Raw genomic sequence first — 1,062,231 nt, 5'->3', positions numbered from 1 at the left:
GGTTCTTGACATTCCGACCATCACCATGGCCTCCTCCAGCCTGGCGCCGGAGATCTCCAGTCTCGTTCCTCTGATCAAGACGCTGACCAACCAGCATCTCAGAGACTTGTGCCGGAGTGAGGGCCTAGCAGTGTCGGGGGTGAAGGCTACATTACAGCTGCGTCTCATTGACTGTTTGTCCAACCCCCCCTTGACCCCATCCCCCGACTACGGATCCTAACAGCCCGCACACCCTAGTTCTCGAACGGTGCTACAATGAAGACGGTTTCTCGGTCCGTCTCGATGCCTTGCGAAGACGCATTCACACTATCGTCAGGCCCTCTGCAAGCTACTACCAGTACCACCCTCCCCCAACACCTCAACCGACGTCGGCGCAGTCCCAAATGAGCATTCCCATGCAACCCCAGCCCTACAACCCGGGTCGCTTGCTCTTCAAGGAAAGCCCCTTCTACACAATCCTAGAACCACTCACACAGGTGGTAGAATGCAAAATTCGCGAACAGACGCGGGACAGCGCCGAGCTCAAAGTGACCCTGTCTCAAGGCACCGCGTCCAGGCTGCAGATGGATCCCAATCTTCGGGTCATGGTGTTCTGTGCGGCGGACTCAGGCCTCAAAACGTACACCAAGTCCGAAATTGCATTCCCGCATCAGGTTGAGCTCAAAGCAAACCTCGATGAAGTCAAAGCCAACCTCCGGGGGCTGAAGAACAAGCCCGGGACCACTCAGCCAGCTGATGTCACCAATTACATTCGCAAGAAGCCTGCTTACCCGAATAACATCGTTATGACTTATGCGTTGACACAAAAGGTAGGCAAGAGAGGGATTCATGGTCGCGTACACGGTAGCTAATCAATGGTTTCGCAGAAATTTTTCGTTCTCGCAAATTTGGTAAAACAACATCCCGTTGAAGACCTAGTGGCCCAATTGAAGTCACGGAAGATCATCTCAAAGGAACAGGTCATTCGTGAAAGTAAGTACTGTCCGTCTCCTGTGAGATTGAATGGGATTCTCAACAAGAATTCAGTGAAAAACCGCGCCGAGGACGCTGATATTGTCACAACATCAACCGTCATGTCCCTGAAATGCCCACTGTCGACTCTTCGAATTCAAGTCCCCTGCCGTTCCGTTGTTTGCACACATAATCAATGCTTCGATGCAACATCGTTTCTGGAACTACAGAAACAGGCACCGACCTGGACCTGCCCAGTCTGTTCCAAGTCAACCAGTTTTGAGTCTTTACAGATGGATCAGTGGGTCTGATCCCAAACTCCTTTGAAGCACTGAACTAACTTCTGTAGGTACGTGGATGACATTCTGCGATCGACCTCGACAGATACGGAACAAGTGGTCGTAGAGCCAGACGGCGTTTGGTCTGCTCCTGACGACACCGGCCCGATCCAGCTAGGCGACGGAACTTTGGCATCCGATGACGACGACCTCATTGAGGTCACCGAACCGGGCATACCTGTGAAAAAGGAGCCTTCGATGGGGCCCAACATCTCGCTGGAGTGGACTCCCGCCCAGTCGCGCGAGGCATCGACTCCGTCCTCCGCCGCACGCATGTCCATGTCGAATAAGAAACGTCCCGCGGCGGCGGTCATTGACCTCACGGGTAGTGACGACGATGATGAGTCTCCTGTACCACCACCTAAGCGAACCATGATGAATGTCCCGGTTCGAGCTTTGCCCCAGCCGTCTCTGCCGCTCCCGACGAGCAGTCCGCTGAATGGAAGGCCTTATCCACCAACGTATCCACCGTCGGTTTGATCTGTTTACTTCTTACTTATTTCCCTAGATGATGCATATTTACACGGTGTTTGGGAGTGAGCGGATATCTTCTATTCATTAGGTCGCTGGGCTCCTCATTATTCTCGGCGCAGGTAGCTTGCAGTCTTAATGGCCATGAAATGATTCATTTAACTTAGCCAAATTAAAACGATATCCTATGTAGTAGACCAAAGCGTTCCGTTATACCTATCATTGTAGTTGTAACTAGTCGTTGTAACTGTACCCGCCACTAACTAGTGGCTGACGGACTGACTGTTTCTCCCCAGACACTCTCACCACTCACTGCTTCCCTCGCCCAACACTATCCACACAACACCAACACAACAACAACAATCACAACCCCTTCCTCTATCCCTCCTCCTAATAACTCCACCCGCTCACGCATAACATGTCCCTCGACTCCGCATCACCGCTAGTCTCTGACCCGCAAGCCCGCGTCTTGAGCTCATCGTGCTTCGACTTCCTGCTCATCGAGCTGGTGCCGATGGCCGAGCGTATAGCCAAGAAGCTCGTGGCCGAAGAAAAAGATGCGGATGATGAAGAGGTTCGCGAAACGACCTTCTTCCGCCTGGAATCATTAGGCTATCGCGTTGGACAGGGTCTGGCGGAAAGGTGAGCCCGACATCCCCCGTCCCCTGGATGCCCCCAAAGAGACGTGAATCGCACATCCTTTCATCATCCTATATCGCAAGCCATCCCTAACAGTAGCGCTCGCGCAGGTTTTCCCGGGACCGTCCCCGCTTCACCGATAATTTGGATGTCATCAAGTTCCTCTGCAAGGACCTCTGGACAGTCTTGTTCCGAAAACAAGTGGACAATTTGAAAACAAACCATCGGGTACGAATGATCAGAGTGGGTGCGTGTTCTGCAGATGGCTGCTAATATGCAATGCGCGGAATAGGGGGTTTACGTCCTGACGGACAGCGCGTTTCGACCGTTCGCTCGCATGAGCATGGCAGTGCGAGGCGATGCGATTTCCATGGCGCAAGCGGTAAGACACCTACGCCAGAGAATCCAAAGACCGAGGCTTACGGATGAGATCTAGTACTTGTGGTTTCCCTGTGGGATTATCCGAGGCGCGCTGGCCAATTTAGGCATCAACACCACCGTGCAGGCGGAGACATCAGACCTGCCAGGCGCGACGTTTCAGATCAAAACCGTCCAGTCCCGACCATGATCGCTGGACTGCGGACCATACTCGGGCGGGCCCGGGCGCATTGGCCATACTCTTCCTAGTACACGCCTCTCGTCGAGAAGAGGTATCTACAGCCGCAGGAAGCGGAGAGAGGCTCTCTACACAGGCCCGGATTATGCCAACGACCAAAAACCGATTGGCCAGAGATCAGTAAGGAAATCTGAATTTCTGCGCTGTATGCATACTATCCGGCCACTGTCTCCCCTAGGCGGAACATCACCAGTCACTGTCATTTTTCCGTTCGTCGTTCATAATCTCATGGTCTTCACACTTAAAGCCTATCTTTCCGGGATAACCATGATTAGCGAGGCTCTGCCAGGGGGCCCGTCCAGCGAATCAAAGGTTATGTCGACACACAGGAAGGAGCCCAGCTTTGGATAACGGGGGGAAAGCGTTTACTTTGGTGGGGGGTTCTTGATGAACTCGATGCCTTTCTCAATGTTGCCCTTCAGGCCCTTGATGCACGCATCCAGGAGTGTCTTCTCCTTGTCGGTCACACCGTCCAGGATGTTGATGGCCTTCTCGGCGCCGTTGGGCTGTCGGTCATGTCAGTTAGCCGTCTTCCAAATATAAGGTCCAATAAAGAAACATACGCCCAGTTCCACGGGGGTAGAGAAGAACTCCACACCGGTCGCCTTGGCGATCTCGTCGCCACCGGCCACGCCGGGCAGGTAGACGAAAGTCGGTTCGACGATACCCTTCTCGCCCCGGGTGGCCTTGATCACGGCCTCGGCGAAGCTGTTTGAGATGGTCAGTGGCTGGTGACAGCCGCGAGGAGATCAAGAAACAAACCGGAAACCAGCCAGGGCCATGGAGAGGGTAGCGGAGCCGGCGCCATCCTTAGCCTTGACAACCTCATCACCACCGAACTGGACACCTGCAAGCGGTCAGTCACTGGAACGATTTGAAATCTTGATCGGTACATACGGTTGACCAGAGCATCGTAACGGTCAGCAGGGATCTGGAAAGCGGGGGAGACTTTGCTGAACAGCGGGACAATCGTCTCGCCGGAGTGGCCGCCGATGACCGGCACGGTGGCCTTGGAGGGGTCCTTCTGGCCAGAGAACTCTTGGGTGAAGGTCTCGGCACGGACGACGTCCAGGGTGGTCACACCGAACAAGCGCTTGGGGTCGAAGACCCCAGCGGCCTTGAGCACCTCGGCGGCAATGGGGACGGTGGAGTTAACCGGGTTGGAAATGACCAGGGTGAAGGCCTTGGGGCAGAACTCGGCGATACCCGTGACCAGGTCGCGGACAATGGAGGCGTTGACCTTGAACAGGTCATCACGGGTCATACCGGGCTTGCCTGCACGTAACAACATGTGTGGTTAGCCGAGAGGGGCGGGCACAGAGGGGCGGGCACAGAGGGGCGGCATGACACCGGGCGCGGGGCAAATTGGGCGAGACTGACGAGGAATGCCGGCCGGGATGACAACGACATCAGCCCCGGTCAGGGCGTGCTTCAGACCATCATCCTTGGGCAGGTAGCCAGTGATTTTCTGTGTTTTTGGTGAGCGCCGATTCCCGGTGAAGCGTGGGGGGTAGGACGTACGGCCACGGAGGAGATGTGGGAGAGATCGGCGGCGACACCGGGGGTGTTGACCACATCGTACAGAGCGAGCTCATCGATGAGCGGGCACGTCTTCAGCAGCAGCGAGAGAGGCTGTGGAAGCTTATGTTAGTGGATGAGTTGTGAGGCAGTTTGAGGGGGGGTGCTTACCTGGCCAATGCCACCCGAGGCACCAAGAACGACTGTCAACACAGAGGGTCAGCGGTCAATTGACATTATCAAAAATAGAAAAGCAGGGTGACGTACCAGCCTTGACCATTTTGAATGATTAAGATAGAAGAAAGAGAGGGAGAGTGAGAGTGGATGAAAGAGTTGTTGTTGGGAAAGAGGGGATTATGAGTGATCGAGGGGCAGTACTAGGTCACCTGGTGTCCCCCGGATTCTTCTCGTGCTACTGTTGATTCCGTCGGGAAAAGGCGGAGTGCGTCCACATCATGGGTCGGTACATGTGCTCCTATGTATCAACTACTGCTGTCGGCTTTTGTCTACGGTGGATCATGGCTCTTGTGCGCCCCTCCGGGCATAGGCTTGCATTTTTGTTTTGGTGTATAGTGAGGTAGAACCCCCCACCTCCCGGAAGCAGCATCGCTAGAACTACAGCGGACAACTTTGCGCCCTGGTCCCAACGTGTTGTGCATTTTCACATGAGCCCAATCACGTCCCTCGCTCGTCCACTCGTCAACAACACATTTACTCCTTGTTCTCCGCCGCGGCCCGGGCCTTGGCACCACGGACCTTAGGCGCGGGAGTATCCTTCTTGGGCTTCTGCGAGCGACGGACGGCGCTCACACGGGCAACGGCCTCCTCGCGGAGGTCAGCACGGTAGCCGTTCTTAGCGGTCTTGCTGGCAACACCCTTGTAGATCCTGCGGACGGAGAAAAGCCGGGTCAGTATGGGTCTTTAGACAGATCCTTTTCGTGGGCAACGTACTTGCGGGTGGAGGTGTTAGGACCGTAGGTCACGGAGACCTCGTTCTTGCCGGGCTGCTGGGGGTTGCCGGGCTTCTTGGAGATGACGGTGACACCACCGTTCTCAGCGGGCTGGACACCGAGGGCCTGGGGGGTTGCACGTTAGGACTCGAACACGAAAGCGCGCAGATCGTAGAGCTAACGGCTCAAAGAGAGAAATACCTTGTTGTTAGTGTAGCCAGCATACTAGATAACACGGAAGTCAGCCATCAGCTCATTGCATGCCCTAAGGTTCCACCGGATATCTGCTGCATACCTTGAACGAGTGCTTGTTCAGCAGGTTGAGGGGGTCGCGCGAGAGCTGCGAACCACCGCAGGTGTTGCGCCGAACCAGATAAGCATTCTGGTTGCCTGGATGCGAAAAAAAGCGTTAACCAGGTTTGAGTTCCAGATCAACGTCCTTTCCAAAATCGCCCACGGATAAAATTGGCAGAGACGGGGGAAAACATACGGGTGACCTGCCAGATCAGGTCGTTGGAGACGTTTGCTCTTTCGGTGGCCATGATTGTGTAGTTGAGGAGTATGATCGAGGGATTGAATCGAGTCGTTCTTGTAGCAAAGATGGACTTGAATTGTGTTCTCGCTAAGCAGGCTCAATCGGGAATAGCGGTTTCTGCCTCAGGTGTTATTCATGCCTGTCGCCCAAGGTGTCCAAAGCAGGTGACTGGGGCCGCGCAATGCGACGCTGACGCTCCGTCTTGTCTTGTCTTTCATCCATGCCTGCCGGAATCGGGAGAGGCAGCTTGCTTCCTGCCCTGACTTATAACTCTAGTGTATCTCTCCTTCGTCAAAGAATGATCCCGTCGCAATAACCCTCCTCTCGTTCGTTCAACCAAATTCCTTCCCTTCCGTCCCTGGCTATCCGAGCCCTCCGTCCATCACCATGTCCTACCATATCTTCTTCTTCCTTCTCTTTTCCGTCATTATCTGTGGCACAGGTCAGTTGAGCCTTGGACCCTCTAAGAGTTTTGCTAATGCACATCTAGCCCTCTATGTTACTCGAGCACGATGGGTCCCTCTGCTGCCTGTTCCCGACTACATCTATCACCGCCTTCCCTCGAGCTTCACGGCAGATCTGGAAGCCGGCCTGAGCTCCTCGCAGTTTGATATTGGCGCCAACGTGACCGGTGGGGACTCACGAGCGGGCTTGGATGCGCGAGGAAAGCGTGAAGTCCAGAGGATCATGAAGAATCGCAAGGTCGACTTTGATGAAGCCCGCCGCATCTATACCGAGCAGCGCTTTGCAAAGAACAATATCGGACCTGATGGCCGGCCCCGGGACCCGAAGTTTGTGTCTTTCTCGTGATTGCTTTATTTTTCTATCCACTCATTCAGCGATTTCTCTTATTGTCTAGCTCTAGAAGCCTGTTCCATTTTTATTCTTCTTGCGTCATACAAAGCTATGGGCTTCTGTCTTTTCCCTTTTCAGCTTTGCATATCCGTCTACAACACGATTCCCTCTGGCATTTGTCTCATCCCATCTTTCTTTCATAGGAATTGGAATTAATTTGTCACCGAGCTTCGATTGTGGTATCGACGGCCAGTGTCAGAAAAAAAGTACGGCTGGTCGTGTATGTAGAACCAGCGCAGGAAATTTCTAGTAATACAGGACCACAGGCTGCCAGCAGTCATCCGGCCTGCCCTTGGACACCTCTGACTCTCTCCTACTTTGCTCCCAAGCCATAAGAATAATGCGGCCCAAACGGTGAAACGCGACTCCAACCCTTGAATCGTCAAATCGTATCAGAGAATCATGTCCCTCGGCACGAGGGTTTATTTTGCCACGATTACCGTCCCCGTCCATATCCCGGTTGCTGAAACCCGGGAGGCAATGCGGGAGGAGCACCGGGGGCACCAACAGGGGGGCCGAAGCCGGGAGGAGGCGCAAACCCAGGAGGCGGGGCCTGCGGTGGGAAAGGTGCTTGTTGCCCAGCACTGTTGTTAAATCCTTGCGGAACAAAGGTCTGCGGGCCACCATAGCCAGCCTGCGATGGCGGAGGCCGGGCTGGAAGACCCGGAGGCGGAGTGGCCAGTGATGGGCCCGGTGGAGGTGCAGGGCGATTGGACTGGGGAGGCGGGACGTTCTGATAGCCCGCGCCGGGAGGCATTCCTCTGCCCATGCTGAGATCAGATGTTTGGGGTGGCCCAGAACCGAGTGGGTGGGCGCTGTCTCCGTTCGCCATCATCGGTGCCGGAGGAGCCCCGAACTGGGGCGGCGGCACCTGCTGAGTGGGAGGGCGGACATTATGTTTGCGAGCCTGCGTCGCCAGCATGCGCTCGGCCTCATCACCGTGCCTCTCGCCCTTGCCATCCTTCTTGTATGCGTATTGAACCGAGCACTGCTTGTTCATCAGGTACTGGCCATTCATATTGGCAATGGCCATGTCGGAGGATTCGAAGTCGGCGAAGGATACAAAACCATAGCCCTTGGACAGGCTGTTGTCGTCGCGCGCAATCTTAGGGGGATTGAGCAGATTGCCAAAGCGGCTGAAGGTGTCATAAAGCACCTGCTCCGAGACCATGGGGTCGAGGTTGCCCACGAAGAGCTCTGCGCCAATCTCCACGGACTTCTGCTTGTCGGCCGAGGCCTTGTTCACACGGATGGGTTTGCCGTAGAGCCGGATGCCGTTCATGATGCGCGAGGCGTACTCAGCATCCTCCTCGCTGATGAATTCCACGAAGCCATAGCCTTGGTGTAACTGTGTGACGCGATCTTTGGGCAGATGGACGTTAACGATGCGCCCGGCCTGTAGCATCAGCTCCCATACCAGGCTGTCTGATACCCGCTCGTCGAGGTTTCCTATGTACACCGTGGCCTCCTTGTCTTGCTCCCTGTGGTCCGGTCAGCTTGTAGTCCCAGTAAGCTAGCTGCAGAGGAAAGGGCATACCAATGCCTTGCGCCCGACATGGCGCCGAGTCAATGATGGAAAAAACCGATCCAGAGGAGAGGGCACCGTAGAGAAGGAAATAAGAATGTGCGATGCGGCAAGCCGGGGTGGTGGTTGGGCCTTAGTGGTAGCTAACTAGTTTAAGTCGTGGTGACTGACTGAGCAGAGACTCAGGTTTTCCGCAAAACTTTTGGACTGACCGCCATCGTCCGTCCTGCAACTTCCAACTTCGCCCGACTAGTTCATTAACTACTTAACATCCCTCCCACACACCCTCGCTCTACCAGCCCCCCTTTTCTATCTCACCGCAAATATGGTCCAGTTCTCTGAGGAAACCAAGGTTGGCCGCCCTCTTCAACTCCCCAAGGTTCGACCTGACTAGCACGGCTTACACTCTTTCCTTCTTCTAGGAGCGCGTCTCCAAGATCATCGATGTCTCCCGGGTCGCCATTCACTAGTGAGCCTCGCACACCAACTTTCCAATCTGAAGCGGCCTCTTAACTGACGGGTCGTGACTTGACAGCGGTTACTTGCCTCTGATCGTCTATCTGGGTATGGACAGGGAGAAATTGCTACATCGGGGCCTCTTGCTGACGGACGACAACAGGTTACACGTACAGCGAGCCCAAGCCATCTCTGTTCAAGTATGATCGGTCCTTCCTAGATCCAGCGCGGTTACTGACCCGGTGCTCAGGTTGTTCTCGCCCCTCGCCTAAATCTTCATACCGAAAGGACAGCCAGGTCGATGAGTTGAGGATCCAGGACCTCGAGTCACCATCGGCAATGTTGGCTGCTTCATCTTGTGTATTTTTATTTGTCTTCAGAAACTGTTATAGATCTATGAACTTTCCTTCCCATGTGTCGGACTGACACTACCTTTCCAACCTGCGCGCAACCACCACCGGGAAGTCAAGACCAGTAGATCGAATGTCCAGTAGACAATCAACTGTAGCTATGTCTTGTAATTTAAGATCAATGGCAGTCAGCCGCATGGCATCCTTTCGTGTCTGGTCCTTCGTCGCATCCGATCTTCTCCGCCAACCGCCGACCGCATTTCCACCTCTTTCACTTTTCTTCCTTCCACACCTCTCCCCCCACTCTCTTCCCAGTCCCCGACCAACAGAGCAGTTCATGCCTAGCCAGGATGGCCTGTCGCCATCCTTTGTGGAGACCGTAGCGGGGTTCACGGCGGGAATCGTCTCGACTCTCTGCTTGCATCCGCTCGACCTGCTCAAGACCAGACTCCAGGGTAAGTGACCTCGCATCCTCCTGTCTCAGCACTGGACCTGACACCTTCGCCACTCAAATATAGTCGATCGCACAACCTCCTCCTCTCGGCTCGGCAGCTCGTTTCGTATCATTCGCGAGATCTCCCGCCATGAGGGTGGTCTCACTGCGTTCTATCGCGGCCTAGCCCCGAACATCATTGGCAACTCCACGAGTTGGGGCCTGTACTTCCTGTGTTACAGCAGCTTGAAAGACGCACTTCGAACCTGTCGTGGCCAGAGAGAACAGACGCTGACATCGTCTGACTATTTTCTTGCATCGGGAACTGCAGGTATGTATGGCTCCCGCGATCTGACACCAACCAGCTAACGAATGACCCGTGCAACACAGGCGTCTTCACTGCGGTCCTCACAAACCCCATATGGGTGATCAAGACCCGCATGCTATCGACTGGCTCACAGGTGCCCGGTGCCTATTCCTCATTCTCGTCGGGAGCCAAGCAAATCTATCAGACGGAGGGTGTGTCGGGTTTCTACCGGGGTCTTCTACCAGCTCTCTTCGGTGTCAGCCATGGTGCTCTCCAGTTCATGGCATACGAGCAACTCAAGGTCCATCGGGCTGGGTTAGCGGACCCTCATAGCCCCGTGAAAGACGGCAAGACTGGCCCAGCCCGGGAACTGGGGAATGTCGATTTCTTCGTCATTTCCAGTTTGTCCAAGGTGTTTGCCGGCTGTGTGACATACCCGTACCAGGTCATACGGTCGCGGTTACAGACCTATGATGCCCACCTGATTTACCGGGGCGCGATCGATGCCATCGCGCAGATCTGGGCCCGGGAAGGTATCGCGGGTTTCTACAAGGGTCTTGGTCCCAACCTAGTCCGGGTGTTGCCCAGCACATGGGTTACGTTCTTGGTGTACGAGAACACCAAGGTCTACTTGCCCCGGCTCGTGGCGAAAGTCTAGCGCGTACCCCTCTGAACCCTTTCCCGAGAATCAATGTCGCATTCCATTATCCGTTACAATCTTGGCGCAGGGCTCACGCCAGCTAGAATACAGTAATCTTACCCTCATCGACTCATACAACTTGGATACTTTCCGCCACATTGGCCGACAGACACAGACCCCATGGAAATCTTTCATGCACCTGGTCGATCCATAAAGTAGGGCGTAGCATCATCACCATCGCTACTAGACCCCGCGGTGTACATGGACAACTGGTCCTCGTAACTGCCTCGGCGGCTCTTGGCACCCTCGTCCGACTCGAGGGACGACATTCGATCCCTCGATTCGGAAGACTGGTTGGATCTCTTGGTGGTCGAGATCCTTCGGTCCTTGCCCCGACCCTTGATGCCCTTGTTGCTGTTCTTGTACAGCCTGTTGAAATATTCCCACATCTTTTGCTCTTCAGGGCTCGTAGGTCCGCTGTCTCCCATTTGGGAGAATCGCATGGTCCAATTTCGGAGGGTGGTAGCATGGAATTTGTTTTGATGGGACTAGAAACAAAATCGAAAGACAGAGTCAGCAACCACCCTCGCCCGGTCTTTCAGAAGAAACTGACCTTCAGGTTGCCTAGTTGAGTGAATTGCTTGCCGCAGTCATCCAAGACGCAGGTGAACGGTTTGGCGTGCTCGTGAGTCACCTTGTGGGCTCGGACATTGCCTCGTTGGGCAAATCTCTTGTGACAGATTTCACAGAAGTAGGGTTTCTCGCCCGTATGCCGCCGTTGATGCGTCTACAATGGCGGTACATGTCAGCCTTGCTTCTCCCCAATCCCCGAACGAGGCTCACCTTGAGGTTGCCGAGTTGCGAGAAGCGCTGCCCGCACGAGGGCTCCTTGCAGATCTGTCCCTCTGTCAGTCCGCCGATCCACGTTGTGCTCTCCAGAAAACTCACAAATGGCTTGTCGCCTGTGTGAGCCCGCGTGTGGATCTCCAGATGAGTCTTCTGCGCAAAACTCTTCCCGCAGTTGGGGAGAGTGCAGGTATACTTGCGCTTCTTGCTTCCTGACCCTTCATAAGGCAAATAGCGTGGTGGTACCGTGGAGGGCACTGGATACACGGCCGCATATCCCTGCATGACCGGTGGGGGCAGGTTCTGAAGAGAAGGAAGCGATTGTTGTGACGGTGCTGGTGGCCCTTGGCACTGGATGGTCTTCATCAGGATGTCAATCCCGGTCGAGAACCCGGATTGGGAGGCAGGCCGTCCATCTTCATGTGCTGCTGCCCCTTCAGCAGATGTATCTTTGCCATGGGGGCCAGGGCTGGACAGACCGGGGGCCTGTGGTCCAGGGAGGGACTCCGTGCTGGTCTTCGCGACGTGGTTGATGGCATTCTTTGCCGGCCGAATCTCTGGCAGAGATGGCAACGCCTGCGACTCCGATGACAGACGCAACGGCTGGGGGATTATCGGCTGCTGCCCCGGGACGAAAAACGTGTGGTACGGGTCAGAATGCTGATGATGGCCGAGGGAATGGCTGAAGCTGTAGGCGGCATGGCTCGGCGCCTGGTATGGCAACGAGTAGGGCGCCGTAGTCTGGTGCGAATAGAAGGGGAAGCTGTGGCCCATTGTCGAGTCCATGGGACGCCGGTGGGCAAAGGCGCCCACGACATGGCCCGGAAACTCGAAAGACACGGGCTCGGAGGGCTCCATCGTCTTGACAAGAACAGCCCTGCGGAACTCTCCACTGGCTGAGACACACCTGGCACCACGCTCACGCCTCGTCGTGCACGCAGTACCAATGGATACCCGATGGGGTGGGTGGACTTTTTTCTCCTGTACGGCGTTGCTCTTGATGTCTTCGGGATTGGGATTCTGGCTGGTGTGAAGAATCACTTGCTTTTCCGGGTTTAACAGGAGGAAGAAGCAAGAATATAGAAGAAATAGACAACCTGGCCGGCCGGAGCACAATCGGTCCACCTCGAGGTCTCCGAACCGGAGGGATCTATATAAATATACGATGACGGGACCACAATCCACCAAAAAGAAAAACCAAACAGGAGTATGCAGGCAAGAACAAATATGAGGCGCCAAAGAAGGATGATTGACGGCTAATGGTGATCATCCGCAGTGCATCTTGAATTCGAGATATATGATTATTTGCTTCAGTGCCAGATGCCGTGGAAGCAGCGGGGCCAGCAGGGATGCAGCCTTTTTGGCGCAGCTGAGTCGAAGCAGAAAAAAGGAAAAAGAAAGCACGCCTGCGTCCCCTGGCCGAGGCGATTCGAGGCCTGGGGGAGGGGGGTGGGTTGGTGAATAATCGGGCGCCTGGCCGGGACCCCAGAGCCATCACAGTGGATCAGGGATCATGGGAGTGACGAGCTCCACCACAGGATTTCCCACGAACTGGGGTTCCTCCCAAGACTAGGGAACATACAGATCGCCCGCAGCCGTCTCAGATCGTGGCTGGCTGCCCCGTGGAGCAGCGAGACCGACTCATCGCGAGATCTTGGTCCTGTGCAACATTTCTCCGTTGCACGAGAGGCGTGCAATCGTGTTCTGCTGCCAGGGAAACTATTCCTGTTCGGTTTCGAGAAGGGGGGCGAGCGCAGTTGTACCAAACAATAATAAATCCTGACAGCCGCGACTGGCGACAGCTGAACCCGCTCTGATGTTTCAGTGCCAGCCCTAAGCCAGAAATGTAGTAGTTAGTCGGTCTGCCTCAGCACGCAACACAAGAATAATAATACATATTTACCATCACAGGAGACTGATCCTGCCGGACTGACATCTGTCATGCCCGACCACAAACCCCCAAAAAAGTAAAAGCAGACGGGCCGGGCCTTTGGGCTTCTGTGATCAGTCCAGTCCAGTCCAGTCCAGGGGCCATGATTGCCAAGTGGACCGAGTGGAGGGATCGACCTGCAGGCGATCTATCCATTCAATAATTAATTCGTTAGCCGCTGTACTCGCCCTAGTGAAGTAAGTAAGCCCTAATTCATCAGGGGTCAATCAATCTACGGGGGGAGAGCGGGAAAGGCTAGGTATGGACATCAATCAACATTGGTCAAGGTCAAAGAACAACAACAGCAGCAGTAGAACAAATTTGAAACCCCAAGCCAAACCAAAACCGGCTGCGACACACGAAAAACAGAAAAGAAACACACACATGCGCCGAGGCATCCCAGTATCAACCCGTTTACCGTCCAGTGTACGAAGAATATCTGGTGGAGAATCATGTCAGCCACTGCGTCAGGAATGTGGTCGATGGCAACAGAGGAAACAAAAGGGAAACTTACCTCCAGATCCGGGCGCGCATGTCGCCACTGCCAGTTGCGAACAGGTTGTTCGTGGGGCTGGGCGCAACCGAAATAACTGTCAAGATTAGCACCATTTCGGGTCGGGGTGGCTGCGGAAGACTCACCGGAGTTCTTGTGGCCCTGCAGCATCATCTGGGCGTTCCCGGTCATCGGATCCCAGAACTGGACCCCCCGGTCCTTTGAGCCACTCATGACCCACTGGCCGTCCGGCGTCAGACACACACTGAGCACAAAGTCCTATTCGGTATCGTCAGCGCGAGTAGAGAAATAAAGAGGGAGCAGGCAGGAAAGGAAACAAACCTTGTGGCCCTCGAAGGTCCGCAAACACTTGCCGCCCTTGGAGCCGCCGTGATGGACGTTGCGCGGGACATTGAGCTCCCAGAGCTTGATTGTCTTGTCCAGACTGCCACTGACCAGGTCGCGGCCATTGGGGGCGAACGCGACCGAGTACACGCTGTCCTTGTGGCCATCCGGGTTCTCCAGACGCTCCACCAAGTAGCCAGTCGTGGTGTCCCACACGCGCACGCTCTTGTCCAACGAACCGGCCGCCACGTAGTGACCGTCGGGAGACATCGCCACCGTGGTGACGCCATCCTCAATGCTAAGGGTGTAGACGAGCTTGCCGTCGAGAATGTCCCACAGGCGCACCGTCTTGTCCCCACTACCAGAGGCGATGTAGCGGCCGTTGCCGGCGAAGTCAAGGGAGTAGATATCTTGCTCGTGGCCAGTGAAGATGTGCTTGATGGTGCGCGCAGCGATATCCCAAACCTAGATTTGTAGACGTCATTAGCAATCTGTATACAACTTGGTTTCTTGCCTCGAGGGTGCCTTACCCGGATCTGCTTGTCCTCGGCGCCGGTCGCGAGGTACTTCCCGTCCGGACTGAAGCACACACTGCGAATGTAAAGGTCGCCATCCTTGTCGACGTTCTCATCCTGGAGCGTGGCCACATTCTGGCCAGTGCTCACGTCGAAGATCTGCGCCGAGCGATTGCAGCCCGTCGCCAGATACTTGCCATCGCGACTGAAGCGAACGCAGCACACGACACTGTCGTGGACCAGGTGATGCACCAATTCCACATCGAGCACGCGCGGCACTTCGGGGTTGAACACGGCAAACCAATCGGCACCCTCACGCTTCTGAGTCGGGGGCAAATCATCGAGGTTCCAGTTCGCCAGCATGTTACCGGGCCGCTCGCGCACTAGAGATTGGCCTGGAGGCGTCGGGCGGGCAATCTGCGGCGAGGCACGGGGGTCGGGATAAGCGAGTTGGTGCGTCTGCTGGGGGGTTGCCGGTCCCGGGGGTGCGCGACCGCGACCCTTACCCGGGCCGGGAGATGCAGTGGGCGGGGGCGGAGGTCCATAGCCTACAGAAAGTTCACACACATGTTAGCAACTCGAAGATGATCCCAAAAACACCACAACATACCATTCACAGCAGGGCCAGGTTGATATCCCCCAAAAGAGCTCTGCGAATGCTGCGGCGCACCGGGCTGGGCAGCTGGAGCAGGCTGTTGAAGGGTATGCTGGGGAGGCCGCTGCTGATCCTGGGAATTGGGAGGGGCAAGACCGGGACCACTACCTCCTTGGTTGGCCATGATGCCACCAAACAAGTTGCTGGGACCATGGCCCAGAGCAGGCGGGGGAGCCTGAGCAGGACCCGTGTGCTGCGCGGAAGCGCCCATGTGCGAAGGGATGGGTTGGACACCGCGCGACTCGAGTTCATGTCGCAACAGTCGGATTTCGCTCTCGTAGCTAGTGGCAGGAGGGTGACCCGTTAGTGATGAAAATAGGGAAGGAAAAGGGACCCTCACTCCTGTTTCATCTTGATCTGCGCCTGCTCCAACTGGTAGACCTTCTGACGGATCATCTCCATTTCCTGGAGCTGTCCAGTCACTGCGTGATCTGTCAGTTAGATAAACAATTCAGCGAAGGTCGTGACCCGTGAGCAGTAGCCATCAACAGATAGACTGGTGCTCGATTTCAAAATGGTATGGAAGTTCCACAAAGCGACTGCGCAAGGTGGAAGAGAGCGGGTATGAATGAAAGAAGGATACTCACACTGATGCTCAAACTCACCAGTGTTCCGGGACTGGCTCTCAAACTCCTGGCGCAGTTGGTCCAGCAACTCCGTCAGGCGGGAGTTGGGGGCGGGCACCATCCCGCGATGAGTGTTGTACATGGTGCAATGGAGGGGCGATGGTCGCCTGTTAGTAGAGAAGGGAGTGAAAGGACGATCTGAAGTGTAGTCGAGATCAGCGACGGCTCACCACCGACGTGGGTCGCGAAGAAAAGGGCTGAGGGACAAAGGAGGAAGACCCGCGATCACTCAGACGCCAATGTTGCCTGATGGATTGCACCATGCAACTAGCGACAGCGACAATAGGAAGAGATGGAGCGCGATGGGAGAGGATGGAGATGTGGATGGGTGGGTGGGAGGGAAGAGGAGGGGGGAAGAGGCTGGAAGTGACAGTGCCAAAGTAGTCTGGGAAGTTTGGATCGTTGGGGGCAGAATTGGCGGCTGAGTTGGCGCGACTAGCGAGCCTAGGCGAGCCGGCGCATGGGGGGGGATCCTTAACTTACCGAACCAGAGTGGACACTGATAAAGGGGGGGCGAAGTGACGAGCCGGGGAGCGAGATGGGGGCCTGTATCACCGTTTGCAGCGGAGACTAGAGACCCCAATGGATAAAGGCAGAGGAGTGTGTGGAGAGAGAGAGAAGAAGAGAAAGCAAGGATGGGAGGATCTGGTCGTATACGGTATGTAGTAGTTAGAAGAGAGAGAGAAAAAGAGCAGAGAAATTCGATCAGCGTCTGGTATTACGTATCCGGCGGCTGAAGGATACCCGGTCGGTACTTGTGGCTGCACGCAGAATGGGCGGGCAGGAAGGTACCACGCAAGTCTCGAACCATCATTCATTAACTCTTGCCGGCCCATACCGTGCGGACAGACCAGCCACAATTGGTGCCTGGGGAAGGAGGCATTCAGGCAACAAGGCAGCACAGGCAAATTCAAAAACGTCGAAACCAACAAACAGAGATGGGGATAGGCCATTACTACTGCATCGTCCATTTATGCTCCATAATCAGAATCTATTATTATTCCACCCCTGGCCAGACTTCATTCCGGAGGATCCATCGGATAGCCCATGGCTGCTTACCTCATCCCCCCGGCATGGCTCGTTCCGCGCTGGTGTGACCGCGGGAACAATTTATTATTCGCCGCCTGTCTCCTTTCTTCTCCCTCCCACCTACAATTTCTTCTTCCACCCTCCCCCCGTCCAGCCAACATGGATATTGTCCTTGAACTCTGGGACACCTTCATTGGTGATCGTCTCTATTCAACTCTGGTGCCGACCTCGCTCTCCTCGTCCATCTCGCTTCCTGCTTTTGCCAATGCCGCCAACAGCTCGCTCGCCCTGTTTGGCGCCTCCGAGCCCTTTGTCTATGAGCCGGCCACACAACTCCTCCACCTCGAGCCGTCGAAATATGCCTATCTCAGCGCATGGCCGCGGAATAATGCCTACCGCCAGTTCACCAGTTTCTTTCTAATCACCTGGTATGTAGTGGCGCGCATCTCTTCAACTGTTTTGTGTCTTGGGTACTGACCGGTTTGTAACACTAGGATATTCGGGTTGGTGGTATACTTCGTGGTTGCGACGCTCTCGTACCTCTTCGTGTGGGACAAGGAGACTCCCAAGCACCCCAAGTTCCTCAGGAACCAGATTTCCATGGAGATCAAGCAGGCCATGTCGGCCATGCCGCCGATGGCGCTGCTGACCGCGCCCTTCTTTCTCTTGGAAGTCCGCGGGTACGCCAAGCTCTATGACACCGTCGCAGACGAGCCGTTCCCCTTCTACAGCATCCTGCAATTTCCATTCTTCATCTGCTTCACCGATTTCTTCATCTACTGGATCCACCGGGGTCTGCACCACCCACGCGTCTACAAGACCCTGCACAAGCCTCACCACAAGTGGATCATGCCCAGCCCATTTGCGTCTCATGCCTTCCACCCCTTGGACGGTTGGTCCCAGAGCATCCCCTACCACGTGTTCCCGTTTCTCTTCCCGCTGCAGAAGCTGGCCTACGTCTTCCTGTTCGCCTTTATCAATCTTTGGACCGTCTTCATTCATGACGGGGAGTATGTGTCCAACAGCCCGGTTGTGAACGGCGCCGCCTGCCACACGATGCATCACTTGTACTTCAACTACAACTATGGCCAATTCACCACGCTCTGGGATCGCATGGGTGGCAGCTACCGCAAGCCCAATGAAGAGCTCTTCCGACGCGAGACCAAGATGGGCCAGCAGGAATGGCAACGGCAGGCCAAGGAGATGGAAACCATCCTCAAGGACGTGGAGGGCGATGATGACCGCAGTTACATGACTTCGGCCGAGGCGAAGAAAAAGCTGTGATGTCCTCTAGCTCTTGGGGAAGAACGTTCACGATACACTCATTCGCCTTTCCTGGACAGGGTGTATGTACACCCGGAGTGAGTGCTTTATGAGTTTTATGTTGCCACTCCCTTGTCTTCCCTTTTTTTTTGGCCTCCCTGGCCCCGGACATTTCGTCCCGATTCGAGTACATTAATTCGCCCTGTGCACATATTATATTGTAATATTCCCCCAAAAATGACACTGAGCACGATGTGGCCCGCCGGCGGTCTACCTGTCTTTGTACATAACGTTGGTGTTGGACCAGAATGAAGTGGAATTGATCTACATCTATTCGTGTACTGACCCGCAATCTCCCTGGCCGCGAGCTTTTCACAGCTTCTCATCGGTCTTCCGGCCCTGTTGCGGCAGAAACCAGTCCATGTACTTGCGCCGTATCCCAGGTGTGACGCCGGTGACTGGATGTGCCGGTTCTTTGCCTCCCTGGAGGAACTGTGCTACTGCGTCCTTTGCATGCCCTTCGGCGTCGTACCCATAGACGTCCAGCACCGAGTGGGGATCTCCATAGAGGTTACTGCTGCGTACGAAGTATTTTCCTTCTATTTCCGGCTCCATCGCCTTATCGCGCGCCTCTTGCAGCGGTCCGTCTGGCAACATCCAGATAGCTCCATTGAGGAAAGACAGCTGCTGTTTGGCATATGCTTTGGGCATGCGCTCCGTTTCATAGATGTGGATGGCCTCGCGCAGGCTGAGCTTTCCCTGAACTACTCCCTCGACGCACTTGGCCAAGAACGCCCCGTCCTCCATCGAGGTGGCTGCTCCCTGCGCCATATGGTTGACCATGGAATGTGCCGCGTCGCCCATCAGCACCACGTTCTTCTGGGGCGAGGACCACGAGTCCAACGGCCCGGTGACCATCAACGGCCAGCGTCCCTAATCCAGCTCCATCAGCGAGTGCTCCATTCTGAAAGAAGGGCGCTTACCGTCTCGGGGATCATATCGACGATACGCTTGATTCGCGGATCATAATCCGCATACGCTGCTCGCATTTCCTCAAGGGGCACATCTAGTTGTGTCGTGCGCAATTTCTCAGGGCGATGATGAGAAAGCACCAGGTTGAACCCGTTGCCCGCAGAGATCGGATAGGTGATGATATATGAGTTTTCTGCCATCCAGACCTCCATGGTCAGCTTCTGGATGAGCTCGCTGGCAACGGGATCCTGGCGAATGCGCTCATATGGGACCACTGCGCGGTAGGCACAGTTGGTCGTTGGTGGCTCTGGGCTCACATTGGGGAAGAGAACTTTGCGCACGATGCTGTTGATGCCGTCGGCGCCGATACAGAGGTCGACCGTGTACTTGGTGCCCTGGTGCGTCGTTACCACCACTTGATTCGCTTGATGGTCAATCTGCTCGACGCGCGAGTTGATTTGAATAACAGCACCCAGCTGCTGGGCCACCTTCGCCAGGCCCTCATGGAGATGTGCACGATGGACCAGCCACCACGGTCGTCCCAAGTCCCTCTCCACCGCGGAGATCTTGGTGTATCCGACAGGGGTACCGTTTTTGCGTCGCATGTTCAGCTCCTCGAATTGCACGAGGTTCTCCCCGATCACCTTGTCGACACCCCATCGTTGCAGCAGCACCGAGGCATTGGGTGTCATCTGGATCCCGGCGCCAATCTAGGTATCGGAGTCAGCAAACAGTGTATTTCGAAGGGCAGGCCATACATGCCTCGCCTAGTTCTTCGGCTGCCTCCAATACCGTTACGTCGGCCCCGGCGCGACGCATGGCAATGGCCGCTGCCAGGCCCCCAATACCAGCACCCACGATACAAACATGCACTCGGCGGGAAGACTATAAACCAATGGTCAGTACCGGCATGCGCTCGGCCGGTGGTACTTACCATGACTCGTCAGTCCAACTCGATCGTATTATTTTGCAGACGACAAGTGTGCATGGCAGGTTGTTTATAGAATTGCCACACGTACTCATGTCTTGTGTTCGAGGGGATTATCGGGGACTTCGGGAACTGCCACACCACTCTGACCGGGGAAATCGGGCCACAGGGGAATGAATTGTGGGGAGGAAAAAGCTTAACCACACCACTCTGGGGTTGACAAAGTATGGATCTGGGACTTGAAGAGGATGATCGTTACTACGGGGAGTGGGGTGTCTTCTTCTCTGTGGATTTACGCGAATGGCTTGCTCTGGGGTCGAGAAACCAAGTAAACACGAGTCTACAGATGCCATTGCAAATATGTACAGTAGTGCAATAGGACTTGGGGGGGCATGGATCGTAAGACGAACCCTAATTGACTACCCCATCTCCCTCCGCCTTCCATGATATTGCTGTCCGATCCAATTGCGCTCCTGAATCGATTAGAATAGCACCCTGCAAGCAATCTCCACCGCCTGACGGCAGGCTCGCTTGTCTCATAGGGCGCCCGAAGGACTAGCGGGGGAATCGACGATCTCCACAAAATCGAAAGCCCAAACCTCCGACTTCCCCGGGTCTGCGCAGCTCCTGTATCTCCCCGTCACCCTGTTCGCCATGACTGGGTCTTCTGAACCACCGCAAAAGCGCCGGCGCTCACCGTTAGCCTGTAATTCGTGCCGCCATCGGAAATCTCGAGTGCGTATCCTCGAATCCCGGCAGGAGACAGGGCTCGGGCTGACCGCGTGCAGTGTAACGGAGGCCGCCCCTGTGCCCAGTGCAAGGAGCTGGGCTGCGAGTGCAAATATCAAGATGTGGGAGTCTCGTCTAATCTGACTGTTGAGAAAAGGTATCTCTCTCCTGTCCCATGTATCTGGATCCGGTGTCGGTGATTCTTATTCGGGGCTATAGCTACTTTGCTCGCTTGGAGAATCGCCTTCAGGAAATCGAATCCTCTATTCGAAGGCTGGAGAAGAACCAAACCTCTGGCAATCAAAATGGATCGGAAATCCCCACCGAATCGGTGCGGTCCGGAACCATCACTCTTGATCAGGATATAGAGCCGCCTGCGGTCAAGCCTAATTTTCCTTCCAACCCCCAAGATCGAACCGAGTTTGGTGAGGTCGACATGTCGGAGAACGCTATTGATGGAATGGGTGCTATGAACTTCACTGACGAGGAGGATTGCGGGTTCTTTGGTATCTCTCGTTAAGCAGATATGCAAAGTCACCGCCACTGACTGGTTATTCCTAGGCCCATCGTCAAACATTGCCTTCATGCGTCATATCTCTCGTGCTATTGCCCGAGTCAATGTACACAGCTCACATGTGTTGTCCAAATCGCCCCTCATTCAGACCGGGGGAGGAATGCTCAACATCTCATGGTCTCGGCCCGACAACGACGGCAAAGGTCAAATGCAGACGCCGAAGAACGAAGTCAACATTTTTGCGTTGCCATCAGAGGAGCGCACGTGGAGCTTAATCCAAAAGTATTTCGAGAAGACGGGCCAGCTACTCCCGTTCATTCACGAAGCGTCGTTTTGCGAGACCTACTTCCAGATGAGACAGGATAATTTCAAGAGAGTCCGCCGGACATGGCTGGGCCTTCTAAATATTGTCCTGGCGATCGCAACGAGTCTTTACACTGAGGGGGATATGCCCACCGAAAAACGTATCCAGGAATCTGACATTTATTTCCAAAGAGCCAACGGTCTATGTGACCGCGACTCTAAACGGAATGCAAGTCTGGAGATGGGTAAGAAACGTTCAAGACTGCATACCGCGCAGCTGACTCGGTTCTAGTTCAATATCTGTTGATCCTCGGGCAATATCTTCAAGGAACTCAGAAGTCAGTCCAGGCATGGACAACTCATGGACTTGCTATCTCGGCTGCTTTTCAGCTTGGTCTACACTCCCCAGAAGCCAACCGGCGCTTCTCGCCGCTGGAAAGTGAAATCCGCAAGCGGACTTGGTATGGGTGTATTCTTCTGGACAGGTGAGAAGTTCAATGCTCACTAGCCGACCACCTTCTAACTCTCCTAGAACCCTGAGCATGACGTTTGGCCGGCCTTGCACGATCCCCGAGACCTATGTGAAGCTTGATATGCCTTTGAAAGACATGCAGGTGCTCAGCCCTACCCTCAAGTCCGACTCGTACCAGCAGCTTGATGGCTGGTTCTTTACGGCAGCGATGTGAGCCACAAAGATCCGCTCATACTCACTCCCCTGAGAGGCTGACTCAACCATAGTAAGCTATATGTAGTCATGTTCAACGTCCTCGACACATGTTACTGCCAAAACCTCGGATTCGAGCATCCCCTCACGACGGCAGATGCCATACCCCAGATCCTAGAAGGCGAGAGGCAGCTAGAAGAATGGCGATTCCAAACCGTGCCTGCCCTCGGCATTCGAGTATGGCACCAACCCATTTTAGCGGATGACCTAGCACAGATGGATCTAGAGTCGACCATCCGACATCGATTCGGCATCGTGCTTTCAGTGCGCTACCATAACCTGCGCATTCTCCTATACCGCAAGTTCCTAGAGGGGCTCCTAGACGCGTACAGCGTAAACGAGCCTCTTGCTCCAGAGAATAAGCTCGTTCAGCAGATGAGTCTTACTGGCGTGCAGAACTGTATTGAATCCGCGACGTCCATCATCCAAACCGTACATACAATCACGACGTCGAAAGGCTGGCGCCGTGGACTCCTCGGTGCTTGGAACTTTTCTCTCTACTACAGTAGGAAATTATAACAGACTTAATCCAAGGGCTTACTGACCAAGGCTTAGCGTTCAACGCCGGTCTTACCATCTTCGGTGCCCTGCTCGTCTCATCTAAGGAGAGCCGTCATGATCCCTCGCAGTGGTGTGCGGTCGAGCAGTCTCGCCCGTATCTCGACATGGCTGCGGAAGCGCTCCGGCGTTTGGACTCGGGGAATCGAGTCATCGAGCGCTGTGTTGAGTATCTGGCCCAACTATCAATGATCCTCAACGCCACTAGTAAGTGTCTCTCCCAGAATACAAAAATCTGGCTCTTTCTTCCTGTTCTATCTATTAATATCTTCAGATGGCACTGGTACCGGCGCTGGGACAGGCATCAGCGAGTCTAGCATTCACAACACTGGCGTGCCGCCGCAGGCGCCAATGTATGCCCCGGATCTGGTCTTGCAGCAGCATGGCACAGGGCACCAGCCCACGATGTGGTCGAACAATATGGATTTGGGTGAGTTTATGATGGATAATGATTTGGATTTTTTGGGCCGGTTGTTTAATTTCAATCAGGAGGGAGCGGGAATATGAGATGGGGTTGTTTTGTTTTGGTTTGGTGTGCTAGTGGGGAATATATATCTCAGGTTCCTGTAGGGAGACCCAAGGTACTCTTAGTCTACTGCATATATTGTGTAATTTGCAATTAGGTTGCCAGTTTCAGTGAGATTTTTTTTGTCTCAAGTACGTTGTTTTCTTGCCCGACGCGCATATATTCGGGACCTACATAGTATACAAGGCCGAGGGTTAGGATCAAAAGCAAACAAAAGTCTACCCCCTCTCCATCCACAACATGAATTCTTTGAAATGACAAGATACAGAAGCCAAGAAGGGGGTGATTCAACGGTAAAACGAAGCAGACGATTGGTCACATCTCCCGCCTGCGAAACAAGACTTAAGCATCAGCAACGTCGAGATCGCCATCGGCACCTGCATCAGCCGGGGCATCCGGCATGTCAGACTCCGCAGAAGGCGGGGCGACAGTACCAACGGGGGTAGCGTTAGCCAGGGCATCGGTAATGAACGAATCCTCGACAGCAGCTTTGCGGCGGAAGACACGGAGCCAGCGGCGGCCCCATTGGCGAATTATGGCGTCCTCAGGCAGATCGCCGCTGCCGTCGCCGCGCTCCATTTGCTTGTCGTTACTGCCGGCCGCAACAGAGACAATGGAGTCCTCAATGAATTTGAAGAGAGCCTGCATGTCGGAACGCTCGCGGGAGAGGGTCTCATCCAGAACACTGAGCTGGGGCTCGTACAGGTTAGGCTGGGTGCGAGCAGCTACAATCTGGCGCATGCGATTGGTGACCTTTCCGACAGTGGCGGTAATTATTTCAAAGACGTGGGTCTTTGCGAGGATAGTGCCGGCTTCCATGGACTCCGAGAGAGCCCATTCCAAGACAGAAAGAGGGCTGAGGATGGTGTAGTTGAGCAACTTGTCGATGATATTGATGGCAATGCCAGGCTGGTCTGTCCAGTACTCCATGACAGAGGCAATGATCTGGCAGCGTGCACGCGGCGACTCCTGGCCGATGGCTAAGAGGCGTTCCTTGTTTCGTTCAATGCACGACAGGACGTGCGACAGCGACTTGGATCCGACGAAGCAGATCGATGTCACCAAAGCATCTGTTGAAGGAACTTTGGGGTCTTCCACCCCCAAATCCTTGGCCTGCTCTTCGATGGATGCAATGACAGGCTGGATTTCCTCATCACTGGCTTTCTTGCGGATGAGCTGCATGATATCTTGCCCCTCCTTCGAATAGGGCGTCACTGCCATTCAAGTTAGCAGTCGTCAACCATTTTAGTAAGAACCTTGTTACTTACTCTCAGCCAGATACTTGAATTCAGGAGTATCTTTCTCCTTGCCCTCTGAAATCAAGGGCTGATACGCCTCCGGCAGAGTACCCTTGATTCGTTGCGCGAAGCTAAGACGAATTTCTTTGTCCAGAGCACCGTGGATAAAAGCCATCTTCGGGTGAATAATTGGCAGATCAAGATCGTCGACCCTGTGAGAAAAAGTCAGTGCCTCGCAATTTTTTTTTTAAAACAAAAACCACAAAAATTACTTACCACTCGCTCCATTTCCACGTGAAGCCGAAGTTGCTGAGATGATGGGCGAACCAATCCAAGAAACGATAGGTGAGGTCCAAGTCCATCGTCTCCACGTTGTTATACAGAAATCGGATTGCACGACCCAAGCTGGGCGCAATTGCCGCCGGAGCAATTTTGCAGCATTCGGTGAGCAAGGAGTGATAGTAGACGAGCTTGTGCTCCGGAGTAGGCAGCTGGAACAATTGAGAGAAGACTGCATCCACAGCCACGTCCTCGGGTTTCCATGCCCGGTCTTCCGGCGCCAGTTCACGCATCCGATCGAAAGGCGTCGCACGCTTCACAAAGATATGGGGCGGAAAGTAGCAATCCACATCGATAAGGAACTTAGCCGTAGCAACCCGATTGAAGTTGAGCAGATTGATGGTATCGACCAGCGCATCTCTCAAGAGTGACGAAGCGATGTCCGAGGAAGAAGGGACAGTATCCACATCTTGGTCCGCGTAGACGGAGAGATAGACCTCCGGGAAAAGGGTCCGTGTGCCGTTCTTCACCGGGTTAGGAATCGTAATCTGGGGGAAGGCAATCTTTGACACTTTCTCAAGCAGCCTGGGTTCACCAGTCTCATCATCACGCAGATGCCTCCAGGGCCGGGGAAGACAGGTGAGCTCCCAATCCCGACTGGCCTCACCTTGAAGCTGAGTCTGGAGCAAACTGATGACACTTTGACCAGCGGCTGGCTTGTCCTCATCCGGGCTGAAGGTATTCACTAGGTCCACGAGGGGGTGAGGAGTGGAAGCAATGATATCCGTCTTCTCCAGAAGCGCAGAAGCCTGGGAGTCAAAGCCCGTAGCGGGAGACAACATCACAAAAGGGATCGTGAAGAGGATGACCTTCACAAGCTCCAACCCAAGAAGCTGTATCCGTTTGAGTCAGATTGTTGCAAGCAGCTAAACATAAGACAGAGACACTTACATCTTCCGAAGACGCCGTCTGGAGATCCACCGCACGAGAGAACAGCTCCTCTAGCAGCGGGAAGATACCCTCTCCTTCAAACGCAGGCTGCAAGACACCCAGGAAACGAAGGAGAAGCTTGACCTCACGCCACGCTCCTAAACCAACGTACTTCTGCAGGACATCACCAGCCTTGTTGATCACCTCCGTTCCAAGCTCAGGTTTCAGGTCATGTGCACACAAGACCGTCGTGGCGACGAAAGGAATCTTCATCGGTTGCTCAAGGACACTGTCACAATGTCAGTAGATTTCCAACCCAGACATTTCAAAGCAGGACATACAGGTCAATGGAGATGTTGATGAAGGTTTCGCGCAGCTCCTCGTCGTCATAGTTGTCCGCCACCGTCTTCGCGATCCCCTGTACATCGTCCTCCACTCGTCGCGCAGCCTAAACGCAAGATCCAATGTCAGTAGTTGAAAGATAAAAAACATCAAAGCAACATTGCGCGCGGACAGAAAAGTGATCATACCGATTCAGCAAGGGTGAGTAGCTGTCGCCGGACCTGAACCACGAGCGGCTCCTCATATCTGCGTCGCTGAGGACGGTGATCGTCGTCATCGTCATCTGTCGAGCAGTTGAATTGTCAGCACAGGACGCATTCTCCATCCAGGTCGCGCAATTCCCTCCGACGTCAGCCCAACACGCACCTCTGTAGCGCCTTTTGCGGCCACCACCTCTTGGGCGGTCATAGGGTCGACGGTCGTAGTCAGCCATTGTGTGGGACAAATTGAAGGGAGATCCAGATGTTCCCAAGGCAGAGTGTCCCACGCGGAGGAAGCAGTCAGGAATGCGAAAGACAAGCCTGGGAGCTTCGGGGTTTGGGAAACTCAATGGGCGCTCGGAGGCTGGGTTTTTCCGGTCCGACCAGTTGCACACCATGTACTGCATTACCGATAACTACACTACTGGGAATGAGAGCGAACTGAGAGAACCGTCTGCTTGCGATGGAACAAGGACACATAGCTCATCGGGAATCGACCAGAGTGGTCCTGGCCGCCGTGAAAGGGCGCTGGACAAATGATATCGGGGAAATAAGATAAGGGAAAAAAAAAGGAACAAAAAAAAGATAGCAAGGACGCGAATCAAAAGGGAAGAACAAACGGGATTTCTAGCGCTGCAAGTTGAGGGAATTCAACACCTATACTCCACGGGCCAGGCGCCGCCGTGCAATCCGTGTATCCCAAAAGAGATCCTCAAGATCTCTGATGCAGTCGGTGATGAAGACCATCCTTGCCGCACCCAGGTTTCTTTCCCCATGACTGAGAGAGATGAAGCTATGCAGTCTTGCAATCCCCCGCAGACAGACTCGCACAGATAAGGGTATCACTTTTTCCTCCCAAAGAGCTGTCTCGGACACCTCCAGAACTCCAGGCCATGACCTCCCACCATTGCGTGAAATTCGTCATAAACCTTGCAATGAAAGGCTGAAAGGTTTCACTCGCTTCGCTCATACTCCGCCTCCTTCCGTGTCAACTCCTCCCCATGCTGCTGGATCAGGGTATGAAAGTTCAGCAAAATTCGTGTTTCACCGACCCAGAGCAGTCGGTCCCCTGTCACATCAGACAGAAAATCAACAGATAGACATTTCACTCGGGGTACGCATGTCAACTTCAATCGAGGCGTGCCATCATCTCCTCCTTTGTCAGAGGCTTGAAGTTGTCGATATCGAGCCCTTGGGCCTCGAGAGCCGGCCGTACGTGAGCGGGAACCAGTTGGTGGTTCAGCGAGGGCGCGATCGACAGTTCTGCAATAGCAGTGTTAGCAGATATGCAAATACCAAGGAAAAGAGAATGGAGTGGCGTACCATGTCGCGAGAAATCGAAGAGAGTGGGCATCTCCTTGGGTGGGTTGTTGTGGTGACGTGAATCCGGTAGCCGAGTGCTGGGGTCCCGAAGCTCATCGAAGAAGGGGTGGCACATGGCTTCAATGGCCGATAGGCGTTGCGTGGGCGTATATTCCAGGAGGGCGGAGATGAGATCGATGGCCTCTGGGGGGGCCTTGCGGAACACCTTGTTGAAGGGATGCGGCTTGATCTGCGGGAACTTGTGCTCCATGTAGTTGGGGTTCATGGTCCGGATTTGCTCGCGCGTCGGGGTTCCGAGAACCTTGATGATTTCCACCAGCTGGTCAATGCCCGATTCACCAGGGAAGAGGGGTTGTCCGAGCATCAGCTCGGCCATCACACAACCGGTCGACCAGACATCTAGTAATTGGTTAGCATGCGACCGACTCAAAAGGCAGACTGTCGTACCGATCTTGGTTGTGTAGTTGGTCGCACCAAAGATCAACTCGGGCGCGCGGTAGTAGCGGGAACAGATGTAGGAGACGTTGGGCTCATTTTCGATCAGGATCTTGGCAGACCCGAAGTCGCAGAGTTTCAGGACACCCGTGTTGGGGTCCAGGAGCAGATTCTGCGGCTTGATGTCCCGATGGCATATCCCTTGCGAGTGAATGTACGCCAGCGACCGGAACAACTGGTAGATGTACAGCTTGACCTCCAGCATCGGCATTGTTGTCTTGAGCTTGTTGAAGTACCGCGATGCGCGATACACCGTTTCCGGGACGTACTCCAGGACGAGGTTCAGGTACACTTCATCTTTCTGTGAGGGGGTTGTCAGTCAGTTCAGAAGGGGCCTGGTCAGGCGGCGGGGATCATACCCTGTCACCGTTGGAGTAGTAAAAGGCCTTGAGCTCGACGATGTTGGGGTGGCGCACGATCCGCATAATCTGTAGCTCACGATTCTATCACGGCGAGTCAGTGACAACCCCGGCTGAGTCCGTGCGTGTGTCGGATGCCTACCTTGAACCGCTTATCCTGCAGGACCCGTTTGATGGCTGCGTCCTCCCCGCTGGGGGACATCTTCGTTTGGAACACCACTCCAAACGAACCATTGCCCACAATCTTGCATTGTGTGTACGAGATTTCCTTGGACTCCCCCGTCAGTCCATCTTGGACTTTCTCACGGATGACCTCTGTGCGACAGGGAAGCATGTTAGTGAGGGTCCACAGGCGAAGGGAATCAATTGGATTGTGATCTTACCACCCATGCGCAAACTCGGAAACAACCCAGGCCGACTCTGTGACATCACGGAGGTTGGTCGAGATGACGGCAAGGCGGCGAGGGAGGGAGGGGGGCAGTATCGAGAGGATAAGTACTATCGGGAAGAAGGAGGACTACACTTCAAGAGTGGATGGCGGCAAAGGAAAAGGAAAGACGTTGGGGCGTCCGTTTTGGGCAGAGTGACGGTGGAGTAGCAGATAGAGCAGAGAAGTGGAGGGGGGAAGAGTGGGAGGTGTGGAAGGAGGGGGGGGGGGTGTTAAGGTCGGGTCAGGAAGGGTAAGGGAAGGAAAATAACACCAGTAGGTGCAAGTGCCAAGAAGGGTTAGAGGGAAACCGGGTGGAAGACAGAGGAGACAGAGAGAGAGAGAGAGGGAGGGAGGGAAAAGAAAGGGACGAAGTGGGAAGGGAAAGAGAGAGAGAGAGGAAGAGGGAGGCAGGAAACAGACGGGGCAAAATCACGAGGTTCGGCCAATGAGTGCCAGTTAAGTGGGTTTGGCGTGGGTATTTTGGGGCAGGCCAGCGGGGGGTGGGTTAATGAGGATCAGGTCACTCACGACTCACTCTCCTGTAGGGACAAAACCCAAATCCCAAACGAATAGAAGAACGCGACCGAGGGGAATTGTGCTAGTAAATGATCGCTGAGGGAGTATAGGCCCGAGTGGACCTCGAGTGTACCGTACCGTATCACCGGTGCCTTTGCGATGATATCATCGGCGGTAATTAATACACGAGTTACTGAACTGACTGCATTCCAGCGCGCACTGCACGGCGCTGCAGCTGCCGTTGACCGCTGGACTCAACAGTTCTGGTACTGACTGGCCACTCCTACACGGCTCCCTCGACGACCTCCGATTCCCATACTAACTGTCACGCCCGAGAATAACATCATACGGTCCGCTGTCTGGTGACCCGCGTGATTTTCACAGGAACACTCGCCATTGGCTCCTGTCGGTCGGTCACCTGGTGTGTCACGAGACAGACAGCACCTGACTCGTTGGTGGCAAAGCCACTTCCGGAGGAGCTTGGACCACTATGTTCCTGATTCTGTCCTGCGATGTATGGATTGGGGATGCACCTGGCTCGAATCGTCCACCGTTGAGTAATTATTCTCGGGTTGCTCGGCCCACGGCTGCTCCACGCTGGACTCCGACGTCCTGGACTCGGGGTTTCTCATGCTGCTGTGAACTATACTTGATACGAATCCCTTTTGACCACGACTAACTAATTGCGACCACCACCCCCCCAGGGCTGGGGGTGGTGGTCGTGGTGTTGCCTGCTTGTCTTGGCAGCTCCCAGCCTCAGCCGATCGCTGTCAGTGTCCCGACTCGCCCTGATTGGAGCAGCCCTGGCCCCGCGAAGGATACGGTTCCCAGGGTCAGCGTGATTTCAAGGGCAAGAATCGACGGCCCTTTCCGTCGTGCACATGGCCCACGCCATCTTCTTCACCGGACATCGGGTGTGACATCCGCCCGGGCATGTCATTGCAGGTCCCGGATGCTACTACCGCGTGTAGATAACCCAAAGGATTGACTATTCACGGCATTGTATGTAATCAGAATCCCTCTTGCCAGACCTGGGCATGTCCTTTTAAGCTCGAGCCCTGTTTCATTCAGGATTATTTCTCCCGCACGGCCCAATTGTCCAATTGGATGGGATCTACCTCGTTCGCGACGATCCAAATCTAGGCGCGACGGATCTGCCTCGGGGCATGTCGAAGGAATTCCAGCCGCGCGGGATGATTTGCCTGTAGCTCATGATACGTGATGGCGGCCGAAAAATCCTTTACGATCCTTTCTTTTGTCCCTTGCTTGGGACCGATGTATGGCGCGGGATCTCACCGTTCTCGAAAAAAAGAAAGATTGTCCGAAACAAGGGCCGTGTTCCGTGAATCCCTCGGGGCATCGGATTTGCCAGGAAAGAATAATGTGGGCACCCCAATAAATACATCCGACGAGAATAATAATAATTAACTAGTTAATCACTCGTCTTGGAGTAGTAATCACTAAGCCAGATTATTCGAGGTGGGAGCTCGGACCCCTTTCTCAAGCAGCCAGTCCCGAGGTCAGCAATCAAAAAACCCGGGATCTAATTTTTTTCGCTCGTTTCATGGGCCCCGGAAATAGAGAGTTAATCACGGGGACAGAGGAAGCGAGTCGGCAATGATGTCAGGGTGGATGCCACCACATACTACATAATCCGCCGATTATCTCACGATCCAGGACCTGGGTCAGTAGTTTTTGCCGACAGACTTTGACCATTGATTAAGTGGGGAGGGGGGTGAACGGTTTGCCCCAGCGCTGGGATGTGCATAACTCAGGTGCCGGAAGTGGATGGAGCTGGGACTTTTGGTGGGCCTCGCATTGGTTGCTGCGAATGGGCCAAGCGGATCCGCTCTGACTGGACTACCCCGATCACCGCTTTGATAATACGACGGGCATTATTATCCGGCGGTACATCAGGTGACTGACTGGACGCCCAGTTCTTGAGGCATGCATGGCATAACTAGTGATACTCATGGTTCAAACCTGTTTTACATTGACCCGTCTATAATGTGACAACAAACCATACCCAGCACTCTCCATAGTCCCCATCCATGCATCTCATCTCATCCCTCACAATCCCACGGCAGAAACACGAAATGGGTAACAAGAAGACACCGGACCAAAAGATGGGGGGAACAAAAGACAAACGTAGATTCTATACAGGACAAAAAGGTGTGAATCTCCATGGCGCCAAACAGTTGCCGCCTGGAACCGGGTTTCCGAGCGGGATATACCGAGGGAAGAGAGACATCGGACAGCGAAGAGAACTACTAAAACAGGGGAAGTGAAGAGGTGATTAGGATCGGGAGAGTGATGGGAGGAAAGAGAACAGCTCGGTCCGGAACCGGAATGGCTTAGAACGGCGGCGGCTGGATGTTAGCAGCATCGGCCTTCTCCTGTTGCTCCATCAACTCCTCGCCAGCGATCTCGAGCGAGACCGCGAGGCCGACCTTGGCGGTTTGCTAAGAAAAATCATCAGTGTCTGCTTCAAGTTCATGGAAACAATGTGCTTACCTTGGCCTGGTCAATCTCACCAGCAAAGGTAAGAGAGATGGGCATGGCGATCCGCTTCTCCAGGAGACAGCTAACCTTGCCGGCACTATCGACCTGAGCGCGGAATGAGGAGGCCCGGAAGTCATACTTGGCACCAATGGCGGTGGTCCCGTCACGGCTGGGACCGCCCATCATGAGGGCAGCCGCATTGGGAGCGAACTGGAGGTTCATATCGACACCAGCCTCGACCCGCTCAGAGAGCTTGCGCCAGTACGTGGCGGCGAAGGTGCCCTGGGCCTGCAGTTGGGCGGTAGCAATCCAATCCTCACCCTTGTACTTGCCGCAGTAGGAAAGAGCAGTCTCTGGACGAGCGTTGAGACCCTGGCGCTGCCAGATTGCCTCGAAACCAAGAGCCAGGCTGGGGGTGACGGACTGCAGGTAGCTGCCCACGAAGATGCCGGTCAGACCACCTTCCAGGAAGGACGGGTTGAATGCCTTGAGAGATGCGGAGAAATCGGAACCGGTATAGTCGTTGTCAATCTGGAGCAGGCCTTGAGCGCCACCCTGCATGATCTGAGCGTTGGTCTTGGTGACCAACGACTGGTTCCAGCGCCAGTTGTAGACCGCAGCGAGAGAGCCGTCACTGCCGAAGTTGCCTTGCATGAAAACCTATTGCAGCAATATCCAGTTAGACCAGAAAATTCAATCAAATGAGAGAGTAAGATGGTTTACCTTGGGGCTGCCGTACATGGCGGAGAAAGCGTACGGTGGCAGATTTCCCGACGAGCCCATGGAGAAGGCGTGCGAGACGCGGAACAGGGGAGACATGCCGAACACCTTGGTCAGATCTGCTCGGAGACCCGAGAACATGAAGTTGGACAGCATGACCTCCTTCTGGACCTCCCGCGCGATGTTGTCCACGGTTCCGGGATTGGGCAGGTTGAGCAGCGCCCTTCGCTCGGCGAACGAGGTGTATGCATCCTTGATGGCCGCGGCGGCGGGGTTGTCGGTGACAAAGGAGAGAGATGATAGATCGGCCATTTTGATCGGAGGTGCTGATCGTCAATAATTGCTTGTTGTGTCGTCACGCGATGCCGGGGCACAGAGTCTGTCGAGACCTGCGGAGGAGAAGGGCTGCCAAAAAAAAAAGAGAAAAAGACAAGATTTGAGACCAGCCCGGACAGAGAGAGGAGCCTGGGACGAACGAACGTCTCAGATGAGCGGTAGAGATGTTGCGGAAAGAAGTATTCTGGGGGTAGGACACTTCAGGAGGGAACAAGGACTGTCGAGAAAAATCCCCGTCACCTGTTGTTTGGCGTCTTTGGCCGCTGCCGTCCGCCGGGTTTAGGTAAGCCAGCCGGGCGATCACGGGGCGACAGAGACGAATGAGCTGGAAGTAGATACACTAACGTCAACGCCTGCGCCCAGAAAGATTTTTTTTTTCTGGAGAGCCTGTTCATCCTGGCATCTATCACCTTGGGGATTCCACCTGTGCAGACAAAAGCCGAAGTCGGGCGGCGTAGTCCACCTCATACCGCCCCAACGCTCGTGCCTTGCTCTGCTTGCGACACCGAAACATCTCCCCGTCTGGATATCTGCCTCTTTGGCTGTGTTTTTTCTAACCATCTGAGCCGCTTTGCAGTCGTCACTGCGATCACTTGGTATTGCTAGCGATCCCTTCTTTTCCACACTTGGTGGGATCTACATCCAAGCATGGATACTCTTCTGTAAGTTGCTTCCTTCTCCCCCCAATGGACACGATATTCCGTTGCGTGCCACCCCCCCATGTGGTACAGAAAGACTAGACTATAACCTACCGATGGTCGACGTTACCCACTGGCAGACTATTTTCTTGGGAGATGCCAGTTGCTATTGCTATTCATGTGCCTTCGAGCTGACGTCAGGTAGCACGGCCGAGATTGTGGCCAACTCTCCTCAATTTCGGCGCAAGTCCTCCACCTTTGTCGATGCAATCCATGACTTGCCGGAGAAGGCCGAACTGGCACCAGCCCAGCTGTACAGCACAGAATCCGGCCGACTCTTCCATTCCGGACGCATTGTGATCATCACTGTCGGTTTGCCCGCGCGCGGGAAAACGTACGTCCATTCCCGCAACTATGAACATCGTCCAAGACGACTGATCCAGGACATTTTCGATAGACATATTTCCGTAGCTCTAGCCCGGTACCTTCGATGGTAAGTATATTGTGATTAATTATATTGCGGTCAGTGTGGCAGACACTATACTAACGGCCACGCTAGGCTTGGGGTCAAAACCAGAATCTTCCACCTGGGTGACTACCGTCGTGCCACAATCCCCTTTGGCGAGGATATGCCTGATGACTACTTTTTCGTCAACGGTAAGTGCTGCTTTGGTCCCTGCGGCTGGGTCATGGGATGGGTTACTGAGGCGGTTGCTAACAATATGCAGCGACTGCATCATCCGTTCTTCTGCGCCAGAAGATTGTGAGAAAATGTCGAGAAGACATCTATCACTTTTTGAATAATGAAAAGGGGCAAATTGCCATTTATGATGCCGTGAATCCGTTGGCCTCCGGGCGGCGCTCACTAGCGAAGGAATTTGCAAAGCATGACATCGAGGTAGACAGAAGCATTTACCTTTGTCTGCCTTTGTCTGGAACTAAACTGACACTTCATGGCAGACATTATTCATCGAGTCTTGGTGCGACGATGAACGCATTATCGAGGAAAACGTTCGCAGGGTGAAGATATCTTCTCCTGACGTGGGTACCGGCCTCAATATTGCTGAGAGCACGAACTGACTGTTTTAGTATGTTGGATGGAACTCTGAGGATGCTATCAAGCACTATCTGGCACGCATCTCCTCTCGAATCCCCCAGTTTCAGACCATGGAAGAAAAGGATTTGAATTACATCAAGGTATGCAAACCTAGTTGATTCTATCGATTGGCATACTCATTCGGCATAGATGATGAACGCAGGCGAGCGATTGATCGTGAACAACTGCAGCTTTGGGTATTTGTCCAACCGCATCGTGTTCTATCTTTTGAACCTCCACATCAAGTCACGACGGACTTACTTTGCGCGGGTAGGTGATTTTCCATGCATGGCTGGACACTTAAACTGACCTACATCCAGGCTGGTGTGTCAGTAGAGGCAGACTCTTATAAGGCAGATGTTTCTTTGTCCGAACAGGGAGAAGACTACGCCAAGAAAATGACCGAATGCCTACTCGCTCACAGAGAATTGGAGAAGCAGGCACTGCTCGATCGAGGCGAACCAGAGCCTGAGTTGAGACCATTGAAGGTCTGGACATCTACAAGACGCAGAACGGTCGAGACAGCACAGTACCTCTATGAGAATGGCTACAAAGTCCAGCAAAGGTCTCAGATGAGTCAACTAAAACCGGGAGTCTGCGAGAAAATGTCCGAGAAGCGGATCCGACAGGAATACCCGGATGAGGTTGCCAAACATGAACTGGACCCTTACCACCACCGGTATCCTCGTGCAGAAGTACGTAATTCTTAACCCATATATACTTTGTGCGATGTCTGACCGTCAATGTGTGCTAGTCATATCATGATCTCGCCGTTCGTCTGGAGCCCATCATCCTGGAGCTGGAGAGGGAGCAGAATGACTTACTTATCATTGCACACGAAAGCGTACTGAGAGTTTTGTACGGCTACTTGATGGCCTGCAACGCGGCAGACATTCCATTCTTAGAATTCCCCCGGGACGAGATCATTGAGGTAAATCGCATTTGAAAGTATGGTGAAGTCGTGGCTAACTCTGAGTTCCAGATCATTCCGGAAAGCTATCAGAACGAGGCGCAGAGGATCCACATTCCCGATCTGCCTGAAAGTATAGTGCCAGACTCCCCCGAGGACTTGAAGATTCCGGTACCCCCAAGCGGAATGATATCGCCTATTCAAGGACTGGGCAGCCCGCCGTCCGGCCTTGCAACTCCGGCGAGTGGACTCCGAACCCCCAGTGGACTTCGCACACCTCGTGAGCTCACACAGCAGCACGTCGAAGATGTCGTCTAGGTGGCTGTCTCCTAAGTTGTGTTGTGTCTAGTATCCCCGTCGCTTCGTTTCTTTTTCATCATATCATGTCCATGCCAGTATAATAATTTAGCCTCCATGTAGTGTCGAGACAAAAACAATATTATCTCCTTGCTGCAGCTCATACTTCTCCTCGCCTTCCAATTCCCAATCGGCGTCGTTGATAAGCACCAGAATGCCCGGCCGACTGTAGACGAAATTAGCTCTTTGAGTTATCCATGGATTCCCAATCCACATACACATTGTCCTCCATGATAAACATCTCTTTCCGCTGATCTTGCATGACATTATCGACCAAGTAACGAAGCAGATAGGCGATGTTTGGCCGGGTGCCGTCGTCTAAGCTAGCTGGTAGGGTGACGTTGTGCTTGCGCTCGTTGGAGAAAAGGAGCTCCAGTCCGCCACTGTACGTGAGTTAGAAAGTGTCTCTCATGAATCCACGGGGGGTTAGCCATACGTAAACTCAACGGCAATGGAGATACCCCCGTCTCCTGGTGCAGATTGAGCCATGGCGTAGAATAACTGGGATTATGTGCAGAGTTGAAGGAAAGTCGAGGGAAGACGAGGAGGGACTGGCGGGACAGCGAATTCTTATCGATAAGCCAGTTCTTTCATCCGCAAAAAAAGCGTCGGCTCTGTCTCTCTCCACAGCCCATTGCAACAACACAAACAAAATCCTGGCGGATCCGGGCCTGCGCAAGCCGTCATGGCATCTGTTGCGACCGAATACATCAGCGTTGGTGGCAATCGCCACCCTGCCGCCGCCGATTGGGATGTTGAGTCGGGTGTGCTCGCCTTCGGTGCCGACAACAACGTTGCTTTGTGGAACCCTCTAGTAAGTACACGGCGAGCTCATCATCGCCTGGGGATGCAGGTTCAGGGGCTGACATGTATTATTTTAGGAGCCTTCCCAGCGCGGGGTCTATTCCCTGCTTGTCGGTCATACCGACAAGGTCAGCGTGGTTAGATTTTACACATGCCCCTCCTCGGGCGCCAAACTTCTTCTAACCGGCTCTGTCGACCATACAATCCGGATATGGCGGTTGGACGGCCCCGGATCGCACAACTACATCTATGCACATACCCTCAGTGGACACACGGGATCCGTGAATGCGATTGGGGTGGCCGACGGTACGGACGTGATCGCGTCTGGAGCGGCCGATGGGACTGTTCGGCTCTGGCGAGTTAATGCGCAGGGAGAGGTAAATGGGGATCTGCTCGATACGATTATGATGAAGCCTCGGTTCTTCCCTCTGTCTCTCTCGCTGCGCGTACTCGAAAAGGACCAGGGCCGGCCCTTGGTTTTGGCAGTTGCGGGCACCACGACCACAGTGCAGATTTATGTTGCGGAATCATCTGTTGAAACACCCAGTTTCCAGCGGCGCGCTGTGCTTGCAGGTCACGAGGGCTGGATTAGATCTTTGTCGTTTACACGCGACTCGGGAAGCACTACCGGGGATCTCTTGCTCGCCTCTGCCAGCCAGGACAAGTATATCCGGCTTTGGCGCTTGCAACGGGGTGAAGCGTCTTTCTCTTCTATCATTGATGAAGCCGACCCTTTGCTAGGCGGCATGGAGCCCACCCTCTCCAACAAGGCTCATGAGTTTGAAGCTGCTGGGTCGAAATACTCTATCACATTCGAGGCTCTTCTTTTCGGGAACGAGGACTGGATTTACACAACTGCCTGGAACCCCGATCCAACGCGGTCACAGCTTCTTTCGGCTTCCGCTGATAACACCATAACCATCTGGGAACAGGATTCGGTTTCGGGTGTTTGGATGTCTCTTGAGAGAATGGGCGAGATCAGTGTGCAAAAGGGGTCAACTACGGCCACTGGTAGTGCTGGTGGATTCTGGATTGGGCTCTGGTCTCCGGATGGCAAGGAGGTAGTGAGTCTTGGCCGAACAGGAAGCTGGAGAGCCTGGAGATATGATGCCGATGCAGACATCTGGGTGCAGAAGTTTGGCATTTCAGGCCATATACGTTCAGCCAACGGTGTTCAATGGGAGCCTACCGGTGGCTATCTTCTGTCAACCAGTGCGGACCAAACCACTCGTCTCCATGCGCAATGGATTCGTGAGAACCAGTCGTCGTGGCATGAGTTCTCTCGCCCGCAGATTCATGGGTACGATCTGAACTGCGTCGACACGTTAGGGCCTGCACAATTTGTTTCGGGCGCCGACGAAAAACTGCTTCGCGTGTTCAACGAGCCGAAACAGATTGCTCAATTGCTCGAGACCCTCACCGGATTCCGGCAATCCATTGAAGCTGACATGCCGGACACAGCCGAGATTCCGGTCTTGGGTCTCTCCAACAAGGCTCTTGGAGACGAGGCTCCAGTCCAAGAAGAGGAAACTGGTGACCAAGCAACTAAAACGGCCCCGTCCACAGCACCATTGATCATGGACTACCCTCCACTGGAAGATCAATTGGCTCGGTACACATTGTGGCCAGAACACGAGAAGCTTTATGGCCACGGCTATGAAATTTCCGCGGTGGCTGTCAGTCATGACCGAACTCTTATTGCTACCGCTTGCAAGGCGAGCTCAGTCGACCACGCCGTGATTCGTCTGTACGATACGTCGGACTGGCACGAGATCAAACCTTCACTGGCTGCTCACGCATTGACTATTACGGACCTCGCATTCTCCCGGGATGACCGCTACCTTCTCAGTGTTGGGCGAGATCGACAGTGGGCTGTATTCCAACGGAGTGAACAGGAACCGAACACTTTCACTGTCTGCACTTCGAACCCGAAAGGTCACTCTCGAATGATCCTGGGAGCAGCCTGGGCACCGTATGCGAAGACTCCGGTCTTCGCTACTGCTGGGCGAGACAAATCAGTCAAGATCTGGGAGAGAACCGATGATACGTTCAGTTGCAAGTCGACTGTGGCTGTGACGTCCGCAGTCAGTGCAATTTCTTTCTTGCCCGTTATCTACAAGGACACATTCGTGTTCGCAGTGGGCGAAGATAATGGAACGATATCCATCCACTGCGTTGCGAGCGACAGTCTGGAATGTCGACACATCGTAACTGTTGCTCAGAATCTATCGCCTTCGAAGACAATCACCTCATTATCATGGCGGCCAGTGCCTGTGGAGGGAGTTGACGGTAGGAGTACGTTTGAGCTTGCAGTGGCAAGTGAAGATACCTCTGCCAGGATATATAGTATCTCGAACATGTTGTCATGAGATATCGATATATACAAAAACGAATGATGATGGTTGAAAAGGCAAACCAACTCCTGCAAATGTTGAATCGACCCACCCGAGAGGTCTAGATGCCCATCCCTGACCATAAAACAGAACCCGCCATATGCCATGTGGTTGAACCCAGTAATTGTTGAAACGGCATAACGTGTTAAAGACTCCTCGCTCAGCAAACAAAAGACAAAAAGAAAATGATACTTTCTCTTAATCGTGCTTCTCTAAGCCGTAACCACCAACCCCCTCGAGGGATTGATAGGTCTTTGCCTCATTACCGCGGCCATTCCGGGGTCCTCTCGTTTGGAGATCCTCCTTGAGCCACTTGAGTACCAGCTCACCCAGCCGGCTGTTCTCTGATGTCCACTGCGGCACCTGATCATGGAACTGCTCCACGGGACCACACGCCTTAACCTTACCCAGGTGCATGTGCACTAGATGCGTAGGCCATTGGGCGAGATTGTCCAGGATATGCGTAGCATAAACAATAGTACAAGGACGAGACGCGGTCTCGCGCTTCAAAAAAGGCGAGGAAGTTGCTTCGAGACAGCAAGTCTAGGTCGACGGTGATCTCGTCAAGAAGGAGAACCCGCCAGGGCCGCAGCAATCCCATTGCCAGCTGGACACGGCGCCGTTCGCCGTCGGAGACGGCATGCATGCGCCAGCGGAGGTCAATGTCGAGGATTTCGACCAGTTCATCCCGTCGCTCCGGGTAGGCGTTGCCACCGACCGATGCTAGAAGCGTCGGCACGTCAATGTCCGTGCGGACGATACTGTTGAGCACCCACTCCACACCCAGGTAGGTGACGCCCTCAAGACCGTGCGTGAAGGGGTCGTTACCGCCCACGGAGACTGTGTTGGAGGGCGCGAGACGCTTTCCCGACACCAGGCGGAGGAGCGTGGTCTTGCCAGCGCCATTTGCTGTGCGAATAGGTTAGCTCTTTGCCAATGTTATCGAACGATGTGGCGATTACCGCCAATGAGCAAAGTCCGGCTCCCAGCGGGCAGATCCAGAGTTACGTTTTCCAGACCATCCGAGCCATCCTGGAATTTGTAGGAGAGGTCTTTGACCTCAATTGAGGGTTTGTTCTCGGTTTCGGCCATTGTTGAGGGTGGATGAAGGAAAGTGAGTCAGAGAAAAGGGACGGGGAGGCAGATGAGATAAAGCCGATAGGGAGCTGCGATAACCGATAATAACCAACCCTCGTTTTCTCTCTTTTCTTCCCCTTCGCTACACAGGGACAAGATGCGCAAGTCATCCCTATGCTCTCGGCCCTGCGATTATTTACCAGACAGCGCGCAATGGATCCGCTCATAGCTGTGGTCGGGGCAACGGGCACGGGCAAGTCCAAGGTAAAACGGGACCATTTTTTCCCACATAACCAAGCGATTGATTCCTGACGGATACAGGCAGCTCGCCGTGGACTTGGCCTCTCGATTCAACGGTGAAATCATCAATGGAGACGCGATGCAGATGTACCGCGGCTTGCCCATCATCACCAACCAGATCCCTACCGAGGAGCGAAATGGCATTCCACACCACCTGATTAGCTGTGTCGACCTGGATACCGAGGCGTGGCGGATTGGGACATTCAAAAAGGAGGCACTCCGATTAATTCAGGACATTCGTTTGCGCGGCAAACTTCCCATCCTCGTCGGCGGCACCCACTATTATACTCAGGCGGTGTTGTTCAAGGAGCAGCTGGTGGACAGGGAGAAGACGGAGGAAGGAGAAGAAGAGGAAGAGAAAGCAGAGGAGCCATCAACTACAGACCTGTCATCCACTTCCGCAAAATGGCCCATCCTCGACGCGTCCCCGGAAATTCAACTACAGAAACTCCGGGAGGTCGATCCTGTCATGGCTGGGCGATGGCATCCGAAGGATACGCGCAAGATCCGGCGGTCATTGGAGATTTATTTTCAGACGGGACGACCGGCTTCTGAGATTTATGCGGAGCAGAAACTCATGAAGAAGCAAGCAGTCATGAAAGATGAAGGACTATTACGGTTCGAGAACACTCTCATTTTCTGGGTTCATGCGGAGAAGGAAGTCCTCAATGCGCGCCTGGATGCGCGCGTCGATGATATGGTCAAGCAGGGCTTGATGTCCGAGGCCCAAAAAATGTCTGATTATCTCCAGGATAAAGAATCACAAGGCATCACGATCGACCAGACACGGGGAGTCTGGGTATCGATCGGATTTAAGGAACTGGCACCTTACTTCGCGGCTCTCCGCCAACCAGATGCAAGCGAAAAGGACCTGGAACACACAAAACAGTCCTGTATCGAATTCATCCGAATTGCCACTCGCCAGTACGGTGTATCACAAATCAAATGGATCCGAAACAAGCTCTGGCGCGCGCTCTCTGAAGCCGGCGTGATGCATCGTCTCTACATTCTGGATAGCAGCGATGTCAGCGAGTGGGAGAAATGCGTTGCCCAACCATCGGAGAACATTGTCCAATCAATGCTCGACAACCAGCCTACCCCGGATCCCAAATCACTGTCAGAGCTAGCGAGCACTGTGCTCGGAGCTAGGGAGGAACAGATGCGAGCAAAAGATACTGATGAACCTATAAAGTGCTTCACCTGTGATGTGTGTCGCAAGACTATGACTGGAGAAGAGCAGTGGCAGATTCACTTGCGCGGTCATGGACATAAGAGGGCTCTTAAGGCTGCGGCAAAAAGAGCTGAACGGGATGCGTATTTGCGGCGACGCGAAGAAGAGGAGCAGGCCCAAAGTGGGGATCCTGATGTAAAAGAAAATGTTCATTGAATATGATATTCCCCTTCCAGGACATCTCTACTGTCTGATAAGGCTGTTCCATAATTCCACAAGAATAGAACCCTTCCGCTAGATTGACAGAGAGGAGCGTATATCTACATGTAGATAGACAAATGGGAAATCAGATATTATGGCTGTCAAGTCATGAGTGCAAATCAAATGACAAGCGAAAGAAACACAGGAAAAGGAAAGAGTGATACACTGACAAGAAGAAGTCCAGCAAGAGATAGGGACAGAGATTGAAATAGAACTCAGATCAACAGACATAAAAGGAAGTAGATGCCCGAGATTTCCAGAATGTCCATAAGACAAGTGGAGTGAGTCAATTCCAACCAGCCTCACCCCAGGTCCGGGATCTATAGATTTCCTGCGCCCGGACAAAATCATGTCGACTATTCTTAGGGTGATTGATCACTCCTTGTATGTTCTTGTTGTGATCAGTGATCGTGCGGGTAAATTCAGGCGAGACAATGGCCATTGTTCTGGGGTCTCTAGCCGTGCCCCTGGTGTTCTGTGTTTGGTATGGGTATTGCATGGTGGGAAACTCGACATATCTTCCATATGGTAGAATTCCTTCTCTGTTTTGGAAGTGTTTCGGTCGCCTGTTATTCCTGCTGGCCCAGGTCCGGCCGGTTATATCAGCACCAGGCTGGTGAAGAAGGCGTTCAACACTGGGTCGCGTGCGAATGTGATGGGGACCCTGTACAGAGCCCGCTTGGAAAGTACCTTTGCCCGGCCGAGCGACATTATAGCCCTGAATATGTATGAGTATTTGAGTTATATCTTTATAGAATCGATACTGACCATCACTGTTCGTGGATCCATGGGTCGTGCGACTGAAGCTGGCTCTGTCTGTGTCCGATCTGTGGTTGGCCACTGCGCATTGACTTGCTTGAAACGTGGGTCGTTAATAACATTATATGATGCTGCTTGACGAGGGTGGCTCGGCCGTGGGGGTTCTGGCTCGCGATGCCGATGAGAAAAGGAAAAGAATCCCATAATGATGAACCCGGAGATTTTGTAAATCAAGCAGACAATAAAAATGGATATAGACGATACAATAGCCAACTTTTATAGCCTTTTTCTACTTTACATACTAAAAACAGCTGTTATGGTGGGCGAACCCAGAATAAACATGGAAATTAAGATGCGGAATAACCGCGCAGTTTCCATTGAGAATTGGCTACTCCTATCCTATTATCTCGAGGATTGCCATGGTATCTTGAAACAAAGGCGACCGGGCTCTGTTTCAAATATTAGACGCTTGACGATAGCGGTTAATGACTGCATATTGTAGGTCCCATAACCAAAAACTAGGGGTGAATATCGCCGATCTTGTGTGGGTTGCCGCCGCCATGACTGGGCCGGCGCTTAAACTAATGATAGTCGATTGATTCGATCTTATTTTATCGTTGCTCTCCGCCCTCCGCAACCTTGAACCTCCAACTTTCTTAACCCTGACCTCGATACCTTCCACTTCCTAGATTCATCATGTCCGCCCTCAAACTCAAACTCGAGCCCGATGCTTTTGGAAGGCCTACCGATCAGCCTAGTGAAACCAAAGAGGCTGGCTTCGTACAAACCTACAACGTTTTCCAAATCTTCAACGAGTACCTCCAACCGGACACAAAAACATCTCATGATTCAGCAGTTAAGTCACTCCTCGCTCTTGTACCCAAAGTCGACAACGAGCAAGAGGTTATCACGATCATCAACGTCGTTCTGGAACTTGCAGAGCAGATACCATATTATCATCCATCACATATCAAGCTGGCTCGCATTATGGAGCAGTTTACTAGCCACACTAGGTTCACCTGGATGCTACCTGACGATGTCTGTTTTCAACTACTTCTGGGTTCTTTAACGAAGCTGACAGGGCAATCACAGGAGTTTACAATCGTCGAGTATTACATATTGGAAGTTGGGGACTTTTACAATCTTGGTTTGTCGATTCATAACCATTTCAATAAGACGAACGTATCTGAACAGCCAGTAAACAGGTCCATCCGAAGAAGATCCTCAAACCTGGCCGAACTTCAATGCCTTCCTTGCTCATGCACAATCAAGACGTGTTGGGGCCAACGAGCCATATTATGCCGATGAGACTTTGCGTAGCACATTTGAAAGAGGCTGTGATACCGTGAATTTCAAGGGCATCTCCACATTCGAGGGTGAGCGAGATCAGCAGATCATTGCTGCAGCCCAGTACATTCTCTGGGATGGACAAAACCTGTTCAAGCGGTGTCTCTGCCCGGACCTCGCAGAAATGGGAGACCGCCGGATAAGGGACTCAGGAGGCAGTCGGTTGGTGTTTGGATTGGGAAGGTGGCGGGGGTGGAAGAACGGATTCAAGAAGAACGCAGAGGAAGAAAACGGGATGGGCGAAGAATGTCGGAAGGTGTGTGCAAAGACAGCGGCTCTGATGGAGACAATTGAGGCGAGCATGAGGTTTTAGTTTATTTCTGTTGTTATATCATTTGGATCTTGAGGGATAGTTTAATAACAATGAGAAGAGATCAAAGTGGGAGTCCTTTTGAGGAAATTCGAGCGTTATTATCAGCCACAATGCAGAGGATATTGTTAGGTTGAAAAGTGCAATATAAGAACGAAGTAAGACCGAAGGCACTAGGTGGATAAGGCATCGACACATGAGGATACAGTGCATGCCCTGATTAGGCAACTGTCTCACAGTATACCCGAGGGGAAGAAACGAAAGATGGACTCTGCCGAGATGGACGAGATGCCCGACCAAGCCACCATGATGAACTTTGCTCTGCCGAAGGTCAATCACCAAGGCGTGCGCCCCCACGACGACGACATCGACATGTGGTACTCGTCATTCACCAATGATTCGTGTGCCTGGGACGACTTGGCTGTGGCGGAGACGCAGAAATTAGGGCTCTTCGGATTCGCGAGGCCGTCGACTGAGACTGTCGCCGATTGGGACGGCGCCTGCTCCTGCGTCGGGAGCGTGACTTGTGCACTCAGAAACGGAACTCTGTTCGGAGCTCTGTTTGGGAGGGCGATGATGAAGATCTGCACAAGAAGATTCGGGGAATGATCAGATCGACTAGGCTCGTTGCTTTTGTGGTTCTCCTTGCGGTGGATTATGATGCCATGTTCTGGCGCGTGGTTGTTACATCCTCATGAGACTGAGGGAAGAGAATGAAGGGAATGAGATCAAATTTCACAATCATTGCCAGTATTATTAGCCCAAGGACGTATTGTACGAGGTAATTTAGCCATCATTAATCTCTAATACTCTGGAATCATAAACCACCCAGTAAACAGGACCGCTATGGAGAGGTCTTAAACTTGACGTCCAGTTGGACCCCATCACAACCATCGGGAAGACCACCGCCAACACTCTTATCGACATAGTGAAGACCCGGAAGACTGCCAATGCTCCGATCCTCGCAGACTTAAATTACCCAGTTAGTACCTCCCTCATAGTTATACAAAATAAACACCCAGACATACCTAGCCATCCACCGAACTCATTGTTCGTTGTAGTCAGAGCACTCCCATTGGCCAACCCAAACCCGGAGCTCCCAGACGATTGCGCCACGCTCACCACAACACTACCACTGGCATTGCTCCCCGAGACCAAGGCCAAGTTCCAAGGAGCCTCATCCTGGGCCTCAAAGCGCACAGTATCGTTATCCAGATAAAAAGTACCCGCGTTTGCTGGATCCCGAAAAACGGCGTTGCTGTTCAACGGACCGCTCGACTGCGTGGACAGGTAGAGGCCGTTGTGACTGTCGTTCGAGGCCGTAACCAGATTGAAGAGCATCTGGTCCGGAACCGCGGTGACGGTTGTGACGAGGAGGGCAAAGCTGGGGAGAAGCTTCATTGTAGAGGAAGGAGAAGAGAGTTGGACAAAAATTCCAGGACTAGGGGAATGGCGGTTGTATTCCAAATGCCAGTGGGTTAAAGAGTGACGCCGTCGATTGAACAGCTGGCCAGGCAGACCATGGAAACACTCGCAGCTTACCGATATAGATGTTGATCTAGATCCACCGTAGTTGATTGGCTCCGGCTAACGAGTGGAGGCTAGCTCGACAGCCGTCGACAGCCATCGACAGCCATTTGCGATTCTTCCTTCTCGTTCCCCAAAGTACCGCTGGAGAGTTGCATTCTAGACCGTTAAGATGACCAACGAGCCTCTCTGGAAGAGAATTATTGCCCAAAAACGCCGGATCAGAAACCAGTTGCTCGCGCCGTACCTGGTGGACGATGTGGATAGCCGATTGCCCCGCGCTGACCGGGTGGACGAGCGAAGTCGGCTCGACCAGGAACCGAAAATCCAGACAATCACGGACATCGACAACATTGCAGTGCTGCTGGACCGCCTGAGAAAGAGTGAATTCACGGCCGAGGCAGTCGCCCAGGCCTATATCAAGCGGTAGGGAACTGTGTTACCCAATCATTAAACAAGACTGACAATGTGTACAGCGCAGTGGTGGTTCATCAACTCGTGAGTACTTGAATACTGAAATATTTAAGCCAGCTAACGTATAATATCAGACCAATTGCCTCACGGAAGTGATGTTTGAAGACGCACTAGAACAAGCTAGACAACTCGACGCAGAATTCCAAGCAACCGGCAAGCTGAAAGGTCCTCTGCATGGAATACCCGTCACGGTTAAAGACCAGTTCAACGTGAAAGGCGTGGACACGACGCTCGGATATGTCGGCAGATCATTTGATCCTGCGAATGAAGATGCCGTCCTCGTTCAACTGCTCAAAAATATGGGCGCTGTCATCATAGCCAAGTCGAACCTGCCGCAGAGTATCATGGTGCGTGGGGAACCCCAACCAAAGGATACTAGCACTGACTCATATGCAGTGGGCTGAAACAGAGAATCCTCTCTGGGGCCTTACGACGAATCCCCGGAATCCGGAATTCACACCTGGCGGCTCGACCGGCGGCGAGAGCGCATTGCTCGCGTTGCATGGCTCACTGGTTGGCTTCGGTACTGATATTGGAGGAAGTACTCGCATCCCACAAGCTACGGTTGGATTATACGGCTTCAAGCCGAGTGTGAGTCTCATTGTTAAATCACAAAATGCACATCCTGACGAAGCCCACAGAGTGGCAGACTCCCCCTATTACGGAGTACCCGTGTCGACTGAAGGCCAGGAACACGTTCCATCCTCCGTTGGATCACAGGCCCGAGACCTCTCGTCTATCTGCTACATCAGCCGTCTGCTAGCAGATGCCCGGCCCTGGGACCTGGATCCGCGATGTGTGCCATTGCCATGGAACGAACATGAATTCCGGGAGATACAATCACGGCCACTAGTCATCGGGCTCATCCTCGATGACGGCGTTGTCAGAGTCCATCCCCCCATAGCGAGGGCACTGGACGAACTATCCACGGCACTGAGGAACTACGGCTTTGAACTCGTGACATGGGATACATCAGACCACCACGAATACATTGAGCTGATGGATTTGTATTATACCGTGGACGGGGCCGAGGATATCCGGCACGATATTAGCCAGGCATCCGAGCCCATGATCCCTCACGTCCAGCAACTGGTGAATCGCGGCAAGGCCGTTTCGGTGTGGGAGTATTGGCAGTTGAACAAGCGCAAGGTCAAGTTGCAGAAGCAATACCTTGATAAATGGAACAGCGTCCGGTCTCCCTCGGGCCAGAAAGTTGATGTCCTTCTCAGTCCGGCTTTGCCGCACACGAGTGTTCCGCATCGCAAGATTCGGTGGGTGGGATATACCAAGATTTGGAATCTGCTGGATTACTCTGCTATCACGTTCCCCGTGGATTTTGTGAGAGCTGAGCAGGACTGCCTGCCTTCCGACTCCGTGCCTTATAAACCAAGGAACGCACTGGATGAGTGGAATTGGGGTCTTTATGATGTAGAGCAGGTGGATGGGTATCCCGTGAATTTGCAGGTTATCGGCAAGAAGCTCGAGGAGGAGAAGGTGCTGGGGGCTACTACTATCATTGAAAAGATCTGGAAGGACCATGTTGCGAAGAGCGGTAGATAGCTTTTGATATTGTTAAGACGTAACTTCATTCACATACACCAATGAACGCCAGGGGAATACATATGCAACGAGAATAGCAATAAATCAAGCCTTCGGAGGTTCAAAGAGCTCGGGCTTCATGTTGATCTTGCAGAGTTTGGCTACACAGCCGCTCAGCTGGAGCAGCGACTGCACACCATCTAGGATGCGCATGTGGGTGAAGCCAATCTCGCGGATGAACTCTAGCTTGGAGTGCTCTGAGAGGGTGGGAATGGTCTTGGTGACGCGGAACATGGTGCTAATGATGTCGTGGGAGGAATACCCCAGGTTCCTGTGAAGGTGTCAAAAAATATCCACAAACAGCGGAGAGATGCGCGTCCACTTACCACAGCTCATTCAATGTCTCCAGCGCCACATCGACTTTGCCCTCCCAGCAGGCCTTGAGCATAGCCTGCACCTTGACCGGGTGCGGGCTGTCGACCACGCGAAACACATTGTCTCCACTGACGAACCCAAAGCCAGACCAGGTACTCTGCAGGTTATTGATGGCCTGGCGCATATCACCCTCCGCGCTGAAGACCAGGGCCGCAATTCCGTCCTCAGAGTGCTCGATCTTCTCCGCTTCGCAGATTTGCATGAGACGCTTGACGACTTGTGCGTCCGTCAGTCGCGCATACCGGAGGATAGCACAGCGCGACTGAATAGGCTCGATGATCTTGTTGGACTGGTTGCAGGCAAAAGCGAATCGGGTAGTCGACGAGTAGATTTCCATTGTACGGCGCAGAGCCTGCTGCGCACCGGGCGTCATACTTTACGATCCATTATTAGCGAACATGAGATCAGATCTTGCTGAACGACCCTTACCTATCAGCCTCATCCAGGATGACCACCTTATGCTTCCCCGGCGGAAGCGTCACTTTCTTCTGTGCGAAGCCCTTGATCCGATTGCGGACCACATCAATACCTCTCTCGTCACTGGCATTCAACTCCAGAACTGCCTCCTTGTACGCATCGCCTAGCAATTGTCTCGCCAGACACAGGACCGAGGTGGTCTTTCCAATACCAGGCATGCCGGAGATAATAACGTGCGGCATATTGCCATCTTTGGCGATGATTTTGAGGCGCTCGACGGTCTCGGTGTTGCCAACAATGTCGTCGAGGAAGATAGGACGGTACTTTTCCACCCTGTGGAGGAAGTTAGAACTGGCCAACCCCCAAAAAGAGACGAGAATACTGACCAGGGGAGTTCGTAGTCTGGCGGAGCTCCTGCTGTTGAAGCCTTGACGCCATTGCGGGCGGCACTGGATGAGGACTCAGCTTGCACCATGGTTGTTTGTGGGAGGGCAAGACGATCAAGTGGAACGCGAAAGGAAAGAACAGGAAACGCGTCGTCGATAAGCCGCTTATCACCCAACTTCCACGCTACACCTACACACCGTCACCTCCTGTTATTCCTATTCTTAACTCCCTTTCCACACTCTTTACTCCTGACTTAGCGATGGCACCCTCCTCTGTTCGCCGCAACATCTTCCAACACAACCTCAGCCGCCGTCCAGCCTCTGCTGGTCCACCCAATGGCGCACTGACCGCGGCCAGCACCAGCAGCGGTCTCGCAAACCGCCCCTCGCACCGACTCAAGCCCACGACGTCGGACTCGGGGTCCTCGACGCGCAGTGTGAAGAGCACCGAAAACAAGGAGATTGTGGTCCGCGACAAGAACGGTGGCTACAAGCTTGATACCCCCGCGTTGCCGCAGCCGTTGGTTGGGGAGGATGGCGAGGAACTGGGGGACCTGGACGCCGATGGAGATGGAGCAGCGGGGTTTGATTCGTCAGAGCTGTCCGGAAGAGACAAAGAGAGTGTGTTTCTTTCTGGTGTTTTGTTCGGGAGAGACATTCGACTAATACAGACAAGAGTTCGAGGCCGCGCTGGTGGAAATGATGATTCGCCATCGCAATAGACAGTCTAGCGATGAACCGGACGGTGAGTAATACGCCCCTTGGTTGATTGGAATGGATGGGTTTCTAACTGAGTTGGAACCAGAGATTTTGAATATTGTCCATCACAGCCTGCGCAAGAAAGTGGCGTCCATCGACGAGGACAATTGGATGTTCGAGCCCGAAAATGACGTCCGTCTATGATATTGTCTCTTGCATGGATTTCATTTCATTACAACTATGGACGGGAATCGGTGCATTTCGCTAATCAAGCTCCATGTTGGACGGCGGAGCCTCGACCTTCTTCGCTGGGCTCCGGGCCTGCGGCGCCCTTCGCCCGCCGGCGTTGTCCTGGCCACCACCGAAGAACATGTTGCCCATCATATCCAATAGCGGGTTACCCTGTCTGGGGATCTTGATGGCAAAGTACTGCTCGCCCATCTGTGCCAGGGCATCATCCCAGATCCCAATCTCCCGAATCTGCGCAGCATAGTGCGCGGTGAGCTGCCGGAACAGATCCCCGCTGCCGCGTTGAATGGCCAACAGCAACAGGGCGATGAAGTTCAGCAACGGAAGCGCGGGGTATACACGAATGTCAGAGCTGGCGCTACTGACTTCTTGCACACCCAACGAGGGATTCGAGGTGGATAGCCGCGAGGTGAAGATGAGGAGCGCCTTGTTCGCGCTGCGGAGGTTGCCGGTCAGGAGGTAGGGGAATACGGCGCGCGAGGCATAGAGAGCTGCCGTATGCGGGTCGTCGCTGGTGTACCACTCGTATTCGAGTTTCGCCAGGGTTTCTGCGGACTCCGACGTTCCTAGAATCAGGTGTTTCTCTGCGTCGTATGGGTCGTTATCTGGGCCCGCCATGTCAGCAATGCCATCAGGATCAGACACCAGGACAAACCCACCTTCGGCGTAGACAGAGCCAGCGGCGTGATGCAAGTCCGGATCTCCTCGCTCCAAGGGACCAAACTTCCCGCTCCATCCAATGATTTCCTGTATATACCGTTTCCGCGTAGGCTCCTCGGAGGGGAATTCTCGTAGCAGTTCGATGAGACGCTCTAGATCGCATACATAGTTAGCACACCATGAAATGAGCGTGGCGGCATATGATAGACTCACTCTTTCGAGCCCGGGTTTGCGCATCGTCCGCCGCACTGGAGATCTCCCACTCTGCCTTGTTGTACACCTCCAGGACCAGCATAATCGCCAGGTCTCCACCACTGGCCGAGGCGCCCTGTTGGGCACCGGCCCTCAGCAGCTCCGTCGCACCGCCAGCCAGGAGATCTGCCGCTGCATCGTAGTTAGCGGCCTTGATGTACCGAGCCGCAATGACGCGCAGCTGTTGGTGGGCTTCGTAGTAGGCACCGGAGGCGATTCTAACAGAAGGGCGGTCAGTCAAGATGCAGATCAAGAGATGCAGTATATATATAGACATACTTTTCTCGCTGGCGAGCGATTGTCTTGTCGATGCGGGAGGTCATGTTGGTTGGGGTGGTGGTGAAAACAGGAAGAAGGAGAGTTAAGTTCTGCCACTTTTGGTGGGGACGAACTTGCCTCTTGCACTACTTTGGAGACTACCCAACCATTGTTCCAGATACTTAGATGTACCATTTTCGACCATGCCGACATGAGATAAATATCTCTTCGTCAGCATGAACCGGGCGACTTTTGACATCCAGCCCCTGCACCGCTTCGGCGGTTCCAATACGACCATCCGACGACCCAAAGTAAGAACCATTCGCTCACTCCCTTGGGCTTGTCAGGAGATCCGAGTAACATATTCGAACAGGAAATCGCCTGCTTTTCGTATGATGATCAGCGCCGCTTTTCGCTGGGAGATGCATCCCTGTCTTACTACTATCCACCGCGTCTGCCGGCGGATCTGAATGTTGGCTTTGACACCTTCCAGAAGCTCAACGATGTCGCGGATGAGCATCTGGACGCGCTGTTGGATACGATCATTGCCTATGAGAAAGAGACCAAGAAGAAATGCGAAACCGATATCGTGACTTGGCGAGGGATGATGACCAAAGTGAGTGTATCCAGACCAACAAGGAGCGATCAAATGTTGATCGGAATTTGCAGATTCTGGCTGCTCCATATGATATGATGAATGGGTATGTAGAGTCTAGTTCCGAGACTTTGCGAGACTGATGATTTCCCTCAGCTTTGAAATGAATGCGACATGCTTCCAGGTAGGGCAACCCGGGCTGCCATTGAAGTCCCTTGACTAACTTTCCCACAGGGCACCATGTGCGTATCAATTCATCATTGAAGATAGCATGGCTTGTTGACACATCCCAGATTTATTGAAGAAAACAACGCCTACAAAAACCAACAGAAGGAAATCCAGCGCAATCAACGGATGCCGCCAGGGATGGCGTCCCAGGAACTGATGATGTACTGGGGTATGCTATTATTTTTCTTCCAGAGTGGCTATGACTGACTCGCGCAGGCTACAAATTCGAAGCAATATCTGTGCTTCGACAACCGTGGGATCCGTCCTCCCGCGAGGAGATTGAAGGGCGCGAGGAAGCAGTCGTCAACAACAGCGCGCAGTATTGTTCTGTGGCCCGCACCGGAATGGGTAACGTGCGCATGATTCTCGGCGGGGAGGTGGATGCTGGTACGTTTTCGAGGTCTTCATATATTGGGTGCATCTAACCAGAGCAGTATGGGATTGCAAACCGGATCGAAAAGAAGATCCCGTCCACTGGGTTGAGCTCAAGACGTCCGCAGAGATCCGAAATGACCGCGACATGGTCAAGTATGAGCGCAAACTACTCAAATTCTGGGCGCAATCGTTTCTCCTAGGGGTGCCCAAGATCATCGTAGGGTTCCGCGACCAAAATGGGATTGTCCGCAGCCTGGAGGAGCTCGAGACGGCGAGTATTCCCGGCAAAGTGAAAAAGGTGGGCAGAGGGACCTGGGATGGGAATATTTGTATCAACTTTGCGGCGGCATTCCTTGAATGTCAGTATTGATCTGTATTTTTTGGGTCTAATCGAACTAACTTCGATCCAGGGCTCAAACAGACCATCCAGGAGGATGGGTCATGGAGAATCCGCAAGCAAGAGAAGTCGCCGGTGATTGAAGTGTTCAAGTTGGAGGAGCAGGGCCATGGAGGGATTCTGTCCCCGGCGTTTACCAGCTGGCGATCCGCAAGTACTATGTAATAATTCTTCATCTCGTTCATCGGTCGTAGTTGGGCGGGGCTCTTAACGTGGGTCGAGCTCCATGAATCATCAATCCCAAACTCCACCTCTTTCACTTCACCCCGGCATGGATTCCAGCTCCAGTACGGGTTCGCCTGGCACGGCCCCGGGGGCGATCCGGTCGCGTAAAACGACCAGTATCGCCAAGCGCGCATGCGATCAGTGCAAGTTCCGCAAGATCAAGGTAAATCCCTCCGGCCCCCTTTGTCGGCGCATCGGAGGCTGAATTCCCGACCAATTAGTGTAGCTTGTCGCAGCCCTGCAAGGCCTGCGAGACCATGGGCTTTGAATGTACCTTTTTCCAGCCCCAGAAGAAGCGCGGTCCAACTGGACAGTAAGTGCGAAAAATGCCGGAACAAGTATGCGGCTCACGGTTCTCCAGTCGCGTGTCGCAAATTCGCCAGCAGCAAACCCTGGGGAGTAGTCCTCAAGAATCCCTCAAGGATGCCTTTCAGTACCAGGCATCGCCGTCGATCGACCAGGCACAGCCGGCGCCCATGTCGGGTGCATCTTGGACGCCACCGCCTGGTGGAGTGTCCATGTCCATATCTGGATCAGGCGGGATGCCGCCCGCAGCAGCTCCAACCTCTGTCGCAGGGCCCTGGACGGCCGAAACGACGCCCTTAGATTCTCACAGCAGTAGTGCAATGGGCTGGAAGGAGCCCACCGATGTGGAGTACTGGCTGCCAGATAACCTGGATGCCGAAGTGCCCATATTCGGGTTCCAGGGAAGCAATATTTACCTCAAACCATCTCTTCCTTCCATCGTGCAGCCCGTGTCCGATGCATCTACCATAGGCATGACTCCGCAGGATCCTCAAAGCATGCCCTTTTCCCCGACTGTGGGCTCTCTGACATCAGACAGCCAAGAGCCAGATACATGGCCGTCTTCAATCATCGAAGCCAACATGATCCCATGGATTGATGTCTACTTCGACCGACTGCACCCGACCCTGCCGGTACTAAGCCGGTCTTCGCTTTTCACACGGATGCTGTCGCAAGAGCATCGGAAGAACCCCCAGTTTGGAGCAATGCTTTTGTCTCTCTGCGCTTTCTCTCTAACTCAACCAATCGAAATTAATGAACGACCCACGACTTCATCCCGCGCTTCTCAGGCACGATCTATGATGGACGCAGCCACGAAAATGCGGAGCTGCTCCGATTTCGGGGAACATCCCACGATCGAAGCGGTCTTGACGAGTTTCTTTCTTTTTGGTTGTCTCTTTGGCAGTAATCAACATAATGCGGCGTGGCTGCGACTCCGAGAAGCCCTGGATCTTGCGGCTACGATGGGGCTGAATGATCCAGATTCATATCGCGAGCTCTCCGGAGAAGAAAAGGGTCAGCGCTTACGGACATATCTTGTGCTATCGATCACAGAAAGGTGGGGTACAGCCCTGCCCACTTTATGAAGTACTGGCTAACATGCTATTGTAGAGCATACGCTCTTCAACGGCGACATCCCATCACATTTTGGGGAAAGCCCGGATTCAGCATGCGCTCAGTACACGACTTCATCCACGATGCCACGAACAGCCTGGTCTCTGGAATCATTGTGCACAACGAAAAAGACGCCGAGGGAATGATGGGTCTGGCACGATTGATGGAATTATTCGACGCCATCGACGAAGATGTCATCGACTGCTGGAACCGACGATGCGATATCAACAACGGCTTTTGCCACAAGCTCACCGCGGCCAAGGCACTGTCGATCCATCAGAATCTCGACCGTATTAATCAGGGTGAACGGTATAAAGGATATGACTGGTTTGAGCGAGCCAAGGCCGGCCGTAGCTCGGAGACGAATCACGCTTTCATGGCCATGGGCCTGCGCGAAACACAAGCAGCGGATGTTTTTATCACGCAAAAATGGCTTCAGAACCGGGTTTGGCTGCTGTGCTCGACTCATGGTCTTTTGGGTGGTCATTCCGAGCGGCCTGAGTTGAGTTTTCATTATCCAGTCTCCGTTGCAGAGTCGACTCTCCAGCTTTGCGTGTCGTTACGACTTGGTTCGATGGAGGCCCACGGGATTGGATTGGTATGTTCTCATATGGCCACTATGTTTCGAGGGAGTGAACTGACATACATCCTAGGCGGAGAAATTGTTCGATATTGCCACTGGTGCAATTGATGTCTTTTGCAACATGAACACGGCTTCCGGAATGGCGTCGATATCCAACGCCACAACGCTACAGGGTCTTACAGAGGACTTTCTGCTGCTATTGACAACTTTTCGTGGAGGAAGCCATCCATATCTGGAGAAATTTAAAGCTCGCCTGCGGTCATTACGAATTCTGGGAGACAAGATCCTAGATTGGGCCCAGCAATGAAATCTTTTTACGTATAATAAATAATGTGTCTCCATGGGCACTTTTAATGTATCGAGCTGTTGTATATACGAAATCACAAACCACCTGCACTGCTGCAATGACAGGGATTTATGTACAGGGGAGAGAGTCTAGAATTTCTCTGACTCGTCCGAAATAGCCTCTCCAGTCCTCGCCTCCACCGATGTCTTATAGTTCCGCCATTTCCACATGGGTATCTTCGCAGCGTACATCTCATCAATCTCGGCAAAAGTCCGGCCGCGAGTTTCAGGCATGAAGAAAAATACAAAGACAATAATAGCAGCCATGCAGCCCGCAAAGACAAGATAAGTCTTTGCACCGAGGTTCGCCGCGTCGGCGGAGGTGAGCTGCGGAACCGCGAGTGTGGTGATCACGGCAGTAGTCTGCGCACAGGCGATGGTATAGGACATGGTATGGTGGCGGAGCTTTGGGGTGGCCATCTCCGAGGGCATCAGATTGGATAGGGAGAAGAAAGACGAGGCCCAGAAGAAATTGAAGATGAATGACAACGCGGCGATGCCCAAGGTGGAGTGCGGGTCGTTTGTGTTAAAGGCGAGACCACCCGCCAATGCATCGATGACGAACAAAACACTCATTCCAGCGAAGGCCGTCGGTCTGCGGCCGGCGCGGTCGATCACGAATGGCGCGGCGATGGTGCCAGCCAGAGTACAGCAGGATGCAATGATAGTCAGCGAAAAAGCATCACCAATTCCCAACTCCGTGAGGAAGACGGTCGTGTAGGTAGTTGAGAGGATGATGCCGGAGATCTGATTCAGAGAATAAAACGAGCCCGCCGTGAGGGTCCTTTTGAGATGTTCTCTGCGGAAGATGTGCCAGAACTTGACGTCGGTCTGCAGCTCGCGTTCGCTCTCTTCGCACAGCGCGATGAGACGTATCTCGGCTTCGACCTGGCCGTCGCTGAACCCGCGTAGTCGGCGGAGATTGTGTCGTGCGCGCTTCATGTTCCCCTTTGACATGAGCCATTGCGGACTCTCGGGGAGAGGAATGGTGAGTACGAAGAGGATGACGGGGATGACGCATTGGATGGCAAGTGGAATCTGGTAGGAAAGGTGGTTATCGAGCTTCTCGGTGCCGAAGACGATTACCGTTCCCACAACCCCGGCGGTTAAGTTGAGAATATTGATTGAGCTGACGCTGCGGCCTCGCACAGAAGCGGGCACGACCTGTTATTTTGAGTTAGAAATGACGGCATATGTTTTGAGAACGAGTGCAGGCATGCCTCTGACAGATACAAGGGCGCCGTAGCATTTGCAATTCCCATGGCCAACCCGCTAATCGAGCGTCCTCCTACAAAGGCGCCTAGATTAGGGGCAAGGACTTGGAGCAAGGCACCGCCCACGGAGATGATGTAGGCAGCGACCAATGGCCATTTCCGGCCAAAGTGAAAGTTCAACGGCGAAGCGACCACGGCGCCGATGATGGAGCCGACCAGAGGCACAGAGAATATCAGGTTCTGATTGCGCGCTGTGAGCACATACTTCCCGGTGGCTGGATTGAGACCTTGGAACTTGGCGACCTAAGTATAGACAGTCAGTACTTGCGTTGAAGAAGAGACGGTAATATGCTCACAAAGGGCGTCAACGCCGCAACGGGCGAGATCAACTTATCATCATATCCGAACAGGAACGACGCTGCCCCAAAGACAGCGCATGCAAAGACCAAGAGCGCGTTAATCGCGCCGCCTTGCGATCTCAGCGGTTCTGATGAAGAAGAAAGGCCAAGGTGCTGGATCTCGAGGTCCTGTTTCTCGCGAGACATGATTGACCAAAGCGAACGCGCAAAGCCTGAACGCCCCCAGCGGCCACTGGCATGGGGGTTGTTCATGGTTTATATGGCGAGGACATCGAGTCGAGGAGATCTGATCGCATGTCGTGAAGTTTGATTCCCCAGATCCGCTCATCCCCGGGTTTATTATTAATGGAGTTTCTCCGAACCCCAGGCGTCATCGACTCAGCGGTCGATGATCTGTACGGTTACCAGAGTCTGCAAAGCTGCGGTGCATATCTCCACGTTTCAAAAATCGCCGTTGATCCTGTCGCTGCCGGGGGTTTCGCCGACGATCCTCCGTGCATGCCGACGGCGCCTCCGACCAAGTTCCGGTGAGACGACGTCGAAGTGATATCCCCTGTTTTCAAACAAGAATGGGATCACCGCAGTTCGGCGTTGCGAGATTAGTTTCGCCGAGGAATCTGCATGCCAGCAGAGCCATGTGAGAGCAGATAGATGTTCTCAATGTTGCCATCCAGCTCTTAATTTGTTTTGCTGAGAACACATGCCAAGCCTAAAATGTCTGTTCTCACAAGCGCACCGGATCGAGACCTACATGTCCTTGAAGAGAAGCAGTCGCATTCTACGAGCAAGCCACACGAGGCCCATACAGAAACAACTTCTCGACGCCGGCCCTCGTTCCACTTAACCGCGCCCCATGGATGGCTTAATGATCCTTGTGGCCTTGGATACGATCCTGCAACGGGAGTATATCATCTCTCCTTCCAATGGAATCCATACGGCAACGACTGGGGCAACATGTCCTGGGGCCATGCTACCTCTTCGGACCTTGTTTTGTGGAAGATATTGCCGCACCCGATCCTGACGCCCTCTGCTGAATATGACCATTGTGGCGTCTTCACGGGATGTCTACGAGCAACTGATATCTACGGTCAGCCGGGGGCTCTCACAATGGTTTACACCTCTGTGGGGCATCTCCCCATCCATTATACATTACCGTACGTCCCTGGTTGCGAGTCTCTCAGTTTAGCAGTCTCGCATGATAATGGGAAGACGTGGCTGCGTCAGGATTGTAATCCTATCTTGAAAGGTCCGCCTGAAAATATTCAAGTGACGGGGTGGAGGGATCCTTGTCTTACGGCTTGGAGTGGAAGCCAACAGCAGCAGAGCGATTCACCAAGTCTCTACGGATTTATCTCTGGTGGGATTAGCGGAAAGACTCCCACTATCTTCGTCTACGCCGTCCAGCCCACAGACCTGCGTAAATGGAAATACCTCGGTCCTTTGATTGACGTCGGATTGAATTTCAGTCCATCACGTTGGTCGGGCGATTTCGGCGTGAATTGGGAGGTTGGCAACCTCATGACCCTGGCAGATAGTGCCGGCACGTCTCGAGATTTTGTCATCATGGGAACTGAAGGATGTCTATCTTCCAGTCTTCACAATGATCCCAATTCAGCTTGGTACCGGCGTGTTGCGCGCGCGCAACTTTGGATGTCCGTCAAACCCAAAGAATGCGGCAACATCACCGATGATACATTGACAACATATGCGTTTTCTGGAATCTTCGATCACGGCTGCTACTACGCCGCGAATTCTTTTTGGGATGCTCAGACTTCGCAGCAGATTGTGTTTGGATGGATTACGGAGGAAGATCTTCCTGATACCCTCCGCCATCGGCAAGGATGGAGCGGCCTGATTACACTTCCCCGGGTGGTCGAGTTGAGGACGATACGTCATGTTATTAAAGCGCGCAGCTCTAAGCTGGACTCCATCACCTCGGTTGAAGCAGTGCCTAGTTCGTCCAGGTCTGACACAGTCATAATTCGTACTCTCGGAATACGTCCTGACCCACGACTGAGGCGCCTTCGAGAGGATGCACGGAAGAGCCAATTGAGAGGCATATCCTTGCCTGTTCCCAGCGACGGTATTTCTACCAATATGCCGTTGACAACATCTCGATGGGAACTAGACGCCGAATTCTCTGTTAATCAAACGTGTGGGCGTGTTGGCATCGAGATTGCGCATAGCCCCGGTAAGATCTTCGCCCAGTCGTGTTTTTTTTTGCGTTATTGACACACCATCTGCCACTCAGACTTCAAGCACTGCACCACACTCTCTTGGAATCCTCAGGATGAAACATTCACAATCCACCGTCCCCAGCCTACTAGCGACAATATCAACCAGGGATTCGAGTCCGCACCACACACGCTTTTTACCTACTTTAACGAACAGGGAGAGGAGGAAGAAGAGTCTTTGCGTGTACATGCCTTCTTCGACATGAGCGTGTTGGAGGTCTTCATCAATAGTCGGACAGCCATCTCAACTCGGATCTATCATCCAGCGGACCGGTGTTTCGGGCTCCGATTCTTTGCGAACTCGATACATGATGACCGGCAACCCGCAGCGGTTCTTGTTCGTGGTGAGTCGTGGGACGGGCTTGGTGTATAATCCATACAAAAGCATAGAGAGGCTTTCACAGAGATGCAAAGTAGTTAAGATTGCATGGCATCCGCACGGGGATGAATGCAAGAAGAATGATATATTAAAACAGAGCTCGAGAAAGGACCTAAATAAGCAAGATGCACCCGTCTTGAGTCAAGTCACCATCATCACATCGTACACCGTTCACAGGCTCCATTGCATGATCGCAAAACAGAAATAAAAACAAAGCCAGATCAGTTTCTGCTTCTTGCCGTAGTACACCCGGGTTATATGCATGGGTATCAATTCATAAGGATCAAAAACGATCAAAGCATGAAGGAAAAGGAAGGAAGAGATGCTACATAGAGCGCCATTTCAGAACCTCCAACTTGGAAGCGCATCCTTGCCGTCTCGTTGATAGATGCGCCAGAAGTATACCGGGATACCGGTGATAATAAAGACGACCACGATGAGGGCCTGCAATGGCTCGGCGATGACGGCGCGACTCAAGAGAAACAAACTGACGCAGCAGAAGATGATCGGGGTGGAGATCCACGTGCGATATGGGCGTTCCAGGTAGGGTTCACGGATGCGTAGGACAATCAAGCCCAGCACGGTCAGGAAATAGAAGGTGTAGCCTGCCACACCATAGAATGTTACCAATGTCTTAAATTCGCCCATGACGACATAGATGGTTGTCAAGGCTGCATTGAAGGCCATGGCGTTGATTGGGGTGAATCCAAGACGGGACTCGTCCCCAAACAGTTTCGAGATGGACTTGCGAGCCCAGGAGCGCCGCTGGAGTCGGCCACCGCCTGGGGGACCTGAGGAGGGAGTCTCGTTACGCAGACCGAGGCGCCCGAATAGTGACGGTAGGTAGCCTTCTTTACCGGCTGCGTAGACCAGTCGGCCGCTGGTGAAGGTGGTCGCGTTTAGGGAGCCGAAACAACTGCCTGACACAACCAGTGCGAGAATGAGGGCGCCAACGCGACCGAATACTTTCCCACCGAACTGGACGGCAACAGTGTTGCTGGTCTGAAGAGTATCGTGATCCAGGACCAGAAAGTACGCGACATTGGCGAGCAGATAGCAGATGATGACCAGCGGCATTGCCGTGTGGATCACTCGCGGCAGGTCGCGCTTTGCGTTTTTGAACTCACCCGTCACGTAATTCGTCTGGTCATCCTGTCAGTGCCGACCATAACCGAAATTTGTTCAACTCACATTATCCCAGCCGTCGAATGCCCAGAGTCCTGCGTACAGGGCCACTGCAAAATCGGAGATTTCTGTGCTTGTTCCTTCAAACCAGCCGCTCGTCTTCCAGTCCTTACTTGCGCTGCCTTGAGAAGAGAGCCCCGTCACAGCCACCACAATGCCCGTCACAGTGACACCAATCAGGGCAACAAATTTGAAGAACATGAGCAGGTCTCCCAGGCGAGTTGCAGCCTTGGTAGAAATGCAGTTGAATAAAGTCACCGCAAGGAGGCCGCCAAATGCGACGCCCTTGTTGATCCACGGGCTGACATTTTCCACGTCGGCACCGATAAACGCACGCACGACGTACTCGCCGAAAATAATGGAGATGATTGCGGCAGACCCAGGCTTCAGGACCAACACCGCGCACCATGTGAAGAGGAAGCCCATCAATTCTCCAAAGATCTTAGACAAGTAAATCTGCGCGCCGCCGTTGAGCGGGATCGCACCTCCCAGTTCTGCGTAGCTGGCCGCGCCCGTCCAGGCCAAAACCCCGGCCACTGTCCAAACAATGAGCGATGCGCCCGGTGATCCAGCGTGCGCATTCACTGCACTTGGAGACGAGAAGATCCCCGATCCAATAATGAGCCCCACGATCAGCGACAGACCATTCAGGTATGTCAAGGTCTTATTTCTCTCCAACGAGCCATCCACCTGCTGATCCAGCGCCGTCGGCGACCCCAGAGGAGCATATCCAGCCTGTGTTTGCGAGAGTGGGAAGAGATTTCGTCCAAAATCAAAGGCTGAAGAGACCGAATAAGATCGCATGGGCCGCTGACGGCCCGAATCTAGCCCGGCATCGAGGTGAGATTCGGCGAGCGGGTCTTCGTCTTCGAGCGAGAGCTTGCGCGAGGACGAGATGCCATCTGGTGACGAGGAGCGCGAGGTCCCGTCTACTGAGGCGGGCGAGGAAGAGGCGAGCGAGGCGAGTTCGAGGGAGTCTCTCGGGGCGGCGAGATTGCCATTCTGAGTGGTTTGTGAGAATGCGATATGCGACATTCTCTCTCTGTCTCTCTCTCTGGATTGGAATTTATAAATCGAGTCAGGAGAGACAGGCAGGAGACTCCATTGCCGGGAGTGTGTATCTGTTAACGCAGTAGAAGAGGAAAAAGAAGAACAAGGGGGTTGATTGTCGATCCCCCGTGACGTGACTAAGTCAGTCGGGTCTCGATCTCTTTCTTCCTTTCTTTGTCTCGGTCTGACCACGACGACTCGGACATGAACCTCCTGGCGCCATGCCGTAGCTGCAGGCATGGTTTATTCACCCGGCCACAAAGAGCAATCTCGACTTCTGCGCCTTCACAGCAATCCCCCCCGAAACGTCGCCGCTGGCTAGGCGTTCTTGCTGTCGGGACCGCAGCAGCCGGCGCAGGCGCCTATTACCGCTCGGAAAGTTCGAATTCTTCAGCGACCTTGAACCCAGATACATTCACCAAGTACTGTCTCGTATCGCGCGAACCGGTCTCCGCGACCAGCAGCATATTCACGCTCCGCCCTCGGACACCCAGCGTCGCCAACTATGATATCTACGAGAAAGCATGGCGCGCCGGGATCTGGAGCGTGATGTTCAAGCAGCCGCAGCTGCAAATTGGGCGAGATTACACTCCTCTACCGACGACTGCAGCAACAACGCTAAGTGTGGATGAGGAGAACGAGGGCTATCTGCAGTTCTTCATCCGGAAAGATCCGTTTGGCGAGGTTTCGAGGTACCTGCATAACCTCAATATCGGGGCCGAAGTTGAGATTCGAGGACCGCAGATAGAGTGTGCTATTCCGGAGGATACAAGGGATATATTATTTATTGCCGGCGGGACGGGCATTGCACCCGCTTTGCAGGCGGGTCATTCGTTGCTCAACCGGCGCGGCGAGGCCCGGCCTAGGATTCATATTCTGTGGGCGAATCGCCGAAGCGAGGATTGTCTTGGTGGGCAAAGCGATACCTTGAAGAAGCCCTCAGCATCTCGGTCCTGGTTTAGTGGATGGTTTGGAGCATCTGAGAGCAGCAGCAGTGGCACCACTCCCCCAGCCATTCCCGAGCAAGAGAAACCGACTTCACAGATTGTGCGCGAGTTGGAAGCCCTGAAATCTCAATATCCGGGCCAAGTGACCGTGGACTACTATTTAGACGAGCAAAACACATTCATTGGGACCAAGGATATCCTAAGCTTCACCGAATCCACCCGCCCGACAGACAGCTCTCGCCGGAGCAAACTGATCTTGGTCTCGGGTCCCGACGGCTTCATCAGCTATATGGCCGGCCCCAAGCTTTGGGCCCAGGGCAAGGAGCTCCAGGGACCTCTCCAGGGGATCATCAAAGAGCTCGATCTGAAGGAATGGGCCGTGTGGAAGCTTTAATGTCATTATGTTGTATCACCACCAGATGCCTGTAGCATATTTGCATATACTGGGGGAGTTATGTTGAATAAAACAGTAGCCACTGTTCTGTCTCGTGTCATCACATCACCTTTTCTCTCCAATGAACCGGGTTGAAGGTCACATCCATCCCACAGCCTCATCTACTGGCCCGTCGCAAAGTCCTCGAGGTACTTGACCAGCTTCTGCGCGTTCTCCAGTGGCACAGCGTTGTAGTTGCTAGCGCGCATACCACCAACACTGCGGTGACCCTTGAGACCCTGGAGCAATCGCTTCTCCGCGCCCGCGAGGAACTCCTTCTCCTTGACCTCGTCACCGCCGTGGACCCGGAAGCAAACGTTCATGCGGCTGCGAACGCTCTTGTCTGGCACCACTTGGTACACCTGCGGATACTTATCCATGACATCGTAGATGAGCTTTGCCTTGTGGTCGGCGATCGCCTCCTGGCCGCTGACTCTTTGGGTCCCGAATGCAGTCACGAGATTGGCCATGACCTGGCCGGCAATCCAGAGGTTGAAGATGGGCAGGGTGTTGTAGAGCGAATTGTTCTTGGCGATTGTGGCATAGTCGAGCACAATTGGGCCCGGAAGACCGCCGATGTTCAGCCGCTGCAGGAGCGCAGCTGGAGGCGTTGCGGTTTGAGGCGGGAGTAGATCCTTGCGGACAATCGCGATGGTGATACCTGTCACTCCGATGTTCTTCTGTGCGCCACCCTGTATAGAGCGTTAATAAGATGCAGCCCTAGAGAAATGAAACAAACCACGTACAAAGATAACCGCGTACTTGCGGACATCGACTTTCCGGCTGAGGAAGTTGGAGCTCATGTCTGCCACCACCAGCCGCTCATCCTCAGCATCCTGGCCCAGCGCCTCCAGAGACTTGGGGAAACTCTGGAACTCCACGCCATCCACCGTCTCATTATCGCAGAAGTAGACAAATGCCGAACCCTTGCCGCCCTCCTTCTTGGTCGGAGTCAACGACCAGGTCTCCTCGGCGGGGATGGTGCCGAATTTCCCACCATTGGCCTTCTTCGCGTCCAGCGCAACATTCACATATTTCGCGCCGACCAGTCTGGCTGCTTCCTGCGAAGCCTTGAGCGACCACGAACCCGTCACTAGATAATCCAGCTTCAACTCCTCCTCGACCTCCTTTTGCAGACGCTGGAAAATCAATTCATCGATCTGCGCCTTGTCAGCGCTGGCGTTGGTTTTGGAGATGTCCGCCTCGGCGCGACGACGTCGGCGCTCGACCCAGACTGCAACCAGATTGTGTACGACGGCGCTGAACTCTCCGCTGCCGCCGGCTTGCATGAAGAGGATTTCATAGTTGTCCGGGATATCGAGAAGGGTGGTCAGGTTCGCCTTGGCTTCGTCGAGGATCTTGTTGGCGGCGGGGGAGCGGTGCGAGATCTCGCCGAGTCCGAGACCCGAGTCGTTGTAGTTGACAAAGGCCTTGGCGCCAGCTTCGACGACGGGGGTTGGGAGAGGCGCTGGGCCAGCTCCAAAGTAGGAGACTTCTTGCCGGGTCGGCATGATCGCGGTGGCTTCGGTGGTGGTGGTGGGGTATGGGAAAGAAGAAGAACAGAAAGCGGGAGAGGAAAAAATAGTAGAAGGTAAAGTCGACCCGCAACCTGCTGGATCACAACGTTACATATGTACCAGAGCACAAGAATATGTACGGACTATAAGCTTGTCCTTATAGATTCACCGGGTGAAACTGTACTTCGTTATAGCCGAGAACCCTGGCGGCTATGGCGGGGTATGAGTCAGATGCTATTGAAGCCAATTGATGGCACCCATTGTTGCTCTCTGGTCGAACAATGGATCTGCTTGATCCGAACAGCAGCAGTGCAGAGTACAGTTGTGGGTGGTGGTGCTCGGCCTGCTTGATGTTGAGCCGGGTCTATAGTTACTTCCCAAGTTTCTTCAGGACGAGTCCATACTAGATCAAGAGTACTGGGTCATGATTGGTTTTTACAATATAGAAAACAATACCTATCAGATCAATTCCTTTTTTGTTTGGTTTTTGGTTTTTTACGTTAGAGTCAAGTTAATATGGTAACTCAACATTCGGCTCGGCTCTGCTCGCCATGACTCTATACATGAATTCTCTCCGACATCGGCAGATCCATAATCACGTGATCGTGATTTCACCGACGCCGGTCCGCTGAGTCATCTCCTCTACTAATCGGGGCGTCCTCATTTGCCCGTGATTTTTCCCTTGGTGACTCGGAAGGACTGCTTGACTGTAATTGCTCGGAGAGTTGGACGGTGCGCAACATGACTGTGAGTGTCTCATGGCCCAACTGGTTTCCAGCCCAATTGACTGACCTTCCTCGGCCCATGCAGTCCCGATTGATGCCATCCGCCAGCGCTGGCCGGCGTTGGGTCTTGCTGCGCGGTTCTGTCGCCAGCTCTGTCGCTAGAACGCAACAGCGCCGGAACTTCGCCTCCACTGGCGTCTTCTTCTCGCAAGCCTTTCACTCCCAGCTAGAAGACCCCGACACAGCCGCGGTTTTCTCCTCCATGCAGGCCTCCAAGGCCGTGCCGCAGACCCTTACCGAAAAGATTGTCCAGCAGTACTCCGTCGGGCTCGCCAAGGACAAGTTCGTCAGGTCGGGCGACTATGTGACCATCTCACCTCACCGGTGCATGACGCACGATAACTCGTGGCCGGTGGCCCTGAAGTTCATGTCTATCGGTGCCTCCAAACTTCACAACCCGGACCAGATTGTCATGACCCTCGATCACGACGTGCAGAACAAGTCCGAGAAGAACCTACAGAAATACCAGCAGATCGAAGACTTTGCCAAACTACATGGCGTCGAATTCTACCCGGCCGGACGCGGAATCGGACATCAAATTATGGTAGAAGAGGGTTTCGCTTGGTAACGTTGCATTCTTCCTGCAATTCACATTCTTTACTAACGAGAGGAAGGCCCGGGACCATGGTAGTGGCCTCGGACAGTCATTCGAACATGTATGGCGGACTAGGTTGTGTTGGAACTGCTGTCGTACGGACAGATGCTGCGAGTATATGTTAGAACCCTTCCTGATTCTCTTGCATGACCCTGGATCTGATATGAGACATAGGGGCGACGGGGACCAGTTGGTGGCAAATTCCACCAACTACCAAGGTCACCTTGACCGGAATCATGCCTCCCGGCGTGACGGGCAAAGATGTGATTGTAGCCCTCTGTGGACTGTTCGATAAAGATGATGTCCTGAATCACGCTATCGAGTTCACTGGCTCTGAAGAGACCATGAGAAGTCTGCCCGTCGATGATCGGTTGACGATTGCAAATATGACTACCGAATGGGGTGCGCTGACCGGTCTATTCCCTATCGACGACGTGTTGAAGGGCTGGCTGAGGGCTAAAGCGACGACTGCCGCCATGGGTCTAGCCGACGGCCCTTTCAAGACCTTGGCCCCGCAGCAGTTCACCCATCAGCGCTTGGAGCAGTTATTTGCAAATCCCTTGACTGCCGATAAGGGAGCCAAGTACGCCAAGGAGCTCTATTTGAATTTGTCTTCGCTGTCCCCGTACGTGTCGGGCCCTAACTCCGTGAAGGTGGCTACTCCTCTTAATGAATTGGAGGCCGCCGATATCAAGGTGGACAAGGCCTACCTGGTCTCTTGTACGAACTCACGCGCTTCTGATATCGCCGCCGCTGCCCGCGTGTTCAAGGAGGCCGCTGAAAAGAATGGCGGTCAAACCCCTAAGATCGCGGATGGCGTCAAGTTCTACATTGCCGCCGCTTCTATCCCTGAGCAGATTGCTGCGGAGGAGGCAGGTGACTGGCAGACTTTGCTTGATGCCGGTGCCACGGCTCTGCCCGCCGGGTGCGGACCTTGCATTGGCCTAGGTACTGGTCTTCTTGAGCCCGGCGAGGTTGGCATCAGCGCCTCTAACCGCAACTTTAAGGGCCGGATGGGCTCGACGGATGCTAAGGCGTACCTATCTAGCCCTGAGATTGTGGCGGCGAGCGCCCTAAACGGTAAACTCTGTGGACCTGGCTGGTATCAGACACCCGAAGGCTGGGATGGTGTTATTCGGGGCGAGGGTGAGAGTCCGGACCGCATGATCACGGCGGAGGAGGCTCTCGAGAAGGTGATCGGCCAGATCGATGAGCTTGTGGCCGACGGCGAGAAGAAATTTGCTCCTGAGCCGACCCAGGCCGAGGCCGAAGCTTCTTCGACAGACGATGCCTTGGTTGAAGTGTACCCTGGATTCCCTGAGCGGGTCTCCGGTGAGATCGTCTTCTGTGACGCCGACAATATTAACACCGATGGGATCTATCCGGGAAAATACACCTACCAGGACGATGTGTCCGTTGAGACCATGGCTGAGGTGTGCATGTCTAACTATGACGCCGCGTTCTCTTCAATTGCTAAGCAGGGCGATATCCTGGTGTCCGGCTTCAACTTTGGCTGTGGCAGTTCGCGCGAGCAAGCTGCCACTGCCATTCTGGCCAAGCAAATCCCTCTCGTGGTGTCCGGCAGCTTCGGCAACATCTTCTCGCGGAATAGCATTAACAACGCTCTAATGGGGCTTGAGGTTCCACGCCTAATTAGCCGTCTACGTGAGGCTTTTGAATCCGACGACAAGGCTCTAACGCGTCGCACGGGCTGGACGTTGACCTGGGATGTGCGCCGCAGCCAGATCGAGGTACAGGAGGGCCCGAACGGACCTAAGTGGACGCACAAAGTCGGTGAGCTGCCACCGAACGTGCAGGAGATCATCGCCAAGGGCGGCCTGGAGAAGTGGGTTAAGAACGCTATCGGAGCTTGATCTTGAGCGGATTGATGGTGGAATCTGGCGTTAGACGTGATACCCGAGCTCTTTTGTGCTATATACAGCGCTTCTGTTGTAGAATGTGTCGGTGTTGCGACCAAAATGTACAAAAAGCAGTTTTTATTAAAAAAGCGCATCATTGAATCTTTGGCTTGTTTTGTACTTAGTCTGATCCTCTCTTACGCTCGGAGATCGACCCATGCTAAGCCCCGCGTTGATCAGCTCAGCTGCTCAGCCTCGCCCTGTTCGAGCAGCAACAATTCCCCTCTGCAACATCTATGGCTATTAACATGTTCATATAGACTCAACATGGACCCTGTCACTGTCTTCGGCATCATATCAGGAGGCGTCCAGGTCGCTGGGGCTATCCTCTCCACAGTCGACGGGCTAAACAAGCTACTCGGTAAATTCAACGATGCCGATCTGACCATTGGATCCTTGATCCGCGAGCTAAAATGCATCCGAACCGCCTTGACGAGCTTGCGCGAATGGGCTGAGACCAATGCGCGTGGCCCGACGCCGGAGGAATATCTCGAAGGCTTGACGGTTGCAATGGACGGGTGTCAGACCGTCATGGAGGTGCTTGAAGAGGACGTGTCGACTTTGGTGCGAGGTACACATTATGATGGCGCGATGAGGTTCAGAACTCGTGTCAAGGTGATGTGGAATGAAGAAGCTATGCAAGCGCATCAAGGGCGGCTACATGCCCAGGTACTTGCGCTACAGCTATTGCTTCAAGTCTGTCAATGGTGAGAGTCAATTATGTTTGTCTAGTTGAACATGAACCAGCTAACGACTGACAGCCATTCATCTACCGAGCAGGTGAAACTGCTTAGAAGAGCAACTAATCGTCAGATCATTCGCAAGATCCACGATGACACCGTCACGCTTCGGTCGAGTCGCGCTAGCCAGATATCACGGACATCGAGTACTGTTCCCAGTAGCAGACTATCAATGCATGACCAAACATTTGATTTTGACCCGACCTTAGCAGCGTCAATGGTCTATCGCCGGCCTACACAGCAGCCTCAGCATGTTCGGGCCATCTCAACACCAGAGAGCCACTCGACTACGGGCGGCCATAGTCCATTTACTGATCAGAGTTACAATAGCAGTCGAACAGGGACACTTGAAATGAATTCACCAACAGCTTCTCGGGAAAAGGTCTCTGCGCAACAACAGGGTTATGCCACCTTGCCGAGTAGTCCGTCCGGGCTGGTGTATCCATGGCAACAAACCAGGAGTGTATCGTTTAATCAAGTATCTCGACCTACCCTGAATTCAATGAGACGATCAGAGTCGGACTCTACAGCCTCTCGAGGAACCATGAGATCCTTGGGATCGCGAAACAACGGAAGGTTATCGTCTTTGCTTGAGCGTGTGAATCCGCGCAAACGTCAGAATTCCTTCGCTCTGTCAACAAGAAGCTCAGCAAATCTTTCTATGAGTCCAACTTTGAGCCGACGAAGGCGTTCCCGAGAACCGAACTTCAATACCAGCATCGACCTCGCCGCGGCGGATAGCGCGTCTATACCGCCGATTATCAGAGCCGCTCAAACTGGTTCGCGTGAAGAAGTGGAACGACTAATCGACCGCGGCTGTGACATTGAGGCTCGTCACTGGCAGTCCAGACGTAATGCTCTGTTAGTCGCTTCGCACTGTGGGAAAGAAGAGGTAGTTGATATACTGGTCCAGCACAACGCTCGACTCGACGAGGTGGTGCAGATTCTGCTTGAGCATGGAGCGGACATTGAAGCCATGGACGGCTCAATGATGACGGCACTGCATTATACATGCCAGGGCGGGCACCTGGAAGCAATGGAGATTCTCTTACATCACCGAGCCAACATTGAGGCAGTAGGTCGAAATCGCAAGACCCCTCTGATATGCGCGTCCGAGGCTGGTCAACTTAGGGCTGTCGAACGTCTTCTCCAAAGAAAGGCTTCCCTCTGCAGCACCGATGATACTGGCATGACAGCTCTCCACTGGGCTGCGTACAATGGGCACGAGGAAATTATCAGGCTTCTGAGTGAGAGAAGAAAGGCCTTGGGAACAGTGAATAGTATGGGACGAACAGCTCTACATTTGGCAGTCATGCAGTCTCAATTCGCGGCAGTAGAGCTACTACTACGCATGGGTGTTAGCCCCGGCCAATCATGTAGGGCAGGTCTCACGGCCCTGCATTATGCTTGTCTTGCAGATAATCCTGAGATCGCGAATCTGCTGCTTGTGACGGGTTCCAACATTGAGGCCGAGGATCAGCTCCAGCAAAGACCGATACATCTCGCCGCTGCGCGAGGATCAGTGCGTCTTCTCGATCTCCTATGTGACAAGGGCGCATCACTTGATGCCCGGGACGGCATCGGAGACCGACCCCTTGGTGTTGCATGTCGGTACGGACAAGTCGCTGCTGTACGGAGCCTGCTCGATCGAAAATCTCCGTTGTGCGTCAAGGTTGGAGCCAATTTCCGAGAAGACTCGCCGCTTTGTCTGGCTGCTATGGGTGGCCACTTGCAAGTAGTGTCGCTGCTGATTGACCGGGGAGCATCGACTACCCGGAAAGACAAGGATGGACGGCAACCATTTCGATATGCAGCGTACCACGGCCACCCAGAAGTTCTGCAGCTGCTTCTTTCATGCAGTCACATTCCCGATCTTGATATTCCTGACCTCCTTCTCATGCCAGAGGCAATCGGGTTCTCTGCGCAGTCTGAGATCTCCGACGAGAAAAAGCGGCAAGTTGACGAGTTACTTAAACAGGCCTTGGAAAACCCCGACTCTTTTAGAAATGCTGTTCCCAGCTTCCTCCGTGGCGGGGACCAACGGGAGTCTTACGAGAGAAAATTCCGTCCTCCAGCTCAGATGTCTCGTGATATCCCTCGTTCTGGAGATCCTCAGGAACTTCCCGGCAATTTGGAACAGGGGCTACCGAGTAGTCGGTCCACGACACCAGAAGGTATGCGTCGGAATGCTCAAATAGCCACCATGCCCCCGGGCACTGGTGTTCGTGATCTGAGGCAGCCGGATCAGCCAGATCTGCCTCCCCATCTAGTGGCACTGCTGCGAGAAGCGAAAGACAGATCATCCTTGCCACAACTTGAACAACAATCAGCAGAAGAAACTAGGCAGTATGAACACGTGCCTTATAATATTCCAGGGACATCAGCAACATTTATTCCTCGGCCTATACCTGTTCGATGGCCATCTCCACCCATCCAGGCTCCTTCTTCTGATGGGTTTAGGGCCGGGCCTTCTATTCCTATTGTTCCTTCCCCCGTCTCAGTGTTGGAGCAACAGGATGATGCGGCATACATTCCCCGAACGATGCTATCCACCCAGGAGTTAATTCTGCCCAGGTTTCAGTATGGGTCAATGCCTTCTCTTCAAAAGGCCAGCCATAACAAAGACCCTGGTTCTGGATCTGACTCGGAGTCTATTTCTTCAGTCTACACTGCATCCGAGGGAAAAGCCGAGCCAGACACAGATGTGAAGGTGAGTACGGGTATTCATGAAGTTCGCGAAGGTGTCCACGAACTAGCTATCCGCACTTTGTGAATATTGTGTTGCGGATGTCCTATAGTTTCTCTCTTGATAGGTTATAAATAGTCTCTATCTACATAAGCCGTCTAGTCCTTCACTTCTATTCGCAATTTGTAGATACTCCATTGTGGGTGAAGGGAGCTATGCTTTATTTCTTTACGATGGGACGAAGCTATGACTGACAACTGATACGAAGGGCACGAGATAGGGCTTGCAAACTGTTAGGTATATACAGATTGAGATCCAAGATGGTGAAATTGTAGCCTCATTTACAAAAAGATTTCTGATCAAGTTAGGGCACATTAAATTCCTCCACATGTCCGCGTTTCCTTCCCCACACCTTCATTCCCTCCATGAGGCCATTGGCAAAGTCCGCATTGAACTTAGCTCCGGACTCAGGCCATGCAACTCGTCCGTATCTCCACATTGCCCAAGTCTCTGCCATAGTCCCCTCTCGGGCTCGTAAAATACCCATGGCTATATCAACCACCGGCGGCCGCTGCCGCTCGTCGCAGGAAAAGAAAACAGTAGCACCACAAGTACCGCAAAATGTGCGAAGCACACCCTCGCTCGACTGATAGCTCTTGGATGAACCAATCAACATGTCTGAAGCTGGAGTGGGGGATATATGATCGAGAGGGACAAACAACCACCCGATCACACTGGTGCCATTGACTAATCGGCAGTCATCACAAAGATCAAGGCATGCTAGCCATTTCGTCTTGTCTGTCGGATATAAATAGTCCTTACCTGCAGGACTGTCGACAAACTCCTGTCGCGGGCGTGAGATGTTGAAGGACACACCGCCGCAGTGACATTGGGCTAGCAGAGTATCGTCCAGGGACTGTGAGCCTGCATTTGACAGAGTTGGAGTCTGGGACACGACTGATTTGTGTATCTCCATTTGACGCCCGCCTACAGAAGGGACCAACTCTGCGAGCCCTCCATCAGGCGAGTCACTAAAGCAATGTTGAGTGTACGTCCACACAGTCGGGTCATTGCTAAAGTCGAAGATTGCGCTGGCAATGTACCAGTTTTTATCGTCATGCCCCCGGTCCCCGATCTGACAGCCGCAGGTGGTGCAGAAGTACCGGGTAGACTGTGACTGGGCATGCGCATACGGTGTGAGTTTGTCAAGTCCTGACGGCGCGATAAACTGTGGCTCAACGCCATTAGGCAGCCTGGAATGGAATGAACAAAGCGTGCCGTGGGTGTAGCGGCAGACGCTACAGTGGCAGAGATAAGCCTGGAGGGGCAGATCTGGCGCCGCGACGGTGATGGTGAATTGGACGCTGCGGCAAAGGCAACGTGCAGTCAAAGTCTTGCTTGCAGTACTGGTCATGGTGATTCTATCAATACTTGAATGTGTTGTTCAAAGTCCACTAGGATCGAGGATCCTTGGTGAGATGAGTCCAGAGAGTGGGGTACAAAGAGCTCGTATTCGGCAAGATGGTTGATCCAGGCCTACCTATCGCGTTCATAACTAGAAAGACAGAAATTACCCAGATTCGATACCAATGGCCCTATGACAACTGGATGTACAAAAGGAAGAGTTTTTGTTTTAAGCTCCCCCAGGTCGTATAACCTCTGGCTGGGATCGTTGGTTAGGGTTAGATCTCATGCTCACCACGGCTGGACACCATTCACGTTGATGGCTTTCCCCTCGTCAGCATCACGCTTTCCTTGTACGACATCTTTTACAAAATTCCCCCCAACTGAGGGCTCGAGAGCGCCGATCTAGATGTTCATCAGTCAGCCTTGGCGCTTTACAATTGCGCTTGATGCTCACCTTCTTCAGAGTTTCTGGGCCAATACCGGCCAAACCAGTCGCGAGGAAGCCGGGTGAAACAGCAAAGACTTTGACTCCGTCCTTTTTGAGGATACGATACCACTGTCGCATCATCATATTGAGGCCCGTCTTGGAGCTGCGATACGCCTCTGTTGGATTCAGTGTGCTGGGTTTGGGCCATCCAGCATCCGGCAAAGCGTTGAGTAAAGCATACTGTGCATCCATCCGTTCTGTGTCGACAAGGGGAGATGTGCCGCTCGTGATGAACAGCAGCCGCGGCTGGGCTGATTTGAGCAACAGCGGGACAAAGAGCGAGGTCGTAACCTGGGCGCCGGTGACGTTGGTATCCCACGTTTTGTTCCAGCCTTCCCTGAGACTGAGATCGCCGGCTTGCATTGCACGGTCAAAATTGGCGCCCGCGTTGTTGATGAGAACATCAAGCTTGCCGTATGTCATTGTCACATAATCAACGGCACCTTCAATTGAGGCATCGCTCAGAACATCAATTTGGACTACGCGGAGAGTGCTGCAAGTCTGGGGAATCTCTTTTAGGAGCTGGGCGCTGGCTTCTTCGCCCTTCGCACGATCGCGACTGCCAATGATAATGTTGTAGGGGATCGACTCCTTGCAGAGTGCTCTGACAATCTCCAGGCCGAGTCCAGCGTTGCCGCCAGTGATGAGGATTGTTTCTGCGGTCGCCATTGTGAGGATTGTGGTTGCTCAGAATTGTGAAAAAGATAAGAAATTCGCGTGGTATCTAGTGTTGGATACAGACGGGTTGAGCCTGCTTTATATGTCTCGAGCCCGGAGATAATTCTAACAAACGACGGACATAGTTGGGTACGGATTTGCATCGAAATGCATACCGGAAAGGGTTTAGCGTTCCCGCCATATACGCATTGCAGAGTCAAAATCTAGACGTACAAGGGTCCCACATGGAAGTGCAAATCACGAAGCAATCAAATCTCTGATTCTGAGAAATCTGGGAATGCCCAACAATTTAGGACGGCGAAATAACTAATACATGACTTATACACAATGGGAAATATCAATGAGGGGTAGAATCCCTGTATGTGACCTGTAGGAATTCCAGTTCTATCTTTATAAATAAATTTACTTGTGGAAGGAGTAACGAAAATAAATGAGCTGTTACAGAGAGAAGGCAAGCAGGATAGGGGAACAGGAGATAACACAGATCGAGCTGAATAGACAACGTGTCACAGAAGAGATGCATGAGTATCAGACTTAATTAGTTTGATAGATGGTCAGATCGATCGCCTTATCAGGAACGCTCATTAGTTCTAGCATTCCCAAACGTGCGCTTGCATTTCAATGTCCAGTATAATTCCTGATAAAACATGGATAGATGAGCAAATATTTTACTTTGAAGAGAGAGAGGTCTATAAACAATGGGGGAGCACATACTGCCACGAACCATTCATAATTTGGTGAATTGACAATGGTCAGGTATTTCATACCGCCGCCCTCATTGCGTAGATTTACCACATCTTTAGGTCCGCTATAAGGTTCTCCAGAGTGAGGCATTGGGACATCAGAAATGTGCCAATTCCGACCTAGATGAGGTATTTCGATATCCTTGCTGATTTCTTGGGCGTGACTAAATATTAGATAATGTTAATCCTAGGTCATGTATTATGCAGCGTGATATTCCTCAAAGTGGAGATAGACGAGATAGAAAAAAAAACTCACAGCAGTTCATGAAGAACTAATGTTCCCCTTGACATCATTTTGTATGAAACATAATCATGCAAGACATGAGGTGCAGCAGAATTGGGGCACTTATAATAAGATAAGGAATGATAACTGTCCAGACCTCTCTGGCAAAAATGGATCTCAGAGTATGACCTGACCCATGTCTTAGTTTCTGTATCATAGCCAGCATAACAGTACCCGAAGAGATCGTCTTCGACGCATCCATTTTGGAAGTCAACTGCATTGATGACTATGCGACGCAGTCTATCGGCACCGGTAGAGGGATCAATGGTACTCGGTGAGATAAGTCGACGGAGAACCTTCATCACCTTATCCCAACCTTCACTTGGGAAATATTTAGAAATGATTCTGTAGAAATCATCAACTTCGTCGCAATCTTCTTCAAGATCATAAACACGAAAGATAGCGTGTAGCATCGTTGTCATATCCTCGAATCCTCGTATAATATCTGCCTTGTCACGGCTCTGAGCAGGGAAGTTGATGAATTGGCCAAGTGCCCGACTCTCGATCCTGTTGAGGCTATCTGAAGTGGGCCTATAAGGTAGGAGCGGCAGATGAGTGATATGTCTCAATTGATAATCTAACGCATAGAGCTACATGGTTATGAGCACATACCTCGACTGCCCGGGAATTGCAGTCCCCCAAACAATGCAAATCAAGAATGTGGCAACGATATAGTATTGCCTGAGAAGCATTTTCATGGCGATGAAGATCAGAGTCAAGAAGGGAGCGGGAAATGTCGCAGTAAAAGGAACATCATATGATTAGAAAGATTTCAAATTATAAGAGAAAAACCGACACTTATATTGGAATCATACCGGGACAAGTACTTGAACAAAGGTCCTCCCAAATCGTATGGAGGGCTTGGTTGGCTGCTATTCTTCCTCTATTGCCCTGCCCCCCACACGAAGCCGGGGGGCCAAAAATCCTGAATCTGATTCTACTAGTCGGGGGGGGGTGGGGGGGGGGGGGAGCCTGCTTCAATGTGCTACATCTAGGAGGGTCTGATAATAACAAATTTGTTGGTCTTGAAAGGGGACCATTATGTACTCGTGAAATCTAAGATAGGATAATTATAGTATTGGCAAAGACCCCAGCGAGGTACTTGAGTCTTGGTTACTATCTTTAGTACCCGTCATTCGTGGCCCTCTACGGGATCCAGGTGTAAGTCACGAATGACGGGTGCCATGAGATGTTTATTATTATTGTCTTTCGCCCCGCCTTGATCCTTCGCTAACTGATCAGCATTATTAGTGAAATAGGCCCATCCTTCGTCTGAGTGGAAGCAGAGTTTAACACTGCAGAAGAAGAGAAGTTTTGCGTCCGGCCCTGAAGACCCACCGACGCCCCATGCGCCTTGCTTGGGTAAATGAAATCATCCATCCATCCATCCAGCCAGTGCGGACCATCTGCACAAGAACACTGGCAAACACGTAGGTCGCAAATTAAGCAAATTAAGCCATAGGAACAATGGTTCAAAGCCTTGCTAGCAGCTACGAGGCGCTCCATTTCCTTTTCGTGGCCGTTGGGGCAGAAATAGGCACCCTTCACAGTCTCCATTCCAGGCCCAGAGTCTTGATGCACTCAAGTATCTGAACCTTGGAACTGTGCAGCTTCTGCATCTGGAGATCCGAGATTCAGATCCAGTTCTACTTAGTCAATCAAATACATCCTAGAGGCACGTATCAACGAAGATATTTATGTTCATGCCATTTACGGTCAAAGAAGCCCCGGACCGCTTCGTTCACTCCCCAATCAATCTTTGTCTTGGACAGAAAAATACCATCAGCCTAGTGTGCTGTCTTTTTTCCTATCCAACACAGACCAGCATCATCCCAGTCCTCACTACCGACACCTCTGCGCGAGATGAACAAGCCAGCTGGGTCCCACTTCTGCTTCAGACTGTACAGACGGGGATAATGGCTACCCCAGAACGAAACCTGAAACCCCGGTTCGTAGGCGTTCGCCTCATTCACATAGGCACCCATATGGTCCGCACCCTCCACAGACCGCAAGATCGGGATTTCTACGTCGGTCATGTTCTTGATGATTGCTGTTTGCTGCGCTAATGTGGCATTGACCGACCAACTCCGCGAGAAGAGCATGTGGGCGATCGTCTTTCTCCAGGCGGGATTGAGAGCGCTATCGATCTTGTCCCCATTCGACGCGACAGCGCCACCTGCCACCACGTGGCCGATGATCTGATCGTAAGGTCCCGTTCTAATGCTGCGCCATGCATTAGTGAGTCGATCGGGTCCATCTGCCGACTTAAGAAGATCTCTTGAGTACAGTCGCGAAGCAAGCACGGATATCGAGCCTGTGCTGTCTGAGTTCGAACCACCTAAAAGTAGGGTCTCAATGCTCGAATAGATGCTCGGAAGGACCGTAGACTCATACTGCATGATAACCCCGGGAAGTTCTCGCAGTTTTGAGCGCAGCGGAGCATAGAGCTGGTCGATCTGACTTACGTTACTATGCGCTGGGAACATCAAGAGAACCATCATAGCGGATAGGCTCGTGTTTGCATCAACGGGGTAATTCGGCAAGGTGAAGTAGTACCCAGACGCGCCGGCATCGTTCAGGGCTGGGAGCGCGGCATGGAACTCCCTGAAGCCGTCCCAGAAATGGGGATTGCCGAGCGTAGTTGAGACATTGAGGTAGGTGGCCACCACGGGCACCTCAGGGAATGTGCGGACGGTGACGCTAGTCACTACGCCGAACGTTCCGCCGCCTCCACCGCGCAGTGCCCAGAACAGATCTTGATTCTGGTAGTCGTTGGCAGTAACGATGGAGCCCTATTGGTGTGAATTCTATTAGCCGCGTCCTTGTTCGAATTAGGAAGTCACTCACGTTAGCCGTCACTACCTCGAACTCAAGCGCATTGTCCGAGGCCATGCCCTTCCACGTCCCAAAGGGCGAATGTCCTCCACCTTGGATATATCCTCCCGCCGCGCCGACAGTGTGCGAGGATCCTCCGATCACACTCCGGTTGTGCTGCGCTACGGCGGCATAAAGTTCGGGAAGGTTCACGCCGGCAGCCATCGTAACAGCCGGACCTTCGCCTTTATTTTTCGCACCTTTGGGTATAAAGTTGTTGACTAGCTGGATATCTTTCATATTAAAGGTCAAGATCTGTAATGACTCCGGAGCGGTCGAGCGGCCTAGGAAGTCATGACCAGAGTTCTTGATGGCCAGCCGGAGATTATGTCGGCTGGCGAATTGGACTGCCTGTACGATTTGATGGGCAGTCTGGACCTTCGCAGAGTATAGCGAGATCCGACCCTGGCCGCATTCTGTGTCCCGCGGTGTCGTTTCATAGCAGCTCTGGTGGCGCTCCGGCCAGGCCTCCCAATTCTCCCATTGCACGGCACCAGGCTCGCTCGCCCGCCAGGTGGAATTGGCCCATTCCTTCTGGACAATGCTACAGGCCTTCGCATCGAAGTCGCCCTTGTGGCAAACTGCGGCTACGGGTCGCACGGCAACCAGGTTACCCTGGATGGTGTCATTCAACGCTGCCCATTCATTGTCCGAGGGCCAACAGCTCTGGTATGAGAGACATCGACAGTGGGGCGTCGACGAAACTGCAAGAATCAATAGGGGTAAGAGAAGAAGGTAAAGAAGTATGGACATAGTTAATATGTTTTCCGGTGACTGAACCCACGCAATTGAGGCAGGATCTCTACGGATTTATATATTTCACTCATCCCTGAGGTGGACACTGCAGATACGAGACTTTCCGGATCGGGATGGATAATATGCGTATTGGGGAACACAAAACCGCGATAAAGTTTACGAGCGAGGCTCAGCAGGGCAAATCTTGGGTCCTCGTAATTTGACAACCTATCGGGACATCATGGGTCGCGCATTACATACTTCCTACTACTCAGCCCATGCAGTATTGTCTGAAGTCACACCGATGCCTCCAATAGGATGTAGTCTTTGCACACCATTAACATGGCAGTGGATTAGGTACCGCCACACTCCATCGTAGTTAGAAACAGAACGGATCAGGGGAGATGTAAACTGTTTACTATCGTATTCAAATCTCAAGCGGGTTGAACCAAACTCTATTGATTGCCTCGATATCTTCGCCATTATTAGGCAGCATTACAAGTGCAGACGAGAATTCTCCCTTCCAACAGAAGTCCACTCGTTCACGGGTTAGGAGGCTTAGCAAGATCGCCTGATTGGTCCCGTGTCGCGATCACGTGAAGTCGTCCCATGCAGCGACACCAACTTACTTCCCAACTGCCGCAATTAAAGGCAAAGGAGATTCACATCCCCAAGACTTACCGAGGATCTCTTATTTGAGGCGAAAAGCCAACCCGCGGAGAGTCTTCTTTCAGGACAGATGCCTTCCGATTCTGAAGGAGGATTCACCCGTGATCAACATCTCCAGACTGTGTTCCGGGTATCCGTACCGAAGAAAAAGCAGCCATCTGTGTATCATCGGCGAAGAACACATCAGAAATCTCGAACAGGCTGCCTAGTCTGTAAAAAGAGGAGAATCAAGGTATGGGCCAAGCAAAGTCCATATTTCGACCAGAGTAACTGAAGTCCTGGACAGTGCGATGAACAAAAGCCATATTGTCAGAGATGTCAGACCCGGGGTATTCCATGCTGCTACTCCTCGGAATTAGTTCTGGACGGAATGTCGACCTCTAGTAAACCGACTACCACCCTATTCAGTCTGTCCCTTGAGAATCTCATGGACAAGATCGAGGGGACTCTGAGCCTCGAATCGGCGTGGAAACCCTACGCTCTAAAGGACCAAGGTTCCGTTCATCCGATCAGCACAGTGGCATTCCAGCATTTTGTAAATTGTTCAACTAAGACAATTGCCCACCCTGCCATTCGGGATATAATGAAGACGGACGTGATACGCGTCTCATTCGCCGTGAGTCCTTCTTTCCCGAGTATATCTTCTTCTGTACCGTTTCTTAATGGCGCGATGCGCGATTCCAGAGTACTCACTTAATGTACACGGTCCTCGCAGTCGGTATGCTCCATCTCAATCGACTTTCGCCCAACAAAGAACGATCCTTTGCAGAGTCGTATTTCTGGCAACGGGCTATTCAACTATACCAAGCGGCATTATCGTTAAGGATCCGCAGCGACAGTGTCGATTCCATTCTGTCTACTTGCATGTTGATGGGTGCCATGACGATTTGCCCAGAGCATTTCAAACCCACTGATTCTTGGGTTCTCACAAACAGACCAGAGGCCATGAATTGGCTCTGCCTTCAAAGTGGGATTCGATGCATATTATCTCTCGCCGCCCCATATTTATCCGGCAGCATCTGGGCTGCTACATTCAAAGACATTGACAACGAAGAGAGTCAAATCTTCGACCAAGGAGTTCAAAATGGACGAGAAGGTCTCAATTCAGATTTGGCAGATCTCTGTCAGATTGATGATTTCACTACGGAGAGCACCAACCTTTATTATGGTCCTCTTCGTTTCCTTTCCACGCTCCTGGGACTGGAGAAATCCAGCCACAACTCCACCCATTGTGCTTCATTTATTGGCCGATTAGACTGCGATTTCCTTAATCTTCTGAGGAAGAGGGACCCCCCTGCTCTTATCATCCTGGCACATTGGATGGGACTCATGTGCTTGTTATCACAATGGCAGCCGTGGGTGGAGGGGAGGATCAGGGCGGAGTGCGTTGCAATTTGCATGTTTTTGGAAGATAGTTCCGACCCCAGGATAATGCGGCTGCTGCGCTTTCCAGCGGATTCGTGTGGATATGAACTCAATCTGTCCTAACTGGGTCAAAAAAAAGAGAATAAATCTGCAACCAGGAGCTTTCGTAGATCCATCTCGTTTCTTTACCTTTTAGATTGTTTTCAAGGAAATTCGTGCAAGCGATAGAGTGTGCTCAGTTTGATCCAGAAGAACAAGCAACTCTCTCGGATATGTTACATGAATACAGTACAATATTGACCACAGCCTGCGACATTGCCACAATCGGTAGGGCGAAGACGTTTCAAGATAACAACGCCAATCACAGATCCACGATATGCCCATGAAAGTAATTACCAGCCACCAGCTCCTTGACGGCAGCGATATTCCGAAATTCCGCGAGTGGTACTTCTATTTCTTGTAGCAAGATCTACTACAAGGGCACAACGTGGGATTCTTATTTTTATTTTTAGCAAGCGTTCGTTGTTGGTTGGTGGCCTGTGTCATTTCCGCCTGTCTGTGTGACAAGACTCCAATTTGGAAGGTGACTTGGATTTCTAATCTAATCGCGGAGTTCGTGGATGACCAGCTCTACGGCGGCGATCATCAGGTCTAAGAATAGAATCTGACACGCTGAAAAAAATACACTCTGTCCTTCCTTCCTGAGAAACCAAAAAGGGACCAGCACGAAACAATAATAGAACACTGTGTCCGAATAGAAATTCAAGACCGATCGGGCCAATGACATGGTGTCTCAATCTCGAACAAAACAGGGCATAGGAAAGTTCCTAACTATGGAAACACACACCACCTGCCCTGACTCAGACCTGACACGGTCTGTGCAGGAACAAAGGTCGCTTCCATTACATTCCAGGCGACGGCGACGTTTCTAGAAGAGACATGGAAGCTGGACACTGTCGGGAAGAAGGGTGAATGACCCTGGGTGAATGGGCGCCTGGGGATGATTCATCAGCGACACCGAACAGAGTGCCCAGGTGCAAGGCAGACATTACAAATATGATCTGGGAGCTTCCTTTTTTCATGATTTATAAAATAATATCACATCGCAGTTACAAATACAAGCTCTCGAGAGTTGTCAACCTCTATCGTACAATACACTACACACTTCAACTCTCTTTCGTCATAATGGGCAGAGGAGGATATAACACACCATCCAACTCGGCAGCGCATGCGCTGCAACTATTCGCCAGTGGCAATTAGCCACCTAGGCAGGACCGTTATGCGCGGGAGAATCGACAACCGGGCATCAGCCCGCAGAACCAAAATCGTGCCAATGGCAACAAATCAGTCCTTGGCGACAAGCCATGCGAAATCCCGTTCAGTCATTGCAGTCGCAAGAGACTACTCTCCAGGGCCAAACCTCGCTCATTTGCCAACACAGAATCTGCAATCCAGCGAGTCAGTCCACAATCTCAGGTCCCCGAATGACTATCAGAAACTTACTTCTCAAAGACAACACCCAGCACATCCTCAACATCACCGCTCTCGCCCTTGCCAGTGATTTTCGCCAGCATATCTGCCGCGAAGCGCAGATGTTCCGCCGCGGTCACGATATCTACCTCGAGCTCAAGGGTGTTGACGCCAGAGTTCTCGCGCGGAGGATGAGCAGGAGAAGCTTGAGACAGGAAATCATCGAGATGGTCGAGGCATCTTTGTAGATTAGAGCTTTGGCGATGTGTCACGCCGAGTGAATCTTGCCAATAAGATGTGTCATATTGACCGCTTTCGTCGCCTTCGGGTGAAGCAATCTGTTCAAAGGTCGAGATCAGGCCGCGGAGGAATCCTTGTAGATTTCCCGGGTCCAATTCTGTTAAAGATGATGCACCACGCTGTGCTTCTTCACATGAGATGGCGAAGATCCGGTCCAGCGGGACTGCTGGGAAGACTTCGTGGATCCTGTTGGCTATTGCCTCTGGGAGAACGCCGGTTCGCCGGGCAGCAGGGAGTCTGTCGCATTTGTTGACGGCCACAACAAGACACTTCCCAGCGTCCAGACAGTCATTCACTGCGTCAAGCACCTCCGGTTCGATAAGAACACTGGCACCATTTGAATCCTTTTCCACAGAGACCACCACCACGACAACGTCCGACTCCAAAGCTCTCGCCCTCGCCCTGCGAATACCTTCTTTCTCCACGGCCCCAATCACAACACCCTCTCCAAGCCCAGGAGTATCAGCCCGAATACCAGCCATATCCCCAAGCTTACAAAACCACCCGCCCAGGTCAACACCCACATCCACAATATCCCTCGTAGTCCCCTCCTCTGTCGAAACAATCGCAGCTTCCTTCCCCACAACCTGATTCAGCAACGAACTCTTCCCCGCATTGGGCGCACCCAACAGTGCAACTTTGATCCCATTGCGCAGCAACTCCCCCTTCGAGGCATTGCGTATATGGAACGCAATCTGCGTCTGCAACGTGCGCACCTGTCCTGCAACCGATCCAACCAGTTCCTCAGTCGACTCGTCAAAGTGCTGGTCCTCACTGAAATCAATTAAGGCTTCCAGCTCTCCCCTCGCATACAACAGCTGCTGGCGCCAGGACTCGTATCGATTCAGCAATGCGTCGCTCGACCCCCGCACGGCCAGTCGGCGTTGCTGCTCCGTCTCGGCGGATAGTGTATCCCCCAATGCTTCGATCTGGGGTAGACCGAGTCGGTCGTTCATAAATGCGCGGCGGGTGAACTCGCCTGGTTCTGCATACCGAACAACGGTATCAGGGTTGTTTGTTCGCGCGATGGCTCCCAGTACCGCTTTGGCGATGGCCGGGCCGCCATGGATGTGGAACTCGAGTACATCTTCGCCAGTCACGGTCTTTGGCGCGGAGAAGTAGAGAACTAGCGCGCCGGCATCGAGGACGCTGTTCGCAGATGGCATCTGGTGTGGATCGTAGAGGGTGCGGAGGGCTGCGAGGCGCGGTTTCGGGAGCGGTGCTTGGGGACAGAGCGCATTATATATCTGTTTTTATTTAGTGTGATCATGACTAAAATACATTTGAAGCTTGACTTCAACAGATTCTCATACCGATACACAGGAAGGTCCGGAGACGCGCACGACTGCAATGGCTGCTCTGCCGGGAGCAGTGGATAGAGCGTAGATTGTAGAGTCTCCATCTAGTATGAAGCGAGCAGGTCTATTCGAAGAGAAGCTTCGCCAGTGCCCTTTCGTCGGCGGAAATGGGTGGGCGGGAATCGCGACATCGTGTCGGACGTGGCGGAGGCTGTTATGTTGTAGGGATCGGTTCCATGATGGGCGGAAGGGAGCTGCCCAACGCGCGGCTCGAGGACAGGATGCTCGCATGCGCAGAACTAGGCGACAGAGAGGAGAAGGCAACAGTGCAAGTTGGAGGTTGTCGCTGCCTGTCGATAAGGTGAGACGTCACGTGATAGTATATCAGCCTCTACAGAACAAAAGGTGTATGTGAGTGGAAGTGTATGTACACTGTCGAAGTATCTCCAAGAAGATACAGCAATCCAATAGAAACAGCAGGGGGGTCTCTATCATACCCGCTCTAAAACAAAAACCAGCTTCAACAATACATTCAGTTCATGCAATTCAATGGCGCCCATCCGATCATGGCGACATGCTCATGCCCGATAACACGTGAAAGTGCAGCAAAAGTCCGGTAGAAAATTATGTACAAGGAGAGAGAGGGGTAGCAGTGGGAGAGAGAAATGACAGGACCGCAAGAACAAATGACCATAGTGGGTATGCAAAGGGATGCCCCCGACAGACAAGAATTGCACAGAAGAAAGGAACGAAAAGGTATGTAGATTGTATCATGACAGACACGCCATGCTTGCCAAGGCTCATAAATGTTTCAAGGAGGGAGAAAGGTAGAGGGTGATTCGGGGGATGGGGAAGATGAAAAGGGTATTATACAATCAAGGGCAGAAGAAAAGAAAAACAAAGATTCAGAGACGACATGAGAATCTATCAAACATTAAATTAGAAAGGATGATGAGCGAACGACGTCTCGTCACAATCAATCCGACAATTCAATCGGCTGGGTCGCAGTGGAACCTTCAGTTTTATCATGCTGCTCGGACACGACGATCGAGGGCGGCTGTTGTGATGCTGACTCGTCCTCATGCGGTGGAGAAGGTAGCGGCTGGTCGTCCGCACTGGGAGACTCGGGCTCTGGCACAGACGGGAGCCCCAAGCCATCGGCACTATCTTTGCTCCCGCTTGTTGCGCCATTGCGTCTTCTCGCGCGGCGATTTCGGCGCTCCTCATCGGCACTTTCTCTGCGTCTTCTCTGGCGCTCGCCGCTCGTATCGGAGTTGCTTCTCAACCCCATGAGCATACTGGCAGCACGGTCAGCAACGTCCTCGCCCTCGGAGACTTCCTTGCTGCCGTCGTCACCCTCTTCGAGGATCGGGGGACTCAGAAGACCATTCTCGGCAAGGCTGGTCTCGCCGTTGGCATCCTCCCCCTCGTTGCCCTCTCCCTCATTACCATTGGGAGCCTGCTGGCCAGAGGCAACGCGGACCTGGTGCCGCTCCTTCAGTCGAGCACGACGACGACGATCTCGCTGGTCCTTGGCCTGAGGAGCCGCAGCACGCAACTTCTCCAAGAGGGAGTCCATGGCACCACTGGAGGCAGCGGAGGTGGGCGATTCCGAGGGAGTGGTAACGCTGTTCGCGAGGGTAACGTTGACCCGCTTGCGCGCCAGAGACGCTTCGGTGCGCTTCCTGGATTCCTCCAGAGCAGTATTCTTCTCTCGTGATTTCTAAGAAATATTGTGAGCAGAGTCAATAGCACGAGTAGTGGTAAAAACTAACCTTCCACTCCATGAGGAACGAAGCCAGCTTCGCAAAGAAGTCGCGGCGAGAGTTCTCGTCCGTGTTATCTTCGCCATAGAAGACCATGATATCGTCATACGACTTGATCATCTCATCCAGGTACAGCTGTAATTGCTCGGCCTTGCGTCGAGCGTCCTTCATGGATCGCTGAACCACATTGCTGACTCGGTCCTGGGGATGGAACTTCTTGGGGTCACTCAAGTTGCCCGCATCCAAGCTAGACTGCACGTTCTTGATGTTGTTGATATACTTGGTAGCGTCCTGGCGCAGCAGATCGACGCTGACCTTTTGCAGGCTAACCACACCGGCGATCTCATCGACGAACCCTTCCCATTCGGGGTACTGGTTGCGAACGATCCGTTCGACGAGATCGGCGAAGGTCGTTTCATTCTTGTCATCCTTGACCATACCAAGACGAGCGAGCGAGCTCAACTTGAAGCCCTGGGCCTGTTTGTTTGCGTCGTTCATGAAGTTTCCAATATCCAAAATCAGGCCAAGAACGTTCATCAATGAAACTGAATCCCGCAGCGACTCGCTGACCTTCACGATATACTGCAACTTCTCAGAGAGGTGCTCGTACTCGGGTTCGAAGGAGCGAGTCAATGCCAAAGCCCTCATTCTGGCCTTCCAGTAATGATTCAACTCGTAGGCAGTGTAGAGGTAGATTTGATCCTCGCGAGTCAATTCGGCGGGATCTTGTTCGCGCTCGGAACTAGCCGCACCAGGACCGGTCCAGTCCATACTATATGCCGCCATCAACTTAACCACATTCTCGGGGATCGTGCAAAGCTCGTCTCTCTGCAAGAAATCCATGACAACCATGTTATCCAGAATCTCACGGTCACAGTGAATAATCATCCGCACCACATCTTCCGCAGGATATTGAGAGAACTTGGCCAGGGCGATCTGGAAATTCTTCGAGAGGTCGTTGGAGATGATTTGCTTCTTGTCCTTGCGCTGCTTCGCCGCTGCACTATTCCCGAAGATCTTGGTTTCCTTCGCCATGAACAGACGCTCAACCTCGTCCAAGACGCCCTTCTTGGCCAGGTCGGTATATTTCTCTTCCTTCTCCTCCTGTGTCGGTGCATGCGTCGCCCAGACCGTCACCTGAGGAGTATCGACCTTGTCCCAATGCAAAGCCTTGAGTTTCTTCTTAGGACGAATAGAGGGCATAGCGGTCGTTGATGGTGCAATAGAGTTGCCATCCAAATAGGCTGGTCTCCAGCCCGCTCCCAAAGGAGCGCTTGGGGGAGGCGGAGGCGGCGGAACCATGCCAGTTGCTGAAGATGGGGGCGGAGGAGGCGGAGGGGGAGCGAGTCCCTTTGCAGCTCCAGGAGGTGGGGCTAGTCCCTTCGCTGCTCCAGGAGGAGGAGGTGGCGGTGGTGGTGCAGATACACCCTTCGCTGCTCCGGGAGGCGGAGGAGGTGGTGGTGGCATAGCGGGCATTCCCTTGGCCGCACCTGGGGGAGGGGGCGGTGGCGGCGGAGGGGGCATGGCGGCCCGGGCGGCCTTCTCCTTCTCTGGGGATGAAATCGGTTCGTCTGCAGCAAGAGCGGCCTCTTCTGCCGAAAGGGTAGAAGGAGGTTCAGCCATAAAGGTATCGCCTTCGGCATCATCGGCGGCATATTTAGGCAACTTGGAAGCAAGCTCGCCCAGCAGACCAGTCGCCTGGGCAGTGTTCATGCGCTGCGGGCGTGACAGCTCCACCACGCGAGGTTTTTCGTACACAACCTCGTCACTCTCATCCACGGGTGTCATCGAGTTGCCGCTCTCAGGCGTGTGAGCCATCTCCGGCACATGGCTTCTCTTCCGATAAACAGAACCAAAAGCGCCGGGATCCAACCTGCGACGGGTCTGCTCCTCGAAGTCCTCGCTGGAATCGTCGTCTCCGTCCATCTTCTCACGCAGCTCGCGCAACCGATCAGATGGTCCATGCTGGCCCCAGACTTTGCCCTCAAGTTTGAATTGAGTCTTGGTTCGTTCAAGCTGCCGCTCCAGACGTTCCATAAGCCGCTCTCGGTCCATGACGCCAGGCATCTTGGATGGATCCTCTTCTGCGAGTTTGTCCGCGGTGCCGCTGGCAGCCTTCTTGGCATTAGACGCAGCGATATCCTGGGCGTCGCGCAGCATGAGATACAACTCTCGGGTCTCCAGTTCGTTGCGCTGCAGCTCCTGGGCACGCAGCCTTTGCACCTCCGCGACCTCGGCTTTGAGCGACTCGTTCTGTCGCCCTTGGAGCTCAATGATGCCAGCCTGTTCGTCGATCTGTTTCTGAAGCTTCTTGACCAGACCATCGGCACCAAGCTCTACCTGTGCTTTCATTTCATCACGCTCAGCAAGAGCAGCCTCGGCAATCTGACGGGCCTCGAGAGACTCATCGTACACTTGTCTAGCCTCTGCGTCGGTGTGAAGCCGGTCCAAGAGGCTTTGAACCGTAAAATTTAAGCCTTGCCGAAGGTCCATATCGGGAAGCCGTCTGTCCATAGCAACGTAGCTCAGCATGGCGTCCACTAGCTGGAACATGCGAAGACCTTCCTCGCCTGCATTCTCGCGGATGAGAAGCATGTGCTGCATGGAAGACAGGAAGTAGTCATGTGCACGACTACCTTGAATCTTGGTGGCAATAGCGTCGGTGATTTGGAGCGGATCGCTCATATCCTTCACCTCGCCTTCGACACTGTCCTTCGCGCTGCTGCCCTCCCGCTGGAGAAGGTCTTCGTAGTCGATCGCCTCATTCTCCCGAAACCGTTCGATCTGCTTGTCAATGACCTCGTACTGGAACCCCTCCATCTTCGTCAAGAGACGCTTGACGCCACACGAGATGAACTGGGCGCGAATGTGGCACCGTAATTGCAGGTCGGTCTCCGCACCATCAACTAGCATGTTGATGAGGATCATAGTCGAGACCGCGTACTCCATCAGCAGATTCTCCATGCCAATACCTCCGCTGCGGTACTCTTCACTGGCGCCAACAAGGCTCCCCATCTTGCCGCGGCCATCGATTGTCACCTCGACAATGCGCATCCATGCGTCGAAACGGCCAGTTTCGTTGTGGTCGTGCTTGACCTTGTCCATGGCCTGAAGGACTTTCAGGTGTCCTTGTCCCTCGCCCCAGTGACAGAGGAAGGTCAACACTTCGCTGACCATTTTCCTGGTATTCAAACGAGGCGATCCCAGCGAGGTAACGAGAGCCACGAGAACACCTTGGTGCTCCAGAGCATCATCCGCGCCATACTTGTTGTTCATCAGGCCTTTCAAACATTTCGCAATATCATACTCTCGGTCCAGATCTCGATCACCAGTCGGGGCAGCAGGAACGGGGCCGGAAGCTTTTCTTCGGTTGATTTTCTGAAGAACATTTGTCAAAGCAATCTGCCCCTGCGCTTCCACAAAAGCTTTCACCCAGCTAAAGATTTGACTTCTTAGCATGCACAACAGGAGAATTTAAAAGCAGTCCTTACCTAATCGGCTGTGTCCGTAAGCTGACACTCAAACTGGCGAGCTGCTTCGATGTAATGGTATCGTCCATGACCTTCTTGACATACCACTCAGGGCTGCCTTCTTCGTCGGCACGTTCCAACAACCCGGACATCCCTTCCTGGTACTGAGTCTGCCGCGCAGTCTGACGTCTCTTCTGCTCTCCTTGCAGCTCCGTCAACCGGTCCTGGTGGACCAGAGTCCATTTCTTGGAGGCCGGGTAGGCCAGCATCTGTCTCTTGGCTTGTTCGGGAAGATTCTGCCAGCCTCGTTTCTGCATCAAGTCCAAAAACAGTTGATCAACCACGCGGTCATCTCTCGGTCGAGTTAGGAAATGGTCTGGCGGGGGCGGATAATTCGACGGGGCCGGCGCATTGGACAAGCGGCCGGCGCTTCCACTCTGGAAGATAGTGTTGCGATCCCCCGAATGCGAAGTCGTGATAGTGCGAGCAGAGCCGTCAGAAGACCAATAATTCGAGCCCCGCGTGTTAGATGAATGGGAAGAGTAGACGCTGGCCTGGTCGAGAGACGTGCGAGAATTCGAGGAAGAGTCAATTGAACCGGCATTCGCTGCTGAACTCCCCGGTCTTCCCCACTGTTGATATCGCGCCCCGCGGTCACCCGATGTGCTGCTGCTCATGGTCATGTTGGAAGAGTGTGGGGGCGGACGCGGGCCAGAGGGGGGGGAGCTGTACCCATTTGGCGCGGACGAAGCGGCCCACGTCTGGTATTGATGGTTGCCAGCATGGTTCGATGCTGGATCATGGCGCGACGATGAATCTGGACGGGACATGCTGTCGATGGCTATCGGGGTCTTGGTATCGGAGGGAAGGCTTTCAAAGGGGATGGAGGTAATGACACCCGGCGTCGGCGCAAAGCTGCCGGTGTCCATATCATGGTTCAGGTCGACAGACTGAATCGACGATCGTTTGGAGTAGCGAGATGAGCGAGAGCCCGCCGCATTACTGGCCGCGGGCGGCGCCAGGCTGTCGTGTGATCCGGCGTATCCATCGTAGCGGTCGTCACCCGGCCGCTCTTTGTACAGTTTCCTCCCGAAAAACGACTTTCCGGCTGATGTTTGCCTTGATTTATCGGAGCCAGGTGTACTGGCTGGCATTTTGACGGGCGTCACTGGGCAGAGGCAGGGCGCAACATGAGCGTTGGGCCTAGCACTCCGAGAGTGGCGTTAAAACAAAATCGGATCGCAAGTCTTTGGAAATGAGAACATTCAAAAGAAGGTCGCTTTGGTTGGTCCCTTTTGTGTGAGTGGTTAGTTAGAACTATCCCCGGTAGAGTAGAGCGGGAGGCCGTGCTGATAGGGAGGGGACAATAACAAGGCCCGGTGCACCGCACTCACCAGACAAAGACAAGGATATCCAAAGGAGAAGAGCAAGGGAAGGCAAGTTCCTGCAAGAACGCCGTGGCGGCGAGTGGCCAAGATGGACAGATGGACGGATAGTCAGGACAAATCCCCGAGGTCGACTATTCACAACATTATGCTTGCTTAGGGGGGTTTCTTGTCTCTCGGGCCGGAGAAACTATCAGGCACGTGATCTATCACATTCCAATCACGTGACTACTTCTTCCCATCCATCTTATCGGCGCCAGTTAACTCTGGGCAGGAGGATTCCCCTGACCCAAGTAATAGTGGGCTGGCTCATCCCGCACCATGGGATCCTCAGTGAGCTTCGCAAAGGTACCAACTCCCCATTACACTTCCACTAGCAGTACGTACTCAGGAAGAAGAACCACTGACACCACCGCCACGCAGACAATCCTCATCCCCGCCGTAATCGCCCTAACAGTGTACCTCCTCTTCTCCTTCGTGATCATCCCTTACTTCTGGCGCTACCACCAACGCTACTCACAATACCTCCCCCTCCACTCCATCTCCGCGCACACGCTCTCCCTCCGCGACCGCATCGCCGACGGCGTGATGCGCTTCTTCTTGCCGGCCTCGTGGCGGGCCCGCGTAGCTGACGACCACGAGAATATCAGCATCGACGACGAGGAAGGGGAGATTATGGTCGGGATGAATATGAATTCAGCACGGAGGGAGGCCCTCGAGCGGAGGCGCAGTACGGCGGCCGAGGCGGAGGGGCGGCTGAGTCGCGATCTGGAGGAGGGCTTTATGGATGATAGTGATGACGAGGTGGATTCGCGGTCAAATGGGCGGCGGTGATGATTGCGCTTCTGTCAGTCAGTGTCTACAACTCATAGGTCGGCGTTTTTTCTTATTCCTTATTCATAGCAATGCGTTGCATCTTTCTTACAACTCTACTATCCAAAATGGTCGGGATCGACACTATTCTACTGAGAACACCCGATCAGAACAAGATATCATGGCATTGGTATCGTTAATGATGCTACAATTTTCCCAGTATATAACCCTGCTGCGGAAGTCGATCCGAAATTGAATATTAACATCCATCATCGAAACTCAGAAACAAATATTTGCAGCATGCACCGGAGGAAGTTGGTTTACTTGCGCTGGCCGTACGCCTTGGTGACATAGTCACCCTTGTGGACGATCAGGTCCTCCGGGCGGTAGTCCTCACGACCGGAGAAGTAGCTGTCGAGGATGGCCTTGGTGCCGTTGGCGTAGCGCACCTGGGCGTCGAGCGAGGTGCCGGACATGTGCGGCACCATGGCGTTGCCGCCGCCCCACGGGTGCTGGGCGTAGCGGAGCGGGTGGTCCTTGGGCGCGGGCTGGGGGAACCAGACATCACCGCCGTAACCGCGGAGGTGGCCGGACTTCACGGCCTCGGCGACGTCCTCCTTGACGACGATGGCGCCGCGGGCGGTGTTGACGAGCCAGGAGCCTGGGCATGTTAGTACGGGCTTTGTTTGTCTGGAAGATCATGGGACTCAAGGACTCACCAGGCTTCATCTTGGAAATCAGGTCCTTGTTGAACAGACCGCGGGTCTTCTCGTGCAGAGGGCAGTTGATGGTGACGACATCACACTGCGCGAGCATCTCCTCGAGGTTCTCAACGCGACGGCAGCCAATCTCCTTCTCTGCCTCAGGTGAGAGAGGCTGGTAGTCGTAGTAGAGCAGCTCCTTGCAGTCGAAGGGCTTCAGACGGCGGAGCACACGCTCACCGATACGGCCGACGGCAACAGTGCCGACGACTTTGCCCTCGAGGTCGAACTCGTTCTTGGCCGCAGCCGCGACGTCCCAGTCACCACGGCGGATCTGCTCGTGCGCGGGCACAAAGTTGCGCACCAGGACGAGGATGGTCATGACGACGTGCTCGGCGACGGACACGACGTTGGAGCCCGTGACCTCGGCGACGGTGATGCCGCCGTTGGTCTTGTTGGCGGCATTCAGATCGACGTGGTCCGAGCCAATACCGGCCGTGATTGCCAGCTTCAGCTTCTTGGCCTTGGCCAGACGCTCGGCAGTCAGGTAGCCGGGGTGGAAGCTGGGAGATGGTCAGCGAAGTCTCGTTGGGGATTGAGGGTGGTTGACGAACGGAGTCGTGATGATCACCTCGGCATCGACCAGCTCCTTGTCGAAAGTCGAGTTCTCGCCTTCCTTGTCGGAGGTGGTGACCAAGGTGTGGCCGGCATCCTCGAGCCACTTGCGGATTCCGAGCTCATTCTCGGTGGTGCCCAGCAGCATGGGCTGATCCTTGGCGTGCACGCCACCCTATAGACCATTAGCATTGATTGACAAATCCTTCACCAGGGCAGTACTTACATCGTAGAGAACCAGAAGAACTTTACCCTGAAGGTTGGCAGACGCGGTTAGCGTACGAGCATTGGCAAAAGCGCCGGCCAAAGGTGAGGCCCGCACCCAAGGGGTGCGGGCAGCAGGCTTCGACAGGCCATAAACAAATTGGGAAGCAGGCCGTCGCAGAGGACGGGACAGGGAGCGGAGAAATACCATTTTGAAGAAAGTGAGAAGTGAAGTTGTGGGTAGTAAAACTGGAGCGACGGGACGGTTAGTTATATGAAGTCATGAGTCTGCGGGGAAAGCTGGGAGGTATGCACCTTGTAGGTCGGTCGGTGTTACTTGTCAACCACTCAACTGGGGGAAGGACTCGACCATTATATAGCCCCCTCTCGTGCGACATCCGCCGTCTCCCCTCAAGATCCCACAAATGTGCTTGGGCCCCGGTCACATCGGGCATCCACTCGGGCCCGTCTCCGCATGAGGGGATGCGTGAGTTGGCGCGGCAGAGCGGACGGGTATTGGTGGGTTGCAGCGAAACCCTGTCACTTGCAGAATTCTAGAGGGTCTAGTCTGAGTGTGTTGATCTCCCTGTCTAGTCAAAGGTTCGTCTTATTGATCTCCATGATCACTGACCCCTTTGCTGACAGGCGCATATACATATGACCATCCCGATACTATTTCAGTCGAACCCTATATTATTTCAGTCTAGCGGATCTCCCTCGCACTGGATATCCACAGCACCCAATACTCCCGGTAATCAGAATCACACCCGCTCCCATTCTTCTCAACTGGCCCGATCGAAAAAGAAGACGCAACTAACTAAACTAACTAACTAAAAAGGTCTCCGCACGAGGGGATGCTGACATAATGAGGGGAACCTTTCGGTCCGTCTGGATGATGGCGGCAACAAACAATGGACCGACCGATCCAGCTCTTCATTCATAATCATGGACTTCTTGTCTCAGAAATAAGCACCATGAAACATTATTAACATCCATCGCCGAGTCATCCCCGTTCTTGGCCCGACTTTCCTCCATCTCCTCGGGCCATTATCCATACTCCCCCCTCAGACCCGCTGGCGTGAGGAGAGCGCGGGTCCGACTAAGCGTCAATAATTCTGTGCGCCGTTCGCTCCCACAGGGGACCCGTTGTCCCGATCGAGGAAAGCTGGGAACTTTCTGCCGAGTCCGGTGTGAGAAACCCGCCTGTCGGGCGACGCTGCATCTCCTCGGCGGGACCACCATGTTTGGTTTCTTCCCTGCACTCGATTTATTTATTAATGCCAGACACGAACTACCATTCTGCTGGAACATGTTGTCTCTGTCGCATCGGGAATGCAATTGTGAGCTCTGACCTAATTCATTACTATCCAGCGGAAAGAATTTCTAGCTCGATCTGCTCACTTCGCACTCCCCCCTCCCGCTACCCCTCTGAACGTGTTCAATCTCCATAGTTAGCGGCCGATCTGTCGAAACCAATTACGCATAGGTCGATCAATGGGGTGGTTTCACATGAGCTTCGATGTAAATTGCTGCGAGCGACCGGAATGGACGGTGATGACTGGCCAGCAGACATTTGGGTGAAGGGTCGTGGATGTATATGTTGAGTTCTGCCCCGATATATATTTCGCTGTACTCCTGGCAGAGACGAGCACTCCGGAATTCTATTTGCGGGAAACACCGCGCAACAGGTATTCTAGCCAATACCCGTCTATTTGGTGAACATGGCCTCTTTATTGCCATTATACGCTCTCTTTTTCGATTCGGTTGTTCTCTGCTCAGTTGTTTCCCTGAATCCATGTGGCTCAGCGGTTATCTCCGCTCCGAGTTGACTCGGCCTCGGACACAGTGACAGCGGACAATTTCCTCCGTCTTTCCATCCCTTCAGTCGTTCATTCTCTGTACATTTTATTCCTAGACATTCTCTTTTATCGCCATCTATTCTCTTTTCCTTCCGAATTCCTCAATGAGACTCCGCCCAACCCCCTCGCACGATCCACGCGCGCCTGGAACAGCGCGCCTGACATCCTCCCCCGGCACCGCTTCCTCTCCACTACGCCATGCCACTCCAGCCGTCCGCGCGCGCGACTAGACATCCCTCCACCCTTTCCCGTGACCAAGGCCTGTCCCGAATCCACCTGCGACTGTCCCGCCACACCGTCCATGCCCGAGGGGCTCCCGATCGACCATGACCACCCTTTGAACGGCACGATGGTTGCCTATGCGCAGCAGCTGTTGGTGTGTACAGGACAGCGAGATTGGAAGAGTCGCATTGAGAATGACGGTCATAATACGAGCTGGGGCGGCCTGGTGCGCGGATTGAAGCAACTGCTCGGTCGGCGGGGTCCGTATCTCGACGTAGGTTTCCTTCCTGACATGTCCACGCAGAGCCATTGCTGATTCTTCGGATCGATAGCCCTTCAATAATGTCCTAGTTTCTAATTCCTGTATCGCGCCCGCTGATGCGGCTTCTACTTCTACGGCATCTGCATTCCTCTTCCCCGCGTTCAAATACATCCCCTCGATCCCCGTGAATATCGCACCCGATCACTCTCCAGACCTGACGACCTTTGTGCGCGCATTCCTTCTACCCTCACACCTCCACGACATGCACTCTTCCCTCTCCTCGAGCAAGCGCGCCGAAATGACCCGCTCTCCCGAGTTGGCCTCCCAGTTCCCAGGCATCGTGGACATCGATTACTCGCCCACCATCCTCATCTGCGGCCACGGAGGCCGCGACATGCGCTGCGGCATGATGGCGCCTGTTTTAGAAACGGAGTTCCAGCGCGTGCTGCAAGCGCGAGGGTTTACATCGGCTGATAATACTGGGACGATTGTGGACGATCCGCGCCACGCGCATCTGGGACTGATTAGCCATGTTGGCGGGCACAAGTATGCGGGCAATGTCATTCTGTATATTCCGCCCAAGATGAGGATGGGCGAGGAAGTGCACCCGCTGGCCGGGAAGGGGATCTGGTATGGCCGGGTTGAGCCTAAGCATGTGCAGGGCGTGGTGGATGAGACTCTGCTCGGGGGGTAGGGTGGTCGCGGACCATTTCCGGGGTGGGATTGACAGGAATGGGGATATTCTACGGTTATAAATGGGTAATAGGTAGGTAGAGGATAGAATAGTAGAGCAAGATAGTTAACTATCTTGAGTGTATAGTTAGTTTGATCCAACCGCGCTAGTCCAATCGGAGCCTCTGAGACTCCCCGGAATTTTTGTTTGCAACTTCGACAAAACACCACCAGTTACCACCACCACACTCATGTCTCGCTGACACAATGACCGAGCAGCGACCATGCTGACCCTTTCACGTATCCGACTGCCCTCCCTGGCCCCCAGCCGGCGGTGTGCGACACGCCCGGTGTCCCTCCGGCGGACCTCCTCTAACCTCCCTCATACCGCGATCCGCCTCGCGACGACCTACCCAAAACTCGACTTGCCGGCGCTGGATAAGAAATGGCAAACCAGATGGGAAGAGGAGCGGCGGCAGAACTGGGCAGCGCAGGGAAACAACCCACCCTCTGCCAAACCGCAATCCTACATCCTCTCCATGTTCCCTTATCCCTCCGGCACGCTGCACATGGGCCACCTCCGCGTTTACACCATCTCGGATGTCATATCTCGGTTCTACAGGATGCGCGGACACGAGGTCCTCCATCCCATGGGCTGGGATGCGTTTGGTCTGCCAGCAGAAAACGCGGCCATCGAGCGAGGCGTTGATCCGGCGGAGTGGACGGAGCAGAATATTGCGAAGATGAAGGCGCAATTGCGGAGTATTTCCGCTTCCTTTGATTGGGACCGGGTATGTTGATGTCAATCAATTCGGATTGTGCTGGCTGATATTTATTTTTATTGGATGTTTAGGAATTGGCAACCTGCGCACCGGAATTCTATGAGCACACGCAACGGATCTTCCTCATGCTGTACGAACAGGGACTGGCGTACCAGGCGGAGGCATTAGTCAACTATGATCCTGTGGACAAGACGGTGTTGGCGAATGAGCAGGTGGATGCGAATGGGTTCTCATGGCGGTCTGGTGCGAAGGTCGAGAAGTTGAATTTGAAGCAGTGGTTCTTTCGCATTACCGACTTTAAGGAGATGCTCCTGAGGGATCTTGATTCGTTGACTGGTGGATGGCCAGAACATGTGTTGTCGATGCAGCGGAATTGGCTGGGCAAGTCGGCTGGTGCCCAAGTTCGGTTTCCTGTTCTTGCTGGGGAGGAGGAAGTCGATGTGGACGTGTTCACCACGCGGCCGGACACCTTGCATGGAGTTGAATATCTGGCTCTGTCGTTGACTCATCCCCTTGTCTTGAAGGCTGCCGAGAAGGATGGTGAGCTGCGCAAGTTTCTGGAGGAGGCGTCATCGTTTCCTCCGGACTCGAAGGCTGGCTACCGCTTGATCGATATCGAGGCCTCGCATCCGTTGCAAAAGATCGACCCCGACAGCCCTCATTTGGCGCGCCGGCTTTCCGTCTTCGTGGCACCCTACGTTCTCGGCGACTACGGTGGAGGCGCTGTGATGGGTGTCCCGGGTCACGACACGCGAGACATGATGTTCTTCAAGGAGAATGTGAACCCAGAGTCGATCACTGTTGTCATCGAGCCGGAGCCATCAGAAGCGAAAGACACGACTGTGCCCGCTCGAGACGCGAAAGCTTTTACTCATAAGGGGTTCCTCACGTCTCGTTGTGGGAAATATCAAGGCATGCGCTCGAAAGAAGCCGCGGACCAGATCGTCACCGATCTCAAGCAAGTCGGACAGGCTGATTTCGTTGAGAGTTGGCGGTTACGGGACTGGTTGATCAGTCGTCAGCGCTACTGGGGTGCCCCGATCCCCATAATTCACTGTGGTGATTGTGGTGCCGTGCCGGTGCCAGCGGAAGACCTTCCAGTGAAGCTCCCGAAAATTCAAGGAGATTGGCTAAAGGGCAAGAAAGGCAACCCGCTCGAGTCATCCGAAGAGTGGCTTCATACCAACTGTCCAAGCTGCGGAGGGCCCGCGCGGCGTGATACAGATACCATGGACACCTTTGTGGACTCATCTTGGTATTACCTGCGCTTCTTGGATGCGGCGAACAAGGAAGCCCCCTTCTCACCCTCTGTGGCGTGCCCGGTAGATATCTATATTGGAGGCGTCGAACATGCCATCCTGCATCTGCTCTACGCCCGATTCATTTACAAGTTCCTTGCTCAGTCTGAACTTTTCCCGGCATCCAGCGAAACCCCGGCAGAGCCATTCAAGATGCTGCTCTCTCAGGGAATGGTCCACGGCAAAACTTTCTCAGAGCCCTCGACCGGCCGGTTCCTGCTTCCGTCTGAAGTGGACCTTACCAACCCGGACAAGCCTTTGATCAGCGGCACTAAGGTGGCGCCCAACATCTCATTTGAGAAGATGTCAAAGAGCAAACACAACGGGGTGGATCCCACAGTGTGTGCGTTGAAGTACGGCGCCGATGCAACTCGCGCGCAGATCCTGTTTTCGGCTCCGGTCAGTGAAGTCCTCGAGTGGGATGAAGCGAAGATTGTTGGTGTCGAGCGCTGGTTCGGTCGACTTTCGAAACTTGTCTACGATGCGGGTGATGTGGTGAAGGAATCGGGATTATCTCTAAAAAAAGGGTCTACTGCGCATGCAGCTTTTCTCCCATCGTCCCTACAGGATCTGAGCGACGCAGACGCCGATGCCATCTTGGCCACCCACAACACAATCTCATCCGTGACAGCCTGTATCGAAAAGAATCCCTACGGGCTCAACACGGTCATTTCGGACTTGACCAAGCTAACCAACACTCTCATATCCTCGCCCCCTTCTTCCCCCGCTATCTTCTACCTATCCGTCTCATCCCTCCTACGCCTCTTAGCCCCAATCGCACCCGCTCTCTCCTCCGAATGCTGGGAAGTCCTGAACCTGAAGGAATCTGAGACGAACCCAGTGCCATCAATCCACTCATCCACCTGGCCCACTCCGCTCCTCACCTCTGAACAAGTGGATATTCTGTCCTCTCGCGGCGGCCAGACCGTCGCCGTCCAGATAAACGGCAAGCTGCGCTGCGCGGTGACCATTCCACGAATGCAATCGCCAACACCTTCTCCCAAGTCAAAGGGCAAAAACGCCCCGCCCTCGCAGGAGGAACAGGACTGGATTGTGAAACAGGTCCTCGAAACCGAGGACGGACAGTTATGGCTTCGCGAGAAGAATGATTGGGAGAAGCGCCGACGGGTGATTGTTGTCCAGGGGGGCAATTTGGTTAACGTGGTGTTCTAACAAGAAACTCCTCTCATGTATGAAACTTTTCCGTTTGTTTACTAGCGATATAGAGACGTGTATATTAGGATTGGAATATCTTCCCTAAAATATCTCTTTTCTTTCCCCGTGGGACGGACAGACTGTAGCCCCCGGTGGGACAGAGGGCCGAAAGACGTGGTTAATTAAGCCTTGCTCAGATTCTATCTCGGCGAGGGAGGTCACGGATATGTATACCCGACAACAGGGTTATCTGGGTGGTTAGATTTCATCTCCTAGATATAGAACCGAGGATGCATGATGCAATCTATGTCCGATATGATAATGTACAACAATGCCAAGCAGATGGACAATCAAGACCTGGCACATGCCAAAGAGATATGTAAGGACCATCAGATCATGACGACGAGGTTGTTGCGCTCGTCGAAAAAGAAGTCAAAGCATGATACGACTCCGTCAGCGGCCACAGAGTGAGCCCGAAGGCCACAGCCCCCGTAACCAGGAAGATGTAGTACGCAACAGTCCAACCAATGCCCAGGGTGCCGTCCGCCACGTACACCGAACTGGAGGCATTACCATCAGCATCCTCCTTGGACTTTGCCAAAGGCGGACCAAGCGGCTCACCGGCCTCCACCCGTCCCCAAAACCGAGGCAGGCCGCACCAGTTGCAGAAGCTGTGGACGAGAATCACCGCCGGCAGAGATCCCGTTCGGAGATACAGGAACGTGGCATACCAGCCAAAAATAGTCGTGTAACCAAACTGGAACAGCGACCGCAGCACCGCGGCCAGCACTGCGGTGTCCGGATGCGTCAGCCAGAACTCGTAGAAGTGGTGCACATGTGCGATGCCAAAGTACAGCGGTGCCACGAAGACAATCCGGCTGGGAGACACCTCCGCCAGCATATGCAGCGGAATGATGGCAGAGCGGAACATGATTTCCTCCGTCACAGGGCCCTGATTGACAAATGATCAGTATCAAATTAGTCACAAAGAAAAGGGGCATTTGATTTGGGTACTTACGGCCACATAATTGCGCCACCCAATCCAGCCGCCCAGACTCTCAGAGAACTTGGCTCTGCGAAACCAACTCCGCCATTCGCCCTCGACCACGCCCCTCTCGAACAGGGGCCCCAGGAAGAGGATGGCAGTTAGCAAGACACAGCGGATGATGTCACCCAGATCGATGGGCCACCAGCCAAGGGCGCTGAGCGCGGCGCCGAACGAGGAATTGCCTTCTTCGACAATGATCCACAGCACGACGACAGAGCTAACGAAGCAAGACGCCGTGACGGCGCGAATGCGCGCGCGGATCACAGAAGGCGCGTCTCTGCTCAGGCTGGGAGATGGTCGCGTGGCTGGGGAGAGATAGAAAGGGGCCACATAGACGCATGTGAGGAGGATCTTTTTTTAGAGTTAAATAGTCAATATTGACTGCGTCCCGAAAGAAGTGATGTATGTGGACATACCGAGACCAGCACCACGGAGTGCACTGACAACGCGGGTTCATCTGCGACTTTGCGTTAGTCTGACCTGTCTGTCTGTCTGCCTTTCTGCCTGGCCTAGGTCTGCTACGCGTGTTGGGACATGGACATACCCATCTTCCCCGAGTACATGCCCCGGAGTCTTGCCAGGATGGAGACTGGCGCCATGGTGGTCAGGACTGGGGTGAGGTGAGGTTTTATGCTGGTTCGAATGTGTTGGAGACGGCCGGGTGGCTTTGTGGCGGGTGACCGCCAGTGACAGTACGGTATTGTGGCTACAGTGTAGGGAGTGGTAATATTGGTAATACCCTGTCACATTGACTTTCTTATTGTTTCTTTTAATTAACTATTGTCCTCGCAAGTACATGATCATGTCGTAGTCTCTAGTCTACAGGGAGTGTCCCAAAATAGCTGCCACCAAGTTCTTCCGAACTGATGGACCCAGCTCGCGTGGATCCCCTGCGGTCCGATGTGAGCCATCGTCTGCCGGTCATCCCTTGCGAAACCCCCAGCAAGCAGGGACCGTGGCCGAATTCTCCGACCTCATGAGCAATAGCGTGGCAATCACTGCAATAGAGGGCTGGGAAGGACATCAATACGGGCGCTTATCACCATCATTCGCTAACTCATCCCGGCGGATCAGGAACAACTCAGTCGGGTGGGGCTGACAGGACAGGCACAGGGACCAGGATATGGACATGCGAAGACAATAATCATGTCTCTCGGAGTATAGGAGGAGTATAGCGTGGGTGACAGGTCTCTGGACCACCTAGTCTATAGCTTCAAGACCTAATTCCAATCCAACCCCGACTCATCACTTCATCGCGGTGCAGCCAGATCGGCACCCTCTCAGCCTGGCCGAGTCAACGGGCTGCATACCCCTGCGCCCCCCGACTCGATGTGATAGGCGCTGGAGGGCTGACGCTCACCGCCGCTGGGCAACAAAATTCCCGGCCCCCCCTTGGTTCGGCGCTCCCTCTTGTCTCATGTTGTGCTTCCCAGTTGTTCGTTCTTTTTCTTCCAGTCCTTCGTTACGCTCTTTAATGTCTGAAACGATCTTTTAATTCTTTTTTTATTATTACCTTTAATGAGTCCCCGACCTTCGTGACTGACTATAGACCCTCATTTCAACTATCGATATCCGATCTACTCGCCCAGCCACGGAGCATTCCTTACATCGTTCCGATCTAGGAAAAGATAAATATTATTCTTTCGTCATTCGTGATTCTGCATTCTTGATTGATTGCCCCACGATTCTTTGGCGCCTTCTTTTATTAGACGCGCTTGTCCCTCGTTCCGCCGTTTTTTCTCGAACATGCAATAATATTCCCTCGACAACATGCGTTCAAGAGCCAAATCATCCTCTCCGCCTCGACAGCGGAGGGCTTTGCAAGAGCGAACGTCCGCGCATACGAATGAAAGATCGCCCACGCGGTCATTGCGGATGGTTTGTGAGAAGGAGGATGCTGATGTGGATGTGTATACGGCCACACCCTTCCCAACCAAACCGGAGCAGATTTTCCTGCCTGCCCCTGGCAAAGGACAGCGGGAATACCTTCCAGATACACGGTTTATGCCGGGGCCTTCGACAGCTACTTGGTCTACAACTTCCACCAGTTATGGTGCTCGGAGCAGTATGCTGGAGCATTCCACCAGCGAGACTTGGGATGTCTCGTCGACTGTTGATACCGGAGACATGTGGGAAGACGATCCAAATCTCACATCCAGCAAAACCTCTTTACCGGAGGCGTCATCGTTCAAAGCCGTCCATAGTCTGACGGAGGAGGACTCCGGCTCTGAATATTCAGATGACGAGATGATCGTCTTGCCCACAGCTACGCCAACAATCAAACCAGTACTCTCAGAACCTCCAACATCACCTCCATCACCAGGAGAACGGGAGCAAACTACCATTGGCAGCTCCAGTCCCAACGTCATGCCCATTGGGGTTCCATCAAGCCCTAACTTCATGACTCTCAACAACTCAAGCGCCAATTTTTCCTCCCGAGGCAGATCCTACTCGTTCTCGGATCCACGGGCAAACTCGCTTTCTTCATATAACTCACACGGGACGGTTGTGAGACACCCCGGTGCAGCCCCATGGATCTATACGCCCTCGTCGGAGCAAGTGAGTTCGGGCTCGCAGTCTTTCCGGTCAACTCCACCCTACCAGTCCGTCACATCCTTCCGCTCCTGGTCTAGACGTCCTTCTGGCAGTGGTGGTAGCCGGTCACGCTCCGGAACCTCATCCTCGCGCAGTCTTCGCTCGGTAGCCGATCTCGCTGCGGCAATAGAAAGCGGCATCCAAATCCAATATCCCCGGATTCGTGCTGCATCATCCAGTTCCCGGGCAGAAACATCCGTTTCCACAGATCACCACCGGGAGTTTACACCTGGCCGAGACTTCACTCCCGGTCCAGCCTCTGGCCGTTGGAACCCTCATCTGTCCCGAGTATCTTCTGTTTTCTCCGCAGAGGAAATCATGGCCCAAACCCCACCGCCGGAAGGACCTTCAGATAACACAGATGAACCCGCTGTACCAGCAGCTGCATTGGTAAAAACAAATACCAGATCCACCGTGTGGCTTGTTCGGAACTCCCAAGAAGACCAGCGCGAGGACAGCCTGACAAACCTACCCACTCGCCCTAGCATGCCCACGAGTCTCTCCTCCGGCTCAAAGAGAAGCGACAGCTCCCGCAGCCTCAAGCGTTCCGGGACAGCCACCAACACAATCATGCACATCCTGCCTGCCTGGGCGAAGATCTACTACCGCGCCGACGCAATGGGCCTCAATTCCGCTCTAAACATGTCCATGTGGGACCTCAGCCGACCAGGTTCCCGGCCCGGGACAGGCAACTCCAGTATCTTCGGTATGATGCCCTCCCCACTCAACCTTTCTCGCCCCCGGTCTCCGGAAAGACCGCGTTCCCCCGAACGCGCCCGGATTTTCCAACGGCGCGTGGACAGCGATCCCCGCGACCCTCGCTCCCACTGGGTTCCCGGTCCGGATCCACAGGATATCGAGATCGTAGGCACGCCGCGCAACCGCCTGCGCCACAGCTGGTCTCCGCACCTGTATCAGGACAGACGTCTGATTCAGTATTCCGTCAGTGGATGGAAGGCCCCGTCAATAGACACAACCACAGAGCCGACGTGGAGCCGGCGCAATGTTCAAGTATACGCCTTCTTAGTCGGATTTATCTTCCCGTTCTCCTGGATCATCGCGAGTTTCCTCCCACTGCCTAGACAGCCAAAATTGCCAGGCGAGAAGGGTGATCCAGATACAGACGTTGAGTCTGCGCTTGAGACGCAGTTGATGAGTCTGCATCAGCGGCGGTATGAGAATGCGCGCTGGTGGAGGAATCTTAATCGGTGGATGGTGTCGCTGGGTGTGGTGATTTTCGTCGTTATTGTGAGTTACCTTTTTCTTTCAACTGAAACAAGGATTGGATTTCTAACAGACTCTGTTTAGATCGCGCTCGCTATTATCGGTACTACCAACGGCTTTTGATGTCTCGCCTTCCGTCCAAAAACTGCTCTTTACTTTCATGACTTGATTTCCTTCGATTGCATTTCTTCTTACGACGGCATGGAGTCTCCGATCCGACTCCTCGCCGACTATTTACATTACGCCAACTGTGCATTTTCTTTACTGTTTCAGCACGCACATCCTTCTCCATCCACCCTACGTCGTTTCTTATATTTCCTTCGATTCCCCTTCCCCGAACACTTCAACGGGCATGCTTCATTTATCTTCGCTTCACTGAACATCTTCCACACGACTGCACGAAAGCAACAACGACTGTATGCATATATAATTATCCCGCTTTTAAATTTTCGTTACGTCTGGCCCCATCTCCCTGCCTTTTTGGTGATGATGGTGATGTTGGCTTTTACTTATGGTTATACGATATGACCCCTGTAATGGATATGTCTGGCCTGATTGCACCTGACTTGACTCAACTCGTTTTTCTGCTTGTCATGTTTTGACATACATTTCTCTTGTTTCTTCTTCCTCTTCATCATGTACTTAATGTGACACTATCTATCCGCAGCCGATTTCATTTTCTTCTAGACTCATCGTGCTTCTTGACCGGAGTTGTTGTTTACGAGAACTATTATATAGTACGGAGAAAGTGACCAACAATAGGTCTATCACTCTTAATAATATGGGGTTCACAATCATTGCCTCGGATTAAGATGCTACACACACCAACCAGGGCATCACAGTGTACTCCCAACACAATCAAAAATTACAGAAAGGGGTGAAGAGAGCCCATCTGTATATGTACATACATATTTCCCGCCGGCTCTCTATAGCTCCACCCCTTGCATACACCTCATCGTCCACCAACTGCTCCAGGGATTTCATACGTTCGGTTCTCTCATGGTCGCTGACACTGATTGGTCCATCGATTCTGGACTGGTCGTGCGGCCGTCCATTCGTCGAAATTATACAATGGAGGGTTGAGAATTCCACGGCGCCAATACAGGGTCTTAAGCCCCCTTGAAGAGCTTCCTTTCCCGGCCACAGTTCCCCACTAAAGCTTCCGCCCAATCTTCTGCTCCACAGCAATCTTCAACTCCTCACCGGAAGGCATCGTAACCGCACTCCCGCGTCTGCGGCGGGACTCAATCTCCGCCTTGACCTCCTGCACGGCCTCATCGAAGTCTCGCTCCGGATCATAAGGCAGGCCTAATGTCGGCGCGCGTACAGTCTCCTGGCTGACGGTGCGCATGATATGGGGCCGGTTGCGACGTTTCAGGATAGAAATCAAGTAGCCCTTTGCTGGGGAGAGGAAGAACGCGAGGGACACGATGTTGCCGATGATCCCGTAGAAATAGACGCGGCGCCAGACGGCGATGGATTGACTGAAGCCCAAAAAGATAAAGGGAAGTACTGCGAATGATAGAGTTAGTTGCGTCGCGGCCCAGCTGAGAATGTCGTAGTAGCGCTTGTAGGGCGTGGATTTTGTGCCGTCTGGTGTGAGGAAGAAGGGGCGGATGTAGCGGCGGAAGTCTTAAGTGTTTCCATTAGCTTGTGTTGCAGAGAATGAAGGTATGAAAGGACTTACTCTTTGCAACAGTCTGAATGAACGAGCCCAAAACAAAGGTTAGGTAGTAGCCCGGGGAAAAACCGTGCCACAGCGCACTGGTCGCGAAAGTGGCCAAGCTGGCCCGGAAGCCAGGCTTCTTGCCTTTCGGAGTGACCCGCAGATAAATGTAGTTGCGCAGCCAGTGGTTGGTATTCTTGTTCCAACTGCCCAGATACGCGTACGAGTTCTGGGCCGTCTCGAGGCTCCAGGGATCGATGTTCTCCAGGCGATTCCAAAACACCTTACCAGTCTTCTGGTCGAAGCCGTTATATCCCATGCCAGAAAGGATACAGGCGCCCTCTGTCAAAGACCAGACGCCGTAATACTTCAGGCGAGTGGTGAATGCAAGCATGTACACGATCCACACACGACGCGCGAAGGTATACGCCATGAACTCGTCCGAGAGCACAAACTCCTTGGTGTAGTAGGAGCCCAGCTGCAAGAATAAGAAGATCCAGCCCAGTCCAGTGGCCGCCTTCTTTGCGGCGGGCGTTCCACTGCGGGGAATCTTGCGCTTCTTCCGCGTTGGAGGCACTTTGGATGGGTCCGTGCCGGGGGGAATGTCGAAGAGCGTGGTGTCGATCCAGCGGCGGTAGTCATTATATTCAAACGCTGGACCGGCAAAAAGCGCCGGGAAGAAGAGCACATAGCCCATGTAGTCGAAGATACCCGGAAACTTGGCGATAGCGGAGTACTTCTGCGGGTCGGACAGCTGGTCCTGAGGCAGACGGCCGTCATGGATGTTCCAGCAGAAGGCCGACAGCTTCATGACAAGCACCATCTGTGCACCGGTAATATCAATTACTTGCGGATCGTCGAGGATTTGGCGGTGAATATGGCTAATCGACATGTGGCCCATCAAGAACAGGAACCCGATCCATGGCATGAGCGACCCGTCTACATAGTAAGCGATGGCGTATGTGCCTGCTGCGCTGTACAGAAGAGTGCGTAGGCCATCCCACAGGTCAAATAGACCAACGAGGTAGAAGAGCGACACGCCGGTAACGAAGGCATTTTTCTTCCACGGCTGGCCGTCGGGAATGCGTTTAAGAAGGCCGGCTAGCGGGTAGGATAGGAGGAACGAGGTGATGAGCTTCACTAGAGGAATAGTCAGAATGCTGGAGCTGTTCAGTGCAGGAAACCGAACATACACTCATCGGTGGATGCGCCAGTGAGCCGAGCCGGGTAGTCGAATACTATGCGGGGGGAGTCAGTTGGAGCTCAGTCGAAGGGGTGCAGAAAGACGAACGGGCGTTAATGTAGGGCAGCATGGTTAGAATGCTGTCAACCCAGAGGGCAGGCAGTCAGTTGTTAGAGCATTCGACAGACAGATGATAGAGGGCGAGAAAACAAGGAAAGAGAGAAAAAGAAGCAGGAGGAATGGAGAACGATGTCATGTGTTTCTCCCGCCCCGGTGATCTGCACTCGAGACTCCCCTTCGTCACATCAACTGCGCAACAATACAACAAACACTCCTTTACCACTTCTCCTCCATTTTATACTCCCTCCATCTCGCCTGTCTGGTGGCGCGCTCTCGCCCATCATGGACGTCGTCGCAGCTGTGTCCGGCTACATCTCCAAGATGGTGACGGCGGGCGAGTCGGCTACGGGGTCTTCGTCCACCAAGATGAAGATCCTGCTTCTCGATAGTGAGACAGTGGGAGATGCGCTCTGCTCGTGACCTTCCGGCAATGATAGCTAACATTTTCCGGCCCAGGTCCCCATTGTCTCGACCGCCATCACCCAGTCGGCGCTCCTCAATCACGAAGTGTACCTCATTGACCGCCTCGACAACTCCGCGCGCGAGAAGATGCGACACCTGCGATGCCTGTGTTTCGTGCGCCCATCCCCGACTTCCATCCAGCTGCTGATCGACGAGCTCCGAGAACCCAAATACGGCGAGTACTATATTTATCTGAGCAACATCATCCGCAAATCATCCCTGGAACGACTCGCTGAGGCCGACAGCCATGAGGTGGTGCACCTCGTCCAGGAACAATACGCCGACTTCATTGTCGTCAACTCGGACCTGTGTGCCTTAAATATGGGCTTTCCGCTACAGCGACTATGGAGCCATTCGCCAGACTTGTGGAACTCGGATGCACTCCAGCGGGCCACCGAGGGGACGCTGGCCATGCTGCTCTCCCTAAAGAAGAACCCATTGATTCGCTATGAGAAGAATAGTCTGCTGGCCCGTAAACTGGCGACGGAAGTTCGATACCACTTGACACAGGAGGAGCAGCTGTTTAATTTCCGGCGCACCGATACGCCTCCCATCTTGCTCGTTCTGGACCGACGCGATGACCCGATTACCCCGTTGCTCACCCAGTGGACATATCAAGCGATGGTTCACGAGATGCTCGGCATCCACAACGGGCGGGTAGACCTGCATGATGTACCCGAGATTCGGCCAGAGCTCCAAGAGATTGTGCTCGCGCAGGACCAAGACCCGTTCTTCAAGAAGAATATGTACCAGAACTTTGGTGACCTCGGCCAGAACATCAAGGAATATGTGGAGCAGTACCAGACTAAAACGCAGAGCACCATGAACATTGAGTCTATTACTGACATGAAGCGCTTTGTGGAGGATTATCCCGAGTTCCGCAAGCTCTCGGGCAACGTGAGCAAGCATGTTACCCTTGTGGGCGAGCTCAGTCGACGAGTTGGCGAAGAAAATCTCCTCGACGTCAGCGAGCTAGAGCAGAGTCTGGCGTGCAATGAGAACCACTCCAACGATCTCAAGGTATGCTGATATATGGCCAAACCATCCAGGCTTGACTGACCTTCTCTCCAGTCACTGCAGCGGATCATCCAATTGCCCAACGTACCGGCCGAGAATAAGCTGCGCTTAGTGGCTTTGTATGCCCTTCGCTACGAGAAACAGCAGAACAACTCTGTGTTAGCTCTCCTGGATTTGCTGGTTACCGCTGGCGGTGTCCCCTCCAGCCGCGTGAACATTATCTCGAAGCTGCTCGCGTATCACCACTCTCTGCAGGCCCCACCGGTTGCAGGCGGATTCTCTGATCTGTTCGAATCGACCTCGTTCTTCTCTGGGGCGAGAGACCGCTTCAAAGGATTGAAAGGTGTTGAGAACGTCTACACTCAGCACTCCCCGCGGCTCGAGGTCACCCTTCAGAACCTGATCAAGGGTCGCCTGAAGGAACTGCAGTACCCCTTCTTAGAGGGTAGCGGACACACGCGGGACAAACCGCAGGACATCATCATCTTTATGGTCGGCGGCGTTACATATGAAGAGGCCAAGATGGTAGCGCAGGTCAACGCCAGTTCCCCGGGTGTCCGCGTTGTGTTGGGAGGCACCTCCATCCACAACAGCACGACCTTCCTGGAAGAAGTTGGCGATGCCGTCGGTAGTTGGCCGGAGTCTGAGCCTACGACAGCCGCCGGACGGCTGCGACGGGAGGTTGGGCGGTAATTGATTGATTTGATGGAGTTGGTGGGGGGCTTGCATAGTGAATAGTTAGTTAGCTGGTGTAACTATATCCTGGGTAAATTCAAGGTTTGTCTTTCTGGTGTTGTGGTTCCTATAGTTAAGTAGATCACCATTGGCCCAAGGCATTCCGCCCAATGCGGAGAAGAATCTCACCTTCGGACATACCTTCTCTTCACTTCACCTCTCATCCTCCGCCGTAATGGACCAGAATTCGCCCCCCAAACAGGGGGCCTCTTCCCCGATAGCAGCGCGCGAGCCGCGACTGCATCTACCCTCGACCACCGACCCTCCGGGCCCTCAGAATCCACCCAAACCCCTCGTATGGCTGGTGTGTTCTTGCTTGCTCCCACCCTACACTCCTCGCCTCGAACCCTCAATTCAATGACAAATCTAACATCCGAATGACTTCTGCCAGATCTTCGGAGCAACAGGCCACATGGGCCGCTCACTTGTCAAAACCGCGCTATCGCACAACGACCTCGTCGCCGCCGTCGGCCGTACCTACGAGAACAGTCCTGAATGCATGAAGGAGCTAGAAAACGAGCACGTTAACTGCATGGGCCTTCTGTGCGACGTTCGCGCGAGAGACACTGTCCAGCGCGTCATCGAGCAGACAATCGCGCGGTTCGGGCGCATCGACGTGATAGCCAATTGCTCCGGGTACGGCGTGATCGGCGCATGCGAGGACCAGGACGAGTTCGATATCCGGAACCAGTTCGAGACAAATTTCATGGGTACCCTGAACATGATCCAATTGTCACTCCCACATTTCAGGGAACGCCGCGCGGGCCGGTACCTCGTTTTCAGCTCGACGAGCGGCGCACTGGGCGTTCCGGGCTTGGGACCCTATTGCGCGAGCAAGTATGCGGTGGAGGGACTCATGGAGTCCATGCTCTACGAAGTCGACAGCTTTAATATCAAGGGCACGCTCGTCGAGCCGGGACATATGCGGCGCGACGATATTGCCGATTTGGTCTCGCCGTCTGCCATGGCGGCGAATCCCTCCGAACACAATCTCTCCTCGCCTTTACCGTTATACGGCCATTTCCTGGTCAAGCCGCCCAGCGAGCCGTACAACACGCCTACATCGCCCGCTGCGCACGCGCGGCGCATGCTCATGTGGCTAGGCGATAAGCAACCTGCTAGCGCGGTCAAGGCTGCGCACCTGGTCTGGCAGCTGGGTCATTGCTCGTACCCGCCTCTGCGGCTGATTCTGGGGACTTATGCTGTGGAGAGTATAAGGGACCGTCTGAAGTGTATCATTGAGGAGATTGAGGACTGGAAGCATCTTAGCTTTCCTTTGGGGGAGACGCAGCCTGCTATTGGTGCTCGTGAGCAGTCGGCGAATTTGGGGGAAGGGAATGATGGTTGAGAGTACTCCAATGGGGACTGGATGATCTACTTCTTCCCCTGAAGTTCATGAATTTCATCTACGAACCCGTCTGACCAAGCGGCATACCCAACCCAGCCCAGACTATAGGACGCCATCTTCGTTCCCCCTCTGGAAGTCATAATTGCACTTTGCAGACAGACCTGCAGCAGTGATGCAGCGGATCCCAAATTCTGCGATGACATCGCAGTCCAACATGCCCAAAGCCATGGCTACGCGGCTAACAGCCGTAAATGACCAATCTTCTCGCTGTTCGAGAAACAGATTGGATGACAGGCAGATTGGTGAGCCTAGATATCTACGGAGACAGGCACGGGACAATGGAATTCCCTCTTCATGTTGTGAAATAGAATTTTGAATTGATTCAAGTACTATATTGATCTGCCCAACACACTTGATAACCTCGTTTTAAGGTCCCTCTCGACAAATCAACAGATGCAATATACAAGAATAACATAGGGATATAGCCTTTTCAGCGCGTAGGCGGCATTGTTGTACAATCCCAACACTAATGAAGAAAAGAACCAAGAGGCACACACCATGCAAGGAAACCTACAAGGTAAGAGAATCATGAGATCAGACAGATGCCCTCGCAGACATGAAGGATGATGAGGTATGAGATAAACACAGATATGGGAATAAGGGATATATGCTATGAACAGGGATGCGGTATAAAAAGTTAGTCCCAAGCATGAATCACGCACGCCTCCTTCGCATGCCAGATCCGTCTGCGCCGGACAACGTCCGCGCCGAATGTATCCTTGATACCACCGCCGTCATAATGGTGATAATCTGCGTGATCCTTGTCTTTCCCGTTCTGCTCATCCGCCGAGCGAAGGAGACGGGCCTCTTCAACGCTGGCGCCGAATTCGTACTCCCCCGCGACTGAGCACTGTCAATCCCACGGTGGCTGTGGTAGACTCGCCGCTTTGCACAACAGGTAGAGACTGCTGCAGCATACCCGTCCAGACGAGACGACGGGTGAGGTCTAGGGCGACGTTGTTGGGTTGGTGGCGGAGGCTGGGCTGGAGGCGAAGAAGTGGGTGGATGGGGCGAGACGAGCGGTTGCGGACCGTGACGCTCAGGGTCAGCAGGTCGTCTGTCTTCGCGCGGAAGCGGGAGCGGCCGGTCTGCGTGATCGAGGTGTCGGAGTCAGATGCAGTAATAGAAAAAGTAAGTTCCACGTCCTCGAGGCGCATAGCTTCGACCATGCGAGGATTCAATCGGATGTTGCGTAGATCGATGGTGCCTTCGCGGCCGGTAGCGGGCTCCTTCCAGCCACCGACGAGACGCTTGAGGAGTTCTTCACGGAACCAGAATGCCTCCCGGGAGGCGGCCTCGGCCTCGAAGGAGAGCTTGTTAGCGCTGACCACGAACTGTCGACGTGTGCCGGTGTTGACAACGGGGATAGCAGCGTGCGGGTTGTCCAAGTAAATGCGAGGCAGGACGAGGACGAAGCGATACACTTGACCTGGCTGGAAATCTGCGTAGACAGATTGCTGGCCGTCGGAGTCCTTCATGGAGGATATCACAACCGAAGGATCGAGGAACGACTGCTCGCTGACTCGCAACCAGACGGACAGGGGGTTGGGCCAGGCGTTCCGAAGATCGAGGAGTACAACGCAATGATCTGGTCCGTAGGGCCCGTTACCGAGGCGCGAAAGCACTTTCGAGAATGGGTCATCATCGACGGCAGCGATTGTCTTGGATGATGGGGAGGCGGGCCCAGACTCGGGGTTGGAATGAAGACGGTTTCGCCAAGCGAAATCACCGCTGAAGGGCAGGATGTCGCAGCGTGCTACTTCCACACTCGCATTCACGGTCACAGTTAGTGGAACGAATAGCTGCCGCGTGTAAAACACATCTGGAGTGTTGCCCTCCCCTGCGCCAACGCAGGAATAGTCGATCTGAACAGTCGTGTCTTGCAGGCCCGGTTTCCCAAGGACATCAACCGTAAAGGTGGCTCGTTGGCCTGGAGGAATGGAGTGGTCGTCGGACGATGAACCCTCACGGCGCCACTGCAGGGCTGGCCTGGTTGCCAGCTTCAACTCTAGCTCGTATATCTCTACCGGCAACAGATCTTTGTTGGTGAGAGCGGACTGCAGCTGTCGTGTGGTAGAATCTTGGAAGGTAAACACGATGAAGTCAAGAGGGCAGGATGATGTATTTTGCAAAGTGATGGTGAAGGACCTGACCTCTCCTTCCAGAACCATCATCGCCGATTGCGATAGCGACAATGACTCAATCACAAGCGACGGCTGCTTGCCAATCACCTTGACCTGGCAGGTTGTCGCTTCGGGACCCTTCTTGGTAGATACCTTGCCGTCCTTTGATGTCGTCGAACTCCACGAGAGAGGGCGCTCGGTCAATGGTTTTTTCGATTCCAGGCCGATGCGTTTAAATTTGACCTCAGGCTCGGGCTTCCAAATGGTCTTGAAGATGGGAAATTTTCTGGCCCGGCAGTGCCGTACCTTCACAGTGCATCCTGTGATGTTGAGGTCACCCTTCTCGTGCGCGATACCAAGGACAGTGATCTCTTGCAGAGAAAGAGGAGGAAGAATGATATGTTCGGCCACAGCATCAAACGACACACCCTCACTCTCAAGACGCATATGCTCGATCTCAACCTCAAATTCGTAGGGGTTCTGAAGAGTCACTCGGAATGATGCATGTTCACCCGCCACAGCAAGCATCTCGATCGCTTTGCTGCTGGGCTTCACAAACGGGTTGTATAAAAATGGGTCTTTCTTGATCTTTTCGGAGTCCGTCGTGACCGCATCCAATTGTGTCCTGGACCGCCTGACTGGCCGCCTGTTATCCGAAAGAGCCAATAATTGGACATCGCGAACAAGGAAATCATCCCAGTATTCAGCCACCACGTCGGAGGCACCAAGCCTGCTCGCAGCCGCAACCGTGCGCTTGATGTTGTTTGAAAGACGAATTTGGTCGTCGACCGGTAGATAAGGCGGTGCTTGATAAGATTCACCAAGCATAAGTTGGCCTCGAACCGTTTGAAGGAGCTCGACAGTGAAACGAAGAACACCATTGAAGTCAGGAAGCGCTTCACAACAGTTGATGCACGCTTTGAGCACATCGATCTTCAAGTTCAGATCGCCATATCGATCCAACACGACATGCCGAAATGATCGTTCAGCAATTGCATCAATCGAGTCGTATTCCGGACAACCAGATGATCCGTCGGTGTTGAAGGATTGACTCTCTCTTTTTTCCACTCGTAAAACGCCGAGGGTTGAACTCCGTATATCTCGCCTACCGAGGCAAGGAGAAGGCGCACGCTTGCCTCCATGTTTCCGGGCCCGACATCCAGAGCATTGACATCGAATGCGGTATCGCTCAGAGACGCTAACCCAGCAGCAGGATGAATGCCCGCCTCTGCAGCTCCAATTTTCCTTGCCTGAACAAGACTTGGTACCATCAGCGAGAGAAGTTCGCGCAAGACGAAAGCTTTTTTCCTTGGCAGACCAAGAGTATTCAAAACGGAGGCGACTCCGACTATGATAGGGACGGCATCAGTCGCAGGTAGGTCCGAGCTAGGAGAGAGCGGCAGAGCTCGGAACAGGAAATTGGCAATCTCAGATTTTCGAGGCACAGCCGTCCCGCGAGGAAGTTCTGGCTGATGTAGCGGCGTCAGAAGATCGTTCATCACAATATGCTTCAAGGCATTGTCGTCAAGAATCCCATCACGAATGCGGCACGCCACCAATAGCCTTGCTAAGCGGATGACTGTCTCGGAGAACACGAGTTGGGGGAGAGGCTCCTCTGTAATATTGGCAGCACGGTTGTAAAGATTCAAGATGGTGTTTGTGAGGTCTGGGAGCAGGTTGGCCAGATTTTGAAGAGACACGGCACGGTTACCAGCCCCCGGCGGTGGAATAGAATCTCGATGCGATTTGGAAGTTTTCTCGGCCGTTGGATAGAGGATAGATGGAATCTGAATTCGGTCAGTAAGTTGTTATGTCGTCATGAAGCCAAAACAATGTACCTGAAAGTCCATCCCGGCCCAACCGAACATCAACAAGGTAAGAAGAATCGTCTCGAGAGCTTTGCCATGCCACACATAATCGCTGCTAGCCCTAGCGTTGTTTGCCGCTTCAACCAGCTCCTTGAGGGCATCTGGCCACCTTCCTGCCAGCAGGAAAAGAGACCCAACGACAACACCGGCACGGCCCTTGATACGGTTCTTGGTTCTGTCAGTTGCACTTACGCCGCTGACCGACATGCGGTCCCGGCTGTGCTCCTTAGGCGAATGCACAGATGGAGTTCTGCTGAGAGAATTCGTACGACTAGAGAGATTAATGGATCGATGGATTTCGTCAAAAGTTATGGGCGTTTCATGATCACTCGGGACCGGAGAACTGGCATTCGAACTCAATGGAGTCTCGGGTGCAGCACTAGGATCGGTAGGCATTTGCGCAGGTGAGGTCATCCGATGAAGCAGCCGATCCACTGCTCGCGGCCGTTGTTCTGGATTCCTGTGTGGACCCCAGGAAGAAGATTTGGGAGACTCAATGGATGGGATGGTTTGGATCGTCTTCGCAAATTCATCCAGCTCAGAGAGCAAGACTGAGGTGATATCACAAAGCACCGTCTTAATCGTGGTGGCTTTGGATGCCTGTGGTCGCGGGACCCAGAGGACATTATCCGGGCCGTTTGTGAGTTTTTCTACGCCTTCATGATCGAACACCAGCAGTTGATGGACCAACGCGCGCGGATTCCTCTCCTTGACGACCTCTAGCGCTTCCAGCAATGAATCCAGGCCGTCGGGTGTCGGGTGCTTGTCTTTGTCTTCGCCAGTCGACCTTGAAGCGAGCTCGGTTCCATCCGCTATTGTGATAATCACCAATGGTTCTCGAAAAAGTTCAAACGGGAATAGCTCAAGGTGCGAAGTCGGAGGAACCGAGTACGAAAGGTCGTATAGGATCAGCCCGGTAGGGAACGCGAGCGGCGAGAACATGTCTGAACAAGGAAGTTGTTAGCACCAGATATATCTTGCGACTGCGATTGTTGCGTACTTCGATTTGGCCGTGCATCCGGGCTAATGTCCCCTAATCGGACCACATTTTCGGCCTGGAGCCTGGCGGCGAAGCTCAGGAATCGCGAGCGCTTGATTCTCCCTATCGGAAGGAGGAGTGCCCTGAGGCGTACCGGCGCAACCGGAGACAGGGGGTCAACACCCATCTTGTCGAGTACACGAGATCGGACCGGCGATTGGCGCGATGCTCAAGCCCGCACCCACAAGAAGTCGGCAAGCTTGCAGGCGTCATACGTCGAGGGAAGACGGCATAGAAGACAATTGCAGCAGGCAGCAAACCGCACCAAGAGACCGTGAGGCAGAAGCACACATGCACTTCGATCCTCCTGAGTTGGAGATGGAAACAAATACCTTACATAAGCGCATCGTTAATCCCAGGCGGGGAGCTGTCACGGGACCCTCTGACATAAGCGGCGATAAGAGATAGCTAAGGCCATCTCCAGGTCCGCCATCGTTTACTTCTTCTTCCTCAGTCAGTCAGTCATTCATTTGTTCATCGATCCTTTTGTTATCTCAGCCGGCCTGGTTTGGACAGCATTTTTAGATTCCTCTCTCTGCCGTCTGTTACGCGACATAGACCATCGAGATCTACATCCATGCGCTGGTTCCAACAATAGATGACTGGGCTGGTGGCAGACAACATGGCGATGAATGTGGACTTTAACGCGCTTAAGGCGCGGACGATGGGCTCGGGCGCTGATGAGGAAGCGGTGACGGTCGATACAAGAGGTCTCATCTCCAAGGTCCTGGCTCGCTATTCAGGGAAATGGTAAGCTGAACACATGCGAGCGATTAGAAGAACGATGCTAACTACCACGGACAGGACCGTTCTGCGCGAGATGATCCAGAATGCCGCCGATGCCAACGCCACCAAGGTGACGATCAAGTTCGAGACCCTCCCATCTACCACGGTGCCTTCGCCCTCGTCAACCGACCCGACGGCCCTCGTTAAGCACACAATAGCCAACCACACCCTCCGTCGCCTTTTAGTATCCAACAATGGTCTTCCATTCAGTGAAAAGGACTGGGCAAGATTGAAGCGCATCGCAGACGGAAATCCCGATGAGACCAAGATCGGGGCGTTCGGCGTTGGATTTTATAGTGTCTTTGATGACTGTGAAGAGCCATTTGTATCATCTGGAAACCAGGCCATGGCCTTCTACTGGAAGGGAAATGCGCTCTTTACCCGTCGGTTGGACTTGGGCGAGGCTACTAGCCAGGATACCACCTTTGTCTTGGATTATCGCAACGATTCATCTCCCGTCCCATCATTGATGCAGCTGTGCCAATTCTTGTCGAGCAGTCTTACCTTTGTCAGTCTTCAAGAGATTGAGCTGTGGCTCGATGATTGGAACCTGTTGCGATTATCGAAAAAGACGGCACCCAGCGTCAATGTCGCCATTCCCAGAGATATCGAAACGAAGACCGCTGAAGGCATGATGAAGATTGCTGGAGTCACCCGTGAGATTGCGCAAGTTGATGCTTCCTGGATGCGAATTGTTGAGTGGAACCCCCATGCGAGTGTGTTCCGACTTGAGAACATCCGCGACACGACAAACTCTCTGCGTAGCTTTTTCTCGAAATTCACGAATCAGGGTGGATTAGAGAAACCATCACTGGCCGAGAAACCAGAACGACAGGAGGACACGGGAAATATGACCTCGATGATGACGGCGTCGGTATTTCTGCATATCAATACTGCCTCCATTCAACCCTCCATCAGCAGTTCGCTGAGCAAGGAGCTGGAAAGAGCCACGCGCAAGCCCCCACCGAAGAGAGCAACCATTGCTATCTTGACTCCTTCTTATGATGCCAACCTCGCAACGGATGCGTTATCGTCCCAGTCCGAGATCCTCAGCTCGATCCTACCTTCAAAGGCCGGAAGGGTCTTTATTGGCTTTCCCACTCAACAGACCACCGGACTGAATGCTCATGTCTCCGCACCCTCCGTTATCCCAACCGTCGAGCGAGAGAGTATCGACCTCAACACACGATATATCAGCAAGTGGAACCTGGAAATGCTGCGTGCAGTGGGTATCACCTGCCGCATTGCTTGGTCGGCAGAAATGGCCACGATCAAGTCCAAGCTGTCTTCGAAGTCAAAAATCCGGAAGGACGATATTGTTGATGTACTTCCCGAGGCGATCCATACTGCCAATCAGTTCGCATTCCGTGAATCTACCCCATCATCTACACTGGGACAGACAATCGAGGATGCATTCTGGATGTGCAACAAAAACGCATCCATCGAGGTTCTCTCCACATGCGGTGTGATTCCCAGCCATCAGACACGACTAGCGCCCAAAGATCTCAGCTTCATGGACTCCATTCCAGCTTTGCCAGATGAGTTTGTGCTCAAGGCGAAAGATTTTGTGAAGCGACTGACAGACTTTGGATTGGTCACGGAAATAACGGTCTCTGATATCAAACGTGAGCTCGAGTCTAGTACTCTTCGTTCAAATCAGGTTGTTGAATTCCTGTCGTGGCTGGGCCGTAAGACTATTACCGGACAACTTGATGGGATGTCTGTCCAGAGTCTTTTACGTGTTGCGGTAGCGAACGAGGAAGACAAAGACGGCCACCCTACAAGACTGGTGATATTCGCAGACATCACCAGCTTTTGAACCCACAGCGCATTCCGGCAGACTTACCTATACCTTCAAGCGTTGTACCTTTCCATTTTGCAAAGTCGATTAGCAAACAAGAGCTCGAGGCACTTGGTTGGACCGAACTCCAAATTGTTCCTTGGCTTCGCTGGCTGATCAACAATGCTGGAAACCGCAGCATCCTTCCAGCTGATCAAGATATCACTCAAACGGCATCTTTTGCTGGACAAGTTTTGCCCGTGTTGTCACGGCAGTGGGACCACCTGAGCCAGTCTTCGAAGCAGACAGTTGTCAATACACTGCAAGAGACCGTTATACCGACTAAGTTGGGAATGAAGCAGCCGCAGCAGACATACTTTGCTTCTGTGCGCCTTTTCGACGATCTGCCTGTCGTGCATGGTCTGAATAGTGTCAAGGAGAAGTTCTTGTTAGCCCTTGGAGTTCGCAAAACCGTAGAACTGGGCGTGATCTTTGATCGCCTCATCAACACGCCCACTTCTAACGATGCGAAGGGACCACCATCACGGAAATGGAACCACGTTGATCTCATACGATACCTCACCTCAGTCAGCGACGACATTCCTGCCAATGATATTCACCGACTGAAGAATACAAGTATTTGCACCGCCGAAAACCAAGATATCCGATACAAAATCTGCGAGCTCTATGAGCCGAAAGACTCTCTTCGGAGCCTCGGGCTGCCTGTGATTGACTGGCCAGGTATCTACACAAGTGGCAGCAAAGAAGGCCAATTTCTGAAGATGATGGGGCTGAAGAGCTATCCGCCAGGCTCTGAACTCGTACGTCTCATGACAACAGATCATGCCGAGAAGGACGGTCGTCATGGCAAAGCCCTGTCATACTTCATCAACGAGTATTACACGAACGGCTATGCTTCATTTGATGCCAGTGCAGTCACCATCCCTTTTCTACCTATTGAGGGGAAGCAGAACCTCAGCATTCCACGAAAATGCTTCACGGACGAAGGTGCTGCGTTATTTGGTTTTGATATCCTCCGGAAACACCTGCACCCACACGCCTCCAAACTGGGCGTCAAAGCCCATCCCCCCATGGCGGACTGTCTCCACGTGCTCATCCGCCATCCTCCCACCACCCAAAAAGATGCCCGGGTGATGTTCAAATACCTAGCGAGCAGGGCTACAGATCTCAGTTCCGCTGATACGGAGCGCGTCAGCAATGCAGCGATTATCCCAATACCCACAAATCAACGGTCAGAGAAAGGTTCTCGGACTCGCCTTGTGACTCCAAGACTCTGTTATCTTGGAGATGGAGAGGACTACAAAGGCATCTTTGACTTTGTGGACTTTGGTCAAGAAGCCAACCTTTTCCTGATGGCCGTCGGCTCGAAACAGGAACCTACCAAGACCGAGATTGCAAGGATGCTGGTGAAAGAACCAGCTCGCATCTCCGCCGCGTTCCAGAGTTCAGAGAAGTATCTCATGCTTTTAAGGACACTCGCAGAGCATATGTCGGTTCTCAAGAAGGACAGGGAGTTGTTCAGCGAGATGAAGAGAGCGGCCTTCCTTATGGCTAGCCGAGATATTCCATCTCAAAAGCTTGGTGGCAAGGAAAAGTCGGCCGATCCGGAGCTTTTGGAAGACGATCTGGATATCAGGGAATGGAATTTGACTGCCGCCAAGGACATTGTCGTGGTGGATGACTTCCAAAGCTTCAACCTCTTCAAAGAGCATATCCTCGCTGCGCCACAGGAGGAAACCTTGGAAAACTTCTATACTGCTCTTGGAGCTGTTCCGCTAAGCAGTCTTGTGGAAGAACAGGCCCGCTTCGGTGGCGTGGCCACTGACCAGACCCAAGGAGTCAAACTAAAGAAGGTGATCCTTGAACGCACACGGCTCTTCCTGCATGACCAGCCCTCGGATGCAATCAACACCAGGGCTCGGTCTTTGGAGGATTGGTTCAGCGTGCAGGTGGTGAATTCGATCACCTTGACGCGTTCTCTTAAGGGTCGACGAGTGTCTCACACCCAAAAACGAAACGCCATTGTCGCCCGACTGTCCACGAATATGGGTCTGTGCATCTGTCCCGGTAAACTTGACCTGTATGAGATCAGCCAGTCGCTCGTCCATTTGCTTTTGAGGCGCCCAAAGCTCCACTCAACTCTAACTTTGGAAATGCTCCTGAAGACGGATCTTCTGGAATTGCGAGCTCGTGGTTACAATGTGGAACGCATTCTCAGGCAAAAGGCCCATGAAGCGCGGATCGCTGAGGATAAGCGACAGAAACAGCTGGAAGAGGAGCGGCGTGTTATCCAGGAGAAGGAGGCCGCCTGGGAAGCAGCTCGTGCTCAGCGTACCGAAGCCGACCAGCCCGAGGAGCAGAGACAAAATTCGATGCCGGGATTATTTCCCGAATCACCTAGCAACAACAAGATTGCCCCGGTTGAGGCGCATGCGGTGCCGCCGGCCCCCATTCCAGATCGACCTAGCGGCAGCTTGTTTGCCAATCTCACGAAGCGGTTTGGTTTGGACAGATCCAGTTCCGAACAGTCGCGCTCGCTGCTCCCTGAAACCTCTACGCCTCCACCGCCACCGCCATACTCGACGACCGACCCACAGAATCCCCAGGGCACGCGCCCGGAACAGCCCGCGAATGTCAGTTCTCCCCATCAACTTCATAATCAGCTGCTGTCAGCTGTCCAGGCCTGCCGGCCTCACGGTTCGTCCGACGTTTTCTCCCGACCGGAAACCAACCAAATCACCGAAAGCAAGTCGTACTGTGACGAGCGACCGAGCCACGACCTGGAGTTCGTCGCCACCCTCCCGAGCGGCGTGAACGTGCTGTTCGTGAAAACCGTCCCCGAGCGATCTGCTTTCCTCGCTCAACACCGCGCGGGCATCAACATGTTCGCATCGGTGGTTCTCGACTGCGCGTCTATCTTCTCGATGCGCGCCGACACCCTGAGCATCTTCTATGATCCCGGTGGCAAGACCATCGCATTCAACCGGGCGGGCAGTGTGTTTTGCAACTACTTCTACTTCCAACAGTTACATGAGCAAGCCCTGCTCCAGAGCCCGAACCCAAACCGCACTGACGCCATCGTGTACTGGTGGGTGATTCTGTGTCATGAGCTGGCGCACAATCTAGTCGAGGATCACAGCTCGGCGCACAGCTACTACACCGAGGGCTTTGTGGCCCAGTATTTCCCCAAGGTGGCGGTCAAGCTGGCTGCGCTGCAGACTTCGCCATCTTCGTTGCTATAGATACCCATCTTTTCTTGTGTTGTAGATAGTGGAGTGTTAGACAATAATATTGGTATTCAATGTCGCCACTTTGTTCCGCCGGTACCCGCTTTTTTCCTGCCGCATCGAACAACCTTAATTTTTTTGATTCTCGAGTTACCCGTCTTTTTCCTTCACTTACCCGCGCCACAATGAGTGACTGCAACATTTCCCTCCTTTACACACCGTAGAGGCCTGTATCGTGGTTTTACCTGACATCGCCACTCATTCATCGACCGATGGGAGATCGATGAGAGTCGGGAGTTTTTGAATCTCATCCGATCACCATGGCCCCATTACTGGGCAATTGGGATGCCTCCGACTCAGGGCCATCATCCACAGGCCCAGTCACGGGGACCCCATCACCCAAGAGCATCCTCTATGTCGATGCCTACGATTCATTTTCCTACAATGTCGTCGCCATGCTCGAGGAGACGCTGGGCGTGCGAGTCGCGGTAATGACGATCGACTCTGCCTGGCCCGATAACAGCATTGACGAGTTTCTGCGCCACTACGAGGCAGTCGTGCTAGGCCCTGGTCCTGGCGATCCGAATTTCCCGAAAGATGTCGGGGTCATGAGAGATATTTGGGATCTTCATGATGCCAATTTACTGCCTGTTTTGGGTATTTGTCTGGGATTTCAGAGTCTGTGCCTGAATCACGGTGTGCCAATTCAGAGACTTCCTTATCCGCTTCATGGCCAGGTGCGCCGTATTACGACTACGCGGAGCGATATCTTTGAAGATCTGCCAGATGCGGAGGTGACACTTTACCACTCTTTATACGCAAATGTGGATGCATCTTGTCCGAAAGATCTAGAGTTCCTTGCTTGGTTGTCCCTAGAAGAAGACCAGAAAGGATGCCGACCGAAGTCTCAGATCCCAATGGCAGTTCGCCACCGCCAGAAGCCGTTCTGGGGAGTCCAGTTTCATCCCGAATCATGCAAGTCCGAAAAAGATGCTTGCAGGAACTTGCTTCGCAATTGGTGGAAGATGTGTCTTGGGTTCAACAAGTTGGTTGGACGCGGGGGTTTGGCAGCCTCCCTGAAGCAATTCTTGGCCCTCATGCCGAGACGGCTGCGTTCCCGAATGCTGCTTATGAGATGCTGAAATTAAGTGCGTCGAGTTCGGCCACTTCTGCTTTTCGGGCCTTTGCAAAGGGCGATCTGACAGCTGAGGCGATAAGCGAGGCGCTCAATCAGCTTGGCTCGCCGACTGTCGTGTTTCAGTCCAATGGACAACATACCATCGTTTCGGTGCCCAGTCCTGGTTCCTGGCGGCTTGAGTACCGTGTTGAATCGCAGGATTTAATACTGGATCAGATGAACAAAGAATCAGTGATTGAAAAGTCCCTGTCCGTATCTCAGCTATGGGATGCTTTTCGGTACCTGATGGAAATGAAGAAGGTCAACTCCGGTCACTCCCAGATTCCCTTTTGGGGTGGCTTCCTAGGTTACTTTTCCTATGAGCTGGCTCTTGCTTGTCTTCCTCATCCCAAAGATTCAACACACTCCTCCACAACGTACAATCATGCATATAACACAAATGGCTCCGTTCAAGATCCACCGGATGTCAGTTTACTATGGTGTGAACGAAGCGTTGTTATCGACAATAGCTCGGGTACTGTTGTTGTACAGTCCACTTGTGAATTGGATCATTCACCTGGCGCCTGGGTCGATGAGACATCGCGTTTACTGCAGGCCCATTCTTCCGGGAGTGAAGATACCACGGAGTTTTTAGATTCGATCCTACGCGAGGGTGTGATCACATTCCCCGATGAAGAGCGGTATAAGAGCCAAATTGAAGCATGCAAGGCGGAACTGGAGGCTGGGGAGTCCTACGAGCTATGCCTGAGTTGTGAGACAACCGTCTCATTACCATCTGCAGCAACAGAGACAGACCGAGCGGTTTTCCCATGGGAGCTATACAAGCGCCTCAAGAGCTACAATCCAGCTGCATTCAGCGCGTTCGCGCGATTGGGCGACGTCAAGATCGTCAGCAGCAGCCCAGAATGCTTCATCAACTGGGATCGCTCATCCACTCTCGAAATGAAGCCCATGAAAGGCACAGTGCGCAAGTCGCCTGGGATGACCATGGAGAAAGCCCGCGGAATCTTGGGCTCCACCAAAGAGATGGCCGAAAACCTGATGATTGCTGACCTGATCCGGCACGATCTGTACGGCATCTGCGGCTCTGGCGGTGTGCATGTCGAGAAGTTGCTTGAGGTCGAGGATCACGGCCGCGTTTTCCAGATGATCACCCATGTAAAAGGCGAGATTCGGCCCGATCGTCTCGGCTGCGCCGTCCGGCATATGCCTCAGTTGAAAACTTCGAACATGGCAGTTCATGGCCTCACGGCTCTGCAGGGGTGTTTGCCTCCAGGCTCGATGACCGGCGCGCCCAAGGAACGATCATGTATGCATCTCCGGCAGATTGAAGCTCGGAAGCGCGGGATATACTCTGGCGTCATGGGTTTTCTGGATCTCGGTGGCGGGGGAAGCTTCTCCGTTATGATCCGTACAGCTTTTGCGTGTTTTGATGATCGCGATGATCGACCGCAAACCTGGCGAATTGGTGCTGGCGGCGCTATCACGACGCTGAGCACCGCGGAGGGCGAATGGGATGAGATGTTGACTAAGTTGCGGACGGTCTGCACGGTTTTTGTCCCCACTGTGAGCACGTAGACCACCGCACAGGGCTCTTCAACACTATTCTCGATTGATTCAACAATTAGCGAGGGCGTTAGGCATACAATTGAATGTTTCCATAGACAAATGTACAAATTCTTGACTGCTGACTCAACTGGTCGCCGCCCCCACGGGCCGGGCGCTGATATGACAACATCGCTTCCGTCACTTAGTTTCCTTGGCCAAGTGCATCCTCAACGCTCACTTACTGCCTACCGCGCCAATGTTCAAGAATCTCAAGGGAAAGCATAAACAAGCCAAAGCCTCCACCCCGGAGAGCGACAAGGGCCAAGACATAACCTCCGTCTTGGACCGGTCGCAGCGTGCCGAGCTGACCTTGTTGGTGGCTGAGTCCATGGAGTCGATGCGGACTCAAATCCATGAGGTTTTTGAGGCGCCTGAGAAGACGTCTCCGAAGACTTCTCCCACTCGCTCTACTGCGGAGAATTCCCCTACAGAAAACGAAAAGCAAGAAGATACGCCACAGAATAGTGACACGCCTTCAAGTGAAAATGGCAGCTCGCAGCCTAGACAATCAAGGCAATCGGCCCAAAGAGCAGCCCAGCTAGCTGCATGGAAGCGTCGAACTAAAGAAAGGGCGCTCTCTCATTTCGATGACTGGCGTGATGCCGTCTTGCTGCGAATTGGCGAAGCCGTCAATAAGGGTGATGACAGCGAGGAGAAGCAACAAGCGCAGAAAAAAGCCAACGAAAAGGCTCAAACGGTGGAACTCCCCCTGGAAGAGGATCCGACCAGAATGGAAAAATTGCATGAAGTCTACCATCCCGTGGAGACGCCGTTGACCAAGCTTCCCAAGGCGACAAGGCTACTTATTCTCCACTCTCTGCTCCTTTTGCTGCTTAGTTTGGAGCACTATAATGCCCATTCGCGCATTCTTATGCTGCATGCTGCATCCAGCTTGGACATTGACATTAATATCCTCAATGAGGATGAAGTCAAAGTGGCTCGCGGGTTACTCGATACGGCTCTAGCACTATCATCGAATCCTGAAGCGCAGCAGCAGCAGGTCAAGAAAAGCGATGGCACCCGGAAATGGAAGGTCGGCATTGCATCCGTGGCCGGTGCTGCTTTGATCGGTGTCACTGGCGGACTCGCCGCCCCCTTAGTGGCTGCGGGCATTGGAACCATCATGGGCGGACTGGGTCTCGGTGCAACTGCTGCAGCTGGTCTTCTGGGAACGCTGGCTAGCAGTGGTGTTGTGGTTGGTGGGTTGTTCGGAGCCTACGGTGGACGGATGACGGGACGAATGATGGACAAGTACGCCCGCGAGGTCGATGACTTTGCCTTCATTCCCATCCGTGGTCCGCGAAGACGCAGCAACGAAAAGGAAAGCGAAGAAGCTCGGCAAGATCATCGGCTGCGAGTTACCATTGGCGTCACTGGGTGGGTGAGGGAGGAGTCGAACTTTGTGGTTCCGTGGCAGGTTGTGGGCGCCGATTCTGAAGTGTTTGGTCTCCGCTGGGAAATGGAGCCTTTGATGAAGCTCGGAAATGCAATCCGCACCCTTGTCACAAGCGCGGCATGGTCAGTGGCAGGTCGTGAAGTCCTGGCTCACACCATTTTTGCCGGTATCATGTCTGCCGTGATGCTGCCGCTTGGTCTGCTGAAGGTTGCCGGTGTCGTTGATAATCCGTTCAGCGTAGCCAAGGCCCGGGCAGACAAAGCAGGCGAGGTGCTTGCTGATGCACTGATCGATAAAGTCCAGGGAGAACGACCTGTCACTCTGATCGGGTACTCGTTAGGGTCTCGCTTGATTTTCTCTTGCCTTCAGAGTCTGGAGAGGAGAGGCGCTTACGGACTGGTCGAGTCAGCCATCTTTATGGGATCACCCACGCCTTCAGATGCCGACCACTGGCTCCGAATGCGCAGCGTGGTGAGTGGGCGTCTCATCAACGTGTTCTCTCAGAATGATTCTGTTCTCGCCTTTCTCTACCGGACCAGCAGCCTCCAGCTTGGTGTCGCGGGACTTCAAAAAGTTGAAGGCGTGCCGGGAGTGGAGAATATCGACATGAGCGAGTCTATCAGTGGTCATCTCCGGTATGAATACCTGCTGGGCAGAATCCTGACGACGATCGGACTGCAGGACATTGACGCTCGAGAAATGGAACAAGAGGAAGCTGCCCTTGCGGAGGAGGATCGTCGTGAAGAAGAGGAACGCCTGCGCAATGAGAAAAAGGCCGGAGTGAAAGATCGAGAGTCGTCTGCTGCAAAAGAAACCGTGAACAGCGAGGAAGGTGTTAGTGGCGAAGATACACGGCTGCAAAAACAGGTCGAGACGCAGACCCAGGAGAACATGAATCAGCACCGGATTCATCGGTTGGATCTGGACGAAGATGGCAAAGACGATGACTATTCCAAACCATTAGTCGAAGATCCCTCTAAACACTCTGCCCTGTGAGCATTGACTATCTGTGATTAGCTCAATATATATATACACGTCAATAATATAGATTTCATTATGACATCCATCCGGGAACATCTGAACCCAGCGGCTTAGGCATTATATCCCAACCGGGCATTGCTCCCTCTACACACGCAGCAGGTTTCAAAGCCGTAATCTCGCCAAAGGCAGAGGGTCTTGACTCCAGGTACTCGGCCAGATCATCGTCGCTAAACGATATATCGTCACATTGAAACCCCGAGTTACCCGGATACTGACCCAGCGAGCGAAGATACTTTATAATCCCAGCCAAGGAGACCTCAACCTTCCACGCAGACCCGGCGACTGTCCGATGATACAACGCCGCCATGATCCCCGACGCCAGGCAAAAGCCCGCCGCGTGATCCAGAGCTTGACACGGCAAAGCCCGCGCTGCCTCGCCAGCTCCAAAGTGCTCTGCCTCAGACACATTCATGCCCGAGCATGTCTGAACCAGAGAATCAAAGCCCCGATTCTGGCTCCAAGGCCCATTACTTCCGTATGCACTTAGCTCTGCGTAAATGATGCGCGGGTTCACACTTGCCAGATCAGAAGGAGCTAGCCCCTTGGCTGTCAGACTGCCTGGTCGGTAACTCTGAAGGAAAACATCTGCGTCGCGCACAAGGTCCAGTAGTTTGGCTTTTCCAGCGGTGGAATTCAGGTCAAGCTGGATAGTGCGCTTGCCGCGACTAAGATCGCGGTCTAGTGGGGGTAAATCTGGCATTCCCGGTCCGGTCACCCACAGCACGTCTGCACCGTGCGATGCCAGCGCCCGTCCGGCAACAGGGCCTGCAATCACCCGACTGAGATCTAGGACTCGGACTCCGCGTAGACATCGGTCATTACTTGGTTTCAGCCAGGGAGATAGGCCCTTCGGACCGTCGGAGGCTAGTCTGCGGATCTGAATGGGCAAGTCGGGGATAGCGGATGTTTGCGGATGAGCATCCCATTGTTCATAAGAGCGGAGTGCCGTAATGACTCCGCCAGACTGAAATGCCGCCGTTTCAACTTCAACAGCAGAACGACTCAGCAATGCCTCGGCTACCTGGGCGCGCGATGCATTGCCCGGTAACCGCAGTATATCTAGTGCAGCTTGTCGGTGGTGCGCCCAGTTATCGTGAATACGCACGTAGCCATCACGCGTGGCGTGTAACCCGCCGATTGGACCCCATGGATCTGGTGGCGGGTGACCGTCGATGCGATAGAGGCGCTCAGACTTGAATTCGGCGCATGCGTGGCGAAGCGCTACTTGCACGCGAGGTAAAGATGGCTTGCCGTTGCGGGTTGCATGAAATAGCGATGCCGCGAGCGCGGAAAGAGCTATTGTGCTTTGTGCTAGATGCCCGACTTTGAATGATGACGGAAGTCCTGGGTCTGAGTTGGTGTCCGGCAGCTGGAGGGATTGCAGTGCTTGGTGGGGCAGGTCGAGGTGATCCCAGAGATGGGATATTGTGTCCAGTACGGTGAAGTTTGTTCGGTCTGTCATTTTATTATATTGGATGAAGTCGAGAGTGTTTGTATTCAGGCGAAGTACCTCGGCAAGGGACAAGCGGGATAAATGGATCCGTTGAACTGACCCAAAGGGGTTTAGCTTGTCAAAAATGGCATCACTATAGGAAGAAGTACATATACTCTCTCCAAAGCAAAGTCTCTACATGAATTGAGTAGTACTGATTATTCTTCAGGCTCCTCATCCCAAGATTCAACACCAGCTGGAATCTCCATGACCGCCTCTTTACACCAAATATGCACAGCTTTTGACATCATCTGCTGCGTCAAGCCCTCCAAACAGCCACCTTTCACGCCCAGAGCATCCTCTCCATGAGCGCGATGTATCAATCTCGACCCACAGGATGTACAGAACAAACACTCTAGTTGCCTATTATTCAGAGTTCTGCGAGTAAAGATACCAATGCGGGAGGTGCCATCTGCATTGGTCACTGGCAGCTCAAACCAGGGAAAAACAGTCGTTATGCCGCAGAAAGACGAGGATTGATGGCGGCATTCCGTGCAATGGCAGACAAAGATCTTAGTTGGTTCTGGGAGAGGTGTAGTGAATCGAATAGCACCACATTGGCATCGGCCTTCCATGATGATTGTTCTAATTTCGGAGGAGTTGAAAAGCAAAGAAGTGATTCTGAGCAGAGTATCAAGATTGGAAAGTGTATGCTCTGCGTAGAAGGGGGTGGATTGAGGTCAGCTCGCGATTATTTTGCAGCTTTGTGTAAGGGAAGCTCGTTAATCTCGCTGCTAGGACTACCCCGCTTCCAAGTTGAACTTCGCCCATGGTAGGGATAGCGTGATTTGACATAGAGCTTGGGCATGGATCTCTATCTCAGGAGGATTTTGAATATGAAATGTCAGTATGTAATGTGGATTTAACCCATTGCCCGAACATTTTTCGGATATTGTTATTTACATCCGCAGGGCGCCCAAGTCAACTGTTCATCTACCAGTGAGAGCAGAAGAATTTACTACGAATCTAAGCCATGAGGGCAAAATGCTTCTCGACCAACCGTGCTGTTAACTTGTGTGATTGCGTGTCATCTTATCGTACAATGCAAACTGCTTGTGTTTTAATCTCCTCGTTTGTAGCATGTTGCTGGCAAACTCGAAAATCCCCATCATACCCACTAGCCCAATCCCGACCAATGGTGCCAGAATTGAGAATACCGTAAACCCATAAGACGCATTTTGAAAAGATAGGTTTTGGCCTAAGCGAGTGGTAGCAAGCCCAACTTGCATGGCGGTCAACACTAGTGCAACGTAAATGGTTGCCGCTGAGAGGGTAGTGAGGTGGTCACGGACCAGCTCGCCGTATGTTTGATAAGTGAATTGATACCCCTTTAGTATGCTGCCATATCGAATGGAATATATTTGATTTAGTCGCGACAGCCTCAGCTCACCGAATAAATAGCGATGGTTGATGTTTTTGGGATTGGTAGCCCCCTTTTTCAACAACTGCTGGACCAGTTGGACCCATTTCTCCCAGGTCAGGTCACGGGGAATTAAATGATAGTTGTGGGCGATGGCAAAGTCGCTTTCAAATTGGATCAAAGCGATGTAGGAAGCGAGAAAGCCCAGGGCGCATTTATATAGATGTTCCCTTGTCTGTCGGTTCGGGCCTTGCGCGCCTTGGTCTTGTTCCACACAACTTGATCCTTCGCAGACGAGATGCTCCGCCCAAAGTTGACCATCGAGAAGATATCGAGGAAGTGGCTTCAGGTGGAGGCGCCGCGTGGGTTCCCACACCAGGTGCATGTCCATTCTTTCGTCTGCAGCAATCTCGCGGGATGCGACGACATGGTAATTCAGGGGCCGAGGAGGCATTGGTTGTCCAGCCAGCCATAGATACCGATCAATCTTGTTCAGCTTGTCCACGCGGAGATCCTTTTGGAGGAAGCTGTGCATGTCTTCCGAAGGGCAAATCAGGGTTTGCTCCACCGTGCGAGTCGAGGCAGGCAGGAGAGCCGCCGTGGGGTCGAGCGCATGGCTAGGGTTGAAGGGATCGTCGCTGAACGGCAGTCCATACGACATCGAGTTTAAAATAGGCACAGATCAGAGAATCTTTGCAAATACACAGGGAGTTCCAGGACGTGTCAAACGCAGTTGGAGCTTTGTGGTGTCCGGGCGCTTAAGCGGGGATTCTCAGCCTCCGAACATCCGAACACTGGATACCATCCGTTTTATTCTTTTCCCACTGCGATCTGTCATTAGTTAAAATGGTAGTTTCTCCTTATAATCTCACCCATAGAGCTAGCGAATACAAGACTTCACTGGTTGGAACGTGTCTTATTTAGTAACCTTGATGCCCTCCTCTTTAGAAGATGATGTTATTAGCTTGCTACGTCGAACTTGGCATGGACCCTTGTATTTTGCCTATATGAAAATATTTTCTATTTTCTTCAGTTGGCCAAATCTACATCAAAGTGGAAGACGCAGCCAGTCATCCAGCGGATCAAACCCTGGGATTGGAAATGGGAAGTCTTCGTCAGCCGCAGGCAGCGCGTACATATAATCACCCACAGCTGCGTCTCTTAACCTGCCTTTTTCTGCTTCACGCTCTCGTGAGACATTTGTCAAATGCTGAGCAGTTGCAAGAGCCTCTCTGGTCAAATGTGTATCGAAAGTATGTGCAACCAACCGAAGGAGGTCCATGGCCTCTGGAAGAAGAGAGAGGATCGGAAGAGAATCAAACCATAGACAGACACAGATGGTTTGAAAGGGCACACTTACCAAATTCCACCACGGCTGTTGTAGAGTGGTCAACTCGTGAATTTTCTCAAAGGCATTTTGAATGATAGTCACAATGGCAGATGAGCTAGACTTGTTGATAGCGCGAGTGACGCAAAGCATCCGTCGCAAAAGGCAGAGGCATATGTCAGCTCTGAAAACTGCTAGGAGTGCTGGTTCTTCCTCAATGGCAATAGAATTACCCAGATAGCATTCGATTTCTCCCTTGGGAATCAGGTTTCGAAGGTCTTCAAAACCACTTTGCAGTGAAAGAGCTAGACCGACAAATTTGTCTCCAGAGGCCCCGGGGTCGCGAGAAGGCAAGCGACAAGTCACTGATTGCAGTTTCACTGGTGTGAGGCCATATTCTGTCGATAATATGTAGTTCAATGACCATATAATCCAGAAGTAACGCCGCCGCGTTTCAGCCTCCTCTCGAGTAACTTCCAACTGATCCGACGCGGTGGTCATGGACCTGGATGTCAGATCTCTGTGTAAACTGAGCGTCTCGGCAACATGCATGGCAGTTTGACTAGCCAGACAGGCAATATATGGTCGGGTCGTCAGTCTCATATATATAGTACGGAGTATCCAGCCAGCCAAAAGCTCCATGCTCAAACGAATAACCGGCTCTGCATGTGCCATATCTAGTATAGACAAGCACTGGCCAACAAGCTCTGATTCGAGCGGGTGTGATGGTGTCGAGAAAAACGACCCCAATGCGGCCACTCCACAGATAACCGCTTCAAGGCCAGGTTCGTTTTGCATGGATGTCCACTTGGACTGAACTTGTTCGAAATAGGCTTCCTGCTGTAAAAAAGAAAATGTTGGGTGCACTGCGCTGAAAAAGACGGTGGACAGAGTGTAACACTCTTCTTCGGAGAGTAAAGAGGTTATTTTGGAATGAAATCTGTTCCGACATTCTGCACGGAGCCCAAGATTCCATCCGTACGAATGTAATCGAGGGGGAGTTGGATCGTTCAATTCATGGCCCAAAATACGCGGCAAAGCGACAGCGCTGTGACTACTGATGACGCGAGACCGTTGACTTCGAATTACAACTTTGGACCATGAGTCGCTTTCATCGTGTTCCCCGAATTGACGAGAATTGAGTTCTCCTGTAGACGGTCCCATGGAGTCCCCAAAGTCAACACCTTGCTTCGTTGGTCGATCGCATTGAGCTGGCGAAAATTCACCAGAGGAATCTTTCGATACTGTTGAATCGGTGTCGTACTCGCAGCGGTAGCCATGGCCTGCGCAGGATGAGCAAGGCATACGACCGTCACATTTTCGCTTCCGTCGGCGGCACTCTCCACAAGCCCGTATGGAGCGGACTCGAAGATAAGTGTTATTATCTTGGTCTTCGGGCCGAGGATGTGCCTTGCGCTTGGGCATATCAGTTTCTGTTGCAGTCCGTGCTTCCTCGAATACTGGCAGAGAAGGCAGAGAAAGTCAAGATTGAAGTCAATTCTAGGTTTCAGCGAGCTGGGTTGGCTGCTTAATAATTAATCGTATCGATTTTGGGTTGATCGGTATAGTTTTACTGGCTTTTAATCCATCCCCCTCAAGCTTGCACTTGCAATCATCAATAATGCACCGCAAACATGCACGATAATAACCTCAATAATTGAGAACTTTTTCTAGCAACTCCAAGAACATGGACAGTAGACAAGCTCAGTCGGACAGCCTCGGTTAAGAGAAAGATAGTTCCCGCGGAGGATCTGTGCACTCATTCAGCAGTAGGTACACAGGATAATGTCTGCCACCTTGTGACTTGCTCTATCCGCTGTGGTGCTCACCCCTCGCTCCCTGGCTGGAACTGAACACGACTGTCAGCAGCCTGACCTGCTCACTCTGATCATGACATAATCACACTGAGCATCACCTGACCCTACCTGAGCGTGATGCTGAGCGGCTTGAGTAATCCCACCCAATAAAATGCACCCCGCTAGCTCATCTATGGGCAACCCTTTCCCCTTTAAATCTTATACTCTAGTGTGCAAACTAAATGGTTCGGCACTTCAAGTCAAAATCGTAGAATAATTATCAATACATACTGAATATCTAAATAGCCAAAAAAAAAACAGCACAATCTATGCAGTCACGAGCAGGCCACGAGCCTTTGCCTGTTCATAATGTTTATCATCCGCATCCGCAAATTGCAGATTTGTGAATCTTACCTACCCTACCATATCCGCAAATTGCGGAGCGGATAACACGATGTCCGCAGCTCTTGCGGATGATGCCGCAGCCTATAGATATATGACACATCCTCACTAAGAAGCAGCCAAAGCCCGTAGATCTAGGCGTCAAGGAGGGTGGGGAGGTATTCTCTCCGTGGAGGGCTACAATACCCTTATATAGTCCCGAAAAATCTAAGAGACTAAGAAATAAAGGCGGAAGTGGGCGCGAAATGCTAAACAGAAGCGGGATGAGATCAGCCGCTAGGTCGAAATCGGGGATTGGGAGATTGGAGAGGAACAGTTAGAGATGACGGTGAGCTATTTATTATATCATAGATAGAGAAGGGAGAGCGCTCTGAATAGCCCTTAATTCAACCTGGGCGTTTCAAAATACTTATTTATATAGGGTGGACCGTGGACCCACAATCACGCACGCCCGAGAAGACTCACAAAACTGATTCTTAACAGAACCAAGATGGGACCACGACACGGTGGGTATATATGTCCCCAATAAGTACTAGATTTCCTCTGCCAGTTTGGGGCTTGCCTATCTGGGCGGCCGCCTCTTCAATAAGAGCCGCTCAGGCTCCGGCTCACTGAGTAGATGCCAGCACTTTGAGTAGCCTAGTGGTAGGATAGAGAGCCAATTAAGTGTAACTCGAAAATAACAGAAGTCTATGATATACCATGTGAATTAGAAGAGACCCAGTGACAGTGTGATTAGAGAGTTTACGTCGACTTCGCTAATTTTTTAATTTTCTCTTGTACAAATTGCTTTTCAAGTACGCAAATTCAATCAGTACATTGCAATGCATATAAATGCGAATTAATTGCCTAAGGAGTTGAGTTCCCGTGAGAATTCAGGAATGAGCATTGGAAGCAAGGAGCAAAATGGGGGATGACCGTTCTAGAATCATGCCTTATCCGTCAGGCGAAACTTCCCGGGAAAAGCCGTAACTTACCTTTTTTGAGCTCCATTTTCGTGAGAATAACTGGTGCGGGTAATGCGGGTAACGCGGACAAGATGTATCTATATATCGATCATTTATTTTGGTCGAGGCTTGTAGGATCTGAATCCACATTGTGATCTCGACATGGCTGAAAAGACACCAGGTATCACAAAGACAGAGGATGAGGCTCTAAATCCTCAGCCCAATGTCTCAACACCAGCCACTCAGGCTACTACAGATTGTTACTTTTACGATAAATTGCTCATTTTCCCTCCACTAAGCGATGCGAAGAAATTTGAGCCCTGGAAAAAGTATCTTTTCACTGGTATAATTTCTTTGGCTGCTGTCGCTGCGCCACTTCAGAGCACAATGTTGATGCGTATGTCTTTCTTGATCCGTCCCATTTCATTTTCTCAATTCCGGCATCGAAAATCAACGCGAACTTAACTAACAGAATGAATTCCACGTAGCCGCGTTACCGGAAATTGCGACATATTTTCACATCTCAAAGTCGCTCGCCAACCTTTCAATCGCCTTTTACGTACTGGCCATGGGTATTATCCCTATCTGGTGGTCGGTGATATCGGAGCTATATGGGCGGCGTCCGGTCTACCTTATATCATTTGCTATCTTCCTGGTTTGGAATTCCATCTCTGCAGTAAGCACCTCAATTGATATGCTTATTGTCATGCGCGCTTTGTCAGGGGGAGCATCGGCCTCTGTCCAGGCAGTTGGAGCAGGAACTGTGGCAGATCTATGGGAAGTTGAGCGACGTGGCCAAGCAATGGCTTACTTCTTCCTGGGTCCCATGGTTGGGCCGCTCGTTTCTCCTATCCTTGGGGGAATACTTACTGAGCGGCTTGGCTGGCGGAGTACCCAGTGGGCCACAGTCGTCTATGGGGGCATCGTGTGGCTCTTAATCGTTTTTTGCCTGCCAGAGACCTCTACTAAAAGGCCTGGCGCAAAGGGTCTTGATTCAACTACGGCCCCAGAAAATGCGAAAGGGGGACCATCTTTGATCCTACGTCGGATTAGCCGGATATTTCTCGAGCCTTTCAAAATTATCGCTTATCTTCGGTTTCCCCCCGTCTTGATTACGGTATACTACGCCAGCAGCACTTTTGCTTGCTATTACGCGATCACCATTTCCCTTCAGACACTCTTTTCTGCACCTCCATATTCTTTTTCACCGATAATTCTTGGCCTCACCTACATCCCTTGTGCCCTCGGCTCTATTATCGCGTCCCTGTTGGGAGGCCGCTGGACAGACTACATTATGCGACGACAGGCAAAATCAGCAGGTAGATTTGATGCTTCGGGCCAACTTCAATTTTTACCTGGGGACCGTCTTGGAGAGAATGCTTGGTGTGCATCCACCATTTATCCTGCGGCCTGTCTATGGTTTGGCTGGACCATTGATAAGCATGTTTTCTGGTTTTGCCCAGTAAGTAACCCTACTATCATTTTTGCTTTAGCAGCATGGTCTGATCATCACCAAAATGATAGTGCCTTGCGACATTTTTCATAGGCCTCGGGACCAGCTTGGTCTTTAGCATGACTTCCACCATGCTGACTGAGTTGTTGCCTGGAAGAACAAGTACTGGAGTGGCCTTGAACAATATTCTGCGAAACTCACTAGCTTGTGTTGCTGTGGTGGTAATGCAGCCCTTAATTGATGCTATTGGACCTGGGTGGATATTCACTGGACTGGCAGTTATCACCTGGGCAAGTATCGTCATCCTATGGTTATTCAAAAAGAATGCCGTTAAATGGGCAGCGGAAATGGAAAGCAGGTTATTAGAGAGATAGGTTGTGCGTATTGTTGTTAAGCTAGGCTTCATAAAGGAATAAAATGCATGCATAGCGTGTTTCGTCCTCGATACTTCAATTTAAACTCATATTCAAGACAGGGCTCGAGGAGAAAATCAGAGAGTGATGCGTGGGAATCTGTTTTCGAATATGGCAGTGCTCATCTTGCAAACTCCGCCAATATCAACACGATACATACTGGCTATACAGAACTTTAGCTCTGGACCAGCTCTAGATCGAGTAAAAAAATGGCCTGTCCCGCATCCGTAGTGAGATGTGGGCAGAAGATTAAGGTATGTTGTCGGCCAGGACAAGCAGGAAACTTACCAGTAATAAGTCCACGCCTCCTGCAATCTGCACCTCCCACCGCGGCAAAGCCCCCGATAGAGTATGATAATTCATCATCTTCCCGCGCCGAATCCCGATGATGGTCTGATCTCCCATCATCACCGTCGTCACCGCGTTGCTGAGCTGTAGTACCTCTAGCTCCTCTTGCTCATTTACTGACGTTTCCGAGTACCGTCTCGCCGGCGGGAACGCAAAGGAGGAAGGTAGCGCTGGCTCCCGTGGCGGCTCCACTGCGTCTAGTAAGTCTTGTAGGGAATGGCTCGTGCAGTGCCGTATGGAGTCGTAAGATGGTGGCAACGTGCCAGCGGTACAATCATCATTCAAGTATAGTAAGACGTTGTCGTCCATAGTCAGGTCCCTCGTGTTGCTATTGTTACTGCTTGCGAAGTAATCGCTAGTGTGATCGGTGATCACGGCGCTATACGGCGGTGGAGATCGCTCCTGTGGCGGATCGTCGCGGCTTGCCCTCTGGCTTGCTACGGAGCACCGACTGGCTTGGAATTGCGCGTGCTGCTGGAGCCGCTGCTGATGGCTCTCATCTAGTTGACTCGCGGCTAGTAGTGCGTTTTTCACTCGCATCAGTATCTTCATCTCAATCGCACAGCCCATGTTTGCGCTCAGAAGCTCGTCCCCACCGCCTCCAGCCTGCATAACCCTCCAGATCCGCTGCCGCCACTGTCGCCGTAGCTCCAGAAGTGGCCGTCCTGACGCGTCTCGGATTTCTCGGTGTTGCGACTTGCGCCAGAACTTGCTGGAGACGGTAAACAGTAGGGACTGCCGCTGTCGCGAGTGTAGAGACTTGTGACACCGCAGCTGGTGTACTAAGAAATCCGGCCCAAATAGCGTGTTCTTCCGAGTGATAATAAGTGTGGTTGCTGTGTCGGTCAACAGATCCGGCATCGAGGCGAGGAGGTGGGTGGGCTGCAGCGCGATCGGATGATCCGGGGGCTGGAGTGTCGCTGACAATCGCGACATGGTTTTGGCGGGCTTGGATCGAGGAAGTAATCGGGAGTAAGAGGACGAGAGATAACTATGTAAGACTATCTACAGGAGGAGGAGGGGCTCGGAGGAGTAGATCCAAGGAGTCATTACTGAAAGGAAAGCCAAAGAGGCAAAAAAGCGAGAATGAGGCTGTGCTTTTCGAAATTCAGGTTATTCAGTCCTGTCGTATGATTCATCACGGCCATGCTTAACGTATCGGTAAACGCGAAAGCCGCACGTAAGCGAGCGCCGCATCCCAAAACACCATAGTAAATGCATTTTATTTTTTACAACTTGATAATTCAACAACGACTGAGTAGTTTTATTTGATTAGTAGTATGATATTATTTAATTGTATAACTAATAGTATACGCTAGCTTAAATTGAGATACAATAATTATTTAACTACGTCCCAAAAGAATACGCTGCGACCGAGTGCTAGATATATTAAATTAAACCCTTAAGTCTCGAAATTTCTTAAAACCCTCATGAATAGGTTAGTCATGCACTAAATAGTATTAGAATACAATTTCATCGTATACTATGCCATTATTGTTGAGATATGAAATCGTAAAATATCGCGTTTATTATGGTGTTTTGGGGCGCGGCACTCGCTTACGTGCGGCGATCGTCTACCGATCGGGCGGTTGTTTGTCGATGACGCCGCGGTTCCGCTGTTCTCGATTCTTGCTGATCGAGGCCTCGGTTGATCTTTTAGGTGTCCATATTTCAGCTAAACACGCAACTTTTCATGGGAGCATTTATTCAAGACAACTCAAGTTCGCTTGTGATAAGTTAAATATATTTTTGTCTTCAAAATTCGGAAATTTACAAATACACTGCGATGAAAAGCAGGAAAGAAGGAACCGAGAGCCTCATAGCTCTATGCCAGCGAACGGAATGGTGAAAAATGGTCTGTGAGGGATGATGTACTTCTCTATCTCAAGGCCATGGATCTAATTACAGTTTGCTAGAGACGAAGTAGGGAATGTTCTTTGCCTCATAGAGATCCTTGTGCTCGGATTTGATGATATCCGCACCCTAAAATACGGGTTAGTCTTCTCGTGAAAACCAACAAGGTTCATTACTCACCTTCTCGCCAATCATGTAGACTGAGTTCTGAATACGGCAGTCGGGAATCACAGGGATAACGGAAGCATCCGCAATCCTGAGGTTGCGCACTCCATGTACTCGAAGCTTCGAGTCAACGACGCCTTGGTGGATGCTCTTAGAGAGTCGTGCTGTGCCGCAGGGGTCTGTGAATTACATTAGTGCTGTCGCAAATATTGGTAAGAGACGATCTTACGGAATCCAGTCTGGCTTCGATCCAGAACAGCCTTGTTCATCTCATCATCAGAATGGAGAGGCATCTTCCAGGGGTACTCCCGGACGACGATGTCTTTGAACCCAGCACCGCTGGTTAAAACATCATATGTCCAGCGCACACCCTCACGCATTGCCAGGATGTCCAAGTCATTGGCAAAGAAGTTGAGGTTGATGTTGGGCTGAACCAGGGCGTTTGAGCTGTTCAGGGTAACCTCACCCTCGGACAGCGGCCGGAGCAGATCGACAATGACGGTCATATAGCTTCCTTGCTCGGGAACCGGGAAGTGCCACTGGAAAGCGGTGCTAAACAAGCCGACGAAGTCAAGCTCAAAGTGAGGCTGGCCCGCGGGTCCAAAGGGATCCAGTCCACCATTCGCAGCCTTCGCCTCGCGATAGGCGGGATACTTCTCCAGTCGTTCATCAATGCGGGGGAACCCTACAAGTTCCAAAAATCCGGAGCTTGCAGGGCCCGTCTTGTCACGCTGATATGTAGCCAATGCCTTGTCATTAAGAGGACCAGAGCGGAGGATGTGATCATCCAGGCCATAACCATCTTTGAGCTGAAGCACGAAAGGCACAATTGGATGGTCCAGGAGGTGCTGGCCAACATGAGGAGAGTCGACAACCGGGTTGATTCCATGCTTAGCTAGCTCTGCGGCCGGGCCGATACCGCTCAGCATGAGAAGCTTGGGTGTCTCAAATACACCTTGAGACAAAATCACTTCGCGGCTAGCATAAACACTGATCTCGGTGTTGGAAGCTCCGCTGATCACAGTGACGCCGGAACAGATGCGTGTTGCCGGATCGATGATCAAGTGCTTCGACTGAACCCCATAGAGGATTGTCACGTTCGGCTTGTTCTTCAAGTACAGGAAGCTACCCTGGCGCACGCCTCGGTGGATGGTGTCGACACAGTGGGTAAGGCCTTTCATTTCACCAGAAAAGATGTCCTCTGTCAGAGGCTGGCCCTTAGAGACCCATGCTTCGGTAAGCGCATCACGGAACGGTTGCATTTCCGGCACCAAATCGGCATGGGAGATCTGCACAGGACCTCCGGTCCCAATCTTGCTCAGTTCGGCCGGATATAACTTCTCATCGTCATGGTACGTGGCGCACTTGCGCAGATATTCCACACAGCTATCCCAGGTCCAGTCTCGGCCTCCAAAGTCCTCCCAGTCGTCAAAGGTAGGCTTCGAGCCCGGGATCCAAGTGAAGTAATTGGCACACGTACTTCCACCAAGGGCCTTTCCGCGGGTGTTGGGTTTTTCAATGCGCTCGTAGTCATCGCGCTTGATCATAGTCGTCTTGTATGCCCAGTCATACTTGCTTCCACGAAGGGTAAATGCCTTTGACGGCGTGGTAATTTGTTCGATTTGGTCTGGGTTCGGGATACCAGCTTCAACAATCAGAATACGAACATCGGGATTTTCAGCAAGGCGACCAGCAACGGCATTGCCAGCCGTGCCACCACCAACGACAATAAAGTCGTACTCAGCGCCGTTGGAAACGGTTGCCATGGTTTGAGCTTTGTATGTTGCAAGAAAGCCGTTGAAAAATGATGGTTTTCCAATGTCTAGTAGAAATTGACGAGGTAAAAGCTTCGCTTTTATACCATTATGTGTTCAATTCTTGCCGAATTCCGATCAATGAAATGGCGAGGTCATACCATTGTATTGGTAGTACTACTCAATACGGTTAGTTAATAAATTCGTGGAAGGCGGATCTGCAACCGTCGTTGTCACTGAGATAGGCTCCATATGGGACAGTTGTAGCGGGAATTATTGACCCCTCATGAGGGGAAAAGGATCTCCGCACGAATATGTAAGCTATACTATTGAATCACGGTCACAGTCGCTTCAAGGTGCGCAGTGCGGATGTGATGCCGAGCCCGGCAAAGACTCGGTGATGACTCGGCACAAACGGCACATACGGTACGAAAGTCTCGGCCCGTAAAGGCTGAATTTAAGGTTTCGTCCAATCACGTTGTATCTCCATTTCTATACGCCCTTAGCGTCCAATTTGGATCTGTCGTCACCTAACACTCCTTACATAAGAGCATACTGGAGTTCCATTCGACAGCATTTCAGGATTTCAACATAGGATAGTGGATGCGCGAGGCATTAAGGGGATCTTTTGTCCTGTTTCTTCCTACCCCTCACGAAACCCATACCAGGTTTATTTCGGATACCAATCCAAGTGTTTGTCATCGAAACTGTCTTTATAATATAGACTTGGTATATAAATTAATAAAGACGAAGCCAACCCCCTAGGAATAGAGCATCCACTCATTCGTAGTTGGCACGTCCGAAGAAGAATTCGCCATGCCGAGCCCTGCCTTTACGTTGGCAGAAGGTACGATACTTGAATTCTCAACATAATGCCTCCCGCTAACATCCTGCAAGGACAGCCAGTTGCAAACCCATCCGTCAGTACCACGTTGCCTACCTTTGGCAGCGGAGGCATCACTACCTTGGGTGACACTCTCCTGATTGAGACGCTTTCGCACTTCAATCGTGAACGTATTCCTGAAAGGTCAGAAGTCATTCCATTCGCATTATGAAAGTAGAGCTAACACTGGGTAGAGTTGTGCATGCCAAAGCTGCAGGTGCTTGGGGCGAGTTCGAGGTCACCAATGATATATCTTCCCTCACATCGGCCAAGTTCCTCAATGGCGTGGGCAAGAAAACTCCCATCCTTTTCCGTCTTAGCACCACTGGCGGTGAAAAGGGCAGCGCAGATACCGTTCGGGACGTGCGAGGCTTCTCTGTCAAGTTCTTCACGGAGGAGGGCAACCACGACATTGTAGGGAACCACATTGTAAGTCTTTATTCCTTGGTCTCTTACACCTCTGGTTCTGATATATCCTAAGCCGGTGTTCTTCGTGCGCGATCCGATTAGGTTTCCATCCCTGAATAGAAGCCATAAAAGGCATCCTGCCACTAACCGACCAGATTGGACCATGGTGAGTGCTATTTCATGTCTCTACTTGCCGGTGATCTAATCCCCTTCAGTTCTGGGACTTCCACGTCAATCAACCGGAGAGTGTTCACGCTTTGATGCACCTGTTTGGCTCTCGCGGTATCCCCGATTCGATCCGTCGAGTGACAGGGTTTGGCGTCCATACCTTCAAGATGGTGGCAGCTGATGGCAGGTTCCGCTACTGCAAATTTCACTTCCGACCGACCCAAAGCATCACCCATCTCTCTGGACAAGACGCCACTCGCATGGCTGGGGCAAATGCCGACTTTCACACCCAGGACCTGTGGGATGCCATCTCTCGTGGACAGTTTCCGGCCTGGAAACTTTACTTGCAGGTGATGGAGCCCGAGCAGGCTGAGACCTACGGCCGCGCTCTTTTTGATATCACCAAAGTCTGGCCCCACAAGGACTTCCCGTTGCTTGAAGTTGGACAAATGACTCTAAACAAGAATGTATGACTGGGCTTTACGAGAAACAAGGAGCATAGCTGATAAGAAATCTAGCCGGACAATTATTTTGCGGAGATCGAACAAGCTGCATTCTCGCCTTCCAACATGGTCCCTGGTATCGCGATGACACCTGATCCTAGTAAGTATATCCTGAAATTGCTCTGGTATTTGACAGGATACTGAATACCCCTGGCTATATAGTGTTGCAGGCGCGCATGTTTGCCTACCCTGACGCTCAACGATACCGCTTGGGGGTGAACTACACACAGCTCCCTCCAAACCGTGCAATTTGCCCTGTTTACGCACCCTTTGAGCGCGATGGTATGGCGACCGTGACCCGGAACTATGGAGGTGACCCGAACTATGTGCGCAGTACGTTGAGCCCAGGCGTACCCAGCCAGGTGGTTTCCAATGTGCGACACACCGAGCGCATCGAACAGAACGCCACCCTGGGCCAGAATGAGATTTTGGTTGATGATGAGGATTACATTCAGCCACGCGAGCTGTGGAACAGGGTCTTTGATGAGACCGAGAAAAGGCAGTGGGTGGCGAATGTGTCGGAGACCTTGGAGGACGTGCCTGCTCAGCTGAAGGAAGCTGTCATGTCGATGTTCAGCCAGATCGACCCTCGTATTGGCCAATTGATAGGGGTTAAGACTAAGAGCAGCTCGCGCCTCTGAGGGCTTAGATGTGTAATTTTTATGTGCGGTCACGAATTGGGAGAATTTACTGCGTCTTATATTGGATCTTGACTTGTTGAATAAAAATTCTCACTATAAGCGCATCGCGCACCGGAATAACTACTAGTATTTGGAAGAGCCTGGCAGAAGTGCGCGAGAGAGAGATGATACCATAAAAATCACCGTTAAGAGCTGAAATAGAGCTTTTGGCACCTTTTGGCCTTGCGGTATATTTCGCAAACATTTTTGGTGGTCGAGAAACGAAAAAGGCAACCGATAAGAGGGAGAATAAGGCGACGAATAAGAGCCAGGCTGGGCGGGAGATCTGGCAGCCTGGTCGCAGCGTAACCTTGCAGGCCTTCGATTGTAAACCCTTTCGCCTCTCTCACTCCCGGCTGTCAAGATGAAAAGGGTGCTTTGCACTTTTACTATTCGCTGTGTATGGAGAAGGCGGGTACGGAGATCAGGTATTTATTCCACGTCATTTTATGCTTCGAAGGCGAATCTCGAACGTGTCTGGATTAGACGAAGCCCAACTCGTATCCGCCCGGTGTCTCTGCCGGCGCGACTGATACGATGCAACCTCGCTTGAGGCTGACGCCTCGCCGTGCGCTCTAAAATCTTACCGCAGAGACGGGACGCCGTACTCGTCTTACCCGCCTGCTTATCTCAACTCGGCACGGGTTCACACGAGAGTCACTGTCATGGCCATGCCTATGCCGATGCGCCTGGCCCGACACCCTTGTCGCACCCTGCAGGACTGCAGGAGAACCAAAGCACCAAAAGAGGGTCAGATCTCCCAATCAGACTGATCGGCAGGCCATTGTGGCGTCCAGATCTTAGTCGGACCGCTAGCACATATAAGAAACATCGGCGCCGTTCCACCACAAGAGCCAAGCATGTCTTGTCTGCTCTTGTGTGCTCGCTATGGCCTCGCACATCCCGGGGTGTCGCATGAGATCGGCGTGCAACGCCTGCCACTTCGCCAAGCTGCGCTGCTCAGGTGGCTCGCCATGTGCCAACTGCCAGATCTCCAGCCAGCCGTGCGCCTATAGCCTGTCCAATCGCCTGGGGCGGCCCAAGGGCGTCAAAAACAAGCGATCGACTGGCGACTCTGCGCGCGCGACATCCACCCGGTCGAACCTGCAGGAGACGAACCTCAAGCGGCCGCCGATGAACGGTCACGATGTTTCCACGACGGCCAGCACGGAGCCGGAGGGGATGGCCGATCTCGATCGTCTGGTCCACGCGAATTATCCCATGTTGCCGGACGAGCTTGACCTATTCACAGTATAAACCCCGACATGCTCCCCTGCCTGATGGTTCGATTGCGTCTGGACTAACATGACGCATATATCTGTTAGGCCTTTGCAGCCTATCCTGGTGATCTCCCGCTGCCGCCGCACAAGTCGGCAAGTGGATATGTGACGCCGTCCAACAGCATCCACGGCGACGCCACCTCGCTCGAAGTCTCCCACCGGTGCATCTGCGCTCAGCAACACGCCGACCTGCTCTCTCATCTTCGCGCAATGCGCCAGCAGCCGGCCCCAACCTCCGTGGACGCCCTGCTGGCAGCGGGTCAGCGCACCTTAGCTACATGGAAGCACTTCAGCCAATGTCTCGCGTGTAGCAGACCCGTCAACGAAGAGACCATGCTCCTCTCGGCAATCAGCATGCGCAGCATGCTGCGCCTGCTACAGACCTTCTCCTCATGTGTCGCGACCGAACACCCGGCGCCTACCAGCATGCTGTCCCCGTCCTTAGAGGATGCCGACGGCCCGCTGAGTATGACCATCGGCGGATACCAAATCGAAGGGGACGAGCGACACATGGTCGGGAACATGTTGGCGCTGCACACGCTAAACCGCATCGAGTTTGCCGTCTCATGTCTCACGGAGCGCGTCGCTAGCTGCACGCGGCCGGGCACGTCGTCAGGTGAGAGGATGCCTGCGAAGTGGATGGCGCCCGACGATAGTGAGTTGGAGAGCGACCTACAGCCGGTGCAGGTGATCCTGCAAGGAATGGAGGCGACGATCGGGAAGCTCAGCCAGGCTCTGCAGTGGAAACATCGCGTCGCGACGATGAAGATGTACGGAGGAATGGGATAGTAATGATAGAACAGAAACAATAGTCTATTTGATACATCGCTAATTAGAGATAGAAACAGATTCCCACGTTGCTTACGCTTACAATATCAGATCATTCTAATTCACATAGCTCGTAAAACCCCAATTGTCTATCCTGACTAAACCCCCCTCGCCTCCATCCTGGCCCGCAGAGTCCGATAGAAGGTGCCGACGTGCTCGGGCGCCAGCAGCGTGTAATGATGCCCCGGCACCTCGTGGAACTGCACGTCGTGGACAAAGTGCGTCCAAAGCGACAGCTTCTGCTGCAGCCAGTCCGTCTTGGTGCGCGCCACCGCCTCAATCGGCTGCCCATAGAGCACTTCCAACGCCGGCACGCGGCCCTGCGGCTCGTAGTCGCGCGCGATAACGTGTGAGTTTAGCGCCAGGCTAGTCCATGTCGCCAGCCGGCTCTTGTCTAGGCCGAACTCCTCCAAGCGGTGCTCCGAGGCCGATGCTAGGAGCAGATCCACCAGCTGGCCCTTGTCGATGTCGTCTTCTAGCCCCCCTCCAACAGTCCGTAACTGGGCGACCACGGTGGCCTCGGCCTCAGCGCTGGGCAGCAGGTCGAAAAAGCGCGCCAGCGTCAGCAGCACGTCCGCCCAGCCGCCGTGGCGCATGCGCTCCTTGATATGTGGCGGCTGGTCGAACACCGCCAGGAAGGGTGTCGCGAACCCGTCCTGCTGCAGCTGCTTGGCGATCTCAAATGCCACCGTGCCGCCGTACGAGTAGCCGGCGATGGCGTACGGCCCGACGGGCTGCACGCGCTGGATAGCCGCGCGATAGGCGTCTACCATCTCACCCACGCTACTGAAGAACGGCTCCCCGTCGAACCCGCGCGCGCGCAGCGCATACACGGGTCGGTCCGTGAACCGGTTGGCCAGGTGCAAGAAGACCAACACCTCGCCTACGCCCGGGTGGACCAGCCACAGGGGGGTTTTGTCGCCCCCGGTGCGGAGCGTGACCACCGGGTCGTAGGGCTTGCTAGAACTGCCCGTGGCGGTCGGGTCTAGAGCCGCAGCGAGACCTTCAATTGTCGGGTGGCCGATGATGGTCGTGACGGGGATGCGGTCCGGCAGGTCTGGCTCGTTCTGCAGCAGCCACTTAATCTGGAAGATCTCCAGCGATGAGCAGCCCAGATCGAACAGGTTGGTATGGACGCCCAGCTCCGCCCGTGACGCCACGAACACCTCGGCGAATACACGCTGCACTGCCGCCTCAGCGGGCGTGGTGGGCTGCAGCAGCGGGCCGCTGGTGCCCTGCCCCAGGTACTCCTCGTCCTGCTGGATGCTGGCGTCGTACATGCCGGCTTCGAACGCCTTCTTGATCTTGGCGCGCGAGAGCTTACCCAAGGCGGATTTGGGCAGGAACGCCCGGTCCAGCGGGATAATACGATGTGGCCGCGCCATGCAGTGGTTCATGACGACCGTACGAATTGCATTGCGCGTGCTAACACGCGCAGAGACGTCGTCCACGGCGTAGGTGGGCAGATACACCACGCAGAGTGTTTCGGACGCTGCGCCCGGCACCCGGTAGGGGAAGATGGCTGTGTATGACATTGCCACACCGGGGATGCGCGCGTCCTCGATGGCGCCCTCGATCTCGTGCGGGTAATACTTGAGGCCGTTGATATTGATGGACTCCTTGCCGCGGCCGACCAGATGCAGCTGCTGGCTCTCGTCCAGGAAGGCCAAGTCGCCCGTAACAAACCAGCCATCGGACGTGAAGGCCTCCTGCGTCGCGGCCGCATTGTTGAAGTACTCCTTGAATACGTTAGAGCCGCGCACCTCGAGATGACCGATCTCGTTGCTGGCACAGAGCCGGGACTCAGTGTCGCGCACCCGCATCTCCATGCCCGGGATGCAGTGGCCTAGCGACGTGAACTCCCGACCATGCGCGAGGTCACCTGCGGGGCAGTTGTTGTTGTAGATACTACCGGCACAGGTCTCGGTCATGCCGAACCCAGGCCGGATGAAGTCGCAGGAGGCCCCCAACGGCTGGAGAAGCTTGGTCAGGGCGGCACATAGCGCCGTCGAGTTGGCTTCTCCGCCGGAAATCAGGCAGTGCAGGGAGGAGATATCTGGAAGCCGCCGGCCGGAATCGTCCTCGTCGACCGATTGATGTGGCAGGATGTTCTCGAGAGTTTTCTTCACGGTTGCGAGGAAGAAGTTGGGCGCGAATGTGTATCCCACTGCGTGGCGCTCGATGAGTCGCAAGAATGCGAGTGGGTTGGCCAGGAGGTCGCCGGCGTGGACGTGCACTTGGTCAGCGCCCTGGGTCATCGCATGCAGGTGGATCTCCGTGAGGTTGGCGACGTGGTCCATGCCGATCCAGTTCAAAAACGTCTCGTCGCGATGCGTGCCATGGTACGCGGCCTTGCTCGCGACGGCATGCAAGATCTGGCCGTGGCGCAGCGCAACGGCCTTGGCGTTCCCGGTGCTCCCAGATGTGAGCATCAGGGCAGCCAGGTCCTTGGGTGACTGCGTATACCCGTTGTTCGAGATGTACTCGGCCCGAAGTGGAGCCTGGTGGGCCGTCAGATCTTCGACGGTGTGGATGACGAGGCCGGGCAGGTCGAGGAACTCAGACACCAGATGCTCCCTGGTCAACACGACGGGACTCTGTAGGACATCCTGCAGATGTAGCAGGTGCTTGCGCCGCTGGTCGAGGTTGTTGGTGAACGGCGTTGAGATGGCAGGCACTTGGCCGGCAGCCAGCACCGCCCACAGCCAGCGGACGTTGTCTTCATGGTTGTCCAGGTGGATGAGAACGATGGTCTCCGGCGTCAGGCCGGGGATGGTCTTGACCGAGTTCCCCAGGACAATTGCGTCGCCTAGGAGGTCGGGATACGTGATTCTGATGGGCTCGCCTTCCGTCTGCCCCGGCGGGTAGATGGAGAGGCCCTTCTCGGGGGCCGAACGAGCAGCCCTAGTCAGGGCTTCGAGCAGGTTTTTTGGCACAGGAGCCATCATGGAGATGTGAATACTCAGTTGATGGACAAAAAACACTTAACCAAGCGTATTAAACATCCTCACAATGTCGGTTGAGGTCTTATTCATGATAGTTATCGATGGGATCCTGTTCGCCCAGCTTATAAGGTTCCCACGTTGTGCCCGTGTTTGCACGCCATCTGGCATCGCGATGTCTGACAACAGAGACTGCCGATGATAATCGGCGCTACAGTCATGAGGCCATGGCTCTGCAAGTGGAATCTCGCCGACCTCGAATGGGGGCATTCTCTGGCAGTGGATCCGCAGAATGGGCCGATAAGCCTCCTGGTAAATAACGCTTTGTAGTGCTTACTAGAGGATGCTGAGACATGCCCGGCTAGCTAAGGCAACGACTTATCGTGTTCGTCGGAATGGCACCATCTGTTAGAGGACGAAATGGGACTAAGTTGTCCCTCTGATGCAGGCCCGTTTCCTGATGGCCTGGATCAGTGCAGCCTTCTCTGGCCCGTATTCCGTCTGCAATCAACGGAATTGCCGCCACAGGCCGTATGGGAGGTCGCGTTGGCGTTGGAGAATGTCGTCTACAATCTAGAACGGCGTTGCTCAGGCGTATGTGTCCCTGGCTGAATCCTACGGCGACATCCCCGTCTCATTCGGTCTATAACTGCGTCACCCGTTTATTCCTGCTTCAGGGTCCGATTTCTCTCTTCCCGTCCTGCGAGCAGACACAATACAATGTCGCATTCTATGGCCAAACTACCTGAGTCGGCCGAGGCTGAAAGCGCGTATGAAGTGGTATGCTTTCCCGTTGATCCCACCTGGCTAATCGCTCGCTCATCTTGTCCAGTCATGGGAAGGCTGCGATGATGCCAGCAATCCGCGCAACTGGAGCACCGCGAAGAAATGGCGCAACGTGCTCCTGATCAGCGTGCAGGCCACGCTCTCGCCCATGGCCTCCGTCATGCTGGCTGTGACCAGTATCGCTATCTCACGCGAATTCCATCTGACGGGCCCGTACACCCCCAGTCTGCCCACCGCGCTGTTTGTCCTGGGCTTCGGGCTAGGCCCGCTGTTTCTGGCACCCCTGTCCGAGCTGTACGGCCGGCGCATTATCTACCTCGCCTGCTTTGTCGCCTTTACGATATGCAACATCCTCTGCGCGGTGGCGCCCAACATGGCTGCTCTGGCCATCTTTCGCCTGGCCTGTGGCATGGCAGGATCGGCGGGCCCCAGCATCGGCGGCGGCACCATTCGGGACATGTTCACGCCGGAGACCCGTGGTCGCGCTCAGTCGGTATACAGCTTTGGCCCGACGGGCGGGTCGGCTCTTGGGGGAATCATTGGCGGGTTCATCCTGGCGGGCACCGGCAACTGGCGGTGGGTGGCGTGGGTGATGGCCATGGCGTCCGGCATCACCTGCATTGTATCGGTCTTCTGCCTCCACGAGACATTCCCGCCCTATCTGTTGCGCAAGAAGGCAGCCCAGCTCCGGGCCTCGACGGGCAATGACGCCTACCGCAGCTCACTCGACAGTCCGCTTGGCCATCGACAGCTGCTGGCACGCACCCTGACGCGAGCAGCCCACATGCTCGTCACCGCGCCTGCGTGCACCGCCATGAGCCTCTATATGGCATTGTATGTCGTCCCTCTCGCGGGCCGAGGCGTATCCTGTTATCGTGCCACTTACTTACCCGAATCCAGAATCTACGGAATTTTGTACCTCCATATGGTCACCCTCCCGCTGCTGTACTCGTCTGAGCCCGCATACGGCCTGCCCTCCTACCGCTGGCCTGCCGCCCTGACGGGGTTGTCGTATCTGGGCGTGGGCGTCGGTTCGTTCGCCGGGGTCCTCGTCTGCGCTCTGGCGCTGAACCGCACCTACGTGATGATGAAGGCGCGCGAGGCCCGGAAGGGCCGACCAACCGCCAACACGGGTCCTGAGTATCGCATGCCGCTGATGCAGGTGGGCGCCTGCATTGTGCCGCTGGGCTTGTTTATCTTCGCCTTCACCGCGCGGGTCGACGTGCACTGGATCGTGCCGCTGGTCGGGGCCACCGTCTTCTCGTCCGGCATGCTGATCACGTACATCTGCGTGACGACATACCTGGTCGACTCCTTCGACCAGTACGCGGCCAGCGCGCTGGCCGGGATGACTCTCACCCGCAGCGTCCTGGGCTGTGTGTTCAGCCTGATTGGCTTTCGCCTGTACGAGTCGTTGGGCTACGAGTGGGGCACGCTGATACTGGCCTTGCTCTGCGTCTTGATGATGCCGCTGCCGACCATCTTCTATTTTCTCGGCCCGCGGTTTCGCGGCCTGGGTGGATATGGGCTAGACCGGGAATCGGTGTGACTGTGTTTTTGTATGTAGACCGTGATAAATTGTGACTATTTTTAGCATAGATCAATCCATATGACTGCAGATTATAGAAGAGTAAAGGTAAACCGATGAGGCTACCGAGCCCAAGCGATAGGCCAGAGAGAGAGCGAGAGAGAGAGAGCTGAGCCTGACGAAGGCTAAAGCTAGCAATCCACCCGAGATGAAACCTCCTGCACCCACCCCTGTCAGTGGACACGAGCCGATGGCTTGGCAGGGACGAAATCCCTGCTTATCAGACGCACTGTCAGAAGTCCCCGAAAATGCTCCGGATCGCCGCAGACATCTTTGTGTTGGAAATGAGGAGGTTCGGATTATAGGTGCATGGTAGAGTTTGAGGCATCGCGTAAGCGAGGGTAAGGGTCTAGCCCTGGTCTGAGTAGCTTCATCACGACTTCGACGTTAGAGGGCCGAATAGTCACTCAATTCTCAGAGCTCAATGCTAGGTAGTTATAAATAGTCGCGACGGTGCAATTCACACGTCAAGCCTATTAGGGTAATTAGAAGTACTGGCCTGATACGAACCAAACCATTCTCCCAACCACAGACAGCTCAATGGCGTCGCAAGGACAGAGACTGTCTCCCCTGAGACTGAAGCAGACTCTGCCGTTGGTAAGTTACCTCCACCTGGACCGAAGCGCTCTTGGGCCCTAATGAACGGCAGAACGACGCAGTCGCTCGCTCGGTGGACCAAGGTCGCGACGCTATCCAGCGTGCGCTGCAGACTACCATCCCGTCAACACGGATGTCCACGCCGCCGCATCCCGGGCTCCTGGTCATTGTCGGACCCTGCAGCGTGCACGATCCAACTGCAGCACTGGAATATGCCCGCCGACTTGCGGCCGCGGCGGAAAGGTATCGCGGAGAGCTGCTGATCGCGATGCGGGTCTACATCGAGAAGCCCCGGACGACCGTCGGGTGGAAGGGTCTGGTCCACGATCCGGACCTGGCGCAGGGGGCAGCGTCCGACTTAAACCGGGGCCTGTTTGCCTCGCGTCAGATCATGCTGCGGGTGGCCGAGCTGGGCCTGCCGGTTGTCACGGAGGTTCTGAGCCCCCTCGTGCTGCCGTTCGTCCAGGACGTGCTGGCCTGCGGCGTCATCGGCGCCCGAACCACGGAGAGCCAGCCGCACCGCGAGCTGGTCAGCGATATGCCCATGCCGATGGGATTGAAGAACGGCACAGACGGCGGGCTGGGAGTGGCCCTGGATGCCATGAAAGCCGCCGCGCAGCCCCATACCCTAGTCTCTGTGGACGACGAGGGTTACCTCGTTGATCATTTCAGCGCCGGCAACCCCGACACGTTCATGGTCCTGCGCGGCGGCAAGAGCGGGCCCAACTTCAGCCCGGAGCACATTCTCCAGGCAGAGGCTGCCATGGTCCAGGCGGGCCAGCCCGTCCGCCTCGTCGTGGACTGCAGCCACGGCAACTCGATGAAGGACTATCGCAAGCAGCCCCTGGTAGCGGCCAGTGTTGCCCAGCAGGTCGCTGCGGGAGCTCCCATCGCGGGCGTGATGCTCGAAAGTAACATCAATGCTGGTAATTGCCGCCGCCCTCTTGTCGTACTTCACTCTTACTAACCCATGATCAACAGGCCGACAGGATATCCCCGCCGATGGACTCGCCGGTCTTCAGTACGGCGTCAGCGTCACGGATGGCTGCATCGGCTGGAAGGAGACCGAACTTGTTCTGGAAGAGCTGGCTACTGCCGTGCGCGTGCGGCAGGCTGTGGCGCCCAAGCCGGTGGCCCTGCGCAGCCGGCGTCGATCATCCGTGCAGCAGTCCATGGAGAAGCTGCGGCCCAATATTTCCATCCTGGAGTTCTCGGGATGAGGAGAGAGCGGAATGATGATCAGATGATGAGATGATTGCAAAGAGATTTCTGTGCTCGTTGCATGCGTTACCAGACTGTAATATGATTTACTATTCGATAGACTACATACACTTTTTCCACTATTTGTGAATTTGTTCTCGCTATTCCTTTTATATAGAGGTTACCCTTTGCTAGGATCTTCTCAGAAGAAATGGGTTCAAGTCTGATGCCGCTTGTCTCATCGACTGGAAGCAAATATCTCCAGCTAAGTTATACCTAATACCTTCAAACGTTAAGACGATTTCTCAAGGTGTTACCATATTTTAGGAATCTGCCAGAAGATGTAAGACCAATTAAAGTCTGAAATAAATTGAATATTGACAAAATCGCCGTCTATCACAGGGCCACCAACTATACACTCCGGTGGTTACGAAAACTCCTAGGAAAAAAATGCCCAACGGCTATACCCCCGAGTCAATCTCCGGCACCAAGTCCACCCCCTTGTAATCGGCCCAGTCGCGGCAGGTCTGGTAGACGCCGTGGGGGATCTCCATCTCTCGGATCTTTTCCGGATGTTCCTAGTCATGATCAGCACTGGGATGGATCGATTTGGGTGATTAGAAGAGAATAAACACCAACCAGGATATTAACATAGAGCCCCGCGCTGACGTGCCACGCCAGATGGCAATGCAATGGCCACACTCCCGGGTTGTCCGTGACAAAATCCATCACCATGTAGCCGGGTCCCTTGACGGGGTCGCCCGGCTGCAGGATAAAAGTATCCCGCCGCATCGGGTTCTTCAGATTGGCGATGCCGTTCCACTCGCCCACGCCCTCGGCCACGATCCAGAAGTTGTGCCCGTGCAGGTGCATCGGATGCTGGCTGCGGTTCGTGAAGCTGTAGTTATACAGAATGATCCGCACAGAGCTGTTGCTGCCGAAGTTGTACACTAGCCAGTCGGGGTCGGGGTACGAGGTGTTGCCCGCCTTGGCGAGGAGAAGGACGGGGTGTCTGTCCCCCGTCAGCATGTAACATGTTATGCAAGGCAGGCTGACTTACTCGTAATTCGCGCGGAAGGTCTCGTTGTTGACGTACCATAGGAGGTTCCCGGTCTCGTTCGCCTGGAACCGGATGTCCAATTGTTGCGTCACGGCCGGTGTGGCCGGCGGGTCCATGGGATATACCGGAGTCGTCAAATTAAGCGGGACCTGTCCATCTCAAGTGAGTATATGTGGGCAGTTGAAAGAGCTGGATGAGACTCACATCACCACAGTGCGAGTCATCGTAGGGCGCTGCGGTTGTGTTGGGCAGCTGGGTCACGTCCGCATCCTCATAATAGATAGCCGCTTTTGCATGGCCCTGGTAGCTGACGGCGCAGAGGGCACTAACATCGGAGCGCATCCACACGGCGTCCGTCGCCTGGCCCGTGGCGTGGACGAGCACGTCGGCGCGTTGCCCGATGCCGATGCTCAAGACGTCCGTCTCGTACGGCTCAATCGGCACGAAGTCATTGGCGATCACCGTTAGGCGCATGCCGTCGATGCGAAACCGCTGGAATCCCTGGCTGCTGACGTTCATGATCCGCAGGCGGTATGTCTTGCCCTTGGTGAAGCGGAACTTGGAATACGTCGCATTAGGCGAGCAGGTGAGGTGGTTCGCGGTGATGTTGGGATTGTTGCAGTCGTACGGCATCCGGCCGTTGATCAGGTTGTTGTCCGAGTAGGCTTGCGTCGTCGGCGCCGGCAGGCCCACCACGCTCTCCACTACCTCGAGGTAGTTGGCATGATACCAGTCAGACTAGATCAGTCAGTATCAGTTCATGTTTCTCGACTGTCAACCGGCGTACCAGCAAGACCGGGCCCAGGTCCACGTCGTAAGGCACATGTTGCGGGCTAAGCGCCAGTTAGACAGACTGAACAGCCAGAAGGGCGTAATGAGGGCCCCATCCAACTCACCCGTACAAAATGAGTGCGCCGAAGATGCCCGCCGAGTACTGAGCCCCGTAATGCGCGTGCCAGAACGTAGAGCCATACGCATCCGCTCGGAATTTGTAGGTGAACGACGAACCGGGAGCGATCGGACACTGCACGGTGGAGGGAACCCCGTCCATCCACTGTGTGTCAATCATGCGGAGCCCATGCCAGTGGATGGTGGTCCCCTCCGCGGGATCGACGATGCGGTTATCGACGGTAACTTCGATAGTATCCCCCCAGTTGGCCTCAATTGTCGGGCCCGGGAACTGTCCGTTAACCAGCAGCACCGGCCGATCTACGCCGTCCGGCGCAATCGTGGCCCGTGCAACCGAGAAGTGATACCGCCGGACCACCCCAGTGTAGGGGATCTCGTTCGGGTTGACATCCTGTGCCGGCTGGTTGTTCCAGGGATTGGGTGCAGTGGACCCCTGTGACGGGGGCAGGTTAGGCACGTCGCCATTCACGCATGCACCATCTCACCGGGGGGAGGAAGAGAGAGAGCCAGCTTACTGGATGGTCGAGGTACAGGGGCAGCGCAGGAGCAGCCAGCGTGCCCAGGCTGGACAAATGCCCGGCCACATGGGTGACCAGGACTGCAGCTGCAGCGATCTGTCGGAGAATTGGCATCTTTCCACGTGCGGATCAGCTCGATGTCTCGGTCCCTGGCCATCTTGGCTTCCCCCTTCCGGTATATATATATCGATTCGATGGGGATAAGATGCCCTGAGCTGTTATGGTTTCGCCTCGTGTTGCCATTCTCCTTCCAGCAGTGAGGCTGACATTGGAGCTGTAAGCTATACTGTTCCGCTCACCCCTGTTTCAACGCATCTAGATCTCCTCGGTTCCGTGGTGACCAGGGTCTGCGTCGGGCTGCCGTGTTAGCGCTTACCCGAACCCACTGCCAGGCACAAACAAAGAACCCAGCTTCGACCCGACATCTCGGGGATATCTTGGTCTGAGTCAACCCAAAAATGCGCCGGTGAGATTTGAGTGGGATCCCAGGCGTCGCCGAAGCCCGCGACTTACCAGGCCTTGGCGGAGTCTTTTCATTTATCCGGTGCCATCTTGTCTCTCGTCTCTTTTGGTGTTCGGACATCTGCTCAGCTTCCACTCTTTGCTCTTGTTCAGTCGGCTGCCGCTGTTTAGTCCTCTGCCTCGTATTACTCCAAGTCTTCTCACTGCCACGATGACCTCGGCCAGTCTCTCCCGCTGCTGCACCCTCGGCTCCCTGCACGACGGGGAGGCCACCGGCGAGATTAAGGACATTGGCGACAGTACGTGCTCGCTCTATGAGGCCTTAAAGCGTTGCCCGCTGACCACGCACAGTCTCGACCTACTTCGCCTACCCGGCCGATAAGTCCACGGAGAATGCCATCCTCATTCTCTCAGATGTCATCGGCCACCGCTTCATCAATGCGCAGCTGCTGGCGGATCAGTTCGCGGCCGCCGGCTACTTCGTCGTGATGCCGGACCTTTTCACAGGCGACACAGTGCCCCTGAACCGGCCCGAGGGCTTCAACATCATGGACTGGGTGAAGAACCACCTGCCCGCGCAGACGGAGCCCATTATCGACGCTGTCTTGAAGGAGATGCGCGAGAACCTGGGCTGCAAGTACATCGGCGGCATCGGCTACTGCTTCGGCGGCAAGTACGTCTGCCGGTACCTGAAGCCGGGCAAGTTGGATGCCGCCTTCACGGCCCATCCCACCATGCTGGAGGCCGACGAGCTGCGTGGCGTGGAAGGTCCACTCAGCATCGCGGCTGCAGGTACGTCACTTGCGAACTCTTTTCCCCGAACTGTTATATAGAATGGAGATTGACACGCCAGGCTAGTCCGTGACTTTGTTTTCACTACGGCCAAGCGCCACGAGTGCGAAAAGATCCTAGACACGCTGGAGATCCCCTACCAGATCAACATGTTCTCCGACGTCGAACACGGCTTCGCGGTGCGGTGCGATCTGTCCAAGCCCCGGCAGAAATACGCCAAGGAGCAGGCCTTCACGCAGGCCGTGGCCTGGTTCGATGAATACGTCAAGAAGCATTAAGCGAGACCGCATTGTGTGCCACGTTGATAGGCGTGGTGTTATAGATCAAAATGGAATCCTTCGTCGACCCAAATAAATATTAGTAAACTAATTCCTATGTAGTCGTGCTCACATAATGGTCTGTTTCAGCGTGACACTGGCTCAACTCAGAATGCCTACTTAGTACCCACGTAGGACCTGTGGACAGCAAGATGACCGGAGAAATCACGAATTACCACATCCCGGACACCGGGACGCCTTTCAAACGCGCACGGCGGATAAGAGGTCGTCTCAGGCCAGGGAACTCCAAAGCCTGGAGGGGTATAAATAGGAGCATCGAGCCCTCGGGTTGCGCCCCCTTGTCCGTCCTCCTATTAGCCTTGCCCGCGCTCGGTCTCTCAACATGAAAACTGCCTGGCAGCGCCTTATCCGCTTTGAGGCCACCGACGGCCGCCTCTTGTATGGCGAGCCCATCCTTCCCCATCCCAACTTTGATCTGGGAGAGACAGTGGAAGAGACGAGACTGCAGGCGCAAGTGATCGTGGGCGACGATCTCTACGACACTACCGGGGCCACTCGAGTGACCGACGAGGTGGTGACGGTGAAGGAGCTCCTGGGGCCCTTGACTGCAAGGAATGTCCCCATCGTGAGATGCATTGGACTGAACTACTTGACACACAGTGAGAGCGATAATCTGCGTCCCACTAATACTCAGAGTATTGTTCAAGATGCTGATGGCTGCAATTCATCCAGTCAACGAGACCGGCCAGAGCTCGCCCCCGTATCCGACCATGTTCATCAAACCGTCCCATGCGGTCCACGACCACGGTCGGAATGTGGTCATCCCCAAGATTGCGCAAGACGAACAAACCGACTACGAAGGAGAGCTGGTGCGAGTCCCCGAGCGATGTATTGGAGAAACCACTGACTGACTCGGTCCCGGACGCAGTGCGTCGTCCTCGGTAAGGACGCCAAAGACGTCGCGGAGGAGGACGCCCTCGAGTACGTGGCCGGCTACACGGTTGGGAACGATATCTCCGCGAGGAAGCTACAGCTACACGCCCACCTGGCTGGCCCTAAGCCCCAAGCCTGTTTTTCCAAAGGATTCGACACGTTCGCGCCGCTTGGCCCGGCCCTGGTGGGATCAAGCGTTATTCCCGATCCGTCCACGTTGGTATTGCAGACGCGGATTGATGGCGACCTGCGCCAGGAGGGCAGTCTGGATGATCTAGCCTTTACGATCCCGTATTTGATCCACTATTTGTCGTCGGGGACGACGCTGGAGAAAGGCAGTGTGATCATGACCGGGACACCTGGAGGTGAGTTGCTCTTCGGATGGTAGAAAACGGCCGATTCTGACAAAACAGGCGTGGGATGGCACCTCACCCCTCGGAGGGCTTTGATGCCCGGGACGAGAATGGAGGTTTATGTGTCAAGCATTGGGACGTTGAGAAATGGTATTGAACACGCCGCATAGAGTGGAAAGTCTACATACCCGTAGCTTTCTTCCATGGGGTTAGCCAGCTCGGGGATATCCTAGATTCACAATTAAGTTCATCAATCCTATAGACTTTCCATCTGGTGTATCGCTGCGAAATGGTTGGATAAATCCTGAGCGACTAAATAACATTGAGAACACCTGCTCGTATCGGTCTGGTGGCTGACCAAAGTAATCCCCCGGCTGCAAGGCTGTGGTTGATCCCAGGAATCCTCCGTGAAAAAAGAAAAGAAAAAGTCGCCGACATTAGCCGATTTCTAGCCAGCCGACAGGCAGGGGTGGGGAGGGCCACGGCGGAAACCTGGAAAATGCAAGCGAAACTCACGACGCCCTACTCTAGGTTCTGTATTCATATTCCATAGGGTTATGAGCCCCCAGTATGGAGTATGTATACGGGCTGTCCTGCCGCTCTCTCTCATATGCTGATCCCCTCGTATACGGCCATATTCCAAAATGCAGAGAAACGAGGCCATCGCGGACGTCCGCATGGGCGAGAAAGCCCTAGCCGTGCAGGAGACTCATGGCTCTGACGAATCCAGCACTCTAGTGGATCAATCGGCTGAGAGGAAACTGCTGTGGAAGATTGATCTTCTCATCCTCCCGATCCTATTCGTGTTCTATATGTTATCGTACCTGGACCGGATCAACATTGGCAATGCTCAAATCTCGGGGATGAACGAAGAGCTCCATCTGGACGTGGGAAACCGACTCAACGTCGCCATATTCGTGAGTACTCAATGGCTGCAAAGTTGAGAAGTAAAGTCAGGCAGTTGACTGAGAGTCGTAGCTGTTCTACGTACTATACATCCCCTTGGAGATACCGAGCAACATCTGGTTGAAGCATGCCCGGCCCTCCTTATATCTACCAGCATTGATGTTCTGTTGGGGTATGTACTCGGCAAAGAAAATAATGGATGCCCGGTGTCAGACTTTTAACAAGTGAATTAGGAGTCATCACGATGTGCACCGGTTTTGTTCACTCGTACCAAGCTCTGTATGCGCTCCGTGTCTTGCTGGGTCTGTTCGAGGCCGGCCTCGTCCCAGGTGTGGTCTATGTGACCTCCATGTATTACCGGCGGTTTGAATACCAGAAGCGACTGAGTCTGATGTTTGTAGCCACCTCGGTGGGGGGCGCCTTCGGTGGAGTAGGTGCATCCAAAACCTGTTCCTAGAATCGAAAACTGACGCAGGACGGGGTCAGCTGCTGGCCTACGCTATTGCTAATCTCAGTGGACAGCGTGGGTTCCTGGGATGGAGATGGTATGGGTCCTTCAATAGCCATCCTTCCCACAGTGAACCGCTAACTCCGACAGGATCTTCATTATCGAGGGCGCTGTGACGGCCTTTATTGCCCTTCTGGCTCCTTTGATCGTGGTGGACTGGCCGGACCAATGCCGCTTCTTCACTCCGGCCGAGAGAGAGCTCATCCGGTTGAGATTGGTCGATGACGGGATGGAGTTTCGCATGGACACCCTCAACCGCGACTCCGTACGCCGTATTCTGCTGGATTGGAAGATCTATCTGGGGTGCGTGCGAGAGTTGAATGATGTTCACCTTCCATGGCTAACTCTTTCCCAGATCTCTGACTTACATGGGCCTGACTACCAGCGGGCTGGCCATGTCCTTCTTCCTCCCCACCATCCTGAAGGAGTATGGATGGGAGTCCACCGAGGCACAGGTGCACACGATCCCCGTGTATGCCTTCACGCTCGGCCTGACCCTGGTCATGTCTTGGGCCTCGGATCGCCTGCAACATCGTTACGGATTCCTGATCTTCTGCTGTCTCATGGCCAGCATTGGCTACGGAATGCTCTTGAACATGGAACATCTTTCCCGCAATGCTCGGTATGCCGCCTGCTTCCTGATTGCAGGAGGGGGTATCTGCTCAGGTCCCATCGCCATCGGATTCCTCTCCAATAATCTGGCCGGCCACTGGAAACGTGCGGTAGGATCAGCCATGCAGGTCAGCTTCGCGGGCTTTGCCGGCATCATCGGATCGGTCATGTTCTTGGAACAGGAGGCCCCTTTCTACCGCACAGGCCTGCGAACGGGACTGGGTATGGCGTGGCTGTCGGGCGCGGCGGCCACCCTTATAGCCGTTATCGTCTGGAGGGAAAATCGGAAGCGGGACCGAGGCGAGCGAGACGAGAGGTTAGGATGGCCGGAGGAAGTGGTGAACAACTTGGGAGACGACCATCCCCATTTCCGATTCACTCTATAAGGGAGGTTTAAGACAGGAAGATGAGGGGGTTGCATGAGTCGATCTTGCAAAGGACAGCCAGTGTTGAATATAAGTAACCTTTTTCCAGATTTGAATGATCTGTTCCCAAGTATCCAGTCAGGGACAGCGTCATCTCCTATAACAGAGGGTTGTCTTTGCCCTGTTGTCCCTGCTGTCCCGGAGCTTGAAGTCCAGAAACCAAAAGTCACTCAGAAATCACATGTCACTCAGTGTATAAAGATTTTTTTAAATGCTACCCGTGTCAACAGTATTCACGAGCTGCTTTGTATCCTGGAGCAGCAACACTCGCTCACCTGCCCTTCGTAGTCGCTGTCTGCTCCTTTCAACCCCAGCGGTTCCGCAGCTCCGACTTCGACAGAAAATTTATAGCTTTTTCTGATGAAGTATCTGATCGAGTCAGCGAAATGGACATGAGAGGACGCCTCAAAAATGGTAAGTAGATCATAGATGTGCCTTCAAACTTTGCGAGACCTCCGGAAAACCCTTACCACGTTTCCGAATGTTTCTGTAGCGGCATTATGATGGGCTAGGCCTTGTTTGGATTTACTTATGATGACCTACATGCGATAGCTTTTAGCAATGTACGTCTTAAGTTGACACTGTTTACAACTGATGATTTAATTTAATATAGAGCAACTCGGCAATAAGCCCTATAGAGAGGGTACGATCACAGATTTGCGTGTGCCAGTGGCTCATTTGCGTGATCTTGCTTGATCATATCGCTCAGCTTGTAAGCCATAGCCCCAATAGTAGCAGTGGGATGTCCACTTATTTGCTCTGGGAAGACACTAGCATCCATAATTCGAAGCCCCTTGATACCATGTACGCGGCAATCCAAGTCCACCACGCTGTTACTGGGCGCGGTCCCCATACGTGCCGAGCCAACCGGGTGATAGAGAGTAAAAGCCTTCTCCTTCATGAAACGAATAAGATCTTCGTCTGAGATTTCGTCGACGTTGCTGCTTGAGTATGGCCACCAATAAGAAGAGACATCGTCATTAGCTGGGACGACCTCAAGGAACCGTTGAAAAGCTGGGCTGCGGATGATTTTCAGACAGACTCGTAAGCCCACCAAGAGCACATTTTGATCATTGTTGCCCTCGTCAGAAAGATATCGTGGGTCGATGATTGCTAGAAACATTATATAAGTTGCTCTTCTCTTCAAGAAAAATGCGAAACGGAGCAGGAAAGAAAAAAGAACACTACTCACCTGCGTCAAAAGCGTCCCTGCCACGCAGCGTAATTGTACCACTACTCAGCGGACGAAGACTGATTGGGACAATACTGAAGACGTTACTGCCATCGATTGGGCGTTCTTCGCCGTGATGAATGAACGCTAATGGTGCTCCAATGATCTCCAAGTCTGGTCCAACCCCACCAGAGGTGTTATCATTTAGAACATTGCGTAAGGACCCGGCGAACTTCTTGTCGGTTGATCGGATAAACGCAGCGGCCTCGCCGACATTACTGGTGAGCGGCCCGCTTCCAAAGAGCAGCCACTGGAAAAGAGCAGGCAGGGCCTTGATATCGCTTGCAAGATAGTCGAGCGTTTTTCCTGCCTTCGCCTTGCAGATCACCGGCGTGGTGCAGAGGTGATCTTTCAAGTTGTGGCCTACCGCGACATTATCTACGAGGACGGGGATCCCATGTCGATTGAGCTCGTCGGCCGGTCCGATTCCGCTTAGCATTAATATCTGAGGAGTATTGACCGCTCCACCAGAGAGAATGACCTCTTTTCGGGCATGGACTTCAAAACGTTCCCCGCCCCGTTTGGTTTGAAATTCGACGCCAATAGCTCGAGGAGTCTGCGTGGATAAACGGTCAAACAGCACCCGCGTGACATGGGCATGGCAGGCAACGTAGAGATTCGGCCGTTGCATTACACTTGGTGGCAGAAACGCCGTAGCCAACGAAGAACGCTGACCCTTCGAATCGATGAATGTTTGAAACCGAGTAACACCAAGCGGGCTATCTGGACAGTTAATATCGGACTGAGGAGGAATTCCTATCTCTTGACAAGCAGGCAGAAATCCTTCGTCAATTATCTCGGATAGCCATGAGTAACCCGTATGCCACTCTCCCGAGGATCCACGGTGTTGAGCGTCAATGGCAGGACGATCGGGGTTGGGAGTAAACTTCTCCATGCATCGTAAGTATGGGGAGAGGCCATCATAGTCCCATCGTTTGCACCCATGCACAGTTGCCCACTCGTCGAAGTCGGACCTGGAGCAATGGTGATACATCATGGCGTTAAGAGAAGTACAGCCTCCAATTATACGCCCTCGGGGCCAATACAGCGTCCGCGAAGCGAGCCCGGGTTGCTCAACAGTAAAGTAATCCCAGTCATGCTCGGTATGGAAGAGCTTCGAAAACATAACTGGCACCTTGGATTCTAGTACTTTAGTGTTGTCTCCGCCTGCCTCGAGCAAAAGCACGGATACGGTTTTGTCTTCGGAAAGCTTGCTGGCAAGGACACAGCCCGCGGCGCCGGCGCCCACGATCACTTAGACGTAAGTCAGATAGGCCGCTTAAAATAAAAACAGGTGTTCTGAACTGCCAAAGACATACCATAGTCATAGCCAGAGAGGGCGCGTTGGGCACTAGAGAAGGTCGCTGGCGCGCCCGCTCGAAGTTGCGGGGTCGCATAATGAAGTGGGTTATGCAATGGGTTTCTATTTCGTCGAGCCATCATGGAGGACGGTAAACCGATGGATAATTAGTGATGTTTCCCCTTTTCTTTTTCTACTTATACCATGCCTGCCTTGACCAGCAGCCTTGCCAGTCCTCCGCCCCGTACCCCGCCCCAGTTTCTCCGCAATTCACATTCACAGGATTTCTCTCCAGTAAGTGGACCGAGGCTTTCAGTACCCTTGCCTACTCGCACTCTATTCGACGAGGTTTGGGATAAAACGTATGTTATCCATTCAAGTTACCCGTCGTCATACGGTGGCTGTGAAAGCTAACCTCGACGGTCCCAACTTGGACACAGTATCTTGGGGCAGTTAATCGACATTTAAGAAGCTAGCAACCCGGTGCCAGATAACTATTAGCATATATAACTCTTTTTTAAACTCTATCTTATGTTATCTGACTCTGGAAAGCCCTCCGATAATGAAACTCAGCATGTTGAGTATCCTATGGATGAAGCCCAAAAGCACACATCCCGTCTTCCCAGTATGTCAACTTTCTTGACAATAAATACGTCCAGTCTGCACAGTGTCCCTAGCTTTTATTATGCAACCCATGATATCTTATTGGCGTTGATGGATTGGGTTCAGAAGGATACTGCACCAAGAAAGGCGGTTGTCACGACCCGAAAGAACGACACAGCTCAGGACGTGGTGTATCGTCAACGGCCGCTGTGCGGCTGCGCGACTATCCAAAGAAGGTTGTGTACAATGACAGAGGGGATTCGAATGAAGCACAAACTAGAAATGTCAGGTCTGGTATTAAATCAATAAGTTGCTAGGCAAAAATAATCCTGGTTCATCATTGGCGGCGGTCTGAGGGCAGTGAGGAAAGTCTAAGTCGCTTTGTGATTATGACGTTATCAATTCGAAATAAGTTAGTCTTCTTCATGTTGCCCTGCGCTTAGGCCCTCGGGCACCGTAGCTTTGGATCCTTGTCGTTCAGAGCAAGGCAGGTCCAAGGTAGTATGAGGTCATTTGGGGTCGGTACATAGGCGCTAGAGACACCTGGAAAGGGGCCGACTGTGCCTCGATCTTCGAAAATTTCATCGCAATCACGTTCTCGTGATATTTGGCCTTTCCCTAACAATCATGTATATTTTCACAGAATGCTAGTGCTGGGTGAATGGCCGCGCCCTATAGGAGCTTTCAATGGTGTTAATAGTGTCAGTCCATTCAATTGGAAATCAGCGGCCGGAGACAATCCATCATACCCAAAGGCGAGTCGCCCGGTTGACTGGGATAGTGTTTTCGGCTCTAGAGGAAGTTTGAGCGGCCTAGATGCGACTATCTGATCGTATACTCCTGGGCAAGCCGAACAGTTGGGCTTGGGGGCGGGATGGAACATTCCAATCTCGTGTGAACTGGTAGAGGCCCCAGAGGGTATCCCACTTCAGAATCAGACGGAGCACTTTTCAAAGGTAATCCAGGGCCTGGAGGATCCAATCTGTTCTGGGGAAGATGGAATTGCAGCAATGAAGGTGTGTATGGCTGTTGCTCAAGCCTTGCATCGGAATGATGGGATGCCTATTACTATCCAGCAGGCCCTGGAGACATCCTAAAGTAAACTAACTACAACCCGGAGACCTCTCTAGCCCAGATTAATGGCCATCTCACCGCTAACCCATGCTACCACTGCGAGCGTAGTAAGGGGCCTTTCCCAACTGCTTGACTCTGCCTACGGACTCTGGGATGCTTGAATGCGCTGCCTGCCACTGGCGTGGCCAGGGTGCCCGCTGCAGCTTCTCCCTGTTGATCAGAGAATAGCTTGAGACCCTCGCATTATTAGATCCGAGCGGACAAGTGCCCAGCGTGAGCTCTCCCTTATTCGTGTCACCGAGCGACAGCTACGGGCTAGCTGACAATTTTGAAATGAAGAGATTGAATTTGTCCTATGAGCCAGATGAGAACGAACGCATAAGCTAGAGACCATAAGATCCAGGAATACTAGTATCATTATTTCCCTGTGCAAGACCTAGAATAGGTTTACTTGGAAAGTATAACTACTTTTTCAATCTTTTATAACGGCAAAGAACCTAAAACTGAATTCTTTCAAAATAGCTAAGTAAATATGTGCAAAAGAAAATCGACGCTCAACTCCTAATCAAACATATCTAATATAAACAAAATAGATGCATATAGTAGCACAAAATCTGGACATAGGCATGTTCAGAGTAATATCATGAGTTAATGTTGTTTGCGCAGGAGAAGCTGTTGCTAGATGCGTCATCGTGGATTGCTTTGCCGGAGACATAGAGACCCAGACCGCACTGTAGTAATTGTATCAGCAATCGTTATCTAGAGATTGGTTTTTGAAAGGAACTTACCATAGTAGCACCAATGCAGACGATGGTCATATTGAGGATGGTGAGGCAAATCTTCCGGGGAGAGGAGAACCACCGACCCCAGTTGATGTGCAGCCAATAAACGCCACCAAGACCGTCTAAAACATTCATTAGTTCGATTCTCAGAAATCATAAAGAGTGTTGCAAACTTACAGCTAAACCAACTCGCGAAGAGAGAGCTCTGTAAAATAGAAGGCATCGGTCAGCTAAAGTTTCTTGAGTAAACTCGGCTAGGAAAACTCACAATCAGACTGAGGAGATCGCTGAAGACAGGAATGGCATCGGCAATGATCCAGGCGATAACCCAGCAGGTCACACCGATAGCAATCCAAGAGCCAATAGCAACGAAATCACGCTTGTGCATGCGGTCAGTGCCACGGAAGATCCGGACATAGATGTACTTGAGACCAATGTGGCCGTTGACAACACCAGCTCCAACAATCTGCACCATATTAGTTGCTTTGATCATGTAAAAGGCAGATTACATCACATACCGTGGGAATGGCAATTCCATAGGCCACCTTGGCGAGGACTGGACCAGCAGATCCCAAAGCAGGAGATTGCACAGCCTGACCAGCATAGTAGTAAATCACCACAGCGGCAACTGTATAGAACACAATTTCAAAGATCTGCAACATTGCCAGAGCCTTAGGGAAGTCTCTCGGTTCCCTCATTTCCGCCAGAAGACCGAAGAAGGCCACATGGGCGCAGTACGCAAAGACAATATTGGTAACGGCACTGAAAGCCTTGAACAGACTGGTGTCGATAGTGGCTTGAAGAGTCGTGTATCCGTGATCCTGGACACCGACGCCAATCATGGTAATAATGACGGCAGTCAAAATACTGACGAATGCTAGAAAAGGGCAATCAGCAAATGATTCAAGGAATTTTTGAACCGTTGACAACGTACATGTACAAGAGATGTAGGTCATGTTCTTCATAGTCCGAGGGAGAGAGCAGGCCAGACAGATGACAAATCCAACCGTGGTAAAGACCATCGTGCAGGTGCCATGCTCGGTGATAGTGTTCATCATGACACTAAAGGTGAGAATGTGGCTTCCCATGATGAAAATCGAGAACAAAATCTGGCCGAAACCGAAGAGCTCGCGTCCAAAGGTACCCATCAGAATTTCACCAGCATCTGCCAGGTTCTGAATGTGAGGATAAGCTTGATGAAACTGGCCGATAACGTAGCCGGTATACGTGGCAAGGATTCCCAGCCCAATAATGAGAATAATAGCGCTAAAGAATATCAGTTTACAGGTACCTCCGGGATGCCTGTGGCGACGAAACTCACGGGACGAGACCCAACTCCGCCAGAGTGGCGGGCAACGACAAGACTCCCAGCGACACAGATTCAGCAATCATGACTAAATTGGTCAGTTACACCAACATTCACTGATAAGTTAATTTTGACATACACATTCCAGTTTGCCTAGAAGGGAACTGTCAGCTTTCTGCACACGACGAAGGCAAATTCTGGAAACATACCACCACTCCATAGTCTTGTACTTGACCTCTGCATTCTCTTCATTGCCGAATGCATCAACATATTGAGGATTGAAGTCCTGCTTCTCCTCAAGAGACTTCTCCTTGTACTCGGAACTGGAGTCGACCGGATCGGCCTGCGGAGTAACTCCCTCAAGGATCATTTTGAATGGAATGCTGGTTTAGAAGACGATGGGTGACAAGTCCGGGGGAGCAGGAAGAAGGAAAGAGAAGAGAGGAAGGGAAGGCAAAGGCAATTGTATGTGTGAAGAAAATTCCAATGTGGAGCTCAACGCCGCATTACTCAACCGAGACATCCCCCGCGACCGGTGCTCTTTTGGGGAAGGCTTGGGGAAAATTCTGGGGCCCGGAACTTCTGGAAGCCCCCGGGTGGTTGGCTTATCAGTGGCAAGTAAATTTCTATTGCATATTTCTATTATGGAGTCCGAAACATGGTGCATGGTTTTCGTCGCGATATACAGAACCAAAGTGCAAGATCTGCAAAATTAGGGTGTGCCTCGGTCCACTCCGGACGCCATAGTGGGCCATTCCCTGCGCTAGCTCCACTCTATTTGGCCATTCGCCAATCATAGACTCGGCTCTTAGCTAACAGAAATCCCGATTTTCGTGGCAGTCCGACGTTAGCCGGTTCGATTGGTGCCGAGAGCGCTCAACATCTCTCTAATCTCGGACGCCAAGTGGAAAGCCCCGTTATTTGTGTGCTAAATTATCACCGTTGAGGTGTTTCGACTCGAAAATGAGTATACAGGGCTGAGTGCATTCGGCGAGGGACAGCCCGTGAGAGCAAGGCGGGTGGCGCATTCAAACTCCTGAGCCCTGGAATCAAACCCACGGAAAACTTCGGCGTGAGATTATGTAAAACTCCCGGGGTCGCCACCAATGCGAAAATTTTAGTCAAGGTTCAGAGGAGTGTCCACTGGATATGCGGCATCGTGCCTGGCATGATCATAGTCCCCGGATGTCAGGCACCACAGGGTCTGCACGATATGATGTGTGGCCCCAGGAGATCGTCTATGAAGTCATCCAGTATTCCTTAAAATTACTCCGCTTATTATTTACGTTTTCCATATGAAACCTATGAATCGGACTTTTGTTATTTCTCTCGCTGAACAGAACTGCCAATTATAAAGAAAATCTTCGTGTTCAAAACAATCGAATATGTGTCTACAGCAACGCTGAGCGGAGCAGCACCTCCATCTCCCGGAGGGATTCGGGTTTTGATGTGACACTCGACATCAAATAAAGGACATTTCCCAATACCCGGGAGTGAACGTTGAACTGGTCGCCTCCGGTGGCGAGTTTCTGCTGGAGGCCCTTGGAAGCGGTGGAAGTGTATCCTATATCGTTATCATTAGCAATTGTAGTTGATTAGATCCCAACATGGAAGGAAAACGGACCACCGCCATGCACATCACGAAGTGCGATTACAAGAACAGTTCCAAGAGCGAACACGCTCTCTACTGTCTCCGCACAAGAAAGATCCTTGAGTAAACCCTGGGACCAAACGCTCCACACATTTGGAACCGCACCAGTCTCTGGTGGATGTACTTGAGCGCTCCAATCGGCTCGGTATCCATCCCAAGAGCCATCGGTATCCAGCTGGGCCATGGCCCGCAGAGAGTCGACGGCAACAGTACAGCCGACAGCGTGCGCAGTGTAGCTGTGGCCGTGAAGAAGGGCATCGCTCTTCTCCGGACTGGAGAACGCTTCAAAAATTTCCTGGCTAGCGACTGTTGTGCAGAGCGGGATCAGCCCTCCCGTGAGGAGCTTGGCGTTCACTGCTACGTCAGCGTGCACTCCCAGGAAAGACGCAGACGACCGGCGACCGAGGCGATACAGGCCAGTGAAGACCTCGTCGAAAATGACGGGGAGACCGGACCAAGACGGAGACTGTTTGGGGGAGACGCTCTTAGATGTGAAGAGCTCAGGATTGTCGCGGACAACATCTGTTAGACATCGCTGGAACAAAGGATCGCTATTGAAGTTATTGGTCAGTATCCGTGTGGAAAGTAGAGTTGTCCAAATCCAGCGCATACCAGAAAAGCATTCCACCTGCCCCTAAAATAACAGGCTCAAGTATCAAAGCACCGAACTTCATTCCTTGACGCTTGACCAGATCCAGGATGGTAGAATGGATATATTCTCGATAGCGTCGTCCAGAGTCAGAGTTGACACGCTGGTCCAGATCGAAGACCGCACCCAGAGAATCAAACTCGACATCTGAGCCAAGTTCTTTTTGGAGGCTAGTTGGAACCTCAACCTTCCATTTACCCTGAACCATTTTCACCAGGGGAAAGTCAAACCAGTGGCCCCGGCCGCGGTACCACTCGACTTTCTGGTTGTATGTCGACGGCTCCGAGCAATCCATCACACCAATGGTATCGCCATGATAACTGCCCTTGAGGCCCAAAATACTGATTTTCTCTTGAGTGGCATCCCAGCCATAGCGCTCACACGCCGCGCGCAGACCCATCTTGATGGCGACCTCCATTCCGGTGCTTCCGTTGTCCGTGTAGAAGACCTTGGTGAACCGAGGGTTGCCAATTGTCTTCAGCAGGTTATCCGCGAGTGAGAGGGCGGGCTCATGCACAGCCCCTGCAAACATGACATGTCCGTATCGTCCGGCTGCGTATGCCGCGGACAAAGACAACTCGGGATTACCGTGTCCTAGACCTTGGGTCCACCACGACGCTGACCCATCAAATGTCGGTCGCAGCTCACTCTCGCTTGTTATGGTGCGGTCTGAGCGAAACGTCTGGAAGTAATCATCGTGTGCAGAATCAATGACGGTAATATCCTTGGCGGCCATGCCCTGATGTTGAGTGAAAGGGTACCAAATTAGATCCCGGGCTCGATCAGCCATCTCCTCAAGACGTTGGACACGGTCGGTGTTTCTCCTAGACATATCTTCGAGCAGTCGTAGAATATCCGACTCTTGTGAGACTCGCTGATAGTAAGTTGCCATGGCCTCTTCATCTTTCTTTTGTAAGTCGACATCCTGGGGGAAAGGTCGGGCGGGAGGTGCAGGCAAAGGAACCAGCGGAATGCTTTTACTGTTGAAAAAATCGCGAAGGTACTCGTGATTCTTATAGTAGTCATCGCGGAATAATAGGACCGATTGGACGTCATAGCCACGGAGTAGAAGAGACTCGTAGGCGGAGATAGAACAGGAGATGCCGCCTAAGCGTGCATCGGCAACGAGGACAATTGGCAGCCTGAGAGGTCGATACAAGTCGGCTTGCGAGTTGCCATTGGGACCGGGGGAATGCACTCCACCAGCCGTTTCGACCAAAGCAAAGTCGACATCCGACTGAGCCCAGCCTGCCAGGGTCTTGTGAACAGACGCGAGCAACTCGTCGTCTCGTGGGATCTGAAAAGCAAAATCAGATTGTTTTCACATAGATACTCCCGCAATGACTCACGCTCTTTTGTCGCGCCGCAATGTGTGGGCTGACGGGCTCGTCGAATTGGTACAGACACTTGGTCAGAGTCCCAGCTCCAAAGCGCTTCAGGTGCCTGCAATCGGTGTTAGCGACCAGTTTATGTCTGCATTGTTCGTGACCTACTGATCATCCGCGTCATCCAATGGCCCTGTGGACACCGGCTTCAGGAACGCGGCCTGTTGTTTTTGGCGCTGAACAGCATTGCACAACACGGTGGAAACAATCGTCTTGCCCACGTCAGTGTTGGCGCCATAGACTTGATGGGCGCGCAAGGACCGCCAGAGTGCTGCGCCGACTGGTGCCATGATGTTCTCTCGGGTGTTGTTGGCGTTGAGTGCTGCAGACCGGTACTCCGGACTCCGCGACCGCTTTGGGTTTACCGACGGGGAACTTTGATCGGCGTCAACGAATCACCTTGTTTTCGCGACTCCACAACCCTCGACTTTCACCGAGGTTGAGGAAGGAATCGTTGAGTGCCCCAACGACAGGGTGCGTCAGAGCTCGCCCGGCAAAGATCTGAATTTGCACTTGTTTGATTAATGGTGATCGACTAACTATTCTGCGGATCGTGTCGACCTTGATTGAAATTAAAGTGTGGAAGGATCGCCGGATCCAGGCACAAAACCCCCCCCAAAAAGATCACAATCGTCAGTCAAGCAACGCTGGCGCAATGGATCCTCGATCATCTGCGAACCGCAGAACATCGCTAGTGGACACCTTGACGGGTGCGCTGGCAAGACGCGAAGCCAAGTCTGCCCGTCGCAGGCTCACCGTGCTCCCCCAATCAGCCGCTGATTTCTCCTCTAACGACTTTCTCTCCCTTTCAACATCAACGGCATATCGTGAGCGCTTTCTGTCTCACTTAAACAACACTCCGTCATCGTTTCCTTTCGCTAGCGGAGGCTCTCGATTATTAGACGGCAACTCAGCTTATGCGGAGGAGCTCGAGAAATTCGTGGCCGCATTCCACCAAGCTCCAACTGCGCTATTGTTCAATTCCGGCTATGACGCCAATGTTGGTGTGCTCTCCTGCATTCCACAGCCTGGTGACTTGATTTTGTACGATGAGCTCATCCACGCCAGCGCTCACGAAGGCATGCGACTGTCACGGGCGGGAAGTCGAATGCCATTCGCACACAGTTCGCCAACCAGCCTGAGAAATGCTCTTCAATCCCAGATCATGGCAGACCAGCGGATCCGCGATGGTACTCGCAACGTCTTCATCGTCATTGAATCCATCTACAGTATGGATGGGGATGTAGCTCCGATCAAGGAGTTCATCAGCGCAGTCGATGAGCTTTTGCCCAACGAAAATGGATATTTCATTGTCGACGAAGCACATGCGACCGGTGTCTTTGGCCCACGCGGCGCGGGTGTCGTACAAGATCTCGGTGTCCAGGATCGCATGTTCATCCGACTACACACGTTTGGCAAAGCTCTTGCAAGCCATGGAGGTATGATTTTCGCTCGCTTGGTTTCGATCCACGACATCTCTAACTATCTCCTTGCAGCCATGGTTCTCTGTGGACCGGAAACCAGAGATTATCTGGTCAACTACGCTCGAAGCCTGATATACACCACCGCTTTGGGATTTCCTTTTCTGGCATCCATCCGAGCCGCTTATGAGCTTCTGTCCGAAGGCGAAACTAGCCGGGTAGGTTTGCCGCTTGCTTTCACGGAATCTCAATGATACCTCATTGACTGGCAACTGACATGGTCCAGCTACAATCCCGTCTTCGAGATCTAATTCATCACCTTCATCAACGTTTGAACGACCTACACACTGGAAAATCTATCTTCTTTGAGGTTGATCATTTCCCAACGTCTCCCATATTCTCTCTTCGAACGTCGGCACCGCGAGAATTAGCGGGCTTCTGTCAAGAGAGGGGCTTTATTGTCCGCGCGATAATGCCGCCTACAATACCCGTGGGAAAAGAACGGGTTCGAGTCTGTTTGCATTCTGGAAACACTAAAGAGCAGGTCGATGGTTTGGTGCAAACAATTCAGTCATGGTTGGACCGGAGCTTTGCAGAAATGAAAGCTAAACTATGAAATCCTGCTGGAATAACAATTGCCGCATCCAAAATGCTAGTCTTGTACACAGGAGTGATATTCTAGAGTGGATGGTTGGCATATTGTAATTTCTAATGCCTGAGGCAACCAGGCAGGTAACGCTCGGCATCTCGTATTATTAGCCCCACCTCCTGAGTTGGCTACTCTCACAGGTCTTGACGTTCTCTCGACACGACCAAGTCTTTCCTGAGTGAATATGAACTTTCTTGGTCTCCCCAGAGAAGTACTTTTTACGATCGCGGAAGAATTAGAAGAGAGAGAAATTCTACAACTCGTATGCACGAACCAGTATCTACATGGTCTGCTTCTTTCGGAAATCCTCTACAAACGAAACGTTAAATCCAGCGCATCGGCGCTATTATGGTGCGCAGAAAAAGGCATAGAGTCAACTGCTCGGCAACTACTATCATTGAACGCGAATACCAACGTTCGAAACAGCTTTTATTCGCAGACACCATTAATTCTCGCCGTTCGAAACCGCCATCACGCCATAGTTGAGCTACTCCTGGAGTATAAAGCCGACGTGAATTTATCTGAAACGTCCAACGCTACTGCCTTGCATTCTGCGGCAGAGAATGGTGATGAAAAGATGGTGCATATCCTGCTCCGGCATGGGGCAGATATTAACTCGACAAATCACTTCGCTCAGACACCTCTTTGTCTGGCCGCATATGAAGGCCACTGTGAAATAATCAACATTCTTCTTGATCATGGTGCGATTATGGGGTTTCCCAACCTTGACAAGGACCACTTGGCCTATGAATACTGGTTTTCCCCACTTCATGCCGCAGTTGAGGAATTTGAGGAAGGCGATAAAAGCACGGCTGCGCTGGAGCTACTTATAAGCCGTGGTGCTGATGTGAATATGTTAGATGGAAGCGGAGAAACTGCGTTACATTGGGCTGCATCATTCGGTGCTAATTCTATGATTCAGGCTCTCCTTGAGCACGGTGCCGATGTAAACCGTCCAAATCTCGACGGACATACGGCATTGCATATCGCAGCAGAGCATACAGAACGAGTAGATACGATCCAAATTCTTCTCGATCGAGGGGCTGACTGGAGATTCACAACCACAATTGGCTTTACCCCTCTCCAGGTTGCTAAGGAGTTTGGCCACGTGGCTAACGTGAGGTTACTTGAGCAACACATTGCTTCCGTTGATTCTCTCTCGGCAGAAGAATCGGACATGATCAATGTATTATGTTATCCTTAATTCCGGAGTTTGGTCGCGTGACCTCTTTGTGCTCTTGTTAAACAGGGAGCTCTTTGCACAACCTACTCTTTCTCCCTCGGGACATAAAGATTCCTCAAATTCTGATACATTTTCCTTGCTAGAACTATAATCTGGGTGTGCTAGGGGCATTTACCCTGCATCCAAGCTCTTCACTTCCCTAACTCTAAAGGAAAGTCAACTAGAGCAAGAACTATGTATGTACATCTTTCTTCAATTGGAGAAAGGAGACAAAAGGGACCGTCTAAACGAACTAGCCGGCTGGTTATTCGCACTACATTGGAAATTATGTACATTACTACTAGTTATTTTGTTTTCCATATGTTATTCTGATCTGCGAGTAACCATTGCTCCTCAATGCAATTGTTGTCTTCCTAGTTCGTTCCCAACTAAACACATGAGGCTGTAATCGTAGCCCTCGCTAACCGACGCATCCCCAATCTCCAGCTTATTAATGGAGGGAGGAATAAGAGGATGAGAATAGAAGCAGGATATTTGTTTTGATAGTTAGTATGCTCGCCAGGCTTGGTATAATTTTTACCAAAATGACAGGTCTTCGCATTTTGGTAAAACAGAAAGGCCCGGTTAGTATAGTGGCACGTGTCACAATGTACATGGAGCGTATAGAGATCTCCAAAACAACACCGGCAACTCCGACGGCATAACCCGCCCTTCGTGGTTCCTCTTCGCTTGCACATTTAGTCTCCATTTTCACTCAGCTCAATTAGATTACCAAGCTGCTATTAAAATTTGTGGGCCTTACAGATGCTAAGAATCGGGGTTTCCGCTATAGTTACGTGTTACAATCTTAGATCCCACATGGTCAATTGTTACGCGACTCGCCAATCAACAGAAATGAGATCAGGAAGCTCGACATGTACGGTAACTACGTAATATAACGTAATTGTCGGCAAATGTTAATGTGGAGTCCGTCCTTGTCACGCTTGGTACGGCAAGATCGAAAACCCATGTGGGATGGAATGCGGCCTAATCTGGAAGTGTGGCTTGTCAACTAGACCGATCTCAGATTAAATATAGTCGATCCTCTCCACATACGCGATCTACTATTTGTATTACAGGCTATAGCTTCCTATGTCCCGAGAACCTATGGGTCTCTCCAGGGGCTGATAAATCGGTACATATTAAGCCCGCAGGCGCGTATAAAGGGTCTGCAGTTCCCGCCAGGGTAAAGAGCGGATCATTCTCTCTTTTTGCCCTACCAATTCCATCCTAAACCACCACCATGAAGTTTGCTGCTGCCATCCTTCCACTCATTACTGTGGCCTCTGCCGCGTCGTGCATTCATGGCACCTCGCTCATGCCTCGCGCGCCCGATGGCACTGTCGAGGTCAATGATTTCAACTACACCAATACCGGTGGCCCTCTGAACTGGTATGGCCTGGACAAGGAGAACAGTGCTTGTGCCAAGGGTTCCCGCCAGTCGCCCATCGACATTGTCACCGAGTCCTCCGGCTACGTCAAGTCTGGTTCTGTGAAGTTTAGCGTTCCCAACGCGGACAATGTCAAGTTCGAAAATCTGGGCTCCGGCCTCGAGCTTGTCTTGACCAATGGCACCCTGATCACTCCGCAAGACTCTTACAAGCTGGCCCAATTCCACTTCCACACCCCCTAGCGAGCACAGAGTGAATGAGGAATACTTCCCGATGGAGGTTCACTTTGTGTTCGAGAACACGGCCGGCGATGTTGCCGTTGTTGGCTTCTTCTTCCAGCTCTCTCAGTTCGGCTACTCGTTCCCTCTGTTCGACTCTGTTTTCGCTCACATCGATGATATTGCCGCCCCTGGTACCTACACCCGCACCGACAAGCTGAACTTCGCTGGTCTGATCGACCACTTCGACAACCACGGTGTCTACTACTACTCTGGCTCCCTCACCACTCCTCCTTGCACTGAGGGTGTTGCCTGGTACATCTCCACTGAGCCGCTTCCTCTCAACGTGCAGAGCTACAACGCTGTCAAGAAGGTGCTCAAGTTCAACGCTCGCTATACTCAGAACGCCCTTGGCCAGTCTAACCTGCTCGAGGTTGCTGCTCACTCTCTGAACAACTAAATACTGTTCTAAGAATCGATGTACAGTACGATGTGGTCTTTCAAGGCTTCTTCTATGTACTAGACAAGTATCTGGTTGTCTATCTTTCTTTCTCAACTGCATATATTTCCCGATAGAAATTAATATACATAAATGGATCCGATGAACGGGTCGAAATACACAGCAATTTTTCAGGCCCTGAAGCCTTTGCCTTGCGTAATACGACTCGGGAATTACGACGCGAGCAGAAAATCGTGCAGCGATCCACCCGTACGGCGTAATATTGTAGGGTAACAATGCAGCGATTTACTTGTCTTCGTTCGGGCTGAAGTGGAGCCAAATGCCAGTGGGACTCGGAAGGAGACAAGAGCTACAAAGCACCACTCTAGTACACTAGTGCAAGATCCGCTCGAGCCGAGATCACGATCTGTAATGGAAAAAAAAAATTCAGACCCGGTCCTTGAGGGTATTTTCTCTGCCATTCAACATGCAGTGATGGTAGATTGCCGAATCCGATCAGTCTGTGGGGAATTCCAGGCCTAAAGCTGTGGTTTAACTGATCCAGCACATCTATTTCAAGGCCCCTGAATTGCTCTTAACTTATAAATCCGTGAACCCTTCCCCATACACGGATGACAAATTCCAACCTAGCAAGTCCAAGAGAAAAATACGATACATACGACGGCTTTGTTGCCCGCCCACAGCGGAGCGGCTTGGCACGATGGCTTTGTTGTGATAAGCCGATTTGGTCCCGGCAGTGGAACCACGGGGGTCTGAGCCTTTGTCTATGGTTCATCTCCTGGAAGGATCGATCGGACCCGTTCACTCTTGTCCGACTAATGCCGTCCCTTGGCGGTAATTTTGGAATCTTAGCTCGCTTTTTCAGCTACACAATGTTGTTCTATTTTTCCGAGTCTCCAGTCTGTGTATGTCGATCAATTCAGGAGAGGCTCAGGGGATGCCGGAAGTATCTCCTGCGAACACAAGACCATCGTCTATTTCGACAATGCAAGCGGGCGTAGTGTGAAAGATAAACATAGTCTATAAATGAAGCCAGAATAAAAGACTTTGCAAAGTCCGTGATTGAATTTCTTATCCTCACGGTTGACATGAAAATATATATTTCTCTACTTTCATTGAGTACAACCCATATCGGCCAGATGGAGCTTAATTAATATTCAAAACATACACATTCTAGCCAGACTGATGAAGCGCAACAGGAACCTATATCCAGCGGTTGCAATAAGGTGTAAACCGAGGGACGATGATTTCATCAAGTTCCCCGAGGTAGTTCACCGCCAAGACGCGATCGCGCGTATCCCTTGCATCTTTGCGCAAACCTTTCTGCGACCTCACTACCGCGCTATGTCGTCGGGGATCGACTGCCAGTCATTAGAGTCAAGCCCACGCTTTCTTCTCCGCCAGCCGCGCGCGCTACAATGGTTCGAGAACGGCCGATTAATGAAGCGCCAGGAGGGCGAACGGCAAGCTGGTGTGTATCCATCTTCGGTCGCATCGCGACGCAAAAGGCTAAGCTTCCACAGGCCGATTTGAGCTGTTCCTCGATCTGCTCTATGTTGCGATCGTCTCTAGTTTTGCCGACACCCTCTCTGAGGATATTACTGGCGCCCAGCTCGTCAAGTACATCCTCATTCTCGCGCCGTCGTGGCATGTGTGGGGCGATTTGCGCGAATTGATGAACTCATTCTATCGGGATGACGTTTTAGAGCGTATACTCATCTTGTGGATCATGGCTACGCTGGTTGTGTACGGCAACAACGCGCCGCTAGTGGATGAGGATATTGGCGCAATGCGCTCGACTGTCGGGGCATACATGGCTGCCCGCCTAAGCTGCACTCTTGCCCATCTATATTACAGCTTTGGAGACTTCCGCCACCGACGCCAGCAGCGCCTCTGGGTTAGCCTCTCAACAGTCTGTCTCTGTGTTTACATCCCGTTATATTTTGAGTCTGTCTCAATTCGCGGGAAAATTGCCGCAGCCGCAGTAGCTGTTTCACTCGAGGAACTCGCCTGGGCCTTCGCCTACTCCCCTGCAGCAAAAAAGATGCTCCGTGTTAAATACTCTACTGCAGTCGACATACCTCACGAAGTCGATCGATTCGCCGCCTTTTACATCATCGTACTTGGCGAATTCCTTTACTTGATCATTGTTGGATCACCCGCTGCTGTTGGGTTAAACACTGGCCTTATCCATTCCATCTGGACTCTGATCATTGCGTTCTGTTTGAACTGGCTCTATCTTCATGCTGATTGCTCCACGGATGGCGTACACCCTCTACGGCATTCTGTATATACAGCCATTCCTTGGGCTTTGTTTCATCTACCTCTGGTTGCCTGTCTGTTAGCAGGTGGTCATGTTGCTGCTGCTACTGCTACCAGTGAAAAATTTGAAGACCCTGAACGGTGGCTTCTCTGCGGAGGATTGGGGGCTGGCATGCTCTTTCTGTACATCCTAGCCCTGCTACATGGTGCTAACGAGCAATGTGGAGATTTGATTCTAAACAAGGTAAGCCATCCACGCTACTATTTTATGGGAAAATCCCCTAATGTATCGTCAACCATCCAGCAATTTCGGCTCATCTTTCGGCCCATTACGGGCATTATCATAATTCTTCTGCCACTGGCACATCACCTCGATGCCACCGAGGTTCTCTCCATTGTTATGGCTTTTTTTGTGATCTGCGTCATCTGGGAGACGGTAACCTCTCTCAAAAGGGGTGCTTGCTTCTGGGAAAAATGGGAAGATACAGAATACCCGGAACGAGTGAAAAGTGTAGAGCGTGAGGCACAGCTTGAGCCACAGCTTGAGCCACAGCGTGAGGGGGATTCCTTGGCTGCTTGATCTATGTGTTTGGACAGTTCTATGATTTTTATTCAATACATGCAGGCTTAAAAGATCCAGGCTGTGCATCCATTTCAGGGAAATAATTGGAAACACCTATGAGAACTATTTCACAGATGACATTGGCCAACACGACATAACATACACATCTGGGTCCTTCCAGCAGACTCGATTTGATAACTGGCAGATGATACTGATGATAATATATGCAACGACGAGTTTATGACACTAAATAACACGGAGAACGCATCTGTTCAAATCTATTCCGTTTCAGATCTCTCGCTCTCTCTCTCTCTCTCTCTCACACACACACAGTCACCTAAACCATCGATTTCTCAGCCTTCACATCATCAGTTGCCTGAGTCTCAGATCGGCTCATAGTGGTATATCGACTGAAATCCTGGAGACCACGGCTCTCACCAGTACCATGCGCTCCTTCGCCTTTCTTCGCCTTGCTCTCTTGGCGACGGAACCAAATCCGCTTGCACCACTTCCAACTCTCAACGCCCAGGAAAAACAGAAAAGTTTCCACGAAAACGATGCCCCATTCCCATGAGATCCCAGTGTGTTTGAACACATCTCTGTTAAGCACAGGGATATACAGAATGGGAAATGCAAGTACGAATCCTGACATGATGCCCCAGAAAAGAAAGCGGTTCCTCCAAACGTCATGCATCCACTGCGTGAAATACTTCTTCGAGTCGGGCTGCATCTGGAAGAAGCTTCGGCGGAGATTCATCATCTCCCATGCGAGGAATAGTGCGAACCAAGTCATGCAGGTGAATGTCGTTGCACGCGCGCGAAAAACGGTGTCACACTGGAAGTCGTTGAAGATGTCTTCATAATTGGAGTTGCAGCCCTGCGCTAAATTTCCGTCGCCCCATCCATAGAGGACAAGTGAGAAGGCACTTAGACAGAGAGCTGCCATCCACACGCCGTATACCAATGTGTCGATGATTACTTCCCAGGTGAATATTCCTTGTTTCTGCAGACTAGTCAGTACAATTGCCAAAGAAGAAGAGACGACAATGAAACCTACACTTTGTGGTGGTCTGTCCATGACTTCCGGCGCTGCTTCTTCCATGCCAAGCCCCATGTCGGGTAGTCCTGAGGTGACCATGATGATCCAGATAATTTCCACTGGAGCAATGGGAAACACAGATTGGTTGCTCTCGTCCTTAAACGCGAGCCCAACAAGCAAAATCAACCCCAAGGCCACGTTTTCTGCCAGAAGATGCAGGACGAATTTCTGAATATTGTCAAAGATTCGGCGGCCCTCAGATATACCCTGTATCATACTGGCAAAGTTGTCATCTGTAAGCACCAATTCCGAAGCATCCTTGGCCACATCCGACCCATTTTCACCCATTGCAATACCGACATCAGCTCTCTTGAGCGACGGCGAGTCGTTCACACCATCGCCGGTCATAGCCACATATTTACCCCGACGATGCAAGGCTTCGATCATTCGAACCTTGGTGTTTGGTGCGCAGCGAGCAATCACCAACGGCAAGGTTGGCAGACGGTCAATCTCGTCTTCAGTCAGCTTGTCGAACTCGCCAGCCGTCATCACCATCGCGTCAGAAACGTCTTTGGCGAGCATCTCCATGTTTGAAGGGATGATTCCGACCTGCGCGGCAATTGCCCGTGCTGTGCCTGGGTGGTCCCCCGTCACCATGTGCACCGAGATGCCGGCCTTATAGCATTGGGCAATTGCCCCCGCGGTTTCGGGTCGAGGAGGATCATAGAGGCCGATCAGTCCGTAGAAGACGAGGTCTTTCTCGACCTCTTCTCTTGGAAGTGGATCCTGCCCTTTTTTGCTCTCAGGGCTGGGATTGTGCTCTCGACCCGCTAACGCAAGAACTCGAAGCCCTTCCCTGGCAAGCGCTTCCATATTTTCAAGAATTATTTCTCTGGTTTCATCGCTCAAAGGAACCGGGGCAGCACCCGCTTCCCATGTGATGGTCGAGCACGCATCGAGAACTCGTTCCACAGCACCCTTCGTGAAGATCATATCGGATCCTTCTTCGTCGTTGGAAAAGATGACAGACATCTTCTTCACACTGGAATCAAAAGGATACTCGGCCTTTTGCTTCCAGATGGGATTGTCGCCTTGAGTCCAACCACCAAGTCCCCAGTTGAAGCGATGCGCGAATACTTGGATCGCAATATCCGTGGGCTCGCCCCGAGCGTGCCATTGGTCGTCGGAAGATTTGTGAAGATGAGCAAGATTTGCCATCGCAGCAACGTTGAGAAACGACTTGAGAGCCTCATTGTCTTTTAATAATTCCTCTGGCTGCGCAATGTTGGCCTTAGACTCGGGAGCAAGCTGGGTCGGCATCTCTGCAATCAAACTCATTTCGCCTTCCTCCGGACTGAGCGGATTGTTAGACGATCCAACGGAATAAGTCCCCTCAGAGGGAAGCCATGCTCGCTTGGCAACCATTCGCCCTTGAGTCAGAGTTCCAGTCTTGTCAGAGCAGATATTCGTGACTGCACCGAGAGCCTCGAGTGAATCCAGCTTACGCACAATAACGTGCTTCTTCACCATCTGCCTAGTTCCTGCCGCCATGGTGATCGTCAAGACAACCACCAAACAAGCGGGAATCATAGCCAGACCCGTGGCAACGGCATAAATAATAACCTCTCGGTCACTCCGCCAATCATTAGCGGCTTCGACAATAACCGCAAAGATCACCGCAATTCCAAAAAGTAGAAGCGCCAGCTTCGATAACTTGCGTTGCAAAGGCGTGCCGACATTGATGCCCAGGAACCGCCCAATGGCATCGGTGGTAGTCAGGGTCCATGCCTGGATGTACCAACGCTTTTTAGTTTCGCCCTGAGCATCACGCTTAACTGGCCGGCGCTTGGAATTACCTCCGCGCAAAGCCGCAGCTATGGCGCCGATTTCCGTCATCATTCCGGTGCCTACCACCACACCGCGACTGCGCCCGCGAGTAACAGTTGATGAACTGTATGCGATGTTGAGTCTGTCGCCGGGGCCGGTGTCCGAGTCGAATTGGGTGTCGGCATCTTTCTGGACGGGCAGGGATTCGCCTGTTAGGAGTGCTTCGTCGGTTTCGAAATTAAATGCTTCCACCAGTCTGAGATCAGCCGGCACAGTATCTCCCACTTTCAGCTCGACCATATCGCCAGGAACAATCTCGGTGGCTGGGACAGTGGACGTTTTACCGTCGCGGGATACCACACCTGTTGGGGAACTGAGAGATCGTAGCGAGCCCATGGTTTTCTCTGCTGCGAGGTCTTGGTAGACTCCAACGACGACATTCAGAGCAATCACTGCCGCAATGAATCCGCCCTCAATCCAGCTCTGGATACCGAAGGAGACGGCCATCGCGATAATCAGAACCTAGTGAGAACAAAGTTAGTAGAGGATTCTTGCCTGTGAATTTGTTATGTACTTACTAGCATCATTGCATTGGCAATCTGTCGAATGAAAATTTTGGCAAACGAGACCCCTTCGTCTCCCTCTAGCATGTTTTCGCCATATTGAGTGAGGCGTTGTTTAGCCTCGGCGGACGTGAGGCCATCCTCGCAGTTTGTACCCAACTGATTGAGAACATCATGGAAGGTGAGAGTATGGGCTGGCTGAGAGAGATTGATTGTGTTGTTCGAATCCTGTGAGCTAGCCGCTTGAGCTTGCTCCTTTGACATTGCAAATGAGAGTGTCTATTCGAAAGTTTGTGTACTGCTATGGAGCGTCTTAGGATGGTCCCATGTAAAATGTATCCTCAAAAGAGTGTGTCCACAAAAGTTTTTTCTGTGATTTAGTACATCTGGATTCCTTTTCCCTTTACTTCCCTATGCCACCTGAAGAATAACCCAGGATATAAATACCTCCGAGAATACCCCCCGAAGGCAAAAATCGCCTTGGTGCAACAGGATTCAGCCTTGGCACCTAGAATGGCCGAGATATTCCAGAATCTCGACCCCAGTCCCAAGAGTCGTCCTCCAATCGTAACGTAAAACGAACTACAAATGGTGGTTGATGACGTACACGATAGTTCTCGGCGGTGTTCTCGGCCGGACCAAAGAGTGGAGTGGCGGAACCGCCAAGCCCTCATCGCGGAGGCTCTTGGCGGGGAACAAGTACATTCCAGCGGAGACCAAATCCTTTCCGCTGTTTCTCCTTCGCTGTTTTCCGCTGGCCCACTCTTCCTCTCGTGGAGTGGTCTTGGCACGTGGTATCTTACCCAGGGAATGAGTCTGGTCTATTCAGATCTGCGGGGCTGACTGCCCTTGGTTGTTTCTCTTCCCCATTTCACTAATCTCAGGTGGCGAAAGTGGCGGACTTGGAGAGAAACACTGGTCCTTCTTGCGGGGGCTAACTCCAAGCAGTACTGGCTGCGTGGTTGCCTTCGATAGCATAATATGTTAAAGGGAGTGCTGCCAGGTAGTTCAGTCAACAAACAACTCGGGGAATAGATAGCGATTTTGATTACTTTTATCTTCTCCCATTTGCTCACCAGATAACCAATGATTCGCTGCAGCGATGTTTTCTTGCTTGACAGTTTACACAAGCTTTTCGAAAAGACATACTTCTATGTTCAGGGAGGATCTAAACCAGTACCGTGCAAAGGAAAAGGGCATACGGAAAGCAGGAAACTTAATGAGCATGCCCGAAACTTAGAACAACTGCTGAAGAGATATAGCTTATGGAGCCAAAAGCTTAGCCCTTTTTATTACTTTCTCTCTTGTATATAGCGACACATTTTAATCCCTTCGTTTCCTCGACTCTAATCCTCATTCTCGTGCTCCTCGGGGCATCACCTGCTATTCCTTGTGGTTTGCCCTTCCCCCCACCCCTGACACGGCAGATGGCCTGTGTGACTACAGGAACTGCCGGGAGTGCCATTTAGACTAGACCACAATTGCTAGATCCGCGCAATGAAATGCTCATTTCGCATAGTCACGGGGATCTTGCGGGGAGATTGTCAGCATATCAATGTTCCCCGCAATTAGAGGGGAAGACCGGATAAATTGCCGAACATATCCCACCTTTCCTTACATCTCCAGAAAACGAATGACTATCTCATTCAATTCCAATTAGTCGCTCTTGAAATTGAACATGATCATATTTGACACTTAATCCACAAGTTTATTGCGATTAAATCCTTGCCAATATGGTTTTGAAATTATCTTTCGCCTGCTGGGACTATGATCGCATGAAGGCAATAGAAGATGGCCGGGTTCGCGCCGATGGGATCGAAATTCAGTTCCTAAACCTTCGTGTGGAGGAAACGTGAGCATTTCCTTTGCACACTGGCGATACATACGTCCTCTAACCCCAATAGATTTTTCCGACAATTGCGCTTTAAGGAGTTCGATATATCCGAACTGTCTCTTTCATCTTACATGTTGACGCTCAATCAACCAAATCCGCCTTTCATCGCCCTCCCGGTTTTTCCTTCTCGCTTTTTTCGGCATCAATCGATGTATATCAACACCAAGGCCGGTATCTCTAAGCCTGAGGATTTGGCCGGGAAAAAGGTTGGAATACCCGAGTACCAAAGTATGCACCTACAAAGATGCTGTATATGGAGTGATAGTGAAACTAATACAGCAATACAATAGTGACGGCCGCGGTGTGGCAACGGGGAATTCTCGAGGATGAATATGGCGTCAGTCCAAGCCAGGTTCAATTCTACGTGGGTGCAATCGAGAAAGTGGCAAGCGACGTGCAAAGGATCAGCAAAGTTCCGCATTCCCTACCGGAGGGCGTGACAGTGACTGCCATCCAAAAGGGCCAAAATCTCTCTGACATGCTTGCCAACGGTGAAATCGACGCTATCTTCAGTGCTAGCCAGCCTTCATCCCTGGAAACATCCCAGGATGTCGCCCGTCTGTTTCCCAGTTTCAAAGAAGTGGAAGCCGAATACTACGAGAAGACCAAGATCTTTCCCATCATGCACGTTATCGCCCTTAAGCGAGATCTTTATGAGGCACACCCATGGATTGCAAAAAGTTTGACCAAGGCATTCGCGCAAAGTCTCGATATCGCCTATGAAGCCCTGGAGGAGCGCTCGGCACTCCGATATATACTTCCCTGGCTCGAGGATCATGCCATTGAGACCAAGAAGCTAATGGGCGGGAACCCCCGATGGTGGCAGGATGGTTTCGCAGAGAATAAGCATGTTATCTCCAAGTTTTTAGATTATCACTACAGACAGGGATTGTCCCAGAGACTGTTTCAGGCGGAGGAGATCTTTGCCCCGAATACTCTGGAATCGTTTGTGATGTAACCTGGGCCCTTTTAAAAAGGGTTTCCTCAAGGTCCGCACGAGAGGAATACCATAATTGACGGCGACTGAATAAAATATAAACAAAACAAATATCAATCAACAGCATAATCGATCGCCCGAAGACCACCGGTCCGCGCGATGCCAAGAAGAAGTATGAATTCAACACTAACTCCCATCAAAACCAACCGCCGGCCCCCCTCTCTTTTCGTGGCCCGCTACTGATCTTGCAACAGAGATGCCAGAGAGAGGCTTGGAGGCGGCCGGGGCGGCGCTCCTTGCTAAATGTCTAAGAAGTTGGCATCTCTTTTTTTTCTCTCGAGTTGGTCGGCAGCTGTTTCAGTTTTGTGGGGGCAGGAATATCTAAACATGGTTATAATTATGGTGATGACACTGCCTATTGGGTATGTTGCTTTGGTTCCTATGGTCAGTCCAAATAGATGTTCTATGTTGAGATGTGTGTTTGCTTTTTGAATAAGCAATGAATGAATCAAAAAACGAGGTATTGCTATTATGCAGGGCTTCCTTCGGCGGATGCAAAATAAATCCCGATATACAACGAGATTGAGTGAGACGATGAGATCATTTTTGAAAGCGGTTTGGCCCCCATGCATCCCTAGTCGGAGGCTTGCAGGGATGCTGTCGCACGAATAGGAGAACCCATGCGAAGGTAACAGCAACCGAATTATCCGCAGAACACGAAGGGCTTGGTCAGCCATTGAGTAAATAAACAGGGGTTCAATCCTGAGGCCCACACTTGATCTCTTACGGAGTACTCTGCACTGTACCATTCAGGTCGACATCGAAGAACACCACTTAGCTGTGCGGGGTTTCTTACATTTAGAATAACTCATTGGTTCCATGTATTCACTAATAACCCTCTCTTACGAACTACTAGGTTACTTCTTCCAGGAAATCGGACCCACCTCTGGGAGGATTGTATTGCTTTTTGGGGGCTAGTTAGGCGTGGCTGGACAGGGCTTCCAGCCATGCGTAAGCCACTTACTCGCGAGAATCTGGAAGGCTAGAGCAAGCACAATTTCAGATAAATCGGCCTTTCCTCCTTCCCAACCTAATTGACTTGTCCTCATCCATTATTCCCCGATGGTCCGCCTGGTTCAGTTGCTCGGGTTGGCAGCAGCGGCTGCTGCGAGTCTGTCGCAGCTCGAGACCAATGGTCGTTCTGCATGGGGCACACTGCCATCGCCCACTCTCCCCAAGTTCCTTTTGGATGGTGTATGTATGACTCTCAATATAACAGATGGCCGCTAAGACGCCCATAGCCTATGGAAAATGGCGTCCCATGGGGACACGCGAATCCGGCTGGAGACGCACCTAATACCGGAGTGACACGCCATTACGATTTCACCATCACACGGGCCTTCAAGTCGCCCGATGGCTACAACAAGAGCGTCATTCTGATTAATGATCAGTTTCCAGGTCCAATGATTGAGGCGAATTGGGGAGATATGATCCAGGTTACGGTGACTAACGAAATTGACAGTGATGAGGAGGGCGTCACTCTGCACTGGCACGGTATTTTGCAGAAGAAGACCCCTTGGTATGATGGTGTTCCCGGCGTCTCCCAATGCCCAATTGCTCCCCGCGGGGGCAAATTCACGTATACATTCCAGGCAGATCAGTTCGGCACTGGGTGGTATCATTCCCACTACAGCGCACAGTATGATGACGGTCTATACGGCCCAATGGTTATTTACGGTCCTGTCCAGGATGAGGTGTCTTACGACTATGATCTGGGGCCAGTCATGATCTCCGATTACTTCCATATCAGCTACTACAAAGTGCTGGAATTGTCCTTCTCGAAGCCGCCAGTGGGGGTAGCGGTCGACAATAATTTAATCAACGGCAAAGGCGTTTGTGACTGCAGTAACATCAATGCTGATGTGAATAATGAGCAGGCCAGCTGTCAAGCCGGGGCCGGACGGGCCAAGTTCCAATTTCATTCTGGAAAGAATCATCGGCTGCGCCTTATCAATTCCGGATCTCTTGCCAATCAGAAATTCAGCATCGACAATCACGAGCTTTTGGTGGTCGCGAATGACTATGTTCCCGTCCAGCCGTACAAAACCAACGTGGTTACCTTGGGTGCTGGCCAGCGAACGGATGTCATCGTCCACGCTACTGGCTCACCCGCCGACGCAGTCTGGATGCGATCTGAATTTGACATGGTATGCCTGGTAGCCAATGCTACCGTGCCGAATGCGCTTGCAGCGATCTACTATGAAAATGCCGATACTTCCGTCGATCCCACTACGGAGGGGACAGAATGGGAGAGCAACAACTGTCGCAACGATCCGCTCAACCAGACAGTGCCATACTACCCACTACAACCTCCTTCTCAGCCCGACACCACCCAAACGGTCACCATCAGCGTCGGATTGAACGACACAGGGTTCGCGGTGATGTTCATGGACGGCTCATCCTTCCGGGCCGACTACAACGATCCCATTCTTCTCGACGCCAAGGAAGGAAACTTCACCTTCCCTGCAGAACGAAACGTCTACAACTTCGGCTCAAACTCCAGCGTGCGTCTGATCTTCAATAACACCTACGCAACCGTTCACCCTATGCATCTCCATGGCCACAATTTCTGGGTCCTGGCTGAGGGCTTAGGTACCTGGGATGGCAAGATCACGAACCCCGAGAATCCGCTCCGTCGCGACACGTATAATCTGCAACCGGGCTCGACGACGTTGCCCTCCTATTTGGTACTGGAGTGGAGGCAGGATAATCCGGGTATCTGGCCTTTGCATTGTCACATGTCTATTCACTCGAGCGCGGGGATGTTCATGCTGGTGATGGTAAGTAGTAACTATGTCCTCGGAATTATGTTCCGGTACTAATGATGTGTCTCTTATTCTAGGAGCAACCGAACTCCATAGAGAGGGATATGCAGATTCCCATGGTTATGGCGCAAACGTGTCGTGATTGGGACCGTTTCAGTAATAATGATTTTGTGGATCAGATCGATTCGGGTGTATAGACTTGAGGGTGCGAGATGTTTGGACGGATTCGCAGGACTACCTCCAGTTAACGAGACTGTGGATATTATATTGATTGTTAATCAACTAGTCTTGCGCTTTCATCTTCTCCAAAAGAAGCCCCAGCTACCTGTCAAACTTATCACCCAGTTACCCACAACAAGTCAAGACCTCGCAAGAAGTGCCACACTTCACTTGACAGGGTTGCAAACAAGCAACCTTATGCTCAACCCCCGTCGCCACTGCAGCGGTAGTTGTCTGCCCTAATTCTGGTTGTACAGTAGCCGAATGGATCCCATAGCTATGAAAGCAGTCGCTCATGGTCTTCGCGATATCCACAAAGTCTGAAATCGTCTTATCTGACATCGAGACATGCACAGATGCCAATGCCTTCTCTTGGTTCAGTCGCCAAACATGTAATTCGTGAACTGATATAATGCCAGGAATCGTTTCAAGGTCATGTTTGACGTCGTCGAGGTTTATTCCACTTGGGACGCTTTCCAGCAAGATCTTGCCTGATTTTTTTACTAGATGGGTATTCGGTTAGAGTAGGACTGTAGACGAAGGAACAAGAGACAAACCTAATGGGAGCGACGTTGCGAGGATGACAATGGCGATGGTCATGCTAACTGCAGGGTCCGCGTAGTAGCGGTGAGGATATTTTGTGAGCCATATAATTAGTGCTGAGATTATGACAGCAACATTGTTGGCGGCATCGCCAAGAACGTGAATCAGAACACCTAGCATGCCGAGATCGTATCCCTTTTTGGATGGTTGGATATTGTTGTGTCGGTGGTTTGTGTGCAAAGAAATAAGCTATGTCTAAGTTTTAGCATAGTCCCATTGATATTAAGGGGATATTCTCACTTCTGTTGTCTCACTATCCGAGTTACCAATAGGCCCGCCAACTCCGGGACCTTCTGCTTTGGCATGATCGTGGTCTGCAAGTCCGATGGCGTATTAGTGAAGAACATAGGTGAAAAACAAAGCGTGGCTACAAACCATGAAGAAATGAGGCACTTATAATATTGAGAGTAAGTCCAACGCAGCCAACGATGAGAACAAGCTTTGGCTGCTTAACGACTACTATTGTGTCAGCAAGATAAAAGCAAGCATTTTAGGCACTACTCACTTTGCAAGGATATGAACCGTTCTAAGGATTGCAAAAAGATACTCACACCCAGCGCAAGAAGCAAAACGCCGTTGAAAAATGCACCGAGGAGCCGAGATCGTTGCCAGCCGAAGGATAAGTCTGATGGCGAGTCTTTTTTCGCAGATATCTGCCTTCCGTTAGGACGAACTCATAGTGGGGAGGGAAGCTAGTTGCTAACCTTGACGGAGGCGAAGGCCACCATGAATCCAACTAGATCATTCAACTAGGAATAGTTAATAAAACAAATTGAAGATGGTGAGGCAATAGCAGCCTTTCTCACATAGTGAAATGCATCCGCAACGAGGGCAAGAGATCTCGTGTAGAATCCAACAGAAATCTCCGCGATGAAGAAACACAGGGAAATGCATATAACGAGCTGGAGCCGCTGTGCCTGGCTGAGGTGTAGGTGTAAGGCCATACTAGAGTGGAAGTTGACGATATTCGCAGAGATCCTAGGGATCAAGAAATCGAGAGTTGCATAGAGAGGAGTGAAAAGTAGAAGGAAGAGCACGGTAGGAGGTCGCTTAGGCTGCACCTTTCAGCTCGTCACATTTAAGGTTTCGGTCCTCGGGCGCCAAAGGTGGCGTGGACGAAATCCAGCGTTTTGTTGCACTATAATTGGTAGAAATGGATATCCCTTACCTACCGCAACTCGAATGAATATTAAGCCTACTACTGTCTATCAATTCTTATGCGTTGCAAAAAGAGCTTGAGTGAAGGCCTTGACCTATTCTTTCCGTCCCGGGGGTCTCTTTTAAGACACCCACACCATTTCCCAATGAACTGTTCATCTACAATCCAGGATCAATAGACGAGACCACTTCTGTGCAGACAGGGACGGTTGTCTTTAGACGCCGGTCGACGCAGCACATTCCCATCGTCCATTTCCCTTAGTTTCTATCCGCACATCCATGGCCACTCTCTTAAACGAGCTGTGATCTGAGTCCGTCTCATCTGCATTCAAAACATATCACAAACAAAGTGCGTCACGGAGAACCAATGCCTTTGATAGCACCGTTTCCACTGTCGAGTTTCCCGCAAAGGACGAAAGCTACTTGTGCAGACTTTGCGCACCCAATCCGCAAGTTCAGCGCCCTGGCAGGCCTCTTCTCCCATTCCTCTTCGCGGAAGTGGTGCTGTCGAGTAATATCTAATGGAAGTGAGATTACCTTGATCGAATTTCCCTCTTGACATTAAGTTGAGAAATCCAATCCTACCGGGGTAGTTGGAAAGGTTGTGCTGGACTGAGGGTCGGTGAGCACATATATAATCGCGGCTGCCTCGGGATCCGCAAATAGGTTGAACTCGGCAAACGGGTTAGCATTGATTACTACATCGATAGCACCGCCCATAATGACGACCTTTTCACTCGCGAAAATATAACGGGGTCGGTAATTGCAGCCTTCGCGATGTTACTATGAGGTCCAATAGCGATAACAGTAACAGTTTGTGATTCGTGAGATTGAAGCACTGCAGAATTTCCTGGTGCGGCGGATGTGGTAGCATCGTGAAGGGCAGAGCTGCTTTTTAGCCTTATCCATACATAAAACTGAGGATACATATAATAAAAGAGCCAGCAGTAAGTCAAATAACCTTACGTCGTGCAGTGGGGCTTGACCATAGCTCTGTGTGTTCTCGTTGGGCAGTCTGCTTCGTCAAGAAAACAGTGTACGGCTCAAGTCGCATTGAATTTGTTTCACGCCCGATGAAACCGGGCATTCATCCTGATCGATCGGTGTAGATTATTTATTTTTGTGCATTATAGAATAATTTATTTTTACAACCATTGGTGTAAAAGAACACGGGGAAAAAAAAGAAAAGGACCGAGCGTGATTTGAACACGCGACCTTCGGATGTTTGCGCAAATCCTCTCCTCTCAGAGAAGGAACTGCAATCCACCGTTCTACCCCTAAACTACCGGTCCAATCTTGTGGTTGAGGGACATTAATACAGAGTTAATAGTATCGAAAATTTATAGTTAGTGCAATAGGGTGCACATATAACAACAACCACCTTCAACCCAGTTTTATGCGGTAACATTAACAATTCTTCCTATATGCTTAGTTTACCACATAAAGGTGTAAATTTAGGTTATAGAATGCCAACTTAATACGACCCGAGCTACACAGGGGAAAGTGTATTATAGTCTACGTCAGTAAAGGTTTGTACGGAATGGGTGTGTTCCCAGTCAGTAACACTAGTAACTTAAAGTGAGTCGTCAACGAGGACATTGCCTGCGCATAGTTCGTCGCAGCCGCCTTTTTTAACCAAGTGAGAGCCTAGTAGAGATGAGATAAGGATGTTATAGTGCAGAGTCTAATAACCATTCAATGTGCTCAAAATATGAATACACAATCCACCCATCATGTTCATGCTCAGCAAGGAATGCAAGTTCAGCGATTTCCTCAAAACCAAAACCAGTGCAATGCAATGAGGAACAAATAAAAAAAAAAGAAAAAGAAAATCGGACATGAATCATCACATCATCACACTATTTATTTCCCCTCTCCTCTTTTTGCAAGCCACATCAAACACCGTTCGGCTCATCATCATCGGACTTATAGTTTGCATCATCGCTCTCCCAGCCATCGGCCTCGAGAGACCGGCCACGGATACCGAAGCTCATGATGAAACCGATGAACGAGACAGCTCCGAATACGCCAAAGGCTAGGGCTTCACCCTTGGGTTGAATTTTAGATGTGAGGGAGAACAAGCCGCCTGACAAAAATGGGCCAACGGTGCGGCCTGCAGCGGAAAGGGTCTGCGCGAGACCGTTCAACGCGCCTAGGACGGCATGGTTGGGTGCTGAGTTTGTGACCTGCATTCCGCAAATTAGTACTCCATAGCGTGATTAGATGGACGTAAAAAGACAAGAACTCACCAGTAGCAGTGCACTAGTCAGACCGCCCACCGAGGCAACGGTTTTAACCAGTAGCACGGAACATAGCTCGATGGCCATGAGAGCAGACTTGCCCGTTAACTTCTTGGTCTCTGCGCTTTTATACCCGACAAAGGGCATGAGAAGGAACGAGATCACAAAGCCGAAAAGACCAGCACGATAAGACCACCGGTTGCCCATCTTGTCGCGCAGGCGGTTAAAAATACAGATTTGGAAGATGATTGTCACCGCGCCGGCGAAGCCTTGTGACAGGCCGATCTCGGAGGGGGTGAGGGCTCTCCCAACAGGGGGTCTCGCTTGTGCGAAGATCGGGAACAAGGAGTTGAACGAGACGTTGCAGAGGGCGAAGATCAGATAGGTCAAAAGCAGGAGGATGGTGTCTCGGTTGTAGATCTCGTCCCAGGTGAGCTCCTCGGCGGGGTGGTCTTCTTCATCATCTACCTCCGAGGCGGAGTCAAGGTCACTGTCATGGTCATCGGCTTCAACTGCGCCATCACGGCCTCCTGGTGGACAGGAGGCCTGCTGCGAAACCCGCAAGTAGGTGGGATGGCGAGCGAAGCCGGTGAATTGCCACAGCCAGGAGAATAGACTGCGAACCTTTTTTCCAATTTTCGGGAGACTGTCGTCTGCATCTTCGAGGCTCTCTTCCAAGAACAGGGATGTCAACACAAAGTCGACCAGGAGGATCGCAGCAGACATAAGATTCGGCGCAAGGTACGGATAGGTGCTTTTCGCGCCGGTGAACGGGTTGCGTTCGAAAACCAACAGTCCTCCAAGAAGAGGTCCCGATATGCCGCCAATCCCATAGAGCACGGGGAGATATGTGAAAGCCTGGGACTGGTTGCTTCGGTCTGTGATCTCGCCCAAGCAAGTCGACACCAAACCCTGATTACCATTGACCGCACCCATTAAGGCTTGCACAGCAATTGCCTGACCAAGCGTCTTGCAGAATCCGAACGCAACGAAGCACAGCGCCGTCAAAAGCGTTCCCAGCAGAATAACGGGTTTCCTCCCCACGCGGTCCGACAACCAGCCCCAGAAGTAATTGGTGCCAAACTGCGCCAACGCAAAAGCCGATGCAATCGTGCCAACGTAGACTCCCACATTGCGGGACTCGACCTCGGGAAACTGTGACGCCATGTCCGGGAGGTAGGGACTGATCGAATTCAAGGCTGTCTGCTCCGCCAAGGCGATCATAGCCAGTACCGCCATTTGTTTCTTAGGGAGGGGGACTGAGCGCCGGCCTGGTCGACACTGCTGCCATTGTGATCGTGTGACCCCCCGCAGAGGACTCAGACCGGCCTGAACTCGGTCTTCCGGGATGCTTGGGTGGCGGCGTGCCAAATGTTTGGTAGTGCTGCGTAGAGGAGCGGCGAGGGAGCGAGGTGCGCTCCGACGGGGGCATCGTCGCGGCTGGTGTTGTTGCTCTTGCGATTCGAATGTCAACCAATACGCTTGCAGGAGGGTGGGATTGAGGCGCGCAATCAGCCGGCGCCGGGGCTGTACTGAGGCCGTTGGTGGAATAACCAGAAACAAATGGGATCTGGCAGAATAACAGGAGACCGTGGCTGTTAAACACAATGCTGAGGGCGGAAGTAGGCAGACTAAGCAAGCAGGGAACTGGTCTCCAATAATAATATGATGTAAGCGATTTGGAGATGCTGAGTCATTTATTGGGCCAGACGAGACGACGGATGCATTGTTGACTGGATGTGTAAGGACTTCACGCAGAGAATGAGGAAATTCTCCGTCTAGCACACCAAGTGGCCGAGCAGTAACTCAGTCAATTATCTTCCTTGGTCTAGTGGTCATGATTTCCGCTTGTCATTAATACCGATAAGCGCGGGAGACCGGGGTTCGATTCCCCGAGGGAGAGTCTTTTTTTGCTATAGATATTAGTTTTTGCTCAACTGAGGAAGGAGTGTCAGTAACTCCAGATACTGACAATGGAATATGATTAATTAACAATTTACTTGAATTGCTGGAAGTATATACTGGTGTAGTAAAAGCAAAGGGTCAAGATGAATCAATCTCTTGGATCACTTCATCAGCAGATCGACTGCCCAGGGCACACTCAGCCCTCGAAGATCCCCGTAATGCTGTCCAACGCCCAAAAACACAATGGGAATGCCCGTCGCGTGCACCATACTCACCAGCGTGCCCACCATGTCCCCAACGGTGTCACATTTACTGATAATAAACCCGTCTAAATTGCGGCCAGTGCCAAATGCCGCATTGAAGTTACGCGCCTGCATGACGCTGTCGGTGCCGACCAGGGCCTCGCCAACCATGAAGATCTTATCCGGATTGGCGAACTTGGCAAACTTCTCCAGCGACGACATGAGTCGCTGGTCGTTGTGGCGGCGGCCAGCCGTGTCGATCAGGACGACGTCGAACTTTTGGGCAGCGGCGTATTCCACGGCGTCCTTGGCCACATTGGCGGCATCCTTCCCGTAGCCCTTCTCGTACAGCTCGACATGGCCAGCGGTCTCGCGCTCGCTGAGCTCTTTCAGGTTCCGGGCATGTACACGGAGCTGCTCCACCGCACCGGATCGGAAAGTATCGCAGGCGGCAATGAGCACCCGGTAGTTGTTCTGGAGTAGGAAGAAGCAGATCTTGCTTAGGTTGGTGGACTTGCCAACACCATTGACCCCGACAATCGACATCACGTAGGGCCGAGGCGCACGCTCCTTGGTGGTTGGGGCCGTCACGGCATTGATCTCGCGCAGCAGATCAAGTGAAGAGGTTGGCGTCAGAATCTTCCGCAAGGATGCCTCCATCGCTTCGTGTAGAGCAGCATCCACACTCTGAAAGTTGCCGGTTTTCTTTCCCACCAGCTCACGTTCAACACCTGCGCACAGACGGACGGCAGCCTCGCGGGCGACATTTTTCTTCAGCAGATGATCCTCCATCGCTTTCAACGGCTTGTCAAGATCGGCCGCGGTCAAAACTTTTCCACCCACAATGTTCCGGAAGAAACCGCCCATGGCCTTGAACCCGGAGCCAACGACTCCGGTCGATGCGCCGGTCTTGGTCTTACCGGCATCGGCTTGGTCCAGAATAGAATGGACTTCGTCGCCCAAGTCCTTCAGAACGAATTGGCCCTTCCCAGTTCGGCGGCCCCAATCATCTTGAGAGACCGCCTCCACAGATGGCGCAGCAGTCCCCAGATCATCTGCGGGAGCAGAGTAATCCAAAATTTCGCCATCATCCTCATCGGCAAATCCATCAGCATCCCAGCGGCGCATCTTCTTTTTGGTTGCCGGTGCCGGTTTGCGATTCCGGGAATGCTCGTCTCCAGAAGACGTAGCACTGGTATTGGCGGCTTTCCGCGCACGGCGGGAAACGCGGCCGCCGGGGCCAGCCTTTGCGGTGAGAATATGGCTGGCGGGAGTTGAAGATCTAGAAATATCCGGAGTTGCCGGTGGCGTACCCTCATCGGAGGTTGCCCCAGCCAGCGCAGCATGATGCTGCGCTTTGGTACTGTCAGCTTTGTCGTGCATCGCAAACTCAAGCATTCCTCCATACCTTTCATGAGGCCAGGGACCGGTGGCGGCGGCGGGCCACCATTGTCTGACGAGACAAGCGGGTCCTTCTTCTCCGTGCTCTCAGCGACTAGGGTCTCGGCGACTGCTCCAGTATTGTCCTCCAGCTCGCGCACCTGCTGCTCGAAGTAAGGATCGAACCGATAAACGGTGATGCGCGCCCGGGTGGCCTTCAGCTGGTCCTTGTAGAGGTCGATGAAAATCGTCGAGATATTTTCCAGCAGCTTATCGATCCAGCCGAGGTGAAGCAGTGATTGGTAGACAGCCTAATGCGAACACAGTGAGCTCATCTGCGTGACTCCGGTGGCATGCGACAAGACCAGACATACCACGAAGATCAGGTTGAACTCCTTGACTCTCTTCCATTTCAGGGTGTACTTCTCCTTCTTGAACACTGGCGACACACCGGGGGCTGTCGTCGCAGCTTGGGGCACCACCTTTTCCTCGATAAAGACGTCGTTGATCAAGCTGTTGATGACATGCGCCCCCACCGGTGCGTAGGACTTGGACCATAGCACCACACCGGAGGTGGTTAGAATCTCGAAAGCTTCCAGCATCGTCAGAAATTGTGTGGTATTGGCAAGAGGGAAACACTGGAGCGGAAGGCCTAGAGGGAGGGAGAAGGAAGTCGGTCGTAATAGTTAGCGGTGGCGGAGGTGACGGGCAAAAAAGCGAAGTTCGGGAGCTGAGCGGATCTCTAGCCACGTATAAACACTTACTTCCCTCCTTCCTCTCCCGCTTCCCTTTCAACCACGCTACAACTCATATACCACTTTCCTCCTGATCATTTTCACTCCCTCTCCTCGGTCTGGTGCATCATGTATCGGGGCTCCTTTGCTCCCCCGCCCGCGCACTCGCCGCCCCTGCACCACCCTGTCCCGCAACATGTCTCGACCGTGCCTATGATGCGCTCGCCGCCGCCCCCAGCTCCCCAGCAGCCTCCAAGTGCTGGCTATGGAGGCAATCCTTATCAACCATCGCCAGGACAAGGTGGCAGTGGTACATATGGGCCCGGGCTAGGCGGGATCATCAACGACCCGACAGCTCAAATGGGATTCCAAGTTGGCAAGAGCGCCATGATGGCGGGACAGGAGTACATGGAGCAAAACGTATGAACATCTCCTAATTCATTGCTCCCATTTCTAACTGGCAGAAACAGTTGAATCGCTACGTTTCGATCCCCGCCCTTAAACACTACTTCAACGTCTCCAACTCCTATGTCCTCAACAAATTGGCCCTCGTCCTCTTCCCCTGGCGACACAAGCCCTGGTCCCGCCAGCAAGCCCGCCTGAACAGCAGTGCTGGCAGTCCCAACGGCCAGATCGCCCAGCAACAGTATTCGTCTATGTTCCTACCCCCACGAGATGATCTCAACTCGCCCGACATGTACATCCCCGTCATGGCGTTAGTGACCTACATCCTGTTGTCAGTGTTGCTCGCCGGATTCAGAGGCAATTTCCACCCCGAATTATTGGGCTCGATCACCACCACGGCCATCGCAGTGATCATCTTCGAGATCTTGTGCCTGAAGCTGGCCACGTACATCCTCAGCATCAACCAGGACTCGCAGCTGCTGGATCTGGTGGCCTACTCGGGATACAAGTTCGTTGGCATCATCGCCACTCTCGTTGCCTCGGAGATCTTAACGCCGGGGCAGGGAACCGGTGGTTGGGTTGGCTGGACGGTCTTTGCGTACACGTTTCTCGCAAATGCGTTCTTCCTAGTAAGTCACATGCACCATCTTGATCATCTCTGCACTCATGCTGATATCAAAAAAGCTCCGGTCGTTGAAATATGTCTTGCTTCCCGACTCGACCGACGCCACGATGCGGACAGGCTCGATGCACACCGTGGCTCGCTCCCAGCGCAACCGACGCACTCAGTTTTTGTTCATCTACGCGTATGTCATCCAGTTCATCTTCATGTGGGTTCTCAGCCGCGAGGGCCCGTCGGCTCTGGTTTCGGCGGCGGCCAGCAGCGCGGGTTCGTCATAGCAGAAGATTCACGTCATTGGGCGCATGGCGGATAGTTATAGACGGGGCTGGGGGAAGGCGCTGCAACATGTATGGATAGCATCAGGCACAAACAAGCTCATCAGTATACTGGCCCAACCTTCAGGGTAACGATAATAGCACGATTTTTCAACTGCCACTAAGTTCATTCTTCTACCGGTACAAGCTACATAGGCTACTCGGTCTACTGTAGAGAAAAATCCATCTTCAAGATCAACATATGTATTTTATTTTATATGCTTGTCGGGCTGACGGGAAAACTGCGTCCTATCGAAGGTTAGAAACAGAGCACAACCAACGAAATGCAAAGCACGATGCCATGAAGAAGTCCTCAGAGATCTTGGTGATAAAGGTAATATCATTGCCAGAAGCATCAATTACTATCTAGGCGTGATAAGGTTATAATCATCGGACGGGGGTTGGCAGTGCTAGAAGCAAAAAACACGCACGTACCGGTTAGTGAAAGATGGAAGTCGAGGTCTCGGATCATGTCTAAAAGTCTTTATCCAGTCAGTATGGCTATCCAACCAGATGAAATGAGAACACCGTGGCAGAAGAACAAGAGTATCAGAAAGTGAAGAAATTAATATCATCCGACAGCGCTGTATCGAAAACTCAGGCGTGAGCTTCACAGACGCCGGGTCAATCGCAAATTACAACATCATGTAAAGAATAGGAGATAGGGTGGAGGATGCGGGAATGGCTTACCATCAGCTGTGTCCTCGATCGAGCAGGAGAGTGAGTTCCTTGTGAGGTAAAAGAATAACAGAGATGGGAAGACCACGGGAAGAAAAAAAGCGCGAAGAAAAGCATCCGCCCGGCTCGGAACAAAGGATCCTCCGTGCTGACATAATACCAGCCCTAACCACTGCCAGTGGCCCGCTAAGCGAGTGCTTGTGTGGCACCCGAAATTCTTCGTGACTCTCACTCTTTCACGACAATCCTTTCCGACATCCCACCACCACCAAACCCGTTGTCGACCGTGAGTTCTGAATAACTCCCATTTCATATCCACGCGCTGAATTATTGGTTGCCTTCTAGAATTTCGCCATGGCCGATATCGATGTCAAAATCGCCGAGTGGAAGCAGGTCGAGGTCGGCCGTCTGGTGCTGATCCGCCGCGGCCCCTTCGCCGGCAAGCTCGCTGCCATCGTCGAGATCGTGGACCACCGCCGTGTACGTGAAACATTCAGTCGGGAGGTCGGGAAGGCATTTTGAACACTTTGCGACCGACCGACCGACGATTTTCGGGGATGATGGAATCATATATTGACAACGATCACAGGTCCTGGTCGACGGCCCCTCTGGCGAGGAGAAGAAGATCGTGCCCCGTCACGTTCTCCCTCTTGCCCACGCCACCCTCACCCCCTTCACCATCCCCCAACTGCCCCGTGCTGCCGGTACCGGCCCCGTCAAGAAGCTGTGGGCGAAGAACGAGATCGACAACAAGTGGGCCAAGAGCAGCTTTGCCCAGAAGACCGACCGTGCCGACCGACGGAAGAACCTGACTGACTTTGAGCGCTTCAAGGTCCTGCGTCTGCGCAAGCAGGTACGTTGTCACCGCCAGTGGAACCATTCATGATGCACGGATTGAATGGTTTCTTGACTCCGTCCATTCAATTCAATCTTACTGACCACTGTTAGGCCCGCTACGAGGTGCAGAAGTCCTACGCCAAGGTCCGCGCTGCTGCGGCCAAGTCATAGATGATTACCATGAGGCGTCGGTGCAAGAGGAAGTGAGGGAGGGGAGGTGTCCTGGGACGGGGTTTCCATAGCTGGTCTTCCCCAGCCAAATTGCTGTATGCATTATCCGCAGCCAAAATGATCCAAAATCCTTGATATCCCGGCAGGGGTTGTGTCATGCACTGTTCCAATCTCTCCAGCCATCTTCGTAAAGCGAGTAAATGGAGGTTTTCGTAAATCATCCCAAGTAATTCACTAGATGTGATTGTCGGTCTCTATTTTATTTTTATTTTTTATTATATTCTAAACGAGCGAGTGTATAGTCCAGTATACTCCGAGTGCCACCGACTGCACTGTGGGATCCGGGGGGGCTCGCTAACGATTTTCGGCGGAAGGAGTTGCGCACAGCTCAGCGACCTTCAACTTCTCGACTGACAAAATCCCCCCGCATCCACCACAGCTTGATCTCTGCGTTCCAGGTGCGTTGGCCCGTTTCCTCTGGTCGTGTGTTCGTTCTGTACACCTCGATTTCTCTGGTTTTTGCCCCCGGTCTTGTGCGATTCGTGGTGGCTGAGAGAGAGAAACCTCGGACATCATCCCACACTACACATCAACCCGCCCACCCGATCGATTCATTCCTCCTCCAACAAACCAACCACTCCGAAAACAGAACTAATTGCTCGTTATCTTCTGCTAGGCTCGCCCAATCCACAAAAATGGCTGACCCCCGCGTTGAAGAGCTTCCCGATGACGAGGTCCCCCGGACCGGCGTCGAGGACGCTGGCAGCTCCTCCGAGTCCGAGGCTGGCGACGAGCCCACCATCCCCGGCGGCGCTGCTGTCACCATCCACTCGCGCAACGAGAAGAAGGCCCGCAAGGCCATTGGCAAGCTGGGCCTGAAGCACGTCCCCGGCATCACCCGTGTCACTCTCCGCCGTCCCAAGAACGTATGTGCTTGTCAAACCGAACCCAATCGCTGCTGTTTCAATGAATGTTGGCTGGCAGCGGACGGATGTGTGGAAGGATTGCTGTATGACAGGGCAGACGCTGATTCATTCTACTGGTTTTAGATCCTCTTCGTCATCAACAACCCCGATGTCTACCGCTCGCCCTCCAGCAACACCTGGATGTATGTTTCTCTTTGCTCCGCAGATAACTCTTTTCCTAACCATTCGGCAGCATCTTCGGTGAGGCCAAGATCGAGGACCTGAACGCTCAGGCCCAGGCCTCCGCCGCTCAGCAGCTGGCTGCCGCCGAGGCCGCCGGTGGTGACCACGCTGGTCACGACCACGAGCACGCTGAGGGCAAGGGCAAGGAGCCCATTCTTGGTGAGGCCAAGAAGGAGGAAGAGGAGGAGGATGATGGCGAGGAGGCTGACGAGAGCGGCCTCGAGGCCAAGGACATTGAGCTGGTCATGGCGCAGGCGAACGTGACCCGCAAGAAGGCCGTTAAGGCGCTGCGGGAGAACGACAATGATATTGTGAACTCAATCATGGCGCTCAGCATATGAGGATAATCATGTGTGAGCGGCATGGGTGTTGCGATGGATAGTTGTTTCCAGGGCCTGCCCATAGTGTACACAATCACTTAGCCTTAGCTCCAAAAATCCCGTTACAATTAAGCGCTCAGTGTAATTTGCCTTTAATCTAGTCTTCCTTGATTCTAGTTATCGTTTGTCGTCTATCCTATCGCCCTCTCTCCGTAGTGTTCCCGTGATCCCACGTGACCACCAAACCTTTCCGAGTTGACCCTAAACCTGCCATTCCTGCATTCGACCACCCCCTCTCCTCTCACCCACCCCCATTATCATCCCACTCGTCACAATGGCAGCTGTACGTCTTCCTCGCACTCTCCGCCACCTCGTCCATCCCGGTATTACCGATTGAGCCACCCCCGCTAACCCCTTTAACCCGTCAACAGCGCAGCGCCGCTCTCAAGATCGATTGGGCCAAGGTGTCGACCTCGCTCGGCCTCCGCGGCCAGACCGCCACATCGTTGCAGGCGTTCAAGAAGCGCAACGACGATGCCCGCCGCAAGGTGCAGGTGCTGTCCGAGCAGCCGCAGACTGTCGACTTCGCGCACTACCGCAGTGTGCTCAAGAACCAGGCCGTCATCGACGAGATCGAGAACCACTTCAAGAACTTCAAGCCCGCCACCTACGATGTTGCCCGCCAGCTGAAGGCTATCGATGCCTTTGAGGCCCAGGCTGTGCAGAACGCTGAGCAGACTAAGGGCAAGGTCGAGGCCGAGCTGCAGAACCTCCAGAAGACGCTGGAGAATATTGAGACGGCTCGTCCGTTTGAGGATCTCACTGTGGTATGTTTTGGCTGTAGCAATGGCATGATTCGGATTGTGTGCTGACCCAGTTGTTTAGGACGAGGTCGCTTCCGCCCAGCCCGAGATCGACGAGAAGACCGCTTCGCTCGTCTCCAAGGGCAAGTGGATGCCCCCGGGTTACAAGGTATTTTCTTTCCATTTTCTCACAAACTTTTCAATGGATTACAATTGCTAATACGACTCTCTCGGTAGGAGCGCTTCGGCGATCTGTCCGCCGTCTAATCGCGGTCTCCTTCGTGCCCGGTTTTTCCTCGTCTTATCTCCCACCGGTGTCGTCACACCACTCTGTAAGGAAAGGAAATGGTCATTCCGCCGGCGTGTGGTTAGATTATCTCCCGCCGAGGATGTGTTGGAGCGGTCGGGATATGTATAGAAAGTACAATCAGATCTGCATTTTCCTTTGTCTAGACTGTGTTTTCTTCCTTGTCGTAGCTCTGAAGTATGGTGCAGATCCTGAAACCGCTTATTTATTCGTAAGAGACCTATAGAGAGTGGTTGGAGTTGATAGAGGGTTTGTTGGGAATGTACTTGGCTCAGATATATATCTCATATCCCCAGGTTAAACACACTGTATATACATCCGGCAAAAAATGACAGGTTGATTCTGGCGTTCAAAGTACGGTTAATCGAAGAGCATTTTTATCATTGGGTCCCTTTTGTTTGAACAGATATCAACTATACACTTCTTATATCGTATGTTTACTCTGCTACACATAACCACCCAGTACCTTATTAACCACCACTACCACCTCTACCACCAAGAACCAATAATAAATCCCAATAGCACTGACAGCAATGCACATCCATTCCTAGTCCAGCAGTCGATCATGCACATATCTACACCATTCGTGGATCGAGATGCGCCCGCCAATACCCCTACGCCATTTCTCGATTTATCCACTCTCGGGCCCCTCCGCCCTCCTCTCGTCGCGATCGATGGCTTTCGAGCTCTCCACTATCGTCTCGCCTCGAGCCGTGTACGAACCAAACTCGAACACGAAAAGTCAACCCGATATGTCCACCCCTCAGTTCTCCCTCTGTGGCCGCGAGTCGTACTAGGAGCGTTTGCTGCCGGTTTGTTTATGTTGACTACTCCGCTCAACCATACCATACCACCACCATCTGCAGAACACCACAAACTACCTCCTCCACCTCCGTTGCACCTGCAAATGGGCCAATCGGACACAAAACTCACCACCACCAACCCGCCCAGCTTCTCCCGCCTCGAGTCCCTCCCCGTGGAAATCCTGCAGTTGATCTTCCTACACAGCCTAGAACTCAACCTTCCCCGCGCATCGCCGTCCCTCAGCCGCGCGCTCTCAAGCAACCTCCTCTACACATGGCTCATCCGACTAGCCTTTAGCAGCGCCAACCCGGGCTCGGCGGTGGGATTCTTCACCCCGGAATTTCTGCCCTACCCGCTCGATTTCTGGGGCCTGGCGTGGGAGCAGCGCCGGGAGCTGCAGACTGGTCTGCTGGCTTGTCGATGGTGCACGCTGTCTTTTATTCGGAAGTGTCAACGGGACTACGTGGCTCATGTTATCCAGCAGAAATGCACGGATCTGGTTTTCCATCCGGATGACCGGGCCCTGCTCTCGAACTTGGACTCGCATTTCACAGACCTGACCGAGGCTGATCATGCAACTGGCGGCGGTCGACGCGGCAAAGGGGACCTGATCATCCCGGCACACCTGGGCTCGAATGAGAATGCCACCAACACTACTTCGTCATCTCGCAACGCAGACCGCAAACTCGCAATCTGGTTCCACTTCGGCGCCGTGCAAATCCGCAAACCCCACGAAGTATACTACGAAACCGACCTCTTTCGCCTCCCCTGCTCCTTCGTAATCGGCCCAGGCCGAATCCCCGATAAACTGCTCCGCGCGCCGTGGTCAGAGCCCCAGTTCGAGTTCCTGCAGCTCCTCTCGACGGACTTCTACCTGGACGAAGACCAGGTAGACGCGGAGCGCTCCGCGGATATCACGCACTGGCTCATCCGCAAGCGACAGATTGAGCCCTTTCGGCGGCTGCTGAGTATGTCGTTCCGGTCGGCGAATTGTCGCGTTCCGGCGCGGTGGCCGTTGAGCGAGGAGCTTTGTGCGCTTGTCAAGCGTTGTAGCACTGGCGCTGGGGATCCGTTTGCGCTGGCTATTCTGGATGAGCGGTGGGATGATATTCCCGTGGAGGCGAGGCACGATTTGCTTCGGTTCGCTGAGGTAGAGGCGAGTTGATTTGGGGAAGTGGATGAGTATAAGTAAGGGATTTTTGCGGGTTGCGATTGTTTATATCGCACTGTACCTTGCATGATTGTACACTGCTTCAAGCTCTACTTCTGTATATAGTTGCCTAGCGTATGATATAATTCTTCAGAAGAAATTAAAAACTGATATGAATTGTTGCTCCGCTGATCCGCGTCAGGACGGGTATGTAGTATGTAGTTGTAGGTATTGTGTCCATCACCGGCAAAGCAAACCAAATAACAAGAAGAGTACCCCAGCTTATCCCATCTATCCGTTCCATAAATCATAACTCGTAGCCAAGAATCACCTGGCTATCTCCCGCAGCGCATTATACCGCTGACCTAGTCCCCCCCCTCCTACGCCGTCCACAGGATCCGCATGTCAGGCAGGAGATGATGGCATCTATAACGGTGACGACGCCACTGACGATAGCGTGCAGGACGGAGCCGATGGCGTTGACGATGCCCATGAGGCAGGAGCCGATGGCGTGGAAGACGCTTGTGATCTGGAGAGAGAGAGATGTTAGTAACTGATCGATCGAGAGAAAGGTTCCGGGATAAGGTAGATAGGGATGATATGACGTACACACGAGACGACTGCACCCATTTTGAATGTTTCTGGGTTTGTATGAGAGGTTGGTTTGGTTTAAGGCTTCGGTTTAGAAGAAAGGCTTGAGCCAGAACTGGATGATGCGGTTGTGTGGGTTGATGTATCACTGAAGGGACGCATGTTGGAAGAAAAAGAGAAGCAAGACAGAGCAAACAGGTTCTTCTTAAATGGGAGACAGATAGAGAAAGGTCCACTCGGGCAAACAGGGTCCTGCAGCGAGTGGGTGTAGGTGGTACGTAACAAGCCTGGAAGTTGTTGTCTCGAAAAGGTGATGATGGACAAACAAGCCACAAGCAAGTAATTTGCCACAGGAATTTGGTAGGGCTGGAATTGACGTAGATTTGAAATAATAATAGTTCCTGCGAGGTACAAGGATGAGAGGGGGAGAGAGAGTGGACAAGGAGTGCTTCTGCAATCAGGCTTTTGTACATTCCGTCATCTCGGGTTACGCTTTCCTTGATTTTGCACGGGAACGCCGTTCACCAAGCCACTGATCTGCGCCGTTACGATTTGGATACTGCCTCTGAGACATGATCTACCTTTCTAGACCTTTGTAGTATTTTCCGATTGCCATTATTGACGCTCTACAGTATGTTCTTGTACCTTCAACCCCACAAAGTGGTGACGTCATTTGATATTCATAAAAATCACCTGACTAGTCTCGTTGCGGCCGGAATTCCGCCAATCAGCTTGCATGTCGTCGCGGAATATTGTTGTCTGTATATAATGCTCGACCGGCTTGAGCGAGGAATGTATTTCGGCATGGTGGAACTCATGAGGACTGCTTTTGAGGACGGTGCATTATCCGCAAACAATCTAGGTGAGGAGGTGGAAGGGGCTTGAGATGTGTTTAAAGAATGGCCGCAGTCAACCAGCCCATTCATTGCTGAGACAGTGAAATGGCGACTACGAGGTATTTTTCGCAGGTGGCAGAGCATTCTTATACCCTAGGATTTTGTCCGGTGATTTTACATTAACCACGTTGTAGATTGCATTCGTATTGGAGAGGAGAACACGCCATAAGAGCACTAAGAACACATCTGCAATTAAGACACAAAAGAAGAGGGCATAGACCAACCAGCAACACCAATAACAACACGCAAAAGAAGGTAAAGTGTCATCATTAGTCCGATCGCACCCTGCTAGGGCGCATGAAACAGTCAAACCAGAGGAGCGCGTCTGATAACGAGTGAACAAGCCGCCAGGCGGTCGAATCACGGGACGGAGCCAGGAATGTAAGTCACATTTTCGAGAGGTGGCAGATTTCATATCTCCAGGGATGGATGGTAATCCAACTAAAAAAGGCGGCGGACATCTAAATATGCTCGATGACCTGAGCATTCATCGCACGCTGGAATCCATCATCTTGCTGCTCCTGGCCGTACCTGCTCGGACCCTCACCCGCATTGTCCGCGGCGGCCAACTGCGCCGACACGTTGCCATTCACTCCTGGTAAAAAGATCACTTTGCTAGCCGACGACTTGGCCATTGATTGCATTGCTTCCAGGTATCGAATCTGCATGGCCGGAGCAGAAGAGAGGATATCGGCAGCCTGAAAACGGGTTAGTAACGTGTTATGCAGAGGATTGGTAGGAGCCATAGTACCTGACGCATCAGTTTGGCTGACTCGACTTCGGCGCGAGCAGCGATGACCTTGCTCTCACCGATCCGCTTAGCCTGCGCAGCCATGGAGAGCGAATCTTGCAGGTCATCGCTAAAGATGATGTCTTTGATGAGCATGGATTCGACCTGGACACCCCAGCCGGCGGCAACCTCCTCGATGATCTCCGATGTCGACTGCGCAATCTCCTCCCGGCGCTCGATTACATCCTGTAGGACGCGGGCTCCAATTACATGGCGCAGCGTGGTCTGGGTGCGTTCGACGAGCGCCTGTCGCACGTCCGCAATGCCGAAGGCGGCTATGTGGGGGGAGACGACTCCGTAGTAGATAACCGAGGTGAGATGAAGGGTGACATTATCCTTGGTCATACAGACCTGACGAGGCACTTCGACTATCTGAATTTTGACGTCCACCGTCCTCAGGTGCTCGCTGAGTGGGTTTACTTTGACCAGGCCAGGATCTACGGACCGTTCAAAGCTGCGCTTTCAAGTCAGCAATACTCTCCAATGATGTAGTCGGGGGATAGGTGTCGCGAACCGTCCGAACTTCGAGACCAGGCCGACCTGGCCCTGGTTGACCGGCTTGAATGGGTTGGGGCAGCAGATGCAGCATGGAAAGGCTCCACAGAAACCGATACATTGTCCCAAGCTGTGAACTAAATAGAAGTTTCGAACAGTTAGAATTGATCTGAGCGATGACGGCAAGACGTGTAGAAGTTGAAAACATCGCACTTACTGTACGATGAATACCATCCATGCGCATCTGGGTTTTCGCCATCATGTTTGATCGTTTGAGCATATTTCGGCTGCAGGTCATCTAGACGCGCGGGCTGCACATTGACAAGCCGTCGCTCATGGGGATGAGCATCTCGTTCATGAACCGGTGCCTTGCCATGGCCAGTTGCATCGTTAATAGACATGTTGTAGGAAGCGCCGTGGTAGGTCTTATGTCATAGTTATAGGCCGATTATTCGATAGGAAGTAATATTTGCTCGGACAATAGTAACGGTGGAAGTTTTCTTTTCCTTTTTCAGTTAGAAAAACTCTTAGGCGAAAGCCAACTGGAGTTACTTCAGGTGACGATCGGGAATCGTTGTTTCTAAAGGAAAGACGTCTGGCTACTTAAACAGTCAGCAAGGGAGGTCCAGAGCTACGAGGCCGCTTTCATCTCGTCCATGGGCCGGATTACGTATTGCGTATGGACGTTGCGTGTGACATTCAGACAAGTCCGGTAGCCAATTAAATTTCAAAGTGAGGAGATCCTCAGTTTTTAATTGGACAGTATCTAAACCTTCTACACATCCTTTGCTCGTTCTCGCATAATGGTGAGTTTTGAACCCATGTACAATCTTCACCGATTTAACCCTATAGTTTGAGGTCTTGTCTTTTCTGTATTCATCACGTGGTTAAGGAAATAGAATCCATAACCAGGGAGCCAAACTCTTTTTCCGTACTGCAACTTTGATCAGCGAGAAATGAATTCTATCAGGGTTCGCGATGTCTTGTAGTGGAGCTGATTGTTCGAACTGGATGTGAGCCATGTCGCTATGCTCTCGAACTTCAAGAATCACGAAACAACGAAAAAATCCAAATAAGGCCTGTACCTCATTATCTAGATTTGCCATGAGCTTTTTGAAATTCATTATATCTCTCAACAGAGAAGCTGTCGTGGTGTGTTTTTTGGTTGTTGCGTATGGTGCATGTTTTGTCAGGCGTCAGATTCGTCTTTTCCACTTCCGTAACATTACAACGTCGCCTCGTCATATTTCGAGATAGTTTTGCTCTGCCCCTCCTCATACGTGGTGCAGTCTTCAGGTTCAATATTTGTCTGCTGGTGGAGCAGGCTCCTTTCTGGACTGGCGGTCTTCCTATCCAAGTCCTCATTGGCATCGTTGTCCACGTTACTCCCGCTTGGGACAGGAGCATAAGGGTGCGAAATGCTCTCGCGACGGGGATGTTCTCTGCCTGTTTGAATGGGGCCGTTGTCGGTCACTTGATGAGCCTTGGCGAGAGCAAAATCACCAGAATCAAAGTACGTCCGTTCCTTCCCCTTGTCAGCTGGAAAGCCGCACTAAGTGATATCAAAAGTACCTTGAAATGGTGGCCAAGCAAATATCCGAGCGGAGGCTTTTCGTATGTGCTGAAATCACGTCTCTCACTTTCAGAGAGTGGCTGAACGAAATACTGTCAGCATTCTGCTTGAGACGAGATGTAAGCAAGTTTTACTTCCGAGCGTGGTGTCTTGCGTCTTGATTCCATTCGAGAGGGTATCTCGTGCACGTATGAAGGTCATATCCAAGCATGCGATAAGAAACTGCGTCTAAGCAAGAGAACATATATTCGCCACCATTTATCTATATCAATGACGCCGTAGCTTATTGTATCTTTTGGGAGCACGAGCACTAGTCCGTATTGGGCCACAGTATCCTAGGGTCGGTCGTGCTTAATAGGGGAGCACCCGAACTTCTGGTAAAGATAAGGCTCTCTCGGATCCGAATAGAATTGCAATGGAATATATCCCGCAATAGCCGTTGGTTATTCTTGCTAAACCCAATGCGTCCCGCCTCTCCTGTCTCCCTTGCAATGAAGTTTGTAACCAGTTACTCCATTTCGTTCGAGGGTGATTTGGAAGGTGGCTTTTGCTTTTAGTGAAATCTTGAGGTCCTATCATCTTGAAGACGTCCCATGAATTCAGATCTTACACCTAGCGAAAGATTTATATGAAGATTAGTCGAACAAGTTGTCCCACTAACAGAGTACTCAGATAATTAAGAAATTTCATCTATTATATGCATTCTTATTCTTTCCGACTTCGCAAACCAAGTATTGTACGTATTTTTGACAAGCCAGTTTTCTGAGATTTTCGTACTGGGTGTCTGTCCACGGCCCTCGAAAAATCATCGAGGGGCAGGGAACTGTAGCCGGTGTTGTGGTTAGTTGCAGGCTCCCTCAACGATATGTAACTATCTCTGGCCCTCACGCCGCCGAGAGTATCAACATGAGGCCTTGGATTGGTTCTCATCTGGCCGTCGTACGGTGATAGCACAGTTGAACTGATAGACATTGTTCTATCCAGATAGGGAGCGCCCGAGTGTGTTGCGGCCCCCTCTGTCGACACAATCTCATTCAAGAAGGATGGAAAAATCGATGCAGAGAGAAGATCAAGCATTTCCTGTTCGATCGCATCAAGTATTGCGGGAGCCGGAGGTTTCTCCAAATCGTGATACGCTAGCAAGCCATGTCTTTGGTTGCTTCCCAAGTTAATTTCTCGTGGCGATCCCGCGAGGAGATAGGTTGATAGTAGCTGCTGCCAAAGCTCAAGCAATACTCGTGATTTGCGGCGGGCAGGAGATATGTGAGTTCCCACAACTACCGAGCTAAGTTCATAGATGTCCTTATATCGCCTGCCCTCCAGTATGAACTCGAGGATTTCAAGACAGTGTGCTTGAGACATAAAGGCTGTGAAGGACTCGAGAGTATAAGGATAGGGAGCCTCATTCTTCAACACCTCATCAAGTGAGGGCTGTTGATCCCTTAAGGTTGAGTTGCGCGCAACGCCAAAGGTCATGTTATGAGTAACACCAACATATGGCTGATTGACGGAGGACGTGTCCATCTTGCGCAGGTCCCGCTATCTCAGTGTGTGTCTCATGACAACGGCTTTGAAACAACTGAATGGTGACAATGTTCCGGAGGCGAAAATGAGATGAATGCTATTATGTGAATATTCAAATTCAGATCAACCGATTTTCTTCGAGGCGTATTCTTCCGATTACAAAGAGCATCCCACTCGAGCACAAAACATCACAGTAGACCGGCCTAGGTCCTTCTTGACCCTAATATTGATTGATCAACGTGGCGTGAGGCAAACGTTCTCGATCGACACTGACATATTATCCTGTACTCTCAAATTTCTCAACCATGGCTGAAATTCCGAACCCCATGGTCCCTATCTTATCGACATATCACGTGTCCGTGTCTGAACCCGATACGTGCAGAATATAGTTGTGGCAAGAGTGATAGTCCTAGTCGCAACGAATCACGACGCCTGCTTCTAACAGTGGAGATCCTTGCCGATCTATTCTGGACATCATGTTAGATATACTGCCGCGCGAGATTCTGATGATGATTGCAGAATGGGTACGTACATGGTCCTGTATCTGATCGAGATCCTAGTTGCCGCCTGCCATGTTCACGCGCTCAGCCAACTGTTGCTGAGGCTGTTTGCGGTGCTGGTGCCTCAAACGTGCCGCCCGTGACGTTCCGCGCTGCGAGTGAGTGGTCGGTGAATGTCGGACGACCTCGAATTTCCTGCCCCACCATGGGCACAGGTAGGCCTCGCTCGTCATGGAACCGCAAGAACCGCGGTTCTGCCCGCACTGCAGAAGTGGGGTTATAATGTTTCTATACCGGAACCGCGGATATGCGGTTCGATCCGGAGGATCTACAAACGATTACAAAACATGGAACATCTCATGACCTGCATATTTTGTACAAATGCGGACTAGGGTTTTAAAGTATTTTTCTTACAGATTTATCAAAATAGCAGATGAATGCTTAGATGGGAGGAAGATTTTGAAAAGATGAGAAATCAAAAAGACTTGGCTTTCATACACACACACAGTCAGTATGTCTTTCTCCCTATATGTGACTATTATCAGGCAGGAGGATCTCATCCTCCTTCATCTAATTTAATTAGAGGCCCTTTGGCCATCTGTAGTAGCTTTCGAACCGTACTCTCTTTCTAAGCGCACGTTCACTGACCGGTTGGACAGTTTGAGAGTGGCTGGAAAAGGTAAACATCCTCGCTATTGCTAATCGAATCAAACCCATCCTCTGCTTTCTGGGAATCATTCTCTTCTCTTGCTGCTTGCGTCTCCTGGGTAGTGAGATCCTCATCTATTAGTGACAGTTGTTTAGAATGCATATCAAACATTGTTATGCACATAAACAACATAAGATCCTTGATCGCTTTAGCTTTTAGCGAGCCGGTGGTAGTGACAGATACCATGAGCAGAGTAATGTCCAGTGCCTAGCCACCATCTACAGTCGGTCAGTCTTAACACAGAAAGGCGGATAGAAACTCATACGGATTGGGAGGCGCGCAGGCTATCCGGATTTAGTGCACAAATACCAGCTGGAGCTTCTCCGTAACGGCGAGAGCTCTGCCGTGAGGAAGATACTGTAGTATGCACATCGGCTAAACCGGACGACGAGTCTAGTCAGCTCGACATGTAAATGCAAGTAGCGTCGCTGTAACACCCCCTTAGACCAGCAGAAGGCTCTAAGCGCAAGTGCTCTCTCTCTTTAATTCACCTTGAACGGCAAGCTCTACTTCTTCTGGCCCAACTCGCGCGCACGATTGATGACATTTTCAATGCCATCAAGACCCATCTTCAAGGCATCCATCTTGGGACCATAGCTTAGGCGCACGAAGTGGTGGCACGGGCTGTCGAAGAGATCGCGACGCTTAGCGGGATTCAGGTCAAAGAAGATACCTGGAACGACGATGACATTCTCGGCCAGGAGGGCACTGAAGAAGTTCAGGCCGTCGGAAATGTTGGCCTCGGCCGGCAGTGGCGGATCGAGTGAGCTCAGGTCAAGCCAGATGTAGAAAGTTGCCTGCGGGATGTCCTGGACGCGGAAGCCGATGTCATACAGCCGCTTCAGAACGTAGTCGCGCTTCTCCCGGAAGTGCACCTGCAGTGCCTTCATTTCGGTGCGCACCCGCGACGGCTCTAGCATCGGAATCGCTGCCTCTTGGAAAGGCACGTTGGCGCCACCATCCAGGTAGGAGCCGGCTGAGCCTAGCGCCTTGATAAATTCTTTGGGGCCCACTACCCAGGCAATTCGCCAGCCTGGCAGGCGGAAACGCTTCGTGAGACCATCAACTAACAACACATCTAGATTCCTAGGTCAGTGGATAGGTCATGAGCCACACGTCAAGCAAAACGAACCGTCCTGGTTGACATCGATGACATTCATAGCGCCACTGACTGTGGCACCGTCACAGTCGGTCGTATAGTTGTAGCCACCGTAGAACTCGTCTAAGATGAGGGTCACGCGACCGCGACAGATGTCCTGGATCTCTGCCAGCTGATTATGCTCCACGACGTGGCCTGTCGGATTACGAGGGTTCGATGTCAGCAGCACCTGGGTACCACGCGCAATTTCCTCTGCAATCTTGTTCGGGTGGATCTGGTAGTGGTCTTCTAGGGATAGCGGCATCGGGATGGGGGTAATCTATGCCGGGGAGCATCGTCAGCACACGCATAGAATTCTAGTACTCCGCACGCACGTTCTTGAAAAGTGTCAACATCTCCGAGTACGCCGAGTAATCGGGGATAGGGAACGACAGGTACGAGTTGGCTAAGATGGCGGCAATCCGGATCAACCCTGCTCGCCCTCCAGGCACAATGCACACATTCTCCCAGGTATACTGGCTCTCTTTCCCTTGACGATAGTGCTCATTGTACAGGCGTGCAACGGCCGCGCGCAACGGCTTGATCCCAGTGGTCGGACCGTATTCCCGGCCAGCGAGGGAGACGGGGATCGTTGTCGGGCGGGGGAAGCTGCCCTCGATCTCGTCGTCGACTTCGGGGGCACCCTGGCCTAGGTTGGCCCAGGCGGAGGGATCCTCCGCGAAGCCATGCTCGGTGGCACGTTCTGTGCACCAGACGACACCGGTAGAAGCACGGGAGGCGTCGAGAGCCGCATGGGGATAGTGGCCCTCGTGGGCGGTTCGGAACTGGCGATGAGTCTCGGACCGTTGCTCTGGAAGACCGGGACCGTCAGTCTGAATGCTCCCAAGTCCCAAGCGACCACTACGCACCGTTGTCGGAGAGGCCCTCGCTGGCCGGCATGCCACGAGTAGGGGGGCGCAGGATGCTCACACGGCGGCCCGAGAACGACATTCTTAGCCAAGTCGCTTCGATGAGTGGCTGGTTTGTTGCAGGCCTCAATTCAGTATCGAATCCACGTGAGAATGAATGGCCTGAATGAATCCTAGCCTGGCCAGCGCAAAGGCAGCTCGGGAAGGAGATTAAAAGGGAGGATTGGTTCTCGCTTCGAATCAATGGCGAGCGAATCAATAAAAAATGCCACCGAGTAGGCTGTTGAACTGGAGCTGCTTGATGCCATCTGTCGAGCGTGACGACGTTTTGAGGGACAGATACTATTCATCATGACATCAACACTGGATGCCCCGTAGGTCAGCTTTCTTCCACCGGGCTTTCCGTCCACCTCATCCAACATTTGACAGAATCCGAGTTCGGAGCTCCCAGCCGTCAGGAAGAGTCACGACGCACGTGCGTACCGCGAATTTTGATAGTCCAAAAGCCCAAGGAAGGACCACAGACTGCTGAAGAAGTACATAGAAGGCGACGTTTACTTTGCATCATGGCAATTGAGAGGAAATCTGAGCCCTCCAATTGCTGTGTTCTCTTCCTCTAGCGGGTGTGTCGAGGTGTTGGGAAAATGGAGGAGGAAGCAAGTAAAGTCAAGACATGAGGGTCATCACAAACAAACGGCACGGTGGGGCCGAATGCCCCTTTGGGTATGGACCGAAGAGGATGACGGAGAAGGGCGTCGGCGATCGATCACGTGATTATAAAGTACTATTCATCAAGAAATTTCCGATGTCAAGGGACCTACCGAGCATGGTGACAACCCTGTTGCAGCGATGGTGAGGCAGATGCTGAAGGACGCGGACTCGGCAGAGAGGGGACCTGCTCCTCCAAGGCCACGCTCTGCGCAGGCCAAGTCCTTCAAGGTACCGCCGGCACCCGCGAACACCTTTCGCAGGCCAGCACGTCCATCGAAACGTGTCCATGGTACATTGAGCCAGGGGGACCGGCCAGCAAAGTCACGGAGGACTCGCAGTCCGTCGCATCGTGGCCATGACCAGCAGCCGCCGCGCCAGCATCGCCTCTCGCTGCTGGAAACGCTGCCGGTGGAGATCCTCGAGCAGATCTTCCTGCACTCGCGGAACATGAATTTCCCGCGCGCATCGCCCGCTCTGGCCGCTGCCGTCTCCAGTGAACGCATCTACCGGGTCTTGATCCTGCTCGCCTTCTGGGATGATGATATCCAGGGTGTCGAGCCCAGTCCCACCCCGGCCATTGCTCGCCTTTTCGCGCCGTTGGAATACACCCCTCTGCGCAGCAATGAACGCGCTCAGCTACAGGATGCGGTTTTTCGGTGTGCATGGTGCACCCTCGACCGCGTCCACGCACAGCTATCGACCCTGATGGCCTTGACCGTCCACCGCCACTGGTTCGGCGACGGCATCGTCATGGAGCCAGACGAGAAAGATGATTTGCACAGACTTCTCGCTCGAGAATACGATGGCCACCGTGGCTTTTCTGGTTCCAGAAGGTCCGGACGTAGAACGACACTGAGTATCGTATCCTTGCTCGCTGTCACAATCCCATTCTCTAACCCAGCGAGGTTCACCACCGTGAGTCTGTTCAAGCTCCCAAGCCATCTCATCCAGGGCCGCCGTCGTGGCGGATTCTCAGAGGAGAATACGAACTTCCTCGAGATGTTGCGCATAACATCTGGAATTTACAGTATCCCGTATTATCAAGGTGGCCATCACACCCCCGTGGTGCCAGAGTTCAACCGCGCAGCCTTGCACCACGGAGTCCAAATCGCCATACGCCAGCGAAACATCAACGCCGTGACCTGTCTGCTCAAGATCGATGAATTCGCAAACCGCTTCTCCACGAAGGGCAGGGAACTCTACCTCATCCCCCCGGACCACTTCCGCGTCGCCGTGCGAATCAGTCGTCAGAATCTCGATCCAACTCTTTTCCAGACTCTCTTCCGCGCAAGCGCCGAGTCTATCCCAGCGGACGACGAGGAGATTACGCAATGGCTCGTTGAAATCATCGAGCGCGGCACAGACGAGGCGCGGGCGTTTGCCCACTGGTTCTTCGATTTCATGCTCTCTTTCCCGACCCATTTGAAAAATGCGCAGCAGCAGCTGGGGCAGCAGCCACACGATTCACAGCTGTTCTATTTCGGGGAGCTGAATTGTGGAACTCAGATGGGGGCGAGGTATTTGGTGGAGGTTTTCCAGCCGTACGCTGGTCCAGGGGAAAAGATGCGCAATTGGATGCGGGAGACGTTTTTTGAGCCTGTGACCAAAGGCTATGGAAGGGTGATGGAGTGCTGAGTACATGAATGTGTGTGTTCGCCCAGACATTGACCTGGTTTGGCGGGCATTGGAGCGTTGCTGGATAGATTCCAGTCCATGTCATATGTTTTTCTCAACCCTAAAATACAAGATATTGATAATACATCACCTTACATATTCCTCAACAGCCGAATAATCCCAGCCACACGCCCACCCAGCGTCAACTGATACCCCGTCTCGACAACACCCTTACACAACTCCCAGGCAGACGTACCATCCGTTGCACCGGCGACACCCTCCCGTTTCTGGATAGGATAGTCCACTCTGGGCGGGATAGCAGTGCCTACCAGCCGGGGGAACCTATCTTGGCAGACAGCCTTGAGATTGCACATCCCACGCAGGCCCTCATCGCCCGCAAACCGTCCATACCCGGATCCGCGCACACCGCCGAACGGCAGCTGGACAGCGTAGTAGCTGCCAAAGTCGTTGACGGCGACCATTCCCGCGCTGATTCCAGAGACGCAGGCTTGCACGTCGCGGCGGTTGTGGCCGAAGACGCTGGCGCCGAGGGCGTACGGCGTGAAGTTTGCGATGAAGATCGCGTCGGAAACGGACTCGGCGCGCATAAGGAGAAAGACGGGTGCGAAGAGTTCGGTTTGCGCGATCCGCATTTCTGCCGTCACGTCTACCAACAGCGTTGGGGTGAAGTAGTGGCCGTGGGTGTGCTGCGGGTGGCTGTACCGCTTGCCACCGGCGAGTAGGCGGGCGCCTTGTTCGACGGCTTCGGCGATGAGGGCTTCTAGTTTGTCGAAGGATGCGGGGGAGATCATAGCGCCCATGTCGGGGGTTGTGGCCGTGTCGAGGAGGATCGAGCCGAGACGGAGGGCTTGGATGCGGGAAGCGACGAGCTCGATGAGACGGTCGTATACACCTGGGAGAGCAATGACACGCTCTACACCGATACAGTTCTGCCCGGCAGACTGGAACACGCCGCGCATGAGCACTGAGGAAATCGAAGCCAGATTCCGAACCGTCACCGCATCGTCCAGGATGACAGCCGGGTCCTTGCCACCCAGCTCGACCACCACGGGAGTAAGCGACTTAGCGGCGGACGCGCAGACCTTGTGCGCGATAGGGCGCGACCCGATGAAGGTCAAATGGGCAATATCCGGGTGCGAAGTCATGGCATCGGCAACAGCAGGAAGAGTAACGACCGTCTGCACCAGATCCCGAGAATGGCCACAGCTCGCGAGCGCGCCGCGCACAATATCCAAGAAGAAAGCTGAGCACCACGCCGTCTGCTCAGAGGGCTTGACTACAACCGCATTGCCCGCGAAAAGTCCACTGATCACAGGCCCAATGAAGTTGTGGAAGGGATAGTTCCAAGACACACACGCGCCCACCACGCCCAGCGGTTCGTAGGTAACCATGTTTTTCTTGTACATCATGAGGAGATTGGTCGGGCGGCGTTCGGGCATCAGCGCCTTCTCGCCGTGGTCGATGGTCCACTTCAGTTTTTCGGCCGTCACGAGAATCTCGCCGAACGAGGCGTCCACTTTGGTTTTGCCCGAGTCGAGGCAGCACGCGGTGACGATATCATCCTGGTGATCGAGGACGTACTTCAACAATGTACGCAGCACCTTTCGTCGTTCTGCGAAGCTAGTCGCTGCCCATTCGACCTGTGCCGTTTTCGCCGCTCGCACAGCTTCATTGACATCCTCCACAGTTGCAGGCTTGATTCCGTTGCCCAGAACACGTCCGTCCGCGGGGCAGTAACTCATGATGAGACTATCATTCCATTTCTGCATTGATAGCACAAAGTGATTAGATTAAACCTTTTCCCACATATATGACCAAGAACTCACCCCGCGAACCTGATCCTCCAACACCCGCTTCTCCTGCCCCTGAGCATCCTCCCATTGTCTGCCAGGCGTGTCCTTCCGCACCTCAGCCGGCAAAGGAACATTAAAGGAGACCGCTGCTTCTCGCCGACCTAGGATATAGAGGTACCCCACGTACACGGCGACGAGGGAGACCAACGCGACTCCGAAGCACTGAGCGTGCTCTGCGGAGAGCGACGACGCGTGGGTCTCGGCGAGAGACCGCAGGCAGGTCGGGAGGTGGGAGAGGAGACAGGCCATCCTGAGAGAAAGGGGTGTCAATGTGCAATTGAGCCCCTCGGGGATGTGGGAGTGGTGGGTTGGAGGGATGTGAAGATGGTGGTGGTCGCGGTCTTTTTTCTCCGATAGATGGTGGTGCGATAAGGGGCACACGGCACTCGACAATTCAGATCTATGCAATTAATGGAGCCCATTCAACAGAAACGAAATAGTCATTTGAGGCAATACAAAATAAAGAATTATCTCAAGCCAGTCATCTGGATACGCTAATAATAAAACGATACAGGGTATATATACTCAACATATAGAACTAGAGCCACCATCTCGCCCAGAGCATCAGCAGTGATAGAACACACTCTCAACAGCAGATCACTCAGTCAATACATCGCTCAGCTCACTCACTTCACTCTCCTCGTCATCCAGCTCGATATCTTCATCAGACACCTCCTCATCTTTCATCTTCCCCTTGCCTCCCTTTTTCCGAACAGCCTTCACCGGAACAGGACCCTTCCGCTTTCCAGTCCTCGTTACAAGATGATCAATAACACACCCGTCTTCCCAACCCACACTCGACTGCCCCGTAGCAGCACGGCACCGGGGACAGGACTTGCCATGCTGAATAAAGAGCTTATGAAGCGGGTATTTCAAATGATCGGGAATGCACACTTCCAGATGACTGAACGCCGTGACCTCGTTGACGGGACCTGAAGGCGGCAACCAGCCCAGCCACTTGCAGATGCGGAAGATGTGCGTGTCAACGGCGAAGCAGGGGCGCTGGAGACAGAACAGAATTACGCATGCTGCTGTCTTGGGCCCGATGCCCGGATACTTGACGAGTTCCAGCATGGCTTCGTCCGAGGAGAAGTTGTGCAGGTGGTTCAGCGAGAGGATGTTCTGGTCGGCGCAAGCGATTTCGTATTCCTTGTCCTTCTCCACCTTGGCAGGCTGCATCTTTGTTGAAGCAGCTGCTCCATTGTTATTGTCCACAAATCCCTTCTCCAGCAGCTGATCGCGCCGCTCTTGGTTCTCCTTGTGGACTAGATCCAGAATCGCTTTGAGGTTCTTGCTCTTGACATCCGCCAGCCCGCCGCTCTTGATCGCTTCGAAGACATCTTTGACGGTTGCCTGTCGCACAGCATCCCAGTTCACACTGCCCTTCCCGATGCCTTCAGACAGAATCCCGAATCGCTGCACTAGGCCGTTGAATGCCCTGGCGGAGTTGGCGCCCGTGGTGGCGCCGCTGAGAAGAGTTCGGATGAGTGCATCTAGGACAGAGGGGACCTCGCCGCAGCCGGTGACGGTCAAGGATGGTTCGGGGATGGTTTTTGGTGCGGTGGCGTCTCCATGGATGCTGGACAGGAGTCGATGGACTTCTTCGCACTCCTCGGCTGTGGGATGAGTCCAGTCTGGAAATGGGGTTCTGCCGGGTGTTAGGCCATAAGGACCTCTTTTGGCTTTCTGCTTGGTCTTGGCCTTGGTGCCTGGCTCTGTTTTGAGCACGGTATGTGTGGCTTTGTTGTCTGTTTGCTGAAGCTCTGGAGCTAGCTCGTCAGAGTCCTCATCCACCTTGATTGCCTGATTTTCTTTATTGGATTCTTTAATAGAATCAGGAATACCAGCATCGACAGACAAAGGAAGTGTCGCTGGGCCCAGGTTGTGTGGAAGTTCATCAGTATTGGTAGGCGTCAGAGCAGGTTTCTTTTGCTTCGTGGAGGCAGATGTTTTGCCAGTTGGTCGCTTGGAGCCTGCAGAAGGCGCTGGCGTGGAGGAACTCTTCTGTCTTTTACTTTGATTCTGGAAGGTAACTCGCTTGGGAGCAGGTCTTTTGGAACCGGCAGCCTTTGTTGCAATGGGCTTTTTGGTGCTGGTCGAGTTGGATATGGCCTCGGATGCCTGCGGTGCAGGGCCATCTTTTCCGTTGAGCGCCGCCGCCGGTGCAGCACCTTTGGCAGCAGAACGGGTAATGCGAGTAGCCATTCTCATCCAATGTTCAGACAAGATAGAATTCACATGGACTTTCTGTCATGAGGATCCCTGTGATGGCTTGAATAATCGGGACTTTTCAGTGTGTGCGACGAGAGAAGAGCTGATGCACAAGAGTGGTAATTGGCAAGGCCAGACATCCGTCACTGCTCCTTGAGATGAATGCGAGCAATACGATGGATTGATGATATGGGTGCCTGGCAGCAGGTGATGAGGATGGAAGACGGGATTCTACTGGCCGAACCAAGATCTAATGAGAGGCATCACGTGAGACAACTTCGTCTTCATCGATTTATTCACATTTCAAGACTCGGGGGGATTTATTTCAGAGAGACGAGACGTAGATCATCCACCAGAGAAAAGAAACCCCCCTTCTAGATACATACAGATATCTACAGACAAACACAACGCCTAGACTCCAGATGCAGAAAAAGGACCCGACAAGATATCATCATCGTCTTCATCATTATTATGGATGATCAGCAATGTTGTGAATGCTGATATCCATGCGGTCAGCGATCTTGGGGTCCTCCTCGGTGCCAATGGTATCGTTGGAGCCATTCGACACGGTGGATCCCATCATTGAGGCCGGCACGATCTTGCCATTGGTATCCATAGCGACTCCATTCGCAGCGATCTCAAAGTCAGTCGTGCTTGCGAAGCCATGGGCCACAGCATCCTTGGCTTTGTCGAGAGCCTTGATTTTGCGGCCCTCGCCACGGAGGGCTTCCAGGTGCTCAAAGTAGCCGTCCCGCACGGGGGTCACGTAGCTGCCGCAGAAGACACCGACCTCGAAGTTCACGGGTTCTTGCAGGCCGTTCTCGCGCGTGATCTCGGCACAGGCATCCTTGAGGTCTTCTAGGGTTTGGAAGATGACGCTGTCGGCACCGATATGTGAGGCAATGGTATCCGCAGTCCGGTTGTGGGCGACCAGCTCTTGGGGCGACGCCAGGTCGATGCCGTAGATGTGGGCGTGGGTGATTTCCGGCGCACAGCTTGCAAAATACACCTTCTTTGCACCGGCTTCCCGGGCCATGCTGACGATTTCCCGACTGGTGGTACCGCGCACGATACTGTCATCCACCAGCAGCACGTTACGGTCTTTGAACTCGGCTTTCATGGCGTTCAGCTTGCGGCGGACGCCCTTTTGCCGAGTCTTCTGTTCAGGCATGATGAAGGTTCGGAAGACATAGCGGTTCTTGACAAATGCGTGGCAGTATGGCTTGTCCAGGTACTGCGCCACATTGGTCGCGGATGTGGTGGAGGTTTCAGGGATGGGGATCACGACGTCGATATCCTTGACGACCTCGGGGCCCAGAACATCCAAAATGCGCGCTCCTAAGCGGTCGCCCATGCGCTGCCGGGTGCGGTACACGCTGATACCGTCCATGACCGAGTCTGGGCGGGCGAAGTAGACGTATTCGAAAATATCGGGGGCATAGTCCTTCTTGGGGGCAACCTGCTGGAAGACAGGCTGGCCACCCTTCTCGATGATGACTGCCTCTCCAGGCTGGATGTCGCGGTGGTTGCCGAAGCCCAGCTGGTCCAGAGCGACGGATTCGGAGGCCATCATGTAGTCCATACCGGGGCCATCCAGGGACTGACGGGAGCCCAAGACCAATGGCCGAATGCCGTACGAGTCACGGAAGCCAAGAACACCAAAGCCTGGAGCCGTTATTAGTTAAAAGCGTGCGACAGAGTTGGAGCAACATACCGGCCAGCATGGCAGTGCAAGCCCAGCCACCTTCGCAACGTGTGTACATGCGGCTAAGACTGGCGAAGAGGTCTTCCTTGTTGACCCGGGCCTTCTTGGTCTCGCTCAGCTCATCCGCGAAGATGTTCAGCATCAACTCGCTGTCGCTGTCGGTGTTGATGTGACGGTGTGCCTCAAGGTCGAGGTATTTCTTCAACTCGGGGGCATTGATCAGATTGCCGTTGTGGGCAAAGCAGATGCCGTACGGGCTGTTCACGTAAAACGGCTGCGCTTCAGCATTGGCACTGCTGCCGGCGGTCGGGTATCGCAGGTGTGCGATACCCATCGAGCCGGGCAGATTGGCCACCTTGGCACCATCCTGGAAGACCTTGGCAGCCATGCCGTTGGCCTTGAGCTGGTAGATGCGACCCCCAGAGGCACAGGTTGCGATTCCGGCGGCATCCTGACCACGGTCTGTAACATGACATAGATATACATCAGCAATTGTCTTCCAAACACCTTCAGATCATTGTGACTTACGCTGGAGGAGGTAGAGTGCCTCGTGGAGATCGATGGCGGCGGCCGACGAGGGGTTCGCCTGGATCAGAGCAATGATGCCACACATCCTGACTCGGGGGAGGGTTCCTGTCACGATCGAGGTGGTCAGCACCAGAATTGCCAATAAGCTTGTGTGTCATTGTGGAAGTGCAAGTCATCGATCAGATCGGGTGTTCTCCGCAAAAATGCTTAGGAAGTCTAACATCTATAAAAAAAACCGAAATTCATCATAGAGGGGGATGGTGGGGTGGTGTTGATGAAGACAGGCAATACTCACCAAGAACCAGAGGATAGTTAAAGTGCAGATCAAGGACAGGCGGGCAGTCACCAGGCAGTCCCAAGAGACCCAGGAGCAAGAAGAGGAAGAGGAGGGCCCATCGTAGTGAATTTGTTCCACCTTTTTGGCTCAGCAGGCAAATTTTTCGGTCCGGTGCCGGGGCTGACTCAGCCGGGTCACGTGGGGATGGCTGAAGTATAACCGACTGAATAAGGGAGGAAAGCACAACACACAACACAACAACTTCTAACATCATACAATTCTTCACGATGGTTCAACAGAAGAGGATGGTTAACATCATGGTGTCTCCAGGCACATCATATGTGCACTACTGGATGTGGGCAATTTTCTATGCCAACCGCGCTTTGTTGCTTGTGAGAGCGAGGAGACTTGAAAGAAAGAATGAATGAAGCAGGCAGATTTGAGGAGGGTTGCTCCAGCAGTAACATCATCTGATCTCTTCTTCTATTCTGAATTTTGTAACCATCCTTTTTCAAGAACCATCTCATTGCTATCACTTACCTCCGTCTCATCCATGAATTGGGTACAATCTGAAAGATCTCATCAAGGACGCAGGTACATTGCCAAGCCCAAACCATCTTCTCCTTGGCCTCAGGATTGTGCCAGGCAGGAGGGCATGTCTTATCGGCACCTTTGTCCTTCAACTGACGCGCCATCGCATCAGACATCTCGAGACATGGAGACAGACCCATCAGTGACTATGAGCATCTTTATTGATACTGGAAACTGCTGGACTCAGAGCCAACCTGTAGCAATTGGTAATCCTCATCTCCCTGACACTGACCCTCCTTCTCTAACGATGAACACTTTGCAGCCGAACATGTCTCAACCGAGCAGACCAATTCTCGGGACTCCATCGAAATCATCGATCTTACTTTAGAAGACGAAGTTGAGATTGCCCTGCCTGACAAGCTCACTCGCGAATGTCGCATCGGTGGTTTTAATCTCGCCGACTTCCTGACAGATGACCAGTACATCCAATACTTGGAGCAGCTGAAACAGTTGGAACAGCAGCCAAAGGAAATCTCCGAGGTTGTGGTTGACTACGTGGTCTACAAACCGGGGGTCTCAGTGCTACTGCAGGATGATTCTTTTCTGCGCATTGAGAAGGTGCTGCAGAAGGGCGAGGAAGTGATCTTTCATGGGCGCTATCTTCTTGCGAACACTGACCCTCGCGTCAAGAACCATATCGAACATGGCATCCCGAAGAAATACTACGAGCTTGTCTGGATTGCTCACGAGAATGAGCTCATGCCTCTGAAACAGGTCAAAAGGATTTGCAATATTCGTTTTACGAACCTCCGCACCACCATCAATCATACCGATTTGATCTGCCGCCTAAAGCTCACCTTCATGCCCAAGAATGTCGCTTGCACTACGAAGGACGAGTATGCCATCGAGTACCTCCGCTATGAGGAGGCAGATGAAGGCTGCCGGATGAGTTCGGCTGATCTGCGAACTCAATGGCGTGGTCATACAGTATCATTCGGCGAAGCCGAGGTATCGCCTTCTCTCTCAGCGCCGACCGACCTAGACAATTCCACAAATTCCGTCGTTGACCTCACCGACGAGGCAACCCGCACATATACTTTCGGTGACGCTTTCTGCGGTGCTGGTGGTCTGTCATGTGGAGCTCGAGAAGCAGGTCTGAGGATCCGATGGGCGTTCGATCTGAGTACACACGCCATTACTACGTACGGGCGGAACTTTCCCGACGTCTTGCTGGAGAATGCATCGATCTATGACTTTTTAACCAACGATGATGCGTTTCTCAGAGTCGATGTCCTTCATTGCTCTCCGCCCTGCCAGCCATTCTCACCTGCACACACCATCAATTGCGATCGTGACGACGCCAACTCCGCGTGCGTGTTCTCTTGCGACAACCTGCTTCGAGCGAAACCGCGAGTTGTAACCATTGAAGAGACCCACGGTTTAGCAGAGAGACATAAGCTCGTGTTCGGAAGAGTCATTCTCGACCTTGTGGAGAATGGATATTCAGTGCGTTGGGCAATTCTGGATTGTCTGAACTATGGAGTTCCGCAGTCACGCAAGCGACTATGCATCATCGCCGCTGGGTAAGATAAAACAATTCAACTTCTGTCCTTTCACCACTAATACAGCCCGTTTCATAGACCCGGCGAAGCTCTCCCACCACTCCCTCCTCCGACACATGGAGATAGAGAAGATCTTCAGCCGTTTGCCTCAATCTACTCCGCCATCCACAACATCCCCGACGATGCAGGTGACCATGACATCCCTGCAGCTCTTGAGCGCTACCGACTGCTAGGATATCGCGATCCTTACGACGAACATGGCCCAGCAAGAACCATCACCTGCGGCGGAGGCGAATTCAACTACCACCCAACCGGGAAGAGAGTCTTTACGACCCGGGAGTTTGCGTGCCTACAAACTTTTCCACTGGAATTCCAGTTCTCGGAGCGAGAATCGCGCAAGCAGATTGGCAATGCTGTGCCGCCCCGATTCGCGGCTGCGATTTACAAGCAGATCTACAATTCGCTGAGGGAGACGGACCGCAGGGAGTCTTTGGGCGATACAAAGTCTCTTGGAGAGGCTTTGAGTTGGGTGCCTACATGAGTGGTTTTTAAAATTGGTTCTTTGATTCTTAGATTACAATGCAGTTAATCTGAGAAGGACGGGTGCCTTCTGAAAGCTGAACAATTTTACCCCACCCAGGATTTGAGCTGCAGATTCGAGATGGATGATCTTCGTCTGGTTGATAGCGACATGAATGTTGAATATATCTTGAATCATATCCCACAAAGTTGGATAGCACCTTACATGGTGAGATAGCTCTACCCCGACGCACCAGACGTACAGGTTACCCCCAGATCCGAGGGTGTATTCGCACACTGAACCTCCCCCGCTCCTGACGGTGACTTCACCGTATAATCGGTGACAGTAACGCCGCAAGTCCCGTCAGCGCCACAGTCCAGATTGCCAGTGACAGGGTCGTAGCTGGTACTGGTCGTTCCACTGAACGCATTGAAAACTATATCCGTCAAGTCCGCGTCTCCGGGATATTCTTCGCAATAGCTTTCATCTTCACCATAGCAGCTCTGTATCTGGATCGCATAGTCACAATTCTCGACTGTGATATCCGTCCATGTCACGTTCGTCACTGTCGATGTGCCATGGCTTCCGCCCGAGGGATAGGTTTTGATGCCTGCTGCTTTGGTGGAGTTTATCATCGTCGCACCGGAGACGTATACGTTCTTGACGGTGTCATCTGAGCTCTTGCCTAGTGATCCAACGGAGAGGCCGTGCGATCCGGTACAGGTGATCTCGGTCACGGTGACTCCGTCTGCACCGGGTTTGAACGCCACGCAGTCGTCGTCATTGGTCACTTTGATATTGCTAAGTGTGACTGAAGTGCTGTCGCCGATGTCGAATCCATCGGTGTTCTTGGGTGGATTATCGCTGTTGGAGGTGGCGTCCAGCTCCAGATCTGAGAAGACTACATTCGTAGAGCCGCCTTTAAGAGAATTGAAAACATTCGGCGGGTTCTTCTGTCGGAAACCTGATACTTGGATGTTAGATCCGCCTGTGATGTACAGCAATGTCGGGCGCTGGTAGCTGCTATCTTCCGCGAAGAGATCGTAGCTAGCGCGAAGCGTCAGAATTTGATTACGAAAACACACGATACGAAGAAGGAAAAAGGAGATACATACGCATCCTGTCCATTCCCATCAATAACCCCATCCCCCGTCACAGAGCGAATCTTAATCCCATCAATATCCTCAACATTCATCATGGCCGTCCGCCCTCCCCAGTAACTCGTCGATGAACTGAATTTGAGTAGTCCCTCGACCTGAAAGTCACACCCGCTGCATCCAGAGAAATCGAGTACGCTGTTCAGATAATATGTACTACCGGACGGTATAACAATCGTACCGCCATCGCCGCAGGATTGAATTGCAGATGTGATGGCAGGGACGTCGTCGGTGGATTCGGACCCGCCTGCCGTTGGGGTGCAGGTTGATGAACGGGCGTGGAGGGTACGTGATGGGTTTGGGTGCGCTAGTGTAAGGGTGAAGATTGTGAGAACTATGAGGGTTTTTAGGTTGGAAGTTATCATGATGTTAAGAAACGTTATTGTGGTATTATGGTTTAGGGAATTTCCTCTCATAGACAAGTTTGTACGACCATGACTTTATATACACCTCGAATTGGGAGAAATCGTAGGAGTACCAGCCTGGTAATCAATACTAAATCAAGCACGGAGAAGTGGGTTGAACATATGAAACCGTACATGGGATACTAGCTTCGTGATTCGAGGAATATCTTGATCGGTGATCGCCTTGTCCTTGTCGATCAGCTTGGCGTATGTATTGCTACTCGGGAATTTCGCGAGAACAGGGAGAGGTACGCTCTTTCTGATTTATGGAAAGAGAGTGCATATTACATATTTGCTTTCTGGTTGCAGGACGCATTTGTTGCATATCCCGGACATCCTTGAAAAATGACGTCCCGGCGGGGGTCCGTACTCCCGTAAGCCCTGTATGCAGCAGAGGCTTCGGGACTTAACATGCATGAGTTGTTTCATATGGAAATATATTGTCCCGATTTGCGGAGTGTGGAGGAACTGGGGCACTGATGCAGCAGACGTGGCTTTATAACTCCGACATGAAGAATCTGATGCAGGAATAAACCTGGCAACTCGGTGGTCTCGCCGTGTAGGTTTGGGGTGCCACCTGATTCAATCAACTATTTAAATTCATCGATACTGCATGAAGGCTCATTCTAGTAGCGTTAAACTCAACAATAATCGACCGACGGCATCTTTGGAAGCTTCATACTGCTCTCCACGATGCAGCTGTATACACTTATCACAACTCTCGCCCTCTGTGGCGCTGTCACCGCCGCCCCGGCAAGTCTCCATCGCCGCACTGGCAGAACAAGTGCACCCTCAGGATGTCTCACTGTCGGATCTGGGGGAACGTACTCAACTATCGGGGATGCATTGGACGCACTGGGCTCGTCTTCTGATGCAGCCTGCGTCTATATTGCCAGTGGCACCTATGAAGAACAGCTTACCATTGACTATAACGGAAACCTAACCTTGTACGGTGAGACAACTGACACGGGGACCTATAAAGACAATACGGTGACTATCACGCATACTATCTCCTCCGAAGAAGCAGGGTCACTGGACTTGAGTTCCACTGTCAATGTGGTTGCTGCCAATTTCAAGATGTATAATATCAACGTGGTAAATGGATACGGCGAGGGAGCACAGGCTGTCGCGTGGGTTTATTTGCCCTATGTTATATCTACTACAGCTGACATCCTGTGTGATAGTCTCACTAGCAACGCTGACCGGCTTGGATTCTACGGTTGTCAATTCTCCGGATACCAGGATACACTGTATGCCAAGGCAGGAACACAGTATTATTCAAATTGCTTGGTTGAAGGTAATTTTTCCCACCTTTTCACTTTGCCTCCTCTTCTAGCATATAGCACTTGCTCACTTCCTTATCCTCTCCAGGGGCCGTGGACTACATATTCGGTGATGCCTCCGCCTGGTTCGGCGAATGTGACATAGTCTCCAACGGTGCTGGCGCAATAACTGCCAACTCACGAGAGACAACCAGTGACACTGCATGGTATTGTATTGACAGCAGCACTGTCAACGCCGCTTCAGGCACCAGCCTCGAGGGCGAGGTCTATCTTGGAAGGCCCTGGAGAGTGCTTGCTCGTGTGATCTATCAGAACTCGGAACTTGGGAGCTTGATAAATGCTAAAGGGTGGACCACAATGGCTGAGGGGGCGACGCCGCTGTTTTATGAGTACAATAACAGTGGTGACGGTTCGGATACATCTGGAAGGGAGTATGAGACTTCCATATCGGCGGCTGTAACAAAGACCACGGTTCTTGGGAGTGATTGGGGAGATTGGACTGATCGAACTTATTGATGTTACGCCTGGGAGAGAACGGGTTTCTGGATATAGCGTAGTACCATTCCAATTCTTCACTTCACATGCGATAGTTAAACCTTTAAATCCGGTAGGAGGGCCATCAGGTATCAGTTGCCAAGGTATGGATGAACACATCTTTGCTGCCGGCATTACTGTGAATGAAGTATTGAATTACTTGTTCTTCTTCTGTTTACATGTCTCAAAAATTGTACATGGTTCGGTACGGAAAGCGTTTGGGCTAGACTGGTCGCTGTCAATGTATGGAGGGCAGATCTATTGAATGGATTTGACAAAAACGATGTCCTAGCTCCAAGGGTACCAAATGCCTGGTGAGATTTTTGATAAAATAAAAACAGCATCAGATCTTCGGGTTTCCTCGTTGTGTCCGTTTTCTCTCTTTCTGGATTTTCTTTTTCAGACATAAGAAGTGTCCACCCAGTCGGCGTAATCACTCCCCAAGATAGTGCTGATAGAAATTGCCGATGACAACTTGGTCGAAAAACTGGCACGAGTACCACTTGCTCCGGCACCGGTATTATCATATTCCTGGAATGTCACATCTTCCGTGTTAGGCTCGCTGGTGCTCCACTCGGACCAGCCGGCTGGGTTAATGATATCGGATAGCGATGTCCCCTGGAAACAGACAGTGGCATATTCAGACCATGGCCGGCCGAGATAGACGGTCTCAGCATTGACGGTAAAACCGGAGGCAGCGGCTACTGTGGACTCGTCGATGACATAGTAGCTCACATCCGAAGAGCTCGAGCGGCCGTTAGCAGTGATGCAACCGCCACCAGCGCTGACGCCGATATCGCTCTTGGTGACCCATATCCTAGCGTGTTGTCCAAAGATAAAATCAACGGCACCTTGGATGTAGCAATAGCCGTAGACCTGCTTGCCGGTCTCGGCCAGAAGGGTATCCTGGTAGCCGTAGAGGCCGACACCATAGTAGCCCTGCTGGGTGTTATACGCAGAAAGGGCAATTGCCTGGCTCCCTTCGCCGTAGGTATTCTTGATGTTGATGTTGTATACTGCTACGTTTGGAGATAAATTGATGAGGGCGGCGGTCTCCTCATCATTGGCAGCACCGCTGGCCAGGCTAGAGTCCCACTCTAAATTCACCACATTGTCGGCATAGGTTGCAGTATTAGTTGTATATCCGTAAATAGTGAGCTTCCCAGACAAAACCGGAATAGTGACCTGCTCGGTATAGGTACCACTATAGATGAAAATACTATGAGCCGAAGTCGACGAAGTCGAAATCGAGCTCACTGCTGCTTGGATCTGGCCCTCCAGTCAGCTCAAATCTCTAACTGAATTTGGAAGATACCACTCACAGTAGAATAATTGCACCCCGAGGAACACACTGTAATACTTCCACTTGGTGGTGAGGTGCGGCTAGTGGCAAGGGCGCCACTAATAGTGCACAAGAAGACTGGAAAGAACCGCATGGTGCTTGATGACCGCAGTTATTTGCGTACTCTGCCGTTTGTATGTTGTGAGAAGTTGATTTTTCTTCGTTCTCGTTTACACCGTCAACCTGACCATTCTCAACGAAAACATGAGGTAAAGGCCGTATTTAAGATCCGATGTTGAAGGGGCTCTGAAGGAGAGCGATAATATGCAATTGGTGGAAATAGTATCAAACATTGTCGCTTCTTCAAGGCGGTACGAACAATTACATTTGGAAGGCAAATTATTTGTAGTTTCGTCATGAGAATGGGTGTATTCAGCAACCGAACCTTGAGTGATCAAGCAACTCAAGCCGATACAATCCCAAATAACAACCTACCCCTCTCTCAGCATGTCAAATGAGGATATAATTACCGACATATTAGCACTTGTATGATAAGGAGAAATGCGAAGATGTGACGTCGTCATGTGTGTGGCTTGAAAAGCTGCGATTCCGTCTGATTTCTGAGGGTGTAGAGGATGCCTCGCATTAATAAAAGACTGGTGGTAAAAAGAAACACCGGGGTTAGGCCACAAAGATTCAGGAAGCGACGATCGGACATTCTTGAAACAAAACGCGGGACGTCTAACAATTGGACGGGATATCTTAATAGGCTAACCGCTACCCCAGTTTGTCTGGGGTAGAGTGGCACAAGTAGTTTCGTTAGCTCCGGCGGGGAAATTCTTCCCATTGGCGGCTTTGTACATAAGCTATGCTGCAGAACCATCCTCCCAGCTTAAATTGTTTAGAGATACTTTATTCAGGCACGGCATTATTTAGTACCGATTAATTTCTGTCAGAAAAGGTTGTGAAAACTTCATTTATTGGAGGATAAACGAGGAACTCCTGTGCGGAAATACCGGAAGCACTTTTCCTTGCCTGAGAGACAACCATCTAGCCCTGCCTCCTCTATATAGGGCGGCCTGCTCCTACTTATCAGCAGAAAAAAAGCAATTACCTAAAAATATTAACAAGGAAGCTCATACATCTCGAGTCGCAATGCCCAAGCTCATCAGTGCCTTAGTGTTTACTGCCCTGGCAGCGTGCGCGCTGGCTTCACCAATTGCCGAGCCCGCTGTCACGGAGGCTCCGAATGCAAATCTAGCAAAAAGAGCTACGAGTTGCACGTTCTCGGGATCTAATGGGGCCTCTTCTGCGAGTGCTAGTCAGAAGTCATGCTCTACAATTGTCCTGTCAAGTATCGCTGTGCCCTCCGGTGTAACTCTTGATCTCAGTGATCTGGAAGACGATACCACGGTAAGGCCAAGCAAATATGCGCTACTCACTTCACTATAGTTTTCCTTATTTTCGTTTTCCGTCTTTGCCGATTTGGCTTTGTTTTTTTGACTGTGCTAAGTAAACATCCATAGGTCATTTTCGAGGGCGAGACTACTTGGGGTTATGAGGAATGGGATGGACCTCTGCTTCAAATATCGGGTAATAAAATTACCATCGAAGGTGCTAGCGGTGCTTACCTGAACCCTGATGGATCGCGTTGGTGGGATGGCGAGGGTGGCAACGGTGGAAAGACGAAGCCTAAGTTCTTCTATGCCCATGATTTGACATCGTCAACCATCACGAACCTTTACATTGAGAACACACCAGTCCAGGCTGTGAGTATTGACAATGCCAATGGCTTGACTATCACGGATATGACAATCAACAATGAAGCTGGCGATACTGCAGGGGGTGCCAATACCGACGGATTTGATATTGGCGACAGCACTAACGTCGTGATTACGGGTGCCAATGTGTATAACCAGGACGACTGCGTTGCAGTTAACTCGGGAACGGTATGTCATCAAAAAAGATCAACTATAATTAAAGTGCTTACACTTCCGCTAGGACATCACATTCGAGAATGGAGTTTGCAGTGGAGGTCATGGGTTGTCCATTGGAAGCGTTGGAGGAAGAAGCGATAATACCGTAAGCACGGTAACCTTCAAAAATTCAGAAGTCAAAAGCTCTGTCAATGGTAAGGAAGCACGCGAGTTATGCCCTCTGAACGTTTCTGAGCTAACAAAATACAAATCGCAGGTATCCGCATTAAAGCTACGGAGGGAGACACTGGAGAGATCACCGGCGTGACCTACAGCGAAATCACGTTGAGTTCTATCTCCGGGTAAGCCCAAAAGTGATATGCACTTTAGCACTATGGGTATTAACAGCATTCCAGTTACGGTATTCTCATTGAGCAAAACTATGATGGTGGCGATCTCAAGGGAAGTCCGACAAGCGGCATTCCTATCACAGATTTGACTCTCGATAATGTCTCTGGCAGCGATGGAGTTGATTCGAGTGCTTACAATATCGTCATTGTCTGTGGCAGTGGTGCCTGCTCTGATTGGACTTGGACTGACGTTACTGTTACTGGAGGTAAAACATACAGCAGCTGTGAGAACGTTCCTTCGGGCATCAGCTGCTAGTGAGCGCCGTGGGGGTTCAATCCAGGTTGTGGTCTGTAAATACTGACCAATTGATTTTACTCAATATGAATATTTCTAGCTGTCAAACAAGCACCCGCAGATGCAGGGCGCGTAGAACAGGAGCTTTTCTGACGTATTCCCCACCCGCCACTTATTTGTTTTCTTTCTCTAGATCTGCAGCCCACAAGGCCGCTCCAACGGTATTTGTGAATGAAAAAAATATAGAGGCAAATGGGACCATCTCAAGCGCAAATGCTGCAATGCCTAGTCTGGGAGTTTGTTAATATCATGTACTAACCTTAGAGTAACGAGAATCAAAAAGATATAACTTACCCTGTGTATGCACCTCGGTTTTTTGTAACCCATTCATCCCGCTTGGTAGAGTCCCATCCTTTTAGCTGGAAGTAGCGCGCATGTAGACCCGGACCAACCCTCTTACCCTGCACACCTACGTATAGAACCGTTCCGACAACAGGGATGAGGTTCAAGGGCAAGTAGATCAATGATCGCAGAAGCGCCTCTGGCCTCATACGAGCGAGGGGTCGAGTCAGAGTCTTTCCTAACCTTGCCACAGCGGCCCTCCCTCCCGATGGAGATTTTATTTGTCGTCCTTGTGCGACAAGAGACTCCTGGTCGCGAGCTATGAGGGTGCCATCAAAAGTATCAAGGAGAGCATCCCCAACTAGGAAAGAGCGCGAAAGGAGGTTCGTGATGGTGGAACTTTCGGTCAAAACGAGCAAGCCTGCAGAGATAGCGGCCAATGGGCCACTGGTAAAGGCCATGATGGCCAATTGAGGCACATAGGTGAAGAAGAACATAAATGTCGTGACGCCCATCCCTAGACTGATAGTCCGCCCAGCACGGGAGATAAAAGGGTCCCATAGATCTTTATGGGTTGCAAAATAGATTATACCCTAATCGTTTTATTCAATTCAGGTTCCAACTTGCGATAGACTGACTTCATAGTAAAGGGGGCTTGCTTACCTTGAACGGATAAAGGTACGCGCCGGACTTGACAACATCTTGAGAGGCTGCCTTGACGTCCTTGGCCTCAGTGATGACTGCTTCTTTAACTCTGTCGGACATAGCGAAGTCAACGTTTTGTGCCTTCAAGATGGGAAATGGTGTTGAAACAGGGTGAACGAGGGGATTCGAGGAAGTCCCACCTCAGGGAAATAATGACGTCATCAACCATCAAACTACCACTCATGCGACTTCATTGTTTTCATACCAGTCAACCCTTTTGAACCGTTGGAGTACAGTCAAAATACCGCTATTATCGTATAAGCTTTTATAGTAAATGGACAAGAAAAACATAGCCCAAATTGTAGCGCCTTATGAGCGAGATGAATATACGCTGTACGAGCAGTCATTCTTGGTACATGGCAGACCACTCTCTTTCCCAATCAGCAGAAGATAGGACCCTATACAAATATATAGTTCAAATCCGGGAGATTCGCCAGATCGAATCACTTCCGCTCGGTCGGTTTGCGCAAACTTTGCTAACGGTCACGGGATCACAGGCAGGACTGTCAACCACGAAAATCTACAGGGATTTAAGACAGCTTCTTACCATATTTAAAGTCCTCTATTATAACTGAGTTTTACGTGGCTATCATCTGCCTGGCACGTCGCGAAACGAAGTTTTGACTGGATGTTTAACCTCCTGGGAAAATATTATCTGAGAGGTTTGGCGTCTTTGGAGACTCATATCAGGCATCACATCCGAGTTTGAACTAAGAGCAAAGGAGATTCGTGCAAACGAATATAACAAGAAAACATTGACTGTGGCTCAAACTTAAACAAGACACCCATAATTCGTCTCAAGTCATCCATGAGAGAGGCTGTTGACGGGATTGAGCTTGTTATGGCAAAATATACCAATTCTTACGTTAATCTGGGTATTTTCGAATGGTAAAAGGAGCTCTTTGCTGATAATGCTCGTGCTGTTGGCCCCCGATTGCCTTGAAACTCACATTTTCTCGGGTATTCTCGGGCGTAGAATAGGGATGTCGTGAATGAACCAGAGTAGCTGGAATTAATGCGATCGCGTCATACCTGGAATAGGTAATTAATTAGTGACAAACTGGTGCTTGTTAGCGGCTAGGTCGGTAATACTAGAAATTGGGACGAATGTAGCGAGCAACCTTTTGATCAAGATGAGTTTCTCGTATAATGAATAAGCTCTGTGGGACCCCTCCACTTGTCAACAACTCTCGGGTGGATCTGCAATGGTGCGATTTTCACGCTGATGGCATCATTCATCGCCTAGTGCTTCAGACCAATTAACCTCAATCGTTGCCGCCCGTAGATAATATTATATGGGCTAGACCCACGGAAACCACGCAGCGGAGTCTCCCGCTTTAACGTTAAAGAAAAGCGGCAGCCAATCCCCATACCTCGCTTGCAGCAGTTTGTGTACAGAATAGTGTGTAGCTTTCCCCACACCACATGTTGGCTGAAACTGTCCACAGTATGTGGCGCACGGAAGAAGTGTTCAATCGCTGTCCTGCCTATTCCTGCCTATTTTAAATCGTTGTGTCTGCGGCTCACAGTCAATGTTCTGGGACACTTTGACATGGCATCTTTTTGGTTTCCGATCACGCAAGACGCCACCAAAATCTAAGTTCGTACTTACCGAGATTGATCTTTCAATGTAGGAATCGCGCTATATATTTTCTCTTCTTCCCTTCCCTATTCTGGATTCCGCACCTACAGCCTCCTTCGATTCCTACGTTCGCTGTGCGCTGCCCGTTCGTCCAGCGCGCCAGGAAACACGGGAGAGAAAATGTCTACTAAAATTGGGCATACCCTAGCCAAGGGCCTTGGGATTCAGCTGGCTCCCTATGAAGATGCTGCCAATGACCCAGTCACACGCGGAGAGTCGGCATTCTCTGTTGGCACCATGGACACATCCCCATACCAGGAGCTGGAGCCCTCCAGCGGCGAGTGGATCCGCGAACACACTCCATCATTATCTGATGTCGGCTTGTATTTCTACAATCTATTCCCCTTTACGCGCTGGATTGGTCACTACAACACCCAATGGCTGATTGGAGACTTGATTGCTGGTAAGTTTTGGCGCATGGTTATCAAATAATTCGCTGATGAGATTGTAGGCATAACCGTGGGAGGTGTGGTCATCCCGCAGGGCATGTCTTATGCTAAGCTCGCGAATCTGCCCGTGGAATTTGGTCTATATACCTCCTTCATGGGGGTTCTCATCTACTGGTTTTTTGCTACATCCAAGGATATCACTATCGGTGTAAGTGCTGAAGATGAAAAAGGACGAAAGTCTAAGAAGTTGTTACTGACTCAGATTACATGTAGCCCGTCGCAGTAATGTCAACGTTAACCGGAGAAATTATTACGAATGTTCAAAATCAGATCCCGGATGCTTCGCCTATCATAATCGCTCAGGCCCTCGCGATAATCAGCGGCGGTATTGTCTGCTTTCTGGGGCTAGCTCGGCTCGGAATCCTCGTCGACTTCATTCCACTGCCAGCCATTTCGTCTTTCATGACAGGATCGGCACTAAATATCGGCGCGGGACAGGTAGCAAACTTGTTAGGAGAAACTGCCAAGTTCAACACGCACGGTTCGACCTACATGATTATCATCGATAGCCTTCGTTATCTTCCCACTGCACAAGTGGATGCCGCTATGGGTCTGACAGCTTTAGCCATGCTATATGGAATCCGGTCAGCCTGCAATTACGGAGCGCGAAAAAACCCGCATCGTGCCAAGCTCTTCTTCTTTCTCTCGACGCTCCGCGTCGTCTTCGTGATTCTGTTTTACACCATGATCAGCGCGGCAGTGAACTTGCATCGGAAAGACAACCCAGCATTCTCGGTTCTCGGCACCGTTCCCCGGGGATTCCAAGATGCTGGTGTTCCTCAAATGGACCCTAAGATCATCCGCGCTTTCGTGTCTCAACTACCGGCTGCGGTAATTGTTCTTCTTATAGAACATATTTCCATTTCTAAGTCATTTGGAAGGGTCAATAATTATACTATCAACCCTTCGCAGGAGCTAGTCGGCATTGGGGTGACAAATCTGCTCGGTCCCTTCCTTGGTGCCTACCCTGCAACCGGATCCTTCTCCCGCACCGCCATCAAGTCTAAGGCTGGTGTCCGCACGCCTTTGGCTGGAGTTATCACGGCAATTGTTGTGCTATTAGCCATCTACGCGCTCCCGCCTTTATTCTTCTATATCCCACAAGCATCTCTCTCAGGGGTCATCATTCATGCTGTCGGTGACCTGATTACGCCGCCGAACACGGTATATCAGTTTTGGAGGGTTTCTCCGATTGACTGCATCATCTTCTGGATTGGTGTGCTTGTCACGACTTTCACCACCATTGAAATTGGCATCTATTGCACAATCTGCGTTTCGCTGGCAGTTTTCCTTTTCCGGACAGCTCGGGCTAACGGGCAATTCCTAGGCCGAGTATCAATCCACTCGGTTGTTGGAGACCACCTGATAAACAGCGATGAGAAATCTGCGGGCTTGCAAACCCCTCCATCTCCACCGGACGAGAATGACTACCAGCGATCTATCTTCCTCCCCATGAATCACGTCGATGGCTCCAATCCGGAGGTCGAGGTGAAGCAACCCTTCCCAGGCGTGTTCATCTATCGATTCACAGAGGGATTCAACTACCCTAACACCAATCACTACACTGATTCCTTGGTGCAAACCATTTTCCAGACTACGAGACGGACAAACCAGCAGGCCTATCTCCGACCGGGTGACCGACCGTGGAACGACGTAGATCCTGGGATCGGCAAGAATGGGGTTGGCCGTGACGTCCACCTACCACTTTTACAAGCCGTTATACTGGACTTTTCGTCTGTGAATAATGTGGATATCACATCGGTCCAGAATTTGATAGACGTTCGCAACCAATTGGACCGCTGGGCATCACCACGGACAGTGCAATGGCACTTTGCGCATATCAACAACAGGTGGACAAAGAGAGCTCTCGCTGCAGCTGGATTTGGATATCCGAGCCCGACATCAACTGATGGCTTCCATCGTTGGAAGCCTATCTTCAGTGTGGCTGAGATTGAGGGCGATTCATCGGCTGCTGCGCATGCTGAAATTTCCACCAACCAGCGCCAATCCAAGGTTTCAGACCTGGAAGCCAACACGAAGACCGTAGTGTCCGCTAGCGGAGTGGAGGAGTGGTCTGATGGAAGTGGTAATGGTCAAGAGAAGAAGTTGGCAGACGACATCAGCGTCAGCAAGGTCAGGAACCGCAAAGCTGCCGTTATTCAGGGCATGAATCGTCCCTTCTTCCACATCGATCTGACCAGCGCCCTTCAAAGCGCGGTGGCCAATATTCCTGAGGAGACCTTATCCAAGGAATGATTTAATGTTTGTATAATGTGGTTGTATCGGCTGTGGTTCTCGTTTGCTTAAGTGTCAAGAAGACTTGATATATTCCCAATCCGAAGTGATCTAATCGATTACTATTAATTTTAAAATTGAAAACACACTTCATGACAAAAATTGTATAAGTTGTTAGCATTTGACCGCCAGGATACGTTTCGATGTGGTCCATCGCACCTTCGTACGTGAATTTCCAATCAGCCCCAGGCGTATTTATATATTTTCGAGGTATTGTACTATCAAGGTCCAAGGTGGAAGGTTCAAGGTCTTGAACAAGTCCGGGTCCCGCATCACTCTTCGAAATGGCCAGCAACATGATGCGCTACGGCGGCTTCATCGCCTTCAAATGCGCCGCACACAGGACATGACGCGATTGCCGTTGTTGTCTGGAGAATGCCCGTTGTGTCCATCATCTCATCATCTCTCTCATTCAAACTCTGTCGCGTTTGTGTCTTTTGGCCCCGCTTATTTCCCTTAGGAGGTCGTATATACATGTCTAGGCCAAGGGGTTCCGATGAAGGCTCTTCAGGGCCGTCCAGGCGCATATCCTGCGCAGCGAAACGATTGCGTCTTCCACTCGGATCGCCTCCCTCTGTTCTTAGTTGTATGCCCCCTTCCCTTACGTCGGCTTCCTCTTGCATCGAGTCGGTTAGCTCGTCACCGCTCCGTAGACTCTGTACCCTTCCGACGCGCCCGTCAGCGAGGCGCACTTTGACGCCCCGCGGATGGTCCCCGCGCGTGAGTACTTCACCCACTGTCCCTGATACCGTGTGCCCGGTTGGCTGGTCGACCTTGAGGATAATGTTGACAGGTGTCCCGGGGTTGATGGATTTTGAGGGAGGCACGCGCGGGTGAGAGGGGCGCGACCGGCCAGGCCCGCCATATCGTTTTTGGCGATTCATTCTTGTAGTCGGATCTGGGATGGTATGGGCGGCGCGTAGTGATTCGTTGATGGGACGCGGATTATGTTACGTGATCGCATTATTGTCGCCTGGAGAATCAGGTGACACAGTCTTTTCTTTATCACGAACGGAAAGAGCTAGCCACGGGGCGCCAGACATTTATCCTGTGTATATGCATGGACTACATGGTTCAACTAACGAGGGATTCTTGAGAAGATTTCCAAAATAGGACTAGAGCATGTCAAATAAGGGCGTGGAAAACAACGCGTGGGTAAGCAAGTTATCCTCGACATGGACGCACCGTCGTGGCCTGAACAACCTCCTCCATCTAAATCAAAATGACCGTCGACAGCCTTCATTTTCGTATTGCAACCCCAGACGATGCGGGGCAAGTTCAGCAACTTGTGCAATCGGCATTTCGCGCCGAAGACAGCAGACAAGAGTGGACTGCGCATGAGGAACTCAACTCGCGCTTTTCCATTGAACTCAAAGAGATCCTGGCCATAATCACCAACCCAGATTCCGCGTTTCTGATGGCCACCGACAACAATGCCACCTTTGTGGCCACCATCGGGGTTTCTAAGAAGGCTGCTGATCGCGGTCGCTTGTTTATGCTCGCAGTAGATCAGAAAGCCCAGCGCGGTGGTGTTGGACGCCAGGTACTTGCTTACGCTGAGGACTACTGTCAAAGGACTTGGGGCGTCACGAACCTCGGGTTGAACGCTCTTTCGACGCGCCAGAACCTGATTTTGTGGTACATACGCCGCGGCTACCGCAAGACTGGCGAAGAAACACCATTCCCTCGTGAGCACTTCAAAGATCTGGTGTTGCCGGATGACATGTGTTTTGTGGAGCTGGAGAAAAACTTAGGCGCAGTGCCTGTTGTGGAAGGACCTGCATGAAATCGGTGATAATGTTGTCCTGGCACACCAAGCCAATGGGAGTGAGACGGAAAACCTCGGCAAGAACAAGAAGAAGAGCACAACAACGCAACCAATATGGTGTTCTGACGGAAGATTTTTCATCTCACTGAAGCCAGGAGGTTGGGTTGCAATAGCTACGCTACCATACCTATATTGAGGCGCTACGATGTCAGGAAATGCGGCAGGTATTGGGGGTCGTGTTTACAGAGCTTTCTCTGAGGTTGATGGCCAAGTGCATTGTTCACGTCTTTGGGCACTAGTTTTTCTCTCAGGGTTTCTATTTTGCTCTTTATGAACAGTCGGAAGACGTCTTTCTGCAGATTCACATTGGTGAGACCTCAATAGGGCTCGTTAAATGTGTAGTAAGTTACTTGTAATTGATGTTCTGGCCAATTCACCCCCGTACGGCGAATTTCAGCCCAAAGTGGCTCCCAGATGAATATCGAATGTATGCGATGCGTTCAATTTCGTTATATTGTCCCAAATATCTCAAATCATCAACTCGATCTATTAACCATGCCATGGTTAAAACGAAGTAGGTGCGGTCGGATAATTCACTCGCTAGATAATTTGCCTTTCGCTGCAACCCCTATCTAACGACAACGTGCAGTGTACCTTGATCGCTACTGCACGCTCCATTTCAGGCACAACTCTTGCATGATGTCAAGGCTGGCATATTCCCCGAGACAAAGTGGATCCGCGGGAAGTTAAGCCACACTGAAGATAGCACATTTGTTCTCGCAAATTCTTCTCTGCCTGAGTTAGAAAGCGGATGTCTCCACTTCTCCAAGACAACTGCTGCTGATCGTTACTCGTATCTCCTATGAATTGATTTGTCCGAAACGACCCAGTCTCAGGGGTCGGCGCCCGATTCATCTTCTCAAGCCGTGTGTACCATTATTATTCTGCGCCCGATCCATCGTGTGTGGACTACACACGGCATAGTCCGCACAAAACAGACCGAATACGATTGCGATCATCTTACAATCCTGGTCCTCCAGATAAGTGTGGCGAAATCCCGGCCTGCAGAAGGTCGATCACTCCATCCCAGGCGCTAGCATTGGTGGAGACAAAACCGTGCCTTTCCCGATTAGGAGAGTGTCGTCCCTGGTTGAGATCATACATGGAGACCTAGGCAACAAGACATTGGCCACGGGTCCAGCTGGTCTCGTTCTATTGCTAAGTTTGGCCTTCGGGATGGAGCATTCCGCCTCGGAGGACGGAGGACGGAGGCGTGTCTCTGATGAGTGGCTAAGCTTAGCCACACGAGTGATATAATTTTTCTAGGCTCCATCGATGTCATTGGTACCTGATTCGATCGATGTTGATCGGCTCGAGAAGAATACATACCTGGACGGACTGTCCCGACAACGCAGCAAGGTATAAATCGCGTCTCCCGCCTGCTCAGATCTTTCTTTATCACGAATCAATAATAGACACATTCTTTCTTGTTGACAACTACCACTCTCTACATTTCATATTTCATTCAAGATGATGTTTTCCGCACTCTTTTCCATCATCCCTCTGGTCGCCGCTCTGCCGGCATCCCACCACTCGTCCAAGAGCTCCAATGGTGCCTTCGGTGTCATCGCGGCCCATTCCGGCTCTCCCATTCACCTTGAGCCTCTGACTGCGTCCGGCTCTAACTTCTGGCTGGGTGGCAAGTCTGCTACTTACTGTCCCTCGGAGGTCGTCCCCAACTGCCCCAATAGCACCGAGACCGTGATCTACGGCGAGCACTACTTGGTATGTATCCTCCATCCCACGATCATAGTCCAGAAATGACTAACACCTCAATCAGGATGTCGAGGTCCCTGGTGGACAGGCTATCTATGTTGACCCCCGTGGAGCTCTGCGTTTCACCCAGGCACACTCGGCCTACGAGCCTACTGGCTCCTCTCAGGGCCCCTTCGTGTACACCCCTCCCAGCAGCCCTAGCAGCTCCTTCGGTTACTGGTCCTATACCGGCTGGGGTGCCTCCGGCTTCATGGCCTGCCCTGTTCCGGCTAAGAACGCGACTGCTGCTCCGTTCCGTAGCCGTGCCGCCACCGCCGCTACCAAGTATCAGGTGTTCGCCGCGCTGCGCAATGCTACTGTTCCCACTGGCAATGTTAACGACTGCCTTGGCTTCGATGCCCTTGCTGTCCCAGCCAACTCCACCAAGGGTATGGCTTGGCAGTACGTCTAAATTGGATACGATTGAGACTTCATCGACTTCCGCATGAGATTGGAAAATAAGTCCCGATGCTTTTTTGTTATAGTCAATTGCAGGTGCGCAATTAGGTGGCTACTTGGAAAGACGGGCAAAAATAATGTATATTTATATCAAGTTTGCATCATGTGAGGTTACCATGATTTGATCATAACCACTGTCTGTCCTTAACAATATATATCCGCATTGTGGTGAATCCTCATTGTTCATTGACCCAAAAAGTACTTTCCAGTCTAAATCTGGACACTCATCTGCACTGGCTCTTGATATGTATAAAGGGTGATTCTCACCCGGTTTCTCGTCTTGTCTATTGCGCACTCACCAATACTTATTTGTACAGGCTAGCTATATTTCACATATCATTATAGTTAACTCCGAAACTGATACATACGACCACAGGGTGTGGAGAACAGGGCTTCCCGTCCGCTCAGCCGTACTTAAGCCACACGCCGGTCAGTTAGTAGTTGGGTGGGTGACCACCAGCGAATCCTGACTGTTGTATGTTTTTTTTTTTTGCCAATTGGCTTCCTAGCCGGCCACCAGCATCTACCAGATACAGTTCCTAGTATAACGAGCATCCCTGTTTGTACCACATAGTCGGACATCCCTTTCCAGCTTACTTGTCGACGATCTACACTAAGCAATGGGGGTTTCCCTTCACCGTAGGTATTGGAAAAAGATGGGCATGGAAGGAGACTGCTCGTTCTCCTTTACAAGATGAGATGAAATGTCAGCGTGAAGATGCAGAGAACTGGAACCAAGTTCAAAACCTCTTCGATTCGGTCGACCATGTGGTGAAAGGGATAGCTGGACCAGTCAATTGACGATTGAGATGCATGATGAGCTTTAGACGGGCCAGGGTTTGCCTGCATTGCCCGAACTGATGATTCTCCTCTCAGATAGACCCGGAATTATCTCTACTCAATCCAATGGCAGGAACTATCAAAGTGTGTGAACTTTTATATCAAGCACAGTAATAAGAAAAAAAGACAATTTGAAAGTATTCAATGCAGATTCAATGACTGTTGTACAACAATGCAAGCGCATAAACATAAAACAAAGGGAGGGATAGATCACGTCATGTCTTCTTCACCGGAAACAAGCAAGAGCGTAAGGAAAGGAAAGAAGGAAAAAGGGGTATTCATGATCATCAAGCTCGCCATGTCCAACGAGATCCCTCCTGCTCACAGCTTCGCAGCGGTACCAGCCGACGAGATCTCGTTGTACAACAAACTAGTCAAGAAATCCGCATAATCCTCACCCGTAACCTGACCGGCAAAATATTTCGCCGCAGTCTGATACTTATTCCCCTTCGGACCCTTCGACGCCAACGAATCAGCCTGCTCCTGCAGCAGACGCAGAGCGTAGGCCTTATCGACGCGCTTGCCTTCAGAAGTGGTCACGTTGTGGCGGGTCCACTGCCACAACTGCGAGCGGGATACTTCGGCAGTGGCGGCATCCTCCATGAGGAAGTTGATAGGCACGCAGCCAACCCCGCGCAGCCAGCCTTCCATGTAAGACAGGCCGATATTAAGGTTCTTGCGGATGCCGTCTTCGGTGATCTTGCCGGGGACGTTGGTATTTAGCAGGTCGTTAGCGGTGATGTTGACGACGTCTTCGCGGCGCTTGAATAGCTGGTTCGGCGTCGGCATGTGCTTGTTGAAGATCTCTGACGCGATTGCCGCCAGAGCCGGGTGCGCAACCCATGTGCCGTCATGTCCGGCGCGCACTTCCCGCAGCTTGTCGGCGCGCACGCTCTCCATGGCCTTGTCGTTCGCCGCGGGGTCGTTCTTCACGGGGATCTGGGCAGCCATGCCGCCCATTGCATGCACGCCGCGACGGTGGCAGGTTTTGATCAGCAGCTTGACGTACGCGTCCATGAAGGGGACAGTCATGGTCACGTCTGAGCGGTCGGGGAGGACAAAGTTCGGGTGGTTGCGGAACTTCTTGATGAAGGAGAAGATGTAGTCCCAACGGCCGCAGTTCAAACCCGAGGAGTGGTCGCGCAGCTCGTAGATGATCTCGTCCATTTCAAAGGCGGCGGTGATGGTTTCGATCAGCACCGTGCCGCGGATCGTACCGCGGGGAATCCTGATGTAGTCCTGGGAGAGGTTGAAGACGTCGTTCCACAGCCGGGCCTCCAGGTGGGATTCCATCTTGGGCAGGTAGAAGTATGGTCCGTGGCCGCGGGACACGAGCTCCTTTGCGTTGTGGAAGAAGTACAACCCGAAATCGAATAGGCCGCCGGAGATAGGCTCGCCGTCGACGGTGAAGTGCTTCTCGTCCAGGTGCCAGCCGCGGGCGCGGGCAATCAGTGTGGGAAGAGTGCGGTCGGTGCGCAGCTTATACTCCTTGCCGCCTTGCTTGAAGTCGACCTGGCGACGGATGGCGTCATACAGGTTAACCTGGCCGTTGATCATGTTGTCCCAGGTGGGAGCAGAAGAGTCTTCAAAGTCGGCCATGTAGGTCCAAACATCGGAGTTGAGGGCGTTGACGACCATCTTGCGGTCGGTCGGGCCGGTGATTTCCACGCGGCGGTCGACCAGGCCCGGCGCGGGGGGCGCGCCCTTCCAGGCATCGTTCTCGCGGATGTGCTTGGTCTCCGGTAGGAAGTCGGGCAGGTGACCGTTGTCGATGGCGGCCTGGCGGTCGACGCGGCGCTGGAGCAGGGCCTTGCGGGTGGGATTAAAGGTACGGTGCAGGATGGCCAGGAAGGCGCAAGCGTCCTTGGTCAGGATCTTGCGGGCGTCATTGGGGATGGCGCCGAGGATGGCGACATCCTTGAGGTGGGACTCGATTTGGGCCATTTTGGGAGAAGTGAGATGGGAGAGATAGGCGTAATGAGGAGCAGAAAGTGATGATTCAATCAACTATATACTCCGTACCCCCCACCGTTCCGGCTGTCCGACCTGCGGAGATGGAATACGTCAGAAGCAGAAACAACCGCGGCTACTCGCTCACCCGCCGACCCGATAGCTACCCAGCCAATGGCCAGCTCGGCCAGGGCTGACCGCCTAACCTGACCACCAGCCCTCTACAGTTCTCCGCGGGAAACTCCCCCTCCCTCTCGGCCGATGTTGACCTCTCTGCCCGGCTCCCGATCGGGATGCGCCGCAGCCCGAGTCCTCTCGGCCTGGTGAATGTGCGGTTTTCTGTCAGGGCCGACCGTGGGGTTTTATAGAATGGTCATTATGAAAAGGGGGGCCGGTGGGATGAGATCAACGATGCAGGGTGAGGTATGGCTGGCCATGGTTCTCGTGGGCTCCTAACTCTCCCGTGAGCGAGTCAAACCTAAGCCGCGGTTGATGCTATGGCCTCAGGCTGACTCCCCTGTCCGACTTGTTCCGGGAGGTGATGAGACACACTACATGTGATGCACATGTGATTACTCAAATCAAGAAATTGCCACTATTTACACTACATGGTATCATCTCATATCCTGTTAAACCGTCTCGATATAACGCCGCAGCTCCCTGCGAGGCTGTCAGTATATGTAATCCCAACAATGTAAATGGGATGGATCAACAAACCAGTCCGTCACGGCTTCCTCCCACAGCCGCACCTCGTGCTCCCGGGTCCCTCCAAAATGGTCGACAAAGGCATCTCCAAACACCTCCCGCGCGACGCTGTCCGGCCGCATGAATGTGGCCGTGGCCTCTTTCAACGACTTGGCCAGACGCACGCCCGTGTCGCTGGCTCCGCCCATTTCCTCGCCCTTGGACAGCGGGGGCACAGGGATGTCGAGCTTCTTCTCGACTCCGCGCCACCCCAGCGCCAGAATGGCCGCCAGGACGAAGTGAGGGTTGGTGTCGGCGCCGGGCGTGCGCACCTCGAACCGGGTGGCCTTGGGGCTGGCGGTGGGCGGCGTGATTAGCCGAATAGATGCCGCGCGGTGCTCCAGTCCCCATGAGACCGTGACGGGGGCCCAGAAGTTCTCGACCAGCCGTTTGTAGGAGTTGACCGTCGGCGCCAGGAGCGGCATGATGTCCGGTAACCCGTCCAGCAGCCCCGCCAGAAAGTGCCGTCCCAGGTCGGAGAGATGCGCGACATCGGGATAAGGCGGGGACGGGTCCGGGGAATCGCGCAGGAAGGCATTCGAGCCGTCTGCGTTCACGAGCGAGATGTGCATGTGCCCGCTATTCCCGGGGAGCCCTTGACGCGGCTTGGCCATGAAACACGGCGTGATACCATGCTTGATGCCGAAGGCCTTGACGACGTATCTGAAAACGAGTCAGCTGGGAAACACGACCCAGTCCCAAAAGACCATACTTGAACAGCCCGGCCTTATCGGCCATCTCCTTCACCTCTCCGAATTGTAATGCCTGCATACCCGACCACCGATTAGCCCATGCTCGCCCAGCCCACTGCAGTTTTCAACTCACGGCCTCGAACACGCCCGGCCCACTCTCCGTATGCCACCCTTCAAGATCGCAGCGGAACTGTTCGCACGCATCAAAGATGCCATAGAAGTAATCCTGGTTGTGAATGGGTCGCGTGAGCGAGTATCCAAACATTCCCTCCGTCAGTGCAGGCAGCGCATTCGCAGGGTTCGTCTGCAGAAAACTGGCCGTCGCGGACGCAGCGCGTTCCGGCGTGGAATAGTCGCCCGGCGCGCGGAACTGGTAGAATTCATACTCGGCTGGGAAAGGTCAACACGAGAGCTTGTGGATGCCATTGGACTACCCACCTCCAGCCATGGCCCGATATCCCCCCGCCTCCACCTTCGCCGCCGTGCTCTTCATCAACCCCCGTGGACACGCACAGACCGGTTCGCGCGTGTCGGGGTCCAAGAAACTAACCAGGAAGAACGGCACGTTGTCCTCCCAGGGAATGCGGCGGAAACTGCTGAGATCCGGCACGGCGACCAGGTCGCGGTATCCGTTCTCCTTGTTGCTGATGGCTAGCTCGCGGTAGTAGGTGGCATCGTGCTGGTCCCAGCCGAAAATCACGGAGCAGAAGCCGAAGCCCTCGGTCACGATGGAGAGGAACTTCTCCTTGCGCATGAGTTTCCCGCGCAGGATGCCGTCCACGTCGACGCCAGCTACCTTGACTTTGCGGTCGTTCTGGAGGATGTGAGCGACATTGGAGGCGGTGACCTCGGGGTCTGTTGAAGACGACATGGTCAGGAACAGCTGAAGTGCTCGGTGCTAAGTGGGGGTGAGCAGTCAGTCCGCGTGGGTGCTCTGGGATATCAGATGCTGGCTTACCGGGTTCGAAACGGATAACCCAGCTGGACACAGTCTTGCTTATCACTTATCAGCCAGCTCCAACCGAGGGTCTGCCGTCTCACGATGCCACTGGAGAGAGATAACAGTCCGTGATATCATGTGCCCATGCCCGACACCCCTCGCGCATTACGTAAAGCCCCCCCACGTGCCCCGCGGTATGTAGGGGAAGCTGTGGTCTGCAACTCACAGACTTCCACCTGTACACTGACGAACTGGTGAGTACTTAAGGGCACTCAACAATGGATCCACGGTTAATCGAATTCTCCAGTTCAACACTATGTCCGCCACCGCTTCCCCAGGTCGTCTCCAAGGCAAGAATGCCATCGTCACCGGTGCTGGAGGGTATGAATCAATGCCTAGCTATCACCTTCCATGCATTCTAACACCACCTCTCACAGCGGCATCGGCCTCGAAACAAGCATCCTCTTTGCCCGCGAAGGCGCCAACGTGCTCATGGCCGACATCTCCCCTCCAGCACTCGAGAAAGCGGTCGCGAAGGTGAAAGAGCTCGTCCCAGGCGCGGGCCGCATCGAGTCGACCAAGTGCGACGTGTCCAAGGAATCCGACGTGCAGGCTATGGTCGAGTCGCAGGATAGCTGGGGCGGCACAGACGTGATCTTCAACAACGCGGGGATCATGCATGCCGACGATGCCGATGCCGTGGATACCCCCGAGAAGATCTGGGATCTGACGCATAACATCAACGTCAAGGGCGTGTGGTTTGGCTGCAAGCATGCTGTGCAGAGTCTGCGTCGGCATAAGAAGGCGCGAGGGAGCATTATCAATACGGCGAGTGTCGTTGCCCTGGTGGGCAGTGCGACGCCCCAGTTGGCATATACGGCTAGTAAGGGCGCCGTGCTGGCTATGACGAGGGAATTAGCGATTGTGCATGCGCGCGAGGGATTCAGGTTCAATGCGCTGTGCCCTGCTCCGCTCAAGTATGTCTTTGTTTTGCAATTGTTTGAATGAGAGGAACTCTTCTGACCCATGTGTGTGTCCGCAGCACCCCCTCCTGCAGGACTGGCTCGGCGATGACCAGCCCAAGCGCCTCCGGCGCGAAGTGCACTTCCCGACCGGTCGATTCGGCGAGGCCATTGAGCAGGCGCACGCCGTTGTGTTTTTGGCCAGCGACGAGAGCAGCTTTGTCAATGGGACGGACTTTGTCGTGGATGGTGGGATGACCAAGGTGAGTTTCGGGGATTCTGAGATTGTGAGATTGATGTCTAACTCCTATTGTAGGCGTATGTGACTCCGGAGGGTCCCGCTGCTCCTGCGCCGCAGAATCTGGGCCGTTAAACTAGGTGTTGTGCGGCTAGGACTTTTTCCACCATACCGATCTGTAGATGCAGTGTGGCATGATCTCGTCTTTACACGCAGTAAGGATAATCTCGGGAGTTTATCCCAAGACAACTTCTAATTTTTTAACAAAAAGCGTTGGATTGTAACAGAGTATTGGAATACAATAGATGTCCTGATTATTAAAACAACCCTGTGCAGATATGAAATATGTCAACGAATTCGCTCCCCCCGATACAACCTCCCATCGTAAAGCCCGGTGAGCACGCGGCCATAGTTATAGTTAATTATAACCATTGAAACCTGATTAAATCAATCAATCCAGGAATCATCAATAACCCACGCATAGAATAACCGTCGACCCACGGTCCCGTCCCACCAGCTCACGTCATGGAAGTTCAGCACGGCAATTTCCCCGCCTCCATCCCGCATTCCGGCCCCGAACACACTAATCCATCCCTTTAAACCGAGGATGGCCGCTCACTGCGCCACCTTTCTCACCACTAACTGACCCCTTCCTTCTTCCCTTCTCAACCTACCTCCACTCATCCATCACAGTCGACTGTCTTGAATGCAATTATCCCATGACTTGATCTATCCAACATGTCCCATCTCACCTTCCCCGGCGCAAATAAATCACCCTCATTCCGGCCAGCCCCGAGCAGCGGGCCCGCCTTTAAACCCCGGACTGGCGGTGCGCGGCGGTGGTACGTTAGCCCCCTAGCCCCGATTCATCGGTCGCACCCCATATTCTCATGCCCTGAATCCAATTCAGTTCTCTCTTGATATGTCTGTATGTGGTCGCGTGCTCAACTAACAACTACTTCGTGTGTTTGTTTAGGTATATCCCATTAATCGCTACAATTGGACTGGGTATGTTTCTCTCCCTCCCCTCCCTCGCCGCCTCCCCGGGTTAGCTATATTTATTATAACCAACAATATACTAACCAATGGATTACTGTGACAGGCTTCGTCGCATACGATTACTACCTCACCGCGGTATCCCGCCGAGAACAGCAACTCCGCGAAGAAGAGATACGGTGGGCGCGGAATCAGCAGCTCATGGATGCGTATGGGGATAAGGAGTCGCTGCGCGATGTGCAGCAGGCGCTGGATGCTTATGAGGTGCGGTGATGTGGTGTGGATGTGGGGGTTACGCCCGGATGGATATTTTGATGGACTGATGAGTAGATGATCCCTGGACGCTGGTAGTCTTGGGGATTGAGGTATTCATTGTGGCGCTGGCGTTGATTCTGCTCGATGGGCGTCTTCGAGTGGATTGCATTGCTATTTATTAGCAGCATTCATTGGATGGAGTTTTATTTGTGATATCACAACCAGACAGTGTTCTACAGCAGTTCTTTTTCTCTTTCACATATTATGGATTTCAATGGGGAATAGGAGAACAGAGACATACATATCCTCTACATATTGGCTATATTTAGACTGGCTCATTTTGAGAAGATATATATATGCATAAGTATCAACCCGATCACTCCCACGAATCATGCCTCCACCCTCCATCAACCCTCATAAAAACTACTAACAGGCCACCCATTAAAAACACTATAATCCGCCGGTGGCGACGACCCATGAAGCGTCTGATAGTGCACACGATCCCCACAATCCACAGCCGTGCTACTAACGTTGCTACACTGCCTGCGCAGCATATGCGCAATCTGCTCTCCGGCACTAAGCTCCTCAAAGGACGTACCATGCAAGAACCCAAAATACGGCGCGGAAGTAGCCTCGCCAACGAACCAGAGTCTATCCACGGTTGTATTGTGTTTGTCTGCTAGTATTCAAAAAAACTTACGGCCGCCGCGACACCAGCCATTCCACCTCCCCTACCGAGGTCTTAGTCCATGTTCAGCAATTCTAAAGATTTTGGCTGAGATCTTGGTAGCATGCTCACAGGATCGCGACCGTCGTCTTGGTGCAGGCTGCAGTGTCATCGCGCGAGTTGGGAATGGAGGTCGACACGCATGGGAGAGCCAGTGCATCCGCCAATATCCATGTCTTGGATGAATAAACCATGATATTAGGAATGACCAAGTTGGACAGTCCACGCGGTGGACACTCTCCCCTTCTCTTTCCCCCTCTTATAGCCCCCGTCGCACGACCGTCCACCGTCAATTCGCCAAGGTTATCACCCGATCCACACCATCAATAACACAATTAGAGTAGAGCAGCTTATCAACACCAACGCACTTTTTACGCAATGCGGCAGGTACATGCGCCCCAGATGAAATGGGGAAGCCAAGCCGAGGATGATCCCAGGCACGGGCGATTGAGTGAGCTTGCGGGTCAGATACTGGCTGTTCCTGCATCGTTATTGGGCGACAGGATCGGAGCTTCGGGGGCAAAAACCAAGCCTTGCTGTGTGTCATGGATTTCTTCCCCGCATCATCGCCAGTCCGGATGTGCCGACAGGGGTTGGTAGTATGGTTATTAGAGACGGTGTTTCTTTTTTTCGCGTGTTTTTGTTTTCGATTTCCGATCGTTGCAACTCATAGTTAGGGCACCACATCATGAAGGACATCAGCCAAGATGACGACGCCCAATTGGCCGCTATGGGCCATCGCCCGGAGCTAAAGCGGCGTTTCTCGACTTGGTACGATTGGCCCGTTATCAATTACGCACGCCTATAGACTTACTCGGGATGCAGGTCGATGCTGGGGTTGGCGTTTGCCGTGCTGAATGTCCGTGCCAATCCCTTATTCTTATCATTCACAACACTGATTATGGATCTAGTCGTGGACGGCGCTGTCGGCAAGTTTGTCTATCAGTTTGGACTCCGGGGGCAGTACCAGCGTGGTGTGGGGTGAGTGGATAGGCATTGCGTGACATTATGGATATACAATAATTGACCACCGGTCCAGGTCTGATTACGGCGGGATTCTGTAATCTCTGCATTGCGGCTTCGTTGGCCGAGTTTCTTTCTGCGTATCCGACGTGGGTGATACTCCTGTCTTGTTCTTTGGGAATCGTGGACTTGGACTAAATGGCAGATGCAGTGCGGGTGGACAGTATCACTGGGTTGCAGGTGAGTGCTTTGAGACTGGTCTGTCATGCTCTTGCTAACCGAATTTTTACATAGTCAGTATGTTCATCCTCTCGACTCGAAGTACACAGATCCTAACGGAACAGTCTCGTGGCCAAAATGGGTGCCCATTCTCTCATGGATCACGGGCTGGATCAACGTGGCGGGCTGGGTAGATACACCATGGTTCCTTCTTTGGCCAAGACAAAATTGACTGGTTGGCAGGTCGCCCTCGTGGCTACCAACTCGCTGCTTTCAAGCCAGCTCATCGTGGGATGTATTTCTTTGATGCACCAGGTATACACGGTCACCTCCCTTTTTTGTAAGGGTCAATACTAACCATTCAACAGGACTATGTAGCAAAGCGATGGCATCAGTTCCTCATTTATATCGGATTAACAGTAGGCGCTTTTGTCATCAACGCCTTCGGAAATGCGGTCCTTCCACTCTTATATCGCGGTGCCTGTATGTTAATATCCTTGGTGCTTGGCACCCTTACTGATTCTTCTAGTTGCATGGTCAATTGGCGGGTTTGCGATTGTCTCTATCACGATCCTTGCTTGTGCTTCCCCTGATTTCAATTCAGCATAGTAAGTCTTGCAGTCTGGAATGCTATATGCAGATGCTAACTAATTTCTCGCCAGTTTTGTGTTCTGCGATTTTGTTAATAAAACTGGCTGTAAGTTTATTTCCCATCCATCCTTTCTGAAAATACATCCTAATTAAATTTAGGGCCGGATGGCGTTGCGTGGCTACTCGGAGTATGTCACCTTGATACCTCAACAACTCAAAACAACTAACATCAGAACCAGCTGCTCCAAGGAGGTCTCGGAGTGACTGCATTCGTAAGAACTCACCCACCCACCCATCGAACTACAGAACTAATCCTCTCAGGATGCCGTCGCGCACATGATCGAAGAAGTCCCCAATGCTGCAACCGAAGGACCCAAGATTATGGTCGCCTGTGTGGCTATCGGTACTTTTACCGGCTCAATCTTTTTGATTTGCTTGCTGTTCGTAGCAGGACCCATGAATCAAGTCACGACTTCAGCAGCGGGGCCGATTTTGCAGATTCTCTACGATGCAACCCGGAATCGCGCGGGTGCGATCTGTCTCTTGGTGTACGTCGCTGTAACCTTTAGGGTGGAGAGTAGTTGACTAAACACTGTCTGGATAGGCTTCCTCTCGTCTGCATGATCTATGCTATTCTCAGCGTCATGACCACTAGCAGTCGAATGATTTTTGCATTTGCACGGTGAGTTTCGTCTGCCATTAAGCAACCAATTCTTCCTCTAACAAATACAGTGACGGTGGTCTTCCCGCATCCCGATTCTTTGCCACTGTCCACCCAACACTGAAGTTGCCGCTGAATGCACTAATGCTGAGCGTCGTTGTGGTCATCTGTTTCGGCTGCATCTTTATGGGTTCCTCAAGGTAAGTTGCTGCAATGCATTCTACCCAATCCAAAACATGTATGCCTTGACGCTGACCAGACAGCGCCTTCAACGCCATCATCTCCGCGTCCGTCGTTGCGCTCGACCTCTCCTACGGAATACCTATCGCAATTAACTGTCTGCAGGGCCGCAAAGCCCTTCCGCCGGGGAAGTGGAAGCTTCCCAATGCAGTTGGATGGGTGGTTGACATTGTAAGCTTTATACGTTAAAGATATTCATAATGTCTGAGTTAGCTGGATTTTTACTAATAACTGGACTGCTGATTAGGTTGCCTTGTCGTATATCTCCCTGACGACCGTGTTGTTTGTCTTCCCTCCTGATCGTAAACTTACGGGGAGTAATATGAGTATGAGGTACCCATCTTGTCGTGTTAATGATAATACTGACATCCATTGAAGATTACTGTATTGCTGCGTTCGCTGTCATCATTATGATCTCCGTGTTCCAGTGGGTTGTGGACGGACGAAAGAATTTCACGGGACCTCGTGTTGATTTGGCTATTGAAGGACTGGATACCCTGCCCGCCGAGTCGAAGGTTGGACATACGGCCGGGACCGAAACGGACGAGAAGTAAGAAGTAAGAGACGGGGCGTGGTATAGCCAGCCTTGCCAGGGAAAGGTGGCGCCAGCGCTTGATCCAAAATGTGGATTATTTGTGTATACCAATTTAGTATATTATCTTTTAGAGATAGAAACCTAGTGATCAACGAGCCTCTTATAATCAGAAAATCCCCGGAACAAATCTCTTCGTCTTACGATGCCACTCTTCCCATTCCTTCCCAAACTGCCCCCTCAACATGTCCTCCTCATCCTTCACCCTCGCAGCACAAATCGCAATATTCAACACCAACGCACCCACAATAACGGAAACACCCCACCCATCCAACCTCGCCAGGACCTCCTCGCTCACCCAACAAGCCGGTGTCGCATCCCACCTCAGAAACAATCCCTCACAACCAGCCGTAAGCAACGCCAGCCCCACGTAGCTGGGATGCTGAATCCAGCGATAAATCCCATCCGTAATGAGGTGATCCGGCGCAGTGAGGTGGAAGGTAAATGACCGGCCTAGGCCACTATAGGCCGCGAGACGTATGTATCCGCCGACGAAGATGGCGGCCAGCGAGGACGCGGTCGTCGCGTTCCAGGTGAAGAGGGCGACGTTGATGGTTGGGTATCCTGGACAGAGCTGGGGAATGTGGGCTGGCGCGTATGAGGGGAGGATTGTGAGGAGCGCGTGATATATGAATCCCACGATCACGAGGCGCATTAATGGAGTGATAACCGTTACTATTAGGCTGACGCGGTCGGTGTTGTGGCGATTTTGGGCTGGATTTGGGGGTGTCAAGCATTTGATCGTTATGTAGCCTGCTGCAAGCATTGCTGCGGCGAGTATTGCTGCTGCGAGTTGTGTCATAATTATCTCTGGTCTTTGGATGGGATTGAGGTTGCGATCTTGAGAAATGAGGAGGTTGAGGTGGTGTCCATTCTTTTTTTATCGCCGCCCACCTTCTGGTGGGGGCCGCGGGAGATGCCGAGGTAGAAATCCAGTTCACTAGTTGACTGGAATGGAACCATTCACTTGTCCAAATTTCTAGCCTGGCAAATATTGCTTCTATCGTTCGGAGAGAGAGTTGGGAGGTGGTCCAAATGAATATGGAAATAGAAAAAGACACCCTTCCTTCATCATTGAGCGGGCAAGTGAATTAGTCACATAATATCGATCTTACTGTTATTATGGACAGAGTTTCGCGCGGATATCTGCCATTTGTGTCATTTCATCCTGGCTTTTAGTTCACTCTTTGCTCTCTAGCTCTAAAAGTATATGCAGTTATCACGTGCTGACCCGCAAGCTTTTGTGGCGCAACTTCTCCCACCCAACCTACACCTAACCACTTGATTTCCACCTAACGACCTGTGGCAACAATGGAGTACGAAAAACACTTCATTCCTCTGGAATCCGATCCTAAAATATTCACCAGTTTGATGCACAATCTTGGCGTTACTAAGTCGTTCAAATTTATTGATATTTGGTCCCTCGAAACAGAGCAATTGGACAACATTCGTTTGGAAATCCAGAGTCCTATCGAAGCTTTGGTCCTCATTCTGCCTGACTGTCCTGCGTACGCAGAGCAGAGCATCGGAAATAGCGTTTACGAAGGAGATATTCTCTGGCTGAAACAAACTATAAACAACGCCTGCGGCCTGTATGCCATATTGCATTGTGTTTGCAACATTTTAGGCAATAGGAAGATCGGTAGGATATTCTACTTCAGTTCTATATAATACAAACTGAAATGAGTAGAGCCAGACTCATTCATTGACGGTTTTATGAAGGAAACACCAGGCGACCGTGCCCAGTACCTGCATAATTCACCAGAACTGGATACACTCTATCGCAAAGCCGCATTGTTTGGCACTTCAGAGCCTCCTGCTGCCGAGAGTGAAGTTGACCATCACTATATATGCCTGGTGCGGCATTCAGGTTGTCTCTACGAGTTAGATGGAGACAGAACGGGGCCAATATACAGAGGTAACCTGGAAGATGACGAAGATACCTTGTCAGAAAAGGGCTGCGATATCCTTAAAATGTATATGAACAGTTGTCCTGGGGGATGCTTCAGTCTGCTTGCACTGATAAACTCTTCCTAGCGCAACATTGGGAAACGAAACTCATGCATGACTTTTGACGATTGGGCCACTGGCTAACCATATTTCGGATATTTACAAGTAATTAAAGGGGCCGAATCTGTTATGAGACCATCATTTCCGACCACAACCACTAAAAACGAAGCTCACACGCCTATAATAAGCTGTTGTTTTGCAATTGTTTAGTAATGAACGGATAGCGGAAAAAGCACCTTCCGGAGTCCACTCCTTAGTGCATCTGATGTTCAAATCAATTTCCAACTTGAGAGAGACTAAAGATGGGCGCGGATGCTCCAACTTCCGCGCGTCGTTTGTTCCTTGGTTGGATATTTCCGCCTCATTCTCTGTCAATCTGCTGGGGATTTCCTTTAGAGAGATGATAGATGTAAAAAGCAAACAATTGATTCCCTAAAATAATCTACTTCTCCAACTCACCCACGAAAACGAATGCTGCAATGGCCTCCGCTTCCATGCCACCTGCAGCCCAGCCAAATGGCGCCATCGCCAGCCTGGACACCCTCGACCATGACATTCTGATAGCGGCGCAGCAGAAATACCAGACTGAGAGAGAGAAGCGTTATCGTCCTGAAGGTGCCGCGCAGTACATCGATCTGAGCAGCGTTGCAGGAGGGCCGGCCTATCCCGCCGAGGAGACAAATGTCCACCACAATCCCCTTCTCCATCAGGAACACCACCGGGTTCTCATTGTTGGCGCCGGCTTTGGAGGCTTGTTGCATGCAGTGCGCCTTCTCCAGACTGGCTTCTGCTCTACGAAAGAAATCACGATGATAGACCAGGCTGGCGGTTTCGGGGGCACTTGGTATTGGAACCAGTACCCGGGATTGCATTGTGATACCGAAAGCTATATCTACATGCCGCTGCTGGAAGAAACGGGACACATACCGACGAAGAAGTATGTGCCTGGGATGGAATTGAGGGCCCATGCAGAGCGCATTGCTAGCGAGTGGGGGCTGACTTCTCGGGCTATTTTCAATACCACGGTGAATGAGATGAGCTGGGATGACGGAAGTAAGCATTGGATGGTCTCAGTGGCTCCCATCGCGGCAGCTCAGAAGCCAGTCACATTGCGCTCAGATTTCGTAATCCATGCCATGGGCCTTTTCAACGATCCTAAGATACCCAAGCTGCCTGGATTTGAGAGCTATGGCGGTCACATTTTCCACACCTCTCGCTGGGACTATGAATACACTGGAGGAACTCAGGAGAACCCCATAATGGACCGATTGTACGACAAGAGAGTTGGAATCGTCGGAACGGGTGCAACTGCAATCCAGGTTATCCCGCATGTTGCTCAATGGGCAAATGAGCTGTTCGTCTTCCAGCGAACGCCGTCATCTGTGGATCATCGCGACAATAAACCGACTGATCCAGCTTGGTGGGCTGAGAATACCCAGAGGCATGGTCCAGGATGGCAGAAGAAACGTATGGAGAATTTCAACGCATTCGTGAGCAACGCTTCTCCCCTCCCGGAAACAAACCTGGTGAACGACGAATGGACATCCTTCCCGTCGTTCAGTGTCTTGATCGGCGGTCCGTCCGGTCTACAACCAGACTACCTGGAACAAATGCAGCGCGTGGACTTTATTCGCCAAGAATACATTCGCAAGCGTGTCGACGATACAATCACCGACAAAGCCGCAGCAGATCTCCTGAAGCCGTGGTACGCGGGTTGGTGCAAGCGACCCTGTTTCAGTGAGAACTTTCTTGAGACATTCAACCGACCCAACGTCACACTGGTTGACACCCTGGGCCGTGGTATTGAGGGGATGACACCCAATGGAGTCCTTGTCGGTGGCAAAGAGATCAAACTTGATGCCATGATCTTCAGCACGGGCTATAACCTCGGCAACGGCACAGAGAAAGGCACCATGAAGGTCACCGGCCGGGGCGGCAAGACCCTGCAACATAAATGGGCATCCAGACCTGCTACCTTGCACGGAGTGATCACGCACGACTTCCCCAATTTGTTCCTTTCAGGTCCCTACCAGGCTGGCGCTTCCCCGAATCATATTTATGTCCTTGATCAACTGGCAAGCCATGTTGCCTACATAATATCGCAGTCAGCGGCCAGATTGAACGCCCGTGATGCCAAGTTCACAGTCGAACCGAGCTTGGAGGCCGAGGAGGGTTGGTCCATGCAGATTCTCATGAATGCACGTGCCCTCGCCGGTGTCGCGAATTGTACGCCGAGTTACTATAACCGGGAGGGACACAAGCTGGAGGACCATGAGAAGATGGTGGCTGCGAGATTCGCTGTCTGGGGAGAAGGCGTAGGGAGTTATGCGAAGAGGATTGAGGACTGGCGCAGCAGTGGGAAGCTTGAGGGGTTGGTGTTTAATGGTGATAAGACTGCATGAGGATAGGTCATCTTTTGGATTGAGGGCTAGTATTCTCTTTCGGTTCTACCCACCACAATTGTTACATTTGTGGACGGTTGGCAAAGGGAGGATTTCTCGGATTTTGGAATAGATTTGCTTCTGAAGATGAATCTGAACAGGCCAGGTATCGACTGCGGCTTGGTATTTTCTTTTCACATCTTTATCTCTAGAGTCACACATCGAGAGAAGACTGCTAGCAACTGCTATTAAGATCACGCTTGAATAATACTCCGGAATGCAAGTCAATGTGGAGATCTCCGCTGTATTTCCACGTGGCCTTCCATATCGGGATCTTGCGCCGTGATGGAAAAAACTCGACCGTACTCAAACCCGTTAGCTACCCTTCTTGGCTCTACCCTCAAACTTTAAGACAGGTCTTGGCCATTGGTAAACAAGGGTCCACCTACTAACTCACAGGCATCCAGGTTTATGAAAACATAGATTTTTTGGCTCGACGGAGACTTTGGACAAGCCTAGGAACTGGATTTCATCTAGCAAAACCAATATACCTCCCGGATGTGCTATTAGTTCCTTCACCATGCGCACAGAAAAATAATTTTCTCGAATTAAGCTTTAGTAGGGACTCCACTAACTAGGTGATTTTTTCGAAGTGAGACAAAATTTCTAATGTGGCACTGGCAATTCCGGGTCGGCTTAATAGTCTGTGTGCTCCAAGCCTCCGGAGATGAAATGACGGCAAGAATGGCTTGCCGCAGACCACGGGAACTAGACGAGACGCCAAAAGTGGATGTGTCAGGTGAAAGTTGTATGGTCCCATTTCACGGCATACCGTATATCCGGTATGAACCCACGGCTCGCCCGGTACGTTCTCTGTCCGGCGAATGCCGAGAACGTAGGTCTAGATATTCCCCGGGGGGAAATATCCCCGGCCGACCATCAATTGAGTTTGAATTTCCCCCAAAAGTTCAGGGCGGCCGCGGCCTGGTGCCATATTGAATTTTTTTTGTGGGACCCCACAATAATGTAAAAATATGGGTTGATTTTGCACGGGGTATCCGACTAGATGGTTTCGCGGGCCGATTGATTGGACGGCCCAGAATCATCCCCCAGAAAAGTGGCCGCGTAATTCTGGTCGGTTGCACCGTTCTTTCGTCTGGATGTCTTGGACAAGTCCGAGCGCACGTCAAGTCAAGCCGAGCGTGGCGATATTCTACATGACAGATTTACTTCGGGTAGACGGGAACTGTCTCAGGTACCTCGGGATGTTTTCTTTCGGTCAGCCGAGCACCTCACGCGAGGAGGCTGAGCCGGGGGAGTAAGCCGGGTTTTGTCAGCTTCCTCGACTGGTGTTCCCGTCTGAATTTCCAGACGCTAAGAAAAGTAAAAACTAAACCAAGAACCATGGAAAGCCCTCCTCGTGGTGGCCAATCACGACGCTGCCCGAATCCGGAGCCGAATTTTGTGGAGTTCAACCCGAGCATTTGGTTGGCTGGCAGGTCTAGACTCTCTCTCTCCTCCCTCTTTCTCTCTTTGTGGTTGAGGCATGGCTTTCCCCGGACACCCTACTTTGTGCAGAAGATTCTTGCGCGTCAACGCGCATCGAGAAGGGAGTTGGATCTGGGTGAGGATACATGTATGTACTACGTGAAGCGGAATGACCGCGTTGTCCAAATGATTTACTTCGGCCGGGTACCTATATAGCCGACTACCCCGTGTTTGTAGTTAGACCAACCCGTCCGTTCATGTTTCTGCTTTGCAATCGGTTCCTGTGGGGTGCTTGACCCCATGACAGTCGTACCTGCCTAAGTGGGCGAGGGCCCAGCTGGTATAAAAGTGTGCGCTGGTTCCCTTTGTCTGTCTTCTTCTTCTCTCTTTTCCCTTCACCCCATCCTCCACTTTCTCACTTCTCTTCACACGCCCACTCCCCGCTTTCCATCTTTGCTCATCCTTGCTCGTTCTCTCCATCTACCTGATACACTTTTCTATTCGTTCATCATGGCCGGTGGTGCTGTCATCATGGCCGGCGGCAACACTTCACGTGTGGAGGCGCCAGTCACCTTCAAGGCGTACCTCATGTGTGCCTTTGCGGCCTTCGGTGGTATCTTCTTCGGATACGACTCTGGCTACATCAACGGTGTCACCTCAATGAATTACTTCATTAAAACTTTCCAGCACCTGGTAGGCACAGCCCTTTCACTCAACACCCTTGTCCATCGATCTAACCCTGATCTGTAGGACCCCAACGTCGTCAAGGGCAGTGCCTTTGTTATTTCGGCGTCGCACAAGTCCCTGATTGTCTCCATCCTGTCTGCTGGAACTTTCTTCGGTGCTCTGATCGCTGGTGACCTGGCTGACTGGTTCGGTCGCCGCACTACCATCATCGCTGGCTGCATTATTTTCACCATCGGTGTTATCCTTCAGACTGCCTCCAGCAGTCTGGGTCTTCTGGTTGCTGGTCGCCTGATTGCTGGTTTCGGTATGGGCTTTGTCTCTGCCATCATCATCCTGTATATGTCTGAGATTGCACCCCGCAAGGTTCGTGGTGCCTTGGTGTCTGGTTACCAGTTTTGTGTCACCATCGGTTTGATGCTGGCGTCCTGCGTCGACTATGGCACTCAGAATTACAACACCTCGGCCTCGTACCGTATCCCCATTGCCCTGCAGATGCTTTGGGCCCTGATCCTGGGTGTTGGTCTGCTCTTCCTGCCCGAGTCACCTCGTTACTTCATCCGCAAGGGTGACAAGGTCAAGGCTCGTACCGTCCTCGCCCGAATCCGCGGCCAGCCCGAGGACTCGCACTTTGTCGACGATGAGCTCACCGAGATTGAAGCCAACCACCTGTATGAGCTTCAGGTAATCCCCGAGAGTGGTTACTTCGCAAGCTGGCTCAACTGCTTCCGTGGCAACATCTTCCACCCCAACAGCAACATTCGTCGCACCATCTTGGGCACCTCGCTCCAGATGATGCAGCAGTAAGTCCTTTTGCCTCTTCCCACTCTTCCAATCTCCCCTTACTGATCAATGAACAGATGGACCGGTGTCAACTTCATCTTCTATTTCGGAACTAGCTTCTTCACTACACTTTTCCAGAAGGAACAAGGTGCCGTCACCAACCCGTTCTTGCTGAGCATGATCACCACCATCGTCAATGTCCTTTCCACCCCCTTCTCCTTCTACGCAATCGAGAAGATCGGTCGTCGTCCTCTGCTGCTGTGGGGTGCTCTGGGCATGGTCATCTGCCAGTTCATCGTCGCCATCATTGGTGTGACTGACGGTAACAACCCCCATGCTCTTTCGGCCATGGTTGCATTCATCTGCATCTACATCTTCTTCTTTGCCAGCACTTGGGGCCCCGGTGCCTGGGTTGTCATCGGCGAGATCTATCCTCTGCCCATTCGCTCCCGTGGTGTTGCCCTTTCCACCGCGTCCAACTGGTTGTGGAACTGCGTAAGTACGATCTGAAATGTCGTGAGGCCCTCGCCGCTAACAATGACAATAGATCATCGCTGTCATTACACCTTACATGGTCGACGCCGACAAGGGCAACCTTGGTTCCAAGGTCTTCTTCATCTGGGGTTCGCTTTGCGCTTGCGCCTTTGTTTACACCTATTTCCTCATCCCTGAGACCAAGGGCCTGACCCTCGAACAAGTTGACAAAATGATGGAGGAGACTACTCCGCGCACCTCCGCCAAGTGGACTCCCCACTCCACCTTTGCCGCTGAGATGGGTCTGGAAGAGAAGAGCAAGGGTGGTGAAGACGTTCCTCAGGTCACCCAGCAGGAGGTTTAGCCATGTGCTGTACTCTTTGATCGGTTCGCTTTGTTCTTGACTATGATAATCTGTTATTTCCTCTTATGCGCCATGATGTAAGCCAGTTACGATGTTTAACAGTCATACCACTCATGTGTTGCCATGCGTTGATGTGATTTCATGTTTACCATGACGATGCTGATGAGGCGTTTTGTGTATCCAAGTCTATTGAATGACAATAGGTTATTTCCACTTCTTGTTTTGGTAGACCATGTAACCATTGTAACTTGCCCTCCGACATATACAGGAGATCACTGAGGTGACATGGAATGAAAAACGCCAAGAAAGAGACAGGCATTAGACTCTAGTATGAGTGTTTTGAGACATGAAACTCCAAGACTATAATAATATCTCGGAAGTAAACAGAATATTAAGCCTTTATTACAGCAAAATTAATATGTAACAAATGAAGAAAATTAGTGGAGGAAGAGAAGCAAGAAAGTAACACTCAAGACCCAGATGCTGGGCGAGACGGATCTCGACCCATCATTGGAAGTGATAACGACAGGTCCAGTCCCAGTGACCACGGCCTCAGTAGGTGTACCTGTACAAGTCGTTGCGGTGGTCAACGAGGGAGTCCTGGTGGTCATTCTGAGTGTCGTGGATGTTGTGCAAGGGCTGGTCGAAGAGGGTGATGTCTCAGGTACAGTCACTGTCTCCGAAGCCCAGGGGGTGGTAGTGCAGGAAGTGACCGTAGTCGTGACAGGGAGCAAGCTCACTGTCGTCGTAGAGAGCAAAGTGATTGTAGAGAAAGATACCACAGGTACAGTGACTGTCTTGGAAGACCAGGTGATGGTAGTGCAGGGAATGTCAGTGGGTGGCGGAGGAGGGGCAGTAATCGTGGCAGTGGGAGGGCCCGTGGACTCATTAGTTTGGCTCGAGCATGTGCTGGTCGGGACAATGTCGATGATGGCTGGATTGCTCGGGACGTAGGGGGCACAGATGCCGGCAAAATACGACAGTCCAGACTGGATCTCCTCCTGAGAGCTGCCCCAGGCCGTGATGCAGGACTTGACCTTCTCCGTGAACGCGGAAGACGGGCAAAAGCATCCAGAATCGCTGTTCGAGTCACACTTGGGCACGGTGAGCCACGTGTTTATGCACTTTGGAACCACATCAGGGCAGGAAGATGGTGTTGCCGATGGTGTTGCCACGGGAATAAGCGTCACGGGGATAGTGCGTGTTATTGTGGTTGTCTGGGGCCCAGGCGTTGTGAGAGTAACAGGGCACACGGTGGTTGACAAACTATACGTCGAGGTGAGTGTGACCGTAGAGTGAGGAGGACATTCGGTAACAGCAGGCGGACATTTTGTGACAGTGACCTCCTCAGTGGTCCACACTGTGGAAGTAGTCAGGACTGGGGTCTCAATTGAAGTAAACGTGTGGACCTCCACTACAGTGGTCCACGCTGTGGAAGTGGTCGGGACTAGGACTAGGGTCTCAGTGGAAGTAGACGTCTGGACGTCCACTTCAGTGGTCGTACAAGTCTTGGTGTGGCCTGGAGTAGAAGTTGGAGGAGTCGGGGGCGGCTTCGGTCCAGTGGAGCAGTCGAAGTGGATGCGATGAATGTCCATATCACATTCGCCAAATTTGCTCTCTTCGGGGAGTCTGAATTCAACCGATGTCGCGCCACCACACTGATCGTTGTGAATATCGAGGCCCTCGGGAGTACTAGTAGCAACCTGATGACAGGCTGAGCCATCAGCCAGGGTGTATGTAATGAGGACATCGGTAGCTCGGGAAGTTGCGAGGTGGAAATCGCTGACGGAGAATGGCGCGATGTCGGAGTCCACCCTCAATGTCCAGTTATCCTCTCGGGATAGCTTTCCCCCAATACAATTGCCCTTTAAAATGTTAAAATCAACAGCTTGGAACAACTGAGATGGACTTACATTTCCAGCAGCCTGGCAGTGGCTCTTAGGCGAGAAGCCAACAAAGTTGAAGCCCTCAGGGCTCCAGTTATCGCCGTTAGCGAGGTCAGACCAGTCAAAGCCAGCTTTCTGGTCCTCCAAGCAGTAGTTGTCGGTGTTTTCAGGAACGGAATAGCACTGATCAGTGCCCCACCACTAGACATCTTCAATTAATTTCACTAGAAGTACAGGCATATACAGAATAGTACTTACAAGACCAGATGGATGAGCGAGCGTAGCAGCGCTAAAGAGCGAAAGGAGGCTGATTACCTTCATTTTTTGATTTGGAAACGATTTGTGAATTTGGAGTCAGAAATTGCGAGTATAAATGAGAGAAAACAATTAATCGTTCCCCAATGGAATAAGTGTCGGTTCGGAAATGGCGAGATGTTGTCGACTGAATTTACGATGAAAATTACTTCCCGCTGCGGATATCATGGCTTTTATGCTTCGGCAATAACAACATCAACTGTGAACTATCAACAATCCATATGAATGAATGGCCGTAACATGGGTTGGTACTGGTAACGAGGAATGAAGTACTGGAAATGCGCCACACCCCGAGGAGGAACATAGTAGAATGTGCCACTCACAAGACTAACTGGAGCCTTACGGACACGGAAATTGCACAGGCAAGACTGAGTGAGATGTGGGAGCAAACAATCTGTAATAAAATTCGTCTCGAAAATAGCGTCACCATCTCAGACCTTCCCTTTATAATTTGTTTCTCAGTCCGTAAGGCCACACAAGATGCATCAATTGAGTGTCTACTCGGGGTACACTTGGCTATTCGTAGTATATCACGTGTCCCACATTGCCCATTGTACCTTCCTCCTATCTCCGAGAATCGGGCTAGATGTCTAGCATCCCTACCCCTACATTCTAACTATCAAACAAATCCCTTGATTGTTCCCCACCCCTTCCCTAAAAAACAAGTTTTAGACGAACACGAAGATGCAGACCACTTTAGCCTCGAAATTTTGAGCCTACATTTTACATACTCTTGCTCTGATCTCCGATTTTATCGTGGATCTGACTACCAAAATCGCCTTCTTCGAGCCTTTCGATTTCAAGACTGCCACAAAATCTACTATGCAGGCTTGGGTGCGAGAACTTGACTTCGCGGCAAACAACGAAGCAATCTAACAGTTGGTCGCTCGAAAGCTATTAAATTAAGTATGCGAGCATTCAATGTACTGAAAGCAATTTTTCGACGTACTGCAAGTAGACAAGTAGACGCGCTCCCGATCGATGTGAGGCTTATGATGTAGTCAATAGTGGTTAGTGGACTCTATAACCAAATTTGAAACAGGTTTATTTTCGCATCGCAGTCTTTTTTACCGGGTCTTCTTCTCATCATTCCTAAAGAAAGAAAGGGGGTTTCCCCATAAGGACAATAAAACGTTGCCTTTGACATTCTTTAAAAGTCTAGAAACTTACACCAATTTTAAATCTCAGATTCCGGGCTTCGAACTAGCTCTCATTCTCGCTCTCGGCCCGCTCTACCCTAAGTACTATGAACTGTTGTTCGTGGCGTTGCTAGCTATGTTTCTTCGCGACCTAACCCTTCCGCTAGCTTTGTCTAGATCTAGAAACATTGACACCTACCACAAGGATTTGGTCTAAGAATATGCTCCTAATGACTGCGAAAGAGCCCAAACTCCGGAAAATAAAGGTAATGTATTCGGTAAGCGAGTGGCCCATGCAAGCGAGTGGCCCAACCCAAAACATCATAGTAAATGGGATATTTTACAGCTTTATATCTCAACAACAATAGCTTAATATAAGTTTTAATGAACTCCTGGTAATAATTAGGGTATATCTAGCACATTTATACAAGTTTAAGAAAATTTTGAGAAATTTTGAGATCTCATGATTGAGATATATATATTCAGTACGCAGTCACAGTGTATTTTTTTATAATGTAGTTAAACAATTATTTAACATCAACTCAAGTCTCTCTATACTATTTGTTACGTCTATAAATGATATGATACGAACAATAAAGAAAATTATGCTGTGGTTGTTGAAATATCGAGGTATAAAAGTCTTGCATTTATGATGTTTTTTGGGTTGGGCCACCCGCTTCCCGAATACGTTACGGGAGTCGAGTCATTACGTTAATACAACATAGACAGAATGCTTAGTAGATTCCCCCCACCTAGAGGGCATAGTCTGGGTGCTCACTAATTATTCAGAGGGGATTATCGATCTGTCACGTACTGTCTCTGAGAGAGCTCACAGAGCCTGGGCCTAGACTGGAATTTACTGAGAGAGTCTGATTCTGAGCGTTGTCATTAAAGCGGCTCCTAAAATAGGAAAGGCCCGCCCAGCAAAGGAAATCTCTATGTAGAGGCGATTACATAGGTAGAAATACTTGCATAGTGTATATGATTTCACCAGGGAATGAGATAATGAACGAATGTTTATACTTTTTAATTTCCCCCTTTTTAGCCAAACAAAGCTGTCTGAACTAGCTCTCGATGTGAAAGTATGCCACCACGGAGCAAAATACCCAAATAGATTCGTTGACTGAAGCTCGAATAAACCTGCATGCATAAATTGTTGAATTGTCACGATCAGGGGTCCTGTATTACCGGACACACTGCAATAAACTCATTTGGTACACCCTCTCCCAGCGATCAAAATCCGGTGGTCGCTTAAAATTCCCCCAGCGGAACCTTAGAGCACAAATACTACAAATATCGCTGGAAAAGGTATCACCAAGGGTTACAGTCAGACGTGAAATAGCCAATGCCTGTCGGCATCTAGATACACAGCCCCTACATATTTGTAATCCACTATTCATTACTCGTAGTTAGACTCCAAGTCCAGTTACTCGAGCCAAATTTAGAGGTCGCGTGAGCGTTTCCTCTGCCTGAGGCATTTGTCCGCTAATATCTTGAGCTGCGGGCACCGTCCGCCCTCCAAAAAAAAGGGGTTCGGAATGTATGTTGCCGACTCCTCTGTAGGCGAGTCTTAACTTTCATGGTACGGGTACGATTGCAGGATTTCAGATACGCAAAGAGTCCGAGGCATCACTCTGAAGACCCGGGATTCAAGGATCCTGGAAAGGGTTCCTTTTCTGGTCGAGATGTTCTATTGGGCTCTAAGTTATCCTTACTTTCCCCTCACCAAAGCCACTGCTGAGTGGTTGGCGCCGGCTCAGTTCGAATTTTGTGCAAGTCGCTCGAGATCACGGCAGCAGCATTGTCGAGTTCGAACAGCAATTGGCCTTCCGTTTTTTCTTTCCCATCCGCGAATCTGATTTCCGGCGATTCTTCATGAATAACCATGGAAGCAATTCATTGACGAAGCTAAGAAAGGGAAGCTATGGATAGCCGCGTCGGATGAAACCATGAGATTGGGGGACAGATCGCCTACGATGAATAGTCTCGGGCTCACCGACGCTATGGTCGTCCTGGCGCACAATGTATGAACGGGCTGCTCAGTTCAGGGCAGCAGTGCATATACTGGCTTACCAGCTGCCATGCTGGAGAGAGATATCCAGGAGTAGGTTGCAGATTTCTTGCACAGACCTATCCTGCTCTCCAATAAGTTCATCAGCTTATTCACAGCAGGTAATAGAGGCGATTCAGAATACATATTTTTGTTTCATCCTTTTCATTATATCTTTGTAAGCCTTCGTCTTGGTATCCATCTTGGTCTCTTTATTGGGTCATGATCCAGAGAACTCTATCATAATACAACTATTATACAATGACTGTATTTCTGTTGCAGAGAGCTGATCGTTGCCCAATTGGCGCTAGCTCATCGGAAGATAATCATCTCTTGCATGTATATCGCCATTCGAAGACCTTTAACCGGCGCCCTAAACTTGAACGTGCTTCTTCACTAACCTGCTGATAAGTCTAGAGTCTAAATGACGAATTTCTGCAGGGCTATTTGACCTCTGCTAGCAGCGAATCGGACAACTGAAAAGGGCGCCAGTGGCTGACTTAGCGCCTGATTGACGAATATGGGGGTCGGAACTCGTCAGCGCCATCAAAATTGTACCACGCAGTCCAACTGCATGGCTTGAATATGGAGAAATTACTTGGGAGGCAACAAAACCATGCAGACTTGCTTTGTGAAAGGTAGAGTATCCCGATGGGACCTGACTAGCTACGGAACGCCACCTAAATCTGACAAAACCCCTCTCTGTCACGCGCTACCAGGAATTTTTCTCTCGTGCTTGCGAATTGACAGGGGAAGTATGATATCGCATCGTTTCAAAGAGCTGCTCTACGGCTACAACTTTCTATCTGGCGACTTCCTCCAACGTACTCTTCTTTGTCAGCGAAGGGTCTTTGGGCCGATTCAACTGAACACCAAGAGTGCTTTCGGTCTATCGTATGGCTTTTTAAGGATATCTTAAATCGGTGGATACTGGCCGATCAATGAACAATTGGCCATATTAAAATCGCGAATCTGGGGCTAGGCCCAAGTCTTCATCAACTAATTCTCTGCATAAACAACGCTAGCGCATTGCGCGATCTCGCTTCATGGCATTTTCCATCTCGGTCTCCGACGGCGTCAAGTATTGTCTGTTCTGACGTGACTTTTCTGTCATGAAGAACGTATGGCATTGCAGTGTCGATATTGAGGTTGCATTGACACTCATTCGCAAGAAGATGGGCTGGTGAGGAATGAGCCCACTCGGGTCTTCAGTATCTGTCATTGTCTCAATATACCAGCTGAGGTCACTCTATAAATTCTGCCAACCTTTCCCGTCGCTGTATTTTACTCTATAGCATCAAAAAAGGTCTGCCTTTGCCTTCTTCTAATCTCAAGCTTTATACTTCAGTCACAGGCTTTGTTCGAAGCATCTGAACTTAACTTTCATCATGAAGGTCTCTACTGCAATTCTCAGCAACACGCTTCTAGCCACTGCTGCTTTTGCTGCACCTCTTACTGCTCAACGTCAAGCCCGCAATGAGGCCCGCCGTCTTGCTCACGTGGAGGCTAGCTCAAATGAGCGCCATAGCAACCCTCCCTTCAAGCCGGATTCCCATGAGATCATCCACCTCAACGAGACCACGCATGTGGAATACAGTTCCAACTGGGCTGGAGCCGTTCTTATTGGTTCTGGCTATACTACAGTCACGGGCCAGTTTACCGTCCCCACTCCTAAGGTCCCCAGTGGCAGCAGCAGCAGCGGAACATACTCTGCCTCTGCTTGGGTCGGTATCGATGGAGATACCTGGAGCGATGCAATTCTTCAGACGGGCGTCGACTTCACCATTGCAGATGGCAAGGTGAGCTACGATGCCTGGTACGAGTGGTACCCTGACTATGCCTACGACTTTAGTGGCATCTCCATCTCCGCAGGAGATGTTATCAAGGTGACTGTCACCGCTAGCTCTACATCATCCGGCACCGCCACTATCGAGAATGTCACCAAGGGCAAGACAGTGTCTCATACCTTCACCTCAAGCAGCGTCGAGGGTGATCTGGGGGAGGTGAATGCTGAGTGGATCGTCGAGGACTTCGAGTCGGGCGATTCCCTCGTCAACTTTGCCAACTTTGGCAACGTCATCTTTACTGATGCCCAGGCCACTGATAACGGGGCTATTGTTGGTCCCTCCGGTGCCACTCTGATAGATATTAAACAGAACAACAAAGTTCTCACCTCCGTCTCTACCACCTCTAACAGTGTCACGGTTAGCTATGTCTAAGCGATGGACTATAAAGGGTGATTCCATTCGTCACGATGGCCGAAGAGAATTTGAAGACTTTCGAAATGGCGAGAAAGCAAGGTGGGATAACGAAAGATTGAAACGTGGGGATCATGGAATGGGCATGCATCGAACTGATGTGTTCCTGTTATGTATGTTTGAAGAGACCGTATTGGCTTTTTTCCGTTTCTATGCTGTCTCTGATTCTCGTGCTGGGACATGGTCGCATAAATTTTCCGGTCACACCATATTGGCAAGTGCTGATTTACTGTTGATCGGACTCCGGTACTGCCAAGGATGTCCTGAAAATGTCACCCATTTTCTCTATTTTCCTAAAATTTTACTGTTCCTGTTTACTCCTCGGCAACTCCGTATAGAGAATGGAATATGAGTGGACCCGGCCCTAACCACATAAACTAAATACTAGTTGTAGTTGTAGCAGTATCTTGGCTCGAGCCGACCGGTTAGCTCACTTTAAATGACCACTGATCTATTTAGAGAGTCCGAGGTTCAAATCTAGTCAGAGAGCAACAATTTTTGGGAGTAGTAGGAAGTCTGCTCCTGCCAGTGCTCCCCTTCCACTACTAAACTAGGATGTATCGTCGACGGAACCGTGCCTGAGCTACCGCCGGGGATGGAAAAGATATCACCCGTTAGGTCGACCGACATCGGGTCTGGCGTCGTCTGGGTTTTGGACGTCACTCTCGGTTCAGCTCCAATATTCTCATTTACAACCTCATTGCTGTTCTGCGCATTCAGCGGTGGAGCGTATGTGCAACGATGACCGCGGTTCCTGCATAGCTCACAGTTTCGGTGCCCGTTGCACTTAACCTTCGCAGAGCGGCACGCCTCACATGCAGTCATAGGACGACGTTTCAACGGTTTCGTGTTTCGAAGCTTGTGACTTGGGCGACTGCCAGTTCACCACCCGAGTGCCAGGAATCTGTTTTCTTCGGGAAGGGGGCAGAATAGCAGGGGACTCTGACGGCAACATTGGGGAGCGAGCAGACCGGCAACTGGCCAGAGTGGTCAACATGAGTATAGGGGTGTTCACGATAATCGGTCTCAACGATATTATCGCACGATAATTATCGTTACAGATTTCAGTTAACGTTAGACGATAAGATAATGCGATAATTATCGTCAGACCGTCAGACTAGCCTATTTGAGCTTAGCATAGTCACCTGACTAGTCAGGAATCAGTTATTCCACTAACTAATAGTAATAACTACAATATGCCATGAATACAATCGTCCCCTAAAGTCGGACCCCCAAGGCTGCGCGGTTGTGGGTCCTCCCCAGTCTAATGAAATTTCAGTCTAATAATACCCCGCAGTCCGAGAGCCGCGCCGAGTCCCGGTGCGAGAACCTAAATCCGCGAACGCCCATACAAATATTCCGCGACAACCTAAAATAACAAGTTGTTGTCAAATTAAAGGATATGACGAACCGACAGGAAGATGATATATATAAACCCCGGGGAAACACATTGATATATCTCGATGAGGAAGAATTCTCGACATCCTTCTACTCAGTTTTCCGAGAATACCTATTGTTGACATAAATTTGCAAAATGGGGTTCCTATTTCTGATTACCTGGCTGATATCTCTGTATTTGTCAAGGGCGATGGGCCATGAGATAGAAATCAATGCCCCAGCACGTCTGCCTGTCAGAGCTTCTAAGCCCGTGGAGCATGCATTTGCGTCGTTCTCATTTCCGATTCACTTCTTCGCGGATTATGCTGGTAAAGAAAATAAAGCCAATCCCGAATATACATGCTGCTTATACTTGAAAAATAGGCAACAAAAGTCAACCCAATCAGTTTTCACAGGACATTATCAAGCTTCTGCACCAGAAGACCGGAGAGTGGCCGTATATCAGAGTAGGAGGGACTTCTGCGTGAGAACAATGGTACCGAAAAAGCGAAAAAGCGGTCACTGACATTATTTAGCGATCGCACCGTGTATAATGCTTCCCAAACTCAAGCTATAATCCTTTCATCTGTTTCAGATAATGGCATTCCTCTTGAAGTTACGGTAGGCCCTGTGTTATTTGAAGGCTTTGAGAATTTCTATGAAACGCCTTGGACTTTTCAAGTCAACCTTGCAAACAACAAAAGTGGTGCTTTAGAAAATGCCGTTGCGGAGGCAGAGGTGGCTCTAAGTCACATAAAAGGCAACCTAGTTGCTTTTGAGATCGGCAACGAGCCCGACCTCTACGCGGGAGCCGTAAGGCCGTTGAATTACACGGTCGCGGACTATGTTGAAGAGTGGAATCATTTTGCTGATGCTATCTCTGAAAAAGTGTTGCGTGGAAACTCGTACGGTCTGGACTCTGAGAAGCTATTCCAGGCTCTGACTTTCGTTTCTACAATGAACAATTTCACAACGTAAGTTTCCAACCAGGGAAACACGAAAGAAGATACATCCTGAACTGACTCGATATCAGATACAATGCCTTTAAAGATGGAATTGACTCGCATGGGCATGTCAAGACTGTTTCATTGCATCAGTTCGTTCTTCCTTCGCAAATGTTATAATGAAGGTTTCCTAACCCAAACTCAGGTACGCTGTGGGCAACCAGCCGTGGGTTAGACTCCAAGGTGAAAACAGAGGCATCATTCGACTAGTCAAATTTCTAATTTAGCTCAGGCTCATTCATGAATCATACGGCAATCGTTGCAAACTTGAGCCAATATATCGAGGACATGAATATTATTCGAGCCAACAATCCATCAATTCAATTTCTCCTCGGTGAGACTAATAGCGACTACGTCAACTTGGGCATGAGTCAAGACGAGGGAGTTTTTGGAAGTTCCCTATGGCTTGTGGATTTCCTGCTCTATGGGATGAGCCTGGTATGCCCACTATCACCTAGCATTTCATACTATCTGACACTGGTTTGAAGAACATTACACGCTTCAATATTATTCAAGGAACTACATTCGGGTATACCGCTTGGGTTCCCATTGAATTCAATAGACAGTCCCCTCAAGTGAGGCCTCCACTTTACGGTCAATTGCTCGCTGCCGATGTGATTGGCAAACATCCGAAGGTCCAAGTCAAATCACTGGATTTAGGTCGGTGGGACTTGTCCGCCTATGCGATTTATGAAGGAGATATCTTATCCAAATACGTTGTCGTCAACTTGGATGAGTGGAATTCCACAACGCCATACCCCCGACCTGTGCAAAACATTGCCCTTTCCTTGTCACGGGATGTGAAGAGGGCTGAGGTCAAACGGCTTACTGGACCAGGGGCAGAAGCGGTGACCTCCATCTCCTTGGGTGGCCTCAGTTGGAACTATACCGACGGCAGACTTGGAGAATTTGGCCAGCCCCAAGTCCAGATTTTTCATGAACATGATGGGAATGTGAAGTTCTCCTTGCAGTCAACGGAAGCAGCCATTATTGAGCTTCACAGGGCTTGAGTGATGAGCTACCTGGGCCGAAGAGGCTTACTCATATACGTTTCTTGACAAGCCAATGCGAACGATGTTCAATTGAGAAACACATTCGCCATCATTTATTGCTGCAGTAACTTGTAAAACGTCGATGGAAGACGATTAAATATATCAATGAAGTATGTTATCATTTTTTAGATCTACCCCAATGGTGAACTGTAATCAAGTATACCTTGCTCGGTCCTCGAATGATTTTCGGCAAGGGTTTATCCGATACAGGATTATGGTGTTCAGAAAGAGCTTTCTCTGACACTCCAAACATGCTGGCGGTTTCATATACTATTACAGAAACTGCGAGTAGAGACAAAAAAAGAAGCCTTCAAGAACTAAGAAAGAGGATGATCAAAGGAATGAGAACTAGATTGTGCAAAAGCATTAACTAGCAACAGTAACAGGGAAAAAACAGAACAAGACAGGGTGTAGGTAAAAGAGAGGCTTCTTCATCATCCGTGGATGATACAGTGGGCATTTGGATTGAAGGCAGCAACTTCCGAAATTCCTATTCAATGCAATTAGGTAACTTAAAACAGATAAAAACGGATATTGAGTACTGACAATTTCCTGCTGAGACATCAAACGGATATGGTTTTAACAAGAATCAGGATACCATGGATTATCTGCTTTGCAGTAATCTGAAAACGTCTTCACATTGGCGCCATTCGCGAGGTAGCAGTAATCCTCGGCTGCCCCATAGCAACGGCACATACTTGAGCCATTACCAACTTCTGCGCAGATCTCGGCAGTTTTCGAATAGTCGCCGGCTTTGGTTCCCTGGGGATTCTTGCACCGGAAGGCAGGGTCACTGCAGGCAGAGACAGCCGCAGTAAAGATAATCAAAGTAGATAGAAGCTTCATGGCTGAGATAAAGAAGTTGATAGCTAGTTGCCTTAGAAGGAAAAGTTATGATTTTAGTCTGCTGCGTAGCCTGTGTTGGACTTTGTAGGTTAGGTCATAGGACAGCTAGTCGACTTTATAACTTATTTCTTCCGATAAAAAGGGAAATACAGTAGTCACTTGCTAAGCATGGGCAGGCGCCAGAGTAAGGCAGAGTACTACAGAGTGCTCGCCGGGGCTCATAAACTCAAAAGGAGTAGTTAACACAGGTGGGGACTAGCTGCTCTCAGAAGGGTGTGAGCCTTAAGGCACAAGGCGGCCTGGATTGCCATGTTTGACTCACATACAGTTTACGCCGCGCGCCTTACAGGGTGGAAATGGATTTAAGCCTAATTCTCTTCATAGCGCGTAAACACCGTCAATCTGCTCTTTCAAAGCACACGGAGCGACCACCATTTTGATTAATAGCTAGGTAGCAATCCGAGCCGGTTACGCTTCTGAAGGCTCCTTTGAGTAGCAAGCCATTTAATAGTTAACAGGCCTTACAATGGATCCCATAGACCCTTACGAATTACACTGTGAAACTTTTAGATTGAAAACACTGCTAAATTTATTTTAATCGCAGGTTCTTAGGCCATACTCTAAGCTAAATGAGGAATGCTACGGAAAATATGTTCTGGGCATCGGCGTTGGGAAGATTATTGAAAGATCCTCAATTCCACCTTCAGAAAACTCAAACAGAAAACATAAACCGGGTCTCTAGATCGCCTCATGGAGAGGACAACAAGTCTGGCCTTTTGCCTCATGAGTCTATCCCGTGATGTGAAGTCACCCGACACTGGGAATCATATTGATTGCAGGGTCCTTCTGATTCCGGCGCGGTGGGGCGGGCCGTCACTGTTCACTTGGCTGCATGCGGGGGCGGATGTACCCGCACCATCGCCTACTCCACAATCCACGGGCCGTACACGAGCCCATCTGAAACATGTGGGCAGCTCTATCCGAGGACACAAAGACAGGGTAACATCAGCGATATTACCTGAAATCAGGATATTCGTTTTTAGAGTTTGAAAAATGAAGCAGGGTGGCAGCTTCACTGGACAACCTTGGATCCCTTCCCTGAACAGGGCAAACGTAAAAGTGCAGAGCAGGCACTTTCAACCGGTCACCAGTATGTATACCTGATCATGAACGAGACTCTACCAGAGCTAATCCATAAACCAGAAGTAGAAAGAATGGCTTCAAAAGGAGTGACGATTGACAGACACCAGCTTGTCTCCGTGGACCCTGCGAATGTGTTCCCTCATATTGTCACGTCTGTTAAACCACTTCTCACAACCATCAGCTGAACAGTAGTGGATGACCTTGCAGATATGTGCCACTTTCAAGTGCCGCAATAAATCGCTCTCTCGTCCAAAGGTACCAGCATATTTGCATCCCTCCCATCTACACCGAAGTTCTGCCCGATTTCTTCCGAGGCTAATGTTAAAGATTTAGTCACAACGAATACTTGAGATATCGGAAAGAGAGACTATTGCTCACCTATTTGTACAGCCTTCAAGATGGAAAGACCTCTTCCGAGACCCCACATTGCTAGAGCCGGAATTTCCTGCAGAGCATGCCGCTGTAGAATCGGAGTTGCTCTCTCTGTGGACCTGGTGGTTGATTGTCTGTCCCAACTCGCCGCAGACAATATAATCATCGGCCATTAAGCTAGAGCCAATGTCGTCAACATATTCTGTACCCAAAAGGTTATGAAAAAATGGGAATTGAAGGTCTTCCGTTGTTTGGAACGGCCATGGATTATCAAAACCAAACCCAGTGCCTATGTTGTTAGGAATGAGAGGCGTGGTGGAGGAGACATTTTCTGGTATATCACTCAAAAACCATTGAGAGACGTCTATTGCTGACGAAGGTCCCAGAGGAAAGCTAAATTCTGGTAGGTTAGGAGACACGGACTGAGGAGTGTATTGACTAGCCTCCAACTTAGTTGGACGGCAAGCAGACATGCTGCCATAAGATAGCTTGGTTAAGATAATAAGTTAAGGAGGCTTCAGGGAAGCTGAGGCATTAGCGTAAATGCATCACTTCAGCCTATTTAAACAGAATCTGTTCTTAAGGAAATATTGTGACAAGTATCGAATTATCCTCCACAATCCTACAGAGAGTCGTGCTCAAATTACGCCACTGACTAGGGAACTAACAATGCGATCCATGGCTATAGATCGGACAGCAGCCGTCCACTAGTGGCACAGTACATTGACGTAACATTACCACTATAGGACGAACTCATTATTTGAAAACTGTAAGAATATCCTTGAAGATTCCCTGGTTGATATTGGACTACCCTTTGTCGTTGGAGAGATCCCTGGATGTTCTCTCCACATGCTTAAATATCCCCTGAGATCAAATATGACATTTAACTTCCTCTCAAAAAACTAAATAATCAGTAAAAGGAGCAAACCCTGGCCGTATATCATTAACACCATCAAGCACAAAATTGGAGGGACTGCTTCTGAACCATGAAGTCGAGCGATAAGGACAAGACGAAGTCGGCCGCACCAAGAAAGTGTCGCAAGTAATGAGCTTCCTATCAGTAGATACTTTCTCTTCAGCGGTTCTCTTAAGCCTTGCTTTTGCGCCTTGCGCCGTGCGCCTGTTTCCGTTTGCGTTACAACTTACATAGAACGATGTTGAAACGCCACCCACGTATTACAACCTATATCATTACTACTTTGTAATTTTCCAGATCCCGTTTCCCTCCTCACCTAGCAAAGAATAGACTCTTTCCTTCGCTGTCAGGCGCATTTGGGCCGCGCCTGGTAGTTATATGGTCATGAACCAGTTCTCTGTAACCTTTCCTGTGGGAATACGAAGGGAAATAAGCATTCTGGGCCGAAGTCCTAGCCCTTTCTTTCTGAAAGTACCTTTGCTAGGGCGAAGATTGACCTGCCTCTCAGCGAGATCTGAACTATAAAGGCAGGCAGGCAAGCAGGCTTCCGTTTGCTTCAACTCAAGAAAGTTTCTTCATTAATTGAAAGCTTACGAAACCTCCATTTTAGGTGATCTTCTGAAAGGGGAGAATAATATGTCTGGATACGTTGAAGGTGAGAAGGTTACTATACTTGCAACACGTTCTTGATACTCATACTCGTGGATTCTTAGGCGCCGTTGTTAAAATCAACCAACCAGCAGCTGGCATTTATTATGCCACGCAGATATCTGATGCAGAAGCTGCTGCAACTTCTCTCAAAGCTGCATCGCCACAGCCTGAAGCTCGTATCAACTTCGGGCCAGTCAGCTTTTATGGGGTTCTTACAGTGAGGATTCAATATCTCTTTCTACTCTGCAATGTCCGGTCGCTCACACCAGGCTATTGAATAGGTCGCTGGGTACGTTGATACTAGCACGTACGAAGCCTCAGCTACAGTATCTGTACTTGGAATCAGCCTAGGCACTCTGACCGGAAGCCTGAAAACCGGAATATCTGTTCAGGTCAACCTAATTGCTGTCAAGGGTGAAATACGGTTTTACTTGAAGAATTCCAATGAATTATGGGTAAATTTCGATCTCAGCGTTATTTTCGACGGAAGTTATAACGATGATGTTAAAATAATCACTCTTTAATTGTGGCATTGGTTTGAAACGGAATGAAAAAAGGTTTGCTCCGCGTTTCGTCTGATTTCGAAATGGGCCTCAGTGTAGGTTTTTCTCCTTACTTTATTAGGTTTTCCCTATACTATGATGCAAATGCAGAGGCCCATACAGTATTATCGCCACTTGCTGTTACTATATTCTGAAGTCAGTTGTATTTAAGTTTAATAAATCAAGTAAATCTCAACACCAGAGTATCTTATCTTTAATCTGTACACTGATATTGACAGATCATCATCATTCGTCACAGTTCCGGCTGATATGCAAAGTCATAGTAAAATAAACAAGAAACCAGTCTCCGCTCTAGTTATAATACATTCCTAGCCAGGGCCTTCAAATCCACACTGTATAGTCAGAATGTTTGGTAGTCAATGAAACCAGGCATCACTTGTCCCATGTTTTGCATTTTTGCCTCGTAATAAAAACCGTGAGTTGTTTATAGATGGAGATAGTCTCTCCTACTAGACAGATATCTGGTACGTACGACATGTATTAAAACTACTAAGAACGGATATTTTAAAACGAACGGGCTTGTCTTCACCAGAAATAGTCCTCCGATTATTACTTCTTAGAGAAAGCTTCAAGATTTTTGGTAAATGCAACTAGACTTTGTAATGTCATCGACTCTACAGAGTTTCCGCCTTGCGCCTCGTCAAAACAACTCAAGAGCTCCTAAATAACGTGGAGCCAAAGAACAAAGCGTCATAAGAGGATTTTTTTGAGCCTCTATCAACCAGGGACCAAATTATGATCCGACACTCACCGTTTCATATTCAATTGGAACACGTAAAACGCGCCTAATGACGCGCACGGTCTGGAATGGAATAAAGTTCATGAGACAGGACAAGGCGCAAAAGTGCGATCGCCACAGTGCGTGAGGGCCATGCTTTAAACCAGTTAGTGCGAATTTTTCAGGAGTTTTCAACAGCATGGTGTTATCAATGTCTGTTAACCAAGGCGCGGTAGTACTTTCTTCAATCTCCTCTGAGTGTGTTATTTCTGAGCCTTGTGCCGCAAGCATATATGGCCACTTAGGGAAGTTCTCTAGCACCACATCAGTCTAACATTGTATGTACCGTTTCAGCTAGAACTATTGAACATTGTTTTTGCAAGAATCTAGTCACGGTTGTCTTTTTCGAAAAATGCCTATGTCAACCGTAATCTACGGTATTCTTCTTCCTTCTCTTGGTTTCGCAAGGATGGCTGCACATGCTGATCTAGGATGCCGAGGTCAGTAGAATGGCAATTCGGTCCTTCAATACTAACAGTCTACCTAGATGTTTCTGCAGAAGTTTTAATGCAACTGATCCTATTCTCGGAATACTGTGCTGCGGCTACTTGTGCAGGAAACTTCAACTCCAAAGGGACAAGGGTTGTGTGCGATCCAGGTGTATGCCCGACTCTGGAGCAGACGGAGACAATCATAATCACTGGATTCAAGGAGTATGAGAAGCTGTGGGACAGGCATGGAGTTGAAGGCTAATGTTATATAGACTTAATCCGGGTGACACTACTGGCTTCCTAGCCCTTGATACGACTAATAAACTGATCGTTCTGTCATTCCGGGGTACCCGAACGCTAGAAAACATCATCACGGATTCTGAATATCAGCAGGTACCTATCTATGAAATTTGTCCAGATTGCCAAGTTCATCGTGGTTTCTATTATGCCTGGATAAACTTCTCACAATTCATAATGCCATATATCGACCGTATCGCTACGGAACATCCAGACTATAACATCATCTTCACTGGTCACAGTCTTGGAGGTGCCCTTGCCACATTTGGGGCAGTACTTGAGGGAAGCACCAACAGACCCATTGGTCTGGTAAGTGTCACAGTGAAATCAACATCTGAAAATCTATCCAGACAAAGTGCTGATGAGAGATTAGTATACTTTTGGATGTCCTCAACTAGGGAATTATAGTTTTTCTGAATTTGTCGGCCGCCAAACTTCAGACACCGGATACAGAGTGACTCATACGGATGATCCGGTGCCCAGAATCCTATCTACGACTGCTAAGGTCAACAAGACTTGGCAGTATAGTACAACATCCCCAGAATACTGGATTACCTCACCAAATGGCGCACCAGTCACGATCAGTGATATCCTGGTGATTGCGGGCATTGATAACAAACGTGGAAACCTTGGCCAAACCGCGTTTGATCTTGCAGCTCATAATTGGTACATTGGCAACATGAGTGGGTGTTCAATGAAGTAAATTTCGGCCACAGGGATCCGGTTTACAAAATAGTGCTATTTCAACCATTATACATCTGACTATTATGTACCTTGAGTTGAAAGTATCAAAGATAACAGAAGTTTAGTCAAATGTTCTGATTATTATGTGCTTTAAATAGCTTTCAAGCCTATTTCTTGACATTAGCACTGTAATTAGTATCTAGCTCTTTCATAGTCAAGAGAATGGCTTTCGGGGAATAATTAGTATGATATATACATCTTCGCCCACAGAATTTGGTTTAAGCTCTTTTTAGCAAGATTAGTTTATCATCCGGTCTGACAATCAGCATTGCGCTACCGCTGAGGATTCCTCGAAGATACTACCATGACCTTGTACACTCAGGTTTTGCTCTGGAGGACAGGTTAACACAGTTTTTATTACAATTATTTGTTTCAATAGCAGTAACAAAGTACTCTTCCGTTTGTTATACAAAAACTCATACAAAAGCATTGCTCGGTGTAACGGGCAAGGACCCGATGCAGAGCGCGACCTGTTCCAATTCACCACCGGATGTTTCAACATAGCAGCCGCTGTGTGATAGCCACATGTAGGACCCAGGGTTGGGGACTGGACTGCATAGGGCGATACTGGCCTGTGCTGGCCTGTGCTGGCCGCAGTTAGCCGGTGCCTGGGTGCATCGGCGATACGCAACACGATTCGTGCCTGAGGCCAATTACCAGTTGTATCTGAATGCTCATGCATGCGAAGCTCGACATAGAACTACACGGTGGTACGGAAATATATCCGTTCCTTGGGTAGTGTCCTTTGTGGCATTATAGATCAAGGGTTAAAAAGCCGATTGGGACGGGCCCTAGACCCACTTTTACCCTCTATAGTTAAGACCAAAATGAGGGTCCTGTCCTAATCACCCTCAAGGGGTCGAATGCCCCGCATCGGTCTCTAACCTGCGAAACCAAACAAGAAAACCTTTCGCTTGGTCAACGAGTGTTCGCATAGCAGGTGCCGACTTTGAGCGGTTGTGGATAACTGAAGCTTTTCTCTAGAGACAGTAGGTCAGTAATGCCCGAGTTAGGAGAGGGAGCGGGTGATGCCGAAACAGACCTCTCTGACTCATTCCCCATTGTTTGTGTGCAAGACATATAATCTAGCACCTCGTTCTAAGCAGTGGCCAGAAGATTACGCAAACATCGCTTCATCAAAGCAAGTTACTTTCGGCAAACAAAGAAACCCGTGCAGAAGGCGTGGACAATAATTTCGCGTTCATTCATCTGTTCGATCAAGAGTGGCAAACCCACCCACAATGTACCTTGGACCTCGGCTAGCCAAGTTAAACGAAGTTCCTGCCATCGAGGAGATTATTCGCCAAGCTTACTCCCCTTATATCGAACGTATAGGGCGACCTCCAGGGCCGATGTTGGAGGACTATAATGCATTGGTCAAGGAAAATCGGGTTTCAGTTATCGAGCAAGGCAGAGTTATACAAGCAATCCTTGTGCTCATTCCAGAAAAGAGCTCGTTGTTATTGGACAACGTAGCTGTCTCTCCATCCGCGCAAGGATTGGGATTAGGCCGAAGGATGATAAAATATGCTGAGAAGATTGCTTTGGAAGTGGGATACCCATCTATTAGGCTGTACACAAATGAGGCCATGGCGGAAAATATTCGATATTACAGTCGCCTTGGATATGTGGAAACACACCGAGTTGAGGAAAAGGGACTTAAGAGAGTGTACATGTCCAAAACCTTGACTTGAAATATCCTTTTTAGTCTATTCTAGAATGATCTTTACAGCAGTTAGCTACTTCGTGTGCCTGTCGATTCCTTCCCCAACTCGATTTAACCACTCACTGAACCAACAATATTTCCATTATCTTCGTCAAATATATTAAACGCACCGGAATAAAATAATCCCTCGCTAGCGGGCACACAAGGAGCAAGATAGTCTGCCTTGACAACCGAATGATTCGCTGGGTAGAACTCGAAAACAACAATATCCCCAACGTTTGCTGTGATATTATGCGGTACATATCGGTGAGGCGCCGTCTTGGGACCGACTTTAATAGTGTGCGTAGCGATGGCTGTTGTAGAACTGGCGCTGAACGTGGAAATAGTCTTCTTTTTTTCTTCTGTCGCAGATGTCGTTTTGTTTCTGCCAAGGCAACAACGGCGACTAACAACAAACGGAAGAGGTGCACCAGCAGCATACCGACCCGGAAATTGATTCAGAGTGAACCAGCGCAAGAGACAGAGAGGTAATTCGAAGTAAGAATTCTACAAATGGAAAAAGAGGGAATGGGTTGGATAGAATTCGAAAGTAAAACCTTTGTGGAAGTCGAACAAAGGAAAGAGTTACGCCGGAGTTGATGTCCGTAGACTTTGGCCGACCATGCATGCTATCACGTCATAAATTCATTACATACAACAATCAATAAATGCGATAATACCATCGCTATCCCAGAGAAGTGTGCAGAGAAAAAGAAGAAGTACGTAGAGTGGAGTGTTGCACTGCCTTGCTGCCTGAGGTATCAGTTCTCGGCATCCTTTGTTGCCTTTCTTTTTGCTAAATATTTTATTGGTCGTCCCTTCTCGTCCATACATACATTTATTCTATTTCCCGGTCACTCTGAGCAGTTTATAACCTCCGCAACCGCGGTCAAGAGTCCGCTCACATGGTTACTGGGTCAGATCTGGACGGACCGTGATACGGTCCGTCTTCACGGTCCGCCTCGATGATCTGCCGTGACCGGTCTATTATACTTGCCTATCCCAGTGTGGAAAGCCTACAGGATCAAGATTAGTCTTGAGGATTTCTCGTAAGATTTTCCCGAAGGCGATAAAGACTCCTCTACCTCTTCCTTGCATGTCCGGCCACGGGCCGCGAAAGCGGGTCGATGTACTCAAGACTACGAAGCAAAATACTACTTATAATGCCTTTCCCCTTATGATCTTGTTTAATCCACAGTCTTCAATTATCGGGACGAAATGGACAAGAACAAGCAAATTGTCATCGTTGGTGCTGGGGCCTTTGGCCTTTCCACGGCACTGAAGCTAGCTCAAGAGGGCTATCGCTCAGTGACTGTCCTGGACCGAGCCATGCCGCCTGTGCCAGACGGATCCAGTGTCGACATTTCCCGCATTATTCGTTTTGACTATGGAGATGTGACATACGCTCATATCGCAAAAGAGGCATACGACCTGTGGAAAGACTCCCCAGATTACAAGGACGCATTCCATTCTGCGCCCTGCGTGTGGATTTCTCACGAGGCGACTCCAGATCAAGTGATCCAACCTCGGGCTGCAGAATATAGTCTCAAAACAAAGCAAGTCCTGACCAACATGGGCCAGGAGTGGCATGCTCTGAGAAGCGGGGCGGAGGCCAGGAAAGCATTCCCTACGTTGACGGGCAATATGGATGCCCCTGGTTGGGACGGTTTTTACAACACCGCGGCTGGTTGGGCGGACGCAGGAGCCGCGGTGGCACAGCTTGCAGCCCGATGTATCTCAGCTGGAGTTTCAATCATTGCGGGTCCGAATGGCCAAGTTTCTAAATTCGAGGAACGAGAAGATGGAACAATCAGAGCCGTCCGAACTGTCAATGGAAACAAGATTGACGCGGACTTGTTTATTGTTGCCGCCGGTGCTTGGTGTGCCAGTCTTATTCCCGCCTGGAATTCAATGTTGGCCGCTGGACAGATTGTGGGATACTTGCGCCTGACACCAAGTGAAGTCGCCAAACTGAAAGATCTCCCTATCTACTTCAATTTCTCCACTGGCTTTTTCTGTTTCCCTGCCCATGAGGCTTCGGGATATCTAAAAGTTGCGTGCCATGGCTACGGTTATACTTCGTCGGAGACAGGTGTATCTGCACCACCTATCATGGCCGTCTCGTCGCGAGCCAATTTCATCCCTGCCGATGGCGTGCGCCGACTTCTTGCCGGTTTGAAAGATATTCTGCCCGAACTTGTTACTCGAGGATTTGAGCGAGTGGGACTGTGCTGGTACAACGACACCCCGACCGGAGATTTCATCATGGACTATCATCCTCAGCACAAAAATATGTTCATTTGTACTGGCGGCAGCGGACAGTAAGTGAAATTAAGACTGGAGTATTCAAGTCCTATGAAGCGATATGGCTAACCTCGATTTTAACAACAGCGGATTCAAATTCTTGCCTGTCATTGGAAAATACGCTGTCGGATGCCTTGAACGAACGCTGCCCACCGATCTTATAGAGAAATGGAAATTCCCTACACAGTTCCGCAATGAATTCCAGGAAAATATATTCACGGGAGACGGAAGTCGTGGAGGTCCGGCAAGAAGAGAGATGACAAACCATGAACGCAACTCGTACAGCTCCGCTGCAAGAGCAACTGTGGCAAGGCAGAGCAAGATCTAAAGATGAAACCATGAATACAATAATGAATCCATGTTTGAAACTCCGATGGCCTTCAGCCCACTGACTGATGTTCACAAACTAATCTACGAACATTTCAACTTCATAAGCTCTCTGCTAAATAACCATCCAAGAGCATCCAATCAGGAATGCCAGGTATCCCCTCTCCAAGATTATCACAGCCATTTCTACCAGCAAACGGCCAACCTCGCATGGGGTATTCGCTTTCACATTCTGGAATTTGCGCGAGGAGCTGTTTTGCACTGGGAGAAAGAACAACGGAGCCCTGGTCTATCCCCTGGACGTCTGATATAGGTAGTTGGTCCACAGGATGTGAGTCACTTAACCCGATATCCTGGTCTAACGAAGGACTTAAAGCCTGGTTTTCCATATCAACAGGATCAGAAAACGAACTGAGATCAAGAATCTCCCACAGCAGCGCTTCGTCCTCGTCAGACATTCGTGGTATATTCAATGTAGTGGGCATGCTGGGATGAGCCCCGGAATATCGGTCCTGATTATAATAAAGAGAGCCATAATTCCGGTGCCGCGCAGCTATTTCGTTCACACGACCAACCTAGATGAGAAATATCAGTAACTATATCTCCTGTCACGCTGGTCAACTCACCAAGAACTTCGTGCTTCCCCAATGTGTGGACAGACGAGTCATGAAATCAACCAACACTCGAAACTCGTCGTTTACCACCAGAGCAACTTGTGCCTTTTTGTTGACTGTGTGCTCTAGCTGGATCGTGGCTGCTATGGCTGCAAGATACCCAAGAAATGGGTCATAGACTTGGAAATCAACCTCGGACATTTCCTTGGCCAGTCGCGCAATCCATCGAGAATGAAGGAGGGAACTTTCGTACGATTTTTGCAAAAACGTTGCAGAGAGATTTCCTTTCATATTGCGAAGTTTTGCCATCGTGAAAAATGGATGATGCAGAATGCACTGAATTGAATGCAGGAGAAATTGGCAGCTTAACCACGTGGAAAGATAGGCGCGAGACTGGGGATCTTGGAGAGCACGTCGTTTAAAGTCCACATTTATATAGCGATACTTGTCTGGAAAATGTGTCTCAAAATCTAGCCATTCTGACTCTAGGACTCCGAGTGTTGATCCAGTTTGCCAGGGGGGCAATGAGTCTTCCCTGAATGGTTCGAAAACATACTCTGTAGCTTTGCCCCATAAAGAGTGCAGTCTGATGAGGCATGTCAGGATGCCCTGATCCGCGTTCTCTCCCATCATTCTTGGGCTAAGTCGCAATCTTTCGCTTGTTGGTGACCCTTGTCTCTGATCTGGCTCTTCTGTATCTTTCGCCGGAAGCTGGAGAGTGAAGTGTTTGTCTGCAAGACATGTAGAATAATTCCTTGAGGCATTGTAACTGCGATCCAGCATGAAGAATGCCCAAGTTATGCGTCTTGTTTCTTCTACCTCGGAGTGCTTCAGGGTCAATGCGTGCTGCTCCCTGTTCAGGCCAGCAGACTGGATTGTTCGAATACCAAGAGCGACAGAAGCATATGCCCGTTGGGCTCGACCATCAGCAAAGTCAACCTGAGCTAATAGGAAGGTTCCCTGTAGAAAAGAAAGCCCCATTTTGGAATCTCTGTATTGCTTTGACAGGACATCCCATGCCTTTCCAGTACAGTACTTCGTGACTGACCTGTTGTTTATAACATCCGAGCGATGTGTGAGACGCGACGTAAGGGCTACCAGTGGAAATGCAATTTCCGGAGGTAGCGAGCCTGCATTCGCGAGTAGCCAACTCTTGGAGAAGACACAGTATGGTTGATCATGGAAGTATCCAAGGTATGTCTCTACTTCTGATTTCAAGAAGTCCTCGGAGAGCAACGGCCTTGTTAAAAATGTATCAGCTTCTCGTCAGACGTAAATTTGGATTGGGAAACACTCACCAAGGCCAACTGCTTTTGCCTGAACATGGAGAACCGAGTATTGGTCCATAATTAGTGGGAGGTGCAGTAGGAAAAATGGAGTTATTATGCCTTGGTAACAGATGTGATGACTGTGAAATCTGCGCTGGGCCTCCAATGAATGGCGTAGCTCTCGACAAGTTTTGTCTAAAATGAGCGAGTTGTATAGTTAATACCAGTCTTGTTGCAAATGCGGAAACAAATAAACAATAGGATGAAACATACTGCAGGACATGGGTCAAGTTGTCTAATTGTTTTTCAATGCGCTGAAATGCCTGTGATCCTTGTATATTTGTCTGGTGTGTCTAGCAAGTGATTATCAGTTCCTCGAACAGATATGGGGGTTGGTTGATGGAGGTTGATATAACGCCTACCGCTTGCGATTCAATTGGAAATTGTTCGTGACCACCGCTTGAGGGGGGCTTGGTGTGCCTAGCCCTGTCTGATGTTGGCTGCGAACCATATGTACATCGCTGGCCTAATCTCTCACACAATGTGCATGTGGGCTTTTCTCCAGGACAACGTGCCTTCTTTCGACTATAACATACCAGTCAGGGTTACTGCTAAGCTTTTGACAGTAGAGGCAGCCTGGCAAAGCATGCCAGAAAATGCATCATCTTCACATAATTGAGAAGAGAACGTACCGACATGGACCACACGCTTGGCGAGTTCGTTTAAGAGAGACTTTGTGTATTGTGTAATTGTCATTCAAGGCACTCATTTCGGCCGATGATAGAAAGTGGTTTTCCTTCAGCCAACACACATATGGATTTGCTATCGAAAACGCAATTTTAATTCCGATGGAAAGTGGCACCGGCCGATTTTCGCTTGCCTCTGGTTGGTGGAGACAAGCCAACCGCCCATGGAGGGGTACGGAGCGGATCAATGAAATACCGTAGCATGTTCACGATCTATGCAAGTGTTTAATCAATTATATGTGTTAAAGACTCTGTTGCACAGAAGGTAAGGCATTTAGTTTGTTTTAGGTCGATATGAAATATTGTTCTTGAGCACAATAAGCGGTATAGGTGGACACTGCTCCAAGAGGCTTCAACGCGACGAAGAATATAATCGACAGGGAAAGCATCTACTAGTCTACAGGTTGTCAAGCATCTTGCACCCAATAGGTGCTAGGCTCTATGCGTTGCATTAGGTTTAATAGACGGAATGTGCATGATCGGTTTTATGCATGGGCATTTGCCTCAGTGCGCAAGACATATGCACAGGGCTACAAGGTATGGACCGAACGGAGCAAGGAAAATATTTTTCTTCGTTTAAATATGGCCAGCGACCACATAGGAACGTGATTCCTATTCGAGGTATACCTTCCATTGACGTGGCTGTCTCCTTGTGACTTGCCGCCACCGAAATTCCTTCGCCCTTCCGGCGATCGGTGCCTGCTCCGAGGTCTAGAATCCCGGGAACCATTTTCAAGCTCCGTCTTACTCGGGATCACCCCAGCATGCCTGTCTCACATATCGGTATAGAAACCTAATATCTTTCATTGAATTTTTATGTGCCGATCGATATGAGCATGCGCAATGTTAGCCTAGGTACCAAAAATATAGATTGGAAAAATCCTCCCGTTGTTGGCCACGACCCTCCGATCTTGGACGATCCATCGGCTAGCAAGGAAATGCAGACATTGAACCGGATTTCGTATACCAGTGGCAATTATGGAACGAGATCTTTTCGTATTGAGATCCATGAATACATGTTCACACAAAGGAGATCCGTGGAGCCGATAAGAAACCGCTCATGTGATCGGTTTCAAAGCGGAGCTTATGACATCTCACTGTGGGGCGTTACCCCCGAGTAACGTCAGATGACATGAGTCCTTGTCGAGCTGATTACTCCCTCTTGTCCAGTATTCTTGACAGGATCGTTTTGAACTAGATTTCACCAAATAATATGGGAATAGCACAAGAAAATATGGTGCAGCCTGAAGCCTACTACATCCCCAAAGGCGAATTCGTTCCAAACAACCCGCTTCCTGCTCTCGTGTACCGCAATGTACTTCATCGACCTGTGACCGGAGAATCAGCTCAAGCTCTCTGCGAGGGAAATCACTGGGAAAAGCGGGTAAGTTAGGATAGTTAGGATAGGTTCGGTCCAATACCTCCTCGTTCTCCCTACACGAATACATACATCTTGGACATTTATCAAATCCTTTTCTTCGTTACTCACCGCGCTCTGTAGGGTGAATGGGGAGCTATCTGGGAAGCACATTTCCATCCCAACAGCCATGAATGCTACGGTGACCCAAAAAGTCCAATAGATGATGAAAATGCCCGGAGTTACTGACACCAGCTTTAGCCATTTTACAAGGTAGCTCGAGGTTAGTCTTAGGTCGTGAACGTCATAAAACCTCTACAGGAGGTGTTGAGATAGATGTCACTGTTGGCGATGTTGTGGTCGTTCCTGCAGGTGTGTCTCATCGATCAATTACTGCGCGGGACGACTATCGCTACATTGGAGTGTATCCAGAAGTATATCATCCTCCAAGCTAACTATAAATTCTGCTAACCCAGCGGGAATTAACAGCAATGCCCCAAATGGCGTAACGACTTTTGCAAAGGCAAGGAAGATATGAAGGCATTGGAGGATGAGATAAGGGCAGTTGTAATGCCGGAATATGACCCCGTGTATGGGAAAGATGGTCCCTTGGTGACGCTTTGGAGAGAGGTGACAAGAGAGAATAAATTGTGAATATTGCGATACAATTCTTTTGAAAACGTATCTGCCTTTCATCACATTCCTCACATTTTCTTCCATGTGAATTTGTAGAACTTTTTAAACACAGTATTTGGGGGTGAGGCTCATGCCGAGATGAAATTGTTGGATTGAGAGTTCGAGATTGATCATATTACATGAATGATGATTCTTCTGGCGGAAGCAAGATAGGTACTGTATAGAATAATGTAAAACAAGGATATCTTGGACGAAGGATATAACATGAAGCTAATTGAAACAAGGTCGTGATGCTGATCCAAAACTCGAAAAGCTTTCCATTCCTTGATTTGCCTCAGGGGGCACATCTAGAGGGAAATGTAGAACTGATTGGGTTAATTGCACCGAACCTTATTGTGATCAGCAAACATCATTGGGTTTGACCTAGTGGGGCAATCAGGACGTAAGACGGTAGCAACACCGATCAAAACCGGGTGGCGTTCATTTGTCGGCGCCTGAACACCGTATACCGGAGCCTTCATCCCTGTAGAAAACGACCATGGATATGTTTGTGTCTATTCTTGCAACTAACGCCGCTATCATATTCCGGTCCTGTGATCGGTATAGACCTGATATGGAGTATTCTCACGGCAACGCCAGTACCAGCTCTTATCGAGGTCAAAGGTGTTCTTTGTATCTTACTGCTATATAAACGGCACATCCTTATCACAACATGAATGCCTGAATTCAATATTCAAAAACAATTCTAATACCAAGCACTCCCATCTCTCTCCACATACACCTGTCTTCCTTGTCGTGATGGTTCCATCAATCTTGAAAAGCTACTTGGGCCTTGAGAGCAGTCCAGCACCTGTACCCACCAAGGATGCCAATACGCCCGTGAGAGCTTTGCCATCCTCTTGGTACAGATCTGAAGAGATTTACGAGCTTGAGAGACGGGCTATCTTCTCCAGAAAATGGATGCTTACTACCCACAAATTGCGACTTCCCAACACCGGAGATTGGCTCCGCTATGATGTGGCTGGATACCCTTTCATTCTTGTCCGCGACCGTGAAGGAAACATCAACGGATTTCACAATGTCTGCAGACACCGTGCGTTTCCAGTGGTGACCGAGGAAGGAGGTACATCCAGGATCTTCTCTTGCAAATACCACGGCTGGTCCTACGGACTCAACGGTAAGCTGGCCAAAGCGCCTGGCTACCAAGAGCTAGAGGGTTTCGACAAGAGCAAGAATGGACTGCTGCCTGTTCATGTTCATATTGATTGCAATGGATTTATTTGGGTCAATTTGGATGGAGGAGAAGAGCCTGAGATCTCTTGGAAAGACGACTTCAAGGGCATTGACCTTCAGCCCCGATTCCAGGACTTCAACTTCGATGACTACAAATTTGACCACACGTGGGAGATGAGTGGGGAGTACAACTGGAAGATTCTTGCCGATAACTACAATGAATGTTACCACTGCGCGACGACACATCCCGATATCTCTGCTGTCGCAGATCTCAGCTCTTACGCTGTTGATACCAAGGATGGCAGTATTATTCATTTTGCGAACGCACGATCAGACCAGATAAGGACTGCAAGCACCTATTACTTTCCTAATGCCTCAATGACGGTGACGTAAGTGTTCCTTTCCATTGTGCCTAACTTCCAGAGCCTCGCTGACTTATTTAGATCAAACTTCTTTTTCATGCAGAGATGGGCGCCTACTTCTCAAAACCAGTGTGCGATGAAATACGAAGTATACCGACATAAGAACGCAAGCGATGATGACTTCGAATTAATTAGTGGGATGTATAAGCGAATCATGTCGGAAGACAAAGAGCTCTGTATTGCAACGCAGAAGAACTTGAACATTGGTGTTTTTGTTAACGGCGAATTACATCCCAGGCTGGAGAAAGGTCCACTTTACTTCCAGAAGACTGTCCGTGAGCTTTTGCAAGAGCACTACAAGAGAGAAGAGGAAGCGCAACAGCAGATCTGGCCAGCTCAACAAACCCTGCCGAGGGAGGCCTCGACTAGCCAGAACGATATGGATTTCTATACAGACTTGACCACTAAAGGCCAGGGCGCTGACAGCTGTGCCACTGTAGCTCGTCAGTCAGACGGCTGCTGTGGAGGCATGGCTTGTGGAGCCAGCGGCGCAGCCCTTGTTCAGTGATTTCAGTTGTCCAACTCGGTAATGATATCAAGACTGCAATGACATTTTTATTTTAATCTTTCATAATGATTAGAGTCCAAGATTTGCTGGGCGATATAGCAAATAGTTATTTTCCGCTTTTTGTGGCACAAGAACTGAACAAAGCCTATTTTCTGAAACACGGAATCCCTCCTACAAGCACCTGGCTCCTGATTAAATCGCTTTATGACCTTTGAAAGAATAGGATTTTACCCTATGTTGACAGATTGATGAGACTGATATCTCATCCGAGATTCTATAGGGATTTGGGGAATCCACCGACCGAAGTACCCGTCTGTATATGCAGCAACCCACGCATGACATGTTCGAAGTCAAATACGAACCAAATGCCGTTGAGGCGATAGTTAGCATCAGCCGATTAGAATATTATATATTAGACATCTGGTGGGCAGGACAAAAAATTCTAAGTCACGCATTGAACCATCCCCACATGGAATTTTTAACCTCTTTAAGTGAAAGTTGAAGTTTGCTCCACCAAGGCGACATCGTTCCACACTTGAACCATCAGCACGGACCGTGGCAACGGACCGCCTGATAGACTAAAATCAAGAGATTAGTAACGTGTTCTTTGTTGTTTTGGCCCGGCGAGGGTCGACCTGGGCCACCAGACCCTGCTCGGTCGCTAAACTAGTCTTTTTGGATCCAGACTTGGATTGGGGCGATTGCTGCCTTTCCCCCGCCCCTCCTCCCTCATGTCACCATCGTCACCATAATTAATTAATGAACACCCTCCCTGGTGGAGTGACAAGCTTTCAGTCGTGCCTTGTTTTCGTTCACACTACATGCTTGGGCCATAATCATTATGGCCTCTCTTGACTATGATTTACTGAAAGTCCAAGTGCCTCTGAGGTGATTGCAACCGCTGGCAAATCCACTTAGTCGGCCGATTCCGTCAACAGGCACAACACATCTGGTGGGAATTTCACTCGGCTTCCTCTACACGAACTGTTGAGAAAATCGTATCATGCCGCGAGAAAGTAGCCGTGGTAGACTTCGCTCTCATGAGGCTTGTCTTAACTGCCGGTTAGTTAGCCTTCTTCCTCCCTTGTTTCAGTGGTGCTAATCTACTATTATCTAGGCGAAAGAAAACTCGTTGTCCCGCAGAAAAACCGGCATGTTCAAGTTGTGTACGCCTCAATCAACCTTGCTATTATACGTCTACCGTCAGAGCAGGGCGGGGTGGCCAATCTGTATACTTCACACCACATATCTGTCCTTGCTATCTGAGTATTGACATCTTTGACAGGAAGATAGACTTGCATCCTTGGAAGAGAAAGTAAACGCCATTCTCAATGGTTCAAGGTACTTATTATTCCACCACATCGATTCTTGGAGGTTCAACTGACAGGTCGTTAGGTCAAACCGTGGTGAACATGCACACGAGGATGTCTCGGAATCTTCATACTCGGCAAATACTCACCCCTCCTGTAGTGATCCCGGTTACACCCTTAATGACATGCTCTCTCTCGGATTCGGTCTCGATAGTTCAAATCAACAGCCACCCCATACGTCTATTAGCAGAGGATTGGATCTCTACTTTGAATATTGCCACAGACAGCCCATTTGGTGCTTTGACCGTGAGGATGTTGAAGACACGAGTTATCTTCCTGAGGAGCTTGCTTGTAGTATTTTGGCTCTCACTTCGCGCTTCTCGCGAGATCGTGACCGATTACAACACTACGGTGATAGTGCAAGAAGTCTGATCATGCTTCGTGTTGCAAATGGGACAGTGGAACTTGGAACGATTGAGAGCCTGTGTCTTCTCTCCTACTCTTCATTTGTTGGTAGGTACAGTGTTATTGATGTGTGAAACCCTATCGAATATTGACACCTATATAGACGGTAACATGCAGCTGGGTCGATTTTACCTTGGTCTTTCATTTCAGCTCTGTCGGTCCGCTATGCTTGATTTTGAATCAGCTTATACAGCCGAAGATCCCATGACAGAGCGGAAGAGAAGACTATTCTGGAGCCTTCAATCACTAGAGCAAACATACGGTCAGCAAAATGGATTTCTCAGTGTCCCCACCGATATTCTGCGCCCAGTTTATGTTTCAACATGCAGTGATGGGCTGCTTAAGGAACCGGGCTCAAAGCATCCGCCCTTTCCCAACGATGAAATTGGGTGTTCAACATCAAGCGACATCGGAATCTGGAATCTGGCAGCTCACATCAACTGGGTTTGGAGTCGGGTACGAGCATATATTGCCGACTGTGCTCAGAATCGACTCAAGGAACCTTGGCGACACGATTCTATGTACTCCATGGTACTGTCTGACTTGACAGAAATTGAGAATAAGCTTTCGCTATGTCATCGATACGAGTCTGTCAAATTTTATGAGCGCGAAACAAACGAACTTGAAATTATGAGGGATTACTGGTCCCCTTGGCTGAAGCTACAGTTTACCTACCATTCGATCCTCACTGTATTGAACCACCCCTTTCTTTACATCGTCGCGTCGCAGCATAACCCCAATCTCGCCATCCCCAATGCGTTTTGGAGACGATCTTCGGAACAGGTACTGTTACATGCTACCTGGATTGTTCGAATGATCGATATGGTTTCAGACAAAAATTTCCGACTGATTGACCCTTTCTTTGGACATGCTGCCGCAATTGCAGCGACAGTGCATTTGTACTATTGTTGTGCTGCGGATCCAAGATTGAAACATAAATCAAAAGCGGACTTTACCAAATGTCGCAGATTTTTGAAAAGCTTTGTGTCTTTTTCTCCTGCATGTGCAGGCTTGGTATGTTTTTACATCACTTAACATACAACAGATGTGAGCTGACCAGATAAGGACCGTTCCCTCGACAAAATGACACGCATCGCCTCTGGCTCTGACAACCTTGAATTTGACTGGGCGCCTGGCAAAATACATCTGAGTATACCTTTGATGTGGGATGTACTTGAAGTCAATCCTGCCCCGGACCCTCAAGAAATGTCCACTAGCGGTCTACTACATCCTTCCCTGGCACCGACAGCATCTCGAGTGGACTTAGAGGAGAGCTCCAGTTCTACACTTGAAATAATTGTTGCAATGTCACCAGAAGTGACAGTCAACACTGCTGATGGCGGCCAGGCCGTGCATATACCACCACGCATGCCCAAAGTGTCTTCCACCCCTGTTTCCCCAAGTACTATGGGGCTTCGAGATGTTTTGGTTGCACCTGCCGACAGCCTGATGTCGAATACCCCTTGGTTATGGACCGATCCTACTCAGTTTGATGACCTTGAGAGCCTGGAATACCAAGACTCGGAGTCTACTGTTCCAAACCTTGAAGGATTTTCCACATGGTGGGACTATGGGAATCTCTAATTAGTACGGTTAATTACAAATCGTTTTTCTTTTGGATCTTGGACGGTAATCCCCACTTAACGATGTTATTTGGCTGAGAGTCTTTGTGCATGCCTTGAAAGATATATCAAATACATTCTCCTTAGATCGTTTGAATACATTTTTCCAGAAAGGCTGCAACTCGTCTCACATCAGCCAATTCGGCGACTACTCCAACATATCCATCAGGCCGAATGACTGCCACAGCTCCTTTCTCCGGTTTCACGCCATAGGTTCCGTATACATCGTCCATCTCGTAACCGCTGTAAAAGGACATTTCAGAGCGCAACTTCAGCTCGGATGGAAGGTCGTTCCACATGAATTCTTTTGGCAAACGCGGGTGAATGGCTACCTGTTCAACTAATGATTGCGGAAAGCGACCGATTAGCTGTGACAGCTGTGTCAATGTCTGTGCAGAGACACCCTGCGGGTCGAGCAGGTCTGAAGATGTGAGGCAAAGAATGCGGAAACGGCCGGTGGAAGGAAAGTCTGGACTGGATTAGCTTTGCATTAGCAAGATAACCATTTTTATAACTCACCATCCTGAAGATCGCGTCGGTAGCCGTCCGCATGTCGAATGAGGCGTACGTTGAGCAGTCTCCGTCCTGGTCGCAGAACACCAGACAGATAATCAGTGCCATGGATCGGATTGTTATCCTCATTCAGCGTGCGATTCACTGTCGTATTTTCCGGGTACTCAATACCGCAGCCGCTGGTAAACCCGTTGCCTCTACTGAATACCTTGAGAAATTCTTCATGCGTTAGGCCACCAGCACCGTCTTCGGAGGCACCAATTTTGCCCGAGAACATGGATGAAAATGCACGGTCAAACTCAATCAGCTCTTGAGCTATGGTGTGCCTTTCAGTGTGATATGTGTCAAGAATGTCGTCGGGTTGAGCTTCACTATGCGGTGTTAGACCATTGATGGAATAGATCAGTTTCCAAGCCAGATTGTATGAATCCATCATAGAAACGTTCATCCCTTGACCTGCCTAGATCACAGTTAGTGACCACCAGGGCCAGTTGACAGGACTCTTAATTTACTTTGGGACTATGGGTATGGCAAGCTGTGGCGAGGACTTTGTCAGTATGCAATTGTCCGAATTGAGCTCACAATGGGTAACATACCGTCACCAGCAATGAAAACTCGGTTAATCTCAGCCGAATCCTTCACTGAGAACTTATTCGTTACTCGTTGGCCAATCTGATAAGCTGCCCACCAATCTACCGCTCCATCATTCTTGGGGCGGATGTAGTATGGCTTGAATGCAGCGGCAGCATTTTCAAAGATGGTCTTCTCAGTGACTTGGCCACGACGAGCCCTTGCATCCGACACAGACGCCGCCCCCGTACCATTAATTGGCTGTAAGTCACTGTCTGGCTTGACATCTCCTGGAACTTGCACGTAAAGCCGCGTGAGATAGTCCCCGGTAGCTATACGTTCACGAGGGATGATCATCACAGAGCCGGATGGTGAGTGAATGGCGCATCGGCGACGGATATCGGGAAAGTCTGTGTCAACAACCAAGTCGACGACACCCCAAATATGGTCACTCGACTCGCCCTCTAGCTTCAGCCCCATACATCGACGAACAACTGAATGGGCACCATCGGCACCAACCAAATACTTCGTGCGCACGGTACGCTTTTGACCATTTGTTTCGATTTCAGCAACCACTGGGAATTCGGCGTCACCTGTCTCATCAATCTTGACATCAAGGAGCTTCGTATTCCGCTGAACACCGCGTTTTGAGTAGCGCAAAAGATCTGTTTCCAGAATTCGCTCGATTCGACCTTGGTGGATGGTGACTTCATGTGGGTAGCGGGCCGGAACAGCAACGTCAGGCACAATTGAAGTGCGTTCGATAATCTTGTCCTTGTTGTCGGAAGGGTTCCAAAATGCGACCTGTATGAAAACTCAGCGGTTAATACTGGGCGAATATCCGAAACTCAGAATTCAAGGCAGAACAGTACCTGCCACATTTGACAGCCTTCGCAGAGAATCTCATCTGCTAGACCCAAAGACTTCAGTGTCTCCAGGGTGCGAGGCTGTAGACCATCGGCCTGGCCCGATTTCAGTGTCGTCGGCTTCGCGTCGACGCATAACAACGCTTCGTCATCCAGGCCATATCGTGACAAAAGAAGCTCGAGCATCAGACCAGCCGGACCAGCACCTGCAATTACAACCTCGAATTTGTCTTCATTGCCCGCGGCAATTTTTGGCGTCAGACGCGGTAGTGGGGGCGCGAACGAGGGAGTACGCGCAGCTCCCGGGACGCAGCCGAGTACTCGGTGAACACGGGCATGGCTGAGGGTACACAGGCGACCAAATAGAGTATATCTCGAAAGAGCTATCTGGGGTCAGCCGTTGTAGTAGCGGTGTCTCTTTAGGCAGGGTGCGCATGAATTCCGGCGTAAATAGGTCCGAATGGGCCGGAGTGGGGCTGCGGATTGGTGAGATTTGGGTAATCAACAGTCATGCAATTTTTACACGAGAACCAACATGACAAAATCATTGATCAGCTTCGAGTTTATAACTATTACATAGAACACTTACTACAAACTCCGAGACAACCACCCTCATTGCTGCGAGCAGATTTCCGAGCGCGGGGGTTCGCGGCTCTAGTTAACATTACACTTTCTCCCGAGCCTCCCCACTGGATAGATATACATTACCTATGCTAACTTAATTAGGACATGCCAGTTTGTTATCTAACCTGAAAGAAAACTGCCGATAGTTTCTCCACTCTTGTGTGCATGTATATAGACCAAACTCATTTAATAATTGTCCAGTTGGTGGATAGTGAAGCTAGCACATGGTAGAAAGTCTGTATAGTACACGTTTGCACAACTACTAACCTTCGGTAGCCCAGTTAGGCATCTGCAATTCTACCAATGGCTAAAACCCAAGCGATTACTCACTGAGGCCTATAATCCACCACTTGCTTCTGAACACGAGATACGTCAAAGCTGCCAACCTTTCAGCACCCAGCCAGCGACAAGAGAGAGATACCAATTAAGGATAAACGCTTAGCCCCGATCTTCTTTGCCTTGTCTTGAATAGGCTAAATCGACATAGTGGACCGTTCTGCCCCTACACTACTGCGTCAGAAAGATCCGTAGTGCCAAGTTGTGGCGGGCCTGCTCCCCCTAGTGTATTTATTTGCAGGGGTTTTTCCGGACCCATTCACCCCTCATACTTCTAGTTCCGCGATTACCTGGGATCTTTCCGTTGTCCCGGAAGCATCAACCGATATCCGGGAGGCACTATGTATTGGAGGGCATTCTGTATTAGAGGGGTATTTTCAACTCATGAGGGAGTTAAGACGTATTCATACTGGGGAAGGCAGGGTGAAACATTCCTCGTTGGTTCAACGATCGTGTATGTGGATTAACACCCCCAAGCTTTACGAAACAAGAGAGATTGGCAAATTTAGTTCAAGCATACTTAATGGAAGCGAAGGGACGCACGACATTCCTATTTAAATAGTAATATCTGACCCATGCCCCTCACTAACTCTTCGAAACTCTAGAAGATTTTGTTTGCTTCAACTCATATCTTGACTTAAAAAAGAAAATGAGCCCAGTCGTTACAAAACGCACTTCTCGCACCTTTAGTGGCAACCCCACGCCGGTCGCTGAGCAGGCAGACGATCTCGATGATAGGTGGATCGTGAAGGAGCGATCAATCGACGAAAGTCGCCCACTTAGGGTGGTTATCATCGGTGCGGGTGTCTCGGGAATCATGGCGTGTGTTCGCTTTGTGCAGAGAATTCCTAATCTGGAACTGTGCATTTACGACAAGAATGCGGATGTTGGAGGCACTTGGTTTGAGAATCGCTATCCAGGCTGCGCTTGTGGTATGATTTATTTCCCGCATGGTTCTTGTTTTGAAGCGCTCTGAAACTATACAGATATCCCGGCCCATACTTACCAGGCGACCTTTGAACCAAACAAAGAATGGTCACAATTTTACGCGAGCGCTCCCGAAATCCACAGATACTGGAAACGCGTTGCCTCTAAGTATGGGTGCATGAAATATATGAAGCTTAAGCAGAGGGTGTCTGAGGCAATCTGGGATGACGACCAGTCCAAGTGGTGCTTGAAGGTGAGCGTCACCTCCCAACCAAAATGCACTTGTTTGCTAACAGGCGGTAGATTCAAGATGCAGATAGTGGAACTATCTATTCGGACAAATGCGACCTTTTAATTCAGGCAACCGGGGCACTGAACGATTGGAAGTGGCCGAAGATCCCCGGTCTTCATGACTTCAAGGGGAAGCTCATGCACAGTGCCACGTGGGACGAAAGCTACGATTACAAGGCACGTTTAGTCAATGATTTAAGCACACGCAACGCAAATTGACGATTTAAATAGAGCCAGCGCGTTGCTGTTATCGGTAACGGGTCGAGTGGAATTCAGATCGTGCCTGCATTGTTACCCGATGTGACGCACATCGACCATTACGTTCGCAGCCGGACATGGATTGCGCCATCCTTTGCACGGGACCAAATCGATCGGCGTGGCAAGAAATTAGATAATAGTGAGGGTTCGCCAATAATTTACATGGATATTCAAAACTGATTTTGATAGTTTCGTTTACTCCCGAGGAGCTCGAGAGTTTTAAGAAGGACCACCAGGTGTACCAGAAGTTCCGTAAAGGCACGTTATTTTCTTTCTATTGATATGCAGTATACCTGACAATATGCAGAGGTCGAGTTACAACTACAGTCGATCCACGGAGCCACCTTGACAGGCTCTGAAATGCAGATCCATGGGCAACAGCATTTCGCCGAGAATATGAAGGCACGCTTGGCCAACAAGCCAGAGCTCTTTGACGAGCTTCTCCCTTCCTTCCCACCTGCTTGTCGGCGCCTGACCCCCGGACCAGGGTATCTGGAGGCATTGACTGATCCCAAGGTGGATATGATCAAATCAGAGATCGTCAAGGTTGACGAGACGGGTATCGTCACTGCTGACGGACAACACCGACCCGTTGATATGCTCGTCTGCGCCACTGGCTTTGACACATCATCTACGCCTCGCTTCCCTATCATCGGGTCTAAAGGAGTGTCACTGTCGGAGAAGTGGAAAGACACCCCGGAGAATTACTTGTCTGTGACAACAGACGGGTTCCCCAATTTCTTCATCTGCCTTGGACCTAACTCCGGTCTGGGCGAAGGCAACCTCCTCCTTCTCATTGAGAAGACAATAGACTACTTTACTGAATGCATACAAAAAATGCAGCGCGACAACATCCGCTCGATGACCGTGCGCCGTGACGCTGTTAGGCGGTTCACCAAGTATTGTGACCAGTACTTCTCCCTCACGGTGTTCAGTAGCAAGTGCCGCAGCTGGTACAAAGGCGGCACCGAGGAGGGACGAGTCGTTGCACTTTGGCCAGGTTCCTCGTTGCATGCTATGAAGGCATTTGCCAATCCGAGGTGGGAAGACTTTGAGTACGAGTATCTCGACGACAACCCTACTGGCTGGCTGGGCGACGGGTGGACGGAGAACGAGAAATACAACCGCATCAACGTGGACTACTTGGATGACGACCAGATCGACTTTCCTCAGCCGGCATCGGAATTTACAATCTCTGTCTAGGATGATAAATTCAATCTTTTTCTGTAGTAAAATTGGTGATATCATCGATTCGGATTACGCTACCGTACCGTATCACAATACTCGTTTGGTGGCGTAGGTCGCCAAACTGTGAAATACGCATACCCAGCACCTTTCCCCTCTGCCCCCGGCCTTCTTCGGCTTCTTCACTTATCGCTTCCCCGGATCGCATGTTCCCCAAATGGATGCGCCCGAACATGAAGCCCGCCGAGAAGCACTTTCGCTGTACTGTTTGCCAACGAGCATTCACGCGCATTGATCATCTCAAACGACACCATCTGCGCCGTCAGTACCCCCAGCCTTGTTCTCCTGGTCGCAGCTAACCCCGGTCCAGACTCGGGCCAGAAGCCCTACTCGTGTGTCTTCTGCAATGAAGCCTTTGCGCGCTGGTAGGTAGTCCGGTAGCCTGGACTGTCCTGGTTTCTAAATTCTTTGCTTATAGCGATAATCTCCGCGACCACTACACCGATTGCGTCAAGCGCGGAGATCGGAAGATTCCCGAAACTGGCCAAAGGGGTCGACGGCGTCATGCGTGTCAATCGGTGAGCTTATCTCACGCACAAGACCCAAAATAAAATACTAACCCTCTGTCTTCGCTAAAGTGTATGTCTATGAAACTCCGTTGCGACGGCCAGAGCCCCTGCGGATCGTGTCAAAAGAGAAACCTCGAGTGCAACAATGAGCAACCGGAACCGTCGAAACAGCCAGAGCTGGACTATAGTATGGAACTGGTTATGATTCTGGCCTAGGTGGATACCATACTGACCTCCATATAGGCGAACCCTCTGTGAAATCCGAGGTGCCCGGACAGCCATCAGACCGTGGATCAATTAAGTTCCTACTCAATGCCGGCTACAACAGTTTCACCGAAGGCTTTCGACTTCCCCCTCGGAGTGACCGGCCACGGGGTGCATTATTCGACAGCAACCAAAATGAGTTAGAGGAGAGTGAGAACAGCATGTTCCCGTATAACATGGAGAGTGGCCAAACGAACTATACCCCAGCTATGCTGGATTCCGATCCTACGGCACTTCAGTTCTACCAGGATACATTTCTGGACTTTTTCAATGGGCCTTTCGGAGATGCTCATAAAATACAAGGGGATCCGTATTCCGGAGTGGCCTACCAGGCTATCGGACCACCGGGACAAGATCCCAGCCTGGCACTATCCGGAGAAAATGCGATGTTCGAGCCGGAACGACCCTTTTCAGCGGCGCTTATCCAGTCCATACTGGCACGAGCATGGACACTCCCGCTGGATGCCAAAGCCCAAGAAGAAATTTCCACAAGCCTCAACTTCTTACTCACCACTGCTCGCATTCGGAAGTTCGTGGCCCTGTATTTTAAATACTGGCATCCGAGTTGCAAGATGATACACCGTCCATCATTTGACCCGGAGACAGCCACCCTGCCACTGCTGGCTTCGGTCGTTTTTATGGGAGCCATGTATGCGACCGACCAGGGAGAGGCCTATGTTGCCAAAAGGGTGCTCGACTTTGCAGAACTCTTTATTTTCTCCTGTGATGTTTATTCTGCAGAAAACGACATTGTAAACGTTTTCTCTGGGAACAGATGTTTTGAAAATGAGTCGAACGACTGGGTCAAGTTCCAGAATTTCCAAGCTGGATTCCTTATTACCATAGTCCAGTACTGGGCGGGCAGTAAGGTTTCCCGGAGTCGTGCGATGGAGAATCGGTTCAGTGAAGTTGTTAAGGTGTGTACCTTGCGATCTCTGAATGTATTGTCAATTAACACATTTGGTGACAGGTTACTCGGCGTCTACGGCTTTTAAAGTGTCGCCATACTCCCCGTGATCGAGTCTTGGAAAGCTTGTGGATCCAGACAGAGTGCCGTATTCGGTATGTATAGTTAGCAAAAATGGAGGCAGCTCAAGCTAACCGCCTCCAGCTGTGTCAATATTGTGATTTCACTGGATTGCGCCTTCTTCTTCTACCAGAATCATCCTTGTCGCTTTACTCATACGGAGATGGAATGCGACCTACCATGTTACGACTCGCTGTTTCGGTCTGATCATCCATTTAGAGAGCCTAACTTCCGATATACACGCGACCTTACAATTTCCGAGGCCTTTCAAAACTTGTTTGAAGAGGAGCCCGGACGTGACTCTCCACCACATTCACCTGGAATCAACCGGATGGACCTCACTGTGCTGGACATGTGGTCCTTGATTCACAGTATGTGCTTTCAAACCAAACTTAGGTCCATAGCCACTGACCATCAGTATAGTTCTATACGCATTCATCAACACCCACATGACCTTGTTAGGGCCGCGCATCCGTCACCGCAAACCCGAACAAAATGGAAACTATGCAGCCTCAGGCACAAATCCAATCAACTCCATGCCAGACGACTCGGTCCTTAAAGCCATTCGGACAGCATTATCCCAGTGGCATAATAACTGGGAGGCATTACGCAGCAAACTCTCAGGTGAGGAATGGGCTTCAATGGGGTTCTATAAGAATGGATATAATTTCTGGCTTGTTTCGCAGCTGCTGATGACCAAGAAAGATGCGGTTGATGTGGTCATGAACATGGAGGTCAACTGTGAAGATAAACTACAGAAGTTGAAGGTGCTATTGCGCGATGAGAAGGAGTAGAAAGGCTCATTGTTCTACCATGAAGGGAATGCTCGTGTCAAGATATATACCGGCGTTGGATATGTATTTGTGGGAGGCTGGCTTGATTTGGTGTTGATCTTTTACAGTTTATATCCCTGGGTGGACTCTGGTTATCTGGCTATTTATATTACTCGCACATAGATGAACATATCACACTTCCAGGTGCGGCAGTGTACTCAACGCTCACCAGCTCTTGACACACGACCAGACCTCGGACCGAGTAGTCGTCATACTCTAGACAGTGCCTAGGTCTAGTATCCCTATGCATATCCTAAGTTCCAAAACGTCTCAATATTCTTACCCGTATCCTCATCTACATACGGTGGAGGATCCGCGAAAGTGACATGTTCACCATGCAACTCCGCAACTTTGCCGGTCAAAGAGGGGTTTGCTATGAACCGAGCCACAGCCTTCTGCGCAGTCGACATTGGCGTGAGAACCATGGACTTGAACAGCTCTGCACTAGGTGCAATATTCGTTTCTATTTGGACGTCAGCTGGGTAATCTCCACGATCCAGGGTTCTCTTCACGTACCGATAACAGCAGGTGCTAATGCATTAATCCGGATCTGCTCGTTTTCCAACGACCGAGCCAGGGACCGTACGAGTCCTATGACCGCGTGCTTGGAGGCGGCGTACATTGGTGCAATCGCAAAGGGATATAGACCCGCATTAGAGGCGGTGCAAACAATAAGCCCCTTAGAATTGCCCTCCGACGCGATGTTTTTAGAAATATAGTGAATGCCGAGTTGAACGGCTACCCCATATCAATGTTAGATGGTCAGTGTTGTGCCAAATGCGATACACTCACAGTAAATAAGTCCTACTAGGTTAACATTCAATGTCGCTAGATTTGGCTTGACGAGACCTTTTCCTGCATCATCAAAGGTTCTTGATGGCAACAGACTGCCCTTCTCCGTTATTCCGGCATTCGCAAAGACGATGTCGATCCGGCCTTGTTGAGCATGTATCTTCTCGAATGTGGCGGCTTGGCTCTCCCAAGAAGAAACATCGCATTCCTCAAATGTAATACTAGCGGCTGGGAATTTCATACGCAGGTCTTTCAGCGTCTGGGCGCCTGTCGTTGGATTGTTGTCGAGAATTGTAATGTGCGTGTTGGGTTCTGCAATGAGGTGTCGGGTGATGCCCAGCCCAATGCCAGATGCTCCGCCTAGATGTGGGTTAATTTTGAATACTATCTGAAAGTAATAGCCAGCTATTCAATTCTTACCAGTGACTATAATACATCTGGCAGGCGCCATGCTGTTATCTTGAAGTGGTGATGGACCTAGACAAAAGTTTGGTCCGAGGAAGTTTCTTTCTGTTTCATGGAAATAAATTGTCCTAGTACGCGCCAAAAACCGTATATCTCGTATTTGTAAATCCGGTATGTGTGAACTCTCTCCACCTCATTTGCTTCCCCGCATTGTTGTTTCGTGGAGCAGGGGGATTTCCGGTTTCTGCGGAGTAATGGATCCATGGATGCCAATACCATGCTAACCCATGCACACTTCCACTACCTGACTTTTACTCGCAGGTAACACCGTGAGAGCTGAAAGCTCATTACAGCTTGGCCTTCTTATTATTCTAATTTAAATTTCACACTGTCTCGGCCGGGTCTTATCGGCATAATTTACTCAACGACGACGCCTTCTACTCTCCACCCCCCGCATGATCAAGCCGATGTACGGAATTAGCGAGGATTATCCTTGTCTCAAGAGCTTCGAGGCGGAAATAAGACCCTTGTGTGACTTCATCAGATGGCATGGCTCGGCTTTCGTCTCCAATCTACTTGCCGAGGCACGCCACCTGATCTTCAGCGAATGCCTGAAAGTGTCCAGGATGCTCGGCCTGGTTGCTCCCCGTGTAGCCTGTTACCGGAGTCACAGTAATAATAATAATAATCGCAATATTTTAAGCATTTCCCCTCTTGTCCCTTTGTTATGCGATATCGGCATGAATCGAGTGCATGTATCCTTCATAGCAATAAACCCCCACAGGAGTCATACTTAGTACAGTAGTATACCACCACAACAAGCCCTTACCCTAAGAGGAACTGATAGACCTACCCCATATTCTGTTAACGAATCCCAACCACCAGATAATTGTCCAAGCGTACAGCAACGGAGCTTAACAAAGGAGACCGCCTTGACCGTGCTTTAAAGACGTCGGGAGCCCTCAATTCTGCAAACCCTCTCCCACTATTCCTTTTCTTCGGAGTGTTACTGCCAGATTTTGTCCTTCTGGCAACACCTAGCCAGACTATGCGCAAGACTTAGAATGCGACCACTAGTTTTTCTCGATCTCTTCCTCTAGTTTGAACATCCTTCTCTCAACTGAGTGAATATCACCATCGAAATGCCACTTGGAATCCTAGACGATACCAAGGTGGAGCACGTTCCAGGCACAGCCCCGTTAAACCATCTTCAAGACACCAACACCTATTCAGGAATTGACCCTAGTCTCCTCAAACATGACCCAACTGGAAATTTTGTACTTGTTCCCCAGCCATCCGACTCGCCAAATGATCCATATAATTGGCCGCGACGAAAGAAGGAGTTGTTTACCGTAACCTTTGGTTGGGGATGCGGATGTGTTGGAGGTAAGATGTATTTCTATGCACATTATTCCAAGAATCTAAAACTGGGCGACTCTTGCTAGCTGTCGGTCCGCTGCTCGGAGGAGCTTTTGTGCCACTAGCCAAAGAATTCGATGTGTCACTAAGCACATTCGTCTCCGGGGTTCAAGGGGGAACAATTGCCGCGATCGCTGTTGGCAGTCTGATATTCAACTCGCTAGCTGTGAAATATGGCAAACGTCCCATCTACTTGTCCACCACGGTGGGGCTCATGGTTTCGTGTTTCTGGGCAGCAGCAGCAAAAAGTTTCCCGTCTCTTGTTGCGGCAAGGGTGCTTTGTGGCTTGTGCATGGCACCATTCGAAGCGTTGATACCGGCTTCGATTGCAGACATATGGTGGGTATAGTGAATATCCCTTCTTCTATAGCTGACATGTCGTCTAGGTTTGTTCATGAAAGAGGATTTCGCACAGCGGTGTTTAACTTGGGTGTCTTGGGAGGGATCAATCTTGCAGTTCCAATTGGTGAGTCGGGAAAATCACAATTAGGAGGGACACTGACCCTTATTCATTAATAGCTGCGGCAATCATTCAATATGGATCGTATCATATTGCAATGTACGCGATGGGTGGTGCATTTGCGCTGGCACTAATCATGATTTTCTTCTGGATGCCTGAGTCGGCTTATGCTCGGGAGGCATTGAACATCGATACAGGTAACGAGAAGGTTGGTAGATATCGCAAACGATCTGGTATACTTCAACTGATAATAACTAGGTTGTTGTGGAAGGCGGAGCAAAATTGCGACAACTCGATCACCCACAACCTACTGGAGAACAACCTAATTCATGGACCAAGGAGCTGCTTCCGTATAGTGGCTATATCAACCCAGTCTCGTTTTGGAATACTCTTCTTCGGCCATTCTATCTACTTGCCTCGCCCAATGTTCTCTGGGCAGTTTTACTCTTTACAACCTGTATCTCATGGCTGGTGGGAATCTCTCTCACGCTATCTCAGATTTTCTCTGCGCCGCCCTACAATTTCTCTGTGGGAGCTGTCGGAGCGACGAACCTCTCGTCCTTCGTAGCGTCTGTCCTTGGCACGGTGATTGCAGGCCCTCTAATTGACGGAATGGTAAAACAAATGTCCAAAATGAACGGTGGCATATTTGGTATGGCATTCATCTCTTAATCCGAAAACCTCCATTCCTCATAACCTATCTTCACAGAACCTGAATTCCGCCTCCCCATTATGATCACCTACCTCCTCTTCACAGCAACTGGTTTCTTTGCATGGGGGCAGTCAGCTTACGAACAGGAGCCGTGGCCAATCCCAGTGATAGTCTGTCTGGGGTTGATCAATTTTGGTGTTCAGCTGGGAACCACCGGCGTCGTCACGTACATCGTGGACTGTCATCGCGAGAAAGCAGGCGAGGCCTTTGCGACGATGAATTTTATCAAGAATCTTTTCGCGTTTGGGTTATCGTTTTATATCAACGACTGGATTGCGAATCAGGGTATTCGAGATTGTTTCTTTACTATCGGAGGTATTACGATGGGCGTTACTTTTCTGACGATTCCTATGTGAGTTTCCCCGACCCCAGCAATAGAACTAGAAGACTAATTGGCTCTTTTTATTATTCAGGTATATCTTTGGCAAACGAGCCCGAAGCTGGGTTCAGCGACACGGAATTGCGGATCGACTGTAGATCATGGAGGGCGGTATACTTATAACAAATATGATATAGGAGATAAAGAATACTTAGCAAGGAAAATTCATGTTTTCAATTATTGATAATAACATAGAGAACACATGCATTCTGGCATTATGGACCAATACTTAGAAGTCATCCTCCTCTGACTGGCCTTTCGTACCCGCGCTGCTTCTTCAGCTCGTAGCCACACAGTTAACCTCTAGCAGACTATCATCAACCTAATTGTTTCATAACAGTGTCAGCTCTCAATCCTCTTTCTTGTCCGGGTGCCAACTTACATTTGTACAGACGAACTCATCGGTCCCAATTGGACTAGTGACATGAATATCGCTGGCGTAAATATCCGAGCACACCTGGAGACAATTAGAATACCACCATCACTTCTATATAAAAAGGCTATCACTCACATCAGGGCTCGAGCAGACAATCGTTCCAACATCTGGGTTATTTGCGCCAGACGTCACCCCCTTGAAGTTGGTGAAGTGGACATCGGAGATGGTGAGGTTGCTCTGTATTTGAGGAATCAAATTAGCTGACTGATAATGGTACAGCCGTATAAACATACCGGGTACTCATTGCACAGAGTCATATTACTTTGTCCATAGCACTGAGTCACTTCGATAGCCCAGTCAACGTTCTCGATGGTCATCGTGTCGTAGGTGATATTCTGCACGCTTCCCAAACCGCCGCCGCCCTGGAGGTCTGCAGACATTTCAGAAGGTAGACCAGGCCATACTTTGATACGTGCGCCGTCCTGAGTGTTGAGTTAGGGGTTTATCCGCTCGGAAAATATGGATAGCACCTACCGACGCGTTGAACATGGACACGTTGTATACAAGTACATTCTGTACTATGTCAATCTCGCCCTTGTATTGGCCTAGTGAACCAACGGAGATGCCGTGGGAGCCATTGCAGTGGAGATTTTGGACCAGGATTTCGGTGGTATTGGGCTTGAAAGAGACACAATCTGTCCCAGTATAAGCAACCGGGCAATATGAAGATAATATCGACTACTTACCGTCACCGTTGTTGATGATAGAGTCCTGAATGACAACATTGGTCGAGCGATATATATCCCTATATAATATATCAGTATCTACTCCAGAATCCCAATGTCGTACTCACCATCCATCAGTATTCTTAGCTTCATTTTTACTCGTGCTATAGCCACCAATATCGATGCCCTGAAACAAGACGTCCGACGAATTGGCCACAAAGTGATACCACTGCGGCGAGTACCGGAGCTTGAGCGGGCCAATGGTACCGCCGTGCAATCCAATAACACCGACGAGAATCGGGCGCAGGATCAGATCATTCTCAGCGTAGAGATCATACCATACCTGGCCGTTGCCATTCAGCTCACCGTCGCCGTAGATATTGACGTCTTCGCCTCCCAAATTGAAGAATGTCGTGGCATTCTGGTAGGTGTGTTTGAAGGAGTGTGCTTGCCAGTAGTCTGTGTTGTTGGTGAACGTGACCGTACCCAGGATTTCTTTCGAAATAGGTCAGCAAGATCGTTAATTGTTTCTTCTTAAGCACATACCCAGATCTACATGCTTCAGAAACGTCATGTCGAGAGCTGTGCCAATGGTATACTCTTTATCGGCATCGAAAACGACTTTTCCGCCATTATTACAATCCTTCAATGCAGACAGGATATTTTCAGCATCGTCGCGCCCGTCACCGTGGCAGGGTACATGGCAAGTCCTCGTTCTGGGATGGCTGGGAGGCAGAGGCCGGAAGGGATGATGTGGCTTGCATGCATCGGTTCGCGAGTGAGGATCAACTCGCGACTTGGGTTCAGGCCGAGAGTGTGGATTCGAGTGAGGACTACCCTCCACAGCAAGAGCAAGCCCCAGAGCAAGGACCGCAGCCTGCGCAACTGTATTGGCGAATTTCATGGTGGCTGATGACAATAGTCAGGAGTTACTTTTTTGGATCTGTATGTCTGCACACTGCCCAAACACCACAAAACGACCTGGCGGGCCTATATATAGTTAGCTGCAATTAAGCATCGTCGCATTGTTTATGGCGCGCTAGATTGCAGCGCACGCTCTTCATTCGGTGGGGTAAATCGCTTCCCCTCCACATTAATCCGGGGAAAGCGTGCCGGCGGAACAACTGTTGAGGAGGCCGAGGAATAACGTGGGGTTGGGATCGTTTTGCGCGTGTTGAAGACGGCGTGCAGAGGAGTGGGCGCGCCATGGCGTGTCCGATAGGAGGAATATTTGGTTGGCAAAGCCCCCGATTGGGAGGAAAAATCCGGGTAAACGCCTTGGGTCAATTCACCAGCTAGCTAGGAGTGGGAGACGACTGTGAGTCTACTGTTGCAAGTAAATTATTGGTGTTTGCTGCTCCGTTCTTTGAATCTAGTACATAGGTCACTTGGGAATGCTTGATATGTACAGCGGGTGTCCATAGAACGAAAAGACTGACGTCGACAACAAAAAGAACTAGCTCGAATCGCAGCCCTTTTTTTACATTCACCGCACAACTCAAAGCTTCTATCTATAGATACCAAAGTCTCAGCATTCATTGCCTCTTCCACCTGTAGTCAAGCTGTCGCCCCGTTTATGACTTCTTCACAGCAGCCTCCGCCTTCTCAACAACCTCCTTAGTCGAAGCCTCGGCTTCGTGCGCGATCTCCTTGATAGCAGCGGCATCAGAGCCTTTCTGGCTACGCTCCCACGCATAAATACGGCCCACTTGCACGACACCCACGCATCCGAGGAAGAAGTTGACAGCGGCCAGCCTACAGCGATGTTTGGTCAGCATTGGGCAGCAACAGTACCACAGGGGAAGAACGCACAGGACGTTACGGGGCTTGATAATAAGGCACCATCTGGTCCAGATGGCCCCCGTGGCCATGAGAGCGGCGTTCTGGGTCAGGGAGAGCTTCTCGGGGGGACGGCTGAAGTCGGAGATACCGGCGATGACCAGCGCCCACTGTAGAGAGCAATGCATCAGCAATGGCCTTTTTCCAAGCACTTTGAACACATGGCATAGCAGTCCGGATATATATCTGGGGAATATCGCGCGGAACAGGGAGTGGATCGGGAATAAAATCAATTCGAGTCGAGTCGAGTCATACCTTCATAACAGGGGCCCTATCCAGATAGCATTTCCATTAGTATGAAGATCTATCACCACGGTCTAGAAAAAGCGTACCAGAAATGCACCGTCTTCACACCCACAGGGCTATTCCAGAGACGCTGGAAAGTGCTCTGCTGCTCTGCCGCAGCGTCGGAGCTCTGGAAGCGGAAGCCCGTGCCGCCCGGCCGGCGGAATGGCCCGGAGGCATTGCGAAAGGTAAAGCGAGCGTTGTTGAGGAAGCGGAATCCCACACGAGACGACATGGTGACGGTATAAGGGGGATGTGGTGCGACCGCAGCGCTGGCGTTGGAGTTTGGGGAGAAAGGAAGAGGTGAGTCGGCGATATCGGGTTGGTTACTAAGTCGGTCAAGGGAGTTTTCCGTCGGATAAGGAGAGACTGCCACACCACGGACACAACTAGAATTCAGAATAAATAGAGACGAGGATATGTAAAGTAGTTCTACTCTCCTTCAGACACTTCTCACTTGCTTGACTTCCTCACCTGCGATCGAGGCATTTGCCCTGCTGACATAACCACCCCCTAATCGGGCCTAGCGCACTCTCCCGACTTCCTCTCTCCCGGGCCAACATCTCGTTCGACAGCCACATCCACCCTCATTGCCCGCCATGTCCGGCAAGTACGTCTTTACCAAGGGCCTGAAGGAGCTCCGGTTCCTCTTCTGCCACACCTCCGAGCAGAGCGCACCCACACGGTGAGTCTAGGGTACTGTGAACACAGTCGGCAATCCACTAACGTGTCTGTTCAATGGCTCCAGGACCTTCCTCAACCGCGCTTATCCCACCATGAAGAAGCACAACCCGCACACTCCCATTATGATGCGTGAGGCGATGGATACTGAGCCGCGGGTTTTCGCGCGATACGGTATGGATAAGGACCCATTGAAGACGGACTGTCAGAACCGATTGAAGAAAGAATACGGGCTAACAATGGATGAATATGCAGAGTTCGGAAAGGAGAAGCAGGAGGCATTGTCGGGTAAGTTTGAATCGAATCAATTGGACAACTTGATTGCTAACTTCCTGTCTACCAGGCTTGTCGGAGCAGCAGATCGAAGAACGGATCACGAATCTGGTGAAAGCGTCCTCATAATCCTAGGATGTTCTGTCCTACACCCAATTCACGAGCCCGGTGCCATACCTACCCTACACATCTCCATCTGTACCTATAGATGAAATCAAACTTGATTTTTATACACACGCCTTATCCATCCCATTTCTGGCACCTATCTATCTCACGACAAACCTATCAACATCCCTACGTTTCTCAGTCACAAAGAACTGTCTGCACCATTAGCACCCCCCACCACCCCAAAGCGAAATTGCGCCCAACTCATACTGCCCTCCGGCAACGTCCAAAGCCTCTCCCCCAGATCTATTCCCGCAGCACCAGCCCCAACATGAATAGGAAGGAGATGCTCGAAGGACGGATGTGCCTGTCTCGCATCCGGACGCTTCAGCAACGCCGCCATAGCCTTCTCTCTTTCCGCGGGGGACGTAGTGACGGCTTCCTTGAGCGCGTCGTCAAAACTGACCGCGTACGGCAGCGGGCGCGGGTCGCCGAATGTAAACCGCATATCGCGCAGATTGTGCACTGCCATCCCCGACACGATGATTACGATGTTTTCTTCGCGGAGGTGGCTAATTGCTTGGCCGAGGCGGTAGTGCTGGATTGGGTCTTCGGTGTCGAACAGGGAGACTTGGACGATTGGGACGGCGAGGGGGTTGGAGTCCGGTTCAAATGCTGCAGCCATAATCAGCGTCCGCCGATAGCATGCAAACTACTGCTGGGGAGCAAGGTAAGACATACCACACTTAAAACTAGCCCACACACCATGATCAAGACCCCTCTTTACCCCCTCCGCCTTAATGCCCGCCTGTGTCAACGAATCCAGCACCTTCTGCGACACTTCTTTGCTACCGACATTGGGGTATGTCTCTTTATAGTAGTGGTCGGGGAAGCCATAGAAGCTAAATTTGAGAGATAGGTCAGCCTCCAACTCAACTCTTCTTTCAAAAAGAAAAAAAAAAAAAACACTCACTCATAGATCAGATCCGTCATCTCGGCCGTATTCACATGGATCGTATCCCTTCCGCCCTGCCAATGCGCCGAGAAAACCACCACGGCGCGCGGTTTGACCTTGTGTGTGATTTCGCGGCCGATTTCGGCGAGTTTGAGGTAGGCCGGGTGTTCGGTATCGTACATGATGTTTGGCTGATATGGTTAGGATGGTAAATTCAGATTTAGGACGGGATAGGATATGTAGTAGGGATTGGAAGTGTTTGGAGGCAATGAGTAAAGGGTTCACTCACCCCGCCATGACTGAGGAAGTAAACCGGCGTCTTATTCTTATTCATCTTGGAGCTTGAACTCTCGCCTTGCTGGGGATATGCTGGGGCTTCTGATGTGCTAGCTGCTGTTGCTGCTGTAGTGGCTATTGTTGCTGCTGCTGTCCCCGTGGACGCAAATGCAAACGTAGAACCAGATCGAGAAAAAACGCCTCCTACCGACCTCGCAATGAACGAGGAAGGTCCAAAAAGTGATCGAAAGCCGAACAGATTGTCGGAGTCACCGTAGAACAAGGCGATGAGTAGAGCGAGGATCGCAGCGAGAATAGCTAGCAGAGCTAGTCTCCCGGTCTTAGAGTTTGTGCGTGTGCGTGTGGGTGGTAAAGAATTATGGTTGTCGCGATGTTGTTGGTGGCTCGCTTCCGAAGACATATATCACAGGAGCAAGTCCACGAGCTGGGTGAGCTGGTATATGTATGGTTCAATGCCAGGCGAGACAAGCTGAGAATGACGTGCACCTTATTTCAACCGATTGATTTATCAGAAACTCGTCAGCGAGAAAAAGCAACGAGAAAATAAATGCCTGGCTGACAATTCCAATTCCAAGTCCTTAATGCCGAGTCGGAAGCGCTGGAAGGTACAAGCCGATGGTTCTTCCCGAGAGGGCCGGATATGTCAGCGCGGAATGGGGCCGCTTTATACTTGGTTAACGACCCAGTCAACTCTACAATATGTACACAAAAAGAGGGGCAAATAATGCCTAAATTTAGTCGAAATTGTAAAGGAACGAAAAGAGAAGTAATGAAGTGAGTGAGAAACAGCAGTCTATTTATTGTAACGTATTGTATGCAATGCAGCCAAGCCAGCTGTGTACAGTAGCAGCCTCCCGGGTATTCGCCTCGATTCGCCTCGCCTCGTTCATTGATCTCCTAGGACCAAGTCCACATCATGCATGCCATGACCCATTGACAAAATGACAAAGAAAAAAAAAAGAATAAGCACATGTTCCAGTCCATTCACTCCAAACCAACCATCACGGATCCGAGCGAAACATTACAGTAGAGTATGTAGACAACCAACACTGTCTGTCTCGTTGCTTTGTCCGGGATAGGGGATAGATAGATCATACAAAACAACCAACAGCCAAGGAACCAAGGAACCAACCAACCAAGCCAACCCTCCAGCGCCGGTGGTTATTATGAAACAAAAAGGAAAAAGAAAAAGAGAGAATCAAGAAGGGTACATGCATGCAACTGGAAGCAGCAACGGAGACAAAAAGGTCATGCCAAAAATTACATCAGGACACAATCGCCATCACTCTGCTTATTGACAGCCGAGCGCGAGAGCCGAGTTTTTTGCATCCGGCCGCCCCGCTTGAGGTCTTCGAGGCGTTCGCGGGCTTTGGGGAATCCTTGCGCTGAACACGAGCCACAAGATTAGCATCTGGACAGCATATTATAGGTGTGATAATGTAAGGCAAGACTCACCTGCGGCACGCCAGTACCACCTCTTCGCATCATCCAGATTAGCCTGGACGCCGATGCCCACTTCGGAGAAATAACCCATGGCATACTCCGCCTTCGCCAAGCCCGCCGTGGCAGCTTTGCGCGCCCAGAGATACGCCTCTGTGTCATTCTGCTGCAGAATCCCCTCAGAACCAGTTAGATACCATCCACTCAGCGCGAGTTCGCTCTGGTGTTCCCCCTGGGCTGCGGCACGGGTATACCAGATGATACTCATGCGATTATCGACGGGGCAGTTCATCAGTCCGTACTCGTACGCGGTGCCCAGACGGAACTGCGAGAACTTGTACCCCAGTTCGGCGGCTTGGTGGAACAGCTGACTGGCGTACTCTTCGTCGCGGATGACGATGTCGTTGCTGCCGGCGCTTTGGTACATGAGGGCCAGTTCGTGCAGCGCGTGGGGGTTTTCGGGGTCTGCGCGCTCGGCGGCGCGTTTCAGCCACGAGATTCCTTCGCGGGGACTGCGCGCTTGCCCCAGTAGGCCCTTCAGGTGGATCATCCCCATCTTGTACATGGCGGGCGTGTCGCCCAGTGTGGCGGCGCGCTTGTACCACTGCACGGCCTTGAAAGGATCGCGTTTTGTTCCGCCGCCTTCCTCAGCTCCAATCTCACAACAGACCGCGACACGATAGGCAGATTGCGCGTGGCCTGCTTTGGCAGCAGATTGGTACAGCTGGAACGCTTCTTTCGGGTCTGCCTCGAGACCCAACAGGCCTTCACCGTAGCAATCCGCAAGATAGAACTGTGCGTCGGAGTATCCACCCGAGGCGAGTTTCTTGACGATCTTGTGAGCATCCAGAATGTACTTCTCCTTGGCCCTGGCTTTCATTTTGGGGTCCAGTCGGCTGTTGTCATCAACAAGGACAGTGGCCGCCTCCACAAGCTTCTTGGCTAGGAGAAGCTGTGTCTTGAGATCAGATGGGTTTCCTCTCGCTTGCTGCTGTAACCGCTGCAGCTCGTCGTGGGTAACAGGTACATGCGCTGCGGGCGCTCCCTCTGGAGTCACGGGCTGTGGTGCAGCGGGGGCAGGAGTGGAAGGATTGGTGTATTGCCGCACAGGTGCTGGTTTTTGGTCCAGGCCGGGTCTGAATGGTGTTGGATGCGACGGCAAGGCATCTGGGTTCTGCGGCTCCGGCATCGCGGCCGGGTCATTGTACCCTGGTTGGTTTGTTCGAAGTGGGGGAGGGCCATTGGAATATCCACCAGGAGACTGATATCCCACATTTTCCTGTTGGGAAGGAACGGGTGGAGCATCACCGGGGATATCGAATTGAAACCCGGCATTTTCGAACTGATTCGGGGGATCATTTTGGCGGAGGTTGGGCTGCGACTTGGAACGCGGAGGCTGAGACGCAGAATTCGGATCGTAGGCGGAATACTGACCCCCCGAGGCGGAGGCCGGGATCTGTGCCTTGCTCCTGGGTGCCTCCAGTCCCATCTCATCAATCGCACCAATCTGCTGTCCTTCCGGGATGGCGTCAAAATTAGGCATGTCCGATTCTTCGCCTGGTGTCCCTCCTTCAAAGTAGGACTCTAAGAACTCCTTGGGTGCATAGGACACTCGGTGGGCGGGATCAGGCGGAGGTGCCATCAAGCCCATATCCATTCGTCCCGGTCGTGAACCACTAGCTGTGCTCGGTCGTGGCGGCGGGACCTCGCCCATGGGGCTTGATGGGTAATCGGGTTCCATGTAGCTCGCCTGGCCAGGGTACATGCCCCCCGGGCCCATCGGCGGTCCTCGAGTCGGCATTGTTGCGCTTCGGCCTGGCGGAGGCATCGCATTCGGGTCTGTAAAGGATCGTTCAGGTCCTGGTCTGCCTGACCGTCCGGGAGGTCCGTAAGGAGGGCCACGGCTGGAACTCGGCGGCGGCCCGCGCGGAGGGGGCGCCCTCATATCTGGTCGTCTCGAGCCGGGAGGTGGCCGACCCGGGGTTCCTCTGCCGTTGATATCCATCTGCGCCATGCCTTTCTCCAGCGAAGGGCCACGGGGCGGTAGACCGTGTCGATCTTTTGGGTTCGGAGGGAAGGACGGGAAAGGGTTGTCGAAGTTCTCGCCTGGCGGAGGACGCGATCCCGCTAGGTCTGTTAGTGACGTCCCATCATAAGGTTCTGAGTCTGGGTCACTTACGCGGCGCTCTCGAGCGTTTCTGTGCTGGCGGCCTATCCCCGGGATAGCCACGAGGCGGTGGGCGGCCATATCCTGGAGCTGGGGCGCCTGGCGGCGGCGGTCCATATCCCCCACGCGTCGACCGCGGCTGAGACTGCGGGCTGGAGGTGGCCGACTGATAATTGTATGACCCGTCATCATAGCCCGCATCGCCATATCCATAGTCCTGGCCGCCGTAGCCACCGTTTCCGTAATAAGGATCTTGTCCGTAGCCGGCAGGGTCGGCAGCCTGGCCTCCATACTGCCTCGTCGGCGGCGGCCGCGCCGCACGTTGCTGATATGCCATGGCACCCACAGAGGGAGCAGCGGAGAGTCTTGCCGAAGCGGTTCAACGGATTAAGCTGGCCGTCCTCGCTATGATGGCGGTATGCAGGGAGGGGGTGTCCAGTCACTGAACGAATGAGTTAGTTAGTCCCAGATAACTAGTTCAGGTTCAACCCCGCCCACAGCAGCAGCCAGGCGATGGTCGCACTGAGGCCTGGTCATGCCACCCGTGAGCCTGGTGCGGGAAGCTTCGTGGTCACGCCGCGACCGGGGGGGAAGGGACCAGGTCAGGAGGAGCAGGCGCAAGGGCCAATGCCGTGCCGCGGAAGGGAAAACGGAAGAACAAGACAAGAGCAGAACGTACCCCCTCGCGACAGAGCGAGCACTCAGTAATTGCTAAATACAATGTTGAAGTGAAAGTGGGAGAAAGTGGAAGTAAGTAGTTGGGCAGAATACAGTAATGATCACTAGAAGACGGGCGGTCGGGTCATGGATTCCAGGGATTTATGGTCGTGACCCACTGCAATCACCCACGCCGGACCAGAAAAGTTCCAGACCGCGGTTGGTGCGGTGGGTGAACCGGAGAAGGACTCCTTGACTCTTCTAGTTGTCCCTTCTAGTCTGCTAGATCAGGTTTGCCGGCAGTTCCCATCACAAGGCTCGCGGCTCTTGTCGGTACCTGACGATCAGGGGGTGAAGCGATTGCTTCGACAATATATTCAGTTGGAAGTCGCTCAACAAGAAATGAATAAAATGTAGCTAGGGAATGTTACTGAGTGATCAACTCAGAGTCCTAGAGCCAAATGTCCCTGTCTCCCTGTCCAGTGTGTTGCCCTCACCCACGGGCGAACCGTTGGAAATGAAGAGGGATCGAAGAAGCAAGTCTCCGGCTGATCCCGCTGACTAACTTGTCCACGCCCAAGACAATGTCCCCTGATTTGACTTCTCACCAAGTGTACCTGAACTCAATAACGAAAAGAAAAGAGAAGGTCAAAGATGCCCTGACGTTGGTGTATACTTCTGTCCAGAGAACAAGGTGAGACAGCATTACCCAAACCAGTAAGGCCAACTGCGCCACATCAGACACAGCCACACCTGCGCCACCCAATCATCTCCAATCATCTCTCTCGCTCTCTGCTGCACTTGCACCTCCTCGTCATAACCTATTCTATCCCTCCATCCCTGGCCAGACACCACCCACCATGTCCCGCGCAGGCATCTGGCTCAAAATCCTCGGCGCGTACGTCCCCTCCCACATCCATTACTCATCAGTCAGTGCTAACACAGACCCATCCATCAGCGGCATCGTCGTCTCCGTCGGCGGCCCTCTCTTCGTACAATCCATCCGCCCCACAGACGAAGAACTAGTTAAGCGATACAATCCAGACCTTCAAAAGCGCAGCGCCGAGCAAGGGGAGCAGCGCGCGCAGGAGTTCGATGACTATGTGAATAAGCTGAAGGAGTGGTCAAAGTCGGATAAATCCAGTGCGTCCTTCCACTCCATTGTTGTCAGCAAGCAATGATTTCGGGAAGTCTGGGGCTGGGCTAATTGATTGCAGTTTGGTACGCAGCGCAACAAGAGCAGGAGTCCAAACAGGCGACGATGGATGCGCAGCGCGCTAAGGAAAGTGCGGATGCGAGAATACAGCGGGAAGAGATGCGGAAGGAGTTGCTAGGCAAGAAATAGGGTGGGATGCTGTGTTTCCATGATTGGCATGATGTGTACGATATGTGTGAGTCTCCTGATATCTGTTCTGGAATTGTCGGATGATCTGCTATGATCACCCATAGTATGGACCGTGTATATTCAATATTATGATCCGTTTCACCACATGCATACCATGATGGCTTTGAATTCTTCATGCAGGAACCAAGGCCCTGCATGCATATAAATTTTGAAGGAGGCAATGAAGTTAGGTTGGATGCTGACTGATAGGACCAGGCATCAATGCAATGGAATCGCCAACAAAAACACGAGATGCCAAGGGAATAAGAATTATGATTATGATGATGATCATCATAATAAGCAGTTGCCATTGCCTCCTAGTTCTAGCCCTCCGATCCTACAGCTACAGTACATGTACTCAGTATGTAGTGCTGGCGATCGGCATCTGAAGACACTCGGAAAGAGTAAGCGCCGGGGCAAGTTGCCTGTCCCGGCTCTATGAATAGTAGCCGTTTCTCACGAATTGAGTGCATAGGCAGCCACATGCTATTCTACAATAATTACCGCTTTTAGAAAATCTTCTGGCAGTGGCAATATTGCCATCACTCCTTATTCACCCGCCCTTCATAGTTGAAACGGCTAGACCCAAACTTCCGATTGAGACAACGCCTCTCACGTGACTCCCTAGCAACTTGTCAGCTTCATTCCAGAACACTGTCTCTCTTCTTTCTTTCTTCCCTTCCCTCCCCTTCATCTCCATCTGCTCCTCCCCCCCACTTCCCAATCCCCGAGTCCGTGACTCTTGACGCTTATCCTACCAACACTGCCGGTCGGCTTTCTGCGCCCCAACCAACAACCACTCTCGTGCAACCCCCGTCGGGCAACCCAACCTCACGCCCAGCCACTCACCACAACCTCACTCCACGCCTCCTCCTCCCAACCCTCCCGTCATCACCATGTCTTCCTCCGAGCCGCCCTATGACCCTTATATCCCCTCCGGCTCAAACGGAGCCGCGGGCGCCACCTCCACCAACCAGCAAAATGGCAACCAGCGAACGGCCGCATTGCAAGCAGTAAGTGATCATGCCAGTCAACACGCCACGCACACCCCATCTTCTGACTCTTTTTCCTTTTACTAGCAAATCGACGACACCGTCGGCGTGATGCGCGAGAACATCAACAAGGTCTCGCAGCGTGGCGAGCGCCTCGACTCTCTGCAGGACAAGACCGACAACCTGGCCGTCTCGGCCCAGGGGTTCCGTCGGGGCGCGAATCGCGTGCGCAAGCAGATGTGGTGGAAAGATATGAAGATGCGCGTATGCCTGTTTGCCTGCGTGATTATTCTGATTGTCGTGATTGTCGTTGGAGGTAAGCAATGCGAGAAATTCCCTCATATGAGCCATTTATACTAACTCTCGACCAGCCGTCTTTGGCAGCCGCCACCATTAGGATTAGGCTACGCATGCAATGCAACTTCTTTCGTTTGGGACATGGGATACGCACGTACTTGACTTGGGATTTTTCGCCAGGGTTATTTTCTTACTGTTTATGACGATCAGGGGAAGAACGCCCGCTGTATTTTCTTTCGCCGCTAATACCTCCCTTCTGTTGTTTTGGTCTGGGCGTGGTTGTGATGACCCGATTTTCTTGACTCGCCGACGATCCGGATTGTCCGTATGTAGACAATCCGGGTCCATGTCAAGAATGTAAATGATACTCCTCTGATGCCGTGTTTGAGTACTTTTAAGGTTTTTGATTATCTGTCTAGCTGCAATGAACGTTCCAGCGTTAGGATCGCTTCATGATTCATGGCGTGATCCGGCTCTGGCTGTGTCGTCTTGGCAAACCAATCCCCACGTACTACTACGTACCTTCATAGCATAGTAGAAATTGATCGTATTCGGCCAGCGACCGCGCCAGAGTGGAGGAAGTGGATAGACACCCACGAGTCAGACGAGCGCGATGGATCAGATAAACTGCCCAAGTGTCTCCGAGCATCGGGGTCAGAGTGGGCTAGGAGGGTCTCGCTTGGGTTCCCGAATGTCCAGCGCGAATAGGGCAGCGGCTGCAAAATCCACAGTCGACCGGCCATCATTCGTATAAATAAGTCCTCATAGTTTGCTCAGCAATATATAGACCGTGTGACTGTCCCCCAAACTCACGATTACTCTGTACCCGGACGAGGTTCACCGCCTCCCGAACCAGCCGTTATCACTCCGACGGCCGGCCGATAATCGAAAATCTCTTGGGTGACTAACCTTTTCGCTCCCCCCAACTACTTGTTCCTTTCCACCCAACACAACAACAATAATAAATCCCTCAGCTCTCCCCTTGTCCTTTTCAGCTGCCGCATGCAGGCTGGTGCCACCATGCTCTCCCTTCGCACCGCCGTGCGGAGAGCTTCCTCCAAGCCCCTCCGATCGCTCTCCGCACCGCACACCGTCCGTTCGCCCGCTCGCCATGCGCGGAAGACCACCACCGCTGTCTCTCCTCAGCAGCGCCGGGGCTACTCGCGTGCCACCGACCCTCACCTCACCTCCACCCGCAGCACTGTCGTCCAGCTGCTCAGCAACATCGGCTCCAAGCGTGAGGTCCAGCAGTACCTGTCCCACTTCACCTCCGTCTCCTCCCAGCAATTCGCCGTGATCAAGGTCGGCGGTGCCATTATTACCGAGCACCTCGAGACTCTGTCGTCTGCTCTGGCTTTCCTCAACCATGTTGGCCTCTACCCCATCGTCGTGCACGGTGCCGGGCCCCAGCTGAACCGCATGCTAGAGGCTGCGGGCGTGGAGCCCCAATTCGAGGATGGGATCCGGGTCACTGATGGTAAGACATTGGCGCTGGCGCGGAAGCTGTTTCTCGAAGAGAATATGAAGCTCGTGGAGGAGTTGGAGCGGATGGGCGTGCGTGCTCGTCCCATCACTGCGGGCGTTTTCTCTGCCGATTACCTCGACAAGCCCAAGTACAATCTGGTCGGTAAGATCAATGGGGTTGATAAGACTCCCATTGAATCTGCTATTGCCGCGGGTTGCTTGCCTATTCTCACTTCCATGGCGGAGACCCCTGATGGCCAGGTGCTCAATGTCAATGCGGACGTGGCTGCCGGTGAGCTCGCTCGCTCTCTGCAGCCGCTGAAGATTGTGTACCTGGCCGAGAAGGGCGGTCTGTTCAACGGTGATACCGGTGAGAAGATCTCTGCCATCAATCTCGACGAGGAGTACGACCACCTCATGAGCCAGTGGTGGGTGCGTCACGGCACTCGCTTGAAGATCAAGGAGATGCAGGACCTGCTGGCCGACCTGCCTCGCTCATCCAGCGTTGCCATCATCCACCCTGCCGACCTTCAGAAGGAACTGTTCACCGACTCTGGTGCTGGCACTCTGATTCGTCGGGGTAACAAGATTCAGGTCAAGAGTTCGCTCTCCGACTTTGAGGACCTGCAAACCCTGAAGGATGTACTGGTTCGTGACCGCGAGGGTCTGGATGCCCGCGCCGTGGTTGACCGCTACGTTGATGGTCTGCAGCAGCACGAGTTCAAGATCTACTCCGATGAGCCGATGGAAGCTCTTGCCGTTGTACTTCCCCCGCAGCAGGGTGCCTTGATGGCCCATCTGGCGACCTTCGCTATCACCAAGTCCGGCTGGCTGACAAACGTGGCCGACAATGTCTTCGCCAGTATCAAGAAGGACTTCCCCAAGTTGGCGTGGACCGTCAAGGAGGACGACGAGAACCTGACCTGGTTCTTTGACAAGGCCGACGGCAGTCTCAGCCGTGACGGCGAGGTTCTGTTCTGGTATGGCGTCGAAAGCGGCGAGGAGGTCAAGCAGCTTGTCCAGGAATTCAACAAGCATGGCCGCCAGATGTTTGGAGATATCAACCTCGAGTCGCGCCTCCACCGCGCGGCCCAGGCTGCTCTAAACAATGTCTCGACGGGTTTTGGCGCCAGCGGTGCCTCGGCTGAGCAGAGACGCGCCTTCTCCACGACTAGCAATGCTCTCCGGGCTACTCGCTCGAAGCGTCCTGCCGTTGCTGTGAATGCTCGCCGCACCTATGCCACCACCAACCCCAACCCCCCTCTGGGCGAGAAGAACGCGTCGAACACTCAGCCCGCCAAGGTTGCTCTGATCGGTGCCCGCGGCTACACCGGGCAGGCCCTGATCAACCTGCTCAACGCACACCCCAACATGGACCTGCGCCATGTGTCATCTCGCGAGCTGGCCGGTAAGAAGCTCCAGGGCTATGACAAGCGGGAGATTATCTATGAGAACCTGAGCCCGGACGATGTCCGCAAGATGTCCGCCAACGGCGACATCGACTGCTGGGTGATGGCCCTGCCGAACGGCATCTGCAAGCCCTTCGTCGACGCCGTCAACCAGGGCGCCGAGAAAGGCAACGTGATCGTCGACCTCAGCGCAGACTATCGTTTCGACCCGAACTGGACCTACGGTCTCCCGGAGCTGGTCAGCCGCTCCGACATCGCCAAGGCTACCCGCATCGCCAACCCGGGCTGCTATGCCACCGCCGCTCAGCTGGGCATCGCGCCTCTCGTCCCGTACCTCGCAGGCCAGCCAACCACCTTCGGTGTCTCCGGCTACTCGGGCGCCGGCACGAAGCCTAGCCCAAAGAACGACGTCAACAACCTCACCAACAACCTAATTCCCTACAGCCTGACGGACCACATCCACGAGCGGGAAATCAGCGCTCAGCTCGGTACCAGCATTGCCTTTATCCCACACGTCGCCGTCTGGTTCCAGGGTATCCACGTATGTTTCTTCTCTTCTCACTACCCTCACTCTCAACTCCAGACCCCAATCAAGCTGACTCTTTTTCGTTTCGTCTAGCACACAATCAGCATCCCCCTCAAGGAAGAAATGACCTCCCGCGACATCCGCAACCTGTACCAAGACCGCTACGCCGGCGAGAAGCTTGTCAAGATCGTCGGCGAGGCACCCCTGGTTAAGAACATCGCTGGTCGTCACGGTGTCGAGATCGGTGGTTTTGCTGTGCACTCGAGCGGCAAGCGTGTTGTCGTTTGCGCTACTATTGACAATTTGTTGAAGGGTGCTGCGACTCAGTGTCTGCGTGAGTTTACCCGTCCATCTTTTCTTCTCTTCTTCTTTTCTATGAGAAAGAGAAAGAGAGTGTTTATACTGACGATTCTTCAATGTAGAAAACATGAACCTCGCCCTTGGATACTCGGAGTACGAGGGCATTCCTCTAGAATAAGAACTGACAAGGAAAGAGAAAGAGTAAAAATAGAATAGTGCTCGCATGTCCCGTCTGTCTGTCTGTCATACCCCCCTTCGCGTGCATTGCAATGCATCCTACCAGGTCGCCATGGGATCGGGGTCTGTCGGGGTCTGTCGTTGTCGTGGTTGTTGATTGGCAGTTGGTGAAAGAGGAAGATGTTTTCGTTATTGTTGATGTCCATGTTCGTGTATTTTGAATTGTCATTTTGGTCCGATGTTGTTCGTTGGTGCCTGGTTCTTTTTTTCGTTTTGTTTCTATTTTTGCTTAGATTCGTCTCTCGGTGGGGTTTGAGGGCCGAGGTGTCTGTTGAAAAAGCAGCTTTTTGGATTTCTCAAGTGGTTTTCGGTTCCTTGATCGGGGTGGATGAGGTCATATAAATATCAATAAATACATATATCTCAATTTTTTATTTCTACCCTTCTGGATTTGGAGATTTAGATACCTGATGGAAGGTGATATGTAGTGAAGTTTGACAAGCTGAGATATACTATATTCTTTTTTCGAGCTGCATCTCAACTAACTTCTTCATCCCATTGCCCCTTGGAGATGTGAATGAGTAGCTGGACCTGCTGTAGCTGAGCCAACTTGATACATTCTCGAAACGTTCCTACCAGTCAAATCCCAAGGAGCATGGTCGCCAGTCTGATACACAGCATGTCCTGATTCTTCAAGAGCCATGGCCAATCCAATCCATCCAGAATTATTTGGCCCGGAGAGATGACCAGACTGCCCAAGGCTGTAGTGTGTGTATGTTAGGTAGGGATCTGTGTATCTGCAGAGGTTGTGTGTGTTCGTAGATCGAGAAAGACTTTCAAGCTTGCTTCTACTGCCTTCCTTCCTCATTCTCTCTCTTCTTCTTCCCGACCCAATCTGTCACTCACTTTCTGCCACCACCTTTCTATTTCCAATTACGCAAATTACACGGGCACTCGAGCCATCCTTATCCTTCCAGCCTTAATTTACTTTCCCGTACTCGTCACCACGGCCATACTCTCGCGTCTCCTTCAACCAAGCCTTCTCTCTTCCATGGACTTCCTCATCCCCGAGACCCAAGATAGCAGACGATACTAAACCTACTTCAGGGCAGGTCCTTGAGATTGAAACGCGTGGGAGACGTCTCGTCTCAGATACACGGCCATCTTTGTTCTGAAGGACGGGCTGCGGGCTGCAGGCTCTATCTGAGCATTGCAGCCACGATGTTCTACAGTCACGAAAGTAAGTATGCCTTGTAGTTCCCACGTGGAAATTAGAACTGGCGTATACCATGTCATACTGACAGTCCGAGTACAGTCCTCACCTCGCCTGAGCATGGCGTTGCGACCATTTGGCAAGTACCCGAGTCTCTCAGTCCACATCGACCGTATTCCCGCGAGAAGCTGACCATGCCTTGCAAACACAGGCTCGTGGCAACCCTCGGCTCCAGGTCGATCACCCGACGAGTGAACCGAAAGGCGATCCTCGACGTCAACGTTCCCCAGGCATGCAGAGTCATTATCAACCCCGAGGCGCCGATGGCGTTGCGCCTTCAAGGAAGTCTGCTGTGTGTCATCCATGTCGAGAGACCAAGCTGTTTTTGCGCGCTGACAAGCTGTTTGTTAGGTACGGTGTCTCAAGAGTCTACAATCAGCAATGCGGGTTTACCTTGCTCGAGGTGCAGGGGATGCATGATCGGATGGAGTCGTTGGTCCGGTCGATTCCCGGTAGCGGACTGGATCCTAGTGCTGGCAAGGCTAAGTGAGTGTAGTGTGTTTCTGTACTGGATAGTTAATCTACTAATCTCTGGTGTCAGACCAGGCCAGCTTATCGTTCCACATGACCCAGCTTTCCTACCCGAGACGGGCCTTCCGGGTCTGGACATTGACTTCTCAGTGTTTGACAAGATGGTGGAGGAGAGCTTCAGCCAGAAGTCTACTGGTTGGTTGTCGAAGTCACCCATGGCCAGCCAGATGCTCTCCTCTGAGACCGAGAGCATCCAGATTGAACTTGCGTCGGACGATGTCCTAAGAGATATTGGTATGATGAGCGTCCAGAGCGATATTAACAGTCCCATTCAAAAGCGAAGTGTAGGCGGCAAAATGCATGGTTCTCACGTAGGAGACGAGGAACAAGGAATCCTCCTTCAGCCCGACTTTGAGTTCGACGAGGATGGGAATATCGTGGAGCTTAGCCCGTCGCGACTGTCACCGCGGAGGAGCAGGTCTATCTTTGAACTGGAGGAAAATGTCCGTACAGAAGCAGGGCATGAGGATGGGCACAAGCTCCAGGTATGTTCCACATCCGAGGGAAAGTGCTTGTACTCACATCGTTGCAGTCTGAGAACAAAATTGAGGGAATTGAAAAAGAGGCTGATTGGATGGAGCTCGACAATCAGAACCCCATTGAAAACAACGGACAACTTGAAGCCCAAGAGACACGAGCCCGACAGGCTCGACGGGAAACCAAACATATCGCTGCTGACAACAACACAACCATCCGCAACGCCGATCTGGCGCGGTGGAACGAGCAATATGGTTTCAATATGGCCCGGGCATGGAAGCAGAAGCAGCTCAACAAGATCCCAACGCTGGCCAAGAAAAACGCCGCGTTCTGGGTGTTCGGCAAGGGCATCGGGTCGGTTGGGGTGGGATTGGGCGTGAGCCATGAATCCCACCCGCTGAAGTGTTACTCGGGCGATGAGCTGTACGACATCGTGTGTGTGGCCTTCCGACAGAACGGAAGGAAGCGCGCCCATAGCCCTGACGGAGACGAGTTGGGGTCGATGCCTCGTCGAATGTGTGTCCACGATGATAGCCGCCCTGACACAGAGCAGTCGATGCGGGATGTGGAAACGGGACGCCAGGGACCGGGGAGCCTCGATGACGACCACTCCTCACAGATGCCATGGAACATCACAGCTTCAGTGCAGAGTTCCCAACGCGGTCGAGGACTGGGTAGCGAGCTGTCCTCGCGAGGATATGGCGAAAGTCGAACATCACGACCTCGGAGTCGTCTCATGAGTGCAAGCCCACTCGCCGGACGGAGCTATCTCGATGGACGCGAACTCCTGAGCAACCTTTCGCCCCCGGGCTATGAAGTAGATGACCTAGATATCACGCAGTATCTCGAAAGCGAACTTGCAGCCGACCGTGAGAGTCTCAGTATGATCTCAGCCCGGCATCAGTCCGAGGTTCTGCGCGTCCAATCCACTCTCGACCGGGAGAGTCTAAACTTCCTCGATTTCATCAAGAGCAAAGTGGAATCCCAAGTCGGACCGAATTGGAGAGGCAGTGGTGAAAAGCCTAGCCAGATCGCATTCTCGACCATCCTGCCTCCGGTGAAGACCTCGCGCGCCGTGGCCACGCAGGGATTGATGAACGCGCTCACGCTCGCCACGAAGGGCGCTCTGGCTCTCTCCCAAGATCCCTACGATGATGAGAGTAGCGCCAGTATCGGGACGCGCTACCGGTATGGTGAGATTTATCTGCGGCTGGCCGGTTTCCGAGTGGAGGCGTGGTGTTATACGGGGTGGCGAGACGGTTAGGTGCAGACGGATGGGTGTCAGTGAGCTATTATTTATCGGCACTTTCTCAGCGTAGTGAGCATTTTCGCAGGAGTGTCGGTATTCGGATCTTTTTCTTCTTCTCTTCTCTCGCGGTATGCAATTGCATTGTCAATGGAGAGGCGTTGCGAGAATGGCCGTTTTTACGGGTTGTGGTTTTTTTCGCGTTTGATGGCTGGGATTGTACCTCGGGGTGGTATTATTTTTCAAGTTCACCAAGGAGAGGATGGAAAGGACCTGTATTTGCGCAAGCCATGATTATTCTTAATTTTTTCCCCATGGAGGATGATGTTCTCAGTATTGTTTACTATTTTTATAGTTCGCCGTTACTGTTCTCAATCTTACCAGGAACGTGTACGGATGAGAAGAAACAGTATCGCGTACCCAGTACGGTATGCCGAATGACCCCAAACAGTATCAGGGTAATGGTAATTGTATATACTCACCAGCAAACCATGCGATCTCGATGCGATAGTATCAATGCTCGACTGCTCGATTGGTGCCAAATGCGCTTTGGCGACTGGGTCGAGGCAGCCTTGTCCGTCCGTCTCCCGTCACGGTCAGGGATGGCACCAGGCCCGAAGTATTCCCTCGGATGAGAAGACTAACTGCCAAAATTAAGGGACATCATCGTTCATCCAAGTCCGCTCCGACACGCGAGTCGGTCCTTTGAGCCGTCCGTTGTTGCAGCCCGGTCTTGCAGCCTGCGCGCCCGCTGCTGTCTCTATTGGCCGCCAAGGGTTCGCCGGGCGGTTCATGTTGGGGGCCTGAGAGCTGGGGTGAGAAGGGAGGACAGCAACAACCATAGGGTGTTGGGAAGGAAAACCAGTAATCGACGAAGAGGAAAATGGAAACCACAAAAAGAGAAAGAGACAAGAGAATAATAATATACTCGACTATGTACGATGGACTGGTTATTGTATCGTGATGGTGTATGTACCATGCTCAAACTTACGCGTGACCTGTACTGAGCAGACCGCCGCGTATTCTCGTCTTGGTCTTTCCATTTCTTTCCTCTCTTCCCTTCCTTCCCCCTCCGCTTCTTCCGTCCCTGACAACTTTTTTCTCCCTCCCTCCCCCAGTCAAACCCCGGCCATCGCGCTGTCGCCATCGTGAATCCCCGGGACCTCCATCTGTCTCTCGAGCCCTCTCTTCCGGTCGCCACTATGGGTCGTACCGTCGACCAGGAGGTGCACGCCGCGTTTGTCGAGTTCCGCGCCAAGGAAGATGATAAGGTGCGTGACTGCGTATTTCGTAATATTTCAGCCCACTATTATGCTGCTCAACCAAACCCAAACACACCATCGTCACTGACATACCGTATGTAGTGTCTCTCCGTCCAGTGTATCTACTGCCAGCAGATCCGCGCAAAGAACACCTCGCGACAGAAGCAGCACCTCCTCGAATGCCCCGGCCTTCGAGGCCACCCCAACGCGCCCCAGCCATCTCAGCCCGCGCAGTCCGCTCCGAACGGCATCGGCCCTGCCAATGGATACCCAGGCACGCCGAGCGGTCCAACGGCCACGCCAGGTGCTGGTCCTCCCGGTCCTGGTCCGATCCCAACGCCCAATGGACCCATGATGGCCAACGGGGTGAACCCGCACGCGACCCCGATGCAGACCCCGCTGCAGAGCATGCAGAATCGCCCCCCAATGCAGACTCCCGGCCCGCCGCCGGGACCCCCGGGGTCCGCGCCGTCTTCTGCGCAGCCGTCGCGTCCGACACCCAAGCCCAAGCCGAAGACCTCGACCTCGAGCTTGCCTGCGCCGCCGCTGGACGACGTGCACGCGGCTTTTGTCGAGTTCCGCGCCAAGGAAGAAGACAAGGTACGGCTTTCGCGAAACCCCTTCGCGACATAAATAAACCCATCTAACCGCTTCGCCAGTGTCTGTCCGTGCAATGCATCTACTGTCAGCAGGTCCGCGCCAAGAACACCAGCCGCCAGCGTCAGCACTTGCTGGAATGCCCCACCTATCTTAGTGTGATGAAGGACTCGATCCCGGCCAACAATCTGCTTCATACGTTCCCGGAAGGCGATGTCGCGCGATCACTGCAGATTCCGGCGCCATCGCTGGAGCTGGACTTCCGCATGAGCATCAAGTTGAACCCCAAGGTTACGGTCGGTCAGAGCATCTGGGGTCATCGGGATTGGGTTTCGTTTGTGGGTGGACAGTGGGCTGGCCGGTGGGGCAAGGGAATCGTTCTGGTAAGTCTTTCGTCGCCTTCGTCATATCAGATTCTGACTCCCCGTATAGCCCGGTGGCCAGGATACTCAGGTCGTGACGAAAGACGCGACTACCAACCTTCGCGCAAGCTACATGCTTCAGACCGCAGATGAGCCGCCTGCGTTCATCATCGTGCGGACAGAAGGCTGGCTGACCGGCGCCAAGGATGTTTTGGAGAAGGTCAACGACCCTGGGATGGCGGATGGTGTCAATCCTAGCACCTACAAATACCGCATCAACCTGTCAATGGAGACTGGTGACGAGCGATACACATTCCTAAACACCTTGATGTGGATAGGCAGCGGCTGCCGCCGAGGCCAGGAACGTAAGTTTGCCCTGTGTCTTTGATTATCAGTTATAATTCTGACATGTGGCAGTCATCTTCGATTCGTTCCGAGTCAACTAAGTTCCTCCAACCAACCAAATTTGTCCGTTCTTAAGCGAGTTTCGTACCCATGGTTTCAGTTTCTTTTTGTTTTGATGGGGAAAACGGTGTTTTCTTTGCAACTCCAGTAGTCGATACGCGGGCGCAGCCTTATCTTATGACGACCTACCACCTCCTTCTTTCAGTTTTGTTCCGCGGTATCTTCGGGATGGGGGTCTAGGTTTAGGGAATTGTCAACTATCTTTGACGGATAGCAGGTTTTTTTTATTTTTTTATTTTCGTATGGACGAAAGTGGGAAAATCGGGATTCGGATCGGATTTCTTTCAGCTGTAACTCTCTTCATGTCGGCTTTGATCTTTATTCTCGATGGATGGATAAGGTGGGATGGGTGTAGGTGGTTATCTATTATTCGCTTGTTTCTCTGGTTTCCTTTCTGTCTGCTTGTCTCAAATTGACCTCCTAGCGGAGATATATTTGCTGGTTCTATTGGCCATTGGACGCTTAGTGAGATATTGCTGCTGTATGGGTGAAGTATACCGTCTATATCTCTGCTTGCAAGAACGAAGTTGCCGACATGTTAATGTACAATCCCTACCCAGGGAGTCTTTCTTTATATTATCGCCCTGGCAGTAACGACTCCATAGTTAATATAACACAGTTACATATAACATTACACTAGGAATAGAAAGGATGTAAGTAAAGCTTTCTCGACGTAATGCACTATTTCGGATATTTTCTATACTATATCTATACAAGTTACCCTCTGGGTTATATATAACAGGCCGACATGGCCATATTTGTTTCCCTCGGAACATGATAATTTCACAATCATAAAAGTCACATCGCAACACAATATCTTACCCCCAAGGCAATGTGAACAGGATGTATAAGTTTCATTACCTCACCTCGGTAACAGTCAAGATAATGATATTTGACCATTTGCTAATTACATCAGAACACGCTTTTTCATATTCCCCAGAGATCCTGCTTCTGCCTTTCGCTGTGGCCCTGGAGATAATTCATGAGCGTACATGGGCGAATCTGTTTTCTACTTTCATTATAATAAAGGGCAGAAACAGTGATCATTCAAAGGGTATCGGAAGCCAAAAAAGGTCGCGAAAGCTCCTCTTGCTCGTACTTGTATGCATTCTACCAGGTCACTGGGAAAACTCTATCTCTCCTCTAGAGCCAACTAATTCGATTTCTCGCTTAAAAAGCGAGCATGCCAATAGCTGCGGCACCGACATAAGCTAATGTACCAGCGACAATTGGGGTCGCCGCACTGCCGGCACCGGTAGATGTCGAGATCGAGCTTGTATTATTAGAACCCGTAGGGGAACTTCTTGCGGAGCTTGTGGTCATCGTTGTGGTAGGGCTCGCGGTGATCGTAGATGCGTGTGCCGAGTGGTTAGAGCCCTTAATCTTAAACAGCGGGGACTGATTGAAAATAGAAGCATCGTCGATAGAGCCAATCTTGATGTAATACTTGTCGCTGGTCGGAAGACTGCTGCTAACATTCCACCTGTATTTGCCCGCACCGCTTTGAGTATTGGCTATGGAGACGGCTTAGTTGTGGATACAATAGTAAAAATGATCCAAAACTACTTACGGCTAATAACTTCCACGTATCCTGCGGCATAGTTGCTCTCGCTGTTTTGTAGCAAAATATTGATGGAGCCTAAGTAGTTTTCCGTTGATTTTTCCCACTCGATGGTATACACGCTGCCGGCCTGAATGGTTTCTCCCTTGGTCGGCTTGCTGATCAGATCAAAATTGGGGTTAAGGGAAAGGGCTGTGCCAAATATCCCGAAAAGGGCGGTAGCGTAGTAATCAAACCGCATGTTGAACAGTATGCTTTGTATATTGGCGGTGTAGAGGCTTCAAAGTGTACCAAAGATGTTTCGATTGTTGCTAGATAATAGAACTTAGGAGGGCAGTCGTCGGTATTTAGAACACCTTGAAAAGTCTCTCCAAAATGGAAGTTGGGGCCTGGATATGATGTCAACCCGCAGCGGGAAAGATACGGCTCAACCCTTTCGCCCTCTTTTGAAGAAAAACAGCCCCCGGGGATCAGGGGCCGCTGCATGTACGTTGGTTGTTTAGTGGGGCTATTTTGGAGGAGGACCTGTCGAAAGCCTTCCTATAGGGCATAAATCGGCTCTACTGCATTAGGTCCCGAGTATTACGGCCCCCCAAAATATAGGGCCACATGTATTACAGCCCGATCTAATATGCCTATCCCTCCAGAGTATGCAAACCCCTCCTGCTGAAGCTGAATTATTATGAATGTGACGGGCTAGCTACCGCAGTGATAGAGGCTGCTTGATTTCCAAAGACAGGGGTCGTAGGATGGGTCAGAAGACTTGGTGAAAAGGACAAAGGAAAGGAGAATCCTCTTCAATCAACGGAATTCGACCAAAGCTGAGCCCAGCACAAAAAAAAGGCCACCATCTTTGACGGCTCATCAATCCACGCAATCCACTTTCTAAGCTTAGACCCAATCGACTTCTCATAATGGCTACCGGCACGGCGGCGGCATTTATTCAATTGAGGACGGTCTTCCTTAACAAGGTGGTAACGCTATAGAGAATGATCCTAAAATTGGTGTGTTCACCAATTTCAACACGGGCTTTGTGGCCGTAGGCTTGCTCTATGGCGACACCGCCTCCGAGCGACCTTCGGCCTTCGAGGCGTTCCATAACCTCAAAAGCTTGGTGACAACAGTTCCCCCTTCCACAAATGGCACTTTCTTATCACTGGCCCAAGCCGTGGGCCATAAACAGGAGTCCAAGAAGTGAGTGCAGCGGACACAAAAACGAGGCTCAGGTAATCACCAACACACGCAATAGGCGGGCCATTTGCACGATGACTACTAAGGTGTCGCAGGAGCTCTACGAAGATGTCTACAAGTCCTGGACCGGGGTCTGCAAGAGCCTTCCGACCGACTGCGCTGTGAATTATACAATCCAGCCGATGGGCAAGGCTGGTGTGCAGGCAAGAAAAGATCGTGGAGAGAGTATCATGGGACACGAGAGCATTCCGCAGTGCTGTAAGTGCATCTTGCGTTCCTCATCACAATGACACCCATCATATGAGACCTTCTAGCTGTTTCAATTTAACATTTCATCATTCACCACGGGAGTGATGGCTGCTGATCAGTTTTAAATCAACAATCATTGTCGCGGGCCTCTCTACTCCTTGACGTGGAGTCCCTGCGTTCCGGAGAGACTCCATTTCTAGCACCCGTATAGAATAGCGGGGGTGGGACCTATCGCATAGCAAATTGGCCATTTGAGGTTCCGGTATATCGTGAGAGCGATTCTTTGACCGGGGGTCCAGACTGGGGTATGGCTGAGGGGGAAGGGTTTCGGGGAGAACAGAGCGGAAGCTATGTTCCTTTTTTTCTTTTCTCTTCATGCTTGAGAATCGACTGACAGGTCTAAATACTCTATATCCCCAATATCTAGCCAGACACACGCTCGTTTTGATACCATGGCCAAGTGCTTCTCATGATATTTGGCCAGCCCCGTACCCGCTTATCGCTGCTGTCTCTCTTCGTCATGCCTTAATTGGCAACACCCCCGGCATTGCAGCCTTTCGTAACATAGACAATCAAGCGTCGCGTGACAAGATTTAGGTCAAGTGGCTGTTCGTTCCGTCTCGGCTATACTTCGGCTCATACTTGCATCGATGCCAAGCCATTGTAATAATGGGTCAACGCTAGTGGAGTATAAACGCGGAATATCGGCCCGTAAGCCGCCTGGACTTTGCGTTCTTATTGAATATCGAACATATAAACTCAGGACAGATCTCTTGAGTCTCACAGTTTTCAACCATTTGCCAAGTACCATACATTGAGTGACAAACCTGAACTATGGAGTCATCGCCTTATCAAGCTTTTATTTGGGAGCAGGTCAAGCCTGGAAGGTGGGAACGGGATATTGATGAAATCGAACAATCTTATACCACGTTGGCAAGGAGGTTCCAAGGAACTGGCAGGACCTTTTTTGCTATGACAGCCCACGTCTCTTTTTCTGTTAAGAAAACTCAATCTTCAATCGAAAATCTTGAGCTGCATGTTACGAATGCATTGCAGAAAGCATGGCTGCGACTTCGATACGACCACCCTACCATTGCATCATGGGTCGAGTACAATCGCGAGGGAAAGAGATGTAAGAAGGTCTATGAGATGTTTGCCGACCCAGGGAATGTTCTTGCCTCTGCCTGGCTGAAAGAAACTTTCCAAATCGTTTCCACCAGCCAATCATGCCAGGAATGGTGCAATTCAGATCCGCCTGTGCCTAAGCTACCGACTTTGTTTCTCATAAAACAAAATGCTACTTCATCAGCCAACATCACATTCTCTGCTGATATTGTTCTCCGATCACACCATGATATCATCGATGGAATTGGGTCGCTTCATTTGCTTAACAACTTGTTCAAATTTGCAGGTATTGCTTTTGATGACGCAACCGCCTTCCATATACCCGCCTTTGGCGATGAGTGGATAAATCTCAGTCCCCCGTTTCGAGTAGCAGCTTCCCTGCCAGCTAGCCTGACGTCGGAACAAGAAGCGCGATTGAAACAGATCTTGGAGAAAAATGCCTCTCTTCGTCAAGGCATTCAAATTGCGACAATACCTGTTCAATCCGAGCAACTAGTTCCTGGGCGCCACCAGCGAGTCTCGTTAACTCTGGATTCTCAGCAGACTCAAAGACTGCTCATCGCTTGCAGGAGCATTGGCGCTAGTGTGACGCATGTATATCATGCTGCAATTGCGCTAGTTCTTCGCGACGTCCAAGAAAGATATGCTGAGGAGCGCATGGTTCGATATATCAGCTACTGTTTGATCAATGAGCGCCTACAATGCAAAGCACCATACGACACGTCACAACATGCGGTCTCTGTATATCACTCTGGTTCTGGTCCGAGTCTTGCCATCGATTTGACAGTCCCCGCCGCTGCTGCCGTGAGGAGTCAAGCAGTAGATGACACAGCTTCCGAATTTGCCCGGGTGGTTGAGATAGTCAAAGAATATTATCTGGGAATACGGAATGACCCAGAACATGTCGCTTTCATCCCGTCATACTTGAAGCATTCAACTCCACCTTATCCCGACAGCCCAGGTGTTCCACCAATTCCTTCCCCGAACCAGGCACCCTCCGTCTCAATTTCTAGCATGGGAGTGATTGATAACATTATATCCCCGACCCATGGCCTGTTTGAGCTGGATGAGCCTTGGGTTACGGGAGAGGAGCTTGGGACAGGCTTGGGCCTTTTTCTCGGTACCTTCCGTGGACAGATGTGCTTAAGTGCCGCATATAATGATGCGTGGCACAGTGAAACAGAGGTCATGGACTTTCTGAGAAAGTGCAATGGCCTTGTATTCGAAGCTCTTGGGGTGTAGCAGCAGACATGAGATTAAGAATACGGAGCGAAGGAAGACTATTCGCACACAACCTCCAACAGAATTGTAAAGTGATTGGCACGGGCTGCTCCAGATTCAGCTACGACAATCCCAGTGGAGCGGCGGTCTGGTTTCAAAGAATGTTTGAGATGCACAGTTCGAAGACTACTCATGGGAATGGATTTAATGGTAGTTTTGAGATTGTCGCGACACAGGAGTCTCACTGGGAATCAGTGTGTAATCTGCGTGCAACTCATCCAATACGAATGTTCTCGTAAGCGTTTCTTCTGTTAGCTCATTTGTAGGCATACTGTCTGGTATGATATGTCTGGTGTTGGAGTGATTTGGCCAAGCGGGGTATAGTCTACTAAAAGCCTAGCTTCGTTTCTTACAAGGCATCCGAACATGACTACAGATGAAACGAACTATGTTAAATCTAGTAGGATGATGAATTTTAAAAAAAGAACTTGGTATTTTGTACTCTCTATCGGCAGGCTCAAATTGGATCATGTCCATCAATTCAATCATACACAACTCCGTAATTTAAAACCCTGCAAATAGAACAACAAATCAGCATGCTGTATACTGAATTACCCCCGGAGGAAACTTACCTTTCTCTGTATTTCCCTCCCCCATACTCTTACTGCTACTGCTCCCACTTTGGATTGCACCAAGAATCCCATCAATATACGGCGCACCACTCCACTTCTGGTGCGTGAGGACATCAACGCCGAGCTCCTTTTCGCGCGCCTGGATCAGACGCACGTAGGCGAGCATGCCCTCGTCTTTAAATGCGCGCGAGAGTTCCGTGGTGATGGTTGCGTTACTGTGTAGACCCGCTAGGGAAATCAATTGCAGGACGAAGCTGTAGCTATCAGTTAGTAACCGAGGGTTGTGATTCGGTAGGTAGGTATGTGTGCCCTTTGGGAGACACTTACCCATGCTTCGCCAGGTCCCAGATAAAGGACTTCAGTGATGCCTCGTCGAATCCTTGGCCCATCCAGTTGAATGACGGGCTGAGGTTGTAGACTAGCTTCTTGCCCGGGTACGAGGCGCGCACCTCGTCGGCGAGGGTCCCGGCTTTGGCGACATCGGGGTCGCCGGTTTCCACCCATAATAGGTCTGCGTAGGGCGCAAACTCCTTGGCGCGCTTTGTGGCGGCGGGGAAGCCGGCGCGGTAGTGGTAGAATCCCTCACGAGTGCGGGGGCTGTCGCAGGACCAAATCACGGGAGTTTTGGTGTAATCACTTGCTAGGGAGCGGCGGCGGGAGAAGGATAGATCGGGGTTCTTCTGCACCTGTGCCTTGTAGGCCTCCCGCGAGGACTGAGAGGCACCTTCAGCTTCAAGGTGGGCGTCGACAGCTAGACACTGTTAGGAAAGGCCTGGAAGAAAGAGATAAAATACATACCCTCGTCAAAAGTAACCAGCTTGTGTCTCTTCACCCAGTCAAGCTCAAATGCATCAATTTCATTCGGAGAAGCGCCTTCCCGCTCCATCGCCTGCAGCGTCTCGGCCAGAGGCTCCACCTCCTCGGTCACACCGAGGATGAACTCATGGTCGCGCACGTCAATCGCGCTGCTGATCAGCCTCCCGCTCTCAGAGTCTGTGCGGGCAATCACCAGCGTTTCGCAACCCATCATATCCCACTGGAACCGCGCAGCCACCAGCCGGTTGATATGCTCGCCCATCGGGACGAGTACCTTACCAGCAAGATGTCCACACTTCTTCCCGCCATGCAATTGATCCTCGAAATGCACCGCCGCGGCACCGTTCTCTGCGAACAGCTTGGCGAGTTTGAGGACTGCGGATAAGCCTCCATGCCTGTTCCCAAAACAATTAATCTCCGCGCGCTTGCTCCTCGGGGAGGACATACCCGGTATCACCATCTGCGATAATCGGCCGCATGTAATCCACATAATCCGTAGACTGGCGCTGCTCGGCAGTCAATTTTCGGCGGGCATCCCACTGTTTCCGATCGTGCATCTGCTGCGCCTTGAACAGGCGCTGCACCTGGTTCGGGACTGTGTTGTAAGGGTAGTCACCGAAATCGGCTGACACTTCGTTGGTGGTTGTCAAGAGCGAGGAACAGGCCCAACCAGAAATATACAGGACTTCCTGGTTCGCAGCCTGTTGCGTCATCTGTACGGGATCAATGGCGCCCACTTTATTGGCATATGGTAAGTACCTAGGCGAATTATGGACCGCACTAGATGAACATACTGGTATGCACAGGCTGGCCGGCCGCAGCACGCTCATTGAGCAGATTGAACAGCTTCCGCGCCATCAGCGAGCTCGGGTAGGTCTGCTGCAGCGAGCCACGCTTGCTCACGACGTCCGCGGCCGAGTATGGTCGCTTGATGCCCTCGTACCGCGGAGTTTGCCACCATGTCTGGACATCGCGCACCTGCTGCTCATACAGCGCGTCCTCGGCGGCACCGGCTTTCTGCTGCGTCGAGAGCAGCTGGTAGGCGTCTGAGGGGGAGGGCGGTGGACACGGGCGGTTGGACGGGGGAAGACATCCGAGGATAGCCGCATGTGAAGGGGCGCGATACTGCGAGAGTGGTGAGGAGAGGGCGTCGAGGGAGGCGACGGGGGATGGAGCGAAGCATTGTGTTCACTCCGGAGAACTAGAGAATGTGTGTGAAACAGAAAGGGAGAAAGGGAAGGAGAGAGAAAGGAAGAAGGCGAAGTGGTTTTTGTCCTCGGCCCGCGCTGGGGTTCCCCGCGACTAGGAGAATGCGCCGAAAATCGCTGGATGAGTAACAGACAGTGGATGGGTGCACCATTACTGCTAGGAAAATATCTGGGCATCCGAATCGGCCATCTACAATTTCATCATCCTTTATCGATCGCATGTTATTAGATTGTTTTTACTGCATAGGGAAGCAAGCTCTGAAGGGTCTGAGGATCGAAGCCACTATCCATGGATGATGGGTGGTGGAGACGAGGGAAGAAGAAACTGCTATAATTAATACTGGGCTACCAGTGGTGGAAGGGCCATTCCTATACTTCGGCCTTGTCTTCTTTGAGGAAGGCAAACAAATGGTCCAGTGCTGACCCTGGCCGTTCTAGACTCTGCACCCATGCAGAATGCGGAGAGGGGATCCACCGCCGATACGAACGGGGCGGATATCGGGTCATGACCAAGTTATAGAATCTAGATGTGGCAAACACCAAACACTGGAGGATACATAATTATGTCAGACTTGGTCGAGCTCCCCACCGGCACCAAGCGAGGGATCAGTAACCAAGTAATCGATCAAGAACCAAATATCTGCCACCCCTAGGCCCGATCATAATAGCGTTCACTCCCCTCACCCTAGCCCCCGCAGGGCTTATCTCGTCTCGCCCACGACGGGAATGTGTGGCATCGTCATTCGCCCACCTTATCTTTTCCCTTCTTTGTCTTCTTCTTTCTTCCCTTCCCCTTCCCACCATCATTTTCCTTCCTGCCTCCGGGCTTTCTGAATGGGCTCGATCCTCTTGGTATGGACTACATCAAAATCCCGTCGCCGTCCACCATCCTAGACTCGCCCAAGACGCTGTCGGCCTCTGTCCGAAAACCGGTGTCTCGCTCTACGGTCGCCCCCGCCACGATCCAGCGGCCCAAGCAAACCAAGAGCCGGAATGGCTGTAGCACCTGCAAGGCAAAGCGACTGAAGTGCGACGAGTCCAAGCCGTCCTGTCAACAGTGCGAGCGACGCAAAGTGCCCTGCGGTGGCTATAAGAAGGACTTCAAATGGAGGCCCTTCGAGGAGACCAACTTGGCCCCTGTGTCGGCCAAGTCCAAAAAGGGTAAGTCATGGTGATCCCATGACCCCTCCGGATTAGTTTGTCTGACCTTCCACAACAGCATCGGCTCCCTTGACCGCTGCGTCCACCACCACGGCTCCCTCGGTGCTGACCAAGTCGGCGCCATCTCTTAAGAAAAATATCCCGACGCCTCCTACCCCGGACCAGTCGGCGTCGCCGGTTCGTGCTCACGCTAATATATGGAATGCTTCACCCCCGGAATCGCCCCTGCAGAATTCCCCAATCAGTATCAAGAGCTTTCTCTCCACGGAGAGCAACTCTCTGGATGAGTTTCCTGATAACTCGTCGTCAACAAGAGCAGGCGTGGTTCCAAATGTGACCCTGCCTGCCGAGTCTCACCCGGCCAACTTTCTTTCCTTTCTTGAGCCCTTTCACCAGTCGCTGTCGGGGTATGGTGCCTTGGGCCAGGTGCCTTTTGGGCCAACCGAATTTCCTGATGAGCTTCCAGACCTCACCTTCTCTGAGCTATTGGAAGATGAAAATGAGGACATCGAGGATATTATCCGGCAGTCGGACCCCGATGTCGGCCCATGGAACTTTTCTCTTTCTGAGCAGGGAACCCTGCCGTTTGATCTGCTCGGTATTCCTACCGGGCCGTCCCTGTCCCCAAGCAGTCAGGAGATGATGATTCTCCGCTATGACAAGCTTACCTGCGGTATCCTTTCTGTCAAAGATGGGATCACGGAGAACCCATGGCGCACGTTGGTCTGGCCTCTTGCCAAAGATACCCCAGCCCTGTATCATGCCATCTTCGCCCTCACTGCCTTTCACTCCTCCAAGGAAAACCCGTCCCTTCGAGTCCAAGGTGTGGCACACATGCGGCAGAGCATCACCAGTCTGATGCAGCAGATCCAAGATATGCGAGCGGATGCTGCTCTAGCTACTAGCCTGGCACTAGCATTTGCAGATACGTGGGATCAACACACCCGCACCTGCATCCAGCATCTGCGCGGCGCGAAGGCGCTGGTCTCCCGGGTGCTGAACGAAGGGCTACGGAGCAATGCGCGTGGCGACGAGCTGGACCGAGTTCGTTTCCTGTACAATACGTGGTCATACATGGATGTAATTGCACGACTGACTTCCATGGATGACTGCGGGACTCCGGATTTCGATCTCTCCATCTTCCACCTTCCCAGCGACGCCGTGCACGAGATTGACCCGTTAATGGGCTGCGCTGCAACGCTGTACCCGCTGATGAGCCGCGTCGCAGAGCTCATTCAGCGCGTGCGCAAGAGTTCATCCAACACCGTTTCTCTCGTTGCGCAGGCAATGGAACTTAAATCTCTCCTCGAGCAGTGGGAGCCCCCTCGCTGGTTTGAACCACCCGAGGACCCCACTTCCGAGGTCCAGCACAGTGTCCAGCTGGCGCATGCCTACCGCTGGGCGACCTTGCTGTATCTGCACCAGGCAGTACCCGAGATGCCATCGGAGCCCACGGATGAACTGGCCAAACGTGTGCTGATCTTGCTGGCCACAGTCCCATATACCTCGCGCACAACCATCATCCAAATGTTCCCTCTTCTTGCCGCCGGCAGTGAAGTGGACATGGAAGATGATCGCAACTGGGTGCTGGACCGATGGACGACAATCCAGTCCCGACTCATGCTCGGTGGCGTGGATCGATGCCTGGAAGTTTTGCAAGAAGTCTGGAAGCGACGTGATGCCACCAAGGCCGAAAAGCATCAGCAGCAGCAGCAGCAGCAGCAAAATGCGGGCAAAGATAACCGGGCTGGTTCCTTCTCAAACGCCGATAGGAACCATGGCAAAGAAGCTTCGCGGGGCTTTGATAATGGGCCCCGTCGATTCGGCGGCTTATACAATAACCCGACTACTCCTCGAAAGAGACCCGTTGAGGCGAGGTTCTTGACCCCGTCAGCCAGGGCGGAGACATCTCGTCGAGGTACGGCGATTGCGCCATTGGTGAACATCGAGTTCGAGCGAACGGTTCGAGGGAGATTGCATTGGGTTAATATTATGGCAGAGTGGGGCTGGGAGGGTAAGGCGTCTGTCTCTTCTTTGGTAGTAAGACCCAACTAACTTTGCAAAATAGTATTCGTCGGCTAGCGCAGCCTTCTGATTATCCGTTACGGCTTCCCTGAAGCAGTTTGGAGCATCGACGGGACTTTTATGTTCTGGCGCTCTCTACTAATATTTACGATTTACGACAGCTTGAGTTCATCCGTCTTTCTTGATCATTTCTTCCTTTCGCGTTGTTTATGTTTATGTTCATGTTCATGTGTTCTTGTTTTTACCACCGCTCTCCCTTTTCTTCCCCAAGTCCATTCTTCAGCCTCCATTTTGTTTTTGTTTCAAATGGTGTGTTGGCGTCTGTGTAATTTCAACAGACCCCGCCAGCCAGCAAGGCGTTTCGAGACTTCATTCTTGATTTCTTGATTTCTTGATGATGACTATCTTTCCCTTGTCATCTTTCTCCTCCTCCGGGCTATCACCTGGAGGGCGGACCCTGTTATTCTCTTTTTCTCTTCCTTTATCTGACTGTGACCATTTTTGACATTGCAAGAACTGTGTATGATGTAGGTACTAATGTCTCCCAGCGTTCCACTGATCTCACTGATCTTGTGCCTTGATCCTTTACCAAACATTTCGCCAATTACCTTACCAATTTTCTATTACCAAAGCGATCGCCAATGCCAGAGCCATCCCAATACAATCAATAATGACACACGCATGCCCAATGCCCCAAGCCCGGAGCCCGCTGCACCCGTATATACAGGTCCAGTTCCGACCGAGCCGCTGAGCAACACAGCCCAAAACCGCTTCAACCCACGAGAATAACCTACTCTGCCTGACTCAAGGAATTGAAATTGCTCATTCCTTCACAACCGACATCCCTGGGCCCGTGTACACGACGACTCCCATCCAACCATTCCTTAGTCCCGATCGACTAGGTACAACTACCTGCTCCCACGTGGTCCTGTCAACACTCGAGATCTATATCTGCCGTCAGCGATCAATCCCGAAGCGAGCAGTAAATGCCGTCTTGTCTCGGCACTCATCCAGCTGTGGGATACATTGAGGATAGTACCCCTTCTAGCTCTCTAGACTAATATTTAGTGTAGTTGCTCTCGCCGTGCGTGCCGTATTGAATGTGTCTATTCAATTCATCGACCTGGATGGGGCATGTTCGACCACTGGTTGTTTGGAGCATGGCATTTAGGCTATAGACGTGCTCCATCGATTTACGTGCCATCGAACCAGTTTCAAGTGGAATACCCATTTAAAGGTAGGGGCCGCGATCCTTTAACACTGCTGCCATGCCATTCCATGGCGATCGGTAATTGATAAACTTCTCGGGTCAATGCCACTATACATCAATTTGAAGCGGTGCGCGCGGCGAAGGGCGGGTAGACGAAATAATGGTCTACGAAACTGAACCAGTGCGGTATTTAGATATTCGAATAGTCCACATAGAAGAAACTCTTATGTACTTCTAGCTTGTACTTGGACATGTTTGTTTGACATGGTTGGCCCTGCATGGTCGCCTGAGGTGTAACCGCCTCGCTTACCTTTGTTTACGGGCTTTAGAAGAATTGGAAGAGCTTAGAAGGCGCCAGATTGCAATGGCGGGACTCTTGCTCTTTCATTCGATTCGATCCTACAGTCCCTTTTATACTCTCTTCCATTCATTCCCTGCTCACACCATACTCTCCTTCAAACTCTCAACGCCGCATCGATCAGGCACATTGCTCAGTAAATTTGCCGCACCCAATGTAAAAGCATAAACATCCATCGCAAATATAGATCATATCATGGCTTATAACCCTTTGCAATGCTAGTCATAACGCTCCGACTGGTCTCAAACTTCATCCAATTAACAGGATTCTCCATCTCGTCTGGGAGCTGGGCCATCAGGCTGGCAAACTCCGGTTTGAGACCTACCACCCCAGTCTCGCGAGCATAGTCGTGCCAATGCGCCATGAGTTCCTCCAACTTGTCAGTTCGCTCTTCCTTCAAATCGTGCACCTCACCGGGATCCTCAACCACATTGTAGAGCTGCCACTCTTCTGGTCCAAATGGCCTGTTAACAAAATTGAGCTTCCACGCGCCTTTCCGCAATGCTGCCTGTCCGAACAGCTCCCATCCCGCCACATAGTCCTCTGGGTGGGGTGTTGGGGTTTTCTTTGTGAGGAATGGTACCCAGCTCGTGCCCATTATTTTTTCAATCCTCCTTCCTCCAAACATATCAATGGGCTTTGCAATCCCTGCCTGCTCTAGCATGGTTGGCATGACATCCATGACTGTGCAAAAGTCGTGGCAGATGGGCTGCCAATAGCTCATGTCCATGGATGGCTTCAAAATGAATGGCACGCGGATACCTCCTTCTGTGCTGAATTTCTTGTATAGCCTGCTGGGCGCAGTTGCCGCTTGAGCCCAACGACCACCATACCAAGCAAAACTGTCCTTGTTGCCGATATTATCCAGGGCATTGTTGTAATATCGCTCAATATAGTCCAGCACCTTTGGACCCATTAGCGGATGTGCCTCATAGCTGTATCCTTCCGCGCCGTTGTCGGACAAGAAGATGATCTCCGTGTTCTCATACAAATCATTTTCATGTAGATAAACGATTACACGGCCAATGTTCTCATCCATACAATCCACCATTCCCGCATACGCCTCCATCGCACGCGCGGACTTGCTTCGTTGTTCGGGTGTCATCTCTTCCCATTCTGGTACCTCAGGTGCCTGTACTGGGTGTGGGTTCACTCCCTCGGGAACTAGCCCAAGACGTTGCAATGCGGCAATACGACGCAGTCTGAGTGCGTCTGGACCATCATCATACATGCCGCGATACTTCTCGATGTTTTTCTGTGGAGCTTGCAATGGCCAATGTGGAGCAGAGAAGGGTAGGAAAGCAAAGAATGGTCGGTCTCGTGGCCGCTCATCAATGTAGCGTAATAGCTCGGTCGTATAGTAGTTGCTTGAGTAGAAGTCCGCCGGAAGTGTATTGTTGTTGACATATTGGCCGTCCTTCATGTGAACAGCGCTCACATTCACCTCCGCAAAACGACACAATGAATCACCAGTCTGGATTTCCGGCTCCCACGCGTAGTGGTTTGCCGCTGGAGGCAACAGTGCAAAACTGCGGTCAAACCCTCGATTGGCTGGCGAATGCTCGGGTTTGAGTCCAAGGTGCCACTTGCCCGCCATTATGCTATGATAGCCACCATCGGCGCGCAAGACTTCTGGCAAGGTAGCCACGTGCTCGTTTAGATAGCCCTCATGACCAGGTTTACCTTGGTGAATAGGACTGTCCATCAAAAACTCGGCCATTTGGCCTAGGCCCGTCAAATGATGATCAGTGCCGGTAAGGAGCATGGCGCGTGTGGGCGAACAGGCGGCGGCCGAATGAAAATCTGTAAACCGAGTGCCCGCGGCCGCGAGACTGTCGATGTGCGGCGTCTGGATTTCAGATCCATAGCAGCTGACATCAGAAAATCCGAGGTCGTCTGCGACAATGATTAAGTAGTTCGGCTTGGAAGGAGGTTTGAAAGAACCCATATCGGTTTTGGGTGACGCAGCCCGGCTTGGTGTTTGAGACTGTCGGATGAACGAAGCACTTTTAAGTCATGATAGCTATTATCAGACACTGATCAGATCGATTCCAGTGCTTCGCCATAGGTTGATCCTTGGTGGTGGGTGGGGCTTTTTAGCGACACTCGCGTTCAACGGGCCGCGGATCGATAGTTTCTGCATCGGCTTGATATCGGCGTTGGATTCCGAAGGGAATGCGCATCGGTACTCTTAATCTGCACATATTTAATGTTCTTCGGGACTAGGATTCCTTGAACTTCTTATCAATAGTTAAGGAAGTTGTACCAATGTTCGATATGGAAGGGCCTGATATGCCAATCACCCAACTTAGTTCGCCAAATATACGCCAGCACTAATGCAATGAAACTCCCCGCGTTTTGCTAATTCATCAATATCAAAACTGGATTTGTTTTTCTTTGTTTTAACTGTCAATCTCTTTTCATCGCCTCGACCATAGTATCTAACAATCAGAATGCTTTGCAACAAAACACTCACTAAAAGAGCAATCCATCCAACTATGCTGGCTTGCTCAATTCGGCGCCACTTTCTCGTAATAGTACTTTTCGGCTGCTTTCATGATAGCCTTAACCTCCGAGGCGGGGATTTTCTCCTGGCGGTCAAATGAATATAGACCATTTACCTCCTGCTCAACATCGCAGCTGTTCATAGATTAGCTTCAATCCGACAACGTCATGCACATTCTGAGGGGTGCACATATAAATGAAAAGAAGCAACTTACAGTTGCGTGTACACCAAACCGCATGAGTGTCCACCTTCGACGACTGCCATGACCAATTTTCTGAAACGTTCCAAGAGGTCCTTTGAGTCACTCGCAGTAGTGTATCCCCAATCCCTCTCACCAACGACGGTATCTTTGGCAGGAGCGATGTTGACACCACCAAACTCTGTGCAAATAACTGGTGCTCCTTGTTGATGCTTTGCGCCTGGATCCAAAATCGTCTTGCCTGAAAGGATAGGGTTGGTAAACATATCGTGGCCCGCCTTCTTCCCAAGAATCCCGCCCTCCATTTTTGAGCATGAAACAGACAATTCTGGGGAATCCGCGTAGTCGTGATATGTCGTCAAATCTGTCTGGACATGCTCCCAGCCGCAATTGTCATTAATAGGCCGAGTTGGGTCAAGAGTCCTATGCCGTCAAAGTTGGTAAGTAATTCAATGTAAACTTTTGGGTACAAGATACTGACTTGGTGAGGAAGTATACAGAGCGCATGTGATTGCGTTGCTCGATATTGTCACGTAGCGAAGTGTATCCCCAGCTCTCATTACCCGGTGTCCAGGTTACTATGCATGGGTGATTGATATCTCGCTTAACAGCCTCGGTCCACTCGGAGTTGAAACGATCGACATATGTCTCGTCAAACTCATAGGCGTTGGCAATCTCGCCCCAGACTAGGAACCCTAGTCGATCAGCCCAATAGAGGAAAAGAGGATCTTCAATCTTTTGGTGCTTGCGGCACCCGTTGAAGCCCATCCTCATCGTCATCTCGATGTCGGCTTTTAAGGCATCCGGAGACGGGGGAGTGAGGCCCGTATCGGGCCAATAACCCTGATCCAACACGAGCGCTTGCCAAAGCGGTTTTCCGTTCAGTCTGAAAGTGCCGTCACCATTCTGCCAATTGATATTGCGCATGCCGGTGGTGGTGTGCACTTCATCGACTAGAGCTCCAGCGCCATCGTATAAGCGCAGAATCAGGTCGTACAAGATAGGATGATCAGGATGCCAGAGCGCGACGTCATTGAGCCAGCAGCCGTCGGCAGTATATGGGGCTCGGTTCCGTAAATCGGAAGAATTTGGAACCCTCATTCCCACGTCCATACTGACAAGCTGCTTGCTTTCTGGCAGGTGCTTGACAGTTGTCGACACAAAGGTACCTCCTAAGCTTGACTCGATCTCAACGGAGCACTTGGTACCAGGCTTTCGGCCTGAGACTGCAACCAGGGCATGTAATTCACCCTTATCAATGTCATCTGAGCGCAGAACTGTCCCCTCGCTACTGCCACCGAGTCGCAGTGCAGAGACGCTCTCTAACCAGACAGATAGCCAGATCCCACTGGTGGGGGCATAGAAGATGTCCTCAGAAACCGGCTTCCAGTATTGCTTTCCGCGCAGCTGGGTGAGGTCATGTGGTGAATCTCTCACACGAACCGTCAGGCGGGCAGGGGTCTCAGTACTATTGGATTTCAGAGCATCTGTGAGGTCTAGATCAAAAGGCACATGGCCGCCACGGTGCCCACCAACAAGTTGGCCGTCCAGCCAAACAAAGCACTCATAATCGACAGCGCCAAATCGAACTAGCAGACGGTTACCCTTGCGGATTTCATCGGGTGTGCGAATGTCAGTGATGATACGCTCGTACCATATCACCTCGTGGGCTTCATGCAGACCGATACCTGAAGCCGGGGCTTGAAATGCAAAGGGAACCTTAATGGTGCGTTTCTGACTGGATACTTCATTCGCACAGATCCCAGTTTCCTGCCATTTCTGCGACACGCCGGAGTCTTTGTCGTCGAAGACAAACTTCCAGGGCCCGTCAAGGGACTTCCAGTTCAAAGAGGGGCGTTGGAAGTCAGGGCGAGGGTAGGTAGGAGAGGAACTCATTGTTGTTTAAGGGTTCGATGTCAATTGTGATCAAGAAGGAACAAAACGTCTGGATTGTGTCTTTAAATCATTCAGACGTTTGATAATTTATCTTGACTAGCTATTCAACCTTTGTCGGCTTTTGAAAATAATGTGGAGTGATGTCGGAACCCGCTCGGCGAATGACCCGATGTCGCGTCGTTCTGAAAGTGGATGGTTTAAGGACGCTGACTAGTCAAAAAAGAGCAAAAGCTCGGCGAATTATTCACTGTCGGGAATCGCTACGCTATTCTTTTCCCCCACCCGGTACGGTGGGGCACTGCATTAGATACACGCAGGGTGGATGCGCCGAGAGACATTTTTGCCAATTGTAGGCAAAGACTTATTTAAGTAGATCCGTGGAAAGAGCTTGTGCTTGATTTGGGCATCCTACAATCATGGCTTCTTCTGCTCGGAACATCTTGCTCGTCATCGCCGACGATCTCGGCAAGAATCTCAACATCTACGGACAAGAAAACTGCCCCGACACGCCCAACCTCGACCGCCTCGCATCACAGGGAAGTGTCTTTGACTATGCGTTTGCAAGCACGGCATCGTGTTCCGGCAGCCGCTCAACCATATATACGGGACTGCACACCCACGAGAACGGGCAGTACGGGCTGCAGTTAGGCTACAAGCTACTGCATTACTTCTCTACGTTCCCGCACATTGAATCGCATCCTTCCTTGTTTAATGCACTGGGATATTTGACAGGCATTGTGGGAAAAGTGCATGTCGGACCTGACGATGTCTATCCCTTTACAGTCCGGGACGAGAGCAGCACTCGCGATATTGCCTGGTTACGAGACCATGCAAATTCATTTGTAACCCGCGCCAAAGATGAGAAAAAACCTTTCTTCTTGACAGTTGCATTTTCGGATCCTCACCGTGATATGACTCGCGGCGGATTCGCCAACGATACCACATATCCTGAAGTCATCGAGAAGAAATACGACCGAGCTACAATCAATGTGCCGGAGTTTCTGACGGATGTACCCGAGGTTCGTCAGGAGCTTGCTGAGTACTATCAGTCAATCCATCGAATGGATCAAGGCATCGGCATGTTTCTCGACATGCTTGAGCAACAGGGTGTAGCAGATGATACCCTGGTTGTCTTTCTCAGCGACAATGGACCTCCCTTCATCAATTCGAAAGCCACCCTCTACGACTCCGGTGTGCGTCTTCCTATGGTGATTCGCTGCCCAGGCAAGAAAACCGGAACGCGCAACCAAAACCTCATTTCGTATTTGGATTTGCTCCCCACATTCCTGGACTGGGCTGGGCACAGCGAGAAGAACAAGCCAGATGCAAGTTCTCGGCGAGGAAGGTCTTTTTTGTCTATCCTCGATAGCGAGAAAATTGAGGCGGGCTGGGATTTGGTTTTCGGATCCCACACATTCCACGAGACTGTTTCCTACTATCCTACTCGATTCTTGCGTACGCGTCGTTACAAATACCACCGCAATATTGCATGGAAGCTTGACTTTCCATTCGCGGGTGATCTGTATGGTGCGCTTTCATGGGAAGGAATCCGCAACATGCCGCCGCCTGTTAAGATTGGTGAGCGTCTGCTGCGGGACTATATTCAGCGGCCGCCAGAGCAGTTGTTCGATTTAAAAAACGATCCGCAGGAGGTGGACAATCTGGCCGAAATGCCAGAGCACGCAGAAACATTGAAAGAAATGCGCAGTATTCTTGAGCAGTGGCAACGCGATACGGACGATGCATGGTTGCTCCGTGATGGGCAATCGGTACGTGTACTGTATAATCATCTCGACTCCGGGCTTATTCTTCCTGATCGGTTTGATTTTGATGTTGACAGACCCGGGAACAAGTAAAATATATTGGAATCTTAGTTGATCACATGCTCAGACGGAAAAATGTCCAGTTAGAGTAGGTATATAACTTTTCAAAACTGTAGACCACATAATGGCGCCATTTCAACTGATGATGACTCTATCAGAACCAGGAGATTTGTTCTATATAAATCATTCGAAAGCCATCCCGGTAAACCCCGTCCAGCGCGAATCCATAGTGTTTCGTCTCCCAGCCCCAGATACCAAAGAAAGCCAATCCTCATCCATATCTCGCGATCCATGCAAAAAAGGGGTATTTTCATAGAGTGGCAAGTTGACGTCTGGTGAAATTGTCGTACCCATGTTGTAGACCTTTTCAGGGACATGTTTCTCCATTATTCCCAGCCTCGTGAGACGGAAATTAGCCAGCGGATGCAGCAAGTAATCTGCAGAAACCTGAGGGAAAGAAAGTGGCAGATTTGTGCCAGTGCCGTTTGATTCATGAACTCCTGCAGAGTCGGTAGGCACTACACCTCCCGCACGAGCGTCCAGTGTGCGCACCATTTCAATTGTGGCATCCAATGTCCTTGTTATACTTGGGTGCAGGCTTCGCAGCTGTTGAAGATACTTGATATCGACGGAGATGAGTTCATTTATTCTGTGTGATTGGATGTTCCGTTCTTCTGCGGTCATGAAATGGCACAAGTAGTATAACTTCCCTCGAACTGCTGTATAGGCACTGATGCTTGTCTCTGGCTCAGCGAGGCTGTCCCAAGAATGATCAAGAGCCATCTTAAAGATGTCGCTGAGTCGACACGCGTGATTGTACCAGCGTAGCCGGCCCGAGCCCAAAAAATCCAGTGGTGCTGTGTTCATGCCGTGAAAAGATCTAGGCGGCATTTGCAAATCTGGGACCAGGCACCGGTAGAGATCGCAGCAGCATTGATGATAAAGGATGTGAAGTGCAAACAGTGCTGCTAGCATTCCCTGGCCTCGACGAACATACAGGACCTCCGAACTAAGACGCAAGTCTGTCGGAAGAGACGCTGCCCAGGTGTCGAGATCCGCAGCTAGTTTATTGAACTCGCTTGTTGGGTCACTGGGATGCTCTTCCTGGTGAGTACGCTTCAGATAGCGGAGCGTACGATCACGGCAGATGGCCAGTTGCACATATAATGCGCGATGACCTTGCTGAGTGCTATTGTCCGTAGCAGATGCTGACATTAGCATGCCCGGGGGAGCAAGAAATCCGGCCGAGTTAGCAGTGCGATAAAAAAAGCTTTCCTCATGAGCCGGGAGCTGAATACGGACATCCTCCTCGCGAAGCAATTTCAGCTGCTCAACGCCGCACGCAGTTGAGATATCAATGCAGTAGCAAGCCCACATGAGACGACGCCGTGTTTCTTTGTCCGTTGTGCTGAGGGCGCTAGTCTCGCAACTGAAATCCAAATCATATTCGACATTCAGCTGCAGTGCTTGGCAAAATCTACAGGCTAGACTCGACAACAAAAAACAGAGACCCATCTCTTCCGTCCGGGCACTGTGTTCATGAAGTAGAACAATAGCCATCAATGACTGGATCTCGATCCTGCCAATATGGGAGAAAACGATCTGCAATGCTGTGCGTGCCCATCCTGTACCGATGTCTCGTAGAGCAGTATGCTCCTTAGTCTTTGTTGCGAGTGCGCAAATTGCAAGGAGTAAAGGATCTGGGCTCGAGCTGTGGACAATTGCATCAAGACGCTGCATGAACGAAGGCTCATGGATAAACCCGAAGCTTCTCAAGGGAGCAATGTCACGGAAGAAAGTACCGACCAAGACGCGAACCAAGCGCATGTCCTTGAGAGAGGTCGCGGCATTGTCGGGGCGGGGAGGACTGCCGGTGATTCCACCACGGGAGACCAGTTCAGGAGCTAATTCGGAACCTAATGAAGAGGCTGGCTCACTCGCGATCGTCGTGGAGATAGAATTTCTTTGTCGTGTACTTTCGCTCTCCTGGTTAATTCTATCTCCTTGGACTCCGTCTTGCGTATTTATCGCATCCTCTCCCTCCCAGTCACCTTTGTCCTGTCCGGCCCCAAAGATTACTACCATGCTCTGTGACCTTTTGCCAGGGCGGTCATATGTACACTCTCGCCCTACTTTTATGCATCTCGCACAGGAAGGCCTTCCACCGCTACATTTCTGTCTCCGTAAACGGCAGAAGCGACAGCTAGACCCTGTACGGATCCGATGCAGCCCGGCTTGATTGAGATCATGCCGGCGGTCTGCAGTCATAGACAAGGCCACGCGGGTCTCTTGGGGCAAGCTCTCGTTTCCCGAACGCACACATTCGAGGTTCAATCGTGCACAGCGTCCACAGCTGTCACTCGAACCGAGTTGTAGATCACAGCGTACTTTGCGCGCACGACATGTCATACAACCTGTCTTAGAACGTCTCTTGGCTGACCTAGGGGCATTATTGTCCGGGGTCTTGCTGGCATTGGCTAGTCTCTCCATGCTGGACATGTATGCTCGGAAAATGATGAAGTGGATAGTGAAACGGCGTGTAAGTTGCTGTGCACTTTGTAGTAATGGGCTCTTTAGCGATTGCCGTGGCGCTAGGATGTCGCTTGTCGGCATATTTATCGGGATTCAATTCGATTGGATGCAGTCCAATACGATCCACACCTAATATGAAGGGCCCCGCTGTACCCCCGTGGAGAAGTTCGCCATCTAACTACTCATTATTGGCGTTTTATTCTAAGAGAATGCGCATGCGCACTCATGGTCAATGCCTCCAAATTGATCACTGACATCTATGCCGCTCTGGAATATGGAATTTCTTACGAAAGTCATTTATCGCTATTTCAGAACATGCGATATATCAAAAAGCTTGAAAGAGCCCTAAATGGGATCGGCCACCTTGGTATCCTCTACAGTCTCATTCTCATGTATAACCTTTCCTCCCTCCATAATTTCTTGTTCTCCGGCAACAACATGATCAATGCTCCCAAAGACTGTATCCATATGCTCCAAACTGATGCCCTTGGTTTCGGCAATAAACAAGTAGCAAAAGGCAGCCATTATGAGATTGCACCCCATGAAGAAATAGAATGTGTAAAAGCCAGCGGCGGCTAGGAATGACGGGTAGGCCTGTCCGAGGACGATGTTTGCTCTGTGAGGATTGCATTAGAATACGAATTTCTTTGCCACTGGCTCTGTAAAGTGCTTACACTTGCTGAGATTGTGAAGAGATGGCCACAGCATTGGCACGCACAACGACTGGCCAGATCTCGCTGGTCCAGATCCACAGCCCAGCACCCCAGCCTGGTCCATAAAAGGCATAGTAGCAGATTTCAAGGATTGTAAAGCCGATCCCAGTACCAAGAGAGTGTTTTCTATCTGGAGTTGCTGTTTGTGTCGTCACGGTGGCAATGGTAAAAGTGACACCGGCCATACCCAGAGCCGTGATGATAAACATAGGTCGCCGACCAATCTTGTCAATGAAGAAGAACGCAATGAAGGGACACATGGTGATGCATATGGCGACGACTGCTTTCACCAAAATGACAGTTTTGGGGTTTGGGAACACCTGCTCAGTGATGATACCCGAGTACTGAGATAAAGCACCGATACCGCTGAACTGCTGGCCGATGTTCATGATAATGGCCAGAATCAACCGTTTCCGGTAGGACTTGTTGACGATGAGCTGCTTGTAGCTGCCCTTGGTTTTTTCCTGTTCGTACAGAACAGCAGCCCTGATCTCGTTCAATTCATCCTCAACCTCCTCCTCCAAGCGTACACGGCGAAGTGCCTCGCGGGCTTGCTCGATTCTGCCATTTTGAACACACCATCGAGGAGTCTCTGGGCAGAATGGTAGCGCTAACAACAAAACCATGGGCGCAAAGAGCTGAAAGATAATTACAGTACGGAACTGCCAGATGCCCAGGTGTGGAGAATACACGCAGCCAAGAGCAATGTAAGTCGCAATCTTGTTCCCGATTCCGTAGAAGATCTGCCATATACTCATGAGTCTACCCCGAGTCCTCGAGTAAACCAGTTCTTCGATGTAGATCGTTCCGACAGGCATTGCAAGCCCTTGTCCAGCACCAGCGATAGCTCTTCCGCCAATGAAGGCGGCGATATTGGGAGCGAACGTCATGACAAATGTGGCGACGACAACAAGCGCAGAACCAGCACCAAGAGCCCATTTGCGGCCCAATCTATCGGCAATGATTGGGCTTATAAAGAAACCAAAGACGATCGCACACACGCTATAGGCGGTATTGATGGCGCCGACAAGATTTGGATTCGGGTTGTTGAAGTATTCGACCCAAGTGGGAAGCACTTGGATGGACGAGAAGACGGTGCCATCATATCCAAATTCAACCATGCAACAGCTAGCTACCATTGCCACTAGGTAGTTCTGGACAATGTGCTTTTGCACCATGTTGGTGGGTGAGCGAGCCCCGTGTCGGACGCTGATTTTTCAAAAATCTGAAATATTTGAGGTTCAATACCCAACAAAAAGGGAGTCCTAAAATAAATATATATTGTGGTCGACATCGTACTTCAAAGCAGACCGGGGTAGTTTAGTCTCGACGGGGTGCTCGAGCTCTGTGGGACGGAGAATTGTATCTCTCGCTGCACCGGCCTGTCGGGGCCTACCGAAGCGACATCCGTGCTAAAGAAATCGTTGGCGGGGGGGCCGAAAGAGAGCTATGGATGAGCTTTGGTCTGGTTGCAGTATTTTATTGGCCGGTCCCTGGCCGGTCCCGCAAATCGTAACTGACTCCATGCGGGGAACTTCGTTTACCGGGCAGGTAAATGCCATGTTTTAGACCGGCTTTGTTCCATTCCGACTAAGTGAGGAGTGGACAGGCGAGACAGCAATATGTGGTAGTTGATAATTGAATCATAAAAATAAAATCTTGGACAAAACCCATTCAACCTGACAATGTTGTTTTCATTTCTTTCTTCTCCGTAACTAAAGCCAGCGGCAAATTAAGTATTTCAATTGTATGCTCCTCGAATATTTGTCTCCTCAACTCTGATTGAGAACCAGTGGTTCAGTTCGACACATTCACCCTCGACCTGGATGAAGCTTAAGTATTCCCGAAACATACAGTCAAAGTCATCTCACCGATCACAACGGGGCTTACTATGCCGAAATCCTCCGCGCTTGGATTCGCATGCCAAAATAAAACGTGGCCATGCATGTCATCACATGAAAGCACATTTCACTCCACAGAAGTTGCCCTAGTCGCTTGGGTCACATTGCACAAAAACAGCTTGGCCTTCTCGAATCCCATGAAAGAGCAACCTTCATTTTCAAGGTGGCTAAATAAAGCAAACAGGTTCATAAACTCAGTCCGGCAATGTTGATTCGGGCATCGATAAAGCTTCTCCTGGCGCTTTTTGACTTGTGCATTTGTAATAATTCCATGTATGTCACGCTGATGTATAAGAGTGCGAAGAGTGGTGCTATTGACATCGGGGCTACCGAAGCAAAAGCCCAGCTCCAGATGGTATATCAAAGCACTCGCCTTTGCATAAATGCATTCGCAAAAGGGGCATGTTAGGTCCTGTGCAGAACCAATGCCTTCTGCGGATCTAGTGACGTCTACATCAATGGCTGCGTTGCCCCGAGGGGGGGACTGGGTGAGGTGTTTTGTCTTGAAGAGATGCCCTATTGTCTGTATCAAGAGTGTTGATATGTTCTTGATCATCCTGATATTCGGAGCGCAGGCTGGGAAATGGCCCATGAGATACTTTTTCCTGCTCCTCGTCGGTTCTTTTATCAGTTCCAGCATGGACTTTGGTATGTGCCTCGGCCTTGCTCTGGCAAACCCGGTTCCCCCGAATGCCCGACGCGTGATTCTGCTGGGGAGTGTGTCAGGATATCATAGAATTAGCAGAAACAATGGGAAACCAACCGTCTGGTCCTTCTGCGCCCAGTGGCCAGAAGTCTTCATGTGGATTGTCGCAGAATCTTCAGAGTAGAAGGCACGGTCGCACGTCTCGCACTGGAATCTTGGGGCCCAGTGGTCCGCGACAGTCATGTGTTGAACTTTTGCCTCTTGGGATCCAGAATATTCGCCACACATCTCACATTTGAATTCAGGACAATGCCAGTGTTCAAGTGCGTGCATGTGCTCGTTGGCAAGTCGCTCAGATCCGAACTTCTTATTGCACGTCTCGCATCCGTATTTCAGAGTCCAATGGTCCTTGGCGTCCATGTGATTTTCCACTGAGACCTGAGAGAAGAAAGACCGGGAACACATCTGACATTTGAATTTAGGAGCCCAGTGCCCGAGTGTATCCATATGGTGGCTGGCGGCTTCCTGAGATGCGAACCGTGTATCGCATCTCTCGCACTTCGTTTGCAAATGCCAGTGGTTTAGGGCATCCATGTGCTGCAGTACTGCCTCCGGTGAGCCGAAGGGTCGATGGCATGTGAAGCATGAAAAGGTTATGTTGCTCATCTTCTCATCTTTCAAGGGCAAAGATGAAAGATCCGACTAGTTGCAGGAAAGCGCAGAGCTGTCGGTACTCAAGGGAATTTGCGTGGTGGATAATGAGGAAGAAAGAAGGTGTAGATCAACCCCCAAGCTGATGAAGAAGAAGATGCTTGCTGCGAGAGAAGCTCATGGAACGAGTGTGGGGATTTTATGGAAGGAGATCGATAAAGCGGACGACAAAGGCCCGCGGGAGGAAGGGAGACAGAGGAGAGAAAAGAAAGAGAGAGGAGAGATTAAGCGAGCAAGTATTAAGAGAGGAAGTAACAAACTGATATACAAATAACCTCCTTCTGCTCATTCCGTCCGCTTTCAATACTGTTGCTTGTGAATCGAGTCAGTCAGGATGTCGTTCAGGCAAAACAAACAGCAATACAAAGTCGATTGATAATAGACTCGAAGGCAGCCAGTCTACATCCAGAATTCACAAAACAGGGTATCTTAATTATTGTAGAAACTGATTCACGATACATATTTAGAAGCTACTCCTGCCGATGCGGTAGTAAACCTCGATGCTTGTCGCTATGTCGAATAACCGGGGAACTTTCAGCACCCAGGTCCTGTTGATCTTCACTTGGTGGAAGATAAGTGGGTAGTCTCGGAGACCTAATTGAGCGCAGGCTTGGTAGCCTCCGTCGCTGTTTGAACATGCAGTTCAATAGTTTTAAGTGTTAATTGCAGGCCAGGCAGTTATCAATTGCAACCTTGGAACTTTCTTGCGCACAGACGAAAGCTTGGATGCAAGGCTGATTGCTTAGTGCCAGATGTAAATAAATTAGCGAGAGCCAGTCCAAATGACCTTGTACACCGTGTCGTCCCGACTCTGTAGGTATTTCATTAGCCAGTAATCATCTCAAAAAATATAGATACCCGTCCGTATGGACAGATGTGGGTTCCCCACGGGTCGGCCTTGGGGAGACCTATGGTTATCCATTTTGAAACAACGGGTCTTGGGTTCTGCCAGGATTTTCTGCACTTGCAAAAATGTCATGACAGCAAAATTTCTTATATATGTTTTCTTTTTCTGAACGCAATGCTTTGTTGCTAGCGCTCACAAGAAATTTTCTAGAATTATTTGCTGAATTGTCTACCTGTCATTTGTAAATGTCGGCGGGATAGACTAACCGGTTCTGGCAAAAAGATCCTCCTAAGCATTCGGGTCCGGTACACTTCTACGCATTTCAATCCTGAGAAATACGGCATTTCAAACCATTTCCGCGGTCTTTCTTGCATCATATCTCAGATGATGATATGTTGCAGAAGCTCGGATCGGGCACAGTGCTACCTCCAAGATTAAACCTCTCCACTGCACAGTGGACGACAACCGTCATTTATAGATCTTCATCCCAAGCTTCAACCTTCCCCTCACCCCTCATGATGCTCGCTTTTCTCTTTCGACATGAATGTCAGACCCCGCTTATTTCCTGCTGGCCTGCCTAGTTGGGAGATCGGATCCGACTAGGTGTTTCGGCGAGGATATCATTGCCCTCCAGTGACCTCAGAACCAAGGCATTGAGAGAATCCCCTCCTCTGGGGACATTGTTGGGTGATTATGGTCTGGCACTTATAAGGGCGAGCTGCCCAAGTGTTTCTTCACGTTCGACCAACTAAATATACTATACCGCACACAATACATTATGCCCACCCCATTCACCTATCACGCCAAAGCGCAGTCCACCTTCAAGCCGCCTCTCATTGCTAACGAGAATGCGTATCTGGGCGATGTCTTCTCAAGGTATCGCCGATAGTCATTTCGTACATTCTTTACTAACACACCCTATGTAGTGACAAGAACAATGCCGACAAACCCATCTCCTGCGGCTTCTATCGTCTAGAAAAAGGCACTCCGCTCATCTACGAGTATCACTACGACGAGATGAAGATCATCGTCGAAGGCCAATTCGAGATCTCGGATGAGACCGGCCAAACAGTCACGGCCGGGCCCGGGGATGTGTTCTATTTCCCCAAGGGATCCAAGATTACTTTTACGACGGAAGACTATGGGCTGGCGTTCTACGTGAGTTTCCTTGACTTTTCTGCTATATGTCGCTCTGACGTGATCCGCACATGCAGACCGGACAGCGCGCCGAGGGCCAGGCGTGATAATGGAGTGTTCCCATGGATCTGGGTGGGCCAGGCCCGATGGGGCTGTTTGCTTACAGTGGAGCTGACCTGGATGAGCTCTGGCGATGAGACCCATACTGTGTGTTTATCCTATAGAGTTTGGAATATACTACAATTGGATGTGTATACTTGTTTGAAGCAATTGAAGCAAGCTTTATCGTGGCCTGTCACGACAAGAATAGTCCGCCTGCCACGCCAATGAGGGCGAATATTCCAAATTCCTTGTTGTCTGATCACTTGTGGGGCACTAATAATACTCAGCTCCGATCGATAGCGCCACTCTAGACGTTGGGAGAAGGAGGTTTTGCACAGCCCGTATGACGTGGGAGCGAGTTGCCAGGGCAACTGCCAGGCACGCAGGAGATCCCGCGGTGGAGGGCGAGCGATCAGATCGGTGGGGAGGAACAGCTGGAGCCGATCGCAAGTCAGCTCTAGAATCATAATAAATAATAAGCGAGGGTACTCTTGAGACAAAGATTCCTCGGTATCCTTGTCGCGGCTCTGTTTAGTCTGTCTGCACGAAGGCAGTTAGTGTGATCCAAGGGGTCGGTGCCTCGTCCCTCCTTCATCCCTCTCTCTGTTTTTCCTTCCCTCTTCCTCCCACCCACCCTTCTGTCGTCTGCCGTCGTCCACCATGGCCATCGACATCGCGAAAGACCCAGCTGAGCGCCCCAGCTTGCGCCTGCCTAACCCTCCTCCGCTGCTTCACACTCGCTCAGGCAACGAGTCCTTCGACCGCCCCTCCACCCCCGCTGATAATGGCTTCACCAGCCCACCACAAACACCCCAGGGCAGCCCAAGCAAGAGTCGCATGCCGCCAGGCGCACTAAACCTGCCGAATGTCTTCGAGAAGGCCATGAAACTGACCCCTACCTCGCCCTCCAAATCCACCCATAACCACTATAACCACCCCATGTTTACACCCGGCAGCAAGAGCAGCCTCGAAGACTTCAACGAGAGTGTCATCCACCAACCTGCCAGTCCCACGCGCCGCGCAAACAAAGAGAATACGCCTCCAAATCTGATGCGCACACCCAAGGACTTGGGCGTCAACCCCACCGCCGCGGCCATCTCGCGCCACGAGCCATATCAATCGCGCGACACGGACACTTCGTCCCGGCGTCAGCAAGTCCAAATGCGCGGGCTGACTCCGGAGGAACTGGAGAAGCTGAACCAGCCCCGCGTCAAGCGACTGGTCAATGTGACTCAACTCTGTACGTGTTAAAATTGTCCTGTGGTTATCACTACTAATACTTGGACAGACTTCCTCGACCATTACTTTGACCTGCTCAGCTACGTTCACAACCGCCAAACCCGTCACACCCAGTTCAAGAACGCCTACCCCGACCCGCCTACGACTCCGGCTGAGGAGTATGAGCCTGCTCTGCTGAAATATCTCGGTCGCGAACGAGCGCATCTCCGCAAGCGTCGCACACGTCTGCGCCAGCATGATTTTCAGATCTTGACCCAGGTCGGCCAGGGGGGTTATGGGCAGGTGTATCTTGCTCAGAAGAAGGACACCCGGGAAGTGTGCGCGTTGAAGGTGATGAGCAAGAAACTGCTGTTTAAGCTGGACGAAATCCGTCACATTCTGACCGAACGCGATATTTTGACTGCTGCCAAGAGCGAATGGCTCGTCAAGCTTCTGTATGCCTTCCAGGATGATGATCAAATCTATCTGGCCATGGAATATGTGCCTGGTGGTGACTTCCGCACCCTCCTGAACAACACCGGCGTTCTCCACAATCGACACGCGCGATTCTACATTGCCGAGATGTTCAGCTGCATTGATGCCCTTCACGTCCTGGGATACATTCACCGAGACCTCAAGCCCGAGAATTTCTTGATTGACTCAACCGGCCACGTCAAGTTGACCGACTTTGGCTTGGCCGCGGGGATGCTGAACCCGAGAAAGATCGAGTCTATGCGGGTCAAGCTGGAAGAGGTGGGTAACACTCCAGTTCCATTCGGGCAGCCGATGGAGCAGCGCACGATGGCAGAGAGACGACAGGGCTACCGGACCCTGCGTGAGCGCGAAGTCAACTATGCCAAATCGATTGTCGGCTCTCCAGACTACATGGCCCCCGAAGTGCTCAAGGGCGAGGAGTACGATTTCACGGTTGATTACTGGAGCTTGGGTTGCATGCTATTCGAGGCCCTGGCAGGCTACCCACCCTTCGCAGGTGCGACGGTGGATGAGACGTGGCAGAATCTGAAGCGTTGGCAAAAGGTGCTTCGCAAGCCCGTGTATGAAGACCCGAACTACTTCCTGTCGCGTCGAACTTGGGACCTCATCACCAAACTGGTTGCGGCGAAGGAGCAGCGGTTCAAGAACATCCAGGAGATTCATACGCATGACTATTTCAGCGAGGTCGATTTCTCGCATCTGCGGGAGCAGAAGGCCCCCTTCGTCCCGGACCTGGACTCGGAGACTGATGCCGGCTACTTTGATGATTTCAGCAACGAGTCCGATATGGCCAAGTACAAGGAGGTGCACGATAAGCAGCGCGCGCTGGAGGAGATGGCAGACCGCGGCGACAAGATGGGCAAGAGCTTGTTTGTTGGATTTACCTTCCGGTATGTTTCTTTTCTTTGGTTATTCTGCTCGCTCTTTTCACTGACTGAGTCTCCTATGTAGTCACCGCAAACCCGCCGTGGATAGCACGGGCCGCAACTCGCCCCGCAAACCCATTGCGACGGATGGCACATTCGGCACAATGTTTTAACTGACAGACTTTATGTTTCGCTGAAGCCCGCTTTGACTTTGACTACTCCGAGCTGGATCTTGGGTTGGGTTGCTGGGCATGTTTCAGTATGAGTTTAATGTTGCTTTTTTCCTGTTTCGTGAGATTCCTTTTTATGGTGCGGTTTACTTTTGATGGCAGGAGTTTCAATTCAATTCAAGGCTGTATGATACACACATAGACTAAGGCAGTTCTGCCATCCGCCTACATGGTTGTTCTAGTAATTGACCACAGGGGCGGAGAGGGAAGAGCAAAAAAGATGTCAACCATGCCCTCGCCCTCAGTTCTCGGGAAGCTGGCGCACCATCTTCAGGATCTCCGACTCGCCATCTCCAATAACGGCTCTGCCATTCACCCAGTCGACAGTCTAAAAGAAAAACACATTAGCACCCATATCCGTATAACCATCAAATCCTCAACCAAAAGCAACCCCACGAAAGAGAGGAAAAGAAAAAACTCACGACAGGCCTAACAAAGCTTCCCCCATCCTCCTTAAACTTCTTAATCGCATCCTCCGCATCCTTCGCTCCCTTCACAAGCTCGGAAACGCCATAAGTGGCCTTACCGCCCTGCGGTCCCGTCCCGCTAACAGGCGAAATATAATCCAGGATATTGCGCAGCTGATCCGTCGTCGGGGGGTTGGTGGTGACCTCCAGCTCGAACTCGCCGCGCTGCTGCTTCGCATGCGAGGAGTAGTCGCTTGCTTGGTCTTCCGTTGCTGTTTCGGAGGCGTTGGTCGAGGCTTGTTTTAGAATGTTCAAGGCCCGAGTGCTGGAGGCGACGGACGGGGAGTGGAAGAGGGTTATTGGGTCAAGGGTCTTGCTCTGGGGTTGGTGGTGGTTGGGTTAGCTGTTGGTTGTGGTGGATGGGATGGGAAAGTAGAAGATGGAGAGTTGATATACTTACGAAGCGGAACATTTTGAGTGATGTTCTTCTGGTATGTTGGAATGGGAGAAAGTGAAGAAGTTGAGCTGTGCGAGGAACAGAAGTTCCTTGACTCAGGAACGGAATGATGTCATGTCCGGGTTTCGGCGGTTGTTCTGAAAGTCATGTGATGGACTATGCAAAATGGGATGTGCATTTCTATTGTTGGCGTTTATTTAGTTATCGAGCCAAATTTCATGAATCTGTCAATTATTCTTTGCTGCCTGTCTAGGGATATATTGAGGAAGGCATAAACGCCCAGCTCCTATTCCTCTTGCTCTTCATCTCCCTCTCCCTCTGCCTCGCCATCATCCCACCGATGCCCTATCCATCGCATAGATATTCAGTAAATCCTCTGTCGCAGCCTGATGGCTTTTTCAAACATCCAATCTAAACACCCTAAGCCTTAACTCTATTAAACCGCACCGCCTCCAGCTTTTCCTGATCCAGATCAGCCCGTTTCTGCGCCATTGCTGCGGCAGCTTCTTCACTTCCCCGGTCCCGCGCTGGTACCGCACGACATAGAGGTATGCACGCTTTATCCACTTGGTAAAAAACATCCTTACGTCTTCACTAAGTGACCCCCTGAGGGTCTATCCTGGAATAGAAATTAAGAATTAAAACCAGATACAGTGTTCTTTGTATCAAAGGGCTGGACAGAATCGACCCTGAAAGTGAACAATCAACGTGAAGGGAATTGATTCAGGAGACGGCCGTCCGTCATTGGCCAATTTTGGCCGAGGAATAGCTTTCTGTCTTGTCTCTGGGCCACCAGCAAATCGCCGGAAGGACTTGCCCGAACGGGCTTAACCCACTTGGAGGATGTGACTACAAACATATATTTCGGAACATCCAGGACTGAGAAAAGGGAATATTGTAATTCTTTGGAGACAGCCGTGCAAATGTCCCTGTTCGTTGATATCGTCGCCCCCAACGGGCGCAGCTATAAGCAACCCACTGGCCTGTTCATCAACAACGAATTTGTGTCTGCGACGGGAGGGGAGACTATCACTTCATTGGACCCCGCGTCTGTCATAATCCAACTCAATTGCGACGAATCTCGCTGATGATTTATTATTTGATAGAACCGACAAGCCAATTGCGACCGTGCATGCTGCCAGTTCCGAAGATGTCGACCGCGCCGTGAAGGCTGCCAAAGCTGCTCTGGTGCATTCGTCATGGAAACTGCTGCCCGCCACGGAGCGAGGCCAACTCATGATGCGATTGGCCGATCTCATGGAGGAAAACCGAGAACTCTTTGCTACTATTGACGCATGGGACAATGGTATGTCTTGTGTCGAAGAGATATTCTCGCCACACAATTAACGTTCATCAGGAAAGCCCTACCATGTTGCCCTTGAGGAAGACCTTACGGAAGCAATCACTACAATCCGTTACTATAGCGGCTGGGCCGACAAGACCTTTGGCCAGACTATCAACACCACCCCTCGAAAGTTTGCTTACACCATTCGCCAGCCTATTGGCGTTGTGGCCCAGATCATCCCTTGGAATTATCCTCTTTCGATGGCCACTTGGAAGCTCGGCCCTGCGCTTGCTTGCGGCAACACCGTTGTCTTGAAGCCCGCAGAGCAGACCCCTCTGAGTGCTCTCATTCTTGCCCAGCTGATCAAAGAAGCTGGATTCCCACCCGGTGTTGTCAATATCGTCAATGGATATGGACGAGAGGCTGGCGCAGCACTAGCGTCGCATCCGCTAGTCGACAAGGTTGCGTTTACCGGTTCAACGGCCACAGCCAGGGTAATTATGAAGACAGCCGCTCAATCGCTCAAAAACATAACTCTTGAGACCGGTGGTAAATCCCCACTTCTGGTTTTCCCAGACGCAGACATGGAGCAAGCCGTGAAATGGTCGCACTTTGGTATCATGTCCAACAAAGGCGAGATCTGCACTGCTACCTCTAGGATCTTTGTTCACCGAGATATCCTCGACGACTTCACTGCCGGCTTCAAGAAGGCAGTCGAGAGTGTTAAGATCGGCGACCAGTGGGATGAATCTGTCTTTCAAGGTCCGCAGGTCACACGAGCTCAATACGATCGCATCCTCTCTTACTTCGAGATCGCCAAGAGTGAAGGAGCCACAATCCTCACGGGGGAGCTCCATACAAGCCTACTGAAGCGAAAAACCAACACGGATATTTCATCCAGCCTACTGTGATCATCAATGCAACAGACTCGATGCGCATTGTCCAGGAGGAAGTTTTCGGTCCGGTAGTCGTACTTTCCCCATTTGACAGCGAGGAAGAAGCTATTCGCCGCGCCAATGACACTACCTACGGCCTCGGTGCAGCAGTTTTCACTCGTGACCTTGAGCGTGCGCACCGCGTGGCTGCAGAAATCGAGTCCGGTATGGTGTGGGTTAACAGCAGCCAAGACTGCGATCCTCGCATTCCTTTTGGTGGCGTGAAACAGAGTGGTATTGGGCGCGAGCTGGGAGAAGCTGGTCTTGAGGCTTACAGCCAGGTCAAGGCTGTCCATATTAACATGGGTACTAAACTTTAGGTTTTCTATAACAAGCACCAGTGTGCATTATGATATAGAATATATATTGATGTACATATACAATTGTTTTGAAATAGATTTTACCTCATTCTGGGTTGAAAATACATTAGGCGACGAGCTGAAGGGGGCTAAGGGAAGTACAAACTGCTTTCCAATGTTGTTGGAGCCTTACGCGAGTCAAGTAATATTACTACAGGGAAGAATAACATCTACGTAATTGTGAGTGATTAAAGGATACTGAATCTTGATATAAAAAGTCTGCAGGCTATCTTGTGAGCCAGACTTGACGTTTCGACCTTCGAATATCTAGCCAAAGTCCTGCACCTGTCCCACGACTCATGCTACTTATGAGTTGGAATTGTCAGCACAAGTCCAGGGCCTGGAGCCGCCTTGTTTTTGAAGGGAGTGAATGATGTTAACAACCGACCCATATGTGCCAGCGATAGTTATGAAGGTCCCAACCGCAATTATGAAACCGCTCCAAAAGGCAAGGGCAATCCACCTCCAGTTTCTCTTTTCGGTATGAATATCACCCCAGTTGTCGTAGAACCACATACAGCCAGCAGCTTGGTAGGCTAAAACTGCCCCCAATAATGCGCCGATGAGTGAAACGAGGCTATTGAAAACTGGAATGCCACTTGCAATAACGTATGCAATAATGGTGCACCCAAATGTGCAGCCAATCCATGTACTCCAGTGGACGAATGTGTTCGTCGTCAAATGTGGCGACCCTCGAAGGATACGGACAAAAAGGTATTTGCTTGGTAGCTGGTGTTTAAAAGGTTTTATGAGCGTCGAACAGGCGAGGCAACGGGGTTTTCTTGGAACGACCATTGTTTGGAGTATAGACTTACATGAAGCATGATAGTTGTTGACGCAATCAGGCCAGGCAAAGCAATACCATAGGAGACATTCTTGATCAAGGGACCAGCAGATCCTAGAGCAGGTGAAGCTACCATGGTCCCGCAGTAGTAGTAAACTGTGGCACCCACGGTAACATACAAAACGGTCGAACCTAACTGACTGTAACAGACAGCACGACTAAAGTATCGAAGGTCTCGCATTTCAGCGGCAATAGAGAAGTATGCTGGTGTGGCGGAGCAAGCAAAAATTAGAGTAGACACAGCGGAAACGCCATCTGCAAACGACGGGTTTTGAACGAGTTTAAAATCCGTGGTCCAGCCCTGTGGTGCAGAGCTCGGTCCACCTTGTATAGCAACCGCAATAGTTACGGTAAGAACTAGGAAGACACATATATTAGAATTAAAGGGTAATGTGGAGAGAGAAAAAGGGCTGAATTGTCGAGGAATAGGGGATGAGTACAGACCAGCTGTGACGACACAGGCCAAACCAACCCACGCTATCCAACTGATTCGACTCAGAGTTTGTATGCTAGCAAATAGAAACCCAATTGTAGCAGCAACAACAACAAAAGCAGCAGTACAGGTGCCGTGGCTCGAGACAGCATTCAGGCTGATCGATATACCTAAGATACCGGACCCGGCAACGAAGATCCAATCTTTCGTACGTTAGTATCCGTCATACTTTGAAAGTATATCAGTCAGTCATTCACTTACAAAGGCTGAATGCGAGTCCAAATATTTCCCGCCCGACTTTGCCAAACATCAACCCCCCTGCATCATTCATGCCATATACTTCGCGATGATTCAGCTTGAAGACACCAACCATGTGGCTAGTCCATGTTGCGATTCCTGCCACGATGCACAGTAAGATAATCCCTGGCAGCAATCCGAGCACATCAAAGGTTGCCGGGATAGAGAGAACACCCAGACCAATCTGGGTCTTCAGCATCAAAGCAACTGTTCCCCACCATCCAACCTAGATGCCCTTGAGTTTCCTGGTCTTCAGAGATTACAATCATTTCAAAACACTTACACTGCGATAGTTAGGGCCATCTTTGTTGACCTCGCCGAACACATCGTCATAAGTAACTCCGTCGATTTTTCCGGTCTGATATTCCCCATCCTGGAAAGGTATATCTGTCGTGTCCTCCGAATTCACAACGGGGACGGGGCTCTCGTTGTCTTTTGCAGCCATGATGTTAAAAGCTTGGATCTTAAAAACGGTAAGTCTAAGACGTTGGAATGGATTTGGGGTTCTTTTATCTAGGGTCCCTCTATACGCGCGACACTTTTTTTCTATTTGCAAGACATTCTGTGTACCGCACTACACATAGTAAACTACATAGTGGGATATGTCACTCCCATCTCCGAGAATGGTAGTAAATAGCCCGCATTCCTCGCTTCATTCCAACTATCAAAACAAACCCCTTGATTATTCCCCTCTGCCCCACTAGATAAGCTGAATGTTGACATTGATATGAAGCGTATTTTGGGATAAATTTTGTTCTAGACTTTATCCACTCCTACCATCAACTCTACCCCTGATTCTATTACGGATCGTACGAGTACGACGGCCAGCCTAGGCATGCGTGCGTTTTGAGCACATTCAAATCCGCACATCACTTACCGATAAGATATTACAATTACCGCGGCGAAAACGACCTGGTTCACGAGATGCACAAGTTCTTTGCAGTCAATGGAATCGCTTCTAGTTCCTCGCCACCAAAAAAATATGATTACAGCTTATATTTCTATCTTAATAAATGACATAGTTATCCCCGCTTAAGGAAGCTTAGATATCTAAATAGTATCCCGAGTCTTTCTCCCTATAATAAGAGATCAATGAGATTGCTGAAATATTCTCTCTTTTCCCCCTGTAGGTATAAAGCGATGCATTCAAGCCTACTGTTGAAGTATTGGATCTGGACCCTCCACCTTTTGAGATAGACGAGTGATTATTGTTGATTCCAATCAAGAGTGTGATCAGACAACTCATATACAGAAAGAATATCGGGTGCCTCGTTAGCCAAGCATCGGGCAGATAAAACGAAACAGAAACTCCGAAGCTATGCTCGGAGAAGTATATTATAGTATTCTACAATCCGGTATGATCAAGAAAATTTAACTTAAGAAGGTACAGCCAAGAAGGTTAGCCGCCCCCTTGGTTCAACGGTATGATCTATTGTGGTATGAATCGTTTGTTCTGCTGCAGCTTCCGGTAACGCTCTCGAGCTCTGCTGTTGGAACCGGAATAGATGCAGGAAGCTCACGCATAATGTCAGGAGAATCAGAGCTCTTGATCGCTACCAAAGCCTGCATTCTCTTTCTCCGCTCCCACAGGGCCCAGATGAGGAACACGATCGCCAGGAGACCAAGAGGAACGCCGACGCCAGCCCCAATTGCTACATCGTTGTTCGAGTCGCATGTATTGCTGTTGGGATTGAGCACTGTTGCGCTCGAATTCGCGGCGTGGTTTGTTGGTTCCGTTTGGTTTTGCGTTTCAATCGTGATATGGGCTGCATCGGAGGTGGCATTCGACAATTTCGACTTTTTGACCAAGTCGGACAGGGCGGCCACACCGGGGACGATTTTTGCGTTGCTCACTTTGAAGGGTGTTGCGGGATCGCCAGTTATGCTGTTGCTGCAGGTTGCGACGTTGTCATCGGCGACAACAGAGTTGCAGCAGTAGTATGAATCCGAGCCCGTACTGTTCAAGAGTACTAGTGATGTTCCACCGGCAGGTCCATAGGCCACTATAGATAATGAGTTAGTGTGTATAAATTACCCAAAAACAGTTTGGCGAGGACTCACTTCCGCAATACTGAGGACACTTGTCGGATTGCCATGTCGAGTCGCTGCAGCTCCCGCGCGAAAGGCCGAATGGTTGTTCGATAGCTAGACACAGTCCATTCGACAGGCAGATGGCGTCTGGGCCGCAACAGGCACTCGCCGTTCCATCCCCAAGACAAGGAATATCCCCGTCAGCTGGTGTACCGTTCGGATAATAACACTGCGTTGCCCCTGTGATCACGGCCAGGGCATAGAAAAGAATGACTTTGAGCACCAGGCCCTCCTGAAAAGAAAGTACTGCCATTGTTATGGCGGGGAAGAGGCCATCGATACTCCCCAAAACAGATGGAGGGATGTGCTTTTGGAAGGCAATTCACCTGAGGGGGAGGCTGGAAGACATAAGAACAGATCCTGCGGGCGGGGGGGCCATGATATCTAAAGAGAGAAGGCTCGCTCCACCGCGTGTTATAGCGGCCTTCAGCCTCGCCCGGCATAGCGTCAGTTGGCGCGGAGACCATGAATTCATGTACTCCTCGTTGTCGTCATTAGTATTGAATAGGATATCTACTGTGTGTGAATAATGTACCATGTAACTACTGGGCAGAACAGTTGTGTTTGGGTTGAGTTTGCACCACGTACTCAGAGTTCCATTGCGAAATACGGGGCATTTTCGTGTTAGTCTGTTACCCACAACCACTTCTCCACCGATCATAATTGGTGCAACGACCCTTATAGATCGGCAGGAGAAATAGAACTTTTAGCGATTTCTTATCCAGGGTGTAAACTGGTGATAATAATGCGGCTAAGTGACCCCTTCCGCATCCGCTGCAAGTCATGAAGTAAAGATCACCATGTCTCGGGAAAACGTTCATTAACCATTGGCCCGCTCGTTTTCAGCAGGGGCCATCCATACAGAGGGAGGGGGCTAATGCTAAATTAAGGGCGTAGGGGTTACTTAGGTATTGTAACTAGTCTTGCTGAAGGGTTTTAGCGATGATTATGTCGCCCTCACGATTAATGCTTTTGGTATCGCGAGTCCAGGGGCCCGTTCGGAGCGACCCAGGACCGGATGCGGGCGCGGTTCTGTAGTTTAGCCCCCAAATAAGGATCAACGCTCGATACAGTAATAGTATCGGGCATGGGGTGTAACACGGCCCCGGGCTAGAAGACGCGGTCTTAGCGTGTTCGACTAGGCTTCGATCCTACTTCACTGAGGGTGGGCCCTGATATTCCGTACCACCCAGACGGATCGTCAGGTCCAGCGTTCGGAGTCCTCGGTGCTTGGGCTATCGCGCGTTTTAACCAGTAAGGGTCGGTTTCCAGATGCGTAGCCAAGGCGAAGGCTGACGCTGTATATACAGAGTGATGAAAGCACCTGGGACAGATGCGATGTCGCAATGGATGGAAGAGAGCAGGAGAAAAAGTCAAGACCAGGCTTTCTGTTTGGGAGAAGGACTGTTTCCTTTATCCCCTTTTCTCAAGACCATTTTGTGCATTCAATGAAAGAAAAGAAAGCAGTCTTGCGATTCTGCTAAGGTCTGATCTGACGACAAAGAATCTAGGGTTTGCAGTGGTCGTGTTGACATCTCCACGTGATTTGGATACTGTTAAGGTGTCAAGGCATTACTATCAGGCATTAAATATCACGTGATATTGAAGATCATGTGACCCAACAGGATTCGCAATGGCGGCCTTTAGCAGGATGAAGTATACTTCGATCCGCTGTTATTTGGTATGGAAGAGTTCCATATATATATTATATGAGACTTTGCTAGGTGTTTGATGTCTCAATTACGTGGTTTCCAAGCGTGATGACTACTCCGAGTCCCCCTCCAGAGAACACTGCGACGCTAGCTGCAGTTGTAGCTAAAAAATTAAAAATAGGGGCGTTAAATTGAGCAAAATAACAATACATCAGTACGACTAAAGGTGTCTCGCAATAGGTGATCTGGTCGATGGCATTGAAGCTGAGTCTGAAAAGCGTATGTAGTAGTTAGGGTTTTAGCCGAGAGCGCCTCTCAACACCCACAATCAACGCAGTCTCACCACTCCAGCGACTTTCCAGTCAATCGGAATGACCACAATAGATGATAGTCATAGTTCAATATAGTACATACCAAAATCGCAGACCGTAGTCTAAGATTAGTAGTAACCCTTCCGGCCGCCCACACTTAGCGAAGCCCGGCGAACAAACTCCCCACACAAAACTCTCCGCCTGGACGAAGCGCATCATCACTTCAACTTCCCTCATCCAACCACCCACTTCCACCCTCTCACCACCCATCTACCCGTTTCTCTCCAGTCGGTATGTTCTTTCCCTACGTTTGAATCATTCGCCACACATTCTCGCACCGATTTGTCCCTGTTCCGCACAAGCTCCAAATGCGTCCCTCGGCTAACTCTCACCATCGCGGTACAGGCGACACGACACCCCTCCAATCGTCACCATGGATCAGGCAAAGTTGGCTAGAATGCAGGCTAGCGTGCGGATTGGTATGTTCTAGCTCTTTTTCTCCGTCTGCGTCGTTCTGGGCGTCCTGTTGGGGATTCGTGATTGAGGCTCGAAGCTGGTCATGTTCGGTCGACTTCACTGGATCTGCAGGCTTGTCTCTTGATCGTTCCGCCTGTCACCAACTCTTTGCTATCGTTGATTTTGAAACCTCTACTGACTCACTCGCTTTTAAATAGGGTATGTATAATCTGTCTTTGTTGAACCCGTCACTTCCATACCCGACCTCCGGTTACCCGTCCTTCGAGAGAGATTCCCTACCGATTCCGGCATTGCGACCGGCCATTGGAGGTTATCCGTGTGAGATCCAATAATCCAGACTCTTCGATCGGACTATTGCACCACCTTTTTGGACATGCCCTTCCACTCCGATGTCGCCGCCCGCCGTGAAGGAAAAAATATATCGACTAACACTCTTCCCACAGAGGCAAGGGCACTCCCCGCCGCAAGGTCAAGAAGGTCCACAAGACCGCCGGCGCCGACGACAAGAAGCTGCAGACGACCCTGAAGAAGATGAACGTGCAGCCCATCCAGGCCATCGAGGAGGTCAACATGTTCAAGGAGGACGGCAACGTCATCCACTTCGCCGCTCCCAAGGGTGAGTCTTGACTCTTTCCCCACCATCCCAGCCCATATCTAACAATGTGTTACAAAATCTTAGTCCACGCCTCTGTCCCCTCCAACACCTTCGCCCTCTACGGCAACGGCGAGGAGAAGGAGCTCACCGAGCTCGTCCCCGGCATCCTGAACCAGCTCGGCCCCGACAGCCTGGCCTCGCTCCGCAAGCTGGCCGAGAGCTACCAGAACATGCAGAAGGCGCAGGGCGGTGACAAGAAGGATGATGAGGACGAGGATGATATCCCCGATCTGGTTGAGGGCGAGAACTTCGAGAGCAAGGTCGAATAAACGTTCTAACTAGGACTTAACTTAACTACAAAAATTGTCTGGAAATAACGGTGGTTCTACACGCTCAATGAAATGTATCATTTCCGCTTTCAATGTTCGGTTGTTGCTTGCAGGCGCGTAGATGAGCAGATCTTGATTTAGGCTACAGAAGAAGGTAATTCGGACGGCGTCAGATGTCCAGTCAGGACTTTGTTCGTCGGGTCTACCTACTACGTAAGATGACATCGACTATCGTACACGCAACGGATTGTCTGCCCAATTGATCCAACTCCATGCTCAATGGGGGAATACCATAAAAACGATCAGATCTGGGTGGCGGGATAGGGCACAAGGTCAAGACAACGAGTCAAGAGTACAAGTTGTCACGAGAGCGGCCCTCGGGTGGGATTAATGTGATCTCAAGAAAGCCTCTTAAAGGCCTGAGCGGCAGCACTTCATGACTCCTCCTTCAGCCCACAGATATCAGAGCCCAGGATCTTGTCCACCATGTACCAGAAACGCCAGTACGCATTAGACTTGTCGTAATCAAAGGTGCCGTCTTCGCGAAGTTGCGGCCCGTCACCCACAATATCACCGGTGAACCAGCTCAGGATGGGAATCGATCGAAGAACACGCTCGGTGAGTGTTGGCTGGGGTGGGAGAGCTTCAGTCAAGGGGCGGAGCTTCGTGCGACGGACGGTAGGAATGTGTGTCATGAAATCTGACTCTGGTTTCGGCTCCGTGGCGACATGGCGTTGCTGGACTGAGGACGAGATCTGGATGCCAGTCGATGCTCCTGTCACCGTTGCCGTCCCAGACGTCGCAGTTGTCGTGCTCGAGGTCAGGGATTGTTCCTCGTCCCCCTCTGTAAAATCTGCAACGCTTGACAGATTATTCATTGCGAAGGACCGCGGCAGGGTTGACCGATCCTGGTCCTTGCTCGAGAGGAAAGCAGTAGAGTGCGTCGTCGTCAATGTCCGCGGCGCTCTGGTTCGGAGGTTGCTGTTCGTCGAAGAGCCGGCAGGGATTGCAGCATCGTCAGCTGGGCCGTGGCCATGATACAGTTCACAGAAAACAAGGTATCCATCGATCTCCTGTGGCGAGTAGAAGCAGGCGCGGTCCGCGGCAGAGGTCGAATCGAACGTCACTTTGATCCAGTGATACCCGCCATCGTAGCGCTTGGATTTGCGGTTTGCATCGGCCGACAGATTGGCGCGGATCACCACGTCGCCTCCGCTCAAGAGTTGGGTGTAGTGGCTGGCCGAATTGGGGTCACTGCGCGGGTAGTCCTCGCAAATCAGGCCCTGCGAGATGCGCTCGTATTTATCAATCACCTTCCACTCGGAATCTTTGGCCTTGTATCCGTAGAGGAAGCACTCCGTCGCGACTTTTTCGGTTTGTTTCCGGGGGTTGTCGAGGCTGGACGACGAGGTTGACTTGGGCAGGCCCTGTGTCTTCTCCTCCTCTTGTTGCACTGCGAATAAACGACCGAACTCGGCGACGTTGGCATTTTCTCGCTTTGCAGGTGTTCCGGTTCTTGTCCTTGAACGGGCATGGTCATATCGCGCATTTCTTCTCTTGCCGAAAGGTCCTGTCTCTTCTGGCGGCCTCCGGGGATTGCGAGATTCACTGTGGGGGTGTCAGCACGATGTACCGAGAAACTATCAGACTGTCTGAAACTCACTCTTTGTAGACATAACCCCAGGGCAAGAGGTTGCCCTTCTCGTCTCGCGCGCGCTCCTCTGGTGGCACGGAGTGGTATTCCATGGCGACGCAGGGACGCCGCGGGAGGGCTGAAATATACAGAGGCGATTTGGAGAAGCCCAAAAACAGCTCCAAGATGAAAGAGTCCAAGTGCGATAGATTATCGCGGAAATGGCACGTCGTCTCGAGCGGTAAGAGTTGGGACTTGGGAAAGGGAAACGCCAAAAGTTTTGGGCGCCGTAAACATTGGTAGTGATCACGTGATCGACCCATGTATAAGAACAGGAGCAGATCGAAGCAATGCACAATCGGTGGAAAATTAATTAATCCTTTCAATAATCTACACAATTTATCCGTGATCTCAGGCATCGCCGGCGTTATACCAGGTCCAATCGGCACGAAGGATCATAAGGTCTCGGATTCGGGCTTGCCAAGAAGTCGAAACAATATTGAGACTAGGATAAAGTATGACACTGTGCATCGAACAGAGCAGACGAAAGTAGAAAAGAGACATTTTATCATGTGAAAAGTGCGAGATTTTCGATGGTCATTTTAATAGCGCAAAAGATGGAACGCATCGGAGCTGTTCAATCTCATGGTTCGTTTGTTTCCTTTCGAGCTCTATACACTGTTGAATTGCACTCGTTGCATTCTATGAGCCCGTGTCTCACAGCCATAAATTCTAACTATATTGATTCACATTCCTCAATATCGCGACAATCTCGGTTCAATTCGATGGGCTGGCAGCATTTGAAGACTTCGCAGACGCTGGCGACTCACTAGACTGCAGTTCCATCTCAGATTCCGTAGTGCAATGCCGAAGCTTGGTCGGGTTGCAGACATAAAAGCCAATCATGAGAAAGAGCATCAACTGACTGTCAAACACGTAGAGAGGCCACTCATGGGTGAGAAGATAGCGGTGCTGCGATATTGACTGCATAACGTACTCAACAACTCGGTAGATGTTACGCACAAGCACGGCCGTGGACGTTCCATATAGCATGTTGAGATCCGACTTCCAGGAGCTTTGAATGTATATCCGAGTATCCTTAACGTAAACGTTCATTCTTCTGTGAAAAATAATGCAGCAGACGATGAAGAGTAGGAAAAGCAGAATCTGCAGAACCAGGCCGACGATGATAATATAATCGGCAATTTGAACGATAGTCGTGTTATCACTACCCAGTAGGCCAGCAGCATTGCCTTGGATCATGAAACAGGTGAAGTCTCCACCAACGAAGATCTTGGTGGCCCATCGCATGGGAACTGGTGAGAGATTTTCCCCATGAATTGCCCTGACGATCCGAGAATAAACCATATAAAGCGTTGCCGCAAATCCAAGGGGAGGGATGACCAGAAAAATGCTCTGGAAAAGGTATAATATCAAGCTGCCGGTGTTCGGGGTAGCCGCAGCCCGAGTAGCATATCCGATTACCTCGCCTAAAAGAAGAACGAAGAGAATGAAAAGTGTCAGCGATTTCATCCGGATAATCAATAACTGCATATAAGCTCTAGGACGAAGGCTCACATAATCCTCCAAGTATGAGTGGGATTGTAAAAATTGCTCTGGTCTTATATAGCCTCCAGCTGTGGACCGCGGTTGCAATTGCAAAAAGCGCACAAAATATGACGGAAAGGGGAAAATTGGGGACATATTCCCAAAGATATACGCCTTCGTAAGTTTGGATGGCTGGCATGTTTAGGCTGAAATGGGATATGAGGTAGATGAGCAAATACAAATAGGAAAAATTGGCAATGAAGCACGAGGAAGGAGATACGCACGGTATTTATATATTATGCTCGGTGGCCCCCGGGACCTCGTAGGCTGAACTATATCGGCACCATGGCAAGAGAGCCAGTCACCTTACTCTACTATAGTTTGCCTTGCACTGCCTTCGTAATGTGGAATATTCATCATCTAAAGCGTCAAGAAAGACGACTCATTTATCTCACAATATCATCCAAGCTGACTTTTGGACTTTTACGTACTCCATAGGAAAATCCAGCGCTTGAGATACGCGTGTTAGCTAATAAAGACGCCCCACCTTAATGGTTAATAGTGACTTTCTACTGCTTGGCATGTCCGATAGTTACAGTTCTCCCTCTTGCAGTGCCTAATTTTGGAAACACGGCCGTATTATGTAATACGCGTATTCGGCCACAGCCTCAACGTCCAACGAAACAACTGGCAAAAGGCTTCCTTGTGTCATCATAGTTCCTGTGTGTGTGTTCTGCAAATTAATTTGGTTTGGGCACGGAAATGCTGCGTCGCAGACACAAGAAATCAAGAGGCGGTTGCCTTTCATGGTGAGTTCAACAGCACGCTCCCTATGGACTTTTGTCCACTCATCCACGTCTAATTGCTGGCTATCGTAGTAAAGAACGCCATGTCAAGGTATTTTTCAGCTGCCCCAGATGTTTCCTATCGATTATTTCTCGATAGAGAATCCCTGTCCACTTGGCTTACTCGACAAAAGTGCGACGAAGGTCGACCAGTCTGTCTTTTATGTACCATTTCCCATCGTGACTGCAGGTATGCAGCACCATGTCCGCCCAGAAGCCGAACACCATCTGACCCCACCACCATTTCATCACATTCTTCCCTCAACCCTCAAATTCATGATCAGTCTCAAAATTCAAGTCACAACCAATCGGACGATTCTTGGCAAAAGAAGGGCAGAGGCTCAACTATCACAACTCCTCCGCCTACTAGCCACTTCCTCCGCTCCCGTCCAAATGTAAACCCACCTCAGCATCCGCACACAGATATCCAAGACCGACAGGACCAACCGGGCCTCCTGGGGGGTGCGTATGCTGATCTGAACATCAATCATATGGAACTGATTATTCACTTAATGTTGGACAATGACGTATTCTGCCTCGGTCTCGCTGAGATCGACTTTCATCACCATACTGCCACCTCCCTCCTGCTCAAAAAAGGCCTGGAATATCCATACCTTCTCCATGAAATGCTCGCCTTTTCCTCCCTCCACCTAGCCTCTATGCGTCCTGCAAAATCGATTTCTTACCAGCAACAAGCTATGGCACTACAAACCCGTGCCGTCTCCCTCTTCAACTCATATTGGACGGAAATTGATGAGACAAACTGTGTCGGTATTCTTTTGTTCTCCTCCGTCCTTGGCCACCATCTTCTCGCCGACACGATTGCAAATCAAGATATAGGTGCCCTAGACTGCTTTATGGCAAAGTATCTGCATTGTGTTGAGATACACCGAGGTATTCACACCCTCGCTATGTCTGCTTGGCCACAGTTGATGAAATCGGAGCTTGAGCCTATCCTTTCAGCAAGCTCGCGCTTCACATCGCGTTCACCGAGAGGAAGTGACTGCGAGGACATTTCTGGTTTGATTTCCGATTCTCAGGGACTGGGAGACGAAGACAAGGAAGCCTGTCAGCTTGTCATTCGAAATCTGCAAATTGGCTTTGACGCTGTATCGACTGAATTAGGGCAGGGATACCGGCACTACATGATCTACACGTGGTTGATGCTAGCACCATCAAGGTTCATCAGCTTGTTGTCTGCCAAAAAACCGGAAGCACTGATCTTGTTGGCGTTCTATGCTGCTCTGCTGCACCATGGCAGACAGCTGTGGCAAGTTAAAAACGCGGGGATATTCATCTTTCGCATGATCAACGAGTACCTCGACCCGATGTGGCATCATTGGCTTCAATATCCTCGGCGAATCATGTCGCAGGATCTTCATTAGAGCTATGTACGCTCGTCTGCCGGACCCTCAATCAAGTAAGGGACTGTCTGTCTTTTTGTTTTCCTTTTTTGTTTGAAAAGCAGCACAATTCAGATTTCATGCTTGAAACAAGTTAAATGTACAGTGCTCTAGAGTGCTTGCATTGTATATATACATATATAAATCTAATTCGTTTAATCATGGTGCAAGAACGTAATATTTCCAGCCTCTCCATCCAGATCACACACCTCACCAAAATCCCCAACTTCCTCTTTTCGCTGGTGCACATAATCCACAAATTCCTCCAGTGGACATGACTCACCGGGGCCTGATCTGCAAGACGGCAGCGGGACAATTCGATCATTGATATTGACTCGGACATAAGCTTTGGCATCAGTTGATGAACAACTCAATCGCTCGAACGTGATTCGCGCGCCCATAGGCATGACCAACGAGGTCCGCCAAGTACGATCGCGGACAATATGCGTCGTGGGAAGATGAGGTTCGCCATCAAAAGTACCCAACGCCGTGAGCAAGCGAGCAATATCACCGCTGTGCGCACTGAATATACAGTGAGTTCTATGGTTCCGTCTCTAGGTTAGAGGTTCTCACTTACAAACTCAAAAATAGAGTGCCAACTTCAGGCCCGTCACCAAGTAATTCTGTCGTGGCATCCAGCCAGAGCGATCCCATCGCTCTGGCGTACGAATTACCGGGCCCAGCTCGATAAAACTGGCGCAGGTCGCGGGCGTATTCATAACTATCCCAATCTTGTTCCGTAAACACGTCGCACCACGGGCTTGAGCCTCGCACCATAGTCTCGGAACCACACATTTCTTGCATAGCAAACACCTCGTAGTTCGTCAAAACACCGAGACCGGAATTTCCTTCGCCGATCAATCGATTGGCGATTTTCCGGATATAGACACTTTGGAATCTCGCGAGCATGTTTGCTCCATGGTCGTGTCGAGCCTTGTCCTCAAGATACTTGTGGCATGTTTTGCTCGGAGTAAGGGTGTCCCCCCTGCGTTCGAAAGTCTCGGGAATTATCTGTAATTCAGCTTTTCCGGAACTCTCCCAATCCGGTCCAAATAATCCCGAAGCGAAATATCGGGCTGTATCGATCACGCGCTGTGAGCCACTTGCCCACACTCGAGTGGGTTTTCTCGATATAAGGTGTCCGTATCGAGAGCGATACTGAGCACCTGAAGAGACCGCTTCCAAAGTACCTGGGTGCGGGCCGGTGTGGGTTAATTGGCCAAAATCTCGTGATGGGTCATTGGTGAAATAGGTCCAGTTGTTCATAAATGCAAGCGAGCCATTGAGAGGATGACCGGTGTTTTTCACCCGTTCCAAGAACTCGAGATGGCCTTCCAGGTGATGGCGTTAGATCAGACCCGCATTCATGGCAATTATTGAGAAAGTGTTTGACATACCAGTTCCAGCAGACTTTTTTGGGTATCTCTCTGCATGGCGTGACATCTACGTGCTGGTCAGCGAATTTTTCGATCTAAGAGAATAAATCCATGAGACAAGCATACCAGGTGGACCTGATCCACATAGCATCCTTGTGGAGGTGCAATGCTCCATGCCTCCGTGTTTTGGCCCGCCTTATGAATCCCATGGAGGAGATTCCACCCCTTCCCTGAGGCTCTGACTGGGCTCTCTGACGAACTGAATGGTGATGTGTACACCCATGTATTCCAGTTGGCAGCATGTTCCAAAATCAATTTGTAAGTTTCAGATAAGGGGGCGATTGACACCGTCACCGAAATCGCGGGCAAGGACGCGCGATTGTAAAACACGATTGCGAATAATATCGTAAGAAAAGGAAATGCAATCTTCAGCCAGGGCCGACCGAAAGGCACAGATGATGGCTGCATGGTTCAATCAGGCCCTTGAGATGTGCCTTGTGGCATCGAGTTGATAGGAGAAAATGAATATGATGGAGAGGGGAAAAAGACGCCGAGGGGGAATTGGAAGAGAGGGAGAATGTTCTCCACATCCTCTATCGGAGTTAGATAAAGTCTGTCACTCACTAACTTTTAAACCGGTGGTAAAGTGCTTGGCATCCAATTTTGCCCCCTTTGTGCTTTGTATTACTCGCCTCCAAGTTGAAACCTAATAGCTGCGCAGCTATTGGGGTCCGACTTGGTGGCGGGTATACCCAATTTGGCTAGCTACGTAATAAGTAAACATCATTGATAGGCTGCTGGTTGAAAGTTATAGTGGAGAGGCTTGCATATCGGCCCCCTTTCTTCGCTTTCGCTTTGGCCCTCTTATTATGTATGCGACTAGTAGTCTAATTATATATGATCGTTTACGTCTTTCTATTGGCTCTTTGCTTTGCCGATTGGCCTACTGAATATCCCCGTCTGATGCTTCGCCTACACTTTATGTTGGTGTCAGGACGCGCCAACGGCTGTTGGCTATGTATGTAATGATAATTGTGAAGGATTCTGGGTGAAATGCATAATCTTTTGATGTTTCTTTCCCTTACAAAACAAGCGAATTGGTGGCAAATTTAAACCTAACCACCGTTGTCAAAAGTTGACACTACCTCATCTGACCACGACAGCAACAATAAGATAGGAAAAGAAAAGATCAAGAAAATATCAAATGCCCAGGGTCTCATCTAACAGGGGATGACCTGCTACCAAGGGTAAGCAGCACGGCTCTAAACCCAACAGGAAATATATGTAAGCCAATTGTCGCTCTGCTACTCGCGGGTGATCAATAGCAATAATACGCATCACTCGGCGTTCGTATGTTCGGCCACCCGAATTTGCCGTCTATTTGTTTTTAATATCCATGACATGGACTTCCTTATCTTCCCCGCACTCACCATAGTCGACGCAATTAAATCAGGTTTAATCCCCGTTTGAACTGACCTTAACCACGATACTTGAACTGTGGAGAACAGATCAAAATAGTTATCATGGTCAAGGCACCACCTATTATTGACTTTGGGGGTATAGTTTCACTACCGCTTTTCGAGCGCGACTAACATCTATACAGCCTTTTACTCTTCTGACTCGATCGGGAAAAATGTCTTAGTTCAGCAAATTCGCGAAGCGTGCCAGCGCCATGGTTTCTTCCAGATAATCAATCACAGGGTGCCATCAGATCTACAGGAATCAATTCTACAGCAGTCGCGAGACCTATTCAGTCTACCGCTCGACATCAAAGAAAAATATAGCAAGGGTGAGTCTGCTTTTCACTCGTACATCACGGTGGAATAAACTAAATTAAAATTTTACCACCAGACCTCGGCACAGATAATCGAGGGTATGAACGACTCCGCGCCCAAAGGTTCGAGAAACGAGGGCAAGGCGATCTGAAGGAAGGGTTCTATTTTGGAAAAGATTTACCGACAGACCATCCTTCTGTAGTTGCTGGGAAATTCTCTCAAGGTTCTAACAAATATCCTTCCGAGATCCAGGACCATGGCTTGTTCAAAGCGACAATCGACACCTATCATGCCACCTTAACCAGCCTATCGGAGGACATATTGAAAGTTTTGGCACTAACACTAAACCTCGAGCCGAACTGGTTCAAAGAATTCGCTGAAGAGCCGGTGGCAATATTGCGATTGCTACACTATCCACCCCAAAAGCTCGATGCTCCTGCTTTAGAACGAGGTATTATGCCTATCCATCATTTAAAAATTAGAACATGTGCTGATAACGCTGGTTACCAGGAATTGGCGCCCACACTGACTTTGGCGCTATTACTATCCTCCTTCAAGATGACAAGGGAGGTCTTCAGGTTTGGGACCGGGAATCCTCTCAATGGGCCGATGTCAATCCTATTAAAGGGGCACTAGTGGTTAATCTGGGCAACATGATGATGCGCTGGACCAGTGACCGCTATTTGTCGAACTTGCATCGTGTGATTAACAAAAGTGGCGAAGAACGGTACAGTGTGCCGTTTTTCTTTTCGGGGAATCCGGACTTTGTGGTCAAATGTATTCCTAGTTGTGCAGATGGACCACAGGACACCAAGTATCCACCGATTACGGTGGAGGAATGGATGACTGCACGTTATGCTGATACATATGGGGGGACAGAGAAAAGGATGGGAGATTTGTTCAGTGAGGTCGAGAATGCAAATAATTGAGATGCAGAGAACTAGCCTATTCTTACATTGTTCTCATCCTCCCCACTCGTCTCCGTCACTGATCAAACCTCAATGACCGCTTCAGCGGAGAGTGACTACAGTTTAGTTTTATTTCTTAATTCTCTTGCATGCCTGTCTTCCAGAAGACGTTTTAGTGCTCCGCTTTTCGGAAGCATATTTTACCCTTCTGAGCAGAGAATGCTTACTTATTGCTGATAGAACGACGAGTAACGGTCACTTAAGTTCTTTATGTCACAGCTATGAAGACCAACTAAAGATTACGCTAACACGTAATATCACTCAGTATGTTCTTGTATATGCGATTCAAAAATGATACTGCGAGACAGAGTTCGTTTGAAACACCCTGCTAACTGTTGTCGGTCTTGACATTACGTCCGTCTATCCCATAGCCTGGTATGCTGTACTTCTACCCTCATCCTGCATAAGATGCATCTAGTGCCCCACCCCTGCCACCCCAATGTTAGATGATATAGGTTGCATGGTCACATTCTCTAACAATCTACCATGCGAGCATCCTATATATCCATTATCACGCCACTTAAAAAGCCTAGGCGCTCTTGATAACCTCGGCCTCCCGAGCCGTCGCGATAATCGCCGGCGGCTTGGGGATATTCTGGAAGAAGATATAACGCTTGATAAACCAAGGAAGCCACACGGTCAATTCGTGGCGGATGAAGTCCTTTGTTGGGACAGAGAAGACCTCTATGAGAGACATTAATAAAAAGCGATATAGGTTCAGGGGAGCGTCACTTACGATCCAACTCCTCCAGGGTGAGCTGCTTGGTTTCTCTGACAAAGCAGAAAATCATAAACCAAGCGATGAGGTTGAGTCCAGCGTAGAAGCCGACTGTGACTAGGGGTTAGCGAATTTGTGAGCGGGTAATCCAGTAGCGTCCACTTACAAGCACCTGTTGGTGTCATGACGGACTGCATTCGCGGGAATGTCAAGCTAAGGATACCGGCTACATTGAGCTTGTTAGACCATATCGGGGAATACTAAGCTTGGGTTCTCACCAAAAGTGTTATTGATGCAAACCGCCCAAGCCATTCCTTGCTCACGCTGAATGGTGGGGAACACCTCGGCAGAGTATTGGAAGGCAACTGGTCCTTCACCCAGAGAATAGCAGATAGTAAACAGATAGACAAAACTGGTTAAAGAAAGTATATCAGTCATATGTCAGTTGCAAACATCTTTCACGCACGTACAAGACAACTGGTCCGATCTGTGACGATACGCTACCGTAATCTTTCAGAAGAGAGAGACCACCGGCAAGCAGGAAGAGACACATCAGAGGGAAGGTCTTCATAGGAGAAATTTATCAGTGACGTCTCTTTCACAAAACTTGCAGATGACTCACAATCAAAGTCAGGGTTCTTCGGCCCTTAGTGTCGATTATAAACAAAGTAGGGATCGTGAATACGACTTGAACAGCACCGTAGCCAAGAGATGCATATAAGGCCTGGGTGTCTGAGTACCCGACATTCGTGAAGATACTTGAGCTGTAGAAAGAGATAACTACAAGGCGTCAGGGATAGTCACTGACAGGGAAGAGGAAACTTACTGTTGATACCGCACATTTGCTGGGCAAGCATGACAGTCGAGGCACCGTAGTTCGCGCGCCTGATCCTGGGCACGCGGAAGCAGTCCCACATACGGGAGAAATAGCCCGCACCATTAGCCAGCTGAAGTTCCTCTTCGTAGATAATGCACGAATAATAGAAGTCTCTTGCGGCAATGATGGGATGAGCTCGCAAGCGCAACATCGATTTGAAGCCTTGAGCATGTTTGTTGTGTTTCATGAGCCAGCGGGGGGACTCAGGGCAGAACCAGATACCGCACATGAGGATGAAGGATGGAATGAATGCTGAGCCGAATTGAAGGCGCCAAGCGATGCGGCCAACGTCTTTGACGATGATGTTGGCCGCGAAGCCCAGGAAGATACCTGCGCGGCAATTAGCAATGTCTTGGGAACAATGGTGCGGGATAGTTACCGGCCACAACCCAAAGTTGCCAGAACATGACTAGGGCACCTCGGATTCGAGCTGGAGCCATCTCAGATGAGTAGATGGGCACTGTAGCGTTCTTTGCACCAATACCAATACCCATAACAAAACGCGCAGCAAACAATTGTTGCCATGACTGCGCGAAACCGGAACCGATCGGGGTGGCAGTAAGACAGCAAGCAGTGAGGAAAATCTCGCCTCTTCTGCCTAAGTAGTGATTAAGGGGATCGACGATAAAAGCACCACTAAATAAACAGTCAATCACTCCGGCATGAAAAGCGAAGGAATTGGCGCTGCTCATATACTCACATTAGACCGGCGGTCAAGAAAATAATGGCATTGACCACCCCCACGATCCATTCGTCTTTCCCCTTGCCGTCGATGTGGAATTCCTTCGGGAAGGACAAGTTTGCTCCGTTGGCCCCAGTCTGATCCCATCCTTGTGTGGCGGCTCCAACGGCACACAGAGCGATCGAGTACCACAGCATTTTAGGGCCGTGCCATTTATGGTCCCTCTCGTACGCAAGGGCGGCGAGCTCATCTTCATCAAGCTCGGAAATACTGCCGAATAGCTCAGGTTCGCGTGCAACCAGAGCGCCCCGAGCAAAAAGATCAGCGTGCTCTTGCATGCCTTTCGCTGAGGCGAAGGCTCGAGCATCCGCGATGGTTTGCTCCCTGGAGCAACGCTGTAGGAGTAAAGACGGTCAGAACAAATGCACGACACGACCATCGGAGAGTGGCAGAGAAAGCCTGTAGATTGGGATGTTTACCTGCAGAGGATTCTCAACGAGGTTGAGAGCGGTGGACTGGCGTCGCTGGGTAGCCTCAACTAGCTCCACCGTCGCAGCCTGAGTCGCGTCCTGAGTCGCGTCCTCATTGTGAGAAATAACTTCCGGGGATTCTTTTTCGGACATCGTGATTAACAGCCCTGGTAGCTTAGGAAATATCAGAGGTTTTGGAGTTTTGGATAACTAATGTTGATCCACGATCGACCAAGTTTCCTGAAGAGTTCCCCGTGGGGGGGAAACACTGGATACTCCGCCGGATATATACCGACGTCGATGCGCCCCGTGGGGTCCAAAAGTGTAAAAGGAAGGCCAAACAGAGAGCGATCTTAGCTGTATTGAGAAGTTAGTGGCTTGGTGGCTTTTCGAAGGACGGCATAGACCCGGCCTGTAAGCACTAGTTATGACCCTTGGAAGGGACCATAGCACAGCGGGTAGGGTTCCGAACGCCCGAAGTTTGTGCAGTGCTCTAGGGTCCACTCTGTGGTAGTCTAAGCAGATAAAGCGAGAATAAAGTATTTTTCACCAAGACTATTCCGGGGAAAAGAATGTTCTCCACGGCACTGTGGCTTTAACAATCCTGCATGATTTATACAGCTAAAACCCCTCAGAATACTAAACCGGGCATGATACCAATAATGTGGTTGTGTGGTGGTGCATCTTGGTGTATTATTCGGTCCTGGTGGTCCTACTAGAGGCGCTCAAAGCGTATGCAGGAGAAGGAAGGATTGCTTCTACGAGCATTATTAATCTGAGGCTTGCCCCGGTGCCCTGCTCGAGGGCTTTCTGCTGGCCCCTTTCGATCCTGCGACAAATCTGGCTGTTCATTTGTGATATTTGGGACTGCCTGGTGGTTAACTAGTGGGGGAGACTGACTCACGCGAGTCCAGGCTGAGACTAAACGACGTAGCGCGTGACGGCGGGGCTGGCTAACTAGGCTAAACACGGTTAGCTATTTGCTGATGGCGCCAGCCCTGCTTGGCGGGGCACATTAGAGTCCAATCCGGGGCTTTTTGTGCCCCCAGAGTTTTGGCTTGGCCACACTTTTAAGTGGGTGAAACGAAAAGCTGGCCCCCACTGTACGCTTGGCTTCATCCGAATTTGGTGCGTTATTTTCCAACCCTGCGTTTACTTGTTACAGTATCTCTCCATACACATGATGATCGTCGGGTGGCCTAATCTGAGATGCAAGGAGGATATAAGCTCATCGAAGTTCTGCGATCGATCGCACAGACAGACAGTTAGCTGAATAATTATATATAATTCCACTCAATCTCCAGCGGATTTTAGAGCAATAGAAAGAACCGCTGATCAGCTTATGACTAGCCGTAAATTTCATGATCACTTTCCTAATCGGTACACAATTGAACCAAATATTTTCTATCAATATCAGGAAGGGGCCTTAGAGCTCCTTTTCAGCAGGTGAAATGGTCTGGCTTGGCCCCAAAGCAGACCCAGATTTATATCTCCCGCACATTTCCAGGGCCTGTCCTATGCTAGACGTTGTGCGACACTATGCTTCAAGAAGCCAGCAAGTCCTTACAAGTTCTTATGCGTCTGCATATCGAGCTGGACTGGACAGAATCCTCTTGTAAATGTCAGAGTGAAAATATTTATGTTGGCAGTGGCGAGATCTTCCCGGCCAAATAGGCATGGGTCGCGCCCAATCTCACTTCGAGCAGGGTCAGTGCCTTTCTCACTTATCCTCCACGAGGTTGCCACACAGGGAATCTGATTCGAACGAGGTCTCGCACTATCATCATACAAAATAGCTCCGTAACGTCTGAACAATTCTGTCGGCAAATAAAGCCATTCGAGGAAGTTGATGGCGAAGGAACACAGTAGCATTCCTTCGCCATCCTTGGGATCTAAGCGAGATGTCAATTCCTATGCGTGGAAATGATATACTCGCCCCCAGGGGCGTTAAATCCCTTCATTTTGGATCACAGTATTAACATCGATTCTCTTTTATCTTCCCATACTCATCGGTCTGCAAGAACGTCACAGCTAGCCAGAATAATTGATACAATAGACAGTGCGAGGAGCTATAGTGATGGAACTTAGAGTATTCTTGTGCCTTCTAGAACCCAATCCCGGTGGGGCAGCAGGAGCACTAGCCGGGCAACCGGCGCAACGGTTGTGTGATCCGGCCTGGGGGCGAGTATCTTGTTTCAAAAATAATCATGCTGTTCCAACAAACAATCATTGAAAAATGAATTCGATAAATAATACTCCCCACAGCTGGGTTTCTACACACCTAATGAGATGAAGTAGACGCGTTGTCTGTCTGTACACCCATGATGTGCTTTGGCTTTGCGTTCAGATCTTTGGCGTGGCCGAGTATTTTTTGCAGCCAGGTACTTTCTCAAACCGGCGGACATTATCACTCCATCAAAGCACCATTGCCAGAATCGTTTAAAAGGTCAAGACCAGAGGCTAACGTGACCGCAATCACATCGTTAGGATACACTATGTTAGGCGAGCGATTCGAGTTTCCTGGTGGATTGGTCTTTCCGGCGGATCTAGAGCAGGAGCTCTTTGCGAGGAAATGGGCTTTGGTGGCAAAAACGTTGGTTTTAACTACATGGCTAACACCAGAAAAATGCAAATTCTATTATGGGTTTAAAATACTTGGATAATAACGCCTGAGCCGCACAGTCTATCGACGCCGTTAAATAATATCAGGTCACTCGCTTTCTGGAAATACCAAACTTGGAAAATCACCAAGTCCTAACATATTGAAGTCATCAAACCAACTGAGAAGTGATGCGTACGCCACGTTATTTTCCCATATCTGTTGCTGAGAGGTGTCGGTCGTCGCGCTAATCTTGACAGTAGAGGTGATGGCTCCGGCAGGCAGTGCCGGCAAATCCACAGTCCTTCGACTCGATTGGCCAGATCTGTCTTGCACATCAAAATTCCGATACTGGCTGCTTTCCATGGGGGCTTCCTGGTAATGATCTCTCCGAGTTAGATCACTATGAGCAGCGCCGCTTTTATTAGAGTCCAGAAGACTTCTGTTCACGTTGTAAGTGCTGTAAGATCCAGAGCTGCGGTTACTGGTAAGATGGTCTGACTCCTCCATGCATGTTTGCCATTCCTCGTAACCAGATCCGTCGGCATTTGATGAGACAGCGACGGGTGTCGACTGCCATTTGCTTTTGATAGTTGTCATTATAACTCGAAGATTCTGGATTAGTCTGAGACCTTGCTTTGCGTTGCGGGCTCCAGAAGCCAAAAATTCCATAGATCGGATAATCACAGAGATGGCGGAATGGTAGCAAGGATGGCTATCGACGATCTCATTGATGATAATGATGATAGCAGCGGATATACAATTATTGAAATCCGTGTAGGAGTAGCAGGCAAGTCGGTGGCTTTCTGCAAGATACCGTATACAGTCGACCATTCGATATGCTGCGCTGACGCATGCTCGGGACAAGGACTCATCTGCGGGAGAGGAGACCTGCAGCAACGGTTGGGAAGCGGCAGCCCGTACTCCATAGAGGTGCATTTGTATGAGTCTTAATAAGGATGGGCGGCCCATGAAAATAAAAATTTGGTGATAGGACATATGTAAATGAACGGCGCCACGGAAAATCTTGGTTCCGGGATCAAGATTACTGGGCTGTAGTTGTGTTGGGAGATCTGCCATCCAACATAGTAAATCTCTGTTCAGACCAGCGATGGTAGATTCAGCAGCGCTATCTGCCAAACAAACCGACTTTTCGCGTCTTTAGATTAAAACATGAATTAGTTTTGTACTGCAATAATCAAGCAGAAGATATTTGAATACTTTACGGCACGGTTGAAGAGAGACATGAGGCGAATGCTAGCTTGGAGATTTCCGAGATTGTTGTTGCCTCCAAGTAAGTCGAGCGCTTCGCATATATCTGGGAACGGTGTATCGATATCTTCTTCCTTTATTGTTTCTGGTCGGTCCAAGATGATAGAAAGCCGTCTAGGAAATGTCAATATACACACACAGTGGCGGTAAAATGTAAAGCTACCTACCGTTCACTGACGTAAAGCGACCACCAAAGTCGGTTGCGAACTTCAATATCAATAGGATCCAAATCGCCGCCGGATGTCTTTCGGTGTAGCCCAGACGCAATGGCCATTTTCATCGCCATTCCATGGTACACGTACGACAGGTCCGTCGAGTTGGAAGGAAGAAGAAACAATGCCGTAAGGAAGCACACCTGGATTCCCTCCAGCGTGCATTGTGTGATTATATCGGGCAGAAGAAACTTGGCCTTCAAATAGAAGACCATTCCAGGTCCCTGTTTATGCACCGATGTCGGTGGAGTTGTTTGCCGCATATTTGAAGTCTGAAGATGTGCGAATTGGCTGCCCATTGCGAATACCATCAAGGCCAATGCGATCAGACTAGGGTCGGATTCGGAATCTGCGTGTAACCCATCAAGGTATAACCGGTTCAGCCGCTCCTGGAATTGGACTCGGTTCATGAAGTAATAATTCGCTTCTGAATGGCGGAAGAAACATGCAACGAGAAACTCGGCTACATTCGCTGATGGAAATCCTTCCAATGCTTTCTTGACCAAGGTGAGATCCGCGATATTCTCGTGGTCCTACGTACCACCGTTAGAATTGGCGAACCCAGACTAGGGATCCAGTGCGACTCACTGCCGGTTCATCGTCTTCAATTCCGACTCGAGAGTGCACCACAACTGTATCCTGGATCCTGGATAAGAACTTTGTATTTGAAACTTCTCCTTCGTAATCTGTGGTGAGAGTATTAGTGAACCTGCATGTATAGTGACTGCTAATGAAACCCACGGGTCTGATAGGAGCTTCGCACCACCAAGTGAGCAGCCTCATTTGACTGGGCAGACTTTGGTGAGCCAGACGAGTGAAACGTTTCATCTGCCGGCATGAATAGATTTGCATCCCGCGTATAATCGGCATGCACATTCTCATCGTTGGGCCTGTAGAGGTACAGTATATCTATTAGTATGGGGATCCGACAGACGAGTCCTCAAGATGTAGTACTATCTACTGACATTGAAGGCCCAGTGCTATAGGTTCGCTCAAAGAAGACTGGCTCATCAGCAGACGTGCACTCGACTCCTGCTTTCAAGCATCGTAGGCAGGTAGCCGCTCGGCTCTGGGCCGGAATGCATCGGCTTTTGCGGTTTCGACATCTCCAGCACCTGTAACAATGAATTCGGTCATACGCCTGCTTCAAGATAAGATGTAAGAAATAACTGGATGATTGCCTACGCTCGTGCAGCGCGCTTGCGATTCGAGTCCGCGACCCTGGGTCTTACTCGAGCAATTATTTGCCGCCGACCAATATCCATGCCTCGCGTGACTGAGAAAGAAAACAACAACAATCACTGAATGGGTTGAAGGCACGAATGCATTTCGTGTCAAGGTGTCGGCAAATTGCCGATGCCGGGTAGTCGGGACTTTCTTATCTTATTGGGGACGAATTGGTTCAATTGCGGAGAGAAGCGGGGGACCACGCAGCTTGGATCGCTTCGATTGGCGAATTTGTACAATTGGGGAGATAAGCGATCCGAGAACTGCGCCAGGATTTTAGCTAGTGTACCGTTCGCTCCTCATCCGGCCGTCTCCCTGCTGTTACTTAGCCCCAGAAATTCAGCCATATGTAATATCGTGACCACTTAGATCGTCAGATATTGAGAGTCCTGCCTCCAGAGCTGAATTCCCAGCAAGGTTACCGGTTCAACGATCACATTACTTATCATGGCTGACGCTGAGTAAAGCTTGGCTCACTCGAATTCGAAATTGGAGGACTGCTTAGTCATGGCCAGCAAGTGGCACCACTGATGGCTGCTGTACACCAGAGCAGTTTGTACGGGTGAAAAGCAGGCAGTTAGGGTTATTCACGATACGACATCGTCTAAAACTCCAATATCGCATATCGTATCGTCTAACTAGAATCTCGACGATAATTATCGTTAGACGATCTTACTCCTTGAAATCCGAACTGCAAGATCTGGCGTCAAATAATGCTGAAAATGGCGTCGCTGATCCCTGAGCTTCGTGCCATGGCCTGTGCAGGAACTCGTTCTGCAAAGCCCGGTTCCCATCATGGTAAACACGGGCGTAGCTGAGCGTCATCAAGTTATTCTGCTACTTTGGGGACTATTCTTTGTAGTATCTAACAAACATGGAAGTTTAAAAACAGGAATAATTTGCAGACTGAAAAGAAACTAAATTTGTGTTGAATAAAAGACACATTGACAGCAATGAACATTAACCAAGTAACAACTTATTCTCTTCTCATACTTCAGTATATGACCAAAAAGGCGTTGAGAATATCAAGACACACTATCGAAATTGCCTTTGGCTGGCCTGAAAACAAGCGGTCGTTGTTCTGTTATTCCTTTAGGAGGTAGAGCTGTTGGGAGCTCTTTCGTGTTTGAGGGATCAATGAATGGCGATGGCGATGTGCTTGAGCGGCTCTTCTTCGCGCGCGGAGGAGCTTCTCTTGTAGGTGTTGATTTTGGCGAAGACGAGGAAGACGACCTAATTATAGATTGATCTTTGGCCCACTTCTGCCAGCGATTCCGTGCTCTGGAGAAACCAGCAGCTGGCGGCGTAAGACATTTGTGAAGATTTCCTCGGTCATCATAAGGCTGGCTTTTGGCAAACTTCTCCCATGCTTTCATGCTGGCTTTCAGTGTAGGCTCATCCACCCGGAGCCATTCCCTGTGGGTGATACCACAACTGTCGCAGGGCTTTTCAAGTCGATTCTTTTCTTGTCCATATTCAGCATGAATAATTTGCTCAAACCGATGTACATGGGGGATAAAGATGCTGGATATTTCCCTGAACCCAGGATAACACCTCTCATGATATCCGAAGCGGCGGCTGCGGTCTGTAGTATATCCTACTTTGATTCGGTCTTGCGCAATAGGATGTGAGAGAGCATAGAGCCATCCAGGTTTCTGGTCCAGTGTCCCTAATTTCTCGTTGAGCCTCAGGGCAACGATTCGGTTCACATCTTCAGGGCTCAGTCGGTCCTTTGAGAGGGTGGAGTTATGTGTTGGCGACAAACTACCTTGAGAAACTTCATACTCCATGTCATGAGCGTCCTTGTCTCCAGCCACCCTGTCTCGAGCCTCTTCGTCTTGAGCCTTCCCGTCTGGAGCGAGATACCTGTTCATGTCGTTCAGAAATCTTTGCGGGTCCCCCAAGTCCTCTATCCATTGATCCTGAGCTCTGGTCTCATATATGACCTTGGCATGCTTCTGCTTGCAGAGACAGAGTGTCCCGATTTTGTAGAGATCTTTCGTGACAGTCCCACTCAAAGAATGAGTATCATTTTTCAAGGCATCATAGATGTCCTGAAGACGAGCTTTGACTATCTCAATCTCGTGTGATGCAATGCCTTGATCGCAGTCGTCAGAGACACCCTTTTTCACTGCGTAAACGACGCAATCGAAGCCATTGTCACCACCGTACACTCGCTCAATCAAAGAGAATAAGTCGCAGATCTGGTTTTTAGGAGGCATCACTAATGGGCAAGAGACTTCAATAAATGAAAAAGCCTAGAGAGCTGAGGTATAGTCTTATTTAAGTCACCCAAAAGACAGGGATTATCAGGGGCACAATTGAGCCCAAGCCAAGTGAGCAATTTCATAAACGATAAAGTGGACTAGAAATAGGCTGTCCTGTCCCTTTCAGGTTTAAAGGCTGGAAGTTCTGTACTTTCCAAGCGGCTTGGACAAACTGATCGAGCAGGGGCTTTGCGTTAGTCTAATGCAGAAGCAGGGATCCATGGCAGCTTGGGTCGAGGGTGGCATAGGCAAGTTTCAGCTTTTGGGGCCGAGCTGAGATATTGTGTATAGATAAGGAGAGTGGAAGCCACGTGCTGTTGAGAGGCTTTGCCAGGGTGAGATGCATTTGAAAAATGCAGCAAGTGTGCTATGCTGATCGCAGACAAAATGCCACTCCAAATAATTATGAACAATTAGATTGACATTCAATTCCAGTTCAACGCGTACAATATCTCGATGCTGATCTTCCAGGCTAGTGCGGCAAGTGGGCTAAAAATCCCGGGTTCGTAGACATCCTAGCGCAGCACCAAGGCCCCTGGCAACATAGATGCAAGTCTCAGGGGTACGTACCATTCCCAGCCCCAAGAGAGGGGAACCATGACCACGTTGATCAGACCGCGAATTGCTTTTGTCGGAAAGACAGATCCCATGGGTAAAGATGATTGAGCTATGGATAGTCGGAATGAAAGAATTTGGTATTCACCAGTATCTGTTGGGCAAGACTTACCTCAATTTAAGGGCATAAGAGGTCTGAGTTGCAATCTATCTAACTACCCCTATTTTGTAGTACGGGAAACCTGATTGTTAAATTCTCCCTACACTTTGACGGTATGCAGTCAGTTCTAGAATCATTAAGAAATAGTGGTATTTGGCAAAGCGACAAGCGTTGCTGCCCATCAAAACATTGGCCAAAACTACCATTCCCATAGTTCTTGATGTCGACCTCTTGCTAAATTTTTTAGGGAATAGCGCTTATGCGCCTAGACACCAATTCTCCTAGCCCCGTACACTGACTTCCTCTTTGCATTCCACAGGCGATGCCGCCTTATCCGATGCTCAGGTCGTTTCTGGCTAGTCGCTGCCGGCCCAAAAGGAAGGCCTCCCCGAGGAAGTACACAACCTGCTTTAAGATCAATTTGAGTGTCTCTGGTCCATCGTCCACTGAAGTGAACCAGACTGGCTAATATTGGAAAGTAAATGGGGAAATTTGTCCCCATTGGAAAGTAGAAAATTATATCCTTTCAAGGCACTTTGAATAATATAATATAGGGAGAATCTGTCACTCCTATTCAGCAAAGACGTAAAAGAATATTCCAAGGGTGAGGCTGAGGTTACGTGCACAGGCATTCCGCCGTTTCAATAGTACCGAACGTTGTGAAAAAGCTGTACGTCCAACTCCCTGTCCCCCCCTATCTCGTTATTCAACGTCCGGCGTGTGGATTGGGCCACACTACAGTATTACTTCCGGCGGCAAGGTCGGGGCCAGCGCTAAACCCGCTGTGAGAAAAGGGTGGCGGTGGCCCGAATGCGTTAGGTAAATAAACTATTTTACTAATTAGTATTAGGCCACTAACTTAACTTATAGAGATTTCTACTATCATGAGGGGGTTCTTGAACCCTGCAAAATCTCTGGGCCTCATACAGGGGAGAATATCTCAAATATTTAAGAGATGGTTTCTGAATTATGTGTCTTTTGGAGTAGAACCAGAATTCTTTATGTCAAAATCTGGGCGTACGACAGTCCCACATGGACGTGTAATTAACGAAGAAATAAATCTCTGATTCCGATAAATCTGGGAATGCCCGACAATTTAGAGGGCTCACTAACTAGTAAATGACTAATACATAATAGGAAATATTGGTGAGGGGTAAAATCCCTGTATGTGATCTGTAGGAATTCCAATTCTTGACACTTTACAACAAATTCACTTCTATAGATGTGATAGCTATATTCGCTGTCTAGCTCATATCCTACACTTGATTGTTAAATATATTCTACGATCATTGAAATCCGGTACTATTTTAGAACCTAATGCGATCTATGATAATCTACGATCATCATTAAGCTCTCTATCGATCTCATCTCAATTAGCATTTTGTAAACTCCAGATTTTTGCTATTTAGATTTCTCGTAGTCCTCAACGAAGGCAAGAGTAGAATTTGATCTATGATACAGTGAAGCTTGATAAGTGCGATGATATCGTCGAGACTGACTATCATGAACACCTCTACAGGCAGTGAGAGCCAGTTCGGCAGCGAATGTCTCAGCCCCCCCCCCAAAAAATAACAAAACAAAACAATATCCTGAGAAATAGCAACTCGTATCTAATAACCATAGCTTGGACTTACATCGGATGGTGACCACATATCTCCTGATACACTGCAACTACCACCAATGCTGTCCTGAACCTTTTGAGAGACAAATTGTGTGAACTTCCCCGTGTGTCCATCAGGCGATGTATAAACATAGTTCGCGCATGAACAAGGGTCATCAGCATGATAGTACCCCCCGACGCCCTCGCTATTATTGATATCACTCATCACTTGATCAACGCCAGGGATGTAAACCAAGTCCTGAACAACGCAGACAGGTACACCATAAAGACCAGGCTGATTGATAGCCACATTGCTGAACGTACTTTTCGCGGCTGAGATCCCCCCGGTGGCTAAGGTGTCGGTGAAGTTTTGGTCCAGGAATGTGAAGTTGAACCCATGCGTCTCTTGACCCCAGATTGCGGACGACATGATGTCCCATCCAGTGATGTTTGTGCCATTATAGCTTAGTGGTGTCATCCACGACTCTGACGCCGAACCCTCACTGCTGGGTCGGGTGAAGACAGACATGCCGGGCTCCCCATCTGGGCCGAACGTGATGTCACACGCAGCATAATATTTCCAACTGGGGTCATTGGTCCAGTGATCTTCGCAAATCGTCTGGTTGAAGCCCCATGTCTTATTATTATACGGAGTATCATCGCCATATGGTATGAACAAAATATAGGCGTCGTTGTCCTCAAGAGCTTTGGTGATGAACTCGGCGATCATTAGTTCCTGATACCAATTGGTGACACTCGCCCCGAAGCCGTCATCGTTGAAGGCCTGTACAACATCCGAGCTAACCCAAGAGCCGCCTGCGAGAATTTTGCTGATGCCATTTTGGCCCATTTCGTTGGTTTTAAGCAGAACGTCCAAGCCGGTCATCATTTGGCTGAGCTGGTTTGCGGCGCCGACTTGCCAGCCCGAGCTCTGATCAAACTCCGTATCCGTATCTGAGGGGTTTTCCAGCTCGCTGGCTACATTGCCGGTAAGCCCAAACGCATTTGATCCCACGATAGTTCCCGCGACGAGGAAACCCAACCACTCCGCTTCTGGTCCAAGGATTGTTTGGAAAGCAACAACAGCAGCGATGAGGAGCCCGATAACAGAGGAAACAACGCTCATGATCTTGTTCCAGGTCTCTGTTGCTGCAGGCTGCCAGAAGTCTTTGGTGATTGCGGTAATCTCATCGCCTATAGTATCCTTAACATTGGACACTGCCAGATATAATTCGTGGACAAAACTGACGAACTGGACGACGGCAGTAGTCATAATAACTCCTCTGACTTCGTCGTATCCAGCGTTGGTACTGCACTCTGCCTGTATAGGTGGTTCGCATTCGAAAGTACCGGTTATGTCGCATTTTTTGCCGTTCGCGTCCATTGTAGGTTCAAAGTCCGCCTGAGCCTGGTTCACCAAGGTTTGAAAGTTGTTGATATCATTTTTGGCTAAGTACGACTTGACAAACGCGTCCACTTGATAGGCTTCCCATTGCTGAGGGTCAGGATTGAATTTCGTGTTGGTGCAGTTCATTGCAATCGGTAAACCGCATGGCGGTACGCCCACGACGTCTAGAGGGTACGCCTTGTTACCGCCAATTTTTTGACCAGCTGTATCAGCAAGAAGCAGACCCGAAATCATCAGTGAGGGTTGCATGTCGGCCGTGACGTTCATATACCAACTGCCATCCGATCGCTGGATCATCTTCCCACTGTAATCCTGGTTACCGGTAATGCCTGTACATGCACTGCCCTGGCATTGGGCTTTCATGTCGGTTAACTTAGCACTGTCTCCAGTAGAGATGTTCCAAATGGAACCTTCTGTGCCCCAGCCAGTACCTCCGGTCACGATATTGATCCATCCTGTAGGGACAGCCATTTTTGTTTTGTACTCGTAGTTGTCCGATTTGCAGATACTTGGCGGAGCTCCCACCGTGAACTGGGTAGCCAAGCCATAGGTCGGTGTAGCACTTGAGGTTGGGGTAGGAGTAGCTGTAGACAGGAATGAGGACAGTGTTAGTTCCATGGACGGTGTATTGTTTGTTGAGGTCTACCTTTGATTGGTCTTGAGACAGTGTCCTTCTTTTGGTGATGGGGGACAGCGTTTGCTGTAATGACTGCTCTTGGGTCAGAATTTTGTTGGTTTTTGACTGGATGAGAAGTTAAGGTGTACGAACTGTGAATGGCCAGGCCAAGCCAAAAGAGACGGCGCATCTTGTATGAAAGGAGGCAGATTACGGAGAAGAATCGAGAATAACTCGTGTATTTGTGTTGTAACAAGATATAGAACCAACGCATCAGCGCAAGGAAATTCTGCTCTTTATATACACATTGTATACACAGCACAGACTCAGCCTTGCAAGCATGCTAACAGCTGACCGGGCGCAAGATATGCACGAAGGCTAGTAGCGAAATTGGTCAATTTCGCTACGGAGCCTATTGAAATCGTCTCTACGGAGTACTAGTCGACTTAGTCTAGGCGAAGTATGTCCGTATAGAGCCAAGGTTGATTTGTGCCCTGCTGCTGCCCCCAACCATATGTAGGTTCCTAGCCAATAGTAAGCCTTCTTAGAATTAGTCTAAGTTTAGATCCAGGGACGCTGTAAACTAACTCCGCACTCCGTGAAAAGTACAAAGCTGAAGAATCTGTCGACAGGGATTATAAAAGTTATATGATCTAAATAACCTGAATCATCTACTAGGTATAACTATCTAGCACTGGTTCCCATTATTAAAAATCCATTTTGTATTTCAACTGGTGTGATTTCCTCTATAGAAAGATGCACGGAAGTTGATAGCCAAATTGACCGGTTTCGCTATGGAGCCTCTGAGACCATTATCCCCATGTGGGCCCCAATCCTTGTGGGGTCTACACCAACAGCCTGATGAAGTTTCTCGTCCCTATGGAGCCTCTGAAACCATTATCCCCATGGGGGCCCCAATCCTGTGGGGTCTACACCAACAGCCTGATGGAAGTTGCTCGTCTCTATGGAGCCTCTGAAACCAATATCTCCATGGGGGCCCCAATCCTTGTGGGGTCTACACCATCAGCCTGATGAAAGTTGCTCGTCTCTACGGAGAACTACTGTAGCAGATTTGATCTAGGCGAAGTATGTCCGTATAGAGCCAAGGTTGGTTGGCGCTCTGCCGCTGCCTTCAAACATATGTGGGTTCCTATCCAACATTAGGTCTTCTCGGATTTGGTCCGGATCTGGATCCGGGGCTGTTGTGAGCTTCAAGAAGTGGGCTGGTTCACTATCTAAACTATTCCCATCGGAATGATTTTCTCATCCCCCACTTCTATAGCATTTTTGCCACCCACCACAGTGCCTAGAAATCCTGGCAAAACCTAAAATCGCATCTGGGACGCCTTAGAATCCTTCTCTGATTGTGGCAAGTCAAAAATTGCGGCCTTCGCGCAGGAATTTCGGGGTTCCTACCAGCAGCTTCTCGGACGCGTTCATAGTCGCAAATCTTACTCCAATGCCCTAACAACTGCCTAGATAAACCCTATGAGCACGTATTAGTTGACTAGTTAGCTAGATAGGCCAACTCAGTAATGGCATGCTCCGCTAACCCCGGAGGAAATTGAGGTCTACGCAAATAATATATCGCACGATGGTTCAGATCGACGCGTCAGCAAAACCTGAGCCTACAACAGTACAGCAATATTCGACATCAGATTGCCCCATATTCTTTGAGTAATTGTTTTCTAAACTCCGACTTGAAACAACCTAGTCTATATATGAGTTAGTACTATAGCCTCGCTGACAAAATAAAGCTTATATTTTACTGTGTATACGACTGATAGGACCTATTGTGAAGGATGAATCCTACAGGGCGCACACAGGACTTTTACATCGAAATATTATTGTGTAGTAGTCTATTATTAGTTAGTGGCGATAAATTGTTGGGCATCCCCAGATCGATTTTAATCAGAGATTTATTCCTTCGTGATTTGTACTTCCACGGTGGATCCACGTATATCTAGAATCTGACAAGTAATAGTAAGGACAAAGGGAGCAGTTTAGGGAAGAGAATTTTAGTTACTCCATGGGGGAGGAACATGGTGACTAGGAAACAATTCAGGAACATAGAAATCGGAGGGATTAGGCGGCAGATCAAGGATTTTGGCCCCCAGAGTTGGGATGAAGAATTCAAGGACTAACCCCCGTGGGGTAAGACTTTGGGTTGCAGTTGTTTCAGATTTGGGGCCGGCTGATTTAATGATGACACAAAGTGTCACGGTAGATAGCCAGACACGGATGGGTCTTAAGACTTCCCCTTCATTCATTCATTATCATTAATTGATAACTAATATTACGGCGTGTTCGCGTGCTGCAGCTCTAGTAGCATAAAAGACATCCACCTGTCAGTCTCCATTCGTAAATGCAGAAGAATTTTAGCTCACCAAAGATTCGATTCGCATTAGAACCCAGACCTAGCAATAGGCAAGGAATGGTACTTCTGAGCCATTATCCTCGGCTACTCTTCTCTCTTGGACAAACAACTACATTTCTTCTGCCTATCTCCTTCCTCGTTCCCTGACAGTCGGACTCCCAGCTGCTGGAGCTTGCAACACAAACCCAATATGCCTCCAGCCATCTTGCGAAGCAGCCCAGAGCTCAAGATAGTTCTGGAAAATGGGACTACCTACATGAGCGGCGAGACAATCTGTGGTCATGTGCTCCGAAAGTCCCCCTCTGTGGACCCGGATACCTCTATTTTCGTTCGTCTCCACGGGCGGACCGAGGTGAAAATCTCTAGTGGGGGCATGACACAACAAATGATTCGCAGTTGTTTCAACTTCTTCGATGGCTCTAGCGAAGCCCTTCAGATACATCAGGGCCCTATCCACATCCCGCCCAATAGTTCCGAGTACGGGAGATGGCCGTTTGCCATTATACTCCCTAAACACCCTAACCTAGCGTCTTTGAAAAGGAATAACGAAGATGAAAAGAGTTTTTTACCTCTTAGTGACGTCTCATCGCAAGGACTGCCTCCGACCTTTTGGGTGAAGGACCGGAAAGGTGGTCGACATACCGAAGGATTTGTGGAGTATTACCTAGAAGCGACGATGTGTTGCAGCAGCAAGCAAAAGGATCCGTTTGGCAAGAAAAAGCATAAAGAATTCCAGGCTATTCAACCACTCTATGTGCAATCGAACTCGTCGCCAATTCCTAACGCCCTGAACACCAAGCATCGTTCTGAGTTTAGGCTAGACTTTAGACCTTCTATCGGCCAAACAATGAAGAAGATGCTTGGTTCATCCCAAAGTCCAGGCTATTCGTTCTCTCTCAAGTGGGACTTTGCCACTGACCTACAGATCGGAAGCCCCACTACTATTCCTTTGCGGTTGCAAGCAAACACAATTTGGAAGGATACAAGTGAAGTCCGACAAACAATGCCGCCAACGATTCTAGTCAAGCAGTTCACTCTGGCCCTGATATCGACAGTGCACTGCAATTGCAAGCAGTTAAAGTTTCATCCTGACGGAATACGGGCAAACTCCTCGCTCATCTTAGCGGAATATACTTGGTCTAAAGCCAATGGAACACCGCCGAAGGCTCAATCGCATGCACCTCCGGGCGCAGATATGCTCATTGTACCTCAGAATAGTACATCTGTTATCGACCTAGGTAGTGCTCTAGGGATACGGACACCCACGAGCTCTAGAGGGGCGGAGATATACCCGACATTCACGACATACAATATTAAGAATGAACATCATATTGAGTGGGAGCTGACACTCACAGCTGCCGGAGAAGTTGCTAAGTGTGGAGGATATCAACCAGTTACTGTGATAGGGCCAAGCTCCAACTTGTGAGGACATTATGCACCTAGGGGCATATAGCCGGGTTTCATGCCTGAGGCACGATAGCACTGGGCATATCATCTATCAACTAAAATGCCGGTAATATAGCCAGCATTTTTCTATATTGTCATGATTGGCTCTGACATAGTTATTGCTGTTCTTTTTCGCATCGTCGCTGCCCGGCCTTAGGTTGTGTTCAGCCTTCTCTCGTGCTGTGGCCTAGCTTGTTTATTCCACTAATAGATATTATACAATATCGTCCTTGAGATTGGCAAGCTGCCAGATTCTGACAAATGCTGGTCGTCTTATCTGCGAACCCATTATTGCCGCGCCATGAGGGCAGCCTAACATCAAAAACGGCAACTAGGCCACGACAGGCCTCACCAGGCAAGGCTCAAAGTGCACCACTCAGAAAGTTTGAAGGTTTGGAGCAATCACCGTTGAACACAAAAGCATGTGTTTACACTGTAGCTGTAGCCTGGATATCACTTCGGCAGTTGAGACTCGGCATTGAGGTACTGTACTATATTATTACCAGGTTTATTTTTGGCGTAATCGTATCTGACCTAGCGCGTTTTGACACAGGGTTCCCGACATATTGGAAGCCAATTTTGAACCTGAGTGTATCTTAGCGTATTTATCTCTGTAGGTTCACCGGAGTACTATTTAGTGCCTTATCTCCTAGTACAGGATTAGGGGGCCTCAAGCCGCCCAAACGATGGTTGGACGCCTATTTGTACCCTTAGGCTGCACAATTTAGGATCAAAGAATTCTGGTGCCTCGTCTTACTGGTCGCTATATAAACCCTTCTTATCTCTACAAACAACCGGCATGGGCATTGGTATCAGCACTTTTCACCAGTCGCAATCTATATATGTCAACAAAATACCACAATGTTACCAACTAAGCATTCGATGCGTCCTATCTCAAATTCTGACCTGCCCACACTCGCAGACTTCCTCCACACCTCAAAACTAGCTCTGACCGTGAACCGCCTTATATTTAAGTATTGGCCGAACAATGCCACCCAGCTACAGCTCTACACTGAAGCCGTCGAATCCGGGTTTTCCGATCCGTCAATGGAATGCTTGAAAGTGGTTGACGATGAAACGGGAGATATCGTCGGCTACCTTGCCCTCTCTCGGAAACAGGGGGGAAAAGAAGAAGAAAAGCCAGCTGTCTCAGAAGGAGATCCAGAGCCAAGCGTACCAGACGGACTCAATCCACATGTTTTCAAGGCGGTCATGAATGCAGTGTCAGGAATCACTAAGCAGTTTGAGGGGGTCGACCGTTTCGGTAATGCGTATTGTCCCGGAAAATGAGCTATGCTAACTTCTAGTAGAGGTGACATACATCTGTGTCAAACCTAGGAGTCGCAGACATGGGATTGGATCGGAGTTGGTTAGAAAGTGTTTTGATAGGGCGAAAGCTGAGAACCTACCGCTTGTCGTCTGTGCGGAGCCAGAGGCACACCCTTTTTTCAAGGCGGTTGGATTCGAAGATACAAAGCATGCCGATATAGATCTCAGCCAGTGGGCACCGCCATATAGCGGCTTCGGGACGTTCAGACTGACAAGCATGATCTGGTCGCCCTGAAAACCAAGTTGCAAGCAGACGTAAATTTATTGCAATCACAGAAGCTCAAATACACTGATCTGGGACACGGGCATCATTTGTTGTACATGTTACGTTGTATTTTTCTCATAGTGGAATAGAACCCCGACTATAGCTGGAGATGACTCACTTGACCAGCATTAAATCCACGATCAGCAAACCGACTTCACCACAACCAATGAGCGCTTAGTGTAGCGCAAAATTCTTCCTCGAAGCTTGGAAGAGTCAACTTTGTAATACAGTCCAATCATCCCTTGGATCTGCCTCTTCCCTCAATTTTCATTCCGGGCGAATGACCTGAGTTCACCGGTATCCATTCAACCCTTCGCCATGGGCCAAATCGACACCTCTCAGAATAATGCAATCGCCGAAAGCGCTCAGATCCAAGAGAAACCAACCAATGCTGAGATAAATGCGACAATCCCTCTTTCAGATATAGAAGATGGAAAAGCCAACCCTCCCCAGCACGAAGCGCCTGAAATTGTCACCTTCAAAAACAACGACCCCGACAACCCACTGAACTGGCCCAGAGCCAGAAAATGGTCCATTACCATTGTGGTCTCCCTCTCTGTGTTTCTCATGCCGTTTTCGTCGGCCATTGTCGCCCCCGAACTAAACACGATCAGAAAAGAGCTTGACATGAAAAGCTCTCTCGAGTCGGTGTTAGTGCTTTCAACTTTCGTATTAACTTACTGTCTCGGCCCTCTTCTTCTCGGTCCATTGAGCGAACTCTTTGGGAGAGTCGCTGTTTTGCATTCTGGTAATACCTTCTATCTCATCTTTAACCTTGTGTGTGGATTCGCCCGTAATAAAGGCGAGCTGCTTGCTTTTCGACTCTTGAGTGGGTTTGGCGGAGCTGCTGGGCTAGTAGTGAGTTCGATCTATCCTACACCCCTTGGCCTCGCGGACCTGACCTGATCTTTCGGGGGCAGGTCGGTGCAGGTATTATCAGCGACTGCTTCGCAAAAGAAGAACGCGGGTGGGTGATTGCAATCTACAACATCGGACCTCTCGTCGGACCCTCCCTCGGCGCTGTGATCGGAGGCTTCATCACCGAATACACAACCTGGCGCTGGGCCTTCTGGGCAACCTCGATATTCAACGGGGCATTGGTGATACTGGGTTTAATCGTCATGAAAGAAACATACCCGCCAGTAATTCTAGCTCGTCGGAAGAAGAACATGGCCACGACGACAGGCAAGACAACATTGACAACGCCATACGAATCTCCCGATAAAACCCTCAGCCAGCTCTATCGCACTTCTCTCCTCCGCCCACTCCAACTCCTGAGAATGCAGCCCATCGTCCAGATCCTGGCCCTCTTCTACGCCTACCTGTACGGGCTAATGTACCTAGTGCTCTCGACGTTCGCCACGCTATGGGAAGACAGATACCACGAAGCCGTCGGCACCGGAAGTCTCAACTATTTCGCGCTGGGATGTGGATACCTCGTCGGGTCACAGATTTGCGGCTTCTTCGCGGACCCCATTTACAAGGCGTTGCAAACGAAGAATGACGGGGTGGGCAAGCCCGAGTTCCGCGTCGTGCTGATGTTCCCCGCTTCGGTCTGCGTGCCCGTCGGATTGCTCTGGTATGGATGGGGCGCGCAAGCCGTCACGCATTGGATCGTGCCCGATCTGGGCATTGCGCTCTTTGCTGCCGGCGCGATGATTTCCTTTCAGTGCACCACGGCCTATCTATACGAGGCCTTTACGTTGTACGCGGCAAGTGCGACTGGTGCGGTGTATATACTGCGCGCTTTGACTGGTTTTGGGTTTCCCCTGTTCGGGCCAAGGATGTATGACGCCCTTCAGTATGGATGGGGCGATACGGTGCTGGCGCTGGTGGGGGTGGTGATGGGACTGCCGGCGCCGATGATTCTCTGGTATTATGGTGAATGGCTGCGAGCTCGTAGTAGCTATGCGACTGGGTGAAATACGACCGAAAGGTCTGGAAAATGAAACAATCGACACATCCATACATAGAACATCAAGTTCCGAGGCACAAGTGCGACTCCACTTGTGGGTCTTACACAATATCCGGGGAGCCGATGATTGCCCAGCCTCTTTTCTATTCTTTCCTTTCTTTGTTTCTTTCTTTCTTACTTTCACATAGCCCTTGTTAAAAAGAAACAGAATGTCAGACAACTACGGGAGCTATCAGACAGAAATCTATGGCAAAGGTGCGCTGATGGGCCTCCTGCCCAATGTGACCACCGACCCCCGCCTACTGGAGGAACAAGCACGGAAGTCGCTGGGCGTGCGATCATTCAACTATGTCTCCGGGGGCGCAGGCGAAAAAGCCACGATGGATAGTAACCGGCTAGCATTCCGGCAGTGGAAACTGTGAGTTGCGCACTGCACACTAACTATGACATTTGCACTGGTCTGACTCTGGCTTCTAGCATTCCCAAGATGATGCGAAAGGTCAGTGCACAAGAACAGAACTGCGATGATGCACTATAGCTGATAGTCCCACCAGATGGAAAACCAGGATGTGTCAATTGAGCTGTTCGGCCAGAAATACGATAACCCACTCATCATGGCACCGGTCGGCGTCCAGAGCCTCTTCCACGAAGACAAGGAGACCGGTCTTGCCGAGGCATGCGCCGAAGTCGGCGTGCCGTATACCCTGAGCACAGCGAGCACCAGCTCGATTGAAGACGTCGCGTCCGCCAGCGGCGACGGCAAAAGATGGTACCAGCTATACTGGCCACAGGACAATGCGATTACGGCGTCGCTGCTAAAGCGCGCCAAGGAGAACGGCTACTCGGTCCTGGTGGTTACGCTGGATACATGGTCGCTGGCATGGCGTCCCGCGGATCTGGATAATGCGTATATTCCATTCATCAAGGGCGTGGGGAACCAAGTCGGATTCAGCGATCCGGTCTTCCGCGCGAAATTTGAAAAGGAGTCCGGCACGACGGTTGAGGATGATATCGTGGGTGCGTCGCGGGCGTGGCTGGCGGATGTGTTCTCGGGTCGGGCCCACACTTGGGAGGACCTCGCCTTTTTGCGCGAGCAGTGGGATGGCCCAATTGTGCTGAAGGGGATCCAGCATGTGGATGATGCGAAAAAGGCTCTGGAGTGCGGTTGTGATGGCATTGTGGTGTCAAATCATGGAGGTATCCACATCCCTCATCTACCATACAAGCGGACGATCCACTAACTGAGCCTAGGCCGCCAGGTGGACGGAGCTATTGGCTCGCTGGAAGCGTTGCCCGAAATTGTTGACGCGGTCGGCGATAAGATGACCGTGTTATTCGACTCGGGCATTCGCACTGGTGTGGATATCATCAAGGCCTTGTGTCTGGGGGCCCAGGCAGTGCTGGTCGCCCGGCCGGTCATCTACGGGCTGAGCATTGATGGCAGGAACGGTGCGAAGCAGGTGTTGAAGGGCCTGCTTGCGGATCTGTGGCAGAGCATGAGTCTGTCGGGGATCCAGAATGTTGCTGAATGCGACCGGAGCAAGATTCGCAAGGTGATGTATGGGGGCGACGTGAAGGCGATGATGTGATGGGTTGTATTCTGCTATTAGCCATCCTATATCGTCCTCGTACTCCTATACGACCCATGCCGACCACCATCATCCTCCTACTGGTGCCTAAAATATTCATCTTCATCCTCCGATACAATCACATGTGAAGACGATAAGCCGTGTAGTGTCATTATTATTGGCGGGTAGGTACCGATCGTCGATCAGGAACTTGACTGACTGACGCCACTCGACCTTATTAGCATCGTTGGCTGCTATGGTTGTTGTTTTCTATCTCAACACCTATGGATCACCATGTTGCTCAAAGACCCCAACCCTGATGAGGGCGACAGCGCCAGCCATGTGCCCGCAACATCCGGCGCCACGTTGCTGCCACGCCCTGTAGCCTCGCTCATCTCGCTGCTGACGCAATCGACATCGCTCTCGCTGCGCCTAGGGACATTTGTCGGTGGTTTCGCGTTAGACAGCGCGCGCACGACCACGCTGACAGGCCTGGAGTTGAGCCGAGCGGTCATCGAGAACATCCTGACTAGGGCTGGGCGTGACGTAGCCGCGCGCTGCGGCGATGAGCATGGCCGCGCCGAGGCGGAATCGCTTCTGGAACGTAGTGTAAGTGTCGTTTTGATTTTGGTTGGCACTTCGTCACATTGCGCTCGCTGCTAACGATTACATACAAAGCTGGCGACACTCCACGCGACCGTTACCTCGGCATCGTTCTTCGCCGCGGCGACCTTCCACTTCTCGTCGACCACATTGTCTTCCGTCGTCAATTTCTCACAGGCGTTGCTGTCGACTCTCGACGCCATTCTCGGGTCCACAGAGTCGTCCAGGGCTATCGCAGCCATTATCACGGTCATCCGGCGCGAGTTTAGGTCCGTCGAATCCGGCGTCAGTGCTGAGAAGATTGGGGTGAGTGATCTCTTGATCGGCACCATTGGTTTTGCACTCTTGCAGCGCTGGGGCAAGAAGAATACAGAGCGATATCTCCACGAGAATGGCGGAGATGAGATCATTTGGGATGTCGTCATTCTGGACAACGGCGCACGAGCCGATGTCGTGGGGACACACCAGGTGCAGCTCGGAGAGACGAGGGAGGACGAATTGCCTCCGGAGCCCTCCAGCGCCGCTTCATTCGTTATGCCAGGGAAAGGCGATGGGGGCTTTGATGCCGTGCACCGTCGGGCCAGTATGGCAGAGAGTATTGGCGGGTCGCGTCTATCATTCCCCTTGGACGGCCAACAGCCAGCATCGGATGAGGACATCCGCGCATACGTGATGAGCCAGCTTCCTGCTGGATGCCATGCCTCTGTGCGGTCCGAAGCGCTGACTGCGCGAACTATCACTGTGGATATTTTCGACGACGACATGGCGGAGATCGCCGCGCCGCCTGGGACCACCATGATCGAGGAGAGGTTCCATCATGATAATGGGTATGCCAACACCAATACACCGGAGTACCAGCGGCTTCCGAAACACACAATGGTCTTCCGGACGGCATTTAATCGATCCCAAAGTACGGAGCTACACCCATACGATGCCTACCCACCCGAGTCTGAGCCTGGTCCGCAAACACTTCCCCCGGGAAACCAGCGCACAATGACACAGCCTCATCTTGCGGTATCAAACGGAACACCACATGGGATGCGCAACCAAGTTTCCCCCGAAGCAGCACCAATGAATGCCAAATCTGCCAGGAGCTCATTCACCAAATTCGCACAAAGGGTCAAACCAGCAGAGAAGAACGAGGTTCCCAAACGGCCGCCACCATTGAAAAAACCGCCCAAAGCCTCCGAATCCTCTCGGGCCACCAGCTCCCGCCAAACTGCGCGGCCTGTCAAGGGCGCCGGCGCGGTGAAAGAAGCCACTGCACGCGAGCAGGGCGCCAGACCCGACCCTCGTCGACCATCTACACCAGCGCCCAATCGAGGTATCCCCAGGTCACCGCTGCCTCATCCCTCTCCGAGGCAGTCTCAGTCTCCACAACAGACCAAACACGCTCCGTCACGAGATGCGCATCACCGCGGTAATATCAGACCCAATTACTACGCTATGCGGGAGCGAAGCCAAGAGTCGCTGGTCACTCAGACAGACACGTACTCACGCCGGACGACAGATCGACGTCCCGGCTCGCCTGCCACGACCCGAAAGCACGTTCGCAGCAGCAGCTCCATGTCCGTGACGCGGTCTGAGGCAGACACCACCGTCTCCCCGACAGACTATCGACCCAGCTCATCGGCGCTGCACCACAGATCGCACTCCTACACGCCTAGCATGTACTCCCTAGCAACGGCTGGATCCGAAACATCGCTGGTACTTGCACATCGGCCGCGCAAGAGCGCCTACGAGGATATGGAGACCATCCACGCACTCCATCGCGACGGCTATGTGCCCGGCATTTTTCCTGAACGGCATTTTGTGCAGAATATCCGCCGTTTCTGTCGCTTTTCGTCGGCTTCATATGGGTCGAATGCATTGAAGGTTATGGGTGTCCCGAAGGGCAGCACTAAGAGCCTACCACCTCCCCCACCTGGACCTTCATCATCCGAGCCATCAGATACCCACGAGCACAGCGCTTTCTCAGATCATGCCGGCCTCCCCCCATCGACAATCCTGCTATCATCCTTCGTCGATCCCGCTGGCGGCTCCAACGCAGCCGGCGAAACAGAAACAGGCTTCCCACTCGTCCACTACCTCTGCATAGACCACGACTCAAAAGCCGTGGTGCTAACGCTGCGCGGCACATGGGGGTTCGAGGACATCCTCACAGACATGACATGCGACTACGACGAGCTAGACTGGCAAGGCAAGACCTGGAAAGTGCACAAGGGCATGCACGCCTCCGCGCGCCGACTGCTTGACGGCGGCGGTGCGCGCGTTATGATCACCCTCCGTGCCGCGCTCGAGGAGTTTCCGACCTACGGCGTCGTGCTATGCGGGCACTCACTCGGCGGCGGTGTTGCTGCGCTCCTGGCTACCATGATCTCCAAGCCTAGCACCGCTATTGGCGGGACGTCGTTCGTCACGGCTTCGTACGAAGCTGCGCGCGGACCGCCGCTCTTAGCACCCGACGACTCTCCCACCTCGTCGTCGAATGCGAACGCCCCAGCCTGCTCCCTCCCCCCAACCGCCCAATCCACGTCTACGCCTACGGCCCACCAGCCGTGATGTCCCCTTTCCTCCGCCTCGCAACACGCGGCTTAATAACAACAGTGGTAAACGGCGCCGACGCCGTCCCCAGTCTCTCTCTAGGAATCGTGCACGACATGCACAGCGCGGCAATGGCCTTCAAAAGCGACAACGCGTCCGGCGCACGCACGCACGTGAGCCAACGGCTGCGCGAAAGTCTGCGCCAAAGCATCGTCCACAAATTCTACGTCAACCAGCCGCCGCTAGTTGTTAATGCCGGCGACGGGGTTGGCGAGGATGCGTGGGCGTGGAAGACGCTGCGGTTACTGCGTGACCAGATGTCTGCGCCGAAACTCGTTCCCCCCGGGGAGGTCTTTGTTGTGCAGACCATGCGTGTTCTTCAGCGAGATGCTTTCGTGGCGAACTCCTCCTCTTCGGAGATCGGGGTATCCGATGCGTATCCGCGTCTGGGGCGCCCGGCGACGAGGGTGCAGTTACGGTTTGTCCGCGATGTCGAGGCTTGGTTTGGTGAGTTACGCTTTGCGGCGGGGATGCTGAGTGACCATAACCCGGCGAGGTATGAGACTAGTCTGGCGGCGGTGTCGAGGGGGGTCATTGATGAGTGATGTCAGTCAGGCTTTGGGGGAAATTTCTCAATAGAGAATGGACTTCTCTATTTGCTTTTGGTATGGATATAAGGCGTACTACGGGGATACAATGCAGGCAAAGAACACAGAGGGTTGGTTGGGCAAGATATATATATTTCCGGATTTCATGTTAGATATTCACTTAATTCACCGCTACACTAGTTACGAACGAGACACGCAAGCTACAGACGATAGAATATGAACGAATGGAACGAATGATAGAGTAAATATTTCATTGATTTATAGTTATAGTTATAGGTCATGGGTGATTCATGTAAATGGTATGGTATGGCACAGTAGGAAGTCTTCCGTCCCATCATCCATCTCTATCCAAACAAAACAAAACCGACACCGGATCCAGGGTATCATATCACACAACCAAGACAAAAACGCCGTCCGTCCATCCAGACAGACAGATACACAGTACACATCAAAATCAATCAAACAACAAGAGTCTGCGCCACAGAAGCAGCAACCGAAACAGGTCTCCCAGAATGGCACCCGCGCTCATGACGCTTCATATTAGAGCGGACACTGAACGACTTCCCGCATCCTGCATGCGTGCACTGGAAGGGCTTCTCGCCGGTGTGCGAGTGGGAGTGGATGCGCAGCGAGGAAGGGCGCGAGAATGCCTTGTGGCATGTGCGGCAGATGTAGCGGTCGTGGGTCTGTTGGTAGGGCGCGCTGCTGGAGGGGGGAAGTAGTGGTGGTGTTGCCAGGCTGGTGTGCCGGGGGAGATGATGGTAGTGGTAGCAGATGAGTTGGAGGATGGGGGCGGTTGAGAAAGAGGCATTGCCATTGACATTTGCCTTGACATTGCCGGCGCCGGGCCAGTGGTGACGACGGGCTGGAAGGTTGCTGTTGCCGGGGGACGCGGGTAATACATTCCCGCGCCTTGGGGCGGGCCATCAACGGGCGACGTATACGACGAGACACTGGGTGCAGGCGAGGCATATGCACCCGCAGCAGTGGCGGCGTGGTGCGTCGACGAGGCCTGGCTGGAGATAGAGGAGCGCTCTGAGGGGGGTTGGCGGTGCTGCGAGTCCTGCTTCATGTTCAGGGCTGGATCGCCAGGCGAGTGGCTGTGGCTCCTGGTGCCGGAGCCAGGCCGCATTGGCGGCGTTGGGGGCAGGCAGACGTCATAGGACTGCGAGCGGCCGAGACGGGCTGCTTGAGTTGGGGGGCTGAGGCGTTGACGCTCTGGATGGGAGTTAGAATGTGGATTGGATTAGGGCTTTTTGGTTTGGGGGAGTACGAACTGGCAGCGTGCTGGCCATCTGCGTTCTCGAGCAGAGTCGAGATGGACGGGAGAGAGCACTTGGGTTGTTGCTGCTGTTGCTCGTCGACAGGCGGAGACATTGGGGGCTGTTGAGGGGGCGACCGCTTCTGTGCGGTGGTAGTGGGAGGAAAGTAGCTCCCCGTTGGAGTGTAGGACGAGGCAGGTGTGTAGGCCGGTGTGACCAGAGCCGCCGGGTTCGGGGCCGAGAGTAGGTTTGCAAGATCCATTATCGTGATAAGGATGGTATTGCTGGGTTGGGGGACAAGAGAGGCAAAAATCGAGAGATGAGACGGAAAAACGGGCGAGACACGAGGTTTATACTACTTGGGTACTAAGGACTATGGGGGGCCGGCGATCGATATGTGTGTGGGTGGGTGGGTGCCACCTTCCGGGGAGAATAATAGAATATTAATGGGCTGGATGATCGCCAGAGCCGAGGATTGCGGGCGATGCCGACTGTAATTACGCCGTACACGGTATGAGACAGTCCGTTCGAAAGCTTAAAATGAAATGATGTCGGAGATTAAGCCGGTGGATCGCTGCCCACGCGAGGTTGGCTTAGTGCAGATCGGTGGGAAGACATGGTAAAGGAGAGACAGGGAAACAAAGTGGGTAGGGGGCCTATGGGCATCGAATAGTGACCTGGGACCAAAGGGGAACCCAAAATTATTAAAACACGAAACAGGAAGGTCAATCATCGCGCTAACCATAAATGGCAGCATGTCCGCCTGGGGGGCGGATGACGGGGTGGCGGAACAGGGCGAGACCACGTTGGGCGATCCATGGATGGGTTCGCTTAGGAGGCACAAATAAAGTATGGGTGCGTGTGCAGGTGTGCCTAGGTAGGGGGAGGCGGTTTTGTAGTAGAGCAGAGAATATGGCAGGGGAGAGATGGTACGCCGAGAGGAGCAGTACCTAGTGGGGAGTCGTCCGAGGATGAATATCTCGCCTATTCAAGAAGGTCCCTTAACTATTCAAGAAGGTCGCGATGCTCCGATCGTAGATCAGACCCTGCTCCTGAAGATCTCCCCTTCAGGCTGAAATCACGGATCCGCCGATCATTCGCAACCGTTGGCACTTGTCTCGATTGATCCTCCGGCTCCGTGCACCAACTTTACATAAGAAACAGACTGCCGGGTCTGGCTCTGGCTCGTACTGGCTCGGCTAATGACCGCGGGACCACGATCTACCTCATGGACCACCGGTTTGAGCGTTCCAGAACGCGCCGATCGGGGTCAGGTCATCCGGGATGCCGTCATTGGTGAACGTACTTGTCAATGTGTAACCCGGCAAATATGTTTCCCGCCCTCCCTGGCTGGAGGATCCGCACTAAGTTCAATTTCGGCCAATGGTCCGCCGTCCCACCAACCCCCGGGCTCGGGTTCGCGTGGCTGTCCTGTCTGCCACGCGAGGTGTCGTTTTTCACCCCCTATTTTACGGTTTTCTTTTTTTGGTTTTGTATCACATGTGGATCATCCCTTGCGTCACAGGTTGACGAACACATGGCACTTGCATATTAATAGACGTCCTTCAAAATCTCTCTCTACCAACACACCGTTATTCCCACGATATAGATAGATCACATCCCCCACGCCCTCCCCTCGTGCAACGCCTCTCGATTTTATCGGCGACTAGACAAGACATAAATCCTTCTGTCCGGTTGGAGGCGTCAGGGGATGCACCGCACTTGGCCATAGCTCCCATGATCGGCCGCTACGCTAAGCGACGACCGTTTTGGCAGTTGCCCCGATGCCGTTCTCCGTGGTGCCTCAGGCAAACGACTGACATCTCAGCCCCATCCCGACCCAACCCAGCCCAGCCTCGTTCTAGACTTCTGATTATATTATGTTGGTCATCTTTGGCTTATTGATTTTTTTCTACAATATGGCGTGCCATCAGCGAAGGTTTCAATGTAACACATCGTCATTTCATCCCCTAAAACCTAAGTTAAATAAATGGGGATCTAACTCAAACCCTCTCTTCTCTGAGCAGTACAGTCTACCCATCCCATGCCGGAGGCAAACCCAATACCAAAACAAGGCAGCTCCGATCCTAGCAGATCTAGGATTCTCGCGTCCAGCGTGCCGGGAACCACCAACAAGTGGGGCGGTTGGCCGCCGTCCTCGGTAGAGTCCGATGGCCTTAACTCCGCGCAGAGAGGGCATGGTGAAACACGACCTGTTCGTCAGTCAACACTCCTGACTCGAGGCCAGTCGATCAGGCGCCGGGATGCAACCGAACGCGCCTTGCCAGCCTGGGTATAAACCCCGTGTAATGATCGGCCTGGTGCGTATGGCGATTGGTCTATCTGCGCGGGCGTCTGCGGAGGGCGTTGGCGCCTTACCGCGTTAGGGAGGTACTTGGGATTTTGGCTTCGAGGCTTTATGGCTTTGGCGAAGAGGCTGTTTCAGTGTCTATTATTTGGGCAGGGTCCTGCCTTTTTCGTCTGGACAGGACAAAGTTTCGATATAGTTACAGAGTAGGCCGTAGACTCGTCTCGACGCCTCGCTCTTGAAGAACTTCTAAAGCAGCCACCGGACTTCTTCTCCGACTTAGACTTTTTTTGGCCTTTTTCATTTTGGCTTTGCTGTGTTTGTTGTGTTTATAGAGCAGAGCAAATCCCGAAAGGCAAAACAGATGGGTATGGTATCCCGGTCACCCCCAAGTCCAAATGTGACCAGGATCGCAGCGCATGCGTTTCAGGCCTCGTTTTTTATTTGTTTTTCCCTGCGTGCATCCGTAGTCACAACACACATCTATAGCCGCCCACTACGTACGACTATTGCCCCAATTGGTCAAGGCCCCATGTTCCTCCTAGGCGTCCAGTCATCTTGGCGCGGCGTATCGTGCTTCGTATCGTGGCTGCGGACCCTCCCAGGATAATGGCCTGCAGGCATCGTGCATGGTGCATTGCAGTAGGAGGATGTATGATGGTGGTGGAGGGGGCCGGGAGAGGAGGATCTGATCCTGGGCAATTGATGTACAGTACATACAGTTTGGCCATGCCCACTTGCCGAAGCGAAGGGGGATGGGATGGAGGGATATGCGGTTTTGGACTGCAGACGCAAACCCATCAGATGGATCACGTAGATCGCTTCGACGATCTTCTCCAGGCGCAGCAGGTAGCAGAGGCACGGTGCTGTTGATAGATGGATGCGCTGGGCAATACGTTATGTCCCCGGACAGTAGTAAGAACGTGATCATCATTGATGTCCATGTTCCTGTTTTCTGTTCCGGAAGCCAACTATTACTCCTGTCCCTGGCAATAGTATCGGACGTGGCACCCTTTAGTGGACACTAATGGCAGATCCTTGAAGATCCGAATGAACATCACTCACATCACGGGGCAAGGTTAGGTTTGCGTGCGGCAATGGTTTTTTTTTCTTTTTCAGCGGACATTAACGAGAGTCTGTATACTACTCCTAGAGCAGCAGCCATCCAGCCTCCATGGCCCTGCGCTGGGGTTGCATCCATCCGTCACTAATAATATTCTAGCGTGGCTGCGGCCCTGCCTCCTCCAGTACAGCACACAGATCAGGTCAGGCTGACTGTGCCAGCGAACAACATAACAAGGTTGTCACCTGGTCGTCCAGATCTGAATATGTGCATGTATGGACCATACATACCATTCGAGGCCCCGAGATCGAGCGAAGCGACGCGCCGTGCGACGCTGAGATCGGAACAGGACACAAAGTAGCTGCTGTGCCACATAGTTACACCACGATGATGAGGTGCTTAAGACTTCGCTTGTGTCACTCACTAGCACTAGTCGTACGGTAGTCGGCCCCATCAGACACGAACCAGCCGTTAGATACAAAAATATGTACAGTATGACTAGAACGAGGGTCTGTGCTGATTGAATACTGCTGGGGGTTGGGGGAGGAGGGCACAAAGCACAAATCCACACCGTCGGAGCCCCTATCCCTGTAAGGTAGAGCTCTAGAGGCTCCCGCACCGCATTGGATGCACATCACCGGACCGCTCATGCTCATTTGTTTTGAATTGAAACTTTTCGCGCCGTGGTCGTCACTCCTTAACTCCGCCCGCTTATGCCAGCAAGGAAGGCCCCCCGTTCCTTAACTCCCCGGGTTGGGTGATCTGCACCGCTTAGGCGCGGAGTCAGCGGAGTCAATCAATCAATTTCGGACCCCCACACCCGCTGGGGACTAGGACTCCAAAGGATGAAAGGAACAGGGGCCAGCGAGAGTTAATTCGGCGTCAATCAGGGAATAATACAGCGCTCGCTGGAGTAGGCAGGGCAGAACGAGGTAGGGCAGGGGTATAGCAGAATTGAGCCAGCCATGATCACCGGTCCGCGCGTCCGTCCACAGCGGCATAGGGCCTGGGTTCACCCCCGGTGGCCGGGATCGAGGCAATCTTCCCAGCCACTACCACTGGTTCAACGTTCTTGCTTTCTTGCTTATGCTCATGCGTCATATTCGTGAGGGCGAATGTCGCAAGAAGGGGAGGAGAAGAGGGGGCGGTGAATTAATTCAGCGTAAGACGGAGCATCGTTGCTGCGAAGTAGACTTTGAGCTACGTACATCCTACACCCACTGTACATCCATAGGATGCATCCACATCAAATCCACATCAACCCCGGCCAGGCCAAAGTGTAACAGTATCCTCCGCCAAACATGCGGCCGTGCCATGGCGTTGTTGCCACTGCCTTTCCCTTTGCCATGGCGTTCGGTTCGCTCAGCTGAATGGCGGGCAGGGACATGATGATGCGCAGCTGGAATCGTAGAATATCAGTCCAATCAGTCGCCCAGCTCGGCACCCCCAACGCCGAAGAGCGATGAGGCGCAGTGTCGATCAGCCAGGGAAGGGGCAGGACAGCGCATCCATTTACTCGAGTGCATCAGGGTTCTGCAAATGCATAGTAACAATCATAAGACTGTGTCCGGTACTGCTACGGAGTATACGGTAATCGTCCACAATGCCAGTAGTTGCTGCCTTCGGCGATACTTCAACTTGCCGAGCCCAACGAATAGAGTTGTCATTAGCGAGCCTCTCTATAATTGGCTCAGCAAAACTTCCGATGTGTGATCTGCGGCGGAAACGCCCGGCCCTGCGATCTGCGTGCCAGCCACAGCCCAATCGCACGAGGATCTGCCCCCTATTTCGTCGTCTCGTCCGATCCGAGCAGGGATGTGCATCCTTCGATCACAGCGAACTTTCTAGTCGGCAGACTTCAGCAAGGGAGTGCCCCAGGCCCCCTGTCCCCTCCAGCACATGGAGTTGACTGCTCTTTTCCATCTTTACCTTTGGTCCGGCGATAATGCGGTCTGGTCACACACTTCTCTCCATATGTAAGAAAGATCTGCTCCCGACTTAGCTTACGACGGCCGTGCGTCTGACCAGGTGGGCAGAGAGAGGGCCGTGGGGGCGCAGAATAATACCCCGTCGGGCAGGAGACAAGTATGCGGCTCAGTAGTAGAGAGTAAGTGTCGCTGAGCAGTACGAGTAGAATCGTAAACATTTCCAATTATCCTCCTAGGAATCATATTAAACAAGAATAAAAAGGAAATTCTATTCAGGCATAGACATCCACTCGGCTACTGCTGGCGATGGCCTGGCCGGTGCCGGTGCTTTGTCCGCTCTTCTCCCTAATCGCCTTCATATTCCGGATCGCCAGCTTGAAGTCGAGCTGGGCGTAGTCCGTCGGCATGTGCTCACCACTGTAGATGCAAAGCACCCTCATGCCGGGCTTGTAGGCCAGTCCAGTAAGTAATTTCGGTGTGATGAGGAAGTACTGGCCCCCTCCGCTGCCATCCTCGGACTCGGAGTCGCAGGCGATATCGACCAAGCGACCATGTACCATACGCTCATTCCGTGGGTCCATTCCTTGGTTGATCTCATCGACAACGCGGAACGGTGATGCGGAAAGTGACTGCAACGCCATGAGATAGAAGATCGTACTCACGGCTCGCTCACCACCGGACTGCCGGTGGGAGTTTAGGAGCGAGAGGTTCTCTTGGTTGCGGAACTTGACATGGATTTGAATTGACCACTGGTCAAAATCGTGGCCTCCGGGCTCGCCATTCGGACCGGGCTCTGCTTGTACCTTGTCCAAACTGACCTGGCCGGCACATCCAATGCGCGCGAAGGAATCCGCGAACGCATCGCTGATCTTTTGGATAAGCGCATCCAGTCTGGGCTCCCAGTTGCGTCGAATCTCGGCGATGGCAGTGTCGATTTCAGACAATTTGGTCTGGAATTGGCTGAGCTTGTCGTGCAATTTCGCGATCTGCTTTTCACGCTCCTCGAATTCCCGGATCGTGTTGCTGTCTCCTCCATGGGTGAGTTCGAGGCGCGCCTTTTCAGAATCGATATCTGCGTTGAGCCGGTTCAAGTCGTGATCGCCAAGGCTGGCGAGCACAGCCTCTGCGTCAGGTTGTTCTCCGGCGGTGCGATAGACAGCCTTCGCCTTTTTATGGAGCTCTCGTCTCCTTACAGCCATGTCGTTGACCTCGTTAATTATGTTCCTCAATTGAGCTTTCTTTTCTCCAAGAATCGCAGTACTATCACTCTGGCGTTGTCGCAGGGTCGCAATATCAGACGTCGCTTCGATATGCAGGATCTCAATTTTGATGAGTTCCTCATGGGCTTCTTGAAGTTCTTGAACGGTATCCTGTTTGCAAGTCAGAGAAAGATCTCAATAGCCTCATATTCAGTATACCTACCGCATATTCGAGAGTTGCCTCGGCTTTCTCGATAGAGATCTCATCTTGTCGGTTGCGAATGTTGAGCACTCTTTGCCGAACTTCTTGGAAGAGTTCCTGCAGACCGTTCAATTTGGTCTCCTGTTGATCTAGAAGCTGTTAGAAAAACAAGCAAGTCAGCAGGGCTATGTCAGGACATACTGATCTTCTCAGGGATAGCTCGATGCTGTGTATGTGCCGTCTGCTTCTCAGCCTTCTCGGCTTCAATCTCTTCCTGTTAATTAATGGTTAGTGATGTGCTCAATTTCAAGGCCAAGGTCGCGCGCGCATACCTTCTCTCGCTCGTTCTGTTCGTAGCTGGCCTTGACCTCCGCCAAAACCGCTCTCTCGCGTTCCAGTGTAGCTTTGGCTTCCTGTAGTTCGCTATTCCACATACTGATATTCTGCTGGTGCCCGCGTCGGACTGAGTCATCGACAGGCTGCGAAGTCCAAGCTTGCGCAGGTTTGATTTGACGAACACGAGTCGATGTTGCGTCCGGACCATACTCCCGTCGTCGAGTGATTTGATAGCTGCGCCTCCCAGCTACCCAAGAACTGAGGCTTCCCTTCTCCAATCGGGCAAATTCCTCGTCCGAGATGTCCCGGAGAGATATGGGGGTCTGGTGCATTCGATTTTCACTGCAGAACAGAGCCAAAACAGGCTCGGGGCCGCTGAGGTAGTCTTTGGCCCACCCATCAAAACCGAGTTGATGCAGTTCATCGTCTGAGAACGGAGATTGGAATGAAGACAATTCTATCGAGCAGGTTTTGATACTGAAGTCATGGAGTCCCAAGTCTCTGGTCAGTGCTTGCTGCAGAGTGCGGAAATCCTGACGGCACTGCACTGTGAAAACTGTGAAATCGGCCCGTTGAAACAAAGATTCCATTGCATCGGCGTATTTGGGATCTTTGACAGAGCAAGTAACAAGTGGCGGGCCAAAGACCTCTTTTTCGAACTTGTCTTGGTTTCTGAGGATCCACTGATAAGCTTTGTGGGAGTCGGATGAGAGTTTCTCGAGCTTTGCTTCCTGTCGTCCTGAAACAGAATTCAAATTGTCCAGTTGTCGCTGAGCATCCCGAATGTTCCCTTCAAGTCCCGATATCTTTTCCATGATAGGGGCTCGTTTGTCCTTGATTTCCCGAGCCCGTGTTTCGAGATCTCGGCCCTGGAGTCGTTTTTCCTTCTGTGACCATTGTCAGAGTATTGTTATACCTTTACACACAGGGCACAACTTACCAGCTTCTCGTTGTAGTAATCCACATCAAACTCCACAGCTTCTTCTTCCAGCTGACGTCGCAATTTATTGATGGTCTGCTGCGTAGTGGTCGCTTCAGCTTTGTGCTTTTGGCTGCTTTTCCTTTCGGCCTCAATCTGTCCGTTCAGGTCCTTGATAGAGTCCCGAAGTTCATCGATTTTGTCTGAGCCAGCCTTGGCAGCCCGAGAAAGACTTGAAACAGTCTCCCGTTGGTGTTTCTTGACTTCGCCCAGCTGTTCAGAATAGGTCTCCTTTGCCGTGATGGCCCTCATGGCAGGCTCAAGCTCTCTGTTAAGTTGGTCGTACTCCGCTGAGAGCTCTTCTTTTCTTGCTGTCACTTCCGCTTGAGCTTTGTGATGATCCTTATACACCAGGACCGGACGCAAGAATTCGAGGATCTCGATCTTCCTCTGGATTTCCGTTCGCTGGCGCATTCTCTCGACGTCTGCTCGCTGCATCTCCTGTCGGTTCTCGAGGTTTGTCAACACATCCTTATCGGCTCGATGGTCCATGTCGAGACGTTTCTGCTCGACTCTCAATTTCTTCAAGGCATCGTGCCACTGGATCATCTCCGGGCCCGCCGCAGCTCTCTGCGTAGAATGCAGAAGCTCGACCGGCGTGAGAGCAGCAAACTCGGCGACTTTGTCTTGTGGGAGAAACTGGCACAGGTTGTCGACCTGGATGGAGAATTTTTGCGCAACCTTCAGCACGTCTGCTTTAGAGACCGGCCGCTTATTTATTGTAAACGTGCTTTTGTTGCCATCGCGCTTGATGTTTCGGGTGATCACAACGTTCTGGCGAAATAGCGGCGGTCCTGCTAGTTCGATTTCGATGGTTGCTTCTCGGCAACCATGTTTGACAAATTCCCCCGTTTCTTTGGCTCGTCCCAGATGCTAAAAGAGTGTGAGTGAGTGGCAGAGTTGAGATTCAAGTGTCACATACCGTCGGGCCCCATCCGAGACCTAAACAGATCGCACAAACAAGTGTACTTTTACCCGTTCCATTCGGTCCGATAACCATGTTCAATTTCGGTCCAGGAAAGAATTCCGCCGAGGTGTACGTGACGAAGTCGGTCACCTTGATCCGCACGATCGCGCCGGGCTTGTAGCCGCCTGGACCAAGCACATTTTGAGTACTCGGTGGTTGCGAGAGCCGTAAATCAGGGGCCTGTTGGGTATCTGTATCGTCATCCGCTTCGTCTGCGGAGCTCGAGTCATCGTCGTGGGTGGTGGAGTCAAGGCGAGGGCGTTTGGTGCTGGAGGTTTGGGAGGGGTCTGAAGACGTGGATGAGTCGCTCTCCTCATCGTCTTCATCCCGTCGGCGGCGGTGAGGAACTATGCTGGCCGATGACATCGTGGCTGGTGCCCTCGCGCAGGCCCAGGACGCTGATCATGGGCTGGCAGGGTGGTTACTTGGAGTGTTGGTGTTGGTGACCAAGATAATTCGAAGGACGCGAAAGAACGCGACGCGGGGCCACGGTAAAGGAAGGCGGTGAGAGCTGGTTTCTTAGTGCCTATCGCTAGCAGAGCACCTTCGGAGAACCACGATTCGCTCAATACAATGCCCTCGCCTCAAAATGTTCGCAAGCTGGTGCTGACGGCGGCCGTTACCTCTATTACCATCGCAGGTTCTCTGTATGGGGCAAGTGTAAAGACAGATCAAGAGGTGTCCGAGGTACGATCACTTCCTCCATGGGCCAGCTATCTGTGTCCACCATGACAGCCTAATGTCGACGTCTATGCTGATGAATTCTGCTCTACAGGCCAAACGGAAACGCCAGGAAGCCACATTCGACGAGCAGATGGCAGCTCTGCAAAACATGCGGTCCAATCTCACAGCCCGGAAAGGAATGATGGAGACACAGATACGAGACTTGGATGCGAGGATGCAGGAGAAGCAACAAAAAGGAATTGGTGGCGAGAACAAAAACAGGCCACACGAGGGCCGATGAGATCAGTCGGAGGTGGTACAAGCACGAATTCTACTCGATTTATGATCCGACAAGGACACTACGGTCCCGCTGGTCCACTGTTGTGCGCTCGCCGCTGTCAGAGCTCGCACAGCACACCAGACGAGAAGCGTTTAAACATTCAAGAAAACTGGATCGCCTTTTGCCCGCTCACGGTATATTGCGTCCGCAGCTGGAGCTATCATCCACGTGCCTGCCCTGCTCCGAAGCATCCGGGTACTTCGCTTTACGGTGGTGGGAATGACTGACTACAACCCCTACAATATCACGCCAAATGAGACTTCAGGGCGACGTAAATAATTCTTCAAATCTGTGCATCACAAGATCACTTGTATGCTTTTGATTTTATCCTCCCACCAAATCGCAAATATGTATCCGTGGATATATATATATTTATGTATATACTGCCGTTATATCATATAACGTCTTCACAAAGTACCAAAAATGCAAGAAACGTGGCAAGACCGCTTATGCTCAGGCGTCAAGGTTGAGATTCTCCAAAAGCGTGTCCAACTTGCCCATCAAAATCTCGTAGTTCATCGCATCTTCATCAAATTCGTCCTCAACGAGTGCACCATCCAAGGTCCGGATCTCTGGAACATGGACGTGTTGTTTTTGAGAGGTTGTCTCTGTCGCAACGGCCGCATCTGTCTTCTTGGACACATCGAGAGACTCAACTCCACCGGTGATCTTCTCCATATCCTGTGCGTCTGCGACATTCTCCGGGACCGCTCCGTCCTCCATCATCTCTTCAATGCCTGCATCATCAAAGCGCAGTCTGAAGCGTTCATTGAGATAAAAGCGGATATCATCCAGTAACTCAATCGAGTCTGTTTCTTGTCGCGCTTGAATCCGAGACGCGGATTCCTGTATCAAGTCTGCAAACTCGGGCGAGTCGATGTGCGCTTCCAATCGATAGGCCAGGTACCGAGCGCCAAATTCCTCCAGTCGCTGGACCCGCGTCAGCCAGGCAGCCCGGATGATCGAATATATATCAATCTCATCATCTTCCTTTCCACGGGTCCTCGCTGCGTTGACTTGTGACATGCCGCCGCTTCCCAGAGTGCTGATGACCACGGCGGCCTTTGCTTTCAGTTTCTCGATGAACAGCATATCAGCCGCGAACAATACTTCCACTGCAACATCCAAGGGGAAGTCGGCCTTTTCGGTATACAGGAAGGTCAGGATGATTTCTAAAACTTCGGGCGAACAATCGACATCAATGATGTTCAGATGGTCCTTCATATGGGCCTCCCGGAATGAAGATGAGAACATGACTTGGAAGAACTCGGATCGAAGTAGCATGGCACGGTGGCAAGGAAACAAAGTTGAAGTCCCTACCTCGGCTGCTCTGGAACCGGGTGTGAAGGATGCAGGGCCGATGGGAAGTGAGCCAGGCTGCATGACCGTTGCGTCGTTTGGATCATCCTCCGTCTCATCTGGTAATTCATCGGCGCGAAGGAGAACATCTGCGAAGATCGCATTGTTCCGATCCCATTTCACCTCATTTGCCTTCGAGGTCTCCACAACCACTCTGTTTCCAAGGACATTCTCCCGGAACCACTCTTCCAGTTGGTCTCGTCCCTTGGCAAGCTCCGTAGTCCTCCGTTGTCTCGCCAGTCTGCGATCTCCGCTATCGAGGATACTGTCCACGAGACTACGGATCTCCAGATACTTGGCTATCTTGTCGACGCCAGCAAAAACCTCCGTTTCGGTATATCCGGTTCCGGGCCCACTTCTCAATTCCCGAGGGGGATCTCCAAAGTACAGGTATTTCATCGCGGCGCCAAATGCTTCTGGCGGGATGCTGGCCGGGAGCTTCCATGTCGCTGTCGCAGGCGCACCTGCTAATTTGCCGCGGAAGTATGGGGAGCGTGCTGCGAGAACGAACTTGTGTAAGTAAAGAGATTCGTCACCGGCCGTGACGACGATGTCAGCCGTCACAGGAGATTCCCGCGTAAGCAGAGACGTTATATGGGCAGCCAGCGGTTGCAGCGGATCTGTGGATTTGGAATAGTCATATGCGAGAAGCAGATTTCGTATCCGGTCGTTGAGGGCGTTATATAAACATCTGGCAGGAAAATAAGACAGTTAGTAGGAGGCACGGTTTGGAGTGAAAAGACATACCGTTCACCTTGAAACGTATCTCGCTCGCATAATGAGCCGGACTCGAGCAGTAGTTGCGCCACTTCATAGTGCCCGCACAAACTAGCCTGTTGACCGCCACGTTAATTGCAACGTTATTTTCGTCCTAACGCATTCCACTGACCAGAATCAACGGTGTATAGTCGTATGGATCCCGGGCGTTGACATTGACCCCCTCGGTGATCTTCTCCTGGCAGACTTTCAGATCGCCCTTCCGGCAAGCACTGCAGAGTTCACGAAAAGGCTCACTGAGGTCCAGTGGGTTATCATCCTTGATCGTCCCCTCTTTAATCAACTTCTTTTCATTGTGTAAGCTGAGTTCCAGCTGGTCCTTGCGCAGAACACTCCGCTCGGCCATGGTGAGGATGTGGATGTATGGGTCTGAAGAACGATAACTAACGGATTACAGAGCAATGCGGGACGAGCGGCCTTATCGATAAGACATCACGTGCTAGAGAAGCAAGGGTGGCGACCATTACTGCGTGGGATGTACAAGGGAAATGATGGATACGATCTGAGTATAGGAGAGATGAAGGTAGGAAAAAGCATCAATGACTACTACTGACGGAGAGGAAAATCCAGAGCGATCCCCAGTGTACATCGTCTACTGCCATTGTGTTGGAGGCGACCGCCTTCCCGGGCCGGGCAAGCGCCATACCTGTTGGTTGCTCAGCAACGGCACGGGTGCCATAAACATTCAACGCCAGAGAACGAGCTCCAACCATACCACAAACCACCTTCTTCTCTTCTCAATTCACTTCTCTACTAACCTCCACAGGGCCTTTGGACCACACCACCTCGTCCATGCCATAACTGCCCTCATCTCTCTTCCCTTCCGTCCTCTTTACACGTCTGTTGACAGCAATCTACAGCCACCATGGCGATTGCTTTGGCTGAAGCGGACAAGTATGACATCTTGGAGAAGATTGGTACGTCTCAATGGTTTTGAGTGGTGGTTTCAAACACTAACTCCCCTCTAGGATGTGGCTCCTTCGGCATCATTCGCAAAGTCAAGCGGAAATCCGATGGATTCGTATGTACTCGCCGACAATGGTGACAATATGTTCAATCATCTAACTCGATGCCTAGATATTATGCCGCAAGGAGATCAACTACATCAAAATGTCCCAGAAGGAACGGGAACAGCTCACGGCCGAGTTCAACATCCTGAGCTCCCTTCGACACCCCAACATCGTCGCATACTACCACCGGGAACACCTCAAGGCCAGTCAGGATCTGTACCTGTACATGGAATACTGTGGTGGGGGAGACCTGGGAATGGTTATCAAGAACCTGAAGAAGACAAACAAGTACGCCGAGGAGGAATTCGTCTGGCGTATTCTCTCCCAGCTCGTCACGGCCCTGTTCCGGTGCCACTATGGTGCCGACCCGGCCGATGTGGGATCAAACATCCTTGGGCCCGCCTCCAAGCCTGCTGGACTCAAGGGCAAGCAGGGCCAGGTGACGATCCTGCACCGCGACCTCAAGCCCGAGAATATCTTCCTGGGCAGCGATAGCACGGTCAAGCTGGGCGACTTTGGGCTGTCTAAACAGATGCAATCACACGACTTCGCGTCAACGTACGTGGGCACGCCATTCTACATGTCGCCGGAGATCTGTGCCGCCGAGAAATACACCCTACGTTCTGACATTTGGGCGGTCGGTTGTATCATGTATGAGCTGTGCCAGAAGGAGCCGCCATTCAATGCCCGGACACACATCCAACTCGTCCAAAAGATCCGCGACGGGAAATTTGATCCCCTTCCTGAAATCTACTCGCCGGAGCTCAAGAACGTTATAGGAAGCTGTCTGCGGGTTAACCCAGACCATCGTCCTGACACTGCTGCTCTGATCAATCTCCCCATAATCCGTCTAATGCGCAAAGAGAAAGAGGTGGTTGATCTTGGAAAGACCCTACGCAAGCGCGAGGAAGTGGCTGTCCAGAAAGTCCGGGAGATGGAACAAAACCTCGCCAAAATGGAGAAGGAGAAGCAGCAGCTCAAGGCCGACATCGAGAACACTGTCCGCCGAGAATGGGAGGTCAAGGCCCGGCTGGAGATCGACCGGCAAGTACAGGACGAACTGGACCGACTCCGAAAGAAGTTTGAGTCTGAGGTTCAAGAGCGAGTCGCAATTGAGGTAGAGAAACACAAGAGCAACGGCAATGCCCCTCCCCCTGTACGAGACGATAGCTTCCGCACGAGCAGACAAGGCTGGCGATCATCTCGAAGCAGTGGTCAAGGCTCCCGGTCCTCTAGCAGCATGACCGAAGAGTCGGATGCCCCGTCGAGCATCGACCTCAGCCAGGTCTCCCTCGAGTCGCCCACTTCACAGACCAGGAAACCCCCAAAGCGGGAGGCACGCACACCATTCTGCCGGTCGAAGACGGTGGTCGAGTCACCGATGGATGTCCAGATGGGCGAGCCCTCTCCCATCTCCATCGCTTCGCTTTCCCTATCACCGCGTCGCACCTCTGCTGCCGGAGGCGGCCGCAACATCTTCGCCGAGGGCGAGCAAAAGAAAGCCAAATGGGAGCCCACACTGGCGTATTCCGACGACGAAGATGACACACCCGATCTACCCTCGCCCACACGGCCCAAGGTGAAGCCTGACCCCTTCAAAGCGCCTCCACGCCCCCTCCTGCGCCAAAACACCGCGACCTTCATGCAGAAACTGAGCACCCAGCCACCTCTCTTCCCATCGAACGGCTCTCGTCTTCCTCAAGTGTCGCCTTCCGGCCCCGCTCCCCCTTCGCAGCCGGAATCCCGAAACGCCGCGAGCGAGAGCAGGGGCAGGTCGCCTCATCGGCGCCTCTCCAAGATCCCATCCTCTTCCAACCTGGCTGCCGACGCCGGATCTGGGTCTCCCACTCGCAGGAGCGCCTCGAAGCCTTCTTCCAAGACAGCAACCGGCGGAGGTGAGGAGATGTTCAAGGCTGTCATGCAGCGGAACATGGGGGGTCGCACTCTCGTGGAACTCGCACAGGCACGAGCCGGGGGTCGTCCAGTGGATGATTTCAAGCGCTGTGCCAGCGACTCTAAAGCTACTGGCTCCTGCTCGAGTTTGAAATCATTAGACCGTGAACCACCTGCTGTCTGGGATCCCGAGCGCGACGAGATGCCCAGCCCCTTCCTGGCTCGCGGGAAGAAGGTCATTCGCAATCTGCGGTGATTTGATTGCTTCCATTTCCCCGCCTCTCTCTCTCTCTCTCTCTCTCTCTTTTGCGTCTTATGATTTTGGTCTCTAATTTTTAATCTTGGTCTCACCCCGGAGTTGATCTCGGTGTCTCGGTGCTAATCCTCCGTCTTTCCTCATCTTCGGTTCTTGCGCATACCTCTTTCCCCATCCTCGTCTTCCATGTTTCACGGTCTCAATTGGAATTCCCCTGGGCTCTTACTTTGCCTTCCTTGTTTGTTGCCCTTCTGGGTGGATACCTTTGCCGCCAGCAAGGAGCACGGAGTTCATCATTATTTTCGCGCTGGTTACAATCTTTGCATTCCCCCACCCTCTCAGCCACTACTCGACCTCTTCAATTGTGTTTTCCTCTGTGAGCCCCCGTGGATATTCAGCTGTACATGTTGTCGCTGTTATTGCATCAGGTCTGATATGCCGGTGATCACTCACCCTTCCAAGAGAGCAGGCAGGCAAGGCACAGATAGATATTGGTGTCTTGGGTGCATTTGGCCGCTGTATCTCTGTCCTTCGTTTGATGGCCCTTTTCTCGGCTTTGATTATCTTTTTCCGTCTAGCTCATTTGGTGTTTGCGGTTGAGCGGTATGGCGTTTTGGAGTCGTCGTCATCGTTGTTGTTGGTGTACATATCAGAATTTCATGGAACTCTTCAGTGTCCAGTTGAGTCTCTTCTATCGTACGGTAGGCAGTATGGGGTACGTGTACGGGTAAGAAAGACTTGACTTTCTAGTCAAGATGATCGATCTTTCTCTCATTCATTTGCCCGCACATCAAGTGAGTGAGTAACCAATATAAATACCATATAATACAAGTCCATTCCCCTCCAGGTCAAGCATCCTCATCCTCCACCTCTTCAATCTGCACCGTCTTCAACTCCCGATTAAACCGCCTCTCCTCCTCCTCCATCCGTCTCTGCTCCTCATCACTGATGATCTCCGCGGGCTGCTGTTGTTGTACTTGCCCTTGTTGACTCGTACCAGGCTGTCCAGGTCCAGCTGTATACCCCGCCATCTCCAATTTATCCATCTCCTCCGGCTCAAGCAGCTTCCCCGTTCCCCGGACCGAATCCTGCTTCCGCCGCACAGCCGCCGGCACGAACCTGTTGGTCGCTTCCTGTCGCAAATCACGGATCTCGGGCTTCGCCTCGTAGACGGTCTTGTGTTCCACAGCTGTTGGGCGTGATGGTAGGGGGTGTGGTCCGTGGCGATTGGCCTCGGTATCTGCACCTGCATCTGCACCTGTTCCTCTTCCTTGCCGGTAGCTGCGCGGAATAGGTGGCGGCGTATCTCGAGGCATGGGGATTCGCCGCACGTCCTCGTCCGTCTCACTGCTTTCCGACTCGGGCTGGAACCGTCCCGTCTCTGAGCCTCGCCGCCGCTTGCCCAGAACTGCCCCATCCCCGCCTCGCCCATAACCATCCTGGTTATGGTGGTGATGCTGAGCAAACTTCGGCGCCTTCTCTCCCAGCGCCTCGCGTGCTTTAAGAACAGCCCGGAGATCGCGCTCTAGCGCCTCAAGGACCTCCTTGTCGCGCGGGCGCAGTTGCTGCCCATTCTCCTCGGCAGATTTGAGATCGTTGATCTGCCGCTGGATGCGGTCTGGGTTGCGGCGCGCAAGCTTCTCGTTCCGTCGGGCTTGTGCTTCGGCTTTGCCTTTCTTGAGGCTTTTTTGTTTCTCCTGCTTGCGCTGCGCTGCGGCGGGGTTGAGCGCGCGGTCTTTGTCTTTGGCCATTCTGGTGGATGTGTGCGGTTGATGTGGAGATTGATTGGGATTATTCGGTCGGGCTTGTTACGGGTAGGATTGGCGCAGATGACTGGCTGGACGGATGTGGTTTTTTTGGGGGAGGGTCGGTGATTGATCGTGGTCTTTTTCGTTGGTCGAGAAAGGCCGGCGGGAATGAGGTCAGATGGATGGTGCTGCCGCTCTAGCTGCAGGTCACACTAGGCGGGCGGAGGGAGGGCTCGGGCGCGTATTCGTCGGTCGAGGGCTGCAAGTCGGCGTTCCTTCAGCCTCACGGGTTAGGCAGGAGAGAGGGGCATCAGTGAGTTCCAAGTGGGTGGCGCCGAAAGAATGAGGGAAGAAGCTAAGGCGGAGAGCGGGAGGGCATTCCATGGTTCTGGCAACAGACTAAGTAGGGCTGAGCACATCGTAGGGACTATAGGACGATCGGGAGTGGGAGGATATCGGGCGTGATGCTTCACTGACGAGCTTAGCGTTCCCTCGGACGACAAGATATATCCTGACCGGAATATCGCACAGACTAGACCACCCGTCATCCAAGTCCCCGGACAAACACCGCGGGTCTCACAGGTGTTGCTTGTTTCTCCCCTCTCGGTGTCCGAGGTATCCCAGCGCGGTGTGCACTGTCCTTCTTCACACTGCCTGTCACTGGAATCTCCGACGAGCCGCCGCCGCATCTCACCTTCTCCTCTTCTTCTTCTCTTCCTTTCCTTCTCTCTTTCTCACACCCCTTCTTTCCTCCCCCCACCAGCTACAGCCACACCCTCCCTTCCTCCTTCCTGACTTATTCCACCATGACCTGCGGTCCGTTCGGCCTCCCATCCAGTTTGATCGGCGCTTCGTAGACTGTCGCGGTCGGAGCATGTCTCTGCCGGGACCAAATGTCCGTCTCAGCCTCGATCCCCGACACATCGCTTGGCCTCACCTCCTCCGAGATCCAGATCCTTCGCCAGCAGCAGCAGATCGCCCTCCAGGGCCATGCCAGCAATGGGATCTCCAGGGGCCGAGGTACCGGGAGAACCAGCAACTCCAGCTCGCGGGCTACCAGCGCCGCCAGCAGCCAGGGCCGGCTGCTCCTGGATCCCATGAGTCTTCGCGCGCTGTCGCACCAGTTGGATGGCTTGCAAGCGCAGATCCGTGGCCGTATCGAATATGTATGTTGCGTGAGATCTTGCGTCAGCGCACCCATTTAACCTTCATACAGCTCGAGGACCAAATGCAGCTCTCCATCCAGAACACCTACGACCGCGCGGGAAATGTCATCCGCAATGCTGACGCCGAGATCGCTCGCACCCGCTCCATCCTCGCCTCGATCGATGAATTGGATAACGAGCTGGCGAAGATCTCCCACATTCGCGACATCGTTAAGGGCTTCCGCGGCCGCATCGAGAGCCTGGATCATCGCCTCGACCACACCTCGCGTCGCCGACATTAACGTTACCCTTCATCCTAATCGTCCTCGAAATACCTACTCGACCTCTCAACCTCCCTCCTCCTGCTCTCTCTCGCATCCTCCCTCGCTGGCTACGGGATAGTCATGCTTAATCCGAACAAGAAACCCGCAAAATCTATATATACCCATATCGTCCTCGCGGACAGTAACCGAGATTTTATTTTCTGCGTATTCGCGCAATGGAAAAGAGTGGAACATGTATGTGCCTCGCGGCATCTGTACTCAAGTGCGGCCTTTTCCGGTTGATGGGCGCTGGAGTTCTCCATGGACATTCGTTTTGCTATCTGCAAATATCTTTTTTTCGTTGGGCCCGGATGAGATATCACAGCGTTTAAACATGATTCTCTTGCTGTGTTGTTTTCTGGTTTCTGCAAATTCCGATTCCCCTCTCTGCGTGACCATTCTCTTCCTCTTCGTGTACATTGATTGAACCAGGCTGTGTGGTTGGCCTTGCGCGGTGTGACTTGCCCACGGCGGGTGTGCTGATCACAGCCCTTCCGGTCTTATATTTCCACACCGTAATTTGGAAGAGTACTTGACTCGTCTAAAACTTTCTCGGCTTGGGACTTTTGTCTGTATTTTCCGATTCGTAGACAGCCTAGATCTGACAGCCCGAGATGCACGGGGGAGGCATGGCTGAGGCCATCATGGCCGCATCACTGCGCATACGTAGCCCAGGCAAAGGATACCCAGGTCTCACTTAATAAGTTTCAGGTCCGGCTGATTGGTTTGTCGACTTCAACTGGTGGCATCGCTTCCTTCCGCCGCTCAATCAGCTTCTTGGCTCGCTTGTCGGTCTGAGGAAACCGTTTCTCAGTCTTGCAGACCAGACACCGCACAACCAGTACATCCGCCCAGGGCTTCTTGCCGCCTCGGCTGGCATTTTGCACTTCACGCGAGCAGTTTAACCCGGGAACCAGAAGCGTATCGCAGCGCTTGCAGAATGACCGCTTCACTTCGATGGGGAGTCGAGTTTGCGTTTTCAAGGACACCCCGCGCATCTGGGAGAGATATACCCTCGACAGATTGGTCATCGGCTGACTGTCGCGCGGTGCAGGCGTCGAGTCGGTGTCTTCTACACCGCGGGTGCCTGCATCTTGTGAGGCAGAGGCTTGGAAATGGGCCGCGGCCTGCTGCAGATATGCCAGGCGGGCCTTGATGTGGCTGTTGACATTTTTGGGCTCTTTCTTGCCTTTGGCCATTGGAGTGTGCTGGGCATGCAACAATAATAACGAAGAATAATGTGTCGGTCGGCGCTAACCGAAAACGGTGCGGCTGAGTGTGACTAATCGTATCACATGACCGGCGCCGCCCATCTCTTCATCCCTCGCCGCCTGCCCCAACCTGCCATCTCTCCCTCTTCTCTTGTCCCTCTCCATCTCCCTTGATTCCCCGCCAACCCACAGGGAGCGCTTTCTTTCTCTCCCAATTCCTCCCGCTCGCCAATTTTAGCCCCCCTCACTCAGATCTTCCAAGACGCGCCACCCGCACGACCTTACCCAGACTCCCACCATTGTCAGCAACCATGTCGCACGAAGAGGACCTCATTGACTACTCCGACGAGGAGCTTCAGACCACTGATGCTGCCGCGACCACCGCCGCCCCCGATGCCGCCAATGGCGAAGGTGCCAAGACGGGCGATCTGACCGTCACCGGTGGCCGCCCCGACAAGAAGGGCAGCTATGTCGGCATTCACTCGACCGGTTTCCGTGATTTCCTGCTCAAGGGCGAACTCCTGCGCGCCATCACCGACTGCGGCTTCGAACATCCATCGGAGGGTTAGTTTAACTCATTTCTCCCACAAGCGTTCCTCCACATTCTCCAACGTTCGTCCGTCCGTCCGTCCGTCCATCTTCATGGGAACTATTCTGGTCGGTATTGGCAGTTTTGCCCATGCTCGAGATAAAAAAAAAAATCTGCAGACGGCATGGGGTTGATCGTTTGTGCGACTGTCACTATCCCATTCCCCTGTTGCGGCGCACTTCATGGCAGATTGCCTTCCTCGAGTGGAAGTGTCTTGGTGGAAAGACCGTCCGATCTCGTGTGGTCTGAACAGTGTCGTTTCAAAACACAAGACGTCTCTCATGTCGTCTGCAGAAAAAACTTTGACCATGTTAATGGCCCCGGTTTGACAATTTCGTGGTGGACGATTGTGCATCTCCGATATCGATTGAGTGGTAACCGGAAGGAAAAATGGACGGACACGACGACACGAATTGTTTTTTGCCTTCTTCATCTGTGGTCTCGAATACAGTCTAACATCCACTCCGCCTCCCAACAGTCCAGCAAGTCTGCATTCCCACTGCGATCCTGAATGTCGACGTTCTGTGCCAGGCCAAGTCCGGTCTCGGTAAGACCGCGGTCTTCGTCCTGACCACCCTTCACCAGCTGGAGCCCGTCCCCGGCGAGTGCTCGATTCTCGTCATGTGCCACACCCGTGAGCTGGCCTACCAGATCAAGAACGAGTATGCCCGCTTCAGCAAGTACCTACCTGACGTCAAGACTGCTGTCTTCTATGGTGGTACTCCGATCCAGAACGATGTCCAGACTCTGTCCAGCAAGGAGACCTATCCCAACATTGTCGTCGCCACTCCCGGCCGTCTGAATGCCTTGGTCCGTGATAAGAAGCTATCGCTGCGCAATGTCAAGGCTTTCGTTCTCGACGAGTGTGACAAGATGCTGGATCAGATTGGTGAGTATTCACTCTTATTGAGACGAGGCTATTTCTAACCCGTGTAGACATGCGCCGCGACGTGCAGGAGATCTTCCGTGCCACCCCCGCCGACAAGCAGGTTATGATGTTCAGCGCTACTCTGTCCCAGGAGATCCGTCCCATCTGCAAGAAGTTCATGCGGAACCCGCTCGAGGTTTACGTTGACGATGACACCAAGCTCACCCTGCACGGTTTGCAGCAGTACTACATCAAGCTCTCCGAGGCCGAGAAGAACCGCAAGCTCAACGAGCTGCTGGACAACCTGGAGTTCAACCAGGTGATCATCTTCGTCAAGAGCACTCTCCGTGCTAACGAGCTGGACAAGCTGCTGCGCGAGTGCAACTTCCCCAGTATCGCGGTGCACTCCGGTGTCAGCCAGGAGGAGCGGTAGGTTTTGCTTTCGTCACATTTAGGATCAATGCTGACTGTCTTCAGTATTAAACGCTACAAGGAGTTCAAGGAGTTCAACAAGCGTATCTGCGTTGCCACCGACGTGTTCGGCCGTGGTATCGATATCGAGCGGATCAACCTGGCCATTAACTACGACCTCCCCGCAGATGCCGACTCCTACCTTCACCGCGTCGGTCGTGCAGGCCGTTTCGGTACCAAGGGTCTTTCCATCTCCTTCGTCAGCAGCGAGGATGACGAGAAGGTTCTCAAGGACATTGAGAAGCGCTTCGAAGTCGCCCTTCCGTATGTCCTTCCTCTATTTCCCCCAAGATCTGCATCAATCACTAACCACTGTGCACAGTGAATACCCCGAGGGCGGCGTTGACTCCACCACCTACATGGCATAAGCATAGACACGACCTCTCCACCCAAACAAGGGGATGAGCCCTGTTTCTCTTGTTCTTTTCTTTTTCTGTTTCATTGTTTACGACAAGTTTTCTTTTTGGCGTGATGGCTCGGCTGTGCTTTGCTTTTCAGAACAGGATTTCATTCCATGATGGTGGCGGGCCTTGATGAAATGCGAGGTAAATGGAATGGAGTGCGAATGGAATCCAGAATGTTTTTTTGCAAGAGATTGAAGATGGTATTTAAGGGCTTATCCTGTTCACACAAAACTGGTTTTGATATCAATTTACATATTCTTGCAGCCCTGAGGCTTCGCCTGGTAATTTATGTCAATTAGTCAAATGTCGTAATTATGCCTCGTCTTGATCAGAGTCTTGTGCCAGCCGCGAATAGCAATTGCCGGGAATCGGAAATGCTATTCCTACTATCTGAACAATTTCTCGAAGGACTAGTCGATGGCATTCTCAAGGTATCGCACATGTTGATGTCAAGCCTGCCAATAGTGCTCGTTGGCTGCGCTCTCTGTTTCATCTTCCTTCCTCTTCGGCCTGTTTCCGTCTTGCTCTGTCTTGATTGCTTTCACAGTTGATTATCCACAATTTTGGGTTGCAATATAAAACAGATGCAGATAGATTCATTTCTGCTTGAGAAAAGAGGACGTTTGTCTACATAACCAATCACGCTATGAATCAGTCCTCGGCTACCACATTTTTCCGAGGAAGGCTCTTAAGTGCTTACAATGTTCTTGTATATTTTGTGCTCCGTCGAAAGTTGTCTTCTTCAGTTGCTTTTTGACGGTTCTCAATGCCGTCTCCGCCTTCGTCTTTAGCTCACCGATTTAAGTACCAGTTGCCTTCTTCTGAATCCATATAGTTCCCAATAACAAAATGCATTTGTGCTGAGATGGCCGAAAACAGCCTCCCCGGCGTAGTTCGGCCTGTCCAGAAGGCCATGGACGAAGATACGAGAGGGCTGAAAACCCCATATGCACTGTATTCTTGTGAAGTAGTGCAAAACCAAGTCTCCCTACAAAGTAAAATAGGTTTCCAGACTCATCTCCCGCCCCAGGACCCGCAGTAATGTTGGGGAGGTATACAGGAAGCATATACGATATAACAGAAGCATGCACCCAATCTTTCAGGCAGCTCGGGCACCCGCGATCAACAGGGAAGCGAAGATCGTATTATCTCATTAAATATTGCTATGCCGATTAACTTATGCAGGGAATAGCACCCTTTTCTCTATGATTTGTATCCTCCCCTCCTCGTCAGAGTGGTGGAGTGTATAGTTCAACCATTTCTGTATCTTGCCCTCCTCATCCATAACTGGCGACACACTGAAATCACATGTGCGATACTGGGCCGGTGGAATATACCCCGGTTTGGCCAGCAGATCATATACTTGAGAAAATTGTCCTGGTAGGTTGTCGGGGTTCTCCTCTAGTGCAATGAGAACGGCCACGATATGAGCGGCCGGAGTGCACACGACCAGTCCTTGTGCCGGGGGAGCCTCCCCCATGTACCGTACTGCCTGGCGGCGTAGCTCGGGGAAGGGACATTTGAGCCCTGTGATGAAAGGTGGGAGGAATACGCCCATCTCAAACATAAAGGGCGGTTGTTTCCCTTCCGAGCTGCGTGTCCATGCGACCGCGATGGGGGCCAAGTTAATGATCTGGGCGAATTTAGACTCATAGACGTCATATACAGCTTGGTCATAATTCAGCACGGCTTCTGCTTCGATGAAGACACTCGTATATGTCATTAGAAGAAGCGCGGTTGCACCGTCGATGTTCGAGCCACGCATAGACTCCAAGTACGTAAAGAGGCGATACCAGTGAGCGAGTCGGGTTTTCAAGCCTTGTTGTCTGGCCACCAGCTCTGATACCTCGTGGGGCTGATCATCTGCTGTTCGGCGTAGATAAGCCTTGGAGTCAATGTTGAGAGCCTTCAGTTCGGCTAAAATGCCCACACAGAACGTTCCTCGCCTCTTGGATCAATGTGAATCGCTCGTCTATAACGGCCACATGAAGATCCCAGTTTGCTTCTGATGATCCATTGGCGATGAAGATCCATATTCCCAAACGGCGGAAGATGGGTTCGAGGGTGGTGATGGTCGAAGTTGCTGTTGACGTAGCACTAACCATCAGTTGCGCATCCTGTTTGTACAGAATCTGAGCAGCTTTGCTATTCCCCTGTAAGATCTCGATCGCAGTGAAGAGAATGCAGCTGATCAAGGACACCATCAGTTCCGCCGTGCCCTGTTTAATACGTTGCTGTAGGACAGCCAGCGAGCGCGAGTACCAGACTAGCGCTTCGCGATGGTGCTGATGTCGCACCGCAGCTGGATCGTTCATAAGCAGCCAGGGCGATGTCTCGTGAATGGGAGGTCGTTCATAGAGCGCGCTGAGCGAGATAATCGCATCCCAAATAACTGGCTCTACCCGGCAGATTTGGAGGACCGAACCTGTCCAGAAGGCCTGGTCCAGAATTCCTGAAAGTGATGAGCCAGCTTGGTAAAAATAGTATTCAAATGCACGACGCTCTCGCGAGCCCTGATATGAAAATTGCATGGTGTCCAGTTGGGACCGCCCAATAGTCTTTGAGGGAGACCCCGTGCTATAACCGCACCGCCGTCCTGTACTGGTACATCTCAGGCAGTGCGGTTTCACCTCATCACACTTGATACGACGAATTCTGCGAATCGAATGTCAAATACAGCGACTGATCGAGTTCCTGGAGGCCAACTGACTTGCATGTGTCGCACCCGGTCTTGGACTTGGTGCCTCCGAGGCGAGCAGGGCGCTTGGCGGACAGGCTTATAGCCAAAAGCCGGAGTAGACGGTTACAGTTTCTTTCGACATGTCCAGTATAGGGAGCGTCAGTAGGCGGTCGGAGAGGCAAACCCAGGTTTGGAATAGTGAGACACTAAACCTAGAGTGGAGGCGCTAGTCTTAAGTGGGAAGCATGAGTTAACTCAACGGCAGTTTTCGAAATAGAGCTGTACTACATCTAGCGCAGATAAGATAATTTTGAGGAGGAAGCATTGGTACCATAACCGTATCTGGGATAGCGAATCCGGCCTGGCGGGCACAAACGCTGAAAGTATTAGACATTAATTCGCTTATTCTAATCGACGAAAACTAGCGGCTCTATCCAGTTTCTGGTATAAGCCGAGTGTAGCAAAAGGAAAGTATTAGCTATATGGTAGAGAGGCTCGGAAGACTTTCATATCTCTTCAATTGTGATACTGGTTTCCAATATACTACTAGGTACTCTTAAAGTGCTCCACAAACTGACTCCATATGTTATATTCAGACAATCTCACTGCCGAAAACATATATCCCTGCATTAATTACACCTATCATCCCATCTGAAAACTACAGTTCAGCACACCTCCCTGAACCGGGACCTAGCGATAGTAGCCAACTCCCATGGATATCGAAAGAGCTTTTGATAATAGTCCCCTCTCGCCTCAACCCCAAAAAAAGGAATTGCAAGACTCCTCCTTGATAAGAAGACTAATATCTGTTTGTTCAATTGCTCGGAGCAAGATAGATCGGATCGGGAATCAGCTGTTACCGTACTAGAGTAGCTCGGATTAAAGTTATCTCAAGCTAAGTAGCACGGAGGACTAGCTACAGCAGCTACTTAGCAACTCAATCAAGCCCCGAAACCTCGGCTGTTAGGTTGAACATGTGGTCTGCATAAAAGCCGGTGTGGCATACATTATACGTACAGTGCAATGAAGATGGAGAAAGGATGGGCGTGCCGAGCATACGCAGAATAAAATCAACGACAATCAGCCTGTTAGAGGTATCTCTTTGCGCTGGGATTGGATGGATGATCCCGCGTATTTAGATACAGAGTTGTAAGCGAGGCAGTGTATAGGTTAGTAGCTGGTCCAGATTATAGTTCTTCCCCTGAAGTAGAAACGTTAACTAGTGCGGCCGTTGGGCATTTATGCCTTGATTTTTTAATTTTTACATCTTGAGCAACCGAGCTCCAGCGCATTTAATTACGACCGACCGTACCGTATTTGGAGCTGCAGCTGCAGGCAGTGACAGCTGTTAAGGAAAACAAGGCCTCGCAGCACCAAAAACAGGGCAGGGGAAATTGCGATAGGTGATAGACGGAGGAATTGGTGTGGAAAAGGAGGCGAATTTGGCGATCATCGGCGATGGGCAGGCATGATGAACGCATGCCCTTTTAAGGTTCGGGCTGGGTTGCGTAGCTTATAGCTTAGGTGTGTGAACCCTGGTACTTAGGCTCCGCTCAGAAGACGGAGCTCAGGAACACACGTGCAGAGTCTGGATGGGTCAGGAACGTGATGCTTGAGTTCCGAGTTATGACGTTGTTATGTCCGTGGAATAGTAATGACGGTTGTGGAAAGAAAGGAATATTATTCGTTGTGGCGACTCTGGCTAGCGCATCTCGAAAACAGGGCAGCGAACAGCCACTAGTGAGTCCACTGTCTTGCTTTAGCGTCCGTGTGTTGGGGGCTCGGCTGGCTTTGTCTCAGTTGACGCACTGTACACAACACAGCACATTATTATTGAAGTACCCTAACGAAAGGAACAAAAGTCCGGAGCTTGCCGTGCAAAATTAACCAAATCCACAGCTGAGTCTGACTGTATCCTGCCCTTTTTTTTTCCTTACCCCCTTTCTATCTACCTGAAGCACACGTGACATCCCCTTCCCCTTCCCCTTCAAGGCCTCAGATTTAATATCCTGTCCGGTGTCTCGGATGCGAGTTCTCGAGCCAGCCAGCCAGTCCTTGATCAATTTACCACCAGGAAAATCATTACAAGGTGTGGCTGTTGTTTTGGTGTGGCAAGACACAGCTGTGGCTCTCGGTGATCGACAAGTAGCAGACAAAAATAAAACATAGTATCCGCCGCCCACGGGTCTTGACATTCTTCGCGTTGTCTGCTTCCGGGCTTCCCGCAAACGTGGTGTCCGCCACTGCGCGGCATGTTTTGTGTTGTCTATTTCCGGCTATGCGGGAGTATACATCGCTGGGTATTTGTGTACATACACACCGTATACCATACCCACTGGGACTGACCATTCCCGCTCAGGAAATAAACGGGCGGCCGGATGTGTTTCACCGTTGAATAATAATATTGGCGATGGAACCCGGCTGGTCCATCCCATCCCCGCCGAGGCTAAACGAGAGGTTGTGTTGTTCGGTCAGCACAGAGAGAGGGGCTCAAATATGCGAAGAAATAATGGTCTAGGCTTTCTGTCAGTTATGTATTATGCAGCTCAGGTTTAGCGAGCCCACCACAGTACACATCCTCCCGGGTTAGGGTACAGGAATGGTCTGATCGATCCGGCTGCGATCGGTCCGTCTGCGAGCAGACATTGGTTTTCCCCCCGGCACGGGGGTGTGTCGATCCCCTGCTGGCATGCCGGAGCCCTCTGCCACCACCCCCTGCTACGGTATTTGCACGGTCGATCATAGACATCCCTTGAAAGGAGCAGGCAGAACCCCTCCCATTTACTATTGCTGGTGCTGTATATGGGTTATTTTTTTTCCCTCTTCGATGGTCATGTGGTGTCGAGACGAGTGGAAAGTGAGCACTCCGATTCAATACCAGGCCACAAGCCTCAATACGCGGAGTGTCACCGAATATCACCCGTCGAGTACCGTCGTCGTACAGGCGTGAATTGTCGTTGCACATGTCTAGTAGACCAGTTGACCAGACACAATAGCAGAGACGATACACAGGAGGCGGAGGGAGAAGTCAATTCACCGCCCACTCGAAGTATACCTGCAACCAACACGTAGTGGGCGACAACGCGTGTATGTATAGCACTTGTAGATCGGCCGTTGCTGTTGGGCCCGGGTGGGTGGAGCGAGCAAAGTCAATGATCCACTCGAAAAATTGATTGATCCGCTAATTATAGTCCGACAGGGACAGCCCATCGTGACCATCGTGTAGATATTTTACGGCGTAGAATAGGATATACGAGTTCATCGACGAACCATCAACATCTGGGTATTGGATGTATAATAGGAGTACATATGGTCGAATAGTCCCAACCGAGTACCATACGTACCGCGTTGCGTGGAAGGCCACGACGCGGAGCGATAACCAACTAGCGCACCTTCATCGCCGCATCCAGCACCGGCCGGCCTCAGCAACTTCTTATCGCCTCCGTTTCCGGATCAGGCGGGGGATCCACGACCGTTGAACAATCCATTCATTCTTCTCTTCGGTCGCGCTCAGGCTTTTTGACCCAAACCAGAACAGAGGAAAAAAAAAGAGAAGCAGGGACAGACAGAAACTCAGCCCCCCCCCCCCCCCCCCAGTCACTCACTAACTTTCCGATCCCGTCCATCCATCCATCCTTCCTTCCTCAACTCTTCGACTTACTCAACTCACCTACTCTCATCCACCTTATCGCTTTCCACTCTCTCCCTTGTCATCTCCCCTTCTTCACTCTTCTCCCTCCTTCCCGCCACCTCCTGTCCTTCTCCCCCCACCACCAACCACACTCCTACCTTCCCTCCTATCATCCACTCTGGATTGCTTGTGGTCTTCTCTGTTCTAGGCGGCGTCAATCGCGCCTTTGGACCTCTCGACGCTTGCTATTCTCCCACCCTCCCAAGTCACCATGGCTCCTCCTCCGCGCCTGCGCATCCTGTCCGGTGAGTTCCTGGCTGCTGCACCGATGCTTCAGAGGTCCTCAACTAATCTGATTCTGCCCAGTCGGCGGTAATGCGATCTCGGCCTTCTTGTCATGGCGACTTCAGGCAACAACCTCCTGCGACGTCACCCTCGTGTGGAAATCCGGGTTCGAAGCAGTCTCCCAATACGGCGTCTCGTTCAAGTATGTTTCTTCGTGTCAGTCTCAGCTGGACAGGAGTGTTCCTAACGTCGTGGGCAGATCGAAAGCATTCGGCAACGAGCGGTTCAAGCCCCGTCATGGTACGATGAACTCCATCCCGGAATCACCGATCGTGTAAACTGACAAGAATTCGTTTCTAGTTGTTCGCACCCCTGAAGAAGCCGCCTCCCGTGAAAACGCCTTCGACTATGTCATCCTTTGTGTGAAGGCTCTCCCTGATGTCTACGACCTTGCCTCCATCATCGAATCCGTTGTTACTCCTCAGCACACATGTATCCTCATCAACACCACCAATACCCTCGGCATCGAAGCTCATCTGGAACAACGATATCCCACCAATGTCGTTCTTTCTCTGGTTTCGCAGGTAGAAATCTCTCAGACCGGACCCAGCGACTTTGAACACCTGAATTCTAGCGAGATTCACGTGGGCGCTACCAACAAGCAGTCTGCGATCCCGACCTCGATCCAGAACGACATGGCTGCTGCATTGGCCATGACTCTGAATTCGGGCCAGGTCGATTGCAAGGTGTCAGATAATATTCGGCAGGAACAGTTTGAACGGATGATTGGGTAAGTCCTCGTTTTACCCTCCCGGGAGTTCTGTCATGCCAGTGCTAATGATCTTGCCGCAGTCCGATCGCGTTCCATCCAGCCAGCGTGCTTTTCGAAACCTCCAACCCTAACCAACTCCTTGAAAAGGCCGGAGTCCGTCAATTGGTGACGGGCGTCATTGACGAGCTCCTGGAACTTGCCAAAGTAACAGGATGCTCTTTCCCGAACGATTTCCAACAGAAGACGATCGAGAAGATGACCGCGTCAGATGCGCCCAGCATGATGTACCAGGACTTCCAGGCCCGCCGGCCAATGGAAATCGAGACGTTCCTGGGCTCTCCGATCAAATTGGCGACCAATTCCAACGTCCGAGTTCCTCGCATTGAAACATTATACGCGATGCTCCACCATGCGAATACCGTGAACCAAACCAAGCCTCGACACGGCGATTCACCACCAGCATCGGTCATGGGCCAGCCACCTCCCCGAATGTCTTCCGCTCCTCCACCCCAGAGACCCCCTATGAACGGTGCCGCCATGCGTGGGAGCCGAACCAGCTCGAGTATGGGAATCCCACAGGTGCGACGAGGGCCGCCCTCGGGTGCGATGCCACGGCCCCCTTATGCCGGTCGAGGCCCTCCGCGTGACCCATCTCTAGAAGGTCTAGAGGAATTCAGCCATCTGGTGGTGTACGATGACGCCGATGGAGCAAATGGTAGCAACGGATTCCCCACCAGTGGGCCTGGGTCTTCAGTGGCGGACTTGGCAATGCGGGAGCGCGAGCTAGCCCTTCGCCAGCGAGAGTTGCAGCTTCGGGAGCAGGAGATGGGCATGCGACGGGGTCCTGGACCTGGACCTGGACGCCGTGGACCACCTCCTAGGCCAGCCCCATTCGAGGAAGAGGGCGAGGACTACTTTGACCCGATGGACAACATGGTCCCCCACATGGACCCCGACAGCGTTGATATGATGAGCATCACCTCGCGTCGAGCGAGAAAGGCCCCCAGCGCCAGCCAAATCCGCAACAACCCCGAAATGTCTGGACCCACTGGTGGCGGCGGCAGCCGCCCACCTTCTTCAGCTTTCGGTCGATACTTTGGCCGGAAACGTGCCAGCGATCGGGTTATGCAAGAAATCCCTGGTCTTCACGATTCTCTTATGGACAACCCCATGATGAGCTACTCATCCAATCGATACGGGGCCGTTGACCGCAATCAGATGCAGGCCGACTCGCGAGCGAATTCTCTCACTGCCAGCCGCATGGGCGATTTTCCACCACACTCTTACCCTCAGAGCCGACGTAACAGCCAATCCCCCGCAACGCCGTATGGACCAGGAGGCCCCCGAATGGGTCGTCCAATGACGGCTCATGATCCGCAGAACCTGGGCCTTCCCAACGGGCCTCCTCATAATGGCCAGCCATCACCGCCGGGTCAGATGCGCACACCGGCTCCTCGATACCCTCCCGGGCATGGCAATGCGATGATGCCACAGCAAGTTGAACAACACTATGGGGTGAGCCACCCGTATCCCGCCAAGGGTCCTCCCCCCAAAAACAAGAGTCTGACTGGAAGTGCGAGCGCCAGCGCGGAGAGTGGTGACAGCGGGGCTAGTGCGAATCTTGATTCCGGAGCATCAGCTCACAGCAGCCAGGCCAGCTTGGGCGTCCAGCCGGCCATTCCGGCAGCTGCTCGTTAAACGATCTCTCTTGTTTTTACGGCGAAAAAACGACGACGACACACTCGTTTCCGATATTGCGCCATTACATCGTTGCATGACATTCTACGGAGATCTTGTCCTCGCAGACAAGATACCCAGTCAAATACTCTGTTGATCGCTTCTTTACATATACATGAGGGACATAGGGGTTCATCGCTTATTTCTTTCAGTGCTTGTTCCGGAGTGATTGGGGTGCGGGCGTGTGTTTGATTTTCCCCCTCTGCCCTCGATACTCATTCTCGTTCTGCGGCATTATGGATTTTTAATGAGGCCACCATGCGAGCCTAGACTGGGACGTCTTCCCCATTTTTTCTTTTTTTTTTTGGTCGGCATGTCGATATAGTGCCCCTCGGCGCTTCCTCTCCTGTTTTTCCCGCTCTCTCTCTGCATAACTGTACACTACCAACCCTCATCGGCGCATTCGTTGTTGTTTTTTGACTCTCTTACCATCTGGGCTCGTATACGTTACACCGCGATTCCGTCCTTTGTGTTATCATCATCTCTCTGTGCTTTCAGACGGAGCATCTCGTTCCTCTTTTTCTTTGTCTTCTTGCTTGCTGTTCTCATCTGGCTGGCTCGCTGGCTACCAACGGCTTCGTTTTGTGTGTGGAACTGGCGCATAACCAAAAGAGCGGGCGCGGTCGTTCCATTTATTCGGTTTGAGTTGTTGATCTGAGTTTCTGGCGAGGTTTGCGCTTTTTCTTTTCATTATGTCAACGTCACCTGGGAATTAATGACGGGCGCAATGTTGTGTGTGTCTTGTGTTGTGTCCCTGCCATATGTCGCACTGCTGTGCCTCATCAAAACTGTCAATGCTGTCTGCGAAGAATGCACGAATCGATAGACCTTTCCTGACTTATCATGAAGTATCAAGTATCAAGTTCCTTTTGTACTGGCGTCGATCCAGAGAATCAGCCACGTGATCGCGTCCCCATCAACAAAGTCCCGCGTCTAGTGATTTGTTCCTGTCAACAAACACCCCCAGCAAAAAGGATCGAATTCCCTCCTCCCCAAACTTCCCCAGACAAAAAAACCAGCAAAAACAACCCATACCACCAAAAATGCCACCGCTCAACACCCAACACCAACATCGCCGCCACGAATCCCAATCCTCCAACTACCTCCGCGCCTCCATCCTCCCACACTCCACCAACTCCGGCACATTCAGCGGAGGAATAAGCAATCATTCCGTGGGACCATCCACATACACAGCACCTGGAGGAGGCATGAGCACAATGTCCCCCGCCAAAACCCGTCAATACGCACATCTCCACTCGCAACTCGCACAACTAAACGCCAACCTCGCAGACACGGAGAACTTGCTGCGCATGACGGCCGTGCAAGCGGGCGATATGCGATTTTTGGGCGGGTATGTCGGGGCCCTGTTTATGGGTTCTGCGAAGGTGCTTGGTGAAGAGGGGGTTAGGGGAAATGCGGATCTGAAGAGAGAGGAAGGTGCAAAGAGTCCGAATGAGGGGGTTGGGGCTGGGGTTGTTAAGAAAGAGGTGTTGAGTGATGAGGATTGATTCAGTTTTGGAGGACATCCATTGCAGATAGAGTGGTCGGTGTGTTCTCTCTTTGATTGTTTGATTTGTGCTAATATCTGGACCAGAATCATGAGATATCCTTCCCTCCATCGATATGCACCGACAACCAACCCGTGCAACGCAACTACTCAACCACAAACCCACCCCCAAGAATGATCGCCGGCTCATCAATATTATGGTGCTCATAGCTAGTTACCACGGTCCGAATCGTCAGCCATGTTCATCCATAAGTCTTTTTGAAACGCGCCAAGATCCTCCTCACTCACCTCAGTGTGCCAACCCCACCCGCCTCCAGAATCAACGACGTATCTGTCAACGGCTTGCCTGTCCAGCGCATCGCGAACGCGCGCAGAATATGTCCGTGCGCAACGACTAGCACATCTCCCTTCGTGCCATCCGGGTGCTCGAAGCAGGGCCGGTGGTATTTTTCCTTGATTTCGGAGATGAGAACGTCGAGGCGGTTTTTTACGTCTTCGGGGGATCTAGCGGAGAATTGAGAATTAGTTACTGTCACTGCCACTGCCAATTGCATTGCGGCATAGCATTGCAGACGGCAAAATGAACTGGAATAAACATACTCCCCACCAGGACACCCATCCCTCCAAATATCCCAAGCCCCCAGCCCCTTCTGCTTGCGATCCTCCCGGATCTGCGCGCTAGTCAACCCCTCATACTCGCCATAATCCCACTCACGAATCGTCTCCGTAATCTGCACACGCGCCTCAGTGCGGATAGGCTCGTCGTTCTCGGACTTCCGCGTCTCGGTCCAGGGGAGTCGCTCTTTGCAGCCTATTTCGAGGAGTTCGAGGGTTCGTTGGGCGCGGGTGCGGGGGGAGACGTAGCTAGATCGGATCAATTTGTGTCAGATAAACAGGCATGACAGACAAGAATCGCTTAAAATTAAAAGCTGGGAGGGAGAGAAGGGGAAAATACACATGGGCGAGCTTCTTAGGCACGATAAGTCGGTCATCGCCTACCAATGCCTTGCCCGTTGCTTTGATCCGCTTCTCACCGTTTGCTGTTAGCGGGAGATCGGTGGATCCGGTGTGTCGTCCGTTGAGAGACCATTCGGTCTCGCCGTGGCGAATGATGAAGCAGCGGGGGGCCATAGAGGTTGGCTTTGGAGCACTAGGGGTCTAAAAGACGGAGGAGGGACGGAACGAAAAGAGGAAGAGGATGTGGGTTGTTCTTTTCTTTGCTGACCTGGGCGGAGTGGAGTGGGATAGCCGGGTTGCGTCATGGTCATGGTTGAGATAAGACCTGGTCAGTGCTTATCGCCAAGTATAGCTACGCTGTGTTTAGGTACTTGGTCAATCAATGTTAAGGAGTGCCCGAGGGAATGTCTTTGTGGTTTTTCGCTTTTGAATATGAAATAATTGACTATACAGGATCTATCTCTGTAAACCGTTGTCACTCACCCACTTGGATGTTTCCTCCTCCAACCCCTGATCATGACTTCCTTAGAGCGCAAACAGCTCTACAGACCGGAAACGCTCCAAACGCTTCAATTTGCCCCTCAAAGCTTAGTCGAGTTCTCACTATTAGGCGTAAAAGCCGACCCCTCGAATTGCCTAACCCCATCCGCAGCATCCAACCACCCAACCCGGTCCTTAATATACTGCTCAACCCTGGGCCTCAACTTGGTCTCATGCAAACTGAAATCGTCCACTGTCCCAATCCTCAGGATACTATGTCCCGGATACTTCTCACCCACACGATACATAAGCGTTCCGCATGTTGAACAGAAATAATTCGTCATTGCCTTGCCGGACGCTATGGTCTTCGACTGACTAAATGTCTTGAGGGTCTCTCGGCCACGCAGGTGGTGGAGATGGGTGTCTGCCACGATTAAATTGGAGGCGAACATTGAGGCTGTTATCTTGCGGCAGTCTGTGCAGTGGCAAATGAATGTGTCGACTAGGCCTGGGGCTTGTGTTGGCTGGGGTTGGGGATGACGTTAGTCTATTAGCTGTCTAGGTGAGACTGTAACTATGTCTGAGGCACTTACAAATGCTAATTGAACTGCTCCACAGTAGCACGTAGCTGTTGCTTGGTCTCCCTTGGACCACCCATCGTCGGCGCCGCCGGATAGAGGTATGTATGGTTTGGATTTATCAGCTGCAGCAGCCATAGTTTGTGCTTTCTCGAGTTTTCGGACGATAGGAGCTTTCAAGTATGGTTGAAACACAGGAGTGTTATAATTTTCTTTTCAATGACTGAAAGCAAGATAATTATGCCAAAGAGCAAGTCTCGGGAAAGAAAAGGACGACAAAACTGAGTGAGTCAGCTTGGCTTTTAAACTCCTCACTCTCCGCTCCATACCAGATCTACCTCGGCTGATATGGTTGATGATCCGGGCTAATTTTGGACCGACTTATGCTTGCTTCAATTTGCCCTTTGAGTGTTCAAAGTAATATTTCTGTGAAATGTTTGAGCTCTTAAATTTGATCCTTGACCGCTCAAAATACAGTAAATCTATAGTTATAACCAGCGCCCCCCTACTTTGTCAGTAGCTTCCACTCTTTCTGTTATCCTGAATCAAACACCCCACCAGAGTAGCGATCTACGCCTGCCTAACCGATATAGAAGGCTGTCCTCAACGGCGATATGTCGCAATTGGAGAGGCTTTTGCGAGGGCATCCTTGAGCGTGATTACCATTACCCACTAACCCCGATGGGCTAAAACCACGTCCATATTCCTGGTGGCTTCGACTCACTGTAACCTCTCAAGAGATGGTTTATCTTTGATTTGAATGTTACGCGGCCGCTTAGCAAGAAACACCTTTTGCTACTTCCTCATCGGTGTACCCTGCATGTAAACAAGATGGCAAATTGGGGGGTAAATGACCTAATTTTTCAAACTGATTGTCTTCCATGCTGATTAGTGAAGTTTATTCGTTCCTCGGGACCAAGGGAGGGAAAACGTAAAGGAATGCGCTGCTTCTTATACTTGGAGCGGTAAACCGGAACAAAGCATAACTAGTTAGTCGATCAGACTGACTAATAGGTCTGGAGTTACTGCTAGTAGATGACTCGAAGGTGTAATAAGTGCACTTGGTATACGTCTCGATTCCCGCCAAGTCCCAGGTGGCACAATCTGCGACACTTGACTGATTCTTAACATAGCCACCACATCACATAGCCACCGATATTTCGATTGCCCCTGTTCAGATCCATGATTCTGGAATAGACTAAGCCGTCTGATGCATCTTGATTGCCTGGGAAGTTTGGTCTATACTATACCATGTTCACCAATAATAATGTGGGACCTATCTTTCGAAGGCATAATTCCATAGAAATCTCAAATAGTTACCACAATGCGTCATTAAAGTGGGGATAAGCACCTTCTTTCCAACATATCTTCGTTGGGGGCGCATCTCTTTCGAAATATCTCCTATGCTAATCCGACAACCTACTCGAAGTGTATATACATAATCCATCGCCCATGATGAACTCCTCAGGGTCCCCTCAGCACACTCGCAAAACCGTCATCAACAACGTTCGCCTGTTTAACGGCAGTAAGCTGACAAATCCCCGCACTGTAATTATTGAGGCTGGTATTATTGGCAGCAACCCAGACCAAGCAGACGAGATTGTTGATGGTCAAGGCGGCGTGCTCATTCCTGGCTTCATTGACGCACACGTACATCTTCACCATGACGGCCACTTTCGAGAACTTGCTAAATATGGAGTCACAACCGCTCTTGATATGGCAACCTGGCCTGCGAACAAAATGAATGGATTTCGAGACAAACCCGGGTTGCCCGATATCAGAAGTGCCGGCATTCCTGCTACAACAGCTGGCAGCATTCATAGTCACATGCTACCATTGCCGGATGAAGCTATGATTTCTGGTCCACAGTTTGCAGAAAGCTTTGTTGAGAACAGGATCAAAGAAGGATCCGACTATATCAAGCTCATCTCGGACGTGCCGGGCCCAAACCAGGAAACCCTTAATGCATTGGCCCTGGCTGCACATAAAAGGCAGAAGATGGTCGTGGCGCACGCTTCGGGGTTTGTCCCTTTCCAAATGGCGCTAGAAGCCAAGGTTGACATCGTCACACATGCCCCGCGGGATAAGCCCGTCGACGCTGCGATGGTGGACAGAATGACGGCAAATAAAGTTGTCTCCGTGCCTACTTTAGTTATGATGAAAGAAGTGTCCAAGCCGCCTCCCTTGAGTGCCGTGTTTCCTCTGTTACTCAAGCCCTCTTTGTTTATGGCCATATTAAGAGCCAAGAAGAGTGGTGAAGGCGAGCAGCGGTACGAGAACGCAAAGGAGTCTGTGACAAAAATGTATCGTGATGGTGTGCCCATTTTGGCAGGTACAGATTGTCACGATGAGCCTAACTCTTTCTTTGATGTTAAACATGGCGACTCTCTGCATCGTGAGCTCCAGCTCCTTGTGGAAGCGGGACTTACAACTGTCGATGCATTACGCGCGGCAACCAGTCTACCAGCGGAACACTTTGGGCTTCACGATCGAGGCATCATTGAATTGGGGAAGCGGGCAGATCTAGTACTTCTCCGAGAAGATCCAATACAAGATATACGCGCAACGCGCAGTATCGAGCGCGTTTGGTGTCGTGGGATCGAGTTTACGGCCTGAGATGAGGTGACTTGGCAGTTTAAATAAGAGTGGGAAGCAGTCTAAGAATAGTGAGCTGGGGCCGAATGCTCGCGGCCACCTCCAGCAATGACACAATCAGAATCTGGGATATTGCAACGGGTGTCCTACTAGTGTCAAGGGTTAAGGGAGAAATGACTGGTCTGACGTCCTCTTAAGACGCTTCAAGATCGACTACTGATTTCTCGTCCCTTTGTGTTCAACGCTGGTTTAGCAATGATGCTTTGCAGCCATCTAGAATAAATGCGAGGATTTCCGTAGTGGGTGATCAGTGGTAACACTTGAAGAAAAAGACGCTTTGTGGTTGCCCCCTGAGTACCGGCCTATACGTTCCACGGTTCAAGACAACACTCTTGATCTTGTACATGCATCGGGGCGCATTTCTTGAGGCATTTGGTTGCGACCCTATTTGAGGGTCTCGTGAGTCCTGGAATCACCCAGGCCTTAAGCCAGAAAAAAGTAATACTTGATATTGCCGACAATATGGCAATAGCCAGAATAAAGGCATGGTCAAGTAAAGAGAATTCTATGTCAGCCCAAGGTTTCGTAATATTCCCACATGGTCTGATTGGATTCTGGCTGCACGTTCCGTTGCCGTAATTCACCAAAAAGAAATCCTCCACTTTCCCCTTCCCGGTAAGAAATGCGTGACGCTGTTCGGTAGTACATTGACCCAAATTAAGTGTATAGCAAACGGCAGGCGGAATGCTTGGTGAGACATTGCGGATTCCACGAGTAGAATTTGGACCCGTCGTAGTGTAGATAACGGATTCTGGGGATTGGAAAGACGTGGTCTGAACAGACCCCGTCGTAATATCCAGTCCTTCGTTTGCGCGGTTGAATAATTCATATGCGATTTCGGGCTGATTAGCCGCAACCCCGTGTGCTGCATCAAGCACCCGTATGAAAGAGAGGTTTCCATGCTGACGGACATGTGCAGTAAGTGGAGAGCCATCCTTCATCATGGTCTGATATCCTGCACTTTGAAAGGCCCTTTGGTATTGATGTTCGATACTGACAGAGACAGCTTCTCCTCCAAGCCCTTTTACTCTCGTTGAGCCATTGTCAGTCACGTCATCTTCTGGTCAAAGACACCTTCTGCGGGCTCTATGATATATGGACTTACAATTGCACGCAAAGTCTCTGTCGCCGTATACCATGGCTACCTTGACGCCAGAGTCGAGGAGCTCGGCAAGAGCTTCCATGCTGCCTCCTTTGGCATTATCGCCAGTACGGGCAAAAGCATGGGTGACTGCATCTGCGTTGATGGAGTAATTCACTGGTGAACCCAGAGCCTGCTGTACCCATGCCTGGCGACTGTATCCCAGATTGGTTGAAATCAAAGGATCAGTGAGTATTTCCGATGGATACGCTATATCAAAAATATTCCTGCCACTCTTGCTGATGATCCCTGCAACACGCTTACCGCAGTAATGGTTGGCGTCCCGACAGACCCTATTTGTGACCGGGTCATGACCAAAGTCTGGCCGTTGAATAGTCTGTCGACATTTCTGCAACTTCGCAAGACAACCCTGCGGACCATCAAGGCTTTGGATAGCCGTGTTATAGGCGCTTCGGTTGATAAGCTTGATATCGTATGTGTTCCAAAAGGCCATTTCAGGATAAAAGGGTAGCTGGACCGCAATGTCAATACATGTATTTGTTAGACCTAACGTATCTATATGAATAGATCTGCGATTGAAAGCTAGCGTCTCTGGCTGATTATTCTGTTCAAGTGTGTACCTGGCCAGGGCAGGGCCATAGTGTCCACCGTACGAGGACGTCCAAATGTTGAGCTATAGAACCTTAATGATTGAAAGCGTGTGGAGAGTATTGACAGGAACTACCTTCTCAATTTCCGAGGAGGCATACTCCGGGAAGTCTGTTAGCCAAATCTGGAGAAACTCCCACAGCAGGCGAGTGACGCTTTCGGTCGAGTTGATCGCATTATCGATATCATTGGATCCCGCTCCCACGGTACCAAAAGACACGCCGGGGATTTGGTCTGACGAAGAAAATTTATGTGTATCGAAGATTATCCGCGGCTCCTGGAGGCTGAACGTTGCATTTCGAGGTATATCATAGCTAAACCCTAGTTTGAGTGCTCCGATCAGCTGCCAATACAAATATTCGTATAGGGAGATGACAAAGATATTCACCCGCATTGCCCGGCTGGTCGACATAAAGCATATTCGATCTGCCATTCCATGACCAGGGGTTAAGTCTCGTACTTGCACTATCGGCATCAACTTTACAGGGGCCGTGTTCTCGAAAGACCGCTCTAGCTTGTACATGTCAGGACTAAGCTGCAAAGTTTGCACATCACAAAACCCACTACTTGCAGCGCCAGGACCACCGTTCACTACGCACAGTTAGTATGTAAAGTGGTTTCTGGGTCAGTCTTATGAGAAGCCTACGGTAGACGGTGAGAGGATCAATCGTGGCATTGGTTCGACTTTCAAAAAACCAGAAAAAGATGTTCTGTTCCAGTGGCTGTGAAATGCCGTATTTGGAAAGAAACATCGGAGGGAGATGCACATAGCCTGCATAGCTACGTGTGCCTTCGGTGGTCTCGCAAAAAGACACGAGTTTATAGTCAATCCAAACTCCTTTCTGGGTCTGCGATTGAACCCTGGTGGTATTGGTCGGTCTATCCAAATACCAATCAGCTTAGTAGTCAAGTTGATACTCGCCTCAGGGTCTTACATACCGAGGAGGGGATTGTGCCCCCACCAAGCTGAGCAGGCAGATAAGGACTATCAGCTGCTCGAACACAGAACAAGACATAATTCAGACAGAACTGTCTTACGCAGCTGGCCGGAAGGTCAGTCGGAGGCGCTGGGTAGAGTCACAGGATATTTTGAGGTTGCCGATCCCCGGAAAGCAAATAATGAGATAAAAGACTTGCCAGCGGATCATCGTTTGTCTCGGGCTATTCCAAACCACTTGGTGCAACCGACTCAACTGATTCCTTCATTTGCCAAATTTGGGTAAATTGACGATCAAAAACGGCTTGGTCACGCCAGCAACGCGGCAAGCCTGATTGGACCGATCCGGACGGGAGAGCCCGAAAGATAGGGTGATCGCCCCGGGGGTCGTGTAACCGAGCCTAGCGTCGCTATTGTCAAATATACCGAGACGCAGTGAAATACCAGGAATTACCAGTACTGGACATGCATAAGATGTATGAGAATAGATTTGGGTGACGATGTTCGACATTGAAAGCACGGTGTTCGAGAGAGGGGCAATCTGGGCGCTCCTTTGTTCTCCAGCTTAGTTCAACTATTTTTCTGGTCCGATCTGTCATAACAGCATCACAATGTTTTCCTCTCTGCGAGGCTATTCAAAGTTGTCTTCTCAACGGGAGCCTGATGAGGCTCTCTCTGAAGAGCAGAGCGAGGCATATGATGGCTCCCAGGGGAGAAAAGCATTTAGGAAACACTCTAAAGCCGTTTTGATGAGCGGCTGGATTTGTTCAGCCGTGCTGATGGTTCTACTCTGCCTTCAGTTTTGGAGGTCTCATGAACTGTCCGACTTGAAGTGTCTCCAGAGGACTTCGGCATATTGTACTGCACCACTGAGACTTCCCAATAGACTTTGCGGTTACTGATACTTTGTAACAGCGCCTATTCTGAACGATATTCCTACCACCTTGACAGAAATCAGAATGAATGGAACGTTCACTTTTCCATCCATCTATCGAGGAGAGCCTAGTCCGGAGATTGACGCTGCATGGGACAGAGTCAGCATGCGTAAGGTTCTCTTTCAATATTTAGACGGTCTCAAGTGATCTTGCTGATAAATTGCGCCAATTCTCTAGTAAGACCACTTGATATTCACTTGACAGACGCAGAATTTCTCAAGATCGGCCGCAGCGTGGAGACCGCTGCACGAAATGCCCCAGAGAACGGAGGAGGTTTCTTTTTGCAACCGGAATTTTCACATCAACTACACTGTGTAGTATGTGCACTTCAGTCGTTGGCAATGGCTCATATGTATGCTCTTGCTAATAAAATGTAGAACCTTCTTCGCAAAGTCTCGCACTTCAAATTCGGCTACTACAAACCACGCGACCCTGACTTCACAGACAACGTCGAACTTTTCAAGACACATATTGGTCAGACAATCACTCCTCTCCTTTCTCATTCTATCATATCGTGTACTTATTTGATCTTGCTAGACCACTGCACGGAAATGCTTCGCCAATTTATCATGTGTCATGCCGACGTTGGCATTGTCACGGCACATTGGATTGATCAACGTCGCGCAGCGTGGCCGGATTTCAACACCAATAAAGTGTGCAGAGACTTTGATGCCATTTTGGAGTGGGCTCAGGATCATCAATTGCCACCAGGGACCCCTCTGCGACCTTCCAAACCCCTTGGTGCTTCCGCGCTTCCTGCGCCGCCATAGTTCTATAGAGTACTGCTTGGAATCATAACTTAATTACTATCTTTCTAAACCCATTGAAATAAGTTTTCAGTATTCAGCGTAACATAAGAGCCCCTACTGAATCCTAGGTTATAAAGTCTGTAGTATTTGAACGGCATATCCAACACTACCACCGCCTACCATTGATCTTAACGGAAGCATATCTGCAAGGTAGCAAGACATTAACACTGCGCTTAGTTCCCCAAAATAAAAACCCAGACTTCTAACTTTAGTCCATAAAAGCGATTCACCCATACATCTGAATCAAACATGATCGGCCGTCGTCCCGTCATGTGTATTTCCCTCCGCTGCGCCTTGTGCTCCGGGAACCACACCATCCGGATCCATGACCCAAAGAGGTCGGTCAAGGAACTTGAGCTTTGGAGTGATATCATTTTGCTTTCTCCATTCCATAAGCCTCTCCCAGTTTTGGCAAGTGTGAAGTGATTTCCAAGCGGACTTGGGTGCAGAATAGCCCTTGATCCAGTTATAGGTTAACACGGAGGTGTCTCCATGGCATTGGATCGTCTGACGTAGGACTTCAAAGCAGTGTCCTATGTAAAGGTTGCAAGTTAACGAGCAGAACTGAAGATATAACCGACAAGGATCGAAATAAAATCCAAAGGGGAAAACTCACTCATATGCCACATAATTGCGTCGTCTGACTTGTTACCAAAGAATTGCTTGTCCCGATAATGCTCAAAGTTAAACCAGGCACCTCTCCGCATAATATCAACACAATGCAGCTGATGGGTAACCTCTAAAATACCGACAAACCGCCCCTGTGTGTCGTTGGGTATGCGCACACCTGTCTCGGGATGTCCATTGAGGGCTTGGAACATGTCTGGGTCAATAGGGAAGGATCGGCCGTCTGGTTGCAAATCAATTAGCTGGTGTATTAATATTTGGTTGGCATGGTGGTCTTCTCACTGTTGATGAGCTCTTCCCATGCTTGATCTGTCTCGTCACTCGGGGGACCAGACCACGGAGTGGCTTCCCGGTCCGGATCTGTGAAACGATGAAGTGAATGCTCAACTACATCCAACGCCGGGGCTGTATGAGCAAATAGCATTAGTGATCTGTACGTTTATGGACCACAAGGCAATGTTCAGCAACACCAGTATATGCTAGACTCACATGGGGCAATAATTTGGGGTTGCATCCATTTCGCGACAGTATCAGTTACTCGTGGGAGCTTGATGATCAAGTATGCCATTCCTGAAATGTTCGCAATGAAAAGGATTATGTTGAGCCACAGAATAACTCGGTGGCTATTTGGGACACATTTCAACTTTCCTAATGGCATTGCACGACGTCGCGGTGGGTGGTCTGCCAGCTCGGTCTCCAGCAGATGGTCCTGTTCGCTGTCATTGCAGCTAGACCTGTCAGTGTCGTGATTAGGGTTGGAGTATTTCTCGTTCAACATCTCCATTTTGCAGTGATGGTTTGGAATAGGAGAATGAAGTTCAGCACAACAGGCACTTGACCCAAATCCCTAGATCTAAACTATTACGTACTTTGATCATTCCTTCTATCAGACTCTTATGTTTAGGCCCAACAGTTTCTCATTCTCAATTGGCGGCATGTATGAAGCCCGTGTTTCCTGCACGAGAAAGCAATACTCCACAAAACAAGGTAATTTATCGGTGTAATACAATCATACCGTCAATTTCGAATGTCGCTAAGTAGGCCTTGCATGAAGAGAAAATAAGCACTATGCCAAACCTACATACCTAGATGCATTGCCAATGTCACCCTATTATCCTCCAATCATCGCTCATATGGCTTAAGCTTTGCGGGGAAGCGTGGCCTGAGCGCCATGCCCCGACGTGTCGTCACGCTTGCCAACCTTATTTATAGTTATCGCTTAAATAAGAATCGTGTATCTTCTAAGTACTTGAATTTAGTTGTATTGAATCCCAATTGATACTATTATCGATCATATTTCCAATATGACCTTTTAAGTTTCAAGGGACAAAATGACAAAAAACAACCCCCGCCCCATCTCATCACGTCGTCGTGTATCATTGATTCCTCACAACCAACCCCGCTCCTCGCCCCAACTACACCAAAGCCCTTGGTGTGTAATCAATCTCCATCCTCCCTTGAGAACTCGGCTTTCTTGTCGCGCCTCAATCATCGTAGCCGTAGCTTGCCCAAATGGCTGCCGTCGACGTAAACTCGCCGCCATCGATGAGTTCGGTAGAGTCGTCACGTTTCTTCTTGTCGTCGTAACCGTAGCTAGCCCAGATGCTGGCCGACGAAGTGAATTCACCACCATCGATTATCTCAGTAGTGTCTTTGATGGGGGCGGCTTGCACGCTGACAAGGAGCCAGGTGAACAGAGTAGCAATTTTCGAAATCTTCATTGCGGCGAGCAAGATGCACAAGAGAAATATCCCGAAGTCAGAACACGTAGTAACTTAATGATATGGGGGCCGGGTCGTGCTGTCTGAGAAAGCGTGTAGCCAGATGTCAAAAAGGCCGGTGTTTAACAGCAGACTCAGTCCACGTACTTAAATATTATCTCGTCATCTCAGAGATCACAACATGCTCCAAAAAACACTGTAAAGAGTATATTTGTAATATGCACTGTCACCCCTAACGCATGGAAAGAAGGAACCGTAATGCATGTTTTACCTGTATGTACCTAGTATCTGGCTTCTTTGCCCTTTACGTCTTAGAGGAGAAAGACCTTATCTTCGGATACTGGACCATCCAGTCTGTATGGTTGGAAATAGAATCCTCCTATCCATATCTATGGCTGAACTGTTAAACATGGTCACGCTGAATGAGACCTCGTGCTAGTCTTCTCTACATGCACAGCCAACTGCCTGATTCGTTTATCACTACTCCCATGACCTGCTATCTCTCTGGATTTTCCCTGTTTCCCCTCTCGCTTCTGCCAGGATTCTTAGAACAACGCTTGTAAAAATGGGCGTCTTACATGCCTAAGCGAGGCTTGTTCTCAAAGATATAGGGTCTAGATATAGTGTTTTAATAAATGGACCTACTAACTACCATTCTCGCATGGGTCTGATCCCGGTAATTGCGTAGTATGTCCCCGATCGACTGAGAAAATGCCTCAACAGGTAAAGCAAATATGTAATACCCTGAGGTCAAGAAGAGGAAAAATAAATAAATCTCTTTCTTTTGGAGGATCTCAAAGATCCAAATTTAAGCGAGGCTTGGCATCTCCGGTGTCTCTGGTATAACCGATCTGTCGTTTACCATTGCCGAAACACAGTAATACGAGGGTTGCTGGGAGTCTTCCTGTCTTGCTGTTGTCCATTCTTGCGATGGTCTTGCTCTGTCTGGTAAATCATAGGCGCTCGAGGCCTTTCAAAGTCTCTCGCGCAAATCTCCTTTCTCATGTTGCTTAGTGGCAAAAAGAGTCTTTCCTGAGCTTTCTCGTCCCTTGTTCATCTGGTGTACCATTATAGTATTGCTCACAAGGACATGCAAAAGAGACGGCGCTCAGGCTCTAACTCAACTTTTTGATGCAGTATGCCTTCCCCGTTAGAGGACGCAATGGATGTACCTCTTCTTTCCGACACCCTGGAAGCCCCAAAGGAGGGAGACGAAGAGGAGTGGACTGCTAGCTATCCTACTAGTCCCCGGACACAAAGGACCAAAAGATTATTGCTCTTTCTGTTATTCTTCCTGGTGCTGTTGGCCAACAATGCTTTTTGGCTCTGGAAAGGAAGATGGAAGACCCTACAATGCGAAAAGGACTTGACACAGTCCTGTAGGTTGCCGAAAAGAACGTTTTAACACTATATTACTTCTGACTAGTATGGGACAGATCCTCCAGTGCGGTTCATCGACAATCCGTTCTACCAGTTGACAGAATACAGTGCTGAAGATGAGGGTAAAGCACACGCAGACCAGCTGTGGAAGGACCTTTTCCCCTGTTCGTTACCCGCAGTCTCTTCTTTACTCTCTCATGTAACATCTACATAAGTTAACAATGATTGTTCTACAGTGGGAAATGGCGTTCTGTCTTTGGAAACTGACGAAGCACATTCTCATGGGCTGGCGGAGACGGCACCAGATCCCATTCGACCTGGTAACGGAGTATACATAATGAGCGGATACCATAGCCTACACTGTCTGGTGAGTCTGAGTCTTTGAAGTGGATTTACATACTTGTCAAAACGGCCATCTGATATGGATCTTCTTCAAGACCGTCCTCCGCGGCGCTCTATTTCATTTCCATCTTGGTGAAAATCAAACGGCACCGTGGAATCACTTGGTTCATTGTCTCGATCAAATGCGTCAAACGATGCAATGTAACATCGACACAACTTTACTAGCTGCTAAGGACCCTGATCACTTTATCGATGGACAATCGCATCGGTGCAAAGATTTCATGGCGTTGAGGGAATGGATGACCGACCACGCAGGGTAGAGGACGTTCGTATGAATATAGGGTGTGGCTGTGGATATAAACTTTTATATCAACACCCCCAAATAGCGCACCAGTTTGAAGTCTTCTTATACACAATCATTTAACACCTAAGGCAAATTCACCTTGCCTGTGCTCACAGCTTTATCCCATAGCTACCTTCCATGAATTGAGTTGCTTCTTTTGCCACGACATCAAATTATCCCAATTGACACATTGTTTGGTTATACCCCAGCCCAACGGGTTTCCCCATCTATCTGCAACTTCTGATTGCGGTGTTCCAGGTGGACCCTGGGGCTCGATTTCCAATACGCCGCCGCACATAATGCTTGAACGCAAGTATTCAACGCAATGTTCAACATGATAAGCAGCGTTTTCATCATCATCCATCGTTGCTTGCGTGATATTATGAACACTGTTGTAGTATCCAATTCGTACGATATTCTAGTAGTGGTAGTTTTATAGGGATCAGCATTACCGGCCATGGCAAACTTGACAGCATAGAGGATTTCGTACAAGGCAATGAAGTTGATGCAAGTTGCTGATATGATAGAACTGCTGATTTTGAAAAGCCACTGAGGAATTTCCAAAGGGGTTGGCAAAACCCCGTCCAAGATCGTGTTGCTGCTCATTGTTCGCAATCCATACGCTTTCAGATCCTTAGAAACCGGCAAAGGTGAGTGTTAGCATATTATCGGTCTGTCCAGAGCTAAAGAAAATATACCCTTGACTAGGTATGCCCAATTTTGATTAGTAAAATGAGACCAGCCCACGTAGCGCTCATCCGGTCGCATGACGGTTGGAATTCGCGGCGAAAACACATTGCGTGGAATTGGCGATAGATCTGAGAGGTGGGACCTAGTTGAACATCGACCAAAATCTATAGCGAAATGGCTGATCAATCCTCCTGCGAACCCTGCGAGAAAGATAAACAGGTAGATGAGTGTTCTCTTCGTGCTTGATTGCATTCGAGCACGGTCGTGGGACTTGGTCACGACTGGAAGTCCTTCGCTCTCCTCCTCATCACTTCGAATAGGACGATAAGCTTCGGAGTTTTCTCTTTTGGTCAACCAGGAGAAGGATTGCATGATGTCTTTCTGCTCTTGTTCTGGCGTGATCGCAATTGGTTTCGACGGGAAGATGGGTGGCAGGATGTCCTCGCGGGCCTCGAGGGGTTCTCCGATCGAAATTCTGATCAAGCAATTTAGGATCCCTAAGACCACTTCCATCGACTCTAGCCTTGTCTTCCCCTCCCATGGAACAAGATACAGGCTTCGGTCTTGCGCCTTTGATACCTGTATACCTCTTTACATCTATACGACCATACGTGTTGATACTATACGGCATTGTAATGACAGGTTATCGGTAAAGTTACTGTGCAAGATATGGGTGCAGGACCCCCGCATCTTCCAGGCTAAGGACAGATTAGCTCTGCTAAGCTCTAATAGGCCTTTCTGCAATGGAACGTTGACATCCCGAGCTCTGTATCCACAACTTTGCAGATACGGAGTGATAGTCTTCGTAGCGAAGCGAGGCCTATGCCGTTCAAACAATCCGGCTAGATACATGTCTATCCCGCGATGAAAATGACTGCAGATGGACAAGCAAAACCCTGTATCACCCAAGTAAATTCCCAAAGGCCAACACGGCCTCAAAAAAGGGAAGGATTATCTCGTGGGCCGAGGTTTTGCTCGTCTCCAGGGTTTGCTTTGTATGCCCGATTCAGGTTCTTGTACCAAAACGCTCCAAGTTTCTTGCCTCTCTGAAAGCCCTGTGCACTACCAGGTGCTTGCTGAATATTCAATATGGCTGGTAAAGGCCCATATGACATTGAAAGCTCCATCAATGACGCAGACGAGTCTGAAAATGGTCATCTCTTGTTCCCCGAGACCCCCAAAAGAGCCGCAAGAATCAAGAACTGGTTATGGCATAGCATCCTCGCATTGATCGCACTGGGCTGGCTGATTCCTCTCTTTCGAACTCCCATGGAGGTCAGGATATGTGACACGCTTGGTCAAACGCCTCTGCCACCAGAAGTCTTTCAACGTGTCCAAAAGACATTTTTCCCGGATGAGCGGTATGTAGGTCCCTCCAACGAGACACACCATCACTGGGATCATCTGGTTGCCGGCCACGATGCACTATACGTGCCAGATGCCGAGGAATATGGGCTGCCGAAAGGGATTCACCCCCCGTTCGATCATCCGGGCAAGGTCAATGGGGGGCCACCGCAGTTCTACGTGGTTTCCCTGTTCCATCAGTTGCACTGCTTGGTGAGTGATTGTATAAGCTTCTAAATTCGCAATATTCTCCCTCGCTAAGACTGAGCCCACGTCTCAGAACATCGTGCGCTTTCATTATCACCAGGTGAAGACCGGCTCCCCTCCTCTTGGAGATTATAGCGAAGAGGCCTGGGATGTTCATATGGATCACTGTTTCGAGTACCTCCGACAGGCGATCTCCTGTGGCTCTGCATTTGCTATTGAAGGCTCTTCGCCCCTCGAAGATCCGAGTAAAAACGGCCATCTGGCCTCCACTGTGACAGGGTGGGGAGTAGAGCATGAATGCATTAACTTTGAAGCTCTGCGGGCCTTTCAGATCAACCAGGAAAGGGCCTATAACGCTACCTGGCAAAATTCGATATAACAGTCGTGAGGGGGTAACAGGGACAAATTCAACCCGGGCGAGCTTATCTCTTTGTTTCATTCGTAAAAGGTGGCGCTAGAACGCACCCCGCAACAGTAGACAAACCCCTCCCATCTCTTAAGAAACCACAGATTCACTTATCTTCCGCCCACGCAACACAGCACAATGACCCGTCCAACCCACCGCGCCTACCACTCAATTGCCACCCCACGGCTGCTCATTCGTAGTGCCGTCCCATCGGATGCCCAAGCAATCGCCTCTCTCCGCGGCGATCCAAAAAACAACCCCTACACGCCTGTCGAGCCCAACCTATCAGCCGCGGTCTTCGAGGACAGAATCCGCACCTGGACGGCCAGTGCCCAGGAAGGCAAAAATGCCTTCATGGTGATTATACTTCTAGATAATCCGACCTCATCTGATGGTGCTGGGAATTTGATCGGGTTCGGGGGCTTTAACTGTTTCGAAGCCGAGAGTGATTCTCCTACTGCGCAAGTCGTTGCAGACACAGGAGTGATGATTGATCATGAATATTGGGGGACGGGGTATGCGCGGGAGGCGGTCTGCGCGACGGTGGAGTATGGATTATATACGCTTGGATGTGGGCAGATCACGATGGACACGAGCGTGGATAATGAGCCGTGGCGAGGGTTGATGCGGTCGATTGGGCTAGGGCCGGTGGAACGGCTGCGAGAGGTTGGTGGAGAAGCAAATCCGCAGCAGGAGTGGGTGTATCGGTTCGGGAGATCTGAGTGGGAGAAAGCAAGGCAGCAAATGATGGCTGGTGGGAAGTGGATGTTGGACAAGACTCTATAGATACAGAAATTGAATGAGTGAGCAAGCACAAGGATACATCCACAGGTACGGCAGTGAAAAGGGGTAAAACGGCCATATATGGTATAATTCATGGCTTTCCTGGCATGAAACCTATACATAAGCAAAAACAAAGGGCCAACGGTAGAACTGTTCTGGCGTTCGCCGAGCGATTCTTCGCTGGGTTGAAGAAACTGTCAACAAAATATACGGCTAGTCTAAAATTGCCAAAGGCTCTTTTTGGTTCTATACAGTAACTTCTCACCGGATATAAAATATTAGATAATATTACATTTTCGAGAGAAATAACTCATCTCGAACAAAGTGCTGCGGCTCCCCGCTTCGTGTCTTCTGCAATATCGCCGACTTGGATTACGATGCCCATGCCAGACCCCAGGTGCCATATAACGTGGCAATGGAGGAGCCATAGCCCGTCATTTGCCAAAGGGAAGCGAAGCACGACATGACCATTGCGCGGAACGTAAACAGTGTCTTTCCGAAGAGGGTTGAAAGTATTTATCGAACCAGGTGGCGGAGCTGTTGCCGGATCAAAAGGATTATATGTTCCAGGGTAGCCCGGCTCAGATTGCTTTGTTGACATGACATAAAATTCATAACCGTGCTGGTGCAGGTACGCGGCCTAGTTAGATGCAAGTGTTTTTGAAAGTGTGCTTAGAGAGCCACAGGTATTTTATGAGAGTGAACTCACAAGGTGGAAAGCGTGTCCTTTGTCGTCGATATTATTTAGCACGAGCTCCATCCACCTCCCCTCTCCGGACTCGTGATACCATGGAACGTTTAGCGACCACATTCGGCTGGGCTGATTTATTACACGTTCCCATTGGCCTCGATCCAGGGCAAGAAGTGGCCGGGCTTTCGGGTCGGCGACTCTCCAGGTGGTGTGATTCACGGAACCTATCGGTCTTAGGCCCGTGTCTGACCGAATTGACATCTTCGTATACAAAACGGAGGTCTCAACAGGTTCCTTCACAATGTCTATGACCGGACTGCCTGATACTTCTGCCAAGTTGAAATAGGCAGCCGGCTCATGGCCGTCGTCTCTGTGATCGTCTTTCCTGACATCCTCACCACTGTCACCACTCCACACCACAGGGAAAACTTGTCTTCGTGTAAGAGCGAAGTTTGTTAATTTGAAGTTCCTGGTTTTGCGTTGAGTCAATATGCTTTTCGCCATCTGATCACATACTACAACTGCAACGTATGAACTTACTCTAGGTCCAGAGCAATTGTCAGCTTCGATCCTACTTCATATCCTTGTTTCATGTCAGAATTGCTTGCTCCGGGTACTGCTACTGAGCTTGGTAATTCTGTAGGTGCGTGTTCAACGAGGACGTCTATCCGTTCTCCAGGATATAGCAAACCAATCGAAGTCGCGCTAGGGGTATTTGGTGCGACTGGGTTTCCACCGTCAACAGCAATGACTGTCATACGCGCCTGTGAAAGTGAAATTGAGAAGCCAGCCGAAGCTCTAAATATATAAGTTAGTTAGGCCAAGCATGTCGGTGAGACACAGCACAAGACTAAGCAATCACAGTGCCGGGGACCAAACGGACAACTAACCCAGTGTTGATAACTCTTAGTTTAATCCGACTACTCTCCGTAAAGGATACCACTGGTTTCGCAACTGGACTGCAATCCAGTGGCCGCCCCCTGAGAGCCATCGAGCAGTTGAAGTAGCCTTTCCCATTGATGAGAAGAGAATCAGGTGCAGGCTATGGACGACATTAGCATGTCGAAGCATGATGAAAGGTTACCCATGGCCTTTTGTACCTCATAGCCAAAGTGGTTTGGATCCTGAAACCAATCAAAAACGGCATTTGCCGGCCGGTGATACCAGTCACCGACAAGGAGGAGGTATTCCGGTTGTTGCTTGTAGACTGAGATGTCTGACACCAGACTGGCATTATTGGCTGGCTGATGGACCACGAGCCCACCAAACAACCCATCGGCCCGCTGTAAACCGGAATGGGCATGATACCTTTGCGTGTATTAGTTGCTAACTGTCTAATGTTGAGGGGACATGGGCCGGGAAAGAGAAAACTAGATACCAGAATGTGCCGAATTGCATGTCATCGATGCGAAATCGATATGTGTAACTCTCGGATGAGCCAATTGCACACTGACTCAATCCGACAACCCCGTCCATCTCGTTGGCCCCTTTACATGGCCATGACATTACCCAGTTAGCTTTGCTGGGAATCATGATCCAATAGAGGCAGCCCACCGGGGTACCGGCTTACCCTTCATAGACAAACCATGCCAATGGATAGAAATCCCTTCTTCCTCGGAATTTTGAACAGAATTGTAGACGTCGATGACGAGTTCATCACCTGACCGCGCCTCAATTGTAGGACCCGGAAATTGTCCTGGCGTGCTAGTAAGCGATATGATGTCGGTAGAACAATGGCATGGAACGAAGCGGATGAAAAGAGAAAGAGGTTGGACGGATAAAAATTCCATGTTGAACTATACTGTGTTGCGACACCTCACCATTGATTAGATACACCGGTCTCATAACCCCGTCCGGAGCTCGCTGGTCCATCGTGACATTCCATGTCATGCCAATGGTGATGGGATCACGAAATATGTGTCGTTCCGGGTGAAGTACGTATAAATCATTCAGATCATTCTCCACACCAGGAGTTGTTGAATGCGACGTGTTTTGGTCGCCTGTATGAATGATGTTCATACGACCGGAGGAGTCAAGCAAAGAATCAAATTCTGGCGACACGCTCCCGACAGCAGCAGCAGAGGCATAATAACCAGAGGCATAATGACTGTAATAAACGTAGAAGCTTGAGGTAGTAAGAAGTAGCACGGCGCAGCTTGCAAGGAAAAACAGTCGCCTGGGCTGGCAACGTCTATCCAGCATCGTCGTCAGTTTCAACATTGTCATAAGCAACCTCACCTATTATTCCTCCCCGCGTGGCCGGTCTCGGAGAGAGCCGACTTCCGAGTACTTAGAGTTTAAAGTCTCGACACACGGTAGGAAAAATTATTGGGCCAGCTCCAGACTAAATAATATGATTAGGCGAAGGATAGCCCCGAGATACTACTGTAGTAGTTGCAGAGGAGCTAGTGGTGGTTAGCTGGCTCTGTCGGCGAATTTGCTGAAGCCCATGTGGTCAAATGACTGGTATCGCGGCTGCGGCCCTAAAGACCCGTTCTCCACTAGGGTTGTCGGATTAATTAATATGAGCAGATAGCCATTACTAGCGACCACCCGCAGACATCAGAATGACTATTGTACAAGATTTATAAACACTTATTTAGTTCGTTGGAAAACTTCGATGAAGGCATTCAACTTGAAAAAAAAAATAAAAAAGGCTAGTAATTAATTGAATGCACGTAATGGAGGGAATTAGTAGAGCTGGTGACGATATTGTTGGTTTACAAATTTGTCGATGCCGATTGCCGGTACGATATGAAAACATAATGCCGATTTCGTCAAAAGCTCTAGGAATAAGATGTTAAGATGGTAAAATTTGTTAATCAACGGGCGGGTTCTCCCGGAGCAACTCCGGGCCCATGGCTGAGAAGATATTGCGACTAGTCGAACTCACTTAAGGAAAGATTGTCGGTGGACCTCCTGCAAGACATGCGTCCAATATCCTGGGCTAGTTTCTAGCAAATCAAGTTACCACATGGCACCCGTGCCCTGGATCTCGGGTAAGGATTACAGGCCGCGGTGCTGTGTATATCAAGACTAGCAGCAGCCCTTCTACCGTTTGCCCCAATTGACAACAAGATTCAGGACAGCCTAAAAGAGCTTGAAAGATGCGTGTCAACCACTACTATGGAGTAGCTGTGGCTGCTGCCACCGCAGTGTCGGCCGCGTCGCTCAAAGATGTCAAGCACGTCGTCCTTTTCATGCAAGAAAACAGAGCATTTGACCATGTGAGCACCTGTTTTGCTTATCTCACCCACAAATGTTTTGTTAATGCAAACACCTCTACATTTAGTACTATGGGACGATGGCTGGTGTCCGCGGTTTTGCTGACCCCAATGTGCCGGTAGACTCAGCGGGCCTCTCTACTTTTCAACAGTAAGTATACTCTGACAGAATACGTACTATGGAACAGCTAATGTTGTCATTCTTATCAGGGCCATCAACCCACCCCAGAACGGGAGCCAATGGCTGAGTCCCTATTATATTAACTACCTTGGGGGAGAATATATCAACGCGACCCAGTGCATGGGTGCTGGTGGCAATGACTGGATTTCCATGCATGCGGCTTACGCCGATGGCAGTTACAACAACTGGACAACTGCTGATACCGGCTTCAGCATGGCTTACTTTACCCGCAAGGAAATACCCACCCATTTTGATATCGTTGAGGGTTTCACCGTGCTGGACATGAATCACCAGAGTATCCTGGGACCGACTGATCCAAACCGTTGTATCTGGTTGAGCGCGTCGGTCAACGTACCTGGATCACCGTCGAATCCCCATGGCGACGGCGGTGCAATGCTAGACAACACTGCCTCACCGGGTAAGTCTGCCCTCTGGAGATGGGGAAGGGAAATCATCAAACGCTGGCGACTAATCTCAGTGAATAGGATGTGATATTGAAACACCGATAAAGGCCAACTGCTTTCCCTTCACCTGGAAAACGTTTCCAGAGTATCTCCAAGAGGCTGGAGTATCGTGGCAGGTGTACCAAGACCTCGACAACTTCGAGGATAACCCACTTGCGTACTTTGCTCAGTATCAGAATGCGCCCAACGGATCCGCCCTAAGGGAAAAGGGTAACTCGTATCTCGGCTTGGAAGCTTTCTACGAGGCAGCTGGCAATGGCACCCTACCGCAAGTCAGCTGGATTATTGGAGCACAGGAGTTATCTGAGCACCCGCCCAATAGGCCTGCGGATGGTGCATGGCTCCAACAAAAGGTTGTGGAGGCCGTGGTCAACAGCCCTAAATACGAAGAGACCGCTCTGATTATCAGCTACGATGGTAAGGCCATCGCACTCTCTACGTAGCCAGGTCACAGACTTTAGTCTACCTAGATAACTAGATCGCACAGGTACTGATGTCCTTATAGAGCAGGGAGGCTGGTACGACCATGTGCCACCCATCGTTGCCCCTGAGGGAACTCCAGGTGAATGGCTGCAAGATCCGTACCAAGAATTTGGTTACGTACCCCTTGGCCCAGGTATGTAAAACCCATGCTGTTCAGCATTAGTTTGCTCGTGCAAACCAGCTGGCTGATGACGGTTTAGGTCCCCGTGTTCCACGGTATATCATCTCGCCGTACACCCGGGGCGGCAATGTATTCACCGAAACCTCCGATCACAACTCCGACATTCTATTCGTGGAGCAATGGGCCGCCGCGCAAGGTTATAAGGGCGTCTACAGCAAGGAGATGACCCAGTGGCGTCGCGACCACATGTCCAACTTGGTGAACGCCTTCGACTTTGACAACGTAAGAACAATGACTTCCTATGATCTCTGTCTCACTGAGCAACTAGGCAATTATTAGGCGATTATTGTCGTCGTGGATACTAAGCACATATGCTAATGAATTAATAGCCCGACTACTCCAAACCCTACATTACCCCAGCCGAACATCCCCCAACTGAGCCGAATAACCCAAGTGACTACACCGGTGAGATAGCACTACTCGGCTCACTTACCGGACCTTGGGCTCAGCCTGCTATGTGTTTGTCTGAATACTCTGATCCTCAAGCGCCTGTCCCATGGGGCCCAGAAAATTCACACCAGGACCTCAGCCTCCTTGTCGAGGAGGGCTTTAAGCAAGTCCGTGGTCAGCTATCTGAAGGCCGCTTCTTGGTCTTCGAATCGCTCAAACTAGCCCTGACAAACGTCGACGGCAAGTTTGTTGGTGTGTCACCTGCAACTGCCGCACATGAAAACATTCGCCAGCGTTGGATTTTGCACTCCGTCAACGACCCTCTGTCCATGGATACCTTCTACATCCAGTCTGCACTAGACATGACCTATATCACCAGCTTGGGTTCTCTCACTTCTGACATGAAGGATGCACAGGCATACACAATTTCCTATACGCCAAACGGGGCCACCTACAGCCTGAGCCGTAGCGAGACGGGCAAGAGCGAGAAGGGCAAGAGCTTCCTCAGTTTCGGACACGGTCATGGTTTGTCCATCGCCTGGGAGGGTGCTGAAGCTGGGAAGTTCAAGATATTCAGTGTTTCTTATCACTAGTGGCAACGTTGGAGACAGTGTTCTGAGTGAATATACTCGCTCGGCAAGTAACATGAATATAAACTGCTGTATGGCTGCTACCAGGTTACCGAATAGAACATTTGGTCTGTCTGCCTGGTTTACCTTGACTCTGGACCTGAGTCAAACGCTGAGTAGGAGTCCACAGGAGTTTAATAATTCCAGATGCTATTGTGGGGGCTCCCAGGGGCGTGATACTCGATTCTAAGAATGGTCTGCTCCATCATGGAAACAGATGCAATTACAGGGACGTTCATGCCGTGCCGAAATGTGCCTCACTCAAACTAGTATAATATATTCCCCTTATTAACGAGCTGCTAATTGTGTCTAATTGGTAAGTAAAGGTACTTGCTAACTTTGTAACTTATTGCAGCTGCAGACATAATCACCGTAGCTCTGTGCACGAGTGATCTGCTTCCTTTAATGTTGACAATATTGAGTTGGTCTAACCGGCCCCTTTCATAAATTACAATTTATTACGGGCCCTCGCATTTATGAAAGGGGCCGGTTACACAATTGAGCCCATTTTATCCTTGGTCCTTTCCGTACGGTGCATGAGTAGCTATTTCTCCCAGTACATAAGGCGTCTTTGGAATTGCGCAGTCAATAAGCTCTGCCAATTACGCCTATTTATTTATTTTTTGGCGCAGCGAGAAATCAACCAGCTCATATCCCCGGATTCGAAGGGGGCCCGGGTACTCTTCGAACCCGGGGAAGCATGAATTCCTCAATTCTCGGCCGGCTGCCCTCAGAAATGATCGATAGCATCATAGGCCGAGTTGAAGGCCGCAATAATCTCAAATCACTCCGCCTGACATGCCGGGCTCTTAATAGCTTTGCAACCCGGTGGCTTTTCAGAGATATCTATATCTCTGTCTGCAGTCTCAGAGCATCTGAGCGATTCCATAAACTTATCAAGAAGTATAGCCATCTGGTGCGCGAGCTGGACGTCGATGGGATATATGGCCCGCGGTCTGATTGCTTATGCCCATTTGAGGTCACTCCATTCCTTGAAAGAATGCCTTTCCTGCAGGAAATTCGCATATGTGGACCCTATATCTCATGGTTTCATGACGAGATCCCGTCCGATGGATTTCTTGAATTGCTCCGGCGGGCAGGTATCCAGACATCTCCTCAAGTTCGTGTCTTACAGAACCTCCGTTGCTGTAAGCTCCCTACGCGCTATTTAGAATCTTGTGTGGCTTGGTAATAATAAGGGTGCGGCGGAAGTAAACATGGATCTCTGGATGGAAACCGACGAAGACTGGTTCTTAGAGGACTTTGGCGTCGTCTTCATAATCCAGTCGCTATAGGAACTTGATCTCAACGGCTTAACACTTGCCTCCAAAGATCCGGAGGTCCCCCCAGGCTTTGAAGGACAAACTGATTTGAAGACGTTGTGTGTCAAAGATTCTTACATTGATATCGGGGCCTTGCATATCATGCTCTCGTTCCCTCGAGCATTGACTTGTCTTCGGCTCGAAAATCGCCCTCCCCATGCAGAGGACCGACCTGACGGGTGGGGTGGCACGAGGAGAATCGGACCCCTGCAGATCTACATCAGGCAATTGCAAAACAACGTCTGTCACTGGAGCTATTGCAGATCCAGGGTTGGCTGCCGGCCTGTTCAACAAGCATCGACTTCAATCTATCCCAGTTTTCCCAATTCTGGGAGTATGATGATTGCTATGAAGACTCGTCTGGCAAGTTCACGCGAGGCGGAATAGATTCATCAGTGTCCCTATAGCGCAGATAAATGGGAGTTATGGAGTCAAATTGGTGCACCGATACGAAGAGTAAATTTCAACAAGGGGAATTTCCACGTAATGACGTCCCCGCAAGCATTTTCCTCTACACCATCCTAATAAGGAACTCGACGTTCCTTACGATAGGTGCGCCTTCACTTCACCCAGTCTGAGATTGGACCCTTCGAGTTGCTGATTGACGAGCCCAAGCCTCGTTGGTACCGATGGGAAACAAGAAGCGAATGCAACAGTGAAGGCCTCCTAACCTTCCCTGGACTAGTATTAGGAACCTCGCTGTGGGGAAAAGCTTGTTAGGCCCTCAATTCCAGCGGCACCAGCAAGAGAGAAGGTACTTGGACCCGAGCAACCCGACACGCTGACCAGTGTCACTAACCTTGGCAATGTGCTCTCCAGCCAAGGGAATATGAAGAGGCAGAAGCGATGCATCGACGGGCGTTGGAAACACAAGAGAAGCTGCTTGGACGCGAGCATCCTAACACGCTCACTAGTGTTAGCAACCTTGGTTTGGTTCTTGAGAGTCAAGGGAAATATAAAGAGGCGGAAGCGATGCATCAACGAGCACTGGAACCATGAGAGAAGGCGCTTAGACGCTAATATTCCCAACTAGCTACTATTCTCGATATCCTCTAGACTTCCTGAATCAACAAGGGAAACGCGAAGAGACTTCATAATCCTAGACCTGTATCTATAGCATTTCGTGCAAAGGCAATATACGTGGAGATATAATATCTATACTTGGCAATTTTTCCTATAGCACTGTAGACCCTTATAGTTTAATATAGTTCCGAAGCACGTCTTATAGATTTATGTTTCCTTCAAGTAGGCCATCTCTTACTTGCGGATAGTAGTAGTTTTCATACATCGAGTTATATAATCGTCCCCTTCCTATGCATTCGCCTTATCAGTACTTCGGTTTTATGTATCTTCCTTCTAGTAAGAGTTCTACCAAAAATAGTATATTCTTGGATAATATAATTATAATGACATAAAAAATTAATATAGGGAACTAGGTCGGCACAATAATGCAACATTGTCTTCCATATCCCCATCTCAAATGTTTTTGTGGATGATCTTGGCGTCATAGTAGTAAAAAGCGGACCTTATAGCTGTGCGTGTCGTCCTGTAATCCGCCACTCTAACACCTTGTAATCTTTGTTTGAAACAGCTATCGAATACGGAATCGAAGAATCATCGTTTCTGCTACTTTCAGGCTGTATACACGATGTGGACTGGGAGTGGCGGTGCTCGAACCCTGCAGGTACCTAGTGGGCGTTTTATCACATAGGGCCTTTCATGTCACCGCTCTCGAGCCTGCATTAGGGCGTGGTTGGAATTCAACCACTAATCTGCAACTCGACTCAGTTAGGCGTAATGCCCCTCTCTCAGGGTTCCGCGTTATCTCTTTGTCTCAAATTCCATATCGCCATTATCCAGGATGTCCCCGAAGTTTCCCACTCTCTTGACAACCCGATGGTCTGCTTCTGACCCATCGCTCCAGTATCCAGTCTACAACCCCGCAACCGGTGACATCATCACCACCGTTCAAGCCGGCAACGAGGCCAGTGCCTACGGAGCAGTGCAAGCTGCACAAGCTGCCTTTGAAAATGACTGGCGCTGGCGCAGCCCTATGGAGCGCAGTGCGCTGCTCTTCGCATGTGCCGACGCTCTGAGCTCTCACAAGGAGGAACTTGCCGAGATTCTGTGCCTGGAGAACGGCAAGCCCTACGTCGACGCGCTCCAATTCGACGTGAATTTCCTTATCGGGGTCTTTAAATACTTCGCCAGTCTGGTCGACAAACTGCCCGGCGAGCACTATGATCAAGGACCCACTTGCTCGTCCGTATACTACGAGCCGTTCGGCGTTTGTGCAGGCATCGTTCCCTTCAACTGGCCGCCGATACACACGGGCGGAAAAACAGCGCCAGCCCTGGCTGCTGGGAATACCCTTGTCTTAAAGCCCGCAGAGCAGGCACCTCTGACATTGATACGTATTGTGGATATCATCTCCAAGGTCCTGCCCAAAGATGTTGTGCAGGTCGTGCCGGGTCTGGGCACTACCGTGCCTCAAGCCCTTATCAACCATCCTCTTGTCAAGATGGTCTCCTTTACAGGGAGTTCGCCTGCGGGTGCCAAGGTGGCAGAGGCAGCAGGCAGGAGCATTAAGCCCGTAGTGCTTGAGCTCGGAGGTAAGAACGCCTTCGTTGTCTTTGACGATGTGGATCTCGACAAAGTCGTGCCCTCGGCGCTCGAAGGTGCATTCTTCAACAAAGGAGAAGCATGCACGGCTTCCTCACGATTTCTTGTTCAGCGCAAAGTCTACGATGAGTTTTGCTCGCGACTTGCTGCCGCAGTGAGGAAAGTGAAGTGTGGCAATGGCATGGATCCCTCAACGCACGTCGGGCCGGTGGTTTCCAGGGCGCAGAAAGAACGTGTCGAAGGATACATTAAACTTGCTCAAGACAACTCACAAGTCTGCATTGCTGCTCAGTCAGAGCTTCCAGCCGATCCCAACTGCAAGAATGGATACTTTGTACCCCCGACGCTAATCACAAATGTCCCCCGAGGTCACATTCTGGCCAAGGATGAGATCTTCGGACCGGTGGCGACTGTGACGCCATTTGATACGGAAGAAGAGGCAGTGTCTATCGTCAACGAGTCGGAATATGGATTGACATGCGCTATCTTCAGTAAAGACCACGAGACATGTCTTCGGGTCTCCCGAAAAGTGGATGTTGGTATGGTTTTTATCAACAACTACTATAGAAACGTGTTGGGACAACCCTTTGGAGGAACTAAAAACACAGGCTTCGGTCGAGAACACTGCATCGAGACGCTGAGATCGTGGGCGCAGCCGAAGGTCGTCAAGCAGCCTTCGGGACTGGGTCCTCTGCCTAGCTGGAGGGCACTCAAGGATGTCTTCTAGATGAGGTAGAACATAAGAATTTAAATATGCTTCATGCGGCCATGAGGAGAGAAAATTCATTAAAGTAGACCGTGGATTATCAAGGGAGAAAAAGCAGAAAGGAGAGAGAGTATACTTGGGAATCATGTGACACACAATGATTCCCGCCCGCGTACCAGAAACAATTCGAACAGAACCGACCAAGGAAGCTATTGTGATGAGAAAACCATATTTCCGGTCGGGTGCACTGCTCTCTCAGAAAATCAACAGTTGCACCCTGCTCCTTTCATTTGGGACAGCTCAAGTCAACAAAATTTCCTGACAATCCACGCCTTGGCCAGTGAGCGGACGAACCAACATGACAAAGCCGAAGGCCGTACGAGATGCCGACAAGCTGTCAGGAAAGCCACTCACAGAAACAATCGAGCCTTCTTCGTCGGTTCTGGATATAGACAGTGAGAATTGGCTCACCTCGAGAGATCTCCGGGAGGATGGATTACCCTTCACGCCAGAGAGGGTGCGTCAAATGTCAATCTATCTCATCGCCAACCCAAACATGAACTCTTCCTTTCTGTTTCGGGCAGATATCCTCTTTGATAGCCAAGGGCTGCTCCAAACACCACAGCAGAAAGAACAAGCACTCACATTTTCAGGATGCAATACCGAATCAACGGAACAAGAAGAGATCGTGCCTGTGCCGGCAGTCAAGATCGGGGGGTTTCGTTTGACGAGGAGTGTCATACGAAAACTCATCCCCCGCAAACCCGACATTGACCGACCATTGGAGCAAACTTGCCACTTCTACGAATCAGCAACCTCTTCTGTGGACCCTTCCGATGAGAACTCACAGCGCAAACGCTTCCTTGTCATGTACCTCCCCCATATTACATCCGAGGAGGACATACCTTTCTATCACCCAAAGCTCCGAGCTGTTGCCTTTCTATATGACTTTCAGTCCGACCTCAATAGTGGCCCAGGAACGGGAACAATGTCTGTTCATTTCTTGCCATTCAGCGACGACATACCAATCCGCTTGGAACGTACATTACACATGCTACTCAGTACGAATATCCGCCTCGCGAAACATGCTGGGTCTGCCGCGGCCGTTGATGGAAGCAACTATAATCCGATTAGGGACAATATCATTCCGCGACATATCGTCCAGAACACATACTCACGTCTGAAAACCATGTACGCGTCGGACTTGTGTGCGCGCTGGGTCGAGCGCACAGAACCAAGCAAGCATGTCTTCGAGGACCTGCTTATCACGTCTTTTCTTATCGAACTTTGGAGGAGCATGTATGGCGTTGCTCCTACAATGGAAAGAGACCAGACCCATAACAATTCTTCTTCTTTTCCCGGATTCGTGGACGTGGCCTGCGGCAACGGTGTGCTTGTGTACGTGCTGCTTATGGAGGGATATACGGGCAGGGGATTTGATGCCCGTCGTCGGAAGTCTTGGAAGATCTTTCCGGACCGGGTGCAGGAGCGATTGAAGGAGGCGATCTATATCCCCAAGCCGTTTTTAGATGCAGTAGCCGATCAAGACGTCGGCGCGACGATCCACAGCGGAGATTTCGCCAAAGACACCTTTATTATCTCCAACCATGCCGACGAACTCACCGTATGGACTCCACTTCTGGCTGCCTACGCCTGTCCTGAATCACCACTACCATTTCTGTCTATTCCGTGCTGCTCGCACGCGCTATCTGGGGCCAGGTTTCGCTACCCTCCACCGCAAGGAAGGAAACCGAAGACTTCAGAGAAAAAGAAAGAGGGTACACTTCCGGGGGAAGGCGATACGGCGGAAGAGTATGTCGAGCAGAATCCACAACCTTCCTCTGGAGATCTGAAGGCGCTTCGAGCTGCCAAGGAAGAAGAACAAACTGATCTTGCAATGCTCAGTTCTCAGTACCACTCGCTTACTGCAAAAACCATGCGCGTGGCTCAGGAGATTGGGTACGAAGTTGAAAAGACCATGCTGCGTATCCCCAGCACAAGGAATATGGGTGTGATTGGGGGGCGACAGCGGGTTACGAAGGAGTGGAGTAATAAGTCGACTGGGAAGTCTTCAAAAACGGCTGCGGCCAGCAACCACGATGAAGAGACAGTCTTACAGAAGATTAAGGAGGTTGTTGAGCGGGAATGCGCTAAGGACAGTGGTATCGATGCCGCGGCTCGAATCTGGGTTGAACGAGCCAAGGGTCTGCATAAGGGACAAGGAAAGGGGAACCAACCGCATTATTGAAAAAAACCCCCCTATTCGCATCCGGCCGACATTATTGTGGTGGGCCACCGTGTTGGGTTAATTCGGCTCGATTTTCGGGGAATTTGCGAGTCAAATCGGATAAAGCGGAGGGGATCGACAACCTGTGAATACCCGACATTCCTCCGCGTCGATAAACAACATTCAAGGCCCGGCAAAATGGCGTCGTGTACCCCGCTTCGTCCCCACGGGGGGTTATAAAGTGACACGAAGCACCTCAATTCCTGTTTAATCGACCGAGTACAATTGGGTTTGTTCCTGACAATGCGGACTTCATCACTGCTCGCGGCCGGGGCTATCCTCGGTCTCGCAAGTGCCCTCGACAATGGACTGGCGCTTGCGCCGCAGATGGGCTGGGTAAGTTATTTGTTGACAAACAGGCCTAATTAAGAGCTTGGACTAATGCCTCCTAGAACACATGGAACTCCTTCGCCTGCAGCATGAACGAGACCGTCATCCTTGAAGCAGCTGAACGCATCGTCTCGCTCGGCTTCAAGGATCTAGGCTACGAATACGTCGTACTAGATGACTGCTGGTCTGCAGGCCGCAACGCAACGGGATACCTTGTGCCCGATCCACAGAAATTCCCAAATGGTATCGCCGATGTCGCGGATAAGATTCACGCCATGGGCCTTAAAATCGGCATCTACTCCAGCGCGGGAACTATGACCTGCGCGCGCTACTCAGGATCGCTGGGATATGAGGAGAAAGATGCTGCGGTGTGGGCGAGCTGGGGGGTATGTCGATTTCACTCACTCTCTTCTTCTTGGGCCTTTCTAATGCATGATGCTGTGGCAGGTTGATTACCTCAAATATGACAACTGCTACAACGAAGGGGAGGAGGGAACACCCAAACTCTCCTTTGACCGCTACAATGTCATGGGCAAGGCACTCAATGCCACTGGCAGACCTATTCTCTACTCGATGTGCAACTGGGGCGTCGACGGGCCGTGGAACTTTGCTACCACGATCGCCAATTCGTGGCGCACGAGCGGCGACCTGATCAACGTCTGGGACCGCGCGGATGTCAATTGTCCTTGCTCCGAGCTTGATGGCATCGACTGCAAGTTGCCTGGGTATCACTGTTCGGTTATGAATGTGCTCAACAAGGCTGTTTATTACCCATCCAAGGCGTACTCCGGCGCATGGAATGATCTCGACATGCTCGGTAGGCATTGGCTCCACTGGGTTTAAACTCGTCCACAATAAATCAGAATTAGCTAACTAATGTATGAATGATAGAGGTCGGAAACGGCGGTCTAACCGACGACGAAGCAATCTCCCACTTCAGTCTATGGGCAGCGCTGAAATCTCCTCTGCTCATGACAAACGTCATGAGTAAGATCGACTCCGCCACGCTCTCGATCCTACAGAACACGGCCGTGCTCGCCGTCTCACAGGATCCAGAGGCATCGAGCGCTGTTCGGATCTGGCGGTACTACGTTAACGGCGGTGAGATCCAGATGTACAGCGGTCCGCTGAGCGGCGGTGATCAGGTGGTTGTCCTGCTGAACAGCAGTCCCACGCCGCGAGACATGAACGCTACGCTCACGGATATCTTCTGGGATGATGGGGCTGAGGGCACGGCGAGCCAGGTGCAGAGTGCGTGGGATGTGTATGATCTGTGGGCTGGACGGATGAGTAACGGCACCGCGGAGGGGATTATTCGGGGTGGAAGTAATGCGTCGAGGCCTATTGATATGGCCAAGCTTGGGGGTGCGAAGAAGGTTTACTCGCAGGTGCCGTTGCCGGCGACCAAGGCGTTGATGGGGGAGAAGGTTGGAACAGTGAAGGCCGGGGGCACGGTGAAGGCTCATGTGCAACCGCATGGCGTGGCCATGTTGCGGTTGAGGGAAGTGAAAACAAACGATGAGCTGTGATGAAGTCTAGTTGGCAACGCTGTGTATATCAACATGACAATCGGACTATGAAGAGAGTAGTGAAGAAAGAGTCGTTTAGTAGTATACATGATAATCCCGGGAGTAAAGGGGAGAGATGCTGTGCTGCGAAACTGTATAGAAACCTTCTCCAACACCGTTTCTATATCCGTTGGAGACCCAAAATTGAACGCCACGCAAAATCTAAAGGTATAGTAGGGGAATGTGGGAGTAAATATCATTGAAGGAGACAGCGCATCTGCCCTTCACTCTCTTTCCATCATGAGGCCACTCCTCCCTCCACCGCAGATGCAGGCCCTGGGCTAGGATCCGCATGTCGCTCGCGACCACCGTCGTCCGTTTTCTTGCGAGATGATCTGCCCTCAGAATGGTCCTGGTCCTGAGTGCCTAGGCCCTGCGTCTTCGCTGCAGCGGCAGCCGCCGTAGCTGCGGCTGTTGCCGAAGCTCTCCGCGAGGCAGCCATGGCCGCAGCATTCTCCCTCAGGCGCCTCATGCGCTCTGAGCGTCCTTCGCCCGGAAGACCGCCCCAAACCGGCTCGACCGAGTCAGCACGCCAGTTTGTGCGGCTGAGGGGAGTCAATGAGGCTCCCCCCGAACCGGACTCCCCCCACATTCGCACACGCTGGAGCTTGCGCAGTTTCGCCAGTCCGTAAACGCATACGATGGCGGTGAGGGCGAAGCAGGCGACAGAGACACCGCCGAAGCCGATGTCGGACTCTTCGATGAAGTTCTTCAGATTCATGCCATAAAGGGCTGAGAATAAAGTTCCGGTAGCGAGTCCCAGAGTCCCAATGCTGAATTTGAGGTCAAGCAGCATTAGGGAGTTGCGGTTGGCGTCGAGAATTGCCTTCACACTGTGGCAATTATTAGAATTTGCCCGGTCTGATGGCATGAATTGACTTACACTTCTTCCGTGTTGCGGATACCCGTCACCAGGTTGCCGCCAGACTGGACGATTTCATCGCACACCTTGTGATACGATTCCAACAGCATCTCGACTTCCTGATGATCGTCCTCATTTCGTTCTTTCCCGTGTGCGCGTTCGCTCAGGTACATCGATGCCAGATCGTCATCCGCCTCGAGCAGGTCATCAATGGCGTCCCGAACAAGCCTCGCTTTCTGTTCGAACGTGCCCAGTTTCTTAGAGTAGATTAACAGTTGCCGCAGCTTGTCGCGGTCAATGTCCTCTTCCAGAGCTCGAAGGACACGCACGACAGGCTCTCTCACGCCATTGAATTCCTCCTCTAAACCGCTGGTGACACTGACCAAAACTGCTTCCAGTGCACGGAGCTCGTACGGCAGAGCTGCACCGGGCTGTGCGCCTTGGGGTTGTTTCTGGCGTAGTTTTCCTTCCAAGTCGTAGATGAACAGGGACTGCATATAAGAGTCTGTTGAGCCGTAGGCGTCGAAAACGAGGACCCGGTCCGCCTTGATCAATACCCGGAGATGTAGAAGGTTGATAAGGATAGCACTTGGTCGGACCAGGATATGTGGCAGAGTCGACGAGTCGATTTTGCGGAGATCGCGGGGAAGGAGGCCGTACTGGTCAAGAAGATTTCGTTAGCATCTAGTCTCTAAACGACGACCGTCCAAGACTAACTTTGGCAATTAGTTCCAACTTCCGAAACTCTCCATTGATGAGCGTCACGTTCCCATTGATATCAAACTCCGTGCATCGAATCCGCATCTCATTCGAAGCCTTCGCCGCGAGAGTGCGGCCGACATTGAACATCCCATCCGTTCCATCCTCGAGAAATGGCGCTCCTGGACTGCGACTGTTCTTGTGCTCAGCAGTCTTACCTCGCCTGAGGTCCCACAGTCTTCGCAGTAGGGGCCGGGTCTTGGTGGATGCGTGTCGGGGGAGCAGAGATTGGCCCGGCGCGCGCAACGGCAATGTACCGGCAGGAATAGGTCGCCAGCCTGGTAGATTCAATGAATTCAACGAAGAGTAACTTTGCGAAGCGGAGAGACCTGCCCAGCTAGAGGATTTCCGAGATGACCACGCCGAAGGCACTGGATCACCGCGAAGCCGCGACTTCGCAGGACGGGCGCATGTTGACGAGGCCGAGAAACCAGACTGCGATCGGAGGAACCGCAGAAGGGACGCGGAAGGCACCGATGGTCTCGGCGAAGACAGCATGGCTGTCTCTAGGATTGAGGCGGACCGCAGATATGATCTGGCGAACCAAACAAGCGATGATGGATCTCAGTCGCCGCTGAGCGCTTTTTCTGCCGGAGGATTGTTGATCCGGGTCAACAACTCTATAGATACAAAAGGACATTTTATCGTTACTATTCTGAACTGGATTTACTACTGTTGAAGGATACAAAAAGAAAAGTCCAGCCAACATCTACCATTGGAAACTATATACGGAAAACGATCCGACGCCCCCTTTCGTCTCCGAACTTTTGGGCAAAACGCTGGATCACGAAGCACCGCCTGCACAACAAGACAATAGGTATCTTGAACATGATTCTCGCACAGCTTTACCAATCATCATCGTCGTCCTTCTCATCATCTATAACAAGCAGTCAGCAACTTGATCATAAAGCAAAGCGCAAAAGAAAACACATACCACTTCCGCTAACCCTCTGCTTCCTCTGCTTCAGTGCATCCTGCAGCGCACCAGCCAGGCCACCTTGTGGACCGCTTGGAGTGCTGGAAGCTGCAGCAGATGACTCCGCAGCACCTCCCGGCACCATAGCAGCACTTCGGTCTTTCTTCTCAGAGGCTTTGACCTTGCGCAATCCACCACCGCCTGAGCCTCCAGATGCTCTGATAGAGGCCAGCAGATCGTCCCGTCCACCACTAGCTTTAGGTAAAGGCGGAGCTGCTCCACCAGCCGGGGGTGGTGGCGGAGGAGCACCACTTGCACCAGGCGGTGGAGGAGGTGGAGGCACAGCCCCAGCGCCTGGCGCGGGAGGGGGAGGGGGAGGCGGTGCTGCAGGCCCGCTGCGTCCAGGAGGCGGCGGCGGAGGAGGAATAGCAGCGCCCCCTTGGGGTGGCGGTGGAGGAGGGCCGCCCGTGGAAGCTGTAGGCGCTGGAGGTGGTGGCGGTGGAGGTGAGACAGGTCCTCTGGGTGGAGGGGGTGGTGCTGCAGGAGGAGCAGCGGCTGGCGCAGATGGAGCAGGTGCTGCCGGGAAGGCGGGCGGAGGAGGGACAGGTCGCGCAGCCGGTGCTTGGTGCGGCGGAGGTGGTAGAGGCGGCGAAGCAGGGCCTCGAGCAGGTGGAGGGGGCGGAGGTCCAGATGGAGTGCCTGTGGGAACCTTGGGCGGCAATTGGGGTGGGTGTGATGCCGGAGCCGGAGCTGGAGCTCGCGGTGGTGGAGGGGGGGACCCGGAGGAGCTGGGCTGCGGCTGGGCGGCGCCGGTGGTGCTGAAACCTTACGATCGCCCGAGAAAGGAGGTGGAACTCCGAATCGGGGTGCACTATCATCCGCAGGAGTCTTCGGCGGCCGTGGTGGCGGTGGAGGTCCATTGGCTCCTGAATTGGCTCGCAGACGTTTTGGAAGCGCGGGGCCCGGAGCTTCAACAAATTTGCCAGCATCTGCAAAAGGAGGAGGTGCGTTAAATCTGCGAACTGGGGGGGATGGTTCCCGAGGAGGTGGAGGCGGGGAGGCCGGCTCCTCTGGCGCCTCAGGACGGGCTTTCCGTGATGGAGGTGGCGGTGGAGGGCCACGCCCCCTTGAAGCGCTGGCTCCTGTGGGTTGAGGACTGATGGCATTTGTTTTGGGAGCAGCCGGGGGAGGCGGTGGTGGTGCCCTGCCAGTGGCAGATGGTTCGGCCGCTGCACTCTGCTTCTGATCGATCCATGCTTTGATAAAGTCTGAATTATCCGCAATTTGGTCTTCTGTGATCCCCATCTGCTTGAGTTCCCCTAGTAGTCCAGCCCACTCGGGATCGCTCGTGTCAAACGGCAGGTCACCCTTGGCTGCTGGGGTGGCCGCTGGGATGGCCGCAGGGGCAGTCGGGGGCAGGGCTGGTGGCGGCGGAGCGACTTGTATTGACGGCGCTGGCGCTGCTGGCGCTGGGGGTGCGGCGCTTGCATTCGAGTGTCCGCGATGCAGCAAGCTGCCGAACAGGGATCGGCTAGCTTTCCCATTGGTAACAGGTGCCGGACCCTGCCCTCGAGAGGAGGCAAACGGGGTGTGTTTGGTTTCTTTGCTCGCTTTATCCTCGCGGTCATGCACCTTCTTGATGAAGGTCTTGGCCTCCTTCTCGTCGGCAAAAGACAGGCCAGCGGGGCATTGTTCGAGTTCGAACGTGTGAAAGAATGTACGGTCTTGGTTGTAAGAGAAGTTATCAAAGATCTCCTGGTCCCAGATCACTCCCCTTGCGGCAGGCTACATCAAGATCATCAATCATGTCAGCAGGCCCGGCGCTTATCTCTCGACAGGCAGAAGAGGCCACTTACCGAGATATCGACCACCTTCAGCCAAAATGTCCGTCCTACGAGATCATTGCAGAGTACCGCCGCCCCTTGGATTCCGGTGTATGTCCATCGCTGGTTATCCGGGTAGGCGACATAGAGTCGCGCGACAGCCACAGCGAGGATCTTATTGGCTGGTTTGGGGACATTCCGCTTGACGGTTTCCTTGTCAGCTTCGGTGAGGATGGAGGGCATGGCGAATCAACACAAGTACCAGGCGTAGAGGAAAGAACCAGTGGAAATGAGGGTCTAGAGGGTGTTAGGTTGATAGAGAGCGCATTGCCGACGGGCGGCAGTGCTCGGACGAAGGTTGGGGAACGCCCTTAGCACACCGGCTGACAGGAAAGCGGCAGTCCGGGTATCGTCCCCGACGGTGAGAGGAGCTTTGTGTGGGGGGGGGGAAAACGTGGCGGGAGAGTGAAAGGTGGCGGGTGAAGAGAGGAATTGGATTGCCTTGCGGAGATGATGAACTGGCCTGGGGCAGAGCGGTGGGGGATGCGGTACGAGACAGTGACTTTGGCGTGGTGTGGGAACTCTATGGGGCACGTGGTACATTAAATGTACCATGCAAGGATCGGTCTAAAACATAAGACAGAATACTTCGTCAGCTTCTCATGAATATATAGTGATAGATATTAGGCATCCTGTGTCGTCAAAATTTTATCTATCATTCTGCCTGGAATGTTGACCACGGAACAGCTGCTGTTTCTGCCGACGTCATCCCGTCCACAATCTATAAGCAACATTTCCGTTCAAATCTCATTCTTGGAATCATCCAGCACATCGGACTTAAATGACCTCCTCACTTTAGACTTGCATACTTCTCACTTCTTGGAATGGCCTTGACCGTGCAAGGGCGAGATGTGAAAGACGAGCATGGGTAGAGGCGTTTATAATGACATTCTTTGCAATAATATCTGTAGGAAAAACTAAATTCTAGGTGTCTCCTGGTTATTCGGATGCATTCCGAGATTTGAAGTGGTCTGGTGAAGTGCTCATGGAGAATACCAATGATCTAACACCCCCTCACTCGGGACGGTTCCGGGGGAGGATATTGGCCCACTGCGTCTCTGCAATAGGACAATATTCCAACACTTCGCCCGGTTCGGAATTGTCCCGGACAACATTATAACTCTAAGTGGGATGTGCCACCAACTCTCCTCCACATCCCAGCATGCTAGCCAGTCTTTCATCGATTCTGGCATTTCTACGACTTCTATACGACTATATACGTGACGCATTCACAACGATGAGCGAATACGCTTTCGACTGGTTGAAAGCCAAAGCAATTGGATGGACTCATGTACCACCAATTAACAAAATTGACACTCATCATCATTATGTGCCTGACTTTTACAGCAAGGGTGCGTATCTTGCCTCTCCTATTCCAGTCTGTATACTAAATCCAGGTCAGCCGTTGAAGTTGCAGGCGGTATTTACTCTCCCTTTATCATTGAATCTACCGTCAACTCACGGATTCAGGTGACCCTAGCGGATGGCCGACTCCTCATTGGAGCTCCACTGGCTCCAAACTGCTCATGAAGCGTCTTGGAGTTCAAACGGCCATTCTCTCCACCACAGCCCCGGGGGCGTGTATTCTCAACGGACAGGCTTCTTTCGACCTTGCTCGAAAACTAAACGAATATGCTGCGGATCTCCGGGACAAAGATCCTCAATCGTTTGGGTTCCTCGCGTCTCTTCCCAGTCTCCTGGACACTGACGCAGCGCTCGCTGAAATAGCATACGCCCTGGATGTGCTTCACGCCGACGGAGTGACTCTATTCACGCGTTATGGCGAGGACAATACCTATCTAGGTCATTCTTCTGTCGAGCCCATCTGGGCCGAGCTCAATCGTCGCAAATGCGTGGTGTTTGTTCATCCCACACATCCCATCGATACCAATCCAGTCAACTCGAAGTTACCCCAGCCTGCAATTGATTATCCGCATGAGACGACTCGCACGGCCATGGACATGATTCTCATGGGGACGCGGCGCAAGTATCCAGACTGCAAGGTGATTTTGTCTCATGCGGGCGGCGCTTTGCCGTATCTGATCAGCCGGGTTGCAACGCCCATGCGCACAGCGCCAGACTTTGCTGCTTCTCATCGGATGGGCACGACGCATGCTCAAGTGATGGAAGACTTTCGCAGCTTCTATTATGATCTGGCACTCTCGTCTGCTCCTCAGGTCATGGATCTGGTATTGAAGATGATCCCACATGATCATATCCTATTTGGTGTAAGCTGTCACCCTCACAATAATGGTTGAATCCTGATTTGAGAACAGAGCGACTTCCCGTATGCACCAATTACTGCCTATCCAGCGTTCCTGGAAGATTTGGAGAACTATGAAATGAGTCCAAAGTTGCGAGACATGGTCAATTTTGAGAACGCTCGAAAGTTGATTCCCAGGCTAGCTGCACGGTCTCATATTTAGTATTAATTATTTATTTGATCTATAAAATGTGATCTCTACTCTTCTCTTCTCTTTTTATACTTCTCTATTGCATCATAGACCATCACGTGACCACGCGCCTTCTTTCCTCGCGAGCAACTCCTCGCCTTTCTCTAACGCGTCAACCAGGGCTCCTCATGCCACCCGAACGCAGCAATGTGCCGGTGAAGCTGTCACTGCCCCTGGTAAGTCCTCTTAGACTCACAACTGCTGGCGCTGACAGTGGGCCAGCAATATCAGCAGGACATCTTCACCGAACTACGCCAGGAGGATGAGCTTGTCGTGCTCGCCCGCGGCCTGGGGCTTCTGCACCTGATCACTAACCTGCTTCATTTTTATGATGCGGTTGGTAACAACCTGGTCCTGGTGGTGGGTGCAGATGATCGGGAGAATGAATGGATCGGAGAGGGTATGTCTGTGGAAACACCCACATTGGGACATCGGAACGGACGCTGATGTGGAGTAAAGCTCTGGCGGAACATTATGCTACCAGCAAAGCTCCCCTTGCTAGGGGACTGAAGGTCATCAATACGGAGAAAGCTACGGTGCCGATGCGGTGGGTATTTGAGATGGATTGATTTGCAATTGCGCTGATAAGTGCCCAGTGAACGGATCTATGCCCAAGGCGGTATTCTGAGTGTGACATCCAGAATATTGGTGGTTGACCTGCTATCAAGTATGTGAAAGATCATAATCCTATAAATTCTGGCTAACACGTCTTCTAGAACTCCTGGATCCTGAGAAGGTGACAGGAATGGTCGTACTGCACGCCGATAAGTAAGATCAATACAGATTACGAATGTGATATGACCTAATTCTATGCTAGGGTGGTGGCAACCTCGCTTGAGGCGTTCATCATTCGGATCTACCGTCAAACGAACAAGCGTGGCTTTTTCAAGGCCTTCTCAGACTCCCCTGAACCGTTCACCACTGGGTTCGCTCCGCTGGCCAATATGTTGCGCAATCTGTTCTTGCAAAAGGCGTCATTATGGCCCCGGTTCCATGTCGCAGTGGCCGAATCCCTAGAAGGACATCGCAAGGCAGAAGTGATCGAGTTGGAGGTCCCGATGAGCGACAAAATGAGAGAAATACAGAATGCCGTCCTTGAATGCGTCGAAATTAGCATCAGCGAACTGCGAAAGTCCAACACGGGTCTGGACATGGAAGAATGGACACTGGACAGTGCCTTGCACAGGAACTTTGACGTTTCCATTCGACGCCAACTGGACCCGATCTGGCATCGGGTGAGTTTCAGAACTAGGCAAATTGTTAGCGACCTGGGTGATCTTCGGGCAATTCTTCAGTACGTGTAGGCAGTGCCATTTGGTATCATTTTTCTAACAATATAATAGTGCTCTACTTACATATGACGCGGTGTCTTTTGTGAAATACCTTGATACCATTGTGGCTGCCCACTCTCCACCCACTGGTTCCAACAAGCACAACTACTCGCCCTGGCTCTTCCTTGATGCCGCGCATGTGCTTTTCCAGACAGCCAAGTCTCGAGTTTATCAAGGAAAAATTGGCAATGACCTTGCTCGCCCTTCATCACTTATCACTTTCTCCTCTGAATTGGATCCCGTGCTTGAGGAGCTGCCCAAATGGAATGTTCTAGCGGAAGTTTTGGGAGAGATTGAGCATGATGTTTATCTTCATCCGACAAATCTGGACGAGTCGAATGGTACAATACTCATTATGTGCAATGACCAACGCACTGGGCGCCAACTTCGAGAGTACATTAGTATTATGCATGCGCGGCTTTCCCATGGATGGAAAACCAAAGAAGACGATGATTTGATTGATGACAACCCCTCTGCAGAAGTGCTCATGCGGCGACGCCTACGAGACTATCTCAATTGGAAAAGGTCGCTTTCAAACGTCAACAGAAACCTGTCGGCCACGAGCGAGGATGGAAAAAGTCAGGAATCATCGACACCCCAGCAGCAACAAGGAAGGCCGCCTCCAAATAAACGCCGCCGAGTTCGTGGCGGGGGAGGAGTCTCCTCTTCTGCTGGACGCGTGCCGAATGCCAGTGTTCAGACCGAGGTTGAGCAACCAGCGCAGGTCGCTAATCTACTCGAGGAACTTCAACCGACCGAAGTGGAGGAGATGCAGAAAGAAGAAGTGGTTCTTGATGAGCTCCAGGGTATGGACGACTTCTACGAATTGTACGATATGAATGATCTGGTCATGATTCACCCGTATGACGGCGACATGGACGAGCATATCCTCGAGGAAGTCCGGCCGCGATACATCATCATGTACGAGCCCGACCCAGCATTCATCCGGCGGGTGGAGGTCTACCGCAGCTCTCATCTGGGCCGAAATGTGAAGGTATATTTCATGTATTATGGTGGCTCGGTAGAGGAACAACGGTACCTGAGCGCCGTGCGGCGGGAGAAAGACGCTTTTACGAAATTGATCAAGGAAAAAGGCGTAAGTTCTCTCTTTCAGCCTTGGAATGCATTTACTGACCATATCGCCAGAATATGGCTGTTACCCTGACGCACGACAAGAGCGCCGAAGATCCACAGGAACAGTTTCTTCGAACAGTCAACACCCGTATTGCCGGAGGAGGGCGACTCGCCGCGACAGCGTCTCCTCCTCGGGTCGTAGTAGATGTGCGAGAGTTTCGAAGCGCTCTCCCGTCCTTATTGCACGGAAACAACATGATTGTGATTCCTTGCCAGCTAACGGTTGGCGATTACATTCTCACGCCAGACATCTGCGTGGAGCGCAAATCGATCCGTGACCTGATCACCTCACTGCGCAACGGCCGTCTCTACAACCAAGCCGAGACAATGCTCCAGCACTACAAGAACCCGCTACTTCTCATCGAGTTCGACCAGAACAAGTCGTTCACATTCGACGCCTTTGCGTCCATCTCAGCCGGCACAAATTTCATGACCGACTACGGCTTTTCCTCAACGGGTGCAGCAACCTCCTCCGCCAGCAGTAGTTCGTTGGCCAACCCCTCGAACCCGAAATCCGCGCAGCATCTGCTCGTGCTCCTTACGCTCGCGTTTCCACGACTGAAAATCATCTGGTCGTCTTCACCCTACCAGACCGCCGAGATCTTTGCCGAGCTCAAAAAAAACGCCCCGGAACCAGACCCACTGCGCGCAGTGCAGATTGGTCTTGACATGGACCTATCTGCCTCCTCTGGAGATAATATGATGGCCGTCGCCGGGATCGAGCATCGCACCTTCAACCTCCTCCCGCAGGACATGCTGCGTGCCGTGCCGGGGGTGACGCCGCAATCCCTTGAGCGCCTGATACTGGAGACAGAGAACATCAGTGATATTGCGAATATGGACGTCGACCAGCTCGATCCATTGGTTGGGAAGGAAGCCGCGCGCAAGATGGTGGGCTTCTTTCGGAAGAGCGTGTTTGACGGATAGTTAAGTGGAGAATTATGGAAAGAACCTGTCACACAGAGCCACGCCCATCGGAATAGATGGAGGTTTTTTTTATTATTTATATATACTACGTCGTATACCACGTAGTCCTTGTACATACTTGCACTCTTCTTGGCACAATCGTGAAACAATGTCGATCCGCCGGATTGACAATAATAGCAGCGCCCCGTCAACGCCGAGCCCCAGCACGCAAGGAGGGTCCATTCGGGTCCCCCCCTGAAGGTGGAGAAGATCGAACATTCGTTAACTAACAACCGAAAAATGGCTTCTTAACGATCGACCGACTTTCCCTCAGCCATGTATCTCCCGGTGTTGTTGGCGGTCGCGTTGGCTGTGCCCCGTGTTGTTTTCGCGGAGGATGAGCCCTGCGCCCGCGTCACCAGCCTGGTGGAGGATGCCAACCAGAGCAAAAGTGCGTTCTATTTTGGATTCATTCGAGGGAATACGTTACTGACGATGATTCACAGGCTCGGTCCGCGTGCCGCTTGACCTGGCGCACGAGTGTCTGCTCTCGATGCCCTTCGACTCCGGTCGAGCTGTCACATTCTTGAACCAGCTGCGCAAGACGCTGGAGTTTCAGTCGACTATTGATATTCTCAAGAGTATGTCAGCTCATGCTCTAATTAAACTAGAGCTAACGTGTCTGCAAGATCCCCCATCCGGGTATATGATGCCTCCAACCGATCTGCTGGGAGGTGTTGATACGATCTTGAATAAAGCCCGGAGTAAGGCCTATTCCAGCCAGTTTGAAATGGATTTGGACTTGTCTCTCCTCATTCAGTCGGCGTATGATGGCCACTTGACCCTCGAGCTGTGCTCGCAGACAGTCTTTCACTATCAGATTGATCTGCCTCTAGTGTCGGTATCAACTGATGGGCTGGTACTGCCGCAGGTGTACACGTTGGGTAGGGTTCCGGCCTGGAAACTGCTTGAGCATGAATATTAACGAGTATAGATGATTCGAAGCTCCAGCAGGCTGGCTCAACGGCTGTTTCGGCGCTTGCGTCTATCAATGATACAGATGTGGCTCAGTATCTCGAATCTTATGCCTTGAGCCAGAGTCTCCAAGACCGAGATGCGCAGTGGGTTTCATCTACATCTCTCCACAGCTTTTTCTAATCGTATTAGGTACAACCGAGTATTTCCGGCATTGGCCCGAAGCGTCACCAACACGCCCGTCACGCCGAACGGGATTTGGTCTTCCACTGACGCCTGGACCGACGAGGCACACCTGTCTCTCAAGTTCGCTAATGGCAGCGTAAAAATCATCGAGCGGACCGCCGTCCCAGCCGAACGGTTCTTCTCGTACCAAAATGGCACAGAACTATTCAACATCTACTGCCTACCGCAGGGCAGCTCATCTTCCTCCCTGAGCGCAACAGCCGCAGACGCCGAACAAGCATCTGACATCCCGGGCCTCCCCAATACAACCTGGACAACCGGCGGCGGTTCCGTATCCGGATACTTCTCCAACGCGCCCGACCTCCAAGACACGGGAATTATCTTTCTCCCCACCTTCGCCTCGAACCCACATGACGTCGCCGGCGTAGTCACGACCTTCCTGCAGAATGCCACCGCAGCAGGCAAGAAGAAGATCCTCATCGACGTCACCGCCAATCCAGGCGGCTACATGACCATCGGAATTGACCTATTTCGCATCTTCTTCCCAGGCGCTTTTCCGTACACCGCGACGCGGTTCCGTGCCCACGAAGCGGCCAAGTACCTCACTATGGCCTACTCGCGCTCCAACACTACGGACTCGAGCAACATCTTCGCGTACAAGCAGATGGTCACGCCAGATCAGAAAAATGGGTTCGGCGAGTGGGAAGATCTGTACGGTCCGCATGAGATACTGGGTACCGCCTCGTCGAGTCTGCTGGCGAACTTCAATTTCACTACCACCTCCACGAAATCATTCCCCATCAATGGCTACGGGCAAGTTCCGTTGAATCCCAGCCAGTCCCCGTTCTCAGCGGAGGATATTGCCATCGTACATCCATCTATCTCCTTCAACAGACGATATAATTACTAACAAATGACAAACAGATCACAGACGGTGACTGCGTCTCAACATGCGCCTTCTTTGTCAAACTAATGAAACGCGTCGGTGTACGCACCGTCGTCTTCGGCGGCCGCCCCAAGAAGGCACCCATGCAAGGTGTCGGCGGCGTGAAGGGCGGCCAGTCGCTACAGATCGGCTATATCAACGGATACATCCAGCAAGCGGAGCAACTAATCGCCCAGTCATCGAACAGCTCGTCACCGCTCCTCACGCCCGACCAGTGGCGCGCCTTTAACGCGTCCAGGCCGAGCCTGACGCCGTCGCTTGCTTGGGGTGGGAGTGTGAACCTAAGGAATGAGTATGATCCCGACGACAGTCAGACGCCGTTGCAGTTTGTTTATGAGGCGGCGGAGTGTCGGCTTTTTTACACAGTGGAGAATTATCTAGGCGTGGAGAGTATCTGGGCGGCGGCGGCGAGGGCGATGTTTGGAGATGGGGGGTGTGTGCCGGGGTCGACGGGAGGGAAGGGGAGTTTGGATACCTCTTGAGGCAGGGCTACTGTGCTGGTGTTTATTGTTATTGCATGTTAGACAGAGAAGAAGGGCATGTAGACTGGGCTGGGCACATTGCATCAAATTGGACTAAGAAGACTACGGCTTACAACAAACACATCATCATAAGATCAACTTTTGAATTCTCGTAACCCTTTCTTCATAACTCTATTCAAAAGGAACGTTTTCGAAACGAAGGCAAAGCACGACGAGCCACGGGCATGCAATGCAATGCAAATAGACAAGCACGCAATTTCATCATGCGCGTTGCAGCCATATCCTCTGTAACATGAGAATCCGGAAGGAAGAGACTGATAACATCAATGCAATCCCCGGGGTTCTCGGTCGATTTGTGCTGCTTCATACCCTGGGAAATTGGCGGAGTTTCGCAACCCTCTCCTCCGGAGAACAGCGTCGCGGCCCGAACAGTAGATTGCCATTCAACTGTGTATAGCATGTCGAACCACGGTGCGCGGCCAGCTGGAGGAGGGAAGGTGGCGAAACAGGGAGAGAGTGCAGGAAAGCCTTCCTGCACTCTTGCAGGGCAGAGAGCACGAGCTGAAATAGGGGGTCGAGCTTAGAGCTCATCGACATCAATGTCCTTCTCATCCTCGCTCTCGCGATCCTCGTCGAACTCGACGTTATCCTCGAAGCCCTCGTGGCCATAGGTATCTGTCTCATTGATCTTGGCGCTCTCGGGCAACTCGCCGTAGGCCTTGAGGGAGCGGGCCTCGTCGGCGGTGTACTTCATGATCACGTCGCCCTTTTCGTCTTGGTAGTCGCGCAGCGAGAGCAGGATGATGTCGCCCTGGTTGATCCAGACCTTCTTGCGCATCTTGCCGCGGATATGGGCCAGACGCTTCTCGCCGTCAAAGCAGAGAGCCTCGAGGCGGCCGTTGCCGAGCATCTTCACGACTTGTGCGTACTCTTGGCCTTCTTCTTTGAAGACCAGCTCGCGCTTCTCGTTGTCGTTTTCGTTCTTTCCACGACGACGGTTTTTACCGCCCTATTGGAGAGGAGTTAGTCTTTGCTTTACTTTGGGGAGGGTTGTCGAGTGTGGGTTTCGACAGTGATGGTGGTTGTGGTGGCGGGGTTGTTGGTCGTGCACATTTCACATTTCCAACAAAGAGGGGCAGCAGCAGAGTTCTCATTCTTACCTTTCCCTTGTTCTTGGGCATAGCGGTGGGAGGGACCTGAGAAGAGGACTTGTCTCGAAGGTCAGTTCGTAGATCAACGAAGATATACGAAGGAAATAAAGATGGTCCCGGACCGGTGTGAGTGAAGTGGAGGAGGGTAGGAGAGGGGAGTCCGTCAGTGCCTTTGTGTCTGTTCAAATCTCTGTGCTGACCTAATCTTTGTGGCGGTGGCTGCCTCAGGAACCATCTTCACCGCTTGAATTCGTATCGTGCTCAGGTCCGACACAGGATTGTTATTATTGTTATTGTCAGTGCTTAAACCCTCAGCATGCCACCCTAGCCACTCCTGCGAACACTCTTACAGCCAATCTCCCTCCCTTCCCTCCTCGCAATGAAGCTGAACTCCAAGACCCTGGTGATGCGGTACAATGCGCAGCACGTAATCCCCGCCATTGCAAAGCGCTACCTCTCCTCTCCCTTCCATCCGATCCGGCCCAAGATCGCGCACATGTACGCCCACCGGGACCGGAACACGTTATGGTGGCAGGTGTCCATAGTACAGCTTCTGGAGTACAAGGGGGTGGTGCGCTCGTGGAGCCGCCGGCGAGCTCGCACTGCGTTCCGGAACGCACTGAGGAAGCAGGGGTTTGATCCGGACGGCAAGCGGACGGCGGAGGGTCTGCTTCGTTATGAGCAGGACCTGACGGGCTCGCTTGATATCCACCCTCGTCCGCAGAGCGTCTTGAGTAGCTTTGAGGATGTTCAGCGAGATGCCGATTCTCTTCTCGAGAGGATCTTGAGGCAGTGGGCGAGTGGCACGAAAAGCGCAAGTGGCAGGCATGCGAGTGTCTCTTCATCTTCAGACAATCCATGACCCGAGGGTTGTCCTGACTTGTACCATATGACGATGGGATAGATACTGGGGGTGCATTAGCATGGCGTTGGACTCGGCTGTACATTACTACAATCTCACGTGAATTAATTTAACAGAAGCAACATCGAATCCATTAATCAGTCCATAAGCACAGAATACGTATAATTATCCCCTTGGAATATCTGTGGTAAGTACATATAGAACAAAGGACTTAAGCTCCCGCGCCTCGAACCCGACCAACTGCCGATCTGGCGGAAGCAAACACCTTCCCACTTTCGCTCTCCCTCTCACCTCCCCCAACACCAATCCACACTATCCAACATCCGCCATAATGTTGGTCTCGTTGACCGTCGGCAAGGTAGACGCCGGCGTCGCCGTGCTCTTGACTCAGGATAATCGCCTTGTAAGTCGCTGCCCCTGGTGATTGATGGTGCCTGTCTGCCAGGCACTTCACTGCGATCATCGCCAGGAACACGCTTAACACTCAGACAGATTGAATTCCCCTCCGTCCTCCTCCCCAACAACATCGCCTCCGGCAGCATCGTCGACATCACCGTCGCGCGCAACCACGCCGCCGAAACAGCCAGCGCATCGGCCTTCCAGTCCCTCCAGAAGCGAATCCTGAACACATACGGCGTCAACCCCCCTTCGCCGCCCGTGCTCCGCCTCCGCAACGCCACGCAGACCTCGCTCGTCCTCGAATGGGACCCGATCGACCTGGCCACCGCGTCCGTCAAGTCGCTCTCCCTCTACCGCAATGGCTCCAAGGCTGGCTCCATCCCCCGCCCGCTCGAGACGCGCAGTACCAAAATCAGCGGCCTGGCCATTCACACCGAGTACACGTTCCGTCTCGTTCTGCGCACCACCGCTGGCACATACCAGTCAGAGAAGCTGACCTGTCGCACACACAAGATGACCGACTTATCAGGCATCACCGTGACACCCGGAGTCATCGATCCGCAGCGGAAGGAGGCTCTGGCCGCGGCACTGGACCGGATTGGTGGCAAGATGATTGATTCCGTCCGCATCGACACCACACACTTCGTCTGCACGGAGGGACGGGGCCCGCTGTGGGAGAAGGCCGTGGAGATGAACATCCCCGTCGTGGTGCCTGAGTGGGTAGACCGTTGCGAAACGGAGGGGACCATCGCCGGGGTCCGAGGGTATTATCTCGATGCAGACCCGAAGGCGCGCCAGTTGGGCCCGATTCACGGCTCCTCGCACCAGCGCACCACGTCGACTCTGTCGACATCCACCGTCGCCAACCAGGGCCGCCCCAGCACGCAGCCTCAGCAGAGCACCGAGCAGGTCCAGACCATAAACGAGCCTCCTCTGACGCCCTTCCCTGGTGGGGAGCCGAGCGAGCGACCACATGCACAGACGCATGAGGTCAGTTCGGAGGACGAGGAAGACGACCTACCCCCTCCGCCGCCACCACCAAAGGATGAGGAGGAGGAAACGCCCACAGAAGAACATGCCCATCAGAACGGCGTGACACGACCCGAGACATCACCAGATGAGAACGGACACGAGAGCGGTATCGAGAACGACGATTCAATCACCCTGCCACAGAACATGCCCGCGGAAGAAGAAGAGCCCGTGCCGACGACGAGTAACGGCAGCAGCGTCAAGAACAAGGGCAAAGAGGGCGAGGGCGACTTCAATGAAGTCCCGCTCTAGGAAATCGCCTGTCTTCACTCTCTTGTCTTTCTCCTTGCATTCATGCGCGTTTGCCCACTTTGGCGTCTGTCCACGACTTTAATTTATATCCCGTTCCTGCTTTGCGTTACGTTTGTCTATGAGAACGTATGGATTGGATTGTTCTGTCCTCTGCTGTGTTGTGTTCTTAACGTTGTATTGTACAGTACGTAGAGAGTGTTCTTTAGGTAGGTAGCTTTATTGTTCTTCTTCCTAATGCACCCTTGGACTCATTATTAACTAATATACAAAATATTATAAACGGCTGTAAGTATAACCGACCTCCATTGCGAGCTACCTCCCCAATAAGACGATTGTAGGCGGACATAATATCATTAGGAGATACAGATATGCCTAGGACTCCGCCAAACTTAAGGCGTTGCCTCCCTCGAGCATTGAGTTGTCGATACTCGGCCCCAGTATAATGCGTCTGTGGAGCAAAATGACCTATCCTCTCCCAAATCAAGCTTCTGCCAAAAGTATCTCTGCTACTGCTCGTGTCCTCCATGAGTGGTCGCGTAAGTTCTTGTATACACCACTGGTCGGAAGCTGTTTGAATATTAGCCAAATGTCGGCATACAACGCATTGCTCGAAGTAATGTCGATTTTATTGCCCAAGATCTTTTGGAAGGAAAATGCAACCGCGGATCTATCAGAAAGCTGGTGTCAAAGATAAGCGCAATGGAACTTGGAAAATATTTTGAGCGTGAGCCTTTCTCGTCTAACTTGTCTATTATTCCGCCCACATTTATTCAACTCTGATTATCACTAGACTCCGACTCCACGTGGACAAGTAAACAAGCTTTGTATCCTTGCGTGTGCGCAACGTTCTCATTTCGATATGCCGAGAGTTATCTCCTGACTAGAGGGGTACGTAGACTGGTTGATGGAAAAATCATGCGTTCAATAAAAAATCCTCCAATCAACGGGCTGTGGCGGTCACTTTCCCCAGACAACCTCCACAGAAACGAAATTACGGGGATGGTGTCATAGTAGAAAATAGGCGGGGGAATTGTGCCTATATGGGAATTTTTATCATTGACGGGAAATTTAGTTTCCTCAAAGATGCATATTGAGTCCGGGTTGCTTATTATACTAGACCTCTCCACAGAGCTAGGAAAAAGTACTTAAAAGGACGCGTCGCTTACGATTCTTGCAAAATTCTTCACGAGCAAGTTCGTACAGTACCACAACCGATTTCCACCATCATGGTCGGCTACGTTCCTCTTGTGCTCTCTAGCTGCATTGCTGGATCTCTCGCCTCGCAACTTGTTCCTGGCAAGCCGGCTGGTTCAGATGTGAAGACTAGTACAAGCTCTGCTGCCAGACCATGTGTCTGCACAGAATATAGTCAGATCTCTGCGGCTGTTGCAAACTGTATCGATATTGTATTGTCTAATGTCGCTGCCCCCAACGGGTCTTCCATCGATTTGTCTAGCCTCAAGAAGGGAGCCACCGTAACTTTCGATGGTCTGACTACATTTGGATGGGTCAACTCGTCGAGCTTCAACCCTATTACAATTGGCGGAGAGAGCATCACAATAACCGCCAACAAGGGTGCTGTGATCGATGGTAACGGCCAGGCCTACTGGGATGGTCAGGGCTCCAACGGAGGATTGCCCAAGCCAGATCACTTCATTGTTGTCAACAAAGTCACCGGCAACTCAGTCATCGAGAAGTTATACATCCAGAACTGGCCAGTTCATCTATTCGATATCACAGATACTGAAAATGTGATCTTCCAGGATTTGATCCTGAACAATGCGGCGGGTGATGCGCCGAACAGTCGCAGCGATGGCCTACCGGCTGCACACAACAGCGACGGCTTCGATGTCAGCTCTTCCTATAATATTACTATCCGTCGCAACTTCGTCCACAACCAGGATGACTGTGTTGCCATAACTAGCGGAAACAACATGACGGTATCGAATATGCAGTGTTTTGGATCGCATGGCTTGTCCATCGGCTCGATCGGAGGAAAGTCTAACAACAATGTGACCAATATCCACGTAAGTTGACCTTCTGAATTATCTCTGTTGTGTAGATGGGATAAGATCATGCTAACGGATGCTCAACAGTTCACTGATTCAGTCCTCATGAATACCCAAGCTGGTCCTCGTATCAAAACCAACTACGACACCACCGGTTTCATCTCCAACATCACATATACCAACATTGTCCTCCAGAATATCACCCAGTACGGTATCGATATCCAGCAGGATTACCTCAATGGCGGACCCACTGGCATTCCTAGTAATGGTGTTATCGTCGAGAACATCCTGATGAAAAACATAAAAGGATACGTGGCTTCGGACGCTCAGCCCTACTACATCCTGTGCGGTGATGGTTCCTGCTCGAATATCGTGTTCGAGGATGTCAAGGTCACGGGTGGTCTCGCCAGCAGTTGCAATTACAACGTGGCTGGATGCAATTCATCATAGATATGGGGAGACAGTGTGTATCCTAGCGGATTATCGATGGACAATATTGTACATACATATATTATGCCTTTGCTTAAGGCAGCAATGCTTCTTTGAATATAATAAATTTAGATTCCCTCCCCTTACATAAAACACGGCACGGACGATCTCTTCCAACACACCATTCCATTCATCCTCACTCTGCACCTCTGCCCGAGGCTTACAAGCAAGTAATGAGAAAAACGAAGACAATAAAAACGTTTTTCCAATCAAGCTTTCTTCTTAAGCACGCCCCAAATCCTAGGCAAGTAACTATACGGATCATCGTCCACCTCAATGTCACCAGGATTCTCCCACTCTCCAGCTGCAAGGATATCCGCCTTGATATCCCGATTCATCCGACACCCGACGAATGCGCTCCAAGCAGGATTTAAACAAGCTATTCTCATATTAGCTCCTCCATACAGCTTCCAAAGCAACACCCTTGATGTGATAACCAATACATACCTTGCGCCATAGCCGTAACACTATCCTTATTCCTCTCATGCTCCCAAAATATAAAACTGCCCCCCGGCTTTAACAACTTCCACACGGCTCTCATCACACTCTTCACATCCCCCACCGAACACATTACCTGAATACTCAGCACAGTATCCATACTCCCCTCTGTAATCCCCTCCCTTAGCAAAATGTCGCTTTCTTCAACACCACACGTTAGAAACTTATACTTATCCTGGAGATCAAGTTTCTTGAGCTTTGCGGCAATTGCGTCTCCATAGTGGGGGTTAGGGTCAACGGCGTATATGGTGTCTACGAGAGATGGAACGTAGCGCTGGATTTGGTTGCCTGGTCCGGGGCCGAGTTCGAGTATTTTGCCTTGAGCGGAGCGGAGAAGGAAGGGGATACAGGTGGTGTTTTCATAGGCGATGAAACCGCCGGCTGTGCACGAGAGTTAGTATGTGGGGGTTTAAGTTGAGGACAGGGAATTTACAGGTTATGATGAACAGTTTTGCAACAGCGGCGTCTCGAATTCGTCGGGGATGTGTAAGTGCAGTGAGACCGTCTTTGCGAAGGGCTTCTTTCAAAGCGTCGTAATGCACTATTTTGAGAATTGGTATGTTGATACAGGTGAGGATAAGGAGGGAAAATTACGTTGGACGGATAACCAGATGAGCTGAATTGGTCTGATGATGCCACTAAGGCGGCCTTTACTAGCCATGGTGCTTGATATAACAAAACTTGTAAGCATATAGATGATAAATATAGTGAGGTGGTAGTGGTATGCGTACTCAAGTAATGCAAGCGAGGATTTGTGTAAGAAAGTAAAATGTGAGTAGGATTATAGCATGCCAGGTTAGTAGCGCAATTTATAAGAAAGAAGTGGGGAGGGGAATGGGGATCATCTCTCAGGTGCACTCCGATCTCTCACTCAATATGTCTTATATGCGGGCCACTAACCTAATCGGTAAGCGAGCGCCGCGCCGCGCCGCGCCCAACCAACTACTAATATTTTAAACCGATTTATTAGACCATCAACGCCACTAATTTCAAATCCTCCCTATGAGACCTACTAGAACAATGAGTTCCTTTGTGCCCAACTCGAGTATAGTCGCTGCATCGCAGGGGAGCGCGGATACCCACAGCTTGGAAATTGTCGTTCCTTCGTAAGAAGGCTACGGACGACCAAGCATGAGCGTATTCAGGATATGATCATTAGCAGGAAATTATATTACGTCACAGATAACAGAGACCGCCGGTTGTAGCAAGCCTCCCATCCCGAGGACTTCCTCTCAATACATAGTTGTCGAGCACTGTCTAAGTGCTGAAACGACTGAGATGTGCCAACAACCTTTTCATGTCGACTAGAGACCGTTTCGATACGATTCTGACCAAAGTATGCAGAAATATCTTCTATAGCATCAAATTGTGCGCACTTACCAACGTACCAAAGTCTGTTCTCTGCAAGAGTGATCTGAAGGTCGTCACCGGGTTATCTACATTAATCAGTGGATTTGCCTCGCCTACGTAAAAGTTTTATTTATTGTTGGAATGTGCTCGTGTACCTGGCCTGGTTTTCGAGTTTAACTCACCTTAGCTGTTTACAGGATGGATCGAAATCAGTTTCACCGTTTTACTCTCATAGAATCTTTCTCTAACTCACCCTGTTCCGAAGCACACTAATCCATTTCCGACTTAGCTTGGTTTCAAATACTGAATCTTATTGAAAGATAGAATCACGTGGCTCCAAGTTTGAGAAATTACTGGTAACAATCTTGCGAAGAATACTAGCATGTCGCAGACCCTTAGCTCGCTTATGGATGACTTTCCTTCTATCTGTCGTCAACCTTTTAACAGCATGTCTATTGAGGGGCAAGCCAAATTTCTTCCAATTAGCGCGCACTAATTCCATTTATAATGAGAAAGATTATTTTGAAGTTAACATATAAAGCAGAAATTGCTAAGATTACTTGTGATACGCAAGAATCTAGCTCATCTAGGAATTGATATTCAGATCTTCCGTTTCCCATTTCAGCAAGGTTTCAACGCTCGCCAACGTATGAGGATGGTTAGGCCCTATAATTTGCGTCTGTTTGGCTAAGCAAGCTTGTAATAAATGGAGAGCATGACCTTTCTGACCTGAGGATTTCTGGGCGAGAGCGAGACTTGCCATACTCTGTAGCGTATCAGGATGGTCCACACCAAGCGTCATTTTGCGGAACTTCATCAACTGCACTAAGAGATTCTCCGCCTCCCTCCAGCGGCCCTGGCTCATATACGTCGATGCCAGACTGGCCATGCTTGTTAGTGTGTCAGGATGATCCTGCCCAAGCCTTGTCCTGCGAGTTTCCATAACTTGCATTTTAAGCTTCTCGGCCTCCTCCAACCTGTCCTGATTCATGTACGTTGACGCCAGGTTTGCCATGGTCGATAGTGTGTCAGGATGATTTTCGCCAAGCTTCGTCTTGTAAGTCTCGATCAGTTGTATGTTGAGCTTCTCAGCCTCCCCCCACCGGCCCTGATTCCCATATGTCGACGCCATATTGGCCGTGGTCGATAATGTGTCAGGATGGTCCTCGCCAAGCTTCGTTTTGAGAGTCGTCATCACCTGCACAAGGAGCTTCTCAGCCTCTCCCCACCGGCCCTGCTTTGTATACGTCGCCGCCAGGTTAGCCATGCTCACCAGCATAGATGGATGATCCTGGCCAAGCTTTGTGTTACGAGCCTTGATCACCTGTAAAAGGAGCTTCTCGGCCTCCGCCCAACGGCCCTGGTTTAAAAACGTCAAGGCTAGGTTCCCCATGCTGGCTAGCGTGGAGGGATGATCCTCGCCAAGGCTTGTCATGCTGGTCTTCATCACTTTCAGAAAGAGCTCCTCGGCCTCCGCCCACCGGCCCTGATTGAGATATGTCGATGCGAGGTTGGCTATACTCGACAATGTGTCAATGTGGTTCTCACCCAGTTTCGCACTGCTCAATTGAACTACCTGTACAAAGAGCCTCTCCGCCTTCTGCCACCGACCCTGGTTCAAGTATGTCAACGCCAGGCTGGACATGCTTGTTAGTGTAGAGGGATGATCCTCGCCAAGTTTCTTCTTACTACTCTCCATCACCTGCAAAAAGAGCCTTCTTGCCTTATCCCACTGGCCTTCAGCTCGGTACGCTCTTGCCAATATCACTGTGCTTGCAATTGCTTCTTCACTCTCGGCACCCAGCAATTTGACTCTCTGCTCCATCGACTTTGATGCCATTTCCCGTACATTTGCGATAGTACCGCTTTCCAACCCATACCATACACCTCTGTAAAGCAACGTGGCCCATATTCGCAAACTTTCAGGTGAATTTGGTTGTTGCGATAGTGCAGATTTGACATGGGAAAACAGCGACCTACACCTCTCCCAGTTTTCGTATTCACCAGTGGGAAATGCCTCGTGTAAGGTGCTGATAAACTTTTCCTTCCAATGGTCTATCTGTCCACGACAGTTTAACCACGCGCGCGTAGCCAGTTGCACTAGCCGATGCATTGTGAAGATTGTGCTGTTCTCACTGACAGATATAAGTGAATAATCTGTGAGAGTTACAACGTCATCATCAAATCCAAGGCCTAAATCAGAGTCGGATATTTCTCCGTCGCTGTAGTCATTTAAAAGGTTTGAAGTTGATAGGTAGTTGACTTTGACTTCGGAATCATTTCGGATAAGGTTCTCTGGTATTCCTTGCCGATCAAAGAAGCTCATAAGAGAAAGTAACTCCGCTGCAGAAGGCTTTGTTTGGCGTATATGATCAAAAGATATCTGCCACGTCACTAAAATTGAATTTTTTGCTTCCCAGTCCCGATTGTGGGGGCTTGCCTCCCTTTGCAGAAGCTTAATTGCTGTGTTGTCACTTCCCTGAAACTTCTCTAGATACTGTGATACTGATGAACGAGGCCCTAGCTTCTGAATATAGCTACCGGCCTGTACAATCGCTAGCGGCATAAACTCTAATACGCTCACCAATTTTCGACACTTTGAGCTTTCACTAGGTTGTCTAAGCGTTCTTTGGAGAAGCTCTAGCGCCTCTGGCTCCTCCATAGGTTGCACCTCAATAAGGTCCTTGGCGTAGACTATTCCTAACGCAACCTCTTTAGACCGGCTCGTGATGATAGTAGATCCATGTCGGCATATAGGAATATATTCCAATAATGGTTTAGTCGAGGCGTTAGTCAGGTCTTCGGTCGTCCTCGATAATGAACAAAGGAGCTTGTCGTCATCGACATTGTCAAGGATACAAACCCATTTCCCTCTCTTTTCATCCCGGAGCCAGTTTTCGACCAGTTTGAATATGTTTTCGTTGGGATCTTGACGACGTGGGATTTTAACGTGGTCTGCGATTTCCCGGAAGCTTTGCTCAAACCGGGCTTCGCTACTCGCATGGACCCAAAAAACCCATGTTGCTGGAGATTCAGATCGGACTTTATAGGAGTGTTCGATGGCAAGTTGCGACTTCCTTCGAGTTGTGAGCAGTCAACTATGCAAGAGCCGCATTATACTTACCCAACACCGCCGAGGCCAACAAGCGCTATCCTCGACCCCGGGACCGAGTTTTTCTCATTGATCTGATCAAGCAGTGTGCCACGACTGACAAAGTCTGGATCGCGCGAGAATGGGACAGTTGATAAAGGGCTAGGAGGGGTTTCCGGTCGCTCTGAGGTGGGAAGTGGTGGTTAGTCCGACGATCCTGACCTTGTTCAGTTCAGCTCCTGATTCCTGATTTACCCGGAGGCAGATGGAACTCTGCCGTGAATGTGCCATAGTTGATCCCCACCTGGGCTCCATAGTTGATACCAGAGTGACTTGTCGATGCCATGATCGTATAAACGTACCTGTTTGCAGTTCATCACTATCCCTTGTCTTTCTCTCAGCTGAAAGAGAGGCACGTCATCAGGTGACTCGGCTCCGCGGCGCTAAGACACGAAATCAGAGTAGCAGGCCACCAACATCGAGCAATGAGTTGGTCCTGTGTGGGGTAGGATTAGCACTTTCACAGGAACTGGATCGACCCGAGCCAGAACAGCACGCCATAATCAGCCAGGTCCCGCGGGGTGAAAAGCAGTCATCGTGCTCGTCTAACGGATTAATCATCAGCAAGATCACCACCAGTCTGTTCAGCAGATGCTAGTTCTCTATCAGAAAGCCAAGCCTGTTACAAGAAGCAAAGAAGCAATACTCGCTAGTACTGTCTCTATACAACGTTGATCTCACTTACGAAGTCTTACCCTTACATTAACTTACTAACTGATTTACCTGCAGAGCAAGTAGCTCAAGCCGAACAGACTCGCTATGATATGATTTCTATACATTCTATCATCAATGTCGTAAATAAGTGACATGCTAGTTCCCGAGACGCAGAAATCCAATCTTGCAAACCTAAACAAAACGGGGAGAACGAGTGGGAGTAAGATAAGAGTGTGCAACCCGAACTGAAACGCAAACCGCCGCTTATAACAGGCATATCTGTATCAATCAATCAGTTCACGTTGCGGACGACGTAATCGATAGCCTGTGCGACGTAGGTGACGTTCTTCTTGCTCACTAAATTGCTTTGGATTAGTATTTGAATCTAGTATCAAGTCAAGGTGGGATAGGATAGGAAGTGTGCTCCTTACAGCCGCTAATAGATGCCCGCCCCGATTTAAGCAGGTAGATATGGTACTGATCCTTGAGAGCATAGACCTGCTTCAGGGTCAGACCGGTGTAGGAGAACATGCCATTCTGGACATCATATATATTAGCAAAACGCTCTCTGAAAAATTGAAAGAAAGACAAACTCACCTGCTGAACAATATGCTCCCACGTCCCCGGCGTCTGCAGCCTCACAAGCTCAGCATATAGCGCCTGACGCATCGACCGGATACGCGAGCTCATAATCTCCAAATCAGCATGCCACTCCCTCACCAGCGCCTCATCCCCGAGCACCTTCTTCACAATCGCCGTGCCAGCACGCGGACCCATGCTGAACTCGCCGCGGATCAAATGGCACAGATTATTAACAACCACATCGCGCAGACTTCTCGATGCCCGATTGGTAACGTAGTGGAACGCGCCAACGCGGTCGCCATACAATCCAAAGTTCTTAGAGAAGCTCTGTGCCACACACATCTCCATATCCGGCTTCGCAGTAAAGAAATACCTCACCGCCCAAGCATCTTCTTCCACAGAGCCGGAAGCAAAACCCTGGTATGCGGAGTCGAAGAAAGGGAAGAGTTTCTTGCGCTCGCAGAGATCGGCGATTGCAATCCACTGCTCCTTGCTCGGATCCAGACCGGTGGGATTATGCGCGCACGCATGAAGGAGCACCACGTCGCCTTCCTCGGCGTCGTTCTCTAGGGTGCTCATCATGCCGTCGAAATCGAATGCCCGCGTCGCCGCGTGGTAGTACGGGTACGTCTTGCGCGGAATCCCAGCCAGCTCCCAGATTGTCATGTGGTTCGCCCACGAGGGATTTGAGAGCCACACCGTGCGCGGTCTCATGTGGTGGGCCAGAAACAACGCGCCGAGGTGGTTTGCGCCGGTCCCGGCCACCGTCTGGACAGTTGCAATGCGCGCTTTCGCCTCTTCTTCACTGGGCTTGCCCTCAAATCCAAACATCAGATCCCGCGCCAAGGGCAGGAACGGTGCATCGCCTTCGATAGCGGTGTACTCGTGCCGGAAGGCGTCAGAAGCCGCCTCGAGCTCCTTCTCGGCCTTTTGCACCACGGGGAGGGGCCATGGCTTGCCGTCGTCGGTGCGGTAGACGCCCACGCCCAAGCTGACTTTCTGAGGGTGTGTGTCGATGCTGAAGGCGTGGTTCAGGGCGAAGATCTCGTCCGGTGGCACGGGGGCCACGTTCAGGCGGGATGTTACTTTCGCCATGGTGATGGTCATATAATTTCGTGGTTGTGTCTGGATGGCTTAGATTTGGAGGTGACGTTGGAAGTGTTGCAGTTCTGTAGTTTACCTCAATTGCAATGTAATCGTGAAGAAGCTGTCAAATAACGAAATGCTGGTCGGATCAAAAAACTGGCGCTGAGTCAACCAATCGCTCCCTTTTTTTTTTCCCGGACCGCGGGAACAGCCGCTTAGCCACGGGTGGTTCCATACTGCCGTCAACAAGAATGAGGTAATGTATTGTTTCTTGCTTTTGGCTGTGATAGGGAGGGGATGGGCCGTCGATAGCCTGGGCGAGATAACTGAGTGAGCGAAGAAGAACGGACGCGGTTGGATTAGGTTGGGTGTCACGGATCAGCGAGGACGTCATTTGGCGCTGGCTAAGGGTTGCTATAGGCTGGTCTGGGGTACACAGTAGCTACTGTTATTCTCACAGAACCTAATAAAAGGGAAGGATAACGATGTATTGACTGTGGTGGGTTGAAATAACTCAGTGCTGGCGAAGTATACAGGACAGTCATGTTTGAGGTATACTGAACAGAATATATATTTCCACCGTAGTAGATATAGTTCTAGCCCTAGTGTAACTCAATATCGCTTGCCCCTCATCGTCTCACCTTGAATCTACAACCATCACGATGAGCACGACCCCAACCCCAGCAGGCGACAAAGCCTTGCACAATTTCCGCATCCCGGAAATCCACCAACCCCTACACAACAGCATTCCGCCTTCGCTACTCCCCCGCTTCGACCCGATCTACGTCCAATACTACAACGCCTTCAACGCCGGACGACTACACACCCACGAAGTGCCCATCGAAGAGTACCGCCACAACCCGGGCAAGTACGCCATCAGTTACGGCCGAGCCCCCGGCCCACGCATCTTCCGCATCACAGAGCAGAAATGTCCTGTCACCGGGGGCGGGGAGATCACGATCCGCATCTTTGAGCCTGCGCCTAAGCCAGACCAGAAGAAAAGAGCGGCCTATGTTAATTTCCATGGCGGTGGATGGGTGTTTGGTGGCCTTGCCTTTGATCACGACTTCTGTAAACGGCTCGTCAACCGTCTGGATGGCGATCTCGTCGCCTTTGATGTGGATTACCGGCTCGCCCCCGAGCACCGGTATCCCACTGCCATAGACGATTGCTGGGCGGCATTCAATTGGGTAATCAAGTAACCCCCAATAATCCCATTACTGCGCTGATTCTGGGTTCAACAGATCCGCAACGAGAAGGCAGCCGAGCTGAACCTTGACCGCGATCGCTTCGCCGTCGGCGGCGTCTCAGCCGGAGGCCATCTCTCCGCCGTCATCAGCCATCTCTGCCGCGATGCGCACATCCCGCTGCGACTGCAAATCCTGACGGTCCCCGTGTGCGACCTGCACAGCGTGTTCACCCCGAACGGCGACTTCGACCGTGCTAACTGCCCCTACGAGTCCTACCGCGAGATGGAGTTTGCGCCTGCCCTTCCCGCAGCGCGCATGGCGTACTTCCATCGCCATTTCCTGGGCGAGACTCGTCCGGCAGCCTCGGACGAGGTGAGTACCCTTCAATGTACATCTGTAGCATGGACAATGCTGACTGTGAGTAGGATTGGAAGATTTCACCCATGCGCGCGACCAACATGGCTAATCTGGCTCCGGCCCTGGTGCACACGGCCGAACTGGATCCCCTGCGCGACGAGGGCGAGGCGTACGCACGCAAGCTGGAGGAGGCAGGCAATCGCGTGGAGTTGATTCGGGTGCCGGGAGTGCCGCACACATTCCCGATCCTGGACGGGATTCTCAAGGGCGGCAGACGGTACAATGCGACGGTGGTGGAAGTGCTGCAACGAGAACTACAGGGAGAGTAAACATTTAGCCATGACCGTACAGATACCATATTACAGACCACTTGCTCACCGGAACCCCCTGTATTAATGTAATCCACCAACCGGGAACTTTCGGCATCCACAACCGAGTCCGTGTCGGGCGCATTTTTGTCCCTTGGTGTCTTTTTGCTCTAATTTTCATTCCCAGCGAGAGCCATTGACTCGAACCGATACCATGAACGCCTCCGTCTCGCGTGCCGCGGTGCGCTCGCTCGCACATGCTCGGCCCCTGTGTGCGCGTGCGCCGGCCTGGACTTCCCGACTGCACAGCAATAGCCGACTACTACCACAGTCGAGCTTCCCCCGCCTGCAGTCTGTCTCTTCTGTCAACTCCGCGAGAGCTTTTGGCACAACCGTTAGAATGGTAGGTCATGATCCATTTCGGGTGAAGGGGTGATACTGATGGTCTAGTCTTCCGCCCGGATTGAGAGCGATGCCTTTGGTGAGATCCAGGTGTGTATTTCCCTCGCAAATGATGTCAGTCAGGCAGGGCTTTGGGGTTGACCATTCATTCTCTAGGTCCCTGGGGACAAGTACTGGGGTGCTCAGACCCAGCGGTAAGACGAGACACACCCTCCCACCGGAATACACGATTGATGGAGATCCCTCAACAGCTCCCTGGGCAATTTCGACATCAACCAGCCCCAGGACCGCATGCCCGCCCCCGTGGTCAAGGCCTTTGGCATCTTAAAGGGTGCGGCAGCCACCGTCAACATGAAATATGGCCTGGACCCCAAGATCGGCAAGGCCATCCAGCAGGCCGCGGCCGAGGTGGCCGACGGCAAGCTGCTCGACCACTTCCCGCTGGTCGTCTGGCAGACCGGCTCAGGCACGCAGTCCAACATGAACTCCAACGAGGTCATCTCGAACCGCGCGATTGAGATCCTGGGCGGCACGATGGGCTCCAAGAAGCCCGTCCACCCTAACGACCATGTCAACATGTCGGCCTCGTCCAACGACTCCTTCCCGACCGTCATGCACATTGCTGCCGTGCTCGAGCTGGAGAACACTCTGCTGCCCTCGCTCAAGAACCTCCGCAACGCCCTCCAGGCCAAAGTCGACGCCTTCGAGCACATCATCAAAATCGGCCGCACCCACCTCCAGGACGCCACGCCGCTCACCCTCGGCCAGGAGTTCTCCGGCTACGTCGCCCAGCTCGACCGCAACATCGAGCGCGTCCAGTCCTCCCTGCCTCACCTGCGCCAGCTGGCCCAGGGCGGCACGGCCGTCGGCACGGGACTGAACACCTTCAAGGGATTCGACGAAGCCGTCGCGGCCGAGATCAGCAAGATGACCGGCACGGAGTTCAAGACCGCGCCGAACAAGTTCGAGGTGCTGGCCGCGCACGACTCCGTTGTGGAAGCCTCGGGTTCGCTCAACACCCTTGCCTGCTCGCTGTTCAAGATCGCACAGGACGTGCGCTACCTCGGCTCCGGGCCGCGCTGCGGTCTCGGCGAGCTGAATCTGCCCGAGAACGAGCCCGGCTCGTCGATCATGCCTGGCAAGGTTAACCCCACCCAGTGCGAGGCCCTGACCATGGTCTGCGCCCAGGTTATGGGTAACCACGTCGCTGCGACTGTCGGTGGCATGAACGGCCAGTTCGAGCTGAACGTCTTCAAGCCAGTCATGATTCGCAACCTGCTGCACAGCGTGCGCATCCTGTCGGATGGCATGGATAGCTTCCGGGTGCATTTGGTGGATGGTCTGGAGGCGAACGAGCCGCGCATTAACGCGCTCCTTCATGAGAGGTAGATATCCCTCTCCTCAACACCCCCCTTTGTATTGCTATTGTAGCATTGCTAACTTGGATTCTATCAGTTTGATGCTGGTAACCTGCCTGAACCCGGTGATCGGCTACGACATGGCCTCGAAGGTGGCTAAGAACGCTCACAAGAAGGGTCTGACGCTGAAGCAGAGCGCGATGGAGCTCAAGGCCCTCAGCGAGGAGGACTTTGACAAGCACGTCCGCCCCGAGCTGATGCTTGCTCCTAAGGAGATGAAATAGGTGTATTGCATCGCCAACTATGTGATAGATAGATAACCCGTTGGGTTTGTACAATTGTAGCATTCTTTTTGGTCAGATATGACACTCGCCGGATCGGAGTTATAAATAGCATCTTCAGATCTTCGGCATGAATAGACTAAATGTACAGTATGTAGGGGAAAAAAAAAAAAAAAAAAAAAAAACAACGACAACAAATCAACCCTGACCACACATTCCATTCCCAATGATCCAATTCATGGTTCAGTGTGGGCACGTATTAATAGCACTGCCCCTGGGCGTGTCTCACCTTCGAAGCGGCGAACCGGTGTTGATCCTTAGCTCCTCCGCTTTTTTTTCTTGCTTCATTCCACATCCTTCTCTCTTCCTCCTTGTTACTTTCTTGTCTCTTGTCCGCATCATCCTCCGCTCTCTATCTACTAAACCTCCCCAGAACCAACTTGGCGCACTCGCTTCGACTACTCGACTCTTCTCTCAATCTACTCGAAACACAAACACACCCCTCCATCACCACCACCAAACCATCCATCCCCTGAGCAGTCGGACTCATTACCACTTCCACCACCACAACCACCTCACAAAAAATGACCGCCCAACCCCTCACACCACCCACCCTCCAAGCAAGCACCACCAAAACCCCCATGTCCTCAACAATCACCCCAGTCAGCACCTCGTTCTCCCCCCAGACAACATCGACGGACCACTCTTCCCCTCCAACCTGATCAGCCCCGAAATAATCGCCATCCTCCCAACAGACTACACAATCCGCCCGCTTCGCCGTTCAGACTACCACAGGGGCTACCTGGACGTGCTCCGTGTCCTGACAACCGTCGGCGACATCAGCGCCGAGCAGTGGGACGCGCGGTTCGACTGGATCCGCTCCCGCAATGACGAGTATTACCTGCTTGTTGTGTGTGATGGCGATGATCGGGTCGTGGGTACGGGGAGTTTGATTGTCGAGCGCAAGTTTATTCATGAGCTCGGTCTTGTGGGGCATATTGAGGATATTGCTGTTGAGAAGGGACAGCAGGGGAAGAAGTTGGGATTGAGGATTATTCAGGCGTTGGATTATGTTGCTGCGAAGGTTGGTTGTTATAAGGTGTGTCCATCCTTTTTTTTTCGTTTCGTTTCGTTATCTCTGTGAGTGATGGGTAACTGACTGGTTCTTGCAGAGTATCCTTGACTGCTCTGAGGTCAACGAGGGCTTCTACGTCAAGTGCGGCTTCAAGCGCGCCGGCCTGGAAATGGCTCATTACTACTGAGACTTGTTCTTTTTTTTACTTTGGGGCATGGCGTTTGGGGGATCGGATCGGATGGGATGATCTGCTGCACAGGATGGATAGAATGTGCTGTTTTCCATGCCGGTGTGGTCCGTCATATAGTTGGGATTGTAATGAGAACCGCACCCGCGGTGCTGTACCTTGCGAGGCTGGAGAAAATCCTTGGCCTTGTTGTTTCTATAGAGGAGGGGTATGCAATATAGGCAAGAATTGAGCTTGTATGCTGGGCATTCATCCTGTAAATATGGTCATCTTCTCCGATCCTGGTTTTATTGCTCTAGTATTCAAGTCGGCTAGGATGGTAATCCCTACGAGTATAGATGTCGCAATGATACCGTATGGTTATTCACCTTGAATGATAAAAGGTCTGGTAGACAAAGGAGCAATCAAGCCTACATGTCGAGGTGCCCGTCTATCCATTGGAAGAAAGGAGTTGAAATCATTTTGATAATCCATTGTTCCCATTTTGCTGCATTGCACAAAGATAATTCAGAAACAAGGTAGTAAGAGTGTCGAGTCAAGTCGAGACCGGCACTGGCGAAAGACAGCACCGTCCCACCAGGCCACAAGTTTCCTTTCCATCATAGAACACATCCCATCCCGAAGAATCCACCACCAAAAACACCAGCTTAGCGGCTCTTGGCGGCAACCTTGGGAGCAGAGCCCTTAGCACCCTGCTTGCTCTGGATGCGCTGGGCACCGCCCTTAGTAGCGTTCTTGGCCTTCTCGGCCTTCTTGCGGCTCTCGGACGCGGCCTTCTTCTCCTTGGCGTCCTTGATGGCTTGCTTGCGGGCGGCCTCGCGGGCCTCGGGGCGCTGGTTGCGGCGCTCCTTGATCACGTCGAGAGAGGCGCCAACGACGGCACGCTGGTGCTTCACCACACGGCGGGTGCGCTTCTTGGCAACTTCCTGTATGGCACGAATTCCCGGTCAGCGTTGATCATTTTTGGGGGTTGTGTGTTGTATTCTTTTCGATCATCCTCATTCATGACTTCATCCGCAAGTCGTCATATTGTCCCACCACACATGACAAAAAAATGAAATTGATCGATTCAAGGGAGAGAGGGGATGGCTGACCTCAGAGATACCCTTGCGGTGCTGGCGACGGAACAGAACAGTCCAAGCTATCCGGCGAGGGTTCTTGCGCTGGAGGAAGAGCGACTCGGACTTTCCATTCTGGAAGCGGAAGATCTTGCTGTCACCGCGGATGAACAGCTTACCCTGTAGTAATAAAAAAAGTCCTGTTAGCATCGAGATTTGGCTTCTGAGTTGTCTGTGTGTGATCGCTGCATAATTCATCCATTCATTCATCCTGCCGACCGGGCTGGGTGAATGGTGGACGGCGAATTCGGGGATTGGATTGGTGGCACAGTCTCTCAGCGGGAAAAAACGCACCTTGCCGGGGTAGATCTTCTGGCCGCTGAAGGAGTCGTCGTAGGTACGCATCTTGACGGGTGGGCGTTGATGCGCAAGACGGTGGGTTGGCGGTTCAAGTGTTGTTGGGAGATCGAAATGCGCGGGATTGCGGGTGTGACTCGCTGCTGACTGATTGTGGACGCTCGCTAAGCGGAGCACGTGATGTGGATTGCCCTTGCCGTTTTGGGTTGTATACTACGTAGACTAGACATCTCCAACAAAACGTTAGCTATTTGATTAGCGATCGTGCATTACTCATTTATTTAGTCGCCGCTACTTAGTATATTTTGTGGTAAACTCATCAAGTATCTGGTATCATTCTGTTCTTTCTCATCGAGTCACTTTACTGGTTCAATCCTGACGACTGCCATTGCAGCAACTGCATCTCCCCCATTTTAGGAACCTTGGAAACAACAACATTGTTCTATGCACGTGTAATTCATAACGGATAAAACGAGAGAGTCCGACAACGCCCTGCCTCAATCGTATCAAAGACACTCGGGATGCCAGCAAACAAGCTTCATGGTCACATCACAATTTCACTTCAGGTCATGGCATGCGTCCGGGTCCACTCCTTGGCCGTCTGGATCGCCGCCGGCTCATCGTCCTTCCACCGCTGCGCGACATCGTTGGCGAGCGGGTCGTCCGGGTTGGGGGCTCCGAGCAGTGCCTGAATGGACAGCAGAATCGTCCGGATCTGGAGAGCGGGGGACCAGTTGTCTAACGCCGAGTGTTATTATAATGGTGCCTTGAGAGGGGAAAAGGAACTTCTCACTTTTCAGCACATCCAGACAGATCCGTCCCAGACGGTCGATGTTCGGGTGGTAGATCTTGGTCAGGAAGCGGATCTTGGGGGAGTCATCGGATAGTCATCGGGCAGGAAGAGTTCGAGCCGGAAGATGCCACCTGATGGGAGTTGGTTAGCGATTGTCGACACCGATCGAATAGTCGAGCAGACATACCCTCGTATGGAGATTGGGCAGGGCCATGGATCGAGACGTCAAAGTATCGGAGGTTATCTTCATGAGGCACTGCATTGATACCAGGGACACTATCCCAGGCAATCAGCATGTGGTGATCGTCAAAAAGTAGACAGACACTCACGGCTCCGCCATCAGGCGCTCTGTCTCCTTGATGATCCGCTTGGGCAAGGCCATGGCGAATCTGATCACCTCTGGTGTAGATCGACGGGTAGTATTGTCTGCTCGCCCGAGGATACGACAAGACAAGATTGCCTGCAGTCAAAAGACCGAATGGGAGAGGGAAAGAACGAAGGACGCGACACGATCAACACTCCAGAAGCACGATAAGAGCGTCAAGTCACGGCGGAGGGGCGCTGCGTAGTGGGTGTCTGCCGGGTCCCGTAGTAAACTTGAGCCACACCAACACCAGCCACCACGCGGGAATCATCAGCCACAGCGCGCCGCCTCCGCGTTACTACGTTATCGCAGCTCTCTGGCGTGGTCAGTTTGGGATTGACATCCAGCAAAATGGGCCCCCCCGGTTCGGTCTAGTCCTCGACAGCAGAACAAAGACGCCAGCATGTCGAGCTCCATGGAGCCACGTCCTCTGGCGTCGGCCTTTGAGAGCCCGACCTTCGAGGAGGACAGCTCCTTTCATGTGGAGCAGCCCGTTGGGTCCATGTCCATCTCACCATGCGGCCGAGATGTGGTGCTGGCTTCCAAGGAGGGCCTTCATGTCATTGACCTGGACTCGCCATACTCGCCGCCGCGCTACCTGCCTCATCATACCCCGTGGGAAGTGGCCGATGTCCAGTGGTCACCGTTCGCCTCGCGCGACTACTGGGTAGTCAGCACGTCCAACCAGAAGGCTTTAGTCTGGAACTTGGCCATGAAGACCTGGCAGAACTCAATCGAGCATGTGCTCCATGCGCACTCCCGAGCCATCACCGACATCAATTTCTCCGCGTTTCACCCGGACATCCTCGCGACGTGTGCGGTCGACAGCTTCATTCACTGCTGGGACCTGCGCACTCCGTCGCGACCAGCGATTTCATTTTCGGATTGGTTCACCGGCGCGACGCAGGTCAAATGGAACCGACAAGACCCTCATGTCATTGCCAGCTCCCACGACCGGTTTCTTCGCATTTGGGATGATCGCATGGGTGCATATCCGATATGGTCCATCGAAGCGCACAGCACCAAGATCTATGGCGTGGATTGGAATCGTGTCCGACGGGGCGCGATAGTGACCTGCTCCCTGGACAAAACCGTCAAGTTCTGGGACTATACCTCCGAACGAGAAACACCCGAAAAGCTCATTCGAACCCCGTTTCCAGTATGGCGAGCCAGGAATACTCCCTTTGGATGGGGCGTGCTGGCGATGCCGCAACGGGGCAACAATGACCTTCATCTGTACAGTCGACGAGCTGGCGAGGGTACCAACCCAGACGATGACCTGCCTCTGGTGCATAGCTTCCCCGGGCACAAGGGCCAAGTGAAGGAATTCCTGTGGAGACCCCGCGGAGGTGTGGCAGACGGAATTGACCATCGAGAATTTCAGCTCGTGACCTGGGGAGCTGACCGAGAGCTTCGACTGCACCACGTGGACCCAGATATACTGCAACGCGTTGGCTACGAGAAGGGTAAATCCTTTATATCTACACGAAACGTGACCCGCTTAGGCGCGGTATACCGAAGTTTCCGTGATGTGAACTCAGACCTGGACATTGAAGACCTCGAATCGGCCTCATCCATCGCTCCGCACGCCTCAAATTCGCACCATGGAGGCGTTGGAACCGGGATGAATGCGATATCCGTCCCCTTCTCGCGCGGTTGGACACGTGGAGGTCATGTCGACAACAGAGTCGGCATGCAGCCACGCTCGAACCTGAGGGCCGACACCAACCCGATTGCCTGGATGCGAGGTGTGAAGATATCAGGTTGGGATATTGAGACACTGGGTGACGAAATCAGCCATGTCGGCGAAAAATTCACCAAGGTGGTTTTTGATTCGGTCGATGTACGCCAACGAAAGACCACTATATCCCTGAATGGACCCTGGGGCGCCGAGGGCGCTTCCCTCTTCCTCAAAGTGGATATCAAATTCCCTGTCAGCTACCCCAAGAGCGCCACGCCGACTTTCAACATCCAGAAAACCGCAGCGGTGACTGATGAACTAGCCGGAAAACTTTCCGCAGAGTTGCGAACCATTGCTGAAACCTACATGTCTCGTATGCGGGGATGCCTCGAAGGTGCAGTTCGCTACCTTTTGGGTGAAAGCAGCCTTGAAGAAAGTATCGCGTGGATTCTTGGCGAGACTGGGGAGAATGTCAAGTCTCTAATGAACGGCGAATTGGAAGGCGAATCCAGTGACGAGGACGAAGTGGGCATGACACAGAGCCAGGAGCTGGGTATGAGTACTGAACTACTGCGGCCAGTCAATGCGAACGTCATGGTGCCGGTAGCCAAGGCGTGCGGTGCGCTGTGGGCGAACGACGGTCGCCTCGTCTGCTTTTTCCCACCCAAGAAAGACAAATCAATGGCCATGTTTGAGAACCTGGGATTCAAAGAGATGACCCGCCTGTCTAGAACAGGCAAGGTCTTTGAAGGCTTTGGTCGCCTCCAAACAGCCTCCCTGGCCCACGCGGATCCATTACCATTGCCAGCACGGACGATGATGGCGCCTCTGATTATTCCGACGAGTCAGAGTCAGAGAGCTCCAGTTCTTCGGGATCATCTGGTGACATTATTTCTGGGCTGCAGACCCGGTTTCCCGCACCGCAAACCTGGCGTAGCGCTGGCAGTTTGGGTATACATCGCCCGCGGTCTACAGATAATTCTCAACGATCAACAGGAGGCGCTGGGACCGTTAAGTCGGCCGAAGCGCCCAAGAACGTCGTCTCCATTCATGACTTGAGCGATGTGTTACCTGTGAAGCGGGAGCTGGCAAGCAAATACCGCATCACTGGCAAAGGAACTGATGTCTGTGCCCACAACGCCGCCGTCGCTCTGGACAGTGGTTCCTACGAGCTGGCCCAAATCTGGGGGCTCATCAAGCTCATATTACATGTGCGAAAGAACCCCGGCACACCCGGCACACCCTTGGAATCAGGGCTGGGAGTGCGGCGTATGCTGCAGCAGAGGAAAGACGAGCTTGCTTCAGGCCTTTACAAAGGCATCGCTAATAGCGTGATCCGATGGGGGGATCATCCGCTCGGTAGCCATTGGCTAGTGCCCGCTCTGTTCGAGCATTTTGAGCGCATCGGTGATGTCCAAATGCTAGCCATGCTCTCATGTGTGCTTCTCGAGGCCAACCCAGAGAGCAGAGCGATAGATGAACCGGATAAATCCCCATTGAGGCGCTCGAGACAACATTCTACTTTCTCCCTTCAGTTTTCGTCTAATGGGTCTACTGCGCAAAACAAGTCACTGGCCCCTACACCGTCGTCATCAGTGACCAGAGATACCTATACCCCAGTACGATCGTCAAGCGAGACGTGGCAGATTGACGGGACACCTCCATCATATTCGACGGGTACTACACCTCCATCCGGTTCTCGCCCACGAGGCATTATCGACCGGAAGTCACAGAGCCACAACGTTTCCATCGCTGCATCGCCGGACCAGCAATTCCAGTCGCGCGGCGGATTTGGATCTGTGTTGGCGTCATCACTCTCCCGGTCATTCACTTTTGGACCGTCGTCAGCATCGCCTCCGGTAGCCAACAAGAAGAAACCCAGTCCGGGAGAGAGCCCAGGCGCTGCCGCGGGTCAAGGGGTAGGGTCCACCACCAACAGACCAGCGATTTCCAGCTATCTAACCAATTCCACTACTATCACCTCACAGACCTACTCCGACACCGAGAGCGAAAGACCCTCTCAACCGACCAAACCATCTGGGAGATTCAAAGTCACCTTCAAAAACCAAAACGCCTTCAATGGGGACAGCGCACCCGCATCGGACTCCCTTCTTGACCGTAACAAAGAGTGGCTGTATCGATCGTACCGGGCCGCGTATGCGGACCTGCTATCAATTTGGGACCTGCCCGTCCAGGCAAGTGAAGTCCTCAAGATCGGTACGGTAGCTGAACACGAGGACGACTTGCACGCGAGCTCGTACTGGAACCGTCACGGCTCGGCCGTTACTGCGATATGGAAGGACATGTCAGACCTGCAGGGTCTGGACTTCCAGCGCCACTGCATGAGCTGTGGCCATGCTCTACAGCTATCCATCTTCACCCCGCCAAGCGAGAAGACCGACTCAACCCGCTCTAGTCATCAACCAGTCACTTCGCCATCGTCTCCGATATGTCGGAACTGCAAGCCACGACAACCACTTCCAACCAGACTTCCCTGCGTTATCTGCGCCGAAGTAGTGAACGGCATGCTGGTCCCCTGTCTCAATTGCGGCCATGTAAGCTGTTTCGAGTGTCATCGACAATGGTTCCTCGCACCGGGCGATCGATTCGGCAGTTCCTTCGAGCAAATAGATTCCACCAAGACCCTACCCAGCTGTCCCACAGGGTGTGGCTGTATCTGCTCCGAGCATGTAACCACCGACGTTCCCATGCCAACACGGAGAGAGCCTGATGTTGTTGCACCCGCGAATCCCAAGCAGGAACCTCCCTCCTCATCTACTACTCGTCGCGACGAACAACCCGATAAACGCTACAACCGCCGCAGATCCGAGCCCGCACCCGTCGATGGAGGTCCGGTGCAGCTATCTAAACTCGGGGCAGGACCCTTGGAAGATGACCTCGATCTGTGGCAGGAGGCGTCCCCCTTTGCGTCGCTGGCTCGGGGACTGGGCGGTGGTCTGAGTCGCGGATTGCGCACAACTGATGAACGACGGAAGTCGAAATCTGGATCTCCCGTTGCGGCTTCGAGGCGTACGTAATATGGATACATGAAGTTGGTTGGTTGTGCTTGGTTTTGATTTTGAGAGGGTTCGTGCGTGTTTCGAGATGTTCTTTTTTTTCATTTTCAGCGAGATACCACTTTCTTCGTTGCTGTATAACAACGCATCCCATCATGGATTACTGGGTCTGTCAGCAGACGATTAAATTAAAGATAAATCATCCACCAAAGCACTCGCCACGTAGTTGTTCGCGCCGATCCCGGTGATGCTTATTGTTGCGCACTGACAGCAACAGGGCTGCGTGCAACCAATCAGAACCATCGCTAACAAGTATAACACAAAATCACATAACTAGTACATTTTCTATCGAGGCTCCACCATTATCAGCAGAAGCAAGCAAGCAATCCGGGCTGGATCTAGTATCTATCGCAGCACAGCCCGGAGACAGAAGAGGAGAGTAAAATAAAAGCGCCTGGCCGATAGACCCACGTCCATCAATAAATGCACAAACCGACGCAATTGTCCTACAGGTGCTTGTAGACATTCTCCGCGCTCGAGACCTCGAGGACATTCTTCGACTTCTCCTTGGCGGCGTAGGTGACCTTGCCGTGGTCGATGATCATGGCGTAGCGGTAGGTACGACCCTCCTCGTCGGCCCAGCCGATGCTCTTGGAGAACTTGGCGTTCGGGTCGGAGAGGAACAGCTAGAGGATCGTCAGTACCAACGTGGATTGAAAGGGGCGGGAGAAAAACGTACAATGTCATCACCGGTAACCTTGTTCGCCTTGCCCCAGGCGCTCATCACGTAGGCATCATTGTAGGCCAGCACGGCGACCACGTCGACACCCTTGGCGCGCAGCTCGGGCAGTTTCTCGATGTACTCGGGGACATGGTTGGCAGAGCAGACAGGGGTGAAGGCGCCTAGACACAGAACATTAGTCCTTAAGTGGTGGCGATAACAACACGAGCCACAAAAAAAAGGGCTTACCAGGCAGGGCGAAGACGATGACCTTCTTGTCAGCCCACTCCTTGGAGGCGTGGTAGTTAATCGGGATACCGCAGGAGGTGATCTCGCCGGACTCCTCGGACCAGGGAATGTACCTGATGAAGGCCGTTAGTCAGAGAGGGGCACGACGGAATGAGAGTAAATATTACGCACGAGAAGACAACGTCCTCGGGGAAGCTGTCGCCGACTTGGGGACCCTTAGCCATGGTGGATGAGTTGTTCGGTTGTTGAATTGAGGGATTGGAAGGGTGTGTTATGTGGGAAGTGTGTGCCGCTTATGTGTGGTGAAGAAAAAGATAAGAGTGGCGGTTAATAGGGCCGATGACGGAACGTGAGGTGATCCGAAGCCCAGAGATACCGAACCCGACTCGCCCGATTAGCAAAAAAGACCGCCCGAGACCCTCCATGCTTAACTAAACACGAGCTGACTCACTCCCGTTGGCGACCAACGAAACAAGTTTCCAGGGGTTTGTTACTAATAATTGGCGGTGGCCATTTTCCGTATTCGCCCACATGGCGCGGGAAAACGTGGCTCTCGTTCTTATAAGCTTTACAAATACCCGACGTACCATGATATGGCCCTGAATGTACTACAAATTAAGGTTCTGGCTGGTCGTCTAAGGGTCTGGTGGCTGTCCTCGACCGGCTCAATAACTTCGGGAGATAAAAGTCCCCTGGGTCGTCAACCGTGGGATCGAAGAGATGATCGCCGACTCCCTAGGAAGTTATTGGTATGTCTTCTAGTGTGGATCCGAATGCTGCGATGAGCATCGCCTTCAATCATGGTACAATACCATGCGATTGTGGCGATTGTGGGTCCTTGATGCCTTTAATGAAGAAGTACCAGTCGAAAAGTCATCGTGGTGTATATCCCTTTGCTGTGAAACAATGATGCTATTCTAAAGGCCACTAGGTAATAACCGCTCTTAGATAACAATTTCGACTTTTTCCTCCGCCAGAATTGCTCGTCTATAAGGCAAGATGGCATAGGCAAGGTTTTATTTCCACAAAAATAGGTGGAATTCCTGACGTAGTGCCGCCTACTATGCGTTCACGCAAAGATTTTCAATAGTGCCAGTTGAAGGATTCTGTGCCTGCTCGCAGGTCAAACCTGAGCAACAACCGCTGGTGTTCCCTTCACATGATTGACCGCCTATGGATAGAGAAATCTGCGTTAGACATCTCAGGATCCAATCTCAGCAAGGATGTACACATACTAGCAATGCAGCGGGCATGAAGGTCGTTAATGTCTCCTGCGTAGGTCAGGGCGGCCATGGCACCGAGCAAGATAACACTGAAAACCTTCATGTTGGATGTACGGTGTAAAGTATGAGAGACAGGAGGGGAAGTAGATAAGAGATTGATCGGGATCCTCCTGGGACGGAAGTGGCTTGATTTATATATCTGCTTGATCTGGCCCCGGAATCCTTTCTTCGCCCCAACTCAGCCCGACGATCCATGCAAAGTGAAGCCCATATGATTGGCACCTACATGAATTATGACGTTGTAGCTATTAGTTGGCTCTACAGGATCCTGGGCGGCGAACAGCAAATGATCACTGTAGACCCCCCAAGGATCCCCGCCCGAGATCGAGGGTATAAACTTGAATCGGATGGCCTAGCGACAAAGGGTATCTGTTCTAACGACACCGATAATGACGAGATATTCAATTATTGTTCATTGCAGCTGTCATATTGTTTGCGGTGCTGCGCGGGCTTCAGATCAGCTAGATACAGGCGGCACGTCCTTCCATAGAGAATCACAATTCCGCCTCATGTACCACATTCAGGGCTGTAATGTTTGATACCTATGATTTCTTATCTTTGCCTGCCAGCCACAATATTCTTTGGCGTGAAATTCTTGTTGTGAAATGCAAGGAGCCGCTCCGCTCGAACGCCCGAGTGACCGATATCATCGGCCAAGGGATGAGTACTCCGGTGGGTCCAGGCAAAGGGCGCTTGCTATTTTCATAGGAGAGCGGCCCCCTCGAATTCCATATGACATTAATAGTTCTTCCTTAGCGGCCTTCTGGACATACCCGCACCCTCCTTTCGCTGTACTTCCGCCTCTTCTTCGCCGCCGGTCGCGTGTCCACACTCCCCATCCCAGAAGGCGTGCACCAAATGCTACGTTTCGGCCACTGTTCGCACGCACTCGTCTTTCCGCGATCGCGCATCCCAGAATTAGTGGAACTACACCGAACAAATTATATTGGATACGTGGATGTCATCACGGAAGAGTTTGCCAACGCCAACGGGGAGACTCGGTAGGCGGTTACTCCGACTATTATGCAGCATGCTGGGCGGAGAAGCTCAAAAATGGCCAGCACAGACTCGGATGTTCTGCTGAGGCATAAGAGCAACGCTGAAATGTCGGAGGTGGAGAGATTTGTGGAATTTTGGGTTTGAGATGAATGACGTGAATGCATTGCGTGCTGAGCATGATGCTGTTACATAGTATGAGTCTGGTTGCCTCTATATAGATATGTATAATGTAGAAAGTAATTTTTTAATGTCTATTTCGACTTTTGACTTTGCAGAGAATAATGCGGGCGACCGACTTTAACACCCCTCACCCCCCTCATCCGCCGGAACCCTACCCGAGCCACGGTTGGAGACACTACACTGCAGTCCTTGAACTACTTCTCTTGAATCCCCCTCGATGACCGAACATCATAAAAATGACTGAACCGGAGAAAACAACTCTCTGTATCCTAGGCTGCGGTAGGGCACTGCCCTCTCTCCATGTTTCCCTCATACTGATTAACTTCAGGGAACCTGGGCACCGCCATCCTCAAAAGCCTGCTCATTCCGCCACCCAACCGAATGAATGAGATCCCATACAACCATGTTATTGCCTGCGTCCGCAGTGAGCCCTCAGAGATAAGACTGCGAACGAGTTTCGCTTCGGATCTATCCACCCTGTCCATTTCCCGTGGGAACACCCTTGAAGCTGTGCAAGCCTCCAGCGCAGTCATCCTCGGGGTCGACCCTGCCGATATCGAAACAGTACTGACACAGCCTGGATTTCGTGAGGCACTATCTGACAAGCTCCTTATCAGTATCGCAGCAGGCTGGACGCGCCAGCAGATAGAGGAGAAATTGTATGGCAGTGCCACTACTCTGGAGAATAGCCACAATCGCGCCTGGGTCGTGCGCACATTGCCCAACATCGCTGCACAAGTCTCACAATCGCTCACGGCGATTGAGATATCTGACCCTGCTGTCCCAGACGCATACATACAGGCTACGACGGCGATCTTCGAGCGTGTGGGCAAGCCGATCCATGTGCCTCCGCGCTTGATCAATGCGATTACTGCGGTGGGAGGGTCCACGCCTGCATTCTTTGCTATTATCTGCGATGCCATGATCGACGCCGCGGTGGCGGTGGGTATGCCTCGAGATATGGCGCACACGACGATTGCACAGGCGATGCAGGGCACAGCGACCATGCTCCAGGAAGGAATGCATCCCGGCGTGCTCAGAGACCAAGGCACATCCCCGGAGGGATGCACGATTGGTGGTCTGATGGTTATGGAAGAGGCGGGCGTGCGCGGACATGTTGGACGCGCACTTCGAGAAGCGGTCACGCTGGCCCGCCTGATGGAGACGACGGAGCATGTCAATGATACCAGACATTAGGTAGATTATAATCTATATGTGGGGTACTTTCCCCCTCATCTGCATAAGGGATTTGTCGCTTCTGTTGCTTTCCAATGCCTAGGCTGATTGTAAATTCGTTAGAGTGCAGATGAAATGCAAATATATATAACTGGTGTATAGAAATCGACGCACGAATAATTATATACCCAGGCAGAGGAAAAGCAGCGTGTATATACATACCTGTCAAATGCTTTCCCGTGGATACCAAAGTACAGCAGTAATGCCTTTGCTCAACGAAGACAGCTCTCACCAACGCCGTGGCTCCCAATCCAAGTGAAATTTGCTGAGCCTCTGGCAACTTTCCATACAATTGCCTACCTGAAGCCCTATTTTTTGAGCTATCAGTTGTATAGAATGACCGGTCGTAAGACGATCTCCGGAATTAGCGTTAGTTAATCAACGTACGCAGATTTCCTGCGACCACTGCCCTCTACAAAGATGGATTTCCCTACGTAACTTGCGTCATTCTACCGTGGAACGCTACCGTTGCACGCCACATCCGGTTAGCTGTCGATCTGCCGCGCTGATCCGAACTCACGAATTCAACACTTACAACCATCGACAATGGCCGACCTGAAACCCCCCTTCACCGCGGAAACCGCACAGAAGAAAGTGAAGATGGCTCAGGACATGTGGAACACGCAGTAAGTTTGATATCCATGTGGTTTAAAAAAAGACCGGTCTCATGTACTCCATCCCTTGCATTCCTCGAGCCCCGGGGCGAGTTCTTTCATTTGCCATCGCCGATCTGACATGCGTAATTAAAGGGACCCGCCACGAGTATCTCAGGGCTACACTCCGACCTGCATCTGGCGGAACCGTACCTCGTTCTTGTCCGGCACCGAGGCCATCATTGCTTTCCTCACAGCCAAGTGGAAGCGCGAGCGTAACTACCGTCTGCGCAAGGAGCTCTTTGCCTTCAGCGACGATCGCATCGCCGTGCAATTCTGGTACGAGTACCAGGATGCCGAGGATGGGATGAAGTGGAAGCGATGCTACGGACTGGAGGACTGGACCTTTGACCGCGCCACGGGCAAGATGCGCAAGCGCATGATGAGTGGCAATGATTTGGTGCTTGGACCGGATGGCAATGGCGAGGGCCGCTGGTTTGTGGATGGCGTCGACGTGAACACGGTCGCGATTGGCGAGGAGCATTGGTGATAATCTCGAAACTGCGTCCTGCACGTCACTCTTTCTATTTCGGTCCGATGAGGACTTCAGGGTGTGGAATGTCTTGAGCTATGAGCCCCTGTCGGAGAGGCCTATTTGGTTTTTTTTTGTTTTTTTTTTTTTGGGATAACCACCATCTCCCCCCCCTGCGCTCGTGGAATGTCCACACACGACAGATTGCCTGCCTCGATAATCACTAAGCTCATTGTGAATTCTGCTTTGGAGGAGAAAATTGGTGCGGGAAAAGACGGATCTATACTGGTCGGTTCGAATAGCTTCACCAATTGGGAGTGAGTAATTACGCAGTACATCAAAACACAAATCTAAGAAAGAAATGCAAATGTGATCTGAGTGTGTACATCGGGTGGTGCATTCCATGGGTGCCCGGGCAGAGCAGGAATCCCATCATTCCTGGCACTGTTGTGCTGCAGCATACCTCCCACACTACACCCACACTCTCTCACCCATCCCAACTTGCTCCATCTCGACGTTCCCATCGCACCTGCTCGACTAAACCCGACAACCTCGCCGTCGACGGAGCTTCTCCTTGGCCGTTCTCGTTCTTTGCTCGCCTTTCTTTTCCGCCCAAAGATGTTACGTTAACCAGTCTTGTGTCCTTCATTACCATCCCAAAGTCTGCTCGAGTCGATCCTTACCATCCTTTCGTTTAACACACTCCCAGCGGGTGTCAGTTTCTTCCTTCCCTCTCTCTTAATTTTGAGTAAGTATGATCCCATACCATGAAGAAACTCTTCCAAGTCTCAAAGCTAATGGACTAGATTTCCACGAAAAACAACAACCCCAATGTCCTCGTGAACACACGCCCTTACTTAATTTCGTGACGCTCACCTGGGAATGAACCAGATAATGCTGGACGTGAATGATCCCCACCGGAGGCGTCAACCCTTAACAGATGCTTCAAGCCGAATCAACCACCCCAAGTCCCCCAAGGCCACTGATACGCCAACTTCGCGGCTGGAAGATACCGAAATGAAGACTGCAGACAGAATGTCGGCGCTCATGAGTCCCACTCCCAGGGACAACAAAGAGAATCAGCGTCTGTCCGTGGCTACGGACTCTCACCATGATTCTGCTCGAAACTCGGTCATGTCGGCTGCGTCTATTCTTTCCAACAAGGGCAAGAGGAAGACCCACGTCGGCCCATGGCAGCTGGGACGAACCCTGGGAAAAGGAGCTACCGGCCGCGTGAGACTCGCCAAGCATGCTGTTACTGGCAACACGGCTGCTATAAAGATCGTGTCCAAGAAGTCGGCCGCCATGGTGCAGAGCGAGAGTATTGCCGCCATGGACCGCAATGTTGGTCACTATCCAAGTGGAGGGAATGCTCGGCAGATGCCTTGTGGTATCGAGCGTGAGGTGGTGATTATGAAATTGATTGAGCATCCCAATGTCATCAGTCTTTATGATGTGTGGGAGAACCGTGGTGAACTGTACGTGGCCAGACCTGATGCCCAACTTGTCATGAACTAATTTATAACAGGTACCTTGTTCTGGAATACGTCGAAGGAGGCGAGCTTTTTGATTATGTCTCCAACAACGGACCGCTACCAGAGGAGGAAGCAGTGCGTCTGTTTCGTCAGATTATTGCGGGACTAGGGTATTGTCATCGATTCAACATCTGCCATCGGGATCTCAAGCCTGAGAACATTCTTCTGGACGCACACCACAATGTCAAGCTCGCTGATTTTGGCATGGCTGCCCTGCAACCTGCCGGCCACTGGCTAAACACTTCTTGTGGAAGCCCGCACTACGCCGCTCCGGAGATTATCTACGGCCGAAAGTACCGTGGAGACAGGGCAGATATGTGGAGCTGCGGAATCATTCTATATGCTCTGTTGACTGGATACCTGCCCTTCGATGGCGGTGACCTTGCCAATACGCTGCGTCTGGTTAAGAAGGGCGACTACATCATTCCGTCAGAGCTGAGTGATGAGGCGGCCGATCTCATTCAGCGCATCTTGCAAAAGAGACCCGAGGACCGTATCAGCATGCAGAATATTTGGATGCATCCATTACTGACCAAGTATGAGAAACTGCACAATGCAATGGCCGACCACTTCATTGGTCCCCCACCTCCTTTGTCCGTTAAGGATTGTGGAGCGCCAGTGACTAGCCGACAAGATATTGATATTGATATTCTGCGAAATCTCCAGACATTGTGGCACGACGTCAAAGCCGAAGCATTGATGGACAGGCTGATGTGTACTGAGTGAGTTTATACTAATCAGACATTAAGAGCGATGCTAATTTTGTTTCTAGACCAACCCACGAGAGATTGTTTTACAATGCTCTGGTCAAGTTCCGGGACGAGCAGCTCGAGAATTATCAGGGCCAGCCACTCGAGTACTCCGCTAGTGACTACCACCACATCTCTCGCCCTGGAGGACGAGTGCGAAGGGGCCGGAGCCAGAACAAGCGGCGTTACCAATTTGCGGCTATCAAGGATCTTCCTCGTCACCTCAGCTCTGCCCAGGATCCCATGTCTTCGGGAACTGTCGAGAGCTACGACCCCTACCGATCGCCCAAGAATCGGATGTCTGCTGAAGCGCAGTACGCAGAGATTACTATCTACCGAGGTCCTGATGTTCCTATCCCCGACAAGGGCGAGGGATCGCCAGTGGTCAAGCCACCCCCCGTTATCACGGAAGAAGTTGAGAAGGAGGAAGAAGAAGAAGATGATGAAGCCGATGACCCAACAGGCTCACCATTCACAGTTCTTCAAAAACGGAAGCACAAGCCATGCTCCATGAAGTCGTTCCAGTCTTCCAAGGTCCCGCACTCCAGCTCTCGGGCTGCAGTCATGGCTCCTCGTTCCACCAGCTACCGGCGCAATGTTTCCTTTCGCCATGCTCGCAACAAATCGCAAGGCTCAACCAAGCCGAAGAGACGAAAGACCACTCCACATAACAACCAGACTGACCTGAAGCGTTCACCGAGCACGAGTAGCCTCCAGATGATGGCTGATGGCATTGAAGTTCCCGACATGCCCAGCAGCCCACCGCTCCCTGCTCAGCCCACCGTGGTCCGAGGTGCAGATGTCCGGGTTAAGAGTAAGTGCCGAGTTGGAAAAGTTCGAGATTCAGACATTACGTGGAAAGAAGAGGCCCGCAAGGTTTCGCATGAACTAAGCCAGATCTGCGAGGAGGCATTCAATGGCAGTTCCATTACGACCATGCGCACTGCCAGTACAGGTACGGGCTACGAGACTCCAGCAACTCCCATATCGATCACCAGTCCAGAGGAACGTACTTCTTCAACAGTCAAGGCACCGTCCGAGAAGAAATCCTCTGACAACCCGACACCCACACTCAAAGACGCTCCACGATCCTACAGCATCAAAGAGCTGGTTGAGACTCGCCGCAAGTTGGTTGAACACAGCAAGGGTCGAAAGGATAATATCCCCCAATTACTGTCAGGCGTGATCGGCCACCTTGATCGATTGATTGAAACAGGTGAAGAGGGAGAGTCCCCAGAGAAATCCGCAGAAATTGAGGTCGTCACTGCCCTTCCAGATAGATGTGATGGAGCCTCACATGACACTCTGCCGGTTATCAATGAGGAGTTTGCCAGCCCTGTTCGTGGAGGCAATGACTACAGCCCGAAACCTCAACAGAAGCCGCGGACATCTGCGCCGGGCCCTCGGCCCAGCGATCCCAAAGCAACCATTCGAATGGTGCCTCACAGCTCCGTGAAGTCACTCGACGAAGTCAAGCCATTGAAGATCCGCAAGAAGCACTCCGCCCAGCACCTACCTCCGGATGTCCAACATATTCTCAACAACAACAACTCCTCGGAACCCACCCGGCTACTCTCAACTGGATCTCGACACGCCCGCCACCCTTGCGGCCTGGATCCAATTGAAGAGACCCCGGTATCCCCCAAACGAACAGACAGCCGTTCAGAGGGCAAGAAGTGGACATGGTTCAAGCACCGTTCACAGACGGCCGACACGGCACCTGTACCGCCGCCTAAGGACAGTCAGCCCATCATCCCCAGCAACGGCACCGTCGTGATTCATCCACCCCAAGATCTTACCCCTCCCACTCATGATGAGCCCGAGGGCGAAAGAGAAAGAGTGGGAACCCGCAAATCATCCATGGAGCGATTCGGAGGCGTTCTACGCAAAACATTTATGGGCAAGAAGTCGAGTAAGAGTACTCAAGCAGCAGCTGCTGGTAAGTCAACCCCTAGACTAGTCCTTGATCAACCATATCTGACCCATCTTCATAGAGAAAGAGAAGGATTACAACAGGGACAGCCGTAACTTATCCATGCTTTGCAAAGGCATCACCGACCCAGACAGTTCGTTCGAAGGCCACGATCCTCAAAGTCCACCACTTCAGCACACCAAACGCCGCTCCGTCGCAAACCAGAATTGGTTCGCCCGTGTGTTCCAGATCAAGCCCGCTACCCGGGTCATTGCCCTGAACACCTCCAAGATCAAAGGCCGCAAAGAACTGTACAAGCTGCTCCGCGATTGGATTGAGTACGGTATGGAGGATGTGTGGATGGATAAGACCAACAGCGTTGTCCATGGCCGAGTCGGCGAGGTTAACTGTGAGCACACCCTCCCAGCCAATGTTTTGTTTCATGCTAACGTGTGGATAGTCCTCCGTCTTCGCGAAGTCGAGTTCACCGCCGAGTTCTACACTGTCCTCGAGCACGGCCGTCAGGCGAATCTGAGTCTCGTGCGCTTCAAACAGGTGCGCGGCGCTGCCTCGTCTTTCCAAAAGGTTGTAGATACAGTGCACATGATGCTTCGCCACCGCGGTATGATTGTTGAGGATCCAGTGCGCGCGAGGAAGATGTCGCGTGTCCTTGATACGGTGCCCAACCATTCTTGATCTTTATTCCTTTCAACCTTCACCCGCTTTTGCTTCCCATTCCATCCTGCGCATCATTCGACATTCACCACATCGCATCGCATGAACCAACTTCTGTCTCTCGCTTATCCCTTACTCTCACCCTCACCATCAACTAAAGTAGCATTGCTGCGTTCCAGCCCTGCCCTGCCTTGCCTTTCCTGCAAAATCAGCAAAAAATTGCCTTTATCTCTGCCATCGCATTTTGTCTGCGTCCCATTCCGCAATCCCCCACACTCGTTTATCTGGCCTCCAGTCTTCCAAACTACTAAACATCTATGTTGATATTTCCTTCGTCTTGCCCCCCGGTCTTTGATTTGATGAGCTCCCCGATGTTGGACCACCTCAGAGAAAGCTTCTTGAGAGCATGTCTGGCTAATTATTGTCGTGTGATGTTGGTATTTGAGATGCTGCTGGTGTTTGTATTGCGGTTTGCGTTTGAGCAATCCCAACACATCTCCATTTACCTCTTTCTTGTCTGTTTCCCCTTTCCTATGTCATTCTTCACCATCGATCCCATTTTCCTTCCCCATCCCAATAACACCATATCATTTCATATCTCCTATGTTTTCCTTCCTCTTTCCTTTCTTTTCCTTTTTTCTTCACTCACTTTTCTCAACCTCCCACATCGTGTCGGATCGAATGAGATCAGAGCGAGTCCAGACAGGCATAATGCTTAATCTCCTGTGCGCGAACACGTTTAGCTAGACTCGCATGTCATGTACGTTAGATTAGTCTTGAGATGAAGGTGGAGATGGAAATCCAGTTGCAATTTAGTAGTTTTGTCATTCGTTTTTCTATTGTGCAGCATAACTATCATCGATAGAATACTTGTGTGAGTAGCTTGGACTTGGGACTAGAGCTTGTCTTTGTTCGTAGCAAGCGGAATAGGTAGGGCTTGCCACGTGGTAGTGGGTTCGTTCATCTGCATCATCTATCTATCTAGCAATAAGATATAATCTTACTCTGTAAGAACCAGCGTAGAGAGAGAAGAGACACACCTGGTACAGAGAGAATACAAAAATTCGAGACAAACAATCCCTCCCAGAGGGTAGGTAGTCAAAACAGACCCATTGAGCGTAGATTAGAGACTACCAATCAAGAGACAAGATGAGACTAACTTCCGCTAGATGGACGACGACCCACTGTCTAATGCGAGAGACACAAGGCTCTGTTCCACTTTTCTGCCCCATAGATGGGTGAATCTTATACATGCGGTTAGTACTAACTACACAGAATAGGACTAGCATCGCAAAGCATGCTACTTGGATAAACCTCTCGGTTCGACTATTCGTCTCTTCATTTACACGGTCAGAATATGAGCGAAAGAGGAAAAGGATAATGAGTAGTGAGGAAGAGTCACAGTAGTGTAATGGTAATGGGTTAAGCAGGTGGCCCTGAGTTGTGTAGTATAGTAGTAGTAGTGTTGTGTTCAGAATGACGCACTCTCGTCAATCAAAAAGAAGTGAAAGTGAAGTTACAAACATTATAAAAAAAGCAGTAGAAAGATAAAAACAACCCAAAAAAAAGTGATCAGACAGCCTCCCGGATATAAGCAGACAAATGGAAAATGAAACAACGATAAAGCACACAGCCGACCCGGTCTTTTCGCGCGAGGCTACAACATAGCAGTAGAAAAGAAAAACAAAAAACCTATCCAAACCAGAAAGAAATATAGAGACAAGAGAGAGCCGAAACGGACTGACAAAACGTTCAGAAAAGGGAAACCCAGAACCGGAACGCAGCGCAGAAATGAAACTGAGACAAAAACAGATGGCCCCCCACCAGAAAAATGGAAAAAGTGCTGAGGATGTGGTGATGATATGGTGCCGCCGCCGGGGAAGGAAATATATGATGTAACGGTGCCTTGAGAAAGAGAGAGAGAAGGGAAGAGAGCAAAGGAAAAAAATAAAGGAAATATGGGTATGGTTTGGGTTAACTGATGCCACCACCCACTGGAGCTTTTGGTCAATGGAGAATGCTCAAGTTGCAAGCAAGCAGACCTCCAACGACACACACTCCAGTGGTTACTCGGAGAAAAGAAAATTCGTATGCCGAAAACCAGGCCCTGGAAGCTAGCTCTGGCCATGTCGGATTCAAGGTCGTTCGGCTGCTCGTAATGCTCATGGGTCCGCGTTTCGTAGCCTCGTATTCAGATCAAACCGCGCCGTAATGTTGTCATGTGCCGTTCCGTTCAACTCGTCTTTTCATATCGTCGCGTCCACCTGCGGGCTGACTTCTCGTGTGTTCGTCATATGCTTTCCACTTCGCATCCAACCGTGTGACCCGCACACGTTCGGTTTCTTGAAAATAATATTTCCCCTCCCCCCTTCCTCGCCCCTCGCACATCGACTACTGATTCAGCCCGCGGCGATTCAAGGCATTCAGCATGTCGCTGTCTGTGCTGGAGCGGCCGTGCGAATCGCCCGGATTGAGCATGTCGCGCACATTCAGCCCCCCGCGCGCTGCGCCGCTGGGCGTCGAGCTCGGGGGTGGGGTGACTCCTCCCTGAGGAGGCTGCATCGGCGGATACGGGGAGTTGGGGGATGCAGAGTGACGACCGTCGTAGTAAGCGGATTGCGGCGAGGTGCGTCGATCATGCGGTGGGGGGTAATAGGGAGATGGGGCGGTGTGCGTCTGATATCCTGGGGTGGAGCCGGCAGGCGTGACGGGAGCGAGATTGGTCGGGTCCGGGTACTCGTAGCCTGAGCCCGAGCCTCGGCGGCCTCCAGGGTGTCTCTGCGCGGAGAATCAGCAAAGGGGTCCAAAGAAAAGACCTGAGCGCGGGGGGAGGAGAGAGTTGTTGCCTTACCGGATCCGGTGGCATGGACGACGCAAGGGGCGGAGGGGCACCACCGTCCATGGACGGTCGACCGTACGGGGGTTGGTACATCCCTTGAGGTGGCGGAAGGGTCGTCTCCGGGCTTGCTTGGGGCTGTTGCTGGGGCGGCAGTGGCTGGCCATGGGCACCGTAGAGGGTCACCCCGGGGCGGGGGGCACCCTGATTGCGCAGATGAGGATAGGCCGCGTGAGCCGGGACGAATGCTTGCGCCTGTGAGGAGACGGGGGTGAACATGCACTCCTGGTTGAAGCGAATGCAGTTGCTGCAGCGTCCATCCTGCGAGGTTTCGAATCCGGAGCAGCGAATCTAGGAATACGTCTTAGCGTCTGCGCGCGCGCAAAGTTCCCGGGGGGGGGGGGGGGGGGGCAGTGGTCAAGGCGCATCAAAACACATACCTTCCGCCTGCGACAGTATCGACACGCGATCGCCGTTCGCTGCCGGGGCGCAGCAGCTTGGTAAACAACCTGGGGAGGAGGTTGGCCATAGACCTCGGGACGGTAGGCACCTGGCGGCGGAGGCAGGCGGTAGGGATCCTGGCCTTGGTGCGGGTGGATGGCAGCCATGTTGGCGGGTGGCGGGGGATATTGCGACGGCGGCGGATAAGCGTAAGCGCGATCGTCTGGCGGTTGAGGATAAGAAGATGGAGGGTACTGGGGAGGAGGCATGTCAGTCCGCCAGAACCGCACATGAGGGAGTAGAAAGACTCACCGGATACTGCGGAGGGTGATCGTCCGGCTGGCCGTGCTGCCACTGCTGGGGTGGATACGGTCCCTGTCGATTAGGGTCGTAGTCGGGGGGATGACTGGACATTTGTAGGTGTCGAGTCAAGAGAGAGAGAGAGAAGAGGGGGGCGGGAGAGGGGGAGGAGGAAGGGGAGAGAAGAAGAAGAAGGAAGGTGTCAAGGATGTTGTTGTTAAACAGGGATATGTGACGTGAGACGAAAGGGGAAGAAAATCAGATCGATAGTTAGTTTCGCTGTCGGGTCACGGCAGGGGAGTCGGGACAATGAGAGGAATGGCCAATCGAGAAGAGAAGAAAAGAAAAAGGAAAAAGAAAGAAAAGAGCCTCGGCGATTATGACGTGAGCGCAGCAGGCCGGATTAGGCGAGGCAAGACGGTATCGATAAGATGGAAAAAAGAGGATGGATGGAATTTTCTGATTGGGGGGCGTCAGCTGAACCGGGAGGAGGTATACAGCCCGCATATACCCTCCCCGTCCGCTGCGTCTTGTGATGCGATCCTCTCCGTCTCTCGCAATACTACGACGGGCCTCCAATCCTCCCGCCTCCGCTGTCCCTCCCTCCCCGTCCAATATTGGATGGACTTCGTCCTGGCCGGGCGGACACTGGGTAGGACTGTGTAGCGGTGAGTGGCGATCAGACTTCAGCTGACGAGTGGAGCCCTTTTCAGCTGTGTGGAGGCCCCTAAGTTCCCAGTGCTACAGCCCCGGGAATGGGACGCCCCAGGGTAACCTGCATTAGTGCCGCTGACAGGGGGGAACACCATTCATCCTGTACATACAATTCCAGTATACGGCGTACGTGCCACGGGCCGCTCCGGGCTTCCCGCCGATCTCCTGCATGTACACTTTGGGTATTGGGTAGTACTGTTCTTCGAGTCACCCGTCATCCTCTTGAGCGATCCTCCTCGACGATGGACTACACCGTCCACGACTAGACCTGCCACGTTCCCGGTCGGGCCCGCCGCCGTCCGGCCGTCCGCGTCTTTCCGCCCGCACCACGACTTTCAGTCCCAAGCAAACATTCCACGCCGGACTCCACCCGACCCAGCGCTGTTAGCCACTCGATCCGAAGGACTGAGCGTCCTGGCCCCCTCCCATTAACCCAGCTCGGCCCAACGCAGCAGCCCGACCGATGGACGTGTCTGATTGGTCCGTCTCACCCCTCCTACCCACACGGGAAGCGCGTCTATCACCACCGGGATGGAGCCCAATGACTGCACTAATAGGCGCAGCCCGCATGCGATGTTGGTCACGGGAACAGGGAACACCAAGTGTCGGTGTGCTTGCTCGTGTGATGTGTGCTTACAGAGAGCTGTTGCGCGGGGATTGGTGGTCTCAACCGTGGGAGTGTCTCAAGTGACACAGCCCTTCAGTCAGTGGATGGCGTGGGAGAATGCATTATGTCTGGTCGGTCGCCAACTCTAATAATAAGGACATGGCATATGCTTCAACGGCTGCATGGCATCCCCGGCCCAAAGGATCGCGGGTATCAGTATAAGTAGGGCCTGGAACGGGTTTAGGCCCGGGTGATGAGATCATGACCTTGCGCAGTGCCAGGCAGTGAAGACAAGAGAATTAATGGTCATATGGATTCGCACAGGACTCGGCGGTTGCTTGCATGGTAGATGACATGCACGCCAGGGCTCTTTAACCTCCGGCAGCCTAACCCGATACACTAACTCGAATGCTGTCAGAAATCTAAATCCCGACGCAACTAACACTAACCCCATTCTCCGCTCTAGCAATCACTAGTGAGTCCATCCACTCCAGATACTATACGACAATCTAATTCCAGCTGTCCACGACCTGGTATGTACAGTGCACATACTACCGAAGCCCCATGATTTCCTCCACCCCAACCCCAGCAGAAAACAAAGAGTCCGAGTCATAGACTCTCGCTCTCTCCAACCATCCCGCCCAGCAAACCCATGTAAAACATGAATCCACAATAAACCACGCAAACAACGGGCCGGAGCGCCACACCAATGCACGAGCGGATCGGGCCACTAATGCCCGACGAGGAAGGTCCTCAAATCCTTTCATCCGTCCGGACTATTTAAACACAAAGTGGGGATGAACCAGACATTGTCACTGCCAGAAGTTTGGTTGTGCTGGGGCGGGCTTGCCCGACCACGGGCCGGGAACGGCGCGACGCGTCCAATGTCCCAGGTGGCGAAGGTGGATGGATGGGTACACGGTATCCGTGGATTGGGTTATTGGGATTTACTTCGGGGAGCGTGGGTGGGTGGGTGTGTTTGTGTCTTGCAGATGCAGGCGGGTAAGGGAAAGGGAAAATAAGACGAGTGTTGGCCAAAAGGTAAATCGCTAGACTAGGCAGATTTTTTGGCTTTCGCTATGTGATTGGCGCTGTTGCACGGGACAGCATGAGACCAAGGCAGCCTCTTGCTGCTAGCGGGGGTGGAATGTGCAGACAGCGAGACACTACTCGCATTTTAGTACATATTACTCCTGTAGACAGCAGGACATAGTAAGTGCCAAGTTGTGGATGCCATTCGGTTGCGTGTGTGTACTCCGTACAATCAATCAATATCAAACAATTCAGTAAATCCCCTGAGTTTCGTTTCTTTCATCAATGGTCCGGCCGGACCACGCTGTTGAGATAGGTCACCTGTTGACAAGCGGTCAGCGAGACAGAAAAAAATATGTGACGGCTGCGTAGGCAGTCAGCCACGCTGATTCGGCGGCGGGGATCAAAGGGACGCGGTGGCTAGCTCAGAAGGGAAACGGGCTAAAGCGAGAGGGGGCAAAAATCGGCGGCAGCTTGTAGCAGCCTAAGCCTTAGACAGTGGTAGTAGAACAATACGTACCCAGGGCTCCATGATGCCCACCAGATCCGCGATGCGCTCCTGTGCATCATCCGCGCTCGTCAGCACTGCATCCGTGACGGGCCGGCCGAGCGTGAAGCTGCGAAGTCGGAGTAATTGGATGTTCTTGTTGTCGGCCTCGTAACCCTTAAAAGGACAGACACAAAAAGATTAGCCAATCATAATAATCGTCAGAAAATCAGCTGAAGGAAGACCTTGGCTCCGGATTGAACCATGGAACCAAAATAGCCGGCGTCAGCGATAGAGCAAAAAATTATTATTGTAGGTGCCCGACACGCCAGCCTGACCCAGCGCCAGGGAACACTGGTCTTGTGCTAGACCCCGAACACGGGGTCTGCCGCACCCGTGCGTCGTGTCGTGTCTCTCTTGCCACTCGGGGCTCTGTTCTGGGTCGACCACGAGCTCCATCGGGTAAGATGTATTTCCATGACACTCATGTGAAGAGACAGCCCAGAACTCTATCAATCCGGTCGCATGATGGTCATGACTGCCGAGATGCGCCTGCCCAGCCCGCGAAGTCCCGGAGGGTATGGTCGGCGGCACCAGCACCAGACGGCGCCGAGTCCATCAAATGAACGCAGCCAGTGCAAGAAGAGGGGGGGAAGATAACAGAAAGAAACAGACAGATAATGGAATTCCATACCTTTGGCTTGGTTTTGAGCGCAGAATCCCTGTTATGATATGCAAAGGCCTTCACGACCGCGTCGTCATCATCCGCGACCCCGTTGAGAAACTCGCGGCGCATCCCCGGCGCCCGGAGCAATTCTTTCCAACGATCTGCGTTCTCGTCGATATCCTCGCGCAGCGCTGCCAGCGAGTCTGCCTCCGGGTGCCAGAGGCCGCCGCCTGTTCAGACGATGGTCAGCCGCGATGCAATGCTCATATACCAGACAGAAAGGGGGCGAGGGCATGCAGATGAAGAAGCCCAATATGTTTTGGGCCATCCTGTCTAGTTCTTGCGGCATCAAGGGCTAGGTAGGGTTAAGGATCACCTACCGACAAAGCATGACCCGGGCTGGAAATGGACATAGTACGCAGCATAAGGACCCTTCTTGCCCGTCCGAGACCTGCTCTATATATAAGGGGCTGCTGTTGGGTTGGTTCAAAGGGATACTCACCAGGCAGCGGAAAAATGAATCTATTCGTTCGTCAGCCCTGGCATATGCGACACTAACGGCTCATCACAGTAACACAAGCATGCATCTGGGGGTGATCACAGGCAAGGCAGGGTTGATTGGTTGGGATACAGCACTGCACATACCTTGTACGGAAGAGGGTTCTTACTGAATCGAATATCTCTGTATATGCGGAAGACCTGGATGCAAGCGATATTAATGTTGTGTTATGTTGGGCTTGATAATAAGCAAATCATACCAAGTCCTTGACAGGCAGTTCGGGGATCGTAGCATCCTTCTCGCTGATCTTCGGGGTCAGGGACTCGACGAACGTCTCCCAATCCTTTTTTGCTGCGCGGAAATCCGCGTCATGCGCTACACGATCGATCGTCAGCTGTGTTGTTGATCTGCAGGTGAATGAATGCCTGTCACTAACCTTTTAGCCATGGCCGCTCGTTGTTCGCCGCCAGGTCGAGCAGGAACAACCGCGTGTTGGGATGCAGGGTCTCGTCGCGATATGGCACGCCCCCGGCGTCTCGCGCCTTGGGTTTCGCGATGAAGACCTCCTTGCCCGGGCCCAGCCCCGTGGTGACGCCTTCGCGCCACAGCTCTTTACCCTTTAAGGCATCACGGTCGTGGTCATCCTTCTTATTCTTCGAGCGGGGCGTCTTCTTGGACTCGTTCTCCTTCTCGCTGTCACTGACCTCCGGCTCCAGCTCTGGTTCAGGGTCGGATTCCTCCTGGTCGTCTAGAGGCTCCTCCTCATACACCGACCCTTCCGACTCTTCTTCGCCTTCCGACTCGTCAGAACTGTCCCCCTCGAAGTACTTGCTCTTCCGGGCCGTGGATTTCACGTGCGTGCCGCCTGCCAGGTCGGCGTCGGACTTGGCTCGCTTGACTGTGTGCGACGCGGACAACCTGGCAGAAGCGCGCCGTTTAGACGCCGCAGGCGCTACTGGCCGCGACTGTACGGGCGGAGACGACCGACGAGGCATTGTCACTGGGGCTATGTTTTATATCGGGCAGTATTTTGGCTGGCCGCCTTGTTTATGTATTGGCCAGTAGAAAAAAAGGAATTTCGCAAATGTGTTGTTGTTCACCGCAATAATATCCTAGTTATTCGCCTAGTAGTCGCACTGCTGTAGCGATGACCCTGGTCCCTAGAATCCGACGCGATCAGAAAATAAATCAAAAAACAGATAAGCTCCGACACGAAGGGGCCAGCTAGCATACCTTATAAACCGGATTCTTCGTATGTAATCAGTAGTGCGACCCGCACCGAACTTCTTTTTTCCGGACATCAACGCCAACGTCAAGTCATGTACATGTACATGTATGTGATTTGATTTTGTTTCTGGTTATCTCTAGAAATCACTCAATCACTCAAGCCACTTCTGAAAAGATAGAATGGAGAGAGAAAGAGCACAGATCCCACCTGCCTTCCAGGCCCGCAAGACCAAAATCCTATCCGAGCTCTCCCTTCCAGACACGGAATACACGGATCTCTCGCCCAAGGGCTCCGTGGACGAGGGCATCAAAGATTTGATCCACGATATCAATGCACTACCAGGTCTGGTGACGACGAGCAGTTGTGCCGGGCGCATCAGCGTGTTTCTGGAAGGGCGCAAAAAGCAGCAGCAGCCTCAGCCTCAAACGCTGCAGCCGCAGGAGGACGAAAGCCAGAGACAGTTCACACCCTCCGGGGGTAAAGGCGCTGGGCGATGGTTGTATGTTTCGCATGATCCACTAGTCCAACCCGAAGGTCAAGGGCAAGATCAATCATTGCCATTGCATGCACTGTTCGGGATGCGGCCGGGGAATGGAAAGCCGCCGTTGAGGAAATCGGATCAAGCGCTGCGCTTGGTGCGGTTTTCTTTTGAACCATTGGTATGTCTTGTCTTGCGCCTTATCCATTATTATTCAAAAGATGGATGGAAAACTCACATCCCATCCAGATCCTCCACATCATGACAGCGACGCTCTCCCACGCACAACCCGTCCTGTCCGCAGCAACGAGCTCCGGGTTCCGCGAAAGCGGCCTGCAAAGCCTGCGCTGTCTCGAAGGCGACGAAGGACCTAGTCCAGTCGTCGGTGTGCGCTCGGCTGGTCTGTCACTGGAATCTGTAATTGGGTATTGTGATGATGATAACGACAACGACAACGACAACGATGAGCATGAGCATGAGCCCATCGTGCGCAGCCTCGTCTCGGAGGAATATCTCGCTATGCTGGTTGCCATGTCTAATGAGCGATTTGGGGTCAATTCCGAGCGGAGAGAGGTTTCGGAGTGGTTTGATATCCGCGTTTTCCGGGGGGGGATGCGAATAGGGGGAAGAAGGTGGCGCAATGGGAGGATCCTGATGTGAGGAAGGAAAGGAAGAGGGCGGAGGGGTTGGCAAGAAAGAGATTGCTGGAGGAGCAGAAGCAGAAGAAGGCTGCTGGGATGCGGACGGAGGACGAGTCTTTAGATGATGTAGCGGGTTTGGAGGGTGAATATAATCATACTTAATGTCTATCCGTGTAGAAGCTGGAGGTTCCCCAGATCTAGACATCTACGAAGCTGTACGTGCAGAAAAACATTGTTAGACGTCGATTGATAGATCTACTTCATCCTCTGTTATCCCCAGCAGCCGCTTGGGTGCTCCATGCAAGTTAGTTCCACGTTCAACCAGTCTCTCCTCGACGCCGTGGTGTCAGCATCAAAGTCAGTCAGGGATTCACAGTACAGGTCAGCAAAGTGCTCCCTGCAGCCAAGCCAGGGAACTGACAGGGGTGACAAGTATCTCAAGATGATAGAAACAAAAAGTGAATTAGGGAGAAATTTGTGTAAATACGAAATTTCGAACCAATTTGGGTGTGGGAAATGCGCAATCCATACTCGAGAATCGTTGTCGCTCGTCGTTCCTTCGTTGCTCGTCATTCGCTCATCGCTCATCGATCATCATTCATCACTCGTCGATCTCGTCGTGCTTTGGTAAAACAATACTGTCAGCCATCACCACTTCCCGGAGGAACTTCCCGAAGACGGGTAACGGTGGTGCATGCTCTGGCCGACCTGGCCGATCTGGCCGCTTGACTGGTGTGCGTAAGTAGGAGACGAAATGGAACCGCGCGAGCGGTGCATACCAAATGGGTCGGGAGGGGGATTAAGGCTTTGACAAACGTACGGCGACGCCTGGCTAGTCTGAGGGCCAGGCACATTAGGCACATAAAGGTTGTCAGTAGAACTGCTCGTAACGGAAGTGGGAACCGGAGGGAACATCCACACATGGCCGATTCCACCCTGCGAGTTGTTATTTCCCTGGACGTTATTGTGGAGGCCAGAGCTGAAACCAGATGAGCCGCGGCCAGACGAATCCTGAGAGATGCTGTACAGGGTAGCAGAGACCGAGGTCGGGTCAGAAGAAGTACGGGTGCTGGTAGGCTGAACGAGGGGGAGAGAGACACCGCCGCTACCACAAACAGTCTTTTGGCTGTCAACCGACTTGACCGGGGAGGTTGTCGACTTGGGAGCGGTACCAATCGAAGAGGAGACGGCGGTCAGATTACCGCTCAGGTAGAGATAGCCGGTGACAACCATCTCGCGCATGACACGGCGCTCGTAGGCAATGGCGTCGATGAACCTCTTCTCCTTTGCAACAACTTCATGCCACTGGAACCAGACTTTGCCATAGATCTTCATGAGGTGCGGGTTGTGGTGGCGCTGCTCAAGGCCATGCGTGTTGGTGACCGGAACTCGGCCGTTAGCCATCAGGTTGGCGTAGTACTAGTGTAAAGAGTCAGCTTGATCTTCGGAAAGGAACTAGGGAAAGCATACCGTGAGGGTAGGCATGTTGCCATTCGGCAACAAAATCAGTGAGTCAAAGGGGAAGTAAACCGAGTACTCCCAGTTCATGTTTGCCACAATGTCGCGGCACTTGCCGAAGATACCAAGACTGTACTTCATGCGAGGATTGAAGACGGGACAGCTGAGACCTGCCAGGACAAGTTCACGGACCAAGCGGTCATCAAGTCCGACCGTTTTCTCCTTCTCCATGCGCTGAACCAAAGCGAGAATCATCGAGCGCAGGGTGTCGTACAGCTTCTGGCGGGCGTGGACGGTGTACATGTTGGTCGCGTGCCACGGGAACTACAAAATTTAGCGGGAAGCAAGATTAACAAGAAAAACCAGACATGCCTTCCACAGGGTGCTGATAATAGACTCGTAAGTGCGCTGGGGCACCTTGGAGGCAAACGAGCTCTGGATGTAAGGATTAGACTGTGCAGACAACATAAAGAAAAAAAGACGTACACGTTGAGGCGCCTCAGCATGGCGGAGCACACAGAACATCTCCTCGTCGGTGAAAAAACCCTGGAATCCAGTCGACCACCAGTCCTTATTTTCCTGCAGGACTGGCTGTCCGTCCACCCACTTCATGCACTTGGCACGGGGAAACAGAGCCTTGAGGAGTTCATCCTGGCTGCTCATGGCGACCTCGACGTGACGATTGCCCATGCGGGGAGAGCGGCCCATCTCATGGACGCGATTGATACGAGTCACAGTCTCATTGGCGGCAGCAACATTGTCAAACTCGACGAAACAGTCCATGGTCTTACCCGTGGAACGCTCCATGATGATATGCACCGAGCATCCCTTCTGGACGCTGATGACTCGAGCCGAGCGACCGACAAACTGCAGGACTTCCTGACGGGTGACGGTGTAAGGAATCTAGAGGGCTATTAGCATACTTATCAGAGATGGAAAGATCTCGGAGAGTTTACGTTGGTGATGATGATGACTCCCCAGCGATGGGGGCCAAAGAGGTGAGCGTTGCTTCCAATAGGCATATTTTCAGCGTGGACGACCTCGTCGAGAGATAGGTCAGCAAAACAGGCCATGGCAAGATTCTTATCTGAAAGTCGGATATCCGAGAGACTGGCAAGTTGTAGTTTCTCGAGAGTTTTCTCAGTCAAACGAAAGTCTTCTTCCACAGCAACTCTGGCAGCCTCACTTGCAGCAGTGCCTTCAGTAGATGAGGATGAGGAAGAGTAGAAGGTAGGAATATGAGGAACAGGAGAGTGGACTGCTGTGACAGGCTGCTCCTCGTCTTCGAAAAAGATGGGAGGGTAGCTTGCCAAGGCAGGTTGATAAGTTGGAAGAGGATAAGAGAAAGAACGGAGGTGAGTATCTTCCATCTTGCCTGGTCAGTGTTGATATCCGATTTAGGAAGGGGGCAGAATGGGCGGTAGAGGAGGCGGTAGGGGATGATTGAGCAAAGAAAGAAGGCAGGCAGAGAGAGAGAGAGAGAGAGAGAGAGGAGAGAGGGAGAGGGAGTGTGTGTTTGTGTGTGTGTGGGAGAGAGAGAGAGAAGAAAGGAAATGGGAAATGGAGAGAAGCAAACAATAGAACATTGGAAGTGAATGACATGCACAGGAAGTGCAGGCAACACACAGCTCACCCCTAGTCAGTGGATTGCTAACAATACGAGGGGAAATGGTTCACACGTTTCTCTGTTTGATTGCGCTATACAAGAGAGAATGTATTCATTCGAAGACCAGCAACGAGTACACAATTAATCAAACTGACCGGATGTTAGTAAGAGGCTAGTATCGTGGTAAACACAAACACTCACCGGAGTCAAGAAGGATTCAGCAACAAAGCGAGCCCGAGCATTCAACTGCAATAGATGATTAGTTCGACGAACGGGACTCAGGTTCAAGGGAGGTTACGAACAAACAGCTTCAGTTCCGACACCTCCTTGTCCACATCCTCCATGAACTGGAATCGGTGGTTAGCATCCACATCTATCCAACAGGTGAAAGCATGCTTACCTGGATAACAAAGTCCACCAACTTGTGCTTGAGCAGCATCTCTGTGTGGGTGTTGGTGATCAAAAAGGAGATGTCATAGCCCTATCTCGAGTCAATGGGGTGATGTCCTCTCCAAAGCTATCCAACCACATACCTTGACGGGCTTTCGACGCAGAATAAAGAATGACTCGGCGCGTTGGGTGAGGAAACGGTCGAACTTGTGTACCAGGATCTGCTCGATCTCATCCGCTGTGGAATCAAGGTTAGTCGGGATGCCTCAGATCATTGCGGGATGACACATACCCTGCTTGATGCTGATGCTGATTCGCACACTATTGACCGATGGTTCAATTAAACTGAAAGGTGTTGTCTTGTCAGCGTGTCTTCTTGTGTCATCGCCAGATTGTTTGGTCATACACTTTCTCATTTTCGTTCCTGGAGATGTGTAAAGGGTTGAGAATGAGCTCCGGAGAGCTTGCAGCTTCAACTTCCGGCACATTGTCTATAACCCGGTCAGCCAGACTTGTCCGTGGGATACTATGTCCACTAACTCACGTCGTTCAGATGTCTGGGACGCGAAGTTGGAGATGGCAAGGGCGGCGGTAAGGGACGCGCGGACGCATTGAAGATAGGGGCGCAGTGATTGAGACTGGAGGGTATCAGCAAGATTCACAGGCTGGACATGCGGCCAGACCTACCATTGTGCAGACACAGCGATCAACCAGGCAGGCGTGGTAGTGTCGAGGGGGAGGAGGTGATGTTCCGCGGGGCGGTGACGAAGTTTGGTGTGTTTGCACTGCCCCACGTAACATCCACTCAGCAGCTGTTTACTCTTCTCTTCCCTTCACCATCCTTATTCTTATCCCAATCATGGCTGCGATACCAAGTAGGTGCTCGATAATGTCTCTACTGATGCTCTAATTGACACCTTCCCAGTCATCGTCAAGCACGCGGGCAAGCGCCACGAGGTCGAGCTCGATCCCACCTCCAACGGCGAAACCTTGAAATACCAGCTGTTCTCCCTGACCGGCGTCGAGCCCGACCGCCAGAAAGTACTGGTCAAAGGCGGCCAGCTCAAAGATGACACCCCCTGTCCTCCCTCAACGCCAAGCCCGGCCAGACGTTCATGATGATGGGCACGCCCTCCGGTGGCGCGGGGTCTGTCGAACTGGGGAAACCAAGGGAGGCCGTCCGGTTCTTGGAAGATATGACGGAGGCAGAGATGGCTAAGCAGGAAGGTGCCACACCGGCCGGTTTGCAGAACCTGGGGAATACCTGCTACCTCAACTCCACCCTGCAGACCCTACGCAGTGTCCCCGAACTTCAGCAGGAGCTTCTCAAATACCAGTCAAGCTCTCAGCCCAGTCAGGCAGGGCTCTCCGACCTCAGCAGTTTTGGTCTGAGTGGATTGAGCAGCTCGAATGACCTGGCAGCCTCCCTGCGGGACCTGTTCAAGCAGATGTCGGAAACGCAGGAGGGCATTCCGCCACTGATGTTCCTCAATGCGCTACGTACGGTTTTCCCGCAATTCGCCCAGCGGGATCGCAATGGTCATGGATATGCCCAGCAGGACGCCGAAGAGGCGTGGTCGCAGATCGTTAATCAGCTGCGCACCAAATTGACCATCAGCGACGGCGAGGGGGAGTCCGCACGGAAGACTTCGTTTATTGACAAATATCTCGCGGGCCGGTTTGACTCCTCCACTGAGTGTGACGAGGCGTCCGGCGAGGAACCGAGCAAGACCTCGGATGTCTTCTACAAGCTTGATTGCCACATTGGCAAAGAGACCAACCATCTCCAGGATGGCATTATGGCCGGCCTGGAAGAACAGATTGAGAAACAGTCGCCTTCCCTGGGGCGCAATGCGGTTTACACGAAGCGCTCTCGCATCTCCCGGCTGCCCAAGTACCTGACCGTGCATTTTGTCCGATTCTTCTGGAAGCGCGAGACCCAAAAGAAAGCCAAGATCATGCGCAAAGTGACCTTCCCGCACGAGTTGGATATCGTCGAGTTCTGTACCGAGGAGCTCCGGAAACAGCTCGTTCCCATCCGCGACAAGGTGCGTGAGATCCGCAAGGACGAGGTGGACGTGGAGCGTTCTCGCAAGCGGCAAAAGCTGGCGCAGCAGCAGGAAGAAACCCAGAAAAGGAACGAGGCCGAGTCCGGCGGCAGCATGGAGAAGGAGCAGGAGCCGATGCAGAAGAAGAAAGCCTCCGAGGAAACCAAAGCCAAGGCCGGCGACAAAGACGGTGACACCGCCATGGCAGAGAGCTACAAAACCGACGCAGAATATGAGACCGAGAAGATCGAGGCGATCCGTATTGCTAAGAAGGAGTTGTACGACCTCCTCGAGCAGCAGGGTAGCGCGGATGGCACCAACCAGTCCGGTCTATATGAGCTCCGCGGCGTGATCACCCACCAGGGCGCCAGTGCCGACAGCGGCCACTACACTGCATACGTGAAGCAGAGCCGACCGTCGGCCGATGCGCAGACGGGCAGCAAGCGCCGCGAGGAAGGGGAGGAGAAGTGGTGGTGGTTCAACGATGATAAGGTGACGGAGGTTGAGGCTGAGAAGATCGAGACTCTGGCCGGCGGTGGTGAGTTATTTTTTTGCCCTTTTGCTAAGTATCTTGCTGACAATATTGCTTCCAGGCGAGTCCCACTCCGCGCTAATCTTGCTGTATCGTGCCATTGAGCTGCCCACGGTGGAATAGCCCTGGCCACAGATATGTAGATGATAGACACGATGTGCACGAGATGGCAATGTTGATGCGATGGTACCATGGAATATAGATGATTGGACGTTATCATCCATGAATTCATGAACAACTTCCGTAATACACTTACTTCTAGTTCTCTTTAAGACTTTTCTTTCTTCTCATTAACACATAGTATAAGATGACTAAGGTCACGTGTCTCCATCCTCGGCCCAGCTAAGCTCCTGCTCTCTCAGACCGGAAATATACCTCTGGCAGTGTGATCACCATGCTCCAACCTCGCCCATTCTTCCACTCCTCTCTACGCACTCTCACTATCCTCCCACCTGTCCGCCGACAACGCCTCCTTCGCCACATCAGTACCACCACCGCACAACCCCACCCCCAACCCTCCACCGCATCGCGGTGGACCCGCCGCCTGCTCTATGCCGGGCTATTTGGCAGCCTAGGCGTGTACGCGGGGACGCGCCTGACGGGCGATGGGTGGCTGCCCCTGACTCCGGGATCTGTCGCCGACCAGCAGGAGCTGCAGCGCCTGCAGGAAATGTTCGACGTCGGCATTCCCATTGTCCAGGAGCTTCGAAGGGACCCGGATTATGTTGAGACGCATGCCTACATGAACTATGACGATGAGACTCGGCCACATCGGCTGACATCGGGTCCAATGGCTGGAAGTCGGGGTTTGGGGATACAGGTGAGCATGAGCGCTTCTTGAAGACATTCCTCTTCTCGTTGGTGGTGGTGGGGACCTGGGACATCATTGCGTATTGTCTTTGGCGACCAGCTATGATCATTGGCTACTTCGCCAATGCAATGCGCGTGCGATCCACCGCCGAGCCCCCTCCATCCACCAATTCCAGGATTAAATCCATAGTTACTGACCAGATTTGACCATAATAGAAAATCTTCTGGAACGACAAGACCAAAAACCTCATCAGCGTGATCTACCTCGGTTGCGGGATAGAAGGCTGGCCACGAGTCATCCACGGTGGCGCGCTGGGCACCGTGATCGATGAGGGTCTAGGGCGTGCGGCCATCCGCCATTTCCCGGCGCGGACGGGCGTCACGGCCAACCTCGACATCCACTACCGGGCGCCTGTCTTCTCGGGGAACTTCTATACCTTGCACAGCAGGGTCGACCCGACCAGAAGCACGGACCGCAAGGCGTTTGCCACCTGTGAGGTGCGCGATCTAGGTGGGAGGGTGTGTGTTGAGGCGAGTGGGATCTTTGTTGTGCCGAAGCGGTTGCAGTTGGAGCGGATTGGCGAGGAGTATTGACTCGGTAGACGCCACGGTCTATGCGTAGGTCGCTACCTCAGAATGCCAGAAGTATAAACCGAGCTGCCCCAATTTGTATCATAATACCCGAAGATAAGGATCGTTCCACTAAGCTGCTGCGGTTACAGTTTCGGGCCTTCCTCATCCGGGTTTCTTCCCCGTCTCACTTGGTTCCCCGCATTCTGGCCCCCCAGACTGTCCCCCCGGATTGTCCGATCCTTACCCGTTTGGTCCTGCAGCCTCGGTGTTTTCGAGGTTTTGAACTCGCCCCCCCGGCTAAGCTTAGCAGTCTAGCCGTGTCTCATCTCATTATTCGCCCCTCCAGCCAACCCCCCTATCCGTGCAGATGGACCCGTCACGATTGACAGGGTCCACTGATGACCACTGCTCGGCTCGCCTATTGTTTCTTTCTCCCCGCGGGAAGACAGATATATATCTCCGAGCCTGCTTCCCTATCTCCTTCATGCTGGTGGTCTGCCTTTCAGACATTTCTTTGCGTGCTAAATATTCCCCTGTGTGGAACTACTCCCCCGGCGCTGCGTCGCCAACCCCCACCTACCATGACGGCTTCTATCGATGATATCGACCGCCGGTCGCAGGTCGACGAGAAGGCTACCATGCAGCCCCATGAGGCGAGCAGCGACTTCGAGCCGCAACATAGTCACCAGGAGGCTGCGGAGGAGCTGCACCTGCACGAGTCGGAGCGGGATATTCCAGTACGCTACACCGACCACAGGCTTCGGTCGCACAGCAAGCAAGCAATGTGTCTAACAGCAGATAATAGATGACCTTTCGTCGTTTCATGGGCTTCACGGCCATGGCGTTCCTTTGGACGGGTAGTCAGATCCCCGTGTATCTCTTTGGTATCTCCACCACGAAACCCCTTTTCTGGTCGGGAGGAATGGCAGTCTAACATCGGGCGCAGGTGGTATTCCGCCGTATATCTATGGATCCATTGGAGGCTCAGACCGTTGGATCTGGTTTGTACGTACATTCCAATTCGTGTGGCGGACGAGAGCTAACCTGTTCGAAACATAGGTCCTCGCAAACCTGCTCAGTCTGGCTGGCGTCTGTCCCTTCGTCGGATCGCTTTCTGACCTGATCGGCCGTCGCTACGTCGCTATCATCGGCGCCACGCTCATCGTCGTGGGAATGATCGTCTGCAGCACCGCGAACACGATGAACATCTTCATCGGTGAGTCTACCTCCACGTACCCCGCTACACAACTTTCTGACCGGTATAAATAGCCGGCATGGCCATTGCAGGCGCCGGCGCCGGCGTCAACGAACTAACCGCGCTGGCCGCAACGTCGGAAATGGCACCGACCCGCAAGCGTGGTGTCTACGTCGCCGTGTTGATCTTCACCATCGTCCCCTTCTGCCCGTCGGTGCTGTGGGCCCAGCTCATCGCGTACCATAGCAGCTGGCGCTATGTCGGTGCGTTCTGTGGTGCCTGGGCCGCTTTCGGTCTGCTGATCACTATCATCTTCTACTTCCCGCCACCGCGGGTCAACTCGATGGGTCTGAGCAGACGCGAGATCCTCAGTCGTGTGGATTATGTGGGTGGATTCTTGAGTATTACGGGGTTGATTATTTTCCTCGCTGGTACGCAGTGGGGTGGATATATGGTATGTCTCTCTCGATTTCAGCTGGGTGATTCCCTTGTGATTCCGGTAACCAATTGGTTTTCTCTTCTTCTAGTATCCCTGGAGCTCCGCCCATGTCCTAGCCCCCCTAATCATCGGCTTTGCGTTGCTAGTCGCCTTCGGCTTCTGGGAGGTCTATGGCGCCAAATACCCAATCTTCCCGTCCAAGCTAAAGCAAGAGCCTCGCACACTGGGCCTGACCCTCGTGATCACCTTTATCTCTGGCGCAAACTTCTTCTCCGTGCTGATGTTCTGGCCGACGGAGTCGTTCAACGTCTACGGCCATGACCCCGTCGCTGTCGGCATTCGCAGTATTCCCATTGGATTCAGCATCTTGGGCGGAGCGTGCATTGTTTTGGTCCTGCTGAGTGTCTTCCGAGGTCACAACAAGGAGTTGTTGATTGTTAGTAGTATTTGCATGACTGCAGGTGAGTATATTGTCTGTTTGGGTGTGGACCATTGCTAACCCTCAAAATAGGCTGCGGTGCCTTGGCCATTGGACGCCTCGATAATCTCTACCAGCTGTGGGGAATCCTCGTGCTAGCCGGTCTTGGAATCGGCGGCATTGTGGTGCCGGCTTCCATCATCACGACTATCATCTGCCCCGACGTAAGCTTTTTGTCTCTTACTTCCATTCTCACAGCCGCTAATTCGAATTAACAGGACCTCATCGCCACCATCTCCGCTCTAACCCTCTCCATCCGTGTCGTCGGCGGCGGCGTCGGATACACGATCTACTACAACGTCTTCATCTCCAAATTTATCCCGCTCGCAACAGAGTACATCGGCGGGGTGATGGAGATGGACCTTGGCATCACGGACCCCGAGCTCATCGGCGAGGCAATCCAACTCACGGGCGCGTCTCTGCTGACGGAGCTGAAAGCGATCCCCGGCATTGGCACCAATGAGACGGCATATGATATGGTCGTTTTGGCGGGCCAGATGGCCTATGCGCAGTCATACAAGTATGTTTACTATGTCAGTATTGCCTTTGGCGCGATTTCGATCATCGCGGCGTGTTTCCTCGGCAGCATTGAGAAGTATATGACCGATCATGTGGCGGTGGTCATGTAGATGGATTCTTGGTTGTATACAGGTCTATCTTAGCTACTTTTGATATAAAGGTTTAACGATACTTATTCCATATTGTGCAGTCACTCTTGGTATTGAACATTGGCAGATGATGGATATGTACGTGTATAGAATGCCATGTCTCTTTGTATAGTTGTTGAGTGGGGCGCGGATCATGACGCGCCAAGTCCAATTTCTTCCCACCAAACTCCCTCTTCTCATTGTCACTCACTCTTTCCGGCCACAATGGCCACACCCCAACCCCCAAAACGCAAACCCACCCTCCCAAATGCGTCCAATGCATCCCGAAAGCGCGCCAAAACCTTCGACGCGCGCACCCTGGCCGTCCAATCCGCCGACGCCGCCCTCTCCGCAACAGGCGAGCTCGACGTTGCCGCCTATGCCGCCGCGCGCGCATTCGAGATCAATGCTCTGGAGCAGGGCATGCAGCGGTCGAGAAGTGCATTGACTACTCGTGCATTTCAGAAGGTGCCTCGTGCCCTGCGCCGCAGGACGGCGAGTCATAATGTTAAGCGCGTGCCGCGGAGATTGAGGGCGCGGGCGAAGAGAGAGGTGTGTATCTTCTCTTTCCTGGAGTCATGATCTTGTGAGGGTGTTGGTGAACAATCACTAAAATGGAACTAGATGATCGAGGATAATACCCCCACCGTAACAGCGCGACGCCGCAAACCAACCCAGCTCATGCGCCTCCGGCTCGAATCCGCCCGCCGGCTACAGAACCTCAACGCGCGCACCAAGGCCCGGCGCGCCGCTGTGAAAGCCAAACGGACACAAGGCGAACAAACGGCCCTCAAGGAAGCAGGGAGCCATCCCTTCGAGATTGCGCCGCGCGTGCCCAAGATCAAAAAGAATAAGCTCTCCCGGCCGCCGCCAGCTGAGGCGAAGTACCGCAAGCGTCAGCGGTGCAAGACTTGGTTGCCGACGCACATGTTCCATGCGAAGCGCGCACATATGGCCACTTCCAAGGATCCTGTCTGGCGCTTTGCCTTGCCGCTCTCGCCCACTGAGAAGAGTTATCGTCCTACTCATCGTGCGAGAGGGGCAAGGGGTGCTGTTGCTTGGGATATGAGTTATTTGTCTACTATCCAGTTGGAGGGGACGGGGAATGCGATTGAGGCTGTTTTGAGAGCTGTGGGTCTTGATGGGGATGAGGCGTGGGGGGTGAAGGGGAGGAAATGGCGCGCTGGAACGAGGGCATTGCAGGCATGGGTGTTTGAGAAGGAGTGCCGTGCCAGACCGATTGCGCCAGTGACTTCGATCTGGTGTGCCCAGCCACAGTCCGAGGATGTCGAGATGGGCGATGTGAGCAAACCCAAGAAAGATCGGTCGAAGCTTTGGATCCGCGTCCATCCCTCGGCATTTCTGCAGCTGTGGAACGAACTTCTCGAGATATCGAAGAGACAGAATCCTGTGGTAATGGTGGAAGATCTCCGCTTTGAAATTGGCAGCATTGAAATCACTGGCCCGGGTTCTACAGAGGCTCTGCTGGCCGCGTTGCAGCCAATTCGGGGGTCGGATGGAAATGCTGCAACAGTGCAAAGCCCAGAAGATACCTGGCCAGCACTACTAGGCGTGTCGAATCCATCGTCCCTCCCGCAGAACGCTCTTCTGTCCTTTATGGTTTCTGACCCTCGGCTTCATTTCCCTCCGCGCACCCTTCGACCCCGGGAGAATGATGATACGCACATGAATGACCTTGCCACATTACTAGCCTCATGGCCACCAGATCAAACGCAAGGCCCGTCTCCGATCTTCGATCGCCCTGCTCGACTAACCGCTGCGCGCCAACTCCCAAGCCAGAAGGCTATCAATCGCCGCCGCGCCCTCGCCGGTCCGGGCAAATATCCACTCCCCCAACCATCCGACCCCCAAATACCAATCATGGCCATCGCCACACGCCCACAATCCCGCAACAACCAACGCAGCAATGCCCCCGGCTCGTGGACGATTCTTCTCCCCTGGAAATGCGTGACCCCCGTATGGTACTCGCTCATGTACTACCCGCTCTCCAGCGGCGGCAACCCGCGCTTTGGCGGTCTGAAGGAACAACAACAGCTTGCCTTTGAAGCAGGCGAGCCTTGGTTTCCGGGTGATTTCCCCGGCACGCGGGCTGGCTGGGAATGGGGCCTGCGTGAGACGGAAAAGGCGCGCACGGAGTGGGAGCGCAGACCTAAAGGTCGTCGACTTGAGTTTGACTCGCTGGTTTTGGGGGCTGGGCACCCGAAGGGCGAGATCGGGCGTGGTTGGGCGTGTGATTGGGAAAGATTGGTTCGTGGAGGCCCACCACAGGTCGGCGATGGTTCAGCAGACAAAGACATGGACAAGGATAAAGACGGCGATGGTGCAAATACTCCGATCCCGCCCCTCGACATGCACAATCTCCGCTGCTCTCCATCCGAAACCAACCAGCTCGTAACCAAAAGGTCCGCTCCCTCCGCCCTGGTGACCATCCACATCACCCTCTCCACCCGTGGCACGCCCACGCCTCGCGCGCGCATCTACCGGCTCCCCAGCGACCCAGCTCTCCGGCAGAAATGGCTCGACCTCGCGTCTCCCTCTGCTCGGGGGTCTGCCCATCGTCGTCCTCGTCACCAGAAGCCTCCAAATAAGAATGCCTCTCCGGAAGAAACGCGGCGTCAACTCATCGAGTCCCTTATTTACCCTTCCGCTGAGTCCGACGCAGAGCATCTAGATGTTCCGCCTGAAGCGGATCTCATTGGCTTTGTCACGACGGGGAATTATAACCTGTCTGAAGGGAAAGGGACGGGTGTTGGGTGTGTTTTGTTGGAGCGTGTTGTTGGGACTAATGCTAAGATGTCTGAGAAGAAGATGTGCATTGTTCGTGCTGCTGGGGAGAAAGTGGGTAGATTAGGTGTTTGGGAGGTTGTTTGATTTTGATTTTGGCATGTCTGATAGATACCCAATGATAGACTTTCCCATGAGATATCCAGTATCCAAGAGACTGTCCATCTCGAGTCCTACAAAGATTTACCCTCAATACACAAAGCAACACAACACAAAAGAAAAAGTAATCAAAATTCTATACATACACTACAGCCATACACTACACTCATTGCCAACAAACAATATGTTTAGAAGAATAGATCCAATAGATCTACCCAACGATCCGATCCACAAACGCCTCCTCCATGCGCGCAACCTCCCTCTTAAACGCATCAACCTCCTTCCAACAATCCAACGGCCTCCGGTCATTCAACCGCAAACACCCAACAACCTCCGACTGGGCCCGCGCAACGCCCTCATCCAGTTCCGCCAGTTTCCGGCGTCCATCCAGCTTGCTTCGTAGCTGCTCGATCTCGCTCATTACGCTCGTGGAGGAGACCTGTCGGTTCGCAGCGCCACCGCTAGGAGATGCACTGACTGGTTCGAAAGCGGGGAGAGGATCATGTTCCCGTCCTGCGAAGGGAATTCGCGGTGCGTCGAGGTCTAGGGATCCAGCCGAGGAGACATATCCGGCAGCGGGGACAACGGACTTCTTCGTCGTAGGCACGGGCGTCGACTCTCCTGAGTCTCTCACTTCAGCGAGCCGCTTCTCGATCTCCGCGAGGGTTTGCTGCTCGCGTTCGCGGAGGCGGGCCAGTTCTGAGGCAACGCGGGATTGGATTTCGAGTTCGATGGTTTTGGCGCGTGAGGAGTCAGTCTTTTTGGCCCGTTAGTTGCTTTTTTCTTCTGGGACTGGGATGTTATAGTTAAGACGCAAAAACGTACCTCGGAGCTGGATTGGAGGGCTTCGACTAGGTTCGAGGAGAATTGGACGGGTGAGTTGCTGTTGTGTTTGGATATTAATCTTTCTTTCTCTTCATGTGGGTCTATTGTGTATGGTGTTTCAGGTGCCGTGTTGAGGTGTAGTGTAGGATTGAGGTAATTGAATCGGACTTCAATTGACCAGAGCAGGTTTGTATTCCCTGCGCTCATGTTTATGCGCACCATCAACACCACCATCCACAACGAGGAACATACCTGGAGAAGACATGCTTGGAGTCGGCCGCAGCCTCGGGTTTGGAGCTGCCGGCACCCATTGTATCTGGAGGGTCAAGGGTTGAGAAGTTCAGGGCAATCAATCAATCCAGGGCCAGTCGGGATCCGCATCGCCGGCAGCGGTGATAGATTCGGATGGTCACGTGTAAAGTCATGTGACTATGTCTCCTTATTACGTAACTGCACCATGTAGGACTAGAAAGTGGTGTCAATTTTGTGGCTATTGTTCTTCTTCAGAATATTGTAACAAAGATGCGCTTGTTATACTATTTCACATTGACTGAAAAATCCCAGCAGCTCCTTGGAAAGGGCCACGCGTACTAGAAGTAATCCTGCCAACACGTCTGTCCACGCCGAATTTTGTCCTTTAGACATTGCCTATAATCATTAGACTGGTCCAGTATGTAGCTTCAAAAGCCGCGTTGCGTACCAATGCTGAAGCTTGAGGAATGAATGCGTGGTTTCCGATTGACCACAGGGTTTCTTGAATCCAATCTTGCTGGCATTGTGATACCTTCGGTGCCTTTAGAGTGCAGCATAGGTGCCAAAGTACTAATAGGCCTCTCATTGGCTTTTCCATCGACTCTCTGGATTGACCTGTCATCTGTATGGGTTTAGTCTCGAGGATCGCAGGGACTGCAGAACATATGCTTTCCACCGCCTCATGGATAGTTCCAGAAAGTATAGAAGATTCCCTCGTTACTTCGAAGTCCTGGCATAAGTAGAGAAAGCTACCGGTCGTTAGAAGCAAGTCGGCTGTGATGAGTTGTAGGCAATGGTAGTCGTTCCATCTAACCAAAAGAAGCGCCTGGTATGGTGGTGTCAATACGCTTCAGACTTCACTTTCGAAAATGGACTTACATTCACTAATCTATCCCTGGAAGAAACTTTGGCAATATCGAACTCCGCCCTTGGGCATACTTTCGGAAACAATTTGAGATTCTTTTGGATTTGTCTGACAGAGGCTCGAAGTTTTCGCACATCTATTTTCCGAGGGGTTGTCCCTTTAAGCAAATTCTCAACTTCCGATGTTAGAGGTCGCAGACGAAACATTGCGACATCTAATATCAAGAAGGATTTCCCAAGACTATCTATCTCACATGTCGAAAGTGTTCGGAATATGTCGCCTTCAGATTTGCAAATTTGGACTGCAAGACCTAAAGTGCCAAAGTTGTCCATGGATGAAGCTCGGTGGTAGGGCGATTGCTGCGATAGAATATTTAAGAATCCTTCAAGATGGATCTGCCATGTCCGGTCCTCTGAGTTGATATTGACGATCATCTAAATGTGTGATGAATATTGATTATGCTAGGGCACAAGTTGAACATACCTCATACATTGAGAAGAGAAAAACCGAACTGCCCAAGGCTGGTGAATGTGGTGAGACCATCAATGTCGCCCTCAGCTCACTAGTTGCAGCGTTATACTCGGCGAGCAGGCCTCTTCGTTTTTCCAAACATTGTAGAGGTTGGCGTAATGAGTGAAGACACTTCCCTATTATATCCATAACAGATACAGCTACCCTATTTGAACCCTGTGCGGTCGCCGTGGTGTAGAGTGAGTGTTGCAATTCGGGATTATCTGGATCTCTCTCGTTGGTCCCCATAAGCAACATTTCGAGAAATGAAGCGGCAGTTATCGATCTCTTGATCTGTCGTGATCCGTCATAATATTCAGAGGTTGATAAAAGATAGGACACTGGTGTTTGTCGGTTTGCCGCGGTCATCGTAGAGTCGTGTAATATCATTCGCGCATTTATCTGTCTTTCTCCATATCCCAGGCAGACCCTTCCTGATTTCGTACACTGTCGGCAAAAGGGATGTGCGAGGTCACATTGAATCTTTCTTAGCTTGCAGGTGGTGCAGCATTTGCTCGCATGGCCAGGATTAACCATTTTTAGGAATCGACTATAAGAAATTCTTGTATATCTCGCTATCGGAGAATGATGGTGCTGTTGCCAGCGGGCCCCGCGTGCGATCATGCGTCGCGCTAAAAATCTCGCAAGGGCGGGGGCTATTCCTGATCCGAGAGGAAGGCTGGAACATGCGACTTTTTATTTTGCGCTAAATTTTTCGCAAAACGAACGTATTTGGGTAAAAACAGCAGATAGATGCAGGATTTCTTAGTGAGATGTCAGTGTGACCAATGAAGCTCCAGGAGGAAATAGATTGTAAACAGGTACCTGGCTGGACGAAGATGTAACCCGATTCCCAATGATATATAAGGCGCCAACCAGTCTATCGTTGGCCGCTCATTCCAATTTCTCGATCATTTCGCAAAAGTCTTTGGGCTTAACGTAGTTCTCGTGCACTACTATATATACTCATCCTCCTGCTCAGTCCATAATGCCTACGCAACCGATCAAGCTCTGGGGTCACTGGGGAGGCCCTAACCCATGGTATGTGCTCTCGAAGCCTCTCTTTGATATTGTGGAAGAAAAAGCATTAACACCTGGTGAAGGAAAGTCTGCATGTTGCTTGAAGAACTCGAACTTCCTTATGACCTCCATCTGGTCGAGTTCTCCGAAGTCAAGCAACCCGATTACCTAACGCTTAATCCCAACGGACGCTTGCCTACTATCGAGGATCCAAACACTGGCATTACCCTCTGGGAGGTAATTAAATTATCGTCATGGTTGTATCACTCAGGTATATCAGTTAACAAGAGTTTCGTTCCTAGAGTGCCGCGATCATTGTCTATCTGGTTGAGCAGTACGATAAGAAGGGTATCCTTTCGTACGCACAAAGTCCAGAAAAATATTTGTGCCAGCAATGGTTAGCCTTCCAAGCCTCCGGTAAGTAGCGGCTCATCTTGAGGAATGTGCAACCGAGGCTTAAATTATCAATAGGCCAAGGCCCCTATTTTGGTCAGGCAACTTGGTTTGCTCGCTTTCACCCTGAGAAGCTCCCCTCTGCTACAGAGCGGTATGTCGTTGAGATCCTACGAGTATTCGGGGTCCTGGAAGAAGGTTTGGCACGGAATGGTACGGGCTGGCTCGTAGGCGACAAGTGCACATACGCTGATCTGTCTTTCGTCACCTGGGCCACCATCGGTGAAGGTCTGCTTCATGAGTTAAACCGAGCGGATAGATTGGAAGAAATGTATCCTAGATATACATCTTGGCTCAAGTCATTGAAAGGGAGAGGGAAGGTGGCCAAGTGCCTAGATCTTATTGCACAAGGCAGGGTTGCGCACGGCTTAAGATGATGGATAATGGTGGTAAAGAAATTTGTAGCGCATGCGATCTCTGATCCTTGACTGTACTAAAGAAACCGCTTTTCCTCCCTAAAAATCAAAGGTCGAAAAAAGGCGCAAAATCTACTATTTACATACGGTATCTCCGATCTTCAAGAATTTAAATGTATTAAGCAGCCCTAGTATATCGGGCGATACCTTCACCAAAAATAAGATCGCACACTTCAATGGCCGTCACTAGCCACGATTTGTACTGGGTAGAAGCTCGAATATCTGCAGTATAAGAATAAAATACAAAAAAAGCGCCCTTACAGTAGAAGGCCAGCAGCAACTACCACAGTGCCAAGAACGGTAGTGATTCCACCGCGGACAGCTCCGCTGGCAGCGTTGTAGGTAGGGGAAGCACTAGCAGACATGGTTGGGCTAGTTTTAGAACCACTCATACTCATGGAGGGGGTAGCAGTTGGCTTAGCCCCGGACATGGTAGACATAGGCATACTCTTATTACCACAGTCGTTCATGCTGCCAACCATAGGGCCAACCTATCGAAGCAGAACGCGGTCAGAACGCAACAGAAGACCAGTTTTTCAATCGAAAGTTCAATTTACCTCGATAATGGCGGGACCGGCAACGATATTGTCGTCAGTGGCCTGAGTGTTGCCCTTGGTGAGAACAACGTAGCTCTGGCCAGCGACGCCCTCGGGAATGGTCACGGTGAACTTGCCGCTGCCCATGAAGGACAGAGGAGCCCAAATGGGACCGGTGACGGTGATGAAGGCGGCATAGAGATCCTTGGTGTTCATAGACATGTCAAAGCCAGAGCCTACCGTCAGCTGGACCTTCGAGCCAGTCATGGCAGGGGTCATAGAGGCCATGGTCAGAGACGGGAATGCTTTGACTGGCAACATCTGGTTGCTCGATGGGCACGACACGATGAAAGGTGAAGCCACAGTATAGACTTCGTTGAAGTCCAATGGGGTGTCGAAGGGCTGGGGAGAAGCGGCCTCGCCAAGGGCAGCGCGCAGATACGCGCTGTGGCGGGCCTCGACGGTCAAGATACTGCCGGCAGCAGTCAGGTAGGTTTTGTCCACAATGGATGCAGCGGCACCGAGGTAAGCACTGACACCAACACCTTCTAGGACATTGCCGAGGGCGAGGAAGCTCTTGACATCGGTGGAAGGGAAAGCATAGGTGCATTGTTCCACGGGTTTGGCTCCGGCAGCTAAAAGCATAAGCTGTTAGCATTTTCCACTCGAGTAGGCCGGCATTCTGAATGGCACATACCAGTGAGAGCCTTAGTGAGAAACTGCACGTGAGACGTCTCATCGCTGGCAATCATCTTCAGGTTGCTGTAGGCAGCCTCGTTCAGGCCAGCATTGGCGAAGTCCTGCTTAGTGTAGTTCTTCAAACCCTCCGCGTAGAAGGTGGCCTCGAGGTGCTCCAGGGTTAGAGCATACTGGAGGATATCAGCTAGACATTGAACATTGTCAGCAAGCCATATGGTGCAAAGTCACAAGTCTCAGAGGGAGATTACCATCCGTAATGGCGCGCTTTACGATGGGGTTGGCATGGGCAAGACCCAAAACCGCACCAGTAAGAGCCACAGAGGTGAACTTCATCTTGTCAAGTAGAAATAAATTGATTGAACAGAGAGCTCGGTAGGCAGTATACTTGATCCTGTGCAAAGTGAACGAGAATCAAAAGGGCAGGTTGGGGTGTTTATATACCACAATTATTTGATATACCTGACATCATGCGAGCTCTCAGCTCCGGGGCCGAGCCGAACCATGCGTGAGACAGAACAATACGATAACTATAGCTTCGAAATTATTCGCCTTCCTAGTTCAGTTGTTTTCAAGCTGGAGCTATTGGGATCTACATCACCTGTTGCTCGATCGGGAGACAGTTCCTGAGTATTTCAAGGGCTCAAATAATGACAAATTCTCCCGAGGAGGTCGAACCATGGTCAAAACAGGGACATTGCATCGCTAGAATAAACACTTTGACCGGCCAAGCAGTGATACGCAGACCCTGCAAGGCCTCATTGGCACGGATGGGCATAGTTCCAAGTCCCGAGCGGGTGTGGGGTGAACAAGTCTCAGACGGGAGCCAATCGGATATTATGGTGAACGAGCGAGAGCGAAAGCGAACGAGAGCCGCTATGTCTTTTATGTTTCGAACTCGTACCTTACATAGCCACCCTAAACTCTCTCGGGGAAAATTACGCTGGCTGGATGACATAGATGGCTCTTGGATAACTAACTAGTTAATCTCTTCGAGTGCACGAACCCAGTGGGAAGGACTAGTAGAAAAGTTCAGGAGATCTTGTACAGTAATCTCTAGCAAGAATAGTTTGCAAGCAGGCCACCAACTCGTCAGAGTATGGCCGGAAGTGACCAGATCAAATTCACCCAAGACAGAACTTTCCCCGGAGTTGTCGACCTGCTACTGAAGCATATACGGAACACCGCCACAAAATCGGCCGTGCCACCTCCAGAGCAGCAACCACAAATTCAGCAGTACGGATAGCGTGGCAATCCACATGGACGCTGTACTCCCTATCCATATTACCTGCAATGCGGGGGAAGGCCACGAAAGTGGTCCCTGGATAATGCGTTGAAGGAAGTCAAGCCTAGGCTCGGATCTCGGAGAGGGTCAATCGTCAACATTCGGAAAATAGCAGAGAAAGTGAAACAGGTGGAAACCCCCCTAGTCTAATAAACACATTTAAAACCTAGAGGAATATAAGCTCTGGCCTTGGTATGCTAGGACAATTGTCCATCTCCATTATTTGATACAAAACCTGGCTAAAGTGCGAATGCTAAACACAAATATCACAAGTCGCAATATGTTTGACAGCGACTGGGAGGGCTGAGGCTAAAGAGAAAAAGAGAGGGAAGGCATGAGATTTGAAGGGTAGCAAAGTAGCTAGAGATGTTGATGAGGGGCGAGAGATGGTTTAAATATCAGGAAAAAACAATTCCGAGGTGGCGCTTCATCCAGCAAACGACCTTTCTATTCTTGCAGGAGCGGCTAGAAATAGATGAAGAACAGGGTAGACCCTTCTGTTATCCTGATTGTCGGCCATGGGCAGACTGAATGAAGGGGGAGCGGTCATTGAACAACTCTGATCACCCGCTGAGCCATCAGTGAGCATATGGACAAAGTGCCTGGATTCTAGAAGTCACGTGGGGGGGGGGTTACATCTAAGAGTCCGGGAAAAGGGACGCAGAAAATGGTCTCGACGGTATCCAGTCTCGGCCCTCAAGTTACCTTCGCCTAGCGTTGTGGTGGACTGTATAGCTCACATAGATTCTGTTTATAGCGATATCACAGTTAAGCAAATTCGAACTTGGCATGTTTTTCCTAGTGGTGGTGAGACCATCTCGCACAAATTCTCCTCCACTAGGGCCGACAATCACACACTCGGGATCCAACTTGCCAGCCACTCCTACAACTGGTCCGACGGGTCCGACAACTGGCCGAAGTATACATCCGTGTAGCACACCCCTTATCTTATGTGGCCAAACACGCGGCCATCTCAGCTCGTAGTAATTCCGTCCCCGGTCAGCCTCCCGCGGTGCTCCGTCCGCCTAACCCTCAGTCGCTCACCGGTGAAGTCGGGGAACTCAGTACGTAAGGGCTCCCGTTTAGTGTACCGACTCCCCACAGCTCAGTTTCATCCATGGCGTCATGAAATTAACGGTTGTGTGTGCGCGACGGAATATTGACTGGAATGTAGGGAGGACCTGCATGCGGACAGAATATTTGCGAGGCTAGCAGTAACTGATAGATGGATCGCAGTCAATAATAGATCACAATAATTAGTACCCAGGCCAAAACAATCTTGTCCGGTGAACCCGGCCTTGGAAGGTACGCGCCCGGTACTTCGTGGCGTACTTTACCCATCACCACCGGATCAAGTACCAGCCAAGTATCCACCGACTGACCTCATGGGAGCCCCTCCATCATCCATCCCACTTGACTTTTTCTCTTCCTCTCTTTTCCTTTCTCATTTTCCCTGCTTCGCCTTCACTTCCCTCCCGGTCGCGCCCATTTAACTCATATCCTTCTTCCTCTCTCTCTCCCCATCACCACCATGTCTGCCCTGCTAGACGAGGCGGAGCGCATTGCGCGCGAATTCGAATACCCCGCGGACCAGGTGCAGCGCGGCGTCGACGAGTACATCAACCAAAGCAACGAGGGCCTATCCAAGGAGAACACCACCCTGTCGCAGATCCCGACCTTCGTGACGGCCGTTCCCAATGGCACGGAAAAGGTGCGCCTCGCCTCGCCTCGCCTCTTTGTGTCGATCTAACCCAACTGACACGGTGTGTGTAGGGCCTCTATCTCGCCGTTGACCTCGGCGGCACCAACTTCCGCGTTTGCTCCGTCCAGCTGCACGGCGACACCACTTTCAATCTGACCCAGTCCAAAATCATGATCCCGCGCGAACTCATGGCCTCCGGCACCTCCAAGGACCTCTTCCTCTTCCTGGCCCGCCAAATCGAGGCCTTCTTGCGCATTCACCACAACGAGCACTTCGAGGCCCACCTACGCCGCCCCCGCGATGCCAACACTGTAGAGGACATGTTCGATCTCGGCTTTACCTTTAGTTTCCCCGTGCGCCAGCTGGGTATTAACAAGGGCACCTTGATCCGGTGGACCAAGGGCTTTAATATCCCCGACGCGGTAGGACATGATGTATGCGCACTGCTGCAGTCCGCGATTGATGAGCTGCATTTGCCGGTGCGAGTGGCGGCGCTGGTGAACGATACGGTTGGCACTCTGATGGCGCGCTCGTACACGTCTCCCGGCGAGACGGGGACTTTTCTGGGCGCCATTTTCGGGACGGGCACCAACGGCGCGTACGTCGAGAAACTGGACAAGATCTCTAAGCTCGAGACCATGGAGGGCGCGCATTACGATACCTCGACGGGCGAGATGATCATCAACGCTGAATGGGGAAGCTTCGATAACCACCTCAGCGTCCTGCCTAGCACCGTGTTCGACCGTGAGCTTGACGCAGACAGCAACAACCCGGGCGTGCAGATGTTCGAGAAGCGCGTCTCGGGCATGTTCCTCGGCGAGATCCTGCGCCGTGCATTGCTCGCTATGCACCAGGACCCCGCGCTGGGTCTATTCAAGCCCAGCAAAAACTCCAAGGTTATCTGTCCCGAAAACTCGGGCCTGTACCGGCAGTGGGGTCTGGATACTAGTCTGCTGAGTCTGGTTGAGGGTGATACTAGTCCCCACATGGCAGAGATGAAGACTGCCATGTACGACCACCTGAAGATCGAGAACCTGAGCGATGTCGAGTGCAAAGCTGTCAAGATCCTGGTGCATGCCATCGGCAAGCGTGCCGCGCGACTCAGCGCCGTCCCACTGGCTGCTATTCTCATCCACTCCGGCAAGCTCCAGACCGAGAGCATGATCGACGTGGGTGTCGACGGCAGTCTGGTGGAGTTCTACCCCAACTTCGACGGATATATGCGTGAGGCCCTGCGGAGTGTCTCCCAGGTCGGCGAGACAGGCGAGAAGAAGGTCCGCATCGGTATCTCCAAGGATGGCAGCGGAGTCGGAGCTGCGCTGATCGCCTTGGTGGCAAGCAAAGATGAGACGCTAAAGACTGCCTCGGAGAAATGATTTTGTTCTCCCCTCCCCTCTCTTCTCGCATTTTCTCTCGATCTTGAATTCGCCGGCTGGAATGCCATCTGGCCTAGCCCGTTTGGAAACCCACCCTGCGTTGGGCTATATACCACCCACCCCCTCCCCTCTATTCCGTTGCAAATAGCCTTTGATCTATTGCATGGCCCTCTTGTCACCCGTCCGTCGTCTTGCCGCGCACGCAGAACGATGTATCATTACGCTTGGTGTTGGTCGACCCACGGAGTTGCACAGAATTTTTTTTCTTTTCTTTGGCGCATATACGTTGGTACATTGATTGCATTGAATTGGCTGAATGAAAAAAAGACTCAAATTCAAATTCAGATTCAAATCTCCGGACTACTGTATTGTGTAACTATTTCCCCGGCTCATACCCGATCGCCTGCGACGACGTCACGAAATCAATTTTCCCTGCCGTGGAAACAAGGAATCCGGCCGGACCCCCCGTGGCCTTGGGATCGGGTCCGATAAAGTTATTCGGAAACCCTTCATCGAAGGGAACCACCGACTCCAGATGCTGAATCTGCTTCTCCGTCAAGCGGATCGATAACGCCTGGATATTATCATGCAGATGCTCGACCTTGCGCCCGCCCACAATGGGAAACACATTCGGCGCCTTGCAAAGCACATAAGCCAGTGCAATCGCAGTCACGGACTCAATGCCATGCTCCGCTGCAACCTGCGCCAACGCCTCCGACATTCGCTGCTCCTCTTCCGTCTGCTCACCATTCCCGAGCATGCTCCGCAATCCCTCGCCTTCCTTCTTACGCGCCGCTAGCGCCTTCGCGGTCTGGAACTTCCCACTCCCCAACACGTCCCACGGCGCAAGCGCCATTCCGAAATGCCGCGCCATAGGCAGGATGTCCCGCTCGAAGTCCCGGCGCATCACATTCCAGCGTCCCTGGTAGACGCTGAATGGTGTTTTGCCATGGGCGCGCGCGTACGTGTTCGCTGCAGACACGATCCACGCTGGCGAATCCGAGATACCGAGGTAGAGCACCTTGCCCTGCTCGACGAGGATGTGCAGCGCGTCCATGACTTCTTCGATGGAGGTCGTGTGGTCCCACCAGTGCAGGTAGAGGACATCAATGAAATCTGTCTGGAGTTTGCGGAGCGAGTCCCGCACGCTGACCATCAAGCTGCGCTTGTGGTTGCCGCAGAAGTTGACGGCCTTGCCCTTGCCCAGCGCGTGGGTGCGGTAGTCTGTCGTGAATTTGGTCGCGATGACCATGTCGTCGCGGTTCTTGCGCGAGACCATCCACTCTCCCAGCCAGGTCTCGCTCTGCTCGGATTGGTAGTTGTTCGCTGTGTCGATGAAGTTGCCACCCGCGGCGACGAAAGCGTCTAGTAGTTTGAAGGACTGTTCCTTGCTCATGCTGCCCATGAATCCGCTCCAAGCATCGCCGATGGACATCGCGCCTAGCTGCAGGGGGGACACACGGATGCCGGCAGTGGGGGACAGGATGCGATACCGGCCCAGCGGCGTGGCTGGCTCGGGGGCAGGGGCGAAGATTTCATTCATGGTGATATGATTTTGCGAGAGGATGGTTCAATGTGAGAGATTGTAAGAGTTGGGAGGGTCGAAGTTATTGCAGTTGACTCCTTTTATAACCTTTGTCGAATGTCATCCCCTCCGGACTTAGGGTTTGCACCGGAAATGGATAATGAACATGTTGACGGGAGATGATGTCAACGACCCAAAAATGCTCGGAGATTAGTGATGAGGTTCTGCTTATCCGCGGTAATTCAGTGCTAGTGATGGGCTCAGGAGAGAATGTCATCAGTGTGAAATGCCTCGGACATAGCGATTTCTGTTTATGTACATCATTTGGGGAGCAGGGTTAGTAGAAGGAAGCAGAATAAGCTGTTGTTCCTTCTCTAATCTCCGGCCACTAAGATCGCGACTAAACCCGGGATGGTTAGTGCCTGTCAGCAGGATTGTTCAGCGGATGTTTATTATGTGGGTGAGGCAATTAATCGATTGGATTGATTTATAGAAAGTGATGGTAGTGAGAAGAAAGTGCCATTGATAATTCTTGGTCTATGTTTCTAGTGTTTGCTTGTAAAGGGTGTCGAACTGCGGACTATATATTTGTTTTTCTCCCATTCCACCCTTATGCACTATCCTCCGGAGACGTGTCCATCAGCGGTCGCCAGCGAGACACCTGACATCATCTTTCGGCCAGGATGCAGGTGAGTCAACAGGAGAGAGTACATCAGCAATGGCTGCAGACTGCTGCCAGACAAGCAGTCTTCGTGCGAGGGAGGGGCCAAGGGTAGACCTGGCGATGACCCTGTACCCTAATTGTGAAAAAAGAATTTTTTTTTTTTTTTGGAACACAGTGTATTATTCCGATCATCCCTCTAGGAGACCAGGCGAATTAATTTCCTGACCCTTTCACTGACCGTTTGAATCGCCCTTTTCCTCCACATATTGCCAATGTCCTGGCAAGCGGTAGTGGCCGATCGGAGCAAGGGGTGAAGCCCTTCCACCCTGCCCCCAGGCCATCCTTGCATGGTCTCCTGGCCGACTCAGTCTGGGCCGGTGCGGCTGAGCGGGTTCACACACTAACAAGATCGACCAGCCGGTCGATCATGGTAGTCTGATGAACCACTGACACTCGCTACGGAGCATTCCACGCACCACATGGCAAGATGTACTGACACTACAAGATGTACCCTTGGATGTATGTCCTCCTGTCCACGTTGGATCGGCAAGGTTTCCCTGCCTGCAGGACAAATGGCCCAGCTGCGTTGCCAATCTGCGCTTGCCTTTTAACCAGCCCTCGCCCTCCCCCCCTGACTCTCTTTCTTTCTGATTCTGATTTGCCTTCTGCTGCATTTCCCTTTTTTGTTTTCCCCGTCCGACTCGGCAGTTTACGACAATGTCCACTTTCTTCAAGGCAGAGTCGCCTAAGGACTTGGGCTCTGACCCTTCATCGGCATCGGCGTCGGACTCGGATGCCCTCTCGCAGAAGAGTAGAGGGAAATCCTCCCAGGCGGCTAGTGAGAAGGGGAGTCAACATGAGAGACAGGAGAATTCCTCCAAGGAAGCTGTTCAGGACTTGAATAAGGAGGCTCAGAGTGCTTCGACCGATAATGTTTCCGCCTCGAGCAATCAGAGTGACAATGGAGATGCACAGGCTCCCCAAGATGATCAGGAATATCCCTCGTCCTGGAGACTGACCCTGATCACCATTGCATTGTGCCTGTGTGTGTTCTGTGTGGCTCTGGTAAGAATGCATCTATCTCTACCTCTATCTATGTACTAATGAACATTAGGACAATACCATCATCGCCACCGCCATCCCCAAGATCACCGACCAGTTCAACTCCCTCAATGATGTAGGCTGGTACGGAAGCGCCTACCTGCTAACCACCTGCTCCGTGACCCTGATGTTTGGCAAGCTCTACACCTTCTACTCCACCAAGTGGATCTACCTGTTGGCCCTGTCCATTTTCGAGGTCGGCTCGCTGGTCTGCGGCGTGACCCCCAGCTCGATCGGCTTGATCTGTGGCCGGGCCATTGCTGGTCTGGGTGCGGCGGGTTTGTTCTCCGGTTCCATACTCATCATTAGCCAGAGTGTGCCGCTCGCTAAGCGGCCTATGTATACGGGACTCGTGGGGTCGATGTTTGGTATTGCGAGTGTTGCCGGTCCACTGTAAGTTCTTCCTTTTATTGTCAAATGATATCGCTAATATCTATCTTGCAGAATGGGCGGCGCCTTTACCGACCATCTGACCTGGCGGTGGTGCTTCTATATCAACCTACCCATCGGCGCAATCACCTTTTTTTCGTGCTGGTCTTCTTCAAGGCTCCCCGTGCCATCAAGAAGAAGAACGATCTCCCCTGGCAACAACAGCTGGCGCAATTTGACCTGCTTGGCTCCATCTTCTTCCTCCCCTCCGTCATCAGCCTGCTACTCGCCCTCCAATGGGGCGGCACCAAGTACGACTGGAACGACCCGCGCATCATCGCGCTGTTCTGTGTGTTTGGCGTCGGCATCCTCATCTTCGTCGGCATCCAGTACTGGGGCGGCGATCGGGCTACTGTGCCCGTGCGGCTGATCAAGAACCGGAATATCTGGGGCGCCGCATGGTATGCCTTGGCCATTGGCGCGGCCTTCTTCGTTATTACCTACTATGTATGTGCTTGTTTTTCCGGCAACCTGCGGGTGAAACTAACCATATTTTAGCTCCCCATCTGGTTTCAAGCCATTAAAGGCGCCACGGCCATGAAATCCGGCATCATGAACCTGCCACTGATCATCTCCGTCGTGGTCGTCTCCATTCTCGCCGGTGGCCTGGTGACAGCATGCGGCTACTACACGCCGTTCATGCTCGCCTCGTCCGTCATCATGACCATCGGCGCTGGCCTCCTCACAACCCTAGAAACAAACTCCAACCACTCCAAGTGGATCGGATACCAGGCGCTATTCGGTATCGGGCTCGGTCTGGGCATGCAGCAGCCCATGCTGGTTGCCCAGACAGCACTCAAACGCGAAGACGTCCCCAGCGGCACGGCGATTGTCATGTTTGCGCAGACGCTCGGTGGCGCCGTGTTTGTTTCGGTGGCGCAGAATGTCTTCCAGAATCAGCTCGTGCATAACCTGCGCGAGTATGCGCCTGAGGTCGATGCTAGCCGTCTCCTCAAAGTTGGCGCGACCATGATCCGCACTATCGTGCCTGGTCCATTCTTGCACCAGGTTCTGAGCGCGTATAACGATGCTGTCACCCAGACCTTTTATGTTGCTGTCAGCATGGGTGCTCTGTCCCTCGTCGGGCCGATCTTCATCGAGTGGATCTCCGTCAAGGGCAAGAAGCCCGAGGTGGTCGCTGTCTAAGTTAGGATTGTGAGGGTTAACGTTCCTTCATGCATATTCTTTGCTCTCTCTGAGGCTGTGCTGTCCAGCCCACATACGTTTAGTGATAATATCTGTTGTGTTGTGATGTTGATGTTGATGCTGATGTTGATGTTTTGGATCCGTTTGCATTCTCTTCCATAACCACCCGTCCCGTTCTGTCTCGCTTCTTTCCTTTACTCTTTCTAGGATGATAAGATAATACAAAAAGACCAAAAAAGATCTATCTAGACCACCGCGTACAGACTCAGATAAATGCCCCAGATCACACCGCAGGCACTCCCAAAGACCACACGGCGGTCCACAGGGACGACGGTGTACATCAGCGAGGACACGATGGGGCGGTATTTGAGTCGAGCAACCATTATAGGCGGGAAGTCCTGGAATGTTGTCAGTAAATAGTCCTATAAATAAACAGCACCCGTCTGTCCGTCTGTCTGTGGGTAGCACAGTACTGTGGGACAGTGGAAAGGACCTGAGTAGACAGTAGAACGGGAAGAGTGATAAATCTCACCTCAATAACCAGCTCCCAAGTCCTCACAACCCCAATCCCCTTCAGTACATTAATCAAAATAATAAAAAGCACAATATTCATCACCGACCCCACCGTCTGATCGAAGATAAACTTCATCACAAAACTATACAGCCCCGACGAACTCTGCGAGCGAGGCGCCCATTGCGCAGATTTCTCCCGCCGATGGTGGCTGGGTAGTCGCGCGCCGGCGCCCCCGCCAGCAGCGGCGCGATACCAATCTCGTGGCCGATCGCGCGTGGAGAGGGAGAATGGTGCTGTGGATAGGCTTGAGGAGAAATAGTCGCGCAGTGACGAAACGGACTTGGAGCGTTTGCGCGAGCGATTCCTACCCCGACTTCCCCGCAGCAGCAGCAGCAGCACCAACACCAGTCCCAAAGGCGGGACAGCTCAGCGCGCGACGGGAAGCCTGGGTATCGTGCCTCCAGGGCGCGTTGCCAGGCGAAGTTGATGGGAACGATTAGGATGCCATAGGTGATGAATTGGAGGAGGGCGAGGGTGTTGAGGGTGAAAGGGTTCTGTTTTTGGGTTGGCACAAAGGTTAGTTGTTGATTCGATTGATATCAGGGGGACGATGGGGGATATCGGACAGGACTCTTGCGTTGGTCAATTAGTTGAGCGCAGATGTTGGCCAATGCGTTGAGGATGGTCGATTGAACGAACGTCACGGTCAGCGCGGAGGGCATTGCGGCGCCGCATTGTACATTTGAGTCGGTGGTTAGTTAAGTGTGGTGGCCGCGGTGGTGGTGGTGAAGGTCCATCATTGCCAAGACACCGTGTCCTTGTGGTGTTGGCACTAATTAACTCACGAACTACAAAGATACCTACAACTACACCTATTCCGGAGAAAACACCATGGAGCATATTTATGGATCACAGTTACTTCACTTGGTTATCTGTGGCGAAACACCACATTCGGCCCGTTCTTCGCACTGGTAAAGTGATCCACCAGCGCCAAATGGCCCTGCTCGTCCTCGCCCACCCGGTCCGCCAGCGCCATCTCAAACAGAAACACCAGTCTTGCCAGCGTCACCCGCATCTCCATGAACGCCATGCTCTTGCCAATGCACCCGCGCGGCCCAATGCTAAATGGACAGAATGCCCGGCGCGCCGTGTCAACCTGTTCCTTGCTCGTGGTCCATTTTGCGTCGGCCACTTCGCACCTCGCACCCTCGATCCACCGTTCCGGTAGGAATGTCCCCGCCGCCCGGTAGTATGCCTCTTGTCGGTGGATGGAGTATGTCGGCGTGCCGCAGTTTGTGCCGGCTGGCAGGAACACACCGTCCACCACCGCTCCGCCGGCCATTACCTCGCGCGGAATTGCGCCGGGCACGGCGGGTGCGAGACGCAGTGCTTCGTCGAGGACTGCTTTCAGGTAGACGAGTTCGTTCAGCCGCGCGCCGCTAACAATCTCTTCGACTTCGTTGAACGCTCCGCGCACCTCGGCGCTTAGTTTCGACAGCGCCCCTGGCTGGCGCACGAGGTAGAACAGCGCCGCGGCCAGCGTGGTTGACGTCGTGTCGCTGCCCGCGATCATCAGCACGTTCGCCTCGCCCCACAGCTCGGGTGTGCTCAGTCCCTTGCCCGTTTCCGGGTCCGTCGCGTTGAGCAGGTAGTAGAAAAAGTCCTTTTTCGCTTCGCGGCCGGCCTGAGCACGCTCTTTGGCCCGCTCGCTGGCTTCGACCCGCGAGTTCATGATGAAGTTCCATCGGTCGCGCGTTAGCTGTCGAATGAAAATCTGGTCCAGGTGCCATCTGTCCAACGGCATCCAGAGCCCGCACTGCGAGGGACGGGTTAGCTAGTGGTCGGGCTGGGTCTGCTGAAGCAAATACTCACCACATAGTGTCTGTTCGCGGCGCGATCAACAAGCTTCACCATGTGTCTCTTGCCTCGTGAGACGAGCATGTCAAAGCTCTTCCCGAAACACAATTCGCCCATCACATCGTAGGTCAGGTAGCTAAACCAATCGCCCATATTGCGCACGACGGCTCCCTTCTTCTCTTCTCCAATATCATCCCCATCAGAGTCCCCCCCATCATGCCCCGCCAGCACAGCACAAAGCTGCCGAACATGCAAGAGCATAACATCCTCCATCCCCTTGAGTGCATGGTCCGAAAACGCCTGGCTCAGTACCCTCCGCTTGCGCCCATGCATCGTCTTATCGATCACATTGTGCGTGTTATACACAGTCTTGATGGCGGGGAAGGCATTGTAGAAATCAGCCTTCTGGAGCCGCTTCCCGTGTCCGTAGATGTCGTGCAGGCCACGGTCGGTGTTGACAGATATGAAATTTGGGGCTGCGCGCACATGGCTCCCGTACTGGGTGTGTAGCCTGTGCAGCCACAGGTGGCGGTCGCCTTTTAGGCCATGGTATAGCTGTACCCAGGGTGTGAGGCCTGCGAGGAGTGGCCCCGGGATGCGGCGGAGGGGGTGGAAGAAGGCATTGTAGATGGCGTAGGCCAGGGTCTATCGCCAATCAGTTCCGGATTCCTCATTTTGAAGGGAAGTCACATACCGCCGCGACTAGCAGAACCCCCGATCCACACGCGACCCTCGTCAGCGACAAACACTCCAGTACCGGTTCGACGAGCATCGTACGAGCATATACCTAGTTTTGGCGGTGTGTCGTTTCAGTCAATCAATGAATGCTTGGGTCTTTAAGGAGACTCGGTGGCTGCCTCCCGTCTTTGGTTTTATACTCCCGCCCGAAGATACCCGCGCCCAACCGGGGGTCAATGACGACGCACCCGGATTTAGTCACCTCAGCTTATTCTTTGTAACGATGGAGAGGTGCTCGGTTAGGGGCGGTCGATTACCTCGTGGGGGGTTTTAGAGGATTGTTTTGCGTATTTTTTTGTCGTGGGGTTCGTTAATAGCGGGGGGCTTGCATTATCTTGCATGAGTTTAGGTGTTGGCTGTGGTGGGCTGGAGGTCGGCAGATCAGGAAGTGTTCCGGATTTGAAAGGGGATGCTACTCTAGGAAGGAGAACAGGGATTATCCCCGTTCTCAATAGTCGATTGGAATTTCGCTGCAATTATGAATGGGTTGCATTGACATAACCATAGTCCCGGAAGGAATCATACTTGGTTGAATGAAATGATCTCACCGGATGAAGCTATCCACCCCTCGAACGGCTCTTTCAGGTATTTAGGGCTGGCTTTGATACCGCCACTACCCGTCCTGGATTAATAAAGGCGGATCATAGCTTTTCAAAGTGCGTTTTATCAGACAACTATCTCGATTTGCGCGTCCTACTTTCACAGCATAGAGAAAGACCATTCTGAACTCTTGGTAGTATCTTCATTCCTCGAGCCCAACAGACGATAATGGTTTCATAGGAATGAACATCACTACCATTCAAATGGCACTTCTTTGCGTTCTTACAACATGGCGGAATGGAGGTGCACAGGTGGGCGCTGACACCTCAGGCACCAATCGAATCTAATAGAGATCGATTTCAGGCACCTTGTAAACAGCTAATCCAGTGACGACTTCACAGTACTTCGTACATAAGTGAAAGTTCATTTTTTCGGTTATCCTGATCAGCCACATTTGACGAGCTTAGTCCCTCGGGATCTGGGTACCCAATCTGTCAGAGTACAATAAGTCCGACAAAAAGCAGGTTTAGCTCTAACGACGTCTAAAGTGGCTAGCAACAAGCTCGGTTCCAGCTGCGTAGATGTATCAGGACTTTTTCCGAGGGTAGCGCAGTAGAATCCAAGAGATTCATTTTCGGGGGTACATGGTCAATTGGGTCAAGTATGCTTATTTGCCTAACTACGTACCTTGCTATCCAAGCCATTGTTTGGTTCTAAATATAACTTCACCTATAGGTCAATTACTACACGGCCAAAGCGGGTATTGTTGGGATGACGAAGGGAATTGCTAGGGAATGGGGACGGCATGAGAGACAAAGTCTTTATAATATGCATTTTTACTGAGATGAACAGGTAAAATGTCCGATGCAATGCAGTTGTCTACGGTTGGATGGACACTCGCATGACTCGGCCTCCTGAACCAGGCCAGAAGATGATAGTGAACGGAAACGAGATTAGTGTCGGCGTCGCAAAGAGTGCAAAGAAGTTTAGAGATACTTCGGATATTGCCCTAGGGTGTCTGGGAACCGCAGAGGAGGCGGCTGGGTGTCTGCTATTTCTCGCAAGCGACCTTTTTAGTTATGTAACAGGGCATGTATTGGAGTGCAATGGAGGGCGCTTTATGTGACGGAAATCCGAAAAGCCTAGATAGGCGCCATGGTTTTGAATTTAGAATTTTGCTATGCTTACAAGAAATTCCAAGGTACCTAGACGAATATAGACTGAATCAATAGCCCGTAAGAGCTTCGGGATCCGTAGCCTCATTCGAGGAGAAAGTTAGGCTAATCACATAGGCCTTGGCCCCGGACCAACAGCCCTTTCACCGTGGAAACCCACCATGCATGAAAAGAAATAAGAAAAAGGTAAACTCGTCCGATCGCATTACTTTAGTAAATGAAAAGCGCAAGGAGATAAGTTTTTAATAGTGCAAGGAGATAAGTTCTTAACAGTGCCAGGAGATAAGTTCTTAACTCCGCACACTTCCCTCATATAACACTAACCAATACTTCGCATTTCTCTACGCTCAAAAGGCTAGGAGAAACGAAAATGGCAGCAGCACGCCCCACCTGGCTGATCACTGGAGCCTCATCTGGTCTGGGTAAATCGCTTTCTTTGGAAGCTCTCAAGGCAGGCTACAAGGTCATTGGAACCACCCGTGACGTCGGCAAGGCTGAAATCGCCCATCCCGAATTCTCGGCCAAAGGTGGCATCTGGATAGGTATAGATCCTGCTCAAAAGGATGCATACGATCAATTCGCCAAGTGCTCTCAGGAACACAATGTGGATGTCCTGGTCAATAACGCGGGTTACGCGTTCATTGGCGGTGTTGAAGATACCAGGTGCGTGGCTTCGGGATACTCTTTAGCATGCTGGGAACAACCTTGCTGATTGAGGTCATTACAGTGAAAATGAAGTGCGAGATCAGATGGAGGTCAATTTTTATGGGCCACTTCGCGCTGTTCGGGCGTGTCTCCCTGCCATGCGTGCAAGAGGTTCCGGTCACATTGTCCTGATTAGCAGTGGTGCTGGGTAAGTTGATTGGTTCATTTCTCGTTCTTTCTCAGCCCACTGTTTAACGGAGAGATTGCACGGAACCAACAGATTCATCGCCCGCCCTGCAAGAGCCACCTACTCTGCCAGTAAATTCGCCATCGAGGCTGTTCACGAGTCACTTTCCCACGAGGTGAAGACACTTGGTATCAAGGTCTTGATAGTGGAGCCGGGCGCTTTCCGTACGCCATTCTCCAGCCGCATCATTATCCCAGCTCAGTTCGAGAACGGCTTCAGCGAGGGCTACAAGGGTACTGTGGTAGAGCAGATGGTCGCTGGGACTCGACAGATGATGTCCATTCCCGGCTTTGTGAAAGGAGACCCTGATAAGGCGGCACGGGCAATCATCCAGGCCACCGTTACAGGCTACGACTATCTTCGCATGCCCCTGGGAAAGGACTGTGTGGATGCGTTGGAGTCCAAGATTGGCGAGCTACAGAGGGACCTCGAGGCTACCCGACCCATCGCCACCTCTACAGACATCGATTGATTGGAACACGGGCTGGGCAATAGCAATGTAATGTGTGAATCGCTCACAATCCAATACGGAGAAGCATACTTTCTTTTACCTGATTTCCAGTCAGCTCGCGTGCTGGTGTAAAGCGGGACAATGATATAGATCCCAATTAACCTATGAAAAAAATGCATTGTCCTCTGGCCCCCACCCGCCCCTGCGCATGGACTCTCCCCGCATTCTTCACCGTCTCAATTTCCCCGGGGTGGACTGGACTCTTTTGTTCGGCAAGGGTGTCACAACGCTCGGGAGTGCGACTCTCTGATAAACTCTTTTTCAGGATGACAACATGACCCACGTGCTCTTACCAGACCAATGGCCCCTCTTGGGGGTCACCACCTCATGGGCCGCGGCCCTCATGGTGGTGATTATCTCGAGTTTCTATCTATCTTCAGCCAAGCTGCACCCCCAAGAGCCGCCCGTCATTACCAGTGTGGTACCCTTTGTGGGCCACCTGCTCGGCATGATCGTCAATGGTGGGCGCTACATCAAGTCCATAGGGTAAGCAGGACCAGCCCTGGCATACGGGAAGCAATCCCCCTGATTCTGACCAACTCTATCAGGATCACCAATCGCGACAAGCCCATATTCACTCTTCCCGTGCCCCGATCGCGCATCTACGTCGTCACGGACCCGGTTCTGGCGGCCGCTGTCCAACGGGCCTCGCGCGCCTTATCCTTCACCCCTCTCGTGCCAGATATCACCAAGCGCGTGCTGGGGCTCGACGATGCCACCGTCGCCGCCGTCCGCCAGAACTTGGATCCCGAACCTGGCGACGAGCGGCGTGGCTTCCTGGCTGACATGCACGACATGATGTATCGCAACCTCGGACCCGGCGAGGCGCTGGAAAGCCTGAGCTCTGGCGCCGCTAATGAACTGAGCCGCCAGATCAACACTTACGTCGCAGACCTGCAGTACCGACAGCCCGGCGGAGCGCCGACTATCAAGGTCGACCTGCTCGAGTGGGTGCGCCACTTTGTAACGGTCGGTACGGCGCAGTTCCTGTACGGGCCAAATAACCCCATCGCCGCACACCCAGAGCTAGAGCAGGCCTTCTGGGACTTTGATCACGGTCTCGGCCTCCTGCTGATGGGCCTCGCGCCTTCCATCACCGCACGCAAGCCGTACCGCGGGCGGGAGGCCCTGGCGGCCGCCTTCACCGAGTACATCACCGCTGGCCATGACAGTGAGGCGGCAGCGATCGTACGCAAGCGTGTCGCCATTGCGGAGGAGTACGGCTGGCCCGCCTCCAGCACTGCGCGCTCAGAGCTGTCCTTTCTGTTTGCGGGTATCGTCAATACGGCCACCACGACCTTCTGGGTAGTGCTGCAGATCTTCGCGCGGCCGGAACTGCTAGCCGCCGTGCGCGGCGAGCTGGCCAAGATCACGGGTGAGAGGGAGAGCGAGCGAACGCTGAGCTTGGACGGTGTGAAAAACGAGTGCCCTATTCTACTGGCCGTTTTCCGCGAGTGTCTGCGGCTGGGCTCGAACAACTTCTCAACGCGCCTCGTGAAGACCGATACAATGTTGGCGGAGCGGTACCTCCTCAAGGCGAACTCAGTGGTCCAGGTCGCAGGCGGCGTGATCCATGCCGACAGGCAGATCTGGGGCGACGACGTGGACGTCTTCAACCCGGGCCGTTTTCTCAAGCCGCAGCAGGGCGGGTCGGCAAGGCCGAGCGTCCACCCGGCGGCATTCCGGTCGTTTGGAGGTGGTAAGACTCTCTGCCCTGGGCGGCACTTTGCCACGACCGAGATCCTGTCTCTCGTGGCAATGATTGTGTTGACCTTTGACTTGGAGGCTGTCGGGGGTGGGGAGATTGTTGTGCCTGCTCCGGACGATGGTGTTTTGCCTGTGCACATTCTAGAGCCCAAAGCGTCTGATGCCGTCGAGGTCGTGGTGAAGCTAAGGAGCGATGGCGCAACGCCGTTAAAGATCGTTCCATGATTATCACCGAGGGATCAAATCGATATTGTCCTACATGGTGTATACCTTATGGTCATTCTTAATTATAATTATCACAGAAAGGGTGCCTGTGTAATATAGGTATGAAGGTAGCACTTATTGCTCTATCTAGTTTAGCCCGCACCCCCACTGACCCCCACGCGCCCACGTCTCCACGCCCTGCGATGAGCTAATACTAACCGGCGCAAGTCCGCTCGCCAGTCACTCGGGCCATGATCCCGCCGAGGTTCCGAGCGGGGACAAGGCCGAGTGATTCTGGCGCACCCCGCGATTGTCCACCAGAAATTGTTCCGTCCCTCTTCCCTACCTCCCAGACACTCACTCAGCATGCCATTCAACACCGCCATCCGTACAGCGCTCAAGGGCCCATCCGTGGCCTGGGGCTTCTGGCTCACGTATGTTCTTATACCCAATTCTAGGATTCGTTTCGACTAACTCAGATTCTTCCCGCACAGGCTCCCCAGCGCCGCCGTTGCCAAAACTATTCTGCACAGATCGTCCGCGTCCCCCGCTGACCGATTCAGCTGGGTCCTCGTCGATGCCGAGCACGGGCTGATCTCAGACTCGCATTACTATGAGGTACGTTTCTGTTTCTAGCCTCCTATGCATCCAGCAAACTAAACTCAACCAGCTCAACAACGCCGTCGGCGCCGAACGCGCAAGCCCCATCATCCGCGTCCCTTGGGGTGAGGAGTGGATGATCAAGCGCGCCCTCGACGCAGGCGCTCATGGCATCATGACACCCATGTGCCATTCCGAGGCCGATGCGGCCAGGATTGTCAGTTACGCCAAGTACCCGCCTCTGGGGACGCGTGGGTACGGGCCCATGTTTGCCACGCACTCTTTCCCGGAGGTCATGCCCGGGAGTGACCATGATGACAACGCCAATGATGGGGTCATGGTGGTTGTGCAGATTGAGTCGCGGTCGGGTGTTGAGAATGTGGAGAAGATCGCTAAGGTGGATGGGATTGATGTCCTTTTCATTGGTGAGTGCGATGAGATGACTCTCAGTTTGTTTGAGATGGAAGATTTACTAACCCTTTATCAAGGTCCCTTCGACCTCGCCAAGCAAATGGGCGTCCAGCGTGGTGGTCCAGAACATGAAGCTGCCATCCTGCGCACTTTGGCCGCTGCTAATGCAGCTGGCAAGAAGGCTGCCATCTTCTGTACCAACGGTGAAGATGCCCGGGTCCGCGCCGAGCAGGGCTTCCACATGATCTCTGTCAACACGGACGTTGGCGTTATTGGTGATGGAATGCAGAAGGAGCTGGCGACGGCTAAGGGCACAGCTGCGGCAGGTAAGAGAGAGGGATATTAGATTCTTTGTCTCATGGGGACGAGGTCACGATTTCTACTGTGTAGGGAATCAAATGAGCGCGTTTAGATGACTAGTACATCATTTTGAGTCTTGAAATAAGCCACCTAGGTCTATTTGAGCTAGTTCAGGCGCCCCGTCCTCAACCGTTCCTTCTTGGTGGTACCTTCAGAGAGATAACAACCTAAAATTGAACCTGAATGTAGCGGACAATAACTATGGCACAAATGATCAATGCTGCTCGAGCGTGTCCGTGTGTAACCCTTGAGACTAAAACACCGTGATGCGGTTCTCAGACTCCAAGGCGAATTTGAGATAAGCACTCGAAATATCAACTATAACCGTTTTCAATCGAGTCCATAAATGGCGTGATATTTAGACTGCCAGCATTCGATTCTTACCAGGCATGGTTGAGTATCTGCTCGCCGTAAATCATCATCGAGTCCAGCTGATAGACCGACATGTGTCGGAGGCGGCGGCTGAGATGGCCCTCTGGGTTGCTGAGTATGTGATTCCAGCGTCGCCCGGACATAATGATCCATTCCACAGGCGACTCACGATGCAGCCGCAGAGCGAGACACAATACTGCGCACGGTCAATGGTCGGATCCAGTTGTTTCCGGCAAGAGCCTGGAATAGAAATAGGGTATCGAAAATGAAATATTTGACCTGCCGCTCAGGTGTTGTATCCGTGCAGCCCACCATCAAGAATCCACTGCTCGTTGTCATCATTGTCGTCTTGCACGCGCCTCCACGTCTGTGTTCGCTCTGTCCGTTCCGTTTGGTCTGGGGGTTTACCTTCCGGCGCACGCCAGACAGGACGCATTAGTCCTCCAGCAGCGAGAAGTGGGTTCCGGCTGAACGCATGTCCACCACTTGAAGGTTCTGCCGGACCCTCTTCCGCCGCATCATAAGGATCAGGCTCACTGGGCTCCGGTGTTGGCTCTGCCGCGGCAGACTGATACACGCGTCGCACCTTGCCGCCCTTGATATCCAAGCTCATCACCGTCTTCTTCTTCTCCCACTCCGGACGAGCCTTGTCTTCCATCTCGCGCTGGATGCGCTGCTGCTTTTTCAGCGCTAGGGCCCGCTGCGCTGGACTCATCCATAACGTTGAGGCGACATTCGGTGTCTCAAAGTCGGCTGCTTCATCAACAACTTTTGTCCGACGAGCATTCTGCGCTTGGAATTGAAGTAGCCTGTCACGGTGTGCCTTGGCGGCATCGAGTTTGCTCGGTGACGAAGACCCAGAAGTAGGTCGTGGGCCGCCCTCGTGATGAACGCCCTCATTATGTGCCCGCATCTTCTCCTGGCCGCGCTCGGCGCGTAGTTCACGGATCATGCTTTGCACTTCCTCTGCGGAGAGAAGAGGGGTGCCACAGAAGGAACACGGTTGTAAACCCTCCAGCGAGCAAATAATTTTCCCACAATTGAGACAGTTCGGTGCGGGATCAAATAACGGGTGGATTGTGGCGTAGCAACTGCATTTCCGCCTCTTCGCGTCCAGCGTCGGATTGGTGGACAACTCTAATGCCGCGATGGCGGCCGTCAGGTCCGAAATGTTGTTCGTAGTGAGCGAATCGCTGCCCTTGGAGGAACTGGCCGAGCCTCCCTGTCGGGCGGGCTTTCCTGCCTTCGAGCGTACATTCGGCAGCATGTCGGAGAGCACCGGTCCAGAGGCCGACGGCGGTGCCTTCATTGCCGGCATGGGCGACTGAACACGAGAGGAGGAAGCGGATGAGCCATGTGATGAGGATCCCATAGCAAACACTGGCTTGAGTTGTGAGGATGACATGTAGTCCTCCTCCTGCTCGGCCTTCTTGTACCCTCCACCCACATCGCCGTAGTTGTCCGGTCGTCGCGGCGGACCGGTGCTGTGAAGTGGTGCCTTCTTCTTTTTGGTCCGCGTTTCGGTACGTGTGGGTTCGCTTCGTGAAGAGGAGTCCCGGCGGGCGTTGAACGAGGCGATGAACTCGAGGGCGGCGGGGGAGTCGCCCAGGAGGTTTTTCAGGTGGTCGGCGCTAGCATCCTTGGGCAGACTGGCAGCGTAGTCGATGATCTGCACGAGTGACTCTTCGTCCAGGGGAAGGAGTTGGGAAAGTCTGGGAGTGGCCCAGGCAGTGAGGGCCATATTGTTGGGAAAGGTGAAAGTGGAAGAGAAACGAAGCGTGTGCGGGAAGTAGTTCCCACCTCACCGCCAGCAGGAACTACGTAGTTATGGAGTTGATCACTTATACACTATACTAACGCAATCAAGATGAGGGAGCTAATGGAGTAAAATAATAATGCAGAATACGATGAGACGGTGGCCGCCAGAAATGATGTGTGAAATGGGCGGGCGGATTGCAAGTCCAACGAGAAGATGTGTTGATGTCTAGTTCGGGGACCCACGAACAGTGGCTATTTCAATGGCCTCTCGCGAGAATCAAAGATCGCAGGGAAAGAACGGCTAAATGCGAATAACACTTCCTCGTATCACTTTTAAACCTTGCTCGGCTTTGTTAGAAGGCCTAGGCTAGCAACAAAGGACTCCATCTCCCAGAAGAACATTATCGGTATCTAAGACTATGAGATGCAAGTGTTCTACTCGCTAAGGCATTTGTCGATGGTCAGATTTTTATTCAAAAATGCGAAATTGGCACTAAGGAAGTTCCTATACATAGGCTCGATTCTCTTCAAGGACTTCTTCCACTGTGAATACGAACAGCCTGAAGGAAGTCTTGAGGTCCGTCAGCTCCAAAAAAATGCTCTGTAAACCATTGGCCCTTCTCAATTGCAGCAACCGCGCGAGGTAGCATCGCCTTCTCATATTCCACAACAGCAGATTCCAGATTATCAATTCCATGCTTGATGATCTGTCTGGCCAACTGAACACTATCGCACAAGGCATTATTGACACCATCTCCGGTGGGTATGCTAGAAGTAGTAACTCGTCAGCAGAGTACAGTCGTTGATAATAGTCATCTTACGTTAAGTGCGCAGCATCTCCGACCAGTGTCACTCCGGGGGTATGTATCCAGGGCATGTCCTTCTTTGGCGTGGAGTACAACGGCCAAGAGCGAAAACTCCGGTTGCTGAACTTGATCAACTCTGCAAACTCTGGAACCCATTCGGCAAACTCATCTTGTAGCAACGATTGCCATAAAGCTGAAGCGATTTCAAGATATCAAGGTCAATTTCAAATTTCATTTCAAGAGGCTTCGTTTTGACATCCCTATACAGTGTAGGAATTGCCGCTGGAGGAATGAATGGACACATGAATGCTGCGAAAAAACAAAACAGGTTTAATTTTGACAACGAAATTCAAAAGGGGTTTAGTTTTTCTATTTGCCCCCAAAAACACCAAAAATAACCGAACTTCGACAGCTCTTAACTCGACAGCTATACAAATTAATAAGATTATGATTGAAGAGTTAGAATTAGCTAGTCAGAATACCATACTCTAGTATTTTGTTTATTTTAATGTGGCTGTTAGTTGAAGTCGGATTCTTTTTCTAATGGTGAAATAATCGAAAGAGTGTAGGTGATCGCACCAGTTTCGGGGAGGGATGGAGTCAAATACAACAGGACTTGGATGCATCGGGCCACGACTTTCTTAAAAACATTTTGGGAAAGGCCCTGAGGCCTTGAGTCTACCGGACATTGTTGGAGATAAGTCGGTTGGTGCGCCTTGGTTCACAAAACTATAATTTTTGCCACTTACTCGGACCAAAACCCTAGAGTGGTCCATTCCATCTTACTTCGGATACCATAGGGTGTCACATTACGCCATATTTCATTGATGGAATCTGTGGAACACTGGTTTAAAGCAGCCAAGGCGTGGATTCGTCTGCGCGTTAAATAGTCACAGGACCTTTACCGTTTGGATTTGGAAGCTATGTATCTAGAACGTCTCAGAATACATAGTTATAAATGACCGTACTGGTTACCCAGAGTCAAGTGATACTCATTTTCTTCTAGGGGTACCCTACCAACTGTATTCACCACACTCCATGCGGTTTCAACCTCAACCTCTAGTGGGAACAAAAACCGTGATATGGAAGAGTCATTTACTCCTGATCAGTTATTCTCTATTCGTATTGCTATACGCGCAATGTCGACCATATCTCTTCTAGCATCAATTTTCATCATCACCAGTTTCACATTTAGTTCAGCATTCCGCAAGCCAGTTCACCGATTATTATTTTATGCGACCTGGGCCAATACTATATCAGCTATAACCATGTTAATTAATACAGCACCCACAGACTGGCTCACTGTATCCACAACGCTGTGTCAAGCTCAAGGATTCCTTATCCGGTGGTATGAATAACAGGGGTTAGAGATTCATGTCCTCCACTAACGAGTGAGTCATGTCAAGGTTCATACTTGCGGACCTACTTTGGAGTCTATGCTTGGCCTGCAATGTATACGTCACAATTTCCGGGGTTATAACGAATCCCAGTTGCGGACACTGGAGTGGAGATATCTAATAGTCTGCTACGGACTTCCACTTGTTCCTGCAATCGTACTCTTGTTTATTGAGAATGGAGTTAAAGGGAGAGTATATGGCCCGGCTATTGTAAGTACACCGCGGACACTCAAACTGCATCACCTTTTCTGTTAAATTCGCAACTAGTTATGGTGCTGGATTCGCCCATCCTGGGCATATCTCCGTTTCGTGCTTGTTTACGGGCCTGCGTGGTTTATGATTCTGCTATCTCTGACCATATATACTCTAACAGGAAAGAAGATTTTTCTGATACGACAGGATCTGAGGAAGGTCCAGCAAAGTCAGGTATTAGAATCAACTAGATCAGCTAGGTCCAGACAATTGGCGCATACGCCCTCAAATAATACGAACAAAGCTGCCTGGGCATACTCCAAATATGCTGTCTTATATTTTGTCAGTGCACTTATCACATGGGTTTGTCTATTCCGTTGCTTTCTCCTTATTTGTCACCTAAGAGAAGCTAATGCCAGAATTCATTTTAGGTCACTGCAACGGTCAACAGGCTGTACGCCATTATCAAACCCTCCGCACCAAATTTTGGGCTGAACTTTGTTGAAGCACTCCTACTTCCGTTGCAGGGGTTCTGGACCTGTATGATCTTTATTGCAGTTTCCTTCAGTGCTGTCAAAATAATTCTAAAGAAGAGAGTGCGAATTTTCTCGAAACATGTGGATGTATGTGAAACTTGAACAGAGCCTTTCTCGCTGCACATGAAATTTATTTGTGAATAATACGAAGTACATAATAAAATGAGCGATGCTAATGTGGAATTCGGTATGAATCAATTCTGAGCCATCCAATGAGTACTCACGGAGCACTCGCTGAGAATCCGTTGTTGGAGCACTGCCCGTATATAGGTCACGTGACCGCGGGACCGACCTCACTTAGTCAGCTCATAGTCTAGATAGTTGGACTCACTCCGGGGCCCCTTCTAATTGGACACACACTCACCAACATCCGTCATCTCTCACGTGACTGTTGGAGCTGTTGGAGCAACTATCCTCACTGAAGATCGCACCGCCGGACCTCAGGAATGGACAATATTGGTGTTCAGGCAGCCGCGGGTCCACAAGAGACACCCAGAATAGGAAACTGTTCAATACGGATGAATGGGTAGTCCACAGCGGGAAGCCCGTATCAGGAATCAGCCGTCTGTGGGTTATCATGAGTACGATTGATGAGATCAGTTGGGAATCAAGACAGTAGAAGTTGATAGTTCAAATTGGTAAATAGGAAGATGCTAAGACTAAGAGATTTTGCCGAACCAAGACCATGATAAATCGGGGACGCGGTGGCAAGCGTTTATCAGTCACACAATAGAGCGTTCAAGATAACCGTAGTCAGTTCAGTTCAGCTTGGAGAATTTCTATGAACTACGGCTTAGTCCCATTAGTTGAACTGAACTATAGTCTCTGAAGTCTTACTTCTTCGCAGTTCTGGAATCCATATCTTAATCTCTAGCAAGGTCGTCCGACTATATCAGATTGAGTTCCACAGACGGGGGCGTGGGCTCCATTGAAATACGGTGGATCACATTCATGTGAATAAAAGTCATCTTGGACCCTTGAATCCCTTTATTTCCTGAGCTTACCCTGCCAACTCGAAGTATCACTCAATTCGTGTTTTTTTTGCCACAGTTCTAGTGCCTTATTCACCTGCTCTTCATATCACGCAAGTTAAGCCTAGCTCCCTTATGTAAGAGTTTTAACTCCCACTGAATGTTAAGGACGCTCATTCCGGCGAACGTTAATAAACTCGAACTATCAAAGATTTTGAGTTTAAGTCAAGCCATGCGTCCCTACATAACCTTGGAACCGAGCCGCCACACCACGTGCTTCCCCATAGCTATACCGCATGGATCAGTCTGGATTGAAAGCCTGAATAATTATAAATTTATAGTTCATGCGACCTTGGAACTGTTCTGCTGGTTACAACTTAAAAGTGGTTTCAAGTAATGGTTTTGGGAATGGAGGAAATGCTACAGTATCCGCGCGCCCTCACCGCTCGCTGACGAGGGCCCGACTTCTCGGGGGCGGGTACTCATGATCACATGGCAAGTCAACCGCATTTCCCTCCCCTTCTTTAGATCTTTTCTATAGCGAGTTGAGCATCTAGTGATCATGCGTATCTATTTAGAGATAGAAGCAATTGATGGACGTGGTCGCGGATTTCGTAGGCTTGAAATGCTCGTTTAGGGATTGTTGGTGCGAGATCGTCTGGTGTCAGCCTACAGTGGCACCGCAAAAGTCTGAGGCCCCTGAAGTATCGCGCGATTATTCTGCCAGCAATTAGCGTCCACATCACTCAAAATCTACTATTGCTGGACGGTATTTACCGTATAAGGAGGCGGTAAAGAAGGGTACTTTGGGGGTCACAGACTTTTGCGGCGCCACTGAAGAGGCCCACGGGACCTTTACTTCGGAAATTCGTATCTTCGAAACAGGGATCCGGTTCGACCTCAGAATCGGAGGAAATATGAAATTCGACTTTGTGAGCAAGAGTAAATTCTTAAGGAATGCGTACAGTATTTCATTTAATTACTAAACTCAATGTTGTCTTGGGCTTTTTGTTGTTGTGGGGGGGGGGGGGGGGTTGTAAACCCAGCGAGAGGAGATTTGATCTTCTAATCCCCCTTTTTTATGTAAGTAACTTCAAGGTTTGTGGGCCAGACTAGGAAGTTGGCAGTCATCAATTGAACTTTTCGAGACTAGAAACAGCCAGCAGCGTTTATCGGCAATTTCCTGCGGTTGTAATTGTATTCAAGTGACAGGAGATTTCGAATGGCGAATAAGAACGGTAGCCCAATGCCAGGCTTGCGCTTGCATTTGCCGTTCTGATATTCCCGTCCCTTCTGCATCCCAAGATCGTTTGGCGCTATCTTATCGAGGGTGGATTGCTGTGATAGGCCAGCACGTTTCAACCATGGTTCGAGTAGAGCTTAATTGGCTTGGGCAATTACTATACCTATAATCCGCCAGAGTAGGAGGCGAATCGTACGATTCTATAAGAGTAGACATCGTATCCTTTCAACTTTTGCTGTTGTTCACTTATTGCCTTATCTTTGATCCTCAGGGTTGTCTCTAATTCACCATCTCCATCGTGCACAATCAGTTTTATCCAAAATGCAGGGCGGCGACCCACAGTCCGGATACAAAAAGGAAGACCATTCTAGCGATGCCTCGTCTCTTGATCCGAGTCCGCAAGTTTCAAGTGAATTCAACGAAGCCTTTTCTCACAGTAATGCTGTGGGGTTCGGAGGTCATCGCCCTCGTATGCATAGTTTCAGTATCTGGAAGTCTTTCGAACGCCACAATCCGGAAGACCGCCTATCAGGACCACCGGGAAGCTCCGCTGTTGCAAAGGTCTATGAACCCGGAAAGAAGAGAAAATTCAAGGAGCGGATGCAGAACGTCGAGAATGAACGAAGTAGGACAAAGCGGCTGGAGGGCGAGGGGAAGGAGTCTAGCAACAAGCTACTGATTTTGAGATCGGAGCCAAATATGGTGTGTTGCCTTTCCTTTTACTCATCAATAATTATCCTTAGCGAAATGGGCTTGGCTAACACACTGCACAGAAGCGTAGGGCCCAGAATCGTGCCTCGCAAAGGGCCTTTCGAGAGCGTAAGGTCAAGCATCTGCAAGATCTTCAGAGAAAGATAGATGAGCTACAAGAGTCTTCTGACTTTCTAGGTCAAGAGAATAGCTTGTTGCGTGCCCGAGTGTGGCAGTTGGAAGTGGAAGCCCGTGAGTATTGCAAACGGTTATCTTGGAATACCGGACACAATGAAGTATCCGCAATGGGTGTAGTTCTAAGTCCATATTCCAAAGGAGCACAGGGTGTGCAAACCAGCGAATATGTGCGTGGTTTCCAGCAGTTCGATGACCTCTCCGGGGAAATCCTCTTCAGTAGAGGACAAGCAGGCAGCAATGGCCTGCCTCAATCCAATGACAGTGTCCATTGGCATTGGTGTTGAAGGCTTTCTGTTTTATTGAGATTAAATTTAGCGGATTCCTAGACCTCTACAATCTTCATCCCTGTACGTCGAAAGATGTCTCTGGCGCGCTCTTCTTTGGTATCCATAGTATTGATGCACTACTCGAGAAGGGGGAGTAGGGTTGCAGAGACGGAACCCCACGCCCGCGTCGCATGGCCGACCAATGCTTCAGAGGGATGAAAAGATGGGTTGTCTATTACAAGTACAGATTTAGGCTCAGGCCATCTTCCGCAGTGCTGGAGAAGTTGTACGACGAGATTTTCGAACATAGGCGCATCAATTGAACCGCGGAAGACGCATGAGAGAACGATCTTATCTTGCGCATACGCAGGCAATACCTGATTAATCTTGCTTTTACCTTGAAATCTTTAGCTCGCCATGCCGAAGCCATCAGTTTGCTGGAAATTTGCTTAGCCAAGCATAAACAAATATTAGGGCTGAACCATTCAGATTATGTCTGTCAAACATTGTTGGAATGGGAAACGGACGAGCTAGGGTGAATGCGCAGATAAAATAGAAAATTGAATATACCATATTTTCATTCATTTGCTAAGCTCCCCAGAACGATCTTGCCATCATAAATTGGCTAAATACGTACTAAGAGAAAGAGCTTGCCCTCATCACTTTGGCGAACGTTGTTGCCAAGAGTGAGGAGGGTAATGACTGGAAGATGTCACGGAGCAAGCTATGAGGGCGACCAGGTAGAGAAGTCTTGATGGTACTAGTATTTCACCTTATTTATGATACCCAAACTCACGTGATACAATGCCCTGAAACGAACGAAGTGAGAGGAAGGAACTAATCAACGTGGATGTACGTGCGCGTGAGACGTTGCAAAAGAAGTGGCTTAACTATATATGGACTGTACTGCCACGCGCGCCGCACATTCGCCCCTGCTCACCCTGGTACCTGCATTATTGTTGCCTACTTCGGACTGGCCTGTCTTGACTTTAGGGTTGTAGGGCTATTTCCGCTTCTTTGAACTCGTTATCCTGTTATGATTGCTCCGAGCACTGCACCTTGCGCGTCGTTTTACTGCGACGCGCTGTTATGTATTACCACCAGAATGTCTCTAGTCACTATGTCATTGTTACGTTTTATCCCTCCACACTCTTTTGTGTCACGCCAGCAATTTGTCTCACCGACTACAAAATTCAAGTTGCGACACTTAAATCCGCTATGGTAGATTTTAAGGATGATCGCAGTAGTCGACGTTCGGACTCTCACCGGAAATATTGCTCTAAAAATGTAAGCTGTCTCACCGTTCTTCACTAAATCGTCTTCATTTTTTGTAACTACTAGATATAGGTGACCTCTGGAATGGACCAGATCCTCAATTGCTTAGTGAAAATTAAAGATTCCAAGTACCTGAACTAGAGTCTTACTGCATAGCAAACCAACAATCCCAATTATCTCGCAATAAACCTAATAAGCTACCCTCACGTCTTGCTTACAGGCATGAACTTTTATAATTTCTATCACGCAGCTCAATTGCGAATACCAGGATCGACAGAATGATGTGTATTGCAGTCGCTGTGATGGACTAGATCAGATGGAAGGGTGCTTGCGCTAGTTGTTTGCGTACAGTAACACTGCTTGCAGTCAGGAAAGTATTTGATTAGCTGAGCGAGGACTCGCTACAACATGTTGTTGGCTTGGGTTTTCTTCCCTTTCCTTTCTCTTCTTCCTTCCTTAGATTTAGTGTTTTTGTTGAATAGAATCTTTTCCTCTGATCAGATTTGCCTTATCACAGTAGCTATGTGAGAGTTCAAAGATAGGAAGAAGAAGGAAGAGAAGCGCGGGAGCGCGGACCGTTCTTTTATGCAGAACTGCGGAAGTTCCACAGAAGCACATGTCATAAGTGACAAAATTCGTGCTCGTATCTACACCTATGGTCATGCAGATAGGACGACCGAGTTGTCTGGCTCACACGCTAATCGCCCAAACGTAGGGCAGACAGATCTCGTGGAGGCAATTCGGGCGCTGATACAATCTGCTGAAGACACGGCCATAAATGCGCACCAAGTCGAGTCCTTGGCTGAAAGCACACATACTCAGAGAGGCTGGGACATTGCGCAACTAAGCTCTCTGAGAAGAAGAGCTAACGCTCTTGCAAGCCTCACAGAGACGTTCAGCGATGCAGTTGAACATTACGTTGTAGCTTATGTAACATCGCTTGCTGGTCCGAGGACACTGGTGCCAAAAATGTTGTCGCATTTTGATGATAAATTGAGGAGCATCGCTCAGGATGTTCTCAATAGCACTAGCGATGACAGCAACGTTCTGCGGGAGACTTTAGAAATGTGCTATGACCAAGCTTTTCATACCTCTGGTACCCTGCACTCCGACAACTACTTCATCCCCCTGGGCGAAGCCAGTCTCGAATGGCCCTACGATCCCGACTTCGAGAGCGAGGAATACTACGACCATGAAAATCGCCTAGCCGTCGACGATGGCTACGCCGAAACCTTTCGTATGCGATGCGAGCGCAAATTCGAGAAGGAAAGGCAACAAAGGGAGGAATGGATCGGATTTTGGGTTCAGGCGCTGAGTAAATGTCCTGATGGGCCCAGGCGTTAAACGTCTCTTTAAGTGTCCTCGTGACAACTGTCATTATCGACAAAGGAAACTAAAGCACGACACAATCCGGCGGCTAATGCTCCATATGTGCGCGTTAAAATTTGAGGTCGAGCAAAGGAAGGTAGACTTCACAAAAGAGCTTTTTTTCGGCTTGAGAGACTGCTATCGTAGACCAGGAAAGAGGCTCTATACCGGATCTGAGTCAGAACATGGCCTCTCTGGGGGCGACCGTGGTGGGCGGGCGGGTACAGCGGCGGGGGGCAGTTGAGCGAGACGCTGCCACAGGCGGTGGACGAGGTGAGGCGCAAGCGCACAGTGGTGGTTGTCGATGTGCAGGTGCGGCCGGAAGGGTATTCGGCGGCGTTGGGGAAGGCGGACTAGCCAGATTCGGCATAGATTATTATTATGATTGTTGGAGTAAAGAGTAAAGCCCTAGGTGCAATCCGGGCTCTTTGACTCACATGATGGGACGCCTAGATGACGGCTGTATCGGCCTCGCTGATTGGATTCGTTCCTCTACGCGGCGTGATTCATGGGGGACCGGTCAGCACTAGTTTCAGTACCGAGTTAGACATGGTCTTACCTATGTGTCACTATTTTTGAGGATTAGAATGATGGAGTATAAGAGCACGTTCATCTCCATATTGAATGCAACCATAATCAACAATACAGCTTCGTCCGCAAGTTCTACTCTTTTTTGACTATTATTTGAGAAATCCAAGTCCCGAGAAAAATGAAGACCACTACAATCTACTCCATTTTGCTAGTTACTGGTACTGCTCTAGCCGTACCTACTACGCGAGGTGACAAAGTCGTCACTATTAGCGGGCTTAGTGCCTCTCAGAACGACCAGATGGGATTTATCACCTTCAATCTCAACGACCCTAACTACCACGATCAGACTATTGCCAACGTTATCTGGTATGCTTCTCTCTCGTCTGCTCATGTTAGATGGTTAAAATAACAAAGATGGCTAGGGATCGTCCTGGAAACCCCCAGGAGAAGGCCACAACCAACGATCTTGCCTACCACGTCCACTTTCCAGACGGCGTGAAGGATATCTCCGCTTTTGACTTTCAGCTACAACGGGTCAATAGCACTGAGAAGATCTCCGTGTCCGTCAATGATAACAGAAACAGTTGTACCCAAGCCACCAAGTGGATATGTGGCACGGCAACGGGTCCTGTAGAGTCGAAGAAGTGCCACTACGATGGCGACATCACCTTAATCCCTTCCTTCTCTTAAGTATTGATGCCTTTCCGTTGTGTTCTGGGTGACATACGTACTATAATTGAGGAAGGAGGAGTGCCTTTTAATTGAGTCTTGTATTTTATCTACTTGACATTTACAGACGAGATGCTTTACCAAAATTCAAATGATGCTCCTCATTTCTTAGGCTATTCAAGTGCATGAGGATTCCTACAACCATGTCGTGTTCGTCAGGACGCTCGAAACGAGAGTTTCAAGTACTGCTATATTCGAAAACAGATTCCCCCGTATACACTCACAGCTTATTTCCCGAAACCTATCTTGAACCACGCTAGCCTAAATCTAGTTACTTCCCCTAAAACCCCTGCCAAGTTGTACAGTATCAGGCTTTTTATTTCTGGCGACGCTGACTGGCTCCATAGTGGGTAGCTCGTGCAAACCCTGCTGGTGATCGTGTGCCAACAACGCGTCCTTCTTCAACGACGAAGTTCACTAGGAGCGTATGGCCCGGGCTCGTAGCCGGCCTGTCGAAAAAGATTGGGACTCGGATCGACGACCCTTCACCGGATCTGAGTCAGAACGTGGCCTCTCTGGGGGCGACCGTGGTGGGCGGGCAGGTACAGCGGCGGGGGCAGTTGGGCGAGACGCTGCCACAGGCGGTGGACGAGGTGAGGCGCAAGCGCACAGTGGCGGTTGTCGATGTGCAGGTGCGGCCGGAAGGGTATTCGGCGGCGTTGGGGAAGGCGGACTAGTCAGATTCGGCATAGATTATTATTATGATTAGATGATGAGGAAGATTGGTTAGTAAATGGGCCACTATCTGAACAGTTCGCCACCCAGAGTGAGCAGGCAATGCAGAAAAGGCCACAGAGCAGAAGCTCACATTCAGGGGATGATGATGATGACCTATATTTTCAAGGAATTCCAGTTGGGGAGAGTAGTATGCAGTGAACTGTGAGAATACGAAAGAAGCCAAAGATGCCAGAAGGATTGGAGATTGATGCATCATAGATATCAAATGAATTCTTTACATACTAAATCCATAAGAACAAAATCATATAAGAAAGCTTTTACCGACTTTCAGTACCATAAAAAACCAAAAAAAAAAAAGCATTGAAATTGCATGGACCAGAAGTTCACGATGTTTAGCGTGTTTGTAATGGTTATAAAACCGCTGCTTGACCAAAACTGCACTGCGGTCTTTCTCACGGTGTGAGACTGTAAGGGCCCTAGATCATATAGACCTATCACATAGAGATGCCTGTCAGGTGACCCTCACCTCCTGTATCAACTCCGCCAGAGCCGATCATGTTGCAGCACCTTGAGCTGCATCTTGTTTACATACCTGAGATAGCCTGATCTGTATACCCGTCTGGGTTAGCTCTTAATATACCTGTTCTGTACACCACTGGGCCCGTACCCTGACACCTTGTCTACCCCCTCATTAATCCATGTTCACTTGTGCGTTCAAGCATCAGTCAATCCAAATAGTTCTACTATTTCTTTTCACCTCTCATTCTTGCATTTCCGTTTCATCGTCTCAGGGCCGATGCGCGCGACGCGCGCGTCTTCCAGTTTGATACACGAAATAAAGCTAAGCCAGATACGAGATAGCGTGTTTCGAGATAGGGTTCGAGAGAGAATTGAGAGAAGACATTGGTGAAATTGATTTCGATCCATCCTGTATTCAATGATAGCGCGTAAATTGCTTAATATCCGACCTATTTCGGTCGGAAAACAAATTGCGGGGCCTGCCGTAGCACGCCTGATTTTTAAATAAACAGCTAGCTATTAAGACAACTCACTCAGTAACAATCAATAATTAGTTACTCGCCATGCAGTCCTTCAAGATCGACCTTCCTCACAGCCAATTCTCTGGCCGTTTTTCTGTCCCTAAAAATCGATCCTCCAGCAAGTTCGTACCTCTGCTTGTTTGCATCCACGGCGGCGGCTATGATTCGGAATACTTCGATGCCAGCCCCGAGTACTCAATAACTGCCGTCACAAAGGCCCTAGGCATCCCCGTCGTGGCTATAGACCGCCCAGGCTACGGCGACAGTGACCCTTTCCAGCCTCCCATTCCTAGCGATGGGCCTCGCAAAGACGATACATTCGCGCACCAGCAAGGCTTATACCTCAACTCTTATGTTCTCCCTGCCGTATGGCAGGAATTTGGAGAAAAGTCGGGCGCGACAGCGGTTGTCCTTCTGGCGCACTCCATCGGCGCCATGATGGCTATCAGCGCTGCTGGTCAAGACAGTGGCCGGTACCCCTTGGCCGGACTGATCACTTCGGGAATTGGTGCAGAGCTAAATCTGGAAATCAGTGCCAGGTTTTTGAGTCTGCTTGGTTCGACCGAGCAAACACATGCAAAGTTCAATACGGTCATCAGGGACGCTGCAATGCTCCAGCTGCCGGCCATGAAGGTCACCGATCCCCAAGTGGCTCAATTTTCTGAGCGCCTCAATAAGCCGACTCCTATCCAGGAAATGATTGAAATAAATACGACTTGGCTTGATTCATGGCATCGGTACTCGCATGCGATCAAGGTGCCGGTGATGTACGGCATTAGTGAATTTGACGAACTCTGGCTCTCCACGCAGGAGGCCGTGCACAAATACCGTGACGCGTTTCCGGCGAGCCCGCGAGTAGAATGTGGGATTGTGCCGATGGCACCACATTGTATTGAGTTGAGTCTGCAGAGCAGAGGGTGGCTGGCTAGGTGTTGCGGGTTTGCGATGGAATGCGCTGGCTGGGATTATCTGAATAACCGCGGACGAGTCCCTACATCAGAATAATATTGTAGGAATGCAGTTTTATCGTATTGATTTACTATCTACAACCGACCAGTAAGATATGCGTAGGGGTATACAATTCACGTGGCGGATCAATTTACTCCGGCCAGGCTCTCTCCACTTCATCTCCTCAATCCACCATGGAGGAATTACCCGGCTCACGAGATGTCTTCGGGCAACTGCCCCGACTGAAGGGATACACCCATCTTGCTTTATGTTTCCACTATCCCGACACAAAGCCCCGAGAATCAGCCGTCGAGTCCCTGCAAAAGGCCTGTCGGCGATTAACAACAGCCTTGCCCTGGCTAGCGGGCAGAGTCGTCAACCGTGACGCCAGTCCTGGATGTTCTGGTGTTTTCACCATCTATACATGCACCGAAACTGAAGCCATCCTTAAAGTCCAGGATCGGTCTGATGTGTGTCCTTCCTACGACGATATCATCCGTACCAACGGATCAAGCGATATGCTGGATTGTTCGCTGCTATCAGCCGAGACAACCCTGCCAGACAGCTACGAGGATGAATCTGCGTCTGTCCTGACTCTGACAGCCACATGGATTAAAAGTGGCATCATTCTCGACTGTGCCGCCCAGCATAATATCTTCGACATGGGCGGCATGGATCAATTCCTTCGGCTTCTGGCCACATCCCTTCAAAACGGCGATCTTCCACAACCTGCCATCGAGATCAATAACCGGGACCGCAGGTCCATATTCCCTCTTCTGGGCCAGGACGAGATCCAGTATGAACATACCGCAATGCGCTGTCCGTCTGCTCTGAATAAACCGTTGCGGCCTCCACCGCCGCCAGGCCCTCGTCCGACATTCCAACACTTTCGCTTCAGCGCAGCAAGTCTCGGGTCTATTACAGAGATGTGTAATACGCCGTCAATGGACGATGCACTAAGTGCCTTTGTGTGGAAACGTCTCAGCACAGTCCGCCTCCATCTCTATAACAAGCCAGGCGCCGTAACCGGGTTCTCCCGCGCAGTGGACTGTAGACGCACCTTGAATGTCCCGACACAGTACATGGGACAACTCGCTGTGAAAACATTCTCGGCAATGACTCTCCGCAAAGTAGAGGAATCATCTCTTGAGACAGTGGCAGCATATCTCCGGAAAGACCTTCAAAAGATCCGAGACCAGAACTTCCTGCGCAGTCTGGCAACGCTCATCGACTCGGAGCCCGATAAGAGTACGTTCAATTATGTGCAAGGCTTTAATCCGGATACCTGGATCAATGCGTCTTCTTGGGCAGGCGTCAGTGCCTACACTCTGGAATTTGGTCTCCTGGGTAAGCCGGCCGTTATTCGCCGGCCAACCTCCAAACCTGTCCAAAGCCTTCTTTACTTCTTGCCACGAATGGAGCAGGGCGATATTGACGTTTTGCTTTGTCTGCGTGATGAAGAGATATTGATGTTGAAGAAGGATGAGGAGTGGTCGAAGTATGCACTGTATATTGGTTGAAAATAATATATATCTAGAAGACATCTGGTTGAGTATGTCCTCGTCGCTCGCTTAAGCCAAAATAAAGGATGAACAACCTCAAAAACAAGTCATGATTACAGGCCCTTCCAGTTGACAATCACAATCGATTTCGTCCCCCCACCTCTGCTCTCAGAAACAGGCACCCAATCCTTCAGAGTGCAGACCACCTCGAAGTTATTCTTCTCGAAGACTCTGAGACTGCCTTTATTCTCAAGAAAAGCACAACTCTTGACTATCTGGATGTTCATGCGTGGCACACCCCAGTCCTGGAGAACCGTTCTCATGGCAAGAGTCATGATCCCCCTACCGTGATGAGAAGGAGAAAGAAAGTCTGCAATGGATCATCAGTAACTAGCAAATCGTAATACCTCCCAATAAAGTCGAGACCACATACCTCCTATCGCCCAAACAATCCTCCCATCTCCAGCAGACAACTCATTATTCAAACGCTGCGCCTCAGCCATCTTCTCAGTGTCATATCCGTCTTCATAGAAGGGATACCGAGCCACGCCAATATCCCCTAAAATGACATCCTTCAGGGGATCACCTGTCTCGGGATCCTGCTCTGTGACTTCGCGGATCACATTGAAGGGACAGAAATCAAAGACCTGTTTGTCGGTATCCGGATTCTCGAATTCCGCACGCAGGGTGCCGAGAACTGGCTCTGCCTCTGCGCATTTCATCTTCACCCATTCCTCTCCGTGTTCGGGGAGATAGGGGTAGGGTGGACCCGATAGATTGAGGTAGATTTTGGGGTCATTGAGGAGCCGGACTTGTGCGGCGACGGTTTCTTCTAGTTGGCTTAGTCGGTGGGGGGTGATGATGATATTGGATAAGGGTGTCGGTAAGCGGAGGTAGGGCTCTTTTGTGTGGGTGTTGTAGTGGACGGGCATTTTGGCTGGCTGATTTGTCTAGTGGGGACCATTGGCCGTGAGACATGGAGTGGTTTTCTGTGGGGAATTGGAGGCTTATATGCCTTTTCTCAGGCCGAATAGAGTCATCTCGGCTCGCCTAACCCGTGAGTCACTCCGCCCCGAGCAGGCCAACCCGAAAGGACAAAAGGAGGCTTTCGAGTGTTAATTCCCTAAGGAGATACGACCTACTACGTTGCATGCGGGTCGCTTGACTTATCCAGATCGTACTTTCCGCAAAACATGCAGCCGGACATGTCTCAGTCTACCTCTAGTTGGCTAAAATGTGAAAGTCGGCAGAGCCCCGCAGATGAAAAGAAACAGCATTCTACACGGCTTGAAGTGTATGATGATGTACCTAGAAGTATTGTACAACCCGCCCCGATCATCTATGCAAAATCCCATCCGCCCAAACGCCATCGGATAGATCCATGAGACACAAAAGACAAAAAGTCCAAAAGGGAATTAAAAAAACGCCAATTACACCCGAACGATCAACATCAGATGTCGACGGTGTCTGCATTCTCGCTGTTGAGATCATCGTCATTGTCTTCGACCGTGAACGAGTTCTTGAGCTTGCTGGGACCCGGTTTGGTGGTCGCGTTCTTCTTGGGCGCGTTCAGCTTTTTCTTCTTGGTCGGGCTGGGACTCCCATCCTCGTCATCCGCATGCGCGCGTTTTGATGCCGAGGAGGTTGGGCTGCTGGCGCCGCTGCCCGCGCCCGCACTGCTGTCGGTTGGGGTCTGGTTGCGCGCGCTGCCCCGTCCGGAGATATTCATGCACCGGTCCATGTGCTGCGCCAGACGGCTGATCACAAAATAGCGCGGGCAAATAGGACACTTATTGGTTGGAACGGTGGGGATCGTATCATCTTCTTTCTTCTTTTTCGGGTTCGGCATCACTGAGAACAGTTTCCCGTGCACGTCGTGACCTGGCACCGTGACCAATGGCTGATTCTGACAGTATTCGGCGTGCGGATCTGGTGGCGGGACTGCATTGGACCCGGTGGGCGGGTATAGCAGGCGTGGTAGGCGACACTCCGGACAGATGATCTGTTTCGTGGTGTGCAGCGGATTGCCCTTCAGAAAAACCTTGCCCCTATCGAATATGGCTCCCTCCGTCTCCAACTGTAGGTCCGCCACGTTCTTCTGCTCAACAACTTCTTCCTTCTTCGGGTCTACTCCATTCTCGTCCGACACATCAACCGTCGCCTCCGCCTTCTGACGCGCAACGGTCACAGCGGAGCGCATTCGTGCAATCTTCTCCTCGCGGTGGACTTTAGAAACCAGGTCATGGATGATATTGTGGAAGGTTTCGTTCAGGATATCGGTCGACTGGACGACGACAGAAATTAGAGCTAGCCCGCCACCAGCGCAGTAAGAAAAAAGAACATACCACTTTGGCGATCGTTCCAGCAGGATAGATCGGCCTGGCGCCACCAGCGCCCTTGGATTCGGCCATTTCACAGAGTCCTTCTGCAAGGCCGAAACGTCAGAACTCGCTTTTGCCCCCCTTTCCGTCCAGTACCAACCTCGGTTGTCCGTTCCTACGGCAAATGGCTGTGTCTGCCCGCGACACAGTCAAGCCCCCTCGTGCCCGGGCGGTCCAGTCGATTCAAGTCGGCGGTGTCTATGTCTCCATATACTGACGGCAAAGCGAGGTCGGCGCAGGGTGCGGGTGCCCTTTGGCGCAAGAGAAAACGGGGCTCCGAGTGGGTCGGGTAAGGCGCAAGGTAACAAACATAGGAAAAAGAAGGGAAAGACAATTGGCAGGGAGTGTCGAGGCAGGCCTGTTCGGAGAGTGTCAGTAAATGTCGGGGGTAGATGAATCGGAGCCCTGAATGGGAGCCGCGCAAAGCAAGAGCCTGAAGCCCCGAAATATTATCGATGCACCAATCCCGGATAGACACCGACTCAATCGGGCATGGCAGAGGAAATAACTCACGGGGAATGCCTGCTCGGTGACGATGCCGGGGGGGACGAATAACTGCTGGGGCGAAGGCTAGGCGTGAAGTTGTCCAAGTCGAGTCGGGTCAGTCTCGCTGTCGTTCTTATCTTATCGCCAACTCCGCATTCAATAATCCTCTTCTTGTTCTCTCTCTTCGCTAGTTACATACCTCCTGCCCATGGCCTACCAGTTCTTCGCTAAGCAGTCTCGGTCGTCCCCCTCGCCTGCATCGCCCCCTCCAGGCGCTGGCAGAGCGACGACCAGGCCTCCCATCCACCCGCCGCCGCTCCACCCGCCTCAATCGGCTGTCGCGGCGGCATCCAAGCCGAAGACACCTGCACAGGAGCAGGCCTTCCAGCCATATCCACATTCGATTCCCTCTGGCTACGTGACTCCTCATCCACATATTACGGTCGAGTCTATCCGGACTGCACATATCCCTTCCCTGACCCGGATTACGGGTCTGCTCCTTCCAATCCGTTACCCCAGCTCCTTCTATACTGCCACGATCACAGACCCCGTTATTACGTCTCTGTCGCGCGTCGCCATTTACCATGACCATCCTGTCGTGTCAGCTCCAGCGTCCACGCCTGCATCGGTAGCTCTTGGGTCCAGTGCGTCAGCGGGGACAGACAAGGTGATCGGCGGGATCCGCTGCCGCCTGGAGAGAGTGTCTCCGTCGACCGAAGAGCAGACTCACCAGCCGACAAACCTCTACATCCAAACTCTGCACCTTCTCTCTCCATACCGGGGGCACGGCGTGGCTGCTTCATTGTTGAATTCATTGCTTTTCGCTTCGCCGCCAGACTCAGAAGGCAAATATAGAGTCTCGGAGCTAGTGAAACATTACAACATCCGCAGCGTGACTGCACATGTCCACGAGGCGAACGAGGAAGGATTGAACTGGTACATTGCGCGAGGTTTTCAAGTTGAATCTGCTGTAGTCGAGGGATACTATCGTCGGTTGCAGCCATCTGGAGCGAGAATCGTCCGGTTAGCTGTACAGTGGTCCGAAGAAGATGAACATACGTCTGCAATGGGTGATGATACATGCAACACTACATTGCCCAATGACCCAGATGATGAAGATTGGGAGAAGGTCGAGGCTGAGGATGGCGACGAAGGTGACCATGGCGTGCAGCCATTAAACGAGTCCCGGGTTTGGGACAGGGATGATCCAGGCTCGAGGAAGAGGAAGGCAGAGGAGGATGAGCACCAGTCGGCCTCGCGGCGGTGACTGATTTGCATTGCGCTCTGTGTTACCTTGGATACCCTTTCGAGAATCGTTGCTTTGCTTTGGAGTCGTACTGATTTTTGATGCATAGCTACATAGATCAATTGAGCTGCCCCATAATTGAATAGATCGTTTATGACATTCAAGATCTCAAATCCTGAAACTCAGAGGGTATAATATATATCGAACAGCAAGACAAGGAAATGCATCCCAACAACAGGAACGAAGAGATTATATAAACAAGATGCAATCGCACCGAAATCAGATATTATAGTTCTCCGCATGCAAGAAGATTTCATCCTTGGATGAATCAGCCAACACCTTCAGCTGCAGCTTGGCCACCGTATTGGCCACCTGGACTCGCATGCTGGGCGGTCCACAGACAAACACGCAGGCGCGGCGACCAAAGCTGGTCGAGAACTCGTTCAGCATCTCTGGGATGTTGGGCCGGAAGTAGTCCGTCCGCCAATTCTCTCGTCTCTGGGATGGTTGGAGATAGGCGAAGCGCGGTGGTGTCCTCTGGGGTGAGGGCTGTGCTGGCGAGGCAGCGTAAGGTGACGGCTGGGCTGCGAAGCCAAAGTCAAAGGGAACTTGGGCTCCGTTGGTGGGACTGGGGGGAATGTATCCTGGTGATGGTACTTGGTGCTCGGATTGGGCGTAGTATGCCTTTGGAATTGCAGGCTGCTGGAACTGCTGGAACTGAGCTTGTTGGAACTGCGCTTGCTGGAACTGCGCTAGTTGAATCTGAGCTTCTTGGAACTGTGGCTGCTGGAAGTGCTGCCTAGTAGGGGCAATGTGGGAAGCCATGTATGCATTAGGCAGCGCAGCGAGACCATCCTCATTCTCGCGACGCAGTTCCTTCTCCCTCTCAGCGTCCCCGCCAGCTTCTTCACGGATATACGCCGAGTTGCGCTTATCAATACCCTGCAGCATGTCGTAGATTTTCTCTTGGACGAGATCACGGCTGGCTCGGTTGTCCTTGATATTTGTCAGGAAGAAATGGCAGTTGACGATGTTCGGCGGTGCATAGTCCCGACAGATGCGCAGCTCCTCCTGGAACCACTCCATCGTCTCGGGGGTCTTCAATGCCCAAACGACCCGTACAGACTTGGTCACCGCTTTGCCGTCCCGAATCTTCTTTATGAGATCCAAAAGCTGGCTGGCAATCGCTGTGATACCGCTGCCACCGGCGAAAAAGATCACATCGTCAAACGCGGCCATTTCGCGCTGCATGCCGCCGTATGGCCCCTCCAGAAGCGCAGTGTAGGTCTTATATGGGCTGCCGGTCAGTGCCTTCCGGAACACCTTGCGCGTGAAGCCGTGGAACGGACGGAAAACCAATGTCATGTCGCGGTATTTCTCGCCCCACGCGGACGGAAAGTCATCGCTGCAGAGCGACGCGATAGTGAACGGGTGACTTTCGGTAAAGGCAATTCCTGGCATGCGCAAGTAAACGTACTGACCAGGTCGCCAGCGTAGTCTCGTTGGAATGGTGACCTTGATTGCATTCTGTGGCAGAAGTGTCAAGGCCGACTCCTCGCCGATCATGAAAGATTTTGTATGGAAGGGGTTTGACCAGTTCAGGTAGAACAGCCTGATTATGTATGACACAACCCAGATGACGATGGTGGTCCACAAATAGGCCCATGAACTGAGGAAGTTCATGGTATGCCAGAAGAGCATAGCCACGAAGATGAACGACACCGGGATATGGATTACGATGAAAAGCTCGTACAACTTGTGGCGTAGGAAAGGAAGCGAGTGAACACACAGAATTAGCAAGGGCACCAGCGCCGCAACGCCGGTCCCATAGATGTAAATGTTCGTGCCAAAAAGCAGGCGGTAGTTGGTATAAGCGGTCGGGTTGTTCCAGACTGGAGTCACGTAGAACGGAACCGTGTGGACCAGACTGAGAAAGAGGCAGAGATACGCAGACCAGCGGTGCAATCCATTCAGCCGCTCAGCACTGAGGCCCGTGAGCATGCTGATAAAGTTCGCCTTGGTGGCGAGCGCAACAATCCACGGCACCATAGCCACTGCGAGCATGCCCGCCCGAATGGCCAGTGGTGGTGACCCGAGCTTGATTGACCAGAAGTACAATGGTTGTGGAAGAAAGCAGTAGAGCGTGACAAATATCAACGCCGCCAGAATAATCACCGTTACAGCCAGCGATGGAAAGACAAATTCCATCTTCCCGATCCTGATCGTTGGGATCGGCCGGTAGAAGATCCATCGCGAAAGCGCAATAGCCTTATTCACCGGGACGATCTTCGAAATGAACGACTCCTCTCTTCTGGACGCGGGCGTTGGAGCAGCCTGCTGGGGGAAGAACTGTGCTGTGGAATTGTCCGTCGTAGCACTGGAGGGTGAATATCCATCCGAGTTAGGTTGTTGATGCTGGGCAACGGGCTGCGGGTTGCTTTCCCGGTACAAGGCAACGCGAATTTTGTCGCCCCAAATATGAAAGAATCGAATGGCAGTGGTGAAGGCCAGCAGCACGACTGCGAAGTAAACAAATCCAACACCATACTTCCATGATTTGGCCCACGGATCCCGATTCATTTCCCGCTGGTCCGCTGCGGTGATCGAGGCCGTGATGGGCACATTGAGGCGCTTTGCGAGAGTAACGATTGAATTCATTTTGCAGGCGATTTGGTGAGGGCCCAGCCTTCACAACAGCTAGAAGTTCGTCTTCTGGAGGAATCCCGTCAGCAGAGACTTAGAATTGTTGCGCAGTATGACTGACCGACCTTTCGAGTAACTGGCGCTCCCTCCTTTGCTATAGCTGCACCAAGCTCATGGCCTCGGTGTCCGGTCAACCTGAAGTATACCGACTGGAGATTGGAGAGACAGAAAAGAAAAGAAAAGAAGCGGAAGATTTGTGCTTGATGTACGGCAGGAAGCGGGGGTCACACAGTGTGACGGGCATACACAAAAATAGAAGCCACGGCCTTGAGGCCGCATGGGCGAGTCGCTGAGCATCGAGTCGAGTGCCAGTGATGCGTGATGGACTAGCGCCCGCGAAGCCAATCAGCATGGCGCCCTCGGTGATTGGGGTGACGGGACCGCATTAGCGCCGAGCACTGAATAATCACTGAAGGAGTCAATCACCCAACACAGTGCTATGTGCAATGGCAAGTTGGACATTTTAATCGAGAACGCTTCAGTGGATAACGGTCTAGTGGATAATGCTGTTTGGACGGACGATGCATTCAGTACAGCTTATTGCCTAGGTGAGTTATTAGCTCCGAGCTGACGTTCATAGCTCTAAAAATGGAAATCTCGCAGATAACCGCCTTTATGTAACTCTACTGGCAGATTAAGAGAATTTACGTTATTTGTATAACCTTTCCATTACAGTAGTCTTCGAAACCAGTTATACCTCCACAGTGCCCATCTTACCCAAACGAGAATACGTAGAACGCGGACCCCACAATCGCCTGGCATCCCCGCTTACGCCACAGCTCGAACGAACTCGAGTTCTTCCTGTTCCTCTTGTCAGTTGCCATGCCTTCTTTTAGCGCCATACATCATTAGAAAATACATATTTAAGAATTATTTGCATAACCGCCCCTTAAGCAGAACATGCCAAACAACTACTTCAGATCCGTGTTGGAAAACGCCCTCTTCCTGTGTCAGGGACGGTCCGGATTTTATTCGACTTCTTCAACTCGCGATGCCTTGATGGTGATCCTGGATCAAGGTACTAAGCTTCGAACTCGATGCGATTGAAGCTAATGTAATATAGATACCCATGATTTTGAGAGTCGTTTACAGTCAGAAGCGCCACTAGAGATCAAGAAAACCGGGTTAATTAGTGTAATGTATGTTGGGTCCCCTTTGCAGTGCATGAAGCTTATAAAATCAAGATTATTGAGCGAACAGGGCACATTTCCGGAAGACCAGTGCGAGATCCAGAAACTATTCAAGATATTTTGGGATGTGGACTTGGACGATGTCGCTCTTTTGTCTTCCCCGTTGCTCTCCAGCTACCATAGTCGATGCTTAGAAATTAATGGACACCTATGCCTCGGTGAGTTCTACATCGAAATGTGCAAAATGTCTTAGCCACTGACAAGCTCACTGAAATTTGCTACAACATTAGCGAGAATCTGTCATACACGGCGAACGACACTAGCCCTTTAGACAGTAGCCCTAGTGTTAGCTCGAGTGGACCAACCGATATGAAGCTTCGTCATCAATACGAGCCTATCTATTTCCGCTATGATCCTCTAACCGGACACACCTTCTACATTCTGCCGAAGTCCAAAGGTGATTTACGCGATCTCATTTACGCAATTAGTGAGAGATTCAAGGGATCCTCCCAAAAAAGCCCATGCGTTGAGGAGCAGCTAGGTATCTCCAAGCACGGAGAGCCCTTACACCCTCTAATCCTTCACTCCGTGGTCATTTTCTATGTCCTTTCGTCCCGAAACACCGAGCTGAACAATCTGATCAAATGGTTGCTATGGATCGAGACCCAACTCCACCGAGGATCAATTTTTGAAGTGACGGGTTCGGATCGGTTCTTAAGGTATATTCAGCTGCTACAGAAGATGTCGCGGAACTTGATAACCTTAGAGCACAACAATCAACGCGACGCATCTAACATTGGCCGCCTTCTCCGAGATCACGAGCGCCTTGGACAATTGGCCGAGCTTCATGGAACAGATCTTGACCGCACAACGCATCAGAGGGTCCGTGACGACCTGCTTATGCTCCACAACTTGTGCGATGACCGCCACTCCCAGATCATGAATTTGCAAAGAAGAACCAGCAATTTCGTTACGCTTTTGTACAATCTCATCACGGGCCATGATAGCACAATCAATCTAAAGATTGCCACGGAAAGTGCGAACATTGCCCGAGATGCACGCAAAGACAGCGTATCTATGAAGATCATCGCAGGGATGACACTGCTCTATCTCCCGGCCACGTTTGTATGTAGTCTTTTTGGAACCAATCTGATCGCTTTGGATACTTCGACCGATAATAGTGAGCCTTTGTTTGTTGTCTCTCGTCTCTGGTGGCTTTACCTGGCATTCGCAGTACCTCTCACAGTTTTTACGATGGTCGGATTTCTGCTGTGGCGACGGTTTCGCAAACAGGACTCTGGAAAAAGGGCGAATGGACTGGGCGTCTCATAAAAGCCTGTCACTTTTGGGCTTGCAAGTCTTTTACATTCCCCTTGTTGGTACTGTGATCTTTCAATTGCCTCGCATCTGGTCTTATACATAACAGATGGTCTTGAGCATTTTGAATTGTGTTGTACCAATGGCTATTCGAAAAAAAACTCACTAGTCTTCTTCAATCCAATGATCTCGGGCTTCTCAGATGGTTGTCGCAAAGGGTACTATATTTTGTCTTGTTAAATCTTATTCGATACTATGTTCAGATATTAAAATGCCCCGTGTGGAGGGACCCCCCATCAGTCAATCAGAAACTCTGAACCGAATACTAGGCCGGAACTCGCGAAGCGCACAGCGCTGGCCGGGGTAAAATAGCTACAAATCGGCCTCAAATCAATTCCAAAATCGTGCACTAAATGCAGAAGCCGGGATTGTAGCCCCAAGATGCATCTTGGTGGGGCAAGGGGCCATTTCTATAATTAAATCGACAGGTTCAAAGCTATTATGTCCCTTTAATTGTGCACGTGTAGCTCTTAGTGGCATACACATGTCTTTGGCCATCCTTCAAGTCTAATGCCATGGAACACGAAACACACGCTAGATCAAAATTATCGCAAGGCTAAATTCGTCACCCAAATGGTTTAAATAAATGGCCGATGCATGAGGCTGTAAACAGGATGAATCCTCCAATCACATCTTAATTCTGGGCACATGCAACATGTCATGACAATTCATTTAGAAAAATTTTAAGGCCTTCCAACAATTGTTCCTGACTATGTATATCAAGTCTCCAAACAGCAGCCGCCCGAGAAAAGATCGTCTTCTCGTAGCCTTGTGTACTCTCGTAGCGTTGCATTTGGGTAAGCAAATGGGAAGTAAATATAAAATGATGTCCTGCGAACATAGAATGGATGCAAGCAACTCGTACTCTTCGTTTCTGACCGTGACAAGACTACCGCAATCGAGATGGCATTCATAGCACGGGCTGCTCTTGCGGCGAGGATGGCAAGCAGTATCGTTGCTAGTACATCAGCTAGCAGCGCCGCCACAACTGTTACCCCAACCACTGTTTCTTCAACAGCTCCTGCGTCGATAACGGCGCCAACTGCACCGCCAATCACATCATGCACTCTTGTTTCTCAAAGCGCTACTACATTCTTAGATCCACTGAGCTCTCCCGTTACTCTAGCATCAACTATCGCTTGTTCGTAAGTACAAAGCCTACAAGGTCGCTTCAAGACTTCATTTGCGTTATAATATATCTTCTGACTTCGCATGCTTCGACAGTTGCAACGACGGCTGGGGAGCCGGAGTAGGGTCCACTGTTGGATCGGACGGCAGCGCCACATACACATGCGAGGTGGGGACATCTACCAGCATCGCTGTCAGTACTGGCACAGCCAGCCCATCGCCAGTTCCTACGCAATGCGCAGCAGGCGGCAATCCTGACGCCTCTTGTTTCAATGCGCTCGACCTTCCTGACTTCATAATAAACTGGTAAGTGCATAGAGGGATAGGGTGGTTCCGAAGTATCAGACAACTCTGATGCTGTAAGACATTCTGGAGGAGCCCAAGATGTCCGTTCCGAGTAAGGGACATTTGCTGACTACAAATCAGGTGGAATACCAACGAAGGCGATTGTGGAAGCTACGATGGATTCGCCGATTGCTGGTACGCTAAGATGACGCCGTACTCGCCGTCTAAATGCGATCAGCTCAACACCGACCCGGCCTGCAGTCAACCATACTGGAAAGACTTCACGGGCTTCAATAATGTGCAGAATTTCTACGTCACGTGGTGCATCTGGAATACACAAGGCCTTTTCCTGGACTTGTTCAATGCCATCGGCGATGCGTCGGGCCCCGTTTCTGACGCCATCGGAAGCATCGTCAGTCATACCATTGAGTAAATCGCCGTCCTGAGACATGGGCTGATTGTAAGCAGGTTACTACACTTGATCCCCCCAGTGATTCGACAAGCCCATGGGAGTATGTCTTCGATGCACTGACGTTCGGTCTGAGCCTGTACGTATACTCGGGAAATTGAAATATCTTCCAAGATTTCAAACCGCCTTTCACTGCTGACCATCTTGCATTCTTGCAGGTACTCTGAAGGCAGTGTTCTTGTCAAGGCATTCCTCCGATCTGTACCTCAAACGTCTACGCTCCTGCATGGTCTCCTTTTCCCTCCTGGCGATATTGATGGAGATGTCACTGATTGGGCAGACGTCGCGGGAGAACTCGGCAAATTCACATCTACATGGCAGCAATCAATCGGGCAAGGTCTTCCCCTTGTTCAGAATAACATTTCTGCCTTCATTCCCCTGTAAGTCAAAACGGGCAGGAGAGGTCTTTCCAGCGCTGAGAGAAGTGCACCATTCGCATGTACTCTGAGCACAATATGCGGCGCTGTGCTTGTCTGGCGGCATTCGCTGACTTTCCGTCCATTCATTTAGGAACCAGAATACTCCCTTATCCGGTGATCGTCCATCGCTGGACAGTCTGACTACTACTATCGCACAGTCAGTTGGCGCTTATGTTGCATCCGCCTGCCTTAATGAGCTCAACTGGGCTGTGACACGCGCCGAAGCCTTGGATGTCCACAGCCTCCAGGAAGGCGGCAATTTACAATGTTAGTTCCCATCATATAGCCCCTCTCTAGAGACCTTGTTGTCGTTGTGAACGCATTCTGAGGCAGGCATCGGTTATATGCTAACATTTTGGCAGGGGATACCGGCTGCGAGGACGGCTATGATAGCAATGGTATCTGTGGCAGCTACTTCTTCGATGGGACGGATACCTACAGTCTTGTGGATCCCAACAACATGCAAACCAACCAGAGCAGTGTTTTACAACAGCTCATTGGTGGTAGCAACCCTCTCACGACTGGTCAGATTTTGTTTTCTTCCGGCTTGCAATGCACGCAGACCTGCGGTTCGAACGGGGGTTGCGCCCCGAGTCTAGACCCCACCGATCCTTCCGCGGCCAGCTGCATAAGTGCTGCTCGCGTCTGTACCTGGACATGGGATACTTACGGACCCTTCCAGGATGGTTGCGAGAACTTGCCTAGTAGCGACGCCGTCTTGCCTTATTTCGGCGTGGATCCATGCACGGGCAGCGACTACGGGAGCATTTCAGTGCCAAATTCCTATCTTGGAGGCGGCATCATTGATAACAACGCCCCTGGGTGGTGGGACAATGAATATGTTTGTAACTCTGGTTACTGAGCGGTTTCCCGAGACTTTGGGCGCTCTCCGACAGGTTCTAGCGTCTATTCACCCTAGCAAGCTGTACGATAATAGCCAAAGGAAAAGGCCGAGAATACTGTTCAGGCAGGACTTATTGAAAGCAAGGCATTCATATGTTACATAGATTCTGCCCAGTATGGAAGTGAGATGGATTGAAACTATACTCTTTCTTACCTGGTCTACACCAAAAGCCCACAATAATACAACTTTCGCGAGGATATTTTGTTAACAAATACTCAGCAAGGATATCTGGAGGTAGACTAGTGCTTGCATATTGAAATACGTTACTAGACGGTGAGCAAATTGGTGAAGAAGTCATTAGTTAAAGCACAGACACAATCGATCAGATTTCATGTTCCCTGAAACTATGCATAACAGTCCATTGGCGCGACAGTCTGTTAAGGCTCAAATTTGCTGCCTCAGGCATATATTATTCTTCACCGCCCCGCTCTTGCAAATGATTCTGCCCGCGACTTTTCTCCCACGGCGATTCCTGCGATCCATGCTGTACATTGTCAAAAATGGCCTCAGCAACAGGGGCAGCAGCCCATCCGGTACCGCCTTCTCTCTCATTACCACCATCCCACTTCGCCCGCCTCCAACCTCACGCCTACCTTCTCGCCCATCTTTCCCCTCCTGCAGCTAGCAACCAACCTTCAATCCGTGCCAATGGCCGCGCCCCGTCACAATTCCGAGTCACATCCGCCAATGCAGGCTCCCTGACCCATACGAATGGCAGTGCCGTTGTGCGCATAGGCGACACGACAGCTGTGTGCGGCGTGCGCGCAGAGATCCTTCGCACAGAAGATATTGCATCGTGGAGTGTGTCACGAACCTCCACTGAGGCTAGCAATAAACGCCGTCGATTGGCTGAGCTCAACGAGAAACCAAACGAGAAGTACGAAGACACCGCTGCCGACGACGAGGACGACCGCGCACACATCGAAGACCTGAACCTGCTTGTTCCGAACCTTTCCTTGAGTACAGGCTGTGCGCCTGGTTTTACTCCAGGTGCGCCACCTTCTGCCTTGGCTCAGTCACTCTCACACCAGCTTCTGTCCTTGCTTCATAGTACACGCCTTGTGCGTGCGGAGGACCTTCGCATTTGGTATCAGCCACCGAGTTTAGGCCCCGAGGAGCTGGAACGTCACAACGACGATGAGCAAATGGATGTGGATTCCAACCCGAGTGGTGGCGTTGAGGATCACAAAAATCGAGAAATCAAGGGCTTTTGGGTTCTCTACATTGATGTCATGATCATTTCGCTAGCCGGTAATCCCTTTGACGCTGCCTGGGCCTCCGTGCTGGCTGCTCTACGCGATACAAAGCTTCCCAGGTCGTGGTGGGATGTCGACAGCGAGATGATCCTCTGCTCGGATAACGTGTCAGAAGCGAGTAAACTATCCTTGCGTGGCTTGCCTGTGGCTAGCTCCTTCTGTGTATTTGAGGCAGATGCCGCTGCGGGGTGGAGGGCTGTTGTTATTCCCGATGCTGAAGAGCAGAAAGCTCGGAGCCAGAAGAAGGGATCCCAGCAGAGGTGGATCCTGGCAGACCCGGATGGCTACGAGGAGAATCTGGGTCAGGAGAGAGTTTGCGTCGTTGTTGACAAGGAGAAGGGCGGGAAGGGCAAAACTGTTGTTCTAAAGATGGAGAAACATGGTGGTTGGACGGTCGATAGCGACGAACTCCGGCAGCTGGTGAATATCTCTGCGCGGAGATGGGACGAGATGAAGCGGATACTCGACCAATGCTGATTGACTCTCTCAGCGTTTCGTCTGTTACAGATGTACGAAGGAATGATACTATGATTAGCCCTTGATAATTAGAGGTGACTTTCCATGCCATAGATATAATCAGTTAAACCAGGAAATATTCGCGGAAAGATCAAAATAATTACGTCGTCACCTCCTGGAAAGACAAAAGACAAGTCTGACCCTTCGGCCTCGACGCAATAATCTGATCGTCAATACTCATGTCACCCTTCATATCCACAGAAACCTTGGTCGTAAAACGTGAGTAGATCTCGCGCAGGAGAGTCTTCATCTCTACGAGAGCAAGACTATTGGACTATGGTTAGTTCAGTCCTGATAACATGGTTGCAGCAGATAACGTACTTCTTCCCAATGCACCCTCGGCCTCCAGAAGCAAATGCAAAGAACAGCCTGTTCCTCTCTAACTCTCCCTCCTTTTGCAGCCATCGGTCCGGCAAAAACTTCTCTGCATCAGGGAAGACATCTTTGTCTAGCAAGTGCAGAGAATATGCTTGGCAGCTCACAATCGAGCCTGCAGGTAGAGTGTATCCACAGACGGTGCGACCATGCTCAGGGACGTAACGAGGGAGACTCATCGGGATCGGAGGGAACAAGCGCAGACCTTCCTTGATCACGGCATCCAAATATGGTAGTTCGTCGAGTTTAGCATGGGGGTTCTGAATCAGCTCTTCGCGCAGTTTCTGCTGGATTTGTTGGGAGCGCGGCAGAGAGAGCTCGTGCATCAGAAAACAGAGACCGTCGCCCGTCGTGTCAATGCCGGCTGCCATATGGTCCATGCTCTCGGCGGCCATCTGGATGGGCTCCAGATAGTCGGATTTGCTCCGGAGCTTGTGGACAAGTGACGACTCGTGTGGCTCGGAGTGCAGTGTTCGATTGAGAACGAAATCCTTGGCTAGTGGTGTAGATTTTGGTTTATACAGTGTGATAAGCTTGTTCAGGGTAGGCCAGTAATGTTGGATCAGGCGCTCTATTTATTCCTGGTGAGTCGTTAGTTCTTTTGAGACCGGGGGCTGTCTCTTACGCTTCAGACTGTCATGGTAAGACAACTCCTTCATCAGCACAAAGTCCTTCGAATCAATCAGTGAGTTTATTCCGCCGGGGTTGAAGAGGAAATGGGATGCACAGTCGAGCGCATAGCAATGCAGCGTCACCTTGAACATGATCAGTAATTCATCTCGAGCGTTGACAGGTTCATCTCATACATAAACATCCAAGTAGCCGCCCATAGACGCTTCGCACTGTTTAATCACACTACCAGCGCGCTGTCTGATTCCCTCCATAATCGAGGAACCAAGTATATTGGTCATGGCATAGCGCTCAGCGAACAATCTTCTTCTTTCCGAGTGCTGCTACTGTATCAGCTACAACACGGTCTTCTCAAATGGATATGACAAACCTCGCGCTTCGGTAGAGTTGTAAACATTGTACTACGGCCAGGTTAGTTTGTGGGATTTCTTTCGCGCAGTTTAACACTCACCGATAGTTGTACTGCTTGAACAGATCATAGAACTCGGTCTTGTCGTAGCCACTCCCTCCACTTTGGTAGATTTCCTTCATGCCTTCTAAGTTGGCGAAGGATACTTCATTTGGAGCTAACCGAACCACAGGTCCATACTTCTGGTGAAGGTCATGGATCCACAGCCGGCGATGCCGAGTAAATTCATGGTATTTCAGCGCCAGGCTGGTGAGTTTCGTATACCAAGGCCCCGGCACTTTAGTTCGATGTATGCGAACGACATGGGCGACTGTATAGACAATCCATGCGAGTCCGATAACGTAAAACGCGAGCATTGTGGAAGATGGATCGATGACCTTTGGGTTCTCCGTGGATGGTCAATGAGCAGGTTTATATATTCCTCTGCGACACTTGATTAGGGAACTCCAGGAGACCAACCCCATCTCCAACATCGCCCGCGATGCCCAGAAGATTCTATCTGCTTCACCTTTTATGGAAGTTCGAGGAGGGGAGATCCTTATCAGGCGGCGGCTATGGATCGGCACTACGCCATTTGCAGTAAGTCGAGGAGACAAGCAGATCGTTTATCGGCGGCTCGGTGTACCCCGCCCTCAGCAAGTCGAGGAGATGCGGAAGTGTGCGAATATGATCATCTTATTCTCTCCCTGTCAATGATTATTCCCCGGCACTAGTTCTTAAGTCATGCCCCTCCGTTCTCACCATGGCTGTGTTCGGTGCAAACGGCGCCGCCAGAAATGCGACGAGCAGAAACCCGCTTGTGGGCGCTGTCGCCAAGCGGAGGAGATGTGTGACTATTCAGTCATTCTCAAATGGAATGGCCGAGTCCCCAGGGATCCCAAGCCATCGAAAAGGAAACAGCCTGTCGAAAAACCGGTGGCTGAAGCGAGCCGCCCCCAGCTTCCTGACCATAATAATGACCCGGAGCCTCAACACACGGATCTCGTCCATTGTTCACCCGGACTAGATGCATGGTCTGCCCTCTCGTCAAAAACTAAACTACTTCTCCACCACTTCATCAACAGCGCCTCCATGATCTCAAGCCACACCCACATACGCGACCAAATATGCCGACAGATCCTCCCCCTAGCGCACCACTCTTCCTCACTAATGTACGCGACCATGGCTCTATCAGCACTCCATCGCTTCACACTCCTCAATAACCTTCCAAACCAATTCGTCCCTGAAGAAACAGTCTCATACTACATGTCTGCGAGTATCCGCCATCTTCGCGAAGAGCTACAAACTCAGAATCACCCGAAACAGGCCCTTCTCCATACCATCAGGACATTATGCCATTGCGAGATATATTCGGGAAAAGCAGACTCCTCATGGCGTGTCCATGTTAACGGCGCAAGGGTGATTTTTGAATCTTCGGATCCGAAAGATATCTGGGCGGATCCAGAGCCTAGTCGCTGGTTATGGGCTAGATGGTGTCTATCTATTCAAGCGCTGACAGCTGTGACGGATCTCGGACTGCCTCCGAAACCAGGAGCCCAGGACTTGGTCCGCCAGGCTGTGCATGAGAAGCCGCTGTTGGATATCTATACTGGATACTCGGCAGACCTCAATGTGGCGTTTATGGAAATCGGGGCTGCGGCGTGGAAACGGCAGGCTCTCGACAGTGAACTGACGAGCGACGATACAGCTGAGGCAGAATTACAAAGAGAAGCCTGTCGTCTGGAGAGCATGGTGCAGGACATGATCCGGAGAGACAGTGAGGAGGGACTACGTGTCCCTTCCCATTTGTCTCTCAGTGAAAATAATCTCCGGCAATTCAGCGCTTGTAATGCGGCATATCAGTATTCGGCCCTCGTGCATCTCTACAGGCGTGTTCGGAGGATGAGATCGTTCTCCGTTGAGGTGCAAGAGTGCGTGAGGAAAATCCTGGACGTTGTGTGTGGCATCCTCCCGGTCGAGGCACTCTCGCCTTGGGTCCTTCTTGCTACTCCCATTTACACAGCTGGGTTAGTTATTCCGAGTCCAGTGGGATTGATATGAGACTGACGATTGCTATTTAGATGCGACGCTGTTGGCCATGACAGAGTAATAGTCCGGGATCTACTCTTGAAGCTATACGAGACGTTGCAGATACGAAATATTCTTAGGGCGATAGAAATTCTAGAGAGGCATTGGGCCGTAGTGTCTGATGAAACTGGTGTATACCACAGACGGTCAGAAAGTGGTCTGGCTTTGCTTGACTTTATACCCTACTGAATATAGGCATATACAATGAATGAATAATATGAATCATATTGTGCTATTCTTGTGCTTATCTAATGTTGGTCATAACATGGAGATCCTTTGCTCTAACTTGCGATGCAAATTCAATCTTCCAGAGCTTTAGCTTGATGCAGTCTCGTTCTTTGGGCTGCGTCTTCTCCTCTTCGCGGGTGGCTCGTTTCCACCCTTGCTGAGGTCAGAGGCAGCCATCATATCATCCGTTTCGCCCGCTGGAGTGGGTGAAGTATCGCTAGCTTCCTTCTTCGATTTGGAAGGGAAAGAGATAGAGAAGGAGACCAAGTCCAGATCGTCATCAACCCCTTTCTTTGCGTTCTGATCATCATCGGAGGTCTTGGTTTCGTCAAACTTTGAATCTGACTTGTTCTCATTTGCCTGCTTGGTCGTCTTTTTATCTGAGCTCTTATCGGCTGGTTCGAAAGCCTTCACATCGCCAGAGAAGAGACGCATAATCAGGCTCTTCTGGCTTGGTGCGGAGGTTTTGCTTTTATCCTCTTCCTCCTTCTTTTTCTCGTCATCATCTTCTTCCACCTCCTCTGCATCAGAAAATTCCCACATGGTACGAATCGCACCCTTGAACCACGCAGTTCCCCACAGCGAGGTCAAAACACCGGGAACCAAATACAAGAGAGCCGGTTGGGGATGGTTTGAGAATTGCATGGCCAAAAGAGTGGCGATCATTCCGATGATATATCCGACCACGCTGGCTTTGAAGTATGTCTTCGGGAAGGAGCGTGCATCGTGGTATGGGGGTTGGAGTTCAGGCTCGCGTGGCGCAACCGGCGACGCCCAGAATCGTTCCCCCCAAGCGCCGGTGGCCGACTGGTACTCGGGCTTGACATTCTCTTCCTCGGACGACTTTTCTGCTTGTGCCTTTTGCAATCCCTTGCGCTGGTAATAGAGAAACAGATCAAAGCGCAGCGCCAGACCAACCATCATGCCAGGAACAACGATATCACCAAGACCCAGCATGGCCAACGACGCGACGTCCGGATCTTCGGTGGGCCGTGGGAAAAGTAGCTTGATTGGTACATCGAGTTTGGTGGCGACCGTGACCATGAGCGGCGTGAAAAAGACAAAGTAAATGTCATACAAAAACAGAGATCCCAAAATGAGCGAGCCCGTCCAAAAGGTCGAAGGCGACATGAATTGCAGAGCTCCGTAGCAGAAACTGAAGCCGAGGAAGTTGGTCAACCACCATGGTTTAGTCACAAACGCGAAATAGCCCACGGCGATCAGAGCAATGATTCCGCTCAGGAGATCCAGCAATCCGACCAGTCCTTTGGCATTCAGCAGGCCGCGTACATGAGCACGAAGTCTGAGCCGTTGGTATGCCACACGGCGACAAGTCCAGAGCATGGCCATGATCTTGTTGGGCAGAGGAATTGCACCAAGGATGCCCGGAAGAGGGGAGTATCGTACGTCTGTAGCAGAAGCCTTGAAAACGCGCTCGGATTGGTTCGCCTTCCAAAGCTTTCCTCCGCGCCGATAGTATCTTGGAAAGACAAACGACCTCAGAACCAAGAGAGTGTCTTTCAGAAACGCAATGGCGAAGAACAGCCCCATCTGAGAGAAGTAGAAGCTGAGGATCTTGTTCAGAATGGCCGGATCTTCCAGCCATTTGATCACCATGTACAGACCACCCAGTGTTAGTCCCGCGGTTAAGGGAAACATCAAGGCATCCGACGCTTCAAGATTCTCCATCTTCTGCACAGGACTTGATTCCTCCTCCTCATCGTCGGTGTCTTCTTCGGGATTGATGTCTTCCTTCGAGGGTTTGGCGGCAGAGGAAGGTCGCGACAGGGAGGCATGAGCACCGATCCAGATGGGAAACAGCGCCGAAACGAGCAGGTGGCCATATGTCGGAAGGAGAGGCTTGACGCGGTCGAAGTGATAGAGGGCCTGCCCAAGCAGCTCCGCGAGGGGGCTGACTTCGGCCATAGTGATGGGCAGGGAGAGCGTGAGGGACTGATAAATGAATGAGGGTGAGAGCGTCAATTAATCCATGGTGGTTGTCAAGTGGGAAATCATTGTTGGGGGATCGGGATCTGCCAAGCTCCACCGACCTGTTCTTCTTTCTCTGTTCAACTCTTCTTTCCTTTCCCGCACCGACTCAACTCGTTCCGCACACCATACACTCACCATGGCGACTGACGTGACATTTGACACTTCGATGGTACACCCCAATGCTCGATCTATCTTCTGCGAACTGCCACTGACTAACTCCCCGCAGGGCTCCTTCACCGTCGAGCTCTACAACACCCATGCGCCCAAGGTCTGAACCCGGCGAAACACCCTGCCAAGTATGCCATGCACTGACTGTGGCCCTCCTAGACATGCAAGAACTTCGCGACCCTCGCGCAGCGCGGATACTACAACAATGTCATCTTCCACCGCATCATCCCCAACTTCATGGTTCAAACCGGTGATCCTACCGGCACCGGCCGGGGAGGCAGCTCCATCTACGGCGAGAAATTCGAAGACGAAATCCGTTCCGATCTCAAACACACGGGCGCAGGGGTCTTGAGCATGGCCAACAGCGGGCCCAATACCAACGGCAGTCAATTCTTTGTCACGCTCGCTCCGACGCCGTGGCTGGATGGAAAACACACCATCTTTGGTCGCGTCAAGAGTGGTATGAGGGTCATCCAACGTATGGGGCTGGTGAAGACCAATGGCGAAGATAAGCCTATGGACGAGGTGAAGATCATTCGGGCGCGGGTGGTGGAAGAGGGAGGCGAGGAGTGAGAAGGCCTGCGCCATAATTACTCGCAGCCTTTTTGACATCCTCCCCTACGGGATCATCTCTACTCTCCAGTGACGCATTGTTCTGGGAGATAATTGCAACCAAAGCCCTGCCGGACATCCCGCGTGTCACCAATTCTGGGGTCGGATCGTGACGGGGGTGGTGGGAGACGAACGTCCAGGGCGCCCTGTCGGTACCGCGCCCACTGAGAGCAGCGATGCGCCCATTGTCCGAGCTGGATCTACTACATCTACCTAGTTTCCTGTCCGATGACAATCGACAGACAGAGATAGTCCCTAAAGACATAAATGTATCACTGCAAAACGAACCGCTTCCATCAGATGTGTCCATCCAGAGCAGCAGATACAGAGTGACAAGATTCTCATCTCCCACTCCCCAAACATGGCTGCACCAGTGAAGGCCGTGCCACGGTAGACCAGCATGCCATATGAGGGCAACTTGTCTGTGCTGAGCACAGGGAGTGGATGAAGGAAAAAGAGAGAAAAAGAAGCGGGAAGAATATTGCCCACATTTATCCTGTTGCGCTAACCCGGTTGGGCATAGACGGTCAGTCACCTGATCGTCTAGCTTCTTTTTCGTGTGGTTTTCGTTTTCTTCTGTTCTTCTCATTCTTCCCTTCTTCCTCATGTAGAGATGGAAACACTGGCAGATACCTCCTGGGATCTGGTCATCGCAGGCACAGGGCTGGCCGAGTCTCTTCTGGCGCTGTGAGTGTTTTATGGAAGCATGAGCCTGGAGCTCTCGCTGACCCGATCACGAAAGTGCTCTCTCGCGCTCGGGGAAAAAAGTCCTTCATGTGGACAAGAACCCATATTATGGCGGAAGCGAGGCAGCGTTCAGTCTGGACGAGGCACAGCAATGGGTGGAAGGTGTCAACCAACGTGAGCTTTGTGAATCTCTCCATCCGTGCATTGCTAACCATTCCTAGGGCCTGGTCAATCTCCATTTGAAGATGTCAGCATCTACGATGCCCAAGACTCTTCTCAAACAGATCGCCCGAAGCTCTCCCCGAGCCGTTCTTACACTCTCTCCCTCTCCCCCTACTTCCTTTACACCCGTTCCGAACTAATCTCCACCTTGATCTCTTCCAAGGTTTACCGCCAGCTAGATTTCATGGCGGTGGGCAGCTGGTGGATCCATGCATCTGAAGAGAACGGCACTCTCACTGGTGCAGCCCGGATCCTCCAGCGCGTCCCAGGCAACCGCGAAGATATATTCGCGGATATCCGGATCTCCATAAAGTCCAAGAGGTCATTGATGCGGTTCTTACGCCATATCAGTAAACCCGCAAACGATGAGGACCTGGCCCCTGAGGCCGAAGACTTGTCCATGCCCTTTGAAGAGTACTTGGCTTCCAAGTTCAGCGTTCCGGCGGACCTCCATAACCCATTACATTCCCTATCACTCTCCCAACTACCCCAGCCAGAGACATTTGCCAGCTACGCTGTTCCCCGGGTAAAAAGGCATCTGGCATCCATTGGTGCGCTCGGACCTGGTTTCGGAGCCGTGATCTCCAAATATGGTGGTGGATCAGAGATCCTGCAGGTGGCCTGCCGTGCCTCTGCCGTTGGCGGAGCCGTTTATGCACTGGATACGGGTATCCAATCGGTTGAGGACTCGGATGCCGAGGAACATCCTGTCAAGGTACAACTATCCACCGGAGAGTCCGTGCAGACCCGGTTCGTGGTCGGCGCGATCTGGGATCTGCCGTCACAGAAGGAGATTGAATCTTCCGGTATCAAGGTTGCGCGGTCAATCACGATTGTATCTGGCATCTTCGAGTCCCTTTTCCCGGTCACAGTCGAGGGGGCCCCTGTCCCTGCCAGTGCCGTTCTAATGGTTCCCGGGTGCACCTTGGACAGCCCGCAGTCTCCGCCGGTGTATCTACAGGTTCATTCGAGCGACACTGGCGACTGTCCCCGGCAGCAGAGTAAGTTTCCTTCTATCTCTTATGACTTCTGCACCCGCTCGCATGATGATTTTTTTCAAAACTTATCTACATTGGCTGTAATTCCATTGATGAGAATTCTTTATCATACCTGATCACGAGCATGGATTTGGATATTATCGAATTGTTGCTTTCTTTTTCTCATTCATGCCGCTAACGCAGTATGCATAGGCATCATCTACGGCAGTGTGGCTCAACCCGGGCCGAGCGGACAATCTCTTCTCGAGTCCGCAGTAGCCCGGCTACTTCAAGCAGAAGGACCCCAGGCCACTGTTCTTTGGTCCCTGCGATACACCCAGCTGGGACGGCTGAGCAACGGCGATATCCCACCGACCCTCTCAGAGCATTCGCCCCATGTTCACAGCTTCCCGCCCCCAAACCTTGACCTCGCGTTCGAAGATGAGACCGTCGGTCTGGTCAAGGAGGCATGGCAGAAGATCATGGGCGACGAGGCTCGTAGTGACGAGTTTATGATTTTTGATGATCGCGACGGCGCTTCCGATGACTGATTTGTAGCATAGCATCTTGTACATACTGAGCAATTTATTCACATGAGGCCATGTCAGCGAGTTTTTCCTACTTTTAGCCCCATCCGCCACTCACTGGGTTATGGACAACAGATCTGCTTGATCAACCATGGGGCGATATAGTAACTGGGAGCATGTACGTCTGAAGTTCAACAGACTGCTTCCGGCTGTTTTTTTTTCTCTAATTCTATTGTCAGGTCTCCTGAATCTACTTCAACCTCTAGTATACCCACTAGGGGGTATGGGTATAGGGAATTCGGATCACGTTCGACTGACGTGAAACATGACACAGAGCCTACACTAGATCAGTCCCGGAATTCTACAATCAGTTATTGTACCTTACAGCTATTATTATGAAGATCATTTCGTAGACTGTCATGCTCCACGTTGTACGAAAGTGGCTCAGCTACTGAACCAACGAAGGAAAAAGAATCTGTCACACCAGTTGATCCGCTTCATCCCATGTCGATCTCAGCGCAATCCTTGCAGATAGAATCTGTGTACCAGTAAAAGCGGGGGAAGATGATCTTCTTCGACGATCTCCCCTTGATTCCTCTGCGTCGTAGAACGTAGTCCACAAGGCTGCTACTTAGTGTTGTTGCCACTACATATTATTAGACAGGATGCGACGCTCTAATCTTTTGCCCCCGCCGGCCCCTTCCGAATCAGCAACTTAGTTCTCCGGCTCTACGACCATGAAATAGGCCAAGGTTGTGCGACGACGACACCGTTTCGTCGATGAGGTCATATGTGAAGCAGAGCTTCGATTATTCTTCCATATGTTTAAGACTGTTTATGCCCTGTGCATAGTACTAGTGACCTGTACCGCGTATGTACTACCTGCGGGCCCTCCCTCGACCCTGCAGATCGGGAGTGACATGTCTGTCTGAAGCGAGGAGGTGCGTGTGTGTTCCGCAAGGAACATCCCTCTCTCTGCCGGAATTACGCGCTTGTTGTACATTGCGCATCGGAAAGTGTACCGGAGGATGAATCTGAAACAGAGGAGAGTTTTGGGGTACATAAAAACGTACCATGACGTACATATTCCTTCCGCTTACCGCGAAAAGGGAATCTGATAAAACATCTTACCAGTCACAATAATATTAGATTTACATTGACCGACTGACAAGAGACAAGGGGTCGGTGGGGTATGTTTCATCTACATACTAAATGCATTATTATGCTATGTTCATGGTGGCTAGCGCGGATATATAATCACATTGAATATCATGCGGAGTACCTAGGGTCTGATCATTAAATTACTGGAATCGCGATTGGCATTTAATGCCCAGCGATTGACTCTATGAAGGACCATCCACTGGCTTTCTACACTTTTCCATGCAACGGTCACGGCCCTAGGACACGGGTTGATCTGCAGGTTGTATACGACCTCGTTCATCAATCCCCGGCGGATCGTCGGTAGCGCCGAGCGAATCACGGCACAACGATTCTGCGCTTAATTGGTACTGTAGTACGGGACTCATCTGTGTAAAGTATGCAAAACACATTGACACTGTGGTTCGGGTCACACGGAACGGATAGCAGCCAAGCCCATCTCCCCTATCCGTATCCGTGTTGACACGGGCAACTCCGGAAAGCAGATACTAAGTCGGGCTAGGCCGCCAAGGGGCGGACAGGGGCGCGATCCTAGCATGATTTGTGCTCATAGGGGCCGTAGCCGCCAGAGATCAATAGTGGATGGCGACAGATTGCATCATTTTATACACGCGATCTCCCCCTATTCCTATTCTGCATTACCGTATGGTTCGTCGGGTAGTTAAGTCTTTAAATGTTAATTCGAAGAACATAAGATTGTACGTGCTAGTATGTATTATTGATAGTATTATTGAGAGCAGTGAAGACTATGTAATTAACCGGCACAGCTGAAGAAGCCAGGCTGGCCGCTCACCAACCTCGAAAGCAGGGTTGGCTCCACTATATTTGACGGGATTTCAGGGTCCTGGTAAACTGGATCCGTCCTAGTTTTGATTGCCCCTTTTTCTCCCGGACTGCATGCCAAGGCTGCGATTCAAGCTTAATGGCACTCCCGAAGTGTAGGTAGGCTCTACAAGCACTAGATGTAAAATCGCCGTCCCCGGTGAGGTTTCTCAGATGTAGCTGGGTTGGCTTTCCCCCAATTGAGGGGTCTCCGTCCTCACGACCCTGCATGGTCCCTGTGGGGTGCGGCTGTCCTCATCTTATGGCTCTCCGAAACCAGGGCTATCGACCAGCAGCGTGGAAAAGAGGAGTCGCACTCCATCGAGGTTGCCCTCTGGTACAGAGCTACTTGCCTATCTTGCTCGGGCCGAAGGTTTGATCTTCTTCTCGCTTAGGGATCATCATTAATTTAAAAAACTATAGATTGTCCCTGGAGTCAAGACTGAGTCGAGACTTGCGATGTGGACTAGACATCCCCACCGTCCCTCGTCTGGACCAGAATCGGTCATAACTCTCAAACACTATCCCTTCGCCGCGTCATCTCGGCCTTCATCTATTTATAACGTGGTCTCTCGACCTTCACGAATTTTATGTGTGGCCCACGCCTCCCTCGCATCCAGGGACACCGGGCCCAGGGTTGGCCAGTTCGTGTGTGTCGATCCTGGCCCACCGCAGGATGCCCTTAGACAGCATCGCCACCAGGGCCAAAACCCGACCGGGAACTCGATAAGCTTTCAGGGCCTTCCATAAAAACTTTAGCTGAGTAAGGCAGTTGAGCACCGCCAGAGGACACGCGTCGGTGGGGCCGCCCAGGCTCCTTGGCCCCCTCTCGGGCGACCCCTGACTGGCCGGGGCTGGCGATCTCTGGTGTGTCCTGTAATTGCATGACGTGATCCCTCATCCATCATCATGATGGGAAGGGCGGTAATGGGAATACCATCACCGTCGCCGGAAGCGTGTCCCTTCGAGATGACTCCTGGCGAGATCGGGCTGATACGACCGCATCCGGGCATCGGTCGGACGAGCTGGTTGCATCCCACGGGACTCCGCACTTCAGGACCATAATCTGATCCATGACCCGACGACTGGTATACAGAAGGGGATCAAGATGGTGCGTCGAGAGGCAAAATTACCGTGGCTGCCGATCACTTTCATCAACACATTCTGTCGGGATAGTTCGCAAGAGTCGAGCTGGAAACACCGACCGACAGACAAGGGTAGCAAGTGAAGGGACAATCGTCGAATCGATCCCAACCAGAATAGCGATAGTGGTAGTAGCAGTAGTAGCAGCAGTGGCAGTAGCAGTAGCAGTCGTAGTGAAGAAACCCCTATGGACCTGCCCACTTGCGTCCACACCATAATACGGTAATACACGCAACCCACGGTCGGCATGCCCACCACGGATAGCAGCCACTCATAATCCGCTTCCCGCTGTCGCTCTCCCTTTTTTCCCATCCTTCACTTCACACTTTCTTCTTCTTCTCTTCTCTGAAACTTCACCTCTCCCCCCAACAAAAGACATCGGTCTATCGCTCTGGACGCATCGTCCAGCCGCGTTGGTTCTATTGCCTTGACACCCTCTCCTCCCCCTGCTCTGTTCCGCTCCCGCCTTCCTCCCTCCCTTGGACCGTGTCGCGGGTCCCGACGCTGCCAGCCTCTCGTTGAACTGAAAAAAGAAAACAAAAGATTATCGATTCCGGCAACTTGATCTGCCTGTCACTCTTTCGACACAAGACTTCCACACTCGTTTACTAGATCCGTTCGTCCGGGTCTGCCCTCCACTTGATACACTTCAGCTGGCTCGCCTCGCCCCCAGAACACTTACCAACCCCGGGCTCCCTGAGAGTCCCACTGTCATCCACCCTCCTCTTACATGTTGGAAAAATCATCCGCTCCCCCCGTCAGAATGCCTACCTTTCGGCTGAAGACGGCGTTTCCGCTAATAGCGCTGGTTTCCATCGCCATCTTCTTCTGGTGCATGGAACGCTACGACCGGACAGCCTTTCTGCGGTTCAAACACCCCATCGACCGGGTTAGCTCGGCCGCCAGCCAAAAATTATCAAAATCGCCAACCCAGCCCTGCGAGGTCAACCCGGGTCTGGAGGCCCCGCTTCCCTTCTACGAATGGCTTACCCGCAAGAACTATACCCGCGCCTACTTGCGCGCCCGCCATGTGGATGCCCACACCGAGTTCCACACTTTGGAGGAGATTGATCGGCCCGTGTTGCCACCTATGGTCGCCTTGGAGCGTGGAATGACTATGTCTCCGGAGAATGAGAAAGAGATGGTCTGTCCGGAGATCATCGATATCCCGGTAGCCAAGGACGACGAACTCGACGAGACGTCCAAGATTCTCTTCGGTTTGGCTACTACCGTGGACCGTCTCGACCGCTTGCTGCCTTCGCTGCTTTACTCGTACGGCAACACCAAAGCCGGTCTTCTCGTTCTGGTTCCCGAGTCGGATGACGACCTGGAGAAGCAAGAGACCTACTTCCGCAACCGTGGCCTGGATGTCACCCTCAAGGCTTCCCCGTTGGACTTTACTGCGCGCTACTTTGGTCTCGTCGAGGCTTTTACCGATCATATCAAGAAGCACCGCCCCCACACCACCTGGGTCAGCTTCATCGATGACGATACGTTCTTCCTGTCCCTGCCGACTGTCGCCGAAGAATTGAAACTGTTCGACGTCAAGAAGAAGCACTACATCGGTGCTCTGTCGGAGGCCAGCTGGCAGGTGGATACCTTCGGTCACATTGCTTTCGGTGGTGCTGGTGTCTTTGTGTCGAAGCCGCTGCTGGATATCCTGATGAAGTACTACGATGAGTGCCAGTCGTGGGGCGAGCAGCCCGGTGACCAGAAACTTGGCCAGTGCATTCAGAAATTCGGTGACACTTCCCTGACCCTGTGGCCCTCGCTGTTCCAGATGGATATGGGTGACCCCGTGGACGGTGTGTATGAGTCTGGCCGTAAGATTGACACCATGCATCACTGGAACAGTTGGTATACCAAGGATGTGGTGAAGATGACCACTGTGGCGGCCGCGGCGGGCCGCAAGTCGGTGCTGCGCCGCTGGGTCTTCGACCAGGAAGAGTATGTCGATGAAGCAACTGGCGAGACAATGCGCCACTTTTGGATCCTGACCAACGGTTATTCCCTCATCAAATACACTTACGGCCCGGGTGTGCCGGACGATGCGATCAACTTCGACGCTACCGAGAAGACGTGGCCCGAAGACCCGCGCGGCTACGAGGACCGCCTGGGTCCTCTACGGCCCGCGGAAGAGGAGGGCATCAGCAAGGACCGGTGGTTGCTCCACGATGCATTTGTGGTGGGGGACAACGTCCACCAATTCTATGTGCGCGAGGAAGATGAGGACCACAGCGTGATTGAGATTGTCTGGCTCGGCCCCAAGGGCGGCGGTGGTGCTGATCAGACGAGCTCCTACATCCGCGGCACCTACCAGCAGTGATCTCGCGGGGGGAAAAGGCTGGTCCTTTGGAGGGACTGATGGTCGTACATCTTCACTTCGTTGCATATGATTTCCCTTTTTTGTTTTATTTTATTCCCTCACGACCCACGCCACTTCTCTCATCGGCAGCCCACTACCCTATTCCCTTTTCTGAAATGAGAGTCGCAATGGAGTGAGCCCCTCGAACTCGGCGCCCTCCACTTTCTGATCTGTTCATTTGTCCGGCGTTGCATTTGCGGAGTCCCGTATGGTGCAGAACCTAGTGGTTTGTTGTGTGTGTGTGTGTGCGCGCGCGCTCTCACGCTATATCCTGACCGGACACACGACTTTGTCCCATGGCTTTTTCTTCTTTTTCTTCTGCGTTTCTTGCGAGGCCGCACCGGATCGATCGAGTGCCCGCCCCTCCCATTCTGGCTTGTTCGCCTTTTTTCCCTTCTTTTCTTTTCTCCCTGTGCTCTTCTTTACGCCGGGGCTCTTCTCTTCCCCTCCCCGCGCCATGCATTTTCTGTAAAAATAGACTTGACCGCACGACCGCGTTTGGGTCTGCGTTGGCGATTGGCGTTTCAGCTTTCGATCATGCGAAGAATATGATGAGTTCGATTTATTTTGTGTCTGGTAGACTCCTGCTTTGGGTTTAAAGTCGGATCGGGCCGAGGAAGTGTCGGGAAGGACATGGGGGTGGTCTGAATTGTCTCTCGATTTGCTGCTAGCAAGTCTAGTCTTCCATTTTCGTTATGCTTAGCCACATTACATATAACTGAACTATCCCCTCCACGGTCATCGCATTTCAATGTGATCTCGCATTTACGATCTCCGTCCATTGGGGCCAAACCCAAATCTTCCGCGTGCGGCTGAAGGGGCAGATGCCTCCGCCCTGCCTCATCCGGGTATGTTGGAATGTTGTTTTCGGGAACTATGTGTACCATGTATGGAAATATCTCACATATTTCGAGAGTTCCCTTGCTCTGCGTGGAACCCATTCAGTGCACTATTCCGTGATTAACTCTTCATCTCCGTGTCAGGGCCCCCAGAGTCCAGAACGCCCGGTATCGGCGCTTGCCCTAAACCGGACAAAGTACGGGGCGAGTGCGTTGGCCCCCGGCCAATCACGGGAAGGATGGGAGGGGTTGGGACGGTATTTTACAGGGCCATCATCAAGAGTGCGGCGGTTGAGAGGCGTAGGGGAAGCCGGAAGTGATCAGAAAAGAAGTAGAAAAGGAAGCGCCGTGAAAGGTCTCTTCCCTCGCACCGTAAACCCGCCCATTCCCTCGCGAGCTCTCGCAATCACGCGAAGATTACCGTCACATCCTCGTCACATACACGAGTCACCTGACCCCTGTAACCACACCGCCTGCCTGTCCCAACCCGCACTTTGCCTTCTTCGCTCTTTCTCCCCCCTTCCCTCTTTCCCACCTGCGATCCCAAAACGCGTTACTCGATTGGGCCATCTTCTACTCCTCCTCGAGATCATACCCTTTTCGGTACTCGAAACCAACGCAACCACTCGTGTCTTTCATCCTCTTTTCCTCTCTCCCCTTTACTTTACTTTCCATCAACCATGGCCGATATGTCTGCGGTCGGAGACGACAAGCTCTCTCCCGGCCACGATGACCTGCAGCAGACGGGCAACGGCGCTGACACCCGCGGCACCAAGCGCGGTCGCATGAGCGCCGAGGACGACGATGATGATGACGACAAGCCCGGCCGTGAGCGCCGCAAGATCGAGATCAAGTTCATCCAGGACAAGTCGCGTCGCCACATCACCTTCTCCAAGCGGAAGGCCGGTATCATGAAGAAGGTGCGTCGCAAAGTGACCCCCAACACGCACCCCTCCCATCTAATCTTTCCTCCCCTAGGCCTACGAGCTGTCGGTCCTGACCGGCACTCAAGTCTTGCTGCTGGTCGTCTCCGAGACGGGTCTCGTCTACACCTTCACTACCCCCAAGCTGCAGCCGCTGGTCACCAAGGCCGAGGGCAAGAACCTCATCCAGGTAAGTCGTCGCGTGTCTTTCCCATCGGTCTCTGCATCTTGTCTAACCTTGTTTGTTAGGCCTGCTTGAATGCGCCCGACCCTACCGCGAACGAGAACGGCGTCGAGGGCCCAGAGGTCCCCGCCGAGGCGCCCGAGGACGTCGGTCACAACGCGCCTCAGGGCGTTCCCCGGCCTGGCGGTATGCACCCGGGCTACATGACCAATGAACAGCAGCAGCAGATGGCCTACTATCAGAACCTCCAGCAGCAACAGCAGGGTGGCCAGTATCCCGGCATGCCTGTGGGCAATCGCATGCCGCCCCAGCACCAGCCCACTGCTTAAGGGATTGGTCTCGTGCGCTGCTTCTTCTCTTTTTTCTTTTGTGCCCCCCTCCCCCCACCTCTCTCTCTCTTCCCCCTCGACATCCTGCGTTCATTTGATACCCGTCCTTCTATCCTCAATCCTCTTCACCGTGGAAAATGGGGTTGCGCGGTTCTTTCCGTGCTTGTCTATCTTCCTTTAGTCTTGCTATTGTGTGTGTCACCTGTTGTATATTGTGAAGTCAGCATGTTGAGATTCGTTTGATTCTCTTCCTGGCTGATGGTGTCTTCGTCACAAACCAAGAAAACCTCCCAAAGAAAAAGGCAAAAAAAATATCATCATCCCCTCAAAAGAAAAAAGAGAGAAGAGCGCAAGCATGCAACCTCCCTGCAGATTACTCTAGCTGTTTCTGTCCTGCCCTTGACCACTCTTCCTAGACCAATGGCGGAGGCAGCGGTGTTCACGGTGCATTGATTTGTTGGCGAAGCGGTTCTCACTAACTACTCACCCAAATGTTTTCTTTCCCTCTTTCTGTTTGCCCTACCAATGACCCCCCATTATTTCCCTCTTGTTTCCTAATCTCTGTTATGTGTGTTATCTTTTTTTTCCCTCTTCTTTTTCACTATGATTTCCTGTCACCCGGTCGCTTTCTTCCCTCTCGGTTGTTGCAGCTTTTGCTAAAGTGTGTCTGTTCCACTGGCTGTGGTGACTGTTGACTGCTGCACCTTCCTCCGGGCTTTTCTGCTGGACTTGAGTTTTGCTTTGTTGGCAGGAAGGATGTCCTCATGTATGGTATGGAGAATATCGGAGCCTGTTCTTGGATTTGAGTGCACTTCCCTCGTAGTGTAGGTGTTTATTAACGACCGGTCCTTGTAGATGTGGCTTTATATGTATAACCCTGGATTAAGAATGTGTGGAAACAATGATGATCGCCCAAGATTAGGTATACAAACCAGACGATCAGGTCCTTCCATCTCAATGGACGCATAAGCAACCCAATCAAAAAATAACTATTAATTAATCCAAGGATCTGCAGACCATCTATGGAATCTCAAGAATAAAACCAACCCACCCACCGGAAGATAATAAAAACCCCCGGGCTCTCTCCTCTTTAGCAAACTAATCACAATCTCACGGCGAGGTAGCCCATGAATCGGATTTGGATTTCCGGCCTTATCAACAGAGGTAGAGGTGCCACCATTCGTATTTATATCCGGTAATCCGATCCGTCGTTCGTCTTCCTTCTATCTTATCCACCCCCACATCTCCATTTCCCTCTCCGACAACCAACGACAGGCAGACAGTGCCTCACCTCCTCCCGACTGACTGACTGTTTGCCCTGCCCAGCATGATCACCGGCATCGCGCATATCAACCTTACCGTCCCCGCGGACACCCTCGCCCAGGCAGAGGAGTTCTATGGCGGGACGCTTCAGCTGCAATCGACGCCTGTGCCTGAGTTGCAGCGGGGGACGTTAGCTTGGTATGTCAATTTTTTTTTGTCTTGCGGCACCGTAGCCAATCAAAAGTCCAGTCATGGATGGATGGATGGATGGATGATGCTATCCAGTGCAGTGTAGGTTAGGTGTAAACTACACTGCAACTACGTTCCAGATCGGCTACCTAAAATTCCTATATCCTCCTCCCATCCGAATTCTCCATACACATCCAACCCTTTAATAGCATTACATGACCCGTCAATAACCAAAAACAAAAAAAGGTTCAACATCGGCACCTCGGGCCAGCAAGTGCACATCTCCTTCGGCACGACAAACCCCAAGAGCGGGCGGCACCCGTGCTTCAAGCTCGGTTCGCAGGAGGACCTGGAGCGTCTCAAGACAAGGATTTACGAGCATTATCTGCAGAAGGGCCCTGCTTCGCCCATGGCGGCGGATATGCCCGGGGCGATGGATTCGGGTATGTACTTGTCATCTTCTGAAACACCGAGGCAAATAGAGGAGGAGGGAGCGAGAATGTGCTTTGCTGATTTATACTTGAACAAATAAATAGGCGCGCAGGGGAAGGAGTATCCGAAGCGATTCTTTGCCAGGGACTATGCGGGTAATCGGTTGGAGTTTACGCTTTGATCTTTGGATCTGTCTCTGTTTGTCATTAGCTTTGGTGTGCCAAGCGATTTAGATCTCTGCTTGATTCTCACAAGTAGTATCTATCCAACATAGACCAGGGCTTGAACAGGGTTCCACAATAGTTTTGGTTCAATACAATTACAAATATGAGGCACTGGAACTGCGGTTCCAAGGTTCATCGTGTAAATGGCGTATATTCATCCAGACGTATATACTCGACACCGACAGGTGATCAGGCTGGGCTGTCTTCAATAGCCACAGCAGAAAAACGACAACAGAAGCCTCGCACAGTGTGGCTTTGTCGAGAGAAACAAATGCGCTCTTACTGTACATGACATGATATAAAAAGTCCGTAGATCGGGGTGGTGAGGAGATGAAGCCAAAGTTCTCGACTGCGGCTTTCTCGAGTCGCTGAGAGGCTGCAGGGTGATGTGGGTTGGGAGCGGGGGTTGAGGTATGGGGGAAGAGAAAGATGTTGGTAGAAGGAATCAATCATACCGTCGAAGGAAATGTCATTGTTATGCCAGTCGCTATGGTGGCGACGACGACGGTTTGGCCAGATCATTCACACCCTGCGAAACAGGAACAGACTGCTCGTTCACAGGGCGGGTCGATGGGAGACGAATCTCAGAGCGCGGCGACACGGACCGCTCATCATCCGCATGCGAGGGTCTCGTCCATTGGGTCCAAAACTGACGCCCATGTCTCCAGGCGCCAGCGAGGGCTCTCCTCGAGTTTGCGAGGAGACCGGCTCCTGCATCTTGTGAATCATCGGGTCTGCGCCGGGCATCGTCGCTGTCATCATCTTCCTGGATCGTGCCGTAACCGGCGACCTCTTCCGTGCCTGTCGAGGGGCTTAAACTCCCGAGTACTCGCTGTTTTCGTGGAGCCAATGCGGCTCCCGATGGAGGCGCTGATGGACGCCGCCACCGGCTGTCATATGCATAGGGCGGCACTCGGCGAGTAGCCCAAAGATGGCCGTGAGTGGCTGGGCCAACGGTTGAGTGTCGAGCGAGCCCGCGGGCGGGGCCCGTCAGCGCCGCACTGCTGCTCGTGCTGCGTGGCCGGTCCGTAGACCAGCGCATTCGTGCGTCGTAGTCATAATCTGAGTCGTCGAGTTCGGCCCAAATGGAGGCCGGGTCCAGATCAGCCGAATCGCGCTGGTCGACGACATGCGGGACGACCGGCAGACTCGGGGCCCGCGCTCGATGATAAGACGAAAGACGTCGCGAACGAACGGTGGAATGGAGAAGTGGCTCGCGTTCCCCAATCTGGGCCTCTTCGTCGTCCCGGCCATCCAGCAGCCCGGTTCTGGTAGGGGAATGCTCCTCGACAACGGCCATGCCGGGGCCGAGTCCAGTCTGCGTGGGCCCGACCACAGTGACGGCGGCATGGTTGTCGATATCTTCCAGCCGCCACGATAGACACAAAACACCTCCTAGGAGAATCACTGTCCCCAGGGCAATGAGGCCGGCATGGTATCCTGCCAGCTGGGAGGCCTGCCGGAAGTAGATGAGACCATCCAAAATGGCGATGATGTTGTAGATGCAAAACACAAAGGGATACAAAACACTCGTACTGCATAGCTTCAAGCCACGGTGCAGATAAAACAGCTGCGTCAGCGCCAGAAAAATCATGGCCAGCAGAATCACCCACGACTGCCAGCGGTTGAACTGGTTTACGCGGTCGACCACCGTGCGCACCAACAGCTCCACGGCCGACTTGGCCAGCAGCAGCGTGTGAGCCGACAGAATGCCACTAACCGATCCATAGCACATGCCTCGGATGAGCTTGATGCGGGCCTGTAACCGTTGCAGGTGCGGCGCCAGATAGCCGGAGGCGGCTGGTCTTGTCCGCGACGATGGCAGACAGTACGTCAGCAGCTTGGAGCTTGCCAATATCACCGCCACGATCACCGCCGTGCCGCCCATCCACAGCAAGAATGGACGGCGCTGGAGGAGCTCCAAGAGCTGATCCAGACTATGTGCTGGCTCCCCAATGGCGCCGAATGTCCCAATCAGCACGGCGCCGATGCACACCAGCACGGTGCCCGCGAGCGAGTATCGAGTGAAGGGTTCCCCGAGGATGACCGTGGCGAAGATGGTATTAAACACTAGTCCCGACTGTCCCGAACTCTGTTAGTTCATGTGATTTTGCAGCGAAACGAGGATACTGACTGCCTGGAGCGTCGAGAGGACGGGGAGCGGAAGCGTAGTGATCTGGATGGTACTGCCCACGATGTTGGAGATGACAAACATGGCCATGCCCAGCTGCCATCGCCGCCGCTTGTAGGGTGGTCTGCGCACATCGTACGGGTGCTTCTCGTCCTCCAGTATATGCGACTTTCGCTGAAGCGTGAGTCCGATGGCCTGGAGACTGGTCGAGACCAGCCCGACAAGCACTCCGATCTAGTTTGTTCATACAAGTCAGGGAGCGTAGCTTTGCATGCAGCGCCGAGGCTCACTCACCGCGACGCTGCCCTGCGGCGACAGGTCACCTAGATTGCCCATCGTGTATGCATGAGCGGGGAGAGAGAGGAGGGTAGGGAGGGCGGCATCAGGAGAAGGGACTAGCGGAAGAAAGCCATGGTAGATGAGAGTGGAGGGTTGAGAGTAGAACAAGGAACCGAAGGGAGTTGTTAGTTGTTGGGCTGGATGCGGTCACGCCAAGAGTCACCCGAGCTTAGACTCTCTCTTGTCTCTCCCTTCCGCCACGTTCACCCTCGATTGACACAACACCAGGAGAGTATACCACCGCCCACCATGTCTCAAAGCCATGCTCTCTCCGACGACCAGGTACGACCGTTCACTCCGAAAATAATGAATCAGACTAACAGATGATTCGTTGTTAGGTCGCGGGCGAGCTCCGCAAGATGACGGCGTTCATCCGGCAAGAAGCCCTGGAGAAAGCCCGGGAGATCCAACTAAAGGCGGACGAAGAATTCGCGATCGAAAAGTCCAAGCTGGTGCGCCAGGAGACCGCCGCGATCGATACTCTCTACGAGAAGAAGTTTAAGCAGGCCGCCATGTCGCAGCAGATCACCCGCTCGACGCTGGCGAACCGCACCCGGCTGCGCGTGCTGGGCGGCCGCCAGGAGCTGCTGGATGAGTTGTTCCAGAAGGCCCGCGATAAGGTGTCCACCGTTGCAGAGAGCGACAAGAAGAAGTACCAGGTTATGCTGAAGGGGCTGGTCCTCGAGGGCTTGTACGACCTTAACGAGGAGAAGGTGTCCGTTCGGGCACGGAAGAAGGATGTCGATGTTGCGAAGAAGGCGGTTGAGGAGGCGGCTAAGGAGTTTAAGGATAATGTTGGCTCGGATGTCACCGTGACGGTGGATGAGTCTGATCCGCTGCCGGAGGGATCGTAAGTTTCTCCCTGTCGGTCTGTCCGGATGATCAACTAATCATGGGTGATGCAGTGCCGGTGGTGTGGTCATCGTCGGTGGCCAGGGCAAGATCGATATCAACAATACCTTCGAGGAGCGGCTGCGGCTGCTGGAGATTGATGCTCTCCCCGCGGTGCGGGAGACGCTGTTTGGGAAGAACAAGAACCGGAAATTCTACGATTAGTTTTGGTTCGCTACGTCCGCCTTTGCGGCATTTCGTGTTTCTATAGTTCGGTTCTTCTTCCTCGCTTTGGTCATCGAGATAGAGAAGGATATTCATACACAGCTCATACATGCTCTGAATCGAGCTTGGTTCATCGTTCTATTATAGCGAAGCTTCAATCAGGTAGTCGCAAGTGCACTCAATCATCATTGATTGGTCATCAGGTCGTCAGTCGTGAACAAGTGCCGAATGCAAGATAGGCTGAAAAACAAAATGTAAGAAATTGGGTCGGGAGAAATATGGCGGGTGTTGCTCCGTCAAGAATATCAACCGCTTGGGGGTATTTCATGATGCTCATGTTCTCGAATGGGCATCTCAGCATTGTTTGGTAGTGGGACACCCGGCTCGGGCGTTGCTGTTGCTTCTGCGGACGGAGACTCGGTTCCATCAAGCTCCGAGGCAAGTTTTGGTTTGAAGAACTGTTGAATATTGCCGTTGGCATGGCCATAGTTGCGGAACAATGTCTTTTTCGGCGGCGGGCGTGACCGGACAGCATAGACCATGCGGTAATGCAAGGCCTCCAGGGCCTCCTTGGCCAACATCCGTTTGAGATGCGACGCGCCCGAGTCCTCGATGGCGCTGAAAATCTTCTTGACTTGGGTCGCCAGCTTGTCGATGGCGGCGTCGAAATCTCTTTCCGCGCCGACGGTGTCTGTGCATTTCACGTCGAACAGGGACGAATCGATCGCCACATTCAGTAGAACGGCAATGGCACTCAGCTCGCCATAGTCGTAATCACTGTTCATTTTATGGCGTTTCATGTTGAAACGCTGGTCCCGCAGCAGAAGTACCGTGATTCGTTTCAGATCGAGTGCTACTTCTGGCGGCTCTGTCAACGGCGAGGAGGTCTGCAGCAAGAAGGCAACTGCAAGTCGGCATCGCAGCAGAGCGATCCAGTCGGATGTTGGTAGTATATGTTGCAGAATGCGGCTCTGGAAGTAAACATCCGTGACGGTCTCGTAGACTGTGGTACAAATTCGGTGTACCTGATTTCTGTCAGCTGCATATTTTAAGACGAGGGCATACTGGCCATACCAAGTCTTTGCGGGTGACCTCCGGCGTATACCGCAACATGGAGTCGATAGCACTTTCTAGCTCAGCGCAGACCAGAGCGTCGGCTGTCAAGGACGTGTCAAGTGTGAGGCGCAAGAGTAGATGGATAGCCTGCTCCCGGGTTTCGTCACCGAAACTGAATTGACTCTTAGTCGCCGCCATTGATAAATCTAAGAAATGGGCACTTACAGGGAGGCAGCATTGTTGAGTGATTTCAACACCGAGAGGAAAACGGCACGATCTTTGAGCGTGGATTTTGACGTCGTCACTGTGACAGAGTGTCAGGTGCATCAAAATAACCGTGGGATACGGGCCTTACGTGGTGGAGGATCAGCTTTCACCGGCTGGGAGAAATCAAAGACATGTGGCTTGGCCCCCATGCGTCTGAATAGATCGTCCATATCATCAGGACCAATGAGCTCTGCTACACGTTCTGCAGTTGTATGCTGTCACCATCATTAGCATTGATCGATTAGATCTTGGCCGCTCTTGTGACAAACCTCCAACATTCGACCGTAAGCCTGTCTTAGTTCAATGCGAGGTTCTGAGGAGACTGGACAAGAGTCAACATTGATCTAAAGAAAAAGGCAGGTGGCGCACTAGATTGAAAGATCCATTTAACAAACTCATTTGGCAGAGCGCGTCTGGTGAAAGCGAATTCGATGATGCCCGACTGGAATGCGCGCTCACGGGATTCCGGTTCTATTCAGTCAGTCAGCGTGAGAACCACCAAGAAAAAGAGAAAACCATACCTCGGAACATAGCGAGGTGAGTTCCTGGGGGAAACAGGTCCCGTGGGAAGTCTGGGGCCGGCGGCAGCTTTTGGTCATGATCAAAGAAATGCCAAACTCGGTCCTGTTCGAGGGCCTCGGTTCTTCGTACCGCGTCCATAAGACGTTGTAACCCAGACCCTTCATCGTTATCGCCGAGCGCCGATGTCAACATTCCTTTGTGTAAACCAAGCTCCGCTGTAGATGTGTTGCTGTCCGGTTGAGGCTTCGCAAAAGTAGCCTTGACCTTGGCAACGCTTGCCTCGATTTCGTTATCATCGACCGCATCGTACACGAGGGAATCGAGCGTGTTTTTGTACTTCGAGGCAGGTTTGTATAAAATGCTCGTATCTGGCCGCACGGGATCTTGCTTTTGTTCTGGCTTTGATCTCGGTTTGAAAAACTCCGCTGGATCATCAAGCGAGTTTATGGAGTCTGTATCTTCGCCATCCGAATTGGTAACCACCTCCTTGCCATCTTTCAGAATGCGCTGAGAAGAGTTAAAGCTGCCACTGCCAGCCGACAACCCCGCAGTCGACTCGATGCTCCGGAAGCTCTGAGATGGGGCGGGAGCGTTTCGGATGTCATCTTGAGAGGCTGTCTTTGAACCTTCGAGCTCGTTCCGGAGCTGTTGAGAGGCTTGGTTGAGGGCCGAGGACGATGGCGGATCGCTGAGGGGCGATGAGGATAGGGGAGGGACCTCGTTGTGCTGCTCGGGAGGTGACGGGCTCGACCTGATCTGGGAGAATGCCGGGCGGTGGAAGAAGTCGGTGATGGTGCGCATTGGGGACATCACAATCGCAGCGAGGAGGACCTGGGTCCAAAGGTTGCTGGGCTCATCGCGTCGGCGCGTTAAACCGCCCCGCGGAGTCACGTGCAGCTGACTCAGCGTTGGTTTGGTTCTACAAGCGATCGTTAGGATCAAATTGAGTGGGTTAGGATATCTCTCTGGTCTCCTATTCTGTGTTATTACAGCGATATTTGAAATCACATATACCACTAATTACACTCTCTCGCATTGATTCCCAAACCATAACCTGAAACAGGCTATTCCTAATATGGTATGATGGTAGATCCCATGAATTCCCGAGAACGACATTGTATTTTACATAGCGTTAATGAGTCGAAGGATAATGTGTTTTAAACGAAACTGTCGTACGCGCTCATGCTCATTCAGGCCCTTTCCAATCATATTTGTCCATGATACTGTATCAATTCTGCATAATTCAAACCTTCCATCACATTCAATTCAATCAAGTCCTGTGGTACACCGCTTTACTCTAGGTACACATTTGATATCGATTAAACAAAATCCCTACACTTCGGTCCCCTCCCTATTGAGATCTAGCGTTTCGTCTATGCAAGGATAACGGCGGCTTCCGTTTCATGATACATAGATGCTCACCGCTATCAGCCGGAAGGTATCGCTTGCCCGATTTTAAAAAGAGAAGTTTCGCTCGCTCGTCGCTGGTCGAAATGGGGCAATGAGATATGCCCGAAAACCGGACAATAATACATTTAGTTTCTTGAATCAAAAATTCTATATAGAATTATTCTATAATAAATATATTGTGCCTTGCGTAGAGACCGAAAATCAGACACCGGCGGTCACTGTAGAGCCAAGATGTAAATGTACAGACAAATCCAGTGCTTGGTCGATTGAGACTCGGTTCGAGGCTTTCGAAAACAACTCTAGATCAATTCTAGGAACGGACGAAGGGACAGGTGAAGTAAGGATGCACAACGGCAAGAGTGATCACGGCTAGTGCGATCATCCTAAGAAAGAAAGGTATTAGTGGTCCGGTCACGCAAAAGCAGCCATCCGGTTGACTTACATTCCATCCAAGATCAAGAACTCGGTCTCATTCTGCATCAAACGATTGCCCCAGCCTCCTGCCATCTCCGGAATGCTACAAGAGTAAAAATCAGGGTCACAATATGAGATTCCAACGACGAAGATGACAGACGTACCGGTAGATGCAACGAATCAGGACAGTAGTATAGGCAAAAAGCTCGCCAGCACAGAAAAGATGAAACTTGCGAGCCTCTTTGCTTGAGATCTTTTCCTCTTCGGGAGCCTCTCCAGAGCGTCCATGGCGGATTAGACGAACAACAAAGTCCACCCCCAAAACTCCACAAGCTGTCATAGTCAGGACTTGGAAAGCGATACCAGTAATCATGATATCGTTGCCCACATCGAGAAGATTCACATTGCTACTAGATGCAGACGCTGCTACACCGCCGCCGGCTGCTTGTAGGAGAATTGAGCCAATGTCACAGCCCACAAAAATCCACGGATAAAGGCGAGGTTTTAGGCGCGACTTTTCGGGTCCAAGGAAGAGCACAATGTGTTTCAAAGACCAGTAGATACCAGCAGCCACAAACGAGGGAGCCAAAATCAGACAGATAATCTGGAGTTCAAATCCACTGTTATCCCAGGGGTTTTTGTGCATGAGAATTCGGCCGATGTATCCTGCCATCTCCATCAGACAGCCCCCTGTCAGAGCAATTGTAAACATGATTTGTCGAGATTTGATCCCGACTACCAAATGGAAGATTCCACATATCCCAAAGATGACCGCAAAGAAGACGCTACCGCCTATGTTGGGACGGTATCCGTATGTTGTAGCTTCAACCGGGCATGCTGGAGTGACTTGTTTGCAGTCGGATGTGTCAGACATTTTGATCGCGGACTTTCTCGAAAAAAAGTTTACGAAGAAAGAAAAAGGAATATGGCCATGTAAAAAGGACACTGAGAAAAGATAAGCTGCATCGATAATTTCGCAGCATCCTTCCTAAAGACAACGCCGTATTTCGTGTTGCGTATGTCGTGTTCGTTTTCGTTTACGGTTCAACTTCCAGTGGGTACCTCATCACTCTTAGCTGCACTGCAAAGCTTGCATCACGTATGGATATTCACAACAGATCAAGATATTTCAGTTAAATCTCTAAAATGAAAAAGCTAGTGAAAATTCTTCCCCGAATCCCGGTGGTAACCTAGCCAAATCTTCACGACAATCACCTGTCCAAAGCTTGGGCAATCCAAGTGACAAGATCAACCCAATAGGAAGGTATCTCACTCTTTCTAGGTAAAATGGATAGGACCAAGCGTCTTCCTGAATCTTGAATAACCCATCGCTTTGAGCTTAGATGCAGTCCCAACCCATAGAACATTAAAAGAACCCGAGCCAACCAATTTCCTTGTTTGAGTAAATCGACATACTCATCACTTATTTCCAGAGACCACTGCATCACTCCTGAGTGCACTGGCCAGAAACTAATTGCCTGCACGAGAAGCTCGTGTGTGGACCGGAGCAGTTCTTTATGTGAAGGATGAGCATGCTCCAACTCGCAGCCCACCTCGCGAAGTTTCTCTAAGACTTCTCTTTCAGGTGGGTTAGTTCTATGCCTTGTTTTTTTCTCACGTGTGTGATCTTACCCATGCAAACTCTTAAGCTTAGAATTGGCCCTGGAGGCTGTTAGTTGCTCGAAATAGAAAAAAAAACATGGGGTCTGTACTCCTCAGCCAGTTCCATGTGATCATCATTCCCAACATCGCCATACTGCCATTCCTCAAGCAATGGATGCATCGAAGCCCTATCCAATCCACGCACAAGGAACCTGGTACCCTTAAGGATCATGCGTTTCTCTAGCATGTAATCCAAAGGATCTTTCTGATTCTTCTCATGCGAAATGTTCGAGTACGCAGAAGTAGCAATAAGAATGCAAATGGAACAGACAGCGCAAGCATCTCCATCCTGCGTATTCCCCAAGGCTAAGGGCATGCGCGAGCCAGTAAGGGCTCTGGTGTGGTAATCCAGAGCTGAATGTATATAGCCTTGTGAGTCCGTGGGATTAGTTGATGCGATATGGAGAGCTGCGATGGCTAGTACGCTATCCATAACGTAGTTGTGCGAGGTGGCCAAGTGCGGCACGACCGTTTGCCAGAGATATTTGTCGCGCGCACAGCTAGTTAGAGTATGACTGGTGTGTACGATAAAATGATGGAAGAGCCTCATCTCATATAGTCTTGCACGATGCGGTGATTCGCATACGGTCGGATTATCCCCCTCATTTTCACTAGAGCGGAGCGTCGATGGAGATTCTCGGCTAGATGGCGCTTGTGGAAGGGAATTAGCGCAGCTCAGCTCCCGTTTTATACATAGACTGCATGCTGGTCGTTTCTCGTCACACTAGGAGATATGTTAGATAGGATACAAAGGAAAATAGAGTTTGCCGGTCGCGATCTAGGCAGAAAATACTTTTACATGTCTGTCTTTGCACTGGTGACAGCCCTTTCGCGATTTATTGTGAGTCCGTCGCGGTGCTGCAATTTTCTCTGTCTTTGTATAAGCCTCTCTAGGAGAAATACGTATGGCTTATAAGGTTCACTTACTTGCTCGAATGTTAGATTTGTCCATCTATTAAAGAAATGTAGTGTGTCCCCGAACCCTCGACCAAATGGTCCGTTGTTGTTGGGATGAGATCTCGGGTTCCCGTTGAGCGTGGTTCGAAAAAGACCTGGGCGTGGTTCGAAACAAAAGCCCCACCGTGGTTTTAAGTCACGTGATATGTTTTCGAGCCACGCTCACCCTTTTTGAGGGGTCAGGCCATCTTCCATAGTGTTGAAGAAGCTAAGTTGAGATGTACCAGGGGGAAATCATCCCTCCGAAACCCTGAGAATAAAGCTGAGGATTCTGTCGCCTTCAATTCTCCCTGCATAATCGGCAGTCTCTATTCTGCGAAGCGGAGGGTACACGACCATGGGATCGGGGATTAATCTGTGAGAGTATGTGGGTATATCTGATTTCGAATACCGCTGTAGAAGCTGTACAGTTGGGGGGAATTATTGTCATCCTCTTGAAGTGGTTGAGAGCATGCCGATCCATGAATCTTGACGGAATATATATTGGATGTATTCAAGTGTATGGATTGATATGAACAATCATAATCTCAGTGCTAGTTCGGATATACTCCCCATTCTTCTTCCATCTGACGCAGACTTGAATCTGCACTATCGATCATCTTGATCCCGACTGACTTTCTCGACCGTTGCCCATCTCTGCTTGTGGCTTAGATCCCTCGAATTTAGGTTTCCTGGCCCGATCCACCATCGTTCACGGGCGATCCGCCGCTGACGAGTTCGGGAGTACAGCAATTATATTCCGGTCCACTACTTACGATTACTGACGAACAATGACGGGTAGGTACGAGCCTTGGAATCGGTACTCCAACTCTGTTTTGAAGAACCAAATGGAGACGTCTTCCCGGCAGCCAAGGAGGGTACACAATTTAGTGCAGCATGGCCAAGACATTATTCCTGACTAAGAGTGCCGACGGTGGGCCGACCGTGCCGTGTCCTCCGGTTGTTTCAGGTTCCATGCTCCGAGAGACGGATTTATGTCTTGGGAGGGTCTCGCCCGTAGTATTATTATTATTATGATGATGACTACTATCATTATTTATGGTTCCGCGGATGACGGCTACTGCCCCCAACCCAGCCCCCAACCCTGCCCCCAACCTGAAAATGATGTTGTATGGACTAGGTGGCAGCGGACCGATGATCATGAATCCCTCTGCAGGGCCGTGCATGGATGGAAGTCTGGGGGGCCGGTTGGCAGAAACCATCATCGCACGAGGGGAAGATCTGACACAAATAGGTAATCTGGTGTGGTGAGTTGCCACCGTCAGAAATTTAGACACGAACCAGCGTTGCGGCTGGGAGGCCGGAACGGGGGCTGGGTGCCAAGCCTGGCATTCGGATGACGGCGGTCACGACGACAATAGTAGTTCGTCCTCCCCATCAGTGGGAACACGAGCGCGACCGATAGGAATTAGGATAGAGACAAGAATCATTCACTGCTAAATGTATAGAATCCAAAGGAGACCGAATAATGGTATTGGTAATACCCAGTTGAGGACCGGAAATGTCTGCTCGGGTTGGGCGGGATGGCGAAGCGCTGACCAAGCAGAGGTAATCATCGTCTCCCCTTCGCGAAAAAAAAACGTGTTTCTTTCACTCCTCACTGCATGGCCCCGTGTGGGTAAGACGTTCTCTCTCTTTTGCACTCGGACTTGTCTTTGCCTCTGGAGCCTCACGATCTGAACATACCTACTCCCCCCTTCCCTCCTCCCCCTTCCATCCACCCCGGTCTACACTGCCACCCCCCAGAATAGTCACTGGTGTCGAGTCAACTCCCCTGCATGGATTGATACTCCCCCACACGCCCATATCCCTGCGACGGAAACAAACATCGCCCTCCGACGGTGCTTTGCACACTCTCGGAATCCGGCTCGCTGGACCGGATGGTCGCGCGCCCCCCGACATCCTTACGTCTTCACGTCTTATGCCCTACCTGGGCGCATCACCAGCCTAGATGGCTTCCGTGCACTTCCCGGAGGAGACCAACCCCCCCACCAATGAAGGTGACAACGAGGTTCGCGAGGTGACCAGTAATGTCTCCAAGCCGACCAAACGACAACGATGGGCCACCACACGTCACGCCGGGTCCGGCGGCGTGCGGAAGCGCGTCTCCATCATGGACCGCTTTAACAAACGAGCAGAGATGAAAGAAGAGAAACGGAGGTCCACAACCGCGTCCTCAGCGGGAGGGCCATCAGAGAATGGAGAGGTATATCAGGACCCCGAGGCAGAGAACAGAAGGGTCTATTTCAACATCCCAATACCGGAATCTGAACGCGACGAGGATGGTCATTTACGCCTGGCCTATCCCAGGAACAAGATCCGTACCTCCAAGTACACGCCGTTGAGCTTCGTTCCGAAGAACATCTGGTTGCAGTTTCACAACATTGCAAACATTTACTTCTTGTTCGTTATTATTCTTAACGTATGCCACCGCAAGCCCTTTGTTTTTTGCCCCCTGCTGACAGACTCATGTTCTAGTTCTTCCCAATTTTCGGCGCCAACAATCCTGGTTTAAACGCCGTGCCTCTGATCGCCATTATCGTCGTGACGGCCATTAAAGACGGCATTGAGGATTGGGGGCGGACAGTCATGGACAACCAAGTCAACAACTCGCCCGTATATCGCTTGGTTGAATGGAACAACGTCAACTCGACCGAAGACAGTATCTCCATATGGCGTCGCGTCAAGAAGGCCTGCACGAGGAACACGATTGCCACATATCGCTGGATGAAGTCAAGTCTTGGAAAGAAGAAGGAGATCGAAGAGGAGACCGCGGGTCCAGAGCGTCGCGATTCGTTTGTGACCCTGGCGACGCCACGCACGTCGATGTATTCGCACCGCGACTCGATGGCTCCGAACGAAGTGGCCATTCAGATGACCGATGTCCCGGCGTCCCCACAGCCTGAACCTCTTGAAGACTGGCCGATTGCAAATAACCAGGCGAGCACTTTTTTGTCACCGGACAGCGCAGTGGGTGAAGGTGCGGGCACCGCTTCACCACCGAAGAAAACGGGGAATGTGGTCGACCCCTCCAAACAGACACCCGGCACGGCGCGCTTCAAGCGCGACTATTGGAAAAACCTCCAGGTCGGGGATTTTGTTCGATTGTTCAACGATGACCCCGTTCCAGCTGATATTGTCGTTCTGTCAACCTCGGATCCCGACGGGGCTTGCTACATCGAAACGAAAGGGTTGGACGGTGAGACCAATTTGAAGGTCCGCCAGGCTCTCCACTGTGGTCGCCAAGTACGACATGCCCGGGATTGTGAGAAGGCCGAGTTCTATATTGAAAGTGAAGCCCCGCAACCTAACCTGTATTCCTACAACGGTGCGATTCGCTGGGACCAGCGTGATCCGGCCTTCCCCGAGTCTCCCCGAAAGGAGATGGTGGAGGCGATCTCCATCAACAATATCTTGCTTCGTGGGTGCAGTCTCCGCAGTACCGAGTGGGTATTGGGTGTGGTTGTTTTCACCGGACAAGAGAGCAAGATCATGCTCAACTCCGGCGCGACCCCGACCAAGCGTCCTCGCATGGCCAGGGACCTCAACTGGAACGTCATTTACAACTTCATCATCCTGTTCATAATGTGCCTGGTGTCGGGCATTATCAATGGTTTTGCTTGGGCTGCCCCCGACAAATCCCTGGACTTTTTCGACTTTGGGTCCTACGGCGGTACCCCCCTGTGACGGGCATTGTGACTTTTGTGACTGCAGTCATCCTGTTCCAGAACTTGGTGCCCATCTCACTGTACATCTCACTCGAAATCGTCCGCACCATCCAGGCAGTCTTTATTCACAGTGACCAGTTCATGTACTATGACAAGCTGGAGATCTACTGTGTGCCCAAGTCCTGGAACATCTCGGATGATGTCGGACAGGTCGAATACATCTTCTCCGATAAGACCGGAACCTTGACTCAGAATGTAATGGAGTTCAAGAAATGCACAGTCAACGGCGTCTCATACGGCGAAGCGTACACCGAAGCTCAGATCGGCATGCGGCGTCGCGAGGGATTTAACGCTGACGAGGAGGCCGCCCAGGCCCGCGAACAGATTGCTGTTGATGGAAAGAAAATGATAGAAATGCTGCGTGGCATCCATGACAACCCTTACCTGCGCGATGAAAATGTCACTTTCATCGCCCCAGATTATGTGTCCGACCTGCAGGGTCGAAGTGGGGAGCAGCAAAGGAAGGAAGTGGAACATTTCATGCTGGCTCTGGCACTCTGCCACACTGTCATTACAGAGCACACTCCAGGCGATCCTCCGCAGATCGAGTTTAAGGCTCAATCACCCGATGAAGCAGCTTTGGTCAGCACTGCTCGGGATTGTGGATTCACCATGCTCGGCCGGGCCGGCGACGATCTGCTTCTCAATGTGTTGGGTGAGGAACGCACGTACACCGTCCTGAACACCCTCGAATTCAATTCGTCTCGGAAGCGTATGAGCGCGATCATCCGGATGCCGGATGGTTCCATCCGGCTTTTCTGCAAGGGTGCCGACAGCATCATCTACTCTCGCCTGGCTCGTGGCAAGCAGCAGGAGCTCAGAAAGCAAACTGCAGAGCACCTGGAAGAATTTGCCCGAGAAGGACTGCGCACTCTGTGTGTGGCCGACCGTGAGCTCACCGAGCAGCAATATCAAGCCTGGAGTCGGGAGCACGACATCGCTGCCGCCGCCATAACGAATCGCGAGGAAAAGTTGGAAATGGTTTCAAGCGAGATTGAGCAAGAGCTGATGCTCATCGGAGGCACTGCCATCGAAGATCGTCTTCAGGACGGCGTGCCCGACACCATCTCGTTGCTCGCGGATGCCGGTATCAAGCTGTGGGTTCTGACCGGTGACAAAGTCGAAACAGCTATCAACATTGGGTTCTCCTGCAACCTGCTCAACAACAACATGGAGTTGCTCGTGTTCAACATTCCCGAGAGCCAACCGGAGCAGGCGGAGAAGGAACTTGATAAACACCTCGAGATCTTTGGATTGACTGGTTCCGACGAGGAGCTGGTCGCCGCGCGCCAGGACCACACGCCACCTGAGCCCACACACGCAGTCATCATCGATGGTGATACCCTCAAGCTCATGCTCTCGGACGAGCTGAAGCAGAAATTCCTCCTTCTGTGTAAACAGTGCAAGGCTGTTCTTTGCTGCCGCGTCAGTCCGGCACAGAAGGCGGCCGTTGTGAAGATGGTCAAGAACGGTCTGAACGTGATGGCTCTGGCGGTTGGTGACGGCGCGAATGATGTTGCCATGATTCAAGAAGCGGATGTGGGTGTAGGTATCGCCGGTGAGGAAGGACGACAAGCCGTCATGTCTTCGGATTATGCGATTGGACAGTTCCGCTTCCTCCAGCGCCTTATTTTGGTACATGGCCGGTGGTCCTACCGTCGCCTAGGAGAGTGTACCGCCAACTTCTTCTACAAGAACCTGGTGTGGACTTTTGCGCTCTTTTGGTATTCGATTTATAATGACTTTGACGGCTCCTATCTCTTCGACTACACCTACATTGTGTTGGTTAACGTCGCGTTCACTTCGCTGCCGGTTATCTTCATGGGTATCTTCGATCAGGATGTCGATGACAAGGTGTCGCTCGCGGTGCCTCAGCTCTACATGCGAGGTATCGAACGCAAGGAATGGTCACAACTCAAATTTTGGTAAGCAAGCCTCCTTTTGCCTCGTCTCATCGGCCGAACTAACCTTTGTATCCAGGCTTTACATGGCCGATGGCTTGTACCAGTCGGTTGTCTGCTTCTTCTTGCCATACCTTCTGTTTGCACCGGCCAATTTTGCGACCGACAGCGGTCGCGACATAGCAGATCGTACCCGCATGGGAGTCCTGGTTGCATCCTGTGCCGTCATCGCTAGCAACACCTACATCCTGATGAATACCTATCGTTGGGACTGGCTCGTCTGCCTCATCAACGTCATCAGTTCGCTCTTGATCTTCCTGTGGACCGGCATCTACTCGTCGGTCCTCTCGTCGGGCCAGTTCTACTTTGCGGCCGCAGAGGTCTATGGTGCATTGTCTTACTGGGTCATGCTTCTCATGACGGTCGTAATCTGCCTCCTGCCCCGGTTTGCAGTGAAGGCCGTTCAGAAGGTGTTCTTCCCTCTGGACGTCGACATCATTCGCGAGCAGGTGACGCTGGGCATGTTCAAGTATCTGGATAAGTTTGACGATTATGTGCCCCCCAAGGCCGGCGATGTGGCCGCAGCGGCCACCACCACCAGCGACGAATCCACGTCCTCCTCGGAACTCGGCAAGCCAGTGCAGCCCGCGATGAAGCAGGACCCTCTCTCTACGGACGATGAGCGGCCTTTTTACCCGCCGTCCGTTGCTCCGACCGCCAATACGCATGTACCTCGCAGTCAGAATGGCAGTAATGGCACTAACTATAGCGATAGCCTACATCAATATCCGCAGCCACAGGCGGTGGATTTCATTCGGCGGTCGGGAGACCGGACACGTCATTCGTTCGAACGGGCCCGACAGAGTTTCGAGGCGAGCAACGATTTCACCTCGGCCGCCATGCTAACTCGCATGGAATCATCGCACCGGGCGTACGAAGACCCTTTCCGCACCCCCCATCGACACTCCACCCCATGCGATATAAGATTCTCCCCTCTCTCCCCTCGTGACGACCCTTTTCAACCGCGATTTTCCCCTTCCATCTATAGCAATTTCCCTTTCTTTCCCCCACAGCAGCCTTTTTATATTCCCTGATAGAGAGCAGGCGTTTGGTATACCTCATCATCACCTGGACGGCGGCCTGGCGCATCGTTTCCATTTTTTCTTTTCTCTCATACATCCCCCAACCAACCTCCTTTCATTTCCTTTCCTTTCCTTTTTTTCTTTCTGCATGTTTCATACTGGCCTGTCTTTTCCCTTGACGTTGTACAAAAGCGTTTCTCTTTGTTTCTTTTGCACACGAGCACGACAATCACCTGTGACGGCCGGTTTCCCGAGTTTTCTTCAGATCTCTTGGAATCTTCTTGTTTCTGTTGTTTGGTCCTGTTCCACCCCAAGACCGCTGTCTAAGAGGGGCATGATATTTCTTCATGTATGGTATTCACAGGTTTCTGTGATGAAAGTACTTAAATGACTTAAACTGTCATGGTAATCTTACCCGTAGTCGTAATTCCAATACTTTCTGCGTGATGTTAGAGACACCCCTCTACGGACATAGTAGAGGGCGCATCTTCGGCTTCGACATCATCACCACTACCTATAAGGGGGGTGTTGGCTTCATTAACACCGCCCTCGAAAGGCTAACTTCTCTATCGATGTGGTTAATTTTAGGATGCCGGATGCCATAGCGGAGTCTCAGCACTTGAAGGGAAGTCTAAGCTATTTGAAGCTCTATTATTCGCCAAAAAGTAAGGTAGTTATATAGTATGCAGCTTAACCAAGGAGACAGGGGAGAGGTCTATAAGCACGATACGGTTTAGAAATGTCAGCGCTAGGATTAAGTGTACCCTAGATTCGTAAAGCAATCATAACCAGGATGCTCCCCAAACCCATCAGGGGTGTGTCCTCAACATGACCTATATACTTCTTTTATCTTGATCAGGTTAAATGGATGCGAGACTCCAGCACACCCAGGGGCGTAGAGTGAAGCAGTGCAGCGATACCGTGGACCATCCTTACCCAGGAAGGCGGTTTCATCTTGACCATGAAGGATTTTCTCATCTCCTTTGATTGCCATTAGTGTGGAGCAAACGGGCAATAACCGTGTGGACTTCGATGAGCTCGGGGCTTGGGAGCCCATATCGATCATCATGACTTTGAGAGTACCGCGGTCCGACTGCATATACCAAGTCAGACCTGGATCCTATGATATGATCTGGTAGCATCTCGACATCGGTCTCTTCCGGAGAAATCGTGAAGTGTCCAAACTGTTTATGAATCATCCTCCACAGCGTGCTCATTGATAGATTCTTGGTTGACATTGATCCTTTCATCTCTCAGAATTGGAAATCAGCGTTTCAACGTGATCCAAATCTTGTTGGCTTCTTCTTCCTGTCTGCTTTTCAACATGACGGAGAATGAGAGTATGAGCACATTCAGTCTTGACAAGCCGGGTGGCAGTGTCGTTGTTAGAGTGAAGAACGGGCCTTTGAGACAGCAGAGATCGCGCACTTCTTTCCACCACGGCGGAAACACTATTCCTCCAGTTTCGTCTGGCAGGTAGCTAGCTCGATCACTTGGGCAGCGATTTTATCGATGCTATCTTCCATGCCACGATGAAGGACGATATCAGGTGAACATCTGTAGGTTCTCATGGGGGACAAAAGCTCTGCACAAGAGACGTAGCGTGTTGGCGAATGTCTACATCTAAATCAAACGACAACAAACCGGACACAAAGTTCTCTTTGCTCTCGGCTAAGACCCAACGTTTGATGAGACTAGGTTGCGTATCAGTTCCTTGGGACCAAACGTCGGATCCCGTAGAAGTCGATCTGAGTCGGGATCAACGGGGAAGTAAGTTTGTTTTGATTATTCTATTGGGGGAGCTGCCTACTATTGACGCTGAGACCTCTGGAGCTGCTACTCTATATTGTGTATGGAAGTCACACCCTCAATATAGCGCCCTTTTGAAATATTCTATATCTCATAATCCACTCATATTGTGAGCCACCTATCCGCTTCTCGCTAGATTTAGATAGGGTCACCATCCCCAAGAAGATGTTTCGTAGTTGTAGGCGTCTCGTATACATCTACAACAATGTCGTAATGTTTCATTCAGGCTCAAACATCGGTCAGACATTTGAATACAAGAAAGGAGCTACCCTTGATCGACTGTCACACACTTCTGACCGCGGATCGAGCCCCCATCACTAATTTAAACCTGTGACTGCCCATCCCATTTGACTTCTATCTCTACACTTCGCTTCTCTCGATCAGGTTAAATGAGCGCGTTGGACGCGTTCTGACCGCCTTGATCCCCCACCAATCGCCGTCCTTGTTGGTGGGTTTTCTCCCCCATCCTTCTTTCGCTCATCTCCAAACCCAACAGCTGCTTCTGGACGGGCACAACTGAGGTCGCCCGGGCTCTGATGAGTTGATGAAACACGGAATCTCTCCCCAGGATCTTTTCTCACTTCTGAGACCCGAGTGCGAGCTACACCGCTCTTCATTTGGAGATGCGCAGTCGACCTTGGCACATCAAGATACCCTGCTCGATGAGTTTCTATTGAGCCATGGAGTTTGTGGGTGCGATCGGGTTAGTCTTTACGTATCGATAGAATGTATCACCAAACTAACAGTCTTTGTTTTAGAGAGCTCAAGGCCCTCCCGGAGAGTACCCATCTCCTTTGCCCGCGCAAGAGCGACGAAGACTACGGACGCTACGATGAACCAGACAAGACGGACGAGTCAGGAAGAAGTTTCCGAGAGCTATTGGCGGAGGCAACGGCTCGGAAGGAGAAGTTCCTTTCCTGCATGCGTATCCTGGCCTACAACGCGGATGGCGTGGAGGAGCTCCAGACCTGGGTGTTAAGCAAGCTGGACGAGACGCTGGAGAAATGTGATCTCTGTATCAAGCACTACTACACCGGCAAGCTCTGGCTCATGGACCAGCTCAAGGAGGAGGACTACCAGGAAGAAGATATCGAGACTTTTGCACAGCGTATCGATGAATGGGATATCAAGCGCATCACCCGCAACTTGACGACGGCCACGGCTCAGCTGCGAGCGGCACGGCCGGAGGAAATTGGTCTAGCGATTTTGGAGCGAGCGGCACTGCTGTCCATCTTCGAGACGTTGAGCTGTGAGGCCATGCTGCGCAACGAGGATCTTCTCAAGCAATACTTCGACGAGCCATTCGGCCTCATCCAGACCCGTCGGACCTTGAAAATCTCCGATTATATCCCCGCCGTCACTCGGTTCTTGTTCGACCCCAACCAGACCCGCCACATATGGGCCATCCACGCATGGATTCGCTACACTCGACCCCCCACCACGCTGGAGTTCGACTGGGCTCTGAGGGATGGACTTCTGAGCGCTCTGCGCTCTGCCTCGCAGTTGAACCCACCCCAGGTCGGTGTTATCCAGCGACTGTGGCGTGGTATGCATGTTATCGTCAAGAAATTGGACAAAGAGCAGATCACGCACCAGCTCCGTGCCCTGGAAATCGACCCTCTACGTCTGTCGGTGGACCATCTCGGCTTGCCCATGCCTGCCCTGCGATTCCTTCTGAACACGATCCAGACCTTTCTCGAAAAGGCCCCCGCCGACTTCTGGGACGCCATGCAGACCATTTCGCCGCAGGCAATAATGGAGCAGGCTTTTCACAACCCCCAATACGAAACCTTTCTCATGCAGCTCACCGAGGGCGAGCCATATGAAAAATCTGCCATGAAGGAAATGCTGTCCTGGGTCACTCCGTTTCTGATGTCGCTTAAAGGCGCTGCCCAGCCATCGGCATGTCGATTCCTCGCATCGCAGCTGCTGGGCCGTTTCCAGAACGAGAAGTACCCCAATCTCTCCCGCTACCATTGTTTCCACATTGGCCTAAACAGCCTTCTTCATACCCTTCGCCGCTTCACCGACCACGAGGCTTCGCGAGGGTCGGTTGAACGCATCGTGTTGGCCGAGACGATGGGGGTGGTCAGTGACAATATCACCCACATCCTTGACCCTCCGATCTTTGCCATTGAGGCGAGTCGTCAACAGGAGATCGGGTCGTTGTGTATGGATGTCGTGCGCAACACCCTGGCGTTGGAATGCCAGTCGCTGAAGAGCGATTACGAGGTCATCCTGAAACACAACACCCTGTCGCACGGAGTGTCGACGTATTCTGCGCCCATCTGGGATGCGGTCATCAAACATCTTCACCAGGATAACCTCGCCCTCTCAACGGCCGCACTTTTGGGCATTCTCCCGCTTGTCGGCCTGGAGAAGTTCCCGACCAAAGGCGGAGACAATCCGGAAAAGACGCATTTCAACATGATTTATGGACACCTCACCCATCTCTCCTGCCAGATCATCGAACGTCTGGCAGATTTCCGCCCCGAGCATCTGGATACCTTATTCCGTAGTCAGGATACCAGTAGCGCCCTAATCTCGACCCTGTTCGCCGCAGACCTCAACACCTATCAAGCCGCCATAGACCTCATCAAAAACGTCAGCGGCCAGTCTGCGCGCCGGGATGCCATATCCCACCTCCTGCAATCCTTCTTCACTACAACGATGTATGGCTTGAGCTGGTCATTTCGCCGGATATCAAATATGAAGACCTTCGCGCCCGCGCCACGGATGCTGCATACGGGAACAGACATCGTGGAGATTCTCTGTGATAGTCAGACTGGTATGCTGCGTACGCGCACTCTGGCCGACCGCCGCGAGGTTCTATCTATCCAGAAATTGTGGGAGTACCTATGGCAGGCCCTGACTACGATCTTCGATGAGACTGAGGCTTGGCATCTGCGTGGCAACGACAAGTCGGTGATGCTGGAGTTCTGTCGAGACACGATCCAGTTTGCCGATTTCCTCTTTGGCCAATATGGTGTTTTTCTGGGTGCCGTGGGGGACGCAAGTACAGGGCAGAACGAGAACTTCCTCAAGTCGCCAACAACAACAATGAGTGCGATGGTGAAGTGGCTGCGATTGAAGGACGAGTATCTGGCAACAACGTTGGTGGGGTTGGTCGCTAAGCTATTGAGACGACTTGGGGCATTGAATGTCACCACCGTGAAGCAAGATGCATTGAGCTTTATTGAGGGCGTCGCAGTGAATGGGACAATCAAGACAATCCTCACCCCACGCGAAAAGGCTGAATTGGTACGCGCTCTCGAGGCTTACTACAAAAAACCCGTCGTCACAGCTTCCACTGCTGCTTTCAAGAAGCAGAGCTCGATTACTGCGTTTGCCAAACCCGGCGTCTCGAGTCCTTCCACCCGAGTCACCAGCGATGACGACTTTGAGGATGTGCCAGATGAAGATCTGCTTGCCCTTTCTCGCTCAGTTGAACTCAACAAGGAGCGCCTCGCTGGCCAGGCCCAGCGCAAAGCCGAAAAGTCCTCTTCCAAGGCGGCTGTGGCTGTCAAGCCGCCACACTCTACGCTCACCAAGACCCTGGTCACCCCTCGGCTCAAAGACGATGCCAGCAACGTCCTGTCATTCCGTGAGAAGCGCGAGCGCGAGAAAGAGGCCAAGAAGAAACGCGACTTGGCTGAACTCGCCCGCCTCAAGAAGAACATGCCTGCTCGTGGGGTGGCAGAACAGACGGCTGAGCAGGGCTCCGGCCTCAAAGGTATTGGTATCAAGGGTAAAGACCATACTATCCCGGCGGAGAGTATGATGGTTTCGTCTGGTTCTGATACAGATTCCGAGAGTGAAGACGAAATAGACAAGGAGCTATTCGGCGCCAAACCCAAGAAACCAGACGCAGTGGCGGAATATGAGCAGAGCAAGAAACAATCCCTGCAGCAGCAGCCGATCAAGAAGGCAAAGCGCCACCGATCCATGAAGGATATGCGTGCCCGTCTGACCCCGGATCTCTCTTCTTTGCACCACTCTATCCTTTCCTGGGACTTCTTTTCAACTGGTGATCTCCCTCCCACATCGGATCGCACCGACTACTCCCTGGTTTCCAATTCCTTCCGTTCCTCCACGGACTATCAGAAAACCTTTGAACCCCTCTTGATCCTCGAAGCCTGGCAAGGTTTCCAGCAGGCCAAGGAAGAAGCCCAGTTCCGCCCCTTCGAGGTCAAGGTCATGTCTCGCTTGACGGTTGACTCGTGGATCGAAGTCAGCACCCAACCCCTCGGTCTACCACCCAAGGATTTCAGCTTGGGAGAAGGCGACCTTATCATGTTTTCCAACTCGTCCAGTATCTCCCCAGAAGCGAAGGTGCCTCATGTGCTGGCGCGTGTCTGCGGTGTCAATAGGAAAAACGGCAAGCTGGAGGTTACATACCGCATGAATCCTTCTCAGAACAAGTTTCTCAGTACGTTTGCAACGGGCGCCACGGCCTGGGCAGTGAAAGTCACGTCGTTGACTCCAGTCGACCGCGAATATGGTGCCCTGATGGCACTTCAGTTCTACGATTTGTGCGATGAAATCGTCACGGCTAAGCCATCGCCTATTCTCACATACTCCGACGCGAGACTGCAGCCCATTATGGACAACTACACCATCAATCGTGCCCAAGCCAGGGCAATCAAGTCAGCCGTGGACAACGATGCATTCACCCTTATCCAAGGTCCTCCCGGTTCCGGAAAGACCAAGACCATTGTCGCCCTTGTGGGATGTCTCTTGAGCAATGTTTTGGGTAAAGGTGGGACAACGATTGAGCCGGCATACAATACCGCGCCGGCAGCAAGAGCCGCGACTTCTAAGAAGCTGTTGATCTGTGCTCCCAGCAATGCTGCGGTCGATGAACTGGTGATGCGAATGAAGGAAGGTGTCAAGACAATTACCGGTCGCAACGAGAAACTTTCAGTCATCCGTCTGGGGCGAAGTGATGCGATTAATGCCAAAGTGCTGGACGTGACTCTGGACGAGATGGTCAACGCTCGTCTGAGCAAGGATTCAACCTCGGGCGGCGGAACCGACATGCAGAAGCTATACGAAGAGCACAAGACAACGGATACCTCATTCAAGGAAATCCGTGGTCGTCTTGACGAGTGCCGCGCGAAGGGACTGCCTCCACCAGAGGAACTTGAGCGGGAGTTTGAATTGATGAAGAAGAAGCGATCGCAATTGAGTACGGCTATTGACAAGGCTCGCGATCAGAATCATACCTTGGCACGTAATGCCGATATGAACAAGCGGCGCATCCAGCAAGAGATCATCAACGGTGCCAATGTTATCTGCACAACCCTCAGTGGTTCGGGGCATGAGATCTTCCAGAACATGAATGTCGAATTCGAAACCGTGATCATCGACGAGGCCGCCCAGTGTATTGAACTGAGCGCCCTCATTCCGCTTAAATACGGCTGCTCGAAGTGTGTGCTCGTGGGTGACCCTAAGCAACTGCCTCCGACCGTCCTGTCGAAGATGGCGTCGAAATTCCAGTACGAGCAAAGCTTGTTCGTGCGGATGCAGAAGAACTACCCACGGGATGTGCACTTGCTGGATGTCCAGTACCGTATGCATCCAGACATTAGCCGCTTCCCCAGCTTGACCTTTTACGACGGCAAGCTCCAGGATGGACCGGATATGGCGAAACTTCGCACTCGCCCTTGGCATCAGAGCGAACTTCTGAGCCCGTATCGGTTCTTCGACGTTCAGGGCATGCACCAGAGTGCCACCAAAGGTCACTCCCTGATCAACTACGCGGAACTTCAAGTGGCCATGCAGCTTTACGATCGTCTGATCACGGATGTCAAAGATTACGACTTTGCAGGCAAGATCGGCATTATCACGCCTTATAAGGGCCAGCTGAGGGAGATGAAGATGCAATTTACGGCTCGATATGGCGAGGATATTCTCAAGACGGTTGATTTCAACACGACGGATGCTTTCCAAGGTAGGGAGAGTGAAGTCATCATCTTCTCCTGTGTGCGCGCATCGAATAAGGGTATCGGTTTCTTGGCGGATATTCGTCGTATGAACGTCGGGCTTACTCGTGCCAAATCGTCGCTATGGGTTCTGGGCAACTCTCGGTCTCTGGCACAGGGCGAGTTCTGGAATGGTCTGATCCGCAACGCTCGCGAGAGGAATGTCTATACCGAAGGCAATATCATCCGGGCCCTCGAGAAACCGCAGTTCACAGGCTACAAGGACGTTGAAATGGCGGATGTTGATGCACCCGAGGTCGCACCAGTGTCTCGACCGTCGTCTGTGTCGATGGAAAACATGTCAGACTCTCGCTCGGTCTCGGTCTCTGTCTCGGCACGCAGCACTCCAGCTCCACTTGTCGACGGCCCATCTGGAGGACCGTCGGGTCTGGACGAGAGAAAGAACTGTGGTATATGCGGAAGCCCTGATCATTTCACCTCGAACTGCGATAATGTGGATGCCAAAGAAGGCACCCATGGCAACTGCTACCGTTGTGGACAGCCTGGACACACCCGACTGTTTTGCAAGGCCGAACGCTGTCTCGAATGCGGCGAATGCGGACACTCGTCGCGCAAATGCACATCCACCAAAACCCTCTCCAAGCAAGAGAAGAATCGCATTGTCCGCGAAGAGCAGAACCGCCGAGAACTCCAAAAGAAGAACGCCGAGCGCCGGGAACTCAAGTATCAGGCCAAACATGATCCCAAGGTACCGGTCGTCCAGACCACCACGCGCTCTCCGCCCCATGGACCGAACAAATCGGACGAGACCAATCCTGGCTCCAAGCGCAAGCGTACCGACACTCCCCCGACTGCGTCCAAGGCATCGCGGCCTCGCACCCTCGGCCCGTCAGGACCATCGGGCCCGCCACCGAACGCCCCGAAGGGCCTGCGAGGCAAACTCGACGCCAATGCCCCCCCGCCGGGAGTAAGTTGTCCCTTGATCTGTCAGCTTGACATGGACACTAACCTAGCATTAGGGATTGGTCAAACCCTCTCGCGATGGGCCGGCCTATGCTCCCATGGAGAAGCAGCCGCCCACTGGGCCCCGCGCGGAGCAGGTCAGTGGTTCATTTCGGGACCCAGATTGACAGATAAGATTACTGACTTGGATTTAGACTTCCCAGCCCCCACCCAGGCCCCGCCCCCCGGTGATGCGCAAAAGGAAGGAAGTCGATCCGTTCATCCGTCCGAAGCGTCGCTAAACGTTGACGCATTTCACCTCCACATTCTGGTCTCTACCCCTCCTAACACCGCGTCTGTTCCTTCTCATCTGTTTTTGTTCCATTTGCATATCCCATGGCGTATGATGCCTGCCTGCGCGACCGCATGATTGCTCTTGATGCATTTCCCCCTGGCCGCATTAGAAGGCGTTGTATGTGTGTGTGTTTGAATCCAGTTACTGTACACTACCTGGCCCTGGCCACCAACCAACTCAAACCTACTTTCCCCCCCTGTACATTACGAAAATGCATCGCGACGAGCCGTTCTGTGCGTGTCCGGGCGAACATTGACTGGCAGATCAGATCTGCAATTGCATTAGCGGCCTTTCGAACATGTAGACATGAATAAAAATCTCCGAGGTGACAGCGCAGAGCCGGTGCATTCCGGGGTTCGAGGACTGACCGATCGACTGCGAGGTGGAGCGATTACTCCATGACTTGCAGGTGGATCTGCCCCAGGTTCCCTATCCTCTCTGACCCAGTCTGAGCTGAGCTTGGGGAACTAGGGCTCCTGCCCATTAATGAAGAAATGAGAGGCGGTTTCAGTCGATGAACGGTTGACTACCCTTGCAGAGGACGACAATGGACACAATGGACACAATGGACACAATGGACACAATAACACAATAACACAACACCACAATAACCCGATCGAGACACGAAATCAATAGTTCCCTCCATCGATCATAATGTGAGCTGTCCATTCGAGATCGCCAATCTCTGCCCATCGGCGACTACCCGCTCGCCGATCCCCGACTAGCGCGAACACCCGGGATACGATACCTCAGACGTTGGATCCCTTGCGCGGAAAAAGCATGCCGAATGGACAAAGGACGGATTGGCGATCGACCCATACCCCGAACGCTGTGTCCTCCAGTTCGGAAATGAGGCATCACCCGTCCTCTGCTTTTAAACAGGGAACTCCCTGGGCCGGAGAGCTGCTCGGTCTCTTGCCTGTCTCATTCTTCTTTACATCCATCCTAGACTCTGCCCCTCGTTTATGCTGTATATACTGGCCGTTTGTACATAGAGCCGTCCTCCCTGGTGCGTCGTTTCTGCGCTATCACCTCGCCACCTTGCGTTGCCCCATCTGATATCCCATTCATCGTCGATCGGCCCCTTCCAGGTGAGTCGTTGTCTGGCCAGAGAAGCCGTTAGTGGTGAGGTCCTTTCTGACCCGCACGGACAGCACCCATTGTTTCCAACACGGCGACCGTTTCAGACCAAGGGAGCCCTGACGGATGCCGAACTTGCCCGCAGCCGGATTGAAAAGCCAGCCGTCGACTCTCCCTCTCTTTCTCTCTACTTATGCATCGGGGCGACCCTGTGCATGACTGTGCCGTCGCACCCAGTCCCATTGTTCCGACTTATCGCCGTGATCGACCTCACCTCTCGTCCAAGCTCAGGCGCTACAGTCTGTCTGTCATGACGGGACAGCCTGACGCGACAAGGCCTCGAGGTGCTAGTAATCCGCGGCCACAAGCCCGCTCAGCAGGGATGGCCGAACGACCATCCAGGAATGAAAGCCTGGTCGATCTCGTCCGATTCTTCCAGACTCAGAGTACGACTCCCGCAGACTCGGCTTCTGCCCCGACATCTTCGCTGCCCGGCACCGAGTCCAAGGACATGAAGCCCCTACATCGCCGCCTGCTCCAGTTTACGCAGCGCCAAAAGAAAGATGGCCCATCCAAGTCCAAGGTGACCGACCAGCAGAAGCAGATCGAGGCGCTTCAACGGGAAGGATATCTGCTCACGACCCCGATGCACAAATCCAAGGGAAGTCTGGATCGGTCCCTGTCCCAATCAAAGCGGCAGGACGTCGAAAACATTGGACAGCCTTGGCTGAACGGGGCGAGGACGAGCCCCGACGAGAGAAAGCGTCGCCTAGCCTCCCTGGATCTCAGTGATTTTGGCTCCATGGTCGATGTCGCCGTTTCTCTGTCTGGTGCCTTTGATGATGATTCTGTGCCGCCTCCCTACCAACCCCCTGCGCACGATTCGTCTCCCTCATCATCTATGATACCAATACCAGGCTCGACTACCAATTCAAGCCCTATCCGAGGAATCTCTCCAACAGGAGCCACGGACACCCAGCAGAGCAGGTTGTCGGAAGACCAAGGGCCACGGCCTGCTAGTTCCGAGACCTCAAGTGTTCGCCTCATCTGTCGAGAGCCAGCCTTTGGCTCTTCCACTAGCTTGCCAGTGACCCACGCAGAGCGAACCGAGAACACGCAGAAGAATGACCAGATATCCAACAAGCCTGAAAGTCCCAGGAAGTCCAGCGAAACGTCTGATCTATCATCCACTGCTTCTCAGACCACTTCTGCGTCTGCGCAACATACGTTGAAGCTCTTCCCCAGTGTCGCTCCGCCGCGTATATCCAGCAAGAATGCCAGGCGCATCTCGTTGAATCCCCAGTATACGACATTCAGTGTTCACCCGCTGGCGGCACCTTCACAGGCGACATCATCTGAGAATGCTGTTGGCCTTCCCGAAACGTCGAATCCATCGGCGGCGCCTCTAACAAGTGCACAATCGGATGACGGACCAGCAAAGCCTTCCAGCACCGAACCAACTGCCGAAGTATCCGCCAATCCCACCAAGCCGCAGGAAGCTAAAACAGATGCTCAAAGCAAAGCAGCACCACAATCAACGTCCATGGGCAGTACGTTGAGCGCCTTCCCTCTCCCAGCACCAACCAAGCCTCTACCGTCACTACCGGCGACCCCGCGGTCACCAAGTGCTCGCCCAGATGCCCCTGCTCAGTCCACCCTCCGAATGGTCCGCTCAGGGCCAATGGCCTTGGGGATTCACTCTCTGCCCGAAGAACAAGACGGCAAGTTTGCCACTGCCAGTCTTCGTGACACTCGTCCTGCAACTGCTCTGGGCCACAATGACCTCCGAGAGGAGGATGAGGAGGAAGCTCCGCGACCAAACTCGAGTTACTCCCGATCTATAACTCCTACGCAGTTCACTCCGAGGCGGCGCCACCAGCGCATGCACATGTCTCCCATGCAGGAAGTTCCCGAAAGCCCTTCGCGAAAGCGCGGTGAAGACAACACTAAGGATACTCCGTTGGCTGATTCTCCTGTGTTGGGACACACTAGCCCTGTCAACCCTCCTAGGAAACGTGCCGTGCAAAAGCATGGACTGGCCATCAACCCTCGTATAGACAGAAAGAATCTTCCTTTCGGTCTTCCCTCGCCTCCTCCTACTGCCGGCCTTCCTCAGGAACCTACCTCCCAGCGAGTCAACGCACAACCAGCCCGCAACTATATAACATCGTCTGGATCAGCACGTGCAATGGAAATTCCCTTCGCCCCTGGGCCCCATCGAATCGCTCGCAGCAACAGTTCAGGAAGTAGTCTTCGCCATGAAAGCATCCCGGAAGCATACCAACCTAATCACTCCGAGTCACCCCTTCCATCTTCTGACGATGAAGGCTTTGGGCCTGGGACAGATAAGCCCCGTTCACGTCGCACCGTCGACAAACGCCAACACACCAAAACAACACGCCGAGTCCATGACACCCGTGATGCACGGCAGGTGTCTGCTCCGAGCCGGTCTCGCCACCAACACCACCCACATCGTCCAAAGCGGTCCTTGACCCCTCCGGGTCGTAACACTCACAGTCTTGATAAGGCTGCTTCTTCCCCACAGTCTCAGTACTCCCAGTCCACCTACCGCTCGCGCGACTCTCCAAGCAGCTACCGCGCGCCTGCATCTACCCAATCCTCGCATTTCTTGGAGGACCGAGTTGCGAACCTCGAGCGGCAGAATAAAATCCTCCAGGCTGCTTTGATGGCCGCCCTTGACGTCAGCGTCAAGAATAACCTGGAAGATTTCCAAACGGATCCCATGTTGACGCCCGCCTTTCCGCCCGCTGCGCTGGGAAACCCTTATCTGCCTCGATTTACTCCGCGCCCGGAGAGCTGGGTCAGCTCTTCTCGCAGTAGCGACTATAGTGGATTTGAGACACCCAGTTCGTCGTTCCGGGATGGTCGCGCGAATGTGAAGCAACTCGACCACAAGGTCGAGGATCTCGAGTCTGGATGGACATCTGACAAGTCCAGTCTGGGCGGACCTCGAGAAGCCCAAACGGCTCAGGCTTCTTAGACAATGCTTTCCTTTCTTTCCTTTCTTCTTTCTTTATGGATGATCTGCCGTCGTTTGATTTTCTCTTCCTTGTTGTCATTCACGATCCTTCCATCTTCTTTCTTTCCAAATTCATGCGCCATTCCTTGACGATACCATCTTGTTTTGTTGTCCAGCGCACTCTACCATTTCTTCTGTATTGCTATGTGATATGCAGCTAGTGAAAATTAAATTCCACCCAGTCCTGGCGGCCGGGAATCTGTCTCTCAATGATTGTTCAGTCCATCAGAAATCAGGGCAAACGGTGGCATGTGATCTGCTGAGTCATCTGTGTTTTTGTTGATTCCGCAAGACCAGTTGATGAGCTGTAGATGATGCTCCCTCTTGCTCCTAGCCGTGAGAGTGTAGACAGACAGACGAGCTTGACCGCGGAGCCATGACTTAATCCGAATCACTGCTCTTATCCGCGTCTCTCCTCCTACAACACCCACTTCTCAGTTTCTCCTCCCCCGCAGACCCCCGAGAGAGAATGACTGCTCCGACGCCGGTGAGTCTCGCATCTCTGCTGTCCACAATTGCAGTTGAACTAATATCTTGTTCCCCCTGTAATAGCGGACGCCACAAGTCCCCCAACATGTCACCGCGCTACTCTCTCACCTCACTTCCCGCCCGGGGGTGCATTCCACCCTGATCCTCTCCCGCCGAGATGGCTCTATCATTCAAGGCACAGGGCTGCTCGCCCCCCCACCAGCCGATGCAAATGGAGTGTCTCATCCGTCCGCCACAGACCCCATTCCTCCTTCCGTACCACAGCAATCCGACGAGCCTCCTTCCTCGCCTGCTTCCCCCGCCGCCAACGTATTATCATTATCATCACCCTACCAGCCCTCCCAAGCCGAGGCCCTAGCCGCACACATCTTTGCCTTTGTCTCTAGCGCTTCAGCGCTTGGTGTTTCGCTGTCGCGACCTGCCTCGCAGCAGAACGGCGGTGCCCATGAGTCTCAGCCTGCTGCGTGGGACGCTGGACATGAGACCTACGCGAATGGAACTAGTACGCCGCGTGAGGAGGATCGTGATGCGGACACGGTTGACGTGGAGGAAGATGAGATCAAGCTTCTTCGTATGCGCACGCGGAAACATGAGATCGTCGTCGTGCCGGATAAGAAGTACCTGCTCTGCGTCGTGCACGATGCCGCGCATGCGAGTGGGGGGCCCGGCGTGGCCGGCGCTCGCGTGTCTAGGTGATAGCGTGGTGGAAAATTGGGCCTTGATGTTTCCTTTCTTGGGCTTGTATCTCTTTCCATTTCTTTCTGTTCCTACATCCTGCGCTTTTTCGGATGTGGGTTTCTTTCACACGACATATACCCGAAGCAAGATCTCTTCTGATATGATGTCCGTGCTTTGTGCCCATGTAGATTCGATCTGACTTACACCGGTGAGACTGACTGGATCGTGTAACTCGATTTGGCGACAGCTCTTCCGACGAGGTTTGAGCGTAGCCCGGGCTAAATCCGCTTTTATCAGAAAAAGCTCCACCTATAGCCGACCCCTCTCTCTCTTCCCGCCAACATTGGACAGAGCATTCGACATCTCTGTTTTGCATTCCTTTCTGAAAATGTCTACCTTTGACGTGACTGCGGTGCGCGCTCGCTTCCCTGCTTTGCAGCAAGAGCAGGTGTTTATGGACAATGCGGGTGGGTGATGCTGGTGGTGCGGATCCGGCGTTTACTAACTTCCTTCAGGAGGCAGCCAGGTCCTCGACACCGTGGCCGATTCGTAAGTTTGTCAGACTGGTTGAAAATCAACCACTGACGGATTCCGCACAGCATTCGTTCGTACCTCCTGAGCACGAATGTCCAGCTCGGAGCCACATACAAGGCCTCGCAGGTCTCCACGGATGCATATACCGAGGCATACAAAGTCGCCGCGGGCTTCATCAATGCCACGCCGGACGAGGTACTGAACTAGTGATGATCGAGGATCAATTACTGACACTGCCCAGATCAGCATCGGCGTCTCGACCACGCAGCTCCTGCACAATCTCTCTACCGCCCTCACGTTCCAGGCGGGCGATGAGTTGATCCTGTCCAAGCTCAACCATGAAGCCAACATCGCTCCATGGGTGCGGATCGCTGAACGGATGGGTCTAACGGTGAAATGGTGGTCTGCCTCTGACCCCAAAAATCCGACCTGTGATCCCGCGGACCTCCAGACCTTGCTCTCGGACCGGACCAGGCTGGTGGCCTGTCCTCACGTCTCGAACATCACGGGGACGATCAGTCCGATCCGTGAGATTGCGGATGCCGTGCACGCCTATCCTCGCGTACGTCTTTTCTTCTTCTGTCCTGTTGTGCAACCGGCTGATTCGGACTCCGCAGGCGCTGCTGTGTGTGGACGGGGTTGCTCTCGCGCCGCACCGGCAGGTGGATGTGCGCGCGCTGGGGGCGGACTTTTACGTGGGTATACTTCTGCCTTTGGGGGTTGTTCTCTGCTAAATCGATCGGGTAGGCCTTCTCGTGGTATAAAGTCTACGGCCCGCATCTCGCGCAACTGTATGCCTCGTCGCGCATCCACGAGCAGATCCAGTCGCTCGCACACTTTTTCAAGCCCACCGACACGCTCGACCAGAAACTGAACCTGTCGTCGGCGAACTACGAGCTGACGCAGAGCATCCCCCATGTCGTGGCGTTCTTCGGCCCCCAGCCTGGGCCGACCTGGGCGCAGATTGCGGCCCACGAAGAACGCTTGCAGGGGATCCTACTGGCCTTCCTGACGTCCGACCCGCGCATCACGGTGATTGGGGAGCCGTCGCCGTCGCAGGCGCTGCGGGTGCCCGTCATCAGCTTCACGGTGCGCGGCCTCGGCAGCCAGCAGCTGGTGGAGGCCGTGGAGGCGCGATCGGCGTTTGGGTTCCGCAGTGGGCATATGTATAGCCACCGGCTGCTGGCGGAGGTGTGTGGGCTGGCGGATGTGGATGACGGGGTGGTGCGGTTGAGCTTTGTGCACTACAACAGTGGTGAGTTCTCTCCCCAGCTCTATACCAACCGTGTACTCACTGGGTGTAGAGGCGGAGGTGCAGGGGGTGGTCGCGGTGCTGCGGGAGGTGCTCTCCACGGTATAGATAGATCTCTCTCTCTCGCGCTCGCTTTCTTAGGGGTCTACGCATTTCTTTCTACCGTAGTCGAGAGTGCTCTCCACGGTATAGATAGATGTCTCTCTCTCGCGCTCGCTCTCTTATGGGTCTATGCATTTCTTTCTACCGTAGTCGAGTCCTCCCCCTATCTACCGGTTATTCCTACCAGACGGCATGTTCTCCCCGTCCATGTCTGCCTCAGGCCCCCATCCGCCATCCACGTGACAGCACGTGACGACCCGCCCAGCCAATGCGCGCCGGGGCAAATGCCCCATCGGCTCCCGCCGGATTGGCCGAGTGCCAGCGTGGCAAGTGTGACTCAATCCATCACTAAGAATAACGAACTCGGAAGGAACTTCGCGGCGGGGGTCACCTGATGCTGTATAGTTAAAGTCCCAGCGTAGGACGAAAGAGGATCACCGAGAGAAGAGAGGCGCAGAGAGCACCGCGACGAGAGAAGCAGACCACCCGTCCATCCTCATCGTGCCCTCCCAGGAGAGTGACTCACGGCCGCCGCATCCGTGTGTTGTGTCACTCCCGGTCCCATCGCCCGAGTGGTCCCTGCGTGGCCCGCCACCCCCCAAAAGACCATCGCCACTCTCGGGCACTCACCCTCCCTTTTGCCTCTGCCTCTTAGTCACTCTGCCCTCCACCCTCCACACTTTGCCATCTCGCCCTCTTATAATAAATCTCTGCCCGACCCGAACGAGTCATCTCTCGTGCCATCTCCTCCCGGCCTGACTCTGACTCTGGTGCTCTTGTCTTTGGTCCTGCCCGACACCACCAGCCTCACCACCCAACTGCCGCCCGCTGCCTAGTCCTCCCCTCCCCTGATCCTTCCCCGACCCTCACGAACCCACGCCTGCCTGGACCCAGCGCAAGATCTGCCTGCTCCGGGTTCGCCGTTCAGGGCCGCCTCAGAACCTCTTTCCATCACCCGACCGCTGTCAAAATGTACCCTGCGTCCGTTGCCGTTCCGATCGCCGCTGCCGAAGACTTCCGAATCGTCACTGCTGGCGCCGTCTAAGATCGCATCCAACAGTCATCGGAATCCAAGAGTCACTGGCCTGCCACGTGCCTCTGCTGTCTTCGGCAGACTCAACTCGGTGATCGGACCCGGACTCTGGTTCTTTTTGTTGTGTGCTTGTTGTTACCTGCTCGACCATCTCGCTGCTTCTTCTCTGTCTGAGTCAACCTGTGTCAACTTGGCGCATTTCGACTATTAAACAGGTCGGCCGTCGCCTTTATCACCAAAGACGGCTTCTGTCTCCTCGGCCTTCGTTCCCGGTTCCTTGCTTCACGGTTTATCTGACTATCTCCCCGGTTTCCCAAATCGGATCATCTCCCTCAACCTCCCCCGGTGTCTCGTTTGACAGTCTTGCACGACTGCCACGCCTCCGGATATGACAGAGATGGACGTCTTGGGTTTGAACTTGTCAAACCCGAGCTCTATATCGAAAGCGTCTCACGCTCATCCCTATGCCTCCTCGATCTCCTCTTCCGCCTCCTCCTCATCCTCCTCCGTCTTTTCCCTCGATGCGATCTCCTCACAAATCTCGTCCACGTCCACTAACCCGGTCGATGTGATCTGGGAAAATAATAGTAATAATGATGGCGATCATCCGGGGGCCGGACGGAACCCGAGTGGGGGATGTTCCCGTGCCCTTGCCAAAGGGACGCTTCCCAAGGCGGCGGATGGTCCGGTGCCGCCGGAGATGCGCCAGCATCCTCGGCGCACCAACAGCCTCGCGACCAACGGTTCCAGCGCGCGGGCTCCGCCCTGCTTACTTCGCCAGTCCGAGCGGAAAGTGAACTTTGTCGACAACCTTGTCGGTAAGTGTGAACGTCCTACGTTCCATCGCTCCCAGCTAAATATTCTCCTCCCCTGTTTGAAGACACCGCGTCGCAGATCGTAGAGATCGTCTGGCCTTTGTCCGCTGCGGCATCCCGCAGTGATGCCGCGACCGGCACCAAAGGCGTGCTTCCTCTCCGCACCTTTATCCAGGAAACGCTCCGTCGCTCGCGCACTAGCTACAGCACCCTGCAGGTGGCCTTGTACTATTTAATCAAGATCAAGCCCCATGTTCCCTCGCACGACTTCACCCACGAGCAACCGCGGGACCGGTCGTTGCTGCGGGCCATGCAGTGTGGCCGCCGGATGTTTCTGGCGGCGCTGATCCTTGCGTCCAAGTACCTGCAGGACCGTAACTACTCTGCCCGCGCCTGGAGCAAAATCTCCGGTCTCAACACGCTTGAGATCAATCAGAACGAGCTGATGTTCCTCGAAGCGGTGGGCTGGCGCCTGCACATTTCCGAGGCCACCTTCCAGCGATGGACGGATTTGGTCTTGAAGCTGACCCCCGGTGCCGGTGGTCCGCCCGCTATCGACGGTCAGTGCTGGCGGACGGTTCTACCGCGTCTGACTCCCGAGTTGGACACGGTTGACACTGAGCCGACGACCCCGGTGGCTGCCATGAGTGGCATGGACCTAGGTCTGGCAGATTCGCCATCGCCTCGCAGTGTTCCGAGCAACGGTTCTGTCGGTTCGTCCTCTCGCGAATCGACCCCTACCTGCCTGCGCAGCTTGCCCCGGACCTTGGAGCCCACCCCCCGCATGGAGTACTCCAACCCCCCCATGCCGGCTGTTTCGCGGCCGCCGATGCTGCCGACCCCTCAGATGACTCCCCAGACCCATGTGGCCTCCACTCCTGCTGCGAGTGGGGCTGCTTGTGTCCCCCGCCGCCCCTCCATCTGTACAGCGATGTCCCAGGCGCAAAACATGTGCATGGCGCGATCGACTCTCGATCAGCGCCCGCCTCTGTCGTTTTGCGCGCGGGCTCATTCCTACGATGGCTATCCGACGGTGGTTCGCCGGTCATCTCTGGCGCGCTCGACCTCCTCGGCGTCGTCGCCGGATTCTATGGTGTCTGACGTTTCTACCTTGTCGTCTCGCTCTTCACGCTCGTCATCCGTCTCGTCCAACGCATCCGGTGCAGGTGGACCTGCTCCCCCTCGCCTCGCCGTCACGGCGGCTCTACGTTGCACTAGCAACTCTTTGAAGGAGTCTCGCAAGACCTTGGCTATCGCTACCCCCATCGACGAGAGTGCCTTGGTGGAGGTCTACAGCTCCCCTGAAGCGTATCCCGGCGCGATGGGTTCTGCGACCGATCTATCCACCTTCTCGCTGGACCAGGAAGCTGCCCAGAGCCTGTGCGAGCTCTCGGGTTCGGCCACCCCGGCCCAACGCCAGTGCCGGAAACGCGGCCGCACGGGATCTGATGATCTCCTTCTCCAAAACCATGTTCGCCACCTCATCAACCTCGGTGCGTCCGGTGAGCCCAGCGTTCTGCCCGACGGCGAGTTGGCCAACTCCTTCCTGGTCCGTCGCGCCACCGCGTCTGGAGAGACGGGGCTGGTGTCTGGACCTGCCGGCATGAAACGCGCCTGCTGCGGCAGCGAGGCTCGCAAGATTGCCCTCAACCCGAGCATGCGCACGGAGTTTCTGAATTGATTACGGTCTGCGTTTACTTTTTCTTGCGAGGTCTCGAAAAAGCCAGTCGTTCTGCTTTCTACGTTAGCCTGGCGACCGACCCCGGAAGTGCTCTGTATATAACCCTATCCTCGGCTTTTCCGGTCGCCATGTCTCCCCCTCTTCCTCCATGCGTGCAAGTGGGTTTGGACCAACCACTTGATGTACGATCTGCAATATGGTGTCTTCCTTCGTCGTCCCTTTTTTCTTTGTGTCTTTTGTCTTTGTGTGGTTTTCTGGTTGCGTATGGAGTGTGGTGGGCATCGGTCGGTTTGATTTACTGGGAGGTGTCTGGGGAGGCGTCCGCTTCCCTTGGTGTGTGTACTGTACATGTTTCCCGTCCCCGGCGCTGATGAGTTTTCCCTTTTCAGCCCCTCGGGGGCCCGGAGCATCTGGAGTGTCCCTCGTGGACTTGAACGCGGGAGGATAGCCAATCGTACAGTCCATTTTACTCGGAATTGTTCCACCGTAGTTTCGTCGTCTACCTGATCGGCTCCCTCGTGTTGGGGGAGTCGCCGTGACTCACGCCATCGTGGCGGTGGTGTGGCTCACAGCCGAGCATGATGCCTGCGGTTCCGATCCACAGCCGACCTGGGCATTCATGCTATTCTGGGAGCTGCTTTGACTCATCCCTAGGGACCATCAGCTGACCCCTCCGGTCCTCGGCGGTGCATCGGCCAGGCAACATCGCTGGGCGGCAAAATGGCGGCGCTGGGCCCAGTGGATCCAGCTCCACTGACCACTTACTTCATTTGACTCACTGAGTACGGTCACTAGGTACAGTAGTACTCCTACGATGGCAAACCGGAAAAGGGCGCCCAAAGCAGAGCGCGGAGTATCCTGTGAACCAGATCTAGAAGATATTAGACTATGTCCTAGCCACGAGACACGCCACCGGTCTCGCCACCCCCCATCGAATCGTGAACCCACCGGCCCCAGCTCCACAGCAGTGCATCGCAGGGATGCTTCCGGACACTCAGCGGTCTTCGGCCCATCGATGCTCCGCCGTATCCTGAAATTCCAGTATCTTTTTATTTTCAAGTCGTAATCTGTCTTCTCTCATCGGACGGCGTCCGAGAGAAACCTGCTTGATATCAAATCCGCTGGCATCTCGCTTGATTGGAAGATGCACCGCTGTTTAGTTGCGGAAGAGAGCTTTGCAGTTCTGGGAAGGATCGTTGGTGTTGCAGCGTTTGAGATGGGAGTGGGACCTGCTCTGTAAGTATATCGAGGTCTTATCCAGGAGGGATGCTAGTGATAGAATGGGCAAATGAAAACAATGACCTACAGTCATTCTCGAAAGCGGCTTGACCAATACACACTTGATAACTCTTTTCTGGACCCACCGCCAAAGCCTTAGCGCAGATCAATCATTGAGCGGCCCGCATTAGATTAGGGGACACTATATGGAATTCCATAGAAGCTGAAGCTGATACCTCGTGGTATCTGGTTCCTAGGCCATATTCTACTTGCTGGCTCGAGTGGTACGATCTAATCTACCCTCAGTCGGTCATTACAAACAGGCGTCTCCTTCGCTTGAGGTATCGTGATAGCGATAAATAATCCTTTTGGCAGGTTATACAGGGCTCAGAATTCACGTCTCAGGCTAGAAACCAGATCTAAGGCCGAACCCTTATTGGAACCCCCAGGCGTAGCTAGGATACCATATTGTATTCGACATAAGGTTGACTTGACCCTTATTAACAGATGTAAGGCGAACACTTCCAGCGACCATCACTCATGCTCATATAGTCTATCATAATCAAAATGAAAACGGCCATGTATGTGGACACGCGCTCAGTCAGCTCGATCTCGGTGCCTTATCGGAGTCATCATCTGACTTGAGGCGAGCTTTTAGAATAACCCAATGTCTTCATCACTGCTTTCTGGTATATACGCCAATCATACTGACCTTGTGTGCTGTGTATGCGGTTCGATCACCTGGATTACGATCGGGAGAAACGAACCCAATTGCATAAATGCATCATCGGTGATTCCGTCAAGGCCGTTGTTCGCCTACAAATAACCAACAACTGGTCAGGACAGTCGTTTGCTGATGGTACCACTCGTCAAGGTTCTATGAGTCAAAGAGACAATCTCACAAGCGATGACCAGTTTGCCGCACAGGAGGAAGGAGGAGAAGAAGGAGAAGAAAAAGGAGAAGAGAGGTCTCCTAGCAGATCAAGGGAAGGCACACCCAACAACTATAGTGGCCTCATTCATGATTTCGTGGTTTAAGTAGGAACCCGAAGCGAGCGGGGAGATGCTGAATCAATTTTATCTCAAACTCGGTGAGCAGCATCTCGTGTACACGCAGTGCGTTGCTTAAATCGTCGCTGAGACTCATATCTTAATCCCCTCCCAAAACTATTTGATAGACTATACAGCTCACCGAAAGCCATTGAGAGATCGAAGTGGCCTTCTCGCCATTTATTATCTTGATGTTTAGCGCAAATGATCGGTCAGATTCTTAAGGCCGCTCTTTCCCCGCATAGACATAGACATGAAATTTGTTGACATAGCCTCGATTTGATTTAGTACTTAGTTTTTGGACACAAAGTTATCCGTGTGATTGACTCCCATTAAACTAACTGCATCTAGTATTTCAGTAGTGCGCAATGACGCAACGCCACCAGCGCTTCGCGTGACGACAGGGGTAATCAGCCGGTCTTTGGTCCTTTCTTTCCCTCTTTTCTTGCGCTATTGATATCCACGCTCAGCAAAGAACGCGCCGGGAGACGAAGAGATCTGTCAGATTTTGTCTTTCATTGAAATCCTCGCAGGCTCGCCGCCCTTCGCCAGCGGTGATCACTGTACAAACCGCTTGTGCCTGACCCTGCATCTTACAAACATTTAGCTCCCTTGAAAGGATACGGACGTCGCGGCCATCGCGGATGCACATATATATTACTTTCAAGTTGGCTTGATGCAGATCGCACGTCATCTTTCTAGTTAAGGTATATATACTTCCAACTACACGACCAGAGTAGGGGTTGGATACAAGAAAAAAGATGCATCTTCAACCTCGAGTCGTGCAAAGTGCTCTTCTGGCTGCAACCACCTCGGTGAATGCTCCATTGTCATCCGAGGCCCCGGAAGGCGCTGTCCAAGCTCCTTCTAATTTTGTCGGCTTCGGGTTTGAGACGGCGTTTATCAACGATTACACGAATGAATTTACTCTCAATCTGCTCGAATCTATTGCTGAGCGACTTGGCACAGCACCAACAATTCGCATCGGTGGAACCAGCGGTGACCGTGTACTCTTTGATCCAAGCCAGGATGAGGTGAAAGTCTGCATTGCCGGCGATTGCCCGATTGGCTCCGCGGCAACGTACATCCTAGGACCCAGCTATTTTGATGGATTTTCGAGCTTTCAAGATTTTGACATGACTTTCCAAGCTCCACTGGGTCCTACGCTCAACATCTCAAACACTCTTACATATGTGTCTCGGGCATACAAGAATGTCGGCAAAGACCGTTTGGCGGCAATCGCAATTGGGAACGAGCCTAATCTCTATCCTTCACAATACGGCATTACATATACTGTCGATCAATATGTCAACGATTCAAAGACAGTCATGAGTGATGTTTCGAACACTTTGGGATTGGGCAAGTCACGTATATTTGAGGTGCTTGATTTTGCAACAAGAAGTCCTCTCTTTGACCTGTATGTTCCTTTTTCTCAAGGGTTGAGTATGCAGAAGATGCTAATAATCTTCTCCAGCGCGGATACATTCGAGAATAATATCGATAGTTCCGACAACGTCAAAGTCGCCGCCTGGCACTACTATCAGCTCGGGACTGACTATACAACTACGGCGCAACAGCAGACCTATCTTATGAACCACAGCGCTATTACCTCATTGGTCGGTTCTTTTACTTCTCAAATCGAGTATCTACAGGCCAACGACCCTGATGTCCAGTTTGTGTTGAGTGAAACCGGTTCTGGCACCGCGAGCTCCGTTGAAATTCAGGCCGGATTCGGAGCGGCCTTATGGTGCATCGACTTTCAGTTATACAGCTTGACGCAGGGCGTTTCTCGGATTGATGCCACGCACCGTCCTGCAGCTCTACACAGTTACTGGGTGCCAGACGACTCTGCCGGAGATACCAACCCTGGACCCCAGGTGCGTGGTGTCTGGTACGCTCTGCCGTTTATTGCGGACTTCATTGGACATAACCCAGGCAAGGTCGCAGAGGTGGACCTGGGGTCAGACGTGCTCACCGCATATGCGATGTATGATAGATTTACCAATCGTTTGGCCAAAGTCGCGCTGATCAACCTGCGCACATGGGTGGAAGGAGAGAGTACTAGTGATCGTGGGTCAGAGAATGTCTCAATTCCAATCAGTTTCGGCACATTTACCTACAAGGTGGAGCGCCTTGTGTCTGCTGCTGGTGCTCAGGCCATGGGATTCGACTATGGAGGCCCGACGGAGAACATCACCTGGGCCGGTGAGCAATGGAGTTACTCGATCGGGCAAGGCAAAGGACACCTAGTGCCTGGTATTCCGACAGAGGAGACTCATATTGTTACCGGCGGCGAGGTGAAGGTTGAAGTATCGGATAGCGAAGCCGTCCTTGTTACATTCTACGGATTGTAAATAGATCATTCATTGAGACTTATATCTGGACTAAAGCCCCTGAGTTTATTTCATCGCGTACACGGCCTCAGACTCTATCAAGAACAAATAAGTGATTGAGCAGGCTGACAGCAGTCGGACTGCTACATTAACGGATGAGCACACCATTTGCCGCCGTTGCGCGATTCCTGCCCCGCTCGAATCCCCACTTGGTTCATTGTTCACTTTTGTCTCTTTGTTCATTGCAACGTTCCTGCTCAAAAACTGATAGCTACATGTTCAGGCCGACAGAAGAGCAGCCAAGGATTGACTAGGGCCTTCATTATGGCTGGACCAGACCACGGGCCCCAGCTGACGAGTGCGAACCGGCCTGCCAAGCGCCCCTCCAATCGCCGATCCGGATGCGCGACCTGCAGGAGACGGAAGGTATGCAGATTTGATGTATTGATATAATTGACTGCACTAGGTACTGATTTTTATTTTCTCTAGGTGCGCTGTGATGAACGCCCCGATGTATGTGGTAACTGCTTGCGACTCAACATCGAGTGCTCGTGGTATCCCGCATCGGAGCTGTTACAGCGGTCACGCGTGAACAATGCCTGTAGAAGATGCAGGCAAAAGAAGGTTAATCATTCATATCCATCCTATTCTAGAAGTTCATCTGACAACAGGTTAGATGAGATGCACGTCGACTTGTTCAACTGCACCATGCGACCCCTGCCAAATCAACGGAGAAGAATGCAGCCTTGCAAGACGTCAAGAACATGCCCTTGATACTGAAACCGAGTTTCCCAGCCATGCTGAATTAAGAAAATTTCTCGACGCGTATTTTGACGGCCCTCATTTTTTCTACTTCTACACCTTCATCCACCGGCCTACTTTTCAGCAGGCGTTCGACCGGGGGGCTATCCCGAATTTTCTTCTACTCATCGTCATCGCGACCAGCCTGCACTTCCTTGATCCACAAGACAGCCGTGCGGATAAGTGGGCAGACGAAAGCCGCCGGCTCATCATGTTGGAGATTTTCTCCCCACCATCGACAACCACATTGCAGGCACTCCTCCTACTCCAACGCTACGAATGGCATCGAGCTGAGCATATGAATGCTTGGATACTCTCAGGACTGGCAATCCGCCTCACACAAGGCCTACAGCTCAATCTTGAAATCCCCGACGAGACTCGGACCACCGTAACTGTCCGAGAGACCCGGCGACGGCTTATGTGGAGTTGCCTTGTGATGGAGTCGATGATCGAATCTGGGCGCAGTCCTCTCAGTAGACTCAACCTGTCATCAATCGAGGTAAAACTACCGTGCAACGAAAATGCGTTCCAGTTGGCACTCGAGACCAACATGGCCGGACTGGACCAGCTACTCACCGAGCAGGGTTACCTGGAGAGTGATCTCAACACTATCCACTCCACACGTCCTGGGATATCGGCCTTTCTAGTCAAACTTGCAGTTTTGCGACGGGAAATTCTCAACTACACCCTACCCTATCACCCCAGGAATAGGGGCCACACACCATCGCAGCGTCCATGGGACAGCGATTCGCCCTTCTGGAAATTTGAGCAGAAGCTAGAAGAATGGCAAGCACGTTTGCCCATGGAACTTCATTTCAACGACGATGTCATGTATCGCCGTCAACCCCAGCTCTTCAACTTTATTACTCTCCACTGTCTCTTTCACGGATGCTGGTGTGACTTGAATCGAATAGGGTCTTATATCACAGCTCTAGCTCAGGTGGACAGTCCCTCTAATCCCCTTAATGATTCACCCAAGTCGTTCCTATTTAACTGTCGGCGCAATCGCTTACGACATGCCTTTACAATTTGCAAAGTCATATCCGAGAGTATGAGCCTTCACGGCCCAATTCATGATCCAGTCGTGGCGATGTCTGCGTCTCTTGCGATTCGGATCCTGGCCATTGAGCGGCGAGCGGAAGACAGTATCGCTCTCGGGCTCACAAATGAAGAGGTCAATTCAGTTTTAGATGCCCCGATACAATGTGTCAAAGAGGTTTGTCGGCGATCGAAGCCTATATGCGAGTTGGTAAGTTCTGGCACTTGATGGTATTCGGACGTTGATATCCTGACCATTTTGTCTCAGTTTGGCTCGATTTGCAACCTTGCCAAACGCAATGGATACCATATAGATATAACAAATCTATCCACGTAAGTATTACCTTTGTGATGCTTGTTCTTGGTCTAACTTGACTTTACAGGGGTTTTGATACTAACTCTACTTCCACACCGAATCAACAGACAGAGGAGCCTGGTAGACCAACTTCGCCAAGTCTGCGTACATTTGGCACCTTTGGCAAGATACAAATTGACATGGCTAGCCGAGGAGACGCATTTGCTCCCACTGCTCGCAGCCCAGCAGAGGAGGACAGCGACGTATTCAACTACGTCGATCGTGGCCTTCGCAAAACTCATAAAGCAGAAGCACCTCCAAATAACCCAACTCCAGCATTACCTCATGTATCATTTCCTCCGTTTGACATGTTAAATTCCAGCGCACAGGAAATGGGGTACGGCTGGGGTGATGGGACGCTCAATTTTTCAATGAGTCCGGTACAGTTGGGCTGGATCAACCAGAGTCTGGATTTGGATTTCAACTATAATGACTTTGTATGATAGCTTGTTCAGACAAATCCTACTTCACAATGGAATATTTATCTTATATCAAGGTAATTAGGTGCTCGGTTCTCTTCATCTACACCTTCTCGCGAAACCAACCTCTAACCATGTGGGCAAATACCATCAGTAAACCGTTTACACACAGATACAAGCAACAATGTGGCCAGACACGGCTGACGAAACTACTATCTTCGCCGCAGGTTAACTCTTCCAAGCCCCAACAACGTTCCCAGAGAGGCTCGGAAAACTTCCCATGCTGAGATATAACTATTTTAATGACGATGCATTTCTGGGACATACTGTGCGTTTTAAGCGCCACCAACTCTCGCATTCACGCCCAATATTTCCAAAAACAAAAACCGATATAAGCTTGCCATCAAACTGCATCTGCTCGCTCAACAGGACCTTTTCCAGTCGGCTCGGACCTATCCAAGGCATTGAACTTGGTCGCCACATTCTGCACCCTGGCTGGGTCCTCTTGGTAGTCCTCGAATTTGCGGATAGAAACACCCGTCTCAAACATTCTCTCAATTTCTTCCAGACTTCGGTTTTTCAGTTCAGGAATGAAGATAAACCCAAACACCATGGCAAGGAAAGACATTGAACCATAACTTTTGAGCGATCAGCAGGCCAATCTTTGTGATCTGAAAATTGTCAATAAAACTCACATAAATCCGACTTGACTTCCTAGATCAGCATATGGAGCATCCTGGAGGTACGGCAGAGTAAACGATACGATGAAACTTCCCAGATTTGTCAGTCAACGGCTCTCCTCACTCAACCCTTTTTTCTCACTCACATCGTAACAATATTGGCAGTAGCACCGAGGCGAACGGTCTTATCTCGAAGACGAGACGCCGGAATTTCGGTAATAAGTGTATAATATAGGGGTCCGACAGTCGCTGCATATGTCGCCTGATAGAGGAGCATCGTGGCCACGATTCCCTCGCTCGCCGAGTATGAGACAGGCGTGTGAATTCCCAGGCCTCCAGTGGCCATCATGAACACGAGCATAAAGAAAGAGCCAACGATCCAGATTTTTCGGCGTCCTATGCGATCCAGCAGCAGGATTCCGACAAGTGCGGTCACGGTGTTGATTGCGGTCTGGGCAACAGTCACATTAAATGGGTTAATTGTGCCGAGAGATTTGACAAAAACTGCCGAATAATGACCGCTGAATGAATTTCCGGTTGCCTGAAAGAAGAAGCCTATGCCGATTACTATGAGAGTTCGACGGCGATTGTAACCCTTGAATAGATCACTGTATGTTCCTTGATCGGCTTCCTCTCGCAAAGATTGTCGGATTAATTCAAGTTCTTCTTCCGGAGATATTTCATTCCCCCTGCCTCGAAGCGTGATCAAAGACTGCAAGGCTTCATCATCTCTGTCCTTCATGAGGAGCCATCGTGGAGACTGCAAAACGAATCAGACGAATGCTCAGAAACCTGTCAGACATAATCCATAAAGATCATACCTCTGGTATAAACCATATGCAGCTGGCAACGAACGTTGGAATAACGTAGTAAAGCCCATAGGGAATCATCCTATACAAAGATGCCGAAACAAATCAATTTAAGTTTCTTTACAAATCAGCCCGCGTGGACATACCAAGACCTATCATCGTTGATTTCGCTGGTCCCTCGGCAAATGGAGTTGACGATGAGTCCGCCAATGCCCAACGATAACTGGTAGGAACCGACTGCAAGACCACGGATCGGGGCTGGAACAACTTCAGATTGATACACCGGGACGGAGCTAAGCTCCATTCCAATGTAGACATAGTTCAGGATACGGCCAGCAAGAAGCTGCCATTTGTTGTGGCTGACTCCGGATGTGAGGAGGATCGTTGCGGTAACCAGAGCCCAGATGGACATGCAGAAGATTGTCATACGGCGTCCATAGAGAGAGCTGATGAAACTTCCGATCCAAGCACCTGGAATATCTCAGTATGTGCGTGAGTGCCTTAAATTGCCTTATAAGTACTGACCCGCGGCGAACCCAATATAAATCAGCCCGTTTAAGAGAGAAAGATAGTATGGCTCGAGAGCACATACACCCTTAGCATTGCATACACCAAAATCTTTATCAAAGGCATCCATCGCCTGGGTTGAGTTAAAGCCCTGCTGGTCGAACGCTGCATGCAAGATTGCATCAGTAAGTTAGTCATAATCCAGGTAGATGAAGAATAGACGGACCATAGTTGAACGTGGATATAGCAACCAAGCCGCATGCAAGAGCCAGATTCCTTGTGAAGTATTTGGTATAATAGCTGGGTCTCAACGTATCTAGAGTAATTGTGCCCGTCATGATGGCGGCGCTGAAGCAAAGGGTAGCTCTGTTGAGAACGAAGTGCTATAATGATTTGAAGCTTTTGACATGACCGTGTTTAAATACAGGTCCGGGGCCCTAGACTTTTGCTGAGCATCATTTTAGACTGAAATGACGAGCTACACGTGGCAGCTAAAACATTATTAGCAAACCGCTGTTTTTGAGCAATCCTGGCTCACTCCAACCAAAGAAAATTGCTGTCCTGCTGGCTTGCTCATCCACTCAGAAAACATCAACTCCTAAAGACACGACCAATAAAGGGGTTTCTCGATGACGGTTCTCTGCCACATTCTCTCGTTCTAGCGCAATAAACGGGTTGCCGGCTAGCTATTGGTGAAAGAGTTTGCGGGGTATGGAATTGACTGGACGCTTTCCGCCGTAATCTGCGCCGCTCGCGGAGGTCGCGGGTCAAAGCTCCAGAGGAGCCGACCACCGCGATGCGCCTCGACATAAAGCATTTGCAGATTCGTCTTCGAGAACTTGGATAATTTTACCGTAGAAAATTATTGGAGACAATATTGCAGCTCCCGTACTTTTATCAACATGTCCAAGCGTCCCAACTTTCTCATCATCCTTGCCGACGACTTGGGGTTTTCGGATGTGGGATGCTATGGTAGCGAAATAAAAACCCCAAACATCGACAACCTGGCACAAGACGGTGTGCGGTTTACAGGTACAAAATATTTCAGCAATTTTTATCATTTAGCTAATTCAATACAGATTTTCATGCAACAGCGCTATGTAGCCCATCACGTTCAATGGTTTGTCAATTCCATTTTGTAGCCTGAGCACCCTCGACTCACTCCTTTGCAGATCCTCACAGGGACTGACAACCATATTGCGGGATTGGGCTCCCTGGTCGAGTGGCTAGCTACGCCTGCAGGAGAGAACCCGAAAGGAATTAAAGAGAGCCAGGCTCCGGCCAGAGGTAAACCAGGCTATGAGGGCTATTTGAATGAGAAAGTGGTTACCTTGCCCCAGATTCTTCAGGATGCTGGATATTTGACCCTATGCTCTGGGAAGTGGCACCTTGGTCTAGTCAAGGACAAGTCTCCGTGTGCAAAGGGGTTTGAGAGATCATTCGCCCTTCTTCCTGGGGCTTCCAATCATTTTGGATGGGAGCCTCAGTTCGAAGAAAATGAGGCTCCAAAACCATTTAGTCTGACGTATTCTCTCCACATGGAGGATGGAAAATATGTACCTGAATCGGAGCTTCCCAAAGACTGGTATTCCTCGAATAGCTATGCGGACATCTTGCTAGGCTATCTGAAGGACTGGAACCAAACCAACACCGAAGGGAGTACTGAAAAGCCATTTTTTGCTTATTTCCCTTTCTCCGCACCACACTGGCCACTGCAAGCTCCGCAGGAATTTATCCAGCATTATCGTGGGATGTATGATGATGGACCAGACGCCCTGCGACTTCGTCGATTGGCCAAGCTCAAGGAGCTGGGGCTGGTTGAGAAAGATGTTGAGCCACACCCTGTCGAAGCTCCTGAAGTTCCAGAGTGGGAAAAACTATCATCAGAACATCGACAAAAGTCAGCTCGCGCCATGGAAGTCTATGCAGGCATGGTCGAATGCATTGACTATAATGTGGGTCGTGTCTGTGATTACTTGCGGAGTATAGACGAGCTGGACAACACGTTTGTTCTATTTCTGTCCGATAATGGAGCGGAAGGAGGTGCCCATGAAGCCAACCCGGCTTTTCAAGGAGGGCCAATGCAATACCTTCAACGGTACTATGACAACAGTTTAGACAATGTCGGTAACTATAACTCGTTCGTCTGGTAAGTCCCCAACCCAATATTGTGGCGACAACTTTGCTAACTTTGCTCAAGGTACGGTCCGCGCTGGGCCCAAGCCTCTACCGCTCCGTCCAGGTTATATAAATCGTTTACCACGGAAGGCGGAATCCGCGTACCTCTCGTGGCTAAATTTCCCACGGCGTACAAGTGTCCTATTCCGGCAAATGGGATCACACACCAATTCTCAACCGTGATGGATATTGCTCCCACATTCTTGGAAATGGCCGGAGTTCAACATCCCGCACCCAACTACAAAGGGAGAGAAGTGGTTGGCATGAGAGGAAAGAGCATGGTCCCTTGGTTGCGTGGAGACTCAAGCTCGATTCACAAAGATCAATTCGTGGAAGGCTGGGAGATGAACGGCCGCTCAGCCGTCCGCCAAGGGAAGTGGAAAGCAGTTTACATGCCTTCGACCAAAGCGGGACCCTCTCCTAAGGGCTACGATCGGTGGGAGCTGTTTGATCTTGATCATGATAAAGGCGAAATTCACGACCTCTCCGAAAAACACCCGGAAAAACTGAAAGAGCTTTTGAAACTGTGGGACCAGTATGTTTTGGAAACTGGTGTGGTGCCCTTGAACCCAGCGCTTGGGGACTTTATCGCAGCAACGGAAGAGCAGATGCCTGATGATGGTTGGATGGAATATGAGTACTGGAAAAAGGGTGCAATCGAGAACCCGGATGGGTTCTTCCGAACGCCACGGCGCTTTGATCGTAATGGCAAACGTATTGCTTGAAGGGAATACATTCAAGCAACTCGTGTCTTATAGATGGACAGATGTAATAGCTACTGTAGAAGCCAGTTGTTTCAAAACAATTCTGTAGTTCATGCATTTTTCTCTCTACCGACTCGCTGAGATGAATAATCCATCCACTATATTCCTATCGTATTTGCTCTGAGTTGCCCAATACGGGGCAACAAGTCACGCCGATGTCCGATCTGGTCAAAAAAATCCCTGTCAGCCATCGACATGGGATGTGTCTAGGCTGCTAAATCATGCCTCGCTATGAATGACAGTGTGGGGGCCTATACTTAGCTCTCTATTTTCGGACTAGCGCGATCAGATAAGAAGCTCCTACAAATGCCTCCGCATGATCATTCTTGTCCTCCTTTCTTTCTTCTCTTCCCATCGACAGAATGATTTTTGTCTACAGCACCCCACTTCTCGCCGCACTTGCCACATTACTTTCTGTGCCCTGGAGCACAGCTGCCTCGGTGATTCCCTCCGCCGAGCACGCCCAGATCTCACTGGGTGGCCCCTCAGACCCCTCACTCGAGCAGATAAACCACCCGATCTCCTCCGAGGCCGATGTAGGTATCCTGACACGGCCGTCATGGTTTACATCTACCCTGATGGCCCGTCGACTCTTGGCTCTCTCAACCTCCGGTGTTATATCGACCGTGTTCCCTAACCCACTGCCTCCCTCCGACCACGCTCCTGCCTCGGTCGCAGGGCTCCCCGTCGGACTGCGCGAATATATCGCTGACTGCGACGGCGCTCTTCCAACTGAGCTCTCGCATGGAGATAATGGAGATCCCATCGTTCTGGCGCTCCGCATCGGCAGCACCTTCAGGAATATCGCTGCCGGGTCAAACCTCAGCCTCCAACTCGACTGGTGGGACCACCTGTCTGACGCCGGGCCCGTCTACCCCGGCTTGCCCCCAAGCCTCGCTGCCCTGCCTCGGGTGACGTTGTTTGGCTACCTGGACAAGCTCCCATCCCCGCTTCCCGGTGATGCAGCTGCCGCGCTGGACAAATGCTTCGTGGATGCTCATCCGGACTCGAAGGTTTGGTTGCCCGGTGCGCCTGGGTCGCCCCATGCGAGTTTCTGGGCTCGACTCGTGGTGATGCAGGCTTATTGGATTGGCGGATTTGGCGATGTGCAGCAGATCGGGTGGTTCAATGTCACGGAGTGGAAGGGCATCCGGCGCCACGGCAGCGTGCCAGGGATCGGGGACGGACGGGGATGGGAGGATGTTCGTCTGCCGGGAGAGAAGGAGTAGTAGAAGAAGAGCATCTGTCAATAATGGCATTGTGATTTACGCATCGTAATTTACCTTTTCTGCTTATCGGCCCAATGGGATGAAGCATCTCGTGTTGATCATCCTGATCTCTTATCACCCAATGATAATGGAATATATGATAGGTCCGAAGTAATTGTCAATGATAACTGTGTTGGCTCATTCCGTCTCGTCGTCTTTTCCTCCCTGGAATGTCGGACTGCGTCACCTAGGAAGCCCGTTCAACAACTCGCCGGCTCCCTTGTGTAGCCCTACAAAACCTCACCGAGTGAGTACTTTGCGGCTCCGGGCCTGCCTGTTTTCTTCCCCCGTTTACTTCAGAATGCGCCTTTCTCGACCCCGGCTGCGCGTTTCGCAGCCCCAGTCTGCCTTTGCAGAGGGAAACGCGCGATGGACCAATCGCGATCTGGATCCGATACCCAAACATCGGCGAATATGGGGTGCGGCCAGTCTGATAGGTATTTTGCTGGGCCAGAGGGAATTGGAAAGTATACAGCTGAGACGTACTAGCATACTGGATCTCCGATGCCTTCAACGCAGCAACCTGGCAGTTTGCCAGCAGTATTATTGCCGTCGGACTCACATACCGTGAAGCACTGGGCATTGTCGCCTTGTCCTTCTTCATTATGTCGTTCGTGATCGCTGCTAACGGCGCCATCGGCGCCATCTACCACACTCCATTCCCGGTGATTGCCCGCGCGAGCTGGGGGTTCTGGGGCTCGTATGTTGCCATTGTCTCGCGGGTAATCCTTGCCGTATTCTGGTTTGCTATCCAAAATGTCAATGGTGGAAATGCCGTTCGCATTATGCTCGGTGCCATCTGGCCGAGTTTTCTGACCCTCCCAAACGGCATCCCGAAGTCTCAGGGGATCACTACAAGTGGGATGGTGGGATATCTGATTTTCTGGATCGTCCAGGTCCCCTTCCTGTGTATGCATCCGAATCGGCTCCGCTGGCTGTTCGTTGTCAAATCGGTAATTGTACCCATTGCCTGGATTGCTATTTTGGTTTGGGCCTTTGTCGCAGAGAAGGGCGGAGGAAATATCTTTGTCCAGCAGAAGGCCTCGGTCTCTGGGTCGAAGTACAGCTGGCTGTTCCTGGCGAACATGACCAGTGTATTGGGCAACTATGCCACGCTCAGCGTGAACCAGGTTGGTCTCCTTCACAGTCCTCTATAACACTCTGACTAATATGGTCTTTCCAGTCAGATTTCTCGCGCTACTCGCGTGTCAATCCTCGCTGGCAACTCCTCTATGTGCCTATGCTGCCCATTATCTTCACCTTCATCTCCTTCATTGGAATCGCAGCCTCGTCTGCTGGCCAGGCCCACTACCGTCTATCCTCCATTCCCTGGGACCCAATGGTGCTGATCAGCTACTGGCCCAGCCGAGCAGGCCGCTTCTTCGGCGCCTTCTCATTTGTGTTAGCATCGTTGGGCGTCAATATTTCAGCCAATTCTATCTCAGCTGCCAACGACTTTACCGCGTTAGCACCACAGTTTCTAAACATTCGTCGCGGCCAGATCCTGTGTGCACTTCTGTCATGGTGTCTGGTCCCCTGGAAGATTCTCGAGTCTGCAGGCAACTTCCTCACCTTCATGTCTGCGTACGCCATATTTCTGGGTCCCGTTGCTGCGATTATGCTGTTTGATTTCTGGGTCATCAACCATCGGCGCTACGATGTGCTTGCTCTATACCAGCCCTGGAACTCGACATATCGCTACGCTGGTTCCGCCGGGTGGACAGCTGGTGTGAACTGGCGTGCAATGATTGCTTTCCTCGTCGGTGTCGCGCCCAACCTTCCCGGTCTCATCAATGCCGTCAATCCAGAGATCGATGTCGGGTCAGGGATCCATCCCTATCAGTTTGGATGGATATTAAGCTTCGTTGGGACCGCCGGTACCTATCTGTGTTTGTCGTGGTGGTTTCCAGCGCAAGAGACCCAGATCGAGCACGCTGTCCTGCCCGATGAGATTTATGACGCAACTGGTGCCGTGGTAGAAGGCCTTGATGCGGATGACCAGCCAAGTGTCAAAGTGGCACCAGCTGATGGTGAGAAGAATGTAAGGGTTGGATCACAGTCATCTGCAGAAAAGGTCGTTTAAAGCTTGTATTTATGGGCAATGTATGCCTATCTATAGTTGTGTATAGTTCCACCGAAGCATTTCCAGCCAGCAAGAAGGTGCTTCCGTCTGTAACCACGTGAGGTCGAACTCAGTGGAACAGCACAGGCTAATCAATCCTTGACTGTAATGCCCGCAAATTCGCGACCACACAGCCCTGACCGGGCGGATTGCCTGAGACAAGTCAAACAGGCACGCGGTCACCGCGAGATGCCCGTGCACTTCCTGAAGTGCTTATGTATTCATCGGGGTTGTCTGTGGTGGTTTATCCATGGTGTTTATAGGGACTGCAACGTCCAACGGGACTGTTGCAAATGAGACCAGGTCTATTCATGGACCCAATCCATAAGAAACGGCTTCTTTGACCACTTTGCTCACGCCGGAGGAAGCACGGCCCAACTCTCCGCCTTCTTCACGCGCACTCTTCAGCCCGCGCTCAATCGCTGGTAAAAACCTGCTTGTAAACACCCGATACCGATCCTCACGGGTTTCGTACATCTCGCCTTCCTCGTCACGGGGTTGTCCAAACAGATTCAGATATGCGTACGCGGCAGAGGACTGGGAAATCATGTGTTGAGATGTCTGGCAGAGGGGGAACGGCCAATCCGCCGAATCTTCATCCGGGTCAAGCGGGTCATCCCCGGCTGTTGTTGGTTGTCCGACTCCAGCGTTCAAAAACTCCGCCAGCGCCCCCAGCACTTTGACCATAGGTCTGCCTTGACTCCCAGACTTGCCAAAAGAAGCGCGATTTGACGACCATCTTGCCGACTCCTCCGTGTGCCAGCCCAGGACAGAGAAAAAGCAGTTCAGCGTCTTGATCCACCCGCCCGCGGAGGATACCACTTGCTCTCCGGCCGCCTCCACCATCCAGGACAGCACTTCCACAGCGGAAACCCGGATGTCAGCTGCCAGGTGGGTCATTCCTGCCCGGACATAGGGAAGGAGCTGCGAGACATGATCCTCCACGTCGTTGCGCGGGAGCGTGCGCAGGAGCTTGAGCAGTTGTGTGCGAACGTTGTTACTCGCGTCCAGGATGAGTGGGAGCAAAGACGGAAGGATGACGCTGACAGGTTGTGGTAGAGGTGAGTTTACGGGACGGGAGGCGATCGAGGTCGTCAGGTGGGCAAGTGAATCGCGCCGTTGGCTGTCTGACTTGGACGAGAGCAATGACAGGTGATGGGAAAACTGGCTGTTCAAAGAGGGAGCCGAGAGATGGAGAGATTGCTGTGTGAGAACGATCGCTATGGCATATAGAGTCAGCCTGAAATTCCAAGATGCTAGCAAAGCGCACATACCCTTGGATCGAAAGCTGGTGTCGGTGAAGTTGTCGGGCTTGGCCTTGGCCTTGCCGACCCTAAGTTTGGGTTTCTGGGGATGTCAGTGACATTGCAGTGTCGATAACGCACAAACCCTCACCTGGAAGTCCTTCTGCTTCTCCTTCTTGCGCTTGGCACTATTCCCCATCCTGGCGGTGGTGTCAATGGCAAGTTGAAGAGGGAGGTCGATACTTTTTTTTGCTGCTATCCCACGTGATCGTATCAATTGATTCCCCAGGCATCAATATGCCCAAACAGGAAATATTTCAGAGCTGTGTACTCTAAACCCTACAAAGGTAGAGCTAAGCTGAACTAATTCATAGACGAGACTAAACCATGTTAGGGTTACACAATTACGCAAAAGTGCTAAGCAAGAGATGTCTGCATCCACCAAAATAAGCCACGAAGCGATCAGTGCTTTAACATTCCGCGGGACTTCAGGACGCTCATCCTTCACCGTATCCTTATCCTATCCTTAGTGGTCTCGGATTATATTATTGCTCCCAAAGGGCCAAGCATGCTCGACTCGCACACCCTCGGGCTATCTTCGTGGTGCTATAAAATGTGGCTCATGCAGGGGCTTGCCGAGCACGTTGGATCACACAACTATAGACATGCACCTTATCCGGCAGGGTGAAGACCGAGGCGGAAAATGAAACAAAGATGAAAAAGATCTTTCATAAGTATTACAAGAATGCATTCGCAAGTGTGACTGTCAAATCAATTTCGATTCTTTCTATAAACAACTACTTGATCAAGCCTTCCAAATCTCCCTGTGTACCAATTCAGCTCGCCCCTGTGATCGGAGGATTAGAACGATCAGACATGATCAAAAGAAAGCGACTCACCACGCGAACCACCTCCCAGCGCCTTGGCAACCGTCTCCTGTGCATTTTGCAGTACCGACTTACTCTTCTCTGCCGACTCCTTGGCCGATTCCTTGGGACTGAACTCCCGAAATTGTTCACGCATATTGGAAGGTGTATCGGACAGCCGACGAGAAGTGGCTTTAGTGCCGCCTGCAATAAATGAAGAAAAGAAAAATCAGAACTAAGTGATTCGCGATGGCACTGTGGCTGCTGGGATACGCACCCGGTTGGAAGCGGTTGGCAATCTTTTCGCGCACCTTGCTGGCTGATTCGCGAGCGCGGCCGGCATAAGTATCTGGCCCGCGCACATTGGGCTTGAATTCATCGGTTCCTTCCATTATTTGTGAGTGAGAAGCACAGGACCCGGGGGTGAGTATATCACTCACCATCCGTATTTGTGGTGTCTCCCTGTAACTAAGATCAGCGCCACAGGTATTAGAATAGAAGAGAGTAATCATACAGCCATTCCAGACATCGCGGTAGTACTGAGGATTACGGGTGAATACAATATAGTTCAATCGCTCGGGAATCTCCAGAGATACGCACAGCTGCTTATCTCGAACACATATATTGTAGGAAGTGAGAAACATCATTCGAAAAAGACAAAAGAGGAGAAACTGAAAGACAGAGCACCTCAGGAATTCGTCAATATGATGTCTGTCCTGTTCTAGCGGATGGCTCGCCCATGGGGCGACTGATGTCACCAAGTTTTCTCAGGGTGATGTCAACCGGGCATGTAAGACATGCAAAATAGCCACTCTTGATTAGGGCTTGGATATAGGGTTAGGGTCAGATAGGTCATCATCGTTATCAAATTCAGGTCTAATAGGTAATCACGCGTGCATGGGGACTGGGCCCATCAAGTCGAAGTCTGCCCAGCAGCTGCAACAGAGAAATCCACAAAAATCAAAACAGAGATGCGCACTTCTGCCCGGCCCCGAGCTGGTCAACATGACACAAGAAACAAAACAGGAAAACAGCTCGGGAGACCGGACAGACGCGGTTGTATCAAAGCAAATCAAATCATAAAGCACATAGAAAACAGATAGGGACACAAGATAGACACACAAAAAGGCAAGGGACGAACGAAACTGTAAAGTTCGAGAGCATACCACGCAGATCCACCGGCGGAGCATTAGCGAAAATTATTAGAGTGGTTAGTAGCCCGCGTCACAAGAGTCCATAGAGAAACGAAAAGAACGATGCCATGCCTCAGCTAGAGACTCATCGTCAGCCATTCCCACTCCTGACTGGCTCCTTGTCCGCCAGCAATACTATGGTTGGCAGGGTTCGCCGCAGCGGGCGCCAGCGCGGGTGCCATCGCGGGCGCCAGCGGGACGACCTTGGAGCGGCTTGCGGGCGCACTGGCCTTGGGGCTGTCGTCCGAATCCTGTTCCATTCCCGGGGCCTTCTCGAGGCGTCGCGGCCGCTTCAGAGCCGCCTGTGCCGCGCTGCGGGCTTGGCCCAACCCGGACATTGGTGTCGACTTGGGGGGCGCGGCCGCAATGGGTACCACGCCGGGTTTTCCCATCATGCCCGAGCCGGCAAAGGCAGGGGGTGACTCTGAGTTGTTGCCACTGGGAGCCCGCGAGCTAGACACGGTTGAAGAAGGTTGCGCAGCAGAGTTCTTGCGAGCAGACTTCTTGGAAGACCGCGAACTTCCAACGGCAACGGTGTTTGCGCTGTTCCGGTTTCGTTTCTTGATGACGTCCGTCTTCAATGACAACGGCCGCACCACGCCGTGCAGCTTCAAGAACAAACCACAGGCATTGCACAGCGGTTGGCCTTCGGGGTTCCGGCGCCAGAGAGGAGTAGTCTGGGTGAAGCAATTGGTGCAGGTAGTCGGCCCAGCATTGGCATCGCCATTTTTGGAACCACCGGGACTGGCTGGGCGCGATGGAACAGCACTACTGAGACCCGACTCGGGGGGAGTATTGGGAGATGGGTGGTTTGTCGGGGGGCCGCTGGTGGGACCATTGTTCATGCTCTGGCGCAGCAGCTGCTGGGCATTCGGGGTAGACGTAGTGCGTGCAATCTTTTGGCGACGGGGATCCTGCTCTCGGTTGCGAACCTCGCTCACAGAAGCAGCAGACCCATGCGTACGTCCGAGGCTACCACTCTGATGCCACTCGGGCGGAGCATCCATCATATCGGTCGACCCGATCGTGACATGCTTCCGGTGCTGGGCCGGAAATCCCGGCATCGACTGAACAGACCCCGGGAAGCCTCCATCCCACTGCAGCCCTGCACTCAATTCACTGACATGCTCATCCATCGACGCAAAATCGTGGGGCATCGCAATGCCAGCGCGCTCACTAAACGCATTGACGTCATCATCCTCGTTATCGGAGTCATCACCAAAAGTGAACATGCTTCCTGACGGTGCGGTCGTAGAGAATTCTCCAGTCCCCAACATCTGAGACGGGTCGATGTGCTGCGGAGGAGCCGAAAATCCCATGTGCGTCGTGGTCGGGGGACCGCTAACAGCACCCACCGACTGCGAATCGCCATTGGCGGGGTTGAACATGTAGCGCGGTTGCAGTGATGCGGACAGGTTCGAGGATCGCTGAGTAATGTAGTTTGGGACGCGACGCTGCGTCTGGGACTCCACCGAGGGTGCATCGGTGAAGAACATTGACTGTTCACCTTCATAGATGGGCTGCGGGGTCGAGACGGCAGACTGGTAGCCCGACGGTGGCGGGGAGAAGAACTCAGTGGAATTGAGAGACGAGGCTAGAGGGGTTTGAGCGTAAACGTTGGAAAACGAATTGCCAGCCGTCATCGGAGAATCCGAGGGTGAGAAGGTGAAATGCTGCTGGTAGGGACCGGCCGAGTGGATGTTCGAGTCCTCTCCCAGCCCAAAGGTGTCCAGGCCGAATGAAAGGCCATGGTGCTGCGGGCGTCGCAGGCCACCCATTGCGGGTTTGCCAGGCAAAGCAAAGCTGGAAGAAGGGTGGTCGAGCGAGTAATCAGGCAGTCCCGCGGACAGCTCGGAATGCTGCGCCAGCATGGCATTCGACACGGGCGGAACCTGCGGCGACGATTCGGCGGGGCGCTTGCGAGTTGGCACGGCCAGTCCGGCGAAGAACTGACGCTCGTCCACGCTCGTCTTCCGCACCCGACGAGGCACATAGCCAAACTCACTGTTCTTGCGCTGATCTTGAGGTGGGTTAGGGAACGAGGCGGCGGTGGAATCGACCATCGGATGGTCTCTGCGTACTTTGATGGGGATTGATGCCGTCGGGGTTGCAGTGAAGTTGCGGTCGGTCGGTGGGTGGAGAGGGGGATCGGCGGGAGAGTCGAAGGGCACGATGAAGTCATCCAAATTCATCGGGTCCGAGGTGGCATCGAGGGTCGACGATGCTGGATAGGCGGGACTGGTCGAGACGGGGTCGGACAGGTGCAGCTGCGACATGCCGCTCGGGGTAGGACTGGTGATACTATTGAGCTGAGCCTGCGACGAGCTGCCGGCACATAGCGACATCAGCTTTCTCTCTGTCACTGGCGGGTGGGACGGGCACCTACCGAGCCTGTTGCTCCCGTTCCTTGCGTTTCAAACTCATGGCCATCATCCGCCACGTGAGATTCTCCATGCGCTCCTGGTTCGGCAACTGGGACTTGGTTTTGGTGTAGAGCCGCCAGATCTGGGCGGCCAGTGGATCCTGTCGCTGCATCTCATCGGGGTTATCGAGCTGACCCCGCGAGGCGCCGGTCTCCCACTCAGGAAAGATAGAGTCGTTCAGCAAGCCGTCGGGGAGGTGAGAAGGCGGGGCCGGGATGAAGGGGGAATCGGTGGCGAAATCGGTCGTCAACTGAGAACCCGCCTCGAAGCCGGGGAACGCCATCCTGGCGGGCTGGTGCGGTCGGCCGGGGCCTGGACCTCTCTGGTTGAAGCCCTGCATGATCCCCTCGGTCGCAGGCCAGAGGAGGGAGAGAAGGTGACAAGACGAGAGGGAAGATAAAAGAGGATGAGAAGCGGTGATCGTTAGTGTGGGGGTGGGAAGCCAGGCCCGAAAAATGCAAGGTCAGGATGGAAATTCCCCCGTTCCCGCCGTAAACGAGAAACCCTTGGCCGAAAAGAGGCGATTGGCAGCCTGGTGCAGCAGCCAGCGACCGGGGTCTGCCGCCGTGACCGGGTTAGTCTAGTTTTGTATGGACGAGCGAGACTTGACGACAAAAGGGAAGAGAAAGAAAAAGAAGATGGGGAAAAAAAGCGGACGGCTCGTCATCACATGTTGGAAAGGGAAACTCACCAAAGATCCCAGGCCACCACCTGGCCTTGATGTCGCTGGATGAGTTCTTGCTTTTGGGGCGTCGTGGAGGGTTGGGGCTAGACCCTCCTGATGTTCATGCCCCGATCGGGTGAGATTGGAGATGGGAAAATAAACGAGGGTAGAAGGATGCTGGGGAGAAGGCAAATCGAGCGAGGTGGGCGGGAAGGGACGGATGCGGCCAATGCTGGCCGGGGGAGACAAGACAGAAGGTCGGATGGACGGAGATGGGAGAAAGAGAAGAGGAAGGGAGGGAGAGAGAGAGCAGCAGCAGCAGAAGATGAGCAAAAAGAATTCCACCCCTCAGCGTGTGTTGTATAAGTGAAGTTCGAGTCGCTGGAGGACACTGTACGGGTAATACCGGTACCCCGGTTCATGCTGAACCACCACTACGGTATACTATGGCATACATTGATGGCCCGACCAAGATCACTAGCTAACGACACGCCTTGCGATCCCACTTCCTCGAATAAGACTCCCGGGATGGTGGTCTTGATGCTCGGCCCGATGACGGTCCAGCTCTGCAGGCCGAGACCAGGCGCAGGTACGTACCAGGGCTGCAACATGACCCTTGGGCTACGACAGTCTATGGACCAGTTCGGCAGTTGAACAATCCCGGAACATATACGACTCCCTACAATAATAGTATACATCTTGCAACAGACGGGCACAGAGAAATCTTTATCTAGTAATACACGAGAAGAACCAAAAATGTGAAGATTCAATTACTCAGCTGTTTCCTTAGTTAGTTGCCCACGAGCTGGCCAGAACCCCGGGCGGATGCCGAGAGAGAAAAGATAACGTTCGAAGTAAGCCACGGCACTGATCCCTACATTACCCGATCCGGTACTGCGGCGTCTTCGTACACCAATACGAAGCCTGGTGTCACGCCCGTACCATCCATCTGGTTGCGGGGATAGCAGTCGTTACAGCCGGTTAAATTGAAGCAGTTGAATCGATCAGAGTATTGGCTCGCCACAACCTTCGGTATCAAACTCCGGTCCTCTCAGCGCCGCTAGTTGAGGGTCGATCCCCAGCAGCCGCGTTCCCTCTGATGTCAGATCTCGGTCGATGCTGCTCCGCCGTCCATCCAGCAACCCCAAGCGCAGTAGTGGGGACCAGGCACGCGAGGGGAAGGATGGGTATAATCCATTATGCCATCATCGGCGCGGATCAGCACCAGGGGAAGGTTCCTAGGACGATTATTTTTGGCCCCACGAGAGATACGTTGGCCCACAACGGGGGAAAACCCAAGATAGACAACCTGATAAGCTGATAACATGGTCATTCGCCGTAGTCATGGTGGATCTCGTCGCCGGCGATACGTCGGTCTTATCGCCTCAGCAATTCGAATAACGACGAATCACACAAGGGAACATTGATGGACCAGAGGGTCACAAATACGGTCCGAATCAACCCGAGGCAGTCCATCGTGTCTCGGACATAAGAACAGTGGGCCCGTGGCGGTCTGCAGGCTGAGGCGCCGGCGAGAGGCCCGGATGTACTTTTGTTGGTGGTGAGCCCTAATTAGTTCCTTCCTAGTCCTGCACACAACTGTGGGATGCTCTTTTCGTGCGGCTTCTGCGGTTACAGTGAAATCGCCGCTGAGGCGACACTGGCAGAAGAGGTGATAAAAACGCACCCTTTATGAAGAGGAGCGCCCCGGGGGGAGGGCGTGGAGACAAGATACCGACAATGCTGCGCATATGGAACATCCTAGCAGGTCCGCCAGACGCTTGACTCCCCTGAGTTACGCTCGCCACGAGCCAACAATGACACAAAAGAAGAAGGCCCTCAGGGCCAGACTTCAAAACAATGATACCAAGGGAGAGGTCTTCCCCCAAACGGCCGGGTCGGAGCCCCTATATATACCTAAGCTTCCGAAATTCAATGGGCCGCCGAGCGTGTGGTTATCACTCAGCACCGTCTCGATAAGCTTTGACACTCGTCGCTTTCGCAATGGCCAGAACCAGGGGCAGATAAGTCTGCAGATCCGTCTAAGCCTCGGGGAGGCTAGATAAGAGCCTTTCGTGATCGTTCAGGCCATATCAGAAGGCGAATAGTTATCTCTTGGTGAAAGACTGGTCTTGATAGCCACACAGCCTACGACCCTGCTATCTCCAGGTTTCCCCCCGGAAGTGATCGACTCCCCGGTGGATGCTCCTGGAGATCTCCCTAGAGGCGGGTACATGACGTCCCCAGACGTATCAAGACAAACCACCAGGCCCCCAAGGCCGCCCTTATCTCCTGGATATGCCAGATAATTAAGATCCAGACCACAGAAGCAATCCATTGTTGTTTTCGCTGATCTCTTTCCACGCGTATCTCGCCCGATCTGCATCCGATGGAGCGCAGACCGGGGTTGACGACAATAAGAGCCCTAATCTTGAGTCTTGATATAATTTTACCAATGGGATAGCACCGCTCGAATAAGCCCTGCATTTCCGCGGAGACAGCAAGCCGCGTGCTTATCTTTCCAACCCAATTTCTGACATCATCCTTACTGTGGGTTCCCTATCAACGAAGGTGCTGGGCCGTAGATGTGGCATTCAACCATTTGATTGGCCTGTTCACAAAAGATAGGGTAGACACAACGCCGTTCACAGACAAGCAGAGATATCAGAGATCCTTCAGGAGTTAAGAGTTAACCGAAAGAAAACAGCCAGTAAAAGCAAAGGTGGCTATTGAAGTGAAGAGCAGCGGTCATTCAATTCCCGCTGTGATGATCAATATATACAGTGAATGCAATTCTGCAAAGCCGATCTCAATGGCCCTTGTTGAAAAAAAAAAAATATCGATGTGGTGTCTCGTTCCATGTGTCGGCAAGAGGTACCTCAATCCTCACTAGAGTCCCAAACAGTAAGACGAGAAAAGAAGATGGCAATGCATGCCAAATAAGAACATAAAAGAGAGGCAAGAGGAGAAAAAAGTAGAAAAATAAAGCAGGAAGACATAAAGAAGGGAAAGAGAAGTCTATATGATTTTGCCCGAAAAATGAGGACATCCAGCATGCATGGGTCGAAAAGAAAGTTCCCAGGTCACAGAACCATTGGCCACAATCAAGGCTCAAGAGGGTCGCATAAATGGGTTGAAAAATGACAGAGAAAAAAAAGAAAAGAAACCAAAGGTAAATAGTCTCCAATAGGAGAGGTCCAATCGAGAAGTAAAAACGTTCGGCCGAGCCAGGAGGAAAGGAAAACGGAAACAATGCCACCCGAATAGAAAGACCCCTTTGATGCGCCCGCTAATGACCAGCTGCAAAGCAGACCTGCCACGGTGTATGTGAAGTTAGAGGCGAAAACGCAGTAAGTTGAAATGCCAGAAAACAATGTATCCCCGGGGTATTAAAAATGAAACAAGCCGTTCTAGAAATGTTACGTGCAACGTGATGAAACCCAAATCATAGGAATATGATCGAATCAAGCACGCCGGAAATATGGGGGGGTTTTTTTGGTTCATGACCCCGATGATCTTCCCGGCGCACCTGGATGCCCCATTGGGGGAGGGCTGGTTGTGAAAGGAGGTTGTTGGATGGCATCACCGGTGTACATGGGATATGGTACCACACCCACCCCAGGCAAAGCGTTCATGTCCTGCCAGGATGCATACCCCATGCCTGGTTGACCGGGGTACGACATTGGCCCCGGCGGTGCTTGCATAGCCGGACTTGGGCCCTGAGAGCCGTGTGACCCGGCGGCAGTGGGAACAGATTGTGCGGGTGTTGTCATCCGTCGTTTGAGATCCGGAGGCATCTGGGGTGGAAATTGGTTTGGATAAGAAGATCCGATCTCCTGTCCAGGATAGCTCATTGCTCTTGACGGTCCGGAGGGCATTGGCCACATCGAGCCGTCCGGCTGCAAGGTAAATGTCGGGTGTGTGTTCATCTGCTGTGTCTGCCCGGTCATGGGCGGAGCAGATGGCAATCCAGAAGGGATAGTCCCGGGATTCCAAGCATTGGGCGCCATATTCATCATCTGGCCCTTTCCAGTCGGCATCTGGGCGATCATGGTGGGGTCGGACATAGTGGTGAATTCGTCCCAGGGAACTCCAGGGTCCATTGACGGATGGCCTGGGAAGTTTCCCGGTCCCATCGCTCGGTCTGAAAGGGCAAAGCACCAGTCAATACATACTCATTTCTTTGCGCGACCCTTACAGTGTCCAGCACGAAGTCAGAAAAGATGCTAACATACCTGCTGCGAAGCCCGGCATTGGATTGCCGGAAAATGAGTCCACGCTGAAAGACGTCATGTCCTGGCCTGACGTATTCAACGGTATGGGTTGATATGGATAGAAGGTCTCAACAGAGTCGGGACCCAGGTTCGTCGTCGGGGAGGAGGCAATGGGGGTCGTGACAGGACGGTCCGTCGTGGGCGTCTCGATCCTGGAGCTGGGCCTCGACTTCTTCTCCACTGGAGGCTGCTGATCGACTGGGAAAAATTGGCATTCCTTGCGCAAGCGGATACAGTTCTCGCACCGTCCCTGCGTGTCATCCGCCGCCACTAGGCATCGAATCTTCCGTCGTCGGCAATGTACTGTATATGATGTATGAGCAAAACCATCCACGATCTGGTTGCCACTACCCCGCGGAGGAAGGTATCATTTCGCATAAATTGGGGTCGCAAAGGCGACAAGCGAATGGGGAAGAAGGTAAAAGAAATAACAAAAAGATAGCAAAGGTGTGTGCGACGGTTACTGACCACATGCGACGGATGTTCGATGATACCCTAACTTATTGCGCTTCTTGTCACTGGATGCGTCTAGTGCGCCTTGTGAAGCCGGTGTTGATGCCATCTCGTCGACAGCCGCGGGCATAGCTCCCCCGAGCGAGATTCTATCACCGCACCGGCCGAGCGCGCATCAATAGGCCTTGCGCGGCAGAAGGGGCGGAGCGAGTGTAACGGCGGCAAATTCCGTCGCCAGATGTGATTCGAAGCGAGAGTGAGGACGATCGATGCCAGGCCATGCAGGCACTGCAAAGAAGCAGCAGGCGAAAGCGGAAGACTCGACGGGCTATGACGCTGTTGCGTCGAAAATCTCACAGTCTGTTCAAACGCCCAGCTCCACATGCGCCACACTGGATCACCGCCGATATTGCGCGTGTTTCAGAGGGACCGGAATATCGCCGTGGCGGTGGTGATGTAGGCCGTGACGATGTAGGCAGGTGTTCACGGTTAAGGATAAATTGGGTTGCGCCGGCGGGGGAGAGAGTCCGGATTGAGGTCGTTTCCAGGCGCGTTTAAGGCGAATTAATAATGAACCGGAATAATTATAGAAAGTAGAGTGACCATCAAGAAAAGTAGGAGACGAAATTTCCAGGGCTAAGGTCTAGAAATGGTTGTGGTCCGGTTCGAGAGCGTCTCCAAGCGTAATAATGTGTGAGGTCAGGTATAGATTAGTCAAAAGCAGTAGGACAAGAAAAGAAAAAACCAAAGGAGTGTATGAAGTAAGTGAATCGGGAAAATGGGGTAGGGAAAGACGAGGAGCAGATCGAGGATGTTGCTACAGTCTCAAAAAGAGAGAAGCTAATCGCGGGGTGAAACGACTCGGGGCTGGTTTTGTGTTTTTCCTTTTTCCCTATTTTGCCAGCTTGTCTTCATTTGATTTGATTTTTATTATTTTAATTTTTTTAAGATTATTTTGTATGGGACACTTGTGGCTCTGCATACAGACTGTGTACACTAAAACGTAAGTATCAACTTTAGCCCACGTCGGGCCCGTAGTGCCCAAGACCGCTCAGGGGTGCCCGGGCAGAGAGCCCAGTGAGGGCTAAAAGACAGTAAATACCACGGCTAGGCGGGCAGCGAGGCATTTTTCACGGTTGCTTTTTTTTAATTTTACCGTCACGGACTTTGTTCGTCATCGTGGGCGTTGGCCCAATCCGGCAGGCAGGGACCACCGACCACCCCTAATTGCGTAGGATCCCCCCTCTAAGGCCGGTTCATAGCAAATAATGAGGCACAGGCGAGGAACCATGGTCTGGGTGCCCTGACACAGTGGGGTTATGTGGATGCTGGGCGGTGGTCGCTCCAGAGCCAACAATTTGGGCTTAGAGCGCGCGCGATACCTGTCAATCATTGATGAACTGGGGAATTCTTCCTTTTCAGACCGGTTAACTGATTGGCGACGGCAACTGGGTCGGCACCTGGGACCAATAAGCTTGTTGTTCCTAGGGTCCATTTGCTCACAAAGAACCTTCTCTCTCTGGTCATTCAAAGGGGTGATCCCTGGACTTCTGGAAAAGGCGAGCTGAGCTACTACTCAGCTGGGGTTCATGCAGATCGAAAGGCCACCCGGAGCACGCCGTCAGCTACTGCTAACTAGAGGGCCAACAGCGCCCGGATAATAATAACAAGACCGTGGCAGCAGGAACGAACTGCTAGTTGATTGGTACTAAAAACAGATTCAGGGTCCACGGCTGATGCGTAACACCTTATACCGAGGATGGAACGTCCGGCTGTTGGATCTTGCGATTTTTTTAGGATTTGGATTATGGTTGCCCCCTTTTTGCCTATTTCGTACGACCAGTTCTTGGCCCTTTCCCGGGGCATAGCTTAATCCTTCGTGTTCGTAGCCGATGACATCGACTGATGCGCTTGTTCTATTCTTTGCCTTTTATGAAGACTTCCCCAAAACAATGGAATTTCCCTGCACGCCAATCAGGCTTGTCGGCGGGCCTGGTTTAGTCACGGATCCAATTTCCATCCCAAGATCCTGCGATGATGGTACCTTGGGTGACGAGCCCCAGTAGCGGGCGGATCACCAAGACAATATTAATCATACGGACTGTCGGTTAGAGTGTGTTGAATTATTCCACACTACTATCACTGCTAGACTTACTCCGCGGTGGCTGCCTGTGCGAGGAGCGCTGGCCGGAGTAATCCGAGAAGTATGTCATGGAATACATCGCGGACTCCGTGGCGAGCCTGATCCTCGAACGAGATCCTTGTTGAAGCTACACCCGAGTAGGGCGTCAGTCCGAAGGCTGACCCAAGGACATTGGCCAGCGCCGGGCAACAATCAGTCATGCAGGAAGCGATCTGGCTGTCATTCGCAATTCTGTAACAACAGGGGCCCGATGTGGGGCGTATCGTCAAGGTTTAATTAAGGATCATCTGGACCCCGTAGTGCGTTACAGCATCGCCTTGGCGTCGGAAAGCGCTCAGGAAGGCTTAGGATCGCCCTTCTTTGGTTTTTCCACCCCTTCAAGCGAGGCTTCTATGACTGGAGTCTCGAACTAGAGCAGAAGGGAAGGTTCTAGGGTCAATCATGCGACGATCGGCAGCGAAGAAAAGGGGTAGTCTTCGCCGACTATTCCCGCTGGCTCCGTCGCTAACAGAGAAACGGTCAATTATTAGATAGCTATTCGTCACCGGACCTGCAAGTACTCAAGCGGCGGCCGCGATCTTCGAGTCGTCCGACCATCGTCAGCGCCAATGAGGGCCCATCGGTCCCCGGTAGCGTGGGCTGCAGTCGCCTCTTTACGATACCTTCCACGGGAGGATGCATTCCTATTAGGACCTCTTACTCGACCGCCGGCGATAGTACAGACAGTCAAGGCAACGTAGGCCCCGCTCCACCGCCTCCTATCCAGCACGCTCTGGGTAGAAGATCGGCGGCTGCGGACTTGGAGAGACAAATCCGAGGAGGAGGTCCTATTGGGCGTCGTGTGGGTTCCGTTCAGCGTCGTGCAGGCTCGAGGGTCGGGTGTGACGCGGCGAAATGTTTAGCACGCGACGTAAGATCTGACAGTAGCGCGATGAAACGGGTGCATGGGCCAAATAATAATGTACCAGAAGAGCAATGCTTCTCCGACCACATGCCCGGCACTTGTTGGCCTCGGTTGGGCGATTGGCTCAAATCTCAACGGGCATTTATTAGGTTATTAGCCTACCATTCGCAGGTCCAACGAGGTAGGGTCCAGGGATGACCTGGACGCGCTCGCTTGTGGGTTAATTAGCTAAGTTAACAAACCTAATAATCCGGAGGAGAAACCTTCTCGAATAATGATGATAACTATGGCGGTGTACACGTGCTGGAAAACCATCGCAAGCTAGACCTGTCCTGGTTTAGTGACATCTTTCAAGTGCCGACAGAGCAGAGCCCCGGCGGGCATCGACCCTCCGAAGTAAAGATGTCGACCGTAATATCCTTCATAATTTCTTAGCCGTAGGAGTAGCTGTATGTAACAGCAGCAGTGCCATTGAGCATCCTTCGGCCCTTGGAACTGGGTTAAAACACGGGCCCCCGATCGTCGGCTTTGCCATCACTGGAGACCAGGGGATATTCGGATCAGTTCCGTGGCCACAAGTAGAAATGTTAAGATCGTCTCGAGGTAAGGCTTCTTTCAGCCAATAGAGAGACACATTGCCATGGAGCGACCTTGCAGGGTTCTTTGGGATTGGCAGTGGCTCCATAATAATTGACGGAGATGGCTAGTATACGCTGTATGTACTCCAAAGCAGACGACTTTATAGCTTGACCCGAACCGGCACAGACGAGCCCTATGACGAAAGGCAAACAAGTAAAACAACGAGATCTCGCGAAGCAGCCATTCCATCGGCGTCATGTCGAATGTGGTTAGTACATGCGCCCACACCGTTGGTCTCGGAATCTCCGATCGTAAGCCTTGGCTTTCGCCCCGAGGTGGACACCCGATGCAGGGACCTGACTGGCTTTCATCCGCCAGTGCCACAGAAGGGCCCAGCGGTTTCACCATCGTCGGGTCCATGACTCCTTGCGGCCAGGCTCGGCTCTCGTTCATGGGCCATCCTTTTTTAACTTGCAACCTGCCTTACGCGTCCTCGCAAGCAAATTTCCTCTCTCGGGGTTGCGCCCTATCATTCGCTCTTCGTCGGAGGGCCGTTTAGTTCTGTTGGCAGAGAGAACAGGAAGGTAGTATCTTAATTTTGGGGCGCTGCGGCTGTGCTGCCCTTTTATTTCGTTTGCCCTACACCCTCCGAACAAATCATTATGAAAGAAAAGCCCGACGGTCATAATTTCAATGCGAAAAGGGGCGGCCACAACCAACATCAACACTGTTCGTGCGACGTTACACTACTAATCATGCCCGCTATGATTGTATCCCGATACGGCGGTTGATGCGACTGCTCGTCATGCAAGACGAACTGAAACTCATGGAATCCCTGCGCCGAAAATAGATCTGAGACCAATAATGCATGCAACACTCGAACACGAGATCTTGTTTAGAGCGTGTTTATTTCGATCTGCTTAATCGCCTACACGCACCACCACCCGGACGTCGACGGCCCTCGCCTCACGAATGCAACACGCCACACATGTCCGCCCAGATCGCCCGATGATAGCATGGCAGCCGACGGAGGCGCACCATGCCCGCGCAAATGTTTCCTTCGTTCGATCTCCCCGTGCGTCAATGACCCAAACCTCCGGGCTAGGGAGCGACTCGGCTCCTCGCCTGGCGGATGGAATTGTTGAACCTGATACCCCCGGCGGTGCGGACATGTTGGCAAGAGCGGCCAGTGGGACATTTTGACATGGGAAGGACCGGTGTAGAGGGTGGCCTGGTAGACGCTTGCAGTGGTACAATCTGGATGTCGTAGACTGGTCCTTTTTAGGGCTCGAGCTAGGATTTTGATAACACGGGGATCCCAGCGGTGGACGGCACTCGTGTGCGGAGATGAAGCGTACGTTATACTTCAGAGGCAAAGAAATCATAGATGGGGACGCGAGCCCGGCACTTGAAACCGAGAAGGACATGGATGCCTTGTCCGCAACCATGATGTTTTGGCTGTTGGGGGTTCGGTAGCCAGTCACAGACATGTGCAGCGCCTTCAGATAGACGGTGGCCGTCGTCTTCGCCACATCCTTGGGTAGCGTGAACGCTTCTGCGGTGATATCACCCATCCCCAGTGGCGTCGACTCCATTGCCAGCCGGCCGCCCTGCTTGATTCGAGCTTTGCTTGAGCTACCCAACACCTCATCCACGGGGACCTCAAACCACCCGTTCTGCATGGGTTCTAGTGTAGTCGCATCGCGGGGAACTATATCGCTATTGATCCAGCCCATACATGTCTTGGCTCGCTCCGAGCTAGATAAGACTCGTCCGACAATGCATGCTTTGCTCCACCAGCTTTGACCTCTATACACAAATCCTCCGTAGAGATTAATGGTAGGCCCCAGCTGCTTTATCGCATCGGGGTCATTCTCGAGGAGGGTAGCCATGAGAAGATGGCTGATATTTTCTCCCGGTATCACGAACCCGGAGAGCCAGCTCCGAGAGATCCAGCCCAAATCTTCAACCTCATGCTGGTCATCGGTTTCAGATCGCGGGTTACGGAGCTTGAGGTGCCGACGAGATGGTTGGCGGGTGTACATTTCTTCCTTGGCCAGTCTCATTGCCGAAATATCCTTCGGGCTCTTGTCTGGTATCGGGCTGTCACCAGTGCGTACCCTGGGAAGTATAGGATTCTCGCGGCTCCCAAGTTTAGACTGCATGATGGCTTGGAGGGCATCGATTCTCGGCCATGCGATGTGCTTCGCAAAAACATAAAGTCCTTCCAGCTGCTGCCGAACATGTGACGAGCTCAAATTGCAGTCCCAGGCGGATCGCAGATCGGCCTGCGAGGCAGATGAGCCACGGCGGGTGAATGTTTCGAGCAGAGAAAAGCGATGGGGCTTGTCAGGTGGCCGAGAGCCATCCGAAGGTGACTCGGATTGCGACGAGGCACACGTGATGTCGAGACTATCAAGGAAGCGGCGGACCACAATCAGATCCCAATTCACTTTTCCATCCAGCAGTTTATCAAAATTGCGCAGCTCCTGCACCGTGATCTGGACACCATGCGGATCGTGCAACATCCCGACCCGAACGAATGCATCCAGGCGCAGAAGTAGCTCGGCCGCCAAGAGCAACTGTATCAAAAGCCATTTTCTCTCCATGCCAGGGTGGACCCAGGATTCCCGCGACGATCCGTCGGCACACATTCTGGGGTCAATACAATCTCCATCCTCATGCGGAGGTGGTTCCCAGAGCACTTGGCCGGCTCGGAAGCGCCATTCGGGCAGAGAGAAATCAACCCACGCTCCGGGAGTGGACAGTACCAACGTTAATGTTTTGATCTGAAACTTGAGGCTCTGCGGGTGACCCGACTTCATTTCTATGGCTCGTGGTGGAGGATGCAAAAAATGTGTGTAGAGGATTTGGTGAAGCTCCTGTGGGGACTCGATATCCAATATTGTTTCGGTGGATCCGTCACGGAGCATGTCATGGCGAATTTGCCGCAAATGATTCAGGCGTTTGGCCAGAGACCGGAGGTTGATGTTTCGAACTCCTATACGTTTCCAGGCCTGAGGGCCATCACAGATGAGCCGATGTCGGTCAAATACGGCACCGCTGCGACACTGAGAGTAAGGATCATTATAGTGTTCCATCAATTCAAATGCTTCCGTTGCTGGAAGCGAGGAGATTCGGCGCAAGCTCGGAGGTGGGCTAGGCTCCGGAGGGCCATTATATCGAACAAGATCCGCGACCGCAAGCTCGAGAAAATGTCGGAATCCCACTGTGCCCGGCTCCTGTCCATTATTGGACAACATATTTGGGACCTCGAAGACTCCAATGTCAAAAGTCGCTCTTTTAGGACCACCGGTCCGACGCCAATCATGCAGCCGAATTGGCACTCCCCTTTCACTGCCCAGTCGTCTGGAACTGGGAGATGTGCATGAAGTGTGCACAGTGTGAATGATGCATGGGGCAATGGTTTCCGGTCCCACAGGTGCTGGATGGACGGGTTATGCTCATCCCAGGGAAAGACGACCTGCGGATACCAACGCCCGTGTTTGCCTTTCTCCAGCAAAAAGTGCGGTGCGCCTGATAGAATGGCTTTGACATCATTTTTGGTTAGCAGTTGATGGTCTGGACGAGCCGAAGATTCAGTATTTCCTGCTTGCGGTCGGTCCGCAAAGCTCAGCCGATACTCTAGAAAATCCTGTATATTCCCGGGCTGCTTTGGTTCGCCCTGGTCACAACTTGTGGGTGACTCGGGGATGCGCCCTCCATGGGAAGAGGCACCACTTGTGTCGTGTTGATGGGCATCGCCGCTCTTCTGCGGCCTTGGCACCTGGCTGGCTTCGATCCGAGAAGAATGCCCGTAGCCCTACAGTTCATTAATTAGAAGCTTAAATAAGGACAGACTGCACGCTCACATGCTCCTCGGAAGTGATGGCCGGCAAGGGCAAGCTATCACTCCGCCTCCGGAAGAGGCCGTGGAACATTCCCTCGTCCGGGGATTCATTCCGGTGAAAGCCCAAATTGGAATGGTGGATATATCGATGGGATAGTGAAGGCCTGGGGGTACCGGCGTTGGTTACGTTAGGAGGTGCTGCATCTGACTGGGAGCGGCGACGGCCAAAGAAGGACATCGCCGTAAGTTGATGGCCCAGTATGGCCGCGCAGTTTATTCAACCAGGCTGTGCGACATGCACGATATTCCCCAGTTTCATCCTTAGAGGATCAATCGCAGGCCACGCAACCGTGAGGCTTCTTCTGGCATGCCAAATGGTAGTTTCGGCTGGTGGCGGAAAGCAAGGAACGGGGCGGCGGGGGCGCCAAGGGAATAGATAGTAATTGGAGTAACTTCGAGTATGGTCGAGCTCTGGCCAGCAAGGTCCAGGAATGTGAAGTAGAAGCAACAAAAGGCGAAAGGAAGAATGAAGCCCGGAGGGGTTAGTCATGACGTTTTCCGCTCCCCGACCACAACATCGCCCGCCATGCTACTCCCATTATGTATGGACACCATTATGTATGGACAGACTACGATTAGGCAATCATCGCAAACCAGATTTTGATTGACGAAATAAATCATGATTTACATTCCGAGTTCCTTGGCTCGTTCCTCACGCGTGCTGGTGGAGGAACTCCAAAGCAGTCTTGTATCCACGCTCGTATTCCTTACGCACCTCGGGGTCCTCCAGATCCGATCGGGCGGCCATCCAGCCGTGGATCTGGGTTGAGAAGGTTTCGACGTGATTGGGAACCTTTAGGGCGGCCTTGAATGCGTCGACATCCTGGGCCGGCTCGTCCTTGGAGGCCAGCATGGCCATGGGCACATTCACGTTCTTCGCATCGTTGGCATCGACCATGGCCGGGTGGCACTGGACGGCGGCCTTGAAGGTGGTGTTGTCAGCGCCGGCGGCCAGCGTCGCAATCTTGCCGCCCCAGCAGTAGCCGAGGATGGACCACTGGAAGCTGCCACCCGGGGCGAGCTTGTTGGCCCCGGCCACAACCGTCGGAATCTTGGAGAGCGTGTTGGGCGGGGCGGCCTTGGTCTGGAAGAAGTTGCCCAGCTTCTCCTTGTGTTCGTCGGTGGTGGGCGGATACCACGAAATGTCGGCCGGGCTGCCCTCGAAGAAATCGGGCATGAACACACGGTACTTCTGCTCATTGGAGGTGGCCAGGATGTCGGCACCTTGGATGGTCTGGTCAAAGAAACCAAAGATGTCTGGGGATCCCATCAGCCGCTGCCCGGGCCCTGTCCTATTGGATGGTCACTCACCGTACACGACCAGGATGGCCTTGGTGGCCGACTCGGGGCCGGTCACATCTGGACAGGGTCAGTGGGTTTGTTTCTGGTCATTACATGTGGTGCGTACAGGTCTTAAGGCCATTGATTTGCTTGTACTCCCCCTTGGCCTGGTAGCCCTTGGAGATGACGGGCGGGATCCTGCACACCGGCGTGGTCAGCAACAGGTTAATGGCAGCAAAAATGTCACGCACGAGCAGCAAGCTTTGCTAACACCGGACATGGCTGCCGAGGAACAGTGGACGAGGCGTGTATTGCGGGGGGATAGTTGGGACGAGACGAGGAATGTCCTTCGCAGGGGGCTAGTCAGAAACGGTCTGTACTGCATGAGAAGAACGCACAATAGGAGAGCAATTCACCACGAAGTCGAGGTCAATTAGGGTGTGTTGTAGGAAGGAGAAGAGAAGGAGAGAAAGCGATGAAGTGGGAAAGAGGGACTCCGCTCGCCGACGTCATCAGGATCTTCAGTGGCCAAACCTTGCGACCGATGGGAAAGTGAGTGCGGGCGGAGGACGGTAGGAGTCCATAATCATGGCCGTCATCGGTGTTTAATTACCTAGTGACGGTTTCCCCCATAGCGACCATGGAATTAGAGCATGGGTAGTGGTATTTTGCGCCCGTCGATCCGGATAGGGAAATATATATCACGCTTTGTTTACTCCCCCAACCACCCACCACACCTACATACATGCCAATCTCTATCTTACTCGTGAGATCACACCGATCGACTTGGTCTGATCGAGAGTTGAATCCGACAAGAGCTGCCTAGATATGAACTATTGCCAGATACCCAATCCGAAGGTCAACTGAGACTATCAGATTTGGAGGTTCACCGTTTTGAAGGGAGACAGGATAGCAGGGTGCTAATAATCTGTACACCGGCACTAGGTGTAGGGATATGTCCCTGCTAGATGCTTTATGCGAGGTTTACATATTCTCATCTGATAGATCCAGTAATGGGCAGTGGTGTGAAGAGTCTCCCTCCCCTAGGGGTGTCTTTTTCACTCCCTTCTCACCATTTACTAGGTACTCACCACGCCATTCAGCCCTGCCAGCAGTCCCGATCGCCGATCTCCCGGCCCTCGACACGCCCTCATTGCTTCGAGAAGATCCGCACCCACGCCTACCGCAAGCCTCCTCTAAAGCCACATCGGCAGGAGCCGACGCGGGCGACGATCTGTTGGGGGTGGAGATGTCCCAGGGTGCCACCTTGCATGGACCTGGACAAATCGGCTGCGAACCGATGGCGATGGGTGCAGTGACGATCGGCGTGTTTTTTTTTTGTTTTGAGGTGCGGCTCCTCGACGCGTACGATCAGGCCAGACCCGCACACTATAGATTTTCATTTAGGAGGATTAGCCGTCGGGCTGGAAATGAATGGAGTGCATTATTAATCATGCACTGTGTGGAGAGAGACTCGATGTCTTGCAATAATAGGAGGGTCCGTTGACTCAGGATTCGACCGAAGGTAACCCTAACTCACGCTGTAATCAACTAACTCACCCACTAACTATCGGATGCATTCCACGGATGCACGCGATGAACAGGCTAATCATTTAGGGCGAGGCAACGCTGCAGGCAAGGCCAGATCGTGGGTGGAGCCCGTGCAGACCACTCCAATCACTCTCGGATAGGACCGACCTGGGACCAATCGGCGGCCTCTCACCGGCTCGGTTACTTTGGAGGGGCCAGAAAAGAAAGAAGAAAGCAGCACCAAGGGAGTTGGCTGACATGCCGGACTGGCCAGAGTCTAACTGCATCGGCCCTCGCGCCCAGACGCGGAGCGAATGAGATGGCTTGCTGCTCGCTTGCCGCTGCCCGAGCACCCATGGGTCTCGTATTCTGGCCATTCCCGGCCATGTCCGTGCGTCTTAACTCCTGATAGATAGGGGAGAGAGCGAGAAAGAGAGGAAGCTGCTCACCTCGCCGACCCGGCTTATATCCGTGTCTTGTTTGGCATTCCTAGCGCAGAGCAATCGTGCAGTAATAGGGAATAGCGACCTTTTTTCTTTTCCTTTTTTTCCCCTTCGCGTAGTGACTTCGTCGTGGGTTCCTTTTTCTCTTGTCCGATGCAAGGAGGCGAACGAACAAAGTATTCCCCCGGTGGCGATCAGATCTCGATCCTTCCCTTTTAAAATGAATATGACTCGGAACGGCCACCCGGGGGACTGACCCAGAGCTGTCAACCACGTTGCCGCCCCTCGCTTTCTTTTCTTTGCTTTCGCCCTTAGGCTAGACCCGTGTGGACCATAACACACATATATCCTTCCCCCCCTCCCCGCGCTGTTCCCCTTCGGCGCCTCTTCCAACGCCACGCTATCTCTACTATTAATCTATACCACTACCGGCTCACTACCTGCGCTGCTTTCCCTTCTGCTTTCTTCCCACCCCCTTTTTCTCTCATCTTACTCTCACTTGGTTCCCTCCACCATTCTTCCTCCCAATCTCTCCCACAGACTTTTCTGTGCGACTTCTACGCCCGTGACTTTCCTTCCGAGATCATGCACGTCTCGCGCATTCGCTGGCCGTGACATCTCACCCTGATCCCCGCGTCGTCGGGCTCGTCTCAGTTCGTGGCTCCATCACCACCATCACAACGCCCACAGGCTGTTTGACCGCCGCCTCCTGAACGGGCTCGTCTGCAACACTCTCCACCACCCCCTCCCCCGCGAGTCTGGGCCTACGAGTATTATCTCCGATCGCAAATCCCAGCGATCGTCGGCTGCCCCTCCTGGATCCATCTAGCCCTTCCGGGGGCTTGTCTGAAGGTCGAGATTGGACATTGGGCCACTCGTACGCTGCCGCTACCGGCCATCTGTCGCACCCGCCGTCGCTCGGCGAATCCCCCGATCTCTTTACCGTGCGTGATCCGTCCGCCAATCTGGCGACCCTCGCAGCACCAGGCATGAGCACCGCGCTGGATGCGCTGGCAGCCCAGCCGTTGAACGCGCGCCGTGCCGGAGCGCCGACCCTCCCCAGCTTTGAGCTGCCGCCGCCACCGTTCAACCTCGCGGCAACGTCCAAGTACCCTTCGCAACCCAGCCAGCCTGCATCACAAGCCCCAGCCAGCGTCGGGAACCTGCTCACGCCACCCGCCACAAACCAGTCCGGGGAGAGCGCCACCCCATCCCACACTCTGGCACCTTCCACCGGGGGGTCCTCGGATCTACCCTCATACTGGTCCAACCCCAACCTGTACGCCGCGGGCCCGCCGCATGCGCAGGCCTGGGCACACTCGGTCTACCCAGCACGAAGCTCTTTCTCTCCACAGTCCGGCCTAGTAGGTCGTGCCTCGTCCATCACATCTCCTCCTACCACCGACGGTCTCTCGACTCATGAGATGCCGTCGATGTCTTCATTCCCACAGCCACTCCCCGCTCCTTCCTCAACCATGTCCCATATGGCTGGCGGAATCTACCCACCCGCTACCTCACCGCCGTCGCTATCGTCGAATGACCCGTACGCCCCCCACAAGGCGCAATCCATGTACGGCGCGTCTCCGCCACTGATCAGTCCGCACCAAGGCGGATTCACTCCCCCTTTACGGGGGCCCCTCCCCCGTGGGGTCGGCCGGGCTAGGCATTCATGCCCAAGGGCGAATGACCTCACACAGCCCGTCTGCCGGACAACCACACATCGGCTTTCCTCGCCAGCCGTGGCCGTCGTACTCTCTGCCGGCCATGAATGGTCCGATCATGACGAATGTACACAGTCCGAACACCCCCATGTCGATGATGGGAGGCATGCAAGCGGGCATGTTGCCCGGGTTCAATAGCGGTCATGTTGCGAATTCACAGCACATGTATGGCGCCCACCAACCGCCGCATGGCATGCCTGCTCCGGCGGCTGATCGGCCGTTCAAGTGCGACCAATGCCCGCAAAGTTTCAATCGCAATCATGACCTCAAGCGACATAAGCGGATCCACCTGGCCGTTAAACCGTTTCCTTGCAAGCACTGTGACAAGAGTTTCTCCCGCAAGGATGCATTGAAGGTGCGTCTTTTCTGCCCCGGCCTCTTTTAGCGTAACCTTTGTCTTTTAGGCTCTATACTGACTCCTTCCCACAGCGACACATTCTCGTCAAAGGCTGCGGCAAGGACGAAACCGATGACCGAAACCTGAGTGGGGCTGCCGACGAATCGGTCAAGAGCAGTGGACTGAGTGAAGACGGGAGCCCGGTCATGAATGGACATGTCTGACGGGTTGAACCCCACCTCGTTTCTACATTTTGTGCATTTCTGTCTCTCGCAAAACTCCAATCGTGTATGTATGTGGAGACCACGAAGATGGAGAGTGTATCTACAGTACAGGCCTTGGGAGTCGGGGTTTTGATGGTTTTTTTTTTCACTTTTTGTTTGGCGAAGGGTGTGTTGTGTGTGATTCTGGCATTTTGGGATGATTTGTTGATTGATCTTCTGTTGGACGGACTATTGTACGCGCTTGTCTCTTTTTTTTACAGCCTGATATCATGTGTGACGGATGTACTTATCTCCTGTTTCTTCTTCTGTGATTTAACCGAAGCGAGCGATGAACTGATAGCCCGGTGTCTCGGCTGCTGGTGTGTTTTTCTCAGGTATATATCGCCATTCTTGCATCATGTTCTGACCTACCCACCACCTAGCGGAAGAATTTCTAGAACCAGTCGCCTTCTAGCGTAGACGACGATGCACCACGGTGGCTAATCCCTTCCCCCCCCCCCCCCCCCCCTCCCAACCGCCTTTATTGAGTACTAGATGGGGCACCGTGCCCCAGTTCTCTTGCTAAATCGAGATCCCGACTGCCACATGGCAGTTTCACTTGAATAGACGCCTCCACTGCCTCCATCTGGGCTTGATGCAACCCGGAGGGTTTATTTGGGTGACGGCAAGTCCGTCTACATGTATGTACGATCGGGCTAGAAAAATCGACTTATTTATCAAACAGACCCCTTTCAGACACATAGAAATACAATTCTGCATGAAAACTCCTTCCTCGATTGTGTAATTGTTCATCATGATGCCTCGTGGGTTGAATCTAAGCCCCGTCCTTATACCCATCCTCTTTGCTCGCTTCGTGGAGCAAGCCGCTGCGTTGCGCCAGCCCTCAGTGGCCATTAATGCCAGCATCGACCTCAATTTTCTTCCTTGGACATATCGCATCCCCAACAAGGTTCAGAATAGAGCTAGTCATGCTCGATTCGACATCCAAACGCCATCCAAGACCCTTAGCCCGGAGACGTTGCTCAGCTTGGATGCACCCCAGATAGATGTTGTGAACGCATCCGTTTTCGACTGGTGGTACTTTGATGCCGTGTCGGATGTTGACCCCGGCGACTCACTAGTCGTGACCTTCTTCACCTCGTCGGTTGTTGCATTCCCGTTCCTGAGTGCGGACGAGTCCTCCGTTCTCATTGCGTACTTGTGGGCATCGTTTGCCAATGGCACCGTCTATGCGGATTTCATCCCGGCTACTGTGGCCACCGTCGTCGGTGGAACAAGCAATGTGTCCAGCACGGGTCAGTGGGCGCCGACGGGCTTCAGCTGGGCTTCTCATCAGAGCAACCTGTCTCAGTATGAGATCACCATCAGCTCGAAGGAAATGCAAGTTAAAGGGCGTTTTACTCTGACTTCGGTGGGTGATGCGATTGCATGCACTATTTCTAGGCATATATCAGGTATTGACACTGCGAGACAGCGTGCCCCTATTCATCTGCCGTGTGGAATCCAGGAAGGAATAACCACCCTCGAGATCGCACCCCATATTGGATGGGCTAACCTCGTTCCCGACGCCACAGGCATGGTTGACCTGACAATCCATGGTTCGCCACTGAGGTTCCAGGGCCCTGGGTATCACGACAAGGTAAGGTCAACATCACTTTCATGTCCTATCTTCCTGTTCCTGACAATAGTAAGAACTGGTCGGACCGCCCTTTCATGGAATCAGTCCAGAGCTGGTACTGGGGCCATGGCCGCCTGGGACCCTATTCCCTTGTGTGGTTCAGCTACCTCGCCCTGAACGACCCCACAAACACAACCTACATGAGCAGCTATGTCGCCAAAGATGGCCAAGCGATCGTCTCATCTTGTGATATATCGCCCTTCGCAGTTTATCCGGTGGGCAGTGCGGGAACTACCGGTGGGCGATACCCACCTCACGTTGGGGATGTCCCCGAAGGATTCCGACTACAGTTCGATTTGGGAACAGAGGGCTTACTGAAGGTTAACGTCTTCGTGGGAACTGTGGTTGCAGGTGACGGGGAGTATTATATGCGGTGGACTGGAAATATGACCGGGAAAATCGTGAAGAACGAGAGTCGACTGCAAGATGCGTGCGCTGCAGGTGGCACAAATACAATACCCGTCTCACAGCCCTCGTTGTTTGCTGGTGTTGCAGTATTCGAACAATTTGCGCTGGTAGAATAAGGGGTTGATCTTTAGACTCATATGGATTGCAGACTATGTGTGCTTTTCGACATGTGGGCCTAGAGATATTTCTCATCGCTGATATTGTTCAATTGGATATCAATATTGCTCTAAAGAATTGGCTGAAATTGCCACCGTTTAAGCAATTCCAGAAAAAGACAAATCCAAACAAGGGGTATCTCGCGTGGCGCGCGAAGGAAAGGGGTCATCAAGAGCACGTAGAAAAAACTAGCGATACATCATACTGCCTCTCAACCACATCTAGTTCATCTGGGTCTTCTTCCACTCATCTAGCAGACCACGGTAATCCTCGGTGCCGTACGGATGGAAGCATTGCGCCAGCAGGCCCTGCTTGCGCTCATGCGACAGACCCAGATCGCGGAGCAGGAAGTCGATATAAGGAATGGCATCGAACACAAAGTCTGGGTTACGGCGACCAAAGCCCGCCGGATAGCGATACTTGCCAAACTCCGAATGCAAGGCAATCTCCCAGGCGAGATCCAAATCGGAATCCTCTCCGGAAGCCTTGCCATCCGAGATGGCCGCGCACAATGCAGGTGGGCAGCGCTCGACGGCAGCGGGCGTGAGCTGACCCCCAAAATAGGCTGTGATCCACAATGCCTGGGCTTGTGCGACCAGGGTCGTGTTGAAGTTCATGGTCACACCCATAAAGGCTAGTGAGCGCTCCTTGAGCAAAGCCAGCGGTACCATGAACCGCGTCAACCGGAATGGGTGCGGTACGGCTGCCTCTGCCTGGTCATCAAGGGGGCGAAACTGAGGATTTGGTCGCGGCTGATCGCGAAGCCGTGGGAAACGACGCAGGATCTCCTCGTCGGCGGCCTGAACGAGCGCATCATCCAACGGGTCGGTGCTCCACGGGAACCCTAGCTCGCGCTCGATGCCCTCTGGCAGAAATTGCAGGTTGGGTGTGGAGCGCCAGCCCGTCGAGCAGATTAAGGCCGTCGTCTGTAGCGTCTCACCCGTGGACAAGTGCACTGTGTGGTCGGAGAGCCGGTCCAGGTCGGCAATGTGCACCTTGATGGTGCCGTTCTTGATCAGTTCGAAGAAGTCGGTCGGGTAGTTGAGGATACTGATGGACGTGGCGCTCCAGAACGGGCTCACCCACGGCTTCAGCTTCTTCATTTCCGGATGCTTGTCGTAGCCGTTGAGCTGCACCACGTCGTTCGCCAGAACCGACCAGAACGAATCCACGATCTTGCGTCCCAGCCAAGTGCCGTGCAAAAAGCTGCGCACACGCGTGTACCCATCCGCGTCTCCCCAAATGCAGGGACTGAACCAGGTCAGAAAGCGTGTCGTGACGAGTTTTTCTAGCCACTTTTTCAACGGGGTCACGTATGGTGGTGCCATCCAGACTGGACCGTGGCCGGACTCGCGGATGACCCAGTCCACCTGCATTCCCGCCGTAGCACACGCGTAGGCCGCATCCCATGCCGACTTGGTGCCCCCGAACACTGTTGCACGCTGACCGGGTTGGAAGATCTTCGTCTCATTCTGCAGTAGATCGCGACAGTGGAAGAGCGGTGCACCAAAGCTCGCCTGGCCCGAAAACGTCGGCAGATATGCTTGCGACGTGATCCCCGTGGCAACAATCAGTTTTGTAGTCTCGATGATTGTGGTCTTGCCTCCATGCAACATAGCTAGCTGCCATGTGCCATCTAAGTTATGCCGAGCGCTCTCCACGCGATGCTCCAGCCGAATGCGGTCGGCGAAGTCGAAGTGGGCTGCATAAGCCTCCATATATTGCTGAATGACCTCGCCGGGGATGTGTTGGCCTGTGTGGACGTCAAAGGTCTTCTCGTCCATGGGGAAGTCACTAAACTCGTAGGTCCCCAGCATGTTATTCGACTTGAGACCTTTGTACAGCCGATCCTTGGCCCAGACCCCGCCGATAGAACTGGCGGCTTCCAAAAGCAGTACATTGCTGCTGGGGTTGACCTCGCGGTAGGTCTTGACGGCGACGAGCCCGCTCCAGCCTGTGTATGGACACTGGTCAAAAATGGGAATGTGAAAAAACATGGGAAATGCTCACCTGCGCCAATGACCACCAAGTCCACGGACTCCATCGTGAATGGAGGAAGCTGGTGGTTTTCTTTGATGTCGGGAAGGATCGAATAACGCGATACGACCAGGGTTTAGCCCGCGCTATATACCCGACGAAGTGCACTGAGTGAAAGAAGAGAAGCGACAGCGACAAAGAAACAGAGTTTTGGGCGTCTTACAGCCTGCGCGGGTCTGCGGTGGTGGGAGGCTAGTGGATGAAGACTGGGAGAACCAGACAGGCCCACTATTGGTGGGACTGTCGGATCTCTAGATGTTAATTACCGCGCCGTTTGGCGATTCTGAGCTTGCGACAGGAGGATCGTGAGCTTCAACTGTGAGCGGCCTGTATCCGATTGGGCACCTGGACGGGAACCCCTCCGGCACAGTGGACGGCCCTTAGCATGCAATCGGTCTAATGCAGTATGCGGTCAGACTAGCCAGTATTAGGCGGGATCATAGCCCGTTTGGCTTCTGTCCGTCGTTTGACCTGTTGCCAACCATGCTGTCCAAGCGGCGGGTCTGGCCCTCCGATCGTCAACCGTTCTGATCCTCTTTGGGGGCTTCCGGACGGCTGGAGGTAAGTTTAGCGTCCCCACTTCCTTTGTCCTTGGGGGACCACAATTTATTACGAAGAGATGTTTATTATTCATAGCCAAACCAGTTCGAGAAGACACTTCAATCAGGAAGCTTCATGCGGTTCCCCCAATCTCAGTCGGGATTGCAATAGAACTTGGACACTATCGAGCTCCTCTGACCCGCTCGGTCCAATGATGAATGGCCAATGGCATCGCATGTTCTTTTGTATTGTCTGATGTACTCATAGGTCCGGAAGGAATAGGCGCGCTTCGATGAGTACTTGAACGGAAACCAAGACAGAACCGGATCCACCTGGCAGCTGCCCGGGGGGCGTGTTTCGATGTCCATATTATTTTACAAGGAGCTCAAAGATTCTTTTCACCCCTGGCCTTCGAAAACGTGGTGGTTTGCCGCCGTGTCCGAAAGACCGCATGCCACCAACCATTCTCCCCTATTTCAGGTACACACGGTCCGGGTCTGTCTGGTTACTCCGGCATCCAGATCTCACCTGGCCCAGTCTAGGCGGTGACTGGGTTGATCGGAACCATCTCCGGGCAGGCTGATCGGCGCCTGTAATCTGGCGGGAAATCGGCCAGCGTGACAATCGTAATTGGATATCCCGTGCATGTCCCTGTCATGACTGGACCGCCGGTTATGAGCAGGTTCATTGCTTTCCCTATGTCTCTGGCCGCACTACACAAAGAGAAAGGAGAAGTCTGCCGGACTCCCCATCTCACATGAACGGAGAAGATTAGCTCAATGGAGGATGGCGGTTGAACTGGTTTGTAGCCGATCGTACAGGGGTATCTGAGGTTGGACAAAGCCTACCTCTACCCGGCCCTGGCAAGCTGTAAGACCATCACCCTGCCGCTGTCCAATGCCGATCGAGCACTGAATGAGGCAGTTCTCACCTGGCCGGAGGGGCATCGTGGGGCGCCCACCCTGTAGGTTTCGAGAAAATGTTACCCGGCCCAAGAATGGTCTCGATTTTCACCCACAAGCCTCATTTCATTCCGGAGTTGCGAGATAAGACCTTCTCCGTCAACCGTTCGAGCCGCTAGAAGGAATTGCGTTCAACGGTGGATGTTAACGATGGAGCCTAAGACCGTGACAGAGGCCACTGACCTGTCATAATTAGTTTTCACATGTTCAGATCTCCTTTTTTGATGGGTCTCTAGCTTTGCAGATAGCGCAACGACCCGCTGACGGCGAGGGCTCCATTTTCTTTTTATTGGGGTTTATAAATCAACTGGGGGGGGATGCGGCCTTGCTTCTTTGTCCGTCCAAGTTCCAATGACAAGAGACACGACGGAGACGAAGTCACCGAGATACTGAGTTGCTGGTGCCGCCACATCCCTGTATGTCAGGTTGGCATTTAGCCTTTATCTAGACAACTCCCCGGTGTTGGAAGTTGTCTCTTTTTTGTTAACAACTCTCCACGACAGAAAGAAAAATCGTCCAGAAAAACGATCCTCGCACTTGGACAACTATGGGTGACTTTGTCACCGAGGCGTTCACTCTGCTGGGGGTGGCCATTGTGGTCATTAGCCTACGAATTCTTGCTCGCTGGACCATGGTTGGACCGAGTAATTTCCAGATCGACGATTATCTGATGCCGTTCGCGTGTGTAAGTGGTACTGGGAGAGCAACGCGATGCCCTAGCTAACCGCGGCTTGCAGGTGGTGTATGGATTGGAAACTGGCGCTGCATATATTGTGGGCGCATGGTTCAAAGGTCTTGCCAACAATGCGATGACAAACGAGCAGCGGGTCACTCTGTCTCCCGACTCCGAGGAATATCGATTACGTATTGGTGGCTCCAAAGTTCAGGTGATCGGCTGGTCCTTGTATACGCTCCTTTTGTGGTTGCTCAAAACATGCATGGCAATATTCTACTCGCGATTGACGTGCGTTCCACTACCAGATCCAAGAAAACAATCGCTAACATCCTGAGTCAGTATGGGCCTGGCCAACATGCGAACTCGGATTCATGTTGCTTTTGGCTTGATCGCTGTGACCTACCTTGCCACGATCTGTTCCATTCTTTTTGGGTGCCATCCGATACACAAGAATTGGCAAATCAACCCCAACCCCGGAAGTCAGTTCCAGCTAAAGCCCCTCTGAATGCCGTTTAACTGACTGTACATTTCAAGACCATTGTCAACCGGCTGTGTCCAAGATCGATATTTATGTGACCGTGGTCCTGAATGTTACCACGGACATCTATCTGATCAGCATTCCTGCCCCAGTAGGTACCAGAATTGGTTGAATTGCTTAGATATTTCTAACATTATCTGGAAATAGATGCTTTTTAAGGCCCGACTTCGGTGGCACGAGAAGGTTGAGCTTCTTGTACTGTTCAGCGGTGGCCTGTTCGTTATGATGGCTGGTATCCTTCGCTGTGTTCTGATTCTGACAGTGAGTTTTGCTCTACACAACTTTGAGTTCTAATCTGAAGGTTCAATAGGCTGGTGCCAATGGCGCTGAGCAAGCTGGCAGCTGGGCCTGTCGCGAGACATTTGTCGCTGTCGTTATCGGCAATGTCCCAATGATCTACCCATTAGTCCGTCGTGCAGCTCGCCGTGCCGGCTTCTACTTTACCACTCGGAGCGGATCTCAAAGCTATCCTGCATATCCACTGTCAGATGGTGACACAAGCAACAACGGATATGTTAGGCGCAAGAAGTTCCGCCATCCCCTGTCGATTCCGGCCGACACGCAGTGGAACACCACAAGCGACGAGCAAATGATCTTGCCGACATCGAGGCAACAGCCTCCCACGTGTACCGCTGGTGATGGGGACTGGGAGACCAATAGTCACACCAGTCAGAACGCCGGTATTAAAGTGATCCACGAAACAATCGTTCATAGTGCCGAGAAAGAAACTCGACGATAATAGAGAATCGATGGTGAAACGAGGTGAAAGGGATCAAACCTCAAGACATGAGAGCACCAGATCCACTTTTTCTTTCATTTTTCTTCTTAGCTTTGTAGGCTTTTTACTGTGGCATCAGACGACCACTTTTGGTGTTGAAAATCTTTTATACCCGCTTTTTTCTGCGCGCCTGTTTTTGTTAAATTTCTTTTTGTGTTTACATCTAGCGGGGCTCCGTTGACACGCATCATGAACAATGTACTTAAAATTTCTATACCTATACCAGCCCCTAAATTGGACCTTACAAATTGGTGGTCTTATAGATAGCCGTCTTTGTTGTACGTTTTGTATGCCTTAGGCATCCATTAGAGACAATCTCCATCCAAAATTGCCGTGAATTCCGAGACCCACAATTAGTTTCCCCGCTTAAATTCCGTTGCTGGTTGCAATCCATAATTCGGTAACTGCAGAGTGTATGACCCTGTCGCAGCATGAAAGGGAGTCAACAGTGGCAAGCAGCAATCGGGGATCCGAAAAAGGTGACTGGCCATGATTTATCTTCAACACAAGCCTGTGATCCTTCCCAGGACCAAGATGCTAGCCGTGTAGCCCCCAGCGAGTCTCAGCCAAAACGGCCGAAAAGGGGAAAATATGTCTCCAAAGCGTGGTTTGTGCTCAAATGTCCATTTTCCACAATTGAAAACTGGCTAACCACAATCAGCGGCTATTGTCAGAAACGAAAGATCAGGGTAGTGTAATCATCTGGAAGCTGGAGAATCATGCAGAGTTGCTGACAAGTCACATTTCGTGATCTAAATAGTGTGACGGAGGGTCTCCATGCCACTCATGTGTGCTAAAGGGAAGAGACTGTCAGAAGAAGACGACTGACATGCGCGGAAGACGTCGGGATGCCAGCAGACGCTCATACGAACATAACAGGTCAGTCGAGTATGCTTGAGCTTACAGCGGCTGTTTTATTTGAGAATTTGCCAAGAACTGAGAGACAATCCAAAGGAGCACTGAAAACGAACTTCTATTTCGAGTCAGTCGTATTGAAAATCAGCTGAGCCTGATCATGCCCCCAGAAACTCACTCTCAGAACCATCTTGGAGACACTCTTACAACCCTCACTCAGCCGGGCAGACTGCAGCCGCTACAGGATGTTCCGGCTGCTAATTCCCTTACACGAAGTCAAGGCAGCACTTCTTCGCAGCACGTGCCCACATTCTCCGGAGAAACATCCTTAGCACACAATATTACCTTGATCGAAGGTCGCTTAGAGCAGATGGGAGTTATATATGAGAGGTTGCGATCTACTTCTCCAGGGCACTCCTTTGGATCCCATTTGACACCCCCCCGGATGACTTAGCTGATCATACCTCAGAGCGCGGCCAGACAAGCTACGTCCACAAGATACTAGACTCCCACGGGGTTGTGCCCGATAAAGAGCTGTGGAGTGGTCTCATACGCAAATTTTGCGAAGAAGTTCATATACTCGTTCCCTTCCTCCATATTCCTGCATTATGGGCTCTCTACGAAGAGACATGGGAGAAGTTCTTTATTTTCTCCACACATGGTCATCTAAACAGTGAGAATCGGATCCAGGTCGCTCATATACTCCTGTGCCTTGCCAATGGAAAATGTGTCGAGTCTTCGCGACTTCAGTCGGGAGAGGAACTATACTCGGCTGGTTGGAGCTTATATAGTGCGGGAAGAGATATATTTGGTGACCTTCTTGACAGTTTTCACGATGGTGATAACCAGATCATTGTTTTGCAGACCATAACCTTGATGGTAAGGGCTCCAAGAACGAAACTTTCGTCCGTGCATAAAATATGATACTGATTTTTGGGCCCAGGTTGTTTATCTCTTCCGCCTCGATGCACATGGCCCAGCTGAAAAGGTCTTGGCTCTCACCATCTCGCATGCGCACCATATTGGGCTCCACAGACGCAGAGTAGTGGATAGCATGGGGACCTTTGAGAGCGAGATGTGCCGCCGCCTGTGGTGGTGTATGTACATTTTGGATCGTCGGCTGGCCCTTGAAACAGGGCGTCCGTTTTTAATCCAGGACGTGAACGTCGATGTCGGATTTCCTCAAGATGTGAGCGACGAGTGGCTTCGAATATGCCACGACTCACAATTTTCGGTGTCCAATGCAGCGTCATGCGAGAATATCTCGTCGGCAGTACCGTACCTGATCGCCATGACTGCCTATTCGAAAGTAATTGGGAAAGTCTGGGAAGCCTTATATGGCGCTTCCACGACCGAATCTACACCAAGCCATTTTCTCAATGAATACTTGATGCATTTGATCGCTCAGTCTCAAAAAGAGATCCAACGGGAGTTCACATATGACCCTTATTGTCCGACAGAGTGCAGGACGGAAGGGCTGGTTTGGTGGCAGGTGAAACAACAATTGATTATGCGAATTGTATGTCCATTTCCCATAAATAATGTTCTTCCAAATCGGCCCTCTCATGCTGACGTATCTCAAGCGGTGGTCTTCGCTTCACCTGCTAATCCGAAAGCCGATGCTCCATAAAACGCTATCTCATCAACAACCATCCTCAGAAACTATTGAGAATGAAGTCATGTGCATGCATCTGGCTCAGAGTATCATCGAAAACTTCAGTAATGTTCCTGAGGAACACCCCAAGTACACGTTTCCATTCCTGCATTATCTGACTGGCGCGACTATAATTGCGTTGGGATTAATCATCAAGCAACCTTCATTTAAACGTGCCTATGGCGATTTGACACTGGAGGCGGCGAGATCACTAGAGAACCACTGCCGGATGACATGGGTGTCTGGTAGAATGGCCCGAGCTGTCTGGAAACTAAATCAAATGGCAACTGCAACACTAGACACTGTCACTCGAATCTCTCTACCAAGCGGTGAAAGCCATCATAGTATGGCGATTGGCGGTCCAGGATCATCCATGCTTAATGGAGCTCGATTCCGATCAATATCGGAATATCCCGACGAAGAAAGATCCAGACCCGCCCCAGGAGAGCGGCACCCAGGGGCTCTTGTTCAAAGAATGATGTCTTTTGCAGAAGAATCGCAATATGCCCCAATTACTCGGGAATCGAAACGGAGCAATCCCAAGGTCGGTAGCCACCATATCGAAGAATCCTTGACAGCATCTGATACATTGGATCCCAACCAAGAGGGAAATTCCAGCTCCCAAGAGGCACCATCATGTGGATATAACGGGGGGTATAATGCGGGCCTACAAAGTACCGAAGACACAGTCTATGCTTCACCTATTGGCTCTCGCCGAGTCGACACGCTAGCCACAACAGTGCCTATTCATACAGTGCGTGATAATAGAGTATCAGCACCCGATCCAAATGCATGGCTGCCTGGAGAGATGATAGGGGGCGGAATGGAATGGCTACAAACATTGTTTACAAGCGACCTGAATACTTATCTCCCTCCAGTCTGGGATTGATGTATGTCCCAGACATTAAAAAGGAACTCTCGATGCGTCTCATCTTAGCACAAAATCAATATTCACGGAAAGAGACATCTGCGTAGTACGGATTACGGAATGAGCATAAAAAGAACGATACAATTAACTATAGCAAGGGTTATGGAGGTAGGCCAGTGATTGCCTGCAAGTTTCCGGATGGATTGTTTAGATTCTGCTTTCTAGCCGCCAGGCTCATTCTGTACTCTAGATATACCATATGCTTGATGATAGACTTTTCGTGCTAGTCTCGTTCGTAAGTCTTAATTTCTTATCTCTTTTCACGCACAAGAAGAAGCTTTTAGGAAATAACAATCTCCGTGCCACTTCCTTTCGCAATCATGGGGCTTCGCTCACGGATTCTATGACCATATTTGTAAAAGATGAAAGGAATAGGAATGAGGACCGTTTCAACGAGAGCAAGCAATGTCCCAGCCCAGTTTGGCCCCAAGGTGTGGTACATCTTGGAACCGGCAAGGGGGAGAACTCCAGCCAGGCCGTAACGAATAATCGAATTGCCCGCCAGCCCGGATGCTGCATATACGGTGTAACTTCCCGCAATGTAGTTTGTTGCATAGATGAACGTCAAACCATTCCCGAGTCCGAATGGAAGACCGGCAACTATAGGGTAAATCGAGTGAACGGGTGGCCGTGCGGTCCAAGCAAACCAAAATTCGCCAACTGGAATCAGAACACTTCCGATACAGATGGCAAAAACTGCAGCCTCTGGAGCTGGTCGTCCAGTAAATCGATCGCGCGGGTGCTTGGAAATAATCTTTCGAATGATGGGCTCCAGGACAACAGCTATTGCAGTACCTGTCCCGATTCCACAATAGCTAAGCCCAGCAAGGCCCGGAGACCAGCCACGAAGCTCTTGGAAAACAATAGGATAGGCCACAAAACATAGGAAGAGAACTGCATAAACAACTCCAACATATAAGTTCCAGAAAAGACTTTTTCGAAGAAAAGAAATTAGTATCCATGTTCAAAATAGAAGCGTGGAGACTTTCAAAAGAGAGATTTACCATATAGGCTCAAAGATGATCATTCGAAATGGTCGGATCATGTTTATCTTCAAGACCTGAATCCCCGTCACTTCATGGTCGAAGCGGCACCACCACCGTTGATCACCGGTTTCTTTCTGTTTGAGTTTTGTCCTTTTCCGTAGAAGAGCGGGTGCATAGGTCTCTTTGACCAGAAATATCAAGAGCAAGGAAACTCCAGTACAGATCAGGACAAGCCAATTGATCCAACGCCAGCCGAGATACTCGTACACAAAACCACCGATTATGGGACCTGTATGTCCAGCACCCAGCTTAGAATTAGCCATACGGCATAAAATGTTATTCACCGCGGAAATCATACCAAGAACTGGCCCGTTCATAGTTCCAAGGCTCCAGCAACTTAATGCCAATGCACGGTAATTATCGTCTGTAACATCTGTTACACTTCCTGGTGCGCCTGCAATCATTGTTCCCCCGAAAAAGCCACCTAAAAATCGACTGATAAGAATGGCTTCGATATTGGGTGCAAGAGCAACTGGCAATATAAGAAGCCCGAAGGAAAAAACCGAGATGAGATAAATCGGTCGGCGGCCATATATCTCTGACAAAGACGAAAGGATAACAGATCCCAAAGCAAGACCAAAGAGATTGGTTGTTAAACCAAGAAGTATAACTGTCTTAGACCCAATTTTGAACGTTTCTTGCATTCCCTCAACCCCTGAGGTATACATGGTAGTATATATTACTCTGTAAATTGGGTTAGTTTTACCACCCAATTTGGATCAATGAGTACTTACACTATCGTGGTTGAGAAAGACATAGACGCGACAATAAAGCTCCGGTACCATACCGACCACGTTCGTGGGTTTTCTGGATCTACTGCTTCCCAAGTGATCTCGAATCTGGGATCGTGCGGGATGGCGGGAGCTTCAGGGCAATCGACTATGTCGGAGCTTTTACTGTCATCCATCTTAAATGAAGATGAGCGAATCCTCAAAAGATTTTTCTTTTCCCCCTTTTTTCTCTCAGAGGAGTTTGCCCACCTTTATGACACTAAGATATCTTGCGGGGTTAAGAAACGGAATCTTAAGATTCCGCGTCCCGCTAAATCTAAAGCAACTAATCTTACCCGGTGCGTACTCACACTCAGCCGAGGATCTTGCACTTCAATTAATGGGTTTGAAAATTTTCTGTGGTATGGGCCTCTGAAAAAGTCTTGAACCAAGATACAGTATTTCACCTGACACCAAACCGACCTTCCGTCCTTCACTCTGTCGGGCAATAAGGGTCATACGTGAGCTCCCCTTGGATCTCTTTTTGAGACTGAGTGACCAGATGCATCAAGTATTCATTTTCGTTACAATTTGAAGAAGTCGACCTGATATTGACTATTTCACTGGGTATTCTAGGCGACATGCTTCAACGTCCATGGTGTTCGAATACTGTCTTGCAAACCTGCTGGTCCTATCCATAGGAAATATGATCATGCTTGTATCATAAGGCATACCGAAAGAATGCATTTTGCTTGTCTGTGAGGTCGTCGAATGCGATCGTGTCTCGTTGAACCTCGTCCAAGTCTAGTGCACTTCGAAGTTTATTTTCTTTCCAGAGTACGCGGTACAGCAACAAAGCGGCGACTATGGTGACGCAATAACTATTATCTGGTTAGATTGCACAAAAATCAATAGACTCTGGCTCATAGGCTTACCAAATAATTATACCGGTCCAAAGCTCTGGGTAATGCTGCGCTATTGTTCCGCTGTTCACCAGTTGTGGGCCAATGATATTCCCTACAGCATATGCCACGAAGACTGTAGCTGCCATAACAGTTTTTTTGGTGGCCCCTGCCACATTGCTGGCTCCAATGGTGATGATCAGGCTTACCACAGGACCGAAAAAGCCGGTTAGTGCGTAACCTACAACTGGGGTAGCTGGATGGTATCCCCAATGTGATTTCCAGATCATGGCAGAACCTGCAATTACAGGAAGGCAGCAAGCAATGAGCATTGGGATGCGTGTATTGGGGACACGACTGGAGATGTATCCACATAAAGGAATGAAAATGATACAAATGCCACCCACGGGAAACTGGAATAGAATAGAATCAAGGGTGTTATAGCCAAAAGTAGACACGATCAAAGGACCAAAGCCCGAAATGGCACCATTGATAGTGTATCTGCTGTTGTCAGCCTTGCCGTTCCAAAATTTAATGATGGATGAACTCACGCCGCGGTCATCATAATGGCTACCAAATAGATTTTGACATCCATTACAGACTCTTTGATCTGATAGAGCTTAATTTTTTGACAACGTACACCAGTCTGGCCTTTCCGCAGTCGCTCAATTGCCACGATTCGCTCTTCTGGAGACAGAAACCAAGCTGAGACTGGGGAGTTTGGCATTATGCAGCACCACAGACCAAAAATAAATGTCAATGCCCCTGCAAGGATATAGATATACTGCCAGCTAGCTAGATCATCTGTTTCCATCTGGGCAAAACCGTAATTGAGCGCTCCACCGATGATAGTAAACCAACCGGTGCCGGAAAACCACCATGCTTGGCGCAGAGCTTGCTCTTCTTGTGTATAGTAGCCACTAACGATAGTCATGAAACCTGTTGGAATGACGCTCTCAATGAAACCTTAGTTTGATTAGATGTGCTGTTATTACAATAGAAACGCAAAAGAACGCACCAAGGAAAAATCGCTGGGCGAACAATCCGTGCCATGACGACACCCCGGCAGTGGACGCACAAACAATGGCCCAGAGAAGGACCACAGGACCGAAGACGTAGCGAGTAGTAAATCTCTGAAAGATGAAAGTCATGGGGTACAGACCAGCCAACATCCCAAAATAGAAGACTGATGTTGCCCAGCTTAAACGTGAAGTGTCGGCAGACGGTGAAGAGGTCGAATAGTCGATTACTTCTAGGGCTAAATCCGTGGTCATGCCAAAAATGGATGCACTACCTAGAATGGCCTTGTCATAGTAAACCATTCCATAACCTGCGTTCGGTTAGTCGGATACTTAATGGCATAGCACTTTTCAAGGCATCTGAAGGTGGTGCACTATCAGGGAACCAACCTATGAGCATCGCGGGCATGAAATACATATCGATCTTTCGAAGGACCTTTCTCTCCATATCCGGGTCAATCGCCTGGGCAACATCGCTCACAACAGCCAGTGCCGCATCTTTTTCGGACTGATGAACCGAGTCCATGGCACTTGCGATGGCGGGGACTTGTATCATCTTTTTACGTCCAAAGATATTCTGATAATGAAACTAGATGTATCAAACCCTGCCGGATGAGGTTTCATCGTGCAAAAGTGCAAGTAACAAGGCAGGAGAAAATTTTTCTTTTGGCTTAGCGGCTTCCCTATTAGGACGTCCGATATCGCGGGATCTACCGCCGTCGAACATATTCCCACTGCGTAATTTTCCAAGATTATATTTTCCTTATTATTATTGTACAAGGACGTAGCTAAAGAATAAAAGAATGTTCTAACACATTCAACAAATAATTCCAAGCAGTGTGGCCTTTGCGAGCATATGTTCGCGCAATATATATTATTAGATTCGCAAAACTCAAAAACAATTGTTTTTGTTCTCTGTGTGATGAGTTGAAACCTACAATTCTTGTTTTGGCTATGTATCAAATCTATATTGTTTACTAGACAGGGAAAGAACATCGATCACAGGATTGAAGAAAAATACGGGCATCGGGGCTTCCCGTTATGATTGCTGGTGGGCTCCCCCACTTCAATTGCGGATTATGTGGGGCAGACCACTAAACCAAATTTTCATGGCTTAGACGAGGGGAACCTTTTGAGTCAGATCACACTCGCTTTCAGGGTTTCCTGGGGTCTTGAGACGAATAAGAACTCCATTTTTATTCCCCTTGGAAAAGGTGACTGGAGACTGTTCGTCATGGATAAGAAGTTATCGAGTGTTACGATGGACCCTGAATCAACTATCCCGACACCGCAGCGGAGTAAAGTCCAACTTTTTGCCATTATGGTCGCTCTTTCGGTATACATACTCCGTCCATTTAGTTGTATTTCCCAGAATTTGACCGGTATCTAGTTGTCTATGTTCGTTGCCGCGCTAGATCAGACAATAATGGCTACGGCGATTCCAACTATCGCTGCAAAACTTCACTCTGCAGCCGGATATACCTGGATTGGAGGCGCTTACCTTCTTGCAAATGCTGCTGGTGCCTGCATTTGGGCCAAGCTGTCCGACATATGGGGTCGCAAACTCATTTTACTTCTAGCGGTTGTGTGGTTCTTTATAAGCTCCATTATCTGTGCCACTGCTGTGGATATGCCAATGCTTATCGCTGGTCGTGCGCTGCAAGGCGTCGCTGGCGGTGGTTTAATCCAGCTGGTTACCATCGTTATCTCTGACCTCTTCAGTATTAGGTAAAACCTTGTGAAATTCATTTTACATTCTGACGTACAAGCTGACAATACCCCAGACACCGAAGCCTCTATCTTGGATTGATGGAATTGATGTGGGCTCTGGCTGGTGGCATTGGTCCACTTCTTGGCGGTGCATTTTCTGAGTACGTTTCTTGGAGATGGAATTACTGGATCAATTTGCCTGTTTCAGGGCTCGCTTTCATACTTTTATCGTTCTTTTTGGATGTGCATAATCCCCAAACCAAGATTATGGATGGTTTCCGGGCTATTGACTGGTTTGGAAGCATATCTATCTTGGGTCTCACCTTGATGCTGCTCCTGGCATTGGATTTTGGCGGCGAGACATTTGCCTGGAGCTCACCGCAAGTGATCTGTTTGATCGTGTTTGGGTCACTTTGCTCCTTGTTATTCATTTATAGCGAGAAACGGCTTGCCAAACACCCTCTTATGCCACTGAACCTCTTTTCTCGGGGGTCTAATGTTGCTAGCCTCGCAGTGGCCTTTGCACATGGTTTTGTGAGCAGACCTTTCATCTCACAAAGTTTGAGCTAATTATCGACGAACAGGTGTTTATTGCTGGAGAATACTATATCCCGCTGTATCTCCAATCCGTGAAGGGTGCATCGGCTATGCGATCCGGAGTCATGGTCTTGCCCCTTGTCATCACTGAAGCCCTTTCCGGCATAGTCACAGGCGCAATTATCCATCGAACTGGACGATATCTAGAGCTTATCTGGCTAGGGCTGGCCTTGCTGACGATTGGGAATGGTTTATACATCCATCTCAATACCCACTCATCTCTAGGTGAGATAATTGGTTATCAGATTGTCGGTGGTATTGGATCTGGATTCCTTTTCCAAACCCCAATTATCGCTATTCAAGCAATGGTATCTCAGGACGAAACGGCGACAGCGACTGCTACACTTGGTTTCATTAGAAATCTCGCAACAGCTTCATCAATTGTTATTGGGGGTGTTGTTTTCCAAAACAGCATGGCTCACATGAAGCCTGAGTTTCTGGCCGCTGGAATGTCAGAGTATATGGCGGAGAAGATGTCGGGAGATTCTGCTGCGGCAAATATTGAGCTCATAAAGACCATTGGAGATGCGACCCAGGTGCTTACTGTCAGGAACGCCTTTTCCTGGAGCTTGAGAAATATGTGGATCATGTATACATGCATGTCTGGCTTGGGTATATTTGCAAGTGTGTTCGTTTTGAAGACTCGCTTGGGGAAGGAACATGTGGAAACGAAGACTGGACTCAAAGAGAAAGAGACTACTGTGGCAACTGCAGTCCCTATCCAACAATAATTGGATAGAATAGAGTTCTGTGCGATAGCAATGGACTAACCTGGAAATTGGAAATAATTATGTATTTTCTTTATTAACTGATGTTTGCATGTGGCAGGAACTGTACACTTTACAATGTATATGAACAAGCAATCACATGCCATTAAGTTGTAAGCTGTCAGAGATAAGAGACCAGAATTGCAATCTAAATCAAAGCTGTAAAGCAGAGGCTGCAGACCTTGAACGATGACAAAATGCGGTATTGTGGGATTCTGTTTGCAGGAGCTCAGATGGCTTGGGTGTACGTGGATGACCAATTTGTTTCGATGCTGGAAGGCGAGAAGACAGTGCAAAAATGGCTCGGCCGCACCAGTGGTACTGATTGAAGGAAGGACATACAAAGTAAACATTCAACTGAATAAAAAAAAGCACTCTTTATAGATCTATACCGCTACTCGATCACAGACGCCATTGGATTAGGTTTTCCTGAGCGTCCCTTGGATCAGCAGCTGGCAGACGTGGCGGGGGCAATCCGAGTTCACTCGCAGCTTCTCGTGCAGCCCAAAGACCAGTCACAAGACTGGCCAAGGTTTGAACACCTTCAGCATTTCGGCCCTTTGCATAATACCATCTTGGTGTGTCTGGACAAGAATATGGCAACTCCGGAAACCAAAGCAAAAAGGGATTGTATCGCAATGGTCATTTTATATTGTGAGTCTACGTTAGCCTCATCAATCGTTCCTATTCTAGGCCGGATGGTCCCACCAATGATATTTGATTAGACAAAGTCATCCAATATGATAGAGCTACACCTCCCAGCAAGGAGGAGTAATTTATCGCAACGTCGGGACCGCGTTCACTGGCGTGAATACTCATTTCGGATGGTATAACGTGGTATAAAATCACGCAAATAATCCGAGCGACAATAATCTGGGCCACAGAAAAGAGGCGGCCTGAATGATTCCACCAAAGAAAATGAGCACTGTGCTAAGAAGGATTGAATTCCGCTGGCCCAAGGGCATCCCCACAATGACCACTAGGGCGGACATGACCATAGCTGCTAACGTATAGGCGGACGCAATCATCGGGATTATGTTATTGCCGGTTGGATTCTTCTAGTCGTGAGCAACAACTGCAAGACAGGGATTCAATGATAGCTTACCCCAAGGGCGTCACGGTACGGCTTAGTATCCTGGACACCGCCGAGGATGCCAGCTTGGTATCCCTCGATGAGGAAGGCCTGCAGCCAAAAAGGTCAGCTGGTCATATAGAATGTTGAGACCTTTCAGTACTAAACCCACCGGCGAGCAACTCAGTCGCGCAAGCATTCGGAGCGACTTTCCTTGAGGGATTTCTCAAACATAGTGAGCAAACAGCGGTGTTGGGCGAGTTGAGAATGAAGAAAGTTCCCAGTCAATCGTGGGGGCCCTGATGCAGCTTTATACTTCAATCACAGCCCTGCGGTCCATGTGAGGAGCTCTCTAAAAATCCGGAGTAGGTGATGCATGGCTTGTGATACGCTAATTTGTCCCGACGGGAGCGTCATTGCGCCTTGTTGTGTATAGAGGATGCACTGGAAATGATACTTTGTGGGGACCTATCAACGCACTGCTGGTGGATGCCGAGGATTTGATGAATTGACTGGTCCCCGGCCGCTCAGTTGTGGACTCAGATCAGGAGGCGAGGGAGAATGAACATTAAATAACGATGCATTGATTCTATTCGCTTCTTTTGTCTGATCCTTCATGCCTCGCACCACAGAAACAGTGCATGTTTAATAGGTGAATGGTGGGCGTTGGGAGCCGAAGGTGAAGTCGCCATCCGACAGTCATCTGAGATCATCATCCTGGACCAGCCACCACCTGGCATATCAAGTGCGGTCGCCATGGAATATGGAAATAAAAAACGTCGTGGTAGGGAAGACCTGTTTGTGTCCAACCAGACTCTGTTGCCCGCGACAGTCCGTTCGCGACATCCTGTAGTTAGTAATTGGTTAGCCGACGGAGGGCTCCGACCACCGGATGAATCAGCCTGGATGATTAACTAACTATTCCCCAGGTTCCTTGCTGCCCCGCCAATCGATCATTCTTCTCCTCTCCCTCACTTGTTAACTCAACACCCGTAACTGCACCCCCGACTGCCCTCATCATGACTACACTCAAACCCGGTGACCAGTTCCCCAGCGACGTGGTCTTCAAGTGAGTTCCATCCTGCTCGATGACGACAATGGCTGATCTCCGAGTCAGGTACATCCCGTGGTCGGAGGAAAGTGGTGACATGAATGCCTGTGGGATCCCGATCAACTATAATGCGTCCAAGGAGTGGGCGGATAAGAAGGTGGTGCTCTTCTCGGTCCCAGGTCAGTGGTTTTGGTCGGGACTTTGAAGCACAACGTCATGATTGTTGATTGCGTTAGGCGCCTTCACCCCCACCTGTTCGGTGAACCATATGCCGGGCTATATCAAGAACCTGCCCCAGCTCCGACAGAAGGGTGTGGACATCGTGGCCGTGCTTGCTTTCAACGACCCCTTCGTCATGAGCGCCTGGGGCAAGGCGAACAAGGTGCACGGAGATGATATCGTGAGCAAGCCTCTATCCTTTTTCCAAGTGACCAACTCTCATCTGTCTATCTCTCGACAGCTCTTCCTGTCCGACCCCGATGCCCAATTCTCCAAAAGCATTGGCTGGGCCGACAGCGCGTCTGGGCGCACGGGCCGGTATGCCATAGTTGTGGACCATGGCAAGGTTTCTTACGCCCAAATTGAGACCGAGAAGGGCGCGGTGAAGGTATGAGAAATTACATTCTGTGGCAAACCAAAGTATTCCGTCCTGGACATGATTTACTGACTCCATCACCCGGTCGCAGAAATCCGGCGCCGATGCTGTCCTTGCTTCGCTGTAAACCCCGGCACCAGTGGCGCGACCGTGCAATCCGTCTTACATTAACGTACCACTTGACATAGAATATCCATTTCATATGCAATAAGCTCTCTTGTAGTAGAGCCAGTCTTTCCGCTTGAGATTTAGATAAATAGGAAAGAGTCGGTGGTGCAGGGACGGAACGGATGAAGAAAACGCATATGGTCCAGCCAAAATATATATCCTTCATATCTTCCCCAACCGCCATGGTGAAACACTTCCGCAAGATATATTCTATATGTATGCGCAATGCAAAACTCTATATGCGCTCAAATCGAACACCGTAGTCACAACCAGGATAAAAGTAACATGTACATCACACTCAAACCTCACCATGATACCTCCATGGGGGCAGAACACATGCGGTCGAGGAGATGAAGCTCGACTCCCGCGTTGAGACAATCCACGTGCAAAGGCTCAGCGGCTTGAAGGATCTTTTCTTTGATCGTATTTTCAGGACACTCGGTCGGAGAGGGCTCGGTGTGTCCCGAGTCGTCGGAAGCATCATCGTGAAATGCGCCTTCGATATCCACTCGATGGAGTTGCGGTACCTTGGCCTGGCGGTTCTTGATCACAGTCTGGAGCTGCGAGGCGAGCATGGACAGATTCCGTTCCTCACATCCCTCGATATAGAGAGTCTCTAGTTTGGGTGGGAGGCAATCCACCAGAGGTGTGCTCGGCTGACTCTGGTATCGGATATCCAGAAGGTTGGGCAGTCGAATACGCACCTCCCGTAAAGCCAGAAAGCCGGCCAGCGACCCGAACCACTCGTCGTGCGTTTGGTTCAGTCCGACGGCCGTGAAGGGGTAATGATCGCCATGTTGGTCCAACCACAGGGTCTGAAGACTATTCTTGCTGTGTGTCAAAGACCGATGGAAGGCGGATGGTTGGTAGCCATGTGAAAGGATATGCGCGTCGGAATGCTGATATTTGAAAGACCGCAGATCTGCACATGACGCGATCAAACTCTCCATACCGTGATTTCCGTTGCTGGAGCGAAGATCGATCTCTTTAATGGAGGAGAATCCAGTAGGCCATTGCTCCTTCACATTTCCCCCGTCCTCAGAGATCCCCGATGTGCCGGAGCTAGGATCAACCACGGAATCCGCGTGGAGCGACTGCACCGAGGGCAGTTGGAAAAACGGAAGAATCAGGGATGTTGATGACGGTGATGACTGATCCTCTCGTTCAGCATCGTCTTGGTTTATCGGGCGGTCCAGATCCTCCCGGTGGCACAGCGAGACCTCTCTCAATCGACTAAGTACCGGGCGACCATCCAATGGCGTTTCGGGGTTAACGGCTCTTTGCATAAGCTGACCCAAGTAAGGAGTGTTCGATGCATACGCCAAACGCAGGCGTCGCAATTGACCCAACAGAGGAAGCACCAGGGCAACCCAGGGATCCCCACAGCCATTTTGAAGATCCTCTCTCCAGTGTAACTGCTCGTCCTCTGAGTACGAGATGGCTGCCAACCAATCCCTCAGCTGTACAGAGTCACGAATCTGGGCCCGTTCATCATCTGATACGCTTTGTGATTGCCAAGCGTCCAGGTCCAATTGTCGAACTGCGCGTGCAAGTGATGGTCGCTTCAATATGGCGCGGAGGAACGAAAAGGTGCTATGCCAGTTGTGAAGAGCGACCGAACGGTAGAAAAGCGGCAGGAACAAATCATGAAAATGCTTGGAGACGAACAAGAGGTTCCAGCGATCTTGCCGGTCCAAATGTTCTCCGATCAAGAGGAGGACATCGTTGGGAAGAGTGATGGGCATTGTGCGCCTCGACACAGGGTATACTGAATAAAAATTCGCTGAAGATATCAATTATGCAACACAACGAAGGGACCGGCGATGGAGAAACAGAAAAGTAGAACGTGCGAGCCAGCGCGGCGGGACATATGGTAGGTACCAGTGGGTAAAAAGGAAGCATTTCGCGGCCCGATAACGCGTTTATCAGTGGAGATGAAAAGCGCAGTGCCACTCCGAGCCCGTGGCTTCTGGAAGGCGGTGGGCCCGAAGGTCGTTCAGTGGGAGCCGGCCGATCGAGCCGCAGGAATTGGCCAGTGAGCGTACCGCGACTCCACTGTGCGCTCACCACTGTCTCCACACAGCGGCAAAACCGCGACGAAAATTTCCGAGTGATCGATTATGGAGAGGGCATACGGAGTACTATCCTAGGATGTTCTTCGGCAAACTTTCTATTGAGTTCGGCGGTCCAACTGGGAATCCAACGCTAACATACGCACTTGGCCACACTAGGCAGTGAACTTAAGCTTATTCTTCCCGCTTTTTTCTTGCACCATTGCCATATTAATCGGACCACCCTCTGCACAAAAACCAATAATATCTGTTTTCATCACTTCGTGTAGCCCGAAAGAGCAGCTCCATACTATCTGGAGCGGCTGCGGAGGGAAATGCCCGTGCAGACAAGGGTCTTTCTGTAAGCTGCGGCGTGGGTCCAGTGGAGTATACAGTGCAGACTTTTACATTAGGGATGGCCCGCCACCACGCAAAAGGAGTCCCGGAGTTCGGCTATTTCGGATGATCACTTCAATCATCGAATATCTGGAATTCTACAGACTCCGGTTGAATCGAAGAAACAGTTAGAATAGTGATAAAGCAGTAGGGGATGATTTAGTCTGCTTGAAATATAAAATCACTGCGAGTCGATCTGTTGGAAGAAGAAAAACGAAAAAAAAAGTTAATGCTGCCAGATATAATCTTACTTGCTATTTGGGTACAAAGACTGAGATCGGCGGCGAGCTGGCAGATACTCGCAGAGGAACGTTCTCTGAATGGAGTAGTTAGCGGGTATGCACTGGGGCATTACAGTATGAAAATTGGATGACGAACCGGGACAGCCGATGGGGTAGGACGGCTGGAGCTGGTGAAACCCCACGGTTGCAGATGACAAAATTGACAGAATACAAGGCCTGGAGATGGGCGACCGCGCAGAGTGCGCGGCTTCGCCCATGTGGTCAATGACTCGCACGGTCGCAAGTAGTTATCAAACCCAAGGTCTGACTCATTGATTCACCAAAAAAATTGAGTTATAAGTTTTATTCCGCTCTAGCAACCTCTGAAAACCAATGGCTCTTCCTTTGCGAGAAGCTAAGCGCTCCACTATGGGACGACTCAAATATGAGGGGTTAGATACATATGGGAGCGTCTACCTGATCGCGTAGATATGAAGGAATTGTGGCTGTCGACTAGCACCGTCCCCTTACTGAAGAGAACATTTAGCACAATGCAGGGAAGTCAATCCTCAAAAGATATTATTTGATAGATCATGGTTTTTGAATTGCGTTTTTTATCCTATCGCGAAAGATTCGAGTTGCTGTGTAAATAGCTCCAACCAACGAACTAGTTAATATTTCTCTAGAAACAAAAACGAGCATCTTGGATGTCAAGTGCTTTGAAAATGACGTTCAATGAATTCGTACCAAAGATTGAGCTACATTCGATGCGAACACATGGTAAGAGGGGGTGGTACCGATGTCAAGTATCTCATCTGCAAACTTTAAAACCCTATCGATCCGAGCCATCCGCCACATGAGAGTCAATCGCCAAACGTACTCACGTCGCATATTCCCGCTCGGTCATGATGTCATTAAAATGGTTCTGATATGATACATTCGCCATATTGGACGTTAAATGGAATATATTCTGCTTCCCAGTTTTATCCATCCATGACACGCCGTCGGGTGGCGATACTGGGATAACCATGCCCCCACAAAGCCAAAAATGGAATCTGATTACAGTCATGATGCAAGTATCTAGTGAATATACAGCATAAAGGCTAGAAAATGACGCACACAATGAGAAATGTCGCTGCATGCGGTGTTGTAGTGGGCTAGGCTTCGCAAGCTTCATGGTGAAGACATAAGCCTGCCCACAATTGAAAAGACAGCGAGGCGTACATGCTGAACAACTTTTTTTTGATTATTTTCTGTGTCTCAATCCCTTCTTAACGGATTTCTACAAAACTTTTCTTACAATCCGGGTTTCTTCAATCACATAACCATGCGTTTCACAACTACTCTCGGATGGCTCCTCCTCACTGGAGCGACCTTCACTTCTGCTGCGACGAGCTCATCGGGCTCTAGTGCTACTTCTTCTGCTGGTGCTAGCTCTTCCTCTGGCGCATCGTCGTCGTGCTCATTGTCCTCTGGGGATACCCAAGTTCTCCAATTCAGCTGGGTTCTCTCCGACTTCATTCAAAAGTTCTACGCATCCATGCCTGTCAACGAGAATGTTGCCTCTCAGCTGCAGAATAGCACTAGTGCCAGCAAGGCTCTTTCCAATCTCCAGGGCCTTGAGAAGCAAAACAACCTCAGCGTTGAGGCCGTCCAGCAACTCGGCTCGCAGGCACCCAACTTTAAGCAACCGAAGTGCTCCTACACCATTCCAAAAGCAGACAGTATTCCAGCTTTTGCAATGTTCGCCTATCAGATTGAGTCTACACTATCCGGTGGCTTTATTGGTCTGGCTGGCTATACCCAATCTCCGGAGGTGTCCTTCCTCCTGGCTCGTTTGGCGGCTGAACACAGTGCCCATGCCACTTGGATTGGCAGTCGCGTGAATTCCTCCATGTTCTCGCCCAGCAGCAATTCCCTGGTGGATGCATACTCTCCTACCCAGATCCTTCAGTCGAAAAACCAGACGGGAAGCCTTGGCCAATACTTGAATGGTTGTGTGACTGCACCTAACAACCCGTGCGGTACGCTTCAAATTGGACCTCTGGACGCCACTGTGACGTCCAGCGCGGCGAGCAGTTCCGGAACTTCTAAGCGCCGATTCTAAAGAATATATAATTGCTTGGATGAATATGAGAGTGCTAGACGCATACTTATAATCTCATAATAATGTCAGTGGTGTGTGGAATGTAATTTTACAATCCTTTGTGTTTCAAGTTCTAAAGACCTAAAGATAATCAAAACAAGAAAATTGCGTGCTATTAAACCAGAAAGTATACAGTAAAGTCATTATGCTTTGTACAAAGCTTATTTAGTATCAGACCTTGTTATGAATTATATGCTCACTCGCTGAAGTCAGCCAACTGTGTCATTATTGTTGTCGTAGTAATTAACGTCCGGCAGGATACCAGCGGAGCATGGGGACCCTCTAAGCTATGGAATGAAGTACAGGACAACCCAGAAAGCATTTCTACCTCAAAAGTATCATGGTAAATCAGTTGACCGCCCTGCCTTGGGACATCTAAAGCAAAAACGAGGTGATTCAAGCTACGGCAGCGCCGCTGGTGCTGGCATAATATGAGGATAGTTCCGGATTCTCAAGCCTGGATACAGCAGTATAAATGAACGGGACTAGATGAATCTATTAAATGGTACGGGTATGGTTGGTTCCTTGACAAGATGAACTAGAAGACCATGAGGTTTCACCCTAGCATCGCCGCTTTGTCGACTTCAATACTCCGTAAGATCTGGCTCAAGATCGGATCCGTTGCTCCCGCCTTCATCCGTATCAGGATGGTGTACTTTACTAGAGGACTATTTTGATGCCATGGTTCAGTATCGGGATGATCGTGGTTGGTCAAACAGCTCTTCCATCACTACTAACTGACTTCTGCCTCAGCGGTTGTGCACCTTTATATCCACGGTGCTCCATCTGGTCCACGACCTCATGAGATCAGACCTACCGGATGTTGTCAACTTTGATGCACCGTTACAGCACAACGAAATGATACATGGATTTGAGATTTTGCACTGTCCTTAATAACTGATTTACTATTTTTGCGTGAAATTTGCCGACTGAAAGGCCGCGGTTTTATGCCATGGTTGAATCGTCAGGACACCTATGGTGTCCTAAGTCGTATAGACCCAAGGTCTACCAACGAGTTTCCATTGTTCGGGTCTGTAAAACAAAGAACACATAGGAGCCTAGGAAAGCAGTCCTGACACTGGACCTTTCAGGTACGAGCTACGTATGGAGGGTATTATATTCGACTGTGGAGGGGTCTCACTAGCGAGAGCGATAGCCCCGCAAATAGGGAGAATGTAGCGATGTGACATTTGCGCCGAGCCCCGATCGGGTGAGCTCCTCCCGAGAGGTGGCGGGTTGGCTCCGCTGGGCCTCGCCAACGGGTCGATACCGCCCCTTTTTTGCATAAATTAGTAGAAATAATCAAAAAAGCTTCGTATTTCAGACTATTGATCCACACAATCTCTTTTTCGGGGTGATAAAACGGGTTCTCGGGCCCTTGGCAAGACAAACGGGAAGAATTTGCGTCTTCTGGCAAGGTCAAGACCCCACACTGTTCTGTAGGAACTACAGCAAAACGGTATCTATGGTACAGTAGAAGGTTATAAGGTCCGGGTGTTGCCTTGAATAAAGGTATGCTCGACTTGGCCTCCTAGAAACCATCGACAGCGTGTTTGATACAGAGTACACCACTTGCACCCCACGTACCCTGATTCTCTTTTGCCTGCCATGGCCGCAATTAAAATTTCTTCTGTTACATTCGAACACCACTCAACTGGGTTTGGGATCGGCCATCCTCGCCCTCGGCTCTCATGGCGCTTCTCTTGCAATCACGACGACCTCAAAGAATGGGTGCAAGAGTCTTATGAAATCCAGATCGGTCGACAAAATAACGCTGTTGTTGAAACATACCACGTACAAAGCTCGTCCTCTGTTCTGGTGCCTTGGCCCAGCCATGCTCTCTGTTCTCGGGAACGTGCCTGGCTGAAGGTCATGTCTCACGGAAAGGCTTTAAATGCAGCAGGCGAGGCCATAATGGCAAGCACGGAATGGTCTTGCCCGGCAATTGTTGAGGCAGCACTTTTGGAAAATGGAGATTGGACAGCGAATTTGACGACCTCAATCATTATGCCCAACAAGGACGAGACCATGCGCCCTCTACTGTTCAGAAAAGTCTTTGGACTACCCGGAGACGCAGGGTCCATTGTGAAAGCTCGCCTTTATATCACTGCACACGGTGTTTACGAGGCATTCATGAATGGCCATCGGATCGGCAATGAAGAGATGGCACCCGGATGGACCAGCTATAATCATCGGCTTGTCTATCAGACTTTTGACGTAACTGCATCGCTTCACGCGAGCAAACCTAACGTTCTTGGCGTTGAAGTGGGTGAAGGATGGTTCGCTGGTCGCCTAGGAATGGATCAAAAGCGCTGTTTCTATGGGGATCAATTGGGAGTTTTAGCACAGTTGGAAGTCACATTCGAGTCTGGCCAAAGTGTTTTGGTGGTCTCCGATAACACATGGAAGTCCCATCCAAGTGCAACAGTTCGCAGTGAAATTTACGATGGCGAAGATTATGACTCTCGTGAGGAGCAATGGGGTTGGAACGATGACGCAGATTTGGACGAGTGTACTTGGATGCCAACCAAGTCACTGTCGTTCCCTCGTATGAGGCTTCTCGCTTCAGACTCACCCCCCGTGCGGACCATCGAAGAGCGAAACCCTGTTCGGATCTTCAAGTCGGAGTCTGGTAAGACTCTCTTGGACTTTGGCCAGAATCTGGTTGGAAAACTACGAGTTCGTCTGCCAGGACCAACTCTGGCAACAAAGCCCGATGGGCACGAATTGTCATTCAGCCACGCCGAAGTGCTTGAGCGTAACGAGCTTGGAACACGCCCTTTAAGAGGGGCCAGTCCAGTTGACAAGGTCGTCCTGTCCCGTCATCAGCCCCCGTTTTGGTCGCCGAAGTTTACTTTCCATGGATTCCGTTACGTTCAAATAGACGGCTGGCCGACCGATACTGGATTACCCAACTGTGAAGACATCGCGGCCCTGGTTTTACACAGCGACATGAGTCGTACCGGGTGGTTTTCCTGCTCCGACCCACTCATCAATCAACTTCATGAGAATGTCGTTTGGAGCATGAAAGGGAATTTCTTTTCCATACCGACTGATTGTCCTCAGCGTGACGAGCGACTAGGATGGACCGGTGATATCCAAGTATTCAGCCCATCAGCAAATTTTCTATTCAACACCAATGCGTTTATTGGAAGCTGGCTTGAGGATGTTGCAGCCGAACAACTGGAAAGTTCTAAGAACGGAGTCCCGGGGCTGGTAGTCCCAGATGTCTTCGATGACCCCCCTATCCACCGGGGCCACAGTCTGTCTGGCATGACGTCACTGTCTTGACGCCATGGGATTTGTACAACAGCTCTGGTGATATCGAGGTCCTTCGCCGACAATATACAAGTATGAAGGCTTGGGTGGATAAAGGCATACCGCGAGGACCAAATGGCCTTTGGGATCAGAACATCTGGCAATTTGGCGATTGGCTGGACCCTGCTGCACCGCCCTCTGAGCCAGGATTGGGCCGTACTGATAGTCTTTATGTTGCTGATGCTTACCTTGTTCGAGTACTGGGTATAATATCCAAAGTTAGCTCTCTTCTTGGAGAGATGGAAGACGCATCCCGCTTTGCCAAAGACGCATCGAGTGTGAGAAAGGCTTTTCAACACGAATATGTCACACCATCAGGCCTTCTTGTTGGAGATACTCAAACAGCCCACTCGCTTGCCCTATCCTTTGGGTTGTTCGATAAGCATGATCACGTCATGAAGTCTGCGAGCCGTCTCAGCCACTTGGTCCACTTGGCCGGTTACCGAATAGCGACTGGATTTGCTGGAACTCCTTTGGTCGCGCACGCACTCTCAGACACAGGAAACTATCAATTGGCTTACCGTATGCTTCTGGAGAAGGAATGCCCTTCTTGGCTCTATCCAATTACAATGGGCGCGACTACCATTTGGGAGAGATGGGATAGCATGCTCCCAAATGGATCTATTAACCCAGGAGACATGACGAGTTTCAACCACTATGCCTTGGGCTCTGTAGCAAATTGGTTGCACAAGAATGTTGGTGGAATTAGCCCTTTGGAGCCTGGATGGCGCACAATTCAGGTGAGGCCAGTTCCAGGCGGACCGGTTACGAACGCAAGTGTGGCATATGAAAGCCCATATGGGCGCATCGAATGCTCATGGAAGATCAATGATTCTGGCGACACATTCGCCCTTACAGTCGTTATTCCTCCCAACTCACAAGCCAGAGTCGTTTTACCCTCTTTTTGGAAAAAAGAGGACCAGGAAGGAGAGGAAAGAAGCATCCTGATCGGGTCTGGCAAATATGACTTTTCTTGCGCCTACAAGCCTGCTGAATGGCCTCCAAAGGCAGAGTTTGCGCGTTCGACATTCCGATTGACAGTCTGAGAACTGCACCGACTCTTTACCAGCGTAGAGGTAGGCTCGGTGATTCATGACCTCGGTGACTCGGGGAGGTTAGAGGGTGAGATGATGGACCACAGAGAGCGCTTGAATGCAGCTGGCGCAGTTGGCGTATTGGATATACGGTGATTGCGCAGCATTTCGGTAATGCGGGACAATGGGAGCGGCGAGATCAACGGGGCTTAGAGGCTTAGATCCAACTCCCCTTTCCTGACTATTTTTCCTTTGTCTATGTGACTGCAGTCGTTCTATGAATATGAGCTCCCTTCTTTTAAGTCCGTATTTTTACATTCATGTCAGTGGCCAGAGATTATGGAGAGTCCGCTGGGCTGTCTGCCTGCAAAACAACTCGGGCAGGCATGGCTGATTTCATCCCGCATAGCGGCTGTACTTGGGCAAGCTACATCGGGCAAGTAAACACTACTGCAATTAAATCATTGGGAATCTATTTGAATCTCTCAAGACGAATGGATCAAAATAGAAGCACAAATGGCCCTACAACAGTCTGAAAGGCCCCCATGAATGCAGACATAATCTTACTATTTGTTAACATACCCCCCATCTTCCAACATGCGAAAGACACCCAGATCCTCCGACGCGATTTTGAAGTTCTACCGCAAAGATAAAACAAGTAAATTTGCCTCAGGAACCCGACGAAGCCGACATAACCTTTGGTTATTCTCCGGGCTATGCAGGTGGCCGAAATCTCGGCGCCTGAACCACCAGCAAGACCTACTCCCGTCGATTCCTTCTTTCATGCCAGCTATTTATACTATATCATTTACCTGCTCAGTGTCAAGTACTCTGGCCCTTTCAAGGTAGAGGTATCGTCAATCTTCAGAACAGGATTATGATGGCGCACATTACCTCTACCACGGAAGACGACGTTTACGCTGCCTGCCATGCCACCATTATAGAAAACAATATTCAGAGTGGCCCTAAAGGAACCGTTTATATTCTCTTGTCCCTCTTTTCTCCCCCGATATTCTAACAACAACAAAAAATCGGGAAATAATTCCCTTATGACCAAATCACCAACGGCCTCTTCCTTCATACTAATCTCTTCTCGATCTTATATATACTGTTTACTATATAACCCCAAGACTTTTGACGTTAGTTATACAACTAAGACGGAACTGATGTAACTTCCAGTCAACGTAAAAGAATACTGTCCTTCAAAACCATAGACCTTCGTCTCAGTCCAAACACTCTGGATATCTCCCAATGTATTGGTGCTGTACTTATCCGGAGCACTTAAGGTCTTCAATGTGGCCTCATTTGTTTTCCCTGGAATCACCACCGTAATCGGAGTCGAGGCAGCACCATCGTAGTTCACGATTTTGATAAAAAAGGTCCCAGTATCGTTCTTGGTGGCGGCCCAATATAGTGGCCCGTATTCAGCATCCCCGGTGACCGCGACGGTCTCTGAGCCAAAGTTGGTGCCAAAAAGCTTGGCTACGTAGTAACTCATGGATCGCACGAGAGTGGTGGGAGAATGCTTGATCATGGCAACATTGTCTGGTTCATCATGCAAACTCTTAATCAGGGCACCATGGGAGATTCCGACAATGAGATCGGCATTCCTTTCCAAGCCAAGGAAGTAGATTGCTTCGGAAGTTGCAGATTGCAAAGTTGGATTGTCTAACTGGTTCGGGCTGACATGCTGGTCATCGTAGATGGCAGCATACTCACCAACCAAGACAGGGTAATTACGATCAGCATGGTCGTAGCCATCAAACTTCGCAACCATATCGTCGACTGATAAATAGTCGTGGAGATCTTGAATGACGTTGGCAGGGAGCTGTGGGTTGGTGAAATATCCAGCCCAAATGGACGAAATGACTTTCATGTCAGGATAATCTTTCTTAATTGCGTTGTAGAACATGTTAAAGCGATAGGCTGGGAATATGTTACTTTTAAATCTCACAAGACTATAGCCTAATGGCAACATACCGAGATAGGTAGGAATTCCATTATTAAGGAAATCCTCATTGCCGATTTCGAGATATTTGATGTTAAAGGGATCGCGATATCCCAAGGAGGCCCGCTTGGCGCCCCATGTTGACGTATGAGGTCCCTGTGATATATAAGCATAGAATTACGTAGAGAATTGAGTTTATGCAATACCGTCAAAAACTCTAGCTCATTGAGAACATCGTCGACATATGGTTGTAAGTCTGTCTCAGTGAGAATATCCCCATCCAGATACAAGCCATCCCACACTGCAAGAATAGGCTCAAGGTTCATATCTATGCACCACTAACGACTCTTTTGTGAGACTCGATAATATAGGTTGGAACCACGTATTTAAACGAACCTGCATCATTTCTAGAAGCCCGAGACCATCGGTATTGATATAGCCCCAAGTCCCTGGACGTCCAGGGCGGCTGATGATCGAGCCAACTGTCTCGTTCCATTTCCATTGGTATGGGGCAGCAATTCCTTCAAGATTATTTCCCCCCGGCAGGCGGAGATACTTCCCACCAAGTTCATTGATAGCCTCCGCAAGATCTATGCGCAATCCGTTGGGTGAATTTTTGAATGTTTGCTGGAACACACTAATCATATGAAAGCGGAGGCTCGTGCCGGCAGCGCTGGCTCCGTCGAAGGTAATGTGAAAGGTATTCTTCTCGTCAGGACCGGAAGATGCTGCTGTGAAAGTTTGTGAATACGATACCCAGCCATCAGCTTCAGTCTGGTCAACACTGAAGGACGTGCTTCCAAGCATAGACCCGGTTGTATTGCTCCAAAATGCAGCCAATATCTCCCCCTTGTATCCGCCTCGGAGATAGAAGCTTGAAGTATACCGAGTTGCCGTCGTCACATTCATGCCCCAATAGCCCTCGTTCCAAAATCCGGTTGGGCCAGCTGCGTCGTTGGCCACGTCAACTCTCATATGCCACGGAAGCGCACTGGTCAGGAACGGAGACTCGTTGTCGAGATTCAGAGTATCAGATCCACGAGTGTGCCAATACTGGAGATTTTGATAGGGACCCTGGTTACTGTTGACCGAAGTGCCTTGGAACGCGCGATTCTGGATCAGCTCGCTGTACAAGCCTCCGTCACCAGAGTGATAGACATCCTTATCGAAAATCAGTATCGCACCACGCGGTAAGCCTGATGAAAGGGCATACCTCGTAGAGTAGGCCATACATGATCGGGCTGGTTGCATTGCCTCCTCCAGTAGTGACATTGAGGGTCACTGCGCGAACAATAGGCACAATGCTCAGAAGCGTTGCGAGCAACATCAAGGTAACGAGTCTATAGGCCATGACTGTTTGTCACCTACCGTGCGTTGTACGAAACGGAGGTTAGCAGGTCGCGACGTCAGCTAGCTTTGTACATATAACTCGAACCAATGGATTGCGTGACAAGAAATTAGTCTGCTTAAGAATCCCATGCCCCATCCCCCGAAATATGTCAGACCGGTACGCCACGAAGATTCATTCGTATGGGGTACCGAACAACAGTTGAGGAGTAACAGCCTACTCGGTCTCTTTTTCCCCGAGTGGCAGCTCTTTGTTGAGTGACGGGAGCATTCTGGAGCCTCGGCCAATACGGACTTTCACAATATCTCGAAAAGGGGGGTAGTTCCGGCTGTTCATTTAATCCAAGTCCATGCGCGGGCAACTTTCTTAGTCCAGCCTAGGCGTAGTGATGCAGGCGCGGCAGAAGTGCGGATACGGACAAAAGTCAAAACAAGGCCACGCTAGGAACCAGGGTCCTCGCTTATCGGGACATTGTCAGCCGTACCTATGCAAATCTGGAAATGTTTGCAAATTATGGCTTCCGGCCAATAATATACAGAAATTCAGTGATGAGAGCCTGGAAATATGAATGTATATGTGTAATAGCATGATTGAGACATTCCAGTAGACCATTTCAACTCACATGATACTCCTAGCCCCACATTTGAGTAAGAGTTCAGACATGTTTTCAGGTCCCAATAGCGGAGGGCCGGGAGTACAAACTGTATGCGTAAGGCTCTTATTCAAAGAATTACATACTGAATAATGATAAAACTGTATAGTCAATGAAGTCTTAAGCAGGTCATGAGGCGTGGCATATCTGTAATGTTTGTTATCGGGTTGGATATTCGTAGATTGAGCGGATACATTCGCAGCCTACTTTGTGCACCTATGACAGGAGTGTAGCAAAACCTTTACCCACGATGATAATATACCGTTTGATTTATCTGTCAAAGCCAGTTTGCTCAAAGGGGTGTGCTTGCAACTATACCAACTGAAAAGGCAAATATTTCTTTGAGCATACCATGCTGAACTATATTATACTAGTGCCACGTTGGATTGGCGGTGGAACTGATTTGAGATGGCCAACGTCACTTCGCCAAATAGCTAGAAAACAGATAGTCTTATGATACAATTAGGTGCACCACCATGGAAAAATTTGTCTGTCAATATGAAGAATTGAGCTAGATAGGGACAGAACTACGAGGCTGTGTGGGCATTATTTGATTTCCTTGTATTTTGGTCTGCTTGTTTTGTTTCCCTCTTCTTCTTTAGCCATGCTTCAACTCTCGTACAGCCACAGGGCACCTCAGAGACATGAACCGAGCTCTGACTAGTGGTTTTGTCGGTGTATTTGCCGCTGAAAGTATCTCTGATCCTGTTCCTATAGATTGGCTTAGAGCAGCGTACCGACACCCTGGCTACACATACAGCACAGGAAAATATGTGCGCCACGCATTTTTGGAAAAATCTCGCTATACATACGTTGGGCGATTGAGGATTTGGAGTCACCAGTATTCAACGTGCCGTTGGACATGTAGGAAAAAATAACAAGCAGGACCAGGACTTCTTCAACTAGACGCCCACTGATACACGGAGCAAGACATACATGTAAGCGGCCTTAAGAAACAACATCGGAGTCGCCTTGGTTGACTTCTTGTGTGATTACTACGTTATGACGATGGCTACGTTTTTCTGACGAAGGCCGCCGGAATGCACTAGGGATGTAAACGAGGTAATGTAAACATCTAGGTGGGCAGAGAAGGAGGCTACTCAACCATGAATATCTAGCCGATTTCTTAAAGTAGATAGAAGGTAAACTAATTACTAGGTAATTTGGTGTAATTGCGTATCTCTCTAATTGTCATTTATTTTTATTTTATACTACTAACGCGCCAAGCCATGCTAGCGCTGATATATTCTGTATCCTCCCACTGGACTTGGCGGCGACGCCCCGCATTCCCCAGTTCAAGATTGCGGGTCCGAACTTCGGGGGGATTTTGGGATGATCAAATATGAGCGCCACTCGCTTCAGGATGCCCTAGGAGCCCAATTTCCATACCTGCCTGCTCGAGGTTCTTGGCGGAATGTCATGCTGCTCATCGGAGCTCTTCGCTTAACCAGCCAATACTACTGTACCTTGGTACAGCCTGTATTCGGTTATGGCGAAGGCCTAGTCTCACCGCCACCTCTACTTTTCGTGTCCCTGGTTTGTACCTTCGGGATATTTGTAACCGAATAGTTAAACGAAGTTGGCCATCCATGAAGCTCGCATGGTAAAAACAAGTCTCAAGCTAGGGCCTCTTTCCCTTCCAGACTTCGGCGACTGGTCCAGCCATTCATTTCCCGAAACGATCAAACTCGCACGCCACCGCTTTGCGGGGGACATACCTATATAGAACAGTTTCTCAGCCCCGGAAAATCTACACTTTTCTGCTTTGCCCAAAACAACATATCAAAAGTATATCGGTCTGTAGAAATTAAGACTGTGACAAGTGATTAAAACGTCAGAGACATCATGGCCGCAGCTGTGACGAGTCGATCCGAGAAGGGCGGCGTGTCGCATCTTGAAGGCATGCCGGTGAACGTGGACGAAAGAACAACAAAGATTGATGGATATGATGGCAACGGACTCGTCAAGTCGACGTTTGACCAGCTGTCCTTACCACAAACGCTGTGGGCTTTTAAGCGGGTCGTCCTCATCTCGCTCGCTGTCTATACTGGCTACGTCTGCGAAGGTTTCGAGGTGAGCAATGATAAACCCTCTTCCAGCTCCTCGGAAGACTGTGAAACCAGGATCGTGGACTTACGCGGCAAATACAGCTCGGTGCCGGAGGCAGTGTCATCGCCAACGCTGGCTTCGTCAAACAGTTCGGTGAAAAAGGTCATACAGGCGTCAGGGCCCTTAATCCTACTTGGGGTACGCCGTATCAAGAATCCGATGGATTGACTCTTCAGTGCTTACTGACGATGATGCTTTAGTGTCCACCTGGAGTGCTCTTCTCGTATGCCACCCAGCCCTTCTTAACCTTTCGTACCGAATACCAGTGACTAGGTACTAATTCCATGACCAGAATGTTGGTCAAATCGTCACGCTCACCTACATTTCCTGGTGAGTGGCCTAGCTCTAGTCCCAAAAGAAACCTCTTCCCCGGTATGACGTGTGGGATGTACGTGTGTGCGGCTGTTGAGCCATTGTAATAGGTTCGCCGACAGATTCGGTCGAAAGACGTCGTTGTACGTCGCATGGGCCTGGCTTGTCGTCGTGAGTGATGCCTCGGGGGTTGCAAGAAGGCTGCAAAACCGAATCGCAAAATAACCTGACGTGTCTCCAGGGTTGCGTGTTCCTCAACACTGCCAAGAGTCCCTCTGTGTGGGTGAGTCAAAACCACCCATCGTCTGCTGCCATACAGTCAGCAAGTACCATGGTGCTCGTTCTGATTCCTGCAACAGGCCCTCGCGAAGCTTTGCAATGGTGCAGGTATCGGCGTCCTCCAGTAAGCATTACCGGGGATGATATAGTCCGCCCTTGTCGCTGATAATCTCTCAGAGTCACATGCCAGATTTACATCATGGAGATCTGTCCAAACAGGATCCGAGGTGGTATGGTCGTTTTCCAAGCAGCCTGGTAATATCACTTGACTCTTTGCTGGCAGCTCTCCAGTCAGCGTCATTAGGTCAACTAGCTGATTTCTCGGGGTAGGAGTAATATCGGCGGCATCATATGCTCTGTGATGATGCAGCAGCTGAACAAGAAGCACCCGGATAATTATTTATTGGCCATGCGTGTCATTTGGGCACCAGTTGGACTTATGATAATCTTCTGGATGTTTATACCTGAGTCACCCTGGTTCCACGCTCGACGTGGGAATAAAGAGAAAGCGTTAAAGTGCATGCGGCAACTTTATGGTGGTGTGAAGGGCTATGACATTGAGGAGGAATATGGCATCATCGCAAGGACTATCGCACATGAGAGCGCAATGCTGCAGGATCAGCCAAGATACATTGACGTCTTCAAGGGTCTGAACCTGGTGAGTACTTCCAGTTGTTTCAACAACACAGGTAGGAATACGAAGCTAACCAGGGGCTAGAAACGTACACTCACCGTCATGCTGCTCGCTATCTCCCAGCAACTCGCTGGCCTTGTCATAATCAGTACTTACTCAACCTGTAAGTTGCCATGTCCCATCCCATGCTTCTAAAAGTATTGAGCTGATGGCACTAGACTTCTTCGCCCTGGCTGGTTTAACCGATCCTTTTCTTTGTACTGTCATTCTCTCGTAAGCTAGACAAACACCTCTTGACCGTGGACGAATATGGCTGACCACGTTTGTTTAGCTGCGTCAACCTCCTCGCTATCTTGGTTTGGGCCTTTACCGCCGATAAATTTGGTCGACGCACCATCATCAACACGTGTCAGACGCTTGTTTGCGTCATCCTTTTTGTTTGCGGTGGTTTATACTGGACAGGGGCAACGAAACACAATGCCAAAGCTGGCACTGGTTTGGTGCGTTTATACCTAACGTCTCCTCTGTCATCTCGTCACGAAGGTAATCTAGGTGCTTTGCTGACCTGTCTTGTCTTAGCTTGTCATCTGCTGCTTTTGGACTTTCGCGGTCCAAATTATAATAATGTCATACTACCTCTTCTCAGCCGAGCTGCCATCTGCCCTTCTTCGAGGTAAGTCTATGATTTCTTATCATTCGGCTCCCTTTCTCCAGAGAAATTCTTATCGGCCTCCCTCACCACTCACATCACATACAGTGAGAACCGGTCCCGTTACCTTTGTGACTAACTCGATCATCGGTATTGCTACCTGGTGCGTACTGTGTAACTCATTTCCTGCGTCAGAGCTATCCCATCTGACTCGTTGCTGCAGCTATGCTACCCCGCCCATGCTTCTTGCACTTAGCGTCAAGGCCGGCTTCGTGTATGGCGCTTTCTCCGTACCGATATGCATCCTGATGTGGATCTACTTGCCTGAGACCAAAAGGTATGACAGCTCTAATATTGACGACAGAAAGGCATGGAATCTGACATGACGTAGCCGCTCCGCCGCCGAAATCGACGAGCTGTACGAGTCCAAGGTCCCCGCTTGGAGGTGGTCCGAGACTGTCACTGCTGCCGAAGAGCAGATGCAACTCGTCGCACAAGTTAAGGGTATTGGTGCCAAGGACCTCAAAGCTTAGATCAGCATATCAAAGAGGCTCAGTCAAGACTGAAAGTTAGTCATGGAGCATGCGGAAATCGAGCGAACGATAGTTGGAAAGAGTGCGTGGGGTCTGTGTTACCGTGAGTGTGTGTGGGTTTGTGGGTGTGTGGGTGTGTGGGTGTCTCAATTATTTCCTCCTGTCGCCGAAGTCATATGCAGGCTACCCTTACTATTTAAATCCTTTTATGTCCATGTAGAATGTGTCGCTTCTTGACCGAACTTAGGGCCTCGTCACGGCCTTTTGTGGCCAACTGTTAGGCTGCCCTCGTGGCGCGGTTGTGGTGATATGTTCTTGAAAACCAGAACAAGAGCATGTGTATGAGTACTTTCAGTTTCAAAGCGATCTAGAGTGGGAAACTGATGGTTGTCGGGATCTTAGCTGGCCAGGTTCTTTTGATAGGGTTCGTATAGAGCCGCATCCAACCGGCATCGCGACACAACCACCTTGATTGCTTTGGAGCTATCGAAATTTCTAGGGGTAAATTCAGGGGCCGATATGACCTAGCGATTGAAATTTGACTACAATTGTAGTCATTGTCTCTCTATCCATGGGGGCTAACGTAATTCAATAGCGAACCGGCCACCCCAAAACACCATCTTAGATGCCATATTTTTATACCACAATATTTTCCCGACCAACTTGCGTTTATCAAAGTTTTGGCATACTACTTAGTGTCGATGAGTATTCTTAGTAACAGATATGAATTTCACTCTGAAATGTTATATTACTACGTTACCATAAACTATGTTACAATTTAGCCATAGCAGATGCAAATAGATGAAAGCTCCTGTACACGTAAGGCAATATATATCCTAGTCATTTTAGTACCAATTTCTCTAAAACGTGTCTAGACACTGTCAGACCTGTCAGGAAGTGCATGCAATAGACATCGCTCCCGTCCCTATCAATTCCTATGCTGGAATAATTGGTCGAATTGAACTACGAGAAGTAACACCATGAGCAACCCAACCCTTTTGAGGTTCGCTTTTGTGTCTCGACGTTTCCGGTATTAGTAGTATGGGCTGTCTGTCTCTCATTGGTCAATATTACCTTATACGACGACTCGACCGCTTAACGTCGGCCAGGCCAGATCTCCAACAGAAATATGGCTACCAGAGACAACAACATTCATGTAGCCGGGAAACTGATGCCCGGAGCACCAAGAGCCCGAAATCCCGTCATCGAATCGACCCGGGAGATGACTACCCCGCATTCCGGGGACGGGACGCACTCCAGAGCATCCCAGATGGATTTGCCTGACGAAGTGACATTGGCCATGCCATGATGAGTCCAGTTTGTGGGGGAATGATTCGGGGGAGACACGCACAGATGGGCGATGCTGCAGATGGGACGTGTTGAAGTCTTTTCCTTCCCCGTCTTTCAGTCTCCGCCGCCAGGGCTTTCTCTCATGATAAAGAGCGTTGGCCTCTCCCAACCCCTTTCCTTCTTTCTCCTATGCTCTATCGATTTCGAACATCGTTTTGCATCCTAGTCACCGCGGGCAATATCCAGGGCGTCCCATAATCAATTGACTCGTTCTCAATCACATAATGTTCCACGTCGACAAATCTGGCGTCCGCGGCGTCGAGGGTGTGACGCTGCGGGAGACGGATCAGCGGACGCGGTTCTGGTGGCACTACCCCGGCTTGCGATCGCTGAACCTTTTGCTGCTGGGCTGTATCGTCTGCGACATGACCAACGGCTACGACGGCTCTATGCTCAGCGGCCTGCAGATCATCGACCGGTGGGAGGATGCGCTGGGCAATCCGGCGGGCACGCGCCTGGGTACCATCACCAACGGCACCCGCTATGGGCAGCTCGGAGCGCTCCTCATCGCGGCGCCTATGATGCAGCGGCTGGGTCGACGAGTCCCCATTATGATCGGGTCATGCATCCTGCTGGTCGGCGTCGCGCTGCAGGCCGCGTCGGTCGGCTACGACATGTTCGTCGTGTCGCGCGTACTCATCGGCTTCGGAAACACAATCCAGAACACGGCGTGTCCCATCCTGGCCGCCGAGCTGGCTCACCCCTTCCAGCGCACCCAAATCATCGGCATCCAGAACTCGACCGGCTCGCTCGGCCAGATCATGGCCGCCTGGATTACCTATGGCACTTCCTTCATGGCGTCCTCGTGGTCCTGGCGCCTGCCTTCGCTGCTGCAGGCCGTGTCATCCGTCTTCCAACTTGTCATGATGTTCTTCACGCCCGAGAGCCCGCGCTGGCTCGTGCACAAAGGCAGGCGCGACGAGGCGTACCGGATCCTAGCCCGGTACCACGCCGAGGGTGACGAATCGTCGCGGCTACTGCAATTAGAGATGGTTGAGATCGAGGCAGCCATCGAGGCGGAGCGGGTGCAGGCGCTGACGTCGTGGATGGAGTGGTTCCGTACACCGGCCAACCGGTACCGCCTATTCATTATCGTCACGTCCGGGTTCATCATCCAGTGGTGCGGCAACGCGCTCATCACATATTACATCCATCTCGTCTTTGAGTCGATCGGTATCACGAGCTCCAAGACGCAACTGCTGATCAACGGCGGCATTACCATCAGCGGCTGGGTGTGGGGCAACACGTGGTCGCTGCTGGTCGACAAGATGGGACGGCGACCGATGTGGCTGATCGGCATGTCGGGCATGTTCGTCGCCTTTTTGATGATCACCGTCTTCACCGGCGTCAACACGGGTATTGGCTACACCAACGCGGGACTAGGCAACGCCACAATTTTTGCCATCTTCCTTTTCGGCCTCTTCTACAAGATGCCTGGCTGCATGGTCCCCTCGTACGTCGCCGAGGTCTCGCCCTTCGACCTCCGCGCTAAGGCGTTCGTCATCAATGGCTTCGGCGACGCAGCCGCCAACATTTTCAGCGGGTACACCAACCCGGTCGGCCTCGGGGCCATTGGGTGGAAGTACTACATCGTCTGGTGCTGCATCCTGGTCAGCAACTTCACCATTATCTACTTTTTCTATCCGGAGACTAAGAATCTCAGTCTCGAGGAGGTCGGCCAACTTTTCGACGGCCCGTCGAAGGCGATGGAGGCTAAGCTGGCGCATGAGGGGGCCGAGGAGAAGGAGATACCGGTAGTGACGATGGTCGAGTGAAGGGGGCCGACATGGGATGGGACTGTTCTCCGCAGATGCCGACCTGTCTAGTCTCTCTGTATGTTTGTTTCTGCTTGCGAACTCCGTGTTGCCAGTGTGGATCCTGGGTGGTGGGAATGATTGGTTACCCCAATCCATCTAAATTTGAATGCTATTGATTGTTCACCTCTGCCAACCCATGTTGGAACGGGATCGGCCATTCCGGTATTGGTCCTGATGTACTTCAAGATCCCACCAATCACCGCCCTTTCGCCGCACCGATCCGAAATGCGGGGAAAGGGCGCACTCGGCTGGACCAATAATTAGCCCATCGCCCGCTGATTTCCCTCAGTCGCATACCACACTAATTCTCGACCGGATCGAAATATTGCGAGAGAAACGGGCAATGGTGCACGTGTCCCGGCAGCCCGAAGCCCCCATCGTCCGCGCCGCGGACGAGGAGGAGGGGTCATTGGCGGCGGACGATCTCCCCGCCTGTCAGTCGTGTCGGCGGAGGAAGCTCAAGTGTTCGAGACAAACGCCGTCTTGCTTGCAATGCCAGAGACTGGGTGGGCTTCGATATTATTACTGACACCACCAAACTCCCTGTCGGGCTCTCAGCTGACCCGAATTTCCGAATCCAGCAGGCGAGTGCGTCTACGTGAGCAAACAGAAGCCCGGCATCAAGACCGGTGCCGTCGACACCCTCAGCCGGCGCTTGGGTACGAGCCCCCCTAGCTACATGGGAAAGGAATCTTTCACCTACAAAGCTCCTGACTGATGGACGCATGTTTGCTAGACGTGCTGGAAAGAATCCTGCTGGACGAATCGGGCAGGCGCAAACCGCAACTCGCCGTCCTGGACCTCGACCCGGAACACTTCAACGGAAACAATCTTCCAGGATTCCAGCACCGGGTCCAAAATTTGGACAACAACGAGAGCCTCCACCAAAGGCACCAGACCTCCAACGACCCAGTCACAGTGTCCGAGCCGGCGGCATCACCAGCCCAGGCCAGTGCCAGCAGCCAGAAGAGGCGACGAACCGTTGATGTGGATCCCGATATCTGGGACGAGGAGGACGGACCACCTCCATCGCCTCCGCCACACCTCCTGGGCGCCATCATTGATGTTCACTTCCGCACGGTGCATCACTGGGTCCCCATCCTTCATGAGGCTCGGTTCCGGGCCAGGATCCAGGATCCGGCCGAGAGAAGCCGATTGGCGGTGCTTCTCCATGCGCTGGTTGCTGCCGCGATCAAGTATATCGAGTTGGATAAGATTGGCCTTGGTCGGGAGGGTGTCGAGAGGCAGATCAGAGTATCCAGGAGGGTTGTGATGCTCCATGCCATGCAGTCCCTGTCGGTCGAGAATATGCAGGCACTGATCTTTCTCGCCTTTGACTACGTGAGCTGTCTGCTTCCTGAGCCTCCAACCTCCGGAGGGTTCTCCATGCTTTGTCTTTCCCCTGACTTTTCTGTTGCAGATGGGATGCGGGCATCCCTCCAAGGCGTGGCCCATCATTGGTTCCCTGACGAGGACGGTCGAGTATCTCCAATTAACGGTCGAACCACCAGACCTGCCATCCGAAAAGCAGCCGCTTCTTCGCCCGCTAACGCTTCTGTCATGGCCGCGCGATTGGACAGAGTCGGAAGAGCGGAGGAGGCTTTTCTGGAATGTTTTTCTCCTCGACAGGTAATACAAACTCCGTAAGACGTTCGGCCAAAGCTGACTGATTGACCGAACTATCACAGAGTTTGCTCAGTCACTTCCGGGTTCGTATTTTGATTGGCCCACTCAACGTGTCGTCGTCTAACACAAAGCGCAGCTGGCACACGAGCCTGACCTCGGACCACGTCCAACGACGACTTCCCTGCAGCGGAGCGCCATGGGCGCGCGAGGAGGCGGTCTCGACACCCTTCTTCGGTATATGGAACAAGTCCACGGCCAAGATCGGCAAATCAATAGCCAATGTCCCGGCGCTTTACGAGTCGACCTCCAAGACTAGCGACTACAGCCCCGGTGGTGGAGGCAGCGGAGGTGATCAGCTGGACACCTCGAACCTGGGGGCGTTTGCATATTGTATCGAGGCCACCGAGAACCTCAGCCAGGTTACTTCCTTCTTCCTGCAGCAGAGCATCGACTTTGGAGACAGGGAGCAGGTGAAAAACTGGCTAACGAGGTTCAAAGAACTCGACCTGCGGCTTGTCCAGTGAGCTTCGTCCCTCCCCCTGCTTATCCCTCTGGATATTATTAACGCATTGGGGTAATTAGTTGGAAAATGTTTCTCCCCCACCAGTGGCATGACTCGGACGTCTCCTGCGACGCATCGATCGTCAGGATGGACCCGAACCTGACCCTGGCGCACCTCACGCACAACGCCGCCATGATCCTACTGCACCAGCACGTCGCCTACCCACCTGCGACCTGGTGCGGTGTCGTCAAGCTGCCCAGCGCCTGCAGCGCCGAGACGTGCCTGCTTGCCGCCATCGAGATCGCCTCCATCGCCGACAAGTACCTGTGCTATATGGGGGGCATCGTCAACAGCCAGTTCGCCTTTTGCGGCTTCGTTGCCGCCCGCATGCTGCTGGTGCATTGGCTCTCTGTTACCCGGGAGGCGGGGGATCCTCTGGCGCCCGAGTTCTTCAGTCTCGTGGATAGCTTGAAGGACATGTCACGCCGGTGGAAGGGCAGTGACGGCAGGGACGGGCGGGATATAATGGGTCAAGACGACGGCGACAGGTGGCCGAGTGAGCCGGACCTGATGACCCGATACGCCATACAGCTTCAGCTGATGCATTCCCGATGCATGGCTGGCCTGGATGCACACGCTTCGGTCGGCGACATACTATCGGATGCCAGCCTGGATGGCCTTCTGGAAAAGCAGCAGCCCATGGCAGGCGGTAATACATCCCGCCGAGACATGATATGGCCCCAAACACCGGGTCTGGGCCTGGGAAGCATGATACCCTCGGGTTTCACGCCCTTCATACATCCCACAAGTTATCTACCACGCCCATCGATCTGTCCACACCCGCCGATCGCGTATGATCCCCGCGGCACACCCGTTCGCCCCGATGATGTGAGCCCGCGGCGGCGGCAGCAGCAGCAGCAGCATGATGCACAGCGACGGAAGCATTACGGTACCAACACGGCAACGACAGGGGCCCCGAACATGATAGGGACGACTCCAACTTCGACGGCGGCTGTGGTGGGACTCTTGGGGTTGGGCATGGAGAACAACAACAGCAGCAGTAATGGTGGTGGCGAGGACGAGGACGAGCTGACGGCCATGTCGCATATGCTGTTGGGCCAGCAGTTCCTCGAGTTGGACCGTGTTATAACGCTGGATGGAACCGATTTCTTCGGTCCTACAACGCCGGGAGTAGCCTTGGACAACGGCGTAGTGGCGAATGGAAACCTGGACTTCCTTTGGCACTGCGGTGGCAACTAACGGCAAGTGTTGGGCCAGACAAATATGGCACAGAGTGTATATGCTAGGCTAGATACAGAATGGATCGAAACCAGTTTCACCGCTTTACTCTCTTCGGTTCGTCACTAAACCCATTGCGAAATACGCTAGCCTATATTTGACCGAGCTACTTTTAAAATACCGAAAAGGATGGTAAGAGACAGTCACATGATAGATAGATCTCCTGGTTCACTCGAAATATTCGTACAGCTGTGTTGACGCTCGAAGTTGGGGCAGACCGCCCGCCATGGTATTAGGCCCCTCTTTTTACCCATTGTGGATTCCAGGTTTCTCGAAAATTTGAACCTCGACCTCCTTCCATGCTACATCTGTCTGCCTATATGCAACATAGTTCGAACGTTTGGTCAATATGCGCGGCGAAGTACGTGCTATCCTGTTGCTGTTTTGTGTTTGCTATGGAAATGGCTCAATCTGCGTCCATTCCTTTGCCCTACCTTGAACCACAAAATACGGACAGCCTTGGCTCCCATTACTTTTGTAGTTCAAGGTTAGACGAACCCTCCAAAGCCCGGAACGCCAGTTAATAATTTATTAGATCTGTCATCTTCACCTAGGCCAAGCCGGTACCCAATTGGGTAATGCTGCCTGGGAGCTGTAAGTTTACGCTGCCTCGTGGTTCATTCGGCACTCGCTAACCGATAGATGGACGATGATATAGTTATCTGCTCGAGCACGGCCTGATGCCCAATGGACGTCTAGATACCAATCTTGCCGAAGAAATTGGCCGGGGCGGCTCTTATGAGACCTTTTTCACTGAGACCGACAACGGCAAATACGTCCCACGCTCGATCTTTGTTGATCTTGACCCTTCTGTGCGTATCGAGCGACCACGGGGTTGAAAGAAATTAGTGCTGACACATTGGCGGTGTATAGCCTATTGACGAGATACGCACTGGCACCTACCGCCATCTGTTCCACCCTGAGCAGTTAATAAGTGGAAAAGAGGACGCGGCTAACAACTGTATGATCCTCCAGTATCTTGAAGCCATGCGATGAGCAAACTAATACATAGTAGATGCTCGTGGTTATTACACTATCGGCAAGACGCTCGTAGATGACGTTGTTGACCGGGTTCGCCGGGTGGCCGGTGTGTATATTGAACCTCCCCTTGACTGATGATCGTTCAATTAATTCCATTACAGATAATTGTTCTTCTCTTCAAGGTTTCCTGATCTTCCGTTCCTTTGGTGGGGGAACAGGCTCTGGTCTTGGCGCACTCTTACTCGAGCGTCTTTCCACTGAGTATAGCAAAAAATCGAAGCTGGAGTTTGTTGTTTACCCGTCCCCCTGCGTGGCGACTGCCGTGGTGGAACCATACAACGCCGTCCTTTCTACACACAGCACCATTGAGAACTCTGACTGCTCTTTTCTCGTTGACAATGAGGCCGTCTACGATATATGTAAGCGTAACCTGGACATCCCTCGCCCTGGATATGACCATCTCAACCGTCTTGTGGCCCAGGTCGTTAGTTCTATTACCTCCAGCTTGCGTTTCAATGGCGCCCTCAACGTCGACTTGAACGAGTTTCAGACAAATCTTGTGCCATTCCCACGTATTCACTACCCTCTTATCTCATATGCTCCTGTCATATCTAGCAACAGAAGTGGCCACGAGAGCTTCAAAGTCAAGGACCTCACTATGCAGTGTACGTGCTTTCTTTCATTTTCTGTCAAGAATCTTCCTAATAACGACTTGGTAGGCTTCGAACCGAAAAACCAGATGGTCGTATGCGATCCTCGCAAAGGCAAGTATATGGCTGTTGCTCTTCTGTACCGTGGTGACGTCGTGCCTCACGACTGTACGCAGGCTGTGGCTGGCATCAAGGCTAAGGCTTCTTTCAACTTGGTTGAGTGGTGCCCAACGGGCTTCAAGCTCGGGATTAATTACCAAAGTCCTACGAGTGTGCCTGGTAGCGAGCTTGCTCCTGTCAGCCGCTCGGTTACTATGCTCTCCAACTCCACCGCTATTGCCGCAGCCTGGAATCGTCTTGACCACAAATTCGACCTCATGTACTCCAAACGTGCTTTCGTCCACTGGTATGTGGGTGAGGGTATGGAGGAGGGTGAGTTCTTCGAGGCTCGCGAGGACCTGGCGGCCCTGGAGAAGGACTACGAGGAGATCGCCGGTGATACTGTCGGCTCAGACTGGGAAGTGGATCTTGAATTCTGATTGGGCTACTTATTATGATGGGTATTCATTAATCGTGTGGAACTTGCCATTTTCTACGATATCTTGTCTCGCTCAAGTCTCCTTCGAGATCTTACTTTGAGATAGTTACTAGTCAATTGTTTATCATTCTAGGACAATCGTCATTCCTCCCTATTGCAGTCTGTCTCCTGTCCTCGTGAAGACGACCCTCACACTTCTCACATTCGTAATTGTTTGTCTGAGATCCGTTATTTTCATCCTTAGATACATTACTAGAGCTCGGTATGGCGGAAAACGATGAAGAGATGGTACGCAAGGCCAAGAAAATTTTTCCTATGCTTATCCGAGCAGACAGAATGCAGACAACAAGGAAGGTGAATTGGACGTCTCTCGGAACACACCTCTAAGTAGATTACTAAATCCTGACAAACACTTCTGAAAACAAAGGTGATGACTTGTCCAAAATCCAGCGAACGAGGGAGCCCGTAAATACACTGGTCTCAAAATATGCCGTGGAGCATTTAATACGGAAAGCGGCGAATTGGATCTCGAATCCGAATCGAAGGAAGTGGAGAAGTATAACAAATCTGTAGCAGATCGACACAAAGGTTGAATGTGTCTGAATCGGAGTGCTTTTTGAATTTACATGAATTGACCAGCAGCAGAATGTCATATGGTTCGGCATGAAAATTCTGGATGAGAAACGCTGTTTGAGACAAGGCATAGCCTATACAACGCTGATACAATGGCTGTTTTTATCCCGTCATTTACTACCGTACCAAGAGACTCTCAAAATACGCTTCATGAGTAGAGTAACTATAAGAAGCATAGCGTAATGCAAAGTAAGGTTTGAGAATAAACCGGAGACAAACTACGTAGTGAGACTGATTCCGAGCACCCTTTATAGGAAACAATAATCCGAGAGAATGAGGTCACTACGGATTTCCGAGCCAGGAATATCGAGACTCGGGAAGAGTAATACATCCAGTCTAAAATTTCCCGGAGATCTCGAGATCCTTATCCCTTATTTACTCATTTATCATGAACCCAAGCTTCCCTTCATTTCGAGTCCTCATCCACCTTGACCGCATCAAGCTGCTCCGGCGCCGGTCTCAACAGCCACAGGTCATCCGAAGGCGGCAGCTGTAACCTACCCACGGCCTCCTTCGCTCTCTTGTGGCCTGCATCCGCCGCCGCCCGAATGATATCCGCCGCGGCGTAAGCCTTGAAATCCAGCTCGGGGAACGCCCATATGTCGCTGTTTGTCGCCGCGGGTATCACAAAGTCCACCGCGCGCGCGATGCTCCCCTCGCCTCCCGGACCGGCAAAATCCCACAAGTTGACCCCGACCTTGCGCCCCACGCAGGCGAGACGCGTTAGGGCAAGAAGATTGAAGGTCGAATAATGCCAGCTGCGGGTTCGGCGGAGCTCCTCAGGCTGGGAGCCGTCCGGGGCGATGGTCTCGGTGACGTGAGCGAGCGCGGCGAGCGCCTCGTCGCGGGCGCGAGCCGTGTCGTTGACGAAGAGGGCAATGGCGGCCATCTGCATGGCCGCGAAGCTGCCGTGATTATTACGTTGGGCGTGCTCCTCCCGGCCGAACGGGCTGTCGGTCAGCCACGCAAGGAAGTCGAGGTTCCACGCCCGGAACCTCTCAGCGTCATCGTAGGACCAGCCGGGAGCCCGCGAGGGGATGTTGCTGGGTGGGCAGGTCCCGGCGCCGCCGGTGGCTAGGATGGTGGCCGCGTCGAGAACGCTGGTGTAGGCCTGGGAGAAGTCGATGATGCCGATGAAGCGGCCCGTGTTAGCGTGCGGGATGAGCTGGGCGTGGCTGAGGTTGGGGTTCATGCGGGTCTCGGGCGTTACGAACCAGGCGCGCAGGATGTCACCAGCGTGTCGCGCGTATGCCTCATTTTCCGTGTAGAACCAGGCCAGGGCTAGAATGGTGGACGATGTGAAGACTTTTTCCCAGTAGACGCGGTCGGTATAGTAGAGAACCTCCGGATTTTTCTTTCCGTCGCGCTGGATGTAAGGCTTGCCATCCGGTGAGTCCTGCGACGGCCACCAGTAGGGCGCCTGGCTGGTGTAGTCGTGTATGTCCCCACTAGGCGGGGGTTTCTTCTTCATGGTGACGGACCAGGGGCCTTGCGTCAGCCACTCATCGGCCTGCCTCGTCAGAACTCCCAGCGTTGCCTGTAGGGCGAGATCAGTGCCTTCGCGCAGACGTCGCCGGGCTTCGGTGAGCCTGAAGCCATCGAGAACAACTGTTTGTGGACATGTCATGTTGAATCAACTTAGACCTTGAATGGGTATGCATCAGGCGCACATTCCCAAACGATCCTAACGTCGTCGGCCTTCCATTCTCCTTTACATCGTGAGTTTCAGCTAGTTCCTTCGGCGGGTACGTAGATTCCCCGGATCTCCGTGAACAACGACAGCGGACCATTTTTAGCCCGACATACCACCCAAATGACCTCGGCGCACTTCTATGAAGAATCGCTCCGATGCAAGGCGACATGAACTACTAATCTCCATGCCTAGTTTATTAGACTAATAATGAGCACATAGATGGGAAACTTGTCGCCCTGAACTGTTTATCTCACATGTTGTTCCTAATATACCATGAACTACCGCAGCTGGAATCAAGGAACTGATGCGCAAAAACCATGACATGCTGTCTGTTCTCATCCAATGATCTGCTACTAGCCAGTGGGCTTCTACGAGAAGAAAGCGGGTCCGCCATCCAAGTCGTCTGTAATCTATGCAAATGATATCCACACCCGATACGCAACGAAGGACGTCTCTCTACGCGTCACGGAGGGATGTAAATATCTGTTGAGGGCAGGCATATAGAGTGATGAGAGACCATCCTTATCAAAATGGTTGTTGCTGTTAGCTAGTCCTCGAAATGGGGTGCGGTATAGGTTCCAAGATCGGCTTAGGTTCTGCGATTCTAAAATTTTGGAGCAGAGCGGCTCCGTGCTCCGGCTGAACTTCAAATAATTGCAAGTTTGGCAAGATAAAGCCTTTTGGGCGGATCAAATGATCATTCATCTTATTTTATTTATCATTATTTGGCCGTTTTTGTCACTGCCTCTAGTCGCATCGAGATATAGCTTCGTCATTCCTCAAGTTAACTGGAATATGTTTGTATATGAAATGTTTAGTACTAAAAAATCTATTTCCCCGTTCATCTAGTAGCATCTACGCTCTTAATGGTTAGTGTGGTATACGAGCCTGAGTCTACATATTCTTTACGCAGCGCTATACCACCACGCTCAACAAATTTTCATCTAATGAATGTTCGCGGGGAGCGCCTAAGTTAAACTGGCTAATTAGAAGAATATACACTAGACCTAATCTTATGACGGTGCTTTTTAGCTTAAAACCTACCATCTATTATTGAATCCTCCTATTAACCCTGATACAACGATGTTGCTTTTAGACCTCACCACAACCCTAGGCAGGCCGCAGCGGGCTAGTTCTCCCTGTCGGAGCCTTGGCGGGCGCTTAGCTGGCTATCAAATGGACTAATCATAGGAATGCCCATGATTTGCATCATTGATGCGTGTTCAAGCGCTGTAGGGAAATGCTAGGAGGGCAAACATCCGGGATGAAGAGTTTGGGTGAGGTCAATGTCCAGTCGCTTGAGCTTCTAGTCGAATAGTTCGCGGGAAATATCAATCAGCGACAATATAGTCTAACACGTCACGTCGGCAACCCTCTTGAGGGCAGGGGCGGTGGGAATAAAAAAGTGAATGTGGAAATCAAAGACTTGGCGCCAAACGAAGTACTGTAGATTCAGCCTGTTAGGGTGTTGTTGCTCTTAAAACCTTCACTATGGCGAAAGTTCTTAGGCTTGGATGCTCGATCCGTATGCTTTCCAACGCTTCATCCACTTAGACATACTCTTGGTCGCCTCAAGTTTTGTACCATTCTAGGCCACATACAGTAACGGTTTGACCCGGTCCATGGCGTACGTTGTAGTTGTAAGTGACATAGTCCCCAAAACACCAAGTAAATGCGATATTCTACAACTTTGGAACTCAACAACCACAGCCTGTTATGAAGTCTTCCAGTATTTTTCTAATCTTTATAGGTGGATATAGCATATTTTTAAAATCTATATGGGGTGTAGACCAATGCGCAAAGGGAGAAAAATGTGCGCTTAAGATTATCAGTACCTCCTACCAAGGTTCTCCTGGACACACCAACTAAGAAAAACCGAGATAAGCATGAAAGGCAAGTAACCTGATTTCTATCCCGCATCCTGCCTCCGTGACCCACAGCGGACATCGGGAGATTGGCACCCGACACCTTTTCCGCTTTCCGCAACAGCGAGCTATACCATGCGGCTTTGAGCTTTGAGTGCCGATGATCAAATACAGACGGATGAAAGCATGAACGAAAGAAGACGTATTGATTAAATACAATGCTACTCTGACCTCCAGACATTCTGAGAGCCCATAACGTTTCTGCTCTCTATCTCGTTCACATTTTCCATCTGGTTTACTTTCCGCCAACCAACTCCGCCATACGCACCAAGAATCATGACGCTGCTGGATTCGTCTTGTATGTCTCAATGCAGACTTAACCCCTTGGCCAAAAATCCTTTCCGTACCAAACAAGATGTGGTTGCAGCATGTCAAAAGCTATTTGATCCATTGCTGGCATCTTTTTCGCCGGGCAAAGCCCGCGTGCAGCTTGATGCCTCGGGATCCACATGGGACCGCGCTGCCTGTGATTTGGAGGGATTTTCTCGGCCGCTGTTCGGGATCGCTCCTAGGGCTGCCGGGGGTACATCGTTCGCCTACTGGGATGTTTACCGTACCGGCTTACGGAATGGGACGGACCCATCGCATGACGAATTTTGGGGTAACATCACAGACATGGATCAGCGCCATGTAGAGGCTGCGGCTCTTGGCTACGGCTTGTTACTTGCGTCTGAACATCTCTGGGATCCTTTGGATACACAGACAAAGACCAGAGTCGCAGAGTGGCTGCAAAGTAGTCGAAACTCAAAACATGCCAACAACAATCATAAGTTCTTTCGTGTCATAGTTGACTTGGGCCTAGAACGAGTTGGCATCAGTGTCAATTCAGAACAGACAGAAGAATACCTGCAAGATTTGGAGACCATGTATATCGGGGATGGATGGTATCGGGATGGTGCGGACGTTGGAGATATGAGAAGAATCGATTACTATAACGCTTTTGCGATGCATTTCTACGGTTTACTATATGCTGTTTATAGGCCACAAGATGTTGCTCGCTCGCAGCGCTTTCGACTTCGAGCTCGCAAATTCGCTTTGAATTTTCAGCATTGGTTTGCTGATGATGGAGCTGGCATCCCTTTCGGCCGCAGCCTGGTCTACCGCCATGCCATGGCTGCTTTATGGGGCATGTTGGCTGTTGCAAATGAAGATCCTCTACCTTGGGGAGTTATGAAGGGGTTGTACTTGAGACATTTGCGATGGTGGGCTTTTCAGCCTATATCACGTCTTGACGATGGGCTCATGACGTTGGGGTACGCATATCCGAATCAAATGATTACTGAACGTTATAGCTCGCCTGGGTCCCCATGGTGGGCCATGAAAGTCTTTGCTCCTTTGTGCCTGCCAGAGACCCATCCATTCTGGGCTTCAGCAGAAATGTCCATGCCCGAACGAAAATCTGTCATCTCCTTTCCCATTCCTGGCATGGTTTTCACTCACCAACCGGCTCATTCTGTGATGCTCGTTTCTGGACCGGGAACAAATCTTGAAATGCGCGGAATGCATGAGAAATATAATAAGTTTGCTTATTCCTCAAGATATGGTTTCAGCATTGAAAGCGACTCTAGGGGCTTCTCGATCGAAGCTTTTGATAGTATGCTGGCCTTGAGTGACGACGGGAGACATTTTCGCGTTAGGGAAAATTGTGAAGATGTTCAAATTGCAAATGGAATTATTTTTTCCAGGTGGTATCCGTGGACCGATGTGACTGTCCAAACGTGGCTTATTCCTCACGAATGTTGGCATATGAGGGTTCATGAAGTTTCCAGTTCACGCCCGCTAAGCACAATTGAAGGGGGATTTGCTGTTCCAAAATTCGATTTCATGCAGGATAGGATATTCGAGCAAAAGTCTTCAGCATGGACTTGTGGCGCTATGGGCGATTTCAGTGGTATTGTCGATGCCTCAGACCCACCAAGGGTTGGGAGAGTACAGTCTCCCCATGGCAATACCAATGTCATGTACCCAAGGACGCTTGTGCCACAACTACAGGGAAATATTAAGCCCAACTGCACGCGGATTTTTGCTTCGGCTATTTTGGCAGGGCCGGATGGTTTGAGGATGAATGAACTATGGAAGTACCCTCCGAAGCCACCAACAGTCCAGGAACTACGAGAGAAAGTATCAAAGGAGGGTGTATCGGTTGAAATCGCGCAGGATATTTTGAGGACTTTAGGTGAATAAATAGTACATCGCTATCTGAGTTTTTTATTACGCTGTCAAGCTGGCTATCTTTCTTCTGTCTCATCTTTGATTTTATCGAGCGTATACTGAGGATTATTCCGATAAAATAGGTAATGTTAACCTGAAATGGGGCATTGTTTTCGTCCAGGTACTTGAGATTCAGTAGATGGCCATCGGATGAATCTGCGTGGAGTTTTTACATCCTCCAGAAGCCTTTTCTGTGACCATATGCCAGATCAAGAAAGAAAGCAAACAAAGAATTCAATTTGAGTGCTATGGTCAACAGGAGATCTAAGTTGAGAAAAGGAGGAAGAGACAGAGGAAGAGTCTCTGCTTATCTACAATAGTCTATGTCCTGTGTCACCTGTCAAACGCAGTCCTCAAACGTAGTCCCGTCTCTGTAGTCCCGTCACGCCTGGTCACACCATTGATCGACCGATTTCCGCATCAAATCCGCGATATTTTGCGATACGATCAGTATCAAGGGACCAGATTACGTAGGTTAGTAGCTCAAATCTCTAGGAGCTCTGGTGTTCTGTCATTTCAGCGGCGGAAGACTTCGGCAAGGTTAATCCCCCATATTCCAGAGTCAAAACCAATCATGGCATTTCATTATTCCCCTTCTGAATTAGCCCCGTGGTAAACACTTCCGCCCCCAAAATATCAAAGCGCCGGAGCTCTACCCTAGAAGAAAGACCGTTGGGTTCGGGATATCGGCCGCCCGCGACTTACCCCGTAGCCCGAAAAGAAAATTCGGGTTTTATTGGTCAGTTGCTATTAATTTTGATGTTCAAAGGCTAAGAAACTAATATTCCATTATTGTTTATTATCACTCCGGTTAAAACTTTTCTATTATATACACCGTGTTAGATCATGGACGAATTAGGTAACCGCTTTCCTTTTTTTGAGCCCCGGACGCTCTCCGGAGGTTGTGCTATACCGACGACTCCAGCATCTGTTACAAACGATCCTTTAACAGAAAAGACACAGGCAGTGAATAGTCCAGTCTTAGGTAGACAGATTGACTACACCTTCGCTGGACTATATACGGAAAACTGTCTCGCCAAAATCTGGGATATTGCATCCCGCTATTTGAGTGTATGTTTCGTCTCATATTCATCTCACGTCGTTGGGTGTTCAAAAAATCAGACATGTTGATGGCCGTATAGCATCTCCCCAATGAGTACCCCGAGTGGGTCCCTACTCATGGCGAGAACAAGGGTCGTTATATCACGAGAGATGCGCGGTTTTGGACTTGTGGATTTTTCCCAGGCTCCTTGTATGCTTTACTTGAGCGTGCCACAAAGTTTCCCAGATCCTTGTCGATCGCTGCAGAAGTGGATTCCGTCTGCCTTTATGATCAACTTCTTTCCCTTTGCCGTCGTTGGTGTGAACCCATCCGAGAGATGGTGACCAGAACGGATACGCATGACATGGGGTTCATTGTGATGCCTAGTCTTCAAATGGATTGGGAGCTGACGGGCAACAAGGCCAGCCTAGAGGCAATTGTCACTGCCGCCAATAGTTTAGCTTCGCGTTTTGATTCACGTGTTGGGGCTGTCCGGAGCTGGGATCGCATGCAAAGCCACCGATACCACGTGGAAGACAAGGACGAGAATTTCCTAGTCATAATCGACAGCATGTGTAGTAAGTCTGTCGCGAGTCATTTCCTTTTTGCCTCACATTCATAGAAACCTGGAAGCTGACTGGACCCCGGTAGACATGGATCTCCTGTTCTATGCGGGTTACCATACAAAGGATCAGAAACTCATCGACATTGCTACTGTCCACGCTCATACAGTCCTTCGTACCATTGTGCGCCCCGATTTCTCAACCTTTCACGTGTGTAACCTAGACCCTAAGAGTGGGAAGGTGAAGTTTCAACAGACACACCAAGGATATGCAGACGATTCCACGTGGAGCAGGTATTTTTTTCAACCCTTAATTTACTGCACCGCTGATTGGTTCGGTTCTCTGTTTAGGGGCCAGGCATGGGCAATCCTTGGATACACCCAAACTTATATGTGGACGAGAGATCCCATTTTCTTGAAGGCGGCAATTCGTCTTTCGGATTATTTTCTTCGGCGCCTTTCGCAGTCCTCACACGACCATCCTCATATCCCGTTATGGGATTTTGACGCACCTTCTAACGGCGAGAAACCTCCGCCACGGGATACTTCCGCCGCAATGATTGCCGCGAACGGATTTCTCTTGTTGCATCAGGTATTAGAGAGCGATTCCGTTTATCTCGAGGCTGCCCTCAACATTACCGAAGCAGTAGCGGCGCATTCTTTGTCTTCCCAGATAGCAAATGTTCACATAGATAAAAAGGGCGAAGTGGTGGCACAAGGGAATGGTTTTGACTCTATTTTGATGAACGCCACCGCGAACAAAAATGGGAGCGCTATTATATCGTATAGTGACCACGGTTTGGTATACGCTGACTATTACTTTTTGGAATTTGGCAACAAATTGATGCGGATGAGAATTTTGTAATTAGTCATGGGTTACACGATCAACAGGGCGACCATGCCACCAGAGACACTAGGTTCCTATATATTGCCCTTGTTCACCTAGTCCAAGGCATATGAAGTACAACAATGGATTGCTTGATTCTGATAAGGCTTGTTTGAAAGTTGGGAGAGTACACAGTATTGGTCCGTCGTGTGAGGATTTTCCGTCCCATGGATGGATTGACTCCCATGATTTCTATAGCAACATGACCATGCATAATCGTGGTCGAATCTTCTGTTTTGATAGTGCCCTGTTTAGAGACAAAGCTTGTGAAGTGGCTTCGATAATTACACAAGCGTATATCTGAAGTTAAATCAAGGATCTAATGTTTCTTGTGACGGTATTTCATTCCCACTCTGTCCGTAAATTGTGTAGCTGGCTTATCCTATACATAAATCCGTATGGTACTATGTGGAAAATCCTGTGTATAATTCTATATAGAATTCTTGATTACGTCGCTTGTTCATTGATCATTATTGGTTATGGGTGCTTGAGGGGTCAGCGCCCACTGCCGCTTGTAGATAGACCTTCCCTTTTGGGAGATCACAGTCAATACAACTTACTCCTTTCGTTTCGTCTCCAAGATCTCCATGATAAGGTCTCTGCGTTGGCTCTTCGACTTCCCCTGAGTCTCACCGCCATTAAATATACTGATTCTATGTGTCGAAGTTGGCTGCTTTAATAGACCCTTCCTTGATTGTCTCCTTAGGTTTTGGCTCGTTGTATGACCTGATTTTTGAATGAGGTCATTTGGTGTATTCAGTATCCTTATCCGTCTTCTTGTTGGCTCCTCGCTCTTTAGATTCGTCGACTGTTTATATATGAGGACGAGTAGTAGGGTATAAAACAAAGAATATCTAAGCACCATACCTAGGTGCTCCACAGGGGCAGGGTCTGGATGCGAAAGGCTTTTACTCAAGAGGCTTGATTTATCGTGGTTTTGAATGGTGGAACACGCAGCGGTTAACGCGCGGCTTCTTCGCTTCTGATTGGCCTTCGCATTACAATGGGCTTTTTACGACACTATCTTCTTAAAAGTAGAGTTTTCCCGGCTTTTATGATGTCGTTACAAAAGTGTACAGAATTTTAGTGAAAGGGTTTGAATAGAATCGAGAAATTAGACCAAGCTGCTTCCTACACGGATTCCATACTAGGCCTAATTGCTTCAATTTTTAGGGTGTCCTACTGACGAAGCCATTTCATAAGCCCTATATTCTTCGTCGGGAATTTTTGAAGCTCACACCACTATCTCTTGAAGTTCTTTGCATAACTCAAATCCTCTCTTGAGCGAATCGGCTGCCGACTGCCTAGAGCTACACGAGAATGTTGTCCACTTTCACAAATCATTACAGCACAACGCGATGATATGTAGATTTCACATTGGAAAACGTTTTGAAAATGGGTATGACTACAGGTATGCAAAATATGAGCATAGAAGGATTGATTTTGTTACGTGGTCTACTCGTAAACCAGCCAGAAGATAATACAAGCTTCATCGGGCAAATGAAATATTGCTTGATTTGTTGGCACGAAATGTAATTATCCTCCATGATATCACTATCTCAAACTCATCTTCGAGCGCGAAGATCATCATCATCATCCACATGCACTTCCACTTCATCTATGACGCGAATATCTCGCCTGTCCCGATCATTCCAAAGCGTCTCCTGACTTGGACTTTTCGGGGTGTCTTTCTGGGCCTCAGCATCGGATGAGTTCTGGTAAAAATTTGGTCCTTCATAGATTCTTCTATGCTTGGCTGTTCGAGGGACTGACCCGAGACTAATGGGCTGAGAACCGCTACTCTGACCAGAGCTTGAATTCCCCCTGCTTCGCAAGAAGCCGAATAAGCCTTTCAAGGCAGGCAATGAGAGGGCAATAATGAAGGCACTGATCTCCGCACTAGACCAGGCCACCACAACGGAGAAGAACCATGTGATGTCTTCGGGGTGTTGAATGGCAACGATCATAGAGACCATGCGGAGAATTGATGTACTAAGTTAGGTTAGACAGGACCTTTAGAAGAGGTCGTGAAAAAGTCTTACACAATAGCACTAGATGAGCAACAGTCAGCCAATACCATCATTATCATCAAGCGAGCTTCCAGAAAACCTACAGAACCCCGAAGCAAATCACAAACCACAAGACCAACTTCCGAATTAAATTGACCTGCAATCCGAGGACAATTTTGGTTGGCAATATTAGAATAAGTGAATCACAGATAATTGTGAGTACCGAAGTCGAGAGAAAGACAGCTGTAGAGCCTATGCATTTGCCTTTCACCGTAGGGTCCCATAGGGCCTGGAGTGGAATACATTGAAGTGCAATGACAAGTGCCTGTGAGACAAATACAGCCGTCACAAATGCAAATGAAATGCGCAGGTATAGCTGAAATCGTGGCATTGGGTTGAGACGGGCGTAGAAAAACAAACCGGAGACGCGACAGTGCCAGAGGCTCAAAAAGTAGATCATCTGGGCAGCGACAAGCCATTTGTACATGAGAACCAGGTTTTTTGGGTGGCCCATAATCACCATAAGGTGCTGACCGCCACCATAGTGAACGTCCATGAGAGACAGCGCCATGTCGAGCCAAGCGACCAGCTATGACCATTAGTTCTGTGCCAGAGATATTGGAAAGGAGTCATACTTGTGCGATAACGATTGTATAATCATCCCAACCTAACTCTCGAATCAAATACCCTCGGGCATATAGGCGAGCCAAAACCACAATGGTTGACAGTGTTGTCGTGACTACCATACCGATAGCAGCCGGTTTCCGGCGATCTTGGGCCAAAAAGGCCGGCGAATTATGTGCCGTAGACATTACAGTGATGAGAGGAAGGCTCAGAAGGTGTATCTGTCTAGAAGGGAAGTCTTTCTCGAGGCAAAAAACGCCTTTGTTGCCCTGTCACCTGGAGAGCGTCAATTTCTCCTTCTTCGGATCATGTCTTGGGGCCGGGCCGCCGTGACATGTGGAGAATCGAAATCTGATCCTTGTCGCTGGATCCATCCATCAAACCGCTTGCCCTTTTTTGTGCTAGTAATGCTCTCATGGGCAGCCCCTTTGTTACATACTAGTGCCCCTTTATGCTTGCACAATGCCCCACAAGGAAACGAGGGCTATGTCGTAACCTTTCTTGGTCAAGTGCTATGCGAGGACGGGACACAATGCGCCCGAACACCTGCGGCTTATTGGAGGGGAATAATATTCCCAGAATCCTTTGATCCTCTCCTGGCGACCCAGCGCTCCGGTATTAGAATGGCAATACCCACCGCCGGTGTTCTCCCAAGAAAACCCCTGCTGAAATCACATTCTCTTGTCTCTTGTTGACTTGGCCCAACACAATGGTGCCTTTGACGACACCGGAGCTGATGGTGTCACTCAATGGGCGCATTGCGTGGGCTTTGCTGCTTGTTGGCGCAGTTATTGCTCGCGCGATCATTAGACGGTACTGGACGCCTATTAGGGACATTCCAGGCCCATTTTTGGCATCTTTCTCGAGTCTCTGGCAGGTCTATCAGCTATGGAAAGGCCACACCGAAGACGAGGTTATCAAGCTGCACAAAAAGCATGGTATGCTTGCTCAACCTACCTTCAAGAGCCCCCTTGCCAATCAGCGCCAGGTTATTTTGTTCGTATCAGGGACAATGAAGTCAGCGTATCTCATCCAGACGCAGTTCGACAGCTTCTTCACGCCAATATCGTTAAAGTATGACGAGAGCCTTTTATACATGATAGTATCTAAATTGCTGTTTAATAGGGTCCATGGTATTCGATTTTCAGCCTTCCGGACTATCATTATGTCAACCAGATGTCAGAATTAAATCCTCGGCGACACATCGAGAAGGGTCGCAATGTCGCATCGGGGTACGCTCTTTCCAATATCATCAAATCCGAATCCTACGTCGACGTAGTCTTGCATCTTTTCACTTCCCGTCTGAACGACTTCTGCAAGTCCGGCGAGCCGGTCGAGTTTAACCGGTGGTTCACCTTTTTCGCCTTCGACGTCCTCGGGGAAGTGACATTCTCCAAGTCTTTTGGGTTCGTCCAGTCTGGAACAGATATCCGAAACGCCATCGCAAATACCAGAGCATTGGCTCTTTACATAGCCGTTATGGGGCACTACACCTGGCTTCATAATCTGACCCTAGGAAACCCCCTTCTTAGCCGGTTAGGCATCCAACCCACTTCGCACATCTTTGATACCTGCCTTGCCGCTATTGATATGCGGAAGAAGAATCCTGATGCCCGGAATGATATGATGCAGAAGTGGCTGGACACTCATGCTAAGTATCCTGATCGCATGGAAGAGAATGAAATCTTTGCTGCTGCTGTTGCGAATGTTGGTGCTGGTGCAGATACTGTCAGCGCTACGATGCAGTCCCTTTTCTACTTTTTAATTCGCAGTCCCCACCATCTACAACGGTTGCATGAGGAGCTCGATGCTGCTCACGCTCGTGGAGAGCTTTCGCCTGTTATTCAATATGCCGAAGCACAGACCCTCCCATTTCTTCAATCTTGTGTATGGTTTGAGAAGTTTGTCGCAAAGCATGGAGGCTAACCCTCTCGGCTAGATCAAAGAGACATATCGGTTCCATGCCGCCGTGGCCCTCGGTCTACCACGTGTCGTGCCCAAAGAGGGGTTGACCATTGGTGGACGTTTTTTCCCGGAAGGCGTCATTCTGAGCGTCAATCCTTGGGTCTTCCACCGAAACCCTGAGCTTTTCGGCGAGGATTGCGATAATTTCAACCCAGATCGTTGGCTGCAGGGTGAAACGTCGAAAATGGAGTCATTTTTGATTCACGTATGTACAATTTTCAATTACCTGCTCTGATTTATTTACTGATAAATGTTCCCGGAAGTGGGGGGCTGGTTATAACCAATGCCCAGGGCGAAACCTCGCCCACTTCGAGATCTCAAAGCTTGCGGCTACATTATTTCGGGATTACAATATTCAGCAAGTGGATCCTAAACAAGAATGGCAATTCCAAAACCATTTCACATACGTCCCGTCGGGGTGGCCTTGCAAGATTCGACGACGTTCGAGAGTATGATCGGTATGACCCTAAAGCCATCTGCCTCCAATATCTCACATATGGTGAACGGATCATACACTTTATAAACGACTACAGAAAAATAGGTAACCCATGGGTGACCATGATGTAGCTTAATCATTTAAAAATCGAGCAAGCTAATAGATCATATTACAACCCCGTTGGTAAATGTGTAGTCCTTATCCTCGTCGCGCTCGACTTTGCTAATTGCTAGAATGAACTCAGTGGGCTTACACAACCCAACGATGCGCATGGATTTGACGAGAGTTTCATATAGACGTCGAATTAGGGCTTGTCGTTCGCTAGAGGTCGAGTAGGCGCGTTGATTGACAAGGTGTAGATGGAGCTAGTCGGCGCATTCGGGGTCTGGACCAGCGACTAGCGTCGATATAGCTAGGATGTACCATTTGTTACTGCCTAGCTTGGTCGAGTGAAAGCACTGGTCACAATCGGTGAAGAGCTATGGAAGCTAAACGAGCTTATGGCGGCAGTTGGTGGCTGGTGGTGATGGCGATAGTAGATGATGTGTGTTGCGGGGTAATCTATGGACGATTGTTAGCTGTCCAGGACTTGAAGCAAGCAATGAGTCTCACAAGGTACGCTACCGCTCTCTCGTGGCCATGCGGCCGCCGGGCTTGTCCCGAGGCCCGGTTGCGATCCTCACTCACATGATATGATGCATCGCTAGCTGTTGAGCTCGCCAACGGGCGCGCTTCCCTAACCCGAGGCCTGAGCTCAGTGGCTGTGATGTGATTGGGTCTGTGGAGGTGAGCTGGAGCTGGAGCTGAGCGTCGCGATCGCTGTAGATAGTAATTCTGTTGAGATTCTTCGTCGTCTACCTCGAAGCTGCTGTCAGGATAGGGCCGGATGGATTTCCAATGCACTCTCGTACGGCCACAGGCCTGGGATGACCTACTGTCCCAACAGGCTGGTCAGAGATATCACAAAGAACACGTTGGATTGGGAAGTGTTCGTTCGTAGAAAAACGGGAGAGAGCAACACAAAGCAACAGTTAATCCAATAAACGGTATCTTCAATAATGCATTATAGACGGAATCTATACACAGTATATCAAATCTGAGATCATCGCTTTCTCGACGGCCGGGCATTCTTCTCGCGCCGCCTCTGCTGGAGCTTGCGTGCTTTCCGAATATCATCAGTCGAGTGAATCTCGCTCTTTCCACCAGCTGCAGCACCACCCGGTTTGCTGAAGTTACGTTCCTTGGCCGCCGCATTTTTCTTCATCTTCTCATAGTCGTCGCGGAGCGGATCTGCTCGCTTAGGCGCCTGGTCCTTTTGATGCCGGAATCGCCGTCCACCACCAAAGCCGGATTTGAATCCGTTCGACATCCCAGGTGTCTCAGCTTCACCGACACGAGGGATATGGTCAAGTCGCTTGCCCTTCTTCCATGCTTGGAAACGGCCGCTCCGGAAGCTGGCCGCGATCTTGGCACCGCTCTCACCGCGGACTAGCCGCTCGCCCTTTGACCCGTCTTCGTCGTTCTGTCGAGCCACGTACTTCTTGTGCCGTTTGTCCCAGCGCATAATGGAACGTGCCTCGCCGAAGCCCTTGGCACCTTCGTCTCCAGTAAGATCTATGGTTACGTTGCGAGACGCTTGGGTAAAGTTCTGGTTTGTGCCCGAGTGAACACCGTAGGCCCGGTCTTCAGCCATGTTGTGGTTGGCAGGTGTATATCCCATGAAGTAGTCGGGGTTTTGGAACGATGTGGCAGACACATCGTTTTTCTTGTTGTTTGGTTGTGAATACGCGGAAAAAGTGACCTCAAGATCGGAATCAGATGCCATCGACATGTTGTCACCCGCCTCTTGTGGAATGTCGTCGTCCTCCTCGTCAAACCCGTCTTCCGCAGCCGCATTGGTTTCCCCTGACTCGAGCGACTCGGATTGCTCGTTCGCCTGTGCCCGCTTCTTCTTCGCATCCACAGTCTTGCGGATGCGTTTGATTGTATCAATGGATGCGTCCCCTTCGGTTTTACCATTGCGTCGGTTATTGGCCTCGAAAATGGTCTCCTGTGGCCGGTAGCCACCGATCCGGGCAAGCATATTCTCACGCTCGGCTTCCATCTGGCTCGCTGCATCATTGAATAACGGATGAATTGTGGACCAGTCCTCGGAGGAGACAACCTGTTTGGCTCGCTTGGCACTTTCCAATGAAGCCGCATTGCGCGTGCGCATGTACAGCTTCTCACCCTTCTGGGCAACTTGTCTCTGGGTAGCAATGTCTGCATCTTCATCTAGGACCTTAGTCACCCATTCACAGCTCCGGGACAACGGATCCCGGGGGACGCATCCAGTGACCACGTCCTCGGCAAAGTTGACCTGGTCCCCAAATTGGCGGCCTAGAACCAGTCGTCGGCCAAGGAACAGCTGAAGATCAAGAAGGTACGGAACATCTGCGTCCCGAACCAAACTGTAACTCCATCCCTTCTGGCCAGCTCGAGCCGTACGGCCGACACGGTGAACAAAGATCTTTGGCTGCGACGGGAAATCGTAGTTGATAACGTTAGCCAGCACGGGAATGTCGATACCTCTAGCGGCCACGTCTGTGACGACCAGAATATTGGACAAGCCTTGTCTGAAATTCTCAACCTGGATCTTGCGAGCCGTTTGATCCAAGGAACCGTAGGCATAAGACGTTGCGAATCCTGCCTCAACAAGCAGAGCGTACAGGTAGTCGACATGATGCTGGGTCGCGGCGAACACAATTGTCGAGTGCTGAGAAAAGCCATGCTGGATATCGTCCGGCAACGGCGGGTCGAATGTGAGGAGTTTATGATGGAGGGCTCCCAGCGGCACGGTCACGATCACTGCGTCACCTGTCACCGTCTTACAGCAGCCTGTAGCATCCTCGCACTCCACGCGGACAGCATCCTGTCCCTGTGCGTTATCGCTCCAGGCCACTCGGGTTACTCGATGGTTCAGTTGCAGCGCATGGGGGCTCTCCAGTAGCGGCCCGGCGGTCCAGTCGACGATTCGATCGTAGCCGCCCTTCATGTATAGGTTGCGCTCAGTGATAAAATACTGGAGATATTTGCACGAAGCTTCGGCCGTACCCGTAGCGATCCACTGTTCAATCTCGCGGACGGCCTGCGGCGCCCACAGGCGCTCATCTTGGGTGATCAACTCATGCCGACTGATAAACTCCTGCATGAAATCATCGACGCTGCGGTCTTCCGCATCAGGATGGGCTTTGTAGTACCAGTCGACGTAGTCTGCGAACTCGTCGGCAACTTTCTTGGCCTTGAACTGGGCGCCGGCCCGACCCTGCGCTGTGTAGTACAGCGGGGTACCATCGTCGTAGTAATATTCGATCCCGAGGGCGCGAATGAGTTTGACGAGCGGATTCTGCGACGTTTCATGCATCCACGCCGCACCTAGAGACGTTTAGTCGCCTCGCAACAGGGGGTTGGAGTAGGGAGGGAGAAGAGGAGCAAAGTCCAGCAACCGAGAGTTCTGACACAGCGTCAAGCGTGATATCCAAAGGGCCCATCGCAAGCCCGGCGGTCAGTACCGACTCGTGTGTCCAAGGCACACATACCTAAGTCCCACGTCGTCTGGCCTCCGTTGCGCGTCGTGCAGATGCGACCACCGATGCGGTCTCGCGCTTCCAGAACGACAACATCGACTCCGTGGCGCTGCAAAGTCGAGGCGGCACGCAGGCCGGAGATGCCGGCGCCGATGACGATGATGCGCTTCTTTTTCTTTTCCTCCTGCAGAGGCTGTGGCTCTGGCGCTGGCATGACGGTTGGGCTGCATTGAAGGGTGTTGCGCAGCATCTCAGCCAGGCCAGAGCCACAATTACTTGGTTTACTCCGACTGGAGGATATCACGGAGGCATAGGCAAAGCTCTGAGACATCTTGAGTTGGCAGGTCGACATCTATGTGTAATTTGGTGGTAGTAGTGCTTGCTATCGATGTGTTGCGAGGGCTTGAGCAGTAGTTGCAGTGATGGAGTGGTAGATTGTAGCGTAGACGCTTGGAAGATATAAGTAAGGCTGTCCCTGCTGACACTAGACCAAAGCAGTATGTCCATCCTTTTATTATTACCGTCCATTTCTGGCCTAGTAACCGCATCCCGGGTCAAGTGATAGTGGAGTTTTACCCCAGAGAATTGTGTCAAAAACGCTATAGGGCTAGACCAAAAGCACCATGGACTCGACGAGCTAATACAGTCATTTTCATATTGACACATGGTTAACTACCCTAAGGAGAGACCAAGACAAAGACATAAAGACCAAGTAAGTGTTGGAGAACACCAGGATAGAGACAAAAGAGAAACGTAAATGACTGGAGGCGTCAGACATAATGAGCGATGTATATGACAAGCTTGACTGGTCAAAAAAATTGACAATTAGATCCTCCCGTTACGGCTAGCTGCGAAGCCGGGGATCTTTCAGCACGAGAAAAATGGTGTGAAAATATTGCCATTGTTATCCTTGAGGAAAGCCGCATAATCGTGGCCCTTTTTACCTGGCGCTTCTGTTGCTGTTCGTGTCCGTATATAGCCATGTGGAGCTACACGGGTTGCCATCTAAGGCCTGTTGTTCACATTGTTCTAGGAGGTTTGTGGCTTGCGCTAGTGATGACAAATTGCCCTCCCACAGGTTTTCGAACTAGCCTATACAAATTCAATCTTTCGCCTACCCCTCTCTAAAATGCCGGCGACTGAATTTGACCCCCACTTAGCAGCCCAGCTTCACAACCAGATCTTTGAACGCGCGTGGGTTGGGGCCGGACGAGATGTCTCTTCGCTTCCGTCCAAGAGCTGGTGGGGAGAGTCGTCCCCAGTGCCCTTCGACCTCGCATCTCGCCTGAACCCGAAATTGATCCAGTTTCTACGGTCGGCAAAAGCTATTATATTCGACCCTTCCTCGGATTTTCATCTTTTCTATTATCTGATAGCACTCCATGGGAAAGACGACATTCTAGATGTACAAGACTCTCCCCTCCGAAGGTGGGGGGACGATCGCTTAGTGTGGTTATACCCCTCGACGCGGACCGAGAGTGATGAAGAAATCGGTATACTGTACTGTTAGGATACACTAAAACTTGGTACAGAATAACACTGACAAGTCGAATAGATTCGATCAAGAAACCGAGCTAGCTTCCTTTGTCCCAGACTGGGGAGATCTGATCTGGTTTGATCTAGAACGGTGGCCATGGCGGCCGTTACAATGCATTCTGCAAGCCTATCTGGACATGATCGACGAAGGCAAACTCACAACATATTCCGACCGCGGAAAGAGATATTCAGACCAATTGATCAGAGTATTCCCTTGGGAGTTCCATCAATATACTCCGGTAGATGTTGAGAGGGCTGTTAGTGCCTTTACGCGCCTTCTTGATGCCATCGAGGCTCGTCTTCCTTCAAGTTCGATACATCATGGGCTCGAGCAGCAAAGCCTTGGACAGATTCCTCTTCCTTACCCGGAATCCGTTCTCAGAGCTTCATCGATAGAAGTAGATTCTTTTACCGGACAATTTCTCTCGGGTCTTCCCGTCCGTCAACTCGATTTTCGCTATATTGCTCCCGGCATCAGAGTCCAAAGTTCCGATGAATTCATTAATCAGCCATTCGCGGAACGCTCTACTGACGATGAGCCGTCGTTTCCCCTACTCTTATTTCGAGGAGAGCAGGAGAATAAATCGCCCTGGGTTCGGCCTTGGTTTCCTGGCGGAAATACTGAGGATATTCCAGCTGGTTTATATGTTGAACCCGTCGAGGATTGTTGTAGCTGGAAATCTAGCAACGACAGTCGACTCCTACTACCGTATGAGATCGGCCACAGCGGGTTTGCTCGAAGTAGTAATGGTCTTCCATTTATCAAACAGGCTAGGGGTGGAAGTACTGAGTCTGATCAACTCTATCGGTCGGATTCGTTTAGTGGGTATAGTGGTTATCTACCTTGGGATTCACGTAGCTCATATTTGCACAAAGTGTTAGAAAATTGGGTTGATCGAGTGGAAACAGGTGATTGGCTGGTTGGCGAAGACGGCGTTGTCGGTGGTATTGAGAAGTTCAAAGAGGCTGATACTAAGGAACATTGGCAAGAATATGTTATTCCTTGGTGAGCACTCCTAGTGCTATTATCTTCAACAATACACAATTTTAATCAATCGCAGATTTACCAGGGCAACGCTCTCAATTCACTGGTCAGACCCAAGGGACTCCCATCTGCATGTAATGGTATAATCTAATGCGCGAACACAAGGTGTTTCCAAGTCTTCCATCCGGGCTAGTCAACCATCTCCAGTTCAGGTTGATGCAAAGAACACTCTCCTCACACATTCCCTGGGTTCCCTCTAGGGTTGCTCTTATACCAACTTTCAAATCCATTCCAACATCAAATAATGTTCTTTACGAACATCATTCAATGACTTACTGGCTTACCAATAATGCTGTTTCCGGTGACCGTGGCCGTGTAAATGACTACGGGCATACGAGCAACGACGAGTGTTTTTGGCCTGTGCTTGGGTATCAATCTCAACATGAGCAAATGAAGACTGCCAAGAAATGAGTGCTTTGCCCTCAAACATCCATGCCATCATCACCAACCATACTGACCCACTTCCTCATGCAGTCAGTTCAAAAGATCACAGCTAATGTCTAATTTTCTAACATCGTTGGAATGTGTGACGGTGTGTGTCACCCTGCCTAGGGAGAGTAACTTACTACTTAGGGACATGAGGGCTAATTGAGAGTCTGCGATAATAATCGGGTCCTGAGCGATGAATAACACTTTATGATCGCATTCACCCACCGCTGCCTTGATTCTGGATTCCTGCGTTCCACTTGGACGGAAATTTGACTACATTATCATCGCCTATCTTGAACCGCCTCACATAGCAGGCTTCGCCCCACAATGACCTCACTGACTCCAGCATGACATCACATCCTGGTGCAATGGAAATATAAAGGTGTATGATGTCTAAGACGGATACACCATCACACACCAATTCTCTCAATAAATCCTCTGCCTCTTCAATATGTCCCCCAACACCGGTGTCCACGGAGCTGGTCAGTCCAACGTCGGCCACGCCCCTATCTACGAAGCTGGCGACCAGCGCAACGAACCCCAGTCCGTCATCAACGAGCGCGAGCGCTACAAGGAGGGCACCCAAGGCAGCCACAAGAACCTCGATTCCAAGGACCAGCGCTCTATTGCCAACAAGCTGGCCTCGCAGGAAGGCAAACCCAACCCTTCGCACCACCACAATGACGACTTGAACCGCGAGGCAGAGCTTAGCAAAAGCGATCCCACGAAGCCGGTGAGTACTTCCAACTAAGCCTGTGATAGTTGATCAGCAGCTCTGACATGGTATCAGGCTCAATTACATGGCAACAAGCCTTCCAAGGGCGCCCAGATCGATCGCGAATTGCAGATGGAAGATGAGCAGCGTCTGCGCGAGAAAGGTATCAAGAAATAGATGATAAAACTTCTTCTGTTTATACGGAATGCCGTCCTTGTTAGGCACTGTACGATATGGATATTGCTTGTTTGAGCCGCTTGTTTGAGCCGCACTTCGGGGGTTAGCGATGAGGGATCAAAAAAGCATTGAAAACATAATCGAAGTCGTTGAGTATAGATGAATCTATATGTGATTATGCATTATGTGTGACACACCGAAGCCCAGTCGATGTCTAATTAATGTGTATGGTAATATTAGTCGTCAAGGTTTATAGTACCTGTCTTAAAATAGATGTGTCAGCTGGAGAGACAGGTTCTTGTCGGCACGTAGTGCCAACCAGTCGTGGCAGATTGAGAGACCAGTAAAAAACCAGTCGTGGACGAAGCGTTTCGTGAGATTCACCTAACAACCAGGTCGTCTGGTTAGACGTGTGGTCTGTAGACACCTAGGCGGGATCCTAGACCGCATATGGAAGGCGAAGTTCAGATAAACTCCAACTCCAGAGAAGTGACACATCCGAGTGAGATCAGCGATATTTGGTGAACTTTGGGTCATTGCCATAAGGATCAGCGAACACATTGTTCCAGTATCCCTCAGCTCTCATGTAGAGGCCCGCCTTATGCTCCCATGTCCAGAAACCATGACCAGATTGCAGGTCACCCACTTAATTTCCTCCCAGTAGCCCACTACAATCCCCATAGGGGTAACGGGGAATTCTTAGCTTGTAGTTCTAGGGATCTTAGCCGCCCCTCGGCTGATTTCGCTCGAATTCTCGGTCCCCAATGTGTTTTCTAGAGGGTTTTATCCGCGCCATAGATAGAATTAGGGGGTTTAAATAGAGATGAGTGCGCATTAAATAAGTGTGTATACTTTTAAAAAGTTGAATCGAGTAAGGGCTTTCGTCGCATTTGCTTGCTCGTGTTATCCCCGTATGAGATACAACAGACATGGAAATCTTGAGCACCTATCGTGTCCAAGTCTGACATATATGTAGGCCCTAGCTGGTCAAGAATGGTTGCTCTTGTTCTCTGAATATGGTAGATACTTTGTCGGCCCAATATACTTCTTCCTCGCCCGGAAAACCCAGTCTATAACGAGCAATACGCAGACGCCGAGGAAGACAGGCCCAGACCAATTCATATTTGCGGCAGTGACGGGGATCTGCGTCGGAAACGGCACAAAAATGCAGACGAAGGTGCCAAAGACGAGAGAGTAAATGTTAATTATCATGCCGTAGCGACCTAGAGACCAAGGCCCGAATCGGATCGGCTCGCGGTCAATGTCCAAGCGACGGATGATCATCATGACAATTGGAATAAGATATGACACGTAAAGGGAGCTGGTGGAAAGAGCGAGGATGGCACTGAGGGCCGTCTCCGAGGCGGCGTTGATGACGGAAAGAATTATAACCGCCGTGCAGACAAGTTCAATCGCTCGTTTCGGTACGCGGTGCTGGCGGTCGACCTGATGTACTGTCAGCAATGTACTTGAGCAGAGTAAATTCGTTACAATGTAAAACGGAGAGAACCAACATGGGCAAAAAAGGCTGAGAATGGCAGTCCCCCATCACGAGCAAAGGCCCAGGTGAGTCGTGAGACGGATGCAACCACGCCAAGGTTAGATACCATGCCAATGAGAGTGATTGCCGTCTGCATGGCGGTGGTCGCTCCAACGGATCTAGTAGCCTGCTTGAAGATTCCGATTATGGGGAAGATGTAGGGAGGTTGTAAGGCTTCGTTGACGTTGCCGATGCAGAAGAGAATTATGAGGAGGAAGACAAAAGCCATAAAGCCATTTATAGCAATGGTTTGGACCAAGATACGTGGAATGACCACAGCAGGGTTTTTCACTTCCTCACTCATATGGATGGCACCGTCAAAACCTAGCAGAGTGCAGCGATATGCCAGTCAGCCTTTCGAGGTTATGCAATGAGGGGATGAGTTTGATTGCTTTGTAGAGCTCACTTACCAATAAAACAGTAGGTGACAGTCAACATTCCTAGACACCAAGCAACGCCAGGTGACTGCCATCCTTGTTCCGTCGTCAGCAACTCCGTGAAGACAAATTCAGAGGTGCTGCGCCGAGCAAGGAGGAGAAGCGGGACGACGATAGCGATGAAGAATGTGACGTGCATGATACCCCCAAGCATCTGTAGAGCCGGCATGATCTTGATTCCGTAGATATTGACGAAGCCGGAGAAGAGAATGATTGCCCACATCATGAGCGTCCCATGCCACTGTTGAGGCACATAGCTCGAATTGTTCAGCATTGCCATTCCCTGGATCTGCGTTGCTACCAGTTGGCAAATACTAGCCACTGCTGTTTGCCATCCAAAGACGGTTATCCACCCCTGCATCCAAGTACTGAATGCTCTGATCCGCGGGGGCGCCAGGAGGGCCGTCCAGTGATATTGTCCCCCTGCCAGTGGACACATGGACGCCAGCTCGGCCAGCGATAGCGCCATCGCCATAGTCCCGGTTATCGACAGTACCATGCCCCAGACAAGGCCAGCCGGCCCACCATTAACAAGTCCAGCCTCAAAAGAACTGGAGCGATAGTCAGCTTGCGAGTTGAGAACGACGAACTGAAACGTGGGTGCTCACTTAGCAATAGATTCCCATGAGGAGAGTAAAGTGAGGGATAGAGAGAGGATTGAGAGCGATCCAAAACTTCTCTGGAGTCGCACATCTTGTCAGTCGAAGTGTATCTTTCGCACTTCCAGTGTTGGACGTCAGCGGTGCAAGGTACGTACCTCCAGATGCTTCCTACTTGACCTGGATGTAGAAACGCCGCCATGGAAACTCCCATTAGAGCCCGTACGGCTGTGTGAGTGATGTTCAAAGATGTTTAATTTGGTAGAGGACTTGACGCCCAGATGTTCCATTTCAATTTCGCTCGACATGGCGTCGTTGAAGCTTCTCAGCCCGAGGCCGGTTAAATCGGTTCGTCACTTCCAAAGGCCACAGTTATTTGTCCTAGAAGACAGAATGCAGTCCAACGTAAGTATTTCCTCTCTTCAGGGCCATTCCATTTCAAGCGCCAGATGCATGTGAAAAAAAATTCAATCGCTTGAATCGGAGATAAAAGGGCTTCGCGGCGGCATCGTATCATACCACAGGCACGAGCTCTTGACTATTTGGGCGGTGGCTCAGTGAGATTGGGAAAGATGACTTGGTCGCTTTGATTCGCCTAGATTTCATTGGCGTTAAGACGCCACGCCTGATTAATGTTTAACCACAAACCATAATTTGATGCATATTACGTGTAAGTTTCCGTATTATCCGGATCCAGTCGCAGGGAAACCGTTCCACGTACTCTATTTATTCTAGTAGTTAATAAAGATATAAGTTAATAAAGATATACCTTGCCATTATAAGATTATCAATTGAATAGAAACTGATATGTTCGTGTTGGAAAACTAACTCACACTGTAATAATCTAGTTTACAGAGCTATCACGCGTGTTGCTCGAGGCGGAGTTAAACCGCGAGTTTTAGCTTTAGTCCAGAAAAGGTATTGGAGCCGGAGTCGGCAAAGACGAAGCGAAACTAATAAAAGCTAATTTGTGCTTTGTTTTGCTAGAACCATGGGCTTGAGGCAGGGTGGCGGGATTCGAGGGGCCTCTGCGCGACCCTCCGGCCGGAGTCCGGCGCAAATTCATCTAGAAGCGGGGTTGTGCGATATCGGGTCATGAAAGCATTCGATTTCTACCAATAAGCATCACCCTCAGCGCGAACCCAGGCCACATGGAAAGATTAAATGAAATAAAATAACATAAAAAAAACTCAAATGCGTGTTCCAGCCACACGCCGTCAAACGATGGGAATGGCCCAGAATTGCAATCTGGAGGGATTCAGGGGCACGGCGAAAGATGTCGCAAGTTGACTATTCTCGATAAGGATAAGAGCCATCATATACATGCGATCTACGATCTGCGATCTGCCATCCTTTTTCATTTCCTTACGGATTTCCGAGCCCCTCAGTGCAGGATTTATCCTCATATGGTGCCATGGCTGGCACGCTACCTCCTCTCTTCCAGATCACCGACAGCGATCATGGTGGATATGCTGCAGTTACACTGTATACACTACTGGCTCTGACAATCACCGTTGTTGTAGCCCGCCTGTTCGCGCGATGGTTCATCGGACGCGTTATCCATTCCGATGATATTTTACTAGCAGCGGCTACAGTATGTGTTGACCTCCCCTCTAATATCACGGCTTGCCCATTGTGCTAGATCTGGCTCGCTAATATAATACCTTCTTGCTCAATAGATATTAGGGATCCTGCAGAGCATATTCGTGCAGCTCGCCATATCTAATGGACTTGGTCGCAAGATATCCACCATTGAGAACCAACAACTTGTGCTGTATCTGAAGGTAAGCAATGAACGAAGTCGAACAAGATTCATTAACCCGCAGGCTAATCCAGATCACAGTATGAGTATGCAGCACAGATTCTGTTAATCGCAACGACAGCTTTGAGCAAGCTCTCGCTGGGGTTGCTGTTCAAGAATTTGATGACATCCCGCCGATATTCGCGAACAAACCAGGGTCTAATGGTGGTCATCATTGCATGGACCATAGCATCTATCCTGGCATTGGTTCTGCGATGCACTATTTCAGCACCGTGGAAGTGGAACGTGCCAGACCAATGTATCAATCAGGTGGGACCAGTTCCTTTCCTCTTTTCGCATTGACACGCTGATCCCGTGTCTCCTGGGGCTACTCGCAGATCGCGCTTTTCCAGGTCATCGCAGCGTTGAACATAATAACGGATATTGGGATCGTTGTGCTTCCATGCATGTTGCTCCGCACGGTGCAATTGTCCCGAGGGAAACGGTTCAGAATCATGGCACTTCTCGCCAGTAGAATTTTGTAAGACGGCACGATCTCACAATATCCAGTCACCAACATTAACCAATAATAGGGTTTGTGTGGCAACAGGAATTGAAGTTCATTATACTGTCGCCATGCTCAAGTCATCTGATATCCCATGTGAGTAGCCTCTCTGCTGGGTTTTACGACCGTTATTTGGTCCAATGTTAACGCGAAACTCCAGGGGAAAACACCAACTCCACAATCTGGGACCAGTAAGTATCCATCTGGGCATTGGCTCAGCTTTATATAAACAACGACAGATGGGCGACTGACAATATGCTCTCCTAGAGTTATGATGAATTTGAGTATCGTCACCACTGCTATCCCATCACTCGGGCGTCTCGTCATCGAACTCCAGCCCAGCGTCCACGCATTCACCATTCACGAGGATCCCGTCGATGGCCGGTCGGCAAGCGACAAACGCAATCTCTCATCTATGAGAAAATCTCTCAATCGAGATTTTCCAGTGGAATCTTTCGTTCCTAGCATGTCCGTACAAGTGACTAGCGGACGGCGAGAGTCATTCAAGGACGATACTGAAAGTACGGAGGGATTAGTGAACCAGCCGAATGTGATACAGCAGACAATACACTTTGAGGTTCACTAATTTGCACTTATAGTACTACCGCATGGAGGTAGGAGCAGTGGACTCGCCTATTTTAGGGGTTTGGGTCTTAACTATGGATGAGAAAAATAGGACTATGAGCCAATTTCCAATAGCTTTAAAATCCAGCTACCATTATAACTAGTCGCATAATAAGCATCAAAGTTTAATATGCAATAGAGCGACGATTTGTCCATACGCATTTTGAATCTACCCCATGGGGATGGGTAGGATGCACTACATCTTAGTAGTGGGGTTGTAAGAGAAATACTTTCAGAGTAGACACATATTCATTAGGTAAATAACGTCAGCCCCTAGGGTGCGATACTGAAAGTGTGGACTGCGGAAATTGCGTCGGTATAGAGAAAGCTAACATGACTAGTTTTTGATTGAGATCCTGAATGTTTGCACTGAATCTAGTGGAGGGAGCAGCAGTAGTACTAGTAATATTCGTCGTAGTGGTAGTGGCTGACCTTTGGCCTCGAACCACCACTGTCCGACAGTGGCATATGAAAATGGCATTTCCTAACTATGATGAGCTTGCCTCTGTTTTCTTGAACAACATGAATAATACTATGTCGGAGTCTGAATTTCTTGTATTCACTACTAGATAGTGTCATGCGACAATGATTGAAAACGAGGGTATTTAGGTCTAGCTATCATGTCCATATTTATAGTAGAGAAGCGGAAATACTCTACATAGTGAGATCTGGCCACGTCATGGCACAGTTCCCTGATGGGGAATTCCCAGATGAGTGAGGGGACAGATGCGGCAGCTGGATAAATTGCCTGGGGGCCATTCTTCTGACATACTATAAGTGGACATAAAACATATCCGATCATTTGGAGCGAGATGAAACTTCAGTTAGCAAATTTAGGGACCGCATTATCTTTTGTCAAAATCCGGACGTACGACGGTCCCACATGGAAGTGCAAATCACGAAGGTACAGGGGTATCAATCTCATTTTAAATTCAATCCAGGGATGTCCAGCAAATTTATGGGGCGAATTAGCCAATGAATGATTAATAAACAACAGGAAATATTGAGGAGGAATAAAATCCCTGTATGTGATCTGTTGGAATTCCGATTTTTGACAGCTATTAAAGTTATAGAATGGTTTAAATCAAGAAAGCATCATCAAATCCTCACTCGCCCCGCCTTAGTAATATGAAATATGGCCCATACACCTTCAATATTCAAAAATATAGATCGAACTACATAATTAATGCAAATCACGAGATATCCTTCGTTTCTCTTGTTTGCCTACCTAGCTGGGTTACCCAAACCCCAGTCGGGTACTAGTTCAGAGCCCAGACCTGAACCCGGAACAGCTTGGGCTGGGTTTCGGCCATGTTTCAGCTGGATTACGCGGAACTCCTGCCGAGATCTAACTGGATGATGGAAGGGAGCCAATAGCAAATAAAGTGCCCACGAGCTTGACTTCCAAGACCAGACTGGACCCGTAGGACGGGTTTCCGAGGCGATTTCGATTTTGGGTGGCTTATGATGAAACGTAGTCAGGCACTTACAAGGTATTCTGGAGAGAAAACACCACGCTCGTGTCGCCTGTATGTGCGTACCAGAGGATGACCGCATACGCATAAAACAGAGACCCGGGAGTTTGCCAAATTTTACTTCTGCGGGGTAATTCTGTTGGTAACGCGGTTTCTTACTTGATAGAAGTCTGAGATTTGAGTCTAAGGGAGTGACCCTTCAGAAAACAGGTAAATGCAACCACGACGGCAAAGGCGGCAAAGAGAGAAAGAGCACTACATTGATGGTGCTTCAAATACTACTCAGAGGCTTACGAGCGGTCGAAAATTTTGCGCGAATCACATTGCCATCCATAACTGAGTTTGTTGAGCAAGATCGGCGCTTAACACTAATGTATGTACCAAATACTCCAACTGTAATCTTAGCACATCCAACCAATTCCATGATACTTGATTTACTATTCAACGTAGCATTGCATGGTAGGCATCATTGCGGGGTAGAGTCGGCAAAAGCTTGCCGTGATGGTAGGCCAATCGCATGTGACTTTCCTTTTTAAAAAGCAGCCTTTATGACATGGCAATCTTCATATAAAGTACGGAGACTGCTCGAGCCTGAAGCCTAGACTATTGAACCGTTGATCTCTGTACATAGATCTCTGTATATCACCTGGCCTATCTCTTGTCTTGCAAAATGAAGACCAGCATCACTCTGCTTCTTGGTGTGGCCTTCGCTGGTGTCGGCACGGCTTGCTCCACGCCGGGTAACTTTACAATCACATTTTACGGCTATCCAGATAATTCTCCTCCTGGCCCGGGTACGGCCCACAATTGCGGAGGCCGAAATTACGTTGCTGGGGGGTATGATGCTTCTTCAATGACGGCTCGCTCATTTGACTCATGATACATGTGATAGGCTCCGGCACCTACGATGACCCCGTCACAATCGCGACTGCGCCCGGCGAGCTCAACGTTTGCGAGATTGTATATCTTCCTCTTCTCACTAAATACGGTCGTTATGAGGACGACTGTGCCCAGTGCAGTGAGTATACGGTTCTCCAAATGCCCCAGCCAGCTCTTTTGCTGACCGGCCCAAAGCCACCGACTACAACAACGGGCAACCTCACATTGACATCTGGACCGGATCTGCCACCACCAATGGCGGCCAGAACCAGATTAATTGCGAAGATGATCTCACCTTGGGCGGCCGCTACACTATCGTGCGCGATCCGCCGACCAATTACGGCGTCAACAGTAAGTTCTTGAGCGTCAGTTGACACTCTGAATTTGCGCTAATATATCCTAGCTTCACCTCTCTTTGTGCCCCCTAATACCTGCAACACGCAGAATGTCTACCCTAACAACCCGGCTCATTGCTAGACTATCATTAACTTCGACTACAGGTGGAAACAGAAACATAGCCTGAATAAGCATACAATGGAAATTTTTAGCACTGTATGCTCCTATGCAAGAAGATCGGAGATCGAAATTTTTTGATTGTCATTCAATGTCAGTCCATTAAACTTTGCATGTAAACGTGTTAGGGGCCGTCTGGCTTATAGCCCAGCCCGCCCCTTGATACCGAATGTGCACCACATTTGATATAAGCGGCATTATGGTGACATAGTCCTTCAAGGGAGGTCACTGACTATTCTTGGGTGTATATACTCGATTCTCTCGTACTTGGCCGTCTGGTGGCCCTTTATCGATTGGTCAAAATTTTTCACGAGATTGGAGAGGGATGATGGAAAAGATGGTGATAATTTTGTTTACGTGTTGTATGCAACGAGAAAAACATTGCCCCGTTTGCAGCCGAATGGTCTTCAACTACAGGTATATAAACGGTGATTTGCATCAAGGTGTATGCCATGGCACCAAAATACTGAGACTTTCTTTCGCTCCTCCAGCCGGTAAACCACTTCATCATCGTGAGTTTTGGGCCGAGCGAAAGTCGCCTAGCGTCCAGAGAAAGCTTCTGATTATCAACGGTAGCTAAAGTGGCAGCGTAAGTAAGTCTCAAGCAACTATGCTGTCTCCGAGGGGCGGCTGCAAATCACTACTTGTGTGATTAGCTCGTTCTGGCGTCGCAGTATATATGCACATGATGGCCGGTCGACTCAGGGGAGGTCGTCGGACGTCACAGCAGAGACCTGGAGAGAGATCATGGAAAGGAAACGAACGGGTAGTGAGGTTGTATTGATCATGATCTCCCAGAAGGGAAATCCTATCCATCTACGGCGGTGGGCGCTGACACCTCAGGCACCCACCCATCAGCACAGCTCACTGTCATCAGCTCGAAAAATTCGAAACTCTCTTTTCTAATGAATAAATGATTACCACTACCAAGCCAGCAATTTTCTCGGGAAATTGTAAGTGGGTGGAGCTATCATTGCGACAATTTTGATCCCAGGGTGCGCATACAACTTGTCGATTCAATAAAACAGACACTATTGCAATCGCTCCAGCCTAGGCTTGCCCCATATCAGAAGAAAATGGTTGAATCCGTGCCAAGACTACAATTTCACCGTTTTCAAAGCGTCTTCTTCATCAGCAAGGACCCCACCGCCGCCCACAATATTGACATGGATGCGCATGAGCGGTCGTGTGGCCTTTGAGGCCTGCCGACATTTCACACGCTTCACAGTTCTACCATGCAGCAGGATCCGCATCGGCAAAGGTAGTGCCAGCAGAAATCTGATCAAACCAGATTTGGCGTGTGCCTTGGCTACCTTTCATGCCACCATCGTCGTGCCAGCCGTTGGCGTATATACCGACGTGGTAGTCAAATGGTCGAGAATCGTTGATCATCGTCGGCACGTTGAATACCTCGACGACCTTGTTACCGTCAAACCAAACTTTGTAAAAACCGGTATTGTCGGACTGCCAGCTGGCCTGGATGGTGACCCGATGCCATGCTCCTGGTGTCACGGTAGCGATATTGCTGAAAGTCCGAATCTGCTGCTCGCAGACCGTGCCGTACTTTAGACGAGTATAGAGTTGGTTACCAACAATCCAGATCATGCTGGATGGCATCCAGTCATCGCACCCAGTATCTGTGAAGTCGGCGATGAACTGGCCCAAGTTGTACGACTGGGCTGGGGAGAATTGCCAGTCATCCTGCAGGCGGAAAGCGAACCCATAAAAGCCTTGGTCACCGAGCTTGTAGATGGCAGACTTGGCTTTTTCCGAGTGGAAACGACCGGTCCAGTTGGGATCATAGATCTGGGTCATCTTGAGGGCGGTAGGGCCCTTGTAGACGACATTGGTGACCTCCTGGATGCTACCCTTGTCCTCAATTGTCTGCGCACTCCAGCCTGCAAGTGTGCCGGTGTTGCTGAAAGTCTGAGTAGCAGATGCTACAAGGCTACATGCCACTATGGTAGGAATGATCTTGAAAAACATAACTTTCTGCTACGTACAGCAGGTAGATGGAAGCTGAAGATGTAGTGATTATGTGCGGAGCTAAACAGCATCTCCAACCCTTTTTATATAGGTCACAGATAATTACAACAATTCTACAAATCCTACCAGAATCGGAGAGTGTGTGCTTCGAGCTAGGGCATTGGGCCTCGTCGTGCGCATGGGCCGGTGTTCGTTTTGCTCCGGCATACGAAAGTATATGTAAATTTATCTTGGAATCGTTTCAATAGCTGAGGGGTAGTAACTTACTGGCTCATACTCCTCTTTTCCAATGTACTTTACAAACCTTCTGGACTAATTCGTGGGGAGAGGTTGGCTTCTGCCTTTTCTGCATGATCCCCCGCCATCATTCCATGGGTTCTGACTAGTGGGAATCGGGCTGACCCACTTTCAAGTCTATGTAACCTGGACACCCCCTGAAGTGGAGAAGTAATAACACTTGATTTAGAGGAGCCGCCATCTGGTTGGCTCTCATCTACTAGTTACTCCAACTGAGAGTAGCATCAACGCCGGCCCTTTTGCCCTTGAAAGCTGCAGAATGATCCTCGGCATTTGCTATCGAAATCGGCATAGCCATACGAACAGACGCTCTCGTATCGCCCAAAGTAAGAGGCTCGGATTTGATTTTGCCACAAATAGGGTGTTGTAAAACGGAATCGGAAAGAAGTATATTTCTTGTTACCTTGAGGAACCCTCAGCTAGGCTTCTCTAAACTGATCGATCTACCAAGCACCTTTATATCCATCAATCAACGGTTGCAAACGATATGAAAATTCGGTAGTTCGATCAAAACTTGGTGGAATTAATACAATGGAAGTATTATATATTATGACATGTAATCAGGTAAAACGCCTTGGCTTGTCCATGCTTCCAAATTGGGAGCACTGCCGAGCTGAAGACCTGGTAGATTGCTACTGTGGGCCCTGCAGTCTGATTGTCCCCCGGCTTTGACTGGCCGCGGAGCCCTTCCCGGCACGGGCAATCGCCGCGTGCCGTGCTTGCCCCGACCAGACGGTCGTCCGAGGGCGGTCTGATTCTCTGGTAGAGGGAGGGTCGGATTTCCTTACAGAAGGGGGTCTTGCGAACCGATTGAGGGGAGTCGGATTTGACTTACAGAGTTTCGCAGCAGATTTTGGTGTTTCTCTCGCATCAAATACTAGCTTTGAATGAGACTGCGAGTATCCAAACCGCTCATTCATATGTGACAAGCGGCCACAATCAGACGGTAACCTCTTCCATGAAGACATGGACCTGGCAGGAGATCCATCCATGCAGGTTGCCATCTTCAGGGGGCTTGCAAACCAGAATTTTCCACCCGAGCTTTTTTGCAGTTCAGATGACTGCGAAAACCCTGATTTTATTTCCTTAGGCATCTGCAGTCAGTATGAAGACATTACCAGCCAAACCAAACAGAGTTGCAAGCCGATTTCAAAAAAATTAACTCTAGCGCAAGGCGAAGGTCCGAGTTACAGGGATACTTATGACTCGATTCCTATTGATTGTACCCACACTACATCCAGAGGCTTCGGTTTTGCTCCAGGTATACACGATACAGACTATCAATATGACAACGCCCACGCCATAGGCTGGTCTGTGGTCCGTCAGCCATGGTCATCTTATTCGACATCCCCAAGTGATTCTGATAATTACAATCTAGGACCCATTGTCTCTTTTGTCTCGGCAAAGTACTCCCAACGAGTATATTACGTCCCAGAGAACGTGCCATCGGCTAAGTAAAAACCCAGTATCACAAAGTGCTGGGAAAATTTTTGTGAGAAGCACTATACGCAGAATTATGTTTCGACCAACCATCGTGTTTTGCAACCCTCCAGCAGTCGAAACATGTATGTCGAGGGCGAAGATTATGAGCCCGGTAAGTCACTTTATCCAATAATCCCTTTCGGCGATGATCAAGGCGGAATAAGCATGAACTCAAGCTACGGCATTCACATGGACAGCTGGTATACTTTGAGGCCTCTGATGTACTCGTTGTTCAACACCACCTACTTCCCAAATGACTACAAGTCAAAAATTGGCCTACGGCTAGTATGGGTCGGCTTTTGTTTTGTTTACTAGCAGGAATCTCAGCGAGTCTATGATGGAATGGCCACTAGCATGACAGACAACATTCGCGCTAGTCATGGATCGTTTCGTGCGCCAGTTCAGGCCTTCAGAACCCATACCTATATTTCCGTCCGATGGCCTCGGATTATTTTTCCGACCGTACTCGCTGTCCTATCTATCGTGCTGTCTGCGATCACGGCGATTGCAAGTACGAGATCCCATATCATGCTGTGGAAATCATCCGTGCTACCATTACTCGTCCCCCGGCTTGAGGCTCGTCGTGAGCGTGACCTCCAGTACTTGAGAACAGTGGATGAAATACGGCGCCTGTCTAAGAACATCAAAATCTCTTTAGATAATCGCGGCACCCTTGGATTTGTTGAGCATTAGAATTGCGAAACTTGCAACAGAAATCGCAAAACAATTAGAGCCCTAAACGATGTATCTCTACCTCTGATCAGTACTAAAGCTCTTTTAAAGGTACTGTATCTCAAATTGAATCGTCTAGAATACGTTAGAAAAGCGGTTGAGTGTAATGCAGAAGAGCCACTCTGGGCGGAAGAAATCAGTACGTTGAGTGACTACACAATGGCCATTGAGGTAATATTGGGCATTTTAACAAATTCACTGCTTGATATCCACAGTCCTATGCATCTAATCATATCCGGATAACTGGTGACTTCTTCAAGGAAAAACTCCGAGCCCGTTGAAATCGCACATAGGAAAAGGAGTCCTGTGATGCTTGCATATAATGTTTGCATTGATCCCTGTCCCTACTCTTTATATCGAACAGGAAACAAGCAAATTACTAATGATGAGAGAGCCAGACCCAGGCAATGGACGACCTTAATCTACCTCTGTTGGCTATATGATTCCCGGGTTATCTACTGTCAAATTGGTGAAACTGATTCGGGGCGGACCTGTGAGCTTCAGGTATAAACAGACACTGGATCAGAGCTTTCCTTTCATGTTAAAACATCCCTTGGGCATCTCCGCAGATACACAAGTAGAGAAGTACTGAGTTCCGGTCTCGGGCGCGGCGGCGCAAGAACAGATCATTTATGCCATATTAATGATGTCAAGAGGGTGACTACTATCTGGGAGGCTTGAATGATTTCATTTAGGCCATTCTAAGTGCTCTACACATGCTCTCCGGACTTCACAAACACCAGATAGGAATTTCGAGCAGTACAAAAGAAAACGCATTTGGCCCGCGGCAAGGTGGTGCAGCCACGTCAGGTCACAATGGCGAGGGTCCAACTTCGATAGGGCGGGTATATACTTTCCCGAGATCTAATTAAATCTGGCTTTTTTCTAAGTATCATTTAACAGTAAATATACCATAACTGATTTAACCTGTTCTAGCATCCTAATCAAACGATTTTCAGCAAAGCAGAAGTTTACTCCCCGGCCTAGTATCAGTTACCAGTTATCGTATTATGCAATTGCTGGTAGGTTTTTTGGTCTCTATATTTACCTTGGACAGTTTGGATAGTTTCGGCAGCTGCGGCTCGAAGACCCAGTTATTTCTCTTCCCGTATCATATTCTCCATTGTGTGACCGGATGTTAGATCAAGAAAGAAAATCAATAAAGAATTCAATTTGAGTACGTAGCCGACGGGAGATCCAAGATGAGAAAATGAAGAAGAGACAGAGGAAGAGTCTCTACTTATCTACAACAGTCTATGTCCTGTGTCACCTGTCAAACGCAGTCTTCAAACGCAGTCTTCAATCGCAGTGATGCCAAACGCGGTCCCGTCAAGCGCAGACCCGTCGAGCGCGGTCCCGTCATGCGCAGTCCCGTTGAGATCCCATCAAGTGTGGTCACAGACTAGCCTATTATGAAATAAAGGCCTTCTAGTCTTTGAGATAAGAGGGGAAATGTCCTAGCACACGCGTATCTCCTAATTGTACATTGACGCGAAGAGAGTGCTGAAAAGGAACATTTTCTAATACTAGCACGCAGCTATGAGCGCATCACGGAGGAGCAGCAGGATACGCTTCTTGGGGCTGATACCCGTCGACATATCCTCTTCCGCAATCAACCCATCGGCATAGATAGTTTCCTTGGCAAAGATGGAAGACTCGGATATACACATGACAGCGATGGCCAGGACGGCTGTGAAACCAGCGCTCGTGAAGAATTATTTTATAACTCGTCTTAGGCACCCCAACGATCTTGACCATCGCTGCTGACATATCTCATCGCATAACCGTTTTGTAGGATTCCGGAGAAAAGGTCCCGGGCTTCGACGGGCATGTTTTCTAGGAATAGGGCGGCCGCTATGCCCTAGATTCCACCCATGCAACACCCGAAAATCGTCTGGACTCTGACAAACGCGCTAAACGAACCCGCGTATGCCGTGCCCACCTGCAACACGGCCAGAATCCACAGATTTATTGATATTATCCACTTTCGGCCGAACATGTCTGCCAGTATGCCGAAAGTAATAGCGCCAATAGGTCGAACGAGGAGCGTCAAGGTAATCGACGGCGTGATATCTGTCAAAGTAAGTTGTTTGATTAATCTACAAAGCGTTACATGACCTGACGGTCGCACCCTAACAAAACAATTGAACTGATTCGAATCCCTACAACCACCCTTTAAAAAGGGATTATAGACCCGGTATTGAGGAACTATATGAGCTAACCAGAGCTCTGAATAGTCTCTAATTTTGACTATCGTCATCTGCTAAAACGCCTATTGGTACATTGGTACGTTGGTTTAAAGTCTACTAGGGCGTTAGTCGGGGCGTACTATAAGATGATCCTATTGTGTTTACGGACCCACTTTTCCCTCCCATAGTTAAGACTAAAGCCCTCAAGCTATTGTAGTACGATGCTCCCACCCCCATGAGGAAGGGAATAATGCACGCAAGCCGGTGTCGTCTTTATTGAAAAAAAAAGTGACAAACAGATAATTACAATAGCCTTCGCAGATCGGGGGAGTTGCTAACTTCAGAAAATCGAGTGTTGGCCCCCACAGGATCGCATCCTCCTCTTTTCGAGCAACTTACTGTTCTTAATGTTAAGGCTGGAGAATGCAATAATTGCTCCGTTGAGCTGGATCCCGTCTGTAAATTCGTTTAGTGGATCCCTTTTATAGCGCTTTGACCCACGTGGTTGCTGCCACTGGTGTTCCCCTTGTTGCACGGAAAGAGCAACATTCAGAATATCTCGGACGTTGGGAGTCCCAGGATAAGCGTACCCGTTTTCGTTCTCAGTAAGTGCTTTGGAATGTTCTGCTGTCGGGTCATTCCTCAATAAAGTAGTGTGAGGTTTAGGGTTGTTGGTTTCGATGTTTATCGATAGACCATTGCCAATGGGCTTGATTTCTTCTGAATTTTCCCGCATCCAGGGATGAGCGAGGCACTCCTTGATAGTTAGCCTTTCTTCAGGAGTAACCGTCAGAAGGCGGGAAACGAGATCCTTCGCGCCGTCCGAAATGTGATCCCATTTTGGAGATGCAAACGTATATTCCCCTCGCATCACTTTACGCGTCATCGTTTTTATATCTTCGTCGTAGAAAGGAGGAAATCCGGTCAACATGGTAAAAAGAAGACATCCAAGAGCCCACATGTCGACGCCGGTAGTGTATTTTTGTTTCCTGCATAGCTCGGGTGCAGCGTAACCCACGGTACCGCAGGGAGTCATAGCGGAACCGCCACATATGACCTTGGATAACCCAAAGTCTGCGAGCTTGACCACACCAACATTAGCAGACCTAACCCCAGCGACCGAAACAGCTTCTTCGGTATCATCTTCATTCCCTGACCGCGCGGGGTTTGATTCTTCGCAGGGTGTTGAAGAGAGAGGGTAAAAGAGAATGTTCTCGGGTTTGATGTCCCTGTAGGTCCATGTAAGATTTATTGGCGATGATTGAAACCCCCTACACCAAGAGGCAGCTTACCTATGAACGACTCCCATAGTCTGATGAAGATACTCCACACCATTTGCAACTTGAGTTATGACATGCCGGCTCAATTTTTCGCTCAGAGAATCAAGCTTAATTATTTGGTCATATAGTTCCCCCCCAGGGCAAAGCTCCAAAATCATATAATGATATTGGCGCGATTCGAACGAGTCAATAAGTTGAACCACATTGTCATGATCAAGTTTACGCGTAATCTCAGCCTCCTCGTGTAATTTCTTCTTCTGCCACATTGTCAAAAAAAAAACTTCTTTACGCATTCGCTTCGTTCAGGAGAAAATAATATTTGTAGGAAGTTACTCACCTGGTTCTCGTGCATTTCATATTTTTTCGAGACCTTGATCGCGACTTCGCTGAACTCGGATTTTGTGTCGCTTGCGCGGTATACGCTGCTGAAAGCACCATCCCCTATCTTTTCAAGCAAGCGCCAACGATCAAGACCAGGGTACCTCGGCATATTTGAGGCACGCTGGGACGTTGACATAAACCCGACAGAAATCTGTGCATTGTCGCACTCGCGCGATTGTTTGGCTTCAGCTGTTCTACGCCTCTCCCGGATTCGTTCTATCACACTTCGATGTTCAGTGAAGCCGGACGTTGTATCAGCTGGCCTAGATTGAGAAGTAGTAGACATAACCCTTGATCTCTAGAAACACGCCCGCGTCAAATGATAGAAAAAATTTGATAGTACCGGGCGGTCGTTACCTAGCCTATAAAGTGGCCGCTGGCAAATGACGTAACTCTATGCCTTGATTCGGTGTGAATTGCAAACCTAGCTAGCTGCGTCATGATTAAAGATCTCAACATGTGCTTATTAACTGTACTACGCAGTGTCTACTTTGATTGCGAAGTCTTTAAATACATCCCGTCTCTACAGGATTGATCAATTGTTCCGAGTACCTTATTTGACCAGATGGAACGATGGCCTGTTTCTATTGGGCCTCATTGACCTTTGCTCCCTGTAGCGACACTCCCTGGCAATCATTCATATAGAAGTATTTGTGAGCATGCCAATGGAGAGCATGATTGGCCGGAGGAGCGACCCGGTGCAGGTAGATCCAGCTGTGATTGGTGGATTTCTTCCCGTAGACAGATCCTGGGTGCTTACAAGATCGCCATGAATACGTTAATGCACACGGGATGGTGCTAGGTAATTTTGCACCCTTATCAATAGACGAGATAATTCCGCCAGTCGGAATGGAAGAAATATGAATTCAATTCAGTGTCAGTGTAATAGGGAGTCGGCTGTACAATAAACACCTTACCATGGAGATACATCCCATGGTGAGAAAATGGTACGGTCCATGATCAACTTAGCAAATCTGTCGTGGCAACCGAGATGTTATCTTGGCTTAGCTCCGCTTACTTTGCTGCCAGGATTCTAGCGGCGTCGCTCGTCGCACCTCAGCTTCTGTTCCCTCGATTGGTTCAAATCGGTCATCGAACAACAAGATCTTTGGTCGCTAGCGACCATCATACATCTGTGTGATGTAGAGACTGTTTTAGAGGATCGCTGAAAGCGATGTACTCTTCTGATTGGTAGTGAAGAGAGACTTCTTGAGAAGTAAAGTTCTGTACCGGGCACTAAGATCGAATATATTTACAGTCAGCAAATTAGCACGAGCTTAGAAACTGACCGTACTTTTTCTCTCCTTAGCGAGCACTCGGATCTGCTCAAGGTCCCTTCCTAGGTGCACAATCCTATTTCAGCCGGCATGAAGGGCTCTATCTCATGAAAGTAGCCAAACTTGGGGCAAGAATTCGTACGACGTGGACGTTTACTAGTGTACAACAGGACCTACTCGATTAGGAGCGCAGGTGGCTCAACCATCAAATAATAATTCTTCATCTATTACAGCAATGTATGTATTGAGCAAGTTAATGACGGAAACAAATATTCTAGAACGGGGGACTCAACAGGGTGTTAAGGACTTAAACCAAGCTGAACAGCCCGTGGATTGCCGCTGTAAATGAGAGCGCAGGAAAAGTTCTCACTTCACATCTCGTTTTCAGAACTTCTGAACACTCCATCCGAATATGACGCTTCATCGATTTGGGATCTGATTGCCGTAGTCGTCCAGTAGTCCACTGGTACCGTCAATCTCCCTCCACTTAGGGAGACCATCAAGAATATCCTCCATGCGCGACTCATAAAATACATGGCATCTACCACGTCTCATTAGTTTCAATGCTCACTGCCGACAATAGGTTCACAAACTTTGGCTTAAACACCTCCCTCTGTTTCCTCTGCTCGCCATTCGATCCAGTAATCTCAATTAATTGAGGGAAGATCAGGCACACATTTTCGCATTCATCCATAATTGGCGTGTGACAGCTGGAACACGAAACCTTGGTATGTGGACCGTACATCTGCGATTCATGCGGGGTTTCATAACGGGACACACCATGTGCACCCGTAAGGAATGACATCTCGTGCTTGTAGATGATGAATGCCCATTGGAACGGTGCACCGTGGTTGACTTGACACACGCGGCAGTGACAATACTTGGATTCTAATGGCTTGTCTCGCTTTAGGACATAGGAGACTTTTCCACACAGGCAGTGGCCACGCCACTTGACTGGTCCAAATTCCTTGGCACTTTGGATTTTATACGGAGGGCGGTGCTTCCGGGGCTCGGATTCGAGAGTGTTTTCTGGTGGATTGTTGGTGACTGCTGGCTTGGGAAGGGGGCCGTCGAGCTCTGGAGAACCAATTCCGGCCATTGGGGGTTATTGACCGCGAGGTATCTTGTAAAAACGTATGGAAAAAGTCGAAAGTATCGTTGTTAGAATGACAGGGATATAGAAGGAGAATGAATGAGAGGGATAAAGAAGTCGGCTTTAGCCCCTGCTTATGTACAATAAAAACTCATCCACATCAAAAAATGATGTCATCCTAGCCACGGATGGCCGCACTCGCTTTTGCTGTTTCAAGTGCTGGTCCTATGCAAGTATTCTGAGATTCAACCGAGCGCACAAGCACTTCGACTATAATTTTAGAGAAATTCCTGAATATCCTTTTTTACAATTGAAAGATTCTGATTAGTGGACAGGATTGAATATATCCTAGAACTGCGGTGACGCAATTGCAGCACAGCATCCAAGTTTGATCCCCATGGAGCAATCATAGATTTTCTATGTATCTGCATAAAAGCCTATCAGAGGCTGACAGCCCCCAGGTGCTATCCAGAGACCGTATATTACACCTGCAATTCGACGGTAATTCCCTCGAGGCAAGCAAAAAAAGCAACTTCATCGCCGCACACACTTCAAGCCGTGTTTTGAACGGATGGTTCGCTTACAGCGTCGTTCTGTCTTTCGGGTCAAAGGTTTCTTTTCACGCGGTCGAAATATTATGCCGGCGGCGAATTGCACTTGCGAACTTCAAACCCCATTCCATAGCAAATTGTATATTTGAAGTCACTTCGCCGGCTTTTAGCTCCCGAGCAAGCTGATAGTTATTGGACGCGTAGTAAGATATACCCCTTCTCTATATTAAAAGTGCCCAGTAAGTCGGTCATTGAATGGCTCGGGACCATATAGGTAAGCTCCAAGGACTGCGTTTAGGATCATACAGTACAGTAGTTTTCTGTAGCCCGGAATGGATACATTAAGTCATGCATAGCGCTCGCCAAAATTTGGAGACTTAAATGTTGCTCAAGTCGGCGGACATTATCGTCTCAGTTTGGTAGCTATCAAGAAATATATCTTCTCGACAATCTCGTCCCTCCTGTACATCTTATGTATGATGTCATCCGTTCCAGCGCGCAGCATTTCGGCTTGTTCCGCTGATCTCACGTTCGCTATGACACCTAGCACGGGAATTTGTGCCCCACTCTCTCTCTGAAAATTGCGTATTGCCTTTTGTCGCCAAGTTGCCATGTCCATGTATAACAGGTGTCTCTTAGTCCATGAGGATGTAGTCAAATGAAGTATATTAGATGGCATCCAAAGCTTCTTGGCTGTTGCCCGCTTCAAAAATATGGAATCCAAAGAATTTCAGTTTGCGCGAGATAGAGTAATCTGCCAATTGATAATATTGCCTTCGACTGAGAGAATATGTCGAATCGTAATTTCCTCATCACGGGTAGCTAACTGATTTTGGTTTCCTTTGTCATTATTTTTATTAGAAACCTGGTGTGCCATCTCGGTTATATGCCTTGTTCTCGTTTGGTACCTAGCTTGATAGCGCCTAGTTGGGCGAATGCTGATCTATGCACAGCAGTGTAGTAGCTGTGTGCCTTAGATATCAAAGATATCAGGCACACAGTCGTAGCCAAAAGTCATAGCATACAGGAGTGATGCTGCCCTCACAAGTTGTTATTTCGGTTACCAAAGCACGATTAAGAAACCCAAGCCCACATGAATTATATGAACTGGTCGGTCGCACGATTATCAAAGAGTCTAACATTGACTATTTTCAAATCAGCTCTTCCATTAGAGTGTCGTGCCTTATATCTCCAAACATATTTAGTAGTAGTTGGCGATATAGATTGGGTGGAATGATCTGCCAGGCAACACCTAATCAGTGCAAGACCACGCCACGCCTGGCTGCCTCTGGCCAATAATGAGTTTCGACTTCTTCACACGTTACTAAAGTGGCGTTCAGGGCGATAAAACTGCCTCCGATTGGATGGCATGATCTGCCGGGAACACCTAATCAGTGCAAATCGCCTCTGGCCAATAACGAGCTCCGACTTCGTTCCCCATATTAAAGTTGGCGTATGAGGTGATAAAACTGCTTCCAAAATGAGGTCATCTCGAATCCCACCCGAACCTCTGCTTCTCTCCTGTAGCATACAAGCGCCTACTTGGTCGCCACTTACACATGCCAGTAACTACAAGACAAATCTGCCATTCTACCATCATCTTGATATATTTTCCTACCTCCTCAGAATGCAGTACCCCTGGACAATGACTTGGATCCTTCCATCAAAAGTTCGGCAACGAGCCAAGACCCAGCTTGTTCAGCATTCCCACAGCCCAAATTCACTTCCAAAATCCACGCAAAGCGACGTTTCTGATCTTCTTCCATATCATCTGTACCGGATGTCTTTCAAAAAGATGAAAAAAGAAGCCCGGTCTGCGAAGCCAGACCTGCGTCATGTAATTGGATGCTCCTTATTACAGCACGTGGCAGGGAATGCTGTGCATGCCGATTTACAATACAAATTAGATGTGCTTGAAAGTACGGATCCAGCTCAAAGCCTACTCCAAATGTCTAGATACGATTCTTCCCTGCAGGCAGAGTATGATGTCGACTCTGAGCCTTCCTCTTGGACTGAACGGAATAAGCAATCTCTTCGCCAGGCCTTACTGGAGCTAGAACTCGTGAACAGAAAGGGAAGACAGGCTCGAGTTATTTGTTTCGAGATCTTTTGTGACTAAAAGGTAATTGATGCCTAAAATGAAAACTCTCTTAACAGCTTGATATTAATGCTGATCGCTTTCACAGGACTCAAATTCTATGAACCGCTGTACTTCACTATTTGCCACAATCGCATCTGGAGTTTTATCATAACCGCTCTCCTAATAATTGCCATTTTGTTTTTCAGTGGGGACATGTACATGTGTTTTACGTTATCGATTTGTTATTGGCTTTGAGAAATTTCCGACTTTTGACTGTGAAGCTGTGCATATGGCTCTACATGTTTTTAACAAAACAAACATATATTCGTGAAAAATTCAGAAATTTGAGGATTATTAAAAGCCCAATCATAGAGTGACTCTCCCAAGCTAGCTCCCTATAGCTGGAAATTAAATCACTGGCTCGCTATAAACCAAACAACACAAAATCTAAGCGCGTTGGTCAAACTCTAAGGACTAGTACTAGGCGTGACCAGGCAGCCAGATCAGGAGAGAAAATAGAGAAGTAATCAAATTGATGTGCTATGGATTTATGCGACTTCCAAGTTGGGGAAGGAAACAAGGAGAAGAAACGAAGAGAGTCCCAACTATCTACAGAATCTGTATCACGTGCTCCATACGGCTAGTCATATCACCCCCTTCTATAAGAGCATTTACTCCCTAGATACTGGTTTGTTATCATCTAGATGATTGTCCAACAATTCATTACTCAATACAGCTCTGATCCATTCCTATAGGCAGATGCGCGGGCCAGGCTGGTCAGGATATCGTTCGTGGAATTCGATGAGCTTCTACAGAGTATTTTTGAGGTACATCCACCCTAGGTTTCTTAACCATGGGCCCAGTAGGTGGGCTACGTCTGGAATAGAACTTAGAGGTTAAACTATCTCCTAAATGCGCCGATGCTCGGTAGTTTCAACACCGAGATTTCCAACAAACCTTATCGCTTGCTTGTGGTAATTTACCACTCCATGCGCTCACACATTTTCAATCTCATGCACCGGCTAATTAGAAAGGTCAACTGTCCGTAGATCTCAAGGACTCTATATGAGCAATTAGCCGTGATGTGTTGTACTCTCAAATCTATTGACTCGAGTCTTCACCTCTTCGACGCTTCAAAGATGAACTTGAAGCTGTGGTGCAACCCCCTTTCTCAAGTCTGAACACTTTGTGGTCCTTTAGAATCTGGAGTCATGCGCATGGTTAAAAATTGCTTGATATGAACACCTATAGAAGAGGCTTTTTTAGAGATCATTACCAATTAAATCACGAAACAATCCATAGAGTATCAGTGGACTGCTCTCAAAAACTGGTGGAAACTTGATTTTCATGCTTCAAGAGCAAGTTTCAATATACACTTTTGGCTACTGACTTTTGGCTAAGTTCTATTCATCGAACCTGACGTGACTCAGTGAGCGCTTTGCTACTCTAGTCACGAGAAGCTATGTGGTAGCCGGATCCTAACTCCGTATTTTTCTCCTCTCAAGCACTGACCACCAGGGAATTGTGCGGGGAAAGAGACTAGAATTTATCCGACCCCCGCCATCTAGTGACATTTCGTTGCGGGGAGAAGCTACTGGAATCACGGCAAACCGGCAAAATGCGTGCAGAGTTTTGACCCGGGTCCATGTCGAATCTCAAGACCCAATGTCAGTAGAGACGGTCAATTGAGCCATAGAAGCTTCTATAAATTGCTTCTGTGACTCCCTTTTCTGCTACTGCTTTTTAAGGAACATCATCTTATCGCAAGCATACTCCGCCCCCGTATAAAGCGTTTGTAAAGCAGCGGAATTTCCCAAAGTTTGCTATGACTGTTACTTCCAGCTTCCTAAAATGGAGTGTAATCCTCCTAGGAGCAACCTCGACCGCGGCAATCCCGTCGATTCAGCAACGGCAGGGCAAATGTCTCCCAGCTCCCAATGAAAATTATACGGCCAGTATCTCTTTCTTGGGTTGCTACACAGATAATAGCTCACGAGTGCTTCAAGGAGGATCGGCTACCCCTCCTGGTGGCAATACGCCCCAGACATGCGCCAATGCTTGCGGGATGTCTGGATTCAGTTATGCTGGAGTGGAATACGGATCGTGAGTTGACCACTACCTTGACTGTGAATAATATCCTGTACTTACAGAAGCTCATCTGAGATTAGTCAATGTTACTGTGGAAATTCTGTCGGTAGCTCTGCACAGAAACAGGCAGATAGTGTATGCACCATGTCCTGCGCTGGGAATTCGTCCGAGATCTGTGGAGGCACTTGGCTGTATGTGAGACCAAGTATGCTTGATATTTGCTGAGAGTCAGCTAACTGAAGTGGTCAATCTCCGAAGGGTTGATGTATACAATATTTCCAATCCAAGTCCCAACCCAGTTCCTCTTTCGGGATCTGTGAAGCCCAATTGCACAGTCGATCCTCTCTGCAGCAATCCAGTATGTGATACCTCTCTCGATCCGCTGACCCGCGCAAAAGGGCTGGTTCTTGCCATGAGCTTTGACGAAAAGGTCCAAAATACCCAGAATGGGTCTCCTGGGTCTGCTCGTCTTGGCCTACCTGCATATCAATGGTGGAGCGAGGCTTTACATGGTGTGGCAGGCTCTCCTGGCGTCACCTTCCAACCCTCTGCTAACTTCAGCTATGCCACCTCGTTCCCACAACCCATTTTGATGTCTGCCGCTTTTGACGATGCCTTGATCAAACGAGTGGGAACTGTGGTAAGCATTGAAGGCCGCGCCTTCAACAACTATGGTAATGCTGGCCTGGATTTCTGGACTCCCAATATCAATCCATTCAGAGATCCGCGCTGGGGTAGAGGTCAAGAAACGCCTGGAGAAGATCCATTTCACATTGCTCGCTACGTTTACAATCTTATAGACGGCTTGCAAAATGGAATAGGGCCTGCCAATCCGCGAGTCGTGGCGACTTGCAAACACTTTGCTGGATACGATGTCGAGAACTGGGAAGGAAATCAACGCTATGGCTTCAACGCAATCATTTCCACCCAGGATTTGTCCGAGTATTATCTACCTTCCTTCAAAAGCTGTGCCCGTGATGCGCAAGTGGATGCCATCATGTGTAGCTATAACGCTGTTAACGGAATTCCAACCTGCGCCGATAGCTATCTATTAGACACTATCCTTCGTGATCATTGGAACTGGAATCAAACTGGACACTGGGTGACCTCGGATTGTGACGCAGTCGACAACATCTACTCTGACCATCACTATACCAGTTCTCTTGCGGCAGCTGCTGCAGACGCTCTGAATGCCGGTACAAATCTGGATTGTGGAACCACAATGTCAAACAATCTTGGAGCGGCGGCTGCGCAAGATCTGTTCCAGAACGCCACGTTGGATTCCGCTTTAATTTACCTCTACTCCTCTCTGGTCCGTCTTGGATGGTTCGACCCAGACGAGTCACAATATCGCTCACTCGGATGGTCTGATGTGGGTACCCCTGCATCGCAGCAACTGGCTAATCAGGCTACTGTTGAGGGGATTGTGCTCTTGAAAAATGACCACAAAGAAATTCTACCATTGTCTCGCCATGGTCAGACTGTTGCGTTGATTGGACCCTACGCCAATGCTACCACTCAGCTGCAAGGAAACTATTACGGCACCCCGGAATACATCCGAACTATGGTATGGGGCGCTCAACAGATGGGGTATAGCGTTCAGTATCAGGAAGGCACTGCGATCAACTCCACTGACACATCTGGCTTTGCTGCTGCTGTGGCCGCGGCAAGGGCAGCGGATATCGTCATCTATGCTGGTGGTATTGACAATTCGATTGAAGCTGAAGGCAGTGATCGAAACTCTATCGCCTGGCCGGGTAACCAGCTTCAACTCATTGACGAACTTTCTCAAGTCGGAAAACCGCTGGTTATCCTGCAATTCGGTGGCGGTCAAGTAGATGACTCGACGCTTCTCACAAACAACAATGTGAATGCATTGTTATGGTGTGGTTACCCCAGTCAAGCTGGTGGCCAGGCCGTGTTCGACATTCTTACGGGTCAGTCTGCTCCTGCGGGAAGATTGCCGGTAACTCAGTATCCAGCCAATTATACTAACGAGATCCCCATGACCGACATGGCGCTGCGTCCAAATGGAATTACTCCTGGGCGTACTTATCGTTGGTATAACCATGCCGTGATTCCCTTCGGCTTTGGTCTACACTATACTACCTTCGACGTCTCCTGGGTTAACTCGAAGATGGGCCCTTACAACACGGCAGGCCTTGTTGCGCATGCAAGCAAATCAGAGTACCAAGATACTGCTGTCTTTGACACCTTCCACGTCAAAGTGAAGAACATCGGAAAAGTTACATCCGACTATGTCGCATTGGTCTTCGCCTCCACTAGCAACGCCGGCCCCAAGCCGTATCCTATCAAAACTCTGATCGGCTATGCGCGAGCTTTCTCTGTCAAGCCTGGAGAGACTCAGACAGTCGGTATCGACGTGACACTTGGCTCTATGGCACGCACTGCTGCAAACGGAGATTTGGTGCTGTACCCTGGATCGTATACTTTGGAAGTGGATGTGGGTCAACATTCTTATCCGCATGCTGAGTTGACAATCACTGGACCTGAGAAGGTTCTGGACTCTTTCCCACAGCCTGTTTCGTCTTGATCTAAACGGGACTTTTGAGAGCAGATATTGGACTTTTTATATTTTTGTTCTAACGAGCTTCGTCTGTAGCAAATAAGAGGGACAATATGATATTGCAAGCTTACGTAGCCAATCGTCGGCATCATTCCTAGTCGCTCCAAGTAGAGCTAATTCTAGGCCCTGACGTTTCCCACGGGAGTGGTCCCATGGGACTGCCCGTGGGTCCATATAGGAATTTCCATGTAGTCCCGTGAGACGACTAAGAGGCGGGACTGACCCCCCTTTAGGGCAGTCCCGCAGGACTTCTAGGAATACCCACAGGGCTATATACGGAAGGCGATAGTCGCAAGAGCCCGCCAAAATGACTAGTGCTAATTAAGGGGTTACCGCCCTTGTGTCCGCCTTCCACTTTTGAAAAAAATAGTAGTACCTCGTATCTCATAATACATACTATAGTAGACTAGGTATCGTCCCTTTCACAAAGGGTCTCCCAGTCACTACCCTGGCCATCCGTTTGACCAGGGGGTGCTGGGCAGACCCAGCGCTCTAAGTTGCCCAGATCTTCCATTTCCACTACTTTTCAAAAATAGAGGCTGTTTTTGGCTTCTATACAAGAGTCCCGGCGGCCATCCAGCGCTCCATCCAGCGCTCTATCGACAGCGCCATCCAAGCGGCCATCTGCCCCTGGCCCATCGACAGCGCTTGCGCGATGATGCCTCGCCCCCAGGTCGATTTGGAAGCCTACCAAGAGGAGATCGTCTCTCTCTTCACTACCCAGAGGACTACCGTCGAAGATATCTGCTTCGCTTTGCGCCAGAATTATGGGCTCGCCGTCTCAGTACGGACGCTTCAGAGGCGATTACAGGCCTGGGAAGTTAGAAGAGCGCCAAGCATTGTGTATAACGAGGCTATACAGACCCGCATCGCCACGCTATGTACCCAAGCCGCCCTTACCACGAGTGAGATCCTCGAAGTTCTATCGAATGAAGGCACTCCGATCTCCCCCCGCACCCTCTGGACTATTCGCTGTCAGAGGTTAGGAATACGCCTTCGTATCGATGACCCTGAAGAGCAGCAGCAGCAGGAGGGAGAGATCGAAGCTATACTGGCCGATCAGCTTGGGAAGGGGCATATTGAAGGCTACGGAAGAGGGCATCTGTATACCTATCTTCGCCGGCATAGGTATGTCTATGTGAGAGACCGGATCTTCAAGATCTGGTGTGCTCTTCGCCCAGATGCCCTTCAGCGTCGATCGCTTGGTCTTCAGCGCGCCCGGGGGTCGTATACTGTGCCTGGCCCGAATTTTGTCTGGCACATTGATGGGTACATGAAGCTCCAGCCATATGGAATTGAGGTCTATGCCGCTATCGATGGTTACTCCCGCTATATTGTCTGGATCTACGTCGGTATAAGTACACGCACCGCGGTGAGTGTACTCCGCCAGTATCTCGATACCCTCTCTATGCGTCGATTCCAGCCACGAGCTATTCGCGTAGACCTTGGCACCGAGACATACCTCATCGGCGATGCCCACTGGGCTCTCCGGCGAGCTATCGACCCAGATATTCGTCATGAGGAGTGCTGGTGGTACGGCCGGAGTGTCCAGAACCAGCGCATCGAGTCTTGGTGGGGACAGCTCTCTGGGTCAAATAACTTCGTCTGGCGGAAGTTATTTCGCTATCTACAGGATAGTGGCTTTTTCACATCGTCAACCGCCGACCAGGTATGTATACGATGCCTGCGTACGATGCCCATCGTGCGATACCTTCGAAGCGAGCGCTCGCTAACCACTCTACTATCTAGATTGCCCTTCTCGCTGTCTATATGCCGTTGGTACGCTCGTCGATTAAAGAGTTTGTTGAGACCTGGAATACCCATCGCATCCGTCGGCAAAAAAATCGCCCAGATAGCGTCCCCGGTAAACCCTGGATGCTCTTCCACCATCCACAGGTCCAAGACTTCAATAAAGGGGTAGATCCAGTCGTATTAAGTGGTCTACATGAAGGGGTCGTTGGAGATTGGGATGCTGATGAATATCTACCAGCTGAAACGCTACAGTGGTGCCGGACTCAGCTATACCAGCTTGGCTTCGACCCTCTCCAGCCACCAGCACGAGAGAGCTATGCTCAGCCGTATACACACGTCTACCTAGAACTCCGCCAGCTTGTGACCAACCACATTGAGTCAGGCGCACTACCGATACTCGTAGTAAGCGCTCGGCCTACCGGAGGATACAACTGGGTGCCGCCAGGGCAACCAGCTGAGGCGTACGACAAGGTTTAGCCGGGGAGGACCTCGCCGCCGGGGAGATGCCTATACGCCCAGGGCCCAGCGCAACTACATGAGGCCAAGATATGGCTAGAGCAGCTAGCCGTTAATAGCGTGGATGGCGGGATAGCGGGATGGCAGTATATAGGCCAGTTCACAATTGATATGCAGTTTGCATGCGGGTTTACAAGCAGCAAGGAGGTTAGTCCCAATTGCAATATGATAGGGTGTAGTCTATATTCAAATTTACTCGACGTTGATACCTCATCTAATAGTAAATCGCTCTATTAAGGTGTCCTCTTTATATCGTCAACTACCCTCTTTTCATCTACCATTCTTTCATTTTTTGGCCTACTAGCCTTCCAACCACCAGCCTTCCAACCGCCAACCTTCCTTCCAACGACCATTATGCCTCACCGACCTTCCAGCATCGCTTCTCGCGCCGAACACTATGATCTCGCTACATCGTCGCCGCCAGCATACCCCTATTATGAGCGGGAGATCTCGCAGCGGAGCTCGCATATACCGAGCTTCCCTAATCGCGAGCACATACAGCCGGCCTACACGCAGGAGCGCGCACAGTATATACCAGGCCAGTTCCTCCAGCGTGTTACCGCCGCTGCCCGAAACCAGCGCATTCAGCCCCAGACTCCCTCAACTTCATCCCAAGCCAATTCGTCCCGAGCCACTAAAGAGCATCTACAGGCTCGTCTTTCCTTCTGGCTATGGCGGAAGGATGCTCCGAAGAAGGCGGATAGGGAACCACAGAACTTTGGGGGCGTCATATCCCATCCGCTCAATCGCTGCTTTGTCCAGTCGTTTGAGCACTTTATAAAGAAGGAGCTCCTACCACTGCTCGATACAGACCTCGAGCAGTATTCACCAGAGCCAGGCGATGTATACAGGCTAGCGCTCGCGTTCACGAAGAAGCCAGTACAGCCAGTCTTCCTATCTCCAAAGTACAATAAGGAAATACATACTACTAAGCTCTACGAGTTATTTCACAAGAGGGACGGCGAGCGCGATATCAATATTATCATCGTCCGGAAGGAAGTGGAAGAAGAGCCAGATCTTCGACTAAGCCAAGTCAAGCAGGATCCGGGTGCCCGCGATGCCCGCCATCCAAGCAGTGAGAGCGTCAGGTCGTCTTGCTTCAGTTGGCCAGACGAGATCATCGACTATCCAGACCTCGCTACTCGTCCAGCCCGCCTCAAAAGCCCAGTCGACGACGTCGATGTTTCTGACCTCGATGATCCAGCTATCTTCTTCAAGAAGAAAGACCCAGCGCCACCGGCGGGAGAACCTACCACGGACATAGCACCAGCACCAGCACCAGCACCAGCCAGGTCATCAGCCAAGGCACCGCCGTCGCGCCACCCTAAACGCCGCCGGGCGGTTTCATCCACAGTATCGCCGCCCCAGACGCGGCGTCGGGTTCGAGATCGACTTCAGGGGGATGGGGAGGGCGAGGTTCGGCATAAAAATGTGATATCAGGGCGCTCTTGATGATGGGTAGGTGGATGGATGGTAGGTAAAATAGGTAGTTAGTTGATCGAATGGATTTGGCCTTCAAAACAGCCTCTGTTTTTCAAAAGTAGTGGAAATGGAAGATTTGGGCCACCTGGGGTAGTGAAACTACCCTGGGCGACCTTTGTGAAAGGGATAGTACCCAGCCTGTCATAGTAATTACAATAGGAGAGCATGTACACCTATTTTTGTGCGAGTTGAGTTGAGGGCAGACTCTGGGTGGCCGGGAGACCTTGTAGAAAAGGAGGCACACAGTCTACCATACAGATTACTATGTGGTATGGTGTACAGACCATTTTCAGACGGTTAGAATATTTTTGCCGGCAAAACGATTGGCTATAAAGTTTTGGCGGGCTCTTGCGACTATCGTCGCCCGTAGGGCTATAAGCAGTGGAAATATTGAAAGGCCTATGATTTGCATAACTTGTGCGGATTTGCCCTGTTTCTTTGGTATTTGGCTTGTAATCAAAGTGAGGATTTAATTACTCAAAATTGAACCAGAGAGTATTTCGTTAAATTTCTTACTTATATGGTTTAATACTTATCGTATTCATTAGCATCCCTAGGACGCCTCCGGTCTCTCTATAGATGCATAGGTGGCAACGGATGTCCAGAAAAATCATTATCTTCCTCGTCTTCCTAAAAATCTTTATTAGGCAAGACGACGGTACAAGTAAGATTGGCACCCTAGTTCTCGATCTACTGTGACAAAATACAATTAAATTTTGATTTACGATACTTACAGTTTTAGTTATACTAAAGAAATAGCCGAATTGTCCCTATTTCGGGTACAGAGGAACTCAGAAAGATCCATGCACAAGTGCCTTGAGCGATGAGAAACCGTGATGGGCTTTTCGGCAAAAACCAAAGAAAACTCAAGGAACTACCTCACGATTTGCCCTAAGGCGTGAGGTTGGTTCACTAGCGATAGTTCCTACGGTGACAGCCTTATAGATTGGAACCAAAAAGGACTTGGTGGTGATTTTCCGGGGGCATGTAAAGTAAAAGTTTGGAGTCAATCGTCAGAGTGTTGCCTGGATGCTTTTTCACGCAACAGATGTCTCAATTTCAATTTGATGATGATAGCAGAATGCGTATATGTAAATGTCTCATAAACTAGGAGTTTTGAGCAACTGGCTGACATAGGAAATTTTTCTTTCCCTCTTTGCACTTTTGGCTGATTAAGCTTCGCGCATAGGTCCCTCTTTCCGACACTAAATTGGCCATCATAGCGCATGATTCGCATTTACATTGGATATCTATTCGTAGCTGCCTTCTGTGAGTAAATCTAAACTACATCTAGTTCGTACTCTGAATTCAGGTTTCTCGTAAACTATGGTGCATCCAGTTCCCATACATTTGGTTCCAAGAATTCCATTGGCGAGGGCCGCTCTGCAATCTCATGATCATTTGAACGTGAGTGAGTCAAATCGTAGTGCTGGGGCAGCTTTGAATCGAACCATTCTGTCAAGATATGAGAACGATGATTAATTCCTTTGGAGTACGTTGGTGACTCACCTTGATGTCTTACTGCCGCTGCATCACGAAGTTCACCCGTTACTACTAACGTCAACTGACTCATCCATTCGTGGAACGAGATCTCGGCTATTTCAGCATCAAAGCGAGTGGACTCAACCTTTTGACTTCTATCGGCATGTTTTATACAAAAAACTTTCAAGCCCTGATACTGAAGATTTTTCACTTCAAATGTTTTGAACGAGAACTCGTTTCCAAGAAGGATCCAAACACATTGCCAAGAAGCACTCATCCTATCCAGGGGAGACTGAATGTTTGAGACAGGCGTTTGATCTGTCGCAGGAGGACTATCGTCGCTCATTGTAACCAATTCAAGCGTGAGGGTTTCTAACGTTGCCTTCGCTGTGTTTAAGAATGATTTCAAGGAATCATATTGGATTTCGATCCAATGAAGATGAAGTTTTGTGAGCTGCGTGAAATTGATGCTTTGAGCAATATCCAAGAAGTGGTGGCGCCTCATCGCGCGTCGGTCGTTCGACTTGTTCCACAGAGAAAAGACGAGTGTTTTCAGCTTAGGAGCAATTTTGAGAAGGAGATTAATAGTGTTGGCTCTGGGGTATGGTCTGTTTTCTGATATCGATCTGTCATAAGAGACGCACATATGTAGGTACTCGAGGCTCCCTAGGTTCAGGAGAAGGGTGTCGTATTCCACCTGTGTTAGGAAAAGATCTAGAGGTATCCGACCACAGAAGTCGGTACCACACGTATGTAGCTCCTTGGGTTTGAATGGTTTATTAGAACCCAAGAGTGCTTGGAATAGTCTGCGCATGGCCAGAGAGGTGGGCTTGGTATTGAGTTTGGATTCCAGAAAAGATAAGTGCAGAGGGCGGAACTCCAAGTCCATTTGATCCCTGAGCCGGCGCAAACCTAGATATCGAACTTCATTCTGTCGTGGGTCTAGTAGAAATGATGTTGTATAATGCTGGAATCCAATAGACTTCAGGTTGCTAAAGCGAGCGAAGCATTTTTGAAGTCTGGTGCTGAAGTCATCTGACTCAAGCAACGCAAAATTATCTGCCACGGTAGCTTGATATATGGCGTAGCGAGATTCTAGTTCTTTGCCCTCTAAACGTCGGTCATATTTTAACGACATTGCATAGTGAGATGTCTCAAATGCAGGAGGTTCCAGGTTGTGACGACCTTCAAAGATGGTCGGTATCATCCATAAATTTCGAACACGTGCTTGAATGGCCATATTCGAAGCTAAGTCTTCTAGTTCACGAAGACTGTCACTTGTGGCCATGAAGCGAATGCTTCTAAAATATCGATCTGTGAACGCGTCTAAGGATGAAAAGTATAGCCGAGTGCAAGTCAACCTGAACGCAGCCCATTCCGGTCGCTCGAGGTAACTGCAGACTCTAGTCACAAGTTCGACAGGGAGCGTTGGGATGGACATATTGATCTGATTTTCAGAAAGTAGATATGATGATCTGGCCTGTATGTACTGCACGCAGTCTGATATCACATGACTGGCTTATCTTAATACGTGACCATACACGTCCGCGTCCTCTAGGAGTACATGTTGTTTGATGAAAGTTACCGTATACTGGCGATGACAAACTCGCTCGCCTGAAGCCTATCGTTTTTTTACTGTAAATAAACTTACAATACTAATAGCTTGGATGGTGCTTATCGCGTGGAAAGCGGGATATGAGGCGTATCGTTGCCGGGATGTGTCACGATACACCCATTGTAGTGGTTTTACGAATTTGGGCAACAGAGACTCGCAGGGAGGCTTTCGGTGCGACTCAGTATATTTCCAAGACTTCTCGCTGGACCCTGAGACTCAGGTGCCAGCGAGACCTTTATGTACAGGCCCCTTTCCCCGCTCGACTTGGTCAATGCCTGCGATCCCTGCGCGGCAGCGAGGTAGCGGTCAAGCCTTACAAATCAGACCTGATAGTCGCAGCATATATTACGGTACAATGGTCCTCACAATCGTTCCGGAGATACAGAGAAAATACTTGTACCAGACCTTGAGCACACTGGGAGCACAATGGGAGCACAATGGGAGCACACTTGGAATAGGCTTGGAGCAGACTTGGAGTAGGCTTGGAGCAGACTTGGAGCAGACTTGGAGCACTCATGTAGCACCCCTGGGGTAAATCTGGAACGCACCGAAAGTTGAAAATCTTCTCGAAGAAATCCCGTTCAACAGGGCATAGATCGAACATATGGAATTAATTCTGTACATAGTGCTTGTAACAAGAGCAAAACAAACCTACGTAATTAATGTTATTGGAGTCCCGTTGGAAGGTGGCATGTTCACATTCAAAAATATATTTTTAGATCACTGGTAGGTGTTTGCTTCCAAACTCCATGAGTTAGTAAAACTAATTCTCTCTCTGTGACCGGGCAGCCAGATCAAGAAAGAGAACGACGAAGGTAACTAATTTGAGCGCTATGGCCTAACTGGTTAATGCCGGTGCTCGCACGGCGTTCAAACGGAAGTCTTTGTTCGATCGTGTCGATGGCGATAAGATTCAATGAGAGTCGACTTGTCCCATGGTCACATCACTTAATGTTGTCGCTAACGCTGGAGAAAGAAGTGGAGAAGAACACACGAAGCGGAGAGCTGAGCGGTTTGTTGGCTGCGCGCGCATTAGCTGATGATCTACGTGATGCTGAATGCAGTCAAATGTTTGGCGCCAACAACAGCAAGACAGGGGGCCGCCTGCCAAGGAGACCATCGGTTTACTAGTCAAGTCTGGCATTCTCTTAATTAAACGCATGCATGTCCGGCTATCACAAGGTACAGATGATGTGGTCATCCGTCATGTATTGGAATAGGTATCCTTCTAGAAATCCAGGTTACCGCCGCCTAGAACGCCGCCAAGATAAAATAGCTAATTAGATTGATTTTACAAAAAGCCACAGCGAAGCCAGCTCCAGCAGAGCTTAAGCCAAAGCCTAGAATAGCGAAACGGTCTCGCCCTCGGCAGTTTTACGTGGGATAAGCGGCTTCTGGGGCCAAGACACCAAGGTAAAAGGAAAGTCATTTTCAGCGGCCGCCCTGCTGCACTCCTCCTCGGACCATGGGATATACACGTCGTATCGCCGGGTTGCCTTGACCTGCTTGAGTCCATCCAGCAGGGGCACCCAGGACTTACTTTTGAAATCCTCCGAGGTTACATCGAAATTTCCGGTGAGGTGTATTGTAAGCTCCTGTAGTCTGCTGAGACTTGAGAGCACATTGCACGCTTCACACCAGGTCTTGTGCCGTGGAGAGTCTGGGTATACAGGTTGAGAGAAATCCCAAGAGTAGTTAAGTCTTGTAATCTGATGTAGACGCTGAGGGAGTATACACCTTTTCATGTAAAGGAGTGTATCCACGTGATCAATATCAAAGATGTTGTCTTGGTATAGCATTGACACTGCTTCAGTGTATACTAACCGACAGGTCTGCAGCAGAGGAAGAAGGTTGGCAGGTCGTGTGGGCTGGGCACTGTTCTTGGCTCGGTACACGCGTGTAATGGTACCACGAAGGGCTCCGATTCTCGTCATGCACCAGCAGTCATGTCTGAGGGTTTCCAGGTCCTTAGTCAGATCCTTTGGCTGGGCGCATTCAAGAGCGACGAGTCTGTTGGGGACACGGGCCATGTGAAGTAGCTGCCGGCCCACGGCGTGCCTCCAAATAGCTCGGCGAATCTCGACAGGCAGTGTTGAAAGTAGACGAGACTGCGATTGGTCGGCTGTGCGCTGACAGTCCAAAGGTGAAGTCTTGCAGGCAGTCTTTGTGAAATTTGGGCCAGGCCGGTTTCGCAGCATGTATCTGCTGCTGCTGCTGCTTTGCTGCTCTCCTCCATCTCTGCTGCCGCCCTCATCATCTCCCTCTTCCTCACCATTTTCAGAAGTAAGCGGAAGTGTCAGAGCCCGCGGTCGTTTGGCCGGCAGCAGCGGCGGTGCGTTGGCCTCTCGTGCGGCCGCTGTGCCATCGGGGTCCACTGCGTTTCCGCATGGCACTGGGGGCCACATGATGGGGTCATCATCCTCGTCATCATAAGCCATTGTCTAGAGGTGAGAAAATAGAGGGAAGAGGACAGAAGATGAAGAAATGAAAAGAGGAAGAAAGAAAAATTAAAATTGCGAGTCTGAAACTGTGCCAAGAATAGACTTTGAATTTGGAAGTAATCGTGCGAGCGTGTAACCGGCCCCTTTCCTAAATTACAAATTTATTACGAACCCTCGCCACCACGGGCCAAGGAGACCCGGTCGTCGGGTACTTTGGTGGCTAACGCGCTTAGCGGCATGCAGTAAATACCCCAGATGATCCAATCTTCACCTACCAGACGTGGCTAGTGTTCATCCTTCTGGCCGTGATCCGAGGAGTGGGTAATCTTAGTTGACTCTATTAAGACCTACCTAGCTTCCGAATGGAAAGTTTCCGTGCAGCCTAGTTCGGCCCCCATGTTTGACATAAAGGCTAAAAGCAATACTGAAACTGAAACCCCCTGATCAGCACCGCCTCGGCCTTGCTTCGTCCCCGTCGTGGCAAAGCGGCTCCGCCTGTGCGTGTTACTTGTCGTGTGTCTGTCCGAGGGACCCAAGCCCCTCCGACTTTCCGACTGGGCCATGTTCCCAGCAGGTACACACGGGCTCCACAAGGCGATACTTCGCAAAAAGTATCTATTACGTTCTCGACGCGGCTCCTCGAGTCTTGTTTTGATTGCTTTGCCACCGTGAACTAAGAACGACAGGGGGCGGCCAGTCCCTAATCAGCGATGTTCCTCAGAAGGACACCGAGCTTCTCATTATGATTCAGTACAACCTGTTGCAAGTAGGGATTAGGCCAGGCTAGAAACCTTCGCCGAATTAGCTCGATCGGCCAAGTGTGGGGCAATGGCCTATGGCGACACGAAGCCCGTGCCTCTGCCGAGAGCGAAGTCCTTCCTCCAGCATCCGACGCAACCGATCCCAGTAGCTAGCGTGCAGGTTCTCTGCGGAATAGCTCACCCTTACGAAAGAAGCACTCCTCCGGCGCCGGAGGAATGACAACCAATCAAGTGCTGGTTTCTGACCTTTCAAGGTCGTTTTACTTTATCTCCATGTAATGTTGACAACTAAGCGAGATCCTAGGGAGTTATTCTTCTCTCTGTTCGCATGGCCTTTCTTTTCTTGGGTGAGTGCCTATATTATTTTCATCATTTGGTTTTGTTCTTTTCTTTTAGCTGGTTATGGGTGGTTGGGGGCAGGGGCACCGTGGCGTATATTTGAGATGACATGACAGGTCAGGAAATGAATCCAGTGGTTGAATCGAAAGCATTCGTTTCTCTTGTTCTCATCAGAATAGAAAGATTAGAATGTAGCTCTAAAATTAACAAGATACTTCGGCGGAGTTCCAGGACTTTCAAGCCTATCTGATGGCGTAATTAAATTCTTCACTTGTATCTCGGTAGGTCTGCCTGCAGATGTCACTTCTGCTAAGGCGTACAAGTCTGCCTTGTCAGGCAGAGCCTCTGCAGAACACAGCCAGGGCTGATGTTCGATGCAGGCTAGTTCGCCGGGCCCACCTCAGCTCCATGGCTGTGCAAAAGCTAAGACCTGCCAAGATAAGGCCACCCGCTCTTTGCCTTCCGGCCCAGTGGGTCAAACATAAGCCACTGGAGATCCGGTCGGCTTTCACAAAACTATATTTGTAGGCCAAACAGAGGACAAATTTTGGTTATTAACTATGATTATCGTTGGACTATGATTCAGTGGATGTTCACCTATCTTCCATCTCCACGTGAGGGACCCATCGGGAACCAAATGGACCTCTACCGATATTGTAAAGGTTTTTTTAGTACATGTTGTGGCAAACATCCGAGACAGTCCCCTGGTAACCTGGGGGCTATTTCTTGAGTTACATCTCCAAATTCTAGTGATGAGCAGGAGTTAATTTTAAACACCAAACTCATTGGTCAAGCCTGCGGCCCTGAAGCATCTCTTGGGTGTTTTTCTCTTCAAGGGGGAAGGAGATTCTTTCATATATAAGAACAAGACTTTAGCTCCCCGAGAAACACTCGATATGATCCTCGCCTCTCGGTATTAGTAGAGTTTTCCTGCACGGCCTTGTCCCTGTAAAAAGCTCTTCTTTCATCATGCATTTTGCTGGATCTACCGTGCGGCTGGCCGCCCTGGCCGTATCTCTAACGACTCCCCTTGCTCATGCATACTACCTGGATGAGTCCTGCAATGACAACCAGGGCCTCATCACTCAATGGCTCAACAGTGCCTTCAGTCAGGCCCAGGCGGCATCGGACATGTTCGACTCTCTCGCCTCGGATACTGACCCTTCAGACCCATCTGATGTATGGATAGCCCAGAGGGACCTGCTCTCCTACATGTTCCCGTCGACTTTGAGTAACGACAAGCCCTCAACATCGTCAGCGGCTTGGCTACAGGCATCCAAGATATTCGAGGATGTTCTCAAGTACAAGGGAGCCCAGGCTGCGCCCCGGGTCACGCGCGCACGCCCTGCGAGGTACTCCAACCTGGACAAGAGCAGCGTCGTCATCTACTGCACCTATGATCGGTTCACCGCGTTCCAACCCCCTGACGCCGCCGCCCCCATCAACTACGAGAATCAAGACTGCGCTGGCCAAGCAAAACCGGGATTTGCCTGTGATCCCACCATTGACGCCGACATTCGCATGGAGCCTTCCTATCAGTCGTGCAAAAACACCAGGGGCACTGTAAGCCATCTCCGCCGCTCTGTCTATGTTCTCATGTATCGACTGACTGATCAACTAGTTCGCCTGGACACTCAACTGGGCCAACACGGGTGTAGATAAGCCGTCGCAAATTCAAATGTGCCCCCAGTTCATCACGTACCTGGCTGGGCGAAAATCAAAGGTCCTCAACGATATGAAGGCCAACCTGCCAAGGGGCCGCGAGGCCTACGGGAAATTCCTGGACGCAAACCCTGGGGTCTCGCCCATCGACGTGGCCAGAATCGGCGACATGCTGACCCTGCACGAGATGACCCACGCCGTGACGGATGGCGCGCGTGCCATTGACGTCAACTCTCCCAACTCATACGGTTGGAACACCTGCAAGAGCTTCGGCGATCAGGGATACCAGAACGCCGACAGCTACGGCTTTGTGGGTGTGGGAGCATCTTTGATCTCCGCATCTGGCGGCGGGGACGCCATGCGTGTCATGAAGAACGGCTTCGTCGAGGTTCTACCGGCCGCTGCCGGTGGCAGTGCCAAAAGGCGAGCGGTGGACGCCAGTGGTCTTTCCGAGAGGGATGCGCTGATGGTGATGCGTGGTGACGACTTGATCACGCTAGACAGTTCTGACACCTTGACCTTGCCGAGCACGTTCAGCACCATCACACGAGGCTCGTCTTTCAGCTCCCGCCACTCTGGCAGCTTCTCGACTCGATCGAGTACTGGCAAGTCGTCGGGGACCTTGTCCAATACCACTCCTATTTCTACTCCTGGCACTCCCGGTGGCTCGACTGGTGGTTCAACTGAACCTTCGAACCCTGGCTCAACGCCTGGCACGATTCCCCCAATAGGCACTACGACAACTGGGATTCTCTCTGGCACACCTTCGATGCCACCTACCGGATCTACAGGCACTCCGGCCACGACAGGGTCAACGGTAGGTCCCGTGATTACGGTTGTTCCCATCATCAACGGCGGCACGACCACGTCTGTCACATACACTTCTACCTACACCAGCTCCGGCAGCATTGGTCCTACCGGTGCCTGGAAATGCACTGGCCCTCTGTGTGCCAAGGGATCCTGCATAATCCCCATCTTCTGCCCCAACGGCGACAGCAGCTCATCCTGGGGACTCTGCTGCGGTGCTCACCCGCCGGATCTGCCCGACGGGACCCCCCCGCCACCTGGAGGACCTGATCCGCCCCCAGATGACCCCCCGGACAACGACCACACCTCGACCTCGACCACGACTTCGACCACGACCACGACTACCACTTCAACCACGACTACCACCTCGACCACGCCGTCCTCGACCACGCCGTCCTCGACCACGCCCTCCTCGACGGGGTCAATGAGCGCCGGGCCGACGGGTACTCCGCTGGGTGACGCATGGAACTACGGCTTGGCCCAAGCTGAAGAGGACATGCTTGATGTTCTCGCTACCATCAATGCTCCTTACATTACTTGGCACGCGTCTAGATCCACACCAGTTACAGGATCAAGTACAAGACGAAGTACAGGACTGAGTACAGGACCGAGTACAGGACCGAGTACAGGACCGAGTACAGGGCCGAGTACAGGACCGAGTACAGGACCGAGTACAGGACCGAGTATAGGATCGAGTACAGGACCGAGTACAAGACCAAGAACAGGACCAAGTACAAGACCAAATACAGGACCGAGTACAGGACCAAGTACAGGACCGAGTACAGGACCGAGTACAGGACCGAGTATAGGATCGAGTACAGGACCGAGTACAAGACCAAGAACAGGACCAAGTACAAGACCAAATACAGGACCGAGTACAGGACCAAGTACAGGACCGAGTACAGCACCAAGTACAGGACCGAGTACAGCACCAAGTACAAGACCAAGTACAGGACCGAGTACAGGACCAGGTTCTATTCCCGGTTCTACGCCAGGTTCTAAGCCAGGCTCTCCCTCAAAATCAACGCCTCTTATACCATCAACTGTGATCTCACCGCATTCCACTGCCCCTGCCACTTCACCTCAAACCACGCCGAAGCCCCCAAGCACGGTGCTGCCTCCGTCCACGACCACAACTTCCTCGGCTGCCTCATCATCTGCACTGCCCTCTGGCTGTCCTCCAGCCGATGCTCCAGTGTGCCAGACAAGTGACGCAAGTCCCGAAATTGGGGACTGCGAGGCCTTCGGCACCGGCGGGACTTTCAACGCTGTCAGTACACCGTGTGCCCAGCCATACGGTTCTGGCTGTCAGACGGTCGCCTCAAGCAACTCTTGCAACCTGGTTCTCTGCCAAGATGATGATCTCTACGGATATGACTACTGTGAGCCATTGCCCTGCGTAGAGTACTACATCCAACAGTTGATCGATACTTGCGGAAGCAATGGCAGGGTTGGAGGTTATGTCCATGTTAACAATGGAGGTAACTATGTCAACGTCGAGCTTACCTAAAATCACTTTCTTTGTACTACAAGGTTTGGGTATATAACTCTGTATTACATAGCTCTTGTCTAGTGCCCATATTTTTCTTTATTACTGAGATGTTGTTCAACGCTGCCATATGTGTTACGCCTTGACTATTCACTCAATGTGTGGTAATTTTGTGTTTACTGCGTGAACATGAATGTATCTGTCCACATCTAAATTGTCAAACCATCATACTGCTTGATGTTCTTTACATTGACGTCCTCCTACATTCTGGTAATGCCCCATATCAGAGCGTAGAAACATATTGCAGTGATTAGCATGAGCTTGTGCGTATTCACGTAGCTCAAGTTGATAGCATCCCGAGTGCGGCTACTCACTGGGTAGGCGGTTTGTGCGGTAGTGAATTCGTAAATGGTGTTGAGACTTGGCTAAGCCTTGGCTGGGAGATTCTAAGCAAGTTGTTGAGGGAGGATGTTTTGCTACATGACACCAGCAATTGGTTAATCTCACGACAATAAACCCAGGCCTTATATCGTTGTGCATTATTACCTGGGTTTTCTAGCAGTGTAATTAATTAACGTAATCGGTAAGCGAGTTAATTGTGACCAAGCATGACGGGACTGTGTTTGACAGCACTGCGTTTGAAGACTGCGTTTGATAGGTGACATAGCATATAGATTGTTGTAGATAAGTAGAGACGCTTCCTCCGTCTCTTTTTCCTTTGCCCAACTTGGATCTCCCGTCGAGTATAGCACTCAAATTGAATTCTTTATTCGTTTTTTCTCTTGACCTGGCACCCGGTCATGATTTCTTAATGGTATGGTCAGAGCAGCTGAAGTGCTGGGGATAATGTATACCAGATGCGTCTTCGTCTATTGCCTATCTACTGGGTTTTCTCCAACAGCTACTGTTGTGCTGTTCTACTATTTTCTGCTCCATGGTCGAGTTCGATCGCGAACCGATAATACTCGCAGATAACCAATGTGAGTCCCATGCTTCTATTTGATGTGCCGAGCGAATCAGAGAGATATTTCTCTGGGTCCCAGTAAGGTCGAGAAACCAATTGAAATCGACGTTATGGGCCCGAGCCTGCATAGATCTGGTATTATATTTTCCAACCACTGCGGCACATATCTACCAATGCGCACTGAGTCTGTTGACCAGAGGCAATTATCGGTAGGTCGATATCATCCAAAGATAAGATATATATAGCTAAATCATTGTCATCATATCAAGTGCGATCTGGCTTTCATGATACTCGCCTCGGCCTATCCGCCCTTAGATTAGCAATATGAGCAGTGAGTCTCAGCAGAGATCCGCCGATAAGGTTTCTGACTAGCTCGGAACTTAAATTCCAACTGTAGTTATTCGAGGTTGATGTTACTCGTGTATAAACAGTCGTCTTCCAATTGCATCCTTCATGTGTCTCCCGATCTTCGAGTGGCATTTTCAACCGCCCCACTCCAAATCAGTTTAATCCAACCACCCACACTAAGTCGAAACTGCATACCGGCTCCACCCCCGAATCACCTCGCCAAATCGCCAAAACACATATGGCACCGGCGTCATAATCGCGCTGATCACCCCCAGTATAGTCAGCGTCCAGTGCACGCCCATGTTCGAGTAGAACGGGATCCCGACGATGGTCATGCCGCCCGCCGCGCAGTAGCGGGAGACGGTCATGAAGCCGAGTGCGGAGGCAGCGTAGATGTCGTACGCGTCGATGACATACATGTAGCTGGAGAGGAAGATACAGATGCATCCGAAGCCGAACAGTGTGGAGGCGAGGATGGGGCACCAAATTGAGATCGTGCTCTATTGTGTCATTGTTAGTTTATGGAAGTCCCAGGGGAATATTGTATCATAAAGCTTTACATAATCCGTCCATCCCATCCAAAATAACCCAATTGGGATAGCGGGCGCGCCGATCATAGCGTACCAAAGGCGATTCTCCGGACGGGTGGAGTGGGTTTTCTTCCGTGGTACGTCGCCGACGTCGCCGTTGTCGGAAGAGGAAATGGCCAGGGAAGAAGCGGCCACTGTCTTGAGGAACTCCCTCTTGGTCCGCGAGTACACCCACGGCACGAACAGGCCCACTAGCGCAATGCCTATGTACATGGCCACCCAGACGATGTTGGTGAGGCCTTGCGAAATGTCGTACACGTCGCTGAATATGTACGGGTATCCGACAAAGAAGGTGAAAATCACAATGTAGACAACGTTCATATACAGGGTGATTAGTAGGATTATTGGCTCGCGGAATGTTAGGGAGAACTGCCGCACACAGGCGGTGTTGATTCGTGAGAAGAGCGCGGTGCGGTCCAGGTCCATCTCGGACTGGTACCGTTGATCGCCCGTGAGGTAGCGGAAATGATGGGCTTTCCATTTCAGGAGGAGCGGAGGGTAGGTCTCAGGTTGGAACAGGACGATCAGGGCCAAGACGAGACCGGACGTGATCAGGATGATCCAGTTGGTCCAGCGCCAGGAGAGGGTACCCTCGCCCATGTAAGAGGCGATCACAGGGCCAAGTACGGGGCCGCCGAAGGAGAAGACGGCGTAGAGCGGGAAGCCGAAGGTCTTCTCGAGAGGGTTCCAGATGTCGGCGATGGTGCCTCCGCAGCAGGTAAGGGGCGGACAGCCAAAGACACCGGCCAGGAAGCGGAAGACGAGCTGGGCGCTGATGTTGGGCGCCAATCCGGACGCCATGATGAAGATCATGAAGAGGCTGAGGGAGCCAGCGTACACGGCATTGCGGCCGAAGATTTCGGACAGCGGACCGGACGCTAGCGATCCCACTCCAAATCCAATGAGGTAGACGCCCGTCGCCAGAGAGGCGACGACCTCGCTGACATGGAAGGTGGTGCTGTTCTGTAGCAGGACGCCAGATTCAATGGACGATGCGGCTCCTACTATAAAGCCCAGTGTAGAGACAATCAATGTGGCCGAGATGCGGGTTGCAAAGCTGTAATTCCGCGGGTTGATGGGATCTTCTTCATGGTCCCAGCCGACAAGGAAGACTTGAGAGAGTCCATTGCTGTCAGCCTTTTCTATCAATTGGATTCCTGGTAATGGATGAGTTGTGACGTGCGACGGTGATGACTGCTGCTGTGTCTCGTTCATGCCAGGACTGCCGCTATTCAAACCTTGGGAAGCCTCGGGCAAGTCTTTCGGCTCTTGCACACCGGCTTGGATCCATTCTGGATGGTCGTCAAGCTGTCTATGTACAGCATGCCCTATGCGTCGGTATTGAAGATATGCCTGCATGGGTGGAAAGGTGAGCTGGCAGCCAGGGAAGTGGAAAAAAAGAAGATTCGCACAGGACAGACTTCACTTACATCGATAGATAGTTCAGAATCGAGCCTGCGGAGTCGTCATCGGCCTCGGATTTATCTTAACCAAACCTACTGCAGAGCAATGGAGCAAGTGGATTTACTCGGACGAGAAGAGACTCAAGAAAGCGAAGGGCTAAAATGGATCCAGCTAAACAGGGGCAGAATCTCCACATATTATCTACTAAATGATGTGGCCGGTGGCGGTGTGCCCGGTGGCGGTGTCTTATCTCTACCAATGATTATTATCTCCGATATCGTCACTCTCGAGCAGCGCGAAAGGTACCAGGGGAACTTGGGTCCAGCTCTCGGTACCGGAAGTGTGATCGGTCCTTTTCTCACTGCTGTGTTTGTCCTGCGGTCAACGTGGTGCAGACTTTTCCGGTTGATCTCCCCGTTTGCTGCATGCTCTGAGGTGGTTGCATTCTTCTTTATTCCAAACAATGTACTCCAAGCTAGCTTCCGAGAGAGGGTGATCCGCATCGATTAGTGGCACGTACTTGCTTCCTTCATTGATGTCGTCTTCTTATTAATTTTAATTTCCGATGGTGGATCGTACTTCCAGTGGAGTGAAATTCGCTAAAGGTCATCAGTATGCTTGTCATTGGAGGTTGTTCTTTTATTGCGTTCTTCTGCATTGGATGGAATAGCTGCGTTGCCGATGCTGCCGAGTATGTTGTCATCTTTGATTGCGAATCCAGCACGTCGTGCTAACTTTGAGCTAGTTGCCTTCTTCAAAGCTCAGTGAGCACTGCTCGCTTGCTGCAGAACTTCATATTGGGGGAAGTTTACCACTTGTATAATTAGTGCCTGTCCCTTTGCTCCCAGAGTGTCCGGGGTCAGTCTCTCATCATATCTTCTGCCTTGATAGCGCCTATATTCGCTTGCCCGTCCGTGTCGTCGGTTTGCTCTTGACAGTACATCTCGCGACTCAAACGCTAATCAGACCTTATCCAGGTAGGAGTCGAGCTCTGCATCTTGTAAACTTCTTAAACCTGTTGAATATTTGTCTTTGGCCCAGCATTATGCTGATTTTAATATTTGTGTGGGGCTGGTCTGGTGCTGTTTTTTGGTCGTCATACTGATTCCGCTGTCATCGCAGTCCTCGTCGGCATTACTGGCATTAGATTCAGATTTGTACCAAGTCTCACCGTGCAATTTCGATCTCGAACCGTAAGTTCTTCCACTCCATAGACAGTTCCTGAGCCCTTGCTTTTTCCGCTGCATTTCTGCAGGTGATTCTACTCTCAAGACGGCCACTGTGTTCTCTTACCTGTGCGGGTCTACATATTCGCTCCCTTCGTAGTCCGGCGCCACTGCTACGCAGGGGTCAAAAGCTCTCTCATATTATTCCAAATTATTGCTTGTACTAAAGGCCGTATCCATCTTAGGGCTCTCTTTTAGTTCTCTCATTATGAGGTTATGTGATCAGTGGGTTTGCTCATCGGCGATTTTCTCTTCTATTTGTAACATCAACAATCCGCCAGCGAGTATTAATCCGGTTTACGATGCGGTATGGATATATATGGGTAAATCCAGTAGTTCAGTAACAAAACAATTTCCAGGTATACCTGTCTGGTTGTTGAAACCTAGCCCTATCTACCTCAATACAATTACGTGGCCTCTCTAGGATTGTCCAAGACCCATCCCCCCTTATTTGGCACTCCCTCCACCCCATCCTTCTAAATTGACAGTGATCGGCTTTCGTCCGGTACGCGTGATAATCCATTTCACCTCTTGGCCTGACTCGTTGACTTCCTGATGTTCAGTATACCTGCGCCATGGTTACTCATCTATTACACGCTCTATACTCTGGCAATGATGCGGATCTTACGCAGGAATGAGAGCGAAATCACCGGGCGATAGGTTTTCTCGCCGTCTTCCCCCATCGAAAACAATGCTACCATGACCTTTCGCGACATACACAACAGTGTCCTGGTCGCCGTGGTGGTGGACTGCAGAGCAGGAATGGGGCTGCGCCTGCATCACTGGATGGCAACGTTAGAATTAACGTTAGCAAGATTTGTAGAAGCATCTCCAGGCAAATGACCCTAAAATAAACAGCGAGACAAACCCAGAGAGCAGATCTTGTCCGATTTGTCGACAATCGCGCCTTTCCGAACCATACCTTGCGTCCATCCTCCTGTGTAGAGTTCTCATTAGCATGGAATCCCTTGAATCTATTACGCACATTCAATCTTACCGGTTCCCTCGTCGAGCTCCGACGCCCTTGTTACTTCAACTGTATTGGCCATTGCAATTTGTTTCCCGTTCGTACAGGTCGTTTGGATGTCCCCGCTTTTTTATTTATATCATAGAGTTGTCATGGCGTTGAGATGTCTGGGTCTTCAAATTCAATAGGAGCACGAGTTCGACAATATGCAATTGTATTGCTCACGTCACTGGGACAGAAATCCGGGATTCTACTAGGATAGTCAACGGACATAGGATGATTATCACTCGGCCGAGTGGGCTGTTGCATAATTTGAGACATCAAATGTCTGATCCCTTTAAGCTAGATATTACGTGGCCCTCGGCCAAACATGCCGTTCTCGGGTAACCTCTATCGGCTTTCCGAGCCCACTCTTTACTAGTTTAGCTTTGTGATTCCGCTCATCTGATAGGCTAAAAATCAGCAAAGAGGTTGAACTTTTCCCCTCATGCGGGGTAAAGAGCGCGAGAACGCCCCATAATTACGACCAATATTCATGGATATATACGCCGGCTGAAAATGATACAAGCCAAGGCCATCCTCCTCCTGGAATTTGCATGAAGCTGTATCTATGTTTTTATTCTGTTGGAAATCGAAATTGTCTTTTCATGAGCCCCCGAAGAGTGGGACGAGAGTAACCTAGTTATCTATAAAATGAGAAGAGGGCTGAGATTGTTGTTCCTGAAGCCTCTTGTATCGATGATGGGGCTATGAAGTCGAGTGAGAACCCAACTGCTGACCATCCCGCAGCATCATATGCATCCGGGACAACGTGGAAAGGACGGACGCTGTCCGTGACACGCATAGCGGGCGGCGGTGGACCACGTACGCGGTCCCTGGCACCCCTTACCACGTAGAAATACATACTCTACCCTCACAAAAGCAAAGGGGAAAGGATTCTAATTTTCGGCTCGCCTTGTTAAGAGGAGACGCGATGATAATAGCTAACAAAACAACTCGCTCTTACCCATATACCTATAAGATCAATGCAGCGCGTCGCAAGGGCCCCCCCGTGGGCGGGGTTTAGGATTGTAGAACAAAGCAGCAACAGCAGCAAGGCAACAAGGACTGTTGATGCTATTGACGGCGTACTAGTGGAAAGTACTTGTTGAAACAATCGACATGATATCGTCTTGAGCTCACCTCACCACCTTCACCACTCTCACCACTCTGAACATCCATGTCGCCCAGTTTTTCTTATGTTTTCCAGATGAAATACCACTCTATTCAAACCGTTGTTCAAATCCCAATAATAACTGCGAGGTATCTGGAGCTCGTCTGCGAGACCGAGGCTTTCATCTTCTAGCTTGGAAGACAATTCTTAATTTAGGACAATAGGCCTTCATGGCAGTTGACTGACGTGGAATGAGCTTGAAAGAGCCGTCACTGGTTTCAACAGACATTCATGAAGTGCAGTGTTTCAACGTGGCTATTCGCTAGATACGGTTTCTAATTTAAATTACTGTAGTATCGTGGATTTGATACTGTAAATATTATTTATTTGAAACTGCTATACGGCTGCTAATGACTGGGTAGTCTTAATTATGATGAGTCATCCTTACTATGCGTTCGACCATACAAATGGAAATCCCAATAATAATTCAGCGAAAAAAGCCCCTCTATATCGAATTTACACACTTATTCTCAACTCTAAAGCGGTTTATTAGCTGCGAACACGGCCCATCTCTCATAATTACTCACCTGTTTGCTATTCAAAAGAACCGCATAGACGTCTGTCTCACATATTAGATACGACAGCAAAGTCCGAGATGCTAATCGCGTACCGGCAAGCTTCCACTTATCGCCAAGGGCCTCCAATCCTCTTCTCATAACTTCAAGTGCCTCTAAGCTCCCGAGGTGTCCATCAAGGTTGTATCGGTCGTAAAAGTACCTGAACGAGTGAAATCCCCAAGACAAGAGAAACGGAGAAGCTCTCTGCTCACTAGTCAAATCCCCACTAATATAAATTCTCGTCAAACCGAGACAAGTATGTGCCGATTTGCTTATAGGGTGATTTGTGTCATAGATGTCACCAAATTCATCACCATCTGGTTCGCCAAAGGAATAAAGCACGAATATCGCACTAGATTAATTAGTCTTTGGACATAGTTCAATTGGGTATCAGAAAAGCACCTGTTGAGAGTGCTGCGTGCAACACTGACGAAGATAATTGTTGTTTGTAGCTCGACTTCTAATACATTTGCCAGTGCGTTGATCGTCCTATAGAGCTGTGTCCGTCTTGTTGCTATTGATTGGTGCCCAATTCGGCGGTCGGATATCAGTTGGATGACACGACCCACGAGGTATGCAGCATGGACTAGGAGGCGGAAAGTGCCCATGTTAGATCTTGCAGGCGACAAAAGCGTTAAACGAGAATGAGCGGAAGGATGCTGCTCATGTTAACATTCGGGCTTTCGAGAAAACAAAGACCTGATCAAATACTTCTTGTTGCCATGAGACATCGTCTGAAGGGAGAATCTCATTTCCGTCAGGTTCTCTCAATAAAAGTGGGCGTTGGGGGCAGCCAAGGGCCATGATGCTGCCATTTATGAATTAGCGCCACGGTGATCAACAAAAAGGAAATGGAAAACTTACCGTTCCATGACATAGACAAACCACCATAGTCGTCTTCGTTGTTCGCCGTCCATCCAATTACTTGCATAATTTCGTTCCAAGTCCGGTTCTATGTCCAGGGCCCCAAGATACCGAGCACAACCACCTAGAGTCGTGTAGGCAGATGGGTAGATGCCATGTCCATACTCATAGAGAAGAAGCAAGAGGGAAGCCTGCAAAAGTCTGATAGAGAGTGTTCCGTAGATCTCAGCATTAAGGAACGTTGCCTTGACAGCGAGATACTGCTTGTTCACGGGTTGTCTTCCCGGCAACGGCTCGGTATTCAACTTGATGCATGCAAGCAGAAGTACGTCTTCTCCCTTTAACTGACTGCTCTCATTCAATAATTCCGTGTGGAGCTCGCTGAGGGGAATAAATGGCATCCAGGGATCAATGATCTTGATAAAATCAGAGATCCATTGCTGTCGCTCGGTTTGGCTAGGGCCATAGATGTATTCCAATACATCAGCTCCAACAGCGGCGCTCTCCAGCGCAGCGGGCCTTGGGAGGGTTTGGTTCGGGTAGCCCAGAAACATTGCCGCATTGAATCGAACTCTTTGTGTGCCCTCGCTTTCATTTGCTCGGGGTGCTAGCGATACGTTCGGCCTTACGGCGCGGTTAGTGAAGGGGTCAATCCGATATTCACAGCGATCATGGGTTCTGTTCTAATAATTAGGCTTATTCAATAGAGTAAAGAATTAAAAGCAAACCTCAGGCAGTAGGAGCATATCGGATAGGCACGATCACATTTCTTCTTGCGCGCTCTGCAGTTCTTACAGGCTAGGGGAGGTTTCATTATGGGGGACGCGTTAAGGTACACGCGCTATCATTTCATATGCTTTTCCGCCCAGCGACTTCGAGGAAATCTGTCTTTCGTGCTATGCAGGATTCTAAGAAAAGAATTGACTTATGAAAGCGCCTTGGCAGTGCGGATTATTTTCAATGTGGGAGATGATGTAACCTGCCCCTCTTAACGTAATTCCCATACGAGTCGCCCACCCCGGGCGAGCCGCCCACCTCAAAACACATAGTAGATGGGATAAATTACAACTTGATATCTCAGCAAAACTAGCTTAATATGAGATTTGATTATATTGGAGTACTATCTAGTACATATCTAGCTTAATTCTGAAGTTTAGAATAATACGTGATCTTTGCAAGGTCGGATGTATATATTTGTAGCTTATGTAACAGTATTTTTTGGTAATGCAACAAAATAATTCTTTAGTTTAGATTTAAGTGAGCTTACTTTATTTTCTAGACAGAGTTATCATATTATGCCAATAATCAAACAGATTTGACATATTGGTATTGAGATATCAACTTGTAAGTTATCGCATTTACTATGTGTTTTGAGGTGGGCGGCTCGTACGGGAATTACGTTAACTCGATGGGTGAGTCATCAATTCCTATAACTAATCGGGGCTGGTATGGAATGGCGTGTACGTGCATGAATTCTGGCTCTTTACTTAACATGGATCATTGAAGGTGAAGGTTTGAAAATAGATCTGCATTACGACTAAGCCCACCAAAATATATCAGCAAGTAAGGTCCGAGAGCTTTAATGAATAAGCGCGATTTAGACTTCGATGATGCTTAGTTTTCTGAGTTGTATGGTTTCTCTATACCTGTAGAAGCTAAAGACAAAAGTTTCATCTGATTGATATTGTCAAGAGTTGGAATCCCTACAGGTCACATACTGGGATTTTACCACTCACCAATATTTCCTATTCTGTATTAGTCATTTACTAGTTAGTGAGCCCTCTAATTTGTCGGGCATTCCCAGGTTTATCTGAATCAGAGATTTATTTCTTCGTGATTTACACTTCCATGTGGGACTGTCGTACGCCCAGATTCTGACAGATATCAAAACTCCCATTGCTGGCACCACACTTTCATCATATCTGCATTAATAGGACCCATTTGGTCCAGTGTCTTACTTGTTTCCCTTGTCTTGGTCGTAGAGAACCCTGCAAAATGAGTCTCTCTAGCCACAAGCGCCTTGTAAGTATCCAAAAGCTTCACAGCCGGGATTTCGGTTCCGGTTGCAGCATTGGCTTCAACCATCTTGACCCAAGTGGCCATATCAACAAACTCAAGCTTGCGCCCTTGCTGCTCATAGAAGCTCTTCACTGCCTCGGCGAGATCTTTCCATTGTGCATGAGCTGGATTGACAAGATGGAAATGGCCACAGATCGCCAACAGTGGTTGGTGAGATAAGATCCCAGCAATTTCCAGGATTGCTTTTGCGACATCCTCCACTGGAACCCAGTCGACTGTGTGATTTGCGCCGAGATCAGTAGGCAGCTGGCCCAAGATCACTGATGAAGAAATAATAGTAGGAAGCCACTCATGTCTATTCCAAGTACCCTTTGCGCTTCGAGGACCAGAAATCTGACCGACACGAATTACTGCAGTTGGAACATCAAGCTTCTCTTTTGCTTGTTGCAGGATCAAATCACCGACAAATTTAGATTGGCCATATCCCGTTGAAGCAAGGCTTAGATCGGTTAGAATAGACTCGGGAACTGGCCCAGGACCGGCCCAACGATCGACAGAGCCGATGGATGATATGAAAATGATGGGCAAATGCTTGCTAGCGCAGAAAGAGAACTCTGCCAAATTTCGAACACCATAGATACTGGGCGCAAAAGACTCGACAGACAGGTTGAAGTTGACTGGCCAGGCGGTGTGGATGATGCGGTCCACCGAGGACAAAAGAGATTCGTAAATGGCAGGGCTCAGTCCAAGTTTTGGTTGTGACAGATCTGCTTGCAGGAATTCCGTTTTCAGAAAGTTAACTCGAAGGCCGCGCTCTTCGTTGGAATGTAATTGTTTTTGTCGACCGCCGTCAGCGCCTCGGTTGAGGCAAATGACCTTTGAGACAGAGTTGCTACTCTCCAGTAGGTCTAAGAGATATGAACCGAGGCTACCTGTCGAACCGGTAAGGATGATTGTCTGTCCCTCATCTCTAGGGGATGGCTTTTCAGGAATGCTGCTATTGACAGACTCAATACTGTACTTTTCCAAGACCTCCTTTGCTGCTTCCACTCCATCCACGCCATTGGTAACAGTGGCATCGTGAGAAGCTTGGGCAAGGAGATGCCGAGCGAGCTTTCGTAGGGATGAGTTGCCGTAAATAGCTCGAGTTGTGACCGTAGAGCGATCTTCAGGCACCATAGCGTGTCGGAGTCCCTGTCCAAGGAGTTTTCCAAGATTGATGATTCCGAGTGAATCGATACCAGCTGCAAAGAAGTCTGTATCAGGCTCAACGTCCTCAACTCCAAACGTTACGATTATGTCACGAAGGGATTCCATAAGGGTATTTTCGCTCTCAAGAGAAAGTCGCGTTGATCTGGCTCCGTTGTTTCCATTATATAAAGCTTCGATATCATCCTCATAGACCTTCAAGAATGCTCCCCTCTGAAGAGATCCCTTAGCAGAAGAAGGAATAGGCTTAGCAGGATCGGAAAGCCTAACCAGACGTCGCGCAATCTGTCCATGGGCTACTGTCTGTTTATTCACCTGGTTAATAGTAGGCCACACAGTGTCGATAAGGGCCTGGGCTGCGGTGTCGTCCTTGGGAAATTCAAGCGGCTCAAGGAAAATACAAGCCTGGAACTTTCCTTGGCCGACCACGATTGCCCGTTTAAGAGCTGGATGAGCGCCAACGGTGCATTCGATGGTCACTGGATTCAACTTTTCGCCGTTGGAAAACACGATCACATCATCTGCGCGTCCGGTGTGGAGCCAAAGATAAGGGGCAGTTGGGTGAGGTCGATACAGATCCTTGGTGTTGTATTCGTCAAGTTCGGGGAAAGTGTAGAAGATGCCTTGCATTCCAGGATCTTTGTTGTGGCGAATGATGACATGTTCAAAGTTGTTGTCGCCGGTCGGACGGAAATCGGAGCCAAAGGTCTCATCGTCAAAAACGAAATATCTCCACAGCTTCATGTCCGGTTGAAAATAAAGCGGGTACATTCCATATCTAACAGTCATTAGCAATGAAATGAGGATGCTTGAATGAGTACACCTTCTTACTCTGTGGTTGAAATGAGATTGGCGAGTGTTACTCCTGCCTCGACAAGCCGATCACCGGCCATAGGCTCTAGATTTCCTCCACCACAAGACACAAATGAGAGCTTCTTGAGTAATTCGATGTCTGCCTCTTCCTGACTCATATCTGCGAGAATGGAGGGGGGCACGACGGCAGCATCAGCACCAGAGTGCTGGATGAAAGAGCAGATAGCATCTGATGTCACTGCTTGGTCTGCAACTGGTAGTAGCAGCGGGGTGCCCCAGAAGATAGAAAGACTGATGTACAAATAAAGCCCGAGGGCGTGGCACAGGGGTGCTGCGTTCAACGTATTAGCTAGGTCTTGAATAGAGACTTACGAATATGAATAACATACCTGCGCACAAAACCCTGTCCGCCATCCCCGAGAATGCCTTCAGAACATGAGAGTATCCGGCAAAATCCGGTCGCTGATGATATGCATCGGCCAGAGAGAGTATACCATGACAGCAGACAATCGGTTTGGGAGTTCCAGTGCTTCCGCTTGTGTGTAAAACTAAAGCCGGCTTGCTGCGAATCTCGTCGAATGATTTCTGGTAGGGGAAAGACGGGGCGCTCTCCGCAGAAAGTATATCACTAACGGCGCTGACCAGGCTGGATTTCATCGGACGGACACTCAGCCAGGACTGTATGGCCTGCGCGTATTCTTGTGTGTATAAAAGCCATTGGCAATCAGTTGCTTCAAACAGAGACAACTGGCTCTCGATGTTGTTCCGTGGGGAGATGAACAGAGCCTACAATGATCAGAATTTCAGCTGTTTGACGTCCATTCCAAAGGTACGCTCTTTCGCGTACCTCGGAGACTAAAATTAGCAACATACCTTGTATCCGGCTTTGATAGATGCTGCCAAAATAACCAAGTATCGTACATCATTTGGGCCGATATACGCGACCGTGGGGTACTCCCCGTCTTTCGCACGCCCGACATGTTCGACCATCCAGTGAGCAAAGCGGTTAATGGCGTTGGCGTATTGCCCAAAACTCAGTTCCTCCCATCCATCCCTTGGGTCCGAAGAGCGAGGAATAGAAAGGATAGGTCGGAATGGTTCGTTCAATGCGGTTTCGTCGATCACGTCGACAAAGTTGCGTCGCCCATAGGCAGGCCTTCCGTTGGTACTAGCGCCGCTGGATTTCATTGTAAGATCCGTGTTATTGAATGTTGGGAAATAGTTATTAGATTGTGTCGTGAAGAGGATTTGCGATGGAGTGTCCTGATCAAGGGAATGTTTGAGGGGAGGGGTGTTTACCTGGTCTATATATCTACTGGATGCTCGCGAACAGCGGGAAAATGGCAAGTTCCCTAAGGCTGCATTGGTGATCATTTCTGATCAAGGAAGCTGTGATCCTTTGATTAAATTCTGTCAGAGAAAAAGGGTAGTTTTGTCAAGAAGTAATGTAAACGCAAATCTTGATGGCCGGATCTAATGATCGTGCAAGTGTGGATAGCTGAAGCGGGGGGTTCCAGCGGGTTGTGAGCGGACTTTAGCGTGGTCTGCATGTTGATCCACAAAGCTTGTCTGTCGTATCTATGCAAGTGCGGCTTAAGAGCGGCACTTGGCGGCCGAACCCAGAGCCAACACCTGGCAATGCAGGCCGATTTAAGTAGAACATGTAGCGTTCTGTTGCGAAAACATGTCATAGTCTACCGTGAAGTGGAATGAGCGCTGAAAACAAAGGTTAGGCGTCGGACTTGCCCTCTGCAGCTAAGGGAATATGAAACCTTCACCCTTTGAGGGTCACCCTCAACCTATCCTCGACCCGTGGCGGGGAACCCTCATTTACCCCCACTCACCCACCAAGATCAGAAATTTTGCATAAGTAACCTCTTTCGGATGGATATGACTGATGGTTCATCTGACAAGATCAGCGTAACTATCGGCTTTCTGTTTGTTTTTGCTGTTCTGGTCTGTCTGGCTAGATGTTGATGTTGTTATCGCATCCTTTATGGGGGTTTTTTTCGCACTCAAAATATATCTTTTTCTCTGTCATTTAATATTTTAAAGCATTGATGATTCGTAGTAGACAGTCGGGGTGTTGGTGTTTACTGTTGAAGGGCTATATATTTGACACTTAGGGAGCTGATGCGCTCTCGTTGCCACTTCACTAAAAGAGTGCACTACATAGATCCAGTGAAATATCGTCACTTTAACCTCCTACAGACTGTATGGAAATCGAAATTGTCTCTTCCCACGCCGCCATTGGCCCATTGGACCCCCCCCCACAACTTAATACGGGGATCCGGTGCAAGACCACATACACTGGCTCTTGCCATAATCAGGTTTTCAACCATCGTTCGCGCGGTTTTTAAACACAGGTCTAATACGATAATAATCATATCAGGACTAGTGCATCATGTGATTAGGATCATATTCTTCAAGCAAGCGTGAGACGTCTTTATGCAGAGATAGACCATCGTTGATCCGACTTTCGGCCTTTCGACGTCAGGTTGATTTTGAAAATTGTCAGGAATTGTAGACACACACACATACTGTAGAGAGAGGGACTATACAGTACGCTGTGCGGGACCCCTGTGTTTCTTCAAGAATCTTATGTGTGATAACCAATTCGATTTCATGCCACTTTCCATGCCTTTGGGATCCAAGAGCTCATTCGGGACTAGGGATCGTATCCAGTATCTGGATGTAGCCCTCCATAGTCCTCCGTAATCTCAGACCAGCGGATTATTTCAGAGGAATCGTCCTATTCATCGTAACCCAAATTTCCTGAAGGCTCAGTGACCGGCATTCTTGTCCTGTCGTTTCTTGTGCGATGTTTCTTTTGACGATACTTCCCGGACGCGCGCTTTCCTTCCTAAGTTCGAGCATGTTCAGCCCATAACTTTAGCTACTCAGGGTTTCTGATGCACCAGATGACGACGTCTCGTGCCGCATATGCGTCCTCCAAAGCGCTATACCGGCCATCGCCAGTTTGTATATCATAGCCCAGCAAGTCCTTGACCAGCGTCTTTAAACTCCATAAACGTGCCAATGTCTCTGTAGGAAGAAAAGTGAGAAACACAGCTTCGCTGTTCAAGATGGCGGAGTCCACCACTTTCGGATGAAAAACTTTCAGGACGTCAAAATCATGGCTGAAAGAATGCCCAAAAAGCACGGTCTGGTCGTCTCCAAACTCCCATTATGTCTAACGTGCGTATTGCCAGCCTCCAAGAGACGTTCCGGAGGCGACAGCGTTGCTCATGAGGAAAGGGTCACACATCACAAATTTCTGATTTCAAGTTGACAACTCTCGCTGTGGGTTTTCCGTATCTGTTAATAAGAACTTCTCCGGTCAAGAAGCCTCGTCACCGCAATCTCAGTACTTAAGAGAATTTGCATTGCATCGGCATGATATTGAAGCATTCGTGGCACTAGCATTGCGCGCTCTAAAACTCGTTCGTCAGAACGGACACCTCTTCCATGATGCTATATACCCTGGCTCGCATTAGTATCGTACGCCAAGAGGCAGCCTGGTTGCTGTTTCGGAAGGGAAGGAGGCGCACAGGTAGCCAGTGTATAGCAGTTTCGTGTAAAATATATTCTTGGAGGTCTCATATCCATAATATACACTACAGACACTTTTCTAGGAAGCGGTCTGGGGACAACTGAATGAGCACATTAAACTGAGTAGCGTATGCAACAGCTGCTAGAGTGTTAACTTTCACCATGTTCCTTCGTTTCAGGGCATGGTATGTTGTTATTTTTAAAGTTTCTTATAGTATGGCAACAGTGCTAAGGCGGTTAGCAAGAATTCATGATTTCACTATATCTATTTTTCATGTTCATCGATCGTCTCGCTACCACGGATTGGACCTTTCCCATTCAAACTAGCACTCTCCTCCGAAATCTCAGACCCATGGCGCTGATGTTGCCCATTGCCGCCATCCAATGGTGCATGAAAATGTGACATCGGGCCAGTTACCACATTATCAATGGACTGAGTTGACAAACTGCGGTGGTGACTCGGTCGGAAGGATTGACCTGAATCAGACACTGGAGTCTGTGGTAAATTGGGCGAAAGGGAAGAACCTCGCGCCATACTGAATCCCGAGGTCCTATTGCTATTAGAGGAGGAGACATTGAATTGGGTCGGGAGTTCGATGGGCGAGGAATCTTTTGGTGTTAGTATCGCATGTGGATGATGTATACTACTTGCAGGGAAATAGACAAAGAATATGGTAGCATACCGTGCATCTCGTGGAGTATACCACCTCCTGATTCCACCGAACCGGGAGACACCGACCTCTCGATCGACTCCTGCATTGTTTGCGCGCCTGTGGATGTCTCCTGACCGGTGGATGTAGAGTGTGGACCAGCCATAAGCGCGGTCCGGCCACCCCCGTACATAAACATAAGATGTTCCGTGCCGTCAGCTTCCTGGATAACTTCGTCCTTTTCAAGCTGGGGGTGCTGGGGGTGCTGGCGGCGCTGGCGATGTCTGCGAAAGAGCCAGAAAGCGGCGATGATCAGTCCAACGACGAGTAGGCCGCAGAGAACGCCGATCACAGCTGCAGCCCAGGTCGGCAGGCCTTTGTGATGCTTTGTGGTGCTGTCGCTAGAAGTCGTGTTGTAGGGCCAGTAGGTTGCGATGGTTTTGGTGTACTTTGTACTGAAGATACTTTCTAGAGAGGAGTTGGTCCATGATGATGGAGCTGTGGTGGTTGCACCTCCAGAAGAGCTATAGATAATATTAATTGTGGTGATTCTTTCTGTTCTGTTGTTGGCTGGATACTTACTCTCCACCTATTTGCGCTGATAAAAGATCTGGTACTTTATAGTCGCTCCACTGCGAGGGGTCATAGGCATCCTGGAAACTGAGGTTGTTGAGGTTGAAGTTAACCATGACACCCCCCTCTAGACAGTGCGTTGAATCGATACGATAGCCTCCAATGGCGAGCATTTGGTCTGGATAAACCTTGATGCATCTGTGTCCACTCCGGCCGTGTGTGTTTGTCCCATTGTACACCTTGACCCACGTAAAAGAAGGCAATGACAAGATATACACGTCGTCATATGGATTTGAGTTTGCATTGAGACCATCGTATCCTCCGTAGATGTAGATATTGTGTGATGAGCCGTCTGCTGCGCTAGCAAGCACAGAGCAAAACTCGGTCAGCTGCGGCGGTGTATCGCCCGTCGTGTTCTGGAGATACCAAGTCTTGGTATTGGCATCGTATACCGAGACCGTCTCCATGAATTTCGGGCTCAGATCTTTGCTGAGTGCCTCCTGGGATGAATTCAAACTTTCAAAGAGTCCAGCGGGGTTGACCACGCCCCCGATGGCTACCAGGACTCCAGCCTCAGACACTGGCACCCAAACAATCTCAGCGTTGGCACGGCCTTTGATGTAGCTCGGCAGTGTATCGGTGTCCCATGTCTCGGAGCGCATCACTGACATGTTCACCGTAGTGAATGTGTCCGCCGTTGTGTTGGCCAGATAAGGAGGATATGTGAAGGAGCCCCAGTCTGGGGCATGCATTCCACTAAAGTAGAAGCCTAGATTCTCGCTCGGTGCTGATGCCCCAGCTCCGTTGGTGATATATGTTGTCACGTTGTCTGGTAAGTCTTCCGTCCACCACATTGGCTCCCAGTCTTGAATAGTCGCACCGTACTGATAGGCTTCATAGCCAAGCACAGCATTGCCAGATGGTACCTCGTCATTACTAGCGGGAATCGCGGCGCCCCTATGATGGTTTATTGCAGTTTAGTATTTGCTGTATGCCTGGTAGAACATTGAATGGTACAAACCCATAAAGGTAGAACTCATCGTCGTTGGCAAACATCGCGCCGTCAATGTAGGTTGGATCTATATTGCTTCCGGCACCACCGGCAATGGACATCGGGCTGAGTACATTCGAGAAATTCGAACTAGTATTGAACGAAGTCGAAAGATCGAAAGTGTAGACGGAGCCGTCAAAACTTCCTGTTGCAGTTGGTTAGCTTTGTATATCTTCCAAATTTGTCGGGCTCGTTCAATATGGTCCTTACCATCAGACGTGTCACTGGTGCAATTATCCGAGTATATTCTGGAATTGTCAGCACTAATTGTACTTGTTCCATTCATTTTAGGTCTTTCCATACTGTGCATACCATAAGTACCCTCCATCTATGTAAATCGTATCGCGAATGACGTTGGCTGTCACTGTCAGTACAAAACTCCATCGCGAGTGCAAGAAATGAGCTCTTACCACGCAATGATTGCCAGTTACATATCGAGTAGCCGACCTGTGTCTGATACACGCCACATGTTCCCACTGCGCGTTCTATCACAACCGCCAACAGCGTCAGAAACGTTCCTAAGAGAAACATTTTTCCACCGATAAAGTCGCAGGCGTTCTCGTCGCCGTCCAGCTTCTCACAACAGTCTCCGAATGGGATTCGCGGGATGAGAAAAGGCGGAATCCAATTTCACATCGCCAAAGCTCTTAGGCGGCCTAATGACTGTCGTATGGATGAGTGGTGAGCGCTACTATCGCATGACTAGGGCAAGTGGAGGGAACGGGGCGGACTAACCGAATCCCAGTCAGCAATGCGGCTTTGTTTCCCACCTCTTTGATGCCCGAAGCTCCCCGCCATAGAGGGCCCCGTGCACATCGAGGCGACCATTCAAAAGAAACAAATTATGCACAGGCTCTTAGATGCATCGGAGCTGAGTCCGTCTGATTTTTACAATGAACGGCAGTAGCCAAAAACATCTCTAGTTTTTCCCTAGTTCGGGATTATATGCATTCTACATACCGCTAGTGCCCAGTAGCGGGCAAGAGCAATACGAGGTCTGAATCATCCTGTTGGACGATGCTACTAATCAGTGGAGGGTTACAGGGCCTAACAGCTGTGCGCGCCGCTGAATTGGCTAATATGCATCCACAGCTGCAAGCCTTTCAGGCGTGCTGCAGGCCTTAAAATTCTCATCCCGTCTTTGTGCTCGAACTCGGTTAGTCGATTTCTTTATCAGCGGGCGGGGCTTTAGTAGGTCACAACAACATAAACATTCTCGCACAGCTAAGGAAATGAACTAGAGGACCGTGCACGTGTGCCCTAAAGCTTTTTCTTTTCCCTTCCCTACCATCGTGGGCGGATTCTCTTCTGTTGTGGTTTAAGAGTCATCTCAAGCTTGCAAGCAATCTTCTCGAGAAGAATTCGCGACGATGAGGTCCTCGGTCGCTTGGTTGTCGCTGTTTGCGACATCTGCGTTTACTCTGTCAACAATAACGAACAGCAATGACGTCCCTGCCACCATCCCAACTCTGGCGGCAATTACCCAATTGATGGAACCCAGAGACACATCAGGTACTGACCTGGATGCAACGATCACAGTTGGGGTTACGATTTGGGTTGGTGAAGGCGAAGTTGCTGAATGTACGGTCACGGATACTATAACCGACACCACGACCGACATCACCACCGATACTGTCACAGCATGTACGGAGACATGTACAGTCACAGATACTACAACCGACATCATCACTGATACTGTCACAGCAAGTGCGGCGACAGTTACTGTAACAGATACCATCACCGACACGGTGACTGAGACTATCACCATAGGTTCTACCACTTCTGGACAAGTTACGACGACGACGCAAACGCAAACACAGACCCAGGTTGCCCCCGTCACTGTATGCCCAAGTCTCGTCACAAATCCGAGCTATACACCCATCACTCAGTTGCCCGACGACTATACCTGGGGCTGTCCACCTGGATACCTTTGCAAACCCCCTCATACAGGCGACCGTGCGGGCTGCAATGTTGAAGCTGGTCTTCCCGCTGATACTTACGTTTGTTCACCCGACTACTGCATTGAGGCTCCGGTTCCACTATTCAACGATGATACTGGCTACAATGTTACCAGTAACTACTACAACCTGGACCCTATGGACTTTGGTCTGAGCTATGATATCCTTGACTGTGCTGAAGAGTCTACAACGGGTCCCAGCAAGCGCGAGTTGCTCCCACCTCATGGTAAAAGTGAACAGCTCATGGATTATTCCCTTGATCGACTGACCAAGCGGGTGAACACGGGTTATATACCCAGTGGGTGCTATAAGGATTGCAATATCGTTGGTATCATCGCCGAAGAAACTGGAAAGCAGGCTTTATTGTGCGCTGTCGGGTCTACGTTCCTGCTGGACTTGGGTTATTGTGAGGAATGCATCAGCGCCTCAGCAACTTTGTCCGCCTCGGCTGTATACTCATCTACATTGCTGCCCACATTTGCCCAGTGGTTGAACTTTTGCTCTGATCAGACGACTTCGACGACTTCCTCGAGCACCTCGGCAACGACAACTACCACCGAGGTAACTACTACTACCACCATTAAACAGTCGACTACTCCTAGCACTACGACAACTACGAGCACTGAGATTAGCACTACGACAACTGCGAGCACTGAGACCACCACCACCACTCAGAATCCGCAGACAACAAGTTCAGCACAAACAACCACTGTGTCAACAGAGTCAACTACAACAGGTGAGCAGAGTACAACTTCCGTATCTGGCTCAACAGTGACAGTACCCAAATCAACGACGATTATCTCCGGGTCAACCGTGACTGTCCCCGGGTCCACGGTGATAGTGTCTGGAACGCATACCTTAAGCACTGTTACTGGAACAGCGTCTGGCTCAACAGTGACAATACCCGAATCAACGACGGTTATCTCCGGGTCAACCGTGATTGTCCCCGCTTCCACGGTGATAGAGTCTGGAACGCATATCATAGGCACTATTACTGGAACAGCGTCTGGCTCAACAGTGACAATACCCGAATCAACGACGGTTATCTCTGGGTCAACCATGATTGTCCCCGCTTCCACGGTGATAGAGTCTGGAACGCATATCATAGGCACTGTTTCTAGAAGTACCTCTGCCTCTGGAGGTCGGACTGGTTCAGCTACTTCGCCTGCTTCTAGTGTTCCCTACAGTGCAGCATCGCGGGCGAGGGACGTTTCTCATATAGGCTTGTTGAGTCTTTTGTTGGCTCTTGCGTGGATTAATTTTTAATTTTATATGAGGTTATGGCGGAAAACGCACGGACGAGATATGAACTATATAGACCTATGTTGCGGGAGCACTATGTGGAAGGTGTCGCTCGGGAACATGGTCTTCCAAAGGCCGGTCAGCCTCCACAGCGCCACCTGCGTTAAGAGGCCAAATAACCCTAATCCCAAAAGTTGAAAGTGGAGGTTCCAAGGGCTCAACCGTAATTTGCAACCGAAAAATAAGAAGGGGGTGGGTTGGGTAGCAGACGGGGAGTCCGGTTGGGCAGGTGAAATTGTAGGAGTGCGGTATTGAGTGCTAAACCGAAAACCGGGGCGTGCACGGGGAGCCACTCGAAGCCGGCCCAGGGCGGGGCTGGAATCAGACCGCAGGGCCGGCACAAGGAGCGATTCTTGCGAGCGAAGACTGTTTTTTTTTTTTATGTCCGGCATGAGGTAGCAGCATGGGTACGAAACGTAGATAGCAATAGACATCACACAAGCCACAAAAATCCAGACGAAAGTGACTCCATATCCATGTGTCCGATTGCTAGCCACTGAGAAACTTTTCTCCGCTATCCACACCGCGCTCGTGCCACTAGCCACTCCTTGGTCCTCTCAGCAAAAATCCTCGACAAGGAAGAAAACGTCCTACACTTGATCCAGTCAATCCATTATCTCATATATTGGCCTTCCCATTATGCGAAACCAGCAACATTGACATGAACATATCCCCATCGGGGCCCATTGGGATGACCGGTCGAGATATACTAAATTCATGCCAGGAGACTAACTTTGTCGGCACGTCCTGACCACGCCTTTCTCCTGCTGACGCAATCCAGGCTTGCGGAGTTTCCGCTAGCCATAGCCCAAAACGTCCATCGAAGGGAAGAGCTTCCATCCGAATCTTGTTGTCAGATAGCTCGTACTGGTGTTTATTAAAGACACAAATAAAGATATGTGCCGCGAGAATGGTCCGTCGAGTACTTTCGCCGAAGAGCCATCCTTGCCATGGAGTCAACCCTTGAGTGGTGATATCATGGGCGCGCATCTCAAGATTATCGATCCAATTCGACAAGCGGCTGAAATACAGCCTCGTTGCTGTCTGAATGGCTGTATCACCGCTGAACATGAATGCCACCATGTATAGCATCAATGCCTGCACCGCAGTCAAGGCATCATCCATGGTACCATTCGTAGGGTCGGTGCGAAGCAAATGTTGAAAAGATTCGTCTGACGGGCCCAAGTTTGAACTCGGGCGGAGGTTATCCACGGCAGCGATAAGAGGGTTCACTCCCTGTGACACACGTCGCTTGGGGTGGATGAATACCGACGGAAGGCTTCTCAATACGAAACTTGGGATAATAGACAAAACCCAGACGACATACTCTATGCCCTCTCTGCTTTCGTGCATGGGCACAATAGCCGATGATGGGCCATCTCCTTGCGACAACAGCTGCTGAAGCAAGCATGCACAGGTCCATCGCTGACTGCTTTCGTCCGTTTCCACATCGGTCGCTGACTCTCCATTGCTTCAGACGGCATCGGCTCCAGGTCATAGCTGCAATCGAGGCTTTTCTTAGAGCACCGCGCGCAGCGAGGGAGTTTCACGATGCATCGCCGTTTGGCAGTGGTGCAATTCTGGCAGGCTTTGCGCAGTGTCGTCTGTCCTCCGCCGGGTTCCATGACGGTCCAAAATTGAGCGGATGGCGGGATCGGAGGTTTTGCAGAGGCAGGGCACCGGAAACAATTACATGCACTAGTTAACGTCATCCCGACTGAACATCGCCGGTCCATTCTCAATACGGTTTAGTTCCCACTGGGTTGAGTACCATCCGCCCAGGTGGATTGACCCAATTGAGTTTAGTTTCCGCAGGTTCTCTCCCTTCGTACGTCAAATGAATGGGCGAATTCCGTTAAAATATATAAGCATATAACATTCTCGGGTTTAAGAGCATGGAGTTTTCGGTATTTAATTACGGATTTAGGAACAGACCTTGGCTTTGGCCACCTCATATAGCCTTAATATCTAGAGCGCGTATGCATATAAAACCTCACACGACCACGATCAAGGACCGATAAACTGATATTGACGCAAATAGCCTTGAGCGCATTGAGCACGCCAACCATGGAATACATGTTCAGGCATTCTTCTGCTGGTGCTCTCTTCCAGCTTGGCTTTCCTGGAAAATTATCATTCGATCGGGTTAAGTCAAAGGACATTGAAAACTCGGCACTTGACGCAGGGCTTTCAACCCTGCAAGTAGCAGACCAAGCAGGATCGGACAAGAGAGCCAAAGAAAGATACTCCTCCTATAAGCTGGTTCAATGGAACGGTGACAGTAGGTTATGTCCCCCACTTTATAAGAGGTTTCATTCACTCAAACCACCAGATGATCCCGATAACCCTCACAATTGGTCGTTACGTCAAAAAGTGTGGATATCCGCTATAGTAAAGTAAGAAAAATTTTCTTTTGCCAACTTTGAACACCTGCTTATTCCACAGCCTATATACGTTTACGGTCTATGCTGGATCATCTCTGTACACTTCCAGTGAGCAAGGTATCATGGATGATTTTCATGTCGACCAGATTGAGGCGACACTTGGGCTAGCACTGTACGTACTGGGGTACGGTATGGGGTGCCTTCTGCTCTCGCCCCTCACGGAGATACCATCTGTCGGTCGAAACCCACCATATGCCATCTCGGGCTTGCTTTTTCTCCTGCTCTGCATCCCGGGATCCTTGGTTCAAAATTATGCAGGGCTGATGGTACTACGCTTTCTCCTCGGTCTCATGGCGTCTCCTCCACTTGCCACGTCAGGGGCCTCTCTGGGGGACATCTGGCGCCCGAGCAGTTTCCCATTTGCAGTCGGAATTTGGGCAGCTACGACAGCCATGGGACCTGCTTTGGGGCCAACTCTATCCTCGTTCGCTGTCAGGGCGCTCGGCTGGAGATTTGCAAGCTGGGAACTGATGATCCTCGTTGGACCTACCTACATCCTGCTCATCGCCACAGTACCGGAGACATCGGGCCTCACCATCCTCTACTATCGCGCTAAGCGTTTGGTGGAGCAGAGGGGAGATCCGGCAATCAAATCCGAAGCTCAGATGAAGAAAGAACATCTTACCGTCAATGGTCTTCTATGGGATGCGCTTGTGAAGCCATGGGAACTGAATATCAAAGATCCAGCTCTGTTATTCACTACCGTATATTTTGGGTTGATCTATGGTATATACTATACGTTCTTTGAGGTATGTCACATTGCCATACCGATATCTTGAGCTCATGGCTCAGATAATAGTGCAGTCTTTTCCGATCGTTTTTTCGGTTGACTACGACTTCAAGCCGGAGATCACAGCTCTTATATACCTTGGTGCCATTCCAGCGGGGTTTCTTGCAGTGGCCCTGCACTCTATCTATATCAAACGTGTGCTCCCCAGGCTGAAAGATGGCTCGTTTGGAGATTTGGAGAACCACCTTGTTCTCGGCATGATATTCAGTTGGCTTATCCCGGGCGGCCTCTTCTTGTACGGTCAGTGAAAATATCTCTGGCTCAGGAGCGACTGTTCTCTTACTAATTTTCACGTTTAGCATGGTCTGCTCGTCCGTCTGTACACTGGATAGCTCCAACGCTAGGCTTCGCAATCCTGATGTTCGCAATGTACTTCGTCACGCAAAGCATCTTCTCATATATACCGATGATCTACCCGCGATACGCCGCTAGCATTCTTGCGGCCAGTAGCTTTGCCCGCAGTGCGTTCGCCTTTGCAGCGATCCTGTTTGCCGGCCCCATGTTCGATGCGCTAGGAGTGGATGGTGGTGTGAGTCTTCTTGCAGGGTTGACAATTTTGTGCGCAGTGGGTCTAATGTTCTTGTGGAAGTTCGGGAAGAAGCTCAGAGAGCGCAGCCAGTTTGCCATTGACTGAACGCGTATACCTATGGGCATTGAACGCGATGAAAATGTCTTTAGCAGAATTCAAGCCATGCCAGTTGTGTCACGTCAGGAATCAGCGACGACGACGCGCCATCTTCAGTAACTCGGAGAAGGCCAAGATGCCACCAATAGGGTATTCGAGGATCGTAGTGTTGGTCGAAGTGTGTTGGCGAATCAGTAGTTGTCGAGTGGTGTTGGAATCTGCCGCATAGACATGTTTGGCGTAATTTATTTTCTACAAACCCGCATAAGGAAATAACAAATAGAACAAGTCTCTCTAATTATTATCTCCATTGCTTGAGGCATGACATGTCATACATGTGCGGCGACTCTCTTTCGCGATACGTTAAGGAGTATTGCCAACCTAGCATCAATGTACGGGGACCAGGGCCGGTGGGAAGAGGCCGAGCAGCTCAAGGTGCAGGTGATAGAGACTCGCAAGACGAAGCTCGGCGAGGATCATCCGGAAATACTGACCAGTATGGCGAACCTCGCTTTTACCTGGAAATCTTCAGGTCAGGATGCGGAAGCCATCAGTTTACTTAGAAATTGCCTAGCCAAGCAGGAACAAACACTTGGGCTAAACAACCCGGAAACTTTAGCCAATTCTGAAGCATTGGCGAAGTGGGAAATGAAGGCCTAATTATAAATACCTAGTGAAAAAGGACGCTCTCGGTCAAATCTGATACAGCAGACGAATTGAGACAAGGACGGATATAGTATACAGTCGCGTAGTTATAAAGACACCTAGAGAGTCTTTATAAGGGGAGGACATTCATACTGAACAACATGAACAAAACGTAAAATATGAACAGGGTGATGTTCTTCTTCTGTGTCACCAGCGGACGTCTTGTACAATGTAGAATCATGGCGGCATAATATATTAGTCCTAAAACTCACCATCTCATTGTAAGTTCTATAGCCAGATCCCTCACTTCACTAACCCGAATATTGCATGTTTACATAGCAATTTCTACTTTACATGTAGTTCCCAAAATGATCTTTCCCCATCATAGATTGACTTCGCGGGGACTACTTTAGTGAAATTCGCTGCGACAAGCGGAGTCGCTGACGAGCTAGCTCATGTGTCAGTGTTCTTGATAAAGAATTACAAGTAATTTATAGAATATGTCAAAAATGCTATACCGCTAGACCAAAAAGCACTATAGGCTCTTGACTAGCCAATACAGTCATTTTCATATTCGACAGAATATTATGTCAGTATAATGGTCTCCTGGGTAATTTATCCAGTCGCCGCATCCTACCGAAATACTCATCCAATCTACCCATATGGCAACTGTGCCCCGAGTTGGATAATTGGATAGATCACACTGAGCAGAGTTTTTCCGCTTCTCTGCCCCTATAAATATGGACGTGATAGCTAGACCTGAATACCATCGTTTTCAATCATTGTCACATGACACGACCTAGTAAATTTACTAGTGAATACCAGAAATCCAGACTCCGACATATTATATCACCTGATGGTGTCTTTCAATACGGTTCATTACTTGAAACACGGCTAAGCCAGAAATAGATTGGCGTGATTCAGGTTAGGATCTGGGAAAGATTCTATGAGAGCAAAGTAGTGAAACTGATTCCGCTCCATCCTGTACCAGAGTCGCAAACTATGATGGAGCTAGTGGTTTGAGCTGCTCAAGGGAGGAAGTCATGTTTGTAAAGACGAGACTCAAAAGTGATTATGGATAAACTGTTATAACTTTAATTTCATCAAGTCAATAGATCCAGAAACAACGCGGAAAGAAGAGAATGATCATATATACTGTCGGAGGGGAGGATCGAGAGAAAGCAAGTATTACCAGAAGACGGAGTGTAAAGGTAGCTGTCATATATTGCATGGAAATCCTGTATTGATCCTGCGGTGATATGGTACGAATGACGTCATCGCCACTGAAGCGTCATCAGCGTCAACAGACTTTTATGTGCCAGGTAGAAAAAGGAACAAATGATACCTGTCGCTTTCAGGGAATATATTACGTCCGCTATCTTTACTGTACCTTTATAAGCCCGTACCCTCATGACAGCTCGACCAAGAGGCTAAGTTTTATGTATCTTATATTGAGCTGTTGAATCGCACCTTTCTCGCTTAACGACGAAGTGGCGACCGCAAAGGCATATTCACAATGTCAAACAACGCTGGCTATATCGTCAAAGTTTCGAGAAACACTCCACCAGCGAGCGATGAGCACTCCAAACGAGCCCTAAAAGATCAGGATCAGGAAGTGGACCAGCAGACACGTACCCAGGGGAAACTAGGCACAGATCTGCAATACCAGCCAGGTCTGAGTGGGAATGAACCTGCAGCATCATATGTTGATGGGAAACAAAGTCAGATCGATGGGATCATTGCTCACGATCATACATCCACGACTCGAAATGCAACACACACCCACGACCACCACCATGTTACGTCAGGGCATCAAGTTGATGACACCACCCCTCTAAATGTGATTCAAACCGTAAAAGAGAGCTTTTATGCGCTGGATGGTATTGCAAGTGGCCAAAATGATCTACTTGCCGTCGATGGGTGTCACAATCACCTTGACACCATATCAGGCGGCCAGGTCCAAGACGATGCTGCTCCGGCTAAGATGCAGACACTACATGACAATACATGTGTGCTTGTTGGTGGTTGTAGTGGCCAGCCAGCATCTCAGGCTGACGGAACGCGCGAACACATTGAGACCTCACCAAGCGTTAACGATCTTAACAATGCTGCTCCCGCGATACTGACCACCTTTCAAGATCAAGCATATGCCTTAGTTGGAGCATCAAGTGGCTTGACCACACCACAGGCTCACCGGAACCTCAATCACCAAAAGACACTTCCAGACATCCACAGCAATGTCAACAATAACCCTAGTATGGTGGCTACTTTGCAGGATCAGGCCTATGCACTGATCCAAGGCCCGGTGGAGGTCTTTAGGAAAGATTGTAACGCAGACAGCCACGAGCTAGCGTACGATGTACCGAAGACCCGAGGTGCTATCCAGACAGATTACCCTAGTGGCAGAAATGCTCAAGTTGCGAGAGACATTGGTTGGCATAAAGCTAACGTAGAGATACCCGATCCGTTGATTGGCGGTTACACAAACGAAGAGCTTTTTGCATTCCTCAGACGCTTCAACAAGGTGAGGCTTTATTGGTCCCTACCAAGCATTCACAAGACTAATTTCCGACTGATTAGGATGTCTTCGATGTCAAAGCCGTGCCCATTGGAATTGCAAGTGGCCTCGACCTCAATGATGCGTGGTCTCAAGATCATACCACGGATAAAGTATCACTGCACCTACAACGCGTTTATTTGACCATGATTCTTGGCATCGCAAGTCTTGGCAAGCATGTCTCGCGGCTTCGTTCCTGGAAGGAGACCCGCCGTACATCAGCATTTTGTGCGGTACGTTGGCTATAAATCCACCGCTGAGTTATGAACCCCTAAACAAGGTGTGTGGTGACATTTAAATTAGATCTACTTTTCTGCATGGCTATTTGATCTGTTAGCGCCGCTTGTTCTTGGAACATTGATTCTATTGGTGTCTTCTGTAGAAGCTCGCAACGCACTCTTTCCGCCAGCACCTCGTGCTCTGGTGAACATCAGGACAGGCGGGATCCAGAAACCGCAAGCAGGTCAGCTAGGTACTAATGATACACTCACTGGTGCACCGGAAAAGCAACCGTATGAAGCTATCGAGGAGGAAGCAGCCAATTTCGTTGACAACGTCAGGCACAACATTCAAAGGGCTGTCGGTATGCATAATAACTCTCAACGGGATGGAGATCCGCTAGAAGGAAAGGTTCCCAAGCCTATCAGGGCAGCAGTAAAAGCTGTTCAAGGTGCAGGTTCCGCACCAGGGCATGTCACTAAGAGTACCGATCAAACTCAACAGCCGATGGAAGAGATTATATGGGCTGGAGTTAATCCAGAAAGTATTACCAGAGTCCTTGACACAGCGCCACATGTGATCGGAGAGATAGCTGATAATTGGGAGAGAGTTGCGAAGTAAGTAACTCCTATTTAGCCTTGAACGGATTTACTGACCCACCTTCAGCGCACTTTCACCAACCCCACCATTTTCTCGTTTTGCCTTTCTTAGAATCAATGCTGTTCTAGCAACTTTATTTCTCGTATCAATTTTCATTAACTATTACATGGTCTACAAGGGGACAGGGTGTGCCATTGGATTCGTCATTTTTGGCGATCCAATGCTGACGCCTGCGATAGCGTGGCTCAAACAAAATATGCCTTATTACATGGACCTTGCACAGCCCAAGAAGTCAGTTTCCTACCTTTGTGTCCGAACCATTGCTAATTATAAGTAGCAATGTTCTTCGGGGCGTTCCCACAAACACGCAGATCGCAATCACCCTTCTCCGCATCGGCGAAGCACACAATACGCCTCTTCCTCCTGTACCCACGTCCATGCCCGTTGATCCGGATCGTCCAAATCTTATTCATGCTGAAGACATCCCTCTCGATGCTACCCAACCCGAAGTCCTTGACGCTGTCATGCCTTCAGCTGCTGAGAAGGCTCATAGTGACGACAGTGAAGAGCAGCCAAAACACAAACATCTCTCCAAGTTCATTCGTCTTTTCAAAGGCCATGCCAAATCTGTCGTTGAGACGAAACTTGCAACTGATCACGTCCGGGCCGCAACTGGCTCGCAGAAGGCAAAAGGTCATTTAGGCGTACTGCCTAAGACGAAAAGTATCGTCTATGCCGGGCCAAGCGAGTACAAATGCCGATTCGAGGGAAAGAGTGGCTGGGCAGTCATCACAGAGTCTGCTGGTCCGATTCTGTTCTTCACACGCGATGACCCAAGACCGAGGAGCTCTAAAAAGCTCAAGCCAGCATTTGAAATTGCCGTGAAGGATATGAAGCGACTGAAGAGGACAACAGCCTTTGTAAATACGGCAATTGAGTCAATGGCAGCGTTTTCGTCGGAGAAGGAGCTGTTAGCAAGTCTAGAGATCGAGGATGAGGAAGAGAAAACTTGGAGATTGACAGCGATACCGGAGCGGGATGAATTGTTCAATCGCTTAATCTCGATTGGCAATCAGAGATGGGAAAACTTGTGATTTATCTGCTGGTTTAATAACTTATGTTTGAGCAAAAGTACCTGATAGTGCCTACGAATTGTATAAATATCTCTAGATCCCTCTCTGCAGCTCCCTTGACCAGAATTTTCTTTTGGAGTCGATCCGTAACCTTTGCCACAAGAATACCCTGTTCTACAATTCGAAATCCACTAGGGGGTCCCCCTTCCATAGGCTCCGCGCCGCCACGCGTGTGTGCCTCGATCGACCTGCCTCGTCCGCCAGCCAACTCGGGGGGGTCCAATGCCCATAGAGAGGGGGGTGGGGTGCGATAACTATAGAGGGAGAACAGGGCTCTTCATCCAGTGATGACAACAAAAGCCGGATGATATCATCTGAACATTGCTTCTTGCTTCTTAAAACATGAAGACGTAAGGACAGAGCCTGATGTTGCCTTTCTTGACGAGCTTCTTCAAAGCAGTGCTCGCGCCATGGACCAGGATGTCGACATACCCAAAGTCAAGCAACCTGATAATGACAATGAGGTCGACATGTCCGCTGCAGAAGCCATCAAATTAGCTGCCGAAGAAGAAGATCATGATGACGGTGATCAACGCCACAAAACAGCCAGCATTGAACTCGGTGATGATGACGCCGATCTCACCGTGCACCTCTCGCGCGCCGAGTCCAGGCTCTACGATACGGAGGCAGCCGACGGCGACGAAGAATACGAAGGGGAGGACAGCGAACCTAAGAACTGGTTTCATTCTCTGCGGCATCTGCGCTCCCCGGGCCCAGGTGGTCTGACGATCCTTTTACACAGTTCAAACTGTGGGCTCGAGCCGATCAAGATGTACGCGTTGAACGACGCCGTCGCGGCGGTGCGAAGATCCTTGTTGATGAGAATGGGTTATTCGGCAAACAACCTATTTTATCGTTCAAGCGTTGAAGCGCCGGGCTTGTATATTACATGTTTTTGAGCTCGCTGCAATGAAGCGTTTGCCTTTAATAAATCTGATGATAATGAACAAGAAGGGACAAACTATGGCATCGCGCTTTCTAGGTGATTGAGAGCCATAGTAAATATACCAAGCAAACTCCAAATTCTCCACCAATCTAAAGGAGAGCCTTAATAGACCACCGTCTGGTTATTGGCGAAGCCCTGAGCCCAAGACTCAAGATTGAGTTGCGACTCCACTGGGTTATAAAAGGTGACGGTCTGGCCGTCGAAGTCCACCGTGATAGAGGCAATATCGCACATATCCGAGGAAACGACACCGGCTGTACAGATAACATGATAAAGATCAGTCGAACGTCCCAGGCAGTCGATAGATAGAATAGAGAATGAACCACTCACAGCCAACGCAAACTTGCGCTCCACTATCATCCACACTCCAGGTCCCTGTGAAGATCTGAAGGCACAAGCCGGATTACGTGATCCTGTTTGTCGTTCTTTGTTGCTCTTCTATATTTAGTCTGTCTGTTTCCTTTTCCCTTCTGTTTCTTCTTCTTCTTTTCTCTAGTTTGAAGATTTTCGTAGAATGTCACTTCTTCCTTTTTGTTGAAACTGGTCCCTCACAGTCCCGATAGGATCGTTGCTCTGCCCGGTGCAGCCATAGTAATGATAGAGATAAAACCAGCACTGGCTACCCTCCCCAGTAAGGTCAAAGAACTCGGCGAAGGAACTCACTTCATCTCGTGCCGCCAGAGTGGAATTGCCAGAACCTATCATGCTGGCGAGTAGCGCCCTAGTGGCTAGGAAAGCAGATGGCAGAAACATTGTGAATAGATTGCGAGGACGTATCGGTATGGAGAAGAGTCAATGTAACGGAATTGTAGATGTCAGATCAGGAGGAAGGCTCTTGTTCATATACTGTTGTTACGACTTTTGGCCCCCTGTCGCCCCAGTTTAATCTATGCGTACTCTCGCTTCCAGAACGGCAGGATCTGCTACATACATATGGAGTACAATCCATACATGATTCCTTAGCTTAGCGAGGAAACCTCTTGATTCGTTAATTACGGATATTCAAACATGAAATCTTTTCCAGGTTGGGCCTGGCTTATTTATTGGGGCTCCTTAACAGGGCCTATCCGGGTTTTGATCGGCGGGCTCTAAATTGACGATTGTACAATGCAAAGCAACGAGCAAATCCAAGAAAATTCATTTCTATGTATAAATTTTTGACTTAAGAAACCAGGAATCTTCGTTGAACTCCTAATTTCGCTCAATCTGCCTTCGTTAAGTGGAGAGAGACTACGGTAGATATACGCGAAATCTATATATACCTTGTTGGCCCCTCTTTGGCCATCCGCCAATTCCTTGGCCGCCCTGGCCCCCAATTTGGTGGAGTATGCTCAAAGAAGCTGCGTAAGCTTACTTTACGTTATATACATCTGTAGACCAAGGCTGCGCACAGTCAATCCTTCTATCTATAACGTAAACCACGGGCGAGTGGCGCACCTGCTGTGACCACACTTGATAGGATCTTAACGGGTCTGCGCTTGACGGGACCGCGTTTGGCATCACTGCGATTGAAGACTGCGTTTGAAAGGTGACACAGGACATAGACTTCTGTAGATAAGTAGAGACTCTTCTTCGGTCTCTTCTTCCCTTTCTCAACTTGGATCTCCCGTCGACTACGTACTCAAATTGAATTCTTTATTGATCTTCTTTCTTGATCTGACTTCTTGATCTGACAACCGGTCACACCTGCCCCCAAATCGCGTCTCCCACGCATTCCTACTCTCCTCAAACATCTACTATGCCGCCAAAACGCAGTACCTCGGGCCCTATACCTTCGAGGCGAAGGCCCGGGGAAGTGGTCAGGCGATGCGCACCAAAAACGTCGGTGCACGAGGGGCGGGCCCTCGATTCGATCTATACTAGACGGGATCGTCGAGGCGATGTGCTGGATCGGCTTCCCCCCCCCCCCCCCCCATAACCCCCCTAGTCCTCCAACCGTGGTTCCAATCCGGGGGCCCCTTGTACGGACGGACGAACGATCAGGCCACGCGCCGTCGATTCCCCGGAGTCCCCGACCTGGTTCAGATTCCACGACATGATCGTAAGTCGGTGGGACGAGCCTGGTCGATCGGACGACGATAGCCGGGCAACCGCAACCGCGTGCCCTCTTCAAGTACGAAACGGGTCACAACGCCATCGTCTGCTGCGTGTGTCGCGTAGGGATCCCGGCCCGTATGAAGGAGCGCCATCTCTACGACACACGGGATTCTCAACCCGACCGAATGCCAGCGACACCTCGCCGCCATCCCGGACGGGACGGCCCCGCTCTACGACCACTCCGACTTTGTACCACTCCCGGACGGCTCGCATCCGTTGCCGTCGCTCGCGATCCACGATCTCTGAAATAACCTCTAAATACACAGATAGATGGATATCCTGAATTCTCGAGATGGTTTCGTTATCAATCCACTTGTACGTAATCGAATTTTAGACTACGGCCTGTAACTCATCGGGAAGAGGGAAAAGCCGTGTTCCGTTGACATGATCTCGAATAGGGCAGTCTATGTTGAACTCTGCATCCGTCGGCCACAGGTAGGAGCGTAGGCCCTTTTGCGGAGTGGACTAATGAGATTGACGGATAGAGGTAATCTTATGGATTTCACGACACCATTTACCACGTAGAGACATCCACGTTCATTTTTTGGAGTATGTTATAAACCTCAAAGAATCTATGTCTCCATCCACCCTTTCTCGTTCTGGTCTGCGAAGCTCTCCCAATATGGATGCGTTTGGACCCACTCCTCTGCATCAACAGCTGTTGCAGACCTCTCATAGAACTCGGTAAGAAGATTGTTAAGATCTATTTAACCGTTAATAGCCTATCCAATTTACCCCGCAGTCTTGTTTAATACTTACTTTCAATTTCGATGGGCTTTGAGGGCTGCAAAGAAAAGCGCGAAATGCCTTCTCTCCATAAAACCAGCACAGGGGGAATGGGAGTACCTAAAGTGATGAGCCTCTTTTTCCGGTTCAATTTGAAACGATGAGTAAATCATACCTCGCTGGATACAGATCACAGTAGGATTAAGCATAGGCTTGCCATCATCAACATCTTCTTGGTAATTCGAGAAATCAAACTGAAGGATTTGTTGCATAAGGCGAGAGTTAGGCATGAAAATTGGCCCGTTGGAGTCTAGGACAGAGCCAGTACTTTTAGTACCGCATAGTATTTTTCATAAAAGCAAAAAAGTCTTTACTTACACGGGCTTGACTTCGAGATCATCGCGTGAACTAGCCCATCTCCTGACACTTTGATACCGTCCTTCCTATGGCGGGTCTCCTCTTGGTCCGCGTCGTACAATGTCGCTTTCCGGTGAAGTTGAAACCGATGCATCGTTGCTGGGAAGGAAGCATGTGTGGAAAGTAAGGAGAATTTCCGCGTATGGTTGGGGATGAGCCTGGCGGCTGGTAGCGTGTGGCTGATGAGCATGGCTGTGATGAGGTCTATTGCAAAAAGAAAAATTCAATGGGATCAAAAATTGGGGCAGAAGAAAGGGAACGCGAAAGCAGATAAATATGAAGACGGTAGGCTATTCCCAAATGGCGTGTGAACATAGGTTGTCAGCCTGAGTCCTGCTTCGATTGATTCAGAGATTAAGAAGATATGAAAAGGCATTCAACAACAACTGATAACGAAATACGCCCGACGTCACGTGCATCATCCGGGACTCGGAGATCCCCAACCGTGTCGGCCACAAACCGTTCCAATTTCACTGCCTACGGGCCCGCCCGATAGCATTTAATCCACCCCTACCCTCCAAACCACTTCAAACACTGAATATCAGGCATTAAGAGCCTCGGAGTAATGGAAGGCTCAGTGGATCTAACCATTGATGGCTCATCTTTTACAGAACTTGTTCAACAACCCTTGCTTGAAACCAGTGTATTTGTTCCGAAAAATATCGTTTGTGACTAGGGGAGAGACCGTATCTGATGTGACTGTGTGCCATGCCTTGTATGAATAGTTCCAACTTTTATATCTTTTCTTCTTTCCTTCTCCAACTTGAAACTCCCGTCGTCCGGGGGAGATAGGCCAATGACGCCTTGCCTCTGGCGGCGGGCGAAAGAAGCACGCTAGCTAGAATAATTCGTTCGTCGCCCGCGTGATGGAACTTTTACCTGCATGCCGCAAGTACGGCATAGTGGTAGGCTGACAGTGTAATTGAGTCGAATGCATGCCGACATGTAATTGATTTCCTGTGACTGCTAGACTTGTTCAACTCCTTCCAGTCTGGTCATCTGTATGAGTATATAGGCGGTCGGACACAACTGGCCTGTCCAGGCTGTCAATACGAAGCCCACATATGCCTGCCACGGTGTTGTATTGTCCTGGCTATACACAATCAAACAGGATGTGTGACCAGCCTGAGGCTGTACCTTGAGCATGTGATATGGTTTCTGTTTCCGTAGATAGTTCTCTTTGTTTATCCCTCTTCTTTCCCTTCCCCATCTTCCGATGTCCCGTCGACCACTGTACCCAATATGACTTCCTGATCTCTGCTGGATTTCTCCTTGGTAGACGCCCGGTCACATTCGATTGGCTATCTGATCCATTCACCGTTGTATCAGATCGCTTTGAAACCCCATATTTTGACTTTCTGGTTCTTTTTACTGAAGGACACGACAAGACTGCAGCTCTAAGATTCGGGGAGTTGGATCAGGGCTGGAGATGGACAATCGAGCCTATTTTATACTTTTCAGGCCAGAACCCATGGCACCTCCAAGGTCTCAATAATGACTTGATAAGAAAGAGACAATATACCTACATCAGATTCTTGCTGGTCATATCCTGAAAATGTGCAAGGCTACACAACACCTCAACCTCATGTATGTGATCACTTATCTATACAGAAAGCTAAGATGAACAAACTTTTCATGCACCTCAACATTGATTGTAAGGAAAGAAATCATAGTTCTGATGACGCCTCAGAAATGTGTGGTGCTTGCCTAAATCTGTCTTTCATAATGGTTTGACCCCTTTCCAAGTTCAACAGCCATGACATCGTTGAACATCAAACTTTTACTGATGCGACATGATATGGTCGGCTTAACGCGCTGGGAACAGCTTAACTACTTATTACTCTAAGGAGTAGAAGCGGTTGCTACGGCACTATGCATTTTAAATGAAAGTAATTTTATCCTGTAGGAGACTTGCTTTTGGTATAGTAGATTCCGAAAACAGTTTAGCCCTTTGACACTTACGTTTAGTTTTGAGGCTTGTACCCGATACCTCGCAAACTCTGATTGGGTCAGGGTTAAAACAACCTGTGCTTGGCCGTATAAAACGTATTGTGCTTTCGCGTCTAATCAATCGTTGTAAATTACCGTATAGCCCCATGAAATGTTCTAGGGAGGAGATCCCCTGACTCGCTACAGGCGATCTTGTTCGTATTCAATGATGACTCACTAATAAATCTGCTCGCTAGGATCTAGCAGCGAGAGATCACTAACGAGAGAAAAATGCCCTTTGAAAATGATCTTACCTCGTCCTGTTGACTGAGATTCAAGACATCGAAGTTTCGCTACTTGTCCCACAACCTTCAGCCAGGTTTTCCAGACGATCGATATGAATCCCTTTCCACTGGAACCCTACCGTTCCGCACGCCTCCTCTACCGTGCACCCGAGGACAGCCCAAAAGATGATGTATTCTTCCAAACTCTCTCCGCTGACCCCTCAATCGGGTCTATGACCTCACGCGCCCTACAACGGCCGCTCAGTACTAACGAACGGAAGGAGATGCGGGCCAAGGCTGAGGCTACGCTATTCCTGTCGGTCATGATATGCATCATCCCAGATGAAGGCTCAGATAAGGATCCCGAGACAATTGGCGTGATCCATTTGAAAGGGCAAGCTTCTGTTGCCGCACATAATCGCACACACGAATTAGGGATTATTATTGCGCGCCAGTACCAGGACAAGGGATATGGGCCTGAGGCTATATCGTGGATGCTAGATTGGTCTTTTTTGACTGCCGGGCTGCACCGCGTTGAGCTGACGGTCTATGAATGGAACGAGAGGGCACAAACTGTGTACCAAAAGCTTGGATTTGTTTCCGAGGGACGTAGGAGGGAGTGTTTGTGGAAGGGTGGGAGGTGGTGGGATAGTATCCATATGGGAATTCTGGCGCATGAGTGGGAGGCGAAGAAGAAGGCTGCTGATTTCTGAAACTCCGATTGATGAAAGCCTGAGCGCATGGAGCCCTAAACTGCTAGCAACTCCTAAACAATTGAAATGACAAGCTTCTTCAGTCAAATCTATGATTAGTCGACGATTACAGAGTCTGCCTACTCCAACAGATAGGGCTTTTGACCAGCCAGTCAAAGTATGCCAGCTAGCGATGCATAATGGAACAATTCTAGCGGAGGAAAATCGCGCTTTACGCGCAGGAAATGCAATGTGACCGGATGTCAGATCAAGAAAGAAAATCAATAAAGAATTCAATTTGAGTACGTAGTCGACGGGAGATCCAAGTTGAGAAAGGGAAGAAGAGACCGAAGAAGAGTCTCTACTTATCTACAACAGTCTATGTCCTGTGTCACCTGTCAAACGCAGTCTTCAAACGCAGTCTTCAAACGCAGTCTTCAAACGCAGTCTTCAAACGCAGTCTTCAATCGCAGTCTTCAATCGCAGTCTTCAATCGCAGTCTTCAATCGCAGTGATGCCAAACGCGGTCCCGTCGAGCGCGGTCCCGTCAAGCGCAGTCCCGTTGAAATCCCATCAAGTGTGGTCACAAAGGGCAGATCTTGAGGCAGAAGAGTACCAAAGGCTGATTCAAAGGGTCGAAAGAACGACAGCTGAGACTAATGAAGCTATCGCTCAGTCTGACGCTTTACTAGCCTCTGTGAACGAAGAGACTAGTGAATTGGACCAAGCACTTCGTGAGCGCGGATTCAATTTTTAAATCTGCTTTAAATCTGCTTTGAATTTGCTTTGACTTTGCTTTGACTTTGCTTTGACTTTGCTTTGGAATCTGCTTTGGAATCTGCTTTTAGTTCAATTACTATTTTGGGGGAAAAAAATAAAAAAAATAGCACTTTTAAAGTGTAAAAGAATGTTTATACTCTTTTTATAAATCTGAGATATTATTTATTCTAAATATTAAGAAGTCGGAATCATTATCTTCATTGTAGAGAAAAATTGCTAAGTACAAAAAGAATCAAAGCGCTTTAAAACCGCTGCAGACTTTATGGAAAATACTGCTAGTAATCAATGCAGTCTGACATGTCGAAGAGCATATGGTAGTCACAATCTTTGTTAGTAGGACAGTCTAAGCGCTTAGTTAGTGCGTTTCAAACCCTTAGGAAGGGCATACATACTGCTAGGATTGCCTCCATTCGCGCAAGAACCGCAAGGGTAGTCATCCTCTGTCAACAAGCCACGATCCTTCAGGTTGGTGCGAGCCTAAGTCTTCGACACCTTATAAAGGTTAGTTTTAAGCGCTTTGAAAGTGTTTAGAAAGCTTCATACATGTCCACGACGAGTGAGAGGCACCTTAGGGGTGTCCGTCTCGGAAGTCGGCCCTCCAGGAGCAGCAGGCTCTTCAGCAGCAGCAGGCTCTTCAGCAGCAGCAGGCTCTTCAGCAGCAGCAGGCATGTAATCGGCCATCAGTTTTCGGTACCAGTCTAAAGCGTATAGCGATCACTTTCAAAGCTCTTTCGTAAGGGAAACTTACCCCGAATTTTGTCCTTCTCTTGAGTCGAGGGCTTGCCAGTGTTATGCTGAGACACTTCGACCCCATGGCTCTTCACGTGCCGGCGCAGATTACGAGTATCTTGGTCTTTCCAAAAAGGGTGTAAGCACTTATAAGCGGTTGGGAAGTGTTCTTACCTGCTTCCGGTCGCAATCTTCAATCCGGCAGAACGCTTCGCCCGGCATCACAATGTACGCATCGTTCTCATCCTATATTAGAATTAGTATAACCACTTTGAAAGCGCTTGCAACCCTCCGTTTTCTCTAACAGAAAGTTCGTCGTACATCGAGCACCACACGACCATGTCCCCCACCAGATATATATCCTGCCCCTCGGCAAATTGGTTGCTACACTTACAAGTTCGAACTCGGGGAGGGCGATGGCGCCCCCGCGGCCCAGCTCCAGGTACCTTTCATAGGGGGCAAATCCTGCAAGGAAAACCGGGGGAGCCATCCTGAAACGCCTCAAAAGCACTTATCAGCACTGTATCTGCAGATATCTGTGATATTGAGCAGTGAACTCACGTGATGGCTGACCCGGGGGGGGGGGGGGGGGAAAGAGGAAGGCGGTGATAGAGAGAAAGAAGTGGGAGCGTGGAAATACGAAGTTCAGGTATTGTGGGTTCGATCACATGACTTTGTTACTAATGCAGACTAACCCGATTTGGACTAATGTGGGTCGTAGTCGGGAGTGAGCGTTTTGTAAATGGCAGCTGAGCTGTACCCTGGCTCAGCGCCGTGCTCAGTTCTACTCAGGGAGTAAGCAGTGAGCACTAAAACGGAAAGAGCAAGCCAAGACTTGCCAGGCATTATCCATTACATATGTAAATGAAAGCCTGTGAAGCCACAAGGCCCAGTGCTTCAGTGAAGGTGCTTTCAATATGTGCAAACCTGTGCATGATATTCTCTAAAGATAGACCTATATAGCACCGATCATATCCAAGCCCTGGCAGAGATCCTGACAGAACCATATCCGAGGCCCTTACTGTCCAGTACTTACTGTCCAGTACTTTTGTCGTTCTTTATAATGCAATCCCCTTGTCCCACCGGCTAGGCCACGGCTCAGCACATATCCTCGGTGCTCCCGCTGGTGGCCCATTGGTTATCTCCCACGATCGCTCCAAAAGGAAAGCGGCTTGCTAAAACATACAGGGCTAACACTGCCCCTCCTCCTTCCATCCTCGGCCTAGTACAGTGCTGCCATTCGCCGCGTGATGTGCTATGTGGCGTGGGCAAACAAACTCATATTTCATGTCTCAGGTCACTGCCGCACAATACCAGTGAAGGAGCCCCGCTGTTACTGCCTTACCAAAGCCACTACTTGCTTGCTTTCCTTATCCTGGTTCACTCAAAGCACGCCATACTGAACCCCAGTTTGCTTTGTTCTACCGTCATTTCGTCGTCCTGCACCATGCAGAATCTCCAACCTCACTCTGGCCAACTGTCAAGCAAGGAGTGGGATTCAGACGATGGGGAGCCAAGCAATATTAAGTTGTTAGATTCCAAGCATGCCACCTCAAGGCAATAGAGTTGGGGTAAATAGTTTAAGTCAACAAGGACTATACTGTCGTCTCTGAGATCTGTGCGAGAATTGAAGTCGATGTAAAGGGATTTGAGAGTAGGTAAACTCGGTCCTACGAGTAACTCAGCACGCGCGGCTCTGATATCAAGTTGTCGAGATGCCAGCATGGTGGATCCATGCATAAAAGTTTGTCAGCACTAAACTGCTTTTGTATTTTCACATTTTTGTTATTGTGTGCTTATTTCGCCTACTATGCATTGTGCACTATTAAAGAGATAGCCAGAATATCCTTAGAATGTCAGACTTCTTCTATCTTGCGGTCATGATATTACTAGTTGGGTAATTAATGGCGGATCAATTCTCCACCTGGATTCGACACAAGTCTTTAGCAAGATCTTAGTCATCAACGAGGTACATTAACGTGATAACGTATTGCCCGAGCGACCGCATTGACCGAGCGGCCCCACTAAAAACCCATCTCAAAAAATAACATCTCTTGTTTACCACAATAATCATGTCCCCCCAACGGTCTGATCGAAAAAAAAAAATTGATAGAGCAGGAGGGCCGTCTTTTATTAGCTATAAAAGCTATAAAAGATGGAAAATATTCCTCTGCTGCAGCTGCTGCGCGGTCTTTTGATTTACCAGTCTCAACTTTGAAGGCGCGCCTTAATGGGCGTGAAGCTGCTTCTGAAAAACGACACAATCGCTTTATTTTCTCTGAAATTGAAGAGCAATCGATTGAAGAATGGCTATTGGATATGGACACCAGAGGTGCTGCTCTTACACTGCCTATGTTGAGAGATATGGCCAATTTACTCCTTTATGCCCGAAAAACAACCCCTTCTACTGTTGGTAGAGATTGGGCATCTCACTTTGTCAAACGACATCCAAATTTGTCCACACGATTATCTCGAAAATACGACTATCAGAGGGCTCTTTCAGAGGACCCTCGAATTATCAAACCATGGTTTGATTTGGTCCAAAATACCATTGAAAAGTGGGGTATCACTTCGGATGATATTTTCAACTTTGATGAGTCTGGTTTTGCTATGGGAATTGGTACTACACAAAGGATCATTACCTCAGCTGAATACCATGGGAAAAGAGCTCTCCTACAAGCTGGAAATCGCGAGTAGGTGACTTCAATTGAGTGTATTAGAGCTGATGGAAGTGTCTATCCTCCACTCTTCGTTTTTAAGGGGAAATTCTTTCCTGAACATCTACGCATCCCTCTTGATTCAAATCAACCTGGATCTCGTCTAACTATGAGCAAAAATGGCTGGACTACCAATGAAATTGGTTTATGGCGGTTAAAATCTCATTTTATCCCAAATATTGGGAAAAGAGTGGGAAAATACTGCCTGTTAGTCCTTGATGGTCATGGGAGTCATTTAACCCCTGAATTCGATCAAATTTGTGAAGAAAATGATATCATCGCTATCTGTATGCCTTCTCATGCCTCTCATCTTTTACAACCTTTAGATGTGGGTTGTTTTTCGGTTTTGAAGAGGCTTTATGGAGGAGCGGTTTCAACCGTGATGCGGAACGGAGTCAATTCTATTGATAAGGAAGATTTCCTTGAGTTGATTGCAGACGCAAGAAAGGGAGCTTTTAAGACCTCTACTATCCAGAATAGCTTTTCAGCTACTGGATTAGCACCATTTGATGCTAATAGAGTCTTGGAAAAGCTTAATGTATGCTTGGATGAACTTCCTCCTCTTGAGATCCTCCTTCAGCGACCACTCTCTTCTGGCAGTGATAGTGATCCAAATACTCTCTGGACTCTCTCAAAATTTTCAAAATCGCAATCTCGGATCAAAAAAGGTCTAGAATCTTCTTCTTCGATCATCTCTTCACCAACCAAACGGGAGATTGAGAGGACCCATGAAATGACCATAAAAGTGGTCCATCGTCATATTTTTCTTCAGAATCGCTGCGACCAATTGGAGGCTTCTAATAAGAAACAGATTAAGAAACGAGCAATCAAGCATAAGTTTACTAGCCAGAGGGGTATTTTCGGGAGTCGGGAGGATGGTCAGGATGATGTGGTTGTTGAGGATGATAGTGAGAGTGAAGATATATCTTTGCCAGATGTGCCTAAAGAACCACCTACAGAACCTGCTTTACCCTCTATGCCTATAGTTAGGCGGCAGGTCACCTGCTCTGGATGTGGGATTAAAGGTCATACCTATGTTAAATGCCCTACACGTATTAAATAGCAAAATTTGAGTTATTTTTGTGGTATTCGTCGTGGTGAAAAATTGACGGTTTTTTGATTTTTGGTGGGGCCGCTCGGTCAATGCGGTCGCTCGGGCAATACGTTATCACGTTACGGGAAAATTTGGAAGCCTGTGGATGGTTTTGTAGATTCAGATCCGGAAAGCCGATTTCTGCTGCAAGCATGGTGATATCGATGAACTGGATTTCAACCCGCCTATCTGTATGCCAGTCCGGAAGAAGAACTTCATGTCCATCTTCGTCTATTGGCAAGCTGAGTCCGCACACTTTGGCATAGGAGTTGTATTTTAAGACGGTCGCGGAATATCCTCCGGGTGCCATACAAATATCAAGAGCCTGGGAGATGTATCGTCTTGGAAGGAGGTAGGATAATTCTCTCTCTGGCCTGAATCTGATCGCCAATTTTCATCATCATCCGGTAGAAAGATTTCTTTTGCGTTTCACTAGGACATGCAGCGCGTGCTTTCTGGTTTCTAAAATATACATCTGCTTCAGGGCTCCGCAATGAACATCTTTGAGTGTTGCTCCGTGCTCAACTAGGGCTTGTGAGACAGATATCTGCTCACGTAAAAACGAATGTAGTAGCAGCTGGCAACGTGGAAGGTGGTGTAACCCCTCAATAGCTTGGTTTCGCTGATCGACATCGCATGTGGCCATATTTCTTACTAACCACATAACACCATCCAACTGGAACGCATGACGCGTACGTTGGCATGTTGCACATAACTGCAAGAAATCCCAGAAGCCAAGATTATGAGCAACAAGAATGAGTATTTCCTCGGGCAAAGACGAAAGAAAATCCATTCCAAATGGAAATTAGCTGGAGTGCGATGCTTGGGCACTTTGCATAAGTTTAAATGGCCAAGGCGGTGAGTAAACCTGCTCAGGAAATCGCAGAAACCGTAGCATTTGAAATGCAGGCAGGGTATAACAGATGCTCAATATATCAGAAAGTGCATTGAAAAATGTCGACATCCACGGCAGTAAGTACTTGCTGCAATTCTGCGAGCCGACTCTCGGAGAGTTGCCGCGTTTTCTGGGGGTTCTTTTGGTTTATCGCCCTATCGGCCGATCTCACTCGGCTTATCGGCAGACTACCTTCGTCCCTTCTTCGTCCCTATTCAAGCCTTATCGGCCATCGGCCATTGGCTACCGCCCTTGGCACATGGTTCAGTCGATGTTGCGATTTTGCCTTTTGCTGAATCAGGTCGTCGAGGCTGCGCGGATCCATCATTTTTCGGTTTGGCGGTACCCGCCCACTGTAGCCGGGCCCTCACCGCTCTCGCTGGTGAGGGCCCTCCCCAGCACAATTATATTTCAGCGTAATTATAAGTGTTGTAGTTCAGAGGAATTGTTAATAATATTATTTCCGAGGGGATACAAGAGGCTATATATACAACATAGAGTCCAAGTTGATTAGAAATCAACTTGGTTCTTCGTATAGATATTGCAGGAATTATTTCCGATGTTGCGGCTTTGTTCCTGAGCACCACGTGCCTCATATCACAACAATTACGACGGGGAGGCTCCCCAACTCCTAGCGCAGTTGGGATACAGACTTAGCGCTAGGTACAGGAATAACCACATATGAAGCAGCGTATCATGTGATTAGGGTTTGAAAGAGCATTTCGATGTTTCCGACATAGAAGGCACCGTTATCGCCACTATAACATTCTCTTAAAGAGATAAAGTCTGAAATACAACAGAACTAGGATGCATCGGGACACGACTTCTTAAAAACATACTCGCCCCCAAGTCGGACCCCCAACTGCTGCACGCGGTGTAGGGTCCGACTTGGGGGCGAGTACTTGGGAGAGGCCTTGAATCTACCGGAATTTGCCGGAGATAGTCGGGATGATGCACCTTGGTTCACAAAACTATAAATTACACCACTTACTCTAATAAAAACTCTAGAGTGGTCTATTCCACCTTACTCTGGACACCATAGGGGATTTGATGCCATAGTACGCTGATATTTTATCCATGGAATCTGTGGAACACTAGTCTAAAGCAGCTAGCCGAAGGACGTGCCTCGTCTCCGAGAGTCAAGGTCAATCACGGAAGCAAACTGAGAACTGCTAAATACACTCGAACAAAGCTCTTGCTAAAGTTTATAACAACGAATGGTGATATGACTTCTGCAAGGGGCAGCGTACCACGGCGTCAGAGGACTTTTCACTTTGTGAATGCGCACCCGTTTTCAGACACCGAAAGCTTTGAGACGCGTCATTTTCTTCGGTCACATGTGGGCAGCTGGGTCTGGCAGCAGATCAAACAGAAATCCACGATATCAGAAACTGATGAGCCTAGGGAGCGTTCTCAATGTGCCAACCTCTCTACAAACAATCCCGATTGGACTAGCGTCGAAGATATAGGCGATGTACCTGGATCATCTACAACGAAGGGCGCCCAGGATAGTGGCGGAGGAGTTGCTCTCATCACGAGCGAAAATACACTGCATGGATCGGATTCGCATCCATCTAGGTCGTTGTATACGCCGCTATGTACGATTGATCATATCGGCAATGCTACGTTGGACCCGTTCCAGACGTTCTCGTCAGATTTCGACCCTATGCTTGTCAATTGGTGCAACATATATAGTTCGTTCGATACTTTCGCCACAGATCAGTACAAACACTAATATCTCTACAGATCTGACGGTCTTATGGCCTGGTCTCATACCGAGCTCCCCGAAAGGCTGCAAAAACTCGGCCATATCGCGTTGGTTTCAACTATCTTGGCATGAACCTACCCTTTTTACCACCTTCCTATTCAGTGCAGTATTTCACTACCAACAATTGCGTTTGCGCAATGAAAGCAAGCACGGTAATATGCATACACCTCTGGAGAGGAAGGTCCTAGAACGTTTTGAGTTCGAGTCGATTAAGAGGGTCAAACAAGCGATCCAAGATACGACCCGAGCTGTCAGCGATGCAGTTATTCTAAGCGTCGGTTGCCTGGCGAACAATAGACGAGACGAGTTGCTTAGGGATGAGAACACAAACTCCCCGTTTGAACCACCCTTGCGAAACCTGCAGTGGCTGGATATCTACGGAAGCCTATCACCAAATGACATCCATTTATCCGGCCTCGCGCAACTTGTCGGTCTGCGAGGAGGACTGCAAAACATTGACCTTTCTGCGCTCGCCCCAATTCTTTGCTGGTAAGCATATCATATGCCAGTTGATTGATAGGATCGACTATACTAACATCTCAATATAGCTCAGATATTTTGGCTTCCAGCAAGATCTTATCACACCCCAAATTTCCCTTTTGTCCACTACAAGGAGACCAGAACCATACACTACAAAGCCAGCTTGGCTTCGGATCGGCCGATCTGGAAAATGGATTTATGCAGCTGTGTCATATTGGATTCACAGCGCAGCTGGCCGAGGTCTTACAGGCCGCGAAAAGTTACATTTCTATCGTCAAAAGATATCACGAGGGATGTATAGTTCAACCTGACTTGCGCCAAATCAGCGACCAGCGCAACCTTGTACAATACCACCTCCTCGCTCTACCATCAGCGGAGCACCTTGGTCAGAGCTTTGCCTATTGTTCTTCAGTTTACGAGATCGCTCGCCTCGCCGGACTAATCCTCGGCGTTGGCGTGATTTTTCCACTGCCTGCTGAGACATCGCCGTTTTCGTCCCTTATAAAGCTCTTGCAGATTGAGCTACAACGACGGTCCATCTTCAAATCGAGCTGGTGTACACCGGATGTGGTCAGGGTGCTCATTTGGGCCCTAATGTTGGGTGGTATAGCGGCGAAGGGCTACCCTGAGAGGCCATGGTTTGTTGCTGTGCTCCGTAAGGTTGCTGTGCATTCTGGTCTATGTCGATGGCAAGATCTTAAGCAAGTTCTAGAGCTCATGGTATGGCTTGACACCGCCTGCGACCGCGCAGGGAAACAATTATGGGACGAGATGAACGGAACAGTCAGAAGCTGTCCGGAATTAGGATCAGGTCCTGCTTAGATTAGTAGGTGGTGTAAAACTCCGTCTGACTTTGCACAGTGATCTGGAGGGTCTTGTCATGGACCGCGAAGTCCGCGCTCTCCATGGCCAGTTCGTCACTGTCAACTACTCCAAGGTTTGTTAATCTGCACCAACGACTTGATCGATTAGCTAATCACATATTCTCCAGCTCCTCTACAACGGCCTCTATTTCTCCCCAGCGCGAGTTCCTCGAGTCATCCATCGCCGCTTTCTAGAAGTCCGTGAACGGCCAGGTACGCTGCCGCGCCTACAAGGGCACCGTCTCCATCATGGGTAGCTCCTCCGAGACCGAGAAGCTGTACGACATGTCCGAGTCCAGCATGGACGAGATTGGCGACTTCTCGCCCGCCGAGACCACCGGCCTCATCACCGTGTCAGCCATCCGTCTTAAGAAGTACGGCCAGATGTAAGGCCGATGCTGGTGAGATGTAAAAAGAAAAGGCGACCAAATTCTGAACTTCACCTGTTTGGAAGTGCCATATGTTGACCGTCACTGGCGTCCACCCCTCGAACACACGTATGGAGTGTATCTACGCTTACCCATGCCTGGTGTATTTGAATGTGTTGATGTATAATGGGATAGCAAAATTGCAATGCTGCGGGAGTCCTCTAATGTGCTTCGTAGAACCAGACACATGTCTCCTCTGCCTAAATATCCACAAGTAAGCTTGAATAACTATATGCGTTGTCGCTGAGATGTTTCGTCAAGTGATTGGTTTGCGCATCACACATTCGCATTGAGCTTGACGTTGTCTTGCAGTTCTAGTCAGCCCAAATTAGCACTCAACAAACAGCGAGGCAACCAAAAAAGACTCACCATTCCAAGCATCCAGAGCCGCCTTCCCAGCATCCCATCCCCAGAAAAACTTCTGCGTCTCACGATCTGACCATTTATCCGGGGTTTTCCCTCTGGCCGACGCGCGGAATTGCTCGTCGCGGGCCTTCTGCTCCGGGCCATCGGGTAAGTGTAACGTGATACGATTCTCGGAGCCTGATTGCTGCACAGTCTCTGCGCGCTGCTTCCGCGATTTCTCATATACTTGCAAGGCCCGTGGGATGTCGCGGTGGGATGTGATGGATGACAGCACAACGCCGAGCGCGGCGGCATCTTCGACGGCTTGGGCAGCACCCTGTGCAACATACGGACTAGAGGAGGGATTAGTGGACACACAGAGTTCGGAGCAAAGAATACATACAGCATTGCATGGCATGCATCACCGAGGAGAGCGACTGGTCCCCGGATCCATGTCCTTAGGGGGCGGTGCAGACACAATTTCCACTCGAGAACTTCAGCGTCATGCACCAGATCAATGAGCTTCCGCACTCTCGAGTCCCATCCTTCATAGCTATCGACCATAGCCTGCTTCGAGCCCTTGGTAGTCCACGACTCCTCCACTTGCTGTCTGTCCAGATGAAGCAGCACGACATTGTACAGCTCATGCTTGCGCACGGGGTACCCGACAATATGCCTCCCAGGCCCCAACCAACGAGTCGCCTGTGGCTCTTCAATCAATGTCTTCAGCTCCGCATACTTCTCCATCACGCTACGGGGCAACATAATCCGGTACGCCGCGTCACCCGTGGCAATTGCTTTGGTGGACGAGTCCTGCAGCAGGTGCTCGCGCACAGTGGACTTGATCCCATCTGCGCCGATGACTACGTCGCCTCGCACAATTGAGCCGTTGGCTAGTGTCACAGAGGCAGGGTTGAATTGCACACTTGTGACGGCGGAGTTCTCGCGTAGCTTCACGTTGTCCAGTTCCAGTGCCTTGGCGATCAGGGCGTTGTGCAGGTCTGCGCGGTGCAGGACAACTTGTTGACCGAAGGTCTTGTTCACTGGTATTGTGCCTAGAAGGCTGCCGTCTTGCCATCGTCGTACGTGGATGTGCTCCAGTACCACGTCTTTGGCGTGGATCAGGTCCGAGATGCCCCAACCTAAATTGCGTCGTGAGCGAGATTCCCGCAGAACATGGGGCCACCATTTCTTACGGTCAAAGAGTCGCAGCATGTTCGGCGAGACTTGGATCTCGGCTCCCACTTCCATGAGCTGTTTCGAATTTGGTTTGCAACCATTCATTGTGAAGAGTGTGGTATTTCTACCTTTGGCGCCGCTTCCAGAACCACCACACGATGCCCTCGCAAGCCCAGCGTCAGGGCTGCGGCCATGCCGCCAATGCCTGTGCATTGATTGTCAGTTAAGTCATGTCTTTACATGCTCCTTTGAAAAAGAACTTACCAGCACTAGGAAATATCAGCACAAGTTCAAATCCATGGCAGGGAAGACATACCCGACTACAATCACATCCAGCGGCAATTTTGCCCGTGGCGCCGCCATGCTGGTCCTGTGTTCAATTACAATAGAGAGAATTTTTATATGCAGCGGATAGTTGAGGAAACGAAAATTTCTGGCAACGATCGATCAAGATCAATGCTAGCCCTGGAATTGCACGATATTTCAAGAAATTCGCCTCAGACTCGGTCGTCCGAAGGTTCTGCCGTCCCACCCGTGTTCACAGCAGAAGAACGGGGAAACAATACTGGATTCAATTTGGTACGTAAGACACAATGATAGTGCGCGTCCCCTTTCACAGCCCCATCTCCACAGGATCAGATATCGAGTCTGTGCTGCCGTCATGTGTTAAAATTTAAGGATTGATCGGCCTCGGTGACTGCGGGGAATCAGTGGCATAGATCAAGAAAATACAGAACAGCTACGCAGATGAACGTTGCAAAGCGATCTCCACCAAATCTACATGCAAACTCCGAAAAAACCCGAAAAACAATTGAGTCTTTTGATGTTCAGTGTGGCGTGTTGCCGGAGCCCGAGAGAGTCGGCTATCGGGGGAGTGTGGCCCATCGGCTGGCTCTTTAGTCCGCCATCATCTGCCGACCAGCGCCCAGAAGCAGTAACCATCAACCCTTCCTCCCCGATGACTCTCATCCAGGGCGTCGTTGTCTAGCCCACCCAGCCTGGCGTTCACAGCAAATCTTCGATTCGAGCTTTGCCGATAGTGCGAGATGTCGCACAAAGATATCTGGTCTTGCATTGACGCCCGGACCGGATCACGGAAAAGGAGAAAGTGTAGAGGAGTACTGTGATGACCAGAACGAGTGTATTCCTGGTAAAGAATTAAGGGTGAGTCAGCGACATAAATGTCAGGTGGTAGGCCATAAAAGGTTAAAGAAGCGAGAATTATGCTAGTGCAGTTTTTGAGTTGTAAAACGCGGTTATATTTGCGGTTAACCACAAAGGTGCGGGTTTGGTTTTGGTTTTCAAAGTGGTAACTGAGAACCGTAATAGCGGTTTTGCCGTAGTCTTTTAACGCATTCATGGTAATAAGGGCCAAAGCCACAATCGATTGCTAGCGCATCTATCGATAGAGAAAGGACTCGATGGAGAGGGAAGGGAGAGAAGGCGCTTCAGCAAGGCAAAGAAAATGGGAAATGTAGGTCATGTGAGTATGACGTGACCCAAATAGGCAACAGAACAAACGAGGCCTTTACAGTCGAGTCTTCCTTCTCAGGCCTCAGCCTGTACCAGTGCCTAAAACTAAATATAGGCCGCTTCTAGCGAAGAGCTCGAGAGAATCGGCCAAGCTAGTGTGTTGTTATCCCATCTACAGTACCTGGGGGGCCTTCCCTAAAAAGAAGATCCCCCACAGTGGGCCTTCCCTAAAAAGGTCCCCCACAGTGTTAAAGTTTTATCTGTACCGCGATATCTCATTTACGTAGGCTCTTGAAATTTACGATATGCCAAGCAGAATATTTCAGTCAAGATTGGAATCCTCCTTCTAGTGGGGTCCATAGAAGTTCTGAGACTTTCCTGCAACGTGTAGAAATATGGTGGATTCAAAGCCAATGGGATTAGTCCAGGATTGAACGTGATCGTCTTACTGATTAACTATTTTAAAAAAGGAATATGGAGTGAATTTGAGAGAGTTAATGTGCCGCTCTACCGGTCTCGTCCCTGGCCAGATCGATGAAAGACGCCCAGGCAACAAAATTACCTTGTGTACGGAGTATGGGTCAGCGGGAATTGATTTGAGACAATAACGGCCAGTTAGTTAGGACCTGCTTGAACTTATATAAATGATGTATTTAGTGAATTAATTCTACTCATAAAACTGAGCTCACAATCTTATTCAAAATACGATGTTGGAAATGGAAGAAGCTTTAAAGTACGTGCTCGTCCGGTAGCTTGCACTACCTATCCATAATGTTGCTTCTTATGCTAACTTTTCACCATGTACGTAGAAATGCCTTTTCTTTGCCGGTCATCGAGCGGTACAAAGAGGTTATCCGTTCAGAGAACCAGTCTGAAGTAATCGAACACCTCCCCTGCGGACCCTCTGTTGGGTGGTTCGGTGCCAAATCTGCTAAGAAGGTGCTTGCTTATATCCATGGCGGCGGCCTCGTGATGAATGGCTCCGTAATGCAAGTGGGGTTGGCCTATAATGCATACAAGCTTCGGGGTCCTGACAAGGATACAGCGGTGGCATTACTGGCATACGGTATGAAACTTAACATATGAACACCTTGTATCTTATAGCACATGCTGATCGTTGACTGTCATACAGATACCTGTCCTGTAGCACCCTACCCCACACAACTAAGGCAAACTGTCGCTTTCATACAGCACTTGTTGAAGGACCACGATCCTGAAGATGTTAGTTACGCTGCTCCTTATCTAGCCTATGATTCGTATGTATCATTGAAGTAACATGCGGACAGATCGAGTTGTTCGGGGAGAGTGCTGGTGGGACACTGATTCTAGCTCTCCTCCTCCATTTTTCTCACCCACATCCGGCGGTCGCACCGTTCTCTTTACCATCCGGCCACCGGCTAGGACGGACACTACTCATCTCTCCGTCTGCGCCGGTAGTGACATCAGCAGCATCTATGACTGAGAATATTGGCAAAGACACTATTACTCCTGATATGCTTTCGAATTTGTGGGCCGCGATTGAAGCTCACCACGATCCTGAGGTCGAACTAGTCAATCATTGGCTAACACCGGCTATTGTATTGGATAAGAGCTGGTATGAAGACTTGCCGATTGGAGGGATCACAATCCTCATTGGGGCGTTGGAGCTCCTGCGGGACGATATAATTAAGGTTGCAGGTGTCATCAAGGTAGGAAAGCTCTGTTCAAATAACAATAGTGTGTGGTCCCCTGACACAAACTGTCTATAGGAGAAACATACAAGCAGCGTCGACATCCAGATATTCCCCAATGCGGGACACTGCCTCTTTCTTGTGGAGAAGATGTTGGATTTACCACGTTCTGATTACTCATTAGCCATTGATAGGTGGATTGGCGAAGCGCACTAATAATTGGGAGGCTGATAGATTTGAATTAAGGTTAAAATTATTTGTATGTGGGAAATCAGAGGCTGATCAAGGGTGGAAAAACATTGAAATACGATCTCTATGGTCTCCATGAAACGGGAAAACTTCTTCTACTCGCCCGACGATAGAATGAACAATTGAACCTCTCAAACCTTCATCAAACAAAGTGTTACCATGTATTTGAAGAATGGGTTTCTAATTTCGCTACCTTACAGTTTTCTCACGCATCATGTTCGATCTGACAAGTATTGGTGCACTTACTACCCAAGCTGCAAAAACTACACAGCGCGGTATGCTTGCTCTCTTCGAGGTTATTCAAGCTAGTGAGCGCACAGACGAACTCATGAAAGATCTTTGCATTCAATTACTCCCTGCAAAAAAGGCTTTGGGGAGTACTACATCGGAGGCAGAGGGTGCAAATTCTCGTGAACTCAAACTAAACTTTGATCCATAGCGGCATATCTTTATCGGCTCTTTTGAATTGCCTAGATGGTTTCGGAGCACAAGAGGGTCAGATTCTCATCATGCATTTGCACCCGTGGCAACGATCGCAACCATTTTTCCCAATGAAATTGGTACTAGACGATAGCGCCCGTCGTCACTTAAAATTTGATCAAATTCTTAGAGCCGTAGGGCCCCTAGTCGGCGAGATATTTCAAGAAAACGGTTTTGCCAAGAAAGAGATGTTTTTCTAACGCACACTTCCAAATTTTAGCTTTACTTCCTTAACAAGGCCAATTGGAAACTTGAGAGGGCAGCATGTCCTTGTCGGGAATGGAGGAGACACCGCCATTTGATAATTTTCAATCGAAAGTAAAAAATCAACTACATGTACGAAAGATTTGCGAGGGGGATGAAGAACAATCGTCAACGGACATTATTTCCCTTCCGGCTGAGTTGCTATACCACATACTGAACTATCTGCCCGTGAAAGATCTCATTTCATTCACATTTTGTCGATGGGATATTTTTCAAGCCCTCGTCGACTTCCTGAAAGCTAAAATTGGACCGGCACTCCGAAATCTCAATGTTCTCGTGGCACGGTTTAACGAGAAAGATTCGCCAAAATATTGGCTACGAGAGATAGTACAGAACTCCACCAGATCCGAACAGTCGATACTACGGGACTTCGATATCCTCGCAGCGCTGTTTGAAGAGAGAGAATGGCCTGGAAAAGTGCTGTGAGATATCTTCCATGCGTGTGTCAGTCTTAAACTGCCAATATTCCACAGCTGTCTTCATTGTGGATTCAAGGAAGTGGCCAGTCATTATTTGCAGCAAAGCCCCGTCTCAGTACGGACGCTTCAGAGGCGATTACAGGCCTGGGAAGTTCGAAGAGCGCCGAGCATTGTGTATAATGAGGCTATACAGACCCGCATCGCCACGCTATGTACCCAAGCCGCCCTTACCACGAGTGAGATCCTCGAAATTCTATCGAATGAAGGCACTCCGATATCCCCTCGCACCCTCTGGACTATTCGCTGTCAACGGTTAGGAATACGCCTTCGTATCGATGACCCTGAAGAGCAGCAGCAGCAGGAGGGAGAGGTCGAAGCTATACTGGCCGATCAGCTCGGGAAGGGGCATATTGAAGGCTACGGAAGAGGGCATCTGTATACCTATCTTCGCCGGCATAGATATGTCTATGCGAGAGACCGGATCTTCAAGATCTGGTGTGCTCTTCGCCCAGATGCCCTTCAGCGTCGCTCGCTTGGTCTTCAGCGCGCCCGGGGGTCGTATACTGTGCCTGGGCCGAATTTTGTCTGGCATATTGATGGGTATATGAAGCTCCAGCCATATGGAATTGAGGTCTATGCCGCTATCGATGGTTACTCCCGCTATATTGTCTGGATCTACGTCGGTATAAGTACACGCACCGCGGTGAGCGTACTCCGCCAGTATCTCGATACCCTCTCTGTGCGTCGATTCCAGCCACGAGCTATCCGCGCCCACCTTGGCACCGAGACACACCTCATCGGCGATGCCCACTGGGCTCTCCGGCGAGCTATCGACCCAGATATTCGTCATGAGGAGTGCTGGTGGTACGGCCGGAGTGTCCAGAACCAGCGCATCGAGTCTTGGTGGGGACAGCTCTCTGGGTCAAATAACTTCGTCTGGCGGAAGTTATTTCGCTATCTACAGGATAGTGGCTTTTTCACATCGTCAACCGCCGACCAGGTATGTATACGATGCCTTCGTACGATGCCCTTTGTGCGATGCCCACTGATGCCCACTGATGCCCACTGATGCCCACTGATGCCCATCGTGCGATGCCTTCGAAGTGAGCGCTCGCTAACCACTCTACTATCTAGATTGCCCTTCTCGCTGTCTATATGCCGTCGGTACGCTCGTCGATTGAAGAGTTTGTTGAGACCTGGAATACCCATCGCATCCGCCGGCAAAAGAATCGCCCAGATAGCGTCCCTGGTAAACCCTGGATGCTCTTCCACCACCCACAGGTCCAGGACTTCAAGAAAGGGGTTGATAGAGTCATATTAAGTGGTCTACATGAGGGCATCTGTGGAGATTGGGATGCTGATGAGTATCTACCAGCTGAGACGCTCCAGTGGTGCCGTGCTCAGCTATACCAGCAGCTTAACTTCGATCCTGTCCAGCCACCACCACGGGAGAGCGATGCTCAGCCATATATACTAGTCTATCTTGAGCTTCGCCGGCTTGTGACTAACCATATTGAGTCTGGTGCACTACCAATACTCGCTGTGAGCGCTCGGCCTACCGGAGGATACAACTGGGTGCCGCCAGGGCAACTAGCTGAGGCGTACGACTAAGGTCTAGCCGGGGAGGACCTCGCCGCCGGGGAGATGCCTATACGCCCAGGGCCCAGAGCAACTACTTGAGGCCAAGATATGGCTAGAGCAGCTAGCCGTTGATAGCGTGGATGGCGTGGATGGCGTAGATGGCGGGATGGCAGTATATAGGCCAGTTCACAATTGATATGCAGTTTGCATGCGGTTTACATGCAGCAAGGAGGTTAGTCCTAATTGCAATACGATAGGGTGCATTCTATATTCAAGTTTACTCGACGTTGATACCTCATCTAATATTAAATCGCTCTATTAAGGCGTCCTCTTTATATCGTCAACTACCCTCTTTTCATCTACAATTCTTTCATTTTTTGGCCTACTAGCCTTCCAACCACCAACCTTCCAACCACCATTATGCCTCACCGGCCTTCCAGCATTCCTTCTCACACCGAATACTATGATCTCACTACATCTTCGCCGCCGGCATACCCCCATTATGAGCGGGAGATCTCGCAGCGGAGCTCGCAGCATATATCAAGCTTCCCTAATCGCGAGTACATACAGCCGGCCTATACGCAGGAGCGCGCACAGTACATACCAGGCCAGTTCCTCCAGCGTATTACCGCCGCTGCCCGAAACCAGCGCATTCAGCGGCCAGCCCCAGACTCCGTCAACTTCATCCCGAGCTACTTCATCCCGAGCATCTGATGAGCATCTACGGGCTCGTCTTTACTTCTGGCTATGGCGGAAGGATGCTCCGAAGAGGGCGGATAGGGAACCACAGAGCTTTGGGGGCGTCATATCCCATCCGCTCAATCGCTGCTTTAGCCAGTCGTTCGAGCACTTTATAAAGAAGGAGCTCCTGCCAGCGCTTGATACAGACCTCGAGCAGTATTCACCAGAGCCAGGCGATGTATACAAGCTAGCGCTCGAGTTCACGAAGAAGCCAGTACAGCCAGTATTCCTATCTCCAAAGCACACTAAGGAGATACATACTACTGAGCTCTACGAGTTGTTTCACAAGAGGGGCGGCGCCGAGCGCGATATCAATATTGTCATCGTTCGGAAGGAAGTGGAACAAGAGCCAGATCTTCGACCAGACCAGGTCAAGCAGGAGCCGGGTGCCCGCGATGCCCGCCATCCACGCAGTAAGAGCGTTAGGTCGTCTTGCTTCAGTTGGCCAGACGAGATCGTCGACTATTCAGACCTCGCTACTCGTCCAGCCCGCCTCAAAACCCCAGTCGACGACGTCGATGTTTCTGACCTCGATGATCCAGCTATCTTCTTTAAGAAGAAAGACCCAGCGCCGCCGGCGAGAGAACCTACCCCAGACATACCACCAGCACCAGCACCAGCACCAGCACCAGCACCAGCACCAGCACCAGCACCAGCACCAGCACCAGCACCAGCACCAGCCAGGTCATCAGCCAGGGCACCGCCGTCGCGCCCCCCCTAAACGCCGTCGGGCGGTTTCATCCACAGTATCGCCGCCCCAGACGCGGCGCCGGGTTCGAGATCGGCTTCAGGGGGATGGGGAGGGCGAGGTTCGGCGTGATAATGTGATATCAGGGCGCTCTTGATGATGGTTAGGTGGATGGATGGTAGGCAAAATAGGTAGTTAGTTAATCGAATGGATTTGGCCTTCAAAACAGCCTCTGTTTTTCAAAGTAGTGGAAATGGAAGATTTGGGCGACCTGGGGCAGTGAAACTACCCTGGGCGAACTTTGTGAGAGGGAGAGTACCCAGCCTGTCATAGTAATTACTATGGGAGAGCATGTACACCTATTTTTGTATGGGTTAAGGGCAGACTTTGTGTGGCCGGGACTCGGGAGACCTTTGTGAAAAGGGCAGTACCTAGCCTACCATATTAATTACTATGAGAGCTCATGTACTCCTATTTTTGTACGGGTTGAGTTGAGGGCAGACTCTGGGTGGCCGGGAGACCTTTGTAGAATATGAGGTACTCAGTATACCATACAAATTACTATGTGGTATGGTGTACAACCCATTTTCAGACGATTAGATAATATTTTTGCCGGCAAAACGATTGGCTATAAAGTTTTGGCGGGCTCTGGCGACTATCGTCGCCCGTAGTCTGAGGAAGCCGCGGAGGATCTAAACGATCATCAATGCGAATCCTGCGACACAACTGCCGCAAGACGTACGTAGTCACTATTGCAGCCCTTGAAGCTGGGCTAGAGCTAGGGGTGAGCCTAGCATGCCTACAAGAGCCCTACATTGATAGGGAGTTTCGACACGGAGGATACCAGATATACTGGCCAGAAGCCGGGGCGCACAGGAACCGCCGGGCAGCCGTGGCTATCTGACGGGACTTGTTCGACAGAACGACGGTAGAAGCCCGAACAGACCTCATTAACCACCCATATCTTATGACGCTGGACATATGGGAGCTAAACCGGTCTAGGAAAAAGCTCGATGGACTCGAGTGATCAACTGCTGAGATAACTGGCTTGGGTCAGGCTATTGCTCGCAGGGGGATAGCGACAGGCAGAGGAGAGCTACAGAAGATGTGGGCTGGGACGAAGTCCTCGAGGGTAGGTGTCTAATCCTAGGGGACTTTAGACCTGGCACTCACCCTGACCCTCAAGGGACCCTTGGAGGGTCACCCGCAACGACCCTCAACGACCCGCATATACTACACCTTACCTATTTAGGACACATTATACCCTATTAGGCTAGATGACTAAGCGAATAGACACCTTAAAATGCCCAAAAAGGTATAGTTTAGGCTACAAAGTCACGTTTTTAGTTAAATTTTATCACGTGAGGACCCTCAGGGTCCGGAGGGTCACCCGCGGGTGAGTGCCAGGTCTAGGGGACTTCAATACCCATAACCAAATATGGAACCCCCCTGGCCAACGGTCGGACCAACGCAGGTCCCCTAAGAAGTCTGATAGAGGAGGTAGGCTTCTACATCAACAACGAACCAGGGGTCTCAACCAGACCAAAAACAACACCAGGGATCTCAATCATCGACCTTGCCCTGACCAGGGTCAATAATTTAGGGCTGTTCCCGATACGATATCGGGAGACTAAAATCCATGACGATAATTATCGCCCGATATATCGACTATTCGCCGATATTATCGTTAGTTAGCCGATCTTACTAAGCAAATAGCTAGTAGAAAATTTAGCTGAAGTTCAAATTCCACCCTCCCCCAATTCCAATTCCATTTCTAACTTCCATTATGACTTCCAATGAAAGAACTATGCGGAGGGTAGCTCGAATTGACTATGAATTGCTCAATGGTGGCCCTGATTCGCCTGATGGAGGGCTACTATCTGACCAATTGACTGAGTCTGATATATCTCAGTTTTTGCCAGTGGATCCTGATCTTCCCTCTACTGATCAAGAATCTCTTCTATTTTCAGATATCTTACCTCAAGAGTCTGCCTCCCAAACCTTCCGTCCGACGATCAAGAAGAAGCCTCGCCTAGCACCAACTACTAAGTGGATTTGGGACTACTTCTCTACAACTGAGGTATCCCGTGATAGAAAAGAGATCTGGGAATAAGATGAATAGAGATCGGGATATCTACTGTACAGTCATCGATGACAAAGGCCTACAATGTGATTGGAAAACTACAGATTCCCAAAGGTCTACATCGACCTCAAATATGCAGCGACATCTTTCAAAGCACTCTATTTTCCCCCCTCAAAGTTCGAAGCCAAAGAGTCAAGATATCCGGAAGGCCTTTAAAAAACAACAGAATCTATCAATTGAGGACTGTCTTGAGCGGAACCTTCTTCGATGGATCATTCAAGATAAGCAAGCCTTTCTTGTTATTGAATCTGAGGCTTTTCAGCAAATCTTTGAAGATATCCCAGGGATTTCTTTACCATGGACCTCTCGATCTACTGTGCGTCGTCGACTACAGGATCAATTCGAAATCCAACGATTAAGATTGAAGGAGAACTTAGCCAATACATGCAAAACAATTGCATTTTCCCTTGATATATGAATAAGCCAGAACCACTACCCTATTCTTGGGATTATTAGTATGTAATTGATTAATTGACTGATTAATTGACTGATTAATTGACTAATTCATTGACTAATTGATTAATTATTATAGGTCACTGGCTCATAGAGGATTTCTACTATCGCGAAGAGGTTCTCGAATTCTGTCAAATCTTTGGACCTCATACAGGGGAGAATATTGCTGCCACGGTCTATCAAACCTTGGTAGAATTAGATCTCACGTCAAAGTTGACTACAATCACTAGGGATAATGCCTCAAATATTCAGGAGATGGTTTCTGAGCTTCATTTCACTTTGAAAAAGAAATCTTTACAGCCAATTCGATTCCGTGGAGCTGATAGCTATATTCGCTGTCTAGCTCATATCCTAAACTTGATTGTCAAAGATATCCTTCGATCCTTAAAATCTGGAAGTATTTCAGAAGCTAATGAGATCTGTGATAATCTAGAATCGAATTCGACCTCTCTATCTTCCCAATCAGCATTATCTAGACTCCGGATTCTTGCTATTTGGATTTCGCGGAGCCCTCAACGGAGGCAGGAATGGAATTCGATCTGTGATGCAATGGAGCTTGATAATAAATTCATTGAGTGTGATGTGGAAACACGGTGGAATTCTACCTTTCGAATGCTTGATGATAGAATCAATGCTCAGCGTCAGATTAATCGATTTTGCTCTATACAAGGTAAGTACGCAATTAAACTATACAATTAAACTATGCAATTAAACTACTAATTAATTGATTAACTAGGTGAAATTCCTCCCTTTACTAATGCAGAATGGGAATGGCTTGGTCAGGTTCATAGGGCTCTGAAAACCTTTAATGACTTGACGAACTTGGTATCTATATCAAGGCCACAAATCAGTCTAACTGTCCCAATTTACTATGCGCTTCAGGATCTTTTAGAAGATACAGCCTTAGTGGGATACAATGATGATATTGCAAATGCAATGAGGGCAGGCATGAAGAAGTACCAAAAGTACTATGACTTTATGGATAACTCAGAGGCATATTATACAGCCTTAATCCTTGATCCCCAGGTCAAAGGTGACCTCATACTTCATGAGATCGAGGATCAAGAAGCTGCCCAGATGATTATACAAGAGACTCGTCGAATGCTGCATCTAAGATATCTACCACAGTCGATTCCCCAGTCGATTCCACAGTCGATTCCACAGTCGATTCCCCAGTCGATTCCACAGTCAATGCGAATGCGGATGCTTCATAAGCTCCAGCCTCAGGGATCTCGATTAGTTTCTGATATTAATCAGTACTTTGATAGTCCCCGGCTTACTATCATAGGGAAGGAGGATCCAGACTGGCTATGCAATTAGTGGCGCACCCATAGGGGTGAATACCCTCAAATGGCAGAGGCTGCAAGGGAATTTCTCGCGATCCCAGCTTCAGAGGTATCAGTTGAGAGGCTATTTAGTGCAGGGAGAGATCTTTTAGGAATTCGAAGGCTTAGTTTAGGGGTAGATACTATGAGGATGTTAATGCTAATGAAAGACCTTGTTTAGTCGAATTTATTGCTTTTATTACTTTTATTGCTTAGTTTTGTTAGTCAGTTGAATGAATTGATCAATTGATTAGTTGTATTATAATAAACTATTGAACTATTCGATACAGGGAATACATGCATAGATGATATATATATTCATGGTATATAGTAGTTATTACTGGTAGTTGGTGAAATGACTGGATGGCAGATCCCGGCCCTTCAGGCCGACCCACAAGCCCTAGACAACGCGAGACAGTCCTGGCAGGCCAACAGAAGAGCACAACTAGACGACACTTGCTCCGCTGACGACTTGGTGGAACGAATTGCGCAGTAAAAACAGACTGACATGTAGACGGTCTGAACCTCGCGGAGCGAGCCTACACTCTCCAGACGCAGTCAAGTTTCCTCAACACGAGGTCCGAGTTGGCCTCTAATGGCCGGCGCCTGGTGTCTGCCAACGGTTCAGCAAATGTCAGCAACAGTGTTGTGGCAGAGGACTTTAGACTCACAGCAAAAACCTTCGGGTCCATCCATGTCGGCGGCAGCTTCTGCGCCTACCAGTCAACTTGGACCATAGAATTGCAAAACATTAATTGAAAGGAAGACTCACTCCCTATTCCTGTTGACGAGGACATCGTAGCATTAATCACCGTTGCTGGCAAGCTGTTACTGACGTCGTGCACAGCAGTGAGGCCTCGAGAAACCACTCAAGCATACCATGGAAATTGGGTGCACAAGGCTTTGCGCTAACAAGTTCTGCCCCAATGTGTGGAGAGAGTGGCGTGTGACTTCACGAAGACAGGCGAACACCTAACAAGCCGTGGCGAGCTGCATATCCAGTCCCGTTATTGGCACGTTGCCACAATTCACAGGATTTCACCGGCCGCACGAGTCACTGGCGATATGCCGCGTGATTTGAAGCGGCGGGGCCGTAGCTTTACACCGGGGGCCATTGACAATGGCACCAGCCTGGATCCTCCCGGTTTCACTTTGGTGCGCACTCATCGATTCGCTGCAGTCCATTAGCTAGTAGATCGCCGAGGTATTTGATTACTCACGAGTGGGTGGCCAACAAATGATCTCGGCCTAGCAATGGATGTTGGCCCAATGGACGGATGGAACTCAATGAATGCTGTGCTCGTGCAAAGTAGCCCAATGTGCACGGATCTGGTTAATTCGTATCATCTTCAATGTCAATACAGTATCAGACAATGTCAGGCTAAGGTTCACATACCTGCGCCATGAATGGTCACACTGTTGCATCTTGGGAACAAATCTGGAGGCGGGATGGACAGTGGATCAGCTCAGTCAGCCAGCTATGGCGGAGAGTTCATGTTCGTACAGAAAAGACGTTTCGACCAGGTCGCCCAAATGAATGTCCTGCCTTCATCTCTGACCGGCAAGCATGGGGATGGCACAGAAGTATTGGTTGGGAATAAGAGCACATGGACCGCCTCGCTGGTACTGGCCGACTCGCATGAGTCTGGTGTATTCTATGCGTGTCAGTACAGTGGAAATGCCCAATATTAGCTAAAAGGAGAGGAACCTATCGGGTGTTGGGGTAGTCATGGAATTATCTTGTAGAGCAAAGGACTGGGGATTAGAGGAGGTATTTATAGACCTCTCAGCTGGTCTTGTCCCTCGCGTGCTCTGGTTGGTGGCAAACGTTGCAGGATATTTGTGGGTGCCTACCCTAACCCGGCCTGTTGAAAGCCATGTCTTCATTTTACCTCCATTATTTGAAGCGATATTTTTAATGCCCATTTTATATGGTCACCGAGAGAGACTAGCTAGGGTCATGCTGAGAGAGTGATGCTGAGTCAATCTATCGAGATGGTAACTATCGTTTAAGGGACGTTTATTGACGATCAAAATCCTCCGCGGTCTTCTAATTTGAGGCCTTGTGGTGCAAGAGGAGCTATTCAACTATCAGTAAAAAGCTCAGGTTTCAAGGGTTTGACTATCTTATGACTCTCATCTGTTCACGGTGAAACGTTGATTCGAGAACTCTTAAATCACTGAAAATTGCCTGCAATTTCATCAGTTGGAACCATAGACATTGTCTTCCTGTCGGCACCCTCGCTTTACTGTGGCCAGAAATCGTACGAACCGCAGAAGACTGTTCACCGCCGCAAAGAGCGCTGTCAGTTAGCAGAGTTGATGCAATTGCCTTTCCAGGATCTTTCTGAGGAAGATGAAATGGGGCAGCGTATTGTTCTGATCAACGCAATTATTGACCTCGGTCGAGTCGAAAAGGTACCATCCGCAAGGATTACTGTATGCCAGAAACAAATCCTAAGTGTGCAGCCAACAACAATCAGAATTTGTCGCCTGATGAATCTTCTAAGTCTCGATCAGAACAAGAACCTTCTCCATTACCGGAGTCGCGCGATGGTCCAATCTCTCTAACAAATCGACACTGTCTCTTCTGCGTCTTTCAGCCCCATTATCAGTGCTATTTTGCGACAACACAGAAAGCTAGAGAACATTTCGAGAAGCACCTTCACGGCTTTAAACGAGATGAAACTATACCGTGTCCGGATAAATATTGCAGACTTGTCCTACATGGACACCAAGCACTGAAAAGTTATGCAGAAGGTGTCCACTCAGTACTCATACAAAGTTGGTGTATTGTGAGTGTAAATGCTATACGGAGCTTGCGTAATTTTGAAAGAGAGTGCATTGAGTCGGGAGAAACGAGAATTAAACGCCAAGTTACGGTATGTGCTTGGCTTCGTCTTTTGTATGTATCGATAACGTCGTTTGTGCTGACTGTTGTTACAAGCCCACGGTGAGCAGCCGCTTTAGCGCAGTCCGATCGTCCCAGCTCTGGCCCTGGGTCTTCTTGAGGTCGAGCATGCGACAGGTAGACATGTCGTGCTCGTAAAGGGTGTCGACGTCCTCGGGCCTCACACCCACCACCTCGGAAACGCAGATGCGGTAGATGGTGCGGTAGTAGCGGTCGATATGGTAATTTGTCTGGCTTAAATCCCTCTATCATTGCTACCCGAGCCGCCGCCCTCACCTTCATTCCCAACACAAAGTCGGGGTGTTTAGGGGCCCACGTCATACTGACTCAGTTCCCTTCCTCCAGGATGAGGTCGACTAGGCTCATCCATATATGGATTCTGCTCCATGCTTGTGCCAAGAGTGACAGAGTAGCTGGTGATTGCATTGTTCTCATCATGGATCAAGGTATCCCATATACAGCCTCCCACGCTCACTATACCACTCCTTGCAGACCAGCTGGTGGCGATCTGGATGCCTTTCGCTCTCGGTGCATGGACTTAGCTGCTACCTTGATTGTGATAGTACTAAGGGACAACAATTAATTGATATGACTGGGTACTGAGTTCATGGGCGTTATAATTGTATTATAGCTTTCCCACACTCCTTTTGAGTGCACTACAGAGCCTCGGCAAGAATAGGCCTTTGCAGCACAATTCTACAGGTTGTACTCTTTGATCAATTTGTCCGCGGCCACCTCGCCAATGAGATACGCGGTCGACTGGGTGTGGTTGCTGCAGACATGACAGTTAGCCTGCGTAGATCAGTCTAATGTTTGGTTGAGAGTCTCGTCTGGTACTTGCCTAGGAACAACTGGACAAACACTCATATCGGCGACACGCAGGTTGTTGAGACCGACGACACGAAATTCAGGATCAACGCAGGTCGTGTCCTCGTCGACCTTTCCCATTTTGACGGTGCCCAACGCGTGCCAAGCGGGTCCGATATGCTCCCGGAGGAATTGCTACGCGTACGAATTAGGTCAGCTAACGCCCCTTCACTCACAAGCCTTAGTAGTAATGAGGCGCTCACCAAGATGTCATTGTCAGACGTGCTCTTTGGACCCTGGATCTGTTCGGTTACGGGCATGTCGGAGTTGAACATGTAATCCACCGCCTTTTTAATGGCCTCGATGTATACCCGACGGTCATACGGATGCTGGAGATAATTCAGCTCGAGTATGGGTGGTGTGATAGGATCGGAACTCTTGAGTGAGACCCGGCCGCTAGATTGGGCGTTCATCAGGATGACGCTGGCTTGTATGATACCCTTTTCAGCTCCCGGGATTGGGACGATCGCCTATAAATTGCGAGATTGCAGCGGTCAGTGTTTGTCCTCAATATATACCGAGGGAATGACTTGCCACTCCCAACTCATATGACGCCGTCTGAGGTCGCGTCAAAAAAACCCTGGTTCGCTCATCAAGCTGCTGGAACTCAGGGAACGTCGCTAGGTTGTCGAGTTGGAAGTACCCCAAGGCCAACATGCCCGGGTCCAGCGCCAAGGGTCCCGTCTGGTCCTTAGTCCATTGCGCCTGCCAACTAGCTAGGTCGCTTAAGCTCACGTTAGGCACCGTGCCAGGTCGAACTAAAGCCTGTAATTGAACTAAGTAATGGTCTTTCAGGTTCCGTCCTACTGCAGGGAGATTCGAGACAACAGGGATGGAATGTTTTGCTAGCTCTTCCTGGGGACCGACCCCCGATAGGAGGAGGATCTTGGGAGTATCGATGGCGCCTGCGGATAGGATGATTTCTTTAGATGCGAAGTCTATCAAAACGGGGTTACCAGGCCTATCGTCAGCGGATCAATTCCAAGCCATAGATCTCCTTGTCAGTCAGGTAAATGAAAAAGATGCAACAGACATTTAGTGCCATCGGTGAGCTCCACCCCTACCGCCTTCTTGCCGTCGAATAGAACCCGGGCAACAATAGAACCGGTCTTGATAGATAGGTTGGAAGGCGCGTCGGTTAGATAGGCTGTGGCAGCCGTCGTTCGTAAACCTTTATACGTCGTGGAAGCAACAACCCCCATCCCAAGATTCCCCGAATACAGACTCGAGAGCACCGGAAACTTGTGAAGGGTTAGCATTAGATTGAGCTTGTTCCAATCCCGCACTGCGCACGTATGGGAGTTCTCTGAGCTACTTACACCGTACTTCTTTGCTCCATCGAGGACTATCTGTAAGCCAGGCGTCCAAGTAGAAGGAAGAGTAACGTCAAGGGGTCTGCTAAACAGTCAACAGCTTTGCTCCCGGTTGTCCTGATAAGAAAAGGATTCGCAGACCCATTCGTGCCATGATTTGCTGGATCCGGGCCATCCCTGAACTCTGCAGGTGTATCATTATGGAAGCGCTCGATCTGTTTCGTTCTCAAGTCAGCCCTCTCACAACCTTTGAATAGTCGAATACCATGACGCTGTCCTAAGGCGCCTAGCCATAGTTTGCAAGGCGGCCGTTCGCTAGCTGAGTATTTGTAGACCACAGAGCCTTGACACAGTCTTGACACCTACTTTCTTTATCCTTGTCAGCAGGCCGTTCCAGGTCCAAGCATCGTCGTCCACAAGTCTCGCCCATTCTTCCATCTCTTCCTTACGCCCATAGTCCCAGAGGCCTATGTTAATGCTAGTCGAGCCGCCTAGCCCATGACCACGGTCGTACACCAACTCGCGCCGGGCCAGCTCAGGCTCGGGCACACTCTTGTAGCGGTAGTTGTACTTGGCACCATCCTCCGTGTTCCAGAATGTGTATCGTGCCCCGGCGACACGGTGCGTTAGCTCGACATTGAGCTCGCCCGCCTCGAGCAGAAGCACTTGAGGCGCTGTGGAAGTCTTGGCCAGCCGCGCCGCAATGACGGAACCAGCGGGACCAGCTAAGTCCCAGACAAGACCTGTCAGTTGAGTTCAGAAACGAAGTTTGAAGTGGGAAAAGAAGGGGCACGGCGAGACCGAAGGAACGTACCGCCCACAACGACGAAGTCGAAAACAGACTGCGATGACATGTTAGCCGTGCAGCTTACAGGTGGCTAAAGAAGGCTTCACTTATTACCCCCTCATCCACAGGTGGTGCCATCATGGGGTTTATATAGTGATGCTCGTTGCTCGCCCTCACGTAAGCTTGTGTCGGCCGAAATAATAACTTACCCATGAGATACCCATTCTAGCATAAATTTCTTAATTAGGATGTACAATTCGCTTACCTCATCTACTATCATTTACACCTGTCACCGTTATACTAAAGTAACTACCATAATATAATTTGAAATATTTTGTTTTAATATGTTAACTAGATGGATATGATAGTAATAAATCTAGTGCAAGGTCACGTGCGCTACTATATTTCAAGTCTTGGCGAGAGAAAGCGCTTCAGCGGGGCAAAGAAAATGGGAGATGTAGGTCATGTGAGTATGATGTGACCCAAATAGGCAACAGAACAAACGAGGCCTTTACAGTCGAGTCTTCCTTCTCAGTTCTTAGCCTGTACCAGTGCCTAAAACTAAATATAGGCCGCTTCTAGCAAGAGCTAGAGAGAATCGGCCAAGCTAGTGTGTTGTTATCCCATCTACAGTACCTGGGGGCCTTCCCTAAAAAGAAGGTCCCCCACAGTGGGCCTTCCCTAAAAAGAAGATCCCCCTGAAGCGAGTGAGACACCGCACACCCATGGTAAAATGGAAGCGAATGAGACACCCCAAAACCATAGTAAATGCCACAAAACAACATGGATAGGGTGGTTTCTGTTAACGAGAAATGTGTTCCTGGTATCATTGTGATTGGTAGGGAAGAGGGAGAAGCAGATGGTGCTATCATGACAGCCCAACGGGAAAGAGCCTCGGCCAATAGCTGTGATTTACTCCACCCCCAGGTATCCCTTCGAAAGCCTTATGCTGTGCTCACTATAAACCGCACAACTCCGAGGAGGGCAGTCCCTGACGGGCATAGAGCTATTAGAGAAGGCGTATACAAACATGCTACAGTCGTCGGCACGACAATAAATGCGCAGAGCATGCGCATCTCATAGTCCGGGAGGCGAAAGTAGAGAATCGAGAGGTTGGCCATCCTCGGTGGACTTGGGATCAACTTCACTCGCCGGCTCTTCTAGACTCTCCCTAGATGTTTCACAAAAGATACTGTACGGTAGGCTCGACCGGAAGAAGGCATCAGGAATCCACCCTCGCTCACTCCATACGGATCAAGCCAGGCTCGCTAGTTGTCTCCACCGGATCGGCCTAGACGACAGCCATTTGTCTATCTGTGTCTTTTGATTGAGACGTATCGCACCTCCTCTTTCGTTGCACGCGGTCGACTGAGTAGCGATGCGTCTTGATAGAAGTAGCGGGATCTAGTCTTCGGTAGCTTGGCACGAATTTCCTCTCCCATTGGTCAATCTTGATTTACATTTAACTCAAGATCAATCCACACGATTCAATGTTTCTTTTGCCCTTTCCGTCTCCACTGTCTACTTCTTCGTTTCAGGGCTGATGCGCGCAATGCGCGCGTCTTCCAGTATAGATACAGGTCTAACCCCAATGCATGAGTAGTGCGTATCAGGGTGACAGGACAATACCACTGAAACAGGTGATCGAACACATGTGAATCCGTTCTATTCGACGGAAACTTCCGGGTTTTGAGCCGCGGCATTTCGGTTAACCGGGGAAATATCGCATTATCGTGTTAATATGTCAGCTACTCATTCAGGCTATAAGTACAGCTGACTTAGCTAGAGCGACAGTAAGAGAAGAGGAAGAAAAAAAAAGATAATACTCAAGTAGCTGATATGTCGTCTAATTCGCTCAGTATGGATTCGGAGTTGGCACAGGTATGTGAACTCTCCAACCTTATCCAGGTCAACATTTTATAACGAACGCAGTGTTTTGCATCAATGCCTGCCATGCCAGAATTCAACTCGATCGCTGATATCCGTGCCTTGGTAGCGCATTCGCAAAGTCTCAGGCTCACCTCCTCTGCCCCAACAGATGTATCTGAAGAAAACCGTGAAATTCCAGTTCGCGATGGCACAGAAATCAGCGTCCGCATTCATCGGCCCAAGGACGCTGGGACGAACGCGGAAAGTGGCCCGCTGTTTGTCATGTACCACGGCGGTGGCTACTGCTTTGGTAATGCAGCCAGTATTGAGAACGAATGCAGGATGTTTGTTCAGAAGTTTAGGGCCATCATTATAAACGTGGAATATCGGCTTGCTCCTGAATACCCATGGCCGGTGCCAGTACAGGATGCATACGATGCCTTGAAATGGGTTAGTATTGAATATTCAAGGGTTTCCCCCTTCAAAGATGCCAGGGGCCATGTTACTAACAGATGTTGATAGGCCGCGCGTAATGCGTATAAGTTAGGATCCGATCCTAAAAAGGGCTTTATTGTTGGAGGATCTTCTGCTGGAGCAAATTTTGCAACAGTTGCCTCGCACTTAGCAGTCACAGAAGCACTATCACCACCACTTACAGGCGTCTATATCAGTGTTCCACCAGTTGTACACCCTGACGCAGTGCCAGAAAGGTACACGCAAGAGTTGAAGAGCTATGTGGAGAATGCGGATGCACCTATTCTGAATGCCAGGTTGCGCGAGCTCTTCCTAGGTATGAGACACCTCACACCCATTGTCTCCCACCATATTCGACCTTCTACTAATACTGACTACCAAACTCAGATAATTACAAGCCAGATCCCAAGTCTCCAATGTTCTCATCTTTACTAAGTCCAAGTCATAAGGGGTTGCCAAGGCACTATATCCAAGTATGTGGGCTAGATCCGTTAAGAGATGAGGGCTTGATCTATGAAAAGGTTTTGAGGGAAGATGCAGGCGTGGAGACAAAATTGGACATTTATGACAAGGTCCCACATGGCTTCTGGATTTTGTTCCCTCAGATATCGAAGTCAAGGGAATTTTACAGTGACTTGGCCGAGGGAGTGAAATGGTTGCTCGAGGCGTAGCCTGAGGGCTAGGGCCGCCACGACCTTCTCAATCTCGCAGACATATCACAGAAGCTGGATCGGCAGTTCAAACCTCTTTGCACACACATTTTCGTAAATGATGAATCTGTGACGTGGATGCGTATGGCTTTCAAGAAGAAGGAAACAATTTTGAAATGCCCTGTAGGCCATGTGACGCACCAGTCACGAATAAATGAAAATACCAATGGAATTAAACTGTGTGGCGTCTCTCTATCGAAACGTCAAGCGTAGAGAAAGAAAAGAATAACGATATGTCTTCGTAGCCGTCTCTAGTAAAGAAATCCCTGCCAAGTGGGACAGAGGGTGCAAACCTAACGGTGTATCAAGCTGAGGGATTCCTGAGGCCTGATACCCTCCTCTTTGTATTTCACCAGCAGAGTCTTGTGGTTTATAACTGCTAAAATCAAGGGTGCTGACATTTATTCTATTGTCCTAACAGGCTCTATTGCGCTCGGGACTTTGGATTTCGAAGTCAACACTAAATTATTACTGCCAAGGTCTACCCATCAGGTCCACGTCGGCCAGTAAGTCTGGTTAGATGCCCGAAATATCCGAACGATAACGTGCCCAGAAGAAACGACTGGAAGAACCTTGGCACATTCCGGATCCTAGAAGCATTCGGTATGCGTACCCCTAAAAAGAAGATCCCCCCAGCGGGCCTTCCCTAAAAGAAAATCTCCCACAGCGGGCCTTCCCTAAAAGAAGGTCCCCCACAGTGGGTCTTGAACTGCCACCCAGTATGGAGTATTCAGAATTCACCCTGTCTTTTAACGTCAACCTGCTCCGCCCTGCCTCTGAGAACCCGCTGCCCGGCCAGCGTCAATTAGAAGAGTGGCTAGTCGAAGATATCCTGGACTCCCGCTGGCAACGGAGGTCGCGGAGGCCCCCGCCTGAAATACACTATCAAATGGACTGGCTACGACGAGCCAGCCGAGTAACCTGCGCACTCCCTGGAAACGCACAAGAGATAGTTCAGAACTCCCACCATCGATAACCTCACAAGCCTAAGCCTCACTTCGACGGAGCTCGGTCCTAAGGAGGGGAGTACTATCACGGTACGAGCCCGCAGCCCGGGCCTGCGGATGTTTATCCGACGGGCGGCCCCCTATAAGGATCTAGACCTCGCCAAAACCCGTCCAAAACCTAACCCACCCGCCAAGAACCCGACCCGACCCGTGGGCGGGTTCTGATTTGGAAAACCCGACACCCAAACGGGTACTCATATAACCCGCAAAAGCAAAAAAAGTTGACCGGTCACCTAACATGAACTTGTGTGGTAGTTTTTCCCTTTGACCATTGTATTCGCTTGGTTTGATCTTTGAATACACCGATTCTAGAGCCTTCGTGGAGGCATGCAGAGAAAGAAGGACAAAAGAATTTCATATTCATTTATGATCCTGTCTAATACATTGCAATCTGCTTAACGGCATTGTGGCTCTCGCATCACGCAAGCGTTGTCTTTGCTGAAGGAAACCCAATTCCTGAGGTCCGGAGTGGATCAGATTGAACAGGCCTTAGAACATAGGATCTTCCACGATTTAGAAAGGCAGTCTTAAGCAAGTGATGGTCTTGAACAATTGTTCTTTAAGTTGTACTTTGGTAAATTTCTTGACGCCAGACGAAAATTTCATAAGGGCCTACTAGATCGAATCCGAGAAATTGACCGCGGAGACAGTGGTGGGAGATGCCATAGTTACGACTCTTGTCGCTGGTGTCAAGGACGAATTTCATCTTGTGCGGTTGAGATCTGGCCTTTGGTTTTTCTTCTTGTCGCGTCGTGGGCTTTGGATCTATCTATTTGTTAGGCGCATCAACCCGCGGGTACCCAAAACCCGCCCCGACCCCAAATTGCAAGTTGGAAAGAAATCACCTCTCAGTAAGGATTTTCTCTGATTTCTTGCTATTATGCTGCTTTGGAATGTAGCGAAGTATAAAGGAAGCTGTATGACCTCGTTGGTGGCTTTGAGTGGAGACGATACGACACTGATGGAGCGCTAATAATATAGAGCATGTTCAACACTTTTATATTATGTATATATCTACACTAGATCTACATTGCATCGTATCGCCTTAGCAAAAGCATGGCACCAATTATTCTAACTTTAGGTAATTTGGGTCTACCCATGGATACCCGCCAAGAACCCACGGGCGGGTTCTGAATGCCCAAAGCCCGCGCAGCTTACCCGTGGGCGGGTTCTTGACAGCGAAAATCGCCCAAAACTCGCGCTTGGCGAGGTCTAGTCACGGGTGCGGTGTGCGGTCGCAAAGTCGTTTGCGTAGAGATACGTTATAAACTCCGCTTATCTCCGAAGCTTGTCGATGCTTGACTGCGTGACTTGAATATTTCACCATTTTTAACTTTTGCAAGAAACCAGTCTCACTTTTGGCTTCAACAATACCTTGCTTGACCTCTCCGCACGTGAATGCGACCAAGATGCCTTCCGACACGAGTATTCAAGCTGCTTTCTCGCTCATCAAGAACGACCAGTCCAAGATCCTGAGCCTGACAGTGGGATCTCACCAGAACGTCCAGCCGGGACAGTACATTCCTCGCGCCGGTACGAACCCTAGGTGCATAATATGCCAAGCCCTTTATATCAAAAACATTGTTTAACAAGATCTATACAGACGCTCAATCGCCCCCGGAGCTCTCTTTTACCGGAGCTTCGCCCTCCAAGACCTATCTGGTCGTGGGTCTTGACTTGGACGCTCCTTTCCCGTCATTTAGAGTCCTCGGACCCATTCTGCACTGGATACAGCCGGGTGTCAAGGCATCCGAGTCCTCGGCGCTCGGTACCAGTGGCCCCTTCATTGCGAACTACATCGGCCCGGCTCCACCGCCAGGTAGCTCGCCCCACCGGTATATGTTCTTCCTGTATGAGGAACCGGCCGACTTTGATGCCAATAAGTATGCTCCGGCTGATGGCAAGAACCTGAGCATACGGAACCGTACGCGGTATGATCTCGATGCCTGGACAAAGGAGATTGGTCTAGGGCCTGTGGTGGCTTTCAACTACTTTAAGAGTAACTAGGCCACCGCGGAAGAATGCTTAAGGGGCTCTTGACTAGCTGAGGGCAAAATGAATGGTTTTGATGGATTTCAATCGCGTTACTCTTCTTCTTGCTGGATTTTGTGTTTGATACCTGGTCAATCGCTGTCTAGCTTGCTTGTTGTGATATCAGTCAATCGCTCATCTTAGGCTTTATGCGAGACTACATCGCTGTCTACTGTACTTAAAGGACCTCTTGATTTTGGGGGACTCGAGGGCCCCCAAGAATCAGTTTGTTGTACTGAATCTATACTGCCTGCTCTGCCTCACCCGCTTTCCAACCTCATCTCGTCCTGACCTCTATTAAATGGGGTGGTTGGGATCGCGCCAAGTCGGTGAGGATGGATTTGATTTCCAATGCGGATTTTGGCCTCTCTTTATTGGAAATTATGGATATATATAGTTGTGGTAGCCTGCGGCTTTTGGAGTTGAAGCTCTGAATTGAGGTACAAGTGTGATATTTTATCTTATATAAAAGATCCAGCTTGTGACCTGGGTAGGAATTCCAATCCTTGACAGAAACTAAAATGTATAGATAGTCATACAAACAGTGCAAACGTTTAGATCACGTGACTGCGCTCGACGCAGGTCCGCGCCCTCTTGGACACTCGCACTCGGAACTTTTTGGGTCTGATGAACCAATAATTCACCGTATCCCAATCGCGCTCTGGGACAGTGAGCTCAAAATCAAAATCTGTTACCAGGATCGGAATAACTTTCTGCATCTCTAGGAGAGAGACATGTCTTCCAATACATATCCCTGCGCCGGCTCCGAACTGTGTGTCGATATCATCAGTAAGTCAACAGAGGACTACTACTATTATAGGCAGGTGCTTACCGGGATGAACATCTCATTCATTGCAGACAGTTTTATCTCATCAGAATCGATCCATCTTTCAGGTCGGAACTCGTGAGGGTTTATAAAAACCTCTCCCTTAGCAATGACTCGCCAAAGAGGTAATCCCGAGGCTGAATGCATCCGCATGACCTCTTTCATGAAAGCCTGGAAGTATGAAAGGTCCTGAGCTTCTCTGAAGGTAATTTGAGGGCTGCACGCTCCATCCTCGCCTCTATCCAAAAAGCCTACATATTACCTAGTTAGAAGCTGAGAATGAACGATGATTGCTAGCTTACCAAACCGCTCTCCAAAAGTGACGCATTAAACAACGTCGAACGCGTAGCACTGAAACCAATATGACATCTCGATATCTTGGTTGTCACGTCGCGTGAGGGCCCGACTTCTAGGGGGCGGGTATATATAAAGGTACTTTACATTACTATAACACGCCGTATTTTTCATGGAAAACCCATGGGTATGTCAAGGCCAAATCTCGTCCCATAATTGTTTCCCTGCGCGGTCGCAGGCGGTGTCAAGCCATACCATGAGCTCTAGAACTTGCTTAAGATCTTGCCATCGACATAGACCAGAATGCACAGCAACCTTACGGAGCACAGCAACAAACCATGGCCTCTCAGGGTAGCCCTTCGCCGCTATACCACCCAACATTAGGGCCCAAATGAGCACCCTGACCACATCCGGTGTACACCAGCTCGATTTGAAGATGGACCGTCGTTGTAGCTCAATCTGCAAGAGCTTTATAAGGGACGAAAACGGCGATGTCTCAGCAGGCAGTGGAAAAATCACGCCAACGCCGAGGATTAGTCCGGCGAGGCGAGCGATCTCGTAAACTGAAGAACAATAGGCAAAGCTCTGACCAAGGTGCTCCGCTGATGGTAGAGCGAGGAGGTGGTATTGTACAAGGTTGCGCTGGTCGCTGATTTGGCGCAAGTCAGGTTGAACTATACATCCCTCGTGATATCTTTTGACGATAGAAATGTAACTTTTCGCGGCCTGTAAGACCTCGGCCAGCTGCGCTGTGAATCCAATATGACACAGCTGCATAAATCCATTTTCCAGATCGGCCGATCCGAAGCCAAGCTGGCTTTGTAGTGTATGGTTCTGGTCTCCTTGTAGTGGACAAAAGGGAAATTTGGGGTGTGATAAGATCTTGCTGGAAGCCAAAATATCTGAGCTATATTGAGATGTTAGTATAGTCGATCCTATCAATCAACTGGCATATGATATGCTTACCAGCAAAGAATTGGGGCGAGCGCAGAAAGGTCAATGTTTTGCAGTCCTCCTCGCAGACCGACAAGTTGCGCGAGGCCGGATAAATGGATGTCATTTGGTGATAGGCTTCCGTAGATATCCAGCCACTGCAGGTTTCGCAAGGGTGGTTCAAACGGGGAGTTTGTGTTCTCATCCCTAAGCAACTCGTCTCGTCTATTGTTCGCCAGGCAACCGACGCTTAGAATAACTGCATCGCTGACAGCTCGGGTCGTATCTTGGATCGCTTGTTTGACCCTCTTAATCGACTCGAACTCAAAACGTTCTAGGACCTTCCTCTCCAGAGGTGTATGCATATTACCGTGCTTGCTTTCATTGCGCAAACGCAATTGTTGGTAGTGAAATACTGCACTGAATAGGAAGGTGGTAAAAAGGGTAGGTTCATGCCAAGATAGTTGAAACCAACGCGATATGGCCGAGTTTTTGCAGCCTTTCGGGGAGCTCGGTATGAGACCAGGCCATAAGACCGTCAGATCTGTAGAGATATTAGTGTTTGTACTGATCTGTGGCGAAAGTATCGAACGAACTATATATGTTGCACCAATTGACAAGCATAGGGTCGAAATCTGACGAGAACGTCTGGAACGGGTCCAACGTAGCATTGCCGATATGATCAATCGTACATAGCGGCGTATACAACGACCTAGATGGATGCGAATCCGATCCATGCAGTGTATTTTCGCTCGTGATGAGAGCAACTCCTCCGCCACTATCCTGGGCGCCCTTCGTTGTAGATGATCCAGGTACATCGCCTATATCTTCGACGCTAGTCCAATCGGGATTGTTTGTAGAGAGGTTGGCACATTGAGAACGCTCCCTAGGCTCATCAGTTTCTGATATCGTGGATTTCTGTTTGATCTGCTGCCAGACCCAGCTGCCCACATGTGACCGAAGAAAATGACGCGTCTCAAAGCTTTCGGTGTCTGAAAACGGGTGCGCATTCACAAAGTGAAAAGTCCTCTGACGCCGTGGTACGCTGCCCCTTGCAGAAGTCATATCACCATTCGTTGTTATAAACTTTAGCAAGAGCTTTGTTCGAGTGTATTTAGCAGTTCTCAGTTTGCTTCCGTGATTGACCTTGACTCTCGGAGACGAGGCACGTCCTTCGGCTAGCTGCTTTAGACTAGTGTTCCACAGATTCCATGGATAAAATATCAGCGTACTATGGCATCAAATCCCCTATGGTGTCCAGAGTAAGGTGGAATAGACCACTCTAGAGTTTTTATTAGAGTAAGTGGTGTAATTTATAGTTTTGTGAACCAAGGTGCATCATCCCGACTATCTCCGGCAAATTCCGGTAGATTCAAGGCCTCTCCCAAGTACTCGCCCCCAAGTCGGACCCTACACCGCGTGCAGCAGTTGGGGGTCCGACTTGGGGGCGAGTATGTTTTTAAGAAGTCGTGTCCCGATGCATCCTAGTTCTGTTGTATTTCAGACTTTATCTCTTTAAGAGAATGTTATAGTGGCGATAACGGTGCCTTCTATGTCGGAAACATCGAAATGCTCTTTCAAACCCTAATCACATGATACGCTGCTTCATATGTGGTTATTCCTGTACCTAGCGCTAAGTCTGTATCCCAACTGCGCTAGGAGTTGGGGAGCCTCCCCGTCGTAATTGTTGTGATATGAGGCACGTGGTGCTCAGGAACAAAGCCGCAACATCGGAAATAATTCCTGCAATATCTATACGAAGAACCAAGTTGATTTCTAATCAACTTGGACTCTATGTTGTATATATAGCCTCTTGTATCCCCTCGGAAATAATATTATTAACAATTCCTCTGAACTACAACACTTATAATTACGCTGAAATATAATTGTGCTGGGGAGGGCCCTCACCAGCGAGAGCGGTGAGGGCCCGGCTACAGTGGGCGGGTACCGCCAAACCGAAAAATGATGGATCCGCGCAGCCTCGACGACCTGATTCAGCAAAAGGCAAAATCGCAACATCGACTGAACCATGTGCCAAGGGCGGTAGCCAATGGCCGATGGCCGATAAGGCTTGAATAGGGACGAAGAAGGGACGAAGGTAGTCTGCCGATAAGCCGAGTGAGATCGGCCGATAGGGCGATAAACCAAAAGAACCCCCAGAAAACGCGGCAACTCTCCGAGAGTCGGCTCGCAGAATTGCAGCAAGTACTTACTGCCTGTGTGGCTTTATACCAGATAGTTGTCGTGTCCACTGACAAAGATCCATGGTTGTTAGGGCTGAATTTGATTTAAAGGCTCATATGGGCGTGGGCTCGACCTATCTACTTCTGATATCAATTGATCCACCTAAAAGCTTCTGAGACGTGCTGGATAGTTTTACAAATGTGATGCCGGAACCACGACGAAAGCCAACAGGGTTGAACTCAGGAGTCACTCCGGATTAGCCGTTTATCAACATCATCATCATCGTTGCCGTTACACTATGGATGAAATCAGTGCCCAGTCGAGCAACCCTCACGTGGTGGTATCAAAGGTCCAGGACGATAATGATGCCATCGTCCTCGCGAAGATCGTAGGCTACGAACAGCAGATGGTGAGACGATGGAGTCTGCAAAAGGTCATCGGCATGGGTCTCGGGTTGGCTTCGACCTAGGCATTTGCGGGAGCAGGTCTCACACTAGTGATTGCTGAAGGCGGACCGGCAGCTGCGCTGTATGGATTCCTCTTTGTGTCAACCTTTACCTTTTGTGTTGCGGCGTCGATTGCCGAGCTGATTTCGGCCTATCCCACCTCGGGCGGACCCTTTTACTGGACAGCTCGAGTCGCCTCTCCGAAGTATGCGCGTTTCCTGTCTATGTTGACCGGCACGGCCAACTGCATGTCCTGGATCTGTGCCTGTGCCAGCATCGCCAGCACGAATGCGCAGCAGATCTTCGGCTTTGTGGTCATCACGCATCCCACCTTTGAGATTGAACGCTGGATGATGGTCTACCTCTTGTATATGTTTTTCATGCTGGCCGGCATGCTCTTCACCATGTTTGCCTACCCGCTCGTGCCCATCGTCAACAAGTGGCTCATCTACTGGAGCCAAACGGCCATGATGGTCAGCATCATCATCATGCTGGTCCGCTCCAGAGGCCATTTTGCCTCCAGCCATTTTGTTTGGGCAGAATACATTAACCAGACCGGCAGATCACGGCGATCAGCCTACTCGGCGGCCGCGGCGAGGTAGGAAGATCATGTGATTATCGAGCTCTGATTGGTGGATACGGAATGCTCTTTTGGGATTAGCTTGAGATTTCAAATTTCAAGGCCCGTTTCAAATTTCATTTCATGAGGCCAAATTGCAGTAAATTCGAAATTTTGTAATACATTTCCCCATCCCTATTCAGTACAGTTGTGGCAAACAATATAAACACCAGGCACGTGACCCCCTCCTGGGCCTGAGCCCTCTCAATATATGGCTCTCGAGATACACTACAAAGCATCCAGTGCGTATTCTTGAATTAACACGTCCGCACAAGTAGACCCTGTGACATAGGCCGTGGCCTGCGTGTGGTTGTTGGTGAGAACGGGAACGACGCTCATGTCGGCAACGCGGAGATGTTCAATGCCAAAGACACGGAACTGGCTGTCGACAGCCGCCTCAGCATTACCCGGCTTTCCCATCTTCACAGTGCCCGTCATATGCCAGCTCGAGGAGAGGTTGTTTTTCCAGAATTCCAGGATGTCCTCATCCGATTCAGAAGACGGTGAAACGATAGTGGAGACTGTGTCTTTTGCAAATGCAGGATGCTTTGCAATATCCATGAGATGCCGATAGATCTGGATGCAGGCTTGACGATCAAACGGGTGCTCGAGGAACTTCGGATCAAACAACAAAGGGTCGTCCGGGTTGGATGACTGGAGATGAACTTCGCCACTTGATTGCTCATTCATCATGAAGACTGCAAAGCAGACGTAGCTATAGTCTTGGAATAGTTCGGGAGAGATCAAATGGATAGGCAAATGGGACGTGATTTCGTAATGTGGAATCGTCTTGCGGTTCATGAAGTCCTGGGCTGACTTCGGTAATGCTTTAAACTCATCGGAAGACGTTATACGGTCCGACTTGAACCATCCACCTGTAAGTTGACAGCCATATCGAGCCCAAGGGCCGGTGTGAGTTGCTTGCCATAGCTCAGATGCAGCATTCATGACCGCTTCATCCTGATAAAACGCATTGCGGTCATTGGTCTCGGGCTTTCGCGCCACAATGAGTGGAGCGAAGTAGTGGTCTTTAAGACCTTGACCGACTGCTTGGAGGTCTTGAACGACTGGAATATTGAAACTCTGGAGCTGTGCGGCTGGTCCAATCCCAGAGTGCATCAAGATTTTAGGGCTGTCGAGACTGCCTGCTGACAAGATAACTTCCTTCGCTGAGAGGTCTACAAAAATAGTTAGGAGCTGGCCTCACGGAGTTTCAAGACCAAAGTATAACCTACATTGCTTTCCACATACTTCCACTCCCACTGCTTTCTTGTCCTGCAAGATAACCCGCTGCACGGGGCTCTCGGTTAGAACAAGTAGGTTGTCCGGGACACCAATCAGCAAATCGGCTGCAGTTATCCTTTGTCCCTGGTAAGATGAGTTGACCATCAATGCCATACCGAGAGGATTTCCCGAGTTATGATCTAGGTTTCGTTCAAGGCCTGCTTGCTCATAGGCATCTAGCACGAGTGGCACGTCTTTCTCCCACTCTCTTGGAAAGGCCAAGCGTAGGGCACCCTGAGATCCATGATCGGAGGCCTTGGGTTTCACATATTTTTCGTGTTCGGGCACATGAACTGTTGTATCAAACGACTCTAGTTTTTTGAACCGGCGTTGCATATTCTCCCACCTGAAAGTGTCGTCCCCGACCTCTGCGGCCCATTCGTCGTAGTCATCCTGTGCCCCGGTGATGTACACACCGAAATTGATAGCGGTGCTACCTCCCAGACCTTTGCCGCGAGAATAGTCGAGTTTGCGGCCGTTCAAGTGCTCCTGCGGGACGGTTTTGTATCCCCAGTTCATGTCCTCCATCTGGAAGGTCGTCCATCGTTTCCCATCAACCCGCAAGGATGGGTCATCATTACGCCCACCAGCCTCTAGCAGAAGCACGCTAGGCCTTTTGGCTGATTTGGCTAGGGATGCCGCAAGGGCACATCCAGCCGGGCCACCTATTAGAATGTCAGTCGAAGACATTTCCGGTTTATCATGACAAGCTGACCTCCAACAATAATGAAATCGTAAGTATCTTGTGTGGGTGACATTGCAGCAGAGTAGTTTTGAATAAAGCGGAAGAAAGCTCACCAGGGGGCCAAAGGAGGTTTTTCTTCTCATGCTTTATATTCTCGTCTTTGCTACCCAGAAACATCTGACAAGAGCACCGTGACATCGTGGACTGCTTAGCATATCGTAAATTCCAAGAGCCTACGTAAATGAGATATCGCGGTACAGATAAAACTTTAACACTGTGGGGGACCTTCTTTTAGGGAAGCCCCACTGTGGGGGACCTCCTTTTTAGGGAAGGCCCCCCAGGTACTGTAGATGGGATAACAACACACTAGCTTGGCCGATTCTCTCGAGCTCTTCGCCAGAAGCGGCCTATATTTAGTTTTAGGCACTAGTACAGGCTGAGGCCTGAGAAGAAAGACTCGACTGTAAAGGCCTCGTTTGTTCTTTTGCCTATTTGGGTCACATCATACTCACATGACCTACATCTCCCATTTTCTTTGCCTTGCAGCAGCGTCTTCTCTCCGTTCCCTCTCCATCGAGTCCTTTCTCTATCGATAGATGCGCTAGCAATCGATTGTGGCTTTGGCCCTTATTACTAGGGATGCGTTAGCAGACTGCGGCAACGCCGCTATTACGGTTTGACAAGCTGACCTCCAACAATAATGAAATCGTAAGTGTCTTGTGTGGGTGACATTGCAGCAGAGTAGTTGTGAAAACTGTAGAGGCTCGAGGTGATGATGATGATGAGCCCTCCCTCGCCTAAGTACGGTAGACTATAGTCCCTGGCGCAAGTCAGCCTTATACCCACTTCTAGTCTATTGCTGATAGAGGCATCGTTAACTAATTAGTTATGGCTAACGTAATCGGTAAGCGAGTGGGACACCGCAAAACCATGGTAAATGCCACAAAACCACATAGTAAAATGGAAGCGAGTGAGACACCGCACAACCATGGTAAAAGGCCTTCCCTAAAAAGAAGATCCCCCACAGTGGGGCCTTCCCTAAAAAGAAGGTCACCCACAGTGTTAAAGTTTTATCTATACCGCGATATCTCATTTACGTAGGCTCTTGAAAATTATCTGCCGTTAATTATCGTGGCAAATTTTGGGAGCCGATACAGATAACCGATAAGTTTTAGGTATTGGTAGTAGCCGATGCGATAACCGATATAGAGAAATCCTGCAGTTATCGTATCGGGAACAGCTCTGCAATTGGATCACTCGATGAGCAGATTGGAACAAGCCCTTTTACCCACGTAACAACTCGCCATTTCACCACCTACCCTCAAGCATATCTCGATTCGCCAATCTGCCACCTCCAGCAACGATTGGGTGGTTATCTTCACCGCCTTCAGATTGTGGATGCTGCTCGGTGTACATTTGCTCAACTCTCGGTCCAAGGGACAGGTGGACTGGAAAATGTATAGCCCTTGTCGAACGGCAAAGAATTCAACTATCTCACCCCCTCGACTGTGCAAATCTCCAAGTAAACTAAGCATAGCCCCAAGGATCTCAACTTCAAAAGTAGCCAAGCTGCAGGATTCGAAAGGGGTGCTGTGATCCACGAGCTCTTTGCGGAGTGTCAGGCAGGGACTGATGCCGCATTGAGATAACAAACCTTAGTAGTGCAAGATTTGAATACACTGCTACCTCTGGCGCTATGGGTACCCATAGAACTTGAAAATTTTTTCATGAAGACAAAGCTCCCATCTAGTCCATTCGATTAGAGGCTCTCCACAGGGTTCTATAGCCTACCCAAAGCCAAGAATATAGAATAAGATAAATAGCTAAATAAATAGAGGCCTCAGCGAATCACTTAATAAAATAGAACCTTTGTACAGGCGTAAGGTATGTGAATAGAAATAGGTGGTGCTGTGGTCATGAAGGTGCATATACTTTGCTGTGCATCCAAGATATATTTCTCTCTCTTGACTCATAGTTTTCCACAACACTACTAATTGTCCACCACACCAATGTTAGACTTCCATAAGCTTAACTCAATGCAACATTACAGTGTCAAGTTTATCTCTTTACAGACACATTTCTTAATTTTTCACAAAGGATGTGGTCGAAAAGCTTCATGAATTAAAGTAATGACCAAAACAGTTGTAAAAACCGTAAATTATAAGGCTGAGGTAAGCGAATTATGCATCCTAATTGGGAAAGTTATGCCAGAATGGGTATTTCTTGGGTACCCATGGGTACCCAGATGGGTGGGTCGGGTTCCCAACAAGATACCCATGGGTATCTTGGGTTTGGGTTTTGGGCGAGGGTCACTACCCATGGACCCATTTGTCCAGGTCTAATTCGAGCAAGGATCTGCAATTCGTCCAGTAAGTTAGACCCCTGACTACTAGTGGTTATAGCGCGCTCCGCCCCCCCCTCCCCCCGTCTTATCTAGGCTTGCAGTGGTACAAAATACGATAATGACGAAGCATTCGGCAGACCTTAAAGGAAGATCCCGAGCTGAGGGGGCCTATAAATCGATCCTTTTGCCCCTCCCCTCCTCATGCTTCACGGCTGATACTCTTTTTTCATCGTAGCCCTGTACACGCGTAGTTTCTCTTCATTCATTCAATTATCTTCATCTTCTACCTATTATCGCAAAAATGGAGCAAGCAGGGAAACGGATTATGGCAAAGATCGTTGACGATGCAGCCGCAACAGACCCCGACAGGAAATTTGCGATCATCCCGAACGGACCAGAGCTATCCGATGGACTGCAGACCGTCACAATGAAACAGGCGTCGAACGCCACGAATTTCTTTTGCAATTGGATTGAGAAGACGATTGGGCCAGCGCAGAACCGCGAGACGTTGACTTACATGGCGGCCAATGACGTACGCTATTGGTTCTTCATTCTCGCATGTCAGAAACTTGGCTATCAGGTGAGAAGGTCAGAAATGGTCATGAGCAGAATATTGATCAAACACTAGGCTTTCTTCCCGTCTATAAGAAATTCGAACGAAGCTCACGCCCACCTTCTAAAAGTCGTTGGAGTAACCAAGTTCTTCACCAGCGCAGAGCGTCGCGGTCGTGCTCTCGAGATTCAAAGTTTTACCCCCGGCATCGAAGTCTTCGAGGTCCCCTTCTTGAAGACCATGCTCAATGCCGAGGGCGACTTTGGCTCTTATCCATTCCCCAAGACATTTGCCGAGGCCGAAGATGACACGGTATTGATCATCCATAGCTCTGGAACGACTGGTAGCCCCACTCGTATATCTATTTACCAAAGTAATTAAACTTAACATTTGTACAGGAATGCCTAAGCCAGTGCATCTAACGAACGGCTTCATCGGTACGTGGGATGCAATCTCTCGAATGGAATGGCCTGCAGGCGGCGAGCCCGCTATTTTCTTCCAGCTTGGCCAGAAGGATCTCATCCTGACCATCACGCCATTCTTCCATATTATGGGGATGCTTGGTCTGTTCTTCACCGTCTTCCATGGGACAACGGCCTTGCTTGGCCCTGAAAAACCGTTATCTGTGACCCTTTTGACCGAGCTCATGAAAATGGGTAAGCCCAAGACGGGGGTTTTCCCTCCGTCTGTGCTAGAAGACATGATTAAGAACGACAAGGCGGTTGCTTGTATCAAACAGATGCGTGCCATCTACTTTGGAGGCGCTCCGCTGGCGTTAGAAACTGGAGAGCGGCTACGCAAGTACACCAAGATGGTGCCTATCATCGGATCCAGTGAGGCCGGCTGGCTTCAAGCAATTGTACCCGAAAACCCAGACGACTGGCACTATTTTAAATGGCATCCGCAATCCGGGATTGATATGCAACAAGTGGGCGAGAGTTTGTACGAGGCGGTCTTCAAGCGACAGGAGAACCGGGACTTCACCGGTATCTTTCACACCTTCCCGAAGGTAGACACATATCGAACGAAAGATCTCTTCACTCCGCATCCCACGAACCCCGGTCTATGGAAGTTCTACGGCCGAGGAGACGACGTGATTGTCTTGAGCAACGGCGAGAAGTTCAACCCGGTCACGATGGAGACAATGATTGAAAGTCATCCGCTGGTCTCGAGGGCAGTAGTCGTCGGCCAATCTCGATTCCAGGCCGCTTTGCTGATCGAGCCAAGGCCCGACATGCCAGAGATGGATGTCAAGGCGTTCACCGACGAGATCTGGCCATCCGTGCAGGCGGCCAACCAGACCATCGCCCAACACGGCCGGGTGATGAAGAACCACATCGGGCTTGGCTCGAAGAATAAGCCTTTCAAGAGGACTCCGAAGGGCTCGACGCAGCGGCAAGCTACTATTCGGGAGTACGAGAAGGAGATTGATGCCATATACGTTGCTGGTCTGAAGGAGGAATTGGAGCACCAGCTTCCCGAAACCCTCGACCAAGCTACCGTTGGAGACTACCTCCGCCAAATGATTGCTCGCGTGTTGGAGAAATCTGAAATTTCCGTTGATCAGAACTTCTATACTGCCGGGCTCGACTCTCTCATGACCATCCAGATCTCTAGGATGCTGCAGAAGGGCATTCAAATGCGCTGGCCCGATGTGAAAGCAGCACTTCTGACGCCACAGACGATCTATGGCAACCCGACCGTGGAGCAGTTGTCGCGGGTCGTTTGCGAAATACTCGAAGGCAAGGCAAGGCAGACCAACATCAACCGACAGGAGAAGATTAAGGGTCTGATAGATAAGTACACGGCCGATCTCCCCGTACGCGACCAGAACTTCCCGCAGAATACAACGAATGCGCCCTCCACCGTGATTCTCACCGGATCAACGGGCTCACTAGGGACATACCTGCTCAACAGCCTTCTTGTCAACAAGTCCGTGACGAAGATTTACTGCTTGAACCGATCCGACGCGGAACAACGCCAGAAGAAAGGCCTCGAAGAGAAAGGACTGCACGTCGATGAAAATGGATGGAAGAAGCTAGATTTCCTACAGGTCACCTTTGGGGACCCGCGTTTCGGTCTCGACGAAGCCAAATACCAAGAGCTACTGGAATCAGTGGACACGATCATCCACAACGCCTGGAAAGTCGACTTCAATCACACGGTCGATTCCTTTGAAGATACGCATATCCGCGGAGTTCGGCGCTTCGTCGACTTCAGCATCCACAGCAAGCACAACGCGCATCTTCACTTCGTGTCTTCTATCAGTGCAGTCGGGGCATGGACCTCGGCCATGGGATCGTCAGTACCAGAAGTACCGATGGAAGACTACGCGGTGGCTCTCGCACAAGGCTACGGCGAGTCCAAACATGTAGGTGAGCGCATCTGCCTAGAAGCTTCTCGGCGAAGCCGCGTGGCGACGACGATTTATCGCGTGGGACAGATCGCAGGGCCGACGTCCCCGAGCGGACAGTGGAATCCGCACGAATGGCTGCCCACGATCATCGCTACGTCGAAGGCGCTGGGTAAGGTCCCCAATCGGCTGGGATCGATGGCAATTGATTGGATCCCGGTGGTAGGACCCCTTTTCCTATTTCTAACTATCAATATGAAAGTACATTTCTGATGGTCAATCATTTCAGGACACCCTCTCTTCGATCATCATGGAGCTCGTCAACACACGTCATGCCAATCGATCCCTGGACCTTTGCTCTGCCTTCCATGTAACGAACCCGTCCACGGCGCCGTGGTCCTCGCTGATCCCGGCCATCCATGAGAAATACACCCTGGAACTAGTCGAACTGGCCGAATGGGTCGGCGAGCTAGAGAAGATCGAGAAGCCTACTCCGGCGGATGTAGCGCAGAAACCGGGACTCAAACTGCTGGACTTTTACAAGAGCCTGCTGAGCGAGAATTCGCTGGTCGTGGCACTGGAGGTGAAGCGCACGCAAGAGGCCAGCGCCATGATGAGAACACTCGGGCCGATCTCGGTGGCCCTGATGTCGAACTGGTTGCAGCAGTGGCGGTTCTAAGCATAGGTCGTTAGGGCTGTTCACGATATGCGGTGATAATTATCGCAAGAGATTTTGGTCCTGCGATATTATTTTGCGATAATTATCGCATTATCGCAAATTATCGCACGATAATATCGCAGAACTAGCGAACTAGCCTAATTGAGCTTAGAATAGTCACCTGACTAGTCAGGAGTCAGTCATTTCACCAATTACTAGTAATAACTACTACATGCCATGAATATATATATCCAGGAAATCGACCTAGAGCACCCTAACAATCTACCTATCATAGGGAATCTTGCTTACACTTATATCGATGACTCGATGAGGAACAGTTGAAGGAAATTGAAGAGCTAGAGGTGCAGCTCACGGAGATCCGCAAGCGGGTGCGAGGGCTAGAGCATCCCAACACTCTGACTGGCATAGTCAACCCGGCAGCCGTCTGTCAAAATCAGGGACGATTGAAGGAAGTCGAAGGGCTAGCGATGCAGATCGTAGAGATCCGCAAGCGGGTATCTGGGCCAGAGCATCCCGGCACTCTGGTTAGCATAGGGAACCTTGCTCTCGTCTATCAAAATCAGGGACGGTGGAAGGAAGCTGAAGAGCTCGAGGTGCAGGTTGTGGAGATCCGCAAGCGGGTGCTTGGGCCAGAGCATCCCGACACTTTGCTTAGCATAACCAATCTGGCAGTCGTCTATCAAAATCAGGGACGATGGAAGGAAGCTGAAGAGCTAGAGGTGCAGGTCTTGGAGACTCGCAAGCGGGTGCTTGGGCCAGAACATCCCGACACTCTAATCAGCATGGCCAATCTTGCTTGTACCTTGAGATCATCAGACCAACGGAAGGCCTCTTTTCTGTTGTTGGCGGAGTGCGTTCGACTTTCCGTCCGAAAATTAGGGCCCAGTCACCCATTTACTATATATACACTAACTACCCTAAATCAGTGGCGTGGGTTGGGTGGTTCCTCAAACCATAGAGGAGCAAACTTCTGGCGCCGTCTCTTCCGTAGAAATTAGGGGGTTTGTCATAGGCATAAACGATCGTGAAGATATCAGTGGCGCGAGATGATGTGGAAGCAGACTCGAAGGATGTCGATGATCAGACGCCACTATCATGGACAGCTGATTCGGGAAATGAAGCGGTAGTGAAGCTTCTACTAGGGTGAGATGTTGTGGAGCCAGACTCAAAGGATATTGATGGTCGGACACCGCTCTTATGGGCAGCTAGGGGAGCTAGGGAAGCCCATGAAGAAGTCGTTGAACTGCTACTCGAGCGGGATGCTGTAAAGGCGGACACGAAGGGAAATGATGATTTGACACCGCTGGCATAGGCAACTGAGCGTGGTTATAGACCGGTAAGTGGGCTGCTGGGGGAAATTTTGTTCTTGTTAGACCGAAATTACCGAAATGTCTATAGTCAATTGAATCAAAATGCCATAATTCCAAACTGAATCCATGGTTACAGTCATATTCGAGATCAGTTCTCTACACTCTTACAACTTAATCCCCAGACCCTAACTCGAGATAGGCTAATCTAATTTTAGCTCTTCCCTAGTAATCCCTGTAGGGCTGTATCGTATTCATCGGTAACTACAAATGAGTCATTGTTATAGAACCGTGATTCCTCATAGAAACGGATGGAATCCTTCTTGCAAACAGACCAAACGAAGGAGAATCCTAACAATCTGGCAAGATTCTCCTTTCGTGTTGTTTTGACAGTTAATGTTCAACTGGTCACCCTGTTGCATGAATAGTTTGACCACTTCGGCTTCTCCGTAACTTGCGGCTAACCAAAGTGTACCGTCTTCATCTTTATCGACTACATTGATCCGAATATCCGCTCTTTTGAGCAATAACTTGACCATTTCAACGTCTCCGAGACGTGCGGCATAGCCCAGAGGAGTCCACCGGTGAAGTCCACGGGTATTTGGATCTAGACTCGGTTTTTTGAGAAGCAAGTCCGCAACGAAGTAGTTGCTCTTTTCAACGGCATGATAAATAGGCGTTCAAGGTAAATGGTTCCTCCCAACCACGGGGTTGAGATCCAAGTTATCATTTTCTAATAACCGTTCAACAATCCGGTCATACTCGAGCCAGGTGGACCACCAGAGAGGAGTGTTTCCATGGGCATCTGCGCAACAGCGGGGAAATGCTGACAGCTTTGAGGAGACTGAGCCTTAAATCATGTAGGCTGCGGCAAATCCGCAGATGCGGACATGTAAGCGAGTGGGACACCGCACAAAACCCTGGTAAATGCCGCAAAACCATATTAAAATGTAAGCGAGTGAGACACCCCAAAACCGTGGTAAATGCCGCAAAACAACAAACTTTCTCAACACCTTTTAGTCATTGGTTATAGTGTAAATTGATAAAAATGGACTGTAGAAAAACCCCACCCATGCTGTGACGGTCTCACGTATACATAGAGGTAAGAAAATACAGAATCTGGATATCAAAATATATCCAAAAAGGGTATCACATGTAATAAAGGTCTTCAGAGATATCAAAGGAAGAGAAATCAGTGAACCAGGAAAGAGGGAAACGAGCCAGTTTTATATCTTTGCAAACCATGGCTCGTTCTGTCGAGTATAAAACCAGAAAGCGCAATGTTGGCAGAGTTTGCATAGTTTGGGAGCGTCACCTTACGGTATTGGCAAAATTGAATGGGATGACCGTCTCCTAGTAAATGGACCACAGCGGTGAATTCCCAGGGGCGGTGTGGTCTATTTGAACCCAGCGACCACGATGCTCTTGGTGTTTTCCGTGTTGCACTAGGCGTATGAACCTTGAACGGCATTCTGTCGGAATGTCTGATAGGCGTATGCACTAGTAATTCTACCAATTTATGTCATTGGACAAATGATGAAATCGATGCTATTCAGACTATCTAACATGGTCGTATTTGTAGGGCAATCAGGCGGGAAATAGACGGATAATTGTCGGAGTAGAAATGGACGTGTAAATTCCACATCATGCACCAGTTTCCATGATAGGCAGTCGTAAATCAGCTGAGTAAGCGCTTGGAATGCAAGAGATGGGTCACATTGTAAATTACCAGGTGGAAATTTACCCTGACATTATACACATGCTACCTCTCGTGCCCCTCCCGACCTACTGTCCACTTCGGCTCATTTATCGTGAAGCGAACCCTTTTGAGATGCTGCTTCGTTTACCAAATGAACTGCTGCAGTGCATTGCAAAGGATCTGGAATTCGCGGGCATATAAATGTTTTTGCTAGAACAAATGCCCGCCTTTACAATCTCATAAACCCCTATCTCTATCGTTATGATGTGCAACAACTTGGAAGTTCGGCATTATCGTGGGCTGCAAAACATGGGCAAGAAGTGACAGCTCAAAGATCGCTAGAACAAGGAGCTCATGTCGAAACTCTATCTAGGTTTGATGACACGCCGCTATCGATAGCAGCACGGAATGGAAATGAGGCGGTGGTCAAGCTCCTACTCGCCACGGAGGGCGTCAACCCACACTCCCATGATTCTAACGGAGGGACGCCTCTATCGTGGGTAGCACAAAATGGACATGGGGCGTTATTCAAGCTACTAGTTGTGATAGAGGGCGTCAAACCTGACTCCCGGGATCATTGGGGAAGGACACCGTTGGCGTGGGCTGCAAATCATGGGCAGGAGACAGTTATTAAGCTGCTGCTTGCCATGGAGGGCGTCAGTCTTGACTCCCATGATTCTAGCGGACGAATGCCACTATGGTGGGCGACAAAATATGAGCGAGAGACTATAGCCAAACTACTACAATGAGAGTGACAATGTAAATTGTTACAGGGCCAGATTTCCATAGACGTTGGTAACGAATAACAATCCGCTGTAAACAACAGAAGCGGTATAAAGAAATATGTTGCCTACCAGGGTTAGTTCTCTATGGCGTTCACGGCAGCCTCCTTTCGGACGTCAAACGAGTGTAGGTGAAGGCTTCACGTGGCAAGGAGATGAAGACGTGAGAGAACGATTGAGAATGAAACAGCTCTGTCAGCAGCGGTTCCTTTCGGAGAATTACAAATTGTCGAACTTCTTCTGGGGAATAAAGAGACAGATCTCAATGCTGTCGACAGATCTGACAAAACCGCAATATCCTATTCCGTTATTAATAGCTATCACGAAGTTGTTAAGCGGCTGCGAGAAGATGAAAGACTGAGATGTGATTTAAAAATTCTTGGTACAACTGCAAGCAAAGAATACGGTCATGATATTTGGGAGTTTTTGGATCGTCCATGATCTCAAACAAGATCTGTATGCCAGTGGATAAACAAATTGAGGCAAAAGCATGAGTGAACAACTGCTGTACTAATTTAGCTCCATTAACACAGCTTTATTCTTGAAATGAGACCTGCTTCTAGTTGACAGAGTAGAGGAAATGGCTCGGATAAGCACTTCAATGATAGCTATTAGAGTAACGGCGTTTGACACGAGTTCACGATGTATCTAACTAGAATTTCAAAAGTACGATAGTGAATTTGATTCGTACTGAGACTATATGATGCATGCAATAATATATCCGTCCAGCATTTAACGAGAAGGTACCAGACAATCGGGTACAGATCTTGTAATTTCTATCGATCAAAAAAACATTCCTATACCGACAATGTACGAACCAAACTATTGCTCATGAAGATACTAGATAAGGAAACTCATCTGTTGAATTAGACGGCAAAAGTCGAAGTTGGGCCGTGACTGAGTGAACTGCGACGATGAGATACTGACTGCTCCTACCTAACTTAGTTGGTCGATAAACTCCCCGTTTAACACCTGTCGCCTGTTGATATTGTCTGTTGGTACCACCACGCTGGCTCTCCAATCCTGTCCTTACTTGATGTTTCTGTCAACCATTTTGTTCTGCTCTGTTGAACCCTCTTTCAACACTTTTTTAAACTCCATTTCTGCGCCCACTAAACTTCCTATCAACATTAATTAGCCTTCCATAAGGAAGCCAGGAAAATCTATGAAGCAGCTCCAGACGGCCGGCGGAGGGCGACCGATGTCGTTCCTAAACACAGTGGACAAAGTAATAGAGGCACTCATAGCGGAACGCGTCACTCAGGTAGTGGAGAGCAACGGGCTCCTCCCAGCAAACCAGATACGCAACAGACAGGGCAGGTCCACGAAGCTAGCGGTCAGGCTACTTACGGACCAGGTCCGTACGGCGTGGTCCCATAAGGCAGTCGCCTCGCTCTTACAGCTAGACATCCAGGGAGCCTTCGACACCATATGCCACCAGCGACTCCTGGACACTCTACAAAAGAAGGGATTTCCGCACTGGGTAATCAACTAGACTCAAAGCTACCTTACGGACCGGGGCGCGACGCTTTTCTTCGACGACGAGGAATCTGAACTAATCCGAATACAGGCTAGAGTCCCGCAGAGATCCCCCTCTCTCCCTATTCTCTTCCTCCTCTACATCGCCTCGCTATACGAGACGCTTAAGGAGGTGCTAGGGGTAGCGGTAATTGGTTTTGCGGACGATAAAAACGTAGTAGACTTTGCCCCAACCGCGAGCGAGAACGCCAGAACCTTGAGGAGGCCTATGAGGTGTATAAGCAGTGGGCAAGGGCCTACCAGATGCAATTCGAGCCGGCGAAGAGTGAGCCTGCTCGGAATGGGCGCTGGAGAGCGGGTGCAGAAGCGAGAAGGGCAGAGAAGGGCAGGAAGCCTGATGTCGTGTGTGGCGATGGCTACGCAGATGAGGGCTATCGCGGGTCTTATCACATAGACGGCGCTCATGAAGTACAGCTACGTATAGAGTCAGTGAGACAAAGAGGAGTAGCCGAAGCTCACATTGTCGTTCAGCTCACAACACTCACCGCGGTGCTATGTGCGGAATTCAGTATATGAGTGAGCTAGCTTAGTCCTTCGCCTCAGCCTCAGGACAGACGGATTTTATAGGTGCGTGGATGAATGCTTTATAGTTGAGTTGGTTGCCAGCGCAGCATACACTCGTTTCAGAATATCCTCGTTTATCTACATAGAGCTATAACACATGACATCTGAATTCGATCCAGCAAACAAGGTTCATGATAAACCCTTCTCAGCACTCCGGGCACCCCGCAGAATGTAGTCCACAACAAGGTCTGGTCTAATCCAGAAGCTACTATGGCCAGTTTCAATCTCTTCAACATTTTCCAGCTTCTCTCCAATGACTTTCGTACAGAGGATCTGAAAGTCTCGCGGCATGTTATTATCGAGCTTGGTGACTAGGTACCAGCTGGGGATATCCAAGTAGGCAGCTTGAGTGATGGGGTCCAGGAGAGATCTTTGCACGCACAGATCTCATTAGTAAATACTATTAGTACAGGTCAAGAGGGAAAACTAATGCTGCGGATTGGGTCTTTAACTTGGTGTAGAAATGAGCCTTGATTTCCTCGTCAAGTCCATTGTAGAAGATGTCAGGGCCAGCTATGAAAATCGCCACGCCATCCTAGAGAGAATTGAACGGTTAGCTTTAACATAATCAGGTTGCTGATTATTCTTTTTCGCGTAGGTACCTTGAATTCAACCGGAGGATCCGCCGTCAAATCCTGCAATTTGGCCCAATTCCCAAACTGTTCCAGATGACTCTCACCTATCATGGGCATATTGCACGAATAAAAAGAAACTTTAGGATGGCTGTCTTTCCGGGTCCACGAGTCTTCTGGTCGAGACCGACGAGTCCCTGTACTGCCGGCACAGCTCCGTAAGAGAACAGCACCATGACAACGTTGTTGCCCCCATCCACGTTGTCCAAGACATCCAACACTCTATTCCGAATCGCATCTGCGTCCTCCTGTAGGCTACTCGCCGAGTTGTTGCCTACACTGGGTAGCTTGACGTTGAAGTCCAGCGGGTGCCCTGTCCGGCAGAGCCAGGGGATAGCCGGTTCGAACATGTCTTGGTCGTGGAAAGCACCGGAGACAATTACAAGAGTTGCTTTTGGTAGCGGCATGGTGATAGCTGCAGGGTAGAATGGTAGAAATTACAAGGTGGAATTAGACCTCGCCATAACCCGCCCAAAACCCAACCAGCCACGAAAAACCCGACCCAAGGCCCAAACGGGTACCGGTAAAATCCCTGTATTTGACAGTTTCTTCTTTTTCTCTCTAGAACAAGATAAAAGCGGATTATAGACATAACTTGCAAGCTCACGGTACAGCCTGCAATTCTTCAATCTTGCGCTTCATCTTTAAATCTAATTCGATCACTCCCTGCTATATACCATCGTAAATAAATTTTCTAGAAAGTGTTAGCATCCAATTTCTAATACTCTGTTTGTTCATTGCTTACTGCGAAGCGCAACTAAGTAGAGCATGAAGCCTCTGACGCTTGTAGTAGTTTTAGAATTGTTTGGCAGTTCGGTATACCTGCGGTAAATTGTCATAGGTACAATGGTATCGCCCTTCGCAAGGTAAGAGCGAAGTTCAAGCAGGTTGTCAGAAGGCTTTGGATGAACTGATGCATCGACACTCCATGTAATGACTGCTGCATAGAGAGGCTGTCTTGATCCAGACACGCAGATATTAGCATCATCAAATTCTCGAGTGTTTTACTTTAGTCAAACGACCTAGCAAAGCCAGGAAGTACCTGTTTTCTTTGAACGTAGGCCTGCCGTGGTCCAGATTTCAAGTGACAGGATCCTCATCAATGAAATATTTGAATCGTACAATGCCATATTTGTTGAGAAGAGCACCGTGACATCGTGGACTGCTTGGCATATCGTAAATTTCAAGAGCCTACGTAAATGAGATACCGCGGTACAGATAAAACTTTAACACTGTGGGGGACCTTCTTTTTAGGGAAGGCCCACTGTGGGGGATCTTCTTTTTAGGGAAGGCCCACTGTGGGATCTTGATGATAAGAGCGTATACCCCTTATCGGAGCGTGGGTCTGATTTTTGAGGTACAGGGGACTTCATTTTCAGTGATGTGTAGGAAAATTGGGAGCATGTTCGCTGTCGCTGTCCACGTCTTTAGTTGTCGTGATCACTAATCCCCAAATCCACGATCCTCTAGCCTTAGGCTTAGTTTGGCCTGGGTCCACTTACCTGTTTTGTATCATGCTGGTCTGTGTACCCTGTGTACAGAAGCTTTAACAGTTGACTATATTTCTACGTCCGATTCTGTACACGGTAGATATACGGTAGGAAGGAAAACAACAATGGCGGATCAACCAAAGAATCCAGCGGGTATATGGTACTTAGTACCTAAGGATCTGGATCCAGAGATGGTCTACGAATTCCTTGGACAAACGGTCGCAGCCAGCCGCAGCTGTAGCCAGCCAAATGCATGATCGACTCGGGGCTTAGCTCTTGGAAAAGTATATGCGGCTGTCGGAGAAGAATCATATTTTCAAACTTGGGCGATATCTAGCTTATCGAAGATTTCAGGCCCCCACCCAACACATCCGACCTCGCCGACGAAAAGGTTGGCAGCCCCGAAGCCCGATCGGCCATGTGATTGGCCCGGCGTCGAGCCTCGATCAGGCCAAGTCAACACCTCTAGGCTGCAACTCTGTTCACCCAGTGGACATATATAAAGAGCGTGGACTGCCTGCATGCTTGATTATTCTGGCTACAAGCAAACACTCGGTTACCTTCTACCCCGGTACCCCCTATCTGCAGCCAGCAGCCATGACACCCTCATTCCTGCTAAGCTTTGCCGCCGCGGCGCTAGCGCTGCACGTCATCCGCCTGCTATTCACCTCGTGGCAGCGGTCGCGCCAGGTTAAGAGCCTGGGCTGTGGCGCCGTGCCGAGGTACCCTTACAAAGACCCACTGGGAATCAGCAACCTCCTGCAGTTGCTGGCCGCCGACCGCGACCATGCCATCCCCGAGCTGGCTGCGAAGCGCATGGAAGTGATGAGCAACCTCGAAAACCGCTATGTCTCGACCTTTATACTCCGCAACCTCGGCCGCGATAACTTGTTTACAGCCGATCCGAAGAATATCCAGGCTGTGCTGGCGACGCAGTTTAAGGATTTTGGGCTCGGGGCTGCCAGGCATACCAGTCTTCACCCGTTGCTGGGCACGGGAATCGTAAGTTTTGATTGTTTGTTGACCCAAAAAAAAGTTGGTGCGGCTGACACGACAATCATAGTTTACGGCAGACGGAGAGGACTGGTCGCGATCCCGCTCACTGCTCCGCCCCCAGTTCACCCGCGAGCAGATCAGCCAGCTGGATCTGGAGGAAGAACATGTGCAAAAGGCGATGCAGGCACTGCCCGTGGCGGCGAATGGCTGGACTGCCTCCACCGACATCCAGTCGATCTTTTTCCGCTTGACCATCGACTCAGCAACGGAGTTCCTGTTCGGCGAAAGTGTAGAGAGCCAGATCGGTGCACTGCAGGGCCTAAATCGGCCCGAGGACAAATTCGCCTCCTACTTCGACCGCTCCCAGTGGGTTGCTGCGCAGCGAGGCCGATTCGAGAAATTCTCCTGGGTAGTGGACAACAAGAAGACCCGGCACTCGGACGCGCAAGTGCGGGCGTTTGTAGACAAATTCGTCAAAAACGCACTGGATGCCGTTCAGCAGAACGAGAAGAAGAAGCCCCTAGACGAAGAGAAGCCTGCTAGCTATGTCTTCCTCTATGCGCTAGTCGCTTCAACTCACGACCCAATCGAGCTGCGCTCCCAACTCCTCAACATCCTGCTCGCAGGCCGCGACACCACCGCCTCCCTCCTAAGCTGGACGATCCAAATGCTCACACGCCACCCAGCCGTCTTCCACAAACTGCGCGAGACAATCACCACCGACTTCGGCACCTACGCCGCTCCGCACGATATCACCTTCACCAACCTCAAATCCTGCCAATACCTGCAACACTGCATGAACGAGGTCCTGCGCCTCTGGCCCGTCGTCCCCTTCAACCGCCGCACCGCAACCCGCGACACGACGCTCCCGCGCGGCGGCGGCCCAGACGGCCTGTCCCCCATTTTCGTCCGCAAGGGCCAGACCATCGCCTACAGCACCTTCATCATGCATCGCCGGCAGGACTTCTGGGGTCCCGACGCGGATGAGTTCAAGCCCGAGCGCTGGATGGATCGGAAGGTTGGGTGGGAGTACCTCCCCTTCAACGGCGGGCCGCGTATCTGTATCGGACAGCAGTTTGCGCTTACTGAGGCGGGATACGTGCTTGTGCGTCTGTTGCAGCGCTTCGATAAGATTGAGGATGTTTATCCCGATCGCAAGATCCGCGGGGCGTTGACGCTGACTATGGCCCCGGCGGATCTGGTGACCGTGCGCCTGCATGAGGCGGATAATGCTTGAATGGACACTCCGACCGAGTCTTTGATGATTTTTTGGAATGGAATGTCTTTATGCCGTTAATGTAATCTTGCTCTTGAATATTTTGTTATTCACAGGTCCTTTAAATTGTATAGCCGCATGTATCAATTGCATGAACAACCTATTATGGTATAATGAAAAGAAGTAGCCTACATCTGGATATATATATTCCACGAGGTATATTGTCTAGAACTTTGGTTTATCATTTGTCAATAGTGTGCTCCGGTGCAGTTATACATAATGGCTACTTGACATGCCCCATCCAGCTCTATATCGGTCAACAAACGATAGACCACCATAAAAGAGCCCTTTATTGACCTTTATTATAAATATAGCAGACAGATACACTTCTTCAACAGTAGTAGTCGAACAACTATCCCGAGACAGGCAATACTATCGACCAAAGCCCTAATTTTTTTGAAACAGCCAGGATCCGAAAACCTTCTTCAAGGCTCATTGGTTGATGAAGAAACTAGATAGATAGCTACCAAAAAAAAAAAAAAAAAAAAAAATAAAAAATAAACACCCTAACCCTAGCTCTATATTGACACGGGGTGCGTCAGGATAAACGGCATAATATGGCTTACAACGCACAGGATAAGTCCAAAGGCCACCAGTGTAACGGCATATAAGCAAATCAAAAACCTCTCCGGATCGCTTTCAAGCCGCGGCGAGGGATTTATTCAAGACCCATATCAAAAGTCCAAGAGATTAGGCAGCAGTCAGATGTGAAACCATGGCTTTTTAAGAGTTTCGCAATCAGACGAGTAAGAGTAAGAATCAGGAAAGTAAGGAAACTGCTGTTATTCAATAAGGAAATTCGTAGCAACTTGAGCGAAGTTGCATTAGTGGTTGGTAGCTGCCTGGCGAGGGTGTAGTTCCTGGGGGCGAGGGACTCAAATATGTATTTAGAACTGCGGGGCTATCCAGTCTGTTGTGATGTGAGGCACGTGCTGCTCAGGAACGAAGCCGCAACATCGCAAATAATTGTCAAGAATTGGAATTCCTACACATCACATACAGGGATTTTACCCCTCATCAATATTTCCTATTGTGTATTAGTCATTTACTGGTTAGTTCGCCCTCTAAATTGTTGGGCATTCCCAGATTTATCTTAATCAGAGATTTATTCCTTCGTGATTTGCACTTCCATGTGGGACCGTCGTACGTCGAGATTTTGACAATTTCTACTAAAATGAAAATTAGATCCCTTAGTCATGCTAGTCAGAAGCAGAAAGAGGAATTTTTAGCTGTATTAAAACATTCTTCTCATTATAATTGTGATCATGACGTCCTGGATGTTGATACATACTCGGGGTCAGGCGCTTAGTGTTCCCCAACGTCGTGATGGATATACTATGAATCCGAATGTCGCTACCTGGCATAGAAGTTGCAATGAGCCCAATCCAAGTAACCCCGATGAAACAAAACGCAAAGCAGTTGAGCGAGCTTGGTCTGGGGCTCTCGAGCTTATCGATTCAGCTTGGTATCGGTTCGACCGACAAACATATCCAAAGGTTAGTAGGGTATATTTGAGTGAGGAGGTACAGGAGGATATCAGTTATCGCAGCGATCCAGGGTACGTATTAGGAGTCTTTGGCCCTAGTTCCTTTTTTCGACTATAGTATAGACTAGTGACTAACGGGAGTGATGAGTTGAAAGATACGCTCTACTGTTTGCGCTTGATTCATCTCCAGGTGGCGTGCGACAAATCCGCGAAGTGTTGAAGAGCCTACACAAGAGAGCCAATGCTAGCCCTGGGCAAAATGGCCGCCCTTCGGATAGCCCCCTTGAAATCAAGTGTAAAGAGACCAAGAATAGAGTAATGCTCTCCCAAACAGCCACCTACGATGGAAGAGGGAAATGGAAAGCTAGAGCGCCAGTAGGTTGGTGGTAATTCTGCGATTGATGTTGCACAGTATCCTATTCATATTACTTTATAAGACACATTTGGCGTTGTATAGTTTGTTCCAAATTGAGCGATCATGGATATATAAAGTGGGCAAACTTCGCGGGCCACCTTTTGGACTTCAGCGCGCAGCTGACGCTCAATTTTGTTGCTTAATTAACCTTAGCCCATTGCTTTACTGCCATTTTCATTGAAAGAGTGTCATATACCTGCATTGCTAAACATTGCTTCTGGGGTAAATGAGGGCTGAGATGTGTTGAAAGGGTGATCAAATTCCATCACACAGATAATTCTTGAGGCGGTGAACCGGTGCGTTCGGATGGATGATCAAATTCAGCTACCGTAACCATTGCAGCAGTGCTGACATTGCCTAGCGCAATGTGCTTGACAAGGCAGCAATTAATCTACCCCATCATTCCCTGAGTTGGCAAATTCGGTGAAGTGACATGTCGCGATATGTTTATTTGGTGGTCAAACATAACCACCCTATCGATCCTGGACGTGGTGAAATGGCTCTTGTTTGGGTGTTTTAAACGGATGATCAAATTGGATGACGGTCATTGCTGACGGGTTTAATGGATGGTCAGATTTTACCCGCCTCCAGGAAATGACAAGGAAGTTTGGATTTCACCACTTCACTATCAGGTAGGCTATTAAGATTTCTTCACACAGTAAATAGTCGGAACTCACCATTTCACCACCTCTTGAATGGGGATCTTTTTATAACTTTGATGGCATCTCATGATTTTACCATCTCGTTGAAGATTGGGTGATGAAATTCGACCGCCCATAGAACTTATAGGATGGTCAAATCTGATCAGTGCCTCTGTATCATTCGAGTTATGATGAGTGTGAATCACCATATACAGTAAAGATATCCCGCGGCTAGCTACTTCCGCAGTTTGAGTATGGCAAAGTTTTTACTACCATCAACGCATTTATCAGCTTCAGTTTTTATTTGGTTAGTCTAATTAATTGCGACGTGATGCATGATTAATCAGGGTCAGTAATCTATCAACTGGCAGCCAGGTTGCTTAATGGCTTCAGTGGTTTAGATTTTGGGTACCTTCGGTGGTGGTTTTCTCCCTAAGGGATCTCCCATACCCCCATCGTCTTCACAGATCAAGGTATAGCTGTACTGTAAACTATGATTCATGAAAGCCAATTTCAGTTTCTCTGGTTGCAGACATCGGAACTTGTCGCTTGGGTTGGAGATTGACTTAAAATAGTTGTCGAATACCTGGACTCGGATGAGCCAGTATTTTTTCCACTACACTTGCTGCCAACCTTGAATCCGTTATCAAGTACGCAGTGAGATCTTTCGCCTTGCTGATTTACGAAAGACACGCTGGTGTTTTTGTTCACATTCACCCAAGCAGCCGGTTGCCCATTCTCTGTACCACAAATATCAAGCTTGAGCATAACTGAATCAGTGCTAGTCCCATTTACAGAGAAGTCTAAATATTGATCAGCTATTAGGTTGTACAGAAAGGGCTAGCCAGTATTAGCACTTACTTGAACAGTCATCCCCATGTAGTATGGCGAAAGACTCTGAGTAGCCGGTGCAGCCGTGGTTTCCATCAGACCATATTCTGCATACACCCTGGTTGTTGAAAACAACAAATGAGTTACAGCCATATTCGAAATCAGATTTACCAAGATCCTCACACGGATTAGTTCCCGAACCCTAACCTGAAACACGCTAATCCAAATATGGTGTAGTCGTAGATCCTCCGCTTCCCAGAACTGGAAGACGCGCGCGGCGCGCGCATCGGCCCTGAAACGATGAAAAGAAGAGGGTGGTAAGAAAGTAAAATGTGTATAGAAAGTTGAAATTGCGAGTCGTAAGTCAACATGCATGTTAAACAAGATAGACCAATGAGGGAAGCCACCAGCATGACTAATATCCGGGCAGTGAAAGAGGTGCACAATCGGATGGAAGTTGTTCGAGATTTCAAGTGTTGTATTTTGATCGACCAAGTGTGTTAGCATAGGATGTTTTCCGTGGTCTTTGGGAACGTCTCTGTGACGTAGGAGTCTGAGGCTGTGGTGAGGATTGAGCATCGTCGGGTGTGTCTGGCGAATTTATTCAGGTTTCTTCGTCGTCGTCATTCAGAGTAGTGGTTTCAGTGGAGTTGTATGATAATTGCATGATTGGGGTCGAGTCATCTTGCAACAAGGCCACTGACATGAATGGAGAGCGAGGGTTAGCCCTTTGGGCCCAGCGGTCCTGGCGTTTGCGTTTACCAATTGTTGGAGATGGGGTGGGGGTAAGAGATTGTGACAGGGTTGGAAGGAAATGTATATCGTCCGTAATCACAGCTAATTGGTGATTTTCTTTGGTGGAGCCGAAAATACGCCCAGTCAGAAAAATGCTGGTGTTTACGTTTAGTGGTGGAAGGTTCGCCCAACGTTGTCCGTTCTTGAAGTATGCGGTCAGGGGGAATGTGTGATGGGTCCGAGACGAACTGTTGTAGACTGTAGATTGGAGACGATAGTGTAATAGCGTTGAACCACCGTTTAGCTGAACCCCCTCGTTCAAGAACCGTTCCGAGAACGGTGACGACAGGCTGAGCCGCTTCGGGGCAGTGCATGAAATATGAATCGGTATCTTCTTGATCGCCTGGGTGCCTAGGCTAGGTCAATTTTAAAGTCGTGGTGGTTGCGAAAATTACTAACCGGTCAACGCTGTTAGCGTAGAGAAGAATGTGAAAGCCCTCACTGTCAGAGGAGTTGGTGAGGAAAGACCCCCAGGCATAGACAAAAGCGTTTGGTTGGTATAGGCCAGGCCGGTTCCCTTCATTGAAAAATCGAATCAGGGTGGGGATGTCATGCTGTTCAACATCGTCTGATTGTACATCTTTGTCTGGTATATTGAGTGAAACACGCAGCTGCATGGAAAGTCCTTTAGCAGGGCGCGTTGGATCTGGTTCGACATGCTCGATGAAATCGCGAATGTGAAGAATCGCTGGGAAAGATTTATTGGATGGCATAGTGGAAATGGATGTAGTCAAGTGTGGGGTTTGACATTCTAGGAGGATTAGAAAGGTAGTGGATATACAGGTTTATAGGTAAGACGGCAGGAAGACATGAAGAATAGTTTATTTTGGTCTAGAAGGCTATGTGGTAGGGCATGGCAGGGGTGACCTAGTCGAGGCCTGTTATGATGCATGAAGATAGGTGCATATACGAACCTGAATATGATTAGTCTAAAAGTTCTCTCACCGCTGCTCTGAGGAAGAAGTTGAATAGAGAATAGAGAGGGCTGTGCCTGTCTCTATAAATTTAATTAGGCATGTTGGCGAGACGTGGAGGAGAATGATTGGGTACGTGGTGATTTATGTAGAGTTATTGGTTCGCCATGCAGCAAGAGTGTCCAGTTCGAGTGCTTGCAATCTTTGCATTTCACCGAGCAACTGAGGATCCGGCCTGTGCTGGAGGTCACTCATATCAATTGGTTGTAGAAGATGAAGACCAGTCAGTGAACGCAGGCGAGAGAGTTGCACGTAAGTAGAGCAGTATTTCCGGTGCGAGTCTTGACGTCGACTATTGCGATCATGCTTGAGATCCAAAATTGTAGACGATGAATCGGAGATAGCGAAGGATGAGAAGTCAGACGTTGTCTCTGAGGCGGATTTGGTCGCTGGAATGAATTAATAGTTGGGTCGAAAGAAGTTCCATGTGAGTGGCGGAAATCAGCGGGTGGTTGCACAGTGATGGATCTTCTAGACCTCCAGTCGAGGCAACGCATGACGCCAGCTCGAGCTGGAAAGGGATTCCTACAATCATAACAAGGGGAATAAGAGGGAGTGAGCGGCGGGGCAACTTCACAACCCGCACAGCGAATATTAGATGAGTGAGCAGGGATTGGAACATGGCAGCGCAAGCAGGGGCGTGTTTCGACCGCAGGAGGCAAACGTGCTAGTCGACAAGCGGGGCATCGCGGTGGATGGATAGTTGTAGACAGACGAACTTGCCGGCCACAATCGTAACAAGCCCGATTAGATAACATGGCGCAATAGTGAGACGAAAGTGTGGAGGGGTAAAGCGTAGAGAGACATAAGCGACAGGAGACATCTTGTGGTAATATAAAACAGCGCGTCGCAATAAAACGATGGGCAAGGAGCAGGACACGAAGCAATCATAAGAGAAGGACGTGCAGAAAGATGCAGACGAAGCCCTAGAACCCTAAAGCCAAGACCATCTAATCCGAAGGAGGCTAGAATAATGCAGGAACAAGGGCGAGAAAGGGCGAATGGGCGGCGCGCGTGGCAAAACGGACCATACGTAGTTAAGCCATGTCTTTTTGCAACGTCTCGCGCACACGTACATCCGCGTTGATTAGTTCCCTTCCTCTCACTTCGTTCGTTTCAGGGCACATAACGTTAGTGAAACCTTTGAATGGTGTAATTTTTAAGAAAGTGTTATACACTGCTGCCTAGTGCCATCCGCTGCTGCTGTCCGTCTCCCAAGCCAACATGGGTACTGCCCCACTAAGGTGGGGGCTTCACTAAGGGTTGGATGTCTGCCGTAATAGTTTGACGTACTTGAACAGATAGTCGGGACGCTCTAGGTCGCCCGACAGGACATCCTAGGCCTGTCTCGCTTGAAGATAGGAGGTCATATGAGGTTTATAGGTCGCGAAGTTATTACTACCTGTCAGTTGCTCAATGCATGGAACCACTCGGTCAGGGGAGCCGAGGGCCAGACTTGGGTCGCGTCCGCGTTTTAAGGTGCATTCTGTATAAACCTAACTACAGTACTTTCCCAGCTCAAATAACTTCGAATTTCGCGCTGCTAGGCTCGCCCCCATTGCAAGCGCTCAAATCCATCGGGCAAGCACTCATTATTATGACGCATTCTTGCTCCGCCCTTAACACAATGTAATTCCCCGCCTTGCTTTCCGGGTTTAAACATTGCAAGATATTGCCATGGATATCCACCTTCATGAATAAATTCAGTGGATCAGGCATCCAGCCACTCTCCAGAAACTTCACAATGTGGTTGAATGATGGTTCTGTGCATTGCTCAATGGCGTCGTGGAGATTTTTGGCGCAGTTATCATGCTCTTTGTCAGCACCTAGTTGAAGATAGCGTTCCGGAGAACACGCGGCGAAGAGAACGTCGTGTATGCCAGGAGATGTGTCTTCGACAATCGTCATAATAGGATTTCGTTTGTTGTCGAGAAAAGACTCGTTAATAGACGGGAGAAGTTTGTGCAAGGTCGACCGAGTGTGAGTCATTGACATATATCTTGGAAAGGCGGGTGTTGGTGGAATGGAAAAGGCCCAGGTGTCGATCACTTGGCCTCCGGAGGAGTCTATGATCTTGATCAACTGGCCGGGGCGCAGTCGCTGTATCGCGAACCGACGAGCAGGAATAATAGGCATATTGTCTATCCCAGTGGTCAACGGAACAAGTGTTTCAAAGAAAGTTGTGTAAGTTTAGAAACCTGGGGCAGGCCTGACTATTTATTGACTATTTATGCCAATATATGGAACCTTTGGTACTAACTAGTAAAGGTATGTTAAAGCGACGACAGTTGGACATACTCTGAGAATCCTATTATATTCTACCCCAAGTTCTCATTCCCCAGGTGGAAACTACTCCAAATGTTTCTTCCCTAAGCGGGTTAAGTTATGTGAAAAGAGTGATGAAACTAATTTGGATCTACTCTGTACGTACGCAGAACAAACCAACCAACTGTGACCACACTTGATGGGATTTTAACGGGACTGCGCATGACGGGACCACGCTCGACGGGTCTGCGCTTGACGGGACCGCGTTTGGCATCACTGCGATTGAAGACTGCGTTTGACAGGTGACACAGGGCATAGACTGTTGTAGATAAGTAGAGACTCTTCTTCGGTCTCTTCTTCCCTTTCTCAACTTGGATCTCCCGTCGACTACGTACTCAAATTGAATTCTTTATTGATTTTCTTTCTTGATCTGACATCCGGTCACATAAGATCCAAGTTCTTTCATTACATTCTTTCCACCATCGCCGCACAGCTGTACGGACGCTACTTCATTGAAGTCTACTGTCCCAGCTCGCCTTGGTGCCTAACAACTCTTTCGAACCCGACGTGACAGCCACGATAGCGCTGAAGAACCCGAACCGAACAACGAACTACGAACGGCGCTAAGAAGGCGGCTTCCCCCGAACGAAACGAAACGAACCAGGAACCATGGCTAGGTCATCGACTACCCGAGCCCAGAGCGTTCCTCGACCCGAAAAATCACCCCAAATCAACGATGAAGAGGGTCCTGAAGATGCAAGAAGCGAAGCATCGGTCCCCTCTGAAACCATCCCGGTGGAAATCACCTACCCGAAGCTCCCACGTACCTCTCTAGCCGCTGAGGAGGGCCGACGAGAGTCCTTCTACGTCTGCGCAGTAGAGGACAACCCCGATCCGAGCGCCGGCCCCCAGGGGCTCGGCGAGCAGTTGAAATATACGCAACTTACCCTGTCTGAGTTCAAGAAGGCCTTCAGGAAGGACCCCGATGCCCTCTTTGACATGATCTTAAAGAGGGAACGCCTTTGGACAGTGTACGCCAACACTAAAGATCAGGAAGCGCGTACCGCGCCTCCCGCTACGACTAGTGGTCACGAGCAAGAACTAGAAGCGATACAAGTCGAGTATGAAGACATGAAATTACGCCTTGAGACTGAGCGAAACAACTACGCGCACCAGCTCCTACAGAACCAGCGAATAGCGGTCCCGAAACCCAACGACTTCGGAGGCCGACGATCTGTTAAGATGCCTGACGCTCCGATCATGGACGATGGCAAGGATATGGATTTCGAGGTCTGGAGAACCCAAGTGGAGCGGAAGCTAGAGGGCAACGCCGACCACTACCCGACGTCTACCCTCCGGATCAACTACGTGGCCAGCCGATGCGAAGGCAAGGCCTTGAAGCATATCGGCCCTCGCCTACGTAGGGACGCGCCGCTTCCGTACGATGATGAGACCGACCTCCTCGATCACTTACAGGAGATTTTCTCAGACCCGAACCGCCGTGCGAAGGCCCGAATCGAATACACACAGCTAAAGATGAAGCCGAAGGACAGCTTCGATGACTTCCTGATCGAATTCGCCCGCCTTGCGGAAGAATCGGATACCCCTATGAGTGTTCGGAAGGAGGATCTCTACACTAAACTACCTTACCTCCTCCAAAATCAGGTCATGAGATCAGTTCACAACGACCGTGTCTCCTTCAAGGACTTCGCCTCTGAGTGCCGTGAATGCTCACTCCTAATCGGACAGCAAGTCTCTTCCCGTTCACAAGGCCGTACGACGAGCGGAGGAGGAAAAAGAGAATCGACTACTGGAAGCCCGGCTATCAAGCGAGAAGCTGGCTCGAGCCCTACCTCTACCGACCGGGTAGCCCTATTGAAGGAAGGTCGATGCTTCACGTGTCGAGAAAGGGGTCACCTTAGCCGAGACTGCCCAAAAAAGACAGCAGTTGCTACAGTGAACACAGAACAGCTCATCGAGCTTGAGGAAACTACTGAGACGGGAAAAGCCTGAGCCTGGGAAAAGTCTCCTTCTCAGGTGGAGAAATAGTGTCTTTACATGCGCTTGATTTGACAAAATTGATTGGACAAAGGGATCTTGTTTTTAATGCTCAGTTAGCATTCAATGGACATTCAGTCAATATCTCGGCTCTCGCAGACACTGGAGCGAATGGATTTATATTCATCGACACAGACCTTGCTGTTCTACTAGGTCAACAGTTTGGACTTCGCACGATTCGCTTGCCTCGTGATTGCCCTGTAAAGGGATTTGACGGGCAGAAATCGCAACCGATCACCCATGCGGTAGAGCTTACCCTCCACATCGATGGTCGACAACAGGCACGACTCCCTATGCTTGTGGCAGATCTAGGAAAACACGATATCATTCTTGGAAGGATGTGGTTCGAACGATATGAAGTACTCCCCGACTGCAAGAAACGACGCCTGATTTGGCCAAAGGAATGCCCTCTTAAGGATGAGATCGCAACAAAACTCACTACAACTATCCCCCGAGCGATTCTTCGACGACCAGCAACGAATCCCGCCCACCAAGAAGATGCAGATAGACGGAATGCCCTTATGGAACGAGTGGACCAGAAGCGGCTAAAACGTCATCATGGGGGCTCCCCCAGGACGAAGTCCAAAAGATAGAGCGAGCCTTTCAGGGCAAGGAACTCACGTCCATCGCTAGAAATGCTGCCCAGCGTCAAGCAACTAAGGCGGTAGATATTGCGATAATTAGCGCTATCGGGTTCTATCGGTCAGTGAAGACGGAGGGTAGCGAGACGTTCGTCACATCCCTTCATGAGATCGACCGAATCATCGATGAGAAGTCAGAGCGCGAGGCTATCGAACAGACTATCCCACACGAATACCATGACTTCGCAGACGTCTTTTCGAAAAGAAAATCCGATACCCTTCCGCCCTTTCGTACCAACGTTGACCACGAAATTTGCCTTGAGGACAAGATGACTCTTGGGTACTGCCCCCTATACAAGATGTCCACGGAGGAACTTGAGACCGCCCGACAATACATCCTCGACAACCTAACGAAGGGATTCATTGAACCAAGCTCTGCGCCGTACGCTTCCCCAATAATCATGGTTCGGAAGAAGGATGGAGGAATGCGACTATGCGTGGACTACCGAAAGTTGAACGCTGTCACCCGAAAGGATCGATACCCCTTACCGCTTATTGATGAACTTCTACAGCGTGTCTCAAGGGCTAAATTTTTTACGAAGCTTGACATTCGGCAAGGATTCCATCGGATTCGTATGCACCCTGATTCTGAGGATCTCACGACTTTCCGCACAAGATACGGCTCCTTTAAGTACAAAGTGATGCCCTTTGGGGTGACGAACGGCCCTGCGACATTCCAGCGCTACATCAACAGTGTCTTGGGCGAGTACCTTGATGAAATCGCTACTGCCTTTGTGGATGATATCCTTATCTATAGCGAGACTCTCGAAGACCATATACAACATGTTCGGAGGATCTTACAGCGATTACGGGAGGCTGGGCTACAAGCAAGCCTTGGGAAGTGCGAATTCCACGTTGCATCGACCCAATTCCTTGGATTCATCATTAGCACAGATGGGATTTCCGTAGATCCCCAGAAGACTATAGCAATCGATCAGTGGAAGCGACCAACGACAGTCCGAAGCATCCAGTCTTTCCTAGGATTTTGCAATTTCTACCGACGGTTCATTCACCATTATAGCCGCATAGCGAAACCCCTTCATCAATTGACAAAGAAGGATAAAGCTTTCGTCTGGACCACAGAATGCGAGGACGCCTTCCAAGAGCTAAAACAACATCTGACCTCAGCACCTATCCTCGCCCACTACAACCCAGACCTACCTACCCAGGTAGAGACTGACGCGTCGAAGGGAGTAGTCGGAGCAGTATTATCGCAGCAGGGGGTCGACGAACTCTGGCATCCAGTTGGCTACTTCTCGAAAACGATGCAGATAGCTGAGCAGAACTACGAGATCCATGATAGGGAAATGCTAGCGATCATCCGTGCGCTTCAAGAGTGGCGGGCAGAACTCTCTGGACTACAACGCTCCGAGCCCTTTGGGATTCTCACTGACCACGAGGCGCTCCAATACTTTATGACGTCGAAGAAATTGAACGGTAGACAAGCTCGTTGGAGCGAGTTCTTAGCACAATTCCACTTTATGATCAAATATCGGCCAGGGAAGCGAAACGCCCTAGCTGATACTCTCTCGCGCAGAGACCTAGAGGATCAGAGCCCCCCGAACGAACGAATCCTTCTCCCAAAATCACGCCTCGATCCTAGAATCCTCGATGAAATCCAAGAAGCCCCCTCCTCCGTCGCCCTTGTTACCACTGAACCGATCACCGAACGAGTAAAGACAGCGAACCGCCGCCACTACAGCCTGCAGGAAGGGAGGGATAGAGCAATGAGTGGAGGAACACAATGGAGAATGAACGATGGATTGCTGCTATACGAAAATCGGCTGGTTGTACCAGATGAGGGCGATCTTCGTGCAAGACTCCTTGATGAGATCCACCGCCAGCCGTCTATGGCTCACCCTGGGCAAGAAAAGCTACGCAAGCTCGTGAACGCACGATACTATTGGAAGGGCTGGTCGGTGGATGTTGATCGATATGTGGACAACTGCCGAGTCTGCAAGCGAACGAAGCACTGGCGAGACAAGACACCTGGATTATTACACCCACTACCAATCCCAGACCGACCATGGCAACACCTTTCAATGGATTTTTGTACCCTCCCAAAGGACAAGAATGGCTACGACACGATCCTTGTAGTCGTTGACCGGTTCTCTAAGCGCCCAATATCAATTCCTTGTTACAAAACGATCACCGCGAAGGAAACTGCCCAGTTATTCATCACACACGTCTACCGTTGGGTAGGGATCCCGGATTCGATCGTCTCAGACCGGGGAGGACAGTTTATTTCTGAATTCTGGACCGAATTCTGCCGTCTCCTAGGCATCAAACGAAAACTCTCAACAGCCCGGCATCCACAGACCGACGGACAGACAGAGATTATGAACCAACATATCGCACAACGCCTACGCCCGTACGTCAACTACCATCAGGATGACTGGTCAGAGCTATTGCCGATAGTTGATTTCGCTGCAGCTGCTCTGGCACAAGATTCGACGAAGAACTCACCCTTTATGATTGAGAGGGGATACGAGCCCCGCACATCGTTCGATTGGCAAGAGCCATCGCCCCCTCCATCGCAGGAGCTGTCGACCGATGCCATCGCAGCACGCGACTATGTCTCCCGACTTGAGAAAATTTGGAAAGACACCCAACAACAAATCGTCCGCGCGCAGGAGAGGCAACAACTACAGGCAAACCGACACCGCAGACAGGAAGATTTTAATGTCGACGATGAAGTCTTTGTGACAACGAAACACTGGAATACAGGACGCCCAAGCCGTAAACTGGCCGACCTATCCGCGGGACCTTTCCGAATCATCGAAAAAGTTGGCAACTCTTACCGTCTCGAACTACCCAACTCTATCAAGGTACACCCCGTCTTCTCACCAGACAAATTACGCCGAGCAACGAAGACGACGCCATTGACTGGGCAGCACATCGACCCCCCGCCCCCAGTGGAGGTCAACGATCATGACGAATGGGAAGTTGATGAAATCCTCGACTCACGACTATACTACCGCAAGCTCAATTACCGCGTCAAGTGGGTCGGAACAGATGAAGACATCACATGGTACCCAGCCGGGGACTTCAAAAATGCCCCGCAAAAGCTAATCGATTTCCACGAACGATACCCCGACAAGCCTGGCCCGCCCGCCCGCCTACAGGAATGGACAAAAGCTGCCTTGGACGACGAATTCCTAGACGATCATCCGGATGACAACAAACCAGCATCAAGGGACTAGATGCTCTTACAGAGGGGGGTAATGTGACCACACTTGATGGGATTTTAACGGGACTGCGCATGACGGGACCACGCTCGACGGGTCTGCGCTTGACGGGACCGCGTTTGGCATCACTGCGATTGAAGACTGCGTTTGACAGGTGACACAGGGCATAGACTGTTGTAGATAAGTAGAGACTCTTCTTCGGTCTCTTCTTCCCTTTCTCAACTTGGATCTCCCGTCGACTACGTACTCAAATTGAATTCTTTATTGATTTTCTTTCTTGATCTGACATCCGGTCACATGTATATCGTATCTGAGTAGAATCTCCCTCTCCTACTTCCTCATCGTCACTGATTAGATCAAATTCACTCGCCTAGGTATCGCTTTCCTCCCTAGCCGTCTACATCTCTTCAAATAAGAGGTACTTATTGATCATTGCCCTTTGTTCATCCTTAATATCGAACTAGGATGTATACATGAATAGCATTAGGTCTTTGATCGTTGTAGGATTAAGAGAGCCTCAGCGATAGTGGCAGACATCTCGAGCAGAGTTAAAAAGCCGCTCTATACCTACACTAGTAGCTGGGATTAAGAGAACGTCGCAGGTAAGGTAAGGCTTACAAGCGCTAAAAATTCGGACTAGTACTCTTTCTAGAAGATACGAGGACTAGACCAAATAGTTGCTATTAGAAATATTAGTTATGAATAAACTAAATTAGTTATATCACATACTACTATCAAGGTATTACGAAAGTTCGTCGTGTTAGCTAGCTGTTGATTATCGAGATACTTCTAGTTTACATATCATCTTAAGCTTAGAGATAGCTAGGACTAATAGCTAAACTTTGGCTTATGACTAGGTGCTTAAAAGCCGCTATTCTTAGGGCTTAAGGCAATATTCAGGACTATTGCGATACCGTATACGCCAGTTATCATCCTAGTCCTTAGTAGAGAAGAACCGAAGCTTCTACTATAGTACAAGTATTGTGCTAATTGCATAGAGGTCGTTAGGAATCTAATTAGTCATACTATAATATTAAGAGAGCTTCGTCTTAGCGGCGTAGAGGGCAGCTAGCATTAACTACTTCTAAGGGACTTTCTTTCGCTAGAGCTACTAGATTCACTTTTCTAAGTAGTTAAAGAGCTTATTGTAGATGCTAAAGACTAGGTGGATAGTCACGTCTTTCGTCTGTGAGAGAAGGGAGGTGAATTTGAAGAATAGTTATATAATCTAAAGAAGATATTCAATCTGTCGCTATTCCTCTATGCTAAGGGCAAAATGATCTTAGCCGTAGTGCTCACAAAACTCGTTAAAGATAGACTATAGTCGCTTTGTACGCCGGAGTATAAGAAAGGTCGAATTCTAGCGAGTCTTAACGTCCTAAATAGGAATAAGCTTTGGCTCTTCTATTTGGAGGTTATAGAAGGCCTCTCGACGCTAGGGGCTACTACTAATATAAATAGCTAGGGTACGTATCTGATATAATGATAAATCAGAAAATGATAGAAACGTAAAAGGAAGGGGTGTACCTTATTTAACGTGCTAACGATCTCTCTTTTCTACTACGTCGTACAAAGCGACTAGATATGAGCTTTAGACTACTCTACCTTAGCCATCTCGTTTCTTAGGTTTGCTTTCATTTGACTAAGGAGATCCTTTAGGCTAAGCTAGATGACATATGCAATATATAGAACGTGTATGATTGTAGAGCTATTATTTAGCTTAAGAGACTAGATAGCCTTATTTATGAAGGTCACTAAGGTATTATTATTTAATGCATTATCGGTAGTAATTACGAGTACTTAGTCTATAATCTCATATTGTTAGAGGAGTACTTTCAGCATTTGTGCCGGACCGGCTGGATTCGGCCGCCCCTTGGATCGGGTTTAGCGTCAGGGTCACACCGCTCCCTGTTTGGGTTTAATCCGTCCTCATTTGGTTTAAATTCCACGCTATCCCTAAAATGGTCATGATGACACAGCTTCCTATTTAAGATTAGTGCCTCCGCTCTGGGTTTAGTGCAACGCTATCCCGAAAACAGTCGCGAAACCAAGGCTTCCCACTTAAGATTAGCGCGTCCACTCTCGGTTTAGTGTCTGTCGCTATTCCCAAATAGGTTTTGCCGTCCCCGACCGCCTCATGACGCTACCTGCGCAAGTATATAACTTCTGGTGCGTCGCTCGACCGTCCCCTCGATGCATTTCCTCCTAAGCCGCGACCGTCCACCCGCCCTTACGACTCGAAATAATACGGTATTGCCGGATTTCACGGCACATTCCTCCCTGCCTCAGCGTAAGCCTTCATCGTCATCGTCGCCCCTTCATCTCCGCCATCGCCGCTCCACGCCGACGGGCCTTGCCAGGCTACAATCGCCCTCGGTCAGGGCGAGCCACCACCACGCTCATCGACGGAGCCAACTTTTTGGTATTACACTTTGCTGCACGCTTCGAAATTTCGCCATCTACATGAGGTCCGCCTGATGCAGATTGAGCGCAAGTATTTGGGGCCAGATCCTGACTCGCACGAAGTTGGGACGAGTACGCCATCGTCATCAGCTCACACCACAAAATGAACTGAGTGCCTGGTTGTATGCTGTTCACATGCTCTACCAGAGACCCCGTAGGCCCCTCTGGCCTGACGGATATTCGTTTTCAGCCAAGAAAATATTTCCGATGTTTCATGTGCCTCCGCAAGCCATTGGCCCTTCAATCACACCATGCGGGTCCGGTGCTAACCATGCTGATGATTCGGATGGGTTGCATCGACGATTCATCTCCGTGCCAAACATTCCTTCGGTGTTTATCCTCTGCGAAGGGCCTTTTGCGGCGAGGCGCGGCAAGGCAGAAGGCGGCCCTTCGTGAGCGGACCACCCCCCATCAGCCGCCATATATCCTCATCCAATAGCGAAAATGTCGCACGAAGTGGCGATACTATCCAGGAATTCTCATGCGTCATTCACGTTGATCGGAGATGAAAGATTCCGAACGTTAGAGTGGATGAGTTCTTGTTCTCGGAGATGGTCTGAAAGTTGGAAGTCGACGGCGAAGGTATAAAGAGATTGTTTCTTCCCCGTTGGATTAAATGCTGGGACCCAAATTCGATCATCATTTCCAAGTAGTCTGTCATCGTTACCGCGATACAATCCTCTTTGAATTGAACGACATGGCCACGATCAGTTTGGACGATATTATTCAGTACCAGCCGCCTGCTACCAAACTCCCTCGCAATTCGAACCCCCCGCAAGTACCGAGCTTCATTTCCAAGTACTCCGATCCGTCACCTTTCGATGGAACATTTCCATCCCATGGCCCACCTCACGGCTTTCCATCTTGCTCCCCGCATGCTTCTGACTTTTCCCCGTCGCAGTTTTCTTGTCCACAGAATCCTCGCAGCACTGTGATCGATTCGCAGGCCTTTTTTGCAAACACCGGACCTCGCACAGATGCTGTCTCTGCGTGGCTTGGCGAGCTAGACAGGGGATGGTTCAATACCCACGAGGATCAAAATGATCGTGTTACCATGTCGTCATTCCATGGGAAAAGCGGCGACGGGAGAGTGCAAGTTTTGAGCGGCGAACAAGAACGGGATAAAGACAATTATGGTAAGCGCACTAGTTTTGAGCAGTCATTTCCGAAATTTTGACTTCATTTCATTGCTTGCTGTATAACCCTCTATCCAGAATCTTCGCTCCTTTCTGAGATTCATCCCAAATCTTGATTTTCGAAAACAAAGCGGTTGTTAACCTGTGTTTTGGGCTAGATTTTCACAAAAATCAGAACCCGGGGGGAGGTGAAAATTTTACTACCCAGGGTCAGACAGGGTCAGAATTCCATGACCCTTCATCGCAACCTCTAGTTCTTGGACCATCACATGGTCCTGGACTACCAGCCCCAGCGGAGATGTCTTTCGAGCGAACAAAGCAATTTTCTCTGGCAGGTCAGTGTTTGTCAATCCATAGCTAGTCCACTAGCTCACTCAAGCCCATACAGACCAGGTCAAGACCACGGACAGCCTGGTGCGACAAACAGACGCGGTACTCGACTTGGTGGACGAGACCACGACGGCATATGATCAACGTTCCGCCATTGCGAATCAGAGATCACACACCTCTCAAAGTGTTCCACAACCCTGTGACATCCAGCCTGATTCTCCCAATATTACCGAGGTCCTCAATGCAAGAGCGCCGCCCAGTTGGATATCGGAGGAGACAACGGAGGCTGAGGACAACAACATCCTCCCAATAACATCGGTTTACAGTGTCGTTGATTCAGCCACAAATGAAGCGGCAAACGATGATTATGAATGCGGAGTACACCGTAGTGTCGAACGCTCTCTTGCCTTTTCAGAACATGGTCCTTCGACAAGGTCTGTTTCTCCACCACCGCAAAACAGAGAGAAAGATTGGCAAATGCGCTCGGCAGGAGCACACACGGGATTACGCCATTCGCCGAAACTGAGTTCAGCTATTCAACCAGGTAGAAATTCCTCAGGTCGAGTACGGACCAGATCTCTCTCCAGACTACAATATAGCTGTTTGGGGAAAAGGAAAACTCAATCCGATCCGGTTTGCGACGAGAGCAGTGATGATCAGGATGACTCGGACGATGGGGATTATATCGATGATCATTGTCCCAAATCGCGTGGACACGGAGCTTCTTCACTGCCGACGAGGCAGTTGAGTCAAACTACGACGCGCCATACCCCAACGCGAATCCAGAACAGGACTACTCCCCACTCGACCGTCGACGCTACTCAATTCGACCACTCCGAAGATCAGACTCACACAACAAGCTTGCAAAACACTGAAACTATACCTGTTCGAGGCTTCCTGACGCGACAAATTTTCCTGTCAAGAGTCGTTTATTCATTTACTTTTGAAGAAGAACGATCAAATACATGCTCTCACAAATGGGATGAAGCATCTGCACTCAGTGAAAACAAGCTTGGCACCAGATACTCGAAGCACAAAAAACCTAAGAAGCCTCAAGTCAGCAATGCAACCGCGGGGACTCGATATCTCAGCGAGGATGATCGGATTTTGATTGAATTGAAGGAGAAGCAAAACTTGCCATGGAGTCGAATCGTGGAACATTTTCCTGGAAGATCGAAAGGCTCCCTCCAGGTACATTATTGCACAAAACTCAAAGGACGATCAGATGGTAGTTCGGGACAGACGTCAAATATGCAGAAGCGGCCTGCCACCAGAAGCAGCTCTTCTAAGACATGTGGTCGTGCCTCTGGATTGCGGGCTACCACGAGTAAAAGCGCCGACTCCGATGTATTGTCAAGACGACGATATGGCCCTTGTCGGGCCAGACGGACAGTTAGCCGTTACTCCCCTGTTTGAGCTTCTAATTAAAGTTGTTTCGCGTTCACCACGCTCCCCATTTATCGTCGCCGCCGGTATACTACAGGGCTCATATTTTCGCGCATCTGCTTGTATTGTAACGTTCTAAAACATTACATTTTCATACTATGGCAGGCACCTCAGTGGATTGATTTTCTTACAGCCATTGTTGTCCAGATGATACAGTTTACCATACAAACCTGCATGTAACTCGAGATACACCTCATTATGGCGTCAAATTAAGCATCCTGACAGAACGAGATTATCGTCAATCCCCCGTACAACCATGGGCGTACCCTGAGCTTACCCTGAACATACCCTGAGCACCCCCTGAGCACCCCCCTGAGCACCCCCTGAGCACCCCCTGAGCACCCCCTGAGCACCCCCTGAGCTTACCCTGAGCACCCCCTGAGCGTACCCTGAGCACCCCCTGAGCACCCCCTGAGCACCCCCTGAGCGTACCCTGAGCGTACCCTGAGCCAACCCTGAGCGTACCCTGAGCCAACCCTGAGCCAACCCTGAGCACCCCCTGAGCGTACCCTGAGCCAACCCTGAGCGTACCCTGAGCCAACCCTGAGCGTACCCTGAGCCAACCCTGAGCGTACCCTGAGCACCCCCTGAGCGTACCCTGAGCACCTCCTGAGCGTACCCTGAGCACACCCTTGAGAGCTTACTGACTCGGCTGGGACGCTTTCCGAAAAACTGGCTGCGAAATGAGCTAAGCTCTCTTTCCCCTGAACAACTGGGATCCGGTATCGATCTCTTACACAGATAGCCCTGAAGCCAACCTTCCTCGGAGATTTCAATTTCCATGGATTGTCTGGTCGGACTAATGATGATCATAAATTCATTCGCCCGACGTAGCTCGCTCTATTGTATATAGTGGCTGTTAAACCAGAGGTACCAAGAACAAAAATAGTAACAGAGGAAACACAAGAAGGAGAGATAACTGTCGCCTTCCGTACTATAGTCCACCCGCTCACTCGCTAGCAAGCACACAAGTCTGCTCGCCAGCCCACCAGGACAATATAATCCACATCACCGAATGCATCAGTGGCTCAAAATTCATGTTCTCTGCCGGTGTGCTGAGCAAGTGGCAGTGTTGAAGCCATATGGAACTTGCGCATTTTTCGGAAAGATTCTTGTGCCCCAATTGTTGTAGCTGGATCACAAGGTCTGATTTTATTCAAATGGTCGGTCGAATCTTGGTCGGCGCTCATATCAGGCAGAACGATATACACGATAGAAAGTTAAGTTGAGATGTCGATCTTCTCTTGCGCTTTCTTGTACTATGACAGGCGACTCAGAAATGGAATTGATATATAACCTCACGCGTGCCATACCCAACTTCGCATTACTTGCAGCACACAGGCTTTCTAGTCTTTTAAATAAATCAATTTATGTGAAAGACAGGGCGACTATGAACCAGCCTTTAAAAAAGGAAAAGAAAGAAAAGAAAAGAAAAATAACAGGTAGAGTTGCGTTGTGAATTTATGGTGATGTATTGGCAGTATAATCCACGAAAGCATGGCATATATTCCAACTTTCAATCCAGCGTTCACATAGCAGGCACTTGATATTGTATAGAAAGCCCTGAATGTGACACATGGGTTATTCACTCGGTATCAAAACTCTAGCTTCCTGATTGTGGACAACGTATTCGTCCACCACCTTTGACTCTGAACCCTTCAAACACCTCCGGATTGGAATAGGATGATAGAACCTCTTGACGTAAGATAATTAGTACTTTTGCAAAGGCGAATTCGTGACAGAGGCAAAACTCACCAGTTGTTTTTGGGAAAGAGGCCAACCCTTTGATTCTGAGGCTAGAGTGTAAATCCGGCCAGTTTTCTTCATCCGAAGAATGAGATATATATCTGCTTCACATTCTGAGCAGTATTCAGAGGCCTTTTTAAAGAGCGTTTCTCTTCTCCTCCGTGCTTTTTGGTTGACTGCATCTGTCAGGTTGGTGCGCGAGTCTGGCTGAACGCACATTTTGAGGACATTGGTTTGACACTAATGCAAGAGATAGGAAACCGGGTCAGAAGCTTATCCTAACAAAGAACTTGATAAACTGTAAAGAGGATCTGAATTGAGATAGCATATAATATAAGGAATAAATTCTAACAGGTGGATGGATATACTATGTTCAACAGTGTTCCATCGCAGTAGTTGGCCCAGTGATAAAGGCTCATTGTGAACGAATCTACGCCACTCACCAAAGTACCAAAGCCCTCATTTTCCTGTTACAGGCAAACGTTTACTGTAAAACGTGGCCGCCTCTTAACATGGGCCTTGTTGATGGTAAATGGATGTATGATACTCTTTGTTGATCAAGTGTTGGCTCACCAATAACATTGATTCATTCTTCACTACTGTTTCTTAACTACTGTTTCTTCACTACTGTTTCTTCACTACTGTTTCTTCACCACAATCTCCAAATCAAACTACTTGGTCATATTCGCCTCATAAATTCCAGCTATGTGCGCCTTCTGTAGGCATGGGTATTACAGTTTGAATTTCAGGGGCGCTTTAACTTGAGCCATAACAACCACATAAAATAGGCTGGCATATTTGGCTCGCGCTGGCTTAATATATAAATGAATCATCGATCTCGTTTTGTAGTCCAGCGGTTCTGACACTGGAATCAAATTCGTTCAGTGGCGTCTGATTAGGATTTAATCGAAGATACGGCCTCTTTCCGGTCTCCACCGCTATGGTACTCATTAAATGGTGTCTGCTGCTGGAGGGAATTGCGCTTTGGCCGGTAAATGCGCATCTTGTTATGACTTCGCCGGAGCCCTACAGCATTGACACTCTCAATAATTCGCCACTTGCTGCAGACGGCAGTGATTTCCCCTGCAAGTTACGCGATAACGCTTTTCGAGTCCCTTCCGAAGAAGCCGTTTATCGCGCCGGCGATAATCATACAATGACATTCCAAGGCAGTGCGACCCACGGTGGCGGATCCTGCCAGGTGAGTCTGACCAGTGACCGTGAACCGACCAAAAATTCGGAATGGATGGTCATACAGTCTTATGAAGGAGGCTGCCCTGCAGATGTAGCAGGCACCCTGGCCGGTGGTCCCGCTTCCGATAACTCTCTCCAACTCCTCTTCACGATTCCCGAAAACATTGGCCCCGGAAAATACACTTTGGCCTGGACTTGGTTTAATCGTATTGGCAATCGCGAAATGTATATGAACTGTGCTCCCATTACGGTGACTAGCGACTCGTCGGTCCAATCCTTCAGAGATGCAGAGAATTATTCGAATATTTTCCCACCCATGTTCATCGCCAACATCAATGGTTGCAAAACCAGAGAGGGGGTGGACGTTCGCTTTCCTCAGCCCGGAAGTTTTGTTGAAACTAAGGGACAATTAAAGGATCTTATGGGGAAGAATGATCCTGCATGCACAGGAATACCAACATTTGGTAGTTTTGGGGTCACAAAGACGACCGTTCCTCTCGCCACGAGCGATGCTCTCGAAAAGAATCCCTCAGCTCCCACATCATCAGCTTTCACCACCGCTCGAACTTCTTGGTGTTGTTGCCATACCCTCTGATACAATACAGTGCCAGTGTAATAAAATCCGAAGGATTTGATTGGTTATAATATCTAGGACAAATTGTCAAGTGAAATATGGGTCACCAGCGATACCTGCTTTCTTACCTAGATTATGTGGCGTCAACTAGTGATTACTGTGTCAACCGCTTTTCTCCTCTTCGTTCTCGGCCTTCCCCTCGCGAGCAAATCAATATGTTAGATTTTGAGGAGTAGACACACTGAAACAGATATCCCACCTTCTTTTCCATTAGTGCAGCCTAAGAAAACCAATACGCTTATGGCTCTATCTAAAGCAATATATTAATGGAAGATAAAGTTGAGAAAGCCCGACAGAAGATGTAAGTTACAAAAAGTGTGAAGCTTCTACAGTACCATGATTTGATATTTACGATAGCTCCGTAGCATGCTTATGATTTTGATTAGTGTTGCTTGCCCTACGCACAAAAGGCACGAATGGCAGGACAGAGCCATGTCGAGTATGTACAAATCCCATGGCATTATTGAGAAATTCACTTGAACCTATGTGCTTTAAGTCTACCACTTGGATTTGTTCTATCCATACTTAAATATGTCTTGATTTCACGGGCGGTGGAAAAAAAATTGTGAAATATCTTGCGGAGATTTGCGTAGACAATCTTACAAAGCACTATCAAAGATTTTTGGGAGATTCCTTGATTCAAAGTACATATGGAGACGCGTTTTGATCATAATTGCAGGAAGAGTTGCCTCGTCAAGTCCAACGTGTCGGTGGCCGCCGAAATAGCCGTTACTGTTTCCCTTTCAACCGAGTTACATCAACCTAATCGAAACGCCGCAATCTTTTCTTCACCAGCCGTTGTTCTTACCTCTTCCCCTCGTTTTATCCAATGAGCAAATAGGAACTCAAAGTGTCCAATTCTTCACAAACGAAAAGAGTAAGCGTCGACTCGGTGGTAGGCGGTTTTATTGGTTAGATTGACAAGCAATTTCAATTCTCCTGGACATGGCGCCTGGTTCAAGGTTTTATGCTATTTCATTAGATTGGATATGGGGGTAGAGAGAGAGGATATACCTGTAAGAGCTCCTCCAAAGAGAGGCTTTCCAGTTGACGCGGTAGTTCCAGGATTTCGTCGCCCCATTCATAAGCCGATCTATTTTTACCCATCAGTTTGACGACGATATCTGCTAAAGCATATAATTTCAAAGTTGCAGGATTCATTTCCGAAGCTTTGATTTGGCAGCTTTTCTCGACGCCCACTGCCGAAGATATTGGTAAATTCTCTTTTTCGTAAGGGCTACCTGATCTAATTGTCTTTCGTACCTATCTTGACCTTGCCAGAATATGTGAGAAAAACGGTTTCTACACTCAGGGTGGCGAGGACTCGCCCACAATCCGACAAATACTGAATTCCTTCCAGCACCTGCCATCAATTTAGCAACGGATTGAAATATATTATAGAACCGCCACTTACCGACCGGACGATTTCAATAACTTCACTCGCAGCGATCATGCATTTTGATGCCAATATCTGACCGACAGAGACTTCCACTGGCTCCCAGATTAAGAAAGCCATCCCAGCGTGGAGATAACACTCTTGTAGTGCCAGAAAGCTAGAATGCGAGATTTTGTTCATGAGCTCTAGCAGAGCTGGGGCGGAAAACGACCCTTGCTCAAGCTTTTCAATATGTACTAGGCGTTCTCTTTCACTTTTGTGTCGTGCAAGGAGGAGTGGCCGATCTTGAAAAATTTCGCCAATTGCCTCAAAGGTATGCCAGGGGTCCTGAGACAGCTGTCGAATTCCGGACTCTGGTCGCTCGTGCTTAAGCTTCACCACATTGGACAGGATGGAAGCAGTTGTCATGGTTGGATTTGGCGTGGATGCAGGATGTGTACTCAGCTGCTCATCGCAGAAGGTAGATTCGTCAACCCATATTGTCGGAGGTCTTTTGTGCTTGAACGGGTTGCTTTTCGTCATGGTGTGTGAACTTTGCAATGTGCAGGAGATGCGGTAGCGACCTCCCATCAGGCAGCGACTTCTTATAGCTCTCTGGCGAAGCTTACCATTCGTGGACGTAAGGGGACCTCATATAAAGAGAACGCGCTGACAAGATTTTGCACTTTCTGTACGGCCGAGGGTTAGCCGCCTCACTATTCCGATATCCAATTAAAAAACTGTTGAACGGGCTAAAGTTACCACTTATGTTCGTCAATCAGCATTGATGGACATTTATTTTTGACCGTTGAATAGTCAACATGTTGTGGTTATTCAACGTGGATACATTATTAAAGTGTATGTTGCCACCACCTATTTGGCTATAATCTTTAGCCCAAAATAATTACCCTACAATGAGTACTGATAGTAGGGCAAGCGCCAATCTCCATGCTTTCCCTCGTTTCTGTCCGCTTTTGCTGGTGTCACGACTTGTTGCTTCTACTTTTAAACCGTTGGGATCGGGACTGATTTGACTGTCAACAGGGAAAAGCTGTGGTAATTTAGTACGATTCATGGAAGATACGTTCGTTACGTAACTAGTTAAGTAGAACGCAAGTGGATCGTATATTAGCCGAATTTGGCATAGGCGGGCTTTGGCTGCGCGCTGGGAAAGAGCATAAGAGACATTGGCGGTACTGTAAAGCTGATTTCGAATACTGTGTTACTGCACTTGCAGCTCCTTGCCCCGCCCCCTTTTCCCCCTTCGCCCACCCACCGTAAATCTCAGCAACCATTCCGATTCCGCTTACCCACGATTTGTAGTTGGGTCATCTTCGATCATCTGCACTCACATACGTATTGAAATGTATGTGTTTCAATTGTGAATTCAGACGGGATTCATATACCCTAATTCTCTGAAGCCCGAGATGCCATACAGCACCACCGAAGGTCAGCCGAGATTTCAAATATGAAGCTGTCACATTTTGGGCGCGAAGGAGAAATCGATGGGAGGCATACTGATGGCTATGTGCGACAACAATATAATGTGGTATCCTGTCTTATCCATGCTTTCTCAGAGGAGGCAAAGAATTATTCACACAGACTATTGACCAGTCGATCTCCCAAACAGTCCCCAAGCTTCGTTCTCCACCCCCGCATTTTGCAGCGATCTACCTTTATCACGACGACCAGCTTCGCGTGGAGGTGTCGCCCTCAATGGCCGGTTATGGCGGAACCCTTTTCACTCCGGACGTGAGTGGCCGTTTTATGGAAATGGCGTTCACCAATACTCAAGCAAGCATGCCGTTTACTCCCTGTGAGCAAACAATTTGGACAAATTTGACTTGAGGATGGATTATCATGTTAGCAGGCCAGCACCGTATTCCGCCTTCCTCAGTCGGCATGCAACATGATCCTGGATGGGTGCATACTCATGAAACCAGATCTGCAGAACTAATATCTTGCGAGTGGCAGACCCCTTCAAGTCGACGACAGCGACACGACCGAGAGCGGGCCGATATAATAAGCTCTCGATCGAAATCCGCGTCACAGCCGCCCACTCGTCCACTGGGGAGAACGATCCTTCGAGTCAGCAACAGGGACCTACTGCGTCGATACTATGAAAGGGCCTTTGAAAAATTTCAACAGTTAAATTGCCGAATCATCGCCAAGTCATATATCAAACTTATCGAGCCTCGAAAACAGGTGCATTACCCTTATAATGGGAGGAAAGTCATCTCCGGCGTTTCGCAATGCATCGACCCTGAATTCACCAAGCCCGGATGGTGGCCCGTCGAGGTGATACACCGAGAACCAGACCACCTGCTCAAACGTGGTACGTAAAGATATGCCAATTTTTGAATGAATGCTCACTGGCGGTAATATGATTTAGACCGACTTCGACTTCTTGTCCATATACTATGTGAACTTAAAGACACCCATGGAGTCACCTCTGCCAAGCTTCACAAAGCTAGTCAGGATGTGCGCCGGCAAATTACGCCAGCGAGCCGGCTAGAAGTTTTGGACGAAATTCATTTCGTGCGACAGATGGAAGAGAGATTCCTAGATGGAAAGATAGGTCGGTCAATATGCGCGATGGCATTGGGGTCAATATACTGATTGGAGATAGATGCAAACACCCTGCTCCAGGTAACACAGGCCCGCCTTTCTGAGGCCATCTATCAAGATCCCGAGCTCTCCTCTCATGTTCGTGTTGCTCCTACTATAGCACTGCGCGCCGACTACTATGGGAGTGGCCCCGGCGATGATCGTAGTTTGCTACTCGATGAGGGCGACCCTTTGGCAATACAATCCCACCAAACTCTGCCGCGATCACCAGGCACCAGCGATTCGGGTGAACTTTATAGGCCAAGCACAGAGTTTAACGCGTACACTGTTGGCATGGTTTCCTCCAAAATTCACCAGAACATGCCTCTCTTGTCGGAAGCCATGCACGAGCATCTGAAATATATTCCTCACCATCCTGCCCAAGCGTTTGTTCTACAGGAGATGCACTCGAAAATTGGTGCAGCGTGCCCCCTACAAAACAATTTACAATACAAAGCTACTGATTACTCGAATTGAGGACTTCGTCTATTTAACATTGGGAGTGTGGAATTCTACAGTAAGAGAGAAGAAGACGAACGGGAGTTCCAACCGAATCCACAGTCATTACACCTTCGCAAACTAAAGTCCAGCAAATTTTTAGCCTCAAGCAGGTGTCTAAAATTATGTGGAGCTGATTCCGCATCTGTAAAGAAACCTACTAGTGCTGTGCTTTTACGCTCTGCTCGTCTACATCGGTCTTTTAACCGGCAAAAATAGGTTTTGCCGAACTGCTATACAGGCTAGTCGGAAACGGTGTTATTCACACGATCTAACTAAAGACCCCATCAAGTCTGTTAAATTCATTTTCCGCTATCTCTCAGTTCAACCAACCCCTGTGACCGAAAGTAGGGCGCCGAAGCGATGTGTGCAGAATTGAGCGGATTGACTTGACTCCTGATTCTCATTACCATCGGCTTTTGAGAGTGGAGTCGGAATTGCTTTCTTGCAGGTTAATTCTTGTGACGAAATTTCGAGTTGTGCATTGTATGATCTCAAGTCGCTCCGAAAATGCGTGCGCATAATATTGCATTTGCTACAATTTCTCGCCCACGACGTCACTGTTGGTAAAAAATGATGTTGAATGCCAGACAGAGAATAAAGCAGAGAGTCCACGATCGAGTGGCCCTCGGTGATGCCACACCTGCCGATCCTGCCAGTGTCATATTTGGTGCAGGTTGTGTGGATGAAGCTGTATTGGATGCAATAGGAGATGGAAGTGGAAATTTCGGGATGATCAATGACAGAGGCAAAGCATTGTTCCAACCCAACTCTCCAGTAGCGCTGGTATTCTGAACAGTCGCGATTTCGTCTCCAGCACGTGCAAACGGAGTGTGTTTCCTCTCCACGGCATTGCATCGAGACATCTCGGAACTTGAAACCGTTAAGCTGTGGACATCCAGATGCAGTATAATTTGATCAAACGATTGCACTTACCAATTTTGTACTGCGAAATGTGCAGGGGTATTGATTGTTGCAGATTTACCGGGCATTTTGGTGGCGATGAATTCACTCTAAAGCGGCAATGATCCAGCAGGCTTGCCTCCGCTTTATATGATTCCAGGCTATTTAGACTTTGATGGTTTGGTGATGCACGCAGGGTCGTCCTACTAACCAAGCTGGCAAGCATCAGGTGATAGAACGATCCTGACGCATTTTTCTTCTTTAGCTTAACCACTTGTGCGCTCACCAGATGTCTTCCTCAAATAGCCTATTTCTGGCGGAAAAAATAAACACTCACCGAAATATGCAGATTAGGCTAGTAGGAGCTGTGGAAATGGTGAGTCTAGATTGACCTGCAAAAGCTAAATGAAAAATCCTTCAAAAAGTCCATTTAAGTGTTTCGTGGAGTGTCTCTTAGACAGAAGGCTATCTTCAAGGCACCTAGGTGTTGATGACTTGCGTATCACAATAATTTCTAGATTTCTACCACTCTAAATGGTGTTACTCTCACCACCTTCACTACCTTCACTACCTTCACCACTCTCACCACTCTCACCACTCTCACCACTCTCACCACTCTCACCACTCTCACCACTCTCACCACTCTCACCACTCTCACCACTCTCACCACTCTCACCACTCTCACCACTCTCACCACTCTCACCACTCTCACCACTCTCACCACTCTCACCACTCTCACCACTCTCACCACTCTCACCGTTCCTTCACCGTCACTCCTACACTACCACTTCCGCAATCACCTACCGCTTTGATGACGTTTCTCATGACAAACAAATTCAGACCTACATCAAGTAAAACTTCATTTAAGCGCCGTTGTTGAACCAGGCGATGTCCACATTCCATTTGAATGATTGTCCTTATAATACGAACAGACTGAATCGAAAAGCACCCTTGGCCCAAGCAAAGTTACAGTAATGACAAGATTGAGTGGAAAAGAAAAGAAGCTACGGAGGCGGAGCTACAGTGTCTCCAAAGACATGGCGCGCTGCCTAACGCTCCTGGACAACTGCAGTCAGAAATTTTATATTGTATATTCATTGGCGTCATGAAACTTCATCATGTTCGCCAAAGTCAATTTGCAGAAATCAGACGAATTTAGAAAATAGCATTCCCACTTTTTTATGGATCAAAGTCGTTTCCATTGATTCTGCTCAATTCGGTTCGCTAAATTGAATTCTAATTTTCACCAGAAGCATTTGGTCATGGCGCAAGGGAAGCTCAGAGAGCAAACGAGGAGACACCAATGCCCATAAGGGAACGCATAAATAAAGGAGGGCGAAGATGTTTGTCGACGTTACAGAATGTCTCCCAAAAGTGATGAGATGATGAGACAAAGAAGGCCTGGGGCCCGGATATTTGCGCATATCAATCCGTCAACACTTGACTTAGGAACCGATCGAAAAGTGCGAAACTTCAGCTACTCAACGTCGTCGTAATCCGGGCTTTTTGCTCCAGGGATCATCCACCACCATCGGGCGAAGACCCAATTCTGATCGCTCATTATGCTTGTGAAGAGAACGAAGAACAAGGCGATGGAAAAAAATAATGCCAATGAAAGCAAGACTGCCTCCAAGTACACTACTAAGTATCAACTCCACGCCTTGTTTGGAAAGACGCTTCGATAGACTGCCAATTTTGATTGCTGTGTCATGCCATTCTGGACCTGAGGTCTTAGTGGGGGATAAAGAACTCATTCCCTGTGTAATGGTCTTTTGGCTGGTAGGGATATCTCCCAGCGTCCATGAGGAGAACGTTTGGCTTTCATGTTCAGTTGCCAGGGATATTCCATGTCGTCCAGTACCTTGTGGCAGCCGAGTATCCGAAGGTGCATTTCTTGTGACATCATTATTAGGATAACTTCTCTCCCCAGCTTCGTCGATCTCGAAACTTTGAGCATAGGCCTTGGGTGTGGAATGACCGAGGAGGGCCACGTAGGATTTTCACCACATTTTAGTTGACGGGCGTAGACGCCACTTACTTCGGGATAACTCACAGGCTGGTCAAGGGTCTCAACCCAAGGATCAACTCCCACGGTTCAGGATTGTGGGATCGACAAAGTTTGGGGTCAAGAGCTCGAGGGTGTTAACGGAAGTTACCAGGGCCTGAGATTTTATTTAATAAATGTTAAGGCCCGGTTAGGCACAACTTGATGAAATTAAAGCAATCATGTGAAGGTTTAAGGCTTCCGTGTTTTTCACGAGGATAGATATATTTATATACATCAGAACAGACACCACATATAAAGTTTGTTTAACTGACAGCAGGGGAGGAAAAAAAGGAAAATTGGCTGTTTTTTTTTTTTTTTTTCCGTTCCTCTACTGTCACCACTCAGGATGCTAAAATTGTCCGTCACACATTCCAAGTTGGCACAAAAGAAAATTTGCATCGTTGTTTGAAATTGACTCGACTCCTGCATTTTGCGAACGAAAGGGCCATTGGGCGAAATCAATAGAGCCGCTACTGTTACCATACGCGGAAAGCGTCGGAATCAGGTGTTTTGGCGGTTGGCCATGCCGTAAATAGACGTTTCCACGCGAGATCGAACTTGCCAGATCACCCATTGACGCTGAGTCTTCTGAAACTTGCGCTGGGAATGCGGATAAGCTTGATGGTAGGAACGAAGTGTACCAGGGATCTGGTTTCGGCATTGGCGATGTTAGATCTTGGATCGAAAACGTTTCTTCGAGCTTTTCCCTTAATACTGCAAGATGCGAAGAAACCCCACCGAAGGGGTCGTTTGACCGATCAGCTCTGCCTTTAGCGGAAAGCTAGCGAGAAACAATCTTACTCAATATTGACTTTGAATTCAAGGACTCTGAGTAGAATCCCTCAATGAAATTGAGGTGATCTTTTGGAGATAATGTCTGAACGAAAGAATCGCTGTGCATAGATAGTGTCACATCAGAGCGGTAAAGACCCGCTGTTCTCTTTCTTAGAACGGACTGTGGTTTCTGTTTCAAGCTGGGGTTTCGAGAAATTCGTGAGAAGACACAATTATTTCCCAAGCGAACGCAATTTTGGCAGCGCTTTTGTTCATCATCTTTCAGAACTAAGCACCGGGTTTTTCGCTTGCGGCAATGCTCTATAGGCAATCATTAGTCGCAAATAGCTGAAACCCTCGAGCTGAAATAAAAGAACAGAAAACAGGACAAAAAAATGCTCGCGTTTCCTGAGCTTTTCAACTTTACCTGGGTAGACTATATGAGGGGGAGATCACTGACCACAAGCGACAATATTTCGACGATAGTCCAACCCACACCTCTGTTTACCCATTCTCAAAAATTCTCCCTCTTGTGTGCTTTTGAGACTTGCAAATTGACAGTGATGTTCTATGGAAGAAGACGAAATGCGAGGCCGACCGGTTGTGCAAGTCCTATACTGTATTGCGTGGGTACGCTTCGAAATCAAAATCGCGGTGATTTAATCTCAGCTCACCTTTTTGAGTAGGAGGAAACGAGTCGTTGATACTGGTCTCTAGTCCGGGGTCGGGGGGTGGGGAAGGGGTTTCAATTGCATTTCTCGCCCTGATTTTTATCGGAATGCGCCATTTCTTCCAACGAAAGCATTCCTCTGAAGTTATGTGACTGTCCGAATGTGCTGAAGGACTCAAAAATGAAACAAAAAAAATAAATTCCAGCCAAAGGGAGGGACGAACGTGGTGGACAGCGAAGAAGCAACTGGGGTGATTCAGATTAACAGCACCAGTAGGAAGGAGAGGAGGGGGGAAGGGAGAATTTGGACGCCAGTACAAAAGTAACTCTTAAATCCCAAGGACAGGAAAAACAATGGGTAAATGGCAATAATTTTCAGATTAAACATGGGTCATCTTCCTCGGTGTGGGTAGTGAGGACGCGTAAACTCGATGGTCGGTAGCGATGAATCAGGTTCTATAGGTAGGGCAAACGGCTGTCGATGAACAAGTAACTGTTGTCTCCCTTACAGAGGGACAAAGCCAGAGCGCGAGTCTTCTATTTAATCACTGTCCTCTGAATTGTGACCTGGAACGAGTATTGAATTTGATTTGCTAGACACGACCACATCCTTGCACACTCTCCGGCAAGTCGTGATCTAGCGAGCTTTGGTCTTATCATGTGGGAATAGCCCGGTGCAAGAAATTGAGGGCCCACCAGCAGCCAAAAAGCAAAGAGGGAAGTTTGCCGCACTAGGCCCAAAGTCGGTTCTCAAGGGGGGGGCCGGGTGGATAAATAAATAAAATGGAATGAAGTGAAAATGAAAATGAAACCCCGGGAAATTTGAAAAACTGAAGCCAATAACTAGCCGACCTTCATTTTTGACGGGGCCGGCTAAAGCTGCCTCTCCAACTCCACGACATGAAGACTTCCATCCCTCCAGCACTCTCTTAATAAATACAGTACCAACACGGAATCACTTCTACACAATGTTAAATTCTTGAGTCGGGTTCAAAGTCTGCCGGACCCTATTTTGCAAAGGTGTGTTGACGATGGATTTGCTTGCAACTTTCCTTCTTCTTCTTCCCTATTACTGTACAATTCCACACTCCCAACCTTAAGTAGACCAAGTCATGAATTCGACGAATCAGTAACATTGTGTTGTAAATTGTTTTGTAGGAGGCACTCTGTGCCAATTTCCGGGTGCATCTCCTCATCATGCAGCACATTCGCTGTTCGCTGAGAAGTGAGATTGCCTAAAGAATGCAAGGCCAGATCTTACGAAATACAGAGGTGAAAAAAAGGAGACGAGAAATTTGGGCAACATTATTTCACGGCGAGTTCTAGCTTTTGATCGTGGCCACGCTGCTCCACACCGTCTCCACAATGATACAGCGTGGAGCACTGGTGATAATGGCCTCAACCCTGCCGGCTTCCACTCGAGAGTTCATGAGACATAATCTTGAGTGAAACACTAACCACGGCCCCGATTGCTGATGCCGCTGGTTGCAGCCCGCGTTCCGTCTCCACAATCCGCAATAATGCTCGGCAATTCGGCGATACTCGAGCGCCTCCTGTTCGAGCAGGCAAAAAGAGATTTTCAAACTGTCGATCTGAGAATAAGGTATTATTGGAAGTGATCGTCTTTGTATGAGTGTAGATCGTCGAGGATCTGCCAGCGGATCACAGGGTCGGGATCAAGCTCGAAAGATTATCTGGTGGGCGATCACTGCGGTCACCCACCAGGTAATATACATACATATCAGTAGACGTTTTTCCGGGCGAATAGATCAGCAGAAATCCCGTCAGTGGTGTTTCAGCTCGCCATCTGAATTATGGGCCATAGTGGAGCCGCGGCTTTTTTTTTTCAGTGTCTCCGCTGTCCAGCTAGCTCCGCGCGGAGCTGGTTGAAAGTCGCCCAGCTTTCTTGGGTGCTATTCCCGCATCAATTAGAATGTCTACCTCATGACTGAAAACCACTCACTTGGTCCTCGTCCTGTCCTCCCTCGTTTGTCTTCATCCTTTTCCTTCCCAGATTGACTGCCGCGTTATCTTTCATGCTTTTGCTTCGCACTCTTTTACCTCCCATTTTCTGGGGTTGTGATAAACGACGGCGATTGTTGATTAGGTATAGATTCAAGTCCTATCCAGAATCAATTCCGGCAAATTTCTGTAAAAATCTCATACACAGACTCCTCTCCAGTCGTCTCTTAACGTCCTGATTCTCTTCAGCGATATAGATCTAAATTGTTCATCTGGTTAAGCATGTGTTCACCGATGGCCCACCCACTTGACGACTATGGGAAACCCGCAGCACCTAATATTCAGCTGCGTCAGAACTGGTATGTATATGAGTGGCACACCGCTACTAATCAGCAAACCGTGATCGATATATACTTTGAGGAGATTATGCAGCACAGGCAACTTTCTTTTCTGGGAATCTCGGCATTCCCATTCATCTTGCTAGCTTTTACCAAGTCTGCACGATAAACCTGATCCTAATCACCAGCGGTTCTTGATTATAGGACATGCGTTCATGGATAGGTTAACCTAGGGCGTGCCGATCATGTATATATGTTTTCATATTCAGCTGGCTCTGGCCGCCGGAGAACATATGGGGGAGGAGCAGGCTGAGCGGTACCATCATTGATTATCTCCGCGAACGACAAGGAAGGCTGCAGCCCATGTTTGTCTGAATCAGCACTCCACCTTCGGCATTACAAAAAGTAGAGCCACTTAAGATGCGCATCAGGTTTGGTTTTTATTGACATAGTTTAGGACGGGTTAATAATTCCATTTGTTTCGGTAGGGAATGCAGAAAAGTGACGTGAGCAACGTTGAATCGTGGCGCGTCACACGTCGGCTACGTGGGGTCGAGTTAGCACGGATCCCTTGAGCTAATTGGATGGTTTAAATTCAGTCTGTGGCATGAATGGTCCGCTCTAATTTATTGGACGGATGATTTAGCCGGCCATGTATCAAACTCTCGCTCTCAAACTCAATCCCTTTTATTGGACGGACGATTTAGCCGGATGTATCAAACTCTCAATCTCAAACTCAATCTCTGTATCGCCAAGACGCTAACTGCACGGACCAGGGGTATTGATAAATTATGACCACCATAGATTTTGCAGAGATACCACAACTTAGATAACGTATTTACTGGGTGAGTGGGTCACCCAAGCGAGCGATACTAGTGGCTAATCAACGCCTTGAGAGAGAAGGTACGCCTTAGTGACGTGTATACGGCAATTAAGGCATAAGCACTCGTTAGACCATAGATACTGGGGTTGCATCACAGGTAAAAAGCATACAGGGGACAAGTTAATGATGCTGTTACAGCACGGTTGTAGACATGAACCCTAATGATAAACTAAGAAGATAATGTTAGTCACTTAAAGACGACTGATTAAAGTATAGAAAGAACTTCAATGCTTCTTAAGAGTATAAGATCAATTTAACACAGATATTCAGTCAGCAATAGTCATGCCTTCATCGGTCTTCTTTTCATTCTTAGGATCATGACAGCAAAACCGCCACAGAAGAAAACACCAAAGGCAATCAAACAAAAGCTCAATATTGCCTACGTGACTAGCTAGACATTGTTTCGTTAACAGGATGCTTTAAGAGTAAGTGTAAGTCTGAGCGGCACTAGTGCCTCCACGGTTCACAACAGTTACTGAAACAGCTCCAGTGCCAGAAGGTGCAACTGCACTAATCAACGTGTCATCGATAATACTGAACACAGCTGGGTTAGCTCCAAAAAAAACATCAGTGGCTGTTATGAAACCTGCTCCAGAAAGAGTCACATTATTGCCGCCAGCAATCGGTCCCCCAGTAGGAGATAAGCCAATAAGTGTCGGTGCAACAGTATATATGAACGTGGCGCCGTTGCTGGTAGCAGCAGTAGTGTCAACTGTCACAGCGCTAGCCCCTGCTCCAGTTGGAGAGGTTGCGGTTACCGCGTTATCAGAGTTGACTGTAAAGGATGTTGCTGCAGTTGCCCCAAAGTACACGTCAAGGGTATCAATCAATCCTGCCCCAGTGATGGTAACCGCGGTGCCACCCGTAGTCGGCCCAGAAGTTGGAGTGATGGAACCAATAACCGGTGCAGGCTGGAAGCTGAAGGTAAGCGAGCTATCCGTGCCGCCTGGCGTGGTAAGGTTGATTGGGACCGTGCCAGCAACGTGTGCGGGTAAGACAGCAGTTACATCACCATCATCAACAACTGAAAAGCTAGTCGCGGGAGTAGTTCCGAAATTCACACTCGTAGTACCTGTGAGATCAGTACCGGTGATGGTGACGCTATCGCCCCCAGCCATAACTCCTGTAGTAGGAAACACTGCTGTAGGCGCGGGTGCGCCGATATAAGTATAATTGAATCCCGGGCTAGCACCAGCAGGCGTTGTAACCACTACCGAGGCGGTCCCAGCAGTACCTGGGGGAGTAATGGCGTTTATTGTAGTGGGCGATAGAATACTGAAAGAACTGGCTGCATTACCAGCGAACGTAACTGCTGTAGCACCATTGAGATTCGAGCCCCTGATGGTGACAGTATTCCCACCCGATACCGGGCCAGACGCTGCTGGGGTAAGCCCGGTGATAGTAGGAGTTGGAGCGGCTGTATAAGTATATGTAGGACCACCGGTACTGGTACCGCCGGGTCCGGTGACATTAACAGAGACTGCACCGCTACCTGGGGGAACAACCGCATTTATCACCGTACTAGAGACCACGGTGAATGAGCTGGCCGCAGTTGAGCCAAACGCCACGGCTGTGACGTTTATGAAACCAGTGCCGCTGATGACAGCAGTATTTCCGCCAGCAGCAGGGCCGTTATCAGGGCTCACGCTGGTGATGATAGGAGCGGCTATCCCATTGTAGGTGTATGCTAGAGTGCCACTAGTACCAGCTGCATTGGTCACACTGACCGTTGTAGCTCCTGCCGTACCTGCTGGTGTGACCGCAGCAACTTGAGTAGCGGAAAGGACAGCGAAGCTGCTGGCAGGAGTAGAATCGAAGGTGACATTAGTAGTATAGAGGAGATTTGTGCCGCTGATTGTAACCGTGTTCCCACCAGATGCTGGCCCGCTTGCTGGAGAAATAGAAGCAATAACAGGGGCGGTGATAGCGCTATAAGTGAAGTTCACTGGTTGAGTAGTGGTACCACCTGACGTGGTTACAAGAACCCGTGCTGCACCAGCAGAATTTGCTGGGTTTGTGACAGAGATCGATGTCGCGCTGCTCGAGTTAATGGTGGCAGGAGTGCCACCAAACGTAACTGCTGAGGGACTAGCAAGGTTTGTGCCAAAAATAATTACCGTCGTGCCACCCGTAGTAGGGCCGGAAGTAGGACTGATTCTAGTGATAGTAGGTGCGGACATCTTGATTCAGGAAAATGGAGAGTTGAGTCTCGATGAATTGAAGTTGCGGAAGTTAAAAATGGTCACAGCTCCTTTCTTAAGTTGGACAGGCCTGAACTGAAGGGGAATTTCTCCCTCTAAATAAATAGCATCTTAAACACGGGAGCATAGAAATAACGATAATCCGACAGGGGTGCGAGAATTGATGATCACACGATATGTATGAGTAGGTTTGACAAAATTGACCTCTCGCCGAATCCCAGTAGTGGCCGAGCCATCGCCTGACGCTGGGGGAGGGGTGTGCTGACCCGATGAGTGTGGCCCTCTTAAGTTCGATATGCACCTCGCCGAATCCAACAGCAAGGCTATGCCCTCGCCTGACACCGGGGGAAGGGTGTGCTGACCCGATGAGTGTGGCCTTCGTATGTTCGATATGCACCTCGCCGAATCCAATAGCAAGGCTATTCTATCGCCTGACGCCGGGGGAAGGGTGTGCTGACCCGATGACTGTGGCTTTCGTATGTTCAATATGCACCTCGCCGAATCCAATACCATAACTGTGCCATCATCTGATGCCCAGAAATAATGTCCTAGCGCCCAAGGTTTTGGATTATGCATTCCTGCAACCTCCTGTAAGGGGTTGTTCTGATAGTCCCTTCTGGATCAATCTCACCAAACTAATTTCTCGTACTGGAATAGAAATTTGAAGAAAACATTCTTGAAGATAGGCATTCGGGAATCCGTCGCTTACTTATGCTGTAAAATAAATCGGCGGCCATCTCGAAAGTAAGTTGGCAGTTTCGGATGACTGTCCACTATAAAGTGTTCGTATGAAATTAATCAGAGGTACGAGTAATAAGAAATAAACCTCACATTCGGTCCTACAGATCCAGTCAGCCCAGGTTTAGCTGCTGTGTGCCGTTTATTATCCTATAACAGCAAGTGCCAGCTGACGCGGACGGTGATTGGATTTCTTGGAGTTCAGACCTTCTCACCATAGAAAGCCAGCAGTGAACTTTTTATTACTTCCGCAACTGCAATTCTTTGAAATCAACTCCCTATTTTCTTGGATCAAGATGTCCGCACCTATTGTCACTAAAATCAATCCAACATCCGGCCCCGTTACTGGTGGGAATACAGCAGTCGTCAGCGGCTCCGGGTTCATATTCGCCACGTCAGTGAGATTCGGCTCAACGGCTGCCACCTCGTTCACCGTGATCTCTAGCACAGTGATAACCGCCGTGGTTCCACCAGGTCCTGGCGCTGGCGGCAACGTCTCCATCCTCGTCACTGGACCAGGTGGTACCAGTGCCGCCGGCACCACTTACACCTATATAGTGGTTCCTGTCGTGAGCAATGTGAGCCCCACTAGCGGCCCTGCTGCTGGCGGAAACACCGTAACCATCAGCGGCTCTGGATTCGCGAACGCCACGTCAGTGAGATTCGGCTCAACTGCTGCCACCTCGCTCACCGTGGTCTCCAGCACAGTGATAACCGCCGTGGTTCCACCAGGTCCTGGCGCTGGCGGCAACGTCTCTGTCCTCGTCACTGGACCAGGTGGTACCAGTGCCGCTGGCACCACTTACACCTATATAGTGGCTCCTGTCGTGAGCAGTGTGAGCCCCACTAGCGGCCCTGCTGCTGGCGGAAACACCGTAACCATCAGCGGCTCTGGGTTCGCGAACGCCACGTCAGTGAGATTCGGCTCAACTGCTGCCACCTCGCTCACCGTGGTCTCCAGCACAGTGATAACCGCCGTGGTTCCACCAGGTCCTGGCGCTGGCGGCAACGTCTCCGTCCTCATCACTGGACCAGGTGGTACCAGTGCCGCCGGCACTACCTACACTTATACTGCCACTCCAACTCCTACCATCACAGGGCTTACCCCCTCGGCCGGGCCGGTATCCGGAGGGAATACTGTCACTATCATAGGCTCGAACCTCAATGGCGCCACCGAGGTTACGTTTGCTGGTACCCCAGCCAGTACTTTCACAATATCATCACCCACTCAAGTGAATGCTCTGGCTCCACCAGGCACAGTTGGGACTGCCCCTGTAGTGGTCATAACGTCTGCTGGTACTAGTGCGGGATTCGAGTATACTTATATTGCACCACCTGCACCGATGGCAGTGTTTCCTACTACGGGTGTCATAGCTGGCGGCGAAATTGTCACCATCACCGGTACTAATCTCTTGGATACCACCAGTGTGAATTTCGGAACCACCCCCGCAGCTAGCTTTACGGTCGTCAGTGATACGGAAATCGATGCTATCACACCAATGCACCTTCCTGGCACGATCCCAATCAATATTGCCACACTGGGCGGCACAGATAACTCCCTTAGCTTCCAATTCCAGCCGCCACCGGCAATTAGTTCCATCACTCCAACTTCTGGTCCAATTGCGGGAGGCGCTATGGTGGCCATTACTGGGGCAGGCTTGATCAATACCAATGACGTCTACTTTGGGACAACTCCAGCAATGGCCTTTGCTATTAGCTCGGATAACACGGTAACCGCAACGTCCCCCGCCGGAGCAGCAGGGGTTAGGGCTGTAACAGTTAATACTGCTTCTGCCACTAGCAACGGCGCCATGTTTCTATATGTCGATAGGCCGACATTTACTAGCGTGTCTCCTACTGGTGGCGCCATTGCCGGTGGCAATTATGTGACTCTTACTGGAAGGAGTTTCACGACAGCCACTAATGTCGTTTTTGGGACTAACCCAGCTGCATTCAGTGTCCTCAGCGACACCTTGATTAGTGCAGTTGCACCTTCTGGCACTAGTGCGGTTTCTGTAACTGTTATGAACCCTGGAGGCACTAGTGGTGCTCGGACGTACATTTACTCTTAAAGCATCCTATTAGCAATACCCCTTATGATCATTTTCATCTCTGTACCACGGGGCGTTGGTGAGGTGAGGATGTCAGTGAAGGTGCCAGTGATTCCAAAATGGAGGATATAGATCCTTGGCCAGAAGATAATAAACTTGAGGATGAGGAGGAGGAGGTTGTAAAGCCTGGGCCAAAGGCACTGCACTGGCTTCCAACCTTTAGTTCATTGTCCAGCGTACATACAGATTTATCTCCATTTTAAATAGAGAATATGACTCGGCCATTGGTATTCACCACAATCAATACAGTTGGCTGACCGTGTTCCGTGCCACAGCAATCTACCTTATGTACAGATTCGTCTCGGTAAGTGCCCTTTATGACTTCGCTTAATTCTAAATGGCCGTTAACACTATTCTAGAAAATCAAAATTAAACGCTTACGTACTTGAGGAGTCATCTCCGTCGAGTAGACTGAAAGGTGCGGAGTATCCCGTGCTCCCATAGTTATCATCAGAATATATTAGACACTGGCCATTATAGTCGATGACTTCCAGAGCATCACCCAAGGAAACGCGTCTATAAACGCTCGCAAGTCACAATAGGATAAGGTAGGGCATTTTTGAATATTCATGGGTCCTGAGGAAGGTGAGACGGAAAATAAAGATATTGCGCGGTAGATCAGCAAATTTAAGTACTTTAGACAAATCACTTTCTCTTTTTGATGAGGAAAAATCAAAGCGTTGTTGCAATAAGCCTGCGGTATCTCTTTTCTTACTGGATTATCACAAATCTATGCCCTTGCTTCACCATGCGGACCGTCTTGACAACATAGCCAGTGGTTTATCCTGCCCTCTGAACATCATATTATGCACCGGACTCTATTCTTCTTCTCTACGAAGTAACCATGATTGATTGGAAATAAATTTGGAAGCTGGACACTGTACATAAACCCTCAGGTTCTTGTCTCAGATTACAAGAAATCTTCTTCTGAATTGGAACACGGTGAAGTACGATGTATCACTACAGTACGACTTCTTGCCCAGAAACTAGACGTTCCTCTTCCCGAATTACACATGGGATATTTGGTTACTATAAGACAGAACACAGTGAACGAATACAGTAGGCTCCGGAATTATTGCGATAAGAGAACATTTACTGTATCAAATATTAAATCTGTCATGATCGTTTCCCAACATGCCTGTCCTTTTGTCGCCTTGGTTTTCAATATAACTGGAGGCCTTTACTTCTCATATCATGATAATCTATCACTAAGCCAAATCAGCGAGCCAGTGCCCGGATCGTCAATGCCGTGAATGATGCCTCCATTTCCGAGAAATCAGAGGCACTCGACAATTGGCCATATAGCATCCAGGCAAAGTGCATCCTTTCAAGCCACAATTGATCGATAGTCAGCCCTCGAGACTAAGTATCAGCCCAAGTTCCGGAACATGCCGGGAGATCAGGTCTTGACAGATACGTAAAGCCCGGCTCGATGATGGATCATGTGAAGACATTTTCTTCAGCCACTGCGCAGCCTTCTTGACTGTCTCCGAAATTTTGTTGATCTCTTCACTGTTTAAATGGTTCTGAGTACATAAGTAAACCAGAAGAACGACCTTAGACTGCATCACATGATGGAAAACACCCCACCACGGGGGGAAGCCATATAGCTGAGTCATGTCCAACGAGTCAGGGAGAACGTTGAGCATTTGGCCCGCCACATCAACGCATTGGGTGGCTAGGGTACCGCATACAGGACCGAGTGATTCCGTGTTTCGCGGCGAGTAGGCCATGTGGCAGAAGCAAGGAAGAGAAATGATGAGTTTCGTGGAGTAGAAGTAGAAAGCCAGGCTGACGCGTTGACGAATGAAAGGTTGGTTTAGACAATAATTCGTGAATTGTAAATCCCATGGCAGACGGGAAAGAAAACGGTCGGCATTCTCAGAGAGGGCAGCGGCGGCTGTTTCAATATTGTGCCATGATCGTTGAGCTGCGGCTGGGGCATACAAGATGGCAATAGCCTCTCGCATAATGAACGTCAAGTCCACCAAGAAAGAGAAGTAGAGCGAGGTGTTAGGCGTAGGAATCTCAGCTAGCTCCTGCTCGAGCGCTTTGAATTGCGTTTTTTCGCTTAGTTTTGACTGCTTCATAGCGATCACCATGTCCCCCCCTAGGGAAGCCCTCCAACCATTTGACGGAATAGGATTTATAATAGTGTTCCGAGCTTCTGGATCCACCGAACGTTTTGGAACACTACTAGTATCCCAGTTATCTTGTTGAAAGGAGGCTGGAAGTGGCGTTGCACAGTCGGTCCTATTCGTGCTAGGTGGACGTCCAGTCATCACGCATAGATCTGTCTCTAGCACGAAGAGAGCCCACCATAGTCGGTACCTGGTCTCTTTTGATTGTTGACTAATACGGGAGGTGCTAATACGGAGATTAAGACCCATCGTGATAGCCGATCGAATAGCATTACCGATAGCTCGCCATGACCTAGAATAAATCCACGTTCTGGTTAGGTAAAACATCCATAAAGAAGTACAAGGGCAACCCACCGGTTCACATGGCCCACAGAGAGAAGGTACATGGCTGTTAGGCCTTCAATTTGTACCTGCTGCAAGTCTGGATGGTCTATCGGCGCAGAACTACCTGTACTAAGTCGCCATGCCCTAGAGAAATACGTCGAACAGTCATTGTTGTCGCAAGAGGTCTGACAGTTCACTATTGTTGAGTGTCTTGCAGCGAGTGCAAAAATGAGGTTCAGCAAAGCCAGCCATCGTTTTCCAGGTTGCGCATTTGGGCTCGAATAGAATCTTTGGTATTGGTCCAGAAAAACTGGCTTGCCAAGAACAGGAAAAGCGGGATGCACGGTTTGGAAATAGAGATGGACAAGCTGAGCAGCAGTTGTCTGTGGGGGCCACCAGGAGAGATCCACTTCAGCTGACATCAGAAATTCAGTATCATCTAGGAAATAGTTCACAGAGGAGATGGAAGGCCAGTCCGGATGATCCCCTGCAATCTTTGAACTGTTCTGGTGGATATGACATTTGAGTCGGTACAGCCAGGCCATCCCTGATAGCTGGCCTATGATCCCAATCGACTGCACAATATTACTGTGGCTTAATTCTTCTTCGCCGAAAGCCAAATTACCGAGCAAAGGGACGGGTCTGGCTGCGGCCTGAGGGCCACAGGGCGTCTCTTGACTAGAAAGCTGGATATTTTCAGAATATGGAAGGATGAGATATTTGGAGTCAGATCATTACAGTGTGTAAAGTTTGATCGACATGCTGTGCAGATGGAGGGTCTAGTCGAGGATAGAGGGTGTGTAGGAGAGTCTCATATATTTGAACTCGGGAGGTCAGATCGGCTATTTGCCTGTGTGGTGTGAGAAAGGCCACAGTACCATGACACGAAACATACTTGTTTACTCTCTCGCGCTTTCGTTCGCTGTAGGAGCACTGCAGGCCATCATCCTGGCATCGATGGCAAGCTGGTTCGTGTCCGCTACATTTGGCTTTCTGCTCGCGACAGTTTCCACACGCTCGGCTGACCCGTCCACCGCTAGTAAAGTGGTAAGGCGATGAAACTCGGGGGATAGGAAGTTTCCTATTCGACGGTCTATTGGAGTTGACGCTGCCTATGTCACCGCGAGAAGCACTCGAATCTTCATAGGCAGGAAAGTTAACTGGAAGCCCTCGGTTCCTTGTGGCTGGCTGGCTAGAACCAGTTGAAGTGGACTCGACGGCGGAGAACTCGAAAACATCATCTTGAAAGGGCGAGGGAAAATAAATGTCATCCATTTTTGGTTGCTGTCCAAGGCAAGAACAGCAAGAGGTTTTCACCTTAAGGTTAGATAGAAGTACAAGTACAACACAAGGTTGTCCCTTGCTAATCGTCTGTAACGGTTTGGACATAGCCGAATCGAGAATCGAGCATCGCCACCTTGGCGCCTTGGCGCCATGGGATCCGATAGCCCGCCTTGGCTGTACTAGCCGTGTCCGTGCATCATCGATCGTGTGAGACAACTCGCGTTAGTACCGTCGATCACTTATCATGGGGATTATTGAGGCGAACTGTGGATAATATCAGAAATTAGGCAGTCGATCTTGGCCTGCTGTCGCCCACCTTTCCCAATTACGAAATGCAAGCGATATCACAAACCTGTAGAGGAATTACCCGACAGTATCATGTCAGATCGTAATGGCTTGTATGGTCAAATTTCGAAAATCGCTCATTGCCACTGCCCTGCCGCATGCTTCTTTTGTGATTGTTATTCTTGTATGATTCGAAAGCTTTCCCTAGAGTGCCAACTGGAGTTTCCATAAGAGGGTTGATATGTGCAAAATCGGGATTGGGAACCGGAGTCGTAGGACTGACTGCTGTATCCTGTATGGTTAGCCAGGGTTCCTTGAAAATCCAAAGGATGTTAAATTCGTCGCAAGAGTCGTGCATCGCCATTCCTTGCGCGCTCACTTGCGTTGCCAATCCTATTAACAGCATAGAGAGGTCCACTTACTGACAGGGCACAATCCGCCTATGGAGTTAATTCCGACCGATGCTCTTTTTCCGTGAGAAGTAGCTGGCTACTAGAAATGCATAACTAGTGATGATACTCTTATTTTTCTTAATTTTAAAGAATCACTGATCGGCGAAGGACAGCGTCCAGCTAAACAAGCTAGACTCGGACGGATGAGACGGCCCGGTGACAAAAGTACCATTTTGGAGAGAGTGGGGTGTGGCCTGAACTCTTCAAGCCTAAGAGCGGGGCACTAAGACCCCTTCGGTTTTGGAGTTTGATTGGGGAGTGCGGATAAGCTGCAACGTATACCGTAGCACAGGTCTTGGCAGAGGCTGCTATCCACAAATTCCTTTTCATCTTTTGAGGGAGGTTAGTAGAGACATGAGAGGCGGATCGAGGAGAGTCGTTCAATATCCGTTAAAAGATTTTCGCAGCTCGTGGTATGAACGCCCGTCTTGCATACGTATGAAATGTGCCGGTACATGTCAAGTCCTACTAGGATAATATGCGTGCCTGCTCCTTGCTTACTGTAGACCGGCGGGGGAAGCAAGAGAAACCAAGGCTCGGCCCATCTGCGTATGAGCACGGGGGTTTCCCCGCTTGGTAGAAGGAATTTGCCTAATAACTTAGCTCTACCTGGTTGCAGGGTTTCAATGATTTCGTATTCCGACAAACTGGCTCCGCCTACCGTGGTAAGCAGGTTCTCAAATTTCGAACTGCCATAGCGCCGACCACGGTCGCACCAGTGTAAATTTTGGATTTTGTGCGCACTTTCTGGCTAAGGGGGCAATCTCACCTTGGCCCAGGCAGGGCTCACACTAATAATGTTTAGATTCTCCTAACGCCTCGTGGTGTTTTATTGGTAAATGTTCTCTTTTTAATGGACGAACCTGTTCGTCTGTCAAACTTATTACGCTAGCCAGTGGCGCACCTTAGTGAACCCTCGCTGAGCTTTAGGGGCAAATGACTCTGAGTGCGTGCACGGCCCGGCTGCATAGATCAGGACTCTGTGCGTTGTAAGCGCTCGTGTTCAGCTTAAACACATGCCGTGACTCGTTGGCTGACTCTCAAGGATTTGTTCCTTCTTTTATCCCTACGCAAAAAGAACAAACTACATGAGACAGTATACAACTAGCTCTACATTGATGGACTAACCTAGGGGAAACCTTTGTTTTACCTACGAACATGACATACAAGATAGTTCATAGTCGCCATCTGGGAAGTGGAATCGAAGCTATCCGGCCCGCTACGGCTATTTCTGTCTTGGGCCTTTTGTTATACTCTCGAAAATTACATACACCATCAATAATTCGATCAGCTTCTCACTATGGTAGGCCAATCAATTGTTGTAGTATGTAATGCTGACCCTTTTGACCTAGTATTCTTGATCTAACTGTGGATTCCTGGTCTAACTGTGGTCTTAGGATCCGGATCTGTATGCTGTCGGCAGTGTTTCTTACCTACGACTGGTTCCACGTGAGCTTTCTCCCAATGTGAGGATAGAGGCTAACTTTTGTTTTCTCCTAGAGCTCTTTAATGGGACCATCATTCCACCGGTCAGCTTATGGCATCGATAGAGACTATATCGATGTCATTATACGCAAATTACGGAGGATGGACGGTGAATTTGTCTCGTACGATGCCTCATCGTGGAATTGCAATTCACGAATAAAGAAATCTCAATTTTGAATACATCTGGGAACACATTGAAAAAAATGACTGATATTTCCGATATTTGTCGCTATCTAAGCTCCATCTCAGCCACTGCCACCCCACCTCCCAGCATATCTCGTGATGTCTCAAAAGCCCCAAAAGATTGCTCTAGCAAAGCTAAACGACATCCTCGTCCTGCTCTTGACTGGAACTAAGGGGTAGATTACGCTTGGAGAAGCTACAAAAAGACAAAGAAAGCTGAGGCATGTGAATGAGCGTAGGTTCCAGGTTCCAAGTACCCATTTATGCTACCGTGGCAAAATCCTTATGAGGTTATATTGGGGATACTGCCATCCAGTTTCGCTAAAACCTGGGTGGAAACCAGGCAAGTCGCAGAAGATCATTGATGCATCGGAGTCGGTTCCGGGGCCATCAACCAGGTTTTCAGTCCGGGGTATCACTTGGGGCGAAGTTGAGGAAGACAGCAAAGTGGGAACTCCTGCGCAGAAATTTGGGTTGAAAACCGGTTGCTTACTCAGGTCTATGTCCGAAGAAAGGGGGGGGGGACGAGGGTTGGTCCTGCGGGGCTTCGAATTGTCGCGTCAGCATTCCTTTGCGGCTGGATTCATGGAATATCCTCTTACTCTTTTCGAATCCTGCAGGCAATGCGAAGATGCCGCTGAGGGACACAGACCAGACTCTGTCTATCTAGTTCAAATCAGTTCAGTGATGGCTTCATAAAAAACGTAGAATATAGAGAGTACCAATTTCCCCTTGGAGCATTCTTTCGTCTTGATCTCGAACGTAGTAGATCGTATCCAAAACATCCAGTCGCCCGCGAGGTATCAGGCGGCGAGAAGATTGGTCGGCTTGTCTGAATTTCCGAACTGTGACCGAATGTCAGTCTCGCATATCACAAAGTATATGGATCAGTAGCCGGATTCTCTCTATGTTCGATCTGTCAGCGCTCTCCAACACTGCGAATCGCCAGTGATTAATTTACCATATTTGAGAAGATGATCTGGCTCACGATGCTGGATATTGATCGGCCACCAGTGAGGCTTTGTTTCCTCCAGATTAGGTTTTTCGGGATTTATCAACCCAGCTCTTCGACCGTTGTAGGGAAATTTCACCTGCTTTTGTGGTTCGATGAACTTTATGTATGCTTTCGCAATAATTCGACAATTGACTTGCAGTGGGTCCTGCAGCCTCTTTTCGTAGTACTTTCTCAATTTGCATGTATCTTAATTACCAGTAGTTCACTCTTTCCTTTCATATCATCCAGGAAGTGTCTATCATCCCCGGCAACCCTTTTGTGATGAAGGAGTTCGTTGTCAGAAACCGGTATCGCTGGTCCATTCGCTTGACTTGGATCTTCAGATTCACCCGCGGAACAATAAGTCGCATTTGTGTTCATTGCGATCGGGTTGATTCCACCGACTTTAAAGCCTTGACCGGGCTCAATCGTATCTACTCATATTAGTTATGGAGACAGTGGCAATCAGGTATTTCTTTGTTATAAAATTACCGCTCAGTCAGTTCAAGTCAATATTGATTGACATATCGATAGCATTCTTAAAAACTTTCTTGATTTGAAAGTCAAAATGTTCTCCATGGCTATTTGCGAGAGAGGGCGACGATTCGTACCATATATTGCCATTCCGATTCGGGAAAACTAAAGCGAAGTGTGAGAGACAGGGTCGAGGGAATTTCTCCTAGATTAAAATGGTTAACTAACGTTCCCAATCCTTTCTTGTTTTAAGAGACAGACAAGAAACCCATTCCAACGGCTAGGATCTGTGTTCATTCCGCTTGTATCTTATCGTAGTATCAGGCAAAACTTGACAAGCCTGTGATTCTAAGACACACTCGAGACCTAGAGGGCTTCGGAATACATTGTAATTTTCACACTTTTCCAGGAGTATCGAATAGCTGCGGTTTGGAACGATAAAGTGATCGACCGCAATGAAACAGTAGGGCACAAAGTGTTTGCTGTCACTTGCCTGTGCGGCACATGCTCTTAAAGAAAAACACTTGTGGGGAAACTGATAATATAAGACAAATCAAGATACGTGGAACATAAGTCAAATGAAGGGATACCTAGGACTTAAAAGGGGGGAGGGAGGGGTAAAGGAGGTTGTAATGTGAGCAAGTTGAGTTAATCAAAGATGGAATGATCGTCTTGTAATCGTGGAGCTCCAATCACCGTCGTTTGCGTAGCTTAGCACTATGGACTTTTGCTTACGCCTTGACATATTGCCATGAACATTTGTTCAACAGGCTTCACCGTTCGATCGATTGTTTCTAAGCCTGGTGGCTCGGACTTAACGCGGCAATGTATCCATTCCCCTGATAATACTGTCCGGATACCACCACGGTACCGACTGATCGCCAAAGCCCGCGGAAGTACCCCCGATATCCGACCGGCAAACTCGGCAAAATCCTGCGAAGAGGAGATGATCAAGAAGTCGCGTCTGGCCTTTCACTCTTCCCCGTAGATCCGCGATGGTCCAGCCTACAAGACGTACAAATGGAGGAATCTTATCCACACATTCAATAGATCTAGTACGTCGAATTAAACCAGTGGGAGCGAATGGGTATCTAAGCTGCTGGCTGGGCATGTCGATGAGCCCAGCCACCTCATCAGATTTATGACATCAGCAACGTACTAACGTACTGCGTCTCAGGCTGTAACAAGTAATCTCGCAGTTCCCTATGCTTCTGAGCAGAAAATAGGGAGTGGAACAGACAGATGGACACAGCTGAGCAGAAAAATCCGGTTGGAATAGACCACTGGTGCAATGCAGATGGTGGTAGTATGACCAGGATAGCATAATCAGGATAGAATATATAGGATAGTGAAATGAGGGTGGCGAATACACGATGAATGCCCAGGGTGGGATAACCACAATGATGAAGGCAAGGGAGAAAACTACACCAGAGAAGGCTTGTGAGTATCCATCAGTTAATTATCTTTATCAGTCCAGTTCCACTGGTTAGTTTGATACCTCTATCAATATTTTCCTGCTTTATACGTCCCGCTCTATAAGCGCTACCCCACTAATTACATCGGAGCAGGCCATTTCGCCAGCTCCAAAATTGATCGGACGATTTAATTAACCACCTTCTAACCATATCTCAAGCCACCATTTTACCACTTCCAGAATAGATCAAGTGATCAAAATTAGCCACCCAATAAAACCATCACAACCTTCCATTTCACCTGAATTTATGACCTGAGCAATGGTCGGTGTGATTCAATTTGATCATCCATCAAGCACATCACAACAGACCATCTCACCTCAAGAAATAGTTGGGATCCTTAAATTTCACTATGCGCCAGAAAGACACAACGCGCCATTTCACCACCTGAACAATTATCGCGGTGGTTGAATTTGACTTTTCTTCAAGCGTATCTCAGTTCGCGATTTCACGCATTTTTGCAAGGCCGTTCGTTTGGACAAGGGAAGATTGGTAGGGAAAGAATATCAGTTTAACCTGGGCGTACTGTTCGTTATAATGAAGAACAATTTGTCCTACTCTCTTAACGGAGGGAAATATATATGTATGCCCACGGTCATTAATTAACTATCTAGGTTTTGTAGGCATAGACGGAATGCTTGGACGTATTTCCAAGAATGTACAACTCAATTTTTCTCTATACGAAGGATAGAATATCTACTTTCGCTCAACCAGTCTAGAAGGAGCAGCCTATAGGATACTTTAAGAAATAGACGCCTTACACTCAAACTTATATGTGTCATTAACGATGTCTAGGATCGTAGGTACGTAGGGGGCGCTAGGCTCCGTCCGGGCGAATCAGATATTATTACTACAGGGGTCAGATATATTGTCATTCCTGAAAGCCCTATAAAGGAGAGGGCTAGACGCAAGGATGGCGGTGTCTTGGCGTCCTACCGTTTTAGGCAACTTAGACCCAAGGTATATAGCAACGGGCGGTTGGATCCGCTTCTAATTTTGACTTGTTATCTATCTTTAAGGGCGTTTATATTCCACGATATCGAAGGCGGTTTGGTTAAGTCCTAACCCCTTATATTTAATCACCCAAAGACAGAGAAGCGACACTACACCGCTAAGGGTGCGCTCTATGCTTAGTGATACGTTAGTAGAGGCTTAGAAGACACGAAGCCCTTGGAACATAATAGTAGGTCGAGGTAGATAAGTATCCTTAGAGGTATTTTATCGTTTAGTCGACAAAAGCAGTACCAGACTATCCTCTGAATATCGTCAGATTTAATGTCTAGGATGTACTTCACTCGTGTTCTACACTACCAGGGAATTGCGTCCTAACATCGAGTTCTCTTGGGTTGAAATCTTGGATTCACATTTTTGATAGGAATGCTAAGAAGTAGTAAGAACCCCCTGTCCTAGTACAGGCGGCCGCGCAATGTACATTCTCCTACATTGTACGAAGCAAATCCAAGTCGCATTGGCACAGAGACGTTACGCTATACCTTTTATATCAAATTATCTTGAATGATACTGTTGATACCGAATATTAAGGCATTATAGAGCCACTCATTTGTTTTGCAACTAGAAATATATTATGATGTTCTCGATAGTATAAAGCTCCGCTACTTCTTCATAATTTGCAATTGGTCTCTCACACTGGATAGTAATTTGATAAGGAATTAGGAATCTGGGCGTAAAACCTCAAAGAGGATTTAAGAGGGTGTTCCGTGGGACACGAATACGACGGCTGTAGGGAGCACGCACGGGCGGCCAATCAGATCCCACAGGACGCTATTCCGATCACCGGGATATTTTGCCGGAATTTGATTTAACGCCAACGTATTTTGCGCATACCATAAAGCCGGTAGTACCTCCTTGATTTCGACATTTTCGTTCGTAAAGAGAAAATGCGAGTTATGCATTCTAGGAACCATGTCCAAGCATTCCGTTTATAACCACAAAACCTAGATATTAATTGGTGACCGTGGGCATACATCTAAAACCCCCTCCGCTAAGAGAGTAGGACAAATTGTTTTTTTTTTCAATTACAACGAGCAATACGCCCAGTTCAAACAGATATTTTTTTGATACCAATTTTTAATCGTGCAAGCAAACGAGTTTGCGAAAATGCGTTTCGCTCTTCTTACCGTTTTGTGCTGTGCTTTGGTCACTGCACTCCCCGGAGAAGATGCTCCTGAAAAGTGGGGTGGGGGTCACCCGGGCCACGGCTACGGCTATCTGGGTGGTCCAAGTGGGATTGGGAATGGAGATGTGGGTGGGATTAATATTGGGGCTGTGATTGGGGGTAGTGGTGGTGGTGGTGCTGGTGGTGGTTGCGACCCGGTCGCTTGTGACGCCAAGGTAGGATATATCCATGGATATCCGAAGAGGTTATCAATACTGACATACTGATTTAGTGTCGAGGATTAGGTGACCAATCAGGTTACTGCGACAACGGTAGTGGATCTCCCAGTTTACTTGGACTTCTCGTTGGACAAACTACGTCGTTAGTCTCTTTCTCGATCGTTGTGGGATTGCACAGCCATCTGAAAGCTGATATGAAATAGAAGCTGCATTTGTATACCAACCGCAGGTTGTGATCCTTCTGTAAGATGGCCGCAGACCGCATATTGTGACGACGGCTAAGTGGTGTTTGATAGTGCGCGTCCGGACTGAGCTGCTGCAATGGGGCTTGCACCAGCCTCCAGAACACTCCCAGTAACTGTGGTACTTGTGGGAACACTGTGTGTGATCTTCCGTTGCCAATGGAGGCGAAATCACGAAACGAAACCACTAACCCTTTACGTTGCAGTGCGCGACAGGGGAGTCCTGCTGTGGTGGCGCTTGCACCGACCTCCAGAACAATCCAAATAACTGTGGCAATTGTGGGAATACCGTGAGTTGGGCCTACCCGTACTTCTAGGAGGGTTGCTATTGTGCCAAGGTTCTTATTGCTAACGTGATCAATTCTCACGCTTCGATAGTGCCCTACTGGCTCCACTTGCTCAGTAGGCGGCTGCATATGTACAAGTTTCCAGGGTTTTCAGACACAGACCACATTCGACGTGGGGTCCCTTCCGGATGGCGTTGCAGTGGGCGACTTCAACGGAGATGGCTATCTCGATATCGTGGCTACTAATCTCGGCGACAATTCAGTGAGCGTCTTGCTCGGGACTGGATCGGGAAGTTTCCAGACGCAGACCACATTCCCCGTGGGGAGCTTCCCGCAAGGTGTTGCGGTGGGCGACTTCAATGGAGATGGCTACCTCGATATCGTGGCTACGAATACCAACGGCAATACAGTAAGCGTCTTGCTTGGGACAGGATCCGGGAGCTTCCAGCCGTCTACCTCATTCCCCACAGGGTCTGGGCCGTCCGACGTTGCAGTGGGCGACTTCAACGGAGATGGCCATCTCGATATCGTGGCTACGAATCCCGGCATTAATGCAGTGAGCGTCTTGCTCGGGACCGGATCCGGGAGCTTCCAGGCGTCGGCTACGTTACCAGTGGGGTCCGGGCTGACAAGTGTTGCGGTGGGCGACTTCAACGGAGATGGCTATCTTGATATCGTGGCTACGAATGGCATCGCTAACGCAGTGAGTGTCTTGCTCGGGACTGGATCGGGGACCTTCCAGGCGCCGGCCACATTCCCCGTGGGGTCCAATCCGCAAGGTGTTGCAGTAGGCGACTTCAACGGAGATGGCTATCTCGACATCGTGGCTACGAATAACGCTGGCAATACTGTGAGCGTCTTACTCGGTGATGGATTAGGGGGCTTCCAGCCGCAGGCTACATTCGTTGTGGGAAGCGGGCCGATTGCTGTTGCAGTAGGCGACTTCAACGGAGATGGCCATCTCGATATTGTGGCTACGAATGGCGACAGTTCAGTGAGCGTCTTGCTCGGGACTGGATCAGGAAGTTTCCAGGCGCAGACCGCATTCCCCGTGGGGTCCGGGCCGGCTGGTGTTGCAGTGGGCGACTTCAACGGTGATGGCCATCTCGATATCGTGGCTACAAATGAGGGCGAAAATACAATGAGTGTCTTACTTGGGAAGCCTTGCGACGCTTAGAACCGCCCTAGGGATCGTGGACCGGGTATATGCAAGGATGTCTCATGCTTTTTGCGACATAGTGAAGGTTTTCCTGTACGGCTAGGCCCTCATTTAATGTCGATTTCTTTTGTTCCCCCTGTTAACGGGTGGTCAGATTCACTGTATCCGACCTTGTCTGGTGTACAAATAATGAATCACCTAGACCATTCCTGGAGGTGGTGAAATGGCTTGTTGAGAAGTTCTACTAAGTGGTCAAATTTAATCATCCTGGCTATTGTCTTTGGGGTCAAATGGTGGTTGGAGCTTTGCTAGAAGTTCGTATAATTTTGGTCACCCCGATCGTTGCTATTGTAGTAAAATATAAGAAAATGACATCTTGCAGTGTACTACATACGCCTACACTCCTTTGACATTCAATAGAAGGCTGCATCTGGTATGGAGTACTAACCTTGGTGGACAAATATGGTTTTCATCCTTATGGCTTCTGCTACGTACTATGTGTTATAACTATCACTTGGCACGAGGAACAAGGATATTTAGGGCCAAAGGATGTATGCAGATGATATGAGGATACTTTTTACTGCATGTCGATTTGGATTTTATTTTGTTCAAAATAAAGTCCGTGGTTATTTCCAGAAAAGGAGACATTGTTCACTATACCATTTGCCCATTGCACAAGAAATCGGGACACGTTCTTGAAGTCCTTATTCTCACTGTCAAATCGATTTATTTCGTGGTGGTTGCCTTCTAACCTGATGTGTTCGGGAGAATCTCCCGGAAACCTGGCCACGAAGTCCTCGACAATCTTGAAATTCTGGTCATCTATACTGACAGAGGATCCTTTAAGAAAGGTGTCGATATCAATTAAATTTGCCTGACTGCTTTCGGCAAATGCCCCAGGGATTGCCAATACATGCCTCGACAAAGCTTTCAGATAGGAAGCACTTGGAATTTCCCTTTGAGCCAATTGGAAATAATTATTTGCTTTCGATATTATACCGAAGTCCTAAATATGGCATTGCACTAACAAATATCCGTGGTTTTGTCGACGAGCTTGCTTTTTCTTCTCAGAATTGCTCGCTCTGACATGCGAGTAGAAATAGGGACACTGCTAAACCCCTGTTTCCAACGAATAACACTGTCAGCGAGATATATACATTTCCGACGACTAGGCCCCTACGACAAGGTGCGACAATAACCACAAGTCGCTCACCCTAGAATATTTAACACGCGATTGTTAGTACAGTATTATGGACGAATATAAGCGCTGGATATAGTTACTTTGCAGCACGTCTCTCTCTCATACGCTCATGATGGCCGGTCGACTCAGGGGAGGTCGTCGGGCCTCACAGCAGAGACCTGAAGAGAGATCATGGGAAAGGAAACGAGCGAGTAGTGAAGTTGTATTGATCATGATCTCCCAGAAGGGAAATCCTATCTATCTACGGCGGTAGGCGCTGACACCACAGACACCCACCCATCACGGGTGTGTGAAATCTGCTGGGTGCTGTATTTGCGCTAGTGATATGGATGATTCTTTGTGCCATGTGGTAAATAAGATCCATGTGTCAGTCATGGGAAATAGGCAAATCGTAATGCTTACAGAAAAGGGCATGTAAATGCAGTGACTGGCAGCTTTGAGTATAAGTCAACGAAATCAAGGGCCTTGGTTGATATAGTGAACCATGTCGACACCAGCTCTTGCGAGCCTCAAAATGGGAGTCCAAGATCACGCAAGTATAATTTGTCAGTATAATGGCCTCCAGGTAATTTATCCAACTGCCACATCTTGACGCTGACTCACTTGTATGTCGTAGTTCTCCCATGACTAACTCGTTATCTACTAACCAAGATTAAATCAAGAACCTCGTATCCGTCTCGTATCTGTTAGCTAGTAACGATGGACCTCAAATCAGCTATAGATATTTAGAGGTGGTCGCCGAAGTGAACGAGAAGTTCTCTAGAAATTTGGTCATCATAGACACCTTGAGTGTATGTATATTTGACTCAGTGAAGTTAGCACACAGTCTCCAATTCGATTAAGATGGTCGAACCCAAACATCGGATTCCCCTCCACTGGTTCCACTATGGTCAGGCAATATTTGGTCAAGATCAGACTCACCAGTCGTAGAAGCATGTGATGAGGTGCCGCTCGAACATACAAATCGTTGGCTCAAGTAAACTGAGTGACGTCGTAGACTTTGTTCCTTGCCTAGTCAAGGTCATCGATTCAGGCGGTGGTTGTCAATCATTTAACAAGATTGAACACATTAGAATGCCAACATCCTGGACCGACTCGCGAGAATTAAAGTAACTTTACCAGAAAGTCAACCAAGTTATTGAGAGTTTTGGACAAGCATGCAATCAAGAAATCCCAATCGGCTCCTTCTATATGTCAGTCGTCACATCTTTGTGGGCAATCTCCCGCTGGTGACACACGGTATAATTCCAACCAATCTCCTATAAATCGACATCTGCTACTGCGGTTGGCGGCCATTGCTTTCCGTGAGGCAGTGTATCCGAATTCATGTGATCAACCATACTCCGCTGCTAAAAGAACACATTTAAAGGCAGACGAGGAGTTAGCTACCAAGCGCCAGCTGAATCCACTCCCGATAAACAGATCCCCGCCACCATCGTTAGAAAGAAGTTTCATTGGGTGAGATCTTCGCAAGTGGTGCTCTGGTTCGCTTGCAGTCGTAGTAGGCATCCGCCCTTGGCTTCTTTTCCGAAAGCAAATATGACATAAGCGCTGGTTAGCGGTGGGGACTTGGGTACAGGATGTAGGAACTAGTTCATGAGGCCCAACAGCAGGACGGGTTTTGACGATTTTTTTTTCGGACATCGAAGCCACCTTCATAGTGACACTGTGTTCGGTGTCTTTCGGGATTTCCAGTCTTGGAAAGACGCCAGATGCCATCCGAGGGAAAGAAAGATCACCAAATGGATGCCCGGGAATCCAAGCCACGAGGTTACTCTTTGAGGGTGATCACATGCCGAAAGACAGGTATGAGTCGCATAGAGGTATGCGCTCATTGGAGTTTGGGTCTTGTATCAGGTAGACATATCAAATCATGATCGGATGCGCAGGATCGACCGGGGGTAAAGGGCCGAGGTGGACGATATGCACCCTCCGGTGACTCATCGTCGATGCCACCAGTAGCCATAGTGGAAGGTTTGAATGGGCCACCGACATGGGCCTGGTCGACAGGCAGCATGTGATCGTATTGGTATAGGGAGGCTCGAGCAGACAAGACATTTGCTTGCTTCATATTTGACTCAAGCGACATGAATTTGAGGGTTTCTCCTAGTATACGATCCGAGTCAGCAAGGCTTGTTCCAGTTGGACGAGTTTCGATTGTAGCTCACCTGTTCGTCAAGAGTCCCAAGAGTGTACACTGTATCTAATTTCTCCCATACCTCAATGATGAGGACATTCTCCGCATTTGATGGAGCAACCTCGCCTCTTCATTTCCCAATAATGGAAAGTTGCGAGCATGCGGAAGTATTTGTGTACGCTTGAGACGGGGCGATCAATTAGCCTTGTGATCACCAACTAGATTTTACTTACAACTCTCTTCAGCTATACAGTCATCCCTCATCCGGCCGGAAATTGCCAAGTACGTTGTATTCAAATTCGTCGCATTCTTCGGCGCTGTCGCTTCAAGTAGCGCTGCGCCGGGCATTTTCGGCGGCGGCGGAAAGAGCGTGATTCCTGCGAGTTCCTCCTGTTGTACGGCCAGACTCCGCTGTTGACAGTGTGAAGGCGGTGAGGATGAAAGCGTAAGGACGCGGAGCACGCGTCGTAGTGGCAACCTTGGCCTTTTGACTGTCTGATCCGGCGCAAAAAGGTTACTCGCCGCACTAGTGTTCATGTGTGACGATGGGCTGTTCCTGCAATACTGGAGAAATATTAGCAATAGCGTTTGTGTTTTAGGGCACAAATCTTAGCACAAATGTTCGGATCCGGCGCAGCAGAAGGCGCGAGAAATCACGCCTTACCATGAAGAACGGCCGTCTCAAGCACAACAATTTTTCCAAAAAGCGGAGCCCCTGTTGTTGGCCTGCTGCTATAATTCACAGTAATCCAACTGGGCATGCTGCATGGTTCGAAGCGACGAACCAGAAATGGGGTGTAGTTCATGCCTTTGCCCGACGAGTACTGACAATCGTGTTGGATTCTTAAATCAAGTTCCACTCTGGTGCGCTGTCAACGGTTTACTGTCTATTATTAGCCAGTAGATCGGCGACACCTTTCATGGCTCACATGTTTTAGTGCTCAAGACCACCGGCAAGCAATTGATGCCGGCCAAGAGACGGGAAAGAGCTCCGTGGTCCTTGCGTTCGTGCATAGTGGTCGAATGCGCATGGATCTAGTAAAATCGCATCGTCTTCAATGTCAGTACAATTTCAGACAAGTCAGGCTGAGACTCACATACCTGCGACATGAATATTTGCGCTTTTGCCTTGGGGATCCATCTGGAGGCGGAAACGACAGTGGATCAGCTCAGTTGGGTTGCTATGGCGGAGAGAGATGTTCGCATAGAAACTTGGACCGGCCAGGCCAAGTCTTGTCATTTTGATCGGCTGGCATGGGTGGAATAGTGGTACAGTATAGGATGGGGATCCTATCTCACAGGCAGTGTGAGACTTGCACGTTCCACGATGTATTCTACAAATGTCGGTACAGTGGAAATCACAGTACTGGGTCAAGAGGGAGGAACTTATCATGGACTCTTAAACACAAGACGTACTCGGGTGTAAAGTAGTCATGAAATTATCTTGTAGAGCAGCTGACTGGGGGTTAGAGGTATTTATAGACCTCTCAGCTGGTCTTGTCACTCGCGTGCCTTGGTTGGTGGCAAACGTTGAAGGATACTTCTGGATGCCAACTCTAACTGAGGGCCGTTGAAAGCCATGTTTTCATTTCACCTCCATTATTTGAAGAACCTTTTTAATACCAATTTTAGATGGCCAGCCAGAAACACTCACCAGGGTCCTGTTAAAATAGTGATGCTGGGCGGCCTTATGGAGATGGTATCGTTCAAGGAACGTTGATTCACGATCAAATACTCCGCCGTCTACTAATTCGAGGACTTGTGGTGCATTTAGAACTATTCAACCATCAATGAAAAATCAACCATCAATGAAATACTCACGTTTCAGGGTATGACCATCTCATACAGCCCAATGTTTATTCAAGAACTATTCACTCACCAAAAATATGTGTGGGTTGAGAAGAACTGATTGTTTTCGCATGCTTCCGTTTGCCATGATATTGTCGTTATTTACCGTTCCATCTATGGACTGCCGCCCGTAAAAGCATATTTTCAGAGTCTGTTTTCAATGAAAGAACAGAGTAGCAGGTAGCAGTACAGTAGACGAGAATCTGAGGCTGGCATAGAAAATTCGCTGACTCAAAACTATGTGTATGTGGAAGCCCTAGTTCCACACGGCGCTTTGAAACATTTGTAACAACTTATGACTGAGTAAGCCGTATGAAATTGTATTGTTACACCTTCGAAAACAAACTCTGCTAGGCAAAATGTCGCTTCAAACCCCTTCGCCTGACTCATCACGACATGGCTCGAAATATTGAATCCTGGCAGTGTGAAGTCATTGCTCATTGACACATAATTAAAAAAGACTCCACATTACACATGGCCAAAATACTTCGAAATCAGCTATACCAAGATCCTCACACGGATTAGTTCTTGAACCCTAACTTGAAACACGCTAATCCAAATATGGTGCAGTCGTAGATCCTCCGCTTCCCAGAATAGACGTTGTATTTTACATAACGTTAGTGAAACCTTTGAATGGTGTAATTTTTAAGAAAGTGTTATACACTGCTGCCTAGTGCCATCCGCTGCTGCTGTCCGTCTCCCAAGCCAACATGGGTACTGCCCCGCTAAGGTGGGGGCTTCACTAAGGGTTGGATGTCTGCCGTAATAGTATGACGTACTTGAACAGATAGTCGGGACGCTCTAGGTCGCCCGACAGGACATCCTAGGCCTGTCTCGCTTGAAGATAGGAGGTCATATGAGGTTTATAGGTCGCGAAGTTATTACTACCTGTCAAATGCTCAATGCATGGAACCGCTCGGTCAGGGGAGTCGCGGGCCAGACTTGGGTCGCGTCCGCGTTTTAAGGTGCATTCTGTATAAACCTAACTACAGTACTTTCCCAGCTCAAATAACTTCGAATTTCGCGCTGCTAGGCTCGCCCCCATTGCAAGCGCTCAAATCCATCGGGCAAGCACTCATTATTATGACGCATTCTTGCTCCGCCCTTAACACAATGTAACCCCCCCGCCTTGCTTTCCGGGTTTAAACATTGCAAGATATTGCCATAGATATCCACCTTCATGAATAAATTCAGTGGATCAGGCATCCAGCCACTCTCCAGAAACTTCACAATGTGGTTGAATGATGGTTCTGTGCATTGCTCAATGGCGTCGTGGAGATTTTTGGCGCAGTTATCATGCTCTTTGTCAGCACCTAGTTGAAGATAGCGTTCCGGAGAACACGCGGCGAAGAGAACGTCGTGTATGCCAGGAGATGTGTCTTCGACGATCGTCATAATAGGATTTCGTTTGTTGTCGAGAAAAGAATCGTTAATAGATGGAAGAAGTTTGTGCAAGGTCGACCGAGTGTGAGTCATTGACATATATCTTGGAAAGGCGGGTGTTGGTGGAATGGAAAAGGCCCAGGTGTCGATCACTTGGCCTCCGGAGGAGTCTATGATCTTGATCAACTGGCCGGAGCGCAGTCGCTCTATCGCGAACCGACGAGCAGGAATAATAGGCATATTGTCTATCTCAGTGGTCAACGGAACAAGTGTTTTAAAGAAAGTTGTGTAAGTTTAAAAACCTGGGGCAGGTCTGACTATTTATGCTAATATATGGAACCCTTGGTACTAACTAGTAAAGGTATGTTAAAGCGACGACAGTTGGACATACTCCGAGAATTCTATTATATTCTACCCCAAGTTCTCATTCCCCAGGTGGAGACTACTCCAAATGTTTCTTCCCTAAGCGGGTTAAGTTATGTGAAAAGAGTGATGAAACTAATTTGGATCTACTCTGTCCGTACGCAGAACAAACCAACCAACCAACCACTATAACCCTCTGCTTCAGGTCCCACTCTTCACTGTGTTAGTCAGCATATTGGCTATTTTATAGGTTAACGTTAGTTAACTTAGCTTGCCAAGTAACTGAGACTCCCTGCACCCGAAACCTCCGACAGAATTATGGTTATCACGTGATGCGATTGGTTCTCTTGCCCCTTGGTCGCACGATGTCATCTTTGCCAACCGCATGCTCCGCCATCGACAAGTGCCAAGTTCAGGATGGCACTTGGTCCTTGGATAGGACAACTGAGTTGGTTCGTGAAGACATGGTCTACTTTCAAAAATTGGATACGATCCTGGATGCCTTCATTGTCACGCCTGATCGGTCGGCCCCCTGTTACAGATGTTGAAACAGTACGGTATACCCCCATGTCTTTTGTGCTGAAGGCTTGTCTAACCATTGAACAATAGGGAGCAGTAAATGCGAGCGAGGAAAATTCAAATGACACTGAACACCACAAAGACTATTCCAATACGAGGGATGCTCAGGGCCAATTTATCTCTGGAGGGATCACTGGGATTGTGGAGCTCCTTAATGATGGGACTGCACTCAAGTCACCATTTCCTGATTCTGAGATCGAAAGCCACGTCCTAGACATCGCTAAAGAAGCTAGCATCTATCGTCGCATTGGACCCCATAAAAGGCTTGTCCGGCTAGTGGGTCATTCAAGGGATGGTCTCGTGCTCGAATATATGGAAAATGGTGATCTCAAGACATATCTCCAGAGTCATCATTCAATATCGATGAGTCTAAGGTCGAAGTGGGCGTACCAAGTCGCAGAAGCTGTCGACCTCCTACATAGGAATGGCATAATTCATTGCGACATAAAACCGCGAAACTTTCTGTTGGACAAGGCTTTTGACATCAAAATTATTGATTTCTCTGGCTCTTCGCTGGATGGGTCGAAGTCAGCATCTGGTGAAAACACCCGATTTTTCCTCCCGCGGCACTGGAAAGATAAGCCTACAGTGACCACAGATATATTCGCACTTGGATCAACCCTTTACGAGATTTTTCAAGGTACTAGTCCCTACGAGGATGTTCCTAGTGATGAGGTAGAAAGACTTTTTACACAGAAAGAATTCCCTGATGTCTCTGGTATTCCATGTGGACAGATCATCAAACAATGCTGGCTATCTCAAATCGACTCGGCGGCACATGTGCAGACTGTTATCGGAGATATCAACTATCGCATGGTCAACGCCGACTGTACCCTTCATCTCGATGGTTTGGACATTGATCGGAATGGGTTGATTGACCAAGTGGTCTCTCCTTAGGATTGGGACAGTCTACCCCCCTCTGCCTTGCTGGGCCGCATCTGTTCAGGGTTCTTGAGGTTGTGTCGCATGTTGACGGACAACCACGGTAATGTTTCTTGGACAGAAGTATTTCGCACATGCTGGAAACTCAAAATTAATTATTACCGAAAATGTGCTCTATCTGAAGGCGTAGTACCTTGAGTGCTCTTGCGGCTCGTTAAACAAGGTGGCAGTATGTAAGACGTGAAAGGATCACGCTGTTTTAAAGAGCTATTTGTAGCTGAAGAGCGAGCCTTCCGCTTATACATAGTAACAGACGTGGGAGCGGGGTAGTGATTCTAAACCAGATAGGGTAAGCACTATATGCAGCTCATGTTTGTGTAGCCAGCCCACCTACTGTCTTGCTGTTCTCTGTTACAGGGTCTAGCCCATGCACAGCCCGTGTGAGGGGACTACGTGGCTGAAATTTATTTGACAGCTAGATCACCTGGATCTCATCGCCCTCAAAGGACTGGTGAGCACCACCACTTAAGATGAGTCATAGTGGCAGGATGACATCCAAGTTAGTAGATCGGGTTGGTTGCACTTTTGTTGATGATGTGAAGAGTAGAGAGTCAAGAGTGAGATCTTGAACATATTGGTTATTTTCTAGAAAATATAGCGGTAGTGGCACTGGGCCAATGAATAGCAACATGGCAATGTAATTGCAACACCAGACACCAACTATTGTTGAACGCTGAATCTTCATTGCAACCAAGGTGAGAAGTATTATCTAATGTTTCCAACAAAACTCAAGAAACGCCCCAACGCCCACAGGTGCCAAATGCTAAGCGGAGTCTTTCTATATTATTTCATAAATAGGCATCGTTTTCTTCACATCCTCCACCCAACGGCGAGTATCATCTACGAAACGTCGAGCGATTCCCATTTTTATTCCCTTGTCAATGAAAAATTCTGGGTCTTGATCCTTGTAGACCTTCTCTAGGTCAAGGCCATGGTCGAGCATCACGTCACACACATGTCGGAATGCAGCCTTGGGAGTGTCATCAGTGACATTTGATGCCTGCCACTCACCGTACTCCTTGACGGCTTCGTCTCTTGGTCCAGGAATCTCGAGATGGCTCATAGCCATTGAGTCAGCAGCCGCCTTGGTCGCTGGAATGTCCAAGCCGAGGGCGGAAGCCTGGGAGGGCAGGACGTTGATATTGATAGGAGGATATGGTGCTCCAGTCCCAAGGGAATAGCCACCTTTGCGCTTATCCTTTTCCAGTTCCTGTTGCTCCTCCATGTATAAATCTTCGCGAATTGCTTCAGGCACGTCCTTGTGCGACTCTAGAACGCCGCCTTTTTCAACATGGGTAACTAGACGCCTTAGATGGTGTGTTTTGAGTTGATAGTGTTTCTTCCCCATTGGATCCAGCCAACAATAGGGGCCTTGATGGCACGTCGAGGAAGGACACCGCATCAAATTGTAGACGCCACGTCAAACTGGTTTCTGGCCAGAGGCGTTTTCTTCAGCATCGAGTTGTGCGTCTCGCTCATCAAGCATTCTCTTTGAGACAGAAAATTTACCTCTCTTCTCACCTTTCCGTCCAGCGGTTTGAGAATGACCATCTACTAGCGCTACCTTCTATTGTAGGTAAAAAGAGCGTATAAAAAGAGCGTGGGCGAAGGCTGCTTGCGATGAGTAGGAACAGAAGAAGGGGAATTGTGCTACAGTAGACCCCCAGAACTATCACTCAGTTTGGACTTTGGCAATCAAGATTCTACGCCATTCCATGGATCGATACAGTATTATAACAATGACTTCATCGATCACTGTTACCCAATACGACACATTTCAGCAGGGATCATTGAGAGAAAAACTAAAATTAGACTAGCGCGTGTCAAGTTAGGGTTCAGGAGCTAATTCGTGTGAGGATATTGGTATATCTGATTTCGAATATTTCTGTAGCTGGAAATAAACCATACAAAACGAGAGTGCTACGGTACGGTATTTATTTTCTTTCAACCCACAACCGCTGTTTCCCTCCCTTCTCAGCTCAACTCAAGCTTGGATGAACTCAAAGTTCAAAACTGAATCATCCTATTCGGTCGAGTGCCCTTGAAGTAAACCAGGATTCTGATGTTAGTGCTCTGTAGGTCGTAAAAACTCGCTCCGTTCTTAAGATACTGATATCTCACGTGCTCATGTCCATCGCGAGCTGCCAACTACAGTCCTGTCTCTCCGAATACATTCGCTACGACGACATTCAGCCGATCATTGTTCAACAGTACTGTGGTATCTAAGTATCCATGAGACATAGCCAATCAAGTTGAATGCTTTCCAGGAATATTGTGAAGCTGGCATCTAGGCGACTTGCTTAAGATGTCACTTCGCCAACTCAATACAGTGGATGGATGGATGGATTATTTCATTTACCCTGACCCTCGCGAACGATATGCAGGCTACAACAACTATATATATCCTTTTACGTACAAGTTGAGTGTACCACTTCCTGAAAACGAACTTAGAGCCTCGTCAAGGCCTGCTGTGGCCTAGTTGCCGTTCCCATTGTTAGGCTGCCCTCGTGGCGCGCGACTTTGAAACCGTTGTGACGCTTCAGCGAAGTCTAGCACGGCCTTAACCCTCCTAGCCCGTGAGACGATATCTGGTTAACCTTTCTCACCTTCTTTTGAGCCTCCTAGCAACTCAATACAGTATGGCCGCACAATATCGCAATAAAAAGAGAAGACATATGCCAGACATCCATATCGATATCAGCTATTCGAGATGAACATTGACCAGCGGCTTCGACAGTGCGCTACGAGTATGCTTTCTCAGAAACAATTTAATTGAAAATATGCTTCGAAATTGAAAGGATATTTGTTCTTTTCGCGTCGGTTATGTACCGTATCCTATCTGTTGCCAATTCCGTTCTGTTCTCCTCGGCCAATCTTTGCTACAAAATTTTGAGTTGTAGCGCACATGTGTGGACATAATATGATTTGCTACAAATTCCCGCCCACGACGTCACTCTTGATCAAAAATTATGTTGAATGCCAGACAAAGGATAAAGCAGAGAGTCCAAGATCGAGTGGCCCGCGGTGATGCCACACTTGCCGATCCTGCCAGGGTCATATTTGGTGCAGGTTGTGTGAATGAAGGTGTATTGGATGCAATAGGAGATGGAAGTGGAAATTTTGGAATGATCAATGACAAAGGCAAAGCATTGTTCCAACCCAACTCTCCAGTAGCGTTGGTATTCTGAACAGTCGCGATTTCGTCACCAGCACGTGGAATAGGAGTGTGCTTGCTTTTCACGCCATTGGATGGATAAATCTCGGTACTTAAGACCGTTAATCTGTGGACATCGAAGGGCAGTACACTTTGTTCAAAGTACTGTACTTACTAATTCTGTACTGCGAAATGTGAGGGGGTAATGATTGTTGCAGATGTACTGGGCATTTTGGTGGCGATGAATTCACTCCAATTCGGCAATGATTCAGGAGGCTTGCCTTCGCTTTATATCTTTCCAGGCTGTTTAAACCGCGATGATTTCGGTTTACAAGCAGGGCTACCTTACTGTAACCAAGCTGGCAAAGCATTAGGTGATGGAACAATCCTGACTCATTTTTCTTCTTAGTTTAACCACCTGTGCGCTCACCAGATGTTTGCGTCAAATAGCCTATTCCTAACAGAGAAGGTCATTTTCAACAATTAAAGAAGACAGAAAGCCATAAATATGCAGATCCGACTAGTAGGAGCTGTTGCTGTTGAAATGGCGAGCCTGAACTCGATGTAGCAAAATTGAATGTATTAATCCGTAAACAGCTCATCTACGTGCTTCGAGGGGGATTTCTAATACGGAAAGGCTATTTCCAAGGCATGCAGGTTTTTTTTATTTGTGAATCAGATTATTTTTCGGATTTCTATCTCTCTAGATACTCTCACCACTCTCACCACTCTCACCACTCTCACCACTCTCACCACTCTCACCACTCTCACCACTCTCACCACTCTCAACATCCATGCCGCACTTTCCTGCATTCTTAAGATGAAATACTACCTTATTCTAACCGTGGTCCAAGTCCCAAGATTAATTGCGAAGTATCTGGAGCTCTTGTATGAGATCGAATCTTTCATCTTCTAGCTGCTGTTCCTTAATTTAGAACAATATGTCTTCAGGGTGGTCGACGTATGTGGAATTGGTTTGAAATAATTGCTACTTGTTTCAACAGGCACCCATGCATTGCAATGTTTCAATGTGGCCATTCACTGAATACGGCTTCGGAATTGAATGACTCTGTCCCCACAAGTTTTCCCGAGTAGCCGTGGATGAGAGGACTGAGAGACTAAAGGTATTGCGCGGAAGAAAGCAAACTGCATTTATTTTGTGATAAAGCAAGCTATCTATCTATCTATCTATCTATCTATCTATCGACTCGCATTTTAAACAAATTTCACAAGTTTCGGACATGAAAAGCAAGGCAGAGCTCAGATCCTTTAATATGCAGCAATTGCAGGTGTTGTCCCTGGGTGACCAGCTGAATCCTGCAGGGTGTCTGGAATCTCTTCCGCCCCATTTTCCAGCATCGTTTTCTTGTGGAAAAGATAGAGAGCATCAGCTATAACTTGCTTTTTTCCTCTTTCGATTTCATCCAAGCCATTCCAGTTCTCTTCTTTTGCTCTATTTTCCAAGAACTCTTTTTGCTGAATTGAACGCGCTTTGTTCCAGTCTGAATATTGCCATTTGAATCAGAAATAGCAGGCGTTGAGCGTGAGAAAGCAGGAAGGTCGGGATTTTCGACCTGGTCAAGGTTGACAGGGTTGGATTTTGAGCCCTCTCGGCCAGTCAACCCAGTTGGCGACGGATTGGCACTCTCATTCCGCCTCGCAGAGGAAACCCTCATCTCAGGCGTATCTAAGCGTGAAGTGGATCGTCGTTCGCGGGGTTCTTTCGTGTATGCGTTCAGTGGGCAAGGAGTGGGTGAACGGTCGTCATTGCCCCTTCCAGGTTCGTTTCGGAGCCAGCGGAGATAGCGTTGTTCCTGCTTATCCCACACCTCTGTAATCTTGCTCTCTGTTGCATCCTTGTCGCCACAGAGGCGAGAGAAATCCGATTTTGGAATCCAAGAACAGCTTCTTGAGAGTTTCTCGTCGTCTTCTTGCCTCAGATTTTTCCACTTGATCTTGACCCAAACACACGGGTCAGACTTATATGATTTAGTTGGGTTCTTTCTTTCTTCGAAAGCAACACCGTAAATTCCGGCAACATTGTATTTTGAGTATCGCCAAGTTTTTCTCCCTCGACCATCATCGTCTTTGAGCAGAGAGATTCGTTCAGCACGATCTGAAATGTTGTTCATCCCGCTGGTATTGTATCCGCTTTTATATTTGGCCTTATATTTGGCCCCGTGGCGCGGTCCATACTGGAGAATAACGAAGGCTGATCTTCGCAGAGTTCCCCATCCATCCACAATATGATCGCCATCAACGTCGTCAAACTGGGAGCCGATCTTGGCTAGACACTCAGGATCGTCTAAACCATTATCACTGCTCGTTTTCGAGGACAAGTCATCACGGCGCTGTGGATGGCCTGTCTCGCTCGGCAATTCCTGTCCAGTGGATCCCGATTTGGCTTCAATGTCGGGATTAAAAGTGAAGTGTTTTGGTTCAGTATCATTTGGCTCGATAGACTTCACCAGGGGCTGGCCTTGCGATGATGAAGATCTCTCCTGATTATCGTAGAGGTTGGATTGGACTTGAGCGAGGTTATCCGCGTTTGGAGGTTTTTCGTCTTGGTCTTTGGCACTGCTAAGCTTTCTCTTCTTCTGAGAAGATATTTCATCGTTGGCCATTTTGTCTAATTGCCGAGATCCTGTCGATATTAATTCCGACCGGTTATAATCCCGTGTTTTGTCTTCTTTGCTTTTTTTTGAAGAATTGATAAGACAGGAACTCTGAGATTGGGAGGTTTGATGAGAGCTGGAGGTGGACGGTCGAGCCTATTTTATACTTTTTTAGGCAAACCTCCCATGGGACGTCCAAGGCCTCAAGAATGACTTGTCAAGACAGAGACAGTATACTGAAATCGATTTCTTGCCCGTCAACATACTGAAATTGTGCAAGGTTACAAAAGACCTCAACCTCATGTATGTAACCGCTCATCTATAAAAGAAGGCAAGATGGACAAGCTTTCCATGCCCTGCAACATTGACTGCAAGGAAAGAATCGTGATATTTCTGATGGCTCCTCACAAATCTGTGGTGCTTGCCTAAATCTGTCTTTCATAATGGCTGGATTAAACCTTTCCGAGTTCAACAGCCATGACATCGTTGAACGTCAAACTTTGACTGATGCGACATGTGGTCGACGCTACATGCCAGAACAGTTTAAATTGTCGATACTCTAGGGAATAGAAGCAGCTGCTACGGTACTGTACTAGGCATTTTGAATAAAAGTAATTTGGTCCTGTAGGAGACTCTCTTTTTGGTACCATGGTGACCGTCCTGTTCAAAGCGAACGTGAGTGAGCTACCGAAATATCAAGACATAGACAACGGGATAGCCTAATTGGTCAAGAAATTTACATGCAAAACTGTTTCAATTGTTTTATTGGATGCTATCCATTCCCGCTTCACTGGATACTGGATTGAGCACGTAAGGTACGATGATTCGCCGTGACTCATCCGAAGTTGAAATTTGCATTATTTCTTTTGGCACATTAACTTTCAATGAAAATGCTAAATGATGCCATAGGTTTGTCACTATGTACTGCCTCATCTTTTTGTGTCCCTTCTTTTTTCTTTTTTTTTCATGTTCCGGATCATTTTTGATCTTAGATAAAACAAATCAAGAATATGACAGCCGCGACCTTCTCAGAGACCAAAAATGGAGAATTGTCGGCGAATTTCAACAGAGCGAGAACAGGAGACGAGAATTAATAGCAGACTGCATTCCTTACTTTCCGCAGGATTTCTGAACGGAGCCAAGGAGAAAGGGGCCTGGAATTCAATGACGAACGGTAATTTCGATATTGGGCTTCGGTGATGGGTTGGCATGAGTAACTAGCTCATCCTCCTGCCTCACTCTCTCTAGCTTGTAAAACTTATAAACCACTAGAAGAGTCAGGAAAGAGACAAGAGTTGCCCCAGTGACAACAGTTGTTGCAATGGCCATTACCGACCAGTCCCCCCCTTGAGATGTGCAGACATTAATTATTGTAGTCAGCAGCCCGGCAGCGGCATTTAAAGTCACAGGACTACTTCAATATCAGTCTGGGGCGTTCATTTTTGGAACCTTTCAGGTTATTGTTAGTTCACTTACGCAAACATCTTATTGATCAGCCATAGGTAATTCCCTCTGAGTTTCGGAAATCGTAGCAACCATACAAAAGCTGCAATGCCACTGACGAGGAGTAAACATGCAATAGCGAGTAATGGGGGGTTCTGGATCGTGTGTAAAGCAGTCCGACCGGCTTTGTTTGTTTGCAAAACCTTTTCCACCTCATTCGAATTTTGCAGCGAGGTGAATGTGCCGGGAACCACCAAATAGCCGGCAAGCAGAGCCCAATTTGCGGCGCTGACAGTGATATTGAAAATCATGTCCATCTGTTCCTCCTCTTTTAGCATTCTCACGTAGGCCGTCTCGTTGATGTGGCTATGTCTACTCGGCATAGAGGGGACCACATCCTCATTTGGGTAGGTTCGAACATGCACAGGATTCTTTCGTGTAAGAGGAATGTTACGCGATTTGGTCATTTTGGGTATTCTTGATTGGTGCTGTGTGACTACCATAGAGATAGTGACCCAAGGTGGTTTCGACGGTATTGCGAATGGGAAGAAGACTCAACCAGACGAGGATTACCTGGCGGTACAATGATTTATACTTCCTAAATGCAAACTCAAATTTCGTCTGACCCACCTCCGAGCATCTATTTTGATGGGCTCCGCAACTTGGTAAATCAAAGTAATGAAAGTAAGTCCAGAAGGCTACAAAAACCGAATGACCTTTGATAGAGCATCTCAAATGCTAAATGTATGGTTAAACGACCGTCGTTAATAGAGCATAGGTGACATCAACTTCTAAGACTGGGAAGAGTCTACACCACCTATTTGAGGCTTGCAACATAACTGAGGTCCGTTTCCTACGACTCTTAGATTGGTACTTGGATATAAAAGCCGACCTAACCTCACTCTGCGTTCCTAATTTCACAAATCTTCCGATGGCGGCATGGCTTGACCTCGTCAATGAAGAAGGTGCCTGGTCCTTGGTGGATACCAGCCGCCTTGAAGAACTGGTGCAGGGGATGCCTTATCCCAAATCCCAGTATCCATGCCTGATTTACTTCGCTGGGAATTCAAACCGAATGAAAGCCCTGCAAGCACTTTTCCCTCAAAACAATGTCACGCGCAAAGGGCCCGCGGGACTCGTTCGTCTCCACCTCAGCTCTAAAACCGCCCATACCGAAAATCCCATCATATTCGCCGAGAGTAATCTCTGTCCCGAACAAAGTCTGGGTGATTCAAAATGGCTCAAGGACTCAACGAAGAAGCACCGGAGATACACTATTCGAGATGCAGAGAGATCATCCTCTCCGGCAACACTTCAACAAGAAGTGAAAAGGCAACTGATTCTTCCGTGGACCCATATTCTGTGCCTATTTCTGGATTCAATGTCCGACATCAAAGCTGCACAAAATCTGCTCCAACAGCCCAATCGGCAGCTGACAATCGGCAGTCAAGCTATTCCCGCTTCCATGCGTGTAGTCATGATCTTGACTAAATACCCACGTGGAGATGAAGCTATCGTGGAACACTGTCCCGAGTTTCATACTATTGCCAACAACGAGAGATTCACCTTTCTCGATCTGCGTCCAAGGTGCAATCTCTCTGACACGGTCACTTTTGACCCGCTGCGAGCCCTACTTGTTGAACTACTTCATAAAATCCATGCCGAGCAAGAGTCAACTTGTCGCCTATTCTCAGCTTCTCATCTCAATGCGTTCTGGAAATGCAATGTCCAGGTCCACGGACAGCGCTTAAGTGCCTCGCGGTTTGATCTTTTGGCTCAAGCCAGAACGAGTTATCCCAAGAATGAATCAATGGGCGACTGTCTTCTTCAGTTCTTACAGAACGTGGCATCCTCTGGCTACTCAGAAGAGGACATGGAGGGCTTTGTAGCCTCGGCCTTCTTGATGGACGCTTACCCGCCTGAAATGCATGGTAAGAACACCAGCCTTGATTCAATTCCATTGCTGATTGTACTAGGATTCCCACCGGCCATGGTATATGCTGCAATTTATGAAAAGTACTGTCTCGAGATCTGGCATAGTGATTGCCCCAAAGAGCACTCCGAGAGGATTTCATCTCGATTTGAGCAGCAATTCGCACAGTTAAGCTCTCGGAGAACATCATCTGCTATTCGAAGAGACATATTGATTCGATTTTATCGTCGATGGGGCGGCCTTCGCTCCACCACTACTTGCTTTGTTTGTCTATGCCACCCACCAGAGCACATGATGCCATGCAAGCACGCCCTCTGTGATACATGTGTCATGATCTTCGGAACGCTGAGTGCCACCGGGAAGTATCATGTCGACCTCACCCAATGTCCTATTTGCGAGGAGAGGTTCAACATCACTATTCGTCAATTACCCCCAACCAAGCACCCGGTCATTCTCAGTCTAGATGGCGGAGGAGTCCGCGGTCTAGTCCAGTTGGGGCTTCTGCAAGCGCTGGAGAAGCGCTTTGGTATGTCTATGGCAGACCTTCCCGACTTGTGCACGGGCACCAGCGTAGGTAAGTTCGACTGCTAAGCAGAGTGCAGATTTCATTCCTATCAACACGCTAACAGTCTCCACCGGCCAGGCGCATTGTCGGCGATTGATATCTTCCTCAACAACTCTTCTGTAGAGCAATCTTTCAACGCATTCCCGCCTCTTGCACGGAAAATCTTTCGTTGTTCTTCAAAGACTCCCGTTTTTCGCTGGATTCAGTGGTTTGCCTCGGCGTTCAACTTGGCCAAACACGGTCTATACGATTCTCAGAGCTTAGCACAGACGTTCAAAGAGGTAGTGAGTCCTTGCCGTCGCATATTCGATGCGGCCACCGCCAACCCGACAGGCTGCCGTGTTGCCATTGTGGCAAGTCGTACCTCGGATGGGAAGGCGTGCGTGTTGGCAAATTACCGGGGCACGGGCCCACGCACCGGGAACGCTGCCTATGAATTTCTGGCCCCTCACAACGATCAAGAAAATCCATTCTTGTGTGATGCGTAAGTCATGCCCCACATGCTTCATAAATGCTGCTAACAGTATTTATCCTTCTGCAGAGCGATATGCAGTGTCGCAGCGCCGTTGTAAGTCCAGTATTGTTGAAATGTTCTGAAGTCCCGCGGCTGACATTTCTAAGCTACTTCCAAACAAAAAGCTTGCCAGGCTTTGGGCCCCTGCAGGACGGTGGGGTCCGTGTAAACAATCCGCTTGCCATTGCTTTGAGAGAGGCTGGCATTATCTGGCCCAAGGCGAAGAGACATGATCTCCTCCTGTCTGTCGGCACAGGGTTCTCCGCGCTTGCTCCCAGTCATTCGGTGGGGTTGCTGGACAAAATTCGAGAGGGTGCTCTCCCCCGTCTGATTCGGGCCGTACTGTCCTCCCCTTCCATGGATGGTGAACAAGGGTTTTTTGAAGCTCTTAACTATCTACCACATCGCTCGAAAACGGATGTATTCCGACTCGACCAAGCAATTAACGGCCCACTCCCTGCATTAGACGATATTAGTTCGCTGGAAGAATTGTCAAGAATGAATTTTGTGGTGCCGGATGATCTTGTGAGGACCATTCTCGCGTCAGCAATGTTCTTCTTCGAACTAGATGAAACGCCCGTCCAGGGCCATGCTGCATTCCATTGCCGTGGATCAATCCTTTGTGCACGGCCAAAGGCCGCAGAGATCCTACAGCGTGTCCTCCTGGAGTTTCCCGGTGCGAGATTCCAGACCGGCCAGGGCCATTATTTGGGGAGTGTGGACCTAGATGACTACTGCCAGTCCTGTGGTTACTTCCGAAAATCCATCAATTTCTGGGTTACGAGCCTTGAAGAGATACTGACTATTGGGATCGCCAATAATTTCTTTTTTGAAAAGATAGGTGGCTTCCCGAAGTCTGCGCAGGAGTTTCTAGACGAGCAACAGGTCGACGCTCATTTCGGCCGTGCAGATCATCAAATTCCAGCATGGCCCCAGAACAGATCTTGCTTCTGCTCTCGTGGAATGAAAAGGCAGGTTCATTTTGTAGAGCCTGCTGTGGGGCAGAAAAGACAGCGGTTGTGAGGTGAGGGGAATTGTGATGGAACGGGCCTTGTGTGGGTGGTTTTTCGCTCCATGAGGTTGAGCTTGTCTTCCGATGTCATTGCTCGAGTATTTCAAATTAAACACGTAAAGCTGCGGATACTCAAGTTGTTTCAATCAAGCCCCACTTCCGAACTTGCACGCTGTGGACGCAAGAGGTGGTGAGTATTCCAAGCGTAGCTTTGGTCGAAGACCGAGGGTTGGCTGTCTGCGGCAACACATGTTGCATCTCATCTGAATCCTGACTTGTGTGATGTGCGGTAGATGTAACGAAATCAATGTAGATACGGCGGCCTTAAGATCCGTCAGAACGCGACCTTTGATGTCTTTGGTCAATCTGGTATGCGCAGTGCAAAATGGAATGGGAACGACGGAAGAACTTTCCGAACACCCAACTCAATTTCTGATACAGCATCTTGCGGAGGAAACCGTGGAATTCTGGGCATTCAAACGATCGCACAAAATTCTCCAGTCTCCGTACATGTCGGAATGTTTGTAGTCATCGCTTGCATTGTCCATGGCACGCGTTCCGCGACCCCATTTCAGAGAACCTAAGATTCAGGTCGCGAGCTACTCACGCAGCCTTGACGTGAAGGCAATGCCATGGTCCATATCTTCAGGCTTTTTGCGGTTTTGTAGAACGGTAATAGGTTTAATCTGCTGGACCTACCATCCATGTGCCCCCCCCCAGAGGGGTCAATTCAAGCGTCTTGTAGAGGCGCCAGGCTTTAGACGGGCCCACAAGGCTGCAGCATGACGCGATGCGAGACATAAAGTTGTATATAATCTACTTCGAGGAAGAAAGTCAGCGTTCGTTATCCATATGAAGGGCCATTCGTCACAGATAAATGGAAGAGGACTAATGGAGGAGTCTGGTCTGCTATGTAAAGTCCGAAAGTTCTTGAAGCTGAGCCGGTCATTGATGCACGGAATGCCGAGGTGCTTGCCGTGAAAGGCGCTGTACCCTGTTCGGGTCTGGTCTGAGTTTTGTTTCCTCTAGAAGATCGGCCCCTATTCCTTAATCACCTCTTTCTCATGGCTCTCCACACCCTCCCACAACGTTCTCCCATGTGGTAACCATATCATTCAATGCAGAAACTCCCGTATTTCTCAGTCCTGCAAAAAACTGCGTGTTGATTTTTTTGATTTTTGAATTCGACTTATTTTCAGCAGAATCCAAGCCTTGCCAGTTGTGTCACGTGATGAATTTGCGACACCGACGCGCCCCAAAATCTTCAATAACTCGGAGAAGGCCAAGATGATACCAGCGAGGATCGCAGTGATGGTCAAGGTACTCGTGATCTGCGGGGTCTTGAGATTGTGACTGATTTGCCAGCTTCAGCCTCTGGAGCTTTGGGCAAGGTCGTGAAAACCATCACGGACCTTCCATCCAATTTGAGCAGAGCATACATATGACAGTCAATGACCGAGATCCTGTAGTTGTTGCGAGGAATGTTATTTTGAACATCGGGGATTCCAATATCTCCCACGGAATCGTTGAAGCGCCCTCCCAGTCAGTACCAGAGAGGATGTCATATGTACCATCTTCAATGATATTGATGTGATTGAAGTCAGGGTTGTGGAGGGGAAATGGCCCTGGCTTACGGACATTATTCTCACAGCATCCTTGAAAAGGGGAGGGAACTTGTGAATTTCTCCGCCATGTCGACCAATAGTTGAGACAACTGAGAAAGTATTGACGTCTCAACCATAGGAAATTTGACATTGTCTGCACATGCCAAAAAAAGGCTTGCGCAGTTCTGAAAGGACCCCCAAAGGTGGATATCAATGGTCCTTTCAGAACCGCGCAAGGTCCGTTTTCACGCTGCGAGATGCCGAATTTCGGGATCCAATTGAAATCATTCCTACGAAGCAGTTAGACATTGCATAGTGAAGTCTCTTTATTGGCTTGTACCTCTATGTAGGCAATGGTGGCCCCTTGAAATCTGCCGTTCTGCACAAAGCACGATCTGGTGGCTGAGGAACAAAACCGGACGTAAATACTACCAAATGCTTGCAGGAATTATCCGTGATAGGATGGACTGATTGCGGGATCCCTCTACTAGCATATTTTTTGCACGTTTTCCATAATAGAGTATTCCAAGTTATTTGCCCTTACCTATGTCCTATATCGTCAACAACCAGGAGTCCCCAATTTACCAGCGTAAACCAGGAGTTTGGGATCCTGTCACTTTTCAATACTCGTAATTACGAGGAATGAACTAACCCTTCACGTAGAAAAGTGGGGCGGGTCGCTTTTGCGGCAAAATTCTTTCCTATATGGGCATGGTTCGAGGATCGCCCCCCACAGTATTATTCATTGGGGGTTTGCGGGGCTTAGATATTTCCCCCCATCCCTGATATTCTGCGTCGGTAGGTTTATGAGATCACACAAGCACTTGATCGACAGATCGCACTCCTGTTCTTCAGCAGGTTCTGAGGTAATTAAGTTCCAGCAGGTGAATGGGCTCGATTTCGCGGTAACGAACTCTACAACCGTCTATTATGGGGAGCAGGAAGTTTGCTATCAATGCTTCGGTGAAGGCCCCTTCGCGGAAGCTCTCCACTCTTATTCCCATTGGGTACATATGCTGTTTCATGCCTTCTCTCACGAGAAAAGGGACCAGGGTTCCTTGCAGCAATTCTATTACAGCTTATCTCGCAATCTGCGGCAAGATTCCTTCCTGTTTAGGGAGATGCATCGGTTATTTGTCCAACCAGGTGCCCGTTCTCATTCAAGTATTCGGTACCAAGCAAATATTCCCAACGCTAAACTCGGCGTTCGAGAATTCGATGGTAGGTCTAGACTGGATAAGGAAATGCGAGTTCATGTATGTCACAGGCCCAGCCCACTTCTCACAGTTACAGGGCTTGAATATTCGATAACTGCACGGAGGATATTCTCGCATATGGGAAAATGCCTTCAATAGAATCCAGGGTAGGTTGGATCACACTAAAGTGGCAGATCCCCGCATTTTTCTAGAAATATGCATAAATGCTTGCTTCCCCTTGTCCTTTTCTCTTCCACTGCCGAGCATTGGGTTCTCAATTTTATAACTAGTAAATTTGGTGTTTCTTCCTACTCATGATGCAAGGCACGCAGTCGCACCCAACGCCTTGGCCAGAACTTCGCCCGGCACCTCACAAAGGTATGTATTAGCTGTACCGCCGCTTCTTCTTCGGTTCTGTTCTCGACATATTTAAGTCGACCCTTTTGAAATGGCAACTGACCTGTTTGTTGCCAAGACTCCATTTTCATTAACGAAGCTCCTTCGCATGAAGTGTCGCAGTGTACAGAAAATCCTCTGCACAAATTTAAACCATTTGAAGCTAATTTCCTTGAAGCATTGCCAAGCCAAGAAATAATTCAACCTGAGACCGAAGTCTGTCCGAGGCAAACGAGACTGGACTACGGCATGCCACAATATGGGAGGGTGTTAAAGTCCGAAGAAGAACAAAGCAAAGTGACAACTAGCAGGTGAGCAAGCAAACCACTTAAAGCCTCTAGACTTATTGTTGATATATTTCCCATCTACCAGTCCACGGGAAGAAGGCATGCACCGCATGTCTACCATACCTGAGAGTGCATACCATACCAAAGCAAGGCCATACTTAGCCAATGGAAGTCAGGGGCACGAAAACAGGAAATGTTTTATAATTGACGTGAACCCACACAGCAGAGCACACAAAAAAGCCGACTTGGAACATTACATTTTTATTGAGTGCCAAGAATATTCTCCGAAGGGCCACCCACTGTGAGAAATTCTACTTATAAATATTGAGACAAGCTAATAGTCAAAAGACATACAGAGATAGTTTTTGGAACGAGGGTATATGAGAACTATCTAGTCTCGGTACCTGGACAGGGGGCTATCCACGAGTTGATGCACGCTCCATGTGTGCTCGAAAGTATCCGGAATAACGCATCCATCGGGTGGCCAAGAGTGATTGTTGAAGAAAGGCATGCTGATCGTCTGAAGTTGATTTTATTTTACTAATATTTATGCGCCTTAGTTTGCACTGGTCGGGAATGGAACCAAAATTTACCCGTCGTTATTTGTGAGTAACTTTCGTCAACAGGTGGTTCGTCTACAGCTCTTAAAGGATATAGGGCGTTTTCGATAAGAATTGGAATACCCAGTCTCGATGAGCTCCCTGAAAAGATTCCGGCTTGTTTCCTCCAGTATATTCCAAATCTCGTTTCCGAGATTGAGGCTCGACTTTCTGGCACAACGATAGGCGCCTCACAAGATCCAGTACTGAGAACCGAGGTTTACCCGCATGGAAGCCAATCTGCCTCAAAATTCTCCAGCTGTTGACCTTAACAGCTTCTCTAGATGGAAAAGAAGGAGCTGTCCAAATAGGTGTATCGGGTAGGATTTTGAAATTCATTTCGGTGGTGGTTAAATAAATCGATTTAAAATGTTGGTAGTTGATCAAGTGTCCAGCGCGCATGTAAATTACGTTAACTTACCATCTCATGACTAAGCTTCATGGAATTGCCATTGAATACAGTCCTCCATCGCATCGTGGTAGGTCAGCCGCAGGTCAGGATTATTCGTTCAGTAGTCGTTCGACTTATGAATGGTCAAGACTTGACTGGGAGGCAAATAATAGAGGCCATTGCAATTCCGCTCGCAATATAGTGCTATTCGTCTCTGCAAAAGAAGCGAAGAGGCGCGGACTTCTCAATCTTGGCAATTCCTATGTCAACATCCCGCTTTATATGGAGAAGAGCTAATTAGACACCTCTGGACTATGGAAGAGATCGAGATGTATAATCTGCGAGTTCCCTACTTTGAACATCCCCAATGTTGTACTGAAAGTCGTAGTTTAGAAGAGTGGCAATCTTTCCCCCGAACCTGGACGCATCAAACCCCCTTAAGACTGCAGTTGTTGCCCGTCTAACCAGTATAGGAAAGAATTTTGTCGCAAAAGCGGCCCGCCCCACCTCACTGCGCGCCACCTCCCTGTGAGTAGAGTTTCGTCAATTCTCTTACATGTGAGAGCTTGATATAATCACGTGGTTGTTTATTATGTAAGCCAATTCACCGTTTCGTCGATCTCCTCCCCTACGTTGCCTCTCGAGTATCATGAAATTTCCCAATCTGTCGTCACCAACGCTTGCCCTTGAACAGTCCCGAAGAGTCACATTCAACCCTGTCCCTGAAGTTTCACTCATTGAGAATACCAAACCGCGCAAGCTATTCGATATGGCAGCCCAGTTGTACGAGACCTTCTCCGGAGAGCAGGTTACGGACGATATGCTGGTCAAAGCTGCGGAGCTTTTCAACGAAAATTACGGGGTCTGGGGAAAGTGTTCAAACAAGGCTGGTGAGTAGCTATAGAATCTCTCACACGACACACCTCTTAACGTCTTGCTAGGGAAACCGGTCAAGTTGAGTGTTCGACGACTGCGTCAGCAATATCTACCTCCGACCACCGACGAAGCTAGAAGTTTCTACATTAGGGTGACTATTAATGGAAATCTCGTCGGAAACGCGTTCGCCTGTCGCTGGAAATGTAAGGGGAGCACGGTTTGCTGGATTACCCAATTGGTGGTAGATAAGGATCACCGTGACAAGGGACTTGCAAGTGGCTTGTTGAGAACACTCAGGGAGGATTTCGATGATATATACGGTGTCATGAGCTCTCATCCTGCTGCTTGCCTAGCGGCCGCCAGATCTTTCGCAAGTAAGTGCGACGCCCAGATGCAAATTTTGATCCTCATGTTGGATAGTGACTATCGAAAAAATCTCCCTTGATTTCATTCGCGAGAACGCCGATTCTATCATGTCGACTTCTCCAATCCCTTATATTCGGGATGCCGAGCTATGTGGAACTTTATTCAATTCAGATGATGCAAATGGAATTGTTTCAGGTGTTAACACTAACTTCTTTGTCGACCACAAAGAGCCATTGGACGCATTGGAATTAGTTCAAAAACTCTGGCAATGGCCATTGGGGGACCTGCCCGACGGATATGAATATCTTCTTATAATGCCGGCCAAACAGCGTCGATCACGTTCGAAATCGGCCGATGTTGGTCGCCAATAAGGATGGCCTACCCTGTGTATCCTTTTGCGGTGACACGAAACCATTTGTGAATCAATTATTACCACCAAGCACTATTCACTCAAACTTTGCTGCATGTGAATTGCATCACATTCACGCTGCATTTTTCTTAGGATGGACAGATTAACTCTGCTCAAATGACCACCTGCCTCCCTCAAAGTGCCTCAAATGTAGATCGTACTGGAGCACATACAGCATCATAAATGTATGTGCCCACTCCGGGAATAAGAAATTGACGACATTTCCTTTGGGACACCCGCTTTGCCTTGCAGTAATTTTCCACACTTCCATTCAAATCCCCGAGCGTATAAAGGGTGTTCGACAGAGCATAGTATACCAAGCAACAGGTGAACACTTCTTCCTCCAGAGGATTATAGAATTTGTTCCACGCTAAGACATCTCTCCATCTCTGCAAGGCATCCTTTGAAGTCGGAGACAGACGGGCAAAAGCAATAAGGCTTCTGACATGTCCTAAGCGATCCACTATGTCCATCTCGCGCAGGTTATAATAAATGTCCAGCAATTCCTTGACTGCAGTTTCAGCGTCATGATAATGGTGTTGTCTGATATAGACTTCCGCAGCGGATAGAAGTAGCCGCCGGTATCCTTTGAGGTGTTGGCGGGATGACATCCTTAATCGTTGAATATTCGTCTCCACCATCAACTTTGCATGATGGAGGTAACACCTTCCCGAGACATCAGAATAATCCAGTTCACAGTAAAGATCAGCAAGGCTTGAATTGACGAGGAATGACTTTGTAAAACTTAGTCCTGAGTATCCCAAGCAAGTCTCAAAGCAAGTCTTAGCTTCCAAAAACCGGCCCTCTCCTCGCATTGTTCGGCCGACACAATATATTTGGTCCCATAGGAGCTGTTCCTGCTTGCCATGAACGTCTTGAACAGGCATCCAATTCTGAATTTGTTGATGGGCTGCCGCAAAGGCGAAGTCATAGGCGTAGTTGGTCGCCTGTGAAAGAAAGAGCGATGCAAGGTCTGCATATGGAATATCGTTTGAGGCACTATTCAAATTTGATAGAAACGTTGCAATGGCACGCTTAGAGCCTTCGATGTCACCATTTAGGCGCATCAGGACGCTTTGTCTATGTGTTGTGTCGGCTCTTAACTGAAGCGATCCGCAGTTTCTGGCAAGCCTTTGAGCTAGGCCAACGACTGTTTCACGAACCCTCATTTCCCAGCAGTGGGTCTTGGACGCCGCCAGTAAAGATCTGACGATGTCTTCCTGCGAGGGACTTGAAAGTCTTCGTATTGAGAAGTAATTCAGCATGCTTCCAAATCGCCATTAGCCAGGTCTCTCGTCCATCGGGCCATCCAGTCGAAACATACAACATCTGCAAGTCCCTGGTAAACTTGTCTCCTAGGGAGTTGGATATTCCTATGAGTTCAAACGTTTGAGACGGAGAGTGACGTATGGGATTGATCTGTATTTCGCTATAATACCCGCCTGAGGGCTTTTCTGGATTGCGGGCTTCGTGGTGGGCTCTTGTCGACGGTGCCGTTGAAAGTAATTTGGATCGTCTATGAGACCTTCCACCACAAGAGTGTTTATACCTGTAGGTCTTGCGGCAGATCTGGCATTTCTGCACAAACCTAAGTTCGCGAATCATCAAGATTGTTGTCAGACCAATGCAATGTCGCGAGGGAAAAAAATGTTTAGCAGCCAATGTTGTCATATGAAACGTGCAGCCAACCCCTAGCTTTTTCCGGTCGGGTATACGTTTCACCGAGCGCTGCGCCATGAGGTCCCGTAAGCCACAGTTTCTCAAAAGTAGCCAGGTCCTGACCCACGCTTCGCCCGACAACTTGAGGCTTGGGGAGAGGAGACCAATACTTTCGAAATTATCCAGAAGACACTCTAAAAGACCCCAAAAGAAAAGGAAATATCGTTTTAGGATGAAGATATATATGACCTCACCGATACACACATTTTGTAGTCACGATATTTATGTTGGCATTTGAAATTTCTATCACCCTTTAGAACATCCTAACAAGCCATTTCACCACATCCTCCAGGAATTATGTAGGTGACACGCCATAACTGGTTTGTGCGACTCGCAAAAGTGGTGAGAGTGTATCGGCAGCATACATAGAATAAAGTCAGTATGAACGGACGGTCATCAGATTCGCTAAAAACCCTCTACCAAGGTCTTTATGCAGAAACATCAACGTCATCTTCTTTTAAGTGTTTCATAATTCTGCCCATGCTCTCCTGTTCCTCATCAACGAGTCTCTCTCCGGAATATTCTGTGACGAGCCCAACGGCACACCGTGTCTCATCATTCTCAGGAGATCTACAAGCATTGATACGCGAAGCAACGCCGGACCCATAGTCTACTATACTCTGGTTCATGGACTTGACCTTGAATGAAGCACGCCAAATAATGGGGCTTTGCTTTGAGAATGTGATAAAGATGGGTCTATTGGAGAGAGGATATTGGAACACAGAGTAAGGAATATGCGTATTGAAATGTAGTGGCGCACAGGTATGGTGTGTGGCCGCTTAAATGGTCACTGTAACCGCAGTACAAAAATTTCCGCGGAACGACAAAGCTGGCGATGCAAGGGCCAATTGTTCTGACCTAGAGGTTCTTCGGATCATATATATGCGGGTTTTTCGCACCGTGGGCCATGTCCCATAACTATTGAAGCATCCAATCGATTATTTTAACTCATCTTCAAATTTAAAGTGTCATGACTTTAGTAAGCTTCACAACAGAGGCGCTTGAGGGCTTGTGTACTTAAGAGCAGCTGGACCTCTTGGATTCCATCGATACGCTCCGATCGCAAGACATCAGCCACTATTCTTCGGAGATGCGAAGACAAGCGATGGGTACCAAAAGCGTATCCGTGCAGTCATTCAAAATTTGAATCAGGAATCTACGGAAAAAATCTCCCACCGCAGCCATTTTTGCCATGTCCTTGAAAGTGAAGACCAAAGATCGGTCTCCAAAACCCAAGTGCTTCTAACAAGAAAAGAATACGTTCGGCAAATCGGAACGCTTCTCGAAAGGACAAGGGGTCGAGAGTTACCTGGTACTTTTAATCCTCTTATCATTAAGGATCTATTTCGAGAACCATGCGGCCCGTGGGAAAACATAACACACAGCCATATTACTGCGGCATGGATGGCTCCAAGAGAGTTTCTTCAACATGCAGTGTTGCAGTGCTCTATGTAGAAGATGAAGCTACCTCAGAAACTCTGTTCGAAAAGGTGATTTTGCCAGCTTTGGGACATTTACGGCATGCATTGGAGAAGGGAAGCGAAGAGCTCCTTATGCCGCATCGACAAGGCCATCCCATCATCTACAATCACTACTTCACTGTAATATTTCAAAAAATACGTGCTGATCGCCAAAAAGAATCATTCCGCAAAGCTCTTCAATCATTTTTTGGTGTTGATAGTCTTTGAACTTCCCAGCCTGTGCTGCAAGCTGTCGATCTTTAAAGGCTTTTCAACCTCTTCTTAAGACTACGATACCAGATATGACACGTTTTGCGTCCGAGGAGGCACTTGACTGCATGCTTGCTTACTACAAGGTATGTCATTTCGAACTACATTGTTTTCTAATCATCTGATTAATATGTGTAATGGCAAACCTAGGTTGCACTCAAGCGTTTTGTTCAAAGAAAGGGTTTGACGATCCTACGGAGCATGGCGCATAAGCCCGACCAGTGAACCAAATTCCTTGATCAATTGATCAACTTATGACGGCCATCTTGACATCTGTCAAATTGTTTTTTGATACCTCAGTCCAGTACCTGGCTGAACTAATCATTCGAGCGTTAGTGTGCGTGGTGTCTTCAATATACTAGAAGCCTTCATATCATGTGAAGAATTTTCCCATGCGAGCCGTTTGCGGTGCAGACACGCACTCCAGGAATGAATCTAATACCCAAATCAATAATTTAACACACATTTGAGGGAATTAGATATCGGCGAGGGTACTCTAATTTTGTGCTAAAGTCTGTTCGTTCACTAAGCACTCTTTGTGACCGCAGATTCACCTTTCTGTACGATGGGAAATTCACTCTGGGAAGCATCTGAAGTGAGTGAAAGTTGAGGGGCAGTGGCTCTGGGTATGGGACGGCGCTTATGTTCATCAACGCCACCTCAAAAATACCCGCTGCCGAACTCAAGCTAAAACGCCGGCTTCTGAGTGGCTTAACCTCTCGTTTTGACCTTGCAAACTGCTGGAGGATCACAAGGATAGTACTCGGTAGCCTAGCCATCGTCTTCTTGCCCATTCCTATAAGGCTTCTCCCTTTTGAAATCCCAGACCTGAACGAAGACAGAAGTAGGATCCAAACAACCTTGGAACGTTTCTTGCTAATTCTATGACCCCTTTTAAATGCCGATGCGCTACCCGTAAGCTTACAATAACGGTACAACGGGCATCCAGACCAGGATTTGGGCCAAGGCACATCTCGTTATCTTTGCAAGAACAAGCATCAGGAACAATGACGCGCGCTTTCGCAGTCCCTCTATGGTGCCAACGATGCGTCCCCGCTTCCATTCGCCTTTTACCCTATTTCAAAACACGCATTCCATGACCTGCAGCGTCTAGCGCCAGCTTTGCATGGTCCCGATTACTGACACCCAGTACCAGCCCACCAACGCATGTCCTTTCTGAAACGACGTGAGGCTCAAGGCTCATCACGATACGTTGTGGTGCAATATCACGGTACGCTGGTACAGCCTCATGGCTGATTGCTTTCAAAGGTCTGTAGATAAATTGAAACGTCTGCCAAAACCCGTGGGGGCTCACTTGAGTCTCACGCATAAGTCTCCTTTCTCCTTTTTTATCTGCATCGTCACTATGTCGATTTTGAGTGAAGCTCCACACCCTTCAAGTCCCCTCAAGAGGTCTCGCCGTCTTTACGGGGATGAGTATTATGTGGCAAGTGCCTATCAAGACCATGCAGAAGATTGTTCACAATGCGTGAATCCTTTTCGAAATCGGTTGTGCGAGCAGGGCCGTTGTCTGGCGCGTGACTTGACCAGTTACTTATGCAGAGACAATGGCCGCATCTTTGCCATGCGCAACCACTGCCACGGCAAAAACCGCGAGGTCAATCTTCCAAGAGAATTTGACACAGTCCATTGGCTCCTGGCTGCTGTTGAAGATGGCATGTGTCTTCATCCTCCATGCGCAACAATGCACGGTTTCTCAAGCCCACGCTCCCATGCTCAAGTGAAAATCATCGAACGACGACCACAAAGTCAAGAACCAAGAAGATGGGTGATTAGACTTCCTTGTCTGTTTGGAAAGAAGAGAATCACCTTGGAAAGATGATATTACTCGAAAGGGCTGCATTATGAATGGTTGGGTTGACCATGAGCATGGAATGCAGGGCCGAGGCTGGCTCTCGAGGAAGGACTGCTGAGATGAATAGGGGCTGGTAGAGAGAGGGTGGCTTTTGACGTCTCCATATGATATTATAGCTAAGTAACTCAATGGATCTGCGTGCAAGTTGGACGAATTCCAGCTGTAAGAACACATTTTCATTATCGCTCTGGCATTGTCTAATTTAAAGGCCTTCGCGACTTGCAAATGGCTCTGGCAATGACCCTATGCACTCTTCTCGTACTAGCATGACAGACGTCCACCCATACTTCTCTGACGACTCCGTGTCGATCTCACTATGCCCCATCAGCTCTTCGATGACTGGGCAGTTACCTCGTCTTGCAGCGCACACCAGCGATACACTGCCGTCGTGGTCTTGTGAGTTCCCATTTACCTCGGCGCAATTTGCGAGAATACCGACGATATCCCCATGCCCCATCACCCCGGCTCGCAAAAGGTTTGCCCACATCACAGTCAATTGAGTCGACCTCAACATCCAGATGCCTCAGCAGTAGTTCGATCACATTGAACCTGTCCTCGCTCAGCCGCTAACGTCAGGGGCGTCACTTCGAACTTGTTTCGTGAATGGCTTAAATATCGTCTCGCTGATGTAAACTCTTTAACTGCGATCTCGTTGCCTTCTTCGGCGGTGTCTTCGATGTTGTGTTGTCCTTTACGTTCATGTCGCCGGTATGTTTTAACAGAACTAAATGGAAAGTAGCCGTGTGGCCTAGTTCGCTGTCAGAGCCAGGGGAGTCACTCCGTGGAATTTCGAGCAGTTGATCTCCGACCCTGATCAGGCGAGAAGGAGCTTTGTCAAAAGCAGCTCACCGCGTTTCGCGGTCCATGCTAAAAGTGAGTCACCATTGTGGTCGAGATCCGCAACATCTTCTGCGCCAATTTCAGTTACGATAGAGTGGAGAATGCGCGAGTCTGAAATCAGAGTGCAAGGCGGGAGAACCCATATCAAATACTGATCGGAATTCCGGACTCTCAGGATTGAAGTTCATAACACTGGATAATCGATTGGTGACCAGTCTCTTAGCCCCGTAGTGCACTCAGTCAATCCGAGGGTCCGTAATAAATTGTAATTTATGAAAGGGGCCGGTTAGAGGTTCTATGGTAGCGAGGGCGCACTAATGCGAGGAGAGCGAAGTCATGTTACTAGGGCTTAATAGTTTGACACGTAACGGGAGTAAGGCCCTGCGATTCGCGCTCAAGCCCTCTGTACTCACTGGAAATCACTAGTGTCAGACTAGGAGGCACAGTCTTTGACTGAAGGTCGCGCCGAACCGGACTAGCGTGGCGCAGTTGCATTCATTAGCGCCTTCGGAGCCTCATCGACCACTGACTATGGTCCCATAGTGCTCGGTTCTATTGAGCTGCGGGCGAGTGGGCCGTAAGCTATTTTCGGCCTTTCCACAGAGGTTGAACAATATGGTTTAGAATCTCTTCTTGCTTATGATGGTGTCCGCGAAGGCTTTTAGAAGCCCGCCAGGCTTTCGTAAAATTCTAGCTAAATTACGCGCCTCACAACACGGAAAGGGGGCTGACATCTCGTGCGGGGTAGCTTATCATAAACGAGGCACAGTGGCCCCATATGTAAGCATGCCCTACCGTGCCCTGCCCGGCAAAGCCTCAAAGTTAGTCGCGTATCACAAGCATACACCGCGTTCCCACACACACCTCCCTGAACTGCAAGCCCGACAAGCGAGCTCATTCATTGGCCTGTTATGCTAAGACACGTAGCAGCAACCACTCTGACTCTCCTTAACCAACATTCATCGTCGGGTCGTCTTCGATCATCTGCTGTCAAAATCTAGGCGTACGACAGTCCCACATGGACGTGTAATTCACGAAGAAATAAATCGCTGATTCAGATAAATCTGGGAATACCCGACAATTAGAGGGCTCACTAACTAGTAAATGACTAATACATAATAGGAAATATTGGTGAGGGGTAAAATCCCTGTATGTGATCTGTAGGAATTCCAATTCTTGACATCTGCCTTAACATAGGTATTGGAATGTATGTTCCCTTTGTGTATTCAGACGAGATTTATATATTCTAATTCTCTGAAGCCCGATATGCCTTGTGGCACCACCGAGGACCGGCAGGGATTTCCAATATGAACCTTGGACAGGTTGGGCAAAAGGGAGAAACAGATGGGAGGCGTGTTGATGGCTATGTGCCACAACAATATAATATGGTATATGTCCTTTCTTATTCATGCTTTCTCAGTAGCAGCGAAAGAACTACCCACGCAGATTATTGACTGGTCTATCTCCCACACAGTTCCCAAGCTTCGATTCACTACCCCCGCATTTTGCAGCGATCTACCTTGATCACGACGACAAGCTTCAGGTGGAGGTGTCGCCCTCAATGGCCGGTTGTGGCGGTGCCATTTTCACTCCGCACGTGGCTGGCCGCTTTATAGAAATGGCGTTCACTAATACTCAAGCAAGCATGCCGTTCATTTCCTGTGAGCAAGTAACTTGGACACGATTGACTTGGCGATAGATTAACATGTTGGCAGGTCAACACCGGACTTTCCCTTCCTCAGTGGGCAAACACGATGTTGGGTGGATGCATACTCATGAGACCAGATCTGCTGAACTAGTATATTGCGAGTGGCAGAACCCTTCTAGTCAACAACAGCAACACTACCGGGAGCGGGCCGATATAATAAGATGTCGATCGAAGTCTGCGTCACGGTCACTCACTCCTCCATTAGGGCGAACGATCCTTCGAGTCGGTAACAGGGACCTGCTGCGTCGATACTATGAAAGGGCCTTTGAAGATTTTCAACAGTTGAACTGCCGAGTTATCGCCAAATCATATATCAGGCTTATCGAGCCGCAAAAACAGGTGCATTACCCTTATAATGGGAGGAAAGTCATCTCCGGTGTTTCGCAATGCATCGACCCTGAGTTCACCAAGCCCGGATGGTGGCCCGTCGAAGTGATACACCGGGAACCAGACCACCTGCTCAAGCGTGGTAAGTAAAGTTTGCCATCTTTCGGATGAAAGCTCATTGGCGGCAATATAATTAAGACCGACTTCGACTTCTTGTCCATCTGCTATGTGAACTTAAAGATACCTATGGAGTTACCTCTGCCAAGCTTCACAAGGCTAGTCAGGACGTACGCCAGCAAGTTACGCCAACAAGCCGGCTACAAATTTTGGATGAGATTCATTTCGTGCGACAGATGGAAGAGCGGTTCCTGGACGGACATATCGGTCTGCCAATATGTGTCATGGCGTGGAAGTCAATGTACTGATTGAATATAGATGCAAATACCCTTCTCCAGGTGACTCAGACCCACATTTCTGAGGATACCTATCAAGAGCACGAGTTCCTTCCCGGAAACCAGGCGTCGATATGGATGGGAAATGCTCAAATTGATTCGCACAGCGATGGGTCCTATTTCTGGACTGTCCATGGGTCTACTCGAAATTGAATGCGTAGATCAGTCGCTGGTGTTCGTTGAGCGATGCCAAGTGATTGGCTGTTTTGCGTCCTATTTCTTGGTCGCCTTGGTGTGTAGGTGCATCAACGTAAATGAGAGTGTTCCTCAGCGCGAAATGATTAGGGATCAAGTTTCCATTACGCTACACCGACTTGGCCGAGCGATTTCACATTATTATACTTTTGACCAATTATTCGTCCTAGGAGTAATGTCAAACCAAAGATCAAGGGCGGTGTGGGCCGTTAGCAGGGACTGCCGCATCTCTACATATTTCAGCTCGTGCGCCCTTCTGAACATGCTGAGGGTGTATACTTGTCGTTGACAGATGCAAACAATCAAACACTGAATTACCTTGAGATAAAGCGCCACATGAAAGCGAACAAAGTATCCGAAGAGAGGGGGCTTCTTCACCTGATTTGCAGCATATATTTTGCGAAGATCCCCGGAATTCCCCCGACTCCAACGGTTGAGCCAACAATCTGGACGTGTATACGATAGTAAAAAAGTCAATATATAGATGCCCTTTTAACCTATTCTCATGGCAATTTTGCAGATTCGCTGTAGCGATTATGATCATTCGCAAGCTTTAATCTAACAGATACACCCTATCACTTTGACTGTCATGAGATATTAGCTGCAGAGGAGTCTCTCCCGCGGAATTCTCGACCGCGAGATTTGCTCCCCTCTCGACCAGAAGTCGTACAGGATAGATCGAAATCAGTTTCACCAATATATACTCTCTAATTCTTTCTCGAACCCTAGCTCGAAACACGCTATTTTGTATCTGGCTTAGCTTTGTTTCGTAGATCGTATCGTGTCGAAAACTATTATCTCGTGAGTTTGGGTTTGGTAAATAACGTGAAATACTAGTACCATTAATAGTTCTATCTTGTCGCCCTTCATAGCTTGCTCTGTAACCTCTTCCACCTCCTCACTCTTGGAAACGACGTTCGCCAAAGTGATGAGGTCAAGCTCTTTCGCTTAACAGGAATCTACACAACTTACAATGGCAAGATCGTTCTGAGATCTTAGCGAATGAATGAGAATATGAGATATTCAACTTTTTATTCTATCTGCGCATTCATCCTAGCTCGTCCGTTTCCCATTCGAAAATGTTCGAGAAGTACTCATAACTCGAATGGTTCAGCTCTAATATTTTATTATGCTTGGCTACGCAAATTCTCAGCAAACTAATGGCATCGGCATGACGCCCTAAAGACTTCCAGGTGAAAGCGAGATTAGCCATGCTCGTCAGCGTATCGAGATGGTCCAACATCGAGCTTCGTCTTGCAGGTCTCCCTGACCAGCACCTCTAGCTGCTCCGCCTTTTCCCACCTGCCTAGCTTCCTGTACGTCGATACCAGGTTGGCCATACTCGTTAGCGTGTTGGGATGGTCCTCACCGAGCTTCGTTCTTGCGAGTCTCCAACACTTCCACGTCGAGCTGCTCGGCCTCTTCCCACCGGCCCTGGTTCCGGTACGTTGAAGCCAGGTTGGCCATAATCGTCAGCGTATCGGGATGGTCCTCGCCGAGCTTCGTCTTGCTCGTCTCCATCACCTGCACCTGGAGCTGCTCAGCCTCGTCCCACCGTCCTAGCTTCCCGTACGTCCACGCCACGTCGGCTATACTCGATAGCGTGTCAGGATGGTCCTCGCCAAGCTTCTTCTTGCGAGTCTCCATGACCTGAACCTCGAGCTGCTCAGCCTCGTCCCACCGGCCCTGCTCCCCGTACGTCGATGCCAGGTTGGCCATACTCGTCAGCGTAGAAGGATGGTTCTCGCCGAGCTTCGTCTTGCGAGTCTCCATCACCTGCACCTCGAGCTGCTCGGCCTCTTTCCACCGGCCCTGTTTCCGGTACGTTGAAGCCAGGTTGGCCATACTCGTGAGCGTAGAGGGATGGTCCTCGCCGAGCTTCGTCTTGCTCGCCTCCATCACCTGCACCTCGAGCTGCTCGGCCTCTTCTAACCGGCCCTGGTTTCCGTACGTTAACGCCAAGTTCGCCATACTAATCAGCGTGTGGGGATGGTCCTCTCCAAGCTGCATCTTGCTCATCTCCATTACTTGCACCTGAAGTTGCTCAGCCTCTTCCCACCGACCCTGGATCCGGTATGTCGATGCCAGGTTGTCCATATCAATCAGCGTGTCGGGATGGTCCTCGCCGAGCTGCGTCTTGCGAGTCTCCATTACTTGCACCTGAAGCTGCTCAGCCTCTTTCCACCGGCCTTGGAGGTGGTACGTTAAAGCCAAGTTCGCCATGAAATCCACCGTGTGAGGATGGCCCTCGCCGAGCCTCGCCTTGCAATTCTCCATTACTTGCACCTGAAGCTGCTCGGCCTCTTCCCACCGGCCCTGGTTCCGGTACGTCGATGCCAGGTTGTGCATACTAGTCAGCGTAGCTGGATGGTCCTCGCCAAACATAGTCTTGCGTTTCTCCACAACTTGCACCTGAAGTTGCTCAGACTCTGCCCACCGGCCTTGGTCGTAGTACGTCGATGCCAGGTTGGCCATACTAGTCAGCATGTGGGGATGGCCCTCGCCAAGCTGCGTCTTGTGAGTCTCCAACACCTCTACCAGGAGATGTTCGGCCTCTTTCCACCGGCCCTGGTTGCCGTACGTTAAGGCCAAATTCGCCATACTAATCACCGTTTGAGGATGGTCTTCTCCAAGCTTCGTCTTGCTCATCTCCATTACTTGCACCTGAAGTTGCTCGGACTCTTCCCACCGGCCCTGGTCGCGGTACGTCGATGCTAGGTTGGCTATACTCGACAGCGTGCCGGGATGGTCCTCGCCGAGCTTCGCTTTGAGATTCTCCACTACTTGCACATGAAGTTCCTCAGACTCTTCCCACCGGCCCTGGTCGCGGTACGTCCATGCTAGGTTGGCTATACTCAACAGCGTGTCGGGATGGGCCTCGCCGAGCTTCATCTTGCTCAACTCCATTGCTTGCAGCTGAAGTTGCTCGGCCTCTTTCCACCTGCCCTGGTCGCTGTACGTCGATGCTAAGTTGACCATAGCAATCAGCGTGTGGGGATGGCCCTCGCCGAGCTTTGCCTTGCGATTATCTATTACTTGCACCAAAAGCTGCTCGGCCTCTTCCCACCGGCCCTGGTTCCGGTACGTCAATGCTAGGTGGGCCATGCTAATCAGCGTGTGGGGATGGCCCTCGCCGAGCTTCGTCTTGTGAGTCTCCAACACCTCTACCTGAAGTTGCTCAGCCTCTGCCCACCGGCCTTGGTTGCAGTACGTTGATGCCAAGTTCGCCATATAAATCACCGTGTGAGGATGGTCCTCTCCAAACTTCGTCTTGCTCGTCTCCATCACCTGCACCTCGAGCTGCTCGGCCTCTTCCCACCGACCCTGGTTCCGGTACGTTGAAGCCAGGTTGGCCATACTCGTGAGCGTAGAGGGATGGTCCTCGCCGAGCTTCGTCTTGCTCGCCTCCATCACCTGCACCTCGAGCTGCTCGGCCTCTTCCCACCGTCCTTCGAGCCAATATCCTTTCGCCAACATCGCAGTGCTATCAAGGGCTTCTTGATGTTCTTCGCCTAATATTTTTATCCTTTGCTCTCTTGATTTTGATGCCATTTCTCTTACGTCTGCGATGTTACCACACTCGGACGCGTACCATGCACCTCTATAGAGCAATGTAGCCCATCGTTGTAGACACTCATGTGATGCTGGCCGTTGTGACATTGCAGATTTGACATGGGGAAACAGTGACCTACATCTCTCCCAGTTTTTGTAGTCGCCGGTAGGAAACTTTCCAAATAGGTTGCTAATGAATTTCTCCCGCCATTGGACGATTTGTCCATGAGATCTTAACCACGCATGCGTAGTCAGTTGCACTAGCCGGTGCATAGTAAAGAAAGTGCTGTTCTCACTGATAGATATAAATGAATAATTCCTCAGCGTCATAATATCATCTTCGAAATCAGGGCCTACATCGGAATCAGAGGTCTCCCCTTCACTAGAGTCGTTTAAAGGCTCTGAATTTGATGTGTAATTGGCCTTCGGTTGGAGGCGTATAAGGCTCTCTGGTATTCCTTGCCGATCGAAAAAGCTCATGAGAGAAAGTAACTCGGCTGCAGATGGCTTTGTGTGGCGTATATAATCGAAAGATATTTGCCAAGTCACCAAAATCGAATTCTTTGCTTCCCAATCCCGGTAGAGATGGCCTGCCTCTTTTTTCAGAAGCTTTATCGCTTCACGGTCGCTCCTTAGGAAGTCTCCCAGATATTCTGATACCGAATAGCGAGGCGCCCGATTTCGAATATAGCTAGCGGCTTGTGTGATCGCTAGCGGCATAAACTCTAACGCGTTCACTAACTGTCGACTCTCTTGGCTCTCCCCTGGTTGTTCAAGCTTTCTTTGAAGGAGTTCTAGCGCCTCGGACTGTTCCATCGGCTTAACTTCAATAAGGCCCTTGTGATCGACCAGTTTCAATGCAATTTCTCTGGTCCGACTCGTGATAATGATAGATCCATTGTGGCTTCTAGGGACGTATTCAAGTAGAGGCTTTGTAGAGGCGTTCGTCGGGCCTTTCGCTAGATCTCCTCTACCTGCCGTCGGAAGCGAGCAAAGGAACTTATCGTCATCGACATTATCAAGGATGCAAACCCATTTCCCTATCTTCTCATCCTGGAGCCAGTTCTCAACCAGTTTGAATATATTAACCTGAGGGTCCTGACGACCCGGGATTTTTACCTGGTCCGCGATATCCCGGAAACTTTGCTCGAACCGGGCTTCGTTACTCGCATGAACCCAGAAAACCCATGTTGCCGGCGATTTTGATCGGATCTGATAGGAATATTCGATGGCAAGTTGCGATTTCCTTCGGATTGTGAGTAACAAATCGCGCAATGGCCGCTTTACACTCACCCGACACCGCCGAGGCCGACCAGCGCTATTCTCGACCCTGGTACTGAGCTTTTCTCGTGAATATAATCAAGTAGTCTAGTACGGCAAACAAAGTCTGGATCGCGCGTGAATGGGACAGTCGATAAAGGGCTAGGAGGAGTTTCCGGTCGCTCTAGAGTGGAAAGCGTCTATTAGTCAGTCGGACTTGCTTGTCTGGTTGTTCTGACTTACCCTGAGGCAGGTGGAATTCTGCATTGATCGAGCCACGGTTTTCTCCGACCTGGAGCCCCTGATTTTTGCGGCCGAATGATATCGACGTCATGATCGAAGAATCGCACGTGGGTTGTATTTTATACGAAGGTTGTCTGACTCTCAGCGGAAGGAGGGGCACGTCCTTGGCTTCGTCAGGTGACTGCACAGCGCTAAGACAGGTGATCCAAATAGCGGGCAACCCGAAATGAGCTTTCTGTTGGCAATGCTAGGTGGTATTAACAAGGAATCGGATCGGCCCGAGCCAGAAAACCCAGATCAAGCGTAACACGCGATAACCGGACAGGTCCCACCCGCTCTTCCCGTCCGATAAGAGCACGATGACATTGTAACCGCATTTAGAGACTCTGCGGCTAGTTTTAGATGTATAATATCAGCGGTTCAGCGTCGCTTCTTGGTCTTTGCTCATGTCGAGCTCGCACAAGATGTTTCAGGACTTGCAACCGCCAATCTTTGAGGTCCGCAAATTTGAGATGGGCCACCAGATCCTAGGAACTTCGAGACTGTCAAGTCACGTGCAATTCCTAATACCTAGCCCCCCCAGACCCTTCGCCCAAAATTATTTCACCTGCTCACTGAGCGGAGGGGTAAGCAGGAGTGTGCAGGTGAGTTCGCTCCCCATTCCCCAGAGGGAGAAAATTCGAGTTCTGGCCATTCTGGCTGCCTGGCCAGGCAGATCCCCTCTTGTTTGCCTTGTTTGCATGGTCGATGTTCTAGAAGCCCTTGAGGCAGTACTAGCTTAATACGGAGGCTATTTTTGTGATGTTCTTTACAGACGTACTAGAATACTGCCAAGAAAAGGGGTCAGGGGCAGAGTAACTGTGATAGGTATAGTGTGTTTCAAAAGAGGGTTAGAGAAAGAATCTCTGTGAGTAAGTGGTGAAACTGATTTCGATCCATCCTGTATAATCTCGCAGTTTCTTCGCCAGACAGCCCAGTGAAGAGGTGTATTGCCATCCCTGTCAGCATAAACTGCCTTAGGGTCAGCTCCATTATCAATGAGCAGTTGTACCATGTCCAAATTGCCGTTTACCACTGCCCAATGCAACGCACTTTCCCCTGATTTATTTGCTGTTTGGACGTCCGCGCCGATTTGTATCAACCATAACGCAACAAAAGTATGGTCTTCCTGGACAGCGAGAAGAAGGACAGTACATCCATCATTGTCAGCTAGGGAAAAATTGGCCCCTTTCTCACAAAGAAGCCGAACCGCGGTGTCATTGCCATCTTCGACTGCCAGATGAAGTGCTGTCCTGCCATACTCGTCCTGCACATCGACGCAGGCTCCCATTTTGAGCAAAATTCCCATAATAGTCGTTTCTTCCCAGTAGACGGCTGCCATTAGAGCAGTCACCCCATGATCGTTACGAGCTTCAAGTAATTCGCGGGAATTAAAGACGAGGCATTCGACGATACTCTGATTGCCCATAGAAACTGCAACATGTAAGATCGACAGGCCCCTGTTCCGGACAGAAAGATTGATAAATGGTTGTTGTATTAAGTAAAGAGCCAGATCGTCATCCCTGTGGAGCAAAGCTTTAAAGAGTTTGTTTCCAGCAAGAGATGGATTGAGTAAATTGAAATTACTTCTGTTTGTCTGACTGAGAGCCGCTTGGTCAATGTGGTCCAAATTTGTGGTGACGGGAAAGAGAATTTCGGGCGGGGACCAAGACATGGCCAGGAGAATGAACAAAAGGGCCAAATATTCTGTAAACAAAATGGGATACACTCCGGTTTATAGCGTATATGCGTGAAACCTTTAGCTTTAGCGTAATATTTAGTTGGACTCTTAACCACGATCCACTAGGCTGGGCACGGATTCGTATTTTAGTCTAGTAGAGAAATGAACTTATTTGGCGACATGCGGGCTACTCCAGTAACTCTTTGGCTAATCTGAATGACGTTCTGGTAAAGTGTTCGCGCTTCAGAAATCATGGAATCACAAACTCAGCCAGTCAAGATTTACGCGTTGCCGCTTACAGGGCCCGTGCGTAACGGCTATACACCACTAAGATTTAATACAAGAGCAAACTCATGAAATCCTTCATATTTTCAATCCCTAAGAGCTAAAGATACGGAGAGTGATACAGATGAGAGCGGATGAAGCGAGATCCCATCAGCCCTCATAGGCAGGCTGCCTGTCAAGCTTCAGTTTCTCAACGTCGGGCCAAAGAAATCCAACGACCGGAGTCTGTGTGATTGGACAGAGGGAAAGACAGATCAAGAGGAACGGACCAGGACCACTGTCGCATCCTACTATACCGGGAAAGAGCCCTTCTTTTCTATTATATGAAAATATAGTTTAAAACTTGATATACCTTCATTGTATACTTTCACTATGGAAGAAATTCACCGTTAGCAACGTCTCGAGTGAAGTAGGTGATGGCGAGAGCGAAGTAGCCCCCTGACGCGTTTGTCCACAGCCAGCGGCTCTTCTATGTAACCACAGGGCAAGCTCCGTCCCAGAGTGGGACCAGCGAAATCCTATCAGGCACAGTGGCACCCCTAATGTCTCGGCGCTACAGACTCTGCTTAGCTTACTTTTGCAGTTCATTTAAGACTCTTTCTGTTCTAGTGCCTTGTTCTCTAGGAAGCTCGTCAAAGCTAGCTGATGTCAAATTTGCATACTTGCCCCTCAAATCTTTTGACCCATTCCTCCCCCTCTGTTCGTTGGTCCCGAGTACCCACTTCTATTCTATCATTTCGTTCAGCCGAGTTATTCGTTTACAATGGTGAGGGTCCCTGCTGCTTTCGTTCAGTGTGGGCTTCCGACCCAAACTCGGTGGCTTTGGGATGACAGCAAGACAAAAAGAGAAGTAGAATACGAGGGATTTGATCACTCACGCAACCTGGTAGAAGTGGTGCGGTAGACAGCACCACTGGCGCAGCCATCACGTGCCATACTAAAGTGCAACTGGTTCAACAGAAATCCGCACTGTGATTTCCACAGGACCGCGTTATAAGGGCATCCTCATTAGCGTATTTTGTCTGCAGCTTGTTGCTTTACATGTGCCTCAACATGTAACATTGACAGGGTTAGAAGCGAGGGGAACATCGGGTCTCGGTTGTACCTGAGCGGGGTTTTCGGCCCCACCAACCGCCGGTCCGAATGCCCACTTCGATCTCAACAAGAACAGACGCCAAACACTCACACTTACATAGGCTCCTGACCTCTATGTGCTCCCAGGGAGACCACTTTCCCCAGGATTGAAGAGGGATATTCCTCTCATAAGTAGGTAAAGCCCCGTAGGTATTTCCCAGGTAAGGGCTGGCTCAGGGATATTCGTTTTGCGCTGCACCGTAATCTTACTTTCAGCGGCAACGTGGGTAAAGTGAGGATAGACTGTGCCGCAGGTTTGGCCAGACCAATGAAGTTCGAAGCTGCGGTCAAAAAAAGAGAGTTTCCTCCAATGGACGGCTTGCCTCTTGGGTGTCAACAGTGGCCGAATAGAAACTATTGCGCATCGCGCGACACATGCCAGGATAAAACGAGACAATGCAAGTATTACGGATGGGTAGCCATTGGGAGCGGACTGAGCGCATTATGCCTCGGATTTCCCCTTATATCTGATCACCAATGAACGGATAGCGTATTTGCTGCTAGGTGAACAGTTCTAAGAAAATCAAAACGCGACTATGAACAGTCTTTTCCCAGAGCTTATTCATTGCTTCCTGATAGATGAAGAATATATATTTCTCTATTTTTCCTTGTGCAACAAGCCTGAGTAGCCGTTACTTCCGGCAGCAGGTACGCTTCCTCTTTATGGTAGCTCTTGAAATGCACGCGGCCCACAAGAACGGTCCACATTCCGTGGTCCCCGGTGGCGTGAATCACCAACGGCGCTTCCACAGCTGGAATCATTGGACAAAGTTGGACTCATTTATGCAGGTGATACCAAGCATCCACATTTGCTCCCTGAGAATGAGGGTCCGAAGAGTCAACCAAAGTACGTACCAAGGCGGTCGTCGAAGGGCAGTGGGTCGATTAAATTACGGTGACCTCGTAGCTCAAGGAACTCCCACAGTAAAGGTGCGAAAGCACGCAACCGCAAAAATCTGAAAGAATGCGTCGCTACGACCTGCCACTAATCGGCAAGGATCATGAGTCTCCTGTTAGAGCGACCGGTCAGAGTGACGAACATCTCGCCTTGTCTGCCAGCGCATGAGCGACCGCAATCACGGCATAAAGACAGGGAAAGTTACGCTAAAGATTACGCTTCTCTCAGCGGAATGAGAGTCGTCATCGTTGTGTCAAGCTAGGGCGCGCGGTTGTGACATGATCGCTAGAGTCTGTTCGCCGGTGCCGCAGAGCTAGCGGAAACTAAGCCTTCCGCTGCCCTTAGCATCCGAGTCAGAAAACCCCCAAAACATTGCACCGTCCCCTCACGAGTAACCAGGAAGGTTATTCGGTTCGACTCGGCCCCTAAGACCTCCGTGTGCTAGCAAGGCTTGTCCACAAGACAAATTCCCGAGCGACCTTTCACAAACACTTTTCTTATTGTCCCCTCTCTTGTGTGGTAATTTGTGATACACGAACCGCCAGCCCATGGATGCTGAAGATAATGAGTTTGCCAAGCGCCTTAAAGAGCTCGAGGAGAAGGTGTTACATTCTTGGGTTCGAGAAGATGACTAGAAGCGCGGGTGCTGATAAATGAGATGAATAGGTCGCAAAGCTGGAGACAAAGGAGAATGAAGAAAGACAACCAGAGGATATCCCCGTGTTCCAAGAATTGATCGATATACTCGAAACAGCTGCAAAGGAGGAATTGTGGACAATGGAGCAAATTGAGAACATTCGAGACTTGATTGAGGAGAAATTCGGGAATCTGACGGAATGAAGATGTGACCTTGAGGTAAGAACTGATAAATGAGTAGTTGGACTGTGAGGCTAACATTAGTATTCGACAGTCGCCACCGCTGTTTGCCCATTCAATTGTTTGTTGAATGCATGCTGGCTCCCATGGTTTTGGGGCACATTAATATTGAAATATCTCTTGTTTTTGAACCTTGATGTGGGCTCTTTCCAGCAGATTCAAAGGTTTCCCCTCATCTTTGATCTAAATTCAAACCTCATTTTTAGTTTGCCTAGTACTACACAGAATCCAACGATTTCCCCGTCTATAATACGATTGTCGCCTTCATTCTTCCACTTTGCTAGATGATACGAAAGGGCATGTGATATACTTCGTATATACCTTTTCGCAAATCGGTATGCCGTTCTCCATAGCACAATGCCACGTATACTTTTCAGGCCAATCATTTAAGGGCAAGGGCTCTTAAAATACTGCAGATTGAACAAGGTGACGGCAGAAGACGGCCAAAAAAGGCCGTAATTGGCCCCGTTTTTGGCCGCCCATCCCATGGGACTCCCATTTCTTATCCGTGGACGGGAATAAGGCGGGGGGTGTAGGTTGATTTGGCATACAACTCTATTGAGAGCTATTCATAGTATAGAAGTCGTTACTCTCGCCAATATAATCAACAAAAAGCTAAATGCGAAGATCCTACTTCTGCACTGCAGAGAATTAGTTACACGGATGTGAGACTTCAGGAAGATTGAAGGGGAACCACAGGGGCTATAGTTTGGTCATTTACTTGTCGCAGCAAGATCAAGAAGATGGCTGATGGCAGAATGACAGCCAAAGACTACGCCCTCGACAATTGCGGAGATCAGGAGAAAACCATCTGCCGTGTTCGAGAGAACAGCTGGCCGTTCCAGAGTAATATTACCCAGTCAGAGCACTCACGAGAAAAACCAGATATTCGCTTTGCTACGTGTTTAGGGTGTTAGGGTGTTTATTTGTCTCAATTTTGAAGTATTTACGCCTGACAAGACGCGAGTGTATTTTCCATGGGGTCCAATGAATGCCAACCTTTTGCCGCCGTTGGTGCTTGAGGTTGCAGGAAGCAGATTTGCTCGGCTCTCAATTACCATGTTGTACATTTGAGGATAGCATTTGGGCCATCTGCTGACTATTCACTTAGAGCCATATTTGGAACGATAACTCCACAAAAGAGGATTCGAACGCGTTGGCCAAAGTCGCTGGCTGCCCAGGCTTGGGCCGTTATACCACCTTATTCAGCGATGTTCAAGACGTCTTCCGTGGACTAATGAGCACGCATAGCACGAAGCTAAGAGTGACGGTATGTGACCAACATGCATGTCAAGTTCTTATTGGTCATCTGGCCCCCGTAAGAATTCAAGTAGGACTAATCACCCAGATACAACTTCTAATCATCGCTTCCTCTGAAGGAGAAAGAACGAACTTCTTGACAATTGCCTACAACGCAAAATCTGACCAGGGTGAAATACTACCAACGAGTGGGTGGGCAATCATCGGATAAGCTCTCGTCTGATTACTCATATGATGTTCTCCCAGAATTTGAGAAGACAGAATGAGCGCAAAACTAAATCAATTGAAAGACCTAAGCTCTGAGCTTCAACAATCGTTACAAGCCGCACGCCTGCTCGCAATACCTGCCCTCCTCGCATTTCAAAGGCTTCGATCAGAAGAAGAGATGGTTGCTGATCTGAGTTTTTTAGCATCATCTATTGAAAGCCTTGGAACGCCGGACCCTGAATATCGAACCGTGAGGATTTTGAGGGATTGTGAATGTAAGATAAAATAAAATACTACAGAGATTGATGACTGACCAACCGTCATACAAAGCTGGTCGACTCCCAAAAGAAGCGGTGCATCTCGTTGAGGAAAGCTTGGAGCTCCCTGAAAAAGAATTCCGAGAAGCGCGGGAAGTTCTTGAGTCTGCCTCAACAGCTCGACAGTGGCTTCGTAATGAGTTGCGAAAATCTCAGTGGGCAATTGTGGTCGGTTTGATGTTGTCACGGTTAGAGAACTCTAGCTTCGCATCGGATTAGGCAAACAGAAGAGAATTATGAGTTTAGAATCTATCTACTGTATAAGCCTCTTCAATACCAGTTAAATGTCACTCCCGTTAAAGGGAAAGATTGCTTTGCTCTAGTACAGGTGGGATCCATCAGCTCTATAAATATCTTCAACCTTCAGGCCTTATACTAAACATCGCTTATGATACCTATCATATACCATCGTGGTTGGTTGAGGGTTTTTCTATCCGCCAGACCTTTGGCGTCAAGCCTTCTTGCTGTGTTATTAAGAAGCCCGGCTCATTTACCACACCGTTTTGGCGATCAACGCCGCAGAAAACATCGATTCGGCCGCTTCTTTCTGGTGGCCCTCACTTGTATAGCCGTAGAATGATTTTAGGGTCCACCCTTGCCTATAATATCACAAGAACGCCCCAAGAATGCCGCATAGCAAATCAAGCACTTAAAAACTTTTCGAAATGGACGCACCCAGTTCCTGAAACCTGCGTGATTGCGCCACGGGCGCCGTTATAAGCATCTTTGGCTTTTCTTACTTCTTCATCTTCCTACTCCAATTTCTGATTTTCCAATTTCCTTCATCTCAAGAGTCAATTCCAAATGCTCTAGCAGTGATCGCATTCAGTGCGGGCATCGCTCTGTGGTATTTGTGTGTCGTCTTTCACCATGTGTTCAGTGCATTCAACGACGAACACACGACAGGTAACCAGAATGCCATGTGGTTTGGGGGCCTATTCGTGATTTGGATCGCAGCCCTTCCCACGATTGTTTTTCTATTTCCAGCCCAACCCTTACTACAGCTTGGATACACATCGGCTTTTACAATAATCGCTATTGGAAATCTTCCTGGCAGTCTCTTCAGCGATCTGCACATAGAGACATCTTCCGGGAGGTTTTCTCTTCATTTCTTGTCTGTTGTCCTGTTGTCCTTGATGCCGACCATCCACGCAGTGGCAGAACCTGTTCATACACCTTCGCCATTGGCGACTGCTTTTGGTCAAATGGTGATAAGCATTCTCTTAGGGGGTGTTTTCTATCTTCTTCGACCTCTGGAGCGGGTTGGAATGGCCGGGAGCTGGCAACCTAGCCTCCACGGGATGCATTTGGTCTTAACATATAGCCTCGTGGCTTATTCCAAAGCGGTCCTCCAAGCGGCAGTCACTCACATGTTTTGATGTCGATATGTGAGCAGAATTTCCAATATCCACTGGACCGAGTTTTTCAACATCGAAGAGCTCGTGTAAGAGACGCTGCATAATCGTCGTCGATTTTGGGGAGAAAATGTTCGTGCACTTGACTGGACGAGCAATTTCTGTCTTCTGGACTTACGCGTACCTACAGTACTACATTAGCTGTCCATGTCAAAGGTGATGAGTGTTATTCTGTATTCAATTTACAGTCATTCTCGAAATCGCCTTGACCAATATACACTGAGAGACTCTTTCCCGGCCCCACCGCCAAGTCCTTAGCGCAGATCAATTATTGAGCGGGCCGCCTTAATTGAGGGGAGCTGTAAAATTGGCTTGGTAACTTACAGTACCAAGTGATGTGATATTACGCCGAACGTACGAAAACCACGTGGAATTCCATGGAACCCCGTAGAATGGAATCTCGTACCTTGCTTGCAGATTTCCCTCGTGAATATGCTCTCCGTTTTAGCCGCACGATAGATGCACCTTTGCTGGCCACACAATTGCGACCAGAGAAGAAGATGTTGTAGCTCCTAGCGATCGCTGGGCGGTTTCCTTCCCTTGAACCGTTAAATAGCTAACTAAGACTAGCTTAGGAGAAACCCGTTGTACTTTATCACCCGTTAATGAGAGAGGTTGAATTACTATAAGATCGTCGTTACAAAGTCAGATACTGTCGCAGTAATCCTCTTCTCCAACCCAAGCCCAACGCGCATGTACATCTGCTCCACCTGGTCCAGCCTGCCTTGGGCACGATATAGAATCTCAAGATTACTGATAGTGTCAAGGGTCGACGTGTGGTCCACTCCGAGCGCGAGAAAGCGCCCGTCTAGCGCCCGCTGGAGCATCTGCTCCGCCTGGTCTAGCTTGCCTTGAACACGATATAGGATCCCGAGATTATTGACAGTATTAAGGGTTGATGTGTGATCCCCTCCAAGCGCTTTCTCACGCCCAGCTAGTGCCTGCTGGTATATCTGCTCCGCCTGATTTAGTCTGCCTTGGGCACAATATAGCATCCCGAGATTGTTAACAGTGCGAAGGGTCGAAATATGATCCGCTCCGAGCGCTTTTACGCGCCCAGCTAGCGCCCGCTGGAGCATATGCTCTGCCTGGTCTAAATTTCCTTGGACGTGATATAGGATCCCGAGATTATTGACAGTCTCAAGGGTCGACGTGTGGTCCGCTCCAAGCGCTTTCTCCTTTCCAGCTAGCGCCCATTGGAGCATTTGCTCCGCCTGGACTAGGTTGCCTTGAACACGATATAGAATCCCAAGATTGTTGACGGTGCGAAGGGTTAACGTGTGGTCTGCTCCAAACGCTTTCTCGCGCCCGGCTAGCGCCCGCTGGTACATATGCTCCGCCTGGTCCAGCTTGCCTTGGACGCAATATATAATTCCGAGATTGTTGACTGTGTCAAGAGTTAAAATATGATCTGCTCCGAGTGCTTTCTCGCATCCAGTTAGTGCCTGGTGGAGTTTCTGCTCTGCCTGATCTAGCCTGCCTTGGAGACGATATAGAATCCCGATATTTTTGACTGTGCGAAGGGTTGACATGTGGTCCGCTCCGAGCGCTTTCTCGCGCCCGGCTAGCGCCCGCTGGTACATCTGCTCCGCCTGTTCTAGCCTGCCTTGGTTCCGATATAGAATCCCGAGATTGTTAACAGTCTCAAGGGTCGATGCGTGATCCGCTCCGAGTTCTTTCTCCTTCCCAGCTAGCGCACACTGGTACATCTTCTCGGCAGCAAGAAGTAGTACTTGGTCTCGAAGTAGGTTTGCAATTAGTGAAGCTTGGTCGAGTCGATGAGGCGCAATATTATATATGACGTCGTTCGTGCACAAGCGCTCTTGTATTAGCCTCGTGGCATGAGCAGCCAAGGCAGAGTAAGACAAATTTGCAAAGTCATCTGCCCTGTCATCTTTTATAGACGCAGAAATGCAGTCAAAAGCATACCAGTAATGGTTTGCGTCGATGTCCTTGTTGAGTGCTGCTAAAGTCCAGTCGTGCACACAGTTATGCATGCTCCATGAGCCTGACGTCTGGTGACTGTCTAGGAAAAAGTATTCGGCCAGGGCTCCCATCACTTCATTGAAATTCACGTCATCTGTGATTACTTCACGAAGCCACTCCGGAGAACTATCCGTGAGTCCAGCATAAAAAAGCCCATACCAAAGTATCTGGTTATCAAAGTAGGCGAGTAATTTCAGTGTTTTCGCCGCGTCCGGATCTTCCTTTTCTAAGCGAGAGTATGATAGATCCCAGGTTGTGTAGAGTGTACTGTCCTGATACTCCTGGAGCTGTAGGGGTCGGCGAGGGCTAATGTTCCAACGTTTCTCGTACTCTTGAAGGTAGCGTTCGAAAGTGAAGGTACTACGCCGAAGATATGTCCCGGCGGTGGCCAAAGCAAGAGGTAGACCCGCAAGTCGCTCTGCAAGGCGCATAGCATAAGGATCTAATGGTAATGGTTAGTGGTTTCTAAATGTGATTGGATGTACCATACCTGATTGAACATTCTCTCGTTTTGATCGGGTTTGTAGGATTGCGAGGCTATCTTCAACATTTTGAAAAGGCTTTATGTGAAGAGAGGTCCCGGAAACGTGATCTGGTCGTCGAGAGGTGACCACAATAGCCCCATGACAAGCAGGAGGGTAATAGTGGTCAATCCGAAACTGGGTAGGGTCATCGTAGTTATCAAAAATCAATAACCATCCGGTATTTTTGGGGTTACATAGCCACTGGTGTACACGTCTGACGATCTCTTTGTCCTCTAACCCTCCAGGTTCCTCAACATCGAAGATAAGGCTGGCTATTGATCGGAAACTGTCTTTCAATGCGGCCTCAGATACTGCGTTAAGCCAGAATACCGAGCTATAAGAACCACGGCCGGACTCTGCGTAGGCGATCGCAAGCTGAGTCTTGCCAATACCACCTATACCGCCGAGGACTAGGCGCCTTTGCTTTTGAGACTTGTGATCAGAGTGTAGAAGACTTGCGATCTCATTAAGCTCGTAGATGCGACCGACGAAGAGTTCAGAGGCGATGTAAGGCGTTTGACCAAGATAGATGCCAACGGGTCCGCGAAAACTGAAATCTTCCTTCTGCTTGAGGGTGACTATCAATAACGGTTAGCCGCGCTTCTGTAGTAGTTTTGTGTGGCAATTTTGGCTTAGAAAAAAGAAACCGAGGTTTTTGACAGAGATAGACATGGTTGTATTGGAAATAAGAACTAGTAATGTGGAATGTTTCGGTGAAACATAAGAAATCATCAAGGCAGGGATGCCGTTGACGGCTCCTAAATTGTGTCACGTAAACCCGGCTTCGGGTATGGTGCGGTCGACAAAATGTGCTATCTTGACGGCTGCTCCTTACCGGACTGGAAATGCTGAGTTCCGACATGAGCATTGTTGTTGATTTGCTGGCCACTGCCACTGTTGACATTGTTTGTCTGGGCCCCTCCACCGCTGTGGAACGTCAAAGCTGAATGCTCCTCCTCAGTGGTCGAGCTAGTGACAGATTCCATCTCTTTGAGGATATTTTTGAGCTTAGCATTGTCCTCTGCGGTAGCAGAATTCACTGCATGGTTGTTGACGAGGAGTTGGACGTCTTGAGTGAGCATAGCCATTAGCTCCTCGACTTTGCTTCCTTTTCCAAGTCTTCGAATGACTTTTGCGTATCGTTTCTCCCACGTATCCTTCTCGCCAGGTATGACCATCTCGAATATTTCTCTCAATTTTCGAGCCTTTTCGTTACAAGAATCAAGTACCTTCTCCAAAGCGTCATAGATATCGGAGGGCATAGAGTCACTGCCCGGTTTTAGGTCATTCTCGCACGCCTGAAGGATGTGAAGGATAACGGGCAGTCGGCGTCGAACAGATTCGAAAGTCTTAGATAACTTGATATCATTCCTGGCACTGTCGTAGACCTGAATCGAGGTATCGAGGAGGGCAACGATAGCAGAGATGCCGCCGATCACTTCTAGGCCCGACATCTTGAGGTAATATGGTTGTATGTGGTTGAGTAGAGATCTCAAAGAATCTGATGTAACGCACAGCGCGAGAGTAGCTACTAGGGGGAAAGAAGAAGGGGAGTCAAGCCTCAACATATAAAAGGTCCATTACGCATCTTTGATAGCGCGCGCGTATTTTCCTCTAGTTACTCTTTCACGAACCCTGCAAACACCAATCACCTTGGAGTCGGTAACACGCGGCAGAATTATGGCAACATCGATATGGCAGGAACCAGCCTGGGGTAGCATTATGAATCCGATAGAGGTAATGTACACTTTCCCTGGCAATGTTGCCCTGAAACAAATGAAATGAGAGAAAGGGTTTACTGTACTGTAGATCCGCGATGTTCCTAGTTGAGATTTTAACCCTGGTTATTTTGGGCTGCAATGAGGGGGCGTTGGGGCATTGATCACATGATACGGAATGCTATAGAATCGTGTAGAGATAGGTTGGTTGCTGGCGCTCGGGTTTATTGTCGGTCCGCAATGAATCTGCGGGTCTCGTACCTGAGTCCATGGAGCACCAGGGGACGATCGCCTCACATTACATCAAGCAAGATGGCCCCGAAGTTGAAACCGCCGCAACTCGAGCTTATCCACCATATGATCCAAAGTAACTCGCTAACGACGTCTCAGATGGCCCGTGTCGCAAATTGTAGCAAACAATCTATTCTACACATTCGCGCTAAATTGCAAGTGTTTGGGAACGTGAGAGCCCCCCGAAATGGAGCTGGTCGCCCGAGGAGTATCACACCGCCCATGCTCGAAGCTCTTTGTGAACATCCGATGGAGAAGCCGACTTTATATCAAGATGAGATGGCCATCTTCCTGTGGGACGAATTTGGGAAGCGTGTGACGATTCAAAGCATCAGCAGAACACTTGCTTCGGTCGGGTGGTCGAAGAAAGCAGCTCGACAGATTGCGAAGGAACGGAATGCAGATTTACGGGACTACTATCTCCACAACCTATCTGCTTTCAAGCCGTACCATTTGATCTTCGTGGATGAGTCAGGTTGTGACAAAAGGGCTGGGTTTCGACGGACGGGTTGGTCCCCTCTCAGTGTAACACTAGTTCAAGTTTCCAAGTTCCATCGCGACAGACGCTATCAAATACTCCCTGCGTATGCTCAGGATGGGATTGTCCTATTCCGTGTATTTCAGGGCGCTACCGATGCCGATGTTTTCGAGGATTTCATCGAACAGCTTCTTCATCACTACAACAGATGGCCAGAACCAAAGTCCGTGCTCGTCATAGATAATGCTTCTTTTCATCGTACGGAGAAGATCCAGCGGATGTGCTTAGATTCCGGCTTGAAGCTGATATATCTTCCCCTATATTCACCGGATTTGAACCCTATTGAAGAGTTCTTCTCCGAGCTCAAGCAATTGTGTCAGGGTAAATCTCCCACTAGTAATTTACTGTGGACCATCTGCCACATACTGATCACCTGATCTATCATGGAAACTAGGCGTCCAGGGCAATTTCCACATTACGGCAGTTTTTTTCCGCTTTCTGCCCCTATAAATAATAGACAGGATAGATAGACTAAATATCATCGTTCTCATCATTGTCAAATCAGACTCCCTGGTAGGAATACTAGTGAATACGCAAATTCCGCACTTCAACAGAAAGTGAAATGAGTAAATTTTCCGTCGGCGTATTGTAACATACAGTACACAGCGCATTTTATTGCGCCCTCAATTTAACACGGGCCAGTTCAATAAATGATCCGCGCTAACGCCTTGGCAGTGGGGCCAGGAAAGAGTTTCTCTGTGTATATTGGTCAAGGCGATTTCGAGAACGACTGTATTCCACTGTTCTTAGAGAAAAGTTTTCAAATTCCTGGCTTCCTGGAAAATAAACGATCAAGAAATCAACGACAGCATACGTATCAGTTTAAATTTTTCCTCTCACAACAATTGAGGATGGAAGCCAGAAGGTCGGAAATGATTCTTGTTCGATCTGGAAGAGGGCCAAGCGGCAGTCCCAGCCGCAAGCTCCCTGCTAAGGGAGCGAATATCCGACAAAACCTAGATTATCCCAACTCTTTTTGATCAGGATGGGTTCGACTGTGTCAACTATGGAGCCTTTATTTGAATTTCTTTTTGTGAAATTCTCGTTTGGCTTCGACCTACCGGGTGTACTGTTCACCTCGTTTCTTTACGATCTCCTCTTCTGGTACTTATTTTCTCGCTTGCCTAGCATTCTCCACTGCCTACTTGGAATCTATGTTGAAGGACTACAGGGCTAAGAAATTGGGTCTCGGAACTCTGGCGCTGGCGGCTTACTTGCGTTTCAACGATATTCTCGATCTGCTACACTAAATCATGGTAAACAATTTCCGAGTACGATGGAATGACTGTTCCAGTGTACCACCACCTCACCGCTCACGGCAACACCGTATATTGTGGTCAGCTACTCTTGCCAAAATCTCCTGCAGCTGGACTACCGCAAGGCTGTACATGGCCACCGATACGCAGTCAAAGCTGCTTGCATTAATCTCCAAACTTGCAAAATCATGCACTCCCAGCTTTTTGGGAATTTTGGCCTTGATACCGGTTTTCGGACGAAATCCGATCATCCGGCCAGGTATGGTATGGTCCCAGATCGAGCTCGACGATTTGGGGGCTTTTGTGGAGATGGAGTTGAACTGATTTCCTCACAGCTTCGCGAGTCCGCGGACCCGCACATACTGTCCAAATTAGTGTCAGGGCAATGGACCGAGTTTCCTCCGTGCGTGGAAAAAATGAAGATAGAACACACCTGCCAAGGCCATGTCACCACACTGCTCGTCGAGATATCGCGAGATCTCCTCTTCAAAGTCAATCGGTCCATTGTAGAGCCAGAGCCGCTCGCCTAATCTTCGAGAGGATCTTGGTCCCTTCGCTGGCTCCGTCGGCTCATGACAGAAAATTCGGAAGTGAAGAATCTAGGACGAGGTAAATCACTGATACAGCACTGTGTGTTTGCGTCGGCTTACTCACATCAAAATTTTCCCGGTCAAAATTGAGAATTTTCTGTCTCCATAATTTGAACCACTCTGGATTCTCTGGAAGAATAGTCAGCCATATATATATGTTGGAAAGGATGAATTGAACCACCCAGACCTACCAAATGCCTTCTCGCGCTGCCACAGGACTTCGACTTTCCGCACCATTGCTTCTCGCTTGTGACTAGCTTCCACCAGCATTTCAATATATGATAGCGCACGGAAAAGCCCAATATCCTCTAGAGCGAATACAATCGTACCGTATCGAGAAAAATCGTACGGTCGCCCGTACGGCCCCAGAATGGCGACTGGCTGACGTCGCGCAAAAGAAGAGTGATAGAGGACCCCACGTTGAGGCCGCGCAACCATACGGATGGTGCATCCACTGTCTACATTTTCCAACTCCGCGACTACCACGTAGAGTAGCACAAGTTGTGTGAAGGCTCGATAGCCGGCACATGGCGCCCACATGTGTATATACTCGCCCGGCCGGATAGCTCGACCGATAGGCAAGTTGATCTCAATCCAGAGGACTCCCTGAGAAACCCAGATGTCCGCCTTGCAGGGTGAGCCTTGCCATGGCTTATGGGTCAGTATGGTCCTCATACAGACTACCGAACTGCATAGAAACCATAAGCAGACAGCTCCCAGCAAAACCCAACAATAAGGTGATTCTTGTTGAAAGAGATGGTATTCAATGGCGGCGATAGCGACAGCCGCCAAGACATAATGACACTTGAGCGCAAGCTGCCTGTGACGTTGTCGAATCGCCACACAGGTCACTGGCCCAACGAGAATCAGTGCACATCCGGCCTATTGGGAGTTAGTGGCAACCCGTGGTCCTTTGAAGAGCATTTGCTGCCAGAGTATCGACGTACTAGGATTGTAATGATATAATTTGGGTTTGGAGGCATTGATTTCCTCACGTTCGATACCACAAACGATCCGTGGAGAAGAGAATGTAACACACAAATGTGTCCGGTCCATCGGTGAAACCAAGCCAGCGTCTGGCGATCAATATGCAGAACGTCGGCCGGGAAGCCGAAGTTGATTCCGAGGCACAGTGGAGTCATGTGAATAATCGCTAGCGACCCAGCTCTGATCCTTGCCGTGTGCCAAGAGTTTGTACCAAGTCTCAAAGCGACAATGTTGGCCGCAAATAGCATCCCCACGGTCAGGGCTTGGCGGTATGTGGATATATCAATCCACTGAAGCCCTTTAGGCAGGGAGACGCACACCCAGTGCCGCCAGGGATGAGATAATCGAGAACCAAGTGAATGCCAGGAGACGACATGTCGTCTATCCCAGGCGCAAAACAAGACATGTCTTCCTGAGATGTAAAGCAACCAACACAGAATAATAAGAGTATTTATGAGTCCATATAGTGTGGGAATGGAAAGTGATGACAGTTTTGGCAGAATATCAAGCATATCTATGGATTGCTCGCACAGACATGAAGAGCTCAGCTGTATTTATATAGAAGGCCTCCTCTCTGCGCTGTATTCATTCCGGTTTGGGAATTTGGCAATCCCATCCAGAATATGAGACTCTGCTCCATCAAATCCCTCATGCATTAAGATACCCTCTTAATCTTTCACTCCAGGGTCAATTTTCGAGTCCTCATGACGGGGAACTCAATAGTGTGAAGTGTTGCCTCGAGCCCGAAATTGATGGCCCTCAAGTGCCCTGTCCTACATACAATTGAGGGCAGCGTTTTTGGGGTTGATAGAAATTTGAGTATATTCGGGTCCCTCACTCTTCTGCATGATCCTGGACGGATGAAAAGCTCCTGGAATCAGTTTGGAACTATTCTGAGTCCATCAAGAATGTATAGCCTATCAGCATCTTGTTCACGTACATAAACCTCTCCAGTCCCTTCTATAGAGAGAGCACGCATCGGTTCCGATCGACTATGGCCATGATATCCGAACATGTGGTGCAGTCATTCTTAATGACTTTGCTTCTGCTTATGAACCTTGTCAGGCTATTCCTCTTGTGTCGCTTTCAATCTTATTGGACGGCATACAAGATCGACTTAGCTTTGTGCGCCTCTTCCTGCATTTCATTTGCTACACTTTCAGGCTTGCTGTGGAGCAAGAAGTTTCCAGCGTGGAGTCAGGTCCTCATGTGGATTACTCCAATATTCGCATCGCTACAAGTAGTAGGTCAAACTACGGTACGCTGGGCCTCCACTTTGAACTTACCATGCCACAGTTCCTCCGGATAAATTATCAACAACGCGAAAATCCAACCACGCCGCGAATATTACGAATCTTGTGCCCCTCTTTTGCCGTGCTTTCCAGTCTGTCTAAGATAGCAATCGCGTTCGTTGGGGCTTTTCTCCTAAGCTCCGTTCATCTAGGCGGGCTCTTCGTTCTCTTCGTGGATTATCTCGGGGTGGCGATGTGGTATTGGTGGTTGTTTGGACAAACAACCGTAGGCCGAGCAAAACTGCGGTATATCTCATGCTATGTTTCCGTCATGGCACTTTTATTGCTGGTCATTGCGATCTTCGGCACTCTTTGGAAATCATGGATCATTGCACTTGAGGTATTTTCATTTATACTCTAGGTATCCTACCAACAACGCTGACACCAACTAGATTCAGCTAATCATTATCGTCATCTGGGCATCATTCTTACAGTCCCTCGCGTGAGCCATCGTGCGGCAACATTAGGTACCTCCATACTCCATATGATATGAATTCGGCCAAGGTCATCGAGGCGGGAGATTCAGGCAAAATCCTTCAATTCACAACCGTGACACTTGCACTGTACTTCCAAATACAAGTCTTTGTTCCATACTATATAATCTTTATAGAGTGATATCTTTCGACTAGCATGAGATCTTCTTGACAAGCGCGATACGCGCTTGAGAAACGAGGTCCTCGTAGAGCTTCTCGGTTGACACGTATCTCCAACTCATAATCCCATGTTACAATGAACAAAGACAGCCGTACTGTAAGGAATGGTCAATTTAACCATCCTAATCATCCTGCTACAACAAAATAGCGAGTTGAGACGTGCTCAAAATGTAACCAAATACAATCGTCCTGAGCATTGTGTCGGTGGTGGAATTACTCTGTTGATCAACGCAGTCACTCCTCAGGGGATGCCAGATGGCGTTTGATCCTTACTGACTAGAGGCCCGTTAACACTACTCCAATGATGAAGTTTTGACCACATTTTAACCACATCTCAACCAGCTGTTTTATCAGCTCCCAGGAACAAGACCTGGCTCAGGTAAAAAATGGAATCCGAGCTAATGAGGAGGACAAGTTCGGCTGGTTTTAAAAATTTTGTTCTTCTGGAGGAAATAATCCGATAATAATCAAAATTTTTCCAAGCCCGAACTCCGTACGAGCTTTGTCGTTGAGTTTCCCAGACCGAGGCTAATCAATCACACCCAACCCGCTCTCCAAGCGAGTTCTGTTTCAAGTTAGCAATGAATCATGACAGTAATTCTTGTATAGTGTATTCGTACCTACAGGAGAACCTTGGTCCACTGACAGGTTAGAAAAGGGCAAAGCTTTTATATAGGACACTGGTTTGAAGACGTCTTGCAGCTGTCCCTAACACCATAGTCATAGCAGCCCCCATCGGGGTTGCACCCATAGACATGGTCCCAGACCCATCCAATAGCGACTTCGGCACAATAACCGCAGTATTGGCCTTGAGCTGTGCTGGTGCAGTAGCACGTGGCTCCAACTCCAGTGAGACTGAGGAAAGTTATTGTCAGAAGACTAAGGATAGAATAACGCATTTTGATGAGTAGACTGTGTCTAAGAAGAATAAAGTCTTGTGTGTTGAATTGAGATTGTGATCGAACTGTGAATGATATAAGAGATATCCGGATCTGTCTGCGCAGTTGAACGAGGGTTTATTCATTTGATTCTGAGACTACTGACTCGTTTATACGGCGAACCAAAGATACATTATATAACTAGGAGTATATTTCTCCTCAAAAAGTGATGATGCTTGATTCGAGGAATCTTGGATACGAAAAGAGGTCCATCCACCTGTGATCAATGATGGTCCTGGTCAATTTGGAACGAAAAAAGGACGATTAATGGTGGAAAATGCTCGTGTTCACTTTCTCGCCTGCAAATTCTTATTCTTTATCTTTGAACCCGCATGAGCTATACGATGTTGCATCGTAGAAATGTGGCACATACGAACTGGACCTCGGAGAACTCTGGGCTTCCTATGCTGGGCTACCTACATATTGGGTTTAAGAGTAAAGGCCCGTGGGTTCTTAGCGGGTAACCCACGGGCTTTCAAAAATTGACCATGCGAACAATTAAGATATTTAGAGTTATGTGCCTCAGGAAATCCAGATTTAGTAATCAAGTTTTACAACTATCTAAAACCCTTATGCCAAAAACTGGTTTTCGGCGGGTTTTGGCGAGGTCTCAATACGAGCTATACGATGTTGTACTGCAGAGTGTGCCATATACGCTTGACCTACTTTATACTTGTTTGTGCTGGCGGCTACGCCACCTGCAGCTTCCCCGTCATGCTGAAATTCGGAAGACTATTGGCTCGGGTTCTCGGATAGTGGATGATTCCTTTCATCGGCAATATCTATACCAGTGGATGTATGCAGAGAAACTTGTCACCAGCATGACAAGGGTCAAAGCTGTCGTTTGTCATTGGACTATGGCACAGAACTGATGTAAAATCCCGCGCATTAGCGCGAGGCTGTGTCACTGTTCTCACATCAGAAAAAGGAGCTGCACCTTAAGCGCAAGAGGGCCATCTCATTCGACCGACAGCGCCCGAGGTGGACGGCTGGTGTCCTACTGACGTGGCCAGCAGCTTGCAGCTTTGCATGCCAGTCTGGACGCAACACGGGCCTGCCTTGCCGACAAGTAAGACGCTCTTTCTTTTCCCTCTGGTGGCTTGAGCGCTTGTGAAGTTCTCTTTATTCAATCTTTGCACTCTTCATTGACTGAGCCCGACAGTGTGCATGTTGGCAACCCCGTCTCCCAACTACTCCCATGAGGCAGACCGCTCTCAGCGACCGAGAGTGAGTGGCACACGGCCAGTGCATTCTTAGCGCCTAGCCCACTATCTAGGCCAGTGGCCACGTTGGTCAAAGAGCGGATCCAACTGCAGCTGCGGTGATCAAGTTACTTCGCCAACTCCAAGAACCAAGTGAAACAAATTAAATACACCACGGCGTACCATTCACCACCTCAGCCAGACCATTTGATTACCTCAGCAATGACCAGGGTGGTTCAAAATTCGCCACTTTTAAGGCTACAGGAAACGATTTTCTGTTCATTTTGACATGCATTGCCATGAAAGAATATATATCATTAGGAAATCTATAGAAGAGTGAAGTAACAGAGTATTGTCTTTCGGGAATCTGCGACTAGTCTTCTGCTGGCAATATGGCCACGTCAGGGAGCAATGATAACGGCGGCATCAGGCAGCTTGATGATATGGCCGAACGGTTAAGACGGCTAAGTGAAGATAATTCGACTGAGCCAACCACCAAGATAGAGGAAGATACGCAAAAGAAAACAAAACAGAGGGGAGCGTTGACTCTTGAACTCGTTGCTATAGCGGGGGGCCCTCCTGAAAAACTAGAACGACTTCCTTGCCCCGTCATAATTCCTCAACGCCGGCCTAGAAACAAGGATCGGGGGTTCGTCCGTGCATGTGCACCCATCCTCAATGACTATAGGGGCCAATCAAGAACCCTTTTCGCAATTCTTAGTATATCTGGATATAGTCAACCATGTTCGCGCAAATTACACATCCCTTGATTTCCATACCTATTGACACTTTATGTAGGCCTCCGCCTGGATTGAAGTGGTCTTCATCGCCGCTCAGATCACATCCTCTATCCCATTCCCAGCAGCCATGGATGTTGGCATGGTTGTCTCGGTAATTGTTGGGACGGCTCGCAAATTACAAAAGCGTACTCGCGCGCATATCTTTCTTGAAATGGTGAACCGCAATGTCTTCATGCCCCGCGGGATGTTTGCCAGGGTGATCGCATTCAGACCAGATAGTAATGTACGCCAGGGACCACTGGGTAATGTGACTAACTCAACTAAGAAACCCATCTTCAAAAAGGAGAAAGTTGATATGAATCAAGCGGTTAGGAAGTGGAGCAGTCCTGATTCAAACAGGTCAAGCTTTGAAAGGTTGACAACATCCGAGTGGAGAATGGGAAGACAAATTCTGAGCTCGAATTGCCTGTAAGAGCGATTGCTCTTCTTGGGTAGTCAATCTATGATTATTAGCGCGAGTTTCAGAGCGAAATTGTTGGCCATCGATACGACGTTGTGGGGTAGAGCGCGTTATTTCACATAGGCGTGCAGCTTCGCGAATAGTTAGAATTTCGCGATTCTGGAAGGGTTTGATTGCAAGCTAGATTTTACCCTCTTGATTGACAGAATTTTGGAAATTTTGATTGCGAATAGGGGGCATGGTGGATAGTTGAAATGAGGAAGTCGATGCGTTGGGGCGCGATTCGCGTTCCCTGGCCTCAATCGCGTCGTGTACATGATGGCTCAGCTTCAGCCCCCACCTGCATGATAAGCGGGCAGCCTTGCGGCTCCTTTCCCATTTATCTTGGCCGAGGAAGAAAACTCCTTCGCATCCTCCCGGTGAAAGAGACTTAATGCTCACAGACTGAACGAAAAATGCAGGGTCAAGTTACAAAGCCACGCCGAAGCACCCCCAAGGTCCGGACGGGATGTAGCGTCTGCAAGTGAGTGCTTGGCCCGATGAAATGGATGGTGGAAGCGATCAGTCATCTGACTAGTCTAGGATGCGCCGAGTCAAATGCGACGAGCAGCGACCGGAATGTAAGCGCTGTATCTCGGCGGGCTGGCAGTGTACAGGATATGCCGCGAAAGTTCGTCCGAAACCTGAAAGCACCATCCAAATATACAACATTCCCTTCAAGATCCCAGGCAGTCGGACGGATCGCGAGCTCCTCCATTTCTATTGCAGTGAAGCAGCTCAATGCTTATCGCGCTTCTCCGATTCAACGCTTTGGACCCAGCTTATTCTACAGCGAAGTCAGCATCAGCCTGTGATTCGAAATTCGCTAGTCGCGCTAAGTTCGCTATATCGCGAATATCTGAAAGTCGGATCGTATCAGCTGGGAAGTTCTCCGAAAAGCATTCAGCTTATGGCCAAATCACATAAGCAACTTTTGACCTATCTTCTTACGCCGGGTGCTCCACCCGAGGCTGCGCTTGTCTGCAGTTTGATCTTTTACGTGTTCGAATGTCTTGTCGGTCACACCAAACAGGCGATATGGCATCTGGATCGCGGTTTGGAGCTCCTGAAAAGCTTTTTGGGTGGATGATCCAGAGCTACTTGATAAGATGGATCCCATCTATCCTCAGCTCAAGATCATATTTTGTCATCTCGATGTCCATGCCAGCATTTTCTCATGGGAACGAATGCCTGTCCTCAAACTTGCCTCACAGGGCCATATTTCTGGATTTTTCGATGTGGTTCCAGAGCAGTTCTCCGGTATCCTGGATATAGAACAGGCACTTGTTATACTGCAAAACTGGAAAACAAATCATCTCATGTCGACGGTAGCTCACAAAGGAGCTCATCTGCAAGAGCTACCAACTGAGATCGCTCAAGAGAGGCTTCAACTCGAAAGACAATTCCAAAATTTTGAAGCTGCAATTGAGCAATTCTGGCTCAAGAATGATGGGCAAACGATGAATAGCCCGGATCGCCAACGAATCATGTTATTGCACTGCCAAGAAATCATTTTTCATGGTGTCCTGCTCGAGAATATAATCCTAACCGACGAAGATACGAAGACACCCATGGAAGCCTATTGCAAATTTGAGTTTGCTTTGGAGCAAATCGGGGTTCTTATTTCAGACTTCGAATCATCAGATATGTCCAAGTCTGACCATCGAGAATTCACTGTCTCAACTAATGTAGTAGCTATGCTTTACTTTGTTTGCTTGAAAACAAGAGACAGGAACCTCTTAAAGAAGTCCCTCTCCATGATGAATAGTCGCCTCTATTCCGCTCGAGACGGGCTCTGGGACTCAAGAAAAGCGTTTTTGGTAGTTCAATCTCTTGAAAAGGACTCCCTCAACGGCGAGGTTGAGGACGTGCGATTAGAAGACGTTGGCTCTGAAGTTATGGATACCAGCTGTGGAATAGATGAGGTTTTCTGTGCTTTGCGCATTGGGGATGAAGTAAATTGAGAATAAAATGAGGCTACAAACTGATCCATCAAAACAAAAGTCTGTAAAATAATCTATCGCGTCCATTATTCCGCAAAGAACCTCCCAAACATAATCACAATCAATCAAAAAATAACAAATAGACCTGCAACCAAAGTCATTGCAATTTGCACCCAAGAAATACCGCTGAGAATTTTCGAGCCCAGAGAGAAGGAAGGTGTTTCGGTCGCAGCCGGAGCACTCCCCGAAGTGGTAGAGTTACTAGTAGGACCCAACAATTTCGCAAATCTCATTTCATTCTTTCCGAAGTCATGCACAGCAACCACGTTCTTGAGGAAGGGTACCCCCAGGACATTCAGCGTTATCCCACCCGCAAGCGGAAGGGTCTGCGACGGGGCGAGACTTGTGATGCAAACTCCCTTGCCGGTCTGATAGATGAGATCTTCGCCATTATGGAAGAATGTCTGACTTCCCAGTGTCAGGCCAAACTCCGGGGCTCTTGCAGAGCAATCGACGACATAGGCCTCGTAATCTGAGTTGTACTTCGCGGGCGGATCAAATAGAGCATTGATGGGCTCCACCACTGCGGGCGGTAGATACTGCATGTTGTTGCCGGAGTCGATGAATACTTGGAAAGAAGTTGAGTTTGTTGTCAGGTCTGCGGATGAAGAGCCGTATTTGACTTCACTGATTGTAGTTGCCCAGTAGGATCTAGCGCGTTTCCCAGATGTAAAGCTCTTGGGGATATTCTTCATGATTTCCACAGGGACGGTAGTAAACTCGGAGCTGTGGTTTACAGGTGGGAGACCGCCAATGGTGAAGTATCCGCCGAAGGCAGTAGAAGCATTCTGGGGAGTATGCGCCAGTGCGATGCTGAAATAGGAATCGATGAAGCCCTTTTCATGCATTGTGAACAAAAGCGGATTGTATGGCAGCCTGTCATACCAGTAGGTCTTATTGGAGGAGTGGTTTGCCGGGTGCGCAGAAGTAATTAAGGGATATGCCAGACCAAGCAGACCACTGTTCACTTCGTCACCCATTGGGGTGGAAATGTTGGCAATGCCGATTTTCTGGCCCTTGACGGTGATGCCGCCAAGAGTCACATCCTCGTATGCCATTTCTCCACTTGCAAGACCATTTCCATACTGGATGCCGAACATCTGATCGGGAACGTGACGATAGGTTCGAGAATTGTGGTAGGTTTTGTTTTTGTAGTGACACCCTGCCTCAGAGATGACCAGGTTACTCGTTTTATTGATGCAAGTGAAACCATCCCGCACAACATAAGTGTCGCTGCTACCAGTATCGACTAACATTTGGAATGTCTGATTTCCAATGACCATGGATGTGTCGAATACTGTACCATATTGAGTGGCAATCAACGATGATGTTGAGCCGGACGAGTGTTGATTTGAGTGTGGAATGCCGGTGGCATTGACACTGGCCAGCAGGCCAGCAGTGCCGAAGAGGAGATAATGAGGAAGCCCCATTGTGATTTAAGATAATGATTTTTGATTGTGGTGGTTATTCACTTTGCGAAGCCAAGTCTTTATACTTTTCCGAGTGCACTCGTCTGTTTCTAAATTCGTCTAATCATACCTACCCCAAGCTTCCAAACTCCACCCGTGTATTCACTACATGCTCCCGCAGCATACTCGTATAATTTAGCGGGAATTAGCGGAATTCTTCTTTAGTTGTAAATTGATGTTACCTACGTTAGCCTTCGTCAAATGGGGCGAAATGGCACAGCCTTGCAGCACTCGTATATTTTAGCGTGATTTTTAGCGCTCCTGTGGCATTGAATCATTGGTGTCGGAAGCGGGAATTCTGGTATACACTAGTAACGAATGTACGTAATGATTCCCAATTGGAGGTCACGAAATGTCTTTCTGAAGCTATCTAAATTACCCCTATTTATGTGTGGTTTCTTGGCATTCGGATTATTTATCATGGCGCCCAGGGAGCCGTGGGTGGAGAATAGACTCCTTAGCGTGTTGCACAGTTGGCATGATACAGTGATCCTTTGTGCATCGATATAAGAATAAGCAACAATTATATTCTACGGAGCTTATACAGGAAGGCTTCTGGTATTATTTATTGATAATTGGCTATCCTCGCTCTTGAAAATGCTCAAACCTCAGGTTGATCGCGTTCGCACTTCTTTGAAAATGCAGTTTGGTTGGTCGGAAGGCCCGTGCGGATTTGACCAAATCGTGATGTTAGACGACTACAATTGGGCCCAAAACAGCGCAACTAACATTTTTGCGCTGCATATACTCAGACTAGAAATATCCGCCCCTAAATCGGACCGCACAAACAACCACAACCGCTACAGATACCACACTAATTTAGAAAAATCCTGAGGTGGATCCAATTAGGGCCGATAGTGAATCCCTGTAGGAGCGCCTTCCCACGTCTCCGACATAGAGCTACTGGTTTCCTAATAATATAATGTGCTACTTGGTCGAAATTATCCCACGCTATAGAGGTATACTTTGCCTCAAAATTGACCTTATGTACGTTGATGACTATCCGTCAGGGTTCAGCGCAAGGTCGTCGTGTGGGGGCCAAAATGATGGACCCCAAAGGATTCCGTCATACTTCGCGAGGGCAGGAGGTGTTCTAAAAGTCGTTCAAAATAGATCCGTAATAGCATCCTTGCTGGTTGTCTTTACGTTATCTTTCATCCTTGCTTTCCCCTAGCCGTCTCCATGGCGGCCAAGTGTGGGTTTAACAACAAAAGGACCCTTGCCCGCGAGCTCCAATCTCCTCTACCACGCAAATGGGCTCTCACCCTTCCATTACCAGAAGAGCGTACCTGGAAACTATGGCGGAGACGTCAAACCAGACGGCAGGATCAGTGCCTGCTCCTGAGAAAGTTACCCCCCGAGCTCCGGGAACAAATCTACCACCATGTCCTTGGGGGTAAAACCATTCTTATCGGGCGAGGGACTTCTAGACTGCACACTAAATGGCTTCCAACCGAAGATGGGGAGGGTGATCCAACAATAGACGAGGCATCTGGGACGAAGTTTCGCAGAATTTCTCTGCTCTTGACATGTCGGGAGATGTGCGTATCGAACATACTCGACCTGTGTGAATGCTGCTGATAATCGAGAAACCTAGCTATTCCGAGGCTATCAATATCCTATACTCTGGTAACACCCTTCAACTCGACGACGGAGTACTCCCAGCCTTCGAGCTACCCGCCGAGCTCAGAAGTGTATTCGTGCCTCAGCGGTTTGATGCTATAAGATCTCTGGACGTCAGAGTCAGGTTCTGGCATTTTAGAGACTGGCAGCTCTATAATAGGAAATGGGAGTTGCAAAACTCTGACGGCTATAGAGGCCCGCTTCCGGACACTGTGTGGGATGTCATCGCTACCATGAAGGGCCTGCGCAGACTCCTTGTGCGGTTTGGTGGCGTTGAGGTTGGGGGTCCCGCTGCACAGCCGGATAGACGCTTCTCCTGGTTTACCACAGAGGAATCTGCCTTGCAGCCACTGATGAAGATAGACTGGATCCCGAATTTCCGGGTGGAGGTGTCTTGGCCGGAGAATCATGACTCGAAGAAGCTTTTTGAAAATGCGCCTTTTCAATTGGCGTGGGGGTGCGAGATTCCTGATGACGCCTGGTAATGATGAAGAAAATGAGAGAGAATGAGAGAGAATGAATGTATTATTTAAAGATATGTATCTACAATCTCTTGAATGGCCGAGCATCAGTCTTGAGGCGTACGAAGATGGCCATCAAAGCAGCCACCAACGCCATCTAGATCTAGGCGCCCGTAATGCCCATACCGGTCAAATCAAAGTTCTGGTATCGACTGACCAATATTAACAAAACATGTTATTTACAGGCAGGTCATATTAGGTTTAGCGCATCATGTGATTAGGGTTTGAAAGAGCATCTCTGTGTTTCCGACATGGAAGGCAATAACGGTCGCGACTGTAACCAGAGACCGGTAATCGTCTGAACACTTTTGTATCACGCCAACGGATTGACACTGCTGATTTTGAATCTTCCCTTTTTATTCTTCTTCGTGCCATCCATCGAACATTGAAAAGTCATCAAGTTGCCAAATCGCTAACTATCAGTTTGCACTCCTCCAGAAAAGGCATTTGCAGAATACGAGAGACGAAGTCGACTAACCAGCGACGTTCGACAATCTAGGAGGTACAATCACTATTCCGCCCTTTTAAGATAAATCACCTCATGAACAACACGCGCATTGAACCACCACCATTTACATCCCAAACATTGACTGGATAGTCTTCCCGCCTATCCTTGTTGTCCGGAGGTTTACGCCCTGTCCCAAGTATGCCACTCGGTCTTTGATTGCAGCACCCATTGCCGCATCGACTTTATCGGGGTGCGGTAGGATAACTCCCTCTGGTCCCTTTCCCTGTTAAAGATCCTTGCGCTCTTCATACAGTGCCAAGAAACAAGTCTCCATGTGAAAGTGAATCCCAACGCGACGCGTGAAATGACTTAACTTCTCTAAACCCCAACCATGGTTCCACGAACCTCTCTACGGCCTATTAATTCTAGGGATGTGTTAAAAACAATCCCCCTCAGTACTAAACACCCCCCCCCCCAACCCCTCTCCCCCCCCCCCAACTTTCTCTACTATTCCCTTTTAAATTTAGCGTGTAAATAATTACGACCAGGATACATCAAAAATGAAGAAGCTATGTGTAGTTTCCCAGGAATAATCTAGTTGTGATTTGCAAGGCATCATTGAAGCCGCAGCTAAAGAAGGAGCATTCATTTCTTTTTCTTTTCTTTCAAAACTGACTCAGTTCATATGGTGACATCGCCTTGAATTGAGAGGAAGACAAACTCGACAAGCTCGTGCTGGGAAAAGAATGGCAAAGTAAAACAGGAATTGCTTGTAACCATCATTGCCTTTCTTCGGTTAAGCCAACTGTAAAGTGAATAGTTGCCAAGTTTGCGGGAAATTTTGCCTCTGTGAGATTTCAAGCTATTTACATTCAAAATGGGTTCTCCTCCCAAGAATACCACAAAACAAGATACTGGACCATCTGACGCCCGTCTCGATTCACCGATCGTTGAATGATGGTTTTGATTGGAATTTTCTCTGACGGCTATCATGGATCTCTCCGTCAGCAATCGCATAGTAAAGGAAAGACAATCGCTTACCTCATCGACCTTAGTTTCATCACATCCTTCCTGACAAAAGTAATATGAATCGAAAGGTTCCGAGGAATTGTGAGAAACGTATGACAATTTATCTGTATCAGACACGACAAAGTCGCGATCTTCACTTGTTTCTGATGGGATCATTGAAGACCCAACGGACGGATTGGAGTGAGTGTCGGATTCCCAGGTAAGTAATCGGTTCTCTTCTCCAATTAATGAATTATGGCGGAAGTTTTGTTCGAGTTCAGGCTCCATTGCTATCATTACCAAAAAGTATGTGGGATATGGACTTTTGGCTCCCGGACCCCAGGCAGTGACCTTTATACCGGATGCTTATTAAGGATATAACCGACAGGGCACGGCATTTAAGGCTCTACAAGGGTTATTAATCAACTTGAAACCGTTCAAGTTAGTGTTGAATTGCCTTCCGAAACTATTTGTGATGCTAAAAAGTAACCAGCCAGCAACAAGAAGGTCCTGCCGCACTTGTTGAATGAGCTAACCAGTTGAATGAGCTTACCTGTTGAATGGGCTAACCTGTTGAGCTAACCTGTTGAGCTAACCTGTTGAATGAGCTTACTTGTTGTCTAGCCTCACGGAGTTTCCGCCCGGTGTATTCGTGTGCAAACTGTTGAAGTTCCCGATTATAGGAATTTAGTCAGGTGATGTGCAAAAAAGAGCTCTAACCTACTGCGATGCACGGCGTTAATTGTTGAAGTGTGCCACTGAGGACCCACTTTCTCTTGCCTTCATTCACCGTAGCAACAACTGTTGATCATTCAAATATGCGGAACTGTAAACACTATGCAGTATTGTAACTTATGTAGTATGACAAACTACCTAAGGAGTAAAATGTTGATTGTAATTAAAAAAGAAAAACAAAACTTCCGAGTTCTCTTCCCTGCCTTTCTTCTTGAATCCAGAGAGGGACCCGAATGAATCGTACTATAGTCCAGCTTCCTTATTCAACTCCTGCGAAATTGGAATTGCAAGTTTGATCTCGCTTTTACTGTAAGACAGGACCCTTTCAAAGAGTCCAATAGAACGGTTATTGTGTCGCAATTCAATTTCTTATTTCGCATTAAACTAATGCAACTTGGTACGAAAGGACCGGAAGAACAAAAAATCTGAGGTTTTCATTTCAACTTAATTATATCGCAGAAAAAACCTAGCCACACAGAATCTCATGCTTTCCAGGTTGCCCCCCAAGTAAAGACGTTATAGATTTAGAACTGTGCAAAAACTTTGCCGCAGAAGCATGAGAGGTATTTGACTAGGCATGTCGCGGCGTAACTGAGATCAACAATAAACGTTGGTCTCATTGAGTATTGGTCGCCTGGCCACTCCCTGAGCACCCCCTGAGCCTACCTTGAGCTTACCCTGAGCATACCCTGAGCATACCCTGAGCCTACCCTGAGCCTACCCTGAGCCTACCCTGAGCCAACCCTGAGCCAACCCTGAGCATACCCTGAGCCAACCCTGAGCACCCCCTGAGCGTACCCTGAGCGTACCCTGAGCGTACCCTGAGCCAACCCTGAGCACCCCCTGAGCCTACCCTGAGCACCCCCTGAGCGTACCCTGAGTCAACCCTGAGCGTACCCTGAGCCAACCCTGAGCGTACCCTGAGCCAACCCTGAGCGTACCCTGAGCACCCCCTGAGCACCCCCTGAGCGTACCCTGAGCATCCCCTAAGCGTACCCTGAGCCAACCCTGAGCGTACCCTGAGCCAACCCTGAGCGTACCCTGAGCACCCCCTGAGCACCCCCTGAGCGTACCCTGAGCATCCCCTAAGCGTACCCTGAGCATCCCCTAAGCGTACACTGAGCATCCCCTGAGCGTACCCTGAGCCCACCAGAAAAACCCCCACACTGGTTTTCATAATCGGTCTCTAAATGGCCCTTGCGGGTTATGACAACTTGTACTCTCGACTCCACCGAAATCTTCAATCTACAAAGATGTTCACCAGTGATTCCCTTTCACACCAATGTACCAAGTGCTGAACATTATGTATCTTCTGCCCACCCTTTCATCGAATATGAAGAGTGCAATTCATGCCTGCACAAGTCACGCTTTTACGAGCCCTCGTATAGCTAACTAACTAGCTTGACTAACGTTAACTTACCATCCTAAGTGATTACTAAATATGGGCGCGTGTTGGAAAATTGATTTTGGACAAACTCAACAATAGAATAACTACACGACTTTTGAGCTCAACCCGCAGAATCCGAAGTTCTGCTTCTTCGCTGCGTGCAAAGGCGATGAACCTCTTCGGCGTGTCTTCGAAGATGCATCTCATGCAAAAGGTCAACGCTGCACATGTGACACCTTCGATCATCTAGGTGCTGTCTGCGAAAATGCCTCAGAATTGATTTGTACTCGCTCCATTCCTGCGCCCGGCGATGATCTGGCAGGGTGGTATTGCCGTAACATTGAAAACATCGTAGGGGTTTGTCAGAGGCCTTGATGTGTTCTTCGGCCTGCTGCAAAAGAAGATCTCTCTGTGACAGGCCGTGAGTTACGCAATTGATTTTGAGTGGGCGAATTGCAATGGATGTTGGTTTTTCATTGATCCCATCATTCGGCGGTAGTCGTTTTCGTCTGCCACGCAACGGGCCGCCTTCTTGGACAGAGCAGTACTGTGAAATAGCAGCTACTGCGGCATTTCGCCGTTCCCACTCGGCTTCTAAAGACTTGGACACGGGCCACGTCAGCAATTTCTCCAGAAGATAGATCTGCTCAGGGAGCATATGATCTTCAGTGCGAAGCAACTCTTTCGCCACCTCGTCATCAACAGCCGACCCAGATAACTGACGCTCGATATCGATGATAGCCTGCTTTCGGTCAAATTCCTTTCTTATTTTGTCTCTCAAGGTCCGCTCCAGCCGACTGAATGTATTCGCCACGTCACGCGTCAGTTTATCTAGTCGTAACTGGCTTTGGATATCGGGGGTTTCTCTGTAGGCAGCTGCTTGCTCATCCCTTCGCTGTTTGACTTCAAGGTATTCAGGATGATTGCGAAGAGATTCCCTCTGTGCAGCAGTGAGGTGTCGAGGGCGCCTTTTATCTATCCACCGACTCATTCGCGTAATGGCACGCATCAAGTGTTTATTGGATTTCCGGCCATTCATGATACTTTGCATGTCGGTGTCAATATGTCGTGGTAAGTAGTGGTCCAAGAATGTCTTGGTGTCCGAGTGCTTCATGATCAAGTTTTGCTGCGCTTGGCTGACCTCGTCACTTTCGTTTAACATTTTTCCTCCCGCATACCGGAATCGGTGAGAGAACATTGAGTGGAGCCATCCATGAATCTCCCCCAAGGATTTCAAGCGGTCAGACATGGTTCCAACGGACATTGGGCTCTCCCACTGTATTCCCGGTGTCCCCAGAACAGCATGTACGCGGCAGAATACGTAATGTTCTTCCACTTCTGGCCGTAAAGGCAACGGCATTTGTTGGCAGCCACTTTGAACAAGCAATTTTCGAACTTGCTCCATCGATGAGAGCTCGGGAACTTCAAAGGCCTGAAGCCAAAACAGGATACCAAATATGAATGCATGAGGGCTGAAAATGAGCGATGGGTCATCAATGATTTCAGGAAAAGGGAAATTGTTACTGAAAATGCAGTGTCAGACGGAGGACCATTTCAGGGGAACACAAGGAACATACGCCTGTGATGTACCCATAAATTTCTTCGTGTGTTCGGATTTGATTTCCACCAACAATATTGGGGGACCGTCTTCTGGGTCTCTTTGAATGGACAACTGCAAATGTTTGAATTGTAGCGAAAGGAGTGCATTGAGGCGGTTCACGGTGAAGATCCCAAGCATGGTGTAGAGGCACAACTGTATACGCTCGTAGCCCAAATGGAAGCGCTTCTCCTGGGTACGAAGAATGGTCTCGTTGAATTCGGTCAAGTCGTGGACGTAAACCGGCTCTTTACCGCGTTCGTGTCGGTTGAGGCCATATTTGTCGATGAGTTTCCGAATACCCTGGGCTCGTTAGGACCATCCATCGTACGAGAGAAAACGACTCACGGCATTGATCTCCTCGCTATCTTCGGGGCTGATTTTTCTGCGATTAATTTGGCGATAGTAACCCCGAAATCCCTTCCAGTCCGCTCTGAGGGCGCTTGCTTTCGATATGCCTTTTAGATGTCGACCGTCCTGACCGCGCTTCAGCTTCATGCAGTAGTTGAAAAATCGGTAGATGTCGTTGGATGTAGATTGACGAAGAGCCTCTTCTGGGTCTTTCCATATTGGTGACGCATCAGACTTGGCGGTTTTCACCTGGCAGTACCTGTATTCGTGTTAAGATAAGCGTGCTAAGTAGTCTGGCTGAGTTCTCACTTGTGCCAGCGATGCTCGATGCGTTGTCTCCGGGTTTTGGTTTGGTCAGATTGTCCATAGTCAAGCGGCACATTTGCAATATCTTCATCCGTTTCATCATCCGGGTCATCACTGAATTCAGGCAGTCCGTCGAGGATTCTGGGCCGATTGGCAGAATGTCGAGAAAGGCTGGAGGACACATCGCCGTTATTGTGGAGAGGTAATGGCGCAGGAGGATTCAGTTCAATCGAAGACGTACTGGTGGTATCAGAAAAGTCTGAGTCATCAGAGTCGCATTGGTAAGACATGTCAGAAGTATCGCCATCGATCTCCATCGGTTGATTGAAGCGGGAGGGCGAGTTGCACGAGATCATGCTACACGCTACCGACGACGAATGCTTCTTTTCTTTGGAAATAGGAGAGATTGATGCAGAAAGAAAAAGGAGACTTGAACAAGAAGAACGGTGAAATGAAGATCTATTAAGAGGTTTGTAGAGGAGGTTGAGCCTGTTTAGCAGAGTCATTGGGGGAGTCGTGTGGTTTTATAGCCAGCAACGCCAGGGGCATCTTCGGCCAACACCTGCTTGGCTGTGCCATTTCGAGTCACCGCAGGGCCTGGGTGAAACCCAATAGACCGACCGAGGGGTGAGCGGAAGGTGAGTAGAATGCGATGGAAATGCATTACAACGGGGCAACTGATCAGGCCAAGCCCGCGCAGGGCCCCTGGATTCTAGAACATTACGTTTCCAGGACGAGGGTACGCGCGTGGCCGTAGTGGAAGGGTGCGTGGGCACGCCGACCGGTGCCAGGGAGGCCATTTTCGGCCGCCAGGCAGGCTGGAAACGGCCGCCTCGGCACAAATGCAAATTGTTATGTGGTACTCCTAGTCATAGTTGAGGAAGTAGCTAGTTACTACTATAAAGGCCTATTAAAAGGGAGACGTCTAATAATCTAACGCTAGTAAGATCTTTAAGTCTACTAGTAGGTGTTGTAGGATGCTCTATTGCTATTCTGCCATAGAGTCTCGTAGCCAGACTCGAATCGTTTTCGTAGTAGGAATATAAGGGCTCTATAGTGTAAGGCGCGTAAAAGAAATAAGGTCATAAAACTCTAGGTGTTTAATGAATTGAAAAGGAAGTTGTGACATAGCGAGTAGTCTTAGAAGTTTATGCTCCTATTCACCCTAGGTGAAGACTTTAGCTTTTAGAGCGTGCTTTGCCTAGTAATATTAATATCTTATAATAGAGAGAGAGAGATTGAGCTCACAGCGTCCTCCATCATCTGCTTAATACTTGGCCTTTTGGTACTCCTGCGACAGGTTGGGCCCTTGATGTGCTTATTCATAGAAGACGTTCCATGGCGGCCAAGGGCTGGATGTTCTAGAATAGCAGCATATACCTTATACATAACTATAGGCTTCCTAGTCTTTATATCTGCGACTTGTTCGAACTGTTTCTAATACTCAGACTAGTGATTTATGCCCTAATTTATTCGTTTTGTCGTCTTATATTCTATCATTAACTACTAAGCAACAAAGGCATCTCTTGACCTAGTAGTATATAGAACGTACTATCTATACTAGCTAGGGCTAACGCGTTAAAGGCCGTTAGGGATAGGAGGTATTAGTAGAGGCTAAGTAAAGTCTAAGTTAACGACTGAGGCTCTTTAGCTTCCTAAGGTCTCTAGTATGAATGGCTACGAATCCAGAGGGAAACCAAAGTAGAAAGGATCTAAAGAATTCCCCTTATAGACAGAGGAGGATGGAAGATTAGAGAAGTATAGAGATATAGTCACATAGCTTACAGAGAGACGAAGTATAAGGTTAAAGGAGAAATTAAAAGACTTACAAAAGTAAATAGTTAGTAGAATTCATAATGACTAGGGGACGACAAGGGGGGGTTCAGACAGCTCTACGAGCTGAAGGTTCGAAGTTGATAGATCACTATACAACCTACTTGGCAGCGGGACTCACCTCTCTTGATTAGCTAGGATATAAGGGTCGCGAGGGTCACCCTTAGATTTACACTCGTAAATTTGAGGGTCACCCGTGCGTGAGTCTCGTGATACTCACGACCCTTATAGTTTCTAAAAAAATCCACCTATGTCTAATTGAGTCCCGAAGATATACCTTTAAAAGCCGCATTAACCTCGTTTTATACACCTAAACAACACGTCTATTAGCCAACCTATCTTAATTACCTAAATAAAATTTCATACATAGTTAGTTGAAGTACTAAAGATTCATGAGAGTATTATTTAAATCTAGAGAGATTTCAAAAGGGTTCAATTTATTTTGGCGGTTTTACAATATCGATTATCCAAACTACTCGAAAACAGGTATAAATAACGGTATTTTATTGAGTGAATCAGCATTTTTATCCATCCGAATTAGGTAAAGCGTAGAAATTTTATGAAAATAAGGGTCTATGAGGGTCAGTGAGGGTCACCCGCGCGAGGGTATTTCTGAGGTCTAGGCCTGCCTTAACCAACCAGTTCCAAGAAGGACCCGCATTACATCCCGCACTTGCACTGGGTCCGCGGCGGCCGACGATTTTTAGGTATTTAGACTTTCTGAGATATCAGTTCCCATTGGCCCCAACGAAACCAGAACGGTCGATGCGGCCGCAACAAGCCGCACACGCGCTGGGGCGGGCGCAGAGCGCGAGCAGAGGACGAGCTTGATCCAACTGCTGCTCGAAATTGTTTGGAATCTAACCACACCCGGCGCAGAGTTCGCGGCACTTTATGGTACCAGCGACTAGTTCTTGGGGCCGAATGGGTTGAAACAGGAGTCATAGGGATACTTTAGCTAATACTTGCCTGCGAAGGAAAGTCGTATCAGCCGTACGCCTCAAGGAAGCACGTACACTTGCATGCGAGCAGTTCGTTGCATTAGTATTTTGTCAGATGCGTAAACTCGAAAAGCTTACTGCTTCACGGCCAATGGACAGACATGATTACGTTACCTTAGGAGCGGCCGTCGCTTCTCCAAAATCATTAGCAGGAAGCGAGCCGGGAAATTTGCTCCAAAACCGCTCCATAGGATTCCTTTGGTTAATACCAATCTTCACTGCGGGCGGGACTCCCGCATTCCCGCATCCGCTTGCCTCTCTGACCGTAGTACACGTGACGCGATCAATAATGTCAATTTGAATTTTTCCCGAGAATATTCCGCTGGGAGTTTATAAGAGGCTGCGTTACCAGAAATTTCTTAAGAGACGAGAGGAGTTAAGTTTCTTCACTGTTTGAAGTAGGATCCCAAAATATACACGTCAGCTTGCGTGGCTCGTCGCTCCGACATGCCTACGTCGAACTTCAATCCAGATGCAATCCCAGATTTGACCGGCAAGGTTTTTGTGGTCACAGGCGGGAATGCAGGCATGTGAGTCGCCCCTTGTTCTCCAACAAAGATAATGAACTAAGCGCCAATACCATTAGCGGTAAATCTACCGTCGTTGGTCTCGCCAAGCGTGGGGCTAAGGTTTATATGGGCGCTAGGAGTGAGGCAAAGGCATTCGCCGCGATTGAAGAGATCAAAGGGCAGCTCCCTGAGGCGAGCATTCAAATTCTTCTACTCGACCTGGGTAGCTTTGGGAGCGTTGTTGCGGCTGCAAGAGAGGTGAAAAGGTTTGTGGACATCTTTCAGTTGACTGAAACTTCCTTGCAAAAGAATTGAAAATCAAAAGATAGAGATACTAATAACGTTTCTTTTCTAAAGTAACGAAACCAAACTTCATGGGCTGGTCAATAATGCTGGGATAATGGGAGTACCTTATGAGGTCACGACCGACGGATACGAGTCACAATTCCAGGTTCGTTAAAAATTGATGATATGACAGAATCACAACCACTAAACTCTTCTGAAGACGAACTATCTTTCCCATTGGCTTCTTACTTACCACCTCTTACCACTTCTTCTGTCGACGGCTCGAAGTACTGATCCTGGCGGTGTCCGCATTATCAATCTCACTTCAGATGGACATAGCCTTTTCCCGCCCAAGGAAGGGATCAAATTCGATGATATCAATCTCAAGTCAAGTTCTTCAATGACACGATATGGTCAATCCAAATTGGCAAATTTGCTACACTTGAAGGAGCTACATCGGCGTTATGGTCCTGCTTCGCAAGATGAACCACAAGTCGGTGAGATTTGGACTGCTGCAGTACACCCAGGACACATTAACACGTAAGCTTACCTGTTTGGTCTTCAGTCAAATTCTGCAAAAATCCCATCTCGGTTTTGTGGTATAGTCAAAGCTGTTTTTGCCAATACTGACGCAAGTGTCGTTATAAAGTGATCTCAATCGACAGGCTACGGCTAGTGCGCCCTCTGCCATACTTCGCATTTTTACATCTTTTGGAAGCTGTGTTGGAATCCTGGCAACAGCAGATAAGGGCAGCATGTCGTCGCTGTTCGCTGTTGCTAGTAGCGACTTCAAGAGGAACGATGCAGGGGGTTACATTATCCCATATGCGCGCATAAGCACGCCCAGCGACCACGGGCAGAACTCAAAGCTAGCTTCGAAGTTATGGGATTGGACAGCGGATGAATTAGGCAAGAAAGGACTGCTATGAAATTAGCCGGCGATCTTATTTGTGTAATCGAAGTCTGCTTTCAAATTCGGCCCGCGGCTGTTAGGATGTTTGATCCAAATAAGCGACACAGCTTCTTGGAAAAGACAAGAAATCTTATGTCGTTTTTTGATTCTAAATATTATCAGAGTTTTCTCTGTCGACTTTGCTTTTCTCCATAGTTACTGGGTCATGAGTAGACGACAAACTTAGATGAGAACTCTTTGTACAGAAATTACCTTGATATAGCACTCATGCCAATGAGTTAGCTATCACTAGGCCAAGACAACAATTCAATATGATAGGAAATTATTCGTATCTGTAATCCAACACTGGTAGTTATTTTGAGGTCCAATGGACCATTGCAGTACGATTTACCAGGCGATGGTGCATACCTTACAAATGGAATTAGCTAACCTATTAGCAAGTCGTTACAAGAACGTACTTTCTTCCCCGTGCAAATATAATAATTGTCATTCTTCCGCCGTAAGGTTTACATAGTACTAAATATTGAAAAATTAAGCGTCCGGGGATAACGGAAAAATAATGAAAAGCTGCACATGCAGTATATCTGATTAGTGATGAGCACTGAAGTTATCCATCAAAAGAAATGCACGCTTCTACCTACCAATTCGTAGTTTAATGTGCGAAACCATTGTTCCATAACATCGTGTCTCATCCAAGCCTTCTCATTACAGCGCCACTTGCATCCAATAGAGGATATATTCACACACTTTCATATGTGTGGTGTTTTTGCGGTTTCAATAACCCAAGAAGGTAACCGATCCAAACCAGTCGCATTTGATGCGACGACGATGATTATCCTAGATTTATCTCTTTTTGACCAGGACAACCTTCAGATATTAGCCCACACAGTTAGGCACGTGGCGCCACTCAAGACTAGTCTTGTCCATGTTGTAGGTATCCTCCGGTGCGTATTCATCGCAGACGATCCGGATTGCTCTGGTCTGTATACCACTTGATTGAATATCGATGTTTGAAGCGATTATTAAATGTAGGCATGGTCTGATGTTTGTACATTAGTGTGTTCTTCCAGTATTCTGTTGCTTTGAGACGAACCAGGGGCCCAGTGATAGGAAACCCTTTTTTTGTGTGATGTCGTGCCACCGGAATAAAACCTCATCAAACAACCAGTTTGTGGTAGAGTTTTTCAATTCAATCTCAGCTTCGCCATTATCCAGGTAAGTACATTGGGGTGATTTGTTGAAATCTTCTTTTGATTAGATATTCTGCCAAATTTCTCATGAAACCCCGCTGCCCAGCTTTGGACGCGTATCAGATGCCAAGATATGCAGGGTTCTTATCTTAGCATCGGTTATGGTGTTTAGATAGGGCAATTTCGCTGAAGGCGTGACCGAAGACTGGACCGAAGGAGTGCTTAGGGCGAGGTTCGGCGAGGACGAGGTAGAATCCTGCATCGTGATTCATTCATCAAGAAAGGGGGAAGAAAAGTGTGCGGATCGTGAATAGTACAGCCCATGAGAGTTGAATGTGCTTCTCAATTGGCTGGCGCTGTTTGTTCCGGGTATATATCTCTTAGTGAAAAGGGCCATGTCAAGGCCCTCTTTTTGGAAACATGCGAATTCATTCCATCCCCAGAGCATACCTTGGGCCGCTTTTCGGACAAACTTTTGCAACCTTTGCGCCTGGAACAAAAAAATCTAGAGGGTCGCTCTGGCTTACCAGAAATCGGGTTTAAAAGATAAAAGTATTAACATGGTGTACGCCGTCAAACGTTGAAAATGGCTGATGCAAAAATAAGCAAAACAGGATTCGAATACGGATTATTTGTTTCAGCATAATAGTCTAACCAAATGCTTGAAAGTTCTGCGTGCTACTATAGGTTGTTTCGGTTTAAGCACTTTTTATTTCGTAAGTTAGCCTTTCTAGCCGTGGCAGCTCTCCGCAGCGGTCAAAGGAAATCATGAACGAAAGCACCTTCACCTGATTCATCTGTTTCTCGTAAGAAACTATACATAGCAGCACTGCAAATATTCGGGATCCAGCCAAAATCCGATAAAGCTTCCTCAAGCCCTTGCCAACTCCGTATGCCAAGCAATCTTACTAGGCCCCTCGCTCTCTTTCGATACCAGTCAAGTTGCGATTTTGAAGCACATAAAGATCCAGATATGACCGTGCACCACAAATCAAGCTTCAATAATTCACGTGAATAGGTGCATATTGGAAGAAAGGACAGCAGATCTTCGATCTGGGAAACGGCAAGCTCTCTTGCGTCCTTCGAATGCGGGATAGGAAATATGACCATAACACCATACAATTGAGCTGCCAGACGACAGGCACGATATAAGGATTGCAAAAGAGCCCTATCCGTTAGTCCTTGTTCAAAGGTAAAAGGCGTTTTTTCAACATCAATAAAAGGTGGAAGCGATAGAAGTGAATGCATTACCACCTCCCGACTATCGAGAAGATCGTCCATATCGACCTTCGAGATCCGGCCAGTACAATAGACGTCCAAGATGGAAGAAAATTCGCCTATTGAGGTGAAAGTGCATATTACTTCTTTAGACAAGCCAAGGAGTTTAAGAACGTGAAATCCGGTACCCATGCAGGGACGGTAGTTTTGCAGAATATCCTCAGGATTAATCTCTGCATAGCGCAACATCCTAGGCGGCTTTCCATTAACGTCAAGTAGAGAAGTAGGCGGCAACGAAAGCGTATTCGAGGCAACGATCAATCCAGCACTAATCAGGCGTAAGCCATTAATACAAATAAATAAGCAAACCGTGAAACTTATATTAATGACATACCAGCTAATCACCCATGGAAGTCCAAATGATTTTATATTTTCTATTCCACCAATTCGTTTCAGCAATTGTACGACAGCGTTCCAATGGACGTTTGGACATGCAAAAGCGCCATAAGTGTCGAGCCAGCGGCTACTCGTTAAGATTGGGAAGAAAGGAGTCGGATCTCGGTCTGCTAGCAGCTCCTGGCCTTGCACATTTGTCGCAAGGCAAATGGTCATCATTAAGAGGACTTCCATCTTCTCGGCGGACATAGGTTCTTCGCAACTGTTGATTTGTGCCCTAACACCCCTCATAGTCCTGATCTGCAGATTCGTAAGCTCGTTTTCAACCTGAGGCCTTTTCCCGATTAATGCCAAGCGAGATGTCTGATGGCATAAGGCTGCGAATAAAAGCGAGTTGTATAACGGAGGATCGTCGAAGCCGCGTGGGAGCCAATATGAGGCAAATGGATTGGCAATTCTATTGGAATTTTGCCGGAAGCCAGGCCATAACTGAGAAGTTATGTGATGAATAAGCTGCCTATCGCGAGTGCTCCCTGGGGCAATAGGCAGCAGGCCAAGTGGGCCAGATTCCAGCTTATTTCCGCCAGTTTTGTCTCCGCGAAGGTCATTGTGGACCGATCGACTGTCCGATCTTGATCTGTTTTTCAGGATGCGTGGGTTGTTTTCTTCGAGCTTTGAATACGAATCGCTATCTGAGAATCGCCTTTCCAGTAATTTCTGAGCGATATGGCGGCGGACGTTTGTTCGCTCCTTTTCCGTCACACTCCCGTCATGCTTGCTGTGCGCGATAAAAACGAAATCATCTTTCTTGTCCGTAGGGTTCATTTTATGCATGTGGAGATTGTTGAGACGATCAGAGAATCGAAAGAGAGAGAGCAGCAATTCGAAGTCGAGAATCGTTTTGCCACGTGAGCTTCTGTGGTTGTCTGTCTGCATCATCAGACTTCCATTCCATAGAACGGCTTCAAGTGTGACAGTGGGCCCTTTTGATTAAATAAGGAAAGGTCGTAGCAAACCAATCAGGCCCTAGTTGTTGAGATTGCGGATTCCATTGCGGAATACATGCGACCGCGGAACATATAACTTGGAGCTAATACATCCCCAAATGCGGATGATTAATGGCTAAGCTTCGGAGAGCCACTTAACCGTATACGGTAAAATTGACCAAAATCAGACTAGTCAACTCTTCGCTGGCCCGCCCTCATTCGCCTCGTACGAATTTCGGAAGTTGAAAAAGTCTTAGATTGAGTTTGTCTGCTTTCAGAGATCCGCAACGCCCCACAATTACCCCCGATTTAAGTGCGAAGAATCTAAAACGTCCATTATTATTAGGAACATCTGTCAAAATCTGGGCGTACGACAGTCCCACATGGACGTGTAATTCACGAAGAAATAAATCACTGATTCAGATAAATTTGGGAATGCCCGACAATTTAGAGGGCTTGCTAGCTAGTAAATGACTAATACATAATAGGAAATATTGATGAGGGATAAAATCACTGTATGTGATCTGTAGGAATTCCAATTCTTAACAACATCCTCTCGTGAATTCAAGATTGTTCAGAAAAAATAATTATTGAACTAACTTAATTCACGAGCGAGTCGCCACCCACTCGCCTATGTACTACTTTGAACCTATTTTTTTAACCGAAACGCCTTTATATCAATTTTCCTACCTAACTGGGCATGTAGGAGATTTAGGCACTATCTCGCCACATATAGTACAGGTGTATTGACGCCGTCGCGCTACTGCTACCGCTTGCTGAATAGGCTGCGCGGACAGTGCTGGCGACGGTGCCGTAGGCTGTATAGGAGGCTCAGGGGCTTGCGTAAGGTCCTGAGCTTCCTGAGCTGATAGGCCTGCTAGAGCGGGTATCTATCTATTTGACCGACGCCGTTTTGATTCTGTTTTTCATTCGTTGCGCGTAATTGCTTATGTTCTTGCGCTAGTAATAACACGCTTTTCAAAAACCAAGTCCGCAGTCTGCCTTGTAGGTGTTGGTTGGCTTTCTGACCAATATTTAACCAATAATAATGCTTGTTTAGAAATTCTGCTATCATTGCGGGGGTTTTTGGGGTACAAAGCTAGATCGGCCGCTTGCACGACTTCCTCAGGGTGTAGGTGTCCGAAGCTGGATATTGAGCTTTGAAAGCACCCGATCTGCGTTCAATGGCACTAAACCTGCGGCCGCGAAGCTAGCTTTAGTTGCAAGCGCTAAAAATTCCTTCCTTGCCGGTCAATCCGGTATTGCATCTGGATTGAAGTTCGAAGTAGGCATATCAGTGTACCAAGACATGCACACCAATTAACGCGCGTATCATGAAACTGTTTCACTCTCACAAGGTGAAAGATATTGGCAGAGGGGGTCAAATATGCTTGGAGCAACCGAAAGCTCCACAGAAAAAGGGGTGGGTCCACATGATGACTGCAGATCATCGATCAGGTTCGCATCCGTCCACAGGTGGATGCGGGGGACAGCCCGCAAAATTCCCCGATTGCGAGTATAACCCAAAACATAGTTCATGAGTGGTTTGCTAGGCGTTAATGAACTTAATAAATGAAAATGTGGAGACAGTCTTGGTCCATATCTTGACCCCTGCCCAGCACAATCTCACGGTATGGAATTTGAAATGCGAAAAAGTCAAAAAGGTCATAAAGCCGAAAACTGATTCATAATGCTTTTCCATTTTAGTAAACTGTTCTTACATTTAATTTTTCCATCAACCCTAGAATTCTCTGGTACCTGTGTTTCAATCTCCCGACTCTTGCTTTTCGTATACTATAAACAGCTCCCTTTATTCAGCGCAATAGCATAAGTTGGTACAAATGTGAATTGCACGATGCCGTAGAAGGAATCTTAGGACAATAGACTGCCTTACTATGATCAGTCACTTCTAGCACGCACATTCCCATGATGGATCCTCTCCAGCCATGGAGTTGCGGCCGCATCGACCATTTGCGGTCCAAATGCGGGTCTTAATGCAAGCACATTCTAACCAATCAGGTTTGGTATGCCCCAGAAAATAGAAATTTCAACGCGTCAATAATGTCCCTCTGCGGCCGCAAATTTGCGCACAATTTAATCGACCCGGTTTTGACCGCAACCCAACTTCCCTATCCTTTCCCTCCCACTTTTCCGCCCTTGCCTGCTCTCTGAATTTAGCAAGACACCTTGTTTTTCCCAAGATCCTTGCTCTTCTAGTTCCTACGACCATGGAAGATGAACATCGGGCGGGCACTTGCTCCGCCAGCCACGCTTGTGCCTCGTGCAAGAAGAATAAGCGACGTCGTGTTAAAAATATCCCGAAATGTATATTGTGTACGAAGTCTGTACTTTGAATTCTAGTTTACTCTTACATCCACATTTCCTACTATTATCATACGTATAGAAGCAGTCGACTCTGTGATTATTGACAAATTTTAGCCACTCTGACGGAGTTAGAGATTTGCGAAGCCGACTATGGGAGCTAGAAAACCGCGTTCAATCTTCAGCCAGCCAAAGAACTAGTAAGCACCTAACTGCAGCACCCAATCACGGATCTTCCGCTGACTCTCTGCTTTCCCCTGAATTATATGTTAAACTATTTATCTGGACTCAGATCTCTGGTCTTTATGCGGCATTCATAGTCACCCTGACCAGGTCCCCTTTCTGGACCATATGTACAGAATCCTTAGAGGCCAATCTGATATTGACATTTCAAAATGTCATTATTTTCAATCTTTGCATACATGGATGCAGGGAAAGGTTGTCGGTATTATTCAACTGTCTGCTTTAATGGTTCCATCACGCTGCTCTCTTCATGATCTGGCTTCGCTATCGCCAGATCCCTCAATTCACGACCACGACCCAGATGGCTGGCAAATCATTGATAATGGAGATCCGCGCGACAATTTCTACAATGATCTGCCCTTGGCTGATGGCAATTACTGGGTTGGCAAGCTTCAAAAGCAGTCATCTGCCGCTTTTGCTGATCGTGATAATGTCTACCAAGGCTGGGCTGATGTACCAGTCTGGTTCCTTTACTGTACAGATGATCACGCCTTTCCAGTCAAGATACAGGAATCAATGGTGTCGGGGGCGATGAAGCTTGGGGCTGCAGTGACAACTGAATACATTACCCATGGACATATTCCGTTTCTAAGCAAGGCAGATGATACAGTCTACTTCATCGGCGGCGCTTGAAAGTCCCTACAAAGCAGCGATTCAATCTCGCAACCACCGATATCCACCACTAATGTATGACAGCATGGTAAATATTTATGTTAAATCAATCACACCTATAAACATGTCAGCTACTTGTGCGGATCAGTTATTGTATGTAAACTAAATGGATAAGTATCAACATGCCACACGACTTGAAAACTCTTAAGCTTATGCAATTTGGAGGGATGTCTCTGAGTGAATCCATTGACAGAACTGCAGCCCACTGCACCGCCAAATGAGTGGTTTATCAACACCACGTCTCGTCCCACGGTTGTCGCGACTTTGAGCAGCTTTTGATTCAGATTCATGCTACTCACAATGGATTTAACAGGTGTCGCTGTGCCACTATAGTCCAGCTGGGGGGCAATGCATTCGTAACCCTGCTGTCGCAATAGTGAAACTACATACTTCCAGCATTCTGGAGTATGCCAGGCGCCATGAACGAAACTGAGAAGGGGCTTCGGGTCCATTATTGAAAGCAGGTGGATATTTATGTCAAAAACTCCATCCATACTCTATGTGAGTAAGTGGTAGCGCTCTGGCTTAATGTACTACGAATATAGCACCTGGATGAAACTGATTTTACAGTCACTGCTACCAGATCAGGGACTGAAGATTCCCACTAAGGGATAGTGTTACCGAGTTTGCAGAATAAATAAGGTTTAGGGAGGTGTCACTTTCCTAAACAGGGTAATACCGAAAAGCGAATTGGATATCGTAGCGCCACGCCACGAACGGTGCTTGTCATGAACCATCTGAATTTCCCCTATTTACGAGGGCTCTTAGCAAGGTCATTCAAGTATGTGGAATGGATAGGTATTAAGTTCCTTGAAAAAGTGAAAGCAAAAGTTTAGCGTCGTGCACTGCAAATCCCCTCTCTTGTCGGACTTTATTGGTTACCAATAAGCAGAACCCTATTTTCAGTCCTTGTCTTTTCATCTTGTGCGCTCTGTTTGTTCATTTTCTGTTTGAACTTCCCTGTTGGCTTTGGTGGCCGTCTAAAAACCTACCATCTCTGTGTAGCCTACGGCGTTTTCTTGCGATCCAGAGGAAGATTGCTGTCACTTTGGCCAGAAACTTTACAATTTATATACAGTTTCCAACTTCTAGACTTACTTCCAATTATATCTGGTAATTCTGTGAGGCTAGCAATTGATTCTGTTACAGTATAATAAATATAATATAGACTCATCTTTGAGCTAGTTGACGTAACCAGTAAGCGAGCCGCCCACCCAGCCTCTTCGCTCGATCTTTGACTTTATGTGACCGGGCGTCTACCAAGGAGAAATCCAGCAGAGATCAGGAAGTCATATTGGGTACAGTGGTCGACGGGACATCGAAGATGGGGAAGGGAAAGAAGAGGGAGAAACAAAGAGAACTATCTACAGAAACAGAATGTTGGTGAGTGTGTGTCCAATTGGAAGGGGCCCCGGGGGGAGCCCAACTATCTAGACTATGAGCTGACTAAGTGAGGTCGAACCCGGGATCACGTGACCTCTGTACGGGCAGTGCTCCAACACCTCCCCTCGAGCGAGCGCGTCAGCTAGCTAAAAGAACAGCATAAAATACATGAAAAGAGTGACATGTAGATGGAGAATAGAATAGAGCATTAAGCGGGAAAATCAGAATAGCTTTGAAGCTGATTTGCTGATGTAATTAGAAGAAATAGTTTGTCAAATGGCTTGGAAACCAATTTGTTGGAGAAATCGACAATGATTCTCGCGATTCAGGGGCTTGGTCAGGCCGTCTGCTGCCATATCCTGTGTGGGAATTTGGCGTATGGTAATGATGCTCTGCTGGATCATATCGCGGGTGTAATGGAAGCGGATGTCAATGTGCTTCGATCGCTTCGTACCCATGGTGGCTGTGGTGAGATCGATCGCACCCTTATTATCCATGTTCATGGGGATAGGGGCGTTGGGGATTAACTTCATATCACTCATGATTTTGCTAATCCACCAAGCTTCGCGGGAAGCCTCTGATGCTGCGATGTATTCGGCTTCATTAGAGCTTGTGGCAGTGCAGGTTTGCACCTTAGAGCTCCATGAAATTGGTGATCCGGATAGCATGAAAATGAATCCACTGACAGATCGTCGACTATCAGTATGTGGTCCACCCCAATCAGAATCGCTGAATGCTATAGGGGTGCCAAGCGGTGTATCGCCCATAGAGCGATGGTAGTTTAGACCTAGTTCTCTTGTGCCTTTCAGGTATCGCATCGCATGCATCAATGCATTCCATGCCTTCCTTGTAGGTCCAGAATTGTATCTTGCGAGTAGACAGGCCGTACGACAGATATCCGGTCTGGTTCTGGTAGCCAGATACTGTAGACTTCCCGTTCCGCGCTGGAATTCCCTAGTAGGGATCGTTGGATCTGGTTCGTCATCAATTAAGATGCCAGGATCCAAAGGTGATTTGGTGGCATGCGCGTCGGCGATGCCGAATGATTCGACTAGTTCATCGATATATGTGGACTGCGAGATCTTGATCCCTTTGTCGCTCACATCGATGGCTGTGCCGAGGTAATGCTTGATTGGACCTAGATCTTTGATTTCGAACTTAGTCTTCAAGGCATCGATTACTTCGCGAGCATCATCTTCACGTTGGGAGACGATCTTGAAATCATCCACGTGCGCTGTCAAATATAGATGAGGTCGTGTAGTAGAGATGAATAGTCCCGCGTCGTACGGAGACACGCGGAAGCCGATCTCAATGAGATAGCTTGTCAATGTATCGTACCAAATTCTGGCTGATGGTGTGAGTCCATAGAGCGATTGATTAAGCTTACAGACTAGATCATCGCCCTGTTCGAAGCCAAGAGGTTGCCTCATATAGATGGTATCGCGAAGCGTCCCGTTCAAAAAGGCGAGTACGGCATCAGCTTGAAGAATTGACCAATTGTAGTGCGCGGCAACTGCGAATAGAATCCGTGAAGTTGTAGGTGAAACTACTGGAGCATATGAATCACGATCGAATTCAAAGTGCGCATTTGATAGGAGATTCCCTCTAACCACCCATCGTGCTTTGAACTTGGTTGATCCGTCATCATTCTTTTTCTTTTTGTAGACCCACTGTCCGGGAATTGCTCTAGATGCCGATGGTATATCAGAGCGTCGGACGAGATCCCAACAATTCTTCTGGTTTAGAAGGTCGATTTCTGTTTGCATTGCAGCACGCCATTGGGCTGATTCGGCGCTTTGGGTAGCTGCTTTGAATGATTTTGGAGTTGAATGATCGACTATATCGTTGGTTGGGTGATTAATCTGGACTACCGCGAATGCTTTAGCTGGTCGTACTATAAGCTCGCCGTCTGTAAGGGGTTGGTCGTCCGATTTGACGGTAGGCGGAGTAGTCGGAGAATCCTCTTGATTGATAGACGTTGGAGGTTCGAAATGTTCGTCGATGACAGCATTGTTGACTGTCTTCACAGTATTCTTTTCTGGGTCCCAAACCCGGACGATGGTAGGCGAGGTATGGCCCACTAGACGCGTTTTCTTTGCTCGCGCATCGACCTTGCCTTTTGGCTTGTCCGGACCATGTAGATGGATCCACGCGATTGACCCAAATTTCCGTATGTAGGAGATATCTGAAGGTGAATTTGTCCACGCTGTGTACGGCGTGGTATAGACCGATTGCTGGATAGCATGGTTCGCGGTTGTCCCACCTGGTGTAGGGTCATTGTACAAAGGGATACGTGTAGGGAGTCGATTCATCATGTAGATAGCTGAGTCGAGGGCTTCCTTCCAAAGAAATTTAGGAAGTCCTGAATCGAAGAGCATTGCTCTGGCTTTCTCATAGATAGTTCGGTTGCTCCGTTCGCTTACACCATCTTCCCATGGTGACTCTGCTGGTGTAGGTTCCCAATTGATGCCATATTTGAGGCATAATTGTCGGACATTTTCTGTGACAAACTCGCGATCTGATCGTACGAAGGCAGGTGCACCGAAACCTTGATTTTTCATGTGCTCGAGCCATTGTGCGAATGCCGCGACTGCTTCTGATCGATTACGAAGGAAATAGATCCATCGATATCTAGTGGCATCGTCCGTGATGAGCGCGAAATACCGAATTCCCTTCGTGCCCGGAGGGACCTGATCATCGTCGCATGCAAGCGTCCGCCCTCCCCCTGCGATATCAATGTGTACACGGGAGAGAGGCTTCGTTGCCCTATATGCGGTAGTTTTGTTGATCCGTCTAGTCTGCTTGGCTTGTCTACAGACGTCGCAGAACGGTAGGGTCTTTCGTCCTTTGATCTTGATGATTGAAGCTTTCGCGAGCTTCAAGATATCGCGTGGGTTCAGATGTGATAGGCGTTGATGCCATTCTGTCATCGTGAGAGCCTTGGGATCAGGCTCTTGTGGGCTGGTGGTGATCGTCAGATTTGACCGTGTACGAGCCTCCCCTCGAGTCGTAACCTTAGCTATAAGCTGGTGGGTTTGTGGCTTCGCAAGGTAATAGGTCTGATTGTCAATGTGCGGAAGCGCATCGAATCTTGTACCGTCCGGCGATTGGAAGCGGAAATGCTTTGGCGAGTCATTAGATAATGAAATTTGGAATCCCTGCTGATCTAATTGGCGAAATGACAAAAGATCCGAAGCAATTGTAGGGATGTAGCGAACGTCTGGCACGGTGAGCTTGATGTCATCGATATTGATCTGTATAGTGCCGTATCCTGCCACGGTATGTACTCGCCCGCCCGCATCGTCAAATTGGTCAGACAGTGAAGGCTTAGGATCATCTAATTGAATAAATAGATCCTTTCTGGAAGTCATGTGCTTTGAAGCGGCTGTATCTAGAATCCATTGTGGAGTCACTGGGAGCGCGCGAACTGCATTCGCCTGCGGATTCCGTACGATAAGCTCTGTGCTCTGATTTTGATTCGATTTTGAGTCTGAATTTGAATTTGAATTTGTATTTGGACGCTTCTCTGGATGGAGCGACCAACAATCATCTACCTTATGGTATCCTCTACCGCAGTGCTCGCAGAGCTTCTTCTGTTTCTTTGGCTCTGAGTGCTGCTGTGGTTGTGATCCAGATTTCGGCTTCTGATCTGACCTTGTGGTTTTTGGGGGACTCGTCCGATATTTATCCTCAAGCTTGAATTCTTGTGGATTTTGCGGTAGGTATTGCCCTTTGGTGCTCTGTTGAGCTCTCGCGACCAATTGATTGATAAAGGTCTTGATATCGAGATTCTGGATCGGTCCACGACCGCAAGCATACAATTCATCTAGCTTCGTTCGTAAGAAATGCTGCTGCCATTGGCCAAGTAGACAGATCAGGTAATCATGGCAAAAGTCATCGAAGGACATATCCATTTTCCCTAGTCGTGAGATAATTCGTTGGTAGTCGAATATCATGCTCACATAGTCGCCTTGCGGATTTAAATCCAATAGCGCTTTGACCGTCATTAGGCGCTCCTCTGCGAGAGAGATGCCATAGACTATATTGATTTGGGACCATAGTGCAGCTGCACTAGTAGTGTCTCCCCAGTTGATGGTTGCTTTGATGTGTGGGCTCATGGATTGTAGAAGTCTTGTATAAAGAACTTCGTTTTGCTTATCCCATCGGGTTGTATCGATGGCATCCACAAAGGGTGAAGATTCTTGATTCTCTTCAAGAATATACGTGGCATCAATCATGTACGCATCAGAAAGTATTGATTCTCTCCATTTGATGTAGTCGTCGCGACCATGAAGTTGGATTGGCTTTGTTGCAAGCCTTTCCTTCGCCAGTTTTCGAATCCGCTCCCGTTCCTCATTGAGATCACTATTTCGCGGGGTATTGGGCTTATCCCCTAATAGCTGAGCGCGTAGTTCACTTGTGATCTGCTCACGAAGCTGCTGCAATAGTTCGGTAGAGATTTGGGGCTTCGATTGATGTAAATTGTCATCGACAGAATCATCGGATAAAGGTGTCATTACCGATGCATCGGTTGGTCGTCCGCTACGGCGTGGAGCCATGATGGTGAAGGACTATTTGCCTAGTAGGCGCTTTGTAGTGATTTGACGAGTGCTTTGATTAGCTTCGTCTGTCTACCATCCCTTGATTGGGTCTAGGTAGGCGAATTCGAGCTATACTAGCCCGAAACTTTGATCTGTGGATCTGAGAAAAAGCTCTTGATGATCCGCTGTCGTATATTCAGGCTCAACGACAGACAGACCAAGGGAAAGAGGACAACACGGGTCTCATAACCTGTTGGTGAGTGTGTGTCCAATTGGAAGGGGCCCCGGGGGAGCCCAACTATCTAGACTATGAGCTGACTAAGTGAGGTCGAACCCGGGATCACGTGACCTCTGTACGGGCAGTGCTCCAACACAGAAATCATATCACGTGCTCAAGGTACAGCCTCAGGCTGGTCACACTTTATGATGAATTTCTAAAACGCGCAATGCATCAGAAAGCCAATCCTCTGTAAGAGAGGAAATATCGTCCGTGGTCGATGACAAGTGACGACGTTGAAGGACTAATCTATTCGCCAGAGAAGACTTGGCGGACTTGTAGCACATCGTATATCACATGCATGAAAGTTTGTGGTAGGAAAACCTGGGTGAGTAAGAGATGGTCGTTCATCAAAAACACAATTGAGCAAGCATCCCTTCGACTATGATGTTTCAGTGCTAAATCATCAAGAGATGAAAAAGAGACATTTAGTGAACGATCCTCTAGGCAGCCTCCAATGCGCAGCGGAAACAAAGTTGAAAAAGCGGCAGTGAAGTCGGATCATCCCAATAATCCAGGAGTGCAGCCTGAGCGTGAATTTTGATCTAGTTCTTGCTACTATTGCTTGGGATGTGCTTTCAATTTCTACGACTAGAGCTAGTATTGAACGGCTTTTTAATACTACTCGGGATATTTGCTACTATCGCCTAGGCAGATTAAATGCTACTACTATCCAAGCGCTATTAATGTTCCTCTGTAATTCGAAATTTCATATAGAAGAAGAGTAGTTTACCTTCTTAAAGGACTTCTTCTCCCAGGATTGGATTAAAGCATCGAAAGAAGAGCGAGATTTTACACTAGATCAAGCTAAAATCGTTCTAACTAGTGACAATGAGGATAAGGACTAAGAAGGTGAGGAAGAGGTTTCTAAAGATGAAGATGAAGTCTATCATCTACCCACATCTAAAAAGGCAAATACTCAGATACGTGCCTCAGTGGGGGCCCGAAAGCGTCTGAGACGAGAAGATAATCAGTTTATATATTATTAGTTAACGTAATTGTACAACGAAAGTCACAACATACCGAAAGTCACACTTTAATCCGCTCACATAATAAATATCGCGATAATTCCACCACAACGCCTAAAATCAATTGATACTACTACTAATCTTCTTCCTCAGACGTCTCTATTACAATCTGACAGGTGCGTGTGTTATGTCCGGTCTCGCCGCAGTTGCTATAGCGCCGCGCACGCGTTTCTTGCCTTGGTTTTCGACTACTACGTGCCTACGTTTCCTGCTTTATCTGCGGCATAATGTCCCTCTCATCTTGCCAATCTTGTGCTTCCTGTTGACTAAGTGATCTACCTTGCCGTAGACGTGTCTTTTTAGCCCTCCGGCGTATACTAAGCTCTTCATTTGCTTGTCGAAGGATCTAAACCTCTGACTGCAACAACGCCAATTTATGCATAATCTTCGACGTCCCTTTCGCAAACTGGTCAATAGCTTCGTAAATTGAGGTTAGAGAGCTATTATTATAATAGGCAATGCGATTCTTGATGAAAGTAGTCTGCGAGGTGGCTTCGATTGGGTTATTAGGTATCTGAGAAACCTAGGGTTTAGGGGTTCGGGGGCGGGAAGTTGTAGGTGTTGGCGTCTTTAACTTAAGATCTAGTCTAGATATCACACTTTCGGGGTCAAATGGAATAAGTCTAGCACCTCGGAAACCTCCTTAAATGTTGCTTTCCGTTATTGTAGCAAAAAATGCGCTACGAAAGGCGGGGAAGAAGTCGTCATTCGTAATATAGGTGATATGAGCCCGCATCATATCCTCGATGTGTCGGCTATATACCTTCTTCAATGGGCTAAAACACCCAATATCTAGTGGCTAAAGGATATGAGACGAATAAGGAGGCATACAAAGGGTGATAATGTTGTTTCCTTTGTAGTATTCCTCAAATTCGTCCGAGTGGTGGCTCTTATAGCCGTCGAGGATCAAAAGGCGATAGCAACCTGTAGTTCGGGCTCTAGTATGCTTCTCAAAATGCCGGATCTAATCCACGCCTTTCTCATTTATTGTCTAGCCGTTATTAGTAACAGCGATTACCTAGTCAGGTAGGAAACCACTATTTTAGTACTAAGACGAAAGGTGATTTTTGCCTACAACAATGATAAATGGCGGCACCGTCTAGCCTTGGGAATTAACGCCCTGAATTACTGTAACCCATTCCTAATTACTAGGCTATAGCTTTTTTGCCTTTATACGTCCCTCTGAGCTTGTGACAACTGTTGCGGTAGAGATAACGCCCATCATAAACCCAGTCTCGTCAAAGTTGTAGATATCTGACTCTATAATGCCGTACTTCGCGATTGTATTGCGCACAAGCTCAAACCAGCCACGAATGATGACTAGATCTTTGCACTTAGCTCTCTAGTAGTCATATCTCCGTTGAAAGCGCGTTCAGAGCTCTAGGCGGCGATTAATAAACCTAGAAGCCCAACGCATCCTAACGCGTGGCGCGTCGCGTGTCGCGAGAAGCCGATTTGCCATATCTCTAACAATAGACACTCGGGGGGGGGGGGGGTGGGGGATCCTTTGATAGCTAAATCGAGGATATATTGAATAAGGACTGATTCCTCTAGATCGGTCAAAATTCGTGAATTGGCCAGAATATCGCGTTATGATTGTATACCGCGCTTGCGACGACTCAGCTTCTCGTGGTCCACAGAATAGATCCTCCCTGCTGCTCGAGCGCTTAATTTTGGGTCATTTTGCATAGCTTGAAGGGCTAACATGACCTGCCTTTCGTCATTTTTTTGAGGCATCTTTTGTTGTGGATGAATTTGGTGTTTGGTGGAAGAGACGCGTGAGCGGATTAAAGTGTGACTTTCGGTATGTTGTGACTTTCGGTGTACAATTACGTTATATCTATAGAGTAATTTAATCTGTCTCATTCAACTAGCGCCTTAAACTAGTTAGATTAGAGTAATAAAAAGTGAGTGCTTTTGAGCGGGTTTTCTTGCTTAAGCTGCTGCAAGAGAAAAACGTATGATTAAAACCTAAAACTGCACAAAATATGCAGCCACGAGCCTTTCTTATAATTGCACTGTTCAATACCCAATTGGGTACCCAATTACCCACGTGGGTAACCCGCGACTACCTCACAAAAGCTTTATACTAATATTATGACTAGTACCTCTCGATATTCGATTTGACGGATTAGTGAGCAAGTTTTAATTGCGAAAAGAGCTACAGAAATTGCTCCATTAGAGCCATGAAAAAATGGATTCACAAGTATCCACCCATTCTGGCGAATAGATCTTGATCAGGGTTCAGATTATCGTCCATTTTTGGAACCTGAGATTCCAGTGCTTAAGCCTAAAAAAAGGAAGAGGAAGGAAGTGCAGGCAGTTGAAATCATTGGAGAGCCTATACAGAAGAAGAAGAAGGCGGCCCCAAAGTGCTCTACATGTGGTGAACTTGAGCATACACAAAGATCACGTAAATAAGACACAGAATGAAATTCAAATACAATCACATGACAATTTCTGATTATATAATCTTGCCTATTACATAAGGTGTTCTGTCCCTATCAATTCCCAATTTTCCCCTTTTTGGCCACCTTGTCAAGGAGAACGGCCGCTTTGGCAAGATTACAACTCGACATATGCAACAGGTATTCTTGCTCCGTATTTCTAGTGTTTATATACACCCTGGCTTACCATTACATAACCACCAACTCTCAAGAGATAAGATATGGATACCGGGGCTTCTAGCGAAGCTAATATTGCATCGCATGCTTGCGTTTCATGCCGGAAGAATAAGCGGCGTTGTGACAAAGAGTTGCCCAGTTGCTTCCTATGTGTGAGGTTAGACTCATATTAACCTTACTGGGTCAAAAAACTCTACCAAACAGGCTTTCACTGATTTATGATGATTAGGGCAGGCCGCTTCTGTGACTATTCATATCTCCCACAAGTGGACTCTTCATGCGCCATGAATGATCTACGATCTCGTGTAGATGAACTAGAACATCGTGTCGTACAGTTGTATAGCTCGACACCATTCTCACATGCTATCACAGACCTGCCTGCTTATAGCGCTACACTGCGCGAACAAAACTACCCTAATCTCTATGTACAGGCCTTCTATCTCGACTCGGATGTCTGGTCATCTTCCGAGCTCACGCGTCAGCCCAACAATATCATATTGTCTGCGGAAGTACTGGCGTATCTTGATAACGTTGACGACATAAAGCGCAAATATTTCAACTCCGCGCATGTCTGGATGCCCATCATTAGCAAGATGCGGTTTGATCGCTTGACGCATTCAGGAGTGGGAAGAATCAGACCGGATGTTGCATTGTTGCTTCTATGCATGAAACTTGTGTCTGGCGGGATGGCTGAAGATGAAAATAAGCCATCTGACCTGTATATGACGGCAAAACAGGTCTGTGTGACTTTGGAGCGCGATGGACTGCTTACCTTGCGCTCCCTGCAGGCCAGTCTTCTGTTAGCAGTCTATGAAGTAGGTCATGCTATTTATCCTGCTGCTTCATTGACTCTCGGTCGCTGTGTGAGACAAGGGACTGCGCTCGGCCTGCACAACAAAGACGCCCCTCAACTGGCGGGTAAGCTCCGCAGCTGGGTGGATTGGGAAGAACGACAGCGTGGATGGTGGATGATTGTCATTCTCGACAGGTCAGTAAGCCTTTTTGCCTTGCTGTAGAACGAACCTCTTTTGTCGTCGCTGATCTACCCCTCTGGTTCCAGAATATTCCGTGGTAATCTTTGTATCAGATTTATTGTGGTCGGAACGAGCAACCAGCCATTATGCACAGATGATCCGAGTAAGGATACCATACTTCCAAGCTGCGAACCTGCCTGGGATAGTGGTGTAAGTTTCAAACCAGAGACTCTGAGAAGCCACTGTGCAACATGATTAATTTTGCGTATCAGATCATTGTACCCCCAGTACGTGTCCTGCTTTCTTCTATGGATACAGATCCAACGTTGATCAGCCCATTTGCACGTCTTGGTCAAGCCGCCAACCTACTTGGCCGGGTTATCAGACACTGCAACGATACGACTGCGGACGTAGAACATGTCCTCGAGAATGCCGAGCTCCTTTTTGGTACAATAACCTCGCTTCTTGATATCCTCGCTACAGATAATCACGCGAGCCATCCATCGTCCAATGCTGCGACTGCATTTTGTCTTAGGTATATAGTCCCATCTACTCTCAAACTTCTCTTTTGAAACCCTAATTCTCTCCAGTGCTCTCTTCAAGCTCGCGGACCATCACTCGTGCTTATACTTTAGCCGAAATTTCGAGATGGAAGTTAGCTCACGAGTTCGAGCATCGATGCAGCATGCTTTACACACAATCGAACGAACGTGCGAACGAGTGCTATTGTTCATCCAGCAGCTCCCACAGCATGACAGACAGTCCTGTACGAATATATCCCCTTTCCACATCCACTGTATTTACAGTTGCGCGGGCAATTTCTCGTGGATGGCCTCCGAGACGGGCAACCCCGGGTATGTCGCAGCGAAACTTTCTTGTGAAAGTATGCTCCAGTCTTTGAAAGGAATATGGAAATCTGCAGGTAGGTCGCATTTGTGTACTTGATCTGAGCTGCAAGAAAGGTCTCAAATGAGGTTTGAACTAATCGTCCAAAACATGTAGGAGTTTATCTCGAGCTGCTGCGGCTTGCGGACGCTTCCTTGAGCGAAGAGTTGTAAACAAGATCGACGGTGAAAAGACAGCACTGCTAGTACTTCCATTTCCATATTTTTTTTCAATCGCGACTGTTCGTCGCCTGTGTATGCTATCTACATACTTGATTTTGTGCCGTACTAGCCAATCAAAACCGTGCCTCTGCACTCAACAAATACTGTCCTGGGTGTATGCTATTGGAAATGAGTTTTTCAGCTACATGATTCACCCAGAATTTGGGCAAATAATCGCAAAACATTGGGGTGATACTCTGAAGTGTTTGTACAGCAGGGAGCAAATCAGGATTTTTCAAATTTAAACCCTTATATAGCCTTAAAGCTATCGAGTGGTGCCATGATTATGTTCCCATCCCACAATTGCAAAATGTTATTGATCCGGCGATGGGAAATTGAGACATCTGGGGAGCTACGCATGGTCGCTACCCCAAGTCCTAGATGTAACCTGAGCGTTGTCAGATCCCTTGTAAAGATGGTATTGCCATGTCACCCTGATATACACTACTCATGCATTATGGCTAGGTCTGTAACTATTAAAAGACTGGCTCGTGAACCAAACAGTACTTAGGCAATGGCCAACTTACCTATCTCAAGTTTTTTAAGCATAGACCTTCCAACGAACATGTAGTCTAGTTCGAGCGATAAGCACGAGTAGCATGTGTATGGTAGTTGTAATTGTATGGAGTTCGGAGGGTCATGATCCAGTATTATAGATACAGATCTAACTCTAATGCATGAGTAGTACGTATCACGATGACAGAACAATACCATCAGTAAAGTAAACCACGGGCGTGGCCCACACGGGCGAGTGGCCCACCCACTCGCAACCGTACGCATTTAATTCAATATAAGTCAACCACCAACGCCTATTTTGCGTATGAAATACCCGCATACTAATCAGGGCATTTAGTGCTCCTATACCCTATTTGCCAGCAATTTAAACACCGCAAGTGGCGCACGCCACTTGGTTGGTTCCGCTGCCGACGAAGGACCTGGTTCGCCAGTGTTTTCCACTTCAACGACTAATTGATCATCCACCATTCGCTGCACATTGTCCTCGCCTCTCATTCCTACTTCGCCATCCATCCATTTGCTAGGTTTTGCCTGCTTTTGTTTCGTTTGATTGACCTCGTGTGCCGATATAGCATTTTTATGCATCTCTCTTTCGTATTATTTGACCAATTGCGCGAAAGCCTGTACAATAGGACTAGGCGGTAAATGAATACGCTAGCGAAGGAGCTTATTGATTGAATGTGCCTGACGATTAAGGTCCTTTGTATGATGAGGTGCATAGGGGACAAAACTGCTACCGCTGCTCCTACTAGTCCCTAGTGGTGATGGTGTATATATATCGGTAAACAAAATCTCTAGCTTGTCTAGCACATGCTACGCATTTAGCGAAACGAGGCCAGCGGCGGCAAAGCTATTTCGTATAGTAATGCCTTGATATGCTTCATCTCGGGCACATGGATATGTAGTAAGGAAATCAAGCTTATTAATATGGTTCTAGTCCTAGCGAATCTAGTCCTAGATAAGCTAACCATATGATTGCTTAATAACAGCAAAGCAGCCCACATCGAGAGGTTGTAATAGATATAAGGAATGCGGTGGCAAACATATAGAAACAATATTGTTTCTTATATATAAATTGTGACCAGTCGTAACGGAACTACGCATACGGAACCACGTATGACGGGACCGCTGTCTCGGGAACCCGTCATGCTGGCATCCACAATGCAGACTTCCATGATCCTGGTAACTCCGACATGATGCAAGGTTGAGGACTGCGTTTGAAGACTGCGTTTGACAGGTGACACAGGACATAGACTGTTGTAGATAAAGAGACTCTTCTTCGGACTCTTCTTCCCTTTCTCAACTTGGATCTCCCGTGGACTACGTACTCAAATTGAATTCTTTATTGATTTTCTTTCTTGATCTGACATCCGGTCACATAAATCATCAAATGCCGTAGTCATATGGCTTCTATAGCCGTCTAATATAGTAGTCCATCTATTGTCGCTCGTTTCGAGGCGCCAATCAGACGGAAGATCTACTAACTAAGACTAGTTATATCGCTTGCCTTTGAAGATAATAGTAGGCGGAAGCGCCTACCGACTTGCATTGACTATTTCAATAGTAGTGACTCATTCGCGATAACTAGGGCGCGCTACCTTGCGCCTACCATAGTATTCCCTACGTGTAATATCCTTTTCGGTGCTTATAATACCCATTGCGAAGCGCGTTTCGTCAAAACTACAGATATCTATGGGCAGAATACCATATTGCTCAGTGGTGCGTCGGACAGTAGTAAACCAATCCCGAGTAACCACTAGGTCTTCACATTGAGCGCGCTTATATTCATATCCCCTACTAAAGCGCATTATAATGCCCTCATAGCGTTTCATGAAAGTTCTTGACTAATTAACTCCGACTGTTTGGATAGGGTCCTCGCCGCGCTTAGCAAGTAGAATATTTGCCATTTCTCGTATTAGAGCGTGATCGGCAGCAATTCCTCGATCGTCTATAGAAAGAAGCCATTTCTTTCACGATTCCTCTTCTAATTGGGTCAATTTCGAGTTATCTGCGCGTGTGGTGGGACGATAGGTCTAGCCCACGAGATTTTTCCTGAGGGTGGTTCTTGGAATACCAAATCGACGTGCCGCTTCACGAATATTGACAATTTCGTTATTCTTGTATGCTTGTATTGCGAGTAGGACCCTTCCTTCCTGGTTGGAAGGATTAGGGCCCGAAATACTGCGTTTTGGCGGCATAGTAGATGGTTAAGGAGAGTAGGAACGCGTGGGAGACGCGATTTGGGGGCAGGTGGGCCACGCCCATGTGGGCCACTCGCCCGTGGTTTACGTTAGGGTGTAGTTTGGAAGGGGTCGTATTTTATGTATTGCATAATGAAATACAGACCACCTCTTCCACAGTTAATGTAATCCTAGAACAAGAAAGTATCTGACACGATATTTGTAACCGATAATTTGCCTAGTGTAGACGCACTTTTTCTTTACATTCGCCGAGCCGGATGGATTATGACTGTACTCGACTTACGTCATGACAGAGCGACCAAAAAAGGCCCTTAACCCCACAATGCACAATGATTCGCTAACCGCAAGGCCACGAGACCAAATATATACTCTGGATCCTGTTAGCCTATTTATCAAGTGACAGCGGATCCCCTTTTTGGAAATTTTCACAATCATAGCCACAATCAAACGTCATTATGATTTTACTCCGCTAGGCTATAAAATCTCCCTGTGTTGAACACAGATACGATTTGTTTAAGGAGACATTTTTATGTTCACTTTTTATTCGCACTTATTCTAAATTAAATTAGAACACGATTTACATTTAGCACTCAAAAGTCTGATTCGCCGCCCTGGAGACGAAATGGATGGCCATAGCCGATCAGTTTCGCCTGCTCTACCTGTGGTGGTGTTCATTGAAATCATGCACTGTCTTTTACCTGCAATCATCCTTGTGTCTACTTCAAAGAGATCGGTTCTTCGATATTTCTCCGTCCTCGCGATGACGTTCATGACAATGCAAGCCACACGACCCGTTTTGGGTCTGGGACATACGGGGGCCTACTTTATAGGCCACATTGCAATAACAACCCTTCAAGCTGCTGATATCCTGCTGATAAACCCTAAAGACAGCTATGATTTGGGCTACGAGAGTTCCAGCGGGCCGACCTACTGTCTTATCAGAGCGATTCAGCTTGTTACCCAAACTCGAGCCATAAACACGCCCTGGCAGGTGAAAAATGTTCCATCTTTTCCAAAATATTATACGCGCAGAAACCCGAAAGCTATATCCCGACCTCGTTTCTTAAGTCGACAATTGAGTATTGCTACATGGCAATATCTCATTTTAGATATATTTTCTACTCTTACGATCGAAAATGCGCCCAACAGAAAACAGGATATATCTGCTCAAATTGAATGGAATCTATCTTTCAGTCAATGGATAGAGCGCGCCGTATCAAATCTGATTGCGTGGTTTTTTGTGGCTCGATTGCTTATTGACATTCACTACCGCATCTTTTCTATTATTTTCGTGGCGTTCGGAATCGACAAGCCATCGAGTTTCCCTCCATTATTTGCGAGAGTTTCCATGGCATATACTTTGCGAAAGTTTTGGGGGTAAGTTCACTTTTAAGAATCTTTTTTGCCGCTCTTTCTTGATTCAGGTTTCTTGATTCAAGGACTTTTCCCAGCCCTGCCGTTCCGAATTAAGAAAAAAAGATAGACCTGCAAGATAACACACAATCGCTCCAATAGAAATTTCTGGCACCAGATGCTACGCAAGCCTTTCACCGCTGTAAGCAACTTCGTTGCTCGCAATCTACTATGCCTCCCGAGGCCGTCCATTCTAGAGCGCTATATCAACATTTTCATAGTTTTCTTACTTTCGGGCATGATGCATGTATTCGTTGACGTTTCAAAAGGAATCGCACCACAAGACTCTGGCGCAATAGCCTTTTTTACTTCTTTTACTATCGGTTTCATCATTGAGGACGGAATCCAGATACTTTGGAAGCGGTTGTGGACTTCCAAAGATAACAATTATCCCCGTGGCAAGGTTTATCTGTCGACCTGGCAGAAGACCGTTGGCTTTTGCTGGGTTATGCTTTGGCTTTCTATCGTTTCAACGTGGTACTTTGAGCCAATGCGGCAAAGTACGGTTGATCAGAATGGTCTCGTTCCGTTTCGCATTTCTTCGCGGTTTGGCCTTCATGCCGTTCTCCCGGCGGTTATTGTTGGCGCGGTGATTTTACATATTGTCTTTGAAACCGAAGTTTGAGTGTTGCAATAATCGCAGCATATCTATTTAAACCACTCTAAGCTCTTTTAATGGGAAGACTTCTTGATATGTCATGCTGCTGTCTTCGTTTGACTCTGCCGTAGACCTGGCTAAAATCTCAGGCAAAGCTTATTGAAAGGGCTATATATAAGATTATTCGCGGAAATGGATTAAGTCCAATCGGGCAGACGCAATACTTACATCTGAATGGAAGCTGTTCGTCTGGTCTCTGAAAAAAGCTGGAACAATTTCGAAGTCTTTCCAGTCGAAGACACCGGCCGTTTAGTATGCCGAAAGTCATCGAATTGAGCACCACAACTGAGAAACTTCACGTTTTGCTGGTTGGTTTACCTGAATAGGCAATTAGCCCTACCTATGCGATTCTACCGTAGGTGCTTCTGCTAGCGAATCTAGCTGCGTAACTAACTGTAGGTCCTCTTCGACGGTTCAACCCTCTTCGCAGGGTCTCTGCCTAGTTTACCGTTGAACGAGCAAAGACCAAGGTCTTTGACGTAGGTGAGATACACTGGGAGCAGTGAAGCCATGTCGGGAAGCAGCGGCAAACCCCATAGACGAGACAGTTTCCGGTATGTTCGCGAGCTGGTGCCGGCGCTGTTCTTCTTTCCACCGACGACAACGATCACATGTTTTATACCGGGAAGACTGCCAGGTTTGGGCATAATGAGAGCAGAGCGTACGTTGCACAGGTGGGGGCGTAGTTGCGGACTGTGACGGAGGTTGTACGATAGAAACGGACGTCGGTCCCCCAGCAATAGAGATAAGCCAACGACGATGGAGTCTCTGGTGCCGGGCCTTTTCACGGCAGGCGGGACATGTTCTATACAGAAGCATTGGCGTAGATCGCGAACAGCTAAAAGTCTTATTCGAAACATGAAATTTCTTTCAATTCCTGACTGTTTTAAATTTTTTGGCGATTTTTCTGACATTGAACTCTTCATCGCAGTGGGATTTTTGTCACAATCGAGGCTTCGTACATCGCATTACCAATTACAGTCATTCAGTCAAAGTCTAAAATCTATACTCCTAACATTCCCCATAAGTATGGTAGCCTCTGGCTCGTGGCCCAGAATCTGCTTTCTCATCAGGAAGTCTTCTGCTACTTACTCCATAGTAAAATGGAGCCTGCGAGGCTTTTACAGAGCAGCACATTCTAATCTGTATGACAGCCTAAAGTAAGATAGCGTGGTCCAGAAATGCCCCGGAGCCAAAATAATAGCGACAGATCTTTTCCCGCTGCTTTTAACCAGCTGTATGTTGAAACAACCTTATCTCTATGATATCCATACACCGTGTATTTCCACTTATACTATACACGTAGCTTTATTCTGTTAGTACAAGGCAAAAACAAGCTAGGAGAAGCCTTAGGGTTCTCGATGTTTTCAGTTACATTATTTCCAACCCCCGTCCTAGACCCGAGTTAGAGAGCTATTTGACAGAACGACTCATACTTATTGTATGGACAGGAGTAAACAAGTTAAAAAGAGCGTTACTAATTTCACTGATGAGAAGGCGTCTGAATATAAATTTCTACGCATGATGAAATCCTGAGTCTAGTGGGACTTCACTTACCTAGCATTAAACGCATTTGAGCATTGAGACGGTTCCTTTTCTCCGTGAAACGAATTTCGACAATCCTAAAGGAAGGGTTTTGGAAGCGATCCACGTAGTACGAATAAGACTAAAATAAACTCTGAACCTCAATCTACCTAGATCGCCCATAAAGGCAATTACCGCTTTCGGTAATGGATTTTTGGTTGCCAAGGAAATGACTTCTGAACGGTTACTGTATTTCACTCAAACACGCTTTTTCAGTGGATCTTCTTTTGTATTAGTTTTACAGTATATTTCATTCTATTCTTGGTCGATACTTTATGAATTGTTAGCATGCTTTAGTTATGACAAGGAAGGGAAAAAGAGCCCTTTAGAGTTGGTATTTGCTGTAAATATTGCGTATTGTCAGCGCTGTGTTTATCGCCAACAGCTGCCAGGCCACGGGTACTAAAACGCAGAGCCCGAGATGAGCTTCTGTTTGATTAATTCCATCAACAATTGAAGTGGTGAAAATTATCAAATGCTTACTTCAACTCAATTCATCTGCCCCTTTTAACCTTGAGAATGAAGCACCGATCCAGAACGAGGTTTTAGGAGATTATGCAACACTTTCGGGTATGCCGCTTTTACTCAAACAATGTCGACGGTGCCATTTGGATAAGATTAAATAGAGATATGTCATAATCAAACAGAGTTACAAGAGGGAAAGGATCCACTTTCGCAGTTTGTTACCAGTTTGCGTTCCTTCCTTTGAGCCGGCTTCGACGAAAAACGGCGCATCATGAGATTCACCATAACCAACATAGTAAATAGAGTTCCAAAAGACAGACTATAGCATAAGTTAGCGTCCAACGCATTTCATCCAAAGCTCATAGGATTCGGCTTACCTTGATCTTTTTCGCAAATTGTTCAATCGACGAAAGTAGGATCTCATCACGACCAGCCAAAATTAGCATTCGTTCCGTTTTGGCGTTTTTCCACCATCCCACAGGCGCTCTGTCTGGCTCATTCCAGTAATCAACCCCTTTATCTGCGATATAAACAGCGGACCAAGTTCTCAATGCTCCAGGAGTAATAATGTCCTTCCATCTATTCTCTTTCATAGAGATCCAGTCCCCCTTGAAGTTGATCCAGGGTGAGAGGCTAAATACACCCGCCAATGGCGCCAAGAGCAAGATGGGCTCTATTTCAGGATGAGGGTGCGACAAGTGCAGTAGTGTTGCCATGGCCAGGTTCCCCCCCGCAGAGTCGCCACCCAAAATCACACTGCTTGCCGATCTATCAGTGTCGACGAGGATGTGCCGTAGTGCCTCGACGGCTTGGCGCAGCTGTGTCGGGTATGTAGCGTATGGAGTAAGGGTGTAGTGAAGAAAGAAGACAGCGATATCGTGACCGTAATTATTAACTTCATGTATTAGGTCGAGCCAGAACTGGAAGTGTGCGGAAACAGCTGCCATTGCGAAGCCACCACCTGCACGACACAGTCAGAATTAGGCCACCGTGAAAATGAAGATGTTTTGTGCAACATGTGTTAGTAACGGTGCTAGATTAGGGTGGAAGTACCATGATAGTAAACGACGACGGTCTTCGCGTCCTTGTTTCCGAGCCAGAAGCCCTCTGCGTCGTGGGCAAGAGACACTATCTCTGGCCGGTGACCGCCTTTATGCATAACGGAAATATAGACATCAGTCGTTGGTAGATTTATATACCTAGCAGTGGGATCATCAGCCGAGTTTTCAATTCCACCACGTCCGCCCTCATCCTCCAAATCCATCCACGAAATAAGGTAAACGTACAGCTTCTGGGGACCTGAAGTACGATCAAGCAGTCTACGGATAACGGCAGCCTTGACATGATGGGCGAACTTCTCGGGACTGGATTGGTCCCGGAACACACCAGTAACAGTAGCCTTGAGCGCTGCGGCCACGATGGAGAGCAGTGCGAAAGGTATATCTGCCTTTTCCCAAAAGTTGAGCCGGGGTATGTTGACTTTTTTTAGGTTGTCCATTATGGCAAACAAGCGTGAGAAATAAAGATGAGCACTTTGGACTTAGAGAAGTTCGTCTGGGGATTTAGGCCTCTGCTTGGCTGGGTTGCCGCCGCTCTTATTGGAGCCAGGAGAAGAGGGCACGCGCTCATTTTTGGGCAACCGGGTCACCGGAAGGCTACTTGGCTAGGAGCGCGCTTGGTGAGTACTCGGTAAGCCCCAAGAAATTTCAAGTTCATTATTCATCAGACCGTATTTAGTGTGTATTTTTTCATAATCTCGTTCATTTACAAAGTTGGTTTTGACATGTGATGATGGATGATGGCCACATTGCTGATGATTGTGTCCGGCTTAATAACAAAACTCTCATCTTTTCACTTGATCTTTGCAAATTGGCCAGCAAAGATACTATGTATTATTGTTCAATACACTTGAATTGTGCTGGGTCTCCAGTGGTGTCAGTAGCTGTATTTGTGATGTAACCCGAGCATCCTTTACAGCAATTGCTTTGGAGGATACCGCCCCTTAATTTGTCGACAAAACACTGTAGCAACCGGAGTCGATATCGCGTTCGTGATGCCGACGAAGGCAGATCGCTGTAATTTACGATTGTGTAACAAAGACGCCACGTGATAGGAGGCATGCCTAAAGCAGTTTACCAGCTTCCTTGAAAGGCACTTGCTTTTTTGGGCAGCTTTGACCTTATCGGGTTAGCGCGATGAATTCTTAATCACCGCTGTGACATTTTGAACACATGGAAAGATTCTCTCAGATAAAGAATCTGGTCGTAATCAAATTTAATTATTATTACATTTTTGTTATGAGCTGCTCTGATTTGAAAATCCAAGCGGAACTAATTTTGGTTAGCAGCGTTATGTCATTAGTTGATATCAATAGATCAATCTTACCCTTTGACTATAGATTGCACGCCGATTTCTATTCCTTCGCAAGCACTGATGGCCAAAGGATAAGATTTTTAGGTACAATGGTTGCGTCTCGTCAGAATCTTCGCAACCATCTTCAGTTTGCCGCTGCGTAAAAAGTCGTTCCGACCACCATGGAATTTTCTCTCACTCGGGAAGGGGTCATAGAGGCATTGCAGACTCTGAGCGAGGGTATGAGGTATTGAGATGTGTTGGTGCCCAAGTAGAGACCTTCTCAAACATATTTCGGATCTCACTTGCTTTGCTTTCACCGCAGATAGCCTCTTGATTTAGAACCCATTAATCAAAGTTAAGACGCTCGCAATCTTTAAAGAGCTTTAAATAAATTCTCATTAAGATGAGAATAACATTTAGAATCATGAAAAGCTAGCTTTTCGTTACGTTTGTGTAATGATGATCTAGAACTATGCTCCTCTGCTTCACAATTTCCTTGCACAACAAAGCTCAACAGCTTGGGGGTTTGGTCTTGGACTTAACAATACAATTGGGATTGCAGCTTAGTAGTCTTTTGGGATCCGATGAGAGAGAAGCTTCATTCCACTCGCACAGCAATCATGAAAGCGGTGATGAAACCGTTGATAGAATGATGTTGTGATAACGTATTTTAACTGAGCCCTATGGCTTTGATATTTAGACAGTGTTGGTATCCAGTTGCAGGAGCTTTAAAGTGACATTTTAGATACTTCGTCATCAAAATAGAAATCGTGAGCCACATTCGCTCCTCTATAGTGGCCCGACTTATAAGAAAGAGATGGCAGGTTGAAGTCCCCGGTTCCCTTCTCATTCCCTTTGTGTATCGTGGGATGCACGTGTCTACTAATTCTTCTCTCAACCACGGTAGCAATTTTAACACGTTGGAATAAAAAGGGACTTGCATATGCGTCTGGCGGTGTTCGTTCATTCCACCGTAGATGAAGTGCCTGCTACGCAGCAACCGTCAAATTTGGAAACAAGGGGGGCAACTTCAAGAGCGATGTCGTCTCGTATCATCTCACCATTTCAATCGGCCTGCTGTCGGAAGAAAATGTGGCACACTGTTTACTTCGAACACGCATTCTTTAGCCTCCCACGGCGCATGGAATAACACTCGCCAAGCAATGCTCCATAAGCTGAAACTGAAATAGAAAACAGGACTCAATGGCAAGTTTTCCCTCCAGAATAGCTATCACTCTGGACTTAATGTTGTAAAGAAATTATTGTCTTTCATTCATTCTCGATAACACGCCTCCTAAACATGTCATCTGAAGCGTCATTCTCTTCAGCATCCTGATTGGTTCAAGACACACATCTAGACAACTGGAAATACGTGTGGCTTTTGTATGAACTGAATCTCAACTGGAAGTGTTTACCGGGTTGTGCTGATAATGAAAATGTAGGTTGAAGAAGTTGTCTGAAGGTTATCAACGCTTGAAGTACCATAACCGCCAAAGACGAGACAGGTGTCCACACAGGTTCTGTCCATTTTACACTGGTCAAAATCAAAAGTCGAGCTTTCCCCAAATGGCTTATCATCTCGGTTTACGTTTATTTAAATTTTTGGACATTCGTGTAATTGTGTAGCTTGCTTCGGTGAGAGTAAATTCTGCCCGAGAGAAAAGCGGGGACCACAAGATGCGCCCATCCCGATCTGATTTTCTCCCATCTTTCTAGGTCCAGGTCCTCAGAATCATTCCCACAATGCACCGAAAGGCGATGCTTTATATATGTATCATAAATCACCTCGTGGCCTTTCAGGACGTAATACAGGTGCGGTGCCGTTGGAGCCCTCGCCAACTAGAAGGATGATGATGATGATGATGATGAAATTAGAATATAGCGCGAGCGTGGTCAAGATATTAAGTATTGATCGTCTCATGATTCTTCTGGTCTACTCAACCCACTAACATCCATTTTGCAGAACCGCGACAAATCTGTGAAGTTCAACGGCACGTTTTCGAGGATTGAACGTCATAGTCTTGCCGGAAAAGCAGCAAGCCAAGGGCAACAAATCCCTTGATCTCTTCCAGTCTCGAATGCGTACAGATACATCAATCATAAGTCTTCATCCCAAATTTGCACACAGATACCGATAAACGTTTGGGGTGTATGAGGTCGATGATTTCTGTTGTAATTCAGAGGAAGATTGCTTATTCTTCAGATAGAAACATGAGGGTTTATATACAACATTAAGAATCCCGACTTATTATCAATACACGCGGATAGTTTAGTAGATAGGACAGTTCACAGGAGTCTTGTGCAGGATAAGGGCTAACTTCGATGCAAAGCTTTATAACGTAATTCACTACCCAGTGGGCCATACCACCGAGCGGGCCACCGTAGAACACCATGCTAAATCCCGTTTTTTACAATCTTATATCTTAACAACCATCACTTCAATTTATCCTTGTATAAGTATATTGCTGCCGATAAACATTATCTATAATCTATATGGATATTAAAGGAATCCAGAAGTGGGATAATAATAATACCGTAAATTACGTCGTAATTTAGCCCCATGAGCTAGAAATATATTATCGCAGATATTCTGTTCCCGAAATCTCCTAAATTTAACTCCGGTACTAAATAAGCCATGTTGAACATGTCCTTTAAACTTTGCCATTTATATCGCTCCTGATGGTTGAGATATAAGATTATAAAAAACGGCATTTAGTATGGTGTTCTGCGGTGGCCCGCTCGGTGGTGTGGCCAACTGGGTAGTGAATTACGTTATCACAAGAATTTTCAAAAGTCCAAATCTCAAACACATCGTAATATCATTGAAATTCCTGTTCCATCGTAGCTGTATAAATTAGTTAATCCATGCAAGCGATAAAACTCCATTCTGTTTGGGTTACCAGTGGAGTCTAACGGGCTCGGCATCGCAATTTACTCGAGCACTACTGTGGTGCCTAACGCGGCACGTCTGCGCACGACCATGCTTAGTCAGGATTATTCATCTTTGAAGTGACCGCACCCTGCCAATACACACATGCGTGCTGACAGGGGGTTGGGGATCATGTGACCCGCAATTAGGTCGGTCATAATTGTGGGTACCATTCGGCACTATACGTGGTAATACGTGTCGGATGTTGTGTCACAACTTCACTTGCGTTTCTACTATACCTACCACGTAGTAGCAGATTCCATCCGACTCCAGTCGAATCATCTGGCCCTCTGACTTGAATAGCTGGACCCAAAACCCGACTCATTTGCCATTTGCGGTTTGGGCCGGATCGGGTAATGGGTCCGATGAGTTTTGGCGAAGTCTATCTGCGATAGGGGCTGGTCAAGAATCAAAACATCCGCCGCTCTCGGGGCTGTTGCGCGGAGTTAACGCAGAGGGTATGTGTACAAATAACTCAATCCTATTTGAAGGCGTTAGCGCGCTGATGGCCTTGTCTACTCAGTTGAATTGACACTGCTTACCGTCGTGAAATTTTTACTAGTGCCTATCCCTACAATAAATTACCTCAATAATCAGCTGGGTAATGAAAGCCGACCGGAAGTGGTTTCTGAGCCTCATTACAATCTCTGCCAACGCATATAGAAAATTTTGCCAGCATTGAATTGATGTTCTGCCCAAAGGATTGCAAGACGCAATAATGGCTATATCGGTATATATTTGTGTCCACTGAAATAGAACTCCATTTCGAAAGATCTGGCAGATACTCTCTACCCATGTCCATTATCCAAGAATCTTTAATTGAATTTTCAACTAGCCCAACAGATACTGAAATCCCGGGAAGCCTACAAGTCTCATCAATACATACCTCCAGGTAATTAAGGATTTTTCCTCATCCGCTGTTTCCTTGAATCGATAGTAATTAACGTCTATAGGATTGGACTTTTGCTTGAGTATCATGCCGTTTGATGAAGGAGTCCTGTTGTGAGTCCCCGTACTGCACCAAGTTATCGGCGTTATTTTCATAACACACTTTGGGGCATTTGCAGTACAGAAGCTCTCGTTGTGCCACAATGCGGACCGGATCTGTTTGAGTGTAGGGCGGGAGCAGATAATTTGCCTCTGATGCCATACAAGACAGAATTCGAATTGGACTGCTTGTGTGGACCCTGGACTGTGCTTGCTTCACCGTTTGCGACCCTTCATTCTCCGAAAGAAATAACGTAAACTTTCCAATGTTAGTTCTTTCGTCTTTCGATTTTCTTGTTAAAACCAAGAGTCCGCACCTTTAGGGAATGAGTTATTCGAATTTTCTTCCAAGTTGTGTCCACGTGCAATTTGCGTGCATATTCTCGAGTTGTGATCTCTTGACAGCTAGGAAGTTGAGCTCTGAGATTAAATGATATTTTCTGACAGATTGCCTCGCCGTTAAGAATTTGTGATATGTGCCAGCTTTTTGGACAGCAAGAGTCTTTTGATGTGCTCGCTATTAAAATTTAGAATTAGCCTTCCTGTGTACATGAGCAGTGAGCAACACAAAAAACTAAAAAAAAACTCACTGGCTCTCTTTGACTCGGATAAAGTGTCAAACAGCAGTATGTCTTTTTCCGTGGTGTTTTTGCCCAAGGTTCGCTTTGCGGCTAGGTGCTGGGTTTTTTCCGTCACGTGAACTTTGATCTGCGTGCATGAGACCGGCTTCAAGGGTACCAAGGTGACCGAAATTGGGATTTGATTGCCGAGTAAGAAGGCTCTTCCAGAAACAGAAATGTTGTATTCTAGTAGACCCTTCCACTTTTGAGAGAGCACAATTGGCTCGATCTGCTCAAGGGAATCTTCTGCCAACGTTCGGACTACCGGAACCTCAATGGTACCACGAAGAGTCGGCCAAAAAAGCCTTGATGTTTCGACAGTAGCTTCCAAGTCATATTTCACAAACCCATGACATGTCTTCAAAGACTCAGGGAAAGAAGTATCGATTGAAAATTCGAAGTTGCATAGGTAATCACCTGTGGGAAATTTATATGGAGGTTCACTAGTCTTATTGTTAGATTTTGAATGAGGACATTTTGATGTAAGATGCCTGTTGAGTCGGTACGTTGGAGGTGCTATCGCAATGTCTGCTTCGGACCGAGGCGAATGAATATCAGCCCGGAGATAGTTTTGATGGTAGGTCATATCTAGGTTGGCCGAATCTAAGGCATTGAGGTCGGCACTGGTAAAACTGATTTCGTCTGTGATGATCTTATCATTCTGCGGGATGTCTATGTTATAAAGAATGATTAGAATATAATACTGAGATATGCCCGTTTTGTGCTTACCGCCAGGCCAATCAACTCCAGCACGTCCTTTAAAGCATACTCTAATGCTTTTCATCTTGGAATTCTTGGTGAGTTTCAGGTATAGTTGTCCTCGGACGATCGCGGGACTTTTTGTGCCATATTTTGGTATGTCGAAGTGTCTAAGATATATGAACGGCTCCAAAAGAGCAACTTCCAGTGTGATGCCGCTCCCAGTGGCCAAAATCTTCGAATTCGGGAGGCGATGGGCGACTTCCTGAGATACAGAAAAGTTGCAAGCGCCTCGAGCAGGACTTGAGGTCGAGGCTGTTGGGAGTGGTTGAGAGCACGGAAAATGATTTGTCATATTGGCCAATCTCGCATACATAGAGAGGGTAGCGAAAATGCTAACTGATACGAATGTGCCCATAGAGGCATTTATATGTTGCTCATGTTCACCTCAAGGCCGAATAGTGGAGAGAAAAGTAACAATTGGTCACTTAGATCTTGTCACTCAGCCACTCGTTAACCTGGTACGAATGGATCATGACGACTGTGATTACTGTTCAGATGCTATGCTGATGATTTATGTGGAACCCGAAATTCTCACTGAAAGGCTTCGGCTTGGTGCGTTTCTGCACTCGGTCGGAACCACATTTAGATGTACGTGTTGCGAAGCACAGGACATGAAGAGGCGACTGTAGTCACTCGACCGTTCTGGTACAATTGATTGAGAATCT

The 1,062,231-nt window shown here is 50.4% G+C and overlaps 417 protein-coding genes across 417 annotated transcripts; 232 read left to right on the top strand and 185 right to left on the bottom strand.

Annotated features, from left to right (window-relative positions):
* Positions 1 to 25: 25 nt before the first annotated feature.
* On the top strand, positions 26 to 1,769 carry N7510_005582 (uncharacterized protein; the record flags this gene model as incomplete). Its single annotated transcript, XM_056977508.1, has 5 exons — positions 26 to 173; positions 238 to 809; positions 867 to 972; positions 1,027 to 1,252; positions 1,301 to 1,769. 5 exons carry the CDS (start codon positions 26 to 28, stop codon positions 1,767 to 1,769), a joined length of 1,521 nt encoding a protein of 506 aa, XP_056833540.1.
* Positions 1,770 to 2,178: 409 nt separating this feature from the next.
* On the top strand, positions 2,179 to 2,967 carry N7510_005581 (trafficking protein particle complex subunit; the record flags this gene model as incomplete). Its single annotated transcript, XM_056977507.1, has 4 exons — positions 2,179 to 2,402; positions 2,510 to 2,627; positions 2,692 to 2,781; positions 2,836 to 2,967. 4 exons carry the CDS (start codon positions 2,179 to 2,181, stop codon positions 2,965 to 2,967), a joined length of 564 nt encoding a protein of 187 aa, XP_056833539.1.
* A 413-nt stretch (positions 2,968 to 3,380) lies between these two features.
* Positions 3,381 to 4,813, bottom strand: N7510_005580 (malate dehydrogenase; the record flags this gene model as incomplete). Its single annotated transcript, XM_056977506.1, has 8 exons — positions 3,381 to 3,521; positions 3,579 to 3,723; positions 3,778 to 3,862; positions 3,913 to 4,290; positions 4,396 to 4,483; positions 4,537 to 4,647; positions 4,705 to 4,736; positions 4,801 to 4,813. 8 exons carry the CDS (start codon positions 4,811 to 4,813, stop codon positions 3,381 to 3,383), a joined length of 993 nt encoding a protein of 330 aa, XP_056833538.1.
* Positions 4,814 to 5,244: 431 nt separating this feature from the next.
* N7510_005579 (uncharacterized protein) lies at positions 5,245 to 6,025 on the bottom strand (the record flags this gene model as incomplete). The annotated part of the gene is made up of 5 exons (XM_056977505.1): positions 5,245 to 5,419; positions 5,485 to 5,609; positions 5,685 to 5,708; positions 5,779 to 5,873; positions 5,974 to 6,025. 5 exons carry the CDS (start codon positions 6,023 to 6,025, stop codon positions 5,245 to 5,247), a joined length of 471 nt encoding a protein of 156 aa, XP_056833537.1.
* A 380-nt stretch (positions 6,026 to 6,405) lies between these two features.
* On the top strand, positions 6,406 to 6,828 carry N7510_005578 (DUF2015 domain-containing protein; the record flags this gene model as incomplete). Its single annotated transcript, XM_056977504.1, has 2 exons — positions 6,406 to 6,460; positions 6,509 to 6,828. The coding sequence occupies 2 exons, from the start codon at positions 6,406 to 6,408 to the stop codon at positions 6,826 to 6,828; spliced, it is 375 nt and encodes a 124-aa protein (XP_056833536.1).
* A 481-nt stretch (positions 6,829 to 7,309) lies between these two features.
* Positions 7,310 to 8,430, bottom strand: N7510_005577 (U2 snRNP complex subunit HSH49; the record flags this gene model as incomplete). Its single annotated transcript, XM_056977503.1, has 2 exons — positions 7,310 to 8,354; positions 8,411 to 8,430. The coding sequence occupies 2 exons, from the start codon at positions 8,428 to 8,430 to the stop codon at positions 7,310 to 7,312; spliced, it is 1,065 nt and encodes a 354-aa protein (XP_056833535.1).
* Positions 8,431 to 9,400: 970 nt separating this feature from the next.
* Positions 9,401 to 10,602, top strand: N7510_005576 (putative mitochondrial folate carrier protein Flx1; the record flags this gene model as incomplete). Its single annotated transcript, XM_056977502.1, has 3 exons — positions 9,401 to 9,659; positions 9,723 to 9,968; positions 10,028 to 10,602. The coding sequence occupies 3 exons, from the start codon at positions 9,401 to 9,403 to the stop codon at positions 10,600 to 10,602; spliced, it is 1,080 nt and encodes a 359-aa protein (XP_056833534.1).
* Positions 10,603 to 10,775: 173 nt separating this feature from the next.
* Positions 10,776 to 12,288, bottom strand: N7510_005575 (C2H2-type zinc finger protein; the record flags this gene model as incomplete). Its single annotated transcript, XM_056977501.1, has 3 exons — positions 10,776 to 11,132; positions 11,198 to 11,371; positions 11,428 to 12,288. 3 exons carry the CDS (start codon positions 12,286 to 12,288, stop codon positions 10,776 to 10,778), a joined length of 1,392 nt encoding a protein of 463 aa, XP_056833533.1.
* Positions 12,289 to 13,815: 1,527 nt separating this feature from the next.
* Positions 13,816 to 16,076, bottom strand: rcoA (uncharacterized protein; the record flags this gene model as incomplete). The annotated part of the gene is made up of 8 exons (XM_056977500.1): positions 13,816 to 13,822; positions 13,875 to 13,950; positions 14,000 to 14,132; positions 14,196 to 14,663; positions 14,729 to 15,261; positions 15,324 to 15,649; positions 15,709 to 15,790; positions 15,956 to 16,076. The coding sequence occupies 8 exons, from the start codon at positions 16,074 to 16,076 to the stop codon at positions 13,816 to 13,818; spliced, it is 1,746 nt and encodes a 581-aa protein (XP_056833532.1).
* Positions 16,077 to 17,182: 1,106 nt separating this feature from the next.
* Positions 17,183 to 18,307, top strand: N7510_005573 (sterol desaturase family protein; the record flags this gene model as incomplete). The annotated part of the gene is made up of 2 exons (XM_056977499.1): positions 17,183 to 17,451; positions 17,518 to 18,307. 2 exons carry the CDS (start codon positions 17,183 to 17,185, stop codon positions 18,305 to 18,307), a joined length of 1,059 nt encoding a protein of 352 aa, XP_056833531.1.
* Positions 18,308 to 18,658: 351 nt separating this feature from the next.
* N7510_005572 (Salicylate hydroxylase) lies at positions 18,659 to 20,195 on the bottom strand (the record flags this gene model as incomplete). Its single annotated transcript, XM_056977498.1, has 4 exons — positions 18,659 to 19,219; positions 19,270 to 19,968; positions 20,051 to 20,143; positions 20,193 to 20,195. 4 exons carry the CDS (start codon positions 20,193 to 20,195, stop codon positions 18,659 to 18,661), a joined length of 1,356 nt encoding a protein of 451 aa, XP_056833530.1.
* Positions 20,196 to 20,412: 217 nt separating this feature from the next.
* On the top strand, positions 20,413 to 23,837 carry N7510_005571 (transcriptional regulatory protein GAL4; the record flags this gene model as incomplete). Its single annotated transcript, XM_056977497.1, has 11 exons — positions 20,413 to 20,501; positions 20,729 to 20,921; positions 20,975 to 21,072; positions 21,135 to 21,421; positions 21,477 to 21,977; positions 22,025 to 22,217; positions 22,265 to 22,414; positions 22,471 to 22,961; positions 23,012 to 23,221; positions 23,289 to 23,444; positions 23,809 to 23,837. 11 exons carry the CDS (start codon positions 20,413 to 20,415, stop codon positions 23,835 to 23,837), a joined length of 2,397 nt encoding a protein of 798 aa, XP_056833529.1.
* A 45-nt stretch (positions 23,838 to 23,882) lies between these two features.
* On the bottom strand, positions 23,883 to 26,762 carry N7510_005570 (NCBP1 family protein; the record flags this gene model as incomplete). The annotated part of the gene is made up of 7 exons (XM_056977496.1): positions 23,883 to 24,754; positions 24,809 to 24,990; positions 25,055 to 25,950; positions 26,009 to 26,276; positions 26,329 to 26,435; positions 26,518 to 26,612; positions 26,696 to 26,762. The coding sequence occupies 7 exons, from the start codon at positions 26,760 to 26,762 to the stop codon at positions 23,883 to 23,885; spliced, it is 2,487 nt and encodes an 828-aa protein (XP_056833528.1).
* Positions 26,763 to 27,658: 896 nt separating this feature from the next.
* N7510_005569 (GSK family serine/threonine-protein kinase) lies at positions 27,659 to 29,040 on the bottom strand (the record flags this gene model as incomplete). The annotated part of the gene is made up of 5 exons (XM_056977495.1): positions 27,659 to 27,792; positions 27,853 to 28,251; positions 28,300 to 28,648; positions 28,707 to 28,790; positions 28,849 to 29,040. The coding sequence occupies 5 exons, from the start codon at positions 29,038 to 29,040 to the stop codon at positions 27,659 to 27,661; spliced, it is 1,158 nt and encodes a 385-aa protein (XP_056833527.1).
* A 620-nt stretch (positions 29,041 to 29,660) lies between these two features.
* Positions 29,661 to 30,284, bottom strand: N7510_005568 (uncharacterized protein; the record flags this gene model as incomplete). The annotated part of the gene is made up of 2 exons (XM_056977494.1): positions 29,661 to 29,900; positions 30,186 to 30,284. The coding sequence occupies 2 exons, from the start codon at positions 30,282 to 30,284 to the stop codon at positions 29,661 to 29,663; spliced, it is 339 nt and encodes a 112-aa protein (XP_056833526.1).
* Positions 30,285 to 32,006: 1,722 nt separating this feature from the next.
* On the bottom strand, positions 32,007 to 33,186 carry tom40 (TOM complex pore protein TOM40; the record flags this gene model as incomplete). The annotated part of the gene is made up of 3 exons (XM_056977493.1): positions 32,007 to 32,114; positions 32,167 to 32,814; positions 32,878 to 33,186. The coding sequence occupies 3 exons, from the start codon at positions 33,184 to 33,186 to the stop codon at positions 32,007 to 32,009; spliced, it is 1,065 nt and encodes a 354-aa protein (XP_056833525.1).
* A 672-nt stretch (positions 33,187 to 33,858) lies between these two features.
* N7510_005566 (bifunctional fructose-2,6-bisphosphate 2-phosphatase/6-phosphofructo-2-kinase) lies at positions 33,859 to 36,172 on the top strand (the record flags this gene model as incomplete). Its single annotated transcript, XM_056977492.1, has 10 exons — positions 33,859 to 33,872; positions 34,054 to 34,341; positions 34,408 to 34,505; positions 34,577 to 34,746; positions 34,809 to 34,889; positions 34,938 to 35,045; positions 35,095 to 35,214; positions 35,265 to 35,639; positions 35,699 to 35,875; positions 35,927 to 36,172. The coding sequence occupies 10 exons, from the start codon at positions 33,859 to 33,861 to the stop codon at positions 36,170 to 36,172; spliced, it is 1,677 nt and encodes a 558-aa protein (XP_056833524.1).
* Positions 36,173 to 36,259: 87 nt separating this feature from the next.
* On the bottom strand, positions 36,260 to 36,700 carry N7510_005565 (ubiquitin-related modifier 1; the record flags this gene model as incomplete). The annotated part of the gene is made up of 3 exons (XM_056977491.1): positions 36,260 to 36,377; positions 36,430 to 36,594; positions 36,648 to 36,700. The coding sequence occupies 3 exons, from the start codon at positions 36,698 to 36,700 to the stop codon at positions 36,260 to 36,262; spliced, it is 336 nt and encodes a 111-aa protein (XP_056833523.1).
* Positions 36,701 to 36,896: 196 nt separating this feature from the next.
* On the top strand, positions 36,897 to 39,384 carry N7510_005564 (Elongator subunit ELP2; the record flags this gene model as incomplete). The annotated part of the gene is made up of 2 exons (XM_056977490.1): positions 36,897 to 37,025; positions 37,093 to 39,384. 2 exons carry the CDS (start codon positions 36,897 to 36,899, stop codon positions 39,382 to 39,384), a joined length of 2,421 nt encoding a protein of 806 aa, XP_056833522.1.
* Positions 39,385 to 39,606: 222 nt separating this feature from the next.
* Positions 39,607 to 40,500, bottom strand: N7510_005563 (putative ABC transporter; the record flags this gene model as incomplete). The annotated part of the gene is given in 3 exon segments (XM_056977489.1): positions 39,607 to 39,951; positions 39,962 to 40,317; positions 40,371 to 40,500. 3 exon segments carry the CDS (start codon positions 40,498 to 40,500, stop codon positions 39,607 to 39,609), a joined length of 831 nt encoding a protein of 276 aa, XP_056833521.1.
* A 364-nt stretch (positions 40,501 to 40,864) lies between these two features.
* On the top strand, positions 40,865 to 42,172 carry N7510_005562 (tRNA dimethylallyltransferase; the record flags this gene model as incomplete). Its single annotated transcript, XM_056977488.1, has 1 exon — positions 40,865 to 42,172. One exon carries the CDS (start codon positions 40,865 to 40,867, stop codon positions 42,170 to 42,172), a length of 1,308 nt encoding a protein of 435 aa, XP_056833520.1.
* A 1,500-nt stretch (positions 42,173 to 43,672) lies between these two features.
* N7510_005561 (DUF3632 domain-containing protein) lies at positions 43,673 to 44,636 on the top strand (the record flags this gene model as incomplete). Its single annotated transcript, XM_056977487.1, has 2 exons — positions 43,673 to 44,018; positions 44,182 to 44,636. The coding sequence occupies 2 exons, from the start codon at positions 43,673 to 43,675 to the stop codon at positions 44,634 to 44,636; spliced, it is 801 nt and encodes a 266-aa protein (XP_056833519.1).
* Positions 44,637 to 44,897: 261 nt separating this feature from the next.
* N7510_005560 (uncharacterized protein) lies at positions 44,898 to 45,242 on the top strand (the record flags this gene model as incomplete). The annotated part of the gene is made up of 1 exon (XM_056977486.1): positions 44,898 to 45,242. The coding sequence occupies one exon, from the start codon at positions 44,898 to 44,900 to the stop codon at positions 45,240 to 45,242; it is 345 nt and encodes a 114-aa protein (XP_056833518.1).
* A 235-nt stretch (positions 45,243 to 45,477) lies between these two features.
* Positions 45,478 to 46,034, bottom strand: N7510_005559 (uncharacterized protein; the record flags this gene model as incomplete). Its single annotated transcript, XM_056977485.1, has 2 exons — positions 45,478 to 45,602; positions 45,662 to 46,034. The coding sequence occupies 2 exons, from the start codon at positions 46,032 to 46,034 to the stop codon at positions 45,478 to 45,480; spliced, it is 498 nt and encodes a 165-aa protein (XP_056833517.1).
* Positions 46,035 to 46,332: 298 nt separating this feature from the next.
* N7510_005558 (uncharacterized protein) lies at positions 46,333 to 48,194 on the top strand (the record flags this gene model as incomplete). The annotated part of the gene is made up of 4 exons (XM_056977484.1): positions 46,333 to 46,586; positions 46,637 to 46,658; positions 46,709 to 46,981; positions 47,031 to 48,194. The coding sequence occupies 4 exons, from the start codon at positions 46,333 to 46,335 to the stop codon at positions 48,192 to 48,194; spliced, it is 1,713 nt and encodes a 570-aa protein (XP_056833516.1).
* An 84-nt stretch (positions 48,195 to 48,278) lies between these two features.
* Positions 48,279 to 49,500, bottom strand: N7510_005557 (replication factor C subunit 4; the record flags this gene model as incomplete). The annotated part of the gene is made up of 4 exons (XM_056977483.1): positions 48,279 to 48,504; positions 48,560 to 48,982; positions 49,038 to 49,358; positions 49,412 to 49,500. 4 exons carry the CDS (start codon positions 49,498 to 49,500, stop codon positions 48,279 to 48,281), a joined length of 1,059 nt encoding a protein of 352 aa, XP_056833515.1.
* Positions 49,501 to 49,671: 171 nt separating this feature from the next.
* Positions 49,672 to 50,314, top strand: N7510_005556 (uncharacterized protein; the record flags this gene model as incomplete). Its single annotated transcript, XM_056977482.1, has 3 exons — positions 49,672 to 50,032; positions 50,088 to 50,156; positions 50,217 to 50,314. 3 exons carry the CDS (start codon positions 49,672 to 49,674, stop codon positions 50,312 to 50,314), a joined length of 528 nt encoding a protein of 175 aa, XP_056833514.1.
* Positions 50,315 to 50,374: 60 nt separating this feature from the next.
* Positions 50,375 to 51,594, bottom strand: N7510_005555 (protein GET4; the record flags this gene model as incomplete). Its single annotated transcript, XM_056977481.1, has 3 exons — positions 50,375 to 51,171; positions 51,233 to 51,489; positions 51,551 to 51,594. The coding sequence occupies 3 exons, from the start codon at positions 51,592 to 51,594 to the stop codon at positions 50,375 to 50,377; spliced, it is 1,098 nt and encodes a 365-aa protein (XP_056833513.1).
* Positions 51,595 to 51,765: 171 nt separating this feature from the next.
* On the top strand, positions 51,766 to 53,554 carry N7510_005554 (DXO/RAI1 family decapping nuclease; the record flags this gene model as incomplete). Its single annotated transcript, XM_056977480.1, has 6 exons — positions 51,766 to 51,840; positions 51,933 to 52,149; positions 52,569 to 52,739; positions 52,817 to 53,086; positions 53,138 to 53,285; positions 53,347 to 53,554. The coding sequence occupies 6 exons, from the start codon at positions 51,766 to 51,768 to the stop codon at positions 53,552 to 53,554; spliced, it is 1,089 nt and encodes a 362-aa protein (XP_056833512.1).
* A 121-nt stretch (positions 53,555 to 53,675) lies between these two features.
* On the top strand, positions 53,676 to 54,740 carry N7510_005553 (fungal specific transcription factor domain-containing protein; the record flags this gene model as incomplete). The annotated part of the gene is made up of 1 exon (XM_056977479.1): positions 53,676 to 54,740. One exon carries the CDS (start codon positions 53,676 to 53,678, stop codon positions 54,738 to 54,740), a length of 1,065 nt encoding a protein of 354 aa, XP_056833511.1.
* Positions 54,741 to 54,823: 83 nt separating this feature from the next.
* N7510_005552 (Transcription factor) lies at positions 54,824 to 55,459 on the top strand (the record flags this gene model as incomplete). The annotated part of the gene is made up of 1 exon (XM_056977478.1): positions 54,824 to 55,459. The coding sequence occupies one exon, from the start codon at positions 54,824 to 54,826 to the stop codon at positions 55,457 to 55,459; it is 636 nt and encodes a 211-aa protein (XP_056833510.1).
* A 327-nt stretch (positions 55,460 to 55,786) lies between these two features.
* On the bottom strand, positions 55,787 to 57,455 carry N7510_005551 (uncharacterized protein; the record flags this gene model as incomplete). Its single annotated transcript, XM_056977477.1, has 3 exons — positions 55,787 to 56,860; positions 56,917 to 57,213; positions 57,267 to 57,455. 3 exons carry the CDS (start codon positions 57,453 to 57,455, stop codon positions 55,787 to 55,789), a joined length of 1,560 nt encoding a protein of 519 aa, XP_056833509.1.
* A 159-nt stretch (positions 57,456 to 57,614) lies between these two features.
* Positions 57,615 to 59,876, top strand: N7510_005550 (glycoside hydrolase family 32 protein; the record flags this gene model as incomplete). The annotated part of the gene is made up of 3 exons (XM_056977476.1): positions 57,615 to 57,796; positions 58,001 to 59,460; positions 59,521 to 59,876. 3 exons carry the CDS (start codon positions 57,615 to 57,617, stop codon positions 59,874 to 59,876), a joined length of 1,998 nt encoding a protein of 665 aa, XP_056833508.1.
* Positions 59,877 to 60,224: 348 nt separating this feature from the next.
* N7510_005549 (putative amino acid transporter) lies at positions 60,225 to 62,102 on the bottom strand (the record flags this gene model as incomplete). Its single annotated transcript, XM_056977475.1, has 2 exons — positions 60,225 to 61,025; positions 61,074 to 62,102. 2 exons carry the CDS (start codon positions 62,100 to 62,102, stop codon positions 60,225 to 60,227), a joined length of 1,830 nt encoding a protein of 609 aa, XP_056833507.1.
* Positions 62,103 to 62,321: 219 nt separating this feature from the next.
* On the top strand, positions 62,322 to 63,458 carry N7510_005548 (cytochrome b5 reductase family protein; the record flags this gene model as incomplete). The annotated part of the gene is made up of 1 exon (XM_056977474.1): positions 62,322 to 63,458. One exon carries the CDS (start codon positions 62,322 to 62,324, stop codon positions 63,456 to 63,458), a length of 1,137 nt encoding a protein of 378 aa, XP_056833506.1.
* A 161-nt stretch (positions 63,459 to 63,619) lies between these two features.
* Positions 63,620 to 65,008, bottom strand: N7510_005547 (O-phospho-L-serine:2-oxoglutarate transaminase; the record flags this gene model as incomplete). The annotated part of the gene is made up of 2 exons (XM_056977473.1): positions 63,620 to 64,189; positions 64,244 to 65,008. 2 exons carry the CDS (start codon positions 65,006 to 65,008, stop codon positions 63,620 to 63,622), a joined length of 1,335 nt encoding a protein of 444 aa, XP_056833505.1.
* Positions 65,009 to 65,755: 747 nt separating this feature from the next.
* Positions 65,756 to 66,367, top strand: N7510_005546 (uncharacterized protein; the record flags this gene model as incomplete). Its single annotated transcript, XM_056977472.1, has 1 exon — positions 65,756 to 66,367. The coding sequence occupies one exon, from the start codon at positions 65,756 to 65,758 to the stop codon at positions 66,365 to 66,367; it is 612 nt and encodes a 203-aa protein (XP_056833504.1).
* Positions 66,368 to 66,630: 263 nt separating this feature from the next.
* Positions 66,631 to 68,268, top strand: N7510_005545 (Homoaconitate hydratase; the record flags this gene model as incomplete). Its single annotated transcript, XM_056977471.1, has 1 exon — positions 66,631 to 68,268. One exon carries the CDS (start codon positions 66,631 to 66,633, stop codon positions 68,266 to 68,268), a length of 1,638 nt encoding a protein of 545 aa, XP_056833503.1.
* A 312-nt stretch (positions 68,269 to 68,580) lies between these two features.
* Positions 68,581 to 69,024, top strand: N7510_005544 (uncharacterized protein; the record flags this gene model as incomplete). The annotated part of the gene is made up of 1 exon (XM_056977470.1): positions 68,581 to 69,024. One exon carries the CDS (start codon positions 68,581 to 68,583, stop codon positions 69,022 to 69,024), a length of 444 nt encoding a protein of 147 aa, XP_056833502.1.
* A 27-nt stretch (positions 69,025 to 69,051) lies between these two features.
* On the top strand, positions 69,052 to 71,826 carry N7510_005543 (ankyrin repeat domain-containing protein; the record flags this gene model as incomplete). Its single annotated transcript, XM_056977469.1, has 1 exon — positions 69,052 to 71,826. One exon carries the CDS (start codon positions 69,052 to 69,054, stop codon positions 71,824 to 71,826), a length of 2,775 nt encoding a protein of 924 aa, XP_056833501.1.
* Positions 71,827 to 72,103: 277 nt separating this feature from the next.
* Positions 72,104 to 73,153, bottom strand: N7510_005542 (uncharacterized protein; the record flags this gene model as incomplete). The annotated part of the gene is made up of 1 exon (XM_056977468.1): positions 72,104 to 73,153. The coding sequence occupies one exon, from the start codon at positions 73,151 to 73,153 to the stop codon at positions 72,104 to 72,106; it is 1,050 nt and encodes a 349-aa protein (XP_056833500.1).
* Positions 73,154 to 73,483: 330 nt separating this feature from the next.
* Positions 73,484 to 74,302, bottom strand: N7510_005541 (putative short chain dehydrogenase; the record flags this gene model as incomplete). The annotated part of the gene is made up of 1 exon (XM_056977467.1): positions 73,484 to 74,302. The coding sequence occupies one exon, from the start codon at positions 74,300 to 74,302 to the stop codon at positions 73,484 to 73,486; it is 819 nt and encodes a 272-aa protein (XP_056833499.1).
* A 2,822-nt stretch (positions 74,303 to 77,124) lies between these two features.
* N7510_005540 (FAD-dependent oxidoreductase) lies at positions 77,125 to 78,964 on the bottom strand (the record flags this gene model as incomplete). Its single annotated transcript, XM_056977466.1, has 2 exons — positions 77,125 to 78,129; positions 78,185 to 78,964. The coding sequence occupies 2 exons, from the start codon at positions 78,962 to 78,964 to the stop codon at positions 77,125 to 77,127; spliced, it is 1,785 nt and encodes a 594-aa protein (XP_056833498.1).
* A 721-nt stretch (positions 78,965 to 79,685) lies between these two features.
* On the top strand, positions 79,686 to 79,974 carry N7510_005539 (uncharacterized protein; the record flags this gene model as incomplete). The annotated part of the gene is given in 2 exon segments (XM_056977465.1): positions 79,686 to 79,863; positions 79,883 to 79,974. 2 exon segments carry the CDS (start codon positions 79,686 to 79,688, stop codon positions 79,972 to 79,974), a joined length of 270 nt encoding a protein of 89 aa, XP_056833497.1.
* A 2,505-nt stretch (positions 79,975 to 82,479) lies between these two features.
* Positions 82,480 to 84,339, bottom strand: N7510_005538 (tRNA modification GTPase; the record flags this gene model as incomplete). The annotated part of the gene is made up of 2 exons (XM_056977464.1): positions 82,480 to 83,997; positions 84,064 to 84,339. 2 exons carry the CDS (start codon positions 84,337 to 84,339, stop codon positions 82,480 to 82,482), a joined length of 1,794 nt encoding a protein of 597 aa, XP_056833496.1.
* A 685-nt stretch (positions 84,340 to 85,024) lies between these two features.
* Positions 85,025 to 90,438, bottom strand: N7510_005537 (formin sepA; the record flags this gene model as incomplete). The annotated part of the gene is made up of 3 exons (XM_056977463.1): positions 85,025 to 85,771; positions 85,824 to 89,250; positions 89,306 to 90,438. The coding sequence occupies 3 exons, from the start codon at positions 90,436 to 90,438 to the stop codon at positions 85,025 to 85,027; spliced, it is 5,307 nt and encodes a 1,768-aa protein (XP_056833495.1).
* Positions 90,439 to 90,990: 552 nt separating this feature from the next.
* N7510_005536 (uncharacterized protein) lies at positions 90,991 to 91,503 on the top strand (the record flags this gene model as incomplete). The annotated part of the gene is made up of 1 exon (XM_056977462.1): positions 90,991 to 91,503. The coding sequence occupies one exon, from the start codon at positions 90,991 to 90,993 to the stop codon at positions 91,501 to 91,503; it is 513 nt and encodes a 170-aa protein (XP_056833494.1).
* Positions 91,504 to 91,802: 299 nt separating this feature from the next.
* fdh (formate dehydrogenase (NAD+) FDH1) lies at positions 91,803 to 93,213 on the bottom strand (the record flags this gene model as incomplete). Its single annotated transcript, XM_056977461.1, has 4 exons — positions 91,803 to 92,143; positions 92,202 to 92,746; positions 92,798 to 92,973; positions 93,025 to 93,213. The coding sequence occupies 4 exons, from the start codon at positions 93,211 to 93,213 to the stop codon at positions 91,803 to 91,805; spliced, it is 1,251 nt and encodes a 416-aa protein (XP_056833493.1).
* A 1,283-nt stretch (positions 93,214 to 94,496) lies between these two features.
* Positions 94,497 to 99,270, top strand: N7510_005534 (leucine--tRNA ligase NAM2; the record flags this gene model as incomplete). Its single annotated transcript, XM_056977460.1, has 5 exons — positions 94,497 to 94,523; positions 94,809 to 95,357; positions 95,416 to 96,035; positions 96,346 to 96,808; positions 96,871 to 99,270. 5 exons carry the CDS (start codon positions 94,497 to 94,499, stop codon positions 99,268 to 99,270), a joined length of 4,059 nt encoding a protein of 1,352 aa, XP_056833492.1.
* Positions 99,271 to 99,646: 376 nt separating this feature from the next.
* On the bottom strand, positions 99,647 to 100,899 carry N7510_005533 (CAAX prenyl protease RCE1; the record flags this gene model as incomplete). The annotated part of the gene is made up of 4 exons (XM_056977459.1): positions 99,647 to 100,204; positions 100,271 to 100,651; positions 100,717 to 100,757; positions 100,845 to 100,899. The coding sequence occupies 4 exons, from the start codon at positions 100,897 to 100,899 to the stop codon at positions 99,647 to 99,649; spliced, it is 1,035 nt and encodes a 344-aa protein (XP_056833491.1).
* A 1,171-nt stretch (positions 100,900 to 102,070) lies between these two features.
* On the top strand, positions 102,071 to 104,242 carry N7510_005532 (putative serine-rich protein; the record flags this gene model as incomplete). The annotated part of the gene is made up of 2 exons (XM_056977458.1): positions 102,071 to 104,143; positions 104,204 to 104,242. The coding sequence occupies 2 exons, from the start codon at positions 102,071 to 102,073 to the stop codon at positions 104,240 to 104,242; spliced, it is 2,112 nt and encodes a 703-aa protein (XP_056833490.1).
* A 1,030-nt stretch (positions 104,243 to 105,272) lies between these two features.
* On the bottom strand, positions 105,273 to 107,045 carry N7510_005531 (lysophospholipid acyltransferase; the record flags this gene model as incomplete). The annotated part of the gene is made up of 3 exons (XM_056977457.1): positions 105,273 to 105,751; positions 105,807 to 106,925; positions 106,979 to 107,045. Coding segments are annotated over 3 exons (1,665 nt in total), but the record flags the coding sequence as incomplete, so codon positions are not given.
* A 172-nt stretch (positions 107,046 to 107,217) lies between these two features.
* Positions 107,218 to 107,508, top strand: N7510_005530 (Vacuolar protein sorting-associated protein 45; the record flags this gene model as incomplete). Its single annotated transcript, XM_056977456.1, has 1 exon — positions 107,218 to 107,508. The coding sequence occupies one exon, from the start codon at positions 107,218 to 107,220 to the stop codon at positions 107,506 to 107,508; it is 291 nt and encodes a 96-aa protein (XP_056833488.1).
* Positions 107,509 to 107,637: 129 nt separating this feature from the next.
* Positions 107,638 to 109,260, top strand: N7510_005529 (Sec1 family protein; the record flags this gene model as incomplete). Its single annotated transcript, XM_056977455.1, has 2 exons — positions 107,638 to 108,570; positions 108,631 to 109,260. 2 exons carry the CDS (start codon positions 107,638 to 107,640, stop codon positions 109,258 to 109,260), a joined length of 1,563 nt encoding a protein of 520 aa, XP_056833487.1.
* A 454-nt stretch (positions 109,261 to 109,714) lies between these two features.
* N7510_005528 (SDR family oxidoreductase) lies at positions 109,715 to 110,650 on the top strand (the record flags this gene model as incomplete). The annotated part of the gene is made up of 1 exon (XM_056977454.1): positions 109,715 to 110,650. One exon carries the CDS (start codon positions 109,715 to 109,717, stop codon positions 110,648 to 110,650), a length of 936 nt encoding a protein of 311 aa, XP_056833486.1.
* Positions 110,651 to 111,347: 697 nt separating this feature from the next.
* Positions 111,348 to 115,867, bottom strand: N7510_005527 (TRAPPII-specific subunit TRS120; the record flags this gene model as incomplete). The annotated part of the gene is given in 5 exon segments (XM_056977453.1): positions 111,348 to 111,560; positions 111,574 to 113,886; positions 113,943 to 114,620; positions 114,672 to 115,645; positions 115,702 to 115,867. 5 exon segments carry the CDS (start codon positions 115,865 to 115,867, stop codon positions 111,348 to 111,350), a joined length of 4,344 nt encoding a protein of 1,447 aa, XP_056833485.1.
* A 471-nt stretch (positions 115,868 to 116,338) lies between these two features.
* On the top strand, positions 116,339 to 121,569 carry N7510_005526 (histidine kinase-like ATPase domain-containing protein; the record flags this gene model as incomplete). Its single annotated transcript, XM_056977452.1, has 3 exons — positions 116,339 to 116,490; positions 116,545 to 118,315; positions 118,354 to 121,569. 3 exons carry the CDS (start codon positions 116,339 to 116,341, stop codon positions 121,567 to 121,569), a joined length of 5,139 nt encoding a protein of 1,712 aa, XP_056833484.1.
* Positions 121,570 to 121,874: 305 nt separating this feature from the next.
* pabA (aminodeoxychorismate synthase pabA) lies at positions 121,875 to 124,270 on the top strand (the record flags this gene model as incomplete). Its single annotated transcript, XM_056977451.1, has 2 exons — positions 121,875 to 122,572; positions 122,626 to 124,270. The coding sequence occupies 2 exons, from the start codon at positions 121,875 to 121,877 to the stop codon at positions 124,268 to 124,270; spliced, it is 2,343 nt and encodes a 780-aa protein (XP_056833483.1).
* Positions 124,271 to 124,496: 226 nt separating this feature from the next.
* N7510_005524 (DUF726 domain protein) lies at positions 124,497 to 126,692 on the top strand (the record flags this gene model as incomplete). The annotated part of the gene is made up of 1 exon (XM_056977450.1): positions 124,497 to 126,692. One exon carries the CDS (start codon positions 124,497 to 124,499, stop codon positions 126,690 to 126,692), a length of 2,196 nt encoding a protein of 731 aa, XP_056833482.1.
* Positions 126,693 to 126,750: 58 nt separating this feature from the next.
* Positions 126,751 to 128,199, bottom strand: N7510_005523 (CAIB/BAIF family enzyme; the record flags this gene model as incomplete). The annotated part of the gene is made up of 1 exon (XM_056977449.1): positions 126,751 to 128,199. The coding sequence occupies one exon, from the start codon at positions 128,197 to 128,199 to the stop codon at positions 126,751 to 126,753; it is 1,449 nt and encodes a 482-aa protein (XP_056833481.1).
* A 1,037-nt stretch (positions 128,200 to 129,236) lies between these two features.
* N7510_005522 (uncharacterized protein) lies at positions 129,237 to 130,250 on the bottom strand (the record flags this gene model as incomplete). Its single annotated transcript, XM_056977448.1, has 1 exon — positions 129,237 to 130,250. One exon carries the CDS (start codon positions 130,248 to 130,250, stop codon positions 129,237 to 129,239), a length of 1,014 nt encoding a protein of 337 aa, XP_056833480.1.
* Positions 130,251 to 130,637: 387 nt separating this feature from the next.
* N7510_005521 (uncharacterized protein) lies at positions 130,638 to 132,341 on the bottom strand (the record flags this gene model as incomplete). The annotated part of the gene is made up of 1 exon (XM_056977447.1): positions 130,638 to 132,341. One exon carries the CDS (start codon positions 132,339 to 132,341, stop codon positions 130,638 to 130,640), a length of 1,704 nt encoding a protein of 567 aa, XP_056833479.1.
* Positions 132,342 to 134,448: 2,107 nt separating this feature from the next.
* Positions 134,449 to 135,888, top strand: N7510_005520 (MFS general substrate transporter; the record flags this gene model as incomplete). Its single annotated transcript, XM_056977446.1, has 3 exons — positions 134,449 to 134,458; positions 134,550 to 135,523; positions 135,586 to 135,888. 3 exons carry the CDS (start codon positions 134,449 to 134,451, stop codon positions 135,886 to 135,888), a joined length of 1,287 nt encoding a protein of 428 aa, XP_056833478.1.
* A 288-nt stretch (positions 135,889 to 136,176) lies between these two features.
* N7510_005519 (uncharacterized protein) lies at positions 136,177 to 137,211 on the bottom strand (the record flags this gene model as incomplete). Its single annotated transcript, XM_056977445.1, has 1 exon — positions 136,177 to 137,211. The coding sequence occupies one exon, from the start codon at positions 137,209 to 137,211 to the stop codon at positions 136,177 to 136,179; it is 1,035 nt and encodes a 344-aa protein (XP_056833477.1).
* Positions 137,212 to 138,177: 966 nt separating this feature from the next.
* Positions 138,178 to 140,060, bottom strand: N7510_005518 (GMC family oxidoreductase; the record flags this gene model as incomplete). Its single annotated transcript, XM_056977444.1, has 3 exons — positions 138,178 to 138,258; positions 138,310 to 138,473; positions 138,524 to 140,060. The coding sequence occupies 3 exons, from the start codon at positions 140,058 to 140,060 to the stop codon at positions 138,178 to 138,180; spliced, it is 1,782 nt and encodes a 593-aa protein (XP_056833476.1).
* Positions 140,061 to 140,864: 804 nt separating this feature from the next.
* Positions 140,865 to 142,651, top strand: N7510_005517 (catalase; the record flags this gene model as incomplete). The annotated part of the gene is made up of 7 exons (XM_056977443.1): positions 140,865 to 140,895; positions 140,946 to 141,075; positions 141,126 to 141,360; positions 141,413 to 141,505; positions 141,555 to 141,974; positions 142,026 to 142,110; positions 142,173 to 142,651. 7 exons carry the CDS (start codon positions 140,865 to 140,867, stop codon positions 142,649 to 142,651), a joined length of 1,473 nt encoding a protein of 490 aa, XP_056833475.1.
* Positions 142,652 to 143,578: 927 nt separating this feature from the next.
* On the top strand, positions 143,579 to 144,759 carry N7510_005516 (Zn(II)2Cys6 transcription factor domain-containing protein; the record flags this gene model as incomplete). Its single annotated transcript, XM_056977442.1, has 2 exons — positions 143,579 to 143,941; positions 144,016 to 144,759. 2 exons carry the CDS (start codon positions 143,579 to 143,581, stop codon positions 144,757 to 144,759), a joined length of 1,107 nt encoding a protein of 368 aa, XP_056833474.1.
* Positions 144,760 to 144,896: 137 nt separating this feature from the next.
* Positions 144,897 to 147,743, bottom strand: N7510_005515 (non-ribosomal peptide synthetase; the record flags this gene model as incomplete). Its single annotated transcript, XM_056977441.1, has 1 exon — positions 144,897 to 147,743. One exon carries the CDS (start codon positions 147,741 to 147,743, stop codon positions 144,897 to 144,899), a length of 2,847 nt encoding a protein of 948 aa, XP_056833473.1.
* Positions 147,744 to 148,460: 717 nt separating this feature from the next.
* Positions 148,461 to 150,075, top strand: N7510_005514 (MFS transporter; the record flags this gene model as incomplete). Its single annotated transcript, XM_056977440.1, has 3 exons — positions 148,461 to 148,520; positions 148,573 to 149,360; positions 149,427 to 150,075. The coding sequence occupies 3 exons, from the start codon at positions 148,461 to 148,463 to the stop codon at positions 150,073 to 150,075; spliced, it is 1,497 nt and encodes a 498-aa protein (XP_056833472.1).
* Positions 150,076 to 150,654: 579 nt separating this feature from the next.
* N7510_005513 (3-deoxy-7-phosphoheptulonate synthase) lies at positions 150,655 to 151,931 on the top strand (the record flags this gene model as incomplete). Its single annotated transcript, XM_056977439.1, has 3 exons — positions 150,655 to 150,711; positions 150,764 to 151,637; positions 151,693 to 151,931. The coding sequence occupies 3 exons, from the start codon at positions 150,655 to 150,657 to the stop codon at positions 151,929 to 151,931; spliced, it is 1,170 nt and encodes a 389-aa protein (XP_056833471.1).
* A 441-nt stretch (positions 151,932 to 152,372) lies between these two features.
* N7510_005512 (uncharacterized protein) lies at positions 152,373 to 154,512 on the bottom strand (the record flags this gene model as incomplete). The annotated part of the gene is made up of 7 exons (XM_056977438.1): positions 152,373 to 152,489; positions 152,551 to 152,923; positions 152,972 to 153,120; positions 153,176 to 153,709; positions 153,759 to 153,804; positions 153,868 to 154,313; positions 154,396 to 154,512. 7 exons carry the CDS (start codon positions 154,510 to 154,512, stop codon positions 152,373 to 152,375), a joined length of 1,782 nt encoding a protein of 593 aa, XP_056833470.1.
* A 559-nt stretch (positions 154,513 to 155,071) lies between these two features.
* N7510_005511 (uncharacterized protein) lies at positions 155,072 to 155,930 on the top strand (the record flags this gene model as incomplete). Its single annotated transcript, XM_056977437.1, has 3 exons — positions 155,072 to 155,159; positions 155,212 to 155,652; positions 155,719 to 155,930. The coding sequence occupies 3 exons, from the start codon at positions 155,072 to 155,074 to the stop codon at positions 155,928 to 155,930; spliced, it is 741 nt and encodes a 246-aa protein (XP_056833469.1).
* Positions 155,931 to 156,312: 382 nt separating this feature from the next.
* On the top strand, positions 156,313 to 157,386 carry N7510_005510 (fumarylacetoacetate hydrolase family protein; the record flags this gene model as incomplete). The annotated part of the gene is made up of 4 exons (XM_056977436.1): positions 156,313 to 156,589; positions 156,663 to 156,799; positions 156,859 to 157,228; positions 157,277 to 157,386. 4 exons carry the CDS (start codon positions 156,313 to 156,315, stop codon positions 157,384 to 157,386), a joined length of 894 nt encoding a protein of 297 aa, XP_056833468.1.
* Positions 157,387 to 157,860: 474 nt separating this feature from the next.
* N7510_005509 (uncharacterized protein) lies at positions 157,861 to 159,628 on the top strand (the record flags this gene model as incomplete). Its single annotated transcript, XM_056977435.1, has 6 exons — positions 157,861 to 158,133; positions 158,195 to 158,294; positions 158,356 to 158,552; positions 158,609 to 158,667; positions 158,721 to 158,933; positions 158,986 to 159,628. 6 exons carry the CDS (start codon positions 157,861 to 157,863, stop codon positions 159,626 to 159,628), a joined length of 1,485 nt encoding a protein of 494 aa, XP_056833467.1.
* A 688-nt stretch (positions 159,629 to 160,316) lies between these two features.
* On the bottom strand, positions 160,317 to 162,338 carry N7510_005508 (GMC family oxidoreductase; the record flags this gene model as incomplete). Its single annotated transcript, XM_056977434.1, has 3 exons — positions 160,317 to 160,780; positions 160,860 to 162,152; positions 162,218 to 162,338. The coding sequence occupies 3 exons, from the start codon at positions 162,336 to 162,338 to the stop codon at positions 160,317 to 160,319; spliced, it is 1,878 nt and encodes a 625-aa protein (XP_056833466.1).
* A 2,178-nt stretch (positions 162,339 to 164,516) lies between these two features.
* On the bottom strand, positions 164,517 to 166,333 carry N7510_005507 (uncharacterized protein; the record flags this gene model as incomplete). The annotated part of the gene is made up of 9 exons (XM_056977433.1): positions 164,517 to 164,606; positions 164,664 to 164,779; positions 164,835 to 164,862; positions 164,926 to 165,123; positions 165,176 to 165,534; positions 165,592 to 165,923; positions 165,979 to 166,051; positions 166,103 to 166,116; positions 166,173 to 166,333. The coding sequence occupies 9 exons, from the start codon at positions 166,331 to 166,333 to the stop codon at positions 164,517 to 164,519; spliced, it is 1,371 nt and encodes a 456-aa protein (XP_056833465.1).
* A 1,021-nt stretch (positions 166,334 to 167,354) lies between these two features.
* On the bottom strand, positions 167,355 to 169,938 carry bioDA (adenosylmethionine-8-amino-7-oxononanoate aminotransferase; the record flags this gene model as incomplete). Its single annotated transcript, XM_056977432.1, has 5 exons — positions 167,355 to 167,527; positions 167,588 to 168,165; positions 168,227 to 169,560; positions 169,613 to 169,706; positions 169,757 to 169,938. 5 exons carry the CDS (start codon positions 169,936 to 169,938, stop codon positions 167,355 to 167,357), a joined length of 2,361 nt encoding a protein of 786 aa, XP_056833464.1.
* A 365-nt stretch (positions 169,939 to 170,303) lies between these two features.
* Positions 170,304 to 171,685, top strand: N7510_005505 (aminotransferase class I/II-fold pyridoxal phosphate-dependent enzyme; the record flags this gene model as incomplete). The annotated part of the gene is made up of 3 exons (XM_056977431.1): positions 170,304 to 171,087; positions 171,145 to 171,287; positions 171,356 to 171,685. 3 exons carry the CDS (start codon positions 170,304 to 170,306, stop codon positions 171,683 to 171,685), a joined length of 1,257 nt encoding a protein of 418 aa, XP_056833463.1.
* A 610-nt stretch (positions 171,686 to 172,295) lies between these two features.
* N7510_005504 (ankyrin repeat domain-containing protein) lies at positions 172,296 to 172,922 on the top strand (the record flags this gene model as incomplete). The annotated part of the gene is made up of 1 exon (XM_056977430.1): positions 172,296 to 172,922. One exon carries the CDS (start codon positions 172,296 to 172,298, stop codon positions 172,920 to 172,922), a length of 627 nt encoding a protein of 208 aa, XP_056833462.1.
* Positions 172,923 to 174,183: 1,261 nt separating this feature from the next.
* Positions 174,184 to 174,573, top strand: N7510_005503 (uncharacterized protein; the record flags this gene model as incomplete). The annotated part of the gene is made up of 1 exon (XM_056977429.1): positions 174,184 to 174,573. The coding sequence occupies one exon, from the start codon at positions 174,184 to 174,186 to the stop codon at positions 174,571 to 174,573; it is 390 nt and encodes a 129-aa protein (XP_056833461.1).
* A 31-nt stretch (positions 174,574 to 174,604) lies between these two features.
* N7510_005502 (uncharacterized protein) lies at positions 174,605 to 175,009 on the top strand (the record flags this gene model as incomplete). The annotated part of the gene is made up of 1 exon (XM_056977428.1): positions 174,605 to 175,009. The coding sequence occupies one exon, from the start codon at positions 174,605 to 174,607 to the stop codon at positions 175,007 to 175,009; it is 405 nt and encodes a 134-aa protein (XP_056833460.1).
* Positions 175,010 to 176,194: 1,185 nt separating this feature from the next.
* On the top strand, positions 176,195 to 177,851 carry N7510_005501 (uncharacterized protein; the record flags this gene model as incomplete). The annotated part of the gene is made up of 2 exons (XM_056977427.1): positions 176,195 to 176,480; positions 176,533 to 177,851. 2 exons carry the CDS (start codon positions 176,195 to 176,197, stop codon positions 177,849 to 177,851), a joined length of 1,605 nt encoding a protein of 534 aa, XP_056833459.1.
* A 319-nt stretch (positions 177,852 to 178,170) lies between these two features.
* N7510_005500 (cation-translocating P-type ATPase) lies at positions 178,171 to 181,526 on the bottom strand (the record flags this gene model as incomplete). The annotated part of the gene is made up of 3 exons (XM_056977426.1): positions 178,171 to 178,836; positions 178,891 to 181,221; positions 181,278 to 181,526. 3 exons carry the CDS (start codon positions 181,524 to 181,526, stop codon positions 178,171 to 178,173), a joined length of 3,246 nt encoding a protein of 1,081 aa, XP_056833458.1.
* Positions 181,527 to 182,995: 1,469 nt separating this feature from the next.
* Positions 182,996 to 184,114, top strand: N7510_005499 (4-5-dihydroxyphthalate decarboxylase; the record flags this gene model as incomplete). The annotated part of the gene is made up of 3 exons (XM_056977425.1): positions 182,996 to 183,114; positions 183,167 to 183,384; positions 183,447 to 184,114. The coding sequence occupies 3 exons, from the start codon at positions 182,996 to 182,998 to the stop codon at positions 184,112 to 184,114; spliced, it is 1,005 nt and encodes a 334-aa protein (XP_056833457.1).
* Positions 184,115 to 185,215: 1,101 nt separating this feature from the next.
* N7510_005498 (multicopper oxidase-domain-containing protein) lies at positions 185,216 to 187,115 on the top strand (the record flags this gene model as incomplete). The annotated part of the gene is made up of 3 exons (XM_056977424.1): positions 185,216 to 185,347; positions 185,395 to 186,933; positions 186,996 to 187,115. The coding sequence occupies 3 exons, from the start codon at positions 185,216 to 185,218 to the stop codon at positions 187,113 to 187,115; spliced, it is 1,791 nt and encodes a 596-aa protein (XP_056833456.1).
* Positions 187,116 to 187,263: 148 nt separating this feature from the next.
* N7510_005497 (cation diffusion facilitator family metal ion transporter) lies at positions 187,264 to 188,045 on the bottom strand (the record flags this gene model as incomplete). Its single annotated transcript, XM_056977423.1, has 3 exons — positions 187,264 to 187,640; positions 187,695 to 187,929; positions 187,995 to 188,045. 3 exons carry the CDS (start codon positions 188,043 to 188,045, stop codon positions 187,264 to 187,266), a joined length of 663 nt encoding a protein of 220 aa, XP_056833455.1.
* Positions 188,046 to 188,107: 62 nt separating this feature from the next.
* N7510_005496 (cation diffusion facilitator family metal ion transporter) lies at positions 188,108 to 188,684 on the bottom strand (the record flags this gene model as incomplete). Its single annotated transcript, XM_056977422.1, has 4 exons — positions 188,108 to 188,199; positions 188,246 to 188,393; positions 188,445 to 188,489; positions 188,547 to 188,684. 4 exons carry the CDS (start codon positions 188,682 to 188,684, stop codon positions 188,108 to 188,110), a joined length of 423 nt encoding a protein of 140 aa, XP_056833454.1.
* A 568-nt stretch (positions 188,685 to 189,252) lies between these two features.
* On the bottom strand, positions 189,253 to 189,618 carry N7510_005495 (nucleoside hydrolase; the record flags this gene model as incomplete). The annotated part of the gene is made up of 2 exons (XM_056977421.1): positions 189,253 to 189,402; positions 189,484 to 189,618. 2 exons carry the CDS (start codon positions 189,616 to 189,618, stop codon positions 189,253 to 189,255), a joined length of 285 nt encoding a protein of 94 aa, XP_056833453.1.
* Positions 189,619 to 190,793: 1,175 nt separating this feature from the next.
* On the bottom strand, positions 190,794 to 192,377 carry N7510_005494 (MFS transporter; the record flags this gene model as incomplete). The annotated part of the gene is made up of 2 exons (XM_056977420.1): positions 190,794 to 191,084; positions 191,148 to 192,377. 2 exons carry the CDS (start codon positions 192,375 to 192,377, stop codon positions 190,794 to 190,796), a joined length of 1,521 nt encoding a protein of 506 aa, XP_056833452.1.
* Positions 192,378 to 193,204: 827 nt separating this feature from the next.
* On the bottom strand, positions 193,205 to 195,267 carry N7510_005493 (signal recognition particle receptor subunit alpha; the record flags this gene model as incomplete). The annotated part of the gene is made up of 3 exons (XM_056977419.1): positions 193,205 to 194,640; positions 194,694 to 194,976; positions 195,040 to 195,267. The coding sequence occupies 3 exons, from the start codon at positions 195,265 to 195,267 to the stop codon at positions 193,205 to 193,207; spliced, it is 1,947 nt and encodes a 648-aa protein (XP_056833451.1).
* Positions 195,268 to 195,528: 261 nt separating this feature from the next.
* Positions 195,529 to 196,704, top strand: N7510_005492 (protein transporter YIF1; the record flags this gene model as incomplete). Its single annotated transcript, XM_056977418.1, has 3 exons — positions 195,529 to 195,819; positions 195,870 to 196,433; positions 196,489 to 196,704. The coding sequence occupies 3 exons, from the start codon at positions 195,529 to 195,531 to the stop codon at positions 196,702 to 196,704; spliced, it is 1,071 nt and encodes a 356-aa protein (XP_056833450.1).
* Positions 196,705 to 197,772: 1,068 nt separating this feature from the next.
* Positions 197,773 to 198,426, top strand: N7510_005491 (60S ribosomal protein eL14; the record flags this gene model as incomplete). The annotated part of the gene is made up of 3 exons (XM_056977417.1): positions 197,773 to 197,898; positions 198,008 to 198,271; positions 198,367 to 198,426. The coding sequence occupies 3 exons, from the start codon at positions 197,773 to 197,775 to the stop codon at positions 198,424 to 198,426; spliced, it is 450 nt and encodes a 149-aa protein (XP_056833449.1).
* A 695-nt stretch (positions 198,427 to 199,121) lies between these two features.
* N7510_005490 (nascent polypeptide-associated complex subunit alpha) lies at positions 199,122 to 199,915 on the top strand (the record flags this gene model as incomplete). The annotated part of the gene is made up of 3 exons (XM_056977416.1): positions 199,122 to 199,352; positions 199,476 to 199,534; positions 199,585 to 199,915. The coding sequence occupies 3 exons, from the start codon at positions 199,122 to 199,124 to the stop codon at positions 199,913 to 199,915; spliced, it is 621 nt and encodes a 206-aa protein (XP_056833448.1).
* Positions 199,916 to 200,228: 313 nt separating this feature from the next.
* On the top strand, positions 200,229 to 200,964 carry N7510_005489 (F1F0 ATP synthase subunit d; the record flags this gene model as incomplete). The annotated part of the gene is made up of 4 exons (XM_056977415.1): positions 200,229 to 200,237; positions 200,326 to 200,721; positions 200,780 to 200,866; positions 200,935 to 200,964. The coding sequence occupies 4 exons, from the start codon at positions 200,229 to 200,231 to the stop codon at positions 200,962 to 200,964; spliced, it is 522 nt and encodes a 173-aa protein (XP_056833447.1).
* A 605-nt stretch (positions 200,965 to 201,569) lies between these two features.
* On the top strand, positions 201,570 to 202,973 carry N7510_005488 (uncharacterized protein; the record flags this gene model as incomplete). The annotated part of the gene is made up of 1 exon (XM_056977414.1): positions 201,570 to 202,973. One exon carries the CDS (start codon positions 201,570 to 201,572, stop codon positions 202,971 to 202,973), a length of 1,404 nt encoding a protein of 467 aa, XP_056833446.1.
* A 1,933-nt stretch (positions 202,974 to 204,906) lies between these two features.
* N7510_005487 (slipin family protein) lies at positions 204,907 to 206,131 on the bottom strand (the record flags this gene model as incomplete). The annotated part of the gene is made up of 4 exons (XM_056977413.1): positions 204,907 to 205,143; positions 205,197 to 205,689; positions 205,750 to 205,867; positions 205,948 to 206,131. 4 exons carry the CDS (start codon positions 206,129 to 206,131, stop codon positions 204,907 to 204,909), a joined length of 1,032 nt encoding a protein of 343 aa, XP_056833445.1.
* Positions 206,132 to 206,955: 824 nt separating this feature from the next.
* N7510_005486 (regulator of G protein signaling domain protein) lies at positions 206,956 to 208,827 on the bottom strand (the record flags this gene model as incomplete). Its single annotated transcript, XM_056977412.1, has 2 exons — positions 206,956 to 207,282; positions 208,081 to 208,827. 2 exons carry the CDS (start codon positions 208,825 to 208,827, stop codon positions 206,956 to 206,958), a joined length of 1,074 nt encoding a protein of 357 aa, XP_056833444.1.
* Positions 208,828 to 210,542: 1,715 nt separating this feature from the next.
* Positions 210,543 to 212,125, bottom strand: N7510_005485 (pyridoxal phosphate-dependent aminotransferase; the record flags this gene model as incomplete). Its single annotated transcript, XM_056977411.1, has 4 exons — positions 210,543 to 211,114; positions 211,169 to 211,454; positions 211,510 to 211,985; positions 212,044 to 212,125. 4 exons carry the CDS (start codon positions 212,123 to 212,125, stop codon positions 210,543 to 210,545), a joined length of 1,416 nt encoding a protein of 471 aa, XP_056833443.1.
* Positions 212,126 to 212,892: 767 nt separating this feature from the next.
* On the top strand, positions 212,893 to 214,389 carry N7510_005484 (uncharacterized protein; the record flags this gene model as incomplete). Its single annotated transcript, XM_056977410.1, has 1 exon — positions 212,893 to 214,389. The coding sequence occupies one exon, from the start codon at positions 212,893 to 212,895 to the stop codon at positions 214,387 to 214,389; it is 1,497 nt and encodes a 498-aa protein (XP_056833442.1).
* Positions 214,390 to 214,520: 131 nt separating this feature from the next.
* Positions 214,521 to 216,491, bottom strand: N7510_005483 (aldehyde dehydrogenase family protein; the record flags this gene model as incomplete). Its single annotated transcript, XM_056977409.1, has 2 exons — positions 214,521 to 216,152; positions 216,216 to 216,491. 2 exons carry the CDS (start codon positions 216,489 to 216,491, stop codon positions 214,521 to 214,523), a joined length of 1,908 nt encoding a protein of 635 aa, XP_056833441.1.
* A 348-nt stretch (positions 216,492 to 216,839) lies between these two features.
* On the bottom strand, positions 216,840 to 218,447 carry N7510_005482 (endonuclease III domain-containing protein; the record flags this gene model as incomplete). The annotated part of the gene is made up of 1 exon (XM_056977408.1): positions 216,840 to 218,447. One exon carries the CDS (start codon positions 218,445 to 218,447, stop codon positions 216,840 to 216,842), a length of 1,608 nt encoding a protein of 535 aa, XP_056833440.1.
* Positions 218,448 to 218,922: 475 nt separating this feature from the next.
* Positions 218,923 to 220,771, bottom strand: N7510_005481 (amidophosphoribosyltransferase; the record flags this gene model as incomplete). The annotated part of the gene is made up of 3 exons (XM_056977407.1): positions 218,923 to 220,118; positions 220,168 to 220,620; positions 220,687 to 220,771. 3 exons carry the CDS (start codon positions 220,769 to 220,771, stop codon positions 218,923 to 218,925), a joined length of 1,734 nt encoding a protein of 577 aa, XP_056833439.1.
* Positions 220,772 to 221,678: 907 nt separating this feature from the next.
* Positions 221,679 to 223,597, top strand: N7510_005480 (DNA cytosine methyltransferase; the record flags this gene model as incomplete). The annotated part of the gene is made up of 3 exons (XM_056977406.1): positions 221,679 to 221,760; positions 221,817 to 223,077; positions 223,135 to 223,597. 3 exons carry the CDS (start codon positions 221,679 to 221,681, stop codon positions 223,595 to 223,597), a joined length of 1,806 nt encoding a protein of 601 aa, XP_056833438.1.
* Positions 223,598 to 223,815: 218 nt separating this feature from the next.
* N7510_005479 (putative extracellular exo-polygalacturonase) lies at positions 223,816 to 225,098 on the bottom strand (the record flags this gene model as incomplete). The annotated part of the gene is made up of 2 exons (XM_056977405.1): positions 223,816 to 224,623; positions 224,692 to 225,098. 2 exons carry the CDS (start codon positions 225,096 to 225,098, stop codon positions 223,816 to 223,818), a joined length of 1,215 nt encoding a protein of 404 aa, XP_056833437.1.
* A 732-nt stretch (positions 225,099 to 225,830) lies between these two features.
* N7510_005478 (pectinesterase A) lies at positions 225,831 to 226,936 on the top strand (the record flags this gene model as incomplete). The annotated part of the gene is made up of 3 exons (XM_056977404.1): positions 225,831 to 226,267; positions 226,322 to 226,434; positions 226,509 to 226,936. 3 exons carry the CDS (start codon positions 225,831 to 225,833, stop codon positions 226,934 to 226,936), a joined length of 978 nt encoding a protein of 325 aa, XP_056833436.1.
* A 417-nt stretch (positions 226,937 to 227,353) lies between these two features.
* N7510_005477 (pectin methylesterase) lies at positions 227,354 to 228,390 on the bottom strand (the record flags this gene model as incomplete). The annotated part of the gene is made up of 2 exons (XM_056977403.1): positions 227,354 to 228,223; positions 228,277 to 228,390. The coding sequence occupies 2 exons, from the start codon at positions 228,388 to 228,390 to the stop codon at positions 227,354 to 227,356; spliced, it is 984 nt and encodes a 327-aa protein (XP_056833435.1).
* A 1,001-nt stretch (positions 228,391 to 229,391) lies between these two features.
* N7510_005476 (glycoside hydrolase family 28 protein) lies at positions 229,392 to 230,818 on the top strand (the record flags this gene model as incomplete). Its single annotated transcript, XM_056977402.1, has 5 exons — positions 229,392 to 229,649; positions 229,763 to 230,185; positions 230,238 to 230,367; positions 230,430 to 230,514; positions 230,569 to 230,818. 5 exons carry the CDS (start codon positions 229,392 to 229,394, stop codon positions 230,816 to 230,818), a joined length of 1,146 nt encoding a protein of 381 aa, XP_056833434.1.
* Positions 230,819 to 230,969: 151 nt separating this feature from the next.
* N7510_005475 (EI24 domain-containing protein) lies at positions 230,970 to 231,904 on the bottom strand (the record flags this gene model as incomplete). The annotated part of the gene is made up of 3 exons (XM_056977401.1): positions 230,970 to 231,087; positions 231,152 to 231,732; positions 231,803 to 231,904. 3 exons carry the CDS (start codon positions 231,902 to 231,904, stop codon positions 230,970 to 230,972), a joined length of 801 nt encoding a protein of 266 aa, XP_056833433.1.
* Positions 231,905 to 233,582: 1,678 nt separating this feature from the next.
* On the top strand, positions 233,583 to 236,191 carry N7510_005474 (SLC26/SulP family anion transporter; the record flags this gene model as incomplete). Its single annotated transcript, XM_056977400.1, has 3 exons — positions 233,583 to 233,889; positions 233,938 to 234,083; positions 234,149 to 236,191. Coding segments are annotated over 3 exons (2,496 nt in total), but the record flags the coding sequence as incomplete, so codon positions are not given.
* A 311-nt stretch (positions 236,192 to 236,502) lies between these two features.
* N7510_005473 (YwbE family protein) lies at positions 236,503 to 237,114 on the bottom strand (the record flags this gene model as incomplete). Its single annotated transcript, XM_056977399.1, has 1 exon — positions 236,503 to 237,114. One exon carries the CDS (start codon positions 237,112 to 237,114, stop codon positions 236,503 to 236,505), a length of 612 nt encoding a protein of 203 aa, XP_056833431.1.
* A 338-nt stretch (positions 237,115 to 237,452) lies between these two features.
* N7510_005472 (GNAT family N-acetyltransferase) lies at positions 237,453 to 238,016 on the top strand (the record flags this gene model as incomplete). The annotated part of the gene is made up of 1 exon (XM_056977398.1): positions 237,453 to 238,016. The coding sequence occupies one exon, from the start codon at positions 237,453 to 237,455 to the stop codon at positions 238,014 to 238,016; it is 564 nt and encodes a 187-aa protein (XP_056833430.1).
* Positions 238,017 to 239,528: 1,512 nt separating this feature from the next.
* On the top strand, positions 239,529 to 240,225 carry N7510_005471 (putative IgE-binding protein; the record flags this gene model as incomplete). The annotated part of the gene is made up of 2 exons (XM_056977397.1): positions 239,529 to 239,783; positions 239,839 to 240,225. 2 exons carry the CDS (start codon positions 239,529 to 239,531, stop codon positions 240,223 to 240,225), a joined length of 642 nt encoding a protein of 213 aa, XP_056833429.1.
* Positions 240,226 to 241,433: 1,208 nt separating this feature from the next.
* Positions 241,434 to 243,056, bottom strand: N7510_005470 (malate synthase; the record flags this gene model as incomplete). The annotated part of the gene is made up of 1 exon (XM_056977396.1): positions 241,434 to 243,056. One exon carries the CDS (start codon positions 243,054 to 243,056, stop codon positions 241,434 to 241,436), a length of 1,623 nt encoding a protein of 540 aa, XP_056833428.1.
* A 635-nt stretch (positions 243,057 to 243,691) lies between these two features.
* On the bottom strand, positions 243,692 to 245,369 carry N7510_005469 (glutamine synthetase family protein; the record flags this gene model as incomplete). The annotated part of the gene is made up of 5 exons (XM_056977395.1): positions 243,692 to 243,722; positions 243,780 to 244,469; positions 244,519 to 244,571; positions 244,632 to 244,888; positions 244,937 to 245,369. 5 exons carry the CDS (start codon positions 245,367 to 245,369, stop codon positions 243,692 to 243,694), a joined length of 1,464 nt encoding a protein of 487 aa, XP_056833427.1.
* Positions 245,370 to 245,754: 385 nt separating this feature from the next.
* On the top strand, positions 245,755 to 246,773 carry N7510_005468 (putative short-chain dehydrogenase/reductase family protein; the record flags this gene model as incomplete). Its single annotated transcript, XM_056977394.1, has 4 exons — positions 245,755 to 245,819; positions 245,876 to 246,425; positions 246,481 to 246,663; positions 246,717 to 246,773. 4 exons carry the CDS (start codon positions 245,755 to 245,757, stop codon positions 246,771 to 246,773), a joined length of 855 nt encoding a protein of 284 aa, XP_056833426.1.
* Positions 246,774 to 247,376: 603 nt separating this feature from the next.
* N7510_005467 (uncharacterized protein) lies at positions 247,377 to 247,907 on the top strand (the record flags this gene model as incomplete). The annotated part of the gene is made up of 3 exons (XM_056977393.1): positions 247,377 to 247,480; positions 247,615 to 247,685; positions 247,741 to 247,907. The coding sequence occupies 3 exons, from the start codon at positions 247,377 to 247,379 to the stop codon at positions 247,905 to 247,907; spliced, it is 342 nt and encodes a 113-aa protein (XP_056833425.1).
* Positions 247,908 to 249,304: 1,397 nt separating this feature from the next.
* On the top strand, positions 249,305 to 251,844 carry N7510_005466 (uncharacterized protein; the record flags this gene model as incomplete). The annotated part of the gene is made up of 18 exons (XM_056977392.1): positions 249,305 to 249,387; positions 249,442 to 249,597; positions 249,791 to 249,819; positions 249,874 to 249,876; positions 249,924 to 249,988; positions 250,042 to 250,113; positions 250,167 to 250,281; positions 250,328 to 250,406; positions 250,461 to 250,495; positions 250,549 to 250,577; positions 250,629 to 250,661; positions 250,711 to 250,792; positions 250,841 to 250,937; positions 250,994 to 251,071; positions 251,122 to 251,250; positions 251,314 to 251,461; positions 251,538 to 251,616; positions 251,669 to 251,844. The coding sequence occupies 18 exons, from the start codon at positions 249,305 to 249,307 to the stop codon at positions 251,842 to 251,844; spliced, it is 1,488 nt and encodes a 495-aa protein (XP_056833424.1).
* A 147-nt stretch (positions 251,845 to 251,991) lies between these two features.
* On the bottom strand, positions 251,992 to 252,648 carry N7510_005465 (methyltransferase family protein; the record flags this gene model as incomplete). Its single annotated transcript, XM_056977391.1, has 1 exon — positions 251,992 to 252,648. The coding sequence occupies one exon, from the start codon at positions 252,646 to 252,648 to the stop codon at positions 251,992 to 251,994; it is 657 nt and encodes a 218-aa protein (XP_056833423.1).
* A 545-nt stretch (positions 252,649 to 253,193) lies between these two features.
* N7510_005464 (ubiquitin carboxyl-terminal hydrolase) lies at positions 253,194 to 253,919 on the top strand (the record flags this gene model as incomplete). Its single annotated transcript, XM_056977390.1, has 2 exons — positions 253,194 to 253,418; positions 253,575 to 253,919. The coding sequence occupies 2 exons, from the start codon at positions 253,194 to 253,196 to the stop codon at positions 253,917 to 253,919; spliced, it is 570 nt and encodes a 189-aa protein (XP_056833422.1).
* A 452-nt stretch (positions 253,920 to 254,371) lies between these two features.
* N7510_005463 (flavin-containing monooxygenase) lies at positions 254,372 to 256,294 on the top strand (the record flags this gene model as incomplete). Its single annotated transcript, XM_056977389.1, has 1 exon — positions 254,372 to 256,294. The coding sequence occupies one exon, from the start codon at positions 254,372 to 254,374 to the stop codon at positions 256,292 to 256,294; it is 1,923 nt and encodes a 640-aa protein (XP_056833421.1).
* A 1,977-nt stretch (positions 256,295 to 258,271) lies between these two features.
* On the top strand, positions 258,272 to 260,066 carry N7510_005462 (sugar porter family MFS transporter; the record flags this gene model as incomplete). The annotated part of the gene is made up of 4 exons (XM_056977388.1): positions 258,272 to 258,454; positions 258,512 to 259,248; positions 259,306 to 259,723; positions 259,776 to 260,066. The coding sequence occupies 4 exons, from the start codon at positions 258,272 to 258,274 to the stop codon at positions 260,064 to 260,066; spliced, it is 1,629 nt and encodes a 542-aa protein (XP_056833420.1).
* A 437-nt stretch (positions 260,067 to 260,503) lies between these two features.
* Positions 260,504 to 262,273, bottom strand: N7510_005461 (uncharacterized protein; the record flags this gene model as incomplete). The annotated part of the gene is made up of 3 exons (XM_056977387.1): positions 260,504 to 261,931; positions 261,980 to 262,153; positions 262,211 to 262,273. 3 exons carry the CDS (start codon positions 262,271 to 262,273, stop codon positions 260,504 to 260,506), a joined length of 1,665 nt encoding a protein of 554 aa, XP_056833419.1.
* Positions 262,274 to 266,844: 4,571 nt separating this feature from the next.
* N7510_005460 (A4/G1 family peptidase) lies at positions 266,845 to 267,675 on the top strand (the record flags this gene model as incomplete). Its single annotated transcript, XM_056977386.1, has 1 exon — positions 266,845 to 267,675. One exon carries the CDS (start codon positions 266,845 to 266,847, stop codon positions 267,673 to 267,675), a length of 831 nt encoding a protein of 276 aa, XP_056833418.1.
* A 516-nt stretch (positions 267,676 to 268,191) lies between these two features.
* Positions 268,192 to 268,539, bottom strand: N7510_005459 (Zn(II)2Cys6 transcription factor domain-containing protein; the record flags this gene model as incomplete). The annotated part of the gene is made up of 1 exon (XM_056977385.1): positions 268,192 to 268,539. The coding sequence occupies one exon, from the start codon at positions 268,537 to 268,539 to the stop codon at positions 268,192 to 268,194; it is 348 nt and encodes a 115-aa protein (XP_056833417.1).
* A 709-nt stretch (positions 268,540 to 269,248) lies between these two features.
* N7510_005458 (glycosyl hydrolase family 79 C-terminal domain-containing protein) lies at positions 269,249 to 271,105 on the top strand (the record flags this gene model as incomplete). Its single annotated transcript, XM_056977384.1, has 7 exons — positions 269,249 to 269,420; positions 269,476 to 269,575; positions 269,628 to 270,065; positions 270,125 to 270,187; positions 270,241 to 270,261; positions 270,323 to 270,533; positions 270,584 to 271,105. 7 exons carry the CDS (start codon positions 269,249 to 269,251, stop codon positions 271,103 to 271,105), a joined length of 1,527 nt encoding a protein of 508 aa, XP_056833416.1.
* Positions 271,106 to 271,726: 621 nt separating this feature from the next.
* N7510_005457 (uncharacterized protein) lies at positions 271,727 to 271,993 on the bottom strand (the record flags this gene model as incomplete). The annotated part of the gene is made up of 1 exon (XM_056977383.1): positions 271,727 to 271,993. The coding sequence occupies one exon, from the start codon at positions 271,991 to 271,993 to the stop codon at positions 271,727 to 271,729; it is 267 nt and encodes an 88-aa protein (XP_056833415.1).
* A 3,067-nt stretch (positions 271,994 to 275,060) lies between these two features.
* Positions 275,061 to 275,599, top strand: N7510_005456 (uncharacterized protein; the record flags this gene model as incomplete). The annotated part of the gene is made up of 3 exons (XM_056977382.1): positions 275,061 to 275,079; positions 275,138 to 275,292; positions 275,357 to 275,599. The coding sequence occupies 3 exons, from the start codon at positions 275,061 to 275,063 to the stop codon at positions 275,597 to 275,599; spliced, it is 417 nt and encodes a 138-aa protein (XP_056833414.1).
* A 1,169-nt stretch (positions 275,600 to 276,768) lies between these two features.
* On the top strand, positions 276,769 to 277,826 carry N7510_005455 (lipase family protein; the record flags this gene model as incomplete). The annotated part of the gene is made up of 4 exons (XM_056977381.1): positions 276,769 to 276,856; positions 276,904 to 277,069; positions 277,120 to 277,453; positions 277,518 to 277,826. Coding segments are annotated over 4 exons (897 nt in total), but the record flags the coding sequence as incomplete, so codon positions are not given.
* A 2,985-nt stretch (positions 277,827 to 280,811) lies between these two features.
* On the top strand, positions 280,812 to 282,225 carry N7510_005454 (NAD(P)/FAD-dependent oxidoreductase; the record flags this gene model as incomplete). The annotated part of the gene is made up of 2 exons (XM_056977380.1): positions 280,812 to 281,914; positions 281,985 to 282,225. 2 exons carry the CDS (start codon positions 280,812 to 280,814, stop codon positions 282,223 to 282,225), a joined length of 1,344 nt encoding a protein of 447 aa, XP_056833412.1.
* Positions 282,226 to 282,325: 100 nt separating this feature from the next.
* On the bottom strand, positions 282,326 to 284,875 carry N7510_005453 (fungal specific transcription factor domain-containing protein; the record flags this gene model as incomplete). The annotated part of the gene is made up of 4 exons (XM_056977379.1): positions 282,326 to 282,799; positions 282,851 to 284,078; positions 284,703 to 284,717; positions 284,778 to 284,875. The coding sequence occupies 4 exons, from the start codon at positions 284,873 to 284,875 to the stop codon at positions 282,326 to 282,328; spliced, it is 1,815 nt and encodes a 604-aa protein (XP_056833411.1).
* A 1,211-nt stretch (positions 284,876 to 286,086) lies between these two features.
* N7510_005452 (uncharacterized protein) lies at positions 286,087 to 286,863 on the top strand (the record flags this gene model as incomplete). The annotated part of the gene is made up of 2 exons (XM_056977378.1): positions 286,087 to 286,236; positions 286,699 to 286,863. The coding sequence occupies 2 exons, from the start codon at positions 286,087 to 286,089 to the stop codon at positions 286,861 to 286,863; spliced, it is 315 nt and encodes a 104-aa protein (XP_056833410.1).
* A 780-nt stretch (positions 286,864 to 287,643) lies between these two features.
* On the top strand, positions 287,644 to 289,008 carry N7510_005451 (aromatic ring-hydroxylating oxygenase subunit alpha; the record flags this gene model as incomplete). The annotated part of the gene is made up of 2 exons (XM_056977377.1): positions 287,644 to 288,467; positions 288,522 to 289,008. 2 exons carry the CDS (start codon positions 287,644 to 287,646, stop codon positions 289,006 to 289,008), a joined length of 1,311 nt encoding a protein of 436 aa, XP_056833409.1.
* A 1,040-nt stretch (positions 289,009 to 290,048) lies between these two features.
* On the top strand, positions 290,049 to 292,367 carry N7510_005450 (putative C6 transcription factor; the record flags this gene model as incomplete). The annotated part of the gene is made up of 6 exons (XM_056977376.1): positions 290,049 to 290,070; positions 290,126 to 290,226; positions 290,294 to 290,349; positions 290,404 to 290,831; positions 290,887 to 291,797; positions 291,849 to 292,367. The coding sequence occupies 6 exons, from the start codon at positions 290,049 to 290,051 to the stop codon at positions 292,365 to 292,367; spliced, it is 2,037 nt and encodes a 678-aa protein (XP_056833408.1).
* Positions 292,368 to 292,488: 121 nt separating this feature from the next.
* On the bottom strand, positions 292,489 to 294,692 carry N7510_005449 (putative phenol monooxygenase; the record flags this gene model as incomplete). Its single annotated transcript, XM_056977375.1, has 5 exons — positions 292,489 to 292,874; positions 292,925 to 293,374; positions 293,515 to 294,292; positions 294,361 to 294,584; positions 294,638 to 294,692. The coding sequence occupies 5 exons, from the start codon at positions 294,690 to 294,692 to the stop codon at positions 292,489 to 292,491; spliced, it is 1,893 nt and encodes a 630-aa protein (XP_056833407.1).
* A 1,271-nt stretch (positions 294,693 to 295,963) lies between these two features.
* On the top strand, positions 295,964 to 297,993 carry N7510_005448 (flavin-containing monooxygenase; the record flags this gene model as incomplete). The annotated part of the gene is made up of 6 exons (XM_056977374.1): positions 295,964 to 296,246; positions 296,301 to 296,494; positions 296,545 to 296,718; positions 296,764 to 296,929; positions 296,980 to 297,042; positions 297,098 to 297,993. The coding sequence occupies 6 exons, from the start codon at positions 295,964 to 295,966 to the stop codon at positions 297,991 to 297,993; spliced, it is 1,776 nt and encodes a 591-aa protein (XP_056833406.1).
* Positions 297,994 to 298,181: 188 nt separating this feature from the next.
* Positions 298,182 to 300,629, top strand: N7510_005447 (uncharacterized protein; the record flags this gene model as incomplete). Its single annotated transcript, XM_056977373.1, has 8 exons — positions 298,182 to 298,296; positions 298,346 to 298,400; positions 298,454 to 298,553; positions 298,614 to 298,731; positions 298,788 to 299,725; positions 299,779 to 299,870; positions 299,920 to 300,206; positions 300,259 to 300,629. The coding sequence occupies 8 exons, from the start codon at positions 298,182 to 298,184 to the stop codon at positions 300,627 to 300,629; spliced, it is 2,076 nt and encodes a 691-aa protein (XP_056833405.1).
* Positions 300,630 to 300,777: 148 nt separating this feature from the next.
* N7510_005446 (putative short chain dehydrogenase/reductase) lies at positions 300,778 to 301,911 on the bottom strand (the record flags this gene model as incomplete). The annotated part of the gene is made up of 5 exons (XM_056977372.1): positions 300,778 to 300,884; positions 300,952 to 301,131; positions 301,185 to 301,406; positions 301,461 to 301,820; positions 301,881 to 301,911. The coding sequence occupies 5 exons, from the start codon at positions 301,909 to 301,911 to the stop codon at positions 300,778 to 300,780; spliced, it is 900 nt and encodes a 299-aa protein (XP_056833404.1).
* Positions 301,912 to 303,007: 1,096 nt separating this feature from the next.
* N7510_005445 (uncharacterized protein) lies at positions 303,008 to 304,933 on the top strand (the record flags this gene model as incomplete). Its single annotated transcript, XM_056977371.1, has 7 exons — positions 303,008 to 303,251; positions 303,311 to 303,623; positions 303,671 to 303,750; positions 303,804 to 303,952; positions 304,003 to 304,396; positions 304,454 to 304,808; positions 304,870 to 304,933. The coding sequence occupies 7 exons, from the start codon at positions 303,008 to 303,010 to the stop codon at positions 304,931 to 304,933; spliced, it is 1,599 nt and encodes a 532-aa protein (XP_056833403.1).
* Positions 304,934 to 305,112: 179 nt separating this feature from the next.
* Positions 305,113 to 306,840, bottom strand: N7510_005444 (putative extracellular exo-polygalacturonase; the record flags this gene model as incomplete). Its single annotated transcript, XM_056977370.1, has 8 exons — positions 305,113 to 305,157; positions 305,218 to 305,292; positions 305,347 to 305,448; positions 305,505 to 305,693; positions 305,746 to 305,906; positions 305,958 to 306,016; positions 306,065 to 306,431; positions 306,483 to 306,840. The coding sequence occupies 8 exons, from the start codon at positions 306,838 to 306,840 to the stop codon at positions 305,113 to 305,115; spliced, it is 1,356 nt and encodes a 451-aa protein (XP_056833402.1).
* Positions 306,841 to 307,510: 670 nt separating this feature from the next.
* N7510_005443 (mitochondrial pyruvate carrier family protein) lies at positions 307,511 to 308,295 on the bottom strand (the record flags this gene model as incomplete). Its single annotated transcript, XM_056977369.1, has 4 exons — positions 307,511 to 307,691; positions 307,749 to 307,885; positions 308,031 to 308,046; positions 308,108 to 308,295. The coding sequence occupies 4 exons, from the start codon at positions 308,293 to 308,295 to the stop codon at positions 307,511 to 307,513; spliced, it is 522 nt and encodes a 173-aa protein (XP_056833401.1).
* A 364-nt stretch (positions 308,296 to 308,659) lies between these two features.
* On the top strand, positions 308,660 to 309,143 carry N7510_005442 (L51/S25/CI-B8 domain-containing protein; the record flags this gene model as incomplete). The annotated part of the gene is made up of 3 exons (XM_056977368.1): positions 308,660 to 308,745; positions 308,809 to 309,029; positions 309,085 to 309,143. 3 exons carry the CDS (start codon positions 308,660 to 308,662, stop codon positions 309,141 to 309,143), a joined length of 366 nt encoding a protein of 121 aa, XP_056833400.1.
* Positions 309,144 to 309,321: 178 nt separating this feature from the next.
* N7510_005441 (DODA-type extradiol aromatic ring-opening family dioxygenase) lies at positions 309,322 to 310,771 on the bottom strand (the record flags this gene model as incomplete). The annotated part of the gene is made up of 4 exons (XM_056977367.1): positions 309,322 to 309,794; positions 309,861 to 310,021; positions 310,093 to 310,265; positions 310,364 to 310,771. The coding sequence occupies 4 exons, from the start codon at positions 310,769 to 310,771 to the stop codon at positions 309,322 to 309,324; spliced, it is 1,215 nt and encodes a 404-aa protein (XP_056833399.1).
* Positions 310,772 to 311,631: 860 nt separating this feature from the next.
* N7510_005440 (uncharacterized protein) lies at positions 311,632 to 314,315 on the bottom strand (the record flags this gene model as incomplete). The annotated part of the gene is made up of 3 exons (XM_056977366.1): positions 311,632 to 311,756; positions 311,827 to 313,938; positions 313,991 to 314,315. The coding sequence occupies 3 exons, from the start codon at positions 314,313 to 314,315 to the stop codon at positions 311,632 to 311,634; spliced, it is 2,562 nt and encodes an 853-aa protein (XP_056833398.1).
* Positions 314,316 to 315,495: 1,180 nt separating this feature from the next.
* On the top strand, positions 315,496 to 315,980 carry N7510_005439 (uncharacterized protein; the record flags this gene model as incomplete). The annotated part of the gene is made up of 3 exons (XM_056977365.1): positions 315,496 to 315,533; positions 315,594 to 315,778; positions 315,853 to 315,980. The coding sequence occupies 3 exons, from the start codon at positions 315,496 to 315,498 to the stop codon at positions 315,978 to 315,980; spliced, it is 351 nt and encodes a 116-aa protein (XP_056833397.1).
* A 935-nt stretch (positions 315,981 to 316,915) lies between these two features.
* N7510_005438 (SNAP receptor SNC2) lies at positions 316,916 to 317,408 on the top strand (the record flags this gene model as incomplete). Its single annotated transcript, XM_056977364.1, has 3 exons — positions 316,916 to 317,032; positions 317,099 to 317,327; positions 317,383 to 317,408. The coding sequence occupies 3 exons, from the start codon at positions 316,916 to 316,918 to the stop codon at positions 317,406 to 317,408; spliced, it is 372 nt and encodes a 123-aa protein (XP_056833396.1).
* A 902-nt stretch (positions 317,409 to 318,310) lies between these two features.
* Positions 318,311 to 321,185, top strand: argEF (bifunctional acetylglutamate kinase/N-acetyl-gamma-glutamyl-phosphate reductase; the record flags this gene model as incomplete). Its single annotated transcript, XM_056977363.1, has 3 exons — positions 318,311 to 320,722; positions 320,801 to 321,041; positions 321,130 to 321,185. 3 exons carry the CDS (start codon positions 318,311 to 318,313, stop codon positions 321,183 to 321,185), a joined length of 2,709 nt encoding a protein of 902 aa, XP_056833395.1.
* A 1,220-nt stretch (positions 321,186 to 322,405) lies between these two features.
* On the top strand, positions 322,406 to 324,729 carry N7510_005436 (Rad21/Rec8 N terminal domain protein; the record flags this gene model as incomplete). Its single annotated transcript, XM_056977362.1, has 5 exons — positions 322,406 to 322,424; positions 322,500 to 322,749; positions 322,809 to 322,943; positions 322,999 to 323,473; positions 323,521 to 324,729. 5 exons carry the CDS (start codon positions 322,406 to 322,408, stop codon positions 324,727 to 324,729), a joined length of 2,088 nt encoding a protein of 695 aa, XP_056833394.1.
* A 1,184-nt stretch (positions 324,730 to 325,913) lies between these two features.
* N7510_005435 (DUF3237 domain-containing protein) lies at positions 325,914 to 327,378 on the top strand (the record flags this gene model as incomplete). The annotated part of the gene is made up of 5 exons (XM_056977361.1): positions 325,914 to 325,982; positions 326,076 to 326,573; positions 326,633 to 326,953; positions 327,003 to 327,297; positions 327,350 to 327,378. 5 exons carry the CDS (start codon positions 325,914 to 325,916, stop codon positions 327,376 to 327,378), a joined length of 1,212 nt encoding a protein of 403 aa, XP_056833393.1.
* Positions 327,379 to 328,567: 1,189 nt separating this feature from the next.
* N7510_005434 (GPI anchored serine-threonine rich family protein) lies at positions 328,568 to 329,199 on the bottom strand (the record flags this gene model as incomplete). Its single annotated transcript, XM_056977360.1, has 2 exons — positions 328,568 to 328,911; positions 328,968 to 329,199. 2 exons carry the CDS (start codon positions 329,197 to 329,199, stop codon positions 328,568 to 328,570), a joined length of 576 nt encoding a protein of 191 aa, XP_056833392.1.
* Positions 329,200 to 329,872: 673 nt separating this feature from the next.
* On the top strand, positions 329,873 to 330,477 carry N7510_005433 (uncharacterized protein; the record flags this gene model as incomplete). The annotated part of the gene is made up of 3 exons (XM_056977359.1): positions 329,873 to 329,932; positions 330,245 to 330,407; positions 330,464 to 330,477. 3 exons carry the CDS (start codon positions 329,873 to 329,875, stop codon positions 330,475 to 330,477), a joined length of 237 nt encoding a protein of 78 aa, XP_056833391.1.
* A 755-nt stretch (positions 330,478 to 331,232) lies between these two features.
* Positions 331,233 to 332,765, top strand: N7510_005432 (uncharacterized protein; the record flags this gene model as incomplete). The annotated part of the gene is made up of 1 exon (XM_056977358.1): positions 331,233 to 332,765. The coding sequence occupies one exon, from the start codon at positions 331,233 to 331,235 to the stop codon at positions 332,763 to 332,765; it is 1,533 nt and encodes a 510-aa protein (XP_056833390.1).
* Positions 332,766 to 333,308: 543 nt separating this feature from the next.
* On the bottom strand, positions 333,309 to 335,301 carry N7510_005431 (methylisocitrate lyase ICL2; the record flags this gene model as incomplete). Its single annotated transcript, XM_056977357.1, has 7 exons — positions 333,309 to 333,316; positions 333,377 to 333,630; positions 333,704 to 334,127; positions 334,175 to 334,587; positions 334,640 to 334,928; positions 334,987 to 335,212; positions 335,260 to 335,301. 7 exons carry the CDS (start codon positions 335,299 to 335,301, stop codon positions 333,309 to 333,311), a joined length of 1,656 nt encoding a protein of 551 aa, XP_056833389.1.
* A 953-nt stretch (positions 335,302 to 336,254) lies between these two features.
* Positions 336,255 to 338,643, top strand: N7510_005430 (Zn(II)2Cys6 transcription factor; the record flags this gene model as incomplete). Its single annotated transcript, XM_056977356.1, has 3 exons — positions 336,255 to 336,561; positions 336,620 to 338,575; positions 338,630 to 338,643. 3 exons carry the CDS (start codon positions 336,255 to 336,257, stop codon positions 338,641 to 338,643), a joined length of 2,277 nt encoding a protein of 758 aa, XP_056833388.1.
* Positions 338,644 to 340,347: 1,704 nt separating this feature from the next.
* Positions 340,348 to 342,102, bottom strand: N7510_005429 (arylsulfatase; the record flags this gene model as incomplete). The annotated part of the gene is made up of 1 exon (XM_056977355.1): positions 340,348 to 342,102. The coding sequence occupies one exon, from the start codon at positions 342,100 to 342,102 to the stop codon at positions 340,348 to 340,350; it is 1,755 nt and encodes a 584-aa protein (XP_056833387.1).
* A 562-nt stretch (positions 342,103 to 342,664) lies between these two features.
* On the bottom strand, positions 342,665 to 344,755 carry N7510_005428 (glycoside hydrolase family 2 protein; the record flags this gene model as incomplete). The annotated part of the gene is made up of 3 exons (XM_056977354.1): positions 342,665 to 342,794; positions 342,875 to 343,282; positions 343,341 to 344,755. The coding sequence occupies 3 exons, from the start codon at positions 344,753 to 344,755 to the stop codon at positions 342,665 to 342,667; spliced, it is 1,953 nt and encodes a 650-aa protein (XP_056833386.1).
* Positions 344,756 to 345,171: 416 nt separating this feature from the next.
* N7510_005427 (sulfatase family protein) lies at positions 345,172 to 346,611 on the top strand (the record flags this gene model as incomplete). Its single annotated transcript, XM_056977353.1, has 1 exon — positions 345,172 to 346,611. One exon carries the CDS (start codon positions 345,172 to 345,174, stop codon positions 346,609 to 346,611), a length of 1,440 nt encoding a protein of 479 aa, XP_056833385.1.
* Positions 346,612 to 346,761: 150 nt separating this feature from the next.
* On the bottom strand, positions 346,762 to 348,663 carry N7510_005426 (fungal specific transcription factor domain-containing protein; the record flags this gene model as incomplete). Its single annotated transcript, XM_056977352.1, has 1 exon — positions 346,762 to 348,663. The coding sequence occupies one exon, from the start codon at positions 348,661 to 348,663 to the stop codon at positions 346,762 to 346,764; it is 1,902 nt and encodes a 633-aa protein (XP_056833384.1).
* A 792-nt stretch (positions 348,664 to 349,455) lies between these two features.
* Positions 349,456 to 351,001, bottom strand: N7510_005425 (MFS sugar transporter-like protein; the record flags this gene model as incomplete). Its single annotated transcript, XM_056977351.1, has 2 exons — positions 349,456 to 349,726; positions 349,785 to 351,001. The coding sequence occupies 2 exons, from the start codon at positions 350,999 to 351,001 to the stop codon at positions 349,456 to 349,458; spliced, it is 1,488 nt and encodes a 495-aa protein (XP_056833383.1).
* Positions 351,002 to 352,454: 1,453 nt separating this feature from the next.
* N7510_005424 (uncharacterized protein) lies at positions 352,455 to 353,036 on the bottom strand (the record flags this gene model as incomplete). The annotated part of the gene is made up of 1 exon (XM_056977350.1): positions 352,455 to 353,036. One exon carries the CDS (start codon positions 353,034 to 353,036, stop codon positions 352,455 to 352,457), a length of 582 nt encoding a protein of 193 aa, XP_056833382.1.
* Positions 353,037 to 354,706: 1,670 nt separating this feature from the next.
* On the top strand, positions 354,707 to 355,172 carry N7510_005423 (cupin domain-containing protein; the record flags this gene model as incomplete). The annotated part of the gene is made up of 3 exons (XM_056977349.1): positions 354,707 to 354,804; positions 354,855 to 355,086; positions 355,143 to 355,172. 3 exons carry the CDS (start codon positions 354,707 to 354,709, stop codon positions 355,170 to 355,172), a joined length of 360 nt encoding a protein of 119 aa, XP_056833381.1.
* A 655-nt stretch (positions 355,173 to 355,827) lies between these two features.
* Positions 355,828 to 357,919, top strand: N7510_005422 (putative serine/threonine protein kinase; the record flags this gene model as incomplete). Its single annotated transcript, XM_056977348.1, has 3 exons — positions 355,828 to 356,407; positions 356,456 to 357,770; positions 357,832 to 357,919. 3 exons carry the CDS (start codon positions 355,828 to 355,830, stop codon positions 357,917 to 357,919), a joined length of 1,983 nt encoding a protein of 660 aa, XP_056833380.1.
* A 298-nt stretch (positions 357,920 to 358,217) lies between these two features.
* N7510_005421 (uncharacterized protein) lies at positions 358,218 to 358,855 on the bottom strand (the record flags this gene model as incomplete). Its single annotated transcript, XM_056977347.1, has 3 exons — positions 358,218 to 358,304; positions 358,399 to 358,761; positions 358,844 to 358,855. 3 exons carry the CDS (start codon positions 358,853 to 358,855, stop codon positions 358,218 to 358,220), a joined length of 462 nt encoding a protein of 153 aa, XP_056833379.1.
* Positions 358,856 to 359,763: 908 nt separating this feature from the next.
* On the top strand, positions 359,764 to 361,380 carry N7510_005420 (aldehyde dehydrogenase ALDH; the record flags this gene model as incomplete). Its single annotated transcript, XM_056977346.1, has 4 exons — positions 359,764 to 359,888; positions 359,947 to 360,146; positions 360,198 to 360,947; positions 360,998 to 361,380. The coding sequence occupies 4 exons, from the start codon at positions 359,764 to 359,766 to the stop codon at positions 361,378 to 361,380; spliced, it is 1,458 nt and encodes a 485-aa protein (XP_056833378.1).
* A 345-nt stretch (positions 361,381 to 361,725) lies between these two features.
* N7510_005419 (uncharacterized protein) lies at positions 361,726 to 363,438 on the bottom strand (the record flags this gene model as incomplete). Its single annotated transcript, XM_056977345.1, has 5 exons — positions 361,726 to 362,148; positions 362,235 to 362,620; positions 362,708 to 362,899; positions 362,958 to 363,219; positions 363,277 to 363,438. The coding sequence occupies 5 exons, from the start codon at positions 363,436 to 363,438 to the stop codon at positions 361,726 to 361,728; spliced, it is 1,425 nt and encodes a 474-aa protein (XP_056833377.1).
* Positions 363,439 to 364,409: 971 nt separating this feature from the next.
* On the bottom strand, positions 364,410 to 365,337 carry N7510_005418 (uncharacterized protein; the record flags this gene model as incomplete). Its single annotated transcript, XM_056977344.1, has 2 exons — positions 364,410 to 364,996; positions 365,055 to 365,337. 2 exons carry the CDS (start codon positions 365,335 to 365,337, stop codon positions 364,410 to 364,412), a joined length of 870 nt encoding a protein of 289 aa, XP_056833376.1.
* A 2,143-nt stretch (positions 365,338 to 367,480) lies between these two features.
* On the top strand, positions 367,481 to 368,448 carry N7510_005417 (nascent polypeptide-associated complex subunit family protein; the record flags this gene model as incomplete). The annotated part of the gene is made up of 3 exons (XM_056977343.1): positions 367,481 to 367,526; positions 367,970 to 368,140; positions 368,204 to 368,448. The coding sequence occupies 3 exons, from the start codon at positions 367,481 to 367,483 to the stop codon at positions 368,446 to 368,448; spliced, it is 462 nt and encodes a 153-aa protein (XP_056833375.1).
* Positions 368,449 to 368,882: 434 nt separating this feature from the next.
* Positions 368,883 to 370,404, bottom strand: N7510_005416 (uncharacterized protein; the record flags this gene model as incomplete). Its single annotated transcript, XM_056977342.1, has 2 exons — positions 368,883 to 370,056; positions 370,112 to 370,404. The coding sequence occupies 2 exons, from the start codon at positions 370,402 to 370,404 to the stop codon at positions 368,883 to 368,885; spliced, it is 1,467 nt and encodes a 488-aa protein (XP_056833374.1).
* Positions 370,405 to 370,858: 454 nt separating this feature from the next.
* Positions 370,859 to 371,614, bottom strand: N7510_005415 (RTA1 domain-containing protein; the record flags this gene model as incomplete). Its single annotated transcript, XM_056977341.1, has 1 exon — positions 370,859 to 371,614. The coding sequence occupies one exon, from the start codon at positions 371,612 to 371,614 to the stop codon at positions 370,859 to 370,861; it is 756 nt and encodes a 251-aa protein (XP_056833373.1).
* Positions 371,615 to 372,965: 1,351 nt separating this feature from the next.
* Positions 372,966 to 373,859, top strand: N7510_005414 (uncharacterized protein; the record flags this gene model as incomplete). The annotated part of the gene is made up of 1 exon (XM_056977340.1): positions 372,966 to 373,859. One exon carries the CDS (start codon positions 372,966 to 372,968, stop codon positions 373,857 to 373,859), a length of 894 nt encoding a protein of 297 aa, XP_056833372.1.
* Positions 373,860 to 374,032: 173 nt separating this feature from the next.
* Positions 374,033 to 375,721, bottom strand: N7510_005413 (histidine phosphatase family protein; the record flags this gene model as incomplete). The annotated part of the gene is made up of 4 exons (XM_056977339.1): positions 374,033 to 374,399; positions 374,455 to 375,208; positions 375,275 to 375,320; positions 375,380 to 375,721. The coding sequence occupies 4 exons, from the start codon at positions 375,719 to 375,721 to the stop codon at positions 374,033 to 374,035; spliced, it is 1,509 nt and encodes a 502-aa protein (XP_056833371.1).
* Positions 375,722 to 376,776: 1,055 nt separating this feature from the next.
* N7510_005412 (isopenicillin N synthase family dioxygenase) lies at positions 376,777 to 377,957 on the top strand (the record flags this gene model as incomplete). Its single annotated transcript, XM_056977338.1, has 4 exons — positions 376,777 to 376,810; positions 376,857 to 377,042; positions 377,105 to 377,479; positions 377,539 to 377,957. 4 exons carry the CDS (start codon positions 376,777 to 376,779, stop codon positions 377,955 to 377,957), a joined length of 1,014 nt encoding a protein of 337 aa, XP_056833370.1.
* A 568-nt stretch (positions 377,958 to 378,525) lies between these two features.
* On the bottom strand, positions 378,526 to 380,896 carry N7510_005411 (MFS transporter; the record flags this gene model as incomplete). Its single annotated transcript, XM_056977337.1, has 10 exons — positions 378,526 to 378,680; positions 378,733 to 378,825; positions 378,881 to 378,940; positions 378,993 to 379,126; positions 379,185 to 379,279; positions 379,337 to 379,494; positions 379,541 to 379,921; positions 379,971 to 380,227; positions 380,292 to 380,668; positions 380,753 to 380,896. The coding sequence occupies 10 exons, from the start codon at positions 380,894 to 380,896 to the stop codon at positions 378,526 to 378,528; spliced, it is 1,854 nt and encodes a 617-aa protein (XP_056833369.1).
* Positions 380,897 to 383,453: 2,557 nt separating this feature from the next.
* N7510_005410 (fungal specific transcription factor domain-containing protein) lies at positions 383,454 to 384,422 on the bottom strand (the record flags this gene model as incomplete). Its single annotated transcript, XM_056977336.1, has 1 exon — positions 383,454 to 384,422. The coding sequence occupies one exon, from the start codon at positions 384,420 to 384,422 to the stop codon at positions 383,454 to 383,456; it is 969 nt and encodes a 322-aa protein (XP_056833368.1).
* A 98-nt stretch (positions 384,423 to 384,520) lies between these two features.
* N7510_005409 (fungal specific transcription factor domain-containing protein) lies at positions 384,521 to 385,664 on the bottom strand (the record flags this gene model as incomplete). The annotated part of the gene is made up of 4 exons (XM_056977335.1): positions 384,521 to 384,728; positions 384,782 to 385,359; positions 385,415 to 385,512; positions 385,568 to 385,664. The coding sequence occupies 4 exons, from the start codon at positions 385,662 to 385,664 to the stop codon at positions 384,521 to 384,523; spliced, it is 981 nt and encodes a 326-aa protein (XP_056833367.1).
* Positions 385,665 to 387,078: 1,414 nt separating this feature from the next.
* N7510_005408 (GIY-YIG nuclease family protein) lies at positions 387,079 to 388,275 on the bottom strand (the record flags this gene model as incomplete). Its single annotated transcript, XM_056977334.1, has 1 exon — positions 387,079 to 388,275. One exon carries the CDS (start codon positions 388,273 to 388,275, stop codon positions 387,079 to 387,081), a length of 1,197 nt encoding a protein of 398 aa, XP_056833366.1.
* A 2,370-nt stretch (positions 388,276 to 390,645) lies between these two features.
* On the bottom strand, positions 390,646 to 392,661 carry N7510_005407 (uncharacterized protein; the record flags this gene model as incomplete). Its single annotated transcript, XM_056977333.1, has 1 exon — positions 390,646 to 392,661. One exon carries the CDS (start codon positions 392,659 to 392,661, stop codon positions 390,646 to 390,648), a length of 2,016 nt encoding a protein of 671 aa, XP_056833365.1.
* A 2,565-nt stretch (positions 392,662 to 395,226) lies between these two features.
* N7510_005406 (uncharacterized protein) lies at positions 395,227 to 396,462 on the top strand (the record flags this gene model as incomplete). Its single annotated transcript, XM_056977332.1, has 1 exon — positions 395,227 to 396,462. The coding sequence occupies one exon, from the start codon at positions 395,227 to 395,229 to the stop codon at positions 396,460 to 396,462; it is 1,236 nt and encodes a 411-aa protein (XP_056833364.1).
* Positions 396,463 to 397,343: 881 nt separating this feature from the next.
* Positions 397,344 to 398,046, top strand: N7510_005405 (GNAT family N-acetyltransferase; the record flags this gene model as incomplete). The annotated part of the gene is made up of 2 exons (XM_056977331.1): positions 397,344 to 397,746; positions 397,793 to 398,046. 2 exons carry the CDS (start codon positions 397,344 to 397,346, stop codon positions 398,044 to 398,046), a joined length of 657 nt encoding a protein of 218 aa, XP_056833363.1.
* Positions 398,047 to 398,394: 348 nt separating this feature from the next.
* Positions 398,395 to 399,998, top strand: N7510_005404 (MFS transporter; the record flags this gene model as incomplete). Its single annotated transcript, XM_056977330.1, has 2 exons — positions 398,395 to 398,934; positions 398,997 to 399,998. 2 exons carry the CDS (start codon positions 398,395 to 398,397, stop codon positions 399,996 to 399,998), a joined length of 1,542 nt encoding a protein of 513 aa, XP_056833362.1.
* A 202-nt stretch (positions 399,999 to 400,200) lies between these two features.
* N7510_005403 (lactate 2-monooxygenase) lies at positions 400,201 to 401,580 on the top strand (the record flags this gene model as incomplete). Its single annotated transcript, XM_056977329.1, has 4 exons — positions 400,201 to 400,409; positions 400,469 to 400,490; positions 400,537 to 401,188; positions 401,243 to 401,580. The coding sequence occupies 4 exons, from the start codon at positions 400,201 to 400,203 to the stop codon at positions 401,578 to 401,580; spliced, it is 1,221 nt and encodes a 406-aa protein (XP_056833361.1).
* Positions 401,581 to 401,853: 273 nt separating this feature from the next.
* N7510_005402 (lipase family protein) lies at positions 401,854 to 405,311 on the top strand (the record flags this gene model as incomplete). Its single annotated transcript, XM_056977328.1, has 3 exons — positions 401,854 to 402,168; positions 402,238 to 404,573; positions 404,621 to 405,311. 3 exons carry the CDS (start codon positions 401,854 to 401,856, stop codon positions 405,309 to 405,311), a joined length of 3,342 nt encoding a protein of 1,113 aa, XP_056833360.1.
* A 461-nt stretch (positions 405,312 to 405,772) lies between these two features.
* N7510_005401 (C2H2-type zinc finger protein) lies at positions 405,773 to 406,838 on the bottom strand (the record flags this gene model as incomplete). The annotated part of the gene is made up of 3 exons (XM_056977327.1): positions 405,773 to 406,190; positions 406,217 to 406,532; positions 406,592 to 406,838. The coding sequence occupies 3 exons, from the start codon at positions 406,836 to 406,838 to the stop codon at positions 405,773 to 405,775; spliced, it is 981 nt and encodes a 326-aa protein (XP_056833359.1).
* A 2,599-nt stretch (positions 406,839 to 409,437) lies between these two features.
* Positions 409,438 to 409,818, bottom strand: N7510_005400 (uncharacterized protein; the record flags this gene model as incomplete). Its single annotated transcript, XM_056977326.1, has 1 exon — positions 409,438 to 409,818. One exon carries the CDS (start codon positions 409,816 to 409,818, stop codon positions 409,438 to 409,440), a length of 381 nt encoding a protein of 126 aa, XP_056833358.1.
* Positions 409,819 to 410,145: 327 nt separating this feature from the next.
* Positions 410,146 to 410,603, bottom strand: N7510_005399 (uncharacterized protein; the record flags this gene model as incomplete). Its single annotated transcript, XM_056977325.1, has 2 exons — positions 410,146 to 410,345; positions 410,567 to 410,603. 2 exons carry the CDS (start codon positions 410,601 to 410,603, stop codon positions 410,146 to 410,148), a joined length of 237 nt encoding a protein of 78 aa, XP_056833357.1.
* Positions 410,604 to 412,147: 1,544 nt separating this feature from the next.
* N7510_005398 (DNA repair ATPase SMC5) lies at positions 412,148 to 415,924 on the bottom strand (the record flags this gene model as incomplete). The annotated part of the gene is made up of 6 exons (XM_056977324.1): positions 412,148 to 413,245; positions 413,298 to 413,425; positions 413,478 to 413,550; positions 413,609 to 414,499; positions 414,553 to 415,464; positions 415,514 to 415,924. The coding sequence occupies 6 exons, from the start codon at positions 415,922 to 415,924 to the stop codon at positions 412,148 to 412,150; spliced, it is 3,513 nt and encodes a 1,170-aa protein (XP_056833356.1).
* A 207-nt stretch (positions 415,925 to 416,131) lies between these two features.
* Positions 416,132 to 416,522, top strand: N7510_005397 (uncharacterized protein; the record flags this gene model as incomplete). The annotated part of the gene is made up of 2 exons (XM_056977323.1): positions 416,132 to 416,245; positions 416,334 to 416,522. 2 exons carry the CDS (start codon positions 416,132 to 416,134, stop codon positions 416,520 to 416,522), a joined length of 303 nt encoding a protein of 100 aa, XP_056833355.1.
* A 492-nt stretch (positions 416,523 to 417,014) lies between these two features.
* On the bottom strand, positions 417,015 to 419,043 carry N7510_005396 (ankyrin repeat and BTB/POZ domain protein; the record flags this gene model as incomplete). Its single annotated transcript, XM_056977322.1, has 3 exons — positions 417,015 to 418,611; positions 418,668 to 418,753; positions 418,810 to 419,043. 3 exons carry the CDS (start codon positions 419,041 to 419,043, stop codon positions 417,015 to 417,017), a joined length of 1,917 nt encoding a protein of 638 aa, XP_056833354.1.
* Positions 419,044 to 419,562: 519 nt separating this feature from the next.
* nimA (serine/threonine protein kinase nimA) lies at positions 419,563 to 421,856 on the top strand (the record flags this gene model as incomplete). Its single annotated transcript, XM_056977321.1, has 3 exons — positions 419,563 to 419,614; positions 419,666 to 419,718; positions 419,775 to 421,856. The coding sequence occupies 3 exons, from the start codon at positions 419,563 to 419,565 to the stop codon at positions 421,854 to 421,856; spliced, it is 2,187 nt and encodes a 728-aa protein (XP_056833353.1).
* Positions 421,857 to 422,704: 848 nt separating this feature from the next.
* Positions 422,705 to 423,607, bottom strand: N7510_005394 (WW domain binding protein 11; the record flags this gene model as incomplete). Its single annotated transcript, XM_056977320.1, has 1 exon — positions 422,705 to 423,607. One exon carries the CDS (start codon positions 423,605 to 423,607, stop codon positions 422,705 to 422,707), a length of 903 nt encoding a protein of 300 aa, XP_056833352.1.
* Positions 423,608 to 424,497: 890 nt separating this feature from the next.
* Positions 424,498 to 425,051, top strand: N7510_005393 (uncharacterized protein; the record flags this gene model as incomplete). Its single annotated transcript, XM_056977319.1, has 2 exons — positions 424,498 to 424,770; positions 424,821 to 425,051. 2 exons carry the CDS (start codon positions 424,498 to 424,500, stop codon positions 425,049 to 425,051), a joined length of 504 nt encoding a protein of 167 aa, XP_056833351.1.
* Positions 425,052 to 425,779: 728 nt separating this feature from the next.
* N7510_005392 (ribonuclease P Rpr2/Rpp21/SNM1 subunit) lies at positions 425,780 to 426,271 on the bottom strand (the record flags this gene model as incomplete). Its single annotated transcript, XM_056977318.1, has 1 exon — positions 425,780 to 426,271. The coding sequence occupies one exon, from the start codon at positions 426,269 to 426,271 to the stop codon at positions 425,780 to 425,782; it is 492 nt and encodes a 163-aa protein (XP_056833350.1).
* A 323-nt stretch (positions 426,272 to 426,594) lies between these two features.
* N7510_005391 (ATP-dependent RNA helicase SUB2) lies at positions 426,595 to 428,579 on the top strand (the record flags this gene model as incomplete). Its single annotated transcript, XM_056977317.1, has 5 exons — positions 426,595 to 426,847; positions 427,351 to 427,761; positions 427,809 to 428,169; positions 428,218 to 428,475; positions 428,534 to 428,579. 5 exons carry the CDS (start codon positions 426,595 to 426,597, stop codon positions 428,577 to 428,579), a joined length of 1,329 nt encoding a protein of 442 aa, XP_056833349.1.
* A 1,213-nt stretch (positions 428,580 to 429,792) lies between these two features.
* On the bottom strand, positions 429,793 to 431,146 carry N7510_005390 (uncharacterized protein; the record flags this gene model as incomplete). Its single annotated transcript, XM_056977316.1, is given in 2 exon segments — positions 429,793 to 430,532; positions 430,546 to 431,146. 2 exon segments carry the CDS (start codon positions 431,144 to 431,146, stop codon positions 429,793 to 429,795), a joined length of 1,341 nt encoding a protein of 446 aa, XP_056833348.1.
* A 4,051-nt stretch (positions 431,147 to 435,197) lies between these two features.
* On the top strand, positions 435,198 to 437,681 carry N7510_005389 (ketopantoate reductase family protein; the record flags this gene model as incomplete). Its single annotated transcript, XM_056977315.1, has 5 exons — positions 435,198 to 435,231; positions 435,293 to 435,413; positions 435,471 to 435,511; positions 435,572 to 436,001; positions 436,064 to 437,681. The coding sequence occupies 5 exons, from the start codon at positions 435,198 to 435,200 to the stop codon at positions 437,679 to 437,681; spliced, it is 2,244 nt and encodes a 747-aa protein (XP_056833347.1).
* Positions 437,682 to 438,763: 1,082 nt separating this feature from the next.
* On the top strand, positions 438,764 to 439,228 carry N7510_005388 (DASH complex subunit HSK3 family protein; the record flags this gene model as incomplete). The annotated part of the gene is made up of 1 exon (XM_056977314.1): positions 438,764 to 439,228. The coding sequence occupies one exon, from the start codon at positions 438,764 to 438,766 to the stop codon at positions 439,226 to 439,228; it is 465 nt and encodes a 154-aa protein (XP_056833346.1).
* Positions 439,229 to 439,373: 145 nt separating this feature from the next.
* N7510_005387 (histidine phosphatase family protein) lies at positions 439,374 to 440,702 on the bottom strand (the record flags this gene model as incomplete). The annotated part of the gene is made up of 5 exons (XM_056977313.1): positions 439,374 to 439,437; positions 439,516 to 439,731; positions 439,828 to 440,091; positions 440,183 to 440,377; positions 440,668 to 440,702. The coding sequence occupies 5 exons, from the start codon at positions 440,700 to 440,702 to the stop codon at positions 439,374 to 439,376; spliced, it is 774 nt and encodes a 257-aa protein (XP_056833345.1).
* A 63-nt stretch (positions 440,703 to 440,765) lies between these two features.
* On the bottom strand, positions 440,766 to 441,380 carry N7510_005386 (GFA family protein; the record flags this gene model as incomplete). The annotated part of the gene is made up of 2 exons (XM_056977312.1): positions 440,766 to 441,188; positions 441,258 to 441,380. 2 exons carry the CDS (start codon positions 441,378 to 441,380, stop codon positions 440,766 to 440,768), a joined length of 546 nt encoding a protein of 181 aa, XP_056833344.1.
* Positions 441,381 to 442,694: 1,314 nt separating this feature from the next.
* On the top strand, positions 442,695 to 443,858 carry N7510_005385 (amidohydrolase family protein; the record flags this gene model as incomplete). Its single annotated transcript, XM_056977311.1, has 1 exon — positions 442,695 to 443,858. The coding sequence occupies one exon, from the start codon at positions 442,695 to 442,697 to the stop codon at positions 443,856 to 443,858; it is 1,164 nt and encodes a 387-aa protein (XP_056833343.1).
* A 549-nt stretch (positions 443,859 to 444,407) lies between these two features.
* Positions 444,408 to 446,399, bottom strand: N7510_005384 (uncharacterized protein; the record flags this gene model as incomplete). The annotated part of the gene is made up of 6 exons (XM_056977310.1): positions 444,408 to 444,455; positions 444,572 to 444,918; positions 445,003 to 445,568; positions 445,620 to 445,672; positions 445,724 to 446,238; positions 446,294 to 446,399. The coding sequence occupies 6 exons, from the start codon at positions 446,397 to 446,399 to the stop codon at positions 444,408 to 444,410; spliced, it is 1,635 nt and encodes a 544-aa protein (XP_056833342.1).
* Positions 446,400 to 447,195: 796 nt separating this feature from the next.
* On the top strand, positions 447,196 to 448,289 carry N7510_005383 (oxidase ustYa family protein; the record flags this gene model as incomplete). The annotated part of the gene is made up of 5 exons (XM_056977309.1): positions 447,196 to 447,442; positions 447,500 to 447,628; positions 447,697 to 447,836; positions 447,897 to 447,993; positions 448,057 to 448,289. The coding sequence occupies 5 exons, from the start codon at positions 447,196 to 447,198 to the stop codon at positions 448,287 to 448,289; spliced, it is 846 nt and encodes a 281-aa protein (XP_056833341.1).
* Positions 448,290 to 448,571: 282 nt separating this feature from the next.
* On the bottom strand, positions 448,572 to 449,739 carry N7510_005382 (oxidase ustYa family protein; the record flags this gene model as incomplete). Its single annotated transcript, XM_056977308.1, has 4 exons — positions 448,572 to 448,861; positions 448,945 to 449,178; positions 449,238 to 449,360; positions 449,445 to 449,739. 4 exons carry the CDS (start codon positions 449,737 to 449,739, stop codon positions 448,572 to 448,574), a joined length of 942 nt encoding a protein of 313 aa, XP_056833340.1.
* A 700-nt stretch (positions 449,740 to 450,439) lies between these two features.
* N7510_005381 (uncharacterized protein) lies at positions 450,440 to 450,676 on the bottom strand (the record flags this gene model as incomplete). Its single annotated transcript, XM_056977307.1, has 1 exon — positions 450,440 to 450,676. The coding sequence occupies one exon, from the start codon at positions 450,674 to 450,676 to the stop codon at positions 450,440 to 450,442; it is 237 nt and encodes a 78-aa protein (XP_056833339.1).
* Positions 450,677 to 451,814: 1,138 nt separating this feature from the next.
* Positions 451,815 to 452,718, top strand: N7510_005380 (uncharacterized protein; the record flags this gene model as incomplete). The annotated part of the gene is made up of 4 exons (XM_056977306.1): positions 451,815 to 452,055; positions 452,113 to 452,220; positions 452,293 to 452,423; positions 452,494 to 452,718. 4 exons carry the CDS (start codon positions 451,815 to 451,817, stop codon positions 452,716 to 452,718), a joined length of 705 nt encoding a protein of 234 aa, XP_056833338.1.
* Positions 452,719 to 454,520: 1,802 nt separating this feature from the next.
* Positions 454,521 to 455,361, top strand: N7510_005379 (oxidase ustYa family protein; the record flags this gene model as incomplete). Its single annotated transcript, XM_056977305.1, has 2 exons — positions 454,521 to 454,988; positions 455,056 to 455,361. 2 exons carry the CDS (start codon positions 454,521 to 454,523, stop codon positions 455,359 to 455,361), a joined length of 774 nt encoding a protein of 257 aa, XP_056833337.1.
* A 165-nt stretch (positions 455,362 to 455,526) lies between these two features.
* Positions 455,527 to 456,174, top strand: N7510_005378 (GNAT family N-acetyltransferase; the record flags this gene model as incomplete). The annotated part of the gene is made up of 1 exon (XM_056977304.1): positions 455,527 to 456,174. The coding sequence occupies one exon, from the start codon at positions 455,527 to 455,529 to the stop codon at positions 456,172 to 456,174; it is 648 nt and encodes a 215-aa protein (XP_056833336.1).
* A 307-nt stretch (positions 456,175 to 456,481) lies between these two features.
* Positions 456,482 to 458,881, bottom strand: N7510_005377 (multicopper oxidase-domain-containing protein; the record flags this gene model as incomplete). Its single annotated transcript, XM_056977303.1, has 8 exons — positions 456,482 to 456,811; positions 456,881 to 457,331; positions 457,403 to 457,660; positions 457,753 to 457,904; positions 457,963 to 458,170; positions 458,241 to 458,349; positions 458,433 to 458,566; positions 458,697 to 458,881. The coding sequence occupies 8 exons, from the start codon at positions 458,879 to 458,881 to the stop codon at positions 456,482 to 456,484; spliced, it is 1,827 nt and encodes a 608-aa protein (XP_056833335.1).
* Positions 458,882 to 459,969: 1,088 nt separating this feature from the next.
* N7510_005376 (nonhemolytic phospholipases C family protein) lies at positions 459,970 to 462,378 on the top strand (the record flags this gene model as incomplete). Its single annotated transcript, XM_056977302.1, has 7 exons — positions 459,970 to 460,089; positions 460,155 to 460,237; positions 460,297 to 460,685; positions 460,753 to 461,148; positions 461,237 to 461,347; positions 461,415 to 461,617; positions 461,725 to 462,378. The coding sequence occupies 7 exons, from the start codon at positions 459,970 to 459,972 to the stop codon at positions 462,376 to 462,378; spliced, it is 1,956 nt and encodes a 651-aa protein (XP_056833334.1).
* Positions 462,379 to 465,597: 3,219 nt separating this feature from the next.
* On the top strand, positions 465,598 to 467,085 carry N7510_005375 (aldehyde dehydrogenase family protein; the record flags this gene model as incomplete). The annotated part of the gene is made up of 1 exon (XM_056977301.1): positions 465,598 to 467,085. The coding sequence occupies one exon, from the start codon at positions 465,598 to 465,600 to the stop codon at positions 467,083 to 467,085; it is 1,488 nt and encodes a 495-aa protein (XP_056833333.1).
* A 337-nt stretch (positions 467,086 to 467,422) lies between these two features.
* trm44 (tRNA (uracil) methyltransferase) lies at positions 467,423 to 469,312 on the top strand (the record flags this gene model as incomplete). Its single annotated transcript, XM_056977300.1, has 1 exon — positions 467,423 to 469,312. The coding sequence occupies one exon, from the start codon at positions 467,423 to 467,425 to the stop codon at positions 469,310 to 469,312; it is 1,890 nt and encodes a 629-aa protein (XP_056833332.1).
* Positions 469,313 to 469,594: 282 nt separating this feature from the next.
* On the top strand, positions 469,595 to 471,210 carry N7510_005373 (glycoside hydrolase family 27 protein; the record flags this gene model as incomplete). The annotated part of the gene is made up of 4 exons (XM_056977299.1): positions 469,595 to 469,687; positions 469,744 to 470,067; positions 470,129 to 470,498; positions 470,573 to 471,210. The coding sequence occupies 4 exons, from the start codon at positions 469,595 to 469,597 to the stop codon at positions 471,208 to 471,210; spliced, it is 1,425 nt and encodes a 474-aa protein (XP_056833331.1).
* A 277-nt stretch (positions 471,211 to 471,487) lies between these two features.
* On the bottom strand, positions 471,488 to 473,368 carry N7510_005372 (CorA family magnesium transporter; the record flags this gene model as incomplete). Its single annotated transcript, XM_056977298.1, has 3 exons — positions 471,488 to 472,082; positions 472,133 to 472,770; positions 472,829 to 473,368. The coding sequence occupies 3 exons, from the start codon at positions 473,366 to 473,368 to the stop codon at positions 471,488 to 471,490; spliced, it is 1,773 nt and encodes a 590-aa protein (XP_056833330.1).
* Positions 473,369 to 473,715: 347 nt separating this feature from the next.
* Positions 473,716 to 475,852, bottom strand: N7510_005371 (WASP family protein; the record flags this gene model as incomplete). The annotated part of the gene is given in 4 exon segments (XM_056977297.1): positions 473,716 to 473,747; positions 473,805 to 473,967; positions 473,982 to 475,571; positions 475,643 to 475,852. 4 exon segments carry the CDS (start codon positions 475,850 to 475,852, stop codon positions 473,716 to 473,718), a joined length of 1,995 nt encoding a protein of 664 aa, XP_056833329.1.
* Positions 475,853 to 476,831: 979 nt separating this feature from the next.
* Positions 476,832 to 481,514, top strand: N7510_005370 (ssDNA endodeoxyribonuclease RAD1; the record flags this gene model as incomplete). The annotated part of the gene is made up of 12 exons (XM_056977296.1): positions 476,832 to 477,021; positions 477,072 to 477,089; positions 477,140 to 477,897; positions 477,946 to 478,082; positions 478,174 to 478,298; positions 478,337 to 478,522; positions 478,582 to 478,669; positions 478,719 to 478,789; positions 478,839 to 478,890; positions 478,940 to 479,416; positions 479,466 to 480,549; positions 480,600 to 481,514. The coding sequence occupies 12 exons, from the start codon at positions 476,832 to 476,834 to the stop codon at positions 481,512 to 481,514; spliced, it is 4,101 nt and encodes a 1,366-aa protein (XP_056833328.1).
* Positions 481,515 to 481,829: 315 nt separating this feature from the next.
* N7510_005369 (uncharacterized protein) lies at positions 481,830 to 484,082 on the top strand (the record flags this gene model as incomplete). Its single annotated transcript, XM_056977295.1, has 6 exons — positions 481,830 to 481,944; positions 482,000 to 482,134; positions 482,183 to 482,437; positions 482,488 to 482,614; positions 482,661 to 483,522; positions 483,579 to 484,082. 6 exons carry the CDS (start codon positions 481,830 to 481,832, stop codon positions 484,080 to 484,082), a joined length of 1,998 nt encoding a protein of 665 aa, XP_056833327.1.
* A 580-nt stretch (positions 484,083 to 484,662) lies between these two features.
* Positions 484,663 to 485,263, bottom strand: N7510_005368 (translation initiation complex factor eIF1A; the record flags this gene model as incomplete). Its single annotated transcript, XM_056977294.1, has 2 exons — positions 484,663 to 485,091; positions 485,243 to 485,263. The coding sequence occupies 2 exons, from the start codon at positions 485,261 to 485,263 to the stop codon at positions 484,663 to 484,665; spliced, it is 450 nt and encodes a 149-aa protein (XP_056833326.1).
* Positions 485,264 to 485,612: 349 nt separating this feature from the next.
* On the top strand, positions 485,613 to 486,095 carry N7510_005367 (uncharacterized protein; the record flags this gene model as incomplete). Its single annotated transcript, XM_056977293.1, has 1 exon — positions 485,613 to 486,095. One exon carries the CDS (start codon positions 485,613 to 485,615, stop codon positions 486,093 to 486,095), a length of 483 nt encoding a protein of 160 aa, XP_056833325.1.
* A 331-nt stretch (positions 486,096 to 486,426) lies between these two features.
* Positions 486,427 to 487,775, top strand: N7510_005366 (putative chitin biosynthesis protein (Chs5); the record flags this gene model as incomplete). The annotated part of the gene is made up of 2 exons (XM_056977292.1): positions 486,427 to 486,498; positions 486,588 to 487,775. The coding sequence occupies 2 exons, from the start codon at positions 486,427 to 486,429 to the stop codon at positions 487,773 to 487,775; spliced, it is 1,260 nt and encodes a 419-aa protein (XP_056833324.1).
* A 1,226-nt stretch (positions 487,776 to 489,001) lies between these two features.
* N7510_005365 (glycoside hydrolase family 28 protein) lies at positions 489,002 to 490,234 on the top strand (the record flags this gene model as incomplete). The annotated part of the gene is made up of 2 exons (XM_056977291.1): positions 489,002 to 489,802; positions 489,872 to 490,234. The coding sequence occupies 2 exons, from the start codon at positions 489,002 to 489,004 to the stop codon at positions 490,232 to 490,234; spliced, it is 1,164 nt and encodes a 387-aa protein (XP_056833323.1).
* Positions 490,235 to 490,482: 248 nt separating this feature from the next.
* Positions 490,483 to 491,432, bottom strand: N7510_005364 (class I SAM-dependent methyltransferase; the record flags this gene model as incomplete). The annotated part of the gene is given in 4 exon segments (XM_056977290.1): positions 490,483 to 490,652; positions 490,721 to 490,847; positions 490,863 to 491,152; positions 491,366 to 491,432. 4 exon segments carry the CDS (start codon positions 491,430 to 491,432, stop codon positions 490,483 to 490,485), a joined length of 654 nt encoding a protein of 217 aa, XP_056833322.1.
* A 1,275-nt stretch (positions 491,433 to 492,707) lies between these two features.
* Positions 492,708 to 495,558, bottom strand: N7510_005363 (uncharacterized protein; the record flags this gene model as incomplete). Its single annotated transcript, XM_056977289.1, has 3 exons — positions 492,708 to 495,198; positions 495,246 to 495,396; positions 495,468 to 495,558. 3 exons carry the CDS (start codon positions 495,556 to 495,558, stop codon positions 492,708 to 492,710), a joined length of 2,733 nt encoding a protein of 910 aa, XP_056833321.1.
* Positions 495,559 to 496,218: 660 nt separating this feature from the next.
* Positions 496,219 to 497,615, bottom strand: N7510_005362 (putative aspartate transaminase; the record flags this gene model as incomplete). The annotated part of the gene is made up of 3 exons (XM_056977288.1): positions 496,219 to 496,283; positions 496,358 to 496,463; positions 496,524 to 497,615. The coding sequence occupies 3 exons, from the start codon at positions 497,613 to 497,615 to the stop codon at positions 496,219 to 496,221; spliced, it is 1,263 nt and encodes a 420-aa protein (XP_056833320.1).
* A 641-nt stretch (positions 497,616 to 498,256) lies between these two features.
* On the top strand, positions 498,257 to 499,470 carry N7510_005361 (alpha/beta hydrolase; the record flags this gene model as incomplete). The annotated part of the gene is made up of 3 exons (XM_056977287.1): positions 498,257 to 498,784; positions 498,854 to 499,156; positions 499,219 to 499,470. The coding sequence occupies 3 exons, from the start codon at positions 498,257 to 498,259 to the stop codon at positions 499,468 to 499,470; spliced, it is 1,083 nt and encodes a 360-aa protein (XP_056833319.1).
* A 672-nt stretch (positions 499,471 to 500,142) lies between these two features.
* N7510_005360 (class II fumarate hydratase) lies at positions 500,143 to 501,493 on the top strand (the record flags this gene model as incomplete). The annotated part of the gene is made up of 2 exons (XM_056977286.1): positions 500,143 to 501,236; positions 501,307 to 501,493. The coding sequence occupies 2 exons, from the start codon at positions 500,143 to 500,145 to the stop codon at positions 501,491 to 501,493; spliced, it is 1,281 nt and encodes a 426-aa protein (XP_056833318.1).
* Positions 501,494 to 501,716: 223 nt separating this feature from the next.
* On the top strand, positions 501,717 to 502,752 carry gup1 (glucosamine 6-phosphate N-acetyltransferase; the record flags this gene model as incomplete). The annotated part of the gene is made up of 2 exons (XM_056977285.1): positions 501,717 to 502,589; positions 502,663 to 502,752. 2 exons carry the CDS (start codon positions 501,717 to 501,719, stop codon positions 502,750 to 502,752), a joined length of 963 nt encoding a protein of 320 aa, XP_056833317.1.
* Positions 502,753 to 503,399: 647 nt separating this feature from the next.
* N7510_005358 (60S ribosomal protein eL24) lies at positions 503,400 to 504,215 on the bottom strand (the record flags this gene model as incomplete). Its single annotated transcript, XM_056977284.1, has 3 exons — positions 503,400 to 503,678; positions 503,847 to 503,990; positions 504,165 to 504,215. 3 exons carry the CDS (start codon positions 504,213 to 504,215, stop codon positions 503,400 to 503,402), a joined length of 474 nt encoding a protein of 157 aa, XP_056833316.1.
* A 514-nt stretch (positions 504,216 to 504,729) lies between these two features.
* N7510_005357 (E2 ubiquitin-conjugating protein UBC13) lies at positions 504,730 to 505,342 on the bottom strand (the record flags this gene model as incomplete). The annotated part of the gene is made up of 4 exons (XM_056977283.1): positions 504,730 to 504,905; positions 504,961 to 505,033; positions 505,092 to 505,236; positions 505,290 to 505,342. 4 exons carry the CDS (start codon positions 505,340 to 505,342, stop codon positions 504,730 to 504,732), a joined length of 447 nt encoding a protein of 148 aa, XP_056833315.1.
* A 385-nt stretch (positions 505,343 to 505,727) lies between these two features.
* On the top strand, positions 505,728 to 510,043 carry N7510_005356 (Mtc5p; the record flags this gene model as incomplete). Its single annotated transcript, XM_056977282.1, has 2 exons — positions 505,728 to 507,855; positions 508,002 to 510,043. The coding sequence occupies 2 exons, from the start codon at positions 505,728 to 505,730 to the stop codon at positions 510,041 to 510,043; spliced, it is 4,170 nt and encodes a 1,389-aa protein (XP_056833314.1).
* A 485-nt stretch (positions 510,044 to 510,528) lies between these two features.
* N7510_005355 (peroxiredoxin family protein) lies at positions 510,529 to 511,216 on the bottom strand (the record flags this gene model as incomplete). The annotated part of the gene is made up of 4 exons (XM_056977281.1): positions 510,529 to 510,708; positions 510,762 to 510,925; positions 510,993 to 511,105; positions 511,164 to 511,216. 4 exons carry the CDS (start codon positions 511,214 to 511,216, stop codon positions 510,529 to 510,531), a joined length of 510 nt encoding a protein of 169 aa, XP_056833313.1.
* Positions 511,217 to 513,690: 2,474 nt separating this feature from the next.
* Positions 513,691 to 514,651, top strand: N7510_005354 (pyrroline-5-carboxylate reductase family protein; the record flags this gene model as incomplete). The annotated part of the gene is made up of 2 exons (XM_056977280.1): positions 513,691 to 513,733; positions 513,783 to 514,651. 2 exons carry the CDS (start codon positions 513,691 to 513,693, stop codon positions 514,649 to 514,651), a joined length of 912 nt encoding a protein of 303 aa, XP_056833312.1.
* Positions 514,652 to 515,236: 585 nt separating this feature from the next.
* N7510_005353 (nuclear transport factor 2 family protein) lies at positions 515,237 to 515,833 on the top strand (the record flags this gene model as incomplete). The annotated part of the gene is made up of 2 exons (XM_056977279.1): positions 515,237 to 515,316; positions 515,440 to 515,833. 2 exons carry the CDS (start codon positions 515,237 to 515,239, stop codon positions 515,831 to 515,833), a joined length of 474 nt encoding a protein of 157 aa, XP_056833311.1.
* An 876-nt stretch (positions 515,834 to 516,709) lies between these two features.
* N7510_005352 (serine/threonine-protein kinase) lies at positions 516,710 to 520,707 on the top strand (the record flags this gene model as incomplete). Its single annotated transcript, XM_056977278.1, has 4 exons — positions 516,710 to 517,293; positions 517,344 to 518,072; positions 518,123 to 520,038; positions 520,094 to 520,707. 4 exons carry the CDS (start codon positions 516,710 to 516,712, stop codon positions 520,705 to 520,707), a joined length of 3,843 nt encoding a protein of 1,280 aa, XP_056833310.1.
* Positions 520,708 to 523,077: 2,370 nt separating this feature from the next.
* On the bottom strand, positions 523,078 to 524,377 carry N7510_005351 (Zn(II)2Cys6 transcription factor domain-containing protein; the record flags this gene model as incomplete). Its single annotated transcript, XM_056977277.1, has 4 exons — positions 523,078 to 523,464; positions 523,538 to 523,873; positions 523,963 to 524,217; positions 524,276 to 524,377. The coding sequence occupies 4 exons, from the start codon at positions 524,375 to 524,377 to the stop codon at positions 523,078 to 523,080; spliced, it is 1,080 nt and encodes a 359-aa protein (XP_056833309.1).
* A 2,521-nt stretch (positions 524,378 to 526,898) lies between these two features.
* Positions 526,899 to 529,264, bottom strand: N7510_005350 (DUF2461 domain-containing protein; the record flags this gene model as incomplete). The annotated part of the gene is made up of 7 exons (XM_056977276.1): positions 526,899 to 526,937; positions 527,137 to 527,280; positions 527,798 to 528,000; positions 528,151 to 528,226; positions 528,416 to 528,469; positions 528,529 to 528,644; positions 528,706 to 529,264. The coding sequence occupies 7 exons, from the start codon at positions 529,262 to 529,264 to the stop codon at positions 526,899 to 526,901; spliced, it is 1,191 nt and encodes a 396-aa protein (XP_056833308.1).
* A 412-nt stretch (positions 529,265 to 529,676) lies between these two features.
* Positions 529,677 to 530,778, top strand: N7510_005349 (tRNA wybutosine-synthesizing 3 family protein; the record flags this gene model as incomplete). The annotated part of the gene is made up of 3 exons (XM_056977275.1): positions 529,677 to 530,156; positions 530,225 to 530,559; positions 530,598 to 530,778. The coding sequence occupies 3 exons, from the start codon at positions 529,677 to 529,679 to the stop codon at positions 530,776 to 530,778; spliced, it is 996 nt and encodes a 331-aa protein (XP_056833307.1).
* Positions 530,779 to 531,264: 486 nt separating this feature from the next.
* On the bottom strand, positions 531,265 to 533,444 carry N7510_005348 (uncharacterized protein; the record flags this gene model as incomplete). Its single annotated transcript, XM_056977274.1, has 5 exons — positions 531,265 to 532,035; positions 532,087 to 532,398; positions 532,438 to 532,509; positions 532,561 to 532,977; positions 533,031 to 533,444. The coding sequence occupies 5 exons, from the start codon at positions 533,442 to 533,444 to the stop codon at positions 531,265 to 531,267; spliced, it is 1,986 nt and encodes a 661-aa protein (XP_056833306.1).
* A 377-nt stretch (positions 533,445 to 533,821) lies between these two features.
* Positions 533,822 to 534,760, bottom strand: N7510_005347 (actin-related protein 2/3 complex subunit 4 family protein; the record flags this gene model as incomplete). Its single annotated transcript, XM_056977273.1, has 9 exons — positions 533,822 to 533,830; positions 533,882 to 533,926; positions 533,983 to 534,027; positions 534,081 to 534,161; positions 534,214 to 534,308; positions 534,363 to 534,415; positions 534,477 to 534,561; positions 534,615 to 534,708; positions 534,758 to 534,760. The coding sequence occupies 9 exons, from the start codon at positions 534,758 to 534,760 to the stop codon at positions 533,822 to 533,824; spliced, it is 510 nt and encodes a 169-aa protein (XP_056833305.1).
* Positions 534,761 to 535,188: 428 nt separating this feature from the next.
* On the top strand, positions 535,189 to 536,754 carry N7510_005346 (ubiquitin-specific protease UBP6; the record flags this gene model as incomplete). Its single annotated transcript, XM_056977272.1, has 1 exon — positions 535,189 to 536,754. The coding sequence occupies one exon, from the start codon at positions 535,189 to 535,191 to the stop codon at positions 536,752 to 536,754; it is 1,566 nt and encodes a 521-aa protein (XP_056833304.1).
* A 290-nt stretch (positions 536,755 to 537,044) lies between these two features.
* N7510_005345 (PaaI family thioesterase) lies at positions 537,045 to 538,054 on the top strand (the record flags this gene model as incomplete). The annotated part of the gene is made up of 2 exons (XM_056977271.1): positions 537,045 to 537,470; positions 537,677 to 538,054. The coding sequence occupies 2 exons, from the start codon at positions 537,045 to 537,047 to the stop codon at positions 538,052 to 538,054; spliced, it is 804 nt and encodes a 267-aa protein (XP_056833303.1).
* Positions 538,055 to 538,614: 560 nt separating this feature from the next.
* N7510_005344 (putative MFS drug efflux pump) lies at positions 538,615 to 540,774 on the top strand (the record flags this gene model as incomplete). Its single annotated transcript, XM_056977270.1, has 8 exons — positions 538,615 to 538,770; positions 538,839 to 538,917; positions 538,980 to 539,038; positions 539,093 to 539,249; positions 539,303 to 539,682; positions 539,756 to 540,128; positions 540,179 to 540,309; positions 540,364 to 540,774. The coding sequence occupies 8 exons, from the start codon at positions 538,615 to 538,617 to the stop codon at positions 540,772 to 540,774; spliced, it is 1,746 nt and encodes a 581-aa protein (XP_056833302.1).
* A 106-nt stretch (positions 540,775 to 540,880) lies between these two features.
* On the top strand, positions 540,881 to 543,684 carry N7510_005343 (ribonuclease P/MRP protein subunit POP1; the record flags this gene model as incomplete). Its single annotated transcript, XM_056977269.1, has 3 exons — positions 540,881 to 540,891; positions 540,960 to 541,344; positions 541,417 to 543,684. 3 exons carry the CDS (start codon positions 540,881 to 540,883, stop codon positions 543,682 to 543,684), a joined length of 2,664 nt encoding a protein of 887 aa, XP_056833301.1.
* A 223-nt stretch (positions 543,685 to 543,907) lies between these two features.
* Positions 543,908 to 544,832, bottom strand: N7510_005342 (Mic19 family protein; the record flags this gene model as incomplete). The annotated part of the gene is made up of 3 exons (XM_056977268.1): positions 543,908 to 544,453; positions 544,522 to 544,579; positions 544,774 to 544,832. 3 exons carry the CDS (start codon positions 544,830 to 544,832, stop codon positions 543,908 to 543,910), a joined length of 663 nt encoding a protein of 220 aa, XP_056833300.1.
* Positions 544,833 to 547,136: 2,304 nt separating this feature from the next.
* On the top strand, positions 547,137 to 547,998 carry N7510_005341 (glutathione S-transferase family protein; the record flags this gene model as incomplete). Its single annotated transcript, XM_056977267.1, has 4 exons — positions 547,137 to 547,189; positions 547,252 to 547,405; positions 547,471 to 547,585; positions 547,640 to 547,998. 4 exons carry the CDS (start codon positions 547,137 to 547,139, stop codon positions 547,996 to 547,998), a joined length of 681 nt encoding a protein of 226 aa, XP_056833299.1.
* Positions 547,999 to 548,294: 296 nt separating this feature from the next.
* On the bottom strand, positions 548,295 to 548,507 carry N7510_005340 (uncharacterized protein; the record flags this gene model as incomplete). The annotated part of the gene is made up of 1 exon (XM_056977266.1): positions 548,295 to 548,507. The coding sequence occupies one exon, from the start codon at positions 548,505 to 548,507 to the stop codon at positions 548,295 to 548,297; it is 213 nt and encodes a 70-aa protein (XP_056833298.1).
* A 78-nt stretch (positions 548,508 to 548,585) lies between these two features.
* N7510_005339 (ferritin-like domain-containing protein) lies at positions 548,586 to 549,605 on the bottom strand (the record flags this gene model as incomplete). Its single annotated transcript, XM_056977265.1, has 3 exons — positions 548,586 to 549,208; positions 549,271 to 549,456; positions 549,578 to 549,605. 3 exons carry the CDS (start codon positions 549,603 to 549,605, stop codon positions 548,586 to 548,588), a joined length of 837 nt encoding a protein of 278 aa, XP_056833297.1.
* A 2,480-nt stretch (positions 549,606 to 552,085) lies between these two features.
* Positions 552,086 to 553,632, top strand: glkA (glucokinase glkA; the record flags this gene model as incomplete). Its single annotated transcript, XM_056977264.1, has 2 exons — positions 552,086 to 552,265; positions 552,328 to 553,632. 2 exons carry the CDS (start codon positions 552,086 to 552,088, stop codon positions 553,630 to 553,632), a joined length of 1,485 nt encoding a protein of 494 aa, XP_056833296.1.
* Positions 553,633 to 554,008: 376 nt separating this feature from the next.
* Positions 554,009 to 555,175, bottom strand: N7510_005337 (uncharacterized protein; the record flags this gene model as incomplete). The annotated part of the gene is made up of 1 exon (XM_056977263.1): positions 554,009 to 555,175. One exon carries the CDS (start codon positions 555,173 to 555,175, stop codon positions 554,009 to 554,011), a length of 1,167 nt encoding a protein of 388 aa, XP_056833295.1.
* A 1,363-nt stretch (positions 555,176 to 556,538) lies between these two features.
* N7510_005336 (MDR family MFS transporter) lies at positions 556,539 to 558,497 on the top strand (the record flags this gene model as incomplete). Its single annotated transcript, XM_056977262.1, has 4 exons — positions 556,539 to 556,886; positions 556,936 to 557,301; positions 557,367 to 557,798; positions 557,850 to 558,497. The coding sequence occupies 4 exons, from the start codon at positions 556,539 to 556,541 to the stop codon at positions 558,495 to 558,497; spliced, it is 1,794 nt and encodes a 597-aa protein (XP_056833294.1).
* A 245-nt stretch (positions 558,498 to 558,742) lies between these two features.
* N7510_005335 (Cytochrome P450) lies at positions 558,743 to 561,640 on the bottom strand (the record flags this gene model as incomplete). The annotated part of the gene is made up of 6 exons (XM_056977261.1): positions 558,743 to 558,895; positions 559,030 to 559,384; positions 559,435 to 559,565; positions 559,958 to 560,827; positions 560,884 to 561,513; positions 561,563 to 561,640. The coding sequence occupies 6 exons, from the start codon at positions 561,638 to 561,640 to the stop codon at positions 558,743 to 558,745; spliced, it is 2,217 nt and encodes a 738-aa protein (XP_056833293.1).
* Positions 561,641 to 563,691: 2,051 nt separating this feature from the next.
* On the top strand, positions 563,692 to 564,685 carry N7510_005334 (SDR family oxidoreductase; the record flags this gene model as incomplete). Its single annotated transcript, XM_056977260.1, has 3 exons — positions 563,692 to 563,984; positions 564,049 to 564,174; positions 564,247 to 564,685. The coding sequence occupies 3 exons, from the start codon at positions 563,692 to 563,694 to the stop codon at positions 564,683 to 564,685; spliced, it is 858 nt and encodes a 285-aa protein (XP_056833292.1).
* A 187-nt stretch (positions 564,686 to 564,872) lies between these two features.
* Positions 564,873 to 566,656, top strand: N7510_005333 (cytochrome P450; the record flags this gene model as incomplete). Its single annotated transcript, XM_056977259.1, has 3 exons — positions 564,873 to 564,960; positions 565,021 to 565,210; positions 565,273 to 566,656. 3 exons carry the CDS (start codon positions 564,873 to 564,875, stop codon positions 566,654 to 566,656), a joined length of 1,662 nt encoding a protein of 553 aa, XP_056833291.1.
* Positions 566,657 to 567,001: 345 nt separating this feature from the next.
* On the top strand, positions 567,002 to 567,992 carry N7510_005332 (HpcH/HpaI aldolase family protein; the record flags this gene model as incomplete). The annotated part of the gene is made up of 3 exons (XM_056977258.1): positions 567,002 to 567,069; positions 567,130 to 567,253; positions 567,306 to 567,992. 3 exons carry the CDS (start codon positions 567,002 to 567,004, stop codon positions 567,990 to 567,992), a joined length of 879 nt encoding a protein of 292 aa, XP_056833290.1.
* A 672-nt stretch (positions 567,993 to 568,664) lies between these two features.
* Positions 568,665 to 570,119, bottom strand: N7510_005331 (C2HC5-type zinc finger protein; the record flags this gene model as incomplete). Its single annotated transcript, XM_056977257.1, has 1 exon — positions 568,665 to 570,119. One exon carries the CDS (start codon positions 570,117 to 570,119, stop codon positions 568,665 to 568,667), a length of 1,455 nt encoding a protein of 484 aa, XP_056833289.1.
* Positions 570,120 to 572,378: 2,259 nt separating this feature from the next.
* On the top strand, positions 572,379 to 573,169 carry N7510_005330 (uncharacterized protein; the record flags this gene model as incomplete). The annotated part of the gene is made up of 3 exons (XM_056977256.1): positions 572,379 to 572,549; positions 572,607 to 572,894; positions 572,963 to 573,169. 3 exons carry the CDS (start codon positions 572,379 to 572,381, stop codon positions 573,167 to 573,169), a joined length of 666 nt encoding a protein of 221 aa, XP_056833288.1.
* A 2,433-nt stretch (positions 573,170 to 575,602) lies between these two features.
* N7510_005329 (bZIP transcription factor) lies at positions 575,603 to 576,593 on the top strand (the record flags this gene model as incomplete). The annotated part of the gene is made up of 4 exons (XM_056977255.1): positions 575,603 to 575,983; positions 576,055 to 576,223; positions 576,308 to 576,385; positions 576,496 to 576,593. The coding sequence occupies 4 exons, from the start codon at positions 575,603 to 575,605 to the stop codon at positions 576,591 to 576,593; spliced, it is 726 nt and encodes a 241-aa protein (XP_056833287.1).
* A 2,086-nt stretch (positions 576,594 to 578,679) lies between these two features.
* On the top strand, positions 578,680 to 579,054 carry N7510_005328 (uncharacterized protein; the record flags this gene model as incomplete). Its single annotated transcript, XM_056977254.1, has 1 exon — positions 578,680 to 579,054. The coding sequence occupies one exon, from the start codon at positions 578,680 to 578,682 to the stop codon at positions 579,052 to 579,054; it is 375 nt and encodes a 124-aa protein (XP_056833286.1).
* A 209-nt stretch (positions 579,055 to 579,263) lies between these two features.
* On the top strand, positions 579,264 to 581,015 carry N7510_005327 (uncharacterized protein; the record flags this gene model as incomplete). Its single annotated transcript, XM_056977253.1, has 4 exons — positions 579,264 to 579,390; positions 579,822 to 579,975; positions 580,032 to 580,234; positions 580,693 to 581,015. The coding sequence occupies 4 exons, from the start codon at positions 579,264 to 579,266 to the stop codon at positions 581,013 to 581,015; spliced, it is 807 nt and encodes a 268-aa protein (XP_056833285.1).
* Positions 581,016 to 582,098: 1,083 nt separating this feature from the next.
* On the top strand, positions 582,099 to 583,061 carry N7510_005326 (alpha/beta fold hydrolase; the record flags this gene model as incomplete). The annotated part of the gene is made up of 1 exon (XM_056977252.1): positions 582,099 to 583,061. One exon carries the CDS (start codon positions 582,099 to 582,101, stop codon positions 583,059 to 583,061), a length of 963 nt encoding a protein of 320 aa, XP_056833284.1.
* Positions 583,062 to 583,198: 137 nt separating this feature from the next.
* Positions 583,199 to 584,524, top strand: N7510_005325 (uncharacterized protein; the record flags this gene model as incomplete). Its single annotated transcript, XM_056977251.1, has 1 exon — positions 583,199 to 584,524. The coding sequence occupies one exon, from the start codon at positions 583,199 to 583,201 to the stop codon at positions 584,522 to 584,524; it is 1,326 nt and encodes a 441-aa protein (XP_056833283.1).
* A 95-nt stretch (positions 584,525 to 584,619) lies between these two features.
* N7510_005324 (GNAT family N-acetyltransferase) lies at positions 584,620 to 585,438 on the bottom strand (the record flags this gene model as incomplete). Its single annotated transcript, XM_056977250.1, has 2 exons — positions 584,620 to 584,876; positions 584,940 to 585,438. 2 exons carry the CDS (start codon positions 585,436 to 585,438, stop codon positions 584,620 to 584,622), a joined length of 756 nt encoding a protein of 251 aa, XP_056833282.1.
* A 518-nt stretch (positions 585,439 to 585,956) lies between these two features.
* N7510_005323 (uncharacterized protein) lies at positions 585,957 to 586,917 on the bottom strand (the record flags this gene model as incomplete). The annotated part of the gene is made up of 2 exons (XM_056977249.1): positions 585,957 to 586,790; positions 586,852 to 586,917. The coding sequence occupies 2 exons, from the start codon at positions 586,915 to 586,917 to the stop codon at positions 585,957 to 585,959; spliced, it is 900 nt and encodes a 299-aa protein (XP_056833281.1).
* A 664-nt stretch (positions 586,918 to 587,581) lies between these two features.
* Positions 587,582 to 588,640, top strand: N7510_005322 (GNAT family N-acetyltransferase; the record flags this gene model as incomplete). The annotated part of the gene is made up of 1 exon (XM_056977248.1): positions 587,582 to 588,640. One exon carries the CDS (start codon positions 587,582 to 587,584, stop codon positions 588,638 to 588,640), a length of 1,059 nt encoding a protein of 352 aa, XP_056833280.1.
* Positions 588,641 to 588,898: 258 nt separating this feature from the next.
* N7510_005321 (putative metalloreductase transmembrane component) lies at positions 588,899 to 591,277 on the bottom strand (the record flags this gene model as incomplete). The annotated part of the gene is made up of 1 exon (XM_056977247.1): positions 588,899 to 591,277. One exon carries the CDS (start codon positions 591,275 to 591,277, stop codon positions 588,899 to 588,901), a length of 2,379 nt encoding a protein of 792 aa, XP_056833279.1.
* Positions 591,278 to 592,821: 1,544 nt separating this feature from the next.
* On the top strand, positions 592,822 to 593,784 carry N7510_005320 (uncharacterized protein; the record flags this gene model as incomplete). Its single annotated transcript, XM_056977246.1, has 1 exon — positions 592,822 to 593,784. One exon carries the CDS (start codon positions 592,822 to 592,824, stop codon positions 593,782 to 593,784), a length of 963 nt encoding a protein of 320 aa, XP_056833278.1.
* A 1,106-nt stretch (positions 593,785 to 594,890) lies between these two features.
* On the top strand, positions 594,891 to 595,675 carry N7510_005319 (uncharacterized protein; the record flags this gene model as incomplete). The annotated part of the gene is made up of 3 exons (XM_056977245.1): positions 594,891 to 594,978; positions 595,083 to 595,263; positions 595,384 to 595,675. The coding sequence occupies 3 exons, from the start codon at positions 594,891 to 594,893 to the stop codon at positions 595,673 to 595,675; spliced, it is 561 nt and encodes a 186-aa protein (XP_056833277.1).
* A 915-nt stretch (positions 595,676 to 596,590) lies between these two features.
* N7510_005318 (uncharacterized protein) lies at positions 596,591 to 596,992 on the top strand (the record flags this gene model as incomplete). Its single annotated transcript, XM_056977244.1, has 1 exon — positions 596,591 to 596,992. One exon carries the CDS (start codon positions 596,591 to 596,593, stop codon positions 596,990 to 596,992), a length of 402 nt encoding a protein of 133 aa, XP_056833276.1.
* A 542-nt stretch (positions 596,993 to 597,534) lies between these two features.
* On the top strand, positions 597,535 to 598,767 carry N7510_005317 (3' exoribonuclease family protein; the record flags this gene model as incomplete). The annotated part of the gene is made up of 1 exon (XM_056977243.1): positions 597,535 to 598,767. One exon carries the CDS (start codon positions 597,535 to 597,537, stop codon positions 598,765 to 598,767), a length of 1,233 nt encoding a protein of 410 aa, XP_056833275.1.
* A 139-nt stretch (positions 598,768 to 598,906) lies between these two features.
* On the bottom strand, positions 598,907 to 600,576 carry N7510_005316 (cytochrome P450; the record flags this gene model as incomplete). The annotated part of the gene is made up of 6 exons (XM_056977242.1): positions 598,907 to 599,072; positions 599,128 to 599,752; positions 599,807 to 599,936; positions 599,988 to 600,131; positions 600,182 to 600,212; positions 600,263 to 600,576. 6 exons carry the CDS (start codon positions 600,574 to 600,576, stop codon positions 598,907 to 598,909), a joined length of 1,410 nt encoding a protein of 469 aa, XP_056833274.1.
* A 367-nt stretch (positions 600,577 to 600,943) lies between these two features.
* Positions 600,944 to 602,260, top strand: N7510_005315 (Zn(II)2Cys6 transcription factor; the record flags this gene model as incomplete). Its single annotated transcript, XM_056977241.1, has 1 exon — positions 600,944 to 602,260. One exon carries the CDS (start codon positions 600,944 to 600,946, stop codon positions 602,258 to 602,260), a length of 1,317 nt encoding a protein of 438 aa, XP_056833273.1.
* A 342-nt stretch (positions 602,261 to 602,602) lies between these two features.
* Positions 602,603 to 604,441, bottom strand: N7510_005314 (aspartic endopeptidase; the record flags this gene model as incomplete). The annotated part of the gene is made up of 1 exon (XM_056977240.1): positions 602,603 to 604,441. One exon carries the CDS (start codon positions 604,439 to 604,441, stop codon positions 602,603 to 602,605), a length of 1,839 nt encoding a protein of 612 aa, XP_056833272.1.
* Positions 604,442 to 604,643: 202 nt separating this feature from the next.
* cyp1 (putative peptidyl prolyl cis-trans isomerase (CypC)) lies at positions 604,644 to 605,248 on the top strand (the record flags this gene model as incomplete). Its single annotated transcript, XM_056977239.1, has 3 exons — positions 604,644 to 604,676; positions 604,734 to 604,775; positions 604,835 to 605,248. The coding sequence occupies 3 exons, from the start codon at positions 604,644 to 604,646 to the stop codon at positions 605,246 to 605,248; spliced, it is 489 nt and encodes a 162-aa protein (XP_056833271.1).
* A 652-nt stretch (positions 605,249 to 605,900) lies between these two features.
* N7510_005312 (putative Rab geranylgeranyl transferase escort protein) lies at positions 605,901 to 607,724 on the top strand (the record flags this gene model as incomplete). The annotated part of the gene is made up of 4 exons (XM_056977238.1): positions 605,901 to 605,974; positions 606,030 to 606,148; positions 606,196 to 607,197; positions 607,387 to 607,724. The coding sequence occupies 4 exons, from the start codon at positions 605,901 to 605,903 to the stop codon at positions 607,722 to 607,724; spliced, it is 1,533 nt and encodes a 510-aa protein (XP_056833270.1).
* Positions 607,725 to 609,097: 1,373 nt separating this feature from the next.
* N7510_005311 (uncharacterized protein) lies at positions 609,098 to 610,743 on the bottom strand (the record flags this gene model as incomplete). The annotated part of the gene is made up of 3 exons (XM_056977237.1): positions 609,098 to 609,346; positions 610,305 to 610,520; positions 610,618 to 610,743. 3 exons carry the CDS (start codon positions 610,741 to 610,743, stop codon positions 609,098 to 609,100), a joined length of 591 nt encoding a protein of 196 aa, XP_056833269.1.
* An 843-nt stretch (positions 610,744 to 611,586) lies between these two features.
* Positions 611,587 to 613,149, top strand: gfsA (glycosyltransferase family 31 protein; the record flags this gene model as incomplete). The annotated part of the gene is made up of 1 exon (XM_056977236.1): positions 611,587 to 613,149. One exon carries the CDS (start codon positions 611,587 to 611,589, stop codon positions 613,147 to 613,149), a length of 1,563 nt encoding a protein of 520 aa, XP_056833268.1.
* Positions 613,150 to 614,707: 1,558 nt separating this feature from the next.
* Positions 614,708 to 615,463, top strand: N7510_005309 (Transcription factor of morphogenesis MCM1; the record flags this gene model as incomplete). The annotated part of the gene is made up of 3 exons (XM_056977235.1): positions 614,708 to 614,947; positions 615,006 to 615,140; positions 615,200 to 615,463. 3 exons carry the CDS (start codon positions 614,708 to 614,710, stop codon positions 615,461 to 615,463), a joined length of 639 nt encoding a protein of 212 aa, XP_056833267.1.
* A 1,327-nt stretch (positions 615,464 to 616,790) lies between these two features.
* Positions 616,791 to 617,528, top strand: N7510_005308 (putative glyoxalase family protein; the record flags this gene model as incomplete). The annotated part of the gene is made up of 3 exons (XM_056977234.1): positions 616,791 to 616,924; positions 617,162 to 617,358; positions 617,452 to 617,528. The coding sequence occupies 3 exons, from the start codon at positions 616,791 to 616,793 to the stop codon at positions 617,526 to 617,528; spliced, it is 408 nt and encodes a 135-aa protein (XP_056833266.1).
* Positions 617,529 to 618,058: 530 nt separating this feature from the next.
* Positions 618,059 to 620,038, bottom strand: N7510_005307 (uncharacterized protein; the record flags this gene model as incomplete). Its single annotated transcript, XM_056977233.1, has 3 exons — positions 618,059 to 619,651; positions 619,706 to 619,936; positions 619,997 to 620,038. The coding sequence occupies 3 exons, from the start codon at positions 620,036 to 620,038 to the stop codon at positions 618,059 to 618,061; spliced, it is 1,866 nt and encodes a 621-aa protein (XP_056833265.1).
* Positions 620,039 to 620,182: 144 nt separating this feature from the next.
* On the top strand, positions 620,183 to 621,097 carry N7510_005306 (H(+)-transporting V1 sector ATPase subunit E; the record flags this gene model as incomplete). Its single annotated transcript, XM_056977232.1, has 3 exons — positions 620,183 to 620,323; positions 620,380 to 620,891; positions 620,947 to 621,097. The coding sequence occupies 3 exons, from the start codon at positions 620,183 to 620,185 to the stop codon at positions 621,095 to 621,097; spliced, it is 804 nt and encodes a 267-aa protein (XP_056833264.1).
* A 305-nt stretch (positions 621,098 to 621,402) lies between these two features.
* N7510_005305 (uncharacterized protein) lies at positions 621,403 to 623,743 on the bottom strand (the record flags this gene model as incomplete). Its single annotated transcript, XM_056977231.1, has 7 exons — positions 621,403 to 622,122; positions 622,172 to 622,325; positions 622,379 to 622,457; positions 622,509 to 622,635; positions 622,690 to 622,742; positions 622,790 to 622,891; positions 622,942 to 623,743. 7 exons carry the CDS (start codon positions 623,741 to 623,743, stop codon positions 621,403 to 621,405), a joined length of 2,037 nt encoding a protein of 678 aa, XP_056833263.1.
* Positions 623,744 to 624,890: 1,147 nt separating this feature from the next.
* On the bottom strand, positions 624,891 to 625,640 carry N7510_005304 (RTA1 domain-containing protein; the record flags this gene model as incomplete). The annotated part of the gene is made up of 1 exon (XM_056977230.1): positions 624,891 to 625,640. The coding sequence occupies one exon, from the start codon at positions 625,638 to 625,640 to the stop codon at positions 624,891 to 624,893; it is 750 nt and encodes a 249-aa protein (XP_056833262.1).
* Positions 625,641 to 629,336: 3,696 nt separating this feature from the next.
* N7510_005303 (uncharacterized protein) lies at positions 629,337 to 634,108 on the top strand (the record flags this gene model as incomplete). Its single annotated transcript, XM_056977229.1, has 4 exons — positions 629,337 to 629,807; positions 629,864 to 631,058; positions 631,100 to 633,038; positions 633,094 to 634,108. 4 exons carry the CDS (start codon positions 629,337 to 629,339, stop codon positions 634,106 to 634,108), a joined length of 4,620 nt encoding a protein of 1,539 aa, XP_056833261.1.
* A 2,477-nt stretch (positions 634,109 to 636,585) lies between these two features.
* N7510_005302 (putative tRNA-splicing endonuclease) lies at positions 636,586 to 643,094 on the top strand (the record flags this gene model as incomplete). Its single annotated transcript, XM_056977228.1, has 4 exons — positions 636,586 to 636,608; positions 636,664 to 642,817; positions 642,870 to 642,950; positions 643,008 to 643,094. 4 exons carry the CDS (start codon positions 636,586 to 636,588, stop codon positions 643,092 to 643,094), a joined length of 6,345 nt encoding a protein of 2,114 aa, XP_056833260.1.
* Positions 643,095 to 644,420: 1,326 nt separating this feature from the next.
* Positions 644,421 to 647,228, top strand: N7510_005301 (uncharacterized protein; the record flags this gene model as incomplete). Its single annotated transcript, XM_056977227.1, has 1 exon — positions 644,421 to 647,228. The coding sequence occupies one exon, from the start codon at positions 644,421 to 644,423 to the stop codon at positions 647,226 to 647,228; it is 2,808 nt and encodes a 935-aa protein (XP_056833259.1).
* Positions 647,229 to 647,736: 508 nt separating this feature from the next.
* Positions 647,737 to 648,452, top strand: N7510_005300 (uncharacterized protein; the record flags this gene model as incomplete). Its single annotated transcript, XM_056977226.1, has 2 exons — positions 647,737 to 647,754; positions 647,820 to 648,452. 2 exons carry the CDS (start codon positions 647,737 to 647,739, stop codon positions 648,450 to 648,452), a joined length of 651 nt encoding a protein of 216 aa, XP_056833258.1.
* A 370-nt stretch (positions 648,453 to 648,822) lies between these two features.
* Positions 648,823 to 650,328, top strand: N7510_005299 (putative aminotransferase; the record flags this gene model as incomplete). Its single annotated transcript, XM_056977225.1, has 7 exons — positions 648,823 to 648,901; positions 648,950 to 648,983; positions 649,034 to 649,163; positions 649,210 to 649,530; positions 649,586 to 649,663; positions 649,716 to 650,223; positions 650,273 to 650,328. The coding sequence occupies 7 exons, from the start codon at positions 648,823 to 648,825 to the stop codon at positions 650,326 to 650,328; spliced, it is 1,206 nt and encodes a 401-aa protein (XP_056833257.1).
* Positions 650,329 to 651,716: 1,388 nt separating this feature from the next.
* N7510_005298 (putative G1/S-specific cyclin Pcl5) lies at positions 651,717 to 653,851 on the top strand (the record flags this gene model as incomplete). Its single annotated transcript, XM_056977224.1, has 2 exons — positions 651,717 to 652,173; positions 652,236 to 653,851. Coding segments are annotated over 2 exons (2,073 nt in total), but the record flags the coding sequence as incomplete, so codon positions are not given.
* A 660-nt stretch (positions 653,852 to 654,511) lies between these two features.
* Positions 654,512 to 654,864, bottom strand: N7510_005297 (uncharacterized protein; the record flags this gene model as incomplete). The annotated part of the gene is made up of 2 exons (XM_056977223.1): positions 654,512 to 654,722; positions 654,800 to 654,864. The coding sequence occupies 2 exons, from the start codon at positions 654,862 to 654,864 to the stop codon at positions 654,512 to 654,514; spliced, it is 276 nt and encodes a 91-aa protein (XP_056833255.1).
* A 2,016-nt stretch (positions 654,865 to 656,880) lies between these two features.
* On the top strand, positions 656,881 to 658,473 carry N7510_005296 (glycosyl hydrolase family 79 C-terminal domain-containing protein; the record flags this gene model as incomplete). Its single annotated transcript, XM_056977222.1, has 1 exon — positions 656,881 to 658,473. The coding sequence occupies one exon, from the start codon at positions 656,881 to 656,883 to the stop codon at positions 658,471 to 658,473; it is 1,593 nt and encodes a 530-aa protein (XP_056833254.1).
* Positions 658,474 to 659,128: 655 nt separating this feature from the next.
* Positions 659,129 to 660,520, top strand: N7510_005295 (fungal specific transcription factor domain-containing protein; the record flags this gene model as incomplete). Its single annotated transcript, XM_056977221.1, has 1 exon — positions 659,129 to 660,520. The coding sequence occupies one exon, from the start codon at positions 659,129 to 659,131 to the stop codon at positions 660,518 to 660,520; it is 1,392 nt and encodes a 463-aa protein (XP_056833253.1).
* A 948-nt stretch (positions 660,521 to 661,468) lies between these two features.
* Positions 661,469 to 663,399, bottom strand: N7510_005294 (sugar transporter; the record flags this gene model as incomplete). The annotated part of the gene is made up of 7 exons (XM_056977220.1): positions 661,469 to 661,703; positions 661,761 to 661,835; positions 661,892 to 662,505; positions 662,567 to 662,636; positions 662,701 to 663,025; positions 663,080 to 663,226; positions 663,288 to 663,399. The coding sequence occupies 7 exons, from the start codon at positions 663,397 to 663,399 to the stop codon at positions 661,469 to 661,471; spliced, it is 1,578 nt and encodes a 525-aa protein (XP_056833252.1).
* A 564-nt stretch (positions 663,400 to 663,963) lies between these two features.
* On the top strand, positions 663,964 to 665,964 carry N7510_005293 (arylsulfatase; the record flags this gene model as incomplete). Its single annotated transcript, XM_056977219.1, has 4 exons — positions 663,964 to 664,093; positions 664,141 to 664,181; positions 664,234 to 665,210; positions 665,262 to 665,964. 4 exons carry the CDS (start codon positions 663,964 to 663,966, stop codon positions 665,962 to 665,964), a joined length of 1,851 nt encoding a protein of 616 aa, XP_056833251.1.
* Positions 665,965 to 666,365: 401 nt separating this feature from the next.
* Positions 666,366 to 667,232, top strand: N7510_005292 (uncharacterized protein; the record flags this gene model as incomplete). Its single annotated transcript, XM_056977218.1, has 1 exon — positions 666,366 to 667,232. The coding sequence occupies one exon, from the start codon at positions 666,366 to 666,368 to the stop codon at positions 667,230 to 667,232; it is 867 nt and encodes a 288-aa protein (XP_056833250.1).
* A 340-nt stretch (positions 667,233 to 667,572) lies between these two features.
* On the top strand, positions 667,573 to 669,354 carry N7510_005291 (nucleobase cation symporter-1 family protein; the record flags this gene model as incomplete). The annotated part of the gene is made up of 3 exons (XM_056977217.1): positions 667,573 to 667,708; positions 667,761 to 668,401; positions 668,455 to 669,354. The coding sequence occupies 3 exons, from the start codon at positions 667,573 to 667,575 to the stop codon at positions 669,352 to 669,354; spliced, it is 1,677 nt and encodes a 558-aa protein (XP_056833249.1).
* A 348-nt stretch (positions 669,355 to 669,702) lies between these two features.
* On the bottom strand, positions 669,703 to 671,895 carry N7510_005290 (IPI1/TEX10 family protein; the record flags this gene model as incomplete). Its single annotated transcript, XM_056977216.1, has 5 exons — positions 669,703 to 670,613; positions 670,668 to 670,740; positions 670,789 to 670,837; positions 671,533 to 671,707; positions 671,781 to 671,895. 5 exons carry the CDS (start codon positions 671,893 to 671,895, stop codon positions 669,703 to 669,705), a joined length of 1,323 nt encoding a protein of 440 aa, XP_056833248.1.
* An 878-nt stretch (positions 671,896 to 672,773) lies between these two features.
* On the bottom strand, positions 672,774 to 675,459 carry N7510_005289 (GATA-type transcription factor; the record flags this gene model as incomplete). The annotated part of the gene is made up of 2 exons (XM_056977215.1): positions 672,774 to 675,021; positions 675,083 to 675,459. The coding sequence occupies 2 exons, from the start codon at positions 675,457 to 675,459 to the stop codon at positions 672,774 to 672,776; spliced, it is 2,625 nt and encodes an 874-aa protein (XP_056833247.1).
* Positions 675,460 to 679,283: 3,824 nt separating this feature from the next.
* Positions 679,284 to 680,640, bottom strand: N7510_005288 (putative C6 finger domain protein; the record flags this gene model as incomplete). The annotated part of the gene is made up of 3 exons (XM_056977214.1): positions 679,284 to 679,927; positions 680,019 to 680,404; positions 680,522 to 680,640. The coding sequence occupies 3 exons, from the start codon at positions 680,638 to 680,640 to the stop codon at positions 679,284 to 679,286; spliced, it is 1,149 nt and encodes a 382-aa protein (XP_056833246.1).
* Positions 680,641 to 685,056: 4,416 nt separating this feature from the next.
* On the bottom strand, positions 685,057 to 688,224 carry N7510_005287 (uncharacterized protein; the record flags this gene model as incomplete). Its single annotated transcript, XM_056977213.1, has 3 exons — positions 685,057 to 687,487; positions 687,538 to 687,959; positions 688,009 to 688,224. 3 exons carry the CDS (start codon positions 688,222 to 688,224, stop codon positions 685,057 to 685,059), a joined length of 3,069 nt encoding a protein of 1,022 aa, XP_056833245.1.
* Positions 688,225 to 688,698: 474 nt separating this feature from the next.
* Positions 688,699 to 689,607, bottom strand: N7510_005286 (dienelactone hydrolase family protein; the record flags this gene model as incomplete). The annotated part of the gene is made up of 4 exons (XM_056977212.1): positions 688,699 to 689,303; positions 689,358 to 689,405; positions 689,455 to 689,525; positions 689,579 to 689,607. 4 exons carry the CDS (start codon positions 689,605 to 689,607, stop codon positions 688,699 to 688,701), a joined length of 753 nt encoding a protein of 250 aa, XP_056833244.1.
* A 2,278-nt stretch (positions 689,608 to 691,885) lies between these two features.
* On the top strand, positions 691,886 to 693,582 carry N7510_005285 (putative C2H2 finger domain protein; the record flags this gene model as incomplete). Its single annotated transcript, XM_056977211.1, has 4 exons — positions 691,886 to 691,911; positions 692,130 to 692,870; positions 692,998 to 693,376; positions 693,451 to 693,582. 4 exons carry the CDS (start codon positions 691,886 to 691,888, stop codon positions 693,580 to 693,582), a joined length of 1,278 nt encoding a protein of 425 aa, XP_056833243.1.
* Positions 693,583 to 694,378: 796 nt separating this feature from the next.
* Positions 694,379 to 695,784, top strand: N7510_005284 (uncharacterized protein; the record flags this gene model as incomplete). Its single annotated transcript, XM_056977210.1, has 2 exons — positions 694,379 to 695,221; positions 695,275 to 695,784. The coding sequence occupies 2 exons, from the start codon at positions 694,379 to 694,381 to the stop codon at positions 695,782 to 695,784; spliced, it is 1,353 nt and encodes a 450-aa protein (XP_056833242.1).
* A 261-nt stretch (positions 695,785 to 696,045) lies between these two features.
* On the bottom strand, positions 696,046 to 697,868 carry N7510_005283 (uncharacterized protein; the record flags this gene model as incomplete). The annotated part of the gene is made up of 2 exons (XM_056977209.1): positions 696,046 to 697,778; positions 697,835 to 697,868. The coding sequence occupies 2 exons, from the start codon at positions 697,866 to 697,868 to the stop codon at positions 696,046 to 696,048; spliced, it is 1,767 nt and encodes a 588-aa protein (XP_056833241.1).
* A 2,042-nt stretch (positions 697,869 to 699,910) lies between these two features.
* Positions 699,911 to 701,316, top strand: N7510_005282 (uncharacterized protein; the record flags this gene model as incomplete). The annotated part of the gene is made up of 6 exons (XM_056977208.1): positions 699,911 to 700,048; positions 700,101 to 700,327; positions 700,379 to 700,518; positions 700,574 to 700,668; positions 700,725 to 700,838; positions 700,888 to 701,316. 6 exons carry the CDS (start codon positions 699,911 to 699,913, stop codon positions 701,314 to 701,316), a joined length of 1,143 nt encoding a protein of 380 aa, XP_056833240.1.
* A 1,054-nt stretch (positions 701,317 to 702,370) lies between these two features.
* N7510_005281 (fungal specific transcription factor domain-containing protein) lies at positions 702,371 to 704,343 on the top strand (the record flags this gene model as incomplete). The annotated part of the gene is given in 5 exon segments (XM_056977207.1): positions 702,371 to 702,586; positions 702,601 to 703,089; positions 703,154 to 703,729; positions 703,794 to 704,193; positions 704,210 to 704,343. 5 exon segments carry the CDS (start codon positions 702,371 to 702,373, stop codon positions 704,341 to 704,343), a joined length of 1,815 nt encoding a protein of 604 aa, XP_056833239.1.
* A 729-nt stretch (positions 704,344 to 705,072) lies between these two features.
* Positions 705,073 to 706,482, bottom strand: N7510_005280 (MFS transporter; the record flags this gene model as incomplete). The annotated part of the gene is made up of 2 exons (XM_056977206.1): positions 705,073 to 705,724; positions 705,893 to 706,482. 2 exons carry the CDS (start codon positions 706,480 to 706,482, stop codon positions 705,073 to 705,075), a joined length of 1,242 nt encoding a protein of 413 aa, XP_056833238.1.
* A 4-nt stretch (positions 706,483 to 706,486) lies between these two features.
* On the bottom strand, positions 706,487 to 706,745 carry N7510_005279 (uncharacterized protein; the record flags this gene model as incomplete). The annotated part of the gene is made up of 2 exons (XM_056977205.1): positions 706,487 to 706,520; positions 706,573 to 706,745. 2 exons carry the CDS (start codon positions 706,743 to 706,745, stop codon positions 706,487 to 706,489), a joined length of 207 nt encoding a protein of 68 aa, XP_056833237.1.
* Positions 706,746 to 707,180: 435 nt separating this feature from the next.
* N7510_005278 (putative MFS transporter) lies at positions 707,181 to 709,025 on the bottom strand (the record flags this gene model as incomplete). Its single annotated transcript, XM_056977204.1, has 6 exons — positions 707,181 to 707,217; positions 707,283 to 707,429; positions 707,484 to 707,951; positions 708,002 to 708,416; positions 708,469 to 708,780; positions 708,860 to 709,025. 6 exons carry the CDS (start codon positions 709,023 to 709,025, stop codon positions 707,181 to 707,183), a joined length of 1,545 nt encoding a protein of 514 aa, XP_056833236.1.
* Positions 709,026 to 709,703: 678 nt separating this feature from the next.
* Positions 709,704 to 711,507, top strand: N7510_005277 (MDR family MFS transporter; the record flags this gene model as incomplete). The annotated part of the gene is made up of 4 exons (XM_056977203.1): positions 709,704 to 709,805; positions 709,860 to 710,197; positions 710,254 to 710,713; positions 710,764 to 711,507. The coding sequence occupies 4 exons, from the start codon at positions 709,704 to 709,706 to the stop codon at positions 711,505 to 711,507; spliced, it is 1,644 nt and encodes a 547-aa protein (XP_056833235.1).
* A 2,127-nt stretch (positions 711,508 to 713,634) lies between these two features.
* N7510_005276 (peroxiredoxin family protein) lies at positions 713,635 to 714,388 on the top strand (the record flags this gene model as incomplete). Its single annotated transcript, XM_056977202.1, has 4 exons — positions 713,635 to 713,684; positions 713,733 to 713,845; positions 713,903 to 714,273; positions 714,353 to 714,388. The coding sequence occupies 4 exons, from the start codon at positions 713,635 to 713,637 to the stop codon at positions 714,386 to 714,388; spliced, it is 570 nt and encodes a 189-aa protein (XP_056833234.1).
* A 346-nt stretch (positions 714,389 to 714,734) lies between these two features.
* On the bottom strand, positions 714,735 to 716,174 carry N7510_005275 (uncharacterized protein; the record flags this gene model as incomplete). The annotated part of the gene is made up of 1 exon (XM_056977201.1): positions 714,735 to 716,174. The coding sequence occupies one exon, from the start codon at positions 716,172 to 716,174 to the stop codon at positions 714,735 to 714,737; it is 1,440 nt and encodes a 479-aa protein (XP_056833233.1).
* Positions 716,175 to 718,424: 2,250 nt separating this feature from the next.
* N7510_005274 (uncharacterized protein) lies at positions 718,425 to 719,204 on the top strand (the record flags this gene model as incomplete). The annotated part of the gene is made up of 1 exon (XM_056977200.1): positions 718,425 to 719,204. The coding sequence occupies one exon, from the start codon at positions 718,425 to 718,427 to the stop codon at positions 719,202 to 719,204; it is 780 nt and encodes a 259-aa protein (XP_056833232.1).
* A 1,647-nt stretch (positions 719,205 to 720,851) lies between these two features.
* On the top strand, positions 720,852 to 722,534 carry N7510_005273 (uncharacterized protein; the record flags this gene model as incomplete). The annotated part of the gene is made up of 1 exon (XM_056977199.1): positions 720,852 to 722,534. One exon carries the CDS (start codon positions 720,852 to 720,854, stop codon positions 722,532 to 722,534), a length of 1,683 nt encoding a protein of 560 aa, XP_056833231.1.
* A 62-nt stretch (positions 722,535 to 722,596) lies between these two features.
* On the top strand, positions 722,597 to 723,607 carry N7510_005272 (uncharacterized protein; the record flags this gene model as incomplete). The annotated part of the gene is made up of 1 exon (XM_056977198.1): positions 722,597 to 723,607. One exon carries the CDS (start codon positions 722,597 to 722,599, stop codon positions 723,605 to 723,607), a length of 1,011 nt encoding a protein of 336 aa, XP_056833230.1.
* A 1,132-nt stretch (positions 723,608 to 724,739) lies between these two features.
* N7510_005271 (uncharacterized protein) lies at positions 724,740 to 726,870 on the bottom strand (the record flags this gene model as incomplete). The annotated part of the gene is made up of 5 exons (XM_056977197.1): positions 724,740 to 725,521; positions 725,576 to 725,699; positions 725,750 to 725,881; positions 725,940 to 726,704; positions 726,757 to 726,870. The coding sequence occupies 5 exons, from the start codon at positions 726,868 to 726,870 to the stop codon at positions 724,740 to 724,742; spliced, it is 1,917 nt and encodes a 638-aa protein (XP_056833229.1).
* Positions 726,871 to 729,388: 2,518 nt separating this feature from the next.
* Positions 729,389 to 732,059, top strand: N7510_005270 (uncharacterized protein; the record flags this gene model as incomplete). Its single annotated transcript, XM_056977196.1, has 16 exons — positions 729,389 to 729,616; positions 729,694 to 729,790; positions 729,853 to 729,875; positions 729,945 to 729,982; positions 730,075 to 730,135; positions 730,206 to 730,247; positions 730,324 to 730,367; positions 730,421 to 730,498; positions 730,574 to 730,901; positions 730,962 to 731,040; positions 731,096 to 731,150; positions 731,209 to 731,377; positions 731,457 to 731,550; positions 731,635 to 731,689; positions 731,750 to 731,863; positions 731,918 to 732,059. 16 exons carry the CDS (start codon positions 729,389 to 729,391, stop codon positions 732,057 to 732,059), a joined length of 1,647 nt encoding a protein of 548 aa, XP_056833228.1.
* A 1,574-nt stretch (positions 732,060 to 733,633) lies between these two features.
* N7510_005269 (uncharacterized protein) lies at positions 733,634 to 735,184 on the top strand (the record flags this gene model as incomplete). The annotated part of the gene is made up of 1 exon (XM_056977195.1): positions 733,634 to 735,184. One exon carries the CDS (start codon positions 733,634 to 733,636, stop codon positions 735,182 to 735,184), a length of 1,551 nt encoding a protein of 516 aa, XP_056833227.1.
* A 759-nt stretch (positions 735,185 to 735,943) lies between these two features.
* On the top strand, positions 735,944 to 737,376 carry N7510_005268 (fungal specific transcription factor domain-containing protein; the record flags this gene model as incomplete). Its single annotated transcript, XM_056977194.1, has 2 exons — positions 735,944 to 736,807; positions 736,915 to 737,376. 2 exons carry the CDS (start codon positions 735,944 to 735,946, stop codon positions 737,374 to 737,376), a joined length of 1,326 nt encoding a protein of 441 aa, XP_056833226.1.
* Positions 737,377 to 737,501: 125 nt separating this feature from the next.
* N7510_005267 (fungal specific transcription factor domain-containing protein) lies at positions 737,502 to 738,614 on the top strand (the record flags this gene model as incomplete). The annotated part of the gene is made up of 1 exon (XM_056977193.1): positions 737,502 to 738,614. One exon carries the CDS (start codon positions 737,502 to 737,504, stop codon positions 738,612 to 738,614), a length of 1,113 nt encoding a protein of 370 aa, XP_056833225.1.
* Positions 738,615 to 739,002: 388 nt separating this feature from the next.
* On the top strand, positions 739,003 to 740,823 carry N7510_005266 (tubulin alpha chain; the record flags this gene model as incomplete). The annotated part of the gene is made up of 7 exons (XM_056977192.1): positions 739,003 to 739,014; positions 739,189 to 739,247; positions 739,312 to 739,465; positions 739,527 to 739,614; positions 739,669 to 739,740; positions 739,796 to 740,299; positions 740,354 to 740,823. The coding sequence occupies 7 exons, from the start codon at positions 739,003 to 739,005 to the stop codon at positions 740,821 to 740,823; spliced, it is 1,359 nt and encodes a 452-aa protein (XP_056833224.1).
* Positions 740,824 to 741,861: 1,038 nt separating this feature from the next.
* N7510_005265 (alginate lyase family protein) lies at positions 741,862 to 743,082 on the bottom strand (the record flags this gene model as incomplete). The annotated part of the gene is made up of 1 exon (XM_056977191.1): positions 741,862 to 743,082. The coding sequence occupies one exon, from the start codon at positions 743,080 to 743,082 to the stop codon at positions 741,862 to 741,864; it is 1,221 nt and encodes a 406-aa protein (XP_056833223.1).
* Positions 743,083 to 745,349: 2,267 nt separating this feature from the next.
* Positions 745,350 to 747,257, top strand: N7510_005264 (DUF2264 domain-containing protein; the record flags this gene model as incomplete). Its single annotated transcript, XM_056977190.1, has 1 exon — positions 745,350 to 747,257. The coding sequence occupies one exon, from the start codon at positions 745,350 to 745,352 to the stop codon at positions 747,255 to 747,257; it is 1,908 nt and encodes a 635-aa protein (XP_056833222.1).
* Positions 747,258 to 748,663: 1,406 nt separating this feature from the next.
* Positions 748,664 to 749,753, top strand: N7510_005263 (Glycoside hydrolase family 88 protein; the record flags this gene model as incomplete). The annotated part of the gene is made up of 3 exons (XM_056977189.1): positions 748,664 to 748,904; positions 748,978 to 749,182; positions 749,240 to 749,753. The coding sequence occupies 3 exons, from the start codon at positions 748,664 to 748,666 to the stop codon at positions 749,751 to 749,753; spliced, it is 960 nt and encodes a 319-aa protein (XP_056833221.1).
* Positions 749,754 to 751,339: 1,586 nt separating this feature from the next.
* On the bottom strand, positions 751,340 to 752,595 carry N7510_005262 (uncharacterized protein; the record flags this gene model as incomplete). The annotated part of the gene is made up of 4 exons (XM_056977188.1): positions 751,340 to 751,766; positions 751,817 to 751,825; positions 751,888 to 752,372; positions 752,419 to 752,595. The coding sequence occupies 4 exons, from the start codon at positions 752,593 to 752,595 to the stop codon at positions 751,340 to 751,342; spliced, it is 1,098 nt and encodes a 365-aa protein (XP_056833220.1).
* Positions 752,596 to 753,116: 521 nt separating this feature from the next.
* On the top strand, positions 753,117 to 754,827 carry N7510_005261 (cytochrome P450; the record flags this gene model as incomplete). The annotated part of the gene is made up of 5 exons (XM_056977187.1): positions 753,117 to 753,345; positions 753,396 to 753,481; positions 753,533 to 754,294; positions 754,347 to 754,577; positions 754,636 to 754,827. The coding sequence occupies 5 exons, from the start codon at positions 753,117 to 753,119 to the stop codon at positions 754,825 to 754,827; spliced, it is 1,500 nt and encodes a 499-aa protein (XP_056833219.1).
* Positions 754,828 to 755,910: 1,083 nt separating this feature from the next.
* Positions 755,911 to 758,211, bottom strand: N7510_005260 (DEAD-domain-containing protein; the record flags this gene model as incomplete). The annotated part of the gene is made up of 1 exon (XM_056977186.1): positions 755,911 to 758,211. The coding sequence occupies one exon, from the start codon at positions 758,209 to 758,211 to the stop codon at positions 755,911 to 755,913; it is 2,301 nt and encodes a 766-aa protein (XP_056833218.1).
* A 101-nt stretch (positions 758,212 to 758,312) lies between these two features.
* Positions 758,313 to 758,705, bottom strand: N7510_005259 (uncharacterized protein; the record flags this gene model as incomplete). The annotated part of the gene is made up of 1 exon (XM_056977185.1): positions 758,313 to 758,705. The coding sequence occupies one exon, from the start codon at positions 758,703 to 758,705 to the stop codon at positions 758,313 to 758,315; it is 393 nt and encodes a 130-aa protein (XP_056833217.1).
* Positions 758,706 to 759,503: 798 nt separating this feature from the next.
* Positions 759,504 to 760,920, top strand: N7510_005258 (uncharacterized protein; the record flags this gene model as incomplete). Its single annotated transcript, XM_056977184.1, has 2 exons — positions 759,504 to 759,874; positions 759,930 to 760,920. The coding sequence occupies 2 exons, from the start codon at positions 759,504 to 759,506 to the stop codon at positions 760,918 to 760,920; spliced, it is 1,362 nt and encodes a 453-aa protein (XP_056833216.1).
* A 915-nt stretch (positions 760,921 to 761,835) lies between these two features.
* N7510_005257 (uncharacterized protein) lies at positions 761,836 to 762,276 on the top strand (the record flags this gene model as incomplete). Its single annotated transcript, XM_056977183.1, has 2 exons — positions 761,836 to 762,117; positions 762,175 to 762,276. The coding sequence occupies 2 exons, from the start codon at positions 761,836 to 761,838 to the stop codon at positions 762,274 to 762,276; spliced, it is 384 nt and encodes a 127-aa protein (XP_056833215.1).
* Positions 762,277 to 763,263: 987 nt separating this feature from the next.
* N7510_005256 (uncharacterized protein) lies at positions 763,264 to 765,160 on the bottom strand (the record flags this gene model as incomplete). Its single annotated transcript, XM_056977182.1, has 4 exons — positions 763,264 to 763,722; positions 763,791 to 764,140; positions 764,227 to 764,842; positions 765,011 to 765,160. 4 exons carry the CDS (start codon positions 765,158 to 765,160, stop codon positions 763,264 to 763,266), a joined length of 1,575 nt encoding a protein of 524 aa, XP_056833214.1.
* A 1,106-nt stretch (positions 765,161 to 766,266) lies between these two features.
* N7510_005255 (uncharacterized protein) lies at positions 766,267 to 767,744 on the top strand (the record flags this gene model as incomplete). Its single annotated transcript, XM_056977181.1, has 7 exons — positions 766,267 to 766,446; positions 766,532 to 766,636; positions 766,696 to 766,923; positions 766,992 to 767,134; positions 767,187 to 767,254; positions 767,319 to 767,349; positions 767,426 to 767,744. The coding sequence occupies 7 exons, from the start codon at positions 766,267 to 766,269 to the stop codon at positions 767,742 to 767,744; spliced, it is 1,074 nt and encodes a 357-aa protein (XP_056833213.1).
* A 2,183-nt stretch (positions 767,745 to 769,927) lies between these two features.
* On the top strand, positions 769,928 to 770,613 carry N7510_005254 (uncharacterized protein; the record flags this gene model as incomplete). The annotated part of the gene is made up of 4 exons (XM_056977180.1): positions 769,928 to 770,051; positions 770,150 to 770,275; positions 770,332 to 770,487; positions 770,540 to 770,613. 4 exons carry the CDS (start codon positions 769,928 to 769,930, stop codon positions 770,611 to 770,613), a joined length of 480 nt encoding a protein of 159 aa, XP_056833212.1.
* A 6,059-nt stretch (positions 770,614 to 776,672) lies between these two features.
* Positions 776,673 to 779,105, bottom strand: N7510_005253 (calcium/calmodulin-dependent protein kinase; the record flags this gene model as incomplete). Its single annotated transcript, XM_056977179.1, has 6 exons — positions 776,673 to 776,836; positions 777,070 to 777,219; positions 777,735 to 777,791; positions 777,837 to 778,564; positions 778,628 to 778,872; positions 778,953 to 779,105. 6 exons carry the CDS (start codon positions 779,103 to 779,105, stop codon positions 776,673 to 776,675), a joined length of 1,497 nt encoding a protein of 498 aa, XP_056833211.1.
* A 1,588-nt stretch (positions 779,106 to 780,693) lies between these two features.
* On the bottom strand, positions 780,694 to 781,372 carry N7510_005252 (GFA family protein; the record flags this gene model as incomplete). Its single annotated transcript, XM_056977178.1, has 2 exons — positions 780,694 to 780,814; positions 780,867 to 781,372. 2 exons carry the CDS (start codon positions 781,370 to 781,372, stop codon positions 780,694 to 780,696), a joined length of 627 nt encoding a protein of 208 aa, XP_056833210.1.
* A 4,857-nt stretch (positions 781,373 to 786,229) lies between these two features.
* Positions 786,230 to 788,639, top strand: N7510_005251 (uncharacterized protein; the record flags this gene model as incomplete). Its single annotated transcript, XM_056977177.1, has 2 exons — positions 786,230 to 786,276; positions 786,437 to 788,639. The coding sequence occupies 2 exons, from the start codon at positions 786,230 to 786,232 to the stop codon at positions 788,637 to 788,639; spliced, it is 2,250 nt and encodes a 749-aa protein (XP_056833209.1).
* A 688-nt stretch (positions 788,640 to 789,327) lies between these two features.
* N7510_005250 (uncharacterized protein) lies at positions 789,328 to 790,901 on the top strand (the record flags this gene model as incomplete). Its single annotated transcript, XM_056977176.1, has 2 exons — positions 789,328 to 790,341; positions 790,422 to 790,901. 2 exons carry the CDS (start codon positions 789,328 to 789,330, stop codon positions 790,899 to 790,901), a joined length of 1,494 nt encoding a protein of 497 aa, XP_056833208.1.
* A 393-nt stretch (positions 790,902 to 791,294) lies between these two features.
* On the top strand, positions 791,295 to 792,392 carry N7510_005249 (uncharacterized protein; the record flags this gene model as incomplete). The annotated part of the gene is made up of 1 exon (XM_056977175.1): positions 791,295 to 792,392. The coding sequence occupies one exon, from the start codon at positions 791,295 to 791,297 to the stop codon at positions 792,390 to 792,392; it is 1,098 nt and encodes a 365-aa protein (XP_056833207.1).
* Positions 792,393 to 793,746: 1,354 nt separating this feature from the next.
* N7510_005248 (uncharacterized protein) lies at positions 793,747 to 795,345 on the bottom strand (the record flags this gene model as incomplete). The annotated part of the gene is made up of 1 exon (XM_056977174.1): positions 793,747 to 795,345. One exon carries the CDS (start codon positions 795,343 to 795,345, stop codon positions 793,747 to 793,749), a length of 1,599 nt encoding a protein of 532 aa, XP_056833206.1.
* A 1,514-nt stretch (positions 795,346 to 796,859) lies between these two features.
* N7510_005247 (uncharacterized protein) lies at positions 796,860 to 797,957 on the bottom strand (the record flags this gene model as incomplete). Its single annotated transcript, XM_056977173.1, has 1 exon — positions 796,860 to 797,957. The coding sequence occupies one exon, from the start codon at positions 797,955 to 797,957 to the stop codon at positions 796,860 to 796,862; it is 1,098 nt and encodes a 365-aa protein (XP_056833205.1).
* A 2,072-nt stretch (positions 797,958 to 800,029) lies between these two features.
* N7510_005246 (uncharacterized protein) lies at positions 800,030 to 800,722 on the top strand (the record flags this gene model as incomplete). The annotated part of the gene is made up of 1 exon (XM_056977172.1): positions 800,030 to 800,722. One exon carries the CDS (start codon positions 800,030 to 800,032, stop codon positions 800,720 to 800,722), a length of 693 nt encoding a protein of 230 aa, XP_056833204.1.
* A 16-nt stretch (positions 800,723 to 800,738) lies between these two features.
* On the top strand, positions 800,739 to 803,039 carry N7510_005245 (uncharacterized protein; the record flags this gene model as incomplete). The annotated part of the gene is made up of 2 exons (XM_056977171.1): positions 800,739 to 802,104; positions 802,495 to 803,039. The coding sequence occupies 2 exons, from the start codon at positions 800,739 to 800,741 to the stop codon at positions 803,037 to 803,039; spliced, it is 1,911 nt and encodes a 636-aa protein (XP_056833203.1).
* A 1,467-nt stretch (positions 803,040 to 804,506) lies between these two features.
* Positions 804,507 to 806,279, bottom strand: N7510_005244 (MFS transporter; the record flags this gene model as incomplete). The annotated part of the gene is made up of 2 exons (XM_056977170.1): positions 804,507 to 804,830; positions 804,891 to 806,279. 2 exons carry the CDS (start codon positions 806,277 to 806,279, stop codon positions 804,507 to 804,509), a joined length of 1,713 nt encoding a protein of 570 aa, XP_056833202.1.
* A 1,718-nt stretch (positions 806,280 to 807,997) lies between these two features.
* On the bottom strand, positions 807,998 to 808,599 carry N7510_005243 (uncharacterized protein; the record flags this gene model as incomplete). The annotated part of the gene is made up of 4 exons (XM_056977169.1): positions 807,998 to 808,118; positions 808,179 to 808,332; positions 808,419 to 808,487; positions 808,548 to 808,599. The coding sequence occupies 4 exons, from the start codon at positions 808,597 to 808,599 to the stop codon at positions 807,998 to 808,000; spliced, it is 396 nt and encodes a 131-aa protein (XP_056833201.1).
* Positions 808,600 to 811,147: 2,548 nt separating this feature from the next.
* N7510_005242 (fungal specific transcription factor domain-containing protein) lies at positions 811,148 to 811,705 on the bottom strand (the record flags this gene model as incomplete). Its single annotated transcript, XM_056977168.1, has 1 exon — positions 811,148 to 811,705. One exon carries the CDS (start codon positions 811,703 to 811,705, stop codon positions 811,148 to 811,150), a length of 558 nt encoding a protein of 185 aa, XP_056833200.1.
* Positions 811,706 to 813,035: 1,330 nt separating this feature from the next.
* Positions 813,036 to 816,380, bottom strand: N7510_005241 (uncharacterized protein; the record flags this gene model as incomplete). The annotated part of the gene is made up of 4 exons (XM_056977167.1): positions 813,036 to 815,157; positions 815,211 to 815,523; positions 815,582 to 815,978; positions 816,066 to 816,380. The coding sequence occupies 4 exons, from the start codon at positions 816,378 to 816,380 to the stop codon at positions 813,036 to 813,038; spliced, it is 3,147 nt and encodes a 1,048-aa protein (XP_056833199.1).
* A 1,708-nt stretch (positions 816,381 to 818,088) lies between these two features.
* On the bottom strand, positions 818,089 to 818,603 carry N7510_005240 (putative RNA exonuclease; the record flags this gene model as incomplete). Its single annotated transcript, XM_056977166.1, has 2 exons — positions 818,089 to 818,366; positions 818,564 to 818,603. The coding sequence occupies 2 exons, from the start codon at positions 818,601 to 818,603 to the stop codon at positions 818,089 to 818,091; spliced, it is 318 nt and encodes a 105-aa protein (XP_056833198.1).
* A 406-nt stretch (positions 818,604 to 819,009) lies between these two features.
* N7510_005239 (uncharacterized protein) lies at positions 819,010 to 821,374 on the bottom strand (the record flags this gene model as incomplete). The annotated part of the gene is made up of 6 exons (XM_056977165.1): positions 819,010 to 819,353; positions 819,428 to 819,918; positions 819,977 to 820,924; positions 820,989 to 821,163; positions 821,229 to 821,266; positions 821,340 to 821,374. Coding segments are annotated over 6 exons (2,031 nt in total), but the record flags the coding sequence as incomplete, so codon positions are not given.
* Positions 821,375 to 822,388: 1,014 nt separating this feature from the next.
* N7510_005238 (uncharacterized protein) lies at positions 822,389 to 824,242 on the top strand (the record flags this gene model as incomplete). Its single annotated transcript, XM_056977164.1, has 1 exon — positions 822,389 to 824,242. One exon carries the CDS (start codon positions 822,389 to 822,391, stop codon positions 824,240 to 824,242), a length of 1,854 nt encoding a protein of 617 aa, XP_056833196.1.
* A 654-nt stretch (positions 824,243 to 824,896) lies between these two features.
* On the bottom strand, positions 824,897 to 825,631 carry N7510_005237 (uncharacterized protein; the record flags this gene model as incomplete). The annotated part of the gene is made up of 1 exon (XM_056977163.1): positions 824,897 to 825,631. The coding sequence occupies one exon, from the start codon at positions 825,629 to 825,631 to the stop codon at positions 824,897 to 824,899; it is 735 nt and encodes a 244-aa protein (XP_056833195.1).
* Positions 825,632 to 826,610: 979 nt separating this feature from the next.
* N7510_005236 (benomyl/methotrexate resistance protein) lies at positions 826,611 to 828,146 on the top strand (the record flags this gene model as incomplete). Its single annotated transcript, XM_056977162.1, has 5 exons — positions 826,611 to 826,669; positions 826,724 to 827,471; positions 827,527 to 827,752; positions 827,812 to 828,041; positions 828,102 to 828,146. 5 exons carry the CDS (start codon positions 826,611 to 826,613, stop codon positions 828,144 to 828,146), a joined length of 1,308 nt encoding a protein of 435 aa, XP_056833194.1.
* Positions 828,147 to 828,527: 381 nt separating this feature from the next.
* On the top strand, positions 828,528 to 828,797 carry N7510_005235 (uncharacterized protein; the record flags this gene model as incomplete). The annotated part of the gene is made up of 1 exon (XM_056977161.1): positions 828,528 to 828,797. One exon carries the CDS (start codon positions 828,528 to 828,530, stop codon positions 828,795 to 828,797), a length of 270 nt encoding a protein of 89 aa, XP_056833193.1.
* A 1,501-nt stretch (positions 828,798 to 830,298) lies between these two features.
* On the top strand, positions 830,299 to 833,252 carry N7510_005234 (uncharacterized protein; the record flags this gene model as incomplete). Its single annotated transcript, XM_056977160.1, has 5 exons — positions 830,299 to 831,306; positions 831,363 to 831,572; positions 831,643 to 832,175; positions 832,225 to 832,449; positions 832,496 to 833,252. 5 exons carry the CDS (start codon positions 830,299 to 830,301, stop codon positions 833,250 to 833,252), a joined length of 2,733 nt encoding a protein of 910 aa, XP_056833192.1.
* A 449-nt stretch (positions 833,253 to 833,701) lies between these two features.
* On the top strand, positions 833,702 to 834,159 carry N7510_005233 (uncharacterized protein; the record flags this gene model as incomplete). The annotated part of the gene is made up of 2 exons (XM_056977159.1): positions 833,702 to 833,970; positions 834,009 to 834,159. 2 exons carry the CDS (start codon positions 833,702 to 833,704, stop codon positions 834,157 to 834,159), a joined length of 420 nt encoding a protein of 139 aa, XP_056833191.1.
* A 180-nt stretch (positions 834,160 to 834,339) lies between these two features.
* On the bottom strand, positions 834,340 to 834,990 carry N7510_005232 (uncharacterized protein; the record flags this gene model as incomplete). Its single annotated transcript, XM_056977158.1, has 2 exons — positions 834,340 to 834,491; positions 834,861 to 834,990. The coding sequence occupies 2 exons, from the start codon at positions 834,988 to 834,990 to the stop codon at positions 834,340 to 834,342; spliced, it is 282 nt and encodes a 93-aa protein (XP_056833190.1).
* Positions 834,991 to 836,906: 1,916 nt separating this feature from the next.
* Positions 836,907 to 837,667, bottom strand: N7510_005231 (uncharacterized protein; the record flags this gene model as incomplete). The annotated part of the gene is made up of 4 exons (XM_056977157.1): positions 836,907 to 837,037; positions 837,094 to 837,180; positions 837,236 to 837,370; positions 837,439 to 837,667. The coding sequence occupies 4 exons, from the start codon at positions 837,665 to 837,667 to the stop codon at positions 836,907 to 836,909; spliced, it is 582 nt and encodes a 193-aa protein (XP_056833189.1).
* Positions 837,668 to 839,803: 2,136 nt separating this feature from the next.
* Positions 839,804 to 840,403, top strand: N7510_005230 (GNAT family N-acetyltransferase; the record flags this gene model as incomplete). The annotated part of the gene is made up of 1 exon (XM_056977156.1): positions 839,804 to 840,403. One exon carries the CDS (start codon positions 839,804 to 839,806, stop codon positions 840,401 to 840,403), a length of 600 nt encoding a protein of 199 aa, XP_056833188.1.
* A 1,296-nt stretch (positions 840,404 to 841,699) lies between these two features.
* On the bottom strand, positions 841,700 to 842,381 carry N7510_005229 (uncharacterized protein; the record flags this gene model as incomplete). Its single annotated transcript, XM_056977155.1, has 4 exons — positions 841,700 to 841,860; positions 841,911 to 842,037; positions 842,066 to 842,137; positions 842,286 to 842,381. The coding sequence occupies 4 exons, from the start codon at positions 842,379 to 842,381 to the stop codon at positions 841,700 to 841,702; spliced, it is 456 nt and encodes a 151-aa protein (XP_056833187.1).
* A 5,440-nt stretch (positions 842,382 to 847,821) lies between these two features.
* On the top strand, positions 847,822 to 850,097 carry N7510_005228 (uncharacterized protein; the record flags this gene model as incomplete). Its single annotated transcript, XM_056977154.1, has 5 exons — positions 847,822 to 848,290; positions 848,343 to 848,853; positions 848,913 to 849,482; positions 849,706 to 849,781; positions 849,903 to 850,097. 5 exons carry the CDS (start codon positions 847,822 to 847,824, stop codon positions 850,095 to 850,097), a joined length of 1,821 nt encoding a protein of 606 aa, XP_056833186.1.
* A 314-nt stretch (positions 850,098 to 850,411) lies between these two features.
* On the bottom strand, positions 850,412 to 852,022 carry N7510_005227 (Monooxygenase FAD-binding; the record flags this gene model as incomplete). The annotated part of the gene is made up of 7 exons (XM_056977153.1): positions 850,412 to 850,449; positions 850,505 to 850,833; positions 850,884 to 851,622; positions 851,677 to 851,734; positions 851,788 to 851,864; positions 851,924 to 851,928; positions 851,976 to 852,022. The coding sequence occupies 7 exons, from the start codon at positions 852,020 to 852,022 to the stop codon at positions 850,412 to 850,414; spliced, it is 1,293 nt and encodes a 430-aa protein (XP_056833185.1).
* Positions 852,023 to 853,839: 1,817 nt separating this feature from the next.
* Positions 853,840 to 855,018, top strand: N7510_005226 (uncharacterized protein; the record flags this gene model as incomplete). Its single annotated transcript, XM_056977152.1, has 5 exons — positions 853,840 to 853,880; positions 853,942 to 854,198; positions 854,265 to 854,353; positions 854,419 to 854,820; positions 854,881 to 855,018. The coding sequence occupies 5 exons, from the start codon at positions 853,840 to 853,842 to the stop codon at positions 855,016 to 855,018; spliced, it is 927 nt and encodes a 308-aa protein (XP_056833184.1).
* Positions 855,019 to 855,795: 777 nt separating this feature from the next.
* Positions 855,796 to 857,825, top strand: N7510_005225 (uncharacterized protein; the record flags this gene model as incomplete). The annotated part of the gene is made up of 3 exons (XM_056977151.1): positions 855,796 to 856,217; positions 856,269 to 857,214; positions 857,349 to 857,825. The coding sequence occupies 3 exons, from the start codon at positions 855,796 to 855,798 to the stop codon at positions 857,823 to 857,825; spliced, it is 1,845 nt and encodes a 614-aa protein (XP_056833183.1).
* Positions 857,826 to 858,297: 472 nt separating this feature from the next.
* N7510_005224 (uncharacterized protein) lies at positions 858,298 to 859,257 on the top strand (the record flags this gene model as incomplete). Its single annotated transcript, XM_056977150.1, has 1 exon — positions 858,298 to 859,257. One exon carries the CDS (start codon positions 858,298 to 858,300, stop codon positions 859,255 to 859,257), a length of 960 nt encoding a protein of 319 aa, XP_056833182.1.
* Positions 859,258 to 861,338: 2,081 nt separating this feature from the next.
* N7510_005223 (uncharacterized protein) lies at positions 861,339 to 863,140 on the top strand (the record flags this gene model as incomplete). Its single annotated transcript, XM_056977149.1, has 3 exons — positions 861,339 to 861,683; positions 861,917 to 862,490; positions 862,557 to 863,140. 3 exons carry the CDS (start codon positions 861,339 to 861,341, stop codon positions 863,138 to 863,140), a joined length of 1,503 nt encoding a protein of 500 aa, XP_056833181.1.
* Positions 863,141 to 866,085: 2,945 nt separating this feature from the next.
* Positions 866,086 to 866,377, bottom strand: N7510_005222 (uncharacterized protein; the record flags this gene model as incomplete). Its single annotated transcript, XM_056977148.1, has 2 exons — positions 866,086 to 866,286; positions 866,333 to 866,377. The coding sequence occupies 2 exons, from the start codon at positions 866,375 to 866,377 to the stop codon at positions 866,086 to 866,088; spliced, it is 246 nt and encodes an 81-aa protein (XP_056833180.1).
* A 375-nt stretch (positions 866,378 to 866,752) lies between these two features.
* Positions 866,753 to 869,164, bottom strand: N7510_005221 (GMC family oxidoreductase; the record flags this gene model as incomplete). The annotated part of the gene is made up of 10 exons (XM_056977147.1): positions 866,753 to 866,848; positions 866,918 to 867,058; positions 867,127 to 867,393; positions 867,503 to 867,861; positions 867,957 to 868,164; positions 868,243 to 868,318; positions 868,378 to 868,451; positions 868,603 to 868,979; positions 869,051 to 869,078; positions 869,138 to 869,164. The coding sequence occupies 10 exons, from the start codon at positions 869,162 to 869,164 to the stop codon at positions 866,753 to 866,755; spliced, it is 1,653 nt and encodes a 550-aa protein (XP_056833179.1).
* A 1,719-nt stretch (positions 869,165 to 870,883) lies between these two features.
* On the top strand, positions 870,884 to 872,037 carry N7510_005220 (alpha/beta hydrolase; the record flags this gene model as incomplete). The annotated part of the gene is made up of 4 exons (XM_056977146.1): positions 870,884 to 870,904; positions 870,956 to 871,342; positions 871,415 to 871,682; positions 871,754 to 872,037. 4 exons carry the CDS (start codon positions 870,884 to 870,886, stop codon positions 872,035 to 872,037), a joined length of 960 nt encoding a protein of 319 aa, XP_056833178.1.
* A 760-nt stretch (positions 872,038 to 872,797) lies between these two features.
* Positions 872,798 to 873,248, top strand: N7510_005219 (uncharacterized protein; the record flags this gene model as incomplete). The annotated part of the gene is made up of 2 exons (XM_056977145.1): positions 872,798 to 872,931; positions 873,062 to 873,248. 2 exons carry the CDS (start codon positions 872,798 to 872,800, stop codon positions 873,246 to 873,248), a joined length of 321 nt encoding a protein of 106 aa, XP_056833177.1.
* A 1,244-nt stretch (positions 873,249 to 874,492) lies between these two features.
* On the top strand, positions 874,493 to 875,090 carry N7510_005218 (YbhB/YbcL family Raf kinase inhibitor-like protein; the record flags this gene model as incomplete). Its single annotated transcript, XM_056977144.1, has 2 exons — positions 874,493 to 874,616; positions 874,687 to 875,090. The coding sequence occupies 2 exons, from the start codon at positions 874,493 to 874,495 to the stop codon at positions 875,088 to 875,090; spliced, it is 528 nt and encodes a 175-aa protein (XP_056833176.1).
* A 578-nt stretch (positions 875,091 to 875,668) lies between these two features.
* On the bottom strand, positions 875,669 to 878,232 carry N7510_005217 (uncharacterized protein; the record flags this gene model as incomplete). The annotated part of the gene is made up of 5 exons (XM_056977143.1): positions 875,669 to 875,884; positions 875,947 to 876,191; positions 876,555 to 877,141; positions 877,201 to 877,711; positions 877,764 to 878,232. 5 exons carry the CDS (start codon positions 878,230 to 878,232, stop codon positions 875,669 to 875,671), a joined length of 2,028 nt encoding a protein of 675 aa, XP_056833175.1.
* A 1,417-nt stretch (positions 878,233 to 879,649) lies between these two features.
* N7510_005216 (uncharacterized protein) lies at positions 879,650 to 880,399 on the top strand (the record flags this gene model as incomplete). The annotated part of the gene is made up of 2 exons (XM_056977142.1): positions 879,650 to 879,797; positions 879,849 to 880,399. 2 exons carry the CDS (start codon positions 879,650 to 879,652, stop codon positions 880,397 to 880,399), a joined length of 699 nt encoding a protein of 232 aa, XP_056833174.1.
* A 245-nt stretch (positions 880,400 to 880,644) lies between these two features.
* On the bottom strand, positions 880,645 to 882,458 carry N7510_005215 (GMC family oxidoreductase; the record flags this gene model as incomplete). Its single annotated transcript, XM_056977141.1, has 3 exons — positions 880,645 to 881,594; positions 881,652 to 882,365; positions 882,416 to 882,458. 3 exons carry the CDS (start codon positions 882,456 to 882,458, stop codon positions 880,645 to 880,647), a joined length of 1,707 nt encoding a protein of 568 aa, XP_056833173.1.
* Positions 882,459 to 885,030: 2,572 nt separating this feature from the next.
* Positions 885,031 to 889,626, top strand: N7510_005214 (uncharacterized protein; the record flags this gene model as incomplete). The annotated part of the gene is made up of 7 exons (XM_056977140.1): positions 885,031 to 885,309; positions 885,358 to 885,625; positions 885,681 to 887,857; positions 887,925 to 888,272; positions 888,632 to 889,112; positions 889,352 to 889,457; positions 889,524 to 889,626. 7 exons carry the CDS (start codon positions 885,031 to 885,033, stop codon positions 889,624 to 889,626), a joined length of 3,762 nt encoding a protein of 1,253 aa, XP_056833172.1.
* Positions 889,627 to 893,267: 3,641 nt separating this feature from the next.
* Positions 893,268 to 893,597, top strand: N7510_005213 (uncharacterized protein; the record flags this gene model as incomplete). Its single annotated transcript, XM_056977139.1, has 1 exon — positions 893,268 to 893,597. The coding sequence occupies one exon, from the start codon at positions 893,268 to 893,270 to the stop codon at positions 893,595 to 893,597; it is 330 nt and encodes a 109-aa protein (XP_056833171.1).
* A 737-nt stretch (positions 893,598 to 894,334) lies between these two features.
* On the bottom strand, positions 894,335 to 895,244 carry N7510_005212 (alpha/beta hydrolase; the record flags this gene model as incomplete). Its single annotated transcript, XM_056977138.1, has 4 exons — positions 894,335 to 894,575; positions 894,616 to 894,740; positions 894,808 to 894,884; positions 894,947 to 895,244. The coding sequence occupies 4 exons, from the start codon at positions 895,242 to 895,244 to the stop codon at positions 894,335 to 894,337; spliced, it is 741 nt and encodes a 246-aa protein (XP_056833170.1).
* A 1,680-nt stretch (positions 895,245 to 896,924) lies between these two features.
* Positions 896,925 to 898,560, top strand: N7510_005211 (cytochrome P450; the record flags this gene model as incomplete). The annotated part of the gene is made up of 2 exons (XM_056977137.1): positions 896,925 to 897,329; positions 897,391 to 898,560. 2 exons carry the CDS (start codon positions 896,925 to 896,927, stop codon positions 898,558 to 898,560), a joined length of 1,575 nt encoding a protein of 524 aa, XP_056833169.1.
* Positions 898,561 to 902,576: 4,016 nt separating this feature from the next.
* On the bottom strand, positions 902,577 to 903,480 carry N7510_005210 (uncharacterized protein; the record flags this gene model as incomplete). The annotated part of the gene is made up of 2 exons (XM_056977136.1): positions 902,577 to 903,118; positions 903,210 to 903,480. The coding sequence occupies 2 exons, from the start codon at positions 903,478 to 903,480 to the stop codon at positions 902,577 to 902,579; spliced, it is 813 nt and encodes a 270-aa protein (XP_056833168.1).
* Positions 903,481 to 906,675: 3,195 nt separating this feature from the next.
* Positions 906,676 to 908,019, top strand: N7510_005209 (zinc finger CCHC domain-containing protein; the record flags this gene model as incomplete). The annotated part of the gene is made up of 1 exon (XM_056977135.1): positions 906,676 to 908,019. The coding sequence occupies one exon, from the start codon at positions 906,676 to 906,678 to the stop codon at positions 908,017 to 908,019; it is 1,344 nt and encodes a 447-aa protein (XP_056833167.1).
* A 7,034-nt stretch (positions 908,020 to 915,053) lies between these two features.
* N7510_005208 (uncharacterized protein) lies at positions 915,054 to 917,111 on the top strand (the record flags this gene model as incomplete). The annotated part of the gene is made up of 5 exons (XM_056977134.1): positions 915,054 to 915,492; positions 915,651 to 915,827; positions 915,881 to 916,256; positions 916,437 to 917,013; positions 917,055 to 917,111. 5 exons carry the CDS (start codon positions 915,054 to 915,056, stop codon positions 917,109 to 917,111), a joined length of 1,626 nt encoding a protein of 541 aa, XP_056833166.1.
* A 2,843-nt stretch (positions 917,112 to 919,954) lies between these two features.
* Positions 919,955 to 920,803, top strand: N7510_005207 (uncharacterized protein; the record flags this gene model as incomplete). Its single annotated transcript, XM_056977133.1, has 1 exon — positions 919,955 to 920,803. One exon carries the CDS (start codon positions 919,955 to 919,957, stop codon positions 920,801 to 920,803), a length of 849 nt encoding a protein of 282 aa, XP_056833165.1.
* A 901-nt stretch (positions 920,804 to 921,704) lies between these two features.
* Positions 921,705 to 922,760, bottom strand: N7510_005206 (uncharacterized protein; the record flags this gene model as incomplete). The annotated part of the gene is made up of 4 exons (XM_056977132.1): positions 921,705 to 921,812; positions 921,857 to 922,041; positions 922,106 to 922,205; positions 922,257 to 922,760. 4 exons carry the CDS (start codon positions 922,758 to 922,760, stop codon positions 921,705 to 921,707), a joined length of 897 nt encoding a protein of 298 aa, XP_056833164.1.
* A 925-nt stretch (positions 922,761 to 923,685) lies between these two features.
* Positions 923,686 to 925,301, top strand: N7510_005205 (DUF2841 domain-containing protein; the record flags this gene model as incomplete). Its single annotated transcript, XM_056977131.1, has 5 exons — positions 923,686 to 923,766; positions 923,832 to 924,033; positions 924,088 to 924,552; positions 924,610 to 924,795; positions 924,847 to 925,301. 5 exons carry the CDS (start codon positions 923,686 to 923,688, stop codon positions 925,299 to 925,301), a joined length of 1,389 nt encoding a protein of 462 aa, XP_056833163.1.
* A 1,267-nt stretch (positions 925,302 to 926,568) lies between these two features.
* Positions 926,569 to 927,037, top strand: N7510_005204 (uncharacterized protein; the record flags this gene model as incomplete). The annotated part of the gene is made up of 2 exons (XM_056977130.1): positions 926,569 to 926,601; positions 926,744 to 927,037. The coding sequence occupies 2 exons, from the start codon at positions 926,569 to 926,571 to the stop codon at positions 927,035 to 927,037; spliced, it is 327 nt and encodes a 108-aa protein (XP_056833162.1).
* A 4,935-nt stretch (positions 927,038 to 931,972) lies between these two features.
* N7510_005203 (uncharacterized protein) lies at positions 931,973 to 932,185 on the top strand (the record flags this gene model as incomplete). The annotated part of the gene is made up of 1 exon (XM_056977129.1): positions 931,973 to 932,185. One exon carries the CDS (start codon positions 931,973 to 931,975, stop codon positions 932,183 to 932,185), a length of 213 nt encoding a protein of 70 aa, XP_056833161.1.
* Positions 932,186 to 933,318: 1,133 nt separating this feature from the next.
* N7510_005202 (beta strand repeat-containing protein) lies at positions 933,319 to 935,079 on the bottom strand (the record flags this gene model as incomplete). The annotated part of the gene is made up of 1 exon (XM_056977128.1): positions 933,319 to 935,079. One exon carries the CDS (start codon positions 935,077 to 935,079, stop codon positions 933,319 to 933,321), a length of 1,761 nt encoding a protein of 586 aa, XP_056833160.1.
* Positions 935,080 to 936,134: 1,055 nt separating this feature from the next.
* N7510_005201 (uncharacterized protein) lies at positions 936,135 to 937,910 on the top strand (the record flags this gene model as incomplete). The annotated part of the gene is made up of 1 exon (XM_056977127.1): positions 936,135 to 937,910. One exon carries the CDS (start codon positions 936,135 to 936,137, stop codon positions 937,908 to 937,910), a length of 1,776 nt encoding a protein of 591 aa, XP_056833159.1.
* A 1,388-nt stretch (positions 937,911 to 939,298) lies between these two features.
* On the bottom strand, positions 939,299 to 941,689 carry N7510_005200 (uncharacterized protein; the record flags this gene model as incomplete). Its single annotated transcript, XM_056977126.1, has 3 exons — positions 939,299 to 940,382; positions 940,445 to 941,100; positions 941,153 to 941,689. 3 exons carry the CDS (start codon positions 941,687 to 941,689, stop codon positions 939,299 to 939,301), a joined length of 2,277 nt encoding a protein of 758 aa, XP_056833158.1.
* A 7,442-nt stretch (positions 941,690 to 949,131) lies between these two features.
* Positions 949,132 to 949,410, bottom strand: N7510_005199 (uncharacterized protein; the record flags this gene model as incomplete). The annotated part of the gene is made up of 1 exon (XM_056977125.1): positions 949,132 to 949,410. The coding sequence occupies one exon, from the start codon at positions 949,408 to 949,410 to the stop codon at positions 949,132 to 949,134; it is 279 nt and encodes a 92-aa protein (XP_056833157.1).
* A 389-nt stretch (positions 949,411 to 949,799) lies between these two features.
* Positions 949,800 to 951,104, top strand: N7510_005198 (FG-GAP repeat domain-containing protein; the record flags this gene model as incomplete). The annotated part of the gene is made up of 2 exons (XM_056977124.1): positions 949,800 to 949,845; positions 950,044 to 951,104. 2 exons carry the CDS (start codon positions 949,800 to 949,802, stop codon positions 951,102 to 951,104), a joined length of 1,107 nt encoding a protein of 368 aa, XP_056833156.1.
* A 3,014-nt stretch (positions 951,105 to 954,118) lies between these two features.
* N7510_005197 (uncharacterized protein) lies at positions 954,119 to 954,376 on the bottom strand (the record flags this gene model as incomplete). Its single annotated transcript, XM_056977123.1, has 1 exon — positions 954,119 to 954,376. One exon carries the CDS (start codon positions 954,374 to 954,376, stop codon positions 954,119 to 954,121), a length of 258 nt encoding a protein of 85 aa, XP_056833155.1.
* Positions 954,377 to 954,749: 373 nt separating this feature from the next.
* On the bottom strand, positions 954,750 to 955,664 carry N7510_005196 (uncharacterized protein; the record flags this gene model as incomplete). The annotated part of the gene is made up of 2 exons (XM_056977122.1): positions 954,750 to 954,919; positions 955,526 to 955,664. 2 exons carry the CDS (start codon positions 955,662 to 955,664, stop codon positions 954,750 to 954,752), a joined length of 309 nt encoding a protein of 102 aa, XP_056833154.1.
* Positions 955,665 to 958,383: 2,719 nt separating this feature from the next.
* Positions 958,384 to 959,494, top strand: N7510_005195 (uncharacterized protein; the record flags this gene model as incomplete). Its single annotated transcript, XM_056977121.1, has 2 exons — positions 958,384 to 958,470; positions 958,628 to 959,494. The coding sequence occupies 2 exons, from the start codon at positions 958,384 to 958,386 to the stop codon at positions 959,492 to 959,494; spliced, it is 954 nt and encodes a 317-aa protein (XP_056833153.1).
* An 823-nt stretch (positions 959,495 to 960,317) lies between these two features.
* Positions 960,318 to 960,887, bottom strand: N7510_005194 (uncharacterized protein; the record flags this gene model as incomplete). Its single annotated transcript, XM_056977120.1, has 1 exon — positions 960,318 to 960,887. One exon carries the CDS (start codon positions 960,885 to 960,887, stop codon positions 960,318 to 960,320), a length of 570 nt encoding a protein of 189 aa, XP_056833152.1.
* Positions 960,888 to 964,084: 3,197 nt separating this feature from the next.
* On the bottom strand, positions 964,085 to 965,317 carry N7510_005193 (uncharacterized protein; the record flags this gene model as incomplete). Its single annotated transcript, XM_056977119.1, has 1 exon — positions 964,085 to 965,317. The coding sequence occupies one exon, from the start codon at positions 965,315 to 965,317 to the stop codon at positions 964,085 to 964,087; it is 1,233 nt and encodes a 410-aa protein (XP_056833151.1).
* A 1,152-nt stretch (positions 965,318 to 966,469) lies between these two features.
* On the bottom strand, positions 966,470 to 967,218 carry N7510_005192 (uncharacterized protein; the record flags this gene model as incomplete). The annotated part of the gene is made up of 2 exons (XM_056977118.1): positions 966,470 to 966,719; positions 966,785 to 967,218. 2 exons carry the CDS (start codon positions 967,216 to 967,218, stop codon positions 966,470 to 966,472), a joined length of 684 nt encoding a protein of 227 aa, XP_056833150.1.
* Positions 967,219 to 967,682: 464 nt separating this feature from the next.
* N7510_005191 (patatin-like phospholipase family protein) lies at positions 967,683 to 970,786 on the top strand (the record flags this gene model as incomplete). The annotated part of the gene is made up of 5 exons (XM_056977117.1): positions 967,683 to 968,682; positions 968,728 to 969,258; positions 969,328 to 969,733; positions 969,791 to 969,817; positions 969,871 to 970,786. 5 exons carry the CDS (start codon positions 967,683 to 967,685, stop codon positions 970,784 to 970,786), a joined length of 2,880 nt encoding a protein of 959 aa, XP_056833149.1.
* A 5,111-nt stretch (positions 970,787 to 975,897) lies between these two features.
* On the top strand, positions 975,898 to 976,861 carry N7510_005190 (uncharacterized protein; the record flags this gene model as incomplete). The annotated part of the gene is made up of 3 exons (XM_056977116.1): positions 975,898 to 976,138; positions 976,190 to 976,498; positions 976,545 to 976,861. 3 exons carry the CDS (start codon positions 975,898 to 975,900, stop codon positions 976,859 to 976,861), a joined length of 867 nt encoding a protein of 288 aa, XP_056833148.1.
* A 172-nt stretch (positions 976,862 to 977,033) lies between these two features.
* On the bottom strand, positions 977,034 to 977,966 carry N7510_005189 (uncharacterized protein; the record flags this gene model as incomplete). Its single annotated transcript, XM_056977115.1, has 1 exon — positions 977,034 to 977,966. The coding sequence occupies one exon, from the start codon at positions 977,964 to 977,966 to the stop codon at positions 977,034 to 977,036; it is 933 nt and encodes a 310-aa protein (XP_056833147.1).
* A 4,460-nt stretch (positions 977,967 to 982,426) lies between these two features.
* N7510_005188 (ankyrin) lies at positions 982,427 to 982,738 on the bottom strand (the record flags this gene model as incomplete). The annotated part of the gene is made up of 1 exon (XM_056977114.1): positions 982,427 to 982,738. One exon carries the CDS (start codon positions 982,736 to 982,738, stop codon positions 982,427 to 982,429), a length of 312 nt encoding a protein of 103 aa, XP_056833146.1.
* A 1,633-nt stretch (positions 982,739 to 984,371) lies between these two features.
* On the top strand, positions 984,372 to 985,704 carry N7510_005187 (DUF2841 domain-containing protein; the record flags this gene model as incomplete). The annotated part of the gene is made up of 5 exons (XM_056977113.1): positions 984,372 to 984,452; positions 984,539 to 984,725; positions 984,780 to 985,241; positions 985,340 to 985,483; positions 985,535 to 985,704. 5 exons carry the CDS (start codon positions 984,372 to 984,374, stop codon positions 985,702 to 985,704), a joined length of 1,044 nt encoding a protein of 347 aa, XP_056833145.1.
* A 1,247-nt stretch (positions 985,705 to 986,951) lies between these two features.
* N7510_005186 (uncharacterized protein) lies at positions 986,952 to 990,892 on the bottom strand (the record flags this gene model as incomplete). The annotated part of the gene is made up of 4 exons (XM_056977112.1): positions 986,952 to 987,060; positions 987,116 to 990,544; positions 990,592 to 990,742; positions 990,802 to 990,892. 4 exons carry the CDS (start codon positions 990,890 to 990,892, stop codon positions 986,952 to 986,954), a joined length of 3,780 nt encoding a protein of 1,259 aa, XP_056833144.1.
* A 3,726-nt stretch (positions 990,893 to 994,618) lies between these two features.
* Positions 994,619 to 995,100, top strand: N7510_005185 (uncharacterized protein; the record flags this gene model as incomplete). The annotated part of the gene is made up of 2 exons (XM_056977111.1): positions 994,619 to 994,870; positions 994,960 to 995,100. 2 exons carry the CDS (start codon positions 994,619 to 994,621, stop codon positions 995,098 to 995,100), a joined length of 393 nt encoding a protein of 130 aa, XP_056833143.1.
* Positions 995,101 to 995,386: 286 nt separating this feature from the next.
* N7510_005184 (uncharacterized protein) lies at positions 995,387 to 995,678 on the top strand (the record flags this gene model as incomplete). The annotated part of the gene is made up of 2 exons (XM_056977110.1): positions 995,387 to 995,455; positions 995,505 to 995,678. The coding sequence occupies 2 exons, from the start codon at positions 995,387 to 995,389 to the stop codon at positions 995,676 to 995,678; spliced, it is 243 nt and encodes an 80-aa protein (XP_056833142.1).
* Positions 995,679 to 996,472: 794 nt separating this feature from the next.
* On the top strand, positions 996,473 to 997,717 carry N7510_005183 (uncharacterized protein; the record flags this gene model as incomplete). Its single annotated transcript, XM_056977109.1, has 2 exons — positions 996,473 to 996,560; positions 997,512 to 997,717. 2 exons carry the CDS (start codon positions 996,473 to 996,475, stop codon positions 997,715 to 997,717), a joined length of 294 nt encoding a protein of 97 aa, XP_056833141.1.
* A 1,819-nt stretch (positions 997,718 to 999,536) lies between these two features.
* On the bottom strand, positions 999,537 to 1,002,877 carry N7510_005182 (TPR repeat protein; the record flags this gene model as incomplete). Its single annotated transcript, XM_056977108.1, has 3 exons — positions 999,537 to 1,001,341; positions 1,001,390 to 1,002,001; positions 1,002,259 to 1,002,877. 3 exons carry the CDS (start codon positions 1,002,875 to 1,002,877, stop codon positions 999,537 to 999,539), a joined length of 3,036 nt encoding a protein of 1,011 aa, XP_056833140.1.
* Positions 1,002,878 to 1,005,412: 2,535 nt separating this feature from the next.
* N7510_005181 (uncharacterized protein) lies at positions 1,005,413 to 1,006,958 on the bottom strand (the record flags this gene model as incomplete). The annotated part of the gene is made up of 5 exons (XM_056977107.1): positions 1,005,413 to 1,005,588; positions 1,005,660 to 1,005,825; positions 1,005,881 to 1,005,945; positions 1,006,008 to 1,006,698; positions 1,006,764 to 1,006,958. The coding sequence occupies 5 exons, from the start codon at positions 1,006,956 to 1,006,958 to the stop codon at positions 1,005,413 to 1,005,415; spliced, it is 1,293 nt and encodes a 430-aa protein (XP_056833139.1).
* A 3,300-nt stretch (positions 1,006,959 to 1,010,258) lies between these two features.
* Positions 1,010,259 to 1,010,800, top strand: N7510_005180 (uncharacterized protein; the record flags this gene model as incomplete). Its single annotated transcript, XM_056977106.1, has 2 exons — positions 1,010,259 to 1,010,528; positions 1,010,579 to 1,010,800. 2 exons carry the CDS (start codon positions 1,010,259 to 1,010,261, stop codon positions 1,010,798 to 1,010,800), a joined length of 492 nt encoding a protein of 163 aa, XP_056833138.1.
* A 1,871-nt stretch (positions 1,010,801 to 1,012,671) lies between these two features.
* N7510_005179 (Zn(II)2Cys6 transcription factor domain-containing protein) lies at positions 1,012,672 to 1,013,217 on the top strand (the record flags this gene model as incomplete). The annotated part of the gene is made up of 1 exon (XM_056977105.1): positions 1,012,672 to 1,013,217. The coding sequence occupies one exon, from the start codon at positions 1,012,672 to 1,012,674 to the stop codon at positions 1,013,215 to 1,013,217; it is 546 nt and encodes a 181-aa protein (XP_056833137.1).
* Positions 1,013,218 to 1,013,236: 19 nt separating this feature from the next.
* N7510_005178 (uncharacterized protein) lies at positions 1,013,237 to 1,014,091 on the top strand (the record flags this gene model as incomplete). Its single annotated transcript, XM_056977104.1, has 1 exon — positions 1,013,237 to 1,014,091. One exon carries the CDS (start codon positions 1,013,237 to 1,013,239, stop codon positions 1,014,089 to 1,014,091), a length of 855 nt encoding a protein of 284 aa, XP_056833136.1.
* Positions 1,014,092 to 1,014,195: 104 nt separating this feature from the next.
* Positions 1,014,196 to 1,015,560, bottom strand: N7510_005177 (pepsin-like aspartic protease; the record flags this gene model as incomplete). The annotated part of the gene is made up of 1 exon (XM_056977103.1): positions 1,014,196 to 1,015,560. One exon carries the CDS (start codon positions 1,015,558 to 1,015,560, stop codon positions 1,014,196 to 1,014,198), a length of 1,365 nt encoding a protein of 454 aa, XP_056833135.1.
* Positions 1,015,561 to 1,016,781: 1,221 nt separating this feature from the next.
* Positions 1,016,782 to 1,017,707, top strand: N7510_005176 (uncharacterized protein; the record flags this gene model as incomplete). The annotated part of the gene is made up of 2 exons (XM_056977102.1): positions 1,016,782 to 1,017,140; positions 1,017,197 to 1,017,707. The coding sequence occupies 2 exons, from the start codon at positions 1,016,782 to 1,016,784 to the stop codon at positions 1,017,705 to 1,017,707; spliced, it is 870 nt and encodes a 289-aa protein (XP_056833134.1).
* Positions 1,017,708 to 1,021,442: 3,735 nt separating this feature from the next.
* On the bottom strand, positions 1,021,443 to 1,023,892 carry N7510_005175 (DUF3435 domain-containing protein; the record flags this gene model as incomplete). Its single annotated transcript, XM_056977101.1, has 4 exons — positions 1,021,443 to 1,022,844; positions 1,022,899 to 1,023,221; positions 1,023,267 to 1,023,528; positions 1,023,579 to 1,023,892. 4 exons carry the CDS (start codon positions 1,023,890 to 1,023,892, stop codon positions 1,021,443 to 1,021,445), a joined length of 2,301 nt encoding a protein of 766 aa, XP_056833133.1.
* A 2,075-nt stretch (positions 1,023,893 to 1,025,967) lies between these two features.
* N7510_005174 (uncharacterized protein) lies at positions 1,025,968 to 1,026,319 on the top strand (the record flags this gene model as incomplete). Its single annotated transcript, XM_056977100.1, has 2 exons — positions 1,025,968 to 1,025,993; positions 1,026,124 to 1,026,319. The coding sequence occupies 2 exons, from the start codon at positions 1,025,968 to 1,025,970 to the stop codon at positions 1,026,317 to 1,026,319; spliced, it is 222 nt and encodes a 73-aa protein (XP_056833132.1).
* Positions 1,026,320 to 1,026,856: 537 nt separating this feature from the next.
* N7510_005173 (uncharacterized protein) lies at positions 1,026,857 to 1,028,132 on the top strand (the record flags this gene model as incomplete). The annotated part of the gene is made up of 5 exons (XM_056977099.1): positions 1,026,857 to 1,026,939; positions 1,026,996 to 1,027,184; positions 1,027,276 to 1,027,369; positions 1,027,424 to 1,027,743; positions 1,027,853 to 1,028,132. 5 exons carry the CDS (start codon positions 1,026,857 to 1,026,859, stop codon positions 1,028,130 to 1,028,132), a joined length of 966 nt encoding a protein of 321 aa, XP_056833131.1.
* Positions 1,028,133 to 1,034,654: 6,522 nt separating this feature from the next.
* N7510_005172 (uncharacterized protein) lies at positions 1,034,655 to 1,035,104 on the top strand (the record flags this gene model as incomplete). Its single annotated transcript, XM_056977098.1, has 1 exon — positions 1,034,655 to 1,035,104. The coding sequence occupies one exon, from the start codon at positions 1,034,655 to 1,034,657 to the stop codon at positions 1,035,102 to 1,035,104; it is 450 nt and encodes a 149-aa protein (XP_056833130.1).
* A 3,163-nt stretch (positions 1,035,105 to 1,038,267) lies between these two features.
* On the bottom strand, positions 1,038,268 to 1,041,085 carry N7510_005171 (uncharacterized protein; the record flags this gene model as incomplete). The annotated part of the gene is made up of 3 exons (XM_056977097.1): positions 1,038,268 to 1,038,363; positions 1,038,422 to 1,039,993; positions 1,040,081 to 1,041,085. 3 exons carry the CDS (start codon positions 1,041,083 to 1,041,085, stop codon positions 1,038,268 to 1,038,270), a joined length of 2,673 nt encoding a protein of 890 aa, XP_056833129.1.
* A 4,195-nt stretch (positions 1,041,086 to 1,045,280) lies between these two features.
* Positions 1,045,281 to 1,046,542, top strand: N7510_005170 (fungal specific transcription factor domain-containing protein; the record flags this gene model as incomplete). The annotated part of the gene is made up of 3 exons (XM_056977096.1): positions 1,045,281 to 1,045,984; positions 1,046,084 to 1,046,180; positions 1,046,243 to 1,046,542. The coding sequence occupies 3 exons, from the start codon at positions 1,045,281 to 1,045,283 to the stop codon at positions 1,046,540 to 1,046,542; spliced, it is 1,101 nt and encodes a 366-aa protein (XP_056833128.1).
* A 3,873-nt stretch (positions 1,046,543 to 1,050,415) lies between these two features.
* On the top strand, positions 1,050,416 to 1,051,831 carry N7510_005169 (wax synthase family protein; the record flags this gene model as incomplete). Its single annotated transcript, XM_056977095.1, has 2 exons — positions 1,050,416 to 1,051,170; positions 1,051,309 to 1,051,831. 2 exons carry the CDS (start codon positions 1,050,416 to 1,050,418, stop codon positions 1,051,829 to 1,051,831), a joined length of 1,278 nt encoding a protein of 425 aa, XP_056833127.1.
* A 422-nt stretch (positions 1,051,832 to 1,052,253) lies between these two features.
* On the bottom strand, positions 1,052,254 to 1,052,511 carry N7510_005168 (uncharacterized protein; the record flags this gene model as incomplete). Its single annotated transcript, XM_056977094.1, has 1 exon — positions 1,052,254 to 1,052,511. One exon carries the CDS (start codon positions 1,052,509 to 1,052,511, stop codon positions 1,052,254 to 1,052,256), a length of 258 nt encoding a protein of 85 aa, XP_056833126.1.
* Positions 1,052,512 to 1,054,097: 1,586 nt separating this feature from the next.
* Positions 1,054,098 to 1,055,411, bottom strand: N7510_005167 (alpha/beta hydrolase; the record flags this gene model as incomplete). The annotated part of the gene is made up of 3 exons (XM_056977093.1): positions 1,054,098 to 1,054,232; positions 1,054,291 to 1,054,874; positions 1,054,967 to 1,055,411. 3 exons carry the CDS (start codon positions 1,055,409 to 1,055,411, stop codon positions 1,054,098 to 1,054,100), a joined length of 1,164 nt encoding a protein of 387 aa, XP_056833125.1.
* A 4,726-nt stretch (positions 1,055,412 to 1,060,137) lies between these two features.
* N7510_005166 (uncharacterized protein) lies at positions 1,060,138 to 1,061,858 on the bottom strand (the record flags this gene model as incomplete). The annotated part of the gene is made up of 3 exons (XM_056977092.1): positions 1,060,138 to 1,060,337; positions 1,060,775 to 1,060,965; positions 1,061,311 to 1,061,858. The coding sequence occupies 3 exons, from the start codon at positions 1,061,856 to 1,061,858 to the stop codon at positions 1,060,138 to 1,060,140; spliced, it is 939 nt and encodes a 312-aa protein (XP_056833124.1).
* Between the last annotated feature and the right edge of the window lie 373 nt (positions 1,061,859 to 1,062,231).

The sequence above is a fragment of the Penicillium lagena genome (genome assembly GCF_028827675.1).
Source record: "Penicillium lagena strain IBT 129212 chromosome Unknown utg000003l_segment0_segment0, whole genome shotgun sequence".
In the NCBI taxonomy this organism is placed as follows: Eukaryota; Fungi; Ascomycota; class Eurotiomycetes; order Eurotiales; family Aspergillaceae; genus Penicillium; species Penicillium lagena.
The sequence above is the reverse complement of the archived record's forward strand: the minus strand, read 5'-3'. Positions and strand labels throughout refer to the sequence as shown.